The 1,078,697-nt window shown below is 42.7% G+C and overlaps 6 protein-coding genes, 2 long non-coding RNA genes and 1 other non-coding gene across 24 annotated transcripts; 5 read left to right on the forward strand and 4 right to left on the reverse strand.

The window, feature by feature from the left end:
• Positions 1–209: 209 nt before the first annotated feature.
• Positions 210–299,701, reverse strand: LOC144667593 (protein kinase C alpha type). Of its 2 annotated transcripts, XM_078529022.1 has the most exons (18): positions 299,389–299,701; positions 298,873–298,904; positions 183,196–183,278; positions 117,915–118,026; positions 113,191–113,322; positions 76,958–77,114; positions 75,229–75,363; positions 74,094–74,184; positions 58,880–59,011; positions 57,629–57,802; positions 38,858–38,949; positions 38,183–38,245; positions 36,705–36,843; positions 24,929–25,009; positions 23,470–23,577; positions 18,921–19,061; positions 14,019–14,048; positions 210–4,520 (listed from the first exon to the last, which is right to left on the reverse strand). In XM_078529022.1, the coding sequence occupies exons 1-18, from the start codon at positions 299,544–299,546 to the stop codon at positions 4,356–4,358; spliced, it is 2,025 nt and encodes a 674-aa protein (XP_078385148.1). In that variant the 5' UTR covers positions 299,547–299,701; the 3' UTR covers positions 210–4,355. The 2 variants fall into 2 exon arrangements, with proteins under 2 accessions (XP_078385148.1, XP_078385149.1); XM_078529023.1 differs by lacking the exon at positions 14,019–14,048.
• LOC144667665 (small nucleolar RNA U3) lies at positions 34,500–34,717 on the reverse strand. The gene has a single exon (XR_013573356.1). It is a non-coding gene; the product is annotated as a small nucleolar RNA U3 (small nucleolar RNA).
• Positions 299,702–343,140: 43,439 nt separating the features above from the next.
• Positions 343,141–375,184, forward strand: LOC144667596 (beta-2-glycoprotein 1-like). The gene is made up of 8 exons (XM_078529034.1): positions 343,141–343,391; positions 354,012–354,185; positions 360,040–360,136; positions 364,003–364,079; positions 368,372–368,563; positions 369,727–369,906; positions 371,155–371,352; positions 374,750–375,184. The coding sequence occupies exons 1-8, from the start codon at positions 343,325–343,327 to the stop codon at positions 374,812–374,814; spliced, it is 1,050 nt and encodes a 349-aa protein (XP_078385160.1). The 5' UTR covers positions 343,141–343,324; the 3' UTR covers positions 374,815–375,184.
• Positions 375,185–375,280: 96 nt separating this feature from the next.
• On the forward strand, positions 375,281–808,121 carry cep112 (centrosomal protein 112). Of its 8 annotated transcripts, none has more exons than XM_078529025.1 (28): positions 384,049–384,307; positions 386,422–386,540; positions 400,824–400,952; positions 404,305–404,495; positions 407,141–407,310; positions 431,468–431,564; positions 451,275–451,352; positions 463,314–463,361; positions 463,512–463,589; positions 509,293–509,379; positions 535,130–535,229; positions 537,725–537,843; positions 540,610–540,753; positions 562,951–563,105; positions 573,864–573,993; positions 574,344–574,436; positions 579,768–579,827; positions 588,254–588,333; positions 626,154–626,289; positions 643,026–643,133; positions 645,396–645,578; positions 672,280–672,510; positions 737,064–737,126; positions 754,819–754,968; positions 777,617–777,706; positions 799,987–800,088; positions 804,104–804,168; positions 807,643–808,121. In XM_078529025.1, the coding sequence occupies exons 3-28, from the start codon at positions 400,853–400,855 to the stop codon at positions 807,644–807,646; spliced, it is 2,862 nt and encodes a 953-aa protein (XP_078385151.1). In that variant the 5' UTR covers positions 384,049–384,307; positions 386,422–386,540; positions 400,824–400,852; the 3' UTR covers positions 807,647–808,121. The 8 variants fall into 8 exon arrangements, with proteins under 8 accessions (XP_078385155.1, XP_078385151.1, XP_078385154.1 ...); XM_078529028.1 differs by having other exon boundaries at positions 431,468–431,492; XM_078529031.1 differs by lacking the exon at positions 386,422–386,540 and adding an exon at positions 388,468–388,536 and having other exon boundaries at positions 384,215–384,307; positions 431,468–431,492.
• A 25,553-nt stretch (positions 808,122–833,674) lies between these two features.
• axin2 (axin 2 (conductin, axil)) lies at positions 833,675–872,489 on the forward strand. Of its 3 annotated transcripts, none has more exons than XM_078529046.1 (11): positions 833,675–835,672; positions 837,164–838,079; positions 845,472–845,612; positions 856,857–856,953; positions 859,226–859,366; positions 860,235–860,752; positions 862,824–863,012; positions 863,741–863,977; positions 864,243–864,347; positions 866,949–867,119; positions 870,339–872,489. In XM_078529046.1, the coding sequence occupies exons 2-11, from the start codon at positions 837,265–837,267 to the stop codon at positions 870,463–870,465; spliced, it is 2,541 nt and encodes an 846-aa protein (XP_078385172.1). In that variant the 5' UTR covers positions 833,675–835,672; positions 837,164–837,264; the 3' UTR covers positions 870,466–872,489. The 3 variants fall into 3 exon arrangements, with proteins under 3 accessions (XP_078385172.1, XP_078385175.1, XP_078385174.1); XM_078529049.1 differs by having other exon boundaries at positions 860,235–860,527; XM_078529048.1 differs by lacking the exon at positions 833,675–835,672 and adding an exon at positions 836,227–836,353.
• Positions 872,490–930,719: 58,230 nt separating this feature from the next.
• Positions 930,720–937,446, forward strand: LOC144667597 (myeloid-associated differentiation marker homolog). The gene is made up of 2 exons (XM_078529035.1): positions 930,720–931,771; positions 936,755–937,446. The coding sequence occupies exon 1, from the start codon at positions 930,818–930,820 to the stop codon at positions 931,730–931,732; it is 915 nt and encodes a 304-aa protein (XP_078385161.1). The 5' UTR covers positions 930,720–930,817; the 3' UTR covers positions 931,733–931,771; positions 936,755–937,446.
• A 13,093-nt stretch (positions 937,447–950,539) lies between these two features.
• tex2 (testis expressed 2) lies at positions 950,540–1,058,386 on the forward strand. Of its 6 annotated transcripts, none has more exons than XM_078529038.1 (14): positions 950,556–950,676; positions 993,874–994,008; positions 999,116–1,000,763; positions 1,013,618–1,013,818; positions 1,015,766–1,016,114; positions 1,021,705–1,021,952; positions 1,026,625–1,026,771; positions 1,033,669–1,033,768; positions 1,037,743–1,037,875; positions 1,046,816–1,046,878; positions 1,048,713–1,048,838; positions 1,049,547–1,049,756; positions 1,054,092–1,054,212; positions 1,055,899–1,058,386. In XM_078529038.1, exons 3-14 carry the CDS (start codon positions 999,141–999,143, stop codon positions 1,056,019–1,056,021), a joined length of 3,444 nt encoding a protein of 1,147 aa, XP_078385164.1. In that variant the 5' UTR covers positions 950,556–950,676; positions 993,874–994,008; positions 999,116–999,140; the 3' UTR covers positions 1,056,022–1,058,386. The 6 variants fall into 6 exon arrangements, with proteins under 6 accessions (XP_078385166.1, XP_078385164.1, XP_078385163.1 ...); XM_078529037.1 differs by lacking the exon at positions 950,556–950,676 and adding an exon at positions 956,945–957,061; XM_078529040.1 differs by lacking the exon at positions 993,874–994,008 and having other exon boundaries at positions 950,540–950,676.
• A 2,575-nt stretch (positions 1,058,387–1,060,961) lies between these two features.
• LOC144699583 (uncharacterized) lies at positions 1,060,962–1,062,863 on the reverse strand. The gene is made up of 2 exons (XR_013580567.1): positions 1,061,813–1,062,863; positions 1,060,962–1,061,267 (listed from the first exon to the last, which is right to left on the reverse strand). It is a non-coding gene; the product is annotated as an uncharacterized LOC144699583 (long non-coding RNA).
• Positions 1,062,864–1,064,982: 2,119 nt separating this feature from the next.
• Positions 1,064,983–1,065,811, reverse strand: LOC144699584 (uncharacterized). The gene is made up of 2 exons (XR_013580568.1): positions 1,065,643–1,065,811; positions 1,064,983–1,065,050 (listed from the first exon to the last, which is right to left on the reverse strand). It is a non-coding gene; the product is annotated as an uncharacterized LOC144699584 (long non-coding RNA).
• Positions 1,065,812–1,078,697: the final 12,886 nt, after the last annotated feature.

A 1,078,697-nucleotide genomic window follows, 5' to 3' on the forward strand; every position in this document is an offset into this window, starting at 1 on the left:
AAGTGACACTTTTCAGAAAGTTTTAGTGGAGATCCTGATCTGACTTGGCTGTGAGGCCCTCTACACTGAAATTGTTAAGACCACATACAAATACTGGATTCCTGGTCAGCACTGACACTTGTGTAACCCAGTAACTTTCAGCATCTTTAGATGAGGAAGAAGTTTGACAAAAACATTGCAGGAGTACATTTAAACCCAAGAAAACATAGTTGACAGCCACTTTGTTTATTTTTACACATTGTCAAACTACAATTAACATATAACAATACCATGCAAAACAATGAGGAAAGCAAGTTGCTTATTATATAATAGAAAAAGAAAACATTATGCTTTAACAATACACCGTCTCCTACCAACTTCTAAATGAATACTTTGACCTCTGCACCTATTCCCTTGCTGGCTTGCTACAGTTCCTAAGTGTTTAGAGTGCAATGGTAAAGAAAATAATATTACTGCTTGTGATAAAGGATGGGAATATGACTTTTGGCATTGCAAATCAGAAACTTGAAACACCTTCAAAATGTTTAGAAATACTGTGAATAGATTTATTTGGTTTATATGGGCATATTGTTCTTGTCAAGTGATTTACTTGTCATTTTAGGAGGTCTGTAAACAATAATATGACTTGGGATAAGATAGAATTACATCACTGATCTTTGCATTAGAAAATCTTCAGGATAACTATGATGTAATAGCTTACACTGCACAATTTATTAGGTATTCTGCAGTGTGAACGACCACAGCCATTACGGCAACTGTGGGATTCAGTTCCTGGAACTAACTCTGGCCAGAACTCCCTGAAAGTATTCTAACAGTCTGGTGAGTTACAGCTAACCCTCATCAATGTCATTTCCCATATAGCTTTCTGCAATATTACTCATTTTTAAATAAAGATGTATCAATATTTAAGAATCCTGATATCAGTGCTTTTTGAACATTCATACTTCAAAAACACAGGGGAATGCTATACACGTACATGGTTATTCACCAATATAGTGTGAAAACAAGGAAAAACAGGAAGTTTTGCTACTGGACAAAGATGCCCACAATACATTCTATGAAATGTTACATAAATCCTTTGCATAGAAACTCAACCACTTCAAGATGCTAAAATCTCTATACTTTATGCAGAACTATATCAAAATATAAATGTTTGCGCTTCCTGAATCGTTCAGGAAATTTGATTTTCTCTCTTACACACCCCCACGCAACTTCAATCTTCAGTAAAACAGTTGACTAGGTAATTTGTACCCTCCATTTTAAATAATCTGTATGAATGGTCTTGTTCTGTGCTGTAACAATTCTGTGAAATGTATGGCTCTGTTTACTTGCCTGTTGGTATTACTCCACTGCAGTATTCCTGTGAATCCATGTACTCAACTGGAGTCATATTTTAGCATTACTGTTAGTGGTGTTAATAAGGTGGTGATATGAAATCTGCGGTCACTTAAGTCAAGAGGGTAGAGTTGGCTGGGCTGGGCAGTTACAAGGCAGAAGTTCAGAGAAGTTCATTGAATATAATCTGACAGGGCAAAGCTCAAGCAGTTTATGAAATCATACAAAGCCATGTGGTTGAATTATCTTGAAATACGCTTCATATTATTCAAATATATAATCTATAATTTAATTTAAAAGCTTTTGTTTAAAGAACACTTAAATGACGTGTGGTAAGTTGGCATAAAGCAGGTGAAAGTGGACAGTTGAGTGGCTGAGGGTTTATTTGGTGTGAGAGGTAACAAATTACCTGGAACCGTATTTCATTCAGCAGTGCACACCGTAGTCGATGATACTGAATGTTTTCTGTTCTGTAAAGTGATGTAGGGTTTCTTTATGTAAACCTCAAAACATTTAAGGGGGCAGCCTCATTATCAGTATTCCTTTTCAAAAATTCAGCCCTTTACAAAGAACATGAATAACTTAGTTTTTATTTTGCTATCCATTTTATTAGTTTGGAGAAACAATTGTATGAACCACAATAACCAGATGAATTTTTGGAGGAGATACAGAACTGGACTGCATGCTGATTCAAACAATGTAAGGGAGCAGAATTAATGTTAGTTGCTACCATGATACTTCAGCTATGTTTAAGCCTATTCAGTCCTATTAAACCATGGGACTTACAGACTTCTCCAAGTCATCCCCTCAGTGATGTCTTCATCATTCAATTCAAAACAAAATAACCACATCAATGTCAAAGCTAACCCTAATTGTTTTGGAGAGACTGCCTTTTGAAATAATTTTGGGAAAGTTGACAAAGATCAGATATCTGATCAACCTTGAACTTTTTTTTCCAATTTTAAATCATAACAAAAAATTATATCTTTGTTTTATATATATATATATATATTAGCATTTAATTTACAAGCATTTTCCCTCCTTACTACCTCTGCTTCAGTAAATATTTGTATTCAAGCTCACTAGGTAAACTTTTGGTCCACAAGGTTACTGTAAATTGTGAAAGATGTCACACAGCAGTGCTTAAAGTGTATATTAGGAATCACATATATTTTAACCATTTTATTCATTCATCTAAAATTTTTGCATTTAGCATCAATTAACACTTGTTTTAAATGTTGACGTTCCAACTCACAATGGGCTGGGTGCTTATGTCCATTTAACTGTATCTTCAATGAACTGGCAGAATCAGGCATGTGACTTTGAATTGTGTAATGTGAAGAATAGTACAAAGAAGTGTAATCAGCACAACAAGCATTGAAGGATGTGATTTCTTTTTTTAAAAAATGCCAATTTCAATTGTAATTCTTTTTAAACGGCGCATTTTTCAACTTGGATACGGCAAACACTGTTTAGACCAACAACCAAACGTACGTGCTTTCTTAATGTTGTTGCATACAGCACCTATTGACAACATGCTAATTGTATTATGACATGCATTTCTTAAAGGCAGAAAAGTGAGTTGCTAAATTACTGTTTCCAAAATCAAGGCAAAAATGATCATAACCAGCTCCCATTTTGCAACTGACTGAAGGTGCATACATGGACTTACTGTGCCTCTTTAAGAATTAGCATTTACTGCCCAACCTTAAGAAAAATAAAGCAAGTTTGACCAAAATAGTTCTGCTTACTGTAGTGGTAAGTACAGGAGCTAAACAATACATCAAGAAGTTTAATTTTTTAAAAATGTATTTTCCTTTAAAGGCTAATTTGTAATGGTACAAGCAAACATCTTAAGAAAAAAAAATCTTTTCTGTGCCTTAAGTTTAAAAACTGCAATAGATCTTTGAAAATTTCAAGAAAACTTTCAGTTAATATCTTAACAGGGGACTGTCATGAGAAATGCCATGGAATTTTTCTCAGAATGTCACTCAAGTGAATGGATTCTATTTTAGTGACACAATTTACATAATTACATTGCCGATTTAACAAAATGAAAGACAATTTGCTAATTGCTGTTGTATGAAGTTAGTGCTCCTGTGACACATTGAACATGTGCTTTAGCAAAGCCAAAACTTTGCTGAAAGTTGAACATTGCTATTTCTAAGAAACAAAAGCTCATCCCATACAATAAACTATAATGAGATATGAGCTAGACAACTGTAGCACAGTATTCTTTGTAGTTTAATATAAAATTAGTAGAATAGACTCCAGCACTGATTGTTTGCTTTGTGCACTAGATTTAGTTTCTGTGTCTTTGAACAGGAACATGTCAAATTCACCGTGTGATTCGCATGAGAAAATGTATTACATCCTCTCAGTGGCTACTTTGGACAAGCGATCTCTAGTACATGTTAAAATACCAAAATTATTTGATCGACTTTTTTTTCTCCTCTGCTCCCCTTTCAACTATTTCCTGCAAAACTTTCAGATTTCTTGATCTGTAATCTGAATGGAAATATCAGTTTTATATATTAGTGCAAATTACAGATGGAGAATGTCTTGAGATACAAATTTTGATTTACTCAAACATATTTCATCTATGACATTTTTGGAGAAACAGTTGTTTTGATGCCGAGACTATGAACTATCTTTGATTATTGGGAAGACAAGGCAGAAAAAACTGGTCCCTTGGGGGCCAAATGTATATTGCAATTTGTATCTCAACATTTGAAAAAAACATATTAGCATGCAGCAGAGGAGAATGTATTCCTAAAAATCTTCCTGTCCGTTTAGTTATCAGAACAATTCACAATTATATTAGACTGATTTAAAGCTGGACTTTAAAATTGTCAATATATTTTCTTAAAGTATATTAATTTTTTTCTAAAAGTTAAAAGTGCTTGTTCCTTAACTTTTTCTGAACATTTTTAATCTTGTAAAATTCATTGTTAATTGATTATAGACATTTTAAACAAAGGCCCATTTACTGCTGATGTTTGTCCTCTTCATTCTCAGTTTCATACAACATTGGTTACAGTGGGGTGAAGGAATTCTTGGTTTACAAATGAGAATCCTTCAAACTCTGTCTGGTCAATGTTGGCTATGACCAGCTGGTCAGGTGGTGTTAACACTGGTTGGCCTCGTGTGAAGAACTTGTCAAAGTTTTCAGCACTTCTGCCGCACTGTAGAAAGAGAAATAAACATCAGGAAGTTTACTGAGAGAACATAAGTTATCACTTAGTGAAAATTCACTAGCAATAAATCTATGTATGGTCAAAATGAATGACTACCACCCATTTTGGAACTTGTGATTGGCATAAAATTGACATTTAATTTCCTGAGCTGACAAAGTAACAGTACTATTTCTAATAGTTTCAAGCAGTTTAACTGCAAACTGCAAATCGCTACTGCCATACACTTATTTTTGGAAATTGCGCTTTTGTGCAAATGTTTGGAGGGACGTCATGAGGTAATGAGAGGGCAGAAAAATAATTAATGCACGTCTAAATTAGCTCAGCATTGATAGTGGCCACAATATGCACATGGATATGAATTATTGAAATTGTTTTCAGAATTTTTGACCCATCTTTCCATCCCCCCCAACATCCCAGAGATTCTGTTCAATTGGCCACAATGATGGAAGAAGCAGATTGTTACGATGTAGACATTTTTCAACAAATTAGAAGTCACTGGTAATTAAATTATATGCTTGATGATTCACTCCACATTTCCTGATTGTTTAGAAGTACAAAATACAATGTTCTGAATAAGTTAATACAAATTCCAGAATGTCAGAGAGAATCTTGCCTTCAATTACCAATAAATGGATTGTTTCAGCAGATTAGAAGATAAGCTTTTATAAGGAGGTGTTAAACTTAACTGGGGACCATTTAGCTCAGTTGGCTAGATAACTAGCTTGTGGTTCAGAATAACGCCAACAGCATGGTTTTGATTCCCCTTCCAGCTGGGGTAGACTGGGACCTGCCTCCTCACCCTGCTCCTAAGAGTGGAAGGAAATGGCAAACCACCAAGGCAAAAAAAAAACTTTGCCAAGAAAATGGCTCAGGATGAAATATCAGCAGACAATGAGTCAAGTACCTACCTTTGGGCAGAGCACACGTGTGAATGAAAACATGTTCAACTAACTTACATCTTTCATTCTTTGTAAACATCACTGCAGAAGAGCTTGCTGTTAACAAGGATTTCCTGCTAACATAGTGATTTTGGCTTTCCAGTTGGGGGTAATCTCTGGCAGGGATAGGACTTCTACTCACCGTAGATATGTTCCCCTGCCCTGAACCCAGCTGATTTTATCTCCCCTGCATCAGTTGCCTGGTATGAATGAGCTAAACCCGAGTCAGACACTAATGGTGGCAGTCTCTCAAAGTGAAAATTACATAGAATCTGCAACACAGAAACAGGCCACTCATCCTAACTCATCAATGTTGGTGTTTATACTCCACACAAGTCTCTCCCCACTTTAATCACCTATACTGTACTCCTTCACGTATACATCAAGCTTCCCCCTAAATTTGTCGCTATCTGTTTCAACCACTCCATGTGGCAGCGCAGTGCACATTCTCACAACTGTGTAAAGAAATTCCTTTTTAATTCTGTTAGTGACTATCCTCTGTTTATGTTCCATTGTTCTGGACTCACTCACAAATGGAAATTGCTGTTATCTCTATCCCAAGCCATCTGGTGCAGTATGAAACCAGACACTAATACTTTTCTTGATAGTGGGTTTATTCACAGAATGCAGCATTATACTTCCCACCTCCCAACCCAGTGTCCCAGCAGTCTCTCTTTATATGTGTTTGAAGTACTTAATTAAACAATGCTCTTCATCGGTGTATCTTTACAATATAATTAACAACAGTTTCTCTACATCTACCCTATCAAATTCTTCCATTGTTTTAAAAATCTCCATCATGTCTCCTCTTGGACTTCTCTTTCCAAAGAAAATAGTCCCACCCTGGCTCAACCTTTCCCAATAGTCCAAAAGACTGAGAACCAATGGAAAGGTGATTTATTAGGTCTTTATCCAACTGAAGGTAATGCCAGCATTCATCACTGGATTCAAGAATAGACAAGAGGCAAGGAAATATATTCAATATAATACATATTTTACAAGACAGAATAACCTCCAGACTTCTAAGAAGGAGAATAAAATCACAAGTTAGATTTAACTACTATATATGGAAATGGTGAACATATAGAACAAATGGCTGGGGGTTGGGAATGATCCTATTAGCAAAATTAAGAGAAATCTGGATAAATAACGATTAGAAATTTGAATGGTATAATGAAATGATATTTCTTAGATATTGGGAAGGCAAGATGGACTTTACATCCCTTTGTATTTCCATTCTGTTGGTTACACCTAGAAAAAATGCATTAGGTGTTAAACTAATCTTTACAATCTTGTAACATGCTATTATAGTCTGTTAAATTTTACTCTATCCACCTGGAGTATAAACATTTATATACTTTATAGACGCTACATTCAGCCATTTCAACATCAAATGGTATTTATATAACCATTTAATGTAATGAATGTCCCAGGCGTTTCACAGATGAAATGAATACCAAGCAGTTTATGAATTTAGAGGAGGAACTAAAGGCAATTATTAAAGAGATGGGCTTTGAAGATACTTCTGAAGGTGAGGAGAGGGATTGAGAGACTTATGAACAACACTCTAGAAAGCAAAACAAAAACAGAATTACCTGGAAAAACTCAGCAGGTCTGGCAGCATCGGCGGAGAAGAAATCAGTTAACGTTTCGAGCCTTCATGGCCCTTCGGCAGAACTGAAGCTTCAGTTCTGCCGAAGGGCCATGAAGGCCCGAAACGTTAACTGATTTCTTCTCCGCCGATGCTGCCAGACCTGCTGAGTTTTTCCAGGTAATTCTGTTTTTGTTTTGGATTTCCAGCATCTGCAGTAGCTTTTAGCTTTTTGTTTTTAACTCTAGAAAGCAATGTCAAGATTCTGCTGTGATAGAGTAGAGGCACAAGAGAGATGCAAAGGCAGCCAGCATTCAAAACTACACAGGGTGTGAAGATTGGTTAGAGCAAGGCTTTGGCAACATTTAAAATAAAAAGGATTTTGAATTCAATGACTTGTGGATTGATGAGAACAATTCTGATAAGTGGGCATAATTTAGTGCCGGACAGAATGTAGAGAGCGAAATTATGGAAGACTTGGAGCTTGGATGTGCGTGCCTGGGGGTAACAGGGATGTGACTGAGGGAGAGATAGAAATGGAGGAGGTGATAGTGGAGAGAGGTCTTGGTTATGGATTCAATGTTCAGTTCATGTGCATCCTATGAAGAAAACAACTATTTCTATTTTTTTGAATTACAATTTTGGAACAGCTGGTTTTCTGTTAGAGCAGGAATTTATTTTCAAGCTTGATTTTCCCTTAAATAGACTCCATTTTGGTTGCTACTCAAAGAATAGTTTAATGGCTGTTCTAGTGACTTGAAACCATTCTTCAGAGAAACAAAAACCTGCAAAACACCATGGAGAGTGCAGTTCCCGATGTCAAAGAATGAAAAAAAATGGGAAAAAACAATACAGCTTTGACTATTTTTTATTATGCCCCAGAAACCAATGGATAAATTGCTGTGGATTACTAGAGGAAACAACTGGAAGCCATGTTGTTGCTTTAACGTTTGCCTTACTGGATAATTTCTTCCCCCTATTATCAGGTGCAATAGAAACATTGAATTTTATTTCCAAAAGGCCAAATATCTTGTGGGACAAGTGGTAGGGAGAGAATTTAGTAAGCATGGTTTTTAAAATGGCATGTTTAAATTACATTATTGACTACAATAAACCAGACCATTCCGTTCAACTGCATAAAAAATACCCAATGCAATTGTTTTCTTTATTAAAGCTAAGAAAAGGCTCTGGATTGTCCTCAGTTGTGTAATGGGATGTGCAAACTAGCACAATGTGTCAAAGTTGTGCTGCAATTTGAGAAGCTACAAGGCCTGAGATTATTTTCTATCTAGCAATGAAATTACACCATTTACTCATTTCTGATTCATTGGATTGTTAAATGACACATATAAATATCAAATTTTAAACTATATTCTTGCAAATACTGATACAAGATTGAGAATATAAACACATAATTGTATGCAGGTTTATTTTAAGTGGGTTCAATGCCTGGATAATACACACTGGATGTTAGAGGAACAGATTAAGTTTTCATACGTGAACAAGTTTTATCTTGGTTCAATATATGAAAACCTCTAACAGTTTGCAATCTTGCACAGACTGTGGGCATTATCCCCTGAAAGAGCATTTTTAAAACACTGAGGAGCAAATCCAGTTGCTTTAATAACATTGAGGGAGATACCCTGAGGAGAACAAAGACCTTGCTGAGATACCATCTGTTTTGTACAGAAATGCAAAAGCAAAGCATTTCACTGACCTATCCTTTAGTCTGTAATTCATTCTGCACAGTTCAAAGAAGGAAAGAGCACACTGTCGGAAAAGGAAATGATATTAATGAGTGGATACATTGATCTGCTTTATATGCTGATATAGCTAAAGGAAGGAAATCACAGTCGGGAGACCAGTCTCCTGCCTTGTCTGTGTTTAAAAAAATATTGAAAGGTAGAACAAAATGACTGGGTGAATACATTTCAGGAGGGGGAAGAGAAAATAAAATACTTGCTTGTATGCAGCAGTGAGATGTGTGGTAACTATTTGATGCGGTAATAGATTTGTCACTGTCAAATAGTCACTTTCACTGTGCAGCTGTTGTGTCTTTTCAGGTTTAGCCACAGTTTTGTTTTAGGCTGTTTTTTTTTGCTCAGCAAAATATGGGATGTTGGAAGTAAATTGGAATAGTTCTCTATTTTTGGCACCTACTGACTGTGTCAGGAAGTTCTGTGTTCTCAAACTTAGAAATGGAACACCGGCAATCATTGTGACCTGAATGAGTGTGTCCAGTCTACTGCTGTGATCTCATTGACTCCTAGGAACTGCATCAAGAATCTTTAACTCATATTTAGCTAGGACTGTTAGATCTAATGTTAGTTGTGAGGAAGTTACTAGTATCTATCATTGGGGACCGTGTGCTGATCAGAGACAACCAGTATGGATTTGTAAAGAGCAAGTCATATCTTTAAGGAGGTAACAAATGTGGTGATGAGGAGAGCCTGTGGGTGCTATTTCTATGGACATGCAGAAGGCATTTGACAAGGGCTCACAGAAAACAATTAACAAAAATGATAGCACATGGATTTGGAGCCAAGCGCTTGGCTTGGATATGGAATTGATTAGGAAGTAGTAGCGTGTGAAAGGATAATGGGTATGTACTCAAATTGGCAAGATGTGACTAGTTGCGTCTCCAGGGTCTATTCTGGGACTTCGACATTTCACTGTTTATCAATGACTTGAATGAAGGAATAGAGAACCATATATCCAAGTTTATTGACGTAATTGTTAGATGGCACATTAAATAGTGCAGATGGGAGCACAAAGTTGCAAAGGGCCATTGATAGATTAAGTAATTGAGCAGAACAGATGGAGCTCAATGTAGGAAAGTGTGAGGTCATCCACTTTGGACCTAAGAAAGATTAGATCATAGTATTTTCTAGATAGTGAGAAGCACGAAACTGTGGAGAGCAGAAAGATTTATGTATCCAAGTACAAGAATCGCTAAAAATGATTGAACGGATGCAAAAATAATTTGGAAGGCTAATGAAATGTTGTCCTTTATCACGAAAGAGCTGGAGTTCAAAGGTTGGAAGCCGTACTGAGGTCTGGTTAGAGCCTATTTGATGTTCTGCTGCATTTCAGGGCACCACACCTGAGAAAGGATAAGCTGGCCTTGGAGACGATGCAGAGCAGATTCACCAGGATGGTACCATGGTTAAAAGGATTAAATTATAAGGATCAGTGCACAGAGGGTATTCCCTTGAATACAGAAGATTAAGGAATGATCTAATTGGAATGTTTAAGATGATTGAAGAAGTTTTAGGGTAGTTAGAGGGAAAGTAATTCCTCCAGTGGGGGTAGTCCAGAACAAGGGGGGAAAAACCTTAAAATTAGAAATAGGCTGTTCAGTGGTAATGTCAGGAAGTACTTCCTCACACAAAGAATAGTGGAAATCTGTCCTCTAAAAAGCTACTGAGCCTGGGGGTCAGCCATGGTCTAATAAAACGGCAAATTTAGCTCACGGGGTTGAATAGGCTACTCTAGCACTGTCTCTTTTGAGCAAAATTTTGAGCTCGTTGGGGCAGGCGTGTGCCTGACCCGCTCGAGCGTAAAATGACGCGCGCTGATGTTGGGCGAGCGTCCAGACGTCAATGCGCAGTTGTGCGATATTTCATTCGGTGGGCAAACGCAGGAGTCTGTAGCGCGCCCACCGACAATTAAAAGGCCTGTTAAGGCCATTTAAGGATCAACTGAATAGAATTTTTCGCTGCCCATCTAACCTTACGGTTGGCGGGCAGGTGAAAAGGCCAAGTAGCTTTTGCACTATTTAGGAAACCTCATCCATGGGTGGGACAAGGTTTCCTAAAGCAAATAAAAATAAAATTAAAAATTGAATTAATAACATGTCCCTGCTCATGTGACAGAAACACATGAGGGGACATGTTTTATTACATTATTTATTTCTTTATTATGTTTTTTTTGAAAAGGCTTCATCTCCCTGAGGCAGCTCTGTGCCTCAGGGAGATTATGAAGTGTGCACTCGCGAAGGTCACGCTTGCCCCACTTGCCCTCCTCCACCCACCCATACAGGCAGTGTTGAGTGCTGCCGCTTGTGTTTCACACTGGATGGGCCTTAATTGACCCACCAGTGTGAAATCGCCTTCCAGCCCCGATCATGGGCGCACTGACTGCCCCGCTGAGCCCGCCCAACAAGGGTGAAATTCTGCCCTATGTTTCTAGGTGCAGATTATTACTGATATATAGTTCCACAGTGGTTTGCAATTGCCTACCACTTCACTCAAGTGGCATTCTCCAAGTCACAAACTAAGTTTGTGAAGGTTATCACAGATGAGTCATGTCCTGCCCTCATCAGATGTCCAGAAAGTTCATTTCATCATTAGAATCATAGAACGGGCTCCTTCTGTACTGTAACTATTCAGCCTGTCTTGTCTGTGCTGGGTCTCTGTAAGAGTAACTTAGCTAGCCCCATTCCCTTGCCTTTTCCTTATTGCCCTGCAAATTTTCTCTCCTCAGGGAATTATTCAATTCCCTTTTGAAAGCCACTATTGAATCTGCTTCCACCACAGTCTCAGGCATTCCAGATCCTAACCACTCACTGCATAAAAAGGTTTTTCCTCATGTTGCCTCTGTTTCTTTGACCAATCACCTTCAATCGGTGTCCACTGGTTCTCGGGCCTTCCACCAATGGGAACAGTTGTTCCCTATCTACTCTGTCCAGACCCCTCATGATTTTGAACGTCTCTGTCAAATCTCCTCCCAAACTTCGCTTCCTTAAAAAAAAACAGACCCAGCTTTTCCAACATAACTGAAATATGGATCATTGGATTTCAATCAGAAGTTAGCAGTTTTCTTTTCCATCTCTAGCTCAAAAACTTTGAAGCCTAATAAAACGTCCAAATGTTGCTCCAGCTAAGATTAGCTAACTCAGCACATACATGGGACCATCTGGTCTGTTATCACACAACACATTAATTTGTTGGCCATCAAGGAAGTGGAACCTGTTAACACAATCTCAGTTTTTCTCCAAGTTTCAGTTATGACATTTCCAACCTTGTACCTTGACATCTCAGAGGATGGCATTCTTGCTAATGCTGACTAACACAAGTAAAAATAAATGATAATAAACTTAACAGTTATGGTTTAGAAATTAAATATATATTGTTCACACTCAAAATAAACAAGCCAATTTGTGCAAACTTAAATCAATTCTCAGAATGGTTAAACTGCAAAAAAACACATGCTTCACTGGCTCATTGTACATCAGATCCAAATTAGTGTAATTAGTACAATAAAGCAAAGCAGCAGCATGAAAATGTAGTCAAATTCAAACATTTGCAGTTAGAACAGAGTTTAATGAATTCATCCGAATGTAATTTTCTCAGCTAAGTGATCATTTAGATTTAGAAATGTGCATTATGAAGAGTATTGTCAACTAACCTATTGAATTGAATTGACTATTGAAGCAGGCATGTTTCCAAATAATGTTATTTTTCACCTAGTTCACTCCCCTCCCTCCCTTATTCCATATGGGATTATATGACAAGGAGCCTTCTGCACCTCTCTTTATCTGGTTGTTGTTAGTTGCCCTAAGGGGCATCACAGGCCGATTGCTTTCAGTTGTCCCTCCCTTTCCTGTGGTAAACTGCAAACCTCCATTTTGTACATACTTGAGTACTGGCAACAAAATAGTTCAAATATACATTAGGTCTCTAACTGCAACACAATGCTTTGTTGTAATGTGAAGATAAATGCGATTGTTCATTTAACAGAGAACTCTCAGTACAAGATGCACATTCTTGGAAGGGTGCTACAACATCTGTAAACAGTTCCCTATTTTTAAAGTAGTAATGACTTTTAAGGAGTTTTTGAATGTTCATTTTCGTTCAGGTTCTGAGAGTCTGCTGGCTATGGGGTGACTTGTAGCATTTACACTATTAAGTGCAAAGGCTCCCTTACTGTGGTAGCAGAAAAACCTGGGTGAATGGTTCTTCTGTTGGGATAAGGGAACCAGATTTAGTATTAGATATGAGGGGAGCTAACATATGAATGCTAGTCTAATGGAATTAGAACTAAAGGAGGACCAGTCTAAATTTGTTCTGTAATTCTTGGGCTGCCTTCTTTGACCCCACCTCTCCATCTCATTTGGTGTCATTGGCAAATTTGACCCTCTTGCAATGAGTTTTTGAATCCAACTTATTTACGCAAATCAGTAATAGCAGTGGTACCGATACTGATCCATGGCACACCCAGTCAGTACTTCCTCCAATACTGACATGGTTCCTCCAACAAAAACCCATTATGTTCTATCTTCAACTAGTTCCTTATCCATTTCCAAGATCCTATGTGACTGTGACAAAGGTAAACTATCTCTCCTTGTTCCTCTCGACCTGTCTGCAGCTTTCGACATGGTTGAACTCACCGTCCTCTTCCAATGCCCCTCCACTGTTGTGTAGCTGCTGGGACTGCAGTCCCCTGGTTCCATTTTTAACTGTCTAATCTTATTGAGAGTAATGGCTACAATTGCAATGGCTTCTCTTCCTCTTCTTGCTCTCACACGGTTACCTCTGGTCTTTCCCAAGGATCTGTCTTTGTGACATTAGTGCAAGTCCAAATGCTTAGTTTCCTTTGTACTATAGAAAGTGGAAGACTGTCAACATTCCTTTTTAGTATAGATGGTGTGAGAAATTATTCAGTGATCATAGTAATATCCACACGATTCTTCGGTGGTATTTTAATACCTCTATTCACTTACAAGAGTATATTTTTAATACCTATGCTCCTGAGTGTTGGTGTTTTGTTGCAACTTGAACACACACACAAACATGTTATAGCACAAACATAGAACTCTTATTTTGCTGTACATTAAGAAAAGGAAAACAAAGCACAAACTCAATTGCTCTGTGATTAAAACAAGGTCACGTTGTTCTGAAAGGGTTAGTGGAACAAAGTCTTTAGGATGCTCTTTAATTGTGAAGTAAGACTTACATGAATGAAATCTGCGTTGTTTGTGGTGCTCTGTAAAATGAAAACTGACTTGAGATTTGGTACAAAGCCACTGTTGATATATTGTACTATATATCCATTCTTTGTTGTTGAAATGATCACTATTCATTAAATGCTAAAGTTACTAGTTCCACTCAAGTGTGCTTAAAATTAGAAAGCCTGTTGCCAAGTGTTTTATATCCCACTGGAATAAGAAGTCATTGCAGGAAATAGTACTGGGAAAAGCAAGTCAACCATCTGTCTCTATGTGGATTGTTAAATCTAAAATCCAGGCTGTTTAAAAAAATGTTGTTAAGTGAAGTTTGCTCTCTCTTCCTGTGTCAGCCATGGCTCAGTGGATAGCACTCAAGTCTGACTCAAAATATTGTGGGTTCAAGTCCCAGTCTAGACGCTGGAGCTCAAAAAAAAATCTAGGCTAATCTTCCAGTGCAGTTATGAGGGAGTGCTACACTGTCGGAGGTGCCCATTTAAATATTTTGCCCATTTGTTCTGTAATTCTTGAGCTGCCTTCTTTGACCCCACCTCTCCATCTCATTTGGTGTCATTGGCAAATTTGACCCTCTTGTAATGAGTTTTTGAATCCAACTTACTTACGCAAATCAGTAATAGCAGTGGCACTGATACTGATCTATGGCGCACCCAGTCAGTACTTCCTCCAATAACTGACATGGATTCCTCCAACAAAAACCCATTATGTTCTATCTTCAATTAGTTCCTTATCCATTTCCAAGATTCTATGTGACTGTGACAAAGGTAAACTATCTCTCCTTGTCCCTCTCAACCTGTCTGCAGCTTTCGACATGGTTGAACTCACCGTCCTCTTCCAATGCCCCTCCACTGTTGTGCAGCTGCTGGGACTGCAGTCTCCTGGTTCCATTTTTAACTGTCTAATTTTATTGAGAGTAATGGCTACAATTTCAATGGCTTCTCTTTCTCTTCTTGCTCTCGCACGGTTACCTCTGGTGTTCCCCAAGAGTCTGTCTTTGTTCCCTCCTATGATATCATCCTGAAACACATTGTTAGTTTTCACATGTACACCGATGACACCCAGCTCTATCTCAGCACCACCTCACTCAACTCCTCTACTGCTTATCCGACTGGATGAGCAGAAACTTCCTCCAATTAAACATTGAGAAGCCAAAGCCTTTGGGCCATGCTACAAATTCTCTTCCTTAGCTACGGACTCCATCCTTCTCCCTGGTATCTGTCTGAGGCTGAGCCTGAGTGTTTGCAACCTTGGTGTCATTTCATCCAGAGATGAGCTCCCAACTGCACATGTGCAACATCATTAAGACTATTTCCACCTCAGTAACATCGCCCGCCTTCACCCCGCCTCGGCTCATCTGCTGCTGAAACCCTCATCGATACCTTTGTAACCTCCAGACTTGACTATTCCAACGTACTCCTGACTGACCTCCCACATTCTACATGACATAAACTTGAGGTCATTCAAAACTCTGCTCACGTCCTTACTCTCACCAGGTCTTGTTCACCCATTATCCCTGTGCTCACTGACCTACATTGGCTCCTGGTCAAGCAATGCAAAAATTTGAAATTCTCTTTCTTGTTTGCAAATCCCACCATGGCCTCGCCCCTCCCTGTGTCTATAATCTCCTTCAGTCTCTTAACTCTCTGAGATATCTGCACATTTCCAATTCTGGTCTCTTGAACATCCTGATTTTAATGGCTCCACAATTGGTGGTCATGCCTTCAGCTGCCAAGGCCGGAAGCTCTGAAATTCCCTCCCTAATCTCTCCGCCTGTCTACTTTGCTTTCTTCCTTTAAGATGCTCCTAAAAACCCACACTTTGACCAAGCTTTTGGCCGTCTGCTCTAAGATAGCCTTATGTGGCTCAGTGTCAAATTTTGCTTTATATTGCTCCTATGAGGAGCATTGTGATGTTTTATTACGTTAGAGGCACTATATAAATATATAAGTTGTTGTTGTTTAACGTGAATCACCACAGCTTTGAGTTCAATTAATAGCCTTTTGTGCAGAATTTTGTTAAATGCCTGTTGGAAGCCTAGATACATGGGCCCAGATCATCCAAGCATCGGCAATGATCGTCGGATTCCCCCAACCCGACACGGTTACACAATTCTTCCAGCAGCTTCTAATCTCGGCCTTTGCAGAAATGTGCAACGTCACTTGGGGAACTCCATCAGAACTTGTAGAATTGGAGAAAGAGAGTACACGCCCTTTTTTTACGACACTAGCTGATGTGTGGTAAGTTTAAAGGGCCAGTCTGCATGTTAATGAATGGGTAAGCAGGAGAACAAGTGGGTGGGTGAACTTGTCGGGGATTTGTCAGGTCAAGTCAGGTAAAGGTGTTCGGGAGGGGTAGCTGGGTCAAGAGGATGGTTGGGGGGGGGGGGGGTAGTCAAATGATCAGGAGGTGTGATCGGGGGTAGCCAGGTGATTGGAGGGTGATCGGAAGGGGTAGTTGGGTCAGGGGGTACTTGTGGGGTGTGGTCACATCGGTCGGGAGGGTGGTGGGGGGAGGGGCTCGTCGGGTTGGGGGGATAGTTGGATGATTTAGGAGATAGTCGGGTTGGAGGGGGTAGTTGGGCGGGTCGGGGGCAGTCAGGTGGTGGGAGGTAATTGGGTTGTGTCCAGGGGTGATTGACGGTCGCATTAGACTAGCATTAATCTAGCTAACATTCCCTGGGTAACACAGCTGGAGACATTCGCAGATGGACCCAGGGAGCAGGAGAATTGCCCATCGGAAGTTTAAAATTCCTGAGCAATTCCCACATAGGTCCACACATCAGGTCTTCCACAGGGATCCCATCTTCAGTCGTGTGTCCAGTCTCCGATAATTCAGAGACCAGAAGATTTGCCCCATGGTATTGCGAGGTCTTCATATCCAGAGTGATGGTCAGTCAGTTATTCCACATTAAGAAGTGGAGGAGCAAAACTTCAGAATAATTTTAAAAAAATCTGGGGCAGAGCTCTTAGCTCGGTGTGTGGGCGCGCACCTGACCCAAACGGACGCGAAATTGTGCGAGATGACGTTAGGCGAACATCCTGACTTCATCCTGCGCTCACGTGATATTTCGGTCGGCGGGCATGCACAAAAGTTGGAAGTGAGCCTGCCGACAATTAAGAGGCCGATTAAGGTAATTAAAGATGCAACTGTCTCCGATTTATCGTGGTCCATCCAACCTTACTGTTGGCGGACGGTCAAATCGGCCAGACGGACTTTGCATTTTTCATGAACCCTCATCCAAGGGCGGGATGAGGTTTCTGTTGTTAAATGAAAGAAAAATAAAAATCTATGGACAGCATTTTTATCATGTATATATTCAGGTGACTGATTCGTGATGCTTGCACATTTTTTTCCTGATTTTAAGAACTTTATTCAATGCTTTTCAGATCTTTAGCTCCCTGAGGCAGCTGTCTGCCTTCAGGGGGCTTTCTGTCAGCGCTTGCCTGGGCCCGCGCCCACCCCGGCAGCACTCAGCGCTTGTCACGCTGGCTGGCCATTAACTGGCCCATCGCAGCTGGCGCTCCGTTCCCCGGGCAATTCAGGACCTGCTGACTGCACCCGCCTGCCGACCTACAGATTCTGCCCCAGATGTTAAAATGGGGGATGGTACGGTGGTTCTGGATGAATAAGTGAACTGAGCTGGGCCAAATAACCCTCCTGATGAGTAGTTGTTTTGTGGTCCTCGTGGCTGAATTGTTGGCCCCTGCAAAACTTCGTACTGGAATCTCAACTAAAGAGTGAATAGTTGGCATGCCTATGGCGAGGTACACTATTGCCGTCCTCTCAGACTTACACTGTTTGCTATTGAACTATATAGTACTATGGGGTGAAAAATTGCAGTGATATCAGCTGTAGTAAATACATAAAGTCAATCTCAGTTGCCTGTTTTGATTTTCATCTGTGGTTAAGAAGTCTAAATATAGTCTGCAAAGATTTTAAATATTGTTCCTTAACAGTTTAAGAACTATTCTTCTCTGTGTCACTTACCAGTCTCCAGTGAAAACAGCAACATGGTAGTTCCTAGGCTTCTACCAGTGCTCCTGTTGCCTTAACTGGGGCAGCTGAGGGTAAAGCAGGTTGACCTGCTCTTCAGTTTTCTCTTTCCCTGTGGGAAACTGCCTGGCCCCCTCACTTGACCACTTGCTCAAGTTATTTGCTGCCATGGCAGCCTGTCATGCTCTGATTGACTGGGTGCCTCGTTACAGTCCCCACCCTGCCCCGATCCTTTCTTTTTTTTTAAAGAAAGGAGACACTTAGCAGTATGGTAACTGCAGACAAGAAGTCGTGGTTGTAAAATAAAACCTCACAAGCCCTCCTGACAAGGAACGTTTAGCTCCTCTGGACATAATCCAGATGATCTCATTAAGCAAAACTGATAACACAAGCACAGAAATCAGCCTGATGTGACTGAAGAAAGCTTGACTCTCCTCATTTTTTCTATCAGGAGCTCGGCTTGCTTTTATTTCCTAAACATTGATATATATTCCCACGTATAACAAACAGTTTGCCACTGGCAAGAACATCATTTAGATGTGCTGGATGCACACATGATAATGAATAGTCTTTTCCATCCATCCTGCAGGCTATTTGTCTGCTAATAATCACTAATGTTACAGTTTCATGATTATTTATTTTCCTATAGACCCAAAAAGACTCCCTAAAGGAAACAACAAATTTTCATTCAAAATCTTAGAAAACGTAATTCTGGAAATGCATGTTTGATGCCTTATGCTTAAATGGTATCTGACCTATTTTTGTTAAACTCTGCCTGTCTTAGCCCAACTATTTACTGACTAGAAATGTTATATCAATCTGAACTCAGCTGCTTCTACATGTGCACACAGCCTAGTTTCTCTACACATGACATAATGGCGCCTGTATTTTGGCACACTCACCACTTTTGGCTTGAATGGAGGCTGTATCTCCCTTTGTTCCAGTTTCTCCCAATCAATTCTCCGGAAGAAAGCATGATCCCGGATATCTCTCTCTCCCTCAGATCCACAGCCAAGACGCTTTGCTGGATGTTTTGTCATTAGCTGCGAGAGAGAATAATTTTAAAAAAAAACTTTAGTGATAAAATAAATCAGGTCATGAAAGATAGCTTGCAAGGGATATACATAAACCCTTGTGCTTTGCAGAAGTGCTGAGTTGTCCTTCTTGTGAATTAAAAAGCTTATAGAACAGGCTAATTCCTGTTCCATGTATTCACTATATCATCAAATTCCCCCCTGAAATCACACAACCATCCGGGCATGGAAGTATATCACTGTTCCTTCATTGTTGCTGGTCAAATTCCTGGAACTCCCTACACAGAGTACCATCAGAGGTACTGCAACAGTTCAAGAAGGCGGCTCACCACCACCTTCTCCAAGGCAGTTAGGGATAGGCAATACATGTTGGTCTTGCCAGCAACCCCACCATCCTGTGAATAAATAAAAAAAAAAAATCAGTGGAAAGTGAGGTACACATGCAGTTCAAATGTACCTGTCTCAAACCCAACCTATGTGCATTAAAAAAAGCCACTTGCTTCATTTGAACAGCTGATGCTGTAGCATTTTGTCAAGAAACTGCACCATAAACTAGTGCAATGTGAGAATATCATTTGGGAGCAGCACTGAGCAAAGGGAAGGTGCACGTCCACTGAGAATACCAGCGTAGTTGGTGTATGTCTTTGGCACCAGATTTTGGCTGATTTTAGAGTTCCACTTCCATTTCTTAAAATGCATTTCAACAAGATGCCAACATCTGCACCAATATGAAATGCAGTTTCAAAAAATTCCAATTGTGATTATTCAACCCCTCCTACCTTCATTCTGTTCATTTGAAAACTATATTGTTTAAACAGTGAAGATCAATGAGAAGATCAGGGAAATTGGTTTGAAGCAACTGCCGAATTCAGTAAGTAAGTGTGGATATTATGCTTAATACATCAGCATAACGAGTATCAGCAGAGGAAGAGCCATTAGCTGTTAGTCATTTAGCTTTCAAATGTGCTTGTTGTTTCAGCTCCTTCACACCATCAGGTGAAGTAACACTTCACTTCTTGTCATTTCCTCTGATGGGTCTGAGCACTCCCTGTTTAAGCAAAAAATACCCAAGAAATCTGACAAAAAGCCAAAAATTAAAATAAAAAGTTTTATTTCGCAAGTTTTTTTTTACAAGGTGGACATGTCATTCTCATTTTGTTAACTTCAACCACCGCAATATTTGGCAAATATAAAATGACACTCTGGGGATAACAGCAATGAGAATACAAGTTTGTCTGAAATTACTTTGTCCGCCACCTTAATGGACAAGTTAACTTGTTTATGGAAATGGAACATAGGAAACAGGACCACGAGTAGGCCATTCGGCCCCTCAAACCTGCTCTGGCATTCAACTAGATCACAGCTGATCTTCCACCTCAATGCCTTCTTCATGCACTATCCCCATTTCCCTTGATATCTTTAATATCTAGAAATCTATCATCTCTGTCTGGATTAAATAGATTAACTCCTCCACTAAAACAGTGCACAAAGGAATTTAACATGATGTGTTTAAGCATATTTATATATTGGTACTGCTTGGTGTATATTCAAGGCCACTGTTTTCCAAAGGCAGTGCTTCTGGAAACAAGAATATCACAAGCTCTTCAACAGGACTATAATCGCATTTTTGAGTTTTGCATCTGCCTTTATCAGGTAGAGTGGAGCTGCAACCATACTTAATAATTTAAAATGGTGGCCACCCCCTCCCCCACCCCCCCCATCCCCACCATACCCCCACCCCCACCCCAGCCCCAGCCCAATCTCTGGTTCCCTCTCTGCTGATTTCTGCATAGTTCCTCTCCTTTTGCAATCCTCCCTCTGCACCAATCCAGATCCCAATCTCTTGCTCCCTTCCTTTTGATTCCCACTCACTCGAATCCACCCCCGCCCTCATCCACCAAGCCCCAATCTCTTTCTCCTCCCCAAATGCCAGGGACCATCCTCAAGGCTCCCTGGCCGCGAGGCCTTGAAGCAGGTTTTCCCGCCGGGCAGTGGGCCAGCCCGGCAATTTAGCCGACTGCCCATCAGGAAATGGAAGAAAGAAATGATGAGGTCCTGCTGTTAAATTCAGCAGGACCTCAGAGTCCCTGGCCATGCCACATTTTCTGCGTGCTTCCTTGCACCCGCCCCCCCCCTTCCTTCCTGTAAAGATAAGGGCTCTTATGTTGGATGCATAACATTTCCACCAGATCTAAAGAATAGGGGTGGAATAAAGCAAGATTGAGAACTCATTCTATCAAGCTATTGTTGTTCCTATTCGAGAAAGGAAGCCAATATATTGTCAGTGGTGCAGGCAAGTACTTCTCGTGACACTAAGTACTAAATTCATAGCAAGGCCTAACCACAAAAGCAATCACAAGATTATCTCTAAGGGGCGACAAATGAATCGACATGAGAAGAAAAAAACCTGGAGGTCAAACAACATAATGGAGGCTAATTTGATTTTAGGGATCTCAAGAAGGAACAACTTTGTGAATTGATATGAAGTTGGTGCTTTAGGGTTTGGTGAAAGAAATTATCTTCAAGCTGCCTGATCTAAGGAATTGGAATTCATACACACTAAGCTGATGGTTTGCTTAAAGATCTCCTGTGGGCTTTACCTATTAAGGGTCAGCAATCAAATGCTCAATAGAAATCTATAGTTCGAGGACCTTTAAACCATCTTTAAAGACTCCACAAAAGCAAAATACTGCAGCTGTTGGAAATTTGAAATAAAAACAGAAAATACTGGAAATACTCATTTAGTCTGGCAGCCTCTTTGGTGAGGGAAACAAAGTTAAGAGATTGGGCTTTGAACCTCAGTTGGGGTCAGGCAAGCGGGCATTAAAATTAGCTGGTGTGCAGATTCCCCAGACCTTATGGCCCCTGGGCCATTTTCCCAGAGGCAGGTTGGGGGTGGTGGGGGTGCTGATTAAGATCATTAATGGCCACTTACAGCCAGCTAAAGGAGGCTGACTGGGATCCTCCAGTCAGCTTCCGGGTTGCCTCAGGTGACAGGAAGACAGCCGTCTGGTGGCAAACCAGGGAGGGCCAGCTCTCCAAGCAGGCTTAGAGGCCCTCCCTGCCTAGCAGCTGCAGGCCACCCTTTGGAATCTAGCCCCCCTTCCCCCAACCGGACTCCCACAGTGGTGGCCAGGCTGCAAAGGGCCATTATTTTATTTAAACTAGTTTAAACTTAAAGTTGGAGAGAGGGCACCTTCATTATGAAGTACCCTCTCCCTCACCGACCTGCTATTGCCTCCTGCTGCTGCTTTCAAGCTGGACAGCCTTGGATTGATTCTCCAGCTTCGTGAACCCATCCACTGCCCTTAATTAGATTGTGAGCCCAGCCTCTGGCCATTAACTGGCCGCTCTGGGAAAATCACATCAAGCGACTGTTTCCAATGCTGTGGACAGAATTTAATGCCCCCCACCCCTCGTGTCAGGAAGGTATTTAATCAGGCGGGAGGGGTGGCAGGTGGGGACCTGGCTGCCTTCCTGCTTCCGCTCCGATTAAGGCTGTGGCAGGAAGGCCCAGCAAAGGGCCTCATCCAACCGCCGCTAGTATTAACCCAGTGGCAGGTGGGGGAACTCAACATGCGGGGAACATGACAGAGGGGGGGGGAGGGGCCAGGGGGGAGATCCTTCATTCAAAGACACTCAATGCCTGACCAAGGAACCTGGCATCAGGAAGGGGGACTTGCTGATAGCCACCCCCCCGGCCCTTGCTGCCGATGTCCCTTCCCTCCTCCCTCATGGCCCCCGCCCCATGATCCCTGCCATCACTCACCTGTGGCGTGGGGTGATCCTAGGCCTCAGGTGGATGTTGTACTGGCAGCAGCCACCACTTCCCTGATTGGCCAGCAGCTCCCGATGGGTGGAACTTACGCCTCGCAGTCCTTGATCCTGGGGAAGGCTTGCCATTGCCCAGTTAAGGGACTGGGTGGCATTTAACTCAGCTGGCCTTCCCTAAAAGAGGTGGCGCGGGGCTCCCGCCAACTCTCCAGCTGGTGGGCAAGAAGCCCGTCACCTTCATTAAATACCAGCCAGTGAACCCCGTTTGAGTCTGACAGCTGGGTTTAGAAGTCTCGCAGGTTTAATCCTGACCTATGTTTCAGGTCAATGACCTTCCACCAAAATTCCTGAGCTAGAATCCAGCTACTTAAAATGAGCTGAGTCAAAAAACTTTAAATGAAAGACTGATAACTCTAGCAAAGTCTTAGGACTCAAGATCAATATTTCAACAAGTTGGGTAACATGTTAATTGTCCCAATTACTGTAAAATACTTGTCTTTACCAAGAATCAGCATGAAAGCTCTTAACCATTTTGGTCTGTCACATTACCCAATGCTGTAATAATTAGCCTTACAATAGAAAAATGTGGTGCTACCATATAGCTCTCAGTAAATGTTGTGATGATAGCAGAGTGATGTCTTACCCCCTTGCAGATCAAGACAGCCTCCTTTGTCAGTGATTTAGGATATGAGACGTTGTGCTCCATTATAGATTGGAAAAGTTCGTCCTCATCTTCTCCATCAAACGGAGGCTGTCAGGATACAAAAAGCAAAGCACCAAAAGCTTTAGTTAAAGCTCCATCAAAACTGTCAACAGATCTGAAACAAGATAATGAAGGTTATTCAACACTTTAAATTTAAGCCGCATTTATACAACATTGATAAATTCACATACATATACTTTACGTGGAGATTTCAACCGTATATTTGACAATATCTGTTCTTGCTTTCTTCATAAGGCTGCATGGCTCACTCGATTTGGTCCTCTAAATCCAGTGGCAAGAAAGGTGGCCCAACAGCAGCGTCCTCTCCCAAGCCAACATGCCCAGCATCGAGGTGCTAATCACTCAAAGCAGCTTCGTTGGGTGGGATATGTCGTTCGTATCCCTGACACCGCACTCCTGAAGCAACTGTTCTACTCGGAACTCAGTCGCAGCAGAGACTCCCACAAGGACAGCGGAAACACTTCAGAGATGTCCTCAAAATATCACTGAAAAGATCAAACATCCCTGTCGACTCATGAGAGACCCTGGCTTGTGATCAACCAAAGTGGAGAAGGTTTATTCTGGAAGGCGCCAAGCACATCGAGAAACTTCATCTGGAACAGGCAGAGGCAAACACGCACAAACCTCCAAAAACCTCATCTGCCCGACCCTTCAGGCACCACCTGCTCCACATGTGGCAGTGCCTGCAGATCACATATTGGACTTATCAGCCATCTCAGGAACCAATGAACCAGAGTGAAAGCAAGCCACCCTCGATCCCGAGGACTGTCTAAAAGAGAGAGTGGTATCTAGTCTGTGTACTTGCTTATTCTCTAGGTGTAATTTTGTTTTTATTTTGATGTTTCTTACCTTTCCTACATTGCACTCAAGACTTTAGACTAACAACGGTAAACGTTGAATTTTCTCTCTCCCAACAATGCATAAATTGTCACTGGCTGAGGAAATGTGTGGATGACTTGCTCTTCAGCCAACCACAAGCATGTGCAAGAAGTAACTTACATGAAATATTGACCACATTTCAGGAAGAATTAGTTTACTGTGAAGCACTTTGAGACATCCCGAGATTGTGAAAGATGCTGAAAGAAATGCAAGTTCACTCTTTCTTCTCAAACTGACTTTTGCATCCATTTCCCACCCTTTCCCCTGCTCAAAACTCTTGTTCTATCTTTAAAAATGTGATTCTTCACACCTTCCCATCTAATCAGTTTTGCAGGAGCTGATATTCCAATAAATAATGGAAATTTTTGAAGAGTGAAGACAATAGAAGAAAAATCAACTTTCTTTTTCAGGTCACACAAATCTGAAATTCTTCAGTTTAGTTGCTACAAAGTATGAACATCTTGCCATCCAAAGTCTGCTTTCTCAATAAGTTTCTTACCTGTCCAGCCAACATTTCATAAAGTAATACTCCATAAGCCCACCAATCCACAGACTTTCCATATGGCTGATAAGCAATAATCTGAAAGATAAAGAAAAAAAGCCAAAGTGTGAGGAAAAGAAACAGTAACAAAAATAATGCAATTACATCTTGAATGCTTCGACTTTACTGAGAACATTTGGCTGCCTTGCCACCCCAACCCCCTTTAAAAACACCTTTTCCGCCGTCACTGTTAACAGTTAGGTAGCTGGACACAAGGATATCCTTCCTGAACTTCACTTGTCCTGGTAAAGCTATTATCTCAGCTTTGAGGGCACTGGGTGCTTCCACGGAGGAAGGGAAGGTCCATCATTCTGAATTTATTCTTATGAGGGACATGGGTGATCAGTCAGTTTACAGCTTGCTCCCCAGCAAGTCCACAGACCAAAACTGCTCAACTTTGACTCGAGGTCCTTAATGAACAGGTCTTGCAGCTAGCACAGAACATTCACTCATCCAAACTTCACGGTACCATTACTATTTTTTTTTATAATACCATAGGCATTATGGAATAAACACAAAACTAAACTTACATTCATACAATTGCAGGTGTTGATGCCATAAACTTAAAGCTTCTTCCTATCAATCATCACTTTCTTCACAGCTAATCAGAACATGTCTATTGTGTTCAGAGAAACTGCTCCACAAGGAATTAAAAACAAGACCTGAAATGATCTATTTTATAAATATTTGGCAGTAGGTTTAAAGCTATAATCAAACATTAAAGGTTATGTAAACACGAGTGGGCCACTCAGCCCCTTCAGCCTGTTCCACCGTTCAATTTGACCATGGCTAGCCTATACATCAACTCCATTTACCCGCTTTGTTCCAGATCCCTTGACCTCCTTACTTTCTCCTTTGTTCTCACTGTATATGGCCACAGGGATTGCTTACTGAATCAGTGTCCTTTAATTCACTGCCAGACAGCTATTAAATGAGTGAAGACGTAAAGTATAAAACACAGAATACACATCAGACATTCCCTCATTCTTCACAAAGATAACCCCAGGGGTATTAAAGAAGACACTTTATTTGTGACTGTCAAAAGAACATGTACGTTGTCAAAAACTATTAGAAATGAAGACTTCCTTACTCATACACTCCAACTCCTTTACAATGAGAGTTAACATACCACCCGCTTTCCTAATTGTTTGCTGCACATGGATATTAATTACCCTCCTGTAGTTTATGTACCAGAACACCCAGCTGAATACCAACATTTACTAATCCTCTCTCCTTTTAAAGATATTCTGTTTATATGTTCTTTCTACCAAGGTGGATAATTTCACACTTGCCCACATTGTACTCCATCTGCCACCTTCTTATCCACTCATTTAACTGGTCTATATTCCTATTTCGCCTCTTTGTGACCTCCTCACTGCTTACTTTCTATCCTCAGCAAAACTGGATACATCACACTTGGTTCCCTCATCTAAATTGCAAAGAAATCTTATCAGTAGAACAGAAGAGTGCCCAAAATTCAACTCACCCTCCGATAATACATATTTAATGCTCAGATATTTTGCTAACCTGCTTTGATGCTGTGAGCATGGATCACTTCGGCAATTCAGTGGTAGATATTTGAATGAACCGACAAGAAGTCACCAATGTGAATTATTTTCTAATCTATCTCAGCGTAATGCATTCTCAATTATATAATCCCAACACTCTGCAGACAAAATCGCTGTTTCCACAAACATTCAGATTTTCCTCTTCAGCCAACGCTTAGTCCTTAAAGAGCAGAGCAAGTCCTATGGAGGAGCGGGGCCTGGCGGGGAGGAGGGGCGGGACCTGGCGGGGAGGAGCGGCGGGACCTGGCGGGGAGGAGGGGCGGGGCCTGGCGGGGAGGAGCGGGGCCTGGTGGGGAGGAGGAGCGGGGCCTGGTGGGGAGGAGGAGCAGTGGGGCCTGATGGGGAGGAGGAGCAGTGGGGCCTGGCGGGGAGGAGCAGGGGGGGCCTGGCGGGGAGGAGGAGCGGGGCCTGGCGGGGAGGAGGAGCGGGGCCTGGCGGGGAGGAGGAGCGAGGCCTGGCTGGGGGGAGGAGCGGAGCCTGGCGGGGAGGAGGAGCGGGGCCTGGCGGGGTGGAGCAGGGGGGGCCTGGCGGGGAGGAGCAGGGGGGGCCTGGCGGGGAGGAGGAGCGGGGCCTGGCGGGGAGGAGGAGCGGGGCCTGGCGGGGTGGAGCAGGGGGGGCCTGGCGGAGAGGAGCAGGGGGGGCCTGGCGGGGAGGAGGAGCAGGGGGGGCCTGGCGGGGAGGAGCAGGGGGGGCCTGGCGGGGAGGAGGAGCAGGCGGGGCCTGGCGGGGAGGAGGAGCAGGCGGGGCCTGGCGGGGAGGAGGAGCGGGGCCTGGCGGGGAGGAGGAGCGGGGCCTGGCGGGGAGGAGGGGAGGAGGAGCGGGGCCTGGCGGGGAGGAGGAGCGGGGCCTGGCGGGGAGGAGGAGCGGGGCCTGACGGGGATCACCTTGATGCAACTCTTGCCAGCCGAGAACCAGAAAAGGCCACAAATGTCCCATCAACCAAGATAATCTACCAAAATATATGCCATAAATCAATTCTTTGGTTTGGTCAGCATCTGCCTGCTTTAGAAGGTAAAGGATGTTGAAAGTCACCATTGTCTTTGGCCTGGAAAAGGTCTTTGGGACCTCTGCCTTAACAGCTGTGGAATGCTCTGCCTTAGAGTCACTTTGGGGTGGGCAATATGGAGGTGCCCTTGCAAGCCTGGAGTTCACACCAAGATCATTAATGACCCAGTTCCTGTGATTTGGGATGGAATCCGTTTCTTTGAGGATCAATGGACTTTAGGGGCTGCTCTGCTGCATCCCTGATGACAGAACGGAGTGATTGAGATTTTGCCCGTGATGTCTATAGCTGTGCTGGTCTCCACTGCCTAATATCTAGAGACAACAGTTTAGGTCCAACTCCCCACAGTTGCTGAAACAGACAGCCTTCAAACAACATTGGGAGACAGTGGCCTAGTGGTGATGTCACTGGACCAGTAATCCAGAGGCCCGGGCTAATACTCTGGGGACGTGGGTTCAAATCCCACCAAGGCAGCTGGTGGAATTTATTCAACTAATAAATCTGGGTTATAAAGCCAGTCTCTGTAATGGTGACCATGAAACCATTTCTGGTTGTTGTAAGGACCCATCTTTACCCATCTGGTTCACAAATGCCCTTAGGGAAGGAAATCTGCTATCCTTATCTGTCTGGCCTACTTGTGACTCCAGACCCACAGCAATGTAGCTGACTCTTAACTGCCCTCTGAAATGTTCAGTTCAAGGGCAATTAGGGATGGGTAACGAATGCTGGCTTTCCCAGTGACGCCCACATCCCGTGAAAGAATAAAGAGAAATTGCAGTTTAGTAATGTCACATCTTCATGTGGTGCTGTTGATTTTCTGGCTGCTTGCTTATATTGAGAAAACTGCATCTGTTGGCACTCCTCCAGTGTCAAAGTGCCTTGAGATTTGTCAAATGCGTGCGCTATTGCATTGCAGAATTCTATATTCAGGCATTAGGTGCCAGAATGTTTGCTCGCAGATTAGTCATTCTCTGCCACCTTCCTATTAATAGAGACTCTGTTGCTGGTGCAAGATGTACAAACACTTGCCAACTGTCTTTTCCTTTCTTTAGCTGGAATCTGTTTAATGGAAAAAAGTTTTATATAAACAGATCAAACTTTGGGACAGTGTTGCTGATTCATGAATCTTCTGCAGATAAAATCTTCTGAGTTTAATCATAGTCAGTTCAGCTTCGAGGATGCTTACAATGGTGAAATGAAGGCCCAAAACATTTATTATCACACCTGGGAGTCACCAGTTGACAACAGAGGAAAATGGCGACACCTCCTGGGGGCTGGCATGCCCCACGATCAGGACCAGTGCCTACAGTGGCTTGGCAACAGGTGCCAATGATGAAAACAACGCTCAACAATACTTGGCAGCTTGTGTGGCTTGTGTGGCTCTTGTGGCAGAGCCTGCCTCTCAGGTATTGGCCTCTTCAACCATCAGCAAAGGTGCACCATGTGAAGACAGCCCGTCTGAAATGGATTGTTTGCTGCATGTCCACCATCTCTCGTAGATGGTAAGATGCCACTGAACTATAGTCAGACTGGACTCCAATTTCTTCAATCACACAGATCAAAGTGTAAACACTCTTAATCGTTGTTGCTTGATGCCGTGCGATTTGCACTGTAGAAAGTTATTCAAAATCTCTAGCCCACCTTTGCAAGTTTCTAATAGATTTGCAGAAATCGCAAGTCACAATAATCATTTATGGCCGGGGGTGGAGGAGGCGGGGAGCAGGGAGGGAAAGGCAGACAAACCTGTTGCAAAAGTGCAGTGGAAACCATTCTAAATTCATTTTATGCACTCCTTCAATTTACACCCAAGGGTCAAGAAACATTTAAACATGGGAACACGAGTAGGCAATTCAACTCCACAAGTTTGTTCTGCCATTCAAATAGATCATGGCTGATCTGTTCATCAATTCCATTGTCTGCCTTTGGCCCGAATCCTTTGACACCCTTGACCCAATAGAAAACTGTCAATCCCAGTCTTGAAAAAATTAATTTACCCAACATCCACAACCTTTTAGGGAGCAAGTTCCAGAGTTCCACTGATCTTTGCATGAAAAATGTTTCCTGGTTTGACTCATAAATGTGTTAGGAAATAGAGATAGTTTAATTAAGTTATATTTGTATTTGGGTGTGTTAAGAGTAAGGTATATCTTTACGTTTAATTTGTATTTCTGTACTAAGAAAAGGGGAAGTTGAGTTTTAGTTTCACTTTAAAAGATGCCTGTATTTTAATGAAGATATTATGACTCCTTAAAGGAAGGTAAAACAAACAAGGTAGAAAAAAACTGTGCTGTTGCCTAGCAACAGGAGGCCCTGCAGAGACAGAAAAGTAGTTTCAGTTCAGTTTGAGGGCAGTTGGTCAGTGTGTGCTCCAAGGTTGAAACGTGTTGCCAGCAAAAGCAACATTGCAGAGGGACAGATAACGGGTCCCAAACTAAAGTTGAAGCCATCTGTCAGGAGAAGCTGGGCACAGGGGAAGGAACTACAGGAGCAGGTTCCAGAAACTAAAGAAAAAGTCCTCAAATCCAGGGGAGTGGAACAGGAAAGGTCCCAAAAGCACAGCCTAGTCAAAGGACTTGGACAGGGATCTGGAAAAGGTTCTGTTCTGGAGGAGTGAAAGTAAGGAGTAGAGAGGAAGGCTCCAAGCTTCAAGAAAAGAAAGCTGCAGGACACAGATTTAAAGCAATATAGGCTTGGGAGAAGCTAGAAGATCCAAAGGGGGCAGCCGAAGGTCTGTAACTCTTTAGTATGGACATGTGAGGCAGTGGTGTTCTGTTGGCATGTCTGAGTCTGGGAGAGAGTGCATGGAAGAAAGCTAGAATGCACGTGGCAACCCAGGGGAGAGGAACATCGGAAGGAGAGATTGAAACCCTGGAGGAAGACCCTTGTGGAAGGCGTCTGAGAGAAAGCATTGTTTGGGAGAAGATCCCAGAGCAAGTTCTTTGAAAGTGGAGATTGGAAACCCCATGTGAAAGGTGGAGTTCAGTGAGGCTAGTTGGCTCACATTGTGACAAGCATCAGGGAGGAGCTGATGGGAAATATATAGCATCTGGTTGGGGTGGCATCTGTCACTTGGTCTCAGAGTGTGGTGTGCCTGACCCCAGATTGCCAATTGGTTTACACGGACTGTGTACTTATTGTGAACTTTAGAGTATAAGATAGCTTTTGTAACTTGTGTTATCCTTACAAACCTGTATATATCTGTGAAGGTATAGTTGTGGGTGAAGAAGTATTGTAATACAGTTAATCTTTTCTTGTTTAATAAATGTTTTATTCTTTTGTTAAAAGTTCATCAGCTGACTCCTGTGACTCTGTTCAGTAGCCACTCTCCACATATCTAAACTAAAAATAAAAGTTAGGATCTATCAAGCCGCGTTCCACCCTGAGATCTGGCTTACCCAGTAGTAACATCAGCTGGGATCAGAACAAATGCCAGAGTTCTAATGTTAAGAATGTTCTGGACTTGCCTCACCAGAAAAGTCTATCTACCCTAATGAATCCTTTACTTATTTTAAATGTCTTTATTAGATCATCCCTCAATCTTCTAAACTTAGGGAATACAAACCTAATTTATGCAACCAGGCCTCATAATTTAACCCTATAAGACCATGTATCATTTTAGACATTGTACTCCTTCCAAGGCCATTATTGTAGTTCCTGAGCTTTGGTGTCTAAAACTGAATGCTGTACTATACATGGGGTCCGACTAAGGCTCTATAGAACCAAAGTATCACTTCCTGATTTTTGAATTCCAGACCCATTAAGATAAAGGCTACTTTCTATTAACCTCTTTTGTTACTTTCAGTATCTATACACTAGCTGCTAGTGACTTCTGTACATGGATATGACCACATCTCTTGGTTTCCTACCATTATGAAAATAATGGAGTTCTTAAGCTGCACTTCAATTCAATTAAGAGCTATGATGAGCAATAAAGGGCCATTGCATGAACCTCAATTAAAAATTAACTGATAAAATTGGCTTTTACAAAACTATTAACTTAGTGCTTCCCAGCATTGGTGTTTCCTGTGTCTTCATAACAATCACAAATGCTTTCTCCTTGGATTCTTTCTTTCAAGTCTTGTAAAACATGGGAACACCGCCAGTTGGAAGTTCCCCTCCTAGTCACTCACCATGCTGACTTGGAAAATATGTCACCATTCCTTCACTGTTGCTGGTTCAAAATCCAGGAACTCCCTCCCTAACAGCACTGTGGGTGTACCTACACCACAAGGACTGCAGCAAATCAAAAAGGCAGCTCACCACCATCTTCTCAAGGGCAATTAGGGATGGACAATAAATGCTGGCTTAGCCAGCGAAGCCCACAACTCTTGAATGAATAAAAAAACTGCAGCAAAGCCACAGAAATAACAGTGGAAGTGAAGAGTAAGGGAATCAGCCAGTCACTGTGCAATGAAACAATACAGAACTGGCGTAACCAGAATAATAACCATGCCAATAAAGCAAGGTTGCTTAGATATCACTGCAATTTGGGATTTCCAAGGATGTAACCAAAATTTTATATCACACGTCAGCTGAATGAAGTCCAATTAATTCGTCATGGAATATGTGAACAGCGGTGACCTAATGTACCACATTCAGCAAGTCAGGAAGTTCAAGGAACCCCAGGCAGTGTAAATATTGATCCTTGTGACTTCCATGAAGTCCAATTAATTAAAACTGAAGGATTCAAGTGTATTCCACTCGAGTAACCTCACATGATCTGTAAAGCGCTGCTCAATAATTATTTGTTCAGCTACCTTCATACAGATACCTGTAAACACCTATTTAAACTGCTGACTTGCAGAAGGCAGACAGCATGTTTAGAAAGCACCTTAATCTAATGGTGTGGTGTTTAGATCAGATATGTGGAGTTGATCACGTTAATTTGATCGGGTAATCTTTGTCACTTGTCTAAAAGTTACCACTCAACTGGCTTTAGTATCCCCACCCTACCAACAAGGGAAGGGAAAAACACCCAGGGCACCCCTTCCTAGTTACTATCTAATGATTTCAGCTCGGATGTTAGATAAGGACAGGATTGTGCTGGGCTGTGACACCTCCACAGTTGAATGGCCTGCCAACACTCAGAGAAGGTGTATACATGAAAACCAGACACATACAAAGATGGCCTGCTGATACTGTGGATGCTTAATCTACAATGGGACTTTTAGAGGAATGAAAAAATCATTGTAAAAGTAACTTTTTTTTCTATTTCTGCTTCTGTTTTTTGAACTTTTTAGTTCAAACTATGAATTACTGGAGAATGTGTACCGTGAAGGAGCTGAACATGCACGTTTGGCATGATAAGGTGGACAAAGCACACATCACCAGCTATAGTGATTTTAATACCGCTCCACCATATCATTAAGAATCTCCTTGCAGCTCCAATCCAATTGATCAATATTCATTTTTTAAGCAAAGAGTTTATACTTAAAAACACTAGCTAGGTTGATGACGTGAAAGTTGGCAAATAACATTAAAAAAGACATCACCTTTGAAAAGGAAAGATACAGCTCATTTTAAAGGAATACTAGGAACATAGGAATGTACAAGGCTGGAGAACACCATTCCAGTCTATTTGATCAATGTCTAGAAACCATAACATCCCAAAATTCTTTTTACATCTATCAATTTATTTCCATGTTCTCATCCAACTTCCTCTTGAATTTGCTGATACAATCAGCTTCCCTTGTCAGTCTATTCCATCTATTCACCCACTCTGTGTGTACTTAAATCTAAACTATCTTGTTGTCCTACCCCCTCTAATTTTGGAAATCCATGGGAAACTTCTTTTTAATTTATTCTTTCATGGGATGTGGGCATCACTGTTGAGTCCAGCATTTGTTGCCCATCCCTAAATGCCCTTGAATTGAGTGGCTTGCTAGGCCATCAGAGGGAATTTAAGAGTCGACCACATTGCTGCGGGTCTGGAGTCACATGTAGGCCAGTAAGGATAACGGGCAGCCTGTGTGAAAGGCACGCTCAGAGCCTCAGCGCTATGGGGTGAGGGCACCAGGAGCGCGAGCGCTGAAGTGTGTGCATGCGCGCGGGTGCGCTCAGTGAAAGCTCCCTGATGGCACAGAACTGCTTCAGGGAGCTGAAGGTTTTTAACATTACAAATGAAAAGTTGAAAAATAAGGAAAACATGTCCCCTCATGTGACTCTGTCACATGACCAGGGACATGATAAAAAATTAGTTTTAAAAGTTTTTTTTTTCAATCACTGGTCGAAACCTCATCCTGCCCATGGATGAGGTTTCGCAAAAAATGCAAAGGCCGCTTGGCCTATTCACCCACTCGCCAACCGAACAGTTGAACAGGCAGTGAAAAATTTGATTTAATTAATTAATTAAGGGCCTTACTAAGCCTCTTAATTGTTGGCAGGCACGCTGCCACCTCTCGCGCGCATGTCCGCCGAGCGAAATATCACGAGAGTGCGTGATGATGTCGGGACATTCGCCCGATGTCATTGCGCACTATTTTACTGTCCGCCCGACCAGGTAACTTGTATGAATCCTGCACCTGCTTCAGCCTTTTACACGAGGCAGAATCTTTACCTCCTCGGGCGGGCACACGCCCGGGCCGGGCAGTAAAATAGTGTGTGATGACATCGGGCGAATGTCCCGACATCATCGCACACTCTTGCGATACTCTCGAAACGTTAACTCAGTTCCTCTCCACAGATGCTGTCAGACCTGCTGAGTTTTTCCAGCTATTTTTGTTTTTGTTGCAGGATTCAATGATCAATTAGACAAGCAGATGGTTAAATGACTCAGGTCTATTCACCCATGGCAGTTGGAAAAGTGCAGAATGAACTAACCAGTAACAAGGATTACTTTCCAGTATGTCGCTTCTCATTGCCAATTCCTCCCTCTCTCTAACTGAATTTTCCCTTCTCAAGTGATACCATCCCATGAATGAATAAAAGAAGCTATTTCCCTGCCTTTTATTTTTATTTCCCCACTCAGACTGTGTTCTCTTCCTCCAGCTCTCTATAAGAGAGAGAGAGAGAGAGCAGGAACACTCATCAACGACAGATGCTAAAAGTAACATTCAATGTCCACTTCCTGCTCAGAAGAGAACACTATAAATCCTCCTCACGGTTTGTGAGACCAAACACTCTAGAAACACATTTCTCAAGGGAAAAACTATAGAAATGATCCCTAAGACCTCACAAGTTGGGGTTCATTTCTGATTAAAGGCAATTAAGGTAAATGATTTCTTAAAGCTATACCAACTTTCTGACTTTCAATACAACTTCTTAAAGTAGTAAATCCTATTGCGGGATTTACATATAGCTTCACATATTGTCTGTCTCTCACTCTGTTGCACAAGATAATTGCATGTTCTTGAATTGAAGCTGAAGTTAGTTCTATTGTTTTTATTCATGCATCGGTAGCAGTTCTGTATAGAGTGAGCTATATAGTTTTAAAGTTTTTCCATGTAGACTTTCAAACTGTCACAGCCACAGAAAATGTAAAAGAACTCCTGCCAGGAAGATGATGTACTGCTTTGATGAGCTTTGCTTTCACTCTTTGCCTAGCTCAACACTTCAGTCATAGAACCAGTGCATTGGAACCAAACACTCCCACATCATTCCATTTGTTCAAATGTTATAACACCATGAAACTACTGGCAGGAAACTACACTCGCCAAAGTGATAACTATGCCTGGGGGAAAAAAGGACGTTTTTACCTTCTACTTGAAGAATTTGAGGTTGCAAGGATAGTATCTTGTGCCTTTCCTAAATCATTCTAATAATCGCTTTATGTTTTTGTGTAAAACAGCATCACAGCTTCCCCACCCAAAAATATCCATGGAAATAGCCGGACAGTTTAAAAAGAAGACAAAATAAAGCAGAAAGACTTCTCCAAACTAGTGCAATCAAATGCAGTGTTGCAGTGGAACAATGCAGACAGTATAAAGAATTGTTTCACAACGGGGCAACTGGGTAAACAGACAAAGCTTGCAGCAGCGGAGACAATGGCATCGGGTGTAAAGAAACGTGAGTCTGCTTTGGGGGGAGATGTCAAGCAAACTGCAGCTAAAAGGACAGTGAGGGATGACAGCCTGAGTCAGCAACAAGTCCACTTTAAAACATTTTACATTTATTTAGTTTCAAATTGCTGTGCCCAATCACAAAAATAGTCAGTCTGTATGTGTAGTTGTGTGGATTTTGTGTAAAAGGAGAATGGTGAATTGTTTTCCCCTTCTTAAGCAGTATGAAATTCTTTATAAACTGGTGCAAAATTGCAAGCTTCACCTCTCATCAAATATTACAATGTAGCTGAAATGACAGCAGCCAATCTCCATACTGTAGATGTTCCAAGCTAACCTAATGCAGAGTGACATTTCTAATTTATGCTTTTAGCAATCTGAGTGTAATGCAGTACTGAACTGGCAACAAGACACTTCCTGTCTGAAAAGACTCCAGGACACAATGATGTTACAGTAAATGTCTGAATAAAGCTCCAAATTAAACAAAAGATATCATATGGCACAACTGCAAAGAAAATATGGAGTTACATTTTCATCTGTGAAAGTCCATGAATAATGACTGCACCATAAATGAGCTTTCACACTGCATTTAACTCACCACAGTATAAATTGTGGCAAATTTAGAAACATTCATGAAAAGACAATTTGTACCAAAGGGAAAGACAACAACAAATGCTGACATTTTTTTTTACTATAATAATGTGACAAATGCAGCAGAGAATATCTCCAGTTAGGGAAACTGCATCAAGTCTTCTACAAATAATTAAATACCAGTTGGGTAAGATAATTTTCTGGCTGTTAAATAAATTATATCCACCTGTGAACAGGATAATTAGCCAAATAGTTGTGGCAGGCCAAAAGACCCGAGATGATTCACGGTCTTAGGTGGACACGTGCTTCTCAGAGCAGCTTGTGCTGCAATGCAAGTTGCAACATCAGCTCTCAGAAGCTGCATTATGGTTGAGTCTGTGGAGTTGGCCACCATTTCCATGTTGCAATGATGTTAACTCCGATCATTGTTGGACTTCTCAAAGCAATTTTTATTAATGAGACTCAAAAGGTGGTTAAAGAGACCTGGAAATCATGGCAACTTCTGGTCATCTTTCTGATGACATTTCAGCAACACTCTAATGTATTGATGAGCTAGGACTTGGCACTGGCCTCACCTCTGGCGCTATGTAGTCTGGGGTCCCACAAAAGGTTCGGGTTGTCACACTGTCGAATATGCCCTCTTTGCACATGCCAAAATCTGCGATTTTAATGTGTCCCTCGGCATCCAGCATCACATTATCCAGCTTTAAGTCTCTGCAAACAATTTATATGTGGATTAAGTAGGTGATAACCTGATTGGTTAGGTAGGTGAGATCTTGATTGTTTTGAAAATATGTTAACCTACACATAACTAAGGGTTAGCCCACTGTTAAGGGTAGGATCAGGATTTGCTGAGGTTGTGCGCCCCAGGAATTTCATACTCTGAAATCATGCAATGGTTACAACAACGTTCTCCATCTCACACATTACACAGAATCGCACAGCACAGAAAGAAGGCCATTCGACCCATTGTGCCTGTAAACGTAACCATGAAGTTGCCAGGAAAAATGAGCTGGTTCTCATTAACGTCCTTTATGGAAGGAAACCTAGTGCATCATCTTGCCTGGCCCAAATGTGACTCTTGTCCTGCACCAACTTGGTTGGCTTTTAACTTCCCTCTGAAGTGTACCAAAACCAGCAACCAGGGTTGGGCAATAAGCATCAGTCTTGTCAGGGCTGCTCAGCTCCCAAAAATTATTGTTTAAAAAGACAGCATTTCTTAATTCTCTTCCCATCCTTTTTGAATGAAAAGAATCCAAACATAAAAGACAGTGAGATCCCTAAATCTGTCGCCTCCAGCAAACTGAATTTGTGAGTATGTAGAGATGGTAAATGGTACTGATGATCACGCTGAAAATAATGTTTGTCCGATTATGGGGCACTTTATATTAACAGCTGCTGATATGGAGGCAAGAATATCCCAAGACTCAATAAGGAAGACACCCTTATCTTGATCTAATTCAAACCCTGTGTGATCAGAGCTTGTACCAATGTTACAGTATGCAGTGTATGGAAAACATGTTGACAACTTTCAACATTTCTGTCCTTTATCGGGAGGTAATTAAAAGCGAACTATTATTATTTGTTACATTTTCTTTCTCATTTCCCTTCCTTAGACCTTTCTGTATCTGTCATGAGATCCCATTATCAGGCAATCCGCTCAGACTTCAGTGGTTCTAATACGAGCCACCACACTATCAGATCAAGAAACTGTAGGACATTACAGTGACCATCCTCTGTGCATACAAAGTGCCCGGATCTCAGGAGGTAATGAATCTAAGGAGGAATTCTGTGTAAAGGATGGGTCGTTCTCCTGAGGAAGAAGTGCAGGATATTATGCCACCTATTTACATTTATCATTTCCGTCTCTGGCTTTTATGAATGACATTATCTCACCAAGAAATAGGTCGCGTGATGGATATCAATAAGCACTGCTGTTATTTAGTAAGTAGTACATTGTATTATTTTAAACCTTGCTTCTTTGCAACTGTGCATGTAGGAACTGTGAGCAAGCTTATTATCATTATCTCTGATTCAACACTGACTCTCTTACCTGTAAATGATCCCCTTCTTATGCAAGAAGAACAGACCCACAGCGATCTCTGCTGCATAGAACCTAGAAAGATAGAAAGAAACGTCAAGACAACTTGCAATGAACTTGCCTTGAAATGGTGTTCAGATATTCCAAATAATTTCAAATCTTTCAACTGAAATGGTTCGTTACAGAATATTTCTCTTAAAGTTGAAGGAACCCTCTTATAATTCTGCAAATACTATTAAACTGCCTTCATAAATTACTGAAAACAAAAAGATAGTCAAGTGACACAACAGCCTCAATTTTTACTCCGAGATGGGAATGGAATGGGCAAGGAGTTCAGCGGGCGAGTGGGTGAGGGCACCAGTGGGTGAGGGGGTGTAGCTTGTAATGTGCCCACAGCAGCTGCCCAATTTTAACAGGAGGAATGGGGAGGTACATTCTTCCCTCTCTAGCCTCTGCACAGCAATATTTATTTCCCAGATTAAGAGGCTGTTTCTTGCCTTTAAGGCTAAAGCAACCCAAGGACACTCGTGTACTTGAAGAAACTTGGCTCACGTTCCATCCCTCCACAGTGATGCATGTGGCCACAGAAACACTATTTTGTAGGCAGGGGTAATGGAACAATGCACAACTATATCATGAGAACTCTGGAAGGTTAGATTCATGGAAGTCAAAGGGATAAATACTTACACTGCCTGGGGTTCCTTAAACTTTCCGACTTGCTGAATGTGGTACATCAGGTCACCACCGTTCACATATTCCATGACGAAATAAAGACGATCCTAAAGTGGAAGGTGAAAGTTACATAAGTAGAAAGAAAATCCTCTTTTCTCCTGTAGTGAAATTGCCATAGTTGGCAGTAATTTTATAATTACACTTCCCACTAAATATATTCACAACCTTGAACTGCATGAGCGAAATTAGCCAGGGTCAGATGTTACATTGTGTCTGTAACAGAAAGTTGTTGGTAATCAGCACAACCACCTGAAAGGAAAACAGGAGAACTGCAAGCAACTCAGGTAGAAGAATGGGATAGCTAGAGTGAACTAGGGTAGCAAAATTGGGCACAGGTTTGTCTTGACGCAACTGTCAAGCCTTCATGATCGCAGTGGAGCAAGATTGTGGTTATTTTAATTCCTGGGTCTCAATGCCATTTCCCAGGTGAGTTTCCTATCTGATCCTAGTGGGAATCATTATCCGGCCAGTGAACGGAAGCGGCATTTCAGGTGATTGGACGCTTCTGCTGGGGACCCGGAGTAACAGTTCCAGGCACTAAGGCAGGTTGGTTGCTGGGGGGGTCTGGAGTTTGCGCCAGTAGAAAACTCAAGAACTTCCCTACACAGCTGTCTACTGGGCTGAATGCTGCTTTGGGTAGATTTCTTTGCCGGTTCCTGCAGTGAGTGCCACTCAAGCAATTAATTACACCATAAAGTTGCTTTGGAAGCTTGTTTGCTTCACTGCATCCTGATCATTATATTTTAATGAGGTCCTTATCTGCCTGTTGACAGTGCCTCCAATACTGCCTGAAATGCACCTGTGCAAAGTTACATGGTGCAAGTACAGAATGACTGAGGAGAGTACCAAACTGCTCTGATTTTAACCCTTTGAATACCCCTGTTCTCATCTGGTGCAGGGCATTAAAATTGGTGCTAGTGTGTTCAGGGTGTTGAGGCCTTCAGATTTTGTAACCTTTCTAGCTATCTGGTATCAGCCTTTAATTAGACTATACAATACTAATCTTCCACTTGACAATGTTATTCTTGACAATGTTATTCTTGACAATGTTATTCTTGCCAATGCATCCAGAGATCAGTTTTAGCTTTGAATGTTAAGATATGTGCAGTATACACATGGGAGTGAAACAACACAACTGAGATTGTGATTTACTAGTTGATGACATTATGATTAAGGCAGCAAGCATAGAATGGCAGGTTACCAAGTCTCTAGAGATCACGGAACAGAGCAGACAGTGCTTTTTATTAGTTGCTCCGTGAAAGGGTAATTTCTCTTAAACCTTTCTGCACTGGGAGTGTTTCCTAAACACTGCTTAGTGATGCAGTCAAAGATATATAGAGTAAAGCCGCATTTGATTTTTGAGGCAAGATTAGGGTTGCTTTTCAGCCGTTGATATAGGATGACTGTACAGATTGAGATTCCTTTTAGGTTCTGGTAACTGAAGATTTCACTCTGTATCATGCTGGGGAATCAACACTCTCCAGGGAAGGGGGAAAAGGTAGAAGGGTCGCAGCCTGCTGCTTTGCTTTCTCTCTGGTACCTGTGGAAAGGTGATGCAAGCGTCTGTATCCAGACCATCCAGACCAAAGTCTGTCCCCAGACAGCTGCAGACAACAGCGTCTGTCCTCAGACCACTGGGAATAAGATCATCTGACCCCAGACCGCTGCGGACTTGAGGGTCTTTCTCTTCTAGCTTAATTTCTGGAGAGTTAGTTCAAACCCCACTCGAGCACATAATCTAGGTTGATTCTCCCAGTACAATACTGAGAACATGCTGCAAGGGTGAGGGTGCCATTCTTCAGATGTTACATTAAATCAAAACCCCATCTGCCTTTTCAGCTGAACTACTTAGATGTCAGCAAATCAGCCAAGGTCCCCCCAATGTTTCTTTCTCAATCAACAGCTCTAAAAATAAACGGGGCTGGATCTTGCTGGAGTGTGGCTTTCTGTTGCATGTAACATGAGACTTATTTCTACACCCTTCAGTTCAAGAAAGTTTTGTGCTGTAGCTTGCTGGAATGGTGAGCTGATAACAGCATTGGGGAGGGGGGGGTGAACAACGGGGCATTTGTGAACAGAGGAACCAACACAATATCTCCTTAATCAATGAGATTTAAGGATTGAGAAAGAAGCAAAGGAATGATGGAGAAAGCGGGTGAAATAGAGTCAAATCAAGTGCAGAAAGAATCACAGAATCTCACAGTGCAGAAGAGGCCCTTCTGCCCATCGAGTCTGCACCGACACGTGAGAAACACCTGACCTACCTACATAATCCCATTTACCAACACTTGGCCCATAGCCTTGAATGTTATGACGGGCCAAGTTCTCATCCAGGTACTTTTTAAAGGATGCGAGGTAACCCGCCTCCACCACCCTCCCAGGCAGCGCATTCCAGACCGTCACCACCCTCTGGGTAAAAAAGCTTTTCCTCACATCCCCCCTAAACCTCCTGCCCCTCACCTTAAACTTGTGTCCCCTCGTGACTGACCCTTCAACTAAGGGGAACAGCTGCTCCCTATCCATGCCCCTCATAATCTTGTACACCTCGATCAGGTCGCCCCTCAGTCTTCTCTGCTCCAACGAAAACAACCCAAGTCTATCCAACCTCTCTTCGAAACTTAAATGTTTCATCCCAGGCAACATCCTGGTGAATCCCCTCTGCACCCCCTCCAGTGCAATCACATCCTTCCTATAATGTGGCGACCAGAACTGCACACAGTACTCCAGCCTTGGCCTCACCAAGGTTCTATACGACTCCAACATGACCTCCCTACTTTTGTAATCTATACCTCGATTGATAAAGGCAAGTGTCCCATATTCCTTTTTCACCACCCCACTAACATGCCCCTCCGCCTTCAGAGATCTATGGACATACGCGCCAAGGTCCCTTTGTTCCTCAGAACTTCCTAGTGTCATGCCGTTCATTGAATACTTTCTTGTCAAATTACTCCTTCCAAAGTGTATCACCTCACACTTTTCAGGGTTAAATTCCATCTGCCACTTATCTGCCCATTTGACCATCCCGCCTATATCTTCCTGTAGCCCGAGACACTCAACCTCACTGTTAACCACCCGGCCAATGTTTGTGTCATCCGCAAACTTACCCCCCACATAGTCATCTATGTCGTTTATATAAATGACGAATAACAGGGGACCCAGCACAGATCCCTGTGGTGCGCCACTGGACACTGGCTTTCAGTCACTAAAGCATCCTTCTGTCATCACCCCCCGTCTCCTACAATTAAGCCAATTTTGAATCTACCTTATCAAATTACCCTGTATCCCATGTACATTTGCCTTCTTTATAAGTCTCCCATGTGGGACTTTGTCAAAGGCTTTGTGAAATCCATATAAACTACATCAACTGCACTACCCTCATCCACACACCTGGTCACCTCCTCAAAAAATTCAATCAAATTGTTAGGCATGACCTCCCTCTGACAAAGCCATGATCAAACCTTGCCTCTCCAAGTGGAGATAGATACTCTCCTTCAGAACTTTTTCCAATAGTTTCCCTACCACTGATGTGAGACTCACTGGCCTGTAGTTCCCTGGCTTATCCCTACAACCCTTCTTAAATAGCGGAACCACATTAGCTGTTCTCCAGTCCTCTGGCACCTCCCATGTGGCCAGACAGGAATTAAAAATTTGGATCAGAGCCCCTGCGATCTCCTCTCTTGCCTCCCTCAGTGGTCTGGGACACAAATCATCCGGACCTGGAGATTTGTCCACTTTTAAGCCTGTCAACACCTCCAATACCTTGTCACTCCCTATATCAATTTGCTCAAGAACCTCACAGTCTCTCTCCCTGAGTTCCATACCTTCATCCTCATTCTCTTGGGTGAAGATGGATGTGAAGTATTCATTTAATACTCTACCGATGTCCTCTGGCTCCATCCATAGATTTCCCCCTTGGTCCCTAACGGGGCCCTACTCTTTCCCTGGTTATCTGCTTCCCATTGATATACTTATAGAATATCTTGCGATTTTCCCTACTTTTACCAACCAGAGCTTTCTCATATCCCCTCTTTGCTCTCCTAATTGCTTTCTTAAGTTCTACCCTGCACTTTCTGTACTCCACTAATACCTCTGCTGATTTGCTCCCCTTGTACCTGCTAAAAGCCTCTCTTTTCTTTCTCAACGTATCCTGAATATCTCTGGTTCTCTGGGCTTGTTACTCCTTCCTATCACCCTCGAGGGAACATGTTGAGCCTGTACCCTCCCCATTTCCTTTTTGAACACCCCCACTGCTTTTCTGTAGATTTCTCCAGAAGTAGCTGTTCCCAGTCTACCTTGGCAAGATCCTGCCTTATTTTACTAAAATCCGCTCTCCCCCCAATCCAAAACATTTCTTTGCAACTTGTCTATTTCTTTGTCCATAACAAACTTAAACTGTACCATGTTGTGGTCACTATCACTAAAATGCTCCCCCATCGTCACCTCAGCCACCTGTCCGGCTTCATTCCCCGGAATTAGGTCCAGCACTGCGCCGTCCCTTGTTGGACCCTCTACATATTGACCTAAAAAGTTCTCCTGTACATGTTGCAAGAAATCCACTCCATCCAAGCCCTTAACACTATCTGAAGGATTTTCCCCTCGGCGATTTGGGGGCGGGGCCTGCTCGCTGAGCGGAAAATGATGCGGGATGACGTTGGGAGGAACCCTGACGTCATCCCGGTCCATTTAAATTTTCAGGAAGGCGGGCGGACAGCGAAATCAGCTGCGGGCCCGCCGACCTGTCACTGGCCAATTAAGGCCATTGACAGGCTAATTAACCTTGTTAAAGACCCTGCCCGGCCAAGCTTAAGGCTGGCGGGCAGGACAGGAGCCCCAGCGGGTTCCAGATTATTCATGAAACTTCATCCACTGGCGGGATGAAGTTCCATGTCCATTTTTAAAAAATTTAATAAACTTTATGTGTTTCTTATTAACATGTCCCATCTCGTGTGACATTGTCACATGAGGGGGACAAGTTAATAATTGTAATATTTCTCTATGTTTTGACTTTTCTTACCTGTCAGTAAACTCCCTGAGACAGCACTTTGTCTCAGGGAGCAGTGCGCACTTTGACAGTTGGGGATTCCCTCCCCACCTGCACTGGAAGCGCATAGCGCTTCCTGTCGGACAGGCCGCTGGGTGGGCCTTAATTGGCCCGCCCACTCAAAATGGCGACGGGCCCCGTTTCGGTGGCGGGGGTCGGCTACCCGCCCGCCACCGAGCCAGTGGGGCCTACTCGCCCATCGAGGGCTAAATTCTGCCCTATGTCTATCCCAATTAATGTTGGGAAAGTTGAAATCACCTAATATAATTACCCTATTGTTATTGTTTTTACAGACCTCTGCAAATTGTGCACATATTTGCTCCTCAATTTCCTGCTGACTATCTGGGGGTCTATAATAAACACCTAACAATGTGGCTGCCTCTTTTTTATTCCTAAACTCTACCCACAAAGCTTCATTCGATGCCCCCTCCAAGATATCATCTCTCCTGCCCCTCTATCAACCACGTCTCTGTGATGGCTACTATATCACAATTCCACGTGTCAATCCTCACCCTTAACTCATCCGTTTTACTTGTAATACCCCTGGCATTAAAGTAGAGGCCATGCAGCCTTGCCTTACTCCCCTGAAGCTTAATACAGCTGTACTCCCTCTGACTTGATTGTTTTACTGTATTATGACGTGTCCCTATTCTGCTAACATTCTGTGTCCCCTCCCCCTGCCGAATTAGTTTAAACTCCTCCCAACAGCACTAGCAAACCCGCTCGCAAGGATGTTAGTCCCGCTCTGGTTCAGATGTAGACCGTCCCGCTTGTACAGGTCCCAACTTCCCCAGAAACGGTCCCAGTGATCCAGGAATCTAAAACCCTCCCTCCTGCACCAACTCTTAAGCCACATATTCATCTACGCTATTCTCCTATTTCTGTGCTCGCTAGCACGTGGCACTGGGAGTAATCCAGAGATTACAACCTGAGAAGTCCTGCTTTTTAGCCTACTGCCTAACTCCCTGAATTCTTGATGCAAGACCTCATCCCTCTTTCTACTTATGTCATTGGTAACAACATGTACCATGACCTCTGCCTTATCACCCTCCCCCTTCAGGATGCCCTGCAGCCGTTCAGTGACATCCCGGACCCTGGCACCAGGGAGGCAACATACCATCCTGGAGTCGCGTTGACAGCCACAGTAGCACCTGTCTGTTCCCCTGACTATAGAAATAAAGAATGGATTGAGAGAGCCAAAGAGGCAGAAAGGAAAAGTAAGAACAGATTAAAAAAATTTAATTTGACATTTATAAAATTTCAAACAATTGACTACTTGCAGGAATAAAATCAAACAGTTTAAATTGTCTCCCTTATGGGTCAGGAAAGTTGATTGGCATTGCATTAACAACAACCCAGATAATAAATGTAATAAAGATGCTAATGCTGTTTAAGCCTCAAGTTTTTGTGGTGAGTTTAATGAGCAATTAATATGCAAATCCTGGAAGATCTTAAAAATTGTTGTGGACCTTGTGGGTGAGATGCTGTTTGTGCAAAGTGAATGGCGGAGCTTTGTAAACTGACCATCGAGTTCTGGAAATTTGTAACACAAGACTTATTTAACCCATTGAACTTGCTGGCTGATAAACACTGTTACTTTTCCAGTAAGGCCTGACCCAACATCTTGTAATTTATTTTATTGCTGCCTGTAGGCAATGCCAGGTTAAGACTGTGGGAACAGACACCCTGATCCATTAAAACACAAACCTGTCATAAAATATACAAAGAAGCAGGCTCACTGATTTTCGCACACATTGCATTAATAATCGTACAACAATATATCCTCCAATTAAATGAACCTGATCCAACAGTTGTGTACAGTTTTTGTGTTGTAATGAGTTTTAACAAGGACCTCATATTAGATTAGGGCCATTGGGTAAAGACTTCATAGGCCCATGTGTTAATCTGCAACCCCTCCTCGCCTATCTGTGGGAACTTGCTGTGTATTAAATTTGCTGCCACATGTATCTACAAATCAAAAGCAACCGCACTTCAAAAGTTAATTTAATGGCTGTGAAGCTCTTTGGGATGTCATGTGGATGTGAAAGGTGCTTTACAAATGCAAGTTCTTCCTTTGGTTTTTGTGGTTTTGTCAATATCTCAACATGCAATTTGCTTTTTACATCGCATCGTCTCAAAGCGTGAAGCTACAAATGGAACAATCTGTTTTCATTCCATGGTGCATTTTACTACGCTATGCATTATTGCTGAAGTTAACACACAGCTCAAAATTAAGATGCAACCCACTAAATGTTGATAATACCTGTCTAACATTGTCACACTACAAACAGGGCATAGCTTAACTGTGACTGACAGGATTCATCATATTTACTGCAAACCAAGCAGATAGCTTCAAAGTTTTAATTCTGGAGTTGCTATAGAGATAGATCAGTTCACGTGGGTTTTCAGAGAAGATCAGAAGAATTGTAATAAACAACCTAATGTTTCACTGACTGACTGCTGAATGTATCAAGCGAGTAATCTGTAATAACAATGTACAGAATATTTAATAGCCCAAGATGCTTCACAGGATGGATTATCAAGCAATAATTGACACTAAGCCACATAAGAAGGTAGTAGGGCAGATGACCAAAAGCTTAACCATAGAGGTAGGTTTTAAGGAGTGCCTTAAAGGAGGAGAGTGAGATGGAAAGGTTTAGGGAGGGAATTCCAGAGATTTGGGCCTTGGCAGCTGAAAGCACAGCCACTAATAGGGGAGCGATGGAAGCTGGGGTGTGCAATAGGCCAGAACAGTAAAGTCCAAGGCCTGTGCTTACCGAGCTGATCCCCGTAACGCAAGTAACAGAAGAGCTGCAAGTGGTCTCAGTGCTTATGAATAAGCCGGAGGAATAAGGGGAAGTAAAAACCAATTTATGTGAGGTGAACTCACCTGGAATTGCAGCAATGGACAATGAGAGAGGTCAGGATAGGTCAATACTAGACAGTGAATAATCCACAGGGTCATTTATCCTTAGTGAGTTTTCAAGCAATTGACTAAGCCCTGTGATTGGGATTGGCATCCACTTACCCACTGGAAGGAAACTTAGGCTGTGGTCTTTTAGCTGAGGTTTTAGGATCTAATGTTGCAACTACCAGAACATCATATTACTCAATCCACATAGCAATATCCAACAATACAAATGTTATTTTCTGATTGTTTGCGAATATTTCAGAATATTTCCAACATTTAGACCTTAATTGCATGTAATCTTGATTGAATATTATTCTATTTTGCTTATCCAACATATAAATGTTTTTATTTTGCCTCCTTCAGTTCTACTTATTTGTAATCATTTTGGCTCCAAGCCAATTGTTTGCTCATCAAGTATTGGAAAACTGGCTTACATTTGCAACTGTTATTATGATAAAGGTTAGTCATTCTTCTTGGTTTCATTTTCTTGCTAACTGCTGTCATTTTAGTGTGAAGTCCATGCATTCTCCTTTGAATCAGGCGGCTTTTGAACAAGACACAAATCTAACCAAATTTTCAAATCAATACCAAAGCTTTTCAGCATTCAGCTAACAGCAGACAAGTTAAACAGAATGGAGTTGGGTATGTGAAGAATTGCTCATTCCAGACCCACAGCAATGTGGTTGACTCTTAAATGTCCTCTGAAATAGCCTAGCAAGCCACTCAGTTGTAATAAACCGCTACAAAGCCACAAAAAAGGAATGAAACTGGACGGACCACCCAGCATTGGAAACGACAACGGCAATCGCAGCCCTGTTGATCTTGCAAAGTCCTCTTTACTAACATCTGGGGGCTAGTGCCACAATTGGGAGAGCTGTCTCACAGACTAGTCAAGCAACAGCCTGACATAGTCATCCTCACAGAATCATACCTTACAGATAATGTCCCAGACACCATCATTACCATCCCTGGGTATGCCCTGTCCCATCAGCAGGACAGACCCAGCAGAGGTGGCAGCACAGTGATACACAGTCGGGAGGGAGTTGCTCTGGGAGTCCTCAACATCGACTCTGGACCCCATGAAGTCTCATGGCATCAGGTCAAACATGGGCAAGGAAACCTCCTGCTGATTACCACGTACTGCCCTCCTTCAGCTGATGAATCAGTGCTCCTCCATGTTGAACATCACTTGGAGGAAGCACAGAGGGTGGCAAGGGCACAAAATGTACTCTGGGTGGGGGACTTCAATATCTATCACCGAGAGTGGCTCGGTAGCACTATTACTGACTGAGCTGGCCAAGTCCGAAATGGCATAGCTGCTAGACTGGGTCTGTGGCAGGTGGTGAGGGAACCAACAAGAGGGAAAAACATACTTGACCTCATCCTCACAAACCTGCCTGCTGCAGATGCATCTGTCCATGACAATATCGCTAGGAGTAACCACCGCACAGTCCTTGTGGAGACTAAGTCCCGCCTTCACATTGAGGATACCCTCCATTGGGTTGTGTGGCACTGCCACTGTGCTAAATGGGATAGATTTCGAACAGATCTAGTAACTCAAGACTGGGCATCCATGAAGCGCTGTGGGCCATCAGAAGCAGCAGAATTGTACTCGAACACAATCTGTAACCTCATGGCCTGGCATATCCCTCACTCTACCATTCCCATCAAGCCAAGGGATCAACCTTGGTTCAATGAAGAGTGCAGGAGGGCATGTCAGGAGCAGCATCAGACATACCTAAAAATGAGGTGCCAACCTGGTGAAGCTATAATACAGGACTACTTGCATGCCAAAGAGCATAAGCAGCAAGTGATAGGCAGAGCTAAGCAATCCCACAACCAACGGATCAGATTTCCATTATTTTTAAATCTATACCTTTTATGCCCTTTTAGTCTTATTTCACCCCACCCCCACTAGAGCTATCTGTACCTTGCTTGTCCTCTTAATTAACACATTCTTTTAGATATTATCACCACCTTCAACACCTCTTTGTTCTTTTGACTGTGACATCTTTTGGTTATCTCTTCCTATCACTGCTTGCTTGTCCCAACAACCACCCCCCACCAAAACCAGCTTATATTTCACCCCTCTCCTATTTTTACTTAGTTCTGTTGAAGGGTCATGAGGACTCGAAATGTCAACTGTGCTCTTCTCCGCCAATGCTGCCAGACCTGCTGTGTTTTTCCAGGTATTTTTATTTTTTGGATCAGATCTAAGTTCTGCAGTCCTGCCACATCCAGTCGTAAATGTTGGTGGACAATAAAATAACTCACTGGAGGAGGTGGTTCCACAAATATCCTCATCCTCAATGATGGGGGAGCCCAGCACATCAGTGCAAAAGATAAGGCTGAAGCATTCGCAACAATCTTCAGCCAGAAGTGCCAAGTGGATGATCCATCTCGGCCTCCTCCGGAGGTCCCCAGCATCACAGATGCCAGTCTTCAGCCAATTCGATTCACTCCATGTGAAATCAAGAAACGGCTGAAGGCACTGGATACTGCAAAGACTATGGGCCCTGACAATATTCCGGCAATAGTACTGAAGACTTATGCTTTAGAACTTGCCATGTCCCTAGCCAAGCTGTTCCTGTACAGCTACAACACTGGCATCTACCCGGCTATGTGGAAAATTGCCCAGGTATGTCCTGTACACAAAAAGCAGGACAAATCCAACCCGGCCAATTACCGACACATCAGTCTACTCTCGATCATCAGTAATGGAAGGGGCCATCAACAGTGCTATCAAGCGGCACTTGCTTAGCAATAACCTGCTCAATGATGCCCAGTTTGGGTTCCGTCAGGGCCACTCAGCTCCTGACCTCATTACAGCCTTGGTTGAAACATAGACAAAAGATCTGAACTCCCGAGGTGAGATGACAGTGACTGCCCTTGACATCAAGGCTGCATTTGACCGAGTGTGGCATCAAGGAGCCCTAGCAAAACTGGAGTTAATGGAAATCAGGGGGAAAGCTCTCCACTGGTTGGAGTCATACCTAGCACAAAGGCAGATGGTTGTAGTTGTTGGAGTCAGTCATCTCAGCTCCAGGACATCACTGCAGGAGTTTCTCAGGGTAGTGTCCTAGGCCCAACCATCTTCAGCTGCTTCATCAATGACCTTTCTTCCATCATAAGGTCAGAAGTTGGGATGTTCACTGATGATTGCACAATGGGGGCTTCAGCACCATTCACAACTCCTCAGATACTGAAGCAGTCCATGTCCAAATGCAGCAAGACCTGGACAATATCCAGGCTTGGGCTGACAAGTGGCAAGTAACATTCGCGCCACACAAGTGTCAGGCAATGACCATCTCCAACAAGAGAGAATCCAACCATCGCCCCTTAATGTTCAATGGCATTACCATCACTGAATTGGGGGATGCATATGAATACTGAACATGAATTCATATGAATCAAAGATTTATTCATTGATAGTGGGGGCTATCAACATCCTGGGGGGTTACCATTGACCAGAAACTGATCTGGACTAGCCATATAAATACTGTGGCTACAAGAGCAGGTCAGAGGCTAGGAATCATGCAACAAGTAACTCATCTCCTGACTCCCCAAAGCCTGTCCACCGCCTACAAGGCACAAGTCAGGAATGTGATGGAATACTTCCCACTTGCCTGGATGAGTGCAGCTCCTACAACACTGAAGAAGCTGGACACCATCCAGGACAAAGCAGTTTGCTTGATTGGCATCACATCCACAAACATTCACTATCTCCACCACCGACGCACAGTAGCAGCAACGTGTACCATCTACAAGATGCACTGCAAGAATTCACCAAGGCTCCTTAGACAGCACCTTCCAAACCCATGACCACTACCACCTAGAAGGACAAGGGCAGCAGGCTCATGGGAACACCACCACCTGGAAGTTCCCCTCCAAGTCACTCACCATCCTGACTTGAAAATATATCGACTTTCCTTCACTGTCGCTGGGTTATAATCCTGGAACTCCCTTCCTAACAGCACTATGGGTGTACCTACATACACCACATGGACTACAGCAGTTCAAGAAGGTAGCTCACCACCACCTTCTCAAGGGTAACTAGGGATGGGCAATAAATGCTGGCCCAGCCAGCGAAGCTCATATCCTGTGAAAGAATAAAAAAAAAGGCACAAAGCTGCCTCGGGGAACTGAAGATTTCTAACATTAAAAATAAAGAATTCAATAATAAGGTAAACATGACATGATTCTGTCACATGAGCAGGGACATGATAAAAATAAGTTAAAAAAATTTTTTTTTTTTAAATCACTTTGAAACCTCATCCCAGCTGTGGATGAAGTTTTGTTAAAAATGCAAAGGCTGCTTGGCCTATTTGGGTGCTTGCCAACCGAACAGTTGGACGGGCAGCGAAAAATTTGATTTAATTAATTTGTTAAGTGCTTTAATAGGTCTCTGAATTGTCGGCAGGTGCACTGCCCCCTCTTGCGTGCGCCTGCCGAGCGAAATATCGTGTGAGTGTGCGATGATGTCGGGATGCTCGCCCGATGCTGCCACGCTCTATTATACTCCCGTTCGGGCCTGGCACGTGCCCACTCAACGAGGGAAAAATTCTGCCCCAAGTGCTTTTTTGTGCCAAATTAAGGGTGCCTGTGTGTTACGTCCCCACACACCTGGTTGAGACTTTACAAACTTATTTCACTTTGAGCACGTACAGGTAGCAGACAGAGATTTTCACCCCGTCAATCTAAGCTGGATTTGAACTTAGTCTCTCACACTGTTTCACACCAGCTAAATTACATATCAGAAATAAGTTGTGATGTAGACAAATGCAGCAAACAAGTTATGCAAAGCTAGTCCCACTAACAGCAAATAAGTGACTAGATAACCTGCTTTTGTTGGTTGAGGGAAGAATGTTGGCCAGAACACTGGGAGAACTCCCTGGTCGCTGAATAGCGTTTTAGCCATAGGCTTTTACACCCACCTGTGAAGGCAGATTAGTGGTTGTAGATACGTTGGAGACGAGAAACACAGCGATAAACGAGGGCTGGAATTTTCCAGCCCTCCTGTGGCGGCTGCCCTCACGGTGGGGCTACGAGCCACTGAAATCTCCATTCACATCGGCAGGCCAGCATGAAAATTCCGGCCAAGGTGACTGAAACTGAGTGTGGTGGTGAGCTGCCTTCTTGAACTGCTACAGTGCATGTGGAGTAGGTACACCCACAGTGCTGTTAGGGAGGGAGTTCCAAGATTTAGATCCAGCAACAGTGAAGGAGCAACAATATATCTGGGTGAGGAGATTATCCAATGAGGAGAAATTGAGCAGACTAGGTCTATATTCCCTATGAGTTAGAAGAATGAGAAGTGATCTCATTGAAACATATGAAATTCTTAAGGGGCTTGACAGGGCAGAGATTTTGGGAGAATGATTCCCCTGGCTGGGGAGTCTAGAACTAGGAGTCACAATCTCAGAATAAGGAGTTGGACATTTAGTTCTAAGATGAGAAATTTCTTCACTCAAACGATTGTGGATATTTGAAATTCTCTACCCCAGAGTGGGTATGGATGCTCAGTTGTTGAGTATATTCAAGACTGAGATTGATAGATTTTTGGATACAAACTGGATTAAGGGATATGGAGATAGTGTGGGAAGATGGAGTTAAGGTAGAAGATCATTCATGATCACACTGAATGGCGGAGCTGACATGAAGGATCAAATGACCTACTTCTGCTCCTATTTCTCATGTTCTGATAGCCTTGAATCAGGTGTCATGTGACTGGAGGGGAACTTGTAGGTGGTGGTGTCTCCACGTACCTACTAATTTTACTTTTCTAGGAGGTACAGGTCATGGAATTGGAAAGTGCTGTTGAAGGAGGCTTGGCGAGTTGCTGTGGTGCATCTTGTAGATGGCAGACACTGCCGCTGCCGTTGTGGAGGGATTGAATCTTTACATTGGTGGATGGGGTGCAGATCAAGAGGACTTCTTTGTCCTGGATGGTGACAAGCTTCTTCAATGTTGTTGGATCTGCACTCACTCAGGCAAGTAGAGTATTCCATCACACTCCCGACTTGTGCCTTAGATCCAGTTAAGTTTCTGGCTAATGGTGACACCCACAGCATGTTGACGGTGGGGGATTCAGTGATGGTAATGACGATGAATGTCAAGGGGAGGTGGTTAGATTCTTTTGCTGGAGATGGTCATCGTCTGGCTTTTGTGTGGCGCAAATATCATTTACCACTTAGCAGCCTAAGTCTGAATATTGTCCAGGTTATGCTACATGCAGACACCGATTATTTTATTAGCTAAGGAGTTGCGAATAGAACTGAACATTGTGCAATCATCAGTGAATATCCCCACTTCGGATCTTATGATAGAAGGTCAGTGATGAAGCAGCTGAAGATGGTTGGACCTTGGACACTACCCTGAGGAACTCCTGCAGCAATATGTTGGGGCTGAGATGATTGGCCTCCAACAACCACAGCCATCTTTCCCTTTCCAGTCAATGGGGGAAGGACTCCCCAGCCCCCAGAACGCACCCTCCTGCCTCAACAACCGAAAGATTGCAATTTCTATTGACTTCTATTGATGACACACTTGGCCAAATGCTACCTTGATGTTGAGTCCAGTCACTCTTAATTCTTATCACACTGTTTTCAAAGCATGTGAGTTGGGATTAAGGATACCAGAAATAGCTACACAATCCTATCCATTCTACATAGCTTTTCTTGCTGCCAATCTAACACATATCTCAATATATTTACAAACAAAATGAAATCTTATTCACCTCAAGTGCTTAATCTTCCTTATGGTTCAGAGTCCCCTACAGCTGCTCAGAAAGATAACAACTTGTCTGTACCATTGTTTAAGGGTATTCAGCAGTTTGCTTTCTCTGATCTCACGGAAACCTGGAGTTCCTTGTCAAGCAGGTTTCACTAGGTCTGCAAACATTTCCTTTAGGCCAATGAAATGATTAAAACTTTATATAACTAGCCTTCCATCCCAATCATTTCTTTGTCACATTAAAAAAGGCTTTGTCCTGTGCTAGGAATCCTGTGTAAGAAGCTTGGGAAGTATTGCACTGAACAAGGTTGTCGCTGTCTTTCTGTCACTGTGGTAAACTTTGTTTTATAGAGGTGAGTAAATTCTTGTATAATTCACCAATTAAAATAATCCTTTTTTGCTGAGATCTCACATGAAAGAAAAAACTCAACATAAAATCTGGGATGCTTTGTCAGTTATCTCAGTGCGTGTGTTGAATCAACTATTTCAATTCTGATCTTGCACGTGGGCCCTGTGTTGGATTTACTGTCTTGGAACCCACTGCTGGCCATCCAGCTTGCTCTATGTTAATACAATTCGGTAGCTTTCGTCTCTTGCATTTACTATTTTCCCTTTTTTGGTAGCAATTGGATAGTGGAACGTGTGCCTCCAGTTATCCTTGATAAAATATAGGTGCTTTCTGGCTAAGGCTGTTGTAGCAATAATGCCAGTTGGGAGATGGGCGCTGCAGTCTCAGCCTTGAAATCAATGCTCAGAGGAGGAAGCTGAAATGCTCACCCGGAAGGAGAGTTGGAGTCAGAGTGTGAATAGGGCACTTTCTGCAATTAGTAGCAGCCAGAAGCCTCCTTTTCAAGGCAATAGAGCCCAAGGTGCAGCGAGGTCGGGAAAACTGACAGCGTTCAATCCGCAAGCGAAACTCAGCATCGGGTGGACCTGCCTCATTGCACTGGCTGGTGAACTCAAATAGGCTACAGCAGGTTGGTGTTCTGGCTCTGACAGTTCCTGACTGGATCAAGTCACATGGTTTGCCAAGTCTTTGACCTGTTTTCAAAGTTATTTCCTTGGACCCACTGCACCCTATCAATAACAGCAGGGCACTTTTCACTGCTGCAGCCTATTGGAGACATTCAAATTACAAACCTGGCTTTTCCAATCAAGCTCGAGTGTCAGAAGAATAAAATCTTCCTCTCCAATTATTGGAAGCCAACAACCTAGATTTTCAATGCAGATTTCCATTTTTCTCTACTTAAGTAACGGAACATTCTGGAGTGTATCAATGGTGTTCATCTCTGAAGCTACTGATGTTACCGTATCTAAACGAGGTGTCGTCTGTCCCCTGAGGTGGACTTCAGAGATCTGCCATGATTCTGAAGGTGAGCAAGGGAGTTTTCCCAGGTGCTCTGGTCAACATTTACCCCCTCCAAGCAACATCTGTACTGGAGTAGATAAAGACAAAAATCTGCACTGAAAATCTAGGTTGTTGACTTCCAATAGTTGGAGAGGAAGGCTTTATTCTTTCCACAACATCACAAAAACAAACAAACAAACTGATCATTATCTTATTGCTGTTTGTGGGAGCTTGCTGTGCGCAAATTGGCAGCCACGTTTCCTGCATTATAACAGAGATGACACTTTCGTAGTGCTTCATTGGCCGTAAAGGATGTGAAAGACAGTCTTTAAATGCAAGTTTTAACTTTAATCCCACGGTCAGATTTTCTAAGTGTAGTGTTGCTTCAACATGGTTTGGAAATCTATCGTCTGTTCCCCAGCCCAGGTGGGTAGGATCCCCATACATCATGGGCTTTCTGATTACACGTTTATACTTGTATCATTTCTCATTCACATTCTGAACATTGGAGAAGTTGGTGATACAAGCAGTGCTCCAAACTGTGCTTAAAATCAGGGGAGGATGCTCAATTTTCACAAGTTGGAATGAAGCCATCTCAAATAATTCTCCCTGCATGACCTCTCGCTATAAAATCAGGCTTTTCAAAACCAATTATCAAGATTATATTTGATGTGGTAATGTATTGAGGATTATCAATAGGTGAAGTGAATAAGCTTTTTTCAGACTTGCATTTATATAGCACCTTTCACAGCCTCACGGTGCCTCGTAGTGTTTTATGGCCAATTTTGAAGCGTCACTGTGGTAATGTGGGAAACACAGCAGCCAGTTTGCACACAGCAAGATCCCACAAATAACAATAGGGTAATAAGCAGAAATTCTGGGTTTTTATTTTAAGTGATGTTAGTTGAGGGATAAATATTGGCCAGCACATCAGGGAGAACTACCCTGTTCTTCAAAATGGTGCCATGGCACCTGAGAGGGCAGGTGGGGCTTCACATGAAGGATGGCACCTCGACAGTGTAATGCTCAGTACTGCAGTGGCGTATCAGCCTAAACTTTGTATTGAGGTTCTGGAGTGGAACTCCAATCTGCAACCTTCTACTCGGAGACGAGAGTGTGAACCACTGAACCACAAATACTGTACATTGGCCAGTCTGGAAATGAGTTGTAAAGGTGCAATTTGCAGTGTGTGCTGAATTAATGGGGTGGCAGAGGATTACCTGGCCCAACATTTCAATCAGATTTCACGAAATAGGATCCTTTGACGTTACACACATGGTTATCATCAATTGTTCTGATATGCAACATGTTTATCCACATTAAGACCCAGTTACCATCGCAAGGTCAATGTAGAGATCAGGTTTATGTTTCCCTTCTACATAGCACCTGGGTGCAAAGCTTTATGTCACCCACAAGTTTGGTGAGACTGTTGCAAACACCTTACTACATTTCACTGACAAATATTGTGGAGATCAGGGGTCTCATGGCCGGTTGATGTGGAATGCCGCTGGTAACCTCATAAAGGGATCATTAAAATTATGAGGGAATTTGATAGGGCAGGTATAGTGAAGCTGTTTCCACTAGTGGGGGAAGTGCAAAATTAGGGTAACAGATATTAAATAGTCACCAGTGAATTTCAGGGAAACTTAATTTTTAAACTCAGAGAATGAGTAGAACATGGAACTTGCTGCCATCTGCAGTGGGTGAGGTGAATAACTTAAGGAGAAATTAGATATAAGACAGAAAGGAATAGAAGGTTGTGCTGATAAGAGTTAGATGAAGCAGTGCAGGAGGAGGCACACGTAGATTGGCACAGATGGGCCAAATGGCCTGCTTTTGTGCTGTGAATTCTATGTAATATGTAATCTGAAACATTTTTCATTTGCTTCTAATGTTCTACTTTGAAGTCTAATGCGTTTTGGACAAAGAAATAATCTCACGACTACAGACTCCTCACCAGTAAAGGCTGGTTCCACCACATTGTTGTTTTTGGTCTTTTTTCGAACAACAAATCTAATTTAATAATACAATGGTCACTAGATCTCATGTGTAAAATAAAACTTTTAGATTTTTTTTTCATTCACAGGGTGTGAGCTTCGCTGGCTGGGCCAGCATTTATTGCCCATCCCTAGTAGCTCTTGAACTAACTGTGGGTGAATTACTAAACATTTAATCCAACACAATCTCTTCCAGCTATTAGGGATGGGCCTAATAAATGCTGCCTCGCTAACGACACTCACTTCCCATAAATGGATAGAAAAATAAGTAGCCCGTCTCTCACACATGCGAAGAAACTACCCCAGAACGTCTCAGTGAAAAGAGGACTTGGAGCTGGAAGAAACATGATTTTATTGGGAGAAATACAGCAACACCACACGATACCTAGTTGAATTCCTCGAATCACTGCTGCCTTACATTTGAGCATACATTCAACAAGCTGAAAATGTGAGTACAGTGACATTGGATGGATAAACCTCTACACAGGGAGATTAACAAAACTGCAAACCTTACTCATTTGGAAACAACCCTCCTATTTTCTATTATACTCGTTAAAACACAACTATACCCATTTAAAAATAAACTTACTTCTGTGCTGAAAATAGTTCAACCTCAACCGTAGAAGTGAAGCAATTAAATGGCAAGCCCTTGGTAACCAGTTCGCACGATGTATACTTTCTAAGACCAGAAACTCACCGAAGTTTGAAAACACGAATGCAGCTGTGTTAGGAAGTGGGGCTTTTCCATCAATGCCAGGACCCTCTTTTCAATCATGGTACATTCCACATCATCATCCTGAATGACAACGTCTTTCTTCAAGATCTTGATGGCATACAGCTCGTTGGTTCCCTTCCTCTCTGATAGCATAACCTGGCGAAGGAAAGCAGTAAATATCGATAAGGAACTGTGCAAGAATAACTGAGAAGGCCACTTTTCAAAAGTACATTGTGATATTTCAGCTGCTATTTCTTTTGGCTTAATCTCTAATTAAGAGCAAAGTGTGTCACTGCTCAAGAGAGAACGTCTGACACGCAGCGTCTCCATTGAATTCTTCCCAATCAAGCATGGGCAAAGTGCTTTTATTTAGTCCACTTCTCTTTAACTTTCCATGTGCCAAATGGCAATTTTCCAAATGGGTAACAATAGCCTTGTCACTCCTTGCTATTGACGCCAACACTCAAGCACATATCAAATCTCTAGCTCTCAACAAGTTGATAGATCATCTCAGCCAACACATCCCTCAATGTGTTCGAGCACCAGCTCTGACCGGACCTGCCAGACAGCATAATAGCTGGATTTGGCAATCAGTGGCAAAACAAAACCGCTTGCTGACCTCAAAGAAAGCTGCCCATGAAGATCTAGCGATTTCTTTGGTGAGATTTTCCCTTTTCTAATGTCAGTTTGAATCTCGGGTCAAATCAAAGGGATCTCCTGCTGTACACAGAAGCAGTGATATCAGCAAGCAGGGTGAGCAGCCAATCACATTGAAGTATTCTCATAGACAGCAAGCCAGAAAGTAAAAACCACCGACTCCCTTCATGAAATTAATCACAATAAAGACATTTGACATTCAACAAATATAAAATTCCTCCAGCAGGGCCAATGAGGCTGTTTAGTGGCAATCATGAACTAATTATGTGTTTAAAAACTTAGTAACACCACATTCAAAAAGATGCAACATTTTCAAAGGTTTTTATAGCACGACCAATAGTGCGAGAGGAAGAGATCTCATCGTTTCAGTATTTCTATTCATTGCAGTCGGAGGGAGCTTCAACATCACAACCTATGTATAAGTGTAAGACCACTGACATCTACACGTGTCAACTCCAGAAGTTGCTGTCAGTTTCAAAGAAGTAATGATGGGGAACAATGATAATTTTACCATTAAAACTACCACAAAATCCAGGCCAATCACTAACTGGTTAACTTCTGAACAAGCTTACACACCTTTCCAAAACTTCCTTTGCCCAGCACCATTAAGAAATTGAAGTCTGACAGGTTCACATGGTCCAAGTTGTTTGTAGGCGAACTTGGTTTCCTCTCAATCGCCTTTTTTCCAGCGGGACCAAGTTTGGCTTTCTAGAGGGGATTTAAAGAAATAATAGTTAATGCAGCTTCAGTGAGACTAGGCTCCAGTCTTGATTCTGAAATATGGCCCAGAAATGGATTCTGGCAATGCACACAATCAGTTCACAAAGGGTAACAGCATGTACAACTCTTTTACCTCTTGACAGGCTCTTTCCGCATTCATTAACCAAGGACCAATGTATAATATTATTGGATCTGATGCAGCAAGTTCAGTTACATTATTTCCTTTGATTTTCAGCTTCCTTCCCTCTCTCTCCTGAAAGCACGAACCCTGACTGGGTATAGTTACATGCTAAATAAAAGGCTCTTCAGTGGCTTGTTCAAGTTTAATGGCCCACATAATGAGTATCAATGGGCTTTTGTACAGTAGAGAGAATCATCTTAGAGCCTGATCTCTCCCTCACTAATACTCATATGCACAGAATCCTTACAGCACAGAAGGAGGCCACTTGAACCATTGTGTTTGCACCGACTGTCTGAATGAGCAATTCACCTAATGCCATTCCCTCCCCTTCTCCCCGTAACTCTACACACTCTTCCTTTTCAGATAATAATCCAATTCCCTCTTGAATGTCTCTGCCTCCACCACACTCTCAGGCAGCACATGCCAGGTCCTAACCACTTGTTGCATAAAAAAGTTTCTTCTCATGTCTCCATTGCTTTTTTAGTGCTCTCGTTCTCGATCCTTCCACCAATGGGAACAGTTTTTCCCCTATTTACTCTGTCCAGACCCCTCATGATTTTGAATACCTCTATCAAATCTCCTCTCAACCTTCTCTCCTCCAAGAAAAACAGATTCAACTTCTCCAATCTGTGTAACTGAAGTTCTTCATCCCTGGAATCATTGACTTGGAATCTGGAGTCACTGAATAGGAATGGAGAGCAGGAATTCTATTTGATTTCCCTGCACCTTAATCCAGGGATGGTGACTCCAATTCTAACAGCTGCATTGCAGCATCAGCTGAGATCAGCTAACTTAGCGTTGATCAGAATTAATCTGACTCTTTGTGATCCATATAGCTTAATACTACACTGACTGGTGTTTTATCCCAAACAGTTTGTGTTGCAATCCACGTGGCTTTGCTTGGTGTGATGTCTTGGAAGATAAAAGAAAAGTATGATTACATCTATCTTAAACTAAATCCAAGATAAAAAGTGTTTCTAAATACCCCACATTTAAAAAGTTCATCAGGAGACTTAACAGGGTGGGTGCTGAAAGGGTAATAAGGGGTCTCCCATTTAATAAGGAAATGAGGATTTTTTTCTTTTAAAAGGGTTGTGAGCCTGTGGAGCTCTCTTCCCCAGAGAGTGGTGGAGACAGGGTCATTGAATATTTTTAAGGCAGAGGTAGATAAATTCTCAACTAACAAGGGAGTCAAAGGTTATCAGGGGTAGGCAGGAACATGACGTTAAGGCCACAAGCAGATCCGTCATGATCTTATTGGATGGTGGAGCAGGCTCAAGGGGCAGAATAGCCTACTCCTGCTCCTAATTTGTATGTTTGTATCTAAGTGCCCAGGTCTCTGACACAGCTTTATTTCAAACTGGGTCTATGAGAAAACTCCCCACTTAGGCAACAATGGCCTTGCTTTATAACACACATGTCTCAAAGCTTAACCTGACGGGAAAAACAGTAGCCAGTCAATCAGCGCAAATTCTTTGGCTGTCAGAGGTACCATTTTTGGATGGTTAACTACAAGTATCAAACCAGATTTTGGGTGACTGATACTTTGGTTCCAAGCTGTGCAATATATCATACACTTGGGATAAAATCAACAACAAATTCTCTTGTGATGCACCAATGAATTTCTCATCGCTTGTAATATCACCCATGAAGGCTTGATCACAGTCAAGAGATTTTTTTTTTAAGTTGGTGCAAAGCCACAGGTGGGGGTGTGAGGTCAAAGGCCTCAGTGTTCACTGCTTCAGTGGCCAACTCAGGCATTGAGATAAAGCAGAAAGATGAAACAGAAAAGGGTGTGTATGGCAGATGTCTGGTTGATAATACAAGTGAGGACCAGGCTGAATCCAGAAGGTTCAGAGGGGAAGTGAAACCTGAAATAAGAGAAGCAAAGGGAGAGTGTGAGAAGAGACTGTAACTAACATAAAAGGGCATTCAAAAGTCTTCTATAGGTACATTAACAGTAAAAGAATAGCAAGAGGAGGAGTGGGGCAGATTAAGGACCCAAAAGGGGTCCATGCATGGAAGCAGGAGGTATGGCTGAGGTATTAAATGGTGCTTGATAGGGTGGACGCTGAGAGATTTTCCATTGGTCAGGGAATCTAAAACATGGGGGCACAGTCTCAGGATAAGGGCCAATCATTTAGGACTGAGATGAGGAGTAATTTCTTTACTCAAAGGGTTGTGAATCTTCGTAATTCTCCAGCCCAGAGAGTTGTGGATACTCCATCAACAAATATATTTAAAGTTGGGATAGATAGGTTTTTGGTGTCTCAGGGAATTAAGAGATATGGGGAGCAGGTGGGAAAATGGAGTTGAAGCCCTAGATCAGCCATGATCATATTGAATGGTGGAGCAGTCTACTCCTGGTCCTATTTCTTATGTGCTTTACATCTGTCGTTATCATGGAAGATGCTGCCAAAGTATAGTGAATGAGGAGGTAGATGGGATACCAGACGGACTAAACATTGATAAAGAGGAGGTAATAGAATGGTTGGCTATACTTAAGTCACCAGGACTGTATGGGATGGATCTGAGAATACTGAGGGTGGAAACTGGGGTAACACTGGCCATGATCTTCCAATTCCCCCTTAGATACAGGAGTGATGTCAGAGGACCTGGAAAATTGCAAATGTTACACCCTTGTTCGAAAAAGGGTGTAAGGGTAAACCCAGCAATTACAGGCCAGTCAGTTTAACCCGGGGGGGGGAAGTTTTTAGAAATGATAATCCAGGACAAAATTATGGACAGTAGATTAATTAAGGAAAGCCTGCTTGCTTTTATTATGAACAAATCATGTTTAACTAACTTGATCAAATCCATGATGAGGTGACAGAGCAGACTGATGAAGGTAACACAGTTAATGTGGTGCACATGGGCTTCCAAAAGACATTTGATAAAGTGTCACATAACAGCCTTGTCCAGCAAAATTGATGCCCATGGAATAAAAGGCAGCATCAACATGAAGTTGGCTGAGTGACAGGGAACAGAGAGCAATGGTGGACAGTTGTTTTTTTAGACTGAAAGGTATACGGTGAAGTTCCCCAGGGATCAGTATCAGGACCGCTGCTTTTCTTGAGATATATTAATGCCCTAAACTTGGGTGTATGAGGTATAATTCAAAATTTGCAGATGACACAAAACTTGGAAGAATTATGTGAATGCTGTGAGGAAGATAGTGATAGACTTCAAGAAGACATAGGGCAGAATTTTGCCCTTGGTGGGCGAACGGGCCCCACCGGCTCAGCAGCGGGCAGGCATTTTGAGTGGGCGGGCCAATTAAGGCCCGCCCGACAGGAAGCACTATGCGCTACCTGTGTTGGGGGGGAGAGGGAATCCCCAACTGTCAAAGTGCGCTCTTTCGCGCATGTGCATGAAAGAGTGCACCGCTCCCTGAGGCAAAGTGCTGTCTCAGGGAGTTTACTGACAGGTGAGAAAAGTCAAAAAATAGAGAAATATTAAAATTATTAACATGTCCCCCTCATGTGACAATGTCACACGAGATGGGACATGTTAATAAGAAACACATAAAGTTTATTAAATTTTTAAAAAACGGACACGAAACTTCATCCCGCCAGTGGATGAAGTTTCATGAATAATCTGGATCCCGCTGGGGCTCCTGTCCTGCCCGCCAGCCTTAAGCTTGGCCGGGCAGGGTCTTTAACAAGGTTAATTATCCTGTCAATGGCTTTAATTGGCCATTGACAGGTCGGCGGGCCTGCAGCTGATTTCGCTGTCCGCCCGCCTTCCTGAAAATTTAAATGGACCGGGATGATGTCGGGGGTTCCTCCCAAAGTCATCCCGCGTCATTTTCCCCTCGGCGAGCGGGCCCCGCCCCCAAATCGCCGAGGGGAAAATCCTTCAGATAGACAGGATAGTGCAATGGGTGAACACGTGGCAGATGAAATTTAATGCAGAGAAGTGTGAAGTGTGAAGTCCTACATTTTGGTAGGAAGAACAAGGCATTATAAAATAAAGGATACAGTTCTAAAGGGATGCAGGAGCAGAGGGACCTGGATGGTAAATTTACACAAATCGTTGATGGTGCCAGGGCAGGCTGAGAAAGTGATTAAAAGATAAATGGGATCCTGTACTTTAGAAACAGAGGCATAGTGTATAAAAGGAAGAAAATTATGATGAACTTTTATAAAACACAGGTTCAGCCTTAACTGGAGTTGTGTACAATTCTGGGCACCACACTTTGGGAAAGACTTTTTTTTATTCATTTATTTCATTTTGTAGGTGTCGCTGGCTAGGCCAGCATTTATTGCTCATCCCTAAATACCCTCGAGAAGGCTTGAAGATTTGAAGGCTTTGGAGACATTGCAGAAAAGATTTACGAGAATGATTCCAGGGTTGAGGGACTTTAGTTACATAGATAGATTGGAGAAGCTGGGGCTGTTCTCCTTAGATGGTTAAGAGGAGATTTGATGAAGGTGTTCAAAACCATAAGGGGTCTAGATGGAGAAGGTAGAGAGAAACTGTTCTCATTGGCAGAAAGGTAGAGAACCAGAGGATGCCGATTTAAGTTGGATGGCAAAAAAACCAGCAGTGACATGAGGAAAAACATTTTCACGCAGTTTGAGTGATTAGGATCGATTGTGGCTTTCAAAAGGGAATTTGATAAGCACCTAAAGAGAGAAAATTTGGAGGGCTAAGGGGAAAGAGCAGAGAAGTGGGATTAGTTGAGTTGCTTTATCAGAGGGCCAGCACAGACTCAATGGCCCGAATGGCCTTCTTCTGTGCTGTAACCATCCCATGATTCTACCTGAGGTTTACTAGTGCCCAGAATGATTTAACATGGTGTCTAAGCAATAGCAGGCAATTTAATGCTATCTGTCTCTAATTTATTTTGGTGTCAGTTCTTGTAAACTGTTACCTGGCTAAGTTGTATGGACATAACATCATGTCAATGAAGGGGAAGGTTGGCTTAGTGAGTAAGAGCAAGTGGCAGAGGCAACTGAACCGGTGGTCTCAGTCTCAGAAACAAAGGAGTTCATGAGCTCTTGGCACTCAATGCTGGATAGAGGGGCGAGAGGAGAAGGGGTTGGCATTGGGAAAAGAAGAAAAGGTCAATTTTATGCTGCAGGACAATTCTGGTGTCGTGGTCAGTTTTAGCAGCAGAGATAAGACCTGATAGCCCTAGATATGGCCCAGCCAGATCTTTCAATAGACGGCTGGACCAGCCTGTGTGCCGGATACACTTAGGTTTGTGGCCCTCGCTGGAGACAAGGGCAAAGGTGGAAGTGAGGAAGTGGCTGAGGAGATTGATAACTGCAGACATATTGTGGAGAAAGGAGGGCAAAAGGTTAGACCAGACAGCTAGCAGTTTGATAGTGCAGCTGTAAGTGACTTGGGAGAAAGTTTTTAACAGGGGTAGGTGCAGAAGGAATTGGGGTTGGAAGCAGCTCAGGAATGTTGGTGGTAAGCAGTACAAGGAAGTGGCCACAGATGTCCTTGACTGTGATCAAGGGATGGGAAAAGGTGTGATCGAGGAGTGAGTATGGGTGGAATGGTTTATAGGGAGGTAGAGGTTTAGGGAATATAAAAAGGCAGTGAACTCAGAATAGAGCACAAGGGTTTGTGGGATAGAAATTAAAAACTGTGGTTGAGGATTGACTTAGTGTAGAGGCTGAGATGAGCGAGGCTACAGTGGAAACAGGGACTTTAAAGGAGGAATTTTAAAGGAGCAATAAAACAGAAAGATTTGCATTTATATAGCATCTTGCACAACTGCAGGACTTCCCAAAGTGCTTTCCAGCCAATGAGGGACGTGTCTTTTGAAGTGGAATATTGTTATAAGGTAGGAAACACAATAGCTAATTTGTAGGTAGAAATCGCCCACAAACAGCAATAAAATAATAATCAGATAAACTGACTTAAGGATAAATATTTGCTTAGTACACTCAGAGTAACACCCCTCCACTTCTTCAAAATAATGCCATGAGATCTTTCTGTGTACCTGAGGGGCAGACAGAGCCTTGGTTTTACCTCTCTTTTGAAAGATGGCACCTCTGACAATGCAGCACTCCCTTAATGCCACACTGAAGTGTCAGCCTAGATTTTTGTGTTCAAATTTCTGGAGAGAAACTTCTGGTTCAGGGGGTGAGAGTGCGACGAAGTGACCCACAACAAAGGTGGAGGAGGAGATAGTGCACGTTGGAGCTAAGACCAGATTGTCACTGCAGCGCTACCAAACAACATCTCTTCGCCTTTAATCGCTTCTTGTTTATTTCTACTTTTCTGCCATTTTTTAAAATGGTGATGTTAGCTCAACCCCTTCACACTGTCAGGATAAATGATTACTCCCAGCCAGTGACCAGCACACGATAGGTTAAACAAAGCTCATGGTTCCGAGATGAAAGTATCTGGGAGTTGTTCAACGAGTTGACAGTGACTGTCACTCCTCAAATCAGCAAGCTCACGGGAACAGGGGGAATTCGCAAAACTCAGGCAAGAAATGACAATAATTATTTTGTGGCCCAGGTCTGTAACTGCGAGGCAAACCTGTTCAGTGCAGGAACCGTCTCCCGAGAAGGAGGAACCTTGTAACTTGTTCCTCTACAAAGGCTTTCTCACCAGCCCACTCGCTCAGTTGGGAGCCTCGTCCTGACTCACTGGGATATGGATTTTTGGCTGTTGTGGGGCCGGGGTGAGGGGAGTGTATCCCACCTCTGAACAGCATTGACTCCCTGCCGGGAATCTGGTATCGTGGACTTTTCTACATAAAAAGTCTTTTGAACAAAGAGAAAAATCAAAAAATATTGGTTAAAAAAAACACAACTGCATCGTGTTATTCATGATTCTGTTCTGTCCTTTATACAGTAATTAGACTGGGGTTTCTCATAATCAAAAATCAGTCTGAAGTGAAGCAAGCAGAGTTATTTTGCTTGATGTCCCAGAAGTCTTGTACATTACATTAGCTTGAAGGGTTGACATTAATTAGAGAGTTTACTTGGCAAAAATCTTTATTCCCTAAATGTGTATTGCCAGATATTCTGTGAAGTATAATTTTAAAAATGCATGAGGATGTTATACCTTCCATTCAGACCTGTGGTTCGAGAGGTCTTTTACCTGTATTATAATAAGTGATGTATCGGGTTAGATGCACTTTAACTCCATTGAAGATTCTTTCAGTTGAGTCTTCCCTGTGCATATGGAGAGGGCAGGATTTACCACATCCAGATCCTATCACACACACATGGATTTCTCCTACTGGATAGGACCCAGTGAACAAGCTATTTTATTGCTTGGATGGATCTTTATTTACCAGATGTTACTCCCCTTCCTTCTCTGCAGATGTTTTAATAGCAGCTCCACTGGCAGCTCTCCATGTGGCTCCTGTGCCTGTGAGAGTCTGGGCAGTAATAGTTATCCAGGCTATTTGAACGTGAAAAGCATCACAACCAAGCGGGATCCTGCTCTCACTGACATTGTGATGGTTGCCCAATGGGATAATAGTTGGGAATGAGCACCCTGGCTGGTTTGGCCCCTCGTTCCAGGGGCAGAGGGAGTTGGTGTGGAGAAATAAGGTGCTAAGGATAAATGCGTTGGAGCAACAAATGAGCTTTGCTCCCAGAAATGAGCTTTAATAACTGAGAAACCTTTCATTCAGTTAAGACAATATTTCCAGTTTGCACTATGCTGATTCAGTCTGTTCTACCAGTAAGAATGAATGGGCTTGTACTGTGCCTTTGAGCTCACTATGTTCATGCAAGCATGTATTAGTGCCTGCGTGAAGAGTGCACACAGAAATGTAATACAAATGTGCTCAGCATCATACCTGAACTTCAGGGGACAGTAATTCTGAGCTGGAGTTTAAGGTTGACAAACAGATTGAATCTTATGTTCTAGTGCTGCCACCTGGTGGTGTCCATTTAAATGCATCACGATGCCGTCAATTAAAGAACACAATCGGAATGAATGTTCCCAGGTGGACATTTCATGGAAAATGCCAGGAATTTAATGCAGAGAAGTGTGGAGTAGGAAGAACAATGAGAGACAAATAAAAAATAAAGGATCAAATTCTAAAGGGGGCGCAGGAACAGAGAGACCTGGGATTAATGTACACGAATCACTGGTTAAGAAAGTGGTTAAAAAAAGCCACTGAGTTCCTGGGTTTTATAAACGGAGACAGGGTACAAAAGTAAGGGAATAATGATGAACCTTTATAAAACACTGGTCCGACCTCAACTGGAGTATTGTGTCCAATTCTGGGCACAGCGCTTTAGGGAGGCTTTAGAGAGGGTATGGGAAAGATGACAAGAATGGAGGCAGGGATCAGAGACCCCGGTTACGTGGAGAAGCTAAGGCTGTTCTCCTTGAAGTTTGAGAGGCGATTTGACAAAGGCGTTCATAATCACGAGAGTAGAAATAGCTGTGAAATTTTCAGTCAGAAGTCAGCTGGCATATGCAAGGCTTTAACTGCCCATCAAAGCAATAAAACAGTTTAAAGCACCGAGCTGCATCTATCAGGAGTTACAGTGGCAGATTCAGTCTGAATTCACAGTGCTTTTAACTGCTGATCCCAGCTATCTGAGCCTCTCATCGTCTTCAGTTCCTGTTACAGTGACTGAATCACATCTACCAGCTTTCAGTCAATATTCAGTCAGGAACCATCTGTAAGTCATGGCTTCAAATAAGGAACAATGGGATTTTGCTGCTGTAGGAAAGCAGCGTGGCAAAGTTCAGGTGAAAATTATATATTTTTAAAGTTGAAACAACCTGATACTGCACATTACTTTAATGGTTGAAACAAATGGACTAAATTGTCAGCTATTGTCAATTATTAGAAATGGTGTCATTATCGGAGGCCACTAAATAGCATTGGTGACTGTGGGTGTGAGATATTACTGTGGTTCTCTGCCTATTGTTTTCTCAACTGTAGGGCAATTGATAGCAAAAAGACGTGTCAGACCTGGGGTGGCTCTGTGATTTGGAGATCTACAACTGTGTATTAAACCAGCAAAGGACTTTCAGGATATCTATGGATGTTCTAATGGCCCAGTCAGGGAAAGCACCAGAAACGACTGAGGTGTGACCTTCATCACTTTAAAGTGAGAGGGCATGGGATGTTTGCATAGGGCTCATTATGATCCTAAGCCTGGGCAGAAATGATTGTCCAGGCGCAGCTAATACAGGAAAATTAGACAGCTCATCCAATGTTTCCTTGCTGGCATTTGTGCCCCATCCTATTTTCTCATGTTCACTGCACCCCATTCAATCCAGGTTCTAGAAATGCGGCCCTGCCCATCTGGCTCAGGAGCTGATAAATCTTTCCAAGCCACCAGAAACACCAAATAGGTAGTTTCTTCCAGAGCATCAGGAGAGTGGCCATGGTTCTGGCTGCCACGGGAGTGGAAATGATGAACACTCAGTCATCAGGTAGCGAGTAAATGGGCTTTGATTAGTTGCCAGTTTCATTACTTGAAATAGCTCTCTTATCATGCTTCCCTGATGCACATGGCCCTGACCTTCCTCGATGAGGCCAGCACAGACACGATGGGCCTTATGGCCTCCTATGCTGCTGTAACAATGCTGTGACTCTGTACGGACAGAGTGGATAGAAAGGAACTGGTTCCATTAGCAGAAGAGCCAGGAACCAAAGGTCACCGATATAAGGTGATTAGCAAGGGAAGCAACAGCAACATGAAGAGAAACAATTTTACACGGCATGTGGTTAGGATCTAGAATGCGTTGCCTGAATGTGAGGTAGATTCAAAAGAGGCTTTCAAAAGGAAATTGGGTAAGCACCTGAAGATAAATAATTTGCCAGGCTAAGGATGGAGGAATGGGATTTGCCGAGTTGCTTTTACAGAGAGCCGGCACAGACACAACGGGCTGAATGGCCTCCTTTTGTGCTGTAACCATTCTATGATTCTATGAATAGTCTGCACCAGAGAACTGCCAGACTGGTGCAGAACAAGCTGGGCTAACAAGGAACTGTCTCTCTCTCAGTCTCCTGCTATTCATTTTATTGGCCAGCAATAATCTCTGTTTAATGAACAAAACTAGCTTAAAAATGTGCCCTTTAAATAGGAGAGGTGACACAGTGCAGAATGCACATCACTCAAAAGAGTCACATCCACTGATCAGCTCAACAAACAGAATTCAAAATTTAACCCTGGCCAGGTATAGTGTCAAGCAGCTCCTACAATCTCAGTCTGGTTCAGTCAGTATTACTCTTACCTCTGTATCTGAAGGTTCTGGATTCAAGCCCCAATTTAATCTGATGCTTCAGTACAGTGCTAAGGAATGTGCTCCTCCAATCCTGGCGTCTTCAGCATCCCCATGCTGAATCGCTCCACCATGAGCAGCTGTGTCTTCACCTGCCTGGGCTGTAGGCTGTGGAATTCCACCCCCCGCACCCCCCCGCCCCTCCTAAACTCTTTCCGCCTCTCTTCACCTTTAAGACACTCCTTAAAACCTACCTTTTCAACAAAGCTTTTGGACACCTGTTCTGATATCTCCTCATCTGGCTCATTATCAGATTTTATACCATAATCACTCCTGTGGAACATTTCACAAAGTTAAAGAGTCTACATAAATGTAAGTTGCTGCTGTGATGCTGACATAGATGTGGCTTTTGGGGAAGATGTTAAACTGAACCCTGTTTGCTTGTTCAGAGTGGAGCTCCAGTCCTAGTATTCTGAGAGTGGAGAGTACTGCTGGCCTTGTCAACATTCATCCCTCAACTGAAAAACACTTTAACTGGCTGTTCTGCTGTTTGTAGGGTCTTGCTGCATTGTAATTGGCTGCCATGATTGTCAATATAACAGAACTAATTACATGTCAAAAGTAAGTTATTGGCTGTATTGCACTTTGGGTGCTGAGGATGTGAGGGGACATGATAAATATACACGTCATTTCTTATTTCACAATTAACGCTGAGAGATGTACAGACACTGGAGTAAAGCAATCAATTGTCTATTTATATTGTCCCTGAAACCCATAACAACAAAGAGCCTTTCAGGGCATTCTGTCCCCCAGCCATCTTGTAGCTGCATTCCTTTTAATGTCACATTTCTTCAACAAATCTTGAACATGGTATGTAATGAAGCTTCTGATACTGCAATCATTCAACATCCACCATTCTCCCTCTGTTTGTACACTCTGCAACTTCTTTAAAATATTCAGTTAATCAAACACCACCTGCTCTGTACAAACCATTACTGTTCTATTGTTCACTAACATCACCCTGTAGCATGGACTCTTAGCTTAATACAACTGTGATAAAACTAACGTCTGTAGTTTGCTGGCTTGTATACTTTCCATTGTGTGCGCAGGAATGTAACATTTGCCATTCTCTGGGGAGTTTGGGTAAGTTTGGGAAAATGCTAGCTAATGCCTGCACTCTCTGCTTCCCAACCTTAGAGCAAACAATCCAATGTATTACATTCACTTCCCTTCAGTAAACGTCAGGAAGTCACAGGCCTCACTATAATCATTATTAACAAAGGGTAAACTAAGAGCATATGTATGCTGCGGTTTGTGTGTGGGCCAGGGGCAGAGTGAGTGCATATGGGGTGGTGTAGGTGAATGTGTGTATGAGTGTAGGGGGAGCTTGCTTGGAAGTCCATCACTAACTTGAATATCCAGCACTCCATCACCAGCGCACCTACCCCACCTGTGGGATAGACACAGTTCCCTGTTTTACTCAGGTTTTTGTTTTGCCAATGTTTCAGACAACCTGCTGACTGGTGACTGAAAATCTACAGCTGAAAGCAGAGGAATTGTCCAATATCAACAACAGCACTTGGAGTGTGAGGCTGCATAACCGAATCAGTTTTGGGTGTGGCGTTTCATAGGTTATTACTATCTGGACAGACTGAACAGGCTGGGACTCTTTACTCTAGAAATGAGAAGGCTGAGAGGTGGCCCTTAGAGCTCCTTAAAGTTATGAAAGGGATTGATAGGGTCAACAGTGATATGCTTCCACTAAACCAGAGACCTTACAGACAGTGACCAATAAATCCAAAAGGGAATTTGGGAGAAACTTTTACCCAGAGAGTGATTTAGAATGTGGAACTCGCTACTATACAGACTGGTTGAGGCAAATAGAATAAATATGTTTAAGGGGAAGATAGTAAAAGTGGAAGAAATGAACAGAAGGTTATGCAACAGCATTAGATGAAAAGGGTTGGGAGAATGCTCCTGTGGAGCCTAAAGACCAACATGGATCAGTGAGGCTGAAGGGTCTGTTTCTATGATATAAATTCTGTAATTCTGTAATTCTATGCTAAACATAAGGTCAACCAGCGTTTTTTTGTTTACGGGAAAATCCCGAACTAGTTCTTAATTGTAGGAAATCCAGAGGCATCGCCAATCACGAGCATTTGTCAGTGTTGAACTGCACGAGTACAGGAACGACGTCATGTTGGAAGATAATAATCACTTAGCTCACTTCACTTTCCACCAGCTCCCCTGACACACCCCCTGCCCGAACCCCAGTCCTTTATCAGAACCTCGTCTTGTGCTGTTTCTATGACCCTGTTTCCCATCTCAATCTCTGTCTCTCTCCACTCTGCTGAACCAGAAACAATCCCATCCATTTTAAATGCTCCGGCTGCCAAAATGTTTCAATAGGGTTTTACAAGGGCTCCGTTCTGGTTTCCTCCATAACTGTTTAACTCAGGAAGTTTCCCTGCATCGTTTCTCCTACCACCTTCAACCTTTTTATTTTTCTTCCACAAAACAGAGCAATTTGGCAGTCATGCACAATCAGCAAAACTCAAACACATACAGAAAGAACAATCATGAGACAGTTTCCAAAGCAAATTTAATTGGAGCAGAGAAAACAACGAAGCGAATGTACGTCCAAGAGACACGTTAACACACACTGGAGTGCGTTTTAAGGCAGTGACACATCAAGGAGCTGATTGGCCAACCTCTGGGCTCACAATCCATTAAGTCAACTGAACTGTTAGATGTCTTACTGTCTTGTAACACGCTCCCGATTGGGCTGCTGTCTACTTGCATGAACATTACATAGTGGTGTTAAAAAGCAAACAACCAGAGAGGACTACCTTAAAGAGATGGTTATTAACAGGATGGCCTTGGAAGAGACAGGAAAGGGAGAGAACTGCAAGATTAATTGAGAAGAAAAAGATGGAGAGAGAAAGAGAGAAAAAGCAACAATTACTGCAAGTGACTAGTATAAGTGATACAGGACAGGGTTTGGTGAAAACATCCCAGGTTAACAAGAAACACAACGTCCAAACATACTGATCACAAAATGGATAGAGGCAGCATTGCCAAGAAACAAACCATGATTTGACAGAAAGCAACTAAATAACAGGTTGATCATGACACACATCCTTCAAAAACAGGCCTAGGCAGGAATGTGGGGTCGAGGTTACATTCAGATCAGCCACGATCTTATTGAAAGGCAGAGCAAGCTCGAGGGGCCGAGTGGCCAACTCCTGCTCCTAATTTTGTATGTTCGTATCTTCACCACATTCAGACAACACCCCCTGAGAATGGGGCTGAGGTTTTCCCCAGGTTAATCAGTAAGATTCGCATGGTGTACTCACTGGGCAATGGTTTAACAGAGTGACACGTCACCGATGGAAATAGTGATACCTCGACACGACAAGTTCAATACTGCTGCTGAGTGGACTGAGAATTCTTAACCTCAGAAATGATTTAACAGTGAAACACAGCTTCTACCCGAAACAAATACTGTACAGCTTTGTATGAAGAGGCCTCTCCTGTACTTGTAAAATTGGACTGTTAGCATTCATTCTCCACCACCACCCCCCCACAACCAACCACACATAGCTGTCCTGCCAGGCTAAACCGTTATAAAGGTGAACCCTGGATTTCTATCTCAGACTCTGGTGATGTCTTCATTCCTTTGGCGTTTCTCAGTGAGACCCAGAGGATGCTGGGATCTCTGTGCCAGAGTGGCCACCACTAACAATGAGAGCACTTCATTCTGAGCACTCAATCCAGCTCCAACATCAGGTACAGTTTGGATCCTTATCTGCTTTTCAAACTGAAATGGTTTCCACAGTTACCATCCAATGAGGACACATCCTGGGGCGATGCGTCTCACATCCTTTTACCTTTATGGTAGATACTGGCAATCACTGACTGGGCTGGCTGCAATTTTGTTGAGGACAAGAGGCTGACAGTATCTTTTCCTCACAGTGATGGGGTTTTCATATGGCTGGCCCATCATCTGGGAAAATTGTTGTGAAGGTAAATAGGCAATAAACAACTGCACATATGAAATGAGAACCGAGAACTCTCCGTTGTCCGTAGGAACATAGGTGTGGATATGTCTCAGCCAGACAGTAATAGAACATTGACAGATAGTGATACTTCATATGAAACCCAATTAGAAAGCCTTGGGTTATACATGCATTCACGTGGTATATATCTATGTATAATGTTTAGTGTGATAGATTTAACCTTTCACTAGTTCACAGCAGGGAAGTGCCAGGCTCAGGATTTGTGTTTCTTCCCCTTCCCTTTATGCCCCAAACAACCTGACTGAATTAGTGAACTCACTATGAGAGAGATTGTGGGTGTGAAGACTCAAATGGAGGGTCAACACTGTCTGCATTCTGCTGAAGGGCCTGTGTCTGTTTTGGAACTTCTCTGCATTGTTATCTGTAGCTCCTATCGCTGCAGTGTATAGTATATTTATTATTTTGTCCACAAATATTAGTGAATACCTATTTCCATCCTTTGCAGACCTGGATGAATGGATTAAATCACCGTCTAGCATCCAGCTGTGTCAAAGGTAAGCAGCAGGAAATCTTGAAAAATAACTTTCTAAATCTCACTCCATAAAACAAACCCAAAATGCAATGAAACTCACTGAACCTGATAAAGAAAATACGAAATCAGGGATGGGACGGGAATCCACCACATGGCAGCTCTTACCTCAAATTTCTTACGAAGTTCAGAATCCTCATCGTCCTCGATGATAGGGACATTGTAATACTCTCCTTCTTCTTGGCTTAAGAGTTTGAACCTGTGGGAGTGACAAAGGAGAGGAGGTTATTGCTCCAGGCTCAACCACGAGGGAGGATAGGTCGCCTGGCAGACATTGTGTCATCAGGCAGGAGCCTGGATTTAGTGGTTACGTTGGAGCATTAATGGGGGAGAAGCTCAGGCCCTCCCTGCTCAACAGGAACGCAAGCAGAGAGAGGCGTGAAGATAATAGCAAGCAGACAGTAAGGTGCACTGGGATCCTGTGCTGTGGGATGCAGTGTTTTAGTGCACCGGCTAAACAAGACTAGAACCACAACATTCAATTTCAGTACCAAGCTATTTCTCTCTATACTGCAGGCCCATATTCTAAAGTCACCTTCATTCTCTGCATGTGTTTACAGTGTAAACCATTTTGGCTTTGTACTGACTCTGAACTGGAAGTTTAAGTCCAGAGTCTGACCTGGCTTGGCTCCCTTGGTGGCCATCTCTCACACCCCTTCAATTTTGCACCATATGGAGTGTAGATTGGTGCTGAATCACACCAGGTTGGCCAAGTGTTCGGGATTCCCCCATCCTCCCACATCCCCTCCCCAAACTGAATGTAGCTGGTTAAAACAGTCTCATCTGCACGGAGAGGTTTAACTTCCAGCCAGGAAGGAGTGATCACAGGATCAGGAGAAGGCCATTCAGCTCCTCGAGCCTGTTCCATCATTCAATGTGATCATGGCTGATCTGTAGCTGAGCTCCATTTACCTGACTCTGCTCCATACCCCTCGATATCTAAGAAAAATCTATCATTCTCAGTGTTGAAAATGTCAATGGTCCCCAGCTCTTTGGGAAAGAGATTTGCAGATCACCACCACTGATTGTGTGAAAAAGCCCTTCCCTATTAGACTCCTAAATGGACAGGCTTTAATTTTAATATTGTGCCTCTTTGTTCTAGATTTCTCCATCGAAGGAAACAATTTCACTCTTATCTTTGCTCTGGAATCCATTTATAATGTTAAACACCTCAAATACATCACCTCGTCATTTTCTATTCGAGGGTTTTTACTGAGAACGGCCTCAGGTCAGACACACATACCAGCCAATCACTGCGGACTTCATCAGCTCAGATACACCGAAGGACAAGGCACCCATAAAGTCATTCCTTGTGGTCCTGTCCCAGTCCCAGATCTCCACTGAGAGTCGGCGATCCTTGTCACTACTTTTCAATTTACTAGGCAGAAAGAGAGAGAACAAACGACAATACAGTTTCCATTACTTTAATCAGACACCAAGAAAGTGATTAAAACTAAATGAGTCATTGAGGTCAAAGTGCACTGGCCCCACTGTTGATAATATACAATGTTCCAATTCCTCACTCTCCTGCTGCCCTGGGATTTCGCCTCTGTTACTCTGACTGGGTGCTGCATATTGAGGGGCAGCTAATGAGGAAATGACTGGCGTTTCAGAAGTGCTGAAGATTAACCAGAGCATTTAACAGCTTTAGTGTCTGATCATGAAGGGAGCGTGGCTTTCATATCCCAAGCCTTTCCCCTCGGAGCCACCAGAAGGGACAGTATTTCTTTAATTTAATTCTGTGATTATCATTTACCAAATTATAAATATCTCCTTTAAAGAGCAGACTTGTATTTATATATATTTTGCACACATACATATATATATGATATTACATATATAAATACACAAACTGCAGCTCATCACATCTCTTAAATAGAAAATATAGAAACATAGGAGAAGAATGATCCAGCATCATTACAATTTCCAGCTCGTGGTCCATAACCCTGTCGGAAAGAGCATGTCACTTAAAAAACGAATGACTCTGAAAAGCCACGGCTGCTGTTGAGTGGGTAAACATGGCGGCCATTTGGCTCACAGCAAGATCCCACAAAGCAATAAGATGAATGAGCATTTAATCTGCTTTGCTAGCTGGTTGAGCGAGAAATACAGGCCAGAACACCGGGGAGTACACCTCTCATCTCCAAACAGATCATTAATATTCATCCAAACGAGCTGGGAGAGCCTCAGTTTAACATCTCATTGGATGGAAGTCACCCCCAATGATGCAGTGAATTGCATGAATGAACTAAATCATTAATATTTAATACCCTTTGTTGATGGAAGTCACCTCCAATAATGCAGTGCACTCTCAGTGGCCTGGATAGAGTGTCATAGTCTCACAGCTTCCCCAGGGGGGCTTTTTGACCTCATCATATTTACCCCAATCCTGGTTTAAGCAGTGAAATCATAAAAGGCTGCCAACTACGTTAATCTTGCAAACAATATTACCTTAAAATTCTCCTGCAGCTACCTCCACTGTCTCACACACAGTACGTGTGCAAGGAATAATTATCATATACACACGCGGTACGTGTACAAGGGATAATTGTCATATACACAGTACATGTTCAAGGGATAACTGGCACACACACACAGTATATGTACAGGTGATAAATGTCACACACACTGTATGTGTACAAGGGATAACCCACACACACACAGGACATGTACATGGGATAACTGTCACACATATGCATTAAGTGTATAAGGGATAACTGTCACATACACACAAAGTACATGTACAAGGGATGACTGTCATATACATGCACACACAGTAAGTGTACACTGGATAACACGCACACACATGTACATGGGATAACTGTCACATGCATGATGCGGTTAAAGGACATGATGGTAATGCTGATGAGAAATAAGATGTTAAACATAATATGTGCCCTCTTGTGGAAAATAAATCATAAAAGGTTTTTCCCTAATCCTGTCTAGCCAGTGGAAACAGTAAATGTACTCACAATGTGAATGATTCGTTCCAGCTGGGGTTGAGTGTTGAACGGATGGTTTTTGTCTTCTGTTTGCTTTCGCTTTTGGGGTCAGGGATGAGTTTGAGTTTCACGTAGGGATCTGAAAGACCGTTGGGATCCATGGGGATTAGATTTTTTGCATCTCGCACTGTAAAATAGGAAAAAAAGACAGTTGAATGATCTGGGAGAGCAGGGTTTTCAGTGTGAACATTCCAGAACATGCACCGCTGCAATTACAACTCATATTTCAGTTTAATCGAAACAGAAAGGTAGTGTTCGGTTGACCACATTATACAGATAGTTTAGGATTTAGTGCAGCTCTAGAAACAGGTATAGTCCAGTCTCAGTGAGGGTAATCAATGGGTGGTAGGATCAGACTCTGCTGCTAACCAATACGGAGAGCTGGGCTGACTTGTCACTTTGGGGGGGGATGGGAAACAGGAATTGGGCCTGTTTCCTGGTCCAGAAACCTCGCCCTTAGGGGAGGTGGGTAAAACAGTCTCTCTTTGGGATTTTGAACGGGGTGTCCCCTGACCTGGCATGAAGACAGGTTCCCTGTCCAATTAAGGGCGTTGGGCAGGCTTGTGAAGCTGGATAGGCAATCAAAGATCTTCCTGCTTCAGAGGAACAGTTAACTGAAATAAAGAGGAAAGCAGTGAGAGGGCGCTTTAACATGAAGGGGCCCTCCTAGCAATTTTAAGAAAAAAATCAATTAAAAAATAGATAAAGCAACCAAGCCACCATTGCGGGAGGGGGGCTGGGGGTTGGAGGGCCTCTCTACAGGGTAGCTACCTCCACCCATGCAGGTAGGGAGGGCTAAGTTGGCAAGGCTGGTAGAGCTGGCACCTCCACCTGCTGCTGGGTGCCCACCTTTGTGTCGGGAGACTGGAGGTTGACTGGAAAACCCCTGTTGGCCTCCATTACTTACGGCTCACAAAACTCATCATCAGCTTAACTGGCTGCTCATCTTTTGGGTACAAGCAGCCCTGCCAGGCCCCGAACGCACCTCCCTCAAAACACCGTGAACAGGGCCAGGAAATGGACACACTGACCGGGGATTAGTATCTTCAGGCTGTGTTCGCCTCTGTCCCTGACCTGAGCAGGGTCTGGAAACCCTGCCCAATGCGTTTGATATTAATGGCCCGGGTGTTTCAAAAGCAATGCAGGAAGTGACAGAGCACCGTCACTCAACACTGCTCAAAGTGCTACAGATTGCAAGTTCAGCTATCTGATAAATACCACAAACCTGCACTAACTGAAGCAGGAGAGGGCCCTTCTGTGCTTGACTCTCTCTACCCTGGCACTGGGGACCAGGAGGAGATTTCCACAGCACCACTAAATCCCTGTAACTAATTGTACAAGAATCATTAAGGGTTAGCATGCGGGTATCAGTAAATAGGAAGGCAAACAAAATGTTGGCCTTTATCACAATGGAGTATAAAAGTAGGAAGTCTTGCTACAACCATACAGGGCCTTAATGAGACCACACCTACAATACGGTAAACAGTTTTGGTCACTACACTTAAGGAGGGACATACTTGCATTGGAAGCAGTTTGGAGATGATTCACTGGGCTGATTCCTGAGATGAAGGGATTGTCTTACGAGGAAAAGTTGAGCAGGTTGGGCCTATACTCACTGGAGTTTAGAAGAATGAGAGGGGATCTCATTGGAACGTATAAAATTCTGGACAGACTGGATGCAGGGATGATGTTTCCTCTGGCTGGGGGTGTCTAGAAAAAGGGGTTACAGTCTCAGGATACAGGGTGGGCCTTTTAGGACTGAGTTGAGGAGAAACTTTTTCACTCAGAGGGTGGTGAACCTGTGGAATTCTCTACCACAGAAGGCTGTGGAGGTGTAGTCACTGAATATATCTGAGAAGGAAATAAATAGATTTCTAGACTCTAAAGGTGTCAAGGGGTAAGGGGAGAGAGCGGGAATATGGCTTTGAGATAGAGGATCAGAAGTGATCATACTGAATGGTGCAGCAGGCTCAGAGGGCCCAATGACCTGCTCTTGCTCCTAATTTCTATGTAGGATTCTGGGGGGACTTGGCAGATACTGAGAGAATGTTTTTTCCCTCATGGGGGGATCGAGAAATGGGGACACAGTTTAAAAATAAAGTGTCTCCGATTGGGGATGAGGAGGAATTTCTTTTCTCAAAAGGCAGTTGGTGTTTGGAATTCTCTCCCCCAGAGAGCAGTGGAGGCTGAGTCACTGAATATATTGAAGGCTGGGTAAGATAGATTTTTGATTGACAAGGGGGTCAAGGGTGATGGGGGACAGACAGGAAAGTGGAGTTCAGGCCACAATCAGATCAGCCATGACCTTATTGAATGATGCAGCAGACTCAAGGGGCTGAATGGCACACACCTGCTCCTATTTCTTATGTTCTAATGAGAGAGAGAGAGAGATGGCGGGGTTATAGTGGAGAGGGCTATCTTAACAAGAAATAGAAACTGTCTTGGGGGAGGATGGTGCAGAGGGCTACAGTGAGAATCTATTCATGGTTAACGTTAGATGACTGCTGCTCAGGCAAGCAATTCAACAATTTATATTGTCAGTGGACAGGTGACTGATTTAACAGGGGATGTCATTATGAAATCCTTGATATGATGGAACGAATATAGATAGCACAGCATCAGAGTTCTGAAGGAGATAGCTGAAGAGATAGTGGAGGCGTTAGTGGTGATCTTTCAGGAATAACTGGAGTCAGGGAGGGTCCCAGGGGACTGGAAAATCGCTAATGTAACCCCCCTGTTTAAGAAGGGAGTGAGGCAAAAGATGGGAAATTACAGGCCGATTAGCCTGACCTCGGTCGTTGGTAAGATTTTAGAGTCCATTATTAAGGATGAGATTTCAGAATACATGGAAGTGCATGGTAAAATAGGGCAAAGTCACCATGGTTTCATCAAGGGGAGGTCATGCCTGACAAATCTGTTAGAATTCTTTGAGGAGGTAACGAGTAGGTTAGACAAAGGAGATCCAATGGATATTATCTACTTGGACTTCCAGAAGGCCTTTAACAAGGTGCCGCACAGGAGGCTGCTCAGAAAGATAAGAGCCCATGGTGTTAGAGGCAAGGTACTAGCATGGATAGAAGATTGGCTGTCTGGCAGGAGGCAGAGAGTGGGGATAAGGGGGTCCTTCTCAGGCCGGTGACTAGTGGAATTCCGCACGGGTCAGTGTTGGGACCACAACTTTTCACTTTATACATTAATGATCTAGATGAAGAAACTGAGGGCATTCTGGCTAAGTTTGCAGGTGATACAAAGATAGGTGGAGGGACAGGTAGTATTGAGGAGGCAGGGAGGCTGCAGAAGGATTTCGACAGGTTAGGAGAATGGGCAAAGAAGTGGCAGATGGAATACAAAGTGGGGAAGTGTGAGGTCATGCACTTTGGTAGGAAGAATAGAGGCATAGACTATTTTCTAAATGGGGAGAGAATTCAGAAATCTGGAGTGCAAAGGGACTTGGGAGTCCGAGTCCAGGATTCTCTTTAGGTTAACTTGCAGGTTGAGTCAGTAGTTAGGAAGGCAAATGCAATGTTAGCATTTATTTCGAGAGGACTAGAATATAAAAGCAGGGATGTGCTGCTGAGGCTTTATAAGGCTCTGGTCAGACCACATTTAGAATATTGTGAGCAATTTTGGGCCCCGTATCTCAGGAAGGATGTGCTGGCCCCGGAGAGGGTCCAGAGGAGGTTCACGAGAATGATCCCAGGAATGAAAGGCTTAACATTTGAGGAACGTTTGAGGACTCTGGGTCTATACTCGATGGAGTTTAGAAGGATATGGGGGGGATCTGATTGAAACTTACAGAATACTGAAAGGCCTGGATAGAGTGTACATGGGGAAGATGTTTCCATTAGTAGGAGAGACTAGGACCCGAGGGCACAGCCTCAGAGTAAAGGGAAGACCTTTTAGAACAGAGATGAGGAGAAGCTTCTTTAGCCAGAGAGTGGTGAATCTATGGAATTCATTGCCACAGAAGGCTGTGGAGGCCAGGTCATTGAGTGTATTTAAGACCGAGATAGCTAGGTTCTTGATTGGTATGGGGATCAAAGGTTACGGGGAGAAGGCAGGAGAATGGGGTTGAGAAACATCAGCCATGATTGAATGGCAGAGCAGACTCGATGGGCCGAATGGCCTAATTACTGCTTCTATGCCTTATGGTCTATCAGTCAGAGCAACTTAAAACCTATTATCACTTATTCACTATACACAACCCCAGTGCCACCTATTAACTGATATCTCTCAGGGTTATTTTTGGGGATTTTTCCAAGCCTTAAAATTGATTCCATGTGCAGCAATATCCACAATCTACCAATGACACACTTGGGTGTCAGCTCATATCTGGCCAAAACTTTAAATCATACAATAGTCTCAAACCTTCCTGGAAAGAAAGACCCTCAGTTGTTGCATTGTACAGACAGACATTTGGCCAGAGTGGACTGGGAGAAGCTACTTTTAGGTAAGTCTGCGTCAGAGCAGTGGAACTCATTCAAGAAGGAAATGGGGAGAGCACAGGGCCAATATATTCCAGTAAAGACAAAGGGTGGGACCAACAAACCCAGGGAACCCTGGATGTCGAGGGATATACAGGATTGGATAAAGAGAAAAGGGGAGGTTTATGGCAGATACCGAGGGCTCAAAACAGCGGAAGCCCTAGAAGAGTATAGAATGTGTAGGGGGGAACTTAAAAAGGAAATTAGGAGAGCAAAAAGGGGGCATGAAAAAACATTGGCAGGTAAAATAAAGGAAATCCAAAGTTCTTTTACAAGTACATTAAGAGTAAGAGGATAACTAGGGAAAGAGTAGGGCCCATTAAGGACCATAGTGGTAATGTGTGTGTGGAGCCGGAAGACGTAGGTAGGGTTCTAACTGAATACTTTGTGTCGGTGTTCACAAGTGAGAGGGACGATGTGGGTATGGAAATCAGGCAGAAGGACTGTGATATAATTAAAGAAATTAGCATAGAGAGGAGCTGCTAAGTGGCCTGGCAGGCTTAAAAGTAGATAAATCTCCAGGCCCGGATGAAATGTATCCCAGACTGTTGAGTGAGGCAAGGAAGGAGATAGCAGGGGCGCTGGCAATGATTTTCAATACCTCTCTGGCCACAGGAGAGGTGCCAGAGGACTGGAGGACAGCCAATGTGGTACCATTATTCAAGAAGGGAGGAAGGGATAAACCAGGGAACTCAAAGGCCAGTCAATCTAACCTCAGTGGTGGGGAAACTATTGGAAGCAATTCTGAGGGACAGAATTAATCCACATTTGGAGAGGCAGGGATTAATCAAGGACAGTCAGCATGGTTTTGTTAAGGGGAAGTCATGTCTGAACAATTTGATTGAATTTTTCGAAGAGGTGACCAGGTGTGTAGATGAGGGCAATGCATTTGACGTAGTCTACTTGGGCTTCAGCAAGGCTTTTGATAAGATCCTGCATGGGAGACTGATAATGAAGGTAAGAGCTCATGGGATCCAAGGCAATTTGGCAAATTGGATCCAGAATTGGCTGAGTGGCAGGAAGCAGAGGGTGATGGTCGAGGGGTGTTTTTGTGACTGGATGCCTGTGTCCAGTGGGGTTCCACAGGGATCGGTGATGGGTCCCTTGCTGTTTGTGGTATATATAAACAATTTAGATTTGAATGTAGGAGGGTTGAATGTAAGTTCACGGATGACACAAAAATTGGTGGGGTGGTAAATAGTGAGGAGGATAGCCTTAGATTACAGGAGGATATAGACGGGCTGGTCAGATGGGCTGATCAGTGGCAAATGGAATTTAATCCGGATAAATGTGAGGTGATGCACTTGGGCAGGACAAACAAGGCACGGGAATACACGATGAATGGTAGGACCCTGGGAAGTACCGAGGATCAGAGGGACCTTGGTGTGCATGTCCACCCTTAAGGTAGCGGGACAGGTAGATAAGGTGGTTAAGAAGGCATCTGAGATACTTGCCTTTATTAGCCGAGGCATAGAATATAAGAGCAGGGAGGTTATGCTGGAACTGTATAAAACGCTGGTTAGGCCACAGCTAGAGTATTGCGTGCAGTTCTGGAATCCGCATTATAGGAAGGGTGTGATTGCACTAGAGAGAGTGCAGAGAGATTTACCAGGATGTTGCCTGGGCCGGAGAGTTTTAGTTATGAGGAGAGATTGTATAGACTGGGGTTATTTTCCCTGGAGCAGAGGAGATTGAGGGGGAACATGATTGAGGTGTATAAAATTATGAGGGGATAGAAAGGGTAGACAGGAAGGAACTTTTCCCCTTGGTGGAGGGATCAATAACCAGGGGGCATAGATTTAAGGTAAGGGGCAGGAGGTTTAGAGGGGATGTGAGGAAGAACTTTTTCACCCAGAGGGTGGTGGGAATCTGGAACTCACTGCCTGAAAGGGTGGTAGAGGCAGAAACCCTCATAACATTTAAGAAGTATTTGGAAGTGCACTTGTGATGCCATGGCATACAAGGCTATGGGCCTAGTGCTGGAAAATGGGATTAGAATAGTTAGGTACTTGTTTGACCGGTGCAGACTCAATGGGCCGAAGGGCCTTTTTCTGTGCTGTAGACCTCTATGACTCTATGACCCTTTCAACTTCAGTTCAGTCGCAGAGCATACTATGGCCACTTGGTGGAGCTGAAGGATTACTCCAGTCTCTGAGACCCCACACAATATCTGCTGAGTAAGACTCTGCGCAGCTGGGGATATTTTTGAGCCCCTCAGATAGCGGGAAGCTCCCATTCCGGACCACACCATTCAGGGTGAGGTACAGAGATCAGGCCTTGATGTGTTTCAGCAACACAAAACACTCAAGTCTTCACATTCAAAGGAAAGCAAACCACTGCAGAGGTCTGAAGTCTGAAATGAAATGAGAAAAGGCTGGAGATGCTGAGCAGGAATACTGACCTGAAACATTAACCCTGCTTCTCTCCACACAGACGCTGCCTGACCTGCTGAGTGCTTTCCTTTTATTTCCGTCATCACATGTTCACTTCGTGGCAGCAGATTAGCAATGACTGAGAGCGGCGTGCGGCCGTCGCCAACCAGGAATCAATGGAGAGATGCACTGGGAGTGAGGGAGAAGGATGTTTGCTATTTGCACACGTGTGACTGTGCACACGGATCACTGGCTGTACACAGAACCAGGATTTCACACCAGCAAAAAGAAATCTGAAGGTGATTATTCTAGCTGTGTATTATACATAAGAGATCACAGAACAGCTGGCAGCCAATTAAAACTGTCTCCACTAACCTGCCCTTTCCCCATATCCATCTATATTTGGCCTTTTCGGAGACGTCATCATGCCCTCTTTAACTGATGTTATCTGCCTCAACAGCCTTCCATCTCCTAAGATCCCTTTTGCATGAAAAAACTTTTCTTCTAACTTGCCCCTTTCTCCCTCTTGAGATAATTGAGAGTATTTGACCTGCTGCTTACTGGGTATTGGGTATACTCTTTCACTACTGACCCTCTCAAAACCCCCATTCAACATTCCTTCACCTTCTCTGTTCCAGTTTAAAGCAAAAGCCCCAATTCCTCAAGTCACAACTATCATCTCTCATCTCTGGTGTCATACTGCAAGAACTTGCATTTCTATATCACTTTTATCATAGTAAAACACCCAAAGGAGTTTCACAGGAACATTAGTGAATCAGAACTGACAATAAGCCAAATGAGGATATAATTGGACAGTTGACCAAAGCTTGGCCAGAGAGACCGATTTTGAGGTATGTCTTAAAGGAGGAGAGAGAGGTGGAGATGATAAGGGAGGGAATTCCAGAGTTTCAGGTTTAGTAAACCTTCTTCGTACAATATAGCACAGAATCTTCCAGAATGTTGTAAATGAACATTGGGCAAGTCCAGTGTCACTGGCTGCTGCAGTTTCAGATGCAGCTTTTGGAGGCAGGGAGTGGTTCTCACTAAAGTAACAATGTAATTGTTACAGTAACATCTGCAGACTGGTTACTGCTCCCTGTGGGATCTGACTATGTTTATCCAAGTCAAATTGGCACACGCCAGAATGACTCAACATATATGAAATGCTTTGAGACGTTACTGGTTGCTGTATAAACTGGAGACACACAGAGTAAATCCATCAGCATCAGTGAAAAGCAAAGGCAGAACCCATGTTTCAGGCACTGTGTTGGTTCAGAGCACAAGTCTCCCTGTCTCTGCTCTTCTGGAATGACCACTGAGTTGCTGTGCTTTACTGGCATTTTCTGTCTTTTGTCTCAGCTTTGTACTAATTTTGTTTTTTGTTTGCTCTCAATGCAAGGAAGCCGGGAATTCTCCGGGAACTATCGGCGCTTTACCAGCATAACTCCTGATCTCAGGACATGGGGGAGATACCCCGGGACTCGGTGGCAGGTTCTCGGGTTAACTTGTGAGGGGTCGACCTCAGCCTGCCCGAGGCAGACACCACATGGGGGTGGAGCTGAGGGGCAGTAAGGGTATGGAAGGGCGGAGGGGGTGGGGTAGACTCCTTACGCCAGGAGCTGCCACAGCAGGAACTCAGTCCACCTGCTATGAGGAGTAGGGGTATCAGGCAGGTAGGTAGGTAGGGGGCTTGTCCTGCAGAGGATGGTGGCTGGGGAATACATCTCCCCTTCACAGTGCTGAATGCCACAGTGCTCAGCACTCCAATCATCCCCAAAGACCAGCTTCAAAGAAACTGATACCGCACCCAAGAAGAGAGGGGAAGCTGCAACAATACACAGAGCGAGAGAACTAGAGCTGAACAGGATGCTCAGAGGAAGTTGATGGTTTCACTTTAACAACCTTGAAGAAGCTGGTATCGGTTGATATCTGGGTTCCTCGTGTGCCGGGATTTCCCCAAGCAAATGCGCCACACAGAGATAACATCAGCTGCCTTATAGCTGGTGGGTGCTAGCGCCAGCAGCAGTTTGTTTGAAACACTGTTTTATTTCTGTATTGCCTATCCTGAGACTTGAGAACTCTCAGCTGTGTGACAAAGTAACTCTACTTGTGAACTAACTTTCACTTACGACACTTTCCTAACTTCCCCTGGAGAAACGCACACCTGCGAACCACCTGTGACCGCATCAAATCCCAGAGCACAGAAGGAGGCCATTCAACACGATGTGCCTCTGCTGACTCTTTGTAAAGGGCTGTCCAATTAGTTATCTTCCTCCTGCTCTTTACTCCTCTCGTCAATAGCTCTGAAAGTTGTGGGTTCAGTTCCCACTCCAGAGACTTGAACAATAAAATCTAGGCCAGCATTCCCATGCTGTACTGAAGGAGTGCTACATTGTCAGAGGTGCCAACTTTCATATGAGACTTCAAAGCAATGCTCCGGCTGCCCTCTTAGGTGGACGCAAAAGATTCCTTGAAACTAGTTCAAAGAGTACTTCCTGATGTCCTGACCAGGCAAATATTTATCCCTCAATCAGATAGTTTGCGGGGGAGTTGGTGGCATAGTGGTACTGTCACTGAACTAGTACTCCAGATACCCAGGGTAAGGCTCTGGGGACCCGGGTTCAAATCCCACCATGGAAGATGCTGAAATCTGAATTAAATGGAAAAAAAAAATCTAGAATTGTCGATTGTTGTAAAAACCCATCTGGTTCACTAATGTCCTTTAGGGAAGGAAATCTGCCGTCCTTACCTGGTCTGGCCTACATGTGACTCCAGGTGGTTGACTCTGAGATGACCTAGCATGCCACTCAGTTCTCAAGGGCAATTAGGGATGGGCAAGCGATGCCCATGAATGAATATTAAAAAAAAACATCAGTATGAAAAACAGATTGTCTGGTCATTATCACGTCGCTGTTTGTGGGTGTTGCTGTGTGTAGCAGTCTTGCTAAGTTACAACAGTGACCACAGTTTATAAAGTACTTCACGGGCTGTGAAGCACTTTGGGATATCACGAGAAGTTTCTTCTTTACTTCCAACTCCCCCCCGCCTCCCGTAACTCAGCTTTACTTCTCTTTATAAGGTTACAGTGCTCTCCTTGCAGGATCCAGGTACACAGCTGTATTCACTACGAATACCTACTGGAAAATTGTATGCGCCAACCCACAATCTCACCTGCTAAACAAATGGATAGAAAATTGGAAGGTGTGTAAAGGATTTCCAAATCTACCGAACTGATGGTAGAAAACATATCTTTCTTACTTGCTGATTTATCCTGATTGAATTGTGTCATTCCGCAGGGTTTGGTAAGGATTGCTCCTTGCACTTTTGCCTCATTCGTGTTGTTAACCTTGGCTCAGCACCCTCTCTCTCTGGGACAGAAGGTTCAAATCCCACTACAGAGATTTCAGCACATAATCCTGACACTCCAATGCTGTACTGAGGGAGAGCTGCACAGTCAGAGGTTCTGTCTTTCAGATGAAACATCTGCCCTCTCAGGTGACATAGAAGATCCCACAAAATAGGGCAGGGAAGCCCTCCTAGAATCCTGGCCAATATTTATTCCTGAGCTGACATCAATAAAGCAGATGATTTGGACATTGGTGTTTGTGGGACCTTGCTGTTCCCCTACATTAAAACTGGTTTGTTGGTTTTGTAGTATTATTATATATAATCATTATCATCATTTGACAATTTCTTGTGTCAAGGATGATTCTTCCTGGTGGATGGCTGGGTTTAACTGAGGTGTCAACGTTAAAGGCTAATGAGCTCTATCTTAGCCTGAAGGACTCTCCCATCGGTTATCGGCCGGTCAAGGTAATGGTAGATTGTCGGCTTGAGCAGCTGCCCCCTCTTTCTGCATCTCTCACCATTCTCTCTCTGTGGCTGCCCTTTTTGACTGGTGGACCTTGGCACCCTTTTTGTTGAAGATTCACCATTTTGATCACAATTGGGTATCTCTTCACATGTATTGATGTTAATGGAGCAGACCTTCATGGAGGCTTTGAAATTGTCTTTGGCCCCTGTGTGAACGGGCTCCCTGGCATCGCTCTGAGTAAAGCATCTGTTTGGGAAGCCTTGAATTGGACATTCTGATAACATGTCTGGAGAAGGGTCTGTTCCCTGTCTGTTAGAGTGGGAGTCCTGTTACAAAGTGGGACATTGCCTGGTTTCAATGATCAGGTGAGCCTGTGTAATAACTGAGGACAAGGCCCTGCTGCAACCTTACGTCCACCCTTTCATCACCATCAGCCAATCCACTGTTGGAGGATTTTGTTGTGGTCAGGCTTATTGAATGCCAGCCCTTGCTCGCCATGTCATAGGGTGCCCTAAAGTAGGTTTATGAGGATTTGAATGATGTAGAGGCACCAACCTCTACCTCACTCTACATTAACCACCCTGTCACTGTGGACAACAATTGTTTATATGTCAAGAGAAGAGTCCTGCTTGTTTTGCAGCCAGCTTCTATATTTGGAGTTTGTTCTGGCTAATGCATATACACATACACACACCATGGCCATGAAAGGCACTATATAAATAAACTCTTCTGTCTTTAAGTCATAAATCAATATTTGTTCATGCTGCAGCTTGAGATATATGGAAATTAATATAGAACAGAGTTGAAATGTATATACAACCTAGAGAGACAAAAAGCTGAGACGCTCCTCTCTGAGTATAAAAAAAAGAGTTTGCATTTACGTAACATCTTTCGCAACTTCACGACATCCCAAAGCACTTACAATGCTGATGACAGCCAATGAAGTATTTCTGAATGCAGTCACTGTTGTTTAATGCTGCTGATGAACAGGTTAGAGGGGGAGAAAAGGAAACCAGCTCGCCTGAATCACGGGGATATAAAAACGTATGCTGGGAACGTACACTAATGAGCAGCAAACTAGGAGCTGGCTGCATTCTCAGTAATTCAACCACTACCTGTCCGACAGAATTCCAAGTGCTCGCTGATTCTGTCAAAGGAGAAATATGGAAAACTGGGCAAGTCAGGAATACCGAGGGAACTGCTTCAATACAAAGCATCTTGTAGGAATCCCAATAGGTTTAAAGCCAGCTAAAAGGGAAAGTTAAAGGAGGAAACTGTCCCCAGTCAAATGCAGCAACCAGATAGAACATTGAGTTGAATTCTGTTGTGGAAAAGTCAAATGCTACAAATTATATGCAATTCTCAGCTGGTTGGTAAAGCTCAAATTAAAGAAAAGCGAGAGCAGATCCTGTTTATTGCCACTGTGTTCGAGCTGGGACCCAACAAATTTCCTCACTGATTATTGGGAGTTACTCCAAAATAATTCCCAAGTTGGAAACAAATATGCCAAACATATTGATATGTTAGACGGAATCCATTGTGGAGGCAGCTTTGAGATTATATTTGGAAAGATTTCTGTTGGGTTGGCTTTCTGAAGAGTTCCTGCCTCCCTGCACTTTTATTAGAGATGAGCTAAAAGCAGCAGCGGTGGGCAGGCAGTTAGGGTCATGAAAAGGTTAATTAGAAAGATTGAACCGTGCCATGTCTTGCACAGTGGACGAGCCCCTGCCATGTCAACCACATCTCTTCCCCCTGTCCCTGGTAGGTGAGGAGTCAGCCTCGCAGTGGGAGGTCAGCGTCTCGTAACCTTTCAGACTGTGGAGGAACTCAGCAGCAACAAATAACAAGGTTACTATCTGCCCATATTGCAGCCCTGCCTTTGTGCCCGTCATAGTGGAGATGGTTGACTCCCATGGGCACATGCGTTACACTTTTAAGCTATTCCCCAGATGCTAATGGTGATTGCAATGTCCCCCTCCCACTGCATCAGATCAGCCCTCAGCAGTGCCTCCTGCTGGTCTCACAGCGGGAGCCGCTGGTCATGATGTCCTGTGTTCCTGCCTTGGGAACCCACTTAAGCGGATGGTGAACATGGAAGCAGTCCTTAATTGACTGCTTCCCATAAGGTTCCCTGTCATGCTACTCGGACCCATGTGGGATCGGGATCTAGGAATGATTCTGGCACCCGAAAGATTTTACGAGTGGATAATATTCCGCCCATTGTGTATGAATGGATCAGAGAGCAGCTAATTCCAGCAAAGTTCAATTATGAACCTTAATCTGTTCATGTTAGGTGCTGGTTTGATATTCTTACTGGAGTGTTGTTTTATGCTGCTGTAGAAATTGGGTGCAGGAGTGTTTAGCAGAGTGTTAATCATCAGAAAGTGAACTCTGCCACGCTAAGAATTTCAATTTCGACATGTGTTGTTATGTAGGGCACGGTAACACTGGGGGGAGGGAGACATGAATTCCAAGTGGGAAAGGGGGCATGGTCTGTGCTGGGACACCCCTGGGGGGGTGTGGGGGTGGGGGGGGGGGGAAGAGAGCCTCTGCTGGGTCACCACCAGGGGGAGAGAGCCTCTGCTGGGACACCACCAGGGGGAAGGAGCCTCTGCTGGGACACCACCAGGGGGAAGGAGCCTGTGCTGGGACTTTTTCAAAAAGGAACTGGATAGTTGCTTGAACAAGAGAGCATTACATGGTAAATCGAGCAAGCCAAAGTGCAGAGGTGGACTAAGTGGCTCATGTGGAACAAATCACCAGCACAGGTTAGCGGCTGAATGGCCTGTTTCTGTACTGGTCTCTCAGGGAATCATGGGATATGGCGAGAAGGAGGGAAAGTGGAATCGAAGTCCAAGAGCAGCCACGATCATACTGAACAGCAGAACAAGCTCGATGGGCCACATGGTCTACTCCTGCTCCTATTTTCTATGTTCTAACATCTTAACAATTCTATTAAATCTTGTTTGCCCTGAGATTAGTTTGAAGTCCCTTGGCACAGTTTCAGTTGCCGGTCTGAATATTTGCATTTTTATTGTTATTGTTTGTAGAAGTTGTTGAGATATTTGTTGATAACTCCTGCCACATTCCAAACTGGAAATCATGGTGTCATTTCATCCTGACGTGTCACTATATAGACGCGAAGATTATCTTCAGTTCTTTTATCCATCCTTCCATTGAAGAGGGAAGGGGATCTTTTCCCCCTAGAGGTAGCAGCTCTTTGTCTCCATTATCGCCTCTTTACAATTACAACAATAATTTTCAATATCAGCGTCTTTAACACAGTAAAATGTCGCAGGTTGCTTCACTGGAGTGTTAATAGACAAATCTGACACAAAGTTACACAAGGTGATGTTAGGCCTTTTGACCAAAAGCTTGGTCAAGGAGGTAGGTTTTAAGGAAAGGTTTTCAAGGAGGCAAGAGAGGGAATTCCAGAGCCGAACATAGACTCCTGAAGGCATAATCGGCAAAGCTGGAATAATGAGAATGAGGGATTATGCAGGAATTCGGAATTGGAGGAATACAGAGATCTCCAAGGAAGGGCTGGAGGAAGCTATAGAAGTAGGGAAAGCTGATGTCATGAAGGGTTTTGAACACAAGGATGAGAATTTTAAAAGTGAGGCAGGAATCTTTACAGCAGCAGGTGCTGTAGTGTAAACAAGGCAACCCCCAGAGGAGCAATGCAGCTCGAGGTATAAATGTAGTAAGTCCTCCTGAGGAGCAGTGCTCCAAGCAAATGTCAGTGTCGCGACAGACAACCCAGGAGTTTGCACCTATCTGTACAAACCTGGCAGCACAGATCTCTGTTTGCTATCCCAAATATTGAGGGAGACGAGCAGACAGTCAAAGATTGCAGCTTCAAAAGACCATAAGACACAGGAGTAGAAGTAGGCCATTCGGCCTATCCAGTCTGCTTCACCATTCAATGAGATCATGGCTGATCTGATAATCCTCAACTCTGCTTTCCTGCCTTTTCCCCATCACCCGTGATTCCCTTACTGATGAAAAATCTGTCTGTCAAAAGAATTGTGCTCTGGTTTCCAGAGTGCTCCTGGAGCTGTGAAGTTGACCCTGTGTTTAGGTGAGTCCTACAGTTTCTGTTACACAACCGGGTTTGTCCTTCCCAACTATCAAACAGCCTCAGACAGGGATAGATGGACAGACACAGAATACCCAGCAGGTCTGACAGCATCAGTGGAGATGGCAGCAGCATTCACATTTCAGGCTGATGAGCTTTCAGCAGGAACTCAGATGGATATTGGTTAATAGCAGGAGGCTGTTGTTCCATAAACCTTATCCCAGGAAAAATGAGGAACTTTAGAGGAAGAGGGGAGCAAAAAGGGATTTTTTAGATTTTGCCTCAGCATCTTAGAGTCAGAGCCAGAGGCCGTGGGGTTCAAGTTCCACTCCCCAGACTCCAGCACATAATCCAGGCTGACGTTCCAGTGCAGTACTGAGGGAGTGCTGTAATGTCTGTTGGACTAAACTGAAGTCTCATCTGCTCCTTTAGATGGCTGTAAAAATTCCCATGGTAGTATTTCAAAGCAGGGGGTGATTCCCCAGTGTCCTGGCCAATGTTTATCCCTCAGCCAACAGCACGATAACAGATTATCTAGCCATTTATCGCATTGTTGATTGTGGGATCTTGCTGTGTGGAAATTGCCAAATTTTCTGCATTATGACAGTGACTACACTTCAAAAACATATTTCATTTGTTCTAAGTATTTTAGGATGTCTGGAGGTCATAATGGGTGCCACAGAAATGCATGTTCTTTCTTTCAATCAAAGTAGCTGCAATGACAAGTGGAGAGATGGAAGTCTGATCCTTCTGAGGTAGGAAAGGATCAATATCACCGCCAACAATGTATTGAAGTCATGGGAAAATCAGTCTCAAATGAATAGCCCCTCTTACCTTCTGTTACTGTGTTAAATATCCATTCACTCTCCATTAGAAAGTTTAGACATGCAACTCAGTTGGGACCTTGATGTGATTATCAACAGTAAACACCATTTGCTGCTGTCAGGTCCCTGACTTCAGGGGAAACAGTGACCTCAGAATGAAGATGAAAATTGAATAGAAAGCTACTGACTTTGTGCTAAACTGTTTGGCAATTCTGTTCTGTGGTTGGGGAAGCAATGACCTTGACATCAAGCGTAAGCTGTTAGAATTGATGTGGTTGTCAAATGTTTCTTCCCAGTCAAGAGTTTCTGTTAGAAAGCGAGCAGTGCTTACCCTGGGGTTTAGAGCTGCCTGTTTGAGCCACGCAGTGTGTGTGTTAATCAAAAGCAAATCCTCTTTGGAATCATATGGATTCAACCTCTGGATCTGTTGCTAGAATACAGTAAGGCTCAATATCGTGGATTTAGTTCATATAGATTGTATGAAAGGTCAAAGGGTCTGGAGGAGGCCGTTTGACCCACAGAACATTGCCCTGGTCCATTTAGTTCATTTACGGATTCTCTGGAGGTCATTCCCGTGTCTTACTTATATAACCCTGCCACTGAAGTTCGAGCTGATGATGAAGTTAATCTGCTGTTAGATTGGCTATCGTTGTGGTAGAGGTGATGCTGGCTATTACCACTCGGCTCCTGTGCTATAGGCAGCAGCCTCAAAGTGAACTTGCTGGATCTGAGAATGCCACTGGTTCCAGCACCCCAATACAGAAGCGACAGAACCACCATCACCCCCACTTCAAGCTTTACATCCAATTATGAATTGAGAACAGATGAGAGAAAGGGTAAAGGATTAGGGTAAAGCAAGAGAGGCGAAATAAGAAAGTTGAGTAAAACATTTGACCAGGAGGACAGGTTAGAGTGGCATGGCCAGACAGGTACACAAACACACAGAGTATCAGGAGCAAAATTGCATCAAAATTGAACTAATAACGACCATAAGATGATACAGTTCAACACTGTATTTGAAAGGGAGAAACACAGGGTACTAAGATTCTAGATTTCAGTAACGTTAGCTGTAATGGGATGTGACAGAGACTGTCCGCAGTAAACTAGGCAAATCTGTTAATGGGTAAAATGACAAAAGCTCAGAGGAACAGAAAGCGTAGACAGAGGGAAACTATTATGACAAACTGGGGCATTTAGGCCCAGTGGCAGAGCCTAAGAATTCGAGCCAGATCTTTCAGGGATGAAATTAGGAAACACTTCTACTCACAAAGGTTGGTACAAGTTTGGAACTCTCTTCCAAAATGTTGGATTAATTGTAAATTTTTTTTTGTTGCCACAGATATTAAGAGGATAAGGTGGGGTATATGGCGTTAGGTCACAGATCAGCCTGACATCACTGAATGGGAAAACAGGCTCGAGGGGCTGAATGGCCTCCTCTTGTTCCTATATTCCTTGGTAGCTACTGGTGTAGCATTCCACCCAGTAGGAGTATGTCTCACCTACAAGGACTCATCAACCATTAATTTTAATGAATTTATAAAATTCTGGGGATGGGGAAGTTTGTGACTGAGTTTCTGACACTCTCGGGAGTTGAATCTCTTGTGTTGGAGTCATTATCAACTGAGTTTTCCTTCATGTCTCTTGTTCCTTGTCTGACAGACGATGCTAGGTATTTCTCAATGAGCGGATAAGCTCCTTCCGGTATCTGATTTAAAGTTACTTTTCACTAATTTATATCATATGATCAACATAGATCAGGGAGGCCAATCAGGCCACCCCAGCTCATCCATTCAGAAATCTCCTATAGCTCCCCGAACTCCACCCCCCCAACAATGTCGCCATCACATGATTCAAATGCTTAACAAATAGTGCCAGAGTCTTTATATTCACCGCCCTGACCAGAATTCCATCCTAAATGCAGATCAGTCTTTGTGCGAGATTGTCCTGACATCCGTCATTAAGTTTACCTTGTACCAGTGTCCCCCTTATTTGAAGGGGTTTTTCTGGATCTATCTTTGGCACTTCTTTTGTGGGTCAATGTGTAGCCTCCGAGTCTAAAGTTTGAGAGTTTAGGTCCAATTTCAGAGACTTGAGCACAAAATCTAAGCTGAGGCTCCCCATGCAGTCTCGAGGCTGACCTCACAAAACAAAGACTCGGAAAGAGAAAAATCTGTCAACCCTGGATTTAACAACAGTCTGGCAACATGTGTCACACATGACCAGGAACTAAATCTTTCAAAGTACATGTCAACCATGGCTCAGTGGCTAACACCTTGCCTCTAAAACGGGCACTTGAACACAGAATTTCAGCTGGCACTCCCAGTGCAGTACTGAGGGAGCACTGCACTGTTAGGGGTGCTGTCTTTTGGTTGAGATATTATATTGAGGCCTCATGTGCCTGTCAGGTGCACACAAAAGATCCCATGGCATTGCTACAGAGCAGAAGAATTCTCCGTGTCAGATGACCTGATCATCATCACATTGCTGTTTGTGGGAGCTTGCTATGCGCAAACTTACTGCTTTGTTTGCCTACATTACAACAGTCACTACACATTAAAAGTACTTCATTAGCTGTAAAGCACTTTGGGAGGGCCTGAGGTTGGGAGAGGTGCTATGCAAATGCTAGTTTTTTCTTAACCTAGCTCGCCACGCAATCACCCATCTGTCATCTTACAAAGATAGAACAAACTTGCGTAAAAATATATGGAAGTATAAAAGCAAGTCCCTGTCAAAGGGAGTGAGCCTGTACATGCACCCCCACCCCCCCCATACGAATGGCCAGATCAGGAATGTTGCAGCCTCCTTGTGCTCTGTCCAGTGCAGTGCAACCTGTCAGGCACCCAGAGGCACTAAGATTAACTCCTTCATTCTAAAATAAAAACCGCCCTTAAAAGAGGCTTAAGTTGAGGTATGGGTTGAACCTGTAGCAGAAGGATTTCACTGCTACTGCTGCGTTTGTTTTCAAACTCCTCAGCAAGATGCAACAAGTCAGCAATACAGAAACCGCCTGTGCACATTCTTCCCTGTGCAATTACTAATTATCATCTTGCTACACTGCTTGCAAAGAAAAACCTTAACAACAGATTTGCAGATTATAATAGAACAGAAAGAACCAGCAATATTCATCTCCAGTGCAAGATGCCTTATCTCTGCTCTGGCCACAGAAAGACTTTGTCTGCAATTCAGCTCTTTTCAGAGACATTGTTTTGATATATGATAATTGTTTTAAGTGCAATTATGCTGCAAAATATCATTAAGTTGCCCATCAAGCTATTGTTTAGAAATTAAAGGAATTTAGACTCCAGGATCAAGTTTTGCAAATGTGTCTCCAGATATGAATTACACCCTGTGCCAATTTAAACACTGTCCAATAGCCCTGTCACCTTTTCAACATTTCCAAGTCTAGACCCAACAACCTGACATTTCATCACCAAAACACCACAATATTTTCAAAGGTTTCTGTTTAGGAGCCACGCTTGCCCATCACCAATTGTCCGTTCGACCTAGATTGGCTCCCATTCCTTTGCAAATTCTTATCCATGTGTTTAAACCCCTTCCTGACCTTGGCCCTCTCTCCATTTTATCTTCCTCCAATCTGAAGATCCTCAGTCCCCAAATTCTCGATTTCTCACATTACAGTTTCTTGTGCCTGTCCCCTCTCTTCACCTCAGCATTGGTGGCTGTGCCTTCAGCTGCCTAGGCCTTAAGTTCCCCCTTAAACCCCTCCACTTTTCCTCACTCTCCGCTTTCAATACTCTCCTTAAAATGCCACCTCCATGATCAAGAATTCTTCAACCCTTAATCTTTTTATTCCTTACAGTTTGAGAAGTACTTATTTCACATTAAAGTCACTTCCTCTGCCTCAGCCCACCTGCTGTTGAAACCCTTCATTTCCTGTTGATTCAACTGTTCCAGTGGTCTGCTGTCTAGCCTGCCATCCTGCACGAGTAAACGAGTTTGTCCAAACCTCGGTTGTTCGTATCCTAATGCACACCAAGTCCTGTTCACCTGCCATCACTGTACTTGCTCATCTACACAGGCCTGCAGTCCAACAACATCTCAATTTTAAAATTCACATCCTTGTTTTCACATCTCCCCATGGCCTCGCCTCTCCATATCTCTGAAACCTCCTCCTGCTCTACAACTCTCTGAGATATCTGCACCCCTCTAATCTGGCCTCTTGTGTATCTCCGACTTCCTTCAAGATTGTGCCTTCAGTTGCTTAGGCCTTAAGCTGTGGAATTCTCCCCCTAACCCCCTCCGTCTCTCCATCCTCCTTTTAAGTCACTCTCTAAAACCTACCCCTTGGACTAACATTTAGTGACCCGTCCTAATATGCAGCCCGGTGCCCAGTTTTCCTCTGGATGATTTACTATGTTAAAGGCACTACATTAATACAAGTTGATGTTAATCATGTTTTTAAACTGTTCCCAGTCAACAAATATTGATGCTAGTGCAAAAGAGTGAATGGGAGGTAAATGTAAAATCCTTCATCAGAGTGGATCACAGGGAGTGAGTGATTCACCATTGGAATGACAGGAGTGAGACAGACAGTGAAAAGTGCTGGGTGACAGACACAGCGTGTGGCTGGACTGCTCTGTTAGTTCGACTCTGGGACCACGTTCCTGCACTGGCTGCCACACGTTCATTGTTGCATTAGTGATTATGAAATTTATTTTTTTTCAATGGAAATTAAGGTTTTGAACAGAAAGGATAATGTTTAATTGATGCCACATGGAATCAGTTCTCAGGCTCAATTCTACAAAGATATTTGATGAGTCTCATCATCCATGAGTAGCAAAACTTCAGCTCAGTGACGTACACTGACAAAGTACTTCTCATTGAGTAGTGTGAGAGACCAGGAAGGATGACAGCTACCCTCAGTTTTACTATTGCTGTGAGATTTCTCGACAATATTACATTTTAATGGACTGTGGAGGCTGGGAGATTACATGGAGACACTATAAAGTGCTTTTGAGTTGTAGCCTCAAAGCTACAGGTGCAATCACAGTGTGGGGTTGGGATTGACTGAGGGACGATACTCACATGGTGAGTCTGCATTGCCCAGTTAGGTTTTCTAGTACTTCCCTCGGGTGGAAAGAAAGACTTGTGTTTATATAGTGCCTTTCACAACCTCAAGACACCCCAAAGCACTGTGCAGTCATAAAATGTGGTCACTGTTGTAATGTAGGAAAGGCGACAGCCAATTTGTGCATAGCAAGATCCCACAAACAGTAATGTGATAACGACCAGGTAATCTGTTTTTAGGTTGAGGTGGACGAATAAATATTGGCCAGGACACCGTGGAGAACTCCCCTGATCTCCTTCAAAATACTATCATGATATCTTTTACATCTGCCTTGAAGGAATGTTTCATCTGAAAGATGGCACTTCCAACTGTGCTGCACTCCCTCAGTACCACCCCGTCAGCCAAGAGTTTGTGCTCAGGTCTCTGGAGGTGGACTTAAGCCCACGACCTTCTGATTCAAAGGTGAGAATGTACAAACTGAGCCACAGCTGATGGAAAAAAGCATTTATTTCTCAATCTCATGTGACGAGTTTCAGTGGATTCTATTGGATCCAAGGTTGATAGGCTTTCTCTCTCTGAGCACTTGTTTTGCGAGATCAGTCTTGTCTTCACATTGCTAGGTTTTGTCTTGTGCTTCTGATACATGCATTCACTTACTGTCACTAGCTTAGCTGCTAGTTGCTAAGGGGGAGTTGCCAAGGTAACACTGTGTGGCACAGAGCACATGTATTATTAGTGTATGGGGTGGGGGGATCAGATTGATGAACACCAAAGTGGGGAGGGTTTATTAAATAGGGAAGTGCCAGTCTATGACACCTTCCCATGTCAGTGACATTCTTCATACAATTTGTGGCTATCAATAGTGATTGGTGCTCAGCAGGAAATTAAACACAAAACTGGAGTCTTGCCATTTACTGATCCTGGTTAAACAAATTATAATTCCTTGTATCCTTGTTCAGTTTCACAATAGAACTACTTAAAGCAGCTATGTGGTCTCATGCAAGACAAAAACAATCCCTGTCACAACCTGTCAGCACCTTTCTAAATAGGAAAGCAGCAATTATCTCTTATACAATGGTTCCACCATCAATACCACCTACCCCCTTCTCTCTGCTTTGCTAAGGAACCATTCCCTCTATGGACACCCTATTTTACTCCTCTATTACCCCTGCCACCTACTTTCCTTCTCCACGCAAGCTCAGGAGGTGGAATACCTGCCAATTCACCTCCTCCCACAGCTCTGCTGAGGGTCCCTCTGAGTTAAGTGACCATCCTTTAACACAGTGCACTGCGTTTGTTGCTCACTGTGCGCTGTCCTCTATACTGGGGAGACCAAACACAAATGATGGGGCTACTAACAGTCAAACCATGCCCTCCCATTCCACAAGTGCACCCCAGCTTCTTTCATTCTGCCGCCCCACGTCCTCTCTCATCTCGCATTTGTTCAAATGCTCTCAAAATGCCTGTAATTAATCTTTCAATGAGGCATTTTTCAGTCCTCCAGCATTGATATCAAAAACCCACTAATGTCCAAACTCCCATTATTAATTTTGCTTTTGAGCATCACGTGTAGCTCTCAATAGTTCCCGGACAATACAAAAGAATATTTTTGTGGTAGAAAGCTTTTGAGCAGTAGCAGCTGCTGACAGGTTTCCTGTTGAAATGTGGATATAAGTTGGTACATTTTGAGTCAGTTTCATCCTTGGTGAAATGAAAAGCACAAAACAGGAAACAACAGAACTGCACTTCCCCCCTAAACAGCTAATTATAGTAAAGCATTATTTTAATTTTCAAATCCCCATCTCTGCAACCTCATCCAACTCTACAACCCACTGAGATCTCAGCATTCCTTCAATTCTGGCCTCACACATCCCGGTTTTCATCACTCTTTATTGCAAGGGGATTGGGGTACAGAAATAAAGAAGTCTTGCTACAATTGTACAGGATTTTGGTGAGGCCACATCTGGAATACTCTGTGCAGTTTTGGTCTCTATATTTAAAGGAAGGTCAGGCTTGCATAGGAGGCAGTACAACGAAGGCTCTCCAAGATTGGTCCCTGGGATGAGGGGTTGTCCTATGATGAGAGGCCGAGTAAATTGGGCCTACATCCTCTGGAGTTTAGAAAAATGAGAGGTAATCTTACTGAAACACTCAAATGGCTTGACAAGATGGACACTGTGAGGTTGTTTCTGTCGGTTGTGGAATCTAAAACACCTGGGCACATCTCACTATAAGGGGCTGATCGTTTAGGGCTGAGATGAGAAGAAATTCCTTCACTCAAAAGGTTGTGAATATTTGGAATTCTCTACCCCAGAGGGTTGCGGATGCTCCAATGTTGAACACATTTAAAGCTGAGATGGACAGGCTTTTGGGGACTTAGGGAATCAAGGAATATGGGGAGCAGGTGGGAAGGTGAAGATCAGCCATGATCATATTGAGTGGCAGGGCAGGCTCAATGGGCCGTATGGTCTTCTCTTGGTCCTATTTCTTGTGTTTGTGTGTTCTCAAACCCCTCCACCCCTCCACCTCGCTTGCCTTCTTAAACTCTTACCTCTGTGATCAAGCTTTGGCCAACCCATTGTGTGTCTCACATCCAAATCCACCAACCTTAACATCCGATTTCAGGGCTTTCACTCGTTAATTAACAGGTCTGACCAAGAGAATTTGTCGACACTTAATTTAATGCTGCACCAAGCAGGGCTCCCTCATATCTGTACATAATTCAGGGTGACACTCCAGTGCAGAACCGAGGGAGTGCAGCAAAGCCGTAAGTGACGCCTTTCAGATGGGATTTTGAATCCTGGCCCCGTCTGCCCTCTAACTCAGGGGTTGTGAAACTGTGGTTCACGACCCCACTAGGTTTTGGGTTTGTGAGTTCCCAGGCAGCAATGGTGGCTACGGGACTTGGATTGAGTTTTGGCAGCTGTGAGGCTCCTTCAAACGTACAGTTATCTTCTTTTGGTGGGCGTGGCAGTCACCAGTTCTCGAAGGCTCGATCGCTGCTGTTAATATGACCGTGAAAAGGCAAGTTTTTGCTTTGTTGGTGTAAGCCTTGCAGTTTCAACATTTACCCTAACCCCGCCACCCCCTCCCCCTCCCACTCCCACTCCCCCGCCCCAGGAACAAATACTTGTTTTCATATCCATTTTCACTCTGGGGTTATACAGCAGCTGAGCATCAAAATGGGGTCACATTTGGGAAAAGTTTGGGAAGCACTGGACTAAGTGGTAGAGATCCCATGCCGCTATTTTGAAGAGGAGCAGGAGAGTTCTCCCCGGAGTCCTGGGCCAACATTTATCCCTCAATCAATATAAATAAACAAGCAAGCATCTCTTTCTAAAATCGAGTCTAATTTGCATTTAGAATTTAACTACAACTTACTGTTAAAGTTAAGTTTCTTTCAATTGTTAAACAAGCTCCCTACAGGAGAGATAGCTGCAACTATTTAATTAGGTAGCTGGTCTGAACTAGTTTCTCTATCCAGCAGCACTGACTCATCTGTGTAGAATTTCAGCTAGTATAAATGGAGGTGGTCTTGCTAAGCACACAAAGTAAGCCAGCACAAAGACAGCAGCTCATCACTGAGTGCAGCTGGTTACAGAGTGCAAACTCAAGAATTTGGTGATTAAGGGAATTTGGCGCAGTGAGAGAGGAGGGAAGTGGGTAAGTGATTGGTTGGTGAGTATGTTGCTCATTTATCTTTCAAAACTCAGATAACTTATAAGTAATTATAAGGTTTTATTAGTATCAGTAAGGTTTACTAGCAGTAATGGAGCTCATTGGGAGCAGTAGGGTTTAATAATTATCAACTTAGAATGCTCCACTATCAACATCCTCAGGGTTACCAGAAACTGAACTGGATCAGCCATATAAATACTGTGGCTACAAGATCAGGTCCATGGCTAGGAAACCTGTGGCAAGTAACTCACCTCCAGATTCCCCAAAGCCTATCCACCATCTAGGCATAAGTCAGGAATGTGATGGAATGCTCTCCACTTGCCTGGATGAGTGCAGCTGCAACAACACTCAATAAGCTCGACACCATCTTTTTCAGGTTGGCAAGCTGTAGCTAGTGGAGTGCCACAGGGATCAATGCTGGGGCCTCAACTATTTACAATCTACATCAATGATTTTGATGAAGGGACCAAATATATGATAGCTAAATTTGCGGATGACGCCAAGGTAGGTAGGAAAGTAAGTTGTTAAGTGGAGGTAAAGAATCTGCAAAGGGATATAGACAAGTTACATGAGTGGGCAAAAATTTTACAGATGGAGTATAATGTGGCAAAATGAGAATTTGTCCACTTTGGCAGGAAGAGTGGAAAGCAGTATACTGCTTAACTGGAGAGAGATTGCAGAACTCTGCGTTACAGAGGGATCTAGATGTCCTGGCACGTGAATCGCAACAGGTTAGTATGCAGGTACAGCAAGTGATTAGACAAGCAAATGGAATGTTGGCTTTTATTGCAAGGGGAATGGAGGATAAAAGTGGGAAGCTTTGCTGCAGCTGTACAAGCCTTGGTGAGACCACATCTGCAGTACTGTGTACAGTTTTGGTCTCCCTTTTTTGAAATAGGATATAGTAGCATTAGAAGCCGAACAGAGAAGGTTCATGCAACTCATTCCTGGGATGAAGGGCTAACCTTATGAAGAAAGGTTGAACAGATTGGGCCTATGCCCAGTGGAGTTCAGGAGAATGAAAGGTGATCTTATTAAAACATATAAGATCCTGAGGGGACTTGACAGGGTAGATACCGGGAGGATGTTTCCACTTGTGGGGGGAGACTAGAACCAGGGGACACAGTTTCCCTTCTAAGACTGAGATGAGGAGAATTTTTTTTCTCTCAGAGGGTTGTTAGTCTGTGGGATTCTCTTCCCCTGAAAGCTGGGTCATTGAATTCATTCAAGGCAGATTCAGATGGATTTTTGATAGGCAAGGGATTGAGGAGTAATGGGGGGGGCAGACAGGAAAGTGGAATTGAGACCACAATCAGGTCAGCCATGATCTTATTGAATGGCAGAGCAGACTCGAAAGGCTGAATGGTCCAGTCCTACTCCTAAGTCCAATGTTCCTAATATCCCTCAAAAAAAATCTGATAAGTGTTTGTGGGAGCTTGTTGTGTGGGATAAATTGTTTGTCTACACTTCAATGTATTTTATTGGTAATAAAATATTTTGGGACAGGCATGAAAGATGCAAGTTCTTCCATTTTTGTAATGTTATACTGACTGCAACATGTGTTACACGGTGACATTAGTATCTCCGAGTGTCAATGATAGACCAGCTTCCACTATCATCCTGACTGCAGGTCAAGCAGTATTTTTAAAATTCGTTCACGGGATGTGAGCATCGATGGCAAGGCCAGCATTTGTTATCAATCCCTAATTGCCCTTGAGAAGGTGGTAGTGAGCCGTTTCTTGAACCACTTGGGTGCAGGTACACCCACCGTGCTGTTAGGAGGGGAGTTTCAAGACTTTCACCCAGCCATAGTGAAGGAACAGCTGAAATAGTTCCAAGTCAGGATGGTGTGTGAATGGAGGAGAACTTGTAGGTGGTGGTGTTCGCATGCAACTGTTGCCCTTGTCCTTCTAGGTGGTAAAGGTTGTGGGTTTGGAAGGTGCTGTCAAAGGAGTTTTGATGAGTTGCTGCAGTGCATCTTGTAGATGGTACACACACTGCTGCCACTGTGCGTTGTTGATGGTGGGAGTGAATGTTTAAGGTGGTGGATGGGGTGCCAATCAAGCGGAGCTGCTTTGTGCTGGATGGTGTCGAGCTTCTTGATTGTTGTGGGAGCTGCACTCATCCAGGCAAGTGGGGAGTATTCCATCACACTCCTGATCTGTACCTTATAGATCGTGAACAGGCTTCGGGAAGTCAGGAGGTGAGTTACTCACTGCAGGATCCCTAGCCTCTGACCTGCTCTTGTAGCCACAGTATTTATATGGCTAGTCCAGTTCAATTTCTGGTCAATGGTAGCCCCCAGGATGTTGATGATTGGTGATGAGCAATAGTAATGCCACTGGATGTCAAGGAGAGATGTTTAGATTCTCTCTTGTTGGATGTGTTCATTGCCTGGAACTTATGTAGCGTGAATGATGCTGGTCACTTAGCAACCCGAGTCTGGATGCAGACTGTGTAGACTAGCCACGATGGTTCTCACACACAGGCCTGAATGAGATCTGCAGTCTGTATTGGACCCAATCCAAGGTCAATCGAGTGAAAGTCGACAACTCCATCTGTAAAACGACAGGTGCAGGGTTCTTGGCAAACTGCCAAGTGCTCTGGAACTCATCCAGTAATTAGGCGGGATTCAGCAGCACTGACAGTGTATCTATTTATTATTAACACAAGTTAACAGTCCTTTAGTCTCGTAATACACAGTTAAAACCCAGACCGAGCCTGAAGTTTACATTGCAACTAATGCTTTAGGTTTATCAGCAATATCCACTTGTATTTACATAGACCCTTTAAAAATAGTAAAACGTCCCAAGGAGTTTCACAGGAGAATTTATCCAACAGAATTTGACATCCTGCTACCGAAGGAAATGTCAGGTTGTGTGTTTTAAGGAATGGGAATTGTAGAGGTTCGGTGGGGGGGAATTCCAAGCTTTGGGTCTGGCCAACTGAAGGAATGGCCACCAATACTACAGCAATGGAAATAGTTCCTGAATATAAGGCGCAATTAGAAGGTGGTCACTGAGATTATCCATTTAGAAACCAACTCTCCAATCATTGCATCTAAATGTCTGCGAAATGATCCTTGCACTCGCATCTCTGTTCGTTTGCCATTCCACAACCATCGTATCTGAAAAATCTAACATCAGCTTATTGAATGTTCAACTCTGAATTCTCATGTTCCAGCATCTCAATTTTAACAAAACAATCGGCCCTGACATCTCCAGTGAGGGGGCACCGACACTCTGGCGCAGCAGTGAGGGGGCGTTGACGCTCTGGGGCAGCAGTGAGGGGGCGTTGACGCTCTGGGGCAGCAGTGAGGGGGCGTTGACGCTCTGGGGCAGCAGTGAGGGGGCGTTGACGTTCCGGGGCAGCAGTGAGGGGGCGCTGATGCTCTGGGGCAGCAGTGAGGGGGCGTTGCTGCTCTGGGGCAGCAGTGAGGGGGCGCCGACGCTCTGGCGCAGCAGTGAGGGGGCAGCAAAGCTCCAGCGCAGCAGTGAGGGGGCGGCAAAGCTCCAGCACAGCAGTGAGGGGGCGTTGACGCTCTGGGGCAGCAGTGAGGGGGCGTTGACGCTCTGGGGCAGCAGTGAGGGGGCAGCAAAGCTCCAGCGCAGCAGTGAGGGGGCGTTGACGCTCTGGGGCAGCAGTGAGGGGGCGTTGACGCTCTGGGGCAGCAGTGAGGGGGCATTGACGCTCTGGGGCAGCAGTGAGGGGGCGCTGACGCTCTGGGGCAGCAGTGAGGGGGCGCCAACGCTCTGGGGCAGCAGTGAGGGGGTGTTGACGCTCTGGGGCAGCAGTGAGAGGGCGCTGACGCTCTGGGGCAGCAGTGAGGGGGCGCTGACGCTCTGGGGCAGCAGTGAGGGGGCGCTGACGCTCTGGGGCAGCAGTGAGGGGGCGCCAACGCTCTGGGGCAGCAGTGAGGGGGCGCTGACGCTCTGGGGCAGCAGTGAGGGGGCATTGATGCTCTGGGGCAGCAGTGAGGGGGCGCTGACGCTCTGGGGCAGCAGTGAGGGGGCGCTGACGCTCTGGCGCAGCAGTGAGGGGGCGCCAACGCTCTGGGGCAGCAGTGAGGGGGCATTGATGCTCTGGGGCAGCAGTGAGGGGGCATTGATGCTCTGGGGCAGCAGTGAGGGGGCGCTGACGCTCTGGGGCAGCAGTGAGGGGGCGCTGACGCTCTGGGGCAGCAGTGAGGGGGCGCCAACGCTCTGGGGCAGCAGTGAGGGGGCGCCAACGCTCTGGGGCAGCAGTGAGGGGGCGTTGACGCTCTGGCGCAGCAGTGAGGGGGCATTGACACTCTGGGGCAGCAGTGAGGGGGCGTTGACGCTCTGGCGCAGCAGTGAGGGGGTGTTGACGCTCTGGGGCAGCAGTGAGGGGGCGTTGGCGCTCTGGGGCAGCAGTGAGGGGGCGCTGACGCTCTGGGGCAGCAGTGAGGGGGCGTTGACGCTCTGGGGTAGCAGTGAGGGGGCGCTGACGCTCTGGGGCAACAGAGGGGGCATTGACGCTCTGGGGCAGCAGTGAGGGGGCGCTGACGCTCTGGGGCAGCAGTGAGGGGGCGCCAACGCTCTGGGGCAGCAGTGAGGGGGCGCCAACGCTCTGGGGCAGCAGTGAGGGGGCGTTGACGCTCTGGCGCAGCAGTGAGGGGGCGTTGGCGCTCTGGGGCAGCACTAAGGGTGTGGTAGACTCCAGCGCAGCACTAATTGAGTGCTATATTCTCAGCTGCCGTTTTTCCGTTGAGGTTTTTAAACTGACACCAGTCTGCCCTCTCAGGGAATAGAACATCCCATGGTACTGTTTTGAAAGGGAGCGGCCTTCTTCCTGGAGTCCTGGCCAATATTTATCCTGTAACTAACAACGCTAAAAAAAAACTTGTCATTTTCCTTAAGCTGTTGTGGGAGCTTGCTGTGCACAAATTGGTGATCTTGTTTCCTACACTACAAGGGTGACTACATTTGACTGTAAAGCACTTCGGGACATCTGAGGAAGGGGCTATATAAACACAGGACTTTCATTCAGAAACTACTCTTTGTAGTGCGAGTGTTGTCTCAGAGGTTTGTTGGATCAGGTCCAGCTTCACGGGCACACCCAGAGTCGGAGCGTGAATGCTAGCGTGGAACCTGGGTCTTTCCTTGGCTCATTGCCAAAGTGGGACTAATATTTACATACCAAACCATCAGAATAGCTTAATGTTGGTATTGTTAAGCTCCATCAGCAAAAGAATAGATTACAGCTGTCAGGTCATTCTGAATTTGCAAGTCAGAGATACTGGAGGAAGTCAGTTCCGAAACTGGTGATTGGGAAGACTGCAGGACGAAAGGATAATTTTAATTTGATGTTAGCCAGAACCTTTAAAAGTGCAAGTTTATTTTATAACCTTATTGGTTATGGCTACATTTAGATCTTGAAAAAAGAGAGATTGGCTTTTTACTTGTGCCAATTTTTTAACGCACTAATGCAAGCTTTTGGTTGTGTGAAAGTTAGTGTACTAAACAGCCCTTTGTTACCATAAACTGTCAAGAGTGGCTCCTGGGGGGAACTGAAACAGGCATAGACTTTAAAGCCAAATTTAATCTCAAATATCCTCAATCACAGGGTGAACCACTCGCATTGCGTGAACTCTTTGGATAGAATGTGTGAATTAAGCCCCGCTCCTGATCATCTCCTCAGACTCTTAAGAGTGCATCAAAAAACTTTCCACTGGTCTGAGTATCTCCGACAACAATAACAACCTGCATTTATATGGTGCCTTTGATGTTGCAAGGTCTCCCAAAGCACTTCACGGGAGCTTTATCAAAAATGTGACACAAACACCTAGTGACATATTAGAAAGCTTGGTCATAGAGGTAGGTTTTAAGGAGCGTCTAAAGGAGGAGAGAGAGGGGGAGAGGTTTAGGGATGGAATTACAAAGCTTAAGGCCCAGGCAGATGAAGAAGATTGGGGATGTACCAAAGATCAAAACTAAATGAACGCAGATATCTTGAAGGATTGTAGAAAGATTACAGAGACTGGGAGGGACGAGGCCATTGGGGAATTTGAAAACAAGGATGAGAATGTTAAAATGAGACATTGCTCAACAGATGCTGAGAGGTCATTTAGCTCAGTAAGCTCATCCCTCCAACAGGCTCCTTTTATTAACGCATCTAACTGCATCCTGAATGATTTCAAACCTTTTGCCTTCAATAACCTACCCAGCATTGATTACTCTTTGTGTCCTGAGTTTGTCTTTTACCATTTTATAAACACTTCTGCAGTCATTGATTAATTTGAAGTTGTGCTCTTGATGAATCTTTTCTGTTCCCCCAACAATACCCTGCAAAACCCTGCCTTGTCTCTTCAGGGTTGAAGAGTCTGAGTATTTTTAGCCTCTGGTCCTAATTCAGCTCCACAGCATCGCATTGTTGGTTTTGAGATCTTGCTGTGCATAGGTTGGATATCGCATTTCCTATGTCAAGACAGTCACTATACTTCAGAAGTTGTTCACTGGCTGTAAAACACTTGCTATATAAATGCACATCTTTTTTTCTTTTACTAATGACCTGACAATACAGCAAGAGTCCAAAACAACACATCGGTGCAGATTAGATACAACTATTGGACAATCCAACCAGGAATCAGTACAAACTAGCAATATTTAGTCACCTTTCTGCAGAATCACTGAGAATCTACTCAGTACCCAGTTTCTGCCTTCTCTGTTCCACTGTTCTGCCCTCTGTTTCTGTACTGTTTTCACTCTCTCTGTCGCCTGCACTTCCCCTCAGTCACTGCATTTTAACGCCTTAATCCACAGCAGCATCAGCTGCTGACAGTTAATTCCAGTTAAGAACTTCAATTTCAATTCTCTGATCCGTTAAAACCTTTTTCAATTTCCGCCTCACTGAGGGGTCACAGTCCATTACATTGCCTGACGTGGGCACTGAAGCTTACAAACCACGAGGGCTCCCAACTTGGGGTTTGCCAATTTCAGTGGGGGTCGGGAACACTGGGGGGGGACAAGATGTGGAGGCTTCAGTGTTTCTGAATGACGAGGGGCAGAAAAGGTTACTCAGCTGCTGGATGAAGACAGGGTCAGGGTGGATGTGACTCTCTGTGAAGGAATAACCTGTTGACACTAAAAGACCAGGTTCACAAAGATAATTTTTAAAAATGGTCCCTTGGGTTAGCTACCGGGGGTGACTGATAGCAACTGGAATCTGCAGGAGAGGAGAGAGAATAAACCCTCGTCACCAGAAGCTATAGAAATAGACAAAAGACATGATATTTCATTTAGCAACTTAAAATAGAACAATCCATCGGCATGGCAGAGGGACGAAGCCAATGGTGACGTTTCTAATCTATTTATATATTCAATCCCATATCATTACTGGTGCTTTCTATTTGTACGGACTTCCCTTCAGCTCATCAGATCTGCAACACACGCTCAGCATTGAAACTGCACCGAGGTGTTAATTTCACAGTGATTAATTTCACGCCTAAGGTTCTAAACATTAAATTAGGCACAATTAAAATCTTGCAGAACTCATCCTCAACAGTCATTGATAATTCAGTTACGTCCTTTAGCACTGACATCAATCCTCCCTCCCTCTCTCCATCCTTCCCTCTATTGAACTCTCCTTCCATTTATCCAATTATTGTGGCAACGTCTGGGGTAACATCTGCTCTAACAGAAAGGTAACTGTACAAGTGCCCTTCACATTGAGGAAACAACATTAATATAACCAATCATAATATCCGTAATACCCAATTAATCTAAAGTAAGCTCACAATTCAAATCATCATATTACCTCTTCCCACTCATCGCTGAAGGTACTAAACAAACCTAGTGGGCTCTATGAGCATCGTCTAAGCTAAGCTGACACTCCCAGTGCAGTACTGAGGGGAGGCTGCGCTGTTGGAGATGTCACCATTTGAATGAGATGTTAAACCAGCTGCCCCTTCAGGTGGGTATGAAAGATCCCATGGCGCTATTTCAAAGAAGAGCAGGGGAGTTCTTTCCCCGTGTCCTGGCCAATAGTTATCCTCCATCCAACGTCGTTCAAACAGATTATCTGGTCATTGTCACATTTCTGTTTGTGGGATCTTGCTGTGCTGCTGCATTTTCTACATTCCAACAGGTGACTACACTTCAAAAGTATTTCACCGGCTGTAAAGGACTTTGTGGCTATATAAATGCAATTCTTTCTTTCTCTCCAAGGACCGTCTAGGCAGGGAGTAATTTTCTCCAGGCAGCCAGAGAGACACCCCACCACCCCTAATCCCCTTACCCTGGGTCATACTCAGCTCAGATCCATGAACAGCTGCTTTCTCCAAGAAATCTGCTCATCCCTTCTGTACAGTGTGGCAAAACATCAGAAGTGTTGGTAAAGCTGCCAGAATCGTGCCCTCTGTGGAGTGGGACAATCCGGTTAGTTGCGGGGTGGGGGGTACATAGAGTACTGACCGAAATCCAACTGAGGTCCCCGGCCCTTGTGTCTGAGTGTCCATCCAGTGTCTGAATGTGGATGTGGGTGGAGGTCACGCATACAGGATCGAGTAGCCAGTTCCATAACAACATCATCCCTCCAACCTGAGATTCGATATCCTGCTACCACTGGTCGGCTAGGCTCAGAGGCTCAGATGTGAGATGTCAGGGGAACAGGTAGTGGCTGGACAACCATTCCTGAGTCAGCACCTTCGGCAAACGTAGTGAGATGTAGGAGGAAGACAGCAGCTTTTGGGTTCAGTACAGTGTTCACATCACACACTGCTCTATTTATTGGAATATCTCTTGGTGCTGCTTTTTAAGTGAGCCACTTCATTAACCTCTTCACAAATACTAAGTGAAGGTCAAGAGGAGGAAAACAGGGCAGATTTACATTCATGTCGCATCATATAAGATCCCACAGCGTGCCACATATGTTTGAAATCCATCAACTCCTGCTTATATAAGCAAATGCAGCAGCCATTCTGCGCACAACAAGATTCTACATATAACAATGATGTTGATGACCAGTTAATTTTGATGCTGGGGGCTGTTAGTCAAGGCAAGAACGTTCCATCGGAATCACCGGCCTGGCTCAATGCCTCATCCAAAGCGCCAGCCCTCTCAAAATGCTCCACCTCTCAAAGCCCTGGCTCTGACTTAAGCTCATGCCCCTTGTCCTAAACTCTCCTATTAGTAGAAAACGTTTCTCTCTACGGTATCAATTGTTTTCAAAATCCAATAAACCGCTATTAAACCTCCCCTTAACCATCTAAATTCCAGGGAATGGAGGCCTGTTTTATGCAATCTCCTAATAATCTAACTCTTGGAGCCCTATTAGCAGAATAAGGCCAATATTTCCTAAGATATGTTGTCCTGAACTGTCCAAATGTGCAGCCACTGCTTGTATAGCTGTGCTACCCTTTATATTCTCTCCTACTAGTTATAAAGGTGATTAGCCTTTTTATTTATGTTTGTACCTGATTTCTAAAATGTTATAATCTGCGTACATAGATCTCTAAACTTCTTTGGACCTTCAAATGTTTCTAGCTTTTCATCATTTATATAATTACTCAGGTCTATCTTGTTTGGTCCAAAATCGATGACCTTACACTTAACTGTATTGAAATCTAGCTGCAACAATTTCGTTCACTCACCTAATCTATTGATGTCTCTTGTAAATTTATGCTTCTGTATACGCTACCTGCTATACCACCAACTTTTATGTCATTGGTAAACTCGGATATATGACTCTCTATACAATCTACTGAACGAGACGTAGAGCAGGATCCTGGGGAGGTCACACAGTGGAGTCAACTTCTGTTTGTATATTTAGTTAAGCTGTGTGAACTTTGCTTCACATCACCATCAGTAAGCGGTACTCCTTACACTCAGGCTCATTCAACTCCATCTGGTCCCAACAGACCAATCCTTTCAATATTAAAAGTCATATCATCCATCTAATAGCTACAAAAATAACTCTGTTCTGATGAAAGAGATGAGGCAAGGGGGGGGAGAATTTTTTTTATTAAGCAATGTGATGTTATGATCTGAATGCATTGCCTGAAAGGGCAGCGGATGCAGATTAGATAATATCTCTCAAAGTAAATTGGATAAATTCTTAAAGGGGAAACATTGAGTGGCTATGGGGAAAGGGGAATGGGCCTAGAAGAGCCAGCACAGGCATGAAGGACGGAATGGCCTCCTCTGTGCTCTTTGATTCGATGAAAGATCATTGACCTAAAACATTAACTATGTTTCTCTCTCTATACAGGGGCTGCGTGACCTGCTGAGTGCTTTTCCAGCATTATCTTTGTTTTTAAAATTACAAATAATATCTCCATGTGCTCTGAAGGTGTGATAAAGTGGCAATGCGGTCGATAGGTACACACTCAGCTGTCAAGCACACTGCGTATTGAATGAGATTCACCTATGATGAAATCACATCTGTCAGAAGCAAATCTGAACGTAGGAAATGGGAGCAGGTATAGGCCATTCCCAGCCTGCTCCACCACTGGCTCATCTGATCTTGGCCTCAACTCCACTTTCCTGCCTGTTACCCATGACCCTTGACTCCCCTATAGTTCAAAAGTCTGTCTAACTCAGCCTTGAACATAGTCAATGACCCAGCTTTCACTGCTTGCTATGGAAGAGAGTTCTTAAGATTCACAGCCCTCAGAGAAGAAATTCCTCCTCATCTGTCTTAATTGGGCGACTTATGATTCTAAAACTGTGCCCCCTCTTTCTAGATTCCTCCATGAGAGGAAACATCTTCTCAGCATCTAACCTGTCAAGCTCTTTTGGAATCTTACATGCTCGATACAATCACCTCTCATTCTTCTAAACTCCAGTGAGTATAGGCCCAACCTGCTTAACCTTTTCTCACAAGACAACCCCTTTCATCCCAGGAATAACTGCCTCCAATGGACGTATGCCCTTCTTTGTGTTAGGAGACCAAAACTGTACACAGTACTCTTAAGTGTGGTCTCACCAAAGCCCTGTATAGTTGTAGCAAGACTTCCCTACTTTTATACTCCATCCCCCTTACAATAAAGACCAACAATCCATTTGCCTTCCTAATTACTTGCTATACCTGCATGCTAATATTTTACGTTTCATGTACAAGGACACCCAAATCCCATCTGAATAAAGACCCTTTTGAACACAAACCTTGCTATGAGTCAGCAGTCACCACGTTAAAAATCCAAGAAAAAAAATGTTACAATCAAGCCGCAATAGATTTTACATCTGCCCAGCAGAGAAATTTTTGAAAATCTATATTTTATGTCATAGTTGATGGGGAGTTTGTCTGAACTGAGTAAATCCAGTGCTTTTATTTGATAAAAGAACAAACTAAGGAGAGGACAAAAGCCACAACTCCCATTTGAAAGTCTCTGTTCAATTTCCTCAATGGTTTTTTGGAAAGCTAACTCAATGTCAGTTGAGGTTTGTAGCTTTGACAGTGTAAGGATTGCCTCAACATGGTAGCATGATGGCATATTTCATGTAATGAAAAAAAGGCACATGGTTTACTATGTCTCATGTGGCGTAAGGCAAACCTATACATTAGAGGTACCTTCCGGGAAACTAGATAAATACATGAGGAAGAAAGGAACAGAGGATATGCTGACAGGGTGAGATGAAGACGGCTTGTGGGGAGCACACGCTCCAGCATCCACCAGATGGGCTGAATAGCCTTTTTATGTGCTATAAATCCTAGGTGATAATGTACACAGAAATTTCATGAAACTTGGGGTCTGGGGAACACTGAGTAGTGAACACTAGGAATGTCTGACGCTCAGGCCCTAGTCTGTTTTGAGTTTACGTGTGCCGTGTTGCATCATCTTCCCTTGGCTAGGGAACAGAAAAGCATTGTTTCAATTCAGAGGTAGTTCTGTGCATCAATCCAGCTAATCTCAGACTCTCTGTGTACCTTTGTTGCTTTCCATACAGATACAGTAAGGAACTTACCTGTAACATGGAGCAAGTGGTCATTGTCAACCTCCACTTTCAGGAATATTCGGCCCCTCCTCTCCGTGTGGTCTGTCCCACACATGCTGGGCACGTTTACCACACATTTCTTGTGCACATTCAGGTCACAGGCTGTGGAGCAGAAAGTTACACACACATTTCAGAAACTCTCAACATTCACAGCACTGAGATATTCAAGGGGTTTTCAGAAAAACAATCTTCCGTGTTTGTGGGAAGGGAAAGGGGGAAGAAACAGAAAGGCAAATGGGAGGAGGGGAACAGAAATTAGGTTTTCAATTAAATTGAACATGAGTAATTACATTGCGACAGTGGAACTGAGCCTGGGACACCAGGATAGTTCCAATTCCCATCCCCGTATTAGGCCAAGTTCGCTGATCTCGAAAAATAGAAAGACTTGCATTTATATAACGTCTTTCATGTACCTGGGACTCCCTAAAGAGCTTTACAGCTAATGAAGTACTTTTGAAGTGTAGTAACTGTTGTAGGAAACGTAGTAGTTAATTTGCTCACAGCAAACTCCCACAAACAGCAATATAATAACCAGATAATCTGATTCCTGTGAGACTGACTGACTGATGGATAAATGTTGACCAGGAAACCAGGGATAACTTCCCTGCTCTTCCTTGAAATAATGAAATGGGATCTTTTACATCCCACTGAGAGGGAAGGCATGGCCTCCGTTTAATGATTCACCTGAAAGACAGCACCTCCGACAGCGCAGCGTTCCCACAGTACTCCACCGGAGTGTCGGCCCAGATTTTTGTGCTCGTGTCTCTGGAGTGGGACTTGAACCCACAACCTTCTTGCTCAGGGCTGACACTCAGTTGCTCAAATTGATCCTAATGCTTCGTGGGCTAGGGAGCACTGGTTAGGGGAGGGGAGAAATCAGTCAAGGTTACAGCTGCTGATCACAAGTCAACAACTCCTGCTTATAGGTGCGCGTGTGGACATCAAATGAGAATGAGAATCACGCTGTGATATTCTTCGTGGGTAAAGAAGCTGTGGACAATCACTCCCGTGGAGAATGGTCACATGGAGGTGGTAATGGAGAAGGTGACGGACAACTGGGGAAATGGAGCTGAGCACCAGCATGACCCAGTCTCTCAGGAAGAGGGTGGGAGAAACATCTGGAATGAATCCTACTCCAAATGGATTTGTAAGTCTACACCTTCTGTCAGATTGAGTGAAACTAACAAAGGGAGAGAAACGTCAACCATGCAGTGGCTTTCAAGTCTTGTAACTGATGGTTTGAATCTCCTTGCTGCTGTCTCTGAGGCTGCAGTAATGGGCTGTTTATCCTGGATATAGAAATACATGATATATGTACATTTTTAATAACTTGACATAATGTGAGCCTCAAACGGCATTCCTGCAAAAGTTCAGGCAAACATTGTGTCTAATTTACTGAGATTTTACATTAAGGAATCATATCAAAGCAACTGGTAAGTGAAAGGGATTTGAGGGCCAGGTTATTAGAAACCTGGCTCTGTTTATACACAAAAAGCTTTGGTGCATTTCCAACCAACCCCTCTCCTCCCACCCCCCTCCCGCCGCCCCCAACATCACATTAATGCTAATTCGGTCATGACATTTTGCTAATGTGTGTGTCAGTCTGGGCCCTCCCATTTGTAACTCGATGGTTTTCATCTAAATTCTGGTCTGCACTGAGTGAGGTGCGGCTCAATTAAACAACAACTTCTCTAATGTGACAAAATGTTTCAAGGGGCTTCACAGCAGCATCATAAAACAAAATATAACACTAAAACCACATAAGCAGATAATAGGGAAAATGATCCAGAGCTTAGTAAAACTGGTAGGTCTTATGGATGGTCTTAATGTACATTTTGATATCTAGACATTTAGCTTCATGTTTTTGCCAATATGCAGATGAATGGAGTAATGTGTGTGAGAGAGAGAGTGAGAGTTAGAGAGAGAGATTATGTGTGTGTGTGAGAGTGTGAGCGAGAGAGAGAGAGAGGGAGTGTGAGCGAGAGAGAGAGAAGAAGTGTGAGCGAGAGAGAGAGAGGGAGTGTGAGCGAGAGAGGGAGTGTGAGCGAGAGAGGGAGTGTGAGCGAGAGAGGGGGAGTGTGAGCGAGAGAGAGGGAGTGTGAGCGAGAGAGAGAGAGGGAGAGTGAGCGAGCGAGAGAGGGACAGCGAGCGAGCGAGGGAGAGCGAGTGAGTGAGAGAGGGAGAGTGCGAGCGAGCGAGAGTGTGAGCGAGAGAGAATGCGTGAATGAGAGAGTGTGAGCGAGAGAGAGAGAGAGTGAGAGAGGTGAGTGAGTAAGCGAGTGAGTGTGAAAGAGTAAGAGAGTGAGTGAGAGAGAAAGTGTGAAACAGAGTGAGAGTGAGTGTGAAAGAGTGAGAGAGAGAGTGTGAGAGATAGTGTGAATGAGTGTGTGGTTTCTGTTCTTCACAAAGACAGTTAGTAACTGGTAAGAGCTCACAGATAGTGAGTGATAAAACATGCTGACCTAGCTGCATATCTGAATCATGAAGATGGCAGTACTATTTATCTTAAAACACTTTCTATCATGTCCAACATTAGTTAACTAATGTATTCATTTTTAGTAAACTGTCATGATGATGCATAAAGTTAGTGTGCTGTGATTTGAATGATTATATACACCTACCAGCACAGCAGCACATTCTGTCCTTCCAAACTTGGCTTGTTTGGAATTGAATTTGAGCTGTAAATGCTGGAGTGAGGGACTGACTTTCCCAGATCTTTGATGGATGGGGGGGGGGTCATCCAAAGAGCGGGATTAACTGAATTGCTTGGCAGATGCTCAACCATGAAGTGTTTGATGGGGTTAGATAGAGGGGTGGGAGGAGGTTCATGTGGAACATAAACACTGACATGGACCAGTTGGTTGAATGGTCTGTTTAAGTTGTTATGGCACAGCGGGTGTAAAATGCCAAGCTGCTCAAATCAGAGAGAGAAACTTGAAAAAGCTGCCATAACTGTTTTGCAGTTTGTATTTTATTTTGAGATGCATGCCTTGAATTCAGTAGTAATAACTCCGCCAAGACTTAGAGGTTTTTTACAAAACTAAATTAAACATTTATTAATAAAAAAGATTTTAAGCACATACATAGGTTTACAACTTACTACTATAATAACTCCTTAATTTCCTAATTAATCTGGCTCCCAGTTATACCTCCGTTAAGGCAACAGTAAAATAAACAGAATTAAACGGACCCAGGCAAAGCATACAATACCCTGGACAGTGACATCTGCAGTGAGTTTTCTTAGCTTCAATTCTTGTAGACAACAGCTTGATGCACAGAGGCTGAAGGCTTTTCACATTTGTGTTAGATCTTAGAATGCCTTCTCCCTTACACATAACCTCATCTCCTTTATACATGTTTAGACCATAAGACATATAAGCAGAAATGGGCCATTCAGCCCATCAAGTCTGCTCCGCTGTTCAATGAGGTCATGGCTGATCTGATAATCCTCAACTCCACTTCCCTGCCTTTTCCCCATAATCCTTGATTCCCTTACTGATTAAAAATCTGTCTATCTCAGCCTTGAATATACTTAACGACCCAGCCTCTACAGCCCTCTGCAGTAAAGAATTCCACAGATTCACTACCCTCTGAGAGAAGAAATTCCTCCTCATCTCTGTTTTAAATGGGCCACCCCTTACTCTGAGATTATGCCCTCTGGTCCTAGACTCTCCCACAAGGGGAAACATCCTCTCAGCATCTGCCCTGTCAAGCCCCCTAAGAATCTTATATGTTTCAATAAGGTCACCTCTCATTCTTCTAAATTCCAATGAGTACAGGCCCAACCTACTCAACCTCTCCTCATAAGAAAATCCCACCAAACCCAGGATCAACCTAGTGAACCTGCTCTGGACTGCCTCCAATGCCAGTACATCTTTCCTTAGATACGAGGATCAAAACTGTTCACAGTATTGTAGGTGTGGTCTAACTAGTGTCTTGTATAGTTTTAGCAAGACTTCCCTATTTTTATAAAAGCAAAAAACTGCGGATGCTGGAAATCCAAACATCCCTATTTTTATACTCCATTCCCTTTTGAAATAAAGGCCAACATTCCATTTGCCTTACCTATTCCATGCTGAACTTGTATGCTATCTTTTTGGGATTCATGCACGAGGACCCCCAAATCCTTCTGTGCTGCAGCTTTCTTCAGTCTTTCTCCATTTTTAATGTAAATTCCATTGTTCTAATATGTCTTTACAACTTTACTTTTCTCATGATATAAATCTTTTATAGTACTCATATTATCAGTAACCTTTGGGAAAAATAAACACACTGTTTGGCTTAGCTTCCTATGGCTAGGTGTAACATCTTACCATCTCTTTGAAATTCAAACTAACCTAATTTATCTAAAAATGCAAATGTTCCTCACAACTCACATTCTAAAACTTCAGCCATGTTTATGTATTTAGCATTTCAAACCTAGATTCCCTTTTGATAACTCAAAAGCTCCAGACCCGTTGTCTCCAATTCAATTAAATCTCCCGCATACACACTTCCACACAGAGTAACTAATCCAAACCCCACTATTAACCTACCTTTACAATAAATCACAATAATATTATGAAAATTATTATATTTTCATGATAAAGTTCTATATACAAGTGTTCTGTTTATTGCAATTTATCCATTAAACAAACTCTACACGTCTCTGCTTTCTTTTCAAGGACTTACGGAAATACTAAGAGGAAACTCACTGTCACATTTCATCCCTTGGTGAATGAGGCCATACAGCAGTGAGCCACAGTGATCACAGAAGGTTGGGCTGCCATAAGTGTGGATTTTAAATTTATGTTTGCTCCTTGGGTCCTAAAAATAAAAGCAGGAGAAAAAGGCAGGTTTAGTTCTTCAGTTTTAAAAAAAATGATCTTCAGTTTTCGCAAAGATCCTTATCACATTCATAATTCCCGCAAGGTGACCCTCACTCCTCCTCCTCCATGAATTCACATAAGACAGGTAGTCAGGACAAAAAGAGGCTGAAGTCCCTTCACTTGATCTGATGGCACAAACTCCATGTTACAGTGAGGGGAGCAGGGCCATACAGTAACCCTGCCCTCTTATCATCTTTTCCAACAACTCTAGCTCCAATTCAGGACTTTGCAATTGATCTCCAAGTGACCTGATCCATTCATCATCAAAATTGCATTGTTTGGCAGAACATGCAAAGTGAATCTAGCATGTTAACCAGAATTCAGAAAACCTCGAGGTGATCTCACAGGGCTGGTGTTAACCACGACAGGGGGGCACACGGGGCAGCAAACTTAATTTGACTCAAACATAAATCAGATTAAAAAAAGATCACTTCTGAAACAGAATTAGATACAAAAATGGACAGGATCCAGTCCAGAGCTAGTTAACCTGGATCTATTCAATGGGGATCCAGTCAGTGCAGAGCTAGTTAACCTGGATCTACTCAATTGGGATCCAGTCAGTTCAGAGCTGGTAAATCTGGATCTATTCAATTGAGATCCAGTCAGTCCAGAGTTGGTGACCTGAAGCTGGTCAGTCCTGATCAACTTGATCAGAATCTGGTCAATCTGGAACTACTCAGTCTGGGTCGGGAGTGGTCACTCCTGGTTCAGTCAGCCTGGGTCAGGAGTTGTCGCTCTGGGTTCGGTCAGCCTCAGTCGAGAGTGGTCACTCCAGGTTTGGTCAGCCTGGGTCAGGAATGGTTGCTCTGGGTTTGGTCAGTCTGGGTCGGGATAGTCGGTCAGCCTGGGTGAGGAGTGGTCACTCCTGGTTCAGTCAGTCTGGGTCAGAAGTGGTCACTCTGGGCATGGTCTGACTGGGTTGGGAGTGGTTACTCGGGGTTCAGTCAGTCTGGGTCAGGAGTGGTCACTCCACATTTGGTCAGTCTGGGCTGGGAGTGGTCATTTCAGGTTTGCTCAGTTTGGGCCGGGAATGGTCACTCCAGGTTTGATCAGCCTGGGCTGGGAATGGTTATTCCAGGTTTGATCTGTCTGGGTTGGGAGTGGTCACTCTGGGTTTAGTCATTCCAGGTTGTCTATGGTCAAGCCAGATCTGGTAAATCCAGATCTGGAAGAGAAAGACTGATTCTCACAAGCCACCCATGTTTCTCCTGAAGACTGACCCGTTGTGCATTTATAGCAATTTGTGTTTTAGTTCCAATTTTCAGCCCTCATTTCAGAAACAAACACATACACACCTTTAACATAAATGATACTGCTGACAAGATAATAGGAAATTCTGCAACAACTAAATGCTGCACTTTGGAATAAACAGAGACCTGAATAATAGATTCCCATCTGTCCCAGGCTCCGTCAAACCCTCATCTCATCTACATGATTATACAGCAAGAAACTTTTCAAATGAGAAGAGTTGGATTTAGATTTAGAATCTGACTTCGACAGCTCACCAGACTAAACAAGTCAAATTCACGCAATAGGGGTGCTGATTGCAGTGAGGTCACTTGGGGTCAGTCTCCGCGATCTGCACCTTCCAAAGAGACTGTCACCTCTGCGACAGAATGCTGTGTGTGTCCAAGTCCCATTCCAGGGACATGATCACAACACTGCCAGTGCAGAGAGTGCGCTCCACTGCCAGAAGGCATCTTCCCGATGAGATGTTAAATCTTTAGATGCTCCCTTGATGCACTCTCACTTTGATGTAAAAGATCCCGCAACACTATTAGAAGATGATCAGTAGTGCTGTTCTAATCCTTAACTAACACCTTTGAAGCTGTTTAATTGGTTCTGGGAGATTACAGTGTGTGCACAAATTGGTTCCTAAATTACAACAGTGACCACATTTTCATGAGTACTTCATTGATTGTAAAGTCCTTTGGGACGTTTTGAGGCTGTACAAAGCGCTATGTAAATGCAAGTTCCTAACACCCAGGGGCAGGGGTGTTGGGAGGGCAGGGCAGCTGAACTAGAACAGTACAGCGCGTGCATAATGATGGGAGGTGAGTGCAAAGTCCAACAGCTCATGACACAAATCCACGCCAACAGTTGGCTGGGAAAGGACCAAGTGAAATGGTTAGTGCGTTACACAAAAACTGTACACCCTGTAGGAATCTCCACAGCACCAATCTAAATGGTAGCCTCTGGGATTCACACTCAGCATTATTCCAAAGGCAATTATTTATTCCATTAAAGCTACCCATGAGCATGAATGAAGCCATGACTGAAACTGAGTGCAGGGTTTGTGATGTAGCTGCTGAACAGCAGAGGGATGGAGGCAGGATTCTCGATCAGAAGCAGGGCGAATTATTACACTGCCCATCAGTGTGGATTGGAAGAACAAGCATAGCAAGAGCTACAGGAGCTATGGAAACTAGGCTGGTGTCTCCTGGAACAAACAAGTTTTAAGGGTTCATAAGATCTTAAAAGATGCCCGAGGCTGCGTATCAGAGAGTGCAGGAATTCAGATTCCACTTTCCCCGCAGGGTCCAGTCTTGATATTTATTAGAGAGCTGGTCAAGATATTATTCCCAATTGCTCAGGAACGGGATACACTCTGACTGTAGTTTTGTGCTTGTTGTGTTGATCTTTTCAATCTTTCACAGGGTGTGGGCATTACTGGCTAGACCAGCATTTGTTGCCCATCCCTAATTGCCCTCGAGAAGGTGGTGGTAAGTTGCCTTCTTGCACCGCTGCAGTCCATATGGTGTAGGTACACCCACAGTGCTGTTAGGAAGGGAGTTGCTTGTAGTTTTGCACTTAGTATGTTGTGTAACATGTGAAGAGGGTGGAGTGGAGTGGAGTGACTGCCTCTTTGAAACTGTATCCCAGCTAGGGTCAAGGCCTCAAGGGAAAACTGAAACAAATAAAATCATAGGTGTCGATGGTGCGCAGCCCCTTTAAGAAGGTTGGTGTAATCTCGAGGTGTATTCTAAGGATATTTCTCAACTTCATCAATTACCATGAAACTCACACAAGCAAAGTCTGATTTATACAGCACTAAACATGTCACATATTCCATTAACACAGCTGTCTCACTCAAGTTGATTAGGCCTTACTTTGGGACTTTTTTTGTGCGTGTGAGTGTTTTTTCCCCCGTCACCGAGTTGCCATGGGAATAACCTATTATTGATGCCAAAAACTCTAGTAGTCACTGTATTAGTTCCCTCAGTATTGTGCTGGTGCGATGATAAATTCACTGAAAACGTTAACAAAACAACACAATCTAAATTTGTGCTCCTTCACCTGACGCAGCAAACTCAAAAGGTTCAGTCATTTTTGGAACAAAGGTGAGTGTGTTTTAATGCTTCCTCTGGAGCCTTTTTCTCCTCTGCAGTTAAAATTCCATTATTCTTTTTATGATATATAAAAATGAAAGCCTCTCAACCAAGGTTATGATCCAGACGGCAGAGACCGGCTTAGCAGCTCACTCCTGTTGCAGCTTTTAACAACCCCCCCAAGGTCCAGTCAATTCATTCCCCACCCTAAGATGATTAAAACCTTTTGGGCCTAGTCAGACAAGGCGTAAGCCTTCCCGAGTTTGCATGGTTACAGCCCGCCATGTGAAGCGTCTGTGAGGTGAGTGCCCCCAACCTATCCTCCTGCTGGGGCGCTGGGTCCCAAACCAGCAACCTCCTGATCTCGGCCCTTCTGCACCAAGCGGAAGCTCCAGGAGGAATCTAGAAGCTGCTCCTCTCCAGAACGTGGGAATCAGGAAGTCACCATTCCCAGAATCCGCTAACGTCAGCCGGTTGGGGAGGAACGGCAGAACTGGATCAGCCTGCATCTCCTAACATCCATCACCCGCTGACCTTAATGGTGCCTCTGACAAGTATAGGAACAGGGGGAGGCCTTTCAGCCCTTTGAACCCGCAGCACCAATGACACAGTGGCCGAAACGTACCTAAAACTATACTTCCCCGCCTTTACAACAATAACTTATATTTATAGAACACCTTTAACATAATGAAATGTCCCAAGACGCTTCACAGGGGCGTCATAAAACAAATCATGTCACCGAGCTTCACAAGGAGATGAGGTCAGATGAGCAAAAGCTTGGTCAAAAGGGTGGATTTTAAGAGAAAAGCAAAATACTGCGGATGCTGGAAATCTGAAATAAAAACAGAAAATGCTGGAAATGGCTCAGCAGGTCTGGCAGCGTCTGTGGAGAGAGAAACAGAGTTAACGTTTTGAGTCCGTGCGACTCTTCATCGGACAGCTAGATTCTAGGAATTGTCTGAAAGGCGGAAAGCGAGGCGGTGAGGTGCAGGGAGAGAATTCCAGAGCTTGGGGCCGAGGCAACTGAATGTAAGGCCACCAACGGTGGAGCGATTAAAATTGGGGATGGTCAAGGGGGCAGAATTAGAGGAGCGCAGAGATCTCACAGGGGCTGGGGGACTGGAGGTTACAGGGAGGGGGCGAGGCCATGGAGGACTTTGAAATTAAAGTCAAGTCGTTGCTTCACCGGGAACCAAGGTAGGTCAGTGAGCACAGGGATGATGGATTTTTGTTGGGAAAGGATATCGAGGGACATGGAGAAAGCCAATCAAATTCAGTTTTGAAAATTTAAATTGAACCCCCGCATTCTTTTGGGGAGGGCAAGCTCCAGATTTCCAATACCGTTTGTCTGAACGAGTTCCTCCTGATTTCCCTTTGTAATTGCCTGGCCTTGGCTCGAATTTTAAGATGCTCTGGATTTTCAATGTTAAATTCAGGCCTGTGGAGGCCAGTGAGCTTAACTCACAGGTTATACAATCTCCTTTCAGCCTGCAAAACGTCCTAAAGTGTCTGATGCTTTGGGTTGGGGTGGTTCAGGGCTGAGCAGGAGTAAGAGGCAGGTTTTAAGGAGGGTTTGGATGTAGCAGAATGAAGTGTGTTTGAGGGCAGATGCAGGGCAAGATGACCAAAACGTATCTGCCACTGATAAGAAGGAAGCAAATGGCTGCCCAATAACTGGGATTATCGCAAGATGAGCGGTTAGCAGCTGTGTAGAACTGTCCAAGAGTGAGCCTAGCACAATTCCATCATTCTGACGACATTCACCGTGGCAACACGATACGATGAGAAGGAAAAGAGAGGCTTTTAGCAGGTACAAGGGAAGCAAATCAGCAGAGGCATTAGTGGAGTACAGAAAGTGCAGGGTGGAGCTGAAGAAAGCAATTAGGAGAGCAAAGAGGGGATATGAGAAAGCTCTGGCTGGTAAAAATAGGGAAAATCCCAAGATATTCTATGTTTATCAATGGGAAGAGGATAACCAGGGAAAGAGCAGGGCCCATTAGGGACCAAAGGGGCAATCTATGGGTGGAGCCAGATGTCATTGGTAGAGTGTTGAACGAATACTTCACATCCGTCTTCACCCAAGAGAATGAGGATGAAGGTATCGAACTCGGGGAGAGAGACTGCGAGGTTCTTGAGCAAACTGATATAGGGAGTGACAAGGTATTGGAGGTGTTGGCAGGCTTAAAAGTGGACAAATCTCCAGGTCTGAATGATTTTTGTCCCAGACTGTTGAGGGAGGCAAGGGAGGAGATCGCAGGGGCTCTGACCCAAATTTTTAATTCCTCTCTGGCCACGGGGGAGGTGCCAGAGGACTGCAGAACAGCTAATGTGGTTCCGCTATTTAAGAAGGGTTGTAGAGATAAGCCAGGGAACTACAGACCAGTGAGTCTCACGTGAGTGGTAGGGAAACTATTGGAGAAAATTCTGAAGGAGTGTATCTATCTCCACTTGGAGAGGCAAGATTTGATCAGGGATAGTCAGCATGGCTTTGTCAGAGGGAGGTCATGCCTAACAAATTTGATTGAATTTTTTGAGGAGGTGACCAGGTATGTAGATGAGGGTAGTGCAGTTGATGTAGTTTATATGGATTTCAGCAAAGCCTTTGACAAGGTCCCACATGGGAGACTTATAAAGAAGGCAAATGTACATGGGATACAGGGTAATTTGATAAGGTGGATTCAAAATTGGCTTAGTTGTAGGAGATAGAGGGTGATGACAGAAGGATGCTTTAGTGACTGGAAGCCAGAGTTCAGTGGCGCACCACAGGGATCTGTGCTGGGTCCCCTATTATTCGACATTTATATAAACGACATAGATGACTATGTGGGTATGTAAGTTTGCAGATGACACAAAGATTGGCCGGGTGGTTAACAGTGAGGTTGAGTGTCTTGGGCTACAGGAAGATATAGACGGGATGGTCAAATGGGCAGATAAGTGGCAGATGGAATTTAACCCTGAAAAGTGTGAGGTGATGCGCTTAGGAGTAATTTGACAAGGAAGTATTCAATGAACGGCATGACACCAGGAAGTTCTGAGGAACAAAGGGGCCTTGGCGTGTGTGTCCATAGATCTCTGAAGGCGGAGGGGCATGTTAGTGGGGTGGTGAAAAAGGCATATGGGACACCTGCCTTTATCAATCGAGGCATAGATTACAAAAGTAGGGAGGTCATGTTGGAGTTGTATAGAACCTTAGTGAGGCCGCAGCTGGAGTACTGTGTGCAGTTCTGGTCACCACATTATAGGAAGGATGTGATTGTACTGGAGGGGGTGCAGAGGAGATTCACCAGGATGTTGCCTGGGATGAAACATTTAAGTTATAAAGAGAGGTTGGATAGACTTGGGTTGTTTTCGTTGGAGCAGAGAAGACTGAGGGGCGACCTGATCGAGATGTACAAGATTATGAGGGGCATGGATAGGGTGGATAGGGAGCAGCTGTTCCCCTTAGTTGAAGGGTCAGTCATGAGGGGACACAAGTTCAAGGTGAGGGGCAGGAGGTTTAAGGGGGATGTGAGGAAAAATTTTTTTACCCAGAGAGTGGTGACAGTCTGGAATGCACTGCCTGGGAGGGCGGTGGAGGCGGGTTGCCTCACATCCTTTAAAAAGTACCTGGATGAGCACTTGGCACATCATAACATTCAAGGATATGGGCCAAGTGCTGGTAAATGGGATTAGGTAGGTTGGTCAGGTGTTTCTCACGTGTCGGTGCAGAGTCGATGGGCTGAAGGGCCTCTTCTGCACCGTGTGATTCTGTGAACAGTCAGTGCACTGAGATACTGCCTCATACACACTAGCCTCCATTAACCCTATCCATCAGATTGACTGCTACTGTAAGCTAAATGAAACATGTTACCATGGTAACATCTCACACTTTCTCCTTGAGGATCCAGCAATGAAGAGGGATTTAATGACATCATTCTGAGATGGTTGTCAGAGGATAGGGGGATTCCCAGGGCTGGGCGACAGGGGCAAGGCTGGGTGCAGGAACTCCCTCACCCCCCGACCGAAAAGGACAGCCAACAACAATAGCATGCATTTATATAGCGTTTTGAACATAGTAAAACTTCCCAAGGTGCTTCACAGGTGAGTTATCAGATTAAACACTGACACTAACACAAAGGAGAAGACATTAGAGCAGGTGACCAAAAACGTGGTCAAAGTGGAATGCTTTAGTGAGTGTCAGAAAGGAGGAAAGGTAAAGAAGTGAAGAGGCAAAAAGGTTTAGGGCACAGGGAATTATACACACATGCACACACAAGCCCCATGTGCATACATACACACACAATTACACAATGCTATACTGTGAAATTGCCAACAGGAGCACAGTGGTGACTGTAGAACTTCATGTCTGTCTTATTGGATTGGGGAGGTGGGTGAGGCATTGGCAAGATGGAAACTGACAGAGATATTTAATCATGGAGACCCTACTTTAACCATTAAAACTACTGTCAGCAGAAGAAAAAAGAATCCTCTCTCATTCAGCCGTAATTGTAATCACACAAACATAGGAACAGGAGATTTAAAACCTGGCTGATTCAGTCTTGAAAATTGACCCAGCCGGGCTGGACAGGTTTCCATTCCTGTTTATGTGAAAAGTGCTCCCTGACTTGTCAGGAAGATATAATAATTCTCATAATATTATTGGAATTTATTGCAAAATACAGTAATAGTGGGACGTGTCTATGTGTCTATATACATATATATATATATGTGTGTGTGTGTGTGTGTGTGTGAGAGAGAGACTTAATTGAATTAGTCTGGGTGCTTTGATCTAAGAAGAGAGGTCAGGTTTGAAATGTTAATTAGGTAAAAATGGGGAAGTTTAGAAACATAGGTGTCAAGGGAACATTTGCATTTTGAAACAAAGCAAACTAGATTGTTTTCAAAGGAGGGAGTGAAATGTGTCCCCGAGCCAGGTGAAGTTTAGAAACAGTGTGTTTATTTTTCCCAAAGATTACTGGTAAAACTTAGTGCTATGAGAGGTTTTTCTTATCAGGAAGATAAAGTCCAAAGACGTAGTGAAACAGCGGATTTGCATTCAATGGGGAAAATATGTATAAAGGAGCAAAGGCTATGTGTAAGGGTAGGCGTTTTTAAGATCTTACAAGTGTGAAAAAGCCTTCAGCATCTATGCCTCAAGCTGCTGAAGTGAAGAAAACTCGCTTTGAATTCAACTTATTCTGGGTATCATGTTTCTTTGCCTGGGTCTTTTAAAATCTTTGCATCTTACCGTTGCCTTAGCGAAAGTGTAACTGGGAGTTAGAAAGATTAGAGGATTTAGAATTTATCATATTAGCAATTTGTAGACCTATGTATATATTTAAAATCATTTCTCTTATTAATAAATGTTTAATTTAGTTTTATAAAAACCTATAAGACTTGGTGGTCTTATTACTACTGAATTCAAGGCACGCATCTTGAAATGAATACAAATTGAAAATTAGTTGTGACAGCTGTTTCAAGTTTCCCCTCTGGGATTTGAACAACTCACTGTGACAGCTGTTTCAAGTTTCCCCTCTGGGATTTGAACAACTCAGCATTTACCATCGACTGTGACATTCCCTCTTAAATGATTTGGCTCTAATTTTAAGGTTGTTTTCAGTTGTTCTAGATTCCTCTCTGGAAGAAACTGTTTTGGTGAATCTAATCTATAAAATTCTTTTACTGTTTTCTATATCACGATTAGATCCCCCCTCAACCCACCCACCACCCTGCCCAACACTGATGCCCTCTCCCAGTCAGCTCTCTTTTCTGTCCCCTTACAGCCAACCTCCTCCCACTGGAGATCCCCTCCCCCGACCTCCCCCAAACTCTGCCCCCCATCCTCTCACTCCCAGCCTAACTCCTTTTCCTCGACTTCCTCCACTCCCCCCGACTTCCTCGAATCTCTCGCCCCACTTCCTCCAGTGCCCCCTGACTTCCTCTAGTCCCTCCCCTCCCACTCCAACTTCCTCCAGTCGCTCCCCTCCCCCTCTGACTTCCTCCAGTTCCTCCCCTCCCCCTCCGACTTCCTCCAATCTCTCGCCCGGCTTCCTCCAGTGCCCCCTGATTTCCTCCAGTCCCTCCCTCCTCCTCCGACTTCCTCCAGTCTCTCCCTCCCCCTCCAACATCCTCCAGCCCCTCCCTCCCCCTTCGACATCCTCCAGTCCCTCCCCCTTTGACTTCCTCCACTCCCTTCCCTCTCCCCCCAACTTTTTCCAGTCCCTCCACCACACCCCCCTGACTTCCTCCAGTTTGCCCACCGCGCCCCCCCCGCCCCACCCCTTGACTTCCTCCACTTTCCCCACCCTCAACTTCACAACCCAGCCTCACTCCTGACTTCCTGTGGACCCTCAGTGACTCTGCAGAGTTCTCGGTCACCTGCAGTTGCGCTGCTCCCTCCACCTCTATGACCAGTTCTCTTTCATTCTCACTGATGCTTGTTCCTCCCCCTTCCCACGAAGATCTCTGGCTCATTCTCCCAAGGCCATCACTCTGTGTACATTTCTCAGTCATTTTCTCTTGTTCCCTCCCTCTGTGACTGTTTCTGTTCCAGACAGAGAGACCTGCTGATATCCCTGTGTTTCAGACAGTGCTGGCGCTAATGCACTGGGACAGCTCCATCAGTGCTATCAAAAGGACAGAAAAGCTCCCAACAACTTCATCTCATTCAATGTCACAAAATAACAGACAGAAAATAAATCTCTTGTGACTGGACCCACAGATCACACCTCCCGCTAGGCCGATTTATAATGCTGCAGAACAGAGACATACTTCTGCCAAATCTTTTTAGTGTTGTGTAATGTTGTGCCTGCTGCTCTCCTTAAATGGTTCAGAGATTCACCAGAGGCGCGATGGGCCAAATGGCCTCCTTTTGTTTGGTTATCATTCTATGATTCACACTCCCTGTTTCCTTACGTGATTAGCATTTCATTCAAAAAATAATTAAAACCTGTACAGTGTGAGTTTCGAGAAGTGTAAAGGACACAGAGGAGGCTGCTTGATCCTTTTCGTGTGCGAAGCAGCTGCTGGGGCTCCTCAACACGTCTATTTCAGGATTTGTATTAAAATGTGCTTCTCAATCGCTGGAACATTGTAAATCAGAGAGAAGCAGCATCACTGAAGCAGGCAGCGGGCAAGCAACGCTCATTTTCTGGGAGCCAGGAAGCATTAATCAAACCACTTGCAATACTCTCCCCACCTGCAAGTACTTCAGCAATGAGGAGTTAGTAGCTAATATTTCAAGAACTGAAAGGGCAGAAAATACATTTCCTGACGAATGCAGATTCTAAACATGCATCACGTTAAAAATGACAGCCACTATTAATATAACAACACCACTGAAAAATGACTGGAACAGATTAGGAATTAAAATTCGCTCAATAGTGTTGGCTTTCCTTTGCAGCCTTCAACAACAACTTGCATTTATAAGGCACCGCTAACGTTATAAAATCCATCCAAGGCACTTCAGTGAAATGGAATCAGCCAAAAAAAATTGAAACCAAGATATTGGGACAAGTGACCAAAAAATACAGTCCTTAAACCCTGCTTCTTTGGCTATCTTAAAAGAGCAGAGAGATTTAGGGAGAGAATTCCGGGGCTTATGGCCCAGGCAGCTGAAGACAGGGTGTTAATGTTGGAATCATGCTGCAATGGAGTGCACGCATTATGTTTGTAATTGAGAGCAGCTGTCACCAATTGGGGAAAGATTAGGGAATTACTGCAAGTCGATAAAAATCAGTTCACACTGAGTGTAGCGGGAAACAAGAGGAACCTGTGCCTTTACACTGGGAATAAACTTGGATTAAGGAGAAGACTGGCTTCAGGTTCATCCTTTCCTCAATGTATGAACAGTAACTTTAACACACGGCTGCCAAGGGTGGAATGATGAAAATGGAGGATACACACGGAAGGTTGTAGGGCTGGAGGAGGTTACAGAAATAAGCGGGGGTGGGGGGAACGTGAAGCCATAAGTAGCTCATCCAATTGAGTGTACACCACACATGCAGGTCACTAATGATCAGGAAGCAAGAAATGTAGGTATATGGTGTAGCCCCTAATGTAGTATAAGGAAATTTATGCACAGTAAGATCCTACAAATGCTAATGTGGATAACTTTTGTTGGTGGTTGAGGGATGTGGAGCAGGAATCACTCGCTCAGGGGCGCTGGGGGTAATTGCAGCATTGATGCTGATGTCATGGTCTTCTCTTTTCAAAAGCAATCATTTTCCATTCTGCATGCCTGCACTTCCAGTGCTGTGGGCTGCTCTAATCATGACCACCAGAGGGTGCTGGAGCACAGCAGTGGGTGATGCTCCCTCAGAGTGATCGGTCTCTTCTGCTGCAACTCCTGCTGGAACAGCAATGGTCAAATTATCATAGGAGGAAAAAACTTGCATTTGTAAAATACTTTCATGACCTCAGAATGTCCAAAGTACTTTACAAGTAATGTAGTATAGTTGTGGTATAGTTACTGTCGTAATGTAGAAAATGCAGCAGCCAATTTACACATACAAAGCTCCCATGAACAGAAATATGTTAAGGACCCGAGGTTCTGTTTTCAATGTTGATTGAGGGATAAGTATTGGCCAAACCACTAGAGAAATAGATTATTGAGTCATCATCATATTGCTGTTGTGAGAGCTTGCTGCACACAAATTGGCTGCTGTGTTTCCCACATTACAAAAGTGACTATATTTCATGTAGCTACTATGGGATTTCTTAAGCACACATCAGAAAGCAGACAGGAGCATCCAAAGATGCTCCTCAGACAGTGCATCACTCCCTCAGTACCGCACTGGAGTTCCAGCCGAGATTTTGTGCTCAAGCCTCTGGAGTGAGACTTCCGTGATGTTCACCTTTATTAAGATTTCATTCAGGCAGCTTTCTGAAGCCACAACTGGCCAGATGATAAACACTGACAGCTTCTTACGCCCATTCTTCACCCATCATTTAAAAAAAAAGATCCTGCTGGAGAGCTCCGATAGTTGAGAAGTAGTAAGTGAAGAACTGGGTTTAAACAGTCACAGAACATGAATATTGATGAAAAGAGACATTTTTTTCATTCATTCATGGGATGTGGGCATCGCTGGCTAGACCAGCATTTATTGCCCATCCCTAATTGCCCTCGTTCAGAGGACAGTTAAGAGTCAACCACATTGCTGTGGTTCTGGAGTCCAGACCGGGTAAGGCCAGCAGATTTCCTTCCCTAAAGGACATTAGTGAACCAGATGGGTTTTTACAACAATTGACAATTGTTTCAGGGTCATCATTAGATTATTATTAATTCCAGAGTTTTATTGAATTCAAATTCAAAAACCTGCCGTGGTGGGATTCAAACCCGGGTCCCCGGAGCATCACCCTGGGTCTCTGGATTACTGGCCCAGTGACAATACCACTACGCCATCACCTCCACGCTGAAGATTTTCGTCTCGCATTCATCAGGACAAATACAGGAATGCCAAATTTCAAATGATCACTGCTGTTTATGCCACAGGAGAAAACAGTGCTGATTGAGGTCAACGATGAGTGCAAGACCAAAAGCTTTAGCAACATGACTCGCTTTACAGAAATAACTGGTTTTCAGCTCTTGTCTCAAATTAAAGACACACACATGCAGTGTGCACACACACATGCAAGCTCTCTCTCTCTCTCTCCTTAGCTCTCTCTCTCTCACAATCACTCTTTCAGGCCTATTTCTCACACAATCAATGCTGTATCTCTCTCTCACATGTACACACTTCAAGGCCATTTCCTCTCTCTCTCCCTTTTTCCCTCTCACACACATTCACACAATCAATTTCTCTCTTCACTCAGACACTACCAAGCCTGCTATACACACAGGGGTTTTTTTTTTGGATGCCTGTCACAGACCCAAAGGTGCTCAAACCCTGAGAGTCAGAGTTAGAGTGTTCCTATCAGAAAAGCCTCTGTCCCTCATCTATATTTAGCACCTCAGACTGGAGAGAGTTCTGACTAACATCACAGGGCAAGGCTGCCCCTGCAAAAGTGATTCTTTCTTTCAGCTTCTGGTTTGGTTTCTCCTATTGACTGAAAGGGACAACTCCCTGCTGTAATTCCCTTGATAATGAGGGTTAGGATCAATACACAAGTAAGGGAGGATCTCAAATTGGAAGAACAAAATGCGGAATCTATTTGGCTGGAGATAAGAAACAGCAAGGAACAGCAAACATTAGTGTCGTTTATTGGCCATGGAACAATAGTGGTAGTGTGGCATAGTATCAATCAGGAGATTAGAGAAGCCTGTAGCATGGATAATACAGTAATCATGGGTAACTTCAATCTGCATATGGACTGAGTAAACCTACTGAGCACTAATTTGGTGGAAGGCAAGTTTCTGGGGTGTATTAGGGGTGGTTTTCTAGAGCAGTATTTTAAGGGGCTGACAAGAGACGAGGCTATTTTAGATCTAGGCTGGAATTTTCCAGTCCTGTCAAGGTGGGACCGGAGCCAAAAGTCCTTTGACTTTAGGTGGGACCAGAGGAACCTGGCTTTGGTATTATGTAACAAGAAAGGGCTAATTAATAATCTTGTTGTAAGGAGGGTTGAGTGACCATATTAGGATAGAATTTTACATTATGTTTGAAAGTGAGGTAGTTCAATCTAGAGCCAGGATATTGAATTTGAACAAAGGGACTTATAAAGGTATAGGGGCAAATTGGCTGAGGTGGATTGAGAAAATGCATTAAAAGATATGACGGTACATAGGCAATGGATAGTCCTTAAAGAATTATTACATAGTTTACAGCAACTATACATTCCTTCAAGGCACAAAAACCCAAATTGAAAAGTCCAAGTGTGGCATCAAGGAGCCCTCGCAAAACTGGAGTCAATGGGAATCGGGGAGGGAAAACTCTCCACTGGTCCACTGGTTGGAGTCATACCTAGCACAAAGGAAGATGGTTGTGGTTGTTGGAGGTCAGTCATCTCAGCTCCAGGACATCACTGCAGGAGTTCCTCAGGGTCATGTCCTCGGCCCAGCCATCTTCAGCTGCTTCATCAATGACCTTCCTTCCATCATAAGGTCAAGTGGGGATGTTCGCTGTTGATTGCACAATGTTCAGCACCATTTACAACTCCTCAGAAACTGAAGCAGTCCGTGTCCAAATGCAGCAAGACCTGGATAATATTCAGGCTTGGCTGACAAGTGGCAAGTAACATTCGCACCACACAAGTGCCAGGCAATGACCATCTCCAACAAGAGAGAATCTAACCATTGCCCCTTCACATTCAATGGCATTACCATCACTTAATCCCCCACTGTCAACATCCTGGGGAGGTTACCATTGACCAGAAATTGAACTGATTGTCTTATGAGGAAAGGTTAGACAGGCTGGGCTAGTTTCCAATGGAGTTTGGAAGAGGGAGGGGTGACTTGATTGAAGTATATAAGATTCTGAGCGGCATTGACAAGGTGGACATGGAAAGGATGTTTCCTCTTGTGGGTGAGTCCAGAACTAGGGAGCACTGTTTTAAAATTAGGGGTTGCCCTTTTAGGACAGAGATGAGGAGAAATTTGTTCTCACAGAGGGTTGTGGGCCTTTGGAACTCGATGCCGCCGAAGGTGGGGTCATTGAAAATTTTTAAGGCAGAGGTAGATAAATTCTGGTTAGGCAAGAGAATTAAAGATTATCGGAAGTAGATGGGAATGTGGAATTTGAAACACAAACAGATCAGCCACGATCTTACTGTATGGTAGGGCAGGCTGGAGGAGCTAAATGGCCTACTTCTGTCCCATTTCATATGTTTGTATGGACTAGCCATTTAAATACTGCAGCTACAAGGGCAGGTCAGAGGCTAGGAATCCTGTGGTGAGTATCTCACCTCCTGACTCCCCAAAGCCTGTCCATCATCTACGAGGCACAGGTCAGGAGTGTGATGGAATACTCTCCACTTGCTTGGATGAGTGCAGCTCCCACAACACTCAAGAAGCTCGATACCATCCAGGACAAAGTTTGATTGGCACCCCATCCGCAAAAGTTCACTCCCTCCACCACAGGCGCACAGTAGCAGCAGTGTGTGTGCCATCTACAAGATGCACTACAGGAATTCACCAAGGCTCCTTAGACAGCACCTTCCAAACCCACGACCACTACCATCTTGAAGGACGGGGGCAACAGACAGGTGGGAATGCCGCCACCTGTAAGTTCCCCTCCAAGCCATTCACCATCCTGACTTGGAAATATATTGCCGTTCCTTCACTGTCGCTGAGTCAAAATCCTGGAACTCCCTCCCTAACAGCAGTGTGGGTGTACCTACACAACATGGACTGCAGTAGTGCTACTGAGCCACTCTTGATGATGGACATTGAAGTCTCCCACCCAAAGTACATTTTGCCCCTTGCCACCTTCAGTGCTTCCTCCAAGGGTTGGTTAACAAACAGAGAGTCGGAAAAAATGGGTCATTCTCATGTTGGCAGGCTCTGACTAGTGGGGTACTGCAAGAATCAGTACTTGGATGTCAGCTGATGACAATCTATATCAATGATTTGGATGTGGGGACCAAATGTAATATTTCCAAGTTTGCAGATGACACAAAGCTGGGTGGGAATGTGCGTTGTGAGGGAGATGCAAAGTGGAACAGATGTGCAGAGTACTTCTTCAATGGTGGGAGATTAGAAAATGTAGATGTACAAAGGGACCTGGGTGTCCTCGTCAATAAGTCACTGAAAGCTAACATGTAGCAAGCGATTAGGAAGGCCAATGGAATGTTAGCCTTTATCGCAAGAGGATTTGAGTACAGGAGTGGCGAAGTCTTGCTTCAATTGTATAGAACCTTGGTTAGACCGCATCTGGAGTACTGTGTGCAGTTCTGGTCTCCTTACCTTGGAAAGGATATTATTTCCATAGAGGGACTGCAATGAAGGTTCATTAGACTTGTTCCCAGAATGGCAGGACTGTCCTATGAAGAGAGATTGGAGAAACTGGGCCTGTATTCTCTAGAGTTTCAAAGAATGAGAGGTGATCTCATTGAAACCTACAAAATACTTAAAGGGATAGGCAGGGAAACAGGGTAGATGCAGGTAAGATGTTTCCCCTGGTTGGGGAGTCTAGAACCAGGGGACACAATTTCAAAATAAGGGGGAAGCCACTTAGGACCTTGTGAATCTTTGGAATTTTCTACCCCAGAGGGCTGTGGAAGCTTGGTTGTTGACTATGTTTAAAGCAGAGATTGACAGATTTCTAAATACCAATGACATAAAAGAATACAGGGATAGTGTGGGGAAAAGGTATTGAGTGGATGACCAGCCACGATCACACTGAATGGCAGACTAGGCTCGATGGGCTGAATGGCCTCCTCCTGCATTCCTATGCTGCCCCTACTCCGGTACAGGAGGCACTTAGCCTGTTCTGGGTTAAACGTGGTTTGGGAGAGGCACAGAACCTGCCCGCAGACAGTCCATGCCACTCTCTAGTACAGGGCTCAATAACCTCAGGGTGCAGAGAGCACTGTGAGCGTCACCGCAATGGTGGGGAGAATTGTACAGAGCTGCGGATACTCAAAGCAACTCTCGATCTTCCTGGTGACTTGGAGTTTGAGCACACTAACAGTGATGGTGATGAATTAGTATTTCAGAAGGAAAGTTTCAAAATCAACACAATTATAAATCACAGTGCATTAAATCACCATTTGCAGGCCACATAAAATCCTGACCTATTGATTTGAATTGATGGTATGTCAGCTGCACAAAAAGAAGCACAAAATTACGATCATATCCCATCCCTACTTTACCCCCAAGGTAACAGAAAGTGATGTGTATTCATGCTGTATCCCATAAACCAAGATTTATGTTTATTGAGGGCAGTCTCAACAGCCCAGACTGAAAACTCCAACACAATAACCCAGTGATTGAATCCAAAACCGTGGCTGGAAAAAACACTCTGCCATCGCTCCTGTTAATTACAATCCCTGAGATTACACTACTCCAGAACTGTCTGAAAACGACGATCCCTAAAAATCATTGTGTCCTGAACTGAGGATTGAAATCCCCGAGAGTGTGTTCCATCTCAGCAACATGTGAGGATCTCCATTCTCACAGTACTGACTGTCACTACATGCCTGAGTATTATCAGTTTGGGAATAGGCTGAATTTTGTGTTCAACCAGTCCAAAGCATAAATATCTGCTTGTGAGGGTTTCGATAGCACGGGCTCTGTTGGCATGGGCTCTTGTTAGCGTGGGCTCCAGCCGTGTGGGCAGTCCATGTAGGCTCCATTGGCACGAGCTCTATCTGTGCAGGCTCTGCCCATTGTGGGCTCCATCAGCACAGGCTCTGTCCGTGCAGGCTCTATTGGCGGGTGCCCTGTCCATGTGGGCTCTGTCTGTGTGGGCTCCATCAGCGCAGGCTCTGTCCATGCAGGCTCTATTGGTGGGTGCCCTGTCCATGTGGGCTCTGTCTGTGTGGGCTCCATCAGCGCAGGCTCTGTATTTTCTATCTACTTTGGCCATTTGACGTTCAGGAGTTTCCCAAGATAACAGCTGAGTCATGATTATAAAAGAATATGCGATTCACCATCACATTCTGACACTCAGACTCACCCATGAGAGCAGTTTCAAGCTATGCTAACCTCCATCGTCAGCTGCTTTGCTCAGGACCATCTAACAAGTCTCCGCACTCACTACTTGTGAGGTGCCTCAGGAGTGTCAGACATCCCTTCATCAACGATAACAGTTGAAATGAGGGATTTGGAAGTGTACATTAACAACATAGTAACACTGCAGACTGAATCATCCCTCAGCTCTGGGTTCTGGTGCTCTGGATCATTTCACATGTACACCCAGATCCATGTACAATCACAAGATAGTTTATACATCATTCTCACCCACGTCACTGCGGAGGTTCATGAACAGATTTACGTAAAGACTTACACTAACCACTGAGCTGAAAATGCTGTCCAAGTCAAGCAATCATTTCTCCAGTGGGCTGTAATTCAGAAGCCTGTGCACAGAGAGGGCCGAGAATCTGTGTACCCACACATGGTCTAGTACGCATGGAGCCCTAACTTGGGGAGGGCTGGGGTAATGAAGGAAGGCTCCCATTCCTGATCAGTAACAGTCCTATACAGTAAGTGGTCATGTTTGGATTCTGGGGGAGTAAAGGATTGGCTTGGGCTGTGATGCCTTTTGTGGTTAAATAGCCTGCTGATATTCAATCTTGCATGCAGTGTGGCCAGTGGATGAGCTACTGAAAACTCCTAGTGGCTATAGAGCTGCATCCTAGAAAAAGCAGGGCCTTTGGGAAGGAGACAGGACAAAACTAAAGGTTTCCTCCCCAATGTGCCTCCACAATCACGTCCCTCCCGCCCTCCAACCCCCAACCCTTTCCCCCAGGAGCTCAGGACACTAAGTCAAAAGGTAGAAAATACAAGTGATGCTGTTCTTGTACAAACACTTAACAAGCCCCTACTCCCTGTGCTGTTCTAATATTGAACATAAGACAGGGAGTGAGCCATTAAGCCCCTTGAGCGTGCTTTGCTATCCAGTTAGATCATGGCTCATCTGTAACGTAATTGCTTTGACCCCCAATGGCTCCATATTCCTGAATACAATTACCTAGGCACCCAAAATTGACCCCCAGTGTCAACATGTTTTTGGGGGAGAGAGTACCAGATTCCCACTACCATTTGTGTGAAGATGTGCTGCCTGACATCATCCCTGAATGGCCTAACTTGAATGTCAAGGTTCTGCCCCCTTGATCCGGACTCACCCCACCAGAGGAAATAACGTCTTAGTGAACAGTAACCTGTTTGTTTATTTTAACAACTGCCATGCCTAGGAAGCGTGAAAAGAATCTTTAAAAATTGTTTCTCTTTCATATTCTCTTGTTTAAATTCTGTTCTTTAAAAAAATGGACAAAGGCTAACTCATCAACTTCCTGGAATGTGACACCCTTTGCATTGTATGAACATTCCAGCTGAGCCAATACAAATAACTAGTAAATGAGAGATGTCTGTTCCAGCCAGCTCTGGACAAAGGCAGAGCTGTTGTGACTCCTCATAGCCAACTTTGTGCTAATGGTTCCACGGTTATCTCTTCAAAACACAATAGGTTTTAACGAGGGTCCTTAAAATACATCGTTAACTGAATGGCTCGACCCGAAACCACCCATGTCACATGACCGAGGGTTGAGCTGTTTGAATTGCTTTAATTATACGGCTTTCGGATTCTGTCTTCAGTTGCTATTTAACCTCAGAAGAGAAAAGTGGGACTCCAGGCTAGCAGCCTGCCTCTGACCTTCGTCTATCTCAAAGGCAGACCTCCAGAAAGAATCCTGCATTTCGCCTAGAAAGTGAACTAATTCCCAGAATACAAGCATACTCTGCTGCATCTTCAATTGCCTCAACCTGCAACTGAACTTCTAGGAAAAAAAGATGAGGAATTCTGCCAAACAAAGTCACCTGAAAGAGCCTTCATTGGACATTGACTCTGCACTCTATTCACGCGAAGTTATGCCAATACCTTTTGATTTTTTTTAGTAACTCGCAATTTGTAACTTCTTTCCCTTTCTTTCTCTGTCTTTCTACCTTGTATGCTCGTGAGTGTTAATGTGAGTCACAATCCGCCCCTCAGGTTTTGAATGTGTTAATAAAGCCTAGCTTTGTTTCACCTTAAGGAATTTGCTGTGGGGCTGTTTTTAACATTGGGCCTCATCAACTGGGGTTTGGGAAACACACCACGGCCCTTTTCAACTAAGGGAAAGAAACTGAATTAGAAATTAAAGCTACTGCGGTCACAGGCAAAAGAGAGAAGCAGTAATAATAATTCAATCCACCTCATCCTCATGTCTGTAACAACAACCATGGTCTCTCTCCCCAATCACAGTCCAATGCACCCCTCCTGGAATGGGTAAAAGGGGTGTCAACAAATTGGGACAGATCCCTAAAGATTAAATAACATTGAGCATCCAAGCTCTTTAATGCTGGGTTAGCGCTGACTGTACGTTGTAGCGTCTAGCAGGGTTATCAAACTCAGCAGCATTTCTCATGCATTTCTCCAATTCTGGCCTCATGCACATCCCCAATTTCCATCACTCCAGTTTTGGTGGCCATGTCTCCAGCTACCCCTGGGCCCAAAGTTCTGGATTCTCTCCATAAACAGGGTACAGAGAAGATTTACAAAGTTGATATCAGAAATGTGTGGGTATGTAAATCAGTGTGTGGGTATATCAGCGTGTGCGTATGTATATCAGCGTGTGGGTGTGTATATCAGCGTGTGGGTGTGTATATCAGCGTGTGGGTGTGTATATCAGCATGTGGGCGTGAATATCAGCGTGTGGGTGTGTATATCAGCGTGTGGGCGTGTACATCAGCGTGTGGGCGTGTACATCAGCGTGTGGGCGTGTATATCAGCGTGTGGGCGTGTATATCAGCGTGTGGGCGTGTATATCAGCGTGTGGGTGTGTATATCAGCGTGTGCGTATGTATATCAGCGTGTGGGTGTGTATATCAGCGTGTGCGTATGTAAATCAGCGTGTGGGTATGTATATCAGCGTGTGGGTGTGTATATCAGCGTGTGGGTATGTAAACCAGTGTGTGGGTATGTATATCAGCGTGTGCATATGTAAATCAGTGTGTGGGTATGTAAATCAGTATGCGGGTATGTAAATCAGTGTGGGTATGTAAATCAGTGTGTGGGTATGTATATCAGTATGCGGGTATGTAAATCAGTGTGTGGGTATGTAAATCAGTATGCGGGTATGTAAATCAGTATGCGGGTATGTAAATCAGTGTGGGTATGTAAATCAGTGTGTGGGTATGTAAATCAGTATGCGGGTATGTAAATCAGTGTGGGTATGTAAATCAGTGTGTGGGTATGTATATCAGTATGCGGGTATGTAAATCAGTGTGTTGGTATGTAAATCAGTATGCGGGTATGTAAATCAGTGTGGGTATGTAAATCAGTGTGTGGGTATGTAAATCAGTGTGTGGGTATGTAAATCAGTGTGTGGGTATGTATATCAGTATGCGGGTATGTGTATCAGTATGCGGGTATGTAAATCAGTGTGTGGGTATGTAAATCAGTGTGTGCATATGTAAATCAGTGTGTGCATATGTAAATCAGTATGCGGGTATGTGTATCAGTATGCGGGTATGTAAATCAGTGTGTGGGTACGTAAATCAGTATGCGGGTATGTAAATCAGTGTGTGCATATGTAAATCAGTATGCGGGTATGTGTATCAGTATGCGGGTATGTAAATCAGTGTGTGGGTATGTATATCAGTATGCGGGTATGTATATCAGTATGCGGGTATGTAAATCAGTGCGTGGGTATGTAAATCAGCGTGTGGGTATGTAAATCAGCGTGTGGGTATGTAAATCAGTGTGCGGGTATGTAAATCAGTGTGCGGGTATGTAAATCAGTGTGCGGGTATGTAAATCAGTATGCGGGTATGTATATCAGTATGCGGGTATGTATATCAGTATGCGGGTATGTAAATCAGTGTGTGGGTATGTAAATCAGTGTGTGGGTATGTAAATCAGTATGCGGGTATGTAAATCAGTGTGTGGGTATGTATATCAACAACGGATTAACAGGCTATGTCACTTTCTTCTTGAAAAAAACAAGGCTGAGGGGTTAACTAATACAGGTCTTTAAAATGATGAACAGTTTTGATAAAGTGGATAAAGAGAGAATGTTTCCTCTTGTGGAGAAGAGCATAACTAGAGGCTGTCAGTATAAGATAGTCACCAAGAAATCCAATAGGGAATTCAGGGAAAACTTCTTAATTTAGAGAGTGGTGAGAATGTGGAACTCACAACCACAGGGAGTAGTTGAAGTGAATAGTATAGATACATTTAAGGGGAAACTAGACGAGTACATGAGGGAGAAGGGAATAGAACGTTACAATGATGAATTTAGATGAGGAAAGATGGGAGGAGGTTCGAGTGCAGCATGGACACCGACATGGACTAGCTGAGCTGAATGCTCTGTTTCTGTGCCATATATCCTATATAATCCTACATAAAAGCCTCTGCCTATCTCTCATCCTCTAAGTTGCTCCTTAACACCTACCTCTTTGACCAAGCTTTTGGTCACCCCTCCAAATATCTCCATATGGCTCTGTGAAATTTTCACTGATTGCTCCTGTAAAGCACCTTGGAGCATTTTACTTTGTTAAGGGTGCTATATAAATGCAAGTTGTTGTTTGGTGTCTACTGGTGATCACTCGAGCAAGGACGACTAGGTTTACACAATGAGCTGGCTGCTCGCCTTGGTTTAATAACAGAACAGTAGCCGTTTACTGTTTAACAACTGGTCCTTTGTAATGTGCCTATGAATTATTTAAAGCAAATGAAAAATAGCAATCAACACCCGATAAATAATTCAGAGCAGAAAGGAATACAAGTGACTGGCTGCTTCTAACTATCTGTTACTTCAGTCACTGCCAGTGTTAATCATCTATCTGATAGCCATCACTCCCCCACTCTCTCGATCTCTCTCCCTGAAGCCAAACTGCTTTGCTATCTCTCACCCGCCTAAAGAAAAGGTTTCTCAAAACCCACATCTTTGCCCAACTCCCCAAAAACTCCAGCTCTACACCTCGTTCCTGACTTCATACCAGGGAAAAACATCAGGACCTTTTCCAAGATTAAAAGCAAGTCGCTGTTAAATCAGTTCGTTCACACAACCTCAGACAACACAAAGAAAGATTTGGATTCATCCAGCACCTGTCACATCGTCGGCATGTCTGAAGGCGCTTTATAGCCAACAAATCTATGAAACGTAGTCACTATTGTAATGTAGGAAACACGGCAGCCAATTTGTGCATTGCAAGATCCCACAAACAGCAATGTGATAATGACCCAGTAATCTTTTTTTTGTGTGATGTTGATTGAGGAATGAATATTGCCCAGCAAACCAGGGAGGAACTCCCCTGTACAGGAGTGGCAAGGAAGGCAAATGATGTGTTAACCTTTATCGCAAGCGGTTTGGAGTATAAGAGCGAGGAAGACTTGCCACAATAATATGACGAAGCACCTGGAGTACCGTGGACTGTTTTGGTCTCCTTAAGTGAGGAAGAATATACCTGCCTTACAGGGCGCACAATCAGGCTTCACTAGATCGAGTTGGAGAAGTGATGACAGCAGAATGGGGTTTGGCTCTGCTGCACCCTCTTCTCTGCCTGTTCTCTATAGAAGATGGACACCAAGTATAGGTTGGCATCGCAGAATCACAGAACAATACAGGACAGAAGGAGGACATCCAGCACATTGAGTCTATTCCAGCTTCTTCAAAGAGCGATCCAGTTACTCCCACTTCTCGGCTCTCTCCCCATATTGCTTCAACTTCATTCTCCTTCAAGTGGTCAACCAATTCCCTTTTGAAGGTTACTCTTCAATCTGTCTCCATTACCTTCTCAGACAGTGCATTCCAAATCCTAACCACTTGTTGCAATGAAATGTTTTTCCTCACGTGGCCTCTGATTCTTTTATCAATTGCCTTAAATTTGTTCCCTCTGATTTTTGACCCTTCCGCCATTGGAAACAGTTTTTCTTTATTTACCCTTTAGAGAGCAGGAGGAGGGGAGCAATATAATAATTACATTGTCATAATTCAGGGTGCTATTGATTGCTGATTAACCATAAACCACCCCCCCCCCACCCACCAAGTGGTGTATTTCAAACAAATTCTTGTGTGTTTTCCTGACACTATTCATAAATGAAACCAATAATTCTTGAAATGGGAGACATCACAAGATTAACAAACACAGGGGTGATTGGTTCATAATGTGAATGCTCCTTCAGGAAAGAGTGTTTAGACTGGACTCTCATCAGCCCTGTCAGCAGATCACAAAAGGCAGGCAGACAGACGCCTGTCAGTGAGGACAGAACGTTTAAGAGATGCCTATTGGCAGCATCTGCTTCATAAACAACAGTCATCTCCACTCCCTTCCTCCCTCTCAGCCGGACGGTTTAGTTAGTGACTGAGGTGTTAAATACTCTTCAATGGGCAAGGAAATAATTAAATATTAACAACACTCACTGCATCATCCAGCATGTGAGGGCATTATTAAGCATTAAACTCCCTCCAATTTCTCACTGCACTCTCAGTAACTCTGGACATATACAGAGCATGCCTCAGTTCAATGTCTGGACTGTGCCAGTCTGAGCTCGTGATCTTTTGTGAACCCCAAAAATCAGATGGTGATGGGGATTCCTGCTATCACCTTCGGTTGCCAGTGCGCAGAGAGGAGAAAAAAACTCAGTGAGTATTCTAGTTCTCATCACTACCCACTTACAAGAGAGAGCGTTTGAGAGAAAGTAAGAGCGTGTGGGCTCACTCATGGGGGGAGTGGTCAGAGGGCATGTCTGGGGGCATGGGCGAGGGAGACAAGGGGGAACCCAGGACAGTAAAGGGGAAAGTGGGGCGTCGGTGAAGTGAGAAAAAAAAATGTCAGGAAAATAAAAGTGTATTGAATGGACATGCTCCGAAGTTGCTGGTTCCAAACCAGCATCAAACAACCTCCTCGTAAAGCATTGTATAATCTCAGGGCGCTGCTTCTGCAGCTATCACTGTGGTTGACATGAATTGATCTCCTCTGACAGAGCGAGAGCTCAGGCATAAATATACTGCACCCAGGAGAGGCAGCACTTTATCATCACATCATCAATCTAGCTCCATGATATAAGGTGTGCTGACTGGGGTTTCTGAGTTTCCAGCAGGATGATATAGGATCCATCGTGCTAGTGCTGATTGCAACGTACAGCCTGGTCCTTTGTTGAACCGTCTCCTTGTGGGTACATGTTTTTGTACAAGAGATTTTGGACAAGGCAGGGAGTATATAAAAAGGAAACCTTTATAAAACACTGGTTAGATCCCAGTTGGAGTATTGTGCCCAATTGTGGGCACCGCACATTGGGTAGAATGTCTAGGCACTGGAGAGGGTGCAGAAGAGATTTACTAGAATGGTACCACTGATGAAGGACTTCAGGTATGTGGAGAGACTAGGGACCTTGGCATTGTTTTCCAAAGAAGAACAGATTGTTAAGGGGAAATTTAAGAGAGGTGTTTAAAATCCTACCAGAAAAATTAGGGATTTTGATAGAGTAAATAAGGAGGACTTGGTTCCACTAGGAGGAGGCTTGATAACCAGAGGGCATATAGATTTAAGATAATTGGCAATGAGGAGAAATATTTTTACACAGCAAGTTGATGGAATACATTGCATGTAAAGGTGGTGGAAGCAGATTCAATAGTAACTTTCACAAGGAAAAATTTTCAGGACTTTGGGGAAAGAGTAGGGGAGTGAGACTAGTTGGGTAACTCTACCAAAGAACCAGTAAAGGCACGATGGTACGAATGGTCTCCTTCCATGTTGTATTGTTCAATGACAATGTAAAATTTCAAGTAGCAATGAGTCGCACAATCTGCTGCACAGCAAACTCCCAGTGCCTGACGGAGCAGACTGAGTGGAGATGTGAGGGATGAGTGAGCACAGAATGTTAGATCATGCCAAAACCCCCAGGACACTGACTCGAGGCAGTATGGGCAATACAGGCACAGATTAACTTCTACCTCTTGCAGGCCAGAGGCTGAAGAGAAAATAAATGCAAAAACACCAGTAAAATAGAACACGTTTTTCCCAGAAGTTCTCCAGGCTGGTTAACAGCCCACATACACACACAAACAATCCGAGATCTGAAAACTATATTAGAATTAATGTTCAGACACAAGTTATCAAATTAAAATCTAACTAACAAAGATCAGTCCTTTGAGTCTCATTAACGCAAATCAGCAGATAAAATTCTTCTGTAATCGTCAGGATTTCATGGAATCACTTTGGTCTTTCCAGAACAAATGAAATGTTAACCAGTATCCATAGCAATTGCTGCATTTTCTAAATGATTAAATCCAGTCTCATCAGACTGAGATCATTCTGTGAGATCACCAAGTCTGAACAGAGGAAACAGACCAGGATGGAGCTCTGCTTGGACTGCACCTGGAATAAGACAGCGTGCATTTTGGACATCGCACCTCAGGAGCAATGTACTGTCTTTGGAGAAGGTGCTTTACCAAGTCTAAGGGGAGAATTTTCTCCCCGATGGGGGGGCTGAGCGGGAGCGGGCGCGCCACCCACGATTGGCTGCGCGCCGCCATTTTACGTGGGCTGGCCAATTAAGGCCCGCCCAGCGTGACGCGTACCTGGAAGTGCTGAGCGCTCCCTGTGTGGGCGCGGGGAGGAAGCTGAGTCGGGGCCTACATTCTTTCATGCATGCGTGCGAAGGAACACAGAGAGACTAGTTTAATTATTATTATTTGAAATATAAGAAAAAAAATTATTCAGACATGTCCCCTCGTGTGAGTGTCACATGAGCTGGGACACGTCACAGATTTTTAATTAAAATTTTCATTTGATTTTTAAAGCCTTCATGAAACCTCATTCCGCCCGTGGATGAGGTTTCATGATAAATGCGTTGATCACCTGGACTCTTCGCCTGCCTGCCAATCTTAAAGTTGGACGGGCAGCTATGTTAATTCTTTTAATTGGTAGTTAAATGGCCTTAATAGGCCTTTGACAATTCGGTGGGCGCACAGCCCACTCCGGTGTGCGCCCGCCGAACTGAAGATCGGAATGACGAGCGGTGACGTTGGGACGTAAGGCTGACGTCACCGTGCGTCATTTTACACGTCGGCGAGCAGGACCTGTCACCACACACTGACCAGAAGATTCAGGCCTATGACTCCTAGGCTTATTTCAGCTTCAGAATAATGAGAACTTGTAATTATATAGCAATCTTAGCACCGTAAAATATCCCAAAACACTTTATAAGAATGATCAACAATATTTGGCACCAAGCCAAGGACATTAATAGAAAAGGTGGCCAAAAGCTTGGTCGAAAGCGATAGGTTTGAAGAATCGTCTTAAATGGAGGAAGCGAGACATAGAGAGGAGGGGAGGTTTAGGGAGGGAGGGAGAGGATTCCAGGCCTTCAGATCTAGGCAGCTCAAGACACGGCCACCAATAGTGGAGTGATGAAAACTGGAGAAGCACAAAAGGCCAGAAAGGGCAAAGAGGAGATTGCAAAGATCGAGATGAGCAAGGCCACGGAGGAAATTTAAAACCAAGGATGGAAATTGAAATGTTAATTGGACCAGTAGCCAATATAGGTCAGCAAGCAGAGGGCACTCAGCTTAAAGCCTTATAGTGACTTCACTTCAATGGCTGTAGAAGTGTTTTAGGATGTTATGAGGTTGTGAACAACACTAAATCCCAAATCCTTTTCTTCCCTTCTTTATGTTAAAGCCTCACATTGGGATGAAAAACTTTCTTCTTGGTCTGGCCTTGGGTGGGCAAGTGACACAACAGAGAACATTGTTTTACGTTGCGATAAGAGTAGACAGAATGCTTTATAGGAGTGGACAGAACACTTTGGTAACAGTTGATAACAATCAAAATAGCCAATTAGGAAGAAAAACACACAAAAGACGTAACCAATCAGGAAAAAAACAAGCAATTCAAACAGCAATTTACACTAACTTTCTCTCTAATACACTTCATTTATTTTTCATGGTGCAGAGACACAGATTAGATCGATGCTTTACTGAGCACCTCTGTGAGTATGATCCTGAGGTCATGAATTTGAAACCTTAACTCTCTGCTTTCATTCCTATTCTGACCTCTGTCCTGCCTTCAACACTATCCCAATGAAGCTCAATTAGAATCTCAAGAGGGGGGAAGATGGGGGCAGGGGAGGGAAGATGGGGGAGGGGAAGGGAGGGAAGATGGGGAAGGGGGGGAAGATTGGGGAGGGGAAGGGAGGGAAGATGGGGGAGGGGAAGGGAGGGAAGATGGGGAAGGGGGAGGGAGGGAAGATTGGGGAGGGGGAGGGAGGGAAGATTGGGGAGGGGAAGGGAGGGAAGATGGGGGAGGGGTGATTGGGGAGAGGAGGAGGGGATGGGAGATGGGGGAGAGGAGGGGAGGGAAGATAGGGAGATGGGGAGGGAAGATAGGGAGGGGAAGGGAGGGAAGATAGGGAAGGGGGGGGAGAAGGAAGACGGGGATGGGAAACACAGGGATGGGAGGAAAGACAGGGAGGGAGAGAAGGAATGATGGGGAGAGGCGGGGAGTACAGTATAAAAGGGTTAAAAGCTATTATGCCAATAGCTAAGATACATCATCAGTGATGTCAGATCATGTGTGACAGGAGCCCAGAGAGAAATGGTTCTGGAAGAAGCCTCCTACTTATCTATCTCTGTACATAGTTGTATTTAGTTAATAAATGTTTGAAAGTTCCTATAGACCTTATTTCCAGCAGTCTATATTAAACACACCCTGGGACCGTTGGTGACGATACTTCATGGTGGCAGCAGTAAACCTACAGAATAGCACGGATCCCCGACAAAACTGATGATGGTGGGAAATTGAAAGCCATGGAATACAAAGCAGCCAGAGAATGAGTGCAGCTGAGAATCAGAGAGAAGAGAGTCATTGGAGTCCCAAGACAGTCAACTAAACGTAACAGACAGTTATGGAGAAGGTCCTACCTCTACCCGAATCCTTTGACATAGAAACATACATAGAAACTAGGAGCAGGAGTAGGCCATTCAGCCCTTCGAGCCTGCACCGCCATTCATTATGATCATGGCTGATCATCCAACTCAATAGCCTGCTCCCACTTTCTCCCCATATCCTTTGATCCCTTTCGCCCCAAGAGCTATATCCAACTCCTTCTTGAAAACGTACAATGTTTTGGCCTGAACTGCGGTAGCGAATTCCACAGGCTCACCACTCTCTGGGTGAAGAAATTTCTCCTCATCTCAGTCCTAAATGGTCTACCCCGTATCCTCAGACTGTGACCTCTGGTTCTGGACTCCCCCACTATCGGGAACATCCTTCCTGCATCTACCCTGTCTAGTCCTGTTGGAATTTTATAGGTTTCTACGAGATCCCCCCTCATTCTTCTGAACTCCAGCGAATATAATGCTAATCGACTCAATCTCTCCTCATATGTCAGTCCCGCCATCCCAGGAATCAGTCTGGTAAACCTTCAACCATGTGGAAGGGTCTGACCAAGCAGCATATCGGCAAAACTGGCGTTGCAGATTCAACAGGTTTAGGACCATGAAGCATGATAAAGAACAGGTCAGCACACTCCTCTAGTCCAATGGCAGCAGCACAGATGACATTTTAATAAGATGACGTTAATGAGGACACAGCAACCTATGAAGAGGTTATTAATACCTTTGATTTGTAGTTCGACCTTTGGATGAACGCTGTTATAGACTGGGTGAGGTGTAACAGGCGCGCCCAGGAATCCAGAGAAATAACTGACGTTTCATTAATGATTTGTATTGTTTTGTTGATAGTTGCAAGTGTGAGGCTTTAAAGTACGAACTCATCTGAGACCACATTGTGGTGGGGGTGCTCGATGAAATCTTTTCTGATTTTCTGCAGTCCGGGGGGGATCTAACACATCCACTAAAAAGCAGACCCAGAACAAAGAGGCAGCGGTTGCTGCTATTATCCAGTGTTCCCGTTGTGGCATAAGAAAACCCCATTGCCACGAAGACTGTCCCATTCCTGCAGGAGGTGGAGCCACCCTAAAGTGGTGTGCTGCAACAGAAAACGTTCAACCCCAGTTCAAAAATTTACAGAGAGACCAGTCCGATCAACAAGTATCGAAGAAATAGAAGATGCTGAAAAACATGAAGTGCCTTTTTTGGGTGAGGTTGCAAAGTCCAAGGGGAATTTTTGGAGTACAGATATCATGGTCAATGGCCACAAGATGAATGTTAAATTAGACATAGGAGCAGGAGTGTCAATTTTATCCAATACAGTACAGTGGCTGAACCAGAGTTTCTCCAGCCATCTACCATTCAGCTCCATGGTCCAGGGGGCATCTCACTGAAGGTGTTAGGGCAGATGATTGCTACACTTCAATGTATCAGAAAAGAACTTACTGAAACTCTGTACATTACTCATAATCAAGATTTCTCTTGTACATAGTTGCAAGCTCCTTTATTCACCTGTTGCACTAGAATCCCAAGTCGAACCAGAATGGACGGAGTCAGTCTTCCTGGGAAAAGTTCCACATCTGCAGCCTCAGGAGAAAGTTCTAGAAATTGCACACCTCTTCAAGGAGAGGGTGAATGACAAATGTGGAGGTGGCCAGAACGCCGCTGAGTGAGGTGACCACGGTACCAATCCAGCCGACTATTCTGGTTAGGATACCAGTGACATAGAACAACCGGATGCAGGAACTGATTTCGTTGAAGACAAACCAGGAACAGGAGCTCCCAGAATGCTCAGTGAAACAACTGCAAAAAATAAATCTGACTTAGGAAAACCTGAACTCCAAACTGAAGGAAAAATAACTGAACTACCACCTACTGATATCACACACATTTCAGACATACAAGGAAGAAACACAATAGAAAAACCTAATCACGTGGAACACTACCTAGCAACAGGAACTGAGGTGAAATCCAGTTCTCTTCCAGATATTGATTTAATTGTTGAAGCTCCTGAGATGTCAAGGCCTAGTGAAGGGAAGAAACATACTGGTGCAAGGGTGGTATGTGCACATATTATGCAAACCCCTACCAACAATAGAACCATCAACCATGCTTGAGAATAATCTACCTTCTTCTGTTTATCCATCTGATTCATTCATGAATGCAACACTGGGATTGCAAAGCATTTCACCCCAGGGTCAGGAATCACTGAATGAGCTTAAGCAGCAGATACTTTTGCCAGACAATGGACTTGCTGGACTGTAAGACTGAAGACCACTACAGCTGGACAAACACCAGGAGAAGCTGACAGCTAGTACCACAACATCAAAATGGAGTTTCACAAAGGAAAGAAGAAGAGAGCATCCATTCCTCAACTTGCCACAGTAAACCAGAAGCCTAGTGATTTAACTAAGTTCCAGGAAGAATATGAAGAGCATAGGTCTTATGTGTCCTCCAAGACAGCTGAGAACATGGTTGGAGATTACTGACACCATCCCAAGCGACTCTGCGGGGGTGGGGTAGGAGGGGATATAGGCTCATGTGCAAATGTTTAATGGTATAAAGGATTAATAGCTATTATACTAATACATCATCATTAGTGATGTCAGATCACGTGACCAGAGCCCAGCAAGAGATGGTCATGGAAGGAGCCTCATGCTTATCTATCCCTTAACATAGTTAATAAATGTTTGAAAGTCCCGAGAGGCCTTGTTTCCAGCAGCCTATATTAAACACATCCTGGAACTGCTGATAATGATACTTCAAGGAGGGGAGGGAAGGTCTTGCTGAAACACTAGCAGGCATCATTCCTCACTGTACAACTGTTCTGAAAAGAGATTAGTTGGTGTATTGAGCTTTCTCCTCTGTCACTTGGTTTTCAATCCAATCTCCTCTGGCTGTCAGGTCTTAACTGAACGAGGCTGCATCATAAAACTGCCCAGTCAGTTGAAGAGATACTCAAAGACAACTGGTGTGGGAAACAGAAAATAAAACTTGCACTGCGCCTGACCCAGGGTACAGATACCAGAGCTCAAAGGTGTAAAATGCTCTGCTCCCCACTGCTACCACAAAGCCAACAAAACAAAGGAGGTCTCGGCTAACCACCAGCTCAAGACCAATCATTCCAAGCTCAGAAAGTATCTCAACACAATGAGCTAAAAATACACAGACAACACACACATCTTAATTATTGAATGACCACAAATTGTGGCTTGACCATAAGAATATAGGAGGCTGTGACTTTTGATGTGATCGCTATTATTGACCAAAGCATCTATTGAATGGTTCAATTCTGTGAAAGGAAATGCCCCCATTATAGTTACACCTTTTCATTCACATATCTAGACACTTTATTTCATCACAGTCCATTGCAACCAGCTGCAAGCAAGTGTCAACAGCAACTCCGCCAGAAATCATAGTCAGGAAGTACAAATCAGCAAACTACAGCAGATGCTGCAAAATGGAAATAAGAGAATAAGATGCAGGGAACACTCCAGAGGTCAGGCAGCATCTGTGAAGGAAGGAAGATCGGGTTAACATTCAGCTTGATGATCCTTTACCAGATTGGGGAAGTACTCTCTTGTAAATCCTTCCCACCTGCCTCAGGGTAATCTTTTCCCCCCAGTCAGATATGGCTCGGTGGGTAGCACTCTCACCTCAGAGTCTGAAGTTTGTGGGTTCAAGTCCCACTCTCAAAATCTAGGCTGAAACTCCCAGCACAGTACTGAGGGAGTGGGAGTGCTGCATTGTCAGAAGTGACATCTTTCAGATGAAACATTAAACATACTTTCTCAGGCAAATGTTAAAGATCCCATGGCCATTATTTGAAGAACCGCAGGAGAGTTCTCCCCAGTGTCCTGGTCAGTATTTACCCCTCAAACAACACTTAAAACAGAGGATCTGCTGATATCGCTCATTGGCGTGTGGGATCTTTCTGTGCACAAATTGGCTGCTGTGTTCGTACAACTGTGATTGCACTTCCAAAGTAACTCAATGGCTATGAAGCATGTTGGGGTTGTGAAAGATGCTAAACAAATATAATCCACTCCTTCTTCTTGTCTACAATTTTAATTCTCTGCCTCACGCCGTTGGTCTCCTATGTTGTTCCAATGAAACTCCATGTAAGCTCAAGAGCAGCATCTCATCATCTGACGCAGCACTTTCCATCCTCTGGAATCAACACTGAGTTCAACAATTTCAGATCATAACCTCGGCCCTCATTTCTTTCTTAGATGTTGCTACTGGTGAAAATTGTACTTTTCCCATTTACACCTCCTCTAGACCAAGCTTTTGATGCTCTCCACTGAGCCATGACCATTTCCTTTTATCTAGTCATCATCATCTCTTTTGTCATTTAATCTTTCCTGCCTTTCACCCTAATACAGACCCTCCACTTTGCTCTTCCCCCTTTCCCCCATCTGCACTCGTTTATAAAACCTGTTTTATCTATATTCTTCCCAGTTCTGATGAAAGGTCATTGGCCTGAAATGTTAACTCTATGTTTTTATTCTTTCATAGGATGGGGTTTCATTGGTAAGTCCAGCATTTGTTGCCCATTTCTAATTGGCCTTGAACTGAGTGGCTTGCTAGGCCATTTCAAAGGACATTTAAGAGTCAACCACATTGTGGGTCTGGGGTCACATGTAGGCCAGACCAGCTAAGAACGACAGATTTCCTTCCCTAAAGGACATTAGTAAACCAGATGGGTTTTTATGAGAATTGATGATAGTTCTATAGTCACCATCACTGAAACGAGCTTTTAATTCCAGATTTTATTAATTGAATTTAAATTCCACCAGTTGCTGTGGTGGATTTGAACCCATGTCCCCAAAGCATTAGCCAAGGCCTCCAGATTAGCAGACCTGTGACATTACCACTATGCCACCAAGTCCCCTTTCTCTGTTCCTCTCTCCACAGTTGCTGCTAGATCCTCTGTTTATTTCCAGCTTTTTATGCTTTTGTTTCAGGTTTTCAGCATCTGTGATATTTTACTTTTAGATTTCTCTCCTTCCCCAACACCTGCACCATCCTGAAAGGGTGAATCTTGCTGGGGATCAGCTCCGCAAGCACTGATCATTGGCCACTAAGATGAGCCGCATAGCCAAAAGCTAATAGAAAGACCCCCATAGAACCATATCTCTGAGAAATAGCTGGAATACTAAGGAGAAGTAAAGTAAATTCCAGAGGGCTGTGGTATACCTTTTGTGTTGGTCCCAGGGAAAGTGAATAAACCTTCTTCAAGTTTTTGTAAGACAAGGGAACGCTTAGGACTGGGAGGAGTAAAAAGTAAGTTTATAGCATAGGTCTTTATAAGCTATAGTGTTGTTAATAGTGGGCAGTACCATAGCACATACTGGGCATCTATCAACCCTGGCTGAATTCCCACTTCTTAACCACCCAAGCCCACCCCACCGACCCCCAGGAACACAGAGTACTGATCCTAACACCACCTGAAAGCTAACTCGATACTGACTGAACACCTGACCCTCCTGGGTGGCTGAGGGTTTTATCTGACCTTGGCCGAGGCAGCAGCTGAGCCTTGCCAGGTTTAAGCAGGCTTTCCACAAGATCATATTTCCCATGCCCAGTTAATCACCCCGCCAGTAATCTGTGCCCATGTTGGCTGGATGACAATGAAAGGTTGAGCATGAATCGCTCATCACAATCCAACGTAAATAACACTGAACACATGCTCAGCGCTGAGTAATGAGACACCTTTTACAAGGAGACACAAACTTTTACTTTCACTGTAACTACAGTGTTAGTCTACAGAAGGCTGATGTTGGGCAATACTTCAGTCTAAGATTTTCTAACGTATCACTTAGCCCTTGTCGAATGCTTTGATTTTTCACAGCGTCTGGAATAATCTCTGCAGTGAATTACAAAAAAATTTAAATCTGCAACAGAAACAGAACATTCCAGAAACACATCACGTTCCAAGTCAGCATCCGAGAAAAAAATATTCTGGCAACCCTTCAGGAGCAGAGGGTTTCACGTCCTGGGGGCTGCCTGCTGCAGATAACACGAGTCTCAAGAGGCCACACGTGACGTTCAAATTCATCATCCTTTTGGCACATACCACGAATTGTAGAAACTATTGGGTTCTTAGTGCTCCGATTTAGGATTTAGCCAACAAAAACTTATTTTCACATTGCATCTTTGTCAAAATAAAATGACCCACGGCACTTCATAGAAATGTTATAAAACAAAACACGACAACTGATATGGCCCCCAATAACAACATTCCCAATCAGAAAGGTCAGGGATTGTACAGATGACCTTAGCCCTTTGGTTTAACCACAGTCGTGCCTCAGTGGGTAACACTCTTGCAGTCCAGAAGGTCGTGGATTCAAGTCCCACACCGGTGACAACAACACACCACCTCCCAAGTGCAGGACTGGGGGAGTGCTGCACTGTCAGAGGTGCTGGGGAGCTGTTTGGATTGGGGGCAGGGAGGCTTCGCTTTGAAGCAGCAGATGTTATTACTGAAATGAATCACCTTCATTCGCACTTATTGTTTCCTCAGTAAAATTAACCAGCGGTTTCGCCGACTCAAGAATGAAAAACAATAGCTCACATTTCTAATTTAGTGAAACTTTTGAAGCCCCGGCAGTTCTGGCACAGGAAACTCTGAGCAGCGAGGGGAAAATGTAAATAATTGGGTTAAGGACTGACAGTAATGAATGAGTATTAGATGTAACATTTCAGGCTGTTTCTGAAAAGACATTTGTAATAGTTCAAGGATAGGCTTGCCTGTGAAATGGTCACAATGTGAGCCAAAGCACAGTGGGAAGAGTGAAAGCAGAGCTGAATCTGGAGCTGTATAAAGCTCCATACCTTCAGTCCTGGGAAATGTACACTACATGGGAGAGCAGGCGAAGAGCCACCTTTTATCAAGCATGAGAGTCTTCACGCTCAGAGAATGAAACCCAAGGCGACCTTGCTCATGTTTTCCTACAGTTTTACTTTTTTTTTAAATTGTATGTCTGTTGGCCCATCAATCCTTCACAGGCTGGCCATGAATTACTTTGTAAAGGCAACGTGCAGTTATCCTGATCACAGACTCTTAGCCCATCCATCTCACCTCCTGCAGGAAAGTTCTGTGAAATTATTCACTGATCCCCAAAATCTGAACATCCCAACTAATGCTTAAAACTGGCACAAAAAAAAACTTTAGATCATTTTTCGATTTCAGAATATCCAGATTTTTTTGAAGAAAGCTCCCACAATCTAGAAGTAGACAATGACCACCAAACACAACAAACTTCAAATAGAAAGGAGATTGCTCAGTTCCTTCAAAAATGAGCTGGGTAAATATCTGGCTGTAATGGGATTAGAAACTGTAAGGATCATAATGGGCTAACAGAATGGTTCCTTGATATCTCAAGCCCTTGAAGGGCCTGCAGTTGAAGGAAAGAGAGAGAGTGAGAGTGTGAAAAAGGCAAAAAAAGGAAATATGTTTGAGTACTCTGCCATCCTTCTCTTAAATCATAGCAGGTCCTGTTCCCCTGTCACCCCAGTGCTCACTAACCTACATCGGCTCCCAGTCAAGCAATGTCTTGACTTTAAAATTCTCACCCTGTTTTCAAATCCCTCCACGGCTATCTCTGTAATCTTCTCCAGCCCCACAACTCTCTGAGATCTCTGCGTGCATTTAATTCTGGCCTCTTGAGCATCCTTGAATTTAATTGCTCCACCACTGGTAGCCTTGCTTTCATTGCTTGGAATTCCATCCCTAAGGCTTTCTGCCTCTCTAACTCTCTTTCCTCGTTTAAGACACTGTGGATGTACCAGCACCAGATGGGCTACAGCGATTCCAGAAGATGACTCACCATCACCTTCTCAAAGGCAATTGAGGATGGGAAACAGATGCTGACCTAGCCAGCGATGATGATATCCTATTCTCTATTTTTTTAAAAATTGCCCTATGTGGCTTTGTGTCAAATTTTGCCCTATCATCGCTCCTGCTAAACACCTCGAGGTATTTTATTCTGCAAAAGGAGCTATATAAATACAAATTGTTGTTGCTGCTGTTGTTGACCTGGGGTGGAATGGGAAAGAGAGGGTGGAAAGAAATAAAGAGGGTGGAAAGAAATAGAGAGGGGTTGGAAGTGAGGAGAGGGAGGGAAGAGGGCGAGAGAAAGGGAGAGAAGGGAGAGAGAAGGGAGAGAGGGAGACAGAAGGGAGAGAGAAGAGCGAGAGAGAGAGAAGAGCAAGAGAGAGAGAGAAGGGCGAGAGAGAGAGAGAAGGGCGAGAGAGAGAGAAGGGCGAGAGAGAGAGAAGGGAGAGAGAGAAAGAAGGGAGAGAGAGAGAGAAGGGAGAGAGAGAAGGGAGAGAGAGAGAAAAGGGAGAGAGAGAGAAAAGGGAGAGAGAGAGAAAAGGGAAAGAGAGACAAAGGAGAGAGAGAGGTGGGAGACGGAGAGAGAGAGGTGGGAGACGGAGAGAGAGAGGTGGGAGACGGAGAGAGGTGGGAGACGGAGAGAGAGAGGTGGGAGACGGAGAGAGAGAGGTGGGAGAGGGAGAGAGAGGGAGAATGAGAAAGGCGGGAGAGGGAGAGAGAGAGGCGGGAGGGGGAGAGAGAGGCGGGAGAAGGGGGTAGGGAGGAGGTGGTAAGAGAGACAGTTGACAATAGGCAGAAGGTGGAATGGGAAAGAGAGGGTGGAAAGAAATAGAGAGGGATTGGAAGGGGGAGAGAGAGAGAGGACGAGAGAGAGAGAGAAGAGGGAGAGAGAGGTGAGAGAGAGAAGGGCGAGAGAGAGAGAAGGGCGAGAGAGAGAAGGGCGAGAGAGAGAAGGGCGAGAGAGAGAGACAAGGAGAGAGAGAGGTGGGAGAGGGAGAGACAGGTGGTAGAGGGAGAGAGGTGAGAGAGGGAGAGAGGGAGGAGGGAGAGCGAGAGGCGGGAGAGGGAGAGTGAGAGAGGCGGGAGAGGGAGAGAGGGGGAGGCTGGAGAGGGAGAGAGAGAGAGAGAGGGAGAGAGAGCAGGGAGCGGGAGAGATGGAGGTGGGAGAGGGAGGGAGAGAGAGAGGCGGGAGGGGGAGAGAGAGGCGGGAGAAGGGGATAGGGAGGAGGTGGTAAGAGAGACAGTTGACATGGGGCAGAAGGTGGAATGGGAAAGACAGGGTGGAAAGAAATAGAGAGGGGTTGGAAGGGGAGAGAGAGAGAGGACGAGAGAGAGAAGGGAGAGAGAGAGAGAACGGAGAGAGAGAGAGAGAGTGAAGGGCGAGAGAGAGTGAAGGGCGAGAGAGAGTGAAGGGCGAGAGAAAGGACGAGAGAGAGGGAGAGAGAGAGGCAAGGACAGAGAGAGAGGTGGGAGACGGAGAGAGAGAGGTGGGAGAGGGAGAGAGAGAGAGCGAGGCAGGAGAGGGAGAGTGAGAGAGGCGGGGAGGGAGAGAGGGAGGAGGGAGAGAGAGGGAGAAGGGAGAGAGAGAGGCGGGAGAAGAGTGAGAGAGGTGGGAGAGGGAGGCGGGAGAGGGAGAGAGGGAGGCGAGAGAGGGAGAGAGAGCAGGGAGAGGGAGAGAGAGAGAGCTGGGAGGGGGAGAGAGAGAGGTGGGAGGGGAAGAGAGAGAGGCGGGAGGGAGAGAGAGAGGCGGGAGAAGGGGGTAGGGAGATGGTAAGAGAGACAGTTGACATGGGGCAGAAGGTAGAATGGGAAAGAGAGGGTGGAAAGAAATAGAGAGGGGTTGGAAGGGGGAGAGAGAGAGAGGACGAGAGAGAGAGAAGAGTGAGAGAGAGAGAAGGGAGAGAGAGAAGGGAGAGAGAGGTGGGAAGGGAGAGAGAGAGTGAGAGGTGCGAGAGGGAGAGAGAGAGGGGCGGGAGAGGGAGAGGAAGGAAAGGGAGAGAGAGAGAGAGAGGTGGGAGAGGGAGAGAGAGCCGGGAGAGGGAGAGAGGGAGGTGAGAGGGGGAGGTGGGAGAGGGAGAGAGGGAGGCATGAGAGGGAGAAAGAGAGGCGGGAGAGGGAGAGAGAGAGCCGGGAAAGGGAGGCGGGAGAGGAAGGCGGGAGAGGGGAGAGAGAGGGGGGGAGAGAGAGGGGGGGAGAGAGGGGGGGGAGAGAGGGGGGGGGAGATGGTGGGGAGAGAGAGGGGGGAGGGGGAGGAGGACGGAGAGGTGGGGGGAGAGGGAGACTGCGAAAGAAGGGGAGAGGGCGGTGAGCGGGGAGAGCGCGGGGAGGGAGGGGGGGAAAGAGAGATAAGGGAGAGAGGCGGGGGGAGGGAGGAAGCGGTAAGACAGACAGTCACACAGATTGATTGGAGTTGAATTTGACACCTACCAACAACCCACTTCATTATTTCTGCTCCCCTGCCAAAGGCAAAGAAATATTTGAGCGATGGTTTTATTTAGTGACTCAGACTTCACAATCTTGGAGAAATCATTGCCTGCAGAGAAGCAAACTAAACCCTTTGGGTATCTCAGTAATCATGATAGCATCTGTATGCTGTATTGTAGTCATGATCAGATCAACTCATCACAATTAAATTAGTGTAAAATGTTCTAATGTGTAGCACCTCACCCCTCAACATTATCAAAACCCACTCTCCAGAGAAAACAGCAGTTTGTATTTGTACAGAGTCTCGAATGTAGTACAACTTTCCATCGTGCTTTACTGGAGGGTTATCAAAGAAAATTTATCATTGAGCAACATAAAGAGATATCAGGACAGCTTAGTGAAAGAAGTCAGTTTTCAGGAGTGGCATAAAGGAGGAGGGAGGTAAAGAGGCAGAGAGATTTAGGGAGGGAATTCCTGAATTTAGGGTCCAGACAACTGAAGGTATGGCTGCCAATGGTAGAGCGATTAAAAACGGGGATGCACGAGAGGCTAGAATTGGAGGACAACCGAGATCGCAAAGGATTGTAGGAAGTTAGACACAGGGAGGGATTTGAATACCAGGATGAGAGTTTTAAAATTGAGGTGTTGTACTGGGAGCCAATGTCGGTCAGTAAACACAGGATGGATAGGTGCATTGGGATTGACAGAAGCAGAGTTTTGAGCTCAAGTTTCTGAACGATGGAAGGTGGGAGGTAGGCTAGGAGAGTGATGGTATAGTCAAGTCTGGAAGGTCCTACATCTGTGCCCCAATACTTGACACACATCGACAGAGCTCTCTCAGTGAGACAGAATGTTCTTTGGGCAATGCATGGCTCCTTTATAATCTCCCAGCTGCTCTGTTTCCAGGCTCTGCACTCTAACTGGAATACTGGGAGAAGGGGCGCTGCCAATGCTGCCAGCCATCTCCTCTGCTCTCATGCCAGAGCAAATTCAGGTGCAATGCTGTTCAGGAGTGAAAAGCCAAGCACCAGTTTTCCTCTTTTTAAAGCTGTTGCATGGGAGCAGGACTGAGGAAACATCAGTCCCAGCAAAGCTGCATTGCCGGGGCTCAATTACCCACTGTTTGGTTGATCAGGTGTTGGAGATTTGTCCTCTATGGATCTAGGATATTAACACAATTATGGATAGACCAGTCTGGGGAAAGGTAGCTTGCTGTGATCCTTTGTCCTTGGTTTTAACACAAACATTAAACTGACTCCAATCCCTTGACTAGAGTATGGGACAGGCAAAGTTGTGTGGGCGTTTGCCCATTAATACTGGCAGCAATAGTTCTCAGCTCAGGACTCAATCAGGCTGAACCCCTCAATTCGAATGTACTTGTGACTGCTCCCAGGTTCCATCTTCACGTGGGCCATGCTCCAACTGACACACAACAGGTAGAGAGAGAAAGCAGGCTGCCTTCTGGTGGAACAGACAATCCATCAAACAGCCGCTTACCTTTTTAACTGTGGGATGTCAACCACAACTGCTTTATATCCACATTTATTTGTGCCTGGAAAACCAAAGACTGATAATGAGCTCAAGAGCTCAACACTTTGCAGATCCTCAACTGCAAGAAAGTGCTTATGAGGTGTAATCGCTGTTTGTAATGTAGGAAACATGACAGCCAATTTGCACACTGCAAGATCCCACAAACAGCAATGTGGTAATGACCAGTTAATTTGTTTTTAGTGATGTTGGTTGAGGGAGAATTATTGAACAGGACACAGGGGTGAACTCCGTTGCTCTTCTTTGGAATAATGTCATGAGGCCTTTTACATCCACCTGAGAAAACAGGCTTTAACATCTCAATTGGAAGACAGCACCAGCAACGGTGCAGCACTCCCTCAGTACTGCACTGGGAGTGTCAGTCTAGGTTCTCATGCTAAAGTCTCTGGAACATGAACCCAGAGACTCCCTGACTCAGAGGCAAGAGTGCTACCAACAGGACCACAACTGACATCTACAGAATACCTGGAATGGGGTTTAAAAAATGAATTGGAATGTCATTTACCCTCTTGCTACTAAGGTTGGCAGTTGACAAAAACAGACATAAGGGCCCACAAGATGGATCCTAAATCAGTCAGTGCTCTATGAGCTTTAGATGGGTTGACAATAGGGGCCTACGGTCAGCCTCAATGACCCTGTGTGGGGGCAGATGGAGAACAGCAGCCAGGGTCCTCTCACCTCGATCACATTACAGTGATCTAGCTGAAGATGGGTGCATGAGGATTGGAGGAGGCTGGGCTGCAATGGCCCATAGGTCAACCGTCACCGTTTCACCTCACTCCTAAAGAGTGGCCACTCAGGTCGGGTCCTGAAAGGGGACCAGCGCTCTGTTCTGATCCCAGACCGGACTCCCAATTTTGTTACGATCCCAGACGAGACTCCCAATTTTACTATGATCCCAGACTGGACCCCCAATTTTGTCATGATCCAGTTAGGGACCAGTAACATTTTATTTTACAAAGTACATGAAATTTGAAATCCCAGTAATCGCAGTTACATACCAAGAAAATAAAGCCACAAAATTCTATGGTTTTAAACAATCAGAACGGTTTTTACTGTACAAGAGTCAACAAAGCAAGCAGTCAATACTCTCTATCTTATACTCTAACATATAGAATTAACATGAGGTGAACGTGAATTAACAGGCAAACTGTGGTTGAACACACCACAAACTACACACTAAATGGCAGATGCAAGCAATTCAGGTCGCACAAATTTCTCAGCAACCCACCAGATGTCAGTGATCACTGAGTTACAAAAAAATCCTTTAAATTCTGTCTTCCTCACAAGAGATGCCAGCCCCTCTCTTTTAAGGATCTGGCCTCTGATTTCCCTCAACAGCTGCTCCAATTCAGACGATTATTCGCCTCCTAGTTGCTCAGTCTCTTCTCCCGAGAATGAACTCAAAAGGCTGCAGCCCAGCAACTAACCACCAGCATGATCCCAGCTCTCTAGCTGCTCTAAGCATAGCACTCTTGCTCCCAGGCTTCTCTGAGCCCCAGCTCCCAGCCGCACAGAGCCATCAATGGCTCCCGGAGCTTCTCCGAGCACCATTCCCCTCAGCAGCATGGAACTAATGGCAGCACTTCAGCTGCATGGAGCTGACCCTCATGTTCATCTGCTCCCCAATGGCTTCTCTGAGACCCAGCTAAATGAAGCTGTCATGTGGGCTCCTTTCGCTCTGCACACCGGTCCCATGGTCATTGTTTTGTGCCACACTATCATGCAGGCACACTTCCCAATCCCTGTTGCTGTCAAAGGAATGCTGGAAACTGAGTATTCGCAGCCTGTTCCCCTGCCACACTCTGCGCTTGCACTTGAATCCCTAGGCATGCAGGAATCGTAGTCCTCAGCCTCTGCCCAGAAAACCCACCGATGCAACCCAGGAACACAAATTCGTTCACAACTCATAGATCATCTCTCAGAGAAGGAGGCTAACTTACAGAAGATGGGAGCTGGATTTGGTTTGGGGAAAGAGAAAATTTTCCTTTTAAACATTTGCATTAAAAATCTGATTCTTATTTACATCTCAAACACAAAAGAGTACATGTTGAGGGACCATGGGGTTGTGTCCTACACCACTCTGATGGTACCAACTATCTCTCATTGCTTACTCCCTCAATTGAGGCATTAACTCTCTGACCTGGTTCTTCATTATACCTAGAATATGTGAAGAATAGAGGTTTATTAGGCACTGAGCTGTCAGTACCCATCTGCTGTTTTATCCCAAGGGGCTTTTAACAGGTGATGTGTTTTAATTTTGTTGATATGTTAAACTAAAGACTCAATGAGTTATAATATGTCACACAAAACGGTCACAATCAGTAAACACTCCCTTGCCTATTTAACTTTCCAGTTTCTCCTTACAATGCTGGATGACACTAAGGTACATTCCAAGGGATGGTGGTCAGCCTTTCATACCTCATTTCAGTGGACATTCTTCATGTGCCAGTCCACTGCGGCAAGTGTCTATTGGTGCTGGTCACCCAGTCAGAACCTGATGGAAGTGGTCACCCTTCCAATGTGAGGCAAGGCCAAGGCGTTTGTCACCTGACTTCTAAACAGATGCAAGATATTTTATGGACAGGAAATTCATTTCCCCCATCCTAATAAGTCCATTCCAACAGACCCAAAAGAATGAATGATTCCAAGTTGTTTCTCTTCGCTATGCTATCAATGAATCTGTTCCAAGTGGTGACTGCTATCTGCATGGGGAGAAGTTCCTGGTATCAATCCTAAATTTGTCTTTACCAATTTGAATCATGACCCCATGTCCGACAATTTAAATTTAAATTGTTTTCTGGGTTTACCTTTTCCTACCATTTTACTATTTTATTTATACAGCAGTAAGACCACAACCTCATTTCAAGGTAGAAAAGTCATTCCTCATGACTCAGATTACTGACACCCAGGATTCACCTCACAGCTCCTCTCTGCACTCCCTCCAGAATCCTCTTCTGTATCTTAGTGACCAGGAGACAGCCTGACCAGGACACAGGATTGTTTCCTCACTTCTTTCTCTGACGTGTACTCTATTGTTCCAGCTACAGACTTCTACACTGTCCACATTACAACAATTCAGAGGTACTTCATTGACTGTTAAGGGCTTTGGGGTGAGCTGTGGTTGTGAAAGGTGCTTTAGAATTCAAGTTCATCCTCGCTATTGGATTTGTGGGTTGCTGCTCTGCATTGTTCAAACATTGCAAGCATGGAGTTTAATAGGACCCAAGGAATTCTGACCATTTCTGAAAGGGAAGTATTGCAATGGGTCAAATGTCTTACTGTACTTTGGGGGTCACAGCAGGAGGGGAGATGACAGCCTCGCAGTAAATTGATGTCATTCCCCTTTTATTTAAATAGAAGTACACAAAGCTGATCTTGTTTATCCAGTGTAGGGGTGAATCGCTCTAGAAAATGTTGCTCAAAGTCTCTGGAGACTGAGCTTTCTACATAGAGAAGCTTCACTGATCGCTTAATGTAGCAGAAAACTCTTTCATTTGAAGTTGTACAGGGCCATCAGCCAGCTGTACATCAGATTACAAGATGGCTCTGTCTTCAACTGTCTGTAGGGATGTGCCTAACTGGAATGAACACTTTCCTATTTTAGCCAACATCATGCACTTTTAAAATAAGTATTAACTTTCAGGATCTGGGCATTATTGACATATATTTGGTCAGGTTAATTATCAGTCCCTAGTTGGTCCTAGCTGTTGAATGACTAGCTAAGCTGCCTCAGAGTCAATGATAATGGCCTGGAGTCACCTAAACCAGGACTGATAAGAATCACAGAATCACAGTGCAGAAGAGGCCCTTCAGCCCATCGAGTCTGCACCAACACGAGAAACACTTGACCTACTTACCTAATCCCATTTACCAACACTTGGCCCATAGCCTTGAATGTTATGACATGCCAAGTGCTCATCCAGGTACTTTTTAAAGGATGTGAGGCAACCCACCTCCACCACCCTCCCAACCTTCCTTAAAGGGCATTTGCCTTTTTCTGACAATCCAATAGCTTCATGGTCACTTTTGTTTAAGATGACAACAGTTTTTTTTATTCTCTTCAGTTTTTAAATAATCTCAATTGCCATGGCGGGATTGGAACTAACATTCAACTAGCATACTGTTCCCTGCAGCCATGAATGGGAGTTCCAACAATTGTCCAACCGGACATCTCCTCATGGCTGGTGAAGAACTTGGGAGTTGCAGGTGGGAAGAATTGGTTAAGCTATATCGGGAAACTACATGACAGTAGATAAGCAATGGAAAACTATTTAAAAATAACTCATAGCGAATGCACATTTCCTAAAGAAATGAAAATCCCACAGGAAAAATGTTCCAAGAGAAGGTGTAGGTGGTATAGATGGTATTAAGTTTAAAGGAACAAGTTCATAGTGTTACCAAAAAGAGCAGTAAGCCCAAAGGATTGGGAGGATTTGAGAGTACCCCAAAGGATGACCATGAAATTGATAAAGAGAAAAGCAAATGAGGATAAATTAGCAAGAGGCATGGAAATAGGTTGCAAAAGCTTCCGTAGATACGTAAAAAGGAAGAGGTTACCAAAATTAAACATGGGCCCAATAGAGGCAGAGACAGGGAAAATTATAATGGAAAACAAGGAAATGGTAGCGGCATTAAACAAAAGTTTTGTATCTGTTTGCACAGTCAAAGGCACAAAAACACCCTAAACCTGTGAGCCAATGACCAAGGCACACCCTAAACCTGCGAGCCAATGACCAAGGCACACCCTAAACCTGCGAGCCAATGACCAAGGCACACCCTAAACCTGCGAGCCAATGACCAAGGCACACCCTAAACCTGTGAGCCAATGACCAAGGCACACCCTAAATCTGTGAGCCAATGACCAAGGCACACCCTAAACCTGCGAGCCAATGACCAAGGCACACCCTAAACCTGCGAGCCAATGACCAAGGCACACCCTAAACCTGCGAGCCAATGACCAAGGCACACCCTAAATCTGCGAGCCAATGAGCAAGGCACATCCTAAATCCATAAGTCAATGAGCAAGGCATGCCTGTACCCAGTGAGCCAATGAGCAAGGTACACCCATAACCCATGAACCAATGAGCAAGGCATGCCTGGAACCCACAAGCCAATGAGCAAGGTACACCCTAAACCCGAAAGCCGATGAATGAGGTGCACCCTGAATGTATGAGCCAATGAACGAGATACATTCTCCAGCCTCGACAAGGGGACGGCATTTTAGGAATCTCTTCAAGGGAGCAACTCAGTTGAGGATTTTCTGATACCTTGCAATCTCGATGTGAAGATTAGCAGTTCCGAGCTCCAGCTCTGCTTTGACCCAGTTTGTCTGTCAATGATGCAAACATACTTAGCAAACCAAAGTGTAAATATGAGAGGAACAATCCAAACTCAAATCCAAAGAGAGTGAAGCAAGCTTGGCACTTTTACTCTACAGTGAGAGTCACTGATCCCTTCCATACTGTGGGAGCAGAGCTTCACAGATCAAATTGTAATCTCATTCGTGACTGGAAAAAGTAAATCAATGGAAACTGTTACTTCAGTTCTTAAAAGTTCATTCGATGTTTATAAAATTAATATCTTACTAAAGAAAGTGTGAAAACACCTTCATTAATGAGCTTTTATATCATTACTCAATCAGCTCTCTCACAGCCTGTAGCACCCGATATGAGAAATAAGAGATATAAATATAAGGATAAATATTTCAATATAAATAAATATATAAGATGTCCTGGATCAGATACAATTTCTTCCAGTTAAACATCCGAAAAATCAATGCTTTTTGGCCCCCACTGAAAATTCTGTGCCCTCGGAACTTATTCAGACCTCTTCCCTGGCAACTGTTTTAGGTTGAACCACAGTGTTTGCAACCTTGACACCTACCTGACACTGAGCTGAACGTCTGACTCCCTCATGGAGATGTTGCTTTTTCATCACCTGCTTCCAACCCTGCTTCAGCCCATAGTGTTGTTGAATCTCTCATCCACGCTTTTGTTACCTCCATTCTCAAATATCCCAATGCTCTCCTGGCCGGCCGGCTCCCTACCCATAAGCTTCAGCTCATCCAAACATTTCCTGTCTGTATTCTATCCCACAATAAGATTCATTCACTCATTTCCTCACTGATCGACACAATGTCTCAAATGTTGAGTTCTCACTCCTTCATAGCTTTGTCCCTCCTGATCTCTGTAACCTCCTCCAGCCCGAGAACTGTGTTCCTCTGAAACTGGCCTTGTGCAACAACAACTTGTATTTATATAGCACCTTTAACATAGCAAAACATCCCAGAGGGTGGTGAGAATCTGGAACTCACTGCCTGAAAGGGTGGTAGAGGCAGAAAACCTCATAACATTTAAGAAGTATTTGGATGTGCACTTGCGATGTCATGGCATACAAGGCTATGGGCCTGGAAAATGGGATTAGAATAGTTAGGTACTTGTTTGACTGACGTAGACTCAATGGGAGAAGGGCCTTTTTCTGTGCTGTAGACCTCTATGACTCTGTCTCTATAAAATCCTGGAACTCCTTTCCTAACAGCACTGTGGGTGTACCTACACCACATGGACAGCAGCCCTTCAAGAAGGCAGCTCACCACCTTCTCAAGGGCAACTAGGGATGGGCAATAAATGCAGTGCAAAGATCAGAGGATCCGGTGCAGAGATCAGAGGATCCAGTGCAGAGATCAGGGCAAAGCTCAGAGGACCCAGTGCAGAGATTAGGGCAAAGGTCACAGGATCCAGTGCAGAAATCAGGGCAAAGGTCAGAGGATTCAGTGCAGAGTCTCTGAGTCAGAAGGCTGTGGGTTTAAGTCTCGCTTCAGAGATTTAGGAACATAATCCAGGCTGACACTCCCAGTGCAGTACAGAGGGAGTGCTGCACTGTCAAGAAGTGCGGTCTTTTAGATTAAACATTAAATTGAGGCCCTGTCTGCCCTCTCAAGTGGGCACAAAAGATCCCATGGCACCATTATAAAGAGCAGGGAAGGTCTCCATAGTGCCCTGGTCAATAGTTATCCTTCATTCAACATTACACAAAGAAGTGTCTCTTTGCTGTTTGTGGGCTCTTGTTGACTGCTGCATTTCTTACATACAAGTGACTACGCTTAGAAAAGTACTTCATTGGTTACAAAGCACTTTGGAATGTCCCGGGGTCATGAATGCGCTGTATGAATTCAAGTCTTTCTTTCATCGGGAGATCACCACTCGGTCCCTTTCGATCGCCTACGAGCCCAGCTTTAAAAAAAATAAGCTAATAGGTCTGAACTGAGTGAGGAGATTGCCACAATCAATTACAGTCAAAATGGAAATTCACCAGTTTGCTGCCTTACACACAGCTCATTTGGACATGCTAAATGTCATTACTACAAAAGCATTTTTGTAATTCCTTTAACAATGATGCCTCATCCACACACACACACAGCCCTCCCTTTGCCAAAAAAAAAACCCCTCTGCATGTTCACCACTAAAAGGCCATTTCAGACTGTCCCCCAGGGACAGTGTGGGAGAAGTGAAATTATTTTCTGGATGGCTTTCTGAGATATAATTAGACAAACAGTACTGGCAGCGAGTGATCGGAGGCAACAAGGAAATAGGAAAACATGCCAGTCTCCCAGCCCAGCCATACATGGCTGTCAAAATCAACTCCACAGCACCTATCGCACCTTTATATAATGTGGCTCAAAATTCCCAGAAACTGCAACAGCCACTGCCTCTGAGCAGTTTTATTTTCTCGTCCAAAGTGCAGCAATTAACAGGAAATGTCACATCGGAAAAGATTCCCTTCCCTAGAAAATGGCATCGCAGGAAATAATGCCTCCAGGCTCCTTACTGCAAAAGCTTTTCACATTGTACACCCCAAGAATTGGGAGCAGTCAGATTGACGAACACAAGGGCCATGGATCCTTCTTTTAAATATGTTTTCCAAATGCATCTCATCCTTGCCTGAAAATACCAATGAAAAAAAAAAATGAAGGGAATTGGACTACAGCAAGTGTGACAGGCAGAACAGCAATCTGGATTGTTGCCCACGGCACCAACAGATACACGCAGAACATCATCTGGATTTTAGCCTACAGCACTGAGAACAACATTTGGATTGTAGCCCACGGCACCGAGTGTTATAGACCGACAGCAGCAGGACTATTTCCACTCTTCACCTGATTGTCGATCTGGCGTTGGACTGGGGGTTCATAGATACTGACACCTCTCCGGTTACTCCCTCCCCCTCGTGACCATTCTCCCCTCCGAATGCCAGCAGTCCAACCACCCTTGCAGGCATCAAGTTTCTAACCAATGTATCAGCAATCTAACATCATTCCAGGCTTGGTCAGCAATTCAGCTGCAGCTGATGAGCTTCAGCATAACTGACAGTGCAGTTATATTCTATTTATATCCTTTAACAGTTCCTTCAGCTAAATAAAAACACACTGTGCAAAGAGTTAAAATTATAGACAAGCCCATTCTTCTAATTAAGAGTTTCCTTGAATAGGTTTGTGGTCTCAAAAACAGACAGCATTTGCTGAGTTAAGCAGAATCTCTCAACAAAAATAGTGAAAATTGACAAGAGTTCAGACCTTTGGATCTTGTAAAGTACCTGGCAATTGTTCGAAGAGGAGGAAGTTTCATGATAAAGGACATGGAGAAACCTCGCCAGTACAGTCAGGGGGAGGCTGCTCTGTCTCAAACAGCTCTGTATATATTGGACTGGAAAGTGTTGACATTTTAGCGTGTTTGTTTCAATGTTCACACTTGGGTAAGTGAGTGCTATTAAAAGTTCATTTCTGGCATCAATTAAACATGGCTCACGGCAGGAAGATAAATCCTCAACTGGACACGTTTTTTGTTCTTGTGCTGCTAAACAGTTCCCCTGGGAGAGAATCTACGCCATGGTCCCTTCCAATAGGCTGTGCAGGCAACAACCAACCTGCTCAGTAAAACAAGGTTGGGTTAGGTTAGTGACAGTTGAACAGAGGTGGGGGGGGAGGTGTGTGTTTTTTTTTTGGTGGGGGGGTGGATGCTGATGGTGTCAAATGCCACATTCTCAGAAGAATATACAGTAGACTCCCACCCCAGTTCCCAGAAACTGTCCATCTATAGGTGCCTCCTGATAATAGGCTCAAGCTCAGCTGTGAAGGGCCCCATGACTAAACAGCCCCACTGTCAGGGTGTACTGAAGAAAGGTCATTTGAGTAAAGCACTGGAAGCTGACACAGGACAGTGTGACTTCTGCCAGGATGATTCAGATGCAATCTTTCAGCTGAGACATTAAACTGAAGCCCCATTTGAGCTCACAGGTGGTTGTTGAGCCGATGGCTCTATCTCAAAGAAGGACATGGGGAAGTTCCCCACAGTGCCCTGGCCAATATTCATCCCTCAATCAACATCACTCAGATTATCTGATCATTATCACATGGTTGTTTGTGGGGACTTGCTGTTTGCAAACTGACTGCTGCATCTCCTCCATCAAAACAGTGACTACACTTCAATGGCCATAGTGTGCTTTGGGACATCCTGAGGTGCAGAAAGGGTCTATATAAATGCAAGCTCTTTCTTTCTTACCACATTCCCGAGGCTAAGTCTGGTACAATGCTCCTCGTGCAGTGCGAAGGGTAGGGAAGGATTAGTCTCAATAGTGTATTCTCAAATTTTGAGAACTTGTCGAGCTTTCAAATGTTCTTAACAAGGGTCATGGACACAATGCATATCCTTAGCCAAGACTGCTGCAGCTCATGCAGAGAAAAAAATGTTTATTTCTAGTGAGTTGTTTCAATGTGTTCGCCTTGTAATAGTCGAGACAGGATATACCATTAAGAACAAAATCTCTTTCACATCCCTAACCTCACTAACTGAACAATGACTGTACAGTTCACAGAACTGCATAAACACTGTCCAATCTCAGCTATGTTCATTCTACCTCAGTGGCGTCTCTCTCTACCTTGGAACATTCCTTCCCCAGTGGGTGGTATGAGCGAGCAAGGGGTTAAATTCTGCTACCAGCCACACATCTGGCAAATTCCCCGTCCCTCCAACCACTCCAAGTGGAGCCTGAGCAAAATTTCTTTTGGAAGATCTGTTCCCCTTTCTTCTCAGTGGGGAAAGTGCCAACCTCAGCTACTTCCTGTCGCTAAATCCTGCTGAGATCAACTGCAGGGAAACTGAAAGTATGAACCTGCTCCCTTGCCCCTCTCTGACAAAGCCACAGGCAACACCCCCAATATCTGTAACCACCTGACAAAGGTGCGTCAAGGTGTTCAGCATGCAAGATTATCCGGTTAAAGAAAAAGCAACAACTGCTTTGTTCATCTCTTTGTGATGACCAAGGTTAATCAGTAAATTTATTAGTGAATGACTCTGTACTTATAGGATCGCTTTTTGATCAGAATTAACTGGGAATAAATTCTGGGTAACTAATGTGAATGGCAACTGCATGGACTGGACGTATCCAGTTATAGGGCACTGTAATTGGCCTCAGCACCTCAGGAGGTAGGGGTAGGGTTGCAGAAAAATATCCAATCAGGCTCCTGATTTCCATTCAGCAATGGAAAAATGTACAGCGTGGACTGGTGAGGCTGAAGGGCTTGTTTCTGTGTCATATATCCTAAGCAATCTTATTTGCGTAGACATCGAGTGAGGATAGAGTCAGGTTCAGCTGTGATGTCTCTGCATGGCTGAATGAGTCACCCAGGTTCCCTGTGTAATGGAAGTATGGCTGCTGGGTGGAGCTACCACCTCTGCAAGCACTGACATCTTGGAATTATACAGAACAAAAATGTTTGCTTAACCTGCAGGCTACATCAATCATGGCTACTGTCTGTCGCTATTTGTCCTGCCAGTTTGCACTCTCTGCCCTCTTGAGGACATTGTTGATCTGTCCAATCAACAAACTGTCGTGGCTCATTCCACCATTGACGTCAGTACCCGTTCCTGAGTTGAATCAATGCCATTCTGACCATCATCACCTTTCCCTCTGGGCCAAACCTCACGGGTTGCTTGAAGGCTGAGTTTGCCCATGTGTTTTGGGGATAATTTGTTTCCTTTCTCATCTCAACAGAACAAGGGCAGTAGAAGAAGTTTTTTTTTGGTAAATTCCAGGAGGAAACTGGATAAATACTGTATTTCAACAGAGAAACATTTGTCAAACTATAGGGAAAGTGTAGGGGAAATAGGACTAATTGGACGCTCTTTCAAATAGTTGGCAAAGGCCCTATGGAGCAGCCTCTTTTAACATTGTATCATTTCGTGAGATTCGTCAGCATGTGAAAAATGAAATAACAGGCTAATGTTTCAGATAGAGGCCTTATGGCAGCTGAACGAACATCTGGTAGTAAGGCAAGAATCTTACAAGTAAAAGCAAAATACTGCAGATGCAGAAAATCTGAAATAAGAACAGAAAGTGCTGGACATACTCAGTCAAAATCAACTCGAAACATTAACTGTGTTTCTCCCTCCACAGATGCTGCCAGACCTGCTGAGTAATTCCAGCACTTTCTGGGTTTATTTCAAAAACCTTGTAAAGCTGTGTGGTGATAACATGATTCATTTACAGAGGTATTCACTAACAAACTTACTGGTTAACGTTGGCCAGATGAACAAAGCAGTGCCTGTTACTTTCTGAATGGAATATACTTGGTCAAGGACCCTGACGCAGGTTTTTGAGATGGTTACAGATGTGTGGCTGAAATCAAGAGGCAGTTTAGGAAGCTGTCGCTTACAGTTTCCCTACGTGCTCTGTTCTTAATCTCAGCAGGACTGATGGGAAGTAGCTGAGGCTCGCACTATCCCCCCCCCTCCCCCACCCTCCTCACCTCTCCCCCCACCCCCCACCCCCCACCACAACTCCAAACCAGGGATAATGACGATATTCTGGGCAACATATTTCAGGAACACCAACCACTGTCTGAACAGAGAATCATTATTTTCCATCACACACAGAATCAAGAATAAAAGTGAATAGTTACACAAAGCTCAGTTTTAATTTCCTCAAAGATTTACTGTCACAAATATAGAACTGGACTGGAACGAGCTGCAAAGCCAAGGCCTGAAGTTATTTTGAACTTGGTTTTGTTTAAATTTTCAGAATTCTTTGTAAAAACAAATATTAAAACAACCCTCACAAGCACTACAATTAATCTGCAGGAAAATATTGAGCAAAAGTGTCCAACAATTCTTATCGAATGAGTTTAGTTTGCATATACATGACATCCTAGGATATTTCATTGCAGCTCTTTTTGATACAATGGGTAGCACTCTCACCTTGGAGTCAGAGGTTGTGGGTTCAAGCCCCATTCTAGGGAATGGCACACATTGTCTAAGCTGACACTCCCTGTGAAGTACTGAGGGAATACTGCACTGTTAGAGGTGTGTTTCGATAGAGACGTTAAACCAGGGCCCCTCCTGCCTTCTCAGATGAATAATAAAGATCACACCACAATATTTAAGAGCAGAGGAGTTAACCCTGGTAATCCAGCCAATATCTATTTTTCAATTAACATCACTAAAAACAGATTATCTGATCATTATCACTTTGCTGTCTATGGGATCTTGCTGTGCGCAAATGGGCTGCTGCGTTTCTTACATTTCAACAGTGACTGTATTCTAAAGTACTTAACTGTCTAAAGTCTATAATTTATTGGCTGTAAAACGCTTTGGTTCATTCTGAGTTTATGAAAGGTAGATTATGAAAATTAAGAACTTGTGAAAATGATCAAAAATGTAATAAAAATGAAAGTGGATTCTGCTCATTCTAAATTATTAAATTAAAATATAATTCTAATACAAGTCTAAAGGGGGTGCAGAAGCAGAGGGACCAGAGTGTATATGTGCCTAAATCAACGAAAGGTGGCAGGATAAGTTGAGAGAGCGGTTAATAAAGCATACAGCATACAGGCTTTATTAATAGGGACATAGAGTATAAAAGCAAGAAAGTCATGTTAAACTTGTATAGAACATTGGTTTGGCCTCAGCTGGAGCATTGCATCCAGTTCTGAATGCCACACTCTAGGAAAGATATGAAAGCATTAGACAGAGTACAGAAAAGGTTCACAAGTATGATCCCAGGGATGAGGAACTTCAGTTACATAGATAGATTGGAAAAGTTGAGACTGATCTCCTTGGAGATGCAAAGGTTGAGAGGAGATATGATACAGGTATTCAAGAATCATGAGGGGTCTAGACAAAATGTCCCCATTGGTGGAGGGATCAAGAATGAGAGGACACAGGTTTAAGGTAATTGACAAAAGCGACTTAAGGAAAAACTTTTTCACGCAGCGAGTGTTTAGGATCTGGAATGCGCTGCCTGACAGTGTGGTGAAGGCAGGTTCAATCGAGACATTGAAGATGGAACTGGATAATTATCTGAAAAGGAAGGATGTGCAGGGCTACAGGATGAAGGTGGGGGAGTGGCACTAGGTAAATTATTCCTATGGAAAGCAAGCACTGACACGACAGGCTGAATGGCTTCCTTCTGTGCTTAATGATTCTGTGGTGCTACATGAAGGTAAGGTCAGTCTTTTCTCTCCCATCCCAGAGGCACTGAGGCCAAGTCGACTGCTGCCCCAAGCTGAGATCAACAGTTACTCTCTTTTTAATGATCATAATTGAAAAAAAAGCATTAGAGGAGGCTCTCCTGTGTTGGGAAGACTCTTGGTCTGTGCTTCATAGGGTACAAGGTTGCTCCAGTCAAAATGTTCCAGGACAGCTTTAAAATTAAATAAAAAACAATGTTGCCAGGATCTTTTATAAGAAAGTTGCAGGGAACTACCACAAATGCAGCTGGCAAACATCCAATTTCCTCTGAGCTGTCAATGCATCTCCAATGTTGCTATGTCACTGCCTTTTCTCCAGTATAAGCAGAGGTCTGCACTGTCGCTATGGCAACGTATCATTAGCAAGTAGCATCACATTGATCTTGCTGCTTAACTATTTGAAATCCTGATTGCTTCCATTTCCCATTTGAAGGTGTTTGACTCCCCCTTTATTTTCTTCCCAGTTTCCCAGTAAAAAGACCCCAATGCCCTTCCCTTCAGGATGTCCCAAAGCACGTTAAAGACAATAGGTACTTTTGATGTGCAGCCCCTGTCAGAATGCAGGAAACAAAGCAGACAATTTATGCACATCAAGCTCCCACAAACAGCAATGAAAATTCAGACCTGACGACCTGTATTTGGTACCGACAGCTGAGGGCCAGGGTTTTACAATCCTGCCGTGGTGTGTCTCCCCCCGGCCGATGTGTCAAGTCATTTAAATCTCCATTCAGTTCGGTAGGACCGTAATATCCCACCGGGCAGGAGGGCCCTGGCCAAGAGATAAATATTTCTCAGGACTCCAGGGATAGTTCCCTGCTTTTCTTTGAAATAGCACCACAGGATCTTTCATGTCCACCCAAAGAGACATCTCATCAAAAAGACAGCGCCTCTGAGAGTGCAGCTCTATCTAAGTGTTGACCTGGACTACATGCTCAAGTCTCTCAGCTGTGCATTACCTGTGGCAACGAGAACGGGCAGGTGAAATAGTCAGCAATCTCCACAAATATGGGCCATGAAAACCCGCCCTGCAGAAGAGCAGGGGAGACAACCCAGTTTCCTGGTCAATAAGCTGCCCTCAGCAATCACACCCCCTAAACAGGCTAACTGTTCAACCATCTCATTACTCTTTGCAGCTGCTGCTTTCAGCTACAAAACAGCAAATCACTGCACTTTACAGCAAGGTGACTAGAGGTGCTTCTGAATGATACAAGGTACTATGTAAAATTTTATTTATTCCTAATGTTTCAAAGTAGCCTTCGCAATTACTTAAATTTTTCACCTGTTAAGTCATGAGAACCTATCTGTCCTCTCAGGTGGACATAAAAGATCCCAATAAGCTACTTGGAAAAGAACAGGGGAGTTCTCCAGTATTTATCCCTCAACCAACATTACTAAAAGCAGGACATCTAGTCATCAGCAGATGTTTGTGGGCTCTTGCTGTGCATAAGATGGCTGCCATGTTTTCTCCAAAGTACTTCATTTGCTGAAAAGCACTTTGGGACAGCCTCAGATAGCAAAAGGCGTCATATAATGCAAGTCTGTCTATGTTTTTGTGTGTCCTGAATTACTTGATAGGCCTAATGGCTTCCTTCTGTGCTGTAATACTCTGTGAAGATGATGTCAGTGGCCTGGAACACACAAATCGAAAATCTGAGCCAAGCCTTTCCACGAGATCGCTAGATTTTTTGACCTTAAGGCAATCGTGGAATCCAGGGATCAGCCGGGGAAATCCAGCTGAGTTCAAAGCTCAGCTATAGTCTTATTAAATGAGGGAGGAGGCCGGAGGGACCTTTTGGCCGACTCCTGTTTCCTATTTCTTGTGATTCTTGTTGTAACAAAAATATCAATGCTGACTCACTGTACAGGAATCCAGATTAACTGAGGGGGTAGGGAGTGGAGGATTTGTCAGGTTGGTGGAGGGATAGTCAGGAGGGGAGAGGGGGAGGAGGGGAGGGGGGAAGGGGTGAGGGGAGGGGTGGAGGGGGGGAGGGAGGGAGGTGGGGAGGGGGGGGAGGGAGGGAGGTGGGGAGGGGGGGAGGGAGACAACACAATTAAATGTTGTGCAACCTGCTTCTTCTGTGTCTGTCTTAACTCCGCTCCTAAAACGGCTTCAACTATGACCACCAGTAACAGACCTGTACCAACTGCAATTCACCCCAGGGTTGTGCAGCTCAAAATACTTTCTCCAGAGACAAGCAAAGTTTGGAAGGACAACATTTAAAATTATGCTGTGGCCAATTTTCATGGTTGAAACGGAAGTAATGTGAAGGCCTCACCCACCCATAATTACACTGCACTGGAATTCATCGACATCAGTGAAACGTGAGGATGGCAGAGATATAGATATACCTAGGATTAGGCTGGAGTCTTCAGGATTTGAGGATTAATCTCCTGGACTCTTGTGAGAGCATCATCCGGGAGAAAAAACATAGAGGCATTAAAAAGAAAGACAAAGATTTTTTGCTAATTTTTTTTGACTGTTTTCATTTCCAGTTACATAAACAGTGGACTTCAGGGAAAATATTATTTTGCTGGGCAAGGGCGTTGGGAAAGGGAGATAATGTGATGATGCATCCAGAATTATTAACCCTAGATGTACCACAACACTGCCACACAGCGCTGCCCGATCAGCATACTTTCCATGGCAGTGAGATAATTCAATCTCTATCTGGCCACAGGGAGAGACAATCAACAGCAGCTATAGTAAAATGAAACCACGGGAACATTGTACATCATCCTTTATTCCACTTGCCCTAAGACAATAACTTGCATTTATACAAGCATTTTAACATAGTAAATCATCCCAAGGCTCACAAAGAAAATTTGACATTGAACCACATAAGGAGACATTGGGACAGGTAACCAAAAGCTCAGTCAAAGAGGCAGGTTTGAAGGAGTGTCATAAAAGGAGAGAGCAAGGGAATTCTGGAGCTTATGGCCATAAACGATGGGGGGATTCAAATCAGGAATGTAAAAGAGGCTGGAATTGGAGGAGTGCAGAGGTGTGAGGGTTGTGAGGCAAGAGGAGGTTACAGAGACAGGGAGCGGACAGAGGTGGGCATTCAAGGCCATGGAGGGACTTGAAAAAATGGATGAGAAATTTTAAAGACTGGTTGTCTTGGAAACTGTCTCCAGTGTTCACTGTCAAATGCCTGGCAGCAGGTTGTCCAAACAGCCAGCAGTGCTGAGAGAAGGGAGGACACAATCAAAAAAAGGAGCAAATTGTATCAAACTCCCATGCTAATTTTCTTCCCAGATGCGCCGTAGCACCACAGCCCTAAAGAGGTCTGATTATAACTTAAACAGGTTAAAAGTCACGTTTGGCAGTGTCAGTTATTTTCCATCCTAATTACAGAATTAATGTCCCAGACAGGAGTGTTGTCTTAACCGAGAATATCAATTCTAACTATCATTCAGGGGAAATCAGGAAGCACTTTTTCCTCATTAAGGATATAAACAATGTGGAATTCTCTTCCCTAAAAGACAGTATATGCGAGAGGTCAATTTAAACTTTCAAGACCGAAGTCTTTTTTAAAAATGGGGTAAGGGTATCGAGGGATACGAAGCAAAGAAGAGAAATGGTATTTGACGTACAGATCACCCATGGTCGAATTAATTAATCCCCATCCTCAATGATGCGGGAGCCCAGCAGATCAATGCAAAAGACAAGGCTGAAGCATTTGCAACCATCTTCAGTCAGAAGTGCCAAGTGGATGATCCATCTTGGCCTCATCCTGAGGTTCCCAGCATCACAGATGCCAGTCTTCAGCCAATAAATGCTGGCCTAGCCAGGGAAGCCCACATCCCATGAATGAATAAACAAAGTCTTCAGCCAATTCAATTCACTCCATGTGATATCAAAAACGGCTGAACGCACTGGATACTGCAAGGGCTATGGGCCCTGACAATATTCCAGCAGCACTAAAGGCTTGTGCTCCAGAACTTGCTGTGCCTGTAGCCAAGCTGTTCCAGTACAGCTACAACACTGGCATCTACTCAGCAATGCAGAAAATTGCACAGGTATGTCCTGTTCACAAAAAGCAGGACAAATCCAACCCGCCCAATTACCGCCCTATCAGTCTGCTCTTGATCATCAGCACAGTGATGGAAGGGGCTGTCAACAGTGCTATCAAGTGGCACTTGAGTCAACAATAACCTGTTCACTAACACTCAGCATTTGACTTAGCGTGGCATCAAGGGGCCAGAGCAAAACTCGAGTCAACAGGAATCAAGGGGAAATCTCTCCGCTGGTTGAAATCATACCTAGCACAAAGGATGATGGTTGTGGTTGTTGGAGGTCAATCGTCTCAGTCACAGGACATCACTGCAGGAGTTCCTCAGCATTGTGTCCTAGGTCCAACCATCTTCAACTGCTTCGTCAATGATCTTAGCTCCATCATAAGGTCAGAAGTTGGGATGTTCGCTGATGATTGCACAATGTTCAGCACCATTCACAACTCATCAGATATTGAAGCAGTCCATGTCTAAATGCAGCAAGACCTGGACAATATTCAGGCTTGGGCTGATAAGTGTCAAGTCACATTCGCACCACACAAGTGCCACACAATCTAGGCATCTCTCTTTGACATTCAATGGCATTACCACCACTGAATCCCCGACTATCAACACCCTGGGGGTTACCATTGACCAGAAACTGAACTGGAATAGCCATGTAAATACTGTGGCTACAAGAGCAGGTCAGAGGCTAGGAATCCTGTGGTGAGTATCTCGCCTCCTGACTCCCCAAACCCTGTCCGCCATCTACAAGGCACAAGTCAGGAGTATAATGGAATACTCCCCACTTGCCTGGATGAGTGCAGCTCCAACAATATTCAAAAAGCTCGACACCGTCCAGGACAAAGCAGCCCCGCTTGATTAGCACCCCATCCACAAACATTCGCTCCCTCCACCACTGATGCACAGAGACAGTAGTGCATACCATCTACAAGAATCACTGCAGCACCTCATTGAGGCTCCTTAGACAGCACCTTCCAAACCCACAATCTCTACCACCTGGAAGGACAAGGGCAGCAGATGCATGGGAACACCACCACCTGCAAGATCCCCTCCAAGCCAATCACCATCCCGACTTGGAACTACATCGCTGTTCTTTCACTGTCACTAGATCAAAATCTTGGAACCCCCTCCCTAACAGCACTGTAGGTGTACTTACACCACAGGGACTGCAGCAGTTCAAGGCAGCAGCTCACCACACCTTCTCAAGGGCAACTAGGGATGGGCAGTAAATGCTGGCCTAGCCAGCATCACCCACATTCCATGAATGAATACATTTTAAAAATGGATGGCCTAAGGAACTGAATTTTGTGGGAAATCTTTGATCCAGTTCTGTACTTTTGCCATTCTACGCAGGTTTCTATTCTCAAATCCTCTTCCACAGAGATAGTAAATATAAAAGAAGTGTTGGAATTAACCTCCCTTTATCCAAAATTGATTAATCAACTGACCATCTGAAAGAGGAATAACTGGAAACCCAGGGTATGCATTTTAAATGTGTGTGCAATTTGATCCCCGTGAATAGACCTTCATCGCTATAAACTCATCAGTGCTTTTGAAAACCGGTAATCATTGCTCATCTTGCTTCAAAAAGCCTGGTATTTTTGGGCAATTACCATCAGCTCTTTGTGCTTCATAATAGGTGACAATCTGGATAGCAACAATGACATGTATTTATAAAAGAGGTACATTTTAAGGAGTGTCTTAAAGGAGGAGAGAGGTGGTGAACTGGAGAGGTTTAAGGAGGAGATTCCAGAACTTAGGGCCAAGTCACCTTATAAATCCAACAAAGGGGTACATCATTCAGACGCATTTACAATACTTGAATTCTATTCATCCCAGCCCCCTCCCCAAGTAAAATAAGAGCATTCCACCCGTGAGTTAACAATATTCTCTTCCTGACCCACGTGCATGTTGTTAGCAAATTAGATTCTGAATGAAAATGTAATCACTTCATTTTACATACATGCATGTTTAAGATGAAGCTAGTAGTTGTATAAAAATGCTCTGCTCACCTTCAAAAGGCTTGAATTATAGAACAGCTAATAATACTAGCACAGTCTAATGACTCTTTTTACCAAAGCAATTCTACCAGGCCAGCCTTGTGAAAGGTATCTCGTCAAGCGATGAGGCAGTAACATTCAATCAGTTAGACAAAAGGGCTTTATTGGCCCACAAGTGCTACCACTCGAGCCTTGTTGTTTTGTCACTTCCCTTCAGCACAGGGGTTTAATTGGCAGAGGTACTGACAGACATGTCAGCTATAGCTTTAGGTGTTAACTAGAGGGACAGCAGCACAGTGGAGTGTTAACCTTTGGGGTAAGAATGCTGACAGCTACAGTTCTGGTGCCACCCAGGTTTGGTCATTACACTTTACTTTGCAGGTACAGCTGGTTAAACAAAAACCTTTACCACACAACTGCAATATAGCACGAACATTATACAACACGTCACTTATAGATATTTTAGATTAATTTAGTATACCGTTTTATTACTGTGGAACCTATACTTTACTAAACTAACAAAGCCCAACCTCAGGGGACTAAGCTGCTTTATTCTAGAGGTGGAGGCAGAAACAGTAAAAGACTGCCCTAATATTAACAGATAAAAGACAGCATGTAACACTGCATTGCCTGAGCTGCAGTCAGTGACTGGGCAGCTCTGAAATTCAGTCTATGGTTTGAGCTGAATTAACTAGGCCCAGCCCAGGTAATAAACAGCCATATAAATACTGTGGCTACAACAGCAGGTCAGAGGCTGGGAATCCTGTGGCAAGTAACTCACCTCCTGACTCCCCAAAGCCTGTCCACCATCTAAAAGGCACAAGTCAGGAGTGTGATGGAATACTCTCTCTCCACTTGCCTGGATGAGTGCAGCTCGAACAACACTCAAGAAACTTGACACCATCCAGGCCAAAGCAGCCCACTTGATTTGCAGCTCATTCACTCACTCCACCACTGACACACAGTGGCAGCAGTGTGTACCATCTACAAGGTGCACTGCAGGAACTCACAACTCCTTAGGCAGCACCTTCCAAACCCACAACTGTTACAATCTAGAGGGCCAAGGGCAGCAGACACATGGGAACACCACCACCTGGAAATTCCCCTCCAAGCTATTCACCATCCTGACTTGGAAATATATCGCCGTTCCTTCACTGTTGCTGGGTCAAAACCCTGGAACACCCTCCCTAACAGCCTGTGGGTGTACCTACACCACATGGACTACAGTGGTTCAAGAAGACAGCTCACCACCACCTTCTCAGGGGCAATTAGGGATGAGCAACATTTGCTGGCCTAGCCAGTGACCCCACATCCCGTGAACAAATAAAAAAAGGTAATACTTGAGGTACCATAGTGGACTTGGACCTTTGGGTTAATGGGAATGGTGAGGAGAAATTTATTAAAGTTTCTACTCCCAATTTGTTGCAGTATCAACAACAACTTGCATTTATATAACATCTCTACCAAAGTAAAAACATTCCAAAGAGCTTCCCACTTCACACTCCAGAATGTCAGTTCAGGACAAAAAGGTTGCATCTATACCCAGCCCAAGTGCTCTATGATCTGAAAACTGTCCCCTTACATGTGCCATGTAGGAGTTAACACAAATTGCTCATGCTGAAACATTGCTCGCAGGGATTTCAAAAGATGCCCACCACTTTATCCCATCTCTTCCCAAAGGTTCAAAAGTACTGCATCATCACACTTGTGCATACAGACTCAAATTATTTCAATCAAATTTCTTTACAGATTAAATATACAGATGCCAAATGGCACAGCAAGATACCAAATCAGTGTGAATTAGCCCAGAGAATTGGGTGCACTTAGCAGGACGATCAGATTACTGATATACAAAGAAATAGAGATTAGAGAATCTCAAACACCTGCTTGCCTAACTTTCCATTCTCTCTCCCCTTTCCTCCTAAAGATACCCCCTACTGCTCAGGCACTGGGACCCCTTTTTAGAATACCCAGTTCTTATTAGAGCCAACAATTTCTTCGGTCAAGAGTCAAGTTTTCTCCTGATCTTCCACACCATGTGAATCTTTAAGCCAACCTGATTTCTTATCAGAACTAAAACTTAGGGGAGATTTCTCTAATACTTTTTAAACAAGAGCCTCTGAAGTCAGAGATGTTGCTCACCCACAAATCAAGGACACAAGTTGGAATTACTATAAAATGTGAGCAAATGTTTCCAATGAATGGTTTGCATGAATCTATTCATGTTTTTACCAGGGAATTTTCAAGCAGAATGAATACCTTGTAATCTGGGTTATTCAACTCAATCAGCCTGGCCCAGTTGTATCAACAACTGGCCATCTATCTTCCATTCTCAGTTCTGGTAAAGGAAGAACACTTTCCATTTCCCTCAGCTCCATCAGGACTGCATAAGGTTTGTTGTCACACCTGTGGCCTCCATTGAGATGTGTGCCTGTCTGGGCCATTGAGTTACAACAGGATATGGTGTGACTGTGATGTCTTGCATGGCAAAACAATCTTCTAGAAATCACCATCTAGCATGAAATCTTCCCAATGGCCAATCAGGTCAAGTATTGGGAGGGCTCCCAGTCCCTGAGCAGGAGATATCTTAAAGGAGAGAGATTGGAAATTTAGGCAAGAAGGTATATGAGATATTCAAACTTTCATTTATTAGTGTATGATTAATCGGAATATCCTGGTTTATGCGCCCAATTCTCTGAAGCTCCCACTTCCTTACCTTCTCCTCCCTGCCTTTAAAACACTTTCTCAAGAACTCCCTATTAAATTAAGGCATTTTATCACCTTTCCAATTTTAAAAATTTTAAGTAATGTGAACTTCTGTGAAATGCTGTTTAAATATTAACTTTGTGCGGGTTTTGTACAAGATTACAGCGCGATCTGCACGTCACATTCTGCATGTTCTGATCGAGGGCTGCATCAGATTCTGCAGTTTACACTGAATCTCAGGGTGAAATTTCCAGCTAAAGATGGATTAACTGGAGGAAGTGAATAAAGTTAAGGACTAGTTTGAGAGGTAGAAATGTTGATTTATGCTTGGAGGCCACTTTCACCAAGAGATCATTTAATATAAAATATATAAGTGAGCTGAACTGGCCAGATATTAAATGCTGTGAATCTTGTCATTAATTTGCTCTGCAGAGCTCTCTCCTCTTTCACACATTAACTTACTGAATGGATCAGGTGCAATACTGGACTCTACACTGATGGAAAACCCAAAGCCAAATCCAGATCATCGTTAATGACTTCAATGGGCTTTTAGTGGCTTAGAACAGTGCAGTTAGTTACAAACTTAGCAATTCCATTTTAATCGTCCTGATGCTTCACAAGGACCCAATATGTTATCAGATGAACAGCTGGCAAGTCACCCTAAGCCAGTATATCCAGCAGCAAATCTGGAATGCAGACTTGAATGTTTGCAGACAAAATAGTGGTCTTTTGAATGATGCTCCCAGGGTGACTGGCACCTGTGATACTGTACCTAAAAAAACCCAGTCACAGCCTCGAGAGAGCAGGGGAGAATTAGTGAGCAAAAAAGGATCAGTGCCCAACAGCCATTGGGGTTATTTCACTCAGTTATAAAGAACTTCCAACAATCACTGCCAGTTCCTTCAATTTCTGACAAACAAATGTGGCCCGTGGGTCTTTCATTTGGGAAGAGATGGGGTGATGAGTCAAACACAGCATCATTAACCCATCTTTGGCTACAAGCAGTGACTAGATTCCCAAATGGTCTGGGAATATGCTGGAAACATATTCTATATGGGCTAGAGTAACAGGGATTTAGACTTGTGGACAAGATGTTACCATCCCATAAATATGTTAATTCTGTTTGGAGCAACTTGGTACAAGGTAAGCTTTAGCAGCTTTTAAAGATCGTCACTAAAGTGACTGCTCTTCAGAGAAAAGAAAATCACAGAATAAATCAAACAGTCCCTGTCCCCACCCCTGCCCCAACCCATTTCACCTCCTCATTCCAGCTCCTCCTCCCTGACCCTGCCCCATCCCATCTCCCCACTGTTATTGCCCCCAGCAATGCCAGAAATCCACTGCTGAGGCTTCTGTTGGAGACACTGTTCTTCCTCAGCCTGATGCATGGTCACTGGAAGCTGATTGGTAACGACCATGAAGAATTCACTAGACTGCATTGTCACAGGTTGTAACAAGTAGAATCACTGTCTTTGAACCTAAACACAGTGCCCAATTCCCACATCTGAGACACATCTGGTAACAAATTCTACTCGAGTCTCATTATTGAAGCTTGCACGCTTCTCGCCCCCACACAGCACATATAGAAACAGAAACACATGCAGTACACCTCACACCCGGGTCCACACACAAAACCCAGGCTTTTTTTTCCCCTGCTTTCTTGAGATGTGGGCATCGGTGGCAAGGTCAACATTTATTGCCCATCCCTAGTTACCCTGCTCCTTGAAGATTGTTACTGGAAGGTTTTCCTGTGGGGCAACTCAGTGCTGAAATGTTAAAGCACTCAACTTCAACCAGGAAGACCAAGAATGAATAGGGTCACATGGGAAGGAATCTCAGCCTGCAGTGTCCCTGTCCTCCGGGCCCAAGAGGATCTGTCAAAGGGAGCAAACCTGATGGACTCAATGGTGGAAGGGAAGTAGCCAAATCATATGAGGGGAGGGGAACTAAAAGGGGGAGGAATTTGGACAAACTAGGGCACACTCGTGAATTAGAAACACGTTGTTGACTACAGATCATGACCAATAAGGTTCCACCAAAGCTTTGACCAAACTGCCTCCAACAGTTTTGACAGGAAAAACTACAGTTGGTGAAGAGGTAACACCCTGCACAGAATAAATTCATGAAGATTTCCCAGGGATGGCATTAACTTTTAATCCCCCATCCTGCAAACAAAAAGTTACTCGCACCAACAGGGCAATAGTTACACATTTGAGAAAGTGATCAACATGACGTTAGGCACGGATTATTAAAGCCTCATACTCACATCAGTGTCTGGTCCTTTATCGGCTCCGGGGCAGGAGAAGGTAACAAACTCATGACACCTCTTGTGCACCACAAAGCAGCAAACTGAAGGAGAGAGAAGCAAAAAAGAAAAAGGGAGACAAGCATTAAAACTCTTTTACAAACCGGTTCCCATGAGGAGGATGAACAACAATAGCAAAACGATCACAAAAGCAGCCCCTGGTTTGGGCTTAGGCTCAAGGGACAGGGAAACGGATTGAGAACAGGGTTGGATTTTGCTGAAATGCCGATTCACCCGATGGACAGCATGACCCACTCTCCCATCTCAGCTGACATATGAACAAGTGCTTGGCAAGAGTACTGAAGGCCTGTTCCCTATGATACCCAACACAAGTCAGTGTTATTGTGCAGGAGATAGAGGAAAAGCAGGTGGAGCGAATGCCAAGATTCTTTGCGGCTCAGCACTGTCTTGGGTGTGTTTAATGCCTCATCCTTCCTCACCATGACCCTGATCTTTTGTTTCTTTAGTTGTACCAATACCAACTTCTTTTGCCTTGCACCATCAACCATCAACCATCTCTCCTGCCTTCCATCCAAGACAGACCCTCCTTTTATTACTGCCCCTTCTCATGCCTTGCTTTAAAGCTGTTACCTCTCCAACTTTCTCCATTTCTGTTGAAAGGTTATCAGGCTGAAACATTAACTCTGTTTCTCTCTTCACAGATGCTGCCTGACCTGCTGCATAGTTCCAGTGTTTTCTGTTTTTATTTATCTTATAAAAGTGCAAGTCCTTCTCTCAGAGATGTTTGTTGTTGAAGCAGAGATTCAACTCACAAGCTTCACCCTCCTCACCTTTCCTGTTTTTCGACATTTAAACTGAAGCTTAACAAATACCAAGCCATAACTTCTCCATCAACCTCAGCTTTGCTCCCACTCAAACTTAACAAGAGCCTGTGCTGTGGCCTCTGGCCTATTAACTTGGGGTTTACTCATTTAAAGAGAGACGCAAGCACACATTTTTGTTCAAAACGAGCGTCTTTATTGCTTAAAAGGAAATACAATTTGTGAACCTTGTGGTAATTTTGTGTTGATACTTTCGAAGAGTTTGACCTGGCTGTGTAACAGCTGCCTACAGAACCCCTCTTTCAGGTTTAACATACCAGGCAGCTGGTGGAGCCAGTACATTGGGTGCTTTAGGCCAGTGGGTCCAATTAAATCATATTCAGTCACACCCCTACTGTCACATTAAAATGTTACACATAATCGACTGTCAGCTTTACAAACACACTAAGCTGTTAACTGCTCGCCTGTGACGCTGAATTTGGGCCAGAGTCAATATTGTACTTCCAACAATTCCATAAGAGCAAACCGCATTTATCCCAATGCCCTCATTGTGACAACTATTGATGCTAAAAAAAAAACACCTCAGGAAAAACTCTCCAAACCTCCCGTATGTGCCAGCATGTTTCTCCAGCATCCAGCGCACAACAACTCTGAATGGAGGGAATCCTGGTTCTTCCAGGCATCAGTCAGTACTGGACTTGGGCAGTTGTACCTCAAGAGGTCTCAGAACTATGACCAGATCCGCATTTGGTGAAGTAAGCAGGCACTAGAAGTGTAAAACAGCCAAAGAAACCTTTTCACTGTGCTGTAAATCCATTCATTACCTTCAACCCATTTACTAACAGCTCAACTGTCTCACAGTGAAAGGTCACATTTTCATGCAACATTTGAGCCAAGTCACTTCCAAGGCTGTTACTCACTCTTCACCTCCCTCATAGTGGTGCTTCAGGTAGATGAAGTGAATGGCAGCATGTGCTGTGAAATCCTGGTGACCATTCCATGCAATTCCTACACGTTACTGCCATTAGATCTGCATTCACCAAGGTTGGAGGTAGGCCTATTACCAGGGTTACCAGTCACTGGACACCGAAGACCAAATTTAAGTCTTACTGGATATCGGGTTTCATAATTTGAATGAATAAAAAACGTCAATGATCTGATGAAAGGCCACCGACCTGAAACATTAGCTCAGTTTCTCTCTTCACAGATGTTGCCTGACTTTTGCGTGTTTTCTAGGATTTTCTGTTTTTAGTTCAGATTTCCAGCATCCACGACATTTTGCTCTGAATATGAGGCTCATAAGCTAATTTTTAATTGCTCCGACATTGGCGGCTGTGCCTTTAGCTGCCTCAGCCCTAAACTCTGGAATTCCTTCTGTAAATTTCTCTATCTCTGTACCTCTCTTTCCCCCTTTAATTCACACTGCATAAAACCAACTCTTTAACCAAGCTTTTGGTCATCAATATCTCCTTACGTGACTTGCTGTCAAATTTATTTTAAAATTGCTTCTGTGAAGCACACTGGGACACTTTACCACTTTAAAGGTGTTATATGAATGCACATTGTTTTTATGTTGCTAATGATACCATCTCCCAGCACTTAGAGCTCATTGAAACAAAACCATTTCATGAAAAGCAATCATAGAGAAACCTTCAGTGTGAGTTGGAAACCATTACTTTTAGTGATACAAGCAGCTGGTTAAATTTAATTACCTTAAACATGTTATGTTTCTGCTATTATTGCCCATTTATAATTGAATAAACTTGTTTGAGCTTTAAAGTGGGAATTAAGGTTTTGTGTAAGTATCGCTCTGCTTTTGAAACAAGGAAGATTCCATGGAGGAACAGGACAGAACCAGTGATTGAAATGATTTACCCTTAGAGCATTCTGCATTTAGAGATCAGGCTAAGTGACAACACATAGTGCGAAACACACAAGCTAATGATATCTACAGGCCAAACGAGCATGTAATCCTGCACAACCACCCTGCTCACCACACTTCAGGAAGAATGTGAGCGTCCTTGAGAGTGTGCAGCATGGTTCCAGGGATGAAGGATTTCAGCTAATAGGTTAGGCTGGAGAAGCTGAAGTTGTCCCCCTTGGAGCAAAGGAGATTGAGGGGAGGTCTGATAGAGGTTTATAAGATTATGACAAGTCTAGATAAGGTAGATAAGTAAAAGCCGTTCCCATTAGCTGATAGTACAAGGATGAGGGGACACAGATTTAAGGTTTTGGGCAAGAGATGCATGGCAGATGTGAGGAAGGATTTTCTTTAAAAAGCAACGAGTGGCAATGATCTGGATCTTGCTGCCTATGAGTGTGGTGAAGTGGAGACGATGAATGATTTCAAAAGGAAGCTGGATAGATACTTGCAGGAAATAAACCAGCAGGACTACAGTGATAGAGTGGGAGAATGAGATTTCTCTACAGAGTGCCGGAACGGACTCGATGGGTCAAATGGTCTCCTTCTGTGCCATAATGGCTCAATGCGATGTGTCCTAGTTGGGTATTTAGGCTCTTGCATCCCTGCCATGCTCCACGTCAAGCCAATGCTGCCTCCCAGCTGGAGTAATCTGAGCTTGCAGGATTCCACACCAGCCATTTGTGTCACCCTCTGGGCAATGGACTACATGCTCAGAGGGACTGAACCAGGCCACCGCCACAACAACAATAACTTGCATATATATCACATTTTTAAAGGTCCTGAAGCACTTCACAAGTGTGTAACATTCTACCTGTAGCCAGCAGTGGAAGAGATTAACTATTTGCAGCTTCTAAGTTTGATTTACTTTGAAACCCCAGAGCCCCAGAGATGTGAGGTTAGTATGGTAACAAGGTTCTAAGTTCAAGTCCCACACCAGGACTTGAGCACAAATGTCAAGGTTGACACTCCAGTGCAGTACTGAGAGAATGCAGCACTGTTAGAGGTGCCATCTTTCAGATGAGAAGTTAAACCAAGGTCCCTTCATCATAAAACAGATTATCTGGTCATTATCACATTGCTGTTTGTTGAAGCTTGCTATGTACAAATTGGTTGCCGTGTTTCCTACATTACAAGAGTGCTCCATTTGCATTTGAGCTCAAAGTACTTGAGACATCTGCTGGTCATGAAAAGCATGATATAAATGGAAGTCTTGTTTCTTTCTTAACACTGAACCCTCTCCTGCCCCCAATTCTCTCCCTTTCAGCCCATCCATCCATAATTAACCACAGTCCACAAGGAACCAAAGGCATCTCTCTCTGTTTCAAAGAGAGGCAAGTGGTTCTAGCTTGAGGAGCACCGCTCTGCATCAAGCTTGACTGACTAGGAATCTCTCCCACTCTTACTGCCTGCTGTGGGCATACTGGAGATTAACAGGTTGGTTATAAACCTGTTTGGCAGCGTGATAAACTCTCCTACGGTGGCCAACAATCCTCGGCTGAATTTTTGTGGGGCTGGGGAGAGAATGCTGATGGTGGACATATTGTTCACAATCCCCTACTCCCCCATTACGAAAGTTGGTTTCAAACTGCCTGACTTGTAAAAAAAAGTCATGCCGTTGCAATACCACACTGGGGGCAACCTAAACGAGCAGAAAGTGGGACTTCCACCCCTCAATGGGAGGAAATCCTGCCCGCCAATCTGATTGGCTTGCAGCTCTAGCAGTCCCAGCAATGTCAGAGCTCAGTAGTGACAGGCAGGCCCTGGGAAGAAGAGCAATGGATCCCAGACTAGGGCAAGCTCAGGGCTTTTAGGGCAGGAGAAGGTCCAGCACCCTAGGGTTAGAGGGGAAGGTGGTGGGGGGGATGGGTGGAAACAGATTGTGGGGGCCAGGCAGGGAGGCACAAGGGGGATGGGGTATTATCTTGGAGTGGGTGGGGTGCCCCTGGTGCACATAGGGCTCCTCCCCCTCCTTCCTTCCTTTTAACCAGTTGGGTTAAAAAGAGTGACCTGCCCATTGCTGCCCAGCCCGAGCATATAATGGCATGGGCAGCATAATATTCAGGTCACTTAACTTGTTAACAAGCTCAATAGCCCATTAATATTTTTTTTAGAAAATGGTGGATGGGCACTGAACTCGGCAGCCTGCCCTCCTACCATTTTCAGGGGGCCAGCTTGGGGGTGGGTGGGAAGGGGGTGGGCTAGCCACCTGCATTATTTTGCGTGCCCTCCCTCAACCCCACCGAAAACATGCCCGGTGTGGGGGGGTGGGGGCCTTAAAATCCAGCCCCTGGAGTGGGACTTGAACCTGGCGCTTCTGACTCAGAGGTACTGAACCACAAGAGCCTTCAGCCCACTCGAACAAAAACAAAAAGCAAAAACTCAATACTGCCACTGGGAAATTCAAGCATTTTTAGCAAGGAATAAAACTGGGCTTATTCCATGCTTCCTGAGGCTGTTAAATTAAACAACGCGAGTTAATCTGTTTGCATTTAGACACAACAACTTTGATAAGTCATCTTTTGGGACAAGTCAATTTTAATCTCTCAGGAAAAAAGGATTTCTTTTCCCAAAAAGCCACTAAAGCTGCAATACCCGAGGCGATGTCAGTAACTCCTGGGCGAGGGAGATTGGCAGCCAAGATCAGCACCCTCTATATTCAACAGCTGTCTACCTCATCGCTTATTTAATCGGATCCCATGTCTAAATCAGAGACTGAAAATAAGATTAGGCTGCTTTAAGACACAAATTGCTGTCTTTAAAAGCAAGAGGCCTGCTGAGTACCAGGGAGTTTTAAATTATCCCATTTATTTGTTTTAAAGTGCCCAGCTAATCCAACTGCTGATCTGTTTTAAAAGGGATTCTTGGTAAAAGAGAAAGTGATGACACTCGGTGCTGAAGCAACTCATGTAAAGCCCTGATTGAAATACCTTTGCCTCTGAGTGAACTTGATTTTTGTACCTGGAATGGTCTGTATCTCATTAAACTTTCACCGTTTTGAACAATATCTTCATCAAGCAGTCATTTATCATTCTAAGGACGCCTGCAACTTTCCATTATCACCATTTCCCCTCAATACGGTTTAAGAGGCTAAAGTTGGTTTCCTGCAATCATTTAAATATATTCAGGAGAATTCATGAACAGTAAAGAGGCTACTTTTGTGAAATAGCTTTTGAGTTCTTACAACCCAAATACTTCGGTCTCCTTACCCACTGTCTTCACCCTTCACACTCGCAGTGTCAAAATCCAAAATGATACTGGGGCTAAAAGGTTAAATTTTAAGTACAGGTTTCATAGACTAAGCTTGTATTCCCTTCAGTATAGAGGACTTAAGGTCAGTGGTTCTCAAACCTTATCATCTGCAGATCCCTTAGGCAGGGCAAAAGACCCTCCATATGACCAGCCAATCTTACCCCACACTAGCTTCTGCTTGCCAGTGAGAAAAAAAATCTCCTCAGAACTAATCACTGCTTTTGATGAGACATCAATGAGGTGATATTTGGTTCCAAACTGGAGAACTTCAGTCTAATGTCAAGCTCCACATTCAGCTGGTTCCTCTTTGTTTGCAGCCCCAGTGTTGAAAAATCTGACCTTGCAGTTGTATGTTGTAACAGTAACACAAATCTTGCTTATAAAACTACATTCTTGTTACTCGCGCTTATGATGATTCATGCCGTGCACACAGGAGCAGGTCTGGTCATGCAACGTCACACGAGCGGTGGGGTTTAGGGTTCTAGCCGGTTCTCTCGTATAGTCTGGGTCGTGGCGTTGTGTGTCAGTGATTTACATTCTGGACCAGCCCACAGACCACCTTGGAGGACCATCACGGAGCAGCAAGGGTCCACAGACCCCATTTTGAGAATCATTGATTTGGAATGATCTAATTGAGGCCTTTAGGGCGATTAAAAGATTTGATTGGGTAGACACAGAGAAACTATTTTCTCTGGTGGGGAGAGTCCAGAACAAGGGCCATAACCTTAAAATTAGAGCCAGGCCCCTCAGCAGTGATGTCAGGAAGCACTACTTCACACAAATGATAATGGAAATCTGGGACTCTCTCCCCACACCCCCCAAAAAAAAATCAGCTGAAGCTGGGGATTAATTGAAAATGTAAAAGCTGAGATTGGTAATTTTCGTAAAGGGTATTAAGGGGTAAGGAACCAGGTAGGTAGATAGTCTAACAGAATGGTGGAACAAGCTTGAGAAGCTGAATGGCCTTGTCCTTTGCCCATTCTCAGCAATTCACCAAGGCTCCTTCACCAACACCTTCCAAACCCATGACCTTGACCACCTGGAACAACAAGGGCAGCAGGTAGATGGGAACACCACCACCTGGAAGTTCCCCTCCATGTCGTTCACCATCCTGACTTGGAAATATATCGCCGTTCCTTCACTGTTGCTGGGTCAAAATCCTGGAACTCCCTCCCTAATAGCACTGTGGGTGTACCTACACCACATGGACTGCAGCGGTTCAAGAAGGCAGCTCACCACCACCTTCTCAAGGGCAATTAGGGATGGGAAACAAATGCTGACCTAGCCAGAGATGCCCACATCCCATGAAAGAATAAAAAAAAATTCTAATTCAGTGTTTTCCCTAAAATTCCTCACCTGTCTGAAGAATCAACAACCCTCTTAAAACCAAGTCCTCTGTTGTCTAATCACTATTGCCTAATTTATCCAACCTTTCTGTCCTACATCACCATTAACTTCAAAAAACCCAGAAAAGGATGGTGGGTCTTATTTAGCACTCATGCAGGACTGTGTAGTAAGCAGATAGCATCAAATACTGCCAGCTGGGCTGGATTCCCACACAATGAATAGGCCTTAACCTGCAATCAATGTAATCTGTGTATTGCTTCCTTTCACTTTCAATGCCTAAAAATTAACCCAGCCCAAGTGGACTGCAGTCTTCCATCAGACACCCAAGCAGTTCAATATTTTTCAAAGTCGCTCCATCCTCTCCCAGTAACAAAAACACATCAAAGATGTGCTTAAGCCAGAGAACACGTTAGTTGGTTCTGATGTCCAGCTGAAATCAGTCAGGCACAGATAGTATGCTGCCTGTGAATAAGCTGTTCAATATTATGATCACTGGAACATGACTGGAGCAACTTCCACCCACATCATTAGCCTTCCTGTTTTATCCAGTAAATGGGTTATATAGAATTACATTGAGTCTACAGCACAGAAATACGACATTTAGCCCCAACAGGGCAATGCTGATGTCTATGCTCCACATGCGCCTCCTCCCAATCTACATGAATTAACCCCATCAACATATCCTTCTATTGCTATCTTCCTTATGTGTTTATCTAGCTTTTTCTTCATTGCATCTATGCTATTTGCCTCAACTACTGCCTGTGGTAATATATTCCATATTCTCACTACTCTCTGGTTGTTTATCTTGAATTCCCCACTGGGTTTATTAATGACTCTAATATTAATGGCCCCTAGTTCTGGTTTCCCCGATGAGTGAAAACATCTTCTCCACATCTACGTACAACAACATAATATTAATAACACATAACACACAAAACCTTCTTGTACTAAGTCTTTTGTATATATGGTGCCATAGCTGCAACAGTCAAATGTTCACACACACAATCAAGCCTCCTCTTTCTCTCTCAAAAAACCAACACAATTAAAAATTGTGGAAATACTCAGCAGCATCTGTGGAGTGAGAAACAGAGTTAACATATGAGGTCAAGGATCTTTCTTCAGAACTGAAACATTGGGCAGAATCTTCGCAACAGGAAAAAATGGTTCGGACCAGTACTCTTATTTCCCAGTTTTCAACGGTGTTCCATTTTAAGGTATACAAGACCAGTTCGGAACAATATTCTTATTTCCCAGCTCTGAAGAAGAGTCATAAGGACTTGAAACGTTAACCCTGTTTCTCTCTCCACAGATGCTGCCAGACCTGTTGAGTTTTTCCAGAATTTTACGTTTTGATTTCAGATTTCCAACATCTGCAGTATTTTGCTTTTTCTTATTCTCCAGTTTTTACTGTTTTTTCGTTCTGGGCTGCTGAGGTGACAGGGGTCTTGCCTGCCAGCTGGAGAGCCAGCGAGAGACCCGTCCTTCCACTTTTCGGGAAGGCCCGCAGAACTACAAGCCAATCAGGTAGTGGCGGGCCTTCCCCTGGAATCAAGGCCCCAGGGGAGGAAACTCTTTCGAGTTATCAACAGTCACAGATTGCAACTCTTTCGAGTACAATCACAGTTCTTGGTTTCCGGGAGTGGGACATGAACCCACAACCCTCTGATTCAAAGGCGAGGGTGCTATGAACTGAGCCACAGCTGACACCTCCCCAGGGGAGGAAGTCTCACCAACTGAGGGTGCCAGCCAATCAAAGGCTCTGGTGCTCAGCAGCGCCACTGGGAGGCTGTGGCTACTGCCAGAATGATAGACACCAGAGCAACCCAGGCCACAGTAAGTAACGGGGGTGAGAGGTCGGCTTTCAGCATTCCCCCCCCGCCCCGCCCCCGACGTCCAGCCCCTTGACCAGGCACTGAGGGAAGTGACAAGTTGGCCTCATGGTATTAACTGCCATGCATACTGCATGATGACAGGCCCACCAGCCTGGGTTCATACCAGCGATTGCAGGATAAGGCCCTTAGATGGTATTAATTGGCCACTTAAGAGCCTTATTTGTCAGCGGGATGGTAAGGTCGACCATGCACCTTCCCACACAGATTGTAATTGGTGGAGGTGGGAGGGCAGCAGGGTTCCGGTACACCACCATCCCACCTAACTAAATGCCCTTACTGCCTCCAAGCTCACCATCAGTGAGAGCAAAGATTCCACCTACTAACTCCGTTTCACTTTCCACAGATGCTGTCAGACCTCCTACATTTTCTATTTTTTCACGGACACACACACACACACACACACACACACACACAAGCAAACATAAAATGCCTTGTAGCTTTGTCATCACCCTGGCAGGCAGTATATGTGGGAACACTCAGTCACAACATTGGCCGAAACGAACAGGGGAAACTATGACATCTCAAATTTGGCCATTATTCACAGTAGACACCACTTACAGAAATGAGGGAGGGTTTCAAGGGGCAGTCACTGGAACCTTCAGAACTTTAGTAATTCTAGAACTTTCCAATTTACTGCTCTTGGACAAACGGCACTTAATTGAGGCTTTGCCCTTTAACTAGCAAAGCAGTGATACATCATCTTAGTCATCCTACTGGCTTTCAGATAGCTGACCAACTGCCAGAGTTTCATGTCCCTAGTTTAAGTCCCTATTTGAATCTCACTGCAATCACAATAACACTTGAGGCACAGATTGTCTTCAATATCATTGTTTCCTTTTCATTTGTTTCAGCAACACTGCGCAGCTACCTCATAAACAGGGCACACAAGCTCAGGTGATAAATAGGAAGAACAAGACAATAAATTGTATATTAAACTGAAAACCCATCTCAAGGCTACGAAAGAGAACAGAAGAACTTTCAAGCTGTGCTGGAACCTTAGTAACATATTAAATTACACTGTTTACAATTACAAATGATTTTAATATAATGGCCTCAGCTTTGGCAGGACAAAAGTGTGGAATAACACAGAGCACACAATACATGTACTCATTACTAACAAGTGCCCTGTGTTATATTAGTCCTGCCCACCCCCAATGCCTCAAAATTAAAAATTTCAGCTATCTGTTTGGCTTCCTCCTCCATTCCTTAGTCAGATCACAGTTCAGGAATGTTCTGTTCAGGTTTAAGTACCCAATTCTAGAAAAAAATATCCATGCAATAGAAAAGGTACAGCAGGTTCATTAAAATAGCCTCCTCCTGTGCGGTACTATTCTGTCATTATTAATTAGGCTGTTAGTTATGAAGAGGCACTAGTAGCAAGATCCCACAGCGTTACTGGTAAACAAAAATGATCTAGTTATTTATTTCACTGCTATTTGTGGGAGCTTGCTGTGTACAAATTGGTTGCTGTGGTTCCTGCATTATGACAGTGACCACATCTCAAAAGTACTTTAATAGCTGTAAAACACATTGGGACCTCCGGAGGTCATGAAGGGCACTATATAAATGCAACTCTATTTTCTCCCATTGAGTTGTGTGGTTAAGAAGTAGAAAAGGATAAGGATAGTATTACAGTGCTGGAGAGAGGCAATGTCCAAGAGGGGTCAAGGGCTGAAACTATTTGGTTAGAGCTAAGCACAATAGAGGCACTGCTGGGCAGATTCCATAGGCCACCAACTAGTGGGAAAGGTATAGAGGAATAAATTTGCAAGGAAATTGCAGAGTGGTTGAAAAGAGTTGTTATAATGGAGAACATTAATTATGCTAATATAGACTGAGACGGTATCAAAGAAAATGGCAGAAGAAGGGAAGAGTTTCTGAAGTCTATTCAGAAGAATTTTCTTGATCAGTATATTTTTGGCTGATCGAAGAGAGAGACATGCAGCGAACGGTTAAGATCTGGAATGCACTGCCTGAGAGTGTGGTGCAGGCAGTTTCAACCAGGCCTTTCAAAAAGAAAAAAGAAAAATATTGCGGATGCTGGAAATCTGAAACAAAAGCAGAAAATGCTGGAAAAACTCAGCAGGTCTAACAGCATCTGTGGAGAAAAAAAAGAACACAGTTAACACTTTGCGTCCGTATGACTCTTCTTCAGAGCTAAAGAGAAGGATATTGTCCAGGTCTTGCTGCATTTGGATATGGACTGCTTCAGTATCTGAGGAGCCGCGAATGGTGCTGAACATTGTGTGATCATCAGCGAACATCCCCACTTCTGACCTTATGATGGAAGGAAGGTCATTGATGACGCAGCTGAAGATGGTTGGGCCTAGGACACTACCCTGAGGAACTCCTGCAGTGATGTCCTGGAGCTGAAATGACTGACCTCCAACAATCGCAACCACCTTCCTTTGTGCTAGGTATGACTCCAACCGGCAGAGAGTTTTCCCCCGAATTCCCATTGATTCCAGTTTTGCTAGGGCTCCTTGATGCCACACTCGGTCAAATGCAGCCTTGATGTCAAGGGCAGTTACTCTGGCCAGGAGTTCAGCTCTTTTGTCCATGTTTCAACCAAGGCTGTAATGAGGTCAGGAGCTGAATGGTCCTGGCAGAACCCAAACTGGGCATCAGTGAACAGGTTATTGCTGAGCAAGTGCTGCTTGATAGCACTGCTGATGACACCTTCCATTATTTACTGATGATGGAGACTAGACTGATGGGGGCGGTAATTGGCCGGGCTGGATTTGTCCTGCTTTTTGTGTACAGGACATATCTAGGCAATTTTCCACATTGCCGGGTAGATGCCAGTGGAACTGGAACCGCTTCACTCAGGGCGCGGGAAGTTCTGGAGCACAAATCTTCAGTTCTATTACCGGAATATTGTCAGGGTCCATAACCTTTGCAGTATCCAGTGCCTTCAGCCGTTTCTTGATATCACGTGGAGTGAATTGAATTGGCTGAAGACTGGCATCTGTGATGCTGGGGACCTCCGGAGGGTACTGAGTTGGATCATCCACTCAGCACTTCTGGTTGAAGATTATTGTGAATGCTTCAGCCTTATCTTTTGCACTGCTGTGCTGGGTTCCTCCATCGTTGAAGATGGGGATAGTTGTGGAGCCTCCTCCTCCAGTGAGTTGTTTAATTGTCCACCACCATTCACGACTGGATGTGGCAGGACTGCAGAGCTTAGATCTGATCCATTGGTTGTGGGATCGCTTAGCTGTGTCTATTATTTGCTGCTTATGCTACTTGGCATGCAAGTAGTCCTGTGTTATAGCTTCACCAGGTTGACACTTCATTCTTAGGTGCGCCTGGTGCTGCTCCCGGCATGCCCTCCTGCACTCTTCTTGAACCAGGGTTGATCCCGGCTTGATGGCAATGGTAGAGTGGGGGATATGCCGGGCCATGAGGTTACAGATTGTGTTCAAGTACAATTCTGCTGCTTCTGATGGCCCACAGCACCTCATGGATGCCCAGTCTCGAGGTGCTAGATCCGTTCGAAATCTATCCCATTTAGCACAATGGTAGTGCCACACAACACGATGGAGGGTATCCTCAAATATGACGGCAGGACTTCGTCTCCACAATGACTGTGCAGTGGTCACTCCTACCGATACTATCATGGATAGATGCATCTGCGGCAGGCAGGTTGGTGAGGATGAGGTCAAGTATGTTTTTCCCTTTTGTTGGTTCCCTCACCACCTGCCGCAGACCCAGTCTAGCAGCTATGTTATTTAGGACTCGGCCAGCTCGGTCAGTAATGGTGCTACCAAGCCACTCTTGGTGATGGACATTGAAATCCCCCACCCAGAGTAAATTCTGCACTCTTGCCACCCTCGCTGCTTCCTCCAAGTGGTGTTCAACATGGAGGAGCACTGATTCATCAGCTGAGGGAGGGCGGTACATGGTTTCCTCGCCCATGTTTGACCTGATGCCATGAGACTTCATGGGGTCCGGAGTTGATGTTGAGGACTCCCAGGGCAACTCCCTCCTGACTGTATACCACTGTGCCGCCACCTCTGCTGGGTCTGTCCTGCTGGTGGGACAGGACATACTCAGGGGTGGTGATGGTGGAGTCTGGGACATTATCTGTAAGGTATGATTCCGTGAGGATGATTATGTCAGGCTGTTGCTTGACTAGTCTGTGAGACAGCTCTCCCAATTGTGGCACTAGCCCCCAGATGTTATTGAAGAGTACTTTGCAGGGTTGACAGGACTGAGATTGGCTTTGTTATTTCCAGTGTCTAGGTCGATGCCGGGTGATCCATCCAGTTTCATTCCTTTTTTGTGGCTTTGTAGCGGTTTGTTACGACTGAATGGCTTGCTAGGTTATTTCAGAGGGCATTTAAGAGTCAACCACATTACTGTGGGTCTGGAGTCACGTGTAGGCCAGACCGGGTAAGGACAACAGATTTCCTTCCCTAAAGGACATTAGTGAACTAGATGGGTTTTTACAACAATCGACAATGGTTTCACTTTTAGACTTATAATTCCAGATTTCTATTGAATTAAAATTCCACCATCTGCCATGGCGGGTTTCTGACATGTAATCCAGAGCATTACCCTGGGTCTCTGGACTACTAGTCCAGCAACAATACCATTACGCCATCGCCTCTCCAGGGCTGTAACGTGCTTAATCGGAAGATGAGGTGCTTCACTGGAACGTTGCAGCAGGCCAAGATCGGACATGTGGGCATAAGAGCAGGATGGGCTGTTGAAATGGCAAGCGACAGGAAGGTCTTGGTCTAACTTGCGGACAGACCAAAGGTGTTCCGCAAAGCAGTCACCCAGTCTGCGTTTGCTCTGCTCAATGTAGAGGAGACCGCATTGGGAGCAGCGAATGCAGTAGACCAAATTGAAGGGGGTGCAAGTGAAGCACTGTTCACCTGAAAGGAGTGTTTGGGCCCTTGGATGGTGAGGATGGAGGAGGTAAAGGGGCAGGCATTGCACCTTCTGTGATTGCATGGGAAGGTGCCGTGGGAAGGAGATGAGGTGTTGGGGGTGATGGAGGAGTGGACCAGGGTGTCCCCGAGGGAACAGTCCCTACAGAATGCCGACAAAAGGGGGGGTGAAGAGAAGATGTGTTTGGTGGTGGCATCATGCTGGAGTTGGCGGAAATGGCGGAGGATGATCCTTTGAATGCGGAGGCTGGTGGGGTGAAAGGTGAGGACAAGGGGAACCTTATCATGTTTCTGGGAGGGAGGAGAAGGCGTGAGGGCAGAAGCGCAGGAGATGGGTCGGACACGGTTGAGGGCCCTGTCAACTACCGTGGGTGGAAAACCTCGGTTAAGGAAGAAGGAAGACATGTCAGAAGAACCATTTTGGAAAGTGGCATCATCAGAACAGATGTGACGGAGGCGAAGGAACTGAGAGAATGGGATGGAGTCCTTACAGGAAGCGGGGTGTGAGGAGCTGTAGTCGACGTAGCTGTGGGAGTCGATCAGCTTGTAGTGAATATTGGCGTACAGTCTACCACCAGAAATTGAGACAGAGATGTCAAGGAAGGGAAAGTAAGTGTCAGAGATGGACCATGTGAAGGTGATGGAGGAGTGGAAATTGGAAGCAAAATTGATAAAAATTTTCCAGGTCCAGACGAGAGCATGAAGCAGCACAGAAACAGTCATTGATGCACCGAAACAGTCATCAATATACCGAAAAAAAGGGTTGTGGGAGGGGGCCTGAGTAGGGCTGGAACAAGGAATGTTCCACATACCCCATAAAGAGAAGCATAACTGGGGACCATGCAGATACCCATAGCCACACCTTTTATTCAGAGGAAGTGAGACAAGTCTAAGGAGAAATTGTTCAGTGAGGGAACAAGTTTAGCCAGACGGAGGAGAGTGGTGGTGGATGGGGATTGTTCAGGCCTCTGTTCAAGGAAGAAGCGGAGAGCCCTCAGATCATCCTGGTGGGGGATGGAGGTGTAGAGGGATTGGACGTCCATGGTGAAGAGGAGGCGGTTAGGGCCAGGGAACTGGAAATTATTGATATGATGTAGGGCATCAGAGAAATTGAGGATGTCGGTGGGAAGGGACTGGAGAAGGGGAGAGAGAACGGAGTCAAGATAGGAAGAAATGAGTTCCGTGGGGCAGAAACAGGCTGACATGATTGGTCTAACGGGACAGTCCTGTTTGTGGATTTCGCGGAGGAGGTAGAAGCAGGTTGTCCGGGGTTCGGAAACTGTGGAGGGAAGATCTCCAGAGGAGATGAGGTCAGTGACAGTCCTGGAAACAATGGTTTGGGCCAGAATTTTACCTTCGGCGTGTGGGTGCTGTCCGACACGCCCGAACATAATATGACGCGCAATGACATCGGGCGTGCGTCCCAACGTCATCATGCTGTCTCGCAATATTTCAGTCCGCCAATAATTGAAAGACCTATTAAAGGCCATTAACAAACTAATTAACTTCAAATTTACGCTGCCCGTCCAACCTAACAGTTGGCAGGCGGGCGAAAAGGCCAAGCGGCCTTTACATTTTTTAGGAAACCTCATCCACGAGCGGGATGAGGTTTCCTCAGGCTAATACAAATCAAATAAAATCTTTTTAAAAACATGTCCCATCTAATGTGACACAGTCTTTATTTATTTTTTAAAAAGTGCTTCAATCTCCCTGAGGCAGCTCTGTGCCTTGGAGATTGGAGTCCTTTTTCGCACACATGTGCGAATTACGCACCAGGCCTGTTCTCCCTTCTTCCCCTTCCCGCACACCACCCGCTACCGCTTGCGATCCACGCAGGGCAGGCCTTATTGACCACAGGAAATGGTGGTGTGGAGCTGATTGCTGGCAGCAGTCAGCTCCCTGCCCACCCCTGCCCGACGAGGGAAATATTCTGGCCTTGATGTTCGGTGGTGGGGGTCATTGTCCAGGGGGAGGTAAAGGAAGTGTCTGCGAGTTGGCGCTCAGCCTCTGTGAGGTAGAGGTCAGTACACCAGGTAACAACAGCACCACCCTAGCCAGCAGGTTTGATAACAAAGTCAGGGTTGAACCTGAAAGAACGGAATGCGGCAAGTTCAGAAGGAGACAGGTTGGAGTGGCTGAGAGGAGCAGAGAAATTGTGACGGCTGATGTCACATCGACAGTTCTCAATGAAAAGATCAAGAGCAGGTAAGAGGCCAGAGGGAGGGGTCCAGGTGGAGGGAGGATACTGGAGACGGGTGAAAGGACCCGTTGAACAGGGTGGGGAGACTCCTGCCCGAAGCAGTGAGCATGCAGACGATGGCGGGGGAAGAAGAGTTCAGCATCGTGCTGAGCCTGGAATTCTTTGAAGTGAGGGCATAAGGGTATGAAACTGAGTCCTTTGCTGACTTTTGAACGTTCAGCATCTTTTTTCCCACCACCGTCCCCTCCCCCCACCCTACGCCCACAGGGGCCCATCTGTCAACTGTTCGTGTTGTTCTTTCCAGAGTGCTTCCCCTTGTCCTGCTATTATCACATTCTCCTTTCTGACCTTCATGCCACCATCAGCATCTCCTTTAGCCAGTACCACTATCATTGACACCCCTCTGTCCATGACATCTCTGGCTATCCCTCCTTTGCCTCCACCTATCACTGGCCTTCTATCCAGCTTCACCTGCTCCATCCCCTCCCTCCCCCCACCCCCACCCCCACCAAACAGTGTAAATTTCATCACATTTTACTTCTCTTTAGTTCTGAAGAGTCATACAGACTCAAAATGTTAACACTTCTTTTTTCTCTCCACAGATGCTGGATAACTGGATAATTATCTGAAAGGAAAATATTTGCAGGGTTATGGGGAAAGAGCGGAGTAGTGGGACTAGATGGATTGCTCTTGCAGAGACACAGCATGGACTCTATGGGCTGAATGGCCTACCCTACTGTCCAGTAACTATTAAGATTCTATGATTCTAAGTGGCACCCATGCAGATAAAGATCCAGTGTTTTTGTGTACCCCATAACAAACCATCTACAAATGGGATCAGAGGCCATAGGCAACTGGCAGGCAGAGATGTCCAGAATTGTTCAACTCCAGATTCCTCCTATTATCCTCCAATAATCTGTAGAAGTGGGAGGAGGCATAGAAAAGCTTAAACTATTAAAATAATTCTTTACAATTACAACATACCACTTTTCACCAGAATCCCAGTCCACAGTTAAATCCAGATTCATTCACTTGAATTAATCAGATGATAAATTAACCTCTCTCTGAATTTCAAATTAATTCCAGGAAAAGCTAAACTGAACAGCAATTTAATTCAAAAGGAGCTGAGATTGTATTATAAACAGCAGGCTTTTAATGATTTATCTCCAGCAGGGCAGAGAGCTGGCAGCATTGGCACAGAATGGGCTGTGTACAGACCAACAACCTTTGCCCAGATAGCAGGAGTTGGCACAAAGTGGATGGGTTTCTGCAGTAAATCTACCCAAGGTCACTGATTCACAGCTTTGAAGATAATGGAACTGCTAAATTCAACCTTAAAAACCCAGGGAAAAATATCACAGATTTTTCTGTAATAAAAACAGAACTGGATTTATTCAGTCATTGTAGGCCAGCTGATTTGAAAAGTTATATAGCAAGTTAGAAAGAAAAAAATCTCACCTCCTCAGGACATCCCAAAGGTGTTTTATATCCAATCAATTATTTCTCCAGAGTCATCACTAGAAAATCTGATATGTGCACAGCAAGCTCCCACAAACAATAATGTTCCAATGATCAGATCACCTGTTTTAGTAATGTTGGTTGCAGGATTTATATTAATCAGGAGACCTGGGCGGAGGGGGGGTTTGGGGGAGGGTGGTGCGGGGGTGAGGAACTTTCCTGCTCTTGTTTAAAATGGTGGTATGAGGTGTTTTACGTCCACCTGAGGGGGCAGATGGGGTCTCAGGTTAACATTTCATCTGAGAGACGGCACCTCCAGAGTGCTGCATTGGAATCAATCATTCCTGCTGTACCTTCTCCCTGACATTTCCAGCACCAAGGGGCCTCAAGGTTAATCGTTTACATTACAGCAAGAGTTAAAGTGAAGAGTTGAACTGGAGAAAGCTCCTTCTGAATAGACAGCTGCTAAAGGGTTTAGCGATCTTCACCGCCTGCCATTCCTCTAATCATCTCATTATCTGGATCCTCGTGATGTCATTCGAAATGAATAATTCAGCCATGCTAACGAGTTCCCGATTCTGAGTTTCTCACTTTCGAGCAGCATCCACACATTCTGGGTCGGATTGGGGATAAGCCTGGGAATTAGGGTTGGTGGGCCAGAGAAAATAACTCTTACAGCATTTGCGGCTGTGGTGGCTGCTATTTTCTGCTGATTGTAAAAGGAAAGATGGACTTGCGTTTATACAGCATCACTTCCAACCTCAAGATGACCCAAAGCACTATGCCGTACAACCAATGGAGTGCATTTCAAAGTGCAGTTATTGTTGCAGGGAACACAGGAGCCAATTTGCACATAGTAAGATCCCACAACAACACTGAGTTGATGACCAGATAATCTTTTTAGTGCCGTTGGTTGAAGGATAAATATTGGCCCAGGGCGTGGGGAATATTCTCCTGGTCTTACCTGAAATAATGCCATGGGACCTTTTATGTTAGAGGCAGACAGATAAACACCTCATCTAAAAGATGGAAACTCTGTCAGTACTGCGCTGGATTGTCAGCATTATTGCAACTTCAGGACAGTCAGCTGTCTCATGATAGAGCATAGGTCTGTTCTCGTCTCAGTCTGAGCCCAGAATCTGGATGTGAGGCAGGAGGCCCGATTCCTGAGCTCACTGGACTCACATACCAGCAGGAGTCACTGGATGGTAATCAGGAGCATGAGCCATGGCTGGTGTTTTACGCTTCATTATCTCCTCTGGGCAGTTTCCTCACTGCTGGCTCAAGCTGTCTTACAGCTGACGATGCCTGCAGGTGGACAGTAAGAAAGCAGATTAATTCCTGCTTATGTTTCGAGATCAAACAGAGCTCAGCTAACACCATCCCACCCATCCATTGCAAGACCATTTGTCTCCTTGATCCATTACTGCAGCTCTTCAGCACATTACATATCTACAAACCATTTACAAATCAGTTAGCCCCTTTAGTGAAGATTGTTGAAGGAAATACAGCTGATTTATTATCCTGTTTACTGTAAACAGTGTCTTGTAATCTTAATGGAATTTATTTTTAAATGAGAGCCGGGTTTATGTTAGTGGAATGGAAATTCAGAAGACTCCGAGAAAGTGAGGTCAGTCTGAATGGAATAAGGGAGTTCTCACAGTCGAGGTTCTTTATCCATGTTTTATAGTGACAAGGATAACACAAAAGCGGGCTTTTCTCCTTGTCCAAGCCATATGATGCCAATCAGTGAGACTGAATCATCAGAATGATACAGCAGGGGAGGAGGCCATTGGGCCTATCATGCCTGTGCTGGCTTTCTGAAAGAGCTATCCAATTCCGTGCCATAGCCCAGCTTTATTCCTATAACCCACAAATTAGCCCTCTTCAAGTACATGTCCATTGAAAGTTCCTATGGAATCTGATTCTACTGGCATTTCAGGTTGTGCATTCCAGATCAATGCTTTGTCAAGTATTTTAAATCTGTAATGTCTACTTATTGACCCAGTTGCCAGAGGAAATAGCTTCTCACTATTTGCTCTACCAAAGTCCCACATTATTTTGAGTACCTCTCTATTAGGGTCTCCCCTTAGCCTACTCGTCTCTAAGAAGAACAATTCCACCTTCTCTCTCTCTCACAATCTCTCCATATAACTGAAGTCCCTCATCCCTGCTAAATCTCCTCTGCATCCTCTCCAAGGCCTTGACATCCTTCCAAAGGTGTGGCATCCAGAATTGTACACTTTACTCCAGCTGGGAACTAACCAATGGTTTGTAAAGGTTTATCATGACTTCCTTTTTAAAACAAATATGCTATGTCCCTATTTACAACACAAAGTATCCCATACAATCTCTTAACTACTTTATCTGTTTGTTCTACCTAATGGATGAAAGGACACCCTGGTGTGGTACTGAGCCTAATCTCAACTCAAGTAGAAGTTCAGATGCTCCACTGGCCTCAGTTTCTCCCTAAGGAAAGCTGGCGGGATGGTGAGCACCTTCAACAACATGTATTTCTAAAGCATGTTTACATAGTCCCAAGATGCTTCACAGGAGTGATTATCAGACGAAATTGAACACCGAGCTGAAAGGAGACACTGGAGCAAATAACCAAAAAGCTCAAAGAGATGGGTTTTAAAGCACACCTTATTGGAGCAGAGACAGTGGGATAGGGAAGCAGAGAGGTTCAAAGAGGAAATTCCAGAGTTAGGGACCAGGTGTCGTGAGGGAGAGACCATGGAGATTCCTGAATACAAGGAGAGAGAGAGACAGAGGCAGAGTCAGAGGGTCAGAGCGACGGAGAGACAAAGAGAGAAATATTGTTAGAAGCCCCCAGATCCAGTTAATTAAACTCAGTGCACACTTTCCTCTGAATTTGCCATCTACCTACTGTTAATATCCATCAGGGATGATGCATTTCATCTTTTTCATATAACCAACTAATCAATAATGTGGCCTGGAACTCCCAGTACTAATTAGATTCTCAATACTCCACATTGAAAAAGTGATTGAAGATCTAGTGCTGCTAATGTGCTGTGCTGCTCATTGTCTGTCACACAGTGCATTGCTGGATAACCTGCACCGTTTAAATGGCACAAAAGAAGACCCTCGCACTCGAGTGGGAAATCAGAGAGACACCCAGACCTTTACACCGGCTGAGGGTGGGCCTCCTCCAACATTGTACAGAGAGGTAGAGACAGAGAGAGACAGGAGGACGGCCTCTTCGTGATCACACCCACTCCTGGAATAGTCACACTCCCTGGGAATCACTGACCTTTCTGCCTGGGCCTGTCTGGTTATAATGTGTCAGTTTAATAAATATAAAAGGGACCGCCGGACAGGCAGGCGCCTAACTGAAGAGAAGGTTAGGTAGGTGGAGTTGCTGGGTGCTTGGCCTTTGTATTCCAGCTTTGGTCCGAGTCACCCACTCACACAGAAGTAACTGCTGCAGGTCTTTGTGGGATTTCAGAAGCAGCTTCAGCCCCTGATTAAATTATTGTCTTTTAATTACACCAAGGAGCTCATTATTGCCTATTTAATATGCACAATGTGAAAACCAGGTGTTGAAATAATGAATCCAGTTTTGTCGTGTTCAATGACACCAGCAATGGACTTAGTGAAAAGATGGACGTGACAGGACACAATGTCCCGAATTTAATTTCTATCATTTCTCTTTCCAATACATCTATCAGTTCATCCAAAAAGCTCCCTCAAATATTTCACTATATAATTCTGAACTGCAGAGACCGGTAGGCAAAACATGCCAGTTATTTTGTGTGGAGCAGGATCCCACGAACAGCAGCGCTACAAAGTTGATCAGGTTTACTTTTAGCAAAAGCAAAAACTGCTAGAAATCTGGAATAAGAACAGAAGATGCTGGAAATATTCAGCAGGGCGAGCAGCATCCGAGGAGAGAGGGACAGAGCTGGCGTTTCTGGTCTGGCCTTCCATCAAAACTGGGAAAAGGAATAAGTTTTGAGCGAGTGAAGGGGTGGGGTGGGGGGTTGGGGGTGGTGTGGTGGGAGAAAGAACAAAAGGGAAGGTCAGTGATTGGCTGGTGGGCAGGAGAGATTAAATGACAAAAAGGGTCGTGGTGCAAAACCAGAGGGAGTGGTAATGGAACAAGTAAAGAAGCAAAAGCCCCACGGAACTCATTTCTTGCTATCTTGACTCCATTCTCTCTCCCTTTGTCCAGTCCCTTCCCACCTACATCCACGATTCCTCTGACACCCTACATCATATCAACAATTTCCAGTTCCCTGGCCCCAACCGCCTCCTCTTCACCATGGACGTCCAATCCCTCTACACCTCCATCCCCCACCGGGATGGTCTGATGGCTCTCAGCTTCTTCCTTGAACAGAGGCCCGAACAATCCCCACCCACCACTAACCTCCTCCGTCTGGCTGAACTTGTTCTCACACTGAACAATTTCTCCTTAAGCTCCTCTCACTTCCTCCAAATAAAAGGTGTGGCTATGGGTACCCGCATGGGCCCCAGCTATGCCTGTCTCTTTATGGGGTATGTGGAACATTCCTTGTTCCAGTCCTACTCCGGCCCCCTCCCACAACTCTTTCTCCGGTACATCGATGATTACTTCGGTACTGCTTCATGCTCTCATCTGGACCTGGAAAAATTTATTAATTTTGCTTCCAATCTCCACCCCTCCATCATTTTCACATGCTCCATCTCTGACACTTCCCTTCCCTTCCTTGACCTCTCTGTCTCAATTTCTGGTGATAGACTGTCCACCAATATCCATTACAAGCCTACCGACTCCCACAGCTACCTCGACTACAGCTCCTCACACCCCGCTTCCTGTAAGGACTCCATCCCATTCTCTCAGTTCCTTCGCCACCGTCGCATCTGTTCTGATGATGCCACTTTCAAAAACAGTTCCTCTGACATGTTTTCCTTCTTCCTTAACCGAGGTTTTCCACCCACGGTGGTTGACAGGGCCCTCAACGGTGTCCGGCCCATCTCCCGCGCATCTGCCCTCATACCTTCTTCTCCCTCCTAGAAACATGATAGGATCCCCCTTGTCCTCACTTATCACCCAACAGCCTCCACATTCAAAGGATCGTCCTCCGCCATTTCCGCCAACTCCAGCATGATGCCACCACCAAACACATCTTCCCTTCACCCCCCTGGCGGCATTCCGCAGGGATCGTTCCCTCCGGGACACCCTGGTCCACTCCTCCATCACCCCCTACACCTCAACCCCCTCCCACGGCACCTTCCCATGCAACCGCAGAAGGTGCAACACCTGCCCCTTTACTTCCCCTCTCCTCACCTTCCAAGGGCCCAAACACTCCTTTCAAGTGAAGCAGCATTTCACTTGCACTTCCCTCAATTTAGTCTACTGCATTCGTTGCTCCCAATGCGGTCTCCTCTACATTGGGGAGACCAAACGCAGACTGGGTGGCCGCTTTGCAGAACACCTTCGGTCAGTCCGCAACCATGACCCAGACCTCCCTGTCGCTTACCATTTTAGCACTCCACCCTGCTCTCTTGCCCACATGTCTGTCCTTGGCTTGCTGCATTGTTCCAGTGAAGCTCAACGCAAACTGGAGGTACAGCACCTCATCTTCCGACTAGGCACTTTACAGCCTTCCGGACTGAATATTGAGTTCAACAATTTTAGATCATGAACTCTCTCCTCCATCCCCACCCCCTTTCCGATTCCCCCCCCACCTTTTTTTTCCAATAATTTATATAGATTTTTCTTTTCCCACCTACTTCCATTATTTTTAAATGTATTTCCATCGATTGTTTTATCTCTACCTTTTAGCCTATTTCGATCTCTTCCCCCCACCCCACCCCAACTAGGGCTATCTGTACCTTGCTCGTCCTGCTTTCTACCCTTAATTAGCACATTCCTCAGATAATATCACCACCTTCAACACCTCTTTGTCCTTTTGTCTGTGACATCTTTTGGTTATCTCCACCTATCACTGGCCCTCTATCCAGCTCTACTTGTCCCATCCCCCCTTAAACTAGCTTATATTTCACCTCTCTTCTATTTTTACTTAGTTCTGTTGAAGGGTCATTCGGACTCGAAACGTTAACTGTGCTCCTCTCCGCAGATGCTGCCAGACCTGCTGAGTTTTTCCAGGTATTTTTGTTTTTGTTTTGGATTTCCAGCATCCGCAGTTTTTTGCTTTTATCCAAGAAGCAAAAGATGTGTTTACAGGAGATTGCAGGATCTTGTATTATGATCGCTGGAAGTTAGAAAATGGTTTAAACGGTCTCTTCTCATTCTGCTGGAGATGGGCATGTGACTTCATACCATTTTGTTCCCAGCGATATGCCCAGGTGACCTGGTTGCCATGGGGACAGGGAGCCCAGCTCAAAACTTAGGTCAAGTGCCAGACTAACACCTTAATACAAAGCAGCACGTGGCCCGATTTGGGCAGATTTACAGTCAGTCAGTCAGACTGAAAGAACCCTGAGACAGAGAGAAAGAGAGAGAAATTCTGCTGGGTGAAGGCAGGGAAGCTGTTGCTCAGAGAGCAGAATGCTGCTGGGGAGAATGGAGTCTCCGTTTGAAGAGATGGACCTTGTAGAGGTTTAAAAACGGAGAAGTTGCCAGAGGGTGCCTTGCTGCAGGAAGTCCATGCGGGTATACTCAGGGGGATTGAGTGAAGGGACTTTTAAAAGGACTGAGGGCATTCTGGCTAGGTTTGCAGATGATACAAAGATAGGTGGAGGGACAGGTAGTATTGAGGAGGCGGGGAGGCTGCAGAAGGATTTGGACAGGTTAGGAGAATGGGCAAAGAAGTGGCAGATGGAATACAACATGGGGAAGTGTGAGATCATGCACTTTGGTAGGAAGAATAGAGGCATAGACTGTTTTCTAAATGGGGAGAGAATTCAGAAATCTGGAGTGCAAAGGGACTAGGGAGTCCTAGTCCAGGATTCTCTTAAGGTTAACTTGCAGGTTGAGTCAGTAGTTAGGAAGGCAAATGCAATGTTGGCATTTATTTCGAGAGGACTAGAATATAAAAGCAGGGATGTGCTGCTGAGGCTTTATAAGGCTCTGGTCAGACCACATTTAGAATATTGTGAGCAATTTTGGGCCCCGTATCTCAGGAAGGATGTGCTGGCCCTGGAAAGGGTCCAGAGGAGGTTCACCAGAATGATCCCAGGAATGAAAGGCTTAACATATGGGGAACGTTTGAGGTCTCTGGGTCTATACTCGATGGAGTTTAGAAGGATGAGGGAGGATCTGATTGAAACTTACAGAATACTGAAAGGCCTGGATAGAGTGGACGTGGGGAAGATGTTTCCATTAGTAGGAGAGACTAGGACCCGAGGGCACACCCTCAGAGTAAAGGGAAGACCTTTTAGAACAGAGATGAGGAGAAACTTCTTTAGCCAGAGAGTGGTGAATCTATGGAATTCATTGCCACAGAAGGCTGTGGAGGCCAGGTCATTGAGTGTATTTAAGACCGAGATAGATAGGTTCTTGATTGGTAAGGGGATCAAAGGTTACGGGGAGAAGGCGGGAGAATGGGGTTGAGAATCTTATCAGCCATGATTGAATGGCGGAGCAGACTCGATGGGCCGAATGGTCTAATTTCTGCTCCTATGTCTTATGGTCCTATAATAGGACTCTGGAAGACTTGCCCCATTGTAGCAGGGAGAAGAGAGCCTGTTGAAATGCTGAGAGGGATTTGAGGCTTTAAAAACAAGATATTTCTGTTGAGAGTGTGGAGTAATGGATAAATGTGGTGTGGGGTTATTGGCATCTTACAAAACTCATAATATATTTCAGTGTATTCACTGCCTATGAAGTAATGTTTAGTCAACATTGATTTTAGTCTGTTTGTTACAGTAAAAGTCTTCAAACATGAAATCTTTTTGCGTGACCTCTTAAGTCGGTCACTGGAGACTCAAATTGCTTTTCATCGGTCTTTATGGAGACCGTAACATGAGAATAGCTGCCGTTTGAAAGCAACATCGAGAAAATGAGAGATACAAGAGACAGGAAAAGAAAATCAGCAAAGAAAAATGAAACAAAATGGGGGCAGAGATTATAATCTAAAATTATTGTAGAACTCAATGTTGAGTCCAGAAGGCTGTAAAATCCCCAGTTAAAAGATGAGGTGCTGTTCCTTGAGCTTGTGTTGAATTTCATTGGAACACTGCAGAAGGCCAAGGATAGAAAGGTCAGAGAGTAAGGTGGAGAATTAAAATAACAGGTGACTGGAAGCTCGGGGTCATGCTTGCTGACTGGACGGAGGTGTTCTGCAAAGCACTCACCCAGTCTGCAATTGGTCTTCCAAATCAAGGAGACCACATCGCGAGCAGCAAATACCATATACTAAATTAAAAGTACAAGTAAATCGCTATTTCACTTGGGGTGTTTGGGGCCTTTGACGGTGAGAGTAAAGGGGGTAAAAGGGCAGGTGTTGCATCTCCTGTACTTGTATGTAAAGGTGCCATGGCAAAGACAGGGGGTGCCAAAGGTAAAGGTTGGATGAACTGAAAATAAAAAGAACAGTTACTTTAGTTTTCGTCAACTAACACTGGAATTCCTATTCTTGGAAACCAGTTCAGGTGGTTTTTTTTAAACTCTTAGCACTTTAGACTAATAATGTTGAAGAGCTTCACCCTGATGAAGAAGCAGGTGGAACTGGAACTGAAAAAAAACAAAAAGCTAAAAGCTACTGCGGATGCTGGAAATCCAAAACAAAACAGAATTACCTGGAATTACCTGAGGGTCATGAGGACTCGAAATGTCAACTCTTTTCTTCTCCACCGATGTTGCCAGACCTGCTGAGTTTTTCCAGGTAATTCTGTTTTTGTTTTGGAACTGGAACTGCTTTGTCCTTTCTCATTGACATGTAGAAGTGACATAACAACCCAGTTCTTCCAGATTCATGTTGATCTTGTCTTATGTTTGTTAACCGGGTGGAGATGATAACACTTTGTCAAGCATCCTTTAGTGAAGATGGTGTCAGTCTAATCCCTTATAATGTTGGCAATTAACATTGTAAACTGGTGTTTTTTAAAAACATCTTAGATTCTGCTGAGTGATTTCCTTTGTTCAAACAGTTGTTTCTGCAATGCCTGTTTTGTGAATGGTCTCTTATTTAAATTCATCCTAGCACACTGGTGTTGGGAGGGATGTTTTGCGTGAGCCGGCTTGGATGTTTAAAAATACAGTGATTGACAGTGTTTATATTTTGTTTTTCTCCTCCCCTGCTGTTCTGTATTCATTCCTTCAATGTTGTGCTTTTTGTTTAATCGAGAAGCCTATATATTTTTGTTCAGGGCAAATAGCTCGCTGGTCTGCATTCCTCTACGTCTCAGCCTGTGTAAATCTTTTCAGGTGATCCTTTAAGTCAGTCACTGGAAATGCAAATCTCTTGTTAAAAGTTATCGGTCTTTACTGGGAGCGTAACACCTGAATAGCTGCTGTTTGAAAGCAATCTCAAGGAAATGAGAGAAACAAGAGGGGATCAAACAAAGCAGCAAAGGAAAGTGAAACAAAATGGGGGCAGAGATTATAATCTAAAATTACTGAATTCAATGTTGGGTCCAGAAGGCTATAAAATGCCCAGTTGAAAGATGAGGAGCTATTCCTGAGCTTGTGTTGATCTTCACTGGAACACTGCAGCAGGCCAAGGACAGGAAGGTCAGAGTGGGAGCAAGGTGGAGAATTGAAATGGCAGGTGACTGGAAGCTCCGGGACATGCTTGTGGATTGAACGGAGGTGTTTTGCAAAGTGGTCACCCAATCTGCATTTGGTCTCCCAAATGTAGAGGAGACCACATTGCAAGCAGCAAATACACTATACTAAATTTTTAACCAGGCTAAAATGCAGAGAAATGCAGACCAATGAGCCATTCAGTCCAAGCAATGGAATATAGACAGCTTGATGGAACAAAAAAATCCAACAACAATGAAGCAATGAATAAAAACAGTAGAGGGAAAAACAAAATACCAACATTGTCATTGAACATCCAAACAGGCTAACACCCAACATCACTGCCTACACTAGTGTGAGAACCAGAGAAGCAAAGCTTTTCTTTTCTTCTCTCAAACTAACACAGTTGTGACAAGTAAAGAGAGAGTTTTGAGCAGAGTCTAATTCATTGAAACATAAAAGTTTATGGGTAATTTTAAAGAAAAGAAGAATGAAAAAGTTTATGACTAATTAAGAACACAATGCACAAATGAATTCCTTCGACAATTTGGGCCAAAAATGATGAGAGAACGGAGCCGACAGGCAATTATAGCAGAACATAAAAAGAACTGAAATAACCAAGACATCATTGCTGGTTGATGGCAAATGGTGGGCAGACAGTGAAAGGAGATAGATTTATGAACAGAGTTATTAAACCTGGCTTCAGCACTTGGAATATTGTCTCCATTTATGTGATTGATTCAATGCCATAAATCATTGGAGATGACAAACCTTTCAAGAGGGCACTATTTATATTAAAAACAAAATAAAATGGTGTATTCTTGTGTTAGATATGTATTAAAAAGTTAGAAATTTAAAAGGAGGATCTGAACATCAACAAAGTTGCTGTAGCCCCCCCATCAAGGTGGGCTCACCAGAATGAGCTAAATGGGTTAAATTACCCGGGCAGGTTGCATAAACCAGACTTGAATTCCCTTGAGTGTAGAAGATTAAGTAGTCATTTAATTTAAAATGATGAAGGGAGTTGATAATTAAGGTGCATAGAGAAAAACTATTTCCTTTGGGAGTGCAAGAACAAGGAGGCATAACCTTCAAACTAGAGCAGGTCCATTCATGGGCTGTCAGGAAGTATTTCTTCACAAAGGCTTGTGGAAGGCTGGAATACTCTCCCCCAAAGAGTTATTGAGGCTGAGGTCAAGTGAAAATTTCAAAACTGGAAATTGATAGATTATCAGAAGGAAGCAGTATTAAGAGTTATGGAACCAGGGCAGTTAGATAGAGGCAAGATAAGCCATGACTTAACTGAATGGCAGCAGAATGGGTTCGAGGGGCTGAGTGGCCTAATTTCTGTTCCTAACCAACACAAGTGTATCATTCTTGGGCAGGTTGAATCTCAGCCTGACTGTGCTGTAGAAAGAACACATTAACTCAGGCCAATTTAAGAACAATCATTGCTGAGAGAAATGCTCTCAAGATTATTCTGGTGAGCCCACCTTGATGGGGGGGCTACAGCAACTTTGTTGATGTTCAGATCCTCCTTTTAAATTTCTAATTTTTTAATACATATCTAACACAAGAATACACCATTTTATTTTGTTTTTAATATAAATAGTGCCCTCTTGAAAGGTTTGTCATCTCCAATGATTTATGGCATTGAATCAATCACATAAATGGAGACAATATTCCAAGTGCTGAAGCCAGGTTTAATAACTGTTCATATATCTATCTCCTTTCACTGTCTGCCCACCATTTGCCATCAACCAGCAATGATGTCTTGGTTATTTCAGTTCTTTTTATGTTCTCCTATAATCTTGCTCCCAAGAGCAAAGTAAAGGTTTAACCTTTATCTGTACAATTCTGCCTGCAACCTTGACATGAGAACAACAGAACCACGAGGGGACAGATTTCACCTCGGCAGGAAGATGGATGAAAAGCTGTCATCGCCGTAACAGCCAGAAAGGGACTAAAACAGAAGAGTTCACACACTGTCAACCCGACTCGCAATGGTTGAGAGGCCATCGTACAAAACCTGGACAGAATTTGGCATCAATTAGTCAGTCTCACTCTGGAAGGGAAATGTAGCAGGAGAGTAAAAGTTTTGATTGTATAAATAGAGCGACAAACTGCATTCAACCAGGCACACACTGATACCACCCCCCTCCCCTCATCTACTGGACACACTTTGACAGTCTTGTACATTTTCTTGGGATTAATAGTTTCACAGATATAGCTACAGTCCATTTTAAACTCTCCCTTCCCCATGGGCCAGATCTGCTGCCCACTCATCGCCAGCAGAGACTTCTGGCAAAAGCAGCATGAATGCAACACAATAAACCCAGTCTCAGTGCAATTCTCACTTCTTGTTGCAGCTTTCTCTGTTTCCTCAGAAGCTGACAGTGCATTAGAATACCAGCTTCACACTCTTCAACTTGTCTGACCACTCAACATTTTCAGACAATATTGCCCAGGCACACATAGCAATGTGCAGGATGGAATATAAACACAAAGTGACAATTTGGTGATGGGAAACACAAAAGAGTTGATAGGGAAGATAGGGAGAAACTAATTCCTCTGGTGGCGGTGGGGGAAGGCCAGAACAAGGGAGCATAATGTTAAAATTAGAGCACGACCATTCAGGATGCACTTCCTCACACAAAAGCTAGTGGAAATCTGAAACCCTCGCCTCCAAAAAGCTGTTGAGGTGAGGGATCAAAAGATTCATATGTCTGTGTGAAGGAGTATTAAATATCATGGAGATAAGGTGGGTGGTAGAGATCAGGCATGACCTAACGGCAGAACAGGTTCAGGGGACTGAATGGGAATGGGGAGAAAGCCAATGTGTTAGGATCAGTACCCATGGATTATCTTTAAAATTGCCCATCATTGATGGGACAAAGTTACCTCCCAATCACTCCTGTTCTACAGACTCCCACCGATTAGTTAAAGTTCAGTGAGACAAGAATTGACAACATTAATTGTGTTGCTGGAGGCAGTGCAGGCACAGCCATTTGGAGTCCAACAACACTGCACTGAGATTTGTTAAATTACACAAATACATTTGGTGCACAAATTGTACTCTAACCAATTGCAATAAGCCTGTAGTTAAAAAAGACACATTCACAATCAAGTGAATTTTTAATATCTCCCTCGGTGATTAGTCAGCCAAAGCTAATGAAGTGAGGAGATAACAGTCTTGGAGAAGTTATGATCGAGCTAGTGCCAAAGAACTGGGCAAATCCTTGAAGCAGCATCACTCTGTCTCATTCACGTCCACCTCGGTGGTGGAATTTACAGCAAAGAAACAGGCCATTTGGCCCAACTAGTCCATGCTTGTGTTTATGCTCCACACAAGTCTCCTCCTACCCCTCTACATCGCAAGCCATTAGCATAATTTTTTATTCCTTTTTCTTGAATGTACTCATCCAATTTCCCCTCAAATATATCTATACAATATGCCTCAGTCACTCGTTGTGATAGCAATCTACATTCTAACCACACACTGAGTAAAATAGTTTCCCCCAAATTCCTTATTGGATTTGTTAGTGACCATCTTATATATGTAGTCCATAGTTCTGGTCTTGCCTGCAAGTGGAAACATCTTTTCTATATCAACCTTACCAAACCCTTGCATAATCTTAAAGCTTCATTGGTCAGAGTATCAACATTTCTCATTATTATGCTCATGAATTCATTTCTTTAGTTTTAAGCAACTTCAAAAAGAATCAGGATGGGAAAATGGCCTCCCTCCATGCTGTAATGACTCTCTGATTACACAGCACTAGGATTCAAAAGAACTAATGATATATAAGCCAAGTTTCTGCCTGTGTTCATCTGTCTTAGGACATCCAACCCAAGCTCATCTTTCCGGTTAGAATACAACACCAACCTTCAGTGTGTGTTCAACTCCGTCTAAATCGAGGATGATTTTACCTACAATGCACAGAATTCCGCACCTCAGATGTTATCAGAGTCCAGAGAGCTGCTACTGAAGACATCGCAAGACAGACTCCTTCCATCCCTATCTCCAAAGGAACTGGCCACAAAATGTCCAAAAAAACAAGGTGGGTGGGGTATGAGAAGGTCTCCAAAGCCAGGTCTTAAAAAAGCATGCATTGGGTCTTGGGAATACCTCCTCGCCAAAGGCTGTTCCATTTAACAGGGAATGCCAAAATCTGTATCACACCAACACGTAATCAATTTGCCCACCATCAAAACACTTCTCCAGTTACAAAGCTGTTTACAGTCGAATGTAACAGCATTGCCCTCAGTCAGCTGAAGGCAAAATACAGCTTTTACTCCAGACAGTAGCACCATCTGCTCGGCTGAAATCAAATCCTGTTAGTATCTAATGTTCTTTCATTACCAGCGAGACACTATAGCCTTGATGGCCAACACTCCTCTAACCAAGTACAGAAATATATGTAACTTATGTCAGGTCTGGTGGTGCTGAACAAGCCATTTACAGACTAGCCTGTACTAAACTCAGTTAAAAGTCTGAGAGGAGATTCCAGTGTTCTCACAAATGACACAGTGCAGGCAACAGATGATAGCGTGATGACATTGTATAATATTCTTCACTTATCACTTCAAAGTGTTCCCACCGCCATGCACAACACAAATAATAACCAGATAATCTGTTTTATATTGAGCAGGACACTGGGGCACTTTACAAGAAATTAAGCACCCCAAAGTGTAGTTATTATCGTATGTGGGAAGCATGGCAGCCAATTTGTGCACAGCAAGCTCCCACAAAAAGTAATAATGACCAAATAATCCATTTAACTGGTTTTGATTGAGGGATAAATATTGACCAGGACATGGGAATAACCCCCCCTGCTATTTTTCAAATTGGTTCTATGGGTTTTTTTTTACATTCACCTCAGTGCGATGTCTTGTCCAAAAGGCAGCACTCCCTCAGTACAGCACTGGACTATCAGCCTGGATTATGAACCCATGAACTGCTAACTCAAGAAACCGCATTTCTACCCACTGAAACATGACTGATACCAAATGATGGCTACGGGAGCTTTTCCTTTGACACATTTCTGATTCCCTCACCCAACGCCCTACCGATTTACACCTCCTCTACATCCATATTATGTTCCTTTACTGTCCCATTACCACCTCTTTTACTTTACACCATCATCCTTTTGATATTTAATCACTTCTGCCTTGCACCTTTTCATCTTTCCTGTCTTCTCTCCAAACCCTTTACAGTGTCTCTGCAAATACTGTTAAATCTCAAACATCTTCCAGTTTTGAAGATCACAGACCTGAAACGTTAACTCTGTTTCTCTCTCCACAGATGCTGCCAGACCTGCTGAGTATTTCTAGCATTTTCTGTTTTTCATTTCAGATTTCCCGCGGTATTTTGCTTTTGTTCTGCTCTTTGAAAATTCTCGCTCCAGGTTTTAGTGAGGTCCGAGTGACTGCTCTGAGCTTGCAACTCGGAGTGCTGCAGAGTGACAGGCCTGAGGGGAAATCAGGGCAATCTCATCAGGTTTCATCTTGTATGTCAATAAGTTAAATTCAGAAACTACTCTGAGCAGAAACCAGAGAGAGTCACCCCTTCACCTTTAAGAACAGAAGTGTACGGGATTTCAGTGCTGATTCTCATCATCTGCGATTTACAAATTGCGCTGAATTTATTTGGCATGAAATTGATTGCACTTATTTATGAATTATTCATCTATTAAAAACAGAGAAATCGATATGTTGCGGTTCATAAACCTCCAGAACAAAGGGGGTAAAAATACACACACAGTCACTGGGGAACCCATTAAAGAAAGGCACTTGAGTCAATCTTGCATGTTAAGCTTCATTAAGCATTTGTACAAATCACAGGAGTCACATGCATGAAGTTGTTTCATTAGAAATGTTTGCCTGGCAGAAGTAAACTACATCTTACCAGAGGCTGTGAGTTTCTCTTGAAAGTGCCATCAACCAGAAATGTGTGTAAAAATAAACACAGAGAGATACGAATTGCAGAGAGCTCAAAACTATAGGATTTATTTATTTACTTATAGGTTTTCTGCGATCACCTGGAGGCCGGTTTCAAGGTGTCAGAACAGAAAGTAACAGGGTTTTTTTTCCTGAATTGGCCACAGATTTGTTACTTTCCCAGAAGATTTTGTGGCTTTGGCTATAATTGGGCAGATCATCAGAAGAAAAGGTACCACACCCACGTCTGCCTGCAGTGAGTTGGGAGGCCTCATCCTCTACACTGTAGTACTGAGGGAGTGCTGCATTGTTGGAGGCGCTGTCTTCCATTTAACCAAAACCCATCTGCCCTGTCAGGTGGGAGTAAAAGTTGAAAAACAGATTTGTATCTTAATGAAAAAACAGACTGCTATCTCAGCTTCAAATTGGTCAAGGAAAGACAGAAGCTATCAATATAAGATGGTCATCAAGACATCTAATAGGGAATTCAGAAGAAACATTTACCCAAAGAGTGGTGAGAATGTAGGACTCACAACCACAGGGAGTGGTCGCAGGGAATAGCCTAGATGTATTGTAGGGGAGGTTAGATAAACACACAAGGGAGAAGAGAATAGATTTAAAAAAGGATGGAATGAATGTTGACTAGTATAGACTGGTTGGGCTGAATGGCCTGTTCCTGTTACTGTGCTGTATATTCTATGTAATTCCATGCAGTGATTGCAGCTGTTCAAAACCCAAATCCATGCAACTCCAGCCAATAGGCAAATCTTCAGCACCGGTCAACTACAATCTGCAATTTACAGCCTGCTCATTCCACACAAACTGATATCTTACGCTGCGAGGAGTGAATGAGGAGCGAGCAAGGAATGAGCCACACTAACTCCGAAAAACAGCTTCTAGTTCCCTTTTTTTTTAAACAGGAGAGATCAAAGATCCATTGCTCTCCGGGATGGGGCAAGGGTTGGTGGGGGGAGGGAAAGAGAGAAAAAGAAAACAGATGTCTCAGGACATGTCAAAACACTTTACAACCAATGAAGCACTTTGAACTGTGGTCACTATTTCGAACATGCGAAATAGGAGCAGAAGTAGGCCATTCAGCCCTTTGAGCCTGCTCCACCATTCAATAAGATCATGGCTGATCTGGTGTCTCAAGTTCCACATTCCCATCTACCCCCAATAACATCTGAATCCTTTGCCTAACAAGAATCTATCTGCTCCGCCTTAAAAAAATATGCAATGATCCTGCCTCCACCATCTTCAGGGGAAGAGTTCCAAAGATGCAAAACCGTCAGAGAAAAAAATTCTCCTCATCTCTGTCCTAAAAAGGCAATCCCTAATTTTAAAACAGTGCCCCCTAGTTCTGGACTCACCCACAAGAGTGGGTCCTTTCCATGTCCACCTTATCAAGGCCATTCAGGATCTTATATACTTCAGTCGTCACCCCTCACTCTTCTAAACTCCAGTGGAAAAAAGCCCAGCCTGTCCAACCTTTCCTCATAAGACAATTCCAGGTATCAACTTAGTAAACCTTTGAACCACCACCACCAAAACATTTACATCCTTCCTTAAATAAGGAGACAAAAACTGCACATACTATTCGAGATGTGGTCTCACCAATGCCTTGTATAACTGAAACACAACATCCTTACTTTAATGTTCAAATCCTCTTGTAATAAAGGATAGAATTTCATTAGTCTTCTTAATTACTCACTGTGCCTGCATACTAACTTTTTGTGACTCATACACTAGAACACCTAGATCCCTCTGCACCTTGGAATTCTGGAGTTGTCCTCCGTTTAAGTAATACTCTGCTTTTTTATTCTTCCTGCCAAAATGAACAACTTAATATTTTCTCACATTATACTCCATTTGCCAGATCTTTGCCCACTCACTCAACCTATCCATATCCATCTGCAACCTCATGTCCTCTTCACAACATACTTTCCTACCTATCTATGTGCCATCTGCAAACTTAGCTATCATTACCATGTAATGTAGGAAACACAGCACATTTGTGCATAGGAAGCCCCTACAAACAGCACTGCTGCAAATTGCTCGAGTACTGAGACAACACATGATCAGAGGACAACATGGCTGATCAGGAAACTGGCCAGTTGGCAGGATTTATGAAGCACAGTTTCAAAATCTTCAAAATTATGTCTTCATGTACACAAAACCCAGACCTTGATGCACATACCTATCTACCCAATTTTAACATGTGTAGGGAGGCTCCTTGTCAATGTGTATGGGGTCTAATAGGCCATCATCTTGGTATTTCCATTAGCCTCTAACGTGCCCCCACCACCCCTCTCACATTGCAACCTTAACTTACTACTTTCATCAACTCTTTCTTGCTCTCGTTCCCCCTTGAAAGAACCAGAGAGGTTTATGACAGGTTTATCACAGACAGAGATCAGTTAACCTGTGTTGTCTGTGCCAGCGCCACCCTGGAGGAATGCAAAGCTGATATGAAGGGAAATGGGAATCGGGTGAGTTTCCATAGCGGGAAGTTGAAGCAAAATGCCAGTTTTACACAGGGCTAAAGTTGAAGAGCCACCTGCTCATCTTCCTCTCTTTGTATTGGCTTCGGTTTTGTTCCTGCACAGGATATTCCCAGGCAGCACACCCAGCCCAGAGAGGATAAAAAATAAAACAACAGAAAGACTGAAAGGGAAAAAGACTTGTATAAACACAGGGATGGCCAGGTAATAGTGCAGGGAGTTTTTAAAAATCATGAGACATGAATGGGTTTTAAAAGAATTTGGATAATAATATCTGCCAATGTCAAGCTTCTGGTTTGAAAATTTGAATCTGAAGCACAAAATGATGCAGATAAAGGAGATTATAATTATTAATTCTTCCTTGGAGATTGTAGCTATAGGGTGTGAGTTAACAGCCCCAATCAATGCTACAAGAAACTATTAAAATGCATAAAGCGTGTCTAACGGGCAGACAATGGCCTTGTCCTCATCTCAGGCAACCAACCCCAGATGCATGATTCTAAACAAAATGTTAATCGTGCACTGATTCTTCCCTTGTACACAGAGCTGCTCAACAGCAATTTGACAGCTGTTGTCAGATAATGTTACTCCACACAAGAGTATCAACATTCCTGTTACATGTGTGCATGTGTACAAACATGCTTCATACCTCTAAGCTAAGCACTCTGACCAGGTGAACAACTCTAATCTCCTGAACAGGTAGCCACACGTTTGAGGCTTATAAGTGTCCTGAGGTGGTTGTCAGACACTTGTGTAGAGAGAAAAAAAAAACCTCTCTCCTTCACAGTATCTACTTCCATTGTCTCATACTCATTCGTACCTCAGTTTTTTGTCCTTGTTTAGCAGCTTTCTCACCACTTCCTCATCATCTTCTGTTCTTTTCAGCTTTTGTGAAGCCACACAGCTGCTTCACTGATGTTTCTCAATGGTTACAGATCTAAGCAGGAAAGTCTGGAGGGAAAGGGTAAAAATGGAGTGGGGCAGGGGTAAAAAAGGTGTTGTGGACTTCACTGCTTCTGGTACATGTTACAGATGTGGATGATACCCAGCCAGACTGGTCAAATACTATTTTTTCAGAGTTCTGGCGCCTCAGAGTAGGAGTGAGAGGAGGGAGGGGTTCAAAGAGGATTCCAGGCTCAGTTTTTGTTCAGCCAGTTAGTCATGAACAATGAGCATAGTTCTACTGGGACTGAGCTCCAGAAGGCTTTGGGATGAATTCGAATTAGTTACATTGCCTTCTGGTGAGCAAATGCTACAGAAATGGTGAACATTCCAGTTTGCAAAATGGGTAAAGTTTCAACCACTCAGACACACTACCTAATGTTTCCCAAGAGCACAAACAGCAGTTGAGGAAAAACAATTAAAAAAATTACTAACTCAAACTGGCAGCCTAGACACTGAGGCAAGGAGGAGGAGAGATGGTAGTGCAGAAGAGAATAATACCAGAAATTAGGAAACCAACATGATTTCTAGACAGCTTTGTTCATAAAATCAGAATGATTCAGTACAGAAGGTGGCCTTTCAGACCATCGTGCCTCTACTGGCTCCTTGAAAGATATATCCAGTTAGACCCACTCCTGAGCTCTTTCTCCATAGCCCTGTAAATTGTTCCGTTTCAAGTATTGATCCAAATCCTTTTGAAAGTTACCATTGAATCCACTTCCACCGCCTTTCCAGGCAGATTTCAGATCATAACTCACTGCGTGAAAAATTCTCTCCATCTCCCCCCTCTGGTTCTTTCACAATTATCTTAAATCTGCTTCTACTGGTTACTGATCCTCTTACCAATGAAAATAATTTCTCTTCATTTACTCTATTAAAACCATTCATAATTTCAAACACTACTATCAAACACTAACAACATCATCCCTTAACCTTCTCTGTTCTAGGGAGAACAATCCCAGCTCCTCCAGTGTCTCCACAATTACCGTAGATGTCAGCGTATAAGCCAACCTTTGAAGCCTTGAAAAATACCTCCAAAAATGGTGGTCGACTTATACACAGAGTATAAAAGTGAATCATTGGCATGAGTGTGGGTGGTTGTCATTTTAAAATGTCATTTGCAACCAACGCAGAGTGGGCGTGTCTTAAAATCCCATGTATCTTTGCAACAAAGCCCGTATCACCTGCTTTGATCCCTTACACCCAGTTATAAGATACTGGTAAGTAAAGGGCAAAAAAGTGAGACTGAATAGTAATGTAAGTACAGCATGTCATGTCTGAAAGCAGTAGGGGGGGCGAGCATCAACTTATATGCTGAGTATATGCAAAACCATGATTTTTCAGGCTGGAAAAATGGGCTCGCCTTCTATGCCAGGATGACCCTACGCCAAATCCAGATCATCAACAAATTCCACGTCTGAATCACAGCTCCAGCTGAGATCTGTCCTGTGCATTGTGCTAGAGGACGTGTCCTCAATCTTTCCTCTTTGCTGCACAAAGCGTCTTTCTCAGAAGACCAAACAAAGCTCCAACACCATTTCCCTGTATGGGCATGTTGATTCTACATTCCCAAACACAGGAATTCTGATACAAGAGCACTCACTGTTTGCCTTTTTCTAATAACTACAGAATTTTAAACTCAACTCGGTCGAGAATCTGTCAAAAATATTAAACTTCCAACATCCCTCCACTGCACATACAGCTGACAAGACCTGCAGCTTGCAAATTTCTACAGATGTGATTTTGGTGCACAAGCTGGAAATTGTGCGTTATTTTTATCTCCAAAGTCTTTCTCGATTAATCTGTTTCATCCCTGGACAAGCTTTCACTTAAAGAGACACCAGACTACATAAACAGCGCCACAGCCAGTGACGGGTCTCCATTCAGCTGTCACGACAAAGATATATCTTTGAAGTAAACAGCACATAATTAACGCACATGAGCCAGTCAAGTAAATAAAATGAAGCTGGGACAGTATTATTATATCCTAACCTCTCATTCCCAACAATCTCCTGGGTGTATTTTTAAACTGGCATTTCAGGTGTTGACTGACAGGTTAATCAAACAATGCCTTTATTTTTGGGTAGTATAATGTCCACAAAAACTTCCATGTCAGAATATTCACGCTTGGCAGCAATATAGGAAGACACTAATAAACCTGCAGAATGGACGTGTAATTGGAAAATTAATTCCAATATTGATAAGCGAGAGTGTGCGCATTTTGATTGGAAGCATAAACAGACCACAGTGCTTGGATAATAATGGAGTAGAGGAGCAAGAGGGACCCGGGGATACAGTTATACAAAATTACTAAAAGCAGTGACACAGGTTAATAAGGCCATTAGTAAAGTAAAGACAGAACCTGGGCTTTGTTTCTGGAGGAACAGAACTGGACGGTAGCAAAGCTATGTTAAAACTTGAGTACAGCCTTGTTAGACTGCACCTGGGAGTACTATGGACAGTTCTCATCCCCATATTTTAAAAAGGATAGGCACCGTGCAAATAAATGATGTGCAAGGGATGATACCAGAATCAAGAGGTTAAACTTTTCAAGGAAGCCTGAACAGGCTGGGGCTCTTGGTTGATCTGACCTGATGAAGGTATTAAAAGATAATGAAAGGATTTGATGGTGTAGATGTAAAGAAAATGATTCCACTTATGTGGGAGACCAAAATTAGAGGTCCTATATATAATCAATCCATTAGGGAATTCAGGAGAGAGTGTTCTTTACCCTAAGGATGGTTAGGAAGTGGAACTCATGAGCACAGAGAATAGTTGAGGTGAACCGCATAGATATATTTAAGGGGAAAGTTAGATAAATACCTTTGAAGTGTAGTCACTGTTGCAACATAGAAAATGCAACAACTGTTCTTTCCACAGACAACAATGCGATAACAATCAGATAACTTGTTTTTATTGATGTCGATTGAGAGACAAATATTGGCCGGGTCACCACGCAAACCTTCCCTGCTCTTCTTTCAAACAGTGCCATGGAACTGAGAGAGCAGATGGAGCCGCAGTTTAAAGTACCATCTGAGAAGTGGCACTTCCCCTCAGGACTGCACTGAGTGTGTCAGCCTGGATCTAATGCTCAAATCTCTACAGGGTGACATGAACCCACAACCTCTGCGTCAGAGCCAAGAATGTTCCCCACTGAGCCATAGCTGACACAGGTAAGTTCTGGGGCCAACTCACCACCCACCCATCCTCAAAGTTCAATATTTCCACCATCCAACTGGAATGATCACCATTTCTGGCCTCATTATGGGACAAATGATGGATGATGGGATAGGTAATAGGGCTGTTGGTGAACATTTTCACCAATAATCACAGGCTTTCTCATGAGTCTTGTCCAATCACAGTCCTCTTCCAATATTCTGCAGGCTCGATCCACCAATGGGCCTTCTGTTTGTTTTACCTTGTCCTTTCCACTGATGAATCAGCATTATCTCCCCACAAGGTCGCAGTGTTCAAGTTGAGGGTGTAACACACAATGTGCTGTACAGCCTAACTTTGATGAGCATCAACATGCTGTTCCTGTACTTCAACTTATTAGGGCGACAGGCATGAGCTATACAACACAGCATATCATAACTCTTAACATAATGATGCTATAAGTTCATTCAAATCCTCATTCACGTTATAATTTTGCACTAGAGGTACATGCACTTGAACAAGAAGGGCAGCACTATGTACCCACTAGGGTTTTATACATTGTATTGTCTTCATTTAATTGCAATCCAACTCACCAGCACTCGTGCTAAAGAGGGACTTGGCAATTATGTACTATCCATGAAGTGGAATAAACATGGTCTGTTATGCCGAAGATAAATCTGCTTACATGTTAATGAGCTTTATGTTAATATTGAACAGTAAAAGAATGGCCCTGAGAAGTGTGAAATAAAGCACATAGGCCATCACTGCAAATGGCATATATTGATGATGGATTGTATATTGTGCTGGTTCATTGAACAAACTGGGAGGCACAAATCACCCAAAGCTATAAAGAACAAACTTGCATTTATATAGGACCTTTTAAATCCTCAGGTTGTCTCAAAGTGCTTTACAGCCAATTAAGTACTTTTGAAGAGTAGTTAGTGTTGTAATGTGGGAAACATGGCAGCTATTTTCACACAGCAAGATCCCACAAACAGCAATGTGATATTGACTAGAGAATCTTTATGATATTGAGTGAGGGATAAATTCTGACCAGGCCTCTGAGGAAACTCCCCTGCTCTTCTTCAAAATAGTAACAGGATCTTTTGCATTCAGTTTAAAGCCTTATCCAAAAGACAATACCTCTGACAGTGCTGCACTCCCTCAGTACTGCACTGGAAGTATCAACCTGGAATTTTAGGCTCAAGTCTCTGGAACGGGACTTGAACCCACAACCTTCAGACTTAGAGACAAGAGTGTTACTCACTGAACCACAGATAACTACATTTCAACAAAAAACATAATGCTAAATGACAGAGTGCAACTTCAGCAGTGACCAGACACCACTTACCTCAGGGTGCAAGTTAGTGTCAGCTCTTCTCAGCAAGTCCAGATTTCCAAACTCCTCAGGTACATAGTCACTGACTGGGATTTCAAGCAAGCGGAACAAGGAACAGGATACGAGCTGTGCCAAAATTAGTCCTTCACACCCAGAAGCAACCAATTATAAAAAGACACCAAACAGGAGACTCTTTCCAAACATCTGTCTGGGAAACTGCGGTGGGGTGGGGGTGTGGTGAAGACCGCCAATAATTGGTTGGGATGGTGAGCACAGTGTGGGGGTGGGGGTGGTGGGGGGTGCAGTAGGAGATTGAATAGAGTCAGAGAATCAACCACAGAGCTAGTAAACAATATTCAGATCACATTTGATGCTCACAACAAAAAATTGAATTCCAGATAGAGGAGGCCTTTCCTTGCACCTCAACCACTGTATCTTCCTCACTCAATCACCTGAGCTCGTTCATTTCAGAACTCCTCAATATTCTGCTCCAATACAATCAAACTCCTAGATTAACAAAAGCATCACGTACTAAACTAGACAACATTTCCTTTTTCACACTTGTAATTCTCAGCTTCTCAGAGCAGCGACTGTCAAAAGATGCCAAGTATTCTGAGAACCGAGACTCATGCCCAGCATGACCAAGGTCACGAGGTGACAGATGCATTTAAGGGGAAGCTAGATAAACACATGTAGGAGAAAATAGAAGGATATACTGATAGCGTGAGATGCAGTCAGGCGGGAGGAGACTTTTATGGAGCATAAACACTGACATGGATCAGCTGGGCTGAATGGCCTGGTATACAGTGCTGTAAATACTACCTAATGCTATATAAACTGATGGGGTTACCCCCTCTGGGCACCTGAAGAGTACTATGATGAAGTAGTTAGGGGGGTTTTGAAGGGAAGTGCAGCACGGTAGAATCGTCACCTCATCAGTCTTGGACTCAAATTTGAATGACTGATTTTTTTTTTAAGTTGTTACTTAATCCATCTGCATCACTATAAATAAAACCACACTCATCGCTGAGGCAGCAAAGTCTCTTCAGGCAGCAAGTCTCACCATCTACTTGCGACAATCATTTTTCTTCTGCAGTCTCCATCAACAGTGACGAAATGGCAAAATCTCTCCCAGTTGGGATAATTTGTGCCTTGGAGGGGAGCTTGGAGGTGAAGTTCCCATTTAGGTTAGGTACATGGCCTCAAATGTTTATGATGACATAGGCACTTGTCAACAATGCAGGAATGGCTGGCCAGGAGGTAGTGTGATAAGAACAAAGACTGCTCATCAATAAGCCAGAGCTGCTGCTCAACCTTCTGCAGGCCAGGGACACCCCCTCGTCCACCAAGGGTCTCTCCCAACAAGAAACCCCCTACTCCTCTCACCCGCAGCAGGGGCACTCAAGACCCACCCACCTTCCCCCCGACCATGGGTCCAATCCGTGATGTCCACTGGTCCTTCGTTGAAAGTATGTATGGGATACGGATGCTGTGCAAAGTTAGAATTGTGCATGGTGGTGATGCCACCCACAGTCAAACAGCCTTATAGGCTCTTTGCTTCAGCGTGAGCCATTGTGATGCAGCAGCAAAAAGCTGCCACTGCCTGTGAAACCAAACATCAGCCTATAACTTCTTAAAGGTGTTAGAAAAATGGAAAGACGTGGCAATATTTGTGCATTTAGATGCTAACCTGGGATATTTTTTCAAAAGGTCATAAATTCACCTTGGAACTGTCAACAAGCAGGCCTCTTCCAAGAAAACCTGGTTGTTTGTTTTGAACAGCAACCACTTTAATTGATGAGGAAAAAGACTGAAAAGTGATGGTTGGTAACTTGCTGGAAATCACATGGGAGACAGGAAAGAAACTGAAGATGTTGTGAAGCTGCTGTTTCTGAAGGCAGGTCTTGTTGGGGAATAAGCTGAGGAAGGAAGGCTATCCTAACTGGCACTCTCTCTCTCTCTCTCTCTGCCTTGCCTAAAATTGTGTGTGGCTATCAACCTGTAGCCAGAGAACCCTCATCTGATAGTAACAGGTCAACATTTGGACCTGCAAAGCTGAGACCAGTTGGTGAGAACTTTGAGACGTCCACCAGGACCAGCAGCCCATCTCCACACAAGGGAACTCCAGACCGACAGCGTCAAGACCCTGGGAACTGTATCCTTTATTTTATAATGCCCATCCTCTAAAGCCCATCTCTGCAGTGAGACTCCATCTGTTTGTCCTTTGTTTGTTTGTCTGTGTGCGCGCACGTTGTGTGTGTGTATGTGCTGGGGGAGTTCTTTAGGAAGAGATAGATAGTTATACTTCCCGATTACAATTGTGTGTTAACCAGTACTGGCAACTTGTCAAAAAGTTTTGTTTTATAATAAACAATCGTTCTGAGTTTATTGAAAGAAGCCTGGTTGAAAACTCTTCTTCTCAGCACCAGTAGGGGAAATAGACAACTGGCTATTTTGATGAGAAAATTAAACTTTTAAATTAACGGTACGGCCTGTGGAGTAGTGGGGCTAGATCAAACACGCACTCCTCCCATCCTGGTTGCAACAAAGGGAATTGGATAATTATCTACAGGGCTTCGGGGTAAGAGTGGGGACCTGGGATAAGCAGAGTTAATCTTGCGAAGAGCCAGCAAGGATACAATGACTGAAGGGCCTCTCTCTGCACTGTAACCAATCAGCAATTCTAAGTCAGCACCTTCTGGAGAGAGCAGCAACAAGGCAGTGAGGGGGCAGAAGAGGTAAAAGAAGCAACACAGACACACACATCACCATTCTGCTGATCTTTGCAGGTACATTTTTCCTCTCATAGTGACAGTTTCCCCCAGTTTGCGAGTATAGAATTAGGAGTTAATCTCAGGGTCGACCATTTCGGACTGAAATGAGACATTTCTTCACACAGAAGGGTTGTAAATCTTTGGGATTCTCTAGCCCAGAGAGCTGTGGATACTCAGTTGTTGAGTACATTCAAGACAGAGATTAATAGATTTTTGGGTACGAAGGGAATCAAGGGATATGGGGATGGTGTGGGAAAATGGAACCAAGATATGATCTTGTTGAACAGTGGAGCAAGCTGGAAAGCACAAATGGCCTATTCCTGCTCTGATTTCTAATGTGAGCCTATGTAATAGGAAGTGTAGCTGATGAATGAAAACAAGTCTCTGCATTTATGTATTTATATAAACATTAATCTACTGTGGACACTGTAACAGCCAAACTTAAAGCCTATAAATCAAATACACTTTGACAAATGGGAGCAATTTCCAAATACTGATCTCCGGCTTTGAGGGAAGGTGAGTAACACCTGCACAGGTAAAGTAGCTCAAGATTCCCTGGGACAGGAGGTCATATTGTGACAGAAACTTAAAACTAACAAACTTCACCGTGTGACTACAGAATCTGTGCATCTGTGCAGGGGCCGTGGTTAGTATGATTAATGGCTTAGTTCTTGACTCCATTCCAGTTTGTGGAACATGATGATAAGACTATTTAACAATCTCCACTACACACTCAAGCAGCCTGCGAAACGGGATCCTTTGGGGCAACATAGCCTTTGTACGGTTTAATTCATGCATTTAGCCCCAGTTTAACAAACACTACTTCAAAATGTGAACACAATCGCTTACTGACAGCTCCTATAATCCTCATCTTAAATTGTTCACACTTAACTGGCAATTCATCAAACAAATGAGATAACACTCTCAGTCCATCACAGGCACTGAATGCAGCTTCTGGCACTTGGTGTTCTCAGGAGAGCATTGAGGAATGGTCCGTGCATTGTGGGGGAGGGGGAGGGAAAGAGAAAGAGAGAGAAAGAGAAAAGAGAGAACACAAGAGACAAGGAGAAAGAAAGGGAAGACAATAATGTACATGGCGAGGCTTTATTTAAGGGTGGTATCCATAGACTGCTACCCCACACCACCACTGCCCCTTCCACCATTGTCTCAAGAACAGTGATGCTTCAGTTGTACAGAGCCTTGATCAGACCATACTTGGAACAGTGTGTATAGGTCTGGACATTGCACCTCAAACCATATGTGACCTTGGAGGAGGTGCAGCAGATTCATCAGAGTGACACCAGAACTGAAATGGTTACCAGTTTAGATTGCATAATCTTGGTTTGTATTCCCTTGGGTTTAAAAGGTTTAGGGGTGATCTGATCAAGGTGGTTAAAACAATGAAGAGATCAGATAGTGTTGATAATGAAAAATGGGAGAATCCAGAACTAGGAGTCCCAATTTTAAAATCAGAGCTAGATCATTCGGCAGTGAAATAGGGAAACACTTTTCACCCAGAGTAGCGTGAATCTGAAACTCACTCCCCCAAGAGGTTGAGAGTTCTGGGTGAGTTGAAATTTTCCAGACTAAATGATCAATTTCTTATTGGAAAAGGGTATTGAGGGATGTGGAACAAAGACAGGATAAATGGAGTTGAGGCACAGATCAGTTATGATGGCGGAACAGAATCAAGGATCTGAATGTTCTATAATCCTAGCTGGGTGCTGCCAACTATCCAGAGATACTGTCTGAATATGAAGACATTTTTATGATGTAAGGGGGAAGTTAGTGATCACGTGCATCATCGCCCAGCAAGCTGAGGCTGGGATGTCTCCAGAGTCCACCAAAGCTCGCTTCGTTCCTGTACAGCACCAAGTATTCAGAACTGGGAAGAACAAAAAGGTTATTCTTGCTGGATCATGGGATGTGGACAGCCCTGTCGGGGCTGTCATTTAATGCCTTCACTCATTGCCCTGATAAGCTGGTGGTGGGCCCACTTTGCTGAATGGCTGCAGTTAAGAACTTAAGAAATAGGAGCAGGAGCAGACCACTTGGTCCATCGAGCCTGCTCTGTCATTCAATATGATCATGGCAGACCATTGGCCAAAAATCTGTTTATCTCAGCCTTAAATATATTCAACAATGGAGCATTCACAACCTTCTGGGGTAGAGAATTCTAAAGTGTCACAGGAGTTCGAAAGAAGAGTCATAACTGGCTGGAAACATTAACTCTGTTTCTCTCTCCACAGGTGCTGCCAGATTTGCTGAGTTTTTCCAGCATTTTCTTTTTTTTATTCCAGATGCTCAGCATCCGCAGTATTTTGTTGAAACCAAAGATTCACAACCCCTTTGAGGGGCCCTAAACGATTGGCCCCTTATTCAGAGATGGTTCCCCCATATTCCAGATTCTCCATCCAGGAGGGAACAACCTCTCAGTGTCTCCTCTTGTCAGTCAACCCCCTTCAGAATGTCTCAATGAGACCTTGTGCTGATGGTTCTTCCACAACAACATTAGACAGGAGATTCCAGGATATCAATTTATTGATGAAGAAACAATAGCAACAACTTTATTTATATAGTGCCTTTAATGTAGTAAAGCATCTCACGGTGCATCACAGCAATGTTATCAGACATTAATTTGACACCAAATCATATTTTTTAAATTTTTATTCGTTCATGGGATTTGGGCATCACTGGAGGGGATACTAAGGCTGATGACCAAAAGCTTGGGGAAAAAAAGAGAGATTTGCATTTATATAGCACTTTCCACAACCACTGGACCTCTCAATGCACTTTACAGCCAATGGAAGTACTTATGAAGTGGAGTCACTGTTGTAATGTAAGAAATGTGGCAGCTAAATTTGTGTGCAACAAATTCCCAGAAACAACAACGTAATAATGACCAGATAATCTGGTTGAAGGACAAATATTGACTAGGACACCGGCAACAACACAAGATCTTTTTATGCCCACCGATGGCACCTCAGTTTAACATCTCACTTAAAAGACAGCACCTCCAAGAGTGCAGTATTCCCTTGGTATTACACTTGGGAGTGTCAGTCTTGATTTCCATCCTCAAGTCTTTGGAGTGGGACTTGAACCCACAATCTTCTGGCTCAGAGGTGAGATTGCTACCAACTAAGCCAAGGATGACAAAGAGTTAGGAACATCTGGAAGGAGGAGAGAGAGGTAGGGAGGTTTAGCAGGGGAATTCCAGAGCATGGGGCCCTGGCAGCAGAAGGCATAGCCACAAGTGATGTATTGAAGGATAATTGGGGATGTGCAAAAAGGGCCAGAATTGGAGGGGCACAGGTATCTTGCAGGGGTGTTGGACTGGAGGAGGTTACAGAGAGAGAGAGAGGAGCCGGGGTCATAGAGGAATTTGAACCCGAGGATGGGCATTGCCAGGTCAAGGTCCAATGTAGGGAAGTGAACACAGGGGTGATGGGTAAAAAGGACTTTATGCAAGTTAGGATACTGGCAGCAAAGTCTTGGTTGAGCTCAAGTTCATGGAGTGTTTAAGTTGGGAGGCCAGCCGGGAGATACATATTGAAGTCAGGGTGTATGTGTCTTGCAGGTGATGGTGCTCCCACAACATTACTGCTTGTCCTTCTCATTGGTGAAGCTCACAGGCGAGGGAGGGGCTGTTGAAGTAACCTTTGAGAGTTGATTCGGTGCATCTTTTAAAGCATCTGTACATACAGCAGCTCCAATGAGCCTGTAACGGAGAAGGTGGATATGATGTCCAGTGACATGAGCATAGATCAAGAGACTGTGCTGGATGCTAGCGAAGTTCTGAGTGCTGGTGTAGCTGAACCCATTGAGGGGAGTATTTCATCAGACTCCTGACTAGAACCTTTTAGATGATGTTACACAGATGTGCGACCAAGGCTTTGGTTACTTTCAACACACAACACGTGCCAGGTAAGCCCTTATTTAAACAACTATGGAGGCTGACAGTTGGATCAGTAACAAGTCACACACAACAAATAAAGAGGCTCAAGCTTTCACTAATCCTCAGGAGCTCCACAAATCAGTAAATATCTTTATGTAACACACACAAAATAAACATTTGTGACTAATCGTAGAGGGGAGACCAGGCTTCAATCTTCCTCTTCGTTTTAAGAATTGTTCTCTTCCTCAGTTAATCTTCTCTGCCAGCAAGTTCTCTCCTCTCTGGAAATCTTGGTACATGTTTGCTGGGATGATACTCCACAGGCACCCAGGGTACCGCTACATGCGAGGACACCCGCTGCCCTCAGTACCCCCACACTGGCTCAGTCATCAAGGCTGGCAGCACCTAAGCCAGGAATTTTGATGTTATTCTATTGCATTGGCTTTAAAGAGGGAATACATCCACGCACCAGTGTGTTAAGTTGTTGGTCTGCATTACAATTGGACATTCATAAGAAAGATGAGAAATAGGAGTGGGAGTAGGCCATTCGGCCCCTTGGTGTTCCACCTTCGTGGCAGATCTTCCATCTCAACACCATCTTCCCGCTCTATCTCCATATCCCTTAGAACCCAAAAATCTATCACCCTCTGTCTTGAATATAATCACCAAGTGAGCATTCACCCTCTGTGGGGGAGAGAATCCCAAAGGTTCAAAAGCCATTTAGTGGGAAAATTTCTCCTCATCTCAGTCCTAAATGGCCATCCCTTTATCCTGAGACTGACCTTGGGTGGAAGTTTGGGCGCGGGTGGGGAGGAAATGCTAGTGTTTCTGTTGCCAGTTACTATACAGCGAGTCCTCCATTGGCCCTTGCTGAAAAGTGCGTGTTTGGATATTGGCAGAAGAACAGGATGAAGTTTGGCTGTAAACACCCAGACTCTCACTGGAATGAGCACTTGGTGAGGTACAGGAAGCGTTTCAGCAACTGCTGGACATTCACCTGCACTTGAGAGACGCAGGGGGCTGGGGCGGCAGTAACTGAAAATGGGTGCATGCTTGAATCTCGCACTCCCGTTCTAGGGTTTAATTTTGGAGGCTGAATGAATTGCAACTCCCAGGAACCTGATTCACAACAGCCAATGTCACAAGCTTGTAAGATACTGAGGGTCAAGAGAGCACTGCACTCTAGAAAGAAAGAACTTGCATTTCTATAGCACCTTTCACAGTCTCAAGATGTCCTAAAGTATTTTGCAGCCAATGAAGTATTTTTGAAATGTAGTCATGGTTGTAATGTAGGAAATGCAACATCCGATGTGTGCACAGCAAGATCCCACACAGCAGCATGATAGGACCAGATAATCTTTCTTTCAAACTGATACTGGTTGAGGGAATAAATATCAGTCCAGGACATTTAGGAGAACTCTCCAGCTTTTCTTCCAAATAATGCGGTGGGATTTTTCATGTTCACTGAGAGAGCAGATAGGGACTGGGTTAATGACTTATCGATAGGAGTGCACCGCTGACTTCAGTGACCTGTTTACACTCACGGAAACAGTAGCTCAACAACTATATGTTTGCACATGTAATGCAGGTCATGTGGGCTGGAGCACAATCCCTTCCCTTTCCTCCTTCCCGTCCCCAGGGCCAATTCTGGAAGATTGATGTCATCCACCAAAGGAGGAGCTTAGTCCTGTTGGATCACATTTTCTCCCTGGCTCGCTCCACTATTTAATCGTCCAGTCCACTTTATTAGTGGGCCCTGTTCCCAGTTTTGCAGGAACTTCTATTATTATTTTATTCATGAATGACTTTAATTGAATCCACTTAACATGCATATATAATCAAAACAGTAACTGAAAATGTTCTATATAAGAGGGGATCACTGGCCTCTGTTTACATGGCTGCTCTGTCCTTGTTCTGACTTCTCACTGGATGGCTCCATTTGTCCCTGTCAGGAGAATGAACTGGAACTTTAACTCAAGGATGAGAATTTTGAAGTTTTGGGGGAGCTGTGGCAGAGACGCAGCATTTTTAATTTTAATAAATAGTTTTTTTTAAAATGAAAAAATAAATATTGCACAAAGCCCTCAAGAAATGGCCACTACACATGCCTAACAAGACTGAAACTGGACAAATTAAATTGGGCTTGATTCTGCATATTCAAATCTGAGCAGGGGGCGTGGGGTGAGCTGGGGGAGATGTCATTGGTAAAGCTATTAATGAGAATAGAAAGGATAAATAGAAATTATCTCCACTGCTTGACCAGTCCAGGACTAGGAGACAGTTTAAAAATTAGAACTAGACTTTCCAGCAGTGAAATTAGGAAACACTTGTGTGTACACAAAGGGACGGTAGAGGTTTGGAACTTTCTTCCGCAAACAGCAATTATTAATTTTAAAACTGAGACGATTTTTGCCAGTGAGGGATAATAAGGGATATGATGCAAAAGTGGGTATACGGTCACAGATCAGCCATGATCTCACTGAATGGCAGAACAGGCTCGAGGGGCTAAATGGTCTCCTCTTGTTCCAATCACTGGTCAAGCATGGAGTCAAACATTGGCAGGGATAGAAATCTGACAGTGGTGAAGAGACACAACATTCAGATCCTTTGCCAGAGATTTCAGCTGTAAGCATAGCTGAACAATCCCCAGTGGCAAGCTGTCTCTCAGAGTACAGAAGCGGAGAAACTGTTAGCCAACTCTGTACCAGGATAAACATCTAATTACCAGATTCGACTGAGACCCCGAGCGGCATCGCTGTGGGTTCCCTTGCAATCAATCATTTTCTCATTCGGGTTTCCTGAGCTAAGGAATTGAAGATAATGCCACCAAGGTTAATTGAGAATATTCCCACCTGCTGTCTGAGTTGAGTGGAGTTTAAGCAATACTTGATGCTCTTCCAGTAAACAAATTTATTGTTGACACTAACTTTCCAAACAGTGAGAACCCAGCCAGATTGAGAAAGAGAAATCATCCTTCAGGACTGTGCAGATATTTATTAATATTGTATCAAAACCAAACTTGTGAAGCCTGATCACATGTCCAGCACTTCAAAGGTATATGTTACGGTATGTGACGTGCAGGCACTATTCTCTAGGCAGATGTCACACAAATACATTATAGAGATGAATGTACAGTCAGGTTTGTTTTTGGTGGCTGGGTTGTGGCACAGGAACTTTTTTTTAAAAAAAAGATCAGACAGATGGCTTGTCTCATCTCATCATGTCTTATCTGAGAAGAGGGCTCCTCCGGCAATGCAGCACCTCTTCAGTACTGCACTAGAGTTAGATGTCAGGTCAGAGGTGCTTATCGGGCCTCCTGCAGAAGCTGGTATGTGGGTTCATGGCTGACAGTGAATGAAGCACAAGGACCAGAGATTGAACAAAGCTTTGCAAAAGATACAAGTGAACGCAGAACAAGCTCAGCTTGTGAGCTGGTCACACTGGGCATTGCATTACAGGAGCCTAGACAAGTAGACCGATCAAGCCTAGTAAACTTGCAGCCTGTTCTCCATCATGCTCAGGTAGAGGGAGTAGGCCCACAATAATCTGTAAGCTGTAATAGACCCACGCAACCCAAACATTTACAAAATACCCTGACTCAAGATTCTGCTATTTTCTTCTTCCAGAGGGACAGCCAAGGGTCCAATGGCCTAAAGGTCCAAGGCATCACAGAGCCAGGAATTGAGGGGGTGGCGTGCAGTCGAGGGCCCAGAATGACTATCTCCTAGTTCTAGACTCTCTGGCTCGGGGGAACATCCTCCCAGTGTTAACCCTGTCAGGCCTCATAAGAATTTTCTATGTTTCTATGAGTCACCTCTCAATCTTCTAAATTCTGGCGATTATAGGCCTAGTCAACAAAAATTCTTCTCATAGGAACCAAATATAGTGAATATTCATTGCATTCCCTCAAAGGCAAGTATATACTTCCTTAGTTAAAGGAGACAGAAGCACAGTACAGGTCTCACCAGGGTCCCACATAATTGTAAAATGACTTTATTACTCTTATATTCCAATCCCTTTGTATTAAAAGGTGAAGATGCCATTTACCCAAAGGCCCAGAGAGGGTGGAAGTCAAGGATCTAAAGGCCCAGATTGCCAGGCTGGATTTCAGAAACAGGATGCACCATTTGAGAACACTAATATCTTTCATATTCAGACATATGCAGTGGATCCACCCTATTAAAGGGTTGAAGTTTAATATTTCAGTCTAACAGATTGTGCTGGTAAGCCACAAGTATGGCTACAGAGACACTGTGTGAGCTGTATGTACAAATCTCAGCAAAATATATCAGACACAATTCAGGTAACTGTATCGCACATATATATTTGCTGAAACATCTACCATCATTCAGTGGAAAGCTTCGCAGTCTTTCTCTTTCAAAGTTTGAACCTCTGCAATGAATTTATCAGGAGCAGCATATCTGGGTGCAGCTTGTAGGTTAATGTTAGCGGTACTTTGATTTTATCAGATTGATTGCTCAGAATGTTGACTTATACAACGAGACCCACCAGACCTATTGCTGCCCTTGTGTTACACACAATTTTAGCAGATAACTAATGAGCAGTAACCAAGGAAACAAAGCACACACAATGATCAAAACACAGACACACACATTTTTGTTTCACCATGTTACTAATGAACACACAAAATTTCACACATACAGCACGTGAATATGAGTAAGCAAGCGCACCACTAAAATGCAATTAGGCACACCTGAATCCCGTTAGTTCACATGCCACGTGGCTGGTGTATAAGGCAACACTGGATTAAAGTCAAACGGAACGCTCAGTAGCGCCCAACACAAGTAGTTGAATTATTACCTAACACCTCGTGCTGCAAGATTAGTTGCCCTTGACCTTCACATTTCGACTGTAAAGTTTCAGAAGCAGTTCCTCAATGAATCCCTCATCCTAATTGGCAGTGTGATAGTTTCCTTGACTTTTCCTGTGTAGTCTGTTTCTGTATGCTTTAGAAGGATTGAGATCAGAAGGTCACTGCGTGAACAATGTCTGCACAGGGTGTTCTACATACACACTGGGAAACATTTTGGAATCTCCCCTTGGCCTTTGGGATTGTGACGCTTGGTAAGTAACTGCTGCAGCCTCTGCTCACACTACAGGAGCAGACCACTCAACCCACACATCCTGCTCGCCCAGTCTTGGTTACCACGGGACCTCCATCTTCTTAATTCCAGCTCCTTGCCTTCGCCTTTTCTACCCCTTCCCCTCCCTCGAACCTTTTTCCTGTCCCCCAGTTTGCTTTTGTACTATTGTAGATTTGCATTAGCTGGTTTCTGTATGCACATACAAATTAAATACACGAAATTCAAAAATAAATGAGACAAGGCAACGAGAAATGACTAAAAGAGGCCAATATGATCTAAAAATTAGAGCCAGATTGTTCAGGAGTGAAATTAGGAAACACTAACACTCCTGCACACAAAAGGTGGTAGAAATTTGAAACTGTCTTCCACAAATGGCAACTGACGCTAGATCAATTGTTAAATTTAAATCTGAGATTGATAGATTTTTATTATCCAATGATTCTAATGGGGATATGGGACAAAGGTGGGTACATGGAGTTTGGAAAGGTGGGTATATGGTTGCAGATTAGTCAGAGTCTCACTGAATGGTGAAACACCACCACCTGGAAGTTCCCCTCCAAGTCACTCACCATCCTGACTTGGAAATATATCGCCGTTCCATCACTGTCGCTGGGTCAAAATCCTGGATCTCCCTCCCTAACAGCACTGTGGGTGTACCTACACCACATGGACTGCAGAGGTTCAAGGAGGCAGCTCACCCCCACCTTCTGAAGGGCAACTAGGGATGGGCAATAAATGCTGGCCCAGCCAGCGAAGCCCACATCCCAGGAATGAATAATAGAAGAAAACAGGCTCGAAGGGCTAAATGGCCTCCCCTTGTTCCTAGGAGCACATTCACTATTCTCAGACCCAGCTCTCTTATATTCAAAACCTAGATTTCCTGCCTTGTTGAGAATTCATACACAATGACTTCCTGTATCCTTGAGAACGGGCCAATTTGTTGATCTAAACACACAAGGAGCCAAACTAGTCACTGTTTTCAAATGGCGTTAGCTCTGCTCAAATCACATTACAAATTGCACCAGCTGCAAGGGAGATACAGGTGGAAATCTGTACAATTTTATGGGGCAGGGAGGCGGTGAGGTTTGGACAGGAAAGGGTGCAGAATAATTCAGTACTGTCGATATACAAAGCACACGCTAAGAACCTTTTACAAAGCATCACTGGCTCACTGCAATTAGCCTCCATGCACTGAGGAACCAGTGTGGAGGAGGAAGTCAGCCATGATTCCTGCTCCAGGTCAATAACCAAACATTCCTAATGAAACATCTACATTTATCAACATTGGATAAAGACAGGTTGGGCCTTGACTGTGATGCGTTCTGCAGGTGAACAGACTGTCAGCATTTATTCCCATGGCTGTGGAAGTGAATCTCAACCAAAGGGTCAGTGTTATCAGAAGGGAGGAGAGAAATCAGCTCATCTTTTAACTCAGTCGTTCTCAAACATATTTTGGGTAATGACCACTTTTCAAATGGATTCTTAATCACAGGCCCCCATCAAATTAGGGGAAATGCACCCTGGCCAAACTTGCATTTTGGTGCCCTTTGTGTTTAAATATGTAATACTTAATTTAAAAATAACCTGTCTTAAACAAGTCTGAACTCTGTCTGGTGTTCAGCACCATCCTTTCCGACTGCAGGGCCACCTGGTACTGTTTTGTCCTATTCTCAGCTTTCCCCTCCTAAGTGAGGAAGACCAGTCCACTCTGTGCTACACATGACAGCCACATTCCCACCCTGCCTCTGGCCGCCACTCAAGCCTTACTCTTGACCACGGTGCTCCCTTGACCATGGCACCAACCCGCACCACCCCCCACCGCCCACAAAACACGGCAACCTGGGCAGTCACTCACCTGTGAGGTCGGCCCTGATTGGTCAGCACTTTCGCATTACTTCATGAACCCCCTAGAAAAATCTGTACAATCCCCAGGTGTCTGCAGACCCCAGTTTGAGAAGCGCTGATCTAACAAACCCCATCTGTCAATACATCACTAAATTAAAACATGTGCCAAATAGATTTCCAAAATGTATTACTGAATAAAAAGGGATTAAGCAGAGGATACTTACAGATAGTATAAGCATTTTAAATTTACGCCATAACCCCTCCATCTGTATCTATTAAGCTTTATTTAATATTATTCATTAAAAATATGCATTATCCACATTTGATTAAATGGTTTCTAAGCTCCTCATGACAACACAAAATGGCTCCCATCCCACCGCATTTCATTAACTCTCGGCACAGTTTGCCCAACTGAAAGTGAATGAGTCAACATCGGAGTCAGAGAGCATGCCAGACACGTGTCATACGAGCCGACAACCCATGGCTTTAAAGAATGAACTGGAGATGTACCATTGTGGAGCCCGCTGCCCCTCCCCCACTACAGGAAGGCAAATGTTCTGAGTTCACACCTAGCACAGTTCATGGGGCTGTCAGGAACCAAACTAACAACTTGCTTCAGATATATTCATTATGGAAGAGGGTAAGGAATTTCAGGCAGAATGGTAGAACATTGCAGCATAGAATCTGGCCATTTGACCCATTGAGTTTTTGCCAAGTTATTTCCTCTACACAAGCCACATGGTCCAAATCTCATTCTCCTGTCCTTTCCCCATAGCCTTTAAATGTTCCTCTTTCTCAAGCAGCAATTTCATTTCTTCTAGAAGAATTCAAGATTTTGCTTTAACAATGGTTTGTGTGGAGAATCTTACTCACTACATGAGGACGGAATCTCTGGATCAATACGTGTCTTGTTAATATTTCTCCGCAAAGCCTCACTCTTCAAATTCATCAGAACTTCCACCTCCTCACCTCTGGTGAACAAAATGCCCCAAATTCTCAACTCTTCTTCATCAATAAAACCTTTCATCCTGGGAAACATCTTAGTGCATCCGCACTGTCCATTTTCCCCCCCCCAAAGTGCTTACATCCTTCCTGGGGGCTCCCAAACTTCCACACATTACTCCAACTGCATCCTAACTGAGGCGATGTGTAAGCTCAACGTTATCTCCTCGTTTTGACATTCCATTCATTTGGTCCTGGTTGTTTGTGTATGGAGATATAAGATGTTGGATCAAACAGGGCAGTGCTGAGCAAGTTTATGGTAAAATCAGCTGCAATAATTTGAGTGACAGGTGGCAGCTTTGGGTAACCTCAGTGGATATCACTCTCATCTCAGTCATAGAGATCAGGAGTTCAAGTCTCACTCCAGAGACCTGAGCCTAAAATCGAGGATGACATTGCAGGAGTGCTAAGGGAGAACTGCTAGGGAGGGAGGGAAGAAAAGCAGAGTTACAACCACCAGGAGTGCAATGCTCTAGTGGCTAAATCTCACCCATCACTGGGAACTGCTGTTTTTTTAAAAATAAAGACGTCAGGAATACAATAATCCTAAAACAATTCCCAATTCTGAAATAAGGATCAATTTATTGCTGGCCATGCAAACACCACGCTTCACACTCGCACAGACACTGAAATGTTCTATGTCCGTGTTTCAAGCTTGTACTCCAGTGAATTCACTTTTAGTGAGCAAAGGAGTGAGGTGCAGTTTACTATTACTGCACACAGTAACTGGTACATTTACCTCTACAGTACTTGATAATTCTGCTGTGTCCTCTGATTTATGCTCATTACAATTACTGAGAACACGTGTCCAAGTCTTAACAGTGTCATCAAAACCATTACAGCTAATAGTTATAACCCTGCCTAACACCAGAAAAAGGTCTTAATCAGAGCATCAAAATACGAGGAGATAACTCCTGATTTAGAAATTCTAAAAGCCAAGGTTAATCAGCTCAGCTATTCCACAAAGCATGAAAATGTCAAATTATTTACACCAATCCTGTAAGGCTGTGCAGAGCCTACAGTTGAAAGGGGAGGGTGGTGGTGGGGGAGGAAAGGGAGAGGGGTTGGGGAGAGGGGGAGGGAAGGTAGAGAGCAGAGCGGGGGCGTGTCGCTAGTACAGGGTGGGGGGATCTCTGAAGAACAGGTAAATGTAGGAGAGATCTCTGACCAAGTGCTCTTTTCGCAGAGTATTTTTCCCCCCCGAGAAAAAAAGCAGAATGCAATTATTTTTTCATCTCTTATAGCCCAGTCAACACAAACAGGCAGCAACCAGCTCCATGTCTCTGCCACTCAGTATTGTGGGCTGGAGTGAGGTGACCTGGTTTAACATCCTGTCAGATGTGAGCTCTGCATTGCCCATTTCACTAGCGGATGCATGGCCTGTAGTCCAAGTCAATCAAGCCAATTTCCAGACACTCCTCCTTCACCCCTGTGGGATGGATATGGGTCTGAGGCCCACACCAAACTCATGGAGCCCTGAACCATTGAAAGGTCCCATCATTCAGGTCAGCTTTTAGCCTGATCCTGCCAATAAAGAAGGTTCTCATGGTTCAGCTCAAAAGAATCACAAACAACATTCCTTCTCCAATCAACAGGAAGACACAACCTTATCACAAACAGACAGACAACCCTGAGCGCACCTTTTCTGCTTCCATTGCAGCATCCCTCATTCCGGCTCACCAGCCACTCCACACCAACAGCAACTACATCCACAAAGGTACAAACTTGTTAAGAAGATCAGAATGATTCGATGACTGATGAGGCTCTGTACATATGCAAGGATGAATGTTTCTTTCAATGCCATCACTCTGCCTCAGGAGCACTTGATGGGTAACAAGCCTGCATATTAGTGTGTAAGTATTCGGTGCAAGTATGGGGGGTGGGTGGGGGGGAGTTGGAATCTGTGAACGGATCCCGGTCCTGACAGCTGCTGCTTCTTTGGCCAGGTCAACAGAAAGTCCCGGTCAGCAGCTGACAAGGCTTCAGTCAAAACATCAACCATCCTAAAGCAAATGCTCTGCTGATCTCAGCAAAGTAAACAACACAGCCATCTTATTCATAGGAAATGCAGCCTCTGGGTGTGAAAAAGTGAGAGTTGCTGGCAATCTAGAGTCCAGAACATGCTGAGCAACAGTTCAAAAAAAAGAAATAACATGGCTTTTTTTTTGCCTAGCAGATTATTTAATCAGTATAGGACTTGAACTCATTATCAGACTGAGTAAGGACCCAAATATGGACTTAAATCATTTGCCATCATGTTAAATTTTTGGGGAGGGCACAGTTAACAGCACCAATTTGCCCAGTGCCACCAAACAACACCAAATCAATCTGTAATCAGAGGTCCATATCCTAACTCACACCGACTCCCATTTATCACCACCCCCTGTGCTCAATGAACTACCCAGGTACTCATTCAAGCAAAACCTCAATTTTAAGATTCTCATCCTTGTATTTAAAATCCCTTCAAGGCCTAACCTCTCCCTATCACTGCAGCTTCCTCCAGCCCGACAACCGTTCAAGATCTTGGGCATTTTCCGATTGAAGCCTCTCGTGTACCCCTGAGTTTAATGACTCTGCCATTGGTGGCTGTGCTTTCAATTGCCTAGGCCCTAGGCTCTGGATTTTCTTCTATAAGCTTCTCTACCTCTCTTTCCTCCATTAAGATACTCCTTAAAATCTACCTCTTTGACCAAGCTTTTGGTCATCTGTTCTAAAATTGCCTCACGTAGCCTGGTGTCAAATTCTTTGCGGCTCATGATGCTGTTAAACATCTTGGGTCATTTTACAATTTTAAAGGCACTTATATAAATACAATTGTTATGATCTGCTCGCTCAGTCTGGTCATATGACTTTGCAGGCTAAATGGGTGAAAATTCAGGAGGGAGCTCAAAAGTAACACCTCTACCTGATACAGACTGTAGAGGGTGCCTCCTCCACTACCCACCCCTCCAACAGAAATCCGTCCACAGTAGCACTGGTGCCAGGCAGGGATTGATTAAAACTCTCTTTGTGTATCAACCATATCTTATGCTTGTGTTTGATTCTAAATACCTTGTATCCAAAGGAATGATGCACACTTTACTACATTACAACAGTGACTACACTTCAACAGTATTTCATCAGCTGTAATGCGCTTCAAGACATCTGGTGGTCATGAGAGGTGCCACACTAATGCAAGTCTTTCTTTTCAAAGAAAATCGCAAACATTTCTGCTTCTAAGTTCCATAACGTGGGGTCAGTGTCATAAATGTTGCCATATTGCCTGCATATTACAACAGAGATTACACCTATAAAAGTACCTCATGACTGGAAAGCGATTTAAGGCGTCCCAAGGTTGTGAAAGGCACTAAATAAATGCAAGTTCATTCTTCTTTCTTTCTCGATGTCATTTGGATTCTGTCACCCTGGCAATCTCGGTTTTATTTGTCCTAGAATATAAAGGCTATATTGTACATCACGTCACCAAGACCTTTCACACAGACTTGTCAAGCACATTGTCTGATAATGTTAGCTAGCTGATTTACTAGAACGATGCCAGTGATGAGAGTTTCAGGTACTTGTGGATACTGGCATAGCGAGGGTTGTTTGCTTTAGGGCGCAGACAGTTAGGGTGGGAGTGGGGTGGGGGGGTTGTGTGCAGGGGTTGGATGTCATCGATGTTCAAAAATCATTAAGCGTTTTGACAGAGTCAATAAGGAGAAACTGTTTCCACTGGCGAGAGGGTCAGCAACCAGAGGACATGAGCTTAAGTCAAGTGGCAAAAGAGCTGGAGAACAATATTTAAAAACAAAATGCAGTAAGTTACGATGAACTGGAATGTGCTGCCTAAAAGGACCGTGAAAGCAGATTCAATGGTAACTTTCAAAAGGGAATTGGTTAAATACTTGAAAAGAAAATATCTGCAGGGCTATGGGGAAAGAGCAGGGAAGTAGGACTAATTGGATAGTTTTCTCTAAGAGCTAACACAGACATGATGGGCTGAGTGACCTCCCTCTATGCTATATGATTCTAACAGCACCTGCAGCAATGGGTATTAACCTGGCTTTTTTTTTGGGTGGGGGTATGGCTTGAGCTTTTCTCTTGATTTGCTCCCAGTTACATCTTGGGATCTTCAATGACTGCCAAATGTTCCATAATGAAGAGCACAACTCCAACGATGCAGTGTCAGCATAGATTGTGTATTCAAGTCTCTGGCACAGTGTTTGAAACCTCAGCTTTCTGACCCAAATGCTACTACTCTGCCATGTAGACAAGCTGCTTGGATATCTAATAGCAGCCCTGAAGGAGAGGCCAACTTAGTGGGGATAGGGAAGCACCATATTCAACTGAAAGTACACGCTTGCATTTCTCCCAAAGAGCCCTGGAAAAAGGCAGATTATCCAAGAGGAAGACCCCCTCCCTCCGAGTGCCATCCACCAAGAGAATCTCAATGTTCTTGGGACTCCACTCCAACTTGGCCCCCAACGGAAAGACAGCCTTGCATTCAGAATATTATTTAACCAGACCAATGGAGTTTTCCTTTTAAGATCCCTGGCAAGATCTCCATATCCAAAGCCTGAGGGACAGATTTCAATATGGAGGTTTGTCAACTGGCATTTGAGAGTTGTGTCAGGAGTGTAGTTAAAAGGCATTATTTATACTTCCATTAATTTATTCAACTTTCCCATCAACTCCTAACTAGTTAAGTTGACTAGTCAAATTGACTTCACCTCAAGAGTGCAAGCTTGAAAGTACTTCGCCATTTTAATCATTCCACAATTGGTGGCTGTGCCTTCAGTAGTCTAAGCACTGGAATAATATTATTATTATTATTATTATTATTATTAAGAGAAAATGCCAGAAATACTCAGCGAGTCAGGCATCATCTATGACGAGAGAAACAAAGTTAATGTTTCAGGTCAATGACCTTCCATCAGAACTGGGAAAAGATGGAGATGTATTAGCTGTTGAGCAAGGGGTGGGACAAGGCAAAGGAGGGTCTGTGATAGGGTGGAGGACAGAAGAGAGTGAATGACAGGATTACATGGTCATGGGGGAGGTGATGGGGCAAGATAAGAAACAAAAGGTGTGCCTAAATTAGGCGAGCTGCTGATTGAAAGTAAAAATAAGAGAAAAACCGAAACATGCAAAGGAAAGGAAACAAAATGGAGGGGACAGGAGTTTATGATCTGAAATTGTTGAACTCAATGTTGAGTCTGGAAGGCTGGAAAGTGCCTAACCAGTGCTGTTCCTCAAGCTTACGGTGAGTGTCACTGGAACAGTGCAGCAGGCCAAGGATCGAGATGCCAGCATAAGAGCAAGATGGAGAATAAAAACGAGGCACCATCTGAACCTCGGGGTCTTGCTTGCGGACTGGACGGAGGTGTTCTGAAAAACGCTCACCCAATCTGCATTTAGTCTCCCCAGTGTAGAGAAGACCATATTGTGAGCAGTGAATATAGTATTCTAAATTGGAATAAGTACAAGTAAATCATGGTTTCACTTTGGGGAGTGTTTGGGACCTTGGATGGTGAGGTTGGAGGGGGCAAAAGGGCAGACGTTACATTTCCTGCATTTGCACAGAAAGCTCTGGAGCTTCCTCCATGGAATCTAACTCTTTGATCAAGTTTTCAGTCACCTGCCCTAATACCTCCTGCTTTGGCACAGGTATCAAATTTTGTTGAATTTCACATTGTGAAGTGCCTTGGGATGTTTTACTACATTAAAGGTGCTATATAAATGCAAGTTGCTGTTGTTGGAAGAAAAGTGTTCGATGATAACTGAGGTTTTCAATTTACTCACATCACAGCCAGATACCAAGTGACCTTCACTGATCCCACCATTAAGAAATGACCCCATCGAGGTGCAGGGGTTTAATGCTGGATGGCAAGCTGCCCTTTCACTTTTAAACTCTGGCTTCAAGTTCAGCTCTGACTGTAAATGACCAAATGGGCTTGGCATTCTCAGGCTCAAGAACTGCCAACTACTCCACTAAAACCAACAGCAATTACATACAATTATGCAGAATATGGAACACAAACAGGCCATTCAACCAACTAGTCTGTGCTGGAGTTTCTGCTCCACAGGAAGCTCCTCCAATTCCATCAGCAGATCTTTCTCTTTCCTCTTCTCACACACTCAAATTTGCTTTTGAAACATCCAAGGCTGTAGGATATTGGTGTAGGAAATGGAAAAGGTTAAGTTATGAGGAGTTGTTTCTCAGAGACAGGGGTTAAATACTACCAGGGAGGAAAGAGGAAAGAGAACTCTGGAGATTGTAATTTCTTGCCGACATAGTGAAACCATTTCTCTTTTTTATTTACGAAGTCAAAAGAAATACCAGCCAGAGAAAATCGTCTCAAACATCTTCCAATGTTACTACACACAGAGTGCAGCAATTCCTCCTCACTTTTTGGCAAGTTACAGAAACTGTGAACAGGGGATCTTTCTTGATCACATGACATCTGACTCACGCTATCCATGTCTTGGGATTCTGGTTGTTGTGTTTGATATCTGCAGTGAAAAACTGTTCTTCTGCTGGCATGAGCATTACCTTGGTGAATGCTTACAGAAATAGGTCTTGCCAAATTGATCAGTAAGTCTACCTCCTCCTGTTGATTTATGCTGATATTTGCTTCTTTGTGCAGATTAATGACCTAATAAATAATTTTGCAACATAATTAATAATACTGCTCGCCCACATCAAGAGATGACACTGCTGCAATCCCCGCAGGCAACTGTTGAGAGGGATATTTCAGGCCTTTGTATACAGATTCACCTTTTTCTACATTCTTTCTGAACACTCCCTCCCCACCCCCCAAGCCCCCACACAACAACAGCTCAGCCGAGCATAGACTGAAAGGGGAGGGGTGTCAATTGCAAACTAGTTATTTGTCAAACTATTTCACTCCCCCCACCCCCCCCCCCCCCCTCCCCCCCAGAGTGGGGGAACACCGAAGCCTCGAAACACTCCTGAAACTCCCTTGCTCTTTCAGTCTTCATAAAGACAGCATCAGTCAGCCAGGAGGAACACAGCAGAAAACAGCAGGAGGTTAACATGGGACTGGTGAAGCATTGGACAGGAGAGGTCAGGCAGAGAAGTGGAATTGTTTTACCATCATTGGAGCTAAAAAGGAATATATTCCAATCCTCTGACTCATCCACATTAAACACGTGAAAGCAGAAAGCAGTGAGCAAGGTTCGCAAAAGGTTAGTAGCGATGCAAGTGTTGTGGTGACCGCAATATTACACCCTGCATAAACAAGATTTGTAACCTATAAAAATGCACAGTCCACTTACACACCTGATGGGATCTTTAGAATAGAGCTCAAAATCTCCTGAGACATTGGGATACACCAAGGTGTGAGATCTGAAGCACGACAGGAAGAACATGTGACATTCACAGGAATTGGGTGCTGAATACAACTTTGAATATAACTGTATACAGGAGCAATACACGTTATATAGTCTTACACGTCTCTCAAACTCTCCTGATCTTCCTCCCTCTTGACATAACCTACATGCGGTTTCCCTTTGCTGCCTCAGCACATGTTGGACACTCACTCAGTCTCTCACTCCTTGCAGGATCCAACTGGATGGATCTTGAGGTGAGGGGACGGAGCCAGTTGGACACATGTGGCAGGAAACCAATTCCTTCAAGATACATATTATTAGATATGGATGGATGGTGAGAATGAGTAATACATAAGGCTAGTCAAAGTAGATTTTAAAAAAGACTTGCATTTATATAGCATCTTTCACTACCTCAGGATGTCTCAAAGTGCTTTACGGCCAATGAAGTGCTTTTGTAGCATAGTCAGTGTCCTTATGTAGGAAATGTGACAATTTGCACACAGCAAGCTCCCACAAACAGCAATGTGATAATGACCAGATAATCTGTTTTTTGTGATTTTGGTGATGAAGTGATAAAGATTGGCCGGGACATCAGGGATAACTCCCCTGCTCTTCTTTGAGTTAGCGCCATGGGATCTTTTATATCCACCTGAGAGGACAGACAGAACCTCGTTTAACATTTCATGTAAAAGCTCACACTACCAACACTTCAGCAGTAGAACCTTGATCTCAATAATATGACCAAGTCTCCAGAAAGGGACCTGAACCCAAAATAGGCATGAGTGCTACCCACTGTGCTGTGGCTGACATGAATTTTTACATAAATGAATCTATTTAGCTGCTGTGTAGAGGGATAGATCTGGATGGAGCTGTCCCTGACCCACAACCACCACCCCACCCCACCTTATGGATCTCAATCCAGGAGGGTTACATAACAACTTGTCTTTAATGTAGTAAAACAAATCAAGATATTTCACAGGGACAAAAGGAAGGAAATAGCTTGATGCTCACTCAAGAGAACATCAAGAATTAGAGAGCAGAGATTCAAAATAATTGGCAAAAGGAGTGAATGTGATGAGGAAAAAAATTTTCACCCAGAAGGTGGTTAGAGTCTAGAATAAACTTTCAGAAAGGGTGGTGGAAGCAGGTTTGATTGAGGTATTCAAAAGGGAATTGGATTGCTACCTGCTAAGAGAGAATGTGCAAGGTTACGGAGATAAGGCATGGGGGGTGGGAATAGGTGGAATGGCCATTCACGTTAGTTATATGCTCAAGGCAACTTGGCCAACTAAGCACTGATGTGAAACCAGGCTGGTTTACATCTTTCTGTTTTACAGACACATTCATGTGTACCAAAGAATGGCAGCTTTTAGCTGTGGGAGCTGGAGGGCAGCCAGTTACTAATGCCAGACTACAAATCTGTCTCCAACCTATGCACCCTAGGACTACAGTTTCAGCACTGATAATGCAGAATAGCTCCGTGTGTTGGGTGTGGCTCAGTGGGAGAACTCACAACTCTTGTGGGCAAAAGTTGATGGTTCAAGGTTCACTCCAGAGACTTGAATCCAGCCTGACAGTCCTGCTGCCAGTACTGAGGGAGTGCTGCACTGTCAGAGGTGTCGCAAGTCCAATGAGACTTGGACTGAGGCCCCATCTGCTCTCTCAGGTGCATGTAAGAAATATCCCATGCACTATTCGGAATAACAGGAGGGGTCTTCTTTCCAGTGTCCTAGGCCAATATTTATCCTTCAAATTAATATCACTAAAAACAGATGATTTGGTCATTTATTTCAAATATTCAAGATCCTGAGAAGTATGGACAGGGTAAATGGTGAGAAACTGTTCCCATGCAAGAGAAAATCAAGAAGTAGAGAGCACAGATTCAAAATAATTGGCAAAAGGAGTAAATGTGATGTGAGGAAAAAAATTTTCACCCAGAAGGTGGTTAGAGTCTAGAATAAACTTTCAGAAGGGTGGTGGAAGCAGGTTTGATCGAGGTATTCAAAAGGGAATTGGATTGCTACCTGCTAAGAAAGAATGTGCAAGGTTACGGAGATAAGGCAGGGGGGCGGGAATAGGTGGAATGGTCTTTCAGAGAGTTAGTGCAGACTTGATGGGTCGAATGGCCCCCTTCAGCACTGTAAAGATACTGTGTTACTGTGCCTGTGGAGCTTACTGTGCATAAACTGACTCACATTTTCTAGATTGCAACAGTGACTACACTTCAAAAGTATGTCATTGGCTGTAACGTGCTTTAGGATGTCCAAAGGCTGTGAAAGATGCTAAATAAATACAAGCCTTTTTTAAAAATGTTTTAAGATGTGTGCTCATGAATTTAGGCCACAGGATACAGCCAGGTACCCAGAGCAGTGGTTTCGTACATTATAAAAGTTGAGTGATTCCGGTTACATGACTGTAGCCTTTCTCATATACATGCAGTGGACTTTTATATTACTTTGAGGAAAAAACAGCTGACCGAGATGTGTAGAATCTGTTCATAACAAACAGTCCAAATACAATAATTCAGCCCAATACTGCAGTGCTCCAAAGCAGTTAAAAAGCTAAACAATCTACCAGCTTTCCAAGAACAAGATTCAATCAGGTTTTCCACCACTATTTTAATAATCAGTCACAACCAATCAAGTTAAAAACTAGGCAATTCATTTCTCCAACTACTGCACATTCTACTGCTTCCTAATTACCCAGGAATTTTACTCATTTACTTTGCACACTGTCTGCAATGTGTCACATGCAGAAGCAGCTCAAAGATTCAGGAAACAACACATTTCTCAGCATAGGCTCCTTCGGTGGTGGTGGTGGTGGTGGGGTTAGACAAAGCCATCACAGACACCTATCACTGCTCACCTCCCCCCAACCATTGCGCTCACTGTTCACCTCCCCCCAGCCACAGCGCTACCACCCACCCCAACCCAACCCTGCATAACACAGCCCATCTGGAATCCAAACTGGGCTCTGAGAACTGCAGGGCTCAGCAAAGTAGGAGAATGTTAAGTGGCCCTTTGACATGAGGTTTCTGTTTTTGCCAAAGGGAGAGGCAACATAAACGAGGGAAGCAGACTGACAAGTTTGCATGTGGAGGAATCTTGCCAGCCCTGCTTCTATCCCTGGAGGTACCTGTGTTTAATTTTATTCCAGTTTCCCTGTGGTTCCTGCTGGAGGGCCAACTGTCAGAATGCCCAGAGGAAGGCTTCTAAAGAAAGAAAGAATTTTCATTTACATAGTGCCCTTTACAGCCTCAAGAAATTCCCAAAACCATTATAGCTGAAAAAGTACTTTGGGAGCATAGACACTGTTGTAATCTACGAAACCCGGCAGCTAATTTGTGCACAGCAAGCTCCCACAAATAGCTATGAGATAAACTAGAACCCACCTGCTCATTTGAAATAGCGCAATGCAATCTTTTATGTCCACCTGACAGAGTAGATGGGGCCTCGGTTTAACATCTCAGCCAAAACTTAACATCTCTGACAGTGCAGCACTGCCTCAGCACTGGTACTACAAGTGTCAGCCTGGATTACGAGCTCATCTTCCTGCAGTTGTACCTGAAACCAGGGAAGCCATGACTGACAGGCCTTCATTATACCAGTGATTTAATAATTTTTATATATTTAAACAGTGCCTTTTTGTTTTTGCATTTTTCCCGATCAATTTTCCCATCTCAGCTGTTACCCCAGGCTAGCACTCAGCTTTGTTTAGCCAATAATACAATAACACTAGATGACAGTGTCAAAGGTTGTTCTTAGCAAAAAAATAGAAAAACGCAGAACTGGTTTGCCTGAAGCGGAGATAAGCAGCAGCAGATATCAAACTACCACACAAGGCAAGGGCCTATTTATAGTCGTTCAAAGGTGATTTGCTGCATAAAAAAGGAAATACACAAAGGTTATATGCTTTCTTCATTCCCTTGCTGGTCACTTCCAGGAAGGGGTTGTTAACCCTCCAAAAATATTGTGGAGTTTCCAAGAATGGTAGATTCGTCTTGGGCACTGCTGTGGGTTGGGTGGCAGGCCTGTAATTAGCAGCATTACAGACTCACAGGTAAATTGGACATTGCTGAAAAAAAAAAGAAATACTATTGAAACTTTTCATCTTGCATTCAGTAGGACAGCTATGCAAGATAAACCAACAGTAGAGGAACAACAATTTATACCGCATGAGAAGAGAGTGCTGATTTGTTGGCAAGTGGACTCTGATTGGTAGAGGTGTTGCCACAGGGAAAGCAGCAGAACAGTTAACCGTTTTTGGTTCAAATTCAAATCAGGCAGGTCAACTCTGATTGGTTAAGGCATTGCCATGGGGAGTTCCCTGGTTCATTCCCTTAGTTTGAATTTGAAACAAAAGCTTGGCAGTTAACTGTTCTCTGCTGCATTCCCCATGGCAATGCCTCGACCAGTCAGAATCCACTTGCCAACCAATCAGCACTCTCTTCTCATGCAGTATAAATTATTGTTCCTTTATTGTTGGTTAATCTTGCGTAGCTGTCCTGATGAGTGCAAGATGAAAAGCTTCAATAGTATGTTTCTTTTTTTAGCAATACTGAAGTTCTGTAATACCAAACAACAATAAATTAGACACTTGTAATTTAGCTGCCAATATATTAGGAAACTCACACCTGTACATAGTACCTGTCCACTTTTTCACTATGAATTCCTAAGCCAACATTTACAATGGAAACTGCCTATCAGAACATGCCACGTTACACCCTCCTTTCCCCCAGCAGGCAATGCAGCACCACCAATGGCAGGAGGGTGTAATTACATTGTGCCCAGTTGACACAGACAGTTTCCATTATAAATAAGGACAATGTACAACAAATGTGTATTCTGGTTTGACTATCCGCTGATTTGCAGGGCATTGGTGCGACTACATCTGCTGTACTGCATACAGTCTTGGTCTCCGCATTTAAGAAGGGACTTTGGGGTCAAGATTCATTGGGCTGATTCCTGGGATGAAGGGGCTTGTCCTGTAACAAAAGGTTAAGCAGGTTGGGACTATACTCACTGGAGTTTAGAAGGATAAGAGGTGATCTTCTTGTAATGTAAGATTCTGAGGGGGTTTGACAGGCGATGAAAGGATTTTTCCCCTCAAGGGGGACTCTAGAGCTGGGGGGCACAGTTTCAGAATAAAGGATCTCCCATTTAAGACGGAGATGAAGACGAATTTCTTCTCTCAGAGGGTCATTAGACTTTAGAATTCTCTACTACAGAGAGCAGTGGAGGCTGGCTGAGCCTTGAATATTTTCAATGATCAAGTTGGACAGATGTTTGATCTACAAGGGAGTTCAGGGCTATGGCGGACAGTCAAGAATACAGAGTTAAAGCCATGGTCAGATCAGTCATGGTCTTACTGAATGGTGGAGCAAGCTCAAGGGGCTGAATGGCCTACTCCTGCTCCTATTAATGATGTTCTTTGCCTGCTAATTGGACACATGGGGCCTGGGGAACGAGTCTAACACTACAAGAAATTGATCAGTATATGATCAAAATGTTCTCTCCAGTTACTGCACAAGGTATTTAGAAACATTCTCATATCTATATTCATGGTATAGGAAGGAAGTGTGTCTCCAGCACCAGGTATTAACTCCAATTGACAGGAATACGTATCCCCTGCTCAATCCATCCTAGTCCATTTCACGTACAAAATGCAGGGGGAACGTGACACAGTGCACAGACAAAATTATTATAGTTTCCCCGCTTGTTCACAACCTCACCTTGTGTAAGGTGCTCCTTTAAGCTGGACGCATTGAAACAGAAGGATTTGGCTGGTGAGGTTGGGGAGGCGGGGGGGGGCGGGGGTGGAATTATCAAAACGGCTTCTCCTTACCTCACTGCTTGTTTGGCAGTGGACGCAGTTTATTTAGAAACTGGAATACATACTCATACACAGCACTTGTTATCTCTGCAACCAGTTCCTCCATGTCATTCTGTGGCCATTCATACGCATCATGTCACAGCCTTTTTTGACTTTTCTACACTCGCAATTCAATTGCCTGGGCTGTGTCAGCCATGGCTCAGTTGGTAGTACTCTTGCTTTTGAGTCAGAAAGCCTTGGGTTCACATCTGCTCTAGTGCAACAATCTCTGCTGACGATCCAGTGCAGTACTAAAGGAGCACTGCGTTGACAGAGGTGCCATCTTTTGAATTAGACTTTAAACTGAGGCCATCTGCCCTCTCGTGGCACTATTTTGTCCTGGGCAATAGTTTTCCCTCAATTAACCACAAAAAAAAACGGAAGATTTAGTCATTATCATTTCTTTTTTGAGAACTTGCTGGGCACAGATTGGCTGCTATGTTTCCTATATCACAACAGTGACCAAATTTCAAAAGTACTTCCTTGGTTGTGAAGAACTTTAGGTCCTTCAGGTGCATTCATGCCTTTCACAGCAAGTTTTTCTTTTCCTTGAAGCAGATAAATCTTAAAATTAAACAATCCTGACAGGAGGTAGGCAATGGGGAACAGATCAATGTTTACAATCCGTGTTATCGGATCCCACCCAAAGGGCAAAGGCGTGTAATGGATCATTCGGGACTGCTGCGCATTTATCATATAAAAAAAAGCTTCAGGTTTTATGGCAAGAAATAAAAAGGACAAGCTGGGAAAATTCTATTTTCAAAATCAGGTGAATGGTTTGCCCGACTCTCTCTAAGCCACAGATACACCATCTTTGAGCAGTGTTAGCAAATCCAGTGAATTTTCACTTCTCTGTTTTAATGCTGGTTCCAGTTCTGCAATCTTAAAATGCAAATGATTTCAAAGAAAATTATTGAAAAAAGGTATGCAGGAAAACCAGCTCCTAAATAAATGCAAATCAGCTGTGGCTGGGTTGAAAATCCCTGTTGGTTTTGTAGGTTTCCTCATGCCAGAGATTGTTTCACTTTGTGGAAACTAATTATTTCCACTTTCTGATTAATAACTCTGGCTGCAGCAGTGTGTCTGCGGAGAGGAGGAGGTAGGATTGGAGAGGGGGAAGAGAGATACAGAAACAACTGAAAAGTGAGAATTCTGTCTGCTTGCTTTTAGCTTCCCAACTTTAGGTGTCAGCTGTGGCTCAGTGGGTAGCACTCTCCCCTTACAGTCACAAGGTTGTGGGTTCAAATTCCATTTCAAAGACTTGAGCAAGAAATCTAGGTTAACAGGCCAGTGCCTTACTGAGGAAGGCCTACACTGTCAGAAGTGGTATCTTTCAGATGGGATGTTAAACTGAAGCCTTGTCTGCTCTCTCAGGTGGATGTAAGAGCAGGATAGTTACCCCAGGTGTCCTGGCCTATATTAGCACTCAAATAACATCACTCAAACATACTATCTTGTCATTAGTACATTACTGTTTGTGGGAGCTTGCTGTGCACAAATTGACTGCCATATTTCCTACCTTACAACAGTGACTCCACTTCAAAAGTATTTCATCGACTGTAAAACACTTTGCCACATCCAGTGGGCATGAAAGGCGCTACACAATTGCAAGTCTTTCTTTTGCTTAAACATTTAAAAGCAACTGTAAACATAACCCTCTGAAATAGAGATCATACCTTCATCAAAAGGGTCAATTGTTTGTTTGGAGATGAGGTTTACTGTTCTCTTCAAAGAGCAATGTATTGGGAAAGGTTAATGTTTTGATTAATGATGTTGCAGAAAAACACTGTCTCACCATGAAGGAGGGTTACTTGTTTTTGATCAGACAAGGTGCAAATGGAATGTGTTTTAACACCTATGACAAAGTTAGACTCTTTGTATTTAATCCTCATCTTACACCTTCAGATTGTCATCTCTGAACTTTTATGGCTTATTGATTGTATATAATCAGCAATGTTTACTATCTATTACCTTCATCTTGCCTTCAAGACAATCAAGTGCACAAAAATTGCATTGATGATTTTTTGTGTTGTCATGAAGCATACGAATGGCTTAAGTTCTTCGAGCTTGCTCTCAAGTAATCCTCACCAAGCGCATATTCCAGTTTCACTGACGATCAAGATTGCACATTTCTTCTAGAAAAATACAACTCCAAATGCTGTAAAAGGAATTCAAGGGGCCTGATTGATTTGATTATTCCATTGGAAACTAAGGCTATTGATGCTATAGTCTGTTGTTCAAAATCTTGCCTGCATTGTTTAGCTCTAGTTATAATTCTATTTGTGAATAAACCTGCCCAATAGTTTAGCCCATTACAAAAAGCAACTTGGATGTCTCATGTCTTCCATAAGAGGTGCCAAGAAATCTTAAATAAAAACAGAAATCACTGCAAAAATTTCAGCAGGTTAGGCAGTATCTGTGTAGAAAGAGAAAAACAGAGTTGACGTTTCAGGTCTGTGACCTTTCATCAGAAAATCCTACCTATTATCCAGCAGCAAGTTTACAGTTAACAAGGAAAGAATCTTTTTCCTGCTACAAACTATTTTCCAGAAATGAAACGCATGATTAAGCTGCATGTTTTCTCTCTGTATAGCTGGGTGCCGGGTATGTGTGGAAACCCACCACCACATTTACATCTCCAATTTGAGCTATTGAGTAACTTACGTCCACCTTTGAGTTACTGTTTGCCTAATGTGGAGCTCCTTCTTCATAACACACTAACCCAAAACCAGAATTTTCGGAACAATTGGCAACCTGCAATTTTGCACAGGATTAACTTTTCCCTCAAATAGATGCAATGGTCAACTCCTCCCTGTGGTGTACAATTCTACGCTGGGTACATTTGATAAAAGGGCAGGCACAGGCAATTTGATCAAAGTTTATTAAGCAATGAAGGGATGAGACTGCAGTTATATGAACCAGTTATTCCAATTAGATGGAACATGCTAACAAATTAAGGAAGGACAAAGCTATGGTGAATGTGAGGCAGTACTTTCTTCTCCCATTCCGCAAAATCCAAGAGAAAATGGTGGACTTGTCGAACAGGTTTGTGCAGCAAATGCCTTTAAAACTTGACTCTTTTCTGTCTGGAGCGGAGTTCACTACCCTAAAATGTAAGTGAGAGTTGTTGTGATCTGCTGGACTTGTTACAATTTCATCAAGGGGTCAGAAAGGAAATTCCAGACTTTTCTTCCTCATTAGTCTGGGTTTGTCATTTTTTTCTGCCACCTTTCCCTGAAAGTTACAATCACTGGGTGGGCAGGGGGAGCCTGTACCATGATGCACAAGCTATGACAACTACATGGGGATAGCGAGTTGGGCTTTTGCTGTCTGTCATTCTCATATGTTTGTAAACTTCCACGTGAAGACATTTGTCGTAACCTCTCACTGCAATCAGTGCCTTTTATCTGATATCCTCTCTTTCACTGATGCCCCCAAAATAGGAAATAGTCTTTCCCTATACACATCATCAAAAGCCTTGATAAATTTAAAATCCACTGTTAAAGCATCTTCATTGCTTTCTCTGCTCCAATGGAAATAATCCAAGTATCTCTTTTCATCTCTCATAGCCTTAAATTTCCCAATCTGGAGCGTGGTGATTTGGACAAGTTACCCTGAGGGTAACTGGCTCTGCATAGCACCAGGGAGAGAACAGCAGAGAGAAAATAGAATCAAAAACATCAAGTTTAACTTTCAATTATTTAAGAGGAAAAAGGACGTGCATTTATATTGAGCTTTGCATGACCTCAGGATGTCTCAAAGCACTTAACAGCCAATGAAGTACTTTTGAAATGTAGTCATTGTTTTAATGTTAAGAAACACAGCCACTATTTTATGTACAGCAAGTTCCTACAAACAGCAATTTGATAAAGACCAGGTAACCTGTTTCTAGTGATGTTGACTGAGGGATAAATATTGACCCCAGGACACCAGGGAGAACTTCTCTGCTCTACTTCGAAAAAGCACCATGGGATCTTCTACATCTTTGAGGAGTTAGGTATGGGGGAAAAGAGGGAGGGGAGGGGAGGGGATGGGATGAGAAAACAGTTTACTCTATTGTACCAACAATCCTTGTTACATTTGATGATTGTGTTGAGCTGTTCTGTCCTGTTGCCCATCCACAGGGAGGAAATGGTAACCTTTGAAAACCATCTGAGCAACATCAATGGTACAGAAGGTCCTCCACAAGTAGGCCAGTGGCATGAAACACTTCACAAAACCTTCTAGAAGGACAAGGTTAAATACAACAGGAAGGGCAAGGGCATGAGATGAATGCTACTGGGATAGTGGTGTGAAATATATAATATATTTTTAAAAATCAATTAATGGCATTCCTGGCAGCATCGATGTATTTACAGGGTTGGCTGCATTTACTACAGGCATTGGCCATTAAGCTTTTTCTGACGCAGTGAAAACCATAGGATTACAGCGGATTAATCAAAATCTTTCTGTAACATAATTTAGGGAAGAGGGTTAGCAGCCACAAAATCTGCAATATATGGCAGGATATCAACATAGGTCCACTATGTACAACCAAATGGAACACTCTCTCATTCACTGCTCAGTATGGTATTCGCCAGTCTGTCACTGCAAGTTCAGCTCTTCCTCAGCTGACTTAAATCTCCTCAACCTGGACTCTTAACTGAACTTCAAACCATATGAAGGTTTCCGATGGCCGATACACAGAGCCACAGATTAGACGGGCAAAATAAAAATGGCGAAACTGAAAGGTTCCACCTGAAAACCCACACACAAGGACATGACCCCAACTACCAGCACACCAATCCAATTATTGCAAGCAGCCTCTACAATGTTTTACATTATCATAAAGCAAGCTCAATGTTCATTTGAGCTTCTGTTTCCATTTATAAAGACATTTAATTATCAGCGAGCTGTTGCATAGCAAGACCAAGTGAGTTCCAGCATCCCTCTTATGTGATTTTGTCAGAAAAGAACTGGTAGGGACTAAAATGAGGATATTTTCTTTTAAGATAAGGTACAGTCCTGAGAAACATGGGTGAAAGGTCAAGGGCCATAATGGAGGACACCAACAATCTTGAAGTGAAGAACCGATAGTTAGATAACACCAACCTTGGGTAGTAAGAGGCCTGGAAATGAGGAAGGGAAGATTGCAAAAGGACAGAAAAAAAGAGCTGGCTCAGACTCAATGGGCCAAATGGCTGTACTATTTCAAGGAGTTCTAGGTAGAGCAAAACCAAGTCAGAAGAGGACACCAGTCGATGAGTCTAGATTTCATCGCAGTAAGGAGGCAGCAAGGAACCATTGTTGATGCAGATTCCATGTATTCTTCAAAAAGATTCAACAGTTACTTAACAAGGAGAAATATTAAGGGGAATGGGAAATGAGCAGCAGTGGGGGAGCTTTACTCAGTGGAACATGGGGAGATGCGATAAGCCTAATGTTACCACACAGGAATGGGTCATTCTAACGATAAGAGCGTTTGTATTGAAATTTGAGGTGTCGAAGATCTCTCTTTACAACCATCCAAGCCTGGGGACTTGGGGCAACACATCTCTTTAATTTGGGACATAAACACAAGCACGGCTTTATTACACAATAGCTGTACGTCTGATCACTGTGAATGACATAACCATTGGAGGAAGCTGTGGGGATGTATGTATTTGCTATTGGGATTCGGATTATATCCAAATATAAAATGACCGAGTGGGTGGCTCTATTCCCTTCACTCATAGGCTCATCATTAAGGTTTGCATTTCATGCCTTATTCTCCTCCTCCCCCTCCAAAATGTCAGGCTACAGATTTTCACCGACTTCAACTGAGCTCATGGCAACATGTGAGCCCTGTCAAATAGTGCACCTTTGTCTTCTTTGCCCCATGATTTATCCACTCAGAGGTATCTCTGGTACTTCAATAGGTTTTCTGCATACATTTTATCTTGGAAAAACAGTTGGGCAAGTTGTCAATTTTATTGTTACTTCAGGTGTGTTGACAAGGAAATAACACTAGACATGAATAGATGCAGCTTCCAAAGCAGAAGAATACCATTAGATGAATTTGTCCCACACAAACCTCTCAGCACACATCATGAATACGTAGATCTTATTCGCTCCCTCTCTCTCTTGCCCATTTTGCAAGTTATGCTTGCTGTGACTGGACAGGATTTGATCCTCCCAACATCGCATTCCTCTCTCGAGGGTGGTATCCAACATCCATTTTGTAGCTTCGTTGATGATTAGGAGTGGAAGGTAGGAGCCTCAAGTCCAAATGCTCCATGTACCTCTTCTTCCCGCTCCCACTGCTACCATTCCCCTCCACTCCCTTTCCGCAAAGCCCAATAGGTCCGTGCTAACCTGTTCCAAAACCAGGTTGAGAGAGCAAGGCAGGGGGAGAAATCCCACCACAACAGCTGGGGAATTTTAATCCAAATATTTAAATACATTTGGGATACAAAGCTAGTTTCATGGTCATTATTATTGCAGATTATAGTAAACCAGATGGGCGTTTAGAGAAGGAATTCTGCTGTCCTCACTTGGTCTGGTCTGTACGTGGAGCTGGCACCTCGCTCAGTTGTATAGGGAGGTGCACTAAGTGCTGCTGGCCTTACTAGCTCCACCCACAACATGTGCGAAAAACCTCAATTGGAATCAAAACAACAGATGGATTCCTAGAATGGGAGTTTAATGTAGAAAGTTTGAGTAGTACATCTCTCTACTCTCTGGAGCTGAGAAGAATGAGTAGTGATCTCATTGCAATGCAATAACTTTTTTTTTAAAAAAAGAAGGCTTGAGAGAGAGGCTGTTTCCACTGGCTGAAGAATCTAAAATTGGGAGGCGCAGTCTCAGGATAAGGGGTCAATTATTTTGAGCTAGATGAGGAGAAATTCCTTCACTCAGAGGGTTGTGCGTCTTTGCAATTCTCAACTCCAAAGAGTTATGGATGCACAGTCATTGAGTATATTCAAGATGGTGATCGAGAGATTTTTGGACTCTAAGGGAGTCAAGGGTTACAGGGATATAGGGCAGGAAAACGAAGTCATGGTTGAAGAGTAGCCTTGATTACACTGAATGACAGAGGAGACTCAAGGGACCGTATGGCTGAATTCTGCTCTTATTTCTTATGCTTGTGTTCTTAAAGGTCAAAATGATAAGGTTACCAAGGAAATCTAAAATGATCAGATTCAGGCAATAATGCTGCCAGATTTCAACAACAAAAAAGATTTCCTGTAAGATGTACACACTGATCAGCGGTATCTCAGTCATCGCAGGGAGCGAGAAGTCAAACAACTGAATTTTTTTTTATTTCAAGAAGATAACTATTGAAAATGTTTCATCCCATACTTTGGATCTGAAGGTGTCTGTGATGTTGATAGACAGGGTGATTACAATGTAATGGAGATTAATACTGAGGGTTAGACCTGTGCTCTGAACACATGCAGAGCTGGGGGTGGGGGAACAAGATCACCTGCCCATCCCAACCATGGAATGCTGTATTATACATGAACTATTGCATGCAAGAGAGTTATTAAACTGAGCTGTCCGGGCTCAGCCATATAAGTATGCGGTTGAGCAGCCTTCCTGCAGCATGCAGATGTTCTGCTAAAACTAGAGTTTAACAAACAACCTAATATTTGAGGTATTTAAGAAACAACTATAATGATGAAATATGCCTCCAAGTTCCAGCAATGAAATAATTTGCTGTAAACCATGATTTTTGCCAGCCCCACCACCTTAAGAAGTGACATGGAATGAATCAGACTGTTTCACTGCTGCAGTTATCATCGCACGGGTTTTTGCTGAATTGCATGAATGAACTAAATCATTAATATTTAATACCCTTTCCAAACAGGAGGAAGATGATGCATCCTATATGAAAAAAAGAGGGGACCCACTCCATCAACACTGAGCTAATCAGATAGCAGCAGCCACGTTCTGAAGAGTTACAAATCAGTTGAGCCCAAAATCTGGGCTTGTTAAATGAAAATCATGGCATCATGTATCGGCAGTGACAGCATATGAGGAGGCGAGAGAACACTGTATTCTGGACAGAGCTTGAGAACCCAAAGAAATGGTCCAAAAAAGGTCAAGCTTTTCCCTGACATTAGAAGCTCGCTTCCCACCACAGACTGTGTACACACCTGGTACTTCATATTTGATCTGATAAATATAACCATTTTGTTCCCTTCCCTCCGCACCCTCTTCGTGAAGGTGTTGACTTCTCGCTGGAGTAAAGTGCCACAGGCACCAGTCAACCGCTCAAGTAGGCGATTCCTTCGGCGTATGAAAGGTCAATGGGTGGCACAATGCCATAAACCAGCCAACTGAACCCATGTTCAGCTGACAGCCATGTTTGTACCCATTCCCGGTCCAGAACATGCAGCAACCAACCTGAATCCATACCTGTTCAGCAGAGCTCAAGGAAAAGGGCAACTGGGTAGCGCCAGTGATTTTAGGTGCAACCGCTTCCTGCAGTCACTACCTGGTTCCTCAACCCTCTTCCTGGACAAAGTCTCACCAATTCCCTCGCTTTGCGCTGACCCCAAAAATTCATGGCATTATCTCTAACTCAAGTCTTTCCAAGGGACCTCAAACCTCTGGGTTCCTTTCTCCCTTTGAAATACAACTATTAAAATCCAAGCTTCAGCATCACATAACTTTTACTTCTCAATTTCCTTGATCTCGAAGTGACTATCCAGCACTGTCAACCTTCCAACTCGACTTCTCAATTAGTTAACAAACAAACTGCAGGTTTGAATTCACAATCAGAGTTCTATCTCGAGCCATGCACCAATCTTTGTCCAATTTTCATTGAGGTTCCCAATAATGATCCAATTTTTTTTCCTGTGAAACAGATGGTGAACTGATAAGAAGGAAGAACTAGCAAGAAGTTTCCAATCATCTAAAATTGTTCCTCAGATTGAAAACCATTAAGGAATGTCAATCACTAGGATTGACTCTGAAACAGAGGGTGACCAGGGTAGTTAATCACAACTGCTCAATTCGAGTTGTATATACTATAAGTAACCATAAAATAGCCCAGTAAGAGATTTCTTTCATCCCAGAACAGCTCAATTGAACAAACTCTAATGACCTTGTTTGGTATCCATTACACACACAATCCCAAGTGTAATATTTCTCTGTGTCTACAGCCACCACAATGAACTCTGTTTCAATTATGGTTAATAACTTCACCAAGTACGCAGAGAAAAGAAGCCAGCAACAAATTACTACCAGTCTCATAACTGCAAAAATGAGCTCAGTCTCAATAGCAGATATACAGCTTCAGAAGCTGTTCCAGAAGCCAAGCTGCGAGCTACCATATAGTCACCCTGTTTTCTCCTGAAAGAGCTAACAGAATGGCCTACTCCTGCTCCTAATTCGTATGTTTGTATGCTCATATTTATATTGCACCTTTAAATATAAAGCACCCCAAGGCACTTTACAGGAGCATTGTCAAACATAATTTGACACTGAGGAATATGAGGAGATACGAGGTCAGATGAACGAAAGCTTGGTCAAAGAGGTAGGATTGAAGGAGTGTCTTAAAGAGTGGAGAGAGGGGGAATTCCAGAGCTTATGGCCTTGGCAACTAAAGGCACAGTGACCAATGTTGCACTAATGAAAATCTGGAATACACAAGAGACGCCAAAATTGGAGCAGCAGAGTTCTTAGAGGGTTGTAGAGCTGGAGAATGTTACGGAGATAGGGCAAGAGGGGATTTTAAAACAAGGATGAGAATTTTAAAAGTGACATTGCCAGATGGAGAGCCAATGTTGGTCAGTGAGCACATGAGTGATGGGTGAACAGGATTTAGTGCAAGTTTTCACAAGTGATGGACGACCTTAAGTTTATGGAGGGTTTAAAATGGGAGGTCTGCCAGGAGAGCACTGCAATGGATACATGGCCTTTAGGCACCCTCCAGCTGTACTAGTGTCAGAAGTCACGAGGCCAATGGCAGCCTCTCAATCCCAGCCCTGCTGAGATCACTTAAATCATGAGGATCGAACTCAACATCTTTCCAATCTTTGTGGCTATTGGGCTGTGGAATGGCCAAGCAAAACATCATGATGCGGACTGAAATAGAATATTAATACATGAACTGTGCTCCCAGTCCCCCTGTCAATAATTAAATGTTTGAAATCAAGAGCAGTGGCTCACCAAGTGGAAACTCGAAACACTGAAGAGCAAGGATGACATGTTACACTATCCTTTACATGCTGACCATATAACATGAATCAGCAGCAATCACCGCTCTCTCTCCCAGCTCACTAACCATTCTGAAATTACAGGCTGGGCTTAGATTGCTTGAAGAGAGAATGAGTAGAAAAATGATCAGCTGATTTGTTTGGGGTAAAATAAGTTGGAGGAACTCTTAGAAAAGCAAATTCTGCAGATGCTAGAAATCTGAAGAAAGAACAGAAAATTCTGGAAATATTTTTCAGGTCAAGGAGCATCTGTAGAGAGAAAAACAGAATAAGCATTTCAGGTTGTTGACTTTTTGTCAGAACTCTACTGTTGATCTTCCAATAGCACTCTTGGATCTTTATGTCTAACCAAGAGAAAGAACAGGGCCTTTGTTTACCGCCTCATTGGAAAGATGGCACCTCCGACAATGCAGCGCTCCCTCAGTACTGCACTGGGAATAATAGATTATTACAAGCTCATGTTTCTGGAGTGGGACTTGAACCCGTGACTTTCTGACTTGGAGGCAACAGCGCTGCCCACTGAGCCAAGGTTGGTTTTTGTTCTTAAAGGACTCTATGACCCAATTTTCTTGAGTACCAGCATGCTGAGCAACAATCATAACATGGGGAGGGGGTCCAGAAAGCAAGAGCATGAAAAGGAGCAAGAAAACTTCGTTCAGATCTTGAAACATGGTCAGAAGAGATGAATAATCTGGTTTGAAAAAAGGTTATTCAAAATTTGTATTCAAACTGAGCACAGAATAGGAATAGTCTCACACAAGACTTCAGATTAGAGGGAATTATGTTCATCCCAGTGAGTAATGGATTATGTGGCACAGATGCCCAACAATAGTGGTTTAACGCAGTGCCAATTAAACTCATTAAAGATACATGGATAAACATCAAAGGATAAGGTACACAGATAGGCACAAATAATCACCCAAATTTCTGGGATTATGGAGAGGATGCCTGTAGAACACAACACATCTAAAGTACAAATATTAAGGTTGGGTTGATATTCAGGAATTTTGCTCAATCTCTCTCAGGAGCAGAGGTTAAATTCAATCCAACTGGACCTCCACTTCCTCAGAAGATTACCCAACCCGATATCTGCGAAAGAAAGGCTGACTGTTCACAAAACCTTTTATTCAATGCTTTACATAATTACATTCCTCCTGCATACATCCTTAAACAATACTGGGGCGGTGGTATTGGGGCTCTGCACATTCTGCCTCCAGTTCAAAGTAATATAGCAGTTGTGTTACAACAGGAGGGAGAATGAAGAAAGTTGGTGATGTAGCGAGGGGAAGATAAACAGAAGAAAACATTCCCTGAAGCAAGTATATGAGTGGTGACTTCCTGCTGGTACCAGTTAAGAGGCACCTTTTCCCTTCTCTCTTTTTTTTAAAAAAAGGTTTCTCTGGTCATGGACACAGAGTCAGGCATGCAGCTCCTCTTCTCCTCACTGACGTTTCATAACCAGGCTGCAGGAGATGACCAGGAGTCGTCAGTGGTGACTCACCCCCTCACTCACTCCCCCACTCTCCATACAGTGTTGCCGTACACTTACTCCCCTTCTGCCTGGTGACCACAAAGTGCTTCATATGTAAACCAATGAGAGACATCCTGTCCTGTGCCTGATGGCTCAACACACTAGTAGCTAACGCAATCATTCCTTTTCAGTGGGATCTGTAAGAGTAAAGCTTACTGATGGGGCAAGAAACCTAAAATAGGTACATGCCAAGAGTAATTTTGCTCTTATATGTAGTCTAAAGGAAGGAGGAAGCAAGATTAAACCATGACAAGTAGGAAGGAATGATAATCCTACGCAGTGCTTTAGACATTTGCATCTCATTCAATAGCTAGAAGGATTTAGGACAGAGCGATTCATCACATAATGTAATGCTGTCACATATTTGACAGTTTGGGAGGTTTAATGCTTTTGAATGGGATCAGACAGTAAGCTTGAAACAGAATATTGAAGGTAACAAACAAGCCAAAAACCAAAAAAAAAACATGCATTTTGATCGAGCCCCTTTGGCCCCAGTGTTCCGCAATTCCTTTGGATTCACAAAGATGACAGAATAGCTTGCTTGCTTTTAGTGACCGTTAGTTCCTCCCAGTTTATTAACCTCTTTTTGCAGCCTGTTCCAGACACATTTTGCTCTCAGCTCTGGCCAATAGCAGGTACTGAGTCAATGGGAGTCACACAGGATGCTGCCAGTTCCCTTCAGAGAAAATGGAAGCAGCAGAGGATGGTACTTAATACTGGCAGACAGTAGGCGGTGGTGAAATACTCAACATTAAACACACATCTATAAATTCAAAAGCTTTTTCAATGAAAACCTTTGGTCCCGAAAGACAATTCCAGCTATTTTAACCAGGATTGGTTTGGGTCTTGCTTTGGATAACCAGAGTCCACACTACTCCACACTAGCACTGTGACACAGATGTTAAACACAGCAGAAAGATGTGGAACGCCGTTTGAGTTAGTGCATTTAGAACCAGAGGGTCAGAGGTTGGTTTGTTCTCCTGCTGCTAGAAGACGACTTTTCTGCACATCCTCCTCTTCCTGCTTTGTCTTTCTGTCCCCCTCCTCTTAACAATAGGCCAGGCATACGGTGAGCGCAGGACCAGCTTTGTGCAGTTCTGTCACTTGTCAGATACGAGGTAGCTCATTTTGGAAGGAGAGCTCTTACAGAAGTCTAGGTTGACAGTCCACTGCAGTGCCGAGGGAGCTGCGCAGGTGTGCCACACCATCCAACCAGGGGGGGCAGTGCCAAGGGTGTGCCACACCGTCCAACAGTGGGGGGGCAGTGCCAAGACACGCCATCCAAGGGGTTGTCTTTCAGAGTATTTCCAGTATCAAAACAGGCCATTTGCCCCAACAAATCATAGGTGGCTTTTATATTTCACATCAGCCTCCTCCTAATCCTTTTCATCTAAATCCATTAAAATACCTTTCTATTCCTATCTCCCTCATTTGTTCATAGATGTATTCAATGAGAAGCTCAGTGCGATTTACTTCAATATGCCATGTGATAGTGAGTTCCATGTTCTAACCATTCTCTATGTAAAGAAGTTTCTTTTGAATTCTCCCTTGGATTTACTGAACGTTTTGTATTTATGGTTCCTCAGGTCTGGTCTTCCCCACAAGTGGAAACATTTTTCCACGCCTACCTTATCAAGCACCTTTTTTAAAAAAAAAATCCAACCCATTTCAGTATCAGTTCAAAAAGTCTCAGCTTTGCCTCCTATTTTTATCTACCCCTAGAAGCTGGGGTATGTGGGGCAGAAGAGGCAGCAAGGCATCTGCTGTCTGGTCTCAGTTCTGACAAAGCCAGCCCACCAACATGGCCAGCTGGCATTCATTTGGAGACAGAATCTTTTAGAACCATTTTGTATAAATTTAATCGTCTGGGCATTTGCATGGGGTTGGGGAGTGGGCAGGGGTTGAGGGTAAGCAGACCACACAGTAGGAATGAGGCTCCGATGGACTGAAGGTTAAACTACTGGCCTTGTCACTCAGGTTAATGGTCATTGACCACAAACCTTTCTGTTCATCAGTTTCAAGATAACAGGGCTCCCAATCTCATTCTCCAAAGAAATACCTCGGAACAGGATCTCTTGCACACAAAAAAAAATCACTTCAAGGAAGAAAACCCTGATTGTTCGAGAGAGCTCTGCAAACACACAGCAAGATCTGAACACAGTTTCAAAGGCTGATGCTGTCAAGTTGAGCAAAGCTTCGAACAGAGATGAACAGTCAAATATTATTCCAACAGCCATGAATGTGACCTTGGCAAAGACAACCTACAGTGAACTCTAATCAACAATCTGTCATTTGGAGCGATGTGACACTGGTTGCTCTGATAAGAAGGGTTTATTCCAGCTCCATCATCCCACGTCACTAATAAATCAGATAAATTCTGGTCAGAGATGTTTGTATGTCAATCCAGTGGTATTATAATCATTATTTCACTAGTTCATTTGGGTCACACGATAGCTCTTTATTGCGACTTGTAAGTACTGTTAACAGCAGATCACACATGAACCTTCAGATCACCACCAAATCAAAGCAAATACAAGGAAGATTTTCAAATATCTGAGCCTTACGTCATCTTCTGCAAAAGTATGACAGTAACAACACAACCTGCATTTACAAAGCACCTTTAAATGTGAAAAAAAATCCCAAGGTGCTTCAAAAGAGGAATGTTATCAAATAATATTTCCTATGTAGCCATGTAAAAATATTAGGGCAGGTGACCAAAGCCTTAGTCAAAGAGGTAGGTTTTAAGGACTGGCTAAAAAGGAGCAGAGAGAAATAGTTGGGAGGTTTAGGAAGGGAATTCCAAAGTTTGATAGGTGAAGACACAACCACCAATGGCAGAGTGACTAAAATCAAGGATGGTGAAGAGGCCAGAATTGGGGAAGTACAGAGTTCTAAAGGCATGTAGGGCTGATGGAGGCTACTGAGATGGGTCAGGGAGCATAGCAGTGGTGGATGAATAGGCCTGACTGTACATTAGGATACATGCAGTGGTGTTTTGGATGATCTTAAGTGAGTGAAAGATGGAAGGTCAACCAGCAGAAGGTTGAAAAGTCAAATCCAGAGGTAAAAAAGGCTTTCAACAACAGATGAGCTGGGGGGGTGATGTTACAAAGATGGAAGTAGGCTGGCTAGGTAATGCCGTGGATAAGTGCTCAGAAGCTCATTTCAGGGTTAAATACCACACCAATGTTGCAAACTGTCTGACTTAGTCTCAGATAGTTGCCAGGGAGAGGAATGTAGCAGATTATTGTCTTCCCAATACTCAATTGAAACTTTCACTGAAGAACTTGCATAAAGCTGCCAAGAGATCAGCTGATGGCTGGTGTCATTTTGGTTAACTTGTTCCATTGCAAGAGCTCATTTATGCCTTTATCCTGGGAGCCTGGTGATTTACTCTCCTCTACCCCAGCAGTAAATCATTAACACAGGAGAAACCAGAGGCTAATAAATGAAATGCCCGAATACTGTGCCAACCTGTACACCCAACTGTGTTATAACTATTGTAATTTAGGGAAATGACTGGGTGAAGAGGCCCCTCACCCCCATCCCTTCCCCAATCGAATGGCCTAGCAATGGTGTCAAAGTTCACATTAGAGCATTAGAAGAGTGACCTCTTGTGTGACACAGCAAGGGGTTGGCAGCAACTATGGAATTCAGGGAGGAAAGAGGACGTGTGCTTTTAAAAAAAGAAAAAAAAAAAATCAGAATTCTGTCTTTTGTAAAATGTCTCTTGTAAGGAGGGAAGGGCTGCACTGACCCTGGTTCCTCCAAAGATGCCGCCAGACCTGCAAAGTGATGCCAGTATTTTGGGGGTTTTTGTTTTTGCTAAGAAGTGTGTTAGCGATTATTTATAAAACATTTGTCTATTGGAACACCAATGATCGTCAATAGATTATTAAACCAGCTGCCATGAAACGGGTTGAGTACAAAGAAACAGCCTTGCATAAAAAAAATATTTTCATTAGTGAGCAGGGCCTTGTCAGCATAAGCAGTTGATCAAGATTTAAACAGCTGCAAGCTCTGAAACTTGTGAAGTAGTCTGGGTCACAGGCCACAATGTAGCCAGTTATAATCCAGTGTAATGTAAACATATTCAAATAAATGATATGTTACACATGAGTCAGGCAGCTTGTGGTGTACCCAATAGCAAGGCTTCACAGAAGGTGGAAGGAAAGTGCAATTCTTCCTGGTTTAAGAATGGAGAATGGGTGTCAACGGATCAGAATCAAAGGTCACACTGTACAGAGCCTTGTAAACTATCAAAAAGGGAAGGGAAAAAGTTGGAGGGCTCAGGAGAAAGAGCACGGGAGTGAGATGGATTGGATAGCTCCTTCAAAGAGCCAGTACATTGGGTTATGTGGCCTCATTCTGTGCTGTATCAAATTATGATTGAAGGGGGAAAAAAAAGAGAAAAGGAGGACTAACCAGACAGAGGCATGATTCCTATTACAGAAGCGTTACCTCTTCCCATGATTGTACAACAGCCACGCTGATCTCAAGTAAGGGACAGAATGAAAAACTTCTCCCAGCTCTATTCAAATATTAACCTACTTTCAGTCTCTGATCCCAGGGCCTGCTGAATACTTCCAGCAACTCTGTTGACTCTATAAACTGGCTGTCAGAAAAACAGAGAGATTGCTCAAATTCAAAGTGATCTCCAAGGCATTGAATAACCAGCCACAGATGAGGTCACGCCAACAGTTTTAGTCACGTGCACCAATCCTAACTGCAACTTACACACACTCGCACAATACATGTCAATCCACTTCATCACATATTTATTGAACAAACATCTACCACCAAGCAAGTAAAGCATGTTGAACAATCAAAAAACACACACATTCTGCTTTCTGTCTTACCATTTACCAACAAATACAGAACAAGTTTATGTTCACCAGCCTCAGCCATGCAAATATGATTAAGATCACATGCACAATGAGAGTGTCTATTATTTGTTTATTTACTAATCAGTAATATAATTAGTCTCAGCCAGATTCAAAATTCACCACATGTGACTAAAGGCCAACATACTCAACAGCGACACAGAGGAAAGAGGGTCTATATTGGAATGAATAAGGAGGAACTGGTTCCAGTGGTAGAAGGTTCGATTATCAAAGTAACAGAAGGAAATTTATTTTAAACAAAACACAGCGAATTATGAATGGAATGCGCTGCCTGAAAGGGCAGCGAAAGCAGGTCAATAGTAATATTCAAAAGAGAACTGGATAAATACTTGAAGAGGGAAAAAAAAGTGCTAATGAGGAAAGAGCATGGGAGTGGGATTAACTGGATAGCTCTACTAAACAGCCATGACAGGGGTGATGGGCTGAATGGCCTCCTTTACTGCTGTATCACCTAAGAAAAGAGCCATCAGATTAATAAAACAAAACATCTGGAAACCAGAGCCCAGGGCGCTCAGCTAATTCACCCATCAAACCCAGCGTTCCCAGCAGCTAGTGAAACGCAAAGAGAAACATTCGGGACTCTCAATCCCAGATAAGAAGAATGGAAAGAGGTAGAGCATGTATGGCTAACGCTCTGACCACACCAGCACTGGAGAAAGATTCTGGATTGTACAAACCCTACATGTCTGTGATAGAATATCAAACTGTATTTTGGGATGTGACCAATGACAGGGCCAGCATTTATCGCCAATCCCCAATTGTCCCTCAAGAAGGTGGTGAGGAGTTGTTTTCTTGAACCGCTACAATGCATACGGAGTCAGTACACCCACCGTGCTCTGTGTTGTGATTTGATACAACTAAGTGGCTTGCTAAAGCATTGCAGAGGGCAGTTAAGAATCAACCACATTGCTGTGGATCTGGAGTCATGTGTTGGCCAGACTGGGTAAGGACGACAGATTTCCTGCCCTGATGGACATTTGCAATAATCCGGTAGTTTCATGATCATTATCAATGGGACACATATTACTCCAGATTTATTAATTAAATTGAATTTAAATTCTCCCAGCTGTCGTGTCTCTGGAGTATTATGTCCAAGCCTCTGGGTACCTTGTCCAGTAACATTAACACGATATTACCATCCCCCGATTTGATACTTTGATCTTTCTGTAAAGGGTTTGTGAACACGTTCCAGTATTGCTCCTTAAGAATTCAATTTCAAGCCTTTCAAGCTTAATTCCTTTTCTTCATTTGCACTAACACCCAGTGCACAGAGGTCAGCTTGAACAATTCTCCTCCAATATAGTGAACATGGTAATGAAATCAGGACAATTCCTTAATTTCTACATAGTTCCCAATGGGTCAGCCCATCTGCAACTTGTGTGGAACGGATAATCAATTGTGCACCTGGGTCTGAAACTGGCTTTGGAAGGCAGACTATTTTTAACTAAAAAGTGTGCAGATCACACAACGCATCCAATTAACTTCACATGCTGAGCTTCACACTGTCTGGCCTTGGAATGAAAACACACTTCAATGAAGTTTTGAAAGACTTTCCAAACACCATACTTTGTACATTGAGCTTCTTCATTTCATAATCTTAATATTTCTTTCCAACATTTGACTAAAAATGCCAAACTTCAAACAAAAATAGCCATTTCAAAATAGTTCCATATACGTTGAGGGGCCCAAATATTCACAGTTTTCCAGTACATTAGCTTAATCCTCCTTCACCCACTCCCATTCCCCAGCTATTATTGCTTCAATGAATGCTAATCAGGTTGAAGAGGACTGACCTTACAACGGAACTATTAGATTATATTACTTGAATACCTAGGCAAGCCGAGGTGATAAATTAAGAGCAGAACATTGGTTTGAGAGATTTATTTCCCTCAATGTATGGGCACATGACATTCACAAAGTGCAATACAAAAAACATTAATTCAAAGCATAAAGAAGCACAAACATATAAAAGAATGTCCAGGAACAAAAAAAAAATGCTGGTGCCTCAGTATCTGCAAGCTCTTCCTTCATCTTCCACACAGGGATCTGATCTCCAACCTGGATAGCAACGAATTGACATAGTGAAGTTTACCTTTTGGTCTTACAGGCATACCTACATTTCAGCGGCAGAATAATTGACAGTATAGAGTCGTAGAGTCATAGAGGTCTACAGCACAGAAAAAGGCCCTTTGGCCCATTGAGTCTGTGCCAGTCAAACAAGTACCTAACTATTCTAATCCCATTTTCCAGCACTAGGCCCATAGCCTTGTATGCCATGGCATTGCAAGTGCACATCCAAATACTTCTTAAATGTTATGAGGGTTTCTACCTCTATCACTCTTTCTGGCAGTGAGTTCCAGGTTCCCATCACCCTCTGGATGAAAAAGTTCTTCCTCACATCCCCTCTAAACCTCCTGCCCCTTACCTTAAATCTATGCCCTCTGGTTATTGATCCCTCCACCAAGGGGAAAAAGTTCCTTCCTGTCTACTCTATCTATGCCCCTCAATCATGTACCCCCTCAATCTCCTCTGCTCCAGGGAAAATAACCCCAGTCTATCCAATCTCTCCTCATAACTAAAACTCTCCAGCCCAGGCAACATCCTGGTAAATCTCCTCTGCACTCTCTCTCTAGTGCAATCACATCCTTCTTAAAATGTGGTTCATGTGCAACCCGTCCGCCTTGTACAGGTCCAACCCCTCCCCCCCGCCAAGAAACTGTCCCAGTGTCCCAGGAATCTAAAGCCCTCCCTCCTGCAACATCTCTCCAGCCACGCATTCATCTGGACTAACCACCTATTTCTATACGCACTAGCGTGTGGCACCGGAAGTAATCCAGAGATTACTACCTTTGGAGGTCCTGTTTTTTAATCTATTTCCTAGCTCCCTAAATTCTGCTTGCAGGACCTCATCCCTCTTTCTACTTATGTCATTGGTACCAATACGTACCACGATCTGTCTGTTTGCCCTCCCCCCTTAGAATGCCCTGCAGCTGTTCAGTGACATCCTTGACCCTGGCACCAGGCAGGCAACATACCATCCTGGAGTCACGTCTATGGCCGCAGAAATGCCCGTCTGTTCCCCTTACTATCGAGTCTCCTACCACTATTGGTCTTCCCCTCTTTTTCCTCTTCCACCCCCCCGCCCCACCCAATGCAACTGAGCCACTCACAGTGCCATGAGCGTGGCTGCACTCCCCAGAGAAACTGTCACTCTCACCGTTTTCCAAGACAGAAAAACGGATCTCGAGCGAGATGCACACTGGGAATTTCTGACTACCTGACTGATGGTCACCCATTCCTTCTCTGACTGCACTTCCGTAAGCTGTGGGGGGTGACCACATCTAAACACGTGCTATCCACGAAACACTCAGCCTCGCGGATGCACCTCAGTGTCTCCAGCTGCCGCTCAAGCTCCAAAACTCGGAGCTCAAGTAGCTGCAGCTGGTGGCACTTCCTGCGCACATGGTCGGTCAGAGTGCAAGGAGCGTCTAGGACTTCCCACATGTTGCAGGCGGTACATAACACAGGACTGAGCTGCCCTGCCATGCCTCTAGTTGAAAAAACCCTTACTTTAAGTTAAATACAGTAAAAAAATGTTCAATTATTTATGTACTTTAAATAAAAACAAGAACCCTTACCTTTCCTTAACTTAATCTATTTTAAACTGGAGAAAAAAGTGTGTATTAGATGGTTTAACATGGTACTATGCTGCAGTCCTTATAAAATAGCAATGTTGCTTAACATTAACGCGCAAAACAATTCTGCTTCTCAAAACGCAAATTAATACTGATCAGAAATTGCTTGGACATCAAGAAAAAGATAAGTTCCATTCTCAACATGGAGGCGCTTCTTGGATAGTTGGCTCAAATGATCAATTTGGAAAAAAGTGTCCTAGAGCAGTTCTATGGCAAACAGGACAGCCCCCAAATTTCGAGCAACCCAGAGAGATTCGGTTGCAGCTGGGAGGCAAATTTCTCAGCCTGCTTGCTGCATCCTGGGGCCTGGTACCTGGGCTGCTTTGAAGTTTCACCAGTTTACAACAAAACCTCTATAAACCACACTTCACTGCCCAAATTACCAGAGCAGCCTAGCAAGGGCTGAGGGGCTTCAGAGTCAACAACTAAAGAAAGGCACCTTTCAACAAGTCAAAAGAGATTCATGGGGAGTTCATTTTTTCTTTAAAAGCTTGGAGGGGGTTGGGGGGACGACAGGAAGTGAACAATAGCTTCCATCTCTGTGAGGCTCCTCACGTCCAATGAGATGCCTCGGATTACAATACAGGAGGCATGGGGATATGGAGCTATAGAGAGGAAAGGGATTTGAGGGAGGCAACAACTGTGACCGGGAGCCTACTGAAGCCAGGAGGCAAGAAAGTGCAGATACTGAGAGAAGGAATTTTCAACAATGACAGCGAGCTGGCTAATGACGCAGATGTTGCTGAATGAGGAGGCAGGGAGGAGAGACAAAGAGTGTGTGCGTTAAGAGGCTTCAAATTGGAGTCCCCTTTTAAAAAAGGGAGAGGAAGTCTATATATAAACATACTAAAGGTGGTCAGGTCACCGAACGTGAAAGCTAGTTACACTGTGCCACAGTATCGCACGATCCCTACACCTGACAGAAAACATGTCCCCAGAGACTGCACGATAATTAACGCAAGTATCAGATTCCCATTTTCAAAACCTGACCCAGCATAGACAGGAATTAAAAAGCTGTGTCACTGCAAAAGTTTAAATGGTGCTGAGAATGTAGGGAAAATATTCAAATCTAAATGTTGGACTGAAATTCGAGGCGAAGGGCAAGATGAAACCTCCAGAGCAGCAAACGTGTCACAGTGGCTGACTGCTAAAAGCCTTTTTTTGATCAATAGTTAGCAGGAGGGCATCGGATCATTAATGCCTGCATCACACTGCAATAAGGCACCTCAGAATTATTCTGCATCAAGAAATAGGCAGAGTGAGCAAAAATTGGCTCAATGCCTCCAAATCCAGGACATTAGCAGCTTCCCTTCACTCTTAGTTTTAACGCGAGGAAGTATAATTCACTCAGCCGCCTGCAAGAACGGAGTGCCCGAGGTTTGGTTTGGCAAAGTTCTTTAGCAGCAAAGCCCTCTCCCATCAGAAGGGGTAACACAACTACCTTGATTATAACCTGTAACATTACAGCATGGAAATTCAGGGTTATAGACCCATAGAAGAACACATCATTGTGGGAGGTCAGCACTTTACGACATTTAGGGGGCAATACAACACAATAGGCTACAAAGCTATAGTTGTCTCATGTGCCACAGTCTCTGTGCTCTCCGAGAAAGGAGTACCCCAGGTAAACAAAAGGGACATTAAAAGAAAGCAAATAAGAGTCTCATTGGCACTTACGAGCTGGTGAGGCAGCAGCTGAATTCTATACCATCCCAGGGTGGGAAGGGTGGCAAGTAGAACTGGTGCAGACTGAACCAAGCAGGGATAATGTGACTGCATGGGTGGGAGAGGGTCCTCAATACGGCTACCGCATGACATTCGGGTGTTGTGGCAGGGAACACTGGAACTGCTGCAAATACATCTCTGTGTTGATCCAAAACTGAGATTCCACACAGCAAGAGTCATACACAGCCCTTTATCGAGCTTCTCGGTATACAAACAAATCAGTCCTGATGTTGGAAAGCTGTATTACCCAAGAATTAGGAAGATTGGCCATTCTGAACCTCAAGCCTGCTCCACTATGCAGCAAGATCAAGGTCGATCTTCGAGATTGGCACCACTTTCCCACACTCACCCCAGATCCCTTAATAACCCAAAATTTATCGATCTGAACCCTGAATATACTCACAGCTCCCTGGGATAGAGAATTCCAAAGACTCACAAACCTCTGAGTGACGCAATTTCTCCTCATCTCAGTCCAAAACGGCTGGTCTCTTATTCAGAGACTAAAACAGCGTCTCAGCACCTACCTATCAAGCCCACTCAAATCTATGTGCTTCAATGAGATTGCCTCTCATTCTTCTAAATTCCAGAGAATATACACCCATTCTAACCAATCTCTCAAATAACCAGCAGTGTGTATTTATACAAACATTTGAACATAGAAAACCTTTCCATTCACTTCATAGGATCATTATTAGACAAAATTTGGATGCCAATCTCCCAAAGAGAGGAGCTATTTGAAGGAGTGTTAAAAAGGGTTTTAAAAAGGTCTTAAAGGACGAGGGCAGCTGAGAGTTAGGGAGAGAATTCCAGCGTGTAGGGCCCCAGACATGACACAACGTGTGAAAGTGAGCGTGAAAGAGAGGCAAGCAAGATGTGTTGCAACTTTCCATGTGTTTATTTATTTAAATTTGTTTGATCCATTGTTAATCCACCAGTGATCTCTTGGCTTAGTGACTTAAGATGTGAAAAGTAGAACGGGGAACAGATTAGTGTAATATGACATGACTAAAGTCTTTCGGAATCATTTTAGTGTCAATTTCACTACAAGCCCTGTCTGGGAGAATTTGTTTAGCTTCCCAAATAACCTCCTGCCTTCATGCAAGTTTTTTTTATTCATTCAGGGGATGTGGGCTTCGCTGGCTGGGCCAGCATTTATTGCCCATCCCTAGTTGCCCTTGAGAAGGTGGTGGTGAGCTGCCTTCTTGAACCGCTGCAGTCCCTGTCATATAGGTACACCCACAGTGCTCTTAGTGAGGGAGTTCCAGGATTTTGACCCAGCAACAGTGAAGGAATGGCAATATATTTCCAAGTTAGGATGGTGAGTGACTTGGAGGGGAACTTCTAGGTGGCAGAGTTCCCATCTATCTGTTGCCCTTGTCCTTCTTGATGGCAGTGGTCATGGGTTTGGAAGGTGCTGTCGAAGGAGCCTTGGTGAATTCCTGCAGGACATCTTGCAGATGGTTGACATTGCTACTGCTGTGTGTCGATGGTGGAGGGAGTGAATGTTTGTGGATGTGGTGCCAATCAAGTGGGCTGCTTTGTCCTGGATGGTGTCAAGCTTCTTGAGTGTTGTTGGAGCTGCACTCATCCAGGCAAATGGGGAGTATTCCATCACATTCCTGACTTGTGCCTTGTAGGTGGTGGTCAGGCTTTCGGGAGTCAGGAGCTGAGTCACTTGTTGCACGATTCCTAACCTCTGACCTGCTCTTGTAACCACAGTGTTTATATGGTTATTCCAGTTCAGTTTCTGGTCAATGGTAACCTTCAGGATGTTGATAGTGGGGGATTCAGTGATGGTAATGCCATTGAACATCAAGGGGCAATGGTTGGATTCTCTCTTGTTGGAGATGGTCAATGCCCGATACTTGTGTGGTACAAATGTTACTTGCCACTTGTCAGCCCAAGCCTGGATATTGTCCAGGTCTTGCTGCATTTGGACACAGACTGCTTCAGTGTCTGAGGAGTTGCAAATGGTGCTGAACATTGTGCAATCATCAGTGAACATCCCCACTTCTGATCTTATGATGGAAGGAAGGTCATTGATGAAGCAGCTGAAGATTGTTGGGCTGAGGACACTACCCTGAGGAACTCCTGCAGTGATGCCCTGGAGCTGAGATGACTGACCTCCAACAACCACAACCATCTTCCTTTGCGTTAGGTATGACTCCAACCAGCAGAGAGTTTCCCCCAGATTCCCATTGACTCCAGTTTTGCTAGAGCTCCTTGATGCCACACTCAGTCAAATGCTGCCTTGATGTCAAGGGCAGTCGCTCTCACCTCACCTTGGGAGTTCAGCTCTTTGCCCGTGTTTGAACCAAGGCTGAAATGATGTCAGGAACTGAGTGGCCTATGTAATATTCCCTCAAACATTAAAAAATAGATACAAAATGTATTGTTCAAGGTGGATTGTTCCACACACAGACATGAGGCTATAACCCCATACAAGCATTTATTTACTAGATGGGCAATGGAGGCTGTACTGAAACAGTCTTTACGTTGGGAAAGCAGACAGCAGAAAACAAAAACAGAGTTGCTCCAAAAGCACTGCCTGTGTCCTGGCCAACTTTTACCCCCCAATTAGGTTATCACAATGTTGCTTGTGGGATTTTGCTGTGTAAAATTACCTACCCATTTCCTACATTACAACAGTGATTACACTTGAAAAAGTACTTCATTGGCCATAAAAAACTTTGGAACATCATGTGAAAGGTGCTATATAAATGCATGTTCTTGGTTTTTCTTCACACAACCACCTATGGTCAACTTTAAGCACTCCCAGGTTAAGTTAGACTCTATTTATAAAGTCAATGTAATTTTAACAGTCTTTTCAACTTATGCTGCCACTTTTAAAGACAAGTGTACATATACCCAGAGCTGTCTCTGTTCCTGAATCCTCTTTTGTCACGGCAAAATAAAGTAGCTCAATCTTACAGCAGTTAGATTGAAATACAAGACTTGCAAGATGTCCCCTTCAGACTAATACAGTTCTGTCAATGCACGTGTACATATGACACCCAAGTGAGGAATCAGGTTTTGTTTTTAAGGGGTGCTGTTACTTTTAGCTCTAGTGTCCAAGAGAACTTCCAGTAACGACTAAGTAAGCTCTCAGTAAAGCCCATGAAATGGAGCTCTCTCCATTCACAGTTGCACTCCTGAACCCACTAACATTTCTACACAGGAAACAGAGGCATATTCCCTTCAGGTACTGTTGCTCCAAGTGTGACTACTCACAGTTTCACAAGATCTTCAATGCAGAAAGAAAAACCTCAAGAGAGGCTTGGAAATAGTGGCTGTGGGATCTTGTACATACATCCCACCCAAGAGCACAGATGGGGGCCTTGGTTTAAAACAATAAAATGACTTATATTTATGTAGATCTTTAATGTAATAAAACATCTCAGAGGAGTGTTATAAAAGGAAATTTGACACAAAAGGAGATATTAGGACAGATGACTTGGTCAAAAAAGTTGGTTTTAAGAGACATCTTAAAGGAAGTAAGAGAGGTAGAGAAGGTGCTCCAGAGCCGAGGGCCTCGCCAGTTGAAGGCACTGTCATTGATGGTGGACTTTATTAATATCGGGGATGCTCAAGTGCACAGCTATCTGGGAGCGTTGTGGGCGCTGAAGGAGGTTCTGGAAGGGCAAGGCCATGGAGGGATTTGAATACAATGGAGGAGAATATTAAAACTGAGGCATTACTTAACTGGAAGCTAACACAGATCAGCGAGCAAAGGGGTGATAGGGGAGTATAACTTTGTGCAAGTTAAGAAACAAGCAGCAGAGTTTTGGATGACATGAAGTTTATGCCTCATCTAAAAGACAGCATCTCCTACAGTGCAGCACTCTCACAGTAATTATCACATTGATCTTTGTGGGATCTTGCTGTGTGCAAACTGGCTGTCACATTCCCTACATTACAGCAGTGACTACACTTCAAAAAATACTTCATTAGCCATTAAGTGCTTTGGTTGTGCACAGTACTTTATAAATACAAGATTTTCCTTTTTCTCTTTTAAAAGTTGTTGCTTAAATTCTCTTTATGCAATCTCACCAATTTTTGAATAAAATTTAAATGAGAGGTGGCACAATAAGATATTAATCTTTGATTGGCATATTTCAGACCAAACAGTTTCCTCCAAAGGCTGCCACTGCATTATGTTGTTAAGTGACCATGAGATGGACTAAACTGTCAGGCTGTTGCCATCAGGCCATAGAGTCATAGAGGTCCACAGCACAGAAAAAGGCCCTTTGGCCCATCGAGTCTGCATCGGTCAAACAAGTACCTAACTATTCTAACCCCATTTTCCAGCACTAGGCCCATAGCCTTGTATGCCATGGCATCGCAAGTGCACATCCAAATACTTCTTAAATGTTATGAGGGTTCTGCCTCTACCACCCTTTCAGGCAATGAGTTCCAGATTCCCACCACCCTCCGGGTGAAAAAATTCTTCCTCACATCCCCTCTAAACCTCATGCCCCTGACCTTAAATCTATGGCCCCTGGTTATTGATCCCTCCACCAAGGGGAAAAGTTCCTTTTTATCTATGCCCCTCATAATTTTATACACCAATCATGTCCCCCCTCAATCTCCTCTGCTCCAGGGGATAAACCCAGTCTATCCAATCTCTCCTCATAACTAAAACTCTCCAGCCCAGGCAACATTCTGGTAAATCTCCTCTGCACTCTCTCTAGTGCAATCACATCCTTCCTATAATGTAGATTCCAGAACTGCACGCAATACTCTAGCTGTGGCCTAACCAATGTTTTATACAGTTCCAGCATAACCTCCCTGCTCTTATATTCTATGCCTCGACTAATAAAGGCAAGTATCCCATATGCCTTCTTAACCACCTTATCTACTTGTCCCGCTACCTTAAGGGACCGGTGGACATGAACACCAAGTTCCCTCTGATCCTCAGTACTTCCCAAGGTCCTATCGTTCATCATGTATTCCCGTGCCTTGGTTATCCTGTCCAAGTGCATCAACTCACACTTATCCGGATTAAATTCCATTTGCCGCTGATCAGCCCATCTGACCAGCCCGTCTATATCCTCCTATAATCTAAGGCTATCCTCCTCACTCTTTACCACCCCACCAATTTTCATGTCATCCGCGAACTTACTGATTAACCCTCCTACATTCAAGTCTAAATCGTCACAAACCTACATTACAAACCAAAACCTTTTACCCAGTAACCCAACCTCCATTCAATGAGCAAAATTTTAAAAACTACATGCGACTGTACATAGTATCAGGTCAAGGGGGTGGAGAGGAAGGGCCAGCTGTGTTTGGGAAAGGAAGATGTACTGGGGGGCGGGAGAGGAAGGTCGAGGATCGAGATGAAGAGGTGTCTGGGGGTGAGCGGGGTTTGGGAATGGGGGGAACGAAGATGTCAGGGGTTGGAGGCAGTATGGGGGTGGAGAGGGTAACATGGGAGAAGGTGGCAGCTGTGGAGATAGTGTAAGGGGCGATGGGGTGGGGGGGGGGGGGGTCGGTGGTGGAAGGGAAGGAGCTCAGGGAGTGGGGGGGAGAGGAAGGAGGCTGGAGAGTGGAGGGAGTCTGGGGTGGGGGGTGGTGAGGAAGGAGTGCAGAGTGGGGAGGGGAGGGAGTAAGGGTGGAGGGAGAAGTATAGGTGTCGGAAGGAGTAAGAAAGGGGGAAGGACTAAGGCAGGGCGGAGAAGGGGTCCCAAGCCGGGGGTGTCCAGGTGAATGTGCAAGGGAGGGCTCTGAAGAGTCCATGACTGCCTCCTGGAAAGCGAACTGAGGGTGGGCATGGTGTGAGGGAATCATGAGAATGACTGAGGGCAGAGTGAGGTGGTAGATGGGAGGGTGAGGGTTCGATGGTTGCGGTAGAAGGGACGGTGAGGGTAGTTGGTGGGGACTCGGAGGCAGACACGGACCCTGGGAGCGGGAAGGGAGGAGGTCGGGGAGGTTAACGTGGATGGGAGTGGGATTTTTGAGATGGAGGGAACGTGCACGTACACCTCAATATCCCCGAAGGAAAAGGGTTGTGGCTGGTAGGTCACGGAGGGGAGATGGAAGGTGATGCCTGGGGGGCATCACCAGTGATGGGGGAAAGGAAATGGGTGACTGGGGGAGGGGAAAAGGACAGGGGTGCAAATTAAGAATGGAATCACCACCGTGCTGCCCAAATCGAAAAAGTGAAAGGAGAGTTGTGGTGGGCGAGATCAGTTGCTGCATAGGAGTGTGTTCAATGGGTGGACAGAGATGCAGATCGGCTCAGGTGGGCAACTGAAAAAGTGAACCCCAGCAGCCAGCACTCAACACTCAAAATGCTCAGGACATTGCGATAAGTGCGATATGGGAAAGATGCACGTGTGTGGGAAAAGCACTTGCATGAGGCTTAGAAAGGCCCTGCCCCACACACAATCTTCTCCCTCCAGAATTACACGTTGGCCAGCTGCTCCCTGTGCGGTGACAAAGAGCATGAGGTTGAGTGGCTCACTGAAAATGAGGGCATTGAGGGAGAGGACAGCCTCGGAGATTCCCGAGTGGATGACCTAGGGGTGTCCAGCTGCCATCCTTTCTTCAGGTGCCCGGGGGCCCTGACCACTCCTTGAGGGGAAGGAGCACCAGGAGGGAAGTCGAGGTGCCCCGTTTCCCTCATGTTGCCACTGCAGGAACTCACCCATGGCTCCCACGATGGTGTGCAGGCCTGCGCGCATCTCCATGTTCTGCTGGACCAGGGTCTCCATGGCGTCTGCCATCCTCCCCATGGAGACCTTAGCATCAGAGAGCAGTTGGTCACACTCCTCCGACTGGCGTTCCACTCTACTGACGGCTTCCAACAGCTCTGTGATGTTCCCACGCCTTCTGCCGACTCTCCAGGAGGAGTTGGAAGGCCAAATCCATAGGTTCATCACCTGACTCGGGCCTCACAGATGCCTGATCCCCAGCAGTCCTCCAAGTGCTGGGGAGCTCGGCTAAACCTGCTGCCTCCTGCTGCAGATACGTGTCCATGCAGTGACCACCAGTTCGTGAACCCGAGCTTCCTCTAGATCTAGGTCCCAAAGTGCGTGTCTCTGCGCTGGTGGAGGGTGTGGATAAGTGTTGTGACAGGTCTTCCAGGCTGCTTATTTACAGTTCTTCAATGGAGGAGGTGTTCTCTTGGCTGGAGGTGAGGACATGGATGGCGCTGAGGGAGTAGCTGGCTGAAGGTGTCAGTTGCTTGACAGAGCTCCCTGTGAACCAAAGTAGAGATAATTAGTGCATGGCAGCAGAGCCAAAAGCAGGATAGAGATCACTCACTTTTGCGTTGAGAGGGATGATGTGATGCAGGATCCTCATGAGGACGTTCACCACCAACCTCACCATTGCCACAGGCACGGTCCATGTTATCATCAGTCAGCACGATGACATGTTCCTCAAAGTGAGTGAGGGACCTATTGTGGGCCACCCCACCCCCTGTCTGGGACTTCTCCCTGCTGATGTGAGCAGGCTTCTCCTGCGTGGAAACAGATGGAGGGAGAGTAAGCAGGACACATGGCACTACGTGGAATGTTTGTGTGGTGAGCAGAGCCATCGATGGGATGAGGACGTGAGCTTGAGAGGAAATGAGCCTCATGGAGATGTGAGGGTGTGAAAGAGAGTTAGTGGTGTTGTCCCTAGAGGTGTGAGATTCCTGTGATAGGTTTGAGAGTGAGAGAGTTGAGAGTGACTTACCCTGGCGGAACAGATGAGATCATTCATCAAGTAGCAGCACTGGATGGCTGTCCTCTTTTGTGGGGCATTGGTACTGACCACTGCTGCCACCACCTCCCATGCTGGATTGGTGATGCTACTGTTCCTCCTGCGACCAGAGCAGGGGTAGAGGGCATCACAGCAGCCCTGCATGGTGTCCAAAAGTCGCTCGAGGGGTGTGTCACTAAACTGGGGGGCGGGGCTGCAGTCTTTTTGCCTTTTGGGGCCATCCTGTGTGCAGCAGTCCTGGTTGGAAGCACTGAGAGGTGTGTGCGAGGCTACACTTTAAATGCGGTGCCTGGCGTGATGAAGTAGCAAGGTGATGGCGTGGTGGGCGAATGAAAGCCCACCCACCATTGAAACAGTACATTTCCCATGAATGCATAACTAATGTGGTGGGTTTGGGACAATAGGGTGTGAGAAGCTACCGTTGCAGCCAGTGGGTAAAGCAAAGTTTTCCCCACTACCGCACTTAGTGCAAGTCTGGAACAATTCCGCCCACTGTTCAAACTGCAGGTAAATTGAATGAAAAATCTACAAGGATCTGCTGGTCCAATCACAGGCCATTTCTCTCCCACGCTTGAAACCGATCAGTAGCAAATTCAGCAGAGTCAGTTTCTGATTGGGCGAGCAGCGACTCGTCTGAAGGCAAGTGGCAGTTCCTTTGTTTTCAGAGCACACACTCTCTCTGCAGGAGCACAGGGCCAAGTTGGCAGAGCGTGCAGGGAGGGCACGAGGAAAAGCAGAGTGCAAGGGAAGCAAGCAAGGGCTTCGGAGGGCAGTGGTAAGAAGGGAGTCAAGCAGGCAGCAACAAGCGTTCGGCAATCGGGTGGAGGTCATGAAGGCCCACGGAGTAGTTGGCAGGTGTTTGTGGGCGAGTCTGAGTTTGACTGGGGAGAGCGAGAGCGAGAGCTATGAGTGAGTGTGTGCAAGAGCAAGAACCCTGAGACTGGGAGCCGGAGATACACAGGCACACCCTGCTTTCCTCATCCTCCCTCCCCAAAAATCTGTCCACAAAGCAGGTCAGGAGAGGAGGAAAACCCAGGCTGAAAGACAACCTGCTTCCAAACCCCTGCTTTCGTATGAATTCTGCAGAGGATAGCATGGAATGTGAGTCAGCAGAGACAAATGTAAGGTCAGTATTAGTTAAACCCAACTCCTTAGCTAAGGCCTGGTCCCACCCCTTCCTAGTCTGCCTTTCTCTATCCCTGCTTCTTAACCAAAATGGCAAAAACAAGGTTTTATTGGTGAACTCTGCAGCTTGGCACTTTTTAAATGGGAATTTTTATTAATTTATCTTTTTCAAAATTATTAATTTATTGCTGTGACATTAAACATGATTTCAAAATTATCAATGTTGTGTGAAACCTTATCTTACCAAAATTTGATCATTGGCCCCTCAAGTGGGAAATAAATTGAAATGTGGCCTCCCCACCTGAAAAGATTGGACAAGCCTAGAATAGCAGCTCTCAAGATATTCCAGTTTAAGTCATTACAAAATTCTTAAACTAGAGGAAAGGGCACAAGGCCACTGTGGGTGAACTTGATATTTATGTAAAACATGCTGTTATTAAATAACACCCAAGGGTTGAAGACTGCAGTTCATTCAACAGAATAGACAATTTCGCACTGGATTTTTGTTGCTTAAGAAAGGTGATTGACCGGAGAACCAGAAACAACATGAGATAACATAAAACCATGCATTGAGTTAGGAGGTGGAATTCAGGACCTGAGAGGGCAGGTGGAAGCAGAATCAGTAACTTCAGAGCGTCAGATAAGTACTCGAAAAGAAGGAAGTCGAATTAATGTGGACAGCTCTTCTTAGATACGATGGACCTTCTTCTGTACTGTATGATTCTACCTGACTTGGGTACCAATTCAAGTTGGGCAGGCGACTTGCTTCTCTGCTTTGGAGGTCCAGGCTGTCTGGGCCATTACTCACCCTATGTATGTGTTGCAGAGTATTTGTGAGCAAAACTCAAACCTCCAGACAATACAGATCAACTTGTCCAAAATTGAGATGGGGCCTTTTCAACCATTCCTTGTCAGAGATACTTCAGAACAACACAAAAACCAGTTTGACCCAAAACCAACAAGACACATTTCCCATTGATTAACAAAGCAGTTCCTGGCCATAGTCTCAATTTCAAATCCCCCCGCCAATATCACAGCTCAGGGGGAATGTAGCAACAGAAGTGATCAAAGTGCAGATGAAAGTACCGATTCAAAGTTAGCATCAAGACAGAGCTCGGAGGAGGCTTGTTGGAACCTTGAATTAGCTACAAGGCCAGAAAGCCAGAAACAAGAATTGCCCATTCAGTCCACTCCTTCCACAGGTGAGAACCTGGATGAATACAGAAAGTTTAGAGGAGAAGTGAAAAAAGAAATAACAGAAGCAAAGAAAGATTACAAGAGACTGGCAACCAACAAAAAGGGGAATCCGAAAGTCTTCTATAGACAATTAAAAAGAGTAAGAGGATGGCAAAGGAGGAACGAGACCTATAAGAGACCAAAAAGGGGATTTACACATGGCGGCAAAGGACATGTCTGAGGCACTCTATTTATCAAGGAGGAAGGTGTTGCCAAAGCTGTAAGTAACAGATGAAATTGATAAAGAGGAGGTATTAGAAAGGCTGGTTTTACTGTACTTAAAAGTTGATAAGTCACCAGGACCGGGTCAGGTGCATCCAAGGATACGAAGGGAAGTTAGGATGGAAATTGCGGAGGCACTGGCCATAATCTTCCAATCTTCCTTAGATACAGGACTGGTGCCAGAGGACTGGAGAATTGCAGATATTACACCCTTGTTCAAAAAAATGTGCAAAGTTAAGTCCAGCAACTTCAGACTAGTCAGTTTTACCTCAGTGGTGGGAAAGCTTTTAGAAATGATAATCCAGGACAATATTAGCAGACACATGGACAAATGTGGACTAATTAAGGCCTGTGAGCAGAGATTTGTTCAGGGAAAAATCTGTTTAACAAATTTGATTGAGCTTTTTGATGAGATAACAGAGAGGGTTGGTGATGGTTATGCATTGATGTAGTATAAATGGACCTCCGAAAAGCATTTGATAAAATGCTGCATGAAAGGCTTGTCAGAAAAGTTAAAGCTCATGAAATTAATAAAAGGAACAGCGGCAGCATGGACGCAAAGTTGGTTGTGTAACAGGAAATAGAAGTGATGAGCAGTTGTTTACCAGACTGGAGGAAGGAATACACTGGGGTTCTCCAGGGGTTGGTGCTCGGACTCCTTCTTTGCTTAATCTATATTAATAACCTAGACTTGGGGTTGCAGGACACGATTTCAAAATTTGCAAATTGCACAAAACTTGGAAGTATTGTGAACTGTGAGGAGGCTAGTGATAGACTTCAAGAGGACATAGACAGGCTGATGGAATGGACTGACACGTGACAGATGAAATTTATTGCAGAGAAGTGTGAAGTAATAAAATTTTGTTCAGAAGAACAAGGAGAGGCAATGAGTTTGTCACTATCCTCCTCACCTCAATAAAGGAAATTGCATACACAAGTCATCGTCAGGATATGTTTGAGCCTCACTCCTTCTCAGCATTCTTCACTTCCCCCTGGTGCACACACCACTCCCAACCCCAGGCCACAGTAGACATTGGATTCACTGAGCCACTTCAGACCAGTCAGTCAGTTTTACCTCTGTGTTGGGAAAGCCTTTAGAAATGATAATCCAGGACAATATTAGGCCACACTAGGCACTGTATTCATTGAGCCACTATCATACCATATACTGTGCTGTTTCCAACCACAGGTCACACCTCAATGTGATCCCCCCTGCCCACTTGTGCAAGTACATTTCGTGTTGGCTGGTTGGGGACTATGTGGGAAATGGTGTTAAATGGAGAACTACTTTTCAAGGTCACACAGTCCACAGATAGAGTTAAAAAGTTAACATGAAACTATTTCTTCAAAAAGCCTCCACTTCAAGACACCTTCTACAATTTAGCATCATTTATACCTCCAGCCATTAACCCACACATTGCCAGAATTTGAAACTATCACTGAGAGATGGTCCCTTGTGCTGTTAAGAAGGCAGGTTAACAGAGACAGATACTTTGGTTGCAGGTGTGACCTGACCTGAACTATCACCAGCTCTTGAAGGTTATGGATCTGGTGGTTTGGGCAATATCTTAAACCTGGATTTCCGAAAGCTATTTGACCCTGTCCCACAGGATAGATGACAGAAACTGTGCTCTCAACACTTAAGAGTCTGGAGCCAAGGGATGGACAGAATCTGGTGACTGCACACACACACACACACTTCAAAAGCAAAAACTTGCATTTCAATAGCACCTTTCACAACCTCAGAACATCCCAAAGCACTTTAAAGCCAATAAGTACTTTGAAGAGTTATTATTGTTGTAAGGTAGGAAATATGGCAACCAATTTGTGCACAGCAAGCTCCCACAAACAGCAATGTGATAATGACTAGATAACATGTTTGTGATTTTGATTGAAGGTTAAATATTAGCCAGGACACTGGGGATAACACCCCTGCTCTTCTTCAAAATAGTCCCATGATTTCTTTTATGCCCACCTAAGAGGGCAAACAGGAGCTTGATTTAACGTATCATCTGAAAAATGGCATCTCTGATAGTGCAGCGCTCCCTCAGTACTGCACTGGAACGTCAGCCTACATTTTTATGCACAACCTCTGGAGTGAACCCAAAACCTTCGAACTCAGTCTTAACAACTGAGCCACATGTGACACCAGATGGTGACTGGGCACAGGGTAGCTTCTTGGCTGTCCTTGATGTGCAGAGACCTGGCATCGTGATACAGTTTATAACTACCGTAGAAGTGATTAGCATGATGGAATCACATGCAAGGTTTGCAAATGTCATCAAACAGCGATTCTCAGCATGCACAAATTTAAAAAAAACAGGCTGCAGGTAGTTGTAATTCAATATGAAGAAATGAGATTCTGCAGAGCAGCACAAAACAAAATCAAAATATGCTCAAGGTATTGAACAGGATAAAGAGGTAGGGGTTTGGATGGATAGTTTACTAAAAACTGACCATACATTGTTCACAGACAGTTGAGAAAATGAACAGAATGCCTTGTTGTATAACTAAGGATGCTAGTTTGATATCAAGAGGGTTCATTCTAAAATTCTATCTGTCACCTGGGGCACTGTGTAGCTCTGGTCTCCATCATTTAAAACAGATATGGGGCTATTGGTAGAAGGTCATCAAGATTAAACCAGAACAGAGGACAGAGCTGTGAACAATTGTTGCTGCCAGGGAACTCTTGTCTCCGGGGTGGGGGGCAAGAGATTTGCTCAAAGTATTTAAGATTATGAAGGGTCCGAGGACATTCAAGCCAGATAAGGGGTCACATTTTCCAAATTGAAAAGAGGATAAAAGAAAATAGCGCAACAAGGCATTTTTCATTGAAAGGGTGAAGGTGAAATAGATTTGGAATAGATGGATAATAAAATATGGAGGTTGGGGAAGAGGGAAGGCAGAACAAGTATCCAGGAGATGGGTTTAAAATGGACCTTGGAGTGTCCCTATTGACCAACAGATTCCAGGATTATTAGATTGCAATATCCGAATGAAATCTGGGATGAGTTGGGTACATGTACAGGTGGTTTGCCAACTGAAATTAGTTACTGGAAATGTGGACACCCTCCCTAAGAGCACTGTGGGTATACCTCCACCAAATGAATTGCAGCTCAACCACCACCTTAAAAGGGCAATTCATGGAGCCTGACACAGACATCCCAAGAACAAATTTTTAAAAACATACGGGGGGTGCGGGGGGGGGGTAGTTTCTTTATACAAAAGCAGGATGGGCAACCTCAATTGAAGCTAATTTTTGGGAGGGAGCACGGGAGGCTGCTACAACACATCACTGCTCCTCCATACCAGTCTGAGGGAGCCGTGGGTGACTTTGGCAAAACTGCACATTCAAAATAAAAGATGATAGAACTCCAGGATGGAAAAGTCTGTGTGTCTATGCCAGTGACCATTAAGCCATTTCCATCAAACACTCCCTGGTCAGGTAAAGCACAGAGAGTGATCACCATCCTCTCCAACGTCAAACTCCTCCCAACACTACACCAGTGGCATTCCCCCTCCCCCACTCCAGCTATCCAATAATCCAACAGTTCTAAACCAGGGGCTGTCCTTTGCTGCGAGTGCAAAACATCAAGGAACCTGGTTCCAACTTGTTTAAACTCATCTCTCATTGAAAACAACTTTAAAAAACGGAGACAGGTCCTTCAGGAGAGCAATTAGCAAAGACTTCTTTGTCATGCAAAAAAGTGGTAGGAACATGGAACCCTCCAAAAGCAGTAAACACTAGCTCAATTAATAATTTTGAATCCAAAAGACTGACAGATTTTTACTGGACAAGGCTATGAAGAGATATGGAGCCAATGCAGGTATACGGAGTTAGGAAACCGATCAGCTATGAACTCACTAAACAATGGGACAGGTTCCTATGACTGTTGTAGGTAAGGGAGCCTTAACACAGTTACTCCAGGCTGGGTTCAAACCTAAGGATCTGGGCAATGTGTCAAGTGCCATGTGGGTGTTGCCAATATCTGCCATGGGGAAGCTCTTGTACAGATGCCAAGTGTTGCCCTCAGGGAATTCACTAAAGCACTGGCACCACCTCAGAGTGAATCTCTCCAATCACCTCCCAATTTCAAACACAACAGTTGATAAATTAATAATTCTGAGCTGGAGTTTGAAACACATTTCGAATTTAGGTAGCTCTCCGGACATAGCATTTCCACGAGAAATTCCTTAGCCTGAAATGCAACATTTAAGTTGAAAAGTACTATTCTAAAATTATATCTGGGCTCGGTTAGACCACATCTGGAATAGCACATGCAGCCTCTGCTTTTTTTTAAAAAAAACAAGAAATCCTTAAACAGCTCACCCATCATCTGCTATAACAACTGCAAACTTAGCTTTATGAAAAGCAACAACTACAAGAACCACACCCAACATTCACCTAATGTCAGGAAGGTATAATAATATCTATAATGTTTTTGGAAATTATTTTAAAATAGGGTTTAGTGGAGTCTGAGTCTGTCTGTGTGTGTATGCGCGCGTATGTGTGTTAATTGGATTAAAGCCAGCTTAGTCTAGAGGCTTTGATGTATAGAAGAGAAGTAAGTTTGAAATGTTAATTAGGTAAACATGGGGGCAATTCGTATTTTTTCTTTAAACAAACTAGAGTAGCTTGGATTCAAAGGGAGGGTGTGAAATATTACACCTAACCAGGTGAAGCTCAGAAACAGTGTGTTTGTTTGTTTTCCCCAAGGATTACTAATAAAGTGGGTATTATGAAAGGGTCTTATTTATTAAAAGAGGTAAAGTTCAAAAGACAGTGATACAATGAAAATTTGCATTCAAAGAGGAAAATATGTATAAAGGAAGAGAAGGCTGTTGGTAAAAAAGAGACAGATTCTAAAATAAAGCTTCCAGCTGGTAAGCCTCTGTCTGCATGTACCCAGGGCTGAAAGAAACTCATTTTGAATGCGACTGTTCAGAGTGTGATTTGCCAGGGATCTGTTTAAATCTGTGTGTTTTACTGTTGCCTTACTGTTGCCTTAATGGAGATGTAACTAGGAGTCAAATTAATTAGGGGATTTTTGTAGTTATTATAGTAGTAATTTTGTCAACATATCTATGTGCTTACAGTCTTTCTTGTATTAATAAATGTTTAATTTAGTTTTATAAAAACCTCTTGATACTTGGTGGTCTTATTACTACTGAATTCAAAGCCTGCGTCTCGAAACATACAAATTGCAAAATTGGTTATGACAGTTGTTTCAAGTTTCCCTCTGGGATTTGAACAGCTCAGCATTTACCAAGCTTAATTATCTATTGCTAGTATACAGCTTAAAAACTCATCTCCAACTCTCCCCTCCCCCAGCACTTGCTAGAGTGAATAGAGAACTACACTGGTTTTGTTTTCATGAGTTAGCTATTGGCAGGAAGAGGAACGAAAAGAGATGTACAGGAGTCAATGGGGCAGGCGAGAGGATGATGATATCAGGACAACTCATTTATTTGGACAGCAAAAATAACACACACCAAAACTATTTGGGTGTGGGGGGAATCCTTTTGAACCCCCCCATCAGGATGATGGGGAGTTACTGTGGAACATGAGGTCAGTATAGAGTGAGGTACCAGCCCCACCAGCTGTGAAATTCTGTATTCCTGAACCCCAAGGTTGGAAGAGGGAGCTGGCAACATACATCATCAGGCTGCCCAGGCTAGATTACAACAAAATGAACACATGGGAGACAGACACAACTTCCTGCATCACCGTGAGTAATCTAAGCTGCTCTTAATAGCAACAGCCATCATCTGCTGAATCCAAACAGCCAAATATCAAGAACAACTGAATAGCAACAGCCATCATCTGCTGAATCCAAACAGCCAAATATCAAGAACAACTGCTGAAAGGAAAGAGGATACAGATCATACAGGAGATTTAGAGCACAAAGAAACACCTGCACTTACACAGATCTTCAGTATTACCCACAGACAATGGCTTCTCCCAATATAACAGGATTTACACAGGAGACAGAATAAGAGCAGGATAGGAGGAATCCATAATACTTCAGGGGTATATGCAACAAGTGGTATGGCCTTATTGAACCAGGTAGGTCCCATTCCTACTGGGTTAACTGATCTGAGCTGGGCTGCTGTTCGATGGGTCACGACTGGCCCTGGGTGAGATCAGGAGAAAAGTCACAATTCCCCTTGCAGCACAAAAGAGTTAAAGCAAAAGTCATACAAAAAAAAAACAATCAGGCACGGATGTGACATGCCATCAATTTCAGCTCATCCTCCCACCCCCCCTTCCCCAAATAATTATGGTCCAGGTTCTCAAGTGAAGCGACTGGAGAATATCGGGCAATATATAACCCAGCATTGGCTAAGATAAGGGAAAGGAAGTTGGAGATAACAGCACACATGCTCTGAATGGGAGAGTCCTGATGTACAGGCAAATACCCTTTGGACACTGGTAACCCTGTCTCTACAGCTACTGTTACATTGCTGGACTGAAGCAGCAAGTACTTCTGGCTCCTGAAACACTCTGTGCAATGTCCAAAGAAAGCTTCAACATCAACTTGCATTTATATAGCATCTTTCTCATAAAACTGCAAGCTCCTCCACAGGAGATTTATCAAAGAAAATTTGTTGCCGAGACACAAAAGGAGGAATGAGAGCAGATGACCATAAGCTTGGTCAAAGAGGTAGGTTTTAAGGAGTGTCTCAAAAGGAGGAGAGAGGGGTGGAAGTGAAGACATTTAGAGATGTAATTCCACAGCTGGCCCTCAGTGAATCTAGCTACTCTGCACTGTAGCTGTCTGCACCAAGCCCACACATTAGGAGACATCAACACTAAACACTCCAGCCCAGCAGCTTCTGTCGAAGGACCACCAACGACAACATGTAATAAACTGCAAAACCCTCATTCCATCCATGAGTTGGGGCAGGGGAGGTTTCACACAATTAAACTTATTTTAAAAGACAACGGTAAAGCCTGTCTTCTTAATGACCCAAAACTACAGTAAACACATGCACTCTGTCAGATTCCATTCAGCACTGACTGGCAATATCTACACCAACATCTTAAATACTTCTGCTGCCAACACAGCTCCTTCAGAGTTTCATGTCACTGGTCTGGCTGTTCCTGTAATGAGGTATTTAATTTCACACATGCGAGTAAATCAAGAAAACCTGTTTTCACATAGGGAAGAGTCAGTAACCAGTGGACATAGACTTAAGACAACTGGGAAATGAACAAGGAGGGAGAGGAGGAGAACTTTTTCTTTAAAAACACAATGAGTTGTCATGATTGATATTGGGTCTCTTGCTCTTTACTATTTTTAATTGATAATCTTGATGTAGGTGCACAGTCTGCCAGTTTGCAGATGATAATAAATTAGTGCAAATGTCAAGGCTGTAGATGATACTTGACTGCTTCTTTGGTCCTTGGTGCTTTGGGCTAGTGAGTGGCAAATTATGTTTAACATCCAAAAGCACAGCATTATGCATGTGGATTGGATGAATGTGGAATCTTTGTACATATATCCAATGATAACAGCATTCGCTCAAGTAGACACAGAATGAAGAGCGAAGGGAGGAGAGCAAAGAGAGGAGAAAGAGAAAAAAAGAAAAAAAAAGAGAGAAAGAAAAGGGTGAAAGCAAACGAGAAAGGGAGAGAAAAGAGGGAGGGAGAGAGAAAGAGCAAAATGAGGGGAAAAGAGGGGGAAAAAGAGAAAAATGAGAGAGGGTTATGCAGGACACAGATCTCAAAGCTCATCAGCAATGTTGTAAAAAATGGTTTTGTCCTTGTACAAGGGCTTGGCCAGGTCTGAGTTAGAATACAGCATCCAGTCTCATCTCCTCTTATGGTGGATGATATTCAGACTTTGGAAAGGCTCAATATGCTGGAATGTGATTGTACTGGAGGGGGTGCAGAGGAGATTCACCAGGATGTTGCCTGGGATGAAACATTTAAGTTATGAAGAGAGGTTGGATAGACTTGGGTTGTTTTCGTTGGAGCAGAGAAGACTGAGGGGCGACCTGATGGAGGTGTGCAAGATTATGAGGGGCATGGACAGGGTGGATAGGGAGCAGCTGTTCCCCTTAGTTGAAGGGTCAGTCACGAGGAGACACAAGTTCAAGGTGAGGGGCAGGAGGTTTTGGGGGGCGAGGGAGGGGGGGTGGGGGATGTGAGGAAAAACTTTTTTACCCAGAGGGTGGTGACGGTCTGGAATGCACTGCCTGGGAGGTTGGTGGAGGCGGGTTGCCTCACATCCTTTAAAAAAGTACCTGGATGAGCACTTGGCACGTCATAACATTCGAGGCTATGGGCCAAGTGCTGGTGAATGGGATTAGGTAGGTAGGTCAGGTGTTTCTCACGTGTCGGTGCAGACTCGATGGGCCGAAGGGCCTCTTCTCCACTATGTGATTCTTTAGAGAAGCACAGGCTTATGAGGAATCTGATCAAGGTTTATAAATTGATGGAAAGAGTGGGGGAGTGATCAAGGTGCTCTGATGTGCTTCAAAATCAAAATGAATTATCCTTGAATGACAGTTACTGTGTACATCTTGTCAAAATGAAATGGAAATATTGACCAAATAACTTGATGAGGCCAAGGAAGAAAATTCAAAACAAACTAAATAATGAAGCGAGAGATGGGTTGAGGGGAAAAAAACTAGTTAAACCCCCATGGAGTAGGGCTTCTATTTATTTTTTAAAAAATCACAGGATATTCAAGGGAACAAGAAATAGACCAACAGTGTACAGTATTGGTCACCTTATTTAAGGAAGGATGTAAATGCGGTGGAAGCAGTTCAAAGGACGTTTACTAGATTAATACCTGGAATAGGTGGGTTTTCTTATGAGGAAAGGTTGGACAGACTAAGCTTGTATCCACTGGAGTTTAGAAGAGCAAAAGGTGACTTGATTGAAACATACAAGATCCTGAGGGGTCTTGACAGGGTGGATGTGGAGAAGAGGTTTCCTCTTGTGGGAGAATCTAGAACTAGGGGTCACGGTTTAAAAATAAGGGGTTGCCCATTTAAAACAGAGATGAGGCGAAATTCTTTCACTCAGAGGGTCACGAGTCTTTGGTACTCTCTTGAAAAAGGTGGTGGAAGCAGAATCTTCGAATATTTTTTAAGGCAAAGGTGGACAGATTCTTGGTAAGCAAGGGGGCGATAGATCATCAGCCATGATCTTATTAAATGGTGGAACAGGTTTGAGGGGCTGAATGGCCTACTCCGGCTCCTTGTTTGTATGCAACAGAGACTTTACCCAGAGTATTAGCAGCCACTGGACGTTCAAGGACAGTGAACAGAATGTTAAACACAGATTACATAAAGGCTGCTCTTACAAGTGTGAACGATGTTAATGACAGCTTTCAGAAACTTCATAATCAAGTGACTATTGATCACAAAGAGCAGTTTTTAAACTGATGTCATTTTACAATCCAGCATAACACAGAGATAACTCAGAGCTATCCATATATCCAATGATATCCAAACACCCAACTCAGAGAGCCAGTGCAGACACGATGGGCTGAATGGCCTCCTTCTACACCATAACAATTCTGTGAAATTAGAACAGATTTGTAAAGAGCAGGTGCTAGCAGCTTTGGTACAATTGAATTCAACATCCTTCCTCACCCCCCCCCCCCCCCCACATACACACACACAAACAACATTTTACACACCCCTTCCAACTGCTGTCAGTTTTCAGCAGGTTTGGTGAAAGGGAGAGGTACAGAAAACAAAAGGCTGCCATACTTAATCCAGATACGAGTTTGGCACACTCACATGTGGAGTACTGCGCCCAGGCATGATCCCAGCTAGAAAGAAATAACTTTATTTCTAAAGCATTTTTCACAATCTCTGGATGTCCCGAAGCACTTTGCAGTCAATGAGGTACTTGTGTAGTCACACTTGCAATATAGGAAACACCAAAGCCAATTTGAACACAGCAAGCTCCCACAAAAAGCAATGCAGTGATAAGCAGATAATCTGTTTGTGACATTAGTTGAGCAATTAATATTGGCCAGGATACCAGCAATAACTCCCCCGTTATTCTTCCCAAATAGCACAATGAGATCTTTCACATCCACCTGAGGACAAACACAAGATGGCACCTCCGCCAGTGCTGCACCTCCAAAAGATGGTGCCCGCAACTGTGCCACATTCAAAGTGCCAGCTTGAGTCACACACTCAAGTCTTTGGAGTGAGACTTGAATTCCTGACCTTCTTACTCAGAGCTGAGTGCACTTCCCATTAAGCCATGACCAATGCCAGCCTCAGGTTTTTGGTCAGCAGAATTGACAGCGAGAGTTGAATTCTTTACTTTAGGGAAGGCAGGTTTAGCGATGTCACGACAGACGACTATAACATAAAAGGGACGGGACTCAGTCCAATGGGATCAGTTAGTTCAGATCCCAGGAAATGTCTCTTTTTGCAGAGTCACGGTCCTCTGGAATATAGAGTACTGAAAGTGGCCAGAAGTATGGATTCAGCATGACCTTTTAAAAGGGAACTTGACAAGTTGCCGAGAGAAGGCATCTGCAGCAACTTAGGATAAATTGTCAGTTAGTTGGGGTCATAAAGAGTTTAGTGGTTACTGTGGTCTCTCGGGCTTTTGCTTATGGGAGCCAGGAGAATTTCCCCAGTATTTCTATGCTGAGTTGGCTACAGCTTTTTCCTTCACTGCGGTCTCTCCTGGGAGAACGTGTAGTCAGGGGCGATTCAGTTGGGGGGGCAGCAGGCTCACACTGGGGCAGGAGTGCTGTTCTTTTTGAATACTCCAGTAACCAGGACGGTGTTGGCTGTGGCCCAGCAGGTAGCACACTCACCCCAGAATTAGAAGGTTATGCAGTTCAAGTGCCACTCAGACTTAAACACATAAAAAATCGAGGCTGACACTCTGTGCAGTATTGAAGGCGGGCTGCACAGTCAGAGTGCTGTCTTTCCGATGTGACATTCATCAATGATTCCATCGGCTTGCTCAGGTGGTTGCAAAAATAATTTCAAAGAAGAGTAGGGGCAACATGACCTGGCCAAGATTTATCCCTCAAATCAACATTACTAAAAAAAAGTATTACATTGCTATTTGTGGGAGGTTACTGTATGCTAATTAGCTGTGATATTACAACAGTAGCTGGACTTCAACGGTATGTCATTGGCCGTAAAGCGCTTTGGGTCAAAAACAGAAATACCTGGAAAAACTCAGCAGGTCTAGCAGACCTGCTGAGTTTTTCCAGGTATTTCTGTTTTTGTTTTGGATTTCCAGCATCCGCAGTTTTTTGTTTTTATATAAGTGCTTTGGGTCGTCCAGGGAGAGGGGGTGTCTGTGCACCCAAGTTTCTGTTTAATCCAGAGCTTTGCGACTCAGAGACGAAAGCGTGGCAAGCTGTGTGCTGCATTTTACACGGAACAGTTCATCAGGGGGCTCCGCGTCTGTCCCTCAACAAAGAACCAAGAGAGACTTGGATTCTCTCCTCACTGCACTGAAGAACGCGACATGGGCAAAATGTGGCAGTTTCCCCTGGTTCAGTGTATACAAACAAACCCCCAAGCTCAAATCAAAACTCAACAGTGTGCTGCATCCCTGCCACAGGAAACCCCTCAGCTCCTCCAGCCTACCCCCCAAAAACAAAGATAAAGCAGCCCAAATTTTAATCTTCTGCCTTTCCCCATGAAGACGGAAGCAAACATTCAAGACATCCTCCTGGCTGCCTGTCTTAGTAAAAACAAGCAGCATCCATTTGCACAGGAGTGACAGCAGGAAACACCCAGCAGGCTGGTCAGCATCTGATCAAGAAGACAAGCTCACTAAACCGGAACACAACTAGGTTTTATTTCTCTCTCCATAAAAACATAAGAAAGAAGAGCGAGGCAATCCCTTGAGGAAGCTTCACCATTCAATATACTGATGTTCAAACTTACCTCCCAACTCCTCTTTCCTGCCCTATCCCCATAACTCTTGATCACTTCATGTCCAAAGACCTAGCGATCTCCATCCTGACTGAACTCAATGACTGCGTCTCCGCAGCTCAAAGCAGCGAATTCCAGCAATTCCTGGTGTGTGTTCCTAGAGATTCCCCCTCCCATTTTCAAATTTGTCACTTGCGGTTTTATTTTTTTCTTTAATGGTCCAGTACTTTGTGATTACGTCCACAGAATTGTCCAGTCTGTGTGTGACTGTCAACACAGTAAAGGGAAAGATTTCGCGGAGTGGTGCCTTACAGCCTTGCTCAGGACAGACTGTCCCCTCAAGGTGGGTATTTTATCGATTGTGTGCAGCAAAAATAAAACCTGCCCTCTGAATGTGGTGCAACAGTTTCTGTCTCTCTGAGCACTGTAGGTAAACTGTGGCCCATTAGCAGTGAGCTGCCTCGCAACTTAGAGCAGACAAGAGGGAGTGAAAAGGAAACAATTATCAGGTAAAGGGAAACAAAGTAATTGTCATGTCTGCCTGGAAACTCCCACCACAGTAGCAATAATGACTGTTACAATCTTAGTGAGTAACATTTCCTTAAAAAAAAAATCTCCACTTAAGCAGAAACCTCCATTTTCAGAATCATTATTAAACCACATCTTACATCACTGTCACAAATCTGCCTGGGTCTCCCAACAATGGAGCAACTGGCTCACGAGGCAAATGTCACTCGCAACTTCAAAACAGAAAATGCAAGTATACAAACACACACAAATAAGGAAGGTTTGTGTACCATAACAACAGCTAAGGAGTGGGCTACACGTCTGCAAGCGACACCACTTAAACAAGCTGTGTTTTTGCTTAGAAGTGCATTCCTTAGTTGTGTGGGAAGAACTGTAGCAGAGATTGAACTGGAAGATAAGCTTCCAAGTTCCAAACTGCACAGCAAGTCTACTGTATTTGGATATACCAGGAAAAAAATAGTGCTGACATCAATTGGATACAGAGCACTCACCCAACCAATACTTCCCACCTGGTCAAAAATACTCATAGGAAGGATGTTAGTGCAATTTTTCCTTAAAAGGTTTTTTCTTTGAAAGCTGTTTTCACTGCAGGGAAGTGCTCACACATTCAGACGCAGGGTCGGAAATGGCAAACACACAGAGGGGCAATGTAACATTTTTTAAATTACAGAATCCACACCTGAAGCAATCTGAGAAGCTTTCCATTCCTTGCTCTCAGAATCAGCAAGAGAACCAGAGGCTGTAATCTAGACTGATGAGGGGGAGAAAAGGAACAGTTTGGCTTCAGCAGCCACAGCAGAGTGAAAGGTGGGATTTTGAAACAAAAACAGAAAATGCTGGAAAAACTCAGCAGGTTTGACAGCTCCTCTCTCCACCAGATACTGTCAGACCTGCTGAGTTTTTCCAGCATTTTCTGTTTTTATTTCAGATTTCCAGCATCCGCAATAATTTTACTTTTATATTAAAAAAATGGGAATTCTACTATTTCTATAAAAGGGGCCCAAATCTGTTTGGCCAAAAGCTGGGTTTGGAACATTCCTTTAACCACTCAGCGTTTTCCAACGCTGCAAGATTCTTAGCGGACACTGCAGAACAAATGCCATCCTGAGCTTCCAAACCTGCCACACTTTCGAAAAGCACCTCGCACTTCGGAGCGCATCTATAAGGAAGTTACACATCTTCAACAAAGCGTGACCCAGTGAAAGTGGGTTTGTACACCTTTGCACCGCTGCATGACAAGTAATTCTAATAAATAACAGCAGAGACCCGGGCGGGGGCGGAGGTGGGGGGCAAACAGGTACATAGCAATCCAAAAAAAACCTGACAGCCCACACACACAAAATACAAACCCCACAGAATGAGGAGCAAATAGGAAAAATAAAACTGGTGACTCGACCGGACCCCAGAGTCCAACATTAAAAAGCCACAGGCAGCAATTAGAAGTTTGTGTATTAAAATCATCAAGTCACGACTTCCTCAACCTCACCACCTACCGATTGAATCGGCACCATGTTAAAACTGAAAGCAAGCGGGCAAACCCGTCACTGGAGAAATTCCAGACCATGTTCCAGGGAAATTGCAAGACTTACCTGCATTTAGTTCTATTACAAAGGACAGCCGTTCTCTTTATTGTATTGTTCTCCCTCTTTCTATCTGGTTACCAATCCCTGACATATTTCCCCCCACCCCCCATACACAAACCCACATTTCTGGAAACTAATGCAGATTCTCGCAGACTCTCCCGCTCCTTCCAGCTCAGCACAATCCACAGACACGTTCACACTCACGTACCTTGACACTGGAATCCTTGTTTCCCAAATCCCCTGCAATGAAGAAAAAATAAAAATCACAAACATTAGGGGGAAAAGAAACAGAAAACACAGAAAGGCCGAAAATAAAACAGCGCTAGGACTAAGAAAACAGGAGGACCAGGAAACACAACCAACATGAAACGTCACGAAAATTATGAAATAAAAGTAGATCAGGAAACAAAGCAGAACTTGAGGGGGGGGGGTGAAAAATTTTTTTTAAAAAAAGGATTAAGAAACAAAATAGCACAAAGATCCAGGGAAAGGGGCAAGAGGACATGGATGAGTGGGAAGTGAATCAAAAGTGAACAAGCCAGCTGATCAGGAGGGTGAGACACAAAGTTTACAGAGTTTAGGGAAAGTTTTGTGTGAGTGTGTGTGTGTGTGTGTGGGGCGGGGTGGGGAAGAGGGTTGTGTTTGGGACAGGAGTTTGGTTGGGACAGGGGTACAAAGCTCACTCTCATGGTCCCCCCCCCGTCTCTCCCCCTTTCTCACTCACCAGATGAAGTCGGTGCAGTGGCTGCAGAAGGTGGGCTGCTTGAAGAAGCGGGCGGTGAACTTGTGATCCTTCACCTCACACACGTTCTTCTGCCGCAGGGCTCCCTGGCGAGCAAACCGATTGACGGTCTCGCCGCCGTCGCCCTCCGCATCGGCCATTTTATTCCCAAAGTGTATTTAAAACCAAAAAAAAAAACCCCCCACAGCCACCCCCAACCCCCCCACCCCGCCAAAAAATGCAGAAAGTGTAGGTGCGGCGGAGGCGGAGGGTGACTGAGAGGTGCCCAGCACCGAACCCTCGCCTCTTTATCACTGACAGGAGCTCCGCCCGGCAGCAGCCGCAGCGTCAGAGCCCCAGCCTCCAACATAGAGCCAGGGCGGCGGCTCAACACCGCCCCCTGCCGCTCTGCAGCGGGCAGCACATTCCCACTGGCCCCCAGCACTCGCACCCCAGACCGCTGCTAAGCTGTGCACATTTCAAATGATTTCCATGTTTAATTGGATGGCAGATTACATGGTGAGTGTTAATACTCGCTTCTCTTTTGATTTTGCATTCCATGCAGGCGAGTTCCATGACTCAACGTTTAAATATCATCACAAGAGTAATCGATACTGGCATTTCAAAGTTTACACCAGTTTACACAAAACATCAGGCGACGTACTAAATACTGTACTCACTCACATAGTGTATTCACCCATATACACTGTACATAACGTTTCTTTCAGGAATAAAAACCCCACAAGAAAAGTGGTCCAACCATGGATAAATAAAGAAGTCAAGGACAGTATTAGATTAAAAGAAACTTACAATGTTGGCAAAAACAATTGGGAGTTGACGATTGGGAGCGTTTTAAAAATCAGCAAAGGAGGACCAATAAAATAATGAAGTGGGAGAAAACAGAATGAGAGTCAACTAACGAGAAATATCAAAACGGATTGTAAGAGCTTCTACAAGTATACAAAAAGGAAGAGATTAGCGAATGTAAAGATGGATCCCTTAGAGGCTGAGACAGGAGAAATCATAATGTGGAATTAGAAAATGGCAGAGACATTAAACAAATACTTCGCCTCTCTCCCCAAAGTGGAAGACATACACACACAACAATCAGATGTTGTGGGGAAACAAGGAAAGGGAGGATCTTAACAGTAATTAATATTAGTAAAGAAAAGGTGCTAGAGAAATGAATGAAGTAAAAGGCTCTGAATCCACAGGCCTACAACCTCAGGTTTTTGAAGGGGTGGCTACAGAATAGTGGATGCACGGGTTTCAGAATTCACTTGATTCATGGATTGGAAGATAGCAAATGTCACCCCACAGTTCAAGAAAGGAAGGAATGAGAAATCATGGAACTACAGGTCAGTTAGCCTGACATCAACAGACAATAAAATTATAGAATCTATTCTTAAGGATGTGGTAATAGGGCACTTGGAAAATCACAATATGATTAGATAGAGTTAACACAGATTTATGCAACGAAAATTATGTTTTGACAAATCTGTCAGAGTTTTTTTCATGCATGAGATAAGGGTATTGCTGGCAAGCCCAGCAATTATTGCCCACCCGTAATTGCCCTTGCAAAGTGGTGGTGCGCTGTTTTGAAATTCTGCAGTCTATGTGGTGTAGGTACACCCACATTGCAGTTAGGAAAGAAGTTCCAGAATTTTGACCCAGCTACAGTGAAGAAATGCCAATACAGTTCCAAGTCAAGGTAGTACCTGGCCTTGGAGGGAACTTGTAGGTGGTGGTGTTCCCATGCACCTGCTGCCCTTGTCCTTCTTGATGGTAGAGATCAGTATTTGGAAGGTGCTGCTGCAGGAAGCTTGGCAAGTTGCTGTAGTGCTTCTTATAGATGGTACACGCTGCTGCCACTGTGCACTGGCGGTGGAGGGATTGAATCTTTAAGGTGATGGATAGGGTGCCAAACAAGCAGGCTGCTTCATCTTGGATCGTGTTAAGCTTGTTGAGTATTGTTGGAGCTGCACTTATCTGGGCAGAGGAGAGTATTCCATCACATACCTGACCTCTGCTTTGTAGATGCTGGACAGGTTTTGGGGCATCAGAAGATGACTTACTTACTGCAGAATCTCCACCCTTTGACCTGCTCTTGTAGCTACTGTATTTATATGGCTCGTCCAGTTCATTGTCTGCTCAATAGTGACCCCCCCCCAGGATGTTGATGGTAACTCAGCAATGGTAATGCCAATGAACATCAAGTGGAGATGGTTAGATTCTCTTTTGTGGAGATAATCATTGTTTGGAACCTCTGTGATGCTAATGTTATTTGCCATTTATCAGCCCAAGCCTGAATGTTGTCCAGATTTAGGTGCATGGGGGCACAGACTGCTTAAGTGTTTGAGGAGTTGAGGGTGCAATTAGCAAGTTAGATAAGGGGGAAACAATGGGTGTGGTATATTTGGATTTTCAAAAGATTTTTGATTAAGGTGCGACACAAGATTAAGTCTCATGGGATTGGGGTACTATATTCTCATGGATTGAGAATTGGTTAATGGACAGAAAACAGAGAGTAGGAATAAATGGGTCATTTTCAGGTTAGCCATTTGTAACTAGTCAGGTGCTGCAAAGATCATTGCTTGAATTTCAACTATTTACAATCTATATCAATAACTTAGATAAGGGGAGTGAGAGTATTGTATTCAACCTTGATGGTGATACAAAACTAGGTAGGGAAGGAAGCAGTTAGGAGGATGTAAGCACCCTGCATATGGATATAGTCTAGTTAACTGAGTGGGAAAGAAGGTCGGAGATGGATTAATATGTGGAGAAAGGTGAAATTACCCACTTTGATAGGATGAATAGAAAAACAGACTATTTCGTTCAAGGTGAGAGACTGGGAAATATTGGTATTCAAAGGGATTTGGGTGTACTTGTGCATGAATCGCTGAAAGATAACATGTAGCTATAGCAAGCAATTAGGGAAGCAAATTGGATATTGACCTTTATTGTAAGGTGGCTGTTGTATAAGAGTAAGTGAATATTGCTGCGATTACATAGGGCTTTGGTGAGATCACACCAGGAATATTGTGTACAGTTTTGGCCTCCTTACCTAAGGAAGATTATACTTTCCTGGGTGGAGGTGCAAAAAAAGTTAAACAGATTGATTCCTGGGATGAGTGGATTGCCCTATGAGGAGAGATTGAGTAGAATGGTGCTATATTTGCTGGAGTTTCAAAGAGTGAAAGGTGACCTAATTGAAATACAAGATTCTGAAAGGGCTTGACAGGTTAGATGCTGAGAGGCTGTTTTCCCTGGCTGGAGAGTCTAGAACTAGGAGGCATACTATCAAGATAAAGGGTCAACCATTTAGTTCTGAAAGGAGACATTTCTGGAATTCTCTACCCCTGAAAGCTGTGGGTGCTTGGTCATTGACTATATTCTTACTTGACATTGTCCTCATTAATCTACCTATCACAAATGTATCTGTCCCTAACAATATTGATAGGAGTGATCACCAGACCGTCCTTATGAAGACAAAGTCTTCACACTGAACATACTCTCCATCGTGTTGTGTGGCACTACCACCATGCTAAATGGGATGGATTCGGGATAGATCTAACAGTTCAAAATTGGGCATCCAAGAAACACTGTGCACTGCCAGCAGCAGCAGAATTGTACTCCACCACAATCTGTAACCTCATGGCCCAGCATATACTTCAGTCTATCATGGCCATCAAGCCAGGGGACCAACCTTGGTTCAATGGGGTATGCAAGAGAGTACAACAGGAGCAGCACCAGGCATGTCTAAAACTGAGGACCATCTTCAGCCAGAAGTGCTGAGTGGACATATCATCTCACTTCCCTTATGAGAGCCTTAGTATCACAGAAGCCAGTCTTCGGTCAATTCGATTCACTTCGTGTGATATCAGGAAACACTGAAGACAGTGGACCCTGACAATATCCTGATGGGAGTACTAAAGATCTGATCTCCAAAACAAGCCACACCTCTAGCCAAGCTGTTCAAGTATAACTACAACGCTGGCATCTACCCGGCAATGTGGAAAATTGTCCCACTATGTCCTGTCCACAGAAAGCAAGACAAATCCAACCCAACAATTACCAACCCATCAGTCTACACTCAGTCATCAGCAAAGTGGTGGAAGGTATCGTCGACATCGCTGTCAAATGGTACTGACTCACCAATCAACTGCTCAGTTTGGGTTCCTTTTTTTTATTCATTCACGGAATGTGGGCTTCGCTGGCTGGGCCACATTTATTGCCCATCCCTAGTTGTCCTTGAGAAGGTGGTTGTGAGCTGCCTTCTTGAACCACTGCAGTCCGTGTGATGTAGGTACATCCACAGTGCTGTTAGGAAGAGAGTTCTAGGATTTTGACCAATGACAGTGAAGAAATGAAGATATATTTCCAAGTCAGAATGGTGAGTGACTTGGAGGGGAACATCCAGGTGGTGGTGTTCCCATTTATCTGCTGCCCTTGTCCTTCTAGATGGTAGTGGTCGTGGGTTTGGAAGGTGCTGTCTAAGGAACTTTGGTGAATTTCTGCAGTGCATCTTGTAGATGATACACACTGCTGCTACTGTGTGTCGCTGGTGGAGGGAGTGAATGTTTGTGGATGTGGTGCCAATCAAGCGGGCTGCTTTGTCCTGGACAGTGTCAAGTTCTTGAGTGTTGTGGGAGCTGCACTCATCCAGGCAAGTGGGGAATATTCCATCACACTCCTGACTTGTGCCTTGTAGATGGTGCACACGCTTTGGGGAGTCAGGAGGTGAGTTACTCGATGCACGATGCCTAGCCTCTGACCTGCTCTTGTAGCCACAGTTTTTATATGGCTAGTTCAGTTCAGTTTCTGGTCAATGGTAATCCCCAGGACGTTAATAGTGATGGTAATGCCATTTAACATCAAGAGGCAATGGTTAGATTCACTCATTTTGGAGATGGTTATTGCCTGGCTCTTGTGTGGTGCGAATGTTACTTGCCACTTGTCAGCCCAAGTCTGGATATTGTCCAAGTCTTGCTGCATTTGCACATGGACTGCTTCAGTATCTGAGGAGTCGCGAATGGTGCTGAACATGTGTGATCATCAGCGAACATCCCCACTTCTGACCTTATAATGGAAGGAAAGTCATTGATGGGCCGAGGACACTACCCTGAGGAACTCCTGCAGTGATGTCCTGGAGCTGAGATGACTGACCTCCAAAAACCACAACCATCTTCCTTTGTGCTAGGTATGACTCCAACCAGTGGAGAGTTTCCCCCTGATTCCCATTGACTCCAGCTTTACTAGGGCTCCTTGATGCCCACTTAGTCAAATGCACCCTTGATGTCAAGGGCAGTCACTCTCACCTCATCTCGGGGGTTCAGCTCTTTTGTCCATATTTGAACCAAGGTTGTAATGAGGTCAGGAGCTGAGTGGCCCTGGTGGAACCCAAACTGGTCATCAGTGAGCAGTTTATTGCTAAGTAAGTTCTGCTTAATAGCACTGTTGATGACCCCTTCCATTATTTTATTGATGATCGAAAGTAGACTGATGGGGCGGTAATTGGCCGGGTTGGATTTGTCCAGCTTTTTCCACCAGAATTGCTCAGCTCCAGACCTCATTACAGCCTTGATCCTACCATGAACAAAGAGTTGAATTCCAGAGGTGAAGTGAGAGTGACTGCCCTTGACATCAAGGCAACATTTTACCCAGTGTGACAACAAAGAGCCCAAGCAAAATTGAGGTCAATAGGAATTGGGGAAAAAGTCACCACTGGTAAGGAAGGTGTATGTGGTTGTTGGAGACCAATCATTTCGGTCCCAGAACATCAATGCAGGAATTCCTCAAGGTAATCTCCAAGACCCAATCATCTTCAGCTGCTTCATTAATGACCTCCTCTCCAACATAAGGTCAGAAATGGGATTTTCACTGGTTATTGCACAATGCTTAGTACCACTTGTAACTCCTCAGGTACTGAAGCAGCCGATGCCCACTTGCAGAAAAAGCTGGACAACGTTCAGGCTTGGGCTGATAAGTGGCGAGTAACATTCACACTACTGTACTCAAGCATCAGGCAATGGCTGTCTCCTCCAACAAGAGAGAATCTAACCATCTCCTTTTGACATTCAACAGGATGACCAACAACCTCCTGGGGTCAGAAACTTCAAGAAATTGACCAGAAACGTAATTGGATCAGCCATATAAATACCGTGGGCACAAGAGGTGAGAGGCTGGGAATTCTTCAGTGAGTAACTCACCTCCCAACTCCCCAAAGCCTGTCCACCATCTACAAGGCACAAGTCAGATGTGTGATGGAATACTCTCCACTTGCCTGGATGAGTGCAGCTCCAGCAACACTCAAGAAGTTTGACAACATCCAGCACAAAGCATCCTGCTTGATTGGCACCCCATCCGCCACCTCAAACATTCACTCTGTCCACCACTGGCATACAGTGGCAGCATCCACAAGATGCACTGCAGCAACTCACCAGTTACTTCAACAGCATCTTCCAAACCCACGATCTCTGTCACCGAGAAGGACAAGGGCAGCAGGCACATGGGAACACCAACACCTGCAAGTTCCCCTTCAAGTCACACACCAACCTGATTTGCAACTATATTACTGTTCCTTCACAGTAGAGGGTCAAAATCCTGGAAGTCCCTCCTTAAAAGCACTGCAGGTGTATCTAGACCATAAAGACTGCAACAGTTCAAGAAGGCATCTCACTATCACCTTCTCAAGGGCAATTGGGAATGGGTAATAAATATTGGTCTAGCCAGCAATGCCTAGATCCTATGAATAAATGAAAAGATCCTTCTATTATTCCCTCTGCACCTCCTTTTTCTTTTGATGTACTTTTTGTCTTCCTGCCTTCTCTTGCTGTACAATCTAGTTACACTGGGTTTTGTGTGTTCTGAGGACATATCTGCCTACATGAATAGTAGTAGAACATTTAGATTGCTTTTATAATGTGAATTAACTCCAACATGCTGGGCGGAGTGATCCAGTTGGAACATATCGACTCTAACAATTATAAATAAAAGAGAACAGGCTTTTACGACAGAAAAGTAATCCAGGAGTCTGAAAACTGGAAAAGTCTCCCAGATATGATAAGAAAACATATGTGATCATTTGGCAATTTTATGCTGTACTGGGCTATTAGCATCTAATGCACTTTTATATATAAAAAACAGAAATAAGGTGATTCTTGATAGCCTTACTGTTATTCATTAGAGCTAATTATACCATCTCCCGACGAGGCATTTGGCAGCTTTATGTAGAAAATAGGAGCAAGGTTGTAGCCAAAACAATCATTGATAATGGCTGGGGTGAGTTAATACTTTGTAGAAACCATCATAGCTGTCTCTGAGAACTGGTCTCAACGATATCTTCTCACAGTCAGTGACAACATATAGAATCTCTGGCTTGTGAACCTTCGTAGCAGGGACTAGAACTAGAATTTCCAATGCTGGGAAATTGTTTTCCTCATTCTTGGGACGTGGGCATCACTGGCAAGCCATTTATTGTGCATCCCTGCTTAAAATGGAAAAGAAAGATTTGTATAAAACCTCAGACTTCCCAAAGTTCTTTTCAGCCAACGAAGTTCAGTCATGGTTGTAGTGTAGGAAATGCAGTAGCCAACTTGCACACAGTAAACTCTCTGAAACTCTAATGTAATAATGACCAGGCAATCTGCTTTTTGTTATGTGGATTGAGGGACAAATATTGGCCAGGACACTGGAGACAACACCCTGCTCTTCATCAAAATAGTGCCATGTGAACATTTACACCTAAATTGGCAGGTAAGGCCTCTGTTTAACATCTGATCTAAAAATTGCCCCGAATAGGTTCCTTCCTGAACCACTGCAGTAGCACTTTAATACCACTGAGGATAGTTCAGAGTCAGCCACATTGGTGAAATGGTTTTGGCACCAACTCCAAATTATTGACTCTGACTTGATCCACACATCACCAAATTACCCTAATAGTGCCTTCTTGAGGAGACCATAAGACCATAAGACATAGGAGCAGAAATTAGACCATTCGGCCCATCGAGTCTGCTCTGCCATTCAATCATGGCTGATAAGTTTCTCAACCCCTTTCTCCCGCCTTCTCCCCGTAACCTTTGATCCCCTTACCAATCAAGAACCTATCTATCTCGGTCTTAAATACACTCAATGACCTGGCCTCCACAGCCTTCTGTGGCAATGAATTCCATAGATTCACCACTTTCTGGCTAAAGAAGTTTCTCCTCATCTCTGTTCTAAAAGTCCAGGTGATTTATCCACCTTCAGACCTTTCAGTTTTCCTAGCACCTTCTCCTTGGTAATGGCCACCACACTCACCTCTGACCCCCGACTCTCTTGAACTTTGGGGATGTCACTCGTGTCTTCCACTGTGAAGACTGACGCAAAGTACCTATTCAGTTCCTCCGCCATTTCTTTGTTCCCCACTACTACTTCTCCAGCGTCATTTTCCAGTGGCCCAATGTCCACTTTTGCCTCTCTCTTACCCTTTATATATCTAAAAAACTCTTGCAATCTTCTTTTATATTACTGGCTAGTTTACCCTCATATTTAATCTTCTCCCTCCTTATTTCTTTTTTAGTTGTCCTCTGTTGGTCTTTGTAGGCTTCCCAATCCCCAGGTTTCCCACTGCTCTTCGCCGCATTGTATGCTTTCTCTTTAGCTTTTATGCTGTCCCTGACTCCCCTTGTCAGCCATGGTTGCCTCGTCCTCCCTTTAGTATGCTTCTTCTTCCTAGGGATAAATTTTTGCTGTATCTCCCAAATTACTCCCAGAAACTCCTGCCATTGCTGTTCCACTGTCTTTCCTGCTAGGCTCATCTCCCAGTCAATTCTGGCCAGCTCCTCCCTCATGCCTCTGTAGTTGCCTTTATTCAACTGTAATACCATTACACCTGATTCCAGCTTTTTCCTCTCAAATTGCAGGGTAAATTCTATCATATTATGGTCACTTCCTCCTAAGGGTTCCTTCACCTTAAGCTCCCTTATCAAATCTACCTCATTACACATCACTAAATCTAGAATTGCTTGTTCCCTAGTGGGCTCCACCACAAGCTGCTCCAAAAAGCCATCTCGTAGACATTCCACAAATTCCTTTTCTTGGGATCCACTACCAACCTGATTCTCCCAGTCTACCTGCATATTGAAATTCCCCATGATCACTGTAACCTTGCCTTTCTTACACACCTTTTCTATCTCCTGGTGTATCTTGTGCCCCACATCCTGACTACTGTTCGGAGGCCTGTACATAACTCCCATTATGGTTTTTTTACCTTTGCGGTTCCTCAACTCTACCCACACAGATTCTACATCATCTGACCTTACATCATTTCTTGCTATCGATTTAATTTCATTTCTTACTAACAAAGCAACCCCACCCCTTCTGCCAACCTGCCTATCTTTTCAATAGGATGTATATCCTTGGATATTTAGCTCCCAGTCCTAATCCCCTTGCAGCCATGTCTCCGTAATGCCCACCACATCATACCTGCCAATTTCAATCTGCGCCACAAGCTCATTTACCTTATTTCGTATACTGCGCGCATTCAGATATAACACCTTCAGTCCTGTATTTCCCGTCCCCTTTCTCATTGTCGTCCCTTTATCTGATGTGCTTGAAGTTAGATTCCTAGCCCTTTCCAAACACTCTGTCCTATTTTGTGTTCTGGAGACTTTAATAGCCTCTCCTGGGCTCTCCTTTCTTTTCAGTTTTTTCATAATTTTCCATGAAGTTGAATCCACCCCCCACACGCTAACCTGCTGCTTTGTTTCCCATTAGTCATATTTCTTGGAGTTTTACCCTCCCCCCCCCCCTCTAGTTTAAAGTCCTGTTGACCACCCTATTTACCCTTTTCGCTAGAACATTGGTTCTAGATCGGTTCAGGTGGAGACCGTCCCAACGGTACAGATCCCTCCTGTTCCAATACTGATGCCAGTGCCCCACGAAATGGAACCCCTCTTTACTGCACCACTCCTTTAGCCACGTGTTTACTTCCCTTATTCTCTTGTCCCTATGCCAATTTGCATGTGGCTTGGGTAGTAATCCGGAGATTATAACCCTTGAGGACCTGTTCTTTAATTTAGTTCCTAGTTCCTGATAATCCCCAAACAGGTCCTCTTTCCTAGTCTTACCTATGTTATTTGTCCCGACGTGGACCGCAACAACTGGATCCTCCCCCTCCCTCTCCAATATCCTTTCAAGCCGGTCAGAGATGTCCCTCACCCTGGCACCGGGCAGGCAACATACCATGCGGGACTCTCGATCCTGCTTACAAAGGAAGCTATCAATTCCCCTAATTATAGAATCCCCTACAACTACCACTTGTCTTTTTGCTTCCCCCTCTTGAATGGCCTCCTGTGCCACGGTGCCGTGGTCAGCTGGCTCATCCAAAGGGGTTCGTCCCCATTGGTTAAGTGTCAAGTTTTGCTCTCCTATGTTTATGCTTTATATGAGCCATTTTTATTTACTGTTGCAGCTCTCACACAAATTCCCTCTCTGACAGCAGGCACATTTTGATAGTCACCAGATGAACTATTATAATATATATAAACCACCAATGAGTCATTTATATTACAGTACTGTCACTGACAGCAGTGGTAACAGCAGCAGTACTGCAATATAGATGAATGATGCTGTCAGAGGAGCCAAGGAATGTCTGGGGTTTTCAAAGGATTCTGCCAGCAAGGTAATGTGAATGGCTGCCACCCGTAGCCAAGCAGACAGGACAAGTCCATCTAGCCAGATTCTCTCCAGTCAAAGTTTGGAGCAGAACAAGGGGACTACCACTGTTTCTAATACACATAGAAAACTTGGATTCAGAAACTCCGTGTCAAAAAAGGGGCCAAATTTGCTTATGATATCAAGCTAGGAGATGCATGCACAAAAGCAAGGAAGTTAAGTTGGCCCTTTATAAAGCTTTGGTTAGGCCCCAACTAGAGTATTGCATCCAGTTCTGGTCAGCACACTAGGAAAGATGTGAAGGTCCATGAGAAGGTGCAAAGGAGATTTACCAGAATGGTTCCAAAGATGAGGGATTTTAGTTACTAGGTTAGGTTGGAGAGGCTGGGAGGCTGTTCTCCTTGGAGCAAAGGAGATTGAGGGGAGATCTGATAGAGGTGTACAAAATTTTGACAAAATCTCCTCTGCACCTTCTCATGGACCTTCACATCTTTCCTAAAGTTTTAGATAAGGTACACAAGGAAAGACTCTTCCCATTAGGAGACATGTGGGGAGGCAGTGGCATATTGGTATTGTCACTGGGCTAGTAATCCAGAGACCCAGGGTAATGCTCTGGGGACCCGGGTTTGAATCCTGCCATGGCAGACGGTGAAATTTGAATTCAATAAAAATCTGGAATTAAAAGTCTAATGATGACCATGAAACCATTGCTGATTGTTGTAAAAACCCATCTGGTCCACTCATGTCCTTTAGGGAAGGAAATCTGCTGTCCTTACCTGGCCTGGCCTACATGTGACTCCAGACCCACAGCAATGTGGTTGACTCTTAAAAAAAAATGCCTGCTGAATTAGGGATGTGCAATAAATGCTGGCCCAGCCAGCAATACCCACATCCAATGAATGAATTAAAAAAATAAACACAGACTAGGGGACACAGTTAAGATTTTGGCCAAGAAATGCAGGGGGAATTTGAGGAAGAAGTGATAATGACGTGGAATTCACTCTCCACGAGGGCGGTGGAAGCAGAAACTATCAATGATTTCTAAAGGAAATTGGATGGGCACTTGATGGAAATAAACTTGCAGTGCTACTGGGAACAAGCGGGAGAGTAGAACTGACTGGATTGTTCTGTGGGGAACTGGCATGGTCTCAATTGGCTGAATGGCCTCCTTCTGTGCTGTAAATGACTCCATGTCTGTCGATCTTTGAGAAATGTGAATCAATTTGTCATCCAACTACTTTACATTAGTGCAGATTTAATGAGCTGGATAGCTTCAGTCTATGCTGCTACTATACAATGATTCTATGATCTTTAATTCTCCTATTTCCCTACAGAGATCACTTCTTCATTCTACCCTGAAGCTAAGAAATGAACTTCCGCGCCTGCTTTTGGTCCACTGGTCATATTAACCATTGTTATTGCTGGACAGGAGGAACGGGGTGAGATGGGGGTGAAGGAGAGGTGAGATGCGCCTTAATGAACCAGTGACTGACATTATCATGGCTTTCTGGGGATGCAAGGTGAGGTGTGTTATAGTGGGACAGATTGACTCCCCCTGTGGGGTGGGGGGTGGGCGGGGGTGTGTGTGTGTGCAAAGGGTGTGAGGTACTCTATGGTGGGTCATTACACATTCGCTGACCTGCACCAGCTCTCAGTTAAGCAGCACCTCAATTTTAAAGTTCTTGTCCTTGTTTTCAAATCTCTCCATGACCTTGTCTCTCCCCATCTCTGTAACCTCCTCCATCCCCACAACCCTCCAAGATCTCTCCAATTCGGGCCTCTTGTGCATCCCTAATTTTAATTGCTCCACCATTGGTGTCTATGCTTTCAGCTGCCTGGGTCTGGAGCTCTGGAATTCCCTTCCTATATCTCTCCACCCCTCTACCTCTCTCTCCTCCTTTAAGATGTTCCTCAAAACTTATCTCTTTTACCAAGAGTTTGATCACCTGCCCTAATATTTCCTCAGGTGGCTCTGTCATATTTTGTTTTATAATGCTCCTGTGAAATGCCATGGGACATTTTGTTATGATCAAGGTGCCTTATAAATAGAAGTAGTTTTTCTTGTTAGAGTGGTTCAGAGTGGTTCATCATGTCATTGCTGGGAGTGGTGCAGGTGGGCAGCAGGGGGTGTGGGGTGAGATGTGTTTTGCTGGACAGAGTGATGTCTGCCTGTCACTGGTAGGGAGGGGACGGGGGTTGGGGGGCACTGAGATGTATTGTGGATCAGTGGCTCACCCTGTCACTGGGGAGGAAACAGATTGAGGTGTGTTACAGTCTGAGTGGCTTCCTTCTGTCATTTTTTTTCTCTGTCCCTGGTGGAATGTGTCCAGCAGTCTGATTTGGGAAACCTCATTCTCACAACTGGGAACGTATCACATACAGAGTGAAGGATTGAACTGCCAATGCCTCTAAAAGTTCAAGTATTTTGTTACTCCTCAGGTATCAACCACTGGCTTTTTCAAAAGAAAGATAAACTCTTTCCTGTCTATTCCCTGACCTCTTAGATCATCCTTCCAAGAGGACATCTGGACTACCAAATGCCAAGTCTCAGCAAATGTATCTGTCAGCTAAATGCCAAAGGATAAGCATCCTTGAATGGCTTTCTCTTGTGGATTTTCACTCCACGAGTTGGTGAGAAGTTCCCAGATGGTGGAGGTGCAGGTTCAAATCAATACCCTCCCTTCCACACACACTTGCTGCTGAGTTCCCAATGTGGATGGAGAAAACATTCTGCTAGTCACTCATGTGTCCTAGCAAGAGGTTCAGATTGCCACCAGAACTGTCTACCATTCACACTTTCAGCCCAGGTGCTCAAATTTATATAGCACCTTTAACATGGTAAAACCTCCCGAGGGACTTCACAGGAGCGTTATCAGACAAAATCTGAAACACAGGAGCAGATATCGCCCAAAAGGAGGCTGTCAGTTAATTTAGATTTCTATTTTTAAAAAAGAATAATAGCATAGTCAAATATAGGATACACCAAAAGCAAAGAGCAAGTTATATAGCATACAATCAAACCGATTATCACAGTGTCAGGGCCATTAGTAGGACTGCCATCAGTAGCAGATATTGTTTAATTTTAGGTGGCTCCGCTAAATTTAATGAGACCAGGGAAATCATTTCTAATAAGAGGATTAGTAATAAGAGTGTTTGTAGCAACAAGGCCAACCTGTCATTGATAAACTCAGCCTAAGAATGAAGGCCTAACCAGGTAACGCTGAATGAACATAAATAACACGGTAAGCATTGTTTATTGCTTGAAGGTGTTGTGGTTTACCCTCGGACACTGTTAGCCACCATAATTGAACTGTTGCAAAATACAGTTTATGAAATCGCAAGCTGTTTCCACGGAATGCTATGAACATTGAGGTGAGAGAGGAACAAAGGGAAAATATTATTTAAAATACCCTATTCTTATGGTTGCATTTGCTTTGGGGATGAGAAAATATTTACAGGGAACTTACCCCACATACATACTACATAGAGTACTTAACCAGCCATTCCTACATTTACCCTATAACCTTTTCATTCAGTTCATAACCAGATATTTGCTTAATTTATTTTCAAAGGGAATGCATTTCAAAACTTCACTGCTGTGTTAGAATTTGAGAGGCTCCTTAAAATCTATCTCTTTGACCATCTGCCCTAATATCTCCTTATGTGGCTTCATGTCTAATTTTGCTTTATAATGCTCTTGAGAAGGGATGTTTTATTAGGTTGAAGGCAGCAGAGAAGGACAAGTTTTTGTTGCTGTTGAATCTGAGATTGCTGATTTTTGAATCAGACCGATACCTGGGATGAAGCAACCTTCCAGAAAATCTCACAGAAAATATCCTCTTGTGTGGCTGGGATGGTACTGATTACGTTTACTTGCACTGCCAGACAACCCTTCGTTTCAGATATCTGTCGCCAGCTGCTGATGAAAACTCACTGGTGTAAGTGCAAAACAAATTTAAAAGGATGATAGTAGAGCTGAGAGATTAGAGCTGTCGGGAAAGATTAAACAGGTTGGGTTTTTTGTCTTTTGCAAAGTGAAGACTTAGGGGTGATCGAGATTTTTAAAATGATGAATGGATTGGACAGGGTAGGTTTGGAGAGAATGTTTTCACTTGTCGGAGAATCCAAAACTAGGGGCCACCATTACAAAACAGTCACCAATAAATACAACAGGGAAATGAGGAGAAATTTCCCTACTGAGAAAGTGGCTGCAATGTGGAACTCACTACCACAGGAAATGGTTGAGGCAAATAGCTTAGATGCTTTCAAAAGGAAACTAGTCAAGTACTTGAGGTAACTAAGTTGAAGTGGGTGGAATGGGAGTGTTGTAAGGGTTTGTTCAGTAGGTCTCATGAAGAAGTTCAGCGGCTTGTAAGGTTGAACTGTAACTGTTTATTGGTCGCTCATAACTATATACATCTCCATGGGATAACCCTGTCTAGGTACTATCTCCATAATGGCTTCTGCCAGACTACGACTGTACTCAGTCCACTATTATGTGACTCTCTATATCATGCTGTGGGCTGGACTTTTCCCCAGTCCCACATTAACCCTTGCTATGCTGAACACCCTTATAGTACATCTCCCCCAAGTCTTTACCCAGCATGTTTACAATCCGATCTTTATTTGCATGCTACCCCTTCTCCCACATCCCCATCACCCTTAAGTCTCTAACTTAATAAAATTCAGGCAATCTGGAGGCTTGTCAATTCTTCCAGATCTCGTTCTGGTTACATTTGGAGGAGTGGTAGGTTCAGCTGCTTTGGGCAAGCTTTGTTGGTTTGGAGTTGAAATCGTAGCGTTCTGTTTCCGGGACTTGGTTGCCACTTTTTGTGCTCTTTGGAGTTGAATTTTTCTTTATCAACAGCCCACCTGCTTTGTTCAGACACCATAGGCTTGTCCCATTTCTTCCACTGGGAGTGTTCACTCTGTTCCTTCATAGTATGAATACAGGTTTTCTTTTTCTGTGGAGTCCAGGATCTTTCTGGCAGTTAAAAGTGTGTCTCCCTTCTGTTTAAATGTTCCTCATCCATGAACTCAACCTGCAGTTTGGCTTTCATTGCCTAACTGTGTTCTTTCCTGTGCCCTTGCACCTCACTGAGGTTTGCTCTGGTGAGTTGATGGTCGCTCCTCTCCTGCTCCAGCATCACCTTACTGCTGTATGCTTCTGCTGGAAATTGCAGTTTCGTTGCCATGGTGTTTCCAGCTTGGGTGACAGCAACTGTTGGAGCCTGAGATTGGGGCTCATCGTTCTGTTGCTGGTTATTCTGCTTGTGTCTTCTGCTTAAAGAATGGTGGTACTTATTTGAAGGTTTGGCTGATCTGACCAAAGGTTAAATCAAAGGTTTGATCCCTTTAGAACATTTTTGGAGTAATTTAACCCGACTAAAGGTGATTCCCAGCTTGGATGAGGCTTTAAACTTTGTTTCTTTGTCAACGGAGCTCGGTCACCATGTGATATGGCGCTGACTCTGAACCCGGGCTGGCTGCAGTGATTAACAAAATGGAATGGTCTGACTGATTAATGGCCTGAAGACTTTTAAAGGCTAATTGAGCCTGAATTTTTGCTCACCCTTGTTAGGTCCTTTGACTCTACAGTCGATGGGGATTCAAATTGGACATCCACGTGCTCTGGTGGAGTCCTTTGGCTGCACAGTGGATTTTTCTTCTGCCCTTCAGCCTCCACATCTGCAATGGAGCTTCTTTATAGCTTTATTTCTCCAGCTGTGTCTTTCGTTCAGGTACACTTCAGTCAGGTCAGGATGCCGTTCCTTTAGTTTTTCAGATTCCAGAGTCCTTCATCAGCTTCTCTGGGGTTCCAGGTTCTTTCATTAGCTGCCACCGTGTTGTAAGGGTTTGTTCAGTGGGTCTCATGAAGAGGTTCAGAGGCTTGTGAAGTTGAACTCATAACTATATATCTTCATAGGATAGCCCTGACTAGGTACTATCTCCATGATGGCTTCTGCTAGGCTACTACTGTACTCAGTCCACCTTCATGTGACCCCCTATATCATAATGTGGGCGGTACTGTTTCCCCAGTCCCACATTAACCCTTGCTATGCTGAATATTCTTATACTACAGGGAGGGCACTCGTGAAGTATAAACAGCACAGAATAGTTGGGGTGAGTGGCCTGTTTCTGTGCTGTATATTCAATGTGATACTATTAAAGTCCTTTGTTGAGAATTAAGAGGTGATTTGGAAATGGATTATCGATTTTGTGTGGCCACCTTGTGAGCTATGAGGGGTACATTTATTTGCACCCCTTGAATGTCTGGTACGTTTCAGAACCTTGGCCTGAATTTTTAACCTGTCAGGTGACCGCGATCAGCGAGACTGGAAGCGGATGTGAAATTCCCTCCTGCCCACAATCGGCTCCCAACATCAATTTCATGCTGGTTGGCCAATTAACTGCCAGCCAGTGTGAAATGTGCGCTAAGACAGGCTCAGCACTGCCAGCGGGTGTGGGGGGAGGGCAGGCGCTAGGACCAGTAAGGGTATGGGCAGGGGATTTGAGTGGAGCTCCTGAAGGCTGGAAGTCTGTGCTCAAGAGCCTCAGGGAACTGCTTTGGAAATCACATTTTTTGACACATCTCTTGGGTCAGAGTGCTACTACTGTCGCTAGAGTATCATCGTTACCTGGAGCCCATGCCAGGCATGACAGGAATGTCCGGAACTTGTCTGCCTCCCGAGTTTTTCCAATGAGTGCCTTAGGGTTTTGCTGGAGGCAGTTAGTGACTGATGCGACATCCTGCTGCCACGTGACAGTAAGAGGAGGCCACCTCATGTGATGAACAAGGCCTGGGCGGAGGTGGCTGGCCTGGTCAGCAGCCATGATGTCTTTCACAGAGCCTGAATCCCGTGTAGGGAAAGGTTCAATGACCTTCTGCACTCTGCCAGGGTAAGAACTGATTCCAGTTGTAACCTTGGATAGATGTCTTTGTGAGTGGCTGCAATGTTGGGTGTGAAATGCAAAGCGTAATGTGGCACATAATCCTGTGCCTTGATAAACTATGGCTGGCACGTATGTCAGGATGAGGTGCAGCAATGTGAAGGGCAACTGAACCTGTGTCTTTGGCGGGTAGGTTGGGTTTGTCTGGCATGTAGAGGAGGTGTAATGAAAGCACTTTGTCCTTACAGGAGGAGAAGAGTCACAATGCGCAGGAGCGCGGACGGACAGATGGTAGGTCCCAAACCTTCTTCTCAGTCAGGTGGAGGAGCAAGCACTGGAGATGTCCTGTGAATGTGGAGCCCAGTCCACTGGTCGTGGAGAGGCATGGGTCTCGGATAAAGGTAACACCTTTGGACAGGGACGAGATTGGTGGAGGGTATGAGAGATGTAGGGCAGTGGTTGTAAGTCTGACAGGTGAAATACCCTAATCCCCATTGCTCGTCCATTCAGAAGTTTTTGCTCAGCCAGATGTCCATTCTGAGAAGCAACCAGACTGCATGCACTCTGAATTTGTAATGATGCTCGAGACTGACATTTTTTCTTCCTCCCTCAGATGGAACGTCATCACGACCCCGGAAGACCTCTGAGGGTGACCAGCTGCCAGATGCATCCGCGTCACATCCTCCGTCTGCAACATACATCAATGCAGTACAGGCACGTTGGGGGGCATATGCATATTGGAGCAGATAGTAGTGCACAGTGGTGAAGGCATGCCAAACTCACCTGAGGAGCTGTCGGAGGCAGAGAGTCCCCAGGGCCACGGCCTTTGGAGGATTGCTGGAGACCAGGACGATGCTGAGCCCAAGGCAGATGATGAGTCTCTGGAGTCATCCATCAGGTGGCAGATGTTGGATGTCTAGTGGGATGCACTGGAGGATCTGGCAGAGATCCTTGAGGGTCTGTGTGCCACGATCTTTGTTTTAGAAGAATCAATGCGGAGGATGAACACTGCGTTAATCCAGAGCTCTGAATGAACAGCTTCCTCCATAGAGAGAGTGGCGATTCTCATGGAGAGGCAGCTCCAGGAACTCATTTAGGGCTTCCTGGGATTGTGTTCAGACCTGTAAGCCTACACACACTGGCAGTGACCTCAGCAGGTTACTGCCAATGTGAAAGATGGATGAGGCACCTAGTGACTCTGATAGCTACCTGTCCATCTATGGTGAGTAGGGAGGTTCAAATCAACCTCATATTGGCAGATGACCTGCAGCTCGCATCTGGGAGCTCCTCTCAGTGAGCTCCTGATGATGGCAGCAGCTCCTTAACCCCTCTGCCAGTGACCATCGCATCTGAGGAGACCATGACAACTGAAGAGTGCCCAGCTATGGCGCTGGACTCTCCCGCCCAGACGGGGCCTACACAGGCTCCAGTGGCCAGAGGACGACTGCCAAGGTCATCAAGGCCAATGGGGCATCAGAGTCAGCAGCCTGCCTCCAATCCAGCTGCCAGAGGGGGAAGCCCCAAGACGTAGCACTCGCAAGCAGAAAATTAAGTCACAATGATCACATAAGGGATTTCACAGGTGATTAATTTCTCCTTGCTACATGTGTACCGGTGCTTATATACCTTTGCCTTGAATATTAAAATGTTAGATAACGTGCAATAGCCTTAGGTGCTTCCTGCAATTGTTGGGGACGAGGCCTGGGAGTCATGTGTCACACATACGAAGGGTTGAAAAGTTTATTTCAGAGGTCAGGGCTTGAGTGAAGAGTGACAGGAGTGCCTCATCAGCACCCATCAGGTAGGTGGTGTTTCCCTTGCCATCACCTTGGCTCCTTGCTTTGGATTCCTAATTGAAAGCCCTCTGAATCAAGGCCTCCCTGCCTTCCATAAGCATCGTCACATCAGGATCTTGCTCCTCACCCTGGGGCTCTTCGGGCTCCTCCTCAGACTCAGCACTTGAATCATCCTCTGCGGCTTGTGGAGCAGGATCACTGTCTTCATCCTTCAACGGTTTCCCTTTGAGAGAGCAAAACTGTGCAGTGCGCAGCAGACAACGGCAATAAGGGAGACGTGTTCAGGGGGATGATACAGTGATTCCCCCTGAGCAGTCCAGGCAGTGAAACCCCATTTTGAGTAGGCCAATAGTCCTCTCAGCTATTGCCCTTGTAGAGGCACGACTGCGGTCGTAACTCTTCTCGGTTGCAGTCCTTGGGTGTCTCAGCGGCGTCATCAGCCAACTTTTCAACGGATAGCCTTTATCCCCCAGGAACCAGCCATCCAAGCTTGCTGGAGCAATGAACAGTCTTGGTGCCTGGGAGTGACACAAGATGTAGGCATTATGGCAGCTTCCTGGATACCTGGCACAAACCTGCAGTATCTGACTCTTGCAGTCAGACACAATTTGGACGTGGAGAGAGTATAGCTCTTTTTGTTTCCAAAGGCACCCGGCTCCCCCGCTGGTGCCTGTATGGACACATGCATGCAATCAATGGCTCCCTGAATTCAGGGAAATTCTGCGATTGCAGCCAACCTCTGGTTTGCTCTGCCTGGCTGGCCTCGTCGGTCCTGAAGTGAATGAAGGTGCTGACCCTTCGGAACAGTGCATCTGTGACCAGCTTGATGCAGCTGTGGGTAGCTGTCTGGGAGACACCACATAGATCTCCCACTGAACCCGAGAAAGAGCCTGAGGCATAAAAGTTCAGGGCAACTGTCGCCTTCAAGGCCACTGGCTTAGGGAGGCCACCTACACAGTGGCAGGCAATTTCGGGGCTGATCATCTCGCATACAGGAGTGACAGTGTCCCTGGAGAGGCAGAGCCTTCTCTGCTACTGAACCTCAGACATGTGCAGGTAGCACGATAACTGTCTGTACACTGCCTGCTGGGTAATGGCACCTTCTCCGGACCCTTCTGCCTTGCACTTCCTGCTGGTCCTGCGTCCCTTTTGACTGTGCCTCTCAGTCCATTGGTCTGACTCTGGGACAGTGCCTGTGGGTAACTGGCCTCCCCTCCCTTCTGGCCTTCTCCTCCTCTTCTGAGGAGGTCCTTCCTGCAGAGAATACAATCCTGTATTTCTGTACAGATGGTTGCACAGGTTTCTGCACAGAAGAGGCCTCTCGGTGGAAAGCCCCTGCAAATGCTTCAAAATCAGAGAGTTCTCCAAAACACCAAAAAACAATCTCTAAGCCAACTCCAAACAACAGCAAAACTCCTAACTCCTCACCTTACCAACATCCTGTGGGCCTTGGATATAGAATGCATGAAAAACGTGAAGGCCGCCTGACCGATTGGCTCGTGCTCTGAGTGTAAAAGCGCATGGGCCACTCAAAATTGCTGACAATTGCTTTTTTAATTGCCTTAATTGGCCCTTTAACTGTCAGCCGGCACGGTTCTGACTTCCATGCACGTCCGCCAACCAAAATATCGCGAGGTGGTATGGTGAAGCCAGGAACGCCCTTCCGAAGTTTCATTGCGCCCCATTTTGCGACCTTTCGTGTCCACTGTGCACCCGCTCCGCAAGTGCAAACGTCCGGCCCTTGAATATTCCAGAGCTTGGCTGGTTCACTGCATTTAATTGAATAAATTGGGAGAGCAAAAGGTTTACGGGGCTACAAAGAAAGAGCAGGGTGGTGGGGTTAATTGGATAGCTCTACCAAAGAGCCAGCACAGACACAATGGGCTGAATGGCATCCTGCACTATATCATTCTATGGTTTTAAAGCAGTTCACTGCTGCTTTTTCTAGGATGGCTGATCTTTGTATTTGATTTCCCAACAGAGCATGAATATTGATTTTCAGCTGCCTACCCTGGGGTACTGGGAATAACAGACTGTCTATAAATGCACTTCTTCGCAGATCACAGTTTTGTTCAGCAATCCTCAGGAACTGGTGTTTTGTGATTGTGCAGACAGTCACAAACAGCACACCATCCCTGGATCTGCTAACTTCCCAGAATTCAGAGATGAGGCACTCAGTCTCTCACTATCCTTTGTTTCCCAGCTGTTTAGAGAATGGTCACAGTGTGACCAGTTGTACGGTTGGCATATTTATTTTTTTCAGATTAATCAATATGTCCCAACACGATCAGGTGAAAAGAGGAAAACAATTTTGCCAATACCCCTCCTGCTTTTGTGCCGGTGCAACAGGTGAATTGTGATCAATGCCTTCCCTGCTTTATTACCCACAACCATCACGCTCCCGTGAAGCACCTTGAAATTATTTACTACATTAAAGGGGATATATAAATGCAAATAGGTGTCGTTGTTGTATACCCCCTTCCTCTTTATATCCACAGTCATAGATAATGCACCTCCCTGTTTTATGCCCGCAGTCATGACTAATACTCCCTCCTGCATCAAACTCAGGGTTGTTGACATTGACTCTGACACCATGAGGTGAAAGGTTGAAGTACAGAGGTGTCACACAATGCACAGCTTGAATTTTGTACATACGTTTTTGCTCCCAATGATTATTGGGAGCAAAATGTGAATTGCACGAAGTGAATTGCAGCCAACAGAGGTGATGCACAAATTTTGGAAGCACCCATTAATCTGCAGAATCTCAGATGTGAAGAACCTATGGTGCCTTGCAGCATTCATGGATTTTATTCTGATTTATCTTTGCTGATAAGATTGTTGGTTTAGAGATCTGGAACGGAATTTGCAGACATTTAAACTAACTGCAGCCAAAGCTCCTGGGTGAATGACTGTCAAACATTTTTAAACTAATTTGTTTGATAAATCTCTGAGTAGAACCGTCCCCTCCCAACCTAAGTTCCGTGGTGAGGCCTGAAAGTTGGAGTGATCCTGCCCACAAAACAGGGCAGGCTGTTACACACAATTGTGCACTCCCCACCTCATTATGTATGCATGCGCGCGGTTCACGCCGAACCTCCTGGCTGGGCGGGCAGGAAGTCAGCCGCCTTGCCGTCATGTTCAGTCACCACATTTAAAAGGCGCTGGACAGCCAATCATTAGCGGCGCCAGGACCCTGGAACAAAGGTGAGCGGCAGAAGGCAGCAAGCTCTGGCCCCACAGCTTAGTGATGCCACCCTGGATCATCTCCTCCAGGCTGTCATGATAGACAGGATGTCCTGTTCCCAAGGGATGGCAGGAGGAGGCCCACCCAACTAACCCCTGAGGCCTGGGAGGCGGTCGCCAGGGTGGTCAGCCCCACTGGGGTCCAGAGGAGGACTGCCTGCAGTGCAGAAAACAGATGAATGATCTCATCCACTCTGCTAGGGTAAGTAAACCCTCTACTCTCCCAATTCACATCATCATTCGTTTTGTGTTTCTGGCATGGGACGTGGGTGTCACTGTCAAGGCCAGCATTTCTGCTACCTATCCCTAAATTCCCTTGAGAAGGTGGTGGGCTGCTGCCTTATTGAACTGCTGCAGTCCATGTGGTATGCTGTTAGCGAGGCAACTGCAGGATTTTGACCCTTCCAAAGTGAAGGCACAGCCAAGGGATGTGGAGTAGAGGGCAACTTGCAGGTGGTGCTGTTCCCATGCGTCTACAACCCTTGTCCTTCTAGCTGGTAGAGCGTGGTTGGAGGATGCTGTTGAAGGAGACTTGGTGACTTGCTACAGTGTATCAGTGCATCTTGTAGATAGTACACACTGCTGCCACTGTGCATTGCCAGTGGAGGGAGTGAAAGTTGAGGGTGGTGGATGGGGTGTCAATCAAGTGGGCTACTTTGTCCTCGATGGCGTGCAGCTTCCTGAGTGTTGTTGGAGCTGTGCTCATACAGGTAAGTGGAGAGTATTCCATCATTTGACTCCTTATCTGTGCCATGCAGTGGTTGGGTTTTGCGGAGTCACGAGGTCAGTTATTAATTGCAGAATTGGCAGCCTACAACCTGCTCTTTCATCATACAGGCTCACGATTCATCCACACGTGTTTATGTAGGAGAAAACAGCCCACAACAGGAGGGAGAGAGAGAATATGGCAGGGGGGGTGCCTGAGCTAATACCCCTCACTCTATTCGAGCAGCAGGCTGCCAAGCTGGTAGAGGAGGATTGTGACCATGCCCGACCCAATGGCGATGTCAGCACCTAGTGAAGAAACATGCATAATTCCGAGAACCTCAGAAAATCAAGGTGATTGATGAGTGCAATGTTTGAGCCAGCCTAGGCAGTCATTCATTCTCTCTTCTCTCCATTCTAGATGCCAGCAGGAAGAGGAGGAAGGCTAGCCTCCACCCCAGAAGTAAGCCCCTGCCCCCAGATGCCTCAGAGGGGGATGAGGATGACTTCACACCTGTGGAGGCGTCACAGCGTTCACCAGCCCAGAGACACACACCTCGGTGATCACATATCTAATTTAGGCTTGGGCCCACACTTTGGTGGTCACCCCACAGACATGTGTCCACAGCAGGTGGAGGCAGTGACAGCCAAGGTCTCTGGCACTTGGAGGACTGCTGTGGAAGAGGCCCCTGCTAAGTCTGAGTCAGATGATGAGCCTCTGGAAGCAGCCAAGGAGAAGATGCTGGAGTATCAAACAGATGTAGGGGAATATCAGGTAGAACTAATAGACACCCTCAACTGAGTGCCACGAGAGATTGAGATGTGCATTCACATGCTCTCTAATGTTGTGGCTCCGGCATGCGAGCACATAGAAATCTCCATGGGGAGGATGACGGACGCCATGGAGACCCTGGTCCAGCAGAATGTACAGTTTCTGCTGGATATGTGCTCGGACCTGCACCCCATCGCTCTAGCCATGGGTGAGCTTTTGCAGTGGCTACATGAGAGGGGTACAGGGCACTTCGACCTCTCTCCAGGTGCTCTTTCTCCTCAAGGAGTCTGGCAGGGGCCCCCAGGCACCCAAAGGCAGGAGGGACGTCAGGCAGACACCCCAGAGGCATCCACCCAGAACACTTTCAAGGGTGTCCAGGCGTTCCAATTCCCCTCTGCCTGTGACCCCTATCAGCTTTAGCTTCTGAGACCTTGGAGCAGGCGATCCACAGAAGGCCGGGGCTCTCCAGGCCTCAGAGCTCCAGAGGACACCTGCCAAAGTCATCACAGACAAGAGGGCATGGTGTTCAGCAGGCTGCTTCTAACTCTGCTGCGGATGTTGGGAACACACGCAAGGTGGTAGAGTTTTGAATTAACAATGGTGGCACGGGTGTACAATAATTGTGTATAGTTTTGGCACTTGTAAATATGGGTGGGATTTTCCAACCCCACCACGACGGTTTCCCCCATGGTAGATGCGATGAGCCAGACAAAAGTCTATTGACTTCGGTGGCATCGGTAAATCAAGTTGGTGGCTGGGGCCGGAAAATCCCACACTATATGTTAGCTTACACTGATTGGAAGTCTCCTGGATTTATTATTGCTGTTCATTGTTTTAATAGTCACGTGAACTCCAACCCTTCCAGGCCAGACAAAGGATGGGTCTTCCTCTCCCTAATACATGGCTGCGCTTGGAGACATCGCTCTTTGACAAGGGTGATGACAGCCATGTGCGCAAGGCCTCCCACTCACACTATTACACTTGCCTCCACTGACCTCGAGACTCTATAGAGAGACTTTGTCATAATAGAAAGATTAACCACATGTCAGGCAGGTCCATTCTCCTGGGAGGTTGGAGGTTTGAAGTCATGAGTTGACTGCAATTCACCTGTATGCCTCTTGCAGGCAACCCCCTCCCTCCCTTCTTCCCTAGCTCCAACTGGAACCTATGGCAAATGGCTCAGAGCAGCTCTACCTCTTGCTGGGATCTTGTTGTAGTGAAAACCCTCTGGGCCAGACCTGTTGCTATGTAGCCTTCACCAGACAGTGAAAACTTGCAAAGCACAAAGCTCTCATACAGTTTCCATGTGATTATTAGGGTTTCCTTTTAGTTGTCCAGTTGTGCTAACCTTCAGCTCCACCCACCTGAGAAGACGCTATCCCCACCTTGATGTTCTGCAGTTGGACATCAAGAGCGTTGCCTTGGTCTGTAGCTGCTTCTGTCTCAGGATGGTGTGTGTGTATTAAACTGTCTCCCCCACCTTTTACCCTCCTCCTATCACCCACCAACTTCAGCCCATCATCATTGACCACTCCCCCAACCCCCATCCCCAACCCACCCCACCCCACCACCACCAAAGTCACCTTCACTCTCCCCTTGGTAACCCTTGAGCATCCCCCCATCACCATGGACACTATCACCATCAACCTGCACATACCTTCCGCTGAGCCCACATCAGTCGTTTTGCCTATGCCCACCCTAATCCTCCCCACTCCCGTAATCCGTGCCACCATCCTTGTCCTCCTCAAAGCTACACCTGTCATATCCAAACCTTGACCATATCACCCTACCGCAAACTACTTCCCTCTCTAACAGTCAAGATCCCTTCCTATCATCAGTACTCTGAGTTCTCCCCCCAGGATTCCAACATTGACTCAACCGACACCTTCCTCTGAAGAACTCTGCCCCCAACACCCCTTCCCCGTTCACTTCATCCCCCTTCCCCTTAATGCCTTCCTCCCTCCTCCAACACCTTCATGCCTTGCTTCTCCCCTCACTTCACCCTCCACCCACCCTACCACCCGCCCCCCCCCCCCCCCCCCCCGCCAAACCCCACCCCCACCCCCGGCCATCTTTGTGTCTTCTACCCACTCTCACCTGTGTCTCCTCTGGACCCTCCCCCCGTCGTGTCTTCCACCCACCCCACCTTGTGTCTTCCACGTGCACCGTGGTCATCTTTGGTTAGTTTTGCAGACAGTGTTGACTGTAAGGTAAGTGCTCTAAAATTCTCACTTGCTGGGTGCACACCACATTTGTGAAGTTGGGTAACTGAATGGAGTAAATTCCCACTGATGGGACGGAATATTTGCCAGGGGCACATGATTCCAGCCTGTTGGGGTTTTAATGAGCATGCATGTGGTGCAAAATGTGTTCCCACCAAGCTGCAGTGGGAAAGTCAACCCGCCATTACACTGCCATGAAAGTCGCAGAGGAAGGTCCTGACCTCATTTCCCAACCGGGAACCGATTTTTTACATCCCGCCACATCTTGTGCCCCCGTCTGTCATGAATTCCGCTGATGTCAGGAAGGGGCGATTCTGCCCTCTGTGATGCTCCGATGAGTTTTGCAAAGAGCCCCAAGGTTTTATTGCTCAAAGTTAAAAGAATCCAACATTCTTCAACTCTTTTTCCTTCCCCACTTATAATGGAATAGTCTGTGTCTAAAAAGGTTAATTAGTCTGACCTCTATGACGGAGAAGCGTGGAGTTATTGGTTCATTTACTATAATTTCCTTCCAATAGCACATGCTGGCAATTGCTGTTCCTGCTTGACTCGGATTCTGACAGTTCCCCAGCATTGTGTTCACTGCCTCAATGCACTGGCCTTTCCAACAGTCAGCTCCATTTGCCGAGAGAATATCATTCATCAGAGCTAATATAATTTACAAATCAGGGGACATCCCTGACATTTCTCAAGCTAAATCGTACTTGTAGACACTCTCAGAGCAGCAATGAATAGGCCACTCATATCAGAGAGTGAAGCAGCACTATTCATATCATTGTCATGAACATTCATATCGATCCATGGACACTCACACCATACTCCTGGATATATGTAAACATGTTACTGTTCCATGGGTCATGTTACTGTTTCCATCACTTACCTTTTAATATTATGGTCACTAACCCCCTTTGTTAAGCCACATGAAGTGCAGATTAGATAATTACTGGAACTAGATTCTGGTGTGTGGCTGGCAGTAATTAGGAGCTTTGTCCATACCTAACTCTTCATAGATGAAATGTCAAAATATGCAACTATTACATCAATCAAACTTTCACAAAGGATTTTAATTGTTCAGTCATGCAAATGAATCAAACTTAATCATGCAACACTGGAGGGATGCTTTGCATGATTTTTACTCTAATTAACATATCATTTGAATTAACTAATTTAAATGAAAGGGAAACGGTTAGAAGCAGATCTACAATGCACATTATATTTTCCCCCAGACGTCTGTCTAGGAGGCACCGTGAGCATCCCGGGATGATGCAAGATTCCCTCTTGCCCAGAGTTGAGCCCTGAGCCCACATCCCATGAATTGAACCCAGGTCCCCAGAGCATTACCCTGGGTCTCTGGAATACTAGTCCAGTGACAATACCACTGTGCCAGAGCCTACCCCTAGTACAGATCCAAAGTTGACAGGAAACAGAGTGGTGGTGAAGGGTTGCCTTTTAGACTTGGGGAAGATATATAGTAGTAATAGTAATAACATAGACTTGGATTTTCAGGGCACAATTACAAAATTTTCAGGTCACACAGAACTTGGAATTATATTGAAATGTGAGGAAGCTAGTGGTAATCTTCAAGAGCATATAGACAGACTGGTGGGATGGGTGGGTGAGTGCCAGGTGAAATTTATTGCAGAGAAATGTAAAAGTGTTACATTTTGGTAGGAAGAATGAGGAAAGGCAATTTAAAATAAAATACAATTCTAAATGGGGTGCAGGAACAGTGAGACTTGTGGTCACACATGCACAAATCGTTGAATGTAGCAGTTCATAAATAGAGGCATAGAGTAGAAAAGCAAGGAAGTTATCATGGGCCTTTATTGAAAAAAACTGGTTTTGACTCAACTGGAGTACTGCGTCCAGTTCTGAGCACCGTACTTCATAAAGGATGTGAAGGTGCAGAAAAGATTTACGTGAATGGTTCCAGGGATGAGTTACTTCAGTTATGTGTATAAACTGAAGAAGCTGGGGCTGTTCTCCTTAGAGAGGATAATGTTGAAAGGAGATTTCTTGGAGATGTAGAAAACTGTAATTGGTTTAGACTGAGCCGATGGAGAGAAGCTGTATTTATTGGCAGAAGGACCGAGAACTGGAGAATGTTGATTTAAGGTGGTTGGCAAAAGAACCAATGGTGACATGAGGAAAAGCCTATTTTACCCAGTGTGTGGTTATGATCTGGGATGCACTGCCTGACAGTGTGGTCAAGGCAGATACAATCACGGCTTTCAAAAGTGGATTGGATAAGTACCTGCAGAGAAAAAAAAATTGCAGGGCTACGGGGAAAGGGCGGGGGGAGTGGAATTAGCTGAATTGCTCTTGCAGAGAGCCTGCAAGACATGGTGGGTGAAATGGCCTCTTTCTATGCTGGACTATGATTTGATGATTTAGCTCATTGCTGTTTGTGGGAGCTTGCTGTGCACAAATTGGCTGCTGCATTTGAAGGTACTTCATTGGCTGAAAAATACTTAATGATTTCCTGAGGTTGTGAAAAGTGTCATGAAGAGATATTAATGTCTATAATGTTACTGGAAATTATTTTTAAATTGGAATTGTAGTAGGGTCTGTGTCTATGGGCAGAATTTTCTGCCTTCCGGGCGGGTGGGCCCGACCCAATCTCCAGCGGGCGGGGAGCCAATCCCCGCCCGAGAAGCGGGCCCCGCCACCATTTTAAGTGGGCGGGCCAATTAAGGCCCACCCAGTGTGACGTCCGGCGGGAACCGCTATGCGTTCCCTGTGCGGGCGGGGGGGATTCCCCAAAAGCGAGAGTGTGCTCTTTCGCGCATGCGCATGAAAGAGCACACATCTCCCTGAGGCTAAGTGCTGCCTCAGGGAGATGGCTGAAAGTTGTTCAAACATTAAAAATAGAAAAATAAAAAAATCTTTAACATGTCCCCTTCATGTGACAATGTCACATGAGATGGGACATGTTAATAACTTTCACTAAAACTTTATTAAAGTTTTTTAAACCCTACATGAAACCTCATCCCGTCGGTGGATGAGGTTTCATGTTTTTTCAGAAGCCCGCCAGGGCTCCTGGCCTGCCCACCAGCCTTAAGGTTGGACGGGCAGGTCCTTTAATTGTTTTAATTATCCTGTCAATGGCCTCAATTGGCCATTGAGAGGTCGGCGGGCACACAGCTGATTTCACTGTGCCCCCGCCTTTCTGAAGATTTAAATGGGGCGGGATGATGTCAGGGGTTCCCCCCGGTGTCATCGCACGTCATTTTGCGCATCGGCGAGCGAGCCCCGCCCCCTGCTCGCCGACGGTAAAATTCAACCCTATGTGTGTGTGTCTATGTCTGTATGTGGCTTAATTGGATTAAAGCCAGCTCGTCTGGGTGCTTTGATGTATAGTAGTTTTGAGATGTTAATTAGATAAACGTGAGGAGGAGAAGGTAAAGTGTAAATTTGCATTTGTTGAATACATCATTCAAAAGAATGGGTAAAATCTTGCACCTAGCTGGGAGACGCCAAGCAATGTGTTTATATCACTAATAACATTGGTGGAATGAAAGAATATTGTTAGGAGAGGTAAAATTAAAAACCTAGTAATACAATGGAAAATGTACAGTCAAAGGGGAACCTAGGTACAAACAGAAAGGAGTTTGTATGTGTAAGTCGGAGGCATTTAAGATCTAACCAGCCTGTAAGCCTACAACTGTGTTTGCAAAGGAAACACATTGAACGGAACCTCATTTTGAATTCATAAGGTCAAATGTGCTTTGCCTGGTGTCTGTTTAAAGTCTATGGGTTACTGGTGCCTTGTGAAGATTTACCTGGGAATGATTGATTTGGGGATTTGTTAAAAGTTATTATGGCAGTAATTTGTAGACATGTGTAGGTGTTTAATTTGTTGTTAAATTAAAACTGGATCAGTTCACTACTTTTCATTTTACAGGGTGATTTTAACTGAAGCCCCTGAGCTACAGCTTTCAGTTGCTCTGTGCTAAGGGTCACCAAAGGTTTAATCATTCAAATTCCCTTCCTTTGACAAACACCTGGGCATCAAAAGTTGCCATTTTCTTAGTGTTAGGGAAAAGGAGTTTGGTGTGGTAAATTACTTGTGTTTTAAAATTAATTTCAGCCATCAGGTTTTCCCCTTTTTGTCTTCCAATTGATCCTTTTGTGTCAGGTTTGGCTCGTCCATCAACTTTGGATTCTGGTGAAATTCAAATGGGTTTTCTGGACTCAAGCCCCAAATTTCTGCTACAGAAAGGGGTTTAATTTAAACCCTGATTTCTCCTCTCACCATCATTCTGTAAGCAAAAAGGGTTTTTGATTTTGATTTCCCCCTTTATAAGCAGTCACGTATTTCCCAACCCCTCCATTTTGGTTTAATCTAAATTTTATTAATAACCCCACAGCAAACTCAAGATAGGGTAAACTCAGAGGGTTAGTTTATTGATACACACTCAAAATGCAGGGATGGGGGGGAGGTGGGCAGTGGGGGTGATGTTGCTACGTAGCCCCCGATGCATTCATACAATAAAAGAGGGATAACGAAAGAAAGAGTTACAGGGCAAAGACCACAGAGTAAAAACCTATTCTTTCACGTGAGTCCATAGTCCAGGAACAAAGTTCAATGGTGCATTCTATCACAAAGGTTGGCAGGTTGAAGACTGATGCTGGATAATTCACGTTTCCAGTAGAGCTGACTTCCATGATGGGATAGGCACATGGAAATGAACTAGACTTGTAGGCGTTGGTACACAAGTTCAGAAGTCCCAGTAGAAACAATGTAAATGGGGTCCGGTCATTCACTTGGACCAAGCCCTTGTTCTGAGCTGCAAGGCAGGGTAACTGGTTCTCCCAGCTAGGGGGATCATGTGACTTCTCCACTTTGGCTTTGACAAAGGATGTATATGCCTTTGCCTGGATTCTTGAAATTGTTAATGTTCAACCATTAAGAATTTGAAAGGAAAGGCGCAGGCTCCTTTATTCTAGCAGACTGGTAGTATCCATTGGCCAGGCCTGGCTTAGGAAATGTAGATAGCCTTTGTATAATTCCCTTTGAATTTGACCTCTGCAGTCCAGTGTCGTTAGGGTCTCTTCAGAGATAATGAGGCATAGATTCTCTGATATTGCCAGAAAGTTCCCTTTGTTCAGGATTACAGGCAAACATAGCTTTAACTTTTTTAAAGTCTTTATCAGATTTTTTTTTAAAGTTTAGGAGGTAGCCATGTTGATCGGTGTATATTTCATAAAAATATAGTGCAAGGTCTTAGCTCCATTACAAGGTCGATTCTTCAAACTGTCACATGGAATATTTTTCCACAGCCATTATATAGTGGCAGTCAAGGAAAGGAGGGTTTATAAGGTTTAATCTCCCAGATTGCTGAGGACTTGATCTCAAACCTATCATCATAGGGAAGGTGCCCAAGCAGAGGCCAGAGAAACATGGGAGAGAAACACATTTTGCCCAGTTGTCACACACCTTTTAACATGGAGAATTCCAGGTTGAATTGACACCCTTTGAACATATTTCCAAGGAAGCCATTTTCCCCCGTTAAATGGTACAGACTCGAGCCATCCACCAAAAATCATTTGTGATTCCTCTGCTACTTCTAACCAGAAAAAAAAACATGGAACTTGTGGGATTTGGCTAGTAATTTCAATGTCTCTAAAGTTCTTGGCCTGGATTCACTCCTGAGGCAAATGGGAAGAGTTAGAAAATCTCCCAGTTGACCACACTTGCCTCCAGGAAAGAATGGCCTGTATGGTGGGATCTTAGTCTGGGGGCTGGTGGGGGGGGGAGGGTGCATGTGCGGGATGGGGTCAGGCCTGCCACTTTTGGATGCCGATCGAAGACGGCCATTGGGGGTGAGGTGGGCTGGTTCTCTGGGACACCGTCCCTCACACCCACTCATCCACCCCACCCACTCTCAATGATCATACATGCCAGCATCTGCTAACCCGTGCCCCCACCCACCTTAATGGCACCTTATAGCCCCTATGCCAATGTAGTGCCAACTCATGACCCTCCCCACCAACCACCTTTTGACCGACACACTCCATGCTAACTTACCCAGTATCGACCACAGACAGACCTTGGGAGCCATGTTGAGATTTAAAAAAATAAAATTCTCAATATCTGTAACAGACTTTGCTATATTATGAAAACACTCTCACTGATAAAAGCCCATTCAATACATTTAATTCCCCTGAAGTACTTAATCCCTATATAAACAAACATTTGTATTCATAACACCACATCAAAGACAGCTAATCCTTTAATAACCTCTTTGAGCTGTCAATAAAAATGTGAACACACAGACCCCCCCACCTTGATCATGATAGGTTATGGAAAGCAGTCAAGCAGTAATAATGCTATAATGATAGCACTGAGGGCTATGTCAACAAACAGGTATAGAAACTGCTAGAGTTTTTCAACACACAGGCAGATAGTGTTTTCCATTTTTTAAAGAGCAGTTTGTTTAAATAACATGACAGCTTGACAGTTCTATAGACCTTATCCACCCTTCATGAGCATTTACGTCTACTCTAAAAATTTGTCACTCACACAGCGGGATTAGGTCCTTGCTTGGAAATGGAGTCTATTTTAACTCAGCACTGAGTTCAAATGGCCCTGATGAGTTTGGGTTTTCCATATGTGTGAATCATATCCCGCCCCTACTCTCACCACCATTAAAAATGGGATCTGTCAGAAATGGGAGTGGGGGGACTTCCAGATCGGGGTCCTGTCCACCATTTTTAAAGGTCCCTGGCATCTTCACATCTCCACAGAAATCTAAGCCCTTTAGTTCTATATTTTGTCTGTGATTCAGTGTCACAGAGATTCAACTGTACCTTTCCTCTAGTTGGTTATTTGATACACAATTGATCATTTTTTGTTCTCATCCTGTCTTACTGGATTCAGAAGTTACTTAGTAAATGTAACATCCATACAGGTTCCCAGTTTATCTTGTTCCTATGGCTTCCTGCCCAAGGTTAATGGTTGCAAACATGACCGGAAACAGAACCGGTACAAACATAACAAAGAAATCAATAACATAGCGCATATACAGATACAACATGGTACTGATACAGAGAGAATATAGCACAGGTACAGCATGGCATAGATACAGAAAGCGGAATCATTCCAAATTTGCACTAAACGTGATAGTGGGCAGGAAAAAGGTTTTACCTGCTGGCCACAATGGCGGCTTTTCACACCGTATCGTCCCAATCCTGCCTCATTAATCATTCATTCCTGGGAAACATGCCGTTTCAATGGCGGGTGTGCTCTCATTTGCCTGCCATGCCATCACCTCGTGCTTCCCCATGCTATGTGCCATATCTAAAGTGCAGCCACGCCTCTCAGTGCTTCCCTCCCAGAACTGCTGCACAGAAGACATGGTCCTGAAAGGCAAAAAGACTGCAATCCCCCGATTCAGTGATGTGTCCCTGGAATGCCTTTTGGATGCCATGGAGGCATGCTGTGATGTCCTCTACCCCAACCCTGGCCGCAGGAGGTCCAGAAATCTCACCACTCCAGCTTGGTAGGCGATGGCAGTGGTGATCAGTGCCAATGCTGCACAGAAGAGGTCGGCCGTCCAATGCAGAAAGAGAATAAATGATCTCATCCTTGCCACCAGGGTAAGGCAACCATCTCATCACTCTAAACTCACACACTCAAGCCCGCCACACATTCACTATCATCTCACTCACTGCCAGCTCAAGGGACATTACCATCACTCTCTCACACACACCCTCACACCTCCATCTGGCCTCATCTCCTCTGGAGGCTCCCTCCTCAGTCCTCACCATCTTGAGGCCACTTGCACAGATCAACTTGTGCCCCCACACACATCTTGGAATACCCCCCCTTCCCCAGCATAGCCCTCGCCCTGCAGCCTCTTCCCTTGCCTGAGGCCCCCACTTCTGCTCCTTCCCCAAGCAAGCCCTAGCCCTGCAACCGTTAAAAAGCCACCCCCGCCTTATGGCTGGTCCAGTAGGTAGAGACTCGCCTATGACCCCCTCTAGAAATGAGGTGGTGCTGTCTGCGAGGCCTGGCACTGATGACCATGAGTGCTGCCCAAAGCAAGGTAGGCAAACAAACTTCAAAGTCCCGAGTGAAGTGCAGCTCTCCAGGTGCATGTTGTTTATGTACGGTTGTGAAACATGCATGATACCCGGATGATCCAGTGTGGGGGGATGATTCCAGGTAGCTGGGCTTTCATGATATGCAGATGTATTACAATGCCCATTGACAGGCAGAGCGGATGATTGCAAACTGGTGTCATGAAGTCATGAAACCGATTTCTGGTCTTCTTGCCATATTGTCCACTCACACCGCCAAAGACGCCTGCTGCCAACGGGCATGGGAAATTCCACCCAGAGAGATTACAGCACAGATACACCATGGCTTACTAGATGCCTTCAGAGGTCACTAAAAATCAAATGCATGGTGGGACTGGAGTCACATATTGGCCAGACTAGGAAGGGTGGAAGATTCCCTTCCCTCAAGGAGATGAGTGAACCATTTGGCTTTATTACAACAAACCAGAAGCTCTCATGGTTATTTCACTGGTATTATCCTGCCGTTTATTCAAATATCATTGCATTGATAACATTCCCTTTTTCTTAGTTGGAATGAAACCATTATTTGTGGTAGAGTATTTGATTTCCCAAGTTTATACTTAACCTTTAATTCCATTCTTAACCTCCTTTTGCACTACTGAATAATATAACATGATTTAATTCCCTTTGATTGAGATTATATTCCACATACTTACAGCTTCAAGAGAAAAAAAACTATGCCACTGTTATCTTATAATCATAGTTTAAATACATATCTATAACCACAAAATGCCATGACTATTTTAACAAGTCCTCTCCTACAACATTTTTCACCAGTGACAAGTTCAATTCCAGTTGCCTATTTTCACAATTTTCTAATCCTGAGAACATTAACATTGCTTGTGGTTGGAAATATCTTTCTTCATATCCATGTGAAATACTTATTGTCAGAAAGTGGTAACAGAAAAGGATGGTACCAACAGCAAGCTCAATAGATGGCAAATGCCAACCATCTGCTCTGCTGGTCAAACTAATGAAATTTCTAACTGATGAAATAAGAGGTAAGATCACAGGTATTGCAGTTGGGATAAGCTGAAGAATTAATGGACCATTCTTTGTATTGTACTAACTATTCTACTACTATTTCCATTGTTCTCCTGGCTGGCCTCCCAACTCCCATTCTCCATAAATATGAGCTCATCCAAAAAACTTTGTTGCTGATGTCCTAAAACTATATCGTCTCGTCCATTGAAGCACAAGCACAAAACAGAAACAATTTAAGTGAGAAAATATGTGAAAAGTAACTGGACCAGCAGTGACAGAGAAAGCTCCTTTTGACACACGCAAAACAAGTATATTCAGGATCAGCTGCTAAAGAGTTAAAATGTTCTTCTTCACCTATAGGTGATTGCCTGTGTTGACTGACTGAAGTTGATATTATGGACCTTGGCTCTGCAATGCAGTATTTGCTCTGAGTTAAATAAACATTACAACAAGTGTTGCTGTCCTGTTGAAAATCAGTCAGTTACCAGAAATCTTACCAAAAAGAGGTGGTAAGTCCCTTGGCCCTCATTTTTACTCCCACTAATCATTCTGCACTCTTTCAATAATATAAGGGAAAGGTGGATAAGTACAATTGGTCGCAGCTCCATTCAGTTGGAAAGTACCACACCACCTATCACAATGAGGAGTCACACAGGCAGCTGGCCAACAGTGTAGAACTGTAACTTTACATTAGGGTTTGACTTTTTAAAAAAATATCCTTTCATAGGATGTGGGCACCACTGGCTGGGGCCAGTATTTATTGCCCATCCCTAAATGTTGTTAACCGAATGGCTTTCTAGGCCATTTCAGAGGGTAGCTAAGAGTCAAACACAATTCTGCGGGTCTGCACTAACATGTAGGCCAGACCAAATAAGGATGGCAGATTTCCCTCCCTAAAGGACATTAGTGAACCAGATGGGTTTTTACAACGATCCAGTGGTTTGATGGTCATCATTACGGATACTATTCCAGGTTTATTTATTAGCTGAAGTTAAATTTCCAGCTACCTTGGTGGGATTTAAATGCATGTCTCCGGGTTATTAGTCCACGCCTCTGTATTGCTAGTCCAGTAACATAACCGCTAATCTATCATTGCTTAGATTCCTAGTGATTTACTGCACAGACCATTCGTCCCATCACGCCTGTGCCAACACTCTGAACAAGCAAGCCGGTTGGTAGCATTGCCCCCCTACACCCCCTCCACCTCTGCTCTTTCTCTTCTTCAAAGATCACTGCTGAAGGCAAGCATGACTATTGGCCATAACAGTGCACAAGCACTGGGGCCTGGATTTCACACTTGGCATGCACGTGAAGTCGGCAGGCCTGGAAGCGGATGTAGAATCCTCTTCTGATGGGCTTCTCTCCTGATCCACCACTGGTGGATCTGTGGCCTGAGGAGCTGCCTCGAAATCCTCTTCCTCTGGCGGGTCCCCCCTTGCCAGAGCCAGATTGTAGAGAGTGCAGCTTGCAACTACTGTAAGAGACACACACTCTGGGGGATATTGCAGTGCTTCCCCTGAATGGTCCAGGCATCTGAATCTCATCTTCAACAGACCAAAGGTCCTCTCTATCACCGCCCTTGTGGAGGTTCTGCTTCTGTCCTTGGGTGCCGGAGATGTGTCATAAACCGCCCTTTCAATAGATAGCCCTTATCACCCAGCAGCCATCCATCCAGCCAAGCTGGAGAGACTAACAGCCTTGGCACCTGTGAGTGTTGTAGGATGTATGCAACATGGGAACTGCCAGGGTACCTTGTACAGACTTGCAGAATCTGTGTCTTGTGGTCACAAACTATGTGCATGTTCATGGAGTGGTAGCCCTTCCTGTTCATAAAGGCACCTGACTCACCTGCTGGCACCTTGATGGCCACATGAGTGCAGTCGATGGCACCCTGGATGCAGGGGATCCCAGCAATCACAGTGAAGCCTCTGGCTCACTCAGCCTGGCTGGCCTCATCCATACAGTAATGAATAAATGTCATGACCTGCCTGAACAGAGCATCAATGACCAGCTTGACGCAACTGCAGTCAGCTGATGGGGACACTCCAAACAGATCCCCCACTGACCTCTGGGAAGAGCCAGAGGCATAGACATTGATGGCCACTGTGATCTTTAGTGCCACTGGCTTGGGGTGCCATCCACATAGTTGGAGGTGATCTCCAGCCCAATCATCTGACATATGGGACGGAATTTTAGGAACCTGCTGGTGGCGGGTGTGATAGGTGGCGTGCATGGAAAATGTAGCAAGACCCACTTCACGGCAGCATGAAGACAGATCGTGATCTTCTGCTCAGCCCGCCAACAGTGGACTGCATTTCCCGCCATTGGTCGGCGGGGAGCTAATTGTAATACATTAGCATATAATTAAAAGGCCATCCCTTCAGGTTCTTGGAACCCCGCCGTATCGTCCATCCATGTCAACGGGAAAGCACGCCAACATGTTTCACAACAGCATGCAGGCAACATGTACTTGGCAGCCTTCACTTTGGGGGGAACTGAGGTGAGTGAGCAGCGTTTTCCACAGCTCATCCGTTTATTACAGGCCTCAGGGGTGCCGGGGGGGAGACGGGGGAACCTGATGCCTGGCCATTGCTGAGGGGTGGCGGGGCCAAGTGCTGCCCTGGCACTGCATCCCGTGCACAGGCAATCGAGGTGGGGGGGCAGGGTAAGCGAGGGAAGTGGCCACACGTTAGGGACACCAGTATAAACTGACCATGCCTCTGCAACTAAGACAGATCAGGCACAGCCACTGTGATATAATTGGGGTCAGGCTCCTAGCCTGCCTGCCCATGCAAGTAACGGGAGGCCCCAAAGGGCCATCAAGTGCTCTGTACCTTACCCCACCCCTCCGTCCTCCACCCCCCCGGCACAGACTTCAAGTCCATCACCACTTTATTGGACTGCGGAGCAGTTGGATTGCACACATCGTACAATCTCCTTGCCAATGCTGGTCATGTAGCAGTCACTACTGGAGGTGCTCACTGCCCCTTGCAATCTCAGTATCCTGGTTTGGACCAGTGTCCCCCCGTGTCGCAGGTTGACAGGGCAGCCATGCAGCGCACTCATCTCTGGCCATCCGAGGGGTGACCAGCACTCTCCGGGAAGCATTAAGGGATGGTCACACAGGACCAGGAAAGGTGCTAGGTACAGCCATGATAACCACGTCTCTCTCTCTTTCATGCTGCAGGAGGACCACGTCAGGATCATGGATCCTAGTGACTTAGCTGCATGCCTGATGACCTACAGAAACCGTAGAAGATGGAGGTCAGAGCGACTGAGGCACCTGACCGCGCAAAGGCAGGAGCAGCAACCTCATGAAGAAGGGGCAGCAGGGGCTCCCTGCCCAGGAGCGACAGTGAACCGTGGCTGGTCGGCACCTAGCAACACCCAGGGTCTATAGACGCCGCCTGCCATTCCTGCAGATGACTGAGAACCATTGTCATGGACGACTGTGCATGTCTAGGGAGCTGGTGACTCACATCTGCCACTTACTGCAGGACATGGCGCCAAGGGGACATGGAGGGCATCCACTGTCAGTGGCTGTGAAAGTGACCATGGCACTCAATTCCTGTGCCAGTGGTTCCTTTCAGGGCTCCACAGGTGATCTCTGTGGGATTTCACAATCCGCTACCCACAAATGCATCCATGAGGTCACGGATGCCATCTTCTCCATGGCACACAATTTTGTGCATTTCGCCCGGGACTGGGACAACCAGGATGCAAGGGCCATTGGATTCGCCCTGATCTCAGGATTCCTACAGGTGCAGGGTGTGATTGGCTGCACTCATGTGGAGCTCTGGTCTCCATCGCTACACTCAGTGGACTTCATCAACTGCAAGGGCTTCCACTCACTGAACGTGCAACTGATATGCGACCACCAGAAACGCATCCTGCAGGTATGCGCATGGTTTCCAGGGAGTGTGCACGATGTCTACATCTTGAGTTGCTCACAGATCCCTGCAGTCTTCCAGGGTCCACAGAGGTGCAGGGAGACAAGAGCTATCCACAGAGGCTGTGGCTGATGACACCCATGCGGCGGCCTCAGACTGCAGCAGAGCGTCGCTATAACGAGGCTCATGCAGCAGCTCGCAACTTGGTGGAGCAGACCATCGGGATGCTGAAGATGCGGTTCCGGTGCCTGGACCGGTCTGGTGGAGCCCTGCAATACAGTCCGCAGAGGGTGTCACACATCGTCGTCGTCTGCTGTGCCCTTTACAACCTGGCGCTGCAATGAGGTGAGGGCTGGCTGAAGAGGAGATGGAAGAGCTGCACGTCTCCTCCAATGAGGAGGAAGCCGACAGGGATGAGGGTGAGGGGGTCCTCAGTGGTTACAATGACAGAGATGAGGCTCTTGCACTGGCTATACGAGCCCCTCATAGCTGCCAGATTTGTGGGGGATGATGACAACATGCAGTAAGGTGTTCCCATAGATCCTTACATTGCAGTTGTGAATGTTTGACTCCAGTCTGCCTATTGCAATGCCAATACCTTCTGTGAGAATGCTCCTGTCATGGAGATACAGTGGAAGCCCTAATAATCGCTCGATCGCAGGAGGATGATGACAACATGCAGTGAGGACACACCATGGATCTTCACATAGCCTCTGAGAATGTCTGACTCCTGTCTGGCAGAGGGCATCTTGCTTGCGCTCCATGATCAGGGCCATCTCAGAGACGCAGCCATGAAAATTTAGATGCATCTGATGCTGCGTCCACCTTCAGCACCTCAGCTCTTCAGAAGCTGGTGCACAGCATCACTGGTCGCAGATGCTGGCGTGATGGGGGCCAGGCCCACCTTTAAGGTGCTGAGAGCACACAGGGAGTATGAGAGAACTCTGTGGTGCCTGACCACTATATTCTGGCAGCAATAACCAGCACCGCCGAGGTACAGACATCAGTAATATTTCCAGGGAGCGTGAGGCTGGACCATCACTGTGGTCTGAAGGCCACAGGGAAGAGGCCCTGGACTGAGACACCTGCCTTTTATCTTGTGCAGAAAAGTATCACATCTGAGTGACAAGAACACTGCTCATCAGAACAAGGAGCCATAGGCAGGGAGACATTCTTAGGAGTTTATTGACAATAGTGAACAGTATGTACCAGTGATCACCACCCGTGGCCAGGCTGTGCAACTACTTTTACCTAACTTTCCTAATCCTGCCGCTACATCTTGGTGCTACCCGGACATCTACAGCAGAGGTGGAGGCAGCCTGCTGACTGTGACGCCCTGTCTGTGATGACTTGGCAGGCATCCTCTGGAGGGCCGAGACATGGCGGGCCCCGGCCTGCTTTCGGGGTCCTGCTGTGTGGCAGTGGCAGCCTCCTCGGCCTGTGAAGCTGGATCTGCGAAGGTCACAGGAAGAGGGGAGTCAGATGGGCTGGTCACTCACAGAGTCATCTGGGTGGATGGCCCCGGAGTGTGCACCTGCTGATCCTCCTCCCTATGGGTGCCCAAGGGCCCCTGGCTGACTCCGTGAGTGGAAGGGGTAGCTGGAGTGGGATCGAGCTGCCCACCACTCCTCTTGCGTACACACTGTTGGAGGCCAACTATGGCATCAGTGATGGAGTTAAGCCCGCGCAGCAGTGCAGGAGTGACATCCTGGACCAAGGTCCCCATGGTGGCTGCCGTCCTGCCAGTATTGACCTCAGTGCGTTGTAATGCCGGCGCTGTTACCTCAGCCTGTAGATGGACGGACTCCTCCATCGTACCATGTGATCTAAGGAGTGCAGCGACCATCCCTTCCTGATATTCCCAAGCTTGCCTTTACAGCTCCAGCAATTGTGACATGACCAAGTCCAGAGGCTTGTCATCTGACTCGAACTCAGCAGCGTTCTGGCCTCCAGCAATCCTCCGAGTGCCGGGGACCTGGGAAATCCCTGCCTCCACCTTCTGTGGATCAGAAAGTGCAATGTGCTCACCAGATTGTGATCCCGAGGCTACTCTAAAGCTAGGTCCCACTGAGGCGTGTGTGCCTGCGCTGGTGAAGGGTGTGGCTGAGCACTGTGATGGGACCTCAGGGAGGGTGCCTTCAGATTCCTCTTCAGAGGTTTCTTCAGAGTTTGATTGGAGGCCCTGGGTCATGGACTCTGTCGGCTGTTTGGCAGATGTGCCTGTGAAAGCAAGGGGAGATAATTACTGCATGGCAGTGGCCTGTGAGGGAGGACACATCATTTACGGAATGGTCATCTGATGGATGTTGCACTGCTGGATCCTCACTTGGTAGAGCAGTGCCAATCTCACCGTCAGCACAGGATCAGTCCCGGTCATCGCCGGCCAGCTGGATGGCTCTGTTTTCAAATTCTGTCAGAACTTTGATTTCTGGCATCCCTCCACCTGTCTGTGATCTTTCCCTCCTGTTGTGAGCCAGTTTGTCCTGCATGGATAGAGATGGGGAGAGTGTATCAGGGCGCCTGCCGGGCCAGATGATAAGTATGCCTGGCCTGTGTGGGTGGTGAGTCGTCCCATGGATGGGATGAGGACAATGACGATGTGTGTGAGAGAGTGAATGGTGATGTCCCTTGCACTGGTAGTGAGTGAGGGCCCTGTGGATGTGTGATGGGTTTGTGAGTGTGTGAATTAGGAATGATGAAAAGAGTGACTTACCCTGGCGGAACGGAAGAGATCATTCATCCTTTTGCGGCACTGGGTGGCTGCCCTCCTCTGCAGGCCATTCACACTGACCACCGCTGCCACTGCCTCCCAAACCGGGTTGGTGACATTGCTACCCATCCGCGGCCAGAGCGGGGGTAGAGCACATCCTGGTCGGCCTCCACAGCATCCGGCAGTCACTTGAGGGACCCGTTGTTGAAGCAGGGGGTGGGCTGCAGTCTTTTTTGCCTTTGCAGGCCATGTCTCCCAGGCAGCGGTGGTGAGCTGGTGGCGATGAGCACTTTGCTGGCGGCTGCCTTTTAAAGATGGTGGCCAGCATGATGCAACAGCGGGGTGATGGCGAGCGGGTGAATGAGAGCCCGCTTGCCATGGAATTGGCGTGTTTCACGGGAGTGAATATATAATGAGGCAGGCTTGGGGAGATATGGCATGAAAACCCGCCATTTTCATCGGCAGGTAGGACTCCATTTTACCCGCCTGCTACTGCACTTAGTACAATTCTGGGAAAATTCTGCTCATGGAGGTCACAGTTTCTCTGGAGTAGTGGAGCCTCCTTCAGCATTGCACCTCTGACATGTTGAGGTAGCTGCATCACTGCCTGTACTCTCTGGCAGCAGGATAGTGGCGTGTTCTGTGGCTCCTTCTGCCTTGGAATCTCTGATGGCCCTGTGCCTCTCCTTCCACCAGTCGTTCCTTTGGGCGCTGCCTGCGGACACCTGGCTTCCTCTTCATTCTGCCCCTTTCTTCCCCCTCAGAGGAGGTGCCACCATTGGAGTAGACAATCCCCATTACCAGAGAAACAGAAAGCTGTATGGTGAACGGAAGGGTCCACACAGCATAAACCCTCCAGGGGCCTTGGAGACACCAATGAGTCCTGAAATGAAGGTTAGCAATGCAAAGATTGAAGCCAAAACAGAGATAACACTGTCAAGTTTCACTAAGCAACCAGCAGCAAACGATCTCCTAAACTCCTCACTACTCACAATGGCAATGCTCTAGACCCATTTTATCATGCCCTTGGATGACAATTTGATAAAATCGTGCTGCCCACCTGCCCGTGTGACAAGCGTGAAATCACCGGGCAACGTAAAATCTCGGTCAATAGGCTTTTTAATGGCCTTAATTGGCCCTATAATTGTCAGTGGACGTGGCTCCAACTCCCGCACTTGCCCGCCAACCTCAATATTGCATGTGTGCACGATGACATCAGGACGCATGCCCAACACCAGTTCGTGCAATCTTACATGTGTTCAGGTCCGGTGTGCGCCCGATCTCACAACGTAAAATTCAGGCCCCGGTAATCACTGTTATCCCTGACAACCATTTTTACCCATTACTGTCCATGTTGCAATCAGAATATCTTGGACAAGTGTTGGTCTTGTTAACAGTCAGACATATTCAAATAAAAAACCAATCACATCGAAACAGCCTTCTTAATTCACAGCAGAATATATTGGAAATACACTGGAGATCAATCAACAGCTGGACAAAAAGATTGTACATTGATGTTCTGAGAAGGGTTGTCTCAACCCTCAAATGTTAATGGATTTCTTTTGTCTCTGACTCTGATCAGCCTGTCCTCTATTCCCAACATTTTATTTTTATTTCAGGTATCCAGCACTTTTCTATCTTTAACTGCACATGTCAATGTTCTGAGAGAGTTAGGAGATTCTGTCTGCAACATTAATCCACTCAAAACATCCAAAACTAGTGCTTCTTTACTCTGAGAATGTGCTGATTGAGAAATACCTGAAACAGAAATGTTTCACAATGTCATGTAGAGGTTAGGGTGACTAGTGTTTTCACAGTTCCATGGTCAGTAACCTATTTCTCTGTTGGTTTAATCAAGTGTTTATAATATACACACCCTCTCTGGTTACATTAGACTTCCATAGCACAGGGATCCATCCACCCGTGTGCAGCAACAACTCATTTTGTGTCCTCCGCATTTCAGCTTTTGAGAAACCTGGAAAATGATTACCAAATATTTCCTCCTTGCTTTAGTTTATCAACTGTGTTTTTGTGAATATGTTTCGGCAGGTAAGTAAGTCTAATATTCAAAGTTTTAATGAACTGTCTCCGCTCCCTTTGCTATCAATTTCTCTTTCCAATTGTCTCCAGAAGGTGTTGAGTCCCTGCTGGGTTTTGCTTCCCTGGGACCAGGTACCTCACCAAATTGATCATCAGCTGTGTGGGACCTTAGATAATGACTACCAGTCAAGATAATGGTCCGCTTCATAGCTGTGCTGAATCCTGTCTTCATTCAACATTTACTCATGCATATTCACACATTACCGACTAGTTGGTGATCAAGTCTGGGATTCCTGCAATCTAAGGGCACTCAGACTAACTGTAATTCCCTCCACTGTCACACGATCTAAGAACAGCTAATCAAAGAACAGTACATACTCAAGGTTGAACCTGCGAACTTCTTGGTTTGCATGGCTCATACGCTGGTCAACTGGACCAGCTAAGCCATCAGCATTTGGGGAAGCTGCTCCCTTAAGTTTTAATTATTCTTTGAGAGTTTTTTTATTGGCTAATAAAATTTACTTCTTTATTGAAACCATCCAAACCCTTCAATTGGATTCTATTCAGTAACCGCTCCCCCGCCTTAAAAAACCTGTCATTCTCTTTTAAAAAGCTGAAATGTATAACTCATTTTACTGTATATTGTATGAGTCCAATAATTTTACTTTATTAGTTCCTTGGATTTATTGCAGTTGCCTGTATTTGCTAATCAACCACAGCATAAAGACACAACAGTTCAGGTTGTTAATTTTATGCAATCCAATAGGATGCTGGAACTACAGAGTTTTTTTTGGGAGGGTGGTCGGGTGACTTCTTTTTGTGCTCACCGGGCAAAGATGTCAGAGCCGGGAATTTGAACACTTTTTCACTTTTGATACCCAAGTCAGGGTAGAATTAACCTGGCCATTCTCACCCAATATAGTTTTAAAATGTAGCCTACCATTAAAATGCAACCTACTTTGCAAGTCATTTTAAAATTAAACACAGCCCCATGTGATTTTGTCTGAGTTCCTCTTTCACTAGTGAAATCTCTCTAATATTGACAGTTCTGAGCAGTTTCTTGCTCAGATGTAACACCAGACAGATGGGAAGATTGAGCTTCCTCTCCTTTGCTCCAACAGCATATCTTTAGGCAGGCTTTAGAAAAGCTATCCTTGTGGCCTTTGAGGGTAACAGTAAATTCTGAGCCAATATACGCCATGGCCATCATTGTTCCCTCGTCGGGCGGGCTCGGCGGGAGCGGGCGGGGGCAGTTGGGAAGCTGACCAATTAAGGCCCTCCCGCGTAAGACGCGGCTGCGGAATAAGCGAGAAGGGGTGGGCGGGGGCCGGTGCTCAATGTCCACCGGGTCCAATGGCGACCCAGCGGCTGATTCAAAAGTGACCGTGGCAGCCATTTGAAGGCTGCCAGTGAAGCACTTGCACCTCGTGATTGAGATCGTAGCGAGTGAACATGGCAGGCAGGAGGGCAGGTCGGCGGGGCAGTCGGCCCTGTGGTTTTTGATAAGTGTCCCATTGCCCTCCCGGAGGAGGTGGTAGCACGAAGGAGGTGGTGGCCCCTCCCCCCACCACCTCACCAAAAGTGCCTGGGAGGAGGTGACATCCAGGGTCAAACTTCTACCACCCTTTACATGTAGAAGTATCACAGTAGCTTTACAGTGCAGAAGGAGGCCATTCAGCCCATTGAGTCTGCACTGGCTCTGTAAAAGAGCATTCCACCTAGTCCCACTCTCCTGCTTTGTCCCCGTAACCTTGTATATTCTTCCTTTTCGTGTAGCAATCCAATTCCCTTCCGAATACCTCGATTGCACCTGCCTCCACCCCACTTTCAGGGATTTTGTTCCAGATTCCAACCACCCCCTGGGTTAAAAACATTTTTCCTCACATCACATCTACTCATTTGCCAATTATTTTGAATCTGTACCCTCTAGTTCTTGATGTTTCCTAACTTAACTCCTGAAAGGCCTGGTTCTAATTTTTAAGCTTTTTAAGCCCACTAGTCCTCAACTCCCCAACCAGCAGAAGTAGTTTCTCAAATCTACCTTGTGAGTTCCTCTTGATATCTTGAAAACTTCAATCAAATTAACCTTTAACCTTCTAAATTCCATGGAATACAATCATAGTTCGTGTAATCTCTACTCATAAGTTAACCTTTACAGTCCAGATATCATTCTAGTAAATCTACGCTGCACTTCCTCCAAGGCCAATATATATCCTTCCTAAGATGTGGTGCCCAGACTGCTCACAGTGCTCCAGCAGTTGCAAACCGGTACTTTGTACAACTGATGCATGACTTCAACCCCCATGTATCTCTATGATACAAAGGCCAGCATTCCATTAGTCATTCTGATTATATCCTGTACCTGTTCATGACATTTTAGTGATCTACCTATATGGACCTCAAGCTTCTTTGCTCTATTATGCCTCTACTATTTCTCACTTTTCACTATTTAGGGTGTACTGTGATCTAAGCTTTTATGGTCCAAAGTGGGTGACCCCACACTTGCTACATAGAAATTCTTTTCTAAAGTTTTGTCCATTCACTTAATCTATAAATATCTCTGTAATCTTATGCTTCCATCCACACTGCTTATAATACTTTGTGTCATCAGCAAACTTGTATATGTGGCTTTCTATCCCATCATTTAATTGATTAATAAATTCAGTGAATAGTTGGAGCTGCAACACAGATACAGGTGGAAACCAACAAGTCACATTCTGCCAATTCGAGTATCTGCCCATTATCCTGACTCTCCATATCCTGCCATTCAATCAATTTCCCAACTAGGTAGGATTAGACTGACAGGACGACATGTACCTAGTAGGTGCACTCTCTAAACCAACATTAGGAAATGTGCTGTGATAAGCCAAGAAGTATTGGGGTCCAGCAGTGCTCCCTAGCAGAGCAGACAATATGGCAGGAAGGCCAAAAATTGGTTTCACACTGGCGTGAAACCAGTTTGTGATTGTCTACTCCACCCTTTCCTGCTGCTGCATGTCTGCAACATCATTTTAATACATCTGCATCTAATTATAAGCCCTGCTCGCCGGAATCATCCCCCCACATCGAATTTACCGTCCATGTCGGCTGGAAAACATGCTGGCCCAGAGCACATCTTGACAAGTGTGCTGTGCAGAAGTCAGGACTTACCGTCAGGACCTTGCTCGCATTGCGGACATCCAAGAAGCAGAAGAAGCTGGAGGCCTACTGCTCCCGGACCCTGGAGGAACACGTGCATCGCATGCTGGGTGGATTCTGATGGATATGGCTCCGTGACGAAGCAGCTCATGGAAGATGGAAGGTCACCGTTGGTGACTGGGATCTGCTTCAGGAAATCAGTGCGTTGGCCATGGACTGCTATGGATGATTGACGAGGGAGTGGAGAGCAAGGTCTAGGTTTGACTGGGAGAGGAAGGTATACTGGGGTGGGTGAGGTAGGGAGGGGGGGAATGATGGTGTCGGGGGTGAGTTTGGGAGGGGGGGAGGGAGTATGGAGGGAGGAGGATGTAAGGGGGAGAATGCAGCAACTGAGGTAGGTGTAAGGGGGGGAAGAAGGTGTAACAGAAGAAATTTGAAGGGGGGAAGGAGTCCGGAAGGGGGAAGGAGTCCGGAGGGGGGGAACGTGCAAGGGTGGGGTCTGTGGAGTTGACTGCCTGCTGGGGAGCGAAATGAGGGTGGGCGTGGTAGGAGGGAATGGTGAGAATGAGAGAGGGCAGAGTGAGCCGGTAGGGTGGGAGGGTGAGCGTGTGACGGTAATGGTAGAAGGGAAGGTGCAGGTGGTTGGTGGGGACTCAGAGACAGACACGGACCCTGGGTGTGGGAAGGACGAGGTCGGTGAGGTCAATGTGGATGAGGGAAGGATTCTTGGGAAGATAGGGAACGTGCACGTACACTTGGACAGCCCGGAAAGAGAAAGGTTCTGGCTGGTAGGTGATGGTGGAGAGGTGGAAGGTGATGCTAGGGGGGCCAACAGTGATGGGTGAAAGGACATGGGTGACTCAGGGAGGGGAAAGGATGGGGGAGCTGAAGTATACTTAACAACCAGCATGCTTCTAAAATTGAAAGTGAAAGGACCCTCATGTTGGATGGGCACAGGTGCTGCATGGGAGTGTGATCAGTAGGTGGGCGGAGATGCAGGTCAGCTCAGATGGACAACTGAAAGAGAGCCCTGGCAGGCAGCGGTGAAAATGCTCGGGACAGTGAGATGAGTGTGACAGAGGAAGGCTCCGGGTGTGTGGCAGAACTTTTGCATGAGGCTCTGAAAAGCTCTGCGCCACACACACTTCTCCCTCCAGAATCACTCATGGGCTAGCTGTGTGCAGCTGAACTGCTATTGGGGGGTTGTGGGGGGGGCGGATTGCTGTAAGGGGAGGATTCGTGAAGCCTGTAAGTGAAGCTGAAAGACACCATTATACACTATTCAATGAAAGTGAATATATTTTCAGATTACAAAGTGAATAAATGTGTTCATCTGTGCAACCACTTGTGATCAGAAATTCTTAACTTTTCTTGGCCTAAGACTTCTTCTAGGTGCTGCCCTGACATCCACAGCAGGGGTGGAGACAGCCTGTGCAATAGCTGGCCCTGTTGCCTCTGATGACTTCGGCGTTGGTTTACTGGAGAGCCGAGGACTTGAGGGCCCAGGCTTGCTTTGGCTGTCCTCCTGTGGGCCAGCTGCTCCCTCTGCGGTGATAGAGGATGAGGTTGAGAGAGTCACAGGCAAAGGGGACTCAGAGGGAGAAGACAGCCTCTCAGATTCCTGAGTGGATGACCTGGGGTGTCCAGCTGCCACTCTTCCTCCCTTCGGGTGCCCAAGGGCACCAGCCTGACTCCTTGAGGGGAAGAAACACCTGGAGAGACGTCGAGGTGCCCCGTTTCCCTCTCACATTGCCACTGCAGGAGTTCACCCATGGCTATCATGATGGTGTGCAGATCTGCACTCATCTCTGCATTCTGCTGGACCAGGGTCTCCAAGGGGTCTGTCATCCGTCCCATGGAGACCTCCATATGCGCACATGTGGGGGCAACTTCATCAGAGTGCAGGTGGACGCACTCCTCCAACTCATGCCACTCTGTTGAGGGCTTCCAAGAGCTTTGCATGATGTTCCCCTGCCTTCTGCTGACTCTCCACCCTACATTGGAAGGCCAAATCCAGAGGCTCGTCATCTGATTCGGACCTCACAGGTGCCTCTTCCCCAGCAATCCTCCGAGTGCCAGGGAGCTCGAACCTGCCTCCTCCTGCTGCGGACACATGTCTGTGCGGTGACCACCAGTTTGTGAACCCAAGCCTGCTCTAGATCTAGGTCCCACCAGGGTGTGTGTCTGCACTGGTGGAGGGTGTGGTTAAGTGTTGTGACAGGTCGTCCAGGGTGCTTATTTCCAGCTCTTCAATGGAGGAAGTGTCCTCTTGACTAGACGTGAGGACCTGAATGGAGCAGAGGGACAGACTGGCTGAGGGTGTCAGTCACTTGGCAGAGCTCCCAGTGAACGAAAGTAGAGATAATTAGTGCGTGGCTGCAGATTCAAAAGCAGGAGAGAGAGCAGTCACATTTGCGTTGAGAGAGGGATGATGTGGTGCAGGATCCTCACATGGGTGTTTGCCACCAACCTCACCATCGCCATAGGCACAGTCTATGTCCTCACCAGTCAGCGCAATGGCACGCTCCTCAAAGTGAGTGAGGGGCCTAATGTGGGCTACTCTATACCCGGTCTGGGACTTCTCCTTGCTGTTATGAGCCAGCTTCTCCTGCATGAAAACAGATGGAGAGAGTGTGAACAGGATGCTTGGAATGTTTGTGCGGTGAGCGAAAACATGGACAGGATGAGCACACGAGCTCCAGAGGTTATTAGCCTGATGGAGATGTGAGGGTGTGTGTGAGAGTTAATGGTGTTGTCCCTTGAGGTGTGAGATCCCTGTGGATGTGTGATGGGTTTGTGCGTGTGTGAGTTGAGAGTGATGAGAAGGGTGACTTACCCTGGCAGAATGGATGAGACCATTCATCCTTTTCCTGCACTGGATAGCTGTCCTCTTTTGCAGGGTATTGGCGCTGACCACCGTTGCCACCATCTCCGATGCTGGATTGGTGACCTTGCTTGCTGGCCTTCGCCGACAGCGGGGGTAGAGGACATTATGGCAGGCCTCCACTACGTCCATTAGGCGCTTCAGGGAGGCGTTGCTAAATCTGGGGGCAGCATGTTTCCTCCCTTTGGCAGCCATCAGTTCCCAGCAGCTTCCTATCCCTTGAAGGGTGCAAGCGCTTTGCAGGGTCGGACTTTAAACATGGCACCTGGTTTACTAAAGGCCTGAGGTGATGGCGGGGTGGGCAAATCAGAGGTCAACCCGCCAGCGACCCGGTGTGTTTCCCAAGAAGGCATAATTAATGAGGTAGGAATGGAACGATATGGTGCAAAAACCCGCCATTGGGTAAAACGTCCTTTTTCCCTCCTGCTACCACACTTAGTGCAAATCTAGGATGATTCCGCCCATAGCCTCAGGATAAAACTGAGATGAGGAGAATTTTTTTCATTCAAAGGGTTGTACACCTTTGGAATTCTCTACTTCAGAGAGCTGTGGATGCTCGGTTATTGAGTATATTTAAGTCAGAGATCAACATACTTTTGAATCCTAAGAAAATTAAGGGAAAAGGAGATAGTGCAATAAAATGTAGCTGGGATAGTAGTTTGGACATTATCTTATCGATTGAGAGGACAAATGGTCTTCTGCCCACTCCTGTTTCTTATGTCCTTATGTAAATGTGCTTGTGAAAATGTTCTATTTTAATAAGTTTAAATGGCAACTTGGCCAATTGCAGAGATTTGGCCCTGGAACTGTAATTGCCAATGAAATGGACTGCCATACCAATGCACTGCACACACTCTCCTCTTGTTTTGCTTCACTGATCACAAACATAAGCTAAAATGCACAAGTAGAACTCCTTGAAAGGTCACTGTGATCTTGTGACATTTATTGGTAAATATTAAAAAATGTAAAAGGTCAAATTGAAACACATTTTCTGCTGTTTGCAAATTAATTTTTGCAGTGAAAGGATTTGAAAATACAGATGAAGTTCAACACAAATCCCAAAAGAATATAGATCTTTGGAACAGGAAAGAGTCCCAGGACGCTGGGCTATTGATTTCTTTAGTAATTTCCTTATAGCTGCTAAAACATCAGAGAATGTAAACAATGGAAAAAGATCATTTTCTCATGGAGAAAAATTAATCCAAAAATGAAGAAAGGAAAGTCATAGTAGGAGAATGATAGAGAAACAGGGATAGAGAAAAAGAAAATGAAGAGAAATCAAAGCAGGAAGTAAATAAATAATGAGAGTTGGAGAGAGAAAAGATAAACTAAAAGGAGAGATATATTACAAAAATGGCTTACACCTGTTCCTAATTCTTATGATCTTATGAATACACAATTGGCAAATCTGAACAGAACAGCTCATAAGTTTTTAACCGTTTGTCTTGTTTTTGTGAACCTAAGAGCATATGAAATAGGAGCAGGAATGCTCCATTCAGCTCCGAGAGGCAGCTTCGCTATTCGGTAAGGCCATGGCCCAACTTCCCCATTAACTCCACTTTCCTGCATTATCCCATATTCCTCGATTCCCTTAGTGTCCAAAAATCTATCAATCCCAGTCTTGAATATACTCAACGACTGAGCAACCACAGCCCACTGGGGTAGGGAATCCTAAAGATTCACAATACTCTTGAGTAAAAAGATTTCACCTCATCTCAGTACTAAAAAGGCTGTCCCTTTATCCTGACTTCACATTCAGAGCGCAAATGATCTTTTACTGAACCTTGCTTAGTATGCTTTCATAACATTTGCGGCCCAGTTATCTGGGCACTCAGATAATCCAGCTTATTCTACTGAGCACGGGGGTGGCTCAGTCATCCTTCTTGAGTTGACCCATCAACAGTTGTTCGATTCATGGCAGTCTGACATTTTAGGACGTGGGCAGACACTTGCAAATCCTCATGCAGTCACTTCCCAATGAAGGAAGAAGCAAAGCATTTCCTGACAAGAGGTTTTAAGTAAAATTGAGGGTGAATCAACTTGCAGAGCTCATGGTGTCCAAAAGGCAGAGTTGTGAGTGCGTGTTAGTTTTTAACAAGTTGTTGGAGTGCAATTAGTCAGGGTTAAATAACGCATAAAGAACATAGGGCTCGGATGTTTATATGGCTCATTTGGCAGCATTCTCGCTTCTGAGTTAGAAGGTTGAGAGTACATTCTCACTCCAGGTACTGAGCTCATAATCTTGGCTGATACTGCAATGTATTCTTGAGGGAATATTCCACCATTGGAAGTGTCATCCTTTGGGTTAGCTTCTAAACTAAGGGGGAAACTGAGTGAGGTGATGGCATACTTGAGTTTTTTGCATAAAAAGGGTAAGGAAATAAACTGAGTCAGAGTGGGTTGAACCTGCAAGATCAAGGGTTGAATTTTTTGGCAAGGCTGAAGTCCCACTGCTGGGGCCAAAAGCGGGAACCAACCCCACTCTCATGGGTGGTGGAACCCTGGGGTAGTGTTTTGCTGGCTCGACCAATTAACAGGCTGTCACCAGGGCCAATGTCCAATTATCCCTTGGTGCAAGCAAAATGCCCCTGGGGCAGGAAGTGGAGTGGCCTTAGTGCAGTGGGTGGGGAGTTGGTGTATTGTGCGGGATGGGGGGAGGTCAGTTAATGGGCAGAATCATCCCAGAATTGCACTAAGTGCGTTAGCGGGCATGAAAAAAAGACGTTTTTGGGTTTTTGCGCCATTTTGTCCACTTCCTGCTTCATTAATTATGCAACTACAGAAAACATGCTTTTTTGCTGGCAGGTGGCCTCTGAATCGTCTGCCACACCATTACCTCACCGTTTCCTCACTCCGGGTGTTATATCTAAACTGCAGCCATGCACACAGTTCTTAATGCCTGCAGCCCAGGACTGCTCCAGTGAAGACATGGCCCTGAAAGCTAAGAACAGTACAGTGACCCATCACTCGAATGTATTTTGGAGGCCCACCATGATGTCCTCCACCCCTGCTTTTGCCACAGGAGGTCCAGCAATCTCACCACTCCGGCTTCAGAGACGGGGCAGTGTTGGTCAGTAGCAGGGCTACATAGAAGAAGTTAGCCATCCAATGCAGAAAGAGGACGATCTCATCCATGTCACCAGGGTAAGGCAACCATCTCATCACTCTAAACTCAGATACTCACAAGGCCATCACATTCACTGGCTTCTCACTCACTGTCAGCTCAAGAGACGTCACCATTCACTCTCTCAAACACACCCTCACATCTCCATCTGGGCTCATCTCCTCTGGAGCCTGCCTCCTCAGTCCTCACCATCTTGAGGCCACTTGCACAGATCAACATGTGCCCCCACATACACCCTGGGATACCCCCCTTCCCCAGTATAGTCCCCACCCTGCAGCCTCTTCCCTTGCCTGAGACCGCTTTTCCCCCTTCTCCAAGCAAACCCTGGCCCTGCAGTCATTGAAAAGCTACCCCCTTAGGTGGGGGTATGAGCCCAGATGGAGATGTGAGGGTGTGTTTAAGAGAATGAATGGTGACATCCCTTGAGCTGACAGTGAGTGAGAAGCCAGTGAATGTGATGGCCTTGTGAGTGTGTGAGTTTAGAGTGATGAGATGGCTCATTCTCAACGGCTGTTCTGCTAAGTAGAGACCTGCCCGTGAGCCCCCTAAAAACGATGTCATGCTGCCTGCATTGCCTGGCGTTGATGACCACGAGTGCTGCCTGAACCAAGGTAGACAAAGAAAGCTCGAAGTACCGAGCAAAGTGCAGCCTGCCGGGTGCATGTTGCCTGTGTGCTGCTGTGAAACATGTCGGCATGATGCCCGGACGATCCAACATGGGAGGATGATTCCGGCAAGCAAACCTTATAATGAGAAGCTGAAGTATTGAAATTAGGCTCCTGACATGCAGCAGCAGAAAGGCGGTCTGCCATTTACGGGTGGAGCAGACGATTGCAACCTGGTTTCACAACGGTGTAAAACCGATTTTTGGCCTTCTCACCATAATGTCCATTCAAACACACCCGCTGCCAACAGGAGTGGAAAATTCTGCCCAATGTGTTGTAGGGGTTAGTGTGTGGGGGCTTTGGCTGGGGGGTTGATGTGTGGTGCTGGGCATTGGTGTGAGGTGGGGGTATTAATGGGTGTTGGCATTTGATGGGGGTTGGGGGGTTGATGTGTGGTGGGGCGGTAGTGGGGGTTGGGTATATGGGGGTGTGGTGGTGGGTTTTGGTGTAAGTGGGTGGGGGATTTGGGAACTGGGGTGATTGAGTCGGGGCCATTGAGTGTGGGAGACTGGTTGTTTTGTTAAGTTTTGGGTAAGTGTTGGTCTATTGAAAATTCAAATGCCATTTATTTAACCTTTTCAAGATTAGAAATTTATTAGTAGTAATTACCTACCTCTGCTGATTAAATCAGTTGAAGTTGGATGAATGGGCGAGATGGGTAGAATGGCCTTTTCTAATTCCATTCTTTTATCTTCTCTCAGTTGGAAATACTATGTGATGGTGGGATGGGGATCCTGAAAGGAAGGGAAGAAATACACTGAAACAAATAAAAATATATTGCACTGAAAATTGCAATGGTTTTCTCCCCCTATCTGTAGCCTGCGGCAGACCACCAGAAGTGAACAATGCAAACGTTATAAATGGGAAAAAGGTGTATGAACCTGGAGAAGAGGCAGTATACTCCTGCCTGCTCGGGTACAGGGGGCATGGTTTCAACAAGCTTGTCTGCCCAAAGAATGGGGTTTGGAATAGACCCAAAATCAACTGTCTGCGTAAGTAAATAACAAATTCTTGGAAAAGTGGCTAAACTTCAACATAAAGTTTTAACTCCAACTCTCAGCGCTGAGTTCAACAATTTCAGATCGTAACCTCTGCTCCCATTTTTTCTGACAGCAGCTATTGGCAATGGTTCTGTTGTTGCCATTTACAGCTTCTCTAGACCCATCTTTTGTTTCTTTCTTGTCCTATTACCATCTACGTTTGCCTTTTACCATTATTTCCTTCGTCATTTAATCCCTTCTGCCCACTACCCCATCACAGAAGGTTCCTTCCTCCCCTTCCCTTCTATTGTCTCTGTACTTATTTAAAACTGTTACATCTCTAACCTTTGTTAGTTCAGATAACCTGAATTGTTAATTCTCCCTCTCCACAGATGCTGCCCAACCTGTTGGATATTCCAGAATTTTCTGGTCTTATTTCAGATTTCCAGCAACTTTGGTGTATTTTACTTTTGTTTTAGTAACATTACAATGGAAGGCAGTTACGACTCGTTGTGTGAATCTTGCTGGAGGCAGTTCTTCTGGAAAATGTCTCCAATTGCGCTCACTCAAGGCCAAAGTTACTGAGCTTGAGGAATAGCAGAAGACACTCCAATATGTATAAGAAGGTGGAGGGGTTAATGTTACATATGTTCCAACTGGCGGTTACCCCTCAGCCACAAAGAGTGATAACAGGCAAGGACTAGAACCAGGTGACCATCTATCAAGGTAGAGTATGAAGCAAGTGCGAAATCTCCTGAGGGAAACTGTCCTGGCAATAAGTTTTTAATATTAAGTATTTTCTTCCATCAATGAAGACTTGAGCGAGGGCAGCCATGCTCAATGCCATGATACCATGAGAAAGATGGCTGCCTACAGGATGGAGTTAAATGCAGGAATATATTGATAGCAGGAGGTTTGATAATGAGAGAAGTAGATAACCACTTCTATAACCACAAGGTTATGCTACAGCTCCAGGAATGGGAGATTAAGTTGCCTGTGATGGTTTGTATCAAAACCAATAAAATCTAGAGGAACAAGATCCAGGTCTTGAGAAAGATTTCCAGGCGTTGTGTTAGATTAAAAATCACAACCTCAGGGGTCATAAATTGTTGCCAGTTCAAGAGGAGCTGAATTAGGGAAATGAGATATGGTTTGAGGGTGATGCAAGGTTCAGATTCATATGGGCACTAAGGTCAGTTAAGGGGTAAGGGATAGCTAGACTGTCAGGACAGCCTTTAACTAAGCAGATTTGGGACCTATACTTTTGAAAGGAGCTATGGAGCAAATTTAAAGCAATATAATGGGGAAAGGAAGGAAAATCCAGGCAGTAAAGTTAGGGAGCTTGGAAGGAAAAATACAATTTCGGTTACATAGGATGAGGAAGAGAGATTGAAAATGATGGTTAAAAAATGGGTGTGAAAAGGCAAAAGAAAAGAGGGGAAAGAAATCACAAAACCAATGGAACCCTAAGTAAAATGCAAGAAAATGAATGCGGAGTGGAAGAAACTAAATTAGGGAACTAAATTCACTGCTTAAAGTAAAAATCTATGACATAAAAACAATGACTGACAGCAGTGGAGGGTAAGTATATAATAGACATGTGATTTAAACAGAATGACCTTGGGTTAAGCTAAGTAACAGCAAAGGATTGGTTACATTAATAGGAGTATATTAAAGACAGAAAGGTAATTGAGAATTTTCAATTGAGAAGGGAAAGGTCTCTTGCAGTGCATTCAGGACTGCTTTCTCAGTCAATGTCCAACAAAGAAGGTAGCATTACCTGACTTAGTTCTGGAAAATGAGAGGGGCACATAGGTGTCCAAGAAGTATAGGAATTGGGAAACAGTGGCCGTGATATAAATTAGATTCAGTGATTAAATAAAGAAAAACTGAATAAGGCACTTGAATGGTGTTTGAATGGTGAGGTGGGGAGAGAAAACCAAATTATAGTGAAATAAAAAGGGGCATTCCCCAGGTTAAATGGAAGGAAAAACTGCAAAGTAAATTTACAGATCAGCAATTGGAAATATTTAAATTGGAGATGGAAAGGGTAAAAATCAAATAGAAACTAGGAAAAATTAAGGCAAGGTTCTATAGATATCTTTTTTGAAAAGGAACTGAATAATTACTTGAAGAAAGATCATCAAAGGCTATGGAAAGTGGACAGGAGAGTGGGGTTAGGCTCGGTGGCATAAGGAGAAATACAGCAGTGTATATTTCATGGGCCAAGTGGCCTGTTTCGGTACTGGTATTCAGCTTTCCTTGTTGGCCTTTGATATTTTTAAAATTAACTTTAATTGAAAAATAAGTTGATCATTTCCATGAGGATGCTTTTTGGATCATACTGACACACTTGCTGCTCAGTCTGTACCTTTGGATGTCATGATCAATTGGAGGCTTATCCAAATTGACCACTGAACTCCACTAAATGGTTTTCAAGGCACTAATGTAATCTCAAGGCTCTTATCACCATTGAAAGAAAAGCTTTAGCAAAGTAGATGAAATATATCACCCAATCTCACAAGTTAGATTACAGCATCTCATTCTCAATTATTTACTTATTTATCAAAACCATCCAAACCCTTCAATTGGATTCTATTCAGTAGCCGCTCCCCCCCTTAAAAAACCTGTCATTCTCCAGGCATGCACAGTAACAGTGTAATGACTTCAACTAATGACATGTCCTTGTTTTTCTTTTCAGGCTCACCAGCAGCCCATTGAGGTGAGGAGCCTGAAGGCTCACCACTGATCCCAGAGGACAGCAACCATCACAATGCACCTGTGTCATACCCTCTCAGCCAGGCAGGCACCAGCGCAGATACCAGCACCTTGATGGACATTAGATCAGCGGCTAGTATCTCGGTGCACATTGATGAGGGCATTTCACGCTCGCTTGATGTGCAGGCGGAGGCAGAGAGTGCACAGGGCGCCGGCAGGAACCAGGAACATGCTCAGTCGGTGGCTGATGATATGCCTCTGGAGTCGTCCCTGAGGCAGCAGATGCTGAAAGTCCAGTAGGGTGTGCGGGAGGATCTGGCGGAGATACATGAGGGAATGCGTGCCATGGTCTCTGGAGCATGAACAATGCAATGACCCTCATGGCCTAGCGCACTGCCTCCTCCATGGAGAGAGTGGCGACTCTCATGGAGAGGCTCCTCCAGGAGCTGAATCGGGGCTCGGACCTGCAAGCCTTCACCCCGGCAATGACCTCAGGTACTCAATGTTAGTGTGGGAGATGGATTGGGCACCCAGTATCCCAGCTAGGTGTCCGTCCATCAATGGTGAGCAGGGAGGTCCAAGGCGACCTCACGTTGGTGCACGAGCTGCCTGTCGTCTCTGTTGGCTCATCTCAGGGTGCTCCGGATGATGGCAGCAGCTCCTCCACCCCTCTGCCAGTGACTGTGGCATCCGATGAGGCTACGGAGACTGGGGAGATGCCAGCCGTGGCACTGGCCACTCCCTCCCAGGCAGGTCCAGCACAGCTCTATGGGCCATAGGACGCCCACCAAGGTCATCAAGGCCAACAGGACAGCAGAGTGAGCAGGATGTCTCCAAAGCCAGTGCCAGCTATGGGGGACGGGGGGGCCACCTAGACGTAGCACCCACAAGCGAAAACTTAAAGTACCTTAAGCACAACATGGGCTTATCACTGGTGATATTTTTCCCCCCACTTTTACGTTAAATGTTCACCAGTGTGATGGATAACACCTAACAATTTCATTTGTATTATGTATGCCAGGTACCACATCATTAAATGTGTTTCTGTTCAACAAGCCTCTGGATGCTTCATTAGTTCTGCAGGTGCAGGGTAACCCATGATGTTATGAGTGACTTGTTTGTCATTGAACCTTATTGAAATGGCACATAGTGCATGTTGTCCACCAAGCAAATGCTCCTGTCAGGTATCGAGTATGGAGCCTGCAGCCCTGGCATGTGGTGGCGGTGGTTCTTATTTGGCAGGCTAGCTGAAGGAACGTTGGATCAAAGCGTCCCAGGTGTCCCTGCCTCCCTGGAGGTTGCCCAGGTCAGCGTCTATCCCCTCAGCGTTCTCCTGACCATGCTTGTCCTCGGGCTCACTACTGGACTCATGGTCTGTTGCCAGAGCAGCTGCGTCAACATCTTCTTGCTCCACTGCGTCCCCCGTTTCCAGTGCCAGATTGTGGGGAGCGTAGCATGCAACTACTATCAATGATACATGATCTGGGGGGGTATTAGAGTGCACACCCTGAACTGTCCAGGCATTGGAAGCGCATCTTGAAAAGACCTATGGCTCTCTCTACCACCACCCTTGTAGAGGCATGGCTCCTATTGTCCCGCTGCTCCGCCTCTGTTGGATGGCGGAGCGGCGTCATGAGCTGCCTTTTGAGGGAATAGCCCTTGTCACCCAGCAGCCGTCCATCCAATCAGGCTGGAGCACTGAAGAGCCTCAGCACCTGAGAGTGTCTCAGGAAGTAAACGTCATGGGAGCTGCCTAGGTACCTTGCACAGACTTGCAAAATCTGCATCCTGTGGTCACACACTACCTGCACATTCATGGAGTGGAATCCCTTTCTGTTGACGAAGACACCCGGATCACCCGCTGGCGCCTTGATGGCCACATGTGTGCAGTCGATTGCACCCTGTTTGCGGGGGAACCCAGCAATCGCTGCAAAGCCTCTGGCTCGCTCTGCCTGGCTGGCCTTGTCCTTGCGGTAGTGAATGAAAGTCAATGCACGCCTGAACAGAGCGTCTGTCACCAGCTTGACACAACTGTGGACAGCTGATTGGGAGACTCCACAAAGATCACCCACTGACCCCTGGAAAGAGCCAGAGGCATAGAAGTTGAGGGCCACTGTGACCTTCAGCGCCACTGGCATGGGGTGTCCACCCACACAGTGGGATCTGATCTCAGGGCTGATCATCTGACAAATGGAGGTCACAGTGTCCCTTGAGAGGCGGAGCCTCCTTTGGCACTGCACCTTAGACATATTGAGGTAGCTGCTTCGCCACCTGTAAGCCCTGGCAGCAGGATAGTGGCGTCTTCTGTGGCCCCTTCGGCCTTGGACATCCTGTTGACCCTGCGCCCCTTGTGCCTGCGTCTCTTCCCCCACAGGTCGCCCTCCCCTGGAGGCTGGATAGTGACACCTGGCCTCCTCCCCCTTCTGGCCCTCTCTTCCTCCTCAGAGGAGGTGCCTCCAACAGAGACCACAATCCCCATTCCCAGAGTAAGGGAAGGCTGTCTGATACCTGAAAGGACCCAAGGGTCCTGAACTGAAGCCTCTTATTTCTGCCAAAGCAGCTCTGGAGCGAAATGAAGATGTCCTGTTCACACAAGCAAGCAGCAGCAACTTATAAGCTAAACTACAAACAACTAGCATTAGCAAGCCCACTCACCCCTCATATCCCGTCCATGGATGAAGTTTTTGAAAATGTGGCCTGCCTGCCTGCCCGTTGTGCCCATGCAATGCCCTCAAAATCGCATGGGCTACGTAAACTCCGAGACAATTAGTGTCTTAAGGGTCTTAACTGGCCTATTAATTAATGGCGGGTGCGCCTCCGTCTTCATAGCGCGCCCGCCTAGTGAAATATCTGGAGGGCGCGCGATGACGTCAGGGCACACGCCCAACATCATCACGTGTCATATTACGCTCAGGCATGTCGGGCACACGCCTGCACGCCAAACATAAAATTCTGGCCCATGTGTATTAACATTGAAGGCACAAATCTTTAGCATTATTATAGGTAACTGCCAGAACAGCTTGATTAAATTACACACACACATCTAGGGATCAATTATTCTGCATGTGTTGAATAAATATATAGGTTGACATTATGCAAAAAAAAAATTGTAAAATAATTCTGATTGAAGTATTTTTTCCCCTAAAAGCAAGATCTTGTCCTGTGCCAAAATTGCTGGAAAATGGAGAAATGCATGCAACAGAGTTCACGTTTAGGAACAATGTTTACTACAATTGCAATGCAGGGTAGGTATTGTTCAGTGATTGCGCAACAGCAACTTTACATTATTGCAGTCAGTTAAAAGGATGGTAACATTGGTAATGTTTTCTTTTCTTCTGTATCATTCGCCCTCCACAAATCCTCTTTCAGACCTATGCCATCCACTTTGACCAAACTGTTGGCAGGAAGAGAACTAAAGTTGAGCCTTTGACTTGAATCTCCAAACCAAGAATCCATTTTAATAACCTTATAGTCTCCAGGCTTCTCTAAAATCATAGTAAAATTCCAAAGCAATTATACTTAAAATAAGCCACCACTTTAATTGTGCATTTATTAAATTGTAACAGTTCATTCATTTGTCTCTTACTAAGACTGCTCAAAAGATCCAATTCCTGATTCTAGGCCTGAACTTTACCAATAAAATCATTTTGCTCCCCTACTTTTAATACTAATGGTTCCATCAGATGTTGAGTTATCAGATAAGTGCATTACAAGGCAGGAAAATATTGAACCATTGAGAATACATCAGTTAACATGTAATTGAGACGCACAAATAAATGTACAGAGATCTCTTTTAATACTATTTAGGATTATGTTACAATTTAGTGGACAATTGAAATAAAAGACCACAGGGTAATGTTCAAAGTTTTAAAGTCCTGATTTATATACAGTACCTTCAATATTATCAAAAGTACATAGACAGTGATACTACATTATGAGGACATTAGATTCCGAGCTTATACTTTCCGATTGATCAAAAAGGCTGTTGCCAATGGCCCCTTCAGACAGATATTAGGAAACCCTAGACATAGTTCTTTCTTGATGTTTAAATGTACAACCATATCATCTTCACTGGAACAGTTCACTGAGAAGAAGGCAAACAGTGTGCATTTGGGAATAAATTGAAGGCATTTGAACCCACATTTGGATCTTTTTAACATTAGAATTCAGATTTATTTATCTTCAATAGTCTGCCAATTTGGCACATAATCCTAACTGCCACGGAGATATATCTGTATAGTTATTTATGTCCATTTAATAGCTCTCAACTGTCCTTTGGCACATTCCTGCTTAAATATCCATAGAACTTTACAGTAAAAACAAGTAGAAGCCATTTAGTCCATCTTTCTGTACAGATTCTCAGCTAGATCATTATTAAAAAATCCTATTACCCTGCTGCCTTCTTCAATTCTATTGTGCCACAATGTACCTTTCCTAATGCATAGCCTTTCTAGGAGTTTAGGGAAGAGGGGAATCCAGGGGACGAGCCTTTCTGGTTGTTTTTGCATTCCCCACAGATTTCATAGTGAGATTGAGATAGTGGTATTGATACAATTGAACACGTGTTAAATGATATTATGCACTTATCTAGTAAATACATTTAATTCTTGGTCATTCTTGTGGAAGTAATAAGAAATATTTGTATACGTCTCAGCATTTCTTAGAACCCTTTTTATTATTATCTTTTTATTTTTAGAGTGTTAGCTGGAGCCCTGCAGCTGCAGCATCATGCACTGCAAAATGCTTTGCATGGATGTTAATAAGCTGAAGAATAAACTTTGGAATCTGGTGCAACTCTGACTCTGTAGCAAAGTGAGAATCCCACCTTGGTTGTATTTAGAATTAGCAGCAGTATGAAGCAAAACCACTTTGCAGTGATGCTACGGCTGTAGTGTAGATGTAGCTTCAGTACCTACAACTCACCAATCCCATTCATAATAGTATTGAAACAGAGCATCATGTTGTTATACTGGGGGATTTGTGCACATCAGCTGGTTTTTATTCTGTTGAACATGGTAATAAAGGAAGGGAAATAATACACAGTATCAATATGAATCTTTCTTGTTTACAAAATTACAGGACCAATTTTCCTGTTTCTCTTCTCCATCACCTTGCTTTCTACACCCCGCAACACCACCCTCCTCCCCCACTGAAACCCCCCCCCCACCACCATTTGCCCAGCTCTGGACCACAGAGTGCATTCAAAGTATACAGGCATACAGAGTGTCCAAATTTAGTGGGCAAACTCAGCTCAGTGGCATGGTTCCATTATATGTCCATCATTTGACAAATCCTTGCACTAGGAAATAGGGATAGATAGGAACAGCTGTGGGACTGATTGGTGAGTTTGGAACCTTGTGTGTGCTGTTGGGGAACAGCTACCAAAAAGGACTCTGGCTCCAATTAAGTTTTGGAAGATCCTTGGAATGGGAGGAAAAACATCAAGGCCACTCACCTTTCTGGTGTGTGGTAGTCATTCTGCCTGGTCCCTTATGCCCCTTTTATCTGAGGAGGTCACAGGCCCAAAACAACTTAAATCTTCCAAAAGCAAAATACTACGAATGCTTAAAATCTAAAATGCAAAACAGAAAATGCTGGAAATATTCAGTAAGTCTGGCAGCATCTATGGAGAGAGAAACAGAGTTATCATTTCAGGTTGATGACCTTATTTCAGAACAAATCTAAGAAGTTAACCCTCTGAGTGTTTCTTGTATTTTCTATTTTTATTCCACCTCAATCTTCTTTGGGTATCCCAGCACCTAGGGTAATTTTGGTCTCAGGGAAACAAAATGAGGCAGGAGGGTTGCCAAATGTCACAGCCGCCTAATTCCCCTGGGAGCGTTTGGTTTGCCCTGACTGGAGGACTCGCCTTTCTTTGCTTCATTTCCTGTAATTATCACTTGGAGAATTAGCATTCCTGGGTGCTACTGACAGGAAAATTGGTTCCCCTATCTTTGGCAGTTGCTTTCTTTTAAGATATTCCCCAATCATCTGCTTTCAATGTACAGTCTGTGTACTGAAAACATAATTGGCAAATATATCTTGCTTCAATTTCATCAAACATCTCATACAGCCCACACGTTAGAAAACAGATCAGTTCTGTATCAGGAATGGAGAAGAAGCCATAAAAATGTCTTTCAAGGCAATGAAACTTCTGAAGAAGTTCTTAATGTGAGAAGATAAACCACAAGAGCATATTCCAATTTGCTTTATTTCATCACTTAATTTTATGCAATTTTAATTTTTCTGGGCATGTTATAATCATCAGTAGCACCTTTTGATCTAAGCGGTAATAATATTGGGATTTACTTCACAGGGAATATCATTGTCTGTCTTTTATTTAAACATTGTTTACTATTATTTCAATTACTCGGTAAATGGCTTTGCCACAAAGATGTAGAAACTGATTATTTTTATCTCAGTCTATCAAAGGTTTGTCGTAGGTGTTGTAATTTATTGGCAAAATAATATTATCATGCCTGAACTTCTATTAAAAATTCTATACTGAAGAGAAAGTTTAGTACAAGGTCAACACAATGAATGAGGTGTAGTTTCTCGTAAATCAGTGCCAGCACACATATTGTCATGTTTCCACTGAATTGAAATAGAATGGGTGGGAAGCTCTGTAAATGTGAACAGCAACAAGAACATACACCCACACAAGGCTGATGACGAGGATTAACCCTGTTTTAAAGTCATTTTTTTCTCCCTAAGCAAGCCAGACTTGCTTTTCTAATATTATCTTCTACACTTCTTCCTCACTATGTCATGTATAAACAGTGATTGAGAAGGACGGTTTCTCATGCCCTTCTAGCTAGGAGGTGTATAAGGGCTGTCCAGTGATGACTCAATTTGCCACCTCCCCTCACCTGAGAGAAGTGACTAGCCTTTACTGCATATGACATGAGGTTGAAAACTCAGCAGAGTTAGGGGGTGGGAGTTATAAATTCTTACCTCACCCCCATCTTCTCCACTGCTATATTTCTGAAGGTTTCTATTGGTGAGAATGTTAAAATTGAAACCTAAGTGGCTGAAGCTTTGTAGTGAATTGCAGAATATTAATTGTTTCCTCTTGTTTTGTTTAACACTGTTGGTAACTTTATTTGTTCAGATACATTCTTAGGGGATTAAACAGCAGCACCTGTCTACATGATGGGACATGGAGTGATCAGCAACAATCCTGTGAACGTAAGCATTTTGTATACATGTCGTATTGCGAGTTTAATCATCCTACTAGAAGCACCTAAAGGTAGAACAGAATTACATCACATGCACTACAGCTGGGTAATGGAGAATAATGTAAAGAACAGTTGGATGCTGGGTGTTCATGATATGTTAATTATATTGTTAACATACATAGGTGAAGGGCATTGTTTAATTCAGTATCAACAGCACTTGTAAAGAGAGATAGGCCTTATGTGACCAGTGGGCACACAGGTGGCTGGAGTGCTTCATCAGCCCCCAAAACCACTCAAAAGAGTGTAAAGAGAGACTGCCCCTTTAAGGGGCTATCACTTTAATTTACTTTAATTGTTTTTTCCCCCTGGTTAATTAGGTTTAATCAAAAGAGTATAAAAGAGAGATGGCTGGGACACTGGGGTTAGTAGGTAGAAAACAGATAAATGTAATGTTGCAGTATGTAAATAAACCTATTATAAAGGGAAAAGATTGATGTCTAGTTTCGTTTCTCACCATCTGGCTTGGGATCCAATTAACACTGAGGATGTTGAATCTTTCTCAGTGGATGAACTGCAATGAACCAATCACCTTTATTGATTTAGTGTTCAGCAGCCTTTAGAAATACATTTGGCAATTATTTTCAAATTGTGCCAAACATTTTTTCACAAAGCTGCTGCCTCCCACAAACTAGCAACCACAAACACCTTTTGTGACATCAACATGTTTTTGGTTATTTCTTAAGAAACATATTTATAATATGGTGACTGTTGAACAGTCTGGGAAGAATCAACAAGACAACCAGAGAGCTGAGTTAACTACCACAGAAGTGTGTCATCTCCTCTTGTAGCATAATGAGTAAATGCAGTGCACCATGTAAATCAACCATAAGGTTTTGGGCTGCTGCTAAATTAGTTGGTGTCAGCCAGTTGGAGTGTAACAATTGGGATCAGCACAGCTGGGCTACAGTATTGGTTGACAGACAAGAAGCAAAGAGTAGGGATAAATGGGTCATTTTCAAGTTGGCAGGCTGTGACTAGAAGTGCCACAAAGATCAGTGTTGGGGCCTCAGCCATTTACAATCTGATTTAGACAAAGAGAGAGTATTGTATCTAAGTTTTCTGACAATACAAAGCTAAGTGAGAATGCAAGCTGTGAGGAGGACACAGAGATACATTTAAGAAACATAGACAGGTTAAGTGAGTGGGCAACAAGGTGGCAAATGGAGACCAATAGGAAATATGAAGTTATTCACTTTGGTCACAAGAATAGAAAAGCAGAACTTTTTTTTTTAACGAGTGAAACTGACAAATGTTGATGTTGCAGAGGAACTTGAATGTACTGCTACAAGAAATACTGAAAGTTAATATGCAGGTACAGCAAGCAATTAGGAAGGCAAATGACATCTTGACCTTTATTGTAAGGGGATTGGATTACAAGAATAAAGAAGTCTTACTACATACAATTGTATAGGGCTTTGGTGAGACCACACCTGGAATACTGTGCATACTTTTAGTCTCCATACTTTTTTTTCTTGAGTTCTGTGCTTGAAAACAGGTCTGACCCACAGCACCATGACCACCAGCATGGGTAGGGCAAGGAGGCAGGTACCAAATCCACCCCGGCTGGGATGGGGATCGAACCTATGCTATTGGCACCAATCTGATCTATATCAGCCATCCAGACAACTGAGCTAACCAAACCCCAAAGAGTCTGAGTTGCTGTGGCAACATAAACTTTTACATACATGTTGCAGACTGGAGCTATGAATAGTGATGGTAGAGGCTCCAATTTCTTTTCATCACATGGCTGACCAAGAATCTTTCCCACTCTTACTGCCTGCCATTGGCCTGTGGATTTACAAGTTGATACTCAACCTGTTTGGCATGTTATGGACACACCTTTCTTGGCCATCAAGTCCTGGAGTGGGACTTGAACCGAGAGCTTCTGGCTCAGAGGCAGGAATGCTACCGACTGCACCTCATACTTCCTCGCCCTACTTAAGGAAAGATATACTTGCCTTGGAGGTCACAAGATTGTTCCCTGGGGTGAAAGCGTTGTCCGATGATGAGAGGCTCAGTAAATTGGGTGTATATTCTCTGGAGTTTAGAAGAAGGTGATATCATTGAAACATACAAGATCCTGAAGGGGTTTGACAAGGTAGACACTGAAAAGTTGTTTTTCCTGGGTGGGCAATCTAGAACAAGGGGGCACAGCCTCAGGACAAGGGGCTGATAATTTAGGACTGAGATGAGGAGAAATTTCTTCACTCAAAGAGCTGTGTATCTTTGGATTTCGCTACTCCAGTGGGTTATGGATATTCCATCATTGAATATATTTAAGGATGAAATAAACAGATTTTTGGTCCCTCTGGGAATCAAGGAATACGGGGAGTGGGCAGGAAAGTGGGGATGAGGTAGAAGATCAGCCATGGTCATGTTGAATGGCAGAGCGGGCTCAATGGGTCGTTTGGTCTACTCCTGCTCCTATTTCTTATACTCTTACGTTAAGGAAGGCAAAAATATCAGGAGTTCCTGCTGCATGGTACATGCTTCTGGACATAAAGTGGGGACAGGACGAAAGAGCCTGCCAACACTCACTTGCCCTCATTTATCGGAAGTAGGAGGTCTTGAGTGCAGCAGTAGCATCTTCACCTTTAACACGGATCAGGACCTTCAGGTGAGGAGTGCAGAAAACTGGGGAGGGGAGATACATCTTTGCTTGTTCATGTTAATTCAGGGTTGACTTCGGAAAATTGCTGCTTTTGCACACAATTTAGCAGAACATCATTAGCAGAACATTAGGAGCAGCTTAATGACAGAATTTTTCATCCCGTGGGCGGGCACATGCCTGACCTGAACAGGAGTGAAATAGTGAGCGATGACGTTAGATGAACGTCCTGATGTCATCGCGGACTCCTGCGATGTTTTGGTCAGCGGGCACGCGCGAGAGGTGGTAGCGCGCCCGCTGACAATTAAGAGGCCTATTAAGGCCCTTAAGTAATGAATTAAGCTGCATTTTTCGCTTCCCGCTCAACCATTTGGTTGGCAGCAGGCAAATAGGCCAGGTGGCCTTTGCATTTTAACAAAATGTCATCCATGGGCGGGATGAGGTTTCCAATGCTTACTAAAAAAGCAATAAAAAATTTTTAACACCCTTTTTATATGTTCCTCTTTATGTGACTGAGTCACATATGGGGACATGTTTATCTCATATGTAAAAAGTTTATTTTTGTATTTAAAATCCATCAGCTCCCTGAGGCAGCTCTGTGCCTTCAGAGAGCTGTCAGTATGGGCTCCCCGCGCATGCGCACATTTCAGCGCTCGCACTCCTCCCGCCCCCACCCCGGCAGCACTGAGGCTCTCAGCACGTGTTTCACACTGGCAGGCCGTCAATTGTCCAGCCAGCATGAAATCGCAGTCGGAGACCAATCGCGGGCTGAGGTCAGTCTCGCGGCCGTTCCCAGGCCCACTCGCCACGCCCACTCGCCAAGGGGAAAATCCTCCCCTAAATGTCTGTTGGATCCTGGTCACCAGTTTGTTTGGACTTATGGATCCAGGTTGCATGCTTGTTTTGGGATGGCCAAGTTGGTACCATAGACATAATAGGGTCAGTAGACACTTCTTAGGTGGAACACATTCTGTTTATTTACAAAGGTATTCAGCAGCTGCATTTGTGTGCTTTCAACTCAAACCCTGTCTCTACACTTCAGACTCTAATATAGACTATTGACGTAGCCTGCGCTATTCCTCTATTGGATGTTAAGATCACGTGATCTTCCACTATAACATTCTTTTTAAAGATATATTACTCATCAGATTACCACAATGTCCGATCGCTAGACTAGGGAATGATATCTTCTAAAGCAGGCCATAAAGGAAAATAGGACCATTTGGAGGAGTAGGAAGAATATTTATACTGTCTCCGTCTCATTGATAGGTTATTCTTTATTTCAGTTGTACTATCAAGAGGAGGAGCCAAGAAGACTTGATGCTTCCCTTTAGAGAATAAGTGGACTGCAAGTCCTGTTGGGCCACTTGTGCATATTTACCAGAGGTTAGCCAAAGAGTGGCAATGGCAGAAATGCAGGATGGTGTGTGTCCTCTCAACTGGGAAATGTTTTCTAGCCAACATGGGAAGGGAAAATTAAAAAAACTACAAAGAAAATTAACAAAACAAAATAAACTTTTTGTTCACACCATAACCTGTTATGTGCTACCTTTGACCTAGTATTGGCAGGCAGTGTGCAGCAACTTGTATTACCAATGAAGTTGATGTTTACCTTTGTTTTGTATTTTCTGTAGCTGTGCAATGTCCACCCCCAATTCCACCAGTAAATGGAAGAGTCAATTTTCGTACCACAGGCCAGCCTAAAGCCGTTTCTGTCTTTGGGGACATGATCTCCTATGAGTGCAAGGAACACCTGGCTTTGATTGGAAATGAAACAGGCTTCTGCCTAGCCAATGGAAAATGGACAAATGCGCCTCAATGTAAAGGCAAGTAATCATGATAGCAAAATTAAATGACAGGAGTCTCCACCATGTGTATGTTGCTCTGAAATTTGTAAGATTAAAAGATCTAATATGTGACTGCTGTATTATTCAGGTTTGTGCACATGATTGGAAGCATGTCTCATAGAATTGTTACATTTATGGTGTTCTGAAGTCCCATCAACAATGATTTATGGTTTCTTTTTCTCCTTCATGTTTTATTTGGAGCATATGGAGCAGAATTTTGCCATTGTTGGGCAGGCTCAGCGGGGGGTGGTCGGGAAGCCGTCAGTCGCCCACGATCAGGGCTGGACCGTGATTTCACGTTGGTGGGCCAATTAAGGCCCACCTAGCATGAAATGCATGCCGCAGCGCTCAGCACTGCCTGTGCGGGGGAGGGAGGAGGGCGAGCAGGGAACTTCGCACATGCACGCGGGTGCACACTGGTAACGTTCCCTGAGGCACAGAGCTGCTTCAGGGAGATGAAGAGTTCTGAAAAACAAAAATAAAGAATTTTTAAAAGTTAAAAAAAATGTTCCCTCATGTGACTCTGTCACATGTGCAAGGACATATATGAATGAGATGTAAAATTTTTTATTTTACTTTTATTTGCTGTTGGAAACCTCATCCTGCCCATGGATGAGGTTTCCTAAAAAGTACAAAGGCCGCTTGGCCTTTTTGCTTGCCTGCCAACCATAAGGTTGGACGGGCAGCAAAAAATTTAAGTTAATTAATACTTTAATGGCTTTAATAGGCCTTCTAATTGTCAGCGGGCACACTGCTGATTCCCACGTGCGCCTGCTGACTGAACTATCACTTGACTGCGCGTTGATGTCGGGGCACTTACCTGACGTCATCGTATGTCATTTCACGGTTGAGTGGGTCAAGCGCACGGCCGCCCACCGAGGTGAAAATTCTGCCCACAAAATCCAATATTGCAAACAGATCACAAATTGGAGCAGGAAAGCTGGTAACACTTAACAATTAATGTGGAAACAGTATTTTTAAATTAAAGATTTAGACCTGGTGCAACACACCTTTTAGAAGACATTGTAATTGTGCACTGTCATATAGTAATTTAATATGTCCCCAAATCTAAGGCAGTATTGTTTGACATGGAACAATAAATTTAAAGCCTATCTTAAAAAATATTTTTTTTTGTATTATAGAAGTGAAATGTGGAATGCCGCCAAAAGTAGTAAATGGATTTATGGTATTTGCATTCAAACAAAGCTATAACTATGGGGACTATATTGATTATGGCTGTGTTGAAAATTACATTTTGGATGGCTCAAGGAGAATCTTGTGTGGGAAGACAGGAAACTGGACTGAAAAGCCCATGTGCCGAGGTGAGACAAACTGAATTGGAATTACAAGGGAACAACTAGGATCAAGCTACCTGTGGATAACAATGTTCATCGTGCCTCAAGGGATTGAGGTGGCACTGGAGTATTGTTGGCTATAGCAAAAAATGCATTTAAACCTATTTACTTTATATTGTGCTAATACATTCCTTTTATGATGCATTTATTACTTCAAATTGCTTCCAGTATTGATAATGTGAATGGTAAACCTGTAACCACTACTACTTCACTCTAGTATCTATAGCACAAAAAACAATTTCAGGGTCCTGTTCTTATAGTTTTTGCTTTAAGTGATATTGACCTTTGTAATATCCTTTACATCATCAATTACTGGATGAGCAGAAATATCCTCCAACTAAATATTGGGAAGACCAAAGTCCCTACCACAAACTCTGTTCCTTAGCCACCAACTCTAACCCTCGCCTTGTCAACTAAGAGTGCCTCAGCTCATCCGCTGCAGAAACCCTCATCCATGCCTTTGCTATCTCTAGATTTGTTTATTCTAACACTCTCCAAACCAGGCTTCCATCTTCCACCCTCCATAAACACGAGTGTACACAAAACTATGTTGTTTCTATCCCATTCACCTGTCACCCCTGTACTCGCTGACTTACATTGGCTCCTGGTCAGGCATGCCTCAATTTTAAAATTCACATCCTTGATTTCGAATCCCTCCTTGGCTTTGCATCTCCCTATCACTGAGACCTCTTTCAGCCCTACAACTCTCTGGGATCCCTATTTTAATCACTCCTTTATTGGCGGCTGTGCCTTCAGTTGCCTAAGTCCCATGCTCTGGAATTTGCTACTTTTTTTTGCCCTTCGCTACTCCTTTAAGATGATCTTTAAAACCTACCTCTCCTTATGTGGCTCAATGTCAAATTTTGTTTGTTAATGTTCCTGTGAAGCACCTTAAGGCTTTTTACTATGCTATTTAAATACAAGTTGTCATTGTTATTGTACATTCCAAATTGCAACATGGATACAAACATAGCCTGGCTTGTACATCTCAACTTTCAAAGTGATAACAGGGTCCTTGGAGCAGGAGTCTGCTTTACTGCTGAAATGGACAAATTAGATTTTACTGACTTGAGAATCATAAGGTCCATGGTTTATTTTCTCAGTGGTGCAGTATAATGTTGTTAGATCTTAAATGGGATAGTTAAGAAATGTGGCTTTATTAGTAACGTGTCTGAAAACAAAATTTATTGATAAGATGTGCTTTTACTTTTCCAGCTCCATGCATTCTACCTGTAAATCGAGCTCGCATATTCTACAATGGGATGAAGCTCTGGATAGATGATCTCCCAAAGAAGAGAGTATTGCATAAAGAAAGAGTGGCTTTTTACTGCAAAGACAAAAAGAACAAATGTGGATACCCAGTTCTGACTCAGTGCATAGATGGTAAAATTGAAACTCCTGCGTGCTATGATGGTAAGAATGATTCTGGTTATGAAGATGCCTGAAAGTCTTTTACGTTAGTTATATTGGGCGGAATTTTCTATTCTGGAGATTAAGTCCAGTGGCAGGTGGGAAAGTTGGCATGATTCCCACTAGGTGGTGGGATAGTTGAACATGCACAATCTTCCACTTTTCAGCACATTAATTATGTATCTGCAAGGAGCTCAGCGAATCTTGAGGCTGGGTGGGCAGGAAGTCGCATACCCCATCGTCCCCCCATGGGGTCGAAGGTCCTGGCGTTATATTTAAAGGGCACCCAGGCAGACATTCACTCAATGCAAGCCAGGAGCTCCACGTTACTCCTCCAGAGTTCTTGCAGCCACAACTCGTACTGGAGAAGCTGGCAGATGTGAGCAACCACATCCTGGGGCATACGAGAGCGCTTCTGGCATTGCCTTTCCTTCATCTCTAGATAAGAGCACTGCCAGTGACAGACCCTTGGTTGGGCCAATGCTCACCGTTCTAAAGGCCCTGCTGTCCTTTGCTGCTTAGGCCCTTGCTCCTCCTGGCCCTGTGCCAACCTGCAATAGGCCCTCCATCTTCACATCTGGATGAGAGCCATTATCAAGGCAGGGGTGCCTGCAGCCTGCATCATCGATGCCTCAGTGGATATGTGAATGAATTGAAGTGATACATTTAGTGGGAATATCCTTTACAGGTTTCTCTCCATCTCAAAGGCAGCAAGCCAGTGCTAAGACCTACGCCTGGCCTCCATCTAGAAATTTCACCCCACCCTTTCCAAGTAAAGGACATCCTGGAGGACCAGAGATGTGTGTTCCTCCCGTTCATATAGGACTGCGTAAGGAGATATTACTCTTTGACCAGAGTGATGAAAGCCATGTGCAAGAAGCCTCCCTCTGACACTATTCTGCTTGTCCCCACTACTCCTGAGTCTATAGAGAGACCATTGCCTTGGCAACATGGAAAGACTAACCGCTTGAGCCTTTGTCAGCCATGACCATTCACATGGGAGGATGGAGGTTTGGAGTTGAGAGTTGGCTGCCATCCACCAGCGTGCCCCTTGGAGGTATCCACCTCCCTCCATTCCTTCATCCCTGTCACTGACAGCAGCCGATGGCAAATGGCACAGGATCAACGGCAGCTCCAGAGCTTGCTGGGATCTCTATGTTATGAGACCTATAAGTCAGGAACAAATGTAATAACCTGCTGCAATGTAGGCTTCACCTGAGAAAGGAGAGCACAACTGAGCATGGTTGACATCCAGTTGCTTCATTATTATTAGGTTGTCCCTTTAGTTGGCCAATTGTGCTGAACTTAAATTCCACCCATCCAAAAAGAATCTCTTCCCACTTCAAGAGATCTCACTGACTGAGTAACTGCGTGGTCAAAGTTCAAATTTGAAAAACGCTGTGTGTTGCCTTTCAAACTCACTCCACCACCTTCTACCCTCCCCCTGCCGCCCATCAACTTCCCCCCATCACCCTTGACCCACCCAATATCACCATTCTTCTCTCCTCTCACCCTTGAATCGCCCCGTTACCCTGGACCCTATCACGATCCACCTTCCCACCTTCACATACCTTCTCACCCCTCAGAGCTGACACTCATTACTATGCCTGTGCCCATCCTGACCCTGCTCCCTCCCATTATCTGAGCTACTTGTTTGGTCTCCCCCTCCAACCTGCATTAAGTCCCATTCACCCTTCACTCCTGTGCTGGTTGACCTACATCGGCTCCTGGTTCAGTAACACCTCAAATTTAAAATTCTCATCCTCGTGTTCAAATTCATCCGAGGTTGCCTCTCCCTATCTTTGTAACCCCCTCCAGCATATCACCTCCAACTCTCTCACTACTCTGCGCTGCTCCATTATGGCTACTTGCGTAGCACAGATTTCCTTCAGCCCAACATTGATGGCTATGCATTCAGCTGTTTAGGCTCGAAGCTCTGGAATTTCTTCCCTAAACCTCTCTGCCTCTCTCATCTCCTTTTAAGATGCTCTTTAAAACCTACCTCTTTAACAAAACTCTTTGACCACTTGTCCTCATATCTCCTTTTGTGACTCTAAGCCAGATTTTGTTTGATAGTTGCTCCTGCATGGGATGTTTTTACTAGGTTAAAGGCGTTATATAAATGCAGATTGTTGCTGTTCTTGCCTTAGTCCCTTCATCCAAGAACTAAAGATCTTCTTCCTCCATGTTGAAAATCAATAACATGCTTTTTTATCTCATTTCTTCGTGCAGAAAGACATATCAATGTGTTTTAGGAAGTGGTGGAAGAATGTCAGAGCATTTGTCTTATAAGTGACATAGGTTGACAGGAGTGTGTACAGACACAAAGGGTTTGAAATTCTGATGTGTCTTTTCCACCAGCACATGTGTGGCAGAGTGGAACGTATGACACTGAAAGTGAAGGTTATGGACTCTGTTCTAAATGGTGGAGACAGAGTCATTGACATGGTCAGGTGGGCATGTTATGCCTGAAAAGGTGCATAAAAGGATATGCCTTTATCTGCATGTCAGAAAGCAGGGTTGCACCTAAATAATACACAGGAAGACCCTGAGGTCCTTCCCCAGTTGAAGAGTATTAAAAAGTCTTCAGCTCTTTTGGGAGCCATTAATGTTTACATTTAAGTATTGGTTCCTGTCTATAATTGATGGCCTTCTGGCAAGATTTAGGGTCTTTTCTGAGACCTGAGCAGGACTCATTCTAGCTCTTAGGTGTGAGGAGTTCCACTAAGGCCTTTTAAGAGTGTTAAGGCCAGAGCTTCTAGGGTGGAATGAGAGCTCTCCTGACATGTCCACTTGACGTGGGCAGAATGAAAAACATGGGAGGAAATTTTGTAGAATTGAATTCTGCATCAGCTTTAGGTACCTTGTAGGTAATGTGTGTGTGCGTTCCACCCAGGGTCTAAGTAAAATTTTGAATCCAGGAGTTTTAATACCTCCATCTTTTGGGACAAGGTCTTCAGCTTTTACTTTAAGCTGCTGTGTGTTCTGTTCATCTGCACTTGAGTGGGTGGAGCAGGCCCATTGAAATTTCAAGCTGCTTCTGTTGGTTGATCTCCTGTGGGGTCTCATGCACAGGGTGTCATGTCTAAGTGTAGCTTCAAGTGAAGCAGCACTTAACTGGGCAGGACATGCAGGCAAAAATTCAGTCCCTATTCTAAAGTTGCAGGCAGGAAGGTGTAATTCCAGTGTGACAAGCTTACATAGGCAGTTTCCATTATAAACAGGGGCAAAGGAATGCTTGCAGACATAGGATTTATAATGTTATGGATGGATGGGTGGAATATTTGACATGAGAGATGAAGACACAGATGCGGGGGGTGCCTTGGAGGGATGTCACTGGAGAAATAAAGATGTAATTTCACTGACACAAACTAAATAACCTTGTGTATGTCTTTTACAGAGCCTTCAGCTTTTACCTATAAGTTTGGATATAGATCACTTCCATCGGAAATAACACAGTGTTAACGTTGGAGCAATAGAACCATTCTCATCAGCAAAGTATCATTTAAATGAAATATAATCAAAGCTTTATAAAATGTTCACAAATCTCAATTAGTAACAAAGTTACATAATACTAGTAACATTATATTTGCAACACCTATTTTTTTGGACAGGCTACTACTGATTTTGTTTGCGGACATCACCTTAGCTGTCAAACGTAGCACAGCACTGCTAATAATTGCATAGCTTGGTGCCAACGTACATTTTAAGCTACATGTAATTTATTGCCAAAATCTAAATTACACCACTTTTGTTTATTCCTAAGTAATGACACTAAATCACTTTGGCTGACACATGAAATCACTAAAACGAATAAAATCTTTGTTAATTAATACATATCTTTGATTCATTTAAGCTTAGTGATGTATTTGTATTGGTTGGATATTGGGATCAGTGCACTGTTTTCAGTTATCTATGTTTTTCATCCTGAGAGATCATGGGATCAGCAAAGAGCATAAATACAGTGCACCTGTTGAGAAAGCAATAGAAAGCACCACAAAACAACCAGAGTGTAAAAGTGACTTTGCAACCAAGGAGTGGATGCTGGGTCCGAGGGAACTAAGGCTGTGATAGAGGGAAAGTATTGAGGTAAGGATCTAAGATAAGGAACATTAAACCAGGTAAAAAAAAAGAGGTTTAAATCTTAAGTTTTTTAAATCTTAAATTTACTTCTGTTAAGTTTAATTAGTTGTCTAATAAATAGAGGCATGCCAGGGCACTTCAGTCCGGTCAAATCCACATCCTGTGCCATGTGAGAACTCTAGGATGCTTCTTGTGTCTTGGAAAACTGAATGTGAAGCAGTGTTGTCAGTTGGAGGAACTCAAGCTCTGGGTTTCAGAACTTGAGCAGTAGTTGGCATCACTGCTGTGCATCCGCAAGGTTGAGAGCTACAACAAGCTGCAATTTAAGAGTGTGCAGGCAGAGAAGGAATGAGTGACCACCATACAGACAAGGAGGACTAGGCCAGTAATACAGGAGTCTCATTTTCTGTATATTCAGTATTCAGTTCTGATTACAGGCGAGGATTATGATTCCTCTGGGGAGTACAACCAGAGCCATGACCACAGTACTATAGGTGGCCCAGCTTTACCGGGGGAGGAGCAAGATTGAGAATCCAATAATGATAGGGTATTCAATAGTTAGGCACTTCTGCAGCACAGATAGTATGTTGCCTTCCTCGTCTCAGGGTCCAGGATGGCACTGTGTGGCTTTGGAACATTCTGAAAGGGAGACAATGAACAGCCAGAGGTTGTGGTTCATATCAGGTCAAAAGAGGGATGAGGTCCTGCAGACACCAATTAGGACACCAACTATAGGACACCAACTAGAGGGAAAAATATCGAAGAACAAATTTGCAGGTAAATTACAAAGAACTGCTGGAACTATGGATTACTGATAAAGGGGGACTTCAATCATCCTAATATAGACCTGGATAATAAGAATGCAAAGGGCAGAGGGGAGGGAGAATTTCTGTGCGTTCAGGAGAACTTTCTTGATCAGTATGTTTTGGGTTGAGCAATGAAGGAAGCTTTGTTACATCTGGTTTGTTGGGGGAGGAAACAGTTAACTCACAAGGAATTCAATTGCTAGGTTAACAACCTAAGTACCCAGTTGGATGTATAAAGGGGAAAATTTTTTAATTTGTCCCTCATTATATTAATTTAGTTTAATTGGTTTCATCAAAAGAGTGAAAGGGAAAACAGGTGGGGAAAATTATCTCTGTAGAGAGTTTTATGCACCAGAAATAAAACTCTATCTGAAGGAGTCTGTCTTGGTCTCAGTCTTTATTGCCAAGCAGCTATTGGAGCTTAACAGTGGTAGCAGAGGATGGTTGCTGCTTGTAAGTAAAAATATTGGAAACAAAACTTCCTCCGGACAAAAGACTGTATTTGAAGTTAACTTTAAGAGCAGGGTGGTTTCGAGTCACTCAAAAATACGTGAATCAGAATGTAGAGTGTCAGGGTATGATTACCCACTGATGTTTTCTTAGCGTCAACCATATGACCAATGGAAGAATGAAGTAACCATTTGGTCACGGGTTAAGTCCTTGCCAGAACAAAAACAGGGAATGGCCTTTGCACTTTTGCTACCATATGAAAGCAAAATAAGATGCAGAGTATGTTCAGAGTTGGAGCTTGAGCATTTGAACACAGATGAAGGTTTGGAAACATTATTAGACTTTATGGGTAAGATCTATCAAAAGGATAATTTATTAAATGCTTACGAAGTGTGGTCAGATTTTGACAAATTTAGGAAGTTGGAGGATAGTTGCATAGAAGATTACATAATGAAATTTAGTAGACTATATGCAAGATTGCAAAAATCCCATCTGGAAATTCACCAATCAGTGCTGGCAGTTAAGTCACTAGGCTGTGCCAGAGTATCGAATATGAACAGGCTTCTAGTTTTGACAGGATTTAAATTTGCAGAAAGAGACACGCTGCTAGAACAGATATCAGACACTCTTTAAAAAAAAAAAATTCCTCAGAAAACATTCCTTTCTGGCAGCGTTCATGGCACAAATGGGTCATTCAGCAGTAAGATAGAAAATGGAGGATACAATGTTAACGGGATGGCGAGATCATCTAGAAACAGGACACAGACATCAATATGAAAGGAGATTTGTAACTAGAAATGATGAGGACAGAAACACCTTTGACAATTATAGCAGGAGAAAAGAATTTGGGAATTACAACAAAAGAAGGAACTCCAGAAATGTCCAGGGTATGGTCAATCGGTGTTTTAGATACGATTCAAAATACCATTATACAATGAACTGTTCTAAATGATATAATTAGGTGTTCAAAATTAAACATGAGACAGAAGACTCCGAAGAAGAAGATGGAGATATTGACCCAAGGGAGGGCATTGTATCGGTTACAAAAAGTTTCAGCCCGACGATGAATGTCTTGGTTGTAGAGTCCTTCAATTGTGCGGTACTAGATAGCGGATGCACGTCTGCTGTGTGTGGAATAGACTGGTTAAAATGCTACCTGGACTACTTAAATGACAAGGACCGGAATAAGGTTAAGGAATTTGAGAGTTCCAGCAGCTTTAGATTTGGAAATGATAATACTCTAAAATCTTTAAAAAGGGTAGTGATTCCCTGTAAGGTAGCTGGAGTCAATCACTTCATCAGCATGGACATAGTTTCTAGCGAAATACTGTTACTGTTGAGCAGGCCATCGATGAAGAAAGTGCAAATGAAGCTGGATATGGAAAATGCACATGGCCATTGTATTTGGAAAACCTGTGGATTTACAATTTATGCAATCTGGACATTACTGTATTCCTTTAATTAATGCTAACTTTTCTACTAAGGGAATTAAAGAAGTGCTATTAGCATCACAGGATAAGAATTTACAGGACAAAAAGCTAATTGTGTTAAAATTGCATCGGCAGTTTGCCCACCCTTCTTCCCAAAGATTAAAAATTTTGCTAAGGGATGGTGAGAACACTAAACTACCCTGTTTAGCCCTTTAAGTACTTTGTAGGTTTCAATGAGATCACCTCTCATTCTTCAAAACTCTAGGGAATACAGGCCCAGTTTCTCCAATCTCTTTTTTTTTGAAAAATATACTTTATTCATAAAATATCTGGAAGAATATTCCAAAACATTTCAAAATCACCATCACATAAGTACAATCAGATTCAACTTTTACACATGTATCACAAGGTGCATCAATACAATCAATGAATATTACAATCATTTCAATATGGTTAATGCAGACAATCAGTCAATGTTATTGGAGTTATCAACATACATCATGTTCACTCTGAGGTGCTTCAATACATTTATAATACACTTAGTATTCACTGCATACATTCATTTTGAGCTGTACAGCCCGAGAGGCTCTCAACAGTTCCCAGCCCCTCGGTGCACCGTGGCAGAAAGGTCTTAGACAGCGACCTTTCCCCATTGCGCCTTTGCGGTGGCTGCCCCAAGCTTTAATGCGTCTCTCAGCACATAGTCCTGGACTTTGGAATGTGCCAGTCTGCAACACTCGGTCGGGGACTCTTCCAGTTTCCCCAATCTCTCTTCGTAGGACAGTCCCACCATCCCAGAAACAAGTGTGGTGAATTTTCGTTGCACTCCCTCCATGGCAATAATATCCTCCCTAAGGTAAGGGGACCAAAACTGCACACAGTTCTCCAGATGCGGTCTAACCAAGGTTCTATATAATTGAAGCAAGACTTTGCCACTCCTGCACTCAAATCATCTTGCGATAAAGGCTAACATACCATTAGCCTTCCTAATTGCTTGCTTCATCTGCATGTTAGCCTTTAGTGACTTATTGATGAGGACACCCAGGTCCCTTTGTATATCTACGCTTTATAATCTCTTACCATTTAAGAAATACTCTGCTCATCTGTCCCTCCTATCAAAGTGGATAACCTCACATTTTTCCACATTATATTACATCTGGCATGTTTCTGACCACTCACAAAGTCTGTCCAAATCCTCTTAAAGCCGCTTTGCATCTCCCTCACAACACACATTCTCACCTCGCTTTCTGTCATCCATGAAGTTGGAAACATTACACTTGGTCCCCACACGTTGGTAAGTTATTCAATTGCGGTTGAGATCCTATTAACCAGACTTTTTACAAATTTCAGTTCTGCCTTAGACATTCTCTCAGGTTAGGCTTGCTGGATTCTCCCATAAACCAAACCATGTCTCTCACACAATCAGGAGTTTATTTTCACTATATAACATTGGGATATACAAGTGAAATCCAAGGGGTGGAACGATGAGATCCCCTTGTTTATGAATTGGATATTGTGTTCCTCACGTCTTCACATGCACTTCCCCAATCTTTGCAGGCTAAAATGATGAACACTTCAGCGAGACTTGGTCAATGTAAAACTAAGGAGCTGGTTTATTTTACAGAATACAGGTGATTGAACAGGACAGCGATTCAACCATTAGAATCATACAATGATACAGAAAGAAGGAGGCTACTAGGCCTATTGTGCCTGTTCTGTTGAAGAATCATACGGACCATCCGTCGTATGTGGCGGAAGGTGTAAAATTTCTTTGGTTCCGTTTTTGATATAATGGTCCAGTTTAATTAATGTATTTTGTGACACCTCTGCGAGGATCAGGTGAAAATATATCCGGGGTATCATGTGTGTTTTGAGGATTTCAATCCTCTGGATAGGGCGAAGAGCTGCCTTCAGATGCTGTCGGACCTGCTGAGTTTTTCCAGGTTTTTTTGTTTTTGTTTTTGCTTTGGATTTCCAGCATCTGCAGTTTTTTGCTTTTATCTATTGTGCCTGTGTTAGGTTTTTAAAAATTCGTTCACAGGATGTGGGCTTCGCTGGCTGGGCCAGCATTTACTGCCCATCCCTAGTTGCCCTTGAGAAAGTGGTGGTGAGCTGCCTTTTTGAACCGCTGCAGTCCATGTGGTGTAAGTACACCCACAGTACTTATAGGATGGGAGTTCCAGGATTTTGACCCAGCGACAGTGAAGGAACAGCGATATATTTCCAAGTCAAGATGGTGAGTGACTTGGAGGGGAACTTCCAGGTGGTGGTGGTGTTCCCATCTATCTGCTGCCCTTATTCTTCTAGATGGTAGTGGTCGTGGGTTTGGAAGGTGCTGTTGAAGGAGCCTTGGTGAATTCCTGCAGTGCACCTTGTAGATGGTACACACTGCTGCTACTGTGCACCGTCGGTGGAGGGAGTGAATGTTTGTGGATGTGGTGCCAATCAAGCGGGCTGCTTTGTCCTGGACGGTGTCAAGCTTCTTGGAGCTGCACTCATCCAGGCAAGTGGGGAACATTCCATCACACTCCTGCCTTGTAGATTGTGGACATGCTTTTGGGAGTCAGGAGGTGAGTTGCTTTCCGCAGGATTCCTAGCCTCTGACCTGCTCTTGCAGCCACAGAATTTATATAGCTAGTCCAGTTCAGTTCCTGGTCAATGGTAACCCCCAGGATGTTGTTGGTGGGAGATTCAGAGATGGTAATGCCATTTAATGTCAAGGGGTGATGGTTAAACTCTCTCTTGTTGGAGATGGTCATTGCCTGGCACTTGTGTGGCGCAAACGTTACTTGCCACTTGTCAGCCCAAGCCTGGATATTGTCCAAGTCTTGCTGTATTTGGACATGGACTTCTTCAGTATCTGAGTGTGCTGAACATCATGCAATCATCAGCGAACATCCTCACTTTTTATGATGGAAGGTCATTGATGAAGCAGCTGAAGATTTTGAAAGAGTTATCTAATTAATTCCACCCTGCTGCTTGTTTTCCTATAGCCCTGCAAATCTTTAATTTCAAGAATTTATCCAATTCCCTTTTGAAAGTTATTATTGAGTCTTGTGTCAATCCAGTCATATCAACTGAAGTACTTCCCTTGACTCTCCAGTTGTTTGCTGCACATGTTTACTTTCCAAATCGGGTTGCCGAACAACACTTTGCATTTTTATAATGTGTTTAATATACTAAAATGACCCAAGGCTTTTCACAGAAGCCATATTGAACAAAAATTTGGTCAAAAGATTGTACAAAGAGGTAGCTTTTAAGGGGTGTCTTAAAGGAGGAGAGGGAGGTAGAGAGGCTGAGAAGTTTAAAGAGGGAATTCCAGAGCTGACAGCCAGGCAGCAAAAAGCAAGGTCACCAATGGCGGAGCAATTAAAATAGGAGTTTGTGATGAAACTCAAACTTACCTTTAGTTCAGAGTTTGGGAACTCTGATTCCCAACAAACCTTGGGCCTACTGTGCATGCACTGGCTGGGAAATGGCCACACATGCTCAGTTTGAGGTTTTTTATGTTCTTCCTGTTCTGACCAGCCCTGTGAGTCTACACAGATGGGAAAGGAGAAAATGACGTGAAGAGGCAGGTCCCCCAATGACCTGATACGGAGTGCCATTGAAGTCAATGTGTTCCAGGGAGCAGACTTTAAGCAAAGTGGGCATGGAAGGAGCCCTGAAGATCCGAAAGGCAACCGAAGGCTGGTGATCTGTGCTGTGGGCCGTTGGGGCAAAGGTACACCTTTGGAGCAGTGGTGTTCTGCTTGTCACAGCTGAAGGTTTGGAATTGTGCTTGGAAGGTGAAGCTTGACTGTATTCAGAGATCCAGGGGAAAGGAATCTCGGAAGGCAAGATTGAAACCCTGCCAGGTTGGTCGTTGTTGAAACTGGCCGAGTGAGAGCAAGCTTTGGAGAGAATTCTAAGGTGAAATCTTCAAATGGGGAGATTGGAAATCCTCGTGAGAAAGATGAAGTTTCAGTCAAATTGGCTGGCTCACAATGTGACAAACATCTGCATGGGTTGTTGAGAAATCCACGGAATCTGTTTTGGCCACATCTGTCATCTATATTGTGTAGTGTGGTGTAACTGACCATGGCTCACTTGTTAATTCATATATACCCTCATACATACGCTGAATGTTAGAGTATAATTTAGATATTGTAAATTGTTTTATCCTTCCGGACTTGTAAAGTAAAATTTATTTTTGTTGTTCAAAACCTGTGGAATCTTGTGGCTTTATTCACTTGAATCTCAAACTTTATCTACTTTAAACAAAACGTTACTGGTCACTAACCGGATCTCCCCCCATGACCCAGGGTCTGGGCAAGGATCATAGTAGGTTGCACAAGAGGTCAGAATTGGATAAGCACAGATGTCTTAGAGGTTTGTAGGGTTGGAGGAGATTACAGAGATGGGGTAGGGTGTGACTATGGAAAATTTGAAAACAAGGACAAGAATTTTAAATTTGAGGCACTACTGAACTGAGAGCATACATATGTCAGCAAGCACAGGGGTGATAGGTGAACTGGATTTGGTGCAACTTAGCATACAGACAGCAGAGTTCTAGATGAGCTGAATGGTCTTGACAGGGTGGATGTTTCCTCTTGTAGGAGAATCTAGAACTAGAGGTATGTTTATATGAGTTCAAATTTATGTGAGGCCAGCTAGGGGAGCATTCAAATAGTCAAGTCTAGAGGTAGCAAAGGTATGGATGTGGGTTTCAGTAGCAGATGAGTTGAAGCAGGGGCAGAGTTGGGCAATATTACAGAATGTTGCTGAACACCAATAGCTGATTTTTTCTTCCCCTCCTGACTGAGGCCATCATAACTTTCTCCATTGCTGCTCAGGCTATGATCTGCTAACTTAGCACAGACTTGAAATCAGCTTTGGTCTTTTTGGCCTGTTTGTCTCAGTTCCAGGTTATGTATTTCTTTATATTGTTTGAATCCCTTATTTTTATCTTACAACCTTGTAGCATGCTCTGCCAAACTTTTCTCTTACCCAACTTAGGTGTGCCTCTTTGCTTCTACCCCAAGACTTCCTTACTATCTAAATGATAAGAAGTAACATATTGGATCGTTTGGCATACTAACTGATAAATGACTGTGGATCTTGTAGGAAAAGTCACCTTCAAGGTCTTTTAAAATACACTGATAAATTCTGGAAAAATCAAAAGAGTTAATACTAGAATTCTAGGACAGTAACCAGATGAGGTGGGATGAACAACTAGGTGATTCCAATTTAGTCACCTGATGCAAGACGACACAGTTGTGTTGAGGCTACCAGACTGAACATCTTGTTTACCTAGAAAAGCAATACTGAGGAATGTCCTGAAGAGGGCTTTATTGATCCAGTCTACTGCCTTCTTCTCATAATTTAAGATACAAGAAAGTTTTTTTTCAAAAAATAGTATTTAACAAGCAACCAATTCTTGGTCATCTAATTAAAATATGATTATTATAAAAGTCCTTGACCAGTGTCTGTTTAAATTGAATGGCTCTTGATCACGAATTCAAGTGATAAGGTAGGTCAAAAGCGAAAAGCGTGAAATGACAGTTCTTTGGGAAGTTAAATGTACAAAAGATAAATGTGTTTGAGACCAAAAAGGTGACAACAGATGAATGCCTTTTCCTGTGCTGCAAATTGCAAATTGTATAGCTTTGTGTGTTATTCTGTGTATAATTTATATAACTTGTGTATCCTCTCAGATGTTGATTTACCAGCTCAGCATCTCTAGGATTCCCTTTTTAGTATAATGCCCTCACGCAGAACAATAATATTCCAAAAAAAGAAGCTTGCCTGGTGTGACAGTAGCCAGAAGGTTAGACATTGCCATGACATTGCCTAGTTGTTTGAGTGATGGGGATGACAATGATTGCCAAAGCCTTCAGCAGAGAGTCACCCGTCCCCATGGCGACGGCCGAGCTGCAGTTGGCGGAAGTGCGTCATGAGGTGGCGACATCGGCAGGCGCGTGGGAGTTTGAACGTTGGCGCCGTTCTCGCGCCCGTTAGCGGGACGGTCGCCGTCACTGTCTCCTGTGTAGCGGCTGCAGGCCTGCGGCCCAACTTCCCCACCTCACCCTGAGCTCGGTTTAAAGAGGACAGTGTCAGTGACCCGTTGCGCTTTAAAGAGACCGCGCACTTTGTTTGCTTGGCCTTTTGACAACGGGCAGGCGGGGGCAAGCCAGGCAGTCGCTTCAGGTCAGTGTCCTGTTTTACCAGGGATGTCAAAAGAGTTTTTTTTCCCTTTAGTTGTCCCTCTAATGACGGACGAGTGGATGATAAATATCTCCGGTTTGGTGGATGATAACTCACTCCTGTCTGATGGATGATAACTGTCTTCAGTCTAGTAGGTGATAATCTCTGGTCTAGTGGATGATAACTAACTCCTACGTAGTGGATGATTATTATCTCCCATTTAGTGGATAATAACTATCTCTGGTCTAGTGGATGATAACTTTCTTCAGTCTAATAGATGATAATCTCTTGTCTAGTGGATGATAACTATATCTCTTGTCTCGTGGATGGTAAACTGTTTCCTGTCCCGTGGATGGTAACTTGGTCTCTATCATTGTCCCCATACCTCCATTGTCCGCCTGTACAAGCGGAAAGGAACTTTCCAATCTTGTGACATTCATAGAAGAATCTCACTGTTCTCTATCACTGACTAAATCTTTGCCAGAGTCCTTCTGAACCACTTAGTGCAACATTTCGACCAGGATCTGCTGCCAGAGAGTCAGTGCGATTTCACGAACGGCTGATATGGTGTTTGCATTTAGACAGCACCAGGAGAAAAGCCAAGAACAGAACATGGACCTACATCACGTTTGTTGACCTGACCAAGGCTTTTGACACAGTCACCATGAGGGCCTTTGGAAGGTGATGGAAAAATTTGGCTGTCCTGAGAAATTCTTCACAATGGTTTGGCAGTTCCATGGTGACATGCTTGCATGTGTCTTAAGATGATGGTGAGACTTCTGACCCATTTCCAGTCACTAATGGAGTTAGTGGCCATGCAATGTAACATGGGCTTGTTCTCCAATGCAAGTGACAACTTTGGCATTATGATCAGCACGAAGAAAAAGAAAGTAATGTACCAGCCTCCTTCTGGAAAGCCCTATCTCGAGCCAAGGTTTCAGTCCATGACCAGAACTTGTCAGCTTTGGATGTTAATTTACCTTTGCAGTACTCTCTGTTCAGCTACCTGTATTGATGATAGGACACATGTAAAAATTGCTAAAGCAAGTATAGCCTACCACGGACTTTATTCCCAGACTGATGTTTGAAGAGGATTAAGTCTGTCTACCAAACTGTAAGTCTATAGGGTAAAAGTCCTGCCCACTCTGGTCTAAACGTGTGAGACTTGGATGGTGTACCAACATCATACCAAGAAGCTCAACCATTTTCACTTGAGCTACCTTCGGAAGCTTCTGAAGATCAGATGGCAGGACAAAATAGTGGACACAGATGCTCACCCAAGCTGGTATGCCAAGCATCCTACCATATTGAGACTGTCACAACTGAGTTGGGCTGGTCATGCAGCCCGAATGCCAGGCACTCGCTTACCCAAGTGAACCTTCTGTGGAGAACTTGAATATGGGTATGTTCTCATGGTGGTGAAAGGATGTGCTACAAGAACACATGGAAGGCTTCGCTTAGGAGTTTTTGACCCCAAGTCCTGGGAGAAGCTCGCCCAGGATTGCTGCACCTGGTGCAACAAAATAAATAAATGGCGTGGCCTTTTTTGAAAACAAGCGCATGACAGAGGCAGAGAGAAATCACAGGAGAGGAAATTTTTGAGTCAGCAATTAACTATCTGTGGTATCTTGTCCTATTTGCAGCAGAACCTTCTGAATGTAGATTGCAGTCACCTATCTACCCACAGGAACACCCCAGATGATGAAGATGATAACAGTCTCGAGTCTAGCAGATGATGAGTCTCAAGTCTAACTGCTATTTGTTCATAACTTTTCTGGTTGAGTTGGGGATTGCTGGGCCAGTTTCAATGAGAGAATGTCGACGATTTGAGAGGTTAATTGGAGATGTTGCTGCATTTGAGTTTGAGGATTTCACAAGAATGTTCTTGGTTGTATTTGTTGTGACATATTATTAGGTGTGGATTCCTCTCGCCTGTTCTGCCATTCAGTTAGATCATGGCTGATTTGTACCTCAACTCCATTTACCTGCTATTGCTCTATAATCTTTAATGCCTTTATCTATCACAAAATCTATTAATCTCAGTTTTAAAAAAATTACTTTGTGGGAATGGCAGGAAGGAGTTGTAGTGTAATTCAACCTATAATGTCTTCTCCTAGGTTCAACAGTGGACTTGGACCAGGTTCCCTAATTAGTGATGGGTAGAGTGAAACATATCACCCAAATAGACCAAACTTTATGGGAGAAAGTTTGAACGGAAAAGTTGGCCCAACTAAAGGTATCCAGGTGATGTTTCTGTTTCTACGTTTTTTTTATGATTAGATTGGTTTATGTATCAAACAATCTCATTTTTCACTTGCACTAACTTTGGCATGAGAAGGAGCAAAGACAGAAAATTCACCACTGCTGGTTAATAAATGACATTGTGATATATTAACAATTCAGACTTGAATCTCTGTCGAGATCACCAGAAGTGTATCTGTTCCCACGGTGGTTGCAGCAGACAACTTCTATGTTACTTTTACAGTTTTTTTTAGCTCCATTCTCTTCTCTGGAGGTCTTCAAGTGCAGCTGTCCCAGGCCAGTAGATTGGAAACTCAGAAGTGTGGGAGTTTCTGTGAAGAATGAAGATATACCAAAAATTTGCGATGCCACAATTCATCTTAAAGTTGCTGTGCTTTACAGCATTATGTAAAAATCATACTCTTTCGCAAGAATAGATGAAGCTGTTGAATCAATGCATGAAATATGAAAATTCACTGATCCCGAGTTATGTGTAGTTGTTTAATTGAACACACAGCTTTCCCATGAAGATGAGTAGCAAACTCAACTGTGCAATATAAAGGGTGTGCAGAATATAGATAAGCCACTTCCTGATGGAGAGAGGGAATGCTTAATTGAAGAGGAAGTTAACCCTGCAGTGTTGCAATGAACCTACATATGAACATACGAAATAAGAGCAGAAGTAGGCCATTCGATCCCTCGAGCCTGCTCCGCCATTCAGTAAGATCAAGGCTGATCTGTTTGTGTTTCGAATTCCACATTCCCAACCACCCCGATAGCTTTTGATTCTCTTGACTAGCAAGAATCTATCTTCCTCCGCCTTAAGAATATTCAATGACCCCGCCTCCATTACCTTCTCAGGCAGGGAGTTCCAAAGTCTCAAATTTCAGAGAAAAAATTTCTCCTCATCTCTGTCCTAAAAGGTGACCCTTAATTTCAAAACAGTGAGTTGACATGGATGTTAGCCAAGAACTTTATCCTCAGTCAGTGTGTCTGCTTCATAAAATGGGATCTTTGGTTTTGCTAGTCTTGTGTTTTTGTTTGTTTTCCCAGCTTCTTCAGATGTCCACTAGATTATTTTTCTTCATTGGCTTCTTCCTTTAGAGTCCCTTTGAGAAAGTCACTTGATTATTTGGCATTGATATGCCAGTTGTATTTACAATTATTTGGACAGGCCAGGAGGACAATGTGTCTTTCGACTACATCAGACATTATATCGTTATGTTCATACTCAGCTGAAGAAGGTGACTTTGTTGCTTTTCATGTTTTTTTTCCATTACTTGAGGACATAAGGGTTAGAAATTTAAATACCAGCTACTGATGAGGATTATTTTTGATTAATTGTATATTTGAAGTCCCATTATAAATACTAATGTTAATTGTACAAGTATTTACTCTGACTCTTTAGCAACAAGTATCTTTTTTTTGCCAGAAGTCCTAAATTATCCTATTGTAAATAGCCTGCTGTTCTTCTAAATCATCTTTTGCACATCAGATTAAACTTTGTACTTTGGCTTCCGTCAGATGTCAGTCAGAAGAGACAATAGTCATCAAATTTTGTTCTCTTTGTATGTGGACATGTGAAGTTTCAGTGCTGGTTTTAAACTCCATACAACAGCTGTTCTTAAAACATCTAATTATCCTTGTGATACAGAATGAAAATTGCATTGACAAATCTCTGAAAAATTTTCTGCAGAAAACTTGTGCAGTCATTTCACCCTTATTAATCTAGTGGTATAAGCCTGTTGGTATTTAAACACAGCGTTTTCTAAAAATATTAAATCAATGTTAAATATTTGTTTGTTCTCATTGCATAAATGGATGGGATGGATATATTTCAGTATATTTATCCAGTAAGTGGATCTGGTGTAATGCACTCATGACTGATTTGCTTCCTTGCCTATATGGTTTTTAACTTGCAGGATGCTCCAAAACGTTGGCATCAATCTATAAAAGATGTGAAAAGATGGGATAGGGAATGTTGCTGGAAAGTAAGTGTTCTCCATGTAAGATTCTCCCTGTGTCCTTTACCCCACCGAAGGTGTTAGTATTAACTCTTAGTTCCTGAAAATCCACAGTGTGAACTTTGAACGCTATAAAGCTCTGGTCTGCTTGAACAAGAATTCTGGCCTACTGATTTTTATCTGTATTGATACTGATTAAAGTTTGTGATAGAATTGGAGGAAAAGTATAATACCCGTCTGATGATTCTCAGTAGATAACATTAATGATAGATTCTCTCAAAATCAGGAAAACAATGCAATGTTTGTTCTGAATGGCATGGATTATCAGATGTCTTAAGAACAGCTGTTATACAGAGTTTAAAACGAAGCTAATATCTGGTCATATAATTTTAGTTGGTGAATCAGGTATTTTGGATGCTTTGTGCTTTGATATCGTTTTAAACTTAAAATACTAGAAATACTCAGCAGGTCTGGCAGTAATTGTCAGACTGAACCGTTAACACTTTCTGTCTCCATAGGTGCTGCCAGATCTGCTGAGTATTTACAGCATTTTCTCTTATTTAGATTTCCAGCATCTGCAGTACTTTGCTTTTGTATCATTTTAAACTTTTCTATTTTGCGTAGATTTCTATAACCTATTTGGAAAATATAATTGAATAACTGCCCGTCTCCTTAATTCAACATAGGAGCCTGAGCAGGTTTTCATAGGTATCTGTGTTATTTTGTTTCTTTCCTCCAACATTATATGTGGAAGTAATTTTTTCCCTTGTGCACACTTAAGATGATAAACAAAGAGAATTTCAGTTTTTGTCTTGATCAATAGCATTATTTGTATATTACATTTCAGCGACATTTGCTTGAAAATTGTACGGTTTGTCCCCATTATCCTCGGGAATGAGTGTTAGGGATTCCCTATTACAGGAGTCTTTTTGACTTTCCACAATGAGAAATGTTTTGATTCTTTTTTTCAATGGTATGGTTGTGATCATTAACTCCAATTTGTTTTGTTGCATCCATACTTTACACCGTCTCCCCACTGTGCGTATTGTGACTGAAACTCTCACCATTTATTTGGCAGAGAAAAAGTTGACCAAAATTGGGAACCAGTACTTTTTTAACCTTTTTATTTTGTTTGAGCTGATTTATACTGGCAATGGGGGGAGGGAAGCAAGTGGAATTTAAATGGCCCATGAGGTTTATCTACGTATATGTTATAGAACAGGTGCTTTTCAGGCATGTAGATAACTGATTTAAAAAATACAAGTGATTTGATGTTAGCTGGACATGTTGAGTTTTGGTTTTGGTGAACTCCTAGTCTGAGACTGGCATCTGCTCAGGGAAACTGGCAGCTAGTTAGGAAGAAAGAGCAATTTTTCAATTTATGTATTGCATTTCACATCCACCGTATGTACCAAAGTGCTTCACAGCTATCCCATTACTTTTGTAGGGTAATCATGGGTAAAAGTGATTGCCAATTTATGCTGTGTATCTTGTGTTGTGAATTGTACTTTACTGGCCAGGGAAAGCTGTTCATGCAGAACTTTGCTCTCATGGGTAAATATGAATGTTTTTAGAGTGTAGGCAACATTCAAAATATGAAGTAAAATGCTGAAATCTCAAGGAGGTTAAAAATGCCCTGGGGTTATTTAGTTTAAGCTTCTCGACATCTCAGTTGAGTTCTTGTCAAACCCAAATAACAAATGTGAATTGGCCTCCTGTATTCTTGAGTCAGACCATGATGTTATGTTGTCACTTTTTAGTTGGTTTGCAGCACTCTTAACATGTTTCACCACCAACTCCCTCAACCCTTATTTCACTACCTTTGTGATATCATATTGTTTATCTAACATCTAGTCTTGAATGAGCTGAAACTTTCTAATTACCTTCAGCCCAACACATCCTCATACCCTTGCCACAGATTTCATTCCCTCCCTGTCTACTACCTTGGACTGAATCAAACTATCGTGTCTTATTTGACCTTGAGCTGGACGTTTGAACCCCTATCCTTGTCATCACAAGAAATGTCTACTTCCAACTCTGTGACAGCACTCACCTCTGCCCCAACCTCTCTTGCTGAAGTCCATTTTTGTCATCTTGAGACTGATTATTTCAGCGCTTTCCTGGCTGTCTAGACCTCACATAAAGGTAGTCTTCCTTCTTTTAGCACCCTCCTTAAAACCCACCTCTTTGACCAAGTTGTGGTCACTCTTCCTACTGTATCTGCTATGGCTCAGTTGGTAGCACAATTGCCTCTGAGTCAGAAGCTGTGGATTCAAGTCCCGTAACAAGATTTCAGCATGAAAATCAAAGTTGATACTCCAGTGCAGTACTGAGGGAGTGCTGCACTGGCATTGATGAAGGTGCCGTCTTTCAGATGAGATGGTAACCAAGGCATTGTCTGCTATCTTGTTTGCAGGGAAAATATCCCATTGCTCTATTATGAAGAAGATCAGGGGAGTTATACCCAGTGTCCAGGCCAATCTTTATCCCTCACACGACATGACAAAAAATGATTACCTGGACGTTATCACATTCCCTGCATTACAGCAGCAGAAGTACTTCTTTGGCCATGTAGCACCTTTGGGTCTTCCAATGATGATGAAAGGTGTTAAATAAAGCAAAGTCTTTCTTTGAATATCTCCGCCTGTGGCTTGGCATTTTTTAAATTGTGTGTCCGTAAAGTACTTGTGATGTCTTTCTACATTTAAAAGCGCTATATGAATGCAAGTAGCTGTTCCTGTGGTATAGGTACCCAGTATCCCATTTCAGCTTTACTGTACTCCATTTCTTTGTACAATTGCAAGTAGGATAACAGTTAAGTCGCACCGTTCACGGGAGTTATGTTCCTGTGAAACCTCAAACGGCGAACGACGAATATATTTTACAATGGAAATCAATTAGGTTCCAGCCATCCTAAAATTTTACACGTCTAAAGGATCAAAGGCAGAGAAAAACTGTTTTTAATAAATTAAAAGAGAAATTTACTGGAGAAATTGTTCAATAAAACAAGCAAAATGTAAAGTTTGTCATACTTGCAGTACTTGAGAGTGGATGTGATTAGAAATTAAATCGCAGCAGCAAGGAACACCCACGTGCAAACAGCAGCAGACGACGCACGTGTAGGACACCTTCCTTATTTTAACTTTATTTAGATGGTTTTTCTTTTGGCACTTTCTAAAGATGGCTTTTAAAACCACGGATACATGAACATTTGGGCATGCAATAGGTGAACTGGTGTACAAAGACTTTTGCGTGGATAAGCGAATTTGCAAAAGAGAAAGTTGCAAACGGCGGGACTTTACTGGGCAAACTGAAATGGTGCAGAACCAATTCCTGGCATTAGGGAGAGTGTAATATCTATAACTCGCCGATGCCCTCTTGTGGTAGAATCGTGGTCCAATGGTGTTATGATACCAGGTATATCTTGAAATGTTCAAGGATTTGAATATTTCAATACACTTGGCCAGCTTACCAACAAGCACCTCGTCTACCATTTTATCCAAATTCACGTAATTGTATTTGTTAGTATGATGGTACCTTTGCTGATGCTCGCAGTTTGTTTGCCAATAAAACTTCCTGAGTAAGGATAGTTGGGCAATTCCTGTCCGAGTAGTGTTGTGATTTGTTTGCTGTAAACAGTGCAGTTGCCAAGTAACTGCCTCCCACGTTTGTCTCAAGTATTATCGGAAATGTGAGAATAAATAAAAAATAGAAGAGAATCTAAGGTTAAAACAAACCAAAAAAGTTTGAAACTGCTTTACTGTAAGTGATGATTTTGACAGAGAATAAAACATCATCTAATAGGAAACAAAAACAAAAATACCTGGAAAAACTCAACAGGTCTGGCAGCATCTACGGAGAGGAGCACAGTTAACGTTTCGAGTCCGAATGACTCTTCAACAGAACTTTTTTTTTGCTTTTATCATCTAATAGGACATTTGATACGTTCTTTGAAAAATTATAAAGGATACAGAAACAGGACAGAAAAATTGGAATGGAGGAGAAAGCTGCAACCGAGGACCTAGTACCAGCACAAGTGCAACAGGCCAATTGGATTATCGTTGAATTCACAAAACTGTACAAAAATGAAATGCTGCATAATATTCTTAGCCCTGACAAATTGCAAGCTGCTGTGATCCTCCATAAGACTGACTTGAGGTGGAGAAGGTTGTTCCCTATAAAGGACACAGGATGTGATATATGCTTAGAGAAACAGGGGAAGGCTGGAATACTTGCTGATTACTTTGTATCAGTGTTTACTAAGAAAGAGGATGCTGACAAGATATCAATAGAAGCGGAGATGGTAGAGGTCATGAGTGGGATGAAAATTGATAGGCAGGAGGAACTAGAAAGGCTGGCTCTGCGGAAGGGTTGATAAGTCGCCTGGACTGAATGGTTTGCATCCCAGATTGCAACAGGCAGTGCTGGTGGAGATAGTGGAAGGTCTTGTCATAATTTTCCAATCTTTCTTGGATACGGGAAAGATGCCTGAGGATTGGAAAGTGACAAATCTGGCACCCTTATTCAAGAAAGGGTGTAAGGGCGCTCCTGGTAACTACAGGCCGATCAGCTTAATGTCAGTAGTGGGTAAGTTTTGGGAAAAATATCAACAGGCAATTGGAGAAGTTTGAGTTCATTATGAAGAGTAATAATTTGTAGACAGATTGTGTTTGATTAATCTAATTGAATATTTTGATGAATTAACAGAGAAGGTTGATGAAGAGAATACAATGGATGTTTTCTATGTGGAATTTAGAAAACTTTGACAAAGTACCACATAAAAGGCTGGTTAACAAAACTGAGGTCATGAAATAGGAGGGTCAGTGTCAGCTTGGATTTTAAAAAATCAGCCTAAGAACAGAAAACAGTGCTAAAAGGTTGTTTCCCACACTGGAGGAATGTAGTCAGCATCCCCAAAGGTCAATGAGAGAACAAAATTTACTGATGCTACCAAACTCGGAGATATGGCAAACAGTGAGGATGATATCAATCGACTGCAACAGGACATAGATTAGCAGAATGGACAGATAAATGGCATATGGAATTTAATACCAAGAAGTGAGAGTTGATGCATTTTTGCAGAAGGGATTGGAAAAGGCAATATAGACCTAATGCCACAAAGGCATCTGGGGTTCGTGTGTAGAAATCTTTGAAGGTGACGGGATATATTGAGAGTGTGGTTAGTAAAGTGCATGGAATCATGGGGTTTCTTATATTGAGATATTGAGTAAAAAAGCAGGGAAGCTATGCTGAACATGTATTAAGGTCTGGTTAGGCTGCAACTAGTGTATTACACCCAATTCTGGTCACCACTTTAGGAAGGATATGAGGGTCCTTGAGAGGATGCAGAGGAGATTTACCAGAATGGTTCCAGGGAATTTAGCTACAAGATTAGGTTGGAGAAGCTGCGTTGTTGTCCTTGAAGCAAAGGAGGTTGAGAAGAGATCTGATAGAAATGTACAAGATTATGACAGGTTGGATAATGTGGACAAAGAGAAGCTGTTTCCATCAGTTTAGGAGACAAAGTGTGGGAGACACAGATTTAAAGTTTTGGACAAGAGATGCAGAGGGGAATATGAAAAAACTAAGGAAGAGGTAGGGCCTATCAGAGATGTACATGGTAACTTGTGGGTTGATGCAGAACATATGGGCAGGGTTCTCAATGAGCATTTTGTCTCTATCTTCACTAAGGAGAGGGCTGATGCAGACATTCTAGCTAAAGAGGAGGAGTGTGAAATATTAGATACACTAAGCATAGTGAGAGGAAGTAGTGGAGGAACTGGTGCCCTTGAAGGTGGATAAATCACCAGGGCCAGATGGATTGTATCCCAGGCTGTTCAAGGAAGCCAGGGAGGAAATAGTGGATGTTCTGAGGATCATTTTTCCAATCCTCACTAGATACAGGTGAGGTCCCAGAAGATAGGAGGTCTGCGAACATTGTACCATTATTTAAAAAGGGTGCGAGGGGTAAGCCAGAAAATTATAGGCTGCTCAGTCTGACTTTGGTGGTGGGCAAATTATTCTTGAGAGACAGGATAAACTATCACTTAGGCACAAATTGATCAGGGATAGTCAGCATGGTTTTGTTAGGGGAAGATGTGTCTTATTTCCTCAAAAAAATTCTATTAAGTTAGTAACAAGGAGGATTGATGAGGATAGTGCAGTGGATGTTGTCTACATGGATTTCAGTAAGGCATTTGACAAGGTCCCACATGGCAAATGGTCAGGAAAGTGAGATCTCATGGATTATAGGGAGAGGTGGCAGGTTGGATCCAAAATTGACTCAGTGACAGGAAACAAAGGGTAACAGTCGATGGATGTTTTTGTGAATGGAAGGCGGTTTCCAGTGGCGTTCCACAGGGCTCAGTGTTGGGGCTCTTGCTGTTTGTTGTATGTATTAATGATTTAGACGTAAATGTGGGAGGCATAATTGGGAAATTTGCAGGTGGCACAAAAATTGGCCATGCAATTGATAGTGTAGAGGATAGCTGTCGACTCCAGAATGCTATCAATGGTTTGGTTGAGTGGACGGAGAAGTGGCAAATGGAATTCAGTCCGGAAAAGTGTGAGGTAATGCATTTGGGGAGGGCAAACAAAGCAAGGGAGTATTCAATAAACAGGAAGTTATTGAGGGGGGCTGAGGAAGTGAGAGACTTTGGAGCGCATGTCCACAGGTTCTTGAAGGTGGCAGGACAGGTGGTCAATAAAACATATGAAATGCTTTCCTTTATTGGGTGAGGTATTGAATACAAAAGCAGGGATGCAATGATGGAACTGTATAAAATGCTGGTTAGGCAAGAAATACAGAGGGAAATATGAGAAAACTAAGGAAAAGGTAGGGCCTATCAGAGATGTACATGGTACCCTGTGGGTTGATGCAGAAGATATGGACAGAGTTCTCAATGAGTACTTTTTCTCTGGTTGGAATTTTGTGTACAGTTCTGGTCGTCACATTACAGGAAGGACATAATTGCTCTGGAGAGAGTGCAGAAGAGATTTGCAAGAATGTTGCCAGGGCTTGAAAATTGCAGCTATGAGGAGAGATTGGATAGGCTAAGGTTGTTTTCCTTAGAACAGAAGAGGCTAAGGGGGTGACCTAATTGAAGTGTACAAAATTGAGGGGCCTAGATAGGGTAGACAGGAAAGACTTGTTTCCCCTAGCTGAGGGGTCAGTTACCAGGGGGCATAGATTTAAGGTGATTGATAAAAGGATTAGAGGGAACATGAGGAAAAGCCTTTTCACCCAGAGGGTGGTGGGCATCTGGAATTCAATGCCTAAGTTGGCTGTGGATGAAATGCTCAACTCGTTTAAAAGGTACCTGGATCTGCACCTGAAGTGCTGTAACCGGCAAGGTTATGGACCACGTGCTGGAAATTGGGATTAAAATGAGCGGCTGGTTTCTTTTTCTCTTTTTGGCTGGTGTAGACATGATTGGCTGAATGGCCTCTTTCTGCACTGTAACTTTTCCATGGTTCTGTGGTTTTATGCACCAAGTGGTAATGATTTGTAACTTGCTGCCTACGAGGGTGGTGGAAGCAGAGACGATGAATGATTTCCAAAGGAAATTGGATAGGCATTTGAGGGAATAAACCTAAAAGGATAGAGTGGGGGAATGGGACCGACTGGATTGGTTTACAGAGAACTGGCGTGGACTCAATGAGCCAAAAGAAAGAACAAATTACATAAATGTCTTTCATATTCACAGCCAGTAGTTTTGTGTTATGTCGTAATGTAGTAAATGTGGCAGCTGTTGTGGAGTATCTAAAGGACATTTGAAACAGAATCGACTAGGTAGATTCAGCAGCAGTTCTTTATTTAGTATAAGTGCGCACACTTGGGAAATGCTCTTTCAGAATGCTCTAAAAGGCAATTCGTATTTGCACAGTTTTTGTCAGTTATATATACCATCTTTGGGGTAACTCATCATTAATTCACAATGTTCTTATCTTGTATGTCTAATCGTTATGTCCTTAATTACATATGAGTTTACAATATAAACACAGAATGGCCTGTTCATCACCTCTGAAGTTCTGGAGGAATTTGTAAAACAATCTCTGAATGACGTGGCCTTTAGCACAAACGATGTTTACAATTCACTTCAAAACATAAACTTTGCTTATCAATCCTGATATTTTGCTGCTATGCTAATTCATCTGCATACCTCAGCTTGACTCTTGAGGTTAAGCAATCCAGTTTAATTCTGTATAATTCATAGACCATTCATCAACTTATTTTATCCTGACCCAAAAATTACATTCGTTTAGCTTTATCATGGACTGACCCATGGACTAGTCATTAGCTTCTGGGCCTGGCCAAAAGGTCATATTCATTCTAGTTTTTTTTTAGCTGCTGACGCTCTTAAAATTTATATCTGCAACTTGGCTAAGCCTGGGTAATCCTATGATGCACCCTGATATGCCTCTTCAGAAACCAAACTGTAATAAGATTAGTAATTAGATAATCTTTTTTAATGATGTTGGTTCTGTGGTAAATATCAGCCAGGACATTGGGGGAACTCCCCTTCTTTTCTTTGAACAATATCATGGGATCATTTACATCCACCTGAGAAAGGAGTCTCAATTTAATGTCTCATTTGAAAGATGGCACCTCTGACAGTGCATCACTCTCTCTCCATGAAGTGAAATGAAGATTATGTCCACAAGTGTTAGTGAGACTCGAACCCACAGCCTTCTGACTTGGAAAAAAGAGCAATACAACTGAGCCACTCTGAAATTTTCAAAGCCTATTTATGCAGAACTTTCACAACGGGAGAAATTGACTTTCAGTCTTGGGCATAAACCCAGGACCTAAAAGTGACCGGATAAATTGAAATAGCACTGTTACCCTCTTGGATACCTGGAAGCCTCCAAGATTGGGGGCTGGGAGGATCAGGGCTCGAACAGTGGGTAAAGGTAGGCTGAGTGTTGGGGGAGATTGGGACTTGAGTGGGTGGGAGGCAGGGAAACTGGGAATGGAGTGGGTGTGGGGAATTATCATTTTCTGCAGGAGTATAGTGAATGAGATTGGCACCACAGGGGAAACCTGGGGACGTTACTGTGGGTAAACAGTGAAAGATTGTTTTCACTGGTGGGCAAATAGGAAACAAGGGGACAAAGATTGAGGATTCGCACTGAAAAATCTGAGGGGATGGGTGAAGGAAGGTTCTTGAAGCAATGGCTGTTTGACGCTGGGATACTTTGCTACAACTTCCTATTGCGATAGACACTAGAACACCATTTAAAAGGGAACTGGATAAATATTTGTAAAGGAGGAATATAAAAGGATCCTGGGGTGTTGTGCTATGGGGGTGGGAGATGAGATTGGAACAGAGCATTCGCACTGGCACAGGACCCAGGCTCTCCTCTGTTGTAATTCTAAGGAAACTATTCTTTATTAAGTCTGAGCTCAGTGTGTGATTTAGAAATGTTTGTGCTGAGTTTAGGGCTATGTTCCATGTGAGACATGAATCAAACACCAAGCCCGCTCCCCTTTTACGATTTCTTACTTTGGTCTCAGTTGGTAGGTGCTGGCAGAAGTGTGAAGTCCGAGTACAGATCGACTCTGACTGATGCTCCCAGCTCAGAGTTATTTTCTTCTCTCTCAAACTTAGTTCAAAGCAGATTCCAAGGAGATAGAGATAGAGAATTGGGCCTATTAAAAGTGGCATGGACTGAAAACTCTGACAGCACCTTGCACTGCACAGGTACATTTTGGCTGTAGTTTCAGGTTGAGTATCAGCAGGTTGCTACATGTTACAGGTAGGATAATGGGACAACATTGACTATTCGTGAATTATTGTATTTCTGCTGGTTGTGAGGGGAACCTGAGTGCTACTCGTATTACTATTAGTTGCCCTGTAATTTCAGTGAGTTGCTATTAATTATTGATGGAATCAAAGATTCTCGCACTTCTGCTTTCCCCTTAGCAGATCACTCCCTGATCCTCGGTTTCTTTTTCTTGCACTTCCTGATTCTTCAGATTTCTTGCACAACAACTGCCGGTGCAGAACCTCGAGGACACTCGACTACAGGGGGACCTAACCCTTTTCAGGTCAATGAAATAATATTTGTGTATATATATATCATGTGGCCAGAATGTCATATGATCAAAACTTCCAGAATACCACCAACCAGTCAACAACTTTAATGTTCTAATTCACTGTTGCGCCAGCCCTCTTGAAAGAGATTACCCAAAGAGATGCCTTGGTCCATGACAGTATTGGTAGGAGTGACCATCGCACAGTCATTGTGGAGACAAGGTCCTTTCTTCACATTGAGGATACCCTCCATGGTGTTGTGTGGCACTACCACTGTGCTAAATGGGATAGATTTCAAGCAGACCTAGCAATTCCAAATTAGGCAGCCATTAGGCGCTGTGGGCCATCAGCAGCAGCAGAATTGTACTTGCACAGTCTGTAACCTCATGGCCCGGCATATTCCCCACTCTTTCATTATCACCGAGTCAGGGGATGAACCCTGGTTCAATGAAAAGTGCAGGAAAGCATGCCAGGAGCAGCATCAGGCATACCTAAGAATAAGGTGTCAACCTGGTGAAGCTACAACAAAGGACTACTTGCGTGCCAAACAATATAAGCAGCAAACGATAGGCAGAGCTAAGCAATTCCACAACCAACGGATCAGATCTAAGCTCTGCAGTCCTGCCCCATCCAGTTATGAATGGTGGAAGACAATTAAACAACTCACTGGAGGAGGAGGCTCCACAAATATCCCCATTCTCGATGGGGGAGCTCAGCACATCAATGCAAAAGATAAGACTGAAGCATTTGCAACAATCTCCAGCCAGAAGTGCCGAGTGGATGATCCTTCTAGGCCTCCCCCGGAGGTCCCCAGCATCACAGAAGACTTCTGCTCCAGAATTGCCTATCCAAGCTGTTCCAGTACAGCTACAACACTGGCATCTATCTGGCAATGTGGAAAATTGCCCAGGTATGTCCTGTACACAAAAAGCAGGACAAATCCAACCCAGCTAATTACATCCCCATCAGTCTACTCTCAATCATCAGTAAAAACATGGAAGGGGTCATCAACAGTGCTGTCAAGTGGCACTTGCTTAGCAATAACCTGCTTGCTGTCGCTCAGTTTGGGTTTTGCCAGGGCGACTCAGCTCCTGACCTCATTACAGCCTTGGTTCAAACGTGGACAAAAGAGCTGAGCTCCAGAGGTGTGGTGAAAGTGACTGCCCTTGACATCAGGGCAGCATGTGACTGAATGTGGCATCAGGAAGCCCTAGCAAAATTAGTCAATGGGAATCGGGGAAACTCTCTGCTGGTTTAGTCATATCTTGCACAAAGGAAGATGGTTGTGGTTGCTGGAGGTCAATCATCTCAGTTCCAGGACATCACTGCAGGAGTTCCAACAAGCGAATCTGACAATCGCCCCTTGACACTAAATGGCATTACAATTGCTAAATCCCCCACTATGAACGTTCTAGGGGTTACAGTTGACCAGAAACTGAACTGGACTACCTACATAAATACTGTGGCTGTCAGAAGCAAGGAATCCTGTGGCAAATAACTCTGCTCCTGACTTCCCAAAGCCAGCCCACCATCTATAAGACACGGGGCAGGATGTGATGGAATACTCTCCACTTGCCTGGATGAGTGCAGCTCTAACAACACTCAAGAAGGTTGACACCATCCAGGCCAAAACAGCCGACTTAATTAGCACCCCATCCACAAACATTCACCCCCTCCACCACAGACACGCACTGGCAGCAGTGTGTACTATCTACAAAATGTACTGCAGGAACTCACCAAGGCTCCTTAGACAGCACCTTCCAAACCCACGATTGCTACCATCTAGAAGGACAAAGGCAGCAGATGAATGGGAACACCGCCATCTGGAAGTCCCTGTCGAAGCCACTCACCATCCTGACTTGAAAATATATCGGTGTTCCTTCACTGTTGCTGGATCAAAATTCTGGAACCCCCCCCAGCGTCACTGTGGGTATACCTACACCTCATGGACTGAGGTGTCAGCTGTGGCTCAGTTCATAGCACCCTCACCTTTGAGTCAGAAGGTTGTGGGTTCATGTCCCACTCCTGGAAAAAAAAAGTCAAGAACTGTGAATGTACTCGAAAGAGTTACACCTCATGGACTGCAGTGGTTCAAGAAGGCAACTCAGCACCACCTTCTCAAGGGCAATTAAGGATGGGCAATAAATGCTGACCTAGCAATGCCCCCATCCCACAAATGAATAAAAAAGACAATTCACATTTTGATAAAAATGGCAGAATCTGATCTTTTTTACAATAAATAAATCTTCTGAATTCTTTGTTCTATATTGTTAACAGGTAGTGGACACATTTACTGAAGAAGCAAGATGGCCAACAAAGAAGAAACCTGGGAAAAACTGGATTCAGAATTTGACCACTACTTGGTTGACATGAAACCATATGTTCTGAAACTCCTACACAAGTCAGGTAAGTTCTAAAAGGAAAAAGAGAATTCATGTTTGCTATCAGGTGATGTAGCACATTCTCCTTGGGTAGTTTCAGTTATTTGGTAATTGCCTACAGTGCCCTGATTAATGTCAGGATTACTTTTTTAAATCTTCTGTTTGAGCTTTCATGAAATTTTAATCTCAATTTTGGACTTCTATACCTTCCAAACCCACGACCACTACCACCAAAACACGCCACCACCTAGAAGTTCCCCTCCAAGTCACTCACCATCTTGACTTGGAAATATTTCGCTGTTCCTTCACTGTCGCTGGGTCAAAATCCTGGAATTCCCTTCCTAACAGCGCTGTCGGTGTACCTACACCACACGGACTGTAGCGGTTCAAGAAGGCAGCTCACCACCACCACCTCAAGGGCAACTAAGGATGGGCAATAAATGCTGGCCCAGTCAGCAAAGCCCACATCCCATGAATGAATTCACCTGTAGGTTCTCTGATCTGCACACATTGGTTTGTGCAGCAGTGAATAGCAGCAATTCTATTGCTTTTGCTAACTTCATGATACCATGACTTCCATGTTTTCTAGTTGATGTACAGCAGCGATATCCAAACTTTGTGTCTTTGTGAGCTACTCAGGGGCTGATCATGGAGTCCATTGGTCACATGTAAATTATAATTCAATGTTCCTATTAATTTGTGTTTATCTCAAATTGCTGATACTAACAGATCTGGGTGTTCTGATTTTAAGAATTATCCACCAAAAAACAACCGTGCTGAATATAGGAACAAAAGTCAACCATTTAGCCCCTCGAGCCTGTGCTGCTATTCACTGAAATAATGGAAGGTCATTGACCTAACTCCATATTACCTATCTTTGTCCCATATTCCTTAATACTTTTGGTTAACAAAAGCCTAGCATTTCATTTAAAACTAACAATTGATCCGACATCCATTGCTGTTTGCAGAAGAGGTTTCCAAATTTCAACCACCCTTTTGTGTGCAGAAGTATTTGTAATTTCCTGAAAGGCCTGGCTCTAATTTTTAGACCATACCCGTAGTGCTAGACACCCCAGCCAGTGGAAACAGTTAGTAAAAACAGCCCTTCCCTGACCTCCAGGCTCTCAAAATTGAAATTGGGCAAACCAGTGACTAAAAAGGCATGTAAGCACAAGTGGAGTTGGGGCTCAGGGAGTTGGATTGCGGGCTCTGGAAGACCAGAAATGGCTCATAGGCTATAGTTTGGACATGCTTTTTATAACGAAGAATGCATAACATTTTAATTTGCATAATCAGACTTCGGGAGGGACTCAATACTTCATGTTTAAATGTTTAAGACTGCTTTTTTTTGGTGGTAAGTGTGAAGGACAGTTTCTTCTCCCTCTTTGTTCCTAAAAGGTTTCCTTCATCCAGCTGCCTGATGCTCTAATGTACTGGCAAAACAGGGATCTGGCAAAAACAAGACCATTCATTTTAATGGAAATCAGTTCTATGAAAGTACCCTTGAATCAATGGTGCAGGGCATGATGAAATTGTTATTGGATTGAAGAGAAATGTATGACAGTTATTTGCTTTGCAATTGATGACCTATGCAATAATAAATGGATATAAGTGAACTTCAAAACAGACGCACAATTGAGGGTTGTGAAAACTTCATAAATCATAATAAAAGAGCTTAAACATTTTGTCCTGTGTGCCCACTGACACTTAAATAACTACCTTGATAACCATTTTGCCAATATTTCATAGATACTGTATAGTAGTTTAAAAAACAGTTCTCCTGATGGCTTAGCGAGTTTATCTATTGAGGATATGAGTCATGCAAACCAGGAAGGTCTATGGTTTGTTCTCTTTGTTGAATTACCTGATTGCAGCTGCAGCAGCGACAGTGTGCTACAATTGGCTTCAGTATCATTGGGTTAGTGAGAGGGAAATTAGCAAACAGCACCACTCCTGATTGCTATGTGGCATCCCCTCCTGCATGTGTGGATTCCCAGAGTGGACAGGTTTGGACATGACTGTAATGTCCTCTTCCTATCTTCATTCCTTCCTAGCCTGGTAGCACTCATCATCTTCACTTCCAGATGAAGAATTTGTGCTGAGTTCTATATATATGTATGTGTATGTTTACTGTGCTGGGATGATTGTTGTTCAAGAAATTTAAACCACTTGCCTTTCAGGAGCTGTGAAAAGAAATATTCAGTGTCCTTGCTTCTGTTTAGGGTTTGAATATATTGCAGGATGGGTTACAATGGAAATTGAGTTGACGCGTTACAGTAATCAGAAAGCACTTCACCCATCTCAACTGAAAACCCTTGGATTAAGTATTTTACAACAACAGTTTATATAGCACCTTTAACGTAATGAAACATCCCAAGGCACATCACAGGATCATTATAAAACAAAGTGTGACGCTAAGCCACACAAAGAGATATTAGGTCAGATAACCAAAAGCCTGGTCATAGAAGTAGGTTTTAAGGAGTGTCTTAAAGGGTAAGGCAGGTAGAGAGGTGGCGAGGTGTTGGGAAGGTATTCCAGAGCTTGGGGCTGAGGCAACTGAAGACAAGGCCACCAATGATGGAGCAGTTAAAATTGGGGATGCACGAGAAGCCAGATTTAGAGGAGCGCAGTTATCTCGGTGGTTTGTGAGGCTGGAGGAAATTACAAAGATAGGGAGGGATGAGGCCATGGAGGGATTTGAAAACAGGAATTAGAATTTTGAAATCAAGATGTTGCTAGACTGGGAACCAGTGTAGGTCAACAAGTACAGGAGCGATAGGGGAGTGGAATTTAGTGCGAGTCAGACATGAGCAGCAGGGTTTTGGAGGGAGACCCGCCAGGAGAGCATTGGAATAATTGAGTCTAGAGGTAAGGATGACCTGAATTAGGGTTTCAGTGGCAGATGAGTTGAGGCAGGGGCAACGTCGAGTGATCTTTGGAGATGGAAATAGTCGGTCTTCGTGATGACGCAAATATGATGTCAGAAGCTCATTTTGGGATCAAATGTGACACCAAGGTTTTATTTTGAAATATATAGCTTTGCAATTATTTTTGTAAGGGTATGAATTCCACCAGTTCTCTCTCATCACACTGTTCTCTTGTAGCCAAGTGGGTGATCAGAAACCCACTTTGATATGTCTACTAATACCAGACTGAGTCTTACTGCCATCAAATACATTCCAAAGTGATGACAATGACTTTCTGTATTCTTCCCTGACCCTTTAGATCAGTGCTTCCTAATGATAGATCTGACATGTGTTCTCCCCTGCTTCTATAACAACATGCATTTTTTTGACTGCCGTGCCACAGTTCGTAGTATATTTATTGGACATTGGAAGGATAACTGTGCTTTTAAAAATTCTCTTTACATGCTATAGAGCGCCAGAGATGTGCCCTATGGATCAAGAAATTATGTGACCCATCTGGAGCTGGAGCAGGAGTAATGGGACGCAAAAATCGAAACATGTATGCCAAACTTTTACTACACATGCTGAGACGGGGAGTTCTTGAAGGGCCTTTCACACACAGACCAGAACCTGGATTACTTAAAACTCTGCCTTCTTACATGGTACAAAATGTTCAAAAAATTCCTATATTGAAAGGGAGGAAGTTTAATAATTGCAAGTCTTTATGAAAATAAATTCTGTAAATGACTATACCATTATTAACATTAGGTATCACTGCTGGCTGGATTTTGGCATTAAATGTGTATTTTATAAATAAGTTCACAACGAATACAGGCCCAGAAATTCTGAGGTCTTTTGGAGGCAGGGGTAGAACTTCCACCCACTGTTGAGGTCCTGATCGTCTCCCATATTCTCGGGTCAGAGGCGTGTATGTAGTTTGGACGTGTGCTTTTGCTATGTACAGCAGCAAGGAATACCTGTCCATCTGATTGTGGAAATGCATTTAGCTGTGGTGTCTTGCTGTAGTGTAAGTGAACCTGTTGTCCCAGCCAGTAAAGTAAAAAAAGAATTTGCAGCTGCTGCTTCAATTAGATCACTTTGACAAAAGTGATCAGTTGCCCACAGGTGAATCTGCACCCAGTGCTGCCAAGGTACAAATGACAGGAAATACATTGTCTGGTATATTTCCCTTGCTAGCATGACATCATATTATGCCTGCCTATATAATAGCCCTGTGCCTTTGTCAATTGTAATTTCTGTTGGGTAAATAAAGGGGTGGGATGTATATGTTTGGAAGGAGAATTTGGACTCTGCCCCAAATTCCCCCTCCTCCCAGGTTATGTAGTTTCCTTTCCTACCTCTTAGGTCTCTGAAATTTTATGGGAACTGTCCTGGAGCTTTTTACCAATATTTTCATGCGTTTCACCCTCACACCTGATTTATTAAATTTCCCTCCCATGCATCATGTATTTGCCCATAGAAAAAGCAGGCAGTTGATGTGTTTCACTTTTGAGCTATCTACCAGAAGTTGTGTGTAAGTAGCCCAGGGTGATTGACCCTGATCAGAAATCCATTGTGTGGGGAATATGTTCCTATAGTGTGTTGCATCATTGATGTGTTGTGCGAAGTGATCATTCATAAGAGGGCCATTTTAAATTTAACTTCCAGATTCATTGCTGTGCTGTCGACAGGACTGGAAGGTAGGGATAGTTTGAGCTGATTGCGCCGAGCCCAGAAGCAGTAACTCATGTAAACACTTTTTCAAGAACTATGCTGTCAGAGCAACTGAGTAATGGGAGTTTGAGTTGAACATTTTTAAGACAGCTGACTTATCTGCACAGTTTAAACAGAAACGTTACTGAAATACTCTGGGTTAAAGACAGACATATTTTAATTGAGTATTCGCACAGGATAGGTTCTTGAACTATTTGTAGCAATTTCCTCTGATGTCACTAACATTCTCTGTTTAAAATATTCTTATTGGTCCATTTTCGAAAAAACACTACCCTTATATTTGTTGCGGACTGGATTATGCTAGGGGCTTTCAATCTGTGCTTTAGAGTGATATTGATCCCCAAGCCCTGACAGCCTCGCCCTTGAAGCTTAGGCAACTATGTCCTATTGCTCAATTTGATTATTTGCTAGTTTGTCCTGTTTGAATTTTGTGGGCCTGGAAGTTTGACGAGGGCTGGTTTTTGACAATTATATTTTCTGTGGATAAATCCTAAATCAGAACACTCAAATCTGAGTTGGTAACTTTGGAGATATGTAAATTAGAGGGAACATTGAACATTATACATGGCCCCCCCAACATGTACTTGGGTATGCACCTATGCAGCTTGCAAAGGCAAATGCGTGGACCACCTTGGTTTAGAGCATTGTTTTTCTTTGTGGATTTGGATTCATGTCTAACATGGATTGATGGTCCAGAATTTGCGGTCAGTGGCCTCTGGAGAGGTGTAGAGTCACTGACAGCAACTTTTGGATTTCTGCGTCATTCAGTGCATTTGCAGGCTCCTGAACTTTTGTTGTCAGTTTCAGTGGAGTAATAATGCCGAACACTGACAGTTTTGCCATCATTTCTACCCTGAAGTCCAGGCTGATGCCCCCCCCTTGTCTGCTGGCTATTGTAACTTATTCATTATACACCACAGCCTCAACAATATGAGTGTTAAAGTTTTTCTGATGGGTCTTATGGTACACAAACCAAAAGCAAGACAAATGTATAGGCCTTTTTGTATTCAAGTATGGTTGCCAAAACCTTTTGAACATCTATGACGCCACTTTTGGTCTTTCAAACAAGATTATATAACGCAGAACCTATATTTTAAATGCAGTTTTCTCTTTTGCTGCCCCCCTTCTGATAGGGCAGCTGGTAGTCCTTCCAGCCTGTACATCTGCCAATGCTCCATTATAACTGACTGTCAGGAAGTGTGAGAAAACAGCTGGCACCTTGCAGCATTACAATAGCTTGAGACTTGGAACTCGTCACGTGCGATTTTGGGTGGCAGCACAGCAGAGGACACCTGCAATGCAGGCTACTTGCTGACTACTGAAGAAGCGATAATGCCTCTCCTCCTCCTCCTCTATTAAGAAGACTTATTACGAAGCTATTTAACATTAAACATTTTGTCAGCTTTGGAAGAAGATGAGTAAAATGGAAAAAAAAAACGCATGCATTATGAACCAACTGAAACTTATTAACTCTGAGTCTAGAAATCACTGGATGATGAAGGGTGTAATCTCTGTCTTTTGGGACAGGAATTCCAGTAAGTAAACTCTTTTTCTTTTGTTTTATTATTTGCAGTCAATCTACTTTGATGAGCCCAGTTTTACAAAGCCACCTGATCATCAAGCTGAGGGAATACCAGACTGGGTTACAGGGGAACTGGGTGCAGGGGATTCGAAGTCCAGTAGCTCCTGGAAAAGTTGCTCTAAAGATGATTCATCTTATGACTCCCCACGAGCTGCTCACAGGTCTGCTTTTTTAAAATAATCTATTTTGAGCCCTGTTATAGTTCCTCATATTGCATTGACTGTAAAGTTTCAGCGGCCTTGCTTCCTAACTAACTTTTCCTGCTGTGCTCAGGGTTTTCAGTAACCTCCACTTGAGAGATTAGCTGATAAGAGAACAAAGAGTTGAATCTTATTAAAATCTGTTTATATACTCATAATGTTTGGTGCTATAAATGAAGTAATTTGAAGGTTAAGTTCATTTTAAATGAGTTGTTATTTTGCCCAGGTTTTTCAACTCAGAGGCAAACCATTCCATTCTGTGTGTACTGGCTGACTTGAGTGCTTCTGCAAATTTAGCAAATTAATAACCATGTCACAATTTTGTAAACTGTAATCCAATATGGATAAGACTATTTAAGCAAGCTTGTGCAAGGGCTTTTGATGGAGTTGGTCATGAGTTGTTGAGACATTCAGCCTAGAATATTCCAGATTCGATTACCAGTTCATGCTGAATTAGCTCATCTTAGCTAGTATTGTGGCAGAGCACTCAGGAATATGATTTGGATTGTTATCTAGTAAAATCTGTTGGAAAGTGTATATGTCATGATGGAATCAAAAATGGTCATCATCAACCTGATACGTTAACTCTGTTTCTCTCTCCACTGAAGCTACCTGACCTGAGTATTTTCAGCATTTTCTGTTTTTATTTCAGATTTCCAGCATCTGCAGTATTTGGCATTTTGTTTAAGATATCCCTGATGTCCTGGCCAATATTTATCCCTCAATCAACATCATAAAAAAAAAATTGATCTGATCATTATCACATTTCTGTTTGTCGGAGCCTGCAGTGCAAAAATTGACCTCTGTGTTTTCTTGTTATTTGAATGTCATTTAAAAGTGACCTGAAAATGATATATCAATTTTTGTTTATCATTTTTTAGTTCCACTTTCCACATTAATGTTCTCTTTTAGTTACTTAGTTACATTTATAATCAATTATTTCTTGAAGCATGGCTTTGATGGTTGTGGGCTCAAGGCCAGGACTGAGCACATGAACTAGATTGACACTCTGGTTGTGTTTCTGAGGCTTGTCTGATGCCAAAAGTTTAAAATCCTAATGTGCTTCATGGGTTCCATATTGTTTTGTGTTATTTGTGTCCACATTCACTGTTTTGGGACATTCCTGGTGTCTATTTAAACTGGATGCTGTTTAGCAGTACTGCATGTTGAGCTCAAGGTGGCACTACATATTCAGTGAAGGCTTAACTTTGCTCCTTCAGGAGTTTGGTCAGATTATGTTTGTTTTTTTGTGCACGTATATGTTCTTTCCTCGATCCACTTTGGTTTTTCTACATATTTACTTCACTTTTGCACTATTGCTGTGTAATTCTGTCATTTAAGCATGAAGTTTAATCTTGAATATTTATGCTATTTATGCATATCACTTAATATTGAAATGTATGTGAGGAATACCTGGGATTTGATCTTCAATGATTTTGGATTGTAAGTGGGAGGCGGTGGCATAGTGGTATTGTCACTGTACTGGTATTCCAGAGACCCAGGTAATGCTCTGGGGACCTGGGTACGTTGAAGCCCACCATGGCAGATGGTGAATTTTGAATTAAATGAAAAAGAAACTGGAATTAAAAGTCTGGCGATGACCATGAAACATTGTCGATTGTTATAAAAACCCATCTGGTTCACTAATGTCCTTTAGGGAAGAAAATCTGCCGCCCTCACCTGGTCTGGCCTACATGTGACTTCAGACCCACAGCTATGTGGCTGACTCTTAATTGCCCTTATTCAGAGGGCATTTAGGGATGGGAAATAAAAGCCAGTGACACCCACACCCCATGAATGAATTAAAAAAAAAATAAGCAAGGTGGTGAAAGGTTGTCGGGTAGGCAGGAATGTGGAGTTGAGGTTACAATCAGATCAGCCATGATCTCATTAAATGGTGGAGCAGGCTCGAGGGGCCGAGTGGCCTTTTCCTGCTCCTAATCCGTATGTATGTTCATATGTATGTATAATATCTATGTTTATATTTATTTTAATTTTAATCTGAATTAACTAGATGGCATTGGATACAGAAGCAAAATACTGCAGATGCTCGAAATCAGAGCCTGAAAACAGAATTTTCTGTTTTTATTTCAATCTGTGGGGAGAGAAACAGGGTTAATGTTTTAGGTCTGTGACCTTTCATCAAGCACCCACTGGATATTGAAACTATAGAGTGAATGGATTCAAATCCCACCCCCACCCCCATCCCCCAGTTCCTGAGCTACCAGTTTCTTCTGCACTGCTTTGTGGAGGTAGTGCACAGAGTATAAGCATCTTTCTGAAGTGGAGTGTAAAATGTGAAGGAACATCATCACCGGATGCTGACTTGTGTTCTCTAGTGACTGAGCGAGGAATAAAATTGTTGGATGCTTGAGATCAGGAAGCCTGGCTACCTGAATGGCAGGTGGGAATTGTGTGGCCCAGTGACAGCTGCAAGTAGATAAAAAAGGCCAAAAGAGTAGAAAGATAATGTATACTCAATTTAAAACAAAATAATTCTGGCTGTGTTGCAAATGGAATTAATAGGCTGGCATTTGCTACAGAAAAAGATTACGAATGACGCGTGAAAATCAGTCACCAACTTGTGGCCCTCTAGAGGTGCCCATGAATTAGGAATCGCCACAATTTGCTGGATTATTTGTGCCATTCTGCTGCTGGCTTTGTGAAAGCCACACCTTGTACTTAATAATTGTAAATAATAACAACATTATCCTTGGGCATGGGGTTAGCTCCTGTATGTATGCTGATGACACTCAACTCTACCTCTTTGGTCTCACTCTTATCTCCACAGCCAACACTATTATTAGATTCAAGCAAAAAACTGCGGATGCTGGAAATCCAAAACAAAAACAAAAATACCTGGAAAAACTCAGCAGGTCTGACAGCATCTGCGGAGAGGAGCACAGTTAACGTTTCGAGTCCGTATGACTCTTCAACAGAACTAAGGAAAAATAGAAAAGAGGTGAAAAATAAGCTGGTTTAAGGGGGGGACGGACAGGTAGAGCTGGATAGAGGGCCAGTGATAGGTGGGGATAACCAAAAGATGTCATAGACAAAAGGACAAAGAGGTGTTGAAGCTGGTGATATTATCTAAGGAATGTGATAATAAAGGTACAGATAGCCCTAGTGGGGGTGGAGTGGGGGGAAGGGATCGAAATAGGCTAAAAGGTAGAAATAAAACAATGGATGGAAATACATTTAAAAATAATGGAAATAGGTGGGAAAAGAAAAATCTATATAAATTATTGGAAAAAAGGGGGATCGGAAAGGGGGTGGGGATGGAGGAGAGAGTTCATGATTTAAAATTGTTGAACTCAATATTCAGTCCGGAAGGCGAGGTGCTGTTCCTCCAGTTTGTGTTGAGCTTCACTGGAACAATGCAGCAGGCCAAGGACGGACATGTGGGCATGAGAGCAGGGTGGAGTGTTGAAATGACAAGCGACGGGGAGGTCTGGGTTATGCTTGCGGACAGACTGAAGGTGTTCCGCAAAGCGGTCACCCAGTCTGCGTTTGGTCTCTCCAATGTAGAGGAAGCCGCATTGGGAGCAGCGAATGCAGTCGACTAAATTGAGGGAAGTGCAAGTGAAATGCTGCTTCACTTGAAAGGAGTGGTTGGGCCCTTGGACGGTGAGGAGAGGGGAAGTAAAGGGGCAGGTGTAGCACCTTCTGCAGTTGCATGGGAAGGTGCCGTGGGAGGGGGGTTGAGGTGTAGGGGGTGATGGAGGAGTGGACCAGGGTGTCCCGGAGGGAACGATTCCTGCGGAATGCTGCCAGGGGGTGAAGGGAAGATGTGTTTGGTGGTAGCATCATGCTGGAGTTGGCGGAAATGGCGGAGGCTGGTGAGGTGATAAGTGAGGACAAGGGGGACCCTATCATGGTTCTGGGAGGGAGAGGAAGGTGTGAGGGCGGATGCGTGGGACTTGGGCCGGACACCGTTGAGGGCCCTGTCAACCACCGTGGGTGGAAAATCTCGGTTAAGGAAGAAGGAGGACATGTCAGAGGAACTGTTTTTGAAAGTGGCATCATCAGAACAGATGCGACGGAGGCGAAGGAACTGAGAGAATGGGATGGAGTCCTTACAGGAAGCGGGGTGTGAGGAGCTGTAGTCGAGGTAGCTGTGGTAGTCGGTAGGCTTGTATTGAATATTGGTGGACAGTCTATCACCAGAAATTGAGACAGAGAGGCCAAGGAAGGGAAGTGTCAGAGATGGACCATGTGAAAATGATGGAAGGGTGGAAATTGGAAGCAAAATTAATAAATTTTTCCAGGTCCAGACGAGAGTATGAAGCAGCACTGAAGCAATCATCGATGTACCGGAGAAAGAGTTGCGGGAGGGGGCCGGAGTAGGACTAGAACAAGGAATGTTCCACATACCCCATAAAGAGACAGGAATAACTGGGGCCCAAATGGGTACCCATAGTCACACCTTGTATTTGGAGGAAGTGAGAGGAGTTTAAGGAGAAATTGTTCAGTGTGAGAACAAGTTCAGCCAGACGGAGGAGAGTAGTGGTGGGTGGGGATTGTTCGGGCCTCTGTTCAAGGAAGAAACGGAGAGCGATCAGACCATCCCGGTGGGGGATGGAGGTGTAGAGGGATTGAACGTCCATGTTGAAGAGGAGGCGGTTGGGGCCAGGGAACTGGAAATTGTTGATATGATGTAGGGTGTCAGAAGAATCACTGATGTAAGTGGGAAGGGAATTGCCAAGGGGAGAGAGAATGGAGTCAAGATAGCAAGAAATGAGTTCTGTGGGGCAGGAACAGGCTGACATGATCGGTCTGCCGGGACAGTCCTGTTTGTGGATTTTGGGCAGGAGGTAGAAGCGGGCCGTCCGAGGTTGGGAGACTATCAGGTTGGAAGCTGTGGAAGGAAGATCTCCAGAGGAGATGAGGTCAGTAACAGTCCTGGAAACAATGGCTTGATGTTCAGTGGTGGGGTCATGGTCCAGGGGGAGGTAGGAGGAAGTGTCTGCGAGTTGACGCTTAGCCTCTGCGAGGTAGAGGTCAGTGCGCCAGACAACAACAGCACCACCCTTGTCAGCAGGTTTGATGACAATGTCAGGGTTGGACCTGAGAGAACGGAGTGCAGTAAGTTCAGAGAGAGACAAGTTAGAGTGGGTGAGAGGAGCAGAGAAATTGAGATGACTAATATCACGCCGACAGTTCTCAATGAAAAGATCAAGAGAAGGTAAGAATCCAGAGGGGAGGGGTCCAGGTGGAGGGAGAATATTGGACGCGGGTAAAAGGATCCGTTGAACGGGGAGAGGACTCCTGCCCAAAGAAGTGAGCACGGAGATGAAGGCGGCGGAAGAAGAGTTCAGCATCGTGCCAAGCCTGAAATTCATTGAGACGAGGGCGCAAGGGTATGAAACTAAGTCCTTTGCTGAGCACTGAATGTTCAGCATCGGAGAGGGGAAGGTCAGGGGGTATGGTGAATACGTGGCCGGGGCTGGGATTGGAAGACGAGATGGGGACAGAGGGACAGGCAGGGGTGGAGGGTCCTGGATAGGTGTTGGTGTCGACGAGTTGTTGGAGCTTGCGTTCCTTTGCACCTGAAAGAAAGAGACATAGTTTCTTGTTGAGGCGTCGGATGAGACGAAGAATAAAATGAAACTGGGGGCACGGGCAGCTTAGAAATAGGGTGCGGCGGTGCTGCTGGAGGGAGAGGTCGAGTGTGTTCATATGGCAGCGCATGGCACTGAGTGTGGATCTCAGGATGCGACGAGAACTATTATTAATCTATTATTAATCTACTATTAGATTGCTTGCCAGATAGTTAGTTGTGAATTTAGTCCACCGTTCTCTGATTTAATATTGACAAGATTGAAGTTAACCCTCTGCCTGGTTGCTCACTCAAGCTTAACTTCATACAACTTTGGTGTTCTTCAATTCTTAGATGGGCTTCAATCTCTATAATTTATTTATTACTAACAGCTGCTTGTTCTCACTTATCCAACATTGCCCATCAGCAACCACGAGTCATTCCCACTGCTGCTGGAATTCTTATCTAAGCTTTGTAGCTTCTGGGTTTGATTTCTTCAATGTTATCATTGCCGGTCTTCAAAGCTGCACTCAACATAAATTTCAACCTTTTCAAGCCTTGCAGCTTGCATCCTGTCTGTCAGACCTATCACGTCTGTCTTTTATGACTTTCACTTGTTTATCTCCTTCCGGCACAATGCATTGATTCAAAATCCGTGTTTATATATTCTTCCATGACATTAAGCCTCATGCTGCTATGTAACAACTGCATTTCTGTAGCATCTTTAATGTAGTAAAATGCCCCAAGGTGCTTTACAGGAGTGTTATTGAGCAAAGTTTGACGTGAGCACGTAAGGAAATATTAGGGAAAATAACCTAAAACTTGGTTAAAAAGATAGGTTTTAAAGCAAGTTATAAAGGAGGAAAGAGACGTAGAAAGGCAGAAAGGTTTAGGGAGGGAATTCCAGAACTTTGGACTTTGGTAGCTGAAGTCAGTGGTGGAATGATTAAAATCACAATGCGCAAGAGGCCAGAATTGGAGGAGTGCAGAGTCTCTTGGAGGATTGTAGGGCTGGAGGAAGTTAGAGAAAGGGCAGCCTGAGGCCGTGGAGGAACTTGAAAACAAAGGTGAGAATTTTAAGTTTGTGTGACTTTTTCCACCTGTATGTTTCAGTCCATGTCCTCCAGTTTTCTTAAGGTGACTTTCTAACCATACCTCCTTCCTTCCCCCCTACCAATGGTTTACAATCTGCAGGTGTCTAGGTCCTACTCCCCAAGATTCTCTCCACGAACCCCTTCAAAAATGTCTTCAAATCCATCACTTCAATTACATGTCAAGTCACCTCTTTTAACTCCTCATCCATTACATATAATGCAATAGTGAATTTATTCCAAAAGTAATTCAGTGTCAATAAAGCACTTTGGTATGTTCTGAGGATGTGAAAGATGCTAGATAAATACATGTTACCTCTTGCTTGCTTGTCATTGTTTTTTTCTATGAAGTGTCCTGCAGTGTTGCCTTTTTTAAAAGATGTTACTTGACGTCATTTGATGTCATTTTGCTTATGAGATCCGACATATTGCATGTTTGATGGAAAAAAAGTTTATTTTTCTTTCTTCAATCCTCACATCTGTTGCTTGGTAATTCCCTTTGATGGCCTTTTGATAGGAGCAGTATTTAAGAGGAAGTAAGAAAGGAACAAGATGATTTTGCACTTTAAAAAAAAGTTAGTATCTAAAAGAGCCAACAGATGACAGAAGAACTAGAGTTTCTGTGCCACCTTCCACATCCTCAGAACTTGTGGAAGCGTTTTATAGCCAAATGAATTAGTTTAGAAGTACAATCACTGTTATTATGAAGACAAATATGGAATCTAATTAGTGTACAACAAAGATCCCACAAACTGACAGGGTCTCAGTTTAACATCTCATCCTGAAGATGGCACACTTCCTCACTATTGCACTGAAGTCTGTTCAAGTCTGCACTAAGGTTTGAACTTAGCTTCTCAAAGAAAATGAAAGACTTGCATTTGCATAGCACTTTTCACAATCTCAGGGCCAATGTTCCCTGTAAGCTGCATGGGTGCATGGCTGTGCAGCAATCCAGTTTGTACCCTGAACAGAACATTCAGGTGCACAGGCAACGTCCCTTTAAAATGTTTACATGTGTGACTGAGTAACAATCTTAAAGAATGCAACAAGTTGGCCGCACATAGCAAAGAGAAATTAAAGGCAATTGTTCAGGACGTCCCAAAATGCTTTACAGCCAATGAAGTACTTTTGAAGTGTAGTCCCTGTTGTAATGTAGGAAATGCAATAGCCAATTTGTGCACAGTGAGCTCCCCCATATGGCAATATGATAATGACCAGACAATTTTGTGTTTCTTTTGGTGATGTCGGTTTAAGATTAAATCTCAGTCAGGCTAATGGAAATAACTCACTTACTCTTCTTCAAAATCTTTTATGTTCACCTGAAAGGGCAGATGGGGCCTCAGTTTTACAACTCGTCTGAAAGACAACACCTCTGACACTGCAGAATTCCCTCAGTACTGTAATGAAGTATTGGCCTAAATGTTGTGCTTAGGTTACTGGACTAGGGCTTGAATCCACAAGTGAGAGTGCTAACCACTGTCGCAAAGCCTGTAAGAGAACATTTATGCCCATTCCTAGTTTTCCTGAGAAGGTGTTGGGCAGCATTCTCTCTCATTTTGTTTTTTTTACATTACCATGGCTGACCTGGTGGCCTATTTAAATGCCTGGCCACGTATGTGCGGTAACTTAAAGGGGCCAATTTGTGCTCAGCTGATGTGAGCTCTTCCAGGTTGTTGCACGGCCTCGCAGCTTAGAGGGAACACTGGTGGTGGGTGACCTTTGCAGAAATTTTATAAGTAAGTCATTTCAGAGGGCATTAAGAGTCAAACGTGCACATGACTCCACTTCCTCATGACAAGCCAGAGCAGGTTTGGTGGCAGGTTCCTTCACCTGAAGGATTGCACTGAGCCATTTGAAATTTTTATCCTGATGATCTGAAGAGCTTTTGTTGTCCTTTATCTTGTGCTGGCCAGAATTATCAGATTTATTGAGTGCAGTTTCTCCTCTTGCTATAATGAGATTTGAATTAATAGCCACTGCAGTGCCATACCCAATTATGGAGAGAGCTACCAAATAATCCAAAATAACAATTAGATGGACCTACGAAACATCAGGATGGTATGAATTGAGAATAAAAACCAGAAAAGTCAAAATGAAGAAGACAAATAGATTATAGAATAAAACGCAGCAATATGGTTGAAATGACAAGAAACCAAAGCTGAAAAGGAATTTCTACGTAGTTCTATAGAGTACATGAAAGGGAATGAGGTCTACACTTGATGAAGCATAGGCAAGATCAAACTTAGAACTTGGTCAGCACACACAGGTAGAAAGGCATCAGTGGACAGCCAGAATGTTATTAGGCTTCACATCATTGAACTATGAAGAGGCATAAAGAGCTCACCTTGTTCTTATTTGGAAAATAAAAGGCTGAAGGGGGGGAACATAATTCATGTATTTAATATCCTAAATGAATCTGGTGAGTGGATGCAGAGAAGTTATTTGTGCAGAACCAGATGATATCATTAGAAGTTTAGAAAGGTGCCAGATGAAACTGACTTAATGAGTTTTCCACACGTAAGACCTGTAAACCTCTCGAATATATTGAATGATGACGGTTGAAGCATGTTAGGAAGTACAACACCTTGGATAGAGAGTTTTTTTCTTCTTTTTTCATTCCATTCACCATGACATTTCTACAGGACTCTCACTATCAATTTTGATGCCATAAGCCATTAATAATACCATTACTGTCTGTCACTATGTCTCCTCAGTATGGCCCAGTAAGTCCAGGGGATGCGAATTTGAATGGATATGACAGACAACTGATTTAACCATTCACCACAGATCTGGCTGGACAAATTAAGCACTATAGGGTCTTGCTCCCACCTGTTCAAACTTCTTACTTTTCCAGGATCACTCTGGAATGCAAAGATAACACCCAGCTGCGTCATCAGTGACCTTCCCTCCATCATAAGGTCAGAAGTGGGGATGTTCGCTGATGATTTCACAATGTTCAGCACCATTCATGACTCTTCAGGCACTGAAGCAGTCTGTTTCCATTTGCAGCAAGACCTGGACAACATTCAGGCTTGGCCTGATAAATGGCAAGTAACATTTGCACCACACAAGGATCAGGCAGTGACCATCTCCAACAAAAGAGAATCTAACCATCTCGCCTTGACATTCAATGGCATTACTATCACTGAATACCCCGCTATCAACACCCTGGAGGTTACCATTGATCAGAACCTGAACTGGACCGACCATATAAATACTGTGGCCACATGAGCAGGTCAGAGGCTGGGAATTCTGTGGTGACAAGCTCACCTCCTGACTCCCCAAATCCTGTCCACCGTCTACAAGGCATAAGTCAGGAGTGTGATGGAATACTCTCCACTTGCTTGGATGAGTGCAGCTCCCCAACAAAAGTCAAGCAGCTCAACACCATCCAGGACAAAGCAGCCTGCTTGATTGGCACCCTATCAAGCTTTGACATTCATTCCCTCTGTCACTGATGCACAGTGGCAGCAGTGTGTACCATCTACAAGATACACTGCAGCAACTCGCAAAGATTCTTTTGACAGCACCTTCCAAATCTGTGACCTCTACTACCTAGGAAGACAAGGACAGCAGATGTGTGGGGACATGACCACCTGCAAGTTCCCCTCCAAATCACATACCATCCTGACTTGGAACTGTATCGCTGATCCTTTGCTGTTGCTGGGTCAAAATCCTGGAATTCCCTTCTGAACAGCACTGTGGGTGTTCCTATAACACAGACGGCAGCTGTTCAAGAAAGTGGCTCACCACTACCTTCTCAAGGGCAGCTAGGGATGGGCAATAAATGCTGGCCTAACCAGCGATGCCCACATCCCATGAACGAATAAATGTTTAAAAAAAAAAGCCTTCTTAAATCCATCTCTCCTATCTCCGCTATCCTGACTTCCAACAAGTGTGTTATGCACATGGATTTCTTTGTCACTAAGATTCTAACCATCCAATCAGCTGCTTCTGCCAGCTCCCTCCATTCCCCTAGCCCACCAGACCTAAATTTTCTAAAGCTCCCCACATGCCCTAGCCCTAAACTTGCATTGTTCTCTTTCTCTCCTATCTCCCTTCATGCCCTCTCCAAACTCACCCTGTCCATAAGACCTAGCTCATGCTCCCTCAATCCTATTCCCACTAAACTGCTGACCACCCAACTTCCCTTCGTGGTCTCCATGTTAGCTGATATTGTTAAAGATTTCCTCTCTTCACCTATCATCCCTCTCTCCTTCAAATCTGCCATCATCAGCCACCTTCCTTAAAAAAAAGCCCTTGACCTCCATCTCCAACCTCTCTTTCCTCTCCAAAGTCCTCAAACATGTTGTGCCCCATGTTTAAATCCTTCCAGCCAGATTTCCAGCTTTATCAATGTCACAAATGACATCCAATGTGAATGTAACAAAGATTTTAAAAAATATTCGTTCATGGGATATGGACATCGCTGGCAAGGCCAGACTTGCTACCCATCCCTGATTTGCCCTTGAACTGAATGGCTTGCTAGACAATTTCAGAGGGCAGTTAGGAGTCAACCACGTTGCTGTGGATCTGGAGTCACATGTAGGCCAGATCTGGTAAGGATGGCAAATTTCTTTCCCTAAAGGGCACCTAAAGGATGCTAGTGAACCTGTTGGGTTTTTACAACAATTGATGATAGTTTCATGGTCACCATTACTGAGACTGGCTTTCAATTCCAGATTGAATTCAAATTCCACCAGATGCCATGGTGGGATTTGAACCCTTGTCCTCCAGAGCATTAGCCTGGGCACCTGGATTACTAGTCCAGTGACATTACCACAATGCCACCACCTTCCCTAATCTATCCTTTCTTGTCCTTCTCGATCTATTTGCAGCCTTTGATACAGTTGACCACTCCACCATCTTCCGACGCCTCTCCACCGTTGTCAAGCTGGACTCACTTGGTTCCATTCTTATCTATCTAATTGTAACCAGAGAATCAACAGCAGTGGCTTCTCTTCCCGCACCTTCACTGTTAACCTCTGGTGGCCCCCAAGCATCTATCCTTGGCCTTCTTTTATTTCTCAGCTACATGCTGCCCCTCACTGACATCATTCAAAAACACAGTGTATTGTGTACATGGAGCACTGTGCACAGTATTGGTCTCCTTATTTAAGAAAGAATGTAAATGTATTGGAAGCATTTTGGAGAAGGTTTACTAGACTAAAACCTGGAATGGGCAGGTTCTCTTATGAGTAAAGGTTGGACAGGCTAGGCTTGTATCCACTGGAGTTTAGAAGAGTAAGAGGTGACTTAATTGAAACCTTTAAGACCCTGAGGGGTCTTGACAGGGTGGATGTGGAAAGGATGTTTCCTCTTGTGAGAAAATCTAGAACTAGGGGTCACTGTTTAAAAATAAAGGGTTGCCCTTTTAAGACAGAGATGAGAATTTTTTTCTCTGAAGTATGAGAGTCTTTGGATCTCTCTTAAAAAGTGGTGGCAGCAGAGTCTTTGAATATTTTTAAGGGAAAGGGAGATAGATTCTTGATAAGCAAGGGGTGAAAGGTTACTGAGGGTAGGTGGGAATTTGGAGTTGAGGTTACAATTCAGATCGGCATGATATGTTGAATGGGACCGAGTGGTCTACTCCTCCTTGTTCATATGTTCGTATATATGTACAGTGTCAGTTTTCCCATGTACATTGACGGCACCCAGGTGCATCATACCTTCACCCCTCTCTCGATTCCTCCACTGTCACTAAATTATCAAACTGCTTGTCCGACATCCAGTGCTGGATAAACAGAAATAGCTTACGTCATGTTTGATTGCAAGACAAGCTACTGACCATATATCTGCATGATCACTAAGACCACCTTGGTAATATGATCTGTCTCCCCCTTCTGCCTCAGCTCATCTGCTGCTGAAACCCTCATTCATTACCTCTACACTTAACTATTCCAATGCGCTCTTGGTTGGCCTCTCACATGCTACCTTCCGTAAACTTGATGTCATCCAATACACTGCTGCTCATGTCCTAACTCGCAGCAAATCCTCTTCATCCGTTAGGCCTGTGCTTGCTGATCTACATTGGCCCCTGGTCTAGCAATGTCTTGATTTTAAAATTCTCAACCTTGTTTTCAAATCTTTCCATGGCCTTGCCCCTCCCTATTGCTGTAATCTCTTTCAGCTCCATGACAACTCTGAGATTTCTGTGCTCAACCAATTCTATTTTCTTGAGCATCTCTGACTTTAATTGCTCCACCACTCGTGGCTGTGTCTTTTGCTACTTGAGCCCTAAGGTCTGGAATTCCCTTCTTACACCTCTCCACCTATTTTCTTCCCTTTTATCCTTTGAGGCACTGCTGAAAACCTACATCTATGCCAAGGTTTTGATCATCATCACTAGTATTGCCTTATGTGACTTAATGTCATATTTTGCAGAATAAGCCTCCTGTGAGATGCCTGAAGTTGTTTAATTGCACTAAAGATGCTGTTTAAATATGAGTTGTTGTTGAATGTAGTTCTCCGACATTTTTTCCTTGAGTTTGGTTGTCTACTGTGTTAAGGCTGCCTATTTTTTTCCCTTTGGCTTCCACCTCCCCCAACCTTGAGCATTTTTTCTTTGCCATTGACTTAGTTTACAGCTCCATTTGATTTAACTTTAACCCACTGAATTTTGCCATTGGCTTGAATTAGTTTCGTTTTTCAAATTTTGTTCAGAATGAATGTAATCCAACAGCTGTGGTGATGATTGATTTTTTTCCCCCCATCTGTTTTTCAAGTATATTTCTTTTCAGTAAGACAGATTCACTGTAAAATATGAATCACATATGAAGAATTTGGTAATAGTGGCGCGTTAGACAATTTCTCACATTCTTCAATTTCAATTGGAAAATGTGCTTCCTCTGTAAGCTTGGTATTATGCTATTTTTCAGGAATTTTAGTGTGGCTGGGAGTATACCCTGAGAATGCCTCACATTTAACCTGGTACAAGTATCTATTTTCATATTCCTCCATTGGATTCCCCCCATCTCCCATGAGCTCTGACTGTATCCATTTTAGGGATGTTGCTGCACTTGGATGAATGTAAGGAGTTTGTGTGTTTATATTTCCGCTGGCTGTGGGCACAATTGTTCATAAATTTATCGGGACTATATATTTCAACTTGATGAGTTCAGGGAATGCATTGTAGCAAGTGCTTTACAGAGGATCCCTGCATCCTCCCATTTGGTAGATCTTGGAAATTACATTTCCAATAATCAATTGTGTAGTGAAGCTGGAGTGGAAATTCAAATTTTACTCTGTTGTCTTGTCTGGAGTTGGTGTTTCCAGCAATGTTTTCCAATGAGATAGCCCAGCTAACAACCAAAGGTGAAGGTATATGTAACTGTTCTTCCAACTTTCTTAGAAATTTTGCATTTAAACTTAAACTTTGTTTTGCATTAACGAAGAAATGAGACAGTTGGAAAAGAGATTTAAAAATACATTTTTTATAACATTGAATTTGAGCTAGAAAATTAGTGATAAAACTCTGACATTATGGAGATATTTGGTGACTTTGAATTCAGGGTTGAATTGGTGTTTTTGTTTCAACTTGGTGATCAAGCATCCTTGGAAAGAGGTGAGAAGCAGTGTGCATGATGTTATTGGAGCTTTAAAGCAATGTCTGCTCCCTACAAGCTCCATTCCCTTACCACCAACTCCATCCGTCTCCCTGGCAGTGTCTGAGGCGAACCAGACTGTTTGCAAACTTGATGTCATACTTGGCTGTGAGATGAGCTTCTGACCATATATCTGTGCCTTCACTAGGACTGTGTGTTTCCACCTCCATAACATCATTTGACTTCACTCCTGCCTCAGCTCATGAACGAAAAATCCTACCTATTTCAGTACTGGGACCATATCTGTTTACAATTTACATCAATGACTTGGGTGAAGAGACAAAATGTATGGTAGCTAACTTTGCTGATGACACATAGATTAGAAAGTAAGATACAAGAGGACAAAGAGTCCACAAAGGGATCTGGGTGTCCTGGTGCATGAGTCACAAAAAGTTAGTATGCAGGTACAGCAAGTGATTAGAAAGGCAAATGGCTTTCTGGCATTTATTGTAAGGGAAATGGAACATAAAAGTAGGGAAGTGTTGCTGTACAGGGCCTTGGTGAGACCACATCTGGAGTGCTGTGTACAGTTTCGGTCCATAATTGCATTTGAAGTAGTTCAAAGAAGGTTCATTTGACTGATTCCTGGGATGGAGGGGTTAGCATATGAGGAAAGGGTGAGTTGGTTGGGCCTATACCCATTGAAGTTTAGAAGAATGAGAGGTGATCTTATTGAAATAAATAAGATTTTGAGGAGACTTAACGGGGTGGATGCTGAGAAGTTGTGTCCGGTAGTGGGGGAGTCTAGAACCAGGGGACACAGTTTAAAAATTAGGAGCCTCCGATTTAAGACTGTATGAGGAGAAATGTTTTTTCTCAGGGGGCCATTAGTCTGTGGAATTCTCTTCCCCAGAGAGGAGTGAAGGTCATGTCATTGAATATATTTGGGGCTGGGTTAGATAGATTTTTGATCGGCAAGAGAGTCAAGAGTTATGAGGGGCAGATGGGTATGTAGAGTTGAGGCCACAATCAGATCTTATCAAATGGCAGGGCAGGCTTGACTACTCTTGCTCCTTATTCTTGTGTTCTTGATCACTGGCCTCCTTGGTGTCTCTGCCACATAAACCATCTAAAACATTATCTGAAGATGATGGTTACTTGGGCTATAAACCTGTATTAAAATATGTAATCTGGACAAACAAGTATTTAATTAAATAAATTTTAGCAGCAATTGTTAACAGGACCCCTACCATATAGTTAAAAATAAGTAACCTTTATTTTATGGAGAAATTCTCTTGCAATGTTTTGTATTTATTATAAATGGAGTTTACTGCATCATATGTGAAATTTGCTGGAATTGCACTGTTTCCTTCTTTCTCTGAGCTTTGTTTCTCCTTTTTATCTCTTTTCTCTTTTTTCCATAACTTGATGCTGACGGAGTGCTTCATCTAATTGTTGCCTGAGAAATATTACTGAAATTAATGGTATTCTTTATTTTAGTTTTGAAATTCATTCTATATAAACCAACACAATTAACACCTTGAGAACATGCTTCTAATCTGACAATTGCCAGAAAGTTTGTGGTTTGATAAATGAGTTGAGTAATATGATACAAAAATTCTGGGAAGTATTTGGGGCCCACCAAAGATTCTTTCTAAAGTATTCTAAAAGTTAAGGAAGGTTTTTGTGTTTTTTTAGAAAAAAAAATTCCCTTTACCAACTATGTTTCAATTGAATAGTTTAACAGATTAATAATTGATTTCTAAGCATTGCTGCTTGAAGCACACGATAGTCACACTTCTTTTCTCCTTCGGAGATTCTATTGCAAAACTTACAAACAGTGCATTAGATGTGCCTCTTCTGCCACCACCCCCAGCACCTCCCCACTCCATATCAATTTCTGATTGAAGAGTTTACCCAACACACTTTTTTTTCTCTTTCAGACAAGTGCAGAGAAGTCAGGCTAGTGTTTGAATAAATAAAAATTAGTGTCAGATTTCTTTCCTCATGACTGCAACCTCGTCCCCATCAAGAATCATGAGCCTCAGCTTTGTTTGATCTTGGCACCCGTAACTCTAGCGATCTTCCATCCCCATCAAATAACCTCATTAATTATCAAAGTGTGAGGATGGATTGAAAGGTAATTCGTGCCAACTGCTGCAGAAAGCCCTATCAGTCAACAGAAATAATCCTGCATAGTCTAGGGTAAACTGTGCAGGTGCTTCATGTCCTCACAGAAACACAATTGTCTTGTTCTTGCCCACCTTGCTGTTGTAGGATTTTTAAGCCTCTGTTAGGAAATCATTGAAAAGAGCTTCCATTTGTTTCATGAAAATCACCTTTTGGACTGGACATATTGGCATGATAATATGGAAAGCTTTTACTTTGATCTCTCTTTCTCCTCACCACCATCCGCCCCTCACCTGCTAAGAACTTTTAACAACATTGGAGAAGATTCTTTTCCATGCCTATGTGTAGCAGTATTGTAAGTGTGTTTAAGATGTTGTTGCATTGAGCATGGTGTGCAAAGAGGACCTTGCTCATTGTATGTGTATATGTTTATTGTGTACTTTAGCTTATTCATGGGAAAATGAAAGGTCTTGCTACATTTCAATCAGACAATATGTTTTATCTTTTTAGAATGTAATCGGCTCTTAGCCACAGATTGTACAAAAAATTGCAAAGGAAAGCCCAATTTGAAGTGTGTTTTTCTTCGAATGTTCATGCTTAAATTTTGTGTTTGGTTTTGAAGTTTTGAGATTTTAGTTTCCTTATTAGGAGTCACTCAACCTCTCAGAAGAATGACAGTGCTCGGGGCTTCAGACTGGGCTTGGGTTGTTTATTTTGCTGCAGTTCAAAGGAGATAAGTTTTTTTCCCTGTGTATCGGTCAGTTTATTTTGAGTATGCTGGAAAGAAGGAGCAGAAGAGAGCTTAAAACCTGTATCAGATTTAAGAACTATTGGCATTGGATCATACAAAACATTCATTACCCTGGGAGATGACACTATGCTAAGAGAATCTGCATGCTTTTCCAAAAACAAATGGGTCATAAATGATGCTGCAAATAACCAGCTTTGCCTATGTATTTGTATTATGGACAATACATAATATCAATACATTTCGCCTATAAAATGCAACAGCCAGTTTGCGCAGGCTTTCTTCAATAACCTTAACCTTTACAACTGATGTTTTACATATAGACGACTAATGTTTGCTCTCTGGAGAGAACAATTAAATATCTAACTTGATAGACTGTAAAAAGGGAAAGAAAAATAATGTAAATTTTTAAAAGTTATTTTTAATTAATGTGCGACTAATATTATTCATTTATTGCAGTGAAATAATTAGATGCATTTTGTAGTCTTGCCTTGACTTGTTTTGAGGCATGCTAGTGAGTAAAAGAACTATCCAATGACTTTGTATTTTAGATGTGTTATTGCATACTGAGCAGGCTGGATTTGATTTATGAAAGAGGGAAGGGCAATCTTCCATATTCCCCTTTTCTCTTCTCTTTCTGCCCCCCTCCCCTGATGTGCTGCTCAACCAGCTGGCCCAAGGATGACTCTCCACTTTGATTTTTACTTCTCTTCATCAGGAATACTAGATGTAAGGCAACACATTGTGGCTAAGATTAGGAACTCTAGTACTGCACATTTGTTCTCTTGTGCACAGCTTTACAAAGTCACTCCCTACAGACTTAATTTTAATTTCCCCTCTGCACTCAATGCATAGAGATGAGCATTTGTGTTATAAAATTATCTATAAATGCAAATCTCAATGTCTTGAAATTCGAATAGAATTTTACTCAGGTTGAGAAATGCCCTTCCCTTATGCGGCACTGGATTTCTTTTCAAATGTTTCAAACTGTGTACATTTTCATTTCACTCATCTGTTAGAAGTTGCACATCATCACAGTAATGTAAGTAAAACTGATCTTTTGGATTTTCCCCAAACTCGAGCCATTTCCTTGACCATCTTCTGAAATGTTTTTGAAAATAGAAATAGGAACCATCCGGGAGTTGATCGCTTGTCCTGAAACATACCAAATGTGAGCAATGAACAACCCACTTAATAACTTGAAAGCTGCTCGTTCTATCTCTAGGCAATGATGCAATGGGTAAAAGCATTGTCCACTGTTGTACTGAGCCATATAGATCAGGGTGCTCCCAAATTAAATCCCTGGCAGACTTCAGGAGAGCATAAACAGACAAGTGAAATTTAGCACACTGAAGTGTGAAGTGATGCATTTTGGTAGAAAGAATTAGGAGAGGCAATATAAATAAAATGATACAATTTTAAAGGAATAGAGATACCTGAAAGTGTAGGTATACAGTCTTTGAGGATGGCAGGATAAATTGAGAAGTCTGTTAAAAAAGCATATTTGATCCATTGCTTTATTAACAGGAATAAAATACAAAAGCATGTTATTCTAAGTGTTTATAAAATACTGGTTAGGCTCCAGCTGGAGTATTGGTCCAATTCTGAGCACTGCCTTTGAAGAGTTCATTGGATATTTACTACAATGGTTCTAGTGATGCTGGATTTCAGTTAAGTGGAGAAATAGAGGGCTTGTTTTTCTTACAGCAAAAAAGAGTAAGGAGAAATTTAATAAAAGTGTTCTGAATCTTCAAGGGTTTGATAGTTTCCAATATCAGAAGGGTCGATAATCAAAGGACACACATTTAAGGTAATTGGCAAAAGAACCAGAGATGAGAGAAGATTTTTTTTACAAAGCGAGTTGTTGTGATTTGGAATGCGTTGCCTGAAATGGTGATGGAAGCAGATTCAATAGTAACTTTCAAAAAGGAATTAGGTAAATGATTGAAAGGGATATATATGCTGGACTATGAAGGAAAGGGCAAGGGAATGGGACTAAATGAATAACTCTTGTAACGAGGCAACATGCGTACAGTTGGCCAAATGGTCTCTTTCTGTGCTATATTGTTCTATGAATCTATGACCTGTGCCGTTAGCTGATGTCAGTCTTAGTAGGAGTAGGAGTGCTGTGATTGGCAAAGATACCCAAGAGTTAAGAAAGGGAAGATCAGCCAAGGTTCTTGCTCCAATTTATTATCTAATGACCTCTGTTACAAGGCAACAGAAAGGTCATCGACCTGAAACATCAACACTCTTTCTCTCCACAGATGCTGACTGACCTAAGCATTTCCAGAATTTTTGCACCTGTGGAGTGGTTAATAAGTGAGAGGTTTAGGGTGGGATTTTCCAGCCCTGCCGGCAGCTGGGATCATCCGCTCCCACTGAAAATCAGTGGACTTTTGGCTGGGCTGCCACACCGCCTGGGGTGAGTCCCGCCACAGCGGGGCTGGAAAGTCCCTGTCTTAGTGGTAGAGGGGCTGAAGTAAGAAAGAGTTCAGCGGGGCAACGTTATAGAGGTAAAAATAAGTTGCTTTTGTGAAGGAAAACATTGGGAAGAATTTCCCCCCTGTTTGGGGGGGGCGGGGGGAGTGCAGGAGTGGGTGCGCCTCCGATTGGCGCCCCCAATTTACGTGGGTGGGCCAATTAAGGCCTGCCCAGCATGACGTCTGCCAGGAAGCACTGTCCGCTCCCTGTGCGGGTGGCAGGGTTGGGGGGGGCGGCGCATTCCCTCAGCCGAGAGTGCACTCTTTCATGCATGCGCGCGAAAGAGCGCACTCATCTCCCTGAGGCTACGTGCTGCCTCAGGGAGATCGGCGCCAAATTTAAAAATGGTGAAGGGGCAAAAATAAATCTTCCCTGACATGTCCCCTCATGTGACACTGTCACATGAGTTGGGACATGTCCATCACTTTTAATTAAACATTTATTAAAATTTCAAAAACCCTCATGAAACCTCATCCCGCCTGTGGATGAGGTTTCATGCTTTTTCTGAAGCCCACTAGGGCTCCCGGCCTGCCTGCGAACCTTGAGGTTGGACGGGCAGGTCCATTAATGAGCTTAATTACTTTTTAAATGGCCTCACTAGGTCTTAGACAGGTCGGCCGGCGCACAGCTGATTCGGCTGCGCCCCCGACGACCTGAAAATTGAAATGACACAGGGTGACGTTGTGATTCCGCCCGACGTCATCCCCCATCATTTTATGTGTTGGCGAGTGGCCCTTCCCTGCTCATTGACCTAAATATCCTGGCCATTGAATCATAAACTCAACTCGGTCAAATAGGATATCAGCCATGGCTTAGTGGTGGCACTCTTGCTTCTGAGTCAGAATAATGTAAGTTCAAGTCCCACTCCGGAGAATTGAGCACAATTCTAGACTGGTACCTCAGTGCAGTAACGAGGGAGTGCTACATCATTGGAGGCACCATTCTTTGAATGAGAGTTTAAACCAAGGCCCCATCTGCCCCTTCAAGTGGATGTGTAAAATTCCATGGCACTGTATTGAAGAAGAGCAGGGAAATACTCCCTGGTGTCTGCCCAATATTTATTCCTCACCCAACATTGTCAAAGCAAATTACCTGGTCATTATCACATTGCTGTTTGTGGGATTGGAGTACAAGAATAACAATGTCTTGCTACAATTGTACAGGGTTTTGGTGAGACCACATCTGGAATACTGTGTGCAGTTTTGGTCTCCACATTTAAGAAAAAGGATATACTTGCACTGGAGGTGGTACAGCGAAGGTCCACTAAGTTGGTCCCTGGACTGAGGGGTTTGTCCTATGATGAGAGGCTGAGTAAATTGAACTTATATTCTCTGGAGTTTAGAAGAATGAGAAGCGATCTGATGGCAACCTACAAAATTCTGAAGGGGCTAAGATAGGGTGGATGCTGAGCGATTTTTTTTTTCCCATTGGCTGGGGAATATAAAACATGGGGGCGCAGTCTCCGGAAAAGAGGCCGATCACTTAGGACTGAGATGAGGAGAGGTTTCTTTACTGAAAAAGATTGTGAATTTTTGCAATTCTCTACCCCAGAGGGTTGTGGATGCTCCATCTTTGAATACATTTAAGGCTGGGATAGACAGATTTTTGGTCTCCAGAGAATTAAGGGATATGGGAGCAGGCAGGAAAATGGAGTTGAAGCCCAAGATCAGCCATAATCGTATTGAATGTAGAGCAGGGTCAATGCGTGTGTGGCCTCCTCCTGGTCCTATTTATGTTCTTATGTGTGCAAATTGCCTACATTATAACAGTTTTTAGATTTTGAAAGTGCTTCATTGTCTGTAAAATTGTTTGGGATAGTCTGAGGTTGCGAAAGGAGCTATATAAATGCAAGCCTTTTTATTCCCTGGAGATTGCAAAAAATCTGACTCAGCCTGATACAAGAGCTAAGGGAAGGAATGGAATTGGTGTTCAGATGGGATAGTCGTGCAAGGACATTGTTGCAATTGTTTAGCTTTGCACATCTTACATGATCAGTGCATCATGGGCAAGTTCACTTTTGCAGCTGGGTTTAATTATAGGAAACCCCACTGACTGCACTTTATTATTGAAGTGCTTTTTGATGGCTCACATGATGTCTTAAACTTGCAGGAATTAAGTGAATGTGTATTATTTTTTATTTTTTCCCCTTAGTTTAATGCTCATTGAAAACATCTGCAACATGCTGAGACAAGCAAAAGTGAAATTTAAATTAGTCATAGAAAAAACAATGAAAAGTTAAGAAGTAAATATTTTGTAGAAATTATGTTTCTGGATTTATTTTCTCCACATCTCGCTCACGGTGACTGTCACTTTTACTTTCTCACAGACCTCTTCACATATTCTGTAGGATGTTGTCAGAAAACATGTTTCAGCATTCCCAGAGGGGAATCCTTCCTTGGTTGGTTAGTATGTTTCCCCCATGCCTCCTTGTGAAGGTCTGATCTGAATGGTCAGAACTTCACCCTTACTGAACTCCTGCAATATCAGTTAAAATCCAGATTTGAACCCAAATTCTGCATTGTAGAGACCCAGCGATTGCTATTGTTGCTTTCGGGTTACCCTATGTAATAGTTTACTTTATCTACTGGTATTTAAATCTATCCAGTATTCCCTGGGATTAAAGTATTAAACTAATGTTAATTCTTATGGCTATACTGTATGTGAGAAACTGTGATAGTTATTGGATTCTGCCTTACATGCAAACAACAACTTATATTTATATAACTCCTTTGGCTTAATGTAACGTCCCAAGGTACTTCACAAGAGCATTATAAAACAAAATATGATGCCGAGCCACTTAAGGAGATATTTGATCAGATGACAAGCTTGGTCAAAGTTTTTAAGGAGGAAAGCAAGGTTGAGAGGTAGAGAAGTGCCAAAAGGTTATTTCAGAATTTATGGTCTACATAAGGCGCAGCCACCAATGGTGGAGCAATTAAAAGTGGGGATGTTCAAGAGGTCAGAATTAGACGAGCGCCGATATGTCAGAGGTTTGTGGGGCTGGAGGAGATTGCAGAGATAGGAAGGGATGAGACTATGGAGAAATTTGAAAATAAGGATGAGAATTTTAAAATCAAAACGTTGCTAGACTGGAAGCCAACATAGATCGGCAAACACAGGCGTAATATGTGAACAGGATTTTCTGAGAGCTAAGACACAGCAGAGTTTTGGATGACCTCAAGTTTGCAGAGGGTAGATTGTGGGAGAACAGCCAAGAGTGCATTGGAATAGTCAAGCTTATTGGTAACAAAGCCATGGATGAGGGTTTCGGCAGCAGATGAGCTGAGACGGGCTAAATCGGGTGACGTTATGGTGGTGAAAATTGACTTTCTTAGTGATGGTGCGATTATGAGGTTAGAAGCTCATCTCGGGGTCAAAAGTGACACCAAGGTTGTGAACAGACTGATTTAATCTCAGAATTTTGCCAGAATGGAATCGGTAGCAAGGGAACAGAGTTTGGAACAGGGACTGAAAACGATGGCTTCAGTCTTCCCAAAATTTAATTGGAGGAAATTTCTCGTCATCCAGCATTGGATGTTGAATAAGCGGACTGATAATTTAGCAACGGTGGGGGAGTTGAGAGAGATGGTGGTTAGGTAGAGCTGGGTTTTGTCAGTGTACATACGAAAACTAACACTATGATTTCAGATGATGTCACTGAAGGGCACCATGTAGGTGAGAAATAGGAGAAGGCTCACTACCATCTCCATGATGACAAAAGTTGAGATTTAGAACTTATTTGGGGAATTTTTGTTGTAGAATATATTGGAGGTGCTGTTCTTGTTTTATTTAGAACCGAAATATTCAATAGCAAACCTATATTTTCCTTATTCAAATAATGTGCACATGAATTCCCTTAGAAAGGTACAGGATTCCACTAATCTTTTTTGATAAACTGATTTCTGAAAGAAAATACAGATGTTTTAACAAATAACGGTGAGAAAGTGGAGTCCTGAGAATTACCAAATACTGACATGATGCAGATTATGGTACAAGCATATGAAAATAATTATTGCAGATGTTTCAGGTATGCAGTCTGGTGGAGTGAAAGGATGTAAGGCCATAATTTTTCATACACCACCTTCACAATCCCAGCCTGAACTGTTGGAGCACAACACTGAGTGGAGGCGAGTTGCTTTCCCGTATGGATTAGTAGTAGGGAAATGCTATCTAGACCAATTGGATGCTGTTTAGCTCGTGTTCATGTTGGCTGACTATAGGGCTGCAGTGTCTGTACATGGACTGGTGGCAAGAATGATGATTGTTATCAAATGGAGGGAGTAAAAGTAAAGTAAGGGAGAAACTCATTTACAAACTGAAAGTGAGCCATAAAATATTGCAACCTGCATTTGATAATTGGGTATTTTTTTTTTGCAACAACTCAAAGCTGTTCTTATCATGACCATCATTTGACTTGCAAGACATATTTTAGTTATTAAATATAATCCTGTATCATTCAAACATGGTGACAGTATATAGGTGTTCCCCTGTATAAGATGGTTATCATTACCCCTATGTTTCTGAGCTGTGCAATTTACATTCCTGGAATACTGATTGTTACTATTTTGTGGTTTTGTTACAGGCGAAGACACACGTACAATGGCAAGGTAACATCACGTTCATGTTCAGAAAGTCCAACATGTAGATCAGATGAAGAAAATATAACCGCTAACATAACAGTAAGATAAATGAGTGCAGGTGTTTCACTTCTAATGTTGTATTCTTTTAGTATAATATTGTAATTTGTTAGGAGTTTCTCTTTAGGCTTTTATTAATACTCCATGCACTGGCATCCATGATATGAACATGCACATGATTCCAGGCAATCATCTTCAGGAAGGTGATGGTACTGGCCATGAACATGTTGATTGATGTCAAATGAGCTGCTTGGCTGACTTATCAAGCACCGGGATGAAGGGACACTCCTTCAACTCATACATCAAGCCAAAATTTAACATCACCATGTAGAGGAAAGTCAACGTGCCAAACTTCTCTTGGGATGCAGTCAGAATTGGGTTTGTAGTCAGGGGAGCTGATGTTGTATGTTTTTTTTAAAGTAACTTTTCATGTCTGAAGATTAAAAACTTGATTATTAAATCACCAGCATGTTGATACTTAGCACAGCTTTCTTTGTTTTTAATTTCACCGTAAAACACACCCTGTGTGTACTTAAGGTTACTTACAGGAGATCTGTAGAAAAATTCTGGAAACATGAAATAAAAATCAGGAAATTTTGGACGTACACAGTGTTGGGCAGAAAAGAGAAAAAATAGGCTAATGTTTTAAGTAAATCTTATGGATTTCCAGGAATTTCTGCCCTTATTGAAGGGGCTACTTTCTACTGTGCATAAGCGGCTACCTTCTACTTTATAGATGTAGAGGAGTATACAACAGAGTAGTTCTCAGTTGGCACTACCTGCCTAATATCCGAATATTAAAATAAGTAGGAGATGTAGTTGCTTATACTTTGTGGATAGGTCACATTTTGCATGGAAAATGAAAGGAGCCTAAAACTTTTTCTCTTGTCTCTGAAATACTGTGGATTTAAAAATGGTCTATGGTTTTGTATATTTCTCAATTGTGCAGAAGACCAGTTGACATAAATTTTAAGATTAGGGCACAGTATCATTTTTTGGAGTACCACTGCACTATACAACACAGTTGCTAGTTCACACCCTGTGGTTCCCCCCACCCATGGTGGATTGCCAAACCTGGTTGAATGTCACAGGGCTATTGCTCAGTGGAGGCAGTGGATGGGGTGGGAAAATTAGAAGGCAGATTATGCACCTCTTGGTGTTTGTAGATTGATATAGGGAGAAGTCTGATATTGTCATGTAACCAAGAATGGGGTGTGGAATGATTAATGGGTAGGGCTAAGAATATATTTTTAAGAAAACAAAGCTAATGTTTTCCAGGTTTTGCAGGAATTAAAGGAGATGCAACTCTTCAGAAAAGGTTTCTCGCTACAACACTGGCATCTACCCAGCTATATGGAAAATTGCCCAGGTATGTCCTGTACACAAAAAGCAGGACAAATTCAACCTGGCCAATTACCACCCTATCAGTTTACTCTCGATCATCAGTAAAGTAATGGAAGGGGTCATCAACAGTGCTATCAAGCGGCACTTGCTTAGCATTAACCTGCTCAGACGCCCAGTTTGGGTTCTGCCAGGGCCACTCAGCTGCTGACCTCATTACAGCCTTGGTTCAAACATGGACGAAAGAGCTGCACTCTTGAGGTGAGGTGATGGTGACTGCCCTTGACATCAAGGCTGCATTTGACTGAATGTGGCATCAAGGAGCCTTCGCAAAACTGAACTCAATGCGAATCAGGGGAAAAACTCTCCAGTGGTTGGAGTCATACCTAGCACAAAGGAAGATGGTTGTGGTTGTTGGAGGTCAATCATCTCAGCTCCAGGATATCACTGCAGGAATTCCTCAGGGTAGTGTCCTAGGCCCAACCATCTTCAGCTGCTTCATCAATGATCTTCCTTCCATCATAAGGTTAGAAGTGGGGATGTTCACTGATGATCTCACAATGTTCAGCGCCATTCATGACTCCTCAGATACTGAAGCAGTCCATGCCTAAATACAGCAAGACCTGGACAATATCCAGACTTGGGCTGACAAGTGGCAAGTAACATTCGCGCCACACAAGTGCCAGGCAATGACCATCTCCAACAAGAGAGAATCTAACCATCACCCCTTGACTTTCAATGGCATTATCATCACTGAAACCCCCACTATCAATGGGAGTTATCATTGACCAGAAATTTAACTGGAGTAGCCACATAAATACTGTGGCTACAAGAGCAGGTCAGAGGTAGGAATCGTGCAACGAATAACCCACCTCCTGACTCCCCAAAGCCTGTCCTCCATCTACAAGTCAGGAATATGATGGAATACTCCTCACTTGCCTGGATGAGTGCAACTCCCACAATACTCAAGAAGCTTGACACCATCCAGGACAGGACAAAACAGCCCGCTTGATTGGCACCACATCCACAAATTTTCACTTCCTCCACCACTGACGCACAGTAGCAGCAGTGTGTGCAAGATGCACTGCAGGAATTCACCAAGGCTCCTTTGACAGCACCTTCCAAACCCATGGCCACTACCATCTAGAAGGACAAAGGCAGCAGATACATGGGAACACCACCACCTGGAAGTTCCTCTCCAAGCCACTCACCATCATGGCTTGGAAATATATTGCCGTTCCTTCACTGTCGCTGGGTCAAGTCATGGAATCCCCTTCCGAACAGCACTGTGGGTGTAACTGCACCACATGGACTGCAGTGGTTCAAGAAGGCAGCTCACTACCACCTTCTCAAGGGCAACTCGCGATGGGCAATAAATGCTGGCCCAACCAGCGACATCCACACCCGCTGAATGAATTTTAAAAGAAGTACAAATCAAAGCTTTGTTGTGGTGTACTGCTAGTATTTTGAACAAAAGCGTGGTTCACAGTGGACATCATTGCTGGTGCTGTTAACACTTTCTGTATGAGTTCATCAAACAATAGCTTGTACATGGTTGGAATTTGTGACATCCCTTTAAAAACGCAATTTATGTTGTCACTTTACCTGGGGGGGGTGGAATTGAAAGCATTTTGTTGCTTACCAATTACTTTATAAAGAGGCAAAAACAGAAAAGGCGGGAAGCACTTAGCAAAGCTGGCAGCATCTGCAGAGAGAAACAGAGTTAATGTTTCAGGTCTGTGACCTTTCATCAGAGAGGGTTTTCAGAAGTTATCTAATCCTGTCTCTTGTGTGTGTGATTGGAGTGAGGGAAGGACAGACAAAGTTAAGTATTGTTATGACCAATGCAGTTGGTAAAGCGGAGTTATTTAATAATCCCAGAGGGAAACTTTAAACAACTGTCATAACCTATAATTTCAAGTGTTATGTTTGAGATGCGACTCTAAATGCAGGAATCAGACCACTAGTTCTCGAGATTTTACATTAAATTAAATGAAACGTTTTATTAATTTACACAGGTTAAAATATATGTACACGTGGCTATAAATTACTACTATCGTAACTTCTAACTAATTCCCAAACTAATCTCCATTAAGGCAACAGCAACCCATAGACTTAACCAAACACCAGGGAAAGCATTTTCACCTTACAAATGCAAAGTGAGATTCTTTCACTTTGTTCCTGTGGAGCCAGTTGGAGGCTTGCAGCTTCCTTTTGATCTCACATTGCCTCTGCTCTGCACACCCGAATACTACTGAAGTTATACCTACCAGCCCCATTGAATGTTAATTCTCATTGTATCGACAACCTCTGAACTAAACCTCTAACAATAAAACCCCTTTCATAGTACCAACTTTATTAGTAATATAAACACATTGCTTGGTAGCTGCTAGAAAGGCATCAATTTTCACCCCACTTCTTGAATGCTCTATTCAGAAAATGCAAATACACGCAAAACTAGTACCCATCAAAGCACCCAGACTAGCTGGCTTTAATCTAATTAAGATACACCCGCAGACTAAACCTCTATTTTAAAAGAAAAATATTTTCCAAAATATTATATACATTAATAGCTTCATGACAGCATTGTAGTTAAATGTATCGAACCTGAGGCTGGGTTGTTCAGTAGGTGAGTGGTATTTTACCATACTACTTTAATTAAATGAGTATTATGGCATGATTTCTGATGGATTTTAAGTGCTTGGGATCTGAGTGGTGGTCAGTTAAAACTCTGCCCTTCACTTCTAGGATGTCGGCTTGGCTTGAATTGGGCTAGACTGATAGCACTCAAGTCACTTTTCAGGTTGTTGTAAGAGATCAAAGCGAGGTGAGTTTGAAGAGGGTGTATCCAGATCCCAGTGAATGACAGTCTGCAGCACAGAGCTGATGATAATGCAGCAAATGTGGGCATTAAATTGGGATTTGATGCAGAGATGCCTGCTGTGGGAAACACCAGGACTGGAACTTCTGAGGTTAGGATTATAAGAGCATTAGAAAATATAATTATTTAGTTATAGGAACCATCTTGTTGTCATAAGGGAACTGCTTAATAATACCTGCCTTTTAACCCAATCACACTCATAAGCAGACATTTAAGCTGCTTTTTTTTTAAGGAGCTAATTGACAGGATGAAATGCATTTGCTAGAAATCTCTTCCAAGTGTTTATTAGGCAGATGGGGGAAACCAGTTCTAATTTCTAGACTTTCTTCAGTTTTAATTCAATAGAAAGATGGAAAAACTTGCATTATATAGCATTATTGAAGTCTTCAAGATGCAAGTATTTTACAGTCATTAAATTATGTTTGAAGCATAGACATGTATGCAATGTCCGCAAATCTTGTAGCCAATTTGTGAACAGCAAAGTCCCACAAACAGCAATGAATAATAAATGTCCAGGTAATCTGCTTTTATGTTGTTGGATGAGGGATAAATTTTGGCCAGCCACCAGGAGGACATCCTTGCTTTTCTTTGAAAACCGCAGTGACATCTTTACACCTTCCACAGACGATGGACTGGGCCATGGTTTAAGCCTTATTCTAAAAGTGGTACCTCCAAAACACCAGCACTCAGTATTGCACTGATGTCAATCTTATTATCAAATCTCTGGAGTGGAGCTTGACCCCACAACCATCTGTCTCAGAGAAGAATACACTGAGCCAATCTGACAATAAAAAGAAATTTTCTTTTAGAGTGCCTCTTGATAATTTAGAGCAACAAGTACTTGAATTATTCTCTCCATTCTTCTTAGAATTTACCATATACTTTTGAAGGTAGGGTGTCCCAAACTGTATGCACTTTTTATATGGGTGCTGTTTGTACAGTAAGGAAACGGTTGGCTGAACTGATAACATTTTCTTCTTCTGCTGGAGTTTTAAAAAAATTTCCATTCTTGGAAATTCATCACTGACAGTTGCCTTTGAGAAGGTCATGGCCTCCTTCTCTAACCACTGCAGTCCTAATAGTGAAGGTACTGCCACAATGCTGTTAGATTGGGAGTTCCAGGATATAGACTTGTTATGAATGTTTCTGTTCATCTTTTCCTCTTTCCTGACTTCAATGTTTAGCCTGAGACAATAAAGATAGAATTAGTCTAGAAGGGATTGAAATGCTCTTTAGAACTGATCCCATTACATTGCTCAGTGTAGCTTGCAGGCCTCCAGCTAGTGGGAAGGATGTAGAGAAACAAATCTGCAAGGAAATTACAGAGAGGTGCAAGAATTATAGGGTAGTTATAATGGGGGACTTTACCTGACTATAAACTGGGATAGCGGCAGTGTAAAGGTCGGAGAAGGACAGGAGTGTGTTCAGGAGAATTTTCTACAGCAGTAGAACAATTCCAAGAAGAAAGGAGACACTGCTAGACCTGGTTCCTGGAAATGAGATGGGCCAAATAGATCAAATGTCAGTGGGGGTACATTTAAGAGACAGTGATCATTGTATCATAAGGTTTAGGATGACGGTAGTAAAGAACAATGGGCAATCCAGAGTAAGCATAATTAACAGGAGGAGAACCAGCTTCAATGGGGCAAGAATGGAGCTGGGCTAGATGAATTACAACCAAAGGTTGGCAGGAAAAACTGTAGCTGAACAATGAGCTACCTTCAGAGAAGAAATGGCTTGGGCACAGTCAAGGTAAATTCCCTCAAAAGGGAAAGGTAGGGAAAACAAATCCAGAGTTCCCTGGATGAAAAAGGAGATATAAATTAAGATAAAGTAGTGAAAGTGTGCTTATGACAGATGTCAGGTAGAAAATACAATTGAGAACCAAGCTGAATACAGAAGGTTCAGAGGAGAGGTGAAGAAGCAGATAAGAGAAACAAAGAGGGATTATGTGAAAAGACTGGCAGCCAACATAAAGGAATCCCAAAGTCTTCTATAGGCACATAAATAGTAGAATGGTGGTAAAAGGAGGAGTACGGCCGATTAGGGACCAAAAAGGGGATTTACACATGAAGGCAAGGGGCATGACTGAGGTGTTAAATAAACATTTTGCATCTGTCTTTACCAAGGAAGCAGATGCTACCCAGGCCAAGGTGCCAAAGGAGTAAACTCTGTCACTAGAAGAGTTCAAAACTGATAAGGAGGTGGTATTGGATAAACTGTCGGTACTTAAGGTTGGCAAGGCACTGGGACTGGATGAGATGCATCCAAGGATATTGAAGGAAGTGAGAGTGGAAATTGCAGGGGCACTGGCCATAACCTTTCAGTCTTCCCTAAACTCAGGGGAGGTGCCAGAGGACTGGAGAATGGCAAACATTACACCCTTGTTCAAAAAAGGTTGTAAGGATAAGCCCAACAATTGCAGACCAGTCAGTTTAACTTCGGTGGTGGGAAAGCTTCTAGGAACAGTTATTCAGGATAGAATATGTAATCACATGGAAAAATGTGAGTTGATTAGGAAGAGCCAGCATAGATTTCTCAAGGGAAAATCATGTTTAACTAAGTTTTTTGAAGAGGTAACAGAGAGGGTTGATGAGGGTAATTTTTTTGTTATTCATTCATGGGATGTGGGCTTCACTGGGTGGGCCAGCATTTATTGCCCATCCCTAGTTGCCCTCGAGGAGGTGGTGGTGAGCTGCCTTCTTGAACCGCTGCAGTCCATGTGGTGTAGCCGCAACCACAGATGCTGTTGATGTGGTGTACATGCACTTCCAAAAGGCATTTGATACAGTGCCGTATAACAGACTTGTGAAAAAGTTATAGTTCATGGAATAAAAGGGACAGCAGCAACATGGATACAAAGATAAAAGCAAAATACTGCGAATGCTGGAAATCTGAAACAAAAACTGAAAATGTTGGAAAAGCTCAGCAGGCCTAACAGCATCTGTGTAGAGAAAAACCGAGTTAATGCTTCGTGTCTGTATGACTCCTCTTAGAGCAGGTCTTGAAACGTTAGCTCTGTTTTTCTCTCCACAGGTGCTGTTAGACCTGGTGAGTTTTTCCAGCATTTTCTGTTCTTGTGTCTGTGTTTGTGTAACATGGATACAAAGCTGGCTGAGTAATAGGAAACAGCAAGTAATGGTTAATGGATACTTTTTGGGCTGGAGGAAGGTTTGTAGTGGAGTTCCCCAGAGGTCGGTATTTCACCCCTTTCCTATCTTTACTTAGTTCTGTTGAAGGGTCATGAGAACTCGAAACGTCAACTGTGCTCTTCTCCGCCGATGCTGCCAGACCTGCTGAGTTTTTCCAGGTATTTCTGTTTCTGTTTTTGTTTTGGATTTCCAGCATCCGCAGTTTTTTGTTTTTATCTGTGTTTTATAGACAAGTTGGTGCAGTAAGCAGATAGTTGGCAGATGAAGTTCAATGCAGAGAAGTGTGAAGTGATTCATTTTTGTAGGAAGACCATGGAGAGACAATATAAAATAAGGGGTATAACTCTAAAGGTATTGCAGGGGCAGAGGGACCTGGATGTATACGTGCGTAAGTCATTAAAGGTGGCAGGACAAGTAGAGAGAGCAGTTAATAAAGCATACAGTATCCTAGGGTTTATTAATAGGTGCATAGATTGCAAGAGCAAGGAGGTTATGCTGAACTTGTATAGGACACTACTTAGACCAGAGCTGGAGTATTCTTCAACACCTTCAACCACCTTCAACACCTCTTTGTCCTTTTGTCTGTGACATCTTTTGGCTATCTCCACCTATCACTGGCCCTCTATCCAGCTCTACTTGTCCCACCCCCCCTTAAACCAGCTTATATTTCACCTCTCTTTTATTTTTACTTAGTTCTGTTGAAGAGTCATACGGACTCGAAACGTTAACTGTGTTCCTCTCTGCAGATGCTGCCAGACCTGCTGAGTTTTTCCAGGTATTTTTATTTTTGTTTTGGATTTCCAGCATCCGCAGTTTTTTGCTTTTATCTGGAGTATTGTGTACAGTTCTGGGTGCCACACTTTAGGAAGGATATGAACACATTGGAGACAGTACAGAAGAGGTTTACAAAAATGGTTCCAAGGATGAGAAACTTAAGTTATGAAGATAGATTGGAGAAGTTGAGACTGTTCTCCTTGGAGAGGAGAAGGCTTAAGAGGAGTTTGATAGAGGTGCTCAAAACCATGAGGGGGCTGGACAGAGTAGATGGGGAGAAACTGTGCCTGCTCATAAAAGGATTGAGAATGAGAGGGCATTGATTTAAAATGATTTGCCAAAAAAGCAAATGCGATATGAGAAAAAACATTTTCACACAGTGAGTGGTTCGGGTGTGGAATGCACTGCCTGGAAGTATGGTGGAGGCAGGCTCAATAGAGGTATTCAAGAAAGCATTAGAAGATTATTTAAATAGAAAGGGTTACAGGGAAAAGGCAGGAGAACGGCACTGAGTCATAATGCTTATTTGGAGAGCCGGTACAGTCATGATGGGCTGAATGGCCTCCTGCACTGTAAAAAACTAGTGATTCTGTGATATGTAGTCTGCTGATCTGTGGGACTTAAATAAAATAGGTTTCCATCAACTTTCTGATGCAATCACATACCTGAGCAACATGATTTCTTATCAACTTAAAAGGAAAGAACTTGCCTTTATAGACCCTCAGAGTACCCCAAAACATTTCATAGCCAATGAGGTGCTTGGAAGTGTTGCTACTCTTGTGATGTAGGGAATATGGCAGCTAAATTGCACGCAGCAAACTCCCATAAAGCCCACTGCGATCACTTTTTTTCTAGTGATGTTGATTAAAGGCTAAGTATTGACCAAACTATTGGGGTTAACTTACTGCTGTTCAAAATCGCACTGTTTACCTCCAACTGAGGCAAGAGAAAGGTTCTCAGTTTAACATCTCATCCAAAAGACAGCATCCCTTAAATGCAGCACACCCTCAGCACTGCACTAGAGTGTCAGCCTGGGTTTTTGTGCTCAAGCCTTGGAGTTCAAATGATTCAATTTGACTTGAGGCATCGAGGGAAGTTTCCAGATTATTATCCAGATACAATGAATCTTATTCTATGTAGAATGATGTGATGCAGTTTTTCCCAAATTATGTGTTTTGCATAGTTGTGTGTGTGTGTGTGTGTGTGTGTGTGTGTGTGTGTGTATCTGCACCTAGAACAAAGCCACTTTATCTTGAGAAATTTATATATCAGAGCTCTGGGTTTCATTCACATGTTGATATTTTGTGGATGAACAGCAACTTCCATTTTACTTTTAATTTTTGCTGAAGTTCATGACGTAAGGTATAGAAATGTTCCCCAATTGTTAAAGGACAAAATACTGTTGTCTTTTTACCCAGCGCAGATTAGTAATTGAATTAGAAATCTTTTTGGCCTGTATATTTAGTACCAAACTGTGTGATGTATTTACCCACAGAGTTTTTTGAGCACTTAAACACAGCATTCTAAATATGGGCTTGCCAATGAGTTATATCGGATAAAAATAAATTGTTTTGAACTTTAGTAAAATGCCCTTGAGAACCATCCCACAACTTGATTAGCCTTGTTATTAAGAAATTCTTATTAACTGAATACATTTGCTGAACATTAATAATCTCATCCAAACCCTGCTTGTTTGTACTTTTGCAAATGTATATCCATTAATTGTACCTGGCAAAATGGCACAATTTAAAGGGAATCCTGCATCCCATGCGTGCTATATTTCATTTAATCGTTCAAATTGGAGGACTTCTATTCCTATTTTTAATTTTCTCAACCAAAGTAGATAATGGAACCAATTTAGATGATTCATTGATGGTGAATATAAGTTTGAAGGCACGATTTATGATTGTTTATATAGACTACGCTATCTACCTTATAAAATGAACTCCATTGAGGATCATTTTTGCTACCAAATCGATTGGAAAATGCTGTATCGTACGTCTTAGGCTTGCTGTGACATGGTTAATATTTAATTTACAGTATAAAATCTGCTTTTCTATCAGTCATATTTCTCCCATGCAATCGAGATCCTTCATGTAGATAGTTCCCCTTCATTTTGGTTTATATGCACTTAAAATGTTAGCTGTAAATAATCTTCAATGGTGGAATTAAAACATGATTTGCAATGATAGCACTCCAAAGCACGTACAACTATGTTTTCAGGCTTTCCTCAGTGATTTCATTAATTCTTAAATATTATTGAAAATCAGGACAACTGCTGTTGAGCTCATTACATTTTATTAATGTAAGTCCATCTGGCGGGAGTGATTTAGAACCATTATAAATAAAGATCATAATTTTATTTTTCTCTGTCTAATTTAAAAATGAAACCACTGAAAACTGATTATGTTTACCCACCTCTCTTCTTCCCAGCTTTCTGACGTAAATGTGGCAACAGGAAGGCAGATTCGCGTTGACTGTAAATTAATTGATAGAATAGTTCCTTTTGAACTTTTAAAAACAATTCTCTATATTTAGTGCCCTGGGGTTTTGCACTGTTAGCGCTGGGGGTCAAAATGCTTTCTACAATTAAAATTCAGCCATTTTTGCATTTAAAATGCTCCATGAATGATGTGGAATGTATATGCCAAGAAAGTAAGGAGGAGTTTACATTTAAAAGTTGCTTTTCACATCAAAGGAATGTCCCAAGAGCTTCACATCAAATTAATAACTGGCTGTTGTTACTGTTATGTCAGCTGACGTGGCAGCCAATTTGGGCACAGCATGGTCCCATAAGTTTTAATTAGATAAATTATGAGCTAATCTGTTTTCATGTTGATTAAAAGATTAATGTTGGCCACAAGGTGGGGGGACCTCTCTGTTCTTCATTGACTGATGCAATGGGATCTTTTAGAGAGCAGATGAGACCTAGGTGTAACATCTCATCAGACAGATAGAAACGTAGCACTGCAGTGACACCTAGATTATGTAATCAGGTCTTGGGGATGAATCTTGAACCCGCAATCTACTAACTCAAGTGAGTGTGCTAACATTGAACCAAGCTGACACTCTTGGCTAAAAATAATCACTTGGAGCAAATTGAGGGAGGCGAGGACAGTGGATTAGACGCTTAGACCTTTGAGATCTACAGTACTGGAGGATCTTAAAGAGCAAGGGCATTGAATTATTTGATACTGACGTTATAATGTTGCAAAATAGCAGTTTACAGAGCCTCCAAAACCTATAAACTTTGGGCTGTGACTTTCAATTTGTTACCCAATTGATTTTTTTGTCCCACTTTTGTGTCTTCTGCACTTGTGAATTCCTTCAAATGTTACCACCTCCCAATTTCATACTCCTGTTAAAAATATTATGAAAAATCTAGTATCTGTCCTTGATTGTTGTTACACACTCCAATTGTCTTTCCTGCCTGGAAGGTCTGATTGAACCAAATCTCCAGTTTAATGTCTTCAAAATTGAAGCCATTTTTTTCAATACCTGGCAGCTAGGCCTCAGACCTTGACCACTAACTTCCATGGCTGTCACCCTCAGGAGGTGCTAAACCTTATATGGAATTGTCTTTTCTATTTGAAAGGGCAAGTGAATTTATGTCAAAAAGCAGGCTATTGTGGATGCTAGAAATCTGAAACAAAACAGAAAATGCTGGAATTACTCAGCAGGTCAGGCAACACCTGTGCTGAGAGAAACAGAGTTAACGTTTCAGATCGATGAGCTTTCATCAGAAAGTCAGTCTGAACTGTTAACTCTATCCTCTCTCCACAAATGCTGCCAGACCTGTTGAGTATTTCCAGTGTTTTCTGAATTTATATCAATACTGGTTTTCAGCGCAACCATTGGAAAGTGCACCAGAGTGTCTTGGTGTTAATCACCTCAAATAATTTTACTGCTTGCTTTAACTGTGGGAAAGGCATGATACTCAATGTAGAGACTTCCCTGTGGGACAGTTGGGATCAGGAGCTTGCTGTGTGGGAAATTGTGGCTGCCCGACCAGTGTCTTACCACCTCCGGTGATCCTTAACTTTCAAACCTTTATCAAATAAAAAGGTTATGTAAAGTTGACGTTTTGTGTTTAAACTCTCATATTCCTCATTTGAATGTAGACCTTGGAATGCTGCACTTTCATCTAATAGAACTCAAAAGTCTGTGGGATCCTGTGTGTTATTTTATGTTGCCTGTGAAGCCCTCTATCATTTTATGCCATCACTTAACTATAGAAGTTTTAAAGAAAACTCACATCTATCTACGCAATTAAAATCCTGTGTTTAGCATGGGTTGTTTCACCTTTCAAAGAGTGAACTCCGATGTCTCATTTTTGCATCTCAAAGTTAAATCCATAGTGCAAAATTGGTGATTTCCTGAAATAATGAAATTATTTTTTAAGTAACTTATTTAATAACAGTTGACTGAGCAAGAATGTATCAAACAGTTTAATTCACTTGGTAAACATTAATGATGAAAGATACAGCTGTGTATGCCCTGTATTCTGGAATTCTCTCTCTCAACATCACTGTCTCCCTACCTCTCTCTTCTTTTAAGAGCCTTTTTAAAAATTACCTCTTTGACCAAGCTTTTGGTCACCTGTCATTAAGTCCCCTCCTTCGATCGATGTCAACTTTTATTTGGTAACACTCCAGCATAGCCCCTTAGACCATTTTACTAAAGCAGCAACACTGCCAAATTGTTCTGAAGATGAAAACATCAGAATCATTTAAGAAACAATTAGATACTGCAATGGAGGGAGTTTGGGATGGATATGCTTAATAGCCTTCCTCATCTAAGTATCTTGTGAACTACAATAACAAGGGTGCACTGTGCAAACTAGGATTGAAAATTTAAAACAACAGGGAAGCGTGAATAGAAGGCTCTTATCAGTGTTTTATGCAGTTCAAACCAATAAATAAAAGCTCCGAGTTGCTTGTTATTTTGTGCGGATGTTTTGTGTTGCCAAGAGAGAATTTTATTTCACAGTCACTAGGCCTAGGTCATGGTGAGTGGCGACTGGCTCAGCTTGTTTATGGAATCCTGATAATAACTAAAATACTGTTGGAAAAAGAGGTATTTTGCCCCCACAGATTCAATTATATTGAGGTCCTACAGTGCAAAATGGCAAATACCCTTTATCTCAAGTCTTGTGGTATTGCCAGTCAGTTTGACTTCGGTTGAAAGGAAACTTCTGGAAATAATAATTTGGGATAAAGTTTATAGTCACTTGGACAAGTGCAGGTTAATTAAGGAAAGCCAGAATGGATTTCTTAAGGGAAAATTGTGTTTAACTAACCTGCTGGAGGTTTTTGAAGAAGTAACAGAGAAGATTGATGAGGGCAGTGCTGTTTAATGTGGTGTACATGGACTTCCAAAAGGCGTTTGATACAGTACCGCACAACAGACTTGTGAACAAAGTTATAGCTCATTGAATAAAAGGGACAGTAGCAACATGGATATAGAATTGGCTGAGTGACAGGAAACAGGGAATAATGGTTAATGGATGTTTTTCAGGCTGGAGGAAGGTTTGTAGTGGAGTTCCCCCGAGAAGAATGTTGGGACCCTTGCTTTTTCTGATATATATCAATGACCTAAACCTTGGTGTACAGGGCACAATTTCAAAGTTTGCAGATGATACAAAACTTAGAAGCATGTGAACTTTGTGGTGGATAGTCAAAAGGACAGAGACAAGTTGGTGGAAGGTGGCAGATGAAGTTCAGTGCAGAGAAATGTGAAGTGATTCATTTTTGTAGAAAGAACATTGAGCCCAGTATAAAATAGGGGGTGTAACTCTGAAGGGGGTGCAGGAGCAGAGAGGCCTGTGAATACGTGCATAAGTCTTTGAAGGTAGCAGGACAGGTTGAGAGGGCAGTTAATAAAGCATACAATATCCTAGACTTTATTAATAGGAGCATGGATTACAAGAGCAAGGAGGTTCTGTTGAACTTGTATAAGTCATTAGTTTGGCCTCAGCTGGAGTATTGCGTCCAATTCTGTCTGCCGCATTTTTGGAAAGATGGTGAAGGCATTTGAGAGAGTGCAGGAAAAATTCACGAGAATGGTCACTGGGATGAGGAACTTCAGTTATAAAGAGAAATTGGAGAAATTAGGACTGTTTTCCTTCGAGGAAAAAAAGGCTGAGGGGCGATTTGATAGAGGTATTCAAAATCATGAGGGGTTTGGTCTGGACAGAGTAGAAAGGGAGAAACTGTTCTCACTCGTGCAAGGATTGAGAACAAGGGCATTGATTTAAAGTAATTAGCAGAAGAAGCAACAATGATATATGGAAAACTTTTTCATGAAGTTAGTGGTTAGAGTCTGGAATGCACTGCCTGAAAGTGTGGTGGAGGCAGGTTCGAATGAGGCATTCAGTAGGGAACTAGACTATTATTTGAGACAAACCAATGTGCAGGGTTATGGGGAGAAAGCAAGAGAATGGAACTAGGTGAGTTGTCCATTTGGAGAGCTGGTGCAGTTATGATGGGCCAGATGGCCACCTTCTGCGCCGTAATGACTCTGTGATATTGTGCCTTTCACAAACTTTGAACATCCAAAAAAGTTTTGCAACCACTGAAGAACTTTAAGTGTAGCCATTGTTGTAATGTAGGAAACTTGGCAACTAATATGTGCACTTCATGCTCCCATAAACAGCAATGTGAAAATGACCAAATAACCTGTTTTAGTGACATTGATGAAGGAATAAATATCGTCCAGGACACTGGGTATAACTTTCTTGCTCTTATTGCGGTAAAACCATGCAATCTTCTACACCCACCTGGGAGGACAGAATGGGATTCAGTTTAATGCCCCGTCCGAAAGGCGGTGCAGCTGACAGTGCAGCACTCCCTTAGTATGGCACTAGAGTGTCAACCTAGTTTTTTGTGCATAAGTCCCTGGAGTGTGACTTGAATCCATGATCTTCTGATTTGGAGACCAGCAACTGAACTATGGTTGACACTTTATAAGTCTGCCATTTCCTTATTACCTATTATCTGCCTTTGATCCACTATGAGCATCAGATGGCAGGATTATATCACAAACAATGAAGTCCTCAGAAGAGCCAATTTGCCCAGCATTGAATGTATTCTCTTACAATGCCAATTTCATTGGGTAGGACACCTGTCACACATGGAGCATTCTAGAATGCCTAAAGCAGTGTTTTATGGTGAACTATGCTACTGTAAGCAAGACTAAGACGCACCTTACAAACGCTTCAAAGACCAGTCCAAAAGACTGCTCCCTCTGGTTGACGTTGACCAACAGATGTGGTAGCAGGAGGCTGCCAACATAGACAGCTGGCACCCAACAACCGGGAAAACAACCTGCAAGTTTGAAACAAACAGCCGTGAGGCTGCTGAAGAAAGGCATGGACAACTAGTACCAGAACTTCTCCAAACCAGCAGTGACATGCCCCAACTGCTCAAGAGCCTGCAGATCAAGAATTGGCCTCTTCAGTCACCAATGATTAAATCGACTACCATAGGGACAAGCTTTCCCATGATTTTCGCCTACAAAGAATCTGCCATCTTGATCATCATAGTATTACTCCATCTGTCTTTCAATGGCTGACATTCCCCCCCCCGCCTTGCTGCTCTTTCTCTTGATATATTTCTGAAAAATTTTACTGTTAGCTTTGATTACTCTTGCAAGTTTCTGTTCATACTCCCTTGTTGCTCCTCTTTATAAACCTTGATCTTTATGCCTCTCCCAGTCTGGTGGATTTCTACTTTCCATGCATTTGTATAAGCCTGTTTTAGCTTAATACTGTCCCTTACCTTGTTTCTTACTCAGCTGCACATGTGGAACTTTTGCCTTTCTTAGGCATTTGCCGTTTTGTATTGAACCAAAGAAACATTTTGAACACTTCTTACTCATTAGCAACTCGGCCCAATTTACTGTGCCCAATTTATTTTGCATCCCTACAAAGTTTGCCTTACTTAGGACAGTCACAAACCAAGGAACTTTTCTCTCTCAAACCAATTCTCAAATTCAATCACGAAACCAATATTTGCTAGCTGTTTTCCTACAGTCATTTTGTTAACTGGTGGTGTAATACTCATCTCTAAAACGACTATGGCCTTATCCCTTGTTGATTTCAAAACATATCTGCCTGTAACTGAAGTTAAACTAATGATTTCCAATTTACTCTTTTTTTTAAATATAGGTACCACGTGTTTCCCTCCAGTCCACAGGGAAAAATGACACACTTCAGTGATGAGCAATGTGATGAACCAGTGGCTCGTCTGACAGAGCCCCAATTTTTTCAACATCCTTAGATGAATATCAAATTGCTGAACAGCCCGAAGAGTTTTAAGGGTCCTAAATTCAGTGAGGACTATTTTTGGATCCACTTCCATATTTTCAAATTTTGTCATCTCTGTGCAATTATATTGATGACTGTTACACAGTAACTGATTACCCCTTGTCAGAAATGTTGTGTGGAAGATGCAGGTTGAAGTTCACTTGAAGTCCAAACAATATCCAACATTATCAGCTTCTGTCAGATTGAAATCTCTCAGTTCAGTTCTTTTGTCCATGTTTGAACCATGTTTGGTCCTGGCAGAACCCAAACTGGGTGTCGATGAGCAGGTTATTGCTAAGCAAGTGCCACTTTATAGCACTGTTGTTGACCCCTTCCATTACTTCTGGCCTCTGAGTTGGGTTAACAACATGGTGAAGATTTATTTTTGAATTTATTAGGAACATAGCTGAAGAATACCTTGATCACTTTACTTAGGATACAACTGTGGAGACTTTCATTGCACTAACCAGGGATTAATGCTAATGCACCCTAGGGATGATTGGAGTTTGTGTTAACTCAACTGTACTTCCCAGCTCCCATGTAAATGCACTGGCTGTTGATTGGTAAACTGCTGAAATAGCCATGCCACTCTGGAGCTCCACTGAAGTGGTTTAATGAATCCAACGCTTTGCCAAATTTGTGGCTTGAGGTTTCCTCCCCTTTGGTCTACATTTTTTTGGTTGGTTTGTTTATTTCATTTTCATGCCAAATATATTTTCAGATGTATGTTTGCTAATCCTTGTTTCATTTACAACCCTTTGATTTTTTCTCTTTTTCTTCTCCATGGCCACGTGCTATTCCTTACTGAACTTATTTTTCACACCTGTTTTGCTTTCAAGTTTTTCTTTGGATGGATGCTCTTTTTTTGATGGTCTTTGTTCTATATAGTTTATTGTTATTTAATTTTAGTTCTATTTCCTGCGTTCCTTTAATTCACTATCGTGTAGCTCCTTTCTTTTCCTCTGCAACACCATCTTTCTGTTAAGTTTTGTTCTTATGTTCTTCCTAATTCTCCAACATTCTAGCTTTAACTATTACATTCAATAAAGGGAATACAGTTATCTCCATGGAATAGAGTAGAAAAAAAGAAAATGCATTTCAACTGAAAATGTTCAAAGGAACAAATGGATCAGAGATCTGAGGGGGAAACGGGCTTACTAGGGCATTTGCACATTTTAAACTGTGCATCAGCCACTGTTCAGTTGGTAGCACTTTCGCCTCTGAGCCACAAGCTTCTGGGTTCAAATCCCACTCCAGGGCTTGAGCACAAACATCAACCCTGACACTCTGATGCAGTTCTGAGGGAGTGTCTTTTGGATGAGACGTTAAACCGAGGCTCCATCTGCCTGCTGAGATAAGCATTAAAGATCCCATGTCAATATTTTGAAGAAGATCTGGTGAGTTATCAACGGTGTCCTGACCAATATTTATTCCTCAATCGACATCACAAAAACAGATTATCTGGTTGTTATCACATTTCTGTTAGTGGGAGTTTGATGTGTGCAAATTGGCTACCGTGTTTCCTACAGAAATACTTCACTGGCTGTAAAGTGTTTGACGCATCTGACAGTCATGAAAGGTACTATGTGAATGCAAGTCTTTCTTTTTTGGAGTTTTTATAATCATGGTTCTTGGAGAAAATCCTCTTGATTGGAAGCAGCATTGCTTACGACAGTATTGATTTCTGGAAAATTAATTTAAAAAAAGCTAATGAAATACTTGGTCTTTATCTGAATGGGGTTATAATACAAAACCAAGGAAGTGACGGTTCAGTTGCACAGAACCTTGATCAGATCCCCATTTGGAGTAATATGTTCAATTTTGGGCATTGAATCCCAGGAATGGTATGTTGAATGGGATGCAGCACAGATTTATCAGAATGATATTGGGGCTTAAATGGTTAAAATTTGGAGACATTTTGCATAAACATGGTTTGCATTGCCTTGAGTTTTGAAGGTTGAGGAGTGATCTAAATGTGTTCTTTAAAATGATGGGTTTTGACAGACTATATACAGAGATCCATTTCCTCTGATGGACGGGGAAATCAAAGAGTCATTGTGGCACCAGAAGGAGGTTGTTCTGCCCATCGAGTCTAAGCTAGCTCTCTGTGAAGCAACTCAGTTAGCCCCATTCCTCTGCTCTATCCCTGAAGCCTTGTAACTTCATTTCCTTCAAGTGCTCATCCAATTTTCTTTTGAAATCATTGATCATTTCCACTTCCACCATCCTCGTAGACAGAGAGTTCCAGGTCATTACAAAAAAATTCTTCCTCACATACAACCCCTCCCACCTCCACCCCCTGCATCCCTTGCCCAAAACCTTAAATCTGTGATCTGTGCCCCCTAGTCCAGCTAATAGGGTCAGCTTTTCTTTGTCTAAACCTGTCAGAATCTTGTACACCTCTATCAGATCGTCCCTCAACCTCCTTTGCCCTAAGGAGAGCAATCCCAGCTATTCTGATAAATCTCCTGTGCACCCTCTCAGAGACGCTCACGTCATTCCTAAAGTGTAGTGACCAGAACTGGACACAAAACCGTAGTTGTGATCTAACCAGAGCTTTATAGACGTTTAGCATAGCTTCCCTGTTTTTGTGCTCAATATTTCTTTCTATGAAGCCCAAGATCTCATTTGCTTTGTTAACTACTCTCTTGATATATCCTGTCATCTTCAAAGATCTATGTACATGTCCCTTGGTCCCTGCATTCTCTTCAGAACTGTGCCATTAAGTGTATATTGCCTCTCACTATACCTTCTGCCAAAATACATCATCTCACACTTTATTTAATTCTGTCTGCCACTTGTCTGCCCATTCTGCTAACCTGTCTATGTCCTGTCGCAATGCCTTCGGTTGTGCAAGGTGGTATAAGCTAGCTATTTAGGAGTGAAATCAAGACTTTTTCATACAAAGGCTAGTTGAAATCTGGAATTCTTTTAACCAAAAGGTTGTGGATGCTGGAATCAGTTGAAACTTTCAAGCATGAGAAGGATAGATTTTTGTTAAGCAGGTGTATCAAGGGAGATTGTCAAAAGAGGATAAATGAATTTGAAGAACTAAATCAGCCATGATCTAATTAAATGGCAAAAACAGGCTTACCACTGCGGTGTGGGCAGTGATGAGAAAATAACCTGTTCAAAGTAATGCCTAAAGATCAAGCTTTTGACTCTGGTTTTCACTTTTTCAAATTTCAACAAAGTAATTTATATAAAAAGTACCTGAAAGGATTTAGTTTTGTTCTTCACTTTGAAACCCTTTGTTTCATGACAGTTTAGTGTAAAATTTATTTAAATTGTATTTCCAGGTGGTTTCTGAACCCAGGCCAGTTGCATCTTCTGATGAGAGTGACTTTGAAGCAAGATTAAATAGCTGGAATCTTGGGGTACGTTCTCTTTGTCTCCTTTTAGTTTACGTAGTTGCATAGTATTTACAATCGCGAAACAGGTCATTTGGTCCAACAGATCCATGCTGATTTTATGTTCCATATGAACCTTTCACCCTTCTTCATCTCACCCCATCAAAATATCATTCTATTCCTTCTCCATTTAATTCAGCTATGCTGTTTGCCTCAACTGCTCCATGTGGAGTTGAGTTACACATTCTGGGTAAATAATTTTCTCTTGAATTCCCTCTTGGATTTATTATGATTGTCTTATATTTATGGCCCCTGGTTCTGGTCTCTCCTGTAAGTGGAAACTTCCTTCTCTATGTCTACCTGATCCACTCTTTCATAATCTCTTTAAGATCTGTATCGGTCACCCCTCAGTCTTATCTAGAGCAAAGAGCCCCAGCATGTTTAATTTTTTTTCTGATGGGTATAACTTTTTTTGCACACTCTCCATTCCCTCTAAATCATTTTTATAATATGAAGACCAGAACTGTTCACAGTATTCCTAATGTGGTCCAACCAAGACTCTATACACGTTACTTAAGTTAGATTAACTTCGATTACTTGAGGATTTTCATTCGGAAATATTATAGTGTTCATCCTTTTTGTTGTCTTCTGTCATTTCAGATGACAGGATGGTTTAGCATTCAGACATTTCCTTGGCTATTCTAGGTTCTGCTCTATATTTGCCCTTTTTAGGTATGATACGATATGCCTCCCTTATGCTTCCCCTCATGCAGGAATGATCTTTCCTCATTTCCATGACTCTCTTTCCTTTCTGTATATTTTAGCATACTTTGTTGTCAAATAACTCATTGAAGAATCAGGAAATTTCACCTACAGAGGGTGCACTTGAAGCAAGGAAGACTGATTGGGTGTCTCAGCTCTACCATTACTACAGCAATCGCGTCAGGGAGTGCAATTCAGATTTTGGGTGATTTTTAAAAAATCATTGCTAATACATTTTAATTTTGTGGTTCAATAAAGCTTATATTTTGACTTTTGAATTAAATTTGTCACACTTTCCTTGAAATTGTCTTCAGGATAACAAACTTCAATAATCATGCAAACGGTTAAAACCTCTTCTAAATTCTCGGCATTTTGTCAAGTTTCTGGTTCGTCACATAAATGGAGTAACCAATAGCCACACAATAGCTTTGCAGTTCAGTGACTAACTCAATTGAGAATACAATATTAGTAATAAACAGATCAAAGTGAGTACAGTCATCCCATATCCTTTAGTTGTGGCTTTGCATGAGAGCAAATAGATTGGTATTGGCCTCTATAAACTTCAAAGTCATTTCAGTAGTCAGTGAAGGCGACACCACAAACAGCTGCAGCACTGAACTACCCTGGGAAATGTACTGGACTGCAGAGGGGCAGAAGGCTACATCTGTTATAAAAGTATGTAAGAGAATTGCAATCTCTTTGTAACTTTTATAATTGCAGGTTTGGTTGTGACAGTAAAATATCACGATTGTCATAAAAAAAGTAAACCACAAAAGCCAGGCAGGCTTTAAGTATATCCATCTAATTAAAAAAACATGGCGTCAGCATTTAAAATCAAGAGAGGATATACCAACTACAGTAAATCCTGGCAATCAGTGATGGGCTGAAAATTATTCATTCTCCGTTATCTACTTTGACTAATCTACTTAATTAAACATCAGCATTTGTCAGGGAAACACTGTCATCACTAGAAAAAACAGGATAAGGAGCCAACAACTAAATGAAAATGTGTGCGTATACAAAAATACAAACAAATACCAGGAAGCATAATCTCTAATCGGAGGGTTCAAAGGATAGTAATGAACAGCTTGAGCTTTGTTTTTGTGGTTTAGAATTGAACTCTTTGATTAGAGGACAGATGTGTCATTCTCAGGCATTCATTATTCCTTCAGTAAAAGGAAATTCATAAGTGCTTACTACATATGATGGTACATGTATATGTTTTCAAAGTATTCCCCTTGTTCTTTTAATATGTTCCCCTTCACTTTGGTGAGGTCCTGGCAGATGACCAACCATACCTTGGCAAGTGTTGACAGCTTCAGAAGAGGCAGGGAGGAAATTGAAGGGAAGAAAGCATATTCCTCCTTGACAACCACATGCCTTGTTCCTTTCCCAGCTGTGAAGCCAAGAAGGTGACCTGCTTTCAGGTTCTGCCAATGTCATTGTATTGTCAACTACTAAGGTAGCTAGTAGCTATTCACCCTCCTTTTTTACCTGCCCTCCCTGTTAGAAAAACAGCCAACCTCTACTCCTTGTTTCTGTCAGATCCTGGTTGACGTCAGGAGTTCATTGTATGGAGAATTAAGGATTCAAGATAACATTTGATGCAGTGCATTGTTGTCCCAGTATCTTCTTATATAGAATCATAGCAATTACAGCACAGAAGGAAGCCATTTGTTGTGTGTGCTTGTTCTAGTTCTTCAACTGGAGATATCTACTGTAATCTGATTTTGCTGCATCCTTTTATACTTTTCCTTTTGAAATACTTAATTAGTTATCATTTAACATGATTATCAAATAAAATGCATCTAAAAATGGAAGACTTGCAGCATATAATATCAATAGCAGTATTGTCTAATCAGTTAGAACAAGGGATATTTTATTTGTGACTTATTAGCAATGTTAATTTTTGTCTTATAACACTCCCATGAAGTGTCTTGGATGTTTACATGTTAACAGTGCTATACAAGTGAAAGTTATTGTTATTTTAAGTCTTGTTTCAATTGTCACTTATGGCAAAGCGTTCCTTGTCGTAATAATGCTCAGTGGGGGAGAACAAAATCTTCCTACCCCTTCATTCTTAGGGAAATGATCTTGAGTCTCTGGCCCCTTCTTATTGTTTCATCAACCAGTGTAAACAATAAATTCAATTTCAAAGTACGGTGAAAAATCCCTTTGTCAAAGGCCCCTTTTGTGATTTCACGATGCCCAAGTTTCTCCACAATAGCAGGTATGCAAATGAGTGAAACTATGATACATTTCAATGTTAATTATCATAAACTCTTATTTGTTAAGTTACAAATAAGCCTGCAGCTGGTGGTTAGTAATGATAAATGAATGATGATGGATTTTTCCTTCACTTCCCTGAATGAGTGTTCAGCAAGGAGACCAAATGTTCACTGTCTAGGCTGGTGTCATCTCACTTGATGTTAAACCAAATCTTTATTTACAAATCCGATTGCAAAAAATACATATGAAATCACTGTTGGAGGTGGCAGTCAAGCCACTGGCTTTGTGGCGTGCTTGCTTATCCTGTAGGGAACTGACTCTGTCGTCCTCAAATGTTGAGATTGCTTGATGACACACTTCTCCATTTGGATCAGTCCAGGATTGTTTTTTTCTCCCATATTTTGGCATCTAACTTATAGGCCCTGGGATTGGCTTTTTTTTTGCACCCTGAGTTTGGAGGGTCCTATGGTGCAGGTTCCCATGCTCAGCTGGTTATAGAATACTGCCTCTGGTATGCAAGAATTTCCATGCAAACCACATGTCCGACCCAGCGGAGCCGGCTCTGATGAGCATTCTCTTGATACTAGTTATACAGCATCTTGCAAGATCTTCAGTGTTAGGGATTTTGTCTTTCCACTCGATGTTACAGAAAGATCTTAAGCAGCAAAGATGGAATGCACCTAATTGCTTTGTGACGCCAGTAAGTTATCTGTGCTTCATAGTCATGGAGAAGTGATGTGGGAACCACTGCCTGGTAAACTTTGATCTTTGTTTTGAGACATACTCCATGCTTTCTCCAAAGCCTGTGGGTGAATCTGCCAAATTTTGAGCTTATTTTTGTAAGGTGATGGGTGATTTCATCATCCAATGTGGTGGAGGTGGAAAGGATACTCCCTAGATAGCCGAAATTCTGAACTGAGTTGAGTGGTATATTGTTGATTGTGACTTTGGGGCTTTGACTTTGTGGCCAGGGGCAGGTTGCTACAAAACCTTTGAAAATGAGTAAGCATCACAAAACTGAGCAATTAACTTGGTCAGTTCTTCAGAACTACCAGTTGCACTGACAAATAGCAGAAACTGATCAAAAGCTTTTTGAAATACGTTTGTAAACTTGATTTGGTTTGTCCACAGTTGAAATCTTTTTCCAAAGGCCTATTCTTGGTTATGGATCTTGGGGATCAAATTGAACAATTGTGAGAGCTTCAATTATTGAATTGTGCTTTTTTTTTTGCTGCTTGTTTGCACTCTGTCAATCACAGCAAGCCCCTCCCCTCTTAATTTTAACTGCAGAATTCACATTCAGATTCCCTCTATTCCAAGTTTAAAGAATATAATTATTTTAAAGCTGAGAGGATGAGTGCACAACTGATAGCATAAGCACTCAAGAAATCAGAGTAGACCATTCAACTGTTCAAACCTACTCTGCCATTCAAAAAGATCATGGCTGAATTTTGACCTCAACTCTATTTTACACTCTCCTTATTCTTTGATTCCCTTGGTGCCCAGAAAACTGTTGACCTCAGCCTTGGTAATGCTCCTTGTCTGAGCATCCTCCGCCATCTGGGGTAGAGAATTCCAAAGGGCAGAATTTTCCCCCCGTTGGGGGGGAAGTTTAAGAGTGGGCGTGTGGAGGCGCACATCCGATCGGCGCCCCCAATTGGGGGCGCACCGCCATTTTACATGGGTGGGCCAATTAAGGCCCACCCGGCGTGACATCTGCACGGAAGCGCTATGTGCTCCCTGTGCGGGCAGGGGAGGATTCCCTGAGCCGAGAGTGCGCTCTTTCACACATGCGCACAAAGGAGTGCACTCATCTCTCTGAGGCTAAGTGCTTCAGGGAGATCAGCTCTACAGTAAAAAAAATGTTAAAAGTAGAAAAAAAAAATTCCCTGACATGCCCCCTCATGTGACACTGTCACATGAGTTGGGACACGTCCATCACTTTTAAATTCAGTGTAATTACATTTTTTAAAACCTACATGAAACCTCATCCTGCCCATGGATGAGGTTTCATGCTTTTTTTAATACCCGCCAGGGCTCCTGGCCTGCCCACCAACCTTAAGGTTGGGCAGGCAGGTCCATTAATTACTTCAGTGAGCCTGTCAATGGCCTCAGTTGGCCGTTGACAGGTCATTGGGCGCACAGCTGATTCTGCTGAGCCCCTGCCTACCTGAAAATTTAAATTAGGCACGGTGACGTTGGGAGTTCCGCCTGATGTCATCGCGCGTCATTTTACGCGTCGGCAAGCGGGTCCCGCCCCCCCGCTCGCCGACCGGGAAATTCTGGCCAAAGATTCCCAATCTCTGAGTGAAGAGATTCCCCCTCATCTTTAATGGCTGATGCCTTATCCTGAGACTGTGGCCCTCTAGATCTAGACTCCTCAGTCAGGGTAAACAGCCCAAAATGTTTCTTCAATATTAATAGCGAGATTGGACATTCAGAGTGTGGCACGATTTGCTATTTCTTAATACTATTTGCTCCTTGTGCAGGATTAGAATAGAACCTACTACATAGATTTCCACCACTTCAAGGACAATTAAAGATGGACAATAAATGCTGGTCTAGTCAGCGATGCTCACATTCCATGAACAAATATAAAAAAAAATTTAAAAATTAGGAAACCATTAATATTATGAAGATGTTAAATCATTATGAACTATCTTTTGTTTAAAAACATTGAAGAAATTTAAAACATGAACTTTTGAAGTTTATCTGAAGTAACATTGACAGAGAAAGCTATGGCCCAGATCTTCCAATCTCTGAATGGTCAGAGACAGGATGCACCTCGGTTCACCAGGGGACCCTCCGATGTTCCCACGCAAGGGGTCTGCGGGAATTACCTGCTAAGTTTCAGCTTCTGATGGGCTCCCTGGGAAACTCCAAAAAAGTCTCCAACTCCAAGTTAGAGTTGATGACTTCGGAGGGCTCCTGGAGAGTTACCCAGGAAATATTACACAGAGAAAACCATGTCTAACTCTTGGTTAACTATACAACTGACCCCACTCCCCCTCACCCAACTCTATCCCAAGGTCCTCTGAGAACCCCCGTGACCCTCCAAACCCCAACATCTTTCGAACCCTCTGACTCTCCCAGCCCTCGAGTCCCCTGACCCTCCACCTCCTCTCTGCCTCGCCCCTTGCATCCCACTGACTTTCCCCTGACCAGCCCCCCACCTCGACTACCTGACTCTCTCCTAGATTGCCAACCCTGACCTGACCTCACCACCTTACCCACCCACCTGACCCACTTACCTCATTCACTCATTCGCTAACACATTGAAAAGCTATTTAGATGACCCAACGCTTTTCACTGTGTTAGTGAATGACTACTTAGCAAAATGCGGCAGCTAGTGTGGTGAAAAGGTGGGGGGGGTGGCTTGGCATAGCTTACTCCACAATCCTGCACTACGAGGAAGGACTCCGAGAACAGGTACGCTTTGCAGTTCTGAAGAGGCTCACTTCGGGCCAGAAATGTGGAGTTCCATCTTGTTGTGAAAAAATAGTAGAGGGGCAATCTGATGGTGATTGCCATTCTGAAAGATTTGGCCCAATACATCTATTCGAGTGGGTATTAATTGTCAGTGATGTCCAATAGCAACAACATTTTAACTGCAGACACTGATTTTAGTATAAAGTCTCTTTTTTTTTTACATAGCCTGTTCATGTGCTGTACATTTTACTTGGCCCAACTGGCCTGTGCTCCACATCAGCTTTAATCCCACCTTATCAAAATAATCTTCTATTCCTTTGTCCCTCAGCTTCCCATTAAATGCATCTATGCTGTTTTACTCAATTATTCCTTGTGGTGGTGAGTTCCACATTCTATCCACTCACCGGGTAAAGAAGTTTCTCTTGAATTCTTTATTGGATTTTTGAATAACTCTCTTATACTTAAGACCCAAATTTTGGATTCCCTCATGACTCTTGCATTCGATGCCTGTAAATGTATTTGCATATTTACTTAACAAACCTAAACTACCATTCAATGTGAAACTTAACAGTTTTTCTCACCAAAGTTTGGAGCTCTTGCATGCATATATCAGACCCAGTAACTCTTGGCTTTTAGGCTTTTGTCCAGCTGCTACGAGCAATACTTTTACTTCACCACAATAAGCGCTGAGAATATTGGCTGGCAAATTTCATAAGGTCTACTGCTGCTGTGCAGCCTCAACCCTTTGTCATGCCGTGAACTGTTGGTACTGTTTGATATTGGTTGAGCTTGCTTTCATCTTTTTGCCTGTAATAATTATTCTGACTGATTAAACTGATCACATGATAGCTACTATCCCCAGACAATCACTGTGGCATTTCCATGATGCTGAAGTCCACATTTTCACCCATGTTATACACCGTTTTAGCAAATTACTAATGAGCGGTAACCATGGAAGAAAGCATGCACGATGATCAAAATTCACACTTTGCTTTTCGTCTTGTAATTTTAACATGCTGAAAGCTTAAAGTATATGTCCGTGGTTTGTACGAATGATTGTTGAGATCTCATGCCCAATGACCTTGTCTGTTACCCAGTTTTTATTTACTAATCAAAAATACAATCTGCCACATCTGGATTCTCAGCTAGCTACATGTGGCTAACATATTGGTCAACATTGATTTATGCGAGTACATCAGTTAAATGTGCAAAGTTATTTATTTATATAACATTGGCAAATGATGGGAATATATTTATTTAGTGGATAAGGGAAGCATTTATTTATGTTCCAGGAACCAGACAAAAATGCTTCATTGCCTCTGAGCTAATCTGAAACTTCATCTCAAGTCCTTTCCGTGGCCATGGATAATCCTCTCCATTCCTATATCCCTTAATTCCTCGTTGCAACCTCTGTCCCACTGTGGAAAATACATGTGCTTTTAATTCATAGCTGAGACTTCAAAAAGTTTCTTCTCATGCTCTGATTGAGAGGAGGCTCAAAATTATCATCCAGTTTCTCTTGAGCAATTCATTGGATTATTAAAACAACCTTAGTATATGCCAAGAGCTTGCTTTAATGCTGAGAGGTGATGAACCAATTATCACTTGTGACTTATGTAGGCTTATTCATTTATGGTCCATAGTTAACCCATGAATTTCTCCATGTGGCTCGATTAAGATTTGATTGATTTAACAGCACTGCCAAGATTTCATTGTGAGAAAATGAAATTGGGCTTTCACTTCTCGTCCACGTATTTGCAGTTCCCCAATAATTTTCAGGAGCAGTCATGCACGTTTCAACTCTTGGAACCTCGTAATAATCTCCCACCATATATGAGTAGTTTCTGAGCCTAAAGCTATGATGAAGCTTAATCAATGTGCACATGATTGAAATGATTCAATGAGTAGTGCATTGCTAATTAATGACACTGTGATTTGGCTTCCTCCTTGTGTCAAATTTGGCAACTTCTCAAGTCAGTTTCAGCAGCATCAACGCCATTCACTGCACAACTGAAAGGCTGTAAGAAATAGGAAAACAAAATTATATTAATCATAAATTCTTAGTGGAGATCAGTATCCGCACATGGATAAGATGCCAATTCCCTGATTAGTTCAGTAGCATTCAGTTGGAATGGGAACAACTGAATCATCTTAATGTCATTTGATATGGAGACCTTAATTATTTGATTTCCACAAGCTGCTTTCACATCCACATGCATTCCTGTATGGACTAAGTGTGGTAAACCATATTTAATAAGGTTTATGCAGAAACACTTTGTATTCAAAATGCTTTGTTTTGCTGCACCTTCTGAAAATGGCTTACAGTTCATAATTATTAGAATTAGAAGCTAGTGCTTGAAAGACATTTTATATAGAAGTAGCCTAACAAATACTACTGGCATAAAAGCAAAATACAGCGGATGCTTGAAATCTGAAAGAAAAACAAAAATTGCTGGAAAAACTCAGCAGGTCTGACAGCATCTGTGGAGACAAAGACACATCAATTCTGTTTCTCTCTCCACAGATGCTGTCAGACCTGCTGAGTTTTTCCAGCAATTTTTGTTTTTGTTTCAAATACTACTGGCATTTGTTATCAGGTAACTTACTAAAGATTACCATTTAATCCTGTCTTCAGCCAGTGTACATGTATTAACTTTCCAGACAGGATATTTGGCAGAGCAACCTGAACAGTGAATATCATCTGATTTTTTTCCTCAGTTACACTCCTCCACTGCACCATTCCCATATGGCCCAGTGAGCAAGGACATGATAAAGTGTGGTACTAGGCCATAACTTCAAAGGGTTGTGCAAGTTCCATCTGTTGAGGTAAAAGATGTGCTGTATTGATCTTGAAATGTCTCTCTGCTGGACAAACACAACGTGGTCTAAAATCCCAAGCCTTGGAAACACATTGTTGTTTACTACATTTGAATGTGAAGAAATTATTCAGTGTTTTTCTGATCAATTTAAATTTCAGGATGAGGCATAAATGGGGCTATTTGGACTTATAGCATGGTTCTTCAATTTTTTTTTATTCAGAAGGATATGTATGGCCAGGGCTCGAATAACAATTAATGAAATAAAACTAAACAATTCTAAATACAGGTCTGAGCACCAACTCTCAGACACTTCTTCCTACCTACCCCTGGACCATGACCGCACCGCTGAACATCAAGCCATTGTTTCCAGGACTGCCACTGACCTCATCTCCTCTGGAGATCTTCCCTCCACAGCTTCCAACCTCATAGTCTCCCAACCCCGGACATCCCGCTTTTACCTCCTTCCCAAAATTCACAAACGGAACTGTCCCATTAGACCGATCGTGTCAGCCAGTTCCTGCCCCACGGAACTAATATCTCCCTATCTTGACTCCGTTCTCTCTCCCTCTGTCCAGTTTCTTCCCACCTACATCCATGATTCCTCTGTCCTACGTCATAGCAACAATTTCCAGTTCCCTGGCCCTAACTGCCTCCTCTTCACCATGGACATCCAATCCCTCTACACCTCCATCCCCCACCAGGATGGTCTGAGGGCTCTCCACTTCTTCCTTGAACAGAGGCCCGAACAATCCCCATCCACCACTACTCTCCACCATCTGGCTGAACTTGTTCTCTCACTGAACAATTTCTCCTTAAACTTGTCTCACTTCCTCCAAATAAAAGGTGTGGCTATGGGTACCCACATGGGTCCCAGTTATGCCTGTCTCTTTATGGGGTATGTGGAACATTCCTTGTTCCAGTCCTACTCAGGCCCCCTCCCACAACTCTTTTCTTGGTACATCGATAACTGTTTTGGTGCTGCTTCATTCTCTCACCTGGACCTGGAAAAATTTATCAATTTTGCTTCCAATTTCCACCCCTCTATCATATGGTCCATCACTGACACTTCCCTCCCTTCCTTGACCTCTCTCTCTCTATTTCTGGTGATAGACTTCCACCAATATTCATTACAAATCCACCGACTCCCACAGCTACCTCGATTTCAGCTCCTCACACGCTGCTCCCTGTATGGACTCCATCCCATTCTCTCAGTTCCTTTGTCTCTGCTGCATCTGTTCCGATGATGCCACTTTCCAAACCGGCGCTTCTGACATGTCTTCCTTCTTCCTTGACCGAGGTTTCCCCCCCACTGTGGTTGACAGGACACTCAACCGTGTCCGACCTAGCTCCCATTCCTCTGCCCTCATGCCTTCCTCTCACTCCCAGAACCATGATAGGATCTGCCTTGCCCTCACTTTTCACCCCACCAGCATCTGCATTCAGAGGATCATCCTCTGCCATTTCCGCCAACTCCTGCATGATGCCACCACCAAACATATCTTCCCCTTACCCCCCTTGTCAGCATTCCATAAGAACCGTTCCCTGTGGGACACCCTGGTCCACTCCTCCGTCATCCCCAACACCTCATCTCCTTTCCACGACACCTTCTCATGCAATCACAGAGGGTGCAACACCTGCCCCTTTACCTCCTCCCTCCTCATCATCCAAGACCCCAAAAACTCCTTTCAGGTCAAACAGCACTTCACTTGCACCTTCTTCAATTTGGTCTACTGCATTCACTGCGGTCTCCTCTACATTGAAGAGGCCAAACGCAGACTGTGTGACCGCTTTGCGGTCTCCTCTACATTGAAGAGGCCAAACGCAGACTGTGTGACCGCTTTGCGGAACACCGGTCTGTCTGCAAGCATGAACCAGACCTTCCTGTCGCTTGCCATTTCAACACGCTATCCTCCTGCTCTCATGCCCACATATCTGTCCTTGGCTTGCTGCAATGTTCCAGTGAAGCCCAACGCCAACTGGAGGAACAGCACCTCATCTTCCAGTTAGGCACCTTACAGCCTTCCAGACTTAGCATTGAATTCGACAACTTCAAACCATGGAATCTCTCCTCCATCCTCATCCCTTTTTTAATCCCCTTTTTCTACATTAATTTTCATTTTTTATCCACTTATTTTTATTCATTTATCCATGGTTTTATCCTTTTTTATCGCCCCATCTATCCCGTTTTCTATCCTTTTTTCCACCACCACCCCCTCCCCAAAAGGGCCATCTGTTACTTGTCCTTATTGTTTTTTTTCAGAGTGCTGGCCCTTGTTCTGCTATTATCACATTATGCTTTCTTACCTTTACCACTATCAGCACTTTTTTTTTAGCCCTTATCACTACCATTAACACTCCCTTTGTCCTTTAGTTCATGACATCTTTGTCGATCCTTCCTCTGTCCCCACCTAATGCTGGCCTTCTATCCAGCTCCACCTGCTCCACACCGCCCCCCCCCCCCTCTCAAACAGTATAAATTTCATCACATTTCCACTTCTCTTCAGCTCTGAAGAAGGGTCATTTGGACACGAAACATTAACTCTGTTTCTCTCCCCACAGATGCTGCTAGACCTGCTGAATATTTCTAGCATTTTCTGTTTTAATTCTAAATGCAACTTTGATTGGTAAAGAGGAATTGTTTTTTAGGTGTCCTGACTTTTGAAGTCACCTGATTGTGTATTTGTGTTGGAGAGTTAAAAGGGAAAATGAGATCCATGATCAGTAATGATTCTTGTTTTTGTTTTTCCAGATTGAAAACCCCAGATATTTACGGGAGAAACCAATACCTCTGTCTCCGGTAAGTGTTAGATTGCCAAATGATCATAGATAGGGAAAGTGAAGAGACTGATATTGGATCCTTGAATCATGAAATTGAGTTTCCTGAAGCCTTTTCCCCACCCTTTCCCTTTAATCACTGAACATGATGTATCACTTTTTTTTCCTGTAGATTTTACCTAAAGCAAGTCTGGGAAATGTTAGCACATTCTGCAATGAGCAGACTCTGGTTCGAATGCATGAAAAAGAGGTATGAATATATGTGTTGCTGTGATGCCGACTCTACCTTGAACACTTGGCCCCTTTCATTTGATGTTCAGCAGTAAAATCTTTGGAAAATCCCAGTCAATGAAATTCAGCCTCTTTTTCCCACCACAGAACATTGTTGCATTGCTTGGGGAATCTCTGCTAGTTCCAAGGTGCAATGTGTAACTGAAATGACTAGAGAAGTTAATTTCAGACCAAAAAAATAGTGGCAAAATTGGCTTCACTTTCTACACGTATCTGTTTTAAGTGTTGAACTTGTCAGAACAGTTCCTTTCAAAACTGCAAAAAGGAAAAGTTGCACCACCTCTATGGCCCATTGAGTAAAGACACCAGAGTGGAGCATGAAGCCCAAAATAGATGGGAAAGCCCCAAGCTTGAATCCCAGTCTGCACTGAAAGTAAACTCATTTAGCAACATTGTTGAGAACATGTAATTGGCCTTAATGCCTCTGGACTACAAAGATGTGAAGTTCTGGAGGCTGTTGGTACTCATGCATCTGAAACCCAGCAAAAGTCACCACCTTCACGAGAAGAGTGGATAGAAGTGGACAGACAAGGGGCAGGAAGGTTACGTGCATTTGTTTGAATTTTGTAGGAATATCATGTATTGGGTGCAGACTCATGCTGCAAAAATGCAGAAAAATTGATGTCAACTGATTGAGATGAGATTGTTTCTATGAGGTGTTTAATCTGGAGTTTACAGGCTAATTTTGAATTTTATAAAGTGAGGTAACTACTGTACCCTTTCCAAAACTCAGCTGGAGGTGAACTGGGGCAGATTTATGCAATAATCTGTTTATTATGAATAGCGCTGTTGCCTTTTGCTCATTCTAAAACCGGAAGAGGATTCCGGAAAGGATAGGAGGTTTACATAAAAGAAACACCACGTGTATTTGTCCAAAAGGCCCCCTTCGGTCCAGCCGTGATACCCTGCTCCCTTTGAGCAAGAGCCTGTACATCCTGGAGTTGCTGCTGTGTCCCTCCCAATGCTGTGTCAGTCTCACCTATTTCCCCTGTAGGGATCATCACACTGCGAACTCGAAAGCATTCAAATATTTGTACTCCCTTTAATATGTAGAGTGATGCACCAGTGTACATTTACTGAATTGCTGTCAGGCTTTTTGTCAAATAAATTATGGTGCCGTCAACAAATAAGGTACTCTGTCCTGCTTCTAACCAAATGGATGGCAGCAAAATCAAATGCATATACTTGTGCTGAATCTGCAGAAATATAGATGGTTGAGAGTGATAATGTTATAACATACAAAATTCAGCTATTATAAATCACGAAAAGTAAATCTTGAGTGGTTTATGAATTTCATATAAATGCTAAGGTTTTGTTCCTAATTTACTTTCCACTGTTTGTATATACAGTATTTTTGCTTTTTATTTGAAATTTTGGAATTATCTTGCAAAAGCTACCAAGTGTGGTTTGGGAGTAAACCAAACAAAAATGCAGATAAGGGAAGAACAAAAGGAAAGAGAAAAAGGTCATTTCACACTATTTATACCAGATTATAGCGGCAATACCAAACTTGTAACAGGCGAATAACTGAGTTAAGATTCAGCCAATCGCCAGTAATGTGAAAAGATAATTTAAACTAAGGTAAGAGCAGTTGTAGGGAGAATCCTGACAGATTTAACTGTAGGGAACTATGAAAGGTATGTCCAGAGCATAAATTGGATGGGGTAATTGGGAACAGGTCAGCAAAATGAGTTCAGAGACATGGAAGAAAAACAGAGGGAACTTCCTTCCTCCAGCCCCTACAAGCTTTGGTCTCTTTGCTCCTATCCAAAGCAATGTTCCAAAGCACTTAACATGAATTGCGTTTGAAGTGTGATCACCATTATATAGGGAAGCCAAGGGTTCTGCTTCTGATTATCTGAAGACACCTGTGATCAGTATGTGGCTTTCCAGTAAATGTAGAATTATGCATTGGTTGGAACATGTTTCACAGCTTTAATACATTGAGAGGTGAAGCAATACCAAAAATTTCAAAAGGAAAGTTCAGAGGTTTGTTTTTCATATTAATACAAGTAACATAATTCCCTCCAGTTCAATGTGTTTGCTGTCTGTCACTGTCTTTTCTTAAACTCTTCAATTCATTTTATTTACCTCAAAAAATGTTGGCAATGGTATAATTTAGTGATAAAACAGAAAATGCTGGATGCACTCAGCAGGTCAGTATTTGTGGATAGAGAAACACAGGGTTAAGATTTCAGATAATTAGATCTTGGAAGATCACTGACCTGAAACAACTCTATTTCTCTCTCTGCAAACACTGCCAGGTCTGCTGAGTGTTTCCAGCATTTTTTGCTTTAATTTTGGTTTCCAACATCCACAGTATTTTGCTTTCATTTGAGTGTTTCCACAGGTTCTGTTTTAATTTCAGATTTTCATATCTGCAATATTTTTATGCTTTGTATGGCTTGGTAATTTTGACAAGTGTTCACTTTTTGAAACATTATTGCAAATATGGAAATGGACCCTCTCCAACTTCTCCCACCCCCATCTTCACTAGAACTTAGAGGTGATGCTGTTCCCATGACATTGCTCCTTGCCTTTCTTTGTGGTGGAAGTCTTTGGGGAGGAGGAACTGTCAAAGTAATCTTGATGAGTTGGAGCAATGCGTACTGTACATTGCAAATATTGCAACCATAACTTGCTGGTGGTGGAGGGGTGGATATTAAGTTTAGTGTCAAACTAGCTGTTGTGCCCCGGATAGTGTCAACCTTCTTAGGTGCTGTTGTAACTGCACCTAAAGCTGCATATTGAGAATTCCATCACACTTCTTAATTGAGCCATGTAGATGGGGGAGGTGGGGAAGAGTTAAGAGGTGAACCACTCATCACAAAGTACCTAACGTCTAACCTGCTTTTATGTGATGTTGATCTATCTGTTTCAATTTAACTTCTGATCAATGATCATCCCCAAGATGTTGATGGTGGAGGATTAGGTGATGGTGGTGTCATTGAAAATGGAGCAATGCTGGCTGGGCTTTCTCTTGTCTGCAATGTTGTAACATGGCACTTAGATGACACAAATGTTCCCTACCACTTGTTAGTCCAAGCCCCCGTGTTATCTAGATCCTTCTATGGGCTAGTATTGGCTGCTTCTTTATCTTAGGAATTGAGTGGAGCTGAACAAATATTCAGTAAATAGTTCCACATAAGTTGGAGGAACATCATTAATGAAGTAATTGAGAATATTTCCCTGAGGAACTGTTGTAGTGATATTCTGTACTGCATTGTCAAGCCTCCAACAACCGCAACATCTTGCTTTGCATCAGATGTTACTTCACAAAATTTACCAACCCCCCCCCATCCCCATTGACTGATGATCTGATCAAATGCTAACTTAATGTTTAAGGTAGCTCCTCTCACTCTTCTTTGATATTGACCTCTTGTGATTTCCCATTCGTTCTCCAAGTCTCTACATTCTAAGAACTAAATCAAGCAAAGATGATTTTTTTAACCATAATTTGAAATAAATAAGATTTTGAATTGACAAAAAATAAGATTACAATTCTAATATTGCAGAATTGAAATATTATTACCTACAAGGATCATTTTGGTTTTGGCATAAGACTGGAATAAATATTTCAGCTTAATGGTTCCTCCAGACGTATACCCTTCCCCTACACTCCTAATCTTATCTGCTTTGGCATACATGCTAGTGTAATCTAATACTGTACGCGGCTCTATGGCACTATCATTGCTGTGCTTAGGCTGACCCACAAGGAAGGAAGCTTGAGTGATTTTGGAGTCCTGAGCTGCCCTTTGAAAACCTCTGTGTGACTATGTGTTAAAGCCACATAAGGCAAAAGTGGACATTGGGCCGCTGGAAAATGACGCTGGAGAAGTAGTAGTGGGGAACAAAGAAATGGCGGAGGAACTGAATAGGTATTTTGCGTCAGTCTTCACGGTGGGAGACACGAGTAACATCCCCAAAGTTCAAGAGAGTCGGGGGACAGAGGTGAGTATGGTGGCCATTACCAAGGAGAAGGTGCTAGGAAAACTGAAAGGTCTGAAGGTGGATAAATCACCTGGACCAGATGGATTACACCCCAGAGTTCTCTAGGAGATAGCTGAAGAGATATTGGAGGCGTTAGTGGTGATCTTTCAGGAATCACTGGAATCAGGGAGGGTCCCAGAGGACTGGAAAATCACTAATGTAACCCCCCTGTTTAAGAAGGGAGTGAGGCAAAAGATGGGAAATTACAGGCCGACTAGCCTGACCTCGGTCGTTGGTAAGATTTTAGAGTCCATTATTAAGGATGAGATTTCACAATACTTGGAAGTGCATGGTAAAATCGGGCAAAGTCAGCATGGTTTCATCAAGGGGAGGTCATGCCTGACAAATCTGTTAGAATTCTTTGAGGAGGTAACGAGTAGGTTAGACAAAGGAGAGCCAATGGATGTTATCTACTTGGACTTCCAGAAGGCCTTTGACAAGGTGCCGCACAGGAGGCTGCTCAGTAAGATAAGAGCCCATGGTGTTAGAGGCAAGGTACTAGCATGGTTAGAAGATTGGCTGTCTGGCAGGAGGCAGAGAGTGGGGATAAGGGGGTCCTTCTCAGGATGGCGGCCGGTGACTAGTGGAGTTCCGCAGGGGTCAGTGTTGGGACCACAACTTTTCACTTTATACATTAATGATCTAGATGAAGGAACTGAGGGCATCCTGGCTAAGTTTACAGATGATACAAAGATAGGTGGAGGGACAGGTAGTATTGAGGAGGCGGGCAGGCTGCAGAAGGATTTGGACAGGTTAGGAGAATGGGCAAAGAAGTGGCAGATGGAATACAATGTGGGGAAGTGTGAGGTCATGCACTTTGGTAGGAAGAATAGAGGCATAGACTATTTTCTAAATGGGGAGAGAATTCAGAAACCTGGAGTGCAAAGGGACTTGGGAGTCCTAGTCCAGGATTCTCTTAAGGTTAACTTGCAGGTTGAGTCGGTAGTTAGGAAGGCAAATGCAATGTTGGCATTTAATTCGAGAGGGCTAGAATATAAAAGCAGGGTTGTGCTGCTGAGGCTTTATAAGGCTCTGGTCAGACCACATTTAGAATATTGTGAGCAATTTTGGGCCCCGTATCTCAGGAAGGATGTTCTGGCCCTGGAGAGGATCCAGAGGAGGTTCACAAGAACGATCCCAGGAATGAAAGGCTTAACATATGAAGAACGTTTGAGGACTCTGGGTCTATACTCGATGGAGTTTAGAAGGATGAGGGGGGGATCTGATTGAAACTTACAGAATACTGAAAGGCCTGGATATAGTGGACGTGGGAAAGATGTTTCCATCAGTAGGAGAGACTAGGACCCGAGGGCACAGCATCAGAGTAAAGGGAAGACCTTTTAGAACAGAGCTGAGGAGAAACTTCTTTAGCCAGAGAGTGGTGAATGTATGGAATTCATTGCCACAGAAGGCTGTGGAGGCCAGGTCATTGAGTGTATTTAAGACCGAGATAGATAGGTTCTTGATTGGTAAGGGGATCAAAGGTTACGGGGAGAAGGCGGGAGAATGGGGTTGAGAAACTTTTCAGCCATGATTGAATGGCGGAGCAGACTCGATGGGCTGAATGGCCTAATTTCTGCTCCTATGTCTTATGGTCTTAACTGAGAAAGGGAATCAGGTTTTAATCCTCATTTTTTTGCACAGAACAGGACTTTTTAATTACCCCCTTCGATGGGTTAAAATGAAAGCGATGGCCATAAACTACCACTTGCATGGTATCAACAAGTCTGATGGAAATGTTCAAACAGGTGTGTTAAAGTGAAAGAGGCATTGACAGCTTTACTTTGAGATGGAATCTTGTTGGGGGTTTGCATTACAAAGGGTGGTCATTTTGTTTCTATTTTGGGAAAGAGGTCCAAGGAGACAATCAAACTGACTGTATTAGATTACCATACCACACCACAAGTGTTTGTTACATTCCTTGAATAAACCTTTGCTAAAGAAATGTGATGTCACCCATCAGATAACTTGAATGTCGCCATGCTCTTGCAGCTAATGTGTCTGGGCAGCAATCTTTCACTGTCATCGCCATGTCCTGAATCTTAATGCATTGTGCTGTCAAAAAGTAGTAGATTAAAACATATTAATAGGACAGCTAGGTTAATGTCTTTTTGTGCCTGTGAGTGTGTGCAAAGTATTTATTTCCATTTGATATCCTCTTTTCATGTATTCTGGAAGAACACACAGCAACAAAGCTGATGTTATGCACCCAACTTCTCCAAATCTCCTTCCCTTGTTGGACGAAAATGTTTGACTTCACTCAACCTGTGGGATATGTTGATGTGTGCTTTAACTTTTGAATTACCAGTAGGTCCTAGGGAATTCCAGCCTTCCAGAACCAGGCAGTTGTTTAAGTCTTCAGCTTAACACTGACACTGAGATGAGAGCTAACATTACAATAATAATATTTGATGCTGCTTTTCATTTATTTATGTTTTCTATTTTTTTCTTGTCAATTTCTGTCTCATCTCCTCCTGGAGAGGTTTCTTGCACATCTTTATATTGGCACCATTTACCCTCTGTTGTCTCACTCAATTGACTATAATTGATGTGCGTCCCTCTGACAGTGTTGGCAGATTATTTTTCAGGTAGGATATCATAGCTGACCCTGTCTTCACCTTAAATTGAGATGAGCTGGAGGAGCCACTCTTTCAAAGTAACCCTCTGATTTCGGCTCTGTCAAAGTGAATGTCAAGATGCACTGGAAGCAGATAAGCAGATTGCTTAAAATTTATAATAAAATAAGTATAGAACAGATGGATTAGGCAGGAAAAAAATAAAAGTAAAGTAAATAATGTAGATAGAGGCACCCATGATGCCTCAGCGAGTTTATCTCAAATAATCAATTAGCCACAAAGTCCCAAGTTTGATCCCGAGTTACTCCAAATAAACTGGGATGGAAGCCGAAGAACCCTAATTAGCTGCAATCCCTATTTACTTGGGGTTTAGCAAATAGTAATAATGAGATGTGGAATAATGCACATTGCCTGAAATTACTGTTGAAGGTGAGTGGCTCCTGTCTGCTGTTGTACTGAAGATGTATGTTAAGCTCGCTTGGCTTATTGCTGATGCAACAGGTGCTTAATGGAAAAGTGTGACATATTGCAAAGCTAATGAATTGGGAGTGCAGTCTGTGTCCACTGCCTATATCAGTCAAACGTTGCAGCAGAAACAACATACCACTTATGGTAATCTTAAGTATAATTCTGCATGGTTGGTCTCGAAGAGACTGTAACATTCAACACAATAGTTACTGAATTCAACGTTTCACTAGGATAGCATGTGGCTGAGGAGGATCAGCAAGAGCAGAAAAGTGTGGTGAAAATATAAGGTGGTATGCAACATGCACAGCCTGGTTGTGCCACCACATTACACATTGGATCTCCTGTTTCAGCCACAGCAACCTTGGAAAGACTGAAAAACAGCCTTCAGAGACTAAGGCATGTCAGAGAAGCAAAGATGTGCCTTCTCTTTTGGGGAAAACTCCCAAACAACTGTTGAAGTCATGTGTCCAAATCCTCCCATCCTAACACTGTACACATTTGTAGTTCAGCCAGTTTGCTGTACAGCGATGCGTTAGTAAGGTAACAGACATTACTTAGCCAAACCGTTCATCATATTCACCAGCAACCTGTAGAAGTGGCTGGAGGAGATTCTTTTGGCTTATGGCCATGTTGCCCTTTGAGCCACTGTGCAGAATGCAGTGACCTATATGAATTATAGAGGTTTTTACTTTACCTATGCTGCTGGTCTGCAATGAGCATCATGCAGGCCCACATCTGCTTTCCTGGCAACTATTGCATTTATTTTATGTTCATCAGTTGTCCATGCCAGCTTAATCTAAAGGGGGATGATGAGTGAAGGATGGTTCATGGAAGACAGAGACTATTTCCTCTGGTTGTAGCCAATAATTCTCTTGCTTTGACCACTGAAGAAGCTAAGGACGGATAAAAAGTGGTTCGTGCTATCACCAGGATGATTTTAAAGCATACTATTGCGCTCTTGAAGAAGTAGACCAGGGGGTGAATTTCAGGACAGCCAGTCAGCAAGGCCACGGGTCATTGTCAAATGCTGCATGTAGCTTAAGTTAGTGTTCCTAAGAGATTTCACAATAGAACAAGAATAGAACCCTGAATCTGTTGACATATTGGGAGGCCCGCATTGATAACAAGGAAGTACTTGTAGAAATAACAATGAAGACTGGCGTGCCTCGCATTAATAGAAGACACATTTCAATAAGAGCGTAAGATGCCTCATTTCCTAATTTTCCTGGTGACAAAGATGCCAGTAAAAAGAAACCACCTTCTATACACCTGCTAGAGGTTCTTGTGCATTCCCTCAGCCAGTATTTTCTGCTGTGCTGCAGTGGTAGTCTGCACAGGAGTACAAATCATCAGCACAGGTTCATAAATCATTAGCACAGTACAATGTACAAATCAACTGCAGAACATTTATTTAAGCCAATGTACACTTTCTGAACACTCATTTTTTATGCCTTAGTGTTAATCCATTTATGTCTTTTTGTGCAGCATGCCTCTGCATTATGAGTAAATGTGCTGTCTGAATGCAGAGTTTCTGTGGTGACAATTTCCAGTTGCACTTTTACCTGTTCAAGTTGTGGTCCACTAAAATAACCCTGCAGCTGTGCATCTACTTCTTCAATAGCTGTGTGGCCCTGCTCAGTTTCTGACATGTCTACTGATTCTTACAGAGAGATGTTTTATTGGCCAGATGTGTTGTTCCTTTGAGAAGCAGCTGCTTCACCCACTCCAACATGTCACATCCTCCAGGGCATTCACTCAACATGTTAGCTGGTGTGTTTGAGAACAGAACTTTCAACAGCTGTGACTCTGTAGCTCAAGGTTAGCTCAGTGTCAGTCCTAGAATGTTGACTCCAGCCAATAAAGCATCTTGGAAGATTAGAATGGGGAGGCGATGGCATGGTGGTATTGTCACTGGATTAATAATCCGGAGACCCAGGGTAATGCTATGGGTACCTGGGTTCAAATCTGGCCACGGCAGATGGTGGAATTTGAATTCAATAGAAACCTGGAATTGATGACCATGGAACCATTGTCAATTGTTGTAAAAACCCATCTGGTTCACTCATTCCCTTTAGGGAAGGAAATCTGTTGTCTTTACCTGGCCTGGCCTACATGTGACTCCAGACCCGCAGCAATGTGGTTGACTCTGAAATGGCCTAGCAAGCCACTCAGTTGTATCAAACTGTTACAAAGTCACAAAAAAGGAATGAAACCGGACACCAGAAATGACAACTGCAATCTCAGCCCTGTTGACCCTGCAAAGCCCTCCTTACTATTATCTGGGGGCTAGTGCCAAAATTGGGAGAGCTGTCTCATAGACTAGCCAAGCAACAGCCTGACACAGTCATTCTCACGGAATCATACCTTACAGATAATGTCCCAGACACCACCACCATCACTAGAAATGTCCTGTCCCACTGGTAGGACAGACCCAGCAGAGGTGGTGGTACAGTGGTATAGAGTCGGGAGAGAGTTGCCCTGGAAGTCCTCAACATCAACTCCGGACCCTATCAAGTCTCATGGCATCAGGTAAAACGCAAGGGAACCTCCCGCTGATTGCCACGCACTGCCCTCCCTCAGCTGATGAATCAGTGCTCCTCCATGTTGAATGACCACTTGGAGGAGGCACTGAGAGTGGCAAGGGCAGAATGTACACTGGGTGGGGGATTTCAATGTCCATCACAAAGAGTGGCTTGGTAGCACCACTACTGACCGAGCTGGCCGAGTTCTAAATGACATAGCTGCTAGACTCGGTCTGTGGCAGGTAGTGAGGAAACCAACAAGAGGGAAAATCATACTTGACCTCATCCTCACTAACCTGCCTGCCATGCATCTGTCCACGATAGCATCGCTAGGAGTGACCGCCGCACAGTCATTGTGGAGACGACGTCTCGGCTTCACATTGAGGATGCCCTCCATCGTGTTGTGTGGCACTACCACTGTGCTAAATGGGATAGATTTCGAACAGATCTAGCAACTCAAGACTGGGCATCTATGAGGTGCTGTGGGCCATCAGCAGCAGCAGAATTGTACTCAAACACAATCTGTAACCTCATGGCCTGGCATATCCCCCTCTCTAGCATTACCACCAAGCCAGGGGATCAACCCTGGCTCAATGAAGAGTGCAGGAGCAGCACCAGGCATATCTAAGAATGAGGTATCAACTATGAGCTATGACACAGTATTACTTGCATGCCAAAGATCTAAGCGATCCCACAACCGACAGATCAGATCTAAGCTCTGCAGTCCTGCCGCATCCAGTCGTGAATTGTGGTGGACAATTAAACAACTCATTGGAGGAGGAGGCTCCACAAATATCCCCATCCTCAATGGTGGAGGAGCCCAGCACACCTGTACAAAAGATAAGGCTGAAGCATTTGCAGCAATCTTCAGCCAGAAGTGCCAAGTGGATGATCCGTCTCGGCCTCCTCTTGAGGTCCCCAGCATCAGAGATGCCAGTCTTCAGCCAATTCGATTCACTCCACACGATATCAAGAAATGGCTGAAGGCACTGGATACTGCAAAGGCCATGGGCCCTGACAATATTCCGGCAATAGTACTGAAGACTTGTGCACCAGAACTTTCCACGCCCCTAGCCAAGCTGTTCCAGTACAGCTACCACACTGGTATCTACCTGGCTATGTGGAAAATTGCCCAGGTATGTCCTGTACATAAAAAGCAGGACAAATCCAACCTGGCCAATTACCACTCCTTCAACCTACTCTCGATCATCAGTAAAATAATGGAAGGGGTCATCAACAGTGCTATCAAGTGGCACTTGCTTAGCAATAACCTGCTCACTGGCACCCAGTTTGGGTTCCGCCAGGGCCACTCAGCTCCTGACTTCATTACAGCCTTGGTTCAAACATGGACAAAAGAGCTGAATTCCTGAACTGAGGTGAGAGTGACTGCCCTTGACATCAAGGCAACATTTGACCGAGTGTGGCATCACGAAGCCCTAGCAAAACTGAAGTTGATGGGAATCGGGGGAAAAATCTCCACTGGTTAGAGTCATACCTAGCACAAAGGAAGATGGTTGTGGTTGTTGGATGTCAGTCATCTCAGCTGCAGGATATTACTGCAGGAGTTCCTCAGGGTAGTATCCTTGGCCCAACCATCTTCAGCTGTTTCATCAATGACCTTCCTTTCATCATAAGGTCAGCAGTGGGGATGTTCACTGATGATTGCACAATGTTCAGCACCATTCGCGACTTCTCAGATACTGAAGCAGCCCTTGTCTAGATGCAGCAAGACCTGGACAATATCCATGCTTGGGCTGACAAGTGGCAAGTAACATTTGCACCACCCAAGTGTCAGGCAATGACCATCTCCAACAAGAGAGAATCCAACCATCGCCCCTTGATGTTCAATGGTATTACCATCATTGAATCCCCCACTATCAACATGCTGGGGGTTACCATTGACCAGAAACTGAACTGGAATAGCCATATAAATACTGTGGCTACCAGAGCAGGTCAGAGGCTAGGAATCCTGCGATGGGTAGCTCACTTCCTGACTCCCCAAACCCTGTCCACCATCTACAATGCACAAGCCAGGAGTGTGATGGAATACTCCCCACTTGCCTGGATCAGTGCAGCTCCCACAACACTCTAGAAGCTGGACACCGTCCAGGACAAAACAGCCTGCTTGATTGGCTCTACATCTACAAAGGTTCACTCCCTCCACCACTGATGCACAGTAGCAGCACTGTGTACCATCTGCAAGATGCAGGAATTCACCAAAGCTCTTTCAGAAGCACCTTCCAAACCCATGGCCACTGCCATCTAGAAGGACAAGGGCAACAGATAAATGGGAAAACCACCGCCGGGAAGTTCCCCTCCAACTCACTCACCATCCTGACTTGGAAATATATCACCGTTCCTTCACTGTCACTGGGTCAAAATCCCGGAACTCCCTTCCTAACAACACTCTGGGTGTACCTACATTGTGTGGACTGCAGCAGTTCAAGAAGGCATCTCACCACCACCTTCTCAAGGGCAATTAGGGATGGGCAATAAATGCTGGCCCAGCCAGTGAAGCCTGCACCCTGTGAATGAATTTTTAAAAAATCCAGGACTTCAACATTCGGAGGATTCAGTATTGTTTATTGAAACCATGTCCTTCCATTCTAAAGCAAAAAAAGTTAGAATGCTGCATTAAATAATCACCGTCAAGCATTACCATCATTGCATGACCTGATGTTGGTGATGTTAGTCAAGGTGACTGTGTCTGTGTGTGACAGCCACTCATGATATTACATTCCAGGAGCATTATGGTACCAGCATTGAGTGAAGGGGAGGCCACTGGATTCACAGTCTTCCAGTTTGCTAGCCATTCCATAGATTGTATCCTCCCTTCTTGATAACTCCTAAGTAGTGCTTCCAGTGCCTGATTATTGAAGCAGCATTTTCTTGGCTTTGCAGACTTCATGGTGCTGTTAAATGCTAAGAGTTAACAGGTTTTTCATGTGTTATTTGAGGGATTTAAACTTTGTTTTTTCTTCACTCTCGGAATGTGGACATCATTGGCTAGACCAGCATTTATTGCTCATCTCTAATTGCCCTTGAGGAAGTGTAGAAGCGCTGCAGCCCATGTGTTGGTACACCTGTAGTGCTATTAGGAAGAAAGTCCTGGGATTTTGAGCCAGCGACAGTGAAGAAATGGCTCCAAGTCAGGATGATGTGTGACTTGGAGTTCTGTGCATTCAACAAATACAACTCTGCATTCATTCATTATTGTGCCTTTTCATTGGGTGGCCTGCTGTTTAAGTGCTAAAAGTACATGGTTAAATAAAGCTACTGGATCAGTAAAATTAAGAGCTAAACTGCTTTCTCTTTATATCTCAAAAACCTGAAGTAATACTCTATTAACTCTTGATTAGCACACCAACAGCAATTTCTAAGCCATTATGTCAGCGGGAAACCAGATTCATGCAGAATGGGAATTTTTTTTGTTATATCTAAGGATTTGTGCCCAATACCAGAAAGTAAATAGCACACCATCAAAACAAACCAATGAAATTTGCAATACAAGCATTAGTGGTTTCCATTATCCTTTTTGTTTATTAATAGATGCTCATGGGCAGTAAATTGCTTTGTCTCACATCTGTTGTGCATTTGTTGGTCCTTATTAAAAACAGAATTTTCAAAGCTGCAAGAGCTCTGTCACAGAGATGAAAAGCATATATGAACAACATGTAATAACTGATTAAAATTCAACAGTTGTAGTTTTTATGTAAGCCAATCCAGTTCAACCTAAGATGCTAAGGTTAAAGCACTTATTTAGCGGTTTTGTGCTTGTTTGTGTTTTGGTACAGCCGATGGTAAATGTTGAGCTGCTCAAATCCCAAAGGGAAACTTGAAACAACTGCCACAACTGTTTCGCAATTTGTATATATTTCGAGATGTGTGCCTTGAATTCAGTAGTAATTGGACTACCGAGTCTTATAGGTTTCTTTCAAAGCTAAATTAAACCTTTATTAATAGAATAAATTATTTTAAGTACGTATGTAGATCTACAAATTACTACTATGACAACTTCTAAATCCCCTAGTTAATCTAACTCCCAGTTACACTTTCCCAGTTAAGGCAACAGTAAGACACGCAGATTTTAGAAGACCCGGACAAAGAAACACGATACCCTGAACAATCTAATTCAAAGTGAGTTTTCTTAACTTCAGTTGTTTGTAGACTGCAGCTTGATGCTTAGATGCTGGAGGCTTTTCACACTTGTTTTAGGTTTTAGAATTCCTTCCCTTACACACAGCTTTCTCTCCTTTATTCACATTTTCCCCTTGAATGCAAATTCCCATTGTTTCATTATGCCTTTGGACTTTACCTCTCTAATAAAAAAGATCTATCATAGTACCAATCTTACCAGCAATCCTTGGGAAAAATAAACACACTGTTTCTTAACTTTTCCTGGCTAGGTGAAACATTTCACCCTCCCCTTTTGAATTCAAGCTAGTCTGGTTTATTTTAAAATGTCCCCTTTACACCAATGTTTACCCACTTAACATTTCAAACCTAGTTTGTCTTCTGAAACATCAAAGCCTTCAGACTAGCTGCATTTAATTCAATTAAGACACACGCGCACTCTCTCCACAATAAATTCCAATAACATTCTGAAAATGATTATATATCCCTGACACTTGTCACAATGAGAGGTGTCAATCTTGGCAAATAACATTATACTTCCACTCTGTAGGCATTGAGCATTCTAAATGTGGGTGCAGCAAGACCAGATGGAGATTGAAACTCTCTGAACTCTGCCCCAGCAATATGAAGTAACTCCAACATTTGAACAGCACCTCCTGCTACACCAGGCTAAATTATTTCCTTTCCTATGCACTCACACTTATGGTCTTTTTGAATGAGAGAACCCCATTTAGTAGCACTGTATAGGCCGTTTGATGTGAGCACATGCCCATGAAGAGCTGGGTTTGGACTGGACAGACATTTCATGTAGGACTCATAATGTAAATGGAGGAATCACAATGAGTTGGAACCCAAGTTCCAGAGGTAATGGCACATTATGATAACTCGCAGAATGGTCCAGTTTCCAGATTAAAGTGCTGTACTAATTTAAATGCGTTTCCCTCTTGCTTCTCCATGTGTGTCTGTTGCTTGTCACATACCATTTGCAGCAAGTGGGTGAGGGGCTTGCTCTCAAATCTTTGGCGCTGTTACTCAAACCCTCCTTTAGCCTGGGAATTTTTTTCTAAAACTCTCCACGACCATCATAAAAGATTCTAGTTTTCTTTTTTGATCAGTCATTTCAGAACGTCATCTGGTTTACAGAATGTGTGTTTTGCTTTTATCTGAAATGAACTTGTAGATGGGCTTAAAATGTGGGAAAGAGATCTTAGAATGTTTTTGAATGACAATTGCTGAGCTGCAGGCTGTGATGTGGTTAAGTACAGTGCTCATCCTGTTAGTTATAATGCTATGGTTTAATTGATTTAGCTTAAAAGTTCCAAAGTCATTTAAAAGTCATCTCCCACCCACACTAACATACATGCACACTGCGCTGAATTGCAGGCTGATTATCAGGGGTGATGAGAAAGAATGGAGCTGCAAGGAAATCTAATACCGTAGGTCACAGTGTATAAGTTGGCCCGGTGTATAAGACAACTCAATTTTTCAAGCCCCAAAAGTCATGCTTTTGCATATACTTGGCATATAAGTCGCTCTCCACCCCCTGCACCTTTTCAGGCATGACATGCTATACTCTCAGGAGTAGTCAGCTTCAATTTTTCACCCACAAATGCAGGTTTTACTTAACGGTAACTGGGTGCAACAGATCAAGCAGACAATATCAGCTATGTTGCGAAGATGCATGGGAGTTTAAGACATGTCTGAATGGAACAGACCGTGCATGATGAACGGTAAAGAGAAATGAGTGTTGCAACAAAACGTTTGACGCATGAAGCTGGTTTCAAGTTCTAAGTCATAATATTTGCCAAAATCTAGACTGCTGCAGCAAGGGCAGTGTTAGTGAAAAACTGGTGCAAGAATGGAAGAAGGCATTTACCCTGAAGAAGTTGCCCAAGACGAAATGTGCCATGAGAACAGGGACCAGCCACTATCTTGATCTTGTGAAGTATGCTTTGGAATGGGTCCTCGAAAATCGTCAGAATGGTTACATTGTCACCAGAAATGCCATGTGTATATACGCACTTAAGTGGACCAAAACAAACCAACTCCGACAAAGGTTTCAGAGCAACAGCTAAATGGTGTAGCCGCTTTATGGAGCGAAAATGTCAGTGTTTTAGCATAAGACCAAAATTGCTCAGAAACTACCAAAAGACCTCGATGCCAAAATTACCAGTTTCCAGCGATTCATCAGACAGCGGCAAAAACATGAGTACCTGTTATGCCACGTTGGCAACATGGATGAAGCACCCATGAATTTGAATATGCCGAACAACTGAATTGTGGAGTAGAAAAGTTCAAAACAGTTCTAATAAAAATCACAGGACACGAGAAGACAAGATTGACGGTGGTACTAGCTTGGGCTAATGGAACAAAATTAAAGCCTATGATAATTTTCAAATGTAAAACCATGTCGAAAATCAAGATCCCTGCAGGAGTTTTTGTGCATGTCCATGACAACAGTTGGATGGATGAGGATAGAGTAAAGTCATGTATCAATAATGTGTGGATTAGGCGTCCCGGTGACCTACACGCACAATGCAGCTTATTAGTATGGGATATGTTCAGACCCCATATAATCAGTGAGATCCAATGGTGCCTGTGAATGAATAACACTCAAATTGCAGTTATACCAGGGGGTCTAATATTTGTAGTTCAACCTTTGGATGTGTACCTAAACAAGGCATTCAAGGATCACTTTCGCACTGAATGGAGCATGTGGATGGTTGACAGGAAAAAAAATCTTCATAAAGTGTGGGAATGTGTTCTTCCCCACTTAGAACAGAGAACAAAGAACAGTACAGCACAGGAACAGGCCCTTCGGCCCTCCAAGCCTGCGCCGATCATATTGCCTGTCAAACTAAAACATTTTGCACTTCTGGGGTCCATATCCCTCTATTCCCATCCTATTCATGTATTTGTCAAGCTGCCTCTTTAACACCAGTATCGTACCTGCTTCCACCACCTCCTCTGGCAGCGAATTCCAGACACTCACTACCCTCTGCGTAAAAAAACTTGCCCTGCACATCTCCTCTAAAGTTTTCTCCTCTCACCTTAAATCTATGTCCCCTAGTAATTGACTCTTCCACCCTGGGAAAAAGCTTCTGACTATCTACTCTGTCCATGCCACTCATAATTTTGTAAACTTCTATCAAGTCGCCCCTCAATCTCCGTCGCTCTATTGAGAACAATCCGAATTTCTCCAACCTCTTCTCATAGCTAATAACCTCCAGACCAGGCAGCATCCTGGTAAACCTCCACTGCACCCTCTCCCAACGCCTCCATATCCTTCTGGTAATGTGGCGACCAGAATTGCACACAATATTCCAAGTGTGGCCTAACCAAGGTTCTATACAGCTGCAGCATGACTTCCCAGCTTTTATACTCAATACCCCTGCCGATGAAGGCAAGCATGCCATATGCCTTCCTGACTACCTTATCCACCTGCGTTGCCACTTTCAGTGACCTGTGGATCTGTACACCTAGATCTCTCTGCCTGTCGATGCACTTAAGGGTTCTGCCATTTACTGTATAATTCCTACCTGTATTAGACCTTCCAAAATGCATTACCTCATATTTGTCTGGATTAAACTCCATCTGCCATTTCTCCGCCCAAGTCTCCAACTGATCTATATCCCGTTGTATCACTATCTGCAACTCCTCCAACCTTAGTGTCGACTGCAAACTTACTAATTAGCCCAGTTACATTTTCCTCCAAATCATTTACGTATACTACAAACAGCAAAGGTCCCAGCACTGATCCCTGCGGAACTCCACTAGTCACAGCTCTCCATTCAGAAAAGCACCCTTCCACTGCTACCCTCTGTCTTCTATGACCAAGCCAATTCTGTAACCATCTTGCCAGCTCACCTCTGATCCCGTGCGACCTTACCTTCTGTACCGGTCTGCCATGAGGGACCTTGTCAAAGGCCTTTCTGAAATCCACGTATATAACATCCACTGCCCTTCCATCGTCGATCATCTTTGTCACTTCCTTGAAAAACTCGATCAAGTTAGTGAGACACAACCTTCCTTTCACAAAACCATGCTGCCTCTCACTAATACATCCATTTGCTTCCAAATGGTAGTAAATGCTGTCACGAAGAATCTTCTCCAATAATTTCCCTACCACTGACGTAAGGTTTACCGGTCTGTAATTTCCTGGATTATCCCTGCTACCTTTCTTAAACAATGGAACAACATTGGCCATTCTCCAGTCCTCTGGGACCTCACCCGTAGCCAGTGAGGATACAAAGATTTCTGTCAAGGCCCCAGCAATCTTCTCCCTTAGTACTCTGGGGTAGATCCCATCTGGCCCTGGGGACTTATCCACCTTAATATTCTTCAAGATGCCTAACACCTCTTTTTTGATCTCAACATGATCCAGGCTATCTACACACACTTCCCTAGACAAATCGACTGCTAAGTCCTTCTCTTTGGTGAATACTGATGAGAAGTACTCATTTAGTATCTCTCCCATTTCTTCTGGCTCCACACACAGATTCCTACCTCTGTCCCTGAGTGAGCCTACCCTTTCCCTGGCTACCCTCTTGCTTTTTACATATGTAAACAAGGCCTTGGGATTTTCCTTAATCCTGGTTTCCAATGACTTTTCATGACCCCTTTTAGCCCTTCTGACTCCTTGCTTAAGTTTCTTCCTACTTTCTTTGTATTCTCCACGGGCTTCATCTGTTCCCAGCCTACTAGCCCTTACGAATGCTTCCCTTTTTGACTAATCTCACAATATCCTTCGTTATCCAAGGTTCCTGAAACTTGCCATACTTATCCTTCATCCTAGCAGGAACATGCTGGTCCTGAATTCTTATCAACTGACGTTTGAAAGCCCCCCACATGTCAGTTGTTGATTTGCCCTCAAACATCCGCCTCCAGTCTAGATTCGTCAGTTCCTGCCTAATATTGTTATAATTAGCCTTCCCCCAATTAAGCACCTTAACCCGAGGACTCCTGTTATCCTTATCCACCAGTACCTTGAAACTTAGTGAATTATGGTCACTTTTCCTGAAATGCTCCCCTACTGAAACTTCGACCACCTGGCCAGGTTCATTCCCTACTACCAGGTCCAGTATTGCCCCTTCCCTAGTTGGACTATCTACATATTGTCTCAGGAAGCCCTCCTGGATGCACCTTACAAATTCTGCACCATCCAAACCCCTAGCACTAAGTGATTCCCAGTCAATATAGGGAAAGTTAAAATCACCCATCACAACAACCCTATTGCTTTTACGTCTTTCCAAAATCTGCCTACATAACTGTTCCTCAATCTCCCGCCGGCAATTGGGAGGCCTATAGTAAACCCCCAACATTGTGACTGCACCCTTCCTATTCCGGAGCTCTACCCGTATTGCCTCGCTGCATGAGCCCTCCGAGGTGTCCTCCGGTCGTACAGCTGTGATATTCTCCTTAACCAGCAGTGCAACTACCCCACCTCTTCTACATCCCTCTCTATCCTGCCTGAAACATCTAAATCCTGGAACGTTTATCTGCCAATCCTGTCCATCCTTCAACCAAGTCTCTGTAATAGCAATAACATCATAGTTCCAAGCACTAAGCTTATCTGCCTTGCCTGTTATACTTCTTTCATTGAAACAAATGCATTTCAGGCCCCAGTCCCACTGTGTTCAGTAATTTCTCCCTGCCTGCCCTTCCTCTTAGTCCTACTGGCCATATTCACTGGTTCCCAGTCATTTATTTCACCTGCTGACCTATTGCTCTGGTTCCCACCCCCCTGCCATACTAGTTTAAACCTTCCCGAGTAACACTATCAAACCTCTCAGCCAGGATATTGGTGCCCCTTCAGTTTAGAATCAACCCACCCTTCTTGTACAGGTCCCACCTGCCCCGGAAGAGATCCCAAAGATCCAGATATCGGAAACCCTCCCTCCTACACCATCTGTTCAGCCACATGTTTAGCTGCACTATCTTCCTATTTCTAGCCTCACTGGCACGTGGCACAGGGAGTAATCCTGAGATTACAACCCTAGAGGTCCTGTTTTTTAACTTTCTGCCTAACTCCCTGAACTCCCGCTGCAGGACCTCGTCACTCTTCCTGCCTATGTCGTTAGTACCAATGTGTACCACGACCTCTGGCTGTTCTCCCTCCCACTTCGGAATGTCCCGTACCTGATCAGAGACATCCTGGACCCTGGCACCAGGGAGGCAACATACCGTCCTGGTGTCTCTTTCATGACCACAGAAGTGCCTATCTGAGCCCCTGACTATAGAGTACCCTATGACAATTGCTCTTCTGTGCTTTGACCCCCCCTGCTGAACAACAGAGCCAGCCGTGGTGCCTTTGCTCTGTGATAGGCCATCCCCCCCAATAGTATCCAAAACGGTATACCTGTTAGAGAGGGGGACAGCCACAGGGGATTTCTACACTGACTGCCTGCCCCTTCTAGCGGTCACCTATCTATCTGTCTGTACCTTGGGTGTGACCACGTCTGCAAAACTCCTGTCTATGACGCTCTCTGCCACCTGAATGCTCCTAAGTGCATCCAACTGCTGCTCCAACCAATCCATGCAGTCTGTGAGGAGCTACCGTTGGGTACACTTCCCGCAGGTGTAGTTGTCTGGGACACTTGAAGCGTCACAGATTTCCCACATTCCACTTGTGTAGTTTCGCCATCAAATTGTGGGATGCTATTAGTGCACAAAGTGTCAGCAAATCATTCAAAAAATGCAGCAAATTCAATTCAATGGATGGAGAGGTAGGTGATGTGTTGTGGATGGATGATTCTGAAAGCATAAGTGCCACATCTGATCCCGAGTGAGATCCTTACGATGATGCCATAGCCGAGGTGACTCAGAATGAATTTGATGAACTCATTATGTCAGATGCTGAAGGCAATGAATTTGATGGATTTTAAAACACTTTTTGAGTGTGGTTCAATAAACTGTGCCACATTAATTTAATATGAATTACCGGTGTTATTTTTATTTTTTTAATCAGATCTCAAAATGGCGACCACCCACATCCAACTGGTGGGTCACATTTTATACTCTGTATAAGTCGAACCTTGTTTTGGGAAGGATTTTTGGAGGCTTCAAAGGTTAACTTACTTTACTCTTAAGGTTAATGTGTGTGATGATCAGGGTGATGATGGATAACTGTCTGATGTACTACAAATCTGTAAAAGTAATTTCCATCCTTAGGCTATTGTGGAAGCAGTTTAGCACTTCATATTGAGACTTTAGCTTCATAAAATCCCCTTGAATATGACCCTTTTCATGTGATAGGCCATGATTGATGGTAACTGAATGCTGCCTGTTACAGTTTTTGGAGCTGCATGAATTCAAGTTGAGTTGTTTTTGGTGATACATTCCCATTAATGGGTTGAAATCTGCCTTGTGTCAGTGAAATTTCTCATGGCACACAAGACCTTGACTCTGCCTGTAATATCCTGAAAAGGAATAATCTTTGCCTTGATCTCTGTTCCTGCCATTTGACAGTGTCTTGCAGCTGGATATTCTCCACAGACATGGAAGTTTTGAATCAGTGCTGACAAAATAGAAGATTTCTGAAGATTAGGAATAAAACTAACCAACTTGGGCATTGCAAAGCAAACATAGTGTTTGGCCCACTTTGGCAATGGTTAAGAATTGCCATAATCAGCTCAGGATCCTATCTGAGCCCCTCAGATTCGGTGTAGCCTTGTAATGGGCACTTGACATCATTTTCTGTGTTTTCAAACTCTTCTGCATTTTTTTCTTTATTCCCTATGAATAGCCGTTACTTTTGCAGCGGCATGTACTATAGTGTGGTGTTTTTCTTAAGCTATTTGCTGCTCTTATGCAGTAAACCTGATGAAAGACCATTTGTACTATTTAGTATTGATTCCTTGGAGAGGGCACAAATGATTAGGACTTGTGCAGCAAGAGTTGGGCAGAAATAAAGAGCAGGATAAGGGCACATAGGCCTATCTGAGAATGAAACGCTAAGTCGCCTCAGAAAGCTCCTTGAAACATTGTTTTCTACAGGGTGACATCCTCTAATGCACTTAACATGTAATATAATTTAAAGCTGCCATTAAATTAATATTAAAATTACAACTCTACTTAAGAAAATGAGCAGGGCTTGGAAGGCACACTGTATAATACATAAAAAAGGGACTGCCATTGGGGGGAGAAACAACTCTTGTACAGGTCATTTTAAATTATTGATTTAGAAATTACATAACATTTCTGCATACAACAAATCTGCACAAAGACTGTGTCCTTCTCTTTCCTCCACCCGCCCCTGCCCATCCCTGAAATGGATTTAATTGCCCCAGTTTTATTTGCGGTCATCCAAAAGAAAATGAGTTCTTTACTCTTAAGGTTAATGTGTGTGATGATCACGTTGATGATGGATAACTATCTGATGTACTACAGATCTGTAGAAATAGTTTTCAACATTAGGCTATTGTGGGAGCAGTTTACCATTTCATACTGAGACTTTCGCTTTATGAAATCCCTTTAATACTACCTTTGTCATGTGATATAGTTGGAGAAAGATTGTCTGAAATTATCATGCAGAAAGGTCCAGTAACACTTGTGGGATTTTAAATATTAGAAGCAAAAGTTTTATTAACAAAAATGAAAGAAAATTTAAGCACATAAGATACAATTACAGAATTAAAGTTAGTCTTACAAAACATTCCCCCAACAATTCTCTAATTGTCAAACTCTCAAGTAAATACCTTCCAGGCAACACTCCCTTATAGATGTCTACTATGAAATACAGAGAAATGTTACAGAAGGCAAACTGCTGTAGCTTTAATAAAGGCGAACCACATGACCTTCACACTTTTCCACTCTATGGTGGGATCCACTTTAGAATAAAACTGCCTACTACTGTCCAAGACTTTTCTGGCTTGACTGGATGGGTGATTCAAGCTACATCCTCTCCCAGCCCAGAACTCCAGTTGTAGCTCAACAGTTCAAACATTTGCAACTATCTCCACAGATCCAGCTCAACAGCAGCTCTAAAATACCTTTCCCCCCTTTTCACCTCAAGTCCATTGTTCTCACACCTCTTTGAAACTCAAACCCTTCTAAATATAAGAACTTTCATGTTTCTGTCTTTTCTTTGCTTTTGGGTCAGTAAGATGTAATGTCCCAACTACTTTTTACCATGGAACCCCTGCAAGATGCAAACATGTTTCTTTTCACCTCTGACTTCCCTTTGACATTCAGAAAAACACTCAATTTATCTAAAAATGCAAATGTTAGATCTAACTTATTTACTTGTACCTCAAACTTACCATCTCTATCCTTTTCATGTTTCCAGCCCCCCAGACAACCTGACTCCTATCAATCTCGTGCCCAGCTTAATTAAATCATACATAAGAGAAAAAATACTAGGGAAACTAATGGGGATAAAGGCTGAAAAGTCACCTGGACCTGATTGGTTGCATCCTAGGATAGTTAAGGAAATAGCTGCAGATAGTGGATGCATTGGTAGTAATCTTCCAAGATCCTTTAGATTTTGGAAAAGTCCCAGAGGAAAACTGCCAATGTAACACCCTTATTCAAAAAGGGAGGGAGACAAAAAACTATAGGCCAGTTAACTTGACACCTGTCATTGGGAAAATATTGGAGTATTATAAAGGATGTAATAGCAGAACATTTAGAAATGCAAAATCTAATCAAGCAGAGTCAGCATAGCTTCATGAAAGGGAAAGCATGCCTGACAAATTTATTAGAATTCTTTGAGGAGGTAACAAGCAAGATAGCTAAAAGGGAACCAGTGAATGTAATATATTTAGATTTCCAAAAGGCATTCGCTAAGGTACCACACAAGGCTACTTAATAAGATAAGAGCACATGGTGCTGGGGGTGTATATTAGCATGGATAGAGGACTGGCTAACTAATAAAAGACAGACTTGGGATACAGGATGGCAACCTGTAACTAGTCGCAGGAGATTTTTGGTTGTGCTTATTTCAAAAATTAAACATCTCTGCTTACGGACGGACGCCGAGAAAAAAAAACTTCAGTTTGCTTCTCTCCTCTGTCTGTAACGCTAGTCAAACAGTTTTCACCTTAAAATCTACTGATCCCAGTCCTATACTATTTATTGTTGTTGGGATATCAAGACGAGTTCATGTACAGACGAGCCATAATGTAACTGAAAGGTGGAACAGGGTTAAGAGGCTAAAACAAAAACAGAATTACCTGGAAAAACTCAGCAGGTCTGGCAGCATCGGTGGAGAAGAAATCAGTTAACGTTTCGGGTCTTCATGACCCTTCGGCAGAACTGAGTATACTCAGTTCTGCCGAAGGGTCATGAAGACCCGAAACGTTAACTGATTTCTTCTCCACCGATGCTGCCAGACCTGCTGAGTTTTTCCAGGTAATTCTGTTTTTGTTTTGGATTTCCAGCATCCGCAGTAGCTTTTAGCTTTTTGTTTTTATCTCAGGGTTAAGAGGCTGTATGGCATTCTCCTGTTCCTGTGAAGCAATGATTGATTGCAGGACAAAGTGAAAAATATCTCTTAAGATCTCAATATGAAGTATTGAAGACTTTCCGAGTGCAAGTATTGTCTAATTTTCATAATCCAGCCACTTATAAATTAAGGGAAAAATTCTGTAAAGGACCACATGTACCTTGTGAACTTGCTGGTTTCTTGTGGATGACGTTACTGAAAGCAAAGCCGCAAGACCCAAGAATATATATCTGAGAAACCAATAACACTTTCAGTCACACTCCTCCGTGGAAATCTTAAATATTCTGTTTAGGTTTTCTCTTCATTAACATGCCAATATATTTTTTCGTGATAAGCTTTCTCTGCATGAATGTGTCATAAATTTTCAGTTTCATAATTTTTTCTCTGAATCTTGAGTGTGTCTACTCTTGATGAAATGCAGCATTATGGACAGCACTGGTCCTCGGTTAAAATAGTCGTTTAGTAGTACAGAACTTGAGTATTGCTGAAAAAAAAGAGATTTTTTTGTCGAAGCTTTTCGCCTTGCACTCATCAGGACAATTTGCAAGAAATTACCAATGTCAGGGGAAACAACATTTTTATACTATATGAGAAGAGAGTGCCAATTGGTTGACAAGTGGACCCTGATCGGTAGAGACGTTGCCCTGGAGAATGCACCAGTTGATGAGGACTGACATTGTTTGAAATTTAAACCAGGCAGCTTGACTCTGATTGGTCAAGACATTGCCCTGGGGATTAAACCAACAATTGGCTGTCACTTATTTTATTTAGCTGAAAGAGGCACAAAGTGTGTACATGTTCTTTCTGTCTGCAAAGAACAGGGCCCTGTGTATTAATATATGTAGCTTTCAGTACACGCACGTGAGCCTAACTGACCACCTTAAATTGATGTCAGCGTAATCCTTAGCACACAGGTTGATTTAGTAAATGTTGTCCAATCGTGGAATCATATCTAATGTTGGACGCTCTGTTTTGAGTTTTGCAAGCATGGGCTGGTTGGGCACAGCCTGTACCTTGCTTGTTACGCACAGCGGAAGGGACATGTTGTTTGATATGATCTGCCAGTCTTTGGGATATATGACCTCAGTTACTTCACAAGCAAATATTCCTCATTTATGGCTGATTGTTTAACTGCAAGTGTCAGCTGCAGGGAATGATGCATAGCAATCAAGTCTTGGTGTTGAGATATTCAGATAATTGAAATACTGACCAACTGGGATTGGCAAACTCTGACTCTGGACTTATTGATGTCTGACATTATTATATCACATGATGTGCTTGCCCACTCAGCCCTCCATACTTTGGGGAAAGAAATTCCCTTTTCTTTCACCCAAGTACAATTTCTAAGCCAAGAAAATGGGAAACTGCATATTTCCTGATCTCTGTCTATTCGCCTTTGTAACTGACTGTCAGAAATGCATGAGAGCACCCTTGGGATTTTATACTTTTTTCCCAACCTATCTATCACCTGGGAATAACACAACATCAATTCTGTGGCTTCCCCTGACAAACTGAGGTAGGGAGCTCCCTGCACAATCAGGAAAGGCATTTGTATTTTATTTCAAAAAGGAAGATAGCTGGCATGTTAGTAGTAAAAGGAAGTTGCAGTTTCTTTTCCAGTGAAGTATGAAAGATTCACTGTTGTCATGTATAGCATGAATTAGAGTTTTGGAGTCTCACAAAATAGTATTATATCTTGAGGTAAGCAGCATTTTTATTCTGTTGCTTGATGTCCAATTGATGTAAGATCATCCTTGCCATTTCTAAGGTTTCATTAAAGTTCTGCATTTTCTATTGCACCTGGCATCTTGATTGGATTGAATCATCCTGAGCTAATTTTTTAACTGCCTGTAACTTTTAAGTCTCCCAGTAGAACTGTTAAATGTTTCTTTATTGAAAAGAAATGTTGACTTATTTTCTTTCCCCTCTGCAGTCGCTCCTACTGGACCCCATCAAATAAAACCGACCTTTTTGACTGATTTTTCTAATGTAACTCTAATCTTAATCTAGCAACAAAACATTCCTGTAATTTCTGCTCCGTGTTCCATCACAATTGCTCATTTATGGGATTTTCCATTCTTCTAGATTCCAGTATGCAAGCCTGATAATATTCATCTTGAGGTTCTCACTATGTGCCTAGAAACTTACTCTATCAAATGCAGTAAACCAACTAATGCCATCTTGTTAACTGACATTATCCATTATCCTGGCATTTTGAACTAATACACGATCATCAAGATGGTTTTCAGCATTGCTCTTCCACTGTAAATCTAACCTTTGTAATGGAGCATTACTCTTTGGTGACTCATTTGACATTGGCTCAAAACTTCCATTGCCTTCGATTATGAATGGTGTAGTACCATGCATTTCTAAATAAGCTACTGCTGTGTTTCAGCAAAACTATGTTCATGTTCATCTCCATTCAGTTTGGCTCAGTTGGTAGCATATTTGGACCAGAAGGTTGAGGGTTCACATTCTAATCCAGAATTTGTGCATATAATCTAGAGTGAAGAAACTACTTCATAGTATTATGAAAGTGTTGCACTGGCGGAGTGCTGTCTTTTGCTTGATGCACTAAAGCAATAACCCATCTACCTGCTCTATTCTTTATATTCCTTTCTTGTATTGATCCCTTGCCCTTATTATCTAATCACATTCATTCTTGCTGATGATTTCACTTTGTATGCCCTCAGTGGAAGCGATCACCCTTCTTTGTGGTGCAACAGTTAAGTCATTACGTTTTGATTATCTTGATGTCTTTGAATAGGACAATAAAAGTGCTTTGCAGATAGTTTCTTGTAAGTGCAACAAATAGCTTCTACTTACCTTTTGAGGGTACCTTTACCTCTATTTATTGACATTCTTGGACTCACTATCTCCATAGATCTCCAGTAGAACTCGTACATTTTCTCATTGCTCTTGGTTTTGCGTAAACTATTTTCTGTCCTTAGTGACGTTTATTTCTGTAAAAACTCAAGGCCAATGAGCCTTATCCAAATGAGTCATCTGACACCCTTTTTACATTACATGGGGAAAAAAACAAGAAAAAATGTTTCATTTGTTTGGTGTTATTTCTCTTACCACTGGTGTTATTTCTCTTGCTGCTAACTTCCGATTTAACTCTCCATTTACAACTTTCCTTTACCTCTCAAGTCAGTTATCATTGCAGCCATTTTCTCTCATTCCTCCTAAGTTCTAAATATACTGTCCTATATATTCCTACTCCTTTGTGCATCCTTGCCATATAGAAATCAAAACTGATATCTACCATATGCTTCTTCCTGAGGAATTGCAAATCATCTTCATTGTTCCCTTATCAAGTTCAGGCTTTTAAATTCACAGTTGTTACCAATTAATCACTACTTTTTAATTTGCAATCTCTTTTCTTCTACCTATATAGTGCCATGTACCATGTTCTTGGTTCTTCACCCAGTTTCCTGTCCTGTTATTATGCTGAATTCACAATCCTTTATTTTTATATCTATGTGAAGGAAACCATCTACCAAATATTGCATCCACATAAAAATGATTAAACGAGAAAACTTGCACTTAAATAGTGTCTTTTACAACCTCAGTTCCTCCCCGAGGTGCTTCAGAACAAATGAAATACTTCTGAAATTTAGCCACTTGAAGAAAACACGTCAGCCAATTTGCGCAAGGCAAGGTTTTACAAGTAGCAATGAAATAAGTGACCGAATGATCTGCTTTAGGAGTTGGTTGTGGGATAAATGTTGGCCAGGATATCTGGAGAACTCTTCTGTTTTTTGGATAGTGCAAAATGGATCTTTTTGTGTTCACCTAGGAGAACATACTTAAACCCAGTTTAAAGTCTTGTCTCTAAGACAGCACCTCTGTCAGTGCAGCGCTCCCTTAGTACTGCACTGAAGTGTCAGCCTGGATTCTATGCTCAAGTTTCTGAAGTGGGACTTAAATCATAACCCTCTGACTCAGAGGTTAGGGGTGGAATTTATTGTAATTGATGTGGGTTCAACCCACTGCCAGAGAGCTGGTTGATCATCACTTTTGAAGGGGATATCTAACCCGATTAAGTGCCTGAGGCACATAACTGGCTAGCTTTGGGCCTTACCTGGGATTCAGGACTCTGGGAGCAGAAATCCCATCCCTGAGGGCTGCTGGACAACCTGAGGTCAGCAATCTAGCAATCGGAGTGATGGCTGCTGCTCTAAGTGCACCCAGGGAGAGGGCTAGAATTGCCAAAGGACCCAGGCCACAGGTGAGTGAGGGCAGGATGAGGGTTGCAGTAAGGGGGGATTCCGAGGCAAGGGCTTGGGGGTGGCTTTCATCGTCCACCTTCCTGCCCAATGCTGGGTCCCTCAATTGGGCACTGTGCCTTTGAAAGACTCTCCTAATTTGCTTGGCAGCCTTATGTAGGCACGGGAAAGCTGTGCCACTCGCATGTAATCCCAGAGCCACCACTAAATTCCGGTGGGCTAAGGGATCATTGGTGTCATTTGGCTAGTTGACAACCGGCCGTGAGAAGGCAAGTTTCCCTCATAGGCCTATCCCTGCCTGCAACTTAATCGTGTGAGGTTTTCCTGCCATCGGGAGACTGATGTGTGGCCTCTCTCACGATTAAGTGGGCCTGGCTGCTATGTTTCCCGCCGTGACTGGCTGCATTAAATCCAGCTTGAAAATTTGTAAGAATTGAAGAAAAAGTAGCAATGCGTAAAAGCCATTCTAGTCTTGTTAATGACTAAACCTTTAACTCAGTGAAGCTGATCTCCTTTACTCGGGTTCCTACAATAATTGGCAATGTTCATTCCTGGATGTGCAATAAGGCTGAGGCCCAGACCTCTGCAATCTTGATTGTATTTGCTTTGGAATTTTAGGGTGAGCAAGTTGAAATTGCCATCATGGAAGATCATATTTGTATCCAGTGTCCAGGGTGGGGGAAATAGTCATGAAGGATGCAGGTGCATTTCCAAAATTCAGTGGTAGCCCGGAACTTTCTGACAGGAAGAGAATTTGAACTTTTCTGGTGAAAATAATAGATTTTCATTTTCCAGCTGCACTGCTTCCTAAAGCTTCAATTAGTGCAATATGATGTTCCCTTTTATTGGATACACATACAAGATATGCATGTAATCTTTTGGGCTCCCTGAGAAAACCTATTTCTGATATAAAGCGCTGTAACATTTTCTCCCTTAACATAAATTGAGCAACAACTTTAATTAAATGATGGAAATGTGTGTGTGTGTTCCTAGTCCAATGTTTTCCAAAAGAACATCCTTTGCACCTGCTAATGGTTCTTTAATGTGTAAGCACATGTACTGTTACGATGTTAACCACATCTTACAAATGTGAAAATCAGACTATACTCTTGGGATTTGTTACAGATATCTTACAGGAAGAATAACGAATTTTCTGGCATTGTATCTTCCTCAAGTAGATTTTGTTTTTTTTATTGATTGTGATTTTTTAAAAACAACTAATGTATTAAATTCAGATATTTCAAATGATTATAATTTACTGATCTTAAAAGGACATGTCACACTGCCTGCAAACTATCCACTGATACTATTTGTGAGTTTAATCAAATTCACAGTATGTTTTTAAAAAGAACAAATTTCGACAAATGAAAATTGAGGCGGTGAATTTGAAAAGCATCCCTGTAGGCTCACACTAAGAGTTAGCAGCAGGAGTAGGCCATTTAGCCATTGAGCCTCTTCCGTGCCATTCAGTGAGATCATGGTTGATCTTCAGTCAAACTCCATTTGCCCGTCTTTGCCCCATATCTCTTAATAGCTTTGGTGAACAACAATCTTTCACTCTTAGTCTTAAGATAAACAATTGGTCTAGCGTCAATTGCCATTTGCAGAAGACAATTCCAAACCTCTACCACCCTTTGTGTGTAGAAGTGTTTCCTAATTTTGCTCCTGAAAGGTCTGGCTCTAATTGTTAGACTATGTCCCCTAGCCCTAGATTCCCCGACCAGTGGAAATCATTTCTCTCTATCCTATTTGTTTCCCTTAATACCTCGAACCCTGAGATCAAATCACCCCTTAACCTTTTAAATTCCAGGGAATACAACCCTCGTTTGTGCAATCTCTTCTCATAATTTAACGATTCCAAATATCAATATGGGAAAATAAAAACAGAAAATGCCAGAAATACTCAGCAGGTCAGGCAGGTCCGTGGAGAGAGAATCAGTTAAAGTTTCAGGTTGATGACTTTTCATCAGAACGAATGCTGCCAATATACCATTAGCCTGTCTGGTTGTTTTTTTGTATGCCTTTTTAATAAACCGTGTACCTGGGCCTTCACTGTTTTTAGCTTTTCACCATTTAGAGATGCATCAGTGCTAAAGGTAAAGTTGAAGGATTTGCAACCATCTTGGCCTCCTGTTGAAGGCTCCACCATCATAGATTTCAGTCTTCAGTCAATTCCATACACCCCACATGATATCAAGGAATGGCTGAAGGCAGTGGATACATCAAAGTCTATGGGCCCTGACAACATCCCGGTTGTAGTACTGAAGACTTGTGCTGCAGAGCTTGCCATATCCCTAGCCAAGCGGTTCTAGCCACATCACTGGCATCCACCTAGCAATGTGAAAAATTGCCCAGGTATATCATGTTCACAAAAACAGGACAAATCAGATCTGGCCAATTACCATCCATCGGTCTACTCTCAATCATCAGCACATTGATGGAGTGTCTTTTACAGTGCCATCAAATTATCCTTACTCAGCAACAATCTGCTCCCTGATGCTCAGTTTGGGTTCTGCCAAGGCTTCTCAGCTCCAGACCTCATTTCAGCCTTGGAGCAAACGTGAACAAAAGAGCTGAACTCAAGAGGTGAGGCCTTTGACCTCGAGGCAGCATTTGACTAAATGTGGCATCAAAGAACCCTAACAAAATTGAAGTCAATGGGAAACGGGAGGGAAACTCTCCACTGATTGGAGTCATAACTAGCACAAAGGAAGATGGTTGTGGTTGTTGTAAGCCAATCATCTTAGCCTCAGGACATTGCTTTAGGAATTTCCCAGGGTAGCATCATCAGCTGATTCATTGATGACCTTCCCTCCAACATAAGGTTGGAAATGGGATGTTCACTGATAATTGCACCATTTGTACCTCCTCTGAAATTGAAGCGGCCCATGCCTGCATGTAACACCATCTATTCAACATTCGAGGCTGAGAGGTGGCAAGTAACATTCATGCCACACAAGTGCCAGGCAATGGCCATCTCCAATAAGGGAAAATCCAACCATCTCCCTTGACATTCTAGGTATTACCATTACTGAATTCCCCTACCATCAACATCCTGGGTGTTACCATTGACCAGAAACTGAACTGGACCAGCCACATAAATACTGTGGCTACAAGAGCAAGCTAGAGACTGGGAATTCTGTGGTAAATAACTTGCATCCCAACTCCCCAAAGCCTGTCTACCCTCTACATGCATAGGTCAGGGATTTGATTGAACGCTGTCAGCTTGCTGGATTAAGTGCAGTTCCAACTCCACTCAAGAAGCTTGACACCATTCAAGACAAAGCAGCTCGCTTGACTGGTTCCCCATTCACTAGCTAAAACATTCACTCCCTCCATCATCAGCACACAGCAACAGCAGCAGTGTGTACCATCTACAAGATGCACTAGTGACAACTCGCCGATGTCCCTTTGAACTACACCTTCCAAACTGGGACCTCTATCACCTTGAAAGACAAGTGCAGCAGATGCATGGGAACACCATGCGAGGCCCCCTCCACCATGACTTGAAACTATATCACTACTTCTTCAGTGTTGCTGGGTCAAAATCATGGAACTCCCTCATTACCAGCTCCGTGGGCGTGCCTAAAACGCAAGGACTGCAGAGGTTCAAGAAGGTGGCTCACCACCATCTTCTTGAGGGCATTTAAGGGCGTGTGTTAAATGCTGGTCTTGCCAGTGATGCACACATCCCAAGAGTGAATTTTTAAAAAAGTACCCTGGCCTTTTTAGGTCCCACGTAGATGACCTCACAATGATCACAGTTTTTACATTCACTTAATCTATTGATCTTTCTTTGCAAATGTAGCTTCCATTTGCACTGTTTAATGAGCAAATTTAGACATATGGCTTTCAATTCTATAACCTAAGACATTAATATGGTGAATGGTTGAAATCCAAATGCAGATCCTTGTGGGACAGCACTAGTTGCACTATGTAAGTTTGAGCACCTGCCAATTATCCCTGAGTCTTCCATTCAGCCAATTTCTTAACCAAATCAATATTTTGTCTTCAATTCTATAATCGTGAGCAACCTAAGCATCTGATCAAGTACTTGACTTGATGAGTCGATTGTTAACAGGTATAGATCACCCACATGCTGGGATCAGTTGTTAGATGCTTGGAGGACTTCATTGTTGAAGGAAGCATGTTGTGAAGGCGCTGCAGGTGACACAACTAATGTTTGTGTAGAGCAGCAGAATAAGAGCTGTTTCTTTTTCAGGAATTGGAAACAATTTTGTGGAACAGAATTATTGCGAATATAGATTTTTATTTCAGTTGCTACTTTGTGGATGTATGTTATAGCTACAGCTGATCCCACATTTCTACTGAGGCTCAAATTAAAATACTCAATTTGTTCATTAGTGGGGCGGTCAACTTAAACGTGTTAAAGGTGTGGAAGTCAATACAGTAAGGTCAACTAAGCAGGACAAAATGAGAATGCATAATAATAATTTTAAAATGAAGTTTAAAAATTGGCCAACCCATTGAGGTCCTCTTCCCAGCCAAGGAGTGTCAGATGACATATTAGGGTTGAGAGGGAGGAGAAAGGAATGCAAATTTGACTATTCACATTGAAGGTGTTGAGAAAGGGAAGGCAATCATGTAAGGCTGTTCTGAGATCATCAAGAAAATGGTTTGCAATGGAATCTTAATTTATTTAATCTCCTGAGGGAGGTGTATACAAAGGTAACATCCCTAAGAGAAAACTTGAGATTTTTCACTGACTACTGACTAATATCATCCATTATATGTTAGCTTTTACATACTGAGTATCTTTCATAGAGTTTTCTTGTCCTCACTGCTAGCCTGTAAATTGTTGTATGACTGTCGTCGACTGAGCAGCTTTTGGAACAGACGTAGCTGTTGATCTATGAATAATAAATACTAAACTCAGCCATATAGGGTAGCAAACCTGACCAAGCTCAAAACTAGTTGCAATCTGGAAATAGTTCCCCAATTTTTAAGATAGTTTTGTTAACTGGGCATGAAGGGACTACAATTTTATATTGCAATAAAATAACATAACTGCATTGGTTGTTTGGATTTGCAGACTAGTTTCATTGAAGGTAAAGCTCACCTAATAGACACAGCTGTATTTTTTTTAGGTTTTAAGACTTTTTTTGCTTGTTGAATATCTGTCTAAATCCTGCCATTTAACAATGACTAATGAGGTGCAATGGAATTATTGCATTACTAAAATACAAGTTGTATGTCAAATTACTATTCCTTAAAGCAGTTAGAATCTATTTTTGTACTGAAATTGCATTGACAATACTGGAAAAAGTTGATGTTTATTTGGTGGACATAATGGATAGCTGGAAGTGATTTTATATATGAGCACAATAATCCAGGAGCACAGATAACATTTCAAATTGTGAAGTTGAAACATCAAGCAGTTTAATGACAGTGATCTGAACCCTGAGATTTGATTACATCCTTGGAATTGCACCCCAGTGTTTGTTGTTTGTAATAAGAACCATGTGAAATACTGTAAGAAAACCTTACTTTGCTTTTGGACATCTTTCTTTTGCTGGTGGTAACCTCCTATCTTGATAATTGATGGTCGCACAAGACGATAAACAGTTGAATTATTGCTTGTGTTGGCTTATCAAAGTCATCTGCAATTAATTAACATAACGTTCTATATGCATTTAACTAATAGGAAGAGAGAAGGGCATTCAGCCTCTCAAGTCTCTCCCACATGTCTATTAGATTGAGGCTGATCAACATCTCGACTGCATTTGCCTAACTTTTCTAACATGTCTTTTGAAACCCTTACCTAACACAAATCTCTGTCTTGAAAATTTGAATTGACAGCCTTGTGTGGAAAAAGTTCTTACTAATTTCAGTCGTAACTGGCCTAGCTCTTGTTCTGGATTGTCCTATCAGAGGAAATAATTTCTCTGTATTCCATCAACCTCCTAAATTCTAGAGAATACAAGCCAAGTTTTTGCGACTTGCTTCATAATTTAACCCTTTTAGCCCCATTATTTTTCTGGTGGATCTCCGCTGTACCCTCCAAGCCAGTATATCCTTTCTGAGATACTGTGCCTGGAACTGAAGAGCAATATTCCAGATGGGATCTTAATGAGGCTGTATATGACTGGAACATAGCTTCCTCACTTCTGTATTCCAACACCCTTGAGATAAAGGCCAGCATTCCATTAGCCTTTTTGATTAATTTTTGGACTTGTCCACCAAATTTTAGTAGTTTGCATACATGGACACCCAAATTTATTTGTTCCTCCAAATTGTGTAGTCTTTCACCATTAAAAACATATTCCAATTTCTATTTCTGGGATCCAAGATGGATGATCTCACGTACTGAACGCTAGCACACTGAAAATGCTGTGTCTATGGATGTTGACTACATGTATGTGTGTCAGGAAGATATAATAATTTCCATAATGTTATTGGAATTTATTGTAAAATAGAGTAATAGTGGGATGTGTTTATGTGCGTGTCTGTGCGTGTGAGACTTAATTGGATTAAAGGCAACAGGTCCGAAGGCTTTGATGTAAACATGGGGGAAGTTTAGAATGTAAGGTGAAAAGATATTTGCATTTTTAAATAAACCAGACTAGATTGTTTTCAAAGGAGGGGTGAAATGTGTCACCTAGCCAGGCGAAGTTTAGAAACAGTGGCCAGAATTTTCTGCCTACCGGGCGGGCGGGCCCGACTCAATCTCCGGCGGGAGGGGAGCCGATCTCCACCGCCATTTTAAGTGGGCGGGCCAATTAAGGCCTGCCCAGCGTGACCTCTGGTGTTGATGCGCTATGCGCTTCCTGTGCGGGCAGGGGGGGAATTCCCCAAATGCGAGAGTGCGCTCTTTCGCGCATGCGCATGAAAGAGCGCACATCTCCCTGAGGCTAAGTGCTGCCTCAGGGAAATGGCTGAAAGTTGTTCAAACATTAAAAATAGAAAAATTAAAAAATCCTTAACATGCCCCCTCATGTGACAACGTCACACGAGATGGGACATGTTAATAAATTTCACTAAAACTTTATTAAAGTTTTTTTAAACCCTGCATGAAATCTCATCCTGCTGGTGGATGAGGTTTCATGTATTTTCAGAAGCCCGCTGGGGCCCCTGGCCTGCCCACCAACCTTAAGGTTGGATGGGCAGGTCCTTTAATTGTTTTAATTATCCTGTCAATGGCCTCAATTGGCCATTGAGAGCTCGGTGGGCGCACAGCTGATTTCGCTGTGCCCCCGCCTTCCTGAAAATTTAAATGGGGCGGGATGATGTTGGGGGTTTCCCCCGACGTTATCCCGCGTCATTTTGCGCGTCGGCAAGCGGACCCCGCCCCCTGCTCACCAATGGAAAAATCCAACCCAGTGTGTTTATTTTTCCCAAAGATTACTGGTAAAACCTAGTGCTATGAGAGGTTTTTATTATCAGGAAGATAAAGTCCAAAGACATGGTGAAACAATGGGAATTTGCATTCAAAGGGGAAAATATGTATAAAGGAGTGAAGGCTGTGTGTAAGGGTAGGCATTATTTTGAGATCTAATAAGTGTGAAAAACCTTCAGCATCTATGCCTCAAACTTCTGTCTTCAAAGGACTGAAGTTAAGAAAGCTCACTTTGAATTTGACTTGTTTAGGGTATCATGTTTCTTTGCCTGGGCTTTTAAAAAAATCTGTGTCTTACTGTTGCCTTAACAAAAGTGTAACTGAGAGTTAGATTGATTAGGGCGTTTAGAAGTTATCATAGTAATTTGTAGATCTATGTATGTATTTAAAATAATTTCTCCTATTAATATATGTTTAATCTAGTTTTGTACAAACCTATAAGACTTGGTGGTCTTATTACTGAATTCAAGGCACGCATCTCGAAATTTATGCAAACTACAAAACAAGTTGTGGCAGTTGTTTCAAGTTTCCCCTTGATATTTGAACAACTCAGCATTTACCATCGGCTGTGCCATAACATATGGACTTGTAGAAGGAATTTAATAAGGGTCTGCACAAGAGATTATTCACAAAAATAAAAGTGCACAGAATTGGGAATAGTCTTAAAACATGAGTTAGTCATTGGTTCAAAGGTAGGAGATAGAGAGTAGACATAAAGGGAACTTTCTGTTATTAGCAGGATATGAAGGGTTGTGTTTCGCAGGCATTGTTTACCAAGGTTGCAGTTTTTCACAAAATATATTATTGACTAGGATGATGGAATAAAGAGTAGTTCATTTAAATTTGCAAGTATCACTTGAGTCAGAAGTTGTATAATTTGTATAGATGGGAACAGGAAATTTTCTTAAGGACATGGACAGATTAATTTAGATAGAACTGTGGCAAATGGTTACTGGAAATTGCACTCAATACATAAATAGAGGGCAAAACATTCGTGGTACTAAGGAAGCTGGAAGTAATTAACGGAGTGACTCAATGACTTTAATATAAGTTTTTAAAAATGGAAATAGATCAGATAATTGACAAGGTGGACAAATCTCTAGAGCATGGTAGTTTCAATACCAGAAATTACAAATGCATTAGTTCTAATTTTCCAAAGTGCCCTATTTTCAGGAACTGTGCTACTGTAAGTGTTACCTATTAGTTAAGAAGGAACCAATCAGGTAACTACAGATTTGGGGAAGGTATTGGAATCCTATCATTAGGGGCAGAGTGACTAAGCAGTTAGACAAGTGTGAGCTGGTCAAAGAGAGCCACCATGGTTTTGTGAAATGTCTTTCAATTCTAGTTGATTTTTTTTGAGGAATCCCCTAATACGAGGTCTGGGATGCAAATCTTGAAAATGTTTGCAAGCAGAAAGGCTATTAAAAGGCACATAGGATTCTGGGGTTTATATGCAGAGATTGAATATCAATATAAGGAAGTAATGTTTACTTTGTACAAAATTCTATTAAATCACTATCAGACCATTGTGTGCAATTCTGGGAACGGATTATGTGAATACTAGGAACATAGGAAACAGGAGCAGGAATAGGCTATTCGGCCCCTCGAGCCTGGTCCACCATTCAATAAGATCATGACTGATCTTCTACCTCAATGCCATTTTCCCACACTATTCCCATTTCCCTTGATATCTTTAATAACTAGAAACCCATTGATACGGAAAGGATATGTCAAAGATTCATCTTAAATTTAGTCTGAGATAATTGAATATTTTGTGATTTGTTTTCAGTAATGAAGTTCCAAGTTAGACAATTATGAGTGCATTTACTATTTTTCATTTGCATGGATTTTTTGATCCAATTCATATTTAAGCTACTTTATTAAGAATTTTTCATAAGAATTCTTGTTAATAGTGAAGGGTGTAGTTGAATTTTTGCCACAATACCAAACAACTCTACTTAACTGTTAAGAAGTGCAGTGGCATTTTATTCTTTCAAGTGGCTCTCTCTGGGTACAGTTGCTGCACATTAAACCTGGCCTTTGTATTCAGATGTTAATGTTTGGGACATCAGCAACCTCCCTCCCAGCCCTTTTCAATGCAAAGATTAGTTTTGGATAATTTCCATCTTTCAATGCTGTTTAAAATTTAAATGCATTGTTAAGTTATACAAAGTAAAGCTTTAAAGTTTTTTTGCTTCAACTATGAAATGGTCAGTAAGGTGAAGTAATCACTAAATGTCTACATTGTCATGGTGATCCTTGCCCATGTGCACATGGTGTAGTTGATGTTGTTCAGATGTTTGTTATTAGCAATGACCTGTGCTATTCTTATAGGTTGTGCACTCATCTCAAATCATGTCAATTGGAGTAAACTCTGGCAACCAGATTAAGATTCACTCCAACGAAAACAAAAAATGTTGGAAAAACTCAGCAAGTCTGACAGCATCTGTGGAGAGAGAGAGAGACAGAGATAATGTTTCGAGGCCATATGACTCTTCTACAGATCTCTTTGAAAGAACTATCCAATTAGTCCCATTCTCCAGCCCTTTCCCCATGGCCTGGCAACTTTTTCCTTTTCTGGTATCTTTAAAATTTATTTTTCAAAGTTATTATTGAATCTGCTTCTACCATGTTTTCAGGCAATGCATTCCAGATCATCATCATTTGCTGTGGAAAAGCATCTCCCCTCATCAATCCCCTGGCTCTTTTGCCAATTATCTTTAGCCTTTGTCCTCTGGTTACAGCCCTATTGCCAGTGGCAACAGTTTCCCCTTAATTACTTCATAATTAATTTACTTCATAAAACCTTTCATAATTTTGAATTTCTTCTATTCGATCCCACCTTAACCTTCTTTGCTCTGGGGTTTGGTGGGGGGAGCATGATCCAGCGGCCTCCTCCCATCTTTCCTCATTACATTTTTCATCGTAACCATCTATTCTCTATTCCATCATATGCTTGTCTAGTTTCCCCTTAAATGTATCAATACATCAATGCTCCCTGTGGTAGTGACGTCCACATTCTCACCACTCTCTTTTTGGGTCAAGAATTTTCTTCTTGAATTTCCTATTGGATTTCTTGGTGACTACCTTAATCCTGATGGCCTTTTGTGTTCTTACCCACAAGAGGAAATATTTACTCTGCATCCACTCTGTCAAAATCTTGAATCATGAGATCTTAACCTCACCTACTGCATTCCCTTCTAACCCCCCTCAATTGATCCCTTTTTGAAAGCCATCCACAATGACATTTGTACCTTGGGTATTCCCCTCTGTGTCAGCATGTTCCCCATTGTCAGCCAGTATCTCTCTTTATTTGTCTGCTTTAAAATATCTAAGGGTGCATTTTCAGTTTCTTAAAATTAATGAATTGATTGATTAGTTTGCAGTTTGCTTTTGTGTATAGGGGTGGAAAATTTATCTTTCAGTCCAATATTTGTGAATTTGCCAAATTAATAAACATACATTTGCATAAGCAAACAAATATTGCTTATAACTTGTTCAAAAGTTAACCATTTCTCAATAAATAAAAACTTGGAAAAAAAGTCTTGCATGAGTACTTCTTTCACATTTTCAAGTTTTTATATATTGAGAACTCCTTTCTGGTGTTAAAGTTGGTTAGGAGCAGCAGATTTTTAATTGAGCAGTAAAGACATGAAAACTAAAGAATACATTTTTTTTCCTGATTATTAAGCAATATCTTTGTTTTCTTTACTAGCCATTGAGATCATAAGTGCTGTTGGTTGGGGGTTTGAGCTCTGAGGAGTTCAGCTTGGTCAGATTCATCTGAAATAAAGTTTCAGAAATTCCCATTCCAATTTTGTTCGAAGCCTTTTGGAAAAAGCAAAAGAACTCATTACAGGATGAGGAGACATACCCTTATACCCTTCAAGGCACACTGGTGCATAATTTGAATGCTGAGAATTTGGAACTACCAAGAATCAAATGGCATACTGGGGAATTCGGTGAATTGCTCATATTGAGAATGCACAGATTTGGTTGAAAGCTCTGGACAACTCTTACATGGTAAAAATATCCCATTGAATCACAGGCATTTTGAACCCTTGTAGTAAGAAATTTAATGAAGGTTTTAAGAGATACAAAAGAAAATTCAACAGGAAAATTTAATCATGTTAAGAAGAAATGTAAAATATAATACTGTTATTTTATTCAATAAACACGTTCACAGCCCGAAAGCTGAATTGCAGTGTGACTTGCATCAAAAAATTTATATATAGACTAATCAGGTTAAAAACGTGCAAACATGTAACAATCATATCGTAATAAAAATAGACCAACAACTTCAGCAGGTAACAGGGGAGTGGTGGATGGGCTATATATATATTTAAAAATTCTTTAAAATTTATTTTGAATAAAATTTAATTTGCTGACACAAAAATGGCATCTGAAATTTGGTTCATGAATTTCATGTGAAATACTGACGTATAAGAGTTACTAAAAATTAATTACAACAGGAAGTAAGGATTGTGGACAGTAAATGTACTCGTGTAAGATTTTTAATAACTTACACAATTAGAGACCAGAGCTGTGTGTTTTGACACTAATGAGTTGTTTCATGTTTTTAGAAAGTTGCCTTGCACTTTTCTTCCAATCCCACTTTTCTGTCTTCACCACATAACATTCCAGGGGAGAGGTCAGAAAGATAACCTTCTCCTAGGCTTTTGCCGATTTAACTTTGTTTGCAGTAGAAAGCCTGGAATTTTAAAGTGGATCCCTTTTTAACTTACTATCTTATTCTGGGGGTTAGTGAGGAGCATCTAGCTTCCCGCCCCCAACACCAGCCACCCCCCCCCCCCCCAAAACCTGTACTCATAGGAACCTCTATGATCTTCTGTGCACTGACTTGCATAGATCAAATTAAATTTGACTTGGTGCCGAAAAGGATATATTTGAATGATGTAAATGAAGTCTTCTCCTTTAAACTAATGTAGAAGTTTAACCACACTTGGAATAATGTGGATAATCTTGGTCTCCATTTATAAAACGATATAGGCACATTGGACAAAGTACAAAAAATATACTAGATTGATACCAGAACTGAGAGTTTTTATTTATTCGGAAAGATTGAACAAGGCTGGGGCTTGATGGGTGACATGATAGAGACCTTTAAAATTATGAAAAGGTTTTATAGGGCAGATGTAGAGATGTTTCCGCTTGCAGATAAGGTCAGAACTAGGGCTAGTAAATAAAAGATAGCCACTAATAAATCCGATAGGGAATTCTGGAGTTCAACTTTTTACCCACAGTGTGGCAAGAATGTGGAACTTAATATCACCTGGAGTAGTTGAGGTGAATAGCATAGACACATTCAAAGGGAAACTAGATAAATTTGTTAATCCCAGCTGGGAAAGCATTAAGCACACATGTGGGGTACACTGCCATTGTGGTTATGTTACTGCACTAGTAATCTAGAGGCCTGGACTAATGATCCAGAGACGTGAGTTCAAGTCCCACTATGGCAGCTGGAGAATTTAAGTTCAGCTAGTTGAATAAATCTGGAATAAAAAGCTGGCATTATTAATGGTGACCCTGAACCTACTGAATTTTCGCAAAAGCCCATTTGGCTCACTAGAGTCTTTCTGGGAAAGAAATCTGCCTTCCTTATTTGGTCTGGCCTAAATGTTCCAGACCCACAACAATGTGGTTGACTCTTAACTGCCTCTGAAATGGCCTAGCAAGCCACTCAGTTGTAGCCACTCAGTTGTAACCACTGGACAGCCTTGCTCGAAAGTAAGCTAAAAAAAAAACGATGGCTGGACTTGTGTAAGAGCGATGAGCTGCTGCGTGATATATATGACAGGGTTCGTCCTCACAGCTCGCTATGTCCATGTATGTATGGGCTTTATGCTGTATCTTATCTATGATCGGTTCTGCACAGCATGAATTGGCCAAATGATTGGGCGAACTGTTACAATCAGATTTGAGCAAGTTTTCCAGACACATGGTTAAGGATTTGTGAAGACCATACAGGACTTGAATATCGATAGCAATGCTGTGCCCATGTGCTCATTTGACATTGCTAGCCTATTCACCAACGTTCCTCTTAAGGAAGCCATAGATATTTGCGCTGCAGCACTACATCATGGTGATCTAGGCCCACCACCATTGCATGAATCAGTATTCATTGAGCTTATGAACTTGGCAACTCGCGCAGTTGAGTTCAGCTTTAATAACACCATGTATGTCCAAATGTGTTGCTATGGGATCCCCTCTAGTCCCAGCTCTCGCAAACATCTTGTTGGATTCCGTGAGAAATGTGTCATCGATGGAATGACACCTAACCTACTACCTCTTGCATATTTCCGATATGTGGATGATAATGTTTGCTATATTCAAATCTGCAGCTGCATGTAATAATTTCCTTGCATGTCTTAATAGGCTCCATCCTGCACTCAAGTTCACCTTTGAAATGGAGCATTCGAGTGAACCCCCTTTCCTTGATGTACTAGCTGAGAAATCTACAAGGAAGTTCTCTACCATGGCTTACCACAAGCCTACGTTCACTGGTCAATACACGTGTTGGGATTCTTACAGTTCCACGTACCCTAAGATTGGCCTTATTGGCTACCTCATAAATAGGGCCCGAATCATTTGGTCATTATACAAGCTTAATGCTGAAATACGGCATGTCAAAGATATCTAGCAGGAAAATGGCAATCCTGATCAGATTATTTCACGCTGCATATCGCGCAAACTCATGAACGGGCTCAAGGCCATCACATTTAGCCCTGAAAAGAGTCCTGTCTACCTCAGATTACCCTGGAAGGGCAAAGTATCTCAAAAATTTGAGCAACAGGTGAAGTAACTATTTCATGCTGCTGCTATGCAATAGTAACATGAGTGATATTCGCCACTAACAGGATGCTGCTGTCAAGCCAAAAAGACGTTCTGCCTATCACACAAATGAGTAATGTGGTGTATGAATTTCAGTGTCAGTGTGATGTTAGGTATGTAGGCTGTAGTCTCAAAGACTGGTGGATCGTATCAAACAGCATGTCCCTTCCGCTGTTCGAAACAGGCATGGTACGGATCGCACCTAACCAGCCCGTGTGTGTAAAACTCAAACCACAGTGTCCAACATTAGATGTGATTCCGTGATTGGACAACATTTGCTAAATAATCCTCAGTGTGCTAAGAATTACGCTGACAGCCAATTTAAGATTGTCAGTTGGGCTCGCAGTGTAGCACATTTATGTGTACTGGAGGCTACATATATTAATGCACAGGGCCCTGTTCTTTGCATACAGAAAGAACATATACACACATTGTGCCTGTTTCAGCTAAACAAAATAAGTGACAGCCATTCACTGGTTCATTCCCCAGGGCAATGTCCTGACCAATCAGAGTCAAGTTGCCTGGTTTAAATTTCAAACAATGCTTGGCATTTAGCTTTCAGTCATCATCAACTAGTGCATTGTCCATGACAACACCTCTACCAATCAGAGTCAACTTGCCAACCAATCAACACACTGTTCTCATACAGTATAAATATGTTGTTTCCCGAGACATTGGTATTTTCTTGTGAATTGTCCTGATGAGTGCAGGACGAAAAGCTTCGACAAAAAAGCCCCTCTTTTTCAGCACCACTCAGTTGTATCAAAGCCATTATAGACTGCAGCGGTTCAAGCAGGCAGCTTGGCATCATTACCATAATCTTCTCGAGGACAAGCAATTAGGGATGGGAAGTAAGTAATTACTTTGCCAGCGATGCCCACATACCATGAATAATATTTTTAAAATAGTGTGGGCATTGAGAAAGATCATGGTCAAGATGGGCTGGGACACACTGAATAGCCTGGGAACTGACTCACATTATAATTATATATTGGCCATATATATTATGCAAAATATATATATACAATATATATCCTACAGAGAGGGAAAGATGTAAATAATTGTGATTTTGAAGCTGTCCATTGTAAATCACTTTATTTTAAATCCCTGTGTGTTTCTTGACACAAAATTAGTGCTATTGGATGTGTACTTTGCTCTGAGGTAAGACAGAGAGTAAACAGCAAGCAGATAAAAACACTGAGTCTATCAGTTGTGGCCGAGTATTAGATTGTTCCCCATTACCTTTCTGTTCTTCGTACTCTCACTGGTGCAAGCAATTCGGCCATTAGAAAACTATTGAGATGTCGTCTTTGGCCCAGAGGTGATCTGATAGGAGTTGCTAAACAAACAGCATTGATAGCAGTTCAAAGCAGTTGGAGCCTTAGGCATCAGATAACGAGGAACCCATATGTATGGAGTTGTTTATAAAGTAGGAAATTAAACAGATCAGGTAGATTATAATTCTTTTAAATAAATGCGTGCAAGACAAGCATAACTGGTAACCAGAGAACTACATGAAGAAAAACAAAAAAAATTAACTATCAGAAAGTGTTAGCAGTTAATGTATATTACAGCAAGCTAGAAAATCAAATTAGCAAGGCATCAGTTAAAGAGTAATTAATCAGGGTGATCAGATTAGTTTTTGAGGAGGAAAAGAAGTTTAAACACATTGAGGGTCTTTGTGATAGAATAGGCCATGGGCATTTTTGCTGCATGATTTCAAAGAAGTAGTAGCACTCCAATAGTTGCATTTTGAATACTGCTGCCAGTTCATGTGGCTTTACTGTGGTTTCAGTGGTGAAATGCCATCACTCAGCACAGAGGAGTAATAGCAGTGTGTTGCACCTTTACAGTTGGGCTGCCACGTTGTCCCTTTGTTGTATTGTTGTGGAAGTCAACAAACATACCTTTTTATCGAAACTCCTTTGAGTACCTTTGCCATAGAGTTGTGTAATCTTACATAACAGAAGGAAGACTGTCGTATCTGTGCTAACTCTTTGAAAGAACTATCCAAATAGACCCACTTCCCTGCTGTTTTCCCATAGCCCTGCAATTTTTTTTCCTTTTCAAGTATATATCCAATTCTCTTTTGAAAGTTTCCATTGAATATCCAACAGTGTTTCAAACAGTGTATTCTGAACCTGCAGTGTACCAGCAGTATATTCTGCTGCCTTAACAAAAAGTCTTATTTCCCCTTTGGTTCCTTTACCAATTACTGTACTTTAAATCGGTGATCTTTCGCTGCTGACCCTTCTGCCAGTGGAAACAGTTTCTCCCTATCTGTTCTATCTTACTCTGCTTAGCCTTCATTACAATAAGGAGAATAATCTAACTTCTCAAGTCTCATCACAACACTAAAGTGTTCTGTTTCAGGTGTCACTCTAGTAATTCTTCTCTGCACCCTATCCAAGGCCTTAACATCCTACGTAAAGTGTGATTTTTGTTGCTGTTTGCCTGATCGCCATTTGGCATAACTAAAATTGGGTGCTTACAGGTGAGGAATTGTGAATGGGCACTCGAGTCCTCCCACTCAGGAACACAGTGCTGTGGACAGCATTGCATCAGTAGAAAGCAGTCAGTGAATAGGATAATAATGTTTGTAGTGCTTAAAAAATACAGATCCTTTATATTCCTACTCCTCCACCACAGGTACAATATCCTTTATTTTTTAGGTCGTTGTCGGTAATATTGAGGTTACTGTAACATGTTTCCTTGAAGAGCTGAAGAAAAGCGCATTGCATGGCAATAACTGACAAGCAAACAACAAATTGAAAGATTATCACAAATTGTGAAATGATTTATGACTTAAATAGCAATGAAATGTATGTATTTCCAGCATGGGAAGTTACTGTTGTTTTTTTTTCTGATTAAGTTCAATAAATAAAATATTACGTCAAATGTTGTCAAAATTAAATATCAAAGTATAATTTTAACATCTAGAGTATAATTCTTGTTGAGTACATTTTGCATTGAAAATGAAGGTATGAGTTAATAAATTCCACGACTCACATTACACATTCTCTTTAATTTTGGGTAGGAAGCAGAATAAGTAACACCCTTTGTTTAATTGTTTTTAATCAAAAGATAGAGATGAAGACAAAAATGTTGGAAGCAAAATTCCATGAGGAGAAGCTCAAGCTGCAGCAAAAACATGATACCGATGTTCAAAAGGTAAATTGGGAAGTTTTTTAAATAATTTCTCTTGCTGTGGGGTATCACTTCTATAAGGTCACAAATAATATTTTGAGCAATTCACTATGAAATGAGAGGAGGAACAGAAGGGACCCAGTCAGCCTGGGATGAAATGTTTTCTTGCTTTTCACTAAGGCAGCATTGGGGAGGCCTGGGTTCTGGGAGATTACATGAAAGCAAAAATAAATGGCAAAAATGTGATTATTATAAAAAGTTTTACGAATGTGTTTGCTGAAAATCAGTGTAAGTTAGTTGGAGTATAATTCAGTAATGCTGTTATGTGATTCTTAAAGGTAGCTATTCCAGGTTCCTGTTTCTGTGCCTGTATCTCAAGGAGCTCCTTGCACTTGTGTTTCTTTGGGTGGGGTCATTCATTAATGGCAACTTCTCCTGCTAAGGACTTGAGATAATACCACTGCTCCCTCTAAGCTGCATGTGTACGAGGCTGTGCAGCAACCCAAAAGGTACTGCCCAGGCTGCTCATGTGACTGTATGCACAAGAATTTAATGGTATCGCACATTAAAATGAAAAGGATGCACACAACAAAAAAAATTTGTCAAGAAAACATTGGTCAGCATCACGCGGCTGTCCTCGGCAAGGCAAAAACTTGGGGTTAGCATATTTAGCACATAGCTCTCTCCAAAGAATGTTGCAAGCCACTTGGCTTTTCTGAGAGAGGGCAAAAGGGTAGTGTCAGATCATTGGCACCTTGTTCTTCAGAAGCATTACCACTTGCATCTCAAACACTGCAGTTGCCTTTCCCGCTCCATATTGTTGATGCCTGCCCAAAGGTTTCCATTCCTGCCCATTGTCACCTGTGTAAGATATAATAGCTGCAAGTTCTCCTAAAAATTTTCAACAACTGCTGAAGCAATGGCTCCTGAAGCCTTTATACAACCAAGGACTTCACTTCTTTGTGACCCTGCCCAAATTTTTTATCCTGAAAAGTCACAATAGAAAATATTTTCCTTCAGTTTAAATGGTCATCTTTTAAACTTATGTCAGGTGAGGCACTGTAACACAATATAACTTTGAACATAGAAGTTCAGTGTTTTCTTTCTGTTGGAAGGGTTACATTTCAGCATTCCTTTGTTTTAAGTTACATTAAGTAAAAATACGCTCCAGTTTAAAAGACCTGTTGTCAAGAGCTGCATGACTGGATGTCACACTGTTAGTTGTTAACCCCCCCCACCCCCCGCAATATGCTGATGTTGCAATCTTATCAAGTACAAATTTTTGTAATTAAATATAATCAAGTTAGACTACCAAGAACTGCTACCTCACAGGGCTGCTGTTGAGTGTGTGGATATCTGAGTAAACTTTAGCAGTAGCTTTTCAGGTAAGGTTTCGACCAGTGATAGGTAAGATTGGAGGGTTGGTTGAAGGAAAAGGAGATGCAGGGATGTGGGAACAAGATTGGTTTATTGTTGCAATCTTCGCCCAAGATAACATGGAGGATGGAGTGAGCTGGGATTAGTTGGTTTTAGTAGATTGTAATTTATATTTGATGGAAGGCAAGTGATATTGTTCGGGGTGAGTAAAATTCTTTAAGTTTAAAACATTTCTACCAGCTGTCACAACTTTTTTTGAAATGTTTTCTTTAATTTCCCCTTAAATTCTGAAGTTAAATTTAAAGTCATGGAGATCATGGAGCAATCTGTTGGAGGCTTGGCACTAAGACTCAATGGGGAATATACAATTGGGCCCGTCAGAGGGCAACTCGAATTATACTGAATAGAAGTTGTCTTGGCGATTTATTTTGATGCTTCACGGTATTAAGAAGTTTAGAAGTTGAGACTGAGGCAGGCAGGAAATCAGTCAATTTATGATTTTAGTTTAGATTGATATCAAATATGTTTATTGAAATATGTGACTAAAATTACCACTTGGTTTGCTGTAGACACCTCTAATCGTTTTTTTTCTTATGATATTTGGTGCAGCACCCTGTTTTTAAAAAAAAGTCATTCATGGGATGTGAGGGTCACCGGCAAGGCCAGCATTTGTTGCCCATCCTAATTGCCTTTGAGAAGGTTCTGGTGGGCGGCCTTCTTGAATCACTGCAGTCCATCTGGTGTAGGTTTCTGTTTTTATTTCAGAAAAAGATGCTGTTTTCTGCAGCCACCATTCGCATGTTGTACAACTGATCTTTTTCCTGTTTGATTTAAAACTGAAATTAATTAATTTCATACAATTAAAAAATAGATATCAAGTACCTATGAGGTATTTTTATTAGATTGGGTGAGATTACAGGGCGATTTGCTGGAGGTTTTTCCAATTATGTAGAAATGGGACAGAGTAGGTAGAAACAGACTGCTGCTAGTTGAGGGTTCTAGAACGAAGGAACGTTGATGTAAGCTTAATTGTAAGAGACTAAAGATAGAGAAGGAGAATTTTTTTCTGAGTTGTGAGGAGTTGGTGATTGAAGCACTGACCATTTTAACTTTTGAGAATAGGCTGGAGAGTTGGTTAAAGGAAAAGGAGATGTAAGGATGTGGGAACAAGGTAGAAACATACAATTGTAATTGCTTCTCATTTGGAGGATAAACACCAGCGTGGATTGGCTATGCCCAATGGCCTGTTTCCATGTGATAATTTCAATGTAATTCTATGGCCAGGATCTTTCCTATGGTGGGCGGGCCATTTTATGCAGGCGAGCCAATTAAGGACTGCCCAGCGTATTACGCGGCCAGTAGCGCTCAGCACTACCTGTGCAGGAGGGAGAGGAAGGAGAGTCGGGGCACGGAGCTGCCTCGGAGATTGAATGAATATTAAAATAATTAAAGAATTGAGTTAAAAATGTATTTAAACATGTCCCCTCGTGACTGTGCCACATGAGTGGGGTCATGTTTTTATATGTATGAAAATCAATTTATTTATTTAATAAAAGCTTCAGGAAACCTCATCCAGCTCATGGATGAGGTTTGCTGAAAAACAGAAAGGCCGCTTGGGCTTCCTGCCTGTCTGCCAACCTTAAGGTTGGATGGGCAGTGTTCTCAAGTGGCTCAATTGATTTCTTAATGGCCTTAATAGGCCGTTTACATTTTGGCGGGCGCGCAGTCAACTCCAGCACATGCCTGCCGAACGAAATGTCATGAAGGCGCACGATGACGTCGGGACGCATGCGGGTCATTTTACACGTCGGTGTGTTGGGCCCACCCCCGCATCGAAAAATTCTGCCCTATGTTTATGTCGGCATGAAAATAATCTATAATTTATAGACAGGAAAACAGTCAACATTTTCAACATGATGAGGATGATTGTGAACAGAGTCCAAAATAGTGACTCTTGGAAAATTCAAGATCCTCATTAGCACTTCAATTACAAGTAGTGTAAATTCAATTTCTAATTGCTCCAGTTGGTATAATGCAAAACAGAAAGTTGGAGCAGCAAATGAAAAGTTTTTTTGCTAAAACATCCAAGGGTCTTGAGATTAAGACCTTGTTCTACACATGACTGTTGTCTGTGGGTTATTGGATTCTTTCATATTTTGCTCTGTAACCTTGAAGCCTATTCAGACTGAAGAGCTATCCTCCACTTTCTGAGGTGGTTAGTCATGTTTTCTGAATTTCCTACAAGAAAAGAAAAGTCATGGCCATGCTCATTTAAAGATCAAACTTCAGTAGTTGCAAGATACAGCTGTGTTATTAGTCACAAAACATCATTAGTCACAAGTAGAATTTGATATTGAATGAAATTAGCCATATTTTTATAAAGATGCTGTGCTCTGGATGGAGTACAATAGGCTGGAAACTGTACAACGGGCTCAGCTGTCACTTTTTTACAATTTCCATTTTTCTCCAAATTTGTCCCCCCTTCCTCAACACATCCATATTAATAGTCATTTATATATATATATTCTCAATAGTTTGCTGTGTGGAACATTCTGTGTTGTGTTGGGGTCGCTCCTTATTCGATTTTCAGGAGTTATTTTGAATGGAGTGGTTTGGAACCCTTGCTTCTCCAGTATTAGTTTCAATTCCATGATTAAACTGGCCTTTACCTAAATTGTGAATAAAATTCACCTTTAAGCTTTTTTTTTGCATTGCAATGAACTTTATTGTTGGAATGTAAGAATGAGAAAAGGTCTTTCAGCTATCCCGCTCACCTTGTCATTTTGGTTTTGATGTAGGCCAGTTTTAACCTTCCTTCAAATCCAAAAATATATTTCAGCAATAAAAAAAATGGCCTCATTTAGAACCAGGGCAGGTTCCATATTTAAATACCCAGGCACCTGGTAAGGTTGGCATATGCAAGTAGTAATGCACTTGGTAAGGCTGGCATATATAGGTGGCCATGTACCTGGTGATGCTGGTACAAATGAACAGGTTATCCAATGAGGCAAAAAAAAATTAAAATCGGTACGGTTTAAATTAAGTTGGGAAGAGGACATAAGGAGGCTACGAAGGGACGTTGATAGGTTAAGTGAGTGTGCAAAGATCTGTCAAATGGAGTATCATGTGCGAAAATGTGAAATTGCCAATTTTGGCGGGAAGAATAAAAAAGCTTATTATCTAAATGGTGAGAGATTGTGGAGGGATTGGGCATACTAGTGCATAAATCGCAAAAGGTTAGTATGCAGGAACAGCAAGTAATTAGGAAAGCTAATAGAATGTTATTGTTTATTGTGAGGTGAATTGAATACAGAAGTAGAGAAGTTATGCTTAAGTTACGCAGGGTATTGGTAAGACCACATCTGGAATATTGTGTACTGTATTGGTCTCCTTATTTAAGGAAAGATGTAAATGCATTGGAAGCAGTTCGGAGAATGTTTATTAGACTAATACCTGGAATGGGTGGGTTGTCTTATGAGGAAAGGCTGGACAGGCTAGGCTTGTATCCACTGGAGTTTAAAAGAGCAAGTGACTTGATTGAAACGTATAAGACCCTGAGGGGCCTTGACAGGGTGGATGTGGAAAGGATGGTTTCTCGTGTGGGAGAATCTAGAACTAGGGGTCACTGCTTAAAAATAAGGGATCGCTCATTTAAGACAGACGAGGAGAAATGTTTTTTCTCTCAGAGGGTTATGAGTCTTTGGAACTCTTCCTCAAAAGACGGTAGAAGCAGAGCCTGAATATTTTAAAGGCAGAGCTAGATAGATTCTTCTTAAGCCAGGCGATGAAAAGTTATTGGGGCCAGTTGGAATGTGGAGTTGAGGTTACAATCAGATCAACCATGATCTTATTGAATGGCAGAGCAGGTTTGAGGGGCTGAGTGGCCTACTTCTGCTCCTGATTTGTGTGTTTGTATGTAATAATTTTGTAAAAGGAAAACAAGTAAATTACACCTCCTTCAAACGGAACCGGGCTAGCTTAGTTTAATTCAAAGATCCCTTACTAACTTTTGATGCTGGGAATACTAAGCAGTTGCTTTGTTAAAATAATGACTTTCTGTAAAACCATATTAAAGCATCACATCATTCTGCCTAACACTAATGGCTGTGATAAATTGGCCTAATTTTGAAGAGTCTGGGGAAGAGTGATAAGGACACAAAATGCTAAATAAACTGGTGGATTATTGAACGGATAGTTTTGCCTTCATGGAAGAAAAATATTAAACGGGGTCTTCATCTGAGTCTGGCTTTGCTATTGAAACCCAGTGTGGCTTGATCCATCTTTGTGATTCATGAGAACAAAGTTCTGAAAGAGTTGACAGGATGATTTAGTTTTGAGGCCTCCTTTTTGGATCTCACACTTAACAGATGCTACAACAGATTATTTCTTATAGTTGTAGAATGTAAGAATGTTACGGTTAGGGTTCCTTCAGTCACTGTAACAGCAGACAGGAAGTCCCTATGCTGAAAGCAGATTCCCATCCTCACATCAAAGCATTCTGTGTTGGATGCTAATATTTGCTCAGGTGCATCTTGGGGCATATTAACTTAGTTTGAGTATATTTACCACAGATGACCAGTAGTGTCTGGCCTGGTGAGAATCAGTACAAAGCAGGACAAGACTCTGACCTTCTATTGACTAAGCTTTGATGTGCAGGTTGTAATTTTTTGTTCAGCTGAGCTTTCATTTGCTATTTCTTGCTAGTGACAGCATAAAATGCTTTGGACAGATGAATCTGATGAAAGATCTTTTTCTGTTTTGCTGATGCAGTGCACAGGTGAAGTACATTTGATACTCCCTGCGTCGTTCAACAAACTCAGACACTAGACCTACATGGGTAAAAAAGAATGACTCCCATTATCTTCTGTATTGGTTGTTGAGAATTAATAGGCCACTGTGTATATAATACATTTATGTTCTTTACTGGGAAATTCTTGCTTGCTGGTCTTTTTAAATTTAGATGTTTTATTGTGGTAATGTGACCTCTATTTTTATAATTTTAAAAACTATAGGTTTGCTGGTGTTGTTGGAGAGAGTTTAAATTAGCTTAGCAGTAGGAGAATGGGAGCCTCAGCACAGATTCAGAGGAGTGTTATGATCTCCGTGGATACCAACAAACTAAAGAACCAAATTTACCAAATGACCCCAATGAAAAAGTGATAAGATTTCACCTTTTATAACTTTTGTTTTAACAATCAAACCAAAATCAACATGAATTAACAGGCAAATTGTGGTCAATACAAACCATAAATTACACTTTAAATAACAGATATAAGAAAATTAGATCTCATAGATTTACTGGGCAGTTCACTTAGCATAAACGGCACCAATTCCAGCCACAAAGCCCTTTGAAGCTCTGGACATCCTCTGATAAAATTCCAGCTCCTTTTATTCAAGGCTTTAGCCATCAATTGCCATCAGATAGCTTTACTCCATCCAAGTTCCATGCATAGAATTTTCATCAAAAGCCAAACTTTGGCAGATCCCTCTCAGCCCTTCTCATGGATCCAACTGCCTTGGGCTTCTTTTCCAGCTGTGGCATACCTTCTCCGCCAGAACCCAAAACTGGCCACCCTGACCTGCTTACCTTGCAGTCTGGATGATGTGATCGCAGGTTTTAGTGCTGTATTTAAATACTCTGCCAGGCTGCTGCCTTTTTGACACATACCCCAGAGATAACTGTAATATTAAATTACAAATACTCAAAAACATCGAGAATCATTGAAGTGCAAAGACAGAGAATATTTAAAAACAATTGATAGTGCTCCCTCAGTACTGCACTTGCCAAGATGCTGAGGCTGCTGTCTGGTCCATCCATTCCAAGAGCTGAGAAATCCTCGCACCATGTGCGTGTGAAATATGGCACCAGCTCCAGCTCACATTGACCGGTTGTGCGCCCTTTCAGAGGCAATGCCAGACCTTGGCCGCCTTGCGCATGTGCTTTGCGTCCACTGGCAGCACCACCACCTTGGGCCCACACCCTGCCAACTGCCAACCCCGTCACGGGAGAGAAGCAAAGTTGGAAATGAAAGACAGGAAATTACTAAATGAGTATGAAGGGCAGAGAAGACAAGCCAGAAACTAGACAATAAAGGAGCTTTTCAATGATCAGTGGTATACACTTCAATGCAAGAAGTCTAGTGAATAAGGCAGATGAGCTGAGGGCACACATAAACACTTGCAAGTGTGACATCAAAGCTATTACTGAAACATGGCTTAAGAAGAACAGGATTGGCAGCTCAACAGACCTGGTTACAGGATTTTCAGACAGGATTAAAAGGGAGTTGGAGGGGGCAGTCACAATATTAGTTAAAGAAACAATTGCAGCAGTGAGGAGGGACGATGCGCGAGGATCATCAAATTAAGCCATAGGCTTGAACCAAGGAACAAAAAAGGGGCAATCACATTGCTGGGAGTAATGTATTGACCCCCAGTCAGAGGGAGATAGAAGAGTAAATATGTAGGCAAATTACTGAGAAGTGCAGAAACAATAGGGCTGTAATTATAGTGAGTTTCAATTACCTTAATATTAACTCGGATAAAATCAGTGTAAAAAGTGCAGAGAGAGCAGAATGCTTAAAGTTCAGAGAAATTTTTTTTTCAATGTAACAAGAGCAGGGGCAATTTTGGATTTAGTTTTAGAAAATTAAGCTGGGTAGGTTGAAGGTGTTATCAGTGAGAAAGCATTAGGCCTGGAGGATACCACAAAGATACACTGGGGACCACCCCTCCCACCAAGCCAGAAGTTCCCAGGTAACAATTACACAGCAGTTGCTCGGGAAGTTTAAACTTCTGTTGGGCAATTTCCCTGAACTGGGAACCATCCAAAATGTGATTTAAATCACAAACTTCAGATGCTTCTGACTACGTTACAGAAATAGTTACCCAGAAAAAGTTAGAATTAAAACCACTTTTAGCTCCTGGGTAACTATAGCACTGACCACCCCCTGCCCCTGATCCCCCAGGGGACTCTCCCACTACCCCTCCCCCATGGGCCGACTCCCGACTTGCCCGCCCCTCCTGATTCTCTCCATCCTCCTGACCCGACTCCCCACCCACCCCTGACACAACTTCTCCACCCCCCCACCCCTAACCCAACTCCCCCTTCCAACCTGACTTCCCACTCCGGACAGCTCCCCCCGCAACCCTCTGCAAAGGCCTGACCTGACCCTACCTGACTAGTGCCGTAAAAAAGGCTGCGTGACTTACTTACCTGCGACTGAGCTGCCCTTGACTGTAGGCCTTGGGAACCTACTGCACTACAGAGATCTCGCCCAGCCTGAGTCGGAAGGTTGGGTGAGGTAAGAGCAGCTGGATTTCAAGGTAACTACGAGTAGAGTGGCAATCCAACTCAATTGCCATTCCACCAGAAATTATGGTCCATTATCATTCAGTTAGACTCAACATTGTTATGGTAAAGGGCAATGGTAAACCTAGAATAAAAGTTTTAAATTGGGGAAATGCCACAGCTGAGTTGTGATTTGGCAACACTGAACTGGAAACAACTACTTGAAGGTAAATCAGTGTCACAGCAGTAGGAGGTATTTACAGAGGAGACTCAGAGTTCAGAACAAATACATTCCCAGAAAGTTAAAGAGTAGGACTCTCAAATAAGAACTTAGGAAATAGGAGCATAAATAGACTATGTGGCCTCTTGAGTCTGCTCCACCATTCAGTACAATGGTGGATGATCATTGCCTCAACTCCACTTTCCTGCCCATTCCCCAAATCCCTTGATTCCACGAGAGACCAATACTTTGTCGATCTGGGTCTTAAATATATTCAGCAATAGAGCATCCACAATCCTCTGGGATAGAGAATTCCAAAGATTCACAACCTTCTGAATGAATAAATTTCTCTGCATCTCAGTCCTAAATGTTCGACCCCTTACCCTGAAACCGTGCCCCGTGTTCTAGATTCCCCAGCCAGAGGAAGCAACCCCTTCGTACATGCTCTGTCAAACCCCTTCAGAATAGATTTGTTAAGAGAGGGTTGGGCCTGTCTAACTTGATTGAATTTTTTGAGGAGGTTGCAATCATAGTATCATTAAATGATTATAGCCAGAAGGAAGAACCCGAGGCCACCGATTTAAGGAGATTGGCAAAAGGAGCAATGGTGACACGAGGAAAAAGATTTTTACGCAATGCATGGTTAGAATCTGGAATGCTCTGCTTGAGAGTATGGTGGAGGGAGATTCAATTGAGGCCTCCAAAAGAGAATTGGATTATTACATGATTCAAAAAAAATTGCAGGGCTACAGTGAAAAGGCAGGGGGGTAGGACTAGGTGAGTTGCTCTTCCAGAGAGCTGGCATGGACACAACAGGCTAAATGCCTCTTCCTGCGCTACAACCATTTTATGATTCTGTGACTTAAATAATTAAAGACTCACCAGCTACTCACCAATCAGCTGCTTTCCTGTGCTGATGTTGGTTTATTTTATAGGGAGTTAAATGTTTTATTTCACTCTTGCTACCTGTATACCTCAGATTTCAATTTACTGAAAAACTCAGATCCCATTTGTATTGATATCCCTTCCGATTTAGTTTTAACTTTATCCCTATGTTTGTTTGATTATGGAATATTGGTTGTAATTATTTAATAAATTATCCAGCATTTTCTGTTTTTATTTCAGATTTCCAGCATCTGCAGTACATTGCTTTTTTTAAAAATAAATGATCAAATTGGGTTTAGGCTTTTTTATTCCTTCCTGGGATATTGGCATCGCTGGCTAGGCCAGCATTTATTGCCCCTCCCTAATTGCCCTGGAGAAGATGGTAATGTGCTGCCTTCTTGAACTGCTGCAGCCCATCTGTTGTAGGAATACCCACAGTGTTGTTAGTGAGGGAATTCCAGGATTTTGACCCAGTCACAGTGAAGGAACAGCGATATAGTTCCAAGTCAGGATGGTGTGTGACTTGGAGGGGAACTTGCAGGTGGTGCAAGTTCCCATGCATCTGCTACCCTTGTCCTTCTAGGTGGTACAGTTTGCGGGTTTGGAAGGTGCTGTCAAGGAAGCCTTGTTGAGTTGCTGCAGTGCATCTCGTAGACGGTATACACTGCTGCCACTGTGCGTCAGAGGTGGAGGGGGTGGATGTTGAAGGAGGTGGATGGGGTGCCAATCAAACGGGCTACTTTGTATGGGACGGTGTCGAGTTTCTTGAGTGTTGTTGGAGTTGCACTCATCCAGGCAAGTGGAGAGTATTCCATCACACTCCTTGTAGATGGTGGACAGGCTTTGGGGAGTCAGGAGGTGAATTACTCTCTGCAGAATTCCCAGCCTCTGACCTGCTCTTGTAGCCACAGTATTTATATGGCTGGTCCAGTTCAGTTTCTGGTCAATGTTAACCCCCAGAATGTTGTTGTGGGGGGTTCAGTAATGGTAATGCCATTAAATGTCATGGGGAGATAGTTAGATTCTCTCTTCTTGGAGATAGTCATTGCCTGGCACTTAAGTGGCGCGAATCTCACTTGCTACTTGTCAGCCCAAACCTGAATATTGTTCGGGTCTTGCTACTTATGGACACTACCCTGAGGAACCCCTGCAGTGATGCCAACAATCACAACCATCTTCCTTTGTGCCAGGTATGACTGCGACCAATGGAGAGCTTTCCCCCTGATTCCCATTAACTCCAGTTTTGCTAGGGCTCCTTGATGTCAAGGGCAGTCACTCTTACCTCACCTCTTGAGCTCAGCTCCATGTTTCGACCAAGGCTGGAATGAGGTCAGGAGCTGAATGGCCTTGGCGGAACCCAAACAGAGCACTAGGGAGCAGTCTATTGCTGAGTAGGTGCCACTTGATAGCACTGTTGACAACACTTGCTATCACTTTGCTGATGATCGAGAGTAGACTGATGGGGTGGCAATTGGCCAGGTTGGATTTGTCCTGCTTTTTGTGTACATGGCATACCTGGGCAATTTTCCACATTGCCAAGTAGATGCTAGCGTTGTAGCTGTACTGGAACAGCTTGGCTAGATGCGCAGCTAGCTTTGGAGCACAAGTCTTCAGCTGCTGGAATGTTGTCAGGGCCCATAGCCTTTGCAGCATTCAGTGCCTTCAGCTGCTTCTTGATATCACATGGAGTGAATTGAATTGACTAAAGACTGGCATCTGTGATGCTGGGGACCTCAGGAGGAGGCTGCGATGTATCATTTTGGCCGAAGATTCTCGCAAATGCTTCAGCCTTGTATTTTACACTGATGTGCTGGATTCCCCCAAAATTGAGGTTGGGGATATTTGTGGTGCCTCCTCTTCCAGTTAGTAGTTTAATTGTCCAGCACCATTCAAGACTGCATGTGGAAGTATTGCAGAGCTTAGATCTGACCCTTTGGTTGTGGGATCGCTTAGCTCTGTCTATCACATGCTGCCTCCGCTTTTGGCATGCAAGTAGTCCTGTGTTGCAACTTAACCAGGTTGACACCTCATTTTTAGGTGTTGGCGCTGCTCCTTGCATGTCCTCCTGAAGTCTTCATTGAACCAGGGTTGACCCTCAAGCTTGATGGCAATGGTAGAGTGGGGAATATGCCGTTCCATGAGGTTACAGATTACAATATAGGGAACCAGCTGCCGAAGACCCAGTCTAACAATTATGTCCTTTAAGACTTGATTATTCGGTCAGCAGTGGTGCTACCGAACAACTCTTGGTGATGGATAGTGAAGGTCCCCAGAGTACTTTCTGCGCCCTTGCCACCCTCAGTGTTTCCTCCAAGTGGTGTTCAACATGGAGGAGTACTGATTCATCAGCTGAGAGGGGAATGGTAGGTGATAACCAGCAGGAGCTTTCTTTGCCCATATTTGACATGATGCTATGAGACTTCATGGGCTCCAGAGTTGATGTTGAGGACTTCCAGGGCTATTCCTTCCTGACCATTGTGTAACCCCCTTTGGTGGGTCTGTGCTACTGGTGGAACAGTACATACCCAGGGATAGTGATGGTGGTGTGTGGGACATTATCTGTAAAGTATGATTCCATGAATATGACAATGTCAGCCTGTGGGACAGCTTTTGGCACAATTTTGGCACAGGACTCCAGATGTTAGTAAGGAGGACTTTGTCAGTTGATAGGGCTGGGTCTGCCATTGTTGCTTCCAGTGCCGAGGTCAATTCCAGGTGGCCTGTCCGGTTTCATTCCTTTTAGACTTTGTAGTAGTTTGATACAACTGAGTGGCTTGTTAGGCCATTTTAGGGGGAACTTAAAAGTCAACCACATTGCTGTGGCTCTGGAGTCACATGTATGCCAGGCCAGATAACGATGGCAAACTTCCTTTGTTGGAGAAAATTAGTGATCCAGATGGGTTTTATGACAATCGCCAGTGGTTTCAAGGTTACCTTAAACTAGCTTTTAATTCCAGATTTATTAATTGAATTTAAATTCCACCAGCTGTCATGGTGGGATTTGAACCCATGTCCCCAGGACATTAGCCTGGTGCTTTGGGTTACTAGTCCAGTGACATTACCACTACGCCACTGCCTGCCCCCTTTATGCTAATTAAAAGATCTAATCTTACTTGATAGTTGAATAATTTAATCAGTGAGGTTAGCACATTTGATGCACTCTACATGGAGTCTAGCAAGATGTTTGACAAGGTCCCATATGGCAGACAGGTCAAAAATGTAAGAGCCACAGGATCCAAGGGCACATGAAGTGGCAAGTTGGATCCCCCACATGGCTCAGTGGCAGAAAGCAAAGGGTAACAGTTAGTTGCTGTTTTTAAGACTGGGAAGCAGTTTCCAGGACTCCATAGAAACATTTGTGGCACAGAAGGAAGCCGTTCAGCCCATCATGTCTGTGCCAGCTGAAAAAGAGCTAACTAATTATATTCTCTGGAGTTTAGAAGAGACAAGAGGCGATCTCATTGAAACCTACGAAATTCTGAAGGGGCTCGATAGGGTGGATGTTGAGAAATTGTTGGGGAATCTACAACATGGGTGCTCAGTCTCGGGATCAGGAGCCAGTCATTTAGGACTGAGCTGTGGAGAAATTACTTCACTCAAAGGGTTGTGAATCTTTGAATCCTTTACCCCAGAGGGTTGTGGATGATCTATTGTTGAATACATTTAAGGCTGGGATAGACAGATATTTGGTCTCTTAGGGAATTAAGGGTGTCTCAGGATATGGGGAGCGGATGGAAAAATGGAGTTGAAGCCCAAGATCAGCCATAATCCTGTTGAATGGCGGAGCAGACTTAATGGACTGTGGTCCACTACTGCTCCCATTTCTTATGTTCTAAAAGCACCCCTGCGCGTGGCCCCCTGCCCCCCCCCCCCCAAAACTTAATCTGCCCAAAACTGTCAATCTTGATTTCAAATGAACATTCGGGACACCAGAGTGAACTACTGCACTTCTCAGATTAATTAGCACTGCACCTACATTGTCAATTGAGTGCTAATTTATTTTTTTGTATGACCAAAGTAGTGGGAAGGTAGTTGAGTGTGTTTCAAGAAACTTTCATCAGACACTGGGGACTGGCAGTGAGAGGAGACCTTCAATTCCTTGATCTCCAGCAGGTCAGAGAGATAAAATGTATTTAACGCCAATCTTTGAAGGTGACAGAACAAGAAATGGTTGTTAAAAGAGCATAAGGGATCCTTGAGTTTGTAAATGGAAATATAGAATAGCAAAGGATGCTATATATGCTATGGAAATATAGAATAGCAATAGGAAGGATGTCATTGCACTGGAGGGGGTGCAGAGGAGATTCACCAGGATGTTGCCTGGGATGAAGCATTTAAGTTATGAAGATAGGTTGGATAGACTTGGGTTGTTTTCGTTGGAGCAGAGAAGACTGAGGGGCGACCTGATCGAGATGTACAAGATTATGAGGGGCATGGACAGGGTGGATAGGGAGCAGCTGTTCTCCTTAGTTGAAGGGTCAGTTACAAGGGGACACAAGTTCAAGGTGATGGGCAGGCAGTTTAGTGGGTATGTGAGGAAAAACTTTTTTACCCAGAGGGCGGTGACAGTCTGGAATGCACTGCCTGGGAGGGTGATGGAGGCGGGTTACCTCACATCCTTTAAAAAGCACCTGGATGAGCACTTGGCACGTCATAACATTCAAGGCTATGGGCCAAGTGCTGATAAATGGGATTAGGTAGGTAGGTCAGGTGTTTCTTACGTGTCGGTGCAGACTCAATGGGCCGAAGGGCCTCTTCTGCACTGTGTGATTCTGTGAAAGCAAGGAAGTTATGTTTATGCTAATCTAATCTTGCTTTCCAACTCTTAGTCCGTCCAATACTAGGGGCAAAATTTTATGTACCGCGGGTGGGCACATGCTCAACCCGATTGGGTGTAAAATAGCACGTGATGACATCAGGTGAGCGTCCTGATGTCATTGCGCACTCACGCGATATTTTGGTCGGCAGGCGTGAACAGGTGCTGGAGCCACGCCTGCCATTAATTAAGTGGCCACTTAGGGCCATTAAAAAGCCAATTGACCCTGATTTTTCATTGCCCATGCAATTTTGCGCTCATCGCATGGGCAAAATGGACAGGTGGCCAGACAACATTTTCAAAAACCTCATCCACGGGCGGGATAAAATGGGTGAGCAGCATTGCCAGTGTCAGTAGTGGAGAGTTTGGTACATAGTTTGCTGCTGGTGACTTATTGGTACTTGGCAGATTCATCTCTGTTCAGGGCTTCATTCTTAACATTTGCAGGCTTCATTTCAAAACTCCTTGGTATCTCCAAGACCCCCAGAGGATTCAGACCATGTGGACCCTTCCAGGTATCAGACAGCCTTCTGTTACCCTGGTAATGGGGATTATGGTCTCTGCTGGAGGCACCTCCTCTGAGGAGGAAGAGAGGGGTAGAGGGGAGAGAAGGCCAGGTGTCCCAATGCAGCTTCCAGGGGAGGGACCTGTGGGAGGAGAGGCGCAGGCACAAGGGGCATAGGGCCAGCAGGAAGTCCAAGGCAGAAGGGGCTGCCAAAGACGCCACTATCCTGCTGCCAGGGTTTACAGAAGGTGATGCAGCTACCTCAATATGTCTGAGGTGCAATGCAAAAGGAGGCTCCGCTTCTCAAGGAAGACAGTGACCTCCATTTGTCAAACGATTGGGCCTGAGATCAGCTCTGACTGTTTGGGTGCACTGTCCATGCCAGTGGCACTGAAGGTCACAGTGGCCCTCAACCTCTGTGTCTCCGGTTCTTTCCAGTGGTCAATGGTGTGTGGAGCCTCCCAATCAGCTGTCCATAGTTGCGTCAAGCTGGTGACAAGCTCTGTTCAGGCGGGTACTAACCTTTTATTCTTTACCAAAAGGATGAGGGGAGCCAGACTGAGCGAGCCAGAGGCTTTGCAGCGATTGCTGGGTTCTCCCATGTCCAGGGTGCAATCGACTGCACACACATGGCCATCAAGGTGCCAGCGGGTCAGCTGGATGCCTTTGTCAACAGGAAGGGATTCCATTCCATGAACGTGCAGATAGTGCATGACCACAGGATGCAGATTCTGCAAGTCTGTGCAAGATACCCTGGAAGCTCCCATGACGTTTATATCCTGAGGCACCCTCAGGTGCCAAGGCTGTTTAGTGCTCCAGCCCGAATGGATGCTGGGCGACAAGGGCTGTGCGTTGAAGAGGTGGCTCATGATGCCTCTCCGCCACCTAAGAACAGAGGCAGGGAAGCGTTACAGTATGAGTCAGGCCGCCACAAGGACGGTGATAGAGAGGACCATAGGTCTTCTCATGATGCGCTTCCGATTCCTGGACCATTCAGGGGGCGCACTACAATACCCCTAGAGGGGGTGTCACTGATCGTGGATGCATGCTGCACTCTCCACAACCTGGCACTGGCAAGGGGGGACCCACTGGAGGAAGAGGATCTTGACACAGCTGCAGAGGCCACAGATGATGAGTCCAGTACTGAGTCCAAAGAGGAACACAGTGAAGAGAACACTGAGGGTGTGGAGCCAGACCTCAGTAAGTTTCAGAGAGGCAGGGACAGCAGGGACGCCTTGATCCAACACTCCTTCAGCTAGGCTACCAAAGATCAGCTTCAAGTGCATGCCAGGGCTGCCCCCTCCATCTCGGATGTCTGAAATGGCCCTTTCATTTGAACACAAAGAACACTCAGTGCCTGCACAATAAAGTTCAGAGCCAATCATGTCCAGCATTACATACTGGCGTACCCTGCATAAAGGAAAAAAAAAGGTGAAGCATACTCAGGCCATTATGACAAAAACAAAATTTGCCTCATTTTGACAATGCAAAAAAATTTACATAGCCTTCTCTGGCCTTCATTCCCAGACAGGTAAAGATAAACCTAACATAAATGAACAGAAAAAATCACCCATGAACTGTCCCTCTTGTGGCCATGGTGCCTTTAACTTACGTTTCCGAGTGCTATGTCTTGCCCCCCCCCAAGGCCTTGCTGGCACCAGCATTGGAGACAGGCTGCTGTCTAGTTGGCCTTGATGACCTTGGTGGCCGTCCTCTGGCCAGTGGAGCTTGTGCTGACCCTGCCTGGGAGGGAGCAGCCTGTGCCACGGCTGGCATCTCCCCAATCGTCGCAGCCTCATCAAATGCCACGGTCACTGGCAAAGGGCCGAGGAGCTGCTGCCATCATCCAGAGCGCCCTGAGAGGAGCCCACAGAGACATCAAGCAGCTCATGTGCCAACGTGAGGTCACTCTGGACCTCCCTGCTCACCATTGATGGACGGGCACCTCGCTGAGATACTGGCTTCATCTGTCTCCCACACTGATACTGACCACCTGAGGTCAGTGCCTGAATGAAGGCTTGCAGGTCCAAGCGCAACCCCACGAACCCCTCATTCTGTTCCTGGAGCTGGCTTTCGATGAGAGCCACCAGTCTCTCAATGGAGGAGGCAGTGCACTTGGCCATGAGGGTCAACACAGTGCTTACGCTCCGCATGGACCCCTCCACAATGGAGACCATGGCACACATACCCTCATGGATCTCCGCCAGATCCTGCCGCATATCTCACTGGACATCCAGTATCTGCCACCTAATGGACGACTCCAGGGGCTCATCATCTGCCTTCAACTGAGCATTGTTCTGGTCCTCAGCAGTCCTCCGACTGCCAGTGCCCTGGGTACTCTCTGCCTCTGCCTGCACCTCAGGCAATTGTGAAGTGCCCTCACCAATGTGCACTGACATTCTAGCTGCCGATCTAATGCCCACTGAGTTGCTAGCATCTGCGCTGGTGCCTGCTTCAGAGAGCAGGTGTGACGCAGGTGCAAGTGAAGCCCGGTGGCCCTCCGGCATCAGGGGTGGGCCTTCGGGGTCCACAGAGCGAGGGCGTGCTGACGGACCTAAAAGGGAGAGCAAGGACATGTCATTAGTTAAAGTCACCACACAGTCACTGTGCATGCCAGGCACCCTGGAGAGAGAATGGAGATCTGCATCATGGTGCCATCGTCTTTCAATGATCAATGTGGACTCCAGGTTCAAGCCTCCCGTTCATTAAGAGACCACATTAGAAAGATTGCACAATCCGAAACTCTCACCTCTGTACTGCGCTCTTACCTTCGTCTGGCACCCCTGCCCCTCCACACCCGGTTGCAGGGGGAGCATGCCGGCTCTCAAGCTCGAGGGCATCCTGCTGAGCAGTTGGAGGTTGGGCGGGCCTCCACCTTTATGTGCCCCCTCTGCTTGGTTATGGCTCGTCTTCTCCTGAAGGAGCATTGATTAGTCCACTCTCTACCTGCAGCGCCATTGCAGCCTGGCCAACCCCAGCTGAGGAACACCTCGCAGGGCACATCTGAGTTGTGGCCCTCAAGCTGCAAGGCAGTCAGTCCAAGCAGCCAGGGCTCACCCCATTGGCCAGCTCTGGCATCATTGACAGTTGGCACTCAGACTCTAGCACCCCTGAGGTCCAGAGGAGGACAGCCACACCTTAACACTTCTGCACACTGACCCATGCCAACATGGCACTCACTCTTCCTGAGCGCAGCAGGTTATAGAACTGCTTCCGGCATTGCACCCATGTGCGCCGCACCACGTCATGGCTGCTCACAGCGCTGCCAACTCCTCCCATGCCCTCTCGGTGAGATGTGGTGGCTGCCTACTCCCATCTCTGGGGACCAGGGTGTCCCTCCTGGCAGCTATCCCCTTCAGCAGGATGGCGAGGCACTCACCCGAAAAGTGGGAGGCCAAGTGCCCACCCGACCTGCCCTCCCGTCTGGCATCTCCAGCTACATTTGACTCCGTTACTTGAGTTCGCTAACGCACAACAGACGATCTTCTGTGGCAGCCTTCCAGGGGCTGCCTGGGCCTTTGTTAAACTGGCCGCTGGGTCGCCATTGGACCCTGCAGCCGACTGGCACCCCCCCCCCCCCTGCCGGACCCTTCTTGACCAGTGACGAGCCGTGTTTCATGTTGTGTGGGCCTTAATTGGCCCGCCAGCGTGAAATCATGGTCGGGGGCCCATCGCAGGCAGCGGACCATTTCCTGCCCACCGTGCCCGCCCGAAGACCTCAAAATCCTGCCCTAGATCACAAGAGCATATCCAAGTGTCTTCTAAATGCATTGAAGGTTTCTGCTTTTACCACTCTTTTAAGCAGTGAGCTCCCTGGGTGATAAAGTTTCTCCTCAACCTCTTTTAATTCCACCAATTACTTTAAATCTATGTCCCTGGTTATTGACCTCTGTGCTAATGGAAATAGATCCTTCCTATTCACCCTATCTTGGTCCCTTATAATTTTATACACTTCAAATTAATCTTCCTTCAGCCTCTTCTGTTCCAAAGAAACAAAATACAGCTTATCCAATTTTTCCTCACTCTGAAATTCTCAGGTCCTGTTCCTTTAGATGGAAAGTACACCCTTATACCATTTTTGGACCAAAATCAACAATTATTATTGTTTTTGTCTTCGATCTGCAGATGATGAATGATCAGTTTATATTTAATTACTTAATCCAAAGGTAATGAATGTATAAAACAGACTAGCAGGGAAACAATGAGGAGGTTAGTGTTAACAAATTCGAGAGAGATTCATATAGATTCCTGTCTAAAGATGTGATTGAAGGCTGTAAGAGGTAGAATATAGTATGGTGTATTGTGTATTTTGAATTGTGGGACTGGTGAATTGGGCCACAATGGTTTTTCCTGGTGCTTTGAGGTATCAGGAGTAGTTGCAGGGCTCTGCTTCGAGTGTTGCACCTTCCGAATATAAGTGTAGTTGCAGGGAGACGTGGAACATTACAAGGCTGATTCTGTAACCTACACATCTCTGCATTGTGGGTCCATGCTGAAATACAGAGAATATTAATAATATTATTTCAAGCTTCTGGTCGAAATGTTCTTCATGGCATCACTAATTACTGAGAGTCAAGAAATAGTTGGTGACTAGCAGGTAGTGTTAGTTACCATTGCACATTTATGACCAAAATGATTACAGGTTTATGTCTGACTGCACAGTATTTATTGGAGATGTAATTTTCTTGTTTTGTTAGTTTATGTGGTTTCTTTTTCAAGCATTTAAAATCTGAATGTTTCAGCCATGAATTCCTGCTCTGAGCCTTATCTTTTAAATTAAATAAATTGTGCATTGCTTCAAACATTTCTTCATTCCCAGTACTTTTGAGATCAATTTGAGCTATTGTTTTGGTATGAAAATACCACACCATTTCCCTAAAATGTAAAGGATTTGCCACATAAACATGAACACATTGCATTATTTATAGCCTTCAGAGTATTCAGTTTGCCATGACTTGGCAGCTGTTAGATGTTACAACCAAATTATGTTATTAGATTTTAAATTGACTCCCAGACGATTTATTTTTCACTTGGAGGTAGCTTTTAATTTTACCCTTTCTCTTCTCTTCCTCCTCCCATCTTCTAAAATAAATTGAGAGACTGATAAAAGGCATTTCAGTTCTGAGTATTCTTTGATTTTTTCTTTGAAACAATAATAGTGTGTATATGTGTAAGTGACTAAATAAAGTTTACATTGACTCTTATCAGTAAGCCTGTATGATAATACTACTTGTTCACACTTTGAGCAATACAGTAGCATTTCAGAATCATGCTTCCAAAAACATTCAGGACTGATTTATTTTTTCTGGCCTTCCCTCACCACCCCTACCCCCCTTTCCCCCATAATAACAATTGGACAACATTATTGCAATTTTTTTATTCAAGCATTTTTGGGAGGCTTGTAGAGATCCTTGTAGAAGGTACAATACCTCGGACTACCAACTATTGTGCCCTCAGTAAACTGTGCACTAGAATTGATTATTAAGGTAAATTCAATATCAACCCATACAGCAGAGCTTGTAAAGGTTTAAATTACATCCACATTTATTTTTAAAACGGTAGGGAATTAAATAGTTTTTTTCAGAGGTCTGCCACAGGTGCAGTGTACTGGCTGGTCCCTTGATGCTGTAAAATTCAAAGCACAGGTGATACTTCAGCTTAATTAGCCGAATACTACAAGACCGTGTTTACATATAGACAGCATTGGAAGTTACATCAAGAATTCAGCTTGTGGAAATGAGCAGAAAACAAGTCATTAGCTGTTCCCAGCCAAAGCTGCACTGTGGGTGCTTCAATAGGCTGCAGTGCTCCATTAGGGAAGGGACAATTAGTTGGGGTCCCGTTTTTAACCATTGTTCAGAAAAAATGCGCATGGATGGACGTCAGAATATCCCTCACAGTTGAACAACCTGCCAACACTCAATAACAGGGCCCAGACATGAATAATAACATAGAGATAAAAAGCTAAAAGCTACTGCGGATGCTGGAAATCCAAAACAAAAACATAATTACCTGGAAAAACTCAGCAGGTCTGGCAGCATCGGTGGAGAAGAAATCAGTTAACGTTTCGGGTCTTCATGACCCTTCGGCAGAACTGAGTATAGTTAGGAGAAAAGTGAAATATAAGCTGGTCTAAGGTGGGGGGGTGGGGGGAGAGAGAAGTTGAGGGTGTGGTGATTGTGGAGATAAGCAAGCAGTGATAGGAGCAGATAATCAAAAGATGTCACGGACAAAAGGATCAAAGAGGTGTTGAAGGTGGTGATATTGTCTGAGAAAAGTGCTAATTAAGAATGGAAGACAGGATACTCAAGGTACAGCTCTAGTGGGGGTGAGGTGGAAAGACTAAAAAAGTTTTAGTTTTAGATTTAACAATAATGGAAATAGGTGGGAAAAGAAGAATCTATATAAATTATTGAAAAAAAAGAGGGAGGGGGGAGAAACGGGGTGGGGATGGGGGGAGGGGGAGTTTAAGATCTAAAGTTGTTGAATTCAATATTCAGCCCGGAAGGCTGTAAAGTGCCTAGTCGGAAGATGAGGTGCTGTTCCTCCAGTTTGCGTTGGGCTTCACTGGAACAATGCAGCAAGCCAAGGACAGACATGTGGGCAAGAGAACAGGGTGAAGTGTTAAAATGGCAAGCGACAGGGAGGTTTGGGTCTTTCTTGCGGACAGACCGCAGGTGTTCTGCAAAGCGGTCGCCCAGAAAGACCCAAACCTCCCTGTCGCTTGCCATTTTAACACTTCACCCCGTTCTCTTGCCCACATGTCTGTCCTTGGCTTGCTGCATTGTTCCAGTGAAGCCCAACGCAAACTGGAGGAACAGCACCTCATCTTCCGACTAGGCACTTTACAGCCTTCCGGGCTGAATATTGAATTCAACAACTTTAGATCTTAAACTCCCCCTCCCCCCATCCCCACCCCGTTTCTTCCCCCACCTTTTTTTTTTCAATAATTTATATAGATTCTTCTTTTCCCACCTATTTCCATTATTTTTAAATCTAAAACTAAAACTTTGTTAGTCTTTCCACCCCACCCCCACTAGAGCTGTACCTTGAGTGTCCTGTCTTCCATTCTTAATTAGCACTTTTCTCAGACAATATCACCACCTTCAACACCTCTTTGATCCTTTTGTCTGTGACATCTTTTGATTATCTGCTCCTATCACTGCTTGCTTATCTCCACAATCACCACACCCTCAACTTCTCTCTCCCCCCACCCCCCCACCTTAGACCAGCTTATATTTCACTTTTCTCCTAACTATACTCAGTTCTGCCGAAGGGTCATGAAGACCCGAAACGTTAACTGATTTCTTCTCCACCGATGCTGCCAGACCTGCTGAGTTTTTCCAGGTAATTCTGTTTTTGTTATGAATAATAACATATTGCATGAGGCAGTTCCCGTGGGACTGTGTGTCAGCAATGGAGTCAACATCTGCAAGAAAAGGAGAGACAGTTGGAGAAGAAAAATCAGAGGAAAGAAACTGAAGTCCTAAGTAGTAACAGTGAAAGAGAAACATACCAACCTTTTTATGTCATTTTTAGCAATGGGTTAATGTCTCGAGCTGTACCCTTCAGTTAGGGGGCGTTGCATGAAATATTTAAGTTGCTTACAGAATCCATTCCCCTGAAGCGAAGTATTAGGAAACACAGCAAAAACTAGATACCTGTAGGAAAGGGATAGAACTTGTCTACATATTATTAAAAAATCTTTTGTACGTACTCACTTATTGTCATGGTTTTTTTTGTAATGCTTTCTGTCAATATATTTTACATTGAAACTGCTTACGTAAGCATTCAGAATGGAACTTGTGTACAGTTGTCTGTGTTACAGTTGCAGACAGAGCTCTGGTCAGTTGTTGATTTGGAACGAGTTTCTGAAATATCACTCCCCAACTTTGTTGTTATATACTAAAAAGCCTTTTTTTAATTGACCACAGGCAATTCACTTGTACCCTAAATATAGTAACTTTTATATTGACTAATGTAGTGCTAATGACACTACCTTGGATACACCAGATTTTGTGATTTTGTTGGGAAGCGACAACAAAAATGAACTTGCTGGATTTTCTACGGCAGGGAGTCAAGAAGACCCAGTGAAAACCTGGCTGCTAACCTCAGTGAATCGGGCAAGTTTACTTTGGAGTTATTGCTATCTGTGAGTGGCCCACTGCTCAGGAGCCAACTGCACTCATGCGATATACAAGTGGCTTATTAATGTGGGCTTTCAACAACTCTTAATGAAACTGACCATAACCAGCACCAGTGGTTACACTGAAGGTCACTTGATTACCCAGAGAACATGCACACAGGATACAATGAGATGCAAAATCTTGTACCTTTAAAATACAATTATCCTATTTTCTGCACAATATGCATGTTAAAATTTCGAGCTTGCCATAATATGTTTTCTTTCAAAGATACAATGGTGTTAATTAGATTTAAGGCAATAAAACTCTTTTTTAGTGATTGATCAAAGGCAGAATCTGAGCTAAAGAAAAGGCAGCCAAACACACACAATTTCTGCTTATTTAGCTCTTAGCTAGTTGTTGCTGCCTTATTTATTCTCTTTAAAAAAAAACATTTTGGAAGTGCACAAATTCACAGTTTCGGATGCCATGGTGTTTCTGTAATTCTAATTGGAATACCAGTGGTGAGAGTACGTGGGTGTATATTTTGGCATTCTATGCCACCACCATACTTAATTAGTTTAATTAAGTTCCACTTAATGTTAGTTAAGGTTTGCTCCCAAACAGTGGCATGTGAGCTTAGTGGATAGGTAGCCTTAAAAGTTAAACCATGTCCCATGGAAGTAAGGCAGCCGCTATGTGCCTGTCATTCTAAGCATTCCCAAAACCATTTCTTGAAAACATACAAAATGAATTCTTCAGAAGATTAGAATTTCTTTAAGAGGCAGACTCGTTAATGACAACAATATGGCAGGAGTATCAATGTGTGTTGTAGCAGGAAGCTAGAAGGGCCATTGATTGGCAAAGCAATGTTAAAGATGTCAACAATGTCAGTATGTTTGTGTGATAGCTTTGAGATTCCATTACTTTTGACCCCTAACCTGTTCCAACTTCCTGCTATGATTTTGTGAATAAATAAATCTTAGAAAATGTTTGACACCACACATTTAACTTGTATTCTTCAGTAGACAGGAGCAAATAAAGAATATTTAACAGAGGCATAGTATTTCAACAACAACAACAATTTTCACTTATACAGCAGCTTTAAAACGTATTAAGCCATGTCATGGCTATTGTTTATTCAACTTGGGAATTCCTTTGCCACCTCTTCTTCCTAGTTCTTCCCATTTGTAACTATCTTGCTACAGGAACATTATTTACATTTCATTGTCAGTATGCGGTTTTAAATGCTCAGTGACAACTGTATCTAAATAAAAAAGTTAATGCAGCTGAACTGTGCAAAAATGTTACAAGGTGAGACACGCAACTTAATTGCCAAGAGAATATTGGTTCCAATAAATCATGGAGGTGGTAAATGTAGCTTTGTTCCAAAATTTGGGTACACTGTAGGTTTATATATAAGCCTTTGTTCAGTTTGTAATACAAATTAATTAGCTAAGACTGATTGGCTACTAATTAGTATAATGGATTACTCAGTCTAATCTGCTTTGTCTCTTGGTAAAAGACCAAGGGATCACTGCAGTTTTTGCTTTTTTTTTAGTGTTTGCTCTTTGACATGTAGTTTCTTCTTTTCAGGACCTCAAATGCAACAGTTTGATTTTCAAATGAACAGCTTCTTAGTCAAACACTCAATATTGAACTTGATCTGGGGAGGGGGTTTTAATAAAGATAGTTTGGAGGAGACTTGTGGCCAACCCCTCCTCACTGGAAGTGTACGATTTGAATTGAAGTCTGGGCTTTTGTACATCATTGACGTTATGACTTCAGAATTAAAGACTGGTATCAGTCACTTGTGAATTACAATTTTTCACACAAATATTGTAGAATCTAACAGCAGTGTTCTTCTACACTTTATATGTAATATTTCTTCTTTAAAAATATAACAATACTGAGGGTTGAATGAATTTGGTAAGAACAGCTGGTTATTATTTACAGTGGCATTTGCGTCTTTGGCTCGATTGACCTCTTATTTGTAATGTTACTAAAATTAATACCCTAACCACATCTATCAATGTATCAGTGCCCAAACCACTTCTATCAGCGCTCTCTTCAAAGGAATTTTTAAATTTTATTTTTATGTTGCTCAGTTATTTAATTTGATTTTTCTTAGAACTGAGTTGCTTCTATCCCAAACCCATGACCAAACACCTTCCGAACCCATGACCTCTACTACCTAGAAGGACAAGGGCAGCAGATGCATGGGAACATCACCACCTGCAAGTTTCAATCAAAGCCACACACCAGCCTGACTTGGAACTATATTGCTGTTCCTTCACTGTTGCTGAGTCAAAATCCTACAACTCCCTTCCTAACAGCGCTGTGGGTGTACCTTCACCACATGGACTGCAGCAGTTCAAGAAAGTGGCTTGCCACTACCTTCTCAGGGGCAATTAGGGATTGGCAATAAATGCTGGCTCAGGCTGTGATGCCTGCATCCTGTGAAAGAATAAATTTAAAGAAAAGATATGTACTGGAATTGGAAAACCCCTTTGAAAATAGGATTGTGCTGGACTTTCAGATTTTTTGTTTCTTATTTCAGATTTTAGACCGGAAAAATAATGAGATTGAAGAGCTAAAGACACTGTATAGAAACAAGCAAAAGGAAGCAGAGGAGATTACTAAGAAGCTGGAAAAGAGAGGTAATCCAAAGTCATGGTTGCAGTTTTCTGCCACAACATAATGCATTTTTTGCAGCAATTTCTCTTTCTTTAAAGTTGGAATGTTTTACATGGATTGAGTGGGGATACAAAGAAGGATGTTTCTTTTGAATAAGCTATTAAAACTTGGGAATTAATATTTTAAAGAAGTCTAATTGAGGGGTTCAGACAGGGTTGATGGCCACAAAGCATGTGTGTTATCGGAACCCCCTTTTCTGTGTGAATCTTGTGCCCTTTCAGGGAGGTAGTCCGCCATAGGTTTAGGTGACATTAGGCTGTTTCTTGATATCTGAACCTAAGATGATTTTCCTTTTCATTTCGAATCGCATTCTTGCACCCATTATTTATATAATTTAGTATTACTATCTGCCAAGGCAGAGCTGTGTTAACCTGCTGTGTTATTTTACAGCCACTGCTTGGGATCTTTCTGTAGTGTGTGGTTGTGGGGGGGTAGGGGTGTGGTCTAAATGACAACAACCTGAGGTCAATTACAATGAACCTTTTGCAGCAAGCTTCCTAGATTGACAGTTGGTCTGCTTGTCAAACTCGCAATAGCCAGCAGGAAATGACTGGCTTCCTTTCTCTTCTGCTTATATTTTGAGATTCTGGATGGAAGTATGTTGCAATATTAATTGAAACCACTTGAGTTATGTTTAAGTTGTAGTTGTGCTTTATTACACTTAGCTGATGAACATTGATAAAAAAACTTCATCCTGTTGATGAGTGATGGCATACTCAGTGAAAGGTTAAATTTGGAACACAGTTGTTGCAAGATTAACAAAATTGAATCTGTGCTGGAGGACTGCCAAATCATGGCTGTTCCAAAAGTGTGATTCAATTAAAAACATAATTAGTTTTCACATAAACACGTTTTTGATACCCCGCAATAAACCTTAGTTTTGACCTTTGTACTTTATTACAAATGAACGTGGCATGCAATAAACTTCAGCATTGTACTTGTGGTGTAAATGTAGAAATTCCAAGATGAAACTTAGCTGGATATGTGTGCGTTTTTGCTGGTATAGCAGCAACAGGAACTTGAATTTATGTAGTGTGTTTAAAATATGAATCATCCCGAAGTGGTGCACAGGAGTGTATAAATTGTCAGCTGGCACCAAGCGTTTTGTTGCCTGGCTCTGGAATCCTTGGCATGTTCTTACTCTGGGTGATGAGCACTTGACTATTACACAGGGTTCATGGTTATTAATACTTTTATGCAATTTTACTGTAAAGATCGCAGTGATATGTGAATCTAGAATGGTACCTGGCCTGTATCCACATCAAATAAATTGCAAGCCAAACTTTTTGCATATACATCTGCTACTTTATTACTTGTGTTATTTCCTCTCAGTAGCCCTTTTTGCCTCACAGTACTTGCAACTCATGTGGAGGTGGGAGACAGGATAAGGTTTTGTGGTTGATCTGATGGGAGGTGTACCTCCCCAACTGTTACATAGGCAGTGTATCTCTATCCTATGGCTAGCCATCCGGTGGCTTAACTGGCTATCATTACAAGTCAAAGGTGGTTGAGGTTGAACCATAAATCCAAATCCTCTGAATTGGAGCCTGATAGGTCTAATCTACCTGTCTTCTATTGTAGGTTTGCTCTCTGCTCAATCTCTGGCCATGTTATAAGCAAGCCTAGTTATCTGGGACATAAGCAGCAGAGGCTCACGTGTGGAAGCGCTTTGATGATGCTGAACCCTCAATCAAATTTAGAGTAAAAAAGTTTTATTTAAAAAAATGCAGCGCTGAAATAAATACCATCATGAGGTATTAGATAAAAATTGAATGCATGTTAAAATTCTGTAGTACATTTCTCTGCCAAATGCACTCCACCATGCGGTAGTAGGAGGCAAGTTTACACCTATGCCTGACAAGGCAACTTCCAAACCTTAGCCAAGTTGTTGAGAGGAGCCACATGAAGAGGAAGGATCTGTCAGTTACAGTAAAATGTGGGAAGGGGGTAAAGCCAAAAATAATTTTCTCTTGGTTGCTGTTGTGTAACTCATGGAGGCATTGACAAGTCTAGAATGAACTGCACCTTGAAGGAACTAGCTATAAAGTAGAGATTAAAACTGAATCATAATTTTACATCAATAAAGCTTTACATTATTGGTATTAGTATCATTAGAAGATGATAAATGTAACATACACAAAATATAAATTGTGTCTGCAGAATGTATAAATGCAGCAGTTTCTGTTATTGCATATCCTTACATCTTTAGAAATCCTTTCCCTTAGCTTGAGAGAACTTGGTCAGAACCAGTAATAGAGCTGAAACTCAGATAAAGGAACAATACTTTGTTGATTACCGTAAGTTTTCAGTCAGGAATTTTCACTGCATAGTACTGTAAAATTAACACAACTAGAACCAGAGGCACTGATACTGCTTCTAAAAGGTCACATCTGTGGCAAATAGCTTTCAATATTGCTTTATCCAGTGTACTCAATCCTTTATCCATACATTTTGACAGTTCAGAGCCTGGTTCGTGAATCACAGGTTATTCGAGAAAGTAAAGAGAACCAAATTGTCGAGTTGAAGAAGATGGCTGAGCAGAGTGCTGATTCTTTAAAAAATGATTGGGAGAGAAAGGTAAGGGGTTTAAAACACGAAGATTTGGGCTATTTTCCTTGTACTGTTCTCATCATCTACATGTGTGTGTGCTTTTTAAAATTATTATTACCTCATTTTTGTGGATAAAGTTTCCCAGTTTTGTGATTGGGGGAAAGCTGTGTCACAAGACAGAGACCATGGCAATTTTCAAATATCTTTGGTTTTGTGAAGTTTGTAAGATAGACCATGAATTTACATGTGAGAAAAATGCAAGTGCATTCTCTCTCATAGAATCCACAACTTCTGCAAAAACTCCTTCCCATTAGAATTTGTGGGATATATGAGGATAAAATTTTTAAATTAGAGAGCTTGAGATACTGGGAGCCAGTACAGGTTTCAAGTGGCAGGTGAGTGAAACTTGATGCGGGATAGAATTCAGACAGCAGAGTTTGAGTGAACTTATGGATAGGAGGTGGTCAAGGTGGTGAACCATTTGGTTTGAAACTGGCCAAGAAGGCAGATGGAATTAGTGGCAAGAGTATGGACGATTGCTTCAGCCTTCCCAGTGTTTAATGGGAAGAAATTGTCCCTTATACTGGATGTTGGAGAAGGAGTCTGACAACACAGAGGTAGAGAACGGGTCAAAAGAGGTGGTGGAGCGAGAGAGAACTGGGTATTGACATCATGCGTGTGGAAGCTCTGGATGATGTTTTGAAGGAAAGGCTTGTGGATGAGAAAGAGGAGGGATGGGGTGCTGAAGATAGTTCCTTGAGAGATCTTAGAGGTAACGGTGTGGAGGTGGGAAGAGAAACCGTTGTAAGACATGGCCACGATTGGACAGGTAAGAGTGGAACAAAGTTAAGATAGTCCTAATTAATTGGACAACAGCGTAGAGATGTTGGAAGAGGATGGTGTGGTCAATTGTGCCAAAGGCGGAAGAGAGAATAAGGAGGAATGATTTGCTACAGTCACAGAGGATGGCATTTGTGACTTTAGTTAAGACTTTTCAAGTACTGTGGCAAGGACAGAAACTTGATTTGAAAACTTCAAGAATGGAGTTGTGGGAAAGATGGGCACAGTTAGGTAGGTAGGTGACAGCATATTCAAATAATTTGGAGTTAAAAGGATGGAGATGGAGTGGTTGTTTGCAAGGACAGAGAGGTCAAAAGTGGAATTTATGAGCAGGGGATTGATGACATTGGTTTTGAAAGAGACGGTATGGGACCTGAGAAGAGGGAACTATTTACAATGTCAGTTAGCTTGGGGGCAAGGAAGTGCAAGTTGGTTAGTCAGCAGTTTAGTTGGAACGGGATCAATGGAGTGGGGGGCGGGTGGGTGTCATGGAGAAGGTGTGAGGGAAGTTATGAAAGAAACTAAAGAAAGATGTGGGTTCAAAGCTAGGTCTCGATCTTGGTGGCGGGAATCAGTAAGGTCCTCAGAGTTGTAGGGCTGTAGTGCTTAGTTTTGCTGGTGGAACCTTGCAGACGACAAGCCTCAGAACCTTGGACTTGAGGGAGGAAAGTCAAGTCAAGTCCATATCAGGGGGAAGGACCCAAATGGGAGAGAGGAAAGATTTTACAGTGTCCATGGGTATAAAAGATTGTGTTGATGAAGTGGTTTGAGCAGATTAATTTATGTACTTTTTGTTCACTATTTGTGGGACTTTGTGCATGAATTGTTGGTTTCTTTGCTTACATTATAACAGTGACTGCATTTCAAAAGTAATCCACATGATTGCAAATTGGTTGAGACATCCCAAAGATGTGATAGGGTGCTAAATAAATGCAAGCTTGTTTATTTTCTTCCCTTGCTCTATCTGTAGCTCGTTATACATTTCTGCTCTGAATTAGACCTTTGCTCAGGTTATTTGTCATTGATCCCTCCTGTAAGCAGATCTTGTGTCCCTTATAGTCAGGAGTTAACCTTACTGTCTACTACTAAAGTTTATCTTTACTGCATAACCAGGAGTCATAATAATTAACCACTACATTATGTGAAATGCACTAAAAAAAATTTGCATACATTTCTCCTATCTCCCAGAAGGCAAGCTACTGCATATTCTGGTGAGATGAGGCCAATTGTAAACCAACAAGTGTGTTTACATGAAAATGTAAGAAAATTGGGTGGGTTCCTATACATGCGCCTCCTCTGACTTGCCCTATTATGTGGTATTTGCTTTGACTAGATTCTTAAGTGCCTGATACAGGTCTTGCAACATCTTCCCCTATGAGCTTAAGTGTTTTGGAAGAGTTTCTGTGCATCATGCACAGGAATAAGGCAGAAACCAGTTTCATCCTGCATAATACTTGGCACATGAGTTTTTGAAAATCTATACGCACCTATGAGTAAAATTTCCTTCAATTTGAATTAATATAATACTTCAGAAGTAGGCATTAAAATATTTTAAATGCTGATCACATTTCAGTTTAGGATGGTGGCAGAAATACCAGTGTGTAAATGTAACTGCTGTAATCTTTCAAAGATGCTCACCATGTTGATCTTCAGATGAACTTAATGTCTAGCAGGCTTCACCAGGGTTGTAAAATACATCACTCAGTAATTTCATCGGTTTTTTGTGTCCCTGGCAGGCCACTGACAAATTGAGATTTGACTGTGTGGTCGCATCTATCCTCAGGTGATTACGGGTTGCTTTGTGTATTAGCTTTCCAATGACTAGTTCCTGGGGACAATCACAAAACAGAGGCTGTATTTGTTGGTTGCTGAAAATAATAAGATTCACTTAATATCCATTTCCAGATACCAATGTATTCTCTATTAATACATGATTTTAATTTTTAAATGCAGCTACACAATGTTGTAGCAGAACTGGAGCAAGAAAAGTTTGAACTTCAGAAGAAACACACAGAGAATATTCAAGAACTTCTCAATGACACCAATTCACGTCTCAGTAAAATGGAGACAGAATATGCTGCTCAGACTAAGGCTACTGTAAGTGTCCAGGCATTTTTTTTTACCTTAAATTACTTAACAATGTTTCATTAATAATCGGTTGACATAATATGGGAAAAATAGCCACAATTCCAACAGGCTGCTTCTTGTCAAAGTTGCAGTAATGAGGTTATAGTTCTGAAGCTTCCTATATGAATGCATCAATGCCATATAGTTCATTACAAATTAACACTGACACTACAGCACTAAAAGCTTCAAAATAAATTAAGTGGTGTGCTTTCTTGTACATTGTGGATATTCAAAATCTCAGGTGTGGGCTCATAGTCTGAACATGTGTCAGCACAGGAGCTTCTAAACCTGTTTTTAAAAATGCAACAGAATTGTGTTTATTCATTAACAAAAGTTTACAGTCTATTGTGCATGTAGGAAAATTGCTTAACAATGAGGAGAATTTAGAGGGAACCAGAGGAAATCTTAGGCATAAACAGAATTACCTGGAAAAACTCAGCAGGTCTGGCAGCATCGGTGGAGAAGAAATCAGTTAACTTCTGCCGAAGGGTCATGAAGACTCGAAATGTTAACTGATTTCTTCTCCACCGATGCTGCCAGACCTGCTGAGTTTTTCCAGGTAATTCTGTTTTTGTTTTGGATTTCCAGCATCCGCAGTAGCTTTTAGCTTTTTGTTGAAATCTTAGGCATGATGGAAGAGAAAGGATTTTAAGGGGCTTTAGATGTCAGTGATAAGTGGCAAGTTAGAGGGCTTTAAAGAGTTTCAGAAGGCATGACTGAAGGATTCATGATGCTGAGGGGATGAACAACAAGACAGACACAAAGGAGTGGAGAGAAATTGGACAAGGTTGGTACGGAGCACCTTGATTAGGACCAGTGAGGGTGTTGAGACATCACTTGCAATACTGCACTTTTTACACTTGGAAGTTACATACAGTATTGGTCATAGGCTGGCTACGGGCATGTACCCAGAATACGCAGCAAAGTACCTTAGCAGTTGGTATTTGGTCTTATGATTTATTCTGGCACACTTGCAGGCGGTTTATGTTCTATGCTATATAGTAGGCCCTTGTTTAATGTTTCACATTTAACATTATTTTGCTTTAAAGGCTGTAAGTTGATGAAACCTGTAATTTCATTAAGCGTCGCAAGATTAATTTTAATGTCATTCCCTGCGTGACCTGATTGGTGCCATTTTGGAGCGGCCTTTCCCCCCACTCTGACCTCCGAGCCGCAACCTCTACCCATTCCCTGACCTCTGAGTTGTGACCTCCACCCGCCCACCCCTCCCCTCCACCTCCAAGTTGTGGCTTGCCCCTCCCCTACATTCAAGTTGCGACCTCTCCCTTCTCCCCGATCCCTGAGTTGTTGCCTTTTCTCCCTCCCCAACTCACCCCCTCGCCGAACTTCCTGCTCCCTGACCCGCCCCCTTACCGCTTGTGTTCCCACTCAAGATCCAGAACTGATCTGAAGCCGGAACTCTGATGTTGTGGAAGTGCAAGCCCTGATGGTGCAAAAGTGCCGAGCTGGGGCTGCTACAATCCAAGTTTTTTTTAAAAAAATGACTGTCGAAGCTGGTCCTGCCTTGCTGCCCCTCTTCTAAGCCCTCACTCACAGCGAGGGTTCAGGAGAGGGAAATGGCGAGCGGGAGCATGTAAAAAAAAAACTGATTGTAGCAACCTCAGCTTGGCAATGGGAACAGAACAGGAATCTAAGTCCAGGAGAGGGAAACAGTGGGAGGGTGAATCAGGGAGCGGGAGGTTCAGCAACAGGATGGGTCAGGGAAGGGGGAGAGGCCACAACTTGGAGGGTTGGGGAGCGAGGGGAGGCCACAACTCGGAGGGTCAGGGAGCTGGAAAGGCTACAACTTAGAGGGTTGGGAGGGGGAGGATCAGGGAATGGGAGGTTTGGGGAAGCGGGTTCGGCAGCAAGGAGGAGGTACTGTAAGTGGAAAGTGACATTTTTCTTTTATATTTTTTAACTTATTTTATTTTAAAAGTTATTTAATTTACCAATGTAGGAATTTGTCAGAGTAAAATATTTCAACTTAGAGGGTATAATGTTTCAATATTTGTTTTTTCTGATACAGAACCTCACTACAGTTTTAACATTGATTCCTATGGGAACCAATGTTTCACTTAAAGTGGGTTCACTTAGTCATGATTTTCAAGAACTCAACCATAACTTGATTTCTTCTAAGGAAATTTAGGAACAGAACCATAGGTTACAATTTGACCTCAGTGATGTGTTGGAGTCCAGAATACAGTGGATGGTGGGAAGCTCTGGCCATCACCCTTTTCCTAACCCCCAAGTAATGGTATTTTCCAGATTTGCATGATGAGCTTCCTTGCAACACTGCAATGTATAGTAAAGAGCACCGGGAGAATTCCACCTTCGTGATGCACGATTTCATAACTATTGTAAGAAATACTTCTGCTGTTTAGTATTGTGGAAGAAAGAGACATGTTGCTGTAGCTTTATATCTTGCACTCATCAGGACAAACGCAAGAATGCCAAATTTCAAATGATCACAACAATTTATACCATAAGAAAAAAAGAGGTGCTGATTGGTTGGCAGGTTGACCCTGATTGACTGAGGCATTGCCATGGAGAAAGTAATGGAAAACTATAGGCTCCCGTGCTTCTGGGTAATTCAAAAAATGGTGCAAGGCTTGAACATATTCCTTTTGTTTGCAGAGAATGGATCCCTGTATATAAATGTACATCGCTTCTAGCAAGCGTAAATGAGCCACATTATGTGCTCGACTGATTATCTTAAATTGGTTGTTATTGTAGCTATTAGCAGACTTAAGCTTGTTCAGCAAATGCTGCCCAAACGTGGAATCACATCTAAAAGTAATTGTTTTGTTTTGGGTTTTGCAAGCGTGGGCTGGTTGAGTATGGTGTGTACTCTGACAATTGAGTATTGTGTATACTGTGCCTATTATGAACAGCCAGAGGAACATGTTGCTTGATTTGATCAGCCAATTGTATGGCCTGGCATCACACAGGAACTGAAATTCATACATGATGTTGCTCAGTTGTATGGTAGGCAGAATGCCTTTTTGAACTGATGGCAGCATCCTATTAGTGAAAATATCACAGGTGTGTGCTATTGCATAATAGCAGTGTGAAATGGCTTGCTTAACCTGTTGCTTAAATTTTTGAGATACGTTACCTTTCCAGGGTAATTTGAGGTAGACTGGGTACTTTTTAGGTTCAGAAGTGGTGACCTTTGACCTATTTGTGAGTTTGTGTGATACACAGTGAAACCTGATCGGGATAGCCATTGTCCTGCAAGATAGCTCTGATGCGCTGTATTTCTGCATCGAGAAATATGTTCAAGCCTTGGGCCTTTGTTGAATTATCTGAAAGCATGGGGAGCCTCTTGTCCCCCATTGGGCTTTCTCCATGGCAATGCCTCAGCCAATTAGAGTCAACTTGCCAACCAATCAGCACCTCTTTTTTTTCTGTGGTATAAATTGTTGTGATCATTTGAAATTTGGCATTCTTGGGTTTGTCCTGATGAATGCAAGATGAAAAACTTCCGCAATAAGTCTCTCTTTTCAGCAATATTCAAGTCCTATACTACCAAGCTGTTCTACTGTTTACCTGTACATTTTCTTAAGCTGCACACTTGTGTCCCTGACACGTAACATTTCAGTAGCTCATAAAGATTTAACTGAAACCTTTCCTCACCAGACATGATAAGTCTTCGCTGAAATTGCTGCAGTCACTTGCCGTGTTAAATAATTTTCTCTTTCATAAATCAATTAAGGTGCACTGTGATCCATGTTGTTAGATCTGACAGTCATAAATGTGTATAATTGATGTGTATTTTAAATTATTTTGTTAGTTTGAATGATCAAACATTGACTTTTGATTTCTATATTTTGTGGACAATTTGTAAAGTGAAAGTTGATTAGACCGGAGTCTAGTCAATGTAAACTTTGTTGCATCATTTGAGGAGCATAGTATTGAAAAAAATTAGCATGCAGCACTTGTCATATCTTACTTAAAATAAGCAATGGATTAAACATTTCCTGTCAGCAGGCCTGAATTTTGAAGTCATCAAAAGCAGACATTCCACTGCGCTGCTTAGGATTTAATAATTAAACACTGAGGAGTTCAAGAAATGCCTTAAGATGAAAGAGCATCCAGTCACTGCAGATTAGATTGTTTGTCCAGACTAACTTTCTTTCCTTCATGAAAGAGTGTCTCTCCCTCTCTCCCCCTTATGAAAGATTCTGTAGCAGCTTGCCAGAGTTGACACAGGCACAGGACAGCACGACTGTTATCTCTGCCAGGGGCACGATTCTAGCACTGGGCCTGGTACAAGACATTCCTGATATCTAAACAAACTGTTTGAGCAAGGTTAACAAGGTGTCCTGGTAAGAGATAAACCATGAGATGACTTTGTGGGCTGGGGCACGGAAATAAGAGGGGCTCATCTTGGGTACTTGTTCTTTGGTAATTGGACAATTGAACAGATGATTGGCAGGGGGCACACACCAGAAATAAGGTATGTAAACAGGCACTTGGAAGGGAAGATGTACTTCAGATGGAAAAAGGCTTTCTGAGGTTGGTTTATGTTAGCTTCAGCCAACACGCTGATTACCTCAAAAAGACCAAGTGCAGAAGAGACTGCCATTGTCAACAATGGTGATCAGCACCACTTCACTTCATCTGTCCATTTGTCCTGTAAACAGTTCTCATCTTTTTTCTGTCTATTTAGCATATGCATCAAAACTAAATTGTTGCTTCTTAAATTAACTGTTTTAAAAAACTTGTAATGTTAACCCCTTTTTGGGTAATCTGTGACTCCCAGACCAGGTCTTGCACACTGTATTTTCATGGGCAACATCGCTCCCTCATTAGGCAATTTAAAGTAAAATGTGACTCATTTATAGTAGCAGAATGAACACAGTAAATCTGTGTTCATGGTTTTCTTAACCTATGCTCTTTCACATGGAAGATTATTACTGACTTCTAACCTGGCTTTTTTCTGATGATTGGCATAAGACCATGAGACATAGGAGCAGAAGTAGGCCATTCAAGTCTGCTCCGCCATTCACTGAGATCATGGCTGATCTGAAAATCCTCAATTTCACTTTCCTGCCTTGATTCCCTTACTGATTAAAAATTAATGACCCAGCCTGTACTGCCCTCTGCGGTAAAGAATTCCACAGATTCACTGCCGTCTGAGAGAAGAAATTCCTCCTCATCTCTGACTTATATGGGCGACCGCTTACTTTGAGAATATGCCCTCTAGTCCACAAGGGGAAACAACCTCTCAGCTTCTATCCTGTCAAGCCCTCTAAGAATCGCATATGTTTCAATAAGGTTGCCTCTCAATCTTCCAAACTCCAGTTAGTACAGGCCCAACCTACTCAACCTCTCTTCAGAAGAAAATCTCTCCATACCCGGGATCAACCTAGTGAACCTTCTCTGGACTGTCTCCAATGCCAGTATATCTTTCCTTAGATGTTCTCTGTACACAGTATTCTAGGTGTGGTTTAGCTAGTGCCTTGTGTAGTTTTAGCAAGACTTCCCCATTTTTATACTCCACTCCCTTTGAAATAAAGGCCAATTACAATGGTAAAGGCAAAAATACTGCGGATGCTGGAAATCTGAAACAAAAACAAAAAGTGCTGGAGAAACTCAGCAGGTCTGACAGCATCTGTAGAGAGAAAGACAGAGTTAACGTTTCGAGTCCGTAAGACTCTCCTTCAGAACTAAAGAGAAGTAAAAATATGGCGAAATATATACTGCTTAAGCGGGGTGGGACAGGTGAAGCTGGATAGAAAGCCAGTGATAGTTGGAGGCAAAGGAGAGATTGCCAAAGATGTCATAAACAAAAGGTCGAAGGAGTGTTGATGGTAGTGATACTGGCTAAAAGAGGTGCTAGTGGTCACATTAAGAGTAGAAAGCAGAATAAGCAAGTGATAGATGGCCCGGGTGGGGGGAACAGATGGTGGGAAAAAAGATCGAAAAGGTGGGGATAAAACAATGAATAAAAATGGAAATAAATTTGCCACTGTGTGTCAGTGATGGAGGAAGTAGATGTTGCATCTGGCGCACAGGTTGCCAATCAAGGAGGCGGCTTTGTCCCAGATAGTGTTGAGTTCCTTGAGTGTTGTTGGAGCTGCAATCATCAGGCAAGTGAAGTGTCAAGGCACACTCCTGACTTGTGCCTTGTAGATGGTGGGCAGGCTTTGGGGAGTCAGGAGGTGAGTTACTGTCTGCAGAATTCCCAACCTCTGACCTTGTAGCTGCAGTATTTCTAGGGCTGGTCCAGTTCAGTTTCTGGTCAATGGTAACCCCTAGGATGTTGATGGTGAGGGATTAGGCGATGGTAATGCCATTGAATGGTTGGATTCTCTCTTGTTGGAGATGGTCATTGCCTGGCACTGTATGGTGCAAATGTTACTTGTCATTTGTGAGCCCAAACCTGAATGTTGTCCAGGTCTTGCTGCATCTGGGCAGGGAATGTTTCAGTATCTGAGGAGTTGTGGATGGTGCTGAACATTGTGCAATCATCAGTGAATATCCCCACTCTGACCTTATGATGAAGGAGAATCATTGATGAAGCAGCTGCTTCATCAATGATTCTCCTTCATCATAAGGTCAGAGTGGGGATATTCACTGATGATGGCTGGGTTCAGGACACTACCCTGAGGAACTCTGCAATGATGTCCTGGGACTGAGATGATTCCAACAACCACAACCATCTTCCTTTGTGCTAGGTATGACTCCAGCCACTGGAGAATATACCCCTGGTTACCACTGGCTCCAGTTTTGCTAGGGTGCCTTGATGCCACACTCGGTCAAATGCTGCCTTAATGTCAAGGGCAGTCACTCTCACCTCACCTCTTGAATTCAGATCTTTTATCCATGTTTGGACCAAGGCTGCAATGAGGTCAGGAGCTGAGTGACCCTAGTGGAACCCAAATTGAGTGTCAGTGAGCAGGTTATTGTCGAGTAAGTGCTGCTTGATAGCACTGTCGACGATACTTTCCATCAGTTTACTGATAATGGAGAGTAGACTGATGGGGCGGCAATTAGTCGTGTTGGATTTGTCCAGCTTTTTGTGTACAGGGTGTACCTGGGCAATTTTCCACATTATTGGATAGATACCAGTGTTGTAGCTGTACTGGAACAGCTTGGCTAAGAGTGCAGTAAGTTCTGGAGCACAAGTCTTCAGTACAATTGCCAGAATGTTGTCAGGGCCCATAGTCTTTGCACTATCCAGTGCCTTTGACCATTTCTTGATATCATGGAGTGAATTGAATTGGCTGAAGACTGGCATCTATGATGCTGGGGACCTCAGGAAGACACCAAGATGGATCATCCATTTGGCATTTCTGAGTGAAAATTCTTGCAAATGCTTCAACCTTGTCTTTTGCATTGATGTACTGGGCTCCCCCATCATTGAGGATGGGGATATTTGTGGTGCCTCCTCCTTCTGTTAGTAGTTTAATTTTTCACCACGTTTCGCGACTGCATGCGGCAGGACTGCAGACCTTAGACCTGATCCGTTGGTTATGGGATCACTTAGCTCTGTCTATCACATGCTGCTTTTGTTGTTTGGCATGCAAGTAATCCTGTCAGCTCATTTTTAGATATGCCTGATGCTGCTTCTGGCATGCCATCCTGCACTCTTCATTGAACCAAGGTTGATCTCCCAGCTTGATGGTAACAGTAGAGTCGGGGATATGCCGGGCCATGAGGTTACAGATTGTGGTTGTATATAATTCTGTTGCTGCTGATGGCCCACAGTGCCTCATGGCTGCCCAATCCTGAATTGCTAGGTCTGTTTGAAATCTATCCCAAATAGCATTTAGTAGTGCCACATAACATGATGGAGGATATCCTCAATGCGAAGATGGGATTTGTCTTCAGAAGGATTGTGCGGTGGTCACTCCTACCAACACTGTCATGGACAGATGCATGTGTGACAGGTAGATTGGTGAGGATAAGGTCAAATAGGTTTTTTCCTCTTGTTGGTTCCTTCATCACCTGCCGAAAGCCCAGTCTAGCAGCTATGTTCTTTTGGGCTTGGCGAGCTCAGTCTGTAGTGGTGTTACCGAGCCACTCTTGATGATTGACATTGAAGCCCCCCGACACAGAGTACATTCTGTGCCCTTGCCACCCTCAGTGCTTCCTCCAGTGTGGTGTTCATGGAGGAGTACTGATTCATCAGCTGAGAGGGGAATGGTAGGTGGTAATCAGCAGGAGATTTCCCTGCCCATGTTTGACCTGATGCCACGAGACTTAATGAGGTCCAGAGTCTTTGTTGAGAACTCCCGGGGCCACATCCTCCCAACTGTTATGACTCTAGTGGGTCTGTCCTGTTGGTGGGACATACCCAGGGATGATGGTGTCTGGGACATTATCTGTAAGGTATGATTCCCTGACTACGACTATGTCAGGCTGTTGCTTGACTAGTCTGTGGGACAGCTCTCCCAATTTTGGCAGAAACCCCCAAATGTTAGTCGACTTTTTAGGGTCAACAGGACTGTGTTTGCCATTGTTGTTTCTGGTGCCTAGGTCAATGCTAGGTGATCCGTCTGGTTTAATTTCTCTTTGTAGGATTTGTAGCGGTTTTGATGCAACTGAGTGGCTTGCTGGGCCATTTCACAGGATCAGCCACATTGTTGTGGGTCTGGAGTTACTTGTAGGCCAGACCAGGTAAGGATGACAGATTTCCTTCCCTAAATGACATTAGTGAACCAGATGGGTTTTTAATGAGATTTTTAATTCCAGACTTATTAACTGAATTTAAATTCCACCTTGGGATTCGAACTCATGTGCCCAGGACATTACCCTGGGCCTCTGTATTACTAGTCCAGTAACATTACCACTACGTCACTGCCACTGCCTCCCTGGGTAAACCCTGGAGTAAATGTTCTTTAGAGGCTAGGTGAGCAAAGTTGGTCAGGAAATATGAACATATGAATTAGGAGCAGTAGTTGGCCATTCAGCTCCTCAAGCCTGCTCCAACATTCAGTAAGATGATGATTGATCTGATTGTAAGACCATAAGACATAGGAGCAGAAATTAGGCCATTTGACCCATCAAGTCTGCTCCGCCATTCAATCATGGCTGATAAGTTTCTCAACCCCATTCTCCCGCCTTCGCCCTCAACTCCACTTTCCTTTCTACCCCCTATACCCTTTGACAACCTTTTAAATCCAAGAATCTGTCTAATTCAGCCTTAAAAATAGTCAGTGATCCAGCCTCCTCCACTGTCTGGGGCAGAGAGTTCCACAGACTCACAACTCTCTTGAGGGAAAAAAATTCTCCTCACCTCTGCCTTAAATGGGAGACCCCTTATTTTTAAACTGTGTTCCATGGTTTTAGTCTCTCCCACAAGGGGAAACATCCTTTCAGCATCCACCATGTCAAGTCCTTTCAGGACCTTCATATGTTTCAATAAGATCACCTCTCTTTCTTCTAAACTGCAATGGATACAGGCCCAACCAGTTCAACCTTTCCTCATAGGATAACCCCTGCATTCTAGCAATCAATTGAGTGAATCTTCTCTGAACTGCTTCTATTGCAATTATGTCCTGTCCTAAATAAGGAGACAAAACTGTACACAGTACTCCAGGTGTGGTCTCACCAATACCCTATACAACTGTAGCAAAACATCCTTACTTTTATATTTCATTCCCTTGGCAATAAATGTTAACATCAATAAATGCTAAATCCTAATAATTTGCTGTACCTACACACTAACTTTTTGTAATTCATTCAGACCCAAATACATTTGTACCATCGTATTCTGCAGTCTTTCTCCATTTAAATAATTGATGTTTTTTTTTAATCTTCCTGCCAAAGTGTGCAAGTTCACATTTTCCCACATCATACTCCATCTGCCAAATTTTTGCCCACCTGCTTAACACATCCACATGCCTTTGCAGACTCTTTATGTCCTTATGACTACTCGCTTTCCTACCTATCTTTGTGTCATCAGCAAAATTAGCAACCACACATTCGATCCCGTCATCCAAGTCATTAATATAGATTGTAAATAATGGAGGCCCCAGCACTGATCCCTGTGACACTCCACTTGTTGCAAATAATAGAATTTTCTTTTCAATTGTTGTGACATTATCAAATCTCTCTTGTTTTTCTGTCCCATCTTCAGAGCTACCTACCAGCTGCAGCTGAGTGGGTGGTCAACCTGTTCTAAAGCCTTTGTCAATGCTGTACTAGGGCATTGCTGAAAGCAGCCTGGGGATGACACTGTTTTTAATTTAGCATTGTAGCTTAAACTAGAAGATAATAAAAGTGAATAGCATTTAAAAAGAAGCCAAGCAAAGGGAAAGATGCATCTGAAAAGCATCTTTGCACAGAAATCGCATTGGTGAAATAAGATCAAAAGGTGGATGATGTGCAAAAAGTGTGGTACAATGCTGCAGTGGTAGTCCATTGGTTGTTGGTTTGGATGAGAAGGAAGGAGTGGCAGAGATGTGTGATGTGTATCACATTGGATGAGAGCACACACTGGACAAGACAGAAGTTGAAAGGGCTGGAGGCAACATCATGCTGGGGAACAACCTGAAAAATTGATGGTTAAATGACTGAAGTGACATGAACGTGATTCATCATAAGATCATAAGAAATAGGAAAAGGAGTAGGCCATTTGCCCCATCGAGCCTGCTCATGGCTCATCTGATTGTGATCTTGATTGTATTCAATGACCCAGCCTCCACTATTTCCTTTGGAGAATTCCAAAGACTAACAACCCTCTGAGAGAAGGAATTTCTCTTCATCTCCATCTTAAATGGGGGACCCCTTATTTTTAAACTGTGCCCCCTCGACTGATACCTGAGATGGGGGGGTGGTGGTTATCTTATGAGGAAAAGTTGGACAGGCAGCGCCTGTGTCCATTGGAGTTTAGAAGAATAAGAGAAAATCTTTTTGAAACATATCAGATCCTGAGGGGACATGACAAGGTGGATGCTGAAAGGTTGTTTCCCCTTGTGGGAGAGACTAGACTGGACTAACGGGCACAGTTTAAAAATAAGGGGTCTCCCATTTAAGACTGAGATAGGAGAATTTTTTTCTGAGGGACCTGAATCTTTGGAACTGTCTTCCCCAGAAAGTGATGGAGGCAGGGTCACTGAATGTTTTTAAGGCAGAGGTAGATAGATTCTTGACTAAGAAGTGAGCCAAGGGGATATTTGAGGTAGGCGGAAGTGTGGAGTTGAGGCCATGGTCGGATCAGCCATAATCTTATTGAATGGTGGAGCAGGCCTGACGGGCTGAATGGGCTACCCCTGCTCCTAATTTGTATGTAATTCTAGATTTCCTACACGAGAGGAAATATCCTCTCAGCATCTACCCTGTCAAGCCCCCTCAGAATTGAAAACAAAAACAGAATTACCTGGAAAAACTCAGCAGGTCTGGCAGCATTGGCGGAGAAGAAAAGAGTTGACGTTTCGAGTCCTCATGACCCTTCGGCAGAACTGAGTAAAGTTCGGAGAGGGGTGAAATATAAGCTGGTTTAAGGTTTGGGGACGGGGCGGGGGGTTGGTGGGGGGGTTGGGGGGTCGGGGTGGTGTTGTAGGGACAAGCAAGCAGTGATAGGAGCAGATAATCAAATGATGTCACAGACAAAAGGAACAAAGGGGTGTTAAAGGTGGTGATATTATCTAAGAAAATGTGCTAATTAAGAATGGATGACAGGACACTCAAGGTACAGCTCTAGTGGGGGTGGGGTGGAAAGACTGACGACAGGGTATTACAGTTATAGATTTAAAACTAATGGAAATATTGTATATGTTTCAATAAGATCAGCTCTCGTTTTTCTAAACTTCAATGAGTATAGGTCCAACCTGCTTAGTCTTTACTCATAAGACAACCCCTTCAGCCCAGGAATCAGCCTAGCGAACCTTCTCCAAACTGTTTCCAATGCAAACATGAGACATTAGGAGGCAAAATGAAAGAAACCAAAGGAATTAGAGCTATTTATAAGTTAAGGGGGAATGTGGGAATAGCATAGAGGGTGGTGGGTAAGACGGATCGATATATAAGCATGAAAAACCAGCACATTGGAACACACTCCAACACTCGGTTCCTGGGAAAGAAAAAAGCAGCCATGGATGAGCAACCATGGGTACAGACTATCCTTCCAGCATGGTGTTCAACAGAAGACCCCCACCTTGAGCACGTTCCTGTTCCACCTCTCTTCCTCCACTCTCCTCATCCTTCACTCCGCTGCCCCCACATGCATCCTTTTCTCAGTACCCTGCCAAAAGGGGAGTAGAAACTTTCATTAGAGCCTAGAGGTATTAAAATCTATATTGAGGCCAGAAGACTGGCAAGTATGCAATAGAAAGATCAGGTGGTGTTTGTCAAGTTTGCATTGAGAAGGTGTGTAGAGGTGACTGGCCTTGGATTGGCACTGATGGCGCAATAAAGTCAGAAGGTGCATTAAATGACCTCTCAAATAGTCGCCAATAGGTCTTATGGTGAAACTGCTGCTTTATAGTCCTTACCAAGTATCTATTGTTTTTGTTCAGATTGAAAGCATAACATTTGCCATTAATGCTATTGCAGAAAATTGGAAAGAAAACAATATTATATTTACAGAAAGTGCTGGAAAAACTCAGTTGGTCTGGCAACACCTGTGGAGAGAGAAACAGAGTTAATGTTTCGCGTTCAATATGATTCTTCTTCAGAACTTCTGAACTCTCTCCCTCTCTACAGATACTGCCAGACCAGCTGAGTTTTTTTCCAGCACTTTCTGTTTTATTTCAATTCTCTAACATCCAGAGTATTTTGCTTTTACTCTACTATAGTTAGTTGTTTAGATGGGAAGTGCAGTTGAGTTGTTTCCTGCGTTGTGCTCTTTACTGCACCGAGGATAAAGCTAGTTCTACAATAATACCTAAGATTCAGAGGCACCAGTTTACACAGCGGCTGCTACTGGTCAGAAATAGAAATTTTTCAACAAAAAAAACCTTTTTTCCACCCCCCCCTTTGTCTGAACACACTGGGATATTCAAATACAAGTTGTTAGTGGGGTTTAGCTTATTTAATATACATCATTAAAGTAACCAGAGTAAAAATAGCTAGTTTTAAAATTAAAGGCCTATCTTTCATGAGATGAGTCCAGTAATATGATCATTGCAGCTATTGCTCTGTACTGCTAGAGCGTTTTGTTTGAAGTATATTATACAGTGGGATTGATTTGTAAATGCAGAGTAAAATCCACCCTATTTTACACTCCTGGTGAAGAATGTAGATAACCCACAGAAAGTGTAACATGTAAAAACCCATCTTTAGACACCTTCACATTTAAAACTTGGAGCTGAAGGCAAGTGCATGGTTCTCGCCAACTGCAGTTAAGAATATAAACTTACCGACTTGAGTTTTTCCAGTGGCTGTCGGGTGCCCTCTGTTCCTGAGTGGTTTTGGGAACTGCCTTTTCTGCTTAGTGCCTGATGGAGTGTAGTACCAGATGGGAGTGTAAACAAGGGCAGTTGGACTTGGGAGGCTTGTACAATGTTGCTGTCCTGCAGCTGACACTGACATATATAAGTGCCCATTATTAAATGCAATTGAGCAAGAAAGAGTCCAGAAGATGGCCTTGCTGATCTCTTAATGATCTTTGTATTCACTTGTTATCTTGGCTGCTGTTAACCTTTGACCATGTCAGCAATGGTCAGGTGAAAGTTTTCCATCATGTAATAGATTTAATTGTGCAGACAAAGCTTACTTGACTGTATCCTGTTTCAGTGGCGTCAAACCTGTGTTTTCTAGGCCAGAAGGCAGAGACCAAAAAGGTCAAACAAAAGATGCATCACCAAATCTCATCTCTCATTCACTTTTTAATCTGTTAATAATTAGTATTGAATTCTTACAAGAGAGGAACTCTTCTAATGGAAACTAAGGATATAAGACCATAAGACGTAGGAGCAGAAGTAGGCTATTCAGCCCATTGAGTCTGCTCCGCCATTCAATGAGACCATGGCTGATCTGCTGATCCTCAACTTCACTTTCCTGCCTTTTCCAATAACCCTTGATTCCCTCGCTGATTAAAAATCTGTCTATCTTTGCCTTGAATATACTTAAAGACCCAGCTGCTACAACCTTCTGCGGTAAAGAATTCCATAGATTAACTACCCTCAGAGAAGAAATTCCTCCTCATCTCTGTTTTAAGTGGATGACCCCATACTCAGATTATGCCTTCTGGTCCTAGACTTTCCACAAGGGGAAACAACCTCTCAGCATCTACCGTCAAACCCCCTAAGAATCTTATATGTTTCAATAAGGTCGCCACTCATTTTTCTAAACTCTAATGAGTAGAGGCTCAACCTCTCCTCAGAAGAAAATCCCTCCATACACGGAATCAACCTAATGAACCTTCTCTGGACTGCCTCCAAAGCCAGTATATGTTTCCTTAGATAAGGGGACCAAAACTGTTCACAATATTCTAGGTGTGGTCTAACTGGTGCCTTGTATAGTTTTAGCAAGGCTTCCCTATTTTTATACTCCATTCCCTTTGAAATAAAAGGCCAACATGCCATTTGCCTTCCTTATCACCTGTTGAACTTGTATGTTAGCTTTTTGGGATTCATGCACAAGGACTCCTAAATCCTTCTGTGCTGCAGCCTTCTGCAGTCTTTCTAAATAAATAATATTCAGCTCATCTATTCTTCCTGCCAAAGCACGTAACCTCATATTTTCCCACATTATATTCCATCTGCCACTTTTTTGCCCACTCACTTAACCTGTCTAAATCCCTCTGTTGATTCCTTGTGTCACCGTCACTACTTGCCTTCCCACCTATTTTTGTATCATCTGCAAATTTGGCGATGGTACATTCACTTCCCCTCATCTAAGACATTAATATGTATTGTAAATAATTGAGGCCCCAACACTCCAAAAGTAGCATTCGGACTTGAGCTAATTGTTCAAACTTCACTGCTAATACTAGAGTGTTGTATGGTCCCATCAAAAATTGATTTTCTTTTGTGTAGTAGTGCCTAAGAATTGATTTGGTGAAAATCCCTCTACTGTAACAATGAATCATTTAAGATCAAACACTCACCATAAAGCCCAGTGTATTAGTCACATTAATGAAAAAGTCATGTTTGTTGGTAATAGAAAGCATGAAGGCATGATCATGCAGCTCATTTTGTGGACACGTGTGTATATTATGCTGATTTTTGCATTCTACAGGATATGGTAGTCTTCTAGTAAACTAGAATCTTTTTATACAAACAATGAAGTTCCATATTTACAAAAATGTAAGAGTTCGACCTAAATGATTGACTTCATTGTTAGGCCATTTTGTGACAGAATGATTGTTCCAAATAATTGAGTTAAGGCGTGGAAAAAAAACAGCTAAGATTTCTGCCCCTGAATGCTATTCAATGATTCCTGCTGGAAAGTTGACATGTGGATGCCTGGTAGGAACAGGATTGGACTCTGGAATATTCTGTTCAGTTCTGGATGTTGTACCTCAGGAAGGATATGTTGATCTTACAGGAGTTGCAGTGTGAATTCCCCAGAATGATAGCAGGGCTTAGAGGGTTAAACTCGACTTGTCATCCCCTTGAGTATAGAGGATTAAAGACTGATGTAATTAAGGTATTTAAGATGATTAAAAGGATTTGATAAAGTAGAAACCATTTCCTCTGGCGGAGGAGTCCAGAACTAGGTGCTATATAACCTTAAAATTAGAATTAGACTGTTCAAGGAAGGTGTCAGGAAACACTTCTTCACACAAAGGGTAGTGGCAATCTGGAATTCTTGTCCCCCAAAAAGCAGTTGAGGTTTAGGAGTCAATTGAATCAAGATGATTGAGATGAAGAAACCTATATAATTATTAAACTTCTTTATATTAGATTTTATTCATTTTATTTGTATTATGTTTTCTGTCATCAAATAAGTTATTAAATACCTCTCAAGTTTATTAGTATGAAATAAACCAAATGATTGATGTCCAAAACCAACTTAAAATACATAAATATTTTGCACAGTATCAATAAGTTTTCTTGTGGGCTGAGCTCTGAGGACAACATGCTTGCTTTGGGTAATGGGTAATTTTGCTTTTGTGAAGTATGACACTCCTAATTGCTTTTGTCACTGGCCCCTTTCTCATCACAGAGAAATCGTTTTAAAAGCTGTATGTACAGCTGTCAGTTTCAGACTAATCAATGATGGGCTTTCCAGATCCCTTGGGCTTGCTATCCCTTTGGGAAGACAGAGAGATTTACTCAACAACCTTATATTATTTATGTTGGAAAGGAAAGAAAGAAAGAATGAAATCCTTAGCTGCCTAGTTTAGAACATAACACCCTGCATCATTTCAGATTACTTTGCTCTTTCTTTTTCATAAAAGATATTTGGCTCTTTAAAAATTTATCAAGCACATTCAAACTAAAGGTAAGCTATTTATCTTTCCTTGAGGTTTATAATAGTGACTGTGTGCATGAACTACATATCTTTCACCATAGCTCTCATAAGTACATGTAATCAGTGTTGCTGTTGGATATAATGGATTTTGCAGGCCATTGTCAATCTAGTGTCTACACACAGTAAGCTATCTTGATCTGTTGGTGGTCATTTCCAATGATGGTGCTGTCATCACCAGCTGCTTCTGTTGATTGATGATTTTCTTTCCCTACATTTATCCCAGTAGCTTCAGTTGGGGCACCCTGCTTCTCTTATCTCCTGGCCAGTCTCTTATGTACAGGTTGTTTGATGACTGCTCTTAACCAAAAACAGGACAATAGGTGTGAACAACTGAGAGATCATAATTGGCTTTGAAACAAAATAGCCCAGAGATGACGACTTTATAGAATGATGGAACAGTCTCATGTTTCAGTGAGATTTAGTCCAATAGAAAATGCTGCATCAGATAAAACATTTCAGCTAAATCACTGGAGTTAAGTGTCACCTGTGGACTAACAGACAATAAAGCTAAGATTATAAATGTGTTTGTTTAGTTGTGTCTTGTCAGAAAATGCTTTAGTTATAAATGAGGAGGAGGAGGAAGACTCACGTCACCGTCTCGTTCTAAAGTGAAATCATTACAAAGACTAATTTTCGTCTGTTTTTACTGTTGCTTTTGCATATGAAAATCTGGAGGAGACTTGATAGAAGTTTTCAAAATCATGAGGGGTCTGGACAGAGTAGATAGGGAGAAACTGTACCCGCTTGTAAACAGACATTTCTGTGGCTGAAAAAGAAACTCCAGGATGGTATGTTGCCTCCCTGGTGCCAGGGTCAAGGATGTCTCAGAGAGGCTGCAGGGCATTCTGAAGGGGAAGGGCGAACAGCCAATGGTCATGATACATATTGGTACCAACGACATAGCTTTAAAAAAAAGGGATGAGACCTTACAAGCTGAATATACGGAGTTAGGATATAAATTAAAAAGTAAGACCTCAAAGGTAGTAACCTCAGGAGGGGGTGGGGGGAGGCAGTAAATGTGGAAGTACAAAGGGATTTGGGTGTCCTTGTACACAAGTCAATGAAAGTAAATAGGCAGGTGCAACAAGCAATTCGGAAGGCAAATGGTATGTTGGCCTTCATTGCAAGAGGATTTGAGTTCAGAAGTAAGGATATCTTACTGCAGTTATACAGGGCCTTGGTGAGACCACACCTGGAGTATTGCGTGCAGTTTTGGTCTCCCTACCTAAGAAAGTATATACTTGCCTTAGAGGGAGTGCTGCGAAGGTTCACTAGGCTGATACTGGGGATGGCAGGACTGTCGTATGAGGAGAGATTGGTTTGACTGAGCCTGTATTCACTAGAGTTTAGAAGAATGAGAGGGGTTCTGATTGAAACGTATAAAATTCTAACAGGGCTGGACAGACTGGATGCAGGGAGGACGTTTCCCTTGGTTGGGGAGTCTAGAACCAGGGGCCACAGTCTCTGAATACGGGGCAGGCCATTTAGGACTGAGATAAGGAAAAATTTCTCCAGTCAGAAGGTGGTCAACCTGTGCAATTCTCTACCACTGGAGGCTGGGTCACTGTGTATATTCAAGAAAGAAATTGATAAATTTTTGGATATTAGGGGCATCAAGAGGTATGAAGAGAAAACGGGAATATGGCGTTGGGATAGAGGATTAGCCATGATCATATTAAATGGCAGAGCAGCTCGAAGGGCCAAATGGCCTACTCCTGCTCCTAGTTTCTATGTTAAACGAATTGAGAACCAGAGGGCACAGCTTTAAAGTGTTTTGTAAAAGAAGCAAATGCAAGGTGAGAAAAAACTTTTTCACACAGCGAGTCATTAGGGTTTGGAATGCACTGCCTGGAAATGTGGTGGAGGCAGGTTCAACTGAGGCATTCAAGAGAGCATTGGATGATTATTTAAATAGAAACAACTTGCAGGGTTACGGGGAAAGGCAGGAGATTGGCACTAAGTTAAAATGCTCAGAGAGCCAGTGCAGACATGATGGGCCGAATGACTTCCTTCTGTACCGTAACAATTCAGTGATTCCGTGATTTGCATTTATAGTGCCTTTAACATAGTGATTTACAAAGGCGTATTAAAAAACAATGCATACCAAAACCAAAGAAAAAATATTACTCTTAAAAAATATTACTCTTATAATTCTTGTAATTTTACAAATTTAAGTCTATGTTGGACAGCCAAGTGACAGCACTGCGTATTGTTAGGTGGATTTCCTTGAATCCTGCCACAAAATTTCATAGGTCACATTCATTCATAGTATCATGAACAATGGGGTGTGAGATGATAATCTTCACGTGGTCCACCCTGTTTTTAACTAATGTCATCCCTTCAACATAAGTAGCTGAACTATCACGTGCATAAGTGCACAAAACATTTATTTGGGTAACTGTCCCTATCTCGTCCATATATCTTGCTGGTCTTTCTCTGTGTTACTGATTGATTTGTGGTATGATTATCCCCCTCCCACCACCTCTTAGTTTCAATCTTTCTCCACTGGTCCACTTACCCTTTCCACCCACACCACTCTGCCAATGGTCAACTAGTCTTCCTCACCAGTTTCTCTACTCCTAACAATATTTGGGTCACCATACTCAGAAACATCTACACCAGGACACATCTGCCTTCCTGAATGTTATGGTGTGTTTATTTGACTGTGAAGCTGTGCAATTTCAGTTCAGAGTGCAAATTCATTCACTTTGTACATCTGTATATATCTTGTATTCATCTGGAATTAGGTTGGGTGGCACCTTGTCGATCAGCATGGACACAATGAGTTGAATCGTCTCCTTCCGGGCTGTAAATTTTGACGATATCTATGATTCTTTGAGTTGAGGCAGGTCCTAATTATGCATACAGCACACATCGCTCTAGATTCTGATCCTGCCAAATCAATTAATGAAGTTAACTCAACAGATATCCTTTTCTAAGTTACAGTTCATTGAATTATTTCCATTTCCTCCATTTTTGGCCTTGACCACATCCATGATTCTCATTGTTCACCGTTGTCGGCCATGCCATCAGCTGCCTAGCCCCTAAGCTCTGGAATTCTCTCCTGAAGCTCTCCGTCTTTCTCTCTCCTCCGTTAGGATGTTTCTTAAAATCTACCTCTTTGACCAAATTTTGGTCAGCTGTTCTAATGTAGCCATGATGGTCTCCCTGCTCATAAAATTGCAGCCAATTGCAAGGACATCAGCTGACCCTGATCTGCGTACTTACAGAAGAACCCCACGAGCTTTAGGTGGGCCTTGCTCTCTGCTTAGAAGCATGAGTTCAAGTTCCAGACAGTGAGTTTGGAGCTGGATGTACTGTGTAAGTCATTTGGCTGATTTTTAACTGCTGGCTGTCCTGTTTTCACTAGACAGATAGGGTTAAAATTGGCCCCAAAGTTTCCAATCCATAAAACTGTCATTCAGATTACTCTAGTATTAGTTGAAGGGATTGAGTAAATTCTGTGTCCTGGTCACTGATCACCTCTTCTCATTTGGCATGAGGGTATAGCAGTACTCAGAGTATCTCTGGAAATTTATGAATAAATTGGAATGTGGATACCAACAGACCAGAGGTCACAGTGCCACTTTTGTATCTCGCTTCATAAAAGACATTTATTTGCTGCATCCATTGTGTGGAAGGTATGTCTCTATGTGTATTTTCTCTTTCTTGTATTTATATGGTTCACCTTTCTCCTTCTGCTACTCGCCTTCCTGTGATTGAAAGGAACTGTAAGTAATCCTTCAGGTTCCCAAGCGAGGGAAGGCCTGTGATTTTACCTAATAATTTCTTGGAGGGACTGGTGCTTTTTGTTACTTCTCCTGTTAATTTGCTGACTTTACTAATTTTGTGGAGAGCAAAATACCCGCCTGGGACTGAATAATCTTCCTTTCTGCTTGATCAGACAACAGCTGTACCTATTTGTGGGCTCCAGCAGAAGTAATTATTTATATGGCCTGATCATTAAATGCTTGAAGCATATTTTTAGTTTATGAACAACAGATGTTTGATATCACATGTTTTTGTATCAAAAATGACTTTCGACAAAGTATAATGCTTCAGTGTTTCAAGAATAATTATTTTAAACTTGTGACATTTTGGAGCATGGTACAAAACTCTAGTCCCAGTTCTGAAAAATTTCACAATTAATGTGCGGAACACACTTCATTCACGTACAACACTTTGATGCTGTTTGTGGTTATAATCCTATAATTAAGGATCCAAATAGTAAAGAGAGAGCTGAATGATGGTCAAGGTTCCTTGTCCTATCACAAAACCTTCTCGATCTTTTATTTTAACTATTAGCAGAACAGGTTGAATTTGTTTAGGAATGTAGACTCTCATTTCACTTTCACTGCTCATTAATATCCACCAATGAAGTCACCAGGCTTCTTAAATCTATATACTAATCCTTAAGTAGTTCAACAAAGTTATAGAACCATAGAAAAGTTACAGCCCAGAAGGAGGCCATTTGGCCCATCTTGTCCATGCCAGCCCGAGGACACCCAGATGTCCTTTCTAATCCGACCTTCCTGCACCTGGCCCATACCCCTGCAGATTACAGCACTTAAGGTGCAGATCCAGGTACTTATTAAAAAAGTTTAGAGTTTCTGCCTCTACCACCAACTTGGGCAGCGAATTCCAGACACCCACTACCCTCTGCGTAAAACAGTTATTCCTCATGTGCCCCCTACACCTTCTGCCACTTATCTTGAATCTATGTCCCCTGGTTCTAGAATTCTCCACCAAGGGAAACAATTTTATCCTGTCCACTCTATCTATTCCCCTCATAATTTTGTACACCTCAATCAAGTCACCTCTCAGCCTTCTTTGTTCTAAGGAAAATAACCCCAACCTATCCAATCTCTCCTCGTAGCTACACTTTTCTAACCCTGGCAACATTCTTGTAAACCTCCTCTGCACTATTTTCAGAGCTATTACGTCCTTCTGTAATGGTGGTGACCAGAACTGCACACACTACTCCAGTTGTGGCCTCGCCAGTGTTTTATACAATTTCAACATTATATCCTTTTATATTCTATACCTCTGCCAATGAAGGAGAGCATTCCATATGCCTTCTTTACAACCTTGTCTACTTGAACTGCTGCCTCCAGGGACCTGTGTACTTGTACGCCAAGATCTCTCACTTCATCTACCCCTCTTAGTATATTCCCATTTATTGTGTAATATGGAAAGAAGTTTGGGTTAACACTCACCCAGTTGTGGATCAGACACCTGATTTACGACTGGGCTACTCAAGTTCTTCAACTGTAAACTGGGCACAAAAAGCAATGTCTTCAAATAAAAAGCATTTTTTTGCACTTTAATTCATAACTATTGCCAAAAATATGTTATTCAGGTTTAGATGTTTGATGAACTGACAAAGCAAACATTTGACCTCAAAACATCATCCATTGTGCACCAGCTGCAATTTTGGACTGGACAAATACAGGAATCCAAAAAGAAGCAGTGAATATTGTGGGTTCTAAGTACCCATTGAGAGTATGGGTAGTCATGTTGTGACTATTGAATTGGGATCATAAGTTTCAAGGTATATAGTCATTGCATTTATTTCAAATGAGAAGATATTTGAATTTAAATTGCCCTTTTCCATGGACAGGAAGCAAACTCTGAATGCATTGTGCTGTCGAAGCTGCAGCACGTTACCGGACTGCATCCAGAAGTGACCTATTCACCCCTCTCAGTGAATAGGTGTATCTGTGAGCCTGTAGTTTATATTGACAAACATTGGCTCAGGGAGTGTATTTAATTGGTTGTTTGCAACTACAGAACCAAATGGTGAAAGAACTGGAGGCTCGTGTACAGCAGTTGACCGTAGAGGCTGAGAATAGCACTTTGGTGCGACAGAAACTAACCCAGGAAAAAGGGGAACTGGAACATCGTTGCCAGATGATATGCTTGGAGCTGCAGGAGGTAAAATTAAGGTGCGTAGTTTCCCGAAAATGATATGAAATGACTTCCTGCAACATAAGTGTTCCGTTATGCACTTAAGGAGCAACCTTGGAGTAGACTTCTTACTTTCTAATTTTGCAGCTGGCCTGGGAGTGCATTGCACTGAGCAATGCAAAAAGAAGTTTATTCCTTGTAAATGATACCTTTCAGTTTGATGACTACAAAAAATGTAAATGTAAGGAAAAGTATAATAACATTGACAGGAAAGAATACATATGGTACACAATAATGAGTAGCCCATAATTGTGAGAGACCATTCTTAGAATGTTTGCATTTTTGCATGTTGCAAGTGGTGCACTTGAAGGCAACCTTAAAGAGAACACTTGTGTCATAGAATTGAACTTAGTCACGACTGTAACTGAGAGGGAGCCTAACAAAAGTGCATGAGATAGAAAACAGCATAAGTGGGGGTAAATTCACAATGCTCCATCAATTTAAACTGTCGGTAAAACATTGAATAATGCTAGTCAAAGATTTAGGGTTACTGTCAAGATGTTCTTCAAAGAGAACATGTTGGGTGGAGTGCTAGGTAGAGCAGTGGAGACATTCAATATAGAATAATAACTTATACTTACATGGCATCTCGAATATTTCAAGACACTTCACAGCAGCATTATAAAAGAAAGTATGACACCAAGCAACATAAGGAGATATTAGGTCAGATGACCAAAAGCTTGCTCCAAGAGGTAGGTTTTAAGGAGTATCTAAAATGGAGAAAGCAAGGTAGAGGGGTGGAGAAATGGAGGGAGGGTCTTTCAGAACTTGGAACCTTGGCAACTGAAGGTTTGGCCAACATTGATGGATCAGTTAAAATTGGGGGTGCACAGGAAGCCAGAATTAGAGGAGCACCGATATCTTGGAGGGTTGTGGGGCTGGAGGAGATTACAGAAATAGGAAGGGGTGAGGCCATGAAGAGATTTGAAAATGATGGTGAAAATTTTAAAATCAAGACGTGATTGACTGGGAGCCAATATAGGTCAGTGAGCCCAGGGTTGATATGAGAATGGGATTTACTGGATAGGGATGGTGGAGTTGCAGATTTTTTTGAATTGATGAGTTAGGATGGACCAAAGAACAATGGAGAATCCCCTATTCTAAAGAGTGCTTCTGCAAACCATACAAAAGATGGGTAACAACAACCAGACCAGACTCCATAGAGAGTAGAAGGAACACATGAAATTTTACAGCTGGATTTCTGTGTGGACTTTTTAATATAAACAGTATTTAGTGATTCCTTGTGATTTATGCATTTTTCATGCTTGATCTGTTTTTTTAAGGAAAGAAATAAAGGCATAGGCAGCTCCATTAAAGTGAGTGATACTGAAAGTCCCAAAGCAGGTTCATTGAGGCTGATGATGCAATGGAGAGCACTCAATCTGTTGAGTACTCATTCCCACCTGCCTATTCTGTGCCCATTGCATTTGTAACCCTCTTGGGCAGTTTCCCTGACTTTGAGGATGACTTTCTTCCACTCCAGTTTGATAGCTCTGAAATGGCTGATAAGTTCAATGCATGATCTGCAGACTGCCATATGTAGGGCAGGTGCTGCTTGAAGGATCAGACAGGTGAGATGTTTGGAGGTTTGTATGCTCTCTCCAGCGCCTCGACTTCACCTCTGCATGCTCCGACAAAGAGTCTCAATGTGTTCAGTGCCTTCCCAATTTAACTTTCTCCGTTTTAGTTGGTTACATGCCAGGGACTCCCATGAGTAGGCAGGGATGTTTGATCTCTTTAAGGTTGCTTTGAGGACATGCCTAAAACATTTGCAGTGTTCTCCTGGGAGTTTCCTGGCGCAACCAAGTTCCAACTAGAACAGTTGCTTCGGGAGTCTGGTGTCAGGCATATGAACGACGTTTCTCCATTTCTATTTTCCATTCTCCATCTTCCTCGCTGCAATACTGCACCTCACTTCCAGCAAATTACCCACAGGCCTGGAGATAATCTACAGAACAAATCAAAACTTACAACACCTTCAATACAGAACCATAATCACTCCAACCCCAGTCATTGAGCTTGTGGGTTAATCTTGTCTGTGCGTTTACTCAGAAACTGAGCTCAAGGTCATTGTTTGCTCCTTCTCTGAAGCATATGAGAAAATGGGCCTTTCACTAGACATCCGGAAAACTAAGGTCCTCTTCCAATCAGCTCCCACAGCACAACACCTCCCCCTGTCGATTAACGGCAAGATCCTGGAAAATGTGGACTATTTTCTGTACCTTGGGAGCCTCCACTCAACAAAGGTAGACATAGACAACAGAATTCATCATTTTCTCCGATGTGCCAGCTCAACCTTCGACTGACTGAAGAAAAGAGTATTTGAGGACCAGGATCTCAAACCCGAGACTAACGTTGTGGTTTACCAGGCAACAATGATCCCTGTACTTCAATATGCTTTGGAGACTTGGGCAACGTATAGCAGGCACCTCAGAGCGCTGGATAAGTACTACCAGCAGTGCCTCTAAATCCGGTGGCAAGAAAGGCAGTCCAACAACGGCATCCTCCCCCAAGCCAATATGCCCAGTATCGAGGCACTCATCATTCAAGCCCAGTCCTGCTGCCTGGGACATGTCATTCGTATGCCTGACACCAGACTCCTGAAGCAACTGCATTGTAACCAGTAACTAGACTGCTGGAAATCTGTGAAAGGCTCGTTAAGGCTATGAACAGCAATTGAGTTGGTGGGGGGCGTGGTCTCCCCTTTACAAGGCTGTGCAGTGCTTCAGCTGCATAGTGCCTGTTTAGTGAAGGTACTAAAGAGGAGGCTCTGCCAGCACTCTAGGGGCAGTTCAAAATCCGTCACAATATTGTGCGCACTCTATTAACTTGTGTAACATTTTTCCTTGATTGCATTCTAAATGTGTGTCCATGTTGCACAACTCTGGTTTTAAAGGCAAATTACCATGATCTCAGGTTCAGTTTGCTGTTTGTGCCAAGTTAGCTGATCCTATGGCTTTAATGAGGCAATTTACTGAGAGGAAATGACTGCAAGTTGAGTTTCCAAACACATAGTAGGACAGCACGTGGGGGAAGCATTAATATCAAATTCCTAATGTTAGGAAATAGAGATAGTTTAAGTTATATTTGTATTTGTGGGTGTTAGGAATGAGTTTTAGCTTTAAAGTTTAAATTTGATTTGTATTTCTGTATCTGTGTGTTAAGAGAGGTCAAATGAAGTTTTAGCTTCACTTTAAAAAGGTGCTTGCATATCTCATGAGAGTTTATGACTTAAGGGTAGAATAATTTGGCTGTTGCCTAGCAACAGGGGTCCAGAGAGGCAGGCCCCTCCCACAGAACGACACAAACGAGAAACAGCAGTTTGTTTCAGAAGCTGTTGGAATTCAGTTGATTTGAAGATAGCTGCGAAGCAAAAACAGCCTAGAAGGGGCAGATACCCAGCTCCAAGCTAAAGTTCAGTTTGAAGCCAGATCTCCAGAGAGACTGGACACTAGGAGAGGGAGCTGCAGATTTCCCAGAAGAATTGAAAGGTCCCAAGGCCAAAGGAGTGAAACAGAAACAGGGGAAAGTTTCAAGAAGACCTTCTAGTCAAAGGAAGGACAGGAACCTGGAAAAGGTCCGATTAAGTGAAGTTAAGAGTAAGGGGCAGAGAGAAAGGCTCCAAGCTTCAGATTTGAAGAGACAAAAGCTGCAGAAAGCAGATTTAGAGTGAGAACACTTTGCAAGAGGCAGGAAGGTCCAAAGAGCCAACTGAAGGTCTGTAACTCTTTGCTATGGGCATGTGATGCAGTGGTGTAGTGTTAACGCTGAGTCAGTGAGAGAGAGTGTGTGGAAGACAGCCTGAATGCATGTGGTGACCCGGGGAAGAGGAACATCAGAAGGAGAATTCAAAACTCTGGAGGTGAACCCTTGCGGAAGGCGTCGGTTTGGGAGAAGATTCCAAGACGAAGTCCTTGGAGACTGGAGATTGGAAATCCTCATGTGAAAGACGGAGTTCAGTGACACTGGTTGGCTCACAGTTTGACAAGCGCCTGGGAGGAAGTTGAGAGATCTATAGCATCTGGTTGAGGTGGCATCTGTCACTTGGTTTCAGAGTGTGATGTGCCTGACCACAGTGTGCCATAGATTTACATGGACTGTGTACTTATTGTGAACATTGAAGTATAAGATAGCTTTTGTAACTTGTGTTATCCTTACAAATCTGTATATACCTGTAAAGGTATAGTTGTGAGTGCAGGAGTATTGAAATATATTTCATCTTGTTAAATAAATGTTTTATCCATATGTTAAAAGTTCATCAGCTGACTTCTGTGACTCTGTTCTGTAGCTACTCTCCACCTATCTAAACGAACAAATTAAAGTTAGGATCTATCAAGCTGGGTTCCACTCTGGGATCAGGCTTGTCCAGGGGCTACCTCAGCTGGGACCATAATTCTAAAAGTTGTTGTATATGAGGGAAGTGGGTGGTGACAAGGTAATTTTCTTGAAGATCAATGCTAATGACTTAGGAATATAGGAACAGGAGTAGGCCACCTAGCCCCTTGAGCCTATTGGGCACCATTCAATGAGGTCATGTTTGACCTGTGATATAACTCCATATACCAGCCTTTACCCTGTATCCCTTAATACCTTTGGTTAACAAAAACTTAACAATCGATAAAGCATCAGTTGTCATTTGGGAAGAGAGTTCTAAATTTCTACCATCTTTTGCATGAAGAAGTATTTCCTAATTTTATGCTTGAAAGGCCTGGCACTAATTTTTAGACTGTGGTCCTTAGTCCTAGACCCCACCCCCCCAACTTGTGGAAATAGTTTCTCCATATCTATTCTTCTCAATATCTTAAACTATGATCAAATAACCCTTTAACTTACTAAATTCCAGGGAATACAACTGTAGTTTGTTTAATCTCTCCTTGTAGCTTAACCCTTAGCATCCAGATATCATTCTAGTAAACTTACACTGCACTCCCTCCAAGGCAAATATGTGCTTCCTAAGGTGTAGTGCCCAGAACTGAACAGAGTATCCCAAGTATGGTCTAACTAGGGTTTTATTTGGCTCAAGCATGACTTCTAACCCCCTTGTATCCTATTCCTCTGGACACGAAGCCCAGCATTCCATTAGCCTCCTTGATTATTTTCTGTGCCTGTTCATGACATTTTAATGATTTGTATGCCTGTACTTTCACTGTTTCCAGCTTTTCACCATTCACATACAAGGTGGATGTCCACACATTGAAATTCATTTGCCACAGTTTTTCCCATTCACTTAATCTATCAGTATCTCTTAATAATCTTATGCATCCATCTACACTACGTACAAAGCTGTTCGTCTTTGTGTCTTAAGCCAATTTGGATGTGTGGCTTACTGCCCGTCAACTAAGCCGTTAATGAATAGAGTGAATAGTTGATGCCCTAACATGTAGCTTGGCATGACAGCATTAGTCACTTCCTGCCAATTAGAGTAATTACCCATTATCCCTATTCTCTATCTCTTTCTGCTCAGCAGATGTTTGAACCAGATCAATAATTGACCTTCTATTCCAGGAGCTTTAGCTTTAGTTAACAGTCTCTTAAGTAGGACTATATCAAATACCTTCTGAAAGTTCATATAAACAACATCCATAGACATTCACCTGTCTACAACATTAACCACTTCTTCAAAAATTTCAAACAGATTCCTCAGGCACGACCTACCTTTTATGCTGACTCTCTCTGGACAGCTGAAAATTTTCAAGGTGTTCAGTCACTCTATCCTTAATTTCAAACTCTTGTAATTTTGTTAGGCCAACTGGTCTATAATTCCCTGGTTTCACTGTCACCTTAAATAGTGAAGTAACATGCCACAAATTTCCAATCTAAAGGAATGGTTCCTCAATTGAGAGAATTTAGGAAAACTGAAGTTAGGGCATCTGCAATGTTCTCTCCTACTTGGAGCTGCCATGTAGGCTGGGGATACTTCTCAAGAGCAATTGCAATTGTATTCCTCAATTGTTCTTGCACTCCACCCACCACCTTAAACATTTACTCTCTCCACCATCAATGCACAGTGGCAGCAGTGTATACCATAAATGGGATGCACTGCAGAAACTCAGCAAGGCTCCTTAGACAGCACCTTCCAAACCCGCAACCTCTACCACCTAGAAGGACAAGGGCAGCAGATGCATGGGAACACTGCCGTTTGCAAGTTCCCCTCCAAGCCGCACACCAACCTGACTTGGAATTATATTGCTGTACCTTCACTGTCACTGGGTCAATATCCTGGAAACCCTCCCTACCAGCACTCTAGGTGCATCAACACAGTTTAAGAAGGCGGCTCACCTTCTTAAGGGCAGTTAGGGATGGACAACAAATGTTGGCCTAGCCAGCGATGCCAACATCCTGTGAAAGAATAAAAAAAAAGAATGGCAAACCAGTGAAACTGAAAATGTTTGAGTAAACTGATGTCAATGGCCCTCAGGGTGGTTCTTTGGATTGCTATATTGGGTGCTTGGGAGTAATCAGGAAGGGGAACAAGAGGGTTTTGCTCTTCTGAATAATATATAGGGCAGATTGTGGAGCATGATAATAGACAGCAGGCAAGTTTGCTGGTGGGAAGTCAGCAAAGGGGCTGGGGATGGATTTGAGGCTCTTGATCGGGCTGCAGCAGATTAAGGCATCTTTGAAGGGCAGAGGGGAGCACTTCTGCTCATCCAGGCCCACGCAGAATGGCGGAAAAGATACTTAACCTGGTGGAGCCGGCAGTTCCTGCCGCCTTCTCACTGCTGGGTTTCCCGATCCAAGGGCAGCCCATGCAACAGCAGTGAATTTTACATCCAGTTCCTAATTACACAGTGGAGGCTTGATTTAAATATGTTAATTAACTGTCCTGTTTCTCCATGGTGGGCCACTTGGATGCCCCAGTATCCACCACCATAAAAAAGTTGCTGTGCACGTGTAGTGTGTTTGTGTCACATTTCATGTATTTCACTCTTTAATGCTGTTTGCCTGGCATCCAGACCTGGATGGGCAGAAATTTCCTCCAACTAAAATTTGGGAAGGCTGAAGTTATTGTCTTCGGTCCCTGCCACAAACTCCATTTCCTAGGCACTGACACAATCTCCCTCCAATGGAACTATCTGAGGCTGTAGCAGACTGTTTCCAGTCTTATATTCAAACCAATGATCACTTTCTGACCGCATATCCGTGCCATCACTATGATCACCTGTTTCCACTTCTGTAACATTCCATGGCTCCACTGCTGCCACATCTCATCTACTGAAACACTCTTCCATGCCTTTATTATCCCTAGACTTGACTATACCAATGCACGCCTGGCCAGACTCCCATCTTCAATAAACTCTGCTGCTTATATCCTAACTTGCACCAAATTCCATTCATCCATCATCCTTATACTCACCAGCTTACATTGGCTACTGGCTAAGCAATGTCTGTATTTTAAATCCCCTCAAGGCCTTGTCCCAACCTCTGTAGCCTCCTCCAGCCAGACACCCCTCTAAGATCTCTATGCTTTTCAAATTCCTTTTTTTAAAATTCATTCACGGATGTGGGCATTACTGGATAGGCCTGCATTTATTGCCCATCCCCAATTTCTCTTGAGAAGGTGGTGGTGAGCTGTCTTCTTGAACTGTTGCAGTTAATGTGGTGTAGGTACACCCATAATGCTTATAGGAAGGTAGCTTAAGGATTTTGACCCAGCGACAGTGAAGGAATGGCAACATATTTCCAAGTCAGGATGGTGTGTGACTTGGAGGCAAACTTGCAGGTGGTGGTGTTCCCATGCATCTGCTGCCCTTGTCCTTCTAGATGGTATTGGTTGTGGGTTTGGAAGATGCTGTCGAAGGAGCCTTGCTGAGTTTCTGAACTCTTGTGCATTCCCCATTTTAATTGTTCTGCAATTGGTTGCTGCGTTTTCAACTGCTTGATGCCCTGAGCTCTGGCTTTCCTCCTTAAACCTCTTGGCCTCTTTACTTCCCTTTCCTCCTTTTAAAATGTTCCTTAAATCCTACCTCGCACCTGCCGTAATATTTCTCGGTGTCAAAATCTTGTTTGATAACGCCCTGGTGAAGTGCCTTGGGACAATCTTACTATGTTAAGTATGCTACCTAGATACGAGTTGTTTTTGTTATAATCCCTAACCTTCTCCCACCCATTGTGGGAGGGTTAATGATGAGGCCTTTAATTCTGCTCTTTTAGCTTGAATTGTCCCCAAGTCTCTTTTTTTCAATTCTGCCTGTTTATCCTTCCTGGAACTTTATCTCATAAATATTAAATTGAAAAGTTTTTATTTAGCTATTTTTGAGCTTCTGCCTACCATTTTCAGGAGCAAATTTAAAGAAATTTGCGTTCTTTGAAGTTAGTTCTTCAATTATTTTAAAGCTCAAGCTTGGAAGGTTGACTAAATTATTACAAAAAAGGATGCTGATAACAACTGGACAATTAAATTGCCGCTCAGTGGGGTTAATAACATGAACATAATTTTAATTTATCCTTTAAATATCAGCCTTTTGAAAGATCGCTGCATTTTTCATTCTGGTGCAGAAGTGTGATTGCAGCCCTCAAACAGAAATAAATGTGGCTTGATATGGATTTGCACATTCACTGTTTGATCATTTATGATTCTGATTTGGTTTAAAACCAGTCTTTAAATATTTGCTTGAGGCCAGTTATAACATATGCTTCAAATGTGTTCCTTTAAATGTTTAAAAATGGTTGCAAAATGTGCATCAAAAAACAAAATGATGTGTTTAGTTTTGAATTTTTTTGCATAAGGGAGCAGGTTGTTGTGAAAAATGTATGTTTTAGAGCAACCAAATGAAAAATGAAAATAATTAAATACCTGGCTACAAAATAGTGTCAATAAAATTCCTATCAGCTGGTATGCTGTACATTTTCCTCCCCCTTTAAACATTCCCCTACACAACACATAGAGCAATATTTATTCTCCACTAATCTACTACAGATCCAAATCCTGTAATCTTGTAGCAATGACTCCAAAATGTAATCGCCTACTGGTAATGTTATTAGAGACTTTTTTCAGCTGCTAATCCCACGCGCAAGCGTGCGCACATGCAATTTGTTTAGAGTGTGTGTGTGTGTATGTATAGAAGTCCTATTTTGAATTTTTAAACACGAGTTCTGCTTGCTCTTTTAATTTTCAACTGTCATATTCTAAATGTGTATTGAGTTTTATTACAAAATTAAAATCATGTGTATGACACATGCAATACAGTTACAAAATTGAAAATTAGTCTCCGACCTCATGACCGTCAATCAGTGCTTGAGTTTACCATATTGTTTCCGGTCCATTATTGTATATCTAATTTATACATGCTATTCAATAACCTACCAACAATCTGTAAAATAAATAGTGTTTAAAATGTGAATAATTCACATAATAGACTATCACTTCAGTTATGGCACTTCCACAGCCCAGTTATTATCCTCTGATAAAACCTTAAGTGTGTTAGTTGGGGAAATCATTTACAGAATTCTGTTTCAAGGTTATTCAGTTGACTTCTGACTTTTCTGAAAAGAAGGAAAGAAGTGCATTCAAATGGTAAAAGCAAAATACTGCAGATGCTGGAAATCTGAAACAAAAACAGAAAATGCTGGAAAAACTCAGCAGGCCTAGCAGCATCTGTGGAGAGCAAAACAAAGTTAACGTTTTGAGTCCGTATGACCCTTCTGAGCATTTAAATGGTACCTTTTATGACATTGGGGAAGTGGTGGCATAGTGGTATTGTCACTGGACTAATATTCCAGAGACCGAGGGTAACGCTCTAGGGACCTGGGTTCAAATCCCACCACGGCAGATTTGGAAACCTGGATGTTGTAAAAAACTAATGTCCTTTAGGGAAGGAAATCTGCCGCCCTTACCTGGTCTGGCCTACATGTGACTCCAGGTCCACAGCAATGTTGTTAACTCTTAAATTAGGGAGGGGCAATAAATGCTGGCCTAGCCAGTGATGCCCCCATCCCATGAACGAATAAACAAAAATAACTTCAAACTGTTTTACAACCATTGAAGTACTTTTGAGTCACCTGTAAAAAAACATGGCAGCCAATTTGGACACAGCAAACTCCAACAAATAGCCATGAGATAATGACCAGATAACCTTTTTTTTGATGTTGTTTGAGGGATAAATTTTGGCCAGTATGTCGGGAATAACTGCCCTGCTTTTCTTCAAAATAGTGCTATGGGATCTTTTACAGCCATCTCAGTGGGCTGACAGGGTCTTAGTTTAATGTCTCATTTGAAAGATGCCCTTTGACATTGCAGGACTCTCTCAGTACTGCATTGGAATGTCAGCCTGGATAATTGTGCTCAGGTCCTGAAGTGGGACTTGAATCCACAACCTTCTGAGTCGAGGACAAATGAATTTGCTTTGTCACAGTTTATCATATCATTTGACCCCCAAGCTGTGAAGCAGCTGTCTAATAGCTGAACTTCTTTGTTGCATATATCATTCAAACAATGTTCTCTTCTTAGCTTTTCCTTAAAAGTAGTAAATCATACAATAACATGGCAAATGAGCGTTATATAAACTCTCAGATGAAATGGTTTAGCTCCTTATTCGGTAATAATAAAATTTGCTGATTGCTGTAACTTAGTGCCAATGAAGCAGCACCATGTTAGTCGTTAACAATGATCCAGAGAGAAATGTTTAAATCCTGGCATTGATTAAAAGTAAGTATGCTGTCAGAAAGTCCTGCTGAAGATGATGAGAAGCTTTGTAATACATCATTACAAGTTATTTGTTTTCTTGTCCCCTTAGATACAGCTCTCTTCAGAAAGAAAAACAGCAAATGTTGGAGGGCCATGAGAAAACTGTAAGGCAAATGCAAAATCAACATGATTCTGAGCTCAACTACGTAAAACAGGAGCATGCACACTCAGCAGCCAAGGTATACAGAGACCACCTTCCTCCTTGCTGTACACCTGTATATAAAGTAACACAATTCATGAATTTAAACTCATCCTGTTTATCATAAAGTCTTTGATATGTAAAATTGACTGACTTTTGCTTGTGTGTTCCTTCAATTTGAATACCGGAATATGTTTGCTTGTCTTCATTTGGCAAAATCTTCATAATTGTGTTGTGCCTCACAACATACCGGCTTATCTTTTACAGTTATGTCATCTCATGTGGACAGTTTTATTGTATTCTGAGTTTGAGTGTTGTGCGGAAGTGTACCATGAGCCCTAGTTATTAACCTCATGTTATTTGTTCCATTTTTTCATCCTCTTGCACCAGGCAACTGATGTTATTGAAGAACTGGAACAGAACATCTCACAGCTGAAGAAAGAACTGCAGGAAATTGAGCACCAGAAACAGCAACAGCTGAGGGTAGGTTCTCAGAAGGCTCAAGATAGGGAAGGTGATCACAGAATCATAGAATGGTTACAGCACAGAAAGAAGCCATTCAGCCTGTCATGCCCATGTTGGCTGTCTGCAACAGCTACTCGGCTAGTCCCATTTAACTGCCCCTTCCCGGTAGCCCTGCAAATGTTTCCTCTTCAGACAATTGTCCGATTCCCATTTGACAGCCACAATTGACTCTGCATCTGTCACACTCTCAGACACTGCATTCTAGATCATAACCACACTCTGTTTGAAAAAGGTTTTCCTTATATTGCCATTGGTTCTTTTGCCATTCGTGTTAAATTTGAGTCCTCTGGTTCTCAACCCTTCTGTCCGTGGGAACAGTTTCTCCCTAACTACTCTATCCAGACCCCTCAAGATTTCAAATACCTCTATCAAATCTTCTTTCAACCTTCTGTCCTCTGAGGAGAACAGCCCCAGCTTCTGCAATCTATCCACATAACTGAATTCTTTCATCCCTGGGACCATTCTCGAAAATCTTTTCTGCACCCTCTCTAATGCCTTTGCAGCCTTCCTAAAGTTTAGTGCCCAGAATTAGACACAGTAAACCAGTTGAGGCCAAACCATTGTTTAATAAAGGTTCATCATGACATACTTGCTTTTGTACTCTGTGCCCCTACTTTTAGAGCCCAGCATCCCGTATGCCTCATTAGCCACTTCCTCAATCTGTCCTGCCACCTTCAACGATTTTCTGACACATCACATGAGGTCCCTTTGTTCCTACACCCCCATTAGAATTGTATTGTTTATTTTATATTGCCTTTCCTTGTTCTTTTTACCAAAATGTATAACTTTACACTTCTCTGCATTAAATTTCATCTGCCATGTGTTCTCCCATTCCACAAGCCTGTCTATGCCCTTATGAAGTCTATCATTATCCCCCTCAAAGTGCACAATAACTTGATGTTTTGTGTCATCCAAAAGTTTTGAAATTGTGCTCTGCGCACCCAAGTCATTTCATTAACATGGATCAAGAAAAGGAGCGGATCTGGTACTGGCCCTTTGGGTAACCTCAATATAAACCTTCCTTCAGTCTGAAAAATAACCGTTCACCACTGTTCTCTATTTCCTGTCACTAAGCCAACTTCATATCCAAGATGCCATTGTCCCTTTTATTCCGTCGGCTTCAACCTTGCTCACAGCCTGTTATTTGGCATTTTAACAAACACCTTTTGGAAGTTCATGTACATCATATTAGTTTCATCAACCAGATTTGAGCATAATCATGATTTGTGTGTGACATTTCTTGGAAAAATAGAAATAAGAAATATGTTTTAATTGTACAGTATGTTCAGTTGGTCATCATTGAGAAGTAAGCGGAAGAAGACAAGATATGATTGTGTGCTGGTAGGTTCTAATTGTATTTAAATTGTTTGTTTTGGATCCCTCAGGCAGTCAAAATAGTCAAACAGCATTTTGATTGAAAGTAGTTGAGGAAAATATGCTGAAAATTTTCAGTAAAAGACCTAACCTTCTGTTTCATGTTAAGCTGCTTGTCATTGTCGAGTTTGAAATTGTGCACCTCTATATTCATTTTTTTTTGTTTCATGTTTTTGACTGTGTTTAATTGTGTGATTTCTTTAAAAAAAATTGTTACTATATAAATACACCTGAGCACATTAGGCTGACTTTAACATTGAAACATGTTGGTGTAGATTAGAATAGCCTTGTAATCTGCTTTCTAGATTCATCTAATAACCAATATGATATGTGGTGCTGGTCTAAACAATGAATGACATGGAAATGATCCAGTGCAGCGTAGAAATATTTACCTGCACTAGAATTAAAGAAGTTTTTTAAACGGTCAATGGTAAGGGTCCTGATTGTTCTTCATTGAACACTACTCCGGGATGTAGCTATCTGCATGAGGACAGGATAAGGTCTGGCTGTGATGACCCCAGTTATATGGCAATCTGATAATAAGTGTGACCATGGTAAACTTTCACTGTTCTCCTTCTCAATCTGTCTTCAACCTTTAACACAACTGATCACACAGTCCTCCTCCAAAGCCTGTCATTGTGGATTCTCCAGCTCAAGTGTGGACCTCACTGCATTCTTGCTTAGTAACTCCAAATCAGAAAACACCCTTGGTTTGTGATGCACCCTGCTACTTGTTCCTGCTGCTTTACAGCTCCTGACCCATTCTTCAACTGCTTGTTTCTTGAGAAATCTGCCATATAAAACTCAAAACTAAAAAAAAAATCGTCCCTGCAATTTATGGCAATGTGGCACACATGGGATGTCCCAGATAGAGGATTAAACTAATTAATTTTAACCTGGTGTGAAACTGTCTTCTATGAATCCCATGAAAACAATGGTATTCCTCATTTCAGATGAGTCCCTTTAGTAGTTGAGGTGAATTGTATAGATGCATTTAGGGGAAAGCTAGATAAACACGTGAGGTAAAAGGAATAGAAAGATATATAATACTGTTAGATGAAGGGGGGTGGAAGAGGGTCAGCGGGGAGAATAAACACCGACATAGACCGGTTGGGTCAAATGGCTTGCTGTTGTGCTGTAGACTCTATTTAAACCTATGTAATCCTCTGACATACAGATTGAGGGCAATGAAAGGCAAAAGCTAGATTCGGTATAAGCCTGCACCATATGTTTGATAAAGACTATGACCTGCATGGTATTGGCAGATATGACAGACCGCAAGGGGTCTTAGAAGAGAAAACAACACAACAATAACATGTATCTGGCTGCTTGAGTGGTTGATGCAGCACTGCTGGTTGCGTGCACATTGTCAGTCCTGTGGGAGCAGATATGAGTTCCACATGATAATGAGTATTTTTTTTGTACATCAGTAACTGAAATGTGTCAGTCACCACTGGTAATTTTATTTCATCAGATAAACAATTGCATGTTTGTGGGATGCAAAATCTGTTGCTACTTTGATAACCTAATGAATTGAGCTGAAATGTGGCTTTTTTGTGTTTGCTACTATAGATGAAATCGCAGTAGTAATGCTGTGATAGATTAACGGGCATTTAAATGCTCACCTGTTATACACTCTGCTTCCTTTGAATACCAGTTCTTTCCTACTTGTACATTTTCTTATCTGCTTTTTCTCATACATAAGGAAATTTGTGTAATGTGACAAACTCATGACCTAATGGTGGTAATGGACTCTAAATCCTGAGACTGCTTCTATTGGCTGGCGAGACTGTAACAAAATGGCACAGATTTAAGTATTCGCAAAAGACAAAGGGGAGTTAACAAAAAAATTACACAGATTACATAGAATTTAGAACACTCTGCCACAAACTATTCAAAGCAAAGTTCATTAATTTGTAAAAGGAAATTAAATAGTTGATTAAAACGGAGTAATATTGAAGGGTACAAGGGTCAAACAAAAAAAAAATGAGCTTAATCTAGTTGACTTGGGGAACATTTTAACCAAATTGGCATGGAGAGAATGTACTATTGTGGCAAGAGGAGGGGAAAACAAGATGTTAAAGTAAAGGGGCAAGAGGATTTGGGAAAATGAGAAGAGAAATCAGAAAAATAACGAAGAACAGATCAGAAGGAAGTAGGAATTAAAGAGTAAGACTGCCAAAAAAAAAAGTCAGGATTAAGAGACATGCATGTGAAACCTAAAACATGTCAAACAATTGGAGAGTTAGAAACATTAGTAATTTATGGAGGGACATGATATGATATGCAGGAGGCTTGGTTTAGGTTTGAAAAGTATTGGGAACTCTGATATTCCTGGCTATAACATTTACAGTGTCAGTAGAAAGTGAGAAAAGGTGTGGTGACAGAAAACAATTCTGTCATATTGCTCGTATGTAAGTATATTTTTAGGAGTTGTACTGAGACAGAATCCAAATGGGTAAAGTAAAAGAATAGGTAGAAAGTAATGCAATTCTCTTTGTGCATCACAGACCACTGAAGAGTGAAGATCAGATAGAAGGGAGACTTGTATAGAGTTCAGAGATATGTAAAACAACAGCAATAAAATGTGGCTTATAACTATCCCAAAATAGATTAGAATAAAGGTTATGTAAGGTAAAATTGGGAAATGCTTTTTAAAATGCCTTCCAGACTCATAATTATAAAAAATTGACTTGATTCTGAAAAAACCGAACAGAATTCAAATAATCAAATTCACCAGGTCAAGATGGTATACACCCTAGACTCTTGGCAGAAGCTGGAGAAGCATAAACTAGGCAACTATGGACATGTTGTTCTAAAGGCAGAATCCATAGCTGAAGATCAAATTGTTGAGCAGTTGGAAATGCTGGGAATAAGGATAGTCAGCATTTTTCATTGTTTTCTTCAAAAGAAATTACATTGTAAAGAGAATGCAGTAGATGTGTGCATGTGTTTTTTGGAAGATGTTTAATAAGTTAGGGATGATTTCCTGACCCTCCCGCAATCAGGCATTGGACAGACACAATGTTCCGGATTTGTATTTTGGGCCTGCATGTCCGCGTTGAACTGTGGTGGAATTTTATGGGCCAGTCCATAAACATGATCCAGTCACACTCCTGGCAGAGCCCTATGCTAAAAAACAGAGCTAGAAACAAGAACACAGTTGACCTACCTATTGTAATCTTTGCCATACCCATATAACCTGGATTATCTCTGTCTATTCATGTGTGCATTTTGGCTACTGCATCAGATCCAAGTCAATTGCTTCACTCTTTTTTTACCCCTCTTCTAATAATCCCGCTGTGGCCCTTCTTTGCTGTATACTCATTACACTTCTGTGAAGCACCTTGGGATAGTTTTCTATGTTAAAGGAGCTATGTAGATGAAAGTTGTTGACTTCTGTTGGCGTCACCAAAAAGAGGTCAGGCCTCTCTCCACATGGGAGGAAAATCAGATAAAGAATCCTCCTGAAGGCAGTGAGGGAGGATTAGGAGCAGGTCAGATGCCTGCCTTGTCTCTTGCAACTAGCATGTAGTCGAGTGAAACAAAGGTAGAAAGGTGGTCATAGGGGAGGAAATGAAGAGTTTACTCTCAATTAAATAGACAAAGGGTGGGATTTCCAGCCCCGCCTGCCGCAGTGATCACCCGGTCCCACTGAAAGTCAATGGACTTTTGGCTGCCCCATCACATCTCCTCCTCCCCCCTCCCCCCGACCCCAATGCGGCTCCTGCCACGGCAGGGCCAGAAGATCACAGCCAAAGACACAAACCATTGATTAAGTTTTAGTTCTTTTAGTTTACTAGCTATTTAAAAAACAAGTGAACCTAGTAAAACCTAATTGTAATTTGAGATCATTAGCTAACGATGTTTTATGTCAGTGAATGAATGCTTGTTTAAGATGTCATTTCTTTTCAGAATGAAGAGGGAAGGTTTGAACGAGTAAAGCTACACCTGGAGCACCTTCATGAAAAGAAGGTAATGAAATAAACTACAGAGCAGTGAGATGCCTGTTATTACACAATTAGTAACATTGACAACATATGGACTACATTGGGGCCATCAGAAGTTGTGTATGAGTCAATAACTGGATTTACTGCATCACTGAAAGGAACTTTTAGGACTTGAGTAGAAAAATTCACACATGATATTTAACCAGGAATGATTTGCAGTTTAATTGATGGGTATTTATTTTGTTGTGCTTCAATGGATGTACTAAAACAAACAAATTGGGAGGGGAACCTGCTACAGTATTGCAATATGGATTCCACATGTATGATTATGGCTCCAGTTGGTAAAACATATGAATGTTTCAGATTTGAACTTACATTAAGAGTCCACCAGCCTTGTAGAATGCAATTCAAATCCGAAGTCTAGAAGAAGTAGTAATTGAAAATTGAGGAGGACAGTTTCTACGCTGTTGAATAAGTGGACGCTGGGACTCGCTAGAAATAAGTGTCATCACTTTGATCACCACGGGATTAAAACGGATCACTCACTGAAAGAGCAACACTGGGCCAATTCGAAACATAGTCATCAGAGCATTAGAAATAAAACAGATTATTACACAATTCCCTGAGAGCTCACCATTGAGGCTATAGAGTTTGTAAGTGTAGCCCCCAAACCGCTATAAATTGGAGATGACATTGCACATGTTCAGAGTTACCACACTTGAGTATTGGTTTGACATTTTTCTTGCAAGGAAAGCCATATGAATGTAATGAATGAAACAAGACCAATTTATTTAATGTGAGAATTGAAGGAGAAAGAGCAAAAGATTGAATAACAATCAGTGAGGGCAAAATTCATTAAAAGAAAGTCTGTGGTACAAGGTAAAACGGACATCTACCTTGCTTAGATACAGCATGTAGTTACAATCTCTGTACTACCTTTGTTGTTTATTACCAAAACAGATGAATTGGTAATTAATTTAGTTGCTGTTTATGGGATCTTGCTGTGCAAAAACAGCTGCTATATTTGTCCATGTAATAATCCATGCAACTCAGTCATTTAATGTATGTAAATATTTTGACATGTTTGTGAAGGATAAGTTAATTGCCCTTGACGTTCATCGCATTTCACGGGGTTGTCTACTGGCTAGAGCCTACACTGAATTGTGACAGATGTCAAAGCAAAATTAAATTGGAAATGTTGACATTTATGTAGCACCTTTGATGACCACAGGTCGTCCCAAAACACTTTACAACTGATGAAGTACTTTTGAAGTGTAGTCATGGTTGTTGTGTAGGAAATGGTTAAAGGCTGACAGGAAACTGTGACTAAAAATGATGAGAATGGGAATTAAGATTGCAGACAGGAAATATGTGCCATAGATTTGTTAAAATAAATGTAAACCTGTCATCAGTTTACTTGACTTGCTTCTCAAGTTTTGTTTCCCTGTTTTCTTAGAAATGATAAAATGAACATTAGTAACCCAAACAGGAACAAGAAACGTACACTGAGGAAAAATTGTAATTCCTAATAGATAATTTGCATCTTGGGGATTTATAGGACGATGATGGATATTAAATTGATACTGGCCTGATGTTGGTAATCCAATCACTGCAGCAGTTGGAACAAATGAATGTAATGGGTGTGTATGTGTATAGCAAGTAGAATAGAATTTTCATTTTCTGTTTCATTATCACTGGTGCAGTTAACCATATTGTGCATTTACTCTTTCTTTGTAAATAAGTGAAAAGTTCAATAAGCTCAGATGTATATACCTCCCAAGAACAACTGCGCAGAGGGTGACTCTTTACAGGAACACCATCTCTGTGAAAAATTATTTGCCAGACTTATTATTTGCTTCCAAACACACTGTCCAATGACATAAATCATGGTGAACGTATAATTGCATCACTTATGGATGATGATTTGTAACAGAAATGTCACCAAGCATTTCTGATTTTTTAAATAGGAAAAATGCTCGCTATCTGTTTATTTTGGATGCAGTATCCTTTCAACTATAAAGTAAAAGGAGCAGGAACATTCTTCTTTTCTGTACATTGGAAAATCATAAAATAACCAGTTGCAGTTAGTCCCAGATGCTATTGTTATACAGTACCTGTTTTATGTGTGGCATTGAATGAAAAGTTACAGTGAAACTAAATGGGATGGCATCATTGACTGCTGTAAGCCACCAATCACGAATAGTGCAACCTAAAGAATTCTATATGTGCACAGCACACCTGCTTTATGCTGATGAACTGCTGCTTTCTGTCCCAATAAAGCTGTAAAAGCTGGCAACAGTGCACAAGTTGTAGAGCCCAGCAATTTGAACAGCTGCAAGGATCCTTTTTATGCCTTCAGGGACTGGGAAATGACGGGCAGTGTTTCCTCTAAGGTGTTTGCTGGAAGTACCACAAGGCATGGGAGGACCCCTAATTTTCACTAACGTAATAAACAAGACTCAATGAAAGGGAGATGAAAGAAATTGAGTTTTTAAAATATTAGTGCTGTATTAGCTATGAGTGTAAGTCACTGATTAACGTTGTAGTGGGTGCAGTGTTTGTAATAGCAGAAACACTAAAACTTGAAAAGCTTCCTTTAAAACTGTCAGTGCAGCAGGAAATAAATATCAAACCTGGTAATTTATGATTAGTTTATTTTATGGGAAATATTTCCTTCCCCTTTATTCACTTAGATCTCCAACCGCTATCTATGCCCAAGAGGGTGTTCGAACAACCTGGTCTATGATCAGTACAGTACCACTGTTGAACGAACTGATTGGATGCAATTTGGAGTATTTTGGGAAGTACAGCCTGTTGTTGTTCTCCTTGTAGCTTTCCAGAACAACATGACTGACACCAGGAACTCAACAATACAATAGATTTCAGGCATAACCCCAGATATCGCCACTCCATGATGTCTTATCTGTGTTTGGGTTTTGAAATGCAATCAGTTCTACATGTCCTATCTGGCTTGCTGTAGTCATGTGACTTCTGCCATGTGGTACTCCCTGCAGGCAGCCAGATTACAGTTCAGTTCAATAAAGACTTCAGACTAGAACGATGCGAAGGATGGTTATTGGCAAGTGAAGCTTGATGAAAGCAGTAGCTTTCAAACTACATTTTTGATACCATTTGGGAGATACAGAAGTTTGCGCTTGCCATTTAGCATTTTCACAGCTCCAGAAAAGTATCAGTGCAGACAACATGAGATAGTCAGTGATCATCCTGGAGTGGAAGCCATAGTGGATGATCTGCTAGTCTATGGCTGTGGAGACACAATGGAAAAAGCCATAGCTGACCATGATCAGAAGTTACTATGACTGCTTGAGAGAGCTCGCTAGATGAAACTGAAGAGGAATAAGAAAAAATTGCAATTGAAGATGCCTGAAGTCCAGTACGTAGGTCATGTACTGACAGCAAAAGGCCTTCACCCAGATCCTAACAAGGTGAGAGCTGTAGTAACGATGCAGCAACCAATAGATGTGAAAGCAGTGCAATGATTTGTTAGATTTGTGAACTATTTAGAAACATTTTTGCCTAATTTGTCATTGAAGTACGAGCCATTACACAAGCTCCCTGCCAAGGATGTGCAGTGGTATTGGGACACAGAACAAGAAGCAGCGTTCACTAAAATCAAACAACTAGTGACAACAACACCAGTGCTTACATACTATGACGTCAATGATGAGGTCACCTTGCAGTGACCTCTAAATCAACATGAAGCAGCAACTCTACATGCTCTGGAAGTCATCAACCCAACAGAGACATTGAACCTGACAGACAAGCACCTTGTTCAAATCAAGCAAACTACCCAACAAGATACAGTACTCTATGTGCTACAAGAAGTAGTGATGAAAGGATGACTGAGAGCATCAAGACACACCTATGGTCACGAGCATATTGGGCATACCAAGATGAATTGACAGCCCAAGATGGCATCTTGTACAAAGGAAATAGAGTCACCATCCCTAAGGAGATGAGAGGAGAGATGCTGAAGTGCATCCATGCAAGCCATCAAGGAATTCAGTTGAGTTTGAAGAAGGCAAGAGAAGTGCTCTACTGGCCAAACATGAGCAATGAAATTAAAGACCACATTAGCCAGTGTGGTGCTTGTAATGAGTACCAAACTAAACAAGCTGGAGAGCTGTTGATGACGCATGGCATCCCAGACAGACCATGGATGAAGCCAGGAGTAGACCTCTTCACTCTAGCAGGAACTGATTATCTTGTCACTGTAGACTACTATTCTGACTACTGGGAGGTAGACCAGTTGACTTCAATAACGACAGGAGAGAAAGCAGAATACCTGAAAGCACACTTCAATCGTTATGGCATTCCAGACAATGTAATGAGTGGCAATGACCCACAGTTCACAAGTGAAGAATTCAGCCACTTCACAAAGGATTGGGAAATTCAACACTATACATCGTTTCCGCAGTCTCCCCAGTCGAATAGAAAGGCTGAGATAGCAGTGAGAATCGCCAAAGGAATCATCAAGAAATTGAGTAAAACTAGCTCAGATGTATACAAGGCAATCTTGAGTGAAGAAACACTCCAACTGAAGGCATGGAAAGTATTCTAGTTCAAAAACTATTGTCACCCCAACCAACCCAAATTACTCATCTCAAAGGAAAAAGCTACTGAAAACAGAAGTAACAACAGGTGTGAGTAAAATAAAAATCAAGGTGAAATGTCAGAAAGTCAAATTTAATTTTGACAAGACGGCCAAACCATTGCCAGAGTTGAGCATTGGAGAGCCAGTCAGGGTACAAACCTCAATGCTCTCAACAGGAGTCAGCCCATGTGGAAATTGGGGACATGCATAGAGAAGTTGTCATCTCAATCGTACATGGTGGAAATGAACAACCAAGGGTACTGACGCAACCACAAGCATATACGAACAACTAGAGAAGCTGTTCCTTCACTGCAGACAGCTGCTCAGGAAGATGGGATCTCAGCAGCAGCACAGAGTACAGAACAACCGCCACTCCCAGTTGCCCACCAGTACACAACAATGGAAATGGAATGACAGCATCAAGTGCCACGAGAAGGACACTCCTTGGAGAGGGAACATCACCCTGATGAACAGCCAATGACAACGCACACGTACCAGCCAATGACAACGCACACACGTACCATTCAGAGATCTGCACAATCTAAAGACTGTGTGAAATGCAGGTGCAGAGACTGACTAGAATAACAAACAATTTGCAAATGCATGAGAACAGTAGGTGTATAATGGGCAACTTGGTTAACTCACAGTTACACATGATAGTACATACAAGTTCGTTGCTCCCAATGCGGTCTCCTCTACATTGGAGAGACCAAACGCAAACTGGGCGACCGCTTTGCAGAACACCTGCGGTCTGTCCGCAAGAAAGACCCAAACCTCCCTGTCGCTTGCCATTTTAACACTCCACCCTGCTCTCTTGCCCACATGTCTGTCCTTGGCTTGCTGCATTGTTCCAGTGAAGCCCAACGCAAACTGGAGGAACAGCCTCATCTTCCAACTAGGTACTTTACAGCCTTCCGGGCTGAATATTGAATTCAACAACTTTAGATCTTAAACTCCCCCTCCCCCCATCCCCACCCCGTTTCTTCCCCCTCTTTTTTTTCAATAATTTATATAGATTCTTCTTTTCCCACCTATTTCCATTATTTTTAAATCTACAACTAATACCTTGTTAGTCTTTCCACCCCACCCCCACTAGAGCTGTACCTTGAGTATCCTGCCATCCATTCTTAATTAGCACTTTTCTTAGATAATATCACCACCTTCAACACCTCTTTGATCCTTTTGTCTGTGACATCTTTTGATTATCTGCTCCTATCACTGCTTGCTTGTCCCCACAACCACCCCACCCTCAACTTCTCTCTCCCCCCCGCCCCCCACCTTAAACCAGCTTATATTTCACCCCTCTCCTAACTATACTTCAGTTCTGTTGAAGGGTCATGAGGACTCGAAACGTCAACTCTTTTCTTCTCCACCGATGCTGCCAGACCTGCTGAGTTTTTCCAGGTAATTCTGTTTTTGTTTTGGATTTCCAGCATCCGCAGTAGCTTTTTGTTTTTAAGTTTGTCTTTTGTTTGTTATGAAAAGAGGGATGTTTGAGTTTTGAAATGCAATCAGTTCTACATGTCCTATATATAGTCATGTGACCTCTGCCATAAAGGACCTGCAGGCAGCCATTTTACAGTTCTGTTCAGTAAAGACTTCAGACCAGAACGACTGTAATCTTTGAGCTTGTAACAGTCTGTATTCGTATTTTAAAGGAACTTTTTTAATTTTCAGCAGACCAGAGCTTTTCAAACTCAGATTATCATTGAAAACTTGCCTTTCTTATTTCCACCTGCTGGATCCAATTTTTCAGCAACATTAGAAAAACACAATTTATAACAAAGTTATACATTAATGTGGATGCTACACTAAATTCTGGAAAAACTGGAGATGGTGGTGCACAGAGATCTGAGGGCTAGTTGCACAATTGCTCAGTTCTGGTGTACCTGTAGGTTGAAGGCTGGGCTACACTATTGTGCTCCGACTATTCAACCCAAGCCTTCTGGGTGAGTGAAATCTGCCCATGGTCAATTAACCTGTGCTTCCTTTTTCTCCACTAGCTTTTTTCACCCCCCATGATCTTCACATTAAAGAAACAAAAGTTTTAATTATGACATAAACCGTCAATAAGCATTGATTAACATGAGATAATAGTCTGTCAATGTCAGTCTGACATTGTTACCACCAGTTGCTGAGTGAGGTCCCCCAATTTATGATGATCCCCGGAGGAGATACCCCAAATTGTTAACTTCCCAAATGAGACACCAATTTTGTTATGCTCCTGGGTGAGGAGGGATGAGCTGGCTCCCCTTCTTTATACAAACCTCCCCGGTTGGTCGCAACAAGGTTATTTAAAAAGGATCCCTTCCCTTGGAGATTACTTTTCCCAGTCCAAACGTATTTATGTTTTAGAAGGAGCCAATTTAACCAAGCTTTTTTGAGTCAAAGAAAGAGTAAGTTTATTAGTTAATAAAAGCCAGAGAAAAAATAATAAAAATGACAACACACATACACATAGATCAGAAATTAGAAGTTGAGCCCAAAAGAAAAGTTTAAAAAGTTATATGAATCAGTTTTTGGCTTGTCCGTGAGGAGTAGATGATGAAACGTTGCAGCCGTTAAGTTGGGTGATTCCAGTAGGGTTGACTTTGGCAGTTGAGCAGTTTGTTTGGGGACACTTGGTTCTGCAGGTTAGCTGTCTTGTTTCCTTTTTGACTGTGGCTTTGCTGACTTGCCTCAAACCAGAGAGAGATGATTTTTACCTGCTAGTTGCAGGGATGACTAGTTGCTGTTCTGCTCTGATCTTCACAGCACACACTCGCACCCCAGAACTATAACACACCGATCAGGTTTGCAGCTGGTTTTTTAAACAGCTTTTCTTGTGTATTCCTGGAAGGGAAAAAAACAAGCTGAAATTTTGCCCAGAATCTGCTTTCTTTCAACTTAGATCATGTCCACATTCTGAGACATTACTCAACAGGAGATGGTTTCTGCTGAGATGTGGTAATCAGTCTCCATTGTCTCTGCAACCACAGGAGATTACAGTTCCGTCTTTTGCATTGCATCGCTCCCTTTCAAATGTTTCTGTCTGAAGTGGGCTTTGACACCATTTTTGGGTGCGACATTCCAGGGCCTTTCTGGACTAGTTGGTCAAGTATAATCCACATAGGAATTTTCCAGAAAGTGATTACTTTACAGTCGCAGCCAGCTTTTGCTTGCATGTCCTTTTTAAAAAAAAGTATCATCCTCAAAAATTTCAGTATGCCCATAAGTAATTCAGATCTGCTGTCATAGCAACATTCATCATGAAATTCGTAGAAATGACTTCATGACTGTTTCCTCACTAACAGTTGAATTGGTTGTATTTGGATGCTTAACTGTAGATGCCACTCTAGCTGTATGAAAGAAGTATGTCTACTTGGAACTGGTTATGTGGCACTTGTGGAATTTTCCAGGATATGTAGGCATCCTGCTAGTTCTGTCCTTAAAAATGTTATGACAAAGGGATGCAGGCAGAAAAAGTGTCTCCCTGCACCACCCCTCTCCCAAGTTAGAATTTCTCTTCCCTGTCAGAAAGAATGGAAACTGGTTTGAGCCTAAACTGCTCCCTCTGCTCCCAGTGCGATTTAATTGCGCCCCAAAGCGCGCACAATATCAAGGCTCCATTTGTTTTATTCAAGAGCATCACCACGATTCAGCAGTGTGTCTACCAGCAGAGATTTATTTTATGCACAAAACTGTTGACTGTACTTACAGAATATTTGATTTATCCATCGCAATATAAGTTTTTCCCTCTGTATCAAGTATTTTAAAATGATAATCTAACAATTGATTTTGTTCCTACTGTAAAATGTATCTGACAAATGAATAATTTAATTTTCATTTTATTTGAGATGCATGCCTTTCAGACTGAGAGAGATCAGGAGAAAACCGATGCAGTGAAACAAATTCGGAAGTTGGAAGAAGCCTTTCGGTAAAGATGGCTTTTTTTTTTGCTTTGCTTTGTAAATAGTTCATTTCACCTTTTGGCTTGGCTCAGCGAGTAGAGCTTCTGACTTTTGAAGTTGGTTGGACTGGGTTTGAACCCAATGCTAGAGATTTGGCCATCTAATCTAGGTTGACATTTTCAGTGCCGTACTGAATATTGGATGTATTAATGCAGTGCTTCCCAAACATTTCACAGTGTGACCCCATTTTAATGCCTCAGACTTTGTGTGACTCCAGAGTGAAAATTTGAGATGTTGAGCAGGGGAAGGGGGAACTGAAGTTGAGTGTGATGAAAAGGCAGGGGTTTCCAACAACAAATAAACATCTACCTATTCACAGGCCTTTTTGCAACAGCAAACAGGCCTCAGAGAGCAGTCCACTAGGCCACACCCACCAACAAAGAAACACAAGCATTTAAAGGGGCCTTGCAGCAGTGAGGAATCAGTCTGAGCCCAACAGCAGCTATTGCTGCCTTGGAGCTCGCGACCCCAAAGGCTCATCTCATGACCCCACTGGGGGTCACGACCCGCAGTTTGAGAAGCATTGTATTAATGTATTAAACTGATGCCATGTGTGAATTCTGGTGATGTTAAAGATCTTGTGGTAATGTTTGAGGAAGAGCAGAAATTCTTCCAGTGTCCGGGCCAACATTTTTTCCAAATTTTCCAATGCCATTATCGTCATTTCATCCATTGTTATCTTTCATATGAATTTACTGTGTGTAATAGCTGCCACAGATGCCCATCCTATAACAATAACTGCACTCAAAATGACTCATTATATTCGAAATACCGAGCAACGCCTGCAAGGAATGAGATACAGTATTTATAAATTCTAATTTTTTTTCCCTGCAAGCACTATTTCAGGATCAATTCTGAAAAGCCCTTGCCTGTCTGTAATAGAAACAGAAAATGTTGGAAATACTCAGGTCTGGCAGCATCTGTGAAGCAAGAAAACAGTTAAAGCTTCTGGTAAATAACCTTTCATTAGAAAGGCCCTTGCCTGCCTATATGTTGTTTACTGTGGAAAACACTTGGTGACTGCTTATTTTCTTCAGTGCAGCTTGGAGGAGACTATTAGACTGTGGAAAGGTGAAAGTCACAAGTGGAATCCAGGAATGCTTAACTTAGTGTGTTATAGTTTACTAGTATTCCTACCATTCAAAGATTTGCAGGTTTTAGTTCTAGTGTATTATTTAGGGGCAATTTTTATGAGGAACAATGTAACTGCTTAGTAAAAGACAAACTTTGCCTTATTGGAAACCATATTAGAATACATGGAGTAGAATATAGAATAGTTTGGAAATAGTATATGTGTTGATTTTCTGATCAGTTGCAAGTGGGTTTCCACCTTATTAGCACCTAGCCAATGTTCTAAGCTTGTTTTGCTCTGATAGTAAAAGGAGGCACAATTTGCTTTTAATTATAACAACAAAACAACTTACATAGCACCTTTAACATAATAAAATGTCCCAAGGTGCTTCACAGGAGCATTATAAAACGAAGTATGACACCGAGCCACATAAGGACATATTGGCCTAGATCTTCCGGCCTCCAGATCATTGGAGGCTGGATGTATGACCCAAGATGTACGTCGGGACCCTGCGGAAGTCCCAACATGCTGACTCCGTGGGAATTGCCTGGGAAGTTTGAACTTCCAATGAGTAATTCACCTAATCCTAGGGACCCTCTGAAAATTTCTCCAACTCTAACTCAGAGACAATTCTGATGTACTTACCTGAATAGTTACCCAGGAATGTTAGACTGAAAAATCCCAGTCTAACTCCTAGGTTACTATATAACTGAGCCACAATAACCCACCTTGACCACCCCCGCCCTGACCAACCTGACTAACCCCTTGACCCGACCTGACTAGCCCCCGCTACCCAACTATTCCCCCCCTAACCTGACCAGCCTCCACCACCAACGGACAACCCCTCCCAACCCAACCCAACTATCCCTGACCCGCCTACTCACCCACCTGCCTCCCTGCCATCTTACCCACCTGCTACCCCATCACCTCACCAACCTGCCACCCTACCATCCTACTCACCTAACACCTCACCCGCCTATCACCCTACCCACTTACATCCCACCACGTACCCACCCTACCCATTCACTCATTCATCCACTCACCTATTCACCCATTCACTAACATTCATCCATCACCTATTCACTAACATTCACACTGAACATTTAAACTTAGTTTACAGCAGCTAGTGCTGTAAAAAGGTGGTGTGCCTCCTGCGCTGATTCTCTTCGCTGCTATCTGCGTGGATTCCTGCGCTGTGGGAGTTCTTCTATATCGTGGACTGGCAGTTTGGCCTTTTTAAACGTATTCGGGTAAGTGGGTAATTTTCTGTCTGGTCAGCATCGGACACAGCGGTTCCAATGCTGGTTGGAAGATTTGGGACATTAGTTCAGGTGACCAAAAGTTTGGTCAAAGAGGTAGGTTTAAAAGAGGCAAGCGAGGAGAGTGGTGGAGAGGTTTAATAAGGGTATTCCAGAGCTTGGGGCTGTAGTATAAGGGTCTGGCACGTAAAGGGTTAATGTGGGACTGAGTACAGTACCACCCACACAGTGATGTAAGAGAACACGCCCCGCACCTAGAGGCCAATCTAATGTTGAATGTTAGTCTTAGATCTAGTGTTAGTGTGCACAAGCAAGCATGGAGACATCTCCTAATTTGAACCCTTTGCTGCATATATGTACATAGTTCTTATAGTTAATAAATACATACAGTTAACCACTTTAAGACTACAAGGACTTCATTAAGACCTACTGAACGGTATCCAATACCCCACAACATGGTGACAGTGAATTGAAAAACCCAAACCTCGCAAAAATTACAGAAAAAAATGAAAATCTTGCAAAACTAAAGAAAAATCCGAAAAAGCATTCTGACCTGAAGAAAAGCTTGAGAAGCAGATGTGCCAGGGAAAAGCTCTAAAGAAAGGCTTGGAAGCTGAAGGCAGAAATTTAAAATTCCTCACAGCAGCAGAAAACTCCATGGGACCTCTTGGAAGTCCAGCTTCAACTCCAGGAGTGCAGAGTCTGCAGACCTAGTAGGGGTGAGCTAAAACTTTAAAATTCTAAGATATAGCAAGTCCGGAGAAACTTTTAAATAGTCCAGTTTTCAGAAATTGCCGTTTAAAAGCTCAGTCGGAAAACCAGATTCCCGAGTCAGTACCTGAACACGTGGCATCTGAATTTGCTCCGAAAAGGAGAAAAAATTAATTAATTCCGAAGAATAGTGACTAAAGAATTGACTTTAAAGACCAGCAAAGGCCAGGATTCGACACTTTCGCGACCCCAAAGAATAGTGCTAAAACGTAGAAGTCTGCAGCTAGTCGATCCAAGCAATCATTGTTTAAAATTTTTTCAAGGCTGAGCGTGAGCACTATTAGAGTGGGAGCCTGCCAAAACTGGCAAGCACAGGAAAACCCTTTGCCTTCAAATGAACAGTGATGCCATCCTGAATTTCAGCAACTTCTTAAAGCTGAACCTACACTTAAAATTTTTTAACCATGGATCAAAAATCCAATTTACCAGATCAGTTTGGACATATCCAAGGACAAAACCTAATGGAAAATTGGGCGTCCTGGAGAAGAGGATATTTAAACTACAGGAGTACATCAGGTCTAAGTGGGAAGTCAGAAAAAGTCCAGATTAGTACCTCTTGATATTGGTTTGATGATCTTGCTGATGAAGTAATCCTAATGTGGTGCTTTGATGAACCCTCAACCAGCTTTGATGAAATGTTAAAAGCCTTTGACGAATATTTTAGCCTTCAAGTTGTGAAACGCACAAAACTTAAAAAGAGACACAGAAAACTCCCGGTAAAGCGCCACAAGAGCAAATGGCAATACTCTAGTAAACCACACTAGGGCGCCAGAGAGGCAGGGTACTTTCCAGAAGTCTGAAAAATGTATCTTTTCGGAAATGAAAAGATTCATAAACCCGAGAAGTGACTGGGGAAGACTTAAAAAGAAGAAAAAAAATTGGCTAAAATTGTGAAACAAATGGGAATGAAGGTTCCGTTGTTGAAACGTGAACTTCCATTTGCATCGCGGCGAGCCACATGATGAAAGAGGAGGAACAAACACTATGGGGGTGAGCACAGCATTCATCTACCCTGGAAAAAATGGGATAAATCAACAACTACCTATCAGCACAACTGCTGATTTGGCAAAGAGCAGTTCAAAACCAAGGAATGGGAAAAGAGGATAAAAGATACCCAGATGTCAGAACAACTTCAAAAACAACAGAGTTAACCTGCAGTGATGGAACCTACCACTCTGCCAACAGTAGCATGAATAGGATATAGAAGGGTTGCAGGGCCTTCAAGCTGCCTGAACCTATAAACTCAGAGACTTTAAGGGTGGAGAAGGGGTAGTAGTAATGATGTAAATACAAGGGGTAAACCAGAATAACTTGAAATATATTGGATAAAGACTTGGGGGGGCGGGGGTGGGGGGTGTGGGTGTAATATAAGGGTCAGGCACATAGAGGGTTAACGTGGGACTGAGTACAGTACCGCCCACACAGTGATGTAAGAGAACACATGACCTGCATCTCGGGGTCAGTCTAGTGTTGGACAAAGCCATGTGCACTAGCAAGCATGGAGACAGCTCCTAGCTTGAATCTTTTACTGTATACATGTATTTAATTCTTGTGGTTAATAAATACATACAGTTAACCTACTTAAGGCTACAAAGACTTTATTAATACCTACCAACTGGTATCCAACACCCTACAATAGGAGCCTAGGCAACTGAAAGCTCAGCCACCAATGGTGGCCTGATTAAAATTGGAATACACAAAATGCCAGAATTGGAACTTAGGCCCTAATGAATCTCATTTAGCCATTTTCAGGTACTTACTCAGAATAGCACTCAGCCTGTCCGGATAAAATGAGTATTCAGAGCCATGCAAGCACAATTTACGGAAATGTGTTTGAAGTGTCCAGGACTAAGATTTATAGGATGGTCCAGGAGAAAAGTACATTTCAAAGAACACATTTTGCAAGATTTGAGATTTTGTAAAAGATGTACAACGTGCAATGAAGCTACTATTTACATATTTGTATCAAAAACTTCAAAAAGGAATCCAAGATACCTGGATTTGAACTTAGACTTGCCATTTGTGTATCTCACAATGCATTGTTATGAGTTCAACTGTGATCTGATTGGTCAGTTGTGTGTTTTGGTAAACCACTGATATCACATGACACAACTACTGACTAGTTACAACACTTCTGATTGCCTGTGCAGCCTTGTTGTATAATTATAGTGCATTTTATGTTTGAAATAGGTTGTTATTAAAGTGTCAGCCATGGTTCAGTTGGCAGCACTCTCACTTCTGAGTCAGAATGTTGGGTTCAAGTTCCACCCCAGAGACTGGAGCATAAAGTCCAAGCTGACTCTTCAGTGTAGTATGTCTGTCAGATGAGATATTAAACTGAGGCCCAGTTTGTCCTCTTAAATGGATGTAAAAGATTCAATAGCACCATTTTTGAAGAAGACCAGGGTAGATCTGCCTGGTGTCCTGTCCAATATTTATCCCTCAACCGACATCACTGAAAAGCAGATTAAAAAGCAGGTAGTTATCCTCATTGATGCTTGTGGGACCTTGCTGTGCATAAATTGGCTGTCATATTTCCTACATTACAACAATAACTACAAAATACTTCATTGGCTATAAAATTCTTTGGAACATTCTGAGGTTGAGAGAGGCACTGTATAAATGCAAGTTCTTCATTAAATGCAATACAAAAGGAATTAGAAGCGGTGGTGAAAGCAAGCAAATTAGTGTTCACTTTCAACTGAGTAGCCCTTCATGAGTTTCACAGTTGAAAGTTTTGCACACAATACTTTTAAGCTTGTTGTATTCTAAATATCAATGATATATTTTTCTGAAAGGTATTTCATAATCAGATGTAGAGGAAATATTGAGGTTTCAAATTGTATGCAATCACATAGTGGTTGCATTTAGTCTTCATGGGCAGAAATTTGCGCTGAGCAGGCAAACGCATGCCCAACCCGCTCAAGCGTAAAATGACATGCGACGATGATGGGTGAGTGTCCCGATGTCATCATGCACTTGCGTAATATTTCAGTTAGCAGGTGCGCGCAGGATTCAAGCTCGCCCGCCAACAATTAACAGGCCCATTAAGGCCATTAAAGTAATAATTGACTGAAATTTTTCGCTGCCCGTCCAACCTTATGGTTGGTGGGCAAGTGAAAAGACCAAGTGGCCTTTGGATTTTTGAAGAAACCTCATCCACGGGTGGGATGAGGTTTCCAACAGCAGTTAAAAGTTTTTTTAAAAAAAATTTTTTAATTTCATTCAGAACATGTCACTGCTCATGTGACAGAGTCACATGCGGGGACATGTTTTTAACAGTGGTAAATTTTTAATTTTTGTGATTTTAAATCTTCAGCTCCCTGAGGCAGCTCTGTGCCTCAGGCAGCTTTCATTGCGTGCACTCGTGCGCAAGCGCAAACTTCTGCCCTCGCCCTCTTCCCGCCTCCAGCCTGGTAGCGCTGAGCACTGCAGTGCGCGTTTCATGCTGGCTGGCCGTTGATTGGCTGACCGTTGATTGGCCAGCCAGCGTGAAATCGATGTCGGAGCCCGAGAGCGGGCGGCAGTCTGCTTCGCGACCACTCCCGGGTCCACCCACTGTGCTCGCCCAACAAGGTAAAAATTCTGGCCCATATGAACATACAAGCATATGAAATAGGCACAGAAGTAGGCCATTGGGCCCCTCGAGCCTTCTCTGCCATTTAGTAAGATCATGACTGATCTGTTTGTGTTTCAAATTCCACATTCTCATCTACCCCGATAACCTCGAATTCTTGTCAGGTAAGGGAATCAATCTACCCCCGCCTTAAAAATATTCAATGACCCCACCCCCACCGCTTTCTGAGGCAGTGAGTTCCAAAGTCTCACAACCCTCAGAGAAAAAAATTCTCCTCATCTCTGTCCTAAAAGGGCGACCCCTAATTTTAAAACAGTATCTTCTGGACTCACCCACAAGAGGAAATATCCTTTTCACGTCCACCTTGTTGAGACTGTTCAGGATCTTATAAACTTCAATTAAGTCACCCCTCACTCTTCTAAACTCCCTGTTTTGTGTGTGTTTTTTTTTTCCAGATATAAGGTGCGTATATATGAAGTACATTCAACTCACACTTGTTCAAACCTAGTAATATACTTTGCGCTGAGTAAGAGTGCTTGTTGAGCTACAGGTAAATGTACAAAGGTGAGATTATAGATTTGGTAGGGTAACAGGGTTTAGAGCTAAACCTTAAAGGAGTGGACTGCTTCTAGCCTGTAATTTTGGGATTAGTGCATTTTTTTTGCATCATTTTTTGAACCATATCATGTACTTTTAGGTTAATGAAAGTAAATTGCTTTTGTACTAAGGCGCATAGAAAATATTGGACTGAGGAGCTTCAGCTTTGTCTTCTTTTCTGGCTGTCAATCACAATGTGCAGTCAGTTCATTTGGAATTCATACTAGGCTTGATGCCAGTGACCAGAGTGACTACAAAAAGAAAAAAGGGAGTGTTATAAATTTTTTGTTTTGTTTCTCATTGTAGTGACTTAGTCTTTTATAATGCTGCAAAAATCCAAATCCTTCCTGTCTTTGGGGTTTTTAAAATGTGCTAAACAAATAAACAAAATGTAAACGACCTGAATTAATTTGCAAGAGAAAAATAAATGTTATGCTTTAGAAATTGTCTTCTGGTTAAGTGCTTTAGAAAATTTCTAACTTCCAAATAATTCTAAACTATTGGTGAAGGGATAGCGGTTACATAGCCAGACTATTGATTTAGAAATTCAGATCGTTAACAAGTGCTTGTTCACCTGAGGGGAAATGATTAATGAAGACCCTGCTCACCCTCAGCTGCTTTGGAGTGGGTGTCTACTTGCTTTGACTGAATAAGCAGCATCGCTATCCGAACTCTACACTGCTCTGCATTCTGCATGTCTACTTGTAAGAAACATATAAAAGGGCATGGCCGATTTGGTAAAGTGACTTTGACAAACTGCAGTGACAAGACTGGCAACATAATAATGCCATCATATCTCAGTTTGTATCTTTGCTTTAAGATAGAGTATATTAAAAACAGCATTACAGTTCATGATCCTGTGTGACCTTTTCTAGGACACCATGTGACAGCTATGAAACAAACAAGCTGTATCAGCATCAGATTCTGGCTGAAAGCAGTACTGATGTCCTTTAACATTGTATTATTGAGCCATTAAGAAAGGGATGTGGGAGAGATCTGAACTAGTGAGAAAAATATATTAGAAGCCAGCTTTAGTTGTGCCTCATTGTATCTGAAATGACCATCAAATACACGCATTCAGTTTTATATCGAGACTAATGGATATCTGGAAATGATTATAAGGTAGTAAGTTGAATGGAGTTTACAGATGATGTAATTAAACCTGAGAGGAAACATATTCTGTGTTTTCAGACTACAGGTCAAATGAGTCTGAGAACAGACATTTTGTGCAGAATCCTGCCTTTTTAGTTCATCAGGATAGTCTGCTCCAGCGACAGCATGAGTTGTCTACATCCCAGCAGTTGCTGTTGTGATGTGCCTGAAGAGTAGTCTGCAGCTCCCTTTTCCAGTTGGCTGTTTTAAAGCATAAATCCAGGAATAAAGTAAGTTTGAGAGACACTATTCAAGCGCACAGAGATCTTTCCTTATAACGCATGGGATCATGTAGCATTTCAGATGAATAGACTTCCTCTTTAACCTTGTTCTCTCTAGTACCAAACATTTCCAGCTCCTTGTTCAAAACTTGTTTTGTACTGATTCTTGAACTATTTTGACGCAAACCCATTTCAGCCAGAGGCAAGTCAGGGAACATTGTAATGGGTTTAGTTGTCAGCGAGTGGGTGAAGGCAGAAATAAGCCTGCTTGAAAAACATACAGCTGTTCTTTATTGTATATGGCCTATCAGCATCTGAAACCCATTTAAGCAATAACAGTCACAGTTTCCATAGTCTATCACTAGGCATTCTGTTTGCCCTTTCTTGCATGCTGGTTGACCTTCCCTCCAGGGGGCAGAATGTGAAGTAGGAACAGAGGACAGAAATATGCAGGAATTGTATTTAATGGTTTCAGAAAAGCTGAGAAAAGGGAATGGTATTTTAGTTAGGTAGTTATATTCAACTTTGGCAAAAGCTAAAATAACCCTTTACATGAGACCAGAGATTTTTTGATTGAAACATCTGGGAATTGGGGACAGGTTTTATATGTTAAAGATAGGCAGCTTTACTGTGGGTTGCATATATTGTGTATAAAAAAAATACATGCAGTTTCAAAGGGTGGGAATGGTTCTGTTAACAGGAAATAAATATATTGTTTCTTTGTGAAATCGCTGGGTCCACACTCTGACTGCGCGCCTTGGCAATTCCCATTCCATGTTTTCAGCTGGCGTAATTAGTTTTATTGCTGATGTATGAAGCACATAAATAGTGCACTAATATGCAGCCATGCATGTTATCTTGGGTAGAAGTCCCTCCCAGCATTAAGCCCTCCATTTGCTATGGGTAATAAAGGCCAGTAACATTCTCACTTGACTGAATGAGCTATAAAGATTCATGATTGTGTTTTCCAGTGGCAATTTTTCATTAAATATGGGCTTGCGGCTTGCTTTGATGCACCTTACAACAGATTTTGTTGCTTGAAGTTGAGGAAGATCAAAGGAAGCATACCAAGGAGATCAGCTGGCATCAGTCAAACTGTTCATCTCCACCACTATCTCACCAACCATATGTGCAGGCCTGGCACATCTGTGGTGTGTGTAAGTAAATAAACATGCATTATGCATGTTGTGTTACAAGCATTTCTGATGTGAAGCCCTTCCCTTTTAAGACATCAGCACCATTTGAGTTCCACCTGTGAGTGTGCATGTGGAGCATTGAAAGAACCATAGGATTCATTGAGAGCTTTACATTGGCCAGCAGTATCAGGCTGAAAAGCAGCACTTTGTAGTATGCTTATATACTGTTGGGTAGCCTTGGCAGCTTTCCTAATGTTTATTCAATATCTATTCCCAGGTCCTGTGGCTTATGGGCACAGCATTGCCATTGGACATCATATCCTCACGTTTGCTGTGCGTGCAGTGTAGCTCTCCTCACAACCATCTCACGCAGCAGCTCCACACTATAGGTTGCAATGTTCTAGCACTTCTTGTTCAATTTTGCTGTTAAGGATTTTTTTCATATGTTAAAACCTTTGGGCCCACTTCAGATATTTATTTGTATACAATAATGCTGGCCACTCCCAAAAGTGGACCTAGTATCTTATGTCCGGGGGTGCACCTGTACTAGCCAATATCTAGTTGTATTATAGCATAACCCAAAGTTATAACCGTGGCATGTCCAAATGATCTGCATTAGATTCACCACTTTTGCGTGTGCCTTTAAGTATGATTCTCCAATATTTCAATTAGTGAACTAAGAAACATTTCAATCAGATGAGGCCTATTGCAAATCATTAAATTCCTTCATTTCACAATTAGCAATTGAATGTACAGTAAGAAAATCCAAATTCCTTCACTGATCCATGCTTTTCCAATAGAATACTTGAGGGAAAAGTATTGGACCATGTAACCTGCCCCTTTTGTGAACTGACTGACTTGATATTTCCTTTCAACAATTTAGCAGTGCAAAAACGATCCCTGTAGCTTTCAGCTCTAGGTCTGCACCTCACAGCTTCCAATTCAAAATCTTCCCAGGGTCTCTTTTTCTGTATTCTGTGTTCTCAATAACTGCAAGGGATGTACCTTCAACACCTTCCCTGTTCAGTGATTTGCTAATTGGCAATGGGTTTAGTTGTCATCCCATGCTGGACTCAGAGAAGTAGACACCATCATCATGGTTGGTGTGATTGTTTTGTTAATTCATTGAGATGAATTTCTTAATGCCCCCAATCCTTGTCGACAACAATACAGATAGTTGGTTCATTAACAAAATCAACTCACCTCCACCCCGCCAAGCAGCTGCAACCTATGGCCATTTAAACTCTGTGAATTAATTTTGTTTTGAGCAATACATATGTTCACACTTTGGTACTATATTGACACAGAACACTGAAAGACAGATCATTCCCAATTACCTTCTGTGGAGAAAAAAAATCTTAAAAACCCCAACATGTAATGTACCCGCAATGACCACTTCTCTTCAAATGGCAGAGGTTCCTTTTAAATAGCTGCAGCTGTGTTGGAGCTCCCATCTAACTGTTTGTAAGCTCCCAGCGCCAACCAACTGGGAGCTCATGTGTAATTGTTAGAGAGCTAAACCCAACAGTTACAACTAAAATTACTACATCAGGCAGAAGCCCCGCTACATACTGTTGGGCACCTTGAATGCACCCATCACAGAAATTCTAGCCTTTACTCTATAAATAATAATTTTGGAGAGACTGCAGTTACACAGCAGCATTAATGGCATGATCTGTTTAATCAGTGTCATAAGCCCAACCACCTTTAGCTGCTTCGTCACTGACCTTCCCTCCATCATAATGCCAGAAGTGGGATGTTCGCTGATGATCGTATATTCACAACTCCTAAGATAATGAGGCAGTTCATACCTGCGCGCAGAAAGACTTGGGCAACATTCAGGATTGGGCTTATAAGTGACAGGTAATGTCTGTGCCACACAAGTGCCAGACAATGAGTACCTTCAACAAGAGAAAGTCTAATCGCCTCCCCTTGCCATCCAAAGGCCACCATCAACATCCTGGCATCACCATTGATCAGAAACCTAACTGGATTAGCCGCATAAATACTGTGGTCACAAGAGCGAGTCAGAGACTGGGTTTTCTGCAGCGAAGGATTCAACTCCTGACTCCCTAAAGCCTTTCCACCATCCACGTCAGGAGTGTGATGGAATACTCTTCACCCCTGGGTGACTGCAACTCCAAGAACACTCAAGAAACTCAAACCCTCCAGGACAAAGTAACCCACTTGATTGGCACCTCATCCACCACCTTAAAAGTTAATTCTTTTCACCACCATCACACAGTGGCAGCTGTGTGCAGTATAGATACAATGCAGCAATTCACCTTCAACAGTACCTTCCAAATCCATGACCATTACCACCTAGAAGGTCCAGAGCAGCAGGCACATGGGAACAGCACCATTTGAAAGTTTCCTCCAAGTTGCACACCATCCTGACTTGGAACTATATCACATGGACTAAAGCAGTTCAAGAAGGCAGCTCACCACCATCTGCTCAAGGGCAATTAGGGAATGGCAATAAACGCTGGCCTTGCCAGTGATATCCTTATCCTGTGAATGAACAAAAAGAAGTGTCCATTCACAAATAGTGCATCTATGAAATTGATTGTAATTATGAAAATGTCATCATCTTTGTATTGAATATCATGTCAGGAAGATATATTTTAATAGATGCAGAGTTTCTTTTCATAAAATATGTTTTTGAACAGATGTTAACCTTCCTCAGGAATTTCATTGCTTGTAAATAGAACATTTGCTGGCATTTAGCATGCTCCCAGGTGAGGAGTGTGGGCCAGATACAATGTAAAGCTCCCTGTCATCTGCTTCAACAATTGGCTAGATTTCAAACCTCAGAAGAACAGTCTGTACTGTACCAGTGTCAATGTGACAATTGCCACTCCAGCCATCTGTAAGGTCACTATGAACAAAACTGCTATTCTAGTGGTTAAAGTAAAGGTGGTTTTGTGCTGTGGACTCCTGCGCATTGGCGACTATGCTGAAACCACCCAATCTCATTTCATTTTGTACTCTTTCACCTGGCAGTTACAAGACTGTTATCCCATCACTTAAATGTATAATAGCAGCATGCAAGCTCACTGCACAAACTACTGTCCCTATGGACTTCTTCAGTGTCAACTAGACATTGGAAAATGCTGCACATTCCAGCATGCAAGTGGCATTTTCCCAAAAAATCTTTGGCCTGGAAACCCAGGATGTTGTCTACAGATGCTTGGCATTAAATCTTTGAGTGTAAATTTTACATTGGTGAGACCAATCACAGCAGTCAATAAAAATCATAAAAGTTAAAGCTTTAACCAAGCACATTGAAGTAATGCACCACAATGAGTGGTATTTTTGAAACAATCTTTATTATTCCTTTACTTGAAGTCTCATCCATTGTCTCTGTACAGTTAGTGTACAGAGTACTTTTCCAAATGATGAATTTTTGATTTTAGCCTGGCCTACAGCAGGAAGGAAGATCAGAGGGAAGAATCAACAAAGGCTGGTATTTCTGGTTTCCAGACAGCCAATTGACGTGCATTATTGACACAGACTCTGAAACACATCACATTCCTGGCTCCTCTGATAGCTAATAACTTGCATTTATATACGCCTTTAACATACTAAAATGTCCCACGGCACTTCACAGAAACCTTATCAAATAAAATTTGACACCAAGACACATGAGATATTAAGACAGGCGACCTAAAGCTTGGTCAAAGAGTTGGGTTTTAAGGAGAGACTTAAAGCAGAGGCTTGCACTTCAACTTCTATAAATTCCAGTTTGTCCTAAACTCAGCTCTCCATGTCCTGTACTGTATTAAGGCCCACTCACCCATCAGCCTGTCGCCCCTGTCCTCAATGCACCACATTTCAAATCCTGTTCTTCAAATCTTCCCATAGCTCACCTCAGCCTCCTCTTCCTCCATTCTTGCATCCCCTCCCACACCCTTCAGTCCTCTGATTCCAACCTTTTGTCTATCCTGTGCACCTTTAACCCCCACCCTTGCTCTATGTAATTCCCAGTATAGATAAAGAAAGGAGAAATGTTGACAATTCCAGCACAGTCCATCATCAGAACTTTTACAGGTGCTGGCTGAGGATTTCCAGCATTCGCATTATTCTGCTTTTGTATAAGTATGTGATGAATATTTTCTACACTTTTGTGTACTCCTACACAGACTGACCTAATATATTTCAGACTGTCAAATCAATCAACTATTGCTTGTTCAAATATGAGTTATTTCTGGTTAAATGATCCACTCTTGTTGCATGCTGTGCCTTCCTCTTACCTGCTAGTTTTGACTTTAAATATAGACCATTGAGGATTGACACAAGGTGATTTGGAACGGAAGTGCCTTCCTGTAGCACATCCTTATTCCCATCATGCTATATATCATGTAATTGCCATTTTCAGTTGTGCACCCTAACTTGTTATGTATGTATTTACTAGCATCTGCCTCACTTCAGCATTTTAAAAAATATTTCTACAATGTCCTAAGTTCTAGAATTGCCTCTAAACCTCTCCAAATCCATACATCTCCTTAAAACTTAACTCTTTGACCAAGCTTTCAGTCACAAGTCGCAATCTTTCCTTATTTGTCTTGATGTCAGTTTTACATATGAACATATGAATTAGGAGCAGGAAGAGGCCATCCAACCCCTTGAACTTGCTCTACCATTCAATAAGATCATGACTGATCTGTTTGTGACCTCAACTCCACTTTCTTTCCTAACCCATATACCCTTTAACTCCCTTGTCAATCAAGAACCTATCAAATTCCAGCTTAAAAAATATTCAGTGACCCAGCCTTCACTGCTGTCTAGGGAGGAGTGTGCCACAGACTCTCAATCCTGTGAGAGAAAAATGTTTTCCTCATCTCAGTCTTAAATGGGAGACCCCATATTTTTAAACCGTGTCTGTAGTTCTAGTCTCACCCACCAGGGTAAACATTGTTTCTGCATCCACCCTGTCGTCCCCCCGAGGACCTTATACGTTTCAATGAAATCGTCTCTCATTCTTTTAAACTCCAATGGATACAGGCCGAACTGTTATCATAGAATAACACCCTCAATCCAGCAATCAGTCGAGTGAACCTTCTCCGAATGCTTCTAATGCATTTATGTCCTTTCTTAAATAAAGAGACCAAAACTGTACACAGTACTCCAGATGTGGCCTCACCAAAACCAAACAACTGTTGCAAAACATCTTGTATCCCATCCTCCTTGCAATAAATGACAACACTCCATTTGCCTTCTGAGTCACTTGCTGTACCTGCACACTAACTTTTTGTCAGCCATGTACCAGGACACGCAGATCTATCTGTACCTCAGAGTTCTGCAGTTTCTCCCCATTTAAATAATATGCTGCTTTTTGATTCCTTCTGGCAAAGTGGACAAATTACACATTTTCCCACATTATACTCCGTCTGCCAAATTTTTGCCCACTTACTTAAGCTATCAATGTTCCTTTGCAGACTCCTTATGTCCTCTTCACAACTTACTTTCCTACCTATTTTTGTGTCATCAGCAAATTTAGCAACCATACATTCAACCCTGTCATTCAAATCATTAATATAGATTGTAAATAGTTGAGGCCCAGCACTGACCCCCGTGGCACTCCACTTGATATGCCTTACCAACCCGTAAATGGCCTATTTTGTCTTATTACATTCTCGTGAAGCGCCTTCCTACATTGTCCTACGTTAAAGATGCTATATAAATGTAAGGTTTTAGTGCTATTATTTTCCTTTGCATCCATATATGATTAGTGCTTCCAATTTGTAGTAATAGTCATGCCTTGCCAATGAACTATAATTTAACTTGGATATTATTCGAGGTCCTCAAAGCAGTTAGTAGTGTTTCCTCTTGTCTCCTTAGTGTATTGGGGAGTAGAGGGTTCCAATGCACGAAGTGCGTGGTTGCTAAATTGAGGGTTTTGCAATTGTTACTCAACCAAATTGACAATGAATTGCACAGACCTCAATTGCAGTACCAAGAATCTTGATATTTATACTAGTTAGGTGACTCAGGTGTTTGAGAAGCACTAAAGAATCATTATTACAAGTAGGTTATGAATAGTACTTATTTTTCATTAAAACTAATAAAATCACTTGAGAATTGAATGTGCAGGTGATTTCACTAGTGTGTCATCAATTACAGTGAAAAATCAACATTTCTCCTTGTTAAAAATAGATGTAGCTCTTACTAGAGGTTTTTGATTAATTTTGGCACCTACATAATAAAAGCCCCAGGTAGTGATGAAAATTCTCCACATGCTTTTTGCCTTTGGGCTGATCAATTCTGAGATAAAGGGTGCAAAGGTTTTGTTGCCAAAACACATTAGATTGGATTTTGTTGCAACCTGCAGTCTATACTATGTCTAGAGGATGACGAATTAACTCAACCAGACAGTTATATACACCTTTGTGAATTGGTCTGAAATTGACAACAGCTTGCACTTGTATATAAATTTTCATTGCGGTCAATATAAATTCTCATTTATTTTGAGGTGTTCTTTGTGAGGAAAATCAGAGATTCTTAACTCTTATGTGCTCTGTGCTAAAAAATAGTGGGATCTCTCATGAATTCGTTGTGGAGTAGCTGCAAGCAAAATTAGTTGTTTCTTCGCAGAGAAGCAGAGAACTATCACCTTTTGGTTGAACAGCTATTAGTGGCCCATGTTGGGTAGCAGTGACCTGGGAGCAAGTATCTCTGCAGTGTGTAGAGAGTAACAAGTGAAAGAGGAATGTATGGGAAGGATAAACAGGTCAATCAGGTCAACCTGTCAAAACTTGGTGTGCTGTCTCAAAACAGAGACACAGTAATGGAGAAGCAGGGGGAGAATGTGGCTAAAGTTAGAGGTGGAAGATCTAACTTCAGTGAATTCCAGGTGGTGGTGCTGTGGAGCGCAGTGCTATAGGATTTGGAGATGCAAATTGAGGGCAGGAAAGACTTTCCAAAAATAAACATATGGTAACTGAGGATGGCTAAAGTTTAGATATATTTAAATATATTTTTAACCTATGTATTTTGATATTTATTCCAGTTTTAAAGGTAAGATTGCACATCAGGATGGTATTTAAGAATAACCAGTTTGTGTCAGATATCTGATATTTAACAGTAAGTGTAGGGAAAGTGAATTTAGTTCTATAAGGGACGGCCCTTTATTTTGGTAATTTGAGGGAATCCTCCTGAGGTTTGGGAACACTGGGGAATGATCCTAGAACTTGATACAACTGGATGGAGATCCGGGAGTTTGCAGCATTAAAGGAATCCACTGGTTTGGTATCACTGTGGAGGGGGAACCTGAAGGTATGACACAACCTGAGTGGGTGGGTTGGTTTACTCGTGAATTTCTGGTTTCTATGAGCAATGAGGAGAGAGAGCAAGTGAGGGAGGGCAGGTGTCTGATATCACTTGGGGTGGCGGGGTGGGAGGAACTTTCAGTTTGAGTTTGTATCTTTCTAAGAGATCTCTGCATGTGTTAAATTTGGTGTAATGTGATTAGTCATTGGGAGTATATTTTTGGGGCGGTTTCTCTCTGCCTATGCCTGTGCCTATTTGTATCTCACAAGTGCCAGCAATTAGAATGTTTATATTTGTAACAAAATATCCATGATATTTAGAGGTTTTCTGTTTGCTTTCAACATTCAATTAATTTTTTTCTCATAAATGGACTCGACTTGAGATAAGGACAGAAAATTTGTGTATTTCTCTCAAATTTGTGTGTTTTCTGAAGATTAGTGTGTGTAATTTGAACACCAACTAAAGCTACAATAGGCATGTAACAAATAATATGTTCTATTATTTTCTTCTTTTCCTTTCTCTTAATCATATGCACGCAATCTCTTTTTTAAAATGTTCAATATAAATATTTCCCAAAATTTGAAATTTTACTTCTGGATTTTCTATAAATAATTTTGAAAAACAACTGACATTTTGTTTTCTTAAAGACTGACAGACGATCTATGTATTATTTGGCTGTCTTGAATACTATGGATGCACATTGGGAAACTGTACATACTACACATGTTCAGGCTGCAGGGTCTGCATTGTAATGTAAAACAAAAACAGAATTACCTGGAAAAACTCAGCAGGTCTGGCAGCATCGGTGGAGAAGAAAAGTTTCGAGTCCTCATGACCCTTCGGCAGAACTGAAGTATAGTTAGGAGAGAGGTGAAATATAAGCTGGTCTAAGGTGGGAGGCGGGGGGAGAGAGAAGTTGAGGGTGGGGTGGTTGTGGGGACAAGCAAGCAGTGATAGGAGCAGATAATCAAAAGATGTCACAGACAAAAGGATCAAAGAGGTATTGAAGGTGGTGATATTATCTAAGAAAAGTGCTAATTAAGAATGGATGGCAGGATACTCAAGGTACAGCTCTAGTGGGGGTGGGGTGGAAAGACTAACAAGGTATTAGTTGTAGATTTAAAAATAATGGAAATAGGTGGAAAAAGAAGAATCTATATAAATTATTGGAAAAAAAGGGGGAGGGGGAAGAAACGGGGTGGGGATGGGGGGAGGGGGAGTTTAAGATCTAAAGTTGTTGAATTCAATATTCAGCCCGGAAGGCTGTAAAGTGCCTAGTCGGAAGATGAGGTGCTGTTCCTCCAGTTTGCGTTGGGCTTCACTGGAACAATGCAGCAAGCCAAGGACAGACATGTGGGCAAGAGAACAGGGTGGAGTGTTAAAATGGCAAGCGACAGGGAGGTTTGGGTCTTTCTTGCTGACAGACCGCAGGTGTTCTGCAAAGCGGTCGCCCAGTTTATGTACCCTGTCCTGCAAGATGGATTGAATCAGCATGAGGGAAACTTAATGTGCGTTTTGTGGTGCCCTGTACAGAACAATGAACCTTACACACATGTTTTTACTGTGTCCCATACAGAACTGATATAAGCTTACCCTTTAAGAACAAAAGAAGTGTGAATTTTAAAATCGGTCAAAGGCTAAAATTGATTTTCCTTTCTATTCTTAGTCAGATTATGAATGCTCAAGCTGTAATAGTTCTTAGATAATGAGAGATACCCCATTAATTTGGTCTAGGTTTGTGGGATTTTGCTATGCACAAGTTAGTTATCTAACAACAGTTAAACTTATGCAATGGGGGTGAATAAAAGAACATTATGAATCATTTTTCCTTGAATATATGCCAGTCACCGCTGCCTTAATTCCTGCAGAGGTGCAGTTTAGTAAATTATATTTTTGAATGTGATGGAATACAATGATTGTGCTCCAACATGTTCTTGTTTCTGATGATTGCATATTCTGGAATTCAATTCCAGCTGTTTGAACTTGATAGCATGAAGAGACCTTGGGCTGAATATTAACTCCCAAAAGTCGGTGGGTTGGATTGTGTTAGAGGTTAAAACGCAAAAAATCTGGAGCAGGAACCAAACCGCCCACTTTTATGCACATGGGTAGTGGGGTTGTCATTTAATTATTATAATGAGGCTGTGTCTTCATTTTAACGGTCACCTGCGGTTAAAAACAGAATGACTGGGTTTTCTGAGCATCAGGAAACTCAGCAGCTTAAAGGAAATGAGTACGGCTGAATCCACAAATATTTCCTGAATCAGGTGCTTTACAGCACCTGACCCACAAGAGGAGAAACTTCCTCAAGGCCCAATAAGCTACCCAATACCTCCCCCCTCCCTGTGATTTTATTTTTGTTGCCCTCCCCCCGACCACTACCTGCTTCCCTCCAATCCCCGGGACCCTCCCCTTGGGACCCCTCCCCCCCACACAATGTTCTATCTCAATTCCCGCCCCCCCCCCCCCCCCCAATTCACCCACTTTCTCATAGGCTTTGGTCTTGTGAAATAGGATTCTTGCCGAAAAGGCCTCAACCTATTCATCAAGCTGCCTGTGCACAGGAAGCCCACTTAAAGGAGCTCTGCAGTTAAATTCTGCAGAACATTTGGGAAACCCATTCTTCCGGGTTTCCCAATCTCGCAATAGGCAGGACACACCTTCTGGCTAAAATCCAGGTCTTTATCTCTTACAATTTTACCTGCAGGTATGTGCTGATGTGCCATCCTAGATCAAAAGGGCAAATGTGGAAGTGGGCACTTTCAGTGATGGATTTTCTTATTTAAACATCTCAGGCAGAAAGAAAACCAAATTAGCAAGTGAATTAAGTCATTTGTGCAATTGGGGTGGACAAGTGGAAAATAAAAGCTAATGCTGATAACTGTTAATAAATGAAATTAAATTAGCACAGGGAGATCTAGGAGTCATAGTAGATGCATCATTTTTAATCAAAAATCCATTATCTCGTGTCAGCTTCCTTTCTAATAGTGAACAGAAGAATATTTACTGAAGCTATACTAAACTTTATCAAGCATATAAGGCATTTATATATTTACAGGAGAGGAACTCACTGAATATGTGAGAGTTTCACTTCGTTAGTTGCACTCCATAGTATGGAGTGCTTTCAGAATTAGAGAACCAACTGTGGTCTAAACTATGGATCAACAAAGATGCCATTGAGTTAAGGGATCTGGTGTCAGTGAAGTAAACACAGGGAGATAGTGCACATTTACAATCCATTTAACCAATCAACTAACCAGAGTACACAGTAAGTCCAACTGAAAACTAAAAGCTGAAGAATTGGCACTTGGAAAGATATTGAAAAATAGGCCATGTAAAAGTTGAGTTCAACTTTAGTCACATTGTCACACAAATTATACACCAGTTTTATAAGAGGTGCAGACATGACCTGCAAGACTGATCCCAAGAATAATAGATGAGCTGTGAGGAAAGATTAGAGAATCTTAAACTCTACAGTCTAGAAGAAAGGCAGCTAAGGGGAAAATCTCATTTAACTAGATAAAATATTAAATGGTAGATACCATAAACCCAGCTTATTACTCCAAAACACACCAAGGAAGTAGGACCAGAGAATATGAATAGAAACTAGTAAAAAGTAAATTTGAAACACATCAGGAAAATTAACTTTATTCAAATTGTGACAAATGTTTGGAACAGTCTAGCAGGCAAGAGGATGAGAGCAAAAACGTTGAGGTTATTCCAAATAGAATTAATTGTCTGCCTGGACAGTGTTAAAGTCCAAGAGGGCTTGTGTATTGATCGCCAAATGGCCTATTGTTGTGGCTGAAATTGTACTCTGCATGCAACTGGAGATAACTGAATGTTGAATATGGTAAGTCATACCAAGAAAAGCTATGGGCGTGAGCATTGCAGAGTGTTGAGTTTAGTTTGTGCAGATCTCAAATATTTCTGGGGTAGAAAGCGTGGTAGAAAATCAACCCTGGTCAGATCAAATGGGGTAGTAGGCTCAAGGGGTCAAATGGCCGTCTCTTGCTCCTATTTCTTATTTTCTTATGTTCTTATTTCAAGTTGGTCAACCAAGAATATCAGTGGGTTCTGAGGTAAGTAGTAAAGCTACCAAAAAGGGTGCGGGCCTTGGAAATTGGAGAATGCAGATTTTAATTTGGTCTAATTTGAGATCAACTGTTTTTTTATTCAACTATTATTTGTATAGAATGTAAGTACAGGTTGGTTTGTCTCACAGCTGACATAATGTGGCTCTGCAGTGGGAACAAGTCAAATTTTAATATTTTAAAATCTATAGATTAAAATCTTTACTTACAAATTCATAAGATTTTAAAAAGATACATTTCAAGGTTCAATTCAAACATTGTGTGAGCATCTCACCATAAAGGATTGCTGTCGTTCAAGGAGAAAGATCACTACCTTCTCGTCAGGGCAGCCAAGGATGGGCAATAAATACAGGTTTGTCAGCATTGCCTGCATTCCAAAAACAAATAATAACAGGTATTTAATCCCAATAGGGGTTGCATAAGTTTTCACTCACCAAGCATTGGACAGCTGAGAACATTTTGGCCTATAGTAATGTCCCCCATTTCCAATGTGTTTGGCAATGGAAATGTGTTTAATTGTTACATATTGGGCCTGTTTACCAAATTTTGTCCTTATGTGGAATAAGTGACCTTTGGGATTTGTTTTACTCTTGTGGTAGATCTAATTTGAACGCAGGTTTTGTTGGACCAGTATGATGGTATCACATTATAAAAGTGTTTGTGACATAAAATCCCAACTTTGAAGCTTCGAGAGATGATCAAAGGAAATAACTTGTTTCACAGATAGTAATAATCATGCGTAGACAGCTGTTTGGCTCTTACTGAGAATATGAAATCCTTTTCTTTTTCTCTTTCTCCCTTTCAGGTCTTGCCAGGCCAGACATCTCTCCTGTGGCTGAGCGTGGGCAGATACGTAGTCTGTCAGTCCCAACTTTTAGCCAGTTGCTAGGAGGAGTGTAACAGTGACCTGGTAACAGCTCTTTGTATGCACAGTCTAGCCTTCACTCAGTATCTCTCCACAACAATACAATTAAAGTTGGGAATTTAAGATTATGGGGCATTAAATTGAACCCCACATTACATGGCAGCATGTGTTACATAGCATATGTAGAACAGAAATAGGCCATTCAGCCCAACTTATTTGTGCTGATATTTATATTCTGCACAATCTACCTCATCACAACCTTTCATCATATCTTTCTATTTCCTTTTCTCTCATGAACTCCTCTACTTTCCTTTTGAAATCACCGAAGATCATTGGATATTGGTGTAGGAATTGGAAAAAGGTTCAGTTATGATGGGAATGCTTCCTTTGAGACAGAGGCTAAAGAATACAGTACTGTAAGAAGGGAGGGCAAAGAGAATTCCAGGGGCTTTTATTTTCAGTGGACGTATGTGTATGTATTTTTAAATTATGATGATATGAGAAATACCAGCTAGAGGAAACCTTCTGGAACATCCAATATCGCTACACATTGAGTGCAGCAATTCCGTCTCTATTCTTGGCAAGGTGGGGGAGGTGAACAGATTGGTCCTTCAATTTTCTCATCACTGTCCTGTTGCACAGGGGATGCTTTTTAGATCATTAGACAAGAAATGGTAATGAAATAAGAAGACATGGGACACATCGTGTGAAATATTAAAGAACTTGGCATGGGTGATAGTTCAGATGTCTTGAGTTGTAGGACACATAATAAGTGATGGTATTTCTCATTTCATTGAGTTCCTACTGTAAATGTTCAACGCAAGTATGGTTTAAATAAAAAACTTTAAAGTTTTTAATGGGTGCATGGTAAAATCCTTTGTAAAGCAGTGGTGGTTTTGCTGCAACTTGATAAAATGGAACCTGTTTTAGAAGCTGTTCTGTTGTAGGAAGGAGGCTTTGGAACTGTTTTCAGCCATTGTCAGAAACTGCAGGCAAGCATTCTAAGGCAGTTAAAGCAATGTGAGTGCATATTGAGAGCTTGAGTCTGGAAATTCACAATTGGTCAGCTAGAGAAGAAGTGCAAAATCCAAGTGGGGCTGATTTTATAGTGAAAACGAATGTTTTGAGTAGCATGGATCTGGTTGATTGATGGATCATTGATACTTCCTTTTAACTAGCTCGACATTGTTGTGAAACATTATTTTTCTGTTGCTTATGAGTATGGTGTTAATAGGAACAGAGATCACAGTGAAGAGTAATCTGTCAATTTTCCATTATTATGGCTCAGCATGGCAGTAACAGGAAATTTAGGGTGAAATAAAGTAGACCTGCAGAATTTTACTCAATAGGGATGCCTTTAAAATCCTTACAACTTTCTTATTGGTGATTTCCTCCTAGGATAAACAAATTAAATACTCCATTATCCTGAACTGCACAGAATTTGTCACCCTTTATACTATTATTATTGCAATGTATATATTTTCCCCTTTGGAGTTTAGTCAGATCTAATGGTTTTCTTAAAGAACAGTGTACTGGCCCTGTTTGTGTACAGATGATGGCTATGTGTTTCCTTCTACCAAATCAGTTTTAGCAAGTGGGGGAGCATGGTGGATAACGGATTTGTAATAAATATAGCCCATGTTATTCCCAGTTAATCAATTGAATTGTCACTTGACAAACTTGCAGTTATTGCATCACAATTATTAATCCATCAATATGAAAATCTTCGCTCAAGTATATGGAACACAATCAGCATTGAATGAAATCACCCTGTCACAAATCTGGATTTGCTCGTCTTTATACTTAAAGTCCAAACTGCATCTCTTGATTGAGAAATCAATTGGATTTATTGTATTTCTAATTGAAGATAAGCCAGTGTATTTTATTCCAAAGATCAAAGTGGTGTGTTTCATTGACTGATTGAGTAATAGAAACTGGATGATCAGAATCAAATTAAAAGTAGAGTTTGAAATGTAAAAAAAATGGGCTCACTATGAGCAGGTCCCTACTTCAGAGAGATGGCATAATATGTTATTGCAGAAAGTTTTGAGAGAATAGGTCTGGTGGAATTTATCTTGCCAGTAACAAGACTTCACCTTTCAAAGTTCAGGTGACCAATATATTTCTTCAAAAGAGCTCCCAATGAAAGGTGATTGACCTATTACTTGTATTTCCTGGCACTTTGGATTCAGTTGTTGCCTGATTTTAAATAAGCATATTTATTATAGCATATCTGCCATCCTGGAAGATGTTTGATAGCTCTGCATTAGGCTATGTTTAATCCTGTAAACTGACTATTGCAAGCAGTCCTTGGGTCAGCCACCTGTTAAGTACAGATCAACAAAAGGTGCAGCGTCCAGATTGTATGGGCTAAGGCTTTGTTAAAGAACTATTAGGAGAATATTGTTCTAGAAATACCCCAAATGATACCCATGAAACTCACATTTTGGGCCATATTTTCCACTGTTTTGTTAATATTTGTGAAAAGGTTCTGAGCCAAATAGTCTACTCCTCCTATTTCTCACGCTCTTATAAATTGGGAAAGTCTAAATTTCTCTCTCTTTTAATGACATTAGCAAACCACGGAAAACATATTTGTGTATTACTCCAAGGGGCACTGTGTAGGTTTGTTATGGTTTTACTAAAAGGTTTTATCTGCCTTAATGAACATGGAGCTGTTATTTGCTTTCCTGCTGCATGCGAAGTATGCGGTATTATCCATCACGTGCTCAGCAGGGTTTGATCAAATCTCTGAACCACAAGAAAGAAAGTGGCCATGAAGATCTGGGCTTCCTCCACCAATTTTGTTTTGCTACTGGCGAATGTACTGTCTGGAATTAGATTTTTCTCTCACTTCCTTGCTAATTTTGTATATCGACGCCAAGCCTTCAGCTTGGACTCTATAACCAGTTCCCTCTACTGCCCCAATGTGTAAGCCTCTCCACCCAGGGCTGAGCTGATTCTACAGGAGTGCTTCTTATGTACCTCTGGAGCCATACATGCCAATCATTAGTATTTTAAGTTGGAATATCTAATGAGGGGTTTTGATTGTGCAGATATGAAGTAGCCATTTGCACTGGCAGCACAGTCATAGAGCAAAGGAGGCAGATGAAGGCAAAAAAAACAGGGGATACATGATACATTAATAACTTTCAAAATGGAATTGAATATATATTTAAAAAGGGAAACAGCAGGAAGCATAGTATGGCTGATTGGTAGCTCTTTCAGTGAGCTGACACAGACACAATGGGCCAAATGGCCCTCTCCAGTGTTGTAAGATTCTAATTCAGTGTTTCAGCCCCTGGGTCAGCTGGCCAATATTTTCAGAAGAAGAATTAACTTTTTTTCACTGGATTTGGAGGGAGATTACCACAATGAACTAATCAACTGAATCAGATGTTACTTTCTTCATGTTTTGGTTGACCAAAATTTGAGATTGAGAAATCTAAGCTGAACTGATGGTTCCTGGAAGTTACAGATACAGCAGTATGTTTGTTTAGCACTTGATCCCAAAGAAGTTATATGTGACAAGTAGCTAAGATACAGGATTTAAAACCTTTCACTTTCGCCCAGAATAGAACTTTTTGGGATGCCAGCTGTTGCCTTATGTGATGGTTTATTATCCTCAAAACTAGTTGCAGCTGTTTTTTTTGAGATAAGGAGAATGCAGTTTGGTATGAGAGCATTAACTGGGTGGTTTGAACTTTTCTGTGAGTGCACGTGTGAAGGTACCAGTGCTTGGAAATAATATGAAGTGGAGTAGAATTAACAACTTTCACTTTACAGCATTTAAAAAAAAATGAGACTGAGATTCTCATATTTAAGATTCTACCGTGGTGCAAGATTGTGATGTGTGATGCAGACTGTTGATCTGTTTGTGTGCAAGTCACAGTGCCTGGTCATACTTTGTTACTTTGAAGGCAGTTTCAAGTTTGTTTCGGTGTAGAAACTGGGGAGAGTGCCTGTATATTCATGGTAGAGAGTGGTCAATATTCACAGCAACCTGTGAGGGAGGATGTTAAAAAAAACCAATCATTAAATGATGCTTGCAAATGCTGGATTGTATCAGTTATTGATTATAAACCACTCCATTTTTCCTGTTGTGGATTAAAATCTGAAATTCTTGATGAGATCAGTGTCTTGTAATCACTCCCAGTTGTGCCGTATGTAGCGCAGGCAGAAACTCCTGAACATCAACTGCAGATAATTTCCCAAAAACCTACAATGATGGGTCTACAGCTGTTAATCAAGTGTGAATGTCACCCAGCATAAACTGATTTAGCATTTTCTATACATGGCATCTACTAACAATTGCCATGGGCATCAAAATCTAGTGTTTTATCACTCTCTTGTATACAGAAAATTGCAATCATATCCAATATTGGAGAGAAATCTTGATCTGCAATCTAATTATGGGGTTCAAATGGTTTATTATAAATTAGCCAAGCTTTGCTGTGCAATTCAAGATATCCTTTGAACTCTGTTAGATTACCACCTTGCTGTTAATTCAAAGGTATTATTATTTTATGTATAAATCATCACAACCATTAATTAGATACTCTTTCTAACTCTGCTGGTTATGCATTTTATTTGATGTAACAATGTCTTTGTGAAGACCTTTTCTGGGGTAGCGATGCTGTGGTTGATTCTTGAAATCCACTGAGTCCAGCTGTTTAGCACATTCTACATTAAAAGCCTGCTGGGGTGAGGAACCTAGTGTTACAAGTCAGAAATTGGCACCTAGGCTGGAATTTACCAGCGTGCTGTGAGTCCTGCTACCAGGACTGAACCCGTGCGATGGATGGCAGGCCCATGGAACGGATTTACCAAGTAAGTGTCCACCTCCCGCTGCCCGATTAAGGATGGCAGCCTGCCTCTCCAAGCTGCTATTCCAATCAGAGGAGCTGAAGCTCCACAGCCTGAGCCTCCATGTGGCACCCTTGAAGGGCCAGGTTGGAACCAGGCAGTCAAGCCCTGTCGATCAGAGAAGTGAACTCTCCAATGGCAGTGTTACATTTGCGAGAGTAGTCATTGCTGCTGGGGTGCTCCACATGAGACATGGAGCCTCCAGGATGAAAGGGACTGCACCATTCCCCCCACCCCCCACCCCCCACCCCCACAACCCCTATGGAAAACTACTGGGAGGTCATCTCGGTGTGACCTCGTGTTTTACCCATGCAACAGGGGGCCGTTCCGACATTGGTAAATTCCCGGTATCATGGTAAAATGGCATTAACAGGCTGAACAATAGCCTGCCGGCCTCTAGTCAGCAGGCTACACTGCTATTCCTGCCTTTGGAAATATCTCAGGGTGGCAGGAAAATGTCAGACTTCCTTCCTGAGTCTCTGCCGCCATTTTATCACTGCTTCTACTTCCCAGCCAATTTCCAATGAGCTGTTAAAATTCTGGCCCTCAATTCTGTAACCTGCCTCCAACCTTGACCAATGAATTGAAAATCCTCTCTGTCTGCTAATGCAAGTGCCCTATGTAAAGTAAATTTGAGCAGTCTCAGCTCAGTTTCCACTGGGCGTGACATCTTAAACTTTCCTTTATTTTTGCTTTAACTTGGCAGTTCAACACAAAAGTTTGTATAGGGAATAGAAGAACATTACATTGGGTGCAGAAGAAATTCTGTTCTGAGATTAGAGATGAGGGACATTCTAGGAGCATAGTGGAGAGAAGTACTGTGATGTACTTGACCCTGGGAGTACTTAGCACTGACAGTGTTCCAGTCTCTAACACTACACCCCATACTTGATAAGCATGAAAATTTCACAAGGGGAAAGACAAAACCTGGTCAAATAAGACTTGGGGGAGAGAATTTAATGTTTGCTCTTGTAATAGATGTAAGACTCTGCAGCTTTGATTAAAAAAACATAAAACATCATGAATGTTTGATAGCAAGTTCTTTTTGGTCTTTTATAATTAGCTTGATTACGGGGCTATTTGTAGCATTGCTTGCAGGGTTTGAGAGAGTAGAATAATAAGTGGCTAGCAGTTAATTACTAGGTAGTTCTGATGCCATCTTGAAGCACAATGGTGAAGCCCACTCAGAACATCTACAGGATTGTAAAACTAAATTTGGGAAATGATAGAAATGCCTAGGTCAGCATCTGAAAGAGAAAGGATAGGTTGAGATCATTGCTTCACCAGCCTTGCTGATCACCAAAAGCCTTCTCTATTTATTTCCAGCATTTAAAAAAAATTTCAGGTTTCCTCTTGCCCTCTACTTCTCCTCTAGGAATTCAATCGCTGCCTTTAGCTCCCTTTCTGCTATTTGTGACTTTTCATCATGTGCACTGAATAATTCTATTCTTCTCTCTTTTTCTTATGATGTTACAGGAGGCTGGCTGAGCGGTGAAAGTGTCCAAAGATGATTAATGAGTCTGAGCCAACCGGGGCAGCTCATAGTGGATGCAGTAATAATGGGGTTTACTAAGCACTGAATTACTGCAAAATCAGTGGTTTTGATTATGTTATGGGTCCCATCTGAACCATTCACCTATCTTCCTCTTTCAGATGCTGATTGACCTGATTGTTTCCAGCACTTTCTGTTTTTATTTTTATTTGCAAGGACTTGCATTTGTATTGCGCTTTATCACACCTCTCAGAAGCCTCATTATGACTCATTACTTTGAAATATTGTGACTAACATAATGTTTATGTGCAGCCAAATCTCACAAAGCACATGAACAGTCAATCTGGTGTGGCTGAGGGAGGAATGTTATCCAGGATACTGGAATTGACTCCTCTTCTTTGAATAGTGATATGTGATCATTAATGCTCACTCGAATCAAAGGAATGGGATCTCAGTTTAACTTCCTTGTCTGAAAGGCAGCTCCTTTGACCTTTCGCCACCCGCTCAGCCTAAAATATCAGTGAGTCCTGAAGTAAGATGCAAAACCATGACTTTTTGACTCTGAGATAATTGCCATCAACTGAGCAAGGCTAGATGTATTTTTTGGTGTAAGTGATTCAGGGAGATGACAATGTGCAAGGTACACAAAGTGGAGGGACTGGAGGTTGGAAAAACAGAAATACAGAGTACCTCTTAAATGTTGAGAGGCTGGGAAGTGTTGAACTTCAAATGGACTTGGGTGTCCTTGTTCATGAGTTGTTGAAAGCTAACGTGCAGGTACAGCAAGCAATTAAGGCAAATGGTATGCTGGTCTTTATTACAAGAGGACTTGAGTATGGGAGTAAAGATGTCTTACTGCAATTATATAGAGCCTTGGTGAGACCACACCTGGAGTATTGTTTGATCTCCTTCCCTAAGGAAATATATACTTGCCATAGAGGCAGTACAACAAAGGTTCACCAAACTAATTCCTGGGATGAAGGGATTGTCCTATGAGGAAAGATTAAATAGACTGGGCCTTTATTCTTTGGACTTTATAAGAATGAGAGGTGATCTCATTCGAATATGCACCATTCTTTCAGGGCTTGACAGGGTAGATGCAGGAATGATGTTTCCCCTGGTTTGGAGGGGTGGGGCAGTGTCTAAAACCAAGGACACAGTCTCAGAATAAGGGGCAGGCCATTTAGGACTGAGATGAGGAATTTCTTCATTTAGAGGGCAGTGAATCTTTGGAATTCTCTGTCCCAGAGGGCTATGGAGGCTCAGTTGTTGAGTGTGTTCAAGACTAAGATCAATAGATTTTTACATCTTAAAAACATCAAGGGATATGGGGATAGTGCAGGAAAATGGTGTTGAAGTAGAAGATCAGCCATGATTTCATTGAATAGCGGAGCAGGCTCGAAGGGCTGAATGGCCTACTCCTGCTCCTATTCCTCATGTTCTTATATTGAGTTCCTCTGCTCTGCTGAACTCCCAATCCTGGTCACTGGTCTGGAGAGGCATTTGTGCTCAAGAAGAGGAAATATTGCAGGGTGTATTATCATCATCAAACTGCTGTCGTAAACCTGCCAGTGCTCAGATGAACTGTTTTGGAAGGGGCATGCTAGATAGTCACCCACTTCCCTTAGATTAACTGTTTGTATTATCATGTTTTGGCTAGCTAAAAGGAAACCGAGAGTAGGCATAAATCGGTCATTTTCTGGTTGACAAGATGTAACGAATGGTGTGCCATAGGGATCAGTGCTGGGGCCTCAACTTTTTACAATTTATATAAATGACTTGGATGAAGGGACCAAAAGTATGGTTGCTAAATTTGCTAGTGATACAAAGATAGGTGGGAAAATAAGTTGTAAAGAGGACATAAAGAGGCTACAAAAGGATATTGATAGGTTAAGTGAGTGGGAAAAGATCTGGCAAATGGATTATAACTTGGGAAAATTGAAATTGTCCATTTTGACAGAAAGAATGAAAAAGAAGAATATTATCTAAATGGTGAGAGATTGCAGAACTCTGAGATGCAAAGGGATCTGGGTGTACTAGTACATGAATTGCAAAATGTTAGTATGCAGGTACAGCAAGTAATTAGGACAGTTAATAGAATATTATCATTTATTGCGAAGAGAATTGAATACAAAAGTAGAGAGATTATGCTGCAGTTATACATTACATTAGTGAGACCACATCTGGCGTATTGTGTACAAGTATTGGTCTTATTTAAAGAAGGATGTAGATGCGTTGGAAGCAGTTCGGAGAAAGTTTGAGACTAATGAGGTTGTCTTATGAGGAAAGGCTGGACAGACTAGGCTTGTATCCGCTGGAGTTTAGAAGAGTAAGAGGAGACTTGATTGAAACATTTAAGATCCTGAGAAGTCTTGACAGGGTGGATATGGAAAGGATGTTTCCTCTTGTGGGAGAATCTAGAACGAGGGGTCACTGTTTAAAAAATAATGAATCGCTATTTAAGACTGATGAGGAGGAAATTTTTCTCTGAGGGTCGTGTGTTTTTGGAACTCTCTTCCTCAAAAGGCGGTGGAAGCAGAGTCTTTGAATATTTTTATGGCAGAGCTAGGTACGTTCCTGATGAGCAAGGGGGTGAAAGGCTATCAGGGGTAGGTGGGAATGTGGAATTGAGGTTACAATCGGATCAGCCGTGATCTCATTGAATGGCGGAGCCGACTCGAGGGGCCGAGTGGCCTACTCCTTCTCCTAATTCATATGTTCGTATGTTTGCTTGTGTGACATTGCTACTGCCTTTCATTACCTAATAACAGCTGTGGTGCTTCAAATGTAATTCAGTGTATGAAGTGTTTGGAGATGTATTGGTGCAATGGTAAAGTATTCTATAAATGAAGTTCAGAAACATTTTTACTCACAAAGGGTGGTAAAAGTTTGGAATTTTTTCTGCAAACAGCAGTTGATGTTAGGTTAACTGTTCGTTTTAAATCTAAGATTGACAGATTTTTGTTAACCAAAGGTATTAAGGGATTTGGGAAAAAGGCAGGTATATGGAGTTGGATCACAGATCAAACATGATCTAGTGAATAACGGAATAAACTCAAGGGGCTAAATAACCTGCTTCTGTTCCAATTTCCTTTTATGACCACAAAGCATGCATGGTACTGTTAGACCTGCATCAGAAAGTGTTAAAAGGTGGCCAGCAGCGAATTTCAAGCCTACAAAAAAAAATTGGTACTGCCTACTGCTTGTGGAACTGTGCCCAGCTAGTGCACCAGCCAGCTTTGTTTAAATGACTTTATTTTCCAGTTACTGTAGCCTGCCAAAAAAGATGCATCTTGAAACAGTTGTATTATGTCTTAGCCAAATATATTCATTGCAAGATACAGGGTGGCTCAATAATGTGCTGCCAAAAAATACATATGTATTTGTACATATTAAGGTACTGGCTGTTGTGCACCTGGCTAGGAACACTCACTCTCTCATCAATAACTTAATGCTTTAATGAATTTTTAGCATGATTTCATTAGTGTCTACTTTTTGTTCTCCCATATTGTGTTATTTTACAGAAAGGGTACAGTGGGGAATAGCGTCCGTGTACACCTACAAGTGTTCAATTACCTCAATAGAGATAAACTCACTATGGATCTTTGTCTCTGTAACATGCTGCATTGCTTTCAAAAATAGATGTATGGTATCATGGATCACATGTTCATAAGTAACAACTTATTGTATCAATCTTGACAGAATCTCAGCTTTTCTGATAGCCTCATGGAAAAAGGCATGGCCCTGTGTAGTGCTGAGTCAGACAGACCAGTCTTATTTCCTGGCATGCTCAGAGTTAGCCTATCATAGGCAGCTGGAATGCAGCAGTTGCCCAACAACTAGGGGTGGTGGTGGGTGAATCACCCAGAGTCTCAATATTGAATGGGAATAAGACCAAGCTTGGCTGTAATTCTCCTTAAACCCTCTGGTTAAGATGGTACATGCAGATGATCTGTTTGGATGATGTATCAGAGGCATTTCGCCACCTCTAGAATTACACCTGGCAAGAATTAAAGTCTTCAGGAGAAGGCAGAGGGATGGTTTCCCATTATTTTCCATTTTTAAAGAGCAACGGGTTAGAAAGAAGAATAATTACAATAAGAACTGATGATATTGTGTGTTACGGACAGGAGAGAGAGAGAGAAACTGAATTTCTATATCCTCTCCCCTTCTGCCCATAAGCAGAGGTGTTCTTGAATTATTTTTAAAGTAGGCTCTGGCATGTTTCCTCAAGCCCTCAGTTTCTGTGATCCAATTTAGTAATAACTCACAGCAAACTCATGTTATGATTAACTTAGAAGATTAGTTTATTCACATTCAAACCCAGGGGTGGGGTAGGAAGATTTACAACTATGGGCAACAGCAGTAAAAGAACCACAAAAATGAATATCAGTTCACGTGATTCCCAGAGTCCGAGAAGCCAAAGTACAGAGGATGTTTCTTTCATGGCAGAGTTCAGTCCAGATGAGTTTCTGCTTGGAGACAGCAACAGAAAAATCTTTGAAATAAATGGTGAAGCAGCACGATGAGTTTTTTACGCTTAGACTGCTTGGCATGCAATGATCAGAGACTTTTAAAATCAAAACAAGCTTCTAGGAGGTAAGAGATGGTGGCTGGCTGCTTGGTCAGCCAGGAGCCACCGGAGTTCTTTCTGGTTGATAAATCAGCAGTTTGAGCTTTGAGGCTTGAAATGTAATAGATCCAAAAGGCTAGATGCATGGGGTCATGTGACATGGCCCATTATTGAGTTAATTGCAACCTCGCAAGCGGTTTCTGTGCTTCTAGCCCAAATTCATTGTTTCCCTTAGGAGCGAAATAGTAGCTGTTAACACTTCTTCAGGTATAATAAGTTTTGATGTCTCTGTCTTTGTTATCATCCTGGCTGGGGGAGTCAGTTCATCTGTTCGTCTTCTAGTTTTGTGGTTATAATGTGGCCCTACAACGGTGTGTGCGATTCCACAAGGATGCGAGTGGAACTGTTTTTTGGTCTTGTCATTTCTGTTGGTAGCTCCCAGAACAGATAGCAAATCTTGAGTCATATGACCTGTAGCAGCCATTTTGTGGTTCAGCAGAAGTCCAATTAAAATTAGCAAAAAAATAAAGCTTGGTGTTACAGTTTTAATTTCTTTTCATGTCTTATGACATAACATGTGGTGGAACTAGTTAGGATGAGTTATTGAAACCTACAATGCAAAAGAGCTGAATTTAACACAGACAAGGTGATCTGATGTCTGAAGTAACGACTGTTACTTCAGCTGTCTCCCAGCCTGAGGTCTAATAGATCCTTCCTTGCAAATGGGGTTATCAGATCTCAGTGTTCAAACAAGAATATTTTCTCTAAATCTTGCACTGATCTTTTGGTAAAACTATAGAAAGTGTTTTCACCAAAGCTGTGTCACTGCAGTTAACAGTTCTTAAACTGTTGTATAATCAGCCCTGTGATACAGCATTCCATCTTGGTCAGCATTCCACAGTCAGGCAGCTCCTGCGTTGATATCCAGAGTTTCCTTCGATCCAGTAACTCAAAACAGTAAATCAGAAGGTCAAATACTGGATCAAGTTGAAGCATGAAAAATAACTGTACAAAATTTTTTATTAGTATTAGCTATTGATATATATGTAGACCTTTGTACCATTCCTTCATCTATAGTCCTTTGCATACTTATTGCCCCATTTTCCTCAATTCATGACCTGGTTGCTGTGGGATGTTGACTGAACTGGAATGCTGTGGTGTTCCCTTTTTTCCTTGCTTTCCAGGTAAAGATAACAAGGTTAAGCAATTAGGGGCATGGTTTCCCCACTGCTACACATGCAAGTATAAAATCATCATGAAATTGGAATTAACAGTGTTAGATTTTTTCCGGTGACGGAATTCCACTTGACTAAACTCCCACAGTTGAGTTCAAGAGCTTACTGTGTAGCTGCAGACCAGTATTCTATTATTCAGGGATTCAATGTATTGCAGCATTCCTTGAGTCATTGACAAAATGTTAGTGAGCCCTATATTTGTACTATGTCTAAAAAACTCAGAAGCACAAACATCGACATTTCAGGAGCCAAGCTGAGCATGTTCTAGCTGTTTGAAGTTACAGTAGCAGTATCTGAATTTGAATAAAATGCAAAATACTGCAGAAGCTGGAATTCATAAACGAAAAGAACACAAGCTAGAAAAACTCAGCAGGTCCGACAGTAACTATGGAGGAATGAAAGTCAATCACTCCACTTTTCAGGTTCTTACAAACATATAGACAAGACACACAGGACCATCTAACCTTCCCCATATACCTGCCTTCCTCAGGACTGACCCACTGAGCATTTGATCTCACTTTTTGAATTTGAATACATGGCACATCAACAGCAGTACTGTAAGAGCCAGCAGCACTTACATTTAAAATGTATCAAAGCAGCATTCCCATTCCCTGCAGAAAAGACGTTTCAAAGGAAAATCAGACAGTCAGACAAAGGAAGGAATCTAGAGAAGTGGAAGTGTGCAAATTAATTTCTTATTAAAGATTTCAGAAACCGACTTCAAAGGTGCTGTCATGAATGAAGAATCCAGTTTAGATGTTTACGCTTTGCTGTGCATACCCTTTGAATTACTCATTGATTTCCCCTCACTGGCCATTTGTTACAGTAGAACCACTCTAGCCTGAATTGAACTTGTGATATTCTGCCTTTCTGCAATACAGACAGTGGCTGATAATAGGGCTGGGAATGGTTGGTGCTTCCCTTTGCTCCTGTAAATGATGCCGTTGAAAGGGGGAATTGCACATTGTGTAAAATATAGAGATGAGGGATGACTGAAAAGCATCTCTAATTGTTCAGATCTCTTCTCTAATGACATTTAGAGTTGTGTGATCATACTGATGAATATTATTCAACCATGGGAACCATTACAACTGAGCCCAGTGCTGTCCTTATCCGGTGTCCTCAGATGCATGTTTTGCAGGGGCCTTAGACCACAGTCCTTTGTGATGGTAATTGTAATGCCCCAACACTAAGTAGGCTGAGACAAGAGCTAACCATCATTGGCTGAATTATGGCTCCAGGCATATGCATTATGCTGTAGGAAGCCTATTGGCTATTGGTTTCCAAGATTTTCTGTGCTATCATGAACCACCAAAGTTAAAATTGTGAGACAACTGTCCTTTCTATAATTGCCCTCAACTCCATCTCATCATTGCGCCAACCAGATATGCAAATAACGGCCCCGGAAACCCATTGGCTGCAATCTCTGTTGTTACGCTGGGATGTACCCTTCAGCACTAACCTCCCTGGAGTTAGTGAGATCAGCAAGAGGATGTTTCATTTGCATGGAGCCAGTGAGTGGCTACAGCACTACTGGCTTATCATAGTATCTGTCCAGGAAGGAGATAGGTCATGCCTCCCCTCCCTGACACCCTTTAGAGTCCTTCCTCAACCAAACTGTTCTTTGTGCATTCAGGACATTTCCTCACTTGGGCCCTCCTAGTGGGGCCCATAAGCAATCCTCTGGAAGCTGATGCACCTCATGCCTGTAGATGTACCAGCCTTCACTTTTACATTGAACTCCTTCTGAGCCTTGGAAATGGGGATTCCTGATGCAGCGGAGATCCGTTATCTAATTCTGTCTCTTTGATATCATTGCCCTCTGCCTATTGTGAACAGAGGCCAGGTATGGCCTCTGTATGTAATGGCTGTACATCCCAACAATGGCAGATCATATCAAACAGCCTGTTCCTTTGGCTGTTCGCAATAAGCAGAGTACTGACCGTACTTAACTAGCCTGTGCATGCAAAACTCAGAACGTAATGTCTAACATTAGATGTGATTCTGTGATGGGGCAGCAGTTGCTGAACAATCCTGAGAGTGCTAAGAGTTACACTAACAACGAATTTAAGATTATCAGTTGGGCTCGCAATATGGCTCACCTACACTTGCTAGAAGCTACATATATTCATACGCAGGGATCTGTCTTCTGCAGGCAAAAGGAACATGTCCTGGCATTGCACCATTTTTGAATTAATCAAAAGCATGGAAGACAATAGCTCCCTGGTGCATTCTCCATGGCAGTGCCTCGACTAATCAGAGCTGACTTGCCAACCAATCAGCACCCTAATGCAATATAAATTGTTGCTCTCTTTGAAATTTGGCATTCTTGCATCTGTCCTGATGAGCGCAGGATGAAAAGCTTCAACAGCATGTCTCTTTTCAGCAGTGGCTTTTTTTTATCTGTTATGTTATAAATCTAGTAGCTGTGGGTATGTAGTATGATCGGACAGAAAGCAAGATGGCTCAGCAAAACAATTTTGAAGAGATTTAATTGGTTGTTTTAATAATTTTTTATTGCTGATTGGCGGGCATAAAAAAGTGTTTCTTTAAAGCTAATTATTAAAATGTTAGCTGCAGATTTAAAGCGTGGCATTAATATATGTATATAGCTCCTTTCATGACCTCAGTACATCATAAAACGTTCACAGCTAATGAAGTGCTTTTGAAATGTAGGGAAACAGGGTTGCTAATTTGCAAAACAACTTACATTGTATAGCACAATTAACATAATAAAATGTCCCAAGGTGCTTTACAGGAACATTATAAAACAAAATATGATTCCAGCTCCTGTAAGGAGATATTAAAAAGCTTGGTCAAAGAGGTAGGTTTAAGGATTATCTTAAGGAAAGAAAGCAAGATAGGGAGAGTATTCCAGATCTTAGGATCAAGGTAACTGAAGGCGAGGCCCCCACTTCTGGAGTGATTAAAATTGTGATGTACCAAAGGCCAGAATTAGAGGAGCCGAGATATGCTGTAGGGTTGTGGGACTGGAGGAAATTACCCAGATAATAGGGTGCAAGGCCATGGAAGGATTTGAAAACAAGGAAGAGAATTTTAAGACCAAGGCATTATTTGACTGGGAACTAATGTAGGTCAGTGTACACAGGAGTGATAGGGGGATGGAACTTGCTGCAAGGGCAGCAGAATTTTGGATGACCTCATGTTTAAGAAAGGTAGAATGTGGGAGACCAGGCAGGAGTGCAATGGGATGGTCAAGTCTGGAGGGTAATGAAGGCATGATGAGGGTTTCAGCAGCAGATAAGCTGATACAGAGGCGGTCGGATGATGTTGCAAAGGTACTGAAACCCAGTAGTGAAATAAATACCCAAGCTATCTGTTCTGGTCATTATTTGAAAGAGCTGTTGACCTGGAGAATCTTCCTGGTTCTTGTTTTGAATAGTGCCATGGATCTTCTTCCACCACTTGGTAGATAGAACCTCTGTTCATCTGAAAAATAACACCTCTGGCAGTGTAGCATCTCTCCTGTGAATCTCACCTGACGCAAAGGTTTTATTATATGAAGATAGATTTAATGGTGGGTTTATTCTGTTAAATTAAAGATGCCTAGAAACAGTATATTACTGAAACATTTATGCTTGTTTAGTGAAAAAGAAGACGAACTGACAAGGGTGACCGAGATGCAGAAGCTCCAAGCCCAGAAGGCGGACGCAGCTTTGGAAGAATTCAAGAGACAGGTGGAACTGAATTCTGAGAAGGTCTATTCTGAAATGAAACAGCAGGTGAAGCTTCTACCATTGATTCTAAGGAATTTATTTAGCTTTTGTGCTGGGCTGATTCTGGTTTTATTAGAAAATGCAAGTTTTCGCAATCAACTAACTATCTCTAAAGTGTTATTTCACCAGTGGAAACAGAAACATGTGCTTCTGTTGCTTAATGTCATAACCTAACAGAACAGCAAAAAGAAACTTTTTGTTTTCTTAAACTACATTTAGAATGTGTGGTGCCAAAATCAATGTCTTCTCAAACCTCCTTCTGCACATGGATATTTCAGTAAACTGAAACAAAAAAAGACCTCTAAGTAGTATGAATGGCCCACATTTGGTCCTGCCACACTTCCCTTCATCTGCACACTTCTGCTGGTGTACAGATCAATTTTCCCCATTCAATTCCCTGCATTAAAATAAAAAGCTCACAGATAAATATTCTATTAGATTTCCTTTCTTTTGTTAAACATGAAAATGAATCACCCTATTTTTGAGGTGACATGTTCATTGAAAGCTGCTGACTTAGTGCAGCTTCCAACTACTAAATGAGATAGATTGGCATCTATTTCAAATCACCCAACTAAGTGAGTTAGTTTTTTTTCAAACATATCTTTTCTCCTCACCTTGTTCTGACCCTGCAGGCCATGTACCAGTTCTGGCTGAGAAATCAGGAAAGCTTTTGCCTATTGACCCGATGTTGAGATTGAACTAGCAATAGCAGTCTTCAATTTCCTCCCTTCTGCGCAGCACTAACACCTGGCCTCCACTAGACACCTCCCAGGATAGCTGAAGCTGAGATCAGAGACTTGCTGGAATGGTGAGCTCCGTCTTCATCCCTTCAATCTATGGCATAGCTTTAGCTTTACGTTAGTAGTAAAGTACATGGTGCCAATACAGAAAGCGTGAAATGATCTATTTTCCAGCAGTGATACCTCTTCGTACTAAGTACATAAAAAAGGTGCTCTAGTGAGATAAGCAGTCCCAAGACTCCTTGCTGTAGAAAACAGGCTGGAATAAACCCTGAAGCTGCAAAAAAAAAGTATGTAATTAGATGTGAAGTAGCAGAGGTTCACGTGGCTTTAATCTACCTGTTTTCTTCAAATAGTGTTATTTTAAGTGTGTGCCACAGCCCACTCAGTGTATGTTGAGTTCTAACTAATAGTAAATGTGTTTAAAGAGTGTGATGCAGAATGTTGCTGTATTACCATCAGAATCTTCAGCTTTAAAACTCAAACAAATCTCCTTTCTCCTCATCCAGAGTCATGTTGGCTGCTTCTAGGAATTCTTCTCCGCTATACATTTGGCAACAATGCATATTATTATTAGTCCAAATGTTTTAACCACAGTGATGCAATGTAATCTGCAAATTCCATTTGCTCCCACACTTAACCAGAAGCGCATGGATTTGAGGGGAATTACGCATCATGAAGCATGTTATTTTCAATGGTAAAAATCTGAAAATGCTGTAAGCATACAGCTGGCTAGTGGGAATCCTGAAGAGAAAAGACGTTTGACATGTAAACGAAAGCGTGTGAACATGTAATATTAACCTATCTTTCTCTCAACGGTGATCTGTTGTGTATTTCAACAGCAACAATAACTTGCAAATATATAGCACCTGTAAGATGTGGCAAGATGCTTAACAGAAGTGTAATCAGATAAATATTGCCATTGAATCAAAGGGGACGATAATAGGATGGGTGACTAAAACTTCATTAAAGAGGTGCATTTTAAGAAGAGAGAAGAGACGAGAGGTTCAAGTTTCAGAGCTTTGGGCCCAGATGGCAGAAGGCAAGGTTGCCATTATTGGAATGAAAGGAGTGAGGGATGCATGGAGGGCAGTGCTGGACAAAAGAGTTCCCTTGTAGGTTTGTAGGACTGATGTATGTTGGAAGATAGGGAGGGATAAGGCCATAAAGGGATTTGAACAATCACTTGATGCAAATTTTAAGTTTGAGGCATTGGTTGACTAGCAAGAAATGTGAGTCAGCGAGCCCAGGGGTGATGTCAGCTATCATTGGTGCCTGCAAAGGGAAGTTGGATGGCCAGCAGTTTAGTTGGGAGTAGGATAGTGAGAGCAAGATATGAGCCTAAGAAATTAGGTGAATTTGAATAGGGCAGGCAGGGACATAGGAGGGAAACTAGAGAAAACTGTGGGTTCAGGATGAGGACGGGGCAACCTTGGACAAAGTTTGGTTTGACAAGGGGACGTGGGGTTAGCAGCAGAAGCAGGTGAATGGATTATCTCAGCCTTAGTGACAAAGAAGTCTGCGAGCTCCTCACATTTATTGTTGGAGGTGAGCATGGAAGTAAGTAGGGTTTAAGGAGAAAATTAGTTGTGGAGAAAAGAACCTGGATTACTTTGTATTTCAGTATTATCTTGGGATAGAAAGCTGTTTTGGCAGAGGAGGGGAGGGGTTCATGATGCTTGACATGGCCTGCCGACAAATGGCTAAACTAGTTAAATGCCAGAAAAGATGATGTCTTTGTGCCTTGGATTTGAGGGAAAGGTAGGAGGTGTTTCAAAGACGGAAGAGTGTAAGGATTTGATTGGTAACAGCATTATCAAAAGTGGTGCTAAGGAAAAAGTTGAACAGATCGACAGCTACAGAAGTGTGATGGTGAGTGGAGGCTAAAGGCTAGCATTTGGGAGTTTGAAATTGTAAATGATGTGAGGGAGTTTTTTCTGGGACAGACCCAGAAGGGAGTAGGATTGGAATGGGAGTGTGTGAGGGGGTGAGGGATACAAAGAGTTGATCAGAGCTAATTTTATCTGTAATTGAAAGGAGGAATAGAGAGAGCAATGTCAATGGGTGGAATATTTGTGTCCTGGGAGAGATTAAGGGAAAGCAAAAGGGAAGTATTCTTGGAGCAGAGAAAGCAAAGTGAGTTGAGTTGTGCTGGCAGTTGAAATCACTGAGGAGCAGAAGTTACTCAGTCCAAAGGCTAAGGGAGGAAAAGAATGAAGATATCTCAATGAGCAGCTCAGGGTGAGGCTTGGGTGGACTATAGGAAATGAGGATTTTGAGGAAGTTGTGACTCAAAGCGTGATGCAGCTTGATGGACATGTTGTCACCATTTTGATTAATTGAGAGCAAGCTCCATCCAGTCATTATTGCTGTGCTTCAAGGAGAGCTTCAGAGTGTCTTTGAAGCATTTTCTTTGTCCTTCCCTGGAACGGTGGCCATTTCGACATTGAGAAAACAGGATCTGGTAAAGGAGATGCTTTTCGGCCATCTGAACACAGTGTCCAGTCCATCGAAGTTGATTTTTCAGGAATTTTGCCTGAATAGTTAAGGAACTAACTTTTAGAAGGACACTAGTGTTTGTTCAATCGTCGTCCCACTGAATCCGGAGGATGTGGTGAAGGTATTGCTGATGGAATTTCGCTACACAGTCCACATCCCACTGCAATGCAGAAGTGTGGATGACAATTGCTCTGTACACCAGGACTTTTGTTGAATTGCCGAGGTCTTTGTTGTCACTTGCTGTTGTAGATTGTAGCTGACGCAGCTGATCTGATTTTGAATCTCCTTGTCAATGGTGACCTTTTAGAGAGGTAGCTACCAACTTATGGGAAGTGCTCAACATATTGCAGAGTCTCCCCTTCAACATATACGGGAGGTGGAATATTTGGCTGACCAGGCGTGGGTTGATATGAGTTTTGTTTTGGCAACATTCAAGGACAGGCCGAGTCTCTTGTATGCAGAATTGAAGAGATCGAGAGTGGCTTGCAAATCTGGTGCAGACTGGGCAACAGCACTGCAGTCATCTGCAAACTGTAGATCATGTATATCTATGGTGGTCAGTTTAATTTTGGCTGAGGTTAGAGTTTTCTATCTAGGTGGTATTTAATATTCACACCAGAGGATGGTTGATCTTTGAGGTGAATAGTCACTCGTCAAGTAGATTGTAAATAGTATGGGGGCTATCATACAGCCATGCATGCCCCCAGTATGTATTTTGAAGGGGTCTGTTTCATCTCCCACTGAAGACTGTTGCAGTCATACTATCATGAAACATTTGTAGGATTGTGATGAAGTTTCTTGGACATACAAATCTTTGGAGTGCAATCCAGTGCCTCGTGATTTACTGAGTCAAATGCCTTTGGTTAGGTTTATGAATGCAATGAAGCGTTCTTCGTGTTGTTTATGAAGGTTCCTCTGGAAGGTCTTCTGTAGTGTTTGCAGCTTGAGGAACTTCGGATCCGAGTTGGGGTCTGAGCTGCAGGCATTGCGCCACATCAGGGAGGCGGAAAGTTACCTGGACACTTTGCTCCAGGAGGCAGTCACACCCCTCAGCTTAGGTAATTCAAATTTGGTCTGTAATCAGGGACAGGAGGGTGTGACTGCAGGTGAAGCAGGTAAGGGGACTTAGGATAGCGCTTGAGGAGCCTCGACCCCTGCAACTGTCCAACAGTGACGAAGTTCTTGCAAACTATGTGGACGAGAGCGGGGACTGCAGGGAGGACGAGCGAGTTGATGATGGCACCATGATGCTGGGAGCCATTCAAGTGGAGGAAGAAAATAGGAATGTAGAAGTAGTAGGGGACAGTATAATTAGGGGGATAGATACTGTTCTCTGCAGCCTGCCCGGTGCTAGGGTTAAGGACATCTCCTCAGAGCTAGAGAGGAACTTAGAGTGGGAGGGGAGGGATCCAGTTGTCTTCATCCATGTTGGTACCAGTGACATTGATAGGACTAGCAAAGAGGTTCTGCTGAAAGAACTTGAACAGTTAGGAGCTAAATTAAAAAGCAGAACATCCAAGGTAATAATCTCAGGATCACTACCTGAGCCACAGGCAAACTGGCAGAGGGTAAATATAGTCAAGGAGTTAAATGCATGGGTCAGAGTGGTGTGGGAGGAATGGGTTTCAGTTCATGGGGCACTGGCGCCAATACTGGGGTAGAAGGGAACTGTTTCGGTGGGTCGAGCTTCACTTGAACCATCCTGGGTTCAGTGTCCTGGCGAATCGAATAACTAGGGCTGTAGAGAGGGCTTTATACCAAATTGGGGGTGGGGGGGGGGCGGGTGGGGGGCTGCAGGGCAGAGGGTGGAGGGTTCTGGAGAGGGGATATGACGCTTAGAAAGCAAGACGATATGGCAGCATTGCAGGGCAGCTATTTAGGTAATGATACCTAGAGTGTGACAAGAAGGGAACAGAGTCTACAAACATAAAATAACAGCAGCAAATAGGGTCAAAGGGGGAAAAATGGTTAAAAGGCAAAATTAGTGGCTCTTTACTTAAATGCACATAGTATTCGGAACAAAATAAATGAATTAACGGCACAAATAGCGGTTAATGGGTATGATCTTAGCCATTCCGGAGACATGGTTACACAGAGATCAAATTAAATATTCAGGGGTATGTGACTTTTTGAAAGGACAGGTAGGAAGGAAAGGGTGGTGGGGTAGCTTTGTTAGTACGAGATGGAATAAGTATGATAGCAAGAACTGATCTTGGATCGGAAGATGTAGGATCCATATGGGTGGAGGTAAGAAATAACAAGGGGAAGAAGACACTGACAGGAGTCGTCTATAGGCCCCCTAACAGTAGCTATGTTGTAGGACGGAATAAATCAGGAGATAATGAGGGCATGTAAAAAAAGGCAGTACATTAATCACAGGTGACTTTAATCTTCATGTAGATTGGGAAAATCAAATTGGCAGAGGTAACCATGAGCAAGAATTCATAGAGTGTAATTGGGACAGTTTCCTAGAACAATATGTTGTGGATCCAACCAGGGATCAGGCTATTTTGAATCTGGTAATGTGTAACGAGGCAGGTTTAACAAATGATCTCAGAGTAAAAGATCCCCTAGGAAACAGTGACCATAACATGGTTGAATTTAGCATTCAGCCCGAGAGTGAGAAACTTGGGTTGGAAACAACTGTGATAAACTTAAAAAAGGGTAATCACAAAGGAATGAGGGCAGAGTTGACTGGGGTGGACTGAGAAAGGAGTTTAGCAAAAAAAAAACGGTTGATGAACAATGGCGGACGTTTAAGAAAATAGTTCATGACTCACAACAAAGATATATCCCAGTGAAGAAGAAGGCTTCTAGGAAGGGGATAAACCAACCATGGTTAACCAAGGAAATTAAGGATAGTATCAAATTGAAAGAAAAAGAGTCACACACTGTGGCAAAGATTAATGGTAAGCCAGAGGATTGGGGAAGTTTTAAAAACCAACAAAAGATGAGCAAAAATATAATAAAGGAGAAAATAAACTTTGAGGATAAACTGGCAAGTAATATACAAATGGACAGTAAAAGCTTCTTTAAACATATAAAAAGGAAGAGTGAGGCTAAAGTGAACATAGGCCCCTTAGAGAATGTGACTAGGGAAATAATAACGGGGAACTAGGAAATGGCAGAGGAGTTGAATAAATACTTTGCACCAGCCTTCATGGTAGAAGACACGAATAACATTCCAAAAATACTAAATAATCAAGGGGCAAAAGCTAGGGAGGAAATAAATACATAACTATCACCAGAGAAAAATGACTAGAGAAACTAATGGGGCTAAAGGTCAATAAGCCTCCTGAACCTGATGGGTTGCATCCTCAGATATTGAAGGAAGTAGCTACACAGATAGTGGATGCACTGGTAGTAATCTCCCAAGAATCCTTAGATTCTGGAAAAATCCCAGAAGATTGGAAAACTGTCAATGTAACACCCTTATTCAAAAAGGGTGGGAGACAAAAAAACAGGTAACTATAGGCCAGTTAGCTTACCATCCGTCATTGGGAAAATGTTAGAGTCTATTATAAAGGATGTAATAGCAGAACATTTAGAAATGCATAATCTAATCAAGCAGAGTCAGCATGGCTTCATGAAGGGGAAATCATGCCTGACAAACTTATTAGAATTCTTTGAGGAGGTAACAAGCAGGATAGATAATGGGGAACCAGTAGATGTAATATATATGGATTTCCAAAAGGTGTTCGATAAGGCATTGCATGTAAGGCTACTTAATAAGATAAGAGCCTATGGTGTTCGGGGTAATATATTAGCATGGATAGAGAATTGGCTAACTAATAGAAGACAGAGAGTTGGGATAAGGGGGCCATTTTCAGGGTGGCAACCTGTAACTAGTGGAGTGCCACAGGGATCAGTGCTGGGGCCACAATTATTTACAATATATTTTAACGACTTGGATGAGGGAAGAGGATGCACTATTGCCAAGTTTGCGGATGACGCAAAAATAGGTGGGAAGGCAAGCAGTGAGGATAACACGAGGAGTCTACAGAGGAATATACACAGATTAAGTGAGTAGGCTAAAACTTGGCAGATGGAATATAATGTGGGAAAATGTGAGGTTATGCACTTTGGCAGGAAGAATAGAGGAGCTGAATATTATTTAAATGGGGAAAGGGATTTGGGAGTCCTTGTGCATGAATCCCAAAAAGCTAACATGCAAGTTCAGCAGGTAATAGGGAAGGCAAATGGAATGTTGGCCTTTATTTCAAAGCGAATTGAGTATTAAAATAGGCAAGTCTCGCTAAAACTATACCATGCACCAGTTAGACCACACCTAGAACACTGTGAACAGTTTTTGTGCCCTTATCTAAGGAAAGATATAGTGGCATTGGAGGCAGCCCAGAGAAGTTTCACTAAGTTGATCCTGGGTATGGAGGGATTTTCTTCTGAGGAGAGGATGAGTGGGTTGGGCCTGTACTCATTGGGGTTTAAAAGAATGAGAGGTGACCTTCTTGAAACATATAAATTCTTTGGAGGCTTGACAGGGTAGATGCTGAGAGGTTGTTTCCCCTTGTTGGAGAGACTAGGACCAGAAGGCATAATCTCAGAGTAAGGGGTCGCCCATTTAAGACAGAGATGAGGAGGAATTTCTCTGAGGGTATTGAGTATGTGGAATTCTTTACCGCAGAGGACTGTAGAGGCTGGATCGTTAAGTATATTCAAGGCTGAAATAGACTGATTTTCAATCAGTAAGGGAATCAAGGATTTGGGGAAAAGGCAGGAAAGTAGAGTTGAGGATTATCGTTTCAGCCATGATCTCATTGAATGGTGGAGCAAACTCGATGGGCCGAATGACCTGCTTCTGCTCCTACATCTTATGGTCTAAGGTCTAAAGCCACACTATGTCTCTGCTAGGATTTCCTCAGCCACAGGAAGTAGGTGATTTTGGAGAATGCATGTAGGATTTTCCCTGCTAGGGACGAGGGAAATACCTCAATAGTTTCCACAGCGTGATTTATCTCCCTTCTTGAAGATAGTTATAATTATCGCATTCCTGAAGGCAGGGAATCCGTAGGACATGTGCATGGAATTTTCTTTGAAGATCTCAGCTGGAATACCATCAGGGTCGCAGGCTTTGTTGTTTTTCATCCATTTGATTGCTTGTTGCAACTCTCCCATTGATGGTGGTTTGCCCATGGATTCTACCACCTGGCATCGGGGAATATCCCAGAGAGTGTCAGCTGCCACTGTGGATTCACAGTTGACGAGTTGTTGAAAAATGTTCTTTCCAGCATTGACGATGGCATTGTTATCCTTAAGAAGAGAAGCACCAACATGTAAGCAAAGGGGATTTTACCCATTTGACCTTGGTCTATACATGGCCCTGGTAGCTTCAAAAAAGCATATTGTTGGATCTCTTTGGCTTTTTCTTCCCACCACATGTCCTTTTTCTTCCAGATTTTTCTTAGGATGTTAGCCTTGAGCTACTGGAATGTTGTCTTCTTGACTTGCGACCTTGGTTTGTTCTGGCAGGCAATGAAGGCCGCTCAATTTTGTTCTAGGAATTCAGCAAGTTTGAGAATTTACACATACCAATACTTGTATCAATTGTTATACAATTGAGAGGCAATTGGACAAATCATTAAACTGATGGAACAATTTTTCAGATTACAACCCTTAATCTTTTTGTTAACTGTCTGAGATCAATACAGTTATATAAAACAGAGAAAAGGCATTGAAAGTAGATGAAAGCCAGTGCGAGAAATCCCCCAAAGCCTGCTAACTGTGAAGATAAATACATTTATAATTATGTGTCCCTGGTGTGTACAAAGCAATACTTTCAATTGACTAAAGCCAACCCAATCTAGAGTTCACTTTTCATTTGACCTTTTAGAAGTCCCATCACCCCACACGAACATACAAAATGGGAGCAGAAGTAGGCCATTCAGCCCTTCGAGCCTGCTCCAACATTCAATAAGATCATGGCTAACCTGTTTGTTGTAAAGCAAATATCATTTTTTTCCCTAATATTACTGTGGAATACTGAAACAGGCTTGTGTGTGTATGTTTGTGTGTGTGTGACTAATTTAATTAAACTAAAGACGGTTGGACTGCAAGGTTTAAATCATCAAAGGGATTAAGTGTGAAACAGGCATTTTGAAATGGAGATGGGTGAAGGAAGATGAAGTCTCTGCAGATACAGTGTGAATGGAATTTGCATTTGTAGATAAGTAAGAGGTGGTTTGCTTTTCAAAGGGACGTGATAAGATCTTTTACAACTGGCAAGGTAAATAAGGTATTATTTTTAAGGTTTATATTTCCTGAAAGTGCTGACCATAAGGACAACATGAAAGATTTTTACATTCTGGGAAAAGTAACTTCCAAAGCAAGAGTGAAACAATGGGATTTACAGATCAAAAGAGAGAAAATATATTTAAAGAAGGATGGAAAACTGTATGGGGCGTGGCCTTGTGAGATCTTGAGAGGTGTGAAATAGACCTGTGTGAAATAGACCTGTGGAAAAGCAGCCTCTAGCCACTCCAGAGAAGCTCTGGTTTGGTCCAGAGTACAAGGTTTTGTTAAAAACCTTAGAGTTTTATTGTCAATTGAGAGGGAGAGAGAAGCTGTGAAATACCTCTCTTATAACAACAGTGGGTGCTTGTGGTAATATTGCTGGATTTTTTATAGATTAAGAATCTATTCAGACTATTGCCTGAAAGGAGTGTGTAGTTGTGAGTCTAGTTAAGTTGAAATCATTTGGGAACTGTTGTAAGACTAAGTTTAACTACATAACTGTACCCTTGTGTGTTTAATTTTTTTCTTTTCTTTTGTTAATAAATGTTTTAATTTAATCTTGAAGATCTCCAAAGGTGGTAGTGGACTCTTTACTTCTGATTTCAGTGTACATACCTTCTCGTAATAAATACAAATTGCAAAATCATTGTGATAGCTTAACCAAGTTTCCCTCTGGGATTTGGTCAGCCTGGCAATTACCGTCTGTCATATTGTAACATTGTGTTTCGAATTCCCCATTCCCATCTACCCCCGATAACCTTTGATTCTCGTGCCTAACAAGAATCTATCTACCTCTGTTTTAAAAATAATATTCAATAATTCCATAATGCAAGCTCCCCATGATTTGCCATTAAAGAGCTGTGTTCTTCCTTTTTGTTAATTTTCCTAAGTGTCAGCCTGGCTCAGTTCTCACCTCTAAGTCAGAAGGTTGTGGGTTCAAGCCCTGCTGCAGAGTCCTAGTGAGTCCAACTCCTAATCTGGGCTGACATTCCATTCCATTCGAGTATGGAAGGAGTGCTGCACTATCAGAGGTGATGACATGTCAAACTGAGGCAAGTGTAAAAGATCCCCCTCTGTTTAAAGAAAAACACTGGGAGTTCTCCTGGTATGCAAACTGGTATTTACCCTTCAACCAACATAATTTACAAAGAAAATATGATTATTCCGTTTCTCTGAGACACCTTGTTACACTGGATTAGCTGCTGCACTTACCTACATTACAACAGTGACAACTCTTCAAAAATACTTCCCAAAGACCTTCATGGCCATGATATCCTAGATCATGAATGGTGTGATATAAATGCAAGTGTTTTCTTTTTCAACACATTTCTAAACAGAAGCAGTCCTCAGAATGGTGCTAAATACTTGGTTTCATCCACAAACCTCTTGTATTTCACCATAGTTTATGGGCTTTACTTTTGCCTTAAAATTAGGGATGAGAGGAATGATATGGTCCCTGGTGGTAATGGAAAGTCTGTACCCTCAGCTGTTTCAGGCTGTTTTTTTTTGACAGCACCTCATGCTCATCCTGAAATCACACTGAAAGTTGACCGTGTAATTACTTTGGAAGTGTGGATTTTGTGGGTTGCATAATCCCTACAGCACCATTGGTTCCTAAGGATGAGTTCATTTTGCCAAGGGAAAAAAATTTAGCTTCAAATCAGGAAACACTCTTGTAAGGAATTCAGTTTTCCACTGTTACTAATTGATCCCAGCTCTGATGCATAAGAATAGATTGCTTCCAAATGACATGCTTTGAAGTGAGGTAAGCTATGAAGTCCAACACAGTAACTTTCAGACCAGATACTAAATCTGTTTCATCATTAGCAGTTTAACATCACCAGTTTTCTTGTCATCACAGTCTTTGTTTGTAGTTGACTGAAGATTGGGATAGCTTAGGCTTTATTGGAAATTAAACTGTATTCTGATAAATTAGGGAAATTAATGGAGTAGATTTGTTTTCAAGCAGAATACTGTAGCCATTAACCCATTATTTCCCAGCGCACAGTGTAGCGCCATCTGGTGAATATATGAACAAAAATGATTTGACTGCAAGAAAAATCAAGTTTTTCAAATCAGACTTCTTTTTGCATGTGGAAATATTTAGCTGGAAAGTGCACACTTTTGTGAAGCATAGTTGTCAGGCATCTAAACCTCAGATAAGTCAAATGTTCATTTTTCAGATTTTGTACACTAATCCTCAACCATTAGACACTTGACGCTATGTGATTTCAGTGCCTGGATTTAGTGGAACTTGAGAAGTGTGGACTGGATTCAGCATTAGATGAGGCATATTTATGAAGATGCTCCAGCTCAAGTTGAAGGTCTACCTTGATTTGTTTTCTCAGCTATTTTCAGATGGATGGATGGTGTACAAAGAAATTTGCAGTGTGTTTCAATTGTGCAAACTTTCACTTACAAAGAAAGCCCATAAAGCTGCCATGCCACTGTTCATGTCTCACACCAGAAACCAGAGCCACAGCTGATGCTGAATATTTAATTGGGTTTGAGCTGAAGCACAAGTTTCCAGGACTAGGAAAGAGACATCTCCAGGCAGCTAGCTGATGATAGTATAACTGCTTAAATCAAACGGGTGTGTCTTTTACTGCCCAGGAGACCTGAGGTGATGGATCTCCAGCAAGTTGCTGTTAAATCAAAATGGAGATTATCTCTCAGGTTCTGCTCTGCACAAGATTTTTTTATTGGCTTTCTTCACTTCTCTTAGAAAGTTGATTAAGAATGATACACTGAGCTTGAGAGTGCAATAAAGCTGATGCCTAAAGATAAACTCGAGTTGGGGAGGAAACTCAAAACAGTAATTCATATAGAATAATTAAAATTAACAATATTTTTTAACCTTAAGATCTCTTTGAATATAAACATTGTATATTTACATTTTCCCATTCTCTTTTTTTCCTATTTCCCCCTTTCCCTGGGGTAGAACAAAACTCTGGTCATTTGATTGAGTGAAGAGCAGTGCAGGTAGTCTGTTTTTTCTAATTCAATGTTCAAGTGTTTATGCAGAGCCACGTTTTCCTGGAGTTGCACCATCCTTTGATTGTGTCCATTGGCTTTGTTATTATTTCTATGCTGGGGTACCACTCATTCAGCAGGCGGAGAAACCTACTTGGTCTTTAGTCCTAGAGTGTTCATCATGTTTGTAGAATTCTGCTAGGAAGGTGAACTTGTCACGAGGTATGGTGTGCATTGGTGATTCTCTCTTACTCCAATGGGTTGCTGGCTGAGAATGCAATGCTTCTCACAGCTAACCCTGATAGTCTGGCTTTCCTTTGCATTGGACCTCAGACCTGTGTTGAAACTGCTAGTTGCACCATAATGAGACACAATTTTAAACAGATCCAGATTAATTTCCTCCCCTTTCCTTTACTAGTTTTTGTGTGCTCTAGATAACTGATCTTTAATATTTGTAGTCTGAGTGAACTGGTTATACAGTGAAATACTAAAAATGCCATTAACGCATAATAGCACGATTTTTAAAAAAAGCATTTAACTGAGGTAGTAATTTCTGACAGCAGAAGATGAGACTCCTAACCTTAAGTTCACTGAGGGTCTTTGAGAGACTTTCAACCTCACTTTGTCATTATTGACCTTCACAGAGCTGTCACCAATCTGGGAAAGTATAGAGCAATGGGTATGACTAGCATGAGAGACAAGGACCTCAAGTGCATTTAAATACCTGGAACTTTCAGTGACAAGTTGCATTTTTAGACCAAAATAGAGTGATGCTCAACTCAGTGCTGTGTTTGACATTGGCAGGTTTGCCCGTATACTGAGGAAGTAGCAGTAATTGGCCCATTGCACAGAACTACATCTCTTGTAGCTTGTAACTGATTTCTGATGGTCTCACCAACCGAACTTGGTAACAACTTTTAATGCAGGCTTGTGTCTATGGTGCAAAGGGCTTTACGGGAGAGGAAGGTTGTGAAAATACCTTTGAGCTTTGATGGCAAGTATTAGTAGGTCTCCCTGGTGTGGATGAAGAACATTTAGTTTACATGTCCAGTCGCTGTTGGTGAATTATGAGTCAAAAAACATTAAAAATTATTTATCTTCATTCCTTATTATTTTATTTTTTTTCTTGTGGTCATTATTTGATTGTCTCCAAAAGTCACTACCCTATCACTTGGCCTGGAACAGACCAGTGCTACTGGGTCTCCATCACCCCTGATTTAGTTGCGTGGAGCTATATGAGAATATTGTTGCTCTTCCGTGACCTGTTCTACCCTACTTGGCAAAACATTAAATCCCTCCTGAGGACCCTTCTCTGGCATGGACGACATCACCAACTTGTTGTGCGAGGGATCACAGGTGAAAACCAGCTTCCTATCACACCATGGAGTAATCCATTGGACCACTAAACCATGCTGATGTTCTGTCATTTGTGGACTAACATTAAATTAATCTGTCATAGGGAAATTGCCAGAATCCATTATTAAGGAGGTTATAATAGAATACTTAGAAAATCATAATTTGATCAGGCAGAGTCAACATGGGTTTGGTGAAAGGAAAATCATATTTAACTAATTAGAGTATTTGAGGAAGTAACAGACAAGATGGATAAAGGGGAACCTATAGATGTGGTGCACTTGGATTTCCAAAAGGCATTTGATAAGGTGCCACATCAAAGGTTACTGCACAAGATAAGAGAACATATTGTAGGGTGTAACATATTAGTGTGGATAAAAGATTGGTTAGCTAACAGGAAGCAGGGAACAGGGTTGGCAAGCTGTAACTAGTAGAGTACCACAGGGATCAGTGCTGGGACCTCGACTATTTACAGCCTACATCAATGATTTAGATGTATAGTGGCTAAATTTGCAGATGACACAAAGATAGGTGGGAAAGTAGGTCGACAAGAAGAGGTAGAGAGTCTGCAAAGGGGTCTAAACAAGTTAAGTGAGTGGGCAGAAATTCGGCAGATGTAGTATAATGTGGGAAAATGTGGACTTGTCCACTTTGGCAGGAAGAATAGAAAAGTAGTATACTATTTAAATGGAGAGTGATTGCAAAACTTGATGGTACAGAGGGACCCAGGTGTACTAGTACATGCGAACATACAAATTAGGAGCAGGAGTGGGCCACTTGGCCCCTCAAGCCTGCTTCACCATTCAATAAGATCACGGCTGATCCGATTTTGACCTCATGTTCCTGCCTACCCCTGATAACCTTTCACCCCCTTACTTATCAAGAATATATCTACCTCTGCCTTAATGATATTCAAGGACTTTGCCTCAACCACCTTTTGAAGAAGAAAATTCCAAACTCTCACAACCGTCTGAGAGAATTTTTTTTTCCTCATCTCTGTCATAAATGGGCGACCCCTTATTTTGAAACAGTGACCCCGAGTTCTAAATTCTCCCATAAGAGGAAATATCCTTTCCACATCAACCCTGTCAAGTCCCCTCATGATCTTCTATTCTTCAATCAAGTTGCCTCTTACTCTTCTGAACTCCAGCGGATACGAGTCTAGCCTGTCCAGCCTTTCCTCATCAATAACCCGTCCATTCCAGTTATTTATCTAGTGAACCTTATCTGAACTGCTTCTAATGCATTTACATCTTTCCTTAAATAAGGAGACCAAAACTGTACACTGTACACCAGATGTGGTCTCATCAATGCCCTGTATAACTGAAGCATAACCTCCCTACTCTTGTATTCAATTCCCCTCGTAATAAACGATAACATTCCATTAGCTTTGCTAATTACTTGCTGCACCTGCACACTAACTTTTTGCGATTCGTGCACTAGGAAACCCAGATCCCTTTGCGCCTCAGAACTCTGCAATCTCTCACCATTTAGATAATATGCCCCTTTTTTATTCTTCATGAATCACAAAAAGTTAGTATGCAAGTACAACAGGTATTTAGGAAGGCAAATGGAACGTTGGCATTTATTGCAAGGGGAATGGGATATAAAAGTAGGGAAGGCTTACTGCATCTGTACACGGAATTGGTGAGACCATATCTGGAGTACTGTGTTCAGCTTTATTCTCCTTATTTGAAAAAATATATAATTGCATTGGAAACAGTTCAGAGGAGAGTTACTTGACTCATTCCTGGGTTGAGTGGTTTATCTTATGAAGAAAGGTTGAACAGGTTGGGCCTATACCCATTGAGTTTAGAAGAATGAGAGGTGATCTTATGAAACATATCCTGAGCAGACTTGAGGGTAGGTACTGGTGTGTTTCCACTTGTGGGAGAGGCTAGAACTTGGAGGCATAGTTTAAGAATAAGAGGTCTCTCTTTTACGATGGAAATGAGAGGTTTTTTTTCTCTGAGGGTCATTAGTATGTGGAATTCTCTTCCCCAGAAAACAGTGGAAGCTGGGTCATTGAATTTATTCAAGGCAGAGTTAACTCTGATTTTTGATAGACAAGGGAGTGAGGGGTTATGGAGGGCAGATGGAAAAGCAGAGTTTAGACCACAACCAGATCAGCCATGATCTTATTGAATGGTAGAGCAGGTTCAAGGCTGAATGGCCTGCTCCTGCTCCTATGTCTTATGTTCCTAAATTGTCAAGAACATCTTCAAGCGGATTTAGGAACTGAGTACATTGCTGCAAATAATGTGAGTTAACATGCAAGAGTTTCATACACCTGAAGTATCATTCCTGAATGCAGTGAAATTGCCAGAGATTCACAGGACCTGGAATAAAAATGTTGGCCAACATGTTCAACATCCACTATCTCACTGCCAGTGTCAGTGCTACCAGCACTCATTGAAGTCACAATACAAGACGAGTACAGTTTTAACCAGTCACTGTGTCTTCGAACCATCCTTTACCAACTGCACAATGGGTTAACCTGCTGCTTTGATAGTTTCAGTTTTCACTGTATAATTCATATTCTTCAGATCAGTCTGCTGATGCCTCAGGGACAGAATCTGTAACTGGAGGAGGCCTTTATGCAAAGGAAAGTGGCAAATGCATTTGAAGTTTGCTTCTGATCCTGATTTGATTGATTTACGTTGTCATCAGATTTTTTTTAAACTTTGTTCTTTTTAAAATTTGAATTTTTTTAACTGTTGCTGGTGTTTTCATAAATTGAACAGTCAAGAATATTTCTTGATTTTGTTTAAATAGAGAACAAAATTAGCTGCTGAAACATAATCATGGTTTAATCACATCTTGGACACACTTTGTTTAAAGCCATATTTGGTGTAGTGAAATAGTTATGGATTTTTGTCTCTATGACTACAGTGTCAAATCAAAAATTCTCTCTTTTGCATTTTATAGATGGAGAAGGTTGAGGCAGATCTAAGTAGATCAAAATCTGTCCGAGAGAAGCAATCAAAAGAATTCTCTTGGCAGTTGGAGGAACTCAAGCAACGATATGAACAACAGGTATATATAATCACATTCTTTTTTACTTTCATGGAAACAAAGATTTTCTGTCTTTTCAGAAAATGCTTAGAATAATTTTGGTCACTGGGGATTCAGTGTAAAACAATAGTGATTTTGCTTCTGCCACATTATCTTTACATTCATTATATCAGGATCCTTGGGAACCTGGCATTTTAACATTCAAGTGTACTGTGTGTTGCACAAAGTGACCAGTAATGCTGCCTTAAATAGGGTGAGGGAAAAGAGATGGGAGCAAAGATCTATTTGCCTTATAAGGAAGACGACTGGGTGACAATGAAAAGAAGAATAAGGACAAGGTGAATTCATCATAGTAAAGAGGCGCAAAGCATTACACGTGTCAAGGCCAATCTTTGCACTGGTCCAAGTAGAATGAATCCACCTCCCATACATCGCTGACCAAGCCAGCAGAGGAAGCATCCGCTGTGAAAAGTGACTTTTTGCACAGTGATGTCTGAAGAAGATACAACATAATCTTTTTGCGGTGGGGTGGGGAGAAGGAAGAAAAAAATATCAGTAAAAGTATTTGTTATTAATTAGCATTAACTGTGAATGCCCTTCCAGTGCACCTGTTTTAATTTAAACTGGGCATCAGTTTTGCTTTAAAATTGCAAGCTCTTGCTTCCCCTCACAGACAAGCACAAAAATCCTAACCTCAAAATGTTGCCTGCCATTGCTTTTTTCTTTGTCTTCAACTGCGTGCCTAATCCCTCTTCAATTTTTTAAGCATCTTTCTTTTTGAAATAATAAATAATTGAAATATGTAGGGCTGCGTCATGAACGTAAGCAGCGTTGAATCAGTTCAGTACAGGGTAGTGGAATCGAAACTGATGAATATTAGAGCAGTGCTCCACAATGCGGGTTTGTAATGTAGTGATACACTAGCAAGGTCGTCGCAAACAGCAAACCTTGGCTTTATTGTTTGCGTGCGGAGGGAAGGGAGAAAAAGCATTACCATTTTCAAGATTGAGTGTGTCTATAGTAAAACGCGTAAAGAAAGTTCGAATCGAGACATCCTTTGGGGTCGAATTTATTAATTGATTTCAGTTTGAAAGTTGCCTAAGGGTTAAGTGCTCTTTGAATGCCCTGCGCATGTAGAAACATTTGAGAGTGATCTAGCCATCAGCTGTTAGACAAGAGAATGTCTGTGCTTAAAATGAGCTTATATCTTTTGGTCCGAACGACATCTCGACAAAAATCAACCAAAACTGAAGAAAAATGTAAGTGACTGTTCCTAGCAGCTGTGTGGCCTGGCATTTGCTGGAAATCTGGCATCCTGCAGGCCCCTATTCATCACCTGCTTCAAAGCCAGCCTAGCTGCCTATAGTCAGAAGGCCAGGTAGGGTGCCATTGTGCACAGTCTGGGAGGATTAGTATCAAAGCAGTAGAAAGTAGGCCTCGGTTTCATACTACCATTCAATCCTAGTGAGAAGAGCTGAGGATTGGCCAAGGTCACAGTATCCAGCTTGGTAGGGACTGAGAACAGAATATTGGGGAATAGACTGCTTTATGTGTAATCATAGCGAGCTACAAGCACAGCAGGCGTCCTGCTGAACACGTAAGTCTGTTTATTTCAGAATCACGTAGCTGACAGCGAGATAATGCTCCGGCTTTCATGTAAAAACGACTGTAAATTGGTTGATTTTTGTCTGCATGGAAATTGAACTGTAGAATCGTAACCTGCTGATTTTTCCACAAAAACAAAATCCAAATTCCATTCTGCAAAGATTTAAGGAAAAAAAACCTTTTGTGCGTGTTTTCATTGAAACCTCATTTTTAATTTGAATAGCTGCAGAAATCGGCATTTAACGCTTCAAATAAGGATTAGGTTTACAGTTTTACAGAAATATAGTTTTGGGCCAGTTATTGGTGCAACAGAGAAATAATATATATGTAGTTAGAGTTTCTACAAAAGATATTGGTGGATTTATTGTTTTGCTGTTCGTAGGTATTGTGGAAAGAATTGGAAAAATAATCAATTTGCAAAAATGGGGTGGGAGGGGTCGATAGGAGTGAGCAGGTATATAATGAGCAGATTCAATGGAGTGCTTTAACACCTGCAGAGAAGTGTTGGCACAATGACACAGAAATTTTGTTTTGCATTAGGGTAGAAAAGAAAGGAATATTTTTGACAAATTGATCAATTTAAGAGGAATTAGGAGAGAGAAAAATGCAGCAGAAGAATTGTTGTCATGGTAACAGTGATGTGGTATTGATGAACAGTACTCTTCCTTGTCCAATCAGATAGTAGAATTGAAGCTGGAGCATGAGCAGGAGAAGACGCACCTATTCCAGCAGCACAACGCGGAAAAAGACAGCTTGGTCCGAGAGCACGAACGCGAGATAGATAACTTGGAGAAACAGCTTCGCGCCGCCATAGTAGAGCATGAAAGCCAGACTCAGGAATGGAGAAGGCGAGACTCGCAGGTGAAAATGGATGACATGTTTTTTTATTTATTCTGCTAAATAAAAAAAATCTTACTTTAAATGTTTGCAAATATGGTAATAATGCAATACGTTTTTGGGAGCGTTGGAATTGCATGCCTGATTGCCGATTTAGTGGGGGCGTGCAGTACTTCGCGTAAGAGTCTTCTAATGCCGGATGGGGATAAATAAGCTTAATCTGCAGAAACTGCAGGTTGCCAGATTTAAAATGTCCCCTAATGCGATAGAATTTGGCCTTTCACTTTCACCTGGAGTCATGGTTCCATTATTTGGATTTCTTCCGTAAACTGGGAATCATACTTTCTTTGTGAAGTGCGTAAGTCGAATGTTCACGTTTTATCATTTATTTTTATTTTGCTCTGTGGGAAGCCACACAATTTTATTCCCACCCCCCCCTCCCCTAAACCTTCTCCCCAAAATCCCTCATTTTTGCACTACTGGATATCTTGACTGTGGAGCGTTCTTGAATTTGTGAGGTTTAGAAACACTGCTTTCCCCTCGAGTTTTTTTGTTGCCTTTTTTTCCCAATCCTTGAACTTAAGAGTCACTGTTGGAAGCCATTTGACAGAATAACCCCCAACTGTGGACACATTTGAATCATCAAACTTACGGATGAAATGTGCATTGTCAGCATGGAAAATGATTTAGATTAGTTCTGAGCTTTTTTATAAAAAAAACTTTCAGATGTGTTGTGTTTTTTGAGCTGTAAACCTAACTCTATCAGCAGGAAGGAAAGAGGCCTGTTTGAAACCACTGCAGAAAGATTAAGGGAATGCGGTGAGATAAAGTTCGATGTCTGCATCATCGGCAAGTACAGTAAAACCAGCACAAAAATAGCCTCAAATGATATTAAAATTTTTCAGTTGATGACCAAAAAACACGTATTTGAGGAATACTAATTCAAAGGAGGAAATGAATGCGTTAGAAGCAACCTAAAGCATTTTACTCTTTCCTCGCACATTGAATTCCTTACCGCAGAAATAGGTTTAAATTGTTCAGCGCCCTAAAATGTTAGCGGAAGGGTTATTTTCTTTCAGTCAATATGTCCATGATGAGTTGCTGCTGTTGACATGTTGCTCATTCATTCCACCTGAAGCCATCTGCACTACACGGTGCATTATCTTAATTTTTTTTTAAAGTAATTTTATTAGGAAAAAAAATGAATGAACCATAACCTCCAGGGATCCACAGTTGTTTGGCGTTGAACATGAATATGAAATGGTTTCCAACAAAAAGAGGGTAAAACCCAATGCACTGTGCAAGGGTGGGTCTGCTGTACTGAGCGACTGCTTTGCGTGAGCTGAGGGACTCGAAGCTTTGAAGGGTTCTGGGTTCCACATGCAGTTTCTCATAAAGGCAGCGGCTTCTTCTATTGACTTATACATATACCTGATTTTTGTTAAGCATTTTTGGGCAGAAGACTATACCAAGAACCACTCCATTATTTTTAAACTAGATGGAATTTTTCCAACAACCATTTTTTTATTTACATGATTCAAGCATGCCAAACCATTTTACCGGCTATACCGGTTTGCTTGTGGTGTCCCATTAGAGCTATTGATTTTCAACATTCATAAATAGACTATCTTGAAAAGGCTGAAACCCCAACAAAATCCTAACCCCTTATGTATTTTAGAAAGGATGGGCATGCAAACAGAGACAGAACGACGAAGAAATTTATTGCGATTTTCCGGATACTTATGCATGCATGGTTTTTTTGAATAGTATCAATTACATATTTGAGTGAAATGTATTGTGAACAGCATGAAACAAATTAGATTGTTTGATGAAAAGCAATTTTATAAGGGAGCACACCGTGAAGCCTAGACATTTCATATGAACTACAGCCTCCTGAAGTCACAAATGAATGACTTGAACAAATTAGTAAATTTTGGTGTGAGAAGATTGTTTATTTAATTTTGCCTAGGAGCTGATGGCCATTAGTTCCTGAGAGTCCATCTCATTCCTGTCTAGTTGTACAAAATTAGTGGGGCACAGGTAAAGGGATGCACTGTTTCCAGCGGGTATATTCAGATGACATTAGCGTTTGACTCCATGATGTACTGTCACAAGAAAAATCAGCTGTCCATCAAATAAAGTGGTTTTATCCTATTGAAACAGTGCATTGAGGCAAAATGTTTAATTCAAATAATTGTATACATTAAAAATATTGTCATTCCACCTTCCCAAGCTGCTGCTGTTTGCCCCAGCAGTTAATGATATGGGAGAATCTTTCAGGTTGCCAGTACTTTCAGTAATGTTTAGTTGATTATCCCCTAATTAAATATTGAAATATAACTGGATGAAGGATAACTTCAGTTGGTTACAGTTGAGCTTGGTTGGAGGCCAGCTCGATGATGTCATGCTAGATTTGTTTAAGAAGGGTTTGAAAATATTTTTGATGATCTGAAACATAGAAAAAACTTTCTAAAGGTTGGATTGAAAACAACTAATGAACTAAGTAATGTGAAAGTTGTGTGTTGATTGCAAAGGTTGAGTGGAGGTTTGAAGATCAACACGATCAGCATTTGGTTTTGTCCTTCAATTATGTATATCCTCAATTTGGCGAGACTATATGGATCTGTCACTTACTGCACAAATAGGCCTTGAACAAACTAAATTTAACTTTTTAATCTATTAAGACTAGAAAGAAGAAGCATTTCTTTGTCCACAGAGATTTATTCCATGTTACATTGCTCATTCCATGCCAGCTGTCAGAGCAGATGTAGGGTAGTATCTTTAATTAAACCATTTGCATGCTGTCAGTGAATTTTAAAGCTGGTTTACTTTGATACTGGTACTCCTGTTAGTTTGGAAATCTGCTGCTTTTAGTATATAAAAGTCAATCTCAAAGATTTAAAGTAGGATGTCTTCATTATCAAACACTAATCCTGACCTCTGAATTCAACCAAGTGGGGAGGAACTGGACAGGTTGAGTTATTGAGAGTAAACTACTGACCCTTTTAAATCCAAACCAAATGTTTTGGAGTTTGGTGATCTGGAACTACTCATGATAAAGGAAACTTGATTTAATGATAATGAATGTTCTAGTATGTGTTCTGGTGTGAGAATGAAGAGCGTGTATTTCATGCTTGAATTTGGTCACAGTCCCCCAACTACAGCATAAAACAGAATGAAATACTCATTAGGGCCAAGAGTATGTGGTTAACAAGCTGAAGCAGGACAAGTAGAAGTAAGGTGAACAGCATAAAAATAAAGAAGATGCCTGGTCTAACTTCAAATTATGTAATATCAATGTCAAAAACAAAAAACATGCTCGCTGATGACATGAGCTACCACGAAACAATATGTGACCGTGTCAGATGTTCCAAGCAACATTGATCCCTTGAAGGGAAAGGAAAAATATGAAATGCAGCTGGTTATTGATCCTAGACTGTGTGCTTTTGCCTGTGAAACATCCAGGGGAGTTTGTCTCTGAATCAGCTGTAACAGCGCATGTATCAAGACTAATTCTCTTTCCAACCAGGGTCATCACCTTTGGGTTTGAAGGATGACAATAATCAGTTAGGTGTTACAGACAGGAGGAGGGGTTAATTTAAACAGCACTAATTTCTCCTTACCGCCTGTCCGTAAACAGAAAGGTGTTTTGTTTCTCGGTTTTGGTGCGATCCAATTTTCTATTAATAACCCTACAACAAACTCGAGATAGGACGAACCCGAAGGGTTATTTGCACACACTCAAATTGCAAAAGAGGATTGCGACTCCCCTCATCTTCAGATAGTAAAGAGAGGGATAGAGAGAAGAAGAATTTACAGTACAGAGACCACAGAGAAAAGAAATATTATTGCATGTGGGTTCCAGAGTCCAGAATCAAAGTCGAATTAGGTTTTCCTTCTTGGAGGTCGGTGGGTTGAAAGCTGATGCTGGATAATTCACTTTTCCGGTGGTGTTGACTTCGCATGATGAGATAAGCATGCAGAGATGAGTAAGTCTTGCAGGCAATGGTACAGCAGAAACAGGGTAGATTGGGCCAGTGTCCAACCTCGGACACTGGACAAAGAAGCCAGCGCTCCTTTGGTGTGGCCTGCTAGTCAGATGTTAAACAGCAGACTGAGCTATGCAGTTCAGCAAGGCAATATCACTTGTTCCTCAAGCCAGAGGCCCATGTCACATGACTTTATCTCTCGATGATGTCTTCAACAAAGGATGTTTATCCAGTGTCTGGAAATTGGCTTTGTGTTCCAGGCTGATAACACCTCAGCCATTACTGATTAAAAGGAATGTTTGAGAGGCCATTGCCTTAGTAGATGTTCCATCTCCGCTGGCCACCTGGGTAATCAAATACAAATGGCTTTTGCGTAGCTCCCTTTGAAGTTGGGCTGTGCAGTCTGTAGGTGGTCGTTAGTAGCTCCTCCGAGATAACAAGGTGTGAGTTTCCCTGAAACTGCAACATGGCTTCTTATGCTGAGGGGTCACAGACAGATGCTGTTTCAGCCATTTTACAGGTTTTTGTTCAGCTTTAAAAATTTTAGAAATGGTGATGAGCATATCTACATATAATTTATACGAAACTACACAGTGTAAGGCCTTAGTCCCTCATATAGGTAACAACAGAGCTGCAGCAGTGAAGCTTATCCTAGAAGTGCCAATTTTATCATTGTTAGAACTGTTTTTTTGTAAATATTGTAAGGATTCAATTCCAACGTAATCAATGGTGCTTTTGTCAACAAGTAATATCAGCAAGAAATTGCTGAATGTAAAGATGAAATATTAGAACAATGGACTGTGTTGTAGTACAAAAGCAAAATACTGTGAATGCAAGAAATCTGAAATAAAAAACCCAGAAAATGCTGGAAATACTCAGCAGGTCTGATAGTCTCTGTGGAGAGAGAACAAAGTTAACCTTTCAGCCTGTGACCTTTCTTCAGAACACTATCAGACTGTTTTATGGTGACTGCTAAGGAGAACATTTTGAGGATCAAGAACGGTAAATCTGTGTTCCTTTGATAATATTTTAAGAGCATGAGTTTATCCTGTTAAACTTTAAATGTTCCTCTGTGCCTTATGGTATCCTCCTCATCAAGTTCACAAATGTGGGGCTAAATGGTGCTCGAGTGAGACATCTCACAATCTATTCCATTTGTTAAACTGACCTTCAACCTTCAGTTTGAAATATTTTTGGCCTGTAAGTTTCTGGAAGCACAAGCCATTAATGGCCTGGTGAGGACAATGGCGCATCTGGGACTTTAGTGAACAACAGGACCAACAATCTTAATCAGTGAGAAAAAAGTGAGAGGATGAGGGTGTATTGCAGTGGGTTAAATCAGGTACAGAAAGAGAGGGAAAGAAAGATGGTTAAGGAAGAGAAGAGGAAAAAAAAGTTTTTTTTTAAATTGGAATGTTTTAAACCTCAAAGATTTTACTGCATGCAAAAATGAGACCCCATTTAAATTGTTCCTTTTCTGGGCCGTACAGGTTGATTAGCATTGGATAAATAATAATTGTGTCATCAGAGGGTACTTATGTTAAGTACCGGCTCTAAATTTTTGCAGGAAATTTAATGGACAATTAATATGCCAATATAGCAAGTTCTTAAAAATAACAAAAGGTTGGAGGCTTTGCTGTACAACACCAACAGCAAAGTGCCATAAATTGACCAGCAATGTTTGGAGATGCACGACTCACATGATATCTCTTCTTTTCCTGGATTTGCTGGCTGATTTGCACATTAATAACGACGTGTTGTGAACTTGTTGTTTTACCAGCAAGATTTGGCCTGTGATTTTTCATGTCTTTTTGGCTAGGCTTTTACCAGTGGTAGTAAACGATTCAGATGTGTGCAGTTACCACTTTTTGAGCTTCTATTAAGTAAAATTCCTTGAAAATATGATAAGTTAAAATAAATGTTTCAATGCTGTATTTTACATGGAACATTTGACACCCTGAGTGATTTGAAGTCAGTAATCTTGTCAAAGATTACTGTCTTGTAATTACTCCTATCTACCTATATTTTAACAAATCTCCTGTGGCACTGTTCACAGTGAGTCAGAGGATGTGTTGTTTTATAGGAACAGGACAGCATGCCATGTAATACAGAATGCATTATTCTGCTGCTCAAGTATAGATTTGCATTCAGACTGTTAAGTTTAATTTCTGTTTTAAAAAAAGGTTTTGAAACAGGGGTCAATAACAAATCTGCTGGCATTTAATAAAATGATCATTGGGTAAGATGTCAGTTAAGAGGCTGCAGATATTGTGACTGAAATGTTGTCTCCCTGGAAAATTCCTATGTTTCCTTGTTCTTTCTGTTGAAGTGTGATACAGAAAGTTGCGTAGGATACTTGAAATATGTTTGATGTACCATTTGTATAATAATGATGTATAATTTAAGCTATTTTGCTCACTAACATTTACGCATGTCCCCACATGGCTGAAAAGATTTGGCAAACTGTTTCCAGATCGTCTCAAACTGGGCACCATGCAGTCCAAGTCTACAGCTGGGGATAGCTATTTATTCTCCTGATTGGTTGGGTTTGAAGCTTCAGAATTAGAATACATCAAAGAATGAAAGAAAGCAGGTCAGGAAGATCAGGAGGTGCAAAGCCAGACAGCACACATGTGCGATAACACCAGCAACCATATTTGCAGAACATGACACATCTGCCTTGCAATAACTATAGTAAGCTGGTTGTGCAGGCTCCAGGTCAATAGAACTGTTAGCTGCTATAAGGACAGCTGCAGCCATCCCAAACCAAAGGGACATCATTAACAGAGGAACTGAAGGTCACCTTTTTCCTCAGCCCTCTTTTCAGGCTAGATCAGAAATGATGCAATATCATCAATGTGCTACCTCTTTTTATATCAAACCAATGACATAAGTCAGGTTAGCCAACATTTTAATTTCCTTTCCTGTTAAATATGAATGGCTGCCAATGTCATGTTACTGCATGCCTCATAGTAGAGGTGTCATTGATGGTGGCTATATAGCCACCCTGCTGTACATGCTGTGCGGTAGTAAGTAACTGTACATTATGTAGGTAGATTATGTTATAGTGATTGTATATGTGAATCTTGAAAGATGTGAATAATTTAAGGATGTAATTTGTAAGATGGAACTTGAATATATTCCCTGATGGAGTTTCTGCATACACGATAGAAAAGGAAGAGTTAGATGGCTGTGGGAGGACTTAGCATGGGCCAACAGTAAATGTGGAACAGTTTGACAGGCAACATTTAAGAACATGCATGTTTGGTGTGACTTCCTTAAAAAAAAAATGGAACTGTTGGATAATTTTACCTTGAGGAAACTCCTTAAGATGTGTCGCCTTATTCTGCATCCATTCAGGGTACCTGTGGGTGCTGCATGCTTTGTTAACCCTGGTTGACAGCTCTTGCCAGGAATGTTGTACTGCTGCCCTCAGAAAATGGTACCCTGAACTACCAAACAAGAAAACTCTAGTTGGTTCATACAACAGCATCTCTGATTAGCCAGCCACAAAACAAGTGATTTGAGTCTGCTCTGCTCTATCGCTTGACCACAGACTCTGTTTCCTGTTCCATGGTTATTTTGCCAGGTTATCATTATGGGCTAGATGCTTGCTGTCAGTAATTTGATAGAAAAACCACTGAATAGCCCAGCAATTGGCAAATGTTATTCCCAAAATATATCTATAAATGTTGTGGAGAGTCACTAACACTGGACTGCAGTAAAAGGAAAAAATGCAGGTGAGAATTGCTATAGTGTTAATAAAACTGAGAAAGTGATTAGATCTGTAAATATGAAGAATTGACTTGCGAATGGAAGGTAATCAGAGAGGTAATGTTAGAGGGGTAAGATATAAAGATTAATTTTATCAGTGGGATGACTGTAACTTGGTTGTTACTATGACAACTGAGTTATCAATTATAATTCCATGGATTATATATTCTTCATAATTCAACCCCATATTGTTCCAAAAATAATTGAGGCTCATATTGGTTATATTCACAAGCATGTTATGATGTTTGTGTGTATTTCTATTGAAGAATAAATATCTCCTCCAATTGTAACAAATAGAAAACCACGTTTAAAGATGTGTTACACTGGGAGGAAAAGCAATTATAAAAATAACAATTACTGAATTGCCAGTGAATTTATTCAGTATGATGTGAAGATGCATGAGGGTAGAGAAATTGTGCGGACAACCTCATGTCTAATGAGTGTTATGCCATGCACCATTATGTTCACCTTGTGCGATTGTAACTTGCAAACTGTTAAATGGAATTTCAAGGTGGAAAGTATTGATTTTTCTAGATATTTTAATGTTAAATATTATATCAGACTAGTTGTTTTCTGATGGCTTATAAATAGCAGTGTGAGGCGATGCATATTTCCACTAGTATGGCTGACCAGACATTCATTACTGAAGGAATCATAAGGGGTTCTCGTCTCGCAGGTGGAGTTAATTGTGTCACAGCCCTGGGCACATTTTATTTCTAACATAGAATTATTACGCACAGAAGGAGGTCATTCGGCCCATTGAGTCCATGTCAACTCTCTGTAGAATAATCCAGTCAGTCCCATTCCCCAGCTCTACTCCTATAGCCCTGCAAGTTTATTTCCCTCAAGTACTCATCAATTTCCTTTCAAAATATTAACTGTCTCCACTTCTCCTAGCCTCATAGGCATCGAGTTCCAGGTCATTACCATTCACTGTGTAAAAAAAGTCCTTCTTCACATCCCCGTTCTATCTCTTACTTAAAGTGTTAAATCTGTTTCCCCTAGTCCTTATCTAAACCTGTCATAATCTTGCACACCTTGATCAAATCTCCTCTCAATTATCTTTATTCTAAGGGAAACAGCCCCAACTTGTCCACCCTAACCTTGTAGCTAAAATTCCTCTTCCCTTGAGCCATTCTGTCAACTCCTCTGCACCTTCTCAAAGACCCTCACATCCTGCCTAAAGTGTGGTGACCAGAAATGGATGCAACACTCTGGTTGTCACCTAACCAGAGCTTTACAAAGGTTCAGTACGAGTTTCCTGCTTTTGTACTCAATACCTCTATTTATGAAGCCCAAGATCCCATATGCTTTGCTAAATACTCTCTCAATATGTCCTGCCAACTTCAAAAATTTACATGCATGAATCATGGGTCCCTTTGTCCCTGCACACTCTTTAAAACTGTGCAATTAAGTATACATTGCCTCTCCCTATCCCTTCCACCAAAATGCATCATCGCACACTTCTCTATTAAATTCCATCAGCCACTTGTCTGCCTTTCTGGTAGCCTATGTATGTCTTGTTGCAGTTGATTTGTATCGTCCTCAGTGCCACATCTCCAGGCTTGGTATCATCAGCAAATCTTGAAATTTTACTCTGTGTTCAAAATCATTTATTTTTATATAAATTTGTTTTTCAGATTGGAGGTTAGTAGACAGAGGTGTTCCGCAAGGATCAGGTATCAGTAGTCCTGGCACTGACCCTTGAGGAACCTGCTGTCTACTATCCTCCAATTTGAAAAACACCCATTTACTGTTACTCACTTTTTTCTGTCCTTAAGCCAATATTTTATCCAATCTGACACTGACCCTGCTATTCCATGAACCTCAATTTTGTTAACCAGCTTTTCATGTGATACTTTGTCAAAAGCTTTTTTTAACATGCATAAATACAACATCCACCACATTCCCCTCATCAACTTTCTCTGTTACTTCAAAAGTAAATTGGATTAGTCAAGCATGATCTGTTTTTTTTTACAAAACTCTTCTGGCTTTCTTGATTAACTCGAACCTCTCCAAGTGCCTGTTAATTAGAGCCATAGAAATGTTCCAGTACAGAAAGAAGTCATTCAGCCCATCATGTCTGCGCCGACTGAAAAAAAGACTAGCCATCCATTCTAATTCCACCTTGCAGCACCCTGTCCATAGCCTTGCAGGTTACAGCATTTCGGGTGAAGATCCAGATACCTTTTAAATGAGTTGAGGGTTTCTGCCTCAACCACCAATCCAGGCAGTGAATTCCAGACACTTACCACCCTCTGAGTGAAAAGGTTTTCCTAATATTGCCTCTAATCACCTTAAATCTGTGCCCCCTGGTAATTGACCTCTCCAATAGGGGAAACAAGCCTTTCCTGTCTGTATAGGCCCTTCATAATTTTGTACACCTCAATCAAGTAACCACTCAGCCTCCTCTGTTCTAAGGAAAACAATCCTACCCTATCCAACCTTTCCTTATAGCTACAATTTTCCTGCCCTGGCAACATTCTTGTAAATCTTCTCTGTTCTCTCTCCAGAGCAATTATGTCTTTCCTGTAATGTGATGACCAGAACTGTAACGCAAAAACCAGCGTTTTATACAATTCCAGCATTACCTCCCTGCCTTTGTATTCTGTACCTCGTCCAACAAAGGAAAGCATTCTGTATGCCGCCTTTACCACCTTATATACCTGTCCCGCCTCCTTCATGTGGACATGCACTCCAAGGCCTCCCACTTCCTCCACTTTCTCAATATCCTCCCATTTGTTGTGGTGTTTCCATTGCTTTGTTTGCCCTCTCAAAATGCATAACCTCACACTTCTCCGGATTGAATTCCATTTGCCACTTTTCCACCCACTCAACCAAACTATTGATATCATTCTGGAGTCCACAGCTATCCTCTTCACTGTCAACTACATGGCCGACTTTTGTTTCATCTGCAAATTTCCCAATCATGCCTCCCACATTTAAGTCCAAATCATTTAATATAAACCACAAACAGCAAGGGACCCAACACTGAGCCCTGTGGAATGCCACTGGAAACTGCTTTCCATCCGTCAATAGTTACCCTTTGTTTCCTGTCACTGAGCCAATTTTGGATCAAACTCGTCACATTCCCTTGTATCCCATGAGCTTTTTTTTTTATTCCAGTCTCCCATGTAGGACTTTGACAAATGCCTAACTAAAATCCATGTAGACCACATTCACTGCACTCCCCTCATCGATCCTCCTTGTTACTTTCTCAAAAAAATTCAATTAAGTTAGTAAGACATGACTTTCCTTTAACAAAATCAAGCTGACTATCCCTGATTAATCCATGCCTTTCTAAATGACAGTTTATCCTAGCTCTCAGAATTGATTCTAATGATTTGCCTACCACCGAAGTCATGAAAGTCGTAACCCACTATATAATAGCAGATTCTGTACAATTTGTGGTACTGTAGTTGATTAGTCCCTAATAATTGATCAAATCCGGCTTATCTCAAGATTTAATTTCTGCTGGGGGGCTGATTAAAAACACCTTAAACTTAGGAAAAACGTGATCTTCCGTTGGCATTAACTGATGAGGAAAACTATGCATGTAAGTCAAATGTGCACGTGTGCAAAGATGCTGTAAGGCCAGTATCAGGGCAGACAGTGTTTTTTATTTCATCACATTCTCTTTCTCCCCCATCATCCAAGGAACCCCTGGCTTTGGTTCCCCGACCTTTTCCTCTTTTTAAAATGTATTCCATCTATTTCTGAAAAATCTCCTCCTTAACGATCACTTGTTGTTGCTTTGCAGTTTCTCCTGTCAGTCTTTGGTTCCGTTTTTTCCGGGCTGGATCCCCTCTTGTCCCCTTGTAATTATCTCTCTTCCAATTTAGAAGTTCTGCTTTAGATTGTTCCTAGCTGTCTCTTCTCCATTACTAATCTAAACCTTACGATACATGGTCCCTCTCACCCAAGTGTTCTCTCTCAGGCACTTGGCCCACCTTATTCCCCAGCATCATATCCAGCAATGTCGTCTTCCTAAATAGACAAAAAACATACTGGTCAAGGCAGTTCCCTTGAACACATTTTAAAAATTCCTCCCCCTGCTTGCTCTTTACGCTAACATTATCCTAGTCGATATTTAGGTAATTAAAGTCCCCCAGTATCACCTCTCTACAGTTCTTGCACATCTCTGTGATTATTCTTTTTGTTTCTCAACCTTAAACATACTGATTTTTTTCCTTGACCCTTAAGGATATCCTCTTTCCAACACTCCAATATCTTCCCTTTTGCTTTCATCACTACGATGTCTTCCCCAATCAATACAGCCACACCGCCTTCTTTTTCCTTTCCCTATTTTTTCTGAGCACTTGTATTCTTGAATATTAAGCAGCTGATCCTCACCATTTTTAAGCCACTACATCATATTCCCACATAGCTATTTGTGCTTGAAGCTCACCCACCTTATTCACCACACTTTGTGCATTTATATACATGCATTCGAAACCTGTGTTTGTATTTCTCGTAGTCCTTCTTAGTCTGCTCCTATTTAAGAAGATACTACTTCTCTAGAACTATCCAACACTAATTCCTTTATACACCTTATTCCTCATCTATTTCTATCATCGTCGTCGGTGGCTGTCCTTCTGTTCAAGGATGATGCTTGCTCAGGTTCGAGACTTTCTGCCATGGGCCTTTGTGACTGAACAGGCCGATTCTTGACCCACTGATCTTTGAGCACATGGGTCAGGCCCACAAGGCATGGAACCTGGAGTGCAGAATTTGCTACATTTTCTTTCCTTCTCTGCTGCCTCTCTGCCTCATCATTAAGGCGTTTGGACTCACAGCTTGATGGACAAGTTGGTGCCATTTTGAAAGATAGGTAGCAGGCTCCTCCTAGTCATGAATGTCAATGCTGCCATGCTTCAAGGAGAGCTTCAGAGTGTCTTTGAAGCATTTTCTTTGCCCTCCCCTGGAACACTGACCCTTTGAGAGTTAAGGAAACAGGACCTGGTGAGGTAGATGCTTTTTGGCCATCTGTTCAATGTCCAGTCTTTTGTAGTTAATTTTGCAGGAGTTTTGCCTGAATGCCTGTGGAGCTGACTTCAAGGAGGATGCTAGCGTTAATTCAATAGTCTTCCTATTGAATCCGGAGGATGTTACTAAGGCATTGCTGGTGGAATTTCTCTCGTGTTCTTATGTCGCTGATACACAGCTCATGTCTCACTGCAGTCAGGAACGTGGTGACAACAACTGCTCTGTACACTAGGACTTTTGTTGACTTGCATAGGTCTTTGTTGTCAAACACTTGTTGCCATAGTTTGTAGAAGGCTGAGCTGGCTCACCTAATGCGGCGTTGGATCTTTTCATCAGTAGTGGTCTTTTGAGAGAGGTGACTGCCAAGGAATGGGAAGTGCCCAACATATTTCCAGAGTGTCTCCTTCAACATATATAGGAGGTGGAGACTGATCAGGTCTGGGTTGATGTGAGTTTTATTTTGGCAGCATTCAAGAACAGGCCAGTCTCTTGTATGCAGAATCGAAGAGATCAAGAGTGACCTGCAAATCTGGTGCAGTGTGGACAACGACACTGCAGTCATCTGCAAACTATAGATCATGTATATCTATGGTGGTCAATTTAATTTTGGCACAGAGGCAACTGAGCTGAAAGAGTCTTCCGTCTAGATGGTATTTAATACTGAGGGGTCCTGACAAGGTGAATGTGAAGCTGATGTTTCCTTTTGTGGGAGAATCTAGAACTAGGGGTCAGTGTTTAAAAATAAGGTTTAAGTTTAATTAGTGTTTAAAAATAATTCACCCATTTAAGACATGAGAATTTTTATCTCTGAGGGTTGTGAGTCTTTGGAACTCTCTTCCTCAAAAGGCGGTGGAAGCAGTCTTTGAATATTTTTAAGGCAGAAGTAGTTTTTTTTAATTCATGGGTCATGGGCATAGCCCATCCCTAATAGCCCTTGTTCAGATGGCATTTAAGAGCCAACCACATTGCTGTGGGTCTGGAGTCACGTTAGGCCAGACCAGGTAATGACGTCAAATTTCCTTCCAGATGGGTTTTTACGACAACTGACAATGGTTTCATGGTCGCTATTAGACTTTTAATTCCAGATTTTTATTGAATTCAAATTTCACCATCTGCTGTGGCGGGATTCGAACCCTGGTCCCTAGACCATTACCCTGGGCCTTTGCAATACCAGTCCAGTGACAATACCACTATGCTGCCACCTCCCCAAATAGATTCTTGAAAAGCAAGGAGGTGAAAGGTTATAGGGGGTAAGTGGGAACGTGGTGTTGAGGTTACAGTCAGATCATCCATGATCTTATTAAATGGCCGAGGCATCAAGTGGCCTACTCCTGCTCCTAATTCATACATTCGTATGTAATACTGACACCAGAAGGCAGTTGATCTTTGATGGGTTGAATAGCCACTGTCAGGTAGATTGAAAATAGTATGGGGGCTATCTCACAGCCTTGCTTGACACCGGTCTGGATTTTGAAGGCGTCTGCTCAGATCTCCCACTTGACAATTGCAGTCATATCATCATGAGCAATTGTAGGGTTGTGAATGAAGTTTTTTGAACATCCAAATGCCTGGAGCACTATTGTGCTCTATTTCTATATGCTAGTGCCCGTCCCTGTGCCAACACTGCCATACTGTACTAGTGAATCTCTACACAAGGAAACTGCACCCAGTCCTGTTAAGGTGCAACCCAACCCTTTCGATTAGGTGCCTCCTGCCCAGAGCTCATTGACACTCCCTAACTTTCTATTTCTATATCTGTATATTTTCAAGGGAAAGAATGTTGCTTTGTGATTTGACAATGTCATTATGATGTGATACAATTAGTAATATCATTTTTAAAATATATTTCTCCTTAAGAGTTATTATTAAGTGTATTTTTCTGCGTCATTGCCTTTTTTTAAGAAGGACCCAAATTAGTCCTCGTTTTTTCCCCTGTAAAACTTGCAATATCGTTGCAACAGGTTGACCCTAATCTGAGCTGGTTGTAGTATTTGCTAAGATTCCACCATTTCACTTCTCAAGCCTATCAGGGCCATCCTCCCCAAAGCTGTGCAGCCTGCAGATATAATTATTATCATAATAAAGCATATGTTGAAGTCAACAGCTCTTTGGCATTTTGAATTTTGTGATGCCTCAGTTCTCACTAAGACTGATATCTTAATTTTTTTTGTGAAGTTTAAACATCTTTAACCAACCAAATCTATTCCTGAAATCCTCTGGAATATGCTTTGATTGTGCATGGTATACCGTGCATCAGGAGATCTGGATTTTCAATGTGTTCCTTTCCTCGATCAGAGTTAGTTAAATAGAATTATATAGAATAATTATATAGCATTCCTTTGGTGCCTGTTTGCAAAAATGTTATCTGCCAAAGAATTGCCATGGCATGCAATAAACAGGAAAATACATACCCTGATAAATTGCAAACACAAGGATGCCTCTGAGATGGTTTAATTCATTATAAGCTGACTTGTTTTCCAGGCACAGCCCTTAACAGAAACTTCTTGCTCCGTTTCTGATTAGCATCTTCAAAGCCACTGACAGCTGTCAGCCTTTGAAGCACTATCAGAAATATTAGCCTGTTTTTATTCCTTCATAACCATTGTTTTTAATTATGGCCGATACATGAAGGAAGTACTTTTGGTTTAAATGATGCTGTCCTTTCATTGAGTCACACAAATGCAGTTGAATAAATTGATCTGGAATCAAAGCAGTAAGTTTAAAGGGAAAGGTTTGACTGACGTGGACCTAGGACCAGATGGGGCTTTATGATGAAAAGGGTTTAATCCCAGACCAGGAATAGTTTCCATCAGTGGAACAGTACAAAGCAATTCACATATTGCTTGCTAGAAATGATCTTATGCAGACTGATCTTCTCAAGACTTGCAAATGTGGCATTAGCTAATATTCAGAGAGATGCTTTTCTTTCATCCACCTGAGACTTAAGATTGCAGTACAGTATTCGAATAGAAAATGAGAACTGCAACACAGATATAAGATTCAGCTTCTAATTTGTATTCACTATACATGTCACTGCAGGACGTGCAAGCATAGGACAACTGGTTCACTTAGATACTATGCCAGAAACAGTTCTAACTACCTTCTTTAAATTTCACCAAATAAATTAATGATAGTTGAATATTTCTGAAATTATCATAATTAGGCTGTACCCTACAGAATCATCCTTTGCAATACGAATTCTCCTAAAACCACTGTAAAATATTTAATAAAACGAACAACAGCCTGTAAAGTCAATGTGCCTTTCATGTATCACTTCAAAAAAAATGTGGCAAGGGTATTGCTGTTCAATTTATTCTCTTATTCTGAAGAGAAGCTGATCTGGGGTCTTTACGATATATGAACCCAGACCTTTATGTTACCTCACTGCTACTTGGAACACTTGTGTTGGCTCTGGATTGACTATGTGGAAAATTGAGATCACCTTTCATGATCATTAATAATCAATCAGTAAACATGATTAAATGCTGTTCTGCTTCATATTGGCTGTTCCCCGTGCACACAAGCACTCTGGATTTTTGACTTGCTCTTGTATAGCTAATTGGAAGATGCTTTTCTTAAATTGCTAAACTAGTAAGACACCTCCACTGTGTTTAAAAGATTGACTTTATAAAGATGTTTACAGTTCCTTTCATTTCACCTCACATACAGCTACTTAAAATGGACACTTTTAGAATTCTTCAGAATATATAAACTGACTGTTCACAAGGGCTATTTTGCCTCTGTAATGTAGATAGGACGACTTTTCATTTTTAGCATTCTTGCTTTTCTCTGTATTTGTTTTTTCCCTGTCTTCATAGATATACTATCTGCTCTATACAGTAGTTATACAAATCAACTAAATTCTATGCATACTACTATTCTGATTCCAAGCACCAACCACAAAACCTCCACGATGAATTATTCACCAGGACAAGATGCTCACCATCTTCCAAAGAAAGGTCCAGCCTCTCTGACCTTCATCAAGATGATTTCATGCAGTCCCCTGCAGTGGCTTTGGTATATGTTAATTAATGGCAACACTCCTACTTATAGGAACTATAGACCAAAGCTAATGCTTTCTTCACTCCCACCTTTTGGACTGGAGAAGAATGCTTTGCTGCTAATTGATCAAAGAACAAGGAGCCCGGAGAAAAATCCTAAAATCCAGAGTGGGCTTTATTATTTTGTCATCCCATGAAAGGCTTAAGGGACTTTGAGTATTTCCGGAGGTTATTCAAGATAACTCATTCTCAGGCATGTATGACTTGTAGTTGAAGATGATTTGCATGAATCCCTTGGTTCTAAGGGTTACATTTGTCCTCACGACTGCCTCCATTAAGATTGATGTTACCATCAACACTGAAACGTAATTTCAATGTTAAGGCTTCTTTTTTGGACCTCCATCACTTGAAAAATAAGAGCAGCAGGTGCACGAGAATACTTCCAAGTTTCCCTCCAAGTCCCACACCAACCCGACTTGAACATGTATCACTATTCCTTCACTGTTGCTGGGTCAAAGTCCTGATTCTCCCCACCTAACATCATTATAAGAACATAAGAACTAGAAGCAGGAATCGACTATACAAACTGCTCCACCATTCAATACAACCGTGGCTGATCTTTAGCCATAACTCTTTTCCACCCATTCCCTATATCCCTTGATTCCCTGAGAGACCAAAAATCTATTTATCTCTACCTTAAATATCTTCAACAATGCACCATCCTCTGGGGTGGAAAATTCCAAAGATTCCCTTGAGTGAAAAAATTTCTCCTCATCGCAGTCCTTATCCTGAGACTCTGCTCAATGTTCTAGAGTCCCCAGCCAGTGGAAACAACCTCAGTGTCTGCCCTGTCAAGCCCCGTCAGAACCTTATATGTCTCAATGACATCACCTCTCATTCTTCTAAACTCCAGAGAATATAGGCCCAATTTACACCTCCTTTCATTGTAGGAAACCCTCTCATTCCAGGGACCAATCTAGAGAACCTTTGGCTGTACCATTTGCAATGCAAGCTTAAATGTGGAGACCAAAATTGCAGGGCTAGTCCCATCAAATCCTTGTACAATTGTATCAAGGTTTCTTTATTCTTGTACTCCAATCCCTTTGCAATAAAGGCCAACATGCAATTGCCTTCCTAATTTGTTGCTGTACCTGCATGCTAACTTTTTTGTGCCTTTGGACATGTACGCCCATGTCTGTCTGAACATTAACATCTACAAGTTTCAAGCCTTTTAAAAATATTTTGTTTTTCTATTCTTACTACCACCATAGGAGCACCACCACCGTATGAATTGCTGTAGTTCAAGGACATGGCTCAACACCACCACTCTCTCGAGGGAAAATAGGGTTTGGGCAATAAATGCCAGCCTTGCCAGCGACCCCCCACATCCCAAGAATAATTTTTTCAAATTCCAACAGACATCACTGATTTTCTTAGCTGTCATAAGCGGATCTCCTACAGTCAGCTGAAACTTGTTTAATTCAATAAAAAAACATTTTAACTTTCAGTATCCATACCTGACTTTCAACATAGAGTGACCGTTCCTTCATTAATCCTGCTTTTACTTGATCAAAACTTTTGTTCTTCTGCATGCAGCAAATTAGGTGAGACTTTCCGCAACTTCGCTCTCAAGTCAGTAGTGGTAAGCAAAATTGCACCTTGGAGCAATACCTTCCAGCTATAAGTTGGCTCATCTCCAGTTATCACCATCGATTAAACAGAGCTCCTTCCTCAGACAAAGGGCCAAGTTTTCCTGAAGTCACTGCTGCCTGCTGCGATACCATTTTGCAGCTATTGGCCACCTTCCTGTATTTCACCTAAGTTACCATTGCTCATGGATAAGCTTAGACAGCAAGTGTCAGCAGGCTATTCACCTGTGGGGGCATTGCAGCTAAGCCTGAAACTGTCTTTGCTGAATGTTCACAAATACATGATTGAATACTGCATAGTCCCAGGATCTTTGGCAGATTTTCCCACCACCCAACTAAGTGACTTGAATTGCTCTCCTGATTGAGATTAGATAACTGATCTATATACCTTGGTGCGACACTGGACACCGTACTCACTGATTAAGTCATCAGGCAAACCATAAGTTTTCTTTTCTGCAAAGAATATCCTCCATTTAGCTTTTTGAAACCACAAATACTGCAATCTGGTTTTCAGTCTCTGTTCTAGGCCTCCATCAGAACAACAAATTTTCTTCCATCATTATGAGGATAGTTAGCTCTTTGAACTGAACTTGAAAGAAACTGTAATCTCTAAGATGCGCAAAAGCCTTAAGCTTTCTTGTCCAGTGCCAAATATTATTCTCGGGTCTCAACAAGGGCTCTGTTCCTCATTCTTTCAAGGTTAAAAGCCCTTTTTTTTGGAAAAGACTCCAGGTCTAGGTAGATGTTGCCTCAATCAATTTTCAAAAAATTCCTGTTGGGAGATCTCCTACAAGTATTGCTCCGCTCCCACAGAGTCTCCCTCATCCTTAAAATTATGAAATAACATAATACACCTGTGCTGTGGGCATTCTCTAACACTGAGATATTTGTTCTTGTTGTTTACTGCATGTGAATTAATCAGTGATCTCTATAGTACAACTAACAACTAGCATTCCCAAGGTCATCAAAACGTTTACCAAGGTCTTAATTTTCATGAAGTTTCTTTTTTCCTCCTGGCTATTTTCCTTTTGATATATATTTATTCAATAGCAACAACATTATAAATTTATTTGACACATTTACTTAGAAAACCATTTAAGGCACTTTACATGAGCGTTATCAGACAAGAGTGGACGCTGAGACAAAGAAGGCGATATCAGGAAGGGTTATCAAAATTTTGATTAAAAAAGGTGGGTTATAAGGAAGATCTTAAAAGAAGAAAGTGTTTTGGAAAGGCAGAGACGTTTAGAAAGTGGATTACACAGCTGACATCTGATTGGCCGAAGGCATAATTGCCACTGGTGGGGTAAAAGTAGAGGGTAATGCAGTTGAGGCCAGATTGGAGAAATGCAGAGTTCTTGAAGGATTGGAATACAGTAATGGTGCAGGATAAAGCTCTGAGAAGCTATCAGAATGAGAATTTTAAATTGGTGATGTTAGGGGACATGGAGCCAATGCCAGTGAGCAGAGGGACCAACGGGCGATTGAAACAGTGGTAGTGATAGTACAGGATAGGATGTGTGAGCCGCAGCATTTTGGATGAGCTGAAGTTTATGAAGGTAGAGAGGGAGAGGCTGGCTTTAGTTGAATCTGGAGGTGACAAAGGCAGGGGCAGAGGTGGATGATATTACAGAGGTGGAAATGGGATATTTTTATGGTGAAGAGAATATTGCGTTTCAAACTAAGCTGAGAGTCATATAGTACACCAAGATTGCTAACAGTCTTGTTAAACGTGAGAAAGCATCTGAGCAGGGAAGTGAAATCAGTGGCAAAGATGTGAGTTTGTGGCAAGGGCCAAAAACAATGGCTTCAATCTTTCCAATGTTTAATGGGAGAAAACTGCACTTAATCAAGATGTCTGACAACACAGAACCGGGCTGAGAGAGGTGGCGGAGAGAAAGAATTGGACATCTCATTTGGAACCTGACCCCTTGTCTTCAGTTGATGTTTCCAAGGCACAACATATCGATGAAGAAGATGAGGAAACTAAGGTTAAACCCTTGTGGAACTCCAGGGAGAACAGTGTGAGTTGCCCCTGAGAAACCCTTGCTGGAGATGCTTTCTATGATTGCACAGGTAAGAGTAGCAAGTGAGGGCAGTCCTGCTGAGCTGGACCACGGAGGAGATGCAGAGAAATTGAGAAGAAGAGGGATAGTGCACCACAGTCACAGAGAATAGCCTTTGTGGCTTTGATTAGGACTGTTTCAGTGCTATGGCAGGATAGAAGGCAAATTGGTGAGGTTTAAAAATGGATTTGTAAGAAAGGTGAGCATGGATTTGGATTTCACAGTCCATTGAAGAACTTTGGAGGGGACATGGAATTTGGAAATGGGGTGGCAGTTTTCAAGGAAAATGGGGTCAAGAAGAACCTTCTTGAGGAAAGAGTGGTGATCCCAATTTTGAAGGAGTACCTGTAGGGGGTGAATCATTTGCAATGAAAGAAAGAACAGTTACAGTGTCAGGACATGCCAAAGTGCTTCAAAACTAATTAAATGTATTTTGAAATGTCATCAATGTTGTAGTGTTGGCTAATGGGATAGTCACATTGCACACTGACAAATCCCCCAAACACCAATGAGGAAAAATGACCGCATAATTTGTCATAGAGGTCTACAGCACAGAAAAAGACCCTTTGGCCCATCAAGTCTGCGCCGGTCAAACAAGTACCTAACTATTCTAATCCCATTTTACAGCTCTAGGCCCATAGCCTTGTATGCCATGGCATCGCAAGTGCTCATCCAAATACTTCTTAAATGTTATGAGGGTTTCAGGCAGTGAGTTCCAGATTCCCACCACTCTCTGGATGAAAAAATTCTTCCTCACATCTCCTTTAAACCTCCTGCCCCTTACCTTAAATCTATGCCCCCTGGTTATTGATCCCTCCACCAAGGGGAAAAGTTCCTTCCTGTCTACCCTATCTATGCCCCTCATAATTTTATACACCTCAATCATGTCCCCCCTCAATCTCCTCTGCTCCAGGGAAAATAACCCCAGTCTATCCAATCTCTCCTCATAAATAAAACTCTCCAGCCCAGGCAACATCCTGGTAAATCTCTTCTGCACTCTCTCGAGTGCAATCATATCCTTCCTATAATGCGGATTCCAGAACTGCATGCAATACTCTAGCTGTGGCCTAACCAGCATTTTATACAGTTCCAGCATACCTCCCTGCTCTTATATTCTGTGCCTCGGCTAATAAAGGCAAGTATCCCATCTGCCTTCTTAATCACCTCATCTACCTGTCCCGCTACCTTAAGGGACCGGTGGACATGCACACCAAGGTCAATCTGATCCTCGGTACTTCCCAGGGTCCTACAATTCATCGTGTATTCCCATGCCTTGTTTGTCTTGCCCAAGTGCACCACCTCACACTTATCCAGATTAAATTCCATTTGCCACTGATCAGCCTATCTGACCAGCCCGTTTATATCCTCCTGTAATCTAAGGCTATCCTCCTCACTGTTTACCACCTCACCAATTTTCGTGTCATCCTCAAACTTACTGATCAACCCTCCTACATTCCAGTCCAAATCGTTTATGTATACCACAAACAGCAAGGGACCCAAGCCCGATCCCTGTGGAACCCCACTGGACACAGGCATCCAGTCACAAAAACACCCCTTGACCATCACCCTCTGCTTCTTGCCACTCAGACAATTCTGGATCTAATTTGCCAAATTGCCTTGGATCTCATGGGCTCTCACCTTCATTATCAGTCTCCCATGCAGGATCTTATCAAAAGCCTTGCTGAAGTCCAAGTAGACTACATCAAATGCATTGCCCTCATCTACACACCTGGTCACCTCTTCGAAAAATTCAATCAAATTGGTCAGACATGACCTCCCCTTGACAAAACCATGCTGACTGTCCTTGGTTAATCTCTGCCTCTCCAAGTGTAGATTAATTCTGTCCCTCAGAATTGCTTCCAATAGTTTCCCCACCACTGAGGTTAGACTGACTGGCCTGTAGTTCCCTGGTTTATCCCTTCCTCCCTCCTTGAATAACGGTACCACATTGGCTGTCCTCCAGTCCTCTGGCACCTCTCCTGTGGCCAGAGAGGTATTGAAAATTATTGCCAGTGCCCCTGCTATCCTCCCTTGCCTCACTCAACTACATTTCATCCGGGCCTGGAGATTTATCTACTTTTAAGCCTGCCAGACCACTTAGAAACGCCTCCCTTTCTATGCTAATTTATTAATTATTAATTATATCACAGTCCTTCTGCCTGGTTTCCATACCCACGTTGTCCCTCTCACTTGTGAGCACCGACACAATGTATTAATTTAGAACCCTATCTACGTCTTCTGGCTCCCCACACACATTACCACTATGGTCCTTAATGGGCCCTACTCTTTCCCTAGTTATCCTCTTACTCTTAATGTACTTGTAAAATAACTTTGGATTTTCCTTTACTTTGCCTGCCAGTTTTTTTCATGCCCCCTTTTTGCTCTCCTAATTTCCTTTTTAAGTTCCCCCCTACACATTCTATACTCCTCTAGGGCTTCCGATGTTTTGAGCCCTTGGTATCTGCCATAAGCCTCCCTTTTTCTCTTTATCCAATCCTGTATATCCCTCGACACCCAGGGTTCCTTGGATCTGTTGGTCCCACCCTTTGTCTTTACTGGAGTATGTTGGCCCTCTCCCTATTCCCTTCTTGAATGAGTCCCACTGCTCTGATGCAGATTTACCTAGAAGTAGCTGCTCCCAGTCCACTCTAGCCAAATCATATCTGATCTTATTAAAATCAGCCTTCCCCCAATTTAGAACTCTTATTTCTGGCCCATTCTTGCCCTTTTCCATAACAACCTTGAGTCAAACGGAGTTATGATCACTATCTGCAAAATGCTCCCCCACTGATACCTCTCCCATTTGCCTGGCTTCATTCCCTAAAATTAAGTCCAGGACCGCCCCCTCTCTTGTAGGACCTTCTACGTACTGGCTTAAAAAGCTCTCCTGGAAGCATTTTAAGAATTCCGCTCCCTCTAAACCTTCCGCTCCCTCTAAACCTATCACACTGTGACTAACCCAGTTAATGTTGGGGAAGTTGAAATCCCCACTTTTACTATCCTATTATTTTCACACTTCTATGAAATTTGCCTACATGTCTGCTCTTCTATTGCTCTCTGACTGTTTGGGGGCTTATAGTACACTCCCAGCAATGCGATTGCTCCTTTTTTGTTTTTCAGTTCTACGCATATGGCTTCATTTGAAGAGCCTTCTAAGATGTCATCCCTCCTTACTGCTGTAATTGATTCCTTGATCAATATTGTGATACCCCTTCCTCTTTTACCTCCTTCCCTGTCTCGCCTGAAGACCCTATATCCTGGAAAATTGAGCTGCCAATCCTGCCCCTCTCTCAACCATGTCTCTGTGACAGCAATGACATCATACTTCTATGTGTTAATTTGTGCCCTCAACTCATCTGCCTTATTCGTCAGACTCCTTGCATTAAAATAAATGCCATCCAACCTTGCCATACTTCCTTGTGCCTTAACTGGCCTATAATTTCTATGCCTTCCAGACTCACTTGCTCTCTTTTCTAATTTTGGCTGTGCATCTCCCCCTGCTCAACCTCCTCTCAGGATCCCATCCCCCTGCCAAGTTAGTTTAAACCCTCCCCAACAGCACTAGTAAACCTCCCCGCAAGGATGTTGGTCCATTCCAGTTCAGGTGCAACCCGTCCGCCTTGTACAGGTCCCACCCTCCCCCCAGAAACGGTCCCAATGCCCCAGAAATCTAAAGACCTCTCTCCTGCACCATCTCTCCAACCACGCATTCATCTGGACTAACCTCCTATTTCTATACTCACTAGCGCGTGGCACCGGAAGTAATCCAGAAATTACTACCTTTGAGGTCCTGATTTTTAATCTGTTTCCTAGCTCCCTAAATTCTGCTTGCAGGACCTCATCCCTCTTTCTACCTGTGTTGTTAGTACCAATATGTACCACGATCTCTGTCTGTTTGCCCTCCCACTTTAGAATGCCCTGCAGCCATTCAGTGACATCCTTGACCCTGGTATCAGGCAGGCAACATACCATCCTGGAGTCAAATCTACGGCCGCAGAAACGCCTGTCTGTTCCCCTTACAATCGAGCCTCCGACCAATATTGCTCTTCCCCTCTTTTTCCTCCCCTCACTGTGCAGCTGAGCCACTCACAGTGCCATGAGCGTGGCTGCACTCCCCAGAGGAACCGTCACTCTCACCATTTTCCAACACAGAAAAACGGTTCTCGAATCAGATGCACCCTGGGGATTTCCTGACTACCTGCCTGACACCTTTTTTCTGACTGATAGTCACCCATTCCCTCTCTGTCTGCACTTCCGTAAGCTGTGGGGTGACCACGTCTAAAAACGTCCTATCCACGAAACTCTCAGCCTCGCGGATGCACCTCAGTGCCTCCAGCTGCTGCTCAAGCTCCGAAACTTGGAGCTCAAGTAGCTGCAGCTGGTGGCACTTCCTGCACATGTGGTTAGTCAGAGCGCAAGGAGCGTCTAGGACTTCCCACATGTTGCAGGCGGTACATAACATGGGACTGAGCTGCCCTGCCATGCCTCTAGTTGAAAAAAACCCTTTAAGTTAAATACAGTAAAAAAAAAAGTTAAATTATTTATGTACTTTAAATTAAAACTAGAACCCTTACCTTTCCTTAGCTTAATCTATTTTAAATTGGTGAAAGAATCTGGAGTTTTAGTAATGATTGTTGTTTCAGGGATAAATGTTGGCCAGGACATGGGAAGAACTCCCTGGCTTTTTGAATAATGTCATGGGATCTTTTCCATCAGCCTCAGAATGCAGGTGGAGACTCAGTTTAACATCGCATCCAGAAGATGCCTCCTCTGACAGTGCAGCACATCTTTGGTACTGCACCAGAGTGTAATCCTAATTTATATGCAATAATCATCTCACACCTGCTCCTTGATAGTGTTACTTAGGTGGGTAGATGTTGATATATTTGAGACCTAAGTAACTTCAGCTTGAGTATTGCTGAAAAAAGAGACATGGCTAAGCTTTTCGTCTTGTACTCATTGAGACACCCGCAAGAATACCAATGGCCCAATCAGCCCGTGCTTGCAAAACTCAAAACACAGTGTCCAACATTAGATGTGATTCTGCGATTGGACAACATTTGCTAAATAATCCTCAGTGTGCTCAGAAATATGCTGACAACCAATTTAAGAATGTCAGTCAGGCTCACAATGTGGCACCTTTGCGTGTATTGGGAGCTACATATATTAATGCACAGGGCCCTGTTCTTTGCGGACATTGAGCTTGTTTCAGCTAAACAAAATAAGTGACAGCCATTCACTGACTCATTCCTCAGGGCATTACCTTGACCAATCAGGAATTCACCAAGGCTCCTTCGACTGCACCTTCCAAACCCACAACCACTACCATCTAGAAGGACAAGGGCAGCAGATAGATGGGGACAACGCCACCTGGAAGTTCCCTTCCAAGTCACTCACCATCCTGACTTGGAAATATATCGCCATTCCTTCACTGTCGTTGGGTCAAAATCCTGGAACTCCCTTCCTAACAGCACTGTGGGTGTACCTATACCACATGGACTGCAGCAGTTCAAGAAGGCAGCTCACCACCACCTTCTCCAGGGCAACTGGGGATGGGCAATAAATGCTGGCCCAGCCAGTGAAGCCCACATCCCATGAATGAATTTAAAAAAAGCTGCCTAGTTTAAATTTCAAACAATGCTTGACAGTTAACTGTCAGCCACCATCAGTGGTGTGTTCTCCACGGCAGTGCCACTTGCCAACCAATCCGCACTCTCTTCACATATAGCATAAATTGTTTTCCCCCTTATATTGGTATCCTTGCAAGTGTCCTGATGAGTGCAAGATGAAAAGCTTAGGCATGTCTATTTTTTCAACAGTACTCAAGTTCTGTACTTCCAAACAACTAACTTCAGCTTCTTTCAAGAAAGGCCACCTCTATGTAAAAGATTGGAAGACCTATTTTCCCCTTTCCAAAGTTTTTAAATGTTGTTTAGCTTATCATATTCCAGTTCAAGCAACTTTCTAAGGATTCTCTTACGAGCATGCTTTATGTTGGGTGTACCGCCTCAGATGGAGGTATCTGACCCTTTTTTAAAAGAATATTTTGGATCTATCATGCAAGCAGAGATTTAAAAAGAGTGCCATGTGTGGAGAAATGAGAATTACTACAGCGAGCATCATTTACTTTCTCAATATTTGAACATTGTGCATCCAGAAGCAGTTTGCAAACCAACTAATATTAACAATTTTATCTTGCCACTTTTAATAAGATATTGATTGAATGCAATAATTAAAAGAGATTGTTGCTACTTTCACAGACGATTGCAGAGTTGGAAAGCCAGGTCCACCAGCTACGTGAAGAACTTATCCAGGTCAACTCACGGAGAAAGCAACAGCTGGTTGAGTTGGGACTATTACGTGAAGAGGAGAAGCAGAAAGCTTTGCATGATCATGAAGCTACTGTCAACAAGCTGAAAGCTGAGATGGAAAGGATGAAATTGGAGTTGCAAAAGACAAATGCTGCTGAAATTGAACATGCTGTAGAAAAGGTAGGCTGATTGTTCCTGTGTTTATATTTTATGACTACAGTGAACATAGTAGATTGTCCCGTTTATACATAAATAATTGAAGATGATGGTACAAGAAGCATGTAATGCAATTTAAATTAAAAACTTCCGCAGCAACAACATACATTTATATAGTGCCAGTAATATAACAAATTATCCCAAGCAAGTTCCCTCTAATTTCTCTTTGTTGTGTGTGGCCTGTTTATTGCACTGTGTGGTCCCTTTAAGGTTGCTGCGTGGCCATACGTGCATACATCTTAAAGGGACTGCTTCTTGTCCACAGTCTGTTTGTCCCCTGCAGAGTAAGTTCTGGACTGCTGTGCGATCACACACCTCTGAAGCTTAGAGGAAACATTGGTCCGAAGACATTTCACAGGATTGATTATCAAACAAAATTTGATGTAGAGCCACATGAAAATATGGCAGGGCAGGTAGGTGACCAATAGCTTGGCCAAAGAGTTAGAGTTTAAGGAGTGTCTTAAAGAAGGAGAGAGAGGGAGGGAGAGAAACAGAGAGATTTATGAAAGGAACTTCAAAGCTTATTTGAATTTTGGATTGTGTAGGTGGTCACTTTTTTTCAGTAGGTTTCAAGTCTTACAATACCATATTACTGGTTATAAATAGCTTACATTAGTGATACTTTACTCAGTTAAAGGAACACATTTCTGATTTTGGTCAAGTGATTTGGATTAATATGAGAAGGGGAAGATAGGAATTTTAAGTTGTCCATTTTGAATTATTGTTCTTCCCTATCTCCCTTTTCCCAAGGACTGAAAAAACATGCTACTGAAAAGCCTCTGAATGTGATCAACTTTTTAAACTCCACCTGTGAAATTCACTGAAATAGATTATTAATGTTTAAAAAGTCAAAAAGTTGAGTCTGATTTAGCTAGTTCTGCAATCATCAAACTTTAAATATCAAGTGCTTGCAGTGTTAATGACTGTATTTTAAGGTATCTTCTTCACAACAGTCAAGTAATATTCAAACAGAAGAGTAGGGAATAATTTTCTTTGCAACTTGAAATAGCCAGTGATGCTATTGTTTAGCTGTAACTATGAAGTGCATTCTGACCTGAGCTTCTTAAGTCTATAGAGTTCACTATAAAGTGGCATGACCCACTACTATTTTCAGTCCCCAAAGCTTTAGATTTTGAGCCTTCCTGGCATGACTTCAGTTTCTTGCAATAGAAGATATCATGTGAATGTATCAAGGATTTATTTTTATTAGAGTTGAGTGATTTATCTGCCAGGATAAATCGTTTCAAAGTTGATGGGTTGAAGTCATGTGTCAATAGGCAATGAAAATCTTTTCTCATGAGAAAAGTTCAACCACTTGAAACTATTTCAAAGTGAACCTGATTGAAGTGTTATGTGGTCTCCAACTTCTATAGACACTGTAAACATAGAAATTGGAGTTCAAAATAGCCATTGTGTCTGTGATGAGAAATGCTGACCAAGGGAAGAACTAAGAACATAACATCACTGGCTAAATAAGAACTGTTTTTAAAAAAAGACTAAGTATAAAAGTTGTGGAATGAAAAAGTCAGTTTTTTTTCTGTTAGTCTTCCTAAAGCAATCATGCCCAATGGATGACCAGAACTTATCACCAGCCTCCAACAATACTACAGTGGATCAGTCACTAGACAGCATATTCTCTTGTTGTTTCTCTCAACCTTTTCCCCAACTTGGGAAACATCACTATCCCAATAGTGTTTTAAAATGGAGAACCCGTGTTTCCTAATGCCGGCTGCTCCGATGTACTCCACCATCCAATGGCAACGTATTACAGTTTATTCACGGGTGTAGTTTGCATTAGAAGCATCAATGCACATCTGGTATTTATAAATGAATAATATTTCTGAATGATTTGAAACATCTTGTGAGATTTTCTTGCATTATGCAGTACTATTTGCACAGTTTCTGCATGTACTCTTGAATTCTTTTCAAACTGCAACTACTTTTTATACGTTAATCTTTCTTGGCTATTTCAAGTTGCAAAGAAAATTATTCCCTACTCTTCTGTTTGAATATTATTTGACTGTTGCAAAGAAGATACCTTAAAATACAGTCAAGTGCTGCAAGCACTTGACACAATGACAATTTACTGTGGGTCACACAGGTGGAGTCTTGCAGTTGGGACTTCATCTGAGATATCCAACAATTAAGGAAACAAAAGAGAAGGATACTGGGGAGGACATAGACCTGAATTGGTTGAGGGAGAAATGAGAGGTATTATCATGAATAGTTAGTAAGCTAAAGCAAGACAAAGTGCGATGGCCTGATGGGATACATTAAAGGACTCCAAAGGAAACGGGAAAAGAAATAGCAGAGGCCTTAGAACTTTTCTTTTAGGGTTCCTTGAGAGTGGATGTTTTCCATGGAACAGGAGAGTGATCAGTGTAATACCCATTTTCAGAAAAGGAGACGTAGCTATCTCAGGTAATTACAGGCCAGTTAATTTAACATCTGTGGTAGGGAAGATTTTGAAATCTTTAATTAAAGTTCAAATTAAATATCTATTTGAGGAGAAAAAAATTAGATGCAGCCAATGCAGATTTTTAGAAAAGAAGATTATGTTTGACAAACCTTTTGAGAAGATGACAGTTAAATGGAATGGGAGAACAGCAACAGTAGTGGTGTAATGAACTATCAGAAAATCCTTGACATGTCACTATACCGTAGATTACTGGAAGAAGTTAAGGGATATGAATTTAGGGGGAGAGAGACGGAAACAGAGTGTAGGAATTAAGTACCTTTGGACAAAGAACCATTTTGAGTATCAGCTGGCACGGGAGTCAGGAAGGGAAGTTAGTCTCTCTGCAGTTTAGAGGGAATGGGTTCAAGGAAGCACGAGATGGGTCTCATGGAGGAGATGAATTTGAAGAGGTCATCAGGGAGATGGAATTAGAGAAGAATGTTGGTACAGGATTAGTGAACCAGGGTGGGGATGTTTGGCTTGTTTGAAATGGAGAAGTGAAGGAAGCAGCAGAGGTTTGCTGAATGGAGGGTCTCAACCTTAATGACAAGGTAGTTCATGAACTCCTTGCCCTTCTTGTTGGAGGTGAAGCTAGAGGAAGCGTAGGAGAAGATTTTAAGGTAATGGAGTAAAGAAGCAAATAATGGGTGGTTTTGGCCTAATAGCACTTAATGTGATCCAGCCAGATTGATGGCTAAATCAGTTGTGCACTGGTTATCCTTTGAGTCTGTGAGCCTTGTAGTTGAGGGAGTGAAGATGGGGGCCAACTAGAGGGAAAACTGAGATGGGAGAGTGTGAAGATTCTTTTGGAAAAATTTACATGAAACATGGATGATAGAGAGTGGTTTAGAAAATCAACAGCCCCAGAAGGATCATTGTGATTCACAAGGATGCTGCCTGGTGTGAAAAAGTACAAATACAGAAAAAGAGTTGGAAAACTGGGGCTGTTTCCCTTAAAACAGTGGGAATTATGGGGTGATTTGAGTTATGTGTTTAAAAAATGAAGAAATGGGACAAAATGGGAACAATCAGTCAGTATCAAGTTGTGTACACTATAAAGTATTATGGTCAACTCTTAAAATCTGTTATGATTTTGGTATATATGTCTTCTTTTCCTGACACAATGAACACTGCTGGTATGAGTGACATTGTGGAGTTATGAAGGATCACAGAGTGTGTTCTACAATTGACAAGCTTCCCCTACATCAGAGCAAATGAGAAACTTGTGTATGCACACCCTATGATTCTCCAAACAATAAACTGTCTGGCTAGAAAAATTGTGTGCAGTATGCAGGTGAATGTGGGAAAAAATTGTATTTATATAGCACTTTTTACAACCTCAAATGCATTGTACGGTATTTTTGAAGTTTTGTCACAGTTATAATATAGGAACTGTGACAGCCAATTTGCGCACAGCAAGTGCCCACAAGCAGCAATGTGATTATGACTAGATAATCTGCTGTAGTGGTGATGTTTGAGGAGGAGCTCCCTTTCCGTTCTTCAAAATAGTGATATGGGAGCTTTTCTGTCTGCCTGAAAGTACAGATAGGGTCTCGATTTATATCACTGCTGGAAGAAGGCACTTTGGCAGTGCCACACTCCCTTGGTACTGCACTGGGAGTGTACAACTTGAATTATATGTTGAATTTCGAGCTTAAAGGTGGAACATCCTGTTGGCAGCATGGTGTGCTAAAATTATCTCTTGTAGAGTGAAGGAGCCAAGTTCATACAGGTATGGTTGCCAACTCAAATTACTTCTGAGATTGTGTCTTCAACCATGAGTATGTTAATTCAGCTCTCAAATTCAGATTCATTAACTCCTCCAATACCATTCCACTGATGATGGTCTTGTCACTTGTTGTTTAAACAAAGGTATTCCAAACATAATTGCACTAAAAGAAATTAACATTAATCTTAATTTTTGTTCCTGAGATTTTACAAAGGGATGCTTGATGATACCTCATTAAAGTTGCGTAGATCTCAGGTAAAGAATTTTTCTACGCACTATCTGTGCAAAATCCTAAACACATTTATAATTTTAGTGTTGAGGAAACCTTCCCTCCAGCGACCTAAGAACTAATGGAACAAACCAAATTGGTGGCTTGTGGATTCTAATGCTGACAGCCTTCTTGCCATGTCTACCAGGGTTTCTCAGCTGCCAAGTGCCGAGATTTCATGATGAAGTTTTCCAGGAGCAAGGTGAATGGTTTTAGCAGTTAAACTGAGCACTGTTCGTTACAGCAAATATCTCAGGATGAGGCATTCTTTCAAGGACATCTGTTGTTGATTATCTTGGTATGTGCCTGTTGAGTTGCACCCCACTTGCTGCATTCCACATGTGTGCACATTGTCTAAATTAAACCTTAAATTACATGATGTCTCTGCTCTCACTAATAAAATATGACAGAAAAGCAATGAAGTGGAGCATTAGCATAACTACCTGGACCCAGTCAGGTTTAATTAAAATAAAGTGGATACCCTTCAGTTACTGGAGCAAAGTGATCAAAGTGTTTTTTCAGACTGAGGTGGGAATGGGCTCCTTATGGCTTTGTATTGTGCACCCTGAAACCTCACCATCCATACGCTGCCAGGCAAATTACTTTGGTTGTTCTGGCTACACAGTCAATTGCGCTTCTACTCAAACCTTCTTGAAATTTGAAAATCTGCCACACAGGATTCTTCACTCTGTCTAAATTCCTTGAATTTTGTACCAGAGTTTCATGTCCTAAGTAAATTTTACATACCTTAAACTGGGCCCTAACAATACCATTACTGTCAATGTTATTCAGATGGAAAAAAGACTTGAATTTATATAGCTCCTTTCATGACCACAGTATCTCAAAGAGTTTTACTATCAATGAAGTACTTTATAAGTGCACTCATTGTTGTGATGTAAGAAACATGGCAGCCAGCTTGGGCAAGCAAGCTCCCACAAATAGTGATGTGATCATGACCAGATAATCTGTTTTTCTCAGTGATGTTGATTGAGGGATAAATGTTGGCCAGAACACCCAGGAGATTGCATGCCGACATGTCTCATAAGAACAGTACATAAGAAATAGGAGCAGGAGTAGGCCATTCAGCCCAGTTACTGGAGCAAAGTGATCAAAGTGTTTTTTCAGACTGAGGTGGGAATGGGCTCCTTATGGCTTTGTATTGTGCACCCTGAAACCTCACCATCCATACGCTGCCAGTCAAATTGCTTTGGTTGTTCTGGCTACAAATCAGGATCACATTTTTATCTTGTGATTTGATTTCTGTTATGTAAAATCTTCACAGATAGTTACTGCTGCAAGCCAAGACTCAGTTGGTAGCACTCTAACCTTAGTCAGAAGGTTCAGCTCCCACTCCAGAGGCTTGAGCACACTAATCGAGGTTAACTCCAGCATAATACTGAGGGAATGTTGCACTGTTGGAGGTGCTGTCTTTCGGATGAGGCATTAAACCAAGGCCTAGTCTGCTTTCTGCAGTGGATGTGAAAGATTCCATGGCACTATTTTGAAGAAGAGCAGGGGCGTTCTTCTGAGTGTCTTGGCCAACATTTATCCCTCAATCAACATCACTGAGAAAAACAGATTGTCTGGTCATGATCACATCACTATTTGTGGGAGCTTGCTTGCCCAAGCTGGCTGCCATGTTTCTTACATCACAGCAGTGAGTGCACTTATAAACTACTTCACTGATAGTAAAACTCTTTGAGATACTGAGGTCATGAAAGGAGCTATATAAATACAAGTCTTTTTTCCATCTGAATAACATTGACAGTAATGGTATTGTTAGGGCCCAGTTTAAGGTAAGTAAAATTTACTTAGGACATGAAACTCTGGTACAAAATTCAAGGAATTTAGACAGAGTGAAGAATCCTGTGTGACAGATTTTCAAATTTCAAGAAGGTTTGAGTAGAAGCGCAATTATTTTAACAAGAATGCAGCTGTTTTCAAAGGATGAGGGGGTACCATGTTTGAAATATGATGTAGCCAGAGCCTAGCTGTTCTGGTTTTATTTCTGAAACACCAGTCTTTCAGTCTTTGGGTTTTCTTTTCCAAGATGTGCTGTCACAGGAGAGAAAAATTGTGCATGCACAATAAAATTCTTCTTGCTGCACTGGCACCATTGCATGTAGTCAGTCCAGTTATTAAATGTTTATTGTGGTATTCAGTGTCCTGAATTTGAAGGGTTTTTTCTAAGCACAATTGGTAAGGTGTTTTTCATGGTTGGTGGCCTGATGGTAGTCATCTGATCCCTAATATCTATCAATTATCAATTTTCCTGCTCACTGGGGGAAGGAGGTAATAGATATCGATCTTTCTAATTTAGCAGGAGAGTACCTGGAATTAGTTCATACCATCTGTGTTCAAGCTCCAGTTTCAAATATTCAAATGTTAATGTTGCTGAAATACTTCTTCCTTACATAGTGTATGATGTGCAGCTCTAGTTCTCAGCCAAGAACTTGAAATTGTGCCACAACTTACTTATTAATTCCTTCAACTGAATCCTTAAAAGGTAGGGCAAGACTGATTTCCTGTCAGATGCTGTACTTGCATAGCATGGATCAAAGAGAAACTGAACTTATTGCTGCTTTTGTAACATCTTTCATGGCAACAGCCTGTGGTCCCATGTGTAATATTAAGTGCTGCAATTATATGGTATTCAGTGACTGGTGCTTCTGTGTCACCACACTGGAACCAAGAGATTAATATCTAATATGGATTACACAGGTAAACTGTGCAGATATATGGTGGCCTTTAGGTAACCCTTTTAACTACAGTAGTATAAATCAATAAAAAATTGTTTACAGTTGGTGAGGTATCACATTGAAAGAAAGAATTGTGTTTATTTAGGACAGCCCAAAGTGCTTTACAACTAATGAAGTGCAGTCACTGTTATAATGTAGGAAATGTGACAACCAATTTGTGCACGGCATGTTCCCTAAAATGGAAATGTGATAATGATCGAATAATCTGTATTTTTTAATAATATCGATGAAGGATAAATATTGACCAGGACACGAGTAATAGCTCCACTGCTCGCCTTCAAAATAGTGCTGTAGCATCGTTTGTGTCCACCTGAGAAAGAGACAAAGCCTCGGTTAACAGCTCATCTGAAAGATGAAACCTCTTGTCAGTGCATTACTCCCTCAGTACTACAGCGGAGTGTCAGAATAAATCTTTGTGCTTCAGTCTCTGGAGTGGGAATTGAACCCCCAACCTTCTTACTCAGAGGTGAGAGTGCTACCCACTGAGCCACAGCTGACTCTGTCATGTCTTGAATTACTGGGCATACAGGTCCTTTCAATGTCCACTGAAGGCCTTTCAGCTTATAGTTTAGAAAGATATCTATTCATGCGGATATTTAAAATAAATAACATACCTAATAAACCTCTGTGTACCATTAGTTACTTTATTGGTTAAAAAATGAGTGTTGGAAGAGAGAGTTTGCAGAAAAGCACTGTTCAAGACATCTAATAGGGTACAAATGGTACATAGTGGGGAGCATGCGGGCACGATGAACTGGAGGTAATTGGACATAAGCATACACCTGCAGTTTCTGCATGATGACTTTTTATATTAACCTTCCCAGGATTTAAACCCCTTGATCTTTAGGAAATAATCTGTTTATATATTTTTAATTATATAGCATCTTTTAATTGTTGTTGGTAATTATACTTGTTTTTCTTAAATTAGATTTTCTACATCAAGTGTCAGAATAGGATAAAAAATGCCAACACAATGTTCTTTATAATTCAGCAATGGAACACACACAAACACACACACTGCTCAATGTGAAATAAACTTAGTATTTACTTAAACCTTTAATATTTGGCCTGAAAGGTGCATAAGAGTTGGGGCAGTTTGCAGGGTATCCCTGGGGCTTCTACAGATAAAGATTTTTGGACTTGAACTTTCTTCCACTCTCAAAGAACAGGTGTTGAATTTTTGTGGGATCAATGACTTCAGGATGGTAAAGGAGTATCAAAAAAGTCTTGAATCTTTCCATTTTTGTAATTGATCTTAACATTAATGAAACCAGTGTCTGACATATAAGTGCAGTGTTTAGGACCCCAATATAATGTATTATCAAGAGTACAGTTTGTATGGGTTCTGCATTATTAAGGAGATGGTAAAAGAAGCAGACTATGTTAGTGTGCTCTAAGGGTTGTATTTCCTGGCAATATACTGAACCGACACATTTTTAAAATTAAGATTTTATAATTTCCTTTTAAACACTTGAGTAATTATATGGCGTCTTGAAGAGTGAAGACAGGTTTTTTAGTGAGCGGTGATTAGGTAATAAGGAGCCACAAGTTATGTGTAGCAGAGTTTTTACCTCTCACATGAAGGAGGTTACTGAAATATTAATTGAAAGGCAAAATCACTGATAATTGCATACCATCCTTATTCTCATTCCTAGCTGGTCAAGGGTAAGCAATCCAAACCCATGGTGTTTCACATTGTAAATGGTCGATGCCACTACAATGTATTACAGCCTGAATTCTGGAATGATTTAGAGGCTGGATGAGGAGAGATTATGAAAAGTGGGCTTGTATTTTCTGGAATATCAAAGATTATGGGGTGATTTTTTAAATTACTTTTAGGATTTTGAAATGATTTGTTGGGATAGATAGAAACTTTTTCTGCTCCAGGACAAGGTGACATCACCTTAAAATAGAAGGCAGGCCATTCAGAAGAGAATACTTATACAAGGAGTCATAGAAGTGTGCAACTCTCTCCCATAAAATGCTCAATAATTTTAAATGATTTTTTTGTTAGGCAAGGGAATCAAAAGATATGGAGCCAAAACAGGTGAATGGAGTTAGGATGCAGATCAGCCATGACCTCACTTGAATGGTGATCAAGGAATTTAGTAACCTACTCCTGTTTCTATCTTCCTAGGACAGATTATCTGATCATTATCACGTTGCTGTTTGTGGTAACTTGCTGGGTGTAAATTAGCTGTTGCGTTCCTACATTATAAGAGTGACCACATCTCAAAAGTATTTTGTTTGTTAAGTGCTTTAGGGCATCCTGAGGTTGCGAAAGGTGCTATAAAAATGCAACTCACTTTTTCTAAGGGCTGACAGTTTTTTAGGCTGGCAGCAAAGACCTGCTTGTTACTGGACCTTCTGGGCTACAACTTGTCTTAATGGGGCTAGTAAATTTGCCACTGTGGTAGCAGAAGCTTGTTGCCTTGGCAACATCCATGTGCCAATGTATTTATTATCTGATTCCTGATGAAATAATGCAGAATTATGATAATAGTACTCAGCATATACAGTAAGTCCCTGTTTTAGGTCGCTTCACTTTAACGTCACGGATATAAAGGGGCCATGTATGGGCACTTAGTGTTGAGATTTCCATTTTAGCATTGTTTTGCACCAGGCCAATGCAGTGTCGTGCAACCCGATCGGTTCCATTTTGGAGCGGTCTCTCCCACTCACTGATCCTTCCACTCACTGACCCTCCTGCTTGCCTCCTCTCCTGCTCCCTGATGCCTCCACTTGCTGACCATCCCACTCCCCAACCCTCTCTCTCACCCCCTCTCCTCCACAATCCTCCCAGACCTTTCTGCTCACCTCGCTCTCCCACTCGTCTCCTCTTCCACTCGCCAACCCTCGGGATTGGGAGGGACAGCAAGCAGGAGAGGTGGTGAGCAGGAGAGGCAGCGAGCAGGAGGATCAGTGAGCAGAAGAGGCGGGATTGGAAGGATCAGCAAGCTGCAGAGGTGTGATTGGGAGGATCGGTAAGCAGGAGAGGCAGCAAGCTGGTGGATTAGCGAGCAGCAGAGGTGCAATTGGGAGGATCGGCGAGCAGGAGAAGCAGTGAGCAGGAGAGGTGGGATAAGAAGCATCGGCAAGCAGGAGAGGCAGGATTGGGAGGATTGGCAAGGGGAGAGGCGGGATTGGGAGAATCGGTGAGCAGAAGAGGTGGAATTGGGAAGATCAGTGAGCGGGATAATGAGTGAGCAGGAGAGGTGGTGGGCAGGAGGATCAGTGAGCAAGAGAGACGGTGAGTGGGAGGATCGGTAAGCAAGAGAGACGGTGAGTGGCAGGATCGGTAAGCAAGAGAGGCAGTGAGTGGCGGTGAGCAGGAGAAGCGGGATTGGGAGGATTGGTGAGCAGGAGAGGCGGCATTGGGAGGATTGGTGAGCAGGAGAGGCAGGATTGGAAGAATCGGTAAGCAAGAGAGGCGGTGAGCAGGAGGATCGGTGAGCAAGAGAGGCGGTGAGTGGCGGTGAGCAGGAGAGGCGGGATTGGGGGGATCAGTGAGCAGGAGAGGTGGGTTTGGGAGGATTGGTGAGCAGGAGAGGCGGAATTGGGAGGATTGGTGAGCAGGAGAGGTGGGTTTGGGAGGATTGGTGAGCAGGAGAGGCAGTGAGTGGCGGTGAGCAGGAGAGGCGGGATTGGGAGGATCAGTGAGCAGGAGAGGTGGGTTTGGGAGGATTGGTGAGCAGGAGAGGTGGGTTTGGGAGGATTGGTGAGCAGGAGAGGTGGGTTTGGGAGGATTGGTGAGCAGGAGAGGTGGGTTTGGGAGGATTGGTAAGCAGGAGAGGCGGGATTGGGAGGATCAGTGAGCAGGAGAGGCGGGATTGGGAGGATCAGTGAGCAGGAGAGGTGGGTTTGGGAGGATCGGTGAGCAGGAGAGGTGGGTTTGGGAGGATTGGTGAGCAGGAGAGGTGGGTTTGGGAGGATTGGTGAGCAGGAGAGGTGGGTTTGGGAGGATTGGTGAGCAGGAGAGGCGGGATTGGGAGGATCAGTGAGCAGGAGAGGCGGGATTGGGAGGATCAGTGAGCAGGAGAGGTGGGTTTGGGAGGATTGGTGAGCAGGAGAGGTGGGTTTGGGAGGATTGGTGAGCAGGAGAGGTGGGTTTGGGAGGATTGGTGAGCAGGAGAGGTGGGTTTGGGAGGATTGGTGAGCAGGAGAGGTGGGTTTGGGAGGATTGGTGAGCAGGAGAGGTGGGTTTGGGAGGATTGGTGAGCAGGAGAGGTGGGTTTGGGAGGATTGGTGAGCAGGAGAGGTGGGTTTGGGAGGATTGGTGAGCAGGAGAGGTGGGTTTGGGAGGATTGGTGAGCAGGAGAGGTGGGTTTGGGAGGATTGGTGAGCAGGAGAGGCGGTGAGCGGGAGGATCGATGAGCAGGAGAGGCAGGATTGGGAGGATTGGTGAGTAGGAGAGGCGGGATTGGGAGGATTGGTGAGCAGGAGAGGCAGGATTAGGAGAATCGGTAAGCAAGAGAGGCGGTGAGCAGGAGGATCGGTGAGCAGGAGAGGCAGGTTTGGGAGGATCGGCGAGGGGAGAGGCGGGATTGGGAGGATCGGCGAGGGTAAAGGTGGGATTGGGAGGACCGGTGAGCAGGAGAGATAGGGAGGATCTGTGTGTGTGTGTGTGTGTGTGTGTATAGAAGGCTGTAAAATGTCCACCAGTGTACAGTCATTCCTTGCTTAGCATTGTAGTTGCATTCCTGAAAAGTGCAACTTAAAATGAAACATTAAGCAAATCAGCTTTTCCCATTATTACCAATGTAAAACTGTAGCTAGGTTCGGCAGAACCCTTCTTGTCAGAAAAAGTTGAAATACTGTACATTCTGAAATTCCTATATTTTATATAAATAAAATTTTTAAAATATAAAATAGATATGCTAACTCTTTCTACTTACCTCCTGATGCACCCGCTCACCCCCTCTCTTGCTCGCTGCCTCTCCCCTCGCCGATCCTCCCAATTCTGCCTCTCCCCCTCAGAAAAAAGCAAAATACTGCGGATGCTGGAAATCAGAAGCAAAAACAGAAAATGCTGGAAAAATTCAGCAGGTCTAGCAGCATCTGTGGAGAGAGAAACAGGGTTAACGTTTCAAGTCTGTATAACCCTTCAGAGCTGAAGAGAAGTGAAAATGTGATTAAATTTATACTGTTTAAGGGGGGATGGGGCAGGTGGAGCTGGATAGAAGGCCAGTGTTAGGTGGGGACAAAGGAGGGATTGACAAAGATGTCATGAACTAAAGGACAAAGGGAGTGTTAATGGTAGTGGTTAATGCTAAAAACGTGCTGATGGTGGCATAAAGGTAAGAAAATAGAATGTGATAATAGCAGAACAAAGGTAGCATTGTGTGAAAGAACAACATGGAACAAGTAACAAATAGTAGGGGATGGGGTGGTGGGAGGAGACAATGTGGGGGAAAAAAAGGATGGACACGGCTGAGGGCCCTGTCAACCACAGTAGCGGGGAAACCTCGGTGAAGGAAGTCATGTCAGAAGCGCCGTTTTGGAAAGTGGCAACATTGGAACAGATGCGAAGGAGACGAAGGAGCTGAGAGAATGAGATGGAGTCCTTACAGGAAGAAAGGTAGTCAAGGTAGCTGTAGGAGCCTCTCCCCTCACCCCTCCTGCTCGCCGATCCTCCCAATCCCGCCTCTCCTGCTCGCTGATCCTTGCAATCCTGCCTCTCCCGCTTGCGCGCGTTCACACAAGCTTCTGCCTGCCACAGGTTAACTTCTTCAGAATTACACTCTTAAACTCCTCTACCAGAACCCAGAGGTTAAAAGATCCTTAACCCAAAAAGCACCTTATTTAGAAGTGAAAGCTGTACCTGCAGACCAATAGCTGGAAGGCCCCAAGGGGTTTTATATAGTCTGTAAGGAAAATGAAAAGACTAGGATTGCAAAGGTCACATGGTGCAAATTTACTGGGAGGGTGAGAGGAAACATTACTGGTAAAATAGTAATGATAAACAAGGAGTACTGAACCTGACAACTGTCTGAAGCAAACTTTGAACTTTTCTATCCAGTAATAAATAAAGCCAAGACAGAGTTGAGGCCAGTCCATAGCTCTAGCAGTAGGCGACTGACTTCTCAATGTCCACTTACATTTGAAGTTGATTGAAAAAAATCATCATTCATCAGTGACACAGACTCATTGCGCCAAATGGCCACCTCCTTGTTGTAGCATTCTATGATTCTATAATTTTAATGATAATGCTCGCATACTTTGTCCAAATCAGCTGAAGTGATGGATTTAACAGTGGTTGTACTTATTCATCACTGCCTTAGGGATGGAATCATGCTGCAATTAGATGGGGAGCACTTGATTGCCCCCATTATCTAGATTCAAAGTACTGCCTTCTGGCTTGATGTTTTTAGAATTATGTTGTCTAATTGGACAGATGTCTGAGGCGGAATCTTATAATTCTACTGTCAACAATCCCATTTAAGGTGTAACTGCCTCTTTTAACAAGCTCATTTGCTACACTGGATCTTAGTATCCAGATTTGCTTTTGTCAACTGCATACAGTCCCAGATTCATAACCTGGTTCTTTGAAGTTGCAGCATTTCTTGTACAATAGTAAAAATGTATTTCTTATACAACAAAGTTACAACCCCAAGCTATTCTAGGGTAATTTATACAGTCATAATACTGATAGACTCAGCTGTGGCATTGCTCATAGTTACAGCAACAACTTGTATTTATCTAGAGTTTTACATGTAATAAAGGAGCATTGTAAAGCAAAGTTTGACGATGAGCTACCTAAGGTCCTATTAAAACAGGCGATCAAAGCTTGTTCAAAGAGGTAGATTTTTAGGACTACCTTAAAGGCGAAAAGAGAGGTAGAAAAGTGGACATTTAGGGAAGGAATTCAAGAACTTTGGGCCTAGGCAGCTGAAGGTATGGCTACCCATGGTGGAGCAATTAAAATATTTCATTGTAAATTATGCTGCTATTTCTGTACCAAAGTTTATTTCAAAAAGCCACTGATGACAAGCAATCAGACTTAAAATTGAAGCCATGCAATAGCTAAATAACAAAATAAAATATTTGGTTTGTAAAAGGGAAAAGTCACATGCTGTTTCATTGATATGGTAGTGGTGCATAGCATTTACAGAAAGGCACATTGACAGCACAGTTGTGCATGTTTGTCGAATAGTTTAATACACGTGTTGAATAGGCGGTAGCACAGCCAGACATGGGTGAACATAGGACAATTCCACCTTTCCTCAAATTGCTTATGGGTTGGGTCACTCTTCCCGTACAGGATTTCAACGTGACGTACCCTTTTAAAGGGCAAGATTATCATCCATCTAACATGCGATATGCTGTGTACCACCATCATAAGGTTGAACTGTGTCCTTTAAGGCCATAAAACTTAATTCCTGTAAATAAGCACATCCTGAGGTCAGCCAAGAGACTTTTTTCTTTAAAGTTGATTGAAAATCTCATGCTCTTCAAGGACAGAAAAACCAGCAGGGAATGGCTGTCTTTTTGTATCCATAACAAAGCAGGATCCCTGAATTGTGATGGACTCAACATTTTTACATTTACTGGTAAATGTCAGGTTACTGATGTTGAGTTGGATGTTATGCTATTGCAAGGGTTGATGCTGAAGATGGAAGACATTGAATTGCATGGAGTATACATCACAGCACAGAAACAGGCCTCAACCCTTCTGTGCCGGTGTTAATGTTCCTCACAAGCCTTTGCTCACTCCTCTTCATCTAACTCTCTTAGAGTGTCCTTCTATTCCTTTCTCCCTTATGTTTGTTTAGCTTCCCCTTAAGTGATTCCATGCTATTCACCTCAACTACTCCTTGTGGTAACAAGTTCCACATTCTAACCACATTAAAAGATTTGGATAAAGTTTGTGTGAAATGTGTTCTGAATGTGTTTCCTTCTGATTAGTTCCTTCAAAATGAATGCTTTTTTCTTTAAGCTTTTGCAGGTAGAAATTAAATTAGTCTCTTTGTTTGCCCACCTTAGCTACATAAATAAATCCGTGCATGTAACAGGGTAGAGAAGGGCAGCTCAGAACAATGGGCTGGATTTTACACTCCCCCACCATTGTGTTTGAAGGCATGTAAAATCCAGCGGGTGCCTTTCCATCACCTGCCTGCCTGCCTCCGATCTGTCTGAAATGTTACGGAGGTGGGAGAGGTGTCAGGTGGCCTGCCCACCCTTGGACCTATTGAAGCCCTTAAGTGGCCATTAAATTGACCACTTAAGAGCCTCCTCCTGCCCCCGGTCAGTATTTCATCCACAAAAGGGGGAGGCCCATACTATGCAGGAAGCCTGACAGCTTTATCTGTAGGGGTTGGTATTGGACAACTTGGGGGGGGTTACTTCTTTTGCAGGCCCCCGAGCCTAAAGGAGGCATCTCCCCCCCACTTCCCCCCAACGTGCCCCCACCACACAGAAAAGGTAATTCCCCTCCCTAAGATCATACTCCCCTTTAACTCTCCCTCTGGCTTCTTGAACCTAGGCCCCGATTCCCCTCACAGAGACCCCAAAATGTTGGACTTAGCTGGGATCCTCAACAGGTTGGGACTGCCTATGGTCCTAGTAGTGGCCACTGCTTATGGTTGGCGCTGCTGGAACTACAGAACTGTACGCCATCCAATTGGCCAGCAGCTCGCTAAGATGGTACTCCCTTCTCAGACAGGGGTGAAAGCCTCGCCTTAAAGCAATTAACGCTGAGCCTAGTATTAAATTATTGCAGAGCAGCTATTGATATTGTGGGCAAGCTCCCCCCTCGCCTCATGGCAGGTCCATGGCATTCTGTAAAGTCCCGCTCAATGTGGCTGCATGATTGTTTTCTCTGGGAGGCATTGTGGGGGGTGGATGGATGTGGGTGGAAGAGAATGGAAGTGGTAATGTTTTCAATAGCTGATAGGTTTTGAGAGAATGCCAGGGAGGTTCAGAGGCTCTAGACCCTCAACTTGGAAGTAACACCAGAGCAGGAGAGTGAATGAGAGGAGTGTGTCTCTGGAATAGTAACTAAAGCTTAGATTGCTTTATTAAACATTTTATGTAAACAAACAATCCCATATACCACTATTTACAATATTTTTCCTGGCAGTTATCTCAGTTAAAGCTCATATAATGTTTTGCCCACCTTAGCTACAGTAATTATTTACATATTTATATTGTAAAACACCAAACCATTAGTTACCTTCAGGGCCATAACAATGACTTCTGGGCTTTGTGTTGTTAGCACTTTTCCATCATTCCATGTGAGGACCACCAAGGGAAATAAACACAGCAAGCCATGACCACATATTTAATAGTCTGTTTTTCTGTCGATCAAAAGAAAGTCTTGCTCCAAATTGTGGTGTTGCTCCAAATAAGCCACCTGAAGCTGCATTCTGGGGTTGTCACGTGCAGACTGTGACGCTAATGAAATCTGGAGTTACCATCTGCTACCCAGCTGAGCTCCTTCATTCAGTTGGTGGTGCAATTTCTCTGGGAAATTCCACGTTTCTGAATTCTCAGAGAAGGACAGCCACAAATACCAAGTTTTGCAAGGAACATTTCAGTTGTGTGGTTATATCCAAACATTTTCTTTGGTTTGTGTGCTTTAATGTTCTTATTATGTCAAATAAAGAAAGAATTTGCATTTATATAGCACCCTCACAGCCAATGAATTAATATTGAAGTTATCACTTTATTAGAAAAGTTCATGAGAAAGCAACATGCAAGAAAAATTATGTGAACATTGGAACAGGCGTAGGCCATTTAGCCCCTTGAACCTGTTCCGCTGCTCAATGAAGATCATAGCTGATCAGCTAACTGACTCCATATGCTCACCCTTGTCCATATCTTTTAATATCTTTGATTAATAAAACATTTTATCAATCTCAGATTAAAAATTAACAATTGATCTAGCACCACTTGTCATTTGCAGAAGCGAGTTCCAAACTTCTACCGCTCCTTGTTGCCTAAATTCACTCCTGAAAGTTTGGCTCTAATTTTTAGATTATGCCCCCTAATCCTAGACTTCCCAATCAGTGGAAATAGTTTCTCTATCTACCATATCTGTTCCCTTTAATATCTTGAAAATTGAATCAAATGACTCTTTAGCCATCTAAATTCCAGAGAATGCAACCCTAATTTGGTTAATCTATCCTCATAAATTAACCTTTGGAGCCCAGGTATTAGTAATGAATGATCTCATAGTGAAGGCGCCCCTAGGTAGCAGTGACCATGTGAAGAAAGGTCATACGGACTCAAAACGTCAACTCTGTTTCTCTCCCTACAGATGCTGTCAGACCTGCTGAGTTTTTCCAGCATTTTCGTTTTTGTTTCAGAGTTCCAGCATTCGCAGTATTTTGCTTTCATATGATTGAATATTACATTCATTTTGAGGGAGAGATGAGTGGGTCCAAGACTATGTTTTTAAACTTAAATAAGGGCATTTATGAGGGCATTAATGCAAAGCTGGCTAAAGTGAATTGCAAATTGGGTTAAAGGATAAGTCAATAGCGATGCAGTGGCAAATATTTAAGGGGATATTTCAGAATAAACAGAATAGATACTTTCCAATGAGTAAGAAAAAGTCCAAAGGACGAACACACCATACGTGGTTAACTAGAATGGTTAAAGATAGTATCAGACTTAAAGAAAAAGTATATAATTGTGCAAAGATAGGTGGAAGGCCAGAAGTTTGGACAGAATATAAAGAACAGCAAAGGATGACTAAAAGGTTAATAAGGAGGGAAAAATTAGAGTACGAGAGAAAGCTAGTCACAAATATGAAAACAGATAGTAAGAGTTTCTATAAATATTTTAAAAAGAAATGAGTTAACAAAGTAAGCATTGGGCCAATAGAAAGTGAGTCTGGAGAATTGATAATAGAAAACAAGGAAATAGCAGATGAATTGAACGGGTATTTTGCAGCAGTCTTCACTATAGAGGATACAAGCAACATCCCAGAAGCAGCTATAAATCAGGAAATGGAAGGGAGGGAAGAACTCAGGAAAATTACAATCACCAGAGAAGGGGTACTGAGTAAATTGTTGGAACTACGGGCTGACAAGTGCCCAGATCCTGATGGACTTCATCCTAGGGCCTTAAAAGAAGTGGCGAGTGAGATAGCCGACACATTGGTTTTAATTTTCCAAAACTCCCTAGATTCGGGGAAGGCCCCATTAGATTCGAAGATAGCAAATGTAACTCCATTATTCAAAAAGGGAGGGAGGTGGAAAGCAGGAAACGACAGGCCAGTTAGCTTAACATATGTCATAGGGAGGATGTTAGAAGCTATTATTAAAGAAGCTACAGCAGGACACTTGGATAAGTTCAAGGTAATCAGGCAGCGTGGTTTTTTTGAAAGGGAAATCATGTTTTACCAACTTGTTGGAGTTCTTTGAGGAAGTAACATGTGCTGTGGATAAAGGGGAGCTGGTGGATGCACTGTTCTTAGATTTCCAGAAGGCATTTAATAAAGTGCCACATCAAAGGTTATTGGAAAAAAATAAAAGCTCATGGTATAGGGGGTAACATTGGCATGGATAGAAGATTAACTGCCTAACAGGAAGCAGAGAGTAGGTATAAATGGGTCTTTTTCAGGTTGGCAAGATGTAACGAGTGGTGTGCCACAAGGATCAGTGCTGGGACCTCAACTGTTTACAATTTATATGAACGACTTGGATGAAAGGATGGATGGGATGGTTTCCAAATTTGTTGATGACACAAAGATAGGTAGGAAAGTAAGTTGTGAAGAGGACATAAGGAGGGTTCAAAAAGATATAGATAGGTTAAGTGAGTGGGCAAAGATCTGGCAAATGGAGTATAATGTGGGAAAATGTGAAATTGTCCATTTTGGCAGGAAGAATAAAAGAGAAGCATATTATCTAAATGGTGAAAGATTGCAGAGCTCTGAGATGCAGAGGGATCTGGGTGTCTTTGTGCATGAATCGCAAAATGCTAGTATGCAGATACAGCAGTAATTAGGAAGGCTAATAGAATGTTATCATTTATTGCAAGGGGAATTGAATACAAAAGTAGGGAGGTTATGCTTCAGTTATACAGAGCACTAATGAGACCACGTCTGAAGTACTGTGTACAGTATTGGTCACCTTATTCAAGGAAGGACATAAATGCATTGGAAGCAGTTCAGAGAAGGTTTACCAGACTAATACCTGAAATGGGTGGGTTGTCTTATGAAGAAAGGTTGGACAGGCTAGGCTTGTATCCGCTGGAGTTTAAAAGAGTAAGAGGCGACTTGATTGAAACATATAAGACCCTGAGGGGACTTGACAGGGTGGATGTGGAGAGGATGTTTCTTCTTGTGGGAGAATCTAGAACGAGGTGGCTCTGTTTAAAAATAAGGGATCGCCCATTTAAAACGGAGTTGAGGCAAAAATGTTTTCTCTCAGAGGGTCGTGAGTCTTTGGAACTCTCCTCCTGAAAAGGCGTGGAAGCAGAGTCTTTGATTATTTTTAAAGCAGAGGTGGATAGATTCTTGGTAAGCAAGGTGAAGATAGGTTATCAGAGTAGGCGGGATGCAGATTTGAGGTTACTATCGGATCAGCCATGATATTAAATGGCGGAGCAGCATCGAGGGGCCGAATGGCCCACTCTTGCTCCTCGTTCATATGTTCTGGTAACTCTATGCTGCGTACCTCCAAGAACAATATATCCTTCCTAAAGTGTGGTGCCCAGAACTGTTCATGGTATTCCAAGTGTGATCTAACTTGGACTTTGTACAGCTGTTGCATGACTTCTACCCTTTTGCATTCTAGATATAAAGGCCAGTATCCCATTAGACTTTTGAATATTTTCTATACCTGTTTATGACATTTTAATGATTACATACCTGGATCCCCAAGTCTCTTTCAACTTCCACTATTTCCAACTTTTCGCTATACAGAACATGCTCTGATCTATCCCTTTTAGGTCCAACATGGATGTCCTTGCATTGCCGATATTGAAATCCATTTGCCACATGTTTGCCCTTAACCCACTAGTATCACTATATACTATTGTTCTTATTGTGCTTTCATCTGCATGACTTATAGGCCTGCATTTTTCCCACATCTGGCAGGCTTGGCGGGAGCAGGCGGGGGGCGGTTGCGGAGCCCCCTGCCGCCTGCGATCAGCTCTGCGCCACCGTTTAATGCAGGCGAGCCAAATAAGGCCTGCCCAGCGTAAGACGCGAGCCGTAGTGTTCAGCGCTACCTGTGTAGGCGGGGGGAGGAGGGAGAGTCGGGGCCAGCGCTCTTTCGTGTATGCACGCAAAAGAGCGCTTTAATCACCTTGAGGCATGGAACTGCCTCGGAGATTGAAGTGCTTTTGAAAAAAAATAAATGGATTGAAAATGTAATTAAACATGTCCCCTAATGTGACTGTATCACATAAGATGGGACATGTTTTTATATTTCAGAAAATTTTTCATTTAATTCATTAAAGCTTTAGGAAACCTCATCCTGCTCGTGGATGACGTTTCCTAAAAAACTTGAAGGCCACTTGGCCTTTTTGCCTGCCCACCAACCTTAAGGGTGGACAGGGAACGTAAACAATGACATTAATTAATTCGTTAAAGGCTTTAACAGGCCTATCAGTTATCGGCGGGCACGCAGCTGACTCTGGCATGTGCACGCTGACCGAAACATTGCGAGACAGCGCGATGACATTGGGACGCACGCCTGACATCATTGCGCGTCATTTTACGCGCTGGCATGTCGGGCCCGCCCCTGCACGCTGACTGAAAAATCCAGGCCATAATATTTGTCTATCCTTGTATTCTATCATAAGATCTAATCTTTAATAAATATGGTGAATAGTTGAAAACCTTGTAGGATATAAATAGTCACATCCTGCCAATAAGAGTACCTGCCCATTATCGCTACTCTGCTTCCTGTCACTCAGCTGATTTCTGAACCAGGCAATAGTTTGCCTTCAATTCCATGAACATCAACATTAGCTAACAGTCTGTTAAGAGTGACTTGATGAAATACCTTCTGGAAATCCATATAAATAACATCTCTAGACATGAACTCACCAAGCCTCCTTATACAGCTCCTTCCAAACCCACAACTGCTACCATCTAGAAGGACAAGGGCAGCAGACACATGGGAACACCACCAGTTGCAAGCTCCCCTCCAAGCCACTCACCATCCTGACTTGAAATATATCGCCATTCCTTCACTGTTGCTGGGTCAAAATCCTGGAACTCCCTCCTTAACAGCATTGTAGGTGTACCTACACCACATAGACTGCAGCAGTTTAAGAAGGCAGCTCTTTACCATCTTATCAAGGGCAGTTAGGGATGGACAATAAATGCTGGCCTTGCCAGTTATGCTCACATCCCATCAATGAATAAAAAAAATGTCTGCCACTTTAGTCAGCTCTTCAAATATTCCAATCATTTTCATCAGGGCTGACCCACCCATTACGAATCCATCTTGGTCTACCCTAAGGTATGTGATGATCTTGGTAGAGATTTATTTTGTTTATTTTTTTTAAATCCGAAAATGCAGATATTTATCAAAAGAATGAAGCCACAAAGCTCATGGTTTAAGACAAAATAATTTTACTGCACCAAAATCAAAGAACGTGAATCCTAATAACTACGTTCTCTCTTAAATAACCAGTTATGTTAAATATATTAAATTTATAATGAAATCAGTTCCTTACAATCTAAATGGAACTCCTTCCATCCATTTTCCTTCCACACTCATTAGTCTTTCACTCCAAAAGCTCAAGTCAGATACTTATCAGAAATTGGAAGATTAACCACTGGGTCTGAGTACTGCTTCAAAGATTCATGAGATTTCGTGGGACTTCTGCTTACTTCTGGCAAGGTTCTCCCTTTAAATCTCCTCCAACTGTCCTACGGTTCCCTGTTCAACATTCCCTCGCATCTGAAGCATAGCCACCTCAGTCAGAACTTTCCTGATTATAATGCTCTTTATTTGTGGAGTCCTGTATCTGAAACTCATTCTCTTATCAACTTGGCTATACCAGAAGTTAAACTCATTGTTGGTAGAGTCCTTCCGTTAACAAAAGTCTTCACTCTTTTAGCCAACACCCAGAATTTCAACTGATTTCTGCTGAAAGAAATGTTTCTTTCACTCCAGCTTGTTCTAAACTTTAAAACTAAAATTAAATTGCTTGAACAGAGAACCACCCCCTATAATTGATTTTATTGGCCTTTTGTTCTCTATTGTTTATCTCCCAGGCAATTTGGTCACATAATCATTTACTGGAAGCCAGTGGCCATTTACCAGAAATCTGATCCCAGAGAAACCCAGTTCGTAACGGGACCATCAGCCCCAGATAAAATATAGGTTCCCCCCCTCCCAAATACACATGGGCCATCACAGTTCTAGATAGACGCTAGTAATTTCTTGACAACAATATGTTCGATTAACTGGTCTCTGATCCCCTGGTTTTCCTCCATGACCTTTCTTAAAAACCAGAATGCACTGTACAATTTTCCAATCAAAAGGAACAGTTTCCATATCGAGAGAACTTCGGAAGATTATAGTTCAGGCATCAGCATCAGTTCTCATCCACTTCCTTTAAGACCTTGGGATGGAAACCATCTGGTCCCCTGGTGAATTGTCAGTCTTTAGTGCAATTTTCTTCATAACTATTACTTTCCTTGCATTAATTTTGACGACACCCCACCCCTGATTCAATATTAGTTTCCTTGGGATTTCCAGTATGTTGACCTCTTCCCCAATCGTATATACTGATGCAAAGTAACTATACAACACATTTGTCGTTTGCTTATTTTCATTGACATTTCACCGTTATCAGTTTTCAAGGGGTCAGAACGTCCTCTTTTTCCTGATATAATTGTTAAATTATTTTGTGTTGATTTTGATGTCCCTTGCAAGTTTCTTTTCAAGCTCCTTTTTGAGAGATCTTACTGTCTGTTTTGTCGCCCTTTGCCTGTTTTCATATCTCCCCCAATTGCCAAAATCTGTACTATCTTTTGCACCCCTTTGTTTTATGCTATCCCTTATCTCTTTGGCTATCCATGACTGTTTTCTTTAGCAAGTAGAGCTCTTGCCTATTTGGTATAAACTGGTTCATTAACACATTAAATTCTTTTATAAGCATGTCCAATTGATTTCTGCCATTTCACCCATAAATATATTTGCCCGGTTTACTGTGGACAATCCCTCTGTCCCTCAGTACATTAAAGTCAGCCCTACCTAAGTCTAGAATCTTAGTAACATTTCTCCCTTTCAAACGCCTCATTGAGCTCTATCATATGTTCATACACCATTAACTAAATCTGCCTCATTATTAATCTAATATGGCATGCTCCCTTGTTGACTTTTGTTAATAACTATAGTCAAGAATTTTCAAATATATTTATAGTCATTTTATTGTTTCCTCATCTCTATGGCAGAAGGGATAGAAAAGAGAGAAAAGGAGATGGAGTGGCAATATTAATCAAAGATTCTTAACACAGTACAAATTCATAGGGATGATATGGAGGACGGTGCAAAGCCAAATCTATTTGGTTGGAGTTCAGTAATGGAATAAGATCAGTTACTCTATTAAGTATATATTTTAAACTGCAGAAGCATGAGGAAGGTGATTCAGGAAGAGATATGTAAACAAATTAGAGAAAAATGCACGGATAACTGGGCGAGAATAATGGGTGACATTCATTATGCTAAGATAGACAAGGATTAAAGTAATCATGGGAGGAGAGGGTTTCTACAAGGTGTTCAGGACTGCTTTTTGGATCCGTGCTTTTAATCTAGCAAGGATTGAAGCAACTTGATAAAAATTTGCAAATGATGAGAAGTTTTGATAGAGTAAATCAAAAAATCTGTCTTCACTGAGCATTGAATCAGTAACTGAAGGGCATATGTTTAAAATGATTACCAAAAGAATAAAGAAAGAGGATTATTAGGCCAAGGAGTGCCCTACCGAAAGCAATAGTGAAACAGAATCCATAATAGCTTTAGAAAGGGAGGTGGATAAATAAATGAAAATACGCATTTGAAAATGTCTGGGGATAATTCTTTCAGCAATGAGCTGAATGGCTGCAAAATTCAATGATTCCACTCCTTGCATAATTAATGGTAGCTGTTTACAAACAGCCATTTTAGTTTTTGACTTTAGTGATTTATAATTTGCTTATCAGCATGTTCCCAACCTGCTTAACTGTGATATGTTGCTGTTTTAATAGAATTATAATATGGTTACAGCACAGAAGGAGGCCATTCAGCCCTTTGTGCCTGTGCCAGCTTTTTGCAAGAGAATCTCAGTTAGTCCCATTCCCCTGCCTTTTCACTATAGACCTGCAAACTTTTTTCTATTCACATAATTATCCAGTTGAGAAAATCAAGTGGAAACATGATGGATACCTCATATCAAGGGTGGTGCTTGGGTTGCGATTTGATCAGATGTATGTTATAAGCAATACTCTTAGGCTATATGTTAGCAACTCCTCCGACATTCCTTGCAGTGAATTAAAGATGAGCTTTTTCATTAAAGTACAAGTTTCATGTCATGTAACGCGCAATATATTTTCTGGGCTGCTGGTTTGCTCTGACTGACCAAGTCAAATTTCACTTCAATTCTGTAAGTTTGACTGCCTTTCTGGAAATCTAATTCTGTGATTGGTACATTATTCTTTGAAAATTATCAACCTATAGTCTACTTTTATTAAATATTCCGTTACCGATCTACCTGTTTTTTTTCTTGCTGTTCTTCAAGCCCAGGATAATCAGCAAAGATCAAAAGGTAACTTCTTATAGTCGCAGGTAGGTAGCAAGAGTACGGCAATAGTGTTGGGGAGCAGGTTGGTTTTGGCAGTAGTGTAGCACAGCCTCTCAGTCAACATACTCAAGAGTTTTCTTCGCATTTGCTGCTGAGATTTATTGGAGGTCTCATAGGGATTAGTTTCGATTGCTGGTGTTGTATGCTGCACCGGTCATAGAGTCATATAAATTTAGACCACATGAGGAGGCCATTCGGCCCATTGTGTCTATGCTGGATGAAAAAGAGCTATCTGACCTAATCCCACTTTCCAGATCTTGGTCCATAGCCGATAGATTCTGGCTCCTCCAGTGGATATCCAAGTATTTTTTAAATGTGATGAGGATTTCTGCCTTGACGGTAAGTCATTAGATGGGGTCAGAGTAAGGAGGAAAGTAAGGAAGCCTAAATCAGGATTTATGTGCACATGTATGTGAATGCATGGAGTGTGGTTAATAAGATTGATGAACTGCAGGCACAGGTTGACGAACTGAATTATGATATTATTGCTATAACAGAGACCTGGCTCAAAGAAGGGCAGGACTGGGCATTAAATATTCCTGGGTACAAGGTGTTTAGGAGAGACAGGAAAGGAAGAAAAGGTGGGGGGAGTGGCAGTATCGATTAAAGATGGCATTACAGTACTGGAGAGAGAGGATGTTCCAGAGAGGTCAAGGACGGATCTCTCTGGCTAGAGGTAAGGAATGAAAAAAGTGCAATAAGACCATAAGACATAGGAGCAGAAATTAGGCCATTCGGCCCATCGAGTCTGTTCTGCCATTCAATCATGGCTGATAAGTTTCTCAACCCCATTCTCCCTCCTTCTCCCCATAATCTTTGATCCCTATACCAATCAAGAACCTATCTATCTCGGTCTTAAATACACTCAATGACCTGGCCTCCACAGCCTTCTGTGGCAATGAATTCCATAGATTCACCACTCTCTGGCTAAAGAAGTTTCTCCTCATCTCTGTTCTAAAAGGTCTTCCCTTTACTCTGAGGCTGTGCCCTCGGGTCCTAGTCTCTCCTATTAATGGAAACATCTTCCCCACGTCCACTCTATCCAGGCCTTTCAGTATTCTGTAAGTTTCAATCACATCCCCCCTCATCCTTCTAAACTCCATCGTGTATAGACCCAGAGTCCTCAAACGTTCCTCATATGTTAAGCCTTTCATTCCTGGAATCGTTCTCATGAACCTCATCTGGACCCTCTCCAGGGCCAGCACATCCTTCCTGAGATACAGGGCCCAAAATTGCTCACAATATTCTAAATGTGGTCTGACCAGAGCCTTATAAAGCCTCGGCAGCACATCCCTGCTTTTATATTCTAGTCCTCTTGAAATAAATGCCAACATTGCATTTGCCTTCCTAACTACCAACTCAACTTGCAAGTTAACCTTAGGAGAATCCTGGACTAGGACTCCCAAGTCCCTTTGCACTCCAGATTTCTGAATTCTCTCCCCATTTAGAAAATAGTCTATGCCTCTATTCTTCCTACCAAAGTGCATGACCTCACACTTGTGCACGTTGCATTCCATCTGCCACTTCTTTGCCCATTCTCCTAACCTGTCCAAATCCTTCTGCAGCCTCCCCACCTTCTCAATACTACCTGTCCCTCCACCTATCTTTGTATCATCTGCAAACTTGGCCAGGATGCTCTCAGTTCCTTCATCTAGATCATTAATGTATAAAGTGAAAAGTTGTGGTCCCAACACTGACCCCTGCGGAACTCCACTAGTCACCGGCCGCCATCCTGAGCAGGACCCCCTTATCCCCACTCTCTGCCTCCTGCCAGACAGCCAATCTTCTATCCATGCTAGTACCTTGCCTCTAACACCATGGGCTCTTATCTTACTGAGCAGCCTCCTGTGCAGCACCTTGTCAAAGGCCTTCTGGAAGTCCAAGTAGATAACATCCATTAGCTCTCCTTTGTCTAACCTACTCGTTACCTCCTCAAAGAATTCTAACAGATTTGTCAGGCCTCCCCTTGATGAAACCGTGCTGACTTTGCCCTATTTTGCACTTCCAAGTATTCTGAAATCTCATCCTTAATAATGGACTCTAAAATCTTACCAACGACCGAGGTCAGGCTAATCGGCCTGTAATTTCCTGTCTTTTGCCTTACTCCCTTCTTAAACAGGGGGGGTTACATTAGCGATTTTCCAGTCCTCTGGGACCCTCCCTGACTCGAGTGATTCCTGGAAGATCACCACTAACACCTCCACTATCACTTCAGCTATCTCCTTCAGTAACATTAATCGGTGTAGGATATGGACCACTGACCAGTGGAAGGGATGTAGAGAGACAAATTTGCGAAGAAATTACAGAGAGGTGCAAGAATTATAGATTAATTATAATGGGGGGAACTTCAATTACCCAAATATAGACTGTGATAGGAATAATGCAAAGGGACAAGAGGGGTGCGAGTTCCTGGAATGTGTTCAAGATAATTTTCTGCAGCAGTGTTTCCGGTCCAACGAGAGGGTAGGCACTGATGGACCTGGTTCTGGGGAATGAGTTGGCCCAAGTGGATCAAATATCAGTGAGAGTGCATTTAGGGGATAGTGACCATTGTATCATTAGGGTTAAGTTGCCATAGAAAAGGACAAGGAACATTCCAGAGCAAGGATAATTAATTGGGGGAAAACCAACTTCAGTGAGGTGAGAATGCATCTGATTCGAGTGAGTTAGAATCAGATGTTGGCAGAAAAGACGGTGGTTGATCAATGGGCCACCTTCAAAGAAAAGGTACTGCAGGCAATGTCAAGGTATAATTCCTTGAAGGAGAAAGGTGCTGGATAATTGAGGAAAACCAGCATTGATTTATTAAGGGAAAATCATATTTTAACTATCTAGCTGGATACTTTGAGGAGGTAACAAAGATTGATAAGGGCAATGCTGTTGATGTGGTATATATGGATTTTCAAAGGCATTTGATACAGTGCCACACAACAGACTTGTGAGCAGAATTCTAGCTCATGGAACAAAAGGGAAAATAAGCACTTGGATAAGAAATTGCCTGAGTGACAGGGAATAGAGAGTAGTGATGAATGGGTGTTTTTCAAATTGAAGGAATGTCTGGGGTGGAGGTCCGGTCTTACTCCGGTGCACGACCACGCACTAGAGGTGCCTCAGGGAGATTAGTTTAAAATTTCTAAAGTTTAATAAAGGTGAAAAAAATCTTTAGACCATGCCCCGTCATGTGAAACTGTCACATGAACTGAGACATGTGTACTCATTTTATTAAAAATTTTTCCAAGATTTCAAAAACATTCATGAAACCTCATCCCACCCATGGATGAGGTTCCATGAAAAATGCGAAGGCTGCCTGCGCTCTTCGCCTGCCCACCAACCTTAAGGTTGGACGCGCAGCTTTCTCAATAGGGTTAATTAGTTCATTAATGGCCTTACCGGGCTTTTGACAGTTAGGCGGGCACGCAGCCGAGTCGGCTGCACGCCTGCCGAACTGAAATCTAAGTGATGTGCGGTGATGTCAGGACGCATGCCTGACGTCACCTCGCGTCATTTTATGCCTCGATAAGCAGGCCCCGCCCCCACTCGTCGAGCCGAAAATTCTCCCCATAGATAGGTTGTGAGTGGGCAAAGATCTGGCAAATGGAGTATAATGTGGGAAAATGTGAAATTGTCCATTTTGGCAGGAAGAATAAAAGAGAAGCATATTATCAAAATGGTGAGAGATTGCAGAGCTTTTGAGATGCAGAGGAATCTGGGAGACTTAGTGCATGAATCACAAAAGGCTAGTATGCAGGTACAGCAAATAATCAGGAAAGCTAATAGAATGTTATCATTTATTGCGAGGGTAATTGATTACAAAAGTAGGGAAGTTTGCTTCAGTTATACAGAACACTGGTAAGACCACATCTGGACTACTGTGTACAGTATTGATCACCTTGTTTAAGGAAGGATGTAAATGCGTTGGACGCAGTTCAGAGAAGGTTTCCCAGACTAATATGTGGAATGGGTGGGTTGTCATATGAGGAAAGGTTGGACAGGTTAGGTTTGTATCCACTGGAGTTTAGAAAATTAAGAGGCGACTTGATCAAAACCTTTAAGATCCTGAGGGGTCTTGACAGGATGGAAATGAAGAGAATGTTTCCTCTTGTGGGAGAATCTAGAACTAGGGTCACTGTTTAAAAATAAGGGGTCGCCCATTTAAAACGGAGATGAGGCAATTTTTTTTCTCTCAGGGTCATGAGTCTTTGGAACTGTCTTCCTGAAAAGGCAGTGGAAGCAGAGTCTTTGAATATTTTTAAGGCAGAGGTGGATAGATTCTTGGTAAGCAAGGGGGTGAAAGGCTATCGGGGGTAGGCAGGATGCAGATTTGAGATTACTGTAAAATTAACCATGATATTAAATGGCGGAGCAGACTCGAGGGACTGAATGGCTTACTCTTGTCCCTTGTTCGTATGACATCTCTAGGTCCTTCCTAGGCACTCTACCCAAGCCCCTCAATTTTATGCACCTCAATTAAATCTCTACCCAGCCACCCCTGTTCCAAAGGAAAGAGCCACAGCCTATCCAATCTTTCCTTGGCTAAAATTCTCCATTCCTGGTAACATCCCATAATTCTCCTCTGTATCCTCTCTAGAGCATCCTTCTGTTAAATGGTGACCAGAACTGTACGCAATACTTTAGCTTTGACCAAATGAGTATTTTATACAGTTCTAGTGTAACCCCCCTGCTCTTTATAGGTACAAGTCCCACTACAGGCAGATCTGCAGTGCCTGCCTGCCCCATGCAGCCAGAAAATCCAAAGCCTGGCTGCCTTTTGGGAAGGGTTTGCAGGTCTACCCTGTCTCCAATAAACTGCCATACTCCTCTTTTCACTACCACCACCCCCTCCCCAATACCCCTCCCCCCCTTCCCATGTAACAGAGAATGATCCTTATTTTAGTTCTTCAGTTTTTGGGCTCCTAGCTACTTATCTGGAAGCCAACATGCACCTTTGTCAGGGCTCAAATGAGTTGAGGAAAGCTTTGTGAGAGATGGTTAGTGGTTCTATCCCTTACAAAGCTGCTCATAAAAATCCAAAAATGACTAGGCCCAATGGAGCCAGGTTTCTGCCATTTTTCAGTGACTTCAACTAGACTTCCACTGAAGTTACACTGGAGTCCAACACCATTTCCAAGGACATTTTCCTTTTAAGAATAATGCCACCCTCAAAGTGCTGTTTGTCACAGCAAGATGGGCGAATAGGCTTCTATTCTTTTGGCTGTGTGAGATCCCATCAGCAAGAAGCGAGACTTGCCAATACTATGCCTGTTCCCAAATACTAGAAACTGTTAAGAAGTATCATCATAAGAACATAAGAAATAGGAGCAAGAGTAGACCATTAGACCCCTCAAGCCTGCTGCGCCATTCAAAAGATCATGGCTGATCTGATTGTGGCTTTAACTCCACTTTCCTACCTGCCTCCTGTAACCCTCAGCTCCCTTGTTAATCAAAAATCTGTCATCAGGCAATTTAAAGCTAGGATATAATATGATCAAAGCAATGCTCTGCACAGACAACAGCTGGCCATCAAAACGGTTTGTGTATTTATTATCCAGCTTCTTGTTTATAGGTCAAATGAAGTGCCCCTTTATTGCAGATTGACTTCTTAATGGTGGAACTGTTTTTCAAAAGAGTTTTACAGATCTAAAGAGGATATTTTTGATATACTAATGGGTAAAACACCTTCATAACTTGGAGTGTAACTGGCAGGGATCGAGTGGTTACTTTCTCTTCAAGAAGCATTTTTCCATCCATTGTCTGAAAGATGGGCAATAAATGCTGGCCTAGCCAGCCACACCCACATCCTATGAAAGAATAAATTAAGATCTCCAAAGAAAGCCATTCAAAGGAATTCAACTGCTTTAATTCAACTGATGTTTTTAATTAGTGCTGTTTGAACTAGCTTCAACAACTGTTTATTTCTGTGAATTATTCTACCTAGAAATAAGCATGTTTGTTACTTTAATCTGTAATGGAAGTGTTCAGCATGACAAATGACAGCAAAAACTTGCACTTATATCATGCCTTTAATGTAGTAAAATGCCCCAAGGCACTTCACAGAAATGCAGTCGGACAAAATTAGACACCAAACCTAATAAGGAGTATGAGGGCAAACCAAAAGCTTGGTCAAAGAGAAACATTTTAAGGAGCATCTTAAAGGAACAGCGAAGCAAAGAGGTTTAGGGAGGGAATTGCAGAGAAATAAAGTTGGGGATTTACAAGAGACCTGAAGTGGAGGAATGCAGAAATCTCAAAGAATTGTTGTGCTGGAGAATTAATTGTCTGTTGAAGTGATGTGGGCAGTATGTAAATCCATTGGGACTAAATGGGCACATTGGCCCAGATTACTTTGCATTCATGGTCTCACTTCAGTTCATAGAAAGTGCAGACAATCCTGTGGGATCTGGCTTTTGTATTGGGTACAAGCAAAAGTACTGTAGCTGGAAAGTAGACCTGCAGTGAGGGGCTTGCAGCTGAGTCCTCTGCAGTTAGTCATTAAACAGATGTTTGTTAATTGCAGATATATTTATTTTCCACTGGATAAACGGTTATGTTTGAACCCATACTGGCAAGTAGAATTATAGAGTTATACAACACAAAAACAGGCCCTTTGGCCCATCATGTCTCCTCTGTGCTAGCCATTGAGCACCTACCTATTCTAATCTCATTTTCCAGCACTTGGCCCATAGCCCTGTATGCTATGGTGTTTCAAGTGCTCATTTAAATACTTCTTAAATGTTGTGAGGGACATCGTCCATATGTTTTGCTGTTGAGTGTCTCCACCATTCTACACTAACAGTCATGTCATATCCTACAGTTTTGCAGTATTTGATTTTTTTTTGGAGGGACCGGCTGTGTCTTTATCTGTGTTATCTTTAAACCTATTTGTTTCTCTTCCTTTAATGGTCTTTGGCACTATTTATCATTCTCCAATCAAGCAAAACTTGCTCCAACGCCTCTACCACTGCTGTTCGTCAACCAAACATTAAGCTTCTAATTTTCCCTAGATACGGGAGGTGCCAGAGGATTGAAAAGTGGCAAATGTGACACCCTTATTCAATAAAGGGTGTAAGAACATCCCTAGTAACTACAGGCCAGTTTAACATCAGTGGTTGGTACAATTTTAGAAACAATAATCAGGAAAAAGATTAAAAGACACTTGGGGAGGTTTGAGTTAACTAAGGAGAGCCAGCACAGATTTGTAAAAGGCAGGTCATGCTTGACTAATCTAATTGAATTTTTTGATGAAGTAGCAGAGAAGAATGGTGAAAGGAATGCGGTGGATGTTGTCTACATAGATTTTAAGAAAGCAATTTAACAAAGTACCACATAAAAGGCTAGTTAATAAAATTGAGGTTGATGAAATAGGAGGATCATTGTCAACCTGGATAAAAAATTGGTTTAAGGACAGAAAACAGTGAGTAGTAGTAAATGGTTATTTTTCAGACAGCATGGTAGACAACAATATTCTCCAAGGACCACTGTTTTTTAAATATATATATAAATGACTTTGATATTGGAATACAGAGTAAAATTTCAAAATTTGCCTATGATACAAAACTTGGAAGTATACCAAACAGTGAGGATGATAACAATCAATTGTAACAGACATAGGCTAGTAGAATATTCAGTAAGTGGCAGATGGAATTTAATGCAGAAAAGTGTTTGGTGATGCATTTTAGCAGAAGGGTTATGGAGAGGCAATATATAATTAATGTACAGTACTGAACAGTGCACAGGGACATAGGGTCCTGGAGGTTAATGTGCATAAATCTTAAAACGTGGCAAGACATGTTGAGAAAGTAGTCAGCAAAGCATATGGGATTTTCATAAATAGGGGTACTGAGTACAAAAGCAGGGAAGTTATGTTGAACATTTATATAACTCTAGTTCGGCCACAACTAGACTGTTGCATCCATTTCTGCTCACCAGACTTTAGGAAGGATCTGAAGGCCCTTGAGAGGGTGAAAAGAAGATTTATCAGAATGGTTCCAGAGCAGAGAGAATTTAGGTACAAGGTTAGGTTGGAAAATCTGGAGTTGTTCTCCTTGAAGCAAAGGAGATTGAGCAGAGATCTGATAGACAAGATTATGACAAATTTAGATAAGATAGACAAAGAAAAGCAGTTGCCATTAGCTGATATCTGTGTCCCTTAGTCCTTGTATTTGAGGCTTTGGACAAGAGTCACAGGTAGATGTGGTGAAAGTGGAAATGATAAATGATTTCAAAAGGAAATTGGATAGGCACTTAAGGGAAATAAACTTGCAGAGCTACAGGTATAGAGTGGGGCAGTGGGACTGTCTGGATTTCTGTTTGGAGAATAGGCATAGAATTGATAGTCTGAATAGCTTCTTTCTGTGCTCCAATGACTCTGACTCTAAGGGAGGCAGGAGAAGAATTTATTCGACTCCCGGTTTTTTTTTATTTTGTGGGGAAGCAAAATCCCTCTGCCCCTGTTGGTCCAACTGAGATTGGTTAACATGTCTCATGGATAATAATGGAGGCAAGCCCATGGCCCTCCAATGGCAAGAATGTTGGTATGCTTCACACTCTGCACTTAATGCATTCTTTTACTTTTATTCATCATCTCTGCAGCTGTATCTGGGGCAATGTTTGGTTTGTTGTATGCGCCATCAATAGACCTTAACATCTTTCAGCACCACTCCCATTTTTGTGCTTTTCATTTCACCCGAGAAGCAGCTGTTTAACTGTAAGTGCTGCGTATGAACCACAGTAAGCAAAAAGAAGAAACAAATACTTTTGAAATAAGTCAGTCAGTTCTACAGGACATAACCATTCCTAATTTTTAACACTCATTCCTTTTTTTATATATATATATAACAAACATTGGAGACAAGCTGTGCCGGAACTACAGGCATGTCCAAAATGAGTAAACGATATTCACAGACTTACATCAATGTGCTGACAGCTCCAAGCCATTTGCAAACTATTGATAAACATTGTATAAATCACATAATTTCGGATTATCTGTCATGAAGAATTTTCCTATGCAGAGCACTGCAGTATGCATAACACTGTCAACATTTCACAGTCACTTTGTTCTTCGAGGCATGGAATTTACAATTTAAGGATTACCGTTAAGTGTTGAAGTCAGGCATTTTGAATGGAATACACAGTGCAAACGCTGCCTTTTTTTCAGTTTCTTCTTGCTTTGATCTTTTATACATTCACAATCTATACGTGGATGAGATGCTTTACTGAATCTGAAAACTGAAAATTCTCAAAAGGTTTGAAAGATTGACTTTAAAAAATGCATAAATCTATGTTTTTTTTTAAATTTACATTTTGTGTTCTCTCTTTTTAAAGCAAGCTTGAATCAAGCTGCATTCATTCTCTGGTCATGGAGAGAAATCTCTGGTTTATTTTCAACAAATGTAAAATCCCCCCACCTCCTAGATTTTAAATGTGACCAGTACCTAAAATGGTGCCTAAGATGTCTGCAGCTACATGTCATGGATCAGTGATTGTTTGCATCAGCTCTACTTGGTATTTTGTCAAAATTATCATAAAGCAAATTTATAATAATCTAAATCATAGAATGTTTCTTGGACAACCAGCTGAGTACAGATAAAGAGCCTGTAAAAACACTAAGGTGACACTGACATATTAATAGGCTAAATGAAGATTTGGAGGTCCTGATGCAAAAGAAAGGAAATAACTTATATTTGCATAGCACCTTGCACAGCTTTAGGACATGTCAAAGTGTTTTCCAGCAAATGAAGCCGTTTTTTAACAGTGCAGTCACTGCCAGAATGTAGAAACTAACGCAGCCAATTTGCAGACAGCAAGCTCCCACAGATAGCAATGTGTTAATAACCAGATAGTCTGTTTTAGTGATGTTGGTTGACCGATAAATGTTGGCCAGGACACTGTGGAGAATGCCCCAGCTCCTCTTCAAATAGTGCCATTTGATCTTTTATTTCCACTTGAGAAGGCAGATGGGGCCTCAAATTAACATCTCATCTGTTGTCCAGGTGTATCAAAGGAATGTGGTCATTTGGGGCTTACAGCCAATGGCCAGTAAAAGAAATATACAAGTTGCCTAAAGAAAAGTTGCCCACCATTTTGATGAAGACAGCCAGGCCCCCCTCTCCTGGCTTCAAATGAGGAGATTTACTGAATCATGAAGGCCGTGCAATAAATTGTGGGACATATCAGAGAGCTTGCAAACCCAAGAAGGGAACTGCTGCAACCTTCTGGATGGTAGAATTTCAAACATTGTACAAATCATTGGTCTTTCGCAAACACATTTTCATCATGTCAAAGCTGGGTGACAGACATCTCTTGTACGTGATGGTCATGGTACAGTACACAGATGATTGGGTTTCCATCCCAAGGAACTCTTCTGCTGTTAGGAAGTTCATGACTTAGCTCAGCAGCCCTGGTTTTCTAAGAGCCATTGTCCCCTTCATGGCATGTCTTCCAGAATGCAACCACTGTAATGCTGCTTTCTAATTGCATTGTGGCTGTTGCCTTGATATTAATTTGTAAAATTATATTTCTTAGATTTGTAGAATCTTACAACACGCAAGGACCCTATTTGACCCAATAGGTCAGCAGTAGCTCGTAGTAATTTTACGCTTCCATCTACATTGCTTACAATGCCATCTGTCTTTGTGTCATCAGCCAATTTCTATCCCACCATCTAAGCCGTTAATGAATGTGGTGTATAGCTGAAGCCCCAACACAGATCCTTGTGGGTCACCATTGTCACATTCTGCCAATTAGAGTACCTGTACGTTATTCCTATTTTCTTTCTTCTTCCACTCAGCCAATTTCCTAACCATGTCAATAATTTGCCTTCAATTTCATGAACTTCAGTTTTAGCTAACAGTCTCTCGCGAGGGACTTTATCAAATGCCGTCTGGTAGTCGTATAAATAACATTCATAGACATTCCACTGTCCACTACTTTAGTCACCTCTTCAAAAATCTCAATCAAATTTGTCAGGCATCACCTACCTTTGACAAATTCATGCTGACTCACGGATCATTTGAAAGTTTTTAAGGTGTTCAGTCACTCTATCATTAATTATAGATTCTAGTAATATATCCAGGTGCATATAGAGACAATTGTAAGTACTGGTTAATGGGTATTGGATGGATGCAGATACAAAGCCTCATGTGTCATTGCACATGCATTTGGTGGCCCTTCATGAACACACCTTCCTCACCTGAAGGATCCAGCTGTCCAGCACTTCAGATTGTGTCATTTAAATCACTTCATCGTTACTGGGTCAAAATGCTGGATCTTCCTACCTTATAGCATCATGGGAGTACTTTCATCGCATGGACTGCAGCGCTTCAAGAAGGAAACCCACCACAACCTCTCAAAGGTAGTTAGGGATGGGCAACAATTGCCAGCTTTGCAAGTGAGACCCATACCCAAGGATGAATTTTTAAAGAGACCTGCCAAAACAAAGAATACTGAAGGAAAGTATTGACAGCAAAAGAAAGACAAAAATGGCTAAGTTCCCAGAAAAAAATTAATACATAGGTCAAACCTCTGCAAATTTATGTATGTAGTACCACACATAAGGCTACTCAATGGAATGACTCCATGGTGTTGGGGGTAGTATATTAGCATGGATAGAGGATTGGCTATCTAATAGAAGACAGAAATTTGGGATAAGGGGGCATTTTCATGATGGCAACCTGTAACTAGTGGAGTGCCACAGGGATCAGTGCTGGGGCCGCAATTATTTTCAATAAATATTAATGACTTGGATAAGGGAATTGAATGTATTATCGCCATGTTTGCGGATGACACAGAAATAGGTGGGAAGGCAAGTGGTGAGGATGACACAAAGAGTCTACAGAGGGATTATAGACAGGTTAAGTGAGTGGGCAAAAACTTGGCAGATGGAATATAATGTGGGAAAATGTGAGGTTATGCACTTTGACAGGAAGAATAGAGTAACTGAATATTATTTAAATGGAGAAAGACAGCAGAAAGCTGCAGAACAGGGGGATTTGGGGGTCATGGTGCATGAATCACAAAAAGCTAGCATACAAGTTCAGCGGGTAATGGGGAAGGCAAATGGAATGTTGGCCTTTATTTCAAAGGGAATGGAGTATAAAAGTAGGGAAGTCTTGCTAAAACTATACAAGGCACTAGTTAGACCACATCTAGAATACTGTGAACAGTTTTGGTCCCCTTATCTAGGAAAAGATATAGTGGCATTGAAGGCAGTCCAAAGAAGGTTCACTAGGTTGATCCTGGGTATGGTGGGATTTTCTTATGAGGAGAGGTTGAGTAGATTGGGCCTGTACTCATTGGAGTTTAGAAGAATGAGAGGCAACCTTATTGAAACATATAAGATTCTTAGGGAGCTTGACAGGGTAGATGCTGAGAGGTTGTTTCCCCTTGTGGGTGAGTCTAGGACCAGAGGGCATAATCTCAGAGTAAGGGGTGGCCCATTTAAGACAGAGATGAGGAGGAATTTTTTCTCTCAGAGGGTAGTGAATCTGTGGAATTCTTTACTGTAGAGGGCTGGAGAGGCTGGGTCGTTAAGTATATTCAAGGCTGAGATAGACAGATTTTTTAATCAGTAAGGGAATTGGGGGTTATGGGGAAAAGGCAGGAAAGTGGCTGTGAGGATTATCAGATCAGCCATGATCTCATTGAATGGTGGAGTAGACTCGATGGGCCGAATGGCCTGCTTCTGCTCCTACATCATATGGTCTTATTTGTCTAGAAAATGAACAAAAAACATTGCAGATAAACATTGTATCTACTTTAAAGGGGGCTGTTTAAGCGGGCCAAGCCCACAGTCCCTGAAGTTTCCATGTGAATCAGGTGAGCAGTGGGCAGTTTCTCACCTGCAGTTGAAAATTCAGGCAAAGCACCCAATTGAAATAAAAATGTAATGTACTTGAGACCATAAATATCCTGGCAGCCTGTTCCCAAATTGTTCTCAAATTGGCCATAGGGTCAATTTCCTGGATGCCCGAAGGCTCTGTATTACTGGTTAAACTTCAGACAATTAGGGCTTATTGTTTCTACCTAATCATTTGTATTTTTCCACATTTCCCCATTTCCTGGCCAAGCAATCAGATCTCTGACAATGCTTTTCTGGAACTGGCTGGAAGGAGGCACACTAGAATAGCCAGAGATACCTTGTACCCTGTGTGTTGTTTTATTCCATTTTTCATTTCCCTGGTAACACAAAGTAGTTGGGTATACTTGCAAAACCAGCACCCTTCTAACAGTACGATATATTAATATTTTGTCATTTATTTTAAGTGCCAAAGTATAATTGAGAAACAAGCTGGTGACATCAAAGACTTGCCCCATTTACAGTCCTTAGCTAGTGTGGGGCAGACCTCTCCAGTAAATGTACTGGTTTGCTAAGATCAGAGTTTGCCTATTTACACTACTGGCTTGGCAGGGTATTTCACAGCGGCTCATAAGACTGCATATTGTGTGAACATCAAGGACAAGAATGAAAGCAGCTTTTGTTATAGGCAATACCTCCATCACCACGGTAACGACTAGACTGTTAGAATACCAATACTCTTGTAATACCATTTGAATGCGCTTGGCAGATAGTGGTATGAAAGTATTATGAAACCCAGGACTGAATAGGTTATATTTTCATCTTTGTAAAGTGTTGCATACCAGTTTTACACTGTTTACAGTTTTTATTACAGATTAAAATAAATTTAATTAAGCTAATTACTCCCCCCCAATTTGCTGGTATTTTTTTCATTTTAGCCCATCAAAACTAAAAGCTAATTTAAGCTCCCTTGTTCTCCCTGTCTTGATATGGCATAATATAGGTCAAAATACCTCATTCCAGCACTTCTTTGAATGAGATTGTTGAGGATATTATCTTTCATAGCTGCAATAACAAATGCTTGATTTTATATTAATAAATACATGTAACCTAAGGAATGTTATGGCAACTTTGGGCTAACCTGACATCCCATAAATTGCAACCCTTCAGCTCTTCTGGGTGAATATTGGGCCATTTTACTCCCCTTCTGACAGTTTTCTGCTCTGCAGAACTGCCCAAGCTGAGATGGCAAGTTGTCTGAAGGCCTTTCCAGGGGCCTATCCCTGAAGAATCCAAGCAGTACTGTCCTTGCTGCCTATTGGGTGCTCATCTGTTTCACTGATGGCATGGCAGAAGTGGAAACTTACTGAATAGGAAGCACAGGTGCTAGCTTGTGATGTAGCGCTGTACCATACCATCTGATGCCTGAGGCATTTTGATCATTTCACCCTATTGTTGAAAGTCTCATGTAAAAAGTGATGATGTAAATGGAAGATTAGAGTAACTCAGTGTGAAGGCCAAGGGGTTCTTAGGATGCAAACTTAAGCATTGTTGCCTTATCACCAAGAAGCGTTGAGGCAAAAAAGCAGGTTCCTGTATAAGTTGTATCTACTAAATTATAAATTATCCTTATTCTTCACCAAGCAACAAGGATAGGCCCCTGCTCATTCAAGCTGTATAAGGGATTCAATATATTTGTATTGTGAGTGCCAATGAGCTTAAATAGAAGGCAATTTTAAACAGATTTGTATTTTTTTGATAAGACTGTTCAACAGTAGGTACTAGAATCAATGTACAACCTGTAATATTGGCTTTACTGATGAAATGGGGGTTGGGTGGCAGAATCCTCATTATTTGAGTGCATCCAAGCTGTAAGTGTCTTCATCATCTCCTGTGGGTCCTCTCATAACTGAAGAGTCAAATGTGGGATCAGCATGGACATCTACAGAACTGGCAGTTCACCTTGTTGGTGTTTGGGGGAACTGCAGCTACGTCACCTCTGGCCTTCCCCTGGGCAATCTGGTGAAATACCAATGATACAATGGGTATATTTCTCAGTTAGATAATACTACTTTAAAAAAATGCTGCAAAAGTAGACCAGTTAATAACTGTTTGTCAACTGTTGTAACCATGAAAAAGTTTATTTGTAGACCTTGAGTACCTTCGAATCGTACCATAGAACCATATTTTGAATATGGTAACGTTTGCAAAACAGACCAAAAGTTAGAAAATAGTTCTCTATCCCTATCTGCTTTTAATTTAATTTAAATTAATTAAATTTAATTTAATTTTCACCCATCTTTACATCTCCCTGGGTTATGCGCCATTTTTAAGTCAGTTGGGTAGTGACTTGCTCCAGTAATTTAGACAGTGTGGTTCTTAAGACTAGAAATGCATGAGAGTGGCCTGAGGCAACATACTTGCCAACCTTTCATTCTGACCTGCATTGGGATGGAAGAGGAATGTTTGGTCTAAATTTGGCACTTTGTCTGATCGCCCATCAAAGAGAAAGGACTCGCTGTACAGGTACAGTTCTATATCAAACTACACACTACCTTTCACATGCCACCAAAACAAAACCATCAAGTGCAGGGTATAGTTTCTTCTCCATATATGTGGTTCCAAAGTTTTGTAATGTTTCAGTGTCAGTACTGGAAGTGCCACCAGGGTCCACGGTCCCATTTCTGTGTGAAATTCAAATATCTAGCAAGACCTGAAGCAGCTTGGTAAAGCTCAAAGGCTGCACTGTTTTGTGAGTCTAGTACTGGAGGCATAGTCTAAGTTTTAGAGCAAGGCCTTTCAGGAATGAAGTTTGGAAACGCTTCTACACGCAAAATGTGGTAGAAGTTTGGAACCGTCTTCCACAAGATCAACTGTAAATTTTAAATCTGAGATTGATAGATTTTTGTCACCTAAAGGTATTAAGAGGACATAGGTTTGTGGAATTAGGTCAGAGATCAGGCATGATCTCAATGAATGGTAGAACAAGCTCAAGAGGCTAAATGGCTTTCTCCTAATCCTTTGTTCCTAAGTCAACATCTGTAATCCATCAGGGGGTGGGGTGGGGGGGGTGCGGCAATAACATGAAAGCCTGGGACCAGAGGGATACCATGTGAAGGGCCCAGGTTAGAAGTATAACAAGCGAAGACCTGGGAAGGAAGAATAACAAAAGAAAGCACCTTTTTCTAACATATTTTCCCAAATTGCCGGAACTTCAAAAAAAATTCTATCTTTCTTAATGTTTGAGGTAGTATAATTTTGCCTTCGTTCACTTTGAGGGTTGTTGGTCAAGTACATGGTCTTGATTGAAACCACAGGCTGCAACCTGATAATGCCTTGTGGTATGAGTCATAATGTAGAGGTTTACTAATGCATCCAGAGATGAAAGAATATCTACTTTGTCACAGTTGAACAAATGCATGTGTAATTTCTGATATGAAAAACTCACATTTGTACACTAAAAACAGAAAATCATGGAATTTTTACAGCACAGACGGAAGCCATTCAGCCCATTGTGCCTGCACCGGCTCTCCAAATGAGCAGGTTACTTAGTACCTCCTTCTCCCCATAACCCTGCACATTGTTTCTTTTTTTCAAATAACAGTTTAATTCCCTTTTTCCTCATTTGAACTGCCTCCCCCACACTCTCAGGTAGTGCATTCCAGACCTTAACCACTTGCTGCGTGAAAAAGTTTTTTCTCATTTCGCTTTTGCTTTTTTTGCAAATTACCTTAAACCTGTGCCCCCTCGTTCTTGATCCTTTCTTGAGTGGGAACAGTTTCTCCCTATCTACTTTATCCAGACCATTCATGATTTTCAATACCTCTATAAGTCCCCTCTCGGGTGCCTTTTCTCCCAGGAAAATAGCCCCAACTTCTCCAATCTATCTTCATAACTGAAGTTTCTCATCCCTGAAACCATTCTCATGAAACTTTTCTGCACTCTCTCCAAAGCCTTCACATCTTTCCTAAATTTGAAAGTTATCATAGAAAAAGTTGCAAATTAGCTTACATATCCTTCCATTCCTTTCCCCCTCAAGTGTTATCTAACTTTGAATGTCTGTGTACCATACTTCCTGTGGAAGTGAGTTTTACATTTTCTAGGTAGAGTTTCTCTTGAATGCTGGAAATACTCAGCAGGTCTGACAGCATCTTTCAGACCTGCTGAGTATTTCCAGCATTTTCCGTTTTTATTTCAGATTTCCAGTATCTGCAGTATTTTGTTTTTGTCTGATCCTCCTGATTGGTTATAACCATCGTCTGAACCTCCAGACAGAGTACCATCATATGAGCCTCCAGACAAGGTATAACTGTTGCCTGAGCCTCCAAACAAGGTGTAACTGTCGTCTGAGCCTCCAGACTGGCTTTTACCATCGTCTGAGCCAACAGACAGGGTGTAACCATCATCTGAGCATCCAGACAGTGTGTAACCATCTGGCTATAACCATCGACTGAGCCTCCAGGCAGGGTGTAACCATTGTCTGATCCTCCAGACTGGTTATAACCATCGTCTGATTGCCCAGACTGGTTATAACCATCGTCTGAGCCTCCAGACAGGGTGTAACCATTGTCTGAGCTTTCAGACAGGGTGTATCCATCGTCTGAGCCTCCAGACAGGGTATAACTGTTGTCTAAGCCTCCAGAAAGGGTGCTACCTTCGTCTGAGCCTCAAGTTTAGATTTTAAAAGTAAACTTCCCACATAGAATGTGCCCATAATTTCAACACAGCTTCGACCCTATTCAACTATTTGTTAAAATAAAATATCATGGAGATAAATTAAACATTCATGCATATTAGCCTAGAAATTACTGTTTGCAATATAGTTTCTTTTTTGTGTTTATAAGGTTTAATTTTTTTTTCATAGACAGCCCACCAGCCTTCTAGTTGCATGGGGCATCTACAAAAGCTATTTTAGCTTCAAGGTATGGAGAAAAAGATATTGACAAGATTAGTCTGTGATGCACACCAAGGATTTAGTGTACTTTGTAGTAATGATAAAATATAATGCAGCATAAACAGTTCATTCATCTATTGTGAAATGTTTGCCATTATAATATTTTTATTATACAGGTACCTATGTATTCTATTAAATGTATACAGATGTGAAAGTTTGGACAATATTGCTTTTTTCCTTTGACAGTGTATTTTTTTAACTTTCTGGCAAGAGGATTGGATATCCAAAATGTATGCCCTTTACAGGTCAATTCACATTATAGCTGAGCCCAGAGGAAGTAACATTGGTCTTAGGAAAATAGTTGAGGAAGTGGATAAGTGCTTCAGTGTTTTTACAAGGTGAATCTGCAATCCAGTACAGTCCTTTCTGACCGTTATACCCAATAGCATGGGAGCAAGAAATGGTAGTTCAGCGCAACCAGCTCACCATCATTTAGCCAGTATCTAATCACCTTGTTGAATCAATTGCTTAAAATCATTTTAATATTCTGTTCCAACACCATTGCATAAGACTTATCTCGGGTTGACTGCTAACTTGTATTTTGTAATTTTACATATTTAAAACCCACTCTACTGTTCCTTGTGTGCAGAATTCAACTGCACTTTGATGAACTACTTAGATCTAAAGACAGCCACCTGAAATCTTCAGATTTAGGAGCCTAGATTTCCTGCACACTCGTTACTCTCCCATCTCCCTGCTGCCATGTTGCCCACAGCAACATGGGTGTCAGAAATGATTGACTATTTTTGCACCCAGTACTGCTAAGGCAGAGATGAAGAAAACTGCATCACACCATGTATTCCCATCACTTGCATGTGGTGATAATACACCAAATAGTACTGCTATTGAAAAATGCTGCAAGGGATGAAGGGTGAGTCAACAGAACTGCCCCCAACAAATTTTCTGCCGCGTACCATTAAATTGCATCAGGAAGTTTGCATAACTCATGCAAAAAGATTAGGCCAGGAAATCTATTGTTGAAGTGAAATAGAGATCAAAAATGTGGAGTAAGTAGACCATTTTCTGGAGTTAATTATTCCAAAGTCTTTCGTAATTGTGCTTGCAATTTTTTTCTTGCATTTTATTAAATACAGTCCAATTGTTCTTGAACTTTATTAATCTAGTTGTCATTTAGAAAACTACAACATATATCTATATATTATTTTAAATACTTGTAGATCTGTATTGTTCACTTTTCTGTTTTCAGAATGTTTGGGAAGCTTTAATATCAAAAATTACATTTGGTACTGCCTGTGCAAATATTTATAATGGAATTTTTCCTATGTAAACAGTTGTTTGTCACAGTGTAGATACAGACTGCAGTGACTAATTCACACTGGATTGCGAGTCTCTCAACTCTACCCACCATTTTGTTTTTCATTTGATGCAAAATGAAGTTCAAGTTTATTTTACCTCAACCAATTTTAACTTTGTTTTTAATTTTCAGCTTTTTGCTGAAGATCAGCCCATCTCCAGTGTCCCACTCAGCTACCCAGCCTTGCCCTACTCTAGCCCTCTTTTGTTACCCCTCTCTTTCCCACTAGCTGCAAGCCCCTGCACCCTGCTGACCTCCCTCAGTTCACCATTGGCCTGTCTCAGCATCTCCCACGTTCCACCTCCTCCTTGTTTCTCTGCCATTTTTCTTCCCCTCTCTGTCTGCATGAAGCACTTCCACATGGGAAGCACCCGTAGTTTAACATGTTTCCAAATTGAAAGGCTTCAAAAGCTAGTTTCCAATTTGAACCAGGCACCTGGAGCATTCCCTGCCCATTATCCCTTCTACCTTCCACTCCTACCATCCACCTCTCACTCATCCCCTCTTCCTTATGCTGCTCCTACGTCATTCCTGCCGCCTTGCTCTTTCACTCATCCTTCTACATCTCATTCCAAACACCTTGCCCCTCACTGTTTCTCTCTACATCCTGCCTCAAGTGCCCAATCCTTCTGCCCTTTGCCCTTTCAAAAGCAACAACTTGAGGGGTGCCTTTAACATAGGAAAATACCCCAGGCACTTTACCATGGTGTAATCAGACAAAAAATGACACCAAACCAATGTAGGAGATATTGGGATGGGTGACCAAAAGTTTGGTAAAACTGGCAGGTTTTAAGGGAGGACCTTAAAGCAGATGGAGAGTTTTCAAGAGGTATTTCTGAAATTTAGGGGGTAGATGTCTAAAGACACTGCCGCCACTGGTGAATCCAAGAGATTGAGGATGCAAAAGAGACCAGAGTTGAATCTTTCTCTTGTCCTATTGTCCCCATATCATATCTTCTTCAACTGGTGGTCTGTACATTCTACATTCTTGATCTCACCTGCAGCCCAAAAGGTACCAATGTTCTGCTGGCTTATAGCATTGCCTGGACCCCTTCCCTTGCCCTTTTCCTGAAACCATCTTTCATGAAAGCTCAAATTTCTGTCCCTCACCCTTTCCTCCTAATTCTTACCCTTACTACCTCCCACAAATGGCTGGATCCCTCCCTCAGCAACAGCTCCGAGTTGACTACCAGAAAACATAGTCTTTGTCCTAGAACTCTCCCAACTCAGTGACCTGCAGCTCAATATTTATCCATGATTGACCAGCCTCTGCCATTGGCTCCCATGCCTACTGCCTCTTAGCCACTGCCTTACACACCATACTGCCATACAAATAAGAAAGAAAAGCAGAAAATAGTAAATAATAAGAAAGACAGAATAGAGGAAAGACAACCAGGAAAGAAAGAAAATAGAGAACACTAAGCGAGATATTCAGGAAAGGAGAGAAAGATAAATACTGCAATGCAGAGACATAAAGCGGAGAACGTACCTCCCAACTTACGGAAGACTATTAGGATTTCAAAAATATTTACATCCATGCAGATGCCTTGTGGAAAAGTGGATTGTGAACAGGCCAGCTGCACGATGTCCACCCACAGGCAATCATCTGAAGGCATAATACATATTTAAGATACAAACACACCTAAACCTTTCCGTGTTTGAACACGCCATGACTTAAAGGTAAAAATAACCTCATCAAATGGTTAACATATCAGAAGCCCTAGTGTTTGAGTTAATTTTTAAATCCCTTGTCAATAACTCAATAATATTGCTTGAGCAGCTGCTTTTCACTCCTTTGGCACTCAGCTGACTTCCCATACAGGGTGAAATGATTACCACCTGTCAGTTTGTTTGGAAATTTCATGAGGCACAATCTTTTTACTGCTTTAATATTTTAGTAAAGAAAAGTTAACATCATTTTCTGCATTGGTAAAGTGCGATTAGATGGCAGAGCCAGTAGAAAAAGAGAGACTTCCATTTATATGGTGTCCTTTTCTTACCACAGATGACCCAATGTGCTTGCCTCCAATTAAGTACTTTTGAAGTGTAGCCGCTGTTCTAATGTAGGAAATGTGGCACAAACAATGACTAAATAATCTCATATTTTATAAATATTGGCTAGGACTCTGTGGATTATTCCCCTGCTCCTCATCACATAGTGCTATGGAATCTTTTATATTAACCTGAGGGAGCACATATAGCCAGGGTTTAATGTCACATCTTAAAGGGAGCATCTCTGACGGTGCAGCACTCCCTGGGTACTGCACTGAAGGGTCAGCTTAGATTTTATGCTCAAGTCTCTGGAGTGGGACTTGAACCCACAACCTCCTGACTCATTGGCAAGACTGCCTACCATAAAGCCACAACTGACACCTTAGTGCCAGTTTGTGTTTTAAAATCATGCATTCGGTCCTTATTTGTATATTTCCATTTTTATGTCCATTGATTAAAGGGTCTAATTACAGTGTAACAAGCCTACAAAGACAGTTGTTATTGTAACTATAGGCACTGGAATTTATAATAGGAAAACTCGTCAAGAAATGCAAGTTAGGGGAGAGAAATTCGTTCATGTAGGGCTGCTTTAGAATTCTTCACTGCTATGAATGAAGCTCACTGCACTGCCTGCCCCCAAGAATTGGCAAAAGTCTTCATCGTGTCACTATGCAAATTAATTTACATTGGATGTATAACATAGAAACAGGCCACTTGGCCAAATTAGTAAATGCTGGTGTTTATACTCCGCTAAGCCTCCTCCCATCTTTCCTCATCTAAATCTATCATCGTAACTCTATTTCCTTCTTCCCCAAGCTTTTTATTGCAGCTTTTTTCAAATTCTCTGTTAATTCTCCAAATGATAACATAAATGGTGAGAAACAGATTTCCCTAAAATGTCTGTTGACCTTTCCTCCAAGGCCTCAATGGGATAATGAAATTGTTGTGACATTGAAGCATACAAAGCAGGAAGATCCCAGGACTGATGTGTGCACTATGAACAGTTAACTGATCTCGGTCAAGGGTGTTGATGGCCTCAAGGCTCATTGACAGGGAAGGGGAAGTTAGCCTATTTCCCATCTCTGAATCACAGCTGGATTGTGCATGGGCGTCTGAGTTGGGCAAGGACAGGATCCAATGAAATGTGATGACTTATATTTGAAAAACCTTTCTACAGTTACTGTCAAGGCTTATAAAGGAGAATTAAACAAGGAATCAGAGGAATAAGTGTGGAATTTTCTCCCAATACAAGCCAGAAAATTCAGCAGATGAGAAAAGGAGAGAAATGTAGAAAAAAACAAAACAGAGAAAAGTTATTTGTGAAGACAATTGAAATTGATAGATGAATGAGTAAAACTCAAATAGCACCTTCTTCAAGATAATAAAATGAAAGCTGAACACCATCTCCAGCGACTACCCGCTGGCCTACATCCTGTCTCAAAAGTGAAAATGCATCAATGGTTCTTTAATTATACTTTACTTCATACAGTGCCCAAAGAAGCCTTGATGTGTGAAATAAAGTGGATTTTCTTTGCTTTCCTTTTTATTTCATTATGTTCTGTTCCTGCCCTTCTTCATTTCCTTTTAAAGGATGAATCCAGGACAGCCTCTGTAAGGCAAATATCAACTTCAAAGGGGGGCAATTCTCTGGGGAGGTGCTCTCAATCTGAAATGCTTCCCCCACCCCCTCCCTGCGGAGCCTGTTGTAAATATCTGGTGCTCTGTTTGGGCAGTTAAAAAACAACTTACCAAAGATCCTGGTTGGAAAGGGCCTGCTCGGGTGACAAACTGGCTGGGTCATCTTTGATCAGCTATTACTAAGTTGAGCAAGGATTGGCATCCTTCCTGGTCTGAGCACAACAATACATTTACTGAGCTCAGGAATGAAAATGTTAAGTGTTCACATGAATAAAACTTCAAAGATACTTTAAAAAGGATAAGTGGGATCCCTAAAGCTCAGTTTATTAGGCAACTGGAGTAAAAGGTCAAGGAGAAGTAGCTATCAAATAAAATAATATTAATTGATGTTTGTTCTCCTGGCTGATTCTCATTCCCTGATTATACTCAGGAACCAGTCCACTCCTCTCACTCATAACAGTTATACTTCAGTGGCTGAGAAACACTTTGGGACATCTGAGGTTGTGAAGGAGGCTATAGAAATATAAGTCTGTCGATCTATCTTTCTTATTCTCACATTTGCCCATCAGTTGCTGGACTGCTGAACATCACTGAGCATGTGAAGCAATTGTACATGCATAATAAATTAGGCAGCTCTAAAACAAAAACAAGCTGAACTTAAGTGTTTGTGTGCCTTATTAGTGTAAAAGGCTTGGGTAAACTGAGATGAGCTAAGTTTTGCAATGTCCCTCCTCCATTTTTCTTTCCTCAGTTTGTTTTGTGTGCTAGTGTGTTGTGCTGGCAGTTGGTGCATTGTATTAGTGCTCATACCTGTTCAAGGCAACTCATGTATAACCTCTGGCGTTAGAACGCATAGTATTGTATCTTGTTGGTCAAAGTTGGAGCCAAACAGCATTGTCATGCAATGCCTGCCCGTAACAATAATAATGAAGCTGACATTCCCAGGCTCGCTATACCATTTAATTATAAGTCCTTCACAAAATGACATTTCCAAAATTGCACAGACTATTATGGAGAGATATACCTTGGATGAAGACAGGATTAAGCTCATCTGTGATGCCTTCCATAGTTAGACATCCCATTAGCATGTTATTGTCTAGGCACAAGATAGGAATGAAGGAAGAACATTCTTTGGTCTTTTAATATTTTCCCATTCCATTGCAGCACCTACTGGTTTTTAAATGAGTTCAATTGCCTAGTCTCAAGCACCTTTCCTAGAAACCTATCCTAGTTTGTTGATCATCGACTGTCTTATAAACTTGGCCTTCACAGCCCTAAACCTGCACCTGTTTGGCCTGGTGCCTTGACTTATCTGAAAGTATTGTTCTGGGTTTACTTCCTCTGTTCATTTAGCATCTTATATACCTCCAGAAGACACCCTCTGAGATGCATATTATTATGGCTAATGAATCTTAGCTTACCTAGTCATTTCTAATAACTTCATCTATTTAAGATCGGGGATCATGCTTGTTCTCATTTGAACTGCCTTTAGGGCCTGGATGACTCCCTTATATTGCTACAACTTGACCTGTACACTAATGAGGAAACCTGGTCAAAACCTTGTGCAACTTCAATTTGGTTCATGAAGTTGTGAACAAATAACCACTTGCACAAAGTACTGGATGACTGTCAGCTCTTGTGAAACTAAAGACCACTACACATCATTGTCTTCAGTCAGGAAAAAGAGGATAAAAATGATGTGCAGAAGTGACAGGTAACATTTGTGCCACATAAAAGCAATGTAATGACCATATTAAATAATAACGAACTAATCATCTCTCCATGGCCTTCAATGACTACACCATTGCTAAGTATCCCATCGTCAACATCTTAGGGTCACCATTAACCAGAAGTGGAACAGGACCAGTCACATCAGAACCATGGCTACATGAATAGGCCAGAAGCTGGCTCACCTGACCTCTCAAAGGCTTTTTACTATCTATAAGGTTCAAGTTAGGAGTGTGATGAAGTACCACACCAACACTCGAGGCTTGATACCTTTCATCACAGTTTTCACCCTCTCTATGCACTATCAGTGTTGTATGATCTACAGGATACACTGCAGCAACTCACGAAAGTTACTTCAACAGCACTTCCCTCATTTGCAACCTCGGCCACCAAGAAGAGCAAGATGTGCAGTGTTATGGGAGCTTCATCCTCCTGACTTGGACATACATTGTCATTCCTTTGTCCTCACTGGGTCAAAAGCCGAGCATTCCCTACTTAACACCAGTGTGGGAGCACCACCAGTATAAGGACTGCAGCAGCCCAAGTAGAAAGCTCAACACCACCTTTTCAGGGCAACTAGAGATGAGCAATTAATATTGCCTTACCTGCATCACACACATCCCAAGAGCAATTTATTTTTAAAACATTTGTGTCATTCCGTTAACTATGTTTTTGGTGCTATGCCTTTGAAGATATAGCAACATTATTAATAGTGAGGGAGTTGATCAACATTGAATGGATTATTATTTAGGACTTGCAATCATTCTTTCTTTCTTAACTCCGTATCGGCTTGTTGAGCCTCAACTAGAGAAGATTTACTGTACATCTCTTTTGGATTATCGAAGTCTTTAATGAAAGTTTCAGCTAGCCAAATATCTGTCGGTGGCATCACTTTGACCTCTGATGATTGACTTTGCTTAGCCGTTGTTCGGGTCATCACACATGAAGGAAAAATTCCTAGAACCTTTTCCTGTAACGCTCTGTCTCTTTAACCTCGCTTGGGCTCTCCATAATTGTGGGAGAAGCTACTACCTTCGCTCTGGCTAAATAATTTCCCAGGAATACGTCAACTCCATCTATGGGTAACTTCTGGACAACCCCTACTGTCACTGTCACAGACATTAGGTCATGCTTCAAGTGCACCTGGTACAAAGGCACGGGTATATACTCCATTTACTAAAACTTTGGCTTTTAATGTGCTTTCTGAGGGAAAAGTTATGCCTTTCTCCATCAAAAGTGTTTGAGTGACTCCCGTATCTCTTAATATAATTATAGGTTTAGCTGTCTCATTTGAGGGATAAGGGGTTACTTTTCCTCTCTATAACTCTCATGTATCTTATTCGCCTCCCCTGAACTCATAGCAGTGTTCACACTCGGCTTCACAGCTGTAGTTAATGCCACAACTTGATCTGTTGTATTTTCAGTCAGGGCTCCTTTTCCTGAGTCATCCTTACATACCCCAATAAGACCCTTGGATTTCCCACACAACTTCTAGCAATCTTCATGAACATGTCCCACCTTATTACAATGGAAACATTTAGGCCTTTGAATATCACTTCCACCCTCAGCACCTTCCTTTCTGGTCTGAGGAGGAATTCCTGGGGCATTCCCAGATGTCCCTCTCTTCCCTGGCTACTTGTCTTTCTTTAACCTTTCCACCTTCTATCCTTCTCAGGTTTGTGGAGTGACGGAGAAAGGGTTTGGATTTATGGACCAGCTCATAATCGTCAGCCATCTCCACTGTCGGTCTAGCTGTTGCAACCCTCTGGTCTTCGCCATGGGTTCTAGCTGCTGGAGGATGTGATTTTTTAAATTCTTCCAGGAGAATTATTTCCCTAAGAACTTCATACTTTACATCTACCTTTAATGCCCGTATCCAACAGTCAACATTACTTTGCTTCACTCTCTCAAATTCAATATAGGTCTGCCCAGGCTATTTCCTTATGTTTTGAAATTTCTGCCTGTACGCCTTGGGGACCAACTCATATGCACTAAGAATAGCCTTTTTTACTGCATCATAATCGACAGAAACCTCTTCTGAAAGTGATGTATAAATCTCATGAGCTCTACCCTACTCTGTAGGAGCAATGTCCAGATTTCTTTTGGCCACTTCATTTGCTTAGCTACCTTCTCAAACAAAATAAAGAATGCCTCGACATCCCTTTCATCAAACTTTGGAAGAGCTTGTACAAATTTAAACATCTTCCCACTGGGTTTTGGGTTGGGGGTGGTTTTTCATCATCAGAACTTTCCCCAGCATCTGAGGCCTCTTTTTTTTCATTCCAGCCTTTTAAGCTGGTATTCCCTTCATCATTCCTTCTCTTTTCCCTCCCTTGTTAATTTCTCTCTCTGGAGGTCAAGTTCGAGCTTTTTCATTTTCTTTTTCTAATTCAATTTTTTTCCTTTCTCCTTCTCCTCTTTCTTCTTCCTCCAATTCAAGTTTTTCCATTTGCAACTGAATCTTAGCTGACTCAATTGACTCACCCCCTGGAGAACATGGTCTCTCTTGTATCCCTTCCAATTACCTCAACTATCTCTGTTTTCCACACCCCTGAGGTTAATTCTAACCACCTTATCTGCCAATCCAAATAGTTGAGTCTTGATTACTTTATGTAAACCGGTCAAGGTTAAATTTTCCATCTCTAGAAAAGTCTTAGTAATTTTCAAAGCTATTTTGGTTTACTAATATATAAGAAACCTAGTATCTGTCCTTTTATTCTTTACCAATTATTATTATTCCATGTCCCAGATTTCAAAATCCTGCAAGAGCGCCCAATCTATGTTCCGATCGGGCTGGTAAGAGTGCTCAGTTTATCTAGCCCCACTACTCCATAGATCGTACCATTAGCGTAAATGTTTAACTTGCTTACCAAAATAGCCAATTATTTACCTTCACTACTATTAGATCCAGAATAAAAGAGACTTTAACCAGGCATCTTTCAATAAACTCAGAATGATTGATTTATTATAAACTGAAACTTCTTTTTCAAAACAAGTTGCAAGAACTGGTTAACACAATTTGTAATCTGGAAGTATAACTATCTACCTCATTTAAAATTTCACAGCACGCACATGCACACTAACAAAGGAAAAACAAATAGGGTCTTTGCAGAGATGGGCGTTTGAAGAAAAGACTTTATAAAAAGGATAAAGTTTGCAGCGTTCCGATGCTGTCGATCTCGTGCTCCCTCATGCGATGACGGGTCTCTAGGCCCAGTAGATGTCTGGAGGTTCTCACCAATGGGGCTTCAGCATGGAGGAAAATAGAGCTGGATCAATCCTTCTCATCTCAGCCTCACACAGACAAGTTCCCCTGAGATAAGGATTCCTAGCTGGATACTGATAATCATGCAGGATTTCAAGCAAGGCAAGAAGAGTGCGAACGGGGCAGCTTTTCCTCTTCTCAATTCATTCCCAACTGAGTTCAAAACAACAAGTTCAAAACATAAAGCTCCTCCGTCAGGTGATTTCCAGTGAATCACCAGGCCTTTGCCTTAAAAACATTTTTTTTCATCAATTAAAATGATTGCAGTTTAAATAGACAAATAGCTCTCCTTCACAATTGCCATGCTGGTCATTTAACTCATGTCATGGGATTTCTTGGAAAAGGCATGCTTGCTTCAGTCCAAGATGAACTTGTGACCTTTTTTTCAAAAAAAAAGAAATCCGGGTCAGCTCCCAAGTGTCCAAATAATGTCCTTCCAAATTTTAAAATACAATATAGTTCTTGTAGATATGATTCTAACACAGAATTCAGCATTTCTCTTAATTGCTCTGCTTTACCCTGAAGATTTCAACACTAAATAAGCATTGGTCAGGAAAATACCAGCAAGATACTCAAGCCACCTAAATTAACTGGTTTGGAAGTTACATAGAATTTACAGCACAAAAATATTTCATTTGACCTAACTGATCCAGGTTGGTGTTTCTGCTCTACACCAGCCTCTTCAATTGAACCCAATCAGCATAACCTTCTATTCCTTTCTCCCTCATGTGTTTATCTAACTTCCCCTTAAATGGATTACATAGGATATATGGCACAGAAACAGGCCATTCAGCCCAAACAGTCCATGTGGTGTTTATGCTCCATTTGAGTCCCCTCCCATCTTTCCTCATCTAAATTAATCATCATAACCATCAACTCCCTTCTCCCTCATATGTTTGTCCAACTTCCCCTTAAATATATCAACCACTCCCTGTGGTAGCAAGTTCCACATTCTCACCACTCTTTGGATAAAGAAGTTTCTTCTGAATTCCATATTGGATTTCTTGGTGACCGTCTTCCATTGATGGCCTCTACTTATGCTCTTCCCCATGAGGAAATATTCTCTGTATCCACTCTATCAAAATCTTTTATTAGATCCCCCTCAGCCGCCCTTTTTGAAGAGAAAAGAGACCCAGCCTGTCAACCCTTTCCTGATGTATATACGTGCATTACTGGTATCATCCTTGTAAATCTTCTCTGCACCCTCTCTGGTGCCTCTATATAATTTTTCTAATACGGCAACCAAAACTGCATGCAGTACTCTAATTGTGGTCTAACCAAGATTCGATACAGGTTTAGCATAACTTCCCTACTTTTCAATTATGTCCCTTTTAGAAATAAAGTCTTGTTTGGTTCGCATTTTTTAGGGCTTTGCCAACCTGCGGCGCAATATTTAGTGATTAATGTATTTGTACACGAAGATCCTTTTGTTCCTCTACGCCATCTAGACTTGAACCTTCCAAGTAATGTGACCTCCCTGTTCTTTCTACCAAAATGCACTACTTCACATTTATCTGTGTTGAACTTATTTTGCCAATGAATTGCCAATTCTGCAAGCTGATTAACCCTCCTGTAATTTGCTGTAGTCCTCCTCAATAATGACTATCTGTCCCCCAGCACCCCCAAATTTGGAGTCATCCATAAATTTAGAAATTTTGATTCCAGAGTCCAAATCATTAACATAAATTGTAGACAGCAGTGTTCCCAGCACTGATCATTGTGGAATACCACTTCCCACCTTCTGCCACTCTGAATAACTACCCTTTATTCCTACTCTTTGCTTTCTGTCTTGAAGCCAAAGAGCAAACCATTCTGCCACTTGTCTTCTGACTCCACATTCTTTAACCTATTCATAAGTCTTTTATGCGGCACCTTATTAAAACCTTTTGAAAATCCAGATAAATTGCATCTACAACGTTACTATTGTCTACTTTCTCTGCTGCCTCCTCAAAGAATTCAAAAAGGTTGGTCAAGTTAAATTTTTGCTTTTGAAATCCATGCTGACTATTCATTTTTTTTGTTTCTAGATGTTCTTCTTCCTCTCCCTTTTAGTGAAGATTCCATTATATTTCCTATCACCAATGTTAAGCAGTCAGGTTTATAATTCCCTGGACATGTTCTGTCCCTATTCTTAAATATAGGAATTACATTAGCCATGCATCTATGCAATCCACCTCAGCTATTGCATGTGATAGTGTGTTCCACATTTTAACTACTCTGTGGCATAGAGAGATATCTTCTGATATAAAGATTGGAAATGTTGTCAACTGTGATGGGGATTGTCTTGAACTTCAAAAGGACATAGACATATGTTGGTGGATTGGGCAGACAAGTGGCAGATGAAGTTCAATGCAGAGAAGTGAGATTTGATTCATTTTGGCAGGAAACATATGGGGAGACAGTAGAAAGTAAAGGGGGAGCCTCTAAAGGAGGTGCAGGAACAGAGGGACCTCAGTGTATACATACATCTGTCATTGAAGATGGCAGGGCATGTTGAGAGAGCAGTCAATAAAGCATATAATATCTTAGGCTTTATTGATAGGGACATTGGGTACAAGAGTAAGGAGGTCATCTTGAACTTGTATAAGACAATAGTTAGGCCTCATCTGGAGTACTAATGGGTAAAGTATGACTAATGGGAAACAAAGCAGCAGGTTAGCGTGTGGGGGGGTGGATTCAACTTCATGGAAAATTATGAAAAAACTGAAAAGAAAGGAGAGCCCAGGAGAGGCTATTAAAGTCCCCAGAACACAAAATAGGACAGAGTGTTTGGAAAGGGCTAGGAATCTAACTTCAAGCACATCAGATAAAGGGACGACAATGGGAAAGGGGACGGGAAATACAGGACTGAAGGTGTTGTATTTGAATGCACGCAGTATACGAAATAAGGTAAATGAGCTTGTGGCGCAGATTGAAATTGGCAGGTATGATGTGGTGGGCATCATGGAGACATGGCTGCAAGGGGATCAGGACTGGGAGCTAAATATCCAAGGATATACATCCTATCGAAAAGATAGGCAGGTTGGCAGAAGGGGTGGGGTTGCTTTGTTAGTAAGAAATGAAATTAAATCGATAGCAAGAAATGACGTAGGGTCAGATGATATAGAATCTGTGTGGGTAGAGTTGAGGAACCGCAAAGGTAAAAAAACCATAATGGGAGTTATGTACAGGCCTCCGAACAGTAGTCAGGATGTGGGGCACAAGAAAGACCAGGAGATAGAAAAAGCGTGTAAGAAAGGCAAGGTTACAGTGATCATGGGGGATTTCAATATGCAGGCAGACTGGGAAAATCAGGTTGGTAGTGGATACCAAGAAAAGGAATTTGTGGAATGTCTACGAGATGGCTTTTTGGAGCAGCTTGTGGTGGAGCCCACTAGGGAACAGGCAATTCTAGATTTAATGATGTGTAATGAGGTAGATTTGATAAGGGAGCTTAAGGTGAAGGAACCCTTAGGAGGAAGTGACCATAATATGATAGAATTTACCCTGCAATTTGAGAGGAAAAAGCTGGAATCAGGTGTAATGGTATTACAGTTGAATAAAGGCAACTACAGAGGCATGAGGGAGGAGCTGGCCAGAATTGACTGGGAGATGAGCCTAGCAGGAAAGACAGTGGAACAGCAATAGCAGGAGTTTCTGGGAGTAATTTGGGAGACACAGCAAAAATTCATCCCTAGGAAGAAGAAGCATACTAAAGGGAGGACGAGGCGACCATGGCTGACAAGGGAAGTCAGGGACAGCATAAAAGCTAAAGAGAAAGCATACAATGTGGTGAAGAGCAGTGGGAACCCAGGGGATTGGGAAGCCTACAAAGACCAACAGAGGACAACTAAGAAAGAAATAAGGAGGGAGAAGATTAAATATGAGGGTAAACTAGCCAGTAATATAAAAGAAGATTGCAAGAGTTTTTTTAGATATATAAAGGGTAAGAGAGAGGCAAAAGTGGACATTGGGCCGCTGGAAAATGACGCTGGAGAAGTAATAATGGGGAACAAAGAAATGGCGGAGGAACTGAATAGGTACTTTGCGTCAGTCTTACGGAGGAAGACACGAGTAACATCCCCAAAATTCAAGAGAGTCGGGGGCAGAGGTGAGTATGGTGGCCATTACCAAGGAGAAGGTGCTAGGAAATCTGAAAGGTCTGAAGGTGGATAAATCACCTGGACCAGATGGATTACATCCCAGAGTTCTGAAGGAGATAGCTGAAGAGATAGTGGAGGCATTAGTGGTGATCTTTCAGGAATCATTGGAGTCAGGGAGGGTCCCAGAGGACTGGAAAATCGCTAATGTAACCCCCCTGCTTAAGAAGGGAGTGAGGCAAAAGATGGGAAATTACAGGCCAATTATCCTGACCTTGGTCGTTGGTAAGATTTTAGAGTCCATTATTAAGGATGAGATTTCAGAATACTTGGAAGTGCATGGTAAAATAGGGCAAAGTCAGCATGGTTTCATCAAGGGGAGGTCATGCCTGACAAATCTGTTGGAATTCTTTGAGGAGGTAATGAGCAGGTTAGACAAAGGAGAGCCAATGGATGTTATCTACTTGGACTTCCAGAAGGCCTTTGACAAGGTGCTGCACAGGAGGCTGCTCAGTAAGATAAGAGCCCATGGTGTTAGAAGCAAGGTACTAGCATGGATAGAAGATTGGCTGTATGGCAGGAGGCAGAGAGTGGGGATAAGGGGGTCCTTCTCAGGATGGCGGCCAGTGTGGAGTTCCACAAGAGTCAGTGTTGGGACCACAACTTCTCACTTTATACATTAATGGTCTAGATGAAGGAACTGAGGGCATTCTGGCTAAGTTTGCAGATGATACAAAGATAGGTGGAGGGACAGGTAATATTGAGGAGGCGGGGAGGCTGCAGAAGGATTTAGACAGGTTAGGAGAATGGGCAAAGAAGTGGCAGATGGAATACAACGTGGGGAAGTGTGAGGTCATGCACTTTGGTAGGAAGAATAGAGGCATAGACTATTTTCTAAATGGGGAGAGAATTCAGAAATCTGGAGTGCAAAGGGACTTGGGAGTCCTAGTCCAGGATTCTCTTAAGGTTAACTTGCAGGTTGAGTCGGTAGTTAGGAAGGCAAATGCAATGTTGGCATTTATTTCGAGAGGACTAGAATATAAAAGCAGGGATGTGCTGCTGAGGCTTTATAAGGCTCTGGTCAGACCACATTTAGAATATTGTGAGCAATTTTGGGCCCCGTATCTCAGGAAGGATGTTCTGGCCCTAGAGAGGGTCCAGAGTAGGTTCACGAGAACGATCCCAGGAATGAAAGGCTTAACATATGAGGAACGTTTGAGGACTCTGGGTCTATACTCGATGGAGTTTAGAAGGATGAGGGGGGATGTGATTGAAACTTACAGAATACTGAAAGGCCTGGATAGAGTGGACGTGGGGAAGATGTTTCCATTAGTAGGAGAGACTAGGACCCGAGGGCACAGCCTCAGAGTAAAAGGAAGACCTTTTAGAACAGAGCTGAGGAGAAACTTCTTTAGCCAGAGAGTGGTGAATCTATGGAATTCATTGCCACAGAAGGCTGTGGAGGCCAGGTCATTGAGTGTATTTAAGACCGAGATAGATAGGTTCTTGATTGGTAAGGGAATCAAAGGTTATGGGGAGAAGGCGGGAGAATGGGGTTGAGAAACTTATCAGCCATGATTGAATGGCAGACAGACTCGATGGGCTGAATGGCCTAATTTCTGCTCCTATGTCTTATGGTCTTACTGCCTCCAGTTCTGGGTGCCATACTTGAGGAAGGATGTGAAGGCATTGGAGGGAGTACAGAGGAGATTACAAGAATGATTCCAGGGATAAAGAACTGTAGCTATGAGGATAGATTGGAGAGGCTGGGACTCTTTTCCCTGGAGAAAAGAAGGCTAAGAGGAGACTTGATAGAGGTATTCAAGATCCTGAGGGTATGGACAGAGTAAATAGTGATAAACTGTTCCCACTCAAGAGAACATCAAGAACTAGAGGGCACAGATTCAAAAATAATTGGCAAGAAGAGGAAATGTGATGTGAGGAAAAATGTTTTGACCCAGACGGTGGTTGGAGTCTGGAACAAACTTCCTGAGAGGGTGGTGGAGACAGGTTCGATCGAGGTATTCAAGAGGGAATTGGATTGCTACCTGAAAAGAAAGAATGTGCAAGGTTATGGGGATATGCTGTACATAGTCCATGACCAAAAGACATGGACTATGTACAGCAGGCACCTCAAAATTCTGGAGAAGTACCACCAGTGCTACCTCCGCAAGATCCTGCAAATCCATTGGCAGGACGGGCACACCACCGTCCGTGTTCTTGCTCAGGCCAACATCCCCAGCATTGAAGCAGTGACCACACTCAACCAGCTCCGCTGGGCGGCCCACGTCGTCCACCTGCCTGACACGAGACTCCCGAAACAAAGCGGTCTACTCAGAGCTTCAACACGGCAACCCAGCCCAAGGAGGGCAGAGGAAATGCTTCAAGGAGACCCTCAAAGCTTCTTGAAAAAGTGCAACATCGCCACCAACATCTAGGAATCCCTGGCCCAAGACGGCTCAAAGTGGAGGGAAAGCATCCAGGAAGGAGCTGAACACCTCGAGTCTCATCGCCAAGGGCTAGCTGAAGTCAAGCATCGACAGCAAAAGGAGCGCGTGGCAAGCCGGACACCCCACCCACCCGCTCCCCCTACCACTGTCTGCCCCACCTATGACTGAGACTGTAGGTCACGCGTTGGACTCTTCAGTCACCTGAGAATTCAATCTTAGTGTGAAAGCAAGTCACCCTCGACCCCGAGGGACTGCCTAAGAAGAAGAGAAGTACTGGATGTCAGATAAGCTTTCTGATAATTTTATCAACAGTGGACCCGTAATTTTGGTCTCCTCCACAAGTTCTACAGAAAAAATCTTCTGCCCTGGGAACTAACCTAAATGCCACCCTTCCAGCATATTTCAGGTTGGGAAATGTGGGCAGTGAAAGTTCTTTGTACTCTGCTGGTGCAGGCCAAATCCTACTCAGTAGATGGTCACTTTTCTTTCTTCCATAGCGAAACTGCCTGGAATGAAATTATAGTTATCAAAACGGTGTGAGCAGTATACTTTGTACAAATGCTTAATCAGCTGCACATAATACTAGAGGAGGCCGTCTGTAAATTGCATTTCTTTAATGGGAGTTACCTTTCAGTTGCTATTTGGTAAAAGGTGCAGAAACAATCTTCAAACAATCTGGCACGCATTAAATCGCTGGCAGCTGAGCAATGCAAATGTCTCGGTCAAAGCCCTGCTAAATTCTGTTTTTTTCTCACCAGTTTTTCTTCTTCCTTATCCACCCACACCCAACCTGCCAGAAGGCATTGACTCCTTACTCCAGGAAGGGAGGGTGTCCTCAGGTGCCTCACCCAGGTGGATATTACTCATGAGAGATCCTGGATGGCTGAATGATGACAAGCTATTTCACACTGGGGAGTAGAGCCTGATCCACTCTTCACCAGCATCTCCAAGATAAGATGGAGTCTCTCTTCCTGTCCCAGCTGAGATTAGCTAACTTTACATAGACTGCAGGTCAAACTTGGAGGTGTCAGCTCCTTATTCAGTACACTGACTCAATCATCCATGGAGTTTCACTAAAATTATCAACTCACTTATTCTTCTCCACCATCCCAAGAACAGAATCTGTTTATTGTACATGCATACATTCATCATCTGTTTCGGTTCTTGAATCAATATTCTCATTAACTGCTTTGAGTTATCCATCCTTACCCCCCTTTTTAATTAAACCAATTCATGCAAATGCCTAGATTATGGTATGGGGATTGTATGGTCTATGAGGGAGAAAGGTGCACCACCATAATGAAGGACTTTTTGTGGCTGCAAACAAAAACTAACCCCAATTATTGGAATTATTTTTAACTTTCTTTCCTTTTCATTGTACTTGACCAAAATAAAATCTCTGTGCCTAAGTGTGCTTGCTTAAAAAGGACACCAGCATATTTTGTAAAATTTGAAATATCTTCAGAAAGCTGGAATGGAAAGGACTAGCTTTGATCTTTTTCGTCAAATGAATGATACAGATGACAGAAAGATATCCCATTTAAATTCTGGAAATCAACGTTCTTGTCCAACAGGTATGATTGCTACAGATCAAGTTACATCTGAATGCCTTGCAAATTCCACTGGCACTTATGCAGCAAGAGTACAAAGTGCAATAAAAAGTCATAATGAGGGAGAAAATAGATTGTGCTAGCAAGAAGTATGAAAACAGTCAGTAGGAGCTTCTACAAGCATGTAAAAAGGAAGAGAGTAGCTAAAGTAGACATTGGACCCTTAGAGGATAAGATTGGGAAATTAATAATGGGAAAGAAGGAAAAGGCAGAGACTTTGAACAAATATTTTGAATCTGTCTTCATGGTCGAAGACACTAAAAGCACCCCAATAATAGTAAAAAGACAGGGAGTGAGAGAGGGGGAGGAATTACCACTAGAGAAAAGGTACTCAGAAGACTAATAGGAATAAAAGCTGGCAAGTCCCCTGAACATGATGGCCTGCAACCCAGGGTCTCAAAAGCTGCAGAGATAGTGAATGCATTATTGATCGTAATCTTCCAAAATGGGATGGTCCAGTGGATTGCAAAACTCCAAATGTAATGCCCTTATTCAAGAAAGGAAAGAGACAGAAAGTAGGAAACTATAGGCCAGTTAGCCTAACATCTGTCATTGGGAAAATGCTGAAATCCATTATTAAGGAAGTAGTAGCAGGACATTTATGAAATCTCAATACAATGAGGCAGTGCTTAAAGGGGAACCAGTAGGCATAGTGTATTTGGATTTCTAAAAGACATTGGGTAAGGTACCACATAAATTGTTACTGCACAAGATAAGAGCTAATGGGACAGAATTTAATGTCAGGGTTTCCCACCCTGCCACCCAAAGACTCAGCGGGGAACGCATCCTTGGAATGTTAATTGGCTGGAGGCACAACATCTGCTTCTCACTCAGGCATGTCCCGTCTCAGAGAGGCTGGCAGCCCTGTAGTCCCAGTAGTATCATCAGGACCAGTGGCTGCTTGTAGACCTACAAGTAGTCCCACCAGTCAAAGTGCCAGAGCCCATTGAACCAGCTAAGCCTGGGGTCTTGCGGTGGGGAGGAGAAGCCTGTGGTGGGGGTCCAAGCAAGGAGAGAGCACCTGGAGCAAGGAGGGGCAGAGTGATGGAGGCACCTCCCCACACCCCCTTTCCCCCTCGAGGCTTGAGCAGGATGACCTGCTCGGCTTTCCCCCGCCCCCATTCCTGAACTCTTCCTGCCGGCAGTGGCCCTTCAGTTCCCGAAAATTGGCCATTTAAGAGCATCAATTGGGGCGAAGGTGGGTGGGCCACCCTAGACCTTGCCTGCACCTGGTAAAATTGTCAGATCGGGGGCAGTAGGAAGGCCACCCCACAAACCTGCAAACTCACCTCAGGGGCCTGTCAAATTCTGCCCATGGTTTTGGGGTTATATATTGTGTTTTGAGGATTGGCTAGCTAACAGAAAACAGAATCAGATTGACAAATTGTAACTTGTGAAGTGCTTCAAGGGTCAGTGCTGGGGCGTCAACTGTTTACAATCAAGGCCAAGACCAGATCAGCCATGATCTTATTGAACAGTGGAGCAGGCTTGAGGAGCCGTATGGCTGCTACTCCCATTTCTTATGTTTTTGCTTCCAAGTTTGTCATTACTGTGTGGAGCAGCTATAACTGTGTCATGAAGAGCGATTCAGGTGAAGTTTGCTACACAGTGATAGAACCATGGCTCTGAGTGGAGCTTAGTTGATTCCCACAGCAAACAAGAGACAGTCAGAGGCTAAGTTATTGCTAGATTCTCTCATCTGCTTCCACCTGAAGCCAGAGAGCCCAGGAAACAGGTTCCCTGCCAACTGCCTTCAAGAGTGAATGGTGAGGGAGACCTGAACAAAGAAAGCGAAAAATATAAGTACCTCCCCCATCCCACCCCTAATAAGTACATGTTACGGGATTTCCATTGATTGAGCAGTAATTACTTATTCCAATAGGTTTGATTCGTTAGCATTGATAGCATCTGAAGGTCTCAGGCAAATGCGTTTGTTGCAGTTGCTGAATTTACGGTATTGCTGTTGCAGCCAGTGTAAAATTTTTGTCAGCATGATTCAAACCAGTGCCAGAATTGTGATGCCATACCAGGTAAATTCTTTTGAAGCTTCATTTTCAGCCAAATCTCTCCACTTTTCAATGCCTGTTGTTTCCAAAATCTGCACTATTCAATTTTTGAAGAGAACCTTTTGGAATTTTTTTGGGGGGATATGGTTGTCTCTACACCCAAGAGTTCATTGTGTGGTTTTTATGCTGATGACAGCCATTGCATTCTTGCAACATTTGTGCATACATTCAAACTGGCCTTTTTAATGTCTCCTGAACGAAATCCTTCCATTCCTACACCTCAGTGTATTCGTTGATTTGCACCGATGCTGTGTGACCTTACTTAAACTGGCCTACGCTGATCACATTGCCTTAATCATCTACTAATGCTCTCTGCAGTACAATTCCATGACCTTCTACCCATGCATTGGGGGTTGCAGTGAGAGTATATGGAACCTGGTATTAAATATTCAGGCTGTGTTTAAGTTAGTAACAATTGTCAGTTTCTCTGCCCCCATTCTTTTCTCTGCTTTTACTCCATTTCCAAGGCAAACATTAAGAAGATGATCTACCATCAACATTTCTGGAATGCGCTGCCTGAGGGAGTGGTGGGAGCAGATTCGATAGTAATTTTCACAAGGGAATTGAATATGTGCCTGAAGGGGGGAAAATTTGCAGAGCTATGAAGAAAGAGCAGAGGAGTTGGGCCAATTGGATAGTTGCTCCAAAGAGCTAGCACAGGCCCAATAAGTCGAATAGCCTCCTTCTGTACTGTGTCATTCTGTCATTACCATGCTATCCCATGAGGGAGAGGTGAAGATGGGACAAAACACTTTACTCACAGGGAGTGAAAAATCAACTGGTCAGATCAAACCATTTCTAAACATTTGAGCAACAGGAGCCCGAAGAGCTCACCCTTTCAGCTGAGTAATGGTGAGAGGTGGTCAAGGAGAAGGGGAGCAAATAATTTACTATGGAGGGAATTTTAAAACGTTACAACTTCATTTCACATAATGAAGTCTATAATTATAATTAAAGATAATTTGATTTGCATAAAGCTTTTTTCAAAATGCATTAAATTGTCAGTTCTTCTGAGCTTAAACTATAATAATGCTGCCAGTAATCATATTTAATGGTCTTACAGCAAAAAGGTGGAGTTCAGTTTTGCTAATGGCCACATTTACATTAAGTGCGCAAATTCCTTTGAAGTTCCAAAAGCAGGCTGTATCTCTGCTGTACGTTCGAGAATGTTGTTGCTTCTTCCCTCAGGCGGATTCAAATGTGTAGCTTCTTTCTCATTTTTATCCTTTCTCAGGTCCCTCCCCCTCACCACCTCTCCCTGCTCCCAGACTCTTCTTAAAAAAATCATCTGGCACTCTAAAGCATACGTGTCATATTGTACCTTCACAGTCTTCATCAGAGCATGTGTTTCTGTTTTTACCAAGGTGAAGTCATTCTGATAAACTTTATGCTGTCATTTTTCATCCAGAAAGCCTTTATGTTTTCTAATAATTGGCAGCAGAGGTAGATTTTTCCTTTCAAGTGATGACTAGTTGGCTGAAGATCAAAGCAAGGCCCTGTGCTTTTGGTTGCCACGAAGGGGCGTTGGAACTGGCATAGAGCCCAGATCCTAAGTGACAGGCATACCGATTAGGTGCCAAGCGCCTAGGTCAACACCGAGTGTCTGTGCACGTTCTTCCTCTTTGCCTATCTCATGTTACATTTCTCTTTTTGTTTTTACAGACCAGCAACAAGTTGAAGCAGATTGAGAAAGAATACAGCCAGAGGCTTTTAAAATCTTCACAGGTATGGCCCAGAGATTCAGAAACCTCAGTAATCATGTCAAGTTTGGGAAGTATCAGTAAACCCATTTTAACGATATCTTTCCTTAAGAAACACTTCCTCACTTTCAAAATGTCTGCAGTCACACATTACAGCCCATCAGAACTAAAAGGAACGTTTTGAAGATCTAATTCTGTGCCACCATAATAAAAATAATTAGGAATTATTACTTTTCTTTGCATCTATAGGTATTGTGCTTAAAATCCAAGAAGCTGTCTGTTAACAGCTGAGATAAAGCTGTTTTGAAAACCCTACACAATCAAAGCACACAAAGCATTCTCCTTTGCATAGCTCATTGTTGTCGTACAGTAGATCTAATCAGTGGAGATGACAGTAAGGCATAAACCAGCTGCCATCTGCCTTGATAGGCCCACCTCCAAAGCCTAAAGCAGTTGGTTTAATAAAAAGTGTACACAAACTGTGTATGGTACTTCTCATCCATCCCAGAAAAAGGATGGCAATGATTTCATAAGATTTGGTGAGAGCTGATTTCCAGCAGTTTGAGTTGAAAAAGAAAATATCTTGTATGTTAAATGGCCAGAATGTCTGACAAAACAGTAAAAGAAAAAATACAGAGAGGATTTTTATAATTACAAAACAGTGTCTTAATGAGATTAAGTGGGTGTGCAGGCTTTGTTCATTAAATTCTTTGCATATTGCAACATTCCTTTTACTTAAACAACCTTAACCCTTTTCAATCCAGAACAGCTTCATTCATTTTGATTTTTATACTGCCAGTGCTCTTTTTCTGAATGTACTTGTTTGGTACCTCCCAAAGTTATTGCTCAATGAATCTATTTCATCGTCATTTGGAAGACGGATGGCGTCCACCACAGACATTTCTGTTGACACTTGACTATTCCAGTGCACACCTGGCTGGCCTCCCATATTCTCCCTCCTGTAAACTTGTTCATCCAAAACTTTGCTGCCCATGTCCTAACTTGCACAAAGTCCCATTCACCTATTACCCCTGTGCCCACTAACCTACATTGGCTCCAGATTAAAAAACACCTCTATTTTAAATTTCTTATCCTTGTTTTCAAATTCCTCCATGGTCTAGTTCTCCCTATCTCTATAATATCATCCAGCCCTACAACCCTACGAGATATCTGCACTCCTCCAATTTTAGCCTCTTCGGCATCCCCAATTTTAATTGCTTCACCATTGGTGGCCATGCCTTCAGCTGCCAAAGCCCTAAGCTCTGGAATTCCTTCCCTTAGCCTTGGACTCTCTTTCCTTTTTTAAGATACTCCTTAAAACCACCATTGACCTACCATAAATCTACTTATGTGGCTCGATGTCAAATTTATTTGTGTTATGACGTGGCAGGTGATATGTGCCAGGCGGACCAAATCCACAAGGGAAACCTGGCCACGCTATCGCAATGGTTTTGCAATTTGTATTTATTACAAGAATATTTGTGTACTGAATTCAGAAGTAATGAGTCCACTAACACCTTTAGAGATTTTAAAAACTAAATTAATACATTTATTAACAAAGGAAATGATTTCAAGCACATACATAAGATTACAGTTACTTAATACTATAATAAATCCCAAAATTCCTAATTAACCTCACTCCCAACTACACATTCCCTTTAAGGCAACAGTTCAAAACAGATTTAAAATTTAAATAGCAAGCCAGCAAGTTTACCACAGCACCCAATCGGCAGTAGAATTCCAAAGGCTTTCCTCCACCTTTGGTTACTGGACACAGCAGACTTCTACAAAAGTGGCTGGAGGCTTCCCAAAGGCTGTTTTACACGGTCCTCTTAGATCTTACATGGCTGCACAACATAGCTTTCCATTTTCTTTATTTATGTTTCTCTCTCTTTAATCTGTAAAGTTATTGTTCTATATGTCTTTGGAAATTTACTTTTCCCATAATATAAAATTATTTTATGTTGCCAATATGCTCAGTATTTTTGGGAAAAATAAACACACTGCTTGGCCTTGCTTATCTTGTTAGTTGTAAACATCCTATTATCCCTTTGAAACCCGAACAACTCCTCACTTTTCTAAAAATGTAAACTTCCTTCACACCTTATATACTAAGACCTCATCCATGTTTACTTATTAGCATTTCAAATGCCTTTTACCCCTAACTTCTTTTGATAATTTCAAGCTTGCAGTCTATCTGACTCTAATTCAATTAAGTCAGCTACACAAACAACCATTCACACTCAAACCCATGAACCTACTTTCAATAAACCACAATAATATAATGAAAAAATGTTAGTTTCATGACACTAGAATGCTCCTCTGAAGCACCTTGAGATGTTTTACTACATCAAAGGTGCTATATAAATACAAGTTGTTGTCGAGACGTACTTTGAAGTTGCAAAAATAGGTCCTTCAACATTCACTGGTTCTCTTGACTAGATTTCCCTTCCTCCAACAAACACACTTCTTAAACTGCCTTTCAATGGAGACTGAGAAGTGACCTGCAGACCTGTAGTTTACAGTAATAGCCACAGTAACACCTAGATTACACCAACTGATTTAAAATAAAAAATATTACATTGAAAAATCTACACAATGAACCAGGTAGCAATTCAGTCGTTAAACTACATATATCCTCAACTACACCCGATTTTAAGAAAGTAACATAGGCTGTGGGTAATGCTGGTGACTGGTCAGGGGTCAAAAGAAAGAGGTAAACATGAGTGAATAGAAGCAAAGAACTAACAATACGTAAAGGAAATAAATTAATTGTTATAAGGGGAAGCAACAATCTACCCTAGTAATTAAAGGGTGAAAATGTAAACACTGACTAAAGAAGCATTCAAATAGGATGAAGTGCCTTTTTTTTAAATGCAATACTCCTACTCATCTGAGCAGAATAGAATGCCTGTGTATCCACAAATGTGATATAATTATGACTAAGAACATTGATGCAATAGCAATAATGGGCCATTAGTAGCTTTCATGTGGTTCTCCCATGGACAAAATGAGTCTAATCTAGTGCTCAGCACCCTCTTTAACATTTACTCCCAACACCCACTCAAGACACATTGCACTTCGGATTTTGTTGTTCACTTTACCCAAGTAATAACCTCCTTTCCTGGTGAAGTATGGTCACAATAAACTGCAGACTCCCCCACTTGACTGACAAAAAGTTCAAAAGCATTGTGATTTTTACAGAGGAACTGTGCTGAGCGGGTTGCTGCAATATACAGTGGATGTATCCCTGGCGGTTTTATTAATCCTGTTAGCAGCCGTATCCTCCATCCAAAATGAAACTATGCTGTGGCTTCAAGATGACTGACTTTCCGGTAAAATTGCTTCAAAATACTCCAGTCATCTGTTTTCAGTAATGGATTGCTACTGCAATTTTGTGGAGATTTTGATTGCCTCCCACATAGGGTCGCTGACTTTCCCGAATTGTCCTGGAAGCTTAATTTTAAAAAGTCTCAGTGAATAGAGGCATTAAATTGGAGATGGGGGAGAAAAGACTTTTTAACTAACAGCCAAGAATCATCCATTCGGGTGACAAAGCCTCTGGTTACAGCACAGCAAGGCCGTGAAGCGCCAGAACGGAGGTGTCACCAGTGATGGGAAGATATGGGGACACAGGCAGTTGACGAGGAAGATCATGTGAGGAAACCTCTCAGAATGCACGCAACCAGAGTTGTCAACCCTGACCACAAATTCAGAAGACACTGCAAGCATTTCTGTTGACTGGGTAACAAGAATATGTTGACTTCCATGGATTTGAGGATTAAAATTCCCAGGTGTTCCACCGGTCTCCACAGGAAACTGGCAATCCTCCAACCCCTATCATAATCAGCAGAGATCCAGTTGTGATAGGGTCTCTGCCGTTTCAATGAGTTTCATCTTTGCCTTGGAAGAGGTACAGCTAGTGCACACCCTTTACAAGGTAGAGGATGGGCCGATGGTGGAACCAGGGGAAGGCGCTCCAAAAGTTCAGTGTTCCTGCTGCTGGACCACGGCGGACAGCCATCTTCCACAAGCCCTGATCCATGATGATGAACTGTTCTCCCACTGACTCCCAAACAGGGTCAGAATTGATAGGTGCTCACAGGCATAATCGTTGCTGGTCCATTCGGATCTAACCCCCAGAAATATCAGGCTTTTTGTGTTTTCTTTTAATAATGGGAAACAATTGACAGTAAAATATTTGATTAAATGTAACGTGAATTGACCATCACCCAACAGTTTTCACGGACTGATATCAAAAGGCAGAGATGGTTCTAATCTGACGTTGTAACTGAGGATGAAAACTGTAAGAAGGAGATATCTTTATGATTTCTTTCCTTTCGGTGCATCTGTCATACATATTGTTCAACACCTGAATTAGTAGGCAGATAATCTGCTCCTCAACCTGTTCCAGTGCTGACCCACAGGATAGTAAGATGATCTGGAGGTTGACTGTGCCTACTGGTATTGCAGTGACCCTGAGCTAACAGAGTGCCTCCCACCGGCTCTCAGTTCCCAGCTAGCTTGTTACAAGTGAGGCCAGCTTTGCAAAGTACTCCCACTCATGATGGAACGGCTGAACTGGCACATTCCATCGTGAACCAGCCCCGATTCTGCTTTTGGGGGTGCAAAATCCATCCTCATGTATTAAGTGTATTAATAGATTTTGTTACCTATACTCAACTATTCCAATGCTTTCCCGGCCAGCCTTCTGGTTCTGTAAACTTGATGTCATCCAAAACTCTGTTGCCATTATCTTAAATTTCACCAAATCTATTGACCCATCACTCCTGTTGACCTATATTGTCTACGAGTCCAGCAATACCTCAATTTAAAAATTCTCATCTTTCCTCCATGGTCTCTCCCCCTCACCCCAATTTCTGTAACCTTCTCCAACACTACAACCCTCTGAGATATCTCCGCACCTCCAATTCTGGCCTCTTGTACATCCCTGACTTTCACCTCTCTACCCTTGGCACTGTGCCGTCGGCTGCCTCAGTCCTACACTCTGGAATTCTGTCCCTAAACCTCTCCATCTCTCTTCCTCTTTTAAGAAACTCATACAAACCAAGCCTTTGGTCACCTGCCCTAATATCACCTTATGTGGCTCAATGTCAGATTTTGTTTGATAATCATTGTGAAATGCCTAGGGAATTTTACTAGGTTAAAGTTGTTTAAAAAATGCAAGTTGTTATTATTACATCTCTTGAATGATGCTCTTCCTGTTAACCGATCCTATTTAACCACCAGCCATGGAACAGCTTCCTTTCCCTCATGAATGGAAAACTGGCTAGAAAATGTCACTGTATTAGAATGCATTCTTTATCATATTGCAATTTCTATGCCTTGTCTCTGCAAACACATCTAGAAGAAAAGCTGTTGCAAGACTCTGTCACAATCTAACAGACTCTAAACAAAATCAAATCCAGATTCTTGATTTTCAATCAGTTTGAATTATAGGTCAAGTGTTTAAATACAGGCTTGTGGCCTTTAGCTTTATTTACTAGATAGGAAACAAAAGTTCAGTTTCTTCTCATCTTATTGTGGTGATGTCATTGGTGCTGGCATCACACAGTTTTCTGATGTACGTATGGGCCAGAATTTTACATTTGGCGTGCGGGTGCGCACCCAGCATGCTGGAACTTAAAATGATGCACGATGACGTCGGGCGTGCGTCCCAGCGTCATTGAGAACTCACGTGATATTTCGATCAGCGGGCATGCGCTGGAGTCGGCTGATTGAAAAGTCTATTAAGGCCATTAAGGACCTAATTAACCTGAATTTTACGCTTCCTGTCCAACCTTATGGTTGGCTCCCCGACCACTCCCGCCAAGCCTGCCCAACGACTGGAAAATCCTGGCCATGAAGTTGGCCAACGTTGGGCCTTCTGCCTGTGTATTGGTCCTGATAGTGCTTCAGTCTGTCTAAAATTACTTCACAGTGGAGGCAGCCATGAATGTTTATGCCTGAGTGGTTAAACATCCTGGCACTAGTTCCAAAACTTAAAAATTAGTGCTAAAACATGCATATGGAGCTGAGTTTCTCCCCCTTCAGAGAGGAGCATCATGACGCGGAAGTGCCGATGAGGATCAGAGGGTAGTCACAGTTCATTCACTGGGCATGTGAAGTAAGGTCAATACACTTACCCCATCTGCAAACGAGGTTATGTCCAGGCAGGAAGGAGTTTGACTTTGTCCTTGCCTCAGTTACTGGTAATGCTGATTCTTTAACCACACATCATTGGCTGTCAAACCACCTGAAATCCTGCAATAAGCTATTAAATAATGCTTTTTTTATATTCATTCATGGGATGGTGACGCTGCTGGCTGGGCCAACATTTATTGCCCATCCCTAATTGCCCTTGAGAAGGTGGCATGAGCTGCCTTCTTGAACCACTGCAGACCCTATGGTGTAGGTACACCCACAGTGCTGTAAAGGAGAGAGTTCCAGGATCAGGATATTTAAACTCCAAGTATCTGAAGTTTTAACAGCAACAACAACTTATATCTATATAGTGCCTTTAACATAATGGAATGCCTCGAGGCAATTCAAACCATAAAGTTGAATCTGATTGACAGCACATCATCATACTACTCTCCTCCCTGTCCCAATCTTACCTGGTCATTAAATCAACAGACTTGTCATTGATTCAGGAGAGAGGAAAAATAATTGCTTCTGCTGAGGAATTGAAAAATAATTTAAAGGATCAGTTGGATTCTCTAAATGGCTTTTTCCGGATAATTTATTCTCGAACGCTACAATCTAACTGTAGAACCTAACTGCTTAAACCGGTACAAAAACAAAAATTGCTGGAAAAATTCAGCAGGTCTGATAGCATCTGTGGAAAGGAGGACAGAGTTAACGTTTCAAGTCCGTATGATTCTTCATAACCGATCCTTGGATCCTAATGGCAATTAGGAATGGGCAACAAGTGGGACCTTTCCAGTGACGCCCAGACTCCATGAAAGAATTAAAAAAATGGAGTTCCATTTATCTGCATTTTCTCAACTAGAAATAGAAAGTACCTGAAACCAGAAAAGCAGCAATTTTAATTGATCCAGACTTGTTCCTGGTACATCCCCTCCGAATCTCTCTCGGCACACTAGTCAGCATACTGTGAACAAGAACACAAGAAATAGGAGCACAAATAGGGACAGGATATTGTCCTTTTCTTTCTTTGTGTTTACTTAAAAATCTGCCATGTACACCTGTCTAAACTTCCTCATATACGCATGTGCCAGATGAAGCTGCACTCTCTGACAGAGGATAATTAAAACATGAATCTTGGTGTCCATAGATACAGCCTTTTAACACCCATAGCATTTGTAATCATCACTGTTGTGCCAGCTGCATAATGATCCTATTTATTTTTCTTGGTAATGATTAATGAACTGACAGAATACCGTATACAATATTGGACTATATTAACAGACGGAATGACAAGTGGTTTCAGATCTCAAGTCAACATTGCAGAAGATAAATTAACAATTTCAAACCAGGAGAGAGCTTTCATTGAAGCCAATTTTCATGTACTTCTAAATTGTTAAGAACTGGTGAAAATCCCACTCTCAAGATCAGATACAAACAGCATTTAGTGTTTCGGCCTAAGATTTGCATAATTATTCACAGCGTCAGGCACCAACTCTGCATCTAGGGAAGACGTGGCAATGGGAGAGAAACGTTGTGCGTAAGGCAAATTTAAAGGAATGGGGACAATTAAAAGAAATGGTCACAATTGGCAGATAAAATTATTCAACTGCTGAAGTTGAGGTACTGTGTCTCTGTACATCAGAGACTACTTAAATACCTGGCAATGCGGTGATTGTGGTGCTTGGGTCTTTTGACTCTGAAGTCAGGAAGCACCCAGCTTGGGTTAAGCATGTATCCCATTTCTTATTGAATCAATGTAATTCCCAGGAGACATTTTTATGACATATTTCTATCACACCAAGACATGTTGAATCTTTTGCTAGATTTCTCTGCTCCACCAATATGTGGTCAACCACAGTTTGACATATGGACAGGTGATTCAGATTTGTACGATTCCCAGCAAGAATGAACAAGTTCAACAGAATAGATAGGCAGTGGGAAATCTTCAAATATGAGATGAATATGAAGTGTACTCTTTGAGTACAGTACAGCTACAACACTAGTATTTTCCTGACAATGGAGAAAATTGCTCAGCTATGTCCTGTACACAAAAAGCAGGGAAATCCAATTCGGCCAATTACTGCCCCATAAGTCTACTGTCAATCACTAGCAAGATGATGGAAGGTGTCATCGACAGTGCTATCAAGAGGCATTTCCTCAGCAATAATCTGCTTGGCAATCCTCAGATTGGGTTGCGCCAAGACCACTTGACTCCAGGCCTCTTTATAGTCTTGATGAAAACATGGACAAAAGAGTTCAATCCAGAGGAGAGGCGAAAGTGACTGCCCTTGACATCAAGGCAGCATTTGACCAAGTGTAACATCTAAGAGCCTTAACAAAATTAAATCCAATGGGAATCGGGGGGAAACTCTCCCCTAGCTGGTGTCATCCTAGCACAAAGGAAGTTAGTTGTGATTGTTGGAGGCCAATCATCTCAGCCCAGGACATCACTGCAAAAGCTTATCAGGGTAGTGTCCTGGGACCAGTCATCTTCAAGTGCTTCATAAATGACTTTCTGTCCAACATTGCGCAGAGTTCAATGCCACTTGCAACTCCTCAGCCCACATGCAGAAAAACCTGAACAACGTTCAGGCTTGAGCTGATAAGTGGCAAGTAACAATCACATTGCAAGTGCCAGACAATGACTGGCTCCAACAAGAAAGAATCTAACCATCTCTCTTTGGTGTTCAATGGCATTACCATAGCCGAAACCTTCACCATCGACGTCCTGGGGTCATCATTGACCAGGAACAACTGGACCAGCCATTTAAATGCTGTGGCTATTAAAGCATTTTTAATGGTCAGTGGCTGGAAATTCTCCAATGAGTAATTCACCTCCTGACTCCCTAAAGCCTGTTCACCATCTACAAGGCGCAAGTCAGGAGTGTGATGGATACTCTCCACTTGCCTAGGTGAGCGCAGCTGGAATGACACTCAAGAAACTCGACATCATCCAGGTCAAAGCAGCCCGCTTGATTGGTATCTCATCTACCACTTTAACCATTCATTTCTGCTACCATTGATGCACACTGGCAGCAGTGTGTACCATCTACAAGATGCACTGCGCAACTCACCGAGGCTCCTTCAACAGTACTTTCCAGACCTGTGACCTCTACCATCTCTAAGGACGAGGGCCATGGATGCGTGGGAATGTATCACCACCTGCAAGTTCCTTTCCAAATCACACATCATCCTGACTTAGAACTATACTGCTGTTCCTTCACTGTCACTGGGTCAAAATCCTGGAAATCCCTTCTTAACAGTACTGTGGGCGTAGCTACACCATATGAACTGGAGCGGTTCAAGATGGTAGCTCACTACCATCTTCCCACAGGCAATTAGGGATAGGCAATAAATGCTCGCCTAGTCAGAGATTACAGCCCATTTTCAACAGGACCTAACTGAGAAATACCACACCCTTGAAGCATCATTCAACCCTTAAACACACTTGTTTAATTTCCACCTTTTCCCTTCTATATCACCAGCTTCTTTAAGTGGTTTCAAAAACACTTCCCTTTGAAATTTCCCACCCTGCAAAAATGCAGCTTTTGTATCAATTTACATTCCCAGGAATATGTTGCTAAAAGAGTTAAGAAAATCTTCAAGCTCACTTTTCCTGCAGTGAGGGAATCCACTCTGACATCTTGATCACCAAGTCCCTCTTCGAAATCTCGAACCACTAGTCTGGCTTTAGCCTTATACGTGCTACCAGAAAGTACCTTTTCTGTGCATATCCGTCTCTATGATTAGGCTGGCTGCCCCGTCTGGTATTTCAGAGTATTCACCAAATTCTTTCCAACTCTTTTTGTTTGGCATCCTTTATGACTTATCTTCTAATATGTTAATAGCCACTAAAACTTCTCGATCATATGGGCTTCTACTTCCAGTTGCATTCCTAGCCTGTTATATGGTCCTTGTTTTTATCAGACTAGCCTTCTGCTTGTCCTCCTTTCTTTTTCTGGACTACTACTACATGATCACTCCATCCTAAAATCAGCACCCTTTCACAAGTCCATGATCTTTTCACAGGGTCATGATCACTGCCTGTGCCACTTTCAGAACTCTCACTGTTTTCTCACCTTCCACATCTTTACCTCATTTTACCAATCCATGGGTCTTAGCTTCTGTCCCTCATCTTGCACATTCAGCCAATGTTTGCATTTGCCAGTGGCTTTTCCTGCTCTCCCTATAAATGGTGGCATCCCTCCATTCACTGGCCCCTTCTGGCATATATGTTACCCTCATGCCAACTTTGGGTGGTTGTCCTTTGGGATAAATAGCCTTATCCTGTGCTTCAGTATCACTTTGTTCATATTCAGTCAGCCCTTTATCTGCCGTAATCTGCTGCTTATAATTTTCCAACATATGTGCATGCAAAGTGCGTGGTGCCTCTTCAATTTCTGTTAACTGTTCAGATTCTGTAAATGTATAATCAGTGCCAATTAGCCTTGAAGAATGTACCTCAACAGTTTGATTGCCATGTTGTAAAATTACTGTTTTTCCATCACTGTCTATAACCTTACCCAGGCTTTTCCACTCATTTTGCCCTTCTCTTTGTAATATACCATGTCCCTTTATTAAAATTTACTTCTGCTGGCCTTATGTAGTGCTGTAGGGCCCGTCAAATTTTCTCTGAAACTTCAGCCTTGATAAAAGCCCTTTGCCCTGCATGCAGGACATTCAAGTGCTCAGAAAAAATTGAACTAATTGTAGTCCCTTCCAAGTCCAGGGGATGATCCCACGCCACTGAAGCCATTTTTGGATTTTTCCCATAAACTAATTGATAGGGACTGTAAACCTCAAGCATTTGAAGTGAATCTTTCACATGGGCTGCCCGCCAGGGCAGGTCAGTTTACAGGCTGGTTGGTCAGCTAAGATTTTGCGAAGCATGTCATCACTTACTGTGTTATTTCTTTCACAAGTCCCATTACTAAAGGGGACTTTCAGCTGCTGTATTCATTACTACAATGTTCATATTTTTACACACACTTTTAAATTCATTATTGACAAAATCTCCCCCATTGTCAGATAGGAATTTAACTGGTACTCCCAGTTTAGTTCCTATCCATTTTTCCATTGTCTTGTCAACAATTACCTTTTTTTTCCTTTTCTATATATTACTGTTGACAGACTGACTCTAGTTGTCATGTCAGTGAAGTGTAAGAGAAAAATGTTTTTGTCCTTATCCCAAGCCTTCAAGTCCATTGCTACAATTTCATTAAAGTCTCTTGCTAATGGGAGACTCACTACAGGTCGTGATGGTACCACCTCTATTTTTTACACACAATTGCATTTCTCACTGATCTCTTGTAAAAGTTTAGTACATTCATCATACATTACCCCTGCATCCTTTAGTAGAATTTTTAACCGATAACAAATTGGATGGGAAAACTGTAGTTCTAATAAAATTTGTCTTTTTTCCTTTAAACTCCTACTCCCTGATGTCATCAACACTTCTTTAACATTGTGATTAGAAACGTTAGGTCTTGTATAGAACCTTGATGAGGCCACAACTGGAGTACTGTGTGCAATTCTGGTCACCACATTATAGGAAGGATGTGATTGCACTGGAGGGGGTGCAGAGGAGATTCATCAGGATGTTGCCTGGGATGAAACATTTAAGTTTTGAAGAGAGATTGGATAGACTTGGGTTGTTTTCATTGGAGCAGAGAAGACTGAGGGGCGACCTGATCGAGGTGTACAAGATTATGAGGGGCATGGACAGGGTGGATAGGGAGCAGCTGTTCCCCTTAGTTGAAGGGTCAGTCACAAGGGGGCATAAGTTCAAGGTGAGGGGCAGGAGGTTTAGGGGGGTTGTGAGGAAAATTTTTTTACCCAGAGGGTGGTGACAGTCTGGAATGCACTGCCTGGGAGGGTGGTGGAGGCGGGTTAGCCTCACATCCTTGAAAAAGTACCTGGATGAGCACTTGGCACGTCATAACATTCAAGGCTATGGGCCAAGTGCTGGTAAATGGGATTAGGTAGGGGGTCAGGTGTTTCTCACGTGTCGGTGCAGACTCGATGGGCCGAAAGGCCTCTTCTGCACCGTGATCCTGTGATTCTGAAGGGGATATACTAATGCCTGATTCTATAAACTGTAAATCTACAGATTTCGCAAAAACAATTGCCTTATCGTGTTCCATATCTAATTTCATTTGAGCCTTCTTCATAGACAGCGTACTCAACAGTAAGGGTACTTCACTGGATACTACATGCTGATAAAATGGTTTACCCCAGCTATTTTACACAGAATCACCACTCTCTTTAGTGACTTTAACATGTTATTGTTCCCGAATGTGAAGTAAGTAGAATTTTCATATCCCTTAACCTTACTTCGATCTTTACTATTTAGAGAATCCAAGTAACACTTTAACCAATCTGCTCCACATACTGTGGACGTGCATCCACTGTTTAACATAGCACAATAGAATACGTATGGACTAAAGCTTCTGGTGACCAGTACAATTCCTTCTGAGTGATCATAATCATCATCTTCCACTCTGAATCTTCCTTGTTATGTGTCATTTCAAAATCTCTGGTTATTCCATTTCAGACAATTCATTGCATAATGATATTTCGAGTCACATCTGAAACACCTGTTTACCATTCCTCAATTATTCCTGGCGTTCATGCTTCTGCCATAGTTACCCAATTCCTGTCATCTGTTACAGCTACCAAAAGGTTCTCTATCCTCATTTCTTTTACCTGTGGCTCTTCTTTCTTACTGATGCTTTCACCGCATAGCTAAACTGTTTCAAAATGCTACCAACATTGAATCCTCCCATTTTTGTGTTACTGCTGAATGTCCCATTGGTGCCATGAAAGTGGCTGAAAATGAATGTTTCCTCAGAAAAAAATTTTTAAATTTCAGACATATGTTCCAAAAGTATATCTCTTTCTGAGAATCCAACTCCAGTCAAGACCAGGAGCCTATCCATGTTCTATACTTTAGCACAATCCAACAATTTGAAAGTAAGCACTGAATTAGGGATCTCCAAATAGAATTTCTGCAATCTTGTAAATAATCTGTTAAATTCTATGATATATTCTTCTTTGGAATAACCGTCCATCCTTCTAAATTTATCAAAGTCTGATCATGCCTCACATGCATTTAACAGATCATCTTTCTTATACATTTTGTCCATAAATTTTAGAAGTTTATCCAAACCATCCTCCATGTCCAAATGATGAGCCTCTAGCTCCTAAAATACTTTGTACCTGATCCTGCTTCAGGTGGGAAGCGAAAGTGCCAAGGCCATACATTGCTTTTCCTTTGGTGAGGACATAACCCATGATCATATATTCACTTCATTCCTTCATTGGTCATAAGGTTCAACTTCACAAAACAACCATGGAAAATCATACCCAGATACTTTGCACTTTGTTTCAGCTGTTCTTCTCCAAAGTAACTCCAATTACAACCTTTTGTCTGAAAATAAATCTTAGTTTCCAAGCTTCACCTTTAGGCCAACCATTCTCTGTTACTAATGTTAACAGTTCTGATGAAGGGCCATATGGACTCGAAACGTCAACTGTATTCCTCTCCGCAGATGCTGTCAGACCTGCTGAGTTTTTCCAGGTATTTCTGTTTTTGTTAACAGAATCCAAGCCAGTTAGCAAAGTCAAAACCAAGGCAGAGCTTTGCTTTACCAAGAGAGTTTATTGACTTTGTTCCATCTCATACCTCTCCTCCCACACCCAGTATCCCCGCCAAAGTACTTAATTAAACAATGCCCTTCACCAGTGTATCTTAACAGTATAAACAATATAATTAACATACTATTAACAGATTTCCTTTTCTTTAAATAATAAATTTTATAACACACTCAAGTAATTTTAAACCAAATCAAAGAGAAAAAAATGATTTTCCACATTTTGTACAATCCATCATAATACAAGAGTCCCTCTTCTAGGACCTCCAACAATTTCTTCAGTCAAGCATTCCTTTTTGTAAAACAGTCCAATAATTGGTGACTTGCAATGACCTATTTTATCTTTTCTCTCTAAAATTTGTTTTATGCTAGCAAGGTCAATTTTTAACCTCTTCCCCCTCTCTCAACATCATGGGGGTTACCATTGACCAGAAACTGAAGTGGAACAGCCATATAAATACTGTGGCTACAAGAGCAAGTCCAAGGCTGGAAATTCTCTGTTGAGTAACTCACCACCTGACTTCCCAAAGCATGTCCACCATCTACAAGGCACGTCAGGAGTGTGATGGAATACTCTGCACTTGACTGGATGAGTGCAGCACCATCAACGCTCAAGACACCATCCAGGATAAAGCAGCCTGCTTAATTGGCACCCTATCTACCACTTCCAAAATCCACTCCCTCCACTACCAACGTACAGTGATAGCAGTGTGTACCATCTACAAGATGCACTGCAGCAACTCACCAAGGCTCCTTCGACAGCACCTTCCACACCCACAACCTCTACCAACGAGAAGGACAAGGACAGCAAATGCATGAGAATGCCACCGCCTGCAAGTTCCCCTCCGAGCCACACACCATCCTGACTTGGAACTATATCACCAATCCTTCACTGCCCCTGAGTCAAAATCCTGGAACTTCCTCCTAAACAGCATTGGGGTGTATCTACACCACATGGACTGGAACGGTTCAAGAAGGCAGCTCACCACCACCTTCTCAAGAGTATTTAGGGATGGGCAATAAAAATGCTGGCCTGGCCTCCGATGCCTGCATTCCAGGAAAGTATTCAAGGTCCTTGGATACACTTAACACCAAAAAGGTACAAACAAAAAACTACTGCGGATGCTGGAAATCCAAAACAAAAACAGAATTACCTGGAAAAACTCAGCAGGTCTGGCAGCATCGGTGGAGAAGAAAAGAGTTGACGTTTCAAGTCCAATGACCCTTCAACAGAACTGAGTGTAGTTAGGAGAGGGGTGAAATATAAGCTGGTTTAAAGTGGGGGGCGGGGGGGGGAGAGAAGTTGAGGGTGGGGTGGTTGTAGGGACAAGCAAGCAGTAATAGGAGCAGATAATCAAAAGATGTCACAGACAAAAGGATCAAAGAGGTGTTGAAGGTGGTGATATTATCTAAGAAAAGTGCTAATTAAGAATGGATGGCAGGACACTCAAGGTACAGCTCTAGTGGGGGTGGGGTGGAAAGACTGACAAGGTATTAGTTGTAGATTTAAAAATAATGGAAATAGGTGGGAAAAGAAAAATCTATATAAATTATTGAAAAAAACAAAAGGGAGGGGGAAGAAACGGGGTGGGGATGGGGGGAGGGGGAGTTTAAGATCTAAAGTTGTTGAATTCAATATTCAGCCCAGAAGGCTGTAAGGTGCCTAGTCGGAAGATGAGGTGTTGTTCCTCCAGTTTGCGTTGGGCTTCACTGGAACAATGCAGCAAGCCAAGGACAGACTTGTGGGCAAGAGAGCAGGGTGGAGTGTTAAAATGGCAAGCGACAGGGAGGTTTGGGTCTTTCTTGCTGACAGACCGCAGGTGTTCTGCAAAGCGGTCGCCCAGTTTGCGTTTGGTCTCTCCAATGTAGAGGTACATGTTGACAATCTCTCTCTCACTCCAGTCACATCAGTTTTGATGGCATAGCATTCCAGAGTTTCTTTTCAACCTACCAATCCACTATACCCAATCTGGTCGTCTGATACAAGCTCTCAGCTCTTTCGCATGTCTGTGTTATTCACACTGCTTTTTAGGATTCAGACCCTTGTAGTTTGCTCATACATCGCTTCCCCAAGAACTTCTGGAATTCTATTGTCTAAATTGGGGCACAGAGAATAAGGCTGAAAACAAGTGACATTAAGTTTGTACAAAACATGGTTAGGCCACAGTCAAAGTACTGTGCAGTTTTAGATGCTTTATAAAAAAGAACATTAAAGCCTTAAAGTATTCAGCGTAGATTCATTGGGATGATGTCAAGGATCGGAAATTATCATGATGAAGACAGACTTCAGATACTGGGTCTATTTCCATAAAAGCAAAGAAGGCTATGAGGAAATTTCATTAAAGATTTATAAATTATGAAGAGTTTTGATAGAATATAGATTACAAACGGTGCAATGAATGGAGAAAGACTATTTTCTTTAGTTGGGATTATCCATAAATACCACACAGCCAATCTTCAGGCTAAAGCTCTTGGTCAAGTTTATTTACAGGATAATTTCAAAGAAGCAGAAAAACACAGCAAGTTATAGCAATTTAATTTTTGACTGAAACAATACCCAAATTGTTTCAAAACATTTAATTTAGTCCAGTATTTTGGTCTTTTCTTTCAGTAGCTTTTGACTGAATCTTGTCTAAAACGTGTTATCTGGATGAAGACTCCATAAAGCTTTTTTCAGCCAGCGCTACCATCCAATTATGAATTGATTTTAGCCTCAATGTAGAAGCAAGCTGATTTACTTATACAGTTTCTTCTCAAATGGTCAGACAGCTAAGATAGTAATCATTTCTGCCACTTAACTATGCAAGATGTGAATAGAAGTCTTCTGATGGCTCACTTACCTTTGACACATGGCCATGACAAAGATGAACTTGTCTGCTGTCATGTAAACAGCTGGTCTGTCTAGAAATTGTGGATATTTTCTGGATCATTTTATGTATTGAGCATCTCCCAATCACAAAGTCAAAAGAAAACAGTTAATCATATCTTTTTTTCTTTACTTGCCTATTTCTGTCTATCTGAAGTTGTAGATAATGCAGTAATTGACCTCACTGAGCACATGATGAAGCTCTGCTTCCATTACAGAAGGATCCCAAATTATAAAGTTTGCAATCTCCACCCAGTTTCTAGTGGGTGCAACACAAAATTATTCATAATTTGGCACAAATTAGTACTAAATTAGTACTCTTGCTCAGAGAGGGAGGCTCCAAAATTGCTAGTATGGGAAATAGTGCACTTTCAAACTAGTAGAGGGAGTTTTACTCTTCATCTATACCTAACCTGGGATTGCTTGTTGCTAACACTGGGCACATTGACAAATCTTTCTGGGATGAGCACAAAGGGAAAAATTTACATTTGTACCGTTCAATGGAATTGGGGTTAAGGCCTGCCTTTGGATCATTAAATAGATAGGGTAACACCACTGTTAAAATAGTGCAGAGAGGAACTTGGTACAAGTGTCTTAAACATTCATGCATCAATGTTACTGACAGTAATTTCTAGCCTTCTATCCTTACGATTTTCTGTTATGTTATAATTTTTTTATGTGTTGAGGCTAACCAATTTCTCCTCAAACCAAAGCAAATGAAAGTAATAATATGTTTATTATGGTGCTGCATGAACATCCACAGCATTTTGGGCCAACTTAATACATGTCATACCTGTTGATCTAGAATATTAAGGAACTGCAGACAAATAAAAATGTAGCAACATGCTTGTTTTTATCTGCTGTGCCTCAGACAAAATTCCATGACAATTAAAGATCCTGAGAAAGTTTGAATCTTCTCTGCATTTGGCAGCTGATAAATACAGTTTCGAATATTTTCACAGCTATTATCGCGCTTCAAAGCATTTTCAAATCTAAGCAAATAGTCATGTTTAAGCAACTGGGATTTTCAGTTATTGTTTTCTTTTCAGACTGTAGCTGAACTTCAGACTACTATTACATCCTTAAGGGAAGAGAACAGCCGACAGCAGCTGGCTACAGAGAGACAGCTCCAAGAAGCTGTGGGAAGATTTGAAAATGAGAAGAGGCTGTTGATTAGAGATAATGATAGAGGTATCAAGGTAATCAAAGGGATTTTTAATACCCTTGTGTTCCTCTTGTACTGCAAATGTTGATGGAAGTACCATTTTATCTGATTGTTGTGGTATTGGAGCGTAACAAGGTTTGTACATCCAGCCAGGCAGATAGTACTTCATAGAGCCAACTAGCTTTCTCATGAGACTTGCTCAAATATTATTTACCTCTGCCTTCTTGTGGTTCTCAGTTCAAGAGTGATGTAGGCTGCCAATGACTTCTCCTCATTTGCTCACACAGTCACCAACAGTGTATCCTAAGGGCTAGCTTTGATCTCTCCTCACTAGCTACAAACTACCCAGGCAAGGTCAGCTTCTAGATACATGCCAATGTCACCTAACTCTACTTCACTGCCTCCTTCCTGGATTCAAAGGTTGTTCACACGTTTTGAAGTCAAATGCCAAAAACTGCAGATGCTGGCAATCTGAAACAAAAACAGAAAACGATGGGAACAATCAGACATGTCTGTTAGTACCTGTGGAGAGAGAAACAGATGAGTTAACAAGGTGTAGCCCCTTCATGTAGAACTGGATGCATTCTCAGATTACCTGTTTGAGATGAAGATTTAGATGAAGCAAAATTTCCTCCATCTGAATATTGGCAAGCCCAAGGCCAGTCTCTTTTACATGAAAATTACATAACAGAAACTGACCATTGAGTCCTAACCTGTTTTCCATAACATGATGGAATGGGTAAAGTAAAATAACAGATGAATTTCAGTCAATGTGAAGCGTACATTTTGATTTTAAAAAGAACTACTTTCAGGGAAATCTGCATACAAGCAGTAGTCCTAATCCCATGATTTTATTTCTTCCCAGGTCCCTTAAATTACCTTTTCTCCAACCACCTATTCTTCAAAGTTTTTATGATCTCAGCCCCAATCACAAACTTTAATAGTGCATTCCACAGCAGTACAACCCTCTGTAAAAACAAGATAATCCTGTTTTTGTTCTAAATCTCTGATATTTAGTTTTATATATGTATCCCCTCATTCTAGACCTCAATTCCATTATTATCCACTTGTTCCATCCCTTTGTGATCTTAAACACCTCGTCAGATCATTGCATAATCTCCTCTATTCCAATGTAAACACTCCCAATTTTTCAAATCTTTCTATTTGTTTCTCCTCATACCTGGCAACATCCTGGTAGATCTTTACCATTACAATCTAAGGCAGTGCAGTGCAGGTCCTAAACACTCGAATGACAAAGTTTTTCCTCGTGTTCGACTGATCTAGTTAAATCAGTTTTCAGTTGCCTGTATTTTGAAAAAATATCTCAGTCTTAAAATTTGAATTGATTGCACATTGGGGAGGAACAAGACTCCATCACAGTGGCATCCAGAAGGAATGTTGCTGTACTCTTCAAGACTTACAGTAACATTTTGCAGCAAAATAAGAAAGACTTGAGCAAATTCCAAATTCACTTAACACAAATGTTCTGTGGAAAGAAGGACTTTTATGGTAGTGCACATTCAGGCATCATTACACAGTGTTACGGAATGGTGGGGTGCAATTTTGATTCCCCACCCCACCCAGCTCCCAAGTTGAGAACTTCAAGGAGCAGGAGTGTTGCATTTGACGAGTTCAGTTCTCCCCTGCTGCTGCAAGCAGAGATTGGCAAATGGTGTTGGCTAAGAGGCTCACTGCCAGTCCACATACTTGTGTGCATGAGATATTCAAATAGGGTGATGGAAGAATGGGGAGATCAGTAAGAGGAGAGAAATGGTTTTTCGAAAGCATTCATATATGGGGATGTGTATACTGAAAAACAATGGCCCCGATATTTGAGGAGGGATTGGGTACAGGCGTTAACTGCTGGGGAACCTGGAAATTCCAGGCATGTGGAGGTCCTGCCAAAATTAATGGGAATTAATTAGAAATTTTTTAATGGCACCCTGTCAGTACCCAGCCAGATTGAAGGTGAATTGCCTGTGAAGCAGGCAATTCTATTGCAGGAAAGCCTGAGGTAGAAGGCCACAGCTGGGGACCACTGGGACGGTTCTCAGCAATCAGAGAAGATCGGGGCAGATGAGGCTCACAGTACGGCAGAAGGAAAGGGGAAGGAGAAATCATGGGAGTAATATGATGGTCATGGAAGTCTGAAGATCGGGGGAAAGAGAAATCAGGAGTACTCTGAAAATCAGGTGAAAGAGAATATTGGGAGGGAGAGATCACTGGGGAGATCAGGGAAGAAGGGCTCGTAGGGTGGGAGAGACCGTGGGAAAGAAGAGATCACATTGGGGAGTGTCTTTGCATTGGATCATGTCTTCGCATTGGATCACATGGAGGGAAACAATTGAAGAAAAGGCACATTTGCTTGATGGGCCAGGAGGAAAACACTCCTGCTCCTCCTGGAACTCAAGCAGATTCCTTCTCAAGGGCAGCTAGGGATGGGCAATAAATGCTGGCCCAGCCAGTGAAGTCCACATCCTGTGAATGAATTTTTTAAAAATCTGGGAAAACCTGTACCTACTGGATCTAGCAGCTATTACCTCTCTTTAGCTGCTAGGTTTTCTGAGCCCTAGGAAACTTGGCAAGGAGTCGTTAAATTCAAAAGACTCCCAAAATCTGAGGAACAGAACCTTATATAAATATTTGAATCATTGTCAGCCTAAGTGGGTTGCACTCTTGCTTCTGAGTCACAAGATTGTGGGTTCAATCCAATTCCAGGAATTGAGCACAAATATCTAGGCTGACACACCAGCGCAGTACTGAGGCAGTGCTGCACTGGCAGAGGTGCCATCTTATGGTGAGACATTGAACCGAGTCAATCTGACCTTTTCGGATGGACGTAAAAGATCGCAGGGCATTATTTCAAAGAACAGCAGGGGAATTATCCCGTGTCCTAGTCAATATTTATCTCTCTCAATCAACATCACAGAAACAGATCATCTGGTCTTTATCACACAGCTGGTTGGGTGAGCTTGCTGTGTGCAAGTTAGCTGCCACGTTTTCTCCATTACAACAGTGCCGGCAATTCAAAAGTACTTTGTTGACTGTAAAGCACTTTTGGATGTCCTGAAGTCATGAAAGGCACCATATAAATGCAGGTTCTGTCATATTGACCCATCTCTCCAGACTGGGTTACTCAACTAATCCCAATCATGGTTGAACTGGAACCAGTTGCATTCACAGTAGGTTGGGGGTCAGGTTTAAAGTTTTTGCAAATCCAACCCCCCACCCCTGCCCAAAACACAGTTCCACTTGTCAGGGGTAGGGGGTTAAAATTACCCCTAATATATCCAATATAATTATTATTGTTCTCGTTGTTTTATCTCCACTAGTCAGGTACATCAAACTGTTCTGCATCATCAGCCATATGTTTGGTTCTTTGTGGGGCTCTTCCAGTCCACATACTGTACTCATAAAAATCATCATCATAATATGTTGATTGTTTTTTATTCCTTACTTGTCTGTTGCATTTTTTTCTCTTTTGCCAGCTGTCTCAGTTCTGATGAAGGGTCATCAATGACCCAAAACGTTAACTCTGTTTTTCTCCACAGATGCTGCCTGACCTGCTGAGTATTTCCAGCGTTTTCTGTTTGTATTCAAAGAGCCAACGCAGGCGTGTTGGGCTGACTGGCTGCCTTCTGTACTGTAAGATTTTGTGTGCAGGTTTAGTTTAAAAAAATAAAAAGATCTGATTTCCTGACAACTCGATGAGTAAATGCAATGCTGGTGTGACATAGAGCTGTTCAAGCCAGGAAGGCCCATGCTTTAGTCCTAGCAGCGCTGCCTGCAGAAATGATGTTTTATATATACAGGAGATTAAGGGTTAGCAGCCTGAGATAATTCTGGAACATTGTGCTCATCACTTTAGAGAAAAGCATACCACAAAAATAGTTTTGAGCTTGTCATTTAAGGAAATGTAACAAAGGCCTAATTGGGAGGTCACAAGTTCTAGCCTGAGGCTTCCTGTCACTCCCACCACAGATGAAAAGAGAAAATTCTGAAAATACACAGCAAGTCCATTAGCATCTATAAAGAAAAAATGTTTAGGGTGTGACCCTTCAGCAAAACTGAGAGATACCCAACAATTTGAATACATTTAGGGGGAGAAAGGGAAGGGACAAAAAAAATCAACAAACATTTCAAACACAGTAAAAAGTTAACTCCCATTTTACTTGCTTTGTTAGGATGAGTCTGGTGACTGGTGCACCATGTGCTGGTGAGGGGTTCCATATTCAGAGCAAGAAATCCATAAATCCTCTGAATTGCTGTTCTGGGATTAAACTTCCTATTGATGGTAATAATAATAATCCTTACATTACATATCACATTGTCACATCAAGACAAGTCAGAGTGCTTTACACAATGGATTACCTTATGTAAAGGAGTAACTATTATATAGGGAAACCTGGCAGCCACTCGACTCCAGCAGTGAGATGAATGCAGTTAATCTGCTGTTTGATGGTGTTGATTGAGAGAAGAATATTGGCCAGGACATGAAGAAAGTTACTGGCTCATCAGTTAGGATCTTTTATGTTCACCTAACCAGTGCAGGCAAATGGGGCCTTGAAAGAATGGTTACTGGACCCAGTGGGAAGAAGCAGAATATAGTGTGCTTCATTTCCCCACTTTGCAATAGTGACTACAATTCAAAAGTACCTCGTTGGCTGGGAAACGGCAGACAGGAATCCTGCAGGATTAGGTATTACCTCAGGTTTATAATGCATACAATCCTATTACAGGTTAGTTTTTTTAATTTAGCCACCTTTAAGTGTAGGCTGTGCCTTCCAATTCTACTGTACTGGCCAAAATGAAATTGCTTGTCATAGTCTTAATTATCTAGTCCCTTTAGAATCATAACAACAGTAATGATATGCATCTCACTTTTTTACACTGAGAATATGACCAATTTACATAATTCCTTCTCATATTCAAGTCCCTTCATCCCCCTCATCACCAGGCTGCTCCTGTATCGTCTCAATAGCTGCAATGTCCATTTTGTATTGTGTCAACCAGAACTAGGCACAGAATTCTAAGTTGAGTTGTACCAATGATTTATAAAGTGCAGAATTGCAACACTGTTTTGTCTCAAAATTGAGCTACTAATTCACCACGATATCTATTTGCATTACTTACTGCCACCGAGCATTGTTGGGTTAGCTTCAATTTATTGTCAATCGAGACCCCCAGATCTCTTTCATTTTCCATGCAATATTATTCTTTGCTTCCATTTAAGTAAAAATCCCTTCCTTTTGTCATCATGTGAAGCACTTTATTTGGAACAAACCATTTAATAAATACGTATGTCAGCACATTGAAGAGCGGAAGAAAAATATGTGAGAACACAATCAAAGAAAATGTAGGAATGTACAACCATTGAAACACGTGGCTCAGAGAAGCAACACTGTGGTACAGAACAAAAACAGAATTACCTGGAAAAACTCAACAGGTCTGGCAGCATCGGCGGAGAAGAAAAGAGTTGAAGTTTCGAGTCCTCATCAGTTACCCCGCCCGCTATGGTGTGGAGTAGTTCGTAAGTAGACTTAAACCTTGAGTATGTAGAAAAGAGGTTAAGTGCACTAGCATGGAGTGCAGCTGGTTTCTGAGTGTAATTACTGCGAGTTTGGAAAGCAGGAGTTAAAAAACTGCATGAGAGGGCTGAGTTTGAAAAAATGCAAGTGACATCACAGGAGAAACATAAAGGGGGCAATTTTCTGGCCCCTGTCAAAAGAATTTTGGCTGGGCCATTGAATCTCCTGTGGCGGGTCCTGCCAGGACGGAGCCGGAAAATCCCGACCAAAGTCATTGGTTGGTGAGAAACTGCTTTTAGGGAGGGTCTTTAAGTAGCTAAAAGTTAAAAAAAACGCATTCTTTTTAAACGAAGTAGCTACTTGGATTTAAGTAAGAAACACAAGCAATAGAGAAGTAAAGTCAAGGCCAGGTAAAATAAAGTAGTATAAGTAAACCAAAGTAAAATTAAGTTAACATAAAGGAAGTAAATTGAAGCCATGGCAGGACAGCTTAGTTGTGAGGAATGGGTGTTCTGTAATATGTGGGAAGTTGTGGATGTTACTGGTATCCTAGATGACCACAAGTGCAGGAGGTGTCACCAGCTGCAGAAACTTAAGCTCTGGGTTTTGGAGCTTGAGCAGTGGCTGGAATCACTGTTGCACATCTGCAAGGCTGAGAGCTACGTGGATAGTACATTCAAATAGTGGTCACACCACAGTTAGGAACCTGGAGGCAGAAAGGGAATGGGTGACCGCCAAGCAGTCCAAGAGAACTAAACAGATATTGCAGGAGTCCCCTGGGGTCCCACTTGTCAATCGGTTTTCGGTTTTGGAAATTGGTGAGAGCGCTGGTTCCTCGGGGGAGTGCAGTCAAAGCTAAGTTTGTGGCACCACAAGTGGCTCTGCTGTACAGGAGGGGAGGAAGAAGAAAGGAAGAGCAATAGTGATAAGGAATTCGTTAGTTGGGAGAGCAGACAGGCGCTTCTGTGGCTATAGACATGACTCCGGGATGGTACGTTGCCTCCTTGGTGCCAGGATCAAGGATGTCACGGAACAGCAGCAGGACATTCTTCTGGGGGAGGGTGATCAGCTACAGGTCATGGTCCCTGCTGGTAACAATGACTTAGGTAGGAATGGAGATGAGGTCCTGAAAGCAGATTTCAAGGAAACAGGAAGGAGATTGAAAAGCAGGACCTCGAAAGCAGTAATCTCAGGATTACTCCCAGTCCCACATGCAAGTGTGTATAGAAATAGGAGAATTGAGCCATTAAACACGTAGCTGGAAAGCTGGTGTAGGAGGGAGGGCATCAGATTTCAAAGGCATTGGGACCAGTTCTGGGGAAGATGGGATCTTTAGAAGCCAGATGGTCTACACCTGAACAGGATTGGGACAAATATCTTCGCAGAGGGATTTGCTAGTGCTGTTGAGGGGGGCAGTTTAAACTAGATTGGCAGGGGAGGTATAAACCCGAGGACAAATTCAGAGCAAGGAACGAGAGATAGAAAATTAGTGAGTGACTCTGAAAGACAGAAGGAGCACAGGTTAAAAAATGTACAGCACAGGAATTTAGCAGTGTTAAAAGGTATATATATAAATGCAAGGAGTATAGCAAATAAAGCAGAAGAGCTGAGAGCACAGATAGACATCTGGCAGCATGATATCATCGCTAAAACGGGAACTTGGCTTAAAGAGGGGCAAAAATGGCAGTTCAACATCCCTGGATATAGAGTATTCAGGCAGGTTAGAGGGGAATAAAAAAGATGGGGATGTAGCATTATTGGTTAAAGAATCAATTACAGCTCTGAGGAGAGATGATATACTAAATGAAGCATCAGATGAGACCACATGGGTTGAGCTCAGAAATAAAAAAAGGGGCAGCCACACTGCTAGGAGTGTACTATAGACCCCCAAATAGTGGAAGGCAGTTAGAAGAGCAAATATGTTGGCACATTTCCGAGCGCAAAATCAATAGGTCAATAAGACTTCAAGTACCCTAATATCATTTGGGATATGAACAGTGCGAAGGACACAGAGGGCACAAAATTCTTGAACTGCATTCAAGGGAACTTTTTTAGCTAGCACGTAACAAGCCCAACGAGATGGGGTATAATTCTAGATCTAGTCTTTAGAAATGAAGCTGTGCAAGTGGATGAAGTAGCAGTGGGTGACCATTTTCAAGATGGTGACCATAATACAGTTAGATTTAGCATCATAATGGAAAAGGACAAAGATGAGTATAAGTTCTGGGGGAAGAGTGAAAATGGATGTTATGATTTTAATATTTTTGGGAATATGGTGATATTCTGTAGATATGTGTGTGTGTCTGTCTGTCTGTGGTTAATTAAACTGGGGGAAGGTTCATAGAAACAGCTCTTCTATGGGAACTGAGAGATGAAAGGTAATGGGGCTGGATGCATGCATTTGTAATGAGAGGCTATGGTGAAGTTGAATATACGAGTAAACAGGTTGGGTTTTAAAATTTGCATTAGGTGAGAGGTGGGGACTTAACTTTAAATTTCAAAGGGTAGTTTAGAGATGACAAGGGACATTTTCAACTTACAAAGGTTTCATAAGTAAACAAGGGAAGGTTATTAAATTTTATTTGACCTGAAAGTGGAGGCAATAGGAAGACCTGCAGGATTTCTATATTTTAGAAAAGTTGAGTTCAAAGAGGTGCTTAGCACAACGGAGTCCAGGATGAAAGGGGAAAAAAAGATATTTAAGGAAAGATGTTTAATTGAGTTGAGGTGGCTGTGTGGGGGAGATGTCCTGAGACCAGCTTTGTGCTGAGAAAAGTTGTGAATTTGAAGCAGCCACCCAGTTTCAAGCCAGAAAAGCCTTTGTTTTCAGAAAGCAATCTGTTTCTGAACTTCCTTCGGATTTCCACAGCAGAGTGGAAGAGAGTGAGAAGTCATGTGGTATACTTTATTAAATTAGCAGCAGTTTGCCTTGGGTAACATTACTGGATTTTTATGGTTAAAATCTATAAGGGAGCTGTTGCCAAGTGGTTTACTTGTGTGTTCTGACCAAGCGGGTTTTTTTGGGGAATGTTTTGCAAGACTGTTTCGGCTGTGTAATTGTACTGTTGTGCGCTTAAGTTTTTTTTTCTTCGTGTTAATATATCTTTTAATTTTAAAATCCTAAAAGTGTTACTGGGATTCTATGCTTCTGGGATCAGTAGTTTTCCCCTTGTTTTCAAAATATGAAACAAAAAAAAGTTATGATCAGTAAGGCAAGTTTCCCTCTGGGATTTGACTTGCTCAGCGAATAACATCGGCTACGGTCATAACAAGACAAATTTTATAAAGCTGAGAGGTGAACTGGCGAAATTGGATTGCATACAGCCAGTAGAAGGGAAAACAGTGTCAAATTAGTGGGAGGTATTCAACAGCAAGATTCTATGGGCACAGTGTAGACATGTCCCCAAAGAGAAAAAGGGCGGTAGTGCCAAATCTAGAGCCCCCTGGTTATCCAGAAGCATACAGGACGAGATAAAGCAGAAAAAAAAAGCTTATTATAGTCACAAAAAAGCTTAGTACTGTGGAAAGCCTGGAGGAGCATAGAAAGTAGAGGGGTGAAGTAAAAAAGGAAATTAGGGAAGCAAAGAGAGGATAAGAAAAAATATTGACAGGTAAAATCAAAGAAAGCGCAAAGATGTTTTACCATACATTAAGAGCAAGAGAATAACTAAGGAAAGGATAGAGCCTATCAGAGATGTACATGGTAACTTATGCGTTGATGCTGAAGATGTGGGCAGGGTTCTCAAAGTGTACTTTGTCTTGACAAAGGAGAGAGATGATGCAGACATTCTAGTTAAGGGGGAGGAGTGTGAAATATTATACACAATAAGCATAATGAGAGAGGGAGCATTGGAGAGACTAACATCCTTGAAGGTAGATAAAGCACAGGGCTGAATGGATTGTATATCAGGCTGTTAAAGGAAACCATGGAGGAAATAGTGGATGCTATGACTATCATTTTTTTTTATTATTCATTCACGGGATGTGGGCTTCGCTGGCTGGGCCAGCATTTATTGCCCATCCCTAGTTGCCCTTGAGAAGGTGGCAGTGAACTGTTTTCTTGAACCACTGCAATCCCTGTGGTGTAAGTACACCCACAGTGCTGTTAGGAAGGGAGTTACAGGATTTTGACCCAGTAACACTGAAGGAACAGCGATATATTTCCAAGTCAGGATGGTGAGTGACTTGGAGGGGAACTTCCAGGTGATGGTGCTCCCATCCATCTACTGCCCTTGTCCTTCCAGGGTGGTAGTGGTTGTGGATTTGGAAGATGCTGTCTAAGGAGCCTTGGTGAATTCCTGCAGTGCATCTTGTAGATGGTACACACTGCTACTGTGCATCGGTGGTGGAGGGAGTGAATGGTTGTGGATGTGGTGCTAATCAAGCGGGCTGCTTTGTCCTGGACAGTGTCAAGCTTCTTGAGTATTGTGGGAGCTGCACTCATCCAGGCAAGTGGGGAGTATTCCATCACACTCCTGACTTGTGCCTTGTAGATGGTGGACAGACTTTGGGGAGGTGAGTTACTCATCGCAGGATTCCTAGCTTCTGATCTGCTCTTGTAGCCACAGTATTTATATGGCTAGTCCAGTTCAGTTTCTGATCAATGGTAACCCCCAGGATGTTGATTGTGGGGGATTCAGTGATGGTAATGCCATTGAATGTCAAGGGGCGATGGTTAGATTCTCTCTTGTTGGAGATGGTCATTGCCTGACACTTGTGTGGCATGAATGTTATTTGCCACTTGTCAGCCCAAGCCTGACTATTGTCCAGGTCTTGCTGCATTTGGACATGGACTGCTTCAGTATTTGAGGAGTCGTAAATGGTGCTGAACATCATGCAATCGTCAGCGAACATCCCCACTTCTGACATTGTGATGGAAGGAAGGTCATTCATGAAGCAGCTGAAGATGGTTGGGACGAGGATACCACCCTGGAGAACTCCTGCAGTGATGTCCTGGAGCTAAGATGACTGACCAACAACCACAGCCATCTTCCTTTGTGCTAGGTATGATTCTAACCAGCGGAGAGTTTTCCCCCTGATTCCCATTGACTCCAGTTTTGCTAGGGCTCCTTGATGCCACACTCAGTCAAATGCTGCCTTGATGTCAAGGACACTCTCTAGATTTTCCAATCCTCACTAGATACAGGCAAGGTTCCAGAGGATTGGAGGTCTGCGAACATTGTACCAATATTTAAAAAGGGTGCAAGGGATAGGCCAAAAAAATTATAGGCCCGTCAGTCTGACTTTGGTGATGAGCAAATTATTGGAATCAGTTCTAAGAGACAGGATAAACTGTCACTTAGAAAGGCATGGATCGATCAGGGATAGTCAGCATGATTTTGTTAGGGGAAAATCGCGTCTTACTAACTTCATCAAAGTTTTTGAGGAAGTAACAAGGAGGATTGATGAGGGTAGTGCAGTCAGTGTTGACTACATGAATTTTAGGCATTTGACAAGGTGCTACGTGGCAGACTGGTCAGAAAAGTGAGATCCCATGGGATACTAGGGCGAGTTGGATCCAAAATTGGCTCAGTGACAGGAAACAAAGGGTAATGGTCAGTGGATGTTTTCGCAAATGGAAAGCGGTTTCCAGTGGCGTTCCATAGGGCTCAGTGTTGGGGCCTTTGTTGTTTGTTGTATATATTAATGATTTTGACATTTGTGGATGACACCAAAATTAGCCATGTAGTTGATAGTGAAGAGGGTAGCTGACCATTATATCAATGGTTTGGTTGAGTGGGTGGAGAAGTGGCAAATGGAATTCAATCCAGAAAAATGTGATGTAATGCATTTCGGGAGGGCAAACAAAGCAAGGGAAATACTCAATAAACGGGAAGATATTGAGAGGGGCCGAGGAAGTGAGAAACCTTGGAGTGCCTGTCCACAGGTCCTTGAAGGTGGCAGGACAGGTGGATATGGTGGATATAAAGAAAGGATATGAAATGCTTTCCTTTATTGGATGAGATATTGAATACAAACGCAGGGATGTAATGCTGGAACCATATAAAACACTGGTTCAGCCACAGCTGGAATTTTGTGTACAGTTCTGGTCATCTATTGCAGGAAGGACATGATTGCTCTGGAGAGAGTACAGAGGAGGTTTACAGGAATGTTGCCAGGGCTTGAATATTGCAGCTATGAGGAAAGATTAGGTGACTAGGGTTGTTTTCCTTAGAACAGAGGAGGCTGAGAGGTGACCTAATTGAGGTGTACAAAATTATGAGGGGCCTAAATAGGGCAGACAGGAAAGACCTGTTTCCGCTGGCTGAGGGGGTCAATTACCAGGGGCTTAGACTTAAGGTGATTGGTAGAAGGATTAGAGGAGGCATGAGGATAATGTTTTTCACCTAGAGGGTGGTAGGTGTCTAGAATTCACTGCCTGAATTGGTGGTTGAGGCTAAAACGCTCAACTCATTTAAAAGGTACCTAGATCTGCATCTGAAGTCCTGTAATCTGCAAGGCTACGGGCCAGGTGCTAGAAAGTGGGATTAAAATGAGCGGCCAGTTTCTTTTTTTTCCTCTTTTTTGGCCAGCGCAGACACAATGGGCTGAATGGCCTTTTTCTGTGCCGTAACATTTCTATGGTTCTAACCTGTGACTTGCTCACAGAATGAGTTTCCACTCTCAACTGGGCCATTCTGAGGAGGGGCAGCTGCCGAGTTATAGCCAGGCAACTCCCTGTATGGCAAGAAAATCTGAGAGGAAGAGTAAGTAAACCCAGGCGTTCCTTCTCTCAATTATTTCATGTTGACCAATTGTTTGGAGAATGCTATCTGCTTTAGTGTCCCCCGAAGGGAACAAAGTGAAGATACCAAGTACCAAAAAGCTGGGACTCAGACTAAGAACTTCAAATACCTGATAGGAGCTAGTGTTGATTTTTTTATTATTATTCACTTACAGGATGTGAGCGTCTTTGGCAAAGCCAGCATTTATTACCAAATTCTCTTTTGAGAAATAATTGAGCCAGTTTATCATCATCATGCACATTATCTTGCTTTCCTAACTCTGGTCTTTCTGAAAGAACTGTTTGTTTGAGGCAAGTGAATTTGGAGACTGAAACAGCCTGCAGTTAAAAAGCAATTATTTCAGGTGTCAAGCTATGAATATTTATTCTGTTCTTGCTGACTGCATGACTCAGCTGACTCTAAATGGTGGACCAAACACAAGTGGCAATGGCAGCCATGTATGTCTTCCATCAGAACCATCCAACAAAACTCCTTCCAAGGTTGCTTCAGAAGCAGTGACACCCAAACAGTAATAGAGTAGCCTCTGAAGACATTCTCTATAAATGGATCCCTGCAAAATAAATGAGATAACTTCATTTCCCCTTTTCTGGCGTCAGCTTTAACCCAGGGTATACACGGGCATCTATTTTGGGGAGGGGGAATATGCCTGTTTGTTTTGTCCCATTTGCGCATTTGTATTGAAGTTATTCAACTATAAGATGAGGAAGTAACATGTGCTGTGGATAAAGGGGAACCAGTGGATGTACTGTTCTTAGATTTTCAGAAGGCATTTGATAAAGTGCCATATCAAAGGTTATTGTGGAAAATAAAAGCTCATGGTATAGGGGGTAACATATTGGCATGGATAGAAGATTGGCTGCCTAACAGGAAGCAGAAAGTAGGCATAAATGGGTCTTTTTCAGGTTGACAAGATGTAACGAGTGGTGTGCCACAGGGATCAGTGCTGGGGCCTCAACTGTTTACAATTTATATAAATGATTTGGATGAAGATATGGATGGGATGGTTGCCAAATTTGCTGATAACACAAAGATAGGTAGGAAAGTAATTTGTGAAAAGGACATAAGGAGACTACAAAAAGATATAGATAGGTTAAGTGAGTGGGCAAAGATCTGGCAAATGGAGTATCATGTGGGAAAATGTGAAATTGTCCATTTTGGCAGGAAAAATAAAAGAGGCATATTATCTCAATGGTGAGAGGTTGCAGAGCTCTGAGATGCAGAGGAATCTGGGTGTCTTTGTGCATGAATTACAAAAGGCTAGTATGCCGGTACAAAAAGTAATTAGGAAAGCTAATAGAATGTTATCATTTATTGCGAGGGGAATTGAATACAAAAATAGGGAGGTTATGCCTCAGTTATACAGAGCACTAGTGAGACCACATCTGGAGTACTGTGTACAATATTGGTCACCTTATTTAAGAAAGGGTGTAAATGTGTTAGAAGCAGTTCAGAGAAGGTTTACCAGACCAATAGCTGGAATGGGTGGATTGTCTTATGAGGAAAGGTTGGATAGACTAGGCTTGCATCCATTGGAGTTTAGAAGAATAAGAGGTGACTTGATTGAAACATATAAGATCCTGAGGGGACTTGACAGGGTGGAGGTGGAGAGGATGTTTCCTCTTGTGGAAGAATCAAGAACCAGGGGTCACAGTTTAAAAATAAGGGGTTGCCCATTTAAAATGGAGATGAGGCAAAAATGTTTTCTCTGAGAGTCGTGAGTCTTTGGAACTCTCTTCCTGAAAAGGCGGTGGAAGCCTTTTTTTGAATATTTTTAAGGCAGAGATGGATAGATTCTTGGTAAGCAAGGGGGTGATAGGTTATTGGGGGTAGGCGGGATGCAGATTTGAGGTTACTATCAGATCAGTAATGATCCTATTAAATGGTGGAACAGGCTCGAGGGGCCGAATGGCCTACTTCTCCTTGTTCGTATGTATTCAACCAGCTCTGTACTCTATATCAAAGCTCAGTGATTTGAGAATGAGGAAAAAGAAGATGGAGGGCAAAGGCAAGAAGAAATACACAATTAACATTTATTACTGTGAGAATAAATATCTGAACAGAAAGTACTTTCAGTAATGTGGAATGTAATTTCCAAGGAAGATTTAGAAACAGAAGCAGCAAGGAGGAAGTTTCTTTAGAAGAACAGGAAACAAAGATAGAGAAAACAATTATTCTGATCTCCGTAGAGCCTGATAACAATTTAAAGAGAAATTCAAATTCCAGCTTATTAACTGAAAAGACCACGCGACAAGATTCCACCTTTCAAACAAAGCCTTTTACTGTGACATACGTTCAAAACAAAACAAACACTACAACTTAACACCATCTCGTAGGCACTCCTACTTCAATGCAACATTCCTAACAGAACACTCTCTGTTCTACTTTTAATTTTAACCAAGAATCCTTTTATGGTTAGATTCTTGAGTGGTCATTCAATTCTCCTAGAATCAAACCAAGGTTTGTCACAGCTCCTGGGAATTCACTCCAATTTGCCTCATTTTCAATACCTCAAGCCTTACTTCAACACCGTGTGAATTTGGATTTCCCCAACCTGAGCACAGACTTGTATCCTTGCGTAGTGACTCCAAATCAGAAATGCCCCTGGTTCCTGAGTGCCCCTCTGCTCCTTGTCCTGGCTGCTGGCAGATTCTCGCTCTGTTTCAAGCTGCTCCAGACACAGACTGCCTCCTGGACTGCCAAATACTTTCGCTGATCTGAAGAAATTACATGAATAATTTAAACCCTCCACTGAGCCCTCACAGAGAATTCATCTCCTCAAGAGATAATTAATGAGACTCCCTTTGGTGTGTAATTACCCCAGGCCTTCATACTAGGCATTCTTTCATTCATAGTACATTTAAAAATTACAATTTCCAAACTAAAAATAATCTTACAATATATACATATGTAACACAATTAGAATATCTTATAAAATATATAATAAATACAGACAATGTTTGAAATACTCACCAGGTCAGGCAGCATCTGTGGAGAGAGAAACAAAATTAATGTTTCAGGTCATGGCCTTTCACCGGAACCAGAATATTTTTGGAGCAGTTTTCTTGGGTTCAGAAAAACTAGATCCAGAATCCAAATATTCTCAGTGGATTCGCTGTGGATTTCCAATATTTTCTCTTTTCACAGCAGCACTTTGTTCACGTATTGCTTTAAACATTGCTTTTACCCCAATTACACTGGAGACTTTATGGTTGACAATTGCAGTGACAAATCTATTAACACATTCATACAAAATTCTTATGCCATGTTGGGGTTAAGCCTTTATTAAAATAACAGATTTTATATAGAAATTTTTAATGTATTAATTACTGATATTGAACGGCATCATATCAAATCAGAATGAACAAGTACAAATTTTAATGTCTCCACTACAAAGTATATTTAGTGTTAGATTCCTATAAGCCCTCACTGTTGAATATCAATTTTATGCTGAAATAAAGGTAGCTGAAACCCTTTTCTCAGCACAACTCTGATACCACAGTCTGATCATAATTGCTGTTACCTGCAGCATTGTATTTATGTCTGTCCATAGCTGTGGCTGTATAATGATCTATGTCTTACAATGCTTTTGCTTAGCCTGATCAGCCTACTGTTTCTTGTCTAAGCAGCTGTACTCTGTTGTGTAAATGTGTTTTTCCCCTGCGTCAATTAACTGCAAAAAGGAACTAAATAAATGCTCAGTTGCCAATGGCATTTGAGGTCACACGGTTAGTTATAGGCTGAGATAATCAAATGTTTCTCAGGACGTAATGATTCCTGTGCTCCTGGAGAAGAGGAGGGTGATGTCTACAGCAAACCAGCAAGCCATATTTATATAGTCCAGGTTTAGGAGTATAAAGAAAGAAAATATTTGCATTTCGCAACCTCAGCACATGCCAAACTGCTTTCCTGCCAATCAGGTACTTTTGATATTTGTCACTGTTGGGATGTAGGAAACGTGGCAGCCAATTTGCACACAGGAAACTCCCACAAACAGCAGTGTGATAATGACCAAATCACCTGATTTTTTTTTCTTTGTGTTTGAGGGATAAATGTTGGCCAGAACATTGAGAACTCTCCTATTCTTCTTTGAAATAGTGCCATGGGATCTTTTACACCGAACCCAGCTAAGAGGGCGGACAGGGTCTTGGTTTAGCAACTCACTTGGAAGGCAAAAAAAAGTATGAATATTCTGGAATTTAGCTTCAGGAAATGTTTATACACAACTTTCCTTATTGGGAATTGTGTAAGTGGGGCAAAGATCTGGGTGGATTGATTGATTGTACTTGTTCTGTAGGATTTGAAGATTTGATGGGCATAATAGCCTTTTCTAATTCCATTCTTATGAACTTAAACAAAGCCACTTTGTTGGTGGCTGGGGTAAGTGTAATTAGCCATAGTCCACAAAGCATCATAGGTGTGAGAGATAATTGGTTATACATAGTTTGAGGAGCACCATTGAAGTCCCTTATGTAATGGTACTTCAGCATTCCTGGACTGCAACTTTGAATCCAGATTCTACAACATGCAAATGAAAGTGTGATTTCCAGTGACTTAGATTATCCAGTGGCACGTGCGATTGGCACACAAATGCGTCCCTGAATGGTGGAATATAGGTTTGGCCACATGGTTACTCCATGGCAAGCTTGCTTAGAACATTAATCAATCGTCAGCAAGTGGGGATTAGGCAGTTGCAACAGGCAAAATAATAATTAAAACCTTACTTCACTTGTTGTATCTGCTGAAACATTTACCAGTTACATTGCATGCAGAGCTAGAAGCAAAATGTTGACTGTTAACCAATCCCAAGTCCAACGAAATCAGTTACGCTGATGATAATTACAGCTGAATCTAAATATTGGCATGTTGCTGTTCTTTATCACCAACACTGGGGTTGAGGCCTGGTATTTACACATATCCATAGTGGAGCTAAGCACACAGGTTGGGGAGGGTAACTTTTTTTTGTTTAGTATTCATTGGGACTGTTCAATTGCTGTATTGTCCATTATCGATAGGCACGATTAACTCTTTAGACAGTCAAACATTCGGTTCCTCTCCAAGCAGAACAAGCGTGGTTCCAGATATTTGATGGAGAATAAGTTTGCAGCAGCATGCCAGTAAACTAATAAATAAATCATGCATTTTTTTCCCCCTCAGTTGTTCCCCATTTGTCCTGAAGGCAGTGATATCTGTGTTCCACAGGCACTGGCCGACATCCTAATACCTTACCCAAACATGCAAATGCAAGCCTGGACAATGAGGACTGAGTTTGCCCATTTTGGGGTGGTTTCTTGGCCAGTGGGAATTATTCTGGAAACTGTTCCACCAGCTTCCCAACTTATGCCACCACTTAGAAATTGTTTCATTGGAAGTGACAGTAAACATTGAATAAACTGTGCCACTCCCTCCATATGAGGAATGTATATTACAAAGTAATCCTGGGATCAAGGCAAATGGCATATTTCCCATCACTAACACTTCAGCACTGCCATGCGTTTCTGGCCTACAGTCTTTCTAAAGGGTAGTGGCCTTACAAAATGAAAGGGACACCTTGCCTAATGCAATCAACTGACACTACTGGCCACTCTCCCTCCAGGGAACATCAAGAGCCTGCCATGAATATTTTAAATTTGCTTAACTCCAGAAATTCATTGAGGTCAGAGCAGAGACCTGCCCGGTGCACTTATAGCCAGAACCCTATGGTGAAGGAATATCCAGACTTGACTGCCATCAGCTCTCCCAGCAGGGAGTCAGTGGTTTTTGACGAATAGAGGAACGTTGGTTGAATTTCTTCCCCCTCCCAAATCTCAAGGCACCAAAGCCAATAGTAGCACCTCTGCCGCCACCCCAGAAAAGACCAACTAAAAGTACAGACCAGGAATTGGAACTATGAATTTTAGTTATGCATGAGGCTTTCACCCAGTGGGAAAGTTCAACCATTGCTCTTCATTCAGTTAATAAAGCACTGATGCAGCATCGTGATATCAAAACACTGGTCTGGAATACGTATTGTTCTGTAGGCAAAAATTCCCATCATGAAAGAATGTCACCATATGTGAAAATGTAAATTGTGGGTTATCCTAAAACCATAACATTTCTTCTACTCTTTTTCAAAAGACTCTGTATTTATTGTGGTTTGCAAAACATATTTCTGATGTGGAATTTGTAAAAGATGTGATTGTTCAAAGAAGCCATTAATCCTAACTAAACAAATTACAGTGCCATATTATTCCACTGACTCCATAAGAGTAGTCTAGTGGTTTAGTATAATCTGGTTGTTTGCAGTTTTTTTTATAAGGGTGGTAATGGAACCCACACCCTCTAAACAGAGAAATCCATTGAGAAAATAGATTCCCAGCAAACTGGACCCTGCTGCAAACTGCCCCTAGAAGTAGGTGTGTATACATTTGGCCAAACTGGTTGGATTTTGAATATCTGGTTAAGTAGGCTGACCAAATAAACGAGTGCTTCGATTGGACAATTCAAACCACATGTTCCAAACTCAGATTAAGACATAATGGTAATGTTTTATGCTGTCCTAATGACTCTATAAAAGTAGCATGTAACCAAGCATTACAAACCAAACTTTCCCAGGATTGATTGCTACCTTCTGCTGAGTTAGCAAGAGGAATAATTGGGCTGTTACAATTGGCCTTGGTGGCCTGAGCAGGGAGGGAAAATTTACTCATTGCAATCAAGTGAAACCTGATGGAAAATGTCCATATCTGGCCATGGAGTGAAGACACAATTAGGCTTGGCCATGATACCTTCACAATTCCAAAATCTCCTGAAACTATTTAAGGCAAGGGCCGGGATTTTCCAGCCCCGTCGTGAGCGGGACCCGCCATAGGCGAGCCGGCACCCCAGCCAATTGTCCGTTGACTTGTGGCAGGACCGGCAGATCGCGGCAGTGGGCAGGTGCAGAAAATCCCGCCCCTGATCTTAATTCACTCAAATCCCATGCACTTGCACAAAGTTAAAATTGGGCCCTAATTGCCTGGGCTCACACTTAATATCCACTTCAGCAAGGTACAGACTTTCACATTTACAGAGTCACAACCCAGCTTTTTCAGCAGAGGAGGTGGAAGAAAATAGTTCCAAAAAGCACAAGCATTGGCAACATTGGTTCCCAGTCCATCAACATCGAATTTAAAATCCCAACCTCATGTTCGTGACTTTGCCCTTCTCTATCTCCGTAAACTCCTCTAACAGAGTATGCTCTGCAGTCCAGCCACATCCAGTCGTGAATGGTGGCGGATAATCAAACAACTTTTTATTCTTTCACAGAATGTGAGCATCGCTGGCTAGGCCACCAGTTATTGCCCCATCCCTAATTCCCTTGAGGTGATGATGAGCTGCTTTCTTGAAACTCTGCAGTCCATGTGATGTTAGGGAGGGAGTTCCACTTTTTTGACCCAGCAACTGTGAAGGAACGGTGATATATTTCCAAGTCAGGATGGTGTGTGGCTTGGAGGGAAACTTGCAGGTGGTGATGCATCTGCTGCCCTTGTCTTTTGAGGTGATAGCAACCGAAGGTTTGGAAGGTGCTGTTGAAGGGGCCTTGGTGAGTTGCTGCAACGCATCTTGTAGATGGTACACACTGCACCCACTGTGCTTTGGCGGTGGAGGGAGTGAATGTTTAAGGTGGAGGAAGGGATACCATTCACGCAGGCTGCTTTGTCCTGGATGGTGTTGAGCTTCTTGAGTGTTGTTGGAGCTGCACTCATCCAGGCAACTGGAGAGTATTTCATCACACTCCTGACTTGTGCCTTGTAGATGGTGGACAGGCATTGGGGAGTCAGGAGGTGAATTACTTTCCACACAATTCCCAGCGTCTGACCTGTTCTCGTAGCCACAGTATTTATATCGCAGAATCACAGAATTGTTACAGTGTAAAAGGAGGCCATTCATCCCATCGTGTCTGCATCGGCTCTCGGAGCATTTTAACTTAGTGCCAATCTCCTGCCTTTTCCCCGTAACCCTGCGCATTGTTTCTATTTAGATAATCATCCAATGCCCTCCTGAATGCCTCAATTGAACCTGCCTCCACCACACTTTCAGGCAGTGCATTCCAAACCCTAACTACTCACTGTGTGACAAAGTATTTTCTCACCTCACACTTGCTTCTTTTGCAAAACACTTTAAAACTGTGTCCTCTGGTTTTCGAACTTTATGAACAGGAACAGTTTCTCCCTAAGTACTCTGTCCAGGCCCCTCATTATTTTGAAAACTTCTATCAAATCTCCTCTCAGCCTTCTCCTCTCCAAGGAAAACAGTCCCAACTTCTCCAATCTTTCCTCATAACTGAAGTGTCTCATCCCTGGAACCATTCTTGTAAACCTCTTCTGCACTTTCTCCAATGTGTTCACATCCTTCCTATAGTGTGGCACCCAGAACTGTACACAATACTCCAGCTGAGGTCTAACCAGTGTCCTATAAGCTCATCATAACCTCCCTGCTCTTGTACTCTATGCCTCTATTAATGAAGCCTAGAATACTGTCTGCTTTAGAAACGGCTCTCTTTACCTGTCCTGCCACCTTTAATGACGTATGTACATATACACCAAGGTCTTTCTGACCCTGCACACCCTTTAGAATAGCATCCTCTATTTTAAACTGTCTCTCCATATTCTTTGTACCAAAGTATATCATATCACACTTCTCCACATTGAACTTCATCTGCCACCTATCTGCCCACTCTACCAATGTGTCAAGTAATATAAAAATGGACAGTAAGGGCTTCTTTAAATATATAAAAAGGAAGAGAGAGGCCAAAGTGAACATAGGTCCCTTAGAGACTGAGGCTGGGGAAATAATAATGGGGAACCAGGAAATGGCAGAGAAGTTGAATAAATGCTTTGCTTCAGTCTTCACGGTAGAAGATGCAAATCCAAAAATACTAAATAATCAAGGAGCAAAAGGCAGGGAGGAAATAACTATCACTAGAGAAAAGTACTAGGGAAACTAATGGGGCTAAAGACCGATAAGACCCCTAGACCTGATGGGTTGCATTCTAGGATATTAAAGGAAGTAGCTACAGAGATAGTGGATGCACTGGTAGTAATCTCCCAAGAATCCTTAGATTCTGAAAAAGTCCCAGAGGATTGGAGAACAGCCAATGTAACATCCTTATTCAAAAAGGGAGGGAGACAAAAAACAGGTAATTATAGGCCAGTTAGCTTAACATCTGTCGTTGGGAAAATGTTGGAGTCTATTATAAAGGATGTAATAGCAGAGCATTTAGAAATCCATGATCTAACCAAGCAGAGTCAGCAAGGCTTCATGAAGGGGAAATCATGCCTGACAAATTTATTAGAATTCTTTGAGGAAGTAACAAGCAGGATAGATAAAGGGGAACCAGTAGATGTAATATATTTGGATTTCCAAAAGGTGTTCAATAAGGTACCGCACATAAGGCTGCTTAATAAGATCAGAGCCCATGGTGTTGGGGGTAGTATATTAGCATGGATAGAGGATTGACTAACTAATAGAAGACAGAGAGTTGGGATAAGGGTGGCATTTTCGGGATGGCAACCTGTAACTAGTGGAGTGCCACAGGGATCAGTGCTAGGGCCTCAATTATTTACAATATATATTAATGACTTAGGTGAGGGAAGTGAATGTACTATCGCCAAGTTTGTGGATGACACAAAAATAGGTGGGAAGGCAAGTGGTGAGGATGACACAAGGAGTCTCCAGAGGGATATAGACAGGTTAAGTGAGTGGGCAAAAACTTGGCAGATGGAAATATTATGTGGGGAAATGTGAAGTAATGCACTTTGGCAGAAAGAATAGGGGAGCTGAATATAGTTTAAATGCAGAAAGCTGCAGCACAGAGGTGTGAGTCCTTGTGCATGAATCCCAAAAAGCTAACATACAAGTTCAACAGGTAAATAAATTATTTAAAGTACTTTATTTAAAATAAGTTATAAGTAAATAAATATATTCTATTTTATACATAACAGGGAAGGCAAATGGAATGTTGGCCTTTATTTCAAAGGGAATGGAGTATAAAAATAGGGAAGTCTTGTTAAAACTATACAAGGCACTAGTTAGACCACACCTAGAATACTGTGAACAATTTTGGTTCCCTTATCTAAGGAAAGTTATACTGGCATTGGAGGCAGTTCAGAGAAGGTTCACTAGGTTGATCCCGGGTTTGGTTCTTGAAGAGAGCTTTCCACAGAAACAGCTTGTTAGCAGACAATCCTCAAAACTGTAGGAGGATTAGAGAAACACAGAAAAAGTACACCTTCTCACTTTGCAATGAGAATTGCATAGAAAAATCTGGTGAATCTATCTTCCCTTTAAACAGGTCCATTGACTTTATTATGTTTGTCTTTTTAAAGGTTGAAGTGTCAACTTCAGTAACACAAATTATTTTCTTTCTCTCTGCTGATTTTTCATTTAGACTCTGGAGAACGAAGCAGAAAACTATTGCAGCCAGATACAGGCATTAGAAAAGGAGATACAAAACAAGGAATTGGAGACTCAGGAACAGGTAACAAACAAGAAGCAACAGCGTCCAATACTTAATGGGTGAAGGTTGATACATGAACAAAAAAACAGGGTGGTGGAAACAGATTCAATAATAACTTTCAAAAGGGAATTGGTTAAATACTTGAAAAGGGCTATGGGGAAAAAGCAAGAGAATGGAACTAATTGGACACCAAGTGGCTCCTTCTGTACTGTATGATTATAAGATTGATATTTCAGTTACTTTGGTCCCATTGATGCATTGCAAGGACTCAGCCTATAGCCTGTACTCATCAGTGTGCTGGATGCCATCACTAAGGAAAGAAAGATTTTCCACCTAATGCACCCTGTATGAACATAATACCACAGGTCAGATGCAGGGTAAAGCTCCAAAGTGTGACTAATGACAACTTCAGAAAAGCACCCTCTGCTTGCAATGTTACATTTCCATTTCCTGCACCAATTATTTTTGTGGCCTTTCTGAAGGAGATGGCTGATTTTAGTACCAATAATTATACCGGGATTCATGCTAATCAATTCTCACGGACTAGGAATTTGAGATTTCTCAAATCAATTTAAATTGAGACCTTCAATAGAATTGAACATTAGGAAAGTTACTGCTAAACCTGTATCGAATCTTGGTTAGACCACATTTACCCTACTGCATGCAGTTCTAATCGCCATATTATAAAAAGGATATAGAGGCATTGGAGAGGGTGCTGAGAAGATTTACAAGGATGATACCAGAAATGCTTGGGTATACATTATCAGGGAAGGATTCACAGACTGGGTCTCTTTTCTTTTGGAAGAATGAAGCCTGAAGAGGGACAAAACTTTTTAAATAGTCTTTAAAAATTATGAAAGGTTTTGATAGAGTGGATGGAGAGAGAACGTTTCCTTATGTGGGGAAGAGCATAACTAGAGGCCATCAATACAGTATAAGATAGTCACCAAGAAATCCAATAGGGAATTCAGAAGAAACTTCTTTACCCAAAGAGTGGTGAGAATGTGCAACCCTTGGAGTTGTTGAAGCGAATAGTATAGATACATTTAAGGGGGAGTCAGACGAGCATTTAAGGGGAAGGGAATAGGTGATTATAATGGTAGATTTAGATAGATTTAGACGAAAGATGGGAGGAGGCTCGAGTGGAGCATTAACATCAGCATGGACTGGTTAGGCCAAATGGCCTGTTTCTGTGCCGTATATCCTATGTAATCCATACCTATTGAGAGAGCAATGATTCACCCCTGGTTCATCCCCAGTGGCAAATGAAATTCAACCCAGAAAAGTGTGAGGTAATGCACTTGGGGAGGGCTAATAAGGCAAGGGATTACACTGTGAAGGGTAGGACCCTGGAAACTACTGAAGATCAGAGGGACCTTGGTGTGTATATCCACAGATTCCTGAGAGTAACAAGGCAGGTAGTAGATAACGTATTTAAGAAGGAGATACTTGCCTTTATTAGCCGAGGCATAGAATACAAGAGCAGGAAGGTTATGCTGGAACTGTGTAATACGCTGGTTAGGCCACAACTGGAGTATTGCATGCAGTTCTGGTCGCCATATTATAGGAAGAATGTGATTGCACTGGAGAGGGTGCAGAAGAGATTCACCAGGATGCTGGAGGGTCTGAGCTATGAGGAAAGATTGGATAGGCTGGGGTTGTTTTTCTTGGAGCAGTGAAGGTTGAGAGGGGACCTGATAGAGATGTAAAGATTATGAGGGGCATAGATAGGGTGGATAGGAAGGCACTTTTTTCCATTAGTAGAGGGTTCAGTAACCAGGGGGCATAGATTAAAGGTAAGAGGTAGAAGGCTAAGAGCGGATTGAGGAGAAATCTTTTCACCCAGAGGTTGGTGGGTGTCTGGAACTCACTGCCTGAAAGGGTGGTTGAGTCAGAAACTCTCATAACATTTAAGGAGTATTTAGATATTCACTTGCATTGCCAAAGCCTCCAGGGCTATGGGCCAAGTGCTGGAAAATGGGATTAGTGTTGTCAGACCTTTGTTGACCAGCGCGGACACGATGGGCCGAATGGCCTCCTTCTGTGCTGCAAATGTCTATGAGTCAATCTGACCTTAAATGTAGTTCTTATATGTGAAGACATCGTTCTGACTCACTTCATCCTTCCCCAGTTTGTCACTGTTTTCTAGGCTTTTGAGAAAGGTACCAATGCAACTAGCTAGCTCTCTGTCTACACTAGGAGGCCATTTTATTGATAGAAACTGAGAAAAGCTGCTTGTTAAAATAGCTTTCGTCCTGTAATCATCTTCACAGGTTAAGGAACATAAGAACAGGAACAGGCCACTTAGCCACTCAAGTCTGTTTCGGGATTCAATTAGAAAGAACGACTTGCATTTTATAGCACCTTTCACAATCTAAGGACATCCTTAAGCACTTTATGGCCGATGAAGTACTTTGAAGTGTAATCACTTGTAATGTAGGATATGCGGCAGTCAATTTAGGCTCAGCAAGGTCCCACAAACAGCAATGAGATAAATGACCAGATAATTTGTTTTAGTGATTTGGTTGAGCGATAAAGATTGACCAGGACAAGAGGGAGAATTTCCCTGCTCTTCTTTAGCTAGTGTCATGGGATCTTTTATGTCCACCTGAGAGGACAGATGGGGCCTCAGATTAACATCTCATCCAAAAGATGGCACCTCCAATATTGCACTCCACCATCATTACTGCACTGGGAGTGACAGCTTAGATTAGAACTGTACCTCAACTCCATTTACCCGTCCTTACTCCATACCCTTGATGCCCTTATCAAACAAAAACCTATTGGCCTAGTGTATCTGGTTTGCAAAGTAATGGTAAATCTGAAGAAAGCCTGGTTTACATACTCAGTACCACAGCCACCGAACAGTAGCAGACCTGGGTCACAAGTAGAAGTGGTGGACTGCATAAAACATGGTGGACTGGAGGTGGTGAGTGTCCCTGGAATTAACCGTCAGAGTGAGTTCTTGAACTTTGCAGCTGGATTCACCAAACCTAAGATGCATCTTCCTGGCAGCTGGTCTGAGTAAGTCCTGACAGGTTTATGTTTGGGTTGCATGATGGCTGCGGAAGTTTCATGCCTGTACAACCCAATGGCCCCAGTGCAATGTAAAGATACCTGATCAATTGTATTAACTGGTGAAAATCTTTAGCATTTTGTTTGGGATGAGGAATTATGAAAACTGTGAGGAACAAGAGTCTTAAAAATTGTACTGTATCTCTCAAACAATCAGTTCAAGAAGAAGGATGGTTCATGACTTGAGATTCCCAAATGGTAGCTAAATTGATCACTTTTTTCAGTTTATATTGAAACTCCTGAAATGAATATTTATTAACATTTATACATCCTGTCACACTATTATGTAGATATAAATATATTAAATATAAGCCCAAATAAAATCCACTTTTTAAGTTTTACGAAACCAAACAGGTTTCCCTAATTTTTTTTGAAAATAAGTAATTCTTGGGATGTGAGCCTCACTAGCAAGGCTGAGGTGTGTGGTGAACCATCTCATTGAACTTCTGCAGTGTGTGTGGTGAAGATGTTTTCATAGTACTGCCAGCTAGGGAATTCCAGGATTTTGACTCAGTGACAATGAAAGAATGGTAATGTATAGGACTTGGAAGAAAACTTTGAAGTGATGGTGTTTCCATGCACTCGCTGCCCTTGTTGCACGTTTGGAAGGTGCTAATGAAGAAACCCTGGTAAGTTGCTGCAGTGCATCCTGTCAATATATATCTGGTTAGGCCTAATACTAGAGTATTACATCCACTGCAGGTCACCACACCTTAGGAAGTATGTAAGGGTTCTTGAGAGGGTGCAGAGGAGATTAACCAGAATGGTTTCAGGGATGAGGGATTTTAGCTACAAGATTAGGTTGGAGAAGCTGTGATTGTTCTCCTTGAAGCAAAGGAGATTGAGGAGAGATCTGATAGAGGTGTACAAAATTATGATAGGCTTAGATAAGGTCGACAAAATCTGTTCCCATTAGCTGATGGTACAAGGACTAGGGGACACAGATGCAGAGGGAATGTAAGGAATGTGCCAGAAGCACAAAACAGTATGTGATTTTGTTAACTTGTCCATTGATTATATCATATTTTTTATAGTTAAGGGATTAAATATGATAATGGCAAAGAGCGGAGTATTTTGCAATATTCTGCTATTGAATAAATATACTTAGATCAGTATTGCCATGGGCCACATGCAACACTCCAATCCAATACTGCTTCATTTGTTATTCACCTTCACTGCACAACAGTGACTAGTGTGGCATTTCTTCTTCCCAAATTCCTCTCATGTCAGCCACTTTTACTGGCTTCATGGTCTTTGGCAATGTCTGTTGCATAGCTTCATGCTTTATTTTCCTGTTGGTGTAGGAGTAGCCAGTAGGTAGGGAAAATCAAGCAGGGTAGCAGTGAACATTTAGACCAGTGCCTTAGCCCTGAAACAGAAGACAATAAGTTTGAATGTTAAATAGCATCTCTGGCAGCATCTGTGGTGAGAGAAACAGAGCTAACGTTTTGTGTCACACATAACTGTTCTTCAGAACTTTTGAATGCTAAGCTTGGATTACAAGTACTGGATATCACCATAAACAGAGTGTTCATTATCTCTGTTACACTTATCAAATTGGTTCTATACATGTTTCTGGCTCTGTTTTAGTGGAACTGAATCAAAGCATCTAGCCCAATTATCCTTGGCTTACAATGGTCCCAATATATCACATCTATTGCAACAGAAAACACAATTTTGATGTGAATGCTGAGTTTGTGCCATTAAAGTATCCACTGTAACATATGGAATTAGCACATTTGCAAAAATTTAACTGTGATATTCATTATATAAAAAACAAAACAAAAGCAGGACTCTCCAGATTTCACAAAAATATAAACTGAAGGCCGCATTCCTGTTAAATCTGGCCACTGATTGTTAGCAGTGTTGTATAGATAAAGTTAGCACATCAAAATCCTGTTGCTCCTCCACATGACTAATCCAAGCACCTCCGTTCAAATAAAACCCATTTAAAGGCAAGGTAAGAAAGACTTGCATTCAAATAGCACCGTCCACAACCTCAGGATGTCACAAAGTGTTTTACAGCTTTACTTTTTGAAATGTAATCCCTGTTGCAGCGCAAGAAATAGATCAACCAAGAACAGATTAGTAGAATATGTTAATCGGGTGAGTTAAGAAGGGTGGAAAGAGGCTCATAAGGAGCATAAACACTGGCATGGACCTGTTGGGCCGAATGGTCTGTTTCTGTATGGTAAATTCTATGTAATACTATCAAACAGGTGGAAGAGAAGATGAGGCATGATGCCCCTCTCAAACAGTTCTGCAACAATAGATTTAAAAACTGTTCGTTCACCTCTGGAACCTGGTTTAAATCCAATTTGCAAGGATCCAAGTCTTCCTGTTGGATATAAGAGCTCAAGATTAAATGAGTTTAAGGATTATTTTACCCAGTTCTTTGTGGGCCCATGTCCACAACACAAAACTGTTCCTCAAAGCCATTTGGCACTAAATTAGCAGTCTCCAGGAGGCAACAAGGACAGTGACTGTAAGAAATAGGAGCATCACACTACTGCAGGTGGAGATGCTCTTAAAGTTGACATCCTGGAGACTGTCATTGACCAGAAATTTTACTGGACCAACCATATAAATACTGTGGCTACAAGAGCAGGTCACAGGTGGGGAATTCTGCGGCGAGTAACTCACCTCCTGACTCCCAAAGCCCATCTATAAGGCACAAGTCAGGAGTGTAATGGCATATTCTCCACTTGCCTGGATGAGTGAAACTCCAACAACATTCGAGAGGGTCAAAACAGAATGCAGCCCATTTGATCAGCAACCCATACACCACCTTAAATATTCATTCCCTACACCACCAGCACACAGTGAGTGCAATATGCATCTTTTACAAGATGCACTGCAGCATTCACTGAGGCTCCTTCAGCATCTTCCAAACTCACAACCTCTGCCACCTAGAAAGTCAAGGGATGCAGGTGCATGGGAACACCACCATCTGCAGGTTCCCCTCCAAGCCACACACCATCCTGACTGAGAGCTATATCGCTGTTCTTTCACTGTTGCTGGGTCAAAACCCTGCAATTCCATCCTTAACAATACTGTGGGTGTACCTACAACTCATTGGCTGCAGTAGTTCAAAAAGACAGCTCACCACCACCTACTCAAGGGCAATTAGGGATGAACAACAAATGCTGGCCTAGCCATAGACAGTCACATCCCAGGAATTAAAAAAAGAAACGAAAAAGGAAGCTCATTATTAACCAATTGGAAGAAGCTTTGCTCGACATTTAACCTGAGTTTTACTCTGTTCCTAGTCTATGCTGTGCCTTACTCAGGAATACTGGTGGCATAACTGAAGGAACACTGTGTTCCTAGCACTAATACTTTCACCTTGATGAACATAAATTTCCATCAACTATTGTCCCCACATAGACCTTTTGTCTCTTGCAGTGTGTTCATAGTCAGTGGCATTACGTGAGCTGAGGAATCCTTTAGTCACAGGCGTAACATCTAAGGCAGGTAACTAATGTGCTCAGCGGCATTGTCTAGGGCTCGTTTTGTTGCTGTCTCAGCACCATTCTGAATTTAACGTAATCTCTCAGTGCATAACAACAAAAAGAAAGGGCTTTCCAGGTGGGAAATCAGGACAACAAAAAACAGATTCAGAAGTATGAGCCACAGAACCAAGGAGCTGTTAGATTTGGTTTCTATCAAGCCAAATCACAGGTAAGTTTAGGTGTGGAATTGACAGCCGAATGTAACCAGAGGGTTTAAGGAGATTAATAACGCAGCAATGCTGAGAGGTGTCTGGGAACGTGGCTTTTTAAAACATGCATAATTACAAACATTTTTAAAATGCAATATTAAGCCAAATTTTACAAAATAATAATACAGCAAGATTGACTGAATGTGCCTCTCCAGTGCATTTTGAAATTTCCCAACAGCCCAGCTACAGGAATTCATGCTATTTTTGATGTTTTAAGAACAAACACAGAGAATGGCTCATAATTATTATGTGCACAGCCCTGATTATTCTAAATCATGGTGTTATGACTCCAGCCTTGCAAAGGCATCTGCATTGGGAAACATTTCAGATGAACTAATCATAAGCCACTCGGAACGGAAAAGCTCTGTTCTTACTAAGTGTGCAATTGGTAATCATTCAGTACTTGAATTTTTGTGTGTAACTGAATTCCAAATGATGCAGTGTGCTATAGATCTTTGTTCCCAATTTCTCCCCTGCTTTTACAAAGCACTAATCCATCCTTCTTATGAGCTATTAAACCGAGGCGCTGTCTACCGTGTGAGGTGGATGTAAAAGATCCTGTGGCACTATTTCAAAGATCAGGGAAGTTCTCCCAGTGTCCTTGCCAATATTTATTTCGCAACCCACATCACAAAAACAGATTACTTGAGCACTGTCACAGTTTTTGTGGGATCTTGCTGTGCTTACATTGGCTCTGCATTACAATGATTATACTTCATTGACTGTGGAGCACTTTAGGATTTCCTACGGGTAAAGTTCCACAGGTACCAGTAGGTCTCTCCCATACCTTGTCCAAGTTGTCATTCTTCATTTGTGACCCTAGGCAAATAGTATCAAACAGCAATTTAGACTGTGAAGGTGTAATTTTCTCCTGCCCGGTTACTGGATTCTGCAATCCATTCCCAGTCATGGTGAGTAAATCCACATGATTCTCCTTTCTGTCCAATAAAGAATCTCTCCCATTTCAGCCTTCCAAAAAGTTGAGGTACCCACTGGTCCTTTCCCAAAGCTTCCAAAGGTGGTTCCTCCTCCAGCATTTTGCAGCCAAGTGGCCACGTCCCTTTAAATTTGATCTGTAGTCTGAATTGTGCCCCCACTTTCCATTGGCTCTCTTTCTGTGCAAGACCAGAGCTACATATGAAGTTATGAATAATTATGAAACAATGAGCTTATTGCTTGCTCTCAGTTCTCTGCACCAACTAGTATTACAATAACATCTAGCAAGTTTAGACTGAATTTCACCGGAATCAGAAAATTGATTCGCTTTTCAGAATTTAAAAGATGTGGCTAACCCCTGTACCCACATGTAAGTATACATTCATATGTAGGGACCTGTTCTCTGCAAACAAAAGGAATATGCTTGAGCCTTGCACCTTTTTTGAATTACCCAGGAGCTTGGGGAGTCTATAGCTCCCCATTGCTTTCCCCATAAGAACATCTCGGACAATCGGAGTTGACTTGCCAACCAATCAGCAACCTTTTCTCATATAGTATAAATTGTCATGATCATTTGAAATTTGGCATTCTTGTGTTTGTCCTGATGAGTGTAAGATGAAAAGTTTCAGCAACATGTCTCTCTTCAGCAATATTCAAGAACATAGTTTGTGGGAAATAGCTGCAGGTTCAACCTTAGCAGGGCATAAGCCACCCTGCAGGCGATTCCTCACTGCTATCCCCAAAGAATCTTTCATAAACTAAAATCTCAGTTATTCAGATTGCCAGCTGGTCTAATTTACAAATGTACCAATGTGCCTCAAAGGATGGATTGTACAAATTATCTCACAATAAGAGTCATCAGAGGAGGCAGAAAGTGAACATGACTTCCTGAATCAAGGAAGGAAAATTCAGAGGTAAGTGCAACTGGCCTCTCTCAAAACTTAAAAACCAAAGCAAAATACCACAGATGCTGGAAGTCTGAAATAAAACAGAATATGCTGGAAACATCCTGAGTTCTGACGAAAGGTCATTAATCTGAAATGTTAACTTTGCAGGTATAGGAACACAGAGACCCCTCAATCTGATTCTATTCCCACACACACACACGAATATACATGTATAGGAACATACGAATTAGGAGCAGGAGTAGGCCATTCCGCCACTCAAGCCTGCTGCACCATTCAATAAGATCATGGCTGATCTGACCGTGGCCCCAATTCCACATTCCGATACCCTTTGGTTCCCTTGTTAGTCAAGAATCTGTCTACCTCTGCCTTAAAAATATGTATTGATCCTGCCTCCACCGCTCTCTGGGGAAGAGAGTTCCAAAGATTCATGACCCTATGAGAGAAAAATTTCTTCTCATTTCCACCTATATATAATAGAATTAACATATATATAATTCCAGCAAGAGAGAAAGTCACTCAGCTGCAATCAAGGATGGGAATTCTGATTGATTTTCCAAACCCCAGGGTGACTGGTGCTGAAACGAATTGTAACAGCTTTGCTCACCCAGTTAAGATCAGACAACTCATCAGAGACCTAGAATCATATTTGTGACCGTTCTGGTTTTATGACGCAATTTAGCACTGTGCAGTGTATTTTATCCCATTGAACCATAAGAGAAACTGTATATTGGAGGCGTTGCATACTCTTCAATGAAATCTTAGTATGTGAGTTTATGCCTCTGATTGTCCAACTATGTGTCAAATTGTAATCTCTCAGTTTACTGGTGCCAAATATTTCTCCACAAAGAGGGAGGGACAATCAGACTCGAGCCACGATGCTACTCTTCAACCCAGCTTACAGTTGCACACCCCCCCACTGATGTGATCAGCACTGACTGAGGCCTAGCCCTCTGTGTGGGATTTCATATGTATCACAGGGACAAGGAGAACAAGAGCAAAATGGAACAGTGTAGAGAATCAAAGAGAAACTTGCCTCTGGATTCTACAATCTTGAACAAGGAATGACCTGCAACAGCTGTATCCTCATTGTGGTTTCTTCACAAAGTATCTGCTTCTTTTAAATTAGTTGTTTACCTGGAAGTGCAACATCAAAAGGAAAATGTAAGTACAGTAGCTATCCTGATTGGTGGAAGCTACTTCTGAAGCATGAGCGAAGACTCCTGCTTGTATCAAGCAGTTCATGCTCATCTACATCAGCTAACTACAAGAATCTGGAAATTCAAGTGCGGCTCTGGATAGAACACTCACTTCTGAATCAGAGGCTGGTGATTCAAGTCCTGCCCCAGAGCCTGAGCACATAATAAAACAAGTTGACACTCCAATTCAATGCTGTGGGAGGCCTGCAGTGCCTTTTGGATAAGACCTTAAGACCCTGTCTGCCCTCTTGGGTGCAGGTAAAAGATCCATGTTGCTATTTTAAAGAGCAGGGGAGTTCTTCTTGGTGTCCTGGCTAATATTTATCCCTCAACCGACATCACTAAATCAGAATGTCTAGTGATTTATCTCATTGTTGTTTGTGGGAGCTTACTGTGTTCCTATTGCAATGACAACACTTCAGAACGGCTTCATTGGCTATAAAGTGCTTTGGGGTGTCATGGGGTAATGAAACATGTTATATAAATGCAAGTTCTTTTAAGAAAGTACCTCCTATTTTGGAAAGGAACAATTTAGAAATAGTAGATCATTGTTTGCATGGATTTAGAGAAATTTTAAATCCCACTGATCCAAGCAGGTATTTTCCACATCGAATTGTATTGTGGCAATGGCTTGATGTCCAGAGGTCTCAATGCGTATTTTAGTATATGTGTGGAAAGCACCATAATTTAGACATGATTGCTACTGATATTAGCAGACAAATGTTAAATACATTCTTATAACATTCCTCTGCCCTGTATTTTTCATGGACAAACAAAGGAACACCATGTGAACATGTTAAGAACATAAAAAATGGAGCAGGAGTAGGCCATTCAGTAAAATCATGACAGAATTTCTACATCAACTTTCCTGCTCTATCCCCACATCCTTTAATGTCCAGAAGCCTACCGTTTTCAGTCTTGAATATCTTCAATGACTATGCTTCCAAAGCCTTCTGGGGGAGAGAATTCCAAAGATTCACAACCTTCTGAGTGAAGAAAATTTTCCTCATCTCAGTAGTAAATGGCCAAATTCTTATTCTGAGATTATCACCCCCTAATTCTAGACTCTCCAGCCAGAGAAACAGACTTCCAGCATCTACCCTGTAAAGCCTTTCAAGAATTTTTTTGTGAGAATTAGACCACCTTTCATTCCCCTAAACTCTAAAGAGTATAAGTGCATTCTACTCAATCTCATCTCACCAGGAACCAGTCTAGTGAACTTCTATTGCAGCTCTTCTAAGGCAAGTGCATAAGTATATCCTTCCTTCAGGTAGAAGACCAAACTGTACACAGTACTCCAAGTATGATCCCACCAAAGCCCTATATAATTGCAGCAAGATTTCCTTACTCTTGTATTGTAACTTCCTTGCAATAAAGGCTAACATCATTTGTTTTCTTAATTGCTTGCTGTAGCTGCATGTTAACTTTCTGTGATTCATACAAACATCATTTGTGCTCTGGAGAAGAGCTCAGAACTGGTTGGACAATTGTCCACTAGGCAGCAAGGAAATGGGCTGCTGTGTGACCCTCAAACACTCACGATGGTTGGTTTTGCACCAGTGTTGGTGAATTAATCACTAGGCCAGTTTCTGTTGAGGCAGCCAGCACACACATTTCATGCTGCCTCTTTGTTTAAATGAGTTGTGTGTGCAGCCCAGAGCTGCTGATTGGCTGCACACAAAATAGGAGGCCAAATAGCATGCAAGGCTAGCACGAGTTCTAGTTAGCTTCCAGCTCTTAAAAGCAGTCTGTCCCTCTTAAAGGAAAGCTGCACTGATTCACAGGAAGCTTCTGTTGAATACCGCTGATGCAACTGCAACCAAGGGAGGTGGCATGCTAGGGCGGGGAGAGGGCTCTGTCTTTCACAGATGGGGCTCTGGAGGCCCCCATCTTGGAGGTGGGCAGGAGGAGGGAGGCCATATTTCCATGTGAGGCCAGGAGACCCTCATGGTACACTCTCTCCCTCCACCACTGATGCATAGTGGCAGCAGTGTGCCCCATCTACAAGATGTGCTGTAGGAACTCACCAAACCTCCTCAGACAGCACCTTCCAAACCCACAAACACTACTGTCTAGAAGGACAAGGGCAGCAGACATGGGAACACCACCATCTGGAAGTTCCCCTCCAAGCCACTCAACATCCTATCTTGGAAATATATCACTGCTCCTTCACTGTTGCTGGGTCAACGTCCTGGAACTCTCTCCCTAACCGCACGGTGGGTGCACCTACACCACATGGACTGCAGCCGTTCAAGAAGGCAGCTCACCACCACCCCCTCAAGGGCAATTAGAGATGGGCAATAAATGCTGACCTAGCCAGCGATGCCCACATCCCATGAATGAATAAAAAAGAAAATTCTCCAAAGGAAGTTAGAGCCAGTGGCCATGGAGACCAGTTTCTGGAATCTGTCTCCAAGAACCTGGCATCTGTGCTGGAAGAAATGTAATGATCTCACGCAGGTGGTTAAGGTCAATGAATGCATGTTTACATGGCTGTTACACCACACCACCAACCTCTCTCATTGTTCAATGCACCGCACCACCATTACTCAGCCAGCAGCAGTCCCTGACACTCAGAACTTGATTAACATTCACCCTCACACACCTTCCATTGATCCCCGCCTCACACCCACCTTTCGCTATGTCCACATAACTTCAGCTATGGAAGGCACACCACCCCAGCACAGTGCTGCACAATCACTGCATTCTGTTCTCTCTCTTGCAGGACAAGGTGTCGCACAACAGAAGGGAGCAGCAGAGAAGCCTCAGAGGGCAGGCACACATTCATCCACTGAGCCTGACAGAAGATCTGGTGCCTTGAATCATGGGGGAGGCTGCAACAGAGCCCTCAAGGGCATCCTGAAACAGAGCTGCTCGAGGAGGTCTGCAAAGCCATCTGCAGTCTCAGTAAAAGGGGAGTTGTTGGCATAGTGGCATTGTCACTTGGCTGGTAATCCAGAGACCTAGGGGACCCAGGTTCAAATCTCACCATGGCAGAAGGTGAAATTTGAATTGAATAAAAATCTGAAATTAATAGTCTAATGATGACCATGAAACCGTTGTCAATTGACATAAAAACCCATCAGGACGAGTAATGCCCTTGAGGGTAGGAAATCTGCCATCCTTACCTGGTCTGGTCAACATGTGACTCCAGAGCCACAGCAATGTGGTTGACTCTTAAATACACTCTGAAACGGCCTAGGAAGCCACTCAATTGTATCAAACTGCTAAAAAGCCTACAAGGAATGAAACCGGACGGATCACCCGGCATCAATCTAGGCATCGAAAACAGCAAACATAACCCTGTCAACCCTGGTAAGTTATCCTTGCTAACATCTGGGGCTTGTGCCAAAATTGGGAGAGCTGTCTCTCAGACTTGTCAAGCAACAGCCTGACATAGTCATACTCACGGGATCATGCCTTACATATAATGTGCCAGACACCACCATCACTATCCCACTGGCTGGACAGACCCAGCAGAGGTGGTGGCACAGTGGTATACAGTCAGGAGGGTGTTGCCCTAGGAGTCCTAAACATTGACTCCAGATCCCATGAAGTCTCATGGCATCAGGCCAAACATGGGCAACAAAACCTCCTGCTGATTACCATGTACCACTTCCACCGCCCCCACCCCCCTGTCAGCTGATGAATCAGCACTCCTGCATGTTGAACACAAATTGGAGGAGGCAGGGGCACAGAATATACTCTGGGTGGGGGGCTTCAACGTCCATCACCAAGAGTGGCTTAGTAGCACCAGTACAGAACGAGCCCTAAAGGACATAGCTACTAGACTGGTGGTGAGGGAACCAACTAAAGGGAAAAACATCCTCGACCTCATCCTCCCCAACCTGCCTGCTGCAGATGCATCTGTCCATGACAGTATCGGTATGGGTGACCACCGCACAGTCCATGTGGAGACAAAGTGCCATCTTCACATTGAGCATTGAGGATGCTCTCCATTGTGTTGTGTGGCACTACCACCGTGCTAAATAGAATAGATTGTGAACAGGCAACAATGAGGCGCTGTGGGCCATCAGCAGCAGCAGAATTATACTCGACCACAATCTGTAACCTCATGGCCTGGCATATCCCCCACTCCACCATTACCACCAAGCCAAGGGATCAACCCTGGTTCAATGGAGAGTGCAGGAGGACATGCCAGGAGCAGCACCAGACATATCTAAGAATGACGTGTCAACCTGGTGAAGCTACAACACACGACTACTTGCATGTCAAACAGCATAAGACAGAGCTAAGCGATCCCACAACCAACAGATCAGATCTAAGCTCGGCAGTCCTGCCACATCCAGTCTTGAATGGTGGTGGACAATTAAACAACTCACAGGAGGAGGAGGGTCCACAAAAATCTCCATCCTCAATGATGGGGGAACCCAGCACATCAGTACAAAAGACAAGGATGAAGCATTTGCAACAATCTTCTGCCAGAAGTGCCGATGGATGATCCATCTCGGCCCCCTCATGAGGTCCCCAGCATTACAGATGTCAGTCTTCAGCCAATTCGATTCACTCCACATGATATCAAGAAACACTGGATACTGCAAAGGCTATGGGCCCTGACAATATTCCGGCAATAGTACTGAAGACTTCCGCGCACCTAGCCAAGTTGTTCCAGTACAGCTACAACATAGGCATCTATCTGGCAATATGGAAAATTGCCCTGGTATGTCCTGTACACAAGAAGCAGGACAAATCCAACCTGGCCCATTACCACCCCATCAGTCTACTCTTGATCATCAGTAAAGTGATGGAAGGGGTCATCAACAGTGCTATCAAGCGGCACTTTCTTAGTAATATCTGCTCACTAAAGCTCAGTTTGGGTTCCACCTGGGCCACTCAGCTCCTGATCTCATTACAGCCTTGGTTCAAACATGGACAAAAGAGCTGAACTCCAGAGGTGAGGTGAGAGTGACTGCCCTTGACATCAAGGCAGCATTTTACAGACTGTGGCATCAAAGAACCCTAGCAAAACTGCAATCAGTGGGAATCGGGGAAAAATCTCCACTGGTTGGAGTCATACCTAGCACAAAGGAAGATGGTTGTGGTTGTTGAGGTCAATCATCTCAGTTCCAGGACATCACTGCAGGAGTTCCTCAGGGTAGTGTCCTAGGCCCAACCATCTTCAGCTGCTTCATCAATGACCTTCCTTCCATCATAAGGTCAGAAGTGGGGATGTTCCCTGATGATTGCGCAATGTTCAGCACCATTTGTGACTCCTGAAATACTAAAGCAGTCCATGTCCAAATGCAGCAAGACCTGGACAATATCCAGGCTTGGGCTGACAATTGGCAAGTAACATTTGAGCCACACAAATGCCAACAAGAGAGAAGCTAACCATCGTCCCTTGACATTCAATGGCATTACCATTGCTGCATCCCCCGCTATCAACACCCTGGGGGTTGCCATTGACCAGAAACTGAATTGGACCAACCATATAAATAATGTGGCTACAAGAACAGATCAGAGGCTAGGAATCCTGTGGCGAGTAACTCACCTCCTGCCCCCCCAAAGCCTGTCCACCATCTACAAGGCAGATGTCAGGAGTGTGATGGAATACTTTCCACTTGCCTAGATGAGTTCAGCTCCAACAACACTCAAGAAGCTTGACACCATCCAAGACAAAGCAGCCTGCTTGATTGGCACCCCATCCACAAACATTCATTCCCTCCACCACTGACGCACAGTGGCAGCAGTGTGTACCATCTACAAGATGCACTGCAGGAACTCACCAACCCCCTTAGACAGCACCTTCCAAATCCACAACTGCTACCACCTAGAACGACAAGAGTAGCAGATGCATGGGAACACCACCACCTGGAAGTTCCCCTCAAAGCCACTCACATTCTGGACTTGGAACTATATCGCCGTTCCTTCATTATTGCTGGGTCAAAATCCTGGAATTCCCTCCCTAACAGTACTGTGGGTGTACCTACACCACATGGACTGCAGCGGTTCAAGAAGGCAGCTCACCACCACCTTCTCGAGCGCAATTAGGGGATGGGTAATAAATGCTGGCCTAGCCAGCACATCCCATGAACAAATAAAAGAAAGTCAGCAGTCTTCCATCAGCCATATTGCAACCACTGGGATAGCACTGTGTAGGAGCACTAGGATAGGCAAAGGCACCCACAAGACAGGCATTAAGGGAATTCAGAAGGGTGAGCAGTTCATTTCTGTTTGTATAATAGAATGTGGTGATGGATTAAGTTGTTAATGTGGGTGGCTTTTCTTGTTGGAACAGAGTACTGGGATGTTGTGACGGAACATCTCAGATGTATCGAGGTATCCAGATGGTCAAAAGAAGTAGTTTTATTGAAAGCAGAGTCTGAGAAGACACTCTAACTGCAAAGAGGTCCAGGATGCATCCTCCTTGCTGTCTTTGCTTCATCCTCCTGCCCTCTCCTCCTCTTCCCGAGGTTTTCTCTGGATTCCTGGAAGTAATGGCTGCGCCTTCATGATAGTCGTGTTATAGAGGATGCAGCAGATCACCATGAACTTCAAAACCCATTCAAGTATGTACTGGAGGCCTTCCCCCGAGCAGCCAATGCAGCAGAACCATTGCTCAGCAACCAGATTGTCTGCTCAACAATATTTCTTCTGGCTCTCATTATACATCCACTGTCCTCACATGGTCAGGTAGTGGAAGGGAGGGGTCATCAACCTTCATCACCCCTCCCCCCACCCCTGGACAGCAGGGAGCACCATAGCCTATTCCCCAAGGAAGCAGCCTCTGATTCTCCATGGAGGCCTAAAGATGGTGGGTATGGCTGACTGGTGCAGGATGCATCATGGCTGCTGCCAGAATTGGGGTCATTCACCAACATGACATATTGGGAGTGTTCACACTCCAACTGTGCATTTATAGAATGGTATCCCTTGCAGTTCCTGTGCCTTTCCCCATTGGCATGAGGCCCACAGAACTACATATGTGCAGTCAATGATACCGTGGCAGCATTGGAAATCCCACTATCATGGCAAAGCCACTGTCCCTTCATCCTGCTTGCCCTTGCTGAGAGAGAAAACAATATGCTGTCCTCTCCGAAGTAGATGGCCTCCATGACCTTCCAGATGCATTGATGGACAGAATACCGGGAAGTGTTCAAGATGTCACCCGGTTCCCCCCCCCGCCCCGGCCAGATACATCCAGAAGCATAAAGGTCAATGCCACCGTGACCATGACAGCCACTGTTAGAGCTGGCCTTGTCGTGGTGGAAAGCTCCAGGTCAGGTTGCAACCGGTGTCACGGTTTAATCACTACCTTCTTGTAGAACTTGACTCACCTCAGGCATTCCCCCTAGTTTTGGTGGGGGTAGAGGAAATGCTTCCCAAAAAACCCTTGGTGTGTAGCGCCTTCTGTGGCGAGCCCTCCTCCTTGCCTTTCGCAGAATTTTCCTTGTCTGTAGCCTTTGCTGCATTTCATGGTCACATTGCAAACCAAGAGGCTCTGTAACCACAGCTTCAATTTTCGGTCACCAACCCTGAGTCCTCCCTGATTTTAAGCACCAGCTCTCCAAAACACCTCAAAAAATACAAACCCATCTTAATCAGAAGCAAGTCAAACAGACCCCCTCAGCTGTAAATTGGTGCTGACTCTTTCATAAGAGCTGTTGTGGCTACCCCACCACCCCGGCTGTTCAGCTGGGAGTGGCCAGCACAGGCATTCATTGCACAAGCACACGGCTCCTGAAACAAATGTCAAATCAGCCATTCTGGCTGTTTGATGTTATGACAGCATCACTCCTGAGCTTTCTGATGCACACACACCATCCCTGCGTTAGCACCTTTTCCAGCATGGGGCACCATGTGGACTGTGCCAAAAGCGTGGGTGGCACCATTTTCTTGTTTCAGTACTTCTGGCTATAAAGCCCAATTTTGATTCGTCGCCTTCTCGGGAGCAATGCTGTTATTACAAATTAAATAGCTCTTTATTTCTTTTCCTGAGTACAATGGTGAGTGGACATGACTGAGATCAGAACAAGGATTTAGTGAATATACTGTTAGCAGCAGTTTCCCAATTCCTTTGTTATATCTCACCCATGGCAAAGGAGTCCTGCCTCCTACAGAGATCGTTCCATCAGATATATCTTTGAGTGACAAACTTAACAGCTAATCTTACTGTTACTTAACAGTTAGTGATCTTACTGGCAATAAAACATATTTACAGATTACACTTTTTTCCCTGATTGCTGTGATAAACCAAGGAGATTAAGTTTTTTTTTATTATTTTATTCAGAGCATCTTCTTTCTTTTTGTTTTATGTTTTTTTCTTTCACGCCATTTGCTGACTGAGAATCCTGACAGAAATAAAAGAGAAAATGCTGGAAAAACTCGGCAGGTTTGACAGCATCTGTGGAGAGAGAAGCAGAATTGACGTTTCGAGTCCGTATGATCCCTCTTCAGAGCCATAGGGTCAGATTTCCAGTATCTGCAGTATTTTGCTTTTATCTGAGAATCCTAACAGGGTTGCTTTCAATAAGACATTCAAAAGTTGACCTGGCTGATCACTTTCAAGTCCCTTCCTCTTATGAAAGTGCCTTTTTTCCTTAGGGTTTGTCAGGAGCAGGAACTGGCTGCAAGATGTTGGCATGTTTGTGCACAGTCATTAATCCAGCTTCCCTTGCACAAGTTCATGGAAGTTGTGTATTGTTCCTCATCAAAGGGAAACCATCTCACCCCTTAGGTTAGGGTCTTCTGATTTGGTCAGTGGTCAGGGACAGGAGGGTGTCACTGTAAGTGAGGCAGGTAAGGGGATCGAGAAGGTAGAATTGAAGGAGCCTCAGTCCTTGCAATTGTCCAATAGATTTGAAGTTCTTGCAGCTTGTGGGAATGAAAGCAGGGTTTGCAGAGTGGATGAGCAAACTGACCGTGGCACTGTGGCACAGGAAGCCATTCAAGTGGACAGAGTCAATAGGAATGTAGTGGTAGTAGGGGACAGTATAGTCAGGGGGATTGACACGGTTCTCTGCAGACAAGAGCATGAGTCCGGGCGGCTGTGTTGCCTGCCTGGTGCCAGGGTTAGGACATCTGCTCAGGGCTAGAGAGGAACTTGGAGGGGGAGGATCCAGCTATCGTGGTCCAAGTTGGATCTCTGGATTATTCTGTAGAAGTGTTTTAGTCTGTGGAATTCTCTTCCCCAGAGAGCAGTGAAGGCTGGGTCATTGAATTTATTGAAGACAGCGTTTGACAGATTTTTGTTAGACAAGGGAGTCAAGACTTATGGAGGGCAGACAGGAAATTGGAATTGGGACCGCAACCAGATCAGCCATGATCTTACTGAATGGAGGAGTGGGCTCAAAGGGCCGAATTACCTACTCTTACTCCTGCTTCTAAGTCCTATATTCCTGTCTCAGGAGACCTGTCAATGCGGAAGAAATTCAGACACAGAGCAGGAAAGAAAGGGAAACAGTTTAAGAAGGACAAGAAAAAAATGTGTTTTTGGAGGGCTTTGCAAACTAAGGGGGAGAGAATGAGGCTGAGGGCTTTAGAAATAAAGATAAACAATAGAATTACCATGTGTTGGAAGGGAACTAAGAGGAAATCATACCAGAGAAATGTGTTCAGGGTCTGGCAGATGGTGGAGACTGCAAGGGTGAGGCAAGGCCTTGAGGGCCTCTCCTTCCTCCTTTAAGATGCTCATTAAAATCCCTCTGGTCATCTGCCCTAATATCTGTTTAATATGGTTCGTCAAAGTTTGTTTATATGGCTTCTATGAAGCGTCATAAGGTGATTTATAAAAGGCGCAATATAACTGCAAAATGTTGTTGAGCTATCAGAATATTTTACAGATAAGATTTTTTGATTTTCTTATTTTGATAGGAATCAGATTGTGGCTTTTCCACTTGTGTAGCTGCAGCTTTGAAGCAGCAGAGCTGGCTGACAGGAAAGAAATGAGTGAACATATGGCTGAAAGCTGCCCCTAAGAAATTGGGTTTGGGTTACTAAGTCAGATTTTGGGAATACCTTTCTGTCCCATATAGTAGAAGTTGATTGCATGGTTTATGAACATAGGAAACAAAATCAGTGCTCACGCTATCTATGTAGACAGTGCAACCTCCTGAACGTCTCCCTTACCTTTCCCCAAGCTGACAGTCTGGTTCAATGGGTAGCATTCCCACTTATGAGTCAGAAAGTTGTGGGTTTAAGAGCCACTCCAGAGCCTTGAGCACAAAACCTAGGCTGACACTCACACTATCAGTACTGTCAGAGGTGCTATCTTTTGGACAAGATATTAAACTAAGATCCCATCTGCTGCTTAGGTGGATGTAAAAGATACCATGGCACTGTACAGTCATTATCACGGGGGTTCTCCCTAATGTCCTGGACAATATTTATCCCTCAACCCGCATCACTATATCTGTCCATTACCTCATTGCTGTTTATGAAGCTTGCTGTGCTCAAACTGGCTGCCACATTTCCTACACCACAACAGTGACTACACTTCAAAATTACTTTATTGGCTGTGAAGTGTTTCAGGACATCCATGTCCATACGTGCAAGTCTTTCTTTCTCGAGAAATTCCTCCCCAATTTCAAACTCCAGCAGACCCCTTTGTTACCTGTGACGCATTACTCAGCAGTCTCACCAAGCAAACTTCAATATCTCCTCCCTCAGCAATTTACCAACTTCCTTCTTAAAGGACACATATTTACCACACCCATCAGATTATACTTAAAGGGACATTATCTGTCAGTAGATAATTACCCTTTGCAGCAAGCACTGCCATGCTAGACTGCAGAGGCAAGTTCAGACGCTACATCTACTGCAGTATGATCCTCTTTGATATATTTTTGTTTGAAATGATTGCTTTCCTTCAAGTTGCAAATATTTAGCAAAGCAAGTAGAGTTGTTGATGAAGCGATGTCATGAGTTTTTCCTTTTGTGGTCTTGTCTATAAACGAGCAGAATGTGTTGCAATTCCCTCCAAGGATTTTCATTGCTCCACTGTTGAAGGCTGTGTCTTCAGCTGCCTGGGCCTGAAGCTACACCACAAGCACACAATGGCTGCAGAGTGTACTGTCTACACGGTGCACTGCAGCAACTCATGTAGGCTCATCTCCCAAAATCCCAGACTCTACGGCCTAGAAGGAGAAGGGCAGCAGGAATATGGAACATCACCAGCAGCAAGTTCCCCTCCAAGTCACACGTTATCCTGACTTGCAAATAAATCACCATTTCCTCATTGTCGCTGGCTCAAAGTCCTGGAACTCCCACCCTAACAGCATTATGGGTGTGCTGTCACCACAAGGAATGCAGTGGTTCAAGAAGGGGGCTCACCACCATCTTCTCAAGGGCAATTAAGGATGGGTACTAAATGCTGGCCTTGTCAGTGATGCTCACACCCCCATGAACAGATAAAAAAAGAAAGTTCAATCCTTAAACCGCTCTACCTCTTTCCTCCTTTGTCACTCCTTAAGACTTTGAGCAAGCTTTTAGTCACCTGCCCTAATATCTCTTTATGTGCTCAATGTCAAAATCCTGTCTGATCATGCTCCTGTGATGCGCAGTTGGACATTTCTGATATGGTAAAGGCATAAATACGAATTGTTGTTATCATAAGATCATTAGAAATAAGAGCAAAAGTGACCCCTCAAGGCTGCTGTGCCATTCAATGAGATCATGGCTGATCTGATTATGGCCTTAACTCTATTTTCCTGCCTGCCCCTCATACCTGTTGACTCCCTTGTAGATCAAAAGTCTGTGTAACTCAGCCTTGAATATATTCAATGACTCATACTCCACTGCTCTCTGCGGGGACATTCCAAAGACTATTGAACCTTTCATTTCAGTTTTAAATGGACACTCCTTATTTTGAAACAGCAGCCCCTAGTTCTAGGTTCCCCCATGAGGGGAAACATCCTCTTAGCATCTACCCTATCAATCCCCCTCAGAATCTTATATGCTTCAATAAGATCACAACTCCAATGAGTTTAGGTTCAATCTGCTCAATCTTCCCTCATAAGACAAGCCCCTTCATCCCAGGAAATAACCTAGTGAACCTTCACTGAACTGAGTCATGCACCTGCCCAGATCTTTATTTGGGCAGGAGTTCGCTTCCTCACAGCGTCTGTCAAACATCCCAGCTTTTGTCATTTAATAAGGGACAGAGTTCTGTTTCTGCAGCTTTTGTTAGAAACACTGAATGGAATTTGAAGCTGTAATCGCCAAACATTTAGACGCAAAATATGTCAGAGTACTTCCCTTTATTTTGCTGTCAAGTTTCATGTCTTTCACTGAGAATAACTTCAGACGAAAGCAGATACAGAACCAGAGCAGCTTTAAAATCAAATTTACTTTGGTCTCCTGCATCTTTAATAGCAGCACTTTTAATTTTTGAGAAGCCTCCAAATTCCATTCCATTGTCTACTGACTTTATTTCATCCCAAAACAGTCAGACAGGCTTTGCTTAAAAGTGAAATGTGATCCCCATTATCTTTGGTTTTTTTCCAGATCACTCATATCCAGCAAGAATATGAAATGAAAATTAAAGGCTTGATGCCTGCCACAGTGCGACAGGAACTTGAAGACACCATTAGTTCCATGAAGTCTCAGGTAAATCTCAGCAGTAGAATGATTAATGTGCTTTTTAAAAATTTAACCCTACTCTCCAGAAGCCAATGATTCAAACTGGAGTGGTAATCCCAGCCTATGGGTATCAGGTGCCTTTTTTGTTATTTTATCATGGGATGTGGGTGTCGCTGAACAAGGCCAGCCTTTGTTGTACATCCCTAATTGCCCTTGAGAAAGTGGTGGTGAGCAGCCTTCTTGAACCGCTGCAGACCATGCAATGTAGTGCTATTAGAGAGAGAGTTCCAGGGTTTTGACCCACCAACAGTGAAGGAATGGCAATATGGTTCCAAGTCAGGATGTCTCGCCCAAGTGGCTAGGTTTCTTGTACAGCCTACAAAATAAGAGTCAGCAGGTGAATTCGGCAGGAATCATGGGATAGCAATCAGGAGCAGAAACAGCGATTGATTATTTTTCCTTTCACCAACTTTAAGCTTCATAGACCAAGGATCTGATTTTCAGTTGCCCGTGAGGGCAAGACCGAGTGCGGGGGTACTTTGAAAATCACGCTCCCAGGTGGCATGTCAGTGGCCCCTCGCCTCTGGGACACGCTGCTATTTTCAAAGCAAGGGTGATTGGGGGAGCCACAAACCTGTTCCCCTCCAATTAACTGCTCACTAAGCTCCGTAAAGGGCTTGTTAACGGGCTGGGTGGGACCAGTAAACGATTTTCGAATCGCAGCTTGGCAAAACCAAACAGTCTGCTGCACGTTAGTACGTGGCTGTCCGGTACAATGTGGGGAGCCATTAAATGATGTTTCTGCTCAACGAACATTTTTGGAAAAAGAGTTTATTCTCTCAGAATGGGTCCAGTACCTTTTCATGAATCTTTTGCCACACACTGTGAGGCTGCTGGTCCTCTGATGTCCTGCCTGCTCTATTCCTGGCACTGCCTCCTGGCAGTGCCTGGTGCCCCTAATTTGGCACCGAGCTCGCCACTGACTGAATTAGGGGATCTGCTTTAAAGATAGCGTCACATCAGCAATGTAGACACGTTGCTAATGTAATGCTACCTGTAAAGCAGACAAGTTGGTTGGGATACAGAAATAAACCGGGCGTCAGTTTTCTGACAAATTGAAAATCAAGCCCCAATTGTCGCGTTCCTACTTACAGTCCAGCTGTCAGTGCACCTCTTACATCGGCTGCCATTACTGCATTTCACAAAATGCAAACTCTTTCATCTTATTACATTTCATTTGCTTTAACTTCAGTGATTTCCCCTGCCCCCTCAGTTTTCTCCCCTCTTCTGAAGGTATTGACTTGCGTGAGGTGTGCTCGGGAGGTGCCAGTAATCCTCCAGTACCTCCCCAAAGTGACCAGTCTTCTGGTGTGAGCTGAAATGGTGGATATTGGTGGATAATTTGACCATGAAGGGCATCAGAGCCAAGCCTGAGCTTAATCAGCCTCCATTGCAGATGCATGTTTGGAACAGGGATCACTGATTAGTGATAAAGAGCAGGAACCCTGGCTGATTTTACCCACCCTGCAGCCCCTCAATAGCCTTCAACAGTGTTGAAGAGTCATACGGACTCGAAACGTTAACTGTATTCCTCTCCGCAGATGCTGTCAGACCTGCTGAGTTTTTCCAGGTATTTTTATTTTTGTTTTTGTTTTGGATTTCCAGCATCCGCAGTTTTTTGCTGTTATAATAAATAGGACAGGTTTTGTTTCTTGGACTTGGCCACATGCAGAAAGGGTGGTGGTGCAGTGGAGTAAATACCAGTCCTTCCGCTCCACTGCAAACAGTGGGAGGTTCTGCCGTAGATTTCCCTGTGTCTGCATTTTGATCCATTTATTTACACACAACAGTAGGATAAAACCAATCTATTCCTGGTGCTAAGGTAATATTCATTAGTTAAGCAATAAGAGATCTATAGTTGGAATATTTGCAGAGCAGAATTCAAGGATGTGATGCTGCTGTTTGACAAGCCACAAAGGTAGAGTAGCACCGACAATCAACCCCATCACTCGTATGATATCTCCAAGGCTAGCTTGGACCCCCCCAGCATACCAAGACCAATAGACAGGATAGACGTATGTGAAAGCAAAATACTGTGGATGCTGGAAATCTGAAATAAAAACAGAAAATGCTCAAAAAACCCAGCAAGTCTGGCAGCATCTATGGAGCAAGAAACAGAGTTAACATTTTGAGTCTGTATGACTTCTTCAGGGCTGAGGACAGATTTATAGTTGCAGGTTACCGGAAATCATTTATTCCCATCAATGAAGGCTGGAGAAGTGAACTTCTATTTTCTTTATTTAATTCTAGGACCCCAAATCTTTTCCCATTCATTTCAGCTGTGAGGTACTTTAGTGTTAAAGGCATTAAGCAGTTAAGCAGAAGATTGCAGTCAGCCATTATCACAGCTTATCAGCACACATCCCAAGAACAAAATTGTTTTGCACACACTAATGTCACACCATGGATTTATCCTGTACTTTCATCTTTGTTTGAATTCAAGACTGAGGCAACAGCTGTTTTGTTACACAACTTTCAGGGACTTTCACCTTACTGTACAAAGCTGTGAACCACACTGGAGTGTTTACTCTGGATAAGTCTCAGTGTGTAAAACATTTTACAGTTTGGCTCTGACCTGGCGAACAGTGGGATCACATCTGAACTGCTGCTCTTTGTTAAAAGAGCCCAACAAAGCTGAACAATTCATTAATCGATGATGTTGCGTTATTTGCCATTGTTGATAGTAAAACCTTAAACTTGAGAATCTATCTGTAGGGATACATGGCAATGAAAAATATTATTTCATTCAAATAAACTGTTGCTTATCATTTGGTAAACTTTCAGTGTTGTACTATTCAGGTTTTGTTTGATGAATTTTCTACCCTCCTTTGCTAAAGGTGCTAACTCTGATATCCGATACCCAACACACTTCAAACCCCACCCTTAGTATTACGAATTCAAACTGTTTGGACTTTGAAGATGAAGGGAGGCAGTTGTCTTATTCACAAATCACTACAGTAAATGCTACTTGTATTTAACAGGGAAACATGGGGAAAGCATGCAATAAACTGAGACTCAGGAAATGGGGAGTTTTACTACTCAGTTGAAATAGGGTGGGAGGAAATAATTACTGCTGCCTTCCCCAGACATTTGACATCCTCCCATCTGCCTGTGGTGGATCTTAGCCTCTTTCTCACCTTGCTTGGTGACCAGCTCATGTTTTAAGAGTTTAACAGAAATTCAGCAAAATTATATTTTGGTGTCAGTACCTGTGGGGTCATTGTGAGCGCACATGTCCAGAACTTTTCATAGTGTGAGAAATTATTTGGCCAGTCACAGAACCCAAATAAATGGAGGAAAAAATACTGTGCATGTGTTTGAGCTGGGTCAAGAAAGTTAGATTTGGAAAAGGACTCCACAGGATTCAGAAATGGAGTGCCAGGTATCCATTTAGTGAACAGGTTACCAAGTTAATCTAGCTAACAAATGGAAGCTGGGGGAACTGCCTAGGCCCTCAGCACTGGAATTTCCTCCCTAATCCTCTCCATCTCAACCTCTCTTTGCTCCTTTAAGTTGCTCCTTAAAAATACTTCCTCAACCAAGCTTTTGGACATCTGCCCTAATATCTCTTTAAGTGGCTCAGTGCCAGATTTTGGTTGATAACATTCCTGTGAAATGCCTTGTGATCAATGTTCTTGCTAAGCTGTACAGCAATGTGAAAGTCCCCACACAGGCTGTGCATATGTCAGCCCCTTAAAGTTACTGTGTGTATGCGCAAAATAATTTAAAGGGCTCACACACTCTACAAAACATTAGAGGGTACATTGCACGGGATGTTTTAATTACATTATAGGCACTAAATAAATACAAGTTGTTGTTGAAGGAATACGGTCACGTCAACTGGGAGCCCTGTTGTTGTTTGTTATACTCAGCGCAATTGGTTTGAAGATCATAAGTTTGAGCGTCACAAACAACAGAAAACAGTCTGTTTCTTTCAAAGAATTTTATTTATTAAATTATATTTTACCTTTTTGTACTTTAGGTAACTTTCCTTCAAAAGAGGGCATCTGTTCTTCAGGAGGAGCTAAACACCTACCGCAATAGGAGGTGGGTGAATCACTTCACAAGCAATTTAACAAGTGGCACCTCCCAATGCCTTCGCTGTTTCTGGCTTTTTAATGTCATGGAGTGGGAACAGCAGTGTGCTGCCTGTAACCAGTTAAAATAGCTGGAGTTGTTACCACGGTGACATAATTCAAGTGTGGCTACGAACCATAAAACTATTTTGATGGAGGTTTTCTCCCCTTCCCCCTGCTGACTTGAGGGTTTTTATGGTGGGGGGAGTGCCCTCGGGAAACACATCAAGTGGACATTATTTACATGGGAGCCTTGACCATGGAGAGGCTATTTGATCATGGGACATCACAGTCAAGTCAAATAGTCAAATCCCCCCCTGGGCACAGACTTTCTAGAAGATATTGCAGAATAGCCATCAGGGATGGCAATTCTGCCTAATACCGGGCACTGAGGTCAATTGTCATGCACCAGGCTGTCCTACCTGAGATTAACCAGCTCTTATGTAGACCATGGGTACAACTTGGTTTTGCTAGCTTGTGAGGCTCAGTTACTGCACTGGATAAACTCAGAGTTTCCAGGATAGTCTAATGAAACAGAAACTATCTTTTTAAGGGTTAATTTTGGGCAGGATTTTTATCTTTGCGTAATTGCTTTTCTGTAGAAGTTATATTTTCTGGAAATGTCTAGAAGTTCTTGGAGATTCTTATTCCTACCACTCCTTTGACATTCCTAACAAGCGACTTTTAAAGAAGGCTTTGAGGTTTCCAAGCCAGAAACTGCTGGTGACACAGAGCCTTTAAATACTTAAGATTCCTTGACTAGCAAAGAGATTTTGAAGGCATCTTGGGAATTGTTAAAGTTACAAACTTTTCCAGATGAAGTAAGGAGTTTTGTTGATTTGGTGGCTACTGCCTCTACAATGTGAAGTTCTTCCATCTTCCTCCCTGTCCTGAGGTCACTTCATAACGGAATCACTGAGCTCAATCTACTCTTCAGCCAATACATTTACATAAACTGAGACTGTGAGGATTGCATCACTACAATGGGCATCATAGCCAACCAATTACCAGCCCCTTCCAATTTTTATTTACCTTTGTTATTTTGCTCATTTCTCCTAATATCTTCTTATAGAATCATACAGCACAGAGGAGGCCATTCAGCCCATTGTGTCTCTTTGGCAAAGCTACCCAATTAATCCCACTTCCCTGCTTTTTCTCAGGGACCCTGTAATTGTTTTCCTTTCAAGTATTATCCAATTCCTTTAAATGTTATTATCAAAACTGCTTTCGCTGCTCTTTCAGGCAATGCATTCCAGATCATAACTTGTTGCACAAAAAAAGGGTTCTTCAAATCACCTTTGTTTTTTTTTTGTAAATTACCTTAAAAAAATTACCTTCAGTGACTCTATATCAAGTTTTGTTTGATAAAACCCCTGTTAAGTACCTTGAAACAATTTACTTCATCCAAGATACAATATGAATACAAGTTGTTGCTGTTGAGATGTGGGTGATGCCGGTGAGGCTACATTTATTGCCCATCCCAAGTTAGAGATGACGGACTATCTCATTGGACCTCTGCAGTCCTTGCGGTGAAGGTGCTCCCACCTTGTTGTTAAGTAGAGGGTTTCCAGGGTTTTGACCCAACAATGATGAAGGAAGGGTGGTATATGTCCATATTGGGATAGGTTGTGACTTGGAGGAGAACGTAGATGTGATGGTGTTCCCACAATTGTCCTTCTTGGTGCTGGAAGTCGCAGAGGCAAGAGGTGCCTTGTGTGTTTGATGTCACCAAGCAATAGAACAGAGATTGCTTCCTACTCATGACTCAGAACTTAGAAGGAGCCAAAGAGTATCTTGTTTTAAGACAAAGTCCAAGGCTGTAATAATACAAATTGACTGCAATTTGGAGCCTTAAATATTAATTATCACAGCCAATAAACATTTTGTATGTTAAGCAATGGATGTGACACTTGGGGCAGAATTTTTGGCCCATCGGGCGGGCATGCACCCGACTCAAACAAGTGCAAAATGACACGCGATGACGTCAGGCGAGCGTCTCGATGTCATCGCACACTCACGTAATATTTTGGTCATCAGGAACGCGCGGGAATCAGCAGCGCGCCTGCCAGCAATTAAGCGGCCTATACGGCCCTTAATCAACTAATTGATAGGAATTTTTCACTGTCTGTCCAACCATTCGGTTGGCGGGCAGGCGGGCGAAAAGGCCAAGGGGCCTTTGCATTTTTGGCGAAACCTCATCCAAAGGCAGGGTGAGGTTTCAACCTGTGATTTTTTTTTAAAACTTTTTGCACTCATATTTTACATGTTCTTGCTCATGTGATATAGGGGACATGTTTTCATTATTTTAAAAATCTTAATTTTTATTGATAAAAATCTTCAGCTCCCTGGGGCAGCTCTGTGCCTCAGGGAGCTTTTACTGCACGCACATGTGCGAACTTCAGCACTCGCGCTCCTCCCACCCCCACCCGGCAGCGCTGAGTGCTGCAGTGCACGTTTCACACTGGCTGGCTGTTAATTGGCCAGCCAGTGTGAAATCGCGGCCGGGGCCCGATTGTGGGCGGCGGCCTGTTACACGGCCGCTCCCGCTCGCCCCCGCCGAACCCGCCCAATGACCGGAAAATCCTGGCCTTAGAATCACAAAATGATAGAATGATACAGCAGAGAAGGCTATTCAGCCCATCATGTCAGTGTTGGTGCCAGCTCTTTGAAAGTGCTATCTAATTAGTCCCACTCCCTTGCTATTTCCCCATAGCCTTACTCTGTAATGTGAGTACCATTTAATATTTAATAATTGTAAATAATAGATTAGATACTCACACAGAAGAGAAATATCAGTGACCTCTTTTTTGGGGTCTAAGCATTTTACCAACAAGCTTTATTCATGATTATTTTTTAAAAAGCAGTTTAACAAGGGGAATTAGGACAAAATCTCCATAATCTAAGACAGACCCTATGGAACAAGGGACAAAAGATATGTGGTGGCCACATTCAATCTTTACGTCACTCTGAACCCTGTCCCTTTTGCTTCTAAATCTATTCTGTACAAGCATCTGAAGGCGACAATTGTACACTGATTGGAATGAGAATTACTTCGCTCATTGGGTGCTCTATATTTTAAATTAAAAACGTGTAAATTCTGAGCCCGTCCAACTGGTACCTGCCATGTGAACATGGCATCATGTGTATGACTGAATGTACAGCCTCTTGTTGTAATGTTCAATCACCACGATGAAAGTAATTGTGAAACAGAAAAAAACTGTAATTACTCTTTTCTGCCAGTGGTACATCTCTATTGGAAGGAAGGAGTGATTACAGCGTGACATGTTTACATAGGCAGTTTCACGTTGTAAATGTGGACTTAGGAATTTAGTGTGTGCATGACATAAGATTTTTAACATATTAGTGAATTTTTTGATTTCCTTATAACTGTTTTTGAACAGCTTTGGTTTGTACCCAAACAAAATATGTCATTTTACTATTTCAGATGATGAACCACTGGATGATTTCCTGATCTCACTCATACCTTTAATATAGCTAACACGGCACAGAATGGGATTCCAGCAGAATCAACAATTACTGTGTAAGGATGAGCATCTTATGTGTGGGAACCACACAGTGAGATTAGCAGCTGAATATCAGTAATCTTTTATTGTACTGAAGGTCAAAAAAACAGTATTTCCCCACCAGTATTGTGTCTCCCTCTCTGCTTTGTTTTGGTCCAATCAGACATGCTTTTAACATTTTATTTTTGCTTTTCAAAATGTTTATACACTTTTTTTTAATAATCTGTAAGTCTGTACATATCATTGTCAATATTTTCCTATTATTTAAGTCTGCAGTTCTTGTGTTATTACCAGCAATCAAGTTCTCATTTATAATTGTGCTTTGTATTGTATTTCATTTGTTTTTTTACATTGCTATGATTTTTGAATGCTAACATCATAAAATTATCTGTTTCATGCATGTTTGTTTTATGATTATTTTAATGAGTTGTGACATCTTTGAAGGAACTTTCTGTCATGGCAGGAGTAATTTGTTGCCCAGCTCCTGTCTGAACAATAATGTATTTTCATTATAAAAAAAGACATAGTCATTTGTTCATAAAATTAATACAATTAGCTTGAACCGCCATTTTATTGGCCAGGCCACCATTTTTGAATCTGGAATCTATTTGTCAATAGTACTTCAGTGATTTTATATTTTTAAAGGTTGAGGAAGCTCCGCTGATTGGCCAGTGGGTATATTATCTCCATGTAGTACCAATCATACAGGTCAAAAAATCCCCACAATAAACTGCACCAACGTAAGTCAACATCTTCAGGAGATTACTTCTTTAAAAAGTTAAGATTTATAAAGATGCTAGAAAAACATTGATCCTGCTGCTGAAAACCTCCAAGAAGTATAATTCCAGCCATTCCTCAGACACTTTTATGACATAAAGCTCCTTCTGGCAATATTTAAATTACAATTCACTCCATAACAATAACTACAACTTGTATTTATGTAATGCCTTTAAGGTAATAAACATCCAGAGGTACTTCATAAAGCTGGAAACAGACACTGAATTAGGAGAATAACCAAAGGCAAGGTCAAAGAAATGGGTTTCGAAAGTGAGGAGAGAGGTAACAAGACGTCGAGGTTTATGCAAAGAACTTGAGAGCCTTGGGCCCAAACACTGAGCACTCCTTAACTGAAAAGGCAGGCGAGAGGTTGCAGTGGCTGCCAGCATGAGATGAATACAGGATATACGCTGACACTTGGCTGGAGGGGTTGTTGCGATCACAATAAGGTGAACCAATGGAGACATTTGTAACCAAAGTCATAAGTTTTGAATTCAAGGCATTGGAGGTGGGGACCCAATGGAACACATGGGGTTGGGTGAGTGGAACTTAATGTACAGGGATAGGATACAGGGTCAGAGCTTCAATTAATTAAAATCTACATAACGTGAAGCTCAGGAGCTGGTAACAAGAGCACTAGAGATGTTCTGCCTGGGGAAATAACAAGAGACGAATGAGGGTTGCAGCAATGGTAGAAACATGTCAAGGTGGAGCCAACTGATGTTACGGAGATGTAAATAGGCAGAGGCTCAGCTTTTTACTCTCGAATCACTTGCATGTGTTATTACTGCTTTTTAAGCACTCAAGCTACTGGAACAAAAATCATCTCCGCTTGAGCTGGAGACCTCCTCTGTATATGTCTTAATGGGTGGAGGGTGGGAAACTAAATTTTAATACAGTCTAGTTGTTCTATAGAACAGAATAACAGCACATGATATTCTTTGTGCTGAAGGACTCATGTTTCCATTCAGTGGGACTACAGTCGTAGTGAGTGCTTCAACGGCACCAGCACAGTCAATGTCCTAACTTTGTACTTTTGTAGGGCTGCATTTAAAATTCTCATCCTTGTGTTCAAATCCCTCTATGGCCTAGTTACCTCCCTATCTCTGTAACCTCTTCCAGCCCTCCCACATCTCTGCGTCCTACTATTTCTTGCCACTTGAACATCACCAATTACATTCAATTGACTAATGACAGCCATGCCTTCAGCTGCCTGAGCCTCAAGCTCTGGAATTCTCTCTCTAAATTTCTCCCCTCTTTTTACCTCGCTCCTCCCTTAGGTCCTTCCTTAAAACTGATCTCTTTGGCCAAGCTTTTGTTCACCTGTCCTTATATCTCTGTGTGGCTGTTTGTTAGATTTCTTACAATACTCCTGTGAAGCCACCTTGCAAAGTTTTACTATGTTGAAGATGCTATATAAATGCAAGCTGCTGTTGTTGTAGCATGGTCAATCTCTGCTGACTTGTCTACTCATCAAGGTCTAGCAGAGGAACTTTCAGTGACTTTTTTTAATACTTGATTCCCTGAAACCATCCATTGAAGGCCTGTCAAATCCCTCGACAATATTAGAAAAACAAATGATTTTTAGACTGGCCCAATGTCACAATCTCTGAGTTATTTTTCTCTTGGTCTCAGCCAGAGTACAACCTTGAGAAATGTCAATCTTTATTTGAAAGAAAGGTTTGCATTCATAAAGGGTCCATCATAACCTTAGTACAGCCCAAAGCACTTTCCAACCAATGAGGTACATTTAAAAATGTACTGACTGTCACAATATAGGAAACGAAGTATGTTTCCTCCCCCTCATTTTCTGACTTATGTTGGGGCAACAATTCCTGAGTGACCAATTGAATTGCCCTAAATTGTCCCACGAACAGCAATGAGATAATGACCAGACAATCTGTTTTAGTCTTATTGGTTGTGAGGAAAACATTTGCCCCAGGACACCAGGAAGAACTCCCCTGCTCTTCTAGTAGTGGCCATGGGAGTGCAGGCAGGGCCTCGTCACCCATGACCTTCTGACTTTGGGGCAAGAATGCTACCAACCATCAGTAGTTGAAGATAGCCAGTAAACCTGCACATATTCCCAAGGCCCAAATGCTTTTCTCCTTATAAGCAAATTATTAAAGTGTTCCATTGTAGGATTCTCTCTACCCTGGAGCAGCTGCTTTACATTAGAAATTATTTTGCCATCTATAAATAACTAATTTTAGAAAATATTTGACGACACTAATGCTCTGATAAATCGGCAGCAGAACCTGAGTTACAAAATGATCAGAGCTTTCTAGTTAATTTTCAAAAGTTGTATGTTAAAGAAGCAACTAGATTCTTGTGCATAGAGGGCGTAGTCGGCAATGCAGTGACACCATTTCACTGCCAAATGCATTGATCTGTCATTACAAAGACTGACCTTCCATGACTGCAGCAGATGTTTTGACTCTTGCCACACTTGTCATACTGCTCAAGGTGATGGTGTTGCAGCTGCATTTTTAAAGCAGCAGTGTCAGGGACTGAGCGTAGCTGAAAAATCCAATATGTAGCCTAGAAACCGATACCAGCAGTATTAATGGATGAGTGTTTAATGCATTCATATGGTGTTGCTCTGTCTACTATTTTAGCATTTATTTAAAATCAGTAATGGCCCCAATAAAATAGTGGAATGAGCAATGTCATATAAAAAACATTACATGCTCAATTTCTGACATTGCCAAGTCATTTCTAGGCTATAGTCTTTGTAAAACTGGTGGCTGAATTTGGTGAATGTACTACAAAGTGTGGCACTGTGCCATACAGACCACAATGGTTCCAGACTCAACTTATTGCTGAGTTAGCTGTTCTGGCCCAGATGCTCTAGGTTTAGTGTCAGTTTCCGGAACTGAAGAAAAATGGGGAAATCAGCCAGGATCATCCTCCTGATTGCCATGTAGTGATTCCCCTACTGGGACTTCAAGGGGTTATATGGGGACAAATGTTCAGCCTTCTGCTGCTGTGAACTTTAAGAAATCTTTATCCAAACTTTTTCTGTTAGTGTATTCTATTTTGTACACCCATAGTTGAAAACATCAAAGTCAAAATAAACTATTGTCAGACAGAAGACCTGAATGCTGAACCATATACTTTGAATTCAGTTAATTCCCGATTCCAAGTCTCATCTGCTTAGCATCTCCACCTGATCCCCGCTTAGCATCGTTTTCAGTGTGCTCGATTGAAGCAGAATTAAAATGACCCAAGGCACAAGCCATTTCCCATTACAAGCTCCTGCTAGACATGAGGTGGGGAGGGTTGAAATTGGCCTTATATATTTATTTCCATCCCTTGTAGAATAGCAGCGGACACCACTTTATCAAGATTGAGAACATACCAGGAGAGGGACTGCAGGTTTGAACCTGTGTTCTACCAGTCCATTGAAGCACCAACATCCGGTGCCATATGTACATACCCATAAATGTGTGTCCATAAATATAAACACTTACAGAAGTGTATTCATTTGATTTCTAGGCTTTATACTTCATAGGGGGGAGGTGGTGGTGTGGTGGTAATGTCACTGGACTAGTAGTATTCCAGAGGCCCAGGCTAATACTCTGGGACCATGGTTACAAATCCCACCTTGGCAGCTGGTGGAATTTAAATTCAATCAATTTTTTAAAATTGGAATTGAAAGCTAGTCTCAGTAACGGTGACCATGAAACAATCATCGATTGTTGTCAAAACCCATCTAGTCCACTAATGCCCTTTAGGGAAGGAAATCTGCCATTCTTGCCTGGTTTGGCCTACATATGACTCCAGATCCATAGCAATGTGGTTGACTCTTAACTGCCCTTTGAAATGGCCTAGCAAGACACTCAGTTCAAGGGCAATTAGGGATTGGCAACAAATGCTGGCCTTGTCAGCGGACGCCCACCTCCCATGAAAGAATAAAAAAACATGGAATTTATACCACAGGAAAAGGCATTCAGCCAAACTGATCGATTCTTGTGTTAATGCTCCACACAAGATTAATCCTACTCCACCTAACCCTATGTGTATCCTTCTGTTCCTTTCTCCCTCATGTACTCTCACCCTTCCCTATCTCGTCAACATCCTCCCGCCCTACAATCCTCCAAGATCTCTGTGCTTCTCCAATTCTGACTTCTTGCTCATCCCCAATTTTAATCCCTCCACCATTTGCAGCTGTGCATTCTCTATCTCTCTCTTCTCCTTTAAGACACTTCTTAAAACCTTTGATCAGATTTTTTACTATCTGCCCTATTATCTCCCATTCATGGCTCATTGGCAATGTTGCTCCTGGGAAGCGTCTTGGGCTATTTCACTCTGTTAAAGCCACCATATAAGTGCAAGTTGTTCTTGTTGTACTTATCTAACTTTCCCTTAAAGTCATCTATGTTATTTGCCTCAACTACTCCAATGTCCATGATGCATGTAAATGTCAGTCAAATATCAACAGCAAAGTGCCTGCATTCACAAATGGCACTTGCAATCCTGCCCATGTAGTATATGTATCATAAAGTTCGCTCCTACTGTTTCTTTATTCAAAAGATTGACTATGTAAAGTAAAAATAATGCAAATGAACAAGTACGAGAGCAAGGATCTACAGATATCACCTAGGTACTAACTCCTGCATGGAGCGTGAGAAACAGAGTGTGAGCAAGTAATCAAACATCCCTTGATCTTTTGAGCTTCAATGTGAGAAAGACAAATAAACAGAAAATGAAGTTTGTCACACAAAAGGAGCCAGCAGTCAAGCCAAGTCTAGCTGATCTCACCAAGGGGCCATGATGCTTGTTAGGTAGGCATCAATTACAGCTTCTCTAGCTGTGCATTAATAAGTAGGGAGGTGACAGCACTTCATGCTTTCCTCAGGAGACAGCAGTGTAACTCCTTTGTAGGTTGCTAACACAATTTCTAAAGAAGAGACCAGCCATGGAAAGATGATGTAACTGGGCTTAGCCCAGATTGCATCAGTTATCTTTATACCTTTCCTGTATCCCAATTGTATCATGTAACAAAACGTAGTTGCTGTTGGACCCAGCCTGCCCTGTTCACACTGCAGTATGAATCAATAGTATAGGGAAATTAGGCGTAGTTTATTCCAAGGTCACATTTGTGACTTTATCACAATGGCTGCACCTCCTCCCCTGATGCTGGATGAAAGTTAAAGCAACATTATGAAAGTTGCACTGCAGGTTTGTATAGGCAGGCTGCCAGTGCTCAACACCATGACCAGTACGACTGGTGACAGACATTTATCTTTGTCTCCAGATGCAGGCACCAAAACCATGTCTCAAATCTGATCCCTGTTTTTGAGACTTCTGATGCTTCCAGAGATCTTTATGCTGCTTCGTTTATATGGCAATTGTAGTATGAATGAAATATTAATCTTGCATTTGCATGCTAATTTGTTTTGAATCTACATCTGGTTTGGAGACAAACCCTTGTGAACTGAATTCTGAATTGGCCCAGACTTACCGGGAAACTTTGTCTGGCCAACCAACCTACCTACCTTGGCCACAGAGCCTGGCTGACAAGTCGTTGATTAAAGCTAACAGGTAACAACAACTTGCATTTAAATAGCATCTTTAACATAGTAAAATGTCCCGAGACACTTCACAGGAGCATTATCACAAAAGATTTAACACCAAGTCAGATATGAAAGCATTAGGACAGGTAACTAAAAGCTTTGTCAAAGAGTTAAGTTATAAGGGTGCCATAAAAGAGAAAAGAGAGGTTTAGAGAGGGAATCCTAGAATTTAGAGCCCAGGCAGCTGAAGTCACAGCTCCCATTGATGGAGCAAAGGAAACCAGAGATCTACAAGAGGCCAAAGTGGGGGAAGCATTGAGTTCTCGGAGGATTAAATAAAATTTTGGAAAAAAAACACTGGTATGAAAGCAATGTTCTTCACTGTTTGATTTATTTAATGTTTTAATCATTTTTGCTGGAAGTTACGTTAGTTGAATTAACTAATGTGAAAAGTGGCTTCATAATGCACAACCATCTCCCTACAAATAAATAACAGCAAGAAACTGGAAGATTTGTCAATGGATTGATGGCCTTTCGCTTATTATCAGAACTCAGAAACTGACCCTGCTGTGGACCCAAAATATTGATCGTCATTTTATAGAATCATAAAATTTTACAGCACAGTCTGTGCAGGTTGTATGAAAAAGCTGTTCAATTCGTCCAACTCCTTGTTCATTCTCCATAGCCCTGTAATTTTCTCCCCTTCAGATAATCATCCAATTCCCTTTTGAAAGTTAGTATTGAACTGTTCCCACCGGCTTTTCAGGCAGCACATTCCAAATCACAACAACTCGCTGCCTGAAAAAAAAACTAAAAAAAAACTCATCTCTCTGCGCCTTTTGTCACATCTCATGAATCACCAAAAGTTTTAAAGATTCTTTTTCATGCCTGGGATTCCCCAAACACTGAAGGTAATTTTGGACTTCATGCGACAGTAAAACAGATAATAACGAACTCGCTTTACGTTACTCCGATTTCTATTTCCGTTGCATGTTTTGCACTGTTACACAAAATCAACAAGACCCTCACTGAAATCCTCAACCCTGATTTTTTTTATTCTTTCATGGGATGTGGGTGTCTCTGTCTAGACCAGCATTTATTGCCCTTCAGAAGGGATGGTGAGCTGCCTTCTTGAACTGCTGCAGTCCATGTGGTGTAAGTAGACCCACAGTGCTGTTAGGGGTGGGGGGGGAGTTCCAGGATTTTGATCCAGCGACCGTGAAGGAACGGCGATATATTTCCAAGTCAGGATGGTGAGTGGCTTGGAGGGGAACTCCCAGATGGTGATGTTCCCATATGTCTACTGCCCTTGTCCTTCTAGATGGTAGCGGTTGTGGATTTCGAAGGTGCTGTCTAAGGAGCCTTGGTGAGTTCCTGCAGTGCATCTTGTAGATGGTACACACTGCTGCCGCTGTGCATCAGTGGTGGAGGGAGTGAATATTTATAGATGGGATGCCAATCAAGCAAGCTGCTTTGTCCTGGACAGTGTCAAGCTTCTTGAGTTTTGTTGGAGCTGCACTCATCCAGGCAAGTGGAGAGTATTCCATAACACTCCTGACTTGTTTTTAGCAGTTTGATACAACTGAGAGGCTTACTAGGCCATTTCAGAGGGCATTTTAAGAGTCAACCACATTGCTGTGGATCTGGAGTCACATGCAGGCCAGACCAGGTAAGAGCAGCAGATTTCCTTCCCTAAAGAGCATTAGTGAGCCAGGTGTATTTTTACGACAATCAACATGGTTTCATGGTCATCGTTAGACTCTTAATTCCAAATATTTTAATGGATTCAAATTCCACCATCTGCCGTGGTGGGATTCGACCCCAGGTCCCCAGAGCAACATCCTGGGTCTCTGGATTACTACTCTCGTGACAATATTGCTACACTATATTATCATCCCCCCCTTCCAAACCCATGACTACTACCATCTAGAAGGACAAGGGCAGCAGACAGATGGGAACACCAACTCCTGGAATTTCCCCTCCAAGCCACTCACCACCCTGACTTGGAAATATATCACTATTCCTTCACTGTCGCTGGGTCAGAATCCTGGAACTCCCTCCCTAACAGCACTGTGGGTGTACCTACACCACATGGACTGTGGTGGTTCAAGAAAGCAGCTCACCACCACCTTCTCAAGGGCAATTATGGAAGGGCAATGAATGCTGGCCCAGCTAGCGATGGCCACATCCCATGAATGAATTAAAAAAAAACTTGTACAAAAACAAAAAATGCTGGAGAAACTCAGCAGGTCTGACAGCATCTGTGGAGAGAAAGACAGAGTTAACGTCATATGGTCTTGAAACGTTAACTCTGTCTTTCTCTCCACAGATGCTGTCAGAACTGCTGGATTTTTCCAGCATTTTTTTTGTTTTTGTTTCAGATTTCCAGCATCTGCAGTATTTTGCCTTTATAAAAAAAAACTTGTGCCTTGTAGATGGTGGACAGGCTTTGGGGAGTCAGGAGGCAAGTTACTCACTGCAGGATTCCCAGCCTCTGACGTGCTCTTGTTTAGACAGTATTTATATGGCTAGTCCAGTGGTCAATGGCAACTGCCAGGATGTTAATAGTGGGGGAGTCAGTGACAGTAATGCCATTGAATGTCAAGGGGCAATGGTTAGATTCTCTCTTGTTGCAGATGGTCATTGTCTGGCACTTGTCAGCCCAAGCCTGCATATTGCCTAGGCCTTGCTGCATTTGGACATGGACTGCAGAAGGGAGGTTGAGCACAGACCAAGTTCATCCCTGAAAGGAGAGAGGGAAAGTCATCCTCAATCTGCTTGCTGCACAATCTCTTCTTTCCACCTCCATCAGGAGTTTCCAAGAGGAGGACAAAGTCCTTCTTCCAGCAACAAAGCTGAACAGAAAATCAGTGGGGTGTATTTTGATTTTTTGGGTGACCACTTTGTGGAGTAGTCAGTCGGCAGCAAAGAGCCCCCAAGGATCTGAGACCCCTGCCTCATTTAAATCTCACAGGTGAGTTGCAGGACACCAAACAGATAGCTCACCGATTGAGGCCTCAAGAAGTGGGTAAATTGGGAGGTGGGGGTTCAGGGTAATGATTGCAGAGATGGGGCTCCTGGGCTAACAACTTATTTTTTGTGAGCACTGGGGGAGACTGCGCAGGTGCCAATCCTTTCTGACTTAAAATGTTAATTGGGGTCCTATTTTTACCATGTTAAGAACCTGTCACCTGAACCAGGCAAGCAAGTTGGGCACCCAACAAAAAGGGCCCCTTTCAAAATGGAGCTGATCACATCACCGGTGTTAACAGGGCAGGATAGTGACCAATTCCATTCTGAAGCTGTTACTACCCCAATTACACCAGGCAAAGGCAATCAAAATCAACTCCAATGGACCAGAGGGAATGAGCCTAAACCCTTGCATTCTGAACCACTGTGACACTTCACGGCTGTACATTGTCAACAATTTTTGTTTAAGTTAAAAAATGTAGAATAGAAAAGAAAATTGACGCTAGATAAAAGAGCCTTCAAGTAATCTAAACGCAGGGTTGGCAAAAAAAGAACAGATTAGAGCCCCTGAGACCTCACATGGGCGAGTTCACAAGCTTGGCCATCCTGGAGTGGAAAGATGCAGAGCAGAACAATAGTGTCTCTCTGCAGGGAGGGAACATCAGAGAGAAAGTGACTCATTCCCTGTGGCCAGTTACAGTGCAGCCCTGACAAAGGCCTAGAAACTAATTGACTGCCAGAGAATGGTGTGTTTGCAGAGGGAATCCTATAAAAGTGAGGAGGGGGAGGAGAAAATACAAAACTTACTAAAACACAATAAGAACAAAAAGGACTGACAAGCCATCAAATTCAACCTTCTAATAGTCCAACCATCCAGCCTTGCATCTAACGGCATTTCAAACACCCCAAATGTCTTTTATGCCACAATGTTATTTGGTAGGTTAAGCTAAGGGGTTGATTTTAACCCCAGAGTGAGCACCCAAAAGCGCCTTGGTTATTTACCCAGAAAGCCACCTTGTTTTACTGAGGTATCAAGGACTAGGTGTCAGAAGAGACAAGGTCCTTTCCTATAGATCCTGATGTCAGCAGGGTCCGACTGCAAGTTTAGTCATGTGACCTGAGTGGGGAAGCCACTGTAGCCTTCCCAAGAGGTGAAGACAGAGGAGCCAGAAATGGCTCAAATGGGTATCCTTAAGTTTTGCGTGAGGTGCAGGAGGATCAGGTATATTGCAGGCTGCACATGGATAGCTTAGGCTCCCCCACTCCGACAGACGCTTCACCCTTCCCAAATGCTAGTCCCCTGTGAGATTGGGGAAGCTGCTCCTGACACCAACTGGTAGGTCGGGAATTAAAATGTCTCAAGCCTTATTTCAGCAACTGAGTTTCTAACTCAACTCATTACCCACCTGCCAAAACCCACTCGAGAGCAAAAAATAATTACTCCTAAATCCAATATGGATTTCAGGAGAAACTTCTTTACCCAGAAGGTGGTGAGAACGTGAAAATCGACACCACCAAAATTAGTTAGGGCAAAGCTAGATAAAAGCATGAGAGAGAAAGGAATAGAAGGAAAAGATGTTGGGGTGAGATGAAGAAGGGTGGGAGAAGGCTCGTGTGAAACATAAACATCAGCATGGAGTTGTTGGACCAAATGGACTCTTTCTGCGCTGCAATTTTTAAAAATGCATTCACAGGGTCTGGATGTCACTAGTACAGTCAACATTTATTGCCCATCCCTAATAGCCCTTGAGAAGGTGGTGGTGAACCACCTTCTTGAATACAATTGAGTGGCTTGCTCGGCCATTTCACTGGGCAGTTAAGAGTCAACCACAATTGTTGAGAGTCTGGAGTCCAGACCAGGTAAGGACAGCAGATTTCCTTCCTTAAAGGACATTAGTGAAACATATGGATTACATGGCAATCTGACAGTTTCATAGTCACCATTACTGATGCTAGCTTTTCAGTCCAGATTTTATTTTTAATTTATTGAATTTAAATTCCCCAGCTGCTCGTATGGGATTTGAACTCATGTTCAGATCATAATTCCAGGCCTCTGGATTACTACCAGTGACTTTAGCGCTTTGTAATACTTGGTAAATGTTTACCACTCTAAGTAAATACATCCTGCAAGACTCATTTCAAATGTACTTTTCATTAGTTTACATTTATGTCCTCAGGTCCTAGCTTGTTTCAGCACTAAGTAACATTTGAAGTTTACCTTGTCTATACATTTGATACTGGTTATAGGTGTAAACCTTGGTCAGTGGTGGCCCTCTATCTTCTGAGTCAGAAGATGGATGTAAAAGATCTCACGGGACTATTCAAAGCAGTGCAGGGGAATTCTGCTGATCTTCTGACCACCATTTATTTCTCAATCAACACCTAAAAACTAGATGATCTGATTGTTTATCTCATTGCTGTTTGTGGGACCTAGCACATCTCATTTCCTACATTTCAAAAGTGACAATACTTCAAAACCCAAGAAAAGGTCTGGAACAACGCCAAGAGTTTTACATGACATTTATAGATCTGCCAAAGACCTTTGGCTCCATCAACAGCAAAGCCCTTTGGAAAGTCTTCCAGAGACTCAGATGTCCAGCAAAATTTGTTAGTGTCCTGCAACTCGTGTATGATGGTATGACAACATTATCCTTTGCAATGAAGACTGAACCCTTTTGTATTTGGACGGGCGTCAAGCAAAGCTGCGTCAACTCTCCTCACTATCTAACTCAGCCTGGTCATGGAATTCATTTGTGATTAACTCCCACGAGGGATTATAATTGAGTTTGACTCGACGGGAAACTTTTCAACTTCAACAGTTTGAGAGCCAAGAATAAGATGATCCTCCACCATATACATAAATTACAATATGCTGATATGCAGTTGTGGCCCACACTACAAGCAACATTCAGCTCACCCTCAACCTCTTCAGTTCTGCATACAAAAGCTTTGGTCTCTCACTCAAAATCAGCAAGACCAAAATCCTCCACCAGCCCTCCTCGGACAAGCACCTACACCTCCAGCTATTTGTTATTGATGGAGAGACTTTAGAAATTGTTGAACACTTCCCATATCTCGGCAGCTAGCTTTCTCAAAAGGGTCACCATCAAAGAGAAGATCCAGCACAGAATTAACTGTGCCAATGCAACCTTATAAAAACTGTGCAACTGGATCTTCAACAACCAAGATGTCCATAAGAGGACAAAGGCTTTAGTCACCACCCTTCTATATGACAGCGAGACTTGGGTCGCCTACCAAAGACACCTCCAGATAGTGCAGAATTTCCACTAGCGGTGTCTCCGCAGGATACTCAAAGTCAAGTGGGAAGACAGGCAAACAAACTCCAGCATCTTCATCGAAACCAATTCTTCCAACATTGCAACCATGGTCATGCAAAATCAGCTCCACTGGTCTGGACACTAAACCCATGTGCCAGATTATAGGCTTCTGAAGCAGATCCTCTTTTAAAGATGGGACCTGATCTCAAGGAGAACAGAGAAAATGATTGAAGGACGCTCAGAAAGCCTTCTGAAAAGGGGACAAATTGACTTTGGTGTGTGGGGGGAATTTGCCACAAACTGCCATGAGGCAGCGCCTCATCCAACGAGCTGCAACACAGTCAGAGACCGACTGCATAAATTCTGCTGCAGAGAAGTGACGAAAGCAGAGGGAGAGAGAGCAGAACCTTGACTTGAGGACCATTCTTAGGGCAACTCTTGTCCTCTCCGCCGAAGACCTGTGGCTCCAGGATTGGCCTGCTGAGTCACCTGAAGACATACAAATCATTAAGCCTGGTAGACGTCATCCTCATTTTGAGGGACTGATGATGACAACAATACTTCAGAAGTATTTCATTGACTGTAAAACGCTTTTGAAAATCCTGAGGTTGTGAAAAGGTGCTACATAATTGCTAGTTCCTTTGTTCTTTCTTTCCTTCCTTCAGGTTCTTTGCCCTTCCCTCTTTAGCTCTAAATTGCAAATTTTGGAGCTGATTGTCATGGCCTTTTTCTCTTGGCATAAACATCAGGAAAAAGGGGACATCAGGAAAAAAGGCCCTCTATCCAGCTCCACCTGTCCCACCCCCCCTTAAACAGCTACATTTCTATTTCTCTTTAGTTCTGATGAAGAGTCATGCGGACTTGAAACGTTAACTCTGTCTCCCACTCCACAGATGCTGCTGAGTTTTTCCAGCAATTTTTGTTTTTGTATCAGGAAAAAGGGGATGGACACACATATCACCTGAACCGCACCCTTCGCAGCACATTCCTTCCTTCCCCAGGCATCCCCTGAGGGGCAGAGTTGATTCTGTGGGTGCAGTAAAGGCAGGCTCCATGTGGCCAGGGAAAGGAAAGTGCCGCCCCTAATGCCTCAATTTTCAGTTTGGGCAACCCAGGGGCATCCTGTGAAGCTGGTGATGAAGGCTTGTTCCAGGATCCTCCTCAGATTGGTGACTCTGAGGGGTCCAGCTACGGTGTGTGGGCCTTTTATATGTAAGGTCAAAGTGTGTACACAGGGCCAGTTCATCTTCCCAAGCCCATTTGCCAATGCAGGGCCCTAGCCGGGGAAGCTCTTCACGAGTGACACAACCAGTCCTTATCAATGTCCTAGCCCACCAAAATCAGGTGCAGCTTGAACTGAATAAACACAGCACATTTTGGACACCGTGCACTTGTCCCCAGGCGGGGGCAGGTTAGGAAAACTGACTCTCATAAATTTCTCTAAACTTACCTCATAGTGCATCTCCTATACACTTTGGATTGCCTTGCTTTTCTTCTCTGCACCCTCTCCAATACAAAAAGTTCTAAGCGTGTCTGTGTGTGTAATGTAGAAGAACGTTAGAAAATTGATTTGATTTCTTCCAGATGTATAAAGTAAGATGTTTCATTTAGTTTCACATTTTTTATTATCTGTTCTGAGAGTTAATTTCTGATGAATACAATTCTGAAGCTCAGTAGGTACTGTCTAGTCTCCTCTTCAGTAACAATAACTTGTATTTATATAGCACCTTTAGTATAGGAAAACATCCCATAACATTAGTGTTATCAGACAAAATTTCACAGTGAGCTACACAGAGAGATGTTAGGGAGAAGTAGAAAGGTGGAGAGGTTTAGGGAGGGAATTCCAAAACTTAGGGCTCAGACAGTTGAAAGCACAGCCACAGATGGTGGGGCGATGGGAATCGAGGGTGCACAAGAGGCTAGAATTTGTTGGTAAGGGCTTAGCTCCTTTAAACTCATTTGTTGACTGTGAGATTGATTGTTGAACAAGCCATGCCAACAGTCACCTCCCACCCAAGTCACGAGTTGAAAATGGCCATTTATTCATCAGCGCCCGTCTCTTCCAGCTTAAGTGTGCAGGCAAAGCATAGTTTTGTTGTTGGTAAAAACATAGTAACAGTGCACAGTGTGAAACAACTGTTTACTCTAGAACTCAGTGGCAAAGAGTTACTGCTGGAAAAGATGTTATGATGTGTGACATGGCTATTTTGAAATTAGACTTGGAAATTAGGTAAGGCCATATGCTAGCATTAAGGAAAGTCAGTGTTTGTACAGTTTTCACTTTATATTTGCAGCAACTTGTTCACTCAAAGTAGCAACTGAATGAAAATATATCCAAGAGTGAGTAAACCGTTGGTTCTGATTATGACTCAGATACTAGAATGAGGAAATTGTAGGTTTTTCTGGGAGGATGAACTAGATGAGCCAAAATACATCATTTGTATTTACCTTTGTGCTCTGGGAACTGGCTATCTCCTAACTTCTCAATTGTGGTGAAGAACATAACAGCAGAGCTGTAGGGGAGGGACCGGGAGGTGCTGAAAATCTACAAAGAGTAAAAAAAAAACTTCATATAATTTTAAAATGCTTTGGATTTAAGTCTGCTCAATGATGGACCAATTAATTTTACTAGTACCTTAAAAGAAAACCTTTAGCCTTGAGTCAGTGCTAATATAAAGGGTTGTATCCCTAAGGAATTGCTTTGGAGCAGCTGCAACATGATGACCTTTAACGTTTGAGCTCTTCCCAGTGTAGAAACATTAACATTCTACATTGGCAGATTAGCAAGACACCCTCAGCCCTTCAAAGTGATCTTATTAACGGTCTGTAACCAAAGTTACTGGACAGAAAGCCTTTTTTTTTGACCGAGAGTGTTTCTCCTACTTCCAGGCCAACATCAAAGGCCTATTCTTTACACTTTAATTGTATCTCTTTTGGCTTAAAAGGCTACTTTCCATTGGGCCTCGGGTGAGAGTCTGACAACTGTATTTATGTGTTCTCTCATTACCGCTAAATTATTGTCATTTCTTTTTTAGTAATTATTAGAAAATTATCCTTTATCTCCTATTGATTATATCAATGCAATCGCAGGCAACACTTATATATAAAAATATAGCAGTTAGCAGAGGTATTCACACCTATAGCTTTCATTTTCCAGTATTATGGCACAAAATTCCACCGTATCCTCATCGGCACCATAGATAAAGGGATAATCACTTCAAAAGGAAAGGTCGTTTACGGTCAGAGGCAATGAGCAAAGCAGTTTAACCTTCAAGGTGAAAGAATGACCAGGAAAGTAATTGACAGAGAAACTGATCAATGGCTTTCAAACAAGATTCCGGACACAACTCTAGCCAAAGTGTCTTCACTTAATTGCCAGGCATGTCAGCTACACCTTCCTGACCCTTCCCCCACCACCACTGCCCCCTCCTTCCCCATTGCCACCGTTGCCAATTCTACCTAAGAAAAAGGTGCTCCAAGGTGGATTAGACTGCCAGCATTATTCACATCATTTTAAACCAGCTCTCTTAACGTTTGCATAACAAACATTTCATGGATATTTAGGACTGTTTGAATACATTTTTTTTTCCTCAGATGAAACTGAAAGGGAGAAAAAGACCAGTTGGTGCATCAAGCCTGCCCCACACTCATGATTGCTAGTGCATCATGACTAAACACTTCCCAATCCCATCTCTCACCATCCTCCCCATTTACAATATACACTAACAAATTCACCCAACATATACCAGAAAACTCACTGATATATGCCAGCTAACCCATTAATATACACCACAAATTCCACTGATATACCCTAGCAAACTAATTAACATAGAACAATAAACACAATACAAACCAGCAAACCCATCAGCACATGCCAACAAACCCACAACATACACCAGCAAGCTCAGACATCCACTGTAAAAACTTACTATCTTAGATCAAAATTACACCAACACATCACCCATGAACCCTGGACAAGCCATTGTACAAACACCAATTTGCCGTTTGCACATCCCAAAGTGCTTCTCAAGGAAGGGAGAAGACCCAAAGCTGGAGCCGGGGATAAAATTTAGGGGATACAGCTGAAACCAAGATTGAAGGAAGGTTTTGACGACAGAAAGACAGGGAAGAGGGATTTCAGATGAGAATTCTGAGGTATAGAGCTGAAATAGAAAGGAAAGAAAGAACTTGCATTTCTATAGCACTTTTCATAAACACAGGGCATCCTAAAGCACTTTACAACCTCAGGAATAATTTTGAAGCATAGTCACTGTTGAAGGAAACATGGTAGCCAATTTGCACACAGCAAGCTCCCAAGTACAGCAATGTGAGACCAGATAATCTGTTGTTTTTTCATTGAGGGATCAATATTGACCAGAACACCTGGCAAAGCACCCCTGCTTTTTGTTGAAATAGTATTGTCGGATCTTCTACATTCACCCAAGAGGATAGATGAGGCTTAGGTTTAACATGTCGTCTGAAAACAGCACCTTTGAAGCACAATATTCCCTCAGTGCTGCCTTGAGGTGTCAACGTAGATTATGAGCTCAAGTCTTGAGAGGGAAATTAAACCTATAACCTTTTGACTTGGAGGCTAGGCCAAAACTGCATAAGGATAGGGTGACAAATGGATAGAGCAGGATCAGGATTAGTTAAGTGGGGAACAGGACTACAGGGGGTTGCAGAAGTCTTGGAGGGTATATTATAGGAGGAACTGTAATCAAGGTTAAGGGTTTTGAAATGAATGTTTTGAGAGGCAGGGTGCTAATGTCTATATTTTTTTGTTCAGTCAGGTGTCTCAGATGTTCAGAAACCTATCACATGCTGAAGAGCCTCCAACTCAAGCTACTGAGGAGTCTACAGGTAGAGATCGTGATTGCCCATTGTGGAGTGCACACTCGCTCTAAAGGCACATACCCGATTTACATAAATTTAGTGAGTTTAGGTACAAATCTAGCAATAGCTGAAGGACTCTTAAATCCTAGGCCCAATGGTCTTTAGCTGCTTCATCAGTAACCTTCCCTCCATCATGTCAGAAATGAGGATGTTCGCTGATGATTGCACAATGTTCAGCTCCATTCGTAACTCATCAGATACTGAAACAATCTATGTCCACATGCACCAAGATGGGGATAACATTCAAGTTTGGACTGATAAGTGGCAAGTTACATTCACACAGGTACCAGACAATGATCATCATCAAGAGAGAGTTGAACCACCTCCCTTGATTTTCAATGACATTATCAGAGCCAAATCCCCAAAACACCAACATCCTGGGAGTCGCCACTTGCTAGAATTTCAACAGGAGCTGCCACATAAATATCCTGGCAACAAGAAGAGGTCAGAGGCTGGGAATTCTGCAGCAAGTTTCTCACCTCCAGATTCCCCAAAGTCTCTCCCGCCACACACAAGGCACAAGCCAAGAGTGTGAAGGAATATTCTACATTTCCCTGAATAGGTTCAGTTCTAACAACAAGCAAGAAGTTTGACCCTGTCCAGGATAAAACGGTCTGCTTGATCAGCAGCCCATCCACAGATCAGATATCCACTTAATCCACCATAAGCCTACCATGGCAGCAGTGTGTACCATCTACAAGATGCACCGCAGCAACTTGCCAAGATTTCTTCGACAAAGCCCCCCCAAAAACACTAGTTTAAGGACAAGGGCAGACACTCACTATCCTGACTTGAACGTATGTCTATCAGTTGTTGCTTCATCGTCACACAATCAAAATCCTGGAACTGTGTAGCTAACAACACTGGTTGTAACTACACCATCCACACAGACTGCAGAAGTTCACGATGCAGGTTCGCCAACACAATAAATAAATACTGGCCTTGCCTTTTTTAAGAAAAGTGTACATAGCGCACTTTTGGAGTTTAACCAACTAAAATGGAATATAGGTGAGGTTCTCACTGCTCTTCCAGCAGGATCATCTCTTCATGGGGCATTTGCTTTCAGGGTTACCTGGGGCTGAATAATAACAATGCCAGAGGCACTGGTTCGGGTATCAGATTATCAAGTTTTATCACAGGGGCTTGACGGTTTCAATTTTCCATTAGCAGGCATTCTTTTTGAGTCCAATTTGATGCCCCCAAAAAACCCTAAATACCTCACCCCACTTTTCCCCAGGGAATTGTCTCTACTTGATCATTGTAACTCATAACAAGACAAAGAACAAGTACCAGAAGCTCCTTGTGAGCATCATGGTGAGAAGCACAGCTTGATTGAAAGTGTGAGCAATTGCTACAACCTTCTGATCGCAAAATAGGCAACATTATCCACACTGAATGGAAGTTATAAAAATTCAGCTGCAGCTGCTTGCTTCTCTGAAGCCAAATTATGGTTGGTACCCAAGCCCTAAATAAAGAAATGCTCGTATTTATATTAGTGGCTTTCACAATCTCAGCATGTCCCAAAGTTTACAGCCAATGAGGTATCACAGAATGGTTGAACGGTTACAATACAGAAGGAGGCCATTCAACTGCCATGTCTGTGCAGATCAGCTCAGCCAGTCCCATTTCCCTGCCCTTTCCCCATAGCCCTGCAAATTGTTTCTCTTCAGATAATTATCAAATTCTATTTTGACTCTGCTCCTGCATCCATTTTAGAACTGTATCTATTTTATATTCCCTGTCTTCTTCTTTCCTACCAAAGTGATTCACTTCACACTTCTCTGCATTAAATTTCATCTTGCAGGTGTCTGCCCATACCACCAGCCTGTCCATGTCCTTTTGAAATTTATCACTATCTTCCTCACAAGTCACAATACTTCCAAGTTTTGTGTCATTAGCAAATTTTGAAATTGTACCCTGCACATCCAAGTTTAATTACGTCATTAATATAGATGAGAAAAGCAGTAGTCCCTAGGAGTGATCCCTGAAGAACCTCACTTTATACCTTCTCTCCTTTCACCACTACTCTGTTTCCTGTCACTTAGCCACCTTCAGATCCAAACTGCCATTGTCCCTTTTATTCCATGGGCTTTGACTTTGCCTGTTATGTGGCACTTTATCACACATCTTTTGGAAGTCCATAGACACTATGTCAACTCTATCTACAAGCTGCACTGCAGAAACTCAGCAAGACTCCCCAAAAAGCACCTTCCAAACCCACGACCATCTAGAAGGACAAGGGCAGCAGACACATGGGAACACCACCACCTGGAAATTCCCCTCCAAGCCACTCACCCATCCTGACTTGGAAATATATCGGCCGTTCCATCACTGTCGCTGAGTCAAAATCCTGGAGCTCACTCCCTAACAGCACTGTGGGTGTACCTACACCACAGGGACTGCAGCGGTTCAAGAAGGCAGCTCACCACCACCTTCTCAAGGGCATTTAGGGATGGGCAATAAATGCTGGCCCAGCCAGTGACGCCCAAATCCCATGAACAAATATTTTAAAAATTACACTCATCGACCCTCTCTGTTACCTCATTTAAAAAACTTCATCAAGTTCGTTAAACACAATTTGTTTTTAATAAATCGTGCTGTATTTCCTTAATTAACTCGCAATTGTCCAAGTATTTTTGAAGTATAGTTACTGTTGTAATGGAAGAAATACGGCAGCCAATTTTCACATGGCAAGCTCCCACAAACAGCAATGTAATAATGACCAAATAATCTGTTTTAGTGATGTTGATTGAGGGATAAATATTGGTCAAGATCCAGTGGAGAACTCCCATGCCCTTCTCCAAACTCATGCCATGGGATTCTTTACCTTCAGCTGACAGGACCTTGGATTAACATCTCATCTGAAAGGCCTCACTCTCCAATAGTGCACCACTCCCTCAGTACTGCACTGCAGTATCAACCTTGATTCTTGTGCTTAAGTCCTGGGGTTGGACTTGAACCTCCACCCTTTGACTCAGAGGCAATAGTTCTACCAACTGAGCCACTGCTGACATTACCACGACCACACGTTCTCACTCCCATCCATCAGGTGATGATGGGATCCCAATTTTCAGAGCTTCTTCAGCAGCTACCCTGTAAAAATCTGATTTACAGATTGTGGAAATATCAGGTTGTGATCTGCCAAACACTCCAATGTTCCAAGCATCCATGTCCAAAGCTAGTATAAGGCCTACTTGTTATTCCTGATTCATCCCTTCAGCATCCTATGCTCTGGGATTCCCTCCCTAAAGCTCTCTACCACTCTCCTCCTTCAAGATGCTCTTTAAAACCTACCTCTTTGTCCAAACTTTGGGTCACCTGTCCTAATAACTCTTTACATGGTTTGGTGTCAAGTTTTATTTGACAATGGTTCCTGTGAAGTGCCTTGGGCTATTCTACTGTGTTAAAGGCAATCTATAAATACAAGTTGTTGCTGTTGTTGTTACCAACGATCTTCGATCCCTATGTGAGGAACTTTACAAAGAGACATGCCAGTTATCAGGCTGACTCCCCTCTCCAGGGTGCTGAGCAACCAGTCAGTATAAGCATCTCCTTCCCACCCCGGCTCCACACCCCTCCCACAAAACCCTGCCACCTTTCTGCCACAGATCCACCTCAGCTCGATCCTGGATGTCACACACGAGACCAAGGAAAGAAAGCCTTTTGTTGGAATAAAAACAAAAATGCAGGAAATACCCAGCAAGTCCAGCAGCCTCCATGGAGAGAAAAAACAGAGTTAACATTTCAGGTTTGTGGCCTTTCATCAGAACTTCTTAAGAACCCTTCCATTGAGTTCTGAAGCATGAAGAGATCTGTCTGGTTGTCTTATTTGTCACAAGTTTAACTCAAATATGGACTATGCTGTCATCCAAGCAAGGTGAAAAAAAAAGGCCAAAGACTTTTGCCCTTTCAGCATTCACCCATAAGACTATGTTCGGGTTAAAGTTGACTTCCATCAAGACCACAAGTGAACCAGCGGAAATCAGTGCGGACCAGTTTGATAGGTGAATAGGTTTAACTAGGAGATAGGATGTGGTGGCAGATATACACCAGTGACCCTACACCAGAAAATATACCAACAAACCCACAGATATATATCAACATCTGACTTACATACATCAACAGGCCCACAAAACATTTCGCAAACTCATTGAAATATGCCAGTTAATCCTATGCCTTCAGAGAGAAGACAGGGCTAAGAAAGGTCAGTTTAGTTTATCAAAACACATCCCTGTGAGATTAAGTTTCCTATCTCTTCACCTTTTTTTAAGTAACTCCAACATTGCTGCCTCTGCTTGGTATGTTATATCAAGAACTTAAGAGGAATACTAGGAAGCATACCATCAAATGGGCAGTCACTGTGTAGGTACAGATTTAGCAGTTAGCGTGTCACCTGTTTATCTGGAAACTGGGAACACAGCAAGGTAATGGGAGCGTGTGATCACCACTCTTTATTCTATTGGCTGTTGAGACAAGCAGCACTCCTGACATTTGTCCTTATGGAGCTGAGAATTATCAATGCTGAGAAGTGGAACACTTTCATACTTTTACTTCCAGAGACATTTTGATCATTCCCAGGTCAGATACCATACAGTTTAGATGCAGCGTGAAACTTCTATTACTTTGCTGCAGTAATGCCTTTTGAAAGACTTATCTAGCATTTGGATGAGATGTTAAGCCGAAACCCCGTCTGCCCTTTCAGGCGATGTAAAAGATCCGGTAGCACTATTACGAAGAAGAGCAGGGAAGTTCACCCCAGTGTCCTGGCAAAGATTTCTCTCTCAGCTGACCACTAAAAAACAGATGATCTGGTCATTACCTCATTGCTATTAGTGGGAGCTTGCTGTGCACAAATTAGCTGCCGAGTTTCCAACAGTGACAACACTTCAAAGTTATCTCATTAGCTCTGAGATAGCCTGAGATTGCAAAATGCGCTATATAAATGAAAGTTTTACTTTCTTCTTTTTCTTTCTTTGGAGAATAAAATGTAAACTGATCGTACAAAATAGATTTTTAAATTTTACATCCCAGCTGCTCCTCTGCTGATCAAAGCCTTTGCACCATGTTTGGTGCTGTTTCTTGTGGGCTATGAGAATTGCTGAAACCCAATGCTCTGCTGCAAAAACAAAGGCAAAATATTACAGATGCTTGAAATCTGAAATAAATTGCAAAAGATGATCCGACCTTGGAAATAACCCAAAATAGGTCATCTGGTTAGGTTAAGTTTTATTTTGGCATATTTGACTCATCCATGAGATCAGCCATGATCTTATTGAATGGCGGAGCAGGCTTGAAGGGCTGAGTGGCCTACTGCTACTCCTAATTCGTATGTTCATATAATTTTAATGAGCTTTTAAAAGCATATATATTATTCAGTTAAATACAACCAGGAACATTTTTTGAGACAGATGGAGTCATTACAGGATCTTAGCCTGGAATGATCCCGTAAACGAAACTTCCCAAGAACACCCTCAACTGTACCAGAACTAACATTTCCCAAAACCACCATCCTTGTGACCACCTTTTGGCAGACTGCCAAGTTGAGTCGTCTCAAATTGAGAACAGTTTTGAGTTGTTCATATGCCCCGACCAAGAACTGGGTTGAAAATGGCAGAAGGAGAGAGCTTCACCGCATCAATTTGAGCTGGATTTGAACTCGGATCCAAGAGGTGAGAAATGTTCTAGAAAACTATGTTGTCTTTTTCTTCATTCCTGATCTTTTCTATTCTTTTTTTCTAATGTGTCTTCCAAAGAGAAGAAAAGTTGAGTTCATGGTTGAGTATCGTTAGTAGAATTGATGTGTTACTGATCCTACAATTGAGCTGTCTAAATAGCTTCATGGTTAAAGTCATCCCTTAGTGTAATAGTAAACTAGTCCCAGTTTTTGTTGAGTTAGCTGATCATAGCCAGGGAGTAACTGAAAGACTACATTAGGGCTGGGGCTAGGAGAGGAATTAGCCAAGGGGTCCTCTCTCAGATTGTTATCCAGTGAATTCTCATAGAGAAAACAACCACAAGGATGTTGAGTAGGGGCCGATGAGGCCTGGCTGTGATGCCCCCAACATTCCAATAGCATGTCCAACAGTCAGTGTATAGGCCCAATCGATGAAGAAGTCATGCAGCCGTATCCAGAGGAATGTTAGCACCTTTAAGAGAGAAGAGCAGAAAATTAGAAAAGAAAAAAAAACTCTGCTATTAGAACTGTAAATACTGCGGAAGAAGGAATTAAAGATCTGTGTTACTTCCTGACTTCAGAGCATTCAAGAACGAGTTATTTTACTGAGCTTTTTAGGTGAGTACTTCACTGCAGTAAAATGTACCAGCTTCCTCTGTAAAACTTGTATTGAGGCAGATAACTTATCACACCCACGCCCTGACGTAAAACTGTTTTACCCCCAAGGATGTCAGTGAAACAATTGTTGAGTGAAGGGAGCTTTGGAAACCTGTTTCAACAGGCATACTAAATCCACTGACTAAGCTCTCCTTGCGGTCTCAGTGAAAATATCCCATTGCTTTTCCTTTTATGAAAAACGCTATAATGGCCACACTATTTGACATGCTTGGAAGTGTATTACAGCATTGTACTTTTCTTCACAATATTTTTAAAGCGCTCTCTATATATATATATTTAACAAAATCAGGGATTTCACTGCAAAAATATAAATCAGTAAAGCATTCAAACAGGGATTTCTTAAAGGTGCTAATTTCTGCTTGCTTTTTTAAAAGTCTACCGTGTGATTTTTGGTGTGGGCATGGAATTAGGATGTTGGAATCTGGTAGTACATTATGAAAAATCTGTCTGAAATTAATTTTTCAAACATTGAATCTGTTTCAAAAAAATCATTGGGACAATAAACATCATTATGTATGTGTATAAATTTTCTCCAACAAGAGAGAATCTAATTATCTCCCCATGACATTCAATGGCATTACCATCGCTGAATCCCCCACTTTCATCATCCCAGGGGGTTATCATTGACCAGAAACTGAACTGGACCAGCCATATAAATACTGTGGCTACAAGAGCAGGCTGAAAATCCTGTAGCAAGTAACTCACCTCCTGACTCTCCAAAGCCTGTCCACCATCTACAAGGCACAAGTCAGGAGTGTGATGGAATACTCTCCACTTGCCTGGATGAGTGCAGCTCCAACAACACTCAAGAAGCTCGACACCATCCAGCCTGCTTGATTGGCAACCCATTCATCATCTTCAACATTCACTCCCTCCGCCACCAGCACACAGTGTCAGCAGTATGTGCCATCTACATGATGAGCTACAGCAACTCACCAAGGCTACTTCAGCGGCACCTTCCAAAACCGCAGCCTCTACCACCTGAAAGGGCAAGGGCAGCAAATGCATGGGAACACCACCACCTGCAAGTTCCCCTCCAAGCCACATACCATCCTGACTTGGAAATATATCACCATCCCTTCACTGTCACTGGATCAAAATCCTGGAACTCCCTCCCTAACACATTGGGGGTGAACCTACACCACATGGACTGCGTGGTTCAAGGTGTAACACTAACATCACTGGACTAGTAATCCTAGAGGTCCAGGCTAATGTTCTGGGGACAAACGTTCAAATCCCATCATGGCAGCTGGTGGAATTTAAATTGAATAATAAATCTGGAATTGAAAAGCTAGTCTCAGTAATGGTGACCATGAAACCATTGTCGATTGTTGTAAAAATCCATCTGGTTCACTAATGTCCTTTAGGGAAGGAAATCTGCTGTCCTTACCCGGTCTGGCCTACACTGTGACTCCAGACCCACAGCAATGTGGCTGACTGTTAACTGCCCCTCTGAAATGGTGTAGCAAGCCGCAGTTAGGGATGGGTAACAAATGCTGGCTGAGCCAGCAATGCCCACATCCCCTAAACAAATAAATACCTAATTTGAATGTTAATATGCTCAAAGTAATAACTGTGTGTTAAACTATAAACAGGAACATCCTCAAGCAAAGAGGAATGTGTTGTAACTGTAATAAATTGTATTGATGAAGCTGTACTTCTGCAGAGAAGCAAATTCAGACTTTGGCCTGGAGAGGAGCAGGAGGAGGCATCGGCCTCGATTACATGCTTCTACCGCCCAGAGTGCCTGCCCAGTGGTTAGAGCCAGACTCCTCTTCTCCTCCTCCCCCACCCAAGAGACCAAAGAATGTGTTCTCTTTTAATCTGGGGAAAGTCGGCATAATGAAAGGCTGTGTATGAATAGGAGGTATTTGCATTGTGATTACAGGGCCTCTCCTCACGGTACTGGCTGTAAATCTGTGCCGGTCAGTTAATGTTTGATTGGCTGCCATTGCCAAGCAGCGCTGCTATTTACCAGGAGAAGCTTTTCTCTCACTAACCACTTCCGATTTAACATAGATAATCGATTTAAAGGCGCAGCGTCTCGCTTCCTACCGCTCAAAAACAATTAGATCTTGAAGAGAGGCCGGGACATCACTTTAGAACGGATTGTACACTGTATACTGAAACATTGGCTGCAAAACTCCAATTCAATAGATTTAGAGTTTCTAGAGAACTAAATAGGTGTGGAAATCATCAAAAAAGTTGCTCAGCTAAACACCTTTTTCCTGTGTATATTCCCTCCACAATTTAGAATTCCAATTTCAAATCTCGCATCTGCACAACTTTGAACTGGATTGTATGTACAAGTTCTGCAACTGGCAATGGTGGAGTTAGGGAAATATTAACACAATATTAATATTAGCACTGGTCAGGAATTACAGGCACAATGTTCCCAATATTCTAAAATTACCCCTTCCAATAACTGACTCGTTTCAGAAGGTGGGTGTATGGTTTTGAAACTAGACCACTATTGATTTACATTTCTAAAATCCGTGTAAAGACCAACTCTCTCCAATGTTACAGGTTAGCTTGATATTATTTCACATGAAGGTACTAATTAACTCACACTGCAGGTAAGACGAACACAACCTTACTTAAATTCCTGCCTATATTGATACCAGTATCTTTCTGCTCGATTCAGAAATCACTTGAGATATTTGAAAAGTCTGGAAATGTTGGTGGCAGCCTCTCAAACTTATGATATATAAATAGTCATGCTGCATTAAGTGAGGGAGCACGATCAAAGGGAAAAAGTACTTTTTGAAAAAGATTTTTTTAATTTCAGACTTTGTAATACGATTTGTACAGATGGTTTTCAAGTGCGGATCACTGACAATTTCTCGAAGACAAAAAGGGGAGAAACTGATTAACTCATTCAACAAACTTTGATATGCAAATCCGCGTTTTGACAATTCAAAAAAGCGAATACTGGCTGTTAGGTGCAATTTAAATCAAAGTTTCCCAGGCGGGTTAATTAATGTTTATTTTTTTTTCTCTGAGAGCATCGAAACGGGTTGTACTAAAATATTTTAAATTGTGCAATTGTTATTCTTGGATGTCGGGTTCGGTTCGGTGGAAAGGCGCTGGGATTAATTTCTTTCTGCCTCTCTGTAAATACGGAGCTGGATTATTATTAATGCCATAAAGTAGCCTGGAGCAACAACTTAAGAAAGTTTTCAATTGCCCTGCACGCTTTAAGTGCTATGCAGAGCCGTTCCCTGCAACAGGTCCCCATTACATGTAAAGAGCCCGGAGTCTCTGTGTCTGTCGCTGTGGCCGAGTTTGGGAAGTGCAACGCCAAAAAAATACACACACACACATATATATATATATATATATGTTGCAAGCAACAAAAAAAAAATTGCAAAAAAAAAAGGAAAGTAAAACTTTGAAGGAGTCCCGTCCAAGGGGGCTGGGCAAAGGCAACAACAGCAAATACATGAAGTGTTGTAAAGTCCCTGCCTTGGCACATCCACATCGTATCTTTTAGCGTGTAATGAAAGTTTATGTAGCAACTGTGAAGAGAAGGGATAATGCGATTGGGGCGGCACATCAGTCACTATTGACGTCTCCACCCCCAGGGGAGTTGGCTGAAGACGGATTCCCTTTGATAAGGTCCTGGAAAGTTTATAATTCGGTGACACCGAGGCGGGCAGCAGATTGCGGCGGTTAATTCCCGAGGAGGCGGCCAGTGTGCTTGAAGTGAGTGGCGAGGGGCCGCTGGACCGTCTCCTTGTCGCATGAGCCCCTGGCTGTGTTTTGCTGGGAGCTGGCGTTGCTATCTCTCTTGCTGGACTTGCCTGCTCGGCTGAGCTCTTTGATGTCCACACTTAAACCGCAGCTTCAGTTTGTGTGTGTGTGTGTGTGTTGGAATAACTGGGAGGACATTTGCTGCTCGGAATGACTGAGTGAAACGTAACTTAGTCCTGAGAGAAAAGGAGCAGGAGCAGAGAGAGAGAGAGACCCAGGGAGAACAATCTTGAGGGGCCGGGAGAGAAGCTACTTAACATACGTGAGACCAGATGAACACTGCGAACCCAAGTACCCGGCCGCGACTCATTCCAGGCACGATCACTGGACAATAATATCTGTCTTTTGCAACAACAAAAAAAAGGGAAAAGATTCGGCTGTTTGGGAGGTAAAAGATGGATGAATGGTAAGTTCTGAGACTGTGGAGGCTGCTGATGCCCTCTCCCCTCTCTCTCTCTCTCTCCTGATGTCCCCTCTCTGACATTCCTTTGAACTGGGAAAGGCGGTTTGAACGGCCGCGTTGTTGGAGAGACACAGATTGGGGTCTGTTTTCCGACCCCCCCCTCTCTCTCTCCCTCTCTCTCGCTGCGAATGTGGTTTAAGGGGTGGGGTAAAATATCTTTCCTGGCGGGGGTGGGGGGAGAGAGAGTGCTGTTGGGGCAAGGTGGGTCTGTGAGCTCTCACTCTAATGTTTGCCCGCTTTGCTTTGCTTTGCTTTTGCTTCTTCTCCGCCACCACCACCACCTCCTCCTCCCTTTGAACTCCACGCCGGATGCCCTCAGAGGAACTGGTGAGGGGGCCGATCCAGCCTTTCACTCCCAGAGCCCGATCACCCAGCCAGAGGCAGAGAGAGGGAGAGAGAGAGGGAGAGGGAGCAGGGGTAGGGGGGAGAGGGAGCAGGGGTAGGGGGGAGAGAGAGAGGGCGGGGGGCGCTTGCGAATCGATGCAGAGGGTGGAAAGGATAAATTCCTGTTGTAACTCTCGATTAGTGTAGGCTCTGTTTGGTGAGGTTTAGCAGCAATGAGATGAGATGCTTGTCTCGCCTTTGAAGTGCTCCATCTGATAGTAACCCAGGAGGAGAGCAATGGTAACGCTTTACCCAGGGCAGTTGGCTAAGGTCTCTTTCCATGATTTCCGATTATTAATTTGAATTATTTATATTTTTGAGGCAATTATAGATATCAGTTGCACAGGGCTCTTCCTGCAACTTCATTGCTTGCTCATGTAGGGGCAGATTTTTTTTTTAAGAAGAAAAGTTTGGCTGCCAGACTAGATTAAAGTTTTGTTAACCCGTGATTTCCCCCCCCCTTTTTTTTTTGAAAATTGCATCTGGCGTTTTGATTGTTACATTATCTAAATGTCCAGTAACCCTTTTTTTTGTAGAAACGCACGGAAAGAACCAAATGTTTTCATTCTTTCTACTGGAGAACACAAGGTGTTTTTAATTTGGGTCCAAGCACTGAGAGAAATGGGAAGCAGCTGTTTGAGGGAGGGTGGGTTTGAGTTTATTGTGGATGATATGGGGAGGGGAGGAATGTAAATTCTAGTCAATGCTGCACAGTTGCTTTCACCTGTAGAACCCAAACTCCATCAACTTCTATTTAACTGATCAGATTTGTATCACACACACACAAAAGTTTGGACAAGAGTTTTCCTGAAAGCCGGAACTTTCCTTTTGTGTTATTTTTCTTCTACATTTCAATAACCTTCAAGACAGTTTTTGATACTTTTGTTTAGCTTCAAGAGATATCTCGGCTAGAAACACACACACAAAAGATTTGATTGAAAAGTCTGGCTGGCTTGCTTGCTGTGTGTGTGGTTTTTTTTTCTTTTTGCTTCTCATCCTGTTTGAAGTTGAGCGGCTCTGGGTTTCATTAGATCGATATTTCTATTGCAGACAGAAGGCGGCCGTGTGATCCCCTGCTGACTGGAGAGGCGCTTTGCAAAGCCGATTGAAAGAGACAGAGAGAGAGAACTCGGGCCCCGCGTCCATAAGCCATGAGCACCGCTCTGATGGTGTCTTGCCTTCCGTACGCCGGCAGCTTCAGAGCAGATGCCCCTCGCCCGCCGGTGCCAGGGGAGGAAGGGGACAGATGCCAACCCCATTGCCCCCAGACCACCAGGAAACAAAGCCTCCAGCCCAAAGCTGTTACTTCTGCACCCAGGAGAGAAGACGACGAGCTGGGCGAGCCCGAGGGCAGTGCATCTCCAGAATCCCCCCTCACCAGATGGACCAAGTCTTTGCACTCGCTCCTCGGCGACCAGGATGGAACCCATCTCTTCCGCACCTTTCTGGAGAGGGAGAAAGGCGTGGACACGCTGGACTTCTGGTTTGCCTGTAATGGGTTCAGGCAGATGGACCTCCGAGATCCCAAGACACTGAGAGTGGCCAAAGCTATTCACAAGCGCTATGTGGAGAACAGCGCCTTGTCCAGGCAGCTGAAATCAGCCACCAAATCTTACATCAAAGACAGCATCAAGAAACAGCAGATTGATTCAGCAATGTTTGACCAGGCCCAGACCGAGATCCAAACCTTGATGGAAGAAAATTCTTACCAGATGTTTTTAACCTCAGATATCTATCTTCAGTATGTCAGGACCGGGGGAGAGAATTCTCTTTTTGCCAGTAAGACCGAGCTGGGGAGTTTACAAGTGGTTTGTGGTTACTTACCAACGCTGAATGAAGAGGAGGAATGGATCTGCCCAGACCTCAGAGGCAAGGGCTTCCCTCCTGGAGTTGGACTGACCAGCAAAACACTTCGGGTCACCGCTTCTGTGAGGGCCACCGATGGCAGTAGTGGCAAATGTTACGGGTAAGCTCCCAGGGACCTTTTTCTGTTAAGTGTTTCCTCTTGTGTTGTGCTCTCCTGCCTTGTTGGGTCTAGAAATGCATTGAGGTTGATCCTTGCTAAAATGCACCCCCCACATAGGAAATGTGACTGCCGAGCTGCTGGTACATTGGGAGAGAGGGTTAATTCCAGGCAGCACTCTGATTTCAGTTAGCTTTTTAAATTTTCATTACAGATGACTCATCTTGACTCCCATTGAGTCTCCTCTGTAGACCTGGAGGATACTTGCCCTGCATATAAAGTGGTGGTGAATGGCAGGTGACAGGTTGCCTGTTTCCTGTCCTCTCAAAGAATTCATTTGTGAGGCTGATATTGTGCAAGATAGTTATTGGAACCAAAGTTTGTCTTTAAATTACTGAGGTTGAGTGACAACATTGTAAACTTGCAGCTTGTTGCAATGTTCCTCAATTATAGTGAGGATAATCTTAGTGAAAATATAGATAAGACACACTCAATATTTCCTTGGAGCATTTTTAACAGCAGACAGCAATGCTTTATGTATATTTTTAATGATGCCCTTGGTTCAGAGTGGGAATGGACTTGGTTACTCATATGTTCATTTTGTTTGTACAAATGTGAGCATGTGTGGGAGAACTGGAGAGGAAGGAAGAGATGCAATGTGATGGGATAACTGTCACAGGTTAGGCACTTTTTGCTGAGGTGCACTGATACCACACACAATGCAGAGAGAAAGAGGGAGATCCAAGAAAGGTTACATCTGTGGAATTACATTGAGCTATGAGATAAGAAAGGTCTGGGAAGCATCAAGCAGTTTCCTTGAAGTCATATAGCAAGTGGTGTCTGACAGCTGAAAACACTTTGAATATTGGCCATCTTGGTGGAATGTCTTTGCAGAACATCCAGTGGAGACCACCACCTTTCATTTAAACTCTGCTCATAGGCAAACTGATGCAAAACAGGGCAACGATGAATCCATCTGGGTACAATTACCACAATGTGGTCATGTTAAAAAAAAAACGTAATCGCAGGAAAACAATTTTAATCAGTTTTCTTAAGATGAGCTGCATTGATTTTTTTGATTTTCTGCTTAAAAAGTGAAAGAGAATTTTCACTTGTATATCTTATTTAAATCAGTGCAGTAATTAAATTATCCATTGGGGTTGTAGTCAGCTGGTTAGCAGTGTTGGCATACTGGAATGGCAGTGGGGAGGGGAGTTCTCATATATTTGAAGAGGGGAGGCTTTATTGCAATGCAGATGGATGTTATGTTAAGAACTAAACTTCTAGAGAACTGCTCAGACACAGCTTCCACATCCAGATGTGTCAAACCCTGGAATGGGATGTTTTTTTGTCTCCAAAGGGGGTCCTTTGCCTAATCAGTCTGGGCTATTTTATTTTAACTACAAAACATGTGGCTATTACTCATTACAAAGTGATAAAGACCAAAAGACTGTGGCTTTCTTCATTCAGGAGTCTACAGGGAAGGACAAAGGAACATCAGCAACACTCCTTGACTTGAAATGATTGATCTGAGACAGTTAAATCTTTCATAAAAGTCTTTCTCTTTAATGTTGTAATTTAGTGCCCATCAGAAGCATGTGGAACTAATTTAGCCCTGAGATTTAAATTCTTTCTTGTGCCTTTTCAACATCTTGCAGTTTCTTTCCCCCCCCCACCCCCCACTCTTTTTTTTCTCTTCATTTTCTTTATCTTCTAATTGAAATCACTGACAGAAACTTAGCATGCTTTTAAAGAATGCGATCCCAGCTGTGCTAAATACCTGCTCTTTGAGAGAAGGCCTGCAGCAAAGGTCAGTCTGTACTGGGGCCTAAGACTTTAGTCATGCTGTTAACTCCCAACAGTACACTGCAGTAGGCCTCTCGCAGAGAAGGGGCCCTCCTATCCCTCTTTCTTTGCTCATATCTTCGCAGTGTTCACGTTCTCTTCTCTCACCCCCCCGATACCCCCCCCACCTCCTCCCATCACTGGTGAAACAGTGGAATGCATCACAGTAGGAGAGAGAAGCCTGTTGTTTGTGAGAGAATTGAGTGGAGCTATTTCAGAGGTCGAAAGTGGGTAAGTCGGTCCAAGTGTAACAAAGGGTTCGGAGCCACTAGAATGAGTGGAAGTGCTGCTAACTATTAGGGCAGCTGTGTTGCTCACTTAAATCAAGCCTGCATGGTCTAATCACAAGAGCACTATGGGGGATGGGAACATGAAAGGCTTTTAAAAAAAATAGCTAGAACATGCTGGCACATTCCTAAGCCCTAAGTCTTGTGTAAGTGACTCCAATTATTAAAATCAGCAGACCCCAGGAAAAATATGTTGGGCTGTCCTTTGAAACCACAGAATCACAACCATATTATATTCAGAGTTCACTGGTGAGTGAGAGAGACGAAAAGGGACAGTTATTGAAAAGACTCTTGAACAGTTTATTTTGAAGTTTTGCATCTTTTATCTGGAGTAAAGCTGGCTGTGGATTTGGATGTATCTATGGGAATATATGTTAATACATTATTGTGGGGTTTCTTTGAGGGAACAGCCCCCATTGCGCTTGTACTCTCCACAGTAGAATGGGAAGCTGGGAGATCTGTTAGGCAATAAACCTCGTCAGGATGATGTCACTGCTGAGCAACACAACTTGCATTTGTATAGCGCCTTTAGTGGTCGAACATTCCAAGGTGCTTCGCAGGAGTATAATCAGACAAATTTGACACTGAGCTACTTGAGATATTTGGACAAGTAGCCAAAAAGCTAATTCAAATAAGTAAGTTTTAAAGAGTGTCTTAATATTAGGAGGCAGAGAGGGTTAGGGAGGGAATTCCAGAGCCAAAGCTCAGGCAGATGATGGCACAGCCACCAAAAGCAGAGCAAAGGAAGTGGGGGATGCACAAGAGGTCAGAATTGGAGGAATGGAGAGATCCCAAGATGGCTAAAGGAAGGTTCTAGATTTGGGGAGGGAATAGGCCATGAAGTGATTTGAAAACAAGGAAGAGAATTTTAAAAGCAAATGATTTGTAAGCACTGTCTCAGCTGCAAAGAAACAAGTGCTGCCTTTCAGAATCTTTATTATAGTGTGGGTGGGGCCAGTTTTGTGCTATTTGTGTTTCTATTTGGTCAGTGGTGTGGATATTGGGGACCTCTATTATCTATATGGTTAATCCATGATAGCCTCACTGGCGTTAAATGTGTAGCGATTTAAGTCAGAATTCTGACATCGCTAAGTTTTATCAAGTAATAACAGTAATCTATCATATTTTAATGCTCTCACATACAACATGAACTTACTGTTAAGCGTCACTCTTAGTTCCCATCACGCTTTCCCTGTCACACTTTGATACTGCCTCTATTATAAATAGCAAATCCTTGGCTTATTGCAGGTAACACTAAGATATCTGTAAGCCAAAAGATTGTGGGTTCAAGTTCTACACTAGAAACCTGAACTCAAAAAACTGATCCGACCCCACCTCCCCCTCCAGTGCAGTACTGAGGAAGTACTACACTGTCTGAAGCACTGACTTTTGGATTATACTTTAAACCAAACCCCTGCCTTCTCCCTGACACCCTGCCTTCTCCCTGACATGGATGTAAAAGATCCCATGACACTCTTTCAAAGAACAAGGGGGTGTAAACCTAGTGCCTTGTCCGATATTTAGTTCTTAATCAATATTACAAAAACAGATTATTTGATCACAATTATATTGCTTGTGGGAGCTTACAGTGCACAATTTCGTGCATTCCCTATATTATATCACTAACTACACTTCAAAAGCACTTGATTGTAGCATTTTGCAGTATCCTGAGGTCATGCAAGTCACTTTATAAATTCAAGCCTTTCTTTAATAATACACAATATTCCAGTCAGTAAAAAATGTATAGTTGCAAATGCTATTTAATAGTTAAGTAATTGTACAATTGCAGTTAGCATATATTGCACAATAAGTCATTCTTTTATATGACAACATGTCAATGTGTATTGCACAATAATCATTCCAGGTAGAGCTAGATGACCTAATAGATCTATCCAGAGAGCATCTCTGGTACAGACCAAGTTGAATCCCCAGATGTGGGCAGAGATTACAATTAGCTTCAGCATACCCCAGATTTCCCATAACGTTTACCTCAGCCCCTTCACCCCCACTTGACACACATCCCCCTCCCCCCCCCCCCCCCCCCCAATTAATAATGAGATCAGAACCCCCCCACCACCACCCCTTTAACAATGAGATCCGAATCATTCCTAGCTAAGGCACACTCTCACTGGTGGAATACTCTGCTGGATTTTGCTGTCGAGGTCACATATAAATAATGGCCACTTTGAGATCCATACCCCAAGAGGTAGTTAGTGTCTTTAGGAGCGGTGAGGGTGTGGGGAGAATTGGTGAGAGGAACAATTGCATTAAAGGTACATACCTGTCACACTCCTGACTTCACTGACACACCAGTTGCCAGTTATTTTGTGCCATTTGCCTGATATTCTGTTCACCAGCAGAGGTTATTGAGATAGCAAGGTGAGGGAGAGATCAGAGTAGTGACCCTAAAGAGAGAAGCCAGGGCAGCAGCTTTACATTACAACTGTGCATTAGTTTTCAAGCCATATCTGTGAGCAACAGCACTGGAGATCAACTAATCTTGTACAACATAGGTATAATGTATCTATTATCTCTATCTCACAATTTCATAGATCATAGAATCAAACAACCGAGTCCATTCAGCCCATCAACTCTTTGAAAATGCTATCCAATTAGCCTCACTCCCCCACTCTTTCCCCCTAGCCCTTCACATTTTTCCTTTCAACTATTTATCCAATTTCCTTTTGAAAATTATTATTGAATCTACCATGACTCCTCTCTCCAAGCAATAAATAAATAAATCACTGCATTAAAAAAAACTCATCTCGTCATTGGTTCATCACATTTGTATTTGATTACTTTAAATATCAATCATAAAATATTTATCGATGAACAAAACAGGAAGTCTGCTACTCTGTGTCCTGGAGTTGGAGATTTACAGGTAGTTGCCAGTTTACAAGCCATTGACTCCAAGGTATGCCCATTGACAACAATTGGACTTCTGCACCATTAAGGACAGGCCAGTTTAAACACAGCCTTATCAGAAAGTGGTCCTGTCATTATAAAACAGGCAATCCTCCAAGGAACAATGGCACAGGAGGATCACTTGTAGAATAAACAGCCATGAGTGGGGATGCATGATGATGTGATTATTACCCCTACCCCATCATAAGCACCCTTTGAGGAGTGTAATTGGAAGGTCTTAATCAACAGATGTCCTGCTTGTACAGTTCCAAGTCAGTAAGGGAGGTCGTGGTGTGGTGGTAACGGTAACTGTAACTGGACTATTACTCCAGAGGCCCAGGCTAATGCCAAGGGGACTTGGGTTCAAATCCCACCATGGCGGCTGGTGGAATTTAAATGCAATTAATTAACAAATATGAAATTGAAAGCTGTTTCAGTAATTGTGTCCATGAAACCATCATATTGAGTGTCATAAAAACTCATCAGGTTCATTAATGTGGAAATAAACAGCTGTACATTGCCCTCCATTGCAAGCTGCAGATGAGTGATCTACATATTGTTTCTTGCAAGTATGTAGTTTAACAGAGTCTTGCTTTGCACTGTAGCTTACTGTGGGATGTGTATTTTTTTGTTCATTCTCAGGATGTGGGTGTTGCTGGCAAGGCCATTTTTATGACTCATCTCTGGTTGTCCTTGAGGGCATTAAGAGCCAAAAATCTGGGCTGACCCTCCAGTGCAGTACTGAAGGAGTGCTGCAATGTCAGAGGTGCTGTCTTTTGGTTGAGATGTTAAATCGAGGCTCCACCTATTCTCAAGTGGACATCAGTGATCCCATGGGACAGTTTGAAGAAAAGCAGGGGTGTTCTCCCTGATGTCCTGGCCAATATATATCTTCCCTCAACCAACACCACAAACACATTATCTGGTCATTCTCACATTCCTCACTTTACAATAATGGCTACACTTCAAAAGTACTTCATTGGTTGTGAAGTGCTTTGGGATCTCTCTTGAGGCTGTGAAAGCCATCATATTACAATTTTTTTTCTTTAACCATGTGGCTTGGGACTGAAGTCATATCTAGACAGGGTACAGGCTCTTCCCGGATATTAATGAGCTATTTGGATTGTTAATGACAACCTTGAGCATAGTTAGGGCCCCCCACCAGAGACGGGGGGAGGGGTTGGGGGTGGAATTGAACTCTCTGGATTGCTAGTCTGGTACCATCACCATTAACCGGTACTTATGTTAGCTTTCTATGCTCAACCTTGTATGTGTGTTTCAAATGTGTGGCCCTGTCTCAGGCTCTTAATGTCACCCAGCACTCCCTCCCAGAGTTCTTACACTCACTGCACAGACTTCCCATGGGCCGTTTGCAGTTTTATGGAGAAACTGCAATGTGGGTTCCAGTTGTTGGGCTTTGGGAAGGAGTGGGGGTTTGTCTGCTGGTCAGTGCTCCTAGTGTAGCTTCTCCCAAAGGGCATTAGCACCAACTGCCCAGAGCAGGAGGAGACACCACCCGTTAATGCTGATGGGAAAATTCGGGCTGGAACAGTTGGATACAATTGTTTGAATGTAGAAGAAAATAAATTAGTTTGCTTATTGTTCCCTATTTTGGTGAATTGTTTGGACATTTTCTCCTGCTTTACTGTAATATTTCTCTGTGCTCTGTCACATTCCCTCATTTTCCTGCTCCCCAATACCCGGCGATGCTAGTGTCCAACTTTTCAGAGGTATGAGGGGGCACAGACTGGGAAAAGGGGATGGATGGGGGGACGTGGGTATGGGCAATGTGCAGCCTCCTTTTGTCTCCGGATTTTGAGTGCTGCGATGAGAGGTTGCATACTCCATTAGGCTGCAGATTCGTGGGTCTGAGCCTGAATTGTTACCAACTCCTTGCACCTATTGGGCTTTTTGATATTGTCTCTGTACTCTCCTGAAGGTGCTGACTCTTGCCACTTCCAAGGTTGCAGGATGCCCTTTCATACCTTGCCTGTTCTCCCTGTCTGGACCCAGGCAACAAGTGTTGCCTGTGGAGAGCATCCCAGTTGGTAGCCTCATCTCCCTACACGTGTATTCTCAGCCAGAGTCAATGAATTCTGATCAGTAACAAAGGCCATTGGTAATTGTTTTCCCTCCCCTCCCTAGTCTAGCCAGTGCCAAGGCCAATGACAATGTTCGTACCACTGCCACACAGCTATATCATAGACCTAGGGTCAAACCTGGGACTTTCTGGTCTGTATGGCTCCCTATCGAGTCAGGAAAAGTGCCCTTTGAAGTTTTTGAGTGGATTGGCACTTCACTGAAGGATGTTAAGACCAGTTGTGCAAATATTAATTGTGTGAAATTCTATCCTTTTCAGATCCTATGGGAGGAATGGCCCTGTTAACCCATATCATGTTCAAGTGGGCTCTATCTTCGCTCCAGCAAGTAGTGCAAATGACAGTGAAATCTCCAGTGACGTCATGACAGATGACTCGATGTCAATGACGGACAGTAGTGTGTAAGTATGATACCTAGTGTGCGGTAACACTCGGTCCTGTTTTGCTAACTTGCTTTTGAGGATGATTCTGGCTGCATTGGGCTGATTCTCCTCTCGCCCCACTCTGTCCAAGTGCTTAGACAGTGCGCCATAGAAAATAAATGGATTCAGACCCTCCCAAATTTCTTATTCAGATCATTACCATGCCCTGGACATCCTAGTGATACAGGAACCCAATCTCCTCGCCAAGAATGGGTGTGTGCCCAAAATCAGGTGAGGAAACATAACCACAGACCTAGGGTTGAACCTTGGACTATTTAGACCATCTGATTCAGTATGGTGTGGTGAAAAAGTTGAATTTGGGGGTATTCTGAAGCTTAAGTATAGACAAGGAGTTCAGGTGGCTTCAGAAGCATTTGTAAAGTTCCTGGACTGTGCTATTGTCCAGGACTCATACTGCTGCCCTACTGTACTGTGCTATAGTTATTTAATGTTCTAATGTTTACATGTTTATGGTGCTGTAAACCTAGCCTTAACTCATCTGCTGCTGAAACCCTCACCCGTGCTTTTGTTACATTCAGACCCAACTATTCCAATGGCCTCCTGGTTGACCTCCCTGCCTTCTGCTCTTCATAAACTTAAATTCATCCAAACCTCTACTGCCCATGTCCTATCTCGTGCTAAACCCTGTTCACCCATCAAGCCTCTACTCACTGTCTTATGTTAGCTCCCAGTCCACCAACGCCTCAATTTTACATTTTTTTATCCTTGTGTTCAATTCTCTCCGTGGCCTTACTCATCTGAATCTCTGTAACCTCCTATACCCATCCTCCAAGATTTCTGCATTGCCCCAATTCTGGTCTTGTCCATCCCCGATTTTCCTTTGCTTCAGTATTGATGGCCATGCCATCAGTCATCTAAGCTCTGGAATTCTCTCCCTAAGCCTCCTAGCCCCAATTTTTTTCAAACCCAACTCTTTTTGAACAATGTCTCCTTCTTTGCCTCTGTCCAATTTTGTCTGATAATGCTCTTGTGAAGTGCTTTGGGCTGCTTTACAATGTTTATAATAATTGCTGTTGTTGTAGAGACCACCCAAAGTTTACTAATGTCTAGCAAACTGGTCCTTTGATGATGATTGACCATGGCCAGGTTAGATGTCCTAGTGCCATTCAATGGCGTAGTTATCTCCACTGTCTAAGATGGGTCGTTTAGAACGAGCTGAAACTTCGGTACTGTTCCCTATAGCTGTTGCCAGGGTCCTGCCTTTGGAAAAGAGTAAGCTTGGTCTTGGTGCTAAGAGCAGAATATGCTATATGATCTTGATGAGGGGCACACTTGTACATCAGCTTAATGATCATCCATGTGCGCAGGTTTCTTTCTAGGCCTGAAGCTTTGGTTCAATGTAAATGCTACTGATTTTTGATCATTAGATGTGAACAACACTGGCCAGAGTTTGTTTAATATCCTGAGGAGGTGATGGTGAAAGGCCTTTTGACTTGCTCAATGTCCTCCAAATTGGCTAAGCATCAACCCCCCCCCCCCCCCCCCACCCCACTCTTCCTGTCCTGAAGGCATTGACTTTGTTCCAATACTCGGGGCAAGTTTCCTGTGTGGAACTGAAACACTAATGGTGCAGCATGAAGTCTGGGCTGCAGGTCACCTTGACTTGTAAGTGGCAATGACTGTGATCCAGCTGGAGCAACATGAGTTGTGGTTGAACCTCTTCCATCCACTATTCCTGAAATGGCAGAACATCTGGGATGAAAGTAAAGCAGCTGCAGCAGGTGTGCACCTTATGGAGCTTTGGCTAGAGATTGGGTTTGATACAAATTCTATTTTTCACAGATGTTGTCAGTACAGGGTATGATTGTCTTTTCCAGTTTTCTACTCAAGGAAGGGTTAGTTACACCCTCATTAGCCACCCTGTTATAGAAACTTACAGCAAAAAAGGAGACCATTCAGCCCATCATGCCTGTGTCAGCTCTTTGAAAAGGCTATCCAATTAGTTACCCCACCTTTTTGCACAGTCAAATAAGCCACAGAAGCTCACTGTCTGGGTTCCCAGATAAATAATGGCCAGTGTTGTAAGGCAGCAGGGAACTACAGCTCTTGTTTGCACTGATACTTGGTCACTTGAGGTCAGTCCAGCCCAGGCTGGCCATATTTACATGGGTATCTGGTTAGCTTAATCCAGGTGCATTGAGTCCTGGCACAGTTTTCATTTGGTTATTTTGGCATTGGATCCAGAAAGCATCACCCCACCTCAATACTGCCTCTTGTTACCCAGGGAGGTGTTGAAACCAAAGGCAATAGAGTCTCTGACAGGCACTGGCTACACTGTTGAGCATTGATCTGGATTCAGTCTGATGTGAGATTTGGTGCATAAACTGGGAGTCAAGTTACCAAAGATCACTGGGTTTCTAATGAAGATGCTGCTTGCTATGTAAGAGTTTTCATCATAACAATGTAGAGAGAAAAATGCACGGTTGGAGCTAAGACCATCCATAAAGAATCCGAAGAAGGCCATTCAATCCATCTGGCCTGACCTAGCTCATTGAATTCTTGTTACTTCCTGCTTTTTTCCCATAGCTCTGCAAGTATTTATTCAATTTCCTTTTGAAAGTTACGATTGGATGTCTTTCTATTGCCCTTACAAACACTGCTTTCCAGATACAATTCACTGTGTAAAAAAAATAATAAACTCTCATCGTCTGCTTTCGGGAGGAAGCGGGGGGGGGGGGGGGGGGGGGTGGGGAGCGTGTCAGGCGTGGAGAGGGGGGGTGGAGAACGTGTCAGGCGGTGGGGGGGGTAGAACGTGTCAGGCGGTGGGGGAGAGGAGAACGTGTCAGGCGGTTGGGGGGGGGAGGAGAACGTGTTGGGGGGGGGAGGAGAACGTGTCAGGCGGTTGGCGGGGGGAGGAGAACGTGTCAGGCGGTTGGGGGGGGAGGAGAACGTGTCAGGCGGTTGGGGGGGGTTGAGGAGAACGTGTCAGGCGGTTGGGGGGGGTTGAGGAGAACGTGTCAGGCGGTTGGGGGGGGTTGAGGAGAACGTGTCAGGCGGTTGGGGGGGTTGAGGAGAACGTGTCAGGCGGTTGGGGAGGGGGAGGAGAACGTGTCAGGCGGTTGGGGGGGGAGGAGAACATGTCAGGCGGTTGGGGGGGGGAGGAGAACGTGTCAGGCGGTTGGGGGGGGGAGGAGAACGTGTCAGGCGGTTGGGGGGGGAGGAGAACGTGTCAGGCGGTTGGGGGGGGGAGGAGAACGTGTCAGGCGGTTGGGGGGGGGAGGAGAACGTGTCAGGCGGTTGGGGGGGGAGGAGAACGTGTCAGGCGGTTGGGGGGGGGAGGAGAACGTGTCAGGCGGTGGGGGGGCGAGGAGAACGTGTCAGGCGGTTGGGGGGGTGAGGAGAACGTGTCAGGCGGTGGGGGGGGGAGGAGAACGTGTCAGGCGGTTGGGGGGGGAGGAGAACGTGTCAGGCGGTTGGGGGGGGGAGGAGAACGTGTCAGGCGGTTGGGGGGGTGAGGAGAACGTGTCAGGCGGTGGGGGGGGGAGGAGAACGTGTCAGGCGGTTGGGGGGGGAGGAGAACGTGTCAGGCGAAGGAATCTGTTGGCTAGCAGGTGGGGGGTGGTGGGGGGGGGGGTGAATGTGTCGGCTGGTGGTGGGGGGTGCAGTGGCAGGGGTGGGGAGGTTATAAAAAGCCCTGATCTAGGCAAGTGGAATAAATCAGGAGCAAAGGTGTGAGCCTGTGGATTTGAATTGATAGTTGGTATGATGCCTAATAAGGTTGAATAGCTTGTCAGCACCTGGTGTTGGGGCTGACCCAGCTGGACTGTGAGGGGGAGCAGGGCCAGCAGCGAGGTGCTGACAGCAGAACAGAATGGAGGGGTGTTAGAGTAAAAATGAAACTTGTGACTTAAGTGGTGAAAGAGCGAGGTTGTTGCTGGGATTGCCAAGGCGAATATCTGGGAGTGAAAATATTGAGCAGCAAGATATAATCCAGAGACAGTTCTTGTTTGATGTGGGTGATAGGTTTCGCTTGTATCCTACTGGTTAAGAATGACACTTCGTTCACTCCTTAAGCAGCATCTGCCGTCAAACAACTCTCTCTGCTGACATTCCTCAGCAATAGAATGGAAGTGAGATCTTCCCCAGGAGGGACGGGCTCTGGAATGTAGGGGCTTAGTGTGGCACTCTCTAATTTAGAGAAGAGTTTCCTAAACGTTGAGTGTGTCCATGTCTGTGTGTTTTTTAAATAATGTGAAATATTTAGTAGGTTCCAGGAACCAAACAAGGCCCAAGGCCAAGCAAATCATCTTCTTTTAAAAAAAAATACAGTTTTTGGGGGTGAAGTAAAAGTTATGCACAACCCATTTACACAGATGTACACTCATCAACATCCACGCAGATATACACACACACATCCACACAGGCTCACTTGCACCCACGCACGCACACACAGACCCATATAATCACCACAACGTATACATATACACTGGAGGAGATGAGGTGACACCAAACAAAAGGCACTCTGCAATGGATGGAATTTTATTTTTTTTTTAGGATCTGGCTCCAGTTTAGTGTCAACAGGACATTTCTGAGCGTTAGTCATTTCTGGTCTGTGGATGGGTGAGCTGAGATTGGGAAATGGCTGGGATTAGAAGCCTTTGCGACCGAGCCAATGGTGGATCTGTATAGCTGAGAAATAAGTGTATTGCGGATGAAAGGCTTAGCTGAATCGCTTTCAGTCTATTGTTAGTCTAAGGGAGCTTGAGAGAGAGGGGTGGGGGTGGAAGGGGGGGTGGGAATAAGAGGGCTGCAGGCTGCTTTGAAAATCACTTGCTGGAGTGAAAGAGAGATCGCTGTAAAGCAGCGTTTGAAAGGAGCCGATCTGGTTCCTGATCTCACAATAGAGAGGAGCTGAGAGGAGCTTGGTTGATTAAACCGAACGGGATTTATTCCTGGATGAGGACGGGAAAGGGAGCAACAAAGTTTTTTTCATTGACACATGGCCGCTCTTCCCTGATGGTTTATTTTTCAATGGGGAACAGTCAGTTGCAAAATCGGATTTCACCTTGGCCTTTTTTTTTCGAAAGCGCTTCATTCCGACAGCGTTTAATGTTGATTCAGAAAGGCTGTCAGCCCCTCGACCTGCACATAGTCTTTACCACACTCAGTTCTAGGAGCTGCAGTGCAGTGTGAAAGCAGTCAGGGCTTGGTGTGCTAAATAGCTTTCCTTAAATGCTGGGCAATCTGCCTTTCCCAAACACCGCCCCCCACCCCTGTCATTCTGCCCATTGCCCCCCTCCACCTGTTAAAAGGCAGTTATGCTTAACTCTTTGTTTGCTGGACAGACCTAATAAACAACTCACTTTTCCACAAGGTGAACAGAAGGTTTCACTGAAGCCCTTATCACCCTCTGCACTGCAAGACCCAGACATTATCATGGAGGCTGACGCTCCAGTGCAGCACTGAGGTAATGCTTCCCTGTCAGAGGTGCAGTCTCTGAATGATTCATTAAACTGAGGCCCTGCTTGACTAAACTTAGTGATTCTGGCAGGCTGTTAAAAGGAGACCCCAGAGTTGGCTTAAAGGAATGAACTTTTCTTTAATGGTGTTGCTTTTTTTTCTGGGATCCTGCTGTGCACGCCGCCTAATTTGAACTCCCCATCGCTGTTGTTCTGTAGACAAAGTAATCCATTGTATGAAAAATGCTTTGAGTTGTTTCTGGGAGATGTGATAAGGCAACAATGAAATGCATGATTTTCCCTGTATTTCCATTATAAGTTGTTGTTGTAGTAGAGTGCCATTAATGTAATAAAATATCCCAGGGCATTTCACGAGAGCATTATAAGAGTAATCATGACAACGAACCACATCTAAAGATTTTAGCTCAGATAACCAAAAGCTTGTTCAAAGAAGTAGGTTTTAAGGAGTGTCTTAAAGGAGGGAAACGAGGTAGGGAGGGAATTCCAGAGCTTGGGACCCAGGCAGCTGAAGGCACAGCCACCAGTGATGGTGTAAATAAAATCAGGGATGCTCAGAAGGCCAGAATTAGAAAGAGTGCAGTTACCTTGGAGGGTGGTAAGACTGGAGGATAAGGATCCCTGTGCTCTTTCTAAATGAGAGTCTGGCTGCGGTGATCTGCAAAGCTGTTTTGTCATTGAACTAATTAAACCTGGAGTTTACCACTCCTCCCCCATTCCCTGCAGAAACACAGATTTGCAAACTTCACACTACTACACTCATGACACCTGCTGTGCTACAATCTGTTTGGAGTGGGCGAGAGCTGGAAACAGAAAAATAAAAATGCGGCTTCATATTTTTTTTTTTAAAAAAAGCCTATTGTTTTAACAGCACAGGATGAACGGCGAGAAATGAGTGATTTCCACAAACAGGCCATCACCATCAGACTTTGGTTCTATGCTGGGGGTGTGCGGATTAACAGAAGGCAAAACAAGCCCTAATTAACGAGTAGAGGCACTTTAAACACAGGGATAAATTGAGAAGCAGAGACAATCTCTCAGATCAGAGTTTACTTTCCTGTTTTAAACAAGGTGTGATGTAGATTTCCCGTTTTCTCAATAATCAGGGAAAGGCGAGAGAGCTGATTTTTTTCCCTCTCCTCGCTGGCTTATATCTTATTTATGGATTTCGTTTTGACGCAGGGGGGGGGCAGGCTCACTGTGCAAACTTCAAACATTACCTTATCTTACAAACCAAGCTTTTGATGTTGGCAAGATCAGAGGCTTGCTTCAAAACTGCTGCCAACTAAAGACTGCAGGCGCATATGCGCATGAGTTTGAGCCTTTCAAAGCTGCGGAGGAGCTGCATCACACACTCAGGTCATGCACATCTGGGCCTTAAACGGTTAGATAATTGGGCCTTTTTTTAAAAAAATTGCAGTTGATTGGTTCTTGCCCAATCGATACCCTGCCAGAAACGGATCAGGGTTCCATTTAAAGGTTATTTCAAATACCGCTCCAAAAAGGCAAGCCTCGGGAGCATTGTTAAGGGCTGGGAGAATAGTAGGCCCGAAAAGCCTGAGATTATTGTGACTATATCCAGATTCACTAGGTGGTGCACGCTTACTTTGCTATAAGGAAGGGAAATCTTTAACCAATGTGTTTTGTGGTGTTTTTTTTTAATGCTACCGTTTCAATTATTCATGCGCACATCATCATCATCAGCACCCCTGTAGATATAGAATACAACTGTTACTACACTTTGGTGAGGTACAGATGGTAATATTCTCCCTCTGGACACGACCCCAGTTTGAATGATCAGGGGGCGCATTGTGCTACTTACCAGACACTTTCCAGAAACATTCATTTTAACAGTTTGTTTGAATTTGTGGGTAAACCCGGTCTGCCAGAAATATTCTGATTGTGAGCCATTGTGTAGCCTGAGCGTGTATGCTGTGTGAAGTCCATCAATTGTGAGCATTTCACACGCCCCACTTTTCTGAATCTCACTTGGACTCAAAGATATTGAGGTGGTAATTGTAGTCTGGCAGGTAGTTGGCACAGGATCCTTGGCATAAGTGGGGGTGGGGGGCAGGCTGAAATTAAATTTGCTTCCCACTGAATTTTTTAGTGTTCAATATCCTGCTGGTGCCACAGTTATCCTCATCAGCCCGTTGTTTGAGAGGAAAGTGGGCACGGCTTATCTTGATCTCGTTCTTACCTAATCATAGCCAGAGAATCGGTTACAATGGCTTCTGTTCCTGCTCCTGCACCTGCGCCATTACCTCTGGCACCCCAACCACCATTACCTCAAGGATCTATCCTTGGACCATTCCTTTTCCTCATCTACATGTCGCCCCTTGGTGACATCATCCAAAAACAAGGCGTCAGTATCCGCATGTACCCCAACACAGGTCTATCTCAGCACCATCTCTCTCAGCCCCTCTGCTGTCACTAAATTGTCAGGTTACTTATCAGACATCCAGTATTGGATGAGCAGAAATTTACTCCAGTTAAATATTGGAAAGACAGAAGCCATTGGCCAGAATTTTTAAATGACGCGTGATGACGTCGGCTGAGTGCGCCGATGTCAACGCACAGTCGCGCGATAGTTCAGTCGGTGGGCATGCACCAGAGCCGGCAGCACACCCGCCGACAATTAAAAGACTTGTTAAGGCCATTAAATAATCAATTGTGCTTAATTTTTCACTGTCCGTTCAACCTAATGGGTTGATGGGCAGGCGAAAAGGCTGAGCGGCCTTTGCATTTTTTTGGAAGCCTCATCCACGGGCGGGATGAAATTTCCAAAATCAAATAGAAATGAAATGAAAGCTTTAATTTTTAATTAAAAACATGTCCCTGCTCATGTGATAGAGTCACATGAGGGGACATGTTTCATTACATTTTTCAGTTCTTTAATAATTTTTTTGATTTATATTTTTCATCTCCCTGACGTGCACGGAGCTGCCTCAGGGAGCTTATTCAATGCTCTTTCACGTGTACGCGCGAATTTTGTGCTAGGCAGGCTCACCCACACTCCCCCCTCACCCCCCCGCCCGCACAGACAGTGCTCAGTGCTGCCGCTCACGTTTCACGCTGGGCGAGCCTTAATTGGCCCCCCTGCATAAATTCGCAGAGCACTGCCGATCGCAGGTAGCAGTCGGCTTCCCGACTGCCCCGCCCTCACCGATCCCGAACGCCAAGGGCAAAATTCTGCCCATTGTTTTGGTCCCTGTCACAAACTCCATTCCCTAACTTCCCACTCCATCCCTCTCCCTGGCAACTGTCTGAGGCTGATCCAGACTGTTCACAGCATTGGTACCGTTTTTGACCCTGAGGTGAACCTCCTACCACACGTCCATGCCGTCACTAAAACTGTGTATTTTCACCTCCAGAACATTGCCCAACTCCATCCTTGTCTCAGCTCATCTACTCCTGAAGCTTTCATAAATGCCTTTGTTATCTCTATACTTGATTATTTCACACACACCCTTGGCCAGCCTCCCACTTTCCACCCACCATAAACTTGAGGTCATTCAAACTCTGTTGCCCATCTCCTAACTAACACCAAGTTCCACTCACCCATCTTCCCTTCCACTGACCCACTTTGGTTCCTGGACTTGCAATGTCTTGATTTTAAAATTCTCATGTTTGTTTACAAATCCCTCCGTGGCCTCATCCCCCCCAATACCTGTAGCCCTTTACATCCCCACAACTCGACTAGATCTCTGCACCTCTTGGGAGGACAATTTTAATTGCTCCATCATTGTTGTCCGTGTCTTCAGCTGCCAAGCCCCTTCGAACCCCCTCCCTAAATTTCTCGGCCTCTCTTTCATCCTTGAAGATGCTGCTTAGTCCCATCTCTTCGACCAAACTTTTGATCACCTGACCTAATATCTCCTTATATGACTTGGAGTCAGATTTTGTTCCTTAACCCTTCTGTGAAAAGCCTTTTATTATTTTAAAGGTGCTAAGTAAATTAAAAGGTGGGCCTTATTGTGGGAATCAAGGCACAACTAATTAAGTACTTTAAAGCATACTGTTGTAATGTAAGAATGTGGCAGCTAATCTTTTACACAGGAAGCTCCCACAAACAGCAATGAGGTAGATTACTTGATCGCCTGTTTTTGTGATGCTTTTTAAGGAATAAATAGTGGTCAAGATACCAGGAAGAATTTCTCTAGTGCTCCCAAATAATGCAGTGGGATCTTTTACGTCCACCTGAGATTTTATTACTTGTCCAAAAGGCAGCACCTCCAACTCTTTGGCGCACTCTCAGTCCTGCACCGGGAGTGTCAAACTGGATTATTGTGCTCAGGCTCCTGGTGTGGGACTTGAACCCTAATCTACTGCTTCAGGCAAGGATGCTACCCATTGACCCACACTGCCCTCACCTGACCTCTAGTGGCCATCCAGTTCACTGGCATTGTAACAGGAACCTCTTGGATGTGGCTAGTGAGCTGCCGTTGGGCAGGGGGTTCATGCAACTGCTTGTAACTGGCCAACAAATAGAAGGGTTCATAGTTCAAAAGCAAAACCCGCACCCCAGGGTCAGCCAGTCAGCAGTTGTAAAGCATGGGAAAGGGAGGCCAGCAACGACATGGGGGAGTGAGAGAACATCCCACAATAAAACACCCCACCCCTCTTTAGAATTGGAATATTTATGGTGCTGTTTTAGGCGGGTATAGGAGCTGCCCCTTTCCTGTCTTGAATTGTGACTGAGGTACAGGTTTCAATGTGATAGCAGCACCTGAAACTAACCTGAAATTGATAAGCACATCGGTGCAGAGGGAGGAGCAGATTAACAAAGGCAGTGAGAGGAGAGGAGAGCGCACAGAGGAAGTGGGGTGGTTTACGGAGCTGGGAGGTGGGGGAGAGTGTATGGCTAGGAGCGGGGACCCGTGTGCACAGCTGGGGGGGGTGGGGGGCAAGTGTGCACGACCGGGTGTGGGGTGTGGGGTGGGGGTGGGGTGATGGGGGCGGGTGAGTGTGCAGGGTTGGTGGGGGGGGTGGTGATGGGGGTGGGGTGATGGGGGCGGGTGAGTGTGCAGGGTTGGGGGAGGGTGGTGATGGGGGTGGGGTGATGGGGGTGGGTGAGTGTGCAGGGTTGGGGGGGGTGGTGATGGGAATGGGGGGGTGGGGTGATGGGGGCGGGTGAGTGTGCAGGGTTGGGGGGGGTGGTGATGGGGGTGGGGGAGGATGAATGTGCAGGGTTGGTGGGGGGTGATGGGGTGGGTGAGTGTGCAGAGTTGAGGGGGGGGCGATGGGGGTGGGTGAGTGTGCAGAGTTGAGGGGGGGGTGATGGGGGTGGGGGGGTGGGGTGATGGGGGCGGGTGAGTGTGCAGGGTTGGGGGGGTGGTGATGGGGGTGGGGGAGGGTGAATGTGCAGGGTTGTGGGGGGTGATGGGGGTGGGTGAATGTGCAGGGTGGGGAGGTGGGGTGGGTGAATGTGCAGGGTGGGGTGGGTGAGTGTGCAGAGTTGAGGGGGCGGTGATGGGGGTGGGTGAGTGTGCATGGTGAGGGTGAGGGGTAGTAGCGGAGTGTCCATGGCTAGGTGGGTGGTGGAATTTGCATGGGGTGTGCATGGGGGAGTGGCAGGGGCAACATGCATGGCTCGGGGTGGGGAGAGGGAGTGTCCACGGCTGTGGGGGTGGGTGGGTGAGTAGGCACAGCCGGGGTTTATACAGGAGATTGGGGGAAATCTGCCAGAAAGCCTGTTGCCTTACTCACCTAGCGTGACATGTAAAACTTCAATGTCAATCCTGTTGGACTCCTCTAACATTCTCTTTGATGCTTTGATTTGCAGAGATGGGATCCCTCCATACCGGCATAAGAAACAGCAACAGCGGGAAATGCATCGCAGTGTCAGGGCTAATGGCCAAGTCTCACTACCTCACTTTCCTGTAAGTGTCCAGTGCCTCTCTGCGCCCAGTTTTCTCTATAGCGCTCGCTCCTTAAGACCTCCCCCTTTAACCGAGCTTTATCGCCGACCCTGTCGTCTCCTCGTGTGGCTCACCATCAACGTTTTGTTTGCTTTATGTTCCTTTGAGGCGTCTGAGATATTTCACTATGTTGAAGGCGCTATAGAAGTACAAGTTGTTGTGTGCAATGCAGTATTTGGGCTGTGTGTGTATTAATGTCATTTAGGACAGATTCCACCAGAACCAGGTTTCTGCAACATAGAAATATGACCCGTTCACAGCGCAGATTCATTGCTCAGATCTGGTTCAGATTATATAACCTGGATTTAATTTCCCCCTGGGGAAGTCCTCTGATCTGCTCTGGGAGATGCCCACGGATGTACCTGTGTGTGTTTGTGCATTGCTCACTGCTTGAGAGTGACACTGGGAACCAAACCAAACAGAATTTAACATGAAATCAATGCTCTGAACCCCGAGGAGAGTCGGTGCCCCCCTGGTACTGAACCCCAGAGAGAGTCGGTGCCCCCTGGTACTGAACCCTGGGGAGAGTCGGTGCCCCCCCTTGTCCTGAACGTGGGGAGAGTCAGCACCCATTTCCCCCCCTACCCCCCCAAGCACTGAACCCCAGGCAGCGTTAGTGTCCATTGACACTGAACCTCAGGGAGATGCTCCCCAGTGGGTTTGAGGAGGACCTGGTTCCTCTAAATATGCTTTAGATGTTTATTTAAAAAGTGTCTTCCATGTGCCCAAGAATATTGTGTGACTTTGTCAGCTGATACTATATTCACTGGGTCTGTGTGTTCAGATTGCCATTGTATATTGTCAGGCCTTTGATAGTTTCCTTGCTAGTGCCCCCTGCTCCGTCCTGGAGCATTCAAACCTCCCTAACCAAGAGAAAAAGTTCAGTGGCAAAAAATTCTTTTTCAAAGGTCTCACAAACTGTTGTCTTCAAAATGTTGTTTTTTTCCCCCTTTAAAAAAAAACAAAAATTGGAAACACCGTATGTTCTATTGCCCGGGCTTGTAAATGAGATTATTTTGTCCTGGGGCTCCCCAATCGACATTCTCTGCCAGGCTGTGCTTTGATCAGGAGCTGAATAGAAGACAGCTAGTGTGCAAAGTGACAACTTCCAACAGAGCTACTCCTTTCTCTGCCCCTCGCATCATTGCTGCTGCTGTGTGGTTGCCTTAGAAAAGGCTTTTTTTTGCTTCATTGGGTGGGTACGGTGCCCAGCTTAAAAAGATGAGAGCCTTCAGTAGGTGCTGGGGGAGACGGGGGGGAGAGAGAGAGAGAGAGAGAGAGATCGACAGGCAGAAGGGATAGTCAGTCTCTGTGTGTGTGTCTCTCTCTCTCTCTCTCTTTCTCTCTCTCTCTCATTTGCTGAGGCTGGTACAAACCATGCCTCGCTTTGCCTCGCCTTGTGATTCTCTGCTCCTGATTTGCAATAGCCTCCCTTCTCCCTTGATAGCTGCAGCTTTAGGCAGCCAAGCCCAGCAGTGTAGCACAAGTACCCTGCAGCTGATACTCTTCACACTGTACAAAGAAGACAGAAGTGGAGAGTGAGAGAGTGAAAAAGAACACAGGAGCAGTGAGCCAACAGATCCTCAAAGCTACCCAGCGTGCAGTCAGGAAATAAATTACCACATTTTCTCTGATCTGCACCCGTTTGACTCCATCTTCCCTCCATCTTTTTTTTTTAATTTTCATTTTCTGTTTATAACCCACTTCAGTTAAAGATTCTTCCCTCCCACCTTCATGTTTTTTTGATGTCAGACAACACTCTTTGAAGAAGCTCGAGACTCTGTGAAGCTACTGATGAGCTGGTTGTACTACAGAGGGAATGAGCAGGACAACCAACTGCTCTTGCCCTAGGCCAGCGCTGCTGGGAAGGATGTCACTCCATGAGGCCACTGTAAGAAGCTCATAAAATCCCCAGCTCATCGCAATGAGCAGAGAAACTGGCTTTACCCAAACACACAAGCGCATTAAAAGAAAAAGAACAAAAGCATTGCCTCTCTCTTTTTTTTCTCTCTCGCTGGCAATCTCACTTCTTTTCTCTCCCTGTCTTCCGCTCTCTTCTCACTTTTTTTTTCTCTCTTGCTATTTCTTTCTCTTGCTCTCTCACTCTTTATCTCTCTTTCCTCTGTGTGCTCTCTCTCTCGCACCCTCCCCCCTCCCACCTTTCCCCAAAATGTGCAGGCTGATGGACAGACGGTTAAATGTTGTCTATCTGTTGTGCTCTTGTTCCGTGTAGAGAACTCACCGTCTTCCGAAGGAGATGACACCTGTGGACCCAACAGCCTTTGCCACTCAGCTCATCTCCCGACTGGAGAAGCTGAAGCGGGAGCGAGACACCATGGACAGCTTGGAGGAGAGGCTGCAGCAAATCAAAGAGGTAGGAGAGTGAACTCACCGAGGGACTGCTAGAGCTTATGGGTAGGGCTGGAGAGGGGAAAAGTCATTTTAATTTTAATCTCTTGAAACTTGCAATCCCCCCAAGAAAGAAAGTAAAAGCGTGGTAGAAGTGAATTGGGTTTTTAAATACAATTAGGATCATCGTACTGCATGAAACATCTGTGCAACCCCTGATTTTTGTTAGATTTCTCTCCGGTCAGTTCCAATCGGGCAGTGTTACCTTGCGATCCCTTTTAAAATGCTGATTGGAAATGAGGACAGTTTGATGGAGGAAATAAAGTTGCCTGCGTCATGATGAGACCCTCACAGGGTCACCTCCAGCATCTGCCCCTCCTGTGGGGCTAGGGCGATGTCTGTCGGTGTTTATCTGGCACTGTGCGGGGGAAGGGGGTGTAATTTTAACCTATCCCACCCCCCGCCTTTCAGACAGAGCCGGTGGAACTGGGAGCAACACTGGGTTTACAACAACACCCCATTTCAGTCTGCCATGAGGTCAGAATGGGATATAAAACCGGCCGATCCCAGAGGATTCCCATCCAAAATTAAAATAAGCCTCTTTTTTGGTTATACCCTTGGAATTGGTCACGGGTGAAAACTGGTTGGAGGGAGGAAGAGGTTACAGCCATGGAGAAAAGTTGCAGAGGTTGGGTGAAAGGAGGCACTAGAGGGATGTGTGAATGAGTAGTTTGGGGGCAGGGAGTTCCTGGACAGACGGGAATGATGAACAAGACTGGGTGTAGGAGGGCAGCTGTAGAAGGTGGAGGTTAGTCAGGTTGGGGGGTGATGTGGTGTCACAGTTGTTTTGTATGTCAGTGAATATTAAAAGCCCCATTTCTGTATGACTGCAGGATGAAGGTGAAGATGGTGAACTCCCCACAGTAAAAACACAGACGGAGATGGAACCTGCACCCCCCCAGCACCAGCTGCACCCACTGACCCTCCTGCCCTCTGGAGGTTGTGACGATGACCCACAGACCATCCTGGACGACCACCTGTCACGCGTGCTGAAAACGCCGGGCTGCCAATCGCCTGGGGTGGGGAGATATTCCCCCCCATCCCAGACACCAGACTGTCTCCGGGGGACAAAGTTTCAACCGGCCCTGGGGCCCCAGGCAACACCCCCAGGGACTTCCAGCAAAGGGTATGTCTCCAAACAGGGCAGCAAGTACATCCACCACCATTACATCCACCATCACACTGTCCCCAAGACAAAGGAACAGATCGAAGCTGAGGCTGCTCAAAGAGTGCAGTGCCTCTGTCCGAGCAGCCTCTGTCTGAGCAGCCTGGACTATTGTTCCTACGCCAAGTGTCGAAGTCACTCAAAGGTTGAAATGCCGGGACTCCAAGTGGAACAGTTTGCCTTTGGGTAAGATCCCGTCCTTTTCCTTTAAAGTTTTATCAAGCTCCCATCACCACCTCCTTTCCCTCGAGGGGGAGCAACTCCCTCTGCTACCCTAACTCCGCATGCTTGGAAGCTAGGTTAGTGAGTCAGTGGCCTGCTTTACTATGGCTCACCCTCCGCCTGTCCACCCTCGGTTCCTGGACATGAGCACCACTGGCCATCAGGATGGTACTCGGGAGCCCTGGCATTTTCATTCCTTCCCTCCGCTGAGTCAGAAACACTGAAGCCAATTATAGCAGAGCCTGGTTGTCAGATCCAGCAGAGACAGAGCTGAAACCTGGGATGCTGGTTTCTCAAATTCAGGAACCCAGCAATGCCTCAATCAAGCATCGAGGAGTCTAAGCATTGAATATATTCTGTAATGGCATTACTTAATGTGTCAAACCAAGCATGAAGTGACAGCGATCACTTTCGATGACTCCACATTTGGTATCTTCTCTGTGGCCCACACAGATTTGTAACTGTGGCCAATCCTATCTTTGCTGTTCTCCTGACAGCTACTTGGAGGTGACACTGACCCGGAGCTCCGTGACTGGGGCTGTGGCGCTCCCCGGGGTGGAGCTCCGTGACTGGGGCTGTGGCGCTCCCCGGGGTGGAGCTCCGTGACTGGGGCTGTGGCGCTCTCCGGGGCGGAGCTCCGTGACTGGGGCTGTGGCGCTCTCCGGGGCGGAGCTCCGTGACTGGGGCTGTGGCGCTCTCCGGGGCGGAGCTCCGTGGCTGGGCTCTGGGCGGAGCTCCGTGGCTGGGCTGTGGGGCTCCCCGGGGCGGAGCTCCGTGGCTGGGCTGTGGGGCTCTCCGGGGTGGAGCTCCGTGGCTGGGGCTGTGGCGCTCTCCGGGGCGGAGCTCCGTGGCTGGGCTGTGGGGCTCTCCGGGGTGGAGCTCCGTGGCTGGGGCTGTGGCGCTCTCCGGGGCGGAGCTCCGTGGCTGGGCTCTGGGCGGAGCTCCGTGGCTGGGCTGTGGGGCTCCCCGGGGCGGAGCTCCGTGGCTGGGGCTGTGACGCTCCCCGGGGCGACGCTATTACATAATTTCTGTGTTGCATCATTGCTTTCAATTTCCTGTTTGCGGTTATTATATCTACTGTGGCATTAACGGATTAACATTCTGGGTACACTCGTTTTTCTATGTCTTTGCCCCAATAGGCTCCATTCCCCAGCCCAGACTATACCTGGTATGTGGAGGCAGTGGGAGTGCTGATGGTGATGCTCCAGTGACTCACCTCCACACAATGGCCCCTGTGTGGGGAATGATGGGTCACTTGGTGAGAGGCTCATGATTTGCCTGCTTAACTGGGTTAATCTCTGTTGACAGATAAGGCTGTTCCATAACAACCAGTGGCCATTGGAGGCTTCACCAGGTGGATGTTGTTGGCACATGAGCACTGGTGCTAAATGCCCACGATGGGGGGCAGGACTCCTGACCCTTGTGGTGCCTCGTCATACAACATCTGCACCCCAACAGCACTCGCTGGACACTGAATAGCTGCAGTAAAACTTAGGTGGGTGGAGTCAAGGTACATATCAGCCATGGTCAAAATGAATGGTGCAGAACAGGCTGGGATGGCCTCCTCCTGTTCCTGTGTTTCTATCTCCCCCTGGCACAAGGAGAGCTGCGGACCCTGGTTAGATCCCTTAATGCAGTGTAGGGTTATTGGAAGGGTAGCATTTGAGTTTACTATTTAACGCACTGTAGGTGGTTGACAGGAAGTGTCACTTTAAACAGCGGTGAGACAAAGTGGGGGTGAGGGGATGGGGAAATGAGGCCTGGTGAGTCCTGGGGTTCAATTTATGGCCTGCACTGAGCCAATGGATCACAGCTCAGACTATATAAGACTATAGTTGTCCTTGGTGCTCCAGGGCTGGTGGGGTCCTCTGGAACTGTATCTGATTGTGTGCCAGCATTTTCAACAGTGGGCCTAGCAAGCCACTATTAAAGTTAATGAGATACTAAGTGGGGGTACAGATGGTCCTCACTCCTTGAAATAGCAGAAATTGGGAGCTTTCCACTGATGTACCTTTTCCCTCTGTTTGACCCTCAGCGGTAGGAGTGGTTCCCTGGCCAGGAGGAGCACACAGGTGACAGACTGTGTCAGCCCAATATCCAGTGAGGGAGCTCTGCCCCTCTCCAGTCCCCAGCTCCCTGGTGAGGAGACAGACCGGGCACAGAACGTGTGGCAGTGGATGCTGGAGAGCGAACGACAGCCCAGCAGCAAACACAGGCCCCACAGGTAAAGATTGAGCCCGCTATCTGGGATAGTTACTGTGTCCGCGCGTGCAGGTAAAGGTGTGTGAATGTGGGGATGTGTTGATAGTGTAACTGAGGGGGGTGTGCGTTTATTTTTTTTTCATTCTGTCATGGGTTGTGGACGTCACTGACAAGACCAGCATTTGTTGCCCTTTCCTAATTGCCCTTGAACTGAGCCGCTTGCTGGGAGAGCAGTTAAGAGTTAACCACATTGTTGTGAACCTGATGTCACATGTAGGCCAGACCAGGCGAGGGTGGCAGATTTCCTTCCCTAAAGGACATTAGTGAACCAGATGGGGTTTTTTACAACAACTGGTGATGGTTGTCATAGTTACCATTCCTGAAACCAGCTTTCATTCCAGATTTATTAATTGAATTTAAATTCCACCAGCTTCCATGGTAGGTTTTGGAACCATGTCCCCAGAGTGAGTGAGTGTGTTTTACCCCCTCTTATCACATGTGAAAGCTATGACTTACCCTCAAACCTTCAGAGTGCTTATTTTTAAGACTAAATAGATGGGGTTTTTGTCATTTGAAAACTGATTCTAACGTGAGAATCGGATTGAGATGGAGCCCGATGCCTCCCAAAGCCCAAATGACCCACTGATTTGAGCCCACACGCAGGAAGAATGAGGGGAGCTGGGGGAGGTTATTGGTTATTGATCACAGGTCAAAGAACCAGGAAGGTAACAAACGATTCTCTCCCACCAGCGTCCAGTGTGTGAAGAGAGGAGGTGTCACAGACTGTCTGAGGGGCAGTGCAGTTGAGCGCACCAGCCGGCAACACATTGGCAGTACCCACCAGCGGGGAAATGCTCAGCCTTCCCACCCCTTCATCCAGGACCCAGCTATGCCCCCCCTCCCGCCACCCAACACTCTCGCTCAACTGGAAGAAGCCCGCCGGAGGCTGGAAGAGGAAAAGAAAGTTTCCAAAACACAGAAGCAAAGGTACAGAATTCATTGCTGCTGCTTCCCATGTTACAAAGGGTTTTATCTCTTGACCCCTCACTGACTGTCCTCTTTCTTTTCTCTCGCTGTCTCTCTCTTTCTCACTCACCGACTGTCCGAACATTCTGTCACTCTCTCGCTCTCTTTCTCACCAAACTGTCCCCATGTGCACAGGCTCATTCTCCCACCCGTACTCACTCACACCATCTGTCTCCTCGCATGCTCTCTCTCACATTGACTGACATAGTCTTCCATTATTTTTCAGATACTCAACATCAAGTTTACAACGAGACAGAAATCATGGAGCTCCTTCACAGGGCGTGAGCCTGTCTCTGTCCAGCACTGGTCTCCTCACATCTCCTGTGGAAGAGTAAGTAATCCCCCTACCTTGTCCAGTTTGGGATGATCTGCATTCTGAGCTCAGGAGAATTTTTTTTATCCTTCCCACCCTGCCTCCCACTACCTTCGTCCTCTCCTCCCCGGTAGATGCTGACTTGTGGCAGAGTCTAGCTCTGCCTATGTGCAGTGCACCCTTCATTAACTTTGTTAACGTGGATTTGATTGCTGATCCTGGGCTGCTGTTTAACAGCTAGGAGCATTGCAGCTGAGTCTAACCTGATGTCCTGTTTCCAGTCAAAGGCAGTGGATCAGGAGCAGGAGCCCCGGTTGATACTCACCTTCCAAACTATGGCTACTGAAGGTCAATGTGGTGTTTAATGAGACTAACTACCACAAGGCGAGAGTCACTATTGGTGTTAGTGGACAAGTGCTTTATTCATTGGCATGACAGTTGTGCTATCCCAATTCTCGCTCCCAATCAGACTTGTGGTGAAGGGAATAGCAAAGAACGTTTAACACATTACTGGTGGTAATGATGAAATTATAAAGCAGGGCAGCTAAGCAGAAGGAAAACTTGTGCTTTCACTGGATTTTCCCCTTTAATTTCCAGCAAACATTTTAGATCCAGGAGTCAGTGCCCATTGAGATAAAAACAATACAGATCAAAGAGGGAACAAGAGGAGTCTCTACAGCAATTGAGCTTAAATGTTTAAAGAAGCAGTTACAATGCATAAGAATATATGTTTTGATACAGGAAGATTGTGTTTCACTCTAAGTCTTTGTTTCAATTTCCTTCATTCAGAGAATGATAGTCAAATGTGAGGAGCAGGATTCAATTTTTTTTTAAATTAATTCTTTCATGGGATGTGGGGGTTGCCGCCGAGGCCAACATTTGTTGTCCATCCCTAATTGACCTTGAGAAGGTGGTGGTGAGCTGCCTTCTTGAGCCACGGCAGTTTGTGTGGTGTAGGTACATCCACAGTGCTGTTAGGAAGGGAGTTCCAGGATCTTGACCCAGCGACACTGAAGGAACGGCGAGATATTCCCAAGTCAGGATGATGAGTGGCTTGGAGGGGAACTTCCAGGTGATGGTGTTCCCATCTATCTGCTGACCTTATCCTTCTAGGTGGTAGGGGTCAGGGGTGTGGAAGGTGTTGCCAAAGTAGCCTTGGTGAGTTGCTGCAGTGCATCTTGTGTACGCTGCTGCCACTGTGTGTCAGTGATGAAGGGAGTGAATCTTTAAAATGGTGTATGGGGCGTCTCAATCAAGTAGGTTATTTTGTCCTGAATAATTATAGGATCAGGCTGATTGGAAAGGGGGGGAACCTGAGATAGGAAGAACAAAAGAAATAACAATCTCTCCCTCACTCCCTCAAACACGCCCTTCCTCTCTCTCTACTTCTCTTTCCATCTGTGACAATCAGTTTGTTTGAAGTCACAGTAAGCCACCTGATTGTAGCTTTTTCATTGGATGACCTTAACTCCACCAGTGTCTTTGCCACTGACTGTCAGAGAGCCCAGTGAGCAGACTGAGATAGAAGCTCAGATACTGGTTTGCTGATGCCCCAGGACCCTGTGATCGATTTGTGTGCATTTTAACTCACACAGAAAAACAAAACCACTATTGAAAGGTAAAGCTGGATCTGACAGCAAGTCCCAAGCTGACTCATGGTTTCATCAAAACATTAGCATACTTTTATTGAGTTCACATCCCCTTTGCCCACTTCTCACTGTTTATTAACACTGAGTTCATGTGTTTCTGCAGTTTGAATCTTCACCCTTTTAACTCTAACTCAGTTGTGATGTGTACATACAGCAACAGCAGGTTAAATGTTTCCAGAGTCCAAGAGATGCTGGCAAATTGTTTCATCTGATGTTTTCTTTAGGTTGTCTCTGTCCAGCCTCTGAGTGACCCATGCCCTGCCACCATGTGGCAGGTTAGAGAGGGATGCAATGCAGGCAGGGACACTGCTTCATGTCCCTGAGACCTACAGGTATGGGTATTGGGCGTGGAACAAAATCCTCCACTGTTCCACACCCACCCCCCTCTACCCACAACCCCTGGACCTGAACAGCCATCAAGGCCTGTGTTCCTACCAACAGTGACCATGAATAGTCTCCTCCACCTGTTCCCATTCTCCAGTTAAGCAGGTCGACAAGCAGAGCTACACCTGAACTGACCACTGATGAGATGCCCTGTCTCACATGATTGGCTGCTGTGCAGTGTGACACGAGCGGTGTGTCTTCTATCAAACCCTGCTTATTCTCAAAGGAATTTAGAAACCCATATTTTTGTCTGATGGCTGTTCAGGTCCAGGGGTTGTGGGTAGAGGGGGGTGGGTGTGGAACAGTGGAGGATTTTGTTCCACGCCCAATACCCATACCTGTAGGTCTCAGGGACATGAAGCAGTGCCCCTGCCTGAATTGCATCTCTCTCTAACCTGAAAGTCTCCCCCGTCCCACTGACCGACCTGGCTGCAAATCAGGTCCAATCCTGTGGAGAGGGGACTGGGACCTGGGCCCCTCCTTGTCTGTGGGACTCAGTTCCCCGTTTCACAATCTGTGCCGCCTCCTCTTGGTTTTTGATGTAAGTGACCTGATTTATTTTTTTCTCTCATTTTTGTCTCCATAGGCACAAAGCGCCAAAGAAACCAGCGGCACCTGTGCATGCGGCTCAGTCTGGTGAGCTGGTCGTGACTTACTTCTTCTGTGGAGAAGACATTCCGTACCGGAGGATGATGAAAGGTCACAGCCTGACCCTGGCACACTTCAAGGAGCAGCTTAGCAAGAAAGGAAATTACAGGTATGGGAATACCCCCTGTTGGAGTTTGGGAGCTGGGTTAACCCAGGATGGAGGGGTAGGGGTGACTGAGGAGGGAGAGGCGGGGGGGAAATTCTGTTGTGTTTTGAGTGTACACGGGTCTTCTCAATAGGGCTGTTGGAGTCTGCTGTAAGAATGGGCCAGCTGTGTTGCAGTGTGAAGAAGGCTAATCTTCAGGCATTAGTTACCGAGTTGTGTTGGCCTGTACTTTTAGTCAGTTGATTGTGTACGGCCTCAGGGGAGCTCTTGGTCTGCCATTGCCTCAAATTTAAAATTCTCATCCGTGTTTTCAAACCCTTCCACGGCCTCTCCCCTCCCTATCTCTCCAGCTTCCTCCATCACAAACCTCTGAGATATCTGCACTCCTCCAATTCTCAAATCTTGCACATATCTAATTTCCTTCACTCCACCATTGGCACCCATGCCTTCAGCCTTAAGTCCTGGAATTCCCTCTCTAATCCTGTCCGCCTCTTTATCACTCACTCCTCCTCCTTTAAGATGCTCCTTAAAACTGACATCTTTCACCAGTGCTTGGTGTCAAATTTTGTTTCGTTATTGTTCCTGTAAGTTCCTTTTTGGGAGGTTTTCCTATGTTAAGGGCTCTATATAAATGCAATATGTTGTTGAAACAATAACTTTTTAAACTCCTTGGAGTTCTCCACAATGTGTCCTTGTCTATTTCTATAATGAACAGTCTTTGCGCCAATATTCTGCGCTTGGAGATTCTCTTCCATCTTTGTTTTGAAACTGGTCTGGGCTGGGAATGAAGATGCAGGTGACTGAGTGAAACAGCCTGACTGAGTGAAGGAGATGACCCATGATGTGCTTGGCACTCTCAGCAACATCTGCCATTGATTTTGTTTTTTTTCTATTTTTAAGGCCTGTGTAATAAGCAGGTCTTTGAAGCCAATTTCTTTCATTTTTTTTGAGCTTGGGAGATGAGAGGCGAGCAGGTCAGCTGTCAAATTCTTTGATTTAATGAGATCTGCCTTGGTCTTTTTCATTGCCTCTGTTCCGACAGATGTGTACAATGCCATATCACTGATTTATGTAAATCACACTTATTAATACAGAGTCTTATCAGAGGCTGATGTTGGTACAGTGGAAGGGTAATCTCAGTATCTTTACACACAAATATCAAGCTGCCAGAGGGAAATAAACACACGCGCTCCCCTCCAGCTTCCGCTGTTCTCTGCTGGGTTTTATCCTTTCAGGGCAATCCGTCCAAAATTAAGCGTAGGATATTGTGGAATTTTCAAATACAAATCACGTGCAGCGCAAGTCGAGTTTCCACAATCTTTTGTGTCGATTTTTTTTTAAAACGCCACATTGGACCACTTTTTTAAGGTGGGGGACACCTGCCAGACACCCATTAAGCACAATGTGAGCTTCACTGATCCCATTCATTAATAGACCCTCAGAGGCTCAGTGTGAAGGTGGATCTTTTGGGTGCAAGGACATTGACAGAAATATTGTCAGATTTTTGTAATATAATGTTAATTTCTTAAAACTGCCCATTGTATACCAATGTCAATCCTTTGGTATAGTGATTTTTTTTTTTTAATTACTTAAAATTAGGTTACTCAGATGATGGACCAGACACTAATTAAAGATACTTATTTTTGGTGATTAAACCTATTTTTGTGTTTATATTCCATTGTAAAATGCTGCCAATTGTGCCAGTTTATGACAGAGTTTACACTTGGGAGTAAATTCATAAGCTTGATGCAGAAACTTTATGGGGGAGAAAACACTTCACAAAACGTGTGGGATGTGTGTCCAGTTACCAATTGTGCTGAAAGGGGAAACTCTGGCCCACAGAAATTTATAACCCAGAAAAGGAGGTCATTCAGCCCATCATGCCAGTGTTGGTTCTTTGAAAGTACTACAGCAACAACTTGTATTTATATAGCGCCTTTAGGATCCCAAGGTGTTTTACAGTAGCATTATAAAGCAAAATTTGTCACTGAGCTTACATAAGGTGTTATTGGGTCAGGTAGTAAAAGCATGGTCAAAAAGGTAGACTTGGAGGATGTCTTAAAGGAGGAATGAGGTAGAGAGGCAGAGAAGTTTAGGGAGAGAATTTCAGAGTTTAGGACCTTCTCAGCAATCAGTGTGATGACCAATGGTGGAGTAATTAAAATCGGTGATGTTCAAGAGGGCAGAATTAAATGAGTACGGATATCTTGGAGTGTTGTAGGGATGTAGGGGCTTACAGAGATAGAGAGGGATGAGGCCGTGGAGGGATTTGAAAACAAGGATCAACATCTTAAAATTTGCTCCTGGTTCTAGCACAACCAATGTAGATCGATGAACACAGGGGTGATGGTTGAATGGGACTTGGTGCAAGAAAGGACACAGACAGCAGAGTGTTAAATGATCTCCAGTTTACAGAAGGGTAGAATGTGGGAGGCTGGCCAGGAATGCATCGGAATAGTTAAACAAAGGGATAGATTAGATTTTCAGCAGCAGATGAGCTGAGGCAAGGGTAGAATCAGTCAATAAAATAGGTGGTTTTAGCACAGGCATAGATATGTTTTTGGAAGCTCACCTCATGACAGTTATCAGCAAATAGTCCTACACCCATCTTCCCCCACCCCACCACCACCACCACCATTTTATCCCCATTTGCCCTGAGATCTTTTTCTCTTTTTCAAATATTTATCCAATTCCCTTTTGAGTCCATATCCATCCTTTCAGGCAGTGCTTTCCAAATTGTAACAACTCACTGCGTTAAATATTTTTCCTCCCCTCTCTTCTGGTTCTTTTTCAGGAGAGAAAGGAAAATATGATCTTGTATAAGCCCAGGAAACACCCTGTCTCGCTGAATATTATGTATATGTGCAGAAATATTCACATGGAATACATATGTTCATATGGAATACATATATATTTAGTAGGATATATTTATTGACATATTGTATAGAATGCATATGGTTTAATATTCCATATATTTGCTTTCTGGATTGACCCCTGTTTCTTGATTTATTTTATTGGGGATCATGTGATCTAGTTTTATCAGTGATTGAATGATAGGCACTAGTTGCTGTAACTCTGTTGTCTGTCAGTCTCTCCCTTGCCTTCCGCCTCCCTCTCCTCTTCCCCTCTCATCTAGCTTCCTTTCCTTTCTCTCCATCCCTTTCTCTCTCTCTTCCCATCTTTGCTTCGTTTGTTCTAACTGCTCTCTCTGTTTTCACACAGGTACTACTTCAAGCGAGCCAGCAATGAATTTGACTGTGGGGCAGTTTTTGAAGAGGTTCAGAGTGATGATAGCACCCTGCCCATGTATGAGGGGAAGATTTTGGGGAAAGTGGAGCGAATCGATTGATTCATTAACAAGGACTCATTTTAAGAACCATCAAATTATGAACAATTCCACAAGGTTGAAATAAGCTGTGAGGTAATGGAATTCAGGCATGAAGAAGCTGTGGTGATGTTTGCCTTACATAAGATGTAAAGATCATAAAAATGTTTAAATAAATATACTGGGCTATATTGTAGAAGAATGACCACTATTGGTTATTTACAGACATCCAGGTATAACTGTGGCTTCCTGAGGGACTCCATATATAAACCGAGACTGTATAGTCCCTGCTCAGTGACACATCCTGATATTTATTGAACTTGCATCTGTGTATTCGGGTTGTGGATATGCTACTACTGCGATGATGTGTCCGCCTTTTCCATTGGTACCGGCAGCCACTCCTCCCTGACAGCCCCTCCTCCCTGACAGCCCCTCCATCTTCCCGTAACATTCATGACAATAATGAGGAACACTTCTATGGTGCAGTTAAAATGAAATTGTGAAGCTGGCTGTGAATGTTATCTGAAACAAGTGACCATGTCTTAATATAACGTTTGCTGCTTTGTATTTGTACCGGAACCATCACCAAGTCTTAATGGTCTGGCAAAAATGACAACCAGCCTTGCCTGTGTCAATCTTCCATTTGACATTTACATGCTGTCTAGTGCCTTCAAATCCAGGAAAATCCACAGAAATCTTCTTGCGCCTTCATCCTCAACACCCGCACCACCCCCTCCCCTTCCTGCACCCACTCTGTGACAATATCCCAACACTTAAAAGTTACTCAAGTGACACAGATGTGGATTATAATGTGAATTAGCGTATTGTAGAGTTGGCCAACTCAAAGATGTGTCACCAGTGGAGGGGTAAGTGTGACAGCTGCCCAGTTCCAGTGCTGATTCAAACTCTGCTCCCAGCAGAGGGCTGCTTGAAGAGAGCAAACCGTGGGCTAGAGAATTGATAGTGAACCAATCGCATGACATCGGGCTTGGAGTTGATTCTCTTTTATTTTCTTCATGGCTCGAAATTACAACATCAGTAACCAAACCCATTTAGAATAAGCAGCTTAACTCTGTATGAAAGAAGTAACAATGGAACTTTGCAGCCATGCATTGCTGCTGACTAATATCATAGATGCAACTTCAGCCCCCAATCTCCAAAGTGCAGAGAGCTGAAAATGGGGGACGGGAGCCAGTCTTTGGGAACATGATCCATTACCAGAACTGGGGTTGTTACACACTGCTGCTCTGCTGGAGAGTCCAACACCTTCCACTTTCAGACACTGAACAACCAGCTGTACATTTCCACAACATTGTATTTGTATTTCAGAATTCCAGAGTTGACTGTTTTCTTTGTGTTGCCAGTGGCCCCTCTCTCTCAGTGCTGTAGGATTATTGTGTAAAAGATTATTCTCCTGCAGAGTCAGACCATCGTGTAGCAGAGATTTTTTTTTTAAGTTAATAGTTCCAAAAGTGATAAACTTTTAGGATGCGGAGAGTCAAATCCCATCCCCAAAAACGCAAAAAGTACCGGGGCAGAAATGACTGCATGTGCTGTTCTCATGAAAACAATTCACACACGTGTGTGTTAAATTAATGCAGAGAGGAACCAGGTCCGAGTGTCACTCTGAGAAGGGGCCTGACCCCAGTATCAACTCTTCTCACCCAACACACTCTTAACTATCACTCTGACTTTTGCCCGCACTACTGGACGTGACTTGTACAATACCTGTGTAAATATTGTGGAGAGTTTTACACACTATTACTAGTGTTTCTTGTTTATCCAGTACAGTACCTGTGCCTGCATGGTATTATTAATACTGTGTGTCACCCTGTGTTGAGGGTCACCTCTCCCTTTATTAATAAGGGTTTATGTATAAAGATATTTTTATGCTTTTTTGAGTGTTGTAACCATGTTTTATGGCATTTTATTCTACTTTCTGTAAATTATGCATTACAAAAGAGTTTGATTTAAGAATCCTTCGTACCATAATTATGTAATTATTAAGAGATGTAGCCTTTATTAAAATTTTATATTTTTCAAATGAATTTATTTGCTGAACTCTTTGTTATTTTGAGGGCCACAGTCCTGGTTTTTACTCCGTGTCTGATGATCGTGGGGCTCCTGTTTAGTTTATTATTTTTGAATCTCCTGTCTCTTGATGGGAGAGGTGGATTTCAGAGGGGGTTCTGCAGGAAGAGAGAGACAGACAGATAGTGAGGCTCAGGAGAGCTCAAAGGAAGGACCAGGGCAGCTAACGATCTGCAGGCAGGGATGGAACAGCAAGGAAACAGCGCTCAGATGGGACAGCATAAAGACCCCAACAGCACTAGAGGCCGAAGGGGGTCAGGGAGAGGGTTGGAGCACAGGAGGGGAGGGAGGGAGAAGGTGGGGAGAATGTGGAGTAGCAGAGTGGGGTGAGGTGGACCATGAGTGGGAAGAGAGAGGGAGAGTGCGCAAGGATGTGGGGCTTGGGGTGGGGAAGGAGTGTGGGGTAGGGTACGAGTGCCAGGTGCTTGTAGTTTAATATGAGGTGGAGCTGAGCTAGAGGCCTGGAAGGAGAGAATGGGAAAGATTGAGCATGCGGGTTCCAATGGTCTGGACAAGGGTTTGAGTGGCACTCTATATTTTGAGGTAAGGGCAAATTCGTGGAAGTTGTTGAAAGTGAAACTCGGCTGAGTGCTGACAGTCTTTTTGTTGAAGTGCTGAGAAGTGTTGCATAGACAAAACCAAGCAGCACTTAAGATCATAGTTGCAGCATGAATTTTTGATGTTGAAAAGCTACAATCTCATCACTTCCCGGTCAATTTCACACACTCGGAACCTGCCACTCAGCTGATCAATCTTCAGATTCAGTAAAATGTTCCTTTGTATCAAAACAAGATAATTTTTTGACAGACAACAGTTACAATTTATTTCATTATGGAATAAAATATCTACCAATAATAGCCCCAGTGATGGGAATAGGATATCTAACATGGTCACACATTCACCGCAGTCTCATCCTTTACAAATCCCCACAGAACCTTGCTGCAACATACCTCACTAACCACCTCGAGCACTGCCCATAGTCCCTCACTCCTCCTGACACTCTACCTCCACAGTGCAGCCATTTCTCAACCTCTCCTTTCACCAATGCAGCCTGGCACCCTAAAAAGAAGGGAAGACTTGAACGTTTATCTCTCTTGATCACCTCAAGATGTCTCAAAGTGCTCTACAGCCAACAGAGTACTGCATGAACTGTTTTAATGTGAAAACAGAGCAGAGAATTTAAGCACAGCAATGAGATAAGTGATCAGGTGATTTGTTTCTTATAGAGTTCATTAAGTTATACGTATTGACCAGGACATTGGGTATAACTCCCCAGCTTTTCATCAAAATAATGCCCCGGGATCTTTTACATCCAGTCAAGGACCATTGGGGCCCTTGGTTTAACTTCCATCAAAGAACAGCCCCTCTGACAGTGCAGCGCTCCTTCGGCGCTAACCCCTCTGACAGTGCAGCACTCCTTCGGTGCTGACCCTTTTCCTAATTCATTCAAAAGCCCTCTCCAACCCAGTCTCTTCCACTCGGTGTTACTTCCAGCACAGGTATGAAGGGCTGAAAGACACTGTATATTATTGTTTGATTCTATCTTAGCCTGTTTCAGACAATTACGGTAATAAGAACATATAGAAAAATGGCTTTCAAGTTCTGTATTGATGGGCCTGAGGAAATAACTTTGGAAAGTATCAAAGGAGCCTCTGGGGTAAATGTCAATACTGTCAATATGGCAATCAGTGGAGATGTTTTTGGGCCCCTGTCACAGATAAACACAATTCTTAAATGTGCAAGAATGAAGGGAAAATTGAAATGGGAGAAAAAGACACCAATAGAGCAAGGATCGCCATAAAAAGAGATCCAAAATATTACTACTTCAATTTGATTAATATTTCAATGCGGGGAATGCGGTACTACTTCAATTTGATTAATATTTCAATGCGGTTTACATACTCATTTAACGTAGAGTTTTAGTGATGACATTTCTAAAATTAAATCTTCCTACTCACTGTGACTTTTGTTGAGGATTTATTTAATTATTTTGTTGAGCTCTCTGGGAGTAATTGGCTGCTTTCTGTACAATTCTTGGTGAGTCTGAGATGATGGCAACACATTGCCAAGGAGCAGCCTGTTATACAGTGGGTTTCAGTCAGTCTGGTACAGCAGCAGGCAGCTTTCTGCCAGAACACATTGAATCCCAGTGCACTGTCTCTCTGAACTCACCTGCCCTGTTCCAACTGGAGGTGAAGCAGCTAATTTCTGGGACTCATTCATTAAGTACCATATAATCTCTACCTCTGTTACAAGCCTCATTTTGTTTCTCTTATCACTGCTGCCATGGTTATTGATCCATTGAACTTTCCCCTCCACCCTTCACACACTTTAAAAAAAAATTCTTAGGCCGTAGACATCGCTGGCAAGGCCAGCATTTATTGCCCATGTGTATCCGTCATAGCTCAATAAGTCGCACACTTGCATTTGAGTCAGAAGATCGTAGGTTCAAATCCCACTCCAGTGATTTGAACAGATAATCCAGGATGACACTCCAGTGCAGCATTGAGGGAGTGCTACAGAGTTGGAGGTGCTATCTTTTAGATGAGATATTTAACCACGTTCTTGTCTACTCTCTCACAGAAAAGATCCCATGGCACTTTCAAAGAAGAGCAGAGGAGTTATCACTGGTGTCCTGGACAATGTTTATCCCTCAATCAACATCACTACAAACAGATTATTATCACATTCCTGAGTGTAGGAGCTTATGCACAAATTGCTGCCACATTTCCTACATTACAACAGCGACTATACTTGAAAAGCAATTCATTGGCAGCAAAACGCTTCAAGATGTCCCAACGTGCTGGAAGGAGCTGTAGAAATGCAAGTTCGCCTTTTATCCCTGGCTGCCCAGATGGTGGTGGTGGGCCTTTGAACCACTGCAGTCCATGTGCTGATGTAACCTAAAAAATCGGAGGGGGTTCTGATACTTTAAGATCCATGGGACCTACTTCCAATTTATGTTTCCATTTTCTATCTCTTTTTGGATTAACAGTAAATCTCCCGAGAGAGGTTTCTCAGAGGGGGAAACAGTTACCAAGCAGTCATCGTAAATATTTTTTTAAATGATTTTTTTTTGCCATGTGGATGTTGCTGGCAAAGCCGGCATTTCTTGCCAATTTTGGGTTGCCCCTTGAGTCGGCTGTGATGGCGTTCGCACAGAGCTGCTAGGGAGGGAATTCCAGGATTTTGACCCAGTGACAAAGAAGTAACAGCTAATAAATATCCATATCAGGAGATGACTGAAGGCACCGTCAAAACAGGAGGGCATTGGGGATTGCAATGGTTCTGCTGTTGTCATTTACACCTCCTCAAGACCCATCTTTTGATCCTTTACTGGTCCCATTATCACCCCATTTTGCCTTGCAGCAGTATCAGCACTTTGTCATTTCATTTCCCCTGTTTTCCACCTTATCACAGACCTTTTGTTCTTCCGTTCCTCACCCCTCCCCCTGTCTTTGCACTTGCTTAAAACCTGTTAATCTCTCATTTTTCTAGTTCTGTTGAAAGGTCATTGGTCTGAAGCATTAACTTTATCTTTCTCTCCACAGGTGCTGCCTGACCTGCTTAGTATTCCAGTTTTATCTGGTTTTTTTTTTAATTGCCAGCATCCACAGCATTTTGCCTTTTTATTAAGATTTTGAGGAGATGTGTTGAGGGGAAAGATAAAAGGCTAAGGGAGGGGGTAGATTGGGAGTTGGGGTTAAGAGGAGAATTCCAGAGGGTAAGACAGCTGAGGGTCCAGCTAGTGAAGGTTTTGGGAAGGAAGGGTATGCGCACAAGAGGCCAAGTGGAAATAGGATTGCTTGTATTTCAACCCCACTCAGTATCTCCCTCTGAATCAGGAGTTCCTTTTCTTCCTAATCCTCTTCTTGTTCTCTAAAGGTCGTGCCTGCTGTAGAAGTTACAACTAACCGAAGAAACTGAACATGCTGGCGCTCTTCTGTCTAGAAACAAGAAAGCAGAGGGGTGACCTGATAGAAATTTCTAAAAATTATGAAGCGATTTGATAGAGTAAACATAGAGGAGATGTTTCCATTTGTGGGGAGTCCAAACCTAGGAGTCATAAACATAAGACAGTTATTATTAAATTCAGTAATGAATTCAGGAGAAACATGTTTACCGGAGTGTGGTGAGAATGTGGAACTTGTTACCAACTGGAGTTGAGCAAATAGCATAGATACAATTAAAGGAAAGCTAGATAAACACATCAGGTAGAAAGGAATAGAAGGATGTGTTGATATGGTTAGATAATAGTAGAGTTGGCGGGGGGAAGATCATGTGGAGCAGAAACACCGACATAGATCTATGGGCCAAATGACCTGTTTGTGTCTATGATCATTGATTGTGAAGCTCTATAGAATCTCCTGAGGTGGCAAAAGGCATTATATAGATGCAATTTGTTTTTGACATTGTTGTTATTAAAAGCGCTATATAAATGCAAATTATTTTTAAAGGCACTATATAAACACAAGTTGTTGTTATAGACAGTATATAAATGCAAGTTGTTGTTGTTAAAGGTAATATATAAATTCAAGTCATCATTGCCTACCCTGGAGGTTTGAACTACTTTTCACCCAATCTGTCTCACCCCCTACACCATCATCTTTGTGGCTTCAGTCTATTTGGCACAAAAATAGAAACTAATGGCAGAGGTTGGGCTGTTTTGTACCATAGGCTCATGTCCACCAGGACCTGGGATAAAATCCGTTTTGTTAGGCCTTATCTTTTACCACAGCCAGTCGGGAGCAGAGTTTTATCCCATCAGTAAGGGAATTGATTTGTTCCACTTGTCAGAGATGATGGGACCATCAAGTGAGAGAATGGGGCCTGTTAGATGCAGTGGACGTCCATCCCAATCACTCTGTGCTGTATTCAACCTTAGTTTCCAGTGAGGATGTGCAGTTTACTGACCTACTACAGCTTCTATGCTGAGGCATCAGGGTGGAGGGCCGGCAAGTGACCCACGCTGCCTCTTTGCAGGGAGGCCCACCAATCCACCAATCAGCCAGGCAGTGGTGAGGCCAGTGAGGCCAGGCCTTCCCTTGGAGCAAGGGCCCAGAATGGGAGTCTCACCTACCAAGAGCTGCCGGCCATCAGAGGCCACAGGAGAGTCTGCGGCTGCTACCGCTCCGGAAGGACAGGCACCAGAGTCCCAGGATCGCAGAGCAACCCAGGCCACAGGTAAGTAATGTGATAGGGGATTTGTTTGGGGAGGGAGGGGGCTGGTGCTTCGCAGGGTGGGAGTCATGGGGAGAGGGGGGCAGGGGGGGTGCAGGCATCAAGGGCTGTCAGCCCCACCCTGCCAATTAGGCACTGAGTGCCTTTGATGGGGAAGCCGCACCCCTGGAGATGACAGGCTGGGCTCAGTTTTCACTGTCGTGCATGCCAAATGGTGACAGGTCCGCCCGCCACTGGGTTAATACCACTGGTGGTGGGTTGAGGCCTTAAGTGGTCATTAATTCGCCACTTAAGGGCCTCAGTAGGCAGTGAGGCAGGAAGGTCAACCATGGGCCTTCCTGCCCAGAACTTAATCCTGGCAGTGGCAGGAAGATCCAGGACGCCACCAACCTGCCCTTCCCGCTCCCATCTCAAGAGTACAAGATTCCGCACTATCGGTGTGAGCTGGAGTTGAACTCAATTCCCTAAAGTGGCAGCAAGGGTATCTATCGTTGATGCACGAGAAAATCCCCTTTACTCCATATCCAGCTTCGTAGAAGGAGTAAAACACATCTAAAATAATAGGGACATGTAAGGAAGCTGAATCAACCAAAAGGTATGAATATCAGAGAAAGGGACAACCACATCTTTATCTGTAATGCTGGCCAGGTCTTGATATTTCCTTTTATTGGGAACTTGGTGGTGTGTTTTGTGACCTGTCATGCAGCCAGGTTCTGTCGCTGTCTGTCTAGCAATTGTGTTAAATGAGAAGGCTTTGCCGGGGACTGTGAGGATGGTTCAGTCTGGTACTAATTGCCTGTGGTGCCAGCTGCATTGTCCAAGAATTAGCCCCCAGTGACAAGCCCCCCCACTTCATCCTCTTTCAGCCCTGGTCCCCCAACAAAAAAACCTCTTTATATTAAATTAAATTTCAATTTCATTTATATTTGTGGGGGGGGGAGATGTAAGGGTGGGTTACTTTATGTGATCGGAGAAAAACAGTGCCTAGCAACTAGAAGTCTCATCATTAACCCTAATGCTTGTCTTCTCATTACCAGTGAAGATGTCATCTGACTCTCAGTGAGACACCAGTCTATGAAATCAGACTGACATCCCACAGTGTAGTCAGGAGGCAGATGGGTGGATATTAGTCACGTAGTGCATTCCCTTATCTTCTCAGTCGTAGGCTGTATCTGATTGAGAACCATTCCAAATTATACCTGCACTTGAAAAGTTTATGAGGGGGCTGTACTAAGTGAAGGACAGCTCCAGTCTGACAATGTCCCACTTTCTGTTAGACATAACCCAGATAAAATCGAATGGATGAAAGAGCATTAAACACGCAGGGCATTATGTAAAGAGTTTAATGATCCAATCTGCACCAAACTTATTGAAGTCAAATTAATATTAATAAATTAAGGGTGAGTCCATTTTAATTAATGACCCCTTATAGCTCCCCTGGGAAGGTATCAGATCAAAGACAGGTTTCAATGTGTTCTAATTTAGAGAGTGGGGGTATATTATTGTTCCTAGCTTGAGACAGAGTGTCTGAGGCCCAGTGTGGACAGCAGCCCTGTCTGTTTCCTCTTGCACAGAGGGATGTCGCTGAGTTTCCAGCCCCTGGGGGCTGGCTATGCGTCGGACATCTCCAGCCCACATTCATTTCTTCTATTCTCTGGTTGTCACTGTCACCCCAAAAATGTCAGCGTGTTTTGTTTCTGTGTGTGTGTTGTGTATATATAGAGTTTCTTTTTGAAACCTGCAGTCTCCGTGGAAACGGAGTAATTTTTCTTTCTTAAATCTAAAACCTGTCAGCATCTGCAAACAGATTAGACTGTGGAAACAAGGCAAGGGATCAGAATGTTGTGGAATCTGCAGAGCTGATCTTAAGATACAAAGTGAGTTGAAACAACAGAATGGGAAGGACAGAAAATGATTCAGGCTCCAATCTAAAGCCAGTTTTCCCTACTTTGGGGGCAGAAAAATAATTATGTACAAAAGCAGAATGCCATCAATACTTCCTGCATGCAAGCTATCAATATTAACAAATTCCTTTTGGCTTTAATTCATCACCAAACTTGAGAGAAAGCAGCAACCTCTCTCTCTGCTCATCAAAAACAAAATACTTCAAAAAGTTTCTTATTTCTTAGCTTGGTTAATAAATAAATCATCACTTTGTCATATCCAGTACAAGCTGCTGGAACAAACTGGAGGCTTTGATCTTGAACGTTTTATTGAATCAATTGGTGTAGTTTGTGAGCAGCCATCAGTGACAAGGCAGCTTCTTGTTTTCCTTTTTGCAGCTAGCCCAGGAGCAGTCAGCCCGGCAGCAGGGTAATACTTTTTACTGTAATTCCTTTCTATCTGATTGAAATTTTATCAGATTTTACCATTCCCGTTGAATCAGGCTACAGTCGAGCAACAATTTATTAAAGGGCTCCTGGTATCTCTGGTGTAAATGGCCTTTGCCAGCAATGGAGCACTCACTGGTTACTTTTCTTGTTCTGATCCAAAACATAGAGGTTATACTGTACCTATCAGGAAAGACTGAACAGGCTGGAGCTCTTTAGAAAAGAAAAGGCCGAAGGGTAACCTGATAGAGTTCTTCACGATTAGAGCCTTTTGAAGACATACGTAACAGAATAGATAAGGGGAACCGGTGGATGTGGTATATTTAGATTTTCAGACAGCTTTTGATAAGGTCCCACACAAGAGGTTAGGAAACAAAATTAGAGCACATGGGACTGAGGGTAATATCTTGGCATGGATTGAGGATTAGTCAATGAACAGAAAACAAGAGAGTAGGAATAAATGGGTTATTTTCAGGTTGGCAGGCTGTGACTAGTGGGGTATATCAATGATTTGGATATTGGTATTAAATGTAATATTTCCAAGTTTGCAGATGACACAAAACTAGGTAGGAGTGTAAGTTGTGAGGATGATGGAAAAAAGGTTCAAGTGGATTTGGAGAAGCTAAGCGGGCGGGCAAGAATTTGGCAGATGGAGTACAATGTGGAGAAATGTGAGGTTATCCACATTGGTAGGAAAAACAGAAAAACAGAGTATTTCTTAAATGGTGAGAAGCTGTGAAGTGTTGAACTTCAAACGGACTTGGGTGGTCCTTGTTCATGAGTCACTGAAAGCCAACATGCAAGGTACAGCAAACAATTAAGAAGGTAAATGCTATTTTGGCCTTTATTACAAAAGGATTTGAGTACAGGAATAAGGATGTCTTACTGCAATTATACAGGGCCTTGGTGAGACAGCACCTGAGTACTCTTGTTGTATTGTGTGCAGTATTGGCCTCCTTACCTAAGAAAGGATATACTTGCCATAGAGGGAGTGCAACGAAGGTTCACTAAATTAATTCCTGGGATGGAGAGATTGTCCTATGAGGAAAGATTGGGCCTTTATTGTCTGGAATTTAGAAGAATGAGAGGTGATCTCATTCAAACATATAAATTTTTTACAGGGCTCTTGGCTGGGGGGGGTCTAGAACCAGGGGAAACAGTCTCAGAATAAGGACAGGCCATTTAGGGCCAAGATGAGGAGGAATTTCTTCACTCCGAGGGTGGTGGATATTTGGAATTCTCTACCCCAGAGGGCTGTGGAGACTCAGTTGTTATATTCAAGACTGAGATCGATAGATTTCTACCTATTCAGTCATCAAGGGACAGGGGGATAGTGCAGGGAAATGGTGTTGAAGTAAAAGATCAGCCATGATCTCACTGACTGGTGGAGCAGGCTCGAAGGGCTGAATGGCCTACTCCTCCTATTTCTTATGTTCTTATGTTCAGGATTGTGAAAGCGTTTGATAGGGCAGGCGTAGAAAATATGCTTCCACTTGCAGGTGAGACCATAACTAGAGGCCATAAATATATGACAGTCATAATAACTCAAAAGGAAATTCTGGAGAAACTTCTTTACCAAGAGAGTGGTTCAAATGTGGAATTTGCTACCACGAGGAATAGTTGAAGCAAATAGCTTAGATGCTTTTTAGAGGAAGCTAGATAAATGCATAGTGAAGGAGAGAGGAATTGAAGGGTATGCTGATGGTGAGAGAGGAAGAAGAGTGGGAAGAGGCTCATGTGGGATGTAAACACCAGCATGGCGCTGTTGGGCTGAATGGCCTGTTTCTGTGCTGGAGACTCACTGTAATTCTATGTGACACCCCCTGCTCAGTGTTCCAAAGTTTAATTACAATCTAATGGAGAACCTTCTTTAGCCCCTACCCCATAATTTGGTGAGCAAAGAGACCTTTCAGAAGCAGATCCCACATTCAACCTTCTCCCCCACCCACGCCCCACCCTCCACCATCTGTGTGGAGTTACATGAGCTCATCCAGGGTGGCTGGGCGGGGGGGCTACAATTGGTCTCAGCCCCTCATTGATACTCCTGCAATGGGCACTGCTGAGATCCGAGCTGGGCCTCCTGAGAGTCTTCCTTGAATATCGCCAAACAACTTATTATCCTGGGTTAACACAGATGAAATTTGACACTAAATCACTTAGGGGATATCAGGACAGGCAACTTTGTCAAAGACATAGATTTTAAGGAGGGCCTGCGAGGAGCAGGGTAGAGAAAGGCCCTTAGGTTTGGGGGGAGTTCCAGAGTTTAGGGCCTAAGCAACTGGGAAGCACGTCCAACAAGGGGGGGAGCACTGAAAATCACAGTTGCACAGGAGGCCAGAATTGGAGGACTGCAGAGATCTGGGAGGGTTGTAGGCCTGCGGGAGATTATAGCGATAGTGAGGTTAATACTTGGGAGGGATGTGGTGAGGGGTGGCGGTCGGGGGGTGATGGGGAATATCCCACCACTTCCTTCAGCCTCTGGGTGCTGAAAGAACGTGAAGCTTCATGCACTGTACAGAAAGCCCAGAGAACAGAGCTCAGAAAGATATCTGCCTTATCTCTTAAAACAGATCAGTGGAGTTTATAAGCAAGCTTTCTGTGGCTATTCCTTCTGTCAATTAAACTGTAGAAAAAGAAAAACAACAGCAGAAAGAGGTTAAAAAACAAAGTTCTTCTTGGAGTTTTTGATGGGTTTTTTAAATGACAATGATCAAATGGCCCTTTGAAAAAGACACATACCCATGGTTTGATTAAGGTTTCGAGATAACCTTTATATATATATATATATATATAAACAGCCCTGATCTAAAATTACAGCATGGCCTAGTGGGGCTTTGATGCTGAAACTGTTTCATTTCCTGTTTATGTGATGATACAGGTTCTGTAAGGAGATAAAGCGACACAGAGGATATTAAAGAAGTGAAGATCCCTTGGCTATTTGCTGGCACGGGTTTGATGTTTCTCTTCCTTAGGAATTAGCATATCCTTTTCAAAGAATTTCTTCAGATGCTGATAATCCTTTTGCCTTAATGTATTTGTTAAAAGTCATAAATGTTAGAAGGACATTGTGTAGGGTGCCAGCACATGAAAGGGATTTTTCAAGATTACTGATAATGGGACTCTTATGTCCCATTCCATTGCAGGCTGTTAATAAAGAGTTGGCTTCAAACAAGCCATAACTGCAATTTAACGATACTTGTGTTTAGGAAAGTTAGTTCAGCTTTCTTAATGCATTTATTTGCGAAAAATTAATCGGTTGGTTATTTTTTTATTTAAATCGACGGCCAATGTTAGCCCCCCCTCCCCCTCTCGCTGCGGGGGTAATAGGGTCCATGGGATCCGGCAGCTCAACACTGAACCCTGTAAGCAGGCAGGGCGTCGGCGAGCTATTCGGCTACGAGGGGCGTCGCGGCCCGAGTCCGTTCCTAAGCTCAGCCAGTCCATAGGCACCAATCAGGCTAGAGGGTCCTGAGGTCAATCGGAAGAGGTCGCCTTGGGACGACTGGGATCAGCTGATCTCACCGCAAAGACTGTGGGCTCAGATCCCACCAGATCCCTTCTTATCCAGTCCAGTTTCTCACTCATTCCCAATATTGGGGGATGACAAATTAACAGATTCACTGCTCAGAAAATATGGGGGAGAGAGAGAGGGAGGGAGGGAGGGGGAGACAGAGGGGCGGGGGGGAGAGAAATATTTATAACCTGATATTTTTTTTAAAAAATGCTTCAAAGTCGATCGCATTTAACTGGAGTCCGGGTTTGAAACTCCCTCTACAGGGAAACAAAGGAAAACTGTTGGTATAATCTTATACCTTTGAAGTTTGATAAACAAAGGAGCTGGATAATTCAGGGACAATGTGATTCTTTATTTACTCCTAAATTCTGACACCCAGCAGAGAGTGTGACAAGGTAAATCAATCATCTCCCTTCAACTGCCCGTCCCTCCTGCAGTGAAGCTCCACTTTAATTAGCTTCTCACACTTGCATGTTGCACATCTGCACTCGGACAGTCACAAGTTCGCCTGTCTGCCGAAGATAAAATGTTTAATTAATAAACCTCCCCCCCCCCCAACAACCTCCCAAACGCCTGTAAACACTGCGGATGTGCAGCCCTGCCCTGGGTGATCCTGGGCTTTGATCATTATCCTGCGGGTGAACAGCCAGCAACACCCACCTCCCCCCCAACCCAACCTCTCCTCAAATTGCTGACTCCCTTGTTGGGCTGCGATTGCCCCCCCCAGGGTTACAGGCCTGGAGAATCAGCAACAAACATGAGTGAGTGGGGGGTGGGGGGAAGGGGGTAAGGGCTGGGGAGTGTGTGTGGAGGGGTAAGGGCGTGTCCAAGGATGTGAGGGGGAGTGAGTGAGTGAGGGAGGGAGGGGGCGAGAGAGAGCTGAGAAGGGGTAAGGTTGTGTGAGGGTAATTGAGGGTGAGGTGGTGTCAGTGGTGGGTGAAGGGGGGTCTGAAAGGGATGTTAGATGGGATTACAGAGGATATGAAGCACAGAAACAGGACATTCAGCCCAACCTGTCCATGCTGGTGTTTATGTTCCGCTTGACCCTCTTTCTGCCTTTTCTCAGTGTAGGAGCACCACCACCTACAGGTTTCCTGCCAAGTCGCTCACAATCCTGGTTTGGAACTGTACCATCGCCGTTCCTTCACTGTCACCGGTTCAAACTCTCTCCCTAACAGCACCGTGGGTGTACATACGCCACTCGGACTGCAGCGGTTTGAGAAAGCTGCTTACCATCACCTTCTCAAGAGCAATTAGGGTTGGGAAGAAATGCTGGTGCTGCCAGCGTTGTTCGCATCCCGTGAAATAATAAAACAACATGCATGGTTATCTCCTGCTTGCAGCCTCACATTGAGTGTGACTGCGAAACAGGCCCTGATATAGGGGAATGGATAGGGCAGTGCGTCCGCTCTGGGATCTGAGCTCGGACTATAGGTTAACAGCCTCCTACAAGGGCCTCGGCCTGCTATCCAGTGAACAGAAGGAATTACTTCTGAGGTTCTCCTGCCAGGATGAAATCTCTGGTAGCTCAGACCAAAGATTTCAATACTATAGGACCAAAGTTATGAACTACCTTTCTAAGTGCTGAGGCTGCCACCCAAATAAAAGCCTCACAAATGAACCCTTATCAATCATTCAGAGGCTACAGTGAAAGCGGCCTCCACCACTGCCTTTTCCTTACCTGCCACCTGGAGGCACACTGGGACAGAGCTGACATTTAATCTGTTCTGCATTTTAGTAGCTCAGCCCTTGTTGGAGAGGTGAGCACTGCAATTGGCCTCAGTGATCCTGGGTCAAATGAGTCTGTTCCTGATGACCATCCAGTCACCGCCCACTGGGAAGAAGCATGTGCTGCTCTCAACAGTCACATAACTGTCTGACAATCACTGTCTATGGGTTTGCGGGTGAAGAACCATCACCAGACAAGATACTGAGCACAAGGGCCTCCCATGAAACCACAGTCCTCAGCAAGATCCAGGACAGGAGTCAAACCAGAAGTGAAACACACAATAATGGTGTAGAGAGCAGCAGCTACTCAATCACATTATCAATTCTACTCAAGCACTGCGCGATTGCAGCTGCCAGTTGACACCTAATGAGCTCCTACAGACACAATATGAATGTCCAGTGATTCTGTTTCTGCTCGGAATTTGGCCAGGAAGAGAATCCTTCCATATGATATTGTGGCGGAATCTCCTAACATCTGCCTTAACAAGATCTCAATTTAATGCCTTATTCAAAGTACAGCACCTCTGACATTGTAGCACTCCCTTTACATCATTCAGAAAAGCACCTCTGATAATGTTGCATTTCCTCATTACTGTAAGTCATTCAGAAAAAGCACTTTCAACAATGCAGCATTCTCAGTCTAGACCATGTACTCAAGCATCACAATGGAGCTTGAACCCACACTTTTCCCCTCTTAGTGTCAACAGTGTTACCAATGAGCAAGGTTGAATATGTTCTGCCCTGTTAAGTCAATGTCAGTAAGTGAGAGGAGTTGGAATCAGTACTAAATTCTACAAGGACATCAGGTCACAATCTCCCCAAAAGATGATCCAGTTTTGCTGTGTGGAGTTCAGAGATTCACCGCATGTAAACACACTCCACAATAGGTCTTCTGAGTGGCTGCAGCCCAGTTTAATGTCCCAGATATGTAGACAGTTAAAGAGCAGTAGTAGGGAGGTGAGTTGAGAATTGGGGCCATGTTGTGATTCTGTTACTTGGAAAGGGTTTGGTTGGGTTTCTGTGATTGATGTGTTGAGTGCAAGATTCCTTTACAGGGTGTACACACTCATATCCTGTTCTGTAGTTAAAGGGCACAAGCATACACCTGCACAATACAATCAGCCTCTTGTCAGAACCTGTGTTGATTGACTTCCCATCTATTGTTACCATTTCCTAAAGGAGGTTGGCTGGTATTTATCAGTTCATCTTTATGTAAAGTATTGTACTTGCAGGCAATGCCAGCGCACTTACACTGCCACAATCACTTGATACGTTAAAAGCTGTCTTTATCTCCCATCTTCCTTCACAAGCACAAAAGATCTTCTTGTGCATCCTTGTCCCAGAAGTGCACTGTAACAGAATACGGTCCCCCGCTTATTACAGCATCCCGCCCACCAGCAATCAGCAACCGTTCATACCAGATGGTTAATTAATTATCTGTGCGTTTGGACATAATTGACAAAGGAACCGTATGCTAGATCACAATAAGGCGCCAAATAGTGTACCGGTTAGTGTACTGTGATAAAGGCACCACCCGAGAAACTGTGCAGTGTATTGCATGGTGTACCACGTAGCGTACTGTGTTCCAAAAGCATCATGTAGCATATCACATTAAAGGTACCACTTTAAGGACACCAACTATCCCAGGCAGACTCAGCTATTTTTTAAAAATCCATTGTTTTAAAATTTTCACTCTTGTTTTCAAATGCTTCCTTTGTCCTGTTCCCCTCTATTTCTGCACCTCCTCCAGCCCCATAACTCTCCATGATCTTTGCTTTCCTCCAGTTCTGGAACTCCCCTACCTCCAAATCTCTCCATTTCTCCACCTCCCTCTTTCCTCCTTTAAGACACTCCTTAAAACCTAACTCAGACTAATCTTTTGGCCATCTGTCCTAATATGTGGCTTGGTGACAAACATTGTTTGAAAAGGATCCAGTGAAGCACCTTCAGGTGGTTTACTACATTAAAGGCGTTATATAAATGCAAGTTGTTATTGTTCAATCACCTCAGTGGGGTGCAATTGCCTGAAGTTTAATGCTATCATTAGTGTTGTGTTACAGTTTGCAGGAACTACAGTAAGAGCAGTGCCATGCACTGGTGACAGGACTTCTGCTGCACACTGTAATGTAAGGTACACCCAGGTTTTGTGGTCTATAATGACATGAGAAGTTACTGATTCTTGACTTTTTAAAGAAATGTGGCTTAGATAATGTTTGCGATCCTGTTTCCACACTGGTTTATTTTGTTTACCTTGTGATTTGGGGACATTTTGAATGTTAGTTAACATTTGAGAAGTGTTACCTATTTCTTGATGTCAGTTGTAGCTCAGCAGGTAACACTCTCACCTCTGAGTCAAAGACCCATTGGTTGAAGAGAGTACTGCACAGCAGGAGGTTCTGTCTTTTGGATGAAACTTTAAACCGAGGACTTAAGGCCTCTCTCAGGTAGATGTAAATTATTGCATGGCACTATTTTGAAGAGCAGGGGAGTTCTCCCTGGTGCCCCAGCCAAATAGTCAATACGTGGCCTCTTCTGCACTGTGATTCTGTGATTCAATTGACATCACTAAAGCAGATTAATTGATTGCCACATTTGATTGCTGTTTATGGGAGCTTGCTGTGCACAAATTGGCTGCTGTGTTTCCTAAATTACAACAGTGACTACACTGTTGGTACCTCATTGGCTGTAAAGCAGTTTGGTATGTCCTGATGTTGTGAAAGGTACAATGTAAATGTAAGCCTTATTTTTACTTTATCACCCACCCTACATAGTGGACCAACCACATTAACACTAACACAGTCAAAGTTCCTTAAATCCTTAGATAAAAAAATTGAATAGTCAATCTGCTGTCAATTCTTGGCCAATGCCATTTGAAACACGAGGTGTGCAAAAGTAGCTGCGAGACTCCCCCATTTCTTCAACAGATCCCACATGCTGCCAACCTGTTGTTGTTTGGGAAATAGAAATCGCTGGGCAGGCTGGGGTGGGGTGGGGGGAAAGGAGGGTGGAGGGGAACGGTGATCCAACCCTGACTTCACCTAACAATGTCATCCTGACACACATATGTTCAGTTAACTCAGCAGAGGCTGGAGACACCTGGGGTCTTTTTGACCTATGTGGTTCAGTGCTAGGCCAGATACATTTACCCAATGAAGAACTCTGAAAACCCCTTTCCATGTTACTAATGCACAGGGTCATGTTTTGACAGTGCTTTGAAGAACTGTAATTGAGAAGTCTCCGAGTCATTATCTGGTCTAGGTGAAGGCAGCATTCACCAAACACGATGAAAAAAAATACTTTCACCATAATTTATTTCTGATATTGTGTGTAACATGGCTTTACAGAAATGCCTCAAATCTTTAGGTTTCTTTTGATCTTTGTGGTGTGTTTGTCCCAGTTTTCTGCAGCGCTGTGAAATCACCAGGGTCACAGCTGAGAGATACTCAATATATTCTCAGTCATTTACCAAAACAACAAAAAATCTAATTTACAAGAAAAACAACACGTGGATCAAATTATATCACAAACATCATTAAAGTACATAGTGAGGATAGGTGATATTACGTGGAATTACACGGTATGTACAGCACAGAAACAAGCCATTCAGCTCAATTCCGGTGTTTATGCTCCACACGAGTCTCCACCCACCCTTCTTAATCTCATCCTATCAGCAGGATTTTCTACTCCTTTCTCTCATATTCTTTTTAGCCTCCCCTCTAAATACATCTGTCATTCACCTCGACTGCTTCCTGTGGTACAAATGTCCACACTCCATAAGCACTCCGGCTAAAGAAGTTTCTCTTGAGTTCTTTATTGGATTTAATTAGTGATTGTCTTAAAGTTATGGTCCCCAATTTTAGGCTCACCTGCAAGTGGGAAGGTCTGCCCAACATCTGCCCTATCAAACCCTTCCATAACCTCTGTCATATCAGGCCTCAGTCTTCTCTTTTCTATAGGGATTCAGTCTCCAGAAAATTAAAAGGCTAATTAATTGGAGAGTGGCGATGGTGGAGTAGGTGGTGTTTTTCCATTTTTATACAAATTATTGGGATGAGGGTATCGCTGGTAAGGCCAGTGTTTATTATTTATCAATTTTCCCCAGTTTGGGATTAAAGATATATAACCGGGAAAGAAATAGAAGAGATGTACTTCCCATTAAACCCATTCTAGATCACAATCAAGAGTGCTTGACACCTGCACTAGACTTCCATGGTGAAAATGTATTCCATTCCCTTGCCTCACTAAGAAGGAAATGTAAAATCAAATAATTTGTATTGTTTTGTCCCATTCTTTTTGGAGTCATGACTGGACTACACTCTAAATCTAAAACAAAAAAGGAAGCATGTGCCCCTATTAAGGACAGAAACCATCCCCCATAACCCACACCACAGCCTGCACAAGGTTTAACTGTTTACACTCAGGCAGCAGTCAGTATTCAGCTGGTAGCAGTCAATAGCTCATAGACAGGGAAACATTGAGACAGGAGCAGGAGAAAAAGTGAGATGACTGGATTGGTGGACATTATATTCCTGCCAAATTTGCTTTAGTTGAGCTCCTCAGCCACTAAACAGGTAAATGCAATGTGAACCATCCAGGATTGCTCCTGGAGTTTGATCCCTGATCTGTGCTGGATTAGCCAATTTCAGCTGGGATGACACTTAAATTCTTAAAGGGCTCAACAGGAGAGCTGTTTCTCCTCGTTAGAGATTCTAGAACCAGGGTCGCGATCTAAGGATGAGGGATCAACCAATTAGGACTGAGAAGAGGAGAAATTTCTTCTATCAGAAGGTTGTGAATCTTTGGAATTCTCTAGCCCAGAGGGTTGTGGATGCTCTGTGGTTGAGTATATTCAAGACACAGATTTGTGGATTCAAAGGGAGTCAAGGGATATGGGGTTAAGGCAGGAAAGTCGAATTGAGGTACAAGATCAGACATGAATTTATCAAAAGGCAGAGCAGGTTTGAGGGGCTGTATGGCCATCTTCTGGTTATATTTCTTTTGTTCTTATGATGGTAAGGGAGCAACAACTGACCTCAAAACCTTTTGGCAGCAGAGAAGAAAGTAATCACTCACTCCCTGCGGAGGCGCACTGTAGATCACAGGATCCTCTCTCACATACTTATATAATGTCGCTCAAATCAAAAAAGATCTTATGAAGAATCAGGGAGTGTGCAGGAAATGCAAGGAAGGGTTCAATATCACAAACTAATGAATGCATGAGCATGGATAAATGATTTATTTGTCACCTTTTCCGCCCCTTTCAAAATTATTGACCCTTTAAAACAAAATCAATTCCTTAAAAAGAGAGAATATTTTGTATGTAATCACATCCTTTTTCAATAACTTTGCAAAAAGTCAGAAAAGTGAAAAAGAACATATGGAATTCATTAATAATTCATGGAAATTTTTAAAATGTAAAACCTAAATTTACCATAAAGAAGATGTGTTAACATTGGAAACTAATTTTAGTTCATGTCCTGGGCATCAGTTAAAGTAACAATTCAAAGTAATCAAAATTATTGAAGTTTTCAATTTAGTATAAACTCTTAGTTAGATTACAATCTGACTTTCTCTTTAACATCATTACTCTTACAGGTGAGTGAATGTGAAGCTCAGATCTTTTTTTATTCATTCATGGGATGTGGGCTTCACTGGCTGGGCCAGCATTTATTGCCCATCCCTAGTTGCCCTTGAGAAGGTGGTTGAGACGTATAATGCAGGACAATAACAGGTGTTGACAAAGTAGGAGATTGGCAAAGGAGCCTTGTTTTCCAGTAAGACAACATGAAGTTTTATTTGATTGTGGGGGAAGGTCATGTGGTGAGAGAGTGAGCGGTTCCGGAGTTGAGGGATTATGATGGTGGAGACTGGGATTCAGGCAAAGGTGATTTGGTTGAGGGTGTGTAGCATAGGATGTATTAAAGGTGTACTGGAGGCAGCTGGGATTGGTGTTCAAGAGGGTGCTGGGATTGGGTGTTGGGTATGCTGTAGAGCAGGAATTGGGTGGAGGTCTGTTGGAGGGAGCTGGAATTTTTGAACTCCTTTGCAGAGAGCTGGAATTCATTATTGTAGAAAAATGGGAAAATTTGGAAACATATCCTGAAATAGAATGAGCCAAATTCATGATCAAGAAAAACTCAAATCAAAGTTGTGCAATGGTAAAACAGAATGTTGGACGTCTCTTTGGATAGTGGTCAAGGAGACTGTGCCAGATGTGTCTCTCAGTGATGTATAACTGTAGTCTCAGTGGGCTTTGTTAAAGAAGCATCTTTATCAATGCTGGATATTGCATGTAAGGAAATGGCCAATGATCCAAACAAGTGGAAGTCCCTTTATTTCACATTGCCTTCTCCTCCTGCCTGTCCAGGGAGGAATATTTGCATGCAAACCTTCTCCAATCACATATAATGAGATATTAGAGCAGATATGTTGGTCAAAAAAGTAGGTTTTAAGAAACATTTCAAAGGAGGAAAGAGAGGTGGAGAGGTTTACAAAGGGATTTCCAGAGCTTAGAGCCTTGGTAACCGAAGGCACAGCCACCAATGATGAAGCATTTAAAATTGGGGATGCTCATGAGGCTGGAATTAGAGGAGCACAATTACTAGGAGGGTTGTAGGGCTGGAGGAGATTACAGAGATAGAGGCGAGTGAGGCCATGGAGGGATATGAAAACAAGGATGAGAATTTTAAGATCAAGTTGCTGCTGGACCAGGATCAATGTAGGTCAATGAATACAACATTGATAAGTCAATGCGATTGGTCAGCAGAGTTTTGGATGGCCACAAGTTTATGGAGGGTAGATGTGAGAAACCAGTCAAGGGTTCATTGGAATAGTCAAATCTAGAGGTAACAAAGACTGAATGAGGGTTTCGGTAGCAGATGAGCTGAGGCAGGTTAAAGTCAGACAATGTTACTGAGGTGGAAATGGTTGACTTCAGTGATGGTATAGCTATGTGGTTAGAAACTCATCTCGGGGTCAAGTATGACACCAAGATTGTGAACCATCTGGTTTAGCCTCAGACAGTTGCCAGAAAGAGGGATAGAGTCAGTGGTTAAGGGACAGAGTTTATAGCAGGAACCAAAGACACCATATTTAATTGGAGGAACTTTCTGCTCATCCAATACTGGATGTTGGACAAGCAGTCTAACAGTTTAGAGGCAGTAGGGATGTTTAGAAAGATGGTGGTGTGACAGAGCTGAGTGTTGTCAGCATACATGTGGAAACTAAGAATATGTTTTTGGAAGATGTCACCAAGGGACAGCATGTAGATGCAAAATAGGAGGGGGGGGGTCATGTATAGATCCCTGGTGGATGCCGAATGTAATGGCGTGGGAATGGAAAGAGAAAACATTGCAGGTGATTCTCTATCTACAATTGAATAGATAAGAATGGAACCAGTTGAATGCAGTCCCACGTAGCTGGATGACAACGGAGAGGCATTGGAGAAGGATGATATGGTCAACCATGTCAAAGGTTGCATACAGGCTAAAAAGGATGGTGAGATAGTTTACCTTTGTCATAGTTACATAGGATGTCATTTGTGACTTTGATAAAAGTCAATTCAGTAACTATGGCAGGGGTGGAAACCTGATTGGAGGGATTCAAACATGGAGTCCCGGCAAAAATGGGGATCTGGGAGGCAATAATATGTTCAAGGATTTTGGAGAGCAAAGGGAAGTTGCAGCTGGGGCGTAGTTTGCAAAGGTGAAGGAGTCAAGGTTCTTTTTGAGGAGAGGATGATGATTGCAGATTCGAAACAGAGGGGGACAGTACCTGAAGAGAAAGAACCATTAATAATATCAGATAACATGAGGGCCAGGAGGAGAAATGGGTGGTCAGCAGTTTAGGGAGTAGTATCATGGGAGCAGGAGATGGGTCTGATGGACAAGATGGGCTTGACGAGGGCATGAGGGAAGAGGGAAGAGAAGCCAGAGAACAGTTCTCGGCTAGGGCAGTGGGGAACTTTAGAGGATGTGTGGGTTGTGGGGATAGCGGAAGTGAATGCAGTGGCAAAAAGCAACAGATCGAATGGTCTCAATCTTAGTGACAAAGGAGCTCATGAGCTCTTCAAACTTATTGTTGGATGTGAGGGTGGAGAGGACAGGAGAGAATGGTTTAAGAAGACTGTTTGCAGCAAAGAAGCTGGGGTTAATTTTCATTCCGGGGTGACCCTGACATAGGGAACTTTGGTAGATGAGAGCAGGATCGGTCGTGCTTTAGGTGCTCCAGACAGATCTGGCAGTGAATTGTTAAATTAGTTGTCTGCCATATCTGTCCAAGTCTGTGTCCACGGGACCTACAGGAGTGCAGATGAAGTGTTTACCAAGAGGAATGACATTCATCAGAAAAAGTAATCTGAAACTCTGACTTCCCTCTCCACAGACCCTGCCTGATCTGCTGAATGTTTCCAGCATTTTCTGTTTTTAATTTCAGATTTCCAACATTCGCAATATTTTGTTTCAAAATGGAAATCCCTGCCATATTAGTGAGTGGGATTTAGGTACTCAGGAGCCAGGGGCACAATGTACACAATCTGAAATAATCCTACTCTCGTGTTTGGTGCTGGGTAAATGCAGCAAAAGAGCACATTTCCATTCTGAAGCCTGTTCCCTGCTCCATGCACCCTTGAATACAACATTAAAGAAACTTAGAAAACAAGAGCACAGCAGCTTCTCATTTACATAAAGCTCTTCAAAGGGAACTCTCTCAAATCTGATGCAGTGTAGTGTAACATGGGGTGTCTTTGGTATCTGTTAGATAATAAATTAATAATGACTGTATGTGTCTGATACAGTCCAGTAATTACTGGTAGGTGATGAACGATTGATGTGATCCAACAGCATCGATTTTTTTCATTCCAACGACCAAGTGCAAACTTTGTGCAATTAGGGCAGATTATCACTGTATCAAAAAAAAACAAATGAGGAAACATATTATCAGGTGGGAGACATCAAAACTTAACTGGGACTGATAATATACGGACTGAGGAAAGCGTGTAGTGAGATAAGGCTGTTGGCTCATTGAGTTGTGACACTGGGGACATTTATTCACGTTTCCTGAGGAAGGTTAATAAGTACAGTTAAAACCTGTGAATTTAACATCACCTGGGCCCCCACTGATAATATGGACCCATCCTAAAAAAACAAGACTCTTTGTTCTCCAGAAACTATCTTCATCATCCAGAAGTAGAGGAAGATATTGCATTAATATTGCACCTTTCACATCCTCGGGCCATCTTGAAACTAATAAGGTACTTTTGAAGTCCAGTCACAGTTATGTAGGCAAACATGGCAGGTAGTTTGTGTGGAGCAAGGCCCCACTGATAGCGAGATAACCAGATGATCTGTTTTTGATGGTGTTGTTTGGGGGATTATGTTTTTTTAATTTATTTATGGGATGTAGGCATCGCTGGCTGGGCCAGCATTTATTGCCCATCCCTAACTTCCCTTGAGCAGGTGGTGGTGAGCTGCCTTCTTGAACCGCTGCAGTCCCTGTGGTGTAGGTACACCCACAATGCTGTTAGGGAGGGAGTTCCGGATTTTGACCCAGCGACAGTGAAGGAATGGCGATATATTTCCAAGTCAGGATAGTGAGTGGTTTGGAGGGGAACTTCCAGGTGGTGATGTTCCCTTGTACCTACTGCCCTTGTCCTCCTAGATGGTAGCAGTCGTGGGTTTGGAAGGTGATGTCTAAGGAGACTTGGTGAGTTCTTGCAGTGCATCTTGTATATGGTACACACTGCTGCTACTGTGCATCAGTGTGGAGGGAGTGAATGTTGAAGGTGGTGGATGGGGTGCCAATCGAACGGGCTGCTTTGTCCTGGATGGTGTCAAGCTTCTTGAGTGTTGTTGGAGCTGCACTCATCAGGCAAGTGGAGAGTATTCCATCACATTCCTGACTTGTGCTTCATAAATGGTGGACAGGCATTGGGGAGTCAAGAGGTGAGTTACTTGCCACAAGATTCCTAGCCTCTGACCTGCTCTTGTAGCTACAGTATTTATATGGCTAGTCTGGTTCAGTTTCTGGCCAATGGTAACCCCCAGGATGTTGATAGTGGGGGATTGAGTGATGGTAAAGCCATTGAATGCCAAGGGGAGATGGTTAGATTCTATCTTGTTGGAGATGGTCATTGCCTGGCACTTGTGTGGTGCAAATGTTACTTGCCACTTGTCAGCCCAAGCCTGGATATTGTCCAGGTTTTGCTGCATTTGGACATGGACTGCTTCAATTTCTGAGGAGTTGCGAATGGTGCTGAACATTGTGCAGTCATCAGTGAACATCCCCACATCTGACCTTATGATGGAAGAAAGGTCATTGATGAAGCAGCTGAAGATAGTTGGGCCTAGGACACGACCCTGAGGAACTCCTGCAGTGATGTTCTGGAGCTGAGATGACTGACCTCCAACAACCACAACCAACTTCCTTTGTGCTAGGTATGACTCCAACCAGTGGAGAGTTTTCCCCCTGATTCCCTTTGACTCCAGTTTTGTTAGGGCTCCTTGATACCACACTCGGTCAAATGCTGCCTTGATGTGAAGGGCAGTCACTCTCAGCTCATCTCGGGAATTCAGCTCTTTTGTCCATGTTTGAACCAAGGCTGTAACGAGATCAGGAGCTGAGAGACTCTGATGGAACACAAACTGGGCATCAGTGAGCAGGTTATTGCTAAGCAAGTGCTGCTTGATAGCACTGTTGATGACCCCTTCCGTTACTTTACTGATGATGGAGAGTAGACTGATGGACCGGTAATTGGCCGGGTTGGATTTGTCCTGATTTTTGTGGACAGGGCATACCTGGGTAATTTTCCTCATTGCCAGGTAGATGCCAGTGCTGTAGCTGTACTGGAACAGCTTGGCTAGGAACGCAGCAAGTTCTGGATCACAAGTCTTCAGAACTATTGCCGGAACATTGTCAGGGCCCATAGCCTTTGCAGTATCCAGTGCCTTCAGCCGTTTCTTGATATCACATGGAGTGAATCAAATTGGCTGAAGACTGGCATCTGTGATGCGGGGGCCTCATGAGGAGGTCGAGATGGATCATCCACTCGGCACTTCTGGCTGAAGAATGTTGCAAATGCTTCAGCCTTATCTTTTGCACTGATGTGCTGGGCTCTCCCATCATTGAAGATGGGGATATTTGTGAAGCTTCCTCCTGCAGTGAGTTGTTTAATTGTCCACCACCATTCATGACTGGATATGGCAGGGCTGCAGAGCTTATATCTGATCCATTGGTTGTGGAATTACTTAGCTCTGTCTATTACTTGTTGCTTATGGGGTTTGGCATGCAAGTAGTCCTGTGTTGTATCTTTACCAGGTTGACACCTCATTTTTAGGTATGCCTGATGCTGCTCCTGGCATGCCCTCCTGCACTCTTCATTGACACCAGGAAAACCCCTCTTCTGTTCTTGTAATAATGCCATGGGATTTATATTTCAACCTATCCTATCGTAGAACATGCAGCACAGAAACAGGTCATTCAGTCCGACTGGCCATGTTTATATTCCACATAATCCTCCTTCCACGTTAACTGAACTGACCTCTCGAGTGACTGGCTGGTTTTGACTGTCACCAATTACAAAAAATTGGTGACCTAATTATACAACCTCCCAACTTATGGAAATGAAATATTAAAGGAGGAACAAAGATCAGCCATGTGGTCAATTAAGTGAGATAAATATGTTTGGCATAAACACTATCAACTGCAGTATCTTCAGCACAATACCAGGAAGTGTGATTATTGTATGAGATGGCATCTTTTGGAAGAAATGTTAAACTGAAGCCTCATCGGTCTCTCCAAGTGGATGTAAAGGATGCCATGGCACTATTTGAAGGAGTGCAGGGGAGCTATCCTGGTGGCCTGGCCAAACAAAACCAGTTATTTATCTCATTGCTGTTTGTGGGAGCTTGCTGTGTGGAAATTGCCTGCTTCATTTGTCAACATAACAACACTAACTTACAGTCCTGCAGAAGGAGTTTAGGATTTGCTTTTAATGGGTTTTAAGTGGTTATAAACAAATTTGAAGACATGAAAGGTGCAATATAAAGACAAAAGATCTTTGTAGGTCCAAAGCTCCTTTCATAACTTGAGAGAACCCCAAAGTGTGAAGCTCCACAATGAAGTAATTCCCATACAGCAGGAAATGAGATAAATGGCTGATTTAGGTGATAATGGATAGCCAGGGAGAACTCTCCTGCTTTCTTTAAAATAGTGCCATACCATCTTCTACATCCACCTGATAGGGTGGATGGGCCTCAGTTTTAACATCCTACCTGGAAGACTGCGCCTCTGACAGCACAGGGCTCCCTCAGTTCCACGCTGAATTATCAGCTTAGCATTTGATCTCAGGTGTCACAGAGTAGGACTCAGAGGCGAGAATACTATTCACTGAGCCACAGCTGACGGTTAAACCAAGTTAATTTTCATTTTTTCAAGGCTGCTGAAATGTATTAGAAAAGAAGAAAACTTTCAATTCTCCTTCTCGGAATTTTCTTTGATTTTTATCAAGCAATTTCAGACTGGAGGACATCTCAGCTAATATTTTTTGCCACCTTTGGTGTTTCTTAAGCAAATCTCAAGGTGAGAATTGGTCTTTGTGTGTTGCTCGCTCTGTCTTATTTAGCAGTAAAGTATCAGGAGCGTACTTAGTATAGAAAAGAGAAATACATTACAAGTATTGGGATCTGGCCTGACCACCTCCTGCTTTCAATAGCAGCAGGAATCTGTGCTACTTTGAACCCGTTCTCTATTAAGTGCCTTCCTGAGATGTCAAGGAGGAGTTTGAAAGGAATATGTGCATTTTATGATGTAAATTCATTATTCTGATCTCTTTGAAATCTGTCGCATTCACATCCAATTTAATGCAGCAAGCAGTCTCTTCCCTTTTAATATTTTATAGTGGTTTAACTGTGGGAGACTCCCATTGTTCAAAATGCTGAATACAGCAAATATTTTTCAGACCTTGACTGTGAGTTTGGACATATTTAACTGGTGTCTGTCGATAGTTTTATTTCAATGTTATTTTAATTGTGACATTTCTGGTCTCCGCAAACATTCTGTTTAAAATAGTATGTCAATATAGCTGTTTTGGAGGGATTGTTAACCTTCTCATTCAGCACCAAGTTGTCAATCTGGCTGAGGGAGGCCACAGATCTATGGGGAAATGTGGAGTATCGCATTGGTACAGGAGGGAGTGCCTGCCTGAGCCTGGGGTTTCTGTACAATGAGGGAGGAATTGCCCGCAATGTGAGGTGACATTCTAAATGGGTTCATGGAAATTATATCTCATTGGCAGTTCTAAAATAAATCACAAACTTGTTCAAAAGGAATCCATACTTTTAATTGGTGAGCCTGGACGATAGAGTAAGTTGGAAGAGTTGGAGGTCATTTCTTGTTCCTCTAAACCCTATCAGCCAATCTCTTATGCCAGCCCAAGTGTTGGCCATGGCTTAGTAGGTTTCATCCTCACCTCTGAGATAGTAGGTTGTGAGTTTAAGTCCCATTCCAGAGATTTGAACCCATACTTCAGTGCAGTACTGCTGTCTTTCAGATGAGATGTTAATGGCCTTGGTTCTTTTCTTTCTTGACACAATTTTCTAGAACAAAGAACAAAGAAAAGTACAGCACAGGAACAGGCCCTTCGGCCCTCCAAGCCTGCGCCGATCATATTGCCCGTCAACTAAAACATTTTGCGGGGTCCGTATCCCTCTATTCCCATCTTATTCATGTATTTGTCAAGCTGCCTCTTAAACACCACTATCGTATCTGCTTCCACCACCTCGTCTGGCAGTGAATTCCAGACACTCACTACCCTCTGCGTAAAAAACTTGCCCCGCACACCACCTTTATAGTTTTCTCCTCTCACCTTAAATCTATGTCCCCTAGTAATTGACTCTTCCACCCTGGGAAAAAGCTTCTGATTATCTACTCTGTCCATGCCACTCATAATTTTGTAAACTTCTATCAAGTCGCCCCTCAATCTTCATCGCTCTAGTGAGAACAATCTGAGTTTCTCCAACCTCACCTCATAGCTAATAACCTCCAGACCAGGCAGCATCCTGGTAAACCTCCTCTGCACCCTCTCCAACGCCTCCATATCCTTCTGGTAATGTGGTGACCAGAATTGCATGCAATATTCCAAGTGCGGCCTAACCAAGGTTCTATACAGCTGCAGCATGACTTCCCAGCTTTTATACTCAATACCCCTGCCAATGAAGGCAAGCATGCCATATGCCTTCCTGACTACCTTATCCACCTACGTTGCCACTTTCAGTGACCTGTGGACCTGTACACCCAGATCCCTCTGCCCGTCGATGCACTTAAGGGTTCTGCCATTTACTGTGTAATTCCTGCCTGTATTAGACCTTCCAAAATGCATTACCTCGCATTTGTCTGGATTAAACTCCATCTGCCATTTCTCCGCCCAAGTCTCCAACCGATCTATATCCCGTTGTATCCTTTGACAATCCTCTTCACTATCTGCAACTCCTCCAACCTTGGTGTCGTCTGCAAACTTACTAATTAGCCCAGTTACACTTTCCTCCAAATCATTTACGTATACTACAAACAGCAAAGGTCCCAGCACTGATCCCTGCGGAACTCCACTAGTCACAGCTCTCCATTCAGAAAAGCACCCTTCCACTGCTACCCTCTGTCTTCTATGACCAAGCCAATTCTGTATCCATCCTGCCAGCTCACCTCTGATCCCGTACGACTTTACCTTCTGTACCAGTCTGCCATGAGGGACCTTGTCAAAGGCCTTACTGAAATCCACGTATATAACCTCCACTGCCCTTCCATCATCGATCATCTTTGTCACTTCCTCGAAAAACTCGATCAAGTTAGTGAGACACGACCTCCCCTTCACAAAACCATGCTGCCTCTTACTAATACGCCCATTTGCTTCCAAATGGTAGTAAATGCTGTCACGAAGAATCTTCTCCAATAATTTCCCTACCACTGATGTAAGGCTCATCGGCCTGTAATTTCCTGGATTATCCCTGCTACCCTTCTTAAACAATGGAACAACATCGGCCATTCTCCAGTCCTCTGGGACCTCACCCGTAGCCAGTGAGGATACAAAGATTTCTGTCAAGGCCCCAGCAATCTCCTCCCTTGCCTCCCTCAGTACTCTGGGGTAGATCCCATCTGGCCCTGGGGACTTATCCACCTTAATATTCTTCAAGACGCCTAACACCTCTTTTTTGATCTCAACATGATCCAGGCTATCTACACACACTTCCCTAGACAAATCGACCGCTAAGTCCTTCTCTTTGGTGAATACTGAGGAGAAGTACTCATTTAGTATCTCTCCCATTTCTTCTGGCTCCACACACAGATTCCCACCTCTGTCCCTGAGTGAGCCTACCCTTTCCCTGGCTACCCTCTTGCTTTTTACATATGTATAAAAGGCCTTGGGATTTTCCTTAATCCTGGTTGCCAGTGACTTTTCATGATCTCTTTTAGCCCTCCTGACTCCTTGCTTAAGTTTCTTCCTACTTTCTTTGTATTCTCCACGGGCTTCATCTGTTCCCAGCCTACTAGCCCTTCCGAATGCTTCCCTTTTCTTTTTGACTAATCTCACAATATCCTTCGTTATCCAAGGTTTCTGAAACTTGCCATACTTATCCTTCATCCTAGCAGGAACATGCTGGTCCTGAATTCTTATCAACTGACGTTTGAAAGCCCCCCACATGTCAGTTGTTGATTTGCCCTCAAACATCCGCCTCCAGTCTAGATTCCTCAGTTCCTGCCTAATATTGTTATAATTAGCCTTCCCCCAATTAAGCACCTTAACCCGAGGACTCCTGTTATCCTCATCCACCAGTACCTTGAAACTTACTGAATTATGGTCACTTTTCCCGAAATGCTCTCCTACTGAAACTTCGACCACCTGGCTGGGTTCATTCCCTAATACCAGGTCCAGTATTGTCCCTTCCCTAGTTGGACTATCTACATATTGTCTCAGGAAGCCCTCCTGGATGCACCTTACAAATTCTGCACCATCCAAACTCCTAGCACTAAGTGATTCCCAGTCAATATAAGGAAAGTTAAAATAACCCACCACAACAACCCTATTGCCCTTACATCTTTCCAAAATCTGCCTACATAACTGTTCCTCAATCTCCCTGGCAATTGGGAGGCCTATAGTAAACCCCCAACATTGTGACTGCACCCTTCCTATTCCGGAGCTCTACCCGTATTGCCTCGCTGCATGAGCCCTCCGAGGTGTCCTCCGGTCGTACAGCTGTGATATTCTCCTTAACCAGCAGTGCAACTACCCCACCTCTTCTACATCCCTCTCTATCCTACCTGAAACATCTAAATCCTGGAACGTTTATCTGCCAATCCTGTCCATCCTTCAACCAAGTCTCTGTAATAGCAATAACATCATAGTCTCATGTACTAATCCAAGCTCTAAACTCATCTGCCTTGCCTGTTATACTTCTCGCATTGAAACAAATGCATTTCAGACCCCCAGTCCCACGGTGTTCAGTAATTTCTTCCTGCCTGCCCTTCCTCTTAGTCCTACTGGCCATATTCACTGGTTCCCAGTCATTTATTTCACCTGCTGACCTATTGCTCTGGTTCCCACCCCCCTGCCATACTAGTTTAAACCTTCCCGAGTAACACTATCAAACCTCTCAGCCAGGATATTGGTGCCCCTTCAGTTTAGAATCAACCCACCCTTCTTGTACAGGTCCCACCTGCCCCGGAAGAGATCCCAAAGATCCAGATATCGGAAACCCTCCCTCCTACACCATCTGTTCAGCCACATGTTTAGCTGCACTATCTTCCTATTTCTAGCCTCACTGGCACGTGGCACAGGGAGTAATCCTGAGATTACAACCCTAGAGGTCCTGTTTTTTAACTTTCTGCCTAACTCCCTGAACTCCCGCTGCAGGACCTCGTCACTCTTCCTGCCTATGTCGTTAGTACCAATGTGTACCACGACCTCTGGCTGTTCTCCCTCCCCCTTCAGAATGTCCCGGACCTGATCAAAGACATCCTGGACCCTGGCACCAGGGAGGCAACATACCGTCCTGGTGTCTCTTTCACGACCACAGAAGCGCCTATCTGAGCCCCTGACTATAGAGTACCCTATGACAATTGCTCTTCTGTGCTTTGACCCCACCCTGCTGAACAACAGAGACAGCCGTGGTGCCACTGCTCTGACTACTGCTGTTGATTTCCCCTGATAGGCCATCCCCCCAACAGTATCCAAAACGGTATACCTGTTAGAGAGGTACAGGGGATTTCTACACTGACTGCCTGCCCCTTCTAGCGGTCACCCATCTATCTGTCTGTACCTTGGGTGTGACCACGTCTGCAAAACTCCTGTCTATGACGCTTTCCGCCACCTGAATGCTCCTAAGTGCACCCAACTGCTGCTCCAACCGATCCATGCGGGTCTGTGAGGAGCTGCAATTGGGTGCACTTCCTGCAGATGTAGTTGTCCGGGATACTTGAAGCGTCACAGATTTCCCACATCATTAGGCGAACATTTTGGGTCCAGTGACCACAATGTCATTAGTTTTAAGCTAATTATGGATAAGGATAGGTCTGGTCCTCGAGTTGAGATTCTAAATTGGAGAAAGGCCAATTTTGTGGAAATGAGAAAGGATCTAGGAAGAGTGGATTGGCCTAAGTTGTTTTCTGGCAAGGATGTGTTCAGTAAGTGGAAGGCATTCAAAGGCGAAATTTTGAGAGTGCAGAGTTTGCATGTTCCTGTCAGGATTAAAGGCAAAGTTAACAGGCATAGGGAACCTTGGTTTTCAAGGGATATTGGCGATCTGGTTAAGAAGAAGAGAGAGGTGTATAGCAGGTATAGGCAACAAGAAGCAAATGAGGTACTTGTAGAGTACAGAAAATGTGAGAAAATACTAAGAAAGGAAATCAGGAAGGCAAAAAGAAGACATGAGGTTGCTTTGGCAGATAATGTGAAGGTAAACCCAAAGGGTTTCTACAAGTATATTAAGAGTAAAAGGATAGTAAAGGACACAATTGGTCCCCTTGAAGATCAGAGTGGTCGTCCAAGTGTGGAGCCTCACATGGAGATGGGGGAGATCTTAAACAGTTTTTTTTGCATCAGTATTTACTCAGGAAACTGGCATAGTGTATAAGGAAGGAAGGGAAACAAGCAGTAGTTTCATGGAACATATAGAGAGTAAAGAGGAGGAGGTGCTTGCTGCCTTACAGCAAATAAAGGTAGATAAATCCCCTGGGCCTGACATGATATTCCCTCGGACCTTGAAGGAGACTAGTGTAGAAATTGCAGGGGCCCTGCCAGAAATATTTAAAATGTCCTTAGCCACGGGTGAGGTGCCGGAGGATTGGAGGGTAGCTCATGTTGTTCTGTTGTTTAAAAAAGGCTCCAAAAGTAAACCAGGTAATTACAGGCCAGTGAGCCTGACGTCAGTAGTAGGTAAATTATTGGAAGGTGTTCTGAGAGATCGGATATATAATTATTTGGACATCCAAGGGCTAATTAAGGATAGTCAGCATGGCTTTGTGCATGTTAGGTCGTGTTTAACGAACCTTGTAGAGTTTTTCGAGGAGGTTACCAAGAAAGTAGATGAAGGAAAGGCTGTGGATGTTGTCTACATGGACTTTAGTAAGGCCTTTGACAAGGTCCCACATGGGAGGTTAGTTCAGAAGGTTCAGACACTTGGTATCCATGGAGAGGTTGTAAACTGGATTCGAAATTGGCTGTGTGGGAGAAGACAGAGAGTGGTAGTGGATGATTGCTTCTCAGACTGGAGGTCTGTGACTAGTGGTGTGCCTCAGGGATCTGTACTGGGACCATTGTTGTTTGTTATCTATATCAATGATTTGGATGATAATGTGGTGAATTGGATCAGCAAGTTTGCTGATGACACTAAGATTGGAGGCGTTGTGGACAGCGAGGAAGGCTTTCAAAGCTTGCAGAGAGATCTGGACCAACTGGAAAAATGGGCCAGAAAATGGCAGATGGAATTTAATGCGGAAAAGTGTGAGGTGTTACATTTTGGAAGGTCAAACCAAGGTAGGACATACACAGTAAATGGTAGGGCACTGAGGAGTGCGGAGGAACAAAGGGATCTGGGAGTTCAGATACATAATTCCCTGAAAGTGGCGTCACAGGTAGACAAGGTTGTAAAGAAAGCTTTTGGCATACTGGCCTTCATAAATCAAAGTATTGAGTATAGGAGTTGGGATGTTATGGTGAGGTTGTATAAGACATTGGTGATGCCAACTTTGGAGTATTGTGTGCAGTTCTGGTCACCTAACTACAGGAAGGATATCAGTAAGATTGAGAGAGTGCAGAGAAGATTTACTAGGATGTTGCCGGGTCTTAAGGAGTTGAGTTACAGGGAAAGATTAAACAGGTTAGGACTTTATTCCTTGGAGCGTAGAAGAATGAGGGGAGATTTGATAGAAGTTTACAAAATTGTGAGGGGTATAGACAGAGTAAATGCGAGTAGGCTCTTTCCACTTAGATTAGGAGAGATAAACACGAGAGGACATGGCTTTAGGGTGAAAGGGGAAAGGTTTAGGGGGAACATTAGGGGGAACTTCTTCACTCAGAGAGTGGTGAGAGTGTGGAACGAGCTACCATCTGACGTGGTAAATGCGGGCTCAGTCTTAAGTTTTAAGAATAAATTAGATAGATACATGGATGGGAGAAGTCTGGAGGGTTATGGACTAGGTGCAGGTCAGTGGGACTAGCGGAATAATATTTCGGCACAGACTAGAAGGGCCGAATGGCCTGTTTTCTGTGCTGTAGTTTTCTATGGTTCTATGGTTCTATCCCACAGGTGAAGCACTTCACCCCAGCAACTGCCATTGCTAAAACTATTTAATAAATTAATTTAAATCTAATAACTGCTTCTTGACTCCTTATTAACTATACGTTCCCTAGGGCTAGATTTCTACCATAAATGCTAAATTCTAAGAACAGTAATCCCCTGATTCTGGTCTAGATACCCTCTACTTATTAATTAAGTGATTAATTTATTTGGTTTAATTTGTTTAACAATGTTTTAGTTTCAAATTCAGTGTAGATTCTCTACCAGCCAATCAGATCACAGATTTACCGTGACGCCACTTTTAATGTTTTTTTTAAAAGATCCCCGAGGTCTGGGGATTTTTGATACTTAGGACAGTGTCTCCTGATTTCCACAATGTACAACATTAGTTTGTCAGGTTTGGTTAAGAAATAACTGACGTTAAAGTGTCACCTGAATCCCAATTCTTCACTATTACACTGTGCAGTAGAGTCCAACTGACACAAGAGGGCAGCACAATCAGCAAGAATCCACAATTGTGGTTTCTGTCCCCATTTGACAAATGCAGCTTCTGTAAAGAGTGACAAAATGTTACTAAAACACAGTTCATAGCAACAATCGTGCATTGCCCTTGCAGTTTAGAAGTTAAACCCAGATGTTCTCCGCTACCCCACCCACCCCCTCCCCCACCATCTTCCCTTAGCCAGGCCTCCTGCGAGGAGTGCAGACAATGAAACAGATTTAGATTCCTCAGAGCCAAGGAGATTAGCATTTAATTTGTTCCAGGACAGACTGGGGATGGCCAGCGGTGTGATTTGTAGATTTAATGGCTCGCTTTAACCTGGCTGAGCGAGGTGTACAGCAGGTGCGTTAAATTGCTTGCAGGCTAGTGTCAAATATTCAGAGATCAAAGCCTCCACGCCTCACATCATAAAAAAACCCATGCTGAAGGATGTTGGATACACTATTAAGTAAAATATTGGATACACTATTAAATACTATATCAGATGCACTATTAATACAATATCAGAGACAGTATTAGATACCGTACCAATTACAGTATTAGATACTGTATTAAATTAAGTATTAGCATATTGGATACAGTATTATGTTTGGTATTACATAATATATTAATGCACTATTAGATAGGATATCATGTACTCTAAGATTCAGTATAAGGTATAACTACAATAACCCAAAGCCTGTTCACCATCTACAAGGCACATGTCGGGAGCGTGATGGGATACTCTGCACTTGCCTGGATGAGTGAAGTTCCTACAACACTCCAGAAGCTTGACACCATCCAGGACAAAGCAGCCCCGCATGATTGGCACCCCATCCACATCCCATTCGCTCCCTCCACCACTGACACACAGTAGCAGCAGTGTGCGTACCATCTACAAGATGCACTGCAAGAACTCACCAAACTTTCTTAGATAGCACTTTCCAAACCCACGACCACTACCATCTAGAAGGACAAGGGCAGCAGACACATGGGAACACCAGAACCTGGAAGTTCCCCTCCAAGCCACTCACCACCCTGACTTGGAAATATACCGCCGATGCTTAACTTTGTTGCGTCAAAATCCTGGAACCCCATCCCTAACAGCACTGTGGGTGTACCTACACTGTATTGACTGTAGCAGTTCAAGAAGGCAGCTCATCATCACCCTCTCAAGGGCAATTAGGGATGGGCAATAAATGCTGGCCTAGCCAGTGACCCCACATCCCATGAATGAACTTTTAAAAACTTTTATTTACATAGCGCTTTTAATGTAGTATGACATTCCAAGGTGTTTCACAAGAGCATCATCGAACAAAACGTGATACCAAACCACAGAAGGAAATATTAGGTCAGATGACCAAAAGCTTAGTCAAAAGGATAGGTTTTGAGGAAAGATTTTAAAGGAAGAAAGCGAGGTTAAAATAGAGGTTTGGGGATGCTTAGGGCCTTGCTAGCTGAAGGCACGGCTATCAACGATGGAGCAATTAAAATCCGTGATGCTCAAGAGGCCAGAATTGGGGAAGTGCTGATATCTTGGAGGATTGTGGGCTGCAGGAGGTCACAGAGATAGGGAGGGGTAAGAACATGAAGGGATTTGAAAACAAGAATGAGAGTTTTAAGATTGATGCTTTGCATAACTGAGAGCCAATGTAGATCAGCAAGCACAGAGGTGATGGATGAACAAAACTGGTGCAAGTTAGGATACTGACAGCAGGGTTTTGGATGGCTTCAAGTGTGTGGAGGGTGGGAGATGAGAGGCTGGCCAGTAGTGCATTGGAATGATCAAGTCTTGAGGTAACAAGGACAGTGGTGAGGTTTTCAGTAGCATTTGAGCTGAGGAATCTGGCGAGGCTGCAGGGGTGGAAATGGGCATTCTTAGTGATGTCGTGGATATGTGGTTGGAAGGTTCCCTTGGGATCAAATCCAATACCAAGGTTGCGAATAATCTGGTTCAAGTATAGATAGTTGTCAGGAGGAGGGATAGAGTCAGTGGCTAGGGAACGGAGCTTGTGAAAGGAACGAAAATGATGGTCTTTGGTCTTCCCAATATTCAGTTGGAAGAAATTTCTGCTCATCCAGTACTGGATGTCAGACAAACAGTGTGACAACTTAAAGGCAATGGAGAGGTCAAGGTGGTGAGGTAATGTTGGGTGTTGTCAGTGTTCATGTGGAAATGGATGCTGTGTTTTTGAATGATATTGTATGAAGTACAGCATTTGATACAGGCTGGAGGTGTCAGGCATCATGGCGGGTGTAGGTGGGGGGTGGGAGTGATATGGTGAGAAGGCCAAAAAATCGGTTTTGCACAGCGGGATCATCCGATGGTGTCTGCCATGGCGGACACCAATCCCGCTGGAGGCCGGCGTGAATCCGCTTTGCATCCTGCCAATGGGATGCAAAGTAAAGTCCCACAGGAATCATCACCCCATGCCAGATTTACCATCACGCCAGTGGGAAAACACATCGGCCCAGAACACGTCTGGACAAGTGTGACGTGCAGGTGTCAGGACTTAACGTTAAGGCCTTGCTCAGATCGCAGACGTCCAAGGAGCAGAAGTTGCTGGAGCGCTACAGCTACCGGACCATGGGGGAACATGTGCATAGCATACTGCGTGGATTCTCATGGACATAGCTCCACCGTGAAGCAGCCCTCAGAAGGTGGGAGGTCTCCATTGATGCCTTGGGTCTGCTTCAGAACATTAGGGTCTTGGCCATGGGCTGCTACAGATGATCAGGGAGGAGGGAGAGAGGAAGGTTCAGCTGGGAGTAGGAGAGGAAGGTGTACCAGTGGGAGGGCTGGGGTGGGAGAGGAAGGTCTAGGTTTGACTGGGAGAGGTAGGTGTGCTGGTGAGGGTGAGATTGGAGGGGTCGGGGGGAGACCGAAGGTGTCAGGGGGTGTGAGGTTCGGAGGGGCATGGGGGAGTACAGGAAGAGGAATGTGTAACGGGGGAGAATGTGGCAAGTGGGGAGGCAGGTGTAAGGGGGGGAAGAAGGTACAAGAGAAGGAATCTAGGGGAAGGAAGGTGTCCGGCGTAGGAGTGAGTTCAGCAGGGGGAAGGTGTCCAGGGGTGGAGGAGGGTGTTCGGGTACAGGAGGAAGTAAGGGGGGGGTGTTGATGTCCAGGTGAACTACAAGGGAGAGGTCTGTGGAGTCAATGACTGCCTCTTGGGGAGGAAACTGAGGGTGGGCGTGGTAGGAGGGAATGGTGAGTATTAGAGGGGGGCAGAGGAGTGGAAGGGTGGGTGCATCAGTAGTGGAGAAGGGACGGTGAGGGGGGTTTCTGGGGACTCGGAGGCAGACATGGGCCCAGGGGTGGGAAGGAGGAGCTCAGGGTGGGGGGTCAATGTGGATGGGGATGGGATACTCAGGAAGGTAGGGAACATGCATGTTCACCTAGACATCCTGGAAAAACAAGGGTTTGGGTTGGTAGGTGACAGTGGGGAGGTGGAAGATGATGCCAGTGGGGTCAACAATGATGGGGAAAGGACATGGGGGACTGGGGGAGAGGAAAGGATGGGGGAATTGAGCAAAAATCTGACTACGGACATAGTTGTCAAAATCAAAAGTGAGCAGAGCCTCATGTTGGATGGGCATATTTGCTGCATGGGAGTACAATCAGTGAGGCGGGGGCGGAGATGCTGGTCAGCTCAGATAGACAACTGAAAGAGAACTCCAGCAGGCAGCATTGAAAATGCTCAGGACAGTGAGATGAGTGGGATGGATGAAGGCTCTGCATGTATGGGAGAGTACTTGCACGAGGCTCCGAAAGGCCCTGCCATAAACACTTCTCCCTCCAGAATGACGCGTGGCCCGGCTGCTTGCAGCTGAACTGCTAGTGGGGGGTGGGGGGGTGGGGGGGATGCCAAAGGGGGACTTGTGAAGCCTGTCAGTGAAGCTGAAAGACAACATTACACATTATTCAGTGAAAGTGAATATATTTTCAGGTTATAAAGTGACAAAATATGTTCACCCGTGCAACCACTTTCTTAACTTTTCAGAATTTCTTAACTTTTCTAGGCCTACCACTTCTTCTAGGTGCTACCCTGACATCCACAGCAGGGGTGGAGACGACCTGTGCAAAGGTTGGCTCTGTTGCCTCTGATGACTTTGGTGTGCATCCTCTGGAGAGCTGAGGCCTTGAGGGCCAGGGCTTGCTTTGGCTGTCCTCCCCTGGGCCGGCTGCTCCCTCTGTGGTGACAGAGAACGAGGTTGAGGGGGGTCACAGGCAAAGGGAACTCGGAGGGAGCGGACAGCTTCTGAGATTCCTGAGTGGATGACCCAGGGGTGTCCAGTGCTGCTCCTCCTCCCTTCAGGCGCGCAAGTGTCCCAGCATGACTCCTTGAGGGGAAGGAGCACCTGGAGGGATGTCAAGGTGGCCCATTCCCCTTTCATGTTGCCACTGTAGGAATTCACCCATGGCTACCGCGATACAGTGCAGGTCTGCGTGCATCTCCGCGTTCTGCTGGACCAGGGTCTCCATGGCATCCGCCATCCTTCCCACAGAGACCTCCATACACACACACATGTGGGCACCACTTCATCAGAGAGCAGGCGGACGCATTCCTCTGACTGGCGTGCCACCTTGTTGAGGGCTTCCAACAGCTCTGCGTGATGTTTCCCCGCCTTCTGCTGACTCTTCGCAATGCGCTGGAAGGCCGACTCCAGAGGCTTGCCATCTGATTCAGACCACACGGATGCCTCTTCCCCAGCAGTCCTCCGAGTGCCGAGGAGCTTGGCTGTACCTGCCTCCTCCTCCTGCGGACATGTGTTTGTGTAGGACAATGAAGGTAAGAGGAAGGCAAGCGTGTGTGTGGGATGGAAGGCAGGAATACCAAGCAAACACTAACTAATTGTAAACTCTGGAGTGAAACTGGGACATATAATTGAGATGGCAGCTGTTTTCCAATATTATGCTGATATTATTGAAGAAAGGTGACAGGAAGGACAGTAAAAATTATCACAGAAGTTCGGAGATAGAAAGAGAAATTATAGGAAGGGGCAAAAAAGCTTAAATCACTCATGCCTTTATGCAAGAAAATTCATTGATTGGTAGGTATCCTGTCCACTGACAGTAACTAATATAAAATGAGAAGAGAAGGTACTGCCCATGATCTGATAATCCCCTATCTTTAATCTTAGTCAGGAGCTGTGGTCCAGGCTCTGCAGCCTGATGCCTTAGCGACTGTGGTAATAGCGACAAACCTTTGATGTTCCCCCTCATTCAACAGTATGTTGTTTGGTTCAAAGTGAAGAACAAAGGCTGTTTCTGTGCTTTTAAATTATTAGCTCCCTAAGTCCTCTGTAATGATATAGTTTGACTGAAGTGTGCAGTTTATTAGTTGCATAAAGATGATATTATTAGGAGCAGCAGCGAGTTTTGCCTTTCAGTTTAGCAGCAGGGGCTTCCAACACTTTGATCTCAATCACTACTAAATGTCTTTGTGAGATAGTGTGAGCTGCTGAAATTACCTTGGGCACTGAACCCCCATCAATTATTCACCATTTCTTCCCTTCTAAATTAAAGTGTTTCTCTGTCTCTTTTTTTTCCCTACTTATATTTCCACCCCCCAACCATTTAAATACGTACTTCAATCGGATAATAATATTCATTCTGACCTTTCGAGTTCTTAGGACGATTCTCTTCATTCTTGCCAGATTTCTTATTTGAAAAGATTAAACAGATTTTAGATAAAATTGTAAATCAGTTAGAGAAATAAATGGGAAAGCTCTCTTTACGCTTGCTGATCATTTAGTTTGTTATTTAATTTCTTCTAAGAATTTTTTCTACTTCCCATTAATTAGTTTGGTATCAGCTGTGGTTCGGTGGTTACACTCTTGCCTCGGATCCAGAAGGTTGGGGATTCAACACCCACTCCGGGGACTAGAGCACATAATCTAGGCTGATATTTCAGTACTGATGGAGAGCTGCACCGTCAGAGGTGCTATCTTTTGGATGAGACATTAAATCAAGGCCTGATCTGCCTCTCAGGTGATATAAAAGATCCCAGGGCACTATTTAGAAAAAGAACAGAGGGTTCTCCCCAGTGTTTTGATTAATATTTATCCCTCAACCAACATTACCAAAAGAGATGATCTGATCATTTTTATTTGTAGTGTTTAGCACAATTAGTCCTTGCTAATGTTTATGCTTTACATGAGATTCCTCCACTACTATATAACCCTACCTGCATAACCTTCAATCCATTTCTCCCTCGTATATTAATCTAGCATCCCCATTAATTCATCTGTGCCACTTGCTGAATCTACTCCTTGTGGTAGTGAGTTCCACATTCTAACCACACTCTGGATAAAAAAGTTCCTAATTTTTTTCCATGGGAGATTGCTGTGTTCAGATTTGTAGCCTCGTTTCCGACATTAGGGGCAGAATTTTACGACAGCGGGATTTTACGTTCCCGCTGCAGTCAATGGGGATTATAATGCCTCGCCATCCCCGCCGAAACGAGGCTGTAAAATTCTGCCCAATGACTGTGACTACACTTCAAAACTACTTCGTTGACTGTAAAAGCAGTTTGGGATGTCCTGAGTCCATGATAGCTGCTATATAAATGCAAGCTCTTTTCTCTTTATTTAACTCCACTCAAGTTGACAGGAAATAGGAAGTTTCTGAGTGGGTGTACAGGGACCAAGCCCCTTGCTCACAGACATCAGGAGATTTGGTATATTGGGGTATATTTGCTGGTATACACCTGCTATGAGGAACATAGGGACAGGAATAGGAATTTCAGCCTCTCGAGCCTGCTCCACCATTCAGCTAGGTCAAGGCTGATCATTTACCTCCATGCCATTTCCCCACACTATCCCCATATCTCTTGATTTCATTAGTATCTGGGAATCTATCGATCTCTGTCTTGAACATACTCAATGACTGAGCTAAGAATTCCAAAGGTTCCCTATCCCCTGAGTGAAGAAATTCTTCCTCATCTCAGTTCTAAATGGTTTGCTCCTTATTCTGAGACTGTGTCACATGGTTCTAGACACCCCTGCCAAGGAGAACATCCTTTCTGTACATACCCTGTCTAGCCCCTTAAGAATTTTCAGTGAGATCACCTCTCACTCTTCTAAACTCTGGAAAGTACGGGCCCAGTCTCCTCAATCTCTCCTCATAGGACAGTCCTGCCAGGCCAGGAATTAGCCTGCTGAACCTCCGCTGTACTGCCTGTATGGCAAGTATATCTTTTCCTAGGTAAGAGGGTCAAAACTGTACACAATATTCCTGGCGCAGTCTAACCAAAGTTCTATACAATTGAAGTAAGACATGTTTACTCCTTTACTGAAATCCCCTTGTGATGAAGGCCAACGTTCCATTTGCCTTCCTAATTACTTCCTAATTACTTGCTGCACCTACACGTTAGCTTTCAGTGACTCATGAACAAGGACACCCAGGTCTCTTTGGACATCAACACTTCCCAATCTCTCACCATTTAAAAAATGCTCTGCACCCCCATTCCTCCTACCCAAGTGGATAACCTCACACTTATCCACATTATATTCCAACTGCCATGTTTCTGCCCACTTACTAAGCCTGTCTAAATCCCCTTGAAGTCTCACAACGTACATTCCACCTAGTTTTGTGTCATCCGCAAACTTGGAAATATTACATTTGGTCCTCACATCCAAATCATTGATATAGATTGTGAACAGCTGGGACCCAAGTACTGATCCTTGTGGTGTCCCACTAGTCACAGCCTTCCAACCTGAGAATGATCTGTTTATTCCTACTCTGTGTTCTGTCCATTAACCAATTCTCAATCCATGCAAGTATATCACCCCCAACCCCATGTGCTCCAATTTTGTTTACTAACCTCCTGTGTGGGACCTTATCGAAAGCCTTCTGAAAATCCAAATACACCACATCCACTGGTCCCCCCTTCTCTATTCTGCTAGTAACATCCTCAAAAAAACTAAAAAAGGATTGTCAAACATTATTTCCCTTTCATAAATCTATGTTGACTCTGCCCAATCAGATCATCATTTACTAGTTGTCCAGTTATCACATCCTTTGTAATAAATTCTAGTATGTTCCCTACTACTGACGTCAGGCTAACAGGTCTGTAGTTCCCTGTTTTCTCTCTCCCTCTTTTTTTTAAATAGTGGTGCTACATTTGCAATCTTCCAATCTGCAGGCGCCATTACACAATCTATAGAATTTTGAAAGATGATCACCAATGCACCCACTAACTCTATAGCCACCTCTTTCAACACTCTGGGATGTTGATCATTGGGTTCTGGGGATTTATCAACTTTCAGTCACACTAATTTCTCCAGCACTACTTTTTACTAATACTAATTTCTTTCAGTTCCTCATTCCTGCTAGTCCCTTGGTTCTCTATTATTTCTGGGGGCTTTTTTGATTTTCCTTCATGAAGACCGACTAAATAAAGTAATTATTTCGCTTCCCTGCCATTTCCCTACTCCCCAATATACATTCTGCTGTCTCTGCCTGTAATAGATCCACATTTGTCTTTGCTAATCTTTTCCTTTTTACATTCCTATAAAAGCTTTTACAGTCTGTTTTTGTGTTTCTTTCTAGTTTACATTCCTATTCTATTCTCTCTCTCTTTATCATTTTATTGGTCCTCCTTTGCTGAGTTCTAAACCACACCCAATCCTCAGGCTTACTACCTTTTTTTGGCAACTTCATAAAACTCTAATACAATCTTTAACTTCCTTTGTTTTCCATGATTGTCTCATTTTTCCTGTAGGGTTTTTGTGCCTTAAAGGAATTTGTATTTGTTGTAAACCATGTGTTAATTCTTTAAATACTAGACATTGTCAGTCTACCATCATACCTTTTAATGTATTTTCCCAATCAACCACAGCCAACTTGTCCCTCATACCTTCACAGTTTCCTTTGTTTAGATTTAAGACCCTGGTTTCCAATTGAACTACATCGTTTTCAAATTTAATGGTCTATCATATTATGGCCACTCTTTCCTAAAGGTTCTTTTACGACAAGATTATTAATTAGTCCTTCCTCATTGCATAATACTAGGTATAAAATAGCCAGTCCTCTAGTTGGTTCATCAACATACTGCTCTATTTCCTGATCTGTGTGGTTATTGTTGGAGACAATTTCAAAAACTGGCCCCATGGTGCCATATCTCACATTATATGACTGCAATTGTTTAAGAACAATAAGATATTACTGATGGATGCGCATTTAAAGGAAGTTCTCATCAGAATGATTAAAATTCCTACGTTTTGTAAATTTCAATATCTGCCAATTAAAATGTGGTTTGGGTCCAATTTTGCTGTGTTCATTGTTGGTAGGTCTGGATAGTTAGTTTTTAGTGTAACAACCATTTTTATACTGTATTCACTGAAATAACTAACAAGGTCAAGGAAGTCATTTTAACACTAACATGTGGCGTTTTCAGCCATTTTATTTCCTGCATTTTGTATTCTGTATTAACTACATGTATTGAGCAAACTATTGTATTATGTAATAGTCAGTCATGAAACAGAGGCTGTACAAATAGTGAGACTTGATTAAGTTAAAAATAGAGAATCAACTGAAAGAATAGTTAAGAATCAATCAAATTCACTCAACAACAATTAGAACCAATCATTAAGTCAACAATGGCCTAACTCCGACATGCTGTGATGATGATTTACAGGATAAAAGTAGAGGTTCGGTAGGGTTTCATTGCTAGCCAGATTTTGGAGACTGCAGAGTATGAACCACATGGCAATCTCCGCAAGTGGGTTCAAGTTCAAGACCAGAGACCTGAGAGGGTGAATGTGACCTTTCAATGGTCTGATTAACCAGTTGAAGCTGTAAGAGGTATCGTCCTAAGCTTAAGTATACCTTTTCTTTAATAAACTTTCTAAATTTGCTATCCAAAGAGTCCTGTTTTGCCTGAAGATAAAGGCAAAATACTGTGGATGCTGGAAATCTGAAACAAAAACAAAAAATGCTGGAAAAACTCAGCAGGTCTGACAGCATCTGTGGAGAGAAAGACAACAGTTAACGTTTTGAGTCTACATGATTCTTCTTCAGACCTGTTTTGCCTTAATTGGTTAAGTCTTGTCCGAACAAACTTAAATTTATTAAGTCACTTACAATTGCAATTGGAATAGCTGAATTGAAATAACAAACAAGTTACAGCCAATTAAAATGTGGCTTGGGTGAAATTTTGCTGTGTTCACCAATCTTTCTTTTTAAGCATGAATGCGAAAAATCAAAATGAGAGTCTTATTTGCAAAATGGATCAGGCGCTCACTATACACCTTCCTCCTTCAAATTTTCCCTTCCGTTGAAGTCGGTGGTTAACGAAATAAAAATAAATTTGTAAGTAAGCAGATTATATTGTGGCTTGTAAGTGTTATAGGCCCAAATCTTATGGTTAGCATCAGTGCCTCTGCGTCCGACACTGATCAGTCAGAAAACTGTGCACTTACACCTGGTCATGTTTAAAAAGATCTGACTTCCGATCCATGATGCAGAGTCCATGTAGACACCTGTGCAGAAGACACGCTCCTTTTTTGCATAACTAGCTGCAGTATTCTGATAAGTATTTAAAGTCCAGTTTTTTAATGAATGAGTGTGGGTTAGCTAATGAGTGAGCGGATGAATAGGTGATTGAGTGAATGGGTAAATGGTGTGTGAGTAAGCAGTAGAGGGCACAGAGGGATTTGGCTGTCCTGGAACATGAATCAGGAAAGGTTAGCATTCAGGTACAGCAAGTGATAAGGAAGGTAAATGGAATGTTGTCTATTGCAATGGGAATGGAATATAAAAATAAGGATGTTTTGCTACAGTCGTACGGGGCATTGGTGAGACCACATGTAGAGTACTGTGTACGGTTTTGGTCTCCTTATTTAAGAACGGATATAAATGCATTAGAAAGAAGGTTCATTCAACTGATACCTGGGATGGGTTATCTTACAGGGAAAGGTTGGACGGCTGGGCCTATATATCCTCGGCCCAACCATCTTCAGCTACTTCATCAATGACCTTCCTTCCATCATAAGGTCAGAAGTGGGGATGTTCGCTGATGATTGTTCAGCTCCATTCATGACTCCTCAGTCAAGCAGTCCCTGTCCAAATGCAGAAAGACCTGGACAATATCCAGGCTTGGGCTGACAAGTGGCAAGTAACATTCGTGCCACACAAATGCCAGGCAATAACCATCTCCAATAGGAGAGAATCTAACCATTGCCCCTTGATGTTCAATGGCATTACCATCATTGAATTCCCCACTATCAACATCCTGGGGGTAACCATTGACCAGAACCTGAACCGGACTAGCCATATAAATACTGTGGCTACAAGAGCAGGTCAGAGGCTGGGAATCCTGCGACAATTAACTCATCACCTGACTCCCCAAATCCTGTCCACCATCTATAAGGCACAAGTCAGGAGTGTGATGGAATACTCTCCACTTGCCTGGATGAGTGTTGTGGGGACAACACACTCAAGAAGCTTAACAACGTCCAGGACAAAGCAGCCTGCTTGATTGGCACCACATCCATAAACATTCACTCCCTCCACCACCGATGCACAGTAGTAGCAGTGTGTACTATCTACAAGATGCACTGCAGGAATTCACCAAGGCTCCTTAGACAGCACCTTCCAAACTCGTTACCACTATCATCTAAAAGGACAAGGGCAGCAGATAGATGGGAACAGCACCACCTGGAAGTTTCCCCTCCATGACACTCACCATCCTGACTTGGAAATATATCGCCGTTCCTTCACTGTCGCTGGGTCAAAACCCTGGAAATTCCCTTCCTAACAAAACTGTAGGTGTATCTACACCAAATGGGCTGCAGTGGTTCAAGAAGGCAGCTCACCACCTTCTCAAGGGCAACTAAGGATGAGCAATAAAGCTAGCCCAGCCAGCGAAACCCACATCCCATGAATGAAGTTAAAAAAAAAATCTATTGGAGTTTAGAAGATTGAGTGGTGATCTTATTGAAACATGTAAGATCCTGAGGGGATTTGACAGGGTGGACGCTGAAAGGATGTTTTTCCTTGCAGAAGAGACTAGAACCGGAGGACACAGTTTGAAAATAAGGGGTTCCCCATCTAAAACAGATGAGAAGAAATATTTCCTCTTAAGAGGGTTGTGAATCTTTGGAACTCTCTTCCCCAGACAGCGATGGGGGCAGGGTCATTGAATGTTTTTAAAGCAAAGTTAGATTCTTGACTACAAAGGAGTCAAAGGTTATCGGGGGATAGGTGGAAAGTGGAGTTGAGGCCACAATCAGATCAGCCATGATCTTATTGAATGGCAGAGCAGATTTGATGGGCTGAAAGGCCCACTCCTGCTCCTAATTTGTATGTTCGTAGGTGGGTAGATGAATGAGTTGGTAGGTGGGTGAAGTGGATTGGTTGATGGATCGGGTGAGTCCTGTCAGGTTGGGGAGTAGTTGGGTATTCAGGTGTAGGGGTCTGGTTGGGGTGGGGTAGTCGGCTTGGGTCAGTGGTGGGGTTAGTTGGGTGGTAGTCAAATTGGGTTGGGGGTGTTGTCGGGTGGTAGCTGGGTTAGGGTGGGGGTAGTTAGGTTGGGTCAGTCGGGTGATCGGGGATTGGTCGGTCGGTTGGTTAGGGGGGCTAGTTAGGTGGTTGAAGGAATGGGGTTTTGGGGGTAGTCGTGTGGGGTGGGTGGTGGGATAGTCAGGTTGTGTCTTGGGTAGTCGGGTGATTGGGGGTCAGTTGTGGAGTTACCCAGGTTTTAATCTAACATTTCCTGGGTAACTACCCAGATAAATCCAACAGATCTGACCGAAATCCCTGACTTTAACTCAGAGGGTCCCAGGGAGCAGGGGAATTGCCCATCGGTAGATTAAATTTCCCAGGCAATTCCCACTTAAGGTCTGTGCATCCTTCACGGGATCCTGACACACAACTTCAGGCATTATGTATGGTTTCCGACAATCCGAAGATTTGGGCCTTTGAGTCATTTCACAGAAAAATCCCCCATGAATTATGGGCTTTTACTCTGAAGCAGCACAATGAGCTGGAACTTCCAACAGAGGGCAGCATTGTTCTTTTACTCAAACAGTGCAGAGAAACAATGTCAAAGTGATTTTTTTTTATTTAAAAACTGAAAATGCTGGAAATATTTAGCAGGTCAGGTAGCATCTCTGGAGGAATAGATCTTATTTCAAGTTAATAAATGACCTTTCATCAGAATATTTTCCCATTATTTGGCTTTGTCAGCTGGTGGCTTTTTTATTCATTCATGGGTCGTGGGCTTCGTTGGCTGGGCCAACATTTACCCATCCCCAGTTGCCCTTGAGAAGGTGGTGGTGAGCTGGTGGGCTCAAGAGGTAATAGCCCGTACCTGTGACTCAGAAGGTCATAGGCCCAAGTCCCAATCTAGATATTAAGCACAAAAATCAAGGTTGGCATTCTACTGTAGGACTGAGGGAGAGTTGAAATTTTGTAAGTTCTGCCTTTCAGGTATGTTAAATTGAAATCTTCTCTAATCTCTCAGGTGGATGTAAAATATCCCAAGGTGTTATTTTGAAGAATAGGAGGGGAGTGAGTCCTGGTCAATTCTTATCCCTCAATCAATATCACCAAAACAGATTATCAGTCATTATCACATTGCTGTTTGTGGGAGTATGATGTGTGCAACCTGGTTGTGTGCTTCCTATAGTAACTACCCTTGAAAAGTACTTGATTGACTGTAAAGTGCTTTGGGATGATCTGCAGTGGTGAAAGGCTTGCTTTCTGCCCGTGTAAACTGAGTTCCCACTGAACTGCCATCAAATTTGCAATGAGGAGAAGGCTTTGAAGAATTTCAGCCCTATTCAGACTTTGTGGAACTCCCCACTGAGGTAGGATAGTAGCCAGTTAACTTTTATCTGTATTAAAATCTAACTCTGACACTGAGGGCCTGGAATGGGAAAGTGTTGAATTCCCTAGCTGTGATATTTTAACAGTGGGATTGCAGGTGAATCCCAAAGTCACTTTTTTTTAATTCATTCATGAAATGTGTGTATCCCTGGCCAGGCCAGCATTTGTTGCCCATCTCTGTGTAGTGGAGGAGTCATGCTGGGCCTCTGCCAGCAGGCAGTGATAGTGATGGAGAGCAGTAGCTGTTCTATTCGTATTTGCCCTCATGCTATTTCTTTCCTTTTCTTCATCTATCCTAGTTCCCCATCCCACTGGCTCCTTGCAGAACCCATTAGCCTTGTGTTAGGTAGTATGTTCAGGATTCAGAATGTGCTCCTCCACTCCACACCTCCTACTGCCTGAGCTCTGGGATGTGTGTGTGTTCAGATGCACAGTGCCAAGGCGTGACTCCCATCTCATTGCACATGTCCATGTATCAACATTGGATCCCGGGTCGATGACTTTAAAGAGGTGGGAGGAAGACCGAGGGACTCTCAAAAGGAGAACTTGAACCAAGGAACTATTGCAACCTAAGGATCCAACAGCCTCTGAGGTTTGCAAATCCCTTCAAATGTGGACTACAAGCAAATCTTAACTAACTTTCTGGAAAAGGGATTGGAAAGTGTGTTAAAGACCAAAAATGTTGGAGTTACAAATACTGCCATTTAAATCAATTAACTTGATCCCTCATTTCATCCAGGCTGGTAGGGTAAAAGGTTCCCTACTTCATTAGCTCTGGAAATCAAACTCCACCAGTGGGATTGAGGCTAGGCCTTTGTAAAATAAAGGTTCAGGCTGGAGTTTAATCCCAGGATCAGTATTGGCTTGTTGACTAGCGGTATTCATTAACAGATACAATACATGGGGGGTACTTCCAACCTCTCTTGGAAATCTCTTTTGAGAGGGTAAGGTTGAGAGGAGAGCTGATGGAGGTGTTCAAAATCATGAGTGGTGTGGACAGATTAGATAAATTGTTCCCACTGGCCAAGTTCTTGACAAGAACCAGAAGTTAAATGTAAGGTAGTCGGCAGAAGAACCGAAGATGACAGGAGGAAACATTTTTTTACACAGTGAGTGGTTATGATCTGGAATGTGCTGCTTGAGTTTGTGGTGCAGGCAGATTCAACCTTGGCTTTCCAAAGGGAATTAGGTAAGCACCTGAAGGGGGAAAAAATTGCAGAGCTATGGGGAGTGGCGCTGGCTAAATTTCTCTTGCAAAGAGCTGGAACGGCCTCAAGGGCTAAATGGCTTCCTATACTGACTATTCCAAGATTCTATCTGGATCCTGCCCTCTCATCATTGTTCATTTGTTAAGCCCTGTAGTGCAGTAACTGAGACAGACTTGTTAAGCTTGCACTGAATGTATCGTCTGTCAGGGAGATGATGGAGACTTTTCTGGTTAGAGTCCAAATTCAGCCCTGCAGAATTTTTTTTTCGCATTTCAGAAGGTTTCAATAGAATCTGACACATATATAAACCTTTATCTAAAGAGTGCTAAACATTTAGATTAGATTCATATTCTATTTACGTAGACTAGTTTCAGTAAAAGCTATCTTTCCATTCCTGATTTTAATCACTCCACCATTGCCAGCATGCTTTCAGTTGCCTAGGGCCTAATCTCTGAAATTTCCTCCCTAAACTTCTCACCTTTTTACTTCCCTTTCTTGATTACGATTATGATTAAAACTTATCTCTTCCATCAATCTTTTGACCATCTGCATAACTGTGTCAAATTTTATTTGCCACCATTCCTGTGAGGGGCCTTGGGACATTTTAAGTTAAAGACGCTGTATAAATGAAAGTTGTTGAACTGCACTAAAATGGGGATCAATCAAGGTCTGTTTCAAAAATAAACTATTGAGGGGCGGTGATCTTTAGTGCTAGTTATAAACTGACAGATATCTGTATTGGGGGATGGAATACACTTCCACTTTCGGCACCCAGTATCAGCATTGAGCTCTCCCAATTTAGGTACAACAGTGCCTGATGTAGGGTAAGGCTTCCTCATCTCTCCTCACTAATGTTCTATCATTTCAACATGAGAAGATCACTTGCTGACCCACTGATTTTTTTTTTCCCCATACAAGCAGTCCATGTGACCTGAGAGAGACAGCTTGTGTTCAATTAATGCTCAAGGCGCCAGCCATGGCTCTGTGGGTAGCACTCTCGCTTCTGAGTCAGTGTTTGCTCATTCTAGTTCCACTCCAGACACTCCAGTAACACCCCCAGTGCAGTACTAAGAGTGCTGCACTGTCGTAGGTGCAGTCTTTTGGTTGCAATGTTGAAACGAAGGCCCCATTTTCCCTCTCGGGTAGACATGACAGATTCCAAGAGTAGGGAATTTCTTCCAGTGTCCTAGCCAATATTTATCGCTCAACCAACACCACTGAAAAAGCTATTCGGTCATTATCACGTTGCTGTTTGTGGGAGCTTGATGTGGCAAATTAGCTATCATATTTCTTACATTAGAACAGTGACTGCACTTCAGAAAGTATTTGACTAGCTGTGAAACATCTCCGGACATACTGAGGTTACGAAAGCTGCTGTGTAAATACAATTTCCTTCTTTCTTTCTGAGTGAGCTGATGGATCTTAATATGACATCCATCATTGAATTTGGCTGAACTATTTTCAGGAACATATTGAGACTTTCTTTTAAGGTTCAGTCAGTTGTTTTGCTTTCAGCCTTTCCAAAGCTGGAAAGTATCTGTCAGCCACCTCACACCCACCCATCCTCTTCCCCCGTAGGAACTGTTGAACTAAAACACCCAAAACTGCTTTCTCCTGGTTGTGATGAGTAAGGATGACTGAGGGAGGTGGTGATTTTATAAAAAAGTCCCCACTAGTCAGTGACTGTACTGCAGCCCAACAAGAGTAGTGATTTTGTAATTTAAATACCTCAACCACACAATTTGCCCAAATTCTGATTCGACTCATTTCTGTAACTAATCCTCTAGCTGAGAAAGTGACACACTCCTCACTTCTGCACTGCCTCCACTTACTTGTGGCTGCTGACTTCTCCAGAATTTGATTTATGGATCACAGACAATATGGTCTTCCTATTTTCATACCCACGTTTAAGTCATTCTACTCACTGCACAGACAGGCAAGCTGCAGGATTGTTGTGGTTGAAGGGGGAAGGTGAAAATGGTTGGGGAGAGGTGATAAGTGGATGGTGTTGGGGGAAGAATGGATGGGTGGAAGGTGTGAGTGTTGCTAGTCCTCAGTTTTTACGAAACAGGCTAGTCTCTGTATCCAGTTGAATTCTTGAGACCTAAGGGCAGACTGGGCCTTGGGTGTACTGACTGCTGGAGTTTATGGAACTGATTTTGATCCCTCTCGATCAGCATATCTTTTCACACTGCACTAATTTATGTCACAGAGGGGATAATGAACTGAGAAAGGTAACCAGTTAAATTAAATGCATGGAATCACCTCTTGACTTCCAGGATCTTTGGCCTGCCATTTTTCCTCTGTCATTCTGCCCATTGACCAAGGTGGGAGAAAAGCATTAGGGTATTTTAGTGGAGATACCTGCCACAGGCTCCTCACCTTGATTTCCCCCTGCCTGTCTACCTGGCTGGTGGTGGGTGTCAGGGACCAGCCATCAAACCCATTTCTCTCCTATTCAACCCTTGGCACCTGTTCGCCAGGATCACTTGCAGACAGGTGAGGTTGGGTCTAGGGTAATGACTCTAATGTTGTAAGTGTAATAGCATCTGGCAGAGACATCATCTCCCTCCAATTCTTTTCCTGTTGTAGGCCTTGGTTGGCCCTGAGTGACCTGTTTGTTACATTTGAGGACCTTGTAGCCCCATTAATGTCCCTTCGTGCCTCTTCTGGTGCTGCAGTGCTAGTCCTACTGCAACACCACTTCCATCTTAATGGGGTCACTGGCAGGTTCCCATGTGCTAACGAGATGGTGCTAGGAGAATGCCTTGAATTCAAATGGCCATCAACACAGGAAACCCCCAGCTGTGGTGGTGTTGGAGAGAGGACTCCACTTCCCCTCACCAGCCTTGAGTGTGAATTAAAGGAAATCAAACTCGATGACTGTCCTCTGGTGCAGCAAATAGTCACTCAAATGAAGCATTCAAAGTGGGATTAGATAATTTCCTTAATCAACAAAAATTGAGGAGACTTAGGATCATTTCGTAGGAAAGGGAACCATCAACAATGTCAGCTAGCTTGGAGGCCAAGAATGGAATTTGGATGATCAGCAGTTTAGTGGGAATGCATTTAATGGAGGAGGTGGGTGAATCCCAATGGATAAATTGAGCTCAGAGTGGGAATTAGGGAGAGACACGAGTAAAACTAGAGATTATTGTATTTTTTTTTAGCAAATCCTTTTGAAGTGACCGTTTTTGAACTGGAACGCTGCTGTTACAACTCCATAACAGCTTCAGCTCAGTTCAAATTGACGTCTGTTGTAGCCCTGTTTGCAGGCAGTTCACACCCGTATTCATGGTTGGTAACAGGGTTGCCCGGTTCTCATACAATCTGAAATCCAGATCATTACATTGTGGCTTCTAACACTTCACCAACATTGAGATTTCATCATTCAGATTTTTCCCAGTACACCAGGGTAGGATTTACAGCGAGAGTGCCTGAAAGTTTGTCCTAGATCTAACACTTTAGGTGGGCCCAGCAGGTTGCCAACGTGCTAATTTTCATTCCGATAATGCAGGACAGCAACAAAATTTACTGTCACTAGAATGTGTTGCTGTGCACACAGCGATCTTCATACATACCAATGATAACAACTTGTATTTATATAGGGCCCCTAACATAGAAAACTTGGCAAGGTGGTTCACAGGAGTGTCAACAGACAAAAATGGACACCACATTAAAGATGGAAACATTAATAGTGGTGTGTTACAGCTCACTCAGGGAATCAGAGTTGCTGTGACAACATGCACTTTTTGAATGTATGTTGTAGACTGGAGCTATGGATAGCGATGGCACAGGTTCCAAATTTCTTTCCATTACATGGCAGGCTCTTAATGCCTGCCATTTGTGCGTGTTGGAAGGATTTGCAGGTTACTACTCAACCTGTTTGGCCGCATTATGAATGCACCTTCCATGGCCATTAAGTCCTTGGTGGGGGGGGGGAACTCAAACCTGGAGCTTTAGGCTCAGAGGCAGAGACACTACCCACTCACCACAAAACCTCAAACAATAATAAAGGTGACCAAATATTGGTGAAAGATGTGGGTTTAAAGGAGCATCTTAAAAGAGGAGCGATGAGGCTTTGGAAGGGAATTCCAGAGCTCGGTCTAGACAGCTGAAGGCATGACTAGCGATGAAAGGACAAAGTTGGTTATGCGCAAGAGGCCAGATTTGGAGAGACACAGTGTTCTTAGTGGGTTATCAGGCAGGAGGAGCAGAGTTGGTAACAGAGATGGTGTAGGCAAGGCCATGGAAAGATTTGAATACAAGGATAAAAATTTTAAATCTGAGACATTGCTGGACTGAGATTCAATGTAGGCCAGTGAGTTCAGAGGGTGATGAGTGAATAGGATGCTGCAAGTTAGGATATGGCAGCCATTTTGGATGAGCTGAAGATATAAAGGGTAGAAGATGGCAAGCCAGCCAGGAGAGTTCCAATTTGGCAGTAACACAAGAGCGAGTGGATTATGTACAGCCACAAGGATCTTGAAAATTAAGGGAGAATTAGTGAGTAGCTAAAGCTGAATGCTGAAACCACCTTGGGCTTGATTTGAAACATACTTCTTGTTTTTATTTAAATTAGTTTTCGTTAGCCTTATGGGGGCATTTTGGTGAACGGAAATTTTCTTTGTAGATCTATTTTTTTTTTGCTCTAAGTGTTTTATTAGGTTTAGAGGATGGGTGTTGGGAGGGGGCAGGAGGATTTTCTGGTTTGATGGGTTGAAGACATTACCCGTATCCAATGTTCTAAGTGCTCAAACCAAAGAGAAGACAAAATAAAGTTTTTTATGAAAAAAGAGCTGTCAGTTGTTAAGAAGCCAAGGTGCTGTGGACATGTTCTCTGCAGCTGGTGGCACAGTGACTCGGTTGGTTTTAGTGAGTAAACACACTTCTTGTCATACAGTTGAGACATATGCATCAGTGAAGTGCCTTTGGCTCACAGTCTGTGCTTCAGATGAGACACTCAGAGACCCTGTCAGCCTGTATGTGTGGATGTAAAAGATGCAAAGGATGACACTGACATTATTTGAAGATGAGCAGGGGAGTTCTCCCTGGTGTTCTGTCCAATACTTATACTTCAACCAATAACACAACATCAGATTGATCTAGAAATTCAGGCGAAGCCTTTTTTGGGCCTGTAGGCAGCTTGGGGAGCAGTCGTTTGAGCTTACTATCTGCCACATTTGCAGGTGAGGATGGCTGTTTAATGCCTGAATAACAGGATTGTGTGGAAATTTCTAAGACATTGTTTTTAGTGGGTGACATGGATTGTGCATTTACTATCTTGGAACATAATAATGCTTAATCTATCTCCCTACATCAGCTTTTTCCTTGCTGACTCTTACCAGCGGTCTGATTTGTCATAAAGTACAGCACCAAGACCCAATAAAGGAGTGTTAACAATCACATTCTTTTTTCCAGAATATAAAAATGTGATAAAACATGGCAACAGCTCATAGTTTATTTTTAAAACATTCTGATGCTGATTAGTATTAGGACTGCGAACTTTATTTTCCATTCAACTGTTTTTAAGCACCGCCCACCCCCACCCCCACACCATTTAATTTTCTACCCTCCTCTCCTGGTAGTGTGATGCTGCACATGCACCAACCACCCTGTGTTATCTATCTCATCATATCCTAGTCTTATATGTTTAAATAGATAGCGATGGCGTGTTGAGTATTTTATTTGTGTTTTCATTCATGTAATATGGACGTCAGAGGCATGACCAGCATTGATTGTCCATCCCTCGTTGCCTAAGGAGGCACTTCAGAGGGCAGTTAAGAGTCAACAGGTTAAATAATTCAGTTGTGCAGCCACGCTAGAGGCAGCATTTTAGAGGCTTTGAGTCACTTTCTAGGGTGACTAACACAACAGTGGTTTACAGCCCGACCCATGCAGCAAGGCCTGTTTAAAACAGTGCCCAGGCAGGCACCCAAGTGTGTGCCACATGCCTGTAAAGCAGGACTATCCTTGTGTCACAGCTGTGATGCCAAGATCCTGAGTTTGGACAACGTTAGGCCTAGCAATGAATTTGCCTGTCACACTGCAAAGAATAGGCAAGACACGGCAAGATATGCCCTGCACTATTATCTCTCAAAGGGCCAGGTGCTCGAATTGCAAGTAATGCCATTTTTGACAACTTTATTTAAAGTATCTGAAAGTATTCTATGGTGTTTCTGGAGGTCTTTTGTATTGAGTATCTGGATTTGCTGCAGAGTATTGCTGCATCCTCACAAGGAGGACAGAGGCGGAGGTGACTTGTGCACACACAGGCTACAACAGGTAGTGGGGGCAGAAGTGGCGGTCTCTCTGCATCTGCTGCATGGAGCAAGTGCTAAGAGGGGGAAAGCTCTGCAGAATGCCCTCTGCCAACTTGGAGATGGACTCCTCCATGCAGGAGACAGTCTGGCAGGCTAACTGATGTATCCAGCACCAGGGTGGACACCTATCAGCACTTTCCTATATGATGCCTCATCAAGGTCCTCATCAGCAGAATTTGTCTGTGAACTCACCCTTTGGAGGGCTAACAAACAAACCATCCTTTACTCCTGGTCTACAAGCAGTCCACTCATATCCAGATGACTCACCACATGCTGATTCCAACTCTACATTTGCTTCCAAGGTATGTGCAGTGACAATATCTGAACTGACGGCTGTGAGTGTCAGATCAAGTACCGAGGCCTCTTCAACAATGCTGTGCTGTTTATCTCTTTTCCTCCTGGGGCTCTGGTGGCTGAGCAGACAGCAGTTCTAGGTTCTGAAAACAGGAACTCAAAAGGAAAGCTGGTGTAAGGGAAGGGGGATGGGGTAGGAAACACAAGGTCATGGTCATACTTTCCACAGTTTGCTCATTATGGTAGCATGGCGACCATGTCCTGAGAGTGGAGAAAGGGCACAAGGCAGGAAAGTCCCGATATTCTCAATGTTCTCAGTGACACTAAATGCAGCAGTCCCCATGATGTAGACAAATTCCTCCTCCTCAGATTCAGGCTTCTTATCCTTCCACCCCAGCTCCCAGTGTCAAGCTCAGCTTGATGCCGAATATATCTCCCTATCTACTGCCCTATCACGTAGTCCGGCTTGTTGCAGAATAAATTTCCTCCACACTCTTGAAACACATTGCCTTCTGATTACAATTGTGTGAAATTTACCACTGTTTGCATCCTCTGGCCTGTTGACTGTACATGGGTGTGCCACAACTCATTTAATTTCAAACAGGCACAATGTGATACATGGCCTCCATTCCTGAAGTATAATTCTATGTCAGATCTTTATTCACTCAGTTCAGAAAACAGATACAACAATTTGTTCCTTGCTACGCCACTCATCTTTTTAATACGGTGGGAAGGATAGTCAACATGAAAAGGGTCTAAAAATAAAAGTTGTTGGGCAGAAGTGAGCCAAGGTGTTGCTGTAGAACATTGTTCTATTAAGGGCATCTGTGGTTACTTCCTGTAAACAGTGCAGATTTTAAAGTGACGGCGCTGTCATCCTTCACTGGCTGATTTATCCATTGTGAAACGACAGTTGCTCTTCACAGCCTTCAATGTCGTGGTTCTTTTATGAACTCAGAATGCAGAGGATAAGTTCACATCAAACCATGGCAGTTCAAAGATTTCAAATCATTTTTAAATCTGGAAATAAGATGGTGTAAAACAGTGCCTACAAAGCTGTCGGACTGTTGTAAGAACCCAACGGAAGTACTTTAGGGAAGGAAACCTGCTGGAGGTGTGAAACTTAAGACAAAGTCTACAACACAGGAGGCCGTTCAGCCCATCATCTGTGTCTGCACATTATTAGAGCAATCCAAAACTTGCTACAAGTTATGACACCACTGTTTGTTGGAGGATGACACTTAACAGCAAGCATTTTTTTGAATTTTAATTATGTAAATCTAGTAAGAGACCTGATATTAAGCAGTTCTTTTGAGTATAAAAGTGTTCTATTTTAAATAAGTAGACAATGAAGGATAGAACAGAAGTGTAACATTTATACCTATAAGCATTTTAGTCACGTTACAAACATGCATCTCCAAATCCAACAACCACAGCAAATGCCCACCTGAATGCAACTAAACACTCAATTGATACACATTGAACGTAGTGAGTCTTTGAAATATGTTCCCGATGGTTGGAGCGTTCAAGAGGTAGCTGAACTGGGTCTTGACTAGAAGAGCTCATGCGGGAAATACCCAATTGTCTCCATTATGTCAGAACAGTAGTATCACCAAAGGCAGCCATAAGTGCCATCAAAGGTAACAGCTGGTCCATGTAATCTTCTGGACTGGTTTTGATGACCTGAGGGGATCTGACAGGGTTTTCCTTTATTGACTCTTTTTTTACTGTTATTTTCAGGGAGAGTGCAGTTCATAAAACAGTCACAAAAGTATAATGATTTTCATATTTTCTGGTTTATTGTACAGTAGGTTTATGGGTGAGATTATAGTTGGGTCTGTCTGTGTAATTTAATTACATTTGGAGTCAGGTAGACTGCAAGTTTGGGATTATCAAAAGAAGTTAGGTGTAGAAATCTGCTTGAAATGCTAGTGAGTAAACTAGCTGGTTTAGCATGTAAGGTGTGAAGGGAATTTGCATTTTTAGATAAAGGGATTGTTTGAATTTCAAAGGGATGTTAGTCTGTTTACAACTAGCCAGATAAGCAAGGATAAGGAGTGTTTGTTTATTTTTCCCAGAGATTACTGACAATATTGGCAACATGAAAGTTTTTATATTATGAGAAAGATACAGTTTAAGACATGGAACAATAGAATTTACATATTAAAGAGAGAGAAACATATATAAAGGAGAATGAAAAATCTTACATGGCCCTCTCCTCACAACCTAACAGGAGTATGCGAAACAGCCCTTAAGAAGCCTCCAGCCATTTGTGCATAAGTCGGCTGTATCCCGTAACTGAATTTGGAGAAAAACCATTTGGAATTCCACTGTCAAGTGGGGTACTGTGTTAACTTGCTGGTTTTATTTTAAATCTAAAATCTATTTTGGATGGTTGCCTTAAAGGGGATGTGTAACTGGGAGTCAGGTTAATTAGGACTTTTACAAGTTGTTATAGTAGTAATTTGTAGTCTTGTGTGTTTGAAATCTTTTATTTTGTTAAAAATTAAATTAGAATATTTATTAAGATCTCTAAAGGGCTTGGTGGACTCATTACTTCTGAATTCAGTGCACACATCTCACAACAAATACAAATTGCAAAACCGTTGTGATAGCAAGACCAAGTTTCTCTTGTGGATTTGGTCCACCTGGCGCACAACACCTGCCATGTCATAACAAGCATACAGTATCCTTGCCTTTATTAATAGGAGCATAGAGTACAAGAGCAAGGAGGTTATGTTGACCTTGTATAAAACACTAATTCAGTCTAAGCTAGAGTAATGCGTCCAGTTCTGGGCACTGCACATTGAAGATGCGAAGTCATTGGCAAGAGTGCAGAAAAGATTCATGAGAATGGTTGCAGGGATGAAGAGCTTCAGTTATGTAGATTGAAGAAGTGAAGACAACTTTCCTTGGAGAAAAGGCTGAGAGGAGATTTGATAGAGGTATTCAAAATCATGGAGGCACAGATTTAAAGTAACTTGCAAAAGAAGCAAGAGCAACAGCGAGTCGTTAAGGCCTGGGATGCACTGCCTGAGAGTGTGATGGAGGCAGATTCAATCGAAACATTCAAAGGGGAATTAGATTATTCCACTTCAGATAACAAGGTGCAAGATTAGGGGGAGAATGGCACTAAGGGAATTGCTCATTGGCGAGCCCATGTAGACACGATGGGCTGAATGGCCTCTATTTGCCCTGTAACAATTCTGAGCTACATGGCTGGGAAGTGTGGAGGCCTGATTCTCCTGCCATCACTGGCGGCGGGGATGGGGGTAAATGTTGCATTTAAATAGATTATGTCTCGTGTTGGAAAGATTCGAGTCACCTAAACAAGCTGCGGTTTCCTAAGCCTGATAAGTCGTTCGCTTCGCTGCTGCGGCGGTTACTAAGTAGGTCACCTTACATCTGATAAGACGCCCATTTCTCTCAAGACTTTCCAGCGAAACAGGAAACGTTAGCGGCCAACCATCCTCCTCCTCTCTACATAGGTAGTAGCGGGTTTACAACTGACTTATTTCCCATTCGGGGCGGTTTCAGTGCTGACAGCTGCTCGGTGCTCGGCGGCTGCGGGAATTGTGTGTCGGTGGGGAAGGTTGTCCTGAGGCGAGATGCCGGTCAGATTCAGCGACATGGGTAACCTGACCTCCCCGAAGGCCGTGGTCCGGCTGCTGGAGATGCTCTTCGCCTGCGCGGCCTTCAGCCTGGCGGCGGCCGGGGCCACCCGGAGCGGGCCCTTCGCCACCTTCGCCATGTTCACCTGGTGCTTCTCCTTCGCCGCCACCCTGCTCATCTTCCTGGTGGAGTTCACCCAGTTCCACAGCCTCCTCGCCCTCTCCTGGAAGAACCTGCCCGTCACCCTGGCCGCCTTCGCCGCTTTCATGAACCTGGCCGCCTCCGTCACCTACCCGCTGCTGGTGGTGAGCGAGGCCGGACCGGCTCAGGCGACCGCCGCCACCCCGCCTGAGGCCCAGGCCCAGGCCCAGGCCCGGAGCGACCTCCTCTTGCCTATCGCCGCCACCACCGCCTCCTGCCTGACTTGCCTGGCCTACTCGGCCGAGCTCCTCATCACCAAGGTCGAGGGGAAAGGCGGTTACATGGCCACCTGGCCCGGCCTGCTGAAGGTGCTGGAAGTTTTCGTCGCCTGCGTCCTCTTCGTTGCCCTGGCGACCGCGGCCGACCCAGAATTCACCGGCTTCCGGTGGTGCGCGGGCGCGCTCTGCGCCTGCGCCCTGATGTCGCTGGTCGTCATAGTGATGATGGTGGGGGAGTGTCGGGCCTGCTGCCCGCTGCCCCTTGGCCGCCTCCTGCTGGCCTTCAGCACCCTGGCCTCCCTGCTGCATGTGGCTGTGCTGCTGGCTTGGGCTCTCCACCTCAGCCGCCAAACTGACTGGCTGGCCGAGTGCCCGCGGATGGACTGCCGGCGGAACCAGCTGCTCATGTCCACCTTTCTGATCGCCCTGAACCTCCTGGCCTATGTGACTGATTTCATTTACTCCATCAAACTGAACTGCTCCAGGAGCTGACATTCTGCCCACAGAGCAGACCTGTGCAATGAGCTGGGGGTGAGATGGTTTTTTCCTTTTCTCTCATTTATATTGTTCGGCTGCTGTGGCAATCTTTCTTTTCTCTCTCCATTTACATGACTGTCTGGAGCATTCATTACTTCCAGCCTTCCCTTAATCCATTCACACTAATGGCATAGCCACAACTCTTATGTCTAAATGAGTTATACAGCCACAGTTACTATTATACCCAGGCTTATTAAATACATGTGTTATATAAAATATAACGTACACATTATTGAAGACACTCACACCTATAATACTATACAGTATATTTTACACTTATTCTGCGGCCAAATGAGTTATACATCCACAACTATTATGCTTATTAAATTAAAACATTTATTGCCTTAAAGTTACAATGCAAACATTATTGAAAAACATGGTCAAAGTGGCACAAAAGGAAGCCCTTCAACCCATTGAGTCCATGCCGGTTCTCCGTAGAGCAATCCAGTCAGACCCATTCCCCCACTCTATCCCTGTAGCCCTGCAAGTTTATTTCCCTCGTGTCCATCCAAAATCCTTTTGAAATTCCTTTTGGGGACAACTTTTCTTTGCCTACCTTATCTAAACCTGACATGACATCTTGTATGCCTCTATCAAATCTCTCCTCAATTTGTTTTCTTCAAGGAGAACAATCCCAACTTCAACTTGCCTTTATTTTGGCACCCAGATTAATTATGTATTAACAGGCGTTATACACCTGCGTTTATTATATAGTAACATTTATTACCTGCACTTCATTTTAAAATATAAGCATATTTAATATACCTACAAAATGTTATACATTCTTAATTATTGTGCATCAAATATGTTACATATCTGTGTTTGTGGTATAGCAGAGTTTATAATTAATAGTCAAATAACATGACCACTACACTATTGTACCCACTGTCCAGCTAGTAAAGCTGAAAGAGGTTACATAGATCACGGTGGGGGCGGGGTCGGGAGCGTTGGCTGCAGAGGCCATGAAGGCATTTCAACCCAAGGATGAGAACTTTAAATCATACAATTATACAGCATAGAATGATGCCATTTGGCCCATCGTGCCTGTGCTGATTGTTTGGCAGAGCTATTCAGTTAATCCTATTTCCTCCCCCCACCTTTCCCCACAGCCTGAAATTTTTTCCCCCTTATGTATTTATTAAATGCTCCTCAGAATTGTTTCTACTTCCAACATCCTTTCCTGCAATGCATTCCTGAACATAACTTGGTTTCTTTAAAAAAAAGTTTCTTCCTGTTGCCTCTGTTTTTTTGCCTTAATTCTGTGCCCTCTGGTTACCAACGCTTCTGCCACTGAAAACAGTTTCTCCTCATTTACTCTTATCAAAAACCTTCATGATTTTGAACACCTCTATCAAATCTCCTCTTAAACTTCTCTGTTCTAAAGAGAACAATTCCAGCTACTTCAGTCTATCCACATGACTGAGTCTTTCATACCTGGTATAGATCTGGTCATTCTCTTCTGCACCTTCTCTAAGGCTTTGAAATGCTTCCTATGCCCGGAATTGAATAAAATAGTCCAATTGAAGCCTAACCAATGTTGTTTTTTAAAGGTTTAGTATAACTTCCTTACTTTTGTACTCTCTGCCTCTATTGATAAAACCAAAGATCCCATATGCTTTTTTAACAGCCTTCTCAACTTGTCCTGCAACTTTCAAAGATGTGTATACATACACCCCAGGGTCCCTCTGTTCCTATATTCCCTTTAAAATTGTAAAGTTTTGTTTATATTGCCTTTCTTCTTCTGCTTATCAAAATGGATCACTTCACAGTCCTGTGTTAAATTTCATTTATGTTTCTGCCCATTTTATCAGTTTGTCAATGTTCTCCTGTAGTCTGTTATAATCCCCCTCATTGTTTACTACATTTCCCGAGTTCTCTGTCATCAGCAGACTTTGGAAGTATGCCCTGTGTGCTGGGACATTTAATATACGTCAAAAAGCATAGTCCTAATACTGACTGATGAGGAATGTAACTGTACACTTCTCTCTGTCTGCAAAACAATCGTTCAACACATTGTTTTCTGTCCCTTAACCAATCGTATCCATGCTGCCACTGTTTCTTTAATCCCATGAGCTTTATTCTCACCAACATATTTATTATGTGGTACTCTGTCAAATACCTTTTGAAAATCCATATACACAACCTCACTACCTTTTCTGTTACTTCATCAAATAACTCAAACAAGTTAGTCAAACACAATCTGCCGTTAGCAAATCCATCCTGACTTTTTAATTAGCTTATCTTTTTTTCCAAATGCCAATAAATTTTGTCCTAGACTATCTTTAAATGTTTTCCCATCATTGGCATTAGGTTTATCCCTCAGTTTTCAAACCTCAAGTCCTCTTTCACCACTCCTGTATTGAAGGATGATTGGAAGATTGTGGGCTAAGCCTTCAGCATTTCCACCTTTGTACTTCTCTCAGTAATGTAGGATGCATCCCACCTGGACTGGGTGACTTTTCCACTTTCTGCCATCCTTTTAATTACTGTATCTCTTGATAAATGTTTGGCCTATCCAATTATCAGTTCCTCCTTTACTGCTATATATACCATCTTCTCTGGTGAAAACAGATGCAAAGTACTCACTTAGTACCATAGCCATGTCCTCTGCCTCTGCAAAAATATCTTTCTTTTGACCCTAGTCAGACCTTTCATTCTTTGACTGCTATTTTACGATTTATATGTTTCTAAAATACTTTTTGATTCCCTTTTATATTAGTACTAATCTTTTCTCATGCACCCTCTGCCCTTGCATCATTAAAAAAAAAATTCTCCTGCACTCTCTGTGTTCTGCCTAGTTTTCAATTGCATTCTGTACGTGATGTTTCTCAACTCTTTTGCTGTTTCATATTAATCTCTCTTACTGCCTATTTTCACGTTCATACCGTCACCTGGCTTCACCACTTTCTCAGCTCGTCCTCTGCTAGAACCCTCATGCATGCTTTTGTTATTCTAGACCTGAAGATATTACGATCAATGTTCTCCATATGGTCCCCAACTGAAATATGTGCCACTTTCCCCACTTCATTCCCCGGAACTAGATGTAGCACAGCATCCTTCCTCGTTATGCTGGAAACACACTGATTGTACTTTTGTGCACATTTCTGAAATTCTTCCCCCTGGTCATTACACTGCTTCTATTCCAGCAGTAAATATTAAGATACTGTAATTGAAGTTCCCATTATCACCACTCTGTAGTTCTTGCATCTTTATATTATTTATCTGAAAAATTGCTCCTCTATTTCCTTCCCACTGTTTTGTGGCTTATAGTTTACACTTGTTACAGACCCACAGTCACTATACACCTCCAGTTACCACTGACCTCTGATTAGAACACACTTGTGAACAGTTCTGGGTACCACACCTTAGGAAGGATATATTGGCCTTTGAGTGAGTGTAGCATAGATTTACCAGAATGAAGACTCCAAGGGTTAAATTACAAGGAGAGATTACACAATCTAATGTTGTATTCCCTGGAATTTAGAAGGGTGATTTGCTCAAAGATACTAAAGGAACCAGGGTGGATAAAGAAAAACATTTTCTGTTGGCTGGGGAGTTTAAGGTGAGGGTTTAAAAACTAGCAGATCTTTCAGTAGTGAAATTGGGGAAACACTTCTACACTCAAAGGTTGACTGAAATTTAGAACTATCTTCTGCAAATGACAATTAATGCTAAATCAGTTAATTTTAAAATCTGAACTTGATAGATTTTCGTTAACCAAAGATGTTAAGGGATATGGGACGAAGGTAGGTATAATGGAGTTATGTCGGAGATCACCCACTATCTGATTGAATCAGGGAACAGACTCAGGGAGCTAAATGGCTTCTTCCTGTTCCAATGTTCCTGAGCAGTACCTAGATGTTTAAAGTTTTTTTCTTGTTTGATTGGAACCAATATTCCCTCTAATTTTTCTTTTTGTGCATGCTGTTCATTGCACTCCAACAACACCATCTCCCACACTGACCAACAGCAGATTGAAGTCCACACATTTCCCACCCCCAACCATCACTTTGATGACAGCCTTCTCACCAGCAGAACAATTACCACATTCACTGAGCATTGTTTTGGTAAGCAGGACCCAGCAACCTCACTTGAAAACTCCCCGTCCTCACTGAGCATCACATAGTAGATTGCAGCCTCCCTTCTTCCCACTTCTTCTCCTCTCCCTCCTCATCTCTTTCTCCCTCACCCCTCCCCACTGCTGTCCATCAACTTTCTGCGGGTAAGGTTGGTTGTAAAATGCTGTCAAAGTTGGGCATTAGTCATCATCAAGAATGTGGGATAAAGCAGGAATTGCTATGTATGTAAACTAAGGTCAACCACAACCTCATTGGAATGCTGAGAGAATAAAGAGAGGACTGGATCTTGGCTAAACTCTGGGACAGTGAGTGCTTCACAGACATCATTAACTGTCAAGGCAGCTTTGTCTCCAATGTAAAAACATGCCCCTTTGTGCTTCTAAAACTCCACCTGACAACTGTCTTAGCCAAAACAAATGATGTAAGCAGGTGGTCAGTAGATCAAAACCTGAGCAAACAAGGACATTGTGGACGTAGTGTTTCATTAATTGGATAATGTGGTCTAATGTGGTTTTGGTTGGTTAGTGATTGGTTTAATGAAACTTGATTGTTTTTGAATGATGATAAAGATATAAGACTCAATTGTAGCCTTAAACTGCTGCTCAACTAAACACTCATAACATAAATAAAATCAAACCGTTTAACAGAGTCCAAAAGGACTCAAAGTTATTTTCTTGCATGGCCCTCCCATCTGCTTCCTTTTCACTTTCCCCTTCTTGATCCAATTCAATTATCTCCCCACTCTCTAACCCTGACTAACTTGAATGCTACACTTGGCTTTGATTCTCTACGCATTAACACAGGATGTCACCTTGTATATTTGCCCATGTGTCCCAGGCCATGGATAGAGAGTTAAAGGGGGTTAGTCCTGTCTAATGTCTCCCTTCATGTGTTTCAGGTGCTTACTCTGATGGCATTGCCTGCTTGTCAGATGGTTCGATGGATGATTCCAGAATGCAGGTGGTCTCCCTGCTCCCTGATTCCCATGAATGTGGGATCTCAGATCTAGACAGTCTCCATCATTCTCTGCCACTGAATCTTGGGATTCAGACAAGACTGGCTTCTCAAGCGAAGAGTTGATGACTGGTTAGAAAGTGGATGAGTTGCCTGTGTGGAACCCACAGATGTCGGACCCTGCATCGTCTGAGGAAGATGTTTACCTAGCGAGTGCCAAAGAAAATTTTGAACCCTATTTGTTTAAACTGTATCAGCTGTGGTGCAAGAGGTAGTTGTCACAGTATCTGTATAAAATGATTGTGGTCTCTAGATCAAATGTCCCTGTTTGGATGGTGTGATAAATCACAGTTAATCAGAATTGACCAGGTCAATGGGCAGGATCTGTGCCTTCCTCACAATGGGCAAGGTGAGTGTCAATCTCTGTCTCCACTGGGTGTCATATCTTGACCCTTGACTTTTGGCACTCTTCATTGCCCTGGTAATATATTTTATGTTATATATTTTATGTATATTGTATATATAAAGGTGTCTTGCCTTACACAGAAATGGTTGAGCTGAGCCCAAGATCAACCTATTTTGTAAAATTTCCCTTTGCCTAAGCTGTAAACTATGAACTTCTTAAAACATGTGGTGTATCCCTGTCTCTGTTTGGTTGTTCCTTTTTTTTTTAAGTTTTATTTTATTTTATTATCTTTTATTTTACTTACCACCCACAGTCAGTGCTTGTTTATAACAAAGATTACTTCTTATGTGGGCAAGTGTTTTGTTAACATAGGTACAGCGATTTCATCAGTTGTAAAACTAGCCACTTGTCTAACCGGTCAGCCTCTTGACTGGTCTGATTGGACTCTACAGTCATCAGTGATGAAAGAGGGTGCTGTGATTAGCACCTTCAGAAACATGTCAGCTGCAAAGTACTAAAATCATGGACTTGCACTCAATGTAAGCATCTCCTCTACAGTCGGGTCTAAGAGAGTCTGTTAATATTCTGGGGACAGTACCATTGCACTCATGTTACTGGATTAGTCATCTAGAGAACCTGAGTCAAAATCCCACCAAGGTAGTTTGAGAATTTAACTTCAATTTTTAAAAATATTAACCTGGGAATAATAAGTAACCATGAAACTGTCAAATTGTAAATAACCAACCAGTTCATTAATCCCTTAAGGGAAGGAAATCTGCATCCTTGCCCGGCCTATATGATTCCAGTGACCACACCACTGTGGTTGACTCTTAACTGCCCTCAGGAGTGACCTAATGAACCACTCGGCTATATCAAAGCATTACAAACATTGTGGGAACATATTCACTACACAGACTGTAGTAGTTCAAGATGGAAGCTTACCATTGTCTTCTCAAGGGCAGTAAAGGCTGGCCATGCCAATAATACCCACGTCCCGAGAATTACTTAACTCTACAATTATCCTGCAAATGGGAAAACTCTGCACTGATCCTTCTGTCACCCAACCTTCCAGCCACCCTGCTTTTCTTAACTTGAAACAAAAGGAAGCAGCAGAGTTCAATCTGATCTGAAACAATCAACAGTATTTATTACAGTCAATGAAGTATAGGAATTTGGGTTTAAAACGTTTGTGTTGAAAACGCTCTGAATTTAATGAGGGAATAATAAAAGGTGGAGAATAAATTTAAATCTCAGCATTCACTTTGAGAACAGGTGAATCAGTGAGGGGATGTGCAGTGTAGTGTACCATGTGTCATAAGTCACCACCTGGTTAAAAACACCGATTAGAGAGAACCTGGAAGCAGATACATTGCATTGAATGGTATCGATGTGGCTCAATGGTAGCACTCATGCCTTTAAGTCTGAAGGGCGTGGGTTCCAGTCTGTCTGCAGCACAATCCAGCCTGATGCTCACCGTGTTGTACTGAGGGAATGCTGGACCATCGGGTGTCAGATGCTTTATTAAACTGAGGTCCACCTCAAGTGGACATAAAAGATCTCTCAGCACTATTTCAAAGAATTTTAAGGAGATTAAAAAAAATGTATTTCATCTTTTTAAAATCTTCAATAATTAAAATCTGAAGCAGCGAGATTCAATACCAATAAAAGTAAATTTTTAGTGGCAGAGAGGTTATTTGGAAGTAATTAAGACTTAGCACTTACCATTAAAAATTCAGTTACACTCGAATGCATCAGCCCTCCTTTGGCATATTTAGTGTCTATCTAGTGCAGCTCCTCTTCCTTCCATGTATTTGTATTTATGTTTTATTCAGTCACAGGAGGTGGGCTTCGCTGGCTGGGCCAGCATTTATTGCCCATTCTTAATTGCCCTTGAGAAGGTGGTGGTGAGCTGCCTCCTTGAACCGCTGTAGTCCATGTGGTGTAGGTGCACCTACAGTGCTGTTGGGAGGGGAGTTCCAGGATTTTGGCCCAGCAACAGTGAAGGAACAGTGATATATTTCTAAGTCAGGATGGTGAGTGACTTGGAGGGGAACTTCCAGGTGGTGGTGTTCCCATCTATCTGCTGCCCTTGACCTAGATGATAGTGGTTGTGGGTTTGGAAGGTGCTGTTGAAGGAGCCTTGGTAGATATAAGGAGTCTCTTATAGAAGGTACACATTGCTGCTACTGTGCTTCGGTGGTGGAGGGAATGAGGGAGTGAATGTTTGTGAAAGTGGTGCCAATCAAGCAGGCTGCTTTGTTCTGGACGGTGTTGAGCTTCTTGAGTGTTGTGGGAGCTGCACTCATCCAGGCAAGTGGGGAGTATTCCATCACACTCATGACTTGCGCCTTGTAGATGGTGGAAAGGCTTTGGGGAATCTGGAGGTGGGTTACTCGCCACACGATTCCTGGCCTCTGACCTGCTCTTGTAACCACAGTATCTATATGGCTAGTCTAGTTCAGTTTTTGGTTAATAGTAACCCCCAGGATGTTGATAGTGGGGGATTCAGTGATGGTAATGCCATTGAACGTCAAGGGGTGATGGTTGGATTCTCTCTTGTTGGAGATGGTCATTGCCTGATACTCGTGTGGCGCGAATGTTACCTGCCGCTTGTCAGCACAAGCCTGGATATTGTCCAGGTCTTGCTGCATTTGGACATGGGTTGCTTCAGTATCTGAGGAGTTGATAATGGTGCTGAACATTGTGCAATCATCAGCGAACATCCCCACTTCTGACCTTATGATGGAAGGAAGGTCATTGATGAAGCAGCTGAAGATAGTTGGGCCGAGGACACTACCCTGAGGAACTCCTGTGATGATGTCTGGAGCTGAGATGACTGACCTCCAACAACCACAACCATCTTCCTTTGTGCTAGGTATGACTCCAACCAGCGGAGAGTTTTCCCCCTGATTCCCATTGACTCCAATTGTGCTGGGGCTCCTTGATGCTACACTCGGTCAAACGCTGCCTTGATGTCAAGGGCAGTCATTCTCTCCTCACCTCGGGAGTTCAGCTTTTGTCCATGTTTGAACCAAGGCTGTAATGAGGTCAGGAGCTGAGTGGCCCTGGCGAAACCCAAACTGGGTGTCAGTGAACAGGTTATTGCTAAGCAAGTGCCGCTTGATAGCACTGTTGATGATCCCTACCATTATTTTACTGATGTTGGAGAGTAGATTGATGGGGCAGTAATTGGCCGGGTTGGATTTTTCCTGCTTTTTGTGTACAGGACATACCTGGGCAATTTTCCACACAACTGGGTGGATGCTGGCTCTCTCAGTGAGGTAATGGTGTATTGAAGTTTGTGAAGGAGCAGGGCAACTTGAACAGAACTTCCTGATTTGTTTTCATTCATTCATGTGTTGTGGCTGTTGGTAAGGTTTTTGTTGCCCATCTCAAATTGCCCTTGAGAAGTGGTGGTGAGCTGCTTTCTGGACAACTGACTGGCTCCAGAGGGCAGTTAAGAGTCAACCACATTTCTGGGGGCTGGGAGTCACATACAGGCAAGGCTGGGTGAGGATAGCAGCTGAACCTGATTGTGTGTTTTTCTTACAAATAATCTGGTAGGTTCATGGTCACCATTACCGATATCAGCTTTTTAATTCCAGATTTGTTTATTAAATTCCCCAGTTGTCACGGTTGGATTCAACCTGATCGCTCTGGATCGTTAGTCGAGGCCTCTGGATTGCTAGTCTAGTAACATAAGCAATATACTACCATTCCACATTTTGCTGAGTATGTGTGGATGCCAAAAATTGCTTTCTGATTTACTCTGCACTGAGAGCCTCACCATTATTGCTACTGCAAAGTCCATGCATGTGTAGTTAATCCAGTCACCCAGCAAAGAGACTTTTTCCGGTTTCTTAAAGATATTTTGGTGGTGAGTAGTTTTAATCGTGTAATTTGTGTTATTGAATCTTTGACCCACTTAGTGGCCCAAAGCCAAGCTGTAGGAGCCTGCAGTGCAGTTATTGTTTGATTATCTGTGATGAAATACAAAGTGGGTGTAGAAGGAATGTGGTTATAACTTTATGTAAACAAAGGGAATCTCATTATTGTGGCTGTTGAGAGCTGATAGGCTGCTGGTATTTTTATAATCTCTCTCCCAGAAGGAACTGAAGGTTATTCTCCCCTTTTAAACATTTGCCTTTCAAACAGCCCTCTTGTATCTTGTCTCTTTTTCTAATGTTTTACTTTCATTCCCATTTATATGACCTATCATTTCTTCTCTCAAGGTCCCAATTCATCTGTTACCAATCAGCCCTCACTGCTGGCCCCGCCTCCCTCCCCACTATCCCTGGAGGGGTGGGCAGGAGGTCACTGGAAGTGCACAAGAGTGAGCTGAAACAACTTTCCCTCCAGTTAGCCCAGGATTCTCCTCTCCCTTTCCTATGTCCCCTCTCTCATTCCTGAGAAAGCTTGCTCACAACTGGTTTTCTTACACAACTGATGTAGCATAAAGTACTATTTTTCATTTTCATTGAATACTGATTATATAAATATTGAAGATTGGAAAAATGCTGTTTGACTGAGCAACACATCCATCCAGAGTTGGCATCAGTCCTCAGGACCGCTTCGACTGGTTGGGGGCGTGGTGGGTTGGGGGTTGGGGGGTGGGGAGTGGGGAGGAGTGTGGGAGGAAAATTATCTAGAGATCCCACTCTGCACTGAACACGGGGGGTGTGGAGGGAGATGAGGAAGATGGTGGAATGATGCTCATGGATGATATTGCAACTAGTACTCATAGTGCACCTGCTATGAAGTGTTCCAGGAAACTTATTTTAACAGTTAATTGCTCCATGACAACGCCTCCACCAATCAGAATCCACTTGCCCAACCAATCAGCACTCTCTTTATGCAGTATAAGTTGTTGTTCTCCCGTTACGGTTGGAAAATTCTTGCAAGCTGTCCTGATGAGTACAAGACAAAAAGCTTTGATAGCATGTCTCTTTTCAGCAGCACTATTTTACATTGATCTTTATACCAACTTAAAGGTAGTGGCATTTCTCACTGGCGATTTAAAAAAATTAGTTTTATAACTTTACAAACTTGCCTTGAATATAAGAGATTGAAGGATGATCTCAGTGAAATCTGTAAAATATTAAAAATATCTGATAGAGTCCACATAGAGGAACCGTTTCCTCTGCTGGGGAGGGGTGGGGGGAATCAGCCACAGGTACAGTCTTAAAATTAGAGCCAGGCCCGTCAGTAGTGAAATCAGAAAGTACTTTTTCACAAAATGCCAGTGGGAATCTGGAATTCTCTTTCCCAGAAGTTTGTGGATGCTGGGAGTCGATTGAGATTAGACATGGATATCAAGGCATGTGGAACACAGGTAGGTAAATGAAGATGAGGTGCGGCTCAGCCACGGTCTAATCGAATGGCAGATCAGGCTGGAGGTGCTGGATGACCTCCTCTTGCTCCTGTTACTAAGCACCTTCCAATCTTCAAGTTCCTCTCACCACAAACTCTGACCTTAGGTGGTGCAGACTTACAGTGGTTTGACCTTAAAGAGCCAGGCCACTTGAAATCAAAGGTCCATTAGCAGAAGAACAAGCCATTCATGTAATGCTCTTGTCATTTTAAATAGTACATCATCCAACTTTCTAAGCAATGCCACAGGGCATCTACTAGTTTCTGTGTAAAGAAGACAGGATTTTTAAAATAAGAAATGAGTGTTTCCTTCGTAAAACAGAATTTTTTTCCCCCCGCAAATGCTTTTCAGCATCCCTTCTCTGCAGTAACCAACAGTCTCAACTGGCCTACTGCAATATTTTACTTTGCACACCATAAGCTTCGGTCTCACTCCTGCAAAGCTGACATTAAAAATTTTTTAGAGGGCTGACAGGGTAGAGATGCTGAGAGACTGTTTCCCCTGGCTGGAGAGTCTAGAAGTAGGGCCATAAGCTCAGGATAAGGAGTCAGCCATTTAGGATTTGAGGTGAGGAAAAATCTCTTCAGAAGGCTGTGAATCTTAGGAATTCTGTACCCCAGAGGACTGGATGCTCAGTAGTTGCGTGTTTTCAAGGCAGAGATAATAAGAATTGGGAGATTGAAGAAGATAGGGTATGGGGTAAAGGTGGGAAAGCTGAACTGAGGTAGAAGTTCATCCATAACCTACTGAATGGCAGAGCAGGCTCAAGGGAATGTATGGCCTTCTCCTGCCTCTTTTTCTCGTATCCTTATATTCTTCTCTGACCAAGGTGCAGTGTAGTACTGACACTTTGTCACAGGAAAGATAGGAATAAAATCCCAAACGGAACTCCAGAAACTCGAAGCAGCTCATCACTAGTGTAATTCACATTATGTGGGACTCCTGCACAGGATACAGTTTAGAGGTGGATTTTGTCATGTACACTTTAATCACAGAAAATGGTTCATCTTCAAGGACTAAGGACATTCTGGAAGAATTTGTGTTTTAAAAGTCCCTTAAAGGGTTAATGCAGGACTCTCCCTTGAAAAAGCAAGAAAGGGTAATTAAGCAGTTGGAAAAAAAGGCTGCAAACCTCTTGATCCTGGCGAACTGTGTTCAAAGGGGGTCACATAGTTTTATGGCTCTGAAAAAAACAGGGTTTGCTTTTGAGAAGAGAAGGACCAACTGCTTGAGAAGGAAGACAACAACGTTTTTGCAGTCCAGAGCCAGTCCACAGCCAGAAGTGAATATAAGCTGCTCCTGAGATGCTCTACATGCTGGAATGGTGTACCCTTGAGTATTCCATGACTCCGCCTGAAAAGCAGAGCCAGAATCATTGATTGTTTCATGGATCAGTGCTGAGAGGCCAACCGTATAACTCGGATGCCATTTCAAGAACTCCACCGTATCCTTTGCCTTTGAACCATTGACTTTTAACCTTTGGCAGAATTCCTCCATTTCTATTTTTATGTCATTTTTGTGTTTGTGTGTGAGTTTTAGGGTACCTCGAAAGAGTAATTAGTATAATTTCATGTGCCATGCTGCATGTTGATGAGCTTTTGCCTTTCTATTTGGCAAGACTGGTTTTATAATAAACTAATAAGCTTGTTGTTTATTGAAAGAAGCCTGGTTAAAGTCTCTTTTATTCTGGGTACCAGTAGTGAAGATAAACAATTGGCCATTTTGGTGAATAAATTAAAGTTTTAAACTAATTGTACAACTGATGGAATAGTGAGGCCGGATCAACTGTGCACTCCTCCCATCTCGGTCGTAAAAATTTTCCATTTCAGATGAAGGGAGCGCAAATGGTGATGAGCAGTAAGAACCAGCCTATGATCTGCAGCAAATCCAGGCCAGTGGTGTGTCAAGGTTGTGAATTTGAAATGAGAAAGGAGAGAGAAATGGGAAATAGGAAAGAAACAGGAGGGAGAGAATCGTGTGATGGTATTTTTTCCCTGACCACCAGGGGGAGCAGGAGATCATCCTTAAAGATGATACCAGGATTTGAGAGGCTATAATTACCAGCAAAAAGAAAGATTTGTACTTATATAGCACCTTTCACAACCTCAGGACACACCAAAGCACTTTACAGTCAAGATGTACTTTTGAAGTGTAGTCTCTATTGTACTGTCAGGAACTTGGCAGACAATTTGCACATAGGGCTGGGCCTTACTGCAGGCTTTGGGACACTGATGTTGGGATCAAATGGGTTCCCAAGCACACACTTGCTAACAACAAAACCACTTCAGCAATCTTCACGGGAGTTGGCTTCCCAATTGGCTGCCTCTGCGTTTGCCGTCCTATTAAGGATGGCAGGTGGGCTACTGATGCTGCAGGCCAAATAAGATTCTGGCAGCTCACCAGGAGAAAAACAGAATTACCTGGAAAAACTCAGCAGGTCTGGCAGCATCGGTGGAGAAGAAATCAGTTGACGTTTCGAGTCCTCACGACCCTGCGGCAGAACTGAGTATAGTTAGGAGAGAGGTGAAATATAAGCTGGTCTAAGGTGGGGGGGGCGGGGGGAGAGAGAAGTTGAGGGTGGGGTGATTGTGGGGATAAGCAAGCAGTGATAGGAGCAGATAATCAAAAGATGTCACAGACAAAAGGATCAAAGAGGTGTTGAAGGTGGTGATATTATCTAAGAAAAGTGCTAATTAAGAATGGAAGGCAGGATACTCAAGGTACAGCTCTAGTGGGGGTGGGGTGGAAAGACTAACAAAGTTTTAGTTTTAGATTTAAAAATAATGGAAATAGGTGGGAAAAGAAGAATCTATATAAATTATTGAAAAAAAGGGGGAGGGGGAGAAACGGGATGGGGATGGGGGGAGGGGGAGTTTAAGATCTAAAGTTGTTGATCTTAAACTCCCCCTCCCCCCATCCCTACCCCGTTTCTCTCCCCCTCCCCCTTTTTTTTCCAATAATTTATATAGATTCTTCTTTTCCCACCTATTTCCATTATTTTTAAATCTAAAACTAAAACTTTGTTAGTCTTTCCACCCCACCCCCACTAGAGCTGTACCTTGAGTATCCTGCCTTCCATTCTTAATTAGCACTTTTCTTAGATAATATCACCACCTTCAACACCTCTTTGATCCTTTTGTCTGTGACATCCTTTGATTATCTGCTCCTATCACTGCTTGCTTATCCCCACAATCACCCCACCCTCAACTTCTCTCTCCCCCCGCCCCCCACCTTAGACCAGCTTATATTTCACCTTTCTCCTAACTATACTCAGTTCTGCCGAAGGGTCGTGAGGACTCGAAACGTTAACTGATTTCTTCTCCACCGATGCTGCCAGACCTGCTGAGTTTTTCCAGGTAATTCTGTTTTTGTTTTGGATTTCCAGCATCCGCAGTAGCTTTTAGCTTTTTGTTTTTAGCTCACCAGGAGAGGTGGGTTCTGCTGAGGCAGGTCAGGGACTGCGAGGGTGCCTCAACGTGGAGGTGTCTTCACTGGCCAACACAGAAGGGAAGCACTGTAAAACTTCCAAAGCCAGTATAGATACCCGATTGGAGACAAAACCCCTCCATAGGATTGGACATACCCACGATTGTGGGCTTTCATCCACACAGTTCCATCTTTGGAGCATGGAGCCTCCAGCCCCAATGGCCCCAGCCTGCTGCAGAGATGCCACCTCCTTTAAGCTAATGGTCTCAGCATGCGGATGGGGACATGGGAAAGATCTAGAGATACTGTGAAATTGGCCCTAATTGGGACCTTATTGTCCTAATTGACTGCCCATCTCTGTGGAGCAGGCAGCTAATACTGTCACTAGTCCAACTCTGGAAAAAGCATTGGGGAGACATCCCTACACTGTTCTATTTCCCCAGACACCTAGATTCATGGAGATTTGGTTGAGAAAATACAGTCCAGCATCCAAAGTATTTTGCCTTTGTATTAAAGAATGCTGATAGGGTTAGATGAAGAGGGATGGGAGGAGAATGCTGTGGATCATAACCAACAGCATGGACCAGTTGGGCCAAATGGCAAAGCTGTAAATTCTATGTAACAAACAATGCTGGGACAAAAAATAAAAAATACAAAATACTTGGAAAAACTCAGCAGGTCTGGCAGCATCAGCAGAGAAGAGCACTGTTGACGTTTCGAGTCCTCATGACCCTTCAACAGAACTAAGTAAAAATAGGAGAGGGGTGAAATATAAGCTGGTTTAAGGGGGGGGGGGGGGGGGGGGGGTGGTGGAGAGAGAAGGAGGGGTGGGGTTGTTGGGACAAGCAAGCAGTGATAGAAGGAGATAACCAAAAGATGTCACAGACAAAAGTGCAAAGAGGTGTTGAAGGTGGTGATATTATCTAAAAGAATGTGCTAATTAAGAATGGATAGCAGGACAAGCAAGGTAGCTCTAGTGGGGGTGGGGTGAAATAAGACTAAAAGGGCATAAAAGGTATAGATAAATGATCGGTGAAATACATTAAAAGTAATGGAAATAGGTGGGAAAAGAAAAATCTATATAAATTATTGGAATAAACGAGGAGGGGGAAGAAACGGAAAGGGGGTGGGGATGGAGGAGGGAGTTTAAGATCTAAAATTGTTGAACTCAATATTCAGTCCGGAAGGCTGTAAAGTGCCTAGTCGGAAGATGTGGTGCTGTTCCTCCAGTTTGCGTTGAGCTTCACTGGAACAATGCAGCAAGCCAAGGACAAACATGTGGGCAAGAGAGCAGGGTGGAGTGTTAAAATGGCAATTTCTCTGCTCCTGTCACCCATTCTAACCTGTCTCTCTCTGAACTTACTGCACTCCATTCTCTCAGGTCCAACCCTAACATTGTCATCAAACCCACTGACAAGGGTGGTGCTGTTGTTGTCTGGCGCACTGACCTCTACCTCATGGAGGCTGAGCGTCAACTCGCAGACACTTCCTTCTACCTCCCCCTGGACCATGACCCCACCACTGAACATCAAGCCATTGTTTCCAGGACTGTCACTGACCTCATCTCCTCTGGAGATCTTCCTTCCACAGCTTCTAACCTGATAGTAGCTTCTACCTCCTACCCAAAATACACAAACAGGACTGTCCCAGCAGACCGATCGTGTCAGCCTGTTCCTGCCCCACGGAACTCATTTCTCGCTATCTTGACTCCCTTCTCTCTCCCCTTGTCCAGTTCCTTCCCACCTACATCCGTGATTCCTCTGACACCTTACGTCACATCAACAATTTCCAGTTCCCTGGTCCCAACCGCCTCCTCTTCACCATGGACGTCTAGTCCCTCTACACCTCCATCCCCCACCGGGATGGTCTGAGGGCCCTCAGCTTCTTCCTCGAACAGATGCCCGAACAGTCCCCATCCACCACTATTCTCCGTCTGGCTGAACTTGTTCTCACACTGAACAATTTCTCCTTTAACTCCTCTCACTTCCTCCAAATTAAAGGTGTGGCTATGGGTACCTGCATGGGCCCCAGCAATGCCTGTCTCTTTACGAGGTATGTGGAACATTCCTTGTTCCAGTCCTACTCCGGCCCCCTTCCACAACTCTTTCTCCGGTACATCGATGATTACTTCGGTGCTGCTTCATGCTCTCGTCTGGACCTGGAAAAATTTATTAATTTTGCTTCCAAACTCCACCCCTCCATCATTTTCACATGGTCCATCTCTGACACTTCCCTTCCCTTCCTTGACCTCTCTGTCTCAATTTCTGGTGATAGACTGTCCACCAATATCCATTACAAGCCTACCGACTCCCACAGCTACCTCGACTACAGCTCCTCACACCCCACCTTAAACCAGCTTATATTTCACCCCTCTCCTAATATTACTCAGTTCTGTTGAAGGGTCATGAGGACTCGAAACGTCAACTCTTTTCTTCTCCACCGATGCTGCCAGACTTGCTGAGTTTTTCCAGGTAATTCTGTTTTAATTTTAGATCTTAAACTCCCTCCTCCATCCCCACCCCCTTTCCGTTTCTTCCCCCTCCTCGTTTATTATCTCCTTCTATCACTGCTTGCTTGTCCCAACAACCAACCCCCCCACTTCTCTCTCCACCCCACCCCCCTTCTCTCTCCACCACCCCCCCCCACCCCCACCGCCCCTTAAACCAGCTTATATTTCACCCCTCTCCTATTTTTACTTAGTTCTGTTGAAGGGTCATGAGGACTCGAAACGTCAACTGTGCTCTTCTCCGCTGATGCTGCCAGACCTGCTGAGTTTTTCCAGGTATTTTGTATTTTTTATTTTGGATTTCCAGCATCCGCAGTTTTTTTGTTTTTATAAACAATGCTGGGAAACTGGATCAGTAGGTGAAGTCTGTCAGTGACATTAGACCATACTGTGATCTTGCCCTTTACTGTGTGAATGATTTTCTAAACTACATTAAAATTCTCCCTTCCATCTAATGATCCCATAAACACTCAATGGTCAAAGTGGCAGAGAGAGGCAGTGAACTATGTTAGAGCTAATGATAATTGTATCAGCTGCAAAGAGATGGACTGATGGAGGCATCCCTCATTGAATGCTCTATTTCTCCATGATTTGTGGGACTGGAATTTATTTGCTGGTGAATATCACTTTGTCCCTTTGGTGGTTTGTTTGCTTTCCTTGCATCAGTTATTTGGCAGTAGAACAATCACAGGAAGTTCCTTATTACCAACTCTACTTGGGTTGTGACCTCCAGTAACCTGAATGAACAACAAGCAGTCAGGGAATGAGAACAATGCAGGATGTGGGATCTTGGACTTCAATCAATGTCATTTTTGAGAAATGTGTGGGGAATGAGGCTGATCTGAAACTCAGGTGAAGGTTGCTCTGCTGCAAGACAAGGATTGATGTGTGAACAATGTTATGCATTCCTCAATGAAGCAGCTGAGACCTGTCAAATCTCACTGCACTCTGTGCCTCTGAGCTGAAAAGGGTTAATTGACTCTGCATGTTTCACTGTAAATCCAACTATGCCTCATTGTCATCCAAACCTTTCAATTTTCCAGTAACTCACTCCCAGGTATCTTTTATTCTATATATAAACTCCCTGAACCCCTCGATTAGGTTATTGGAACTGACCTGTAATTACCTTTGCATTTCTGTTAGCATAAAATTTGAAGAAATTTAATTATTCTGCTGGTTTAGGGAGTGTTTTAAACTCCTGTTAGGACAAATAATATTTATTTTTGTTATGAGATGGCCTTCATCCAGCCCAGCAACATTCGTCAGTCCCCTGATCCTTGTGAATGTCCTGCACTGATGTGGGTCATACTTAGGTCAGATAACAAGGAGTTCAAGATGTGTACAACCTGATATGTGCTCACAGGCACTTCTCTCAGCGAGGCTTCATAGAATGACAGAATGATACAACACAAAAGGAAGCCATCTGGGGCATCGTGACTATGCTGGCTACTTGGTAGAGCTATCCATTGAATCCCACTCTTCTGCTCTTTCCCATAGCCCTGCCAATCTTTTGCCTCAGGTTAGGACAGTGGGGTAGGAAAATTCGCCTCCTCCCATAAATGCAAATATTGAAGTTTTAAAAATACCCAAGTGCTGACACCCTGGACAGATTTAAAACGCGGCTTTGCACTGGACTAGGGTTATACCGCATTTGGTGCAAACGTGTGTTGCCCCACCAGAGGAAGTCTCACTTTGCTTGGCACTAGTATGCTCCTGGAATCAAAATTAGGTCCTTATCCTCTTAGCCAACCTGTCACTTTAACATTGATGCCGTCTGAATCCACTTTTCATTAACGTGAAGACTGCACTAAAGACTCAGTGAGTGAGAAAACAGCAACCCAGCAGGAGACAGTATGGTCTGCTGTCACATTTTATTTCATCTTGATTTCAGATTTTGACAGAACGTATTTGTGCTTTACATCATCCTTATTTGCATTTCCATTGTGACATCGCCATTGTGGAATTCTGGTGCATCCAACGTGTCACAGTATTCTCCACATAAACCCATCAGTGTGCTGCTCCACCCAATCCATGCACCATTGTACTTGGTCACTCGGTTGGAGGATGTGAGTTTGCTTTTGTGATCCGCTCTCGTGCTGAATTCCCAGCTTCAATCACTGGGCAGAAGAGGAGGAAAGGAGAAGCAATCATTATGAGGTACTAGCCTGATATTAGCTCTCTACAGATGTTGCCTGACCTGTTGAGCGTTATCGGGAATTTCTGTTTTTAATTTATGTGATACTCTTCTGCCTCTCGGTCTGACTGGATTAAAAAGTAGCATTAACTTGGCATCAGCTTAGGCTGAGGAGCAAGTCACCTCTCTGCCTTTGGGGTCAGGGACTGGTATCTGGTGCAGTTAAGGAAGGTGGAAAAAAAATCACTTTGCGACGAGACAGAGCCTGGGTTTACAGAAATGGGAAGGAAATTACAAATGAAAGGCTAAGGAAAATTGTTGCTACACCAGAACCTCACTGTCCAAGCATGTTATCTATAATAGTGAGATTTCAACAGCTTTTGCAAGACAGATCTCTTGACTGGCTGCATGAACCAATTATGTTGTTTTTGAAGCAGAGGTTGCAAAGCCGTTCCCTCTGTGGACTGTGACCTTGAATTTCCAGAATTTCTCTCGGCACAGCTGCAGGATAATTGTCAATTTACAGGTTGCATAAACTTGCCCTGTATTCCCTTGCGTTTGGAAGGTTGAGTGATTATATATTATATATAAAAGGAATTTGATAAGGTAGATACAGAGAAACAATTTTCTTTGGTGGGCAGATCCAGATCAAGAGGACATAATCTTAAAATTAGAGCCAGACCATTTGGGAGTGAAATCAGGAAACACTTTTTCACACAAAGGGTATTGGAAATGTGGAACTCTCTCCCTCAAAAGGCGGTGGATCATTTGAAATTTTTAAAACTGAGATTAACAGAATGTTGTTAGGTAAGGGCAACAAGGGATATAGAGCAAAGTCGAGCAAATGAATTTCTGTCACAGAAAGGACTCAGGGGGCTGAATGGCCCACCCCTGTTTCACCTCAGTACAAATTGCTGAGCAATTCGCTCTGTTATTCTGTATGTATGTTTATTTTATTTTCTCAGTCCTCATGAATGTGGCCACTGTGCTCAGGTGGTGCCTGGGTGCTTGCAAGCATATTGCCAGAGATTTACATCCATAATTCCCAGCAGTGTATGGTCCCAAACCTGACTGTGTGTGTGTGTGTGCGTGTGTGTGGGAGAGGCTGCACATTCCCACAGGGAGAAGAAACTGAAAATGAAGTCACCCCAAGCTATTCCAGTGGGCCCCGTAGTGAACATTATATTGGTAAACACTCAGGGACAGATATTGTTTGCTTTCCTGGATGGAAACAATGGAAGTATAAGTACAATACTTCATCCCTTCAGCTCTAGAGCATGGACATCATTTGATGTTTGGGGAATAATTTCCTGTTCTCTGTAAGCAGCTACAATGGTCCTTCATGTTCCCGCCCATTACAAACTAATGTTCTTTCTGAACAAGTCATCCCAACCACTGGTTCACTGTTGTTTTTTTTTAGCATAACATAAGCTTCAGTTTTCAATTTCTTTTAAACCATTCGGTGTTTAATTTTTGCAAATAGAAATAAATTCTTCAGATTGAGTATTTTGAACTAATTTTTTTAAAATTCTTTCACGGGACGTGGGTGTCTCTGGCTAGGCCAGCATTTTGTTGCCCATACCTAATTGCCCTTGAGAAGGTGCATGCCCGGGGTTGATGGAGAAACAAAGCCTGCGATACTGAATTTTTCATCTAGACTATTGTTGTGCCTTCATGAAAAATGTTGAAATGATGGCATCAGTGCTGGCAGGCTGCCAGTTTGTGATTGATTGTAACATTTCCTCATAGAGCTTGGGTGTACAAACAAAAAAGAGTGTTTTTTTTCATTTGGGCTAAGGGAGATTTGGTAATGACTCTGTGTGCTGAATACCCATATCTCTAACAAGCCAAAGTGCAGAACTGACATCAGATAAAGTAGTTAATGAAATACCCATTGTCTTCATTTGGAAAACATTTACTGGATGAATATTTAGGAACAAGACTTGAGATTTATATAGCTAGAAATAATTAAATGTTGCACGGAAGATGATGGTTCCTAACATCATGTCGAAGTAGGAAACTGGTGAGGAATAAAGCACCTCACTGGCAGATTAAACACAGTTATCTTTCTTTAAATAGGTTTGTATCTGTGCTATTCTGTGACAAACAAACTGCAAGATATCATTGACTACTAATCAACTCCTTTCCTTGGACCAAAAGACCTATTGGAACTCTATCTTCAGCTATCAACCTTCCTCCTACATTTAACAAGCTTTCAAAATCCATGCTTCCAGATGAATGACCAATTCGTGGTGTAACTGATCTTACTGTTAGCTCCTTGTTGCACTGTGAACCTGGGCCAGGGGTTCATAGCCTTAAAAACAAGAAGAGCCATTTTTAAAATTTAGTCAAAAAGACAATATCTTAAGAACTGAAATTCTGTTACTCAAATGCCAACAATAATGAAAAACAGGACAGACACATTTTGACACCATTTTAAAGGTTTTACAAAAAAGAACTAGTTGAATGATACTTTCTTACAAGTACAATGTTAATAAAAGGTCAAAAAACAAAACAAGCCATTTAATTATCATCAAAATGGGTTAGATTGATTAAGGTCAGAAACTGCGTGCAGCCCTGGAGCTGCAGTTTGCAGACTCCTGATCTAGACCCTTCACCTATGTTCCCCAATACCACATTTGGCAGATCTATTTATACAAATTGACAGGCTAGATGAAGACAACTTTCCCAAATCAGATGCATTAAAATTAACATTTTACGTAACACCAGCACAGACAAGTTAAGCTGAATGGTCTGTTTCAGTGCTTATTTTTAAAAATTCATTCATGGGATGTGGGCATTGCTGGCTAGGCCAGCATTTATTGCCCATCTTTAATTGGCCTTGAGAAGGTGGTGGTGAGCTGCCTTTTTGAACCACTGCAGTCCATTTGTTGTAGGAACACCTACAGTGCTGTTAGGGAGGGAATTCCAGGATTTTGACCCAATGACAGTGAAGGAACGGCGATATATTTCCAAGTCAGGATGGTGAATGGCTTGGAGGGGAACGTCCATGTGGTCGTGTTCCCATGTGTCTGTTGCCCTTGTTCTTCTAGGGTGGTAGCGGTTGTGGGTTTGGAAGATGCTGTCTTGGTGAGTTCCTGCAGTGCATCTTGTAGATGGTACACACTGCTGTCACTGTGTGTCGGTGGTGAAGGGAATGAAGGTTTGTGGATGGGGTGCTAATCGAGTGGGCTGCTTTGTCCTGGATGGTGTCAAGCTTCTTGAGTGTTGTTGGAGCTGCACTCATCCAGGCAAGTGGAGAGTATTCCATCACACTCCTGACCTGTGCCTTGTAGATGGCGGACAGGCTTTGGGGAATCAGGGGGTGAGTTACTCGCCGCAGGATTCCTAGCCTCTGACCTGCTCTGTAACCACAGTATTTATATGGCTAGTCCAGTTCAGTTTCTGGTCAATAGTAGTCCCCAGGACGTTGATAGTGGGAATTCAACAATGGTATTGCCATTGAATGTCAAGGGGCGGTGGTTAGATTATTTCTTGATGGAGATGGTCATTGCCTGGCACTTGTATGGTGCGAATGTTACTTGCCACTTGTCAGCCCAAGCCTTGGTATTGTCTGGGTCTTGCTGCATTTGGACATGAACTGCTTCAGTATTTGAGGAGTCATGAATGGTACTAAACATTATGCAATCATCAGTGAACATTCCCACTTCTGACCTTATGGTGGAATGAAGGTCATTGATGAAACAGCTGAAGATGGTTGGGCCAAGGACACTACCCTGAGGAACTCCTGCAGTGATGACCTGGAACTGAGATGATTGACCTCCAACAACCACAACCATCTTCCTTTGTGCTATGCATGACTCCAACCAGCGAAGAGTTTCCCCCTGATTCCCATTGACTCCAGTTTTCTAGGGTCCCACACTCAGTTAAATACTGCCTTGATGTCAAGGGCAGTCATTCTCACCTCACCTCTGGAGTTCAGCTCTTATGTCCATTTTTGAACCAATGCTGTAATGAGGTCAGGAGCTGAGTGACCCTCAAGGAATCCAAACTGAGTGTCAGTGAGCAGGTTATTGCTAAGCAAATGCCACTTGATAGAACTGTTGATGACCCCTTCCATTACTTTACTGATGATCGAGAGTAGACTGATAATTGGCGGTAATTAGCCAGGTTGGATTTGTCCTGCTTTTCGTCCACAGGACATATCTAGGCAGCTTTCCACATTACTGGGTAGATGCCAGTCTTGTAGCTGCACTGGAACAGCTTGGCTAGGGGCGCAGCAAGCACAAGTCTTCAGTATTATTGCCGGAATATTGCCAGGGCCCATAGCCTTTGCAGTATCCAGTGCTTTCAGCCATTTCTTGATATCACACAGAATGAATCAAATTGGCTGAAGACCAGAATCTGTGATGCTGGTGACCTCCAGAGGAGGCTGAGGTAGATCATCCACTCAGCACTTCCGGTTGAAGATTGTTCCAAATGTACTCATCTTTTGCACTGATGTGCTGGGCTCCCCCACCAATGAGGATGGGGGTATTGTCCACCACCATTCATGACTGGATGCGCAGAACTTAGATCTGATCTGTTGGTTGTGGAATCACTTAGCTCTATCTATCGCTTGCTGTTTATGCTGTTTGGCATGCAAATAGACCTGTGTAGTAGCTTCACCAGGCTGACACCTCATTTTTAGGTATGTCTGGTGCTGCCCCTGGCATGCCCTCCCGCACTTTCCATTGAACCCGGGTTGCTCCCCTGGCTTGGTGGTAATGACAGAGTTGGGGATATGCCAGGCGATGAGGTGGTTGAGTACAATTCTGCTGCTGTTGATGGCGCACAGCACCACATGGTTTCCCAGTCTTGAGTTGCTAGGCTAGATCTGTTCCAAATCTATCCCATTTAGCACAGCGCTAGTGCCACACAACACAATGGGGGATATCCTCAGTGCGAAGATGGGACTTTCTTGTCTCCACAAGGACTGTGCAGTGGTCACTTGTACGAATACTGTCATGGACAGATGCATCTGTGGCAGGCAGGTTGGTGAAGATGAGGTCAAGTATGTTTTTCCCTCTTGTTGGTTCCTTCACCACCTGCTGCAGACCCAGCCTAGCAGTTATTATTCACTTAGGACTCAGCCAGCTTGGTCAATAGTGGTGCTACTGAGCCACTCTTGGTGATGGACACTGAAGGCCTACTCAGAGTACATTCTGTACCCTTGCCACCCTCAGTGCTTCCTCCAAGTGGTGTTCAACACGGAGGAGCACTGATTCATCAGCTAAGGAGGGACGGTACGTGTTAACCAGCAGGAAGTTTCCTTGCCCATGTTTGACCTGATGCCAGGAGACTTCATGGAGTTGGAGTCAATGTTGAGGACTTCCAGCAACTCCCAAATGTATACTACTGTCCTTTGCTGGGCCTATCCTGCCAGTGGGACAGGACATACCCAGGGATGGTGATGCTGGTGTCTGGGACATTGTCTAAGATGTGATTCTGTGATTTTTGGCACAAGCTCCCAGATATTAGTAAGGAGCACTTTGCAGGATCGACAGGGCTGAGCTTGCCCTTGTCAGTGTCAGTGTCTAGGTTTGATACAACGGGGCCACTTCAGAACACAGTTAAGAGTCAACCATATTGCTGTGGATCTGGAGTCACACGTAGGCCAGACCAGGTAAGAAAGGCATTAGTGAACCAGATGGGTTTTTACAACAATTGACAATGGTTCCTGATTAATTCCTTATATTTACTGTCGTGGTGGGATTCGCACCCTGGGTCTCTGGATTAACTAATCCAGTGACAATACCCCTATGCCCCGGCTTCTCCTAAATTCTTTGTAATTCTCTCTGCAACAGATTTGTTAGTGGTCGTGGGTTGGAAGAGAGATTTGTCGAGTAATTTACTTACTTAGTTGGCTGTTATTGGAAATGCACGTTAACCATAATTTGACTGCATCTGGAATGACTTTTTTCCTGTTGTAATGCCAATGAGACAGTGAAATTTAGTGTTTCCAGAGTCTGAGCTGCATCCTTGGCCAGTAATCTGAGGTTTACCCAGCCAACAATATTCCAAAATCATGACTGATATCAAATAAATGAGAAAAGCAAAAAAACAAAAGGAACCGCATCCACACGGTTGGGATAAGCAGATTCAGAATAATATACGTATCAGGAAACCGTTTGCCTGGTAATAACCGTCATTACAGGGAATAACGAACAAAGCACCACGAGGAAAATGATGCCTCCCGCTATCGATGGCTGGGTGGGAGGTCAGATCGATTGGTTTCGTCTGAAAGCCGGGGTTGGGGGGGGGGAAATCGGAGGAGCAGCCTGCGCATGCGTCCTGCTTTCCAGGCGGCGCCGGTGTCAGCAGGTAGTGGCGCGAGCGCCGGCCAGGCGGGCGGTTGGTTGGTTGGAGGGAGCAGGTTGGACCGGCGGTCGCCATGAGAGTGCTGGGGTAAGGAGAGCGTCTAGCTCCCGTGTCCTTTCTCCCCCGGGGAATCACTTATTCCCACCCCCCTCTCTCTCTCTCTCTCTTTCTCCCTCCCTCCCTTACAGTGGCCGGCCATGGCGCTGGGCAAAGGAGCGGCTGGATCCCGCAGTGACAGCGGCCGCTCGACCGAGCCCAGTGGCCCGGACCGACTGGGGGCAGGGGGGAGGGTGGAGTCAGCCATGGTTTTCAACCGTTTTCTTATTGGGGCCTCGTTCTCCTCACCTCATACCCTGGCCACTGGATCGCTTTTCGGATACCGAGGTCACTGGATCCCCTCATCCCATACCCTGGCCACTGGATCACTTTTCGGATACCGATGTGTCACTGGATCTCCTCATACCCTGGCCACTGGATCACTTTTCGGATACCGAGGTCACTGGATCTCATACCCTGGCCACTGGATCGCTTTTCGGATACCGAGGTCACTGGATCTCCTCACCCCATACCCCGGTCAATTGATCACTTTTCGGATACCGAGGTCACTGGATCTCCTCGCCCCATACCCTGGCCACTGGATCACTTTTCGGATACCGAGGTCCCTGGATCTCCTCACCCCATAACCCGGTCATTGGATGATCTCACCCCATAACCCCGTCACTGGATCACTTTTTGGGTACAGAGGTCACTGGATCTCCTCACCCCATAGCCAGGTCACTGGATCATCTCTCATCACCTCATGCCGGAGTCACTGGATCCCTCCACTGGCCACAGCCTGATCACAGAATCACTCCTCTCGTACCTGGATCATGCTCCACTCCACACCTGGGTCACTGGATTTCCCCATACATGGTTTATTGGATCTGATTCCTTCCCCCATACCTGAGTCACTGGATGCTTCCTGCACCCTATTCTGTCCCTCTGGTTACCAAGGTCTGTGTGCTCACCACTGCTCACTACACCTCACTCTTCTATTTGTGACCTACAGATCTGCTCAGAAATGATACTTTCTTTTTCTTGCTTTTAGGGGTGCTCAGCTTCCCTCCCTCCTCTGTCTCGGTTTAGTGGTCAGCCGTGCAGTAAAGACTATTGTGGACTGATCAATGGTTGATTTAGTTGGTCATTAATATTGTCCCCCCACCCCCCCCCCGCCCCCACCGCCAGCTCTTATGTTTTTTCTAATTCCAATGGGTTCATTGTAATGGACAAAATCAAGTTGTATTCTGGTATTGAAAAAGTTGTTTTATTCCACGTAGATGAGGAGTTCACTTTGCCTTGATGCTTTGTGTATTTGTCACCTCTACACAATTGTATTTAATTGTTCAAATTCATAATGCAGTTCAGTCCATTGGGAGCTGTCCATTTAACATTTCTAGTTAGCTTAGCAGATGAAAAGTATTGCAATATTTTAAGTGCGTTGATAAATAGTGCATATTATTTTGCGTGGAAAATACTTTCAGTTGTGCAGCTTGCTTCAGTCTTTGGCCCATCATTAAGAAAGCAGAATTTATATAATAGTTTAAAAATTGATAATGGGCATCAAACACCATCTGTTCTGATATATTACAAGGGGATAGTTTGGACTATGGAACTTGTTTGTTGTGCTTTTGAATGCAGCATTGCTTGGTAAATACAGTATTATTTGTTGTTCCCAGTAATCCACTAAGTTACAATTGGGTGTGAGTAATAAAGACTGCAATCAAGGTATTCGTTGGTCATCGTTAGTCAGAAGTGTGTTTTTGATTGATTTTGAGCTCTTGTGGCTAGTGATAAGTGTGCATCACCTATGGTTTGATAGCACTCTTGCCTCTTTGAGTCAGAATGTTGCGAGCTCAAGTTCCACTCCAGGATTTGAGCCCCATCAATCTAGATTGACACTCCAATGCAGTACTGAGGCAGTTCTGCATTGTCCATCTTTTGGATGAGACATTATACGAAAGCCCACATGTTTCACAGGTGGATGTAAAAGATCCCATGGCACTATTTGAAGAAGAATAGGGAAGTTCTCCCTGGTGTCTGGGTCAAAATTTATCCCTCAATTACTATTACAAAACAGATTGTTTGGCCATTATGGCATTGCTGTTAGTGGGAGTTTGCTGTGCATAAATTAGCTGCCATGTTGCCTTCATTACAAGAGTGAGTACACTTAAAAGCACATAATTGGTTGGAAAGTGTTTTGGGACATCATGAAAGGCATTATAACTGCAAGTCTCTTTCTTTTGATGTCATTTTAACCCCACATTTAATTAAGGGCTTTCATTCTATTTCTGACTTTTGAATATACACCCCCCACACAAACAATTGTCTCTGTAAAACAAAGCTGTTGACATAGCAATCAAGTTACATTGAAGATCTGAGGCCAAGGAGTTTTTTGCAAGGTGGTGGAATTGAAATTTGTAGTGCAGGTGTTTTCGTCCATTGTGCTTGTTCTAGCTCTATACCTATGGTTATTCAATTTCTTAATCCTTTATCAAATTTTTTAAATAGTTTCCTAACATGTTTATCCAGTTTCCTTTTTAATGTTGATTGCCTTGGCTTCAGAAATCACATTGGAATATGAATGCAATGCCAACAATAATCCTTATGCCTATGAGATATAACTTGTGCCATAAACTATTGTAATTTAATTCATCACATACTTCATCACTGTTTTCTGTTTATATCTTTTGTATGAGTAGTGGATTTACTTTAGGCATTTGGACTTGATCTTTAATTGGTGCTCAGCCATGTATTTTCTATAACTGCTTTAATTAAACATATTTTTATCAATAGGCATCACAAGAAATTCATCCTTTTGGACTGCAGAAACCATACTGTAAAAGTGAAGTAAACATTATTGGCGAGCATTATGAAATAAATATCTTAACTTGAAACTGACCCTGAGCCATTGATGGCTTTGCCACTTTAATTTCATGGTCAGCTTGATATCACACTGCTGGTTATGATGCATCCTCTCACCTCTCACATTCTATTCCTCTGTAAAATTGAGTTTGAGCCAATTGGTAGTACATTGCATGTCTTTGCTTTGTTGTGTTCACAGAAGAGGGTTAATGAATGCCATTATTTCTTGAGAGATCTGCAGTTTCCAAGGAATTCTACAGAATCTATATTGGGAAAATAGTTTTGTTTCTCAGTATTTGACCATTGCTCATTATTTTTGAAAAAATATCAAGGCTGATAGAATTGACACTTAAGATTGTTATTTCTCAAACTTGTGCTGTTTTTTTTTGAAGGAAATCTTAAGGTACTTAGAAAATGGAAGTCTTAACAATACACTTAGAAAATCATAGCACGATCAGACAAAGTCAACATGGTTTTATGAAAGGGAAATCGTGTTTAACAAATTTATTAAAGTTCTTTGAGGATTTATCTAGTAGTGTGAAAAGGGGAACCAGGCGATGTAGAATACTTGGATTTCCAAAAAGCATTTGATATGGTGCCACACAAAATGTTAATACAAAAGATAAGGGCTGAAAGAGTTGGGGGTAATACATAGCATGGATAGAGGATTGGTTAACAGAGAGGAAACAAAGAGTAGGAATAAATGTGGTATTTTCAAGTTGGCAGGCTGCTGCTAGGGGAATGCTACAAGAATCTGTGCTGGAGCCTCAGCTATTTAAAATCTATAATAATGATACAGATGAAGAATCCGAGAATAATGTACCTAAATTTGATGATACAAAGCTAGGTGAGGAGGACACAAAAGCTGCAGCCAGAGTAAGTGAGCAAGTGGGTAACAAGGTGGTAGATGGGGTATAATGTGGTGAAATGTGGAGTTATTCACTTTGGTAGTAAAAATAGCAAAGCAGATTTTTTAAAAAGGTGTGAAACTTCTAGATGTTGCCATTCAGAGAATGTGATATCAGCTATGATAATATTGAATGGCAGAGCAGGCTTGAGGGGTTGTATGACCTACTCCTACTTATTTTCTTATGAATTTTTATTTGCAATGCCAAACTGTGCAAATGAAATGTGCAGTAATATCATGACTGCTTCATTGTGAAAGGTATTGACTTTCAGATGAAGGATTAAACTCATCGCTGTCTGCCAGTTGAGATGGGTATAAACGACTCCATGGCATTGTTTGATGGGAGATTTGGTATCCTGGCCAATAATCAACACTCAGGCAAGCCACCCAAACAAATTACCGTTCCTGCTGTTTATTTCATTGCTGTTTGTGTGTAAATTGGATGCTGCATTTGCCTACAAAACTTGAGCTTTATTTGAAAATCCATTTGGATGTGAATTTTTTCAGTTAGGGTTAGTACAAGAGTGATGCAATATGAATGCATGTTTTGTAATTGAGTAGCCAAACAGCTACTAGGTTACTTTAAAAATACTCAAAATACAACAATTTATTTAATGTTTTCGGCATGCAGTGCTTAAATCTGGCATTTTGAGAGGAAATCTGACTTTGCAAGAAAACAGTCAAATATTTCCAAATGTAGTTTTTTCAAAATCCTTGAACATTTTTGGATTTCTGTAATTCATATTCAAAGAAAATGGCTTAAGACACTTCCACAATTAATTGTGATACTGGGTGTGATGTATTCCAAAATGTTATGGCACTTGGTGATTGTTGTCACTCTTTTTATAAAATCTTTAATACAATAAATAACTTCATGGTTATTCATCAACATAATTTCTTTTTCTGTTGTGCAATAATTATCTTTAAGGGAAAAAATATTTTAATCCAGTTATAATTTGTGTAGATACTGTCCGTTCCCTGCTGTATAATTTTTTTCTGCGATATGGATGGTGAGGGTAAGTGAAAATGAAGGGTTGACGTGGTGGTGAAAAAAACTAAGCTGCCATTTTACTTAAAGGTTCTTGTCAGGCTGAAGTTGAGAGTTTATTGGAGTTCTTGATTACAATAGATGGATGCATCTCATTGAGTCCAGATAGACTTTTGCCATTCAATGAGATAATTGTCATTCCTTTCTCCCGTCTTTTATTTAGCAATTCTACTTTTCTCCTGAGCACAGTGATTCATGCTGTGATATGGTTATACAGACACTGGCAATTCCTTGATACTTAGTCCCAAGGCCTAGTCTTCATGTTTTATAACATTCAATGGTTTTTAGTAGACATTTTGATTATAATCGAAGAAAATGTCATAATTGGTACCTGATCCTATATTGCCCAACGCGCACTTTCCATCAGAATTTACTGGATGCAAATCAAGAATGGGAATTCTCTTGCTGTTCATCAGACACTGAGGTCAATTGCAGTGCTCTTTTTTTCCCAATAATTTATATAGATTTTTCTTTTCCCACCTACTTCCATTATTTTTAAATGTATTTCCATCCATTGTTTTATCTCTACCTTTTAGCCTTTTTTGATTCCTTCATCCCACCCCACCCCTACTAGGGCTATCTGTACCTTGCTTGTCCTGCTTTCTATCCTTAATTAGCACATTCCTCAGATAATATCACCACCTTCAACCTCTTTGTTCTTTTGTCTGTGACATCTTTTGGTTATCTCCACCTATCACTGGCCCTCTATCGAGCTCTACTTGTCCCACCCCCCTTAAACTAGCTTATATTTCACCCCTCTTCTATTTTTACTTAGTTCTGTTGAAAGGTCATTCGGACTCGAAACGTTAACTGTGCTCCTTTCCGTAGATGCTGCCAGACCTGCTGAGTTTTTTCAGGTATTTTTGTTTTTGTTTTGGATTTCCAGCATCCGCAGTTTTTTGCTTTTATATAATTGCTGTGCTCTCCCTGATTGAGGTCAACTTACAGTAAAATTTAATGCTGTTTTAAAACCAGAAATAATTAATACTAGAATTATTTTAACTCAAAAAATTCCATGTTTACTTTTCAAGTATTGAAGTTAAATTTTGAAGGTTAGATGTAGTAATGGATCCAACAAAATCATATTTTATATCTAAATGGTTTGTATTATTGACTAGGTCATTTGTGAAGAAATATTTCCCATTCTCTTCTGGTCTATTTAAATAAAGCATCATGAGGCATGTTTTCTTAGTGAGCACAATTCTCAGACATCTTTACTTGGGGGTTATCTTCACTATTATTGGTAGCCCAGAAGATACATTTAATTATTCATTCATTCATGTAACTGCCAGCTGTGAGTTTTTTTAAACAAGCTATGGAAAAGCACGCACGATCGGGGAAAATAGAATTTTAAGTCACTACAGTAATAATGCGTTAGCGTGCTAGTTTTCCTTTCATACTTATTATGACTTAGGCAGTGCCTACTTTTGTCTTGTATACTTTTCAGATGCTTTTAAGGCCTCATTTGAGGGAACTTAATCTAGTTCCAATATTTGCACACTATTCCTTTTGAGCTGAAAGTAGTTAGGTTTATTTCCCTCCTTTCTTCCTGCCCAGCCCTCCCTTGTATCACTCTCCATTGTGTGGTCAAGATTAACAGGCCTGCATCCAAGTGTCTTACTGTGTGTAGAAAAGGTCAAGTTACTGTTTGTGTTGTTTTTAAATTTGGCTGAGTTTTCAGTAAATTGAACAATTTTATTACCAGCTCTGAATTACTTTAGTTCTAGCCATTAATTTGTTTTATACCCTCTTAATCCACCTCAACAGTAGCTGTCAAAGTTATCAACGTCAAATAGAAAGAACTTCTGTTTGTAACACCTTTTTTGACTTCAGGATGTCGCAAAGACCTGTACAGCCTGTTTATACTTTTGAAGTTAAGTCATTGTTCTAATGGAGAAAATGTGGTAGCAAGTTTGCATACAGCAAGCTCCCAAAGTCAACAATGTGAGAATGAGCAGATAATCTGATTTAATGATGTTGTTTGAGGGTTAAAAATTAACCAAGTTATCTTGGAGAACTTCTCTTCAAAATACATAGTGCAATGGCATCATTTACGCCCACCCAAAAGGCAGATGGGCCTTGGTTTAATGTCTTGAAAGATTGCACCTGCAACAATGCAGCACTTTTCAGTAGAAGGTAGTAATCACTTCACTTTTTTTTAATAAAATGCTTTATCAAGTGAGTTTACAATTAATGATCTCTCAAACAATATCACATATTTGCATTTTGTGGACTTGCATTTTTACAGTAGGAAGAGCTTTGTATGTTTTTCCTGAGGTTTGAGAAGAAGCACCACACTAGCCTAAAGCTGTCAGTTTGAGATTTGTGATTGTTGGGGTTGATATCTGGCAGTTCATGTGATCATTTTTTCAACTGTACCTGATGTCGAACATTGTAGATTTTTTCTCATTTGCATGATAGATGATTGTTTTTAAAAAATGCCACTTACATTTGGTGCACCTAAGTTCTGTGATGAAAATTCAGCATTGTGATCTGCTAGTGAAATGGGAACACAATTGGCTAACCAATCAATGCAAGCTGCCTAATGTCAAAAGTGAAGCAAAATGAAAAATAAGTCAGGATTTAATGAAACTTGATCCATGGTAAATTATTTTTTGTAAGGCTGTCGACTGGGGAAGCTTTGGATTACTTCCTTCAAGCTATGCCTCAATCTATTTTTTGTGTATTTCAAAAATAAAGTTCCTTGTTACCGACGGGGGAGGGACAGACAAACTGTACCTATTTCCTCTTACCACCTGTCTGTAAGCAGAAGGTGTTTTGAATTACTTTTATAGCATGCAGTGCCCTCTGTTGCCCAATACCTCAGTTTTTGTGATCCAATTTACTAACAATCACAGCAAACTCACGTTATGATTAACTTAGAAGGTTAGTATATTTCACATTCATAAAAAAACCTGGGGAAGGAGTGTCCACAATTGCCCGCTCTCGCTGTAAGGTGAATTTATCAGATGGAAATGACATCCCTTTGGTTCCCCTTTGAAATGGGCCTGACAGTCCCAGGTGTGATATTAGTCTGTTAGCAGCTCTGTAGTCATGATGAGTTCTGATATGCAAGTCTCCCGGTCTTTTGCGATTACTAGGGGTCTGCACAATGAGGTGTGAAATTCCATAAGATGAGAAAAGAATTTCTTTGTTCCTGCAGCTTCTGGGGGTAGTTCCCAGACAAAGGGCCAACCCTGTGGTCATGTGACTTGTAACAGCCATTTTTTGGGTTCAGCAGAAAGTCCATTTTTAATAACAATGGCAAAAGAAGAAAGTTCTGGATTTCTTTTCATGTCATATGGAATCCAGTGCTTGTCCCCTCGAATGTTTGTTTAATGCTAGTGATAGGCTTTCTGTGGAGTAAAATAAAGTGTCAGTTTCTCTGAAAGAGATGTGCTGCGCCTAATGGCCCTCCTCATGTATTTGTGTTGCTGATGATCATTTGAAAATTACTCATTTGGCTTGCCAGCATCCCAATGTGGGCTGCAGCTTTAACATAATGATTTGCTGTGCTGTACTGAGTAGTAAGGAGAACTAAAATCTACTAAAAGCAAAACTGAACAAAGTTATTCAATTTCCGCCAACTCCAGCATGATGCCACCACCAAACACATCTTCCCTTCACCCTCCCTGACGGCATTCCGTAGGGATCGTTCCCTCCGGGACACCCTGGTCCACTCCTCCATCACCCCCTACTCCTCAACCCCCACCTATGGCACCTCCCCATGCCCACGCAGAAGATGCAACACCTGCCCCTTCACTTCCTCTCTCCTCACCGTCCAAGGGCCCAAACACTCCTTTCAAGTGAAGCAGCATTTCACTTGCATTTCCCCTAACTTAGTCTACTGCATTCGTTGCTCCCAATGCGGTCTCCTCTACATTGGAAGCAAACTGGGCGACCGTTTTGCAGAACACCTGCGGTCTGTCCGCAAGAAAGACCCAAACCTCCCTGTCGCTTGCCATTTTAACACTCCACCCTGTTCTCTTGCCCACATGTCTGTCCTTGGCTTGCTGCATTGTTCCAGTGAAGCCCAACGCAAACTGGAGGAACAGCACCTCATCTTCCGACTAGGCACTTTACAGCCTTCCGGGCTGAATATTGAATTCAACAACTTTAGACCTTAAACTCCCCCTCCCCCCCATCCCCACCCCGTTTCTCCCCCCCCCCTTTTTTTTTCAATAATTTATATAGATTCTTCTTTCCCCACCTATTTCCATTATTTTTAAATCTAAAACTAAAACCTTGTTAGTCTTTTCCACCCCACCCCCACTAGAGCTGTACTTTGAGTATCCTGTCTTCCATTCTTAATTAGCACTTTTCTTAGACAAATATCACCACCTTCAACACCTCTTTGATCCTTTTGTCTGTGACATCTTTTGATTATCTGCTCCTATCACTGCTTATCTCCACAATCACCCCACCCTCAACTTCTCTCTCCCCCCCCCCGCACCCCCCCCACCTTAAACCAGCTTATATTTCTCCTTTCTCCTAACTATGCTTCAGTTCTGCCGAAGGGTCGTGAAGGCTCGAAACGTTAACTGATTTCTTCTCCACCGATGCTGCCAGACCTGCTGAGTTTTTCCAGGTAATTCTGTTTTTGTTTTGGATTTCCAGCATCCGCAGTAGCTTTTAGCTTTTTGTTATTATTCAAAGGGTAATTTATTTTTATTTGTGCAGTTTAAATTTAAGAAATTCCATTAAAGACTTCAAAAACATTTGTGTTTAGCAAGAAAGGAGGAAATGGTAATTGGTTAATAGAATATGTTGTATATAATATAAGTAGTTAACTACTGTGCAGCCAGGTTTCTTTATTATTACAACAGATTTTTCTGTAATATTACAAGGAAATTATTTGAGGTTTTACATAATGTGACATTATGACAGTAATGCAATTGAGAGATTTAGATGACTGATAGAAACTTCAAGCTTCACAATGATGCATGATCTTTAAAATAAGATTAATATCAATAAAATTTATTGTGACATGTCTATAGCACATGTAATAACAAAAGCTTTCAGTAAGGAGGAGAGAACATTGGCAGGAAAAGTTTTAAAACACAGCATTCTACTTTATAGAACAATGGTAGTGTATGTTCATTTGATTAACTCAAGTGGGATTGTTTCTATATAGTTCTGGCTTAAGGCTCCAACAGCTGTGTTTTTCAGCTGACTAAATAGAGCTATTGGTTAAATATTGGTTTCCCCTCAATTGTCCTTCCTTCATTGTGCAACTTACATTCATTTTGTTCATATTGTAGATATTTTAAAGTAGCATTGACTGCTAAAGTCAGAAGCTTCATGCAACACTAAGTTCAAATAATCTTTTTTACAGCCATGTCATTGAATTTTGATAAGTTGCCATATACAGTATTTTCATTCTGAAACATATTAATAGTGAAATTACTGGCAAATGCTTTGCTGTTAGATGCATATGGTTTTTACTCTTTGGATCTGATCACTATCTGTTGCAGCATGACATTGACCTTAATAGTGCTAGAAGGTGAAAAGAAATTTGTATTTGAAGGCTTTTGTTTAAATTAATTGGCCTTACTGCATGCTCCATTATAATAGTTTGGGATAACTAAGTTTGCGCTGTCTTTTGGAGTTCAACATTCAAGATAAAACTACAACCATTTCACTGCATCGCGATACTGCTTGTGCATAATATAAGAACAATATGAAGGGGCTTATATTTTTGGGCCTTTGACCTTTGCTTTTGGCACCCATGAAAAGTTGACTTTCAGCAATGTTGGACGCATTTAGTCGTCTACTTTGTATAACGTGATGTCAACAATGGAAGTGCTGTGCACTTGTTACCAGTGTAAAAGTCCTGTTCCTTGGTCTGCATGACTTTGTACTATAGTGAATCCAGAAGAAAAAGCGGAGTTTCTCAATCAGCCTATGTTACTGGCATCGCATCGGCACTGAAATTCATACGTGACATTGCTCAATTGTGGTAGGCAGGATGTCTTTTTAGAACCTGCTGAGTTTTTCCAGGTAATTCTGTTTTTGTTTTGGATTTCCAGCATCCGCAGTAGTTTTTTGTTTTTATCTCTGTCTTTTTAGACTGATGGGCGCACCCTTTTACTGGCAGATGCCACTTGCTACCCCATTGTAGCAGCGTGAAATGGCTTGCTTAACCTGTTGTTCAAATTTTTTAGATACATTGCTTTTCCACGGTAATTTGAGGTAGACCAGGCACTTCTGAGGTCTGAAAGTGGCAGCTTTTGGCTAATTTGAGAGTTTGCATGATACACAGCAAGCAATGATCTGATCAGGATATCCATTATCCTGTGGGATTGCCTTGATGGACTCAAGCTTGCAAGATGAGCAAATTGCTAGGGCGCCATTTACAAGACTGCTGATAATACTAATCTTGTAGTGCGTGGAGCTATACGAATCCAAACGTGTATAGTGACTGCTTAAGAGCTGGTCAGATGCCAGGTATGTAGATCATATGTCCCAGCAATTGGCTGATCGAATCAAACTGCATGTTCCTTCAGTTCTTTGTAATAGGCAGAGTACAGACTGTACTCAACCAGTCCACTCTTGTAAAACCCAAAACAAAGCATCTATGTTAGATGTGATTCCATGATTGGGAGACGCTTGCTGAACAATCCTGAGTGTGCTAATAGCTACACTACAAACAATTTTAAGATAATCAGTTGAGCTCGTAATGTAGCTATTTGCACTTGCTAGAAGCATTTGGGTGGAGGTGAGTCAGGTGCTAACTTGGCTTAGTTCATTCTACTGTTACCTCTTAAGCTTTGAGTTTCCACTCATAATATGACTGCCACTTTTCCCATACTCACCTTGAACATTAAATGTGTGGAGTTTATAGATTTTGTGGTCTGCAAGTTCAAGATCATCTGCTTGGAGGCTATATTATTCAACTCTTTCCATTAACACCCTTGCCCTGACATCATTGTAGCTTTTCCCTCCCATGCGGCCCTGAATAAGCATGTTGCCTGCATAAGCCCTACCTCCTGCATTCTTGAGTCCCTTAAGCTCAACTTTTCATTATCTACAATGCTGACGTAGTTGATGACTCCCCTGAACGCCTCTACCCTCTCACCTTCCCCTCCCTCCCAGAATCATGATAGGGTCTCCCTTGTCCTCACTTTTCACCCCACCAGCTTCCATATTCAAAGGAGCATCCTCCGCTATTTCCGCCAACTCCAGCATGATGCCACCACCAAACACATCTCCCCTCACAGCCCCCCCCATCAGCATTTTGTAGGGACCGTTCCCTCCAGGACACCCTGGTCCATTCCTCCATCACCTCCAACACCTCAACCCTTTCCCACGCCATCGCAGAAGGTGCAACACCTGCCCCTTTACCTCCTCCCTCCTCACTGTCCAAGGGCCCAAACGCTCTTTTCAGGTGAAGCAGCATTTCAATTGCACCCCGTTCAATTTGGTCTACTGCATTCGCTGCTCCCAATGTGGTGGTCTCTACGTTGGAGAGACCAAATGCAGACTGGATGACTGCTTTGCTGGTCTGTCCACAAGCATGACCCAGACCTTCCTGTTGCTTGCCGTTTCAACACACCATTCTGCTGTCATGCCCACATGTCCGTCCTTGGCCTGCTGCAATGTTTCAGTGAAGCCCAGCGCAAACTGGAGGAACAGTACCTCAACTTCCAATTAGGCACTTTACAGCCTTCCGGACTTAACGTTGAGTTCAACAATTTTGGATCGTGAGCTCACTCTTCTATCTACACCCCTTTATCCTTTTTTTCCCCCAATATTAATTTTTATTTTTTATCCACTTTTATTTATATTCATTTTTATTTTAATTCATTTATTCAGTACTTTATCCCTTTTTTATCCCCCCCTTATCCCATTTTCAATCCCTTTTTTTTCTCCCACCCCACCCCCACAAGGGCCATCTGTTACTTGTTCATATTGTTCTTTTCAGAATGCTTACCTTTGTCCTGCTGTTATCACATTCTGCTTTCTTACCTTAATGCCACCATCAGCACCTTTTTTATTAGCCCTTACCACTGCCATTAACACTCCCTTTGTTTTTTTATTCATGACATCTTTGTTGATCTCTCCTTTGCCCCCACCTATCACTGGCTGCCTATCCAGCTTCACCCCCCCCTCAAACAGTATGAACTTCATCACATTTCTACTTCTCTGTAGCTCTGAAGAAGGGTCAAATGGACTTGAAATGTCAACAATGTTTCTCTCTCCACAGATGCTGTCAGACCTACTGAGTTTTTCCACCATTTTTTGTTTTTGTTTCAGATTTCCAGCATCCGAAGTATTTTGCTTTTATCTTGATAACTCCCCTGTCTTGTCAGGGTATGTTTCTCCCCCACCCCATCCTTCAATAATATTACCAGCCCTTCTTCAAAAAAACTCTAGTAATCTTTGTTGTATCCATCTTCTGCCCTAGCTCTAACTTTTCCTCTTTAAAGTCTTCAAATGAATCATTGGGAGCCAATTTCATGTCCATCATTCCATGAGATATTGCCATCTCTGTCTTGGTAAAAGCTAGGTCCATGTCCACTGAATAAATGCATTTTAAAAATGCACTTTTGTACTTATGAAAACCTTTTCTTTTCTGTTTTTGGTCACATAAGTTGAAAACATTTGCTTTTCAGTCTCAAACTTGAAACTTTTGTTTTGAGATGGGCTCACTGGAAAAAAGCCAGTTCATATGAGTTTTAGTATCCTTGGAATCTGTCCATGCTTAATGAGATTACTTATTCTGTTCATATTCCAGGAACTTACACAATTAGACAGCATTAGAATGTGGGTGACTGTCATAATTGATTTAAACTGCAGACTTTAAGATATTTATTTCTTCTCTCAGATGATGACTTGCATTCCATGTGTGCTTTGATTATAAATGAAAAATACTCATTTCATGTCACATACTTTGCTTTCATTGATCACCAGAAAGGCTTCTTTGCCAGCTCTATTCTGCTTGGCCTTCATCTACTGAAGAATAGTTAGCCTTCAAGTCAGTAGCACCAGTTGCATGGTTTCACCTGATAGTGCACATTCGAAACAAAAACAAAAATAGCTGGAAACAGTTATTTTTGTTTTTGTTTCAGGTTTCCAGCATCTGCAGTATTTTGCTTTTATGATAGTGCACATTACTGGCCATAGCTCCAAATTCTTAGGTCAATTTTGGGGTATGTGAGAGTTGTGAGGCATTGAGACAAATATACCAGGCTACCTGCCTTAGTTTAGGGCATGCTACTGCTACATACATACCCCATCATTAAAGACATTAAAATCTAAAATGAATATAGAATGGATAATGTAGAAACGTTTATGGCTGCAGATAAACAAACAATTAAGGTGTTGTATACCTTGTTAAGTTCTTGGGTTTAATGCTCCATCTGTCTACAGTTAAAGGCTTGAAGTTAAAAGAGGATTATTGGAGACTGGATTGGTGTGAATTAAAGATACCAGTCATTGGGCAAGTCCTGGAATGTATTGTTAAGGAAGTCTTAATAATGTTCTTAGAAAAGTATAGCATGATTAGAACAAGTCAACATGGTTTTACAAAAGGAAAATCTTGTTCGACAAATTCATTCATTTTTTGAGGATGTAACTTGTAGGATAAATAAAATGGAATCAGTAGATGTAGTGTACTTGGATTTCCAAAAGGCATTCAGTAAGCACTCTGGAAAGAACAACATGAACAAGTGACAGATGACCCTTGTGGGGGTTGGGTGCGGGGAGGGGATGGTGGTGGGAGAAAGGATTGTAAATAGGATAAAAGGTGGGGATAAAACAATGAATATAAATGAAAATAAAAATAATGGATAAAAAAAATTTAAAAGTGAATATTGAAAAAAGGGGTGAGGATGGAGGAGAGAGTTCATGGTCTGAAGTCGTTGAACTCAGTGTTAAGTCCGGAAGGCTGTAAAGTGCCTAGTCGGAAGATGAGGTGCTGTTCCTCCAGTTTGCATTGGGCTTCACTGGAACATTGTAGCAGGCCAAGGATGGACATGAGAGCAGAATGGTGTGTTGAAATGGCAAGCGACAGGAAGGTCTGGGTCATGCTTCGGACAGACCGAAGGTGTTCTACAAAGTGGTCACCCAGTCTGCGTTTGGCCTCTCTAATGTAGAGGAGACCGCATTGGGAGCAGCGAATGCAGTAGACCAAATTGAAGGAGGTGCAAGTGAAGCACTGTTCACCTGAAAGGAGTGTTTGGGCCCTTGGACAGTGAGGAGGGAGGAGATAAAGGGGCAAGTGTTGCACCTTTTGTGATTGCATGGGAAGGTGCCGTGGGAGGGGGATGAGGTGATGGAGGAGTGGACCAGGGTGCCCTGGAGGAAACAGTCCCTACGGAATGCCGACAGGCGGGGTGAAAGGAATGTGTTTGGTGGTGGCATCATGCTGGAGTTGGCAGAAATGGTGGAGGATGCTCCTTTGAATACAGAGGCTGGTGGGGTGAAAAGTGAGGACAAGGGGGACCCCATCATGTTTCTGGGAGAGGAAGGTGTGAGGGCAGAGGCGCGGGAGATGGGTTGGACACGGTTGAGGGCCCTGTCAACCACAAGTGGGTGAGAAACCCCGAAGAAGGAGGAGATGTCAGAAGTGCAGTTTTGGAAAGTGGCATCATCGGAGCAGATGCGACGGAGGCGAAGGAACTGAGGGAATGGGATGGTGTCCTTACGAAGCAGGGTGTGAGGAGCTGTAGTCGAGATAGCTGTGGGAGTTGGTGGGCTTGTAATGAACATCGGTGGGTAGTCCATCACCAGAAATAGATAGAGGTCAAGGAAAGGAAGTGTCGGAGATGGACCACATGAAGGTGATGGAGGGGTGGAAATAGAAGCAAAATTGATAAATTTTTCCAGGTCCAGATGGGAGCATGAAGCTGCACCAAAACAGTCATCAATGTACAGAAAAAAGAGTTGTGGGAGGGGGACCTGAGCAAGACTGGAACAAGGAATGTTCCACATAACCAATAAAGAGACAGGCATAACTGGGACCCATATAGGTACCCATAGCCACACCTTTTATTTGGAGGAAGTGAGACAAGTTTAGGGAGAAATTGTTCAGTGAGGGAACAAGTTCAGCCAGACAGAGGAGAGTGGTGATGGATGGGGATTGTTCAGGCCTCTGTTCAAGGAAGAAGCGGAGAGCCCTCAGATCATCCTGGTGGGGGATGGAGGTGTAGAAGGATTGGACATCCATTGTGAAGAGGTGGTGGTTAGGGTCAGGGAACTGGAAATTATTGATATGATGTAGGGCATCAGAGGAATCGTGGATGTAGATGGGAAAAGACTGGACAAGGGGAGAGAGAACAGAGTCAAGATAGGAAGAAATGAGTTCCGTGGGGCAGGGACAGGCTGACACGATCGGTCTACCGGGACAGCCCTGTTTGTGGATTTTGGGGAGGAGGTAGAAGCGGGCTGTCCAAGGTTGGAAGCTGGGGAGGGAAGATCTCCAGAGGAGCTGAGGTCAATGACAATCCTGGAAACAGTGGGTTGATGTTCGGTGGTGGGGTCATGGTCCAGGAGGAGATAGGAAGAAGTGTCTGCGAGTTGGCACTCAGCCTCTGCAAGGTAGAGGTCAGTACGCCAGACAACAACAGCACCGACCTTGTCGGCAGGTTTGATAACAAAGTCAGGGTTGGACCTGAGAGAACGAAGTGCAGCAAGTTCAGAAGTAGACAGGTTAGAGTGGGTGAAGAAAGGAAGGTAAAGGTAGAATGGGTAAAGAAAGGGAATTGATTCCTTGTGTTGGATGTCCAAGTATTTACGCAACTGCCAGATTTCCCTCATCACATTAGTGATGGTAAAATGATAAAACAGAAACAGAAATACCTGGAAAAACTCAGCAGGTCTGGCAGCATCGGCAGAGGAGAGCACAGTTGACGTTTCGAGTCCTCATGACCCTTCAACAGAACTAAGTAAATATAGGAAAGTGGTGAACTATAAGCTGGTTTAGGTGGGGGGGGGGGGGGGGGGGGGGGGTTGTTGGGACAAGCAGCCAGTAATAGGTGGAGATAACCAAAAGATGTCACAGACAAAAGAACAAAGAGGTGTTGAAGGTGGTGATATTATCTAAAGGAATGTGCTAATTAAGAGTACAAGGCAGGACAGACAAGGTACAGATAGCTCTAGTGGGGGTGGGGGAATACTAAAAGGTAGAGTTAAACAATGGGTGGAAATACATTTAAAAATAATGGAAATAGGTGGGAAAAGAAAAATCTATATAAATTATTGGAAAAAACAAAAAGGAGGGGGAAGAAACGGAAAGGGGGTGGGGATGGAGGAGAGAGTTCAAGATCTAAAATTGTTGAATTCAATATTTAGTCCGGAAGGCTGTAAAGTGCCTAGTTGGAAGATGAGGTGCTGTTCCTCCAGTTTGCATTGAGCTTCACTGGAACAATGCAGCAAGCCAAGGACAGACATGTGGGCAAGAGAGCAGGGTGGAGTGTTGAAATGGCAAGCGACAGGGAGGTCTGGGTAATGCTTGCGGACAGACCGCAGATGTCCTGCAAAGCGGTCACCCAGTCTGCGTTTGGTCTCTCCAATGTAGAGGAAACTGCATTGGGAGCAACGAATGCAGTAGACTAGGTTGAGGGAAGTGTAAGTGAAATGCTGCTTCACTTGAAAGGAGTGTTTGGGCCCTTGGACGGTGAGGAGAGGGGAAGTGAAGGGGCAGGTGTTGCATCTTCTGCAGGCGCATGGGAAGGTGCCGTAGGAGGGGGTTGAGGAGTAGGGAGTGATGGAGGAGTGGACCAGGGTGTCACGGAGGGAATGATCTCTATGGTAAAATGATAGTTGCTTTACATACTGTTACAATTTTAATTTTGTTATTTTGCCAATTTTGTTGGGAGAGAAGGGAGGAAGGCTTTAATTTGTGCAGAGTATTTCAAAATATTATGTAGATTTTGTATAATGATCAAGTCTCAGAATCTGTTGAAATAGTAAATTTCCAATTTGTTTTCATGGATATTTAAAATGTTCCAATACAATCTGCTATGTTGCAGTTAAAGTGGATCTTGGTCAGAGTTCTAGTGAGGAATTTTGAACTCTCCCTTTAATTTTGTAGAATGGGTGTCGATTATGCTCACATCCATTGTCAACACTTTATTTAAAAAAAAGTTGATTGCTTTAATTTTAAAATGGATATGGGTTATTTGAATATTTCAAATAGTAATGGCAACCAAGTAGATTTTCCTTCGCCTTGGATTTTGGCCTTTGATTATGATGCTTATTTTTTAAATTTATTGGTGGATGGAATTGGATAATAGCAAAGAGATTACCTGTCCTAATATCACCCTGTGTGGCTTGTTGTCAAATTTTATTTGGTAATGTTCCTATGAAGTGCCACGGAATGTTTTACTATGTTATAATGGTTCCATATAAATGTAAATTGTCTCAACCTCTGCTTTTGAGGACCAATAATTTAAGCTCCATTGAGCAACTATGTGGATGGAGGGCGAGGACCACAGGTTCATCCCTGCAGTTTCCCACACATTTAAGTTCATAATCTGCTTCATCACAAGAAAAGTGCTAAAATATTCAGGTAAGTGTATTCTACATAATTTGCACCTACTCGCAGATGAACTTAGGGTATCTGTAACCAGCAGCTTGGAAATACGCTTGCTTACGCTCTCGTGCGCAAGGTTGATTTTTGTGATTAAAGGGAAGAACTGCAAATGGAAAGAGAAAAAATAGTTTCTTCAAAAAAAAGGCTTTGAATATTCGCAATATCAATTTGAATTGTATTGTGACCATAACGTAAAAGTTGTACCTATCAGTTCAGATGCAACCTTTTAGCTAGCTTGATTTTATTTTTCCTGCTGATGCTCATCTTGCTCTGATTTTAACCCTATGTCCATGAAGTGTGACTGTTCAGTTTAACTCTGTATGCCCCTTATTTGTGCTTTTTCTTTAAAAGATTAGCCCAATTTTCATCACAGTACTGCTGAATTTGAACCAAGAATTTGTTTAGTCAAAGCTTTTAAGTATTTGCATCTTTCTGAACCTTTTGAAGTGCTACGTAATTCAAGTTTTTATAGTTCTTGCAGTTTATGGTTAATGTCATTTAAAGGTGATTTGCCCCATAATTAAAATATTTGAATGTAGGCTTTTGATGCCAACTGCATGGTAAAACATTTTCTTCCTAGTCTGCTGAATTAGTTTTTATTAGGAGTTTTCATCTGTTGGAAGTTCAGTACATGCAGTTTTTGTACTCAGCTGCCTTTGCCTGCTTATTTTCTGAATTCTTGCATGTAAATCAGATTAATGACTCCACCGTTAATTTTTGAAATTGCAGCCCATTTAAAACATAATACACTGGGAGTAATTTTGTTATAAAAACCAAGTGCTGGTGAAAACTCAGGTCTGGCAGCATCTGTGGAGAGAGAAACAAAGTTAATGTTTTTGAGTCCAATATAACTTTTCTCCGGAACTGTAATTTTGTTAGCTAGAATGTAAATTCTGCCTGTCTAGCTTTAATTGGCAGCTGTAAGCTTTTTCCATGTAGCTACTTATATACACACATTTTAGATGTGATTATGACAATACTGATGTAAATTCAGCTGCAGTGTATTTGTAATGCAACAAGCTTGGGGTTGGCAAAATTGCATAGAGCCACTTGAAGGGAGCGATAACTCACAGTCAGTGTGAAAAGTGCATGAAGTTCAAGTTTAGTGTGGGTTTCTTTTGTCTTGACTGTAGACAATGAACAACATTGTGAATTGTCTTCAACTGCGTAGAACAATTGGCTTGTTTCAAATAAACACAATAAAAGTAATTGGTAAATACTTATTAATTGTTCAACAGTTTTTCCATTGGATAAATTCCCTGAAAATGATTGTAGCTTTGTTCAACTGAATACTGGAACTGATCTGGCTGTATTAATTTTTAAACTGCAGAAACTTGATTCTTGAACTATAGGAAGGCATTGTACAAGTAATTACTAGTCTTGTTTGTAATTACAAATAGCTTTATTGTACCCCATTAAAAAATTATGAGCAAATGAGAATATGAGCAATCTGAGACTTTTAACTACAGCAGAGCTGTGGTATTGTAACATGCACTGCATGGAATCTAGCATGAAGACAGTTGGCATTCACGGAGCTGTGGAATAACCAAAATAGTTGGTGAGCCAACATATTTGACAGCTAGTTGTTGTTTGCCCCTGTCCCTGATACCCCTTTCACTGCATTATTCCCCTTCCCTTGTCCCTGACTTGCACCAATCACAGCAGCTTAACCAAAGGATTATAAACCAGTCGATTCATTCTTCTATTTTATGTGGTAACGTATGTGCATGATCTGTTTCTTAGTTGTGTAGGACCAAATCTATCTGGACAATAGATTTTTGTATGATCCAATCAAATATTTAAGGCTAATGCAAAGACTGTATAATGTAAAGCAATCAAAATCAAATGGTTTGCAATGACATGATTGCATCTGCAGCTGTTCAAAAATGAAAAATCTATTTTCTGAGCAGTAGTAATTAAACTTGTCAACCTGAAAAGAGATTTTGCCATTCTATTTTAATGTGTTTGGAGTTAGGTCACAGATCAGCTATGGCAGCATTGAATGAGGAACAGGCTAGAGGGGCTGAATGGCCGATATGTTCCGAATGCATCTCCACTTAAAAGTAAGGATTAAACTGTGTACATGTTTCTTGACTGAGGTGGAAACACCCTTGCAAAAAAAAACTTGCTAAAATCAAAAAGGGTACTGAAAACACACAGTAATGCGTTTTTAAAAAAATCTATCAACTTAGGATCTGAGTGAGTTAATATCATAAATGGCAGTATCCTCTTTTGCCTGGTTCCATTGTGACCTTGCTTGGTGCCACTCTTGCATAACTGTATTCTAAAATATCCTGCTTTCAGATTTGTTGCAGTCCAGGATGTACTTCCTGGTAAGAGTATCTACAATATGACTTTTTCAGAAAGACTTTGTTTCGTAATCTTTCATAACTAGCGTGGTGTTCAGCAATTTTCTGAGACTCTGGGTAGATGCAGACACATACAGGAATTGAGACTTGTATCTTCTCAGATTGATATTGCTTGTGCGTCTGTTGAGATGTGCCAAGCTCCCATTGTGTTCCTCTCTGCTCTAAAATGACCCAAATGCATTTGTGAGAAATTTTGAGACTTTTTAAAAATTACTTATACTTTTTGTTTTTCCACTTGTGGGAGCTTGCTGTGTAAAAATAACTTCTTCATCCCCTTGAAGGGCACAGAGAGCATAAAATTCTTAAACTGTACTCGAGAATTTTTTTAGCCAGCATGTAACAAGCCCAATGAGAGAGAGCACAATTCAAAATTTAGCCTTAGGAAATGAAACTGGGCAAGTGGATTCAGGAGCAGTAGGTAACCATTTTGGAGATGGTGATCATAATATGGTTAGATTAAGGAAAAGGAAAAAGATAGAACGAGTAAAAGACCTAAGTTGGGGAAAGACAAATTATATAAAGCTGAGAGGTGACCTGGCGAAAGACTGGTTACAGCTACTAGAAGGGAAATCAGTGACAGTCCAGTGGGAGACATTGAAAAGCGAGATTCTACGGCACAGTGTAGACATGACCTCACAAAGAAAAAGGGTGGTACTGCCAAGTCTAGAGCCCCCTGGTTACCCAGAAACACACAGGGTAAGATAAAGCTGAAAAGGAAACCCTTGACAGTCACAAAAAAAATTAATGCTGTCGAAAGCCAAGAGCATAGAAAATACAGGGGCGAAGTAAAAAATGAAATCAGGAAAGCAAAGAGAGGTTATGAAAAAACATTGGCAGGTAAAACCAAGGAAAACCCAAAGGTGTTTTATCAGTATATTAAGAGCAAGAGGATAACTAAGGAAAGGGTAGGGCCTATCATTGATGTACAAGGTAACTTAGGCATTGATGCAGACGATGAGGGCAGGGTTCTTAATGAGTACTTTGTCTCCGTCTTTACTAAGGAGAGGAGTGATGCAGACATTCTAATTAATGAGGAGTGTGAAATATTGGACACAATAAGCATAACGAGAGAGGAAGTACTGGAGGGACTGACATCCTTGAAAATGGATAAATCACTAGGGCTGGATGGATTGTATCCTAGGCTGTTAAAGGAAGCCAGGGAGGAAATAGCGGATGCCCTGAGGATCATTTCTCAACCCTCACTAGATACAGGTGAGGTACCAGAGTATTGGAGGTCTGCGAACACTGCATCATTATTAAAAAAGGGTGTGAGGGATAGGCCAAATAATTATAGGCCGGTCAGTCTGACTTCGGTGATGGGTAAATTATTAGAATCAATTCTGAGAACCAGGGTAAATTGTCATGTAATAAGGCATGGATTAAATTGGTCAGTATGGTTTTGTTAAGGGAAAGTCGTGTCTTACTAACTTAATTGAGTTTTTTGAGGATAGTGCAGTGGGTGTGGTCTACATGGATTTTAGTAAGGCATTTGAAAGGACCGGATGGTAGACTGGTCAGAAAAGTAAAAGCTCATGGGATACAGGGGAATGTGGCGGGTTGCATCCAAAATTGGCTCAGTGACAGGAAACAAAGGCAATGATCAATGGATGTTTTTGCGAATGGAAAGTGGTTTCCAGTGATGTTCCACAGGTCTCAGTGTTGGGTAACTTGCTGTTTGTGGTATATATTAATGATTTGGACTTAAATGTGGGAGGCATGATTGGGAAATTTGCAGATGACCTAAAAATCGGCTGTGTAGTTGACAGTGAAGAGGATAGCTGTGGACTCCAGAATTATATTAATGGTTTGGTTCAGTGGGCAGAAAAGTGGCAAACAGAATTCAATCTGGAGAAGTGTGAGGTTATGTATTTTGGGAAGGCAAACAAAGCAGGGGAATACACAATAAACGGGATGATATTGAGAGAGGTAGACGAAGTGAGAGACTTTGGAGTGCATGACCACAGGTCCCTGAAGGTGACAGGGCAGGTAGATAAGGTGACAAAGAAAGCATGTGGAATGCTTTCCTTTATTGCAGGAGGTATAGGATACAAAAACAGGAATGTAATCCTGGAACTGAAAAAATGCTGGTTAGGCCACAGCTGGAATTTTGCATACAGTTCTGTTCACCACATGACAGGAAGGGCATAATTGCTCTGGAGAGAGTGCAGAAGAGATTTGCAAGAATGTTGCCAGGGCTGGAAAATTGTAGCTATGAGGAAAGATTAGGTAGGCTAGGGTCGTGTTCCTTAGAACAAAGGAGGCTAAGTGATTACTTGATTGAGGCATACAAAATTGAGGGGCCTGGATAGAGTAGACAGGAAAGACCCGTTTTTGCTGGCAAAGAGGCCAATTACTAGGGGGCACAGATTTAAGGTGATTGGTAGAAGGATTAGAGGGGATATTAGGAAAAACCTTTTCACTCAGAGGGTGGTAGGTGTCTGGAATTCGCTGCCCAGATTGCTGGTTGATGCAGAAACCTTCAACTCATTTAAAAGGTATCTTGATCTGCACCTGAAGTGCAGTAACCTGCAGGGCTATGGACCGGGTACTGGAAGGTGGGATTAGATGGACAGCTAGTTTTTTTTTCAGTTGGCGCAGACATGATGGGCTGAATGGCCTCTTTGTGCTGTAACTTTTCTATGGTTCATTTTCCTATATGTAACTACACTCTAATTATAAAATTGCATGTACAGCGTTTTAAACAACTTTGAGTCGAGATGCTATGTAGTAACTGTACTGTCAATACAATGTTGAGAATGGATGCTATTTCTATATTGGTATGCAAATCAGTGTGTACTTGCCCTACACAAAAAATAATTTGAACATTTTTAAATTTAGAAAGAGTTCATACTTGGACAGCCAACTTTTAAATTAGAATTTTCCTGTCTTGTAATCTATTTAATTTTTAACTTTTAATTTCTTGATGTACAATGCCATATTGAGAAAAGGTGGTGACGGGAAAGTGCAAATTTTTAAATTAACGAGTTAAATGGGAGGTTTAATTGGAAGATAGTGGCTACATTATTGAACAAGAAATCCAGAGGCCTTTTTTTATATTTATTCATGGGATATAGGCTAGGCCAGCATTTATTGCCCATCCCTAATTCCTGTTTTCAGAGGGCATTTAAGAGTCAATCACATTGCTGTGGATCTGAAGTCACATGTAGGCCAGACAAGGTAAGGACAGCATATTTCCTTCCCTAAAGGACATTAATGAACCAGATGGGTTTCTATGACAGTCAGCAATTATGATCATCATCAGATTTTTAATTCCAGACTTTTATTGAATTCAAATCCCACTATCTGTTGTGGTGCGATTTGAACCCAGGACCCCAGAGCATTACCCTGGGTCTTTGGAATACTAGTCCAGTGACAATACCACTATGCCTCTGCCTAATAATCTGGAAACTCAAGTCCAAGTCCCACTATGGCAGCTGGGGAATTTGAATTCAGTTAATGGAATAAATATGAAATAAAAAGCTTAGTATCAGCAATGGTGGCCATGAAACTATCAGAAAGCCTATCTGGTTCACTAATGTCCTTTTGGGAAGTAAACATGTCATCCTTACCTGGTCTGGATCTACTTGTAACTCCAGATTCACAGCAATGCGAATATTTAACTCTTAACTATGCTCTGAAATGGCCTAGCAAGCCATTCAGATGTATAGGTATAGGCAATAACTCCTGGTAGGAGTGACCATTGCACATCTCTTGCGGAGACGAAGTTCTGTTTTCAGGCTGAAGACACTTTCCATTATATTGTGTGGCACTACCATCATGCCAAATAGGATGGATTCAGAAGGCATTTGATAAGGTACCACGTTACTACACAAGATAAGATTATGTGGTGTATGGGGATAACATTAGGATGGATAAGGGCCTGGTTAGCTAATGGAAGCAGGTAGAAGGGGTAAATGGGCCATCTTCTGTTTGGCAGGCTGTAACTAGTGCAGTGCCACAGGGATCAGTGCTGGGGTCTCAACTATTTACAATCTATGTCAATGACTTGGCTGAAGGGACCGAATGCATGGTAGCTAAATTTGCTGATGACATCAAGATAGGTAGGGAAGCAAGTTGTCACGAGCCGAAGAGCCTACAAAGAGATATAGATAGGTTAAGTGAGTGGGCAAAAATTTGGCAGAGGGAGCATTATGTGGGAAAATGTGAACTTGTCCACTTTGGCAGGAAGAATAGAAAAACTACACTATTTAAATGGAGAGAGATTGCAGTACAGAGGGACCTGGGTGCCCTGGTAAATGAATCACACAAAGTTTGTATGCAGGTACAGCAAGTGATTAGGAAGGCAAATGGAATGTTATTTATTGCAAGGGGAATAGAATATATAAGTTGAAGATCCTGAGGGGATTTAAAGTGTGGATACCAGGAGGATGTTTCCACTTGTGGGAGAGACTAGAACCAGGGAACACAGTTTAAGAATAAGAGGTCTACTGTTTAAGACGGAGTTGAGAAGAAATTTTTTCTCTCAAAGGGTTGTTAGTGTGTGGAATCCTCTTCCCCTGAAAGCAATGGAGGCTGGGTCTTTGGATTTATTCAAGGCTGAGTTAGACAGAATTTTGATAGACTCAAGATAGATAGAGTCAAGGGGGGTACATGGCAAAGTGGAGTTGAGACTGCAACCAGATCAGCCTTGATCTTATTGAATAGCAGAGCAGGCTCCAAGGGCTGAATGGCCTACTCCTCCTATGTTCCTAGAACAGATCAAGCCATCAGCAGTGGTAAAATTGTATTCCAGTATAACATGTAACCTCATGGCCTGGCATATCCCTCATCTATCATTACTATCTAACTAGGGGAATAACTGTTTCAATGAGTTGAGGAAGAGCATACAGGGAGCAGTAACAAATATACCTAAACAGAGAACAGAAGGTGCTGGGAAAAACTCAGCAGGTCTGGCAGCATCTGTGGAGAGAGAAACGGTGTTAATGTTTCGAGTCCAATATGACTCTTCTTTGGAACTGAAGAGAGGTAGGAATATGGTCAGTTTTATGTTTTTTTCCTGTTGCTTAGGCCTTAAGTTCTGGAATTCCCTCCTGTAACCTCTCTGACACTGTACCTACTTTTCTTCCTTTAAGACCCTCCTTAAAACTTACCTCTTTGACCATGTTTTTCACGTGTCGGTGCAGACTCGATGGGCCAAAGGGCCTCTTCTGCACTGTGATTCTGTGATGTTTTTGGCCATCTGCTTAAATATTGTCTTATGTGACTTGGTGTCTGATTTTTCTTCAAAACAGTTCTGTGAAGAGCCTTGGGATATTGAATTACATTAAGGAATTTATATAAATATAAGTTTTAAACTGGTATAGTGGTATTGTCGTTGGACTAGTAATCCAGAGACCCAGGGTAATGATCTGAGTTCAAATCCCACCATGGCAGATGGTGGAATTTGAATTCAATAAAAACCTGAATCAAAAGTCTGATGATGACCATGAAACCATTGTCTATTGTTGTAAAAACCCATCTGGTTCACTTTAAATGCCCTTTAGGGGAAGGAAATCTGCTGTCCTTACCTGGTCTAGACTACATGTGACTCCAGACCCACAGCACTCTTATACTCTTTTGAGTTATCAACAGTCGCAGATTGCAACTCTTTGAGTACAATCACAGTTCTTGGTTTTCCGGGAGTGGGACATGAACCCACAACCCTCTGATTCAAAGGCAAGGATGCATCCTGAACAAGGGCAATCAGGAATGAATTAAAAAAAACAAACTTGAAACTGACACAACTGAGGTTTTTTTATAGGGACATACGAGCAGGAATAGGCCAGGGCCATTCAGCTCCTGATTACAGCCTTGGTTCAAACATGGACAAATGAGTTGAACTCGAGGTGAGGTGAGAGTGACTGCCCTTGAAATCAAAGCAGCATTTGACAGTGTGGCATCAAGGATCCCAAGCAAAACAGGAGTCATTGGGAATCGGGGAGGGAAAACTCTCCACTGGTTGGAGTCATACCTAGCACAAAGGAAGATGGTTGTGGTTGTTGGAGGTCAGTCATCTCAGCTCCAGGACATCACTGCAGGAGTTCCTCAGGGTAGTGTCCTCGGCTCAACTATCTTCAGCTGCTTCATCAATGACCTTCCTTCCATCATAAGGTCAGAACTTGGGATCTTCGCTGATGATTGCTTAATGAAAACCTTCACTTTTCACGACTCTTCAGATACCGAAGCAGTCCATGTCCAAATGCAGCAAGACCTGGACAATATCCAGGCTTGGGCTGAAAAGTGGCAAGTAACATTCGTGCCATACAAGTGTCGGGCAATGACCATCTCCAACAAGAGACAACCAACCCTTGATGTTCAATGGCATTACCATAACTGAAGCCCCCACTATAAAAGTCCTGGGGGTTACCATTGACCAGAAACTGAACTGGACTAGCCATATAAATATGTGGCTACAGAGCAGGTCAGAGGCAAGGAATCCTGCAATGAGTAACTCATCACCTGACTCCCCAATGCCTGTCCACCATCTACAAGGCACAAGTCAGGAGTATGATGGAATACTCCCTACTTGCCTGGATGAGTGCAGCTCCCACAACACTCAAGCTTGACACCATCCAGGACAAGGCAGCCGGCTTGATTGGCACCACACCCCTTCCAAGTCATTCGCCATCTTGACTTGGAACTATATCGCAGTTCCTTCACTGTGGCTGGGTCAAAATCCTGGAACTCCCTTCCTAACTGCACTGTGGGTGTACCTACATCACATGGACTGCAGCGTTTCTAGAAGGCAGCTCACCACCACCTTCTCAAGGGCAACTAGGGATGGGCAATAAAATCTGGCCCAGCCAGCGAAGCTCGCATCCTGTGAATGAATTTTAAAAAAGTGTCCTCTGGTTACTGACCGTTCTGTAATGGAAAGAGTCATTCCTTATTTACTCTATCAAAACCATTCATAATTTTGTACAACTCTATCAAATCTCTCCTGAACCCTTCTGCTGTGAGGAGAACAACAGTAGTTTCATCCCTGGTACCATTCTAGCAAATCTCCACTACACTCTAAGGCCTTGACATCCTTCATAAAGTGTTAGTTACAGTATTTCAGTTGAGGCCTAATCAGTATTTTATAAAGGTTTAGCTTAACTTTCTTGCTGGTGTACTCTATCACTAATTATAAAGCCAAGGGCCTCTCTTGCCCTTTTTAATAGTCTTCACAACTTATGCTGCCACCTTCAAAGATATATGCCCACACCCCAAGGTGTTCTGTTCCTTTAAATTTTTTTAATTGCCATTAGTTTCTATTGTCTCTCCCATTCTTCCTACCAAAATGTATTGCATCATATTTCTGTGTTAAATTTCTATCATGTGTCTGCCCATTTCACCAGTCTGTCAATGCCCTCCTGAGGTCTGTTACTATCCTCCTCACTGTTTACTGCATTTGAATTTTACGTCATCTGCAAACTTTGAAATTGTGCTTTGTGTGCCAGGTCATTTTAGTAAACATTAAAAAGGGCTGCAGTCTCAACACAGACCCCTGGGGATAGCACTGTATACTTCTCCCCAGTCTGAAAACAACCGTTCACCAATAGTCTTCGCCGCCTGTTCCTTAGCCAGTTTTGTATCCGTGCAGCCACTGCCCTTTTAAACCCACGGACTTCAAGTTTGCTAACACGCTTTTTGTTTAAAAAAATGCAATTCTCTCAAAGTAATTAACTTTTCAGATTTGACTTTTTTATAAAAGGATAATGCTTTACTAGCTTGCTTTATTGACAAGTGAAAGTTTGCACTTGAAAATTTGCACTAGTTTATTGTATAATGAATGGTTAAGGTGGTTGAATTTTCTATTTTTGTATAATTTGAGGGAATGTAGCACAACCTAAGGAAAAAATCTTCGAAGACAGTATGCTATTATTTGAGTTAAGGCAAATTCTGAATTTACCAAAGTCCTGAACTTAGACATTTTATATAACTCTTTGACAATACCATCTACTTTCAAGATATTTGAAAAACCCAAAAGCCTAATTCAACTTAATAGGTAAACATGCTAATCTTGATTACTCTCACTTTTGAAAAACCAATTTGTATTAATTTTACAGAGAACATTGCAGCCTGTCAGATTCTTTAATATCTGACCTTTGGTTTGTTGGAAAAAATGCCTGTTTACTCATTCACTGATTACTTGATATCTCTAGTATTGTTCGACCTTAATTTCTTTTTATTAGTTTGTGATATGAGCTCTGCTAGCAAGGCCAGCATTTATTACCCATCCCGAACTGCCCTTGAGGAGGTGGTGGCAAGCCACCTTCTTGAACCTCTGCCTGTTTGGTAAGGGAGTTCCAGGATTTTGACCCTACGACAGGAGGAGCAACGATATAGTTCCAGGTTGGTTTATGTGACTTGGAGCGCAACTAGCAGGTAATGGCATTCCTATGCGTCTGCTGGCTTGTTCTTCCAGGTGGCAGAGGGAATGGGTTTGAAATGTGCTGTTGAAGGAGGCATGGCAATTTAATGCAGTGCACCTTGTAGGTGGTGCGCACTGCTGCCTCTGTGCCAGTGGAAGGAATGAATGTATAAAGTGGATGGAGTGCCAATCAAAGTGGGCTGCTATGTCCTGGATGACGTCGAGCTTCTTGAATGCGGTGGGAGCTACACTAGTCCAGGCAAGTGGAGGGTATTCCATCACACACCTGGTTTGTGCCTGCATAAGTGTAGGCTTTGAGGTGCCAGGAAGTGAGTTACTTGCCACAGAATTCTCAGCCTCTGATCTGCTCTTGTAGCCATAGTATTTACATGGCTGGCCCAGATCAGTTTCTGGTCAGTGGTTGCCCCAAGGATGTTGATGGTGGAATATTCAGTGATGGTAATGCCATTGAATTTCAAGGAGAGATGGTTAGATCCTCTGTTGTTGGAGATGGTCATTGACTGGGACTTGTATGGTGCAAATGTAAGTTGCCACTTTTTAGCCCAAGCCTGAATGATGTCTAGATCATGTGGTATGCGAAACAGACTGTTTGTTTAGTATCTGAGGAGTTGCGAAAGGTACTGAGCAATCATGAGTGAACATCCCCACTTCTGACTTTATGATGGTGGAAAGGACATTGAAGAAGCAGCATTGATGAAATTGGATTTAAATTTTACAGAAATATGTTGGGATTAATTTAAGGTTAACTTATCATTACTAATTGGTGCTTGCAGCATTCACATGAGTGACTTTGATAGCTTTGTTAGGTTGAAAAAATAATTTGGAAGCATCACACCACTCTCTTAAGAAATGTTACTGAGAAATTGTTCAGTGACTCTATCTGTTCCATGTTAATATGGCAATCGTCTTGATAAAACCAATTGCTAGTTAAACAAATGATAGACATAAGACATAGGAGCAGAAATTAGGCCATTCGGCCCATCGAACCTGCTCCGCCATTCAATCGTGGTTGAATGAGCAATAATTATCCCATCTAAATAGAATAAAAAGGTACAGCTGGAACACCTTGTATGGAAGCTGCTAGGAAGTTAGTAGCACTGAGGAGTTTTCTTGATAAACCAGCTTTAACCAAAAGACCAGCCTGGATTAATTCTTCCACCACAACCTCTTATTGTGAGTAACATGGTAGCAGAGGGTGAACTTTAAGCTTTGCTTATTGATTGCTGTATATGAAGATTTCTGTCACAGTCCTCTGAGGGAAACTAAGCGTACTGTTGCTCACAATTTTAAGTTTCGGAATGGCAGAAGGACGGTGCAAAATCGCAAGCTTTGACTATCCACCAATTTTTTCTGACTCTGAACCTTACCAGCAATGGAAGGCTGAAGTTGAAATGCGGACCCGGGCTATTTCTATACCCCGGAAGAAGCAAAGTATGGCTTTGGCGGTATCATTACCAGCCAAAAGTAAGATAAAGGGTAAAGTATTTTCAGAGTAGAAAGTGAATGATTTGGATCATGAAGAGGGATCAAACCATCTGATACAATTTTTGGATAAGTTCTGCAAAAAGGTTGAGTTATTGGAAGAGTATGAAGCTTAGACGATCTTTGATAGGTTTAGAAAGTCAGATGATCAGTCCATGGAAGAATATATCATGGATTTTGATAAATGGTACAGGAGACTACAGAGATTTGAACTTGAAATTCCAGAATCGGTATTGGCATTTAAATTACAGGACTGTACTCGCATTTCCCATGTTGATAGCCTTTTAGTACTAACGGGTTCAGTTCCGGGGGAAAGAATCTCTCTCAGATCAAATGGCTGCTGCCCTAAAAAAAATTTCTGGGAAACAATTGTTTCCTGCCACATTTCTGAGCAAATGCAAACAGCTATGCTGTAAAACAAAGGATAGAGGATTCAATGGTGACCGCATTTAGCGGTCGACCAAATATGAGATGAAGATTCCAATACAAAGATGGGGTTAATGACAAGAGGTCTGAAAATGGTCATAACCCTAGCCAATTTGAGAGTCGGGACAAAAAGCATGTCTGGGATGGTGACTGTAGACGTTTAAACTCAAAAAAACGCACAGGGAATGGTTAATTGGTGTTTTCGGTGTGATTCCCAGTACCATTACGCAGTGAACTGCCCACAGCGAAGGAATCGTGTTTTTTGAAATGACCCACGAGATGGATACATCTGAAACTGAAAATTATGATGGTGACTGCCATGATGGAATTGTATTGATCACTCAGTTTAAATCTAGTGATGAGTATCTTGATGGTAGATTCCTTCAACTGGGCAGTTCTGGACAGTGGTTGCACTTCTACGGTGTGAGGCATGGACTGGCTTGACTGCTATCTGAAGTCTCTCGATGAGGAGAAGACTCGCGGAAGATCACGGAGTATGAAAACTCTACCTGCTTCAGGTTCGGAGATGACAATACATTAACATCCTCCAAATGGGTAGTTCTCCCTTGTAAGATAGCAGGGATCAATCTGTTTATCAGTACTGATTGGAGGAGATTGCTGGGGCCTTGACGGAAATCTTTGTATCCTCACTGGCTACGGTGAGGTCCCAGAGGACTGGAGAATGTTCCATTGTTTATGAAGGGTAGCAGGGATAACCCAGGAAATTACAGGCCGGTGAGCCTTACGTCAGTGGTAGGGAAATTATTGGAGAAGATTCTTCGTGACAGGATTTACTACCATTTGGAAACAAATGGGCATATTAGTGAGAGGCAGCATGGTTTTGTGAAGGGAAGGTCATGTCTCACTAACTTGATCGAGTTTTAAGAGGAAGTGACAAAGATGGTCGACGATGGAAGGACAGTGGATGATATCTACATGGATTTCAGTAAGGCCTTTGACAAGGTCCCTCATGGCAGACTGGTACAGAAGGTAAAGTCGCACGGGATCAGAGGTGAGCTGGCAAGATGGATACAGAATTGGCTTGGTCATAGAAGACAGAGGGTAGCAGTGGAAGGGTGCTTTTCTGAATGGAGAGCTGTGACTAGTGTTCCGCAGGGATCAGTGCTGGGACCTTTGCTGTTTGTAGTATACGTAAATGATTTGGAGGAAAATGTAACTGGGCTAATTAGTAAGTTTGCAGACGACACTAAGGTTGGAGGAGTTGCAGATAATGAAGAGGATTGTCAAAGGATACAATGGGACATAGATCGGTTGGAGACTTGGGTGGAGAAATGACAGATGGAGTTTAATCCGGACAAATGCGAGGTAATGCATTTTGGAAGGTCTAATACAGGCAGGAATTACACAGTAAATGGCAGAACCCTTAAGTGCATCGACGGGCAGAGGGATCTGGGTGTACAGGTCCACAGGTCACAAAGTGGCAACGCAGGTGGATAAGGTAGTCAGGAAGGCATATGGCATGCTTGCCTTCGTTGGCAGGGGTATTGAGTATAAAAGCTGGGAAGTCATGCTGCAGCTGTACAGAACCTTGGTTAGGCCACACTTGGAATATTGCGTGCAATTCTGGTTGCCACATTACCAGAAGGATATGGAGGCGTTGGAGAGGGTGCAGAGGAGGTTTACCAGGATGCTGCCTGGTCTGGAGGTTATTAGCTATGAGGAGAGGTTGGAGAAACTCGGATTCTCACTAGAGCGATGGAGATTGAGGGGCGACTTGATAGAAGTTTACAAAATTATGAGTGGCATGGACAGAGTAGATAGTCAGAAGCATTTTCTTTGATGTGGTTTCTAGCGAGATACCACTATTGTTGAGTCGGTCTGCGATGAAGAAGGCTCAGATGACTCTAGATGTGAAGAATGATGGAGCAGTCGTGTTTGGGAAAAAATGTGGATCTACATTTTACCTGGCCAGGCCATTACTGCTTGCCACTAAGGAAGCCAGAGATTTCTCATCAAAAAGTTCATGAAGTTTTGTTAACTGCTGAGAATGAGAATTTGGTGGACAAAGAGATGACCATTTGGAAATTACATAGACAGTTTGCACATCCGGCACCACAGAAACTGAAGACTCTACTTCGAGATGCGGGAGTGGTCGATAAAGGATATGATGACCTTATTGAACAAATGACTGCTCGGTGTGAAATTTGCCTTTAATATCGCAAGACACCACCGCGTCCGCCACTGGCCAGGGAGTTTAACGATGCAGTGGCAATGGACTTGAAAGTTTGGGACAAGGATAGGGGTATTTTTTTACTACACTTCATAGATATGGCAACCAGATTTAGTCTATCCACTGTGATACATAGTAAAGACGAAAGGACCATTGTCGATAAGGTCATAGAGAAATGGGTAGGAACGGGATTAGGAACACCAACGAAGTTCGTCACAGATAATGGTGGGGAATTCGCCAATGAGGAATTTTGAGATATGTGCAAAAATTTAAACATCATAGTTATGCACATTGCAGCTGAGAGCCTGTTTAGTAATGGTCTTTGTGAAAGAAACCATATGGTAATAGATGACATGTTACATAAAATATTAGCTGATCAACCAGACTGTAAATTGCAAAAAGCGCTAGCATGGGCAGTGCACACAAAGAACTCTTTGCAAATAGTTGGGGAGTACAGTCTGTATCAGTTGGTGTACGGAAGAAATCCAAAATTGCCTTCGATGTTATCAGATGCTCCCCCCTTCCCTAGAAGGGACTAGCATTAACTCCACTTTTTCTGCTCATCTGAACGCTTTGCATGCGGGCAGAAAAGCTTTCAGTAAAGCTGAGGTTTCGGAGAAAATTCAGCGGGCCATGTGACACCGCATAAGACCATCAGGAATACATTTTGGACATGGAGACATGGTACATTATAAAAAGGAAGGCCAGAAAGAGTGGAAGGGACCTGGCAAGGTTATAGGGAGTGATGGGAAAGTAGTAATTGTGCAACACGGCAATCAGATTGTTAGGGTACATTCTTCATGGTTAATTGGCACTGACTATACCTTTACAGGTTCTGAACAGGACATAGAACACAAGGAGGCGCCATGCATTTCGCATGCACATATACATACACTAGGTAGTTATGAGGAGCAGACGACGGCAGATACAGGGTTGACTGACTCTGAACAAAGTAATACTGAGGTACAGGACAACGCTTTTCCTCCAAAAGGGCAACTACCCAAAGTAGGAACAAAGGTAACATACATGCCAGAAGGGACCAGTGTGTGGAGGGATGCCACTATCGTAGGGAGAGCAGGTAAGGCCACTGGTAAATACAAACATTGGCTAAATGTGCAGGATGAAGGACAGGAGACAAGACCTATCGATTGGCAAACTGAGGTAAAGATGTGGAAACCCAGAAAGCACAGTATGAGTTCTGACAGTGGACCAGAAATTATCCGTGATCCTAGAAAAAGATCATGGACTTGTGAACGGAGTTCTGTTCGCATGGGAGGATGATCATATAGTAGCAGTCCAGAAAGGGAGAGGAATGTGAGTAGAGGCCTTGGCTTAATAAGGAGGACTAGTGAGCAAGCTAGCAATCTCAATAGGAGTAGAAGTCCTTATGACAGAGTGATTCTAGCAGCTGCTAATAAATTGGAAAGGAAGCCAGACAGAGTTAGAAAGTTGGAAGGAATTTGGGGTATATTCTGAAATACCTGACAGAGGACAGCCAGCTTTATCTCTCAGATGGATCTGTACAGAAAAGGTACTCCCAGATGGCACATATAAGGCCAAAGTGAGATTAGTAGCCCGAGGCTTTGAACAGTGACTAGGAGATCAGGATGTCAGAGTGGACTCGCTTGCTGCAGGGAAAATGAGTTTGAAGATTTTTAGCTATTTTGGCATCCTATTCCTGGGAGTGCAAATCGATTGATATAAAGGCTGCGTTTTTGCAGGGGAAGAAGTTTCAAAGGGAAGTTTTTTTGAAACCACCCAAAGAAGCCGGGGATGTAGAAGGAAAGCTATGGAAATTGAATAACTGTGTTTATGGGTTGAATGATGCATCGAGAGTGTGGTATTTTTCCGTGAGGTCTGTCCTGTTGAAAACAGGTTGCATTCAGTTAAAGGCAGACCCCACGATGTTCTACTGGCACCATAAGGAGAAACTAGCTGGAACCTTTATCGTGCATGTTGATGATTTCCTGTGGGGAGGATCTGTAGAATTGAACAATGGGTAATCGAAGATAAAGAAGGAATTCCAGGTCGGAAGTCAGGTTTCTGTGGCCTTTAAATGCATAGGTTTAGACATTAAGTGGAGCAAGTTAGGAGCGACATTGAATCAACAATCTTATCTAGAAAATGTTAATTATATCCCAATAACTCGTGGTAGATCCTCACAAAAAGAGGATCATGCTAGTAAGGAAGAAATGGAACAGTTGAGAAGTTTGATTGGGCAGTTGAACTGGTTGTGCATTCAGACTAGGCCTGGAGCTAGTTATGATATGTTGGAACTGAGTACCATGATGAAACATGCTACAGTTGAGCAAATTCTGAGAGCAAATAAAACACTTAAAAAAAACAAAATTAAATTCTGAGATGTGTGCTCAAGTTTCCAGCCTTGGATGATCCAGAAGATATGAGGTTGGTCATTTTTATTGATGCTTCACATGCCAATTTTCGGATGGGTACTCTTAGCACAGCAGGGTTCATCATATCCTTGGTGGGAAAGAATGATAAATGTTTCCCACTGGTTTGGGAGGCCAAGAAAATAATAAGGGCCGTGAAAAGCACCTTAGCTGCTGAAACACTAGCCTTGGTAGAAAGAAGCATTAGATATGGGGGTTTACTTTGCCCCTTATATAATATTTCTGTCAGTATATTGGCTATGTGGGAAAAGTTTGCCCACAGAATGTTATGTTGATAACTGGTCTCTTTGGGACAACGTTCATTCTACGAAAAGTGCCACTGAAAAAAGGCTACAAATAGACCTAGCCAGCATAAAAGAGATGTTAGAGGGAAAAGAGAACTCTAAGATAAAATGAAAACAAAAATACCTGGAAAAACTCAGCAAGTCTGGCAGCATTTGTGGAGAGGAGCACAGTTAACGTTTCGAGTCCGCATGACTCTTCAACAGAACTAAGGAAAAATAGAAAAGGGGTGAAATATAAGCTGGTTTAGGATGGAGGTGGGGGTGGGACAAGAAGAGCTGGATAGAGGGCCAGGTGGAGATAACCAGAAGATGTCACAGACAAAAGGACAAAGAGGTGTTGTCTCCTCTTTGTCCTTTTGTCTGTGACATCTTTTGGTTATCTCCACCTATCACTGGCCCTCTATCCAGCTCTTCTTGTCCCACCCCTGCTTAAACCAGCTTATATTTCACCCTTTTTCTATTTTTCCTTAGTTCTGTTGAAGAGTCATTCGGACTCGAAACGTTAACTGTGCTCCTCTCCACAGATGCTGCCAGACCTGCTGAGTTTTTCCAGGTATTTTTGTTTTTGTTTTGGATTTCCAGCATCCGCAGTTTTTTGCTTTTATCTAAGATAAAATGGGTTGACACAAGTCACCAACTATCAGACTGTTTTACGAAAAGAAGTGCCTGCTCTAAGAAATTATTAAATGCGTTGGAAGAGGGATGTCTTATTGTTATGGAATGGAAAAAAATATGGTTTTGTTTTATAATTGTGTGTGTGTGTGTGTGTGTGTGTGTGTGTGTCTAATGAAATTCGGGAATTATAGATGTCGAAGTACATGACGTTATTTCCTTCTGTTTGTTTGAAAAAAAGTGTTTTTTTGTTTTAAATTTAAAAAGAAAAGGGGAATCTGTTAATATGGCAATCATCTTGTTAAAACCAATTGCTAGTTAAACAGGTGATTATTAATTATTCCATCTAAATAGAATAAAAAGGTACAGCTGGAACACTTTGTGTGGAAGCTACTAGGAAGTTAGTAGCACTGAGGAGTAGTCTTGAAAATAAACCAGCTTTAACCAAAAGACCAGCCTGGATTAATTCTTCCACCACAACCTCTTATTGTGAGTAACATTCCAGAGACAACTAAATGCCAATGTTATAAATATTTGTATATTCATGCAAGGTTTAATTTTTGTCTTTTCAAGCTCCAGTTTTCCCTTGGGCATGATTGCCATAAGTAGAAAATTATCTATTTCAGCCTGCCTTCCAAGATAAATTACCTATATAACCTGTTTTGCCTCTGTGAATTAACTTATTTATTTTTTAAATTACTGTTGCTATTTTGCTTTATTGATTTTGTATTATGCAAAAAATCACAACTTCTTCACCTGACTTGTTACACTAACAAAGAACAAGATTAACCTTCCAATATACTGAAAGTTTGAAACTCTTTCCTTGGTTCAGTGTAACGTTTAATTAATGCTATTATTGAATTCTGTCCAGTGTTTTTCACATTTTGACTGTATTCAAATCAAAAATGAAAGCAAATCACTTTTAAGTTCCTAAATTATTCAGTCATTCTCTTTGAAAAGATATTTTAAATTGGCTGTAACACTAATATTTCAGATACTGATTCTGAAATGACGGTAAACAACATTTATCCACAGCATTTTGCTTTCACCCAGTATATTGTTGTCTTGGACTGTTTTGTGCCATTTTCTGAAACATTGTTATATTTCAAAATAAGCTAGCACTCTTGTTATGATCTCCATAGAGACCGATAACTTTGAATATGAGAGCTTGAGAAATAGGAGCAGGAATAGACCACGCAGCCCGTTGAGCCTGTTCCACCATTTAATATGATCGTGGTTGATCTTAGGCTTCAACTCCCATTTTTCCCACCCGCTCCGCATATCTTTTAATTCCCTGAGACACCAAAAATCTGTTTATCCTAGCCTTAAATGTATTCAACGATAGAGCATCCACAGCCCTCTGGGGTAGAGAATTCTTAAGATTCACAACTCTTTGAGTGAAGAAGTGTCTCTTCATCTAAGTCCTAAATGATTGGCCACTAATCCTGAGACTGTGCCTCTGTGTTTTAGATTCCCTGACCAACAGAAATAATCTCTCAGCATCCACCCTATCAAACTCCTTCAGAATTTTGTAGGTTTCAATGAGATCACCTCTCATTCTCCTAAACTCCAGAGATTACAAACTCAACTTATTCAGCCCCTCATTATAGGACAACTCCCTCATTCCAGGGATCAATTTAATGAATCTTTGCTGTATAGCCTTGCATTCAGTGCAAACTTAGTTCTAAAAAGTTTAAAAATTTTTATTGTAACAAATCACTAAAAAAGCACTCTCGACTAAACACTATTTCCTTTTTGTAGATACTTGTACTTTAAACTACACAAAAGAGATTCCCCATTTAACTTTTAGCATGGCAGAAAATTCACCATTACAGTTATGTTACACTGTCCCTTAAGTGGACACTTCATCCTCCAGGAACCAGTCTAAAATTATTTTCAGCTCCCGATGGCTTGCTTCCTTTTTTTCCCAGCCTGGTGACTTTTGATCCCAGAACTGACTTTCGCTGTGAGATTTACACAATAGACTCCTTTTCTCTAGCCCCAAGCTAGGCGAATCTTCCAACCTCCTTTAAATCTTCTTTAAATGAACTTGGTCTTCAACCTGAACATGAGCTCCTGTGTGCGTTCTGCATGGTGAACGATAGAGTCAGCATTTTCTCTGCTTCAGGTGCAGGATTGGCTCCCTCTGCCTCCTGCTCTCTGCCTGTCAGATGGCTGCAGACTACATCAGACAAAACTGCTGTCTCTGTGATATTCATGGATTTATAGGAAACCTGATCTCAAAATGGCTTCCTTGGCCATTCATGGCAGTGTGAAACACACTAGCCTTGTATTTAGGTAGAATTGCTAATTAGCTTTCATTGATCCCAACTCCCTTTCATCTTAGAATTAAGTGGATATTTTATAACACAGCTGTTTACAACCCAATATCAACAACGCTTTCCTGGAGACTCCGGGGCTACTCGTGGTATACTCCGATACTGTTGCCATTGTCTCTAAGCATAAATATCTTGCACCACCTTCTCAATAAAACAATCTGAGCTGCCCTTTGCTTCCTAACAATCAAAACCACCAAGGCTTACTGTCAGGCAGACTGCAGAACCGGTCAGATGACCCCTTAAATTACCCTAAGTTTAAAGCTAAAGCCCCAAAATATAATAGCCATATAAATGCCACAACTATAATATTCTTGACTGGACTGCAGCACAAGCAACTCCCCATAATGTTTGAATAAGCAATGTAGACTGAATAGGTTGGCTGGATAGATGGCTATAATGAGTTGAGAAGTTCATGTGCTTAAATAGTGAGCTTCTGGTCCTTATTCTGCCATCAGCTGTGGTGTGGTGAATGCACTCTTGCCTCCTGAGACAGCAGGTTGAGAGTTCAAATTCCTCGATGGAGACATGAGCACATAAATCTAGACTGATGTTCAAGTGCAGTACTGAGGGATTGCTACACTGATGGAGGTACTGTCTTTTAGCTGAGACATTAAATCAAGACCCTCATTATTCTATCCCTTAGGTGTAAAAAGATCCATTGCACCAGGGAAATTCTTCTAGTGAATGGTCAATATTTATCCATTGACTAAAATCACAAAAATAAATTATATGTTTATTATTTCATTCCTGATTGTGGAACTTCTATATATGCAAGCTCATTCTTCATCAGGAGAAGCCCAGCTTAATAGTAAATGTAATATTTATTCAAAACCTTTTTAATGAAAGAATGGAGTGAGACATTTTGAAGTGGGTTGCATCTTTATAATAGTGCCAACCAAAATGCTTGCCCTATTTAAATTTGATAATTTGCATGTTTTACATTTATCCTCTTTTTTTCTCCTTCGTAAATAATGCAAACATTAAATAATTTAAGAACTGTTGCAGTGAACCTATATGAACAGATGCTCCCAAGAACAAGAGACTTCTGTGTAGTGTCTAGCAGATGATTCAAAGTGAATGAACAGGTTTCCCATTTCTTCCTTTCATTGGAGAATGACTGACTCATTGACACTGCCAACAGTTTTTTAAGAATATAGATAATTTGCAGTGTCGCAGTGCTATATTTAAATTTAATGAGTTCTATTTATTTCTACTTTAATTTGCAAAATGAATTTACAAATCATTCCTCCTTTAATCAGCCCAGATAATTGGTAAGCAGTCATTTTATATGAATTTGTCGCTTCTTACTGTGGAGGGAAAAAAATGGGTATATAGCTTTAAAATGAGGGCAATTATTTAAGCAATGTTGGAACAGGGTAGCTTGCTTCACCCCCAAGTGAGAAATTCTTGTTAAATATGAATGATACTTTGTGTAGAAAGGAATTGTTGTACTTCAACTATCCTTTCGGTCCAATTTAAAAATGATACAAAGATAAATCCATGCATGAAAAGAATATCCTTCCCAAGAGCCTTTTGCTTTAGTGAATTTGAGAGCTGCTCTATACAGATTAGACCACGTTCAACCCTCAATCCGTACTGAGTTAGTTGATCCTAGCCAGGGCAGTTGCAATAAAAAAGGGTGGCAACAATTGTTCTGTGATTCTGTGTTAAGGATTTGAGTGTTGACTAGTCAAGTGTTCCCACTCATCTCTATTAACAACTCTTGCTGGAAGAATTGGATGAAGCCAGCACTGGACATGCAAATCATTATTTTGCCATTCTGTGGCTCGTTGACCCTTGCTTTCAAGGCTTATGTTAATAGTGATTATTTGGTGAGCTACTGGAAGCATATCTCAGCAAGGACTCTCAATCCCTTCAGAAAAGGAAGAAAGAAAAATTAGAGTAAATTATATTTAACACTGCAGGATTTTAATATTTTCATAATTTTCCAAAGGAACCTTCTTATCCTTTTAATAACACCAATCCTGTTTTTGTGCCTGTAAAAGCCCATGCCATCCAATACTGGCGTGCCTTTTTAGGTGAGTTGGGTATCTGGTTACCTTGCTAACTTTATTTGAATAAAATTTTACATTCCACAATGAACCCCTTTGGTACTACATCTAGTCCATATGTAACAGGATGCAATGAATAACAGATTAATTGGGAAGGAACTGTTAAAGGTTGTCTCTTGGCTGGTAGCTAAAAAATAATTTTTGTACAGAACACTGAAGTAATTAGTAAAGGAAGATTGTGCTTTTTATACGCTGCATCATATCCTTCAAGGACATCCCATCCAATTAATTACTTCTGAAGTGCATCCATTGTTCATCATGTAGGTCAAAATGGCAGCCAATTTGGGTGCAACAATATCCTACAAATATCAAATGAGGCAAATGGCCAGTTGATATATTTTTGATAGTTCTTGAACGAGAGTTCGCTGGTTTTTAAATATTGTTTGTTGAAGTCCTAGAGGGGGAATTGAATACATAATCTTATGACTGAATTGAAGGACGTACCAACTGAGCCAAACTTGACAATACTACACATACTAGTAGCTATAATGTTGTGCAATTCTGGGATTTAGTCCCTGTTAAGGACATGATGGATCTTGCCGTATGGCAACATTGAACTAGTTGGAAAACCAGATGGAATTCTCTTCCTATTTGTTCCTTCATAAAGATATCAAAGCTATAATTAAGTTACTTATTTGAAGTTTCAATTTGAACTTTCTAGGTAGGTTTGGTATTTGGGAAGAAAGAACCAACAAGAACCTGGAAAATAGGCTGTATTACAAACCCATTTTAAAAATAATAATTGAAACACATTTGACAACTTGGTTTCAGTATGAAGATAAATTGTATGGCTTAGTTAATGGAAAATGGAAAACAATTAGGATTTTGTACAAAATTTTTCTGTTTTGCTTATTTACAAATTTAGCATTTGGAGCTTCCTAGGCTTTCTTGTCTTATGTTGCCTATTACAGAATGCACTGCAACTGTAACAAATTGGCATGTAGCCTGAAATTGTTTCTAACACATCGTGGCAATTTCTGTGCTTGCTGCTATACTTTTCATCAGTAATAATACTGATTTTGTTTCGGAGTGATTTGAGTTAAAGGGTGAAACCTGGAGTTAGACCTTTCTAAGAACTGGCAGAAATCAACTTTGCAATATATAGCCAAAGTTGTTTTTTTTAGTGATTTGTAGATGGATTTCTTTTTCAAAAGATTGTAATTTATTTTTTTATTGTTTTTTTAGACTGTGATACTTACTCAAGACTGCAATGACAAGTCAGAGCAGTAGCCATGCAGAAAGAGCAGTTTCTATGTCGTCATCACCAAAAGTGCAGGTTCAACGCTCCACTTCTAGAGAGACCATCACTATACACTTTTCTGCCTTTGGTAAGGAGGAGGAGGAGGAAGAAGAAGAAGAATTTGAAGATTCCTCCATAACTCTTCATGAAGACCAAAGATTTGTACCAGGACTTAAAGGAAAAGAAAGTACTTGTGAACATGGTGACCAACTTCTATCAGAGCCTGCTACCTCATCAAATATGTCAGCAACATCAACTTCAGCTGCAGTTTCCAATTCGCCTTCAGCATCAACAATTATCTCTTCAGAACCATTGGAAACATCAGTAATATTACCTTCTGCATCACTTAGTACTACTGCATTGCCATTGTTCTCATTACCAGCCCAGCAATTGGATTCTACCAGTTTGTCTTCAGAGGTGACAACTACAATTTCAGCTTCTACATCTGATTCTTCACCTCAACCTGTTGTGCATTCCGTTGTCCCTTCATCTTCGATGACTAACACAAAGCCATTCTTAAGTTTAGTAAAATCTCTTTCAACAGAAGTAGAACCAAAAGAACCCACAACCCCTCTAAGGACAAGGCAGTTAATGAAAACACTAGTTAAATCTCTGTCAACAGACACATCAAAACAAGAATCTGAATCTGTCCCATTTAGGACCTCTGATTCCCGAATAAACTTACATCTCTTCAAACAGTTTACTCAACCTCGTGTCACTGGAGGGGATTCTAAGACTGCACCTTCTTCTCCGATCACCTCTCCATCAGAAGGTAGGTCATTTTTTAAAGTAACTGAAGTGGAGGCTAGAATTGAAGACACTAAAAGACGACTTTCAGAAGTTATTTATGAACCTTTTCAACTTCTAAACAAGATAATTGGCGATGAAACCAGTAGTTTTCGGCATAAGGCTTTATCATCCAGTGCGACAGAACTTTCCACTCTCACTAGTTTAAATGGGCATTTGGAAAGCAGCAACCGCTATAGCATTAAAGAGGAAGAATATGATTCTGATGGGGACTGTTCAACAAAAGATTTCATTCCAAGTACAAGTAGTTCCAAACCCACGGATGAGCCATCAAAAGAGGGAGACACCAAGAGTTCGCAGGGGACCACAAAGGAAAATTCTTTGAAGGCATCATCGCTAGGTCTAGAAAAATGCTCACTTTCTGTACTTGCTAGCAAAGAAGAAGATGAGTACTGTGACTTGTACCTTGAAGAAATTGAGGTAGAAACTGAGGAGGAGATTATTGTGGCTAAAACTATAGAACCTCGAACAGGAGAAGAAGCATTTGAAGGAGAAAGTGAGCCATTGGGGCAAGATGAAATCAAATCTGAAGTACAGCCACTTGAAGTTCCATTTAAGACTTTATTACTCTTTACCATGCTTGTATATTCCTACTTAGTACTGCCTCTGCCAAGTTATTTAAGTGGGCTATTCCTTGGCATTGGCTGTGGATTTATGATAGCAATTGGTGTTGTATGGCTGGTAGCACCAAGAAAGTCGAGGGACTATCAACAGTCGCAGAGAAGGATTAATTTTGAACATCTAACTACAGAACCTTTGGATATAAAAGAACCAGAAATATTTAAGGTAGGAGTACTTTAATCTTTGCAATTTGGTATATATTTAAACATTGTACTTTCAGGTTACATGACTGATGCAAAGCCTGCAGGATGAAATATTTTGTTGTAAAGACTTGCACCATTTTTAATGTTTCGTGCAATGTATGCCTGTTCATTTAGGTATACTGCTTGCAGTGTAAGGTAAGGCTATTTTTGAAATGTAATTTTGACACTTTGAGGTGGACTCAAGCTGGATTTAAGTTTTCATACACACTGAAAAACAACTCTTGAATTTTGAATGGAAATCAGTGAACACAGGAGTGATGGGTGAGTGGGACTAGGTGTGAATTAGGATTTGGGCAGTAGAGTTTTGAATGAACTCAAGTTAATGCAGAGTGAAAAATGGGAAACCATCTGGAGATCATTGGAACAATCAAATCTAGAGGTAACAAAGACATGGAACAATGTATAGCAGCAGAAGAGGTGATGAGATTGGGCAGTCAGGCAGTGTTATGGGTGTGTAAGCAGGCGGCTATCTTGGTGATGGAGAAGATATTGATAGAAATTCACCATTGCGTTAAATATGACACCAAAGTTGCAAAAGATCCAGTTCAACCTCTGGGAGGCAGCGATAGAGTCAGTGGCTACGGAACGGGATTTGCGAAGCAACTGAAAACAGTGCAGTTGGAGGATATTTCTGCTGATCCAGTACTGGATGTCAAATGTGTGACAAATTATAGACAATGGAGAGGTTGAGAGGTGGTGGTGAGGTAATGCTTGCTGAGGCCTGTGTACATGTGGAACCTGATATGCTTTTGGATGATGACATGGTGGGAAGAATGTAGATGAGAAACAGATGGGGCCAAAGATAGATCCTTGGGAGACCCCAGAGGTAATGATGTGGGAGAGGGAAGAGAAACAGGTGGTGTTATGATTGGATAGATAAGAATGGAACCAGGTGAGCCCAGTCCCACCCACCTGGAAGACTGAGAGGCATTGGAGGAAGACGGTGTGGTCAACCATGTCAATGGGTGCAGACAGGTTGAGAAGGATGAACAGGGATAGTTTGCCATGATTGCAGTAACATGAGATGTAAGTTGTGACTCTGATAATGGCTGATTCAGTGGATCATCTTTTAGGACACATGAGTCCCCTTCTCTTTGTATAGTGCCATGGGATCTTTTATGTCTACCTGTGAGGGCAGATGGGACCTTGGAAGGCACCACTGATGGTGCAGCGCTCTCAACTGCATTAGTGTGCGTCAGCCTGGATTATGTGCTCAAGTTTATGTATTGGGTCTTGAACTCTCAACTGTCTGACTCCGAGGCAAGGGTGGCACTACTGAGTCACAGCTGACGTGTAGTTGATCTCCTATGGCACTGCTCAGAGACAAAACACATGCTTTTATGTCCACTCTAAATTTATCCTCCTATGCTCTCCTAATATGCCTATTTTTTTTTCCCAGTCCCATCTTTAATTACAATTCTTTCCATTAACTTACTATTGTGTACCTTTGCTGTCATCTCCTGAATGTCTGCCACTTGTTTATGTTCCTTTTACAGATTTACTGCATTTGTAGATAAGTTTTTAAAAGCCTAGGGCACATTTGGATATGTATCGTCCCTTTTTAATCATGACCTGCCATTAGGCTTCCCTCAATTCAGCCTGCATTGATACAATCTAATACAGTTAATCATAAGGAGATTGCTTAATTGCAAGTTGAGACATATGTTATGATCCTGGACTAGACCCCCAAATGTTAGGGAGCAATAACATTTTGTCTGAAGTAAAGATTTAAGGAACTTGCTGAAGATAATAAAGCTACAAGATTCCATGGGATTTGAACAAACAAAAATAAACTTTTTACTATATAAGGTCAGGAAGATAAAACAATTTATGACATCTAACTTATACATTAATCAGGGTTAAAATGCGGTACATGTGAATTATCAGACAAACTCTGGTCAAACACCACGCTGCACAACAAATGGTGGATGTGACCTAGGCATCAGTGCAAAAGATAAGGCTGAAGCATTTGCTACAATCTTCAGCCAGAAGTGCGGAGTGGATGATCCATCTCGGCCTCCTCCGGAGGTCCCCAGCATCAAAGATGCCAGTCTTCAGCCAATTCGATTCACTCCACGTGATATCAAGAACGGCTGAAGGCACTGGATACTGCAAAGGCTATGCGCCCTGACAGTATTCCGGCAATAGTACATCTACAAAGGCACAAGTCAGGAGTGTGATGGAATGCTCCCCCGCTTGCCTGGATGAGTGCAGCTCCCACAATACTCAAGAAGCTTGACACGGTCCAGGTCAAAGCAGCCTGCTTGATTGGCACCGCATCCACAAACATTCACTCCCTCCGCCACCGATGCATAGTAGCAGCAGTGTGTACCTACAAGTTGCACTGCAGGAATCACTAAGGCTCCTTAGACAGCACCTTCCAAACCCATGACCTCTACCATCTAGAAGGACAAGGGCAGCAGATAGATGGAAATACCACCATCTGGAAGATCCCCTCCAAGTCACTCACTTTCCTGACTTGGAAATATATTGCCGTTCAAAATAGCTGGGTCAAAATCCTGGAACTCCCTTCCTAACAGCTCTGTGGGTGTACCTACACCTTATGGACTGCAGCGGCTCAAGAAGGCAGCTCACCACCAGCTTCTCAAGGGCAACTAGGGATGGGCAATAAATGCTGGTCCAGCCAGCAAAGCCCACATCCTGTGAATGGATAATGATTTTAAAAAAGACAGATGCCATGGATTTCTCAGCAATTTAGTAAACACTGAGTCAACCAGTCTCGTTGAAACTCTGCCTCTCTGTGAAAAAGGATTCCAGTCTTCACCTTCAAAGATCTTAGAATTCACTCCAAAAGTCACTCCAACTTCGGCTCGCCTCGCAGGGTTTCATTCTCGTCTCCTGAGATTCTGTTTCCCTGGATTTTCGAGTCTGCATTCCAGCACCAACTCACAAGCACAGCTTCAGCTCTTCGGCTGCCCCCAGCAGAATGCTACTGCTCTAAAAGGGCACTTTTGCCTTGACGGCCCTTAGCACAGAGTCACCAACCTTCTGCTGCTGCCTTAGATATTCAGGGCTTCTCCTGAACCCTCACCACTTAGTCTGCCAGCCACAGCTTTTTTTTCTGCTTGGAACTTTGTTCTCTGTTCCTCTTTCTTCTTAACTAGGACCTCTCCCTAACCCCTGTCTGGGACTCCTCTTTCGAGACCTTTCCCTTCCTAGGACTTCTCCCAACTATGGTGCTGTGCTCCTGGGACACATGACTCCATTTTAGTGCAGTTTCTTTTTTCCTCTTTTTAATGCAAGCATGCTGTTGTCAGGGTGGGCAAGCTCTTTGACTGCTGAATTGTGCATGTACCATCCGCACCCGGCCTGTGCATGCGTGAAACTCCTGAGGCTTGTTGGAACTTGAAGTTCCCGGCCCCTGCTCCACAAAAGATAAGATGAATCACATTATATGCATGGTTTTAATCTTATGCGTTTTATTGACAAGGCCACATTTGAAGTGCTGTCTGTAGTTTTAGACACCCTAACTTAAAGGATATTGGTACTTTGTGAAGGGTTAAGAAAAGAATGACTCAAGTTATTTGAAGACTGAATACCTTAGTGAAGACTGAGAGGAAACATTCCAAATCTTTAAAATACTAAAAGATCTGAATAAAGTAGGTTTGTTTAACTTTTAATTTCGGAACTAGAGGTACAAAATTAGCAATTTGCATTTTTGTGTTGTCTTTAATATATAGAACACCCCATGCAATTTATGGGTCGTTTGCATGAATATGAAATCAGTTTCATATGAAGTTTGAATTTTGTTTCCCACTCATTCATTCATTCATGTGTGCTCGGCCTGAAGGCAGGTCCTTGGCTCGCTGTCTGCTGATGCTTCATCCTGAGTGGTTTCCGTGAGTTTTTTTAAAGTGGTGGTTTGTCATTGTCTTCCACTTGGGAGCAGGACGAGGATGCAGGTCCCAAGTCTACCTCAGACGGAACGGGAATTGAACCTCCACTGTTGCTGTTATTCTGTATCTCACGTGAGCCAACTAGCCAATTAAGCTAACCAGTGAAAGAGTATCATTTGAAAAACAATTGATATAAAGTAAAGTCCCATCGTTCAGAGGGGATTATGTTCCCGCGAAACCTCACAAACGGTGAAATCGCAAAGGAGGAACGTGTTTTGAATGGGACTCAATTGGATATGCCCCAGCCATGCGAGGGCAACATTGGTTTGGGCAGTTACAATACTCTACAATGACCTGTGTTTCTCTTCACTGAAGCTGTTAGACCTGTTGTGTATACTCCATATTTTTGCTTTTTGTTTCTGACTTTCAGCACTGGCAGTTTTGTTCCCAACCCATTCAAAAATCGTGGTCAGTGCAAACGAGAAAAACCCAGGGCCAACAAGGGGTAAAATATATCCTGGAAAATTCCTCTCCAATCACCCTACTCGGGTCACTGAAACCAGCCAAAGTGGTCACGTGAACCAAGGATTACAAAGATTTATAAAGACACTTACAATCTGTTGTCTGTGATTTCTATCCTCGGCAGTATCTAGTTCAGTTCCCTCACATAGTATTCGGAGAGTCAGCACCTATCAAACCAGCTTGTATTGTATTCCAGATCCTCAGTACTCTGAGAAAAGACATACCACCTGATATTCAGTCTATTCCTATTCTCTCATAGTAAATTAACCAATCCCACACTCTGTGCACAAAAGGTTTACCTGTCAAAGAATCAATGCAGAGTTAAGACATTTCAAATGCGGATAAGCGAACGTTGTTCACGCAATGAGTGATGCAGTGTAAGTGAAAACGTGAGCAAGGAAGTCTGACTTTATGTATCTGTTCTTCTCAAAAGTAGCTAAATACTTGTAGGAATGAGCTACAAAGTAATAAGAGCTGTTATAGGTGCCTGGAGTGTGAGTAAGTTGAGAAATGTGACTACAATGTTCCCTGTAAATACCAGGGAAGAATCTTGTGGATTTTATCTGTGGTGGTTTAACCTCTCATCCAATAAAATACACTCTACAAGTAAATAGGAAAGCAAATGGTATGTCAGCCTTTATGACATGGGAGTTATGGTATAAGAATAAGGAAGTTGCTGTAATTATATAGGGCTTTAATGAGACTACACCTGGAGCACTGCGTACAGTTTAGGTCTTACTAAGGAAGGATATACTTACATTAGAGAGGGTACAACATAATTTCACTAGATTGATCTTTGGGATGAGAGGGCTCTCTTTTGAGATATTAAGTAGAATGGGCCTACATTTGAGTTCAGAAGAATGCAAGGTGTTCATATAAAATTCTTTGAGGGCTTGACAGGGTAGATGCTGAGACCCTGCTTTCCCTTGCTTGGGAGTTTAAAACCAGAGGTCATAGACTCAGGATAAGGGGTCATTAGAATTGAGAGGAGAATTTTTTTCATTCAGAGTGTTGTTCTAGAATTCTCTACCCCAGAGGCCAGTGACTAAGTTGAGTATATTCAAGACTGAGATGGATAGATTCTTGGGCGCTAAGGAAATCAAGAGGATATGGAGATAGGCTGAGAAAGTGGAGTTTAAGTAGATCATTCATGATCTTATTGAACAGTGGAACAGACTTGAGGGACTGTATGGCCAACGCCTGGCCCTATTTCTTATGTTCTCTGGTGGAATGCAACTTGAAGGCCAAATCTTGTTTCCTCTTTTACTCCTTTGTCAAGAAAATATCATTCTATTTGCCTGTCTTGCCGGATCGTAGTTGCATTCAATAATTTGGAGCTTTGATAATTAAATGGGGTTGATGTATTAGCTAGTTTTTAGCAGTTGACATTATTTTCTCACTTCGGCAGTTATAGGATAAGTGCTGCAAACAGCACAGATCACTCTATATTGCTTTCATAGACCTCTCCACGGCTGTTGAACTTGTCAGCAGAGGTGGACTCTTTGAACTATTGTGGAAAATAGGCTGCCTGCCTGGATTCCTGGGCAAAATTTCTTCTTTCCACAAACATACACAGTTTTGTCAGTTACAATAGAATGTCAGAGATCAGCAGCGGGGTAAAGCAGGGTAGTGTCCTGGTGCCAACCCTTATTGGCATACTTTTCTCCATGCTGCTATTGTCCGCTTTTGGCGACTCCAAATGAGGGTGTCTACCTGCATGCCAGAGCTGACAGCAAGCTATCCAATTTGGCAAGACTGCACACCAAGACCTAAGTGCATTTTATCCTAAATAAAAACAAAATGCTGGAAAAACTCAGGTCTGACAACATCTGTGGAGAGAGAAACAGAGTTAACGTTTTGAGTCCATATGACTCTTCAGAGTTGCCAGAGGCCTGAAGAAGAGCCATATGGACTTGAAACGTTAACTGTTTCTCTCTCCACAGATGCTGCCAGACCTGCTGAGTTTTTCTAACATTTTGTTTTTATTTCAGATTTTCAGCATCCGCAGTATTTTGCTTTCATCTTTGCGTTTAATCCTAGTTCGAGTTACCGTTTGATGATGATGCCACACCTGCATCCCAGACTGAAATTTGCTTGCAACAGCTTGTAGATTGGTTCTTCCAGGCCTGCAAGGATTTGGATTGATGATCAGCGTCAGGGGAAGACCAAAGTTATGGGCCAGGATATAGAGACTCCACCTTCCATCAACATTGACAACCTCACTCTGGAGGTCGTCGACATCTTCGCATACCTTAGATCAACAATAATCAGCAATCTGTCCCTTGATGCTGAAATCAGCACCAGGATTGCCAAGGCTGCAACTGTCATGTCAAAGTTGAGAAATGGGGAGTGGACCAACAGCAAATTAACTGAAAATACAAGGTTCCATGTGTACCAGGCTTGTGTTCTCAGCACTCTTCTTTGCAGTAGTGGACAATTTATGCAAGTCAAGAAAAGTGACATTTTTTGGTACACCAATTCTTCCCCACCCCAAATCAATTATGAAGCTATTTTTTATTTAATCTGATCGTAGCTCACCCCTTCTAAGTACTAGAAAGGTGGAAACGTACTAGTATGTCAAAGATTTAACGTCTGCAGCCAAGTCGATTTAGGTATTGTACTTAGGTCAATTTTTCAAAAATTAAGTTGTCCTAGTTGATTTCAAATTCAACTGAATTTGCCTAACAGCGTTAAAGCTTTTTAAAAATTCATTCACGAGATGTGGACTCCGCTGGCTGGGCCAGCATTTATTGCCCACCCCTAGTTACTCTTGAGAAGGTGGCAGTGAGCTGCTGCTTTGAACTGCTACAGTCCATGTGATGTAGGTATACCCACAGTGCTGTTAGGAAGGGAGTTCCAGATTTTGACCCAGCGACAGTGAAGGAACGGCGACATATTTCCAAGCCAGAATGGTGAGTGACTTGGGAGGGGAACTTCCAGGTGGGGGTGTTCCCATCTATGTGCTGCCCTTGTCCTTTGAGATGGTAGCAGTTGTGGGCAATTAGGGGCAATAAATGCTAGTCTTGCCAGTGATGTTGACATTCCATGATCCAATTAAAAAATTTGCTGTATAGATTCTCAGAAAATCTTTAAGTGGGTACGCTAATACATTTCAACTGCTATTGATTGAATTAAGGGATACTTATTTCTGCCCAATCATACTTTGTGCATCCATGAATTTCGATCAGTTAGGGTGGTGCTTTCTCCACAAAAATATTCTGAACATGTGGCCATCTTTGGACCCCCACATCTCTTCTCCCCCATTTATAAGGCTCAAACTAGGAGTGTGATGGAATACTCACATCATCGTCATCGTGTCTCAGTTCTAGTATGTACTGTCTACATATTTTTTATTCATTCATGGGATATGGACTTCGCTGGCTGAGCCAGCATTTATTGTCCACCCCTAGTTGCCCTTGAGAAGGTGGTGGTGAGCTGCTGCCTTGAACCGTTGCAGTCCATGTGCTGTAGGTACACACACACGCAGTGCTGTTAGGGAGGGAGTTCCAGGATTTTGACCCAGCGACAGTGAAGGAGGGACAATATTTCCAAGTCAGAATGGTGTGTGATTTGGAGGGGAACTTCCCTCTAGATGGTGGTGGTTGTGGGTTTGGAAGGTGCTGTCTAAGGAGCCTTGGTGAATTCTTACATTATGCACTCTTAATAATTCACCAAGCTTACTATGATAGCATCTTCCAGCCATTCAACCCCCAATCACCAAAGGAAAACTCAGCAAGAGCATGGGAGCAGCATTTGCTCCAAACCCTTGCAAGTCACACATCATCCTGACTTGGACATATATTGCTATATATTCCTTCATTGTCATTGATTCAGTAACCTAGAATTCCCTACCTAATATCATTTTGGAAGCCCCATCACCAAAAGTGCTTCTGTGGTTCAAAAAGGCCCACCACCATCATGTCAAGGCAACTTGGAGTGGACAATAAAAATTTGTCTGTGTTTTCTACATTGAACAATTTTATTTTTGAATACAACTTCCTGATCCTTTTGATCAGCTAGTTCACTAGCAGCATGTAAACATGACCAACTTTAGGCAGGTGTCCTTGCCAACTACAAGTTAAGATTGTGGTCAGCCAATTTGGGTATGGAAGAAGTTAGTAGGTCTCTTAAAATAACTTTGCCCTCCGACCCTTCCTAATTGCTGTTGGGGGTGTGGGGGCAGCAGGTAAACTCAACTACATTCATGACAAAAGAGACAAGGTAAACCAAGAAGTTCAAAGGTGGAATGCAGTAATTTGAAAATTAGGCGAGATTGTGAGTGATCTTGGGTTTGATTGAGAAGTGATCAATTTGCAAGAGTTGACATCTCTGGATATGACAGCAGGCCGAGTCCAAAGTTAATATATCCATGGATGCAGTAAAAGGCTTAGTCACAGGCCAGTGTATCCACAGAAATGCTGATAGCCCTGCTCATCCTTTGCACATGTCCTGGCATTTGAAATTATATACACTAGTGCCTTTAAGGTAGTTAGACATCCCAAGACGTTTGACAATTAAAATTTGACACTGAACCATGTGAGGAGATTTAGGGCAGATGACCAAAAGCTTGGTCAAAGAGATAAGTGTTAATGAGCAACTTGAAGGAGGATGGAGAGAAAGGGAGGTGGAGATGTTTAGGGAGTTTGATGCCTAGTAAAGTCATGTCATAGTCATAGATTTAAACATGGACTGTATTCAGTAAAGAATTTTATGGAACTGCCACCTCTTAAAAATGAATATTGAAAGACTTCCAAGGGTCAGGTGACTTTTGCAGTTTCTGCACACCGACTACCCTCAAGTCTTCAGAAAATTCCTAATTGAATAGCTTGGGTGGAGTGCCTCCCCCTTGAGTGGACATACCAAGATGAAAGCATTTGTGGAATTCGCACCTTGTATTATCCGTGGATTTACCCAAAACACAAGTCCAGACTTCATGTCTCTGAATTTGAAACGTTACAAAAGAGTTGCAGATATCATTTAATCGTAAGTAGGTGTGAATGGCTGCCATTCATCATCCATTGTGTAGCAATGTCTTCTAGCTTCAATCATTCTGTGTGAACCATAGAAATATTGATCATGTGATTGAAGCTGTCTTCAGATAACAAATCGTCTCATCCAAAGAACCAGGAAGAAACCAAGAGAGTCTGAAAATAACTGCGGAGACAGTGCACTATCTCTGCCTTTTAAAACCTGGAGACTGCAATATCTTAAGTCGCCCACCCTGTTCCTTTTCCAGTGCACCAGTACAGAAACTTAACTCCCTGGTAAGAAGACTACAAGTAACTAACTTAGTCACCTGCTGAACAATCCAACTCTTCAAGAGACTCCTGCAATAATCCACCTAGACTACTCATCAGGAGTGAAAAGACCTTCACTGGGCCTGCAACTTATGCTTCTTTCCTAACACAAGTCAAAGATGTGAACTACGAACTCCTTTGTTCGTAATTGGTAAAGTGCACTATCCTCTGTAACTATTTTTCTTGCGTGAGTGATGTACCATTAGTCTTTCAGGGTGAATGTGTGAATAAATAATCCTCTTTATTTAAACCCACAAAAGCTTGCTGTTGGTCATTCTAATTGACCCCACACTCCGGGGCTGAGAAAAACGCACATCTTCCTGTTCATAAATTGCATTGATTACAGGCAGTAAGGGAATTGGGGTTTCAGTTCTCTCTCATCTCTGTCCTTAACAGGAGGGAATTCTGGAGTTTAGGACCTTGGCAAAATTCATGGTAGACTTTAATTGTTCAGAATTTAGCTTATGTTACATTAAATCCAGATTGTCAATCACTCCTGTTCTTACCATGCTGCACTGCTTCACGATGCACTAATTTCAAATTCTCTTATTTAGTCTCAAATCTCTGCTTAGCTCTGCAACCTCTTCTAGCTATGTGTTCCTCCTCATCCATCAATCAGATCTTTGGCGCATCACATTCCCTCCCTTTGTCCCACCATTGGTCACTGAGCCTTCAGCCACCATGGCCCTATTTTCTGAGATTTCCTTCCTAAACCCTTCCACTTCACCACTTAAATCTCTGCTTATTTAAAAGCCTTCTCAAAATCAATCTTTTTGACCACCCCTTCAGTTATAATTCCTAACAGGCTACTCCTAAAATTATTTTCCAATTACTGTTACAATATGGACAGTTTAATACAATAGGTTTTCGGATTAATGTTCCATCTAGTAATGAAAATAATTCTATTGTTATTAGAATTATTTTTTTGAAGTAATCTAGGAGCTGAGATATGTGTTGACCTTTTTGTAGCTTTCAGATGAAATGAATGGGATTAAGCCTTTTTGGAAGCAAACTGACATTTCCTGCAGTATGCTATCAATCTGTTAATATGTTTAGAAGCCTGTTACAATAATATAAATTTGCATTGTGTCAGCTCCTGAATTATTCATATGAATGAAAGCTGAGCCTCGTTTATTTTATTGAAATAATTTACTTGAAATAATGGCACTCGATCAGAAATCCCATCTAAATTGTAAATATAGCAGCATCATTGAATTTGTATCCTGGAAGTAACAGTCTTTTGAAATTCAAACCAGGCTGTTGATTTTTGCTAAAAGCCTTTGAAGGCTCTTCAGTAATTGGAATATGCAAGTTTCTGGAAAATCAGCTGGGATTGTTAATCACACTCACAATTGAGTCCCTGGAAATTGGTCTGTTTAGTCTCCAATTGTAAAAATAAGAATTGGCATTTGTATAGTGCCTTTCATGACCTCAGGATATTCCAAAATGCTTCAGACAGTGAGGCATGGTAACTGTTATGTTCTTAAACTAAGGCCCCGACTATCCCCTGAGGTGGACGTCAAAGACCCTGCCCACCCCATGATGCTAATCAAAAAAGAACAGGGGAATTTGCTCACTGTTGTGACCCAATATATTTACACCTAATCAGTGCTTTGAAACTGATGATTTAGTCACTCGTTTCATTACTGTTTGTGGGAGCTTTCAGTGTGGAAATTAACTACTGAATTTTCTACATTCCAGCAATGATTGCAGAAGTGTCCTGAGGTCGTGAGAGGCTCTATAAATTAAAATTCATTCTTTCTAGCATAAGGAAATGCAGCAGACAATTTGTGGTACTGCATGGACCCCCATGTAACAATGAGATAAATGACTGGATAATCTGTTTTAGTGATGTGGATTGAGATATATGTTCTCAAAGCAACAGAAGAATTCCTCTGCTCCTTTTTGAATTGTAATCAGATCTTGCCTTGCAGACTCTGCTGGAAAGTTTCAAAAATTGGGGGGGGGGAGGTGAAGAAAAATTACTGAGCTCAAAATGCTCATCCTGCCTTCAGTCGTATAGAGTTTGTGTGCCCCGCCTGCTTCAAATATCTCTACCTTCATACAACGATCGAGATGTCAGCCACGTCCTCCCTTGATGCAACCTTATTTAGCTAGAGTAGGTGTACTATGGGATGAGAATCGCACAACATGAAATGTTTAAATCCCATCAGATTCTCATAGTGGACATTGGACACATTACTTATAACTCTATTAATTCCAACCAGAGCTGCTTCTGGTGCTGCACAACTGAGTGATGCAGCTTTACAACTCCTTTTCCTCAAGTGTAACCAAAATCTGATTTGCATATCTAGTCACATGATTCCTTCTACCTACAATCTGTGGTTCAGAAATTTGGAGTATTAAATAGGTGAAACCTTTGGGGCAGTTTTTATATAGACTTCCATTTTAATGAGATGGTTAGTAGTATAGGTTTTGTTCTACAAAAGTAATTTCACAAGTAATATGCAAGCTGCCACAAATATTCCATCTTTTGATATGTTGAATTGTATTTTAAACACAAGTAAATGTGACAAAAATGCATGTGGATTAATACATGCACTATATTTCCTGTTAAAATTTAATATAGGTTAGATGTTGGGCCAGACTTTACCATAAAAATAATGGTGATGCTAATTAGCTCCCTGTTATCTATGCGCAAATTGAACTGTAATTTCAGCCAACTGCAGTTAATCCACAAGTTGCTGTCCTAGATGCACCGCCTGCCATAAGCTGTGCAAAAATGGCAACTTGACATCTGTTCGTCATTCATACGTATTGAGCAATGTGAAGTTCCTATATTTATTTCGTAGATACATATTAAACTTGCCCAAGAGAGATGGATACATTTTAGTCCTAAATTTGGTTCTGCAAGATCCTTGCAACTGGAGTGATATGGCAGAATTCTTTACCGAGCATAAATTTCTCAAGTTCCAGCTTGTTTTTAGGGTGGGGAAGGTCATAGCAGGTTCACTATGATACCTTTACATATCAGTGTATCTTAGCAAATTTGAAATCAATTTAGCTTTTTGATTTTTGGTGGTTTGCCTGTTTAACAAAGGGCGAGAAAGAAGTCACTGATATATAAGTATATTTAAAGAAGTTGCAATCCCTTTATTCTACGTTTTTCTTCTCTGCAGGGCTGGATGAATGAAATTTACAATTATGATCCTGAAACCTATCATGCTACACTGACCCATTCTGTCTTCATTCGTCTTGAAGGGACTGTACTAAGGCTTTCAAAACCGAATAAAAATATTTCTCGAAGGGCTTCTTTCAATGAGGCCAAGACAATGGCCACATATATCAGCCAGAAGATTTACGATCTATTGGACAGTAGGGTGAGTACCAGAAGACTTGCAAATGCAAGATTTGAGGATAATTAAATATGGCAGAAAACTATAAGATGGAATTGTACATCTGGATTCTGAGACTGTATACTTGCATTGAAATGCTGACAAGCCAACGTAAGTTTAATGGAGGGACTGCAAGGATAGGCAAACTAGGCTGTTTCTGCTCTGCCTTCTTACCCCACCTTATAAAATGAAAACTGTTTGATGCTGGGCAGGGGGAAGGTGGGGAACACTGGTGGGGAGGGAAGATTGATGCTGTTGAGAGGGTAAAAGAAACCGAGAAATACACTTGAAGAAGAAAGGAAAGAAAGTGTTGAAAAGCAAGAAAGCAAACAGCAATGAGATAAATAATTGTACAACCTACTGTTTAATGATGTTGGAGACATAAATATTGTCCAAGATGCAGGGACAGCTCTCTTGCTTTTCTTCAAACAAAATCTTCTAGAAGGCAGACGGAGTCTTGGTTTAACATCTCACTTGAAGTGGGAAAGAAAGGAAAGCCCTAGGGCAGGGAAAATTGATGCACATGGGAACCCTATTTAGAAAGGAGGACAGAATGTCACTATTGTTGGGAATGAAAATGTTCCTTTGTGAAGAGAGGTGAAAGACAGACAGACAAGCTGGTTAACAGAGGACGGTAACCTGAATTGTGTGTAACCCCATTGATAGGGGGCAGAAGGTGTATGATGTGTAATATTTTTCATTTCCTCCTTTTAAAGGCGTCTCCCTTTCGGAAGCTCTAGCTACTTAATTCCGCCCTCCAGCCTGAGCTTCTACGGTTCAGTTCACCATGCATGCAATGCTATACCACCTCATGTTTGAATTCTGTACCTATTTGTGGCATCTTAATCTGCCTTGATACCCAACTTCATGTTGAATAACACCTTATTTTTGCTCTGGCCTTTATAAAAGGTAAAAGGAGAGTAAATCAATAAGGGAGTAAGTGTGCGATGCATACAAAGCGGGAGGCAATCATAGAATGGTTACAGCACAGAAGGAAGACATTGAGCCAGTCAACACCATGACGTCCCTCTGTAGGAATAATATAGCTAGTCTCACTCCCACCAACCTTCCCCCATAGCCCTGCAAACTTTTTCTCTTCAAGTGCCTATCCAATTTCCGTTTGAAAGAAATTTTAAGAAAAAATGAAAAAAATAGAGCAATGACAAAATATAGGAGACATATTTAGAGAAAGAAGGAACTAAGTCTGTAAAATATAGGGATAACAATTATAAAGTGGGAAAGCAATACAGAAACAATTATATAAAAAGACAGGTTTTCCAAATTTGGTCACAAACAACATCCCAGTGCTCTAGATCAATTGGGAACAAACAAAGGTAATCAAGAAACAAAAACACCAGCAAATAGGTGGGGACACTTCCAGAAGTTCATCCTGATATAGATACAGCAATGCTGTATTCTGCACTGCGTACATTCTTGTTTCCAATGTTCTATTGTGCTATGGTTCAAATAGCTAACATTTCTGAGAAAACAAGTTGGGGCCTTTGTTAACCTGCTGAGATATGGCATTAGCAGGTGGTAACAACCCCAAAAAAGAAAGGGTCAGTAGCCTTACTGGCCTGTTAACCTCATTTGGCTGCTGCAGCTTTCATGGGCCAACTGGTGAGGAGGGCTGAACCCCCTCCTTTTTTCAGGTGGTAGGCTCCTTTTCACATGAAAGGCAGGGTCCTGTGATATGGATGGCCTATGGCAAGCTGTGGTCAGCTGCCCAGAAGTCAGCTGTTATTTTATTGGAAAGTAATGCTATCTGAGCTGTATTTCTTGATTTAGATTTTCTTCACCTTCTGTTAAGTCTTGATTTATGTTGCTAAACTTCAACAGAATGGTTATTTTTTTTTTGATAATAGAAACATTTTTTTTGGAAACACTAAGACAAAAACTACAATGTAAAAGGGTAATCTTTATTTTTAACAGGTGCATTTAGTTCCAAAGGGTCTGGCTAGGAAAAGAATATGGAATAAAAAGTACCCAATTTGCATTGAACTTGCCAGACAAGATGACTTTATGTCAAAGACTCAGACAGAGAAGGAAAATGTGGAGGAAAAGCTCCTTGCTGAAAAAATTGAAACTGCACTTGAGGAACCAAGGAAACCTTCTGTGTCACAAGATTCTGCAAAGACAATTTGCCAGAAGGACCAAGTTTTATATCTTTTTGGAAGGACTGGTAGAGAAAAGGAAGAATGGTTCAGGAGGTTCATTTTAGCCTCCAAATTGAAAGCTGATGCTAAGCGACTGGCCAGCCTAGGAGGAGGTGGCATACCAGGTGAACCAATGTTTTCTATGCTACTGAAATCTCAGTGGGAGGATGGTTTTATAAAGCTGTATATAGATATGATGTAACCTGTTTTATTGAAGACAATTTGTTAGAAAATGGACACATTTAGAATCATAAAAATCTCAGCACAGGTGTAGGCCACTCAACCTGTTGTGCCTGAGTAGCATTAGTGACCTGCTATAATCCAAACTCCCTGCTTTTTCCACATGCCATCATTGCCTCTTATATTGTTGTTATTAAATTAGTTTCTGTAGCCACATGTGTTCCATATTCTAATACTGTTTTGCATGAAAATAGTTCTGACTTCCCTGATTTTGTATGAATTAGAAGCAAGAGTAGGCCACCTCAAGCCTGCTCTGCCATTCAATAAGATCATGGTTGATCTGAATGTAACCTCAACCCCGCATTCCTGCCTACCCCCCAATAACCTTTCACCCTTTGTTAATCAAGAATCTATCTAGCTCTGCCTTAAAGTTATTCAAAAACTGTTTCCATCACCTTTTGAGGAAGAGAGCCTCTGAACCCTCAGAGCAAAAGTTTCTTCTCCTCTGTCTTAAATGAGCGACCTCTTATTTTTTTAAACAGTGACCCTTAGTTCTAAATTCTCCCACAAGAGGAAACATCCTCTCCACATCCACCCTGTCAAGACCCCTCAGGATCTTAAAGGTTTCAATTAAGTTGCCCTTTGCTCTTTTAAATTCCAGTGGATACAAGCCTAACGTGTCCAGCCTCTCCTCATAAGTCAACCCACCCATTCCTGGTATTAGTCTAGTAAACCTTCTCTGAACGGCTTCTAATGCATTTACATCTTTCTTTAAATAAGGAGACCAGTACTGTACACTACTTCAGATGTGGTCTCATCAGTGCCCTGTACAACTGAAGCATAACCTCCCTACTTTTGTAATCCATTCCCCTCACAATAAATGATAACATTCTATTAACTTTCCTAATTACTTATGTACCTGCATACTAGCCTTTTGTGATTCATGCACTAGGACACCCAGATCCAATCTTTTTTATTCTTCCTGCCAAAATGAACAAATTCACATTTGCCCACATTATACTCCATTTGCCAGATCTTTGCCCACTCACTTAACCTATCTATGTCACTTTGTAGCCTCCTTAACGTCCTCATCACAATTCACTTTCCTACCTATTTTTGCGTCAGCAAATTTAGCAATCATTCCTCCGATCCCTTCATCCAAGTCATTTATATAAATTGTAAAAAATTGAGGCCCCAGCACTGATCCCTGTGCCACACGACTTGTCACATCCTTCCAAACAGAAAAAAGACCCATTTATGCCAACTCTCTGCTTCCGGTTAGCTAGCCAACCTTCTAACCATGCCAACATGTTACCCCCCTACACCATAAACTTTTATGCTTTTGGTACTAATTTTCATAGATTAGAGAAAATAATCTTTCACTCTTCTTCCTCTCAAACCTGTCCAGAGTTTTTAACCCTTCTGTTAGATTCAGGCTGATCCTTCTTTAGGACTGAATTCACTGGGATAGTTTTCCAAGTTTTTCTTCATAATTGTATCCTGTTATAGCAAGCAACAGCTTAGTCAATGTGCATTGTATCTTTTCCATGGTTTCAATATCCTTTCTAAAACTATATGCAGTATTCCAACTGTGGTCTAATCAATGTCTTACACAGATTTATCTTTTTCATTCACTGGCATCTATTGAAATGTAGAATCCTACTTGACCTTCAGATATTTCCACCTGCATTCCTGTTTTTAAAATTTAAGATATATTTCAATTCTCCTCTTTGTGCCAACATGCATTACTTCATATTTGCCAATATTGTATTAGCCATGTAACTGCCTACTCTCCTGGCTGCAGTCTCCCACAGTCTTTCTTATTCATCATGTGCCCTAATTTAATATACCTTGTTAGTTGGTTAAATACCAATTTCAGTTATTTCCTGATGACTGACTGAGCAAGCTTATCTCGTAAGTAATTGATGTACAGAGCAAAAGGTCCAGCTTCAGTTTCTGAGTAAGGTGATTTCAGCTAAGGTTAGAAGGGTACTATAATTGTATTAAGTGTCCTGGAATTGCAGTGAGGGAGCTTGATCAGAATTACTGCTTCTGGCTGCCATCCAGTGAATTCTGCTAGAAGTACATGTGTCTGGATATTGGATGAGGACAGCATTGAACTCTATTCTGATGTCCCTGGGGTTGAATGACCTGCCTACACTCAAAATTAATGCCTATGCATGAATAATAATTGAGCAATGTACCACTGATCACACAACGAACATACGAATTTGGAACAGGAGTCGGCCAATCGGCCCTTCAACCTGCTCCACCATTTAGTAAGATCATGGCTGATCTGATTTTAAATTCATATTCCTGCCTACCCCCGATAACCTTTCATCCCCTTGCTTATCGAGAATATCTAACTCTGCCTTAAAGATATTCAAGGACTCTGCCTCAACCACCTTTTGAGGAAGAGAATTCCAAAGTGTCTCAGCCTTCTGAGGGGAAAAAAACTTTTCTTCATCTCTGCCCTAAATGGGGGACCCCTTATTTTGAAACAGTGACCCTGAGTTCTAGATTCTTCCATAAGAAGAAATATCCTTTCCACCTGTCAAGTCCCCTCAGGATCTTATGTTTCAATCAAGTTCCTCTTGCTCTTCTAAACTCCAGTGGGAACACTTAGCAACAAAGTCAAAGTCTTTAGGGGGAAAGGAGAACATGGCAGGAAGAGGTTGGTGAAGAAAAAGTGGGTGATCCAAAAATAGACTTTGTAAAGCTGTTAATAGCAAAACATGTTTGTGTTTAGTTGCAAAGTTTTCAAATGAAGCAAGCTGCCATATTTTCCCTTCATTTTATTAAGTATTCTAAATCTTGGACTATAGTACACATCTCCCTGCAAAAAATCCCAGTAATGTGGACAAATGTACATTAAAGCTCATTTGCACGCAGCTTAGATATGAGTAAATCTTAATTGAACTGTTTGAAATGCACTGTGTAACTGGCATAATTTCAAGTATGTAGCATCTTACTTTAATAAGATAGTTTAGAAAATGTCAAAGTGGAACTTAATGGTGGCAGAAATATCTTTTAGAATTCTCATTCATTATCATATGTATATTTTGATTAAGTAGCACAAACAGCCTAAAACTCCACACAATCCTGATGCATTTCATTGCCAAGGCATCAAGCATTTAGGGTGCACTCTGTCATTGAACACCCTTTTGAGATTTTGCCGGAAATAATGTGTATCCAGGATTGTAACTTGGCTTTTAACTTTAGATTTAGTTATACTCAATCCCCAAAACTCCTTTGCTTTGTTGAACCACAACAAGCTGTCCTTCATTTCTGGAAAAAGTTGCTGGACATTCCTGCTCATCGTGTTATTTTTGGAATCTTTCCAAAGTCTCATTAAATTCATTGATTCGAAATCCACATCTTTATGCCCAGTGTTGTCATACTGGAATGTCTTCAGTTTCTTTGCTCCTCTGTATCTCTTGCAAGGGCACATCACTTGGCTGAACAATTTGATAGTTCCAAAAGCCAGAAGTACAGACATTTTCTACACACAATTGGGCATTTATAAGAAATTACAACATTATGAACTAACTAAACATTACAACACTATAATCCCTTTTACCAAGTTCTACGGCACTTCACAGAAAGGTAATCATACAAAAAAAAAGGAAACTGGACGGATCACCCGGATTTGACCTAGGCACTGGAAATGATGATGGCAAACCTAACCCTGTTGACCCTGCAAAGTCCTCCACATTAACACCTGGGGGCTTGTGCCAAAATTGGGAGAGCTGTCCCACAGACTAGTCAAACAACAGCCTGACATAGTCATACTGACGGATTCGTATCTTATAGACAATGCCCCAGACATTACCATCACCACCCCTAGGTATGTCCTGTCCCACCAACAGGACATTACCTAGACAACATTTAGGCTTAGGCTGATAAGTGGCAAGTAACTTTCGCACCACAAGTGTCAGGCAATGACCATCTCCAACAAGAGAGAATCTAACCATCTCCCCATGACATTTAATGGCATCACCATCGCTGAATCCCCTACTATATCAACATCCTGGGGATTACCATTGACCAGAAACTGAACTGGAGCAGCCATAGAAATACTGTGACTACAGGAACAGGTCAAAGGCTGGGAATTCTGTGGAGAGTAGCTCCCATCCTGAGCCCTCCCCAAAGCTTTTCCATCATCTACAAGACACTAGTCAGGGGTGTGATGAAATACTCTCCACTTGCCAGGCTGAGTGAAGCTTCAACAACACTCAAGAAGCTCGACGCCATCCAGGATAAAGCAGCCTCCCTGATTGCTACCTCATTCACGACCTTCAACATTCACTCCCTCCACCACCAACGCACAGTGGCAATATAATGTGTACCATTTACAAGATGCACTGCAGCAGCTCACCAACACTCCTTCAACAGCACCTTCCAAACCCATGACCACTACCGCCTAGAAGAACAAGGGCAGCAGATGCATGGGAACGACACTTGCAAGATCCCCTCCAAGTTGCACTCCATCCTGACTTGGAACCTTATTGCCATTCCATCAGTGTCGCTGGATCAAAATCCTTGATCTTCCTCCTTAACAGCACTGTAGATGTTCCTACAACACATGGACTGCCACGATTCATGAAGGAAATTAGGGATGGGCAAGAAATGCTGGCCTAGCCAGTGATGTCCACATCCCTTGAATGAATTTTTAAAAAATGATTGACATAGAGCCAAAGAAATACATATTAGATGGAGTGACTAGAAGCTTTGATCAAAAATATAGGTTTTAAGAAGGTATTAAAGTAAGATAAAAAGGATGAGAAGCAGAAAGGATTAGGGAGGGAATTCCAGAACTGAGGGCCTAAATGGCTGAATGCACAGCTGTAAAGAGGGAGTGAAGGAAGTGAGGAAATGCTTAGGTAGCCAGAGTTAAAGGAACGTGGAGTTCTTAGAGGAATGAGGGCTGGAGACAGGTACAGAAGTCAGAAAGGAGCAAAGAAGCTGTGCTGTTCCATTTTCATAAGGAACATGGCAGTCATTATCAAAGACTTGACCTGTTTAATCATCTTGTGAAAAGTTAGGCAATTTCAATCTAAATTGTCAGTCAAATTCTGTCCCGAATTTGTTAGAATGACAACCTTTGAAAGGTTGTAATCCTGAATTTACATTTTAATATTATTGCCCAGTTTGTCATTCCCTTACTGTCAATAGATTTGTTCCGTTAACATCCTAGCATGAATCTCCACTATGCTACAATTCTTTATATTAGCTGTTTAGCTCATTGCGTTATTTAATGAAAACATTAATTTAATGAGAATTAACATTTACAGCAAATAATTGAAGGTTTGATATTTTGAACTTTCCAGTAATGGATTTAATAAGGGCATGTTTGATGTCAAATTTTGAAATGTTGCTCTTCCAACTATTTGCTTAATTTTCCCTTCTTCAAAATACTTTAGAAGTCTTAGGTGTTTTAGACTTGAAGTTTGAGGCTGGATGTAAAGCTGTTGTGAAGAGTTTTTAAAGTAATTCAATGTTCACATGACGGTAATCAGTTGTTCTTTACTTTAGGTTTTGTGCCATCACACAGTAGGAACAATAGCCAGTCAGGAATGCTGACACATAGTCGCAACAGCAGTAAGGGAAGTGTTGAAGAATTCATGTCACAATCCAAACAGAAAGATCTCTCATCTGGTGTGCGCCAGAAAATGCTTCTGGACTATACTGTGTACATGGCAAAGTACATTCCTGAAAAAATCCCCAGTCCTAACTTAAGTCCTGTCCACAGTGCAGAAAGTAGTCCCACAGCTGCTAATAAGGTAAGAAAAATAAACTAGTTACGCTTTTTGATATTTTTCTTCCAATCCATATCATCTTTGTATTTTCATTCTCAGTGCGACTAGCACTGGAGTGCAACCTCAGTGGAGTGAGTGTTTGGTGAGGAGGGGACGGAGGTGCTCCTTTGCTTTTTCTAACTTTTTCACCCTGTAGGAACTGGTTCTTGCTCTACTACAGGGGAAGAAGCTAGCTGTTTGGTGAGTATCCGGTAAGTGGTCAAGGTCTATTCTATTCCTATGGTTTAAGATAGTACAGGAATAGGTCATAAGATTAATAAATATATAAAGTAACAATTGAATCAAATAACTAAGTAATTAATTAAAGCACATAAGTATGGCAGGAAAGGTGATGTCACACCTGCAGCATGGGGTGGAGGGGGCTCCTGGATACCGGTGTTATCCAGGGCAAGCATGTCTGCAGTAAGTGTCTGCGGCTTGAGGAGCTTCAGCTCAGTCATTGAGCTGGAGGCTGAGCTGGGGACACTGCGGCACATCAGGGAGGGCAAGAGTTACCTGGATGCTTTGTACCAAGAGGCAGTCACAGCCCCTAGGGTAGGGTCTTCTGATTTAGATGGTGGTCAGGGACAGGAGGGTGTGACTGCAGCTGAGGCAGGTAAGGGGACCCAGAGGGCAGGAGTGTCAGCCTCTGCAATTGTCTAACAGGGCTGAGGTTCTGTCAGCTTGTTTGGATGAGAGTAGGGGCTGCAGGGTGGATGAGCTGACTGACCATGGCATTGTGCTACAGGAAGCCATATAAGTTGGGGAAGCACAAAGGAATATAGTGGTAGTAGGGGACAATATCGTAAGGGGGATTGACACTATTCTCTGTAGCAAGGATCAAGAGTCTAGACGGCTATGTTGCCTGCCCAATGCCAGGGTTCAGGACGTTTGCTCAGGGCTGGAGAGGAAGTTGCAGTGTGAGGGGGAGGATCCAGTGATCGTGGTCCATGTATGTACCAAAGACATAGGCAGGACGAGGAAGGGGGTTCTGCATAGTCAGTATGAGGAGCTAGACACAAAATTAAGTAGAACCTCAAAGGTAAACATTTCTGGATTATTACCTGAACCATGTGCAAATTGGCCTAGGACAAATAAGATTAGAAAAATGAATGTGTGGCTCAAAGACTGGTGTGGGAGTAGTGGGTTCTGGTTTGTGGCACACTGACACCAGTATTTGGGAAAGTGGGATCTGTACCATTGGGATAGTCTACACCTGAACTGTGCTGGAGCTGGTGTCCTAGCAAGCCACATAGCTAGAAGTAAAGAGGATTTTAAACTGTATAGTGGGGGCAAGGGATCAAGATGTGGTAAACCAAAGAGTAAAGACAAGGCAAGAGATAATGGTACTAATATGGGAAATGATAAACAGATTGTGACAGGAAGGGACGGAGAGTACAAATCTGAGCGTAAATCAGATAAGGCTAGATGCTACAAAAATAATAAAAGGACAAAATTAAAGACTCTGTACCTAAAACACATGTAGCATTCGAAACAAAACAGATTAACTGATAGTGCAAATAGAAACAAATAAGTACAAGCTGATAGCCAACACAGTGACATGGCTACAAGGTGACATAGATTGAGACCTGAAGGATAGGTGATATTTAGGAAGGACAGGAAGTTAGAAAAAGGTGGAGGGGTGGCTCTGTTAATTAATGATGGTATTAGCACATTAGAGAGGGATGAGCTAAGTTCAGGAAACCAGGATGTAGAAGCAGTTAGGGTTGAGATGAGAAATGATAAATGTCACTTGTGGGAATTTTGTACAAGCCCCCTAATTGTAACTACATGGTAGGATAGAGTATAAAAGAAGAGATAACTGAGAGCTTGTCAGAAAGGAACATGGGGGATTTTAGTCTATATACAGATTGGAAAAACCAGATGAGCAAAGGTAGCGTCAATGAGTTCATAGAATGTTTTCAGAATAGTTTCTTAAAACTGCATGTTTTGGAGCCAAGCAGAGAGCAGGCTATACTAGACCTGGTATTGTGCAATGAAATAGGATTAATTGATAACCTAATAGTGATGGCACCCCTAGGTAGCAATATGATTGAATTTTGCATTCATTGTGAGGCAGAGATGAGCGTGCCCAAGACTAGTATTTTAAATCTAAATAGGGTCAATTCTAAGGGCATGAAAGTGGAGCTAGCTAAAGTGAACTGGCAAATGAGGTTAAGGGCTAGGTCAATAGGGGCTCAGTGGCAGACATTTATAGGGATATTTCAGAATGTACAAAATAGATATTTTCCAATGAGAAATAAAAATTCTAAGGGGAAGGCTCGCCATCCGTGGTTAATTAAAAAAGTTAAAGATAGTTTCAAACTTAAAGAAAAAGCATATAATTGCACAAAGGCAGGTCAGAAGATTGTCATTCTTTGCTGTTCTTTATATTGTTTCCAAAAAGATTAATAAGGAGATTAGATAGTAAGAGTTCCTTTAGATATTTAAATGAGAAAAGAGTAACAAAGTAAGCATTGAAAATGCATCTGGGGAATTGATGATGGAAAGTAGGGAGATGGCAGATGAATTAAACAGGTAGTTTTCATCAGTCTTCACTATAGAGGACACATGTAACATCCCAGAAATAGCTGTAAATCAGGAGATGGAAGGGAGGGAGGAACTCTGGAACATTACAGTCACCAGGGAAGTGGTATTGAGCAAATTGTTGGAGCTGTGGGCTGACAAATCCCTGGGTCTGGAGGGACTTCACCCTAAGGTCTTGAAATAAATGGCTAGTGAGATAGTTGATGCGTTAGTTTTAATTTTACAAAATTCCCTAGATTTGGGGAAGGTTCCATTAGATTGGAAAATAGCAAATGTAACTCCCTTATTCAAAAAGGGAGGGAAATAGAAAACAGGAAACTGCAGGCCAGTTAGTCTAGCATCTGTCATAAGGAAAATGTTAGAGGCTATAATTAAAGATGTTATAGCAGGGCACTTAGAAAAAGTCAAGGCAATCAGGCAGAGTCAACATGGTTTTGTGAAAGGGGAATCATGTGCTGTGGATAAAGGGGAGCCGGTGGATGTACTGTTCTTAGATTTCCAGAAGGCGTTTGATAAGGTACCACATCAAAGGTTATTGCGAATAATAAAAGCCCATGGTGTAGTGGGTAACATATTGGCATGGGTAGAATATTGGCATAAATGGATCTTTTTCTGGTTGGCAGGTTATGGCGAATGGTGTGCCACAGGGATCAGTGCTGTTGCCTCAATTTTTACAATTTATATAAATGACTTGGATGAAGGGACCAAAGATATGGTTGCTAAATTTGCTAACGACAAAAAGATAGGTAACAAAGTAAATTGTGAAGAGGACATAGGGAGGCTACAAAGTGACATAGGTTAAGTGAGTGGGCAAAGACCTGACAAATGGAGTATAATATGGGCAAATGTGAAATTGTCCATTTTGGCAGGAAGAATAAAAAAGAAGCTTATTATTTAAATGGTGAGAAATTGCAGAGCTCTGAGATTGAGGGATCTGGGTGTCCTAGTGCATGAATCACAAAAGGCTAGTATGCAGGTACAACAAGTAATTCGGAAAGCTAATAGAATGTTATCATTTTTGTGAGGGGAATTAATTACAAAAGTAGGGAGGTTATGCTTCAGTTGTACAGGGCATTGGCGAGACCACACTGGAGTATTGTGTACAGTATTGGTCTCCTTATTTAAGCAAGGATTTAAATGCGTTAAAAGCTGTTCAGAGAAGGTTTAGTAGACTAATACCAGGAATGGGCAGGTTATCTTATGAGGAAAGGTTGGACAGGTTCAGCTTGTGTTTAGAAGAGTAAGAGGCAACTTGATCAAAACCTTCAAGATACTGAGGGGTTTTGAAAGGGTGGATGTGGAGAGGATGTTTCCTCTTGTGGGAGAATCTAGAACTAGGGTCATGGTTTAAAAATAAAGGGTTGCTCATATAAGACAGATGAAGAGAAATGTTTTCTCTTCAAGGTCGTGAGTCTTTGGAACTCTCTTCCTCCAAAAGGAGATGGAAGCGGAGTCTTTGAATATTTTTCAGGCAGAGCTAGATAGATTCTTGATTAACAAGGGGGTGAAAGGTTATTGGGGGTAGGCAGGAACGTAGGGTTGAGATTACAATCAGATCAGTCATGATTTTAATAAATGGTGGAGCTGGCTCGAGGGGCCGAGTGGCCTACTCCTCTTAATTCGTATGTTCATTTGTTTTACAATAGTGTTATATTTAAAAATATGTTTAAGGCAGGACAAAAGCCTGCAGATATCCTCCATGAAAGTTGTCAATGTTGGTTCTTGAAAGAATCTAGTGTAGGATGAGAAGAAGCTCAGTCTTTCTCTGCAAAATTGCAGCGTCAGATCTTAACTCTGATCCTCTAGTGGGGAGTCCAACTGTGTAATATTAGAATTATGTTCAGATCAACTTGTGTAAGTATTTGTTTTTGCCCTATCTAATAATTCTAACCCAAATACTAGATATCAAAATGCGACACAATCTTTTGAAAAAATGCAATAGTTCATAAATTTTGTAACAATTTTTGATCAGATTTTGCATAAGAAAACATTAGTCATATTGTCATCTTAAAAACTTTAATAATCCTGCTGTTAAAGTAATAGTGATTATGGTGTTGACGTTTTCTTTTTTTAATTATTTAATGATCCGGTTCTTTTCTTTACATGTCAGTTGCCAAACAGTCAAATTGAGGACTCAGAACAACAAGTGGCTTGGGTTAATGCATTGCTTGGGCGAGTCTTCTGGGACTTCTTGGGTGAAAAATATTGGTCAAACTTGGTGTCTCGAAAAATCCAGATGAAACTCAGCAAGATTAGGGTATGTACTCAATGTTCAGTTCATATATCAAAGTTGATCTATATAATGTTTGCATTCAATATAATTTTCCATGACACAGATGCTTAGTTGCATTTTGTTCATGCATAATTATAGGAATTGGAAAATCTTGCACTTCTCCAAGTCTGTATATGATTCATAGACATATTCTGCCTCTTAGATATTTGAAAAAAACCTATTTGGAATGCATTTGGCTCCTCTCTAAGTAGGTATTACCCGTGTGAGTTTGAACAATATGTCTTGAGCTATTTAGAAACATAGAAACTAGGAGCAGGAGTAGGCCATTCGGCCCTTCGAGCCTGCTCCGCCATTCATTATGATCATGGCTGATCATCCAACTCAATAGCCTGCTCCTGCTTTCTCCCCATACCCTTTGATCCCTTTCGCCCCAAGAGCTATATCTAACTCCTTCTTGAAAACAGTGACAGTGAAGGCATGATAAATCTTTGTTATTGTGCTCCTGGGTCCATTCTCTCATCTTTTAAACTGTTTTATATTGATGGAGAGTTACACTGTTGGTGTAAGTGCCAACACAGAGTGGATTTGTTTGAGAGAAGACATGTGTGAAGGTGGGGGCTTAGTTATTATGAAATATATAATGAGGCCTCATTGTACCCCTGTTCTACTATTCTCACATTCTGCTTTCTTGCCTTAATGCCACTATCAGCACCTTTTTTAACCCTTACCACTACCATTAACACTCCCTTTGTCCTTTTGTTCATGACATCTTTGTCAATCTCTCCTTTGCCCCCACCTATTGCTGGCCTTCTGTCCAGCTTCACCTGCTCCATCCACCTTAAACAGTATAAATTTCATCACATTTCTACATCTCTGTAGCTCTGAAGAAGGGTCATACGGACTCAATGTCAACTGTTTTTCTCTCCACAGATGCTATCAGACCTGAGTTTTTCCAGTATTTTCTGTTTTTCTTTCAGGTTTCCATCATCTGTAGTATTTGCTTTTATTATAGCAGCAGATATATTGTACTAGCTATGATTTTCCAAAATTCCTTAGATTCAGGAATGAATGTCCCACTGGATTGTAAGTTGGAAAATGTTACACTTTTCAAGAAAGGAAGGACAGAAAAAGCAGTGAGGAAAAAGTACAGGCCAGTTAGTCTTAACATCAGTTTGTGGGGAAAATGCTGGAATCTATTATTAAGGAAGTCTTAACAATGCACTTAGAAAAGCATAGTATGATTAGGACATGTCAACATGGTTTTACTAAGGGGAAATCCTGTTTTACAAATTTATCAGAGCTTTTTGAGGATGTAACTAGTAAGATAGATAACAGGGAACCAGTAGATGTAGTGTACCTGGATTCCCAAAAGGCATTTGATAAGGTGCCGCACAAATTTAATAGACAAAATAAGGGCTCATGGAGATGGGGAGGTAATATATTAGCATGGATAGAGGATTGGTTAATGGATAGACATCAGAGTGTGGGCATAAATTGGGCTTTTTCAAGTTGGCAGGCGGTTGGTAGGTGTAACTATACCAGGGAGCCTGTAGCAGTTCAAGAAGGTGACTCACTGCTGCCTTCTCAAGGGTGATTAGGGGTGGGAAACAAATGCCAGCTTGGCCAATGATGCCTACATCCCTTAAACAAATCTTGATTGCCCCATGTGGTTTGACATTTTCAAGCTCTGCAGAAATCACCTCCATTTTTTCCAAATTTTCATAGCAATGATTGCCAGAGTTCGTGGGCAGTGGTCAGTATAATGAACGTTGAGCATTGTTCACTCTCTGTTGACTGCAAAATCTGAGCCAGTCTTAAAAAAAGCGCAGTATTTAAGGCTGACTTCGTAACACTGACGTAAATGCTTCAACTCCATTCCTACAGGCTGTAAATTCAGATGTACTTCTCAACTGTCACTTTGCCCATGCTGCCCCGATGATTTCTTTTTACTGTGCTTTTGTTTCTATACTTTTCGTGTCAAAACATTTCAAAGCACTTTAGATAAATTACTTTTGTAAATGCTGTGATGTGTGTAGCCAAAAGCTCCCTAAACAAGGAAGTTGAATTTATAGTTTTTAATTGTATAGAGATGTGACCAATAAGCCTGTGGAACTTGTAGAAATTGGTGATATGCACTGAATTTTTAATAGTAGATAAATGCAGTCGAAAAGAATATTCCTTTCTATCAATTAGGAGGCAAATTTTAGTCCTTTAGAGCAATCTTTCTACTTTGGCATCTTCTACCGATGTAATGAGATATAAACAAAAATTTTTAAACTCTTTTCCTACTTTCACAGGTTCAGAATTTCCATTAAGTACATTGTCAAAGGCTGGGCTTCAGTGCGCTTTTACTTTGGTTTGCTAATTGATACCTGCATTTATTTTTCCAAGAGCTTAGACAATAATCCTCTTCGGAATGGTTTGAATGCTGTTTACCTCTCAACCTTTGACATAGGAAAGTAACTTGAAAATATTATTTTTGCATAGCTCTGACAAATGGAAATATTTTTACCTTATTTGAAATAGCCTAACCAAGCATTAGTATCAAATTATTCATAATTCCAATTAAAAATTTAAACCCTGTACCATTGAGAATTTTGTATTCTTAATGACAATCTTGAAAATCTAGTTAATTTCTTGGCGATGGTATGGAAACAGAACAAAACAGTATTTAGAATGTGATCTGGCTTGGTGACTCTGCTTAAGGTAAGTGAGAGATGCTGGTTCTGGTGATGGAATAGCTTTTCTTTTTTTAGCATCCAGTGACCACCTCGATGCAAATGTAGATCAGGAATGACATGGCAATAGCCAGGTGCAGCTTATAACAGCCTCTGGATCTCTCTGATAACATGTTTTTAATTCCAACCTCATGTTTCCTGTATGTGCAGTTGTGTGATATTGCTACTTTACACTGCAGCCAACCCAGAGTTCTCATTACCTGTTTCTGCTAAAATATGTGCTTTGAATGTAACTTAAAATTTCCCCTTTGGCTGTATCCAAACTTAACCTGGGCAGATTTGGTGTACTTCCCAGCTGAGGTGAATTCAGAGCAGAAATGTACTTACTTCATTATTTTAAAAATCTTCTTCATAGGACCATAAATGTAGCTAATATTGAAAATATCACATTTGTGGGCAGAAGGGAATACATTTCCAAGGTTAGAATTAAGACACACGTTTAAGGGGTGAGATGGGCCTGACTGAAAAAGCCTAACTGGTCCACAAAGGTGAACTGAAGTTGGCTGGTCATATAAGGACTGAAAATTTATTTTCTCTTTGCCCATCATCAGTCAATGGGAGATTAAGTACGCATGTATTATAATTTATTAAGTGCATGATATAGATATTAAATTAACCTTATATTTTTCATTAAATATAATAGAATGATATTTGTGATTTAAAAATGATGGTGAGGCTAGCAGCGCCCACTGTTCTTGAAGACTAAATCAGACAGTGGCTTCTGGTGACCACACATGTTAAAACGTGGAAATCAAGAAGGTGCTGCTTGAGTTGCCCTGCTCTTCTAGTATCACACCAAAATACTCTGCATTAGTTTATTTGGAAGGGCATGAAGTTGGGGTATCTATGTGATAGTTACCCACAAAACATTCCAGCTTGCCCATTCAAGTGTAAATAATTTTTTGTGGCATACTAAGTATTAGTTCCAAAAAAAACCCTCTGCCACTGAAAATTAACTTTTATTAGTCTGAAATTTGTCACTATCCCCTGCCTATTCTCTCAACATGTTCCAATTACCACAAACTCCAGTGCAAAAGCCCATATACTGTAGACAAGTGTAATGAATGGCTAGTGGCATTCATTTGCCATTTGCGAAATCCATTGAACCATTGAAATTATTTTCGGGTGTCTAAAAAAAGATCATTTTGAAGTCAAGTCTTGGGCAAGGTAGTATTCATTAAAGAGGAGGAAATGATGATTAAATACAAGCCTGTATAAAAACATATGTGTATGTATCCAATTTTTTCAGACATTGAATACAAGGTCAACATGAGTAAGGTCAACACTGGAGAATGGAAATATTTTTCACTTGTGGTCTTCAATTTCAGCATCGGGCTCTCCTAGCTTAAATGTAAAATAGCCCAGAAACAGAATTAAGTCTCCTTCAATGCTCTCCTTGGCTTTGGAGGCTAACCATCATAAACTATGGATATCTTAGCAAACAGGAAATGTTCTGAATTGTTGCCACAGTTCCATGCTTTGAAGACTAAACATTAACTATAAGGACACATCCTAGCTGGTGGCCAAATCAAAAGCTGAATTAATTCTCCTATTTCAAGTACCCAAGTTTGAGTCGTTAGTCAGGAATTCAAATGTGTGTGTATATATATTTTAATTCCTGACTAACAGACTCAAACTTGGGTACTTGAAATTGGAGAATTAATTCAGCTTTAGATGGGCCACTGTAGTCCAAAATACGGATTTCACCTGAAGCTCATACATTTGCTTCTGTGTTTGTTTTATTTTTGTAAAGAAGATATTATTTCAGGTGGATTTTAAATCTTTTAAATTTAGGTTGGGAAAAATATAGATTCCACAAAAAGCAGGACAAATCGAATCCGATCTGCCATCAGTCTCTATCATCAGTAAAGTGATGGAAGATCTCATCAACAGTGGTATCAAGCATCATTTATTTACTGATGTTCAGTGTGGGTTCTGCCACTACCACTCAGCTCCAGACCTCATTACAGCCTTTGTAAACACATGACCGAAGAGCTGAATTTAAGTAGGTTCAGTGAGGGTGACTGCCTTTAGTATCAAGGCAGCATTTGACCAAAAGGAGCCCTAGCAAAACTGAAGTCAATGGGAATTACAGGGAAAAGCTCTCCACTGCCGGTGTCATACCTAGCGCAAAGGAAGATGGTTGTGGTTGTTGGAGGCCAATCATCACAGTACAGGTCATTGCTGCAGGAGTTCCTCAAGATAGTGTCCTTGCCCAACCATCTTCAGCTGCTTCATCAATGACCTTTCCTCCATCAAGGTCAGAAGTGAGATGTTCATAATTTGCAGTGTGTTCAGTACTATTTGCAACTCCTTAGTTATTAAAGTACTCAGGCTTGGGCTGAGTGGCAAGTAACATCCATGCCACACAAGTGGCAAACAATGACCATCTTCAACGAGAGATAATCTAACCATGTCTCCTTGACATTCAACAGCATTACCATTGCTCAATTCCCAACCATTAACAACTTGGGAGGCTACCATTGACCAGAAGCTGAACTGGACCAACTGTATAAATTCTGTGGCTACATGAGCAGGTTAGAGGCTGGAAATTCTGCAGCAAGTAACTTACCTCCTGACTTCCCAAAACCTGTCCATCCTCTTATGATATGGCAGGTGGTAAGCGGCAGGCTGACCAAATCCAAAGAGAAACTTGGCCGTGCTATTACAACGGTTTTGCAATTTGTATTTATTACGAGAAGGTTTGTGCACTGAAGTCAGAAGTAATGAGTCACTACCACCTTTAGAGATTTTAATTAAATTAAAATTTTTATTAAGGAAAAGAAAAAGTTAAATACACAAGATTACAGTTACATGGTTTTTTAGTCTTATAACAGTTCCCAAAATTTCTACTTAACTAGACTCCCAACTACAGACTCCTTACAAGCAACAGTCCAAAATAGATGATTAACCTATAAAACATCCAGATTATCACAAGCACCCGCTATTGCTGTAAGAGAGGTACTTTATGGCTTCTCTCTCTCTCTCCCTCTCACTCAACAGTGAAACTTCAAAGGCTTTTAAAGCAACCTTGGAACAGCAGACTTCTCCAGGGTGGCTAGAGGCTTTTTCTGCAAGTCTGTTTCACACAGTCAAGATCTCATGTGGCCACCCCATACAACTTTCCATCTTTCTTTAAATATATTTTCTTGCTTTTTGATCTGTAAATCCCATTGTTTCCACCTGTCTTTGGAATTTACTTTTCCCAGAATATAAAAATCTATCTTGCCATTATGGCCAGCACTTTTGGGGAAAAATAAACATAACTTTGCATTATTTATCTTGCCAGTTGTAAACATCTTACCATGTCCCTTTGAAAAGCCAACAATTTCTCCACTTATCTAAAACTGCAAATTCCATTTTATTTAGCTTGTCCATTAGCATTTCAAATACCTGTTTTTTACACCTAACCCCTTTGATTCAACCCTTGCAGTCTAACAGTTTACTTAAATTATTCTCACGTTCACAAACATACACCGAGACAAACATGAGCCTGCTTTAAAGTATCCCACAGTAATATCAGGAAAAATATGATAGTTCTTCTACAATCCTACAAGGCACAAGGCAGGAGTGTGATGAAATTCTCTTCACTTGCCTGGATGACTACAACTCCAACAACATTCAATAAGCTCAGCACCATGCTGGACAAAGCAGCCCATGTAATTGGCACTGATCCACTACCTTCAACATTCACTTTCTGCGCCACTGGCACACAGCCTTCTACAAGATGCACTGCGGCAACTGGCTAAGCCGCCTCCTAAATGAGTGACCTGTACCACCCAGAAGGCCAAGGGCAGCAGACCCATGGGAACACACCACCTGCAAGTTCTTCTCCAAGCAAGACATCATCCTGACTTGAACTATATCACCATTCCTTCACTGTCACTCAAAATCCTGGACAACCTTCCTTAACAGTGCTCCGGTTGTACCTATGCCACGTGGACTATTGCAGCCCAAGAAGGCGGCTCACCACCACCGCCTTGACGACAATTAGAGATGGGCAACAAATGCTGACCTTGCCAGTGATGTTCACATCCCATGAATGAATTAAAAATGTTTGGAAAGGGCAACAGTCTCTTGGGGGTGAGATGGGGGTGGGGTTTAGATTCATGATTTATATCAACGTTATAGAGCTTCCCAAAATGTGACGCCTACTTCATGTGTTTAATGTAAACTATTTCAGCTGCCGTATTTTATGAATGAGCTAACCTTGACAGAACTTGATATGGGAGCTGCTATGCCGAGAATATGTCAAGCTTCAAAACCTGCAGTTAATCACCAAGGTAAGCATGGTTAAAATTCATCAGGGGCTTCTTCCATGTTCTTTAATGCTTAATATTCTAGGATTCAAAGTTGTACTGAAATATTGCATTGATGTGGATCCAGGAATCAGTGACAGAAGGCAATCGAAGTATTCCCAATACAATAGTGATCTGATTTACCATTAAAATTGAGCTCTTCTGTCTTTTGTTCTTATCGTAGTTTCATTACATTATAAAGATCTTAGAACAAAACATTTATTGCACAAAGCAGTGTTACATGAACACATTGCACCACATAGTGGGTTATGGTCTTAAATATGTGATGATTCCTCCTCCACCCCGATCCCCTACCAGTGCACTCGTTCTTAGCCTGATGTACTGAGGCAGTGTCACAATCCATTCCTAAAAGTGGATATTTCATGTTCTCTTGCACTTATTGTGGTCAATTTTAGAGATATGACTGAAAATGCCAGTTGTGCCAAGGAGGTGAGAGCTAGGATTACAATGGGAAACATTGCATTTAATGAAGGAAGAGGATATTGACTGGACAATATAAATAGAGAACTGAAGAAAAGATTAGTGAAGAGTTTGATATGGAATCTGGTACTGGACCATATGCTGAGAAGAGAAGAGGTTAGGCTTCTAGAAAAATGGTTTTGGAGGTGCATGAAGAAATTACAATGGGTAGACAAGAAAAGTAATGAGGCATTGGCAACAATGCAAACAAGAAAAATGTGTTTTCATTTGAGAAAAAGCATACCAATTGATTTGAGGATGTACTGAAGGGATGGGTGTTGAAAGATGTTGGAAGGGTACAAGAAAAGGACCAAGAAGCAGCAAAAGGACCACTGAAGAATGAGAGATTGGATAGAGAATTGAAGAGAGAAGTAAAAAACAATGACTTGGAAAAGATGAAAATTTAGCTAGAATCTGCTTTACGCAGGCCATCAATGATTGGAAGAGCCCTGGAAAAAGATAGCTTACTCAACTGATGGCTGAGATGACGTGGTTTCATTAAACTATTAAAAGTGGTTTATAAAGAACCCCTTCATTAGAAAATGAGGAACAAGATGATATCGAAATCGGTTGTTTTTGCTAATAGTAACTGTGCAGTGCATGTTGTAGGATACTTTACACCTGATGGAGTGAGATTTGTGATTACATTTGATATCAAACAGTTGGCTCATTAGCTTTATTGAAACTCCAGCTGATGTATTTGAATTTGAAAAATGCTAACATTTGTGTGTGCAGTCAAATAGTTACTTAAATGGAAAGCGAAAAGAAGTTCAACATTTTGAATAGTATTTACTGTAATGCCCAGCGCCTACAACAGGTGTTGTATTGCTTGTTATATCGAGTGGCCAGTGAAACCAAAACATTTTTTAAAAGCACTGAGGGAAACTTTGTTGTCTGTCTTCACTTCCTGCTTGTGGTTTTGGTCAGGGAGCCTGCCCTTGAAAGAAGCAACTCTTCAACCTGAAGAAACACCTGAACATCAAACAACCCATCAAGTTTGTGTTACACTTGGACCAGGGTTGGTGGTAGATTCAGTACATGCTGCAGGGAGATAGCATCTTCCACAACAGACCATCATGACTGGCATTGAGATGAAGAGTTCTCTGCTGTCAGCCGGATCCTGGGCTGTGTCCACCCACGTCAGTGGATTCAATGGAGGAAATGAACCAATGAAGTGGTGCTCCCTCCTTATGAAATTGTGCTATTTGATAACAGCTGCACGCTGTTAATGATCCAAATGGAAAATTGATCTTTTCTTGTCAGCAACTAGGCTTGGAGATTAAAGCACTGAAACTGGGGGCAGATGAGGCAGTCAGTCTTCAATGCAACTAAAAGAGGTGCAATATGAGTAAACCTAGCTGTTTCAAGCTATGACTAGCAATTTGAAATTGACGATATAAATAGTTAATGGCTTTTGCCTTTTGTTCGATAGATACAACTGCCCATTTTCAATGTGAAATAAGAAAAAGGAAATGCTGGAAATACTCAACATGTCTGGCAGCATCTGTGGAGCGTGAAGAGTCCTATGGACTCAACGTTAACTCAGGTCTGACAGCATCTGTGGAGAGGAAGACAGAGTTTTTCCAGCAAATTTTGTTTTTGTTTGAGTATTTGGAGCATTTTTTAAATTCCAGATTTCCAGTATCCGCAGCATTTTGCCTTTGCATTTAAATGTGGATTTTAAATTGTGAGGATTATATCACCATTTTTAAAACAAAAAGTAACATGAAGGTGCAATTTATAGCCTCATCAGCCAATCGGCTTTTCCATTTTGATACAACAGTATATACATGACATACAGTGTAAAGCCCTAGTCTGCTCCAACAAAGTCTTTTAGCTTTAAACTCAGCAAAATACCCTCTACTACATTAGTGTGATTTTTGCATTTCTAACAAGAGCTATCCGAATATGTTTGCTAATTTTTGCAGGATTTATGGATGGTTTTACGTTGTGGAATTCTAACCAGGTGAAAGCTGTCCAAATGTATTTTACTTTGGACATTTAGTCCTGACTTTCATCTGATCAGTCTGCACCAATTTGAAGCACCAGGCTCCTATTACAGTTTGTGCTGTAGCAGCTTTGGCAGAAACTAACTTGTCACATAACTCATCTAGTTGATTATTGTTAAAATTTCCTAGAGATAGCTCAGAGCTCTTTAATGTGTGCATACAATGAATTATTTACCACAAAGAACTATGTATGGCAGCGTATTTTAAACTGCCCCGTGTCATTGGAATTGTTAATCCTCTTATTAAGCTGCTTCAGCATATTTTATTTCATTATTGTGACTGTATCAGGCGATGAAATGATAGATGCTATGAGAGCAAAGGAAATATCTCCAGTTTTTGTAACCACATGAATGTGAGAAACATCATAATAGGAGTTCTGAATGGGTCAATGAGAAATAGAAGTGGCATCAAATTGTTATGTGTATTTGTAGTGAGGCTGATGTTCGGGGGTATAACTCCAATTAGAAATAAGTTTGTCATATAAGCTGTATGGTGTATGAATATGGTGCATGAATTCTACACATTTACCATTTTGACATTGTTTAGGATAGGTTTATTGTCTTTAAGAACACAATTTAACTTTTTTATAGTAGAAGTAGAAAATTCTGGAAATAAAATGCGCCTCCTTCATGATTTGCTGTTTGTTTCTCAATCTTTTTATTTGTAAAGAGCCTTGAAACTTTTTTAACCAGTAAAGGTGCTATAAATGAATTTTTCAAATTCAAATACATCAGCTGGAATTTCAATAAAGCTAAGGAGCCAACTGTCTGATATCAAATGTAATCACAACTCACTCCATCAGATGTAAAGTCTCCTACAACAGGCACTGCACAGTTACTAGCAGAAAAAAACAATTGGCTTCAAATCTCTATATAATCTCATTCTTCAGTGGTCCTTTTGCTTCCTCTTGGTCCTTCTCGTATACCCTTCCAACATCTTTCAAAATGCTGTTCGCAATCCTGTAATCTAATTTTCAAGAGACAGTTATGGAATTGTGATCAACATTGGTATTGTGTCTGTTGCTTCTGAATCCCAATGTGCCATTTTGTATGACAGTTACTGAGCTGTGAAAGTAGCATTAATTTGTAATATTCTTTTTTTCTTTACAATTGACCAGGAATAGTTTGGCGAACTGCAAATTTAAATTAGCTCCATAATAACTGGCTTCATTGTAACATGATTGAAGCAGGGTGCATATTCCTGTTGCCAATCTTATTGCCAGCTTTGGTGAAAACTTGGTGATTCTAATGCAGTTCTGGTCCATACATTGCACATTCCTGATGACAAAGCTCATTTTTAAAAAAATGTGGCTTATTCATCATGTCTATACATTTAATTCATGATCTTATTTCGGTTAGCTCTTATCTAAATACTTACACGTTGTAGGTTGCTGTAAAGATAAGGTTTCGGTATCATTTCGGGCTTGCAACTCTCAGGACAGTTGCTCAGCCAGATAATTTTTTTCTACAGGACTGTGGATTGATCTGGAGATTTCTTACAATGGATCGTTTCTAATGACCTTGGAAACTAAAATGAACCTGACCAAACTGGGAAAGGAGCCTTTGGGAGAAACATATAAAGTAGGCGATGTTGGAAAAGAAGGGTAAGATTTCTTAAATTAAAATTTGATTTTCTGGCACTACAACAGAAGGAAAGAGTCCATTAGGCACCAGGTACAATGTGAACCAATTTCTCGTATTGCATGCCCAACCAAAAAGACTGGAAATGGATTGTAATGGATATTTGGCAGTGATGCTCTGCACAATCTCGTTGTTGAATAGAATTGCTTTTCTTGATTATATATTCAGGAGCTCTATGCAACTGGCAGAATATCAGGAAAAACTAGATTATCCTTGCCTTTTTCATACACTATCTATCATGCAAGAACCTTTCTCCACTTCTTCTGATGGAAGGAACTCCTTAAGGAGTGACCGTAAATTTATCCATTTGCTGAAAAGGAGCTTGAAGTAACAACCCTCCTCCCCCAAACAACAGTCAAAGCTCAGTCTTGAGTTCTGTCTGTGATTTTTCTTGATTGAATAGTTGGCCTGGAATATGTAATGTTTGTTTGTTTGAAAAGTTGTTTCTGGAGGACTGTACCTTTTATGCAACAACATATGTAGAATCACATTTGCTATCAATGTTGATAAATTTAAAAAAAAAATCAGAATCACGGATATTACACCAAAATGGGAGGCTATTTGGCTAAAAGAGTCATACGGACTCAAAACATTAACTCTGTCTTTCTCTCCACAGATGCTGTCAGACCTGCTGAGTTTTTCCAGCATTTTTTGTTTTTGTTTCAGGCTATTTGGCTAGTCTTGTCTATGCAAGTGCGAGCTCTTCAACCCAGAGCTATCTACTCTCTTCCCATTTCCATGCTTTCTTCACATTCTTATACATTCTCCCTTTTCAAGTACTTGCTCAGTTCCTTTTTAAATGATGCTTATGCATGTTTTTGTCTACCCTGTCAGGACATAAAACGTCATCTTGGCAGAGCAAAGAAAGGAAGGTCAGGCAGCAAGGATTGCACATGTGTAATGGAGCCTGCCTGATTTTCCTTAGTATTTAAAAGAAAATGGGGTGAGCTCTGTTAATGATGATCATCCCTGTCTGGTTTTTTCCTTTACGCTCTGCCCAGATGGTGAAAAGAAATAATGATCCCCTATGGGCAGATTTAACTTAAGCCACTGAGCAGGGGTGGTTGGGTACAAGTTGAATACCCGTTTTACACTCTGCCCAACTTCACATTTCCTTGACTTCAGTGGAGCACAAAATCAATTGGTGTATTAAATGGGTGGCCAACTCAATCCATATATACATGCAGTGGAAGCATTAGTTCACTACTTACTCATTTAAAACATCTCGTAATATGGAAAACATCTGTTAGATAATTCTTTCTCTGTTCTAGTAAACCACCCACACCACCAACCCCCCCTGCCTCAGTTTTTCTTTTCTTTCCTTTGTGACAATAATGGTCCACTTCAAGTTTCCTTCTCTTGAATGTTCACCATTCATTCTCTGACTGCAGTATCCTTATTACAGGATATAAGTTCACTTAAACTTCTTGCATGGTATTTACAACACAGAAATAGGCAATTTGGCCCCACAGCTTTATGCTGATGCTTATGTTCCACCTGAATCTTCTACCACTTTTACAACATCTCACCATATCAACTTTAGTAACTCAAATGCAATGGCAACTCTATTTTATTCTGCAAATGATGAAGGAATAGTTATCCGATAGAACTGCAGCCTACAAAGAAGTGAATCATCTTGCTTTTATATGTTCCCACCTTTGGTCAATGTTGTGATCTACTTGAATAAGCAATACAAGGGCAGTGTAGGATCAAAATGTTCTTTTAAGTGGCTTCCTAACTTTGCACAGCTTGCTTTAAAAATATCAAGCTGGTTAGCAGTCAAACTGCATCAAAAATGGCAGGTATATAAAAACAAATGCTGGAAATACTCAGCAAGTCAGGCAGCATCCGTGGAGAGAGAAACAGTTAATGTTTCAGATCGATGATCTTTCATCAGAACTAGGAAAAGTTAGAAATGTAACTTTTAAGCAAGGTTTTAAGGGAGAAGATGGAAAAAGAACAAAAGGGAGGTCTGTCAAAGGACAGGAGAAATTAAATAACAGATGAGTTGGTGGAGCATTGCCACAGAAGGCTGTGGAGGCCATAGAATATTGTGAGCAATTTTGGGCCCCGTATCTCAGGAAGGATGTGCTGGCCCTGGAGAGGGTCCAGAGGAGGTTCACGAGAACGATCCCAGGAATGAAAGGCGCAACATATGAGGAACATTTGAGGACCCTGGGTCTATACTCGATGGAGTTTAGAAGGATGAGGGGGGATCTGATTGAAACTTACAGAATACTGAAAGGCCTGGATAGAGTGGACGTGGGGAAGATGTTTCCATTAGTAGGAGAGTCTAGGACCCGAGGGCACAGCCTCAGAGTAAAGGGAAGACCTTTTAGAACAGAGATGAGGAGAAACTTCTTCAGCCAGAGAGTGGTGAATCTATGGAATTTATTGCCATAGAAGGCTGTGGAGGCCAGGTCATTGAGTGTATTTAAGAGCGAGATAGATAGGTTCTTGATTGGTATGGGGATCAAAGGTTATAGGGAGAAGGTGGGAGAATGGGGTTGAGAAACTTATCAGCCATGATTGAATGGCAGAGCAGACTCGATGGGCCGAATGGCCTAATTTCTGCTCCTATGTCTTATGGTCTTATGGAAATGTAGTGGTAATGGGACAGTAAAGAAACAAAAATGTGCCCAGAGGAGATGTGAATGGCAGACTGATGATCAACTGCAGCCCGAAAACAAAAACAGAAAAACAAGTTTACGTTGAGCTTCATTGGAACACTGCAATATGGGCCAAGGACAGAGAGGTCAATGTGAGAGAAAGATGGAGAATTAAAATGGCGGGCAACCGGAAGCTCAGTGTCATGTCTACAGACTTCACGGAGGTGTTCCACAAGGTCACCCAATCTGCGTTTGTTCTCCTGCATTGTGAGCAGCAGATACAATATACTAAATTGAAAGAAGTACATGTAAATCAGTTTCATCTGGAAGGAGTGTTTGGGACCTTGAATGGTGAAGAGAGGGGGTGGGGGGCGAAAGGCCAGGTGTTGCATCTTCTGCACTTGCAGGGAATAGTGTCATGGGAAGACCATGGGGTGTTGGGAATGATTAAGGTGTGGACCAGGGTATCTCAGAGACAACGGTCCCTTTTGAATGCTGAAAAAGGAGGAGAGGTGAAGATGTGTTTGGCATGATACTGGAGGTAGCAGAAATGGCGGAGGATGATCCGTTGAATACAGAGGCTGGAATAACCTAAACAAAGGAAACTATGAAGGTACGAGGGGCAAATTGGCTGAGGTAGATTGGGGAACTACATTAAAAGGTATGACGGTAGATAGGCAATGAGTAGCATTTAAAGAATTAATACATGGTTTACAACAAATTTACATTTTAAAGGACAAAAATCATCAGGAAAAGTGATCCAACGATGGCTAACAAGAGAAGTTAGATCAAAGTAAGAGGCATGTAAAGTTGCCCAAAAAGTACTAAACCTGAGGGTTGGGACCATTTTAAAATTCAGCAAAGAAAAACCAAGAAATTGATAAAGAAAATAGAATATGAAAGCAAACTAGCAAGGAACATAAAAATGGACTGTCAAAGCTTCTCTTGGCATGTAAGAAGGAAAAGGTTATAAAGACAAACGTGGGCCCATTGTAGACAGAGAATGGAGAATTTATAATAGGTAATAAGGAAATGGCAGAGAATCTAAACAAATATTTCCTCTGTCTTCACGGAGGAAGATGCAAAAAACTTCCCTGAAATATTTGGGAGCCGAGGGACTAGTAAGATTGAAAGAAATTAGTATTAGTGAAAAAAATAGTGCTGGAGAAATTAACAGGACGGAAATTTGATAAATCCCCTGGACCTGATGATCTACATCCCAAAGTGTTGAGAGAGATGGCTGTAGAGATAGTGGATGCATTGGTGATCATTCAAAATTCTGTAGATTCTGGAACAGTGCTTACAGATTGAAAGGTAGCAAATGTAACCCTATTATTTAAGAAAGGAGGGAGAGAGAACAAAGGAGTCTACAGACCTGTTAGCCTAACATCAGTGGTAGGGAAAATGCTAGAATCTATTCTGAAGGATGTGATAACTGGGCACTTAGAAAATAATGGTGAGATTGGGCAGAATCAACATGGATTTATGAAAGGGAAATCATGTTTGACAAATTTGGAGTTTTTGAGGATGTTTTCGGCAGAATAGAAAAGGAAGAACCAGTGGATGTTTTGTATTTGGGTTTTCAAAAGGCTTACCAGGACTTACACAGGAGGTTAGGAAACAAAACTGAAGCTCATGGGATTGGGGATAATATACCAGCATGTATTGAGGATTGGTTAATGAACAGAAAACAGAGTAGGGATAAACAAATCATTCTCGGGTTGGCAGGCTGAGACTAGTGGGATACTGCAAGGATCAGTGCTTAGGCCCCAGTTATTCACAATCAATAATTTGGATGTGGGGACCTAATGTAATATTTCCAAATTTGCTGATGGCACAAAACTTGGTGGCAATGTGAGTTGTGAGGAAGATGCAAAGAGACTTCAAGGAGATTTAGACAAGCTAAATGAGTGGGCAGGAACATGGCAGATGGAGTATAATTTGGAAAAATGTGAAGTTATCCATTTTAGTAGGAAAAACAGAAATGCAGAATATTTTTTAAATGGGGAGAGATTGGGAAGTTATGATGTCCAGAGGAACCTCGGTGTTCTTATTTATAAGTCACTGAAAGCTAACATGCAGGTGCAACAAGCAGTTAGGAAGGCAAGTGGTATGTTGGCCTTTATTGCAAGTGGATTTGAGTACAGGAGTAAGGAAGTTTTATTGCAGTTGTATAAACCATTGGTCCAACCACAGCTGGAATATTGTGTGCAGTTTTGGTCTCCTTGCCCTAGGATGGATGTACTGGCCATAGAGGGAGTGCACCAAGGTTCACCAGACTAATCCCTGGGATGGTGGAATTGTTCTATGAGGAAAGATTGAGACGACTGGGCCTGTATTCTCTAGGGTTTATAAGAATGAAAATCTCATTGAAGCCTACAAAATTCTTACAAGACTCGACAGGGTAGCTGCAGGAAGGATGTTCCCCCTGGTTGGGAGGTCTAGAACCAGGGAACACAGTCTCAAAATAAGAGGTAGGCCATTTAGGAACAAGATGAGGAGGAATTTCTCCAGTCAGAGGGTGGTGAATCTTTGGAATTCTCTACCCCAGAAGGCTATGGAGGTTCAGCATTATGTTCAAAGCAGAGGTTGATGAATTTCAAGATACCAATGACATTAAGTGATATGGGAATAGCGTGGAAAGATGGCGTTGAGGCAGAAGATCAGCCATAATCTAGTTAAATGGCAGAGCAGGCTCGAGGAACCGAATGGCCTCCTTCTGTTCCTATGTCCCTGTGATCCTAAAAAGGAGATAATTGAATTAGAAGCAGTTTAGAGAAGGTTCACTTGACTCATTCCTGGGGTGAAGAGCTTATCTTATGAAGAAAGTTTGAAGAGGCTGGGCTTATACCCATTGGAATTTAGAAGAATGAGGTGATCTTATTGAAACAAATGAAGTTCTGAGTAGACTTGATAGGGTGGATACTGGGCGGATGTTTCATCTTGTGGGGGAAACTAGAACTAGGGAACACAGTTTAAGAATAGGAGGTCTCCCTTTTAAGACTGAGGTGAGGAGAAATTTTTTCTCAGAGGGTCGTTAGCCTGTGGAATTCTCTTCCCCAGAAAGCAGTGGAGGCTGGGTCATTAAATTTATTCAGGGCTAAGTAGATAGATTTTTGATTGACAAGGGAATCGGGGGTTATGGGGGGCAGAGGGGAAAGTGGATTTGAGACCACAATCATGTCAGCCATGATCGTGTCAAATGGTGGAACAAGCTTGAAGGGCCAAATGGCTTGCGTCTGCTCCCAAGACCTATGTTCCTAAGGAAGGTTGTCTCATCAGAAACGATGCAACGGAGAAACTGGGAGAATGGAATGGAGTCCTTAGAGGAAGCAGTGTTTGACCAAGTGGAGTTAAGGTTACTGTAGGAGTCATTGGCTTATATTAAATTTTCATTAATAGTGTATCCCCAGAAATGAAGATAGAGAAGTTGAGGAAGCGAAGGGAAGAGTCCAAGATGGACATTGTGGGTGAGAGAAGGGTGAAAATTGCAAGCAAAGTTGATGAAAGTTTCCAGTTCAGGCCAAGAGCAGGAAACAGCATTGCTACAGTCATAAATGTACCGAGAAAAGAGGTGAGGGAGAAGGCCCTGAGTAGGACTGGAGCAAGGAATGGTCGTCATGTCCCATAAAAAGTTTAGGCATAGCTAGCACCCATGTGGATACCCATAGCCTCACCTTTTACTTGGAGGAAATGAGTTAAAGTAGTTCTTCAATGTGAGAACAAGTTCAGTGAGGCAGAGAAGGGTGGCTATGCCTGCCACTGTCCAACTTATTTCAGACAGCACCTATACAGCCAAGAAGCAGAAGGATGACTTTTATTTTGTCATTCTGGGCTGTGAGTGACGTTGCATTAACCTGACACGTCAATTTCTCTCCCAGCCCATCTCCCAAAAATTTGGTTCACCTTTGTTGAAATGTGAAGTCTGTTGTAATTTTCACATGTATTCCACCATGTCTAACTTGTCTGTTTTGATTATTTGTTCAGCTGGAAATACCTTCCAAAGTTTCATTTTTAATGTATTTAATTTAACAAGCTATATGCACACATTTTTTTTCTTGATTCTTCAGTGGGATGTGGGTGCCGCTGGCAAGGCCACCATTTGTTGCCCATTCCTAATTGCCTTTGAACTGAGAGGCTTGCTAGGCCATTTCAGAGGGCAGTTAAGAGTCAACCGCATTGCTGTGGGTCTGGATTCACATATAAGCCAGACCAAGTAAGGATAACAGGTTACCTTGCCTTAAGGACATTAGTGAACTAAATGGGTTTTTGATATTCGACAATGGTTTCATGACCACCATTACTGAGACTAGCTTTTATTTCCAGATTTATTAATTGAAGTTAAATTCCACCAACTGCTGTGGTGGGATTTGAACCCATGTTCCCAGAGCATTACCCTGTGTCTTTCGGTTACTACTATGCCACAATCTCTCTCAACATATACACACATACAAGGGCATGAGGGGATTGTATACTGGTATCATTCCTATTTGAAACCATTCAGATTAGCTACAAATGAGTGCAACAATGTGTTATCGTGCATACGTGGCACAAGGTGAATTTATTTTAAACTTCTACTTAAAACTAAAATACCAACCCTTTGCACAATTGTGTGCATTTTTCAGTTGAAAGAAGATCTGTTTTCACTAACTTCTGTTTATACATTTTTCCTTCATTTCTCCATTTATAATGTGTTTGATCGGAATCATCTGTGGATTTGTGTGATTCTGGTGAGTGGTAATTGTAATATACAATCCATATAGCATTTGTAAGCTGTGGGAATGTAGTTCTGTCAATATTCCATTCAGAAAGTAAACATTGTTATTCGATACTGCTTGTGCATGGAATTATCTGTCCATAATGTGGGGTGTTACTAAAGGGGCATCGTCATAGAAATGTTTATGACAAGACAGTCTTGATTCCTAAATATGCATTTATGTTACTTGCATTGAGATATGTTATTTGCATGTGACAGTAATTAATATTTGAGACATTGCTCTCCTGGTTCTTCTCTCCATCATGACGATTCCCCTTTACATTCTTGCATTTTGGTGAGCATGCAGTTTTCTTCTTGGCGTGTATGCTAACATGATTTCCTGAGGGACTATAGTGGTTTTAGTACAATAAACAAGTTGCAGCTAAGCTATTATCCAGATCAGCAGCTAAGCAACACAGCCTCCTGGGATCGATAGGCAAATCATCTAAGGATGTTCTCCCTTTGAACTGTTGTGCGTACTTGTAAGTGTATTGGTGACCCAAGTTCACATAGTTTGAATCAAACCTCCAAAACATGCATTATACCATATGTCATCTTTGTGATAAGATAATTTGGAAAATCAGTATTGTACTGTACTGCCAAACATTAGGCTGGTGCCTCAACATGAAGGGTTTGAAGAGTCATCTTGTAAAAATAGCCACGACTCACTTGCTGGGATGAGGAAACTATTCTGTTCACAAATGGGGGAGTTTTTTTGCTATTTATACCATTTCTGCAGTATACAAGAGAAACTCAAACTCTAATTGAGACTGCGAATTCAAAATGAATGCATCCTAGTTGAAAGTCCAGCACTGTAGACATAACTGAACTGCCTTCAAAGTTAACTTAGGAAAGCATAGATATAAAACATTTTACAACCAGTAATAAAGCAAGTCCTCGGCAACCATCCAGTCAAACTGCTGATTTTAAACATGTTAATTTGACTACTCATTAAATGTTTATTACATTATTTATTTTTGTATCGATGCATTTATGAAAATATACATTACCATAAATGCCATCAGCTGTAAATACTTCTGCCTCTCATGGCTATAGCAGACTTAAAGATTGCAGATTGCAACATTCACACTTTTAGAAACTTATTAACATGTATTTGCAAAAGCTGAATGGGTAACAGTTTACTCTTTCTGGTTTCCCCTCGTACTGTCTCCTTTCTCCAAATAAGTTGAAATTAACACTATATTTAAAAATGTTCGTGCTGCTCATAATTAGAAACTTTATATTACCTTGAAAATAAAGAAGTTTTACTGTCTATGCACCCAATAGAAACTCCAAGCATTCAAATTTACAGCTAGATGCTACATATCCCTGTGCATGGTCCCAGCAATTTCTTAGTGCTAAATTCAGGGAGTATCCCACATTGCAAAAGTGCGACATTGCCATTTTCCACATCAGCTTTCCTGTATACTTCGTCTGCGTGAGATTGCCAGTTGGTGTTAAATTGTTGGCAGTTTTGGGATATGGACCTGCACCCATTAAGAAATAGGCTGAGACTGACTAAACTCATTTCATTACAGCCAGCAGACAGAGGAGTCTTTCATCCCAACAGTCTGGTCTCAATTTGATGCCGGGTCTCAGAGGTAAAAGGATAGTCTAACCACTCTGCCACCCAGTTCCCTACTGAATTCTTTCTAAATGCTGTATTTTCCCATTAGTTGGATTTCCAATCAGATAGTTTATGATGCATCCTCTGAAATTTTCTCTAAGTTTACCTTTTTTTTCTCCATTGAAAATGCTCACATCTGCTACACAATGTAGTGAGCTAATTTAGAGAGAAACTCTACCTATGTTATAAGAAAAGTGGATCTGAAACTTAGTTGAAATAAGAAATTAAACGGGGTTGGGCATAGAAATGGTTTTATAAATATTGGAGCTATTTATTTAAAAATGTTGAGGCACCTTAATTACTACAATGATAAGACTGTTGGACTCTCAACTAGGAGATCATGACCCAGTCTTGAATGACATTTCTAGCCCTAGGGTCACATCTACCAATTTTACGTCATCTGTTGTAGAGGAAGGATGGGGCAGGGATGGGTCTTACCTTTCTTGCATCACTTAAAATGCTCCTTCTCTATGGAGCAACATTGAAAGTATGTGTGGAAATTACCAAATCAATAGTGAAAGTTTGTAATAATTTTCACCACTGACCATATCTAGTAAACAGCAACTGATTAATGCTTGATAAACTTAGAAATTATATTGATCATTAATGATAAAGCATAGCTATTGCACAAGAATAATACAAGTCACTGTCGGTAAATATGGACTGTAAAAACGAACTTAATGCTCATTGTGGACTTCACAGAATAGATTCCCAACTCATTGATACCTGGAAGTGATTAAAATGCTGTAATATCATTAGGATAGAAATTTAAACAAACTTTGCTCTATTGGTTTGAAGCCATTTGAATCTCTCCATTTAGCTGGTGTCATGGATCTACTCCTAGGTATCTATTATTCTCAATTCCATGCAATTTTCAATACAAATGGCAAAAGCTTGTGTTTAATATTTTTTATGGCAAACCAGGATTTTTCTAAATTGACCACTTGTATCCATACATTCATTCCATGGAAATATAAAAATTCTAGAGGACACAGTCACATCTGCACACGGGGAATCCATCATGTAGTTACCAAGTAACTTTGTAAAGAAATTAAGGAAAGTGTATTTCTGTTCCCAGGAGCTCTATTTGTAGATGTACCATACGGTGTACTGATCAACTCGACCAGGAATGCCTGGATTTAGTTCCTTGTCAAGGATAAGTTAGCTGACAGCTTGCATATTAAAGAGAAGCAGCAGCATCCAGAAAGCAGTAGTGGGGGAAATGGGCCCTGATACTGACTGCTATCCAGTAATTCCTGCTGGAAAGGAATGTGTAGAGACTGAGGAAGTATCTTCAGGGTTGGCTGTGATGCCTCTGGATATTTACTGTTGATGTTTCTTCTTTAATGCTATTTTGGTGAAGTACTGAAGGGCTGCTGCTCATAAAATCTTACCCCATATTAGTCACAGCTTCAGAAGAATTATGACAATGGAAAAATGTTAGGGAAGAAAAAATGAAACTATACATCTCAGTAGAATATCTTTAAAATTATTCCTTTTAGATTGAGAAAGCATAGTGATTTCTTTATGGGAAACTGTATATTTGCTTGTTTTTAAAAGGATAGATTGGGTGGTTTCAGAAAATGTAAATTTCCATCAGTGTAGCAGTTGGTATGTTTTGGGAAACCCTTTGTGAACTAAATAAAATTAAACTTTTGGGGGGCAAAAAATCTTAAATTGTTGACCTAGTTTTCATATTACCTTTTTAGCTTTCCTCTGCATGATCCTAATTGGCTTAAACTTTATACAAATATATAGGATGATTGTTTGAACCTGATTTTCTTTCTCCTCCAATGCTCCTCATATAGGAGTAGACCAAAAGCCTATTGTCTTGCTGATAGTGATGAGGAATCCTCAAGTGCTGGATCTTCAGATGAAGAAGATACGCAAGATGTACTGGGAGGAGACAAGGCACTAGCAGCAGCAGCAGAAGGGTATCAATATTAACTAAAATATTTTGAAGTATTTTATTGTACATTGTAAAGTAATTTAAATGTGCATTCAATTGATCTAAATTTTTTTTATCACTAACATAGAATAAGCTTCTTTATTCTAATTATTTAGGTTCCAAATTGATTCTAATTTTAAAACAATCGAATACCCATTTTGCAATTATTACATTCACACCACAATCCTAAACCAAGGGAGGAAGGGAATTATGGCTGGTTGTGCAGCATGCCTTTTAATAATGGTTACAATGGTAGGTCAATTGAGACTGAAATTTAATCCTAAAATTTATTGAAACTTTCAATGATATTTAACCAGATACTAGAAGTGTTCTATATCTCTTGGGGAGGAAGTTTACTCACCGTATTTTTTTTATTTATTCAGTTGCCCTGAAAGAATTACTGACTTTCTTTTACAATAAATTATAAGTGAAAGAATTTTGGCACTCTGGGATATTAGATAGCATTACAATAATTTAGCACATCTTGTTTGCTTAATTACATTTACTTTCCCCTCTCCTTGCCCCATGCACTGCTTCCAGTTGAGATTAAAAGGTGGCAGCCCACTTTGTAACTCTGTAAGCAGTGCTGTTCGGGTAACTGCTAGTTAGTGCACTACCAAGACAAAAGTTGATTCTTTTCCTCCTTTTAAATATTCAGTGATAAGAAATATTAAACTATTTTCCACATGTGCAGATATGTGGGAGGTCATCGACCAAGCAAGATAATGAGACTTGTGGATAAAATTACAAAGTCAAAGTATTTCCAGAAAGCCACAGAAACTGAATTTATTAAGAAGAAGATTGAAGAGGTCTCGAATACACCATTGCTGTTAACAGTAGAGGTTCAGGAGTGCAAAGGAACATTAGCTGTGAATATTCCACCACCACCTACTGACAGAATATGGTAAGGGCAGACTCAGTTACAAATTTCAATGAAATTGCACTCTTTTTGCAAAACTTAAAAGGTAGTTTTATAGCCAGTCATCCAGTACTGCATTAACTCAAAAGAATGACATATTTTATGCATTTTTGAAGTGATGGGATCACTAAGAATGTAGGAAAACATAGGCTGGCTTTATCCACTGCCTGCCATAGAATGTGGGATTTCATTCATTTGTGACTTTGCCAGAATCCTATGTTGTTTAACACAATTTTATATACAAGCTGGAGTTTGTATTATTCCTATTCCTAACTGGAATGCTGCTACTTAAAGGGAGGGAAATGCAGTGCAGCTTTTAATTAATCAGTCATGGGATATGGATGTCACTGGCAAGTCCAGCATATATTGCTCATCCTGAATTACCCTTGAGAAGATGGGGGTGGGCCACCACCTTGAACCATTGTAGCAGTTTTTGATCCAGTGGAGTGGCTTGCTGGGCCATCTCAGAGGGCAGTTAGAGCAGGTCTGGAATCACAAAGGCCTTGACATCAAGTACAGAAAGCAATTGGGAAAGCAAAATGGTACGTTGAGCATATTGAACACTGAAATTTAGATCAAGGGAATTGAAGGATAGGGCAGAAAAGTGGAGATGACGTAGAAAATCAGCCATGAACTTGTTGAATGGCAGAGCAGGCTCAAGGAACTGAATGGCCCACACCTCTATTAATTTATTTATATTTCAAATACTGGTGGTGGAGGAAGACAACATATGTTGATATCATGGCAGGGAGAGTGTTTATGGGACACTACCGGTGTGCTAAATGGGATAGATTTCGAACAGATCTAGCAACTCCAGACTGAGCAACCATGAGGCGCTGTGGGCCATCAGCAGCAGAATTGTACTCGACCACAATCTGTAACTGCATGGCCTGGCATATCCCCCACTCTTACCATTACCACCAAGCCAGGGGATCAATCCGGGTTGAATGAAGATTGCAGGAGGGCATGCCAGGAGCAGCACCAGGCATACCTAAAAATGAGGTGTCAGCCTGGTGAAGCTACAACACAGGACTACTTGTGTGCCAAACAGCATAAGTAGCAAGAGAGAGACAGAGCTAAGCGATTCTACAACCAACGGATCAGATCTAAGCTCTGAAGTCTGCCACACCTAGTTGTGAATGGCGGTGGACAATTAACAACTCACTGGAGGAGGAGGCTCCACAAATATCCCCATCCTCAATGATGGAGGAGCCCAGCACATCAATGCAAAATGTAAGGCTGAAGCATTCGCAACAATCTTCAGCCAGAAGTGCTAAATGGATGATCCATCTTGGCCTGCTCCACAGGTCCCCAGCATCACAGATGCCAGTCTTTGGCCAATTCGATTCACTCCACGTAATATTAAGAAACGGCTGAAAGCATTGGATACTGCAAAGGCCACAAGCCCTGACAATATTCCAGCAGTACTGAAGACTTGTGCTTCAGAAGTTGCCCCTAGCCAAGCTGTCCTAGTATGGCTACAACACAGGCATCTATCCGGCAATGTGGAAAATTGCCCAGGTACGTCCTGTAAACAAGAAGCAGGACAAATCCAACCCAGCAAATTATCACCCCATCAGTCTACTCTTTATCAGTAAAGTGATGGAGGGGGTTATCAACAGTGCTATCAAATGGCACTTGCTTAGCAATAACTTGCTCACTGAAGTGTAATTTAGGTTCCACCAGGGTCACTCAGCTTCTGACCTCATTACAGCCTTGGTTCAAACATGGACAAAAGAGCTGAACTTCAGAGGTGATGTGAGAGTAACTGCTCTTGAACATCAAAGCAGCATTTGACCGAATGTGGCATCAAGGAACCATAGCAAAACTGGAGTCAATGGGAATCGGGGAGGAAACTCTTTGCTACTTGGAGTCATACCTAGAACAAAGAAAGATGGTTGTGGTTGTTGGAATCATCTCAGTTCCAGGGCATCACTGCAGGAGTTCCTCAGGGTAGCGTCCTTGGCCCAACCATCTTCATCTGCTTCTTCAATGGCTGTCTTTTCATAAAGTCAGAGGTAGGGATGTTCGCTGATGAATGCACAATGTTCACCATTCATGACTCTTCAGATACTGAAGCAGTCCATGTGTATATAGATGACTTGAATGAATGGATTGAAGGGATGGTTGCCAAATTTGCTGATGACACAAAAATAAGTAGGAAAGTAAGTTGTGAAGGGGACATAAGGAGGCTACAAACAGATATAGATAGGTTAAGTGAGTAGGCAAAGATCTGGCAAATGGAGTATAATGTGGGAAAATGTGAAATTGTCCATTTTGGCAGGAGGGATGAAAGAGAAGCAAATTATCTAAATGGTGAGAGATTGCAGAGCTCTGAGGTGCAGAGAGATCTGGGTGTTCTAGTGAATCACAAAAGGCTATTATGCAAATGAAGCAAGTAATTAGGAAAGCTAATAGAATGTTGTCATTTATTGCGAGGGGAATTGAATATAAAAGTAGGGAGGTTATGCTCCAGTTGTACAGGGCACAAGTGAGACCACATCTGGAGTTGTGTGTACAATATTGGTCATCTTTTTTAAGGAAGGATGTAAATGCGTGGGAAGCCATTCAAAGGTTTACCAGACTAACACCTGTAATGGGTGGGTTATCTTATGAGGAATGGTTGGACAGACTAGGCTTGTATCTGTTGGAGTTTAGAAGAATAAGAGGTGACTTGATTGAAACATATAAGATCCTAGGGGTCTTGACAGGGTGAATGTGGAAAGGATGTTTCCTCTTGTGGAAAAATCTAGAACTAGGGTCACTGTTTAAAAATAAGGGGTCGCCCATTTAAAGCAGAGATAAGGCACATTTTTTTGAGGCTCGTGAGTCTTTGGAACTCTCTTCCTGAAAAGGTGGTGGAAGCAGAGTCTGAATATTTTTAAGGCAGAGGTGGATAGATTCTTGGTAAGCAAGGGGGTGATAGGTTATCAGGGATATGTGGGATACAAATTTGAGGTTACTATCAGATTAGCCATGATCATATTAAATGGCGTAGCAGGCTCGAGGGGCTGAATGGTCTACTCCAGCTCCTTGTTTGTATGTCCAAATGCAGCAAGACCTGGACAATATCTGGGCTTGGACTGACAAGTGGCAAATAACATTTGCGCCAGACAATGACCATCTCCAACAAGATAGAATCTAACCATCGCCCCTTGACATTCAATGGCATTACCATTACTGAATCCCCCACTACCAACACCCTGGGGGTTACCATTGACCAGAAGCTGAACTGGACTAGCCATGTAAATACTGTGGCTGCAAGAGCAGGCCAGAGGCTGGAATTCCGCAGTGAGTAACTCTCCACCTGACTCCCCAGAGCTTGTCTCCCATCTACAAGACACAGGTCAGTGTGATGGAATACTCTCCACTTGCCTGGATGAGCTCCAACAACACTGAAGAAACTTGACACCATCCAGGATAAAGCAGCTTGCTTGTTTGGCACCCCTTGCACAAACTCCCTCCACCACTGAGGAACAATGGCAGCAGTGTGCCATCTAGAAGATGCACTGCAGAAACTCACCAAGGGTCCTTCGGCAGCACCTTACAAACCCACTACCATCTAAAAGGACAAGGGCAGCAGATAGATGGGAACATCGCCACTGGGAAGTTCCCCTCAAAGCCACTCACCATCCTGACTTGGAAATGTATCGCCCGTTCCTTCACTGTCGCTGGGTCAAAATCCTGGAACTCCCTCCCTAACAGCACTGTGCGTGTACCTTCACCACATGGACCGCAGTGGTTCAAGAAGGCAGCTCCTCACCACCTTCTCAAGGGCAATTGGGGATGAGCAATAAATGCTAGCCTAGCCAGCGACGCCCACATCCTGTAAATGAATAAAAAATAGTGCAGATATCGTGGGAGGAGGGTTGAAGATGCCGGCACTGTGGGGAGGATTGCGCGTGCCAGCACCAAGTGGGGGGAGGAGGAGTGTGGATACCGATGCCAGGTGGGGGGAGGAGGAGTGCGGATACCGACGCCAGGTGGGGGGAGGAGGAGTGCAGATACCGGCACCATGGGGAGGAAGACAGCATTGGCAGGGATGCAGTTGCCAGCACCAAGAGGGATTGTACCTGGTAATGCTCGAAGTTTGAACTTTTTTTTATATCAATTATGAGATAAGCTTGCAAACGAAGTGCCTGTTTAACTTGAGCCTTATCAGTATATTAGCTGAAGTGCATCTTCTTTATGCTAATAGTTATTGTGTCCTATTGCTTCTCTGTGGATTTCTGCAAATGCTGATCAATGCATTAGCTGGTTTATTATTTTGCTTTAAAGTTGCTGAAGTTGACTGATGAGATTTGTAATTCATGTTCAAAGGTATGGTTTCCGAACGCCGCCACACTTGGAGTTAAAAGCTCGTCCCAAATTGGGTGAGCGTGAAGTCACTATTGCACATGTAACTGACTGGATAGAAAAGAAACTTGAACAAGAGTTCCAGGTAAGAAATTTATTTAGCATTCCTGAAAACTTCACTGTGATTCCATGCTTCTTACTGTTCCTCCTCTCTTCTGTATTCTCCCGTTAGTCATAATGGCACAGGACGAGGCCATTCAGCCTATCGAGTCCATGCCAAGCTTTGTAGAGCAATAAAGTCGACCCCACTTCCCTGCTCTATCCCCATTGCCCTACAAGTTTATTTCCTTCAAGTGCCCATCCAGTTTCCTTTTGAAATCATTCATCGTCTCTGCTTCCACCACCCTTGTAGGCAGCAACTTCCAGGTCATTACCACTCGTTGCATAAAAAATTTCTTCCCCTCACCTCCTGAATCTCTTGCCCAAAACCTTAAATCTGTGTCCCCTACTCCCTGTACAATCAGCTAATGGGAACAGATTTTCTTTGTCTGCCCTACCTAAGCCTGTCATAATCTTGTACACCTGAATTAAATCTCCTCTCCAATGTCCTTTGTTTCCAAGGGCAACAACCCCAGTTTTTCCAACCTAACCTTGCAGCTGAATTCACTCGTCACTGACCTTTCTGGTAAATCTCCTTTGCACCCTCTTAAGGATCCTCACATCCTTCCTAAAGTGTGGTGTTAATCCAAGAAATTTAAATAAAAGATTTTTTTTCTCCAGTCCGATCACCTTAACTTCTAGTAAATAACTCTTATTTTTAAAATATGACGCTTAAGGCTCACACATTAATAATGGGCTCTTAAGCAAGGCACTAGAGGGAACCCTGCATAAAGGGCTGGGAGAAAATTAATGTCGTAAAAAGACTTGTAAAAAGTTTTCATAAGCTTTGCCATTTTTGTTTTCATTAAACTGTTCCCCAATTTCTTCCCTTCCTCATGGAAATAAAATCCGAGCTGTTTTGTGTTCTTTTAAAAAGCTGTAATAGGCAAACAAATTCAATGAATTATTTATTAAAGTAGACATAGGTCCAACCCAAACCACGTAGCTATGACAACAGAGCTCTCTAGTTTCACCGTAGACCTATTGCTTTTACCATCAGGCTGACTATATTCTGATTTTCAACTGCAACTTAGAAGTTTCCCTGTAGTTTACCAATCAAAAAGTAGAAGAGAAAAGCCAAATTTCTCCTCAATTGATAGTGATTGGTGGTACCTTCTTCCTAACTACACAAGGAAGTACTTTTACATGGAAAGTATTGTTAGCTATGCCCATTTACATCACAGAACATTTTCTTTAGTTAATGTTGAAACATGACATGTATACTTACACTGGAATATTTTGTAATTTAGATGAGATGCTGCAGATTTCCATCCAGAAGTATAGGTTTTATTTTGGAGTGCTGCACTAAATCTAATGGTTGAGCTTCACCTGTTCTTTACTGGTTATTTTTTTACATAATTTGATGGTATTCACCCAGTACGAGTTGTGGAAGAATAGCTGGAAAGTTTTATTAAACTATGGTTTCTTACATTCTTGACAAGTTGTAAATGTTCGACTTCTAACAATAACAGTTCAATTCATGACCATTTTGTTTGTAATAACTTAATGCAGACTGCAAACGGTTCTCATTGAGGTGACATTGGATACTTTCAAATAATATACATAGCACTGAGATGGACATTGGAGCTTTAATAGAATTCGAAAACTGGCTACCTTGTACTTTTCAAATAAATCGAACAACCAAAGCTTAATTTCTTATTGAATTTTGCAGAAAATTTTTGTTATGCCAAATATGGATGATGTGTATGTTCCGATAATGCATTCCGCCATGGATCTACGTTCATCCACAGTGTGGCCTTCAAAGGAGACACCAGAAGTTGCTGAACGACTGTGATGTACGAAAGTTTTATGTTTACAGTATTATGACGTTGCTGTTCATGTGCTTTCAGCTGTACCATCTGTCTTTTGGACCATTCGTGCCACTACCCTTTCCAGGAATACTTGCAATTTGTTGTACTCAGTATGTGCAGTTTGCTGAGTGTATGTCTCTCTTTCTGTATATTGTTAACAGCTAATATTGTTATAACCATTTGTCACCTAGGCCATTCCAAGAAAATAAAAGCCCAGACATATATAAAGAGACTATATATAATTGAAATTGTAAATGACTTGTTTGCCGAGAAATGCTTCAGTTTAATCAGGTTCTCATAAGTCTGAGAGAAGATTTCCAGATACATGTAATTGTATGGTTGCCTGAGACAACCTTGATGCAGCTGCAGAATTGATGCATGATTGCCTTGTTGGTTCTGAGTATTTATAAAGTACAGTATAACGCATCACTAAAATGACAAAGCTGGTCTATAATTGCTAATTTTATATAAGTTGCTGTTGGATACTTGCAGCTCATTGCTTTGTGGTGATTTATCATTAGAAGTGTATTTGCAACTGCATTGTCTTTTATTGACTAATGGGTTCTGCTGACAGTCTGCACACAAGTCTGGTAAGTTTGCATCTGAGAGCAAGATCAATATTGTCCCCTTTATCTGGACTGTAATTTATAGATTGTGTAGTAAGTTGCTTTGTACAACTTACATTTTTACTGCTCATTAGATGCATATTATAAACTGACACATCCCTTTTGCCCAATTCAGGAACAATTTAGCTACACAAAATATTTTGTTCAATTCTTTGACACCTCCCTATTAATTCACATGATCAAATTATAAGCAACCAACTCCTAAAATAATCCACTTTTGCATGATGTCTGTGCAAGAGGAAATTATAGGATTATGTGACAACCACTGTGATATATAATATAAAAGTATATTTTTCAAGTTTTACATTCATGATTTATAAAAAGTGCTACAATTCCTTAAAAATGTTATAATGTATAGAGCAGTGCTGTAATCTACTGCAGATTACATTTCTATAACCTGGCAGTGATATCACAAACTTAATCCTTAGATGATATAGTTCAGAGTGCTCTACATAATTGTGGATGGATATATTTAAGAGCAAGGCACTTAGTTCTGGTAGGGTTTTTTTTCTCCCTCACAATCATTCTAATGCATGTTAGAAACATCTCAACAGAGACAAGTCCCTCAAATGTAAATTGAGTCAGAATTTTCAAATACAAGAGCAGGTTAAGTAATATCAGACCACTTGTTCCATTTTTTGTGAAATTAGTTTTTTTTAAAACCCACAACCTCTTTTATAGTATTGTTAGGGCTTGGAAAATGTGTTCTTCACTGAAGTTCAGTAATTGGCCAATCACAAATATAACCGATGGATCTACTTTTAAAAGTGGTGTAGTTTGCAAAATATGAGCAAATGATGTAAGGCTCTTGCTTCTGTAGTGGAGAAGGCACTCCTTTCAAACTCCTTTTGTCAAAACTTTTATGGGTTCTTATTAAAAGCTTTACATTTTTTAAAATTGGAAATAACTACTAAAACTATGCTGAAGAATTCTGGTAACATTTTTCTAAATGAATGAAGGCAAAGGTATAAAAATGTTGCAGAAGGAAATCTGTCATGTAGGCCAACTCAAAATGCCAGTTTTTTTAAAACCAGGTTTTCTCATTGTGGCATCCTGAGCTTTTATTTTGTATGTAATGTTTCAATGTTACTTGTGCTTCAGTGCCACTATGCTCATGGTTATTATAATTTCTTGAGCCATAAGTTTCCCTACAGCAGACATTCAACTTGTGTGTAAATTGCCATTCACTACATGAATTGCAAATAGATAATTGAAGACTACAGTGTGAAGGATTTAAATCGTATTTCAAGATGAAGTTTCTATGAGAAAGTTGCTGACCATTTGCAGAATGTTTAATTAAAGCTAAGTAATATATTTTAAGATGTGTATAAAGTTGTATTTTTAATTTTATACATTTGTTTTAATTTAGGCCTGTAGGTACAATATTGTATTTTGTTTCAATCTAATACAAGGGATGCGATGGCCACAACACAATTTGACAGCATTCCAGTCTTAACCCACGTTCTTGCTTTCCTCTACTTACTTTTCATGGGCAATATTTGCCTGCCGAAAAGAAATCTTCGCATGTCTTGTTGTAGTCAGGCCCTTTGTATGACCTGAATTAAGTGTGCAATAATGAATTGAGTCCATGGACTAAAATGCACTATACATAATCAGAATTAAATAAAGATTCTTATAAATTGTCATATTGTACTTCACATAATCAAATTAACATTGTGAAGGACTGGCTTGCTATGTTTTATTTAATAAATTCTTCAGTCTAGCAACCTGTGTGGTTTGTTATTTTTGTAACAACTATACCAAGTTAATTAGTATTCCAATTACACATGGGCCAAAAGAAGTGGCCATTACAACTTGGAATTATTGACAGTCTGGCTATGTCTACTACCTTAATCTGCAGAATGGGGTAGTTTTAACTATTCCCAGTGCTGAACTCCCCATCTGTTTTTGATCCCAATATTCTCATTTCCTGATGATGGTAGCTTCACTCACGCTATGGCCTTGTTTCGTGGATATCGGCTGCTCCCTTGATAGTTCAACCATTGAGTCTGAGGATTGAGCCTTGGCCAGTTATTTCGGGAGGTAGGAGGGGTAAACAGATCAGATCAAAAAGAGAAAAATCAAACAAAGTTGTTTTGAAGTAGAGGCATACACTATTAAAGTACATTTATACAATTGCTAGAATAATTTGAAACAAAATGACAAGATGCTCACAAAATAATTATAGATGAGGAAAGGCCGTTTGGTTATCTTACTTCACAATGACCCTGTAGCTTTCTTTCAATTGTTAAATAATTCTAGAGTTTTCACTTACATTACTCTATCCAGAAATCCCTTCTATGTGACAATCTTCCTAATGATATTAAATTTACCTTTTACAAATTTGAAACTATCCCATGCAATTTAGTTTGAAATAATTTTCCAGATGTACCTTATCCTTACCATCTTATACACCTCAATCAGATCACTGCTCAGTCACCACCTTACAAAGCTAAAAAAGTTATGCTTCTCATCTGACGTTAGTGGCCAGCTGTTATTTCTGGCCTGTGAATGTCTCCCCTGTATTTCGGTGACCAGAATTTCACATTGTACGCTGAAGATGTAGCCCTATATAATTTGAGCATCATTTTTTTCTGACTCACACCTGACTATTGTGGCTACATAATTTGAAATAATAGGCAGCACTTCACACTTGTCTATATCGTTACCATTCAGCCCACACATTTCCATTACCTTAGAAGATTTTTCCCTAAGTATTTAACCATTTCTCTTTGAAGGCTACTATTGCATCTGTATCCACCACCAAATCAGCTGGTGCATTCCAAATCTTATTCACTCATTGCATAAAAATCTCTCCTCCTGCCAGTGTTGGTTCTATTGCCAATAATCTTAAATCTGCACCACCTAATTACTGACTCAGCCATTTAATAAATTTTCTCAACTGTGAACTGTTCATGGCAAAGCTTTTGGTCATCTGACCTAATATCCCTTTGTGGCTTAGTATCATACTTCGTTTCATAATGCTTCTGGGGAGGTTCCATTCTATTAGTGTTACATAAATGTAAGTCATTCATCCTGCCTACCAAAGTGTACCATCTCATACCTTTTTGCGTTGAATTTGATTTGCTATGTCTGCACATTCCACCAACCTATTCTGTCTGTCAAGGATTATCTCAAGTTTACTGTACTTGCAAGTTTTGACAACTGAAAATTTCAAAACTCTGCCTTATACCCAAGTCTATATCATTAATTTAAATCAGTAGCACAAACAGACCATTTGGCCCAACCAGGCTATGCTTGTGCATATGTTCCACTTAAGCCTCTTCCCATCATCTTTCAGCTAAAACCTACCATGACCATCTATTCCATTCTCTCTATGCTAGTCTAGTTTTCCCCTTGAATCCATCTATCCTTTTCACATTCTCACTACTCTTGGGTAAAGTTTTTTTGAAATCCCTATTGGATTTCTTGGCTATTTCATATTGATGGCCTTGAGTTGTGCTCTTCCCAAGAGGAAACATTCTCTGTAGCCATCCTATCAAAACCTTTCAAGATAAATCAACTTCACGGCCCTCGTTAAATTTTAACAGGATGTGCGTGTTGCAGCTGGGCCAACATTTAGTGCCCATCCCTTATCACCCTTGAACCACTGCAGCCCATATGGTGTGTGTAGGTACACCCACTGCTGTTCCTAAGTCAGGATGGTGTGACTTCGAAGGAAACTTGCAGGTGGCAATGTTCCTATGCATCTACTGTCCTTGAGGTATTGGGTTTGGAAGGTGCAGTGCATCTTGTAGATGGTACAGACTGCTGCCCAGTGGAAGATGTGAATGTTTAAGGTGGTGGATGGGCTACCAATCATATGGATTAGTGAATGGGGTTTGAAGGGTTGATATTAAACAGGAGTAAGAATAATGAAAAAGTGCTAAACACAAATCTATAGCTTGCTAAAAGAAAAAATCTAGAGAAGGAAATAGAACCAATGGTCAAGGTTAATGCATAGTTATGCATTTCTGTACTAAATTTAACAGTTCAGGGCTGAGATCCCTATTCTCAATCTTACACCTATGCATGTAGATGTTCCTAGTAAAGCAGTGTTCAACGTAATCAGAATTCCTCAAGTAAATTGATCAGGCTTGCAAATGTTCACTGATCTCGTGGTAAATAATCAAACCTGTGTCTGATTCTTCAAAATTGAAAGGAACCAATTTCACAAACACCCACTGGCTTTATTAGGAAATGAGTTTGTGGCAGTTGAGGGAATGTTAGTTCTGAAGGGAGTCAATCTATTTTAAAAAGTCACCATTATTCACAGGAGACAAAAATTGTAGAAGACATAGTAACAGGTCAGTTTTATTTCTAAATTAACATACAGCTGAGATAACATGATTGGCAATTGTACCTCACTTGTTATAAATCACACATCCAGTATTTATTAAATACTAAGTTAGTTTTTAAAAGATATGGACAAAGGGCTAGAAAAACAGTTTACATTAAAATTTAAGTGCCAGATTTTATATAGAAATTGATAGTTGTATTTGAGATGCTGTGTTTCTGGAAGGTAGTATTTGGATTTCAGCACCAAGTACACTGTCATCGAAGAGTCATTGCAGCTGCAATTCCAGTCTTGTCTTTTTTGAATCCTTGATTAAATCAACAGGAGTAAGAAAGGTAGTACAAAGTGAGTGTTATGATTAACTTGGGTGAGCAATTAACACTTATCCAATCTAGGACTTAATATGTTTAGCAGTTTAGGATGCAAAGAGCAGAGCATTCTGGATAATTAATTGTATAATGAACTATGTGCAAATTAGCTGTATTGGTCTACACAGCACACTAATCAAGTGAGCCTGATTACTTTAAAAGTATGCTTACTACAGGCGTCAATTTCAAGCTTTTATTAGATTACCACTAGGTATATAATTACGGTATGGAAACGGGCCATTTGTCCCAGTCCATGTTAGGTTTTAGCCCTCCCTACCACAAGTAGTTCCAGTGTTTTCCCCTTTTCAATCACTATTAGAGATTGATATGGTCTCTACCAGTCTCAAATCTCCTTTTAAAAAAAAATCCTTCTGCTCAATGCATCTTCGAACCACCCCACCCCGCCAAACAACCACTGGGAAACATTCAATTTCCACATTTGTCCCATCCCTTCATTTACACACAACTGAACATGTTAATTCACCTTTCATAGAGATTTCACTTTCTGCCATTTCCCACCGGTTAGTTCTGCAGATTTTTAACTTCACGATCTAGAAGGAAAAATAAAAAATTGAGTAGGCGGGGAGAAGATCGCTTGAAAAGTGAAACGAGCACTGGAGTAAATGTTACCGACTGGAGTCAGTTTCAAGTCGTCTTCATCGGCATCAGAAGTCTAACACGTATAAAGAATCATCATATCCAGTCAAACACAATCTCAAAATGAACGGGAACAAATTGGGGAAATCAAGCGCACGATTATAAACACCCCCCACCCCCCCCACCACCACACCCACAAAAGCAGAGACTGTTTTACAAAATTACATTTTAAAATAACCCGTTACCGACTCCATATTTCGGTGACCAGAATTTCACATTGTACGCCAAAGATGTAGCCCTATATAATTTGAGCATCATTTTTTTCTGACTCTCACCTGACTATTGTGGCTACATAATTTGAAATTCCATTCATTATTTTGCAGTAGTGGATCATGTTGAACATGGTCTATTCTGCAGTGGTTTAGAATTTACTAAAACTCCTGGATCTTTCAGCATCAACATTAGCTATGGTATTTCAGGCATTCATAGAAGGTTGCTTGAAATGGCAGTCACCAATGTACATGATCACCTATTTTTAACTAATGGGCAGCACTTCACACTTGTCTATATTGTTACCGTTCAGCCCACACATTTCCATTACCTTAGAAGATTTTTCCCTAAGTATTTAACCATTTCTCTTTGAAGGCTACTATTGCATCTGTATCCACCACCAATTCAGCTGGTGCATTCCAAATCTTATTCACTCATTGCATAAAAATCTCTCCTGCCAGTGTTGGTTCTTTTGCCAAGAATCTTAAATCTGCACCACCTAATTACTGACTCAGCCATTTAATAAATTTTCTCAACTGTGAACTGTTCATGGCAAAGCTATTGGTCATCTGACCTAATATCCCCTTGTGGCTTAGTGTCATACTTCGTTTCATAATGCTTCTGGGGAGGTTCCATTCTATTAGTGTTACATAAATGTAAGTCATTCATCCTGCCTACCAAAGTGTACCATCTCATACCTTTTTGCATTGAATTTGATTTGCTATGTCTGCACATTCCACCAACCTGTTCTGTCTATGTCAAGGATTATCTTAAGTTTACTGTACTTGCAAGTTTTCTCAACTGAAAATTTCAAAACTCTTGCCTTGTACCCAAGTCTATATCATTAATTTAAATCAGTAGCACAAACAGGCCTTTTGGCCCAACCAGGCTATGCTTGTGCATATGTTCCACTTAAGCCTCTTCCCATCATCTTTCAGCTAAAACCTACCATGACCATCTATTCCATTCTCTCTATGCTAGTCTAGTTTTCCCCTTGAATCCATCTATCCTTTTCACATTCTCACTACTCTTGGGTAAAGTTTTTTTGAATTCCCTATTGGATTTCTTGACTCTTTCATATCGATGGCCTTGAGTTGTGCTCTTCCCAAGAGGAAACATTCTCTGTAGCCATCCTATCAAAACCTTTCAAGAGAGATCAATTTCACAGCCCTCTTTAAATTTTAACAGGATGTGGGTGTTGCAGCTGGGTCAACAGTTAGTGCCCGTCCCTTATCACCCTTGAATCACTGCAGCCCATATGGTGTGTGTAGGTACACCCACTGCTGTTCCTAAGTCAGGATGGTGTGACTTGGAAGGGAAATTGCAGGTGGCAATGTTCCTATGCATCTACTGTCCTTGAGGTATTGGGTTTGGAAGGTGCAGTGCATTTTGTAGATGGTACAGACTGCTGCCCAGTGGAAGATGTGAATGTTTAAGGTGGTGGATGGGCTACCAATCATATGGATTAGTGAATGGGGATTGAAGGAAGGGTTGATATTAAACAGGAGTATGAATAATGAACAAGTGTTAAACGCAAATCTAAAGCTTGCTAAAAGAAAAAACCTAGAAAAGGAAATAGAACCAATGGTCAAGGCTAATGCATAGTTATTCATTTCTGTACTAAATTTAACAGTTCAGGGCTGAGATCCCTATTCTCAGTCTTACACCTATGCATGTAGATGTTCCTAGTAAAGCAGTGTTCAACGTAATCAGAATTCCTCAAGTAAATTGATCAGGCTTGCAAATGTTCACTGATCTCGTGGTAGATATTAATCAAACCTGTGTCTGATTTTTCAACATTGAAAGGAGGAACCAATTTCACAAACACCCATTGGCTTTATTAGCAAATGAGTTTGTGGCAGTTGAGGGAATGTTAGTTCTGAAGGGAGTCAATCTATTTTTAAAAGTCACCATTATTCACAGGAGACAAAAATTGTAGAAGACATAGTAACAGGTCAGTTTTATTTCTAAATTAACATACAGCTGAGATAAGATGATTGGCAATTGTACCTCACTTGTTATAAATCTCAGATCCATTATTTATTAAATACTAAGTTAGTTTTTAAAAAGATATGGACAAAGGGCTAGAAAAACAATTTACATTAAAATTTAAGTGCCAGATTTTATTTGGAAATTGATATTTGTATTTGAGATGTTGTGTTTCTGGAAGATAGTATTTGGATTTCAGCACCAAGTACACTGTCATCGAAGGGTCATTGCAGCTGCAATTCCAGTCTTGTCTTTTTTGAATCCTTGATTAACAGGAGTAAGAAAGGTAGTACAAAGTAAGTGTTATGATTAATTTAGGGGAGCAGTCTCCAATCCAGGACTTAATACGTTTAGCAGTTTAGGATGCAAAGAGCAGAGCATTCTAGATAATTAATTGTAATGAACTATGTGCAAATTAGCTGTATTAGTCTACACAGCACACTAATCAAATAAGCCTGATTACTTTAAAAGTATGCTTACTACAGGCGTCAATTTCAAGCTTTTATTAGATTACCACTAGGTATATAATTACGGTATGGAAACGGGCCATTTGTCCCAGTCCATGTTAGGTTTTAGCCCTCCCTACCACAAGTAGTTCCAGTGTTTTCCCCTTTTTCAATCACTATTAGAGATTGATATGGTCTCTACCATAGTCTCAAATCTCCTTTTAAAAAAAAAATCCTTCTGCTCAATGCATCTTCGAACCACCCCACCCCGCCAAACAACCACTGGGAAACATTCAATTTCCACATTTGTCCCATCCCTTCATTTACACGCAACTGAATATATGTTAATTCACCTTTCATAGAGATTTCACTTCCTGCCGTTTCCCGCCGGTTAGTTCTGCAGATTTTTAACTTCACGATCTGGAAGGAAAAATAAAAAAAATTGAGTAGGCGGGGAGAAAATCGCTTGAAAAGTGAAACGAGCACTGGAGTAAATGTTACCGACTGGAGTCAGTTTCAAGTCGTCTTCATCGGTATCAGAAGTCTAACACGTATAAAGAATCATCATATCCAGTCAAACACAATCTCAAAATGAACGGGAACAAATTGGGGAAATCAAGCGCCCGATATAAATCCCTCAACAAAAGCACGGACTGTTTTACACTTTATAATAACCTGTTACCGACTCCTCATTCACTCACCCGCAAACACTCACCCTGGGGCACTGGCTCCACGTGGCGTCTGGGCGGGAGACATGGTCACCTCCGGCAAAGCAGCACCCCCGCACACCCCTCTCTCTCTCCGGGGATGCTGCTGTTTAGACCTGCCGAGTTTTTTCCCAGCATTTTCCGTTTTCTCCCCCTCGGTCAAACCGAGCGCCAGGAATCTGGAGGCTTTGGCCTGGAGCTCCTACCCTGTAGGCCGAAAATAGATCCGTTAATATCATAAGCTTCAAGCGTTTAAATAACGATATAAAGTATTTTCCCGAAGGATAATTGTTTTTACTACATACCGAATGACACCATTGCGTAAAACAATGCATCAGTGAACCGATGCAGGCAGATTACGCTAACCGACTCCACCAACTGCCATCTCCAACCACCTGGCCTCCGCCGTTGAGATCAATAGAGCACTTTCACCATGACGCACTTCCTGTACCAGGCAATGGATCCGGTTCTACTCATCCTTCCAAGTGCAATGCATGATGGGGCAGGGCTGGGAGATTAATAGCGCGCAGACTGAAATAGCCTGAGAAAGACTCATGTCCAATCTTCACTGGAAGCGTTTCTTCTTTGTTCCAGCCAAAGTTCAGGATGAAAACTGGGCTTTGTGAAATTAACTTACATAAAATAATTTAATTTCACGCATCAAAAATAGATGAGGTGGGAGGTATGTAGTGTTTGTTGCAATATGGGTTCAGGTGCCCACCCTGCATTTAAAATCTCTCAGCCTAGTGAGCAAAGGACGGAATATAGGAGCGTTTTAAATTGTTGCTATTAATATATTAGCTACAGTTGTCCCCGACCGATTGTTGCGGACTGGCACAATCCAAAGTCCAGGACTACGTGCTGAGGGACGCACTAAAGCTTGGGGCAGCTGCCGCAAAGGCGCAATGGGGAAGGGTCGCTGTCTAAGACCTTTCTGCCACAGCGCACCGAGAGACTGGGAACTGTTTAGAGCCCCTCGGGCTGTACAGCTCAAAATGAAAGGCTGTAAATGATTGTAATATTGTTTGTACTGATGCACCTGGTGATACATTTTGTAAAAGTTTAACCTGGATTGTACCCTTGTAATGGTGTTTTTGAAATGGTTTGGAATGTGATTGAAGATATTTTATGAATAAAGTATATTTTTACAAAAAAAAAATATATTAGCTACAGTTCAATTTTGGTGACTCTTGAATCACTGGTATCAAACAGTCCAATGGAGTAGAACTTTCCAGAAAGGCTGCTGAATAGCATAATATACATAAAACCCATAATCACTACTTGCATTCATATAGCACCTTTTAAAGTGGGCAGTACCAATGCTGATGGACAAGTAATCTACTGGTCCAAACCAATGCTTTGAAGACTTTAGTTCAAATTCCACCATGGCAGCTGGGGGAATTTAAATCCAATTAATCAATACATCTGGAATAACAAGATAGTCTCATTACTAGCATTCATGAAACTGAGAGATTTTTGTTAAAAATCCATCTGGTTCACTAATGCCTTTCAAGGGAGGGCACTACCATGTCTGGCCAACATGTGACTCCAAACCTACAGCAACCTGGTTGACTTTTAACTGCCCTCTGAAATGGCCCAAGCAAGCAATTCAATTGTAGGTGGTTCACCACTACCCTCTTAAAGGTAATTAGGGATGGGCAATAAATGCTGGCCCTGCCAGCGATACCCAGATCCAAGAACAAATTTTAAAAAGGTAGAAATTTTTTCAGAACGGTAGAAGCTGATGGGAGATTTAATTGAGATATATAAAATGATGAGGTGGCTAAATAAATAGGATGCACCCATTTCCTCAGCAGAGAGGTCAATAACTGGGGGCACAAATTTAAAGTAACTAGCAGAAGGGTTAGAGGGAAGTTGGGGATAATTCTTTTCACTCAGAGGGTGGTGAGGATCTGGAATTAGCTGCCTGACAGGATGCTGGAGACAGAAATCATCACCACAAGTGCTATAACCTACAGGACCTCCTACAAAGAGCTGGAAAGTGGAATTAGGCTGAATAGCTCTTTTTGGGCCAGAACACGGTGGGTCGAATAGCCTCTTTCCATGCCATAAATTTTCTATGTTTCTATGTATTCTCACTCCCATCCCAAAAGAAGAAAAATCACCCTTCTTGGGGATTTTAATGCAAGTGTTGGCCATGACTCTAATTTCTGGAGCTGAACCATTGGAAAAAATTGGTCGGGAAAAGCCACTGCAAATGACATCCTCCTGTTGATAAAGTGTGCTCGGCATCGCCTCATTATAACAAACGCCTTCTTCCACCAGGAGGACAAATACAAAACCACATGGAGGCTTCCTAGATCAAAGCACTGGCACCTCCTGGATTATGTCATTGTTAGGGTCAAAGATCTAAATGATGTCCATAGCACTTGATCCATGCAGGGGTCTGATACCTGCTGGACAGATCAATCGGTGATGAACATCCACCTAGCACCAAGACATTGCGAGGCCTAAAAGTCCAAGAGAAAGAAGATCAATGTCTCAGCTGTAGAACAGCTGAATCGAAGAGAGAAATTCCAAGTGTAACTCACAACCAATCTGGAAAATCTTCACACATCCAACTCAATTCCAGAACAGTGGGATCAAATAAAGTAAGCTGTATAGGACTCCTGTGCCCAGACCATTGCAGTCAAGCATTGACGTCACCAGGTCGGTTGAGAGTCAGTTAGCTCAGTTGGCTGGACAGCCGGTTTGTGATGCAGAGTGACGCCAATGGATTCAATTTCCATATAGGCTGAGGTCATCCATGAAGCCTTCTCAACCTCGCCCCTCACCTGAGGTGTAGTGACCCTATGGTTAAACTCACCACCAATCGTCTCTCTCTAATGAGGGACCAGCCTATAGGTCCTCTGGGACTACGGCAACTTTCATTCATTTTACTAGGTCTGGTTCCATGGAAGTGGCGCTGAAATATGTGCTTTCCTAAAACAAAAACAAGCAGCGTTCATTGCCTGGCAGAACATCTCAAGGTTGCAAGTCAAGAAGGCAGCATTTCAACAGCTCAAGGCTGACACCCAAAGATAAATCCAGAAGATAAAGGTCTTGTAGTGGGAAAAGAAAGCCCGAGGGACCCAACAACGCACTGACCATCATGACATGCAAAGCTTTTTTGAAGCCACCAGGGCCATCTATAGACTAAGGTCAAATGGACAAAATCCACATCGCTCACAGGATAGTGTTTCTCTTCCTAAGGATGACAATGCCACCCATCAATCCTGGAAAGAACATTTTCAACAACTCCTCAACCATGAATCCACAGTGACAGCTGATACTTTCCAGCCCAGTACCCTGTGGTAGAATCCATGGGCTTTTTTTTATCACCAATGATGGGAGAGCTGCAACAAGCAATCAAATAAATGAAAAACAACAAAGCTCGTTGCCCTGATGGTTTTCCAGCTGAGCTCTTCAAAGCTGTTGGGCTCACCTCAAGATTCCATATAATCATCCTATGGATTTGGGAGGGAAAAGAACTCCCCCATTCCGACTTCAGGAATGTGACAATTGTAACTATCTTCAAGAAGGGAGATAAATCATGCTGTAGAAATTAAAGAGGTATTTCCTACTTGTCCACACCTGGGAAAATCCTGACTCACATTCTCCTGAATTGTTCACTTCCTGTAGCTGAGGAAATCCTCCCAGAGATACAGTGTGGCTTTCAACCTTCCAGAAGAAGAAAAATCTGAGGAAAAATTCGAGAACAACACCGTGAATTCTTCATTGCACGCATCGACTTGACCAAAGCATTTGACTCAGTAAATCACGAGGCTCTGTGGATTGCACTCCAAAGATTTGGGTGTCCAAGAAACATCATCACAATTCTGCAATTACTTCTTCATGATATGACTGCAACTGACTTGAGTAGGAGATTGGAAACAGATGCCTTCAAAATCCAGAGCAGGGTCAAGCAAGGCTGTGTGATAACTCCAACACTATTTGCAATCTACCTCATAGTGGGTATTCACCTCTTCAAAGATCAACAGTTCTCTGTTGTCAGTATTAAATACCGCCTGTTTGGAAAACTCTAATCTCAGTCGCCTTTGTGTCAAAACTAAACTGACCTACATAGACATACATGATCTACAGTTTGTGGATGACTGCAGTGTCATTGTCCACTCTGCCCCAGATTTGTAAGACTCTCTCCTGATGTCTTCACTTCTGCGCTTAACAAACTCGGCCTGTCCTTGAATGTTGTCAAAACAAAACTCATGTATCAACCCACACCCGGTCAGCCAAATACTCTATATACCATGTATGTTGAAGGAAGGAGGGATGCTGTAGCAATAATCAGATAGATAAGAGAACCAAGAAAAGACAGTTGCATTAAGCTGGACAGTAGCGGAGAGGCATTGGAGGAAGACCATGTCAAAACCTGCAGAAACAACCAGGGCCAAGGTGAAAGAAGGTGCAACTTATGACTGATCAAAGCTACTTTAGTGCTGTGGTCACATTAGAAATTTGATTGAAAAGATTAAAACATGGGAATGCTCTTCAAACATCTCTCTTGCATTCCTGGACAATAGAAAGATTTTTCATCTGATGAGCAATTTCTTTCTCACCTCCAGCCTTTAATCCCTCTCTCTCTCCCCATCTCTTTCTCCTGTAATATTCTACTATCCATATTCATGAGCTTGTTTGTTCCTTTCAATACTATTGATGTCTATCCCATCCTCATGCTAAAAGGAAAAATCAAGAATGAAGATGTGAAAAGTGCTAATAATTTTCCACAGTAGAAGAAATAATGTATAAAATATATATATAACATATATAAATAGCATCTGATAAGGATGCCTCCTGGTAGGCTCCTGCTGGAGCTGTACCGGGCACAGCCTAATGGGCAGAGACCTCGAGGCCGACCCAGGACACGCTGGAAGGATTACAGCTCTCGGCTCACCTAGGAATGCCTGGGAATCCCCCAGGAGGAGCTGGAATCTGTGGCTGAGGAAAGGGAAGTTTGGTCAGCCCTGCTCAGTTTACTGCCACCACGACCCTCGACCCTCACCAGGAGAAGTGGTGTGAAAATGAATGGATGGATGGAAGAAATAACAAAATGAAATTGCAGAGATTTATTTCACAATAGAAACAAGCATTAATCAGGCCTTTTCTTAAATCCTGTCTTTCTCTTTGAAATTACTTGCTAAATTATTCTTCTTAGTCCTCATTTGAAGCTTATTTTATTTGCACCTGTCACTAAGGAGACACGATGTTTCATAACTTGATTGTACAGATGGGGCACTCTTACTTCAATTATCTAGAATAAGCTGGTTTATGTATAATTTAACCCCTCAATAGTAAGACTGTGATCCCTGCCAGTTATACATTATTCTGCTACATACATGGAAACGACCATTTAGACCAGTTTTCAAAAGTGTTCCTACATGAAGAACTGCTCAGTTTCAGTCTGTAAAGCAGAACTGTTTTTGAAACTGGAAGTGAAAGAAACTGTGAAACTGATTCCATCTGTTTACAGATGCTATATATGAAGCTACTTCAAAACTGTTCTCAAGGATCAGACGGAAAACCTTATTTTGATTTTCTTATCGCCATAAATTGGAAATTGTTCAATTGCATTACATGTAACACACAAACATTCTGACCAGATGCAAGTAAGCGATGGTTAATAGATCGCTTACTGATTACCACAATTTTCTTTCACCAATAAAAATTGAATTGCAAAAAATATCATTTGCAAAATCAAGATATTTCAAGATAGAATCAACATAAAATAAATTGGTTAACCGCATTCTAGGCCAGCTGCCACAGTTTTAAGTGTTGTAAGAAAGCCTGAATTGTTACCTCCTTGACTTTAACCTTCAAAATTGAATTTTTGATCCTGGCTTAGATTGTCTTGTTGATTTAAATAACAATCATTTCCCATAGCAGAATGAACTGGTTTATGCCTTTGTGATAACACTGAACCAATTAACTAAGAAAAATTATCAGAAGTAAATAAAAAAACTATAGATGCTGGAAATCAAAGGAAAAACAAAATGCTGGAAATACTCAGCAGGTTAGGCAGCAACTGTGGAGAGAAAGATGAGTTAAGATCCCAAATGTGGACTCTCCATTACAACAGAACAAACAAACATTGTACATTCAAAAAACTTTTCTAGCCCACTAGATAAACTTGTGTATTTTATCCTGGAGAAATCTGTTTTCTATTAATGGGAATTTCTGCACATTCTTCCAGTTTTTAACGTATCTATGATTAAGTTTTGTTTGAGAAATGACACAAAGTCCCTGAGAGCTGCTGTTTGTGTGGTTAAAAAGGAGCAAGAAACCAAAATGAGTTTGTTTGAAATCAATTGATCTCAATAAAAGCACATGCTGGAGGCCTAAAGAAAGCTGAATTGACCAGGGAGTGACTAGAACCTCTGCTTATCAATTTGACAGACAATTGTTGTAAATCAGAAACCATACCCCAGAAATTGAATTCATGATTTATTCTCAGCTACTGTACTGTAGTTGCAGACACGATGGACCAAATGGCTTCCTTCTGTGCTGTAAAAATTCTGTGATGTTCTCAACTAATATATATGGAAGTACAGAGAAGTTACAGTACAGAAACAGACCATTTGGCTTAAACAGTCTGTGTCAACATTTGTCCTTGATGTGAACAAATTGATTTAATCACATTTACCCACCCTGGGTGGAATTTAATAACATCCCCCCCCCACTCCCCAAGTAGCGTGCTTGGGTGGTGGGCGGGAGGGTGTGGGGTGAGGACTGCCGCCGCCTCCCTGTGTCCACCTGATTAAGCCCATGACAGGAAGGCTTGTGGACAGCCTTCCTGCCCAGACACTAATTGAGGCCTTTAAGAGAACAGTTAATGCCCACTTTAGGGCCTTATCCCACCACCACTGGTATTCAACCAGCGGCGGACAGGGGAATCAACCTGTGGGGAGCCCATAAAAAAGCAAACTCATTTCTCGTTCAAAGGCACTCAGTGCCTGATCGAGGGACCTGGCATCGGGTAGTCGGGGGGGGTCACTGAGAACCAACCTCCTCCCCTTTCTTCTGGCTCCCCCCCCCCACCAAGCAATCCAGCCAGCAATCCCCTCCCTGCCACCCCCTTCCCGCACTCATTCAACAGTGGCCTGGGTCCCTCTGTCATCCTAGGCATCTTTCCATCAGTTGTCATTGCCCCCAGTGGCGCTGCCTGCAATGGAGAGCTGCTGGCCTCTGATTGGCTGGCAGCTTTAAGGAGATGAGATTGCCGCCCTTGGGGCCCTTAATCCAGAAGAAGGCCTCCTGCAACAAAGGCAACATGGGGCTCTTGCTGGCTCTTTAGGCCCAATTGCCTGGATTAAATTCCGTCACCTTATTTCAATATCCCTTTATCATCATCTAAACTGAAGTTGCTTTTTGGGGAAAGTGCTTGATAATACCCAAAACTTAGGAATGAGTGTACACATGGATGTGGTGAGGAAATCACAGTCTTACAGCACCAAAAATACTCATCCAACACTGATTATGTTTAGATGGCTCATTTCATTCGAATTTCCACTACCACTTCTGTCTTGCTGCCTGCTACCTCCCATTGCCTATTTGCCTGCAGCTCCTGCCACCTACTTATTGGTTACCTGGTCACTGCTACCTGCCTCCAGCTACCAGCTACCTGTCCACTTCTACCTGTTACATTCCCACTGCTACTAATCCATTGCACCTCTCCACTACTACCTGTTTGTTGTATCTATCCACAGCTATCTCCCTTTTGCTACCTGTTCCTGCCTAGTGCTCCCTGTTACCTGCTCATTGTTACCTGTTACCCATCCCCTGCTATCTGCCTATTGCTACCCTGTTGCCTGCCCACTGCTACATGTCACCTACCCACTGCTACTTGTTACCTACCCATTGCTATCTGCCTATTGCTACCTGGTCCTGCTCCCTGCTACCTGTTACCTGCCCATTGCTACCTGCTCACTCCTACATTTCTGCCCACTGCTAAATGCCCACTGTCACCTGCTCACTACGACCTATTAACTGTCCAAGGTGGTGTGGGGGCACAAGTGGGAGGAGTCTTGTGGTAGTAGGGGACGGTATAGTCAGGGGGATAGATACAGTTCTCCGCAGCTGAGAGAACTGTATTGCCTGCTCAATGCCAGGGTTCGGGACAGCTGCTCGAGCTGGAGAGGAATCTGCAGTGGGAGGGAGAGGATCCAGTGTCGTGGTCCATGTGGGTACCAACAACATAGATAGGACTAGGAAAGAGGTTTTGCTTAGGGATTATGAGCAGCAAGGGGCTAAATTAAAAAGTAGAATCTCAAAGGTAGAATCTCTGGATTATTATCTGAGTCACAAGCAAATTGGCGTAGGGTAAATAGGATTAGAGAGATGAACGCGTGGCTCAGAGACTGGTATGGGAGAAATGTGTTTCGATTCATGGGGCATTGGCACCAGTACTGGGGAAAGTGGGAGTTGTACTGTTGGGATGGTCTTCACCTGAACCGTGTTGGGACCAATATTCTGGCAAGTCACATAACTAGGGTTGTAGAAATTGCTTTAAACTAAATAGTGGGAGTAAGAGATCATGTGAAAGGAGATGTGGTAAACCACCGGGAAACAAAGAGGTAAAATAGAGCAGGGTAGTAATTTGGATAATGATAACCAGAGTGTGGTAGGAAGGGACAGAGCGTACAAATCAGGGGTGTAATGCCAAATTTTTGAGGTGCTGGAGATCTAAGAAAGTGTGTTGGCTGTATAATTTCTAAATCTAATATTACATTGTTTTACAATGTATTAATCATTTGGACCCTCAAAAGTCACTAAAACTATGTTTTTTAAGTGAAAATTTATGGTGCTACCACTACCACCAACTCTTTCTCATCCCTCTGTCCAACAATCTCCCCCATCCCCAAAATCCCCACACTCCCAAATGCCCCCACCCACTCCCTAGGCCCCACCTCATCCCCCCGACCTCTCCCTCCACCCCAACTCCCTCCAACATCCTCATCACCCCTCCCCTCAACGTCCATAACACCCCCACTCCCCACCCCACAACACCACTACCCATCCCCCCTCCCCATCTCCAATCACCCAACATCCGCCCTCCCCACTCCCCAAATTCCTGAACCTCCCAACCTCCTCAGCAGCAGCACAGCAACAAGTGAAACTTACCTCACAGAGCAACTTCAACACATCAGAATCCCCAGCCTGAATGTTCTGATTATTTTAAAGCTGGCTTGTCCAGTCCTAAACTCATGCTGGATGACAAGAACTCCGTTTAAAACAGGCTTGTCCAACCTTTTCGCTGTGGGGGGGGGCGGGCCACATTTCCATTTTTGCTCACTCAAGGGGCCAATGAGCAAATTTCGGAAAGATAAGGTTAGGCACAACTTTAAACTGAATTTCAAATAAAATTGAGATATTAAGAAAAGAAACAACTGCTGAGCAAAAATAAAGCAATGTCATAGCACTAATGTTAAGTTAAAAAAGAGTAATTAATAAAAATGACCAGACCGAGAGAGGTTCGGAGTGTGTGTGTGTGTGTGTGTGTGTGTGTATGCAAGGCTCACTCCTAGTCGTATGGTGCTCACTCACTCACCCTCGCCCACGGTGAGTGGATGTGAGTATGTGTTGGTGTGTGGTGACGAGAGTAAATGAGAAACCTGAGACTAGGAGGAACACTGGCAGACATGCAATCATTCTTTAACACTCTCTTACTCCCACACACACACTCAATCACTCTCTCACTCATACATGCACACTCAGTCTCTCTCTCACTCACACACACATACTGTCTCTCACTCACACGCACACTCACATGCACTCACTCTCTCACTCACGTACACTCGCCTTCTCACTCCCACACATGCACACTCTCTCACTCACATGCACACACACGTACGCACTCACTCTCACTCACACACACTCACTCCCACACACACGCACACTCATTCTCTCACACACACACACACACTCATTCTCTCACTCCCACATGTGCAAACACACTTACTCGCTCACTCCCCCACACATGCACTCAATCTCTCAGTCCCCCCCACACACACACTCATTCCCCCCACCACACACACACACTCTCTCTCTCACTCCACACACACACATAATACTCACACCACTCCCACACACATACACACACACTCACTCCTACACACACACCCTCTGCCACAGACAGTAGTCAGCGTCTTCCCCTGTTCCCGCACACCCCTACCCTCCCCCCCAAATCTGGAGCTTCACAGCGTCTCACTCCCGGACAGGAAGCTATGAAATGGTGGTGGGGTAGCTCTGTTAATTAAGGGGGGCATTAGTACAGTAGGGAGAGATGACCTTAGTGCAAAAGAGCAAGATGTTGAATTATTTTGGGTAGGAAAGGTGACAGGTCACTTGTGGGAGTAGTTTATAGGCCCACTAACAGCAGTTACATTGTAGGACAGATTATACAGGAAGAAATAAAGGGCTGTGTAAGAAAGTACTGCAATAATCATGGATGACTTTAATCTACATGTAGATTGGACGAATCAGATTGGCAAAGATAGCCTGGAAAATTAGTTCATAGAGTGTACGTGGGACAACTTCTTGGAGCAAAAGGTTCTAGAGCCAACCAGGAAGCAGGCTATTCTAGACCAGGTAATGAGCAATGAGACATGATTAATCAATAACCTCATGGTAATGGAGGCTATAGGTGACAACGGTCAGCAATGATGGAATTTCATGTTCAGGTTGAAGGGGTGGAGTGTGGGTCTAAGACTAATGTTTCAAACCTGAATAAAAGTAATTACAAGGGTATGAAGGCAGACCTAGCTAAAGTGAGCTAGTAAACTAGTTTAAAATGTAGGGCAGTAGAGATGCAGTGGCATAATTTTAAGGAGATATTTCATAACTCTCAGCAAAGATTTATCCCAATGAGAAAGGAAGACTCTTTGAGAAGGATTCATCATCCATGGCTAAGTAAGGAAGTTAAGGATTGTGTCAAATGAAAGAAATACTGTACAAATCTGCAAAGACTAGTGGCAGATCTGAAGATGGTTGGATTTTAAGAACCAGCAAAGAATGACAAAAAAAAATGGGAAAGTAGAATATGAAAGTAGAATACAGAAAGTAAGAGTTTCTACAAATATTTGAATAGAAAACAAGTAACTAAAGCTATTTTTGGTCCTCTGGAGGGTGAATTTGGGGAACTGATAATGGAAAACAAGGAAATGGCCAAGGCATTGAACAGGTACTTTGTGTCTGTCTTCGCTGTAGAAGACATAGAAAAATTTTCCAAAGATACTTGAAAATCAAGAGGTGAAAAGGAGGGAGGAATGAAGACAATTGCCATCACCAGAGAAAAGGTGTTGGGAAAGTCCCCAAGACCAGATGGCCTGCATCTTGGTGTCTTAAAAGAAGTGGCAGCAGAGATAGTAGGGGCATTGGTTATAATCTTCCAAAATTCCTTAGTTTCTGGAAGGGTCCCAGTGGATTGGAAAAAAAAGCAAATGTAACCCGCAAGAAAATAGGGAAGCAGAAAGCAGGATAATATAGGCCAGTTAGCCTAACACCTGACTTAGGGAAATTACTAGAATCCACTATTAAGGAGGTTATAGCAGGATATTTAGAAAATTATAATGGAATCAAGCAGAATCAACATTGCTTTGTGAAAGGGAAATAATTTTAAGTAATTTATTAGTGTTCTTTGCAGAGGTAACAGGCAAGGTGGATAAAGGGGAACCTGTAGATGTGGTGTACTTGGGTTTCCAAAAGGCATTTGATAAGTTGTCACATTAAAGGTTACTATTCAAGATAAGAGTATATGGTGCAGGGGGTAACAAATTACCATGGATAACGGATAAAGCTAACAGGAATCAGAGAGTAGGGATAAATGGGTCTTTTTCAGATTGGCGAGTTGCAACTAGTGGAGTGCCACAGGGATCAGTGCTGGGACCTCAACTATTTCTAATCTATATCAATTATTGATGAAGGGATTGAACATATGGTAGCTAAATTTGCTGATAACACAAAGGTAGATAGGAAAGTAAGTTGTCAAGAGCAGATAAAGAGTCTAATAGGGATTATAGATAGTTTAAATGAATGGGCAAAAATTTGGCAGATGAAGTATAATGTGGGAAATTTGAACTTGTCCACTTTGGCAGGAAGAATAGAAAAGCATCATTTTATTTAAATCTATTTAAATAGAGAGAGATTGCAGACCTGGTGGTACAGAGGGACCCTTGTGTCCTGTTACATAATCACAAAAAGTTTATATGCAGGTACAGCAAGTGATTAGGAAGGCAAATTGAATATTGGTGTTTATTGCAAGGGGAATTGAATATAAAAGTGGGGAAGTTCTACTGCAGTTGTACAGGGCCTTGGTGAGACCACATCTGGAGCACTGTGTACAGTTTTGGTCTTCTTATTTGAAAAATATATACATTTGCATTAGAAGCAGTTCAGAGAAGGTTCACGTGACTCAGTCCTGGGATGAGGGGCTTATCTTATGAAGATAGAGGTTGAGCCTCTACCCACTGAAATTTGGAAGATAAGAGGTGATCTTATTGTAGCATATCAAGTCCTCCCAGGATCTTATAGGTTGGATATCAGGAGGATGTTTCCACGTGGGAGAGACTAGAACTTGGGGACACAGTTTAAGATTAAGAAGTCACCCTTTTAAGATGGAGATGTGGATATTTTTTTCTCTCTCCAAGGATGGCTAATCTGTGGAATTCTCCTTCCCTAAAAGCAACGAGGCTGGTCATTGAATTATTCAAGGCTGAGTTAGATAAATTTTAGAAAGACAAAGGATTCAAGGGTTATGGAAGGCAGGCAAGAAAGTGGAGTTGAGGCCACAACCTGATCTTATCAAATCGTGGAGCAGGCCTGAAGGGGTGAATGGCCCACTCCTGCTCCTGAGTCCTATGTTTCCCTGCTACCTTTTACCTGCTCACTGCTATGTTCCTGCCCATTGCTATCTGTTCATGCCCACTGCTACCTGTTTGCTGTTATGTTCCTGCCCACTTCTTCCTGTTCCTTCCCACTGCTACCTGCTCACTGCTACGTTCCTACCCCTGCTATCTGTATCTGCTGACTACTACCTGTTCACTGCTATATTCCTGCCCACTGCTACCTGGTAGCTGCCTATTGTTCTGCGACTTGTTCTCCTTTTTATATTGAACTTGGAGCCACCAAAGAGATAAAAACAAAGATAAAAACAAAAAATGAGGACTCGAAACGTCGACTCTTTTCTTCTCCGCCGATGCTGCCAGACCTGCTGAGTTTTTCCAGGTAATTCTGTTTTTGTTTTGGAGCCACCAAACTCCAGCCCATTCCTCCTCTTTGAAATGATGGATTGTTCAGGTTGGGCACTATCATTAGCTGAAGTAAAGCTAAGCGAACTGCTTTAAGCTTC

Source organism: Cetorhinus maximus, chromosome 24 (genome assembly GCF_964194155.1).
Source record: "Cetorhinus maximus chromosome 24, sCetMax3.hap1.1, whole genome shotgun sequence".
Lineage (NCBI taxonomy): Eukaryota > Metazoa > Chordata > Chondrichthyes > Lamniformes > Cetorhinidae > Cetorhinus > Cetorhinus maximus.

What these genes read in the sequence shown, in the direction of transcription:
- LOC144667593 (XM_078529022.1), bottom strand. Translation starts at nt 299,546, where the DNA reads ATGGCCGATGCGGAGGGCGACGGCGGCGAGACCGTCAATCGGTTTGCT. An exon ending in TGGAACGAATCATTCACATT is followed by an intron (nt 75,364 to 76,957) that starts GTGAGTACATTT and finishes CTTTCTGCCTAG; the next exon opens with TAAATTGAAAAGTAGTGACA. An exon ending in ATTCGTGTTTTCAAACTTCG is followed by an intron (nt 38,950 to 57,628) that starts GTGAGTTTCTGG and finishes CTTCCACTTTAG; the next exon opens with GATCGTCTTTATTTCGTCAT.
- LOC144667596 (XM_078529034.1), top strand. Translation starts at nt 343,325, where the DNA reads ATGATTACCAAATATTTCCTCCTTGCTTTAGTTTATCAACTGTGTTTT. An exon ending in ACCCAAAATCAACTGTCTGC is followed by an intron (nt 354,186 to 360,039) that starts GTAAGTAAATAA and finishes TTCCCCTAAAAG; the next exon opens with CAAGATCTTGTCCTGTGCCA. An exon ending in AAATGCGCCTCAATGTAAAG is followed by an intron (nt 368,564 to 369,726) that starts GCAAGTAATCAT and finishes TTTGTATTATAG; the next exon opens with AAGTGAAATGTGGAATGCCG.
- cep112 (XM_078529025.1), top strand. Translation starts at nt 400,853, where the DNA reads ATGGCCAACAAAGAAGAAACCTGGGAAAAACTGGATTCAGAATTTGAC. An exon ending in AGCACCTTCATGAAAAGAAG is followed by an intron (nt 579,828 to 588,253) that starts GTAATGAAATAA and finishes ATTTTATTTGAG; the next exon opens with ATGCATGCCTTTCAGACTGA. An exon ending in GGCTTTTAAAATCTTCACAG is followed by an intron (nt 737,127 to 754,818) that starts GTATGGCCCAGA and finishes TTTTCTTTTCAG; the next exon opens with ACTGTAGCTGAACTTCAGAC.
- axin2 (XM_078529046.1), top strand. Translation starts at nt 837,265, where the DNA reads ATGAGCACCGCTCTGATGGTGTCTTGCCTTCCGTACGCCGGCAGCTTC. An exon ending in GTGGAACAGTTTGCCTTTGG is followed by an intron (nt 860,753 to 862,823) that starts GTAAGATCCCGT and finishes TTTGACCCTCAG; the next exon opens with CGGTAGGAGTGGTTCCCTGG. An exon ending in TCCAAAACACAGAAGCAAAG is followed by an intron (nt 863,978 to 864,242) that starts GTACAGAATTCA and finishes ATTATTTTTCAG; the next exon opens with ATACTCAACATCAAGTTTAC.
- LOC144667597 (XM_078529035.1), top strand. Translation starts at nt 930,818, where the DNA reads ATGCCGGTCAGATTCAGCGACATGGGTAACCTGACCTCCCCGAAGGCC.
- tex2 (XM_078529040.1), top strand. Translation starts at nt 999,141, where the DNA reads ATGACAAGTCAGAGCAGTAGCCATGCAGAAAGAGCAGTTTCTATGTCG. An exon ending in TGAAACTCAGCAAGATTAGG is followed by an intron (nt 1,026,772 to 1,033,668) that starts GTATGTACTCAA and finishes AAACTATTTCAG; the next exon opens with CTGCCGTATTTTATGAATGA. An exon ending in CCACCTACTGACAGAATATG is followed by an intron (nt 1,049,757 to 1,054,091) that starts GTAAGGGCAGAC and finishes TCATGTTCAAAG; the next exon opens with GTATGGTTTCCGAACGCCGC.